The sequence below is a fragment of the Camelus ferus genome, chromosome 35 (genome assembly GCF_009834535.1).
Source record: "Camelus ferus isolate YT-003-E chromosome 35, BCGSAC_Cfer_1.0, whole genome shotgun sequence".
NCBI lineage: Eukaryota > Metazoa > Chordata > Mammalia > Artiodactyla > Camelidae > Camelus > Camelus ferus.
Window position 1 is genome coordinate 21,861,355 of NC_045730.1, and position 944,303 is coordinate 22,805,657.

A 944,303-nucleotide genomic window follows, 5' to 3' on the forward strand; every position below is an offset into this window, starting at 1 on the left:
CACTGTACAATACTTCTCGAAGTCAGGAATTAAATATGTCATGAGGATTGAAACATTTAACTTAAGACATGAAAATTACATATTGTTCCATCTCCTGCCTTCCTTGCTAACATATTAATTGCCCCTTGGGCTGGACTGCACTTTATCTTTGTGCAAATCAAATGGCTTTTGTAACATTCCAGAATGTTTCTGCTTCGCAAAGGTAATTAGAGCTGCTGTATTGCATTAGAAAACAGTGTTGCATTAGAAACCAGTTCCACCAAGAAGTAGCTCCATTTACCTAAACTCTGTCCACTGGGGGGTCTTCAGCATCTTCTCAGCTCGGAGCTGGGGAAGCCAGAAGGAAGGGAGCCTCAAACCTAATAGAACTTGGCACCAAGAAGCCCACAAGACCAGGATGATCACTGACTTCTGTTGTTGTTGTTGTTCTAAAGAAACCTTGCAGGATGACCCAGATAAGAGCATCATATTATCACACACCTGTCAATTCTTGGCAATAAAGTTCCCACGAACCAACTCTATCATTTTAGGAGAGAAGGCATAAACCATCAGAATCTTCTAGAATGATGATGCTACACTTGTGTATGCTGCAAGCACTGGCTATTTCCACAGCAGCTCTGTGAGCCATGTTTCATCATTATTCCACTTTATAAGTGAAGACTCCAGAGTTTAGGTCGGTTGAGAGGTGAGTCCAGGATGTATCTGGTCTCACCTCCCCCACCATCCCTCCTACCCAGCCATAAGCCAGCCTTTTTTTTTTTTTTTTTTTTTCCCATCTGGGGACATGAGTTGAATGAAAAAAACAAAAAAGCTTATACATTAGAACGGAGCAACAGATGAGTAGCACGTGGCTGTCAGCTTATCTGTATTACGTTAACTACGTGCATTCTGCAAATCATAGAAGGTACAGTTAGGGATGAAAGGAGAAATTAAGGATTCAAAGAGCTCTTCATGGTTATATTTCTTGACAGTCACCTACTCTGTCTTCCTTACTGTGTTAGGGCAACTCCACAGCTTCACAGAAAACACAAGTACGGATGTACTGAGGACTTGAGCCCGGGAGACAGCCTCTCGGGTAGCCCTGGGACTGTTCCAAAGAGGTAAGGGAGGATCCAAGATATACAGGAGTTTTGCAAAAACAAAACAGGTAGTTGAACATCAAAAGATTTCTGCTAATTAAAGAAAGAACAAACATCTCAAGTTAACGAATTTGGCACTTTTGTATGTAAGGGAAGATACAAGAGTCTGGGCTCACTGAAATCCTCCCTTTGATCTGCATCTTCGCTGCCCAGAGCCTGTATTCTGCTCTTCTCCATCCTGAGTCCCCTCAGGGGGCGCAGCTGGGGGAGGCTGGGGCTGCTGACGGCCAGTGTCGTTTGTTTTCTGATACGGCAGGGGACATTTTTCACCCACACTTACGACAACTCTGGGTCAGGTATTGTTACCATCATCGTCCCCGTTTACAAAGTATGACCCTGGACACAGAGAGGTTAAGGAACGAGACCAAGATGGCGGGGGGGGGGGGGGGGAGGGCCAGTGGAGGCAGGATTCCGAGACAGCAGTCTGCCTGCAGGGTCCTGTGCTGTGGCCCCCTGTCCCCCAATGCCATTCCAAACCGGAGACCCCTCCTCACTCTTCTGCTGACTTTCCAGATCCCGAAGTGAAAAATCCTCCCCTTTTTTGGCACTGAGCACATCAGCATTCTTTGTCTTGTCCCAACCCAACTAATCGGCTCTCTAAGGGGAGGCATGGTCTTGGGTCTCTGATTAACATCTTTTGTTTGCCCCTCCCATTGCCTTTCTTGGGACGAGCCTTTCTCACCTAATTCCTGCTCTCTCTGAGCAAGGTAGGCTTCCTCTGCTCCAAAGCCCAGGTCAGCCAACAGCTACCAAGACACAAAGGAAGGGATGTCCCCTCGCCCATAACTGCAACCAGAGCATCACCCACCTCAATCTTAATATAGACATTTTGATTAAAACTAACACAAAGCCATGTTATCCATTATTTTCCACCTGAAAATGTGCCATCCCCTAGTTTATTATAAAAGGATTAGACCTCTACCAGTGTTTTCCACCATGAGGAAAGAGATCAAAACACAAAGGCGGTAGCCACTTGACCAAATTCATCCAGACCTGTAGTGGCCAAGGTAGGCGTGAAACGCAGCCCCTTCTAGAGAGACCTGACACCTGAAATTCACCCCTGTTGGTTTTAATCTCCTGGTGCACGTCTCCCTGTCTCAGCGACGAAGCTTCTCTCTTTCTGTGCAGCTCCTGGAGCTGCTAGTGAGACTCAGAATGGAGTGGGGAACAAAATTTCAGAAGATGCCAGGAGAAAATTCAGGGATCCTGGCATATTAAACCATGGAGAGGTGATCATCCAAGTTCCTGGCCTCCTTAGAGGCTCACACCCCATTAGCTCCTAGAGAAATGGTATCAGAATATGACGCAGTCTCAGTGGTGCTGAGATTTGTCATTTCCTCATAAGTAACAATGTTTTTTTTTTTTAATTGATTAAGTGCCAAAGCATCTGCATGCTATTCTAACACCTAAGGATAAAATACATTCGTGGGTTGAGTGCTCTGGGGAAAGCCCTGGAGTGTGCAGTCACCGTGCGCACTGCAGGGCGGGGTCTCTGGATGGTGCCACAGGCATTTCCACTCCCTGGTACAGAGAGCCTCAGAAAACCAGCCAGGGGGGTCTCACCCCAAACACGAAGGAAGGAGGAACAAAATGTTGTAGAGGGAACTCGGTAACTGAAATTCCTGGGCTGATTGAGGAAGACAAAGAAGAGAGAAGAACCCTTCACCAAAAGTCTTTGGTGGAATCTTAGTTATTTAAGACACTTTCGTAAAAAGGAGTCTGTGGACTATTGTTTTCAGGAAATGCTATATACAACTACCTTCCTCTTGAAGAATCACAGCTGCTTTCACTGTTTACAACAGCCAAGACATGGAAGCCACCTACATGTCCCTCAAGAGACGACTGGATAAAGTTGTGGTGTGAACACACACACACACACACACACACACACACACACACAGATGGAATACTGCTGAGTCATAAAAAAGAATGAAATCATGCCATTTTCAGAAACATGGATGGACCTAGAGATTATCATACTTAGTGAAGTAAGTCACACAAAGAAAGACAAATATATGATATTGCTTATATGTAGAATCTTAAAAAACAATTATACAAATGAACTTAATTGCAAAACAGACTTATGGTTACCAGAGGGGAAGAGAGGGAGGAATCAATTAGGAGTTTGGGATTAGCAGACACAAATTACTCTATATAAAAGAGATAAACAAGGTCCTACTGTAGAGCACAGGGAGCTAGACTCAGTATCTTGTAACAACCTATAAAGCAAAAGAACATCTGTGTAACTGATCACTGTGCTGCACCAGAAACTAACACAGTGTATAAATCAACTACACTTCAATTTTTAAAAAAATCACAGCTGCTTTGATACACTAACAACACTTTAATCTTTTGCTGAGAATGCCCCACAATTATTTACTCCTGGAAAATAATTTTGTGTGCAAGGCTTTGACAATGTCCCCATTCTGAGAAGTGGTGAGAGAGAGAGAGAGACACTGAGAAATAGATCTGGTTGCATGAACATAAGACAGGAGCATGAGGCCAACTTATGGTTGGAAATGTTGCCCCAAGATGTGAAGTGGTCCTTGGATCCTTTGTCCTAGGTGAGCAAATGAAGGACTGAAGAAACCTAAAAGAATGCTTGATAAAGAAGACAGAGATATACAGGGACCTTGGAGAAGAACTCTCGATGAGAATTTACAGCATGTTTCCCATTCTCTTCTCTCAACAAATTCTTCATGCTAATGAGCCTGGAATTATCTCCCACGATCCTTCCCCTGCTTCATCACCCTTGATTACCTCTGATGTGAGCTCGCAGCCTCAGGTTAAATGATGCAGACAGCCCCTCCCTCTTCCCTGACTGTGACCGTGTATCATAATTGAGCCATTTCTGCCTCTCAGGTCCCCCTAAGTGCTCCCCAGAGTGCAGTGCACCCTCTGTACATTAATCCGCTAGTTAAATATGGATGGCAACCCTCTCCCTTCATATTTACTTTGTTGCTCCATTACTGCTATGTACAGGGTGATTATTTGTTTCTGTCTTGCCAGCCTGTTTAATCAGGACCCAGTCCACCTTTCCCAGGTTTAACCTTCTTGCCCAATCACAGCGGGAGGGGGTTTGGGAGAGTATTCTGACATCATCTCTGAAATGATTCTCTACTCAAGGTGTATGTGCTCTCATAGCCAGCAGGGGTCAGAAGGGCATTTCTCTTGGGGTCAAGTGGTTGGTAGTAAGAAAGGAAAGCCCTGGAGGTGTGGTCTTAGGTTGAACATCTCCCTCTGAACCCTGTCTCCTAAGTGAAGCCTAGGAGAGAACTCAGCCAACCAGGCAGCTTCTGTGTGTTTTATGGAAGCTTGGCCCTGGAGCTCTTACAACATGTCAACTTGCTAGGACAGCGGCCATCCTGTCCCCAGGAGGACTGTGGCATGGCAGAAAGTGTTCCTGCCAAAAATAGAGACCCAGATGCCATCCCTGGTCTTGACAGTCTATTGCATGCTCGTGGGCAACTGCCCACTGAGTCACGTGGAAGGATTAAGTGATCAGTGAATGGGAAGCATCTTTGAAAATTTGCTCTGCTGCTAAAGGAAGCTGTGTGATGACATAGAAATGTACAGATCCTCCTTGAAGGCAAGCAGATCCTTCTGCTGTCATTGGAATGGGTTCAGGGGCAGTCTTCAACACTTGGGTCCCAGACTAGAAGCTATGACCACCCCCAGCAGAAAGGCCATGGTTGCCTTGGGCATGTGGGAATGTGGGGAGGGAGGAGTGAGTAATGTTTACACACATTTGTGTTCCTATCAAAAGAAAAATGTTTAAATGTCCATTGACAGAGGATTGGATAAAGAAGATGTGGTATATATATACACAATGGAATACTACTCAGCCATAAAAAAGAATTAAACAATGCCATTTGCAGCAACATGGATGGACCCAAGTGAAGTAAGTCAGACAAAAAGATAAATATATGAGATCACTTATATGTGGAACCTTTAAAAATGATACAAATGAACTTATTTACAAAACTGAAACAGACTCACAGACATAGAAAACAAACTCATGGTTACCAAATGAGAAGGGGTGGGGGGATAAATTGAGAGTTTGGGATTAGCAGATACAAACTATTGTATATGAAATAGGTAAACAACAAGGACCTACTGTAGAACACAAGGAACTATGCTCAATATCTTGTAATAACCTATAATGAAAAAGTATGTGTGTATGACTGAATTACCATGTGTACACCAGAAACTAACACAACATTGTACGTCAACTATAGCTCTGTAATAAGAAAGGAGAGAAAGAGAGAAAGAGAGAAAGAGAGAGAGAGAGAGAAAGAAAGAGAGAGAGAGAGAGAGAGAAAGAAGGAAGGAAGGAAGGAAGGACGGAAGGAAGGAAGGAAGGAATGGAAGGAAGGGAAGAAGAAAGAAAGAAAGAAGAAAGAAAGAAAGAAAGAAAGAAAGAAAGAAAGAAAGAAAGAAAGAAAGAAAGAAAGAAAGAAAGAAAGAAGTTAAATAGATGTGCTCTGGGCTGTTTCCAAGCAGTGACTCGGGAAGTCTCTGTCTCTCCACCCCCATATCTGGTAGAACCGAGGCGAGCAAGAAGTGAATCTTCCAGAAAGTCACTATCTGATTTTCAATAAGAGTGCCTTGCAGTTTGGAGACGTTGGGAAACAGAGGTATGAGGCTAAATACACAGTTTAAAGTTTCCCCAGTGGGCGCTGACTAGGCAAACAGTCCTCTGCAGAGGGAGACTGAGTACAGGAAGAGGGCTGACGTTTCCAGCTGTGTTCTGACATTCCTTGAAAACTCCATATTCTGTCGCATTGCCCTGCTTTTCATTTTTTGAATAATGATCTATATTTTTATTTTGTTGTCGGGGGGTAATTAAGTGTGTTTATTTATTATTTTTTTTTTAATGGAGGTCCTGGGGATTGAACCCAGGACCTCATGCATGGTAGGCATGCGCTCTGCCTCTGAGCGGCACCCTCCCCCTGCCGTGTTTTTTGCAAACAAAGGGGATACTCTCTCTCCTCCTGCTTCCTCTTCCTCAACTGCTTGCCTGGGAACTTCCTACTCAGTTCTGGAGCGGCCACTCAAATTTCCCACTTACCATAAACCTTCCTGGTCCCCACCAGTGAGAGCATACCACCGTCTCAGTACCCCCAGCCCTTGGCACAGATTCTCTTTCTAGTGGCATCATGTTAGACAATAAAAGCAAGCTCATTCCAGGTCAACAGGAGGAATTTAATGCAATAAACTAGTTACAAAGGTGTTGAGAGACTTGTGAAGCCCAAGAGGGGACTGAGAGGTGATGCAGATTTTAATTACCCTGGACAGTTGCTGATATCTGCCTGGGCTGGAGGAACAAATGGTAAAAGGAGCTGTTATCAGGGCCCAGAGGCCAAGGTTTCCTGGCCAGGTCTGGTCCATGGGAGCTGGCCTCCCTGGGGCTCCACCCAAAGCAGAGAGAGACTGGCATGGTCACCCCAGCCATCCCCTATATCCTGCTAGTGCTGTAACCGAGCAGGACTCTGTCGTCACCGGTGACCACACAGTATTTGTAACTGCTTCACTGTGTAATAATTTAAAGGGTTTTCTCCTGCTTTTGCAGACCAGGAGTGGGCTGGTAAGGAGAGGGGACTCGGGTGATCTGCCCACCGCGCACCTCGGAGACAGCAGTTGGGTGTTTTGTGCATCTTGTTCATAACTCGCCCCAACTGTGCATGTCTGCAGTTATTTTTAGCCTTTTGGTTTCCTTGTATTCTGTTGTTCCCACCTGTGCAAACAGCGCAGCAAGAGGTCCCAGGCCTCAGCCTGCTTAAAAGGCCAGAAGCATTAATCAGCCTGACTTTAAACTGCACAAAAGTGCTCTCTAGAGCTCTTTTCCATGGACCCCTTTCCCAAGCACCTCTGTTCTAGGCACAAGAATAGTAGACTCCCAAAGCTGGTGGTGAACATCAAACCCTGCAGGACAAAGGGGACCGCTGCCTCTGTGGAAACAAGCACAACCTCGCAGTGCATCCTTACGCTGCACGTGATCTCCACGGAAACCAGCGCCTCCCCTGAGCTGCTGTCAAAGCCCTACCTGCTCTCCCCTCAGGTGCTCGGTCTTGGAGGCTTTAGCCCACTGGGACCTCCTTTGCTGGGTAAAGAAGTAAACCTGCCTTTTCTACTTCACCCAAACTCTCAGTCTTAATTCGGTCCCACTGCCTTAAACGTGGCCCAAAGCCAGCTGGTCAGGGAGCCCGGGAAATGCAACTTTCCGGGGAATGTCTAAGCTCGGATCTCAGAGCAGAGAAGCAAGTGACCAGCTCGAATACTTTGCTCCCTCTGTAGATGGTAAAACTCATGTTTGGTACCTGGAGCACAGGAAAGCTACTACACAAATCTGCTGAGCAGAGCACTGACTTCAAGTGATACTTGTTTTCTTTGTAGTCTTGTCAAAGGCTCTTACCCCTTTTTAGGAAAAGAATACCAATCTTCTCAGCCCACCTTAAACCAGTTTCTTTCTCGCCATCAAACTGAAGAGTCCTCTCTTTTTTTTCTTTCCCCTTAACTACGGTCTTTCTTTGTTGGCTTTTCACAGTCCCCACATTCCCAGCGTTCCAAGGGGATGATACGATGCTGCTGGTAATCTGGTTTGAAATTTGCATTGAGTTCAGTCCTCTGTTCCCTGGGGCCCTGCTCTGGAGGCCAGTCAGGCTAAGAAAGAAGCTTCTTTTGCTATCAGACACTTTTTAAGTCTTCATTACCAATTCACCAGTGCAGCACATAATGAGGTCTTGTAGTAGCAGATAGGGAATTCATTTCTCAGCCAAGTGGCGGAACTTGTAAGTGCCAGATCTGGACCATTATCTATAATTACTTCAGGGGTATTCCACAAAGATAATCTTCTTTGTAGGGTAAGAAAAAAGGCAGGTCTTGCTGTCAGTTTTACAGATTAAGCCCAGGCCAAAGTAAGATCAGCTGGCGTTGCTACCCAAGAGGGGGTGTTTCTCTCCCCCAGGACGAAGTCGTTTGCCCTCTGCTTTGGCCAGGAAGCCACTGCCTGTGACATGCTGGTCTCTGAGATTCTGGGTTCTTTGCTATTTGCCGGCTTTTATATGCAAGATCTCTGTCCATGAGCATCTGTTTCAGTCATGACATTCTTCAGAAACTGCTTATAAATCAGCCAAGCGCCTGGCTCCTCACACAGATACAGGGAAAGGAAAGACCAGTGACTCCACGGACACAAATTCTGGAAAACTCAATGAGCAAAAAATGTTGCTTGAGGCAGGGGGTGAGAAGGTGGCAGAGACATGCTGGAACCCACTGGTGCAGACCCCTTGAGAGCCAAATATGTATGTCTCTTCCCAACTCCATGCTCAGGGACCCATACTGGTAGCTTGAAACTGACCCGAGTGGGAATATTTACAACCACACAAATGGGCAAACCCTGCAAGTCAGCGCTTTTTTCTTTTCTCCTCTTTTTAGAGATTCTATAAAACATTTACCAGTGCCCCATGGAGGAGTGGGGGTAGGGAGAAGAATCCCACGTTTGCCAACCGTAGCCCTTTGATAAAGCCCATCAGATGAAATGTTGCAGAAAAGCATGTGTCAACTCAGTGTTACAGCTCGGTGTTACAGCTCAGTTGTGACAGCAACCTGGATCCTGGCGAGAGACCAAGCAGCGCTGGAGAGTTGGAGAACTCAGGTTTACTACGCCAGCGGGCCCAGAGGACCTAACACTCCAAGCTCTGGACCCGGCTGTAGGTTTACATGGGCTTTTATAGGCTGCCAGTTTACACTTTGCAACATCTATGCAAATAACGTATAACAAAAGTTGACCAATTAGGAACAAGCTTTGTAAAAATGGACCAACCAGGAGTGAGATCAGGGAACCAATAGAATCTTAGGGGTCAGTTCCACTTTCCTAGAAGCAAACCGTTTCAGAGGCAAAAAGTGAGACAAAGCCGCAGGGGCAGGGAATCGGATGGTGCTGGCAGGGGAGTAGTGGCCCTGCCGGGGGGTCCTGCCAGTCTTTTTTTATGGGGCTTCCCACCTGAATAGACCACCAGGAACACACCTGCAGCCAAACATATTTAGGCTTAGTAACTAGTTTACACCAAGAGTGATGGAACTCCTCAGGAGCTATGGAGCAGCTCATCAAAAGGGAGTCTCGGCTGACGGAGAATGATTTTCAAGACGGACTGGGGAAGGGGGAACTGCTCTGTGTCGGAACCGCCACGCCGCAGGTAGCTTAGAAACTACTACGCCTGCAGTAGTCATTACTCGGGCAGGAGGACTGAAGTGGGGCTGAGGGGGTCACGGGGAATGTTGTCATTAGGTGAGAAAAGTAATCATCGCTCAAAAGAGAGAGGTCACCCCTCTTCTCACAGCTGTGGAAGTGCCTTGGGACGGACCCTATGCGGCCTTGGCCAGGTCCTATCAGAAACATTTTTTTAAAATCTAGGTTGTGTTAGGAACATCCCAGTCTCATTACCAGCAGTGCTAAGAAGTGGACTCCCTGTGAGGTCCCGTTTCCTTGGAAACTGCCAAGCTGAAATCACTGGGATGTGGTTTCCAAATGCCTCACCACCTGGTTTGGACACCAAGGCTGATGTCCTATACCAAAGTGACCCACAGGCTGGGCTCCTCCAGGCAAGAGCAGCTGTCCACTCCCCTGGAACTGAGCCACACAGCAAAGCTGCTCACCAACTAGGATGGCAAAAACTGCTGTCCCAGGTTCACACCTTAGCAGCCTGCACCTGCTCACCATTGCTCACTCCTCTCGCACCAGCCTGGCCACTTGGATTCACAGGGAACACGGCTGCATTTTTACCCAAAGGAAGTGCAGGTGCAGAGGAAGTTTTGACGACCTTCATTTCCTAAACAGCTTTTGTCTCCAGACCCAAGCATGGTACCTGGTACAAAGTCAGTGCCTAGTAAACGGTGCTGAAACTCAATCCAAGGGGATGGGGTTACTGGGGAGAGAAAGGGGATTTCAGCCCTGCTCAGAGACAGGCTGTGTGGCCGGTTCTACACTGCACTTTACAGGTTGGTTGTTACCATCATGAAGTTCCTTTTTCTATAGAAAATGCTGCTCCAACTTCTCAGTGGTAGGAAGGAAAGTATGGTGTCTGCAGCTGTGCCCTCCAGGTGTGGCCCTCACTGCAAGTCCACACCGAGCGTCACCTTTTTCTGTAGGTCCCATCCAGCCTGCCACATATCACCAGGTGTTGCTCGCTCTTTGGTGCAAAAAACCACCCGCGCCCGGCCCACCTTGAGAACTTGTTTACGACGTGCAAATTCCCATCCTGAGCACACTCAGGTTTGAGAACAGCTGAGCTGGATGATGCGATTTTGTTTCTGTAAGGTGTCCTCACCTAACAAGGCAACAGGAAGGCGCTGACTCACTGTCCACCCAACCAGCATTTACTGAGCGCCATGACCATGGGGAAAGAGCTCAGGGCGCTTGCCATCTTCCAGTAAACCCTCTGTCAAGACTATTTGCCCTGATCAGAGAGAGACTGTTTTCCTTTGTTTAGACTGAAAAGGAAAAAAAAAAGACGTCATGCTTCCTGACCAACCGTCAGAATTGCTGATACTTACAAGCTAAGCTGTTTCCAGTGGTTACGTCTGAAAGAATGGGATGGCTGGGGAGTCAGAAGAGAAATGCACATCACAGCACTGCCGCAGGCTCTCCTGCCCGACCCTAACCCTGGTCCACCCTCCGTGTGCTGACCCTCAGCGGATGGCTCAATGCAGAGTCTGGTGCCCAGTCCTTGGCCCCTCTGACCAGCTGCCCCGGAGGTCCTGCTTTTCCCGTCCCTGAATTCTGGCCTGGGGAAGATGGACGTTAGTCCCGCATCTTCTCCGTCTGTTGAATTTCTGAATAAAGTCATTCTTCCTTGCCCCAACACCTTGTCTCCCGATTTATTGGCCTGCCATGAGGTGAGCAGAACGAGTGTGGACTTGGATCACATCAGGGGGTTAGGGTTACAACATAATGAGTTTTGGGGAGAACACATTTGATCTGTAATAGCATCTCATCAACAAACTAGGTTTCAAAGCAGTATCTTGTGCCTCCCAGTTCTGAGCCAGACTAGGTGCAAATCAGCTCAACTGTCTGCAGCGACTCCTCTCAGGAATCCAGGTGGAGTGAATCTCCTTTCGTTTTCCTGAGTCATCGCCACCTCTGTGGGCTTCTCATTTCCCAGGGATTTATTTTCATCCTCTGCCCACTGTTGTCTTCCACTGCCGCCAAGAGTTTATGTCTTTTTTTATTCCTTCACTGGCACATTGGGAGAGAAAAAAGACCCATGAGGTTAATTCACTCTGTCTCATCGGAAGGTCCTGCGTCTCCCTCAGTATCCTGTGTGTCCTTCTACGACTGCTGGAGGTCAGCGCTTCCCAAAGGATGTTTTGAGGAACCGTGGTTCCATGGGCTGTTAATAAAAATGTATGAAGAAAGGATCCCACACAGAGAAAGACAAATATCATATGATGCCATTTGTATGTGAAATCTTAAAAAAAAAAAATGAGACAAATGAACTTATTTATAAAACAGAAACAGACTCACAGACAGAGAAAACAAACTTAGGGTTACCAAAGGGGAAAGCTGGGGAGGGATAAATCAGGAGTTTGGGATTAACATATATAAAATAGAGACCTAGCAAGGACCTACAGTATAGCACAAGGAGCAATGTTCAACATCTTGTAATAACCTTGTAATGGGAAAGAATCTGAAAAAGAATAATTTACATGTATATTTAGGTATCTAAAAGTAATATATAATTTATATACATTTATCAGATATATATTATTATATACACGACTCTATATATCTGAAAAAGAATAGATTTATATGTATGAATCTGAATCACTTTGCTGTACATCTGAAACATTGTAAATCAACTAGACTTCAATTAAAAAAAAAAAAAAAAAGGATCCCAAAGCCATATAAGCGTAGGAAATGTTAAGTCATAGACATCTTCCACCAATGCCAATATCTTTCCAACAAAGTGGGTCGCACTCCTTGAGAAATGTCTTCAGAGCCCAGCTTAAAATCCACATAAGAAAATCATTCTCACGAAAAAAATATATATACATATGTATGCATGTATACGTATAACTGAATCGCTTTGCCATAACCTGAAACTAACATTGTAAATCGACTACACTTCAATAAAAAATAAGAATTTTTAAAGGAAGAAAGAAGGAAAACCATTCTCACTGCGTTATGCACACCTCTTTTATATCACACACACACATCTCTATTAGACTCAGCTTACATGTCTATCTCACTTCCTAAATTTGGCTCTAAATTATTTTAGAGCTGAAATGTTCAAGGAGAATACGCTTCTGTCTCAGAAGAGGAATTCCAAGCATGTCTTTAGTAATGACACAGTCAGCTTATGTCTAGAGCCACCCATGATAAGTACTTGGAAGGGGACATCACACAGCTGAGGGCAGAAGCCCTGATTCTGAAGATCAAGTCTTTTGATTTGTGTGGCGGCTTCTCATGGCCTCAGATGCACATCCTGTTCTGCGGCTTCCAATCCCCTAAAAAAACAGCAGTCAGTCTCCCTCAGTGGTCAATGAAGCCGTCTCCCCCGACCGGCGTCACAACCAGCAAGGCTCAGGCTCGACTTCTTTCTTCCTTCTTCTAAGCCCTGGCGATGAAGTTGTCCCACGTTTGATGGGTTCTTTGTTCACCACCACTCATCCTCTGCCAGTTCAGTAAAACAAGCCTCAGCTGAAAGGGGGTACAAAAGAGGAGCTGGGATCTTTTTTTTCCCAAGAGTGGGTGGGGAGAAGCATTTCCAAAGGCACCCGGCGGTCTTCTCCACTCCCCATTTTGACATTTCTTTCATGGCTTGTCTCTCTTCTGAGAAAGGACGCTTCTCGGATGTCAAAATGCCACTTGTTTACAAATGCAGTCAGCGTCCCCGAAACACTCAAGAGGGTCACTGTGTGGCCTGCGGAGGTGTCTGGCTGACACATGGTACAGCCCAGCCGGGACCCTAAATGAATGAAGATTACAGCTCAACGCAGGTTAATTGCAGTGGTACATCCAGAATTTCTTCACTGCCTCCAAATTTCAAAGCACAAATGCTATTCCAGACTGTTACAATGTTGTCTTTTTTTCTGTTTGTTGAGGTTTTTTTTGGGGGGGGGGGCGGTAATTAGGTTTATTTACCTAATATTTTTTTAAGGAGGCACTGGAGATTGAACCCAGGACCTTGTGCATGCTAAGCATGCGCTCTACCACTGAGCTATCCCCTCCCAGCAGGCTGCTGTAAAGAACTGCCCGCAGAGAAGGGTACGGCCAGGATATCCCCCTGGAGTCATCTGTCAGCCCTGACTTACACGTCTGACTCGGGGAGGGTGCCGTTTACCAGTTAGGCAGTTAAATGAGGTTAACAGACCCGCCACCAGTATGCTACACAAGTCACCAGAGTCTTTGTGACCTACCCACCTGTCTTTCAGAGGACATCACATGCCAGCTGAAACCAGGCACAAGTCTGCAGTGGGTAACCCTGCCTTCTGTCGGTCTAGCTCACTGTGTTTCTCCAGGGCTCAGCACCCTGCCTGGCACAGAGTAGGTGCTCATTAAATTCATTAGCCCGCAGATGGATGCATGTTCTTCCTTACAGCAGGAAATCAGAGCTCTGTGAATAAAGGGGCCAGACGCTGTGCAGAGAGACCAGCAGGCGAGGGCAAAGCCTGTGACCAAGCGTCCCACTTGCCATGTTTCTGCAGCTACTCAGCTGAGCCTGAGGTCTGTCTGGCCTGGCTGGGCCCCCTTGGGATGTGCCGTCTGGGCACCACGTGGTCGCACGGTCCCCCTATGCAGAAACGCCAATGCTTGCAGCATAACACTGCTCTGTCCGCCGCAACCCCACAGCGTCTCTGCAGACATCTATCTCCGTGAGCCTTCCAACGGGCCCGCTCAGGACCTGAAAGGGCTCCTTACTGCATGTGGCTGAGCTTGTAGCTCCAGCCCGAATGGGCTTTCCTGCAATCGTGGTCACTTGGGAGCAGCTGCGACTGTGTCTCCTAAGCTCATCTTGCACCTGGATGGCCTCCTGAGGTGGCTTCTCACGGGTGGAATCGTGGCCGATTGTGTTACCTAAACACAGCCATGCCTGTGGGTCCCATGTCACACGTCTCATGGTGACGCTCCTGTGTCCAGCAGTAGGGTCTGTGTCCCCGCACTTTCATCTGGGTGGACCTCTGGGGCTTATCCAGACAAGCCATAAAAGGGGACACGGCTCCTGCCCTGTCCTCTGGGGACCCCCGCCCTGGGAACCCTGGCACCACGCACTGAGGCAGCCCCGCAGCCACACGGAAAGTTCAAGTGTAGCTGCTCTGGCTACGGCCACAGCTGACGCACCAGCAGGCGCCAGCCTTCCACATAAGGGAGGAGCTGGCCAATGATTCCAGCCCTCGGCCTTCACGTCATCCCGGGAGACACCAAATGGAGCAGAAACAAGCTGTCCCCACCGAGCCCCGTCCAGATTACAAGTCCATGAGCAAAACGAATGTTGACATTGTTGTAAGCCACTAAGTTTGGGGTGATTTGTTATGCATCAGTTAAGAACTGGGACAGGAATGTGAGTGGAAAGGACGTGTCACTTCCACTACGAGGCACCCAACTACAGCTGCCTTGTCTGTACACGCTTTCTGCCCAAAGGGGACAGCTGGACCACAAGACGGGAGGAGCCAAGTGTCCCGACTGCCACAATGTGACATCACTCAATACCTGCTTCGAGCTGTTCAGGAGACAGAAATAAATTTCTGTTGTGTTAAGACATTAAAATGTAGGAGCTCAGCAGGGAGGTAGAGCTCAGTGGTGGAGGGTGTGCTTAGCATGCACGAGGTCCTAGGTTCAATCCCCAGTATCTCCGTTAAATAAATAAACCTACTTACCTACCCTCCACCAAAAAAAATTCTTTAAAGAAGAGAAAACCTAAAAATATAAAATTACATTAAATAAATAAATCTTTTTAAAAATTTTTAAATAAAATAAATGCAAGAGTTCATATTTAATCTAATCTAGAATTATCATAATTCACTCACTTTTTGAATCTGTCTCAAATCTACTCCTGACTTCCCAATTGAGTAACACTAACGTTGTCCCTTGGGTTTCTGCTCAGTTGTCCACATACCGATAGACAAACCCTATGTCTGATCAGAAGGACAACACTTGCACACTTCCAACCTCCTGGGAGCAGGAAGGGCGGGTGGATGGGCAGGGAGTCACCCTTCTCGTTCCTCTTCCTCAACACTCAGTGACAAGGGCAGCGCTGGCCCAGGACACAAGAGGGAAGGTACCGCCGTGGTCCATGGAAGGAAAGCAGCGTGGGTGAGCAGAGTGTCTCTCCCAGCTCATTGCAGAGGCAGCCTTGTACAGTGAGGCTGAACGCATCACATGAGGACCTTCATGAGTGGTCCACATTGATGTCCTCGCCACACTTCAGGTTAGGGGGGACGGACAGATCTTTGGCTCCCATGGGCTTTGGGGCCAGAGGATGAGAGGTTTAGAGCAGCATCTGCCTCCCAGCCCGAGGGTCCATCTGTTCCCCACGGGCTCAGAGATCGGGGCCAAGTGCTCACTTCTGAAGCTCTTCGTTGACCAGAACCTTCCTACTCCCCTGATTCTGAAGGGCCAGAGGCCACCAAATCCTCCCAAATAATAAGCCAATGACTTGAGCATCATTCTCAACATGGGGACAGGAAAGCAGGGAATACTGGCTCGTTTTTAAATACGAACACGCGTCGGTGCCAAGGGAGACAGAGGAGGAGGCTCAGAGGGTCTTCGAGCAGCTGTGCACTCTGAGTGCCCCCGAAGTCTGGCCCTCTGCCCCGTATGAAAATCCCCTTCCTCACCTAAAACACGCTTGGAAAAACTAGAGAAATTCTGCCGGGGAGCTCAGATTGTGTCCCTGACACCCTGGATGGAGAATCTTGGTATAAACCACGGTGCCCCAGGAAGCAACTTTTTTCCCCCAGGAAGTAACTTTTTGAATGTTCAGCATCAAGTACCTGTGCTCCTGACCTGACACGTGGCCCCTGCACCCTCTAGGCACCGGGACCTGCCCTGCATCCACCCGCAGCTTCCATCCTGATGGTACCTTCACCTCAATTACTTACAGCTGCCTAAAGCTTCCTCTGCTTTTTAACTTTCCATTTTTTTTTCAAAACTGCCCGGGGAGCAATTGGAATCCAATCCAAGATGAAAAAGCTTTACCACTAGATGGAAAAGGACAAGAAAAATACCCCTGGTTCACATTTACTTTTTAAATTCCAGTAAGAACTCACTCCATCAGGGAGATCGGAATCCCCTGACCTGACGATTCCGACATTTTTGAGGTGCGATCACAGACCTGGGGATGTGTGGTTCACTCTGTGTCATCAGCCTGGAACAGAAGGAACGCGATCACGTGTCCAATTCCCCAAATGGCCTGTGGGAGCATTTTTTGGGGGGGGGTTTAATGCTTCAGCAAGAGACCCCAAGTGGAATTCACCTTTTCACAGCTCGTGCCTGAGTTGAACTCTTTCTATGGGGTCCTCAAGAATGTGAGAGATCCCCCATCTTAACCTGGGTAATCCGTTAACTCTTCTCTTCAGGAGCTGTTTTGGCCCAAGCTGCTCTGATTTCACGGGATCGTCTGGGCCCCTGAGACCCCTGCCCCGGCTCCTCTCTTCCAGCCTCTGGGCTTGACGTCTTCAACGGAGATCCTGTGGGATAATGTTTCTAAATTTGTTTTCCAGAGCTGGCCCCTGGGAGCAGCCTTGCCTGGAGGGTCAGTCTCTGAGTGACCCCTCCCTCCCCCTTCCTCCTAGACCCTCCACCCCACCCCCGCCCCGCCCCTCCTCCATCAGCAGCCCCCTCCCCATGGGCTGCATCACTGCTGATGTTGGAGAAGCTATAAAGGCTTTCACAGCCTCTGCTTAGCTGGGGAGACTCCGAGGTGCCAAAAGCCAACTTCTAGTTCTCAGCCGTCTCCATACTTCGCTGGCTCCTAACAGACTGGAGGGTAACAGCTCTGTCAAGCCCCGAAACCTCTTCCCCCATCCTTGTCCTTCAGTGTCCTTGCTGAAAGCACCCCCCCCCCCATTGACAAGACTTGTTTCCTTGGCCCCTGGGGTGGGGCCAGATCCGCTTTCCCGCTGCACAGCCCGGGGTGGGGGGGGGCTCACTGAGCCCCCAGGGCTGGGGAAGGCCGTTCCCCACTCCCCATGTTCTAGTCAGCCTGGAAAATATGTGGAAATGATGGGGGGGCTTCCTAGGCACCAGTGCGGCCCACTCCTTGCCTGCAGACCTGGGTCCTGCTTCATCTCCCTGAATCACGGAGCTCCCCAAAGCATCGGCTGGAAGCATTGGGCTGAAAGCCTTGACTAGCCGGCCTCTCTAAGGAATCAGATGATGAGGAGTGTAGCTTGGGGATGCAGCTCATCCCGCTCAGGCCCCAGGCACATAGCTGGGTGATGATTTTATGCCTTCAGTTTACAATCAGGCTTCCAGCATGACCCTCCACACCGTGACCAGCACTCTCCACGTGTAGAAGCCTTAGTCTCAGAGACACAGGGGAAAGGAAGGGCCGAACCTTCTAGCAGCCTTTCCCCGAGGCAGACACTCTCCCCAGGGCCCAGGACCTGGTGGTGTTCCTGCACTTGACTTAGAAGCACTCACGAAATGGGGGCCGCAGCCAGGGGATGGGGACACCCGCAGACACAGACCCTGGGCTCCGGGAAGCCCCACTCTAATCAGGAAGACCAGCGGGAGGCCTGCGCTGCTCCCACTCCCGGCCCCCAGCACCCCCCTCACTGAGCACGTCTGGGCTGGGGCCCTCGGGACACACATTCTTTGGACCCCAGGGGTCACTCCGGGTGGGGGCAGGGGTCCTGGAACTGAACACAGAACATGGTGGGAGAGTGGGGGGGGGGGAGCTCGCACACCCAGAGGGGAGGAGAGAAGGGTGTGGAGAACCAGAGGAGTTAAATCATTCATTTATTCATTCATTCAAGTAATATTTATGGAGGGTATACAGTGTGCCAGCCACTCCTCTGGGCACTGGGACTATGGTGGTGCACAAAATAGACACCCCCTGTTCTTGTGGAGATGGTGATGGACTTGGTCTCCTTGAGTAGGATCCAGCCTGGAGGAGGGGTGGGGGAGGGGAGAAGTATTCTGAAGGCAGAGCCTCAGGGCAGGATGCGGGAGGCTTCAGTGACTGTGAAGGATGATCTTCTGAACAAGGATAGAGGGCAGGGGAAAAGGCTGGGGGCAAAGGAGGTGTCTAGAGACTGGGCTTCTGCTGAAGATGTAGAGAAAGAATATTGGGAGGCAGAGGAGGAGGCATGGAGGACACAGGGAAGTTGAGATGGAGGCTGCAGACCGCACTGTAGATGAGGACAAGGTGCAGGTTGTGACCATGGCACTGGGCGGTGGGGAAGCTCTCCAGGGCTGAGCAATCGCCCAGCAGGTGTCAGGAGTGGCTGGCAGGGAAGAGACCAGCAAACAAAGTAAAAGGTGCAGTCCTGTTTTTGCATCTTCTACCTACAAAAGGACAAATTGTTACCAGCTGTGAAATAAAACCAACCGTTGTTACCACTTCAAGCATTTGGGGTTTGTTTTCTTGCTCTTGGAAAGGAAGCGAGCTCCAGTCAGTTTCCCCCTGAAAACCAAGCTGTTGTTGACTTTCCTTAAAAAAGTCTATTCTTTCTTGTAACCAGCATAGAACTGAAAGACAGAAACCCCTAGAAAGTAGCAGTGTATCCCCTGTTCCTCCTCTAGCTGAGTGTAGTGATTTTTTTTTTCGGTTAAGACAGGAATGAAATGTCTTGGTCTGAAATTTATACAAAAACCCCTGAAATATGCGTGTTTGCTCTTAGAATTTGTCCTGAAAATAATACGTCGATAACACTCTAGGCTCTTTCCTTGTATATTTGTCAAATTCTTGTTCTTTAAATCAGCTCTGTGAGACAAAAAATGGTTACACAACTTTTTGGCTTTTTTTTTTTTATGCTTTGCCTTATTTTACCAATTCGATTTGCAGTTTCTAAAATGTCTTGAATTCCATACACAGTAGTTTGTATCTGCCAATCCCAAACTGCAGATTTATCCCTCCCTCCCCTTCTCCCCCCTCCCCCACTAACCATAAGTTTGTTTTCTACGTCGTGAGTCTCTGTTTTCTAATTAAGTTCCTCTACAACTTCTATGTACAGAACAAACAAGATTCTACTATCTAGGACAGGGAACTCTATTCAGTGGCCTGAAGTAACCTATAATGGAAAAGACTGTGTACATATGTGTGTAACTGAATCACTATGCTGCACACCAGAAATTAACACAACACTGCAAATTGACTATACTTCCATTTTTAAAATGTTTTTTTAAAATGCCATTAATTAATTAGTCAAATGTCTTGAATTCCTGAAGGGAGTTGTGTCATCTGTGTGTAGATGGATTCCTCTCCTCCATAGCCAGGGGGCTGATGCCACAGGTGTACACCAAAGATGGGTGCTTTTGTAACCCTGGTTTCTCCCCAGAAACTTCAGTTAGGATGGGAAAGGTACCTGAAGGGCCAAACTTAGAGCCACAGTGTTTGGTGCCATCTACTCTGCAGTTTTTGCCAGGGTCCCAGGACCCTCTTTCAGGTGGTCCTCTTGTGAGGCAGCACAGAGTGGGTTCCCCAAGGCCTGCTCTTGCAACGTGGGTCTGCGCTTTGTGGATGGCAAAGCCGGGGTTCCTCCACTTCATGTAGAGGACACTCTTCCCCTCCCCCTCCCCTCCCCCAGGCTGGATCCTATTTGAGGAGATCAAGTCCATCACCATCTTCACGAGAACAGGGGGTGTCTGTTTTGTGCACCACCATAGTCCCAGTGCCCAGAGGAGTGGCTGGCACACTGTAGGCCCTCCATAAATATTTCTTGGATGAATGAGTGACTGAATGACCTAACTCCCCTGGTTCTCCGCACCCTTCTCTCCTCCCCTCTGGGTGGGCGAGCTGCCCCTCCACCACATTCTGTGTTCAGTCCCAGGACCCCTGCCCCCACCCAGAGTGAACATCAGGATGACCCCTGGGGTCCAAAGAATGTGTGTCCCGAGGGCCCAGCCCTCACGTGCTCAGTGAGGAGGGGCTGGGGCCGGGAGTGGGAGCAGCGCAGGCCCCCCCGCTGGTCTTCCTGATTAGAGTGGGGCTTCCTGGAGCCCAGGGTCTGTGTCTGGGTGCTCACATCCCCCGGCCACAGCCCCCTTTCATGAGTGCTAACATCTCAGGGGCTGGCCGTAGCAATGCTTACCAAACGCAGCTGGGTGAGCGAGCGGTCCTGACGTCTAGGGCGTCTTCTCCTCACCCCCCACCCCGTCCCCAGGAGCCTGGCAATCAGTCCCCAGGTCCCCTTCACAGCTTCTCCCAGCAGGGGGACCTCAAGCTGTGGGGGGATTAACATTCTACCCCGAGGCACTACAGTAGCAACCACGTGGGGACCCAAATAATCTTGGGAAAGAAAAGCCTTGTCCCTGCAAGCTCTCTGGTTTTCTGAAGGGAGACAGTACATTTTGGTGGGGAGAGCCTTGCACTTGGAGCCTGGGACTGTGGTTTGAGCTCTGTGTCCATCGTTTCTAGTGTGCAAGGTAGGGTGACTCACTCAGCTTCCCTCGATTGTCCTTGTCTGCAAAGGGGATATTAGGAAGAGCCATCTCCAGGGCTTTTATCAGCATCATATATAAATATAAACACTGACCCAAAAAAGGATCAATCAGAACACAGGTGAACAGGTAAACAAGTTTATACTGTACAGCACAGGGAAATATATTCAAGGGCTTGTAGTAGCTCACAGTGAAAAAGAATATGAAAACGAATATATGGATATTCATGTATGACTGAAAAACTGTGCTGTACGCCAGAAATTGACACAACATTGTAAACTGACTCTAACTCAATATTTTTTAAAATGTAAAAAAAAAAGAACACAGGTGAGCATCCCTTAATGGCTGCTAATTAAGATCTGCATTCCTTCCCTCCCCCATCCCCCCCAACACCCAACCCCTTGGTCATTTCACTGCACCTTCCAACAAAAAGGAAGTCTAGGAGACATGCACTCTGATTTTAAATGTTTAATAAATTGCTTAGTGGAAGGGAGAGGAGGCTGTGTCCGCTTGTGCTGAAGCCAGTTTCAGGCGCGCGTGGCAGGTGGCTCAGTTGGCCACGCCGCCGCCGCGAGTCCGCGCCTGGGTGTGCATTCACAGGCTCCCTCTCCCAGCGCTCCTGCACGCCCCGCTCTGGTGTGGGGGAGGCTGCCGCACACCCGCAGCCGCGGGGATCTGTGCACACGGCTGCTCCGTCTCTGCGGCTGGGCACGTGCGCCACGAAGATAGCTTTGATTAGTTTCAGTCTCTCTCAGTAGCAGCAGTGTGTCTGCCAAGGGAGCCTGGGCTGGAGCTGAGACTAAACCCATCCACAGCAAACCCCCTCCCCGCTCCCCGGGCCTTTCTGTTCTGCCTCCACATCAATGCCTGAATTTGCAGCAGGAACGGCCCCCACGGAGATGCAGTGGCTGTCTCGTCCTAAGGCAGGATTTTCAAAGCCCCACTTCTGGACACAGCCTTTGAGAGCACAGCCTGCCTGGGCTGAGCCTCCGTCTCCACTGTTAACTGCCTTCAACGGAAGATGGTCTTCCATGGCTTCATAGATTATGTCACAGCTGAGTGCTGGCCTCTAATTTTGGCTTCACCCAGTAGAGCCAAGTCACCTGTTTTGTTTGTTTGTTTGTTTAATGCTGTTCCAGCTGTGCAATATTCTTTAAACTCTGAAACCCACTGAATATGTCAAAGCCCCCAATTTCAACTCAACGCCAAGAGGTGGTGCAAGCGGCAGACACACCCGGGGGCGTGTGGAAGCCTGCAGGCAGGTTGGGCTTGAAGATGCTTGCTTCACCACCTCCCAGCCCCCTGAGCTGGCTGAGCCTCGGTCTAGAGATGACTGGTTAGGTCCTGTTTTTTGATGGTCGTCGAGTGGAAAATATTACTGGGTGGGGACCTGGCACAACTTCCTCTTGAAATGACTAAGCTTGCACAAGTTGGATGAGTCACAGCACTGCCAGGTTCTAGGCACAGGCCCCAGGTTCAAGTTTTTATCACCTCGTTAGGGTTCCAGGCTCGTCCCAGTGGGACTCACAGGCTGCCTCTCCCCACCGGTTCCATGAGGAAGGAGCTGATCGTGGCAGCGGGGGGATGACAGTTATGCCCCTGGGACAGTGAGGCTTTGCCCCTTGCTCATCTTTGTGAAAAGGATCTGACATCTGATCCGGATGACTGGCCTTGCCCCCTGCTCACAGCCAGAGCTGAGTCCTGTCTGAGGCCGTAGGCTTTATTCCTTTCCTTATTTGGTCACTGGAACCCAACTCTGAAGCCTCAGGAGATTTACCCTCCATGACTGGCATGTCATCTTTCTCCTCCCTTTGCATTTAATTTCCCAGGGAGCAGGACGGCGGTGGTGTGGGGCATTTGTAATTAATCAGCTAATAGGCTCTGTGTCTGCTGTCACCCACAAAGTCATGCCCACTGTAACAGGCCACATATAGAAATACTCAGGGTTAGGGTTAGCATGTCCAGAGCGAGAGCCAGATCTTCACTGTCCTGTCCAAGTCATCCTGACTCTGGGGACAGTGACTGTCCATGATCATTGTCCTGCCCAAGAAAATAATCCCAGAAAAAGCATCTGCGCATCGTGTGAGATCACAGAAGCAAAGCACAGGAAACCACTGTCCTGGCACAGGTGAACTGTTCCGCACTGAAGGCCGCACCTCCTCTGCCAGAGGTGAGGTCAGATGCTATGGGATCCAGGGACGGGTCTCCCACCCAGCCTGGTGGAGTGAATGATGGAGGCACCCTGGAGTGGAGTCTCATGGCTCCATAGGAAGGGGCCACATGAAGGGTGTGAGCTTACCGTTCAGAGGAAGTGGCAAACAGACAACTTGGAAGAGAGGAACTATGAACAGCTCTGGACGGCCGCAGAGGTGGAGGGCAGGGGACGAGGCTTCCAGAGGGGATGGCCAGACGGGGTGGAGAAGGGCTTCGGTGACTCGCAGGAAGGATTTTCAGCATGCGAGCAACACCATCAGAAGCACAGCTTATAAATCTCACTCTGGTGAGTAGCGGAAGGAGACAGGAGGGGAAGCAGAGAGGTCAGCAGGAAGCCAGGAAAGAATGCGGATAACTGGGCATCTGGGCAGTGGCCAGTGACATGGAAGGAGACTAAACAGCGGGACGGGGAGACAGCCAATGAGATCCAGGGGTCGGTGAGGTGGCTGGCAGGAGGACGCACGTGGCCTCCGGGGCTTCTGACTTGAGCATCTGGAAGAACACCAGATCCCTTCGTGGAGACAATACATGCAGGAGGGAGCAGGTGGGCAGGAGGCAGCGGGCAGGGAGTGCAGTGATGGCGAGCTCCATTGGAGGCTGTTGCCCCAAACGCTCCAAGTCCTCCACTTCCGGCCACGTGTAGCAGGCACGTGTGTGGGCCGGTCCACATGTTTAGGTAAGAGTGACATCCTCTGTGCCCAGGGGACCCCTCACCCCCACCCCCACGGGGGCACAGCAGACTGGGAACACTGATCATCTCCTCGTGTTCTCTGAATCACATCAACACAAAGGAAAAGGCATTTGTGCCCACCATGGAAATGCTATGTGGTTCTTGAGATTAAAAAGACAAGGCTCTTTTTAATTCTAATTTAATCCTAATACAAAAGACTACAATCGTTTTTGTTAGGTGAAGCGGAAAAGATAGCCCTGTTATAAACTCTGAAAGAGCTGCCTGGTGGTAATCAGTTTGGCTACATTAGTAGAAGCATCGAGATTCAGGTAGCCAACCAATAAATACTTGCTAGCGCCTACTACATGGAAAGGCGTGTAGGAGACGCTGAGATGTGTGTGATGGACCACATTCTCAAAGAATTTGTCATTTTAATGGGCATTCATGAATACAAATAGCTATAATCAAAGGTATATATTTCCTAAGAAGTCCTAGCGAACCAGCAGCCAAACCCCCGGGTGGGAGAGATCGGCTCTGGGTGTGGTGGTGGGAGACTGGGAGGGGTTTCCAGGACTGAGAACGCTTTAGGAATCAGACTGTACCTCTGAGCACGAGTAGAATTTCACTCAAATGCCCCATAGTGTCGATCCGTCATGGTGGAAGAAAAGGTCACAGTCAAGTGTCACGTGGCTCCTGCAGGAAAGGAGGCGGCGGTCGGATAAAGGAGCGAGTTGCTCGTGGCCGTGGCGCGTGGCCGCGTCCACACCTGCGTGGGGCCCAGGCTCCCCGCATCCGGGCGCCCAGCGGCACGTGCGCCCTGCATGCCCGGGTCCCTGCACAGGAGCGCGGCCGGTGGGCGCGCTGGCAGAGGACTGTCCATCCTGGTCAGCATCATGGTACGTTTCCTTTCTTTTGGGGGTCGTAACCAAGAATCTCTCATGTCATTTAAAAAACAAACCGAAATGGCGGTGACTGTGGTGGCCTGGAGGGGCAGCGGGTGGCCAGGGGGCGCCTGAGGGGCTCAGGGCAGCCGGTGGTGCACAGGTCCCAGGGGCTGGAGGGGAGTCCATCCCGGGTTACTGAGTGCAGCCTTGAGAAAAGCCAAACCCTGTGTGCGCTTCTCCAATAGCCCCCCCCAAGATAGTCACCAGTGTGGGATGGATGTTTCAGTACTGGAAGTGATCTGATCCACGGCGAATCCAGAACACTTCCTCACGCTTCCAGTAGTGAGCAAAAACCAAACCACACTGTGAGCAGCCCAGGGTGTCCTGCCGTCGGAAGCCCAGAGGGGTCTTGTTCCACTGAACTCTTCTGTCTGGACTCCTGCCTCCTGCCCACCAGACTTTTAACGATGTGCTGCGTCTACACTGGTGTTTCATTTCAAACAGTAAACAATCCTGTTAAAATTGTTTTTAAAAAAAACACCGAAACAATGCAGCTGGGAGGGAGGTGACATTGTCTTCTCAGCAACCCAGCCCCATGGATCCATTACTTTCTGTATGTTTTCTTAGAGGGAGAAGACAAGTGTTTTGCTTTTCAGCTGCATGGCGGCTGGTGAAGGTTTTCTGGACTGAGTGAATCCGAACCAAGGGCAGCCCTGTTCAAGCTTCGTGCCACATGGCCAGCAACACCGATGGGTGCAGAGGTGACGTCTAGGACTCGCGGTGGCAGGAAGCACCAGGAGCAGCCCCTCACCCTTTGGGGTCACATCAGCCCTCCTGTAGGCGAGAAGGGTGTGTGGGTCATGATGCACCGTGACTGAGAAAGGGAAGGTCCCCAGCCTCTGGCTGGATTGGCTGACAAGGGGAGTGTGTGTCAGTGACGTGGAAGGGTGGGCATCGCGGTGCAGAGGGACCCTGTAAGGACGTATTCCATCTTGCTTCGCTCGCTAATTGTTTTTCCTCGGTGACTCCCGGAGAGGTCATGCTCCCATGAGATCAAGGGTCACCTGACAGATGCACCTCCTTTCTGGAGATGCAAGGGGCGGTCCCGACCTCCAGTGAGCATGTGCACAGCAGAGATCCGGGCACAGGTTAGAACCCTGAGGCTAACGGGCAAAGTGGGAAGTCTGCCCGGGCCTGGCAGGCAGGAAACCTTAGCTTATCTCCTGTTCCTCGTGCCTCCAGGGGCAGGGCCGACACCCAGGATGTGGCGACATTTGTGGATAATTGGTAGCAAGAAAGGATGAGCAGGAGGGAGTGTTTCCTGGACCCCCGTCTAGTGCGCAGGGAGAGCCCTGATGGTCACTGCGCCCTCTCCTCCTCGCCCAAAGGACCCACCAATCCGCCTACTGCCCTGACTGCTAATCCTGAACTGCCTTCTTAAGGATATGTCCGATCTCAAAAGGAGAAGCGCCCTCCTTTCATACAGCCCAGCAGGAAGTGGAGGCAGGGACACGGTTTTTTGGAAATAGATCAGGCAGAGGGAATGGCCTGGAAAATCACCTCCCATTTGCTTTCAGAAGCTATTAAGCATGAAAAGAATTTCCCCAAGGAGGAGTGAGACAGCTGCCCCTGCCAATGTCTGCAAACAGCCTAGATGTTCAGTGCCCTGGAATGATCCAGGCGTGATGGCCCTGGCTTAGGGCAGGGGGAGAATGAGGCCACCGGCCACGGTCCTCCACCCGTGGGCTCACACACTTCAGCGCTGGTTTTGTGGTTCGAGGCAAACTCACAAAGACACAGACTCCATGGGAGCATCATTATTCACATTCTGTAAGTCATTTGATAACCATTGCTGGAATCTTCTGGAAGGCAGAGGCATCTGGAGGCCAGCGTACCTCGTGGCCTGTGATGTCAATGCCCAAACACCCCTCTCCAGCCCTCTTTTTGTGCTGCACCATCTTGGCTGTTCATTTGGCTTTGTCTCCAGGTTTTGATGACCAGGCAGGGCACCTGTTCATCTTGAATGGACTCAGGTCTCCGCCACTTCCATTTGAAAAAGAAATCGCTCTGCCTTTCCCCTTTGATTTGATAGTATAAAATATTCATGATTCCTCTGGCACCTCCGAGTCCCCTCTCTCCCATTGATTCTCTTGGTTGGCACTGGAGGAAAGTATTTCCGCCCGTGGGGGAAAGGCCAGGATGACAACAGTCAGAGGACCCAGCTGTTCCAGGTCCTCTGGGAAACACAGCAAAACTCCTGCGGCTCCCATCGCAGGCTCTCATGGGTTTCCAAGACCCTCTGCACAAGATCCCTGCCCCCGGCACTGCTTTTCCATCTTACTTCTTCCAGCTGCTACACACAAATGTAACCAGCATTTCTGAGACTTGAGGGGCTGAATCAGGGTGCCCGGGGGTGCAGCTGGTCCCAGAGGTCCACTGTGGAGCCCCGAGTGGTCTATTCTGACCACTCACATTCCTCCAATTTCCTAGTCCATTGTTGCTCTCTGTAGTAGAGCTGGAAGAGTGAACAGATTTAGCCTTAGGGTCAGACTTCCAGACCCTAGGATTACATTCGTTCCCGGAACTCGCAGACTGGCACTGGCTCCCTTTTCCTTTGTTACTAGTGGTGCTTCCTGGCAGAGTGCTCTTCTCAGAGCCAGGGTTCGAGGCACTGTTGTGTTTTCAGAAGACGACTCAGTGTCTTTGCTGGCAACACAAGGACTGGGATCTCTAAGCAGCATGATTGACCCAGGGGTGGGGGGTAGGTTGTTGAGAGGAAAAGCCCCCACATCGCTGTCCTTGAGGCTGATGAGTGGTTTTGCTCCTGCCAGTCCCTGTGCACTACTCCTGACTTGAGGAATTCCTCCAGACTCACCACCACAGTGGCAGAAAATCATGCTGGAACTGGTGGAGGATGCTGATCCCACTGCCCAAAGGAAAGATACAAGGATGCAGAGCTCTCAAAAAATATGAAAATGAATATATGTATATATATACGTGACTAGGACATTGTGCTGTACATCAGAAATTGACACATTATAATTGACTGTACTTCAATTTAAAAAATAAATTAAAAAAAAAAGATACAGAGCTCTCCAGGTTGCTAGCCCCTCCAGTGCCTCAGCTGCTGGGCAGCCTCACTGTCCTGAGTGGTTAAGGAGGGTTGTACATAATAAATGAAAAGAGTTTAAAGCAGTCCCTGGCACTCAGTAAGTGCTCAGTCAGTAGAGCCATGACGGTGGTTCTCACTGTTCCCAGTTCATCTGACAAGGTTTCAGTCCCAGCCATTGACAACGGGGGACTGTCTCTGATGGGAGACCATAACGTGGGTGGGCTGCTGCCTCAGCCCGGAAATCCCACTCTGCTCCCTGCCATCAGCCCAGAGCCAGCAAAGACAAAGCAAGCGGGGCCGGGGGTTACCAGGCTAAGTCCACGCCCCAGCCACTGGTGTAATTCTCTGTACATAGCAGCTGCTCAGTAAGTCAAAGCAAGTTGTCACTCCTACAGGAGGGGTTTTATGAGCTATTGCAAGAAAAGCGATCAGCCAGGCACACACTGTGTGCTCAATAAACGCTGATTACTGTGGCCACTGTTGTTCGTGAGTTAAGCCACATAAGTGGGGCACACCTGACTTTCACTGAACTGAGGCAGCCGTGCCACAAGACTGTGGGAATGGCACATGAGTTAGTGCTGGACATTTTGTTCGCCCAGAGGGAGAGATTTGGGGGGTAAATGATGCTCTCGACAGATACTCCTCACCACCAGCAGCAGAGGGCCACCTCCTGCCGCCCTGACCGAGCAAAGCAAAATTCAGAAGCCCTGCTGCTGGGCTGGAAGGTGGGCCAAGCTCATCCAGTCCTTCCCTGAGCCAGGAGGGGCAGGTCACAGAGCAAGTCAAAGTCTGATTCTGAGTCAGTGGGTCCCCTTTCGGTCACCGGGTTATTTTTAAGTGGTGGCAGCAGGATCTTGGTTTGAGATGGCTTCGTTGTGTTGTCTGCTTGGCTGCAGACCCTAAAAGAAATGATTAAAAGTGGCTAACCTGGTCTGTTTCCCTGAAAGCTTGGCTGTGGGGCTCTCCTGAGTGACAGAAACATCTCCAGAACTGAGATGGAGCTGCCCGGCGCTTCCCAGGAGGGCCTGAGAGAGAGGGGGACGTCGGCTGTGCGCCTCCCGGATGTGAAACTTCTGGGCCCTCCTGGAAAGGGTTGAGCGCACAGTCGTTCCATGCAGCCACGTTCACCCGACTAGTGTCAGTGTGTTACTGCCTTGGAATTCATCCCCCATGGCCGGGCTGCCAGGTTGTCCATCTGTTTGCATTTAGAACAGGACTCAGTGCCAACGACTAAGGACCCATGTGCCCACAACCCAGAAAGCACAAGCCAAAGGGTAGAAATAAAAGCAAATTGAAAAACTACTTGTAGCTTAATTGGATTCCGAAAGACTAGGAATTTCCCCCAGAGCCTTTGGTCCCAAAAAGGAGGCTCTTAGCGAAGGAAAACCTGAGTGGGATTCCCAGCCCCCAACTTTATCACCTTGACTGTGCTCCGTCCTCCATCCCCACCAGCCCCGGGCCTCCTCCAGGCATGCAGGGGTGTGCTGAGTCTTTCTCGGTTCTCCCAGCCCAGGGCCTGGGATCTGTGCTTAAGAAATGCTGGTTGGTTGAAGGAATAAATGGATTACAGTCAGTTCTTTGCGGTGGTTTTCAAACACACCTGCAAATTCTTTGACAGTCCTCCATTCAGAAGTCACGTCGGTGTTCCCTCCCCTTGAATCCGGATGGGATTCTGACTACTTCCACCATCCCAGCTGAGCAGAAGTGACGCTCGTGATTTCAAAGCCTTGCAGTTTCTGCATTTGTTCTTGGAGCCCAGAGCCATGTGTCGGATGTCCGGCCACCCTGAGGCTGCCATGTTGGAGCAGCCAGTGCAATGACCCATGGGAGCATCTTGACACTACACAGAGAGAGGTGCTCAGCGAGGTCCTGGACATGAGACACGTGAGTGAGGAAACTTAACAGATGATTCCAGCCCCACCATGTAAATTCCTCCCAGCCGTTTAAGTCTTCCCTGCCGAGGTGCCAGCCCCGTGGAGCAGACACAAACCAAGCTTGCCATGCCCTGTCTGAATATTTGACCCACAGAATCCAGGGGCTTTATAAAATTGTGATGGCTGGTTTCACACCATGAAGTTTTGGGGGTATTTTGTACATGACAATAGACAAATGTAACCTTCTTCAAGGTGTCTTCCTAAGCCAGCCCTTCCCTGATGGTAAAAAACCCCACAGTCAGGAAGCTGATCTTAAGAGAACTTAACTGCCCTCCTCTCTCTTTGCTCTGTGAAGTGGTGGGAACGGCTGGTTCCCACTCACACTCTTCATAGGACTTCACATCCTTGAAGATACTGAGCAACAAGCTTTTGAGTTTTTCTTCCTTGGGTCAAAGCCTCTGAAATCTTTCCAGATCCTTCTATCTTTCTTCATTTTCCCTTGTATTTTTCATGCTCAAAAAACAGAGGCCAACGGCTTTTTGAAGAGCTGGAGAACACCATCGTGTGAGGGGGCCTTTGATCAAAATAACAGTCCTTTTGGCATTTAAGGCACGTTACAATATGCAAACCATTTTCACCGGTATAATCCCCAGGTTCCCGTAACATAAATGGCATGAACACTTCCTCCTACCTATTAAAGTTAAGCTCCTTTCTCAGTATCATACTTGTTAGTAGCTAAGCTGAGACTAGGAAACAAACCTCCTTGAGTTGTAAGTACATTGACGAGGACCGAAAGGAAACCAAAAACAATCCAATCTGCTGACGGGTTTGAACAGCAGTTATTTCCTCTTCAGTTTTCCTTGATGACTTTGTCTTCTCAATAAACAAGATCAGAACATTTTTTAAGAACGAAATTCTAGGTCTTCGTAAGGCATTTGGACAGTGTCAAAATATTTCAAAGTAGGTAATTCTGAACATAAGTAACTCAGATGGTAGGCGCAACAGAAACGGTGTGTGAATCGTCTCGCTGACAGTCTTGACATGACTTTTTTGAGTTCTAGAAAAATGGTAGAAAATATGTGATGGTCAAAATGAGAATTAAAAACCCACTGAGTGCCACTAGTGAGGCCTAAAAAATGTACATGCCTTAGTAGTTAAATGCCAGTTACCAACGTGTCCTAGTACGAGGATGATGTCACGTATGAGACCACAAAGAAGCACCAGGGTCTCCTGGAAAGCAGGCAGCATCTTCATCAACAAGGCACATGACTGGATGCCCTGCTGCATCCATCCTGCGGCAGCGATGGGCCACATCGAGTCAGGACACAACGGCCCCACCTGGATGAAGTCAGCACGGGTCCACACTTACACTCAATGTCAGACCTTCTGGCGCCATCATGAGGCAAACAGCTAGACAGGTTGTGTGTGTCTGGGTCCTGAATGGGGCCAAGGGAGGGGAGAAGCATTGGTGATCAGAAGAGAGGGAGAGGGAGGTGGGATGGCAGGTGGGTGTTCCTACTTAGTGACACGGAGCTACGTTCTCAGGACCACACATGTCATGGGCTGGGCTAAGACTAGAAAACCAAGTGAAGAGACCCCATGGGAGGCTAGGCCACTCTGAGACAGCAAAGACCACAGGTGTCCTCACAGTGTCCCTCGAAGACAGACCCCAAACCTGGTTCCTAACCTCTGCTGGAGGGCCAGTGGGGAGTCCAGCATTGGCACATTTATCGGGTTTTCCAGGCCACACTGATGCCCACGGAAATAAGCGTATTCATCTGTGTCATCTTCTCAACAGCCCAGAAGGTAACCAAGAGCAATGCAAGACTCAGGTCTGTTCAGCCATGACTGGAGGGGCCACCCTGGCATGTCCCAACTCTGAAAGCAGACTCCACCCTCCAGCGCCCATCACCGCAACCCAGTGCCAGTCTCTGCACTTCCCTGCACCTCAGTGTCCTTGTGCATGAAGTGAGTGGTTGGACAATGTTAGCCTTTAGGGTTTTTTGTGTCTGATGTCTGGTGATGTCTTGAGGTGGTGGCTGCATCCAAGGCACCTGGACACAAGGCGCCATTTTGGATCAGAGCAGCTTGTTTAGACTTTGGGCCAAATGGCTTTCCAGTGGTCTCTGATTCCCCCTGCCAGACTGATGTATCTGAGAAGAATAAGCATTCAGCCCATTTATATCAAGATCCGGTTGAGTTCTAGTTGGCACTGCCTCCGACAGGCCTTGCAAAGGTGGCTGCCACCAGCCACCAGCTGCAGCGGAAAGGATGTGGGCACAAACCCTTCAGATTTGGGTGTGTCAGTGTCGACCAGGCCAGAGCCATCAAAGCCCCACGTGTCCCTCCACCCTTTCCGAGGGCCCCGAGACTGGCATCGGGCTGACTCAGAGCGAAAGTAACACTTGACTTTCCAGGCGCCAACTGTCTTTTCTAGGTGGTTGAACAAGGTGCCAGACAGAGCTGCCACCATAGAGAGAAGTTTTTCACAGCCCCAAACCAGATACTTCTGCTGCCGGGACGCTGGGGCGTCAGGCCTGACCCCTACGCTCCATCAAGTGCAGAGCAGCAAGCCGTATGAGCATGTGTACCGGCCAGGTTTGCCTGCATGGCCCTATTTTAATCTGCCCTCCCCAAATATACGACGGCACCTACTTAGGCCACGAAGCTGACTTTTGCCGAACGGTGTTTAGAGGTAAATCGGCAGTGAGAACATCCTGCGAGGTGTCCCCGCTGTTTGTCAGCTGACTCCACACCGATTTGTGATTGCTGTTTTCCAAGAAAGTCTCCATTTTAGAGATTGCGCTTCACACAGAACAGGGAAGCATTGAGTCTCACTTGACTGGCAGCACCTCACCTACGAGGACGTGTCACCAAGCCTCAAGGCTGTGCACGGAGGGGACACCAAAGCCAATAGGTGCTTAGCCAAAAAGTGATTCGGTGCTTCCAGAATGTGGGCTGCAAATGAGATTGTGTAAGGGTCGGGGGTAATGGTGGGAGGGGGCCGGGGAGAGGGCTCCAACAGATCCTGAGTTCCAGACAGTCTGTTCTCAGTGATCCAAGAGCACCGGGAAACGCAGAAGGAGGGAACTCCTGTACCCCTAGGCCCTTGGGTCAGTTTCACTCTCAGGCTTGATCTTATGTGTCTGTTTCCCATCCTTCCCAACCCCTTCCTTAGGTGGCAGAATGGGCTTAATTCGCTGGTTTGGTCATCATCTATCAGCTTGGACTGGAATAAACAACTTTTAGGGGTGGAGGGCAGAGGGGTCCCATCTGTGAAGTCCCAGTGACCCGCCAAGCCAGACCACCTTCCCTGGCTAAGCACGGAGGAAGGCAGCAGGGGGTTTTCATTCCCGGACAGCAGCGCAGCGTTTGAGAACTCCCCAGCAGGCCGCAGAAGCCGGAGTGTTCTTCCCAGCTCTGTCTGCTTCTGGACTGAATGGCTCAGCCAGTTAGCCCCCCTGGACCTGCCTTCTGAAAAGTGAGGCTAATAGATGTGGCCTTCTGCAAAAAAGTACTGGTGAGAAAGCATGATGAACGATGACAAAGCCCTTTCCTGCATCGCAGCGGTGATGGAGCAGCAGTGAGCTCTGACCAGAAGCCATCTGTTCTGGGCTAGTTGCTGTAATCACTCCTGCTGGGGACTCTGGCGGCTGGGCTCGCAGGATGGCCGGGAGGGGAGGGCTCCGGTGGTCGGCTTAGGAGGGAGCCTGTGCTTCTGCAGACGTGCAACACCGCCCTCTGTCGGCGACCCGCGTCCTGACGCCCTGAAGCCGGACCACCGTCATCCTCGGCCTCCCAGCATCTCTGTGCCCAGATCGGGGGATCCCTGCGACCTACCCAGCACCCAGGGCTCCTGCCCCGCGGAGTGTGGCACGAGACCATCAGAAAGCTGCTGAGCGGAAGTCTTATTCCGTGGGATTTTAGACAGCCACATTTCCCGGTATTTGACATCCCTGGGACATTTAGCAAGTGGAGGGCCAGGTGGAACTCCTGGCTGTTTTCTGTAGTCAGAACCCTGCGGAGGGGGGCTCGCTCACCATGGGGCTGGCCTGGCTCAGTGAACACAGGGCATCCTGCAGGGGTGAATCGCGGGATGGCTGGCACAGGACACAGGGCGTGGCAGCTGTGTCTACAGTCCTGCGCAGAAAGGCTTGGTAATTTGCTCTAACACTCAGACACCCTCTTCTCTGACATGATCTGACTTTCTGATCAGCCAGGAATGCAGACAATAATTGCTTACCCCCTTCACAAGCCTCCCAAGAAAGTAGGGCCAGCATTGGTGTTACCATTTTACAGACCAGAAAACTGAGACTCAGGATGGTGAGGGACTTGCCCTCGTTCGCTGTCCACATGGTCAGGACCACACAAATACAGGAAAGCAGTGACATCTGGGGTCTTCCCTGGTACCCAGACAGTGCCCCCACCACCTCCTAGGTGACCACATGTCCATGTAGAAATCACTTGGGTTATCTGATGTTAATCATAATTCACATTCATGTGAATCACAGCCCAGGATTCTAGCCCTTTGAAATTGCTTTATTAATCACTGTCTCTCTGAAGGCTTAGAGAACTGTCTCAGTGGTGATAGTCTAGAGTCTTTGATGAGCTCAAAGTGGTCCTGTAATTACAGCAAAGACAGAGATCAAGTCAATCAACAGTGATTCTCCGAGAATGAACTTTCGGATTTTATTCTTCCCACTCAGTTGCGGTGTCTTGGGTGTTCAGGCTGGTGGAGTTCACGTGGCTTTGTTGACTTGGTGGGATACAGCCCGGCTGTCATTTCTTTGTCCTCTGCAGAGATGATCTAAAATTCTCCAACCGGGACTCACCCATGAGGTGTTTGTGCTCCTGTTGTACCAGAACCGGAAAGTGTTTCGGGCTCGGAGCGCCACGGAGTGGGCCCGGCCCCGTCCTTCTGAGGTTTGCATGCTGCTGTTTCTACGGCTGTGCTCCTTGGTTCCCGCCCTCGTTCGGGTCAGGGGAGTTACTGGGAAATGAAACTGTGTTTCCTCTGGGTCCCTCCTCCCTGCACGGCTGACTTGACCTGTGAGCCCACAGAGAGCCTCCGCAGGTCGGGGCCGGAGTTGTTTACCTCCTCAGCCAGAGGTGAGGTTCTTACCTGGTGTTGCTGGCTCTAGAAAAGAGCTGCCTTATAGATATTTGGGGCCTGGCCTTCTGCCGTGGTACCTCCTTCCATAAGGAAAGGCTGAACCTGTCTCGGGCTGCACTTCCAGAAGAATCTGGGATGTGTGTCAGTTTAAGATCATCACCACCCAGCAAACTGAACGGCCCTTCCCTTGTCCTGAAACAGAAACCCTAATCCCGGCCAACTCTCAACAGAAACAAAAATGGACGTTTTTACTTTTCGAGGGAAAACTAATAAAGACAATAAGAAAACAAAAACCTTTCATTTATATCCATCTAGCTTCCCTCGGCTCCCCGGCATGGAATTAAGGAGTATGGTTTCAACACATCTTAGCTTTAGAGGGAGTTTTAGGAAGTGTCTGTTTCAACCCTCCCGTTAACATGGAAATCTGCTCTCTTTAGAGATACTTCCGTGACCAAGCGTCCTCTCTTTAAAAGGTCATCCATCCTATTTCTGAAGAGTTTGGGGAAAGTACCATCTACAGGAAAGGCCTTTCTTTCACTGGACTTTGCATCTTATAAGGGCTCCTCTCAGAGATACAAGGGAAAGGAGAGGGGACTACAGGACTTGGGAAGAGGCCTTGCCCCCTGGCAGCAGCGTGGGTGCACCTAGAGATGATCAAGGTATTAAGTGAAGTAAGTCAGGCAGAGAAAGACAGGTATCAGATGATATCACTTATATGTGGAATCTAAAAAAAAAGATACAAATCTTATTTACAAACCAAAAACAGACTCACTGACAGAAAACAAACTATGGTTACCAAAGGGGAAAGGGTGGGGGAGGGATAAATTAGGAGTTTGAGATTAACAGACACACACTACTATATATAAAATAGATAAACAACAAGGACCTCCTGTACAGCACAGGGAACTGTGTTCAATTTCCTGGAATAACATAAAATGAAAAAGAATCTGAAAATACATGTGTGTGTATGTATATGTATAACTGAATCGCTTGGCTGTACACCTAAAACTAACACTATAAATCAACTACACTTCAATAAAAAACAAAATTAAAAAAGAATAGGCCATTTCTGTGACATAACAGCAGAAGGGACAAAGGTTAATAGGTTTGATCAATCTTATCAATTGGGAAAAGAGAAGTCTTGTCGAAGGCGCCTTGGCAAACCCCCAAACCAAGCCTTTTCCACGCTTAGTGGTCATCGGAATACAGTTGTGGAACATGGCATTTCAGTCTAACACAAGCCCACCGTGACACGGAGCGTTCACCCAAGTTAAGTGAACCACTAGTCAATTGGCCCTTAAAGTCTCCAAAAACCAACCACAGGATCATAATGAAAGAAAGTGATGACAGACACGTTATAACACACGGCCAGCCAATTTCTGGACCCACAGGTTTGGCTGATGAGCCTTGGCTGCGGGAAGAATTATGTTCCTCAATTTACAACTTTGAAAAGAGGGAGTGAAGCCGTGGATACAGACGGCTGTTTCTGCATCGAAGACTAGGGGAGGTGGTACTACAGAGCTTGTATTGAGCAAACTGTCAGGCAGTTCCTAACTCACGTTTCCCTGTACCTAGTCATTAGAAGAGAATGATTTTTTCAGAAGGTTAAAAAAAAAACTCGTGTTCTTAGTAAGCCAAGGTGTTGCCCTCTTGTCTGCAAGAGCTGAGATAGAATTGGTTTCATTCCTCAGGCGAGGCAGTAATGACTTCTCCACATGGTGCCTCTTTCTTGCCAACAACATGCAGGATGGATGGAATGCCTTTGTGCGGGGGGAGGAGGGGGGTGCGCTGGAAATTGGTGATCATGTTTTATGCTAGTAGGTGACATCTGCCCCCAAATTGAAACCCCAAACGACTTCTGACTTAACAGAAGGAACACACGTTACCTTATGTACAGTTGAGGGACATTTTTAACCATCAGCCCCCAAAGAAGCACCAGCAGTGTTGAGCATGAGGAGAAAAAAGCCATTGACTTTCATTTTGTTTCATGACCCCATGGAAGAGATCAAGTTCACGGTTGCTTTCAGCTGGCGTCACGGGACAGCAGGAAGACTCCTGCTGTAGTCACAAATGAAGCCTGATTTTCAATAATCTTGCAGAGGCTGAATTTGCTTTGTCTATAGGAAGGGGAAAGTTGGATGAAACCCTCCCCAGGATTTGTTCAGCCCTTCCATTCTGTGATTTTTATCTTCTTGGGTTAGTAACGTCTGCACTCAGCAGTGGGAAGCAAAGGATGCTGGAAAACCTCATAGGCCTTTGGTCCCTAAGAGGGCTTCTGGATAATCTCTTTCAGGAGAGGGCTTGGCTTTTAGTCCCTTCGCTCCCGCATGGGTGTGAATTAATCACCCACCACTGAGTCATCTGTGACCTTAGAGAGACTCTTAAACTTCACTTTTATCCGTTTGTAGGTGGTGGTAACCTGCCTAACCAGCTCCCTCCCAACCAGACCTCACTTGTAGGATTCATTAGATAACAATTAATGTTTTCTATTACATGGAAGTAAAATGTTCTAAAAGTGTAACCCATTTTTTTTCATTTTCACACTTTTTATTGCCACAAATACTACTATGTTTTCACGTATTAACATTATACACAGCAACCATTTGTTGTTGTTGCTCCAGGGGGTGTTCTCTATTTGTTTGTTAATTTTTTAATTTTTTAGTTGAATTATAGTCAGTTTACAAAGTATCAATTTCTAGTGTGCAGCATAATGTTTCAGTCATACCCGTACGTACATATATTCCTTTTCACATTCTTTTTTATTACAGGTTACTACAAGATATTGAATATAGTTCCCTGTACTGTACAGTGGAAACTTGTTTATCTATTTTATATATAGTAGTCAGTATCTGCAAACCTCAAGCTCCCAGTTTGTCCCTTCCCACCCCTTTCCCCCCTGCTAACCATAAGTTTGTTTTCTATGTCTGTGAGTCTGTTTCCGTTTTGTAAATAAGTTCATTTGTGTCTTTTTTTCAGATTCCTCATATAAGTGATATCATATGGTATTTTTATTTCTCTTTCTGGCTTACCCCATATTTATTTTTTAAAACAACAACATATCAGCATCCTATGTGCTGTTGTCCATAAGTTAAACCTCCAAACAATGTTTTGAGTGCACTCTGACTCACGAATTAATTGCCAGTTTTCTTTTATTTAATGTTTTTAACTGAAGTACAGTTGATTTACAATGTTGTGTTAGTTTCTGGGGTACAGCATGGTGATTCTTTTATACATTTATATGTATATTCCTTTTCATATTCTTTTTCATTATAGGCATTGAATATAGTTTTCTGTGCTGTACAGTAGGACCTTGTTGTTCATCTATTTTATATGCAGTAGTTAGTATCTGTAAATCTTGAACCCCCAGTCTATCCCTCTCACCCCTTTTCCCCCAGTAACCATAAATTTATATTTTATGTCTGTTCTTTTTCATATTCTTTTTCATTATAGGTTGTTACAGGCTATTGAATAACGTACCCTGTGCTCTACAGTAGGACCTTGTTGTTTATCTACTTTATGTACAGTAGATTGTGTCTGCTAATCCCAAACTCCTGTTTTATCCCTCACCCCTCCCGTTCTAATTGCCAGTTTTCTTTACCACCATGATCCCTTCTGATTTTTTTCTGAGTTTTCAAGCTATCTATCACAATAAGTCACCAGCTTGGGCCATATTTCCTCTTCTCTGCAAAAGGATTTCATGTGGTGGGCTGGAATTTCCTTTATTTAAGATGCTTGGAAAATCTGGAATGGTCTCACTGCATTATTTCTGGAGGGAGAGTATCCAGCCAAGAGCCGAAACTGACATTCTGCCTGAAGGATGTCTCGGGCGTGGGGCGTGGCAGTGATTTACACTCCCTGTGTGGGGAGTTGAGGCCAAGCAGCTGCTCAGCACTTGCAGAAGCACATTTCACAGAATATAGGCTCCTGAGACAGGAACACCCGGATGTTCCTCAGCCCCAGGTAGAGGGCCCCACACAGCTTCACGACAGCCCAGGCCGTGGGCCGCTGTCGGGCTGTAACTGGTGATCACTGCACGAACAGTTCCATGGAACTTTCCAAGACTCTTCAGCAACTATTTGGTTTCTTTCCTTCTGTTTACTTTGGCTCATCCATCTATCTGGGGACCCGTTTATGTCAAATTTTAACATTTCAGGATTATAAATGACGTCTCTCATATTCATATCACCAGAACAAGACAGGAAGTTACTGATGACTTTTCATTTGATGCTAATTCCACCGTAACTACTCAGCCATAATTGTTTTCAATTTTTTATTGACATATACTTGATTTACAATGTTGTGTTATTTTCAGGTGTACAGCAAAGTGATTCAGTTATACATGTGTATATTCTTTTCCAGATTCTTTTCCATTTTTAGGTTATTACAAGATATTGAATATAGCTCCCTGTGCTGTACACTAGGACCTCGTTGTTTATCTATTTTGTATATAGTTGTGTGTCTGTTAATCCCAAACTCCTAATTTATCTTCCCCCATCACCTTTCCCTTTGGTAACTATAAGATTGTTTTCTATGTCTGTGAGTCTGTTTCTGTTTTGTAAATAAGTTCACTTGTATCATATTTTAGATTCCACATATAAGTGATTCCATCTGATATCTGGCTTTCTCTGTCTGACTTACCTCACTTAGCAGGACAGTCTCCAGGTTCATCCATGTTGCTGCGAATGGCATTATTTCATTCCTTTTTACACAGCCATAATTTAGAGCAGAAAACAGATGATTCAGGCCTTCTGTTTATTTTTAACATATTTTATGGGGGAGGGCGGGATTTTTAGTTCATTTCCCATAAGTACACAAAATTGAGAAATATTTTTTCCCAGTATATTTTTATAAGCAAGTCAAAAAATGTCATTGTGACCCTGAGTGAACAGAGCTATTTCCAGACCAGAAATAGAAATCTGAAGACTGGAGCTGAGGGGCCCCCGGGCTGATCTGCCGTCCTGGCACCCCCTCTTCAGGGGAGGAAAAGCAGAATGTAGCAGCAGGCTCAAAGGCAAGGCAAAAACATGACAGGGACACCAGGACCCAAAGGAAGAGTTAAGGAAGGACGTTTTCTGGCGCCGGTTCTGGAAGGGGAAGCGGGCAGGGTGATGGGCTCTGAGCCGCTGAGTCCGTGATGCGGTGACACCAGGCCACGGGGGGCCCGTCGGGAGAAAGCAGCCACACAGGACAGCTCGCAGGCAGGTGTGCAGCCAGGGAGCGTGCCCAGGCAGTGAGGCTGGGAGACAAGGTGCCGGGGGGCTGGGGCGCTCCCCGTCCCTGGCAGTGTTAGAAATTAGATCACTGCTTATCTGCTGGACTCCCCCTCTTCGAGTGCAAGAATCTCTACGCCGCGATGGGGGTGCCGGGGGAGGCAAGCTGCTCTTGTGAAAAGCGAAGTCTCTCAACCGACTCCTTTATCCATTTCCTTTTTCTGTCAAAACGAGAACTTTTTTTTCTTTTCTGAGAGGATGTGTATCCTGAGGAAATTATTATTTTCTATTTGCCTTTGATAAAAATAGTGCTAACCACTTCTGGGTTTTGAGCAGAACCCACAGGGAGGCAGGATGGAAGGTCTGGCAGGGTCTGCAAAGGCTCAGTTATGAGTCCCCTTCCGAAGTGTCCCTGCAGGGCGGTGTGAAAGGGCAGGACCGCTCGGGGTCTGCTTGCAGAAGTGCTTAGGGTACCGGCCTGTGTGGTTCTTACAGAGAAAAAGGGGGGAAAAGAAATTAGGGGTTTCCCCCAGCAGCTCCCTGAGGGATGGGGTCACACAGCGACCTGAGAACCGGGAAAAGCAAGAGAAGCCCTCCAGGCCACACCTGCTGTCCGTCAGGTGCTTCTGAGGAAGTTGCATGTGTTCCTGATAAGCTTCCGGGTAAGAGTTGTGCAGAGTGTGTTGCATCAAAACATGCGGTTTCACACATACAGCTGTGGACATCATGGGATTTTTGCACCTAGAAAAGCATTTTAGGAGGGAAACAGAGAAAGAAATTTGAACCCCTCTGCAGACTTCTCTTGCCATTCTGATTAATCTTCGCCCAGTTGTGATCCGCCCCACGCTGGCTGTTCCCAGGCCTTAGGCCACTGGTGCAAGAGTTTGTTCAATGAAAATGGAGACTCGCCTGCGAAAAACAGAACCGTCATTCCAATGAGTAAGGACAGGAGTCCGTCGTGTCTCTTTTCAAATACAAGATTGTTTCTCCAGCCCTTTCTGAGAAAAGCTGAAGCAAGAGCCCTTGGGGAGTGATTATTATCTATCCTCTCCGGCTTCTTGTTTAGGGCACAATGTGCAGTTTTCCCCTGGCAGCTGGAGAATTATGTTGTGGCAGGAAGGACATCATTCTGCCTGTCTTGGAAGGCTTTCCCCGAGGGATCTCAAGCGGAGGCTGAGTTGATAAAATGCACATACAGAGACGAGAAATCTCTCTTTTTTTTCCTCCCTCTAACTTTATAATCTTCTAGTTACCCATCTTTGGAAGGGAATAAAGCAAATGTAGAAATAAGACAGGGAAGCTTGAACACCTCATTTGATATGGGCAGGTTCAGCCTGCGAAGGGAATGGACTAAATTATGCCAGTTTCCAGATAACTGTTTCAGCTCCACATGGAAGTGGGTGGTTTGTAGTTTGGAGCATCTTTCGGCAAATAAGCCAAGTGAACTTTTTTCATAAGTAGACCTGCACGCAGGTTTGCAGGCTCACTACAGGTGACTGGGCTGTAGGCATGGATGACTCCATGCAGTCCCCGAGGGAACGAGTTACCCCGCCCTCCTGGGCCTTCCTGACTCTCCAAAGTTGTGTTTCAGAAGCTCCCTCTCTCCTCCCTACGAGTGAACATCGCTATTTACTGTGCTTACTGGTAACCACAGGCCATTGCAAGGTCCCGTCCCTAAATCTATCTCCATTTCACGTGGTTCTGAAGAGTGGCTCTGATATTCTCCACGCAGGAAGGTGGCACCAGGTAACTGTGGTTGGAGCCCCCTGTGAACAGGTCAGGCTCTAGAAATGAGTGCACTAAAACACGTTCTTAGGTGTTCTTTGGACAAGTGAGTTCCTCTGACATAAATTTTTCTGAGATCCTTGGATAAGTAGAGAAAGGGTCTAGCCATTGTGCTCTGGTACAGCTGTGTTTGACTTTCAACCTACCCTGTTTGAGCTGTGTGACTTTCAACAAATTGCTTTCCATCTCTGAGCCTCAGATCTGCAAAATGAGTGCTCTCCTCTCTTCCTCACAAGGCAACTGTGAAGATCAATGGAGAGGATACATACGAGGCACATGGTACAGAGTAGGCTCCTGGTGCTAGTGGTCCCCTAGTGAGGACGTGCCCCAGCTGCAAACTTGGAGGAAGACTCCAGAAAAAAACAATTAGAAAGAAGTCTCCCAGCAATACTCAGGGAAGGGCAGATCCTAGCACGGACACAGTGGTCCATCCCAGAGCCCAGGCTGCTTTTCCATCTTTCTTCCCGATCTTTCCCTTCCCTCTGGGATGCTCTGTGTGGGTCCCCAGATGCAGAAGCTGCTTTGACCTCTGAAACTTGCAGCCCTCATCAAACTGACTCAACTCTTCTGCCCTCTCCCTCTCCAGAAGAATTCAGCATGGCAACGGCCACATGTTTTCCTAACCCGTTCCCACATCACAGCCTTTCCTGCTCTCTTAAAAAAAAAAATGACCTTCTGGCCTGATCCAGCCGAAAGGCTGTTGTGAACTTCCGGGGCCAGGGTCCCCTGGGGTCAGGTACATTAATAGCCATTCCCTCCTCTGAACTTTCCTGGGAATTTTTAAAAATTTCCCTGATCCATGATAATGAGCTGGAAGGGCCTCCCTCCTATGTCCAGAGGTCTGTGGGATTTGCACTTTACCAGCTGTCCAGCAAGGCTTGTTCTCTCCCTACACATCTCCTCCAACTCCATCAATTTCTCACACACCTTTCGATTATCTGGGAATTTGCTAAATCCCCTGCTTGTACAGAATATTTCCCATCGATGAAATCGTTCATTAGAACCAAGTCCTTTTTCAGGAAGAGCTCTGCTGGGAGTGCATTCATGCTCTCCAAGTAACTGACAGATTTATTGAACACAGACTTCAAAGCAGACATGGTTCGAAGAGCACCTTCCTGGTGAATCCTCCTGACCAGTGCTTGTGATGAGGACGAGGGACACTAAGGATGGGAAGGGCACAGATGTTAGGGTTCAGGACAGGCTCAGGCCATCTGGGATCAGAGCCCGAACGCCCTCCACCGCCCTCCCTGCAGGCACCGACACAAACCGTTCATTCTGCTGCTGGGTTGGGCTCTGTCTTGGTGTTCCAGAGAAACTAAAATACTGTTTTTTGCTGTCTTCTAAGGGATAAGTATGAGGTACCTTCACTTCTAAATCACACCACCACTTCCTTGGAACACATGCAAAACTGAAGAAAATTCTAGAATTCTCAGAATGAAGGCTTTTTTTTTTTCTCTTTGAGCCAAATGACCATAATATGTGTTTCCAAAAGTCAATCGGTCTTCCCAAAAGTTGAATGGGTCCTACAGTTTTAAAACTATTATGGGAGGGAGGGGAGGAGTATGTTAGGAGTTTGGGATTAGCAGACACAAAATATTATATATAAAATAGATCAACAAGGGCCTAATGTGTCACGCAGGGAACTATATTCAATATCTTGTGATCAGCTATAATGAAAAAGAATCTGAAAAGAATAGAAAAAGAGAATATATATATAACTAAAGCATTATGCTGTACACCAGAAACTAACACAACATTGTAAATCAACTCTACTTCAATAGAAAACAAGTAATAAGCCACCAAGATTAGGAGCACACCCCAGGGGTCACTTCCCTTTGCCAGGACTGCGATTTGATTGTGGGGCACAGATGTCATCTCGATCCAGAACAGAAGGGTTCCACTATTCTTCTCCGCTGAGAAAACCAGCCCAGAAGCTAGAGAGGAAATGTCAAGTTTCCATCCACTGCAGGAAGCAGGTTTCAAAACCAACTTCTAAGCTCCTAAACATTTAGTCTTCACCAGTCTTCCCTGGCTCTTGCTGGCTGGCCAGCCGTGGTCTGAGTGCCCTCCTCCTGGGCCGCAGAAGCCTCTAGCAGGGCCCAGCGTGCGCTGGGCTTGAAGAAGCAGGCTCCATACTGATGTGCTTTCAGCTCCTTCCTGAGCACTGGCCCCCCGCAGTCCCCAGCTCCACAGGCGCTGGGCTGCCACAGTGCGGGGAGGACAGCCTGACCCTCAGCCGAGCACTCAGCTCGTTCAGGGCCCACACCCAGGCCGCTTTTCCAGCCTCATCACTAGTCTCCCTGGTCCACCTGCAACCCTCAGACGGTGCCTTCGTATCCCCCTCCTTGCTATTTGAATCCTACCCATCCTTCTAAACTCAGCTCAAATTAAGACACACCTCCTTCCTACAACAATCCCCACCATTGCCCCAGCGATCACCCGAGTCTGTGCTCTGAGTGGACCCCAGAACTGAGATGGAGGAAGGGGAAGACTCCAGGCAGGGAGGACAGAGCACATGAGACCTCGTCTGCATCCATAGTCCCCGTGTTCGTACCGATACCAAACACCAAACACTTCAGAGTTGAAGAGGCATCAGCTAATCAGGGACCTAAGACACCCTCCGAGCAGAAAGAGGAAAGACGTCATGAGACTCAAGAATGAAGAAAGCACAAGTCCCAGAACCGAACATTCAGGGCAGAGACCCAGATGCGGACCTGGAGAGAAACACTGATGGATGAGAGCGCTGATCCCGCCATGATGGGAAGGAACCACTGGGTACAGAGGAAAACAAGCCTGAACATCACCTGTGCCGACCACCGCGTGTTTCTGTGTAGTTTGACCAAGACGTGATTGGCTCTTCCCAGCACACTTGTTACCTAAACTGCTAAGTGAAAAGTTCCCTCGGTTGAATCCCAAGCACCAAGGATGGGAAGGAGGAGTCCAGATGCAGGCGTGAGCCCAGAGCACCCGCCAGGTGACAGCTCCCGCCTTCCCTACCCCGGCCCGCATCAGCTCCTCTGCGTGTGAACCCATCCTTCCGAGGCATGACTGACCAGATACAACGAGAAGGAGGCAAACAAGGTGACCTCTCGGTCCCTCTCTGACTTAGGAGAATAGCCACACATCAAGTGGTGATTAGATGCAAAAACAAGAGCTCAGAGATTTTAATGGTCCTTCAGTCCCTGGACCCACAAGACCATCGGGATTCGTCCGAGGGCTGCAGAAATCCTGGAGATGGCCCCACATCCGGGTGGTCTTTTTCCTGAAGACCCTGTAGAAACTCTAGCAGCTGTGGGGACAGACTTCTCCATCCTGCATGGATTTCTCCTTTGTTTCCTGTTTGTATAGCGATCAGTTGGGTGCCGTGGAAAAAGCAAAGATGTATAGATGGCCATCTGTGTCCTCACGGTGCTTACTGTCTGGCTGGGGAAACAGAACACAGCCTCCCTAAAGATGAAGTGGCATTTGCCGCTGGGTGTGTTGAAGTCCCAAACGAGCAGGTGATCCATCGGTGGTGCGTCGGGGTGTCAACTACATGCGGGTCTGGCGGCCGCAGCTCAGTGCACAAGGACATGAGTCGGGACACAGGGAGGCAGCGGCTCAAAACGACCTGAGGCCTTTTGTATATAAAAACTCAGCTGCAGCCCGGAGGGGCCCCCTGCTCCTTTCTGCCTCCCCAACAGACGATGGTGCCCTGACTGGCCCTCCCTGCAGCCCTTTGTTGAGAAGGACCCTCCTGTCTGCCCTCCCTACCCCCATTATAGGGAAGAAGTGTATTTAAGTACTTTTAAAATTTTATCTCGGTGCTTTTCAGTTCTGCTTTTTTGGCTTGTTCTCGCTTTAGCTCATTAAAGGTGAGTTAAAATATTTTACCTTACCGCTTTATTCATTCAGCTCTTTAAAGCTTTCCCTTCCCCACTTTTGTGTTTTATTATCACTTCTGCATTCTGATCGTATTTCCAGCTGCAAATACACAGCCTTCCTTTAGCCGTCATTTTCTTTTATCTTCTAATTGGAATTTACCTTCAAAACCTCCCAAGACTCCTTCCTGGCGACTCCCCAGTTTTTATGAGCAGACTTCCCTGTGAGTGACACGTGTTCCCTTGAAGCTGTCCCCCTTCAGGAAGCCCAGTCCTACGTCTCCTTTCAGCCTCTCCTTATTCAGTTACTCATTTCTCAGAAAGACCTGCCTTAGAACCTGAAATCCCCCGTAAAATGCACGGCTGGCGTTGTAACGAAAACCATCTAATTTCTATAGGATGAAACAAGAGAGGGGTCACTTAGATTCAACCATGGAGGAGACATCTAGGAAGGAGGGTTGGAAGCAAAAAGAACAGAGTTTCTGTTTGAAGAAAGAAACCACGCTTGATTATGATGCTGTTCTGTGGGTGTTTTGTTTTTTTTTTTTCTAAATAAGAAACTAAAAATAGAGATTTGGTCTGTTCCCTGATTTGCAGTGAGTGGTGTCCAGATGGCGGGGAACAATGGACTATTTAACTCTGCACAGAAAGAAAGCCAAGTGTGCGCATGTCCGCCCATGACTCAGGGAAAGGCCACAGCTGCCAGTCCCCAGCTCCAGGCCATGTGGGAAACAAGGAAGAACTTGTCCCCACAGGACCCGCCCTGGGCCTTCCCGGGGTGGAGACTGCGGGACAGGCTGCAGGGCTACCATGAGGGGGTCGAGCCTTCTCTGTTCCTCTCACCAGATTTTCCCTCTGCTGAGGGAGGGCACCAAGAGTCTGTCCCCAGGAGGCCGCCACTGCGTTTAGAGGGAACACGCAGCCGGGCAGGGGGAGGGGCAAGCCTGGGGAGTGAATTCTGGGAAATTCCTGGGCACGGAGTGTGGATGGGCATCGGGACAAACTGACTCTGCAGTTGCGCTCACCCCGAACTGACGTCTGTTCTCACCATGTGAGGTCCCACGGGCTGTAACTCGGACACCCAAAACTGACATGTGACCATCAGCAGGATGATACTAATTCACTGTTACAAAGAATTTCCCTTTAATAATCATGTCAAATCAAAACCAGAGTGCTGAAAGCTGTGTGAGTCACAGAAAGAAACTCAGAGGCAGTGTTCTCAGTGGAGGAGCCCCAAAGCCCTAGATCCCAGGAAATAGCCTATGTGGAACGGAGGTGTCCCCTCCCCAGGCTCTGTCCAGGCCATGGGGTTTGCAAGCAGTGTCTGTCTTCCAGAAACAGGTCAGCTGTTTATTTATTTATGTATTTATTTTTAATGGAGGTCCTGGGGACCGAACCCAGGACCTCGTGCATGCTGAGCACGTGCTCTGCCCCTGAGCTGCACCCTCCTCCCTGTCGTCAGCTGTTTAGATTCTCTCTCTTGACCTTCAGAGTCATAGGAAGGTCTTTACACATAGTGGCTGACTGATAAATAAGTATGAATGTCTATGCTCTTCATTCACATCAGAAACCAGTCAGTATCTGGTTTGGTCCCGAGATGGCTGTGTGTGGGCTGAAGACTCTAACCAATGCAACTCCTGCCCTGAAGTCTGATTCTGTGAGGGGGAACCTCCCAGAATGTGTCACTTATCTTAGCACCCAGCCAGGCCTGTGTGCTTCCAGATGGGCACAGGACACCAAGGGGCTTGGACACCGAGGGCATGACCGCTGTGGAGGACCCAGACAGGGTCCAGCCTGGGAAACAGAGGTGGTGAATCTAAATGATGACTGAATAAAGAAGCTGTGGTGTATTTATATGATGGAATACTACTCAGCCATGAAAAGAATGAAATTATGCCATTTGCAGCAACATGGATGGACCTGGAGATGGTCATTCTAAGTGAAGTAAGCCAGAAAGAAAAAGAAAAATACCATAAGATTCACTTATACGTGGAATTTTTTAAAAAAGACAAATGAACTTATTTACAAAACAGAAACAGACTCACAGACATAGAAAACAAACTTACGGTTACCAGGGAAAGGGGGTGGGAAGGGATAAATTGGGAGTTCAAGATTTGCAGATACAAACTACTGTATATAAGATAGATAAATAACAAGGTCCTACTGCAGAGCACAGGGAACTATATTCTATACCTTGTAATAACCCATAATGAAAAAGAATGTGAAAAGAAATCTGAATCACTTTGCGGTGCCCCAGAAACTAACACAACATTGCAAATCAACTCTTCTTCAATTAAAAAAAAAATAGATGAGGGAGATTAAGAGGTTCAAATTTCCAGTTGCAAAATAAATCACAGGTTTGAAATGTACAGGGTGAAGAATATAGTCAGTGGGGAAAAAAAGCAATACTATGTGTATGTTTATTTCTAAATCCATAGTAGCCACTTTACAGAAATGGGTGTGCCCAGATTGGAGAGGTGGCCCCTGGAGAACAGCTGGATGGACAGATGGACAGGGAAGGCGGAAGGAGCAGTTTCCTCCTCGGACACCTGGTTTTGTTTATCAGGAACTTTATCGAGACTTTTCTGTGTCTTTTCACCAGTTAACTTTCCTACCCATTCATCTGTATCTCCCTTTTTATTGAAAAATCTTTTCAACTCCCCTTTCCTGCTTCCTCCTGTTCGGACACTGACCACTCACTGATGATTGAATTCAGTGTGTCTACCTAGCCTAGGAAATAGTCTCATAAAAATAAAATGGGGAAATGAGAGTGAAGGGCAACTCAAAGTGTGATCCAGCCAACTTTCAATTTCCCCACTACACCGGCAGAAACAGAACACAGGCATCAAGACTCCAAATAAGTCATTCAGGATATTACTTTAACCCTCTCCCTAATCACCTGTTTAACAAGGAATAATGCTTGTTCTGTTGACCACCAGTTGATGAATTTCAAAATGGGCAAACAAATAATAAGAGGCAAAGAGAGAAATGAAGCAAAAGGAGAAATGAGACAGACTATATGCTCTACTGTGCTCTGTAGATTACGTTATGTATTTTACATGCAGTCACATATGCTTGACAGAAAATTGTATGTTGTATATTACAGGCGATTATACTTTATATACAATATTTTAACACATCACATATGTATTATGCTATAGAATAAACTGAGTCGGGTGCCAAGTGTACATGCGATCATTTACTTATGCAATTTAGTCTAAAGGGCAGCACTCCACCCTAAAGGTCCTTTGCCGAATTTCAATGATTTCTTAAAACCACATGCCCACGTATTTATGCTCCAAATGTTCCTCTCTATTGATGTAACAGGAAAGATTCTGATTATCATAAAGGAATTGTGTTCTGTGCACATTCTGATCCAAATCTTTACTTTGCCCTATTGAGCGTTATTAAATATTTTGCACACTATTCCAGAGGAAAATTTTTATTTTCCATTTTTTTTAATTGAAGTATAGTCAGTTTTCAACGTTGTGTCAATTTCTGGTGTGCAACATAAGGTTTCAGTCATACATATACATACATGTATTCTTTTTCATCTTCTTTCTCATTATAGGTCACTACAAGATATTGAATACAGTTCCCTGTGCTGTGCAGTATGGACGTGTTGTTTATCTATTTTATATACAGTAGTCAGTATCTGCAAATCTCAAACTCCCACTTCATCCCTCCCCACCGCCTAACCCCTGTAACCATAAGTTTGTTGTCTATGTCTGTGAGCCTGTTTCTGTTTGGTACATAAATTCATTTGTGTCTTTTTTTTTTAAGATTCCATATATGAGTGATATCATATGGCATTTTTCTCTCCCTTTCTGGCTTATTTCACTTAGAATGATAATTTCTAGGTCCACCCATGTTGTGGCAAATGCCATAATTTCAATCTTTCTTAAGGCTGAGTACTATTCCATTGTGTGTGTGTATACATAACTTTACCACAGCTTCTTTATCCAGTCATCTGCTGATGGACATTTAGGTTGCTTCCACATCTTGGCTATTGTAAATAGTGCTGCTGTGAGCATTGGGGTGCATGTGTCTTTTTAAATTAGAGTCTTCTCAGGATACGTGCCCGGGAGTGGGATGGCTGGATCACAGGGTAAGTCTATTTTTAGTTTTTCAAAGGACAACCACACTGTCCTGCATAGAGGCTGCACCAGTTTACATTCATGGTTATTAATGAGCCAAACAGGCTGAATTCCAACCTGGAGAGCCGATGTGTGAGGCGGCCTTGGCCCAGCTCTGACAACAATGGGATTGTGGTCCTGGAGGGTCCCGGGCGGCCCATCCAGGGATCTGGGCCACCAGGACCTCACTGCAAAATGGACTAGCATAGCATCTCTGATCGTCTTGCAGAGGCCAGGCTTCCCACGGCAATTCTGTGTGGCAGTGAGGATCAAAGGCCATCTGTCCGAAACGCCCAGAGATTTTTCACATTTCAGGCTCACAGGGTAAAACTCAAGGAAGATGACAGACACAGGATGTTGGGGCTCAGTCATTAGCTGAAAAACACAAGAGAGGAGACCACACTCCTACTTTGGGCAGCGTGCACAGTTCATAACAATCTCCCAGAAACAGGACACCCTCCCGTTACCTTGGTTTCCTGATGACACTTGCTCCGCACCCAGAGCCTCAGCAGAAAGGGAGCAAACAGCACATGTGCTCTCGGTGACAGTCCTGAAGATGAGCAGCCAATGTATCTCTTGCTTGTCTTTCTCCGGGATGTACTCTTGCAAATGTGTGCCCACAAGAGCCCTGGAGGCGGCCAGTGCCTTGAGAGGCTCAGTAGGTAATGAGCAAACTCTTTCCAGAACGTCTCGTTGTCTGATGGCCCCAGCAGAGCACAGCACTGACTTGATGGGGTGCACTTGCCAGAGGGCCAGGGGCCTTCACGCCCTTTCTTCGGACCCCCTCGTGTCTATGTCACTCCCGAGTTCTGCTCAGATTGGGGCTGAAAGAGAAAGCAGGTATGGTTCCTTCCAGAACGTAATGGAGCTTGAATGCATCCAAGAGTTGGCACTGACACAGCCAAGTATCCCTCGGGTGTACATTCCCTCTTCTCTCTGTCTCCTGGGCACACATCTTCTTGCCAAAAAGCCTTCCAATTTCACACAAAAAGCAACCCCCAGGATCAATCACCATCCTCAGAACCTCCGTAGTATCGGCAACTCTTGCCTTTTCCTTCCACATCCTTCCTTCTTTGTTTTCTCAAACCTGTCCTCTAGAACCAAGTAAGTCTGACCCTGGCTGTGGCGGGCCCCCGCTGCAGCCGCTCACCAGCCAGCTGTGTCCACACTCGCCCTGGCACTCATGTCCCCACCACCACCTGGCTGCACTGAATGCCACCCACTGTGGTCAGTCTTCCCCGAGAATTAAGACCTTGCTGTGTTGACACCTTAATGCGTGTTAACCTATAAGTATTTTTATCTTTAAAACATCTTTCATAAGGCAAGTTTATCTTAAAGCTTTGAGATACGGATCAGCAACTGAAAATGAGGGGTAGAGAAAAAGGAAGCTGGAGAAACCCTGGTCCTCTTCAAGATGAACTGCTACCATCAAGATGGCGGCATCTTTCTTCCCCTGGTACACCTCCGAGGGAGCCAGAATCAATTAGCTCACAAATCAAGATATTCAGGCTTCATCAGAACTTGTTGAGCATGAAAGGCAGACAGCCACCCGCCTCCTGGATTATTCACAGATGGTTCTGTTCAATACAACCCTCTCTGAAGTCACTGGCTACACACACGCACCCTAAGACAGCCCCACCCCCACAGCCTCCTCCTGCCCGAGGCCCCGTTTGAGGAAAGATGGGAGAAGGAGAAAAGTCACTGAAGATGAGAGAAAAATCTCTCAGAGTAAATCTGTACTTTGAAATACAAAGAATTTCCCAGAGAAAGATAATTTTTAACTAAAAGAGGCCGAGTTGCCTTTAATTGAGTCGTTTGTGTTTTCACCATCAGCAAGAATGAGGTCGGTTATAAGAAACAAGATTTTTCCCCCCTCCACCTTTTTCTCAGCAAGAATTTAAAGAAAAAGTGTAAAATACAGGGTATATTATACCTAAAATTAGGGAAGGCTAGAAGAAAGGCCATGGGGAGAGTATATAAAAGGACCAGGGATGGTGACGATGCGGGTTCCATGATGGGTTCTTCACTTCCATCTGCCGGGCTGCAAGCTGGATGCTGTGCTGTCCAGCAGCTAACGACCAAGGGTGATCACAGTGTCCAGGACATTAAAAACAAACCACTGCTCAGGGCAAGTACATCTTTGGAGGAAGGTCCTTCTAAGTAGGACAGCTTCTCACCACAGACATGGTGGGTTCCTCAGGGCTACATCCTACAGCCTCCTCCCCCAGCCCAGCCACCTCCTAGGCTCGTGGCATCGCACCAAATGTGATCTCCCCCTGGAAGATACGCAGTTATCACCCATTTCACTGAGGAGCTGGAATTTCATTGATATCCTTTTGTAGATGGGAGACCACGGCCCCAAAGTTATAGTCAAATAGTATGAACACAGTTTATAAAATAGGTGGAAACAGGTAATGACTTCAGGCAAACCCGTCCCATCAAAAGAATTTTTTAGCCTGCGTGGGACTCTCTCTTGTGCCCCCTCCAGACTAAATTACTGGGAAATACAACCCAAGGAAGAAAATGAGGTTATGTTGTGTGGTAATTATGGTGAACCCAATAAAAAATAGGCTAAAACACCCATCAAATATAGTAGCTTTAATTGTTGGGTTTCTCTGGTAGCATCCGCTGCTGTGGTCATCCCAGCCATTCAGTGTCTCCGCCCCCTGTGCAAATAGGTGGACTTCACTCCCCTGCCCCCTGGGGGTTAGGCATAGCCACGGGACCTGCTTCAGCCAATGAGACGTGAGCAGAAAATTGAAGGCCCAGTGTGTGATTCTCAGTATCTGTTTCCCCCTTGGCAATCCCTGGAACAAAGAGACAGAGCTTTCTGCAGCCAGAATGTCTGTGTGCGGTCCACATAGACAAGGCTTTCAACGGCTGCCCTGTTCCGCCTCTGGCTCACCAGCGCAGGGCTGCATAAACACACAGCACGCCGTCTCTTACTTGGCAGACTGTGTGTGCTGAACTCTTAGGCCAGGATGCCTTTTCCTAGCCTAGCCCTTCAGTAACTCCATCTGATGGCACCCCACTCAGATCGCCTCTTCCAGAAGGCATTCCCAAGTCACCAGCCCATCCCAGGACTGCATGCAAATACATTTTCTGTGCTTCCAGAACATCCTGCCCATTGTTCTAATGCTGCATATCAAACAGAAATGATCTGACCCTCCCTCAACTTGGTTTCAAGCTTTCTGAATTGAAGTGGAGACTGACCTATATAGAATCTTTGTAATCGCAGGACCCAGCTCAGTAGCCAGTCCATAGTATGTGCTCAGTAAACATCTGTTGGGTGAATGAATGAATGACTTAATGAAAGAGTGAAGGAAAATGACCTTGTATTGAAGCAAAGGAGAGAAGTCCCCTCCCCAGGCCATGCGAAGACTCCAAAGACCTTCTTTCTACTAGTTACCTCTGAGAGTATAGGATGACCACTCGATTAATCCTTATGGAATGAATATCAGATTAAACCCTTTTTTGCTGTTTTTCTGGGAAAACTTACCACCCATTTCAGAAAAGAGACTTTCCCATGGAGAATTTGTTATTCAGGCTCTGCAAGCTTTGCAGACTAATACAACTGAATTCTAGTGACATCCAGGGGCCTGTTCATTGTGGTGACATTGGGCCAATTAACCTCCCTCTCCCTTTGTTCATCTGTTAAAGAAGAAAACAGGCCCACATACCTCCCAGCCTTTAAATGCCCCCCTGTACTGAAAAACAGTACTGGACAAAATTTTGAATTACAGACACAAAGTAGTTGGTCAAGTCACCTTTTGAAACTGAGCCAGAGAACAACATCCTGGAATAAACATCTGAAGTGCAGATTGTATGGATACCATGCCGTCCACCTACTGATGCAGATAATGCTGGCATCCTCCTAAAACAACTAGGATGCTGGCATCCTCCACTCTGCGTCTAAGGTCAAGGTTCAGGGTGTCGGTGATGTCCCGCCCACTATATTAATGTGTTCCAACACTGGGCTGGCATTTTGGGCTGGTTTATGGAGGAATTGAAAAAAAGGCCAGGATATCGGTTCTTTATCTTCCTGATTGCACTGTTTATACAACAAACAAGCACAGGCAGTTTCCCTATTCATGTTGCTTTAGTGACAAGAGCATTCTCTCCTTCCAATAAAATATATTAAAAAAGGGGGGCGGGGAAGCTAGGTCAAACTTTCTCATAGTCTCAGGAAATGAGAAACCACAAGCAAAACAAAATGGTTTAAGATCTTTTTAGGGGTAATATGAACTTTGCTTTTTCTGCAAGATCTTTTGCGGGGAAGGGTGGGGGCTAGGGGGTGCATTTTATCTTCTTTGGATAAACATAGTAGCGGTGCAAACCAGCTCTCATTACTGAGGCCTGCCCCACTGCATCACCCTTGGGAGGGTGAGTAAAGGAAAATGAGTGTTGCTCTCAGGATGAAATTCTGCATTCTAAAGTAGACCAGTAGAGAAATGCGGTCTGGAGGAGGACCACAGGGGTCGCAGGTATTCGGGACCATGAGTCACCAACAGGAAGCAGATGCTCAGAGCCCGTCCCTGTAAGGATGAGCTCACTGTCACACAGGGTGCCCTCCATGAGAGCAAGATTCAACTTCCCTGGCCCCAGCGCCCCCAGCGAGCCATTGTGAGGAATAATGATGCCACCTGGCACAGAGGCCAGCCTTGCTGCTCATTCGCAGTGACAAAGGGCTCAGCTCGTGGTTCCCACTCTTTCTGAATCATCACCTCCTAGGTGAGCTAACAGATGCCCCAGGAGGTGCCAGAGTCTGACACAGCAGGACTGGACGCCTACCCATGGGGCCTGGCCTTCTGGCCACGCACACAGGTAGGAGCTGATCAGATCCCACAGCCTGCAGACGCCAGGAGCGGCTGGCGGGGGCCTCAGCGACCCCTTCGGGTTGTGGTTTGGCAATGAGCAGAAGTCAACCACTCCAAAGAACATGCAGTTTTGAAAACACACACTTTCCAAATGTTTTTACTTAATTATCTCAGTGTAGGGAATTCTGTGTCAGGAGACTGAGATTCAAAAACTAAAAAGGGCTAAGAGGCAGGGTTTAGTTCAGTGGAAGACGAGTGCTTAGCATGCATGAGGCCCTGAGTTCAATCCCCAGTACCTCCATCTAAATAAATAAATAAATACATAAATACATACATACATACATACCTAATTAATCCCCCCCCCCAAAACAACAAAAAAGGTGTATAGCAGAGGAGAAAAAGAGCAATTGGATTAGGAGGACAGGTTTCATTTGTGTTCCACGGCACTCATCTGGGCTTTGACTCCTCACTGAAAGGTGGAGTGTCCACAGCCGGAGGAGGGCGGCGCCCTGCGTTCCCACAGCTGCTTGTGGGGAAACGGATGGTGCAGGGCCGGCGGAGAGTCCGAGCAGGCGAATCACAGTGTGGATGGCTCAGCTCTCCTTAGGGCCCAGGAGGGAATGAGATGGTAACTCTGCCTGTTCCATTCAAAAACCAAACCTTTCTCAGCATGAGAGACCCACTACCGTGATTATTTGAAAACCAATCTGAATGCCTTTTATCCCTGAGCTAGAATTCCCCGTGTTGCCTCCAGCAAGCCTTAGCTCCCCCGTTTATTCTGCGTGGAGATGGGTTAGCATTCAATGTATTCTACCATTTTTATAATTGTTTCTGTTATTGATTTCTGGGTTTTTTTATGAACACACTGGCCTTTCCTTCTGTGCCTCCGCTGATAGTTTCCACTTTTCTTCCAAACCCTTTAGCATTATTTTGACTCAGGAATTAGTTCTTTTTTTTTCATAGTTTACATTAGGGGTCACTCTTGATGTTGTACATTCTATGAGTTTTGACAAATGCACAATGACACGTAGCCACCACTATAGTATCACACAGAATAATTTCATTGCCCTAAAAATCCCTTGTGCTCCATCCATTCATCCCTCCCTCCCTCCCTCTCCCCAAACCCCTGGAAACCACGGTCTTTTTATTGTTTCTGTAGCTGTGCCTTTTCCAGAAGGTCATTTGGTTGGAATCGTGCAGTTTGTAGCCTTTTCAGACTGGCTTCTTTCATTTAGTAATATGTCTTTTAAGTTTCTTCCATGTCTTTCATGGCTTGATAGCTCATTTTTTTACTGCACATATATCTTTTAATTTACATATATGTACTGTTCATTGTTTCTAAGAATGTTTAGAGATTTAGCTTTTTAAACTTACATAGTTATCAAAGGAATAAAGCCAACCACAAAATAAGAATTAAAAAGATACATACAGCCTGCCTTATTATTTATAATTGCCAAGATATGGAAGCATCCTAAGTGCACATCAATAGTTGAATAGATAATGGAGCAGCAGCAAGCATATGTGTAATGGAATACAGCTCACCCATAAAAAAGAAGGATATTTTGCCGTTTGGAGCCTTTCATTCACTTTTTTTTTTCACTTCGAAAACCAGAATTTTATAACTGGCAGAGGCATTTCCATTACATCAAAAACAACAAAATACCTAGAAGTAAACTTAACCAAGGAGGTTACCTACACTCTGAAAACCAAAATGACACAAAGAAATGGAAAGATTTCTTGTGCTCTTGGATTAGAAGAATCAACACTATCAAAATGGCCACACTACCCAAAGCAATCCACAGATCCAACGCAACCCCCATCAAAATACTCACGACACTCCTCACAGAACTAGAACAAGCAGTTCCAAAATTTATAAGGAACCACGAAAGACCCTGAACAGCCAAAGCAATCTTTTGCAGGTCTTTGTTTTTCTCTTTTTTCTTTTTGTTCTCTTTTCTTATGGTTTAGTGACTAGAGAAGGTCCTTTAACATTTGTTGTAAAGCTGGTTTGGTGGTGCTGAAATCTTTTAGCTTTTGTTTATCTCTGAAGCTTTTGATTTCTCCATCAAGTCTGAATGAGAGCCTTGCTGGACACAGTATTCTTGGTTGTAAGTTTCCCCCTTGCATCAATTTAAATACATTGTGCCACTCCCTTCAGGCCTGTAGAGTTTCTGCTGAAAAATCAGCTGATAACCTTATGGGAGCTCCCTTGTATGTTATTTGTTGCTTTTCTCTTGCTAATTTTAATATTTTCTCCTTATCCTGAATTGTCAGTTTGATGACCATGTGCCTTGGTGTGTTCCTCTTTCGGTTGATTCTGTGTGGTACCCTCTGCGCTTCCAGGACTTGGGTGACTGTTTCCTTTCCCAAGATGGGGAAGTTTTCAGTTATTATCTCTCCAAAATTTTCCTCAGGTCCTTTCTCTCTCTCTTCTCTTTCTGGGACCCCTGTAATGCAAATATTAGAGCACTTCATGTTGTCCCAGAGTTCTCTTAAACAATCCTCATTCCTTTTTATTCTTTTTTCTGTTTTCTGTTCTGAAGTAGTGATTTCCAGTACTCTGTCTTCTAGCTCACTGATCCATTCTTCTGCCTCACTTAGTCTATTCTTGGTTCCTTCTGGTGCGTTGTTCATTTCAGTGATATTGTTCTTCAGTTCTGTTTGGGTATTCTTTATATTTTCCAACGCTTTGCTAAAAACTTCACTCTGCTCATCTATATTCCTCTTGAGTTCTCTGAACATCTTCATCATCATTACTCTAAACTCTTTCTCAGATAAATTGCCTATCCCCTCATCACTTATTTCTTCTTCCGGGATTTTATCTTGTGCCTTGGCCTGGGAGATGTTCCTCTGCCACCTTACATTGTCTATCTTTCTATGTGTTTGTGGATTCCTTCCACAGGCTTTGGGATTGTTTTCTTATTTCTGGTATCTGCTCCTGGTGGGTGAGGCTGGACTAGGGGCTTATGCAGGTTTCCTGGCAGGAGGAGCCAGTACCTGCCCACTGCTGGTTGAGGCTTGGTCTGGACCTCTGTTGGGTAGGGCTGTGTCCAGAGGCCTTTGTGGCTCAGGAAGTCTGTTGATGGGTGGGGCCGTGTTCCCACTCAGTATGTTGTCTGGCCTGATGCTTCCTTACAGGCTGCTGGGTGGGGCTAGTTCTTGGTGCTAATGATCCAATTAAGATGTCAGCCTCCAGGAAAGCTCATGTGGAGTAACACTCTCAGGATGTCCACCACCAGCTTTTATGTCCCCTGAGTGAGCCACAGCTGTCCCCCACATCCCCAGAAGACCTTCCAAATCCAGCAGGCAGGTCTGGCCCAGGTTCCTATGAAATCACTGCCTCTGCCCTTGGACCTGGCACACATGGAATTCCGTGTGTGCTTCCCAAGAAAATGGAGTCTCTGTTTCCCCCAGTCCTGTGGGGCGCCCAGCACCAAGCTCCCCTGGTCTTCAAAACCAGATGTCCTGGGGTCTCCTTCTCTCCCCAGTGCCAGGACCCAGGCTGGGGAGCCTGACATGGGGCTCAGAGTTCTCACTCCTGTGGGAGGGCCCCTGGGACTTCACAAATCTTTAGCTTGTGGGTCGCCCACCCAGGGGGAGTGGGGCCCAATTATAACGTGAGCTCACCCTTCCTACCGTCCTGCTGTGGTTCCCTCTTTATGTTTCCAGTTGCAGAAGATCTTTTTTGCTAGATTCCAGTCTTTTTTTCAATGGTTGTTTAGCATTCAGTTGTGGTTTTCTTGCAGTCATGAGGAGAGGTGAGCTTGTGGTCCTGCTACTCCGCCATCTTGACCAGAAATCCCATTTGGATTTTCCGTGTTCACGTCTTGGGGAGCTCAAGGGTCATGCAAAAGTAATTTGCAAGGGACTCTTCCTCTCTTCAGAATCTTTGAGGCAGGTCAGAATTTCTCTGCCTTTGCAAGAAAAAGATTTGTGCTCTTTGGTTCATCTTATCATTAGCTTAATCCTCTCTTCTTTCTTACTTGCTTCAAAGTCACCCAATTCTCACTTCCACGCTGATCTGTTTTTAAGGCAGAGGCTGTTAACCTAACAGAGTAACAGTTGAAATGTATCTGTAATGTCTGAAGGAAGCATTTGGAAATACAAATTTTCTAAATAAAAGTGTCAAGCAACTAGTAAAATAAGATGGATTTATTTTTCTTTTGTATATCTGTAGCATAATTTCATCTTCCCCATTAAAAGTCTTGTGCAGAATACCAAGATTCATGGATTTTTTTCCTTAGCAGAAAACATTAGCCTAATTCCTCCACTTAAAATGATTTAACTTCTCAGCAGATGTCCTAAGCAGGCTTGGGGTATGTCCAGAGGCTCTCAGCAAATTAGCTATAGTCAGGTCCAAGGATGAGTAGACCCTTTGAATGCCTAAAACAGATTATTTAAGAGAAAGGAGGGGAGAAGACCAGCACTAGAATAATAATTTTGAAAACCATCTCCAAGCATTTGTAATGCAAGGAAATCTTGATTTAAGGAATGGCTTATGATTGCACAGGTGCAGATATGCCAAAGGTCGCACCGCGTCTCTAAAAACAACTACACGCCCCAAAGGCTGAATAAAATGCACTTTGGCCACAAGGAGCTTGTTAATGCTGTCTCTCAGGCTGTTCAAAGGAGATTCCATTATTCATTCTCATTGAATAGCAGGGCCTGGTGCCCCTGGCCTCCACTCACACGCCAGAAGGGATGTGTGTCCTCCCACGCTTTTTAAGTGCTCAGTGGATGGCTATACCATGGAATCAGAAAGCTCGAGAGAAGTCAGGCAGATCTAGAAAGTAAGTTTAGTGCTGTAGTCCAGCAAAACCTGTAACGGTGCTTCGGGTGCCTATGTCATGGTGATTAAGAACAGAATCTGTGAGTTTATGCCAATGAATTTAATTACTAGTACTTTTATACAGTCCTCTCAGTGGGAATTAGGTTTGGTTGAGAATCCAGAATAACAGAAGTATAAAAATGATTGACATTTATGTCCCATTAAAGGATCCTGGCTGAAAAATGTAACTCTCTTTTCAGACACCAAACTGAAGGTCCCTGCAGTGGGGAGTGGCTGGTTTCAAAGCTTCTGGAATCAATCCACCTCCTTTAGAGGAGAATTTGAACCCAGGTGGGACTCACTGAGTAGAATGTCAACCATCTGGGCTTGCTGGACCTGGCCTGTGTTAGCGACGGAAGTTAAGCTTCCCAGGAAAGCCCCTAGATAGGGACTGGCTGTCACAGGTCACTGGGTGCCTCTCCACAGTGAAGGGGGAACACAGGGCTGGCCAGGTGACATCACTGAAGTTCCACCTGCCTCGGAGGAGTGGCCCCCTAACCTGTTCTGCCCAGGCCTGGTGCCAGCTCTGGTCTTCTGGTAAACCCCTGCCAGGCTCTGCGTCTGGTCCCAACTCCTGAATCACCCTCCCCAGTCCCACAGAAGCTTGTCCATCAACCGTTCTAAGGAGGCGACATCTGGGTCCACCTCACACGGCACCCTGGTCTTCCAGATTCACCAGGGACAGGATTTGTCATATGTTTCGCAGTTTTTTTCTCTTCCTTCTTCCCTGGGAAGTTGTCGTGGTTAACTGAGGAGGAGGAGGAAGAGGAAAAGGGCGTGGCAAAAGCCCACGTCCTCAAAGGCCACGGGATCTGGAAACATTGTGGATGAATATGGAATGGCTGACAGAGTTTCAGGGTACACAGTGGGAAAATGAGTTCCACAGAGGCACGTGAACATCATGATCCTAGCTTATAAAAATATATGAACAATCTTTACTTATTTAATAGATTCCCAAGGAAAAAGAGGCTGGAGAAACAGGCACCAAAATCCGAGTGGCGGAACTGGGGGGGACATGCTGTGACGGAGAAGGGGAGCCCTGGCAGACTGAGGACTTGGGGGTGGACTTGATGCAGCCGGTCAGAAAGAGGGCGCAGTGGAAGGTGGCAGCCAGGCAGGACGGGTGGAGAGCTGCGGGCGGGAGACATGGAGCCACGCGAGGCTCCCACGTCGGGAACCTGCGGGGGGAGGCAGCCCATCACCCTTCCAAGTACCCAGCCGCGCCCCTCCCCGAGTCAGCCCCCTGATGCCCGGAGAGACCGGCCGCAGCAACAGCTGAATAAAACCGTCTGCACTCCTCTCCGATCGCTCCTCCCCCTTCCCCTCAGCCACACCTGCCAGCGGCGGTCGGTGAGAGAGAGGAAAGAGCCAGCGCCGCCACTGCCCCTTGCCGGACCCTCAGGTGCCTGGACGGCTGTTCAGGGAAGGACCCGGTGAGGGGGGCCCTCCAGCGGATTAACATCCTCCGTCTTCATCTGGCAGGACTGCATTTTTTGGATAGCTGACAATACCTGAGGAGCTGTGGGTGACTTCCAGCACTGAGAGAAGGGAGTGGAGTCAGACAAAGCACGTTGGACGTTAGGTTCAGAGGAAAAAAATAAAACCATTTCACTGTGTGTTTCTCACCAGGTTCATAGTGTTTAGTAACTGGTTACACTTACAAACACGGTGAGCTCTCAGCTTTAGGGAGTGGTGTGGGGAGACGTTCAGGGTGGCCCGAGCACGAGAACCGCAGACGGCAATAACCTGGGACTTTCAGGAGTGTGTGTACAAGTGAGTGTGTGCGTGCAGCCTCACGCGGGTGGGTGAATGTGTGTCTGGGTTGATGGTACAAAGAGGAAGAAGAGGAACGAGATGGAATAAGACGGGCTCTAAAGGGCAACATACCAGGAACTCTAACCAGCAAAAGAAAAACAAATAGAAAAAAGAGAGGTGGCCAGGTCACATTGCCTGTAATGGGGATGCTCATTCAGCGCCCGGCATCCTCATTCAGGGAGAAGACCTGCAAGACACACTGTTGTGTGCTCCCAGAGCCGCTAACTTGCTTTGCTCTCAAGCCATGTCTCTGTTTAATAATTTCCACAGCTGTGTGTGACATAACCACAGATGCACAGCCAAAGCGAGTTTCCCCAGCCAGTCCTGCTTCCAGGGAAACTGATGGGAAGAGACAGCACCGCGGTTTTTCCCTGCACGCCGGCCAGGGCTGCGGGTTGGGTCAGTGAGCTCGCTGCCCAAGGGAGCAGCAGACAGGCTGCCATCTCCCACCAATGTGTCCTTTGTCTTCCACTTTCCTGCAGGTAGCACATCTTTCTCTCTGACTTCTGAAGAAATCTCTTCTTTTCCTGGTTTCCTGGCTCTTTAAGGAAAAAAAAAAAAAAAGACAAGACCAAACAAGTCATCATTTTAGGCACAAACTAGTTCAACAGCTTTGATCCTATAAAAAGCAAAACTTCTATTTCCACCATTTTATGTCTCCCTGAAAGAATTTTACAGTTATTTCTTGTCCTCTGTTTTCCCAACTGGAAAACTTAAACACCATCTCGGAAAGGCAGCCATTTCCAGATTACTGCAGTTTACTGAGTTTGTTGCAGAAAAACGTGTTACAGCTCGGTGTAACAGCTCCGTGTAAACAGCTCCGTGTTAACAGCTCTGTGTTAACAAAGCTCCGTGTTACAGCTTGGTGTTACAGCTCAATTGTGACAACAACCTGGATCCCGGCAAGAGATCAAGCAGCACTCGGAGAGTTGGAGAACGCAGGTTTACTACGCCAGCGAACCCAGAGGAGTTAACACTCCAAGCTCTGGGCCCCGGCTGTAGGTTTACACAGGCTTTTATAGGCAGCCAGTTTACACTTTGCAGCATCTTATGCAAATAAGATATAACAGAAGTTGGCTAATTAGGAACAAGCTTTGTAGAAATGAATCAATCAGGAGGGAGAGAAATAACCCATAGGAGTGAGCTCAGGGAACCAATAGAATTTTAGGGGTAAGTTCTACTTTCCTAGAAGTAAGCCGTTTCAGAGGCAAAAAGTGAGACAGAGCTTCTGGGCAAGGGAACCGGATGGTGCTGGCAGGAGAGTAGTGGCCCTGCCTGGGGGTCCTGCTGGTCTCTTTTTTTAGGGGGCTTCCCACCTCAAGTTCACAAGCTTGATGACTGCCAGCAGAACTGACCTTGACAGAGAATCGCTTTCCTCCCCCGCTTGCTGATGCACAAAGGAAGCGATTTCTCTCCGTGTGCCCTTCATCCAGGAACGTGAGTGAGCAGAGTGTCAGGGACTTAGAGCGGGACACCACCGTCTGTGCTAGTTCTCCCGTTTTACATGTGAGGAAAGCAAGACCTAGAGGAGTTAAGTCACTTGATAACTAGTCACCCCGGAGCAGAGATGCAATCTCTCTTAGCAGTCCTGATTCCAGCCCGAGGCTCCGGTCCCTGCCCCCTGTGGCCCCTGGATGTTGGCCGCCTTGACGTTGAAATATAGCAGAGTTGGAGCGAGGGCTGTCATCACCATCAGGGCACAGCGACCCTGTACAAATGCCGGAACCAGGGAGGCCAGAGGAAAGTCACCCTCTGAGGGCAGGTCTGTGGTCCTTGTGAGGGGAGGCATGGGCAGTGGGGGAAGGCGCATTGTGTGACCCCTCCAACGACACTGCTCTGCCAGGGGAGAGCCTTGACCCATCTAGGAAGAGCGTCTCTGAGCCCTGCCCACCTCTGACCTCGTGCCTTCACAGAGCTCCTGCGCTGTGCACCAGGCAGGAACAACACAGCTCCCCTGACCTTGTCTTAGGGTTGGTCTTGATGAGGAATTGGTGTTTGATTTTTGAACAGAAAGAAACATCACGGGAGAGAGGGAGGAAAGGGATGGAGACACGAAGGGAAGGAAGAGGAGGAGGAAGCGCTGGAGGTCAGTGGCTTTATCGCAGCATCGTGTTTCAGACCCAGTCTAACCAGGAGCCAGCACTGGGCCACGGAGGCCCCTGTCCCTTTCTCTCTGATCTCCCTTGTGATAGCCTGAAAGAAAAGGCAGTTTTACCACTTTGTAAAGCGTGGCTTTTATCTCTCTTGCATTTTCTGGATTCCAGCTGTTGGTGAGAAAAGAGGGGCAGCATGACCTTCTTGGGACAGGATGCCCGCCTCTCTCCTCCCTGGCATCTCCTGGCCTCCCCATCAAGTCAGAGGCCAGGGCTAGTCAGCTCTGGTCATCGGCCCTGTGCGAGAATGACGTTCTGCATCATATGTTGAAGTTAATTCCTTCCAGTCACTTACATCACGTACGCAGAACATTTTTCTCATCATTCGAAGGTTCCTCCAATGGTTGCCCTTGGTTACAACTTTATCTTTATGACACAGATTATCCCCTCGTTGCCTTGCTCCCCTTCCAGGTCACTTGTATGTGTAACTGGTGGCCTTTGCCTCGTATTACTGACGTCGTGTGCTGCCTGTCATTTATTTGGGAGGGAAAGTGAAGAGATAAGAAAGGCAGAAATTCAGGGAGAAACAAACAAAGGCCCAACTTTGGCTCCAGCCTAAAGGTCATCATCCAGACCGGCTTGGGCAGAGTCTGTGCTGGGGTGCAAGGTGCTGGGGTGCGAGGTGTCGTGACAGTGAACAAAACTGCCCTGTACACCCGGTGGAAACCCTAATTCGAAAAGATACATGATGCACCCCAGTGTTCACAGCGGCTGTGGACAGTATGTTAACAAACGGGCCTGGTGGCATTCCAAAAAAAACTCATCTGCAAAGACAAGCTCCCTGCCCTAGGAGACGACAGAGCAGGATGGAAGGAACATGGATCCCTGATGGTCTTCGTGGGAGCGAGGGGCCCCACCAACTCCAACTGCAACGACGGATCAGTTAACATGAGAAAGCTAGGGATGTATTTTCCCTTTGAACCTCGTAGCGTTGGGAGTCTGTCACCTCACTTAACCATCACCCCAGCAGACTCTGACTTTCAGACTGAGTTAGGCACCAATGTCGCCAGCCTCCGGAAAGTAAAGAACCACTCGAAACCAGCTTCTTAAGTCACCATTGGTTTTCTTGTCATCAATATTTCTAAACCAAAATGATGCATCAATGAAAAATAGTTCAAAAACGTCAGAGGCGTTCCCTAATTAAAGCTTCTCCTCATCCTGCTGAGACCAAGAACCCTCCAGAGTGGGTCTGAGCCTTACTCGCCTCCATACCTGTGATGATCAGCCGGACGTTGACTGCATGATCAATCTCCTGCATCAAAGAAGGACAGGAGCCCAGCTGGGAGCACACCGCCAGGCTGGCCTGGGGACAGTGACTTCCAGAATTGACACAGTCATCCCCTCCCCCCACACCCCCAGGAATCACCTGCCTCTGGCCCCGTTACTGTGCTAAGAACAGATAAGACACGTGTTACAGTCCAAGATGCTGGGAGGTGATCAGATGCCTTTAATTAACTAAGGCGGGTTAAATAACTGAAAGGAAAGACTGTGAGTGTTCTGTTATCTCGCTTTCCTTTTAAACCCTCGGTGACTCCCCGCTCCCCTACACACCATGAATCGCACGGTGAGTAAGTGATTTAAGGTGACTGCTGGATGGTGCCCAGAGGGCCTGTCAATACAGCCTGCTATCAGCCGCCACTTTATATCAAGGCTAATGGCATGAAATGTAATATGAAATTCTGGTTTGGAGAAAAATAAAATAGTGGTTGTCCATTGATTAAATTTACCTGAAAGTCTGACATATTCATCGACCAAATGCTGTTATTTCTGAATGAGTCATGAGCTTTTAAGAGGCTGCCGGTAAACCACCGCTTGCATTTCAGACTGATCCCTGAAAGCATCTCTTCCCTAGGTTAACCCCTGTGCCCTCAGCTCCAAACGTGCCTGTGAGTACTGCCAGCCTTGGCTGGTCCTCTCCATCCCCTGCTGAGGATGCTGGGCTCCTAGCACAGACGGGGAAGGGCCTGGGGGAGAAGCTGCTCCAGCGCTGGCATTTCACAGAATGGGACATCTTCCTGCCACACTATCTGTATCGGTTTCCAGTTGCTGCTGTAACAAATGATCACCAACTTAGCGACTTCAAACAATGCAGTTTTACCACCTGACAGTTCTGGAGGTCAGGAATCTAAAATAGGTCCCCAGAGCTGAGTTCCTTCTGGATGTTCCAGGGGAGAATTCCTTTCCCCTCCCCTTCCAGTTTCCAGAGGCTGCCTGCATCCCACATCCTTTGCCTCTTGTTTGCCTCCTTCATCTTTAAAGCCAGCAGCATCACATCTTCTCTTCCCTCTGAGCTCCTGCCTCTCTCTGATGAAGACCCTGGTAATTACATGGGACCCACCCAGATAACCCAGGATAGCCTCCCCCATTGCGATACACTTAACTTAACCACATCCACCAAGTTCCCTTTGCCATGTAAGGTAGCATGCGCCCAGGTCCCAGGGCTTCAACTGTTGACATCTCTGGGGGGTCATTATTCCACCTGCCATGTTGTCAAAAGAGGAAATGTTGTAAACAAACCACTGAAAATATTTCACTTTTAGTGAAAAGATTTCTGTCTATTGACACAAATGTTGTCAAACTCCGGAGAGCATGGCAGTTAGATCTCAGAGCCTGGGCACAGGGACCACGCAGACCCCGTCTGACTGGGCTCTGCCAATCACAAGTTCTGCAAGCTCCGACCACATAGGCCATGGATTGTCCATGTAGCTTAAGCATCAAACCCTTGAGGGAAGGGGCAGAAACACACGGCCTTGTGGGAGTATCCCGTCGTCCCTGCCCTGCCTCGACCTCGTTGCCGGACACCCTGTGACTCCCGCTGGATCTGTTTTGTTCGAACTCGTGTTCTTCCCTCCCTGGGATTTCTGACGGTAAGTGTCACTGACCCACCCCCGCAGGTGCCTGGCGTGCGCTCAGGCCTTCAGACTCAGCGTGCGGTTGCTTCTCTGCCACGCAGAGACTTGGATTGGATGGAGTCCCTGAAATCCCCCCGCGCAGGACGGAACGGGGGGACGCCCCAGGTCAGAGTCTCAGCTTTCCTGGTAACTATCGGGTGACCACGCACAAGTCAGTGACCCTTTCCGGGCTTCAGTTTCCAAATCTATAGAATAGAGGCTGGTGATGAAATGGCTGGCAGAGCCTTCCCTCGTGTGACCGTCTCTGCTTATGTGACTGGGCCTCACAGGTGATGTCACCTGCTTCACCAGGTGTCACTTACGGACCCCAGGGATGCCCACTAACACCTGCAAGAGTAGAAGCAGCAGGAATTAGACAGGCCCCAGAAAGGGGGTCACAGAGTGGGCGTCCTCCACGCTCTCCCGTGACCTGACGGGCCAACGGAGAGCAGCTTCTGTGGCGAACCAGACAGTGCGCCCACCTATTGGTACAATGGCCGCAGAGCCACGTGTGACTCTCGGAAGGAAAAGGACATTGTTCTGGACAATTCTGGGAAGGACGCTGTGGTGGATTATTCTCGACCACAGACAGACTCAGAAATATGTCTGCTTCTTAATCCTGTGAATCAATGATTCATGGGATGCATGCATCTTAGGAACTGAATGCTCTAGGGTTGCTTTCCTGGAACTCTTCATTTCTGAGCAGTCTCTAAAGGCCAGTAATGAATGTCCACAGCCACAGAGCTAAGTGATTATGACCTGCCCTCCTGCGTCTGGTACATTTGCTTTAGGAAAATTCATTAATAAATAAACATTTTCCATAAATATGCCTGATGAAACAAAGGTAATGAGATTCACTTTTAACAAGTCAATACTGAGAATGACAAATGATGACTTTTTAGGGGATTTTCCTGTAAGTTTCCTGAAAGCCTCGTAAATCTTGCCCTGCTCTTATCCACGACTGTTCTCCCCTGACTAGACAGGTGCCCAGCTTCGACTGAAACTCCACAGTCAATTACGCAGAGTTACAGAAAGATGGTGAGAGTGCGGGAAACAGCAGATAATTCCATGGGTGAATCTTCTGAACGGTCAAGTTCTCTCAATGCCCCAAAGACCCAAGGAGCCAACCCTCTGTCTTCTCTGAGGGCAACTGGTGAGGTGGGACCAGCAGCCGGGGATGAAGTGTGATTCGAGGACGGTTAGAAGTGCCATGTGTTGAAATGACTTCCCCACCAACACTGGCTTCCTTGCCTCCAATTCCCAGTGTCTGGCACATACTAAGAACTCAAATGAATAAATTACTTAAGTCTTAATTGGCCAAAGTACAGGGTCGTATTTGTTCGGTCCAACAAAGTGTTTGCAAAGGTCAGAATGGAGAAAGGAGTCCCACCAGGCTTCCATAGTTTGATGAACATACTCTCTAAGTTGGAATTGGTCATGGAAAGATGAGGGATTTGGAATCTTACAGAACTGGTTGCATCCAAGCTCCACACCTACAAACAAGCTATATGACAAGCTATTTAATGTCCCTGAGTCTTTATTTTATTCCCATCATCAAAGGGATATAATCATGGCTACATCACAGGGTGGCTGAGGATTAGAATAAAATATCATGTGTAAATTATCTGTCACAGTGCTGAACACAGCCAGAGCTCAGTGTACGTTTAGGTTTTCCTCCCAATTCTCCCCTACACCTTAACCCCTTAGCTCTGATTCCTTTGCTTTTAATTCAGATTCCCCAAGTAACCCAAATAGAAAAAAGATGTTTAACAACCTACATGGAATTTTTTCTCTTCTTAAGCATAGTGATTTCTCAAAGTTTGTATTATTATATGTTTTGAGACTCGGTGGTTAGAATCTAGAAAAGGGAACTTTTCTAAGCTACAAAAAGTCTGTATGCACAGAGTTTAGAGATGTACATTCAACTTTTTCAAGATTGGCCCTTGTTTTAAAAAAAATCTCTAAGTGCTCCTTTAATTTGAGGGTTCTAAAATCGGCTACTGTATTATTTTTCCGAGTACTTGGACTTAACCATTGGCCTGAACGCACTTTTAAACACTGAGAAGATAATTTGTTTGAAGAACTGAAATATTGCTAGAATTAATTGATCCAAAGCCATTTAAGAATTTCTTGCCTTAGGAGGAGGTGACATGGTGGATACTGAGGGAGGGGTACTAGGAATGCCCCTCAGTTCTGTGCGAGTTCACAGAGCAGTATGCACGTTGCTGATTGTGTTCTGGAAATTGTGGACAATCTAGATTGGAGACCTAGCAGAAGATAGAAGGAAACTGTGTTTCTTACCAGAACATTCTTCCTACCAGAACAGAATCCCTGAAAGTACCCAGCCTCAGCTTGGCACAGTCCAACTTGGACTTGGTATCAACTGTCATTAATGATGTTATGAATGAATAAATAACCCAGAATAGACTGAGATCAAGCTGGTACACACCTGTGTGTAGGAGTGGGCTCTCTCTGTGGGAAGTGGCTATTTTGCTTGTTAATTATTGAAAAAAAGAGTCAATTCTGGGACAGTAACCAAGGACTTAGGAGTGGAACTTAGACTGGGCTGCAGACACAATGTCTCTTCTCTCCCTGTGCCACACGCTAGCCAGGCATCAGCTGGCCTACGGGCAATCCTTGGAAAAGGACCCATCCCAGAGCCACGGTGGAGGTCACTCAGGTGGGGGCCGTGAAGAATCAGGACCCAGCGAAGTGGCCAAGCAGCAGAGGCGGTGGTGCCGTGGCTCTCAGAGAAGAAGCTCCTTGAGAACTCAAGGACCCAGGAAGAGCACAGCAGACTGACTCTCAGAGAACCGCGGGTCAGAGCTACAGTGGGCACCACCTAACACCGCGCAGAATGGCCAGCATTCGAAAGTCCACAAATGATAAATGCTGGAGAGGGTGTGGAGCAAAGGGGCCCCTCCTACACTGTTGTGGGGAATGTGATTTGGTGCAGCCGTTATGGAAAACAGTACGGTGATTCCTTTAACCACTGAAAATAGACTTACCCTATGATCCAGCAATCCCACTCGTGAGCATATATCCTGAGGAAACGCTAATCTGAAAAGACACCTGCACCCCAATGTTCATAGCAGCACTATTTACAACAGCCAAGACATGGAAGCAACCTAAATGTCCATTGACAGATGAATAGATAAAGATGAGAGATATAGATAGATATATATAGATACACACACACACAATGGGATATTAGTCAGCCATAAAGAACAATGAAATAATGCCATTTGCAGCAACATGGATGGACCTAGAGATTATCATACTAAGTAAAGAAAAAAACAAATATCAACTAGTATCACTTATATGTGGAATCTTAAAAAAAAATGACACAAATGAATTTATTTACAAACCAGAAACACAGACATAGAAAACAATTTATGGTTACCAAAGGGGAAGGAGGGGGGAAGAAAAATTAGGAGTTTGGGATTAGCAGATACAAACTACTGTATATAAAATAGATAAACAACAAGGTCCTACTGTACAGCACAGGGAACTATATTCAATGTCTTATAATAACCCATAATGAAAAAGAGTATATATATGTATGTATAACTGAATCACTATGCTGCGAACAGAAACCAGCATAACATTGTAAATCACCTATACTTCAATTTAAAAAAAAATAGCACACAGCAGCAGCGGGGGACCGGCTGAGTCTTGGGAGGATAAAGCATACACGGAGGCTCAAGCCATCATCGTTTGGGTGACAAAGGTGCGCTAAGCACAGAACATACTCAGCTTGGGCTTAGCTATTTTCTTTACACACGAATCATTTCCCTCCCCATGCTCATCTCAAATGATTTGGTTGAAACCGTTTCCAAGCCAATTCTAAAGAGCAGAACCTGAACAGATTGGAAACCTCTGTACCTAATCGCCAAACCCTGGCATCCCATGTCAGCCCACCCAGTGAACAAATCAGAGTTCTTGTGCTGACTTTTACAAGATTTTTCCCCCTGCATAATGCCTTTTTTTTTTTTTTTAACTATTTTGTTCGTTTTTTTAATGGACGAACTGGGGATTGAACCCAGGACCTCATGCATGCTAAGCATGCGCTCTACTACTGAGCTCTCTGCCCCCTCCTCCCACATTCTGCCTTTTAACACAAAGAATATGAAAGAAAAAAAATGGGTGGAGTCCAGCCCAGTTATGATATTATTTTTTTCACCAGATGCAAATTATTTCTCCATTATAAATTCAGTCCTGAATTATGCTTTAGTGGGAGAACTGGCTGTGAGCTTTATTCCTGGAGGAAGCCCCTGAGATGCCCCATCCCTTGGCTCAGCTGGAGAGCGGGAGGCTTCCATGTGGCTGTTCAGCCTTTGCCCGAGTACATTTCCAGACGCTGCCCCAGCAAAAAGAAAGCAGACGGAAAGTCACCGGATGCATGTCTAATGCGCAAGGGAAATGTAAGCTACTGGAATAGGAGTAGGATGAGTAACAGGGAGAGAAGGAAGGTGGCACGGCCCACTTGGAACCTGGGGAGGAGGCACCGCTCAGCGCAGAAATCGGTGCGTTTCACTGGAGCGGTGCGCCGGGCATGTTCCTGCGACTGAAAGAGGCTGTGTAAGGCGGTGCCACAGGCTGATCCGCCTGCTATTTATAATTCCTGAGCAATGTTTGATGTTTTGCCACCAGAAAAATAGATCGTGGGCATGGTTCACTGACAAACAAAATTAAACATTTATTTCGTTCTCTCTGCTGAATAAAGCGTCACAACCACCTTTTGTATTTTTTCCAATGAGACCAGGTGGAACCTCCGTCCCTAAGAGGTGCTCAAATTGCCCTTAGACCTTGTTTTTGGAAAGTGCAGCCGGGGGCCCTTCACGAGGCTTTCTTGGCCACAATATGGAGGAGGCGGCAGAGGTGACGTTCACATGTGCCCTCGTGTCCCCGCCCACCCCCTCGGGGAGCCAGAAGCTGACCCCTGGCCCTTCTCTGGTCTCTCGGTGCCTCAGCAGGAACGCCTGTCCTTGAACGGGGTTCGCCTGCGATGGGAGACGCTGGCATTAAACAGAGTACCCTTCTTTTCTTAGCTCAGCTCCACGGAGCTGGCCGCACTGCACCTGGGGGCAGTGGCGACGTTTTCCCATCACTTCTGGAGAGAGTTGCAGAATCCTCTAGGGGCGAAAAGTCCGCAGCTTGAGGAAAGGTATGGACATCCGCCAAGGAGAAGCAGGCTTCTGGGAAAGCGTGTGCTCTGAGTCACCCTGGCCCATTACTGGTGATCTCTGTCCCCTTTCCTCTCCCCTATCCCTCCCCTGCTGCGTCTGACACTGGGGTTCTTCCTCAGCCGAGGAGCCCTCGGTGCTGGGGGACCCCTGGGAAGAAGGCTGAACCCCTGCCCTCAAGAAGCTCCCGGATTGCAGGATAAGTGGTCAGGGTAATGCTAGCGGCCTCACTGGTTCATGCAGGGGAACAGAGCCAGAGCACCACGCCAGGAAGAGGGCGAGGAGACCAGAGCTTCTCCAGGATGGGTGACACCCTAGTGCCTATGACAGTGCCCTGTGGACACCAGGCCCCCAGGTTTTGTTTCGCTGAACTGATCGGGAACTTTCCCTCTGCCCAAGCACTCCCTCCCACGGTGCCCCTGAGGATGCGAAAGCCATGATCTGAGAAGGCATCAGTGGAAGGGTTCAGATTCTGTAGGTGTAAGTTCTGTCTCGACCACCACCCACCCTTGTGAAGTCAGACACGTGATTTATCTTCGCTGCATCTCTTTTTTCACCCACAAAAATGAGAGGACTTCTCTAGGATCCCCAACTTTGAAACCCTACACCTCTAAGTGTTAATGTGAAAGAAATCCAGGACTGCTGAGAAGGCAAAAAAAGCAATGAGTGTAAACACGCCTTTAAAATCCTTAGCCAAGGGTCAGGCGTTTCCATGGACACGGAGTCCCTAAACAGCAGAAAAGACAAGCAAGGTCCATCAGGCCTCCTCCAGGCATCCTGCCACATGTTCCACGTGAAGAACAAGAACCTCGAGTCAACTCTGCTTGAGCCTTCATCACTTTTTTTTTAATGTTCTTGTTAAGCTCCGCCCATCATTTGCACACACATGGTTGTGTATTTTGCAACGGGGACTTGGCAGGATTTTCTGCCACATACTCTGATGCAGTAAATGAATATGTTATGACTCGCCAACCACTGATGTAGGGGGAGAGGCTGCCTTTGGGGGATTTCAAATGTGACTAAACATTACTGGAAATACCCAAACCGAGCCCCACTGATTCTGATTTCGCACCGCTGAACAAATCTGTATGTGTGCCCATTTTTTTTTTCAGATGAAAAGAGACAGTGATAAAAATCAGTAATCTAGTAACATACTTAAGACAGATATTTAGAAATGGCTGGGTTTTGTTTTTTTATTTTTAATTTTCAATTTTTTTTTTTTTTTTTTTTTTTTTTTTTTTTTTTGCTGGGGGAGGAAATAGCTGGGTTTTGATTGTATGTAGATGACCATTGTGGGCTGAAGTTTTCACAGTGACTTAGCAAATGTTTTCCAACCTCTTGCCAGACTAAACCCCTCAAGAAATGACTTCCAGGTCAAACCTTTTAAGAAGTAGCTCTTATTTCCTGTCCTAGAGTGGTTCGTTTCTTCCCCTCCTCGGTGACTCTGAGATGTAACTGGCACCGCTGTCGTAGGTCGGACCTCATCTACAACGCGCTACGTCGGGTGCGGCTGGTGCAGGGCGGCGATCACCCACCTTCACCATCAGCCATGCTGAGTTCTCTTCTATCAGAGTTGCCCACTGGTGGTCCAGGCAGAAAGTCAGTCGCTAAAAGCCCAGGTTGAGGAGGTAGGCTTCCTGAGTTTTAATCCAGATTGACCATTTTAACTTTAGAAAATATTTGTCAGCGTGCCTTCAAGCATCTCACCTCCTCCATCTGCCTTCCCGCTGTTTCCGAGTCTCTTTTTACTAGGATGTCGGTGCCCCTGTGTCTGCTTCCCTGCAGCTTAGCTCGTCTCTCAGTCTTTCGATTTATCCCTTCCCAGTGCTTCTAGGGAAGTTCTTTGAGTCAGTTTTTCATCTTCCTTTTCCTTCAGCTGTGTCAGTTCTGCTGTTCCACCATCCGCTAAATCTCTTATTTCAACAATTGTGTTTTCAAAGTCAGTACTTCAAGCTGCTGCTGCTTTATAACTGCTTGGTCCCGTGGCACTCCCCCATCCTCTCCCGCATCTCTCTGTTGACGTTGATTGTGCCCATTTTACATTCTTGATCTGTTCCATGTGTCATCCTGCCTCCCCCGGGGAAGTCCCCCCTGGTTTTCTCTCTTCCATGATCCTTGAAGTCCTCACATCCCTGACCATTTCCCCTATGACTTTATCTTTTATCCTCTTCAGACTAACATTTGCTTCAGCTGGTACCTCTACCTAAAGGAGATGGAAACCTCAGATCTCGCTTCTGTCCTATTAGGAATGGGCTCAAGTCAGATAGCTTCTAGAATAGTAAGTGGATTTTTTTTTTAACTTTCTATTTTGAAATAATTGTAGATTCACAGGATGCTGCATAGATAGTGCAGAGAGGTCCTGTGTGCCTGGCACTGAGTTTTGCCCATTGGTTATAGCTTAGGTAACCAGGGCACCTCAATAAACAAAACAAAAACAGGAAATAGGTGTTGGCACGCCAGGTCTGTAAGGACCTGCTCCACTTTGATAATGGCCTTGCCCTTGGGGGGAGGTATGGAAATTTCCAGACCTGCCAACCTCAACTGCTCTTACCTACTGCCCTCCCATCCTTGCTGGGCTTCTGAGCCTCCTGGGGGCAACCTGATCTTGCCATGTCCAGCTGGCTTTTGTGCTCATGATAGCAGTGGGGTGGCAGGGATCCTTTCAGAGAAGGGAAGAGGATACAACCAGGAATTTGCTCCCATCCCCTGTCCCCTTTTTTAGCCTGTAACCCTCGCTCTCTCCAGTTCACCCTTCACCCAAGCTCATCTTCCCACATGAGGGCTTAATCACCAGTTGTCTCTCCAGGTTTCTCCATGGTTCGGTCCCTTGCCCCTGTGCTGAGACACCTGGGGCACAGTCAGATCTCCAGCTCGGTTAATAAGACTGAGGCAGAAGTGGTCTGGAATTGCTACACCTCCCAGCCCCCTGCCTGACCCCCAGTCCCTGGCCCCGCCCCTTGTCCCCCTCCACCAGCTCAGCCATTCTGGTGCATCACCTTAGCCCAGCACCTGCCCCTCAAAGGTAGCTGGTGACGCTTTGTCATCTACATCACGAACAGAAGATTTTCAGCCCCGCTCACAAACAGGTTTCATCCTAATACCCCAGTCTTTTATTTCTCCCTGTGAACTTTTCCTTTCCAGTCCCCGAAACCAAACTCACTTGATTTCCCCTCCATTGTCGGTTCCAGCTCAGGACTACCCTTTAGTTCTGTTTGCCTGAGTCCGCCCGCCAAACCCCCAGTTGGGATTGCTCTTTCTGTCCCGTGAGTTCCTAAAGCAAGGATTCAAGCAGCATTAACTGGGGACAGGTCACTGACTGCTCCCGATATCTTGAAATGTCCTCAGCTAGATGACACAGTCCTTGGGGGAAGAAGTCTGTCTTCTGACGTGTCTCCCGTGAACGTGATGTTCCGCACCACAAGGGAAAGCTATTTTTGGGGGGGGGGTTCCCTTTCAATTAAAAAAAAAATTTTGTTAAAATACAGTCAGTTTACAATTTTGCATCAATTTCTGGTGCACAGCATAATGTTTCAGTCATACATAGACACATATACGTTCCTTTTCATATTCTTTTCCATTATAGGTCACTACAAGTTATTGAGTGTAGCTCCCTGTGCTAAACAGTAGAAACATGTTATTTATCTATTTTATATATAGTAGTTAGTATCTGCAAGTCTCCACCTCCCAATTCATTCCTTCCCACCCACTTCCCCCAGGGGTAACCGTAAGTTTGTTTACTGTGTCTGTGAGTCTGTTTCTGTTTTGTAAATACGTTCATTTCTGTATTTTTTTTAATTCTACATATGAGTGATATCATATGTTATTTTTCTTTCTCTTTCTGGCTCACTTCACTTAGAATGATGATCTCCAGTTCCATCCATGTTACTGCAAATGGCATTTTTTATTATTTTTTATAGTTGAGTAGTGTTCCACTGTATAAATATACCACAGCTTCTTTATCCAGTCATCTGTTGATGGACATTTAGGTTGTTTCCGTGTCTTGGCTGTTGTAAATAGTGCTGCTGTGAGCACTTGGGGTGCATGAGTCTTTTCGAATTCGAGTTCCCTCTGGATACATGCTCAGGAGTGGTCATTGATTGACGGAGACCTTCAGTGAATTTCACAGCTCATTCTACCATTCATACACATACTTTCTCCGCACGTCTGGAGGCCAGGTAGGGTTCAGCTCACTCACTTCCTTTCTGCTCTCTCAGCATTATGCCCAGTGCCAAGGTGTGTGAGGACTATGTATACCTTCACTTCTTCAAGTCAAAGCCATGAACAGGTGCACGCCTTCTCTCTGTCATCTCATAATAAGAACCTCGAATAGCAATAATTCATTTGTTGTGTCCTGAGCTACAGAAAGCAGTGCCCTTCTGGAAGGGGTGTGTGTGTGTGTTTGTGTGTGTGTGTGTGTGTGTGTTTTAGAGAACACAGGCTGAGTGGAATGACCTTGACTTATCAAAGTCAGAGCCCAGAAAGCAAACAGGACTCATCCCAGATGGGACTGAGTTGGCCATTGTTGCTCTGGAACCAGTCTCATTACTTGAGATCCAATCTGCCGGCTGCCATGTTACCCTTCATTACTTGGGAGCATCTTAAATTTGCAAAACAATTGGAAATGCTAAAGTCCAACCATCACGATTACTCACAAAATACTTTCTTCTTGGAAGTTAACTCCTGAGTAATGTAAGTTTTCCTGTTCTCTGTCTCGATCCCTGTTGTTTCAAAGTAGACATAGAACATCTACATGTAACTACACGGGCTTCAAATGCTAATACATTGCAGCAAGGATCTTACTTCAAAATCATACAGTACGTGAAACTTTAAAGTCTTGTTAACTGAAAATCACAAGCACACAGTTGCATCAGTCATTTCAGTCTCTGACCTCTGAGACGTTTAGCCTTGTCAGATATTTATAAAGTTGGGAAATTTTCAGTGGTGTTATGTAATGGGAAAGAAGGAACCATTTGGAACTAAGCAGCTAAGATCTTGTTCTGATTACTCTCTAGCTGTGTAATTTGGGGTAGATCCTGGAACTCTCATAGATCCATTTTCCTGTTTTGGAAAATGTGAAAAATAATTCCTATTTCATGGGATAGCTGTGAGAGTTAAACCAGATCATAAACGTGGAGGTGATTAAATAGAGCACTTTGTACCCTGGAGATTATTGCACTTCTGTTTGTCACCATCTCTTTTCTTCATTTGAAAAGCCATAGCACTGAGGTGGGAGGGTGTAGCTCAGGGGTAGAGCACGTACTTCGCATGCACGAGGTCCTGGGATCAATCCCCAGTACCTCCATTAAAAATAAAGTAATTAAATAAACTTAATTGCCTGCCTCCCCCAAAAAATAAATAAAAAGGTATCCTTAAAAAAAAAAGTCATAGTGCCAAATGTATGCATGGTTTTAAATTAGGTACCTTAATAGATCAAGAAAGAGCCCCATTAAAAACAGTTATATTTTAATTAATATTTCATAATTCACTGGATCACTGTCTCTAATACTCAAGGATGCTGGTTTTACATGAACTGATATAGTTCACACAGTCAAAGCACTTAGTTCCCGGGATGCTGTCTAGAAATGTTGACTGAAGAATAAGCCAGTAAGCAGCGGCACAAGCAGAAAGAGGCTTCCTGGCTGCCAGGTGGCGGGCTTTGGTTGCGTAAGTTTACCCCGGGCTTTTCCTGTTGGGTTCCACGATACTTAGAGAAAGACCTCCTCCTTTGTGCAGAAACCACTTCAAAATTCTCTTAGAAAGGTGAGAAGAGTATAAATATTTTCAAGGGTAGGAGGAAGGAAATTCTGTATCTTCATCAATCACGCATACCAAGCTAAGCGTCCAAAGTTTTTTAAGGAAAATACTTTGTAAAACTTCTTTAAGAAATTCCTGTGAAAGAATAAAAAGAAATTACATCTCAAGAAGGGAGATAAAGAAAGAAGAGGTATGTATTCAGTGTTGAGAGTAACTTTATACACAGAATCTTTGGAACAATCTCTCTACCCTTTGCTTATTTTGGTTATTTGGACTTCTCTAATAAGCTATCATGAGGTCTTTCTAAAATTATTACAAGGGAAAATTAAAAAAAAAAAACACTTTTCCACTATCTCATTTGTTGGCAAAAGAGAAAGAAAACAAAGCAAAGACATCTGGTAAAACTGTCGACTGTGGTTAGGTATCTCCGATGGCCTGTTAGGTTGTTTCAAGGCACGTTTTATTTAATTCTACTGAATGCTATTGAGCTGCTCAGACCAGAACTGTGCGTTCTGTTGTGTTTCCACGTCCACCATCGCAATTCAGTAACAGTTAGTAACGAGTTACCATTTATCGTTTACAATAGGCCACGCACTGCGTTAGCACCTTTGCGTAGGTTATGTCCTTAAGTCTCCAAAATGGCCTTTGAAGCAGACACCATCCGTGTTCATACTGTCTGGTGTGGAAAACTGAGTGGTCGTGCCCAAGGTCACACAGCCAGTAAGAGGAGGTTCCAGGTCACGCGGGTAAGCAATGCAGAAAGCACGCAGTCAGACGCCAGCTGATGGTGGCTTTGACGGGGATATAGGAACAGCATACTTATTTATAAAAAGTGACCTGCCCCAGGACTGTCTTCTTGTAGACGTGAGTAAAAAACCTGCCAAGGTTGAAGCTTTATTGCACGTATAGCATCTGATTAAATAGTTTCCGATAGCCAAATTAAGCCTGTACTAAGAACTGGGCACTCAGATCGAGCTCTAATCAGTCATCTATATTCTGACATCATTTTACTTTTGAGCAGCTAAATTACTTTGGGGCCTGGAAGCTCAGACAAGGGACTAAAGAGAATCTCTCGCATATTTAATATCCAATGATTAAAAGGTGAAATAGCCTTGACCTTGAATTCTCTCACCGTTTGGGTTATGCCCCGAACATTACATTTATGCTGTATTTTTGTTTTGTTTTGGTGTAAGGCAAGAAACTCTTATGGTCAGTGCCTATCGAGCTGCTGTGGTCAAATATTTATTAAAAAGTGCCTATTGATTTGCAGATTATGACCGACCACATATGAACCCTTCTTTCCAGTGACATTCTTATTTAAGGTATTGATTAAAGGCTTTTCATGCAGAAAGCATTTTTCTTGTCAGTTCAGTTACGCTGGCTTTTGTAATAAGCTAATTTGATTTCCTTTTTTAACCTTTGTTTGATTAGAGGAACAGACATTTGCATTAAAATTCAGGAGAGATGAAGTCTGTCATCGATCCTGACTTCCTCGTGGACCTCTTGTGCTCCGCGAGAGATGATTTAGAGAATGTCAGGAGGCTCGGAACAACCATAATGAGACAGGGAAAAAAAAAATCACTTCAGACTTACAAACCAGTGAGGGCTTATTTGACAGAAAGGGCAATTGCGTTGAGTGGATACGTTCTAGAGGAATCCAATTCAGGAAGTTCAAGTTTGTTCTTTTAGGCCAAGTCGTTAAGAGATCTGTGAGGTGAACTGACGTTAATAAAGTACTCCCCAGTTGCACCAGAACATTTCCAGACATCTGAAGAGGTTAAAACATATCCATTGTTAGTTGCCACAAAGGAAGACTGAAAGTAAATTCTGATGTTTATAGCATGTTCCTGGTGAAGCACCAACCTCAAGACAAGTTTGTGATTTAACCCCTACCGCTGTGTCTGAGAACTGTGGAGATAAAGCAGCAATGGCAGCTCGGGTCCTCCCCCCTGTGCACCCCAGGACTGTTTGGTCCTCTTGCACAATAACACTCAAAGCTATTTGCAAGGTCTTAGAGCTGCCCTTGACTCTGGATCCTTTTCCTAGATGGGAGTCACTGGGGTTTGTGGCCTCAGTAGCTTAGATCCATTGCTTATTCCTGAAATCACCTCCCAAGGTCTTTATCTGGATCTTTTCTGGAAATGGAGGTTCCTTCTGTTTTCTGAGGAGTTCCACTGGACTTGGGATTTTTAGCTCAAGAGGAATTCGCCTACGATGATCCAAGGGATGTGTATGAAACACTCAGTGAGATGCACGAAGTCTATAGTTTTTGCTATAGTTACTCCAACATTTTCATGATGCAGGAGTTAGAAAAACCAAAAGACAAGACAAGTGAACAACTTGTAAGCAATTGGTTGCAAAATTTCTGGTTCCCAGTATAATAGGGAACTCTCCCAAGTCCACTGGATAAATTCTCACAATTCTAGGTCGCTTGGAAGAATGTTTAGGGTCAGCAGGCCATTACTAAAATTTCTTTCTTTCTCTGGAAAAGTCATTGAGTATACTTACTGAAAGTAACTTTCCATTATCCATTGTTCTGACAGTGGCTAGTCCCAAGTGTCCAGATTCCACAGCTTATATTTGACTCTTTTTATTTTTTATTTAGTTAGTTATTTTTTTAATGGAGGTACTGGGGATTGAACCCAGGACCTAGCGCATACTAAGCATGCCCTTTACCACTGAGCTATTTCCTCCTCCCACCCCCATCCACTATCTTTTTATATTAATGTTTTAAATTAATCTAAATTAATGTGTTTCTCCTTTAAGCTAGCAGAAGCTCAGACACTAGGAAACCAGCTTCTTAAAAACTCAATGCAGTTTGGAAGTGAAAAATAGTTGGCATTTGTTATTAGAGATACATCTAAGTGTACAACTATGATGCAACTACACATATTTTAAGGTCTGCAGATGAAATGAGATTGTTCACATGAGAAACATTTCTAAATTAACAAAATATGATGACTGCAAATACTTTCAAATTCCATAAAGTTAGGTTCTTTGACAGTAACGATGGCACCATCTTATTTGATGTCTAGCAAATAATCGAGATGAAAAATGTTCCACTTACAGTACCAAGTTTCCATACTGTCCATGGTATGGAAGTGGAATATCCATAAAACATGGCAAAAGAATTTAATAGAAGTATTTTCATATGTCCCATATGGGCAAGTCATTAGCTGTTCTTTCATGTTGTGAACCCAAAAGTATCTTTATTATATTTTATATGGTGTTAAAATCAATAAAATGTAATATAAAATTCATCCGGAGGATGGTATATTTACACATTCATAAGGCATTTTTAGTTGAGACATTATGTGGACTTTAAATTTAACAACAATGCGGCTGGGCTTCTAGCTGTGCTGTTCCGTCCTTTCCAGTCCAGGATCCCGGCACCTGGGAAGGCCATCAGACTCATCCCAGCGGAGGCCTAGGGGCAGACACATCATTTTTTTTTGTCTTTAGCTGCCCTTCAAGTCCACTAAAGAGATTTCCTTATCTCCTAACAAAGATTTTACTAGAGCGTTTCATGTGCAATTCATCAGAATAGCTGCCGAGACGTTCAGATTTGTTTTAAAAAGGTAGGAGCCTGGTGGCAGACAAGCTTGAGGTTTAAAAAGCCTGATTTTGCCTGCTTTTCATTTTCCCCGTGGCCTCTGCAGTCTAGTTTATTGGTAACTGCCATGTTACTATTCCTGTCTCAACTGGCTCCTCATTACTCAAAGCCAATAATACTTGCTAAATATGACTAATAGCACGTGGTAGGTCACCAAGTTCACTGCTAACCTTCATTCCAGCTCCAAATGTTTTCAAGGTTAATAGATTGATTTTTGAGCTGAGATAGGATGCATTTATAAAATGGGAGAAAATGAAAACTTTGGCATCGCCAATATGCGGCTAGTTTTAGATGATTCATTTGTTACATTTGGAATGTAGCCATGAAATTCATTTGATATATGTCACATGGTTATAGTCTAACCCAGACACTGGGAAATAAATTAATGATACATTTTTAACACTAGAGGATTTTACACACACACACACAACTCATAATCCAGGATGAGAGTGAGGGCGCTGTAACTTATTGATTATTCCCGCTAGAGGATATCACGTATGTAAGACAGAGCCTAACCACTTTCAAAGATTGAGACTACACTAAAACACAGCTCGGTTAAAGCTATAAATCTAAGAGGTTAGTTGTCAATTGTGTCCTTCAGTCTCCTTGCTTGGAGGAAGGATAGATGAAAATCCTGACCTTGTCTCTGTTCTGTGCTTCCTGCATTTTGTGGAGCCCAGGTTTGAGCCCACAGAAGTCCCCTGTTTTGCCCACAAAACCTTTATTGGACTTGACAAGGATGCCAAGGTCCCAGAGAGACCTTTATCAGCAGGCTTTCTGATCCATCCAATGCCTACTCTGGATCCGTTCCTACAATCTGTTCCTGAGCTTGGATTTCAACTCCAGTTTGGTGAGTTTGGGGAGTCCTGGCCCCTGGCCCACCAGGCAGAAGGCAGCATCTCCTGGGAGGGTCTTCCAGGTCTCAGCAGGCTTCCTGGTCCTTATTAAGAACAAGTCACCAAGGCCCGCGGTTTCCTCCTTTCACATGTTGTTCAATTCACTCTCTCTCTTGATTCCACCAGGGCTGGATCACTACCTGCCCCCTCTAGCAGATCGCCTTTAGTTTCATGCCCTTCCCATCCCACTGCCTGGTTAGTTGGCCCAATCACAGTGAACGTCATGGCGGTCTTCCTCCGGAAACGTCTCCAGTGACCTCCCCTTACCTACCGAACTGCACACAGCCCCCTTGGCCTGGCTGTCCAGGTTTCCCACCTGTTGCCCCACATCCCTGCTCCCTTGTCCTTACAGAACAAGGATCCGTGATCTGCCGTCGACTTAGCTCTCCCTGTACTGACTGTGCGAACCTGGGCCGGTCACTTCATCTAGCCGAGCCTCCCTATCTCACCTCTGTACACAATGAAACCTTCCTTATACGTCGTTGGGAGGAGCGACCACACGGTGCGGAAGATCCCTGACATGCTCCATGCCCGTGGCCAAGCTCCAGGCACTCGCAGGAGGGCCTGTCCCCTGCCTGCAGGTCTCAGCACCCTAGGAGGCTCTGGACCTTGCAGCTCCCTCTCTCCTGCAGGCCGTGTCAGTTTCCACTGTGATGAGGACGGATGCATGCCTGGCCACATCCTAGTTCTTATCATTTCCTGGTTTTTCAGGGGTGAGAGTCTCATCTTTCTAACTAGATTACAAGCACAAGGAGCTGGTTCTCTGCTGCTTCTCGGCCTTGCCTGCTCCCTATATCCGGTATTCCTTGCCCCAGGTATTTCTGGGGCCTTCGGGATGTGTCTCCAGGGTCCATTCATCGTTCCCATGTGTGGTCTCCAGTCTCTGCTGAGCGTCGTAATGCCTGTCAAAGAGAACTCCATCCTCCTCCATGGTTCCCATGCTGCCTTCACCCAGCGTTTCCACGGGCGCTGTCACCCCCTCGTCCCCCCACACCTGCCCTCCCTGGAGGCTGTTGCATCCACTGACTGTCATCTCATTGCACTGGGGCCCCCAAGTCCTGTTCCTTGTGTTCCCAGTGTCTCAGGAGAGTTTTTAGGAAAACAGCCGTTAAAGAGGGAAACATTTTTCATGAGAGATGAGTTGATTGGAAAAGAGCAGAGTGACAGGTTCAGGATCCCCTTATACTGACTGGTGAGCAAGGCCGTGTCACTGGGTTAAGCCTGCGGACGTGGTGGCCTCGTCCCTGAAGCTGAGTTTGCTTGCAGGAGCCCTCGGTGCCTCAAGCAAGTAGACGTCTACTGAGCCCCTTCTCCCAGGTCCCCGGCCAGGGCTCGTTCCCAGCGCCAGCCCCAGCCTGGCGCATCTACATCACCTTCCCTGGCAGCACTCTGCCCCCATGTGCAGAAAAATCAGCTGAACATCAGCCGACCGACTGTCCTAGTCAGCAGCATCCAGGAAGCAATTTGGGGCATTAAGCTGACTCTGTCCTATGGAATTTTATTTCTATTTTTTTGTAATTTTTATTTAAATGTAACTTTAAATCCTTTCTTTTTAAGATTTTTGGGGGGGAGGGGAGGTAATTAAGCTTACTAATTATTTATTTAATTTTAATGGAGGTATGGCGGATTGAACCCAGGGCCTCGTGCATGCAAAGCATGCACTCTACCACTGAGCACTGAGCTATAGCCTTCCCTTGCCCTATGGAAATTTTTTTAATTTTTAATTTACTTTAAATTTTTTAATTTAAATTTTTTAATTCAAATTTTTAACTATTTTTTATTCCTGTTTTGGATTCTTTTTCTCTTATTTGTCCCCCCCCCCCTTTTTTTTTTAATAAAATTAAGACACGAGGGAAATAACATCTGTGGTTTGAAATGTGCCTCTCAGGGACCTGACAGGGCAGCTGAGTTTAAAAACCAGGTTGGAGAGGACTGACCTGCAAAAGCATATGTTCAAAGAAAAATTGATTTTTTTTTCTTTTTTTTTTTTTTTTTTTGCACTTTAGGTTGCAAACACCAGAATATTTCCCAACCCGAGAATGAGGAGGCAGCTGAAAGAATCTTGCTTGGGATACTTTTGAAGCGACAAAAGTTCTGCTGGCCTGAGAATTCAAGCCGCCCCCTCACCGTTTTGGTGCCATCGTTGGCTGCCCTGGTCCACGTGAGCCTCGCCTGTGGCCCCGACACTCCCCTGTCTTGGGTTAAGTGCCCCTAACATCCCTGAGAAGACCAAAGCCATCCTTACAGGCATCAGTGGTGCCTTGGTGCTGGAGGCTGGTTACGCTCTGGTGCCCGGGCCTGCAGGAGTCTCCTCAGTTCTGGAAGACGCGTGAGAGAAGGGGAGGGGTAGTTTGAAGGAAATAAAAAGTGAAGGAGGGAAAGCTAAGTACTGTTTCCTTATGGCTGAGCCTCTGGTTTTTGGTCTCCTAAAGGCAATGGCTTTACCTGGTTACTTTCAGGTTTTCAGATCTGTATGACACCCCACACAAACATGCAACCAGGCAGGGGCACACACACACCCTATTCGAGTTGGGGGCAGCAACGCTGTGGAACCGAATTTCCAGAGGATATGATATATGGCCGAGAAAATGGCACAGGACATTAGAACCAGGGGTGACCTTGGAAATCATTGAATCCAGTTTCTTCAATTTGCAGATGAAGAAACTAAGGTCTCAAGAAATATACTGACTGGATAGCACTGGGAACTATAATCAGTGTCTTAAAGTAACCTATACTGGCCAGAAAGAAAAAGGAAAACACCACATGATAGCACTTATATGTGGACTCTAAAGAAAAAAAAAAAAGACAAATGAACTTATTTACAAAACAGAAACAGACTCACAGACATAGAAAACAAACTCATGGTTACCAGAGAGTGAAGGAGGTGGGAAGGGATAAATTGGGAGTTTGAGATTTGCAGATACTAACTGCTACATATAAAAGAGATAAACAACAAATTTCCACTGTACAGCACAGGGAACCATATTCAATATCTTATAGTAACTTATGGTGAAAAAGAATTTGAAAACAAATATATGTGTGTTCCTATATGACTGAAGCATTGTGCCGCACACCAGAAATTGACACAACATTGTTAACTGACTGTACTTCAATAAAAAAGATAAGAAAGAAATGAATGAGTTTGTTCAAAGTCAGGGAGATGCTTGTGGTGAGGGCAGGAATTGGTACCCAGGCCTCTCTAACATCTACCTGGCTTGTTGCACCTGAACAGCTGTAATCATTTGCCCAATTTGGGGGCTTAAAACTAAGCTGCTTTCCTGACCCTGATGCTGTGCTAGGATATTTGCAAAGAGCTAGCCTGCTCAGCTAGCGTGCTTTGTGGCTTCCACACCTCCTGTGCTTATCCATAGGTTGCACAATAGCTGAAAGACTTCAAAGAAATATAATGGACCCTTTCCTGATTTCCAGTGTTCAGTACTTCCATTTTTGGACTGTCTCTCTTTCTCTCCCTCCGTCCCCCTGCCTTGGCCCCACTTTTGTCGAGGAGTCAGCTCTGAAGCTTGCAGTTGGAGTAACTTTAAGCTCTTGTCAGAAAGCACATGAAAAGCGGGAGGAGGAACCCCATTCGCCACTGCCTGAGAGTCCTGGTAAATCGCCTGCTTGTTGCTTTTTGCTGTTTCATTCCATAAGCTCATCCCTCTGACACTCACCTTGAGCAGAAACTTACGGAGACAATAGACAAACTTGGCAGAAACCAAAGAGGAACTGTCATCAAGGAGTGGTTTAACAAAGTGGACGTAGCAGACAAACGGCAAGGCTGCCTGTTCAGTCATGAGGATGGAAACATGTCTGAGACTCAGTGTACGAAAAGGAAATTTAATAGGATGGGACAAGTCACTTGAGCACCTATTTCCTTGAAAATTGGATGTGCTGGTGCCCATCACTCACAGTCTGCAAACACTCTCCGGGCAGAAAATGACCTCATCTCTTTCTTTAAGGATTGAGGCAGCAGACCTGGATTGATTTGGAACAGGACTAGGGGCTGTAAGTAGGGCACTGACCGCTAGGGCATTGCCTTAGAAGGTCTGGACAGAGGCGGTAGGGAGTCAGAACCAGGAGAGAGAAGATGAGAGAGATTGTGAGCAGCAGCACGTGAAATCAGGGCAGAAAATGAAAAATCTGCATAAAAGATGAACTCATTTTACCCTGAAATTTGCTAAGCCTAGAGTCATAAATGCCTCTTCATCTTGTAATCCATCCTGGTCATGGAAAAGTTTGTTTGGAACTGTAGCTGTCTGTGTTGATGTGGGTCAGGTGGAAATTCAAGCTCATTTATGGGGGAAGAGGGATTCAGAGTAACTTCAGCAGGCAGGGCTCAGCTCCCGGCTTCATGGAAGGCTCCCTTTCCCAGGACTATGCCATGAAATGTTAATATAAGCATATTTCTTTTTTGACTTTCTCCCAAACTTTAGGCTTCCTCCCTACAAATGTGACGATTGCATTTCATCAGAGACTCTTCCAGAGCTTGGTTTTACCCTTTTCCATGTACCAGAACCAGCACTGTGCCTGCAAAGAACACAGTGTCACGATTATCTTGGCCTCCGAGATGTAGTACTTTTGCTTTCTTTCAGCTTTTCTATTTCTCCAGGGATGGACGAAGCATTTAGGACATCTTTCCAAATAGCTTACAACATTTCTTACATAAAACTCAGCCTCTTTACTGGATTCCAAATTTCTAGCTGATTCTTGACTTCTGTCTGGTAAGAGCCTCTTCAGTTAGACACGGACACCCGTCAGGACTCCCAGGGGTATATCTCACTCATCTCTCTATGCAGGTCTAGCGTCCCTCCCCGGTACTGTAAAATGTGGAGGAAATCCTTGAGTGAGATGCAGCGTAGTCAGTTATAACAAAATACTCTATAGGATGTTGTGAGAGCATGAGGAATGTGGCAGTTATTTTGGCCTGGAGGACGGAGTTCAAGGGAGGGCTCACGGAAAAGAGATGTCCGGGCTGGCTCTTGTGGCGGAGGGGAAGAAAGGGCGTTTCAGACAGGAAACAACATTCACAAAGGCCCAAAGGTGTGAGGATATGTGACACATTCAAAGAATAACCAGCCCTCTGATCTGGCCAGAGAGTTAAGTGCACAGGTGAGGGGGGGGGGGGCTGGGCGGGGGGCAGCGGGCGTGAACCCATGAAACCGGAGAGGCAGTTTGGAGCCAAGCTGTGAAGGGCTCTCCACTATGACTTGACTATAACCTTTCTGTGCCCTTAAGCTCAGTATCAAAGATCATGATGATCTTCTAAGTAGCTCACCTCTCCTAATTCAAGGGACGAGGAAATTCTCAGGGGAGAATTAGCTGCTTGCACAGATGGTGTCCCCGGTGCATGGACAGATGCCAGCCACAGGCCCAGGAGCAGAAGGGCTCGCGGAGCATGTGCCGCTGCGCCAGGTTCTCTCCGACTCTTGCTGACAGCAGAGGGGCAGTGGTCCACTCATTCTCTCAGCACTGGTTGGCTACCTCCATAAGGCAGGAAACCACATTGCCTCCCCTTGCTCCTCCCAGTCCGTCCACATCTTTCAGGGTGTTGGTTGTGTTTTATGACTCTTTCCTCGAGGCCACGCTTGACTTTATTTTCACTTGATTTCATCCGTATATGGAGATATTTATTCAGGGAGTGTTTGCGGATGTGCACTCTGTAAGCTCCATGCCTCTCTGGAGACAAGTCTGAATACAATTCACAGAAAACACTTCGGACCAGACAGACCTGAGCCAGTTAGGAAGAAATAGAAGCTGTAAAAAGATGAAAAGCCAAGGATGAAGAGGAGACGGTATTTGGGATCCTAACACTGCCTGTGACGGGCTTGTAATATGTGGCTTGAATCACTTCTTTCCTGGCCATGATGCTTACCAAGAGCTGGGTCCCCTTGGAATCCAGAGGCCAGGGCTGATAATGACAAATCTTTCAGGATTTTTCCTGAAAGGTTTCCTGATCTGGGTGTAAGATTCAAGATTCTGAAGTCCTTTCACCATCTGAATCTTCAAGTCTCTTGTACTCTCGGGTCCTGGGTGAAAGAGGAGCAAAGCGCTCAGAGAGGAGGCCGAGCTTACGGAACACACTGCGCTGGGCCTGCCTTCATGCTTTCGATGTTCCTACGTTGCATTTTATGATCTCACGAGTTACAACTGGCATCAATTTAATGAATTATTTCTTGAAGAAATCCATAGCATCACTTCACAAAGCTTTATTACTGCCACATTTGAGTCTCCTACTAAAATGGTTTTTATTAAAGCCTTCTGAAAATTCAGACAAGATGGTATGGCTAGTTCCACAAAAAAGGGGGGCTCTGAGAGGAAGAATCTGGAAAAGGTTTCAGCTTTATGGAGTCAGACTCCCTAGGGTGGCATCTTGGCCCTATCACCCAGGAAGCTCTAGGACCTTGGACAAGGTCATCCGCCTCTCTACACCTCCGTGTCCTTCTCTCTCTCAAGACTTGTAACTTATCTACCTCAAGAGGCATGGAGATTGGATCATTTGTTCACAATTACCCGTTTCCTTCTCCTCTTTTTCCAGTCTTCCCTGTAGACACCATCATCACACTGATGGGGTTTGGCCACACAACTTACAAGATGGGCTGCGAGCAGGGGAGGTCTTTAGAGGCCTTGCGTGTCCCCACCAGCAATGGTGTTCTGACCCTCACCCTAAGACCATCAAACCTCATGCAGTGGCTGCTTCTTCAGCCTGGTTCTGGAAGGAGAAGACACATGGAGCAGAGCCAGGATGAGTCCAGCAGAGCTGCCAGTGTCCGGAAATTCCAGAACTTTTAGGGTTGACAGTTGAAACTCTCAGATCTCACAGGTAAAAGAGTCTCAGATTAAGACAAAGACAGAGCATAGGTCCAGACCGCCCATTGTCGAGTCTGCTGATTAGATTTATATGGCCCTGGTGAGTTATGTCAGTTGGCAAAATGCCCCTGGGGAAAGAGTAAAGGTGCAGTCATCTGAAGCTTGATGAGATCAAAGTACCAATGGGGCCATTTCTTGAGAAGCTATCTGAGGTGTGGCTGTTGACTTACGTGGACCTTACTGGGATCAGTTTGATTAAAAATGAAAGCCGTTATGTAGAAGGAAATATTACCAAAAGCACCACTCTGGATTAAAAGAGACTACAACTATTCAATTCATAAAATAACCCCCGGGCCCCCAGTCTTCTGCAGGTGTGAAGGAGTCTGAGACCGCTTCTCAGCCACAAACACCATGCTTTCCAATACTCCCTTCACAAAAGACCAAGGAGGATGGTGGAAAAGGAAGAGCTGCCCAGACGGTGGAATCGAGCACCTGGAGAACAACAGACTGAGAAGGGACTCCCAGAAAATGGAACTGGAACAAGCCAAGGAGCATCCCCTGCCGTCGAGGGGGCAGGAGGGAGCCTGCAACACTGGCTCAGTGGAATATCGGAAGTGCTATGAACCAGTGACTGGCACAGGCCTCCAGCTCTGCCTGTCCTTACTAAGGTGTCCCTACCCCACTGTACTGTATGATCTTCAGTGTCTGGGGAGAAGCGGGCAGACAGCTAACTTCTTTGAGTTCCTAGGTCTCTGCATCCAGAAGGGCAGAAAGCACACGTGATGTATAGCACCAGATTCCAGACTTCTGAGCCCACTGCCTGGTGGTTTTGAATATCTTGGGGAGAGGTGAGAGTATCCCGTGGCAGGGGGGTGATCTGGGGCCAACTGCGGTCCTTGTCCATCCCTGCCCTTGCCAACCACTGGCTTTGGGGCTGGCTACATGGCTTGCTTTGGCCAATGAGACAAGAGTGGATGGGATGTCTGTCACCACTGAAGAGATGATCTCAGAAGAACTGCAAGTTCCCACCAGCCCTTTGCTGTCCCGGAGAGTGGCTTCAACCTGGCTTTCTTAACGCATGAGCATGTTTTGAGAATTTGATGTGATCATACGTGCATAAGACAGTGCCTGGCACATCATACATTCAAAATAAATGTTAAATTCTGTCATTGGGGTCATCTCTACACCCCCATTCACCGACAACAGCTCTTGGAGCAGAATTAGCAATCTTTAATATTTATTGAATGGTTGAAGAGGAATTAATTGAAATTTACACCTTTCATAAAGTTAAATAAGGTGACTGAAATAGAGAATCACTTCACCAACCCTTATCAAGTCTAGTGAGACACCTTGTAAATTGTTAGAGATATGTTTGTTCGATCTATATTGAAGTACCTGGACTGAGAAATCATATACCAAATGACATTTTTAAAAACAACCAATTAACATTTGGGCCAGTATTTTTTGCTGCTGCAAAACATGAGAAGCAAGTTCTCCAGTAGGAAAGGGCCCTGGAACCATAAGAAGCACTTCATCAGTCATTTTGGTAGCAGATAGCAAACCTGACTGCAACTCAAGAGTCTTACTAAAGGGGCTCTACAAGAACCCCATTCCAGAGCAAGGACACAGCGTTCTTTCCTAGATTTTTAGAATGTTCTGCCAAGCTGACTCTTGGGGATATTTTTGATAAGTTCTAAGGTAATTTATTTGGGGACCTTAAAAGGCTCCTATAAATAATGGAGAGGCCATTTTAAAGCCAAAGTAATGAGGAAGGAAGGGCGATAGAAATGGACCGGAAGAAGGACGGGGGATCTATCTGGGGCGCTTTGACAATGAACATGGCTCCTTGGAAGGGCGGATGCTTTTAAAATTTGAAATGTCCCCTTGGAAATCAAAGGAGGTCCCCCAAGAGAGTGAAATGCTTTCATTCTGAGGCTTGCAAAGTTTTAAAACAGCATGAAGATGGGCATTAAGAGTTGATGTTTCTGATAGTGCTGCTGTATTACTTTTACTATTAATAAAACCACCTGAGATTTTTATAGTGAATTTAATTTAAAGCACTTTCACATCCATGTTGCCATTATTCTCCACAGCAACCCCGTGAGTTTGGCTACACAGGCTTTATTATTATCTCTATTTAAATAAACAGATAACAAAATACAGGCTCAGAGAGGTTTACGACTTGCCCAATGTCACACAGCTAATAAGTGGCAGAAGTGATTCATTTTACCTCGGGACCATGGTTCTTTTATCTCTTATCAAACAGCAAAAAAAAAAAACAAAAAACAAAAAAAACAAAAAAACAACCTTCCAGCTGACTTTCAGTATTAAATGGCAAAATAAAGATGCAGCTGCCTGTTTCTTCTGTCCTCCAGAAACACAAGAGGCAGAGGTGATTACGAGTCATGGTTCTCTCATCCATCATCCATGAGGCAAGGTGGAGACAAGGGACTGTGCACGGCGAACAGTGGTCCAGCTGTCAATCTCTGCTGGTCGAGGAGACAGAGGCTTGCTCTTCTACACGACTCTGCTGGGAGGAATTCCCCATGACTAACAAGGCTCTGTCCCCTGCCTCGCAGGCACCACCTGCAGTGGCTGGTGCAGGATGCCTATCCTGGTGAGGATGAGTGATAGCCAGGTAGAATCATCACGAGATGTAGTGTGTAGAGATACTGCAAGAGAAAAGACAAAAAGAAATGGAGTGCATGTTGGGGGAGGGGTGAAATGACACCACAGACCAGGCGAAAATTGGCATCAATTATGTCACCATGAATACACAAAAGAAAATGAAGCTATCAATTTTTTTTAAATTTTGGAGTGGGTAATTAGGTTTCAGTGATTCATGTATTCTTTTGTAATGGAGGTACTGGGGCTTGAACCTGGGACCTCGTGCATGCTAAGTATGTGCTCTACCATTGAGCTATACTCTCCCCTGAGGCTGTTGATATTTTAAATAAGAGGTTAAAGTTGGGTGACAAGGGCCCAGGGAAGATAAAGTGAAATAACAAGAGATGAAACAAACCCTCCCAGAAACATGAAGGTAACTTTGGAAGCAGCACAAAGGAGAACAGACCATGCTGAGAACCCAGCAAGGAGTGCGGACCAGAGAGAGGATGTGACGTAGAAATAAACAATGGCAGGGCTGGATCAGAGATAAAGGGTAAATACAGAAGACATAGTAATGAGATCCAGAATCAATGGGAGACCTGAATCTAAATTTTAAATGGCACATCTTATTCTAGAGAAAAAACTTACATCACATTGTCAACACTGAGACACACCCTAGTAAAGCCACTGGATAACAAAGAAAAAGAAAGATTTCCTGTCAATGTTAGCATCATACCAATAACAAAATTCAGAGAAAAAGGATATAAAGAGGAGAGTTATGTAGGTTTAGAGAGTTCCTTATCTTTCTGAGCCAGGCATCAAAGCTGAAAAACCAGTTAACACGAGCTTATTCAAATAGAAACACTAAGAAAAATAATAAAAGTCAAAGAAAATCAGCTAGTAGCAGGAACATTGGAGCGAGGAGGTGGAGATTAGTGATTCCAACATTAATATAGTAAAGAGTCAAAGAATGCTAGCTGAAGAAATAGAGATCTTAAATAATGTCTACTATATCCTTATACAAACAAGCCACTAGATAAAAATTAAAATCTTTCATATTATCAGCAAAAGAAAACACAGGGGCAGGGTAGAGCTCAGTGGTAGAGCACATGCTTAGCATGCATGAGGTCCTGGGTTCCATACCCAGTACCGCCATTAAAAATTTTTTAAAAGATAAAAAAAAAAAAAAAGCCCACATAGTGAAAAATAACAAAGCATTAATAAAAGCCAGAAGTATGTCATTAAGACAAACAGATCTGTCACATCCACTTCAACAAATTTATCCTGCAGATATCTTCATGAATGCATGAATGGCATATGTACAAAAGTGTCTGCTGCAGAGCTGTTCATAAAATCAAAAGACTGGGACCAATTTAAAAGTCTATTCATGACAACTGATTGAAGAATCTATAACACATCCATGAAATGGAATACTAGACTGCAATCTGAAAGGTTGGAGCAGCTTCAAAATCAAATCGTTCGGTTGACAAATATGGGAGCATACGACCATGTGTATGAAAAAGCATGTGCCCATGTAACACGGGAGCTGCGTGCGTGTGTGCCTACAGGGTAGGCATAGACTCGCTCTGGGAGGATGACGAAATGGGTAAAAGCATGTCACCGGGGAGGGGAAGTTGGGTCTCTAGGGGATACAGTCAAGAGGAGGAACCGTCCACCACCTGCTCCTCTGTGCTTCCTGAACTGTCATGTAAGTTAAGCAATTTACAAAAGGCAAAAGGCAACCTTACCAGTTGGTTGGCTCTGGGATGCATGTGCCAGTTTATAAAGGGGTGAGACACCAAGACAGTTTGACACAGAATAATCCCCCACCTAGAACGCCTCTGAGTGTCCGGTTTGCTTCCGTGTCCCACTGAGACATCAGGTTTCAGTTTGCTTGGAGACACGTAGAGCTTGACTTAGGAGGGACTTGAACCCAGGGATCACCATTGAACTGGGTAGACATAGTCCAGATCAGCCGCCTAATGCCTGCTTCGAGCATGCCAATCAGACACCAGGAAACTGAGTGTAATCAGAAGTCACAGTGAGACGGGGGTATGGAGGGCCAGCCCAGCGTGCCAGCCCATTGCTAAGTGCTCTTCAGTTTTTAACTTTTCTCCCTGAATGTCCACTCCCACTGAGAGCGCCCTTTCGCAGTCTTCATTTGAAGTGAGAACGCATTTCTTGCTTTGCTTCTGCTATGTGGATTTTTTCAGCTTTCTACTAATAGATTATAATCTCTAGACCCAGGCCTGAGGGACAGTTTACACAAGATTATTTACACAGTATGCTCTTCCACAATTTGCTATTTCAAGGCATGAAAGAAAGAATCACAAGTGCCTAGGAAGGAAAAAAAAAGAATTATAAAGGGCAGCCTTCCTCTTGAGAGTTGAATTTGATCCTTTAAGGCCAGCAATTCAATCTCTTTAAAGGCACATCTCTGTTCTAATCAATCAAGCTTTCATTTCCAACGGCAATAACCTTCCCTAGGCACTCAAGGAATCAGAAACTAGAGCTCCGGGCAGGAAAAGTCAATACAGAATTTTTCTACTAAGTTGACCTGGTCCTACAAACGAACCTGCCCAGGATTTTGTCAGCGGGAAATCTGATGTTCCAATATATTGTGGGATGCCAACAGCATCTACCAGCACAAATCTGTCACATTAAATGGAGAAGATGTGGTTTGCATCCAGGGAGTTGAGGAGTAGCCTTTCTGATCAATCTGAGAAAAATTGAAAATAAGCAACAGCCTCCAGTGTGTTTCTCAGCTTCTCGTCTCAGGGTCTATGGTTTTGTGACAACTGTGTCTGAGGTTAATTGACTGGATGTTCTGGGTCTTCGAGGTTCTGATCCTAGTTACTTAGCAGGTGGCTTCGCAGATGCTGTTGGTCAATAAAAGCGTTAGAAACCATGGATTTGATCCAATCCTCCATCTTCTTCATTAGATAAGCTTTGTGCGACGTGATTGGAAGATTCAGACATACACACATTGAAATTTACAATACAAGACATTTTTTAGGGATTTTTTTTTCCCAAAGGGCCACATTAGAAATTTTCTCAGGGAACATTCAAATTTCCATAAGACTAGAGAAACAGTGTCTTCGGCCAACAGATTTCAAGATCTGAATGGTCAATGGTATATCATGACGGAGTTTGTATCTTCCCGCACTGGTGTCTAGATAGTTAATAGATGTGAAGTCACGAGGCTTGGCTTTGGGGGGAGGCCCCCACCCCCACCCCATCACGGTATGAAGCAGGTAAGAGTTGGAAACCATTTGACTTTCTAAGCCTGCAAAACAGGGATCAGAATAGCCGGTCTGCCGGGAGGGCGAAGGAGATGATGTGTGCGCTGAGCTTCGCTTTCTGTAAAAGTGATGCTGTCAATACTCAGGCAGTTCTCAGCAGGAATGAAGCTGGGATCCTGGTGAGCATTCTGTCTGCATCTGCTACATTGTTTCACAGGCTACTGGTCCAATCTAATTCTTTAAATAACAGCACACGCTTTATTGACGTATGACTGACATACAAAAAGTTGTACGTTTGTTTGAGTTAACAAATTTATAATTACCAGGGGCAAGGGGGTGGGAAGGGATAAATTGGGAGATCGAGATTTGCAAATATTAACTACTACGTATAAAATAGATAAAAAGCAAATTTCCTTTATATAACACAGGAGACTCTATTCAATATCTTGTAGTGACTTATGATGGAAAAGAATATGAAAAAGAATATATGTATATATATGTATGACGGAAACACTATGCTGTACACCAGAAATTGACACATTGTAACTGACTCTACTTCAGTTTAAAAAAGAAGTTGTACATGTTTAATGTGTACTCATCTCAATGAGTCGGGAGATACGTATACACTCACGACACCATCACCACAATTTATGCAAGAAATACCTCCATCGCCACCGAAAGTTTCCTCCTAGCCTCATTATTTTTTATTTATTTATTTATTTATTTATTTATTTATTTATTTATTTATTTATTTTTGCATAACATAATGCTTACCGTCTTAGTAAAATCTCAAGTATACAGTGCAGTATTGTGAACCACTGGCTCTGTGCTACAGCAGATGTCTAAGGACCTACTCATCTGCATAACTGAAACTTTTGGGTCTAATTCTTAGCTGAAAATGCCACTATCATCATGAAACTCTTTTAGAGCTTGGTAGGAAACTAATCTTCTTTGTATGTTAACAGTATCACCCTAAGGGTAGTAATATTGCATTTCATGACCCTTTTAGAGAAGTTCTGACCCTTTCATTAGACATGCAATTATAAAAGTTGTTTTTAAAAAAAACTTGCTGCAACTGCATATTTAGATTTTCTGTGAATAATCTAAGCCTCTCTTCTAATGCTTTTTGTTCCATGAATACACATAATTATTCTTAGTCAGTAGAGTTGCTTTAACGATCTGGTTAGCAGGTATCTTCCAGATATTCATCAGGGCGAATTTCAGCAATGCTGTCTCTCTGAATTGCTTAGCTGCATGTAGATATGATATTTTTCCTTTGCTACTAAGTCCTGCTGCCAAGCCAACTGAAGTCTCCGGCTTGAGCCAGGAACATAAGCACAGTGCATCGTGGAAGGACTCCACGCTGGCAAGTCACCCGAGATGCACACAGGCTGGAAAATGAATCCATCCTGTGGCCAGAGTTGGAACTGCCTAGAAATCCTCCAACTCCTTAGTAACTCTGGTTAGGACAGCCTGGAAATGGTTGTTTTTAGTTGCTCAACACACATGAGGAGCCTGGGCACCCCAGGATACCTTTCACCAGGCAAGAAGGGGCAGGAGACAGTCAGATTCCAGTTGTTTAAAGGTATAAACAGGCAGATCAGGCACTCACGGGAGGCTGTGCCGCCCAGAATGTTGCTACTGCCAGAGAACCAGTTTGTGGTTTTCAAACAGGACAAGTGGGTGTGGGCTGAAAATGTGGCATAACCACCCAGGAAGAACTGAAATTGCCAAGCAGGAGGCAAAACTACCCGCCCTGATTATAATCTGTTGCCTGACCGCTCCCACCAACATAAGCCTGTGTCAGTTACCCATACAAAAATTAAGTTATCTATCTGAAAGCAAAGAAAGGCTCGAGGCATGACTTCATCTGTTGGGGGCCAGTCCGAGGGCAGCAGCCAAGAGGAGCCCTAGATACCGAGGAGACCCCAGCCCTCCTGTTCTGGCTCGGTCATTGACAAGAACAAGTCTTGCAAATACTCCCAGCTTCAGCATCCTTATTCATAAGCCAGGATAAACCACCCCAGCTGCATCTTCCTGGCAGAATTGTGCTGAGAATAAAGAAAACCCATCCACAAGTATCCAGGAGCTCTCAGTGTTCCCAGAAGTGTAGACCTTGAGTGGGTAAGAAAAGTATCTGGCCTGGGGTATTTCAACAACAGGTTCTGGAAGAGACAGACTAAAGCCTGTGAGATAATAGTGAAGCCATTGGACTGGCTGAGTCAGGTTTGGGACCTGGGCAACTGCTGGGAGGCCTGCTCTGGCAACACACACTGAGACTGCTTCATGCGCTTTGCTTTCTTGGGCGGTCAACTCAAGCCATTGCTCTGCAGAGTATTGTGAATGCAGCTGGTTCTTTAACGATGACAGTGTCTCCTCCCTGCTCATAGCTGTTCATCACATGATTCTGGAAGTGGAGTCTTCTTGATTCTTCCCGTTTGATTGAACATCAGTTCCTGGTCTCCAGCTTTGCAGTGGTTATCATTACATTCTTTTCATTGTTTTTTCTCCCCACATTCTGGGGTCTCAGAAGGAGAAGAGAGAGAGAAAGTGCCCAAGAAAATGTTTGAAGACATAATAGCTGAAAAGCTCTCTACCCTGGAAACAGTCACCCAAGTCCAGGAAGCACAGAGAGTCCTCCCGTAGAATGAACCCAAAAAGGAACACACCAAGACACACTGTAATCAAAATGACAAAAATTAAAGAGAAAGAGAGAATTTTAAAAGCAGCAATGGAAAAGCAACAAATAACCTACAGGGGAACTCCCATAAGGCTATCAGCTGATTTTTCAGCAGAAACTCTGCAGGCCAGAAGGGAGTGACAAGATATATTTAAAGTGATGGAAGGGGAAAATCTACAACCAAGAATATTCATTGTTTTTTTTTAACCTGTGAGTCTCTGAAGCTTGAAAGTAGTCTTGTGTGTAGAATCCATCAGTCCTTGGCTCAGTCAGTTACACTGCATGACTTTCAGCCCCTTGATCTCAGTGGCAAGGTGCAAATCCAACTCGGAACCCTAGATGGCAGGCAATAACTACTTTTCTCCATCCCATTCCCCTAAAAAAGCCACAGGATGGACAAACGAAAGCAGTATGGCTCACACATTTCTGTTTGTCCTCTAACCTCTTATTTAAAACAAAACCCCACAAAGTTTTCTACCTACATCTATGTTCATTCTGCTGAAAAAGCAAAATAAGGATTTTCAGACTATTGAGACCTGAGTGCGTGTGCTTTATTTTGTTTTTCTTAAGTTTTTTCGTTTGATTGAGTTTGTTGTTTTGCCCAGGAAGGAAACGGTGGAGGGACAAGCAATGAAAGTGGTAATGCTGGCATTATGAAGTGAGACTATCTGGATTGTAGCGCAGTCTTTATTTATTCATCATTTTTGGCAGGGTGGGGTTGGGGGAGTTCGAGTGGGAAGGACACAGTGTGGATACACAGGTGGAAGCCACGATCAGAAGGAACAGCAATGAGGTTGCTCCCAAAAGCCAAACAGCATCATCACCCAGGAGCCCGGGCCGCTATTTCAGAACAGCCCTGAGACCGCAGTTACTTTCGGGAGACTTTCAGATCATCCTTCTGCCGGATGGAAAATCAACTTAGTAGAAAGCCGCCGACAGTGGACTTCCAACCTGACTGTAGTCCTGAACTGCCCTGCAAAGTGAGGACGCTGCCCGGGAGGGAGCGCACGGGCACACCCACCCCCGCAGCCACAGGGCCCCCGGGGGCCCGGCCGGGATCAGGACCGAGGCCATGTGGCGCCGCGCGCGCCGGGGATGCGCCGGAGGGGTGAAATCGGCCCGGGGACCTGGGACGCCGCCTCCCACCTACCCTGCGGGCGGGGGCGCTGCCCACGTGGTTTCTCCCAGCAGCGAATTTCCTCGGGAAGCGCGGCTGCCGGGTGGAGCGTTATGACCATATATAGAGAGAAACTGCCCGGCGCGCACACATGCAAAAAAAAAAAAGACCAGGAGAAGCCTGAGTCAGGCGCCTCAAGTAGGAGGGACAGTCGAGGGGTTAGGACGGAAGCTGCCCTCTTGCACACATTGTTACTATCGGTGTCAGGTCGGCAGATGATTCAAAAGACCGATGGGAGGAGGGTAGAGCTCAGGGGTAGAGCGAGTGCCTAGCATGCCTGAGGGTCCTGGGTTCTATCCCCAGTGCCTCCACTTGAAAAAAGAAAAATGAAAAACCTAATTACTTCCTCCCCAAAAAGATGAAAAAATAATAAATAAAAAAAGTAAAATTGAAATTTAAAAAAATAGTTGGAAAAGACCCATCAGAACAGGGAAGTGTTGTAAAGGCCCCTGCACGCCTGGAAATCCAACCACAGGAAGAGGTGGTAACAGTCGTTACAATCCTGGAGAACTGGTGAAAAAACTGGCTCAACTTCGATTTTTTAAAATAATCATTGCTTCTACCTTTACGTCTACATTTGCTTGTTTTTTATTTAAAGAAAGCCACACATATTCTAAATAGAAAGAGTCCACTTTATGATCTGGGACAAAATCTCTGTGGCTGAAGCATTGCTGTGGGTGAAAAACTAATGCTAGATTACACGTCAGACCACCTGGCAGCCAAGTGGAGATGATTTCCAGTGTGTACAGTAACTGCTCTGATGTTTGGGATGTAACAGTTCCTGCCGACAGAAGAATAGAGCTACCAAGAATGTTGACCAGAATGGGTCCAGAAGGAGGGAAGGGACTTTAGGAGGAATGTTTGGAAACGAATCGAAAGCTTTTATATCTCTCCCCAGCTCTTCCATTTTGCCAGCGTGTGCAGGAGTTCATGTGGCCTCAGTTTTCCACTCATAAAATGGTCACAGCACCTGTTTCTACCTAGTTTTTAGTTCTCTATTAAGTTTTCCTGTGGTTATGCTCATAGAGCTTTTTGAACCTCTTGGAAGCAAAATATTCTCATTTTTAAAAAACTTTTCTTTCATGGCCTATTATGATATGATCATCAATATATAGTTTTTAATATATGTATAGTTATATTATCTGATGATAATAATCAATATATAGTTATACTGAGAGCTGAACATAATGTCTATAACATGGGAAAATTAAACATTAGCAAATAACCAGAAGGAACCCATGGGCTTATTTTTGGATTTCATAAAATTGGCCAAAAACAGCGGTGGGGGGGGGGTGTCTATTCTATGCAGATCAGCTAGGACAGTGCATCACTCATGTTGCTGAGATTAAATGAGCAAGGTAGCACAGGAAAGCAAATAATTACCCAGTGAGAGTGTCCTCACATAAAGTAATATTTTTGCAAGTTTCCAAATATATCCAGAAAATAATATTTTTCCACCAAATCGACTGGCATTTTTTTTCAATAGAAGTTAACAGTCTCATCATGGAAAATTCAAGCAATATGGAAATACAGCAAAGAAAAATGTGAAAACCCTTTATTGGTCTCACACTCCCCAGGAACCAAAGACATTAAAAATATCCTGCCAGACCTCTTTCTAAAGATACACACACACACACACACACACACACACACACACGCATCCGTATAATCAGAATGACGGTAATGGTCTGCAGTGTGCTTTCGTAACTTAACAAATTTTATATAGCTTTACAGAGTCATGTGTATAAATGAACCCCATATTTTATTGGCTGCAGCCACTGACTGAAGGTCCTACAATTTATTGACCCCATCTCCTCTTGATAAAGCCTTAGTGATGTTCCCTCTCACAAAAGTGCTGCAGCGAACGTCTTTGAATCCTTACACGCCCCTGACGAAGTGTTAGCCTCAAGGTACATGAGCTAAGACGAGTTTCTGGGTCAAAGTCAACAGACCTTAAAAATGTTGCAGTTTCAGTTTCTCTCCCTTCCCTCCCAAGCACTTATCCACCTCCTGAAGTGTACCAGCCTCCCTTTTCTGATGCCCTTGCTTTTGCGGCTGAAGCCATTCTTGGTAAGAAACGTTGGAAGTTTTACCAGTTTAACCATCATGGTATCATGATCAGTTGATCAGAGACCCCTCCCAAGTGCGTCATCTGGTCCAGCCAATCAGTTCTGTTTCCCACGGAGCAGATGAGCAGACCACAGCGCCCACTTCACTGTTAGCTACAGGACCATCTAAATACCAAGCTCTGGAAAAGCTATCTCCAGAATGCGGCTTAGACACGAGGTGCGGGAGGCGCCCTCACTCCCCTCCTGCCCAGATCTGAGCGGTGGACGCTCACTTTCCGGCAGTCCTGAGCAGGGCTGAGCACGGCCAGCGGTACCTGCAGGAGGAAGTGGGCAGGGCCCCCTCAGGCTGCAAGGCAGCCGGACTCACCAGACACAGGGGACAGAAACGGTGGCTGAGATGATGTCAGCCGGCGGGTCCTGTCTTTTTTGTTTTTTATTTTTTAATTTAAGTACAGTCAGTTACAATGTGTCCATTTCTGGTGTCCGGCACAGTGTCCCAGTCATGCATATACACACATAGATTCGTTTACATATTCTTTTCCATTAAAGGTTGTTACAACATATTGAATATAGTTCCCTGTGCTCTACAGAAGAAGTTTTTTGGTTTTTGTTTTTTAAAACCCAGTGCTTCTGTCCATTTGGTGTAAGGCGATTCTTCCAGAAGGAAAGCTAAGAATGGCCTGGTGGAAGGCGGGTCCTGTGAGGGAATACTGCAGAAATTCCTCCTCTCTCTCTTTTTCTAAACCGAGGTATATTGACATATAATATTACACTAGCTTCAGGTAAGCTACGCGATTCGATACTTGTATGTGTTGCAGAGTGATCATGACAGTAAGTCTAGTTAACATCCCCCACCAGACATAGTTGAATGTGTTTTGCTTGTGATGAGGACTTTTAAGATTGACTCTTTTATTCTCCTCTCTTGATTGATCCTTCACTAAACCAGTTTTATATGTTTTTTTCCCAGTATTGATGAGGCAGTTCTGTGCATTATTTTAAGTTCTACTGATAATCATTAGTATATTTTACCAAAGACATGTGAGCTTACGTTTCTCTATCAGAATCTAATATCAAATCGTAACTATGTCCTGGGCTTCCTACCCCAGTGGGAACCCTTTGCAAGCTTCTCCTTTCCCTTCTTTCCCTCCCTCTGTCCCTTCCCCAGGCTTTACTGAATAGTCTGAACAATTCCCCAGATGCTCTGATAATTATTTCCTTACAATACGACTTCTTTTTCATGATTACTTTTGTATCCCAACTGCAATTGCATCCCAACTGCAATTGCATCCCACCTCATTTCTCAAAACTTATTTAGATTTCACTCTAAGTTTTACTTAAGTTTTACTGAATTTTTACCGCTTACTGCCCTTTCTTGTATATCGTGTCTTTTCCTTTCTTGTGATCTTTACTCTGATTCAGTTTTTGTTTACCTGAAGTCTCTTCGCAAATAGTTACCCCAGAAGTGCACGTGGTTGGTACACTATTACATTCGAAATCTCTGAATGTCTGTGATTCTGAGTTAGGATCCTTTTCCTTGCTAATGTGTAGCTCTGGTAAAATCTCACACCTTTCACGGTTCTTGACATTAGAAATGGGCCTTTGAAAAATAATGCCGTCATTTGTTGGTGAACATTTTCAGTAGACAACCGCCCTTTCTCCAGCTCTGAAGAACTGTCTCCCATTGTTTCGTTGACTGTTCAGTCTCCAGTGTGTCCTTTTGTGCACCCAGAACTCTGACTATTTTTAAATTCGACTTCTGTCTGTTCTCCAAGACACCCTTCGTGTTTGACGGTCTCCTTCTTGTGTGTACACGCCATCCAGTTTCCAGATTTTGAAATCGTCTATTTTGTTATTCACTGTCATTATTTAGGTTTTTATTTGGGCAATTATGGCTCAGTTTTTTTTTAAAGAATCATTTCTTTTCAGAGCATTTGTTTGCTTGTCTTTTCCTGGATACAGTTCCCTCTCAAATCTCGTCATGAGTATGAACTCGAACGTCTCTCCCAAACCCTCTCCTCTCCTGTTTCCCGGGGCCCGTTGGCTCTAAAGGGCCATCTCAGAGCTTTCCTTTTGACCAGAAGATCCCATGCCTGCAGTGAGTGACTGGTTGTTGCTGCTGGGCTTATTTGCTTGACTTAGCTGGAGCGAGTCTCCCCAGCACTGGGGGAGCGCTGGCTCCAGGATCCCCCAGAAGGGAAGGGTCTGAGCCCGGACCGGTGGGCCTGAGTGAGCTTCTCCTTGGAGGGGTTGGCGGTGCGGGCAGAGAGCAGGTGCTTCCCGCGCCGGGGGTGTCGGAGAGCTGTCGGGCCTGCTGAGCCCCCTCCACCAGGCAGGCAGCCGTGGGGCAGCTGGCATCGGCGCCACTCCCCTGGCCACCAGAGAGACTGAGGCCAGCAGGCGGACTCCCTCAAACACAGCCAAGCCCGTGGCGTCCGGGGCTTCCCCTCGGAAAGCTGAGAAGACCAGGTGGGCTTTCTCCTAACCTAGGTCTCCGCGGTGGGGACTCAGTTTTCTGCCCCTGCGTAACTAACTACCCCACCTGATGGTTTAAAATCACGCACGTTTATTATCTCATGGTTTGCATGGGGCGTGGGTAAAGTGTGCCCTCTGCTTCAGGGCCACAGGCGGCTCTAGACCCTCTCCCTTGCTCATGGAGTGTTTGGCAGAATTGGGTTCCTTGCAGCTGAATGACTGAGGCCCTTATTTTCTTGCTGGGAGCCATGGTCAGTTCCTGAGGCCACCTCCCGTCTTCTGCCACGTGGCCCTGAAGGCAGCTCACGGCAGGCTGTTTGCAGGTTTCCCAGCAGCGGCAGGGCGTTGCTCTGCCTTCCATTCTCCTCTCAGTCTTGCTACAGGAGTGTCTTATAAAATGTAATGCAGTCAGGGGCGTGACTACTGCAGAATCACTTACCACGTGGCGTAACCTAGCCAAGGGAGCAGCTAACCACGCAGAGATTCCCTCCACATCACAAGGAGGGCATTATCCAAGCCGTGTGCACCCAGGGCTGCGACTTTTGGGGAACCCTCTTAGAATTCTGCCTTCTACAATCGCCAAGTGTGTAAGAATACATTGCAGTCGAGCAGCTCGGGCGGCGGGAGGAGCGGCAGCGGCCAGGCAGCCCAGCTTCGCGAAGGCTCTCGGCGCAGGCACCCGGCACGCGCCCGCCCCGCCGCCACGATGCCCAAGAGGAAGGTCAGTTCCGCCGAGGGGGCGGCGAAGGAGGAGCCCAAGAGGAGATCGGCGAGGTTGTCAGCTAAACCTGCTCCTGCAAAAGTGGAAACGAAGCCAAAAAAGGCGGCAGGAAAGGATAAATCTTCAGACAAAAAAGTGCAAACAAAAGGGAAAAGGGGAGCCAAGGGAAAACAGGCCGAGGTGGCTACCAAGAGACTAGAGAAGATGTGCCTGCAGAAAACGGAGAAACTAAAAATGAGCAGAGCCCAGCCTCTGATGAAGCAGGAGAGAAAGAAGCCAAGTCTGATTAATAGCATACACCTGGTCTTATCAGTGGTCCCTGTCTCCCTTCTTGTACAATCCAGAGGAATATTTTTATCAACTATTTTGTAAATGCAAGTTTTTTAGTAGCTCCAGAAACATTTTTAAGAAGGAGGGAATCCCACCTCATCCCATTTTTTAAGTGTAAATGCTTTTTTTTAAGAGGTGAAATCATTTGCTGGTTGTTTATTTTTTGATACAACCAGAAAATAGTGGGATATTGAATATGGGAGGCTTTGATTGTCTTCAGTGTCAGCTTAACATTCCATAGATGGGGGATAGTTTTTATATCCTATAATACAGAGAGCATAATTAAATCGCAATTTGGAGTCAGTTGTGCATTTAATGTCTTGAACACTTTAAATTACTTCTCTTCCCATGTTGTTTTTGGTAGAATTGTTTCCTAAAGCAAACCACTGCTTGATCTTGGCTCTCCTCGTCGGAATTTTGTGCACTCTGTAACATCTTTGGTTGTGGTAGTCCAGTTTCCTAGTAACTTTGTTAATGTGCTGTGAACGATTGAAAATTTGAGTGTGTAGTGTATATGATATTAAATTGTGAATTGGTGGGACTTACGATGTAACAGCATATCAACATTGGATGATACTGGTACTTGATATCCTGTTAAGGAAAATTTGTTTCCAAATTTTCAGCTGGAAAGTCACTGGAATAACTTTGGAAAAGAATCACAACTACATGCTTATTTTAGATTTTTGGTATGTGTGTTAAGAATTGTGTACAAATTGAAATGTCTGTACTGATCTTCAAAACAACCAATAAAATCTCAGTTGTGAAAGAAAAAAAAAAGAATACATTGCAGTCTCCAATGGTGGGATGAAATTTCTCCTATGTTGGGTCACTTTAGCGAAGAAGCAGGGTAGGAGGAGGAGATGTCTGTTTAGGACGCCACAGTAAATTATTCCAGAGATTATCTTAGCTTTCCACCTAAATGAATTGACATTTTTAACTTTTTGTTGTTGTTTTCACCTTTTCAAAAATCTTCGAACCAAATCAATTGATTGGAAATGTAAATAAAACTACTTTGTAAGTCTGAGGCAGTGTATTTGTCTTAAACAGTAGACTTGACTTTTTATAGCAGTTGGAGGTTTTCAGAAAAGTCGGCATAAAGTACAGAGAGTCCGGATACCCCTGTACCCTCCCCGCCCCAACACACCCGGTTCGCTCTATTACTGACATCTTGAATGAACACGGTACATCTGTTACAATTGATGAGCCAACACTGAGATATTATTATTAACCCAAGGCATAGATTACATTAGGATGCACTCAGCGTTCTGTATTTGGTGGGTTTTGCCAAATGCTTGATGGGCATGTGTGCATGAACACAGCACCCATGACGGGTGTCTACCACTGCCATATCATACAGAATAGTTTCAACTCTGCATTTTTTTTTAACCAAAAAAAGTGTTCTTTTAAATCAGATCTTTGTCCTGTCATGGACCACGTAGGAGATGCTTTCAGGCAAACTCGGGGGTCTGGACAACCATGTCCCAGGTTAGGGTGTAACTCAGCCTTCTGTGACTGAATAGAGGTTGGCCTGAGAGCCCTGACACTCAAAATTGATTATTAGAGATGAGGTGGTTCAATCTGTTTAAGAGGAACACAGTTTCTGGGGAGGGGATTTTGAGACAGAGAGGGGAGTTTTGGTAACAACACTAATAGCATGGTCCAGAGCAAACTCCAGGGGCACAGGACAACGAGCTTCCGGAAATAAACTTGTCTTGAGGATGCTTCATGAAAGATACTGTCAAGAAAATGAGAAGCAGGAAGAATATATCTCGTAAGACACCTCTGATAAAGGATTGTTATGCAAAACATAGACAGAACTGTTAAAACGCAACAACAAGGAAACAAACAGCCAGATTTCAAAACGGGCCAAAGATCTGAATAGACACCTCACCAAAAAAGACACACAGATGGCAAACAAGCTCAGGAAGAGACGCTCTGCATCACATGTCGTCAGGGAACTGCAAGTTCAAATAGCGAGATGCCACCACTTACCTATTAGAATGACCAAAACCCAGAGCACTGACACTGCCCAGTGCTGGTGAGGAGTGTCTGAGCTCTGTCGCTGCTGCTGGGGATTCAACGTGCTACAGCCACTTTGGAAGACAGTCGGGCTGTTTCTTACAAAACTAAACATACTATTACCGTATAATCAGGAATCACACGCTGGTATTTATCCAAATGAGTTGAAAACTTTTATCCACATACCAAAAAAAAGGAGAGAGAGCCCTCAAGCCATGAAAAGACATGGAGGAAACCTAAATGCATATTGCTAAGTGAAAGAAACTAGTTGGAAAATGCTACATGCTGTGTGATTCCAATTACACGACATTCTGGCAAAGGCAAAACTATGGAGACATAAAAACAGTGGTTGCCAGTGGGGGCAGGGGAGAGGGAGGGATGATCAGGGAGTGCCCAGAGGGTGTGTAAAGCAGTGAAACTGCTCTGTATGGGGGCTCTGCTTTCTGCTCCATTTTGCTGAGAACCTCCTGCTGATCTAAAAAATAAAGACTATTTAAAAATTATCTTGAGGAAAATGCGTTTCCAAGCTGGTAACCAAGACTAAAACCAAGCCCCAGAGGATTTTTGGAGAACAGCTGGTTTGAACACACATGTAGCTGATGATGACCGGTCCTTCAGACCCAGACTGGGGCTGGCGCAGTGCCCGTGCCCAGGAGCGGTGGCTGTGAGGGGCTGTGCTCACTGAAGGGGGAGCCTGAGCACAAAGCGAGCTCAACGAAGCTTATTCTCTCTAGGACGGTGATGGAGGTCAAGACAGAGCACCATTGTGTGATGCATACCAGACGCATCTGTTGCCTGGGGGTGACAAACGTGCGACAAAACTGCACTTGGCAGGGAGAGGCAATGCCAGTGTTGACTGGTTCAGGTTTAACTGCTTTGTTCTGCTGGGTGTAGGAGGAGGCAGCTGGCCCACTGAAGGACGCTGAGGCCCAAGGGGGTGCTCAGGTCCATCAGCAGAGGGCAAGAGAAGGGAGCAGTGGAGGAAGGGTCAGACACCGACCTCCTAGCTAATCTTGGGATTGGAAGGTTTCCATTTATTTTGGAAAAATAATGTAACGAGTAATGTAATGTCCACTCACATGTGACATTCCTGATTTAAGAAGGTGTGATTTATTTTTTTCAGAATTCTTTTATTTTGTTTTATTCTCTTCACTTGCCATCAATATATTTGGAGCTCAAGAGTATACTTGGTACAAAAGAAGGATTTGGGAAGCAATCTATCCATCTTAGGGTCTTTCCAAAAAAACAGTTAACATTGTGTCCAAAGAACTTTATACAAGATCATTTCACCCGGGCATCCTATCTATGGCTCCAGAGAACAACGGATTGAAATCATGGCATATTTGACAGAGGACATGATCCATGTGCCTCTGCTTTCTTATTAGTGTATTGAGCTCCCTGGGGAAAACCCAAGACGGGATGTGGCCGGGGGCTTCTCCAGCAGCTGTACTTGGATGAAGTCTCTGAGTTGCTCTGGTTTTGCTTTAATGTTACTGGATTCTCATGCTCATTTTACCCCTTTTGTCCTTCAGTTTCTCACTCTGTTAAAAACTAATCAGGCCACACCCATTACAAAGGCTATTATTTTTTAAAAAGATGGAAGGGAGGGAAGAAAGAGAAAGGAAGGAAGAAAAGAAAGGAAAAAAGGAAAGGAAGAAAGGAAGAGAGAAGAAGGAAGGAAGGAAGGAAGCAAGAAAGGAAGGAAGGAAGGATGGAAGGAAATAACAAGTGCTGATGAGGATGCAAGGAAATTGGAACCTTTGTGCATTGCTGATGGGAATGTGAAAAAGCACCACGCTATGAAAAACAGCATGGTGTTTCCTACAAAAGTAAACAAAATTTCCATAGGACCCAGCAAGTCAACTTCTGGGTATATCATTTGGGTATATCCTTTGGGGAACTGAAAGCAAGCACTGGAAAAGATGTTGGTACACCCATGTTTGTAGTACCGTGATTCACAAGAGCCAACAGCTGTAAACACCCCAGTTGTTGGATGAACGGATAAACAAAATGTAATATACACATTCAGTGGAGAACAGTGGAATTTTTAACACATTTATTATTATGTTATTTATTGTATGGTTCTTGTACAGTAAACTATACATATTTCAAATGTACAATTTGATGAATTTTGATAGACATAGACACCAATGAAACCACTACCACAATCAAGATAGCTAACATTTCCATCACTCCCCAAGAGGTACAATTTTTGAATTCCCAATTTATCCCTTCCCACCCCCTTTACCCACTGGTAACCATAAGTTTGTTCTCTATGACTGTGAATCTGTTTTTGTTTTGTAGATAAGTTCATTTGTGTCTTTTTTTTTTTTCATATTCCACATATAAGCAATATCCTAGGGCATTTTTCTTTATCTTTCTGGCTTACTTCACTTAGAATGATGATCTCCAGGTCCATCCATGTTGTTGCAAATGGCATTATTTTATTCTTTTTTATGGATGAGTAGTATTCCATTGTATGTATGTGTATGTGTGTCATCTATCAATGGACATTTGGATTGTTTCCATGTTTTGCCTATTATAAATAAAGCTGCTGTGAATATTGGGGTGCATGTGTCTTTTTTAATTATATTTTTCTCCAGGTGTATGCCCAGGAGTGGGATTGTTGGATTATATGTTAAGTTTATTTTTAGTTTTTTAAGAAATCTCCATACTGTCCTCCCTAGTGGCTGCACCAATTTACATTCCCACCAGCAGTGTAGGAGGGGTCCCTTTTCTCCACACCCTCTCCAGCATTTATTGTTCGTGGACTTTTTAATGATGGCCATTCTGACTGGTGTGAGGTAATACCTCATTGTAGTTTTGATTTGCATTTCTCTAACAATTAGTGATGTTGAGCATCTTTTGATGTCCTTGTTGGCCATCTGTATGTCTTCTTTGGAGAGATGTCTAGGTCTTCTGCCCATTTTTTGATTGGGTTGCTTGTTTGTTTGGGTTTTTTTTTTTTTGGTATTAAGGTGTATGAGCTGTTTGTATATTTTGGAAATTAGTTCCTTGTTAGTTGCATCATTTGCAAATATTTTCTCCCATTCTGTTGACTGTCTTCATTTTGTTGATGATGTCCTTAGCTGTGCAAAAGCTTTTAAGTTTAATTAGATCCCATTTGTTTATTTTTGCTTTTATATCCATTACTCTAGGAGCTGGTTCAAAAATATACTGCTGTGATTTATGTCTGAGTGTGTTCTGCCCATGTTTTCCTATAGGAGTTTTATAGTATCAGGTCTTACATTTAAGTCTTTAATCCATCTTGAGTTTATTTTTGTATATGGTGTTAGAGAATGCTCTAATTTCAGTCTTTTACAGGTAGCTGTCCAGTTTTCCCAGCACCACTTATTGAAGAGACTGTCTTCTCCATCATATATTCTTGCTTCCTTTGTCACGGATTAATTGACCATAAGTTTGTGGTTTATTTCTGGACTTACTATCCTGCTCCGTTGATCTATGTTTCTGTTTTTGTGCCAGTACCATACTGCTTTGATTAAAGAACAGTGGAACATTATCCAGCCCTAAAAAGGAATGAAATTCTGACACACGCTGTAACATGGATGAAGCTTGAAGACAAAATGCTACGTGAAATAAGCCAGACAGAAAAGAACAAACATTGTGTCATTCCACTTATATGAGGTATCTAAATTCACAGACAGAAAGGAGAATGATACCTTCCAAGGCCTGGAAGGAGGGGAGGATGGGAGGTAGTGTTTAATGGGGATGAAGTTTTCGGTGGAGAAGAAGACAAAGTTCTGGTGATGGGCAGCAGTGATGGCTGCCCTGATGTGTATGTACTTAGTGCCATGGAAGTGCTGACAGACAGTCAAAATGGTAACTTTTCTGTTAGGCCTCTTTTGTCACAATAAAAAATATTCATAAAAGGAACAAAACACTGGGCAGTGGGAATGGAAGCTTGGCTTCCAGAGCGGGATCTGGCTGCACTGGTCCTAATGTAACACTTAGTGCTGTGGTCCTGACACCCTCCCTCCCGAGCCCTCTGAGTCTGCACTCACTCACTCACTCACTCACTCAACTAACATGTCATATTCGTGAAGCACGTACTGCGTATTTAAGTTACTCTAAAACTGTGGAATAGCTTGAAGGCTATTGATTGTGGGTCAGAGGCAGGATAGAATTTATCAAAATCATCCATGTTTGGGAATAATCAAAATTGCTTTTCTTTTCTTTTTTTTTTTTTTTTTGATGGAGGCACTGGGGCTTGAACCCAGGACCTCGTGCATGCTAAGCATGCGCTCTGCCACTGAGCTCTACCCTCCCCCAAAATTGTTTTTCTTTTAAAACAATATAATTCTTTGCTTTCCTCGTCACATCTTTTTCACCTTCAGATATAGATTTGACTCTTAAATCAGAGTATCACAAAATGTGAAGGCTGGGAGGAAAAATTATCTAGCCTAGTAAATTATTTAGCAAAGTAATGTATTTTCAAATAAGAGTGTACAGAGATCACTCATATAAAAAAAGAAAATATTAAAACTAGTACATAGCCTTCTTGGACAGACTAACTTTTTATCATTGGGACAAGCACATGACATTGATCGTGGAAGAGCTTAAGCATCTTTAAGAATGCCTGATTTCTGAGGTCCACCTGAGATTTTAGGAATCCACAGAGCACAGCCTGAAACCCCTTCATTCTACAGATATAAGTGATCTGCCCAAAACATGTGTTATTTTCTTTATTGTGATTGTCAAACAGTGGTTCTAAGTTGCAGCTGACAATTGAAATCATTTGTTCTTCTAGTCACCTTTTAAAAAAAAAATCTGTAAAACAACTGAGGGGTAGAAAAGTCTGCATGTCAGTGAGGGCAGTTTGATAAATACAGTGGAATCCAAGAGTATGGGCCTGCAGTCCAAAAATCTAGATTCTGGTTCTGGCTGTGCCGGTCACTAGATGTGTTACCTGAGGAGAGTCAGGTTACCTCCCGGACCTTGACGTTGTGTTACGTCTGAAAGGAAGGATAATGATGCCCAACACACCTCGTTCCGGAGGTTACAGTGTACTTGTGAGTTAAGCATCTATTTTTGTTTGTTTGAAGTACAGTTGATTTATAATGCTGTGTTGCAGCAAAGTGATTCAATTATCATTCATATATATATATATATATATATATATAACCTATATAACCTATATATATATAACCTATATAACCTATATATATATATAACCTATATAACCTATATATATATATATATATATAACCTATATAACCTATAATGGAAAAGATCAAAGAATACATTCTTTGATCTTTTCCATTATAGGTTATTACAAGCTATTGAATGTAGCCCCCTGTGCTACACAGTAGGTCCTTGTTGTTTACCTATTTTATATACAGTAGTGTGTATGTGTTAATCCCAAACTCTTAATTTCTCCCTCCCCACCACCCAAGTTTCTATTTTTGAGGCTGTTTTTGCCATGGTATAAGAAAAACAATCACAGCAATCACCAAAACTAAGTTGAAATGAGATAGTGTGTACATTTAAAGCTGTATATTAATAAATTTTAGAAGTTTCTGTTAGTCTAAGTATTTGTTATCTACAAAAATAAGTGTTATCTATTAAAAAAAAAGTCAAGTACAATCTGTAAACAAGTTTTGAACTCTACATCTGTCATCAGGCAGGAATTTCTAGAGATTTAAAATCACAGCTATTCAATTATTTCATCAGTCAACTTCCCCTCCACAGTAAGGAAATTATAATTTTATTGGTCCCTCAAATTTATGATCACTCCAGCGACTCAGAGTCCAGATCACATAGCTCTTTCTCTTAATCAGATTTACATTTGGAATGCAAGGTTTTACAACATTCAATTTCTTTCTCTATTAAAATGGTTTTCTTAATTTAAAAATTTTAAGCTACATGCCTTGATAAGATTATTCCTTTTCTGGAATGAACAGAAGCACAAAGCAGGTAATAATAATTCCTATTTCAGGCTAATCTCTTTGTTTAATCATCAAAACAACAAAAACAGAACACACCCACGTAAAATGTGAAAAGCTCTTGCTCTGTCATAGGTTTTAAAAAATGGTGCTTTTAATCAGCAATGAGAAAAAAAATCAGTGCTTCAGGCTAGCACATCAAGGCCTATAAACCAACGCTGGCCTACTTCCTGTTTCTGAAAATGAAATTTTACTGGAACACAGCCATGCCTTTGTTTACATATCGTCCACGGCTGCTTTTGAATTATGACTGCGGGCAACTTGTTGCCACAGAGACCATATGGTTTGCAAAGCTAAAAATATGTCTTCCTTGATCTTTTGTAGAAAAAAAAAATGGTCCATGTCTGACCGAGGGACCGAGTAGAGGAAAAAGCAAAGAGATGCTCCCCTTTCTTGAAGCAATGGTATCACCAGAAGTCTCTAAACCACAAATATTCCACACTGAGTTGAAAAGCAGGCATTTTCTACCCAGTGTGGATGGAGGCCTGACACTGGAAGGTCACCCCATGGCCCGGGTGCTTTCCTGCCGGAAGACAGGAAGTATGAGTGAGCCTCCTCTGTCTTGGAAACAAAGAACAAGTAGCTGTGTGCAGACTTCTTAGGCAAAGTGATTCTTTTAAGGATGGACGACAGGGGGATAGAAACAACAGACCCAAAATGATGCAGATCCTTTTCACAAATGTTTGGACGGGTGTTTGGGCCACTGGCACCTAGGTTACGTGTTCACTTTGAGAAGCTGCTTCTCTGGGGCCTCAGGTCGGGGGACAACAGAAGCGACATCACACAGGTGTCTTTCCTATGGTCCCCTCTGAGTCTTGGGACACTCTCTCATTTTGTAGGGGAGATGTTTTCCCTTCCGGCCACAACCTTAACCCCTGGATACAGCCAAGCCTGATGCTGGATCTGCTCTCTTCAGACTTCCTCGCTGCGGAAGGCGATAAATCCCGCTCTTGCTGAAGTGCTTTGAGTCGGGTTGTAACTACGCACTCTCACAGCCAGTTCGTCCCAACGGTCCCTGCAGCACTAATATTTCTATGACTTTCCACCCCTGAGAAGCTTGCTGGTGAGGGCCCGTGGTGTTTAATGTCAGACCTGTGTTCAAATCGCAGCTCTAACATTTGTTCATTGCATGAGCTTCGCAGCTTCGGTCCTGACCTCTATCAAATGGAGATAATGATACCTGCTTCCCAGATCGATGCGATGGTGACAGGAGATTGTGTATTTGAAAGTCATAAAGCCTAGAGGAGATAATAAATATTCTGAAAGTGTTCCCCCAGGCCTCCCCAACCAAACCAGGATCAATGGAGTCAGAGGTCCTAGCCCACACCTCCTCTGACTGATCCTTTTTGAATTAACTCAGTTGTCTCTCTTTTGGGAAGCCTTCCCCGCCCACACACCTCTGCAAACCTTAACTTGATGCAAATTCTCAGTGGTTTTACAATTCTCTGAGATTAGCACTTGCACCATTCATAGCACTTAACCCAGTTTTTAAGAATAGTTTGCCACATTTGGTGGGGGTACAGCTCAGTGGTAGAGCACATGCTTAGCATGCAGGAGGTCCTGGGTTCACTTCCCAGTACCCCCATTAATAAATAAATAGATAAATAAATAAACCCAATTACCTGCCCCCCAAATTAAAAACAATTTTTAATAATAAAATAGTTGGACAAAAAATATTTTAAAAGAATAATTTGCCAATTTATTCATTGTAGCAAGACATGTCCATTATTTTTAAAATTGAAAAATATAGAAAAGTGCAGATTGCTATAATCAATGCACGAATCAGCCACACTTGCATTCCTACAACCCAGAAACGAGTGAGACACGATTCTCTCTCCCTCTGTCTCTCCCTCAACCTACAACTATTCGTACACTTTTAGTTGCAAGTAAGAGCAAACCAGGACTCAGTATTCATTTGGCTTAAATAAAAAGAGTTAATTGACTCGCCTCACCTAAGTCCAGCAACAAGGTGACTTCTTAAGCAGGACAATTCACTAAAAGTCAGTCTCAAGTTATAGCAACAAGAAACTGGGACTGAGGCAAATTTAATGTTCCTTAAGTGCTATTATGAAGACCAAGTGAAAATCAGTCAACTAAATCTAGATAGCTAAAATAAGTGAGTAAATTCAGCAAATTGGCCACACGGGGAATTACAGTGGGGAGGCGTTTGGCAAACAGACTTTTGGCCACTGACCTACAGGGATGACACTAAGGTTGAGGGACCAGCAGATCAGCACCCCCACCCTCTGCCCCAAATCTAGGCCTTTCCATCTTCCTGTCTTCTCCTGGGTGTCAGCTCAGCCCAGGCTGGCTGTGTGGTGGCGGCCACGTGCAAACATCACGTCATGTGCAGACCCATGTGCCGCAACCTACCACTGGCAAGGGGGCTTCATGACCACTGACGATTGGTTCTGCAGGGCCAGCCAGCTCCCTGAAACACACAGCCCTGCAGAGAACAGAAATACCAACAAAATGGTGTTGTGCACCCCAATGTTCACAGTAGCACTATTTACAATAGCCAACACATGGAGACAATTTAAATGTCCATCAACAGATGCCTGGATAAAGATGTGGTATATTTATACAATGGAATACTACCCAGCCATAAAAAAGAATGAAATAATGCCATTTGCAGCAACATGGATAGACCTGGAGATTGTCATACTGAGTGAAGTAAGAGACAGAGAAAGACAAATATCATGTCACTTATATGTGGAATCTAAGAAAAAATACAAATTCTATTTACAGACCAAAACCAGACTCACAGACATAGAAAACAAACTATGATTACCAAAGGGGAAAGGACAAGGAGGGATAAATTAGGGGTTGGGGATTAACACATACACACTACTGTACATAAAATAGGTGAACAACAAGGACTTACTGTAGAGCCCAGGGAACTATATTCCATTTTTCATAATAACATATAATGGAAAAGATTCAGAAAAGAAAAAAATATATATATGCATGTATATGTATAACTGGATCACTTTGCTGTACACCTGAAACTACCAGTGTAAATCAACTACACTTCAATAATTTTCTTTTTTTAAATAGTGTTGTTAGGAGGGAGGAGGGAGACAGAATGGGTAGGAATCAACAGTTTCTGCCTCCCTCGCCTTTTGATTTAACATCTATAAATGCCTCCACGACAGTAAATGTTTTTTCACTGTTTCTGAAAACGTGATTTTAATTGAAAGTGTAAGTGCATGAACACCTCATAACTTAAGACATTCCCTGTTGAATTAGGGCAATGCAGTTTTTCGCTGTGATAGATCACTCAGTGTTTTGTCCACAGAGCTGTCATTTTCATGTCCATAAACCCATTACCTCGAAGAATGCTGTTTCTCTTATGCAGTAAGTATTACCATCGACAGTTAGGTGCCATTTTGTTTACTCATGTGCCATCAATGAAGCAAGTAAATGATTGAGAAATGCTGGGTTTGTGATATCCACATGGACTTCTGTAACCTTCGCCACCAGCTCCCATGTTACCTTACTTTTTCCCCCAAATAGAAGAGCTCTTGGCCAACTCATTTCAACAAGTGTTTACTGATAACATTGCCAAGCCCGATAAAGTGAATAAGACCCAATCTCTGACTTTTTTGAGTTTATAATTAGTAGGGTTTTTCCTAAGATAGCTCTCTGCAGATAGCAGCCTTCAGATTATCAGAATTGTCTGATCCATGTATTTGTTTAATGTTTATTGAGCATCAATTATACGCCATGATCTGTTCTCGAATCATGAGGGCACAGTGCCCTCACAGGACTTCACAGAATCCCTGGGCACAGAGAAAGCAGGCTGAGTGGATCTTTCAAAGTCGTTCCTCCCACCCATTGTTCCCAGGCCCCCTGTCACTTAGGAAGGAAACACCTGGCCTCCCTGCCTTCTTCTGCATACTTCTGAGGGAACCAATTCAAGCATATTTCTTGCTTTTGGCCTTGTCACTGATGCCATAGATAATGCAGCTTTCTCAGCAAAGGGCTCAGCCCACAAACTTGATCTGGACAAAATTTATTTCCTGACACAGCTCATAGCTCACAAGCAAGGCAGGAAGTGCTGCTGCTCACAATGAACTTGGCTGTGGCTGTGGCTGCAAATGGCCTGGGAGGACTCAAATCCTGCTGACCCAGCGACTCCACCACGTTCTCTCCCAGGACCCTGGACCTGCCAAGTGGTGAGAGGCCACGGAGCGCTGGGCTCTGACCTGGGACTTCCGTTCAGTGTGGAATTTTTCAGGATAACATTTCATACTTAGACATGTCATGCTTAAACACAAACTGTTCTGCAGTGGCCCAGGTGAACCTGGTTTAAATATATATATAAACATTTCATTTTTGCCATAAATAAAATTATGAGAATATTTCTACCTTTTTGTCATCCATCTAAACCTATATAGTTAATAAATTCCTTTTCTGACTCAAAAGCATTTGATTGAAAAAAAAATCTTGATTCACAGAATTTTAGCGTTAGAAAGGCCTTGGAAATAATCTAGTGCAATGATGGGCAAATCTGGCTGCCCATCCAAACGACATAGGGAGTTTTTCTTTTTCTTTTTCTTGGTTTTTTTTTTTTTTTTTTGATTGATTATAGTTGATTTACATCATTGTGTTAATTTGTGGGGCACAGCACAGTGATTCTTTTATACATTTATATGTATATTCATCTTCATATTCTTTTCCATTATAGGCATTGAATATAGGTACAAGCTATTAAATATAGTTCCCTGTGCTATACAGTAGGACCTTGTTGTTTATCTATTTTATGTACAGTAATTAGAGTTGGTATCTGCAAATCTCAAACTCCCAATTTATCCTTTCCATCCCCTTTCCCCCTGGTAACCATAAGTTTGTTTTCTGTCTATGAGTCTGTCCCTGTTTTGTAAACAAGTTCATTTGTGTCCTTTTTTTTTTTAAGATTCCACATATAAGTGATATCATATGGTATTTGTCTTTCTCTTTCTGACTTACTTCACTTAATATGATGATCTCCAGGTCCATCCACGTTGCTGCAAATGGCTTTATTTTATTTTTTATGGCTGAGTAGTATTCCATTGTATAAATATACCACAACTCCTTTATCCAGTCATCTGTCAATGGACATTTATGTTGCTTCCATGTTTTGGCTATTGTGAATAGTGTTGCTGTGAACATTGGGGTGCGTGTACATTTCTGAATTACTTTCCTCCAGATATATGCCCAGGAGTGGATCATAGGATTTGGATCATAGGGCAAGTCTACTTTCAATGTTTTAAGGAATCTTCATACTTTTTTCCATAATGGCTGCACCAAACTACATTGGACATGGGGAGTTTTTAAGACTCTAGATTCCCAGGCCTCACCTGGACCAACAAAATCAGATTCTCAGGGCATCAGATTCCAGCATCAGAAACACAAGTTCAAACCTATCATTTCAAAGATGAGGAATTTATGGGCCACAGATTTGTGGAGTCGCACAGTCATATTATGTCAACGGGAATAATACATTTGGTTTACTCAAACATCAATGTCTTTCTTAAGTTTGTAACCCCAAAAAACCCAGTGAAGCCAGAAGAGAGGCACTACTGAGAGTCTGGAATCCCTGCAAGGAGGTGGGGAGAGGTCGGTCAATGAACAGCTGGGGCAGAAGGGGCGGGAGAGGCTGGGAGGGCTGCGGAGTTGCCGGAGGAGGCCATCGGGGAGGGCACCAGGGAGCCTCTGAGCAGCAGCGAGGCACTCCTACCCCGGGAGCCGCTCCCCTCCTCTCCAGCGCGGACTGTGGAGCAGGTCCGGGCGGAATCCGACAGGCCGGTCCAGTGCCGGGAGCCTGACTCAGGCCAATGTCACCGTGACTCAGAGGCTGGACGGGACTGTGCACCTGGCACTCCTGTCCCCGAGGCAGGAAGTTGGCCCCGGAAGGCAGCGGGCCACTCACCTCCAGAAGACACCCAGGCCTGCAGCCTGGGGCTGCTCTTTTCTGCTTAATGCAGAGAAATACAGAAAGTGGCATGATACAGCTTTTAAAAAATTATTTATTTATTTACATTTTTTGCTAATTTTTTTTGCAGGGTGGAGGTAGTTAAGTTCATTTATTTATTTTTCGGCAGAGGTGCTGGGGATGGATCCCAGGACCTTGTGCATGCTAAGCACGCACTCTACCACTGAGCTCTACCCTCCCCTCCATGATACAGCTTTTTAGTGGAAAAACAGTGAAGGTTCACTTTTCTTTTAAGGATACATAGTTTAAAAGGCAGGCTTAAATGTGATTGAAAGGAAGATTACTAGCCAGGAGCAAGTTCTCCAAAAAGATGCATTTGCTCCACGGATATTCACTGAGCACCTACTACACGCTGGGCAGTGTTGCAGGTGCTGGTTTCTGCAGCGTCCGTTCTTAGAACGGAAATATTCAAAAGAGCAGCAATTTAGTCAAATGAGAAACCTAAATTAAAGATCATGTCACCCTAGCAAATGGAAAGGATGTACTAGGTGAATTTTGCTTCTGTATGGCGTGTTAGACGTCAAAATCCACAAACTACAATACTACATTTTTAAACTCTTGTGTTAACCTGAAAAGTACTGACATATAATTTTAATAGTATTACCAATAGCAACAATTTCTTGAACACTCTGTGCTAAGCATTATGCATTTCTGAAAATTTAATTCTTACCATAAACTTTTGAGGCAGGTCTCAAAAAAAATCTCCATTTTACAGACATGGTAATTGAAGCACAGAAAGATTAAGAAACATGTCTAAGATTACACAGCTCTTGAACCAAATTCAAACCCAGTTAGTTTCAACCCCTAGTCCCCATTTTTCACAAATAAGCCCTAGTGCCACCCCAGACATCCTCATGAATCTGCATGTGTTATGGGTGGGAAAGTGCGGAAAAATGGTTAAATGCCCAGCCTTTGGTGTCAGCTGCGTCCTCTTTGCATCCTGGCTCTGCTGCTGCAGAGCCAAAGAGTACCTGTCTCCCCGAGTTGTCCTGGGTTTTCAGGATAATTCACATTAAGCACATGGACTATGGACAACAAGATGTTGGTGGTGGTGACAACAGAGGAGCCAGAATCTTGGCTTTGCTGTGAAATCTCCTCTTCTTACTCCAATCCCCCAAGTTCTGAAATCTGAGTCCCCGAATTGCCTAAGAATAGTGACAAATTATCATCAGATTGCTGGTTTGTTTCTTTCTTTATTCATCATCATCCAACTGGGAGATAGTGAGGGTCATTCTAAACACAGAGCAAGGGCTTTGAAGCCAAGAGAGGGTGTAAGTCTTGGTTCTCACACTTACCTGATGTGCAACTTTGGACTAATTATTAAATGTCTAAGCCCATATTTCTCAAGCTGTTTATGGGAAAGATCAGTCTCTCTCTCTCTTCCTTCCTTCCTTCCTGGCTATTTCCAATCTATTTTGGACCGACACTGTTGCAAAATACAGTAGAAATATCTTAGTAATGCGCTACAAACACTCTAAATGCTAACTCTCAATTTCTGTTCTAAACCCAGTGAGGACATTAACAGTTTGTGGACATCAGAGTCCTACTGCTATAAGCATTTTTTCATCATTTTTAAAATGGGGACCCTAGTACTTACTTCATGTGGTCATTGTGAAAAATCGAGTGAAATCATGCAGATAAAGTGCTTGCCTCACATATCGTGGCCACTGAGCTGGTAGCCCCTTAGAAGTGCCTGTTCCTGGCTTGTGCTAGGAACAGGGGTGAAGAGACACAAGAAAGATCTGTAGAAAGGCATCTCAGGTATTCGTGGCTGAGTCCCTTGTGAGTCCTTTATCTCCCTAGCTCTTTGGGCAGCGGAATTGCTCCTTGGGCGATATGTTCCTCAACTCCAGTTTTTTTCGTGATGTTTTAGTGACCAGCCTGAGGTAATCCCTGAGCCACACCAGAGGCCTGTGCCTTCTGAACTCAGCCCACCTTTCTGTTTTGCTCAGTATAAGGATAACCCCAGAATGTCACTCAGAAGTGAAACAGCTCTGGCTGTCTTGCCCAGCTAAATTAAACCGAGAAAACATGGACAAGGAACATGTTCAATAGCTGTGTCATTACTCCATTGGTGGTATCACCGAAGTGGCTTGAGTAAGGTCCCAGTGGAGCTGAGGAAGGCACTGGTGCTGCCCTGAAGTGCTCCCCATCAGGACCATTCATATAGAATATATTCGCCTACGGAAAGTGCAGCTGAGTCACAGAGATGCCATCAGCAGCCTCTGGCAACGTTTGAAGACACTCAGAGAGCATCTAAGTGATTACACCGTGGTGCTGACAGGGGACAGGGTGACGTCTCCTTGCTCATGGGATTTAACTGAACCTGACACGAGCTGAAATCAAAGCAACAGAAAGCCTAAACTGGAAGATGACAAACATCTCCAAGGTTTGTTTGATGACTCTCACCCTGAGTAATATCCTCAAAATCATGAAGGAAAGTGGCCTCATGCAAACAGCAGTTGAGGCATGTCTAAAACTACCAGGGGAAAAGGAAGCTCTCAGAATCCAGATTTATGTCAAATTTAAGTTGACATTAAACTATATCCAATAATAAACATTAATATGACTCCATATAGTAGTCTTTATTATAGTAATAAATACTTAAAACACTTTCTATAGATTATTTATATCAGATGAGAAATCCTAATGTAAATGTAATTTTATCTTTCACTGAGACGTGGAAAGCTACAATACTGAAAAGCATCCGAAAGGTAATATCTCTGTTGTATAAGACACACCAAGAAAACTTCCATGCAAAGCCTCCAACAGAAATAAGCTCGTGGAGAAAAAAGACGTGACAGTCAAATAAAAAGCCAAAGTTCGTCAATTCAGAGAGAAGAAAAATTGATACATTGAACATTGGGCTGTCTAAACAATGAAAATATTGTTAAGACTGATCACCCTCCACTAGCTGAGTTGGCACTGTCTAATGGTCACAACATCAGCTTCGTGATCACAGAGTGGGTAGGTAAGAGTCGTGGTATAGAGCTGGGAAAAAGAAAGTTTTCGCCTCTAAAACAACTGATTTAGGGGGAAAGAAGCATTAATGGGATAACCTGAAAAAGCAGTCCAAGTGAACAATAACAAAACACATGCAGGTAGGGGACATGAAGTTGTTAAGATTACGAGCGTTCAGTTACACAAGTCCGGGCTGAAATCTCTCCATAAAATTCTCAGGGGATCAATTTCCAAAATATACAAACAGCTCATACAGCTTAATATCAAAAAAAAAAAAAAAAAAAAGCAACCCAATAAAAAAAAAATGGGCAGAAGACCTCAATAGACATTTCTCCAAAGAAGACATTCAGATGGCCAACAGGCACATGAAAAGATGCTCAACATCACTAATTATTAGAGAAATGCAGATCAAAACTACAATGAGGTATCACTTCACATCAGTCAGAATGGCCATCATTACAAATAATAAATGCTGGAGAGGGTGTGAAGAAAAGTGAGCCCTCCCACACTGTTGGTGAGAATGTAGTTTAGTGCAGCCATTATGAAAAACAGTATGGATATTCCTTAAAAACTGAAAATAGACTTACCATATGATCCAGCAATCCCACTCTGGGGCATATATCTGGAGGAAACTCTAATTTGAGAAGGTATATGCATCCCAATGTTCACAGCAGCCCTTTTTACAGTCGCCAAGACATGGAAGCAAACTAAATGTCCATTGACAGATGACTGGATAAAGAAGATGTAGTGTATATACACAAAGGAATACTACTCAGCCATAAAAAAGAATAAAATAATGCTATTTGCAGCAACATGGATGGATCTAGAGATTGTCATAAGTCAAGTAAGTCAAACAGAGAAAGACAAATATCATATGATATCACTTATATGTGGAATCTAAAAAAAATACAAATGAACTTATTTGCAAACTGGAAATAGACTCAAAGACATAGATAACAAACTATGGTTACCAAAGGGGCAAGGGGTGGGAGGAGGGATAAATTAGGAGTTTGGAATTAGCAGATACACACCACTAAATATAAAATAAACAACAAGGACCTACCATATAACACAGGAAACTATATTCATTATCTTGTAATAAGCTATAGTGGAAAAGAATATTAAAATATATGTATATGTATAACTGAATCACTTTGCTGTACACCTGAAACCAACCCAAAATTGTAAATAAATTATATTTCAATGAAAACAAATGTTTAAAAATCATTCTACAAAATTCTGTAAAATGACCCCCTCCCTTGCAGATTTTGGAGATGGTATATGAAAAGTGCTTAGCAAACTCCTAACATCTACTCTGGGTTAGAGAAATGAGAGCCACCATCAAGAACATTAATAATAGTAAAGCAAGAATGATGACTACAGTAATTACAGCCTAGTCCACTCACTGTTTAACCTGCCGGTCCACCAAAATAGGAACATTTTCTAAAACCTAATGATAATCATAAAGTATCATTTATTTCTCTATAGCTCCCTTAGAAAGAAACTTATTTATAAGGGGAAAGTGTAGATAAATCTGGCAAATTCACAAGAAGCCTATCCTATTTTATTTCATTTGTAAACTGGAGTGAAATAGATACTCTGAGGGCTTCAATTATTTATTTAGTGAAGTACCAAGCAGTGTAGGAGGCACTATACTACTATTTAAACTTTAACCAATATACCTAAAAAATAAATATTGCCACAGGATAACTGGCCTAACTTTTTCAGTAAGCTCGTAACTAGAGGGGAAAAAATGGCGAGGAATTACTACTATAGATTGTAAAAGACTGGCAGGACAGAGTAACCACAGGTGATGAAGGGCATTTGGGGGATCTCATTTGAACAAACCAACTGTAAAAAAATGCACCTTTTTTTGGAGCCAACCAGGGAAATCTATTATGGTTTGAGCATGAGATAATATTAAGGGAAAAAAATGTTACTTTTATTGAGAGTAATAATGGCATTGTGACTGTACAAGAAAATACCCATATCTTTAAAAACTTACACCAAAGAATGTGTATGAGATGGGTTCTCAGTGACTGGGTTTTGCTTCCAAATAAACTTCCAAAAAAGGAAGACCAGGGATGGGTGAATCAGAGGCAGGAGAGGCCTGGTAACTGTTAACTCCGGGGGTGAGAGGAGGGAAGTTCACTGTACTCTTTCTGTCCTTTAAATATGCTTCAAATTCTAAATGACAAAATCACGAAATGAAAAGCACTTAAACCCCAGGTAGTTAATGTTCTCTCACTATTTTTAAAAAATGATTCTTGGAAATAAAAATTCAATTTGTTCATATTTACTTCTATTTTTTTCCCAAGATTTTTGGAAGATATTTCCTCTCCATTATATCAGAAGGAATATAATGAAAAGACTTGGCATTTATAGTATTCACAATATATCAGAACCTCTACATTTAAAAAAATCTCCTTTACAGAGGCTTTGAAATGATCAGGAAATCTGGCTAATCACAAGCAAGTTTAGGTACTCCAAGAAGCTCTACCAAGATTTTAAAGGTATGTACTTCACAATGGCATGGATGACTGTTAAAAGGTATTTTTGTTTCAAGTTGAATAAATCAGACTATCTGATCAATTCTTTTGGATTAAATTAAGTTTATGTTTTGCCTCCGTGTGTGTGTGTGTGTGTGTGTGTGTGTGTGTGTGTGTGTGTGTGTGTATACATATAAGTATACTTATATGTGTACATACACATATAAGTTCAAAGAAGAAATGAAAAGTTGGTTTCCTAAAGATTATTTCTGATTTGAAAATTTGGGGGACAGTCCTCTCCCGGGCCTGGGAACAAATTCCTCAACACTTCTAATTAATTCCAGAGTCCCCTCCCAGAAGGAAATCACCAAGGACACCTTACAGATGTGCTGGATTCTGCCTTTCCGTCTGTACAGGGGCGTCCGTGTGATGTCTGCTTCCAGCCTGGATGGAGGCAGCCCTCTGTCTCAGCCCCGCGGTGCTGATGAGGCCAGGGGGCTGGTGGGAGGTAGTTCTAAAGTCGAAACCACAGACTTCAAGTCTGAGCAGTCTCAGAGAGCCCGCTGCCCAGCCCTTTCCTGCAGAGACAGTGCCATGACCTTCCAGCTGTTTCACTCTGGCCCGCTCAGGTCTGCCTGTCCCTTTCACCTCCTCTCTCTGGAATGCCTCATGTGCTCTGTGCCCCCCTCTTAGGATAAATCCCCTCCCCCTCCTGTTTGACCCTCACATCTTCCCAGTCTCCTAAATGGGGAAAGACAAGGGTTATCCGTACCTATTTCTAGTCTGAAAGAAAACATTACCAGATGCTCTCTAAGAAGGAACCTAGAATAATACTGAAACTTGCACTTTCCAAGTGAACCACAATAAGACCCATACAAGGTTTTGGATACTTTTAGAAAGAACTAGAATCGCTGTGGACTAATAAGCGGAAAAGTTTGAAATTGCATATGGATATTTACTAGGAAATCACTACTCACAAGAAGAGCTTTTGTAATGAAATTTGGAGTTGAAAGTTCTTTGCATTCCTCACCGGTAAGGCAGCAAACTCAAAACAAAACTGCAAGTCCACCTGTGGATAGAGGCAGTATTGTCTTATTTTACTAGTGACATTACGATTACAGGAAAGAAAAAAAAAAAAGGAAAAGGAAAGGGAATTTATTTTCTTCAGTGAATTACAGGAAGTTCAACATTTCAAAACACAAGTCCAGACATCCAACTCAACACAGGTAGCATCAGAATCTAATCAAAATGGAATTAGCAGCAAAAGCTGTTTGCTTCCCACCTATTTTTGCATAACGTCATAATTTAGCAGCTGCAAGACTTTCAACAGGGTTAAGATGGTCGCTCTAATTTACACTGCAGGCTCTCAGATGTTATCCTCCCCTAAAGGCTGTGGTCTCGGTCTCGAATCCATGTCATCTTTTATGATAATAATATCACTAAGTGTTTCTTTTTGGGGAGGGGAGAGGTAATTAGGGCTATTTATTTATTTTATATTTATTTTTAATGGAGGTACAGCGGATTGAACCCAGGACTCTAAGCACGTGCTCTACCACTGCGCTATCCCCACCGCCCCAATTAGGTGTTTCTTAATGTTTATAATTAAGTGTTTCTTGATGTTTGGACTTGTCTTAAGTGTAACATGTGGGGAAAAAAGCTGCTTTCTGCTCTGCCAGCCTCATGCTAGCTCCAATTTTCCTCCTTAAGAGCCCAAGGCAAAGAGCACCCCAAGCTCTGAAAATCTCGAAGTAAAGGGAGGGATCAGAAATGTATGAATCAAGCATGAATTACTTAAACTGCTCAGAGGCAAAGAAGAATAGAGCCTGTTTGTAAAGATCCCCAGAGATGCAGATGATTCCACAACCTCAGTGACTAATTCCTACTCCATGATTCTTCATCTTATTTAACCAGAATCCAAGGGCTGGATGTACACTATGCTTCTCCACTGTGGAGTCTCAGAAGAGCTGGATCTCCGCCCACCCTGGTACTCCCCTTGGACCACAGGACTGCAATGGACTTGGATTTCAAGGGTATGTGTCTGAGATGGTCTGGCTATTCCAGCAGGACTGAAGCACTTCATTTTCATCACGTGGAGGGTGTTTTCCGCACAGACACACAAAATCACCAGCCGTTCAGCCATTGAATCCCTCTCACTTGAATCATTCTCCTCTGGCGCACACACTTTTACTGCTTCTCTGTAGAACTTCCACCCACCCACCCACACCCACACCCACACACCAGTGCTGCACCCAGATATTTCATTTCTTGCCAACTTCCACGTTCTGTCTCTGAGCTGTGGCTTTGAGACCTCCTCATTCTCCTCACCGCCACCAGAAGCTGACTTTTTTCCCCCTAGAGGTGGGAGATTTTTTTCTATACGAAAGTAAGCGGGTTTTTTTTTTTTTCCCCTTTTATTCAAATGACTGCCTGTGTTCAATGACAAAAGAGAACTTGCAGGCCGGGCGGGGCCAGGCACTGACTCAGTCCTGGACCGCGCCTGCAGGAGCCCCGCTCACCCCTCAGCCAAGGTGCCAACTGCTCTCGGTTCTACTCCAGTTGCTACAACTAATGAAAACTGTACAGTTAAACTGTGAACACCAACCAGTGATCTCTGATAGCTCTGGGGCCAAATTCCTCCTGGCACAGGCCACCTCTAAGCTGCAAAGATCACCCTTAGGCCCGGTTTGAAGCAGTTCCTTTTCTCTCCCCTCTCCTATTTTTTTGGCTTCTGGATTTTATTCAGGTCTAATCTCTTTAAGTCCTGCTCCTCCTGGGCCCAGTTTGGTCAGCAGGGTGTGGGTCCCCAGGTGCACGGTGGCAGATAAATTCTGAGTGCCAAAAAGAACATGGCTGAATGGTTCTACTTTACATAATAGCCGAGGGGCACTTGAAGGCTGTTATCAGTCGTAACCAGCTTTTCCTTTTCCTGGTTCCACCATCCTACTTGCTCTGGTTTTTCCCTTCGGTTGTGGTTTTTGGTTTTTTTTGTTTTTTTTTTTTTGGTTCTCTGTATATATATTTTTTTACTGAAGTATAGTCAGTTTGTAATGTTGTGTCAATTTCTGGTGTACAGCATAATACTTCAGTCATTCATTTTCATATTCTTTTTCACCATAAGTTACTACAAGATATTGAATATAGTTCCCTGTGCTGTACAGGATGAACTTGTTTATCTATTTTATATATATTAGTTTGTATCTGCAAATCTTGAACTCCCAATTTATCCCTTTTCACCCCCTTCCCCCACTGGTAACCATAAGTTTGTTTTCTGTGAGTCTCTTTCTGTTTTGTAAATAAGTTTGCATGTGTCACTTTTGTAGATTCCAGATATGGTATTCATATGGTATTTGTCCTTCTCTTTCTGGCTTACTTCATTTAGAATGATGATCTCCAGGTCTATCCATGTTGGTGCATTATTTTATTCTTGTTTATGGCTGAATAGTATTCCATTGTATAAATATACCACAACTTCTTCATCCAGTCTTCTACTGATGGACATTTAGGTTATATTCATGTCTTGGCTACTGTAAATAGTGCTGCTATGAACACTGGGGTGCATGCATTTTTCTGAATTAAGGTCCCCTCTGGATGTATGCCCAGAAGTGGGGTTGCTGGGTCATAGGGTAAGTCTATTTTCAGTCTTTTGAGGAATCTCCATACTGTTCTCCATCACGGCTACAGCAAACTGCCTTCCCACCAACAGTGTAGGAGGGCTCCCTTTTCTCCACACCCTCTCCAGCATTTATTGTTGGTGGGCTTTTGAATGCTGGCCATTCTGACAGGTGTGAGGTGATACTTCATTGCAGTTTTGATTTGCATTTCCCTTTGTTTTTTAGGCCCCTGCCCTTTCATCTTCCCTGTGGCTCCTCTCTGAACTTTTCCCATTGCTCTGAAGCGATTAGTACTTTACACATTATTCTTAGAAGGATCTGACCAGCCCCTCAGGAGATCACATGACAAAGACAGTAAGGAGCTCAGGACAGAGCAGCGGCCCAGGGTGTCGGCCGCCAACCAGGCCAGCGGGCCTGCAAGTCGGTGCTCACCTGTGGTCTTGGAAGGCCTTTTAGAGGAAGGGAGGGAAACGAGGCACCCGCACTGCTGCTTTGGTTACTGATAGTACTTCATGGGACTCTCCCGTCACATGTATAGTCTCATCTACTTCATCGTCCATAAACACCCTGAGAGGAAGGTCGTTACTAACTCCAGGTAACAGGTGAAAAAGCAAAGGCTCAGAGACGCGGTGAGGTTCCAGGTTTGTTGACCTCAAAGTGCAAGCTTTTATGCTAAGCTACGTCAGCTGTTTTGCAAAATACCACAGGCAGGGAAAGACTTTTCTGCCCTGGAAACAGCTCCACCAGAGGGCTTTTGAGGTCCTCCTAACGTTCTGAAAATGGCATATTCAATTCCAAAACTTTGCAGAAAGCAGCTGCTGCTGTTCTGTCTCCTTCCCCAGCTGACTTCTGCTTGGGAGGGCAGGAGAGGGGGGTGGAAATACAAGAAAAGGCAGACAGAACATTGATGTGGTACCAAAGATGTAAAGGATGATTCTTGAAATTAAGATTTGGAGGTGCATGAATGGGATTTCTAAGAGGCTAGATTCAAGTGAATGATAACTTATCTATGCAGTTTAAACACAGGGACCTTCTTGATTCTTCTAGAGCAATGTAGTGGAGTATGCAGGCGTGCCATTTCCACAATGGCATTTGTCATTGGGTCTGCACTGTCACTGTTCACCCATCTGTCAAATCTGTAGACAAATGGTTTCCATCTTGAGTTCATGTAAATTATCTTGTTCATGTTGTCATTTATTTCTTTTGCATTTTTCATTATTTTTTTTCCTGATTCACTCTCCCAGACACCGATCTGCTTTTGATACTAATTCTGTTTTCCATAATGTTAGCAATCCACAGAGATTTGCCTATAAATTAGTGGGTCTCCTCTGTACTGTCTAGGACTGACTACACGTCTCTGACTGACACACAACTGCTCCTTAAAGAAGGAAAGTCTGCACTAGGTTTGCTTCACTCTAAAAGCCAAGGTCTTCGGAAGAATGAGTCCTTTCCTAGAAACGTCAGTTTACTGTCTTGGAAAGGGGGGTTTATTTTGAGGTAGATACTTATTTTCAGAAATAGCCTCAAATCTTTTTTCTGGTATTAAAGGCTTATGTTTTGGAGGGAGGGAAGATGTGGTCTTCAGCCTGGTCATTATGTACACATAATAACTATCAACTATCTTTCCATAAAATACATTCAGGTCTAACTCATTCTTTCTTTTTTTCTTTTTTAAAGAATGTTTGCAAAATACTTGTATTTATTTTTTTATTACTATTATTTTTTATTATTGTTATTTTAAATTTCTTTTTCAGTTTTATTATGTAGAATTATTAGTTTGACTGCACATATACATTATATTGCATGTAAATACATACATACAATATACTGCACATTTTTGTTTAGTTTACACATATGTACTGATCATTGTTTGTAAGAACAGATTAGAGTGTTAGCTTTCACTCATTCTCCTTTAAAGCTGCTGATTATTTCATTCTATGCATATGTTAGAATTCATTTAATCAATTTTGCCTTTTCCTGAATGTCAGTTAGAATCATACAGCATGTAGCCTTTCTAGATTGGCTTCTTGCACTTAGTAATATACATTTAAGTTTCCTCCATGTCTTATCATAGCTTGATAGCTTATTTCTTTTCAGCACTGAATGTACCATGGTTTATTTATTCATTCAGTTACTGATCGACATCTTGGTTGCTTTCAGGTTTTGGCAGTTATGACTAAGTCATTCTAAACATCTGTGTGCAATTTTTTGGGTGGACATTATTTCAACTCCTTTTGGAGGAGGGTGAATCACCAAGGAGGGTGATTGCTAGAACATATGGTAAGAGTATGCTTAATTTTGTAAGAAACTGCCAAACTCTCTTCCAAAGTGGCTGAACTATTTTGGATTCCCACCAGCAGTGAGTGAGAGTTCCTGTTGCTCCACATCCTCACCAACATTTGGTGGTGTCAGTGCTCCCAAATTGGACATTCTAGTATTTGTGTTGTGGTATCTCACTGTTTTATTTTGCAATTCCCTAATGACATATGATGTAAAGCATCTCTTTGTATGCTTTTTTAAAATTTCTTATATCTCCTTTGGTGAGGTGTCTGTTAAGGTCTTTGGCCCATTTTTTCAATCGGGTTGTTTGTTTTCTTATTGCTAAAGTTTAAGAGTTTTCTGCATATTTCAGAGAACAGTCCTTTATCAGATCCATCTTTTGCAAATAGTTTCTCCCTCCTGGTGAAATTTCAATGTTCTGACTGTATGAGAAAAACAGTGTAGGTGACATTTTAGGCATGTGGCTGTCATAAGCAGTTATAAATAGGGAATTCTTGTGAGCACAGCCCAGAAAGCCTATGACACCAGCCACCAGTGATGCAGAAGTTCCAAAGAAGCAGCAGCACGGGGCTGGTTACTCTGAATGCTAAATGAAGTGTTCTGGGAAGTATAATTACAATTAACATGAGATTGTTCTCAATCTAATTAAGAATTGACAACAGGTTTTAAACAGGGTGATTTTTAGGTATAATTTGAAGGCATTAAATTCCTAGTATGTAAGCTAGAAATTTGAAATAAAATGTTCTGGTTTCTCTTTAAAGTTTATTTTACCTTGAATAGCAAACACAAACAGCACACTCTTTAGTCATGTGGTTGATCCCAGAGGACTGTGCTTTCTCTGTTCTACTTCCTACAGGTTATGTAACACTGCAGGGGAAATCTTGTTATCACAAAATATTGGAGGTTTATCTGATGTTTAAAGAATTGTTTCAGATAAGAGTAGTTAATGTACAAGTCAAGATACCAGACCACCACAAAAACAAAAAAATTTGTTTAGGCTTATAAAAGAGATGGATCTTATCTGTGCTTAAAACAGTGATTCTTTTTTTATGTGTGCGTGTATATATATAGAAGTTCAGTCAGTTTACAACATGTCAATTTCTGATGTACAGCATAATGCTTCATTCATACATGAACATACATATATTCGTTTTCATATTCTTTTTCACTGTAAGTTACTAAAATAGTGATTCTTACTTTTTGGGGATTAAGATCCCACTAAAACCAGAATTACCTGCAAAATTGCAGATCTATATGTATAAGTGAAATTTTGTCTATAGTTTTGGGGGTTCAGGGACTCAGGGTTTCCCATACATGAGTACACGGCAAGAACTCAATTTTGGACAATATGTTATGGGATTAATGTGGGGGAGGAGGGCTATATTACTTACCAAGCACACAAACTTTTCCATTAACCTAGTTGACTGACTTCTGAATGAATCTGGCCTAAAATCAAGCTGCTCCTAATTCAGATTGCTAAATTTTCTCAAGATATTCAAAAGCAATTAAATAAGGACAGAAATATTACTGTCTTATGGTCCCTAGCCATCACTCACTGGTAGCACCATCATTTCCTGTACTGAGCAACCCTGGTTCCTAAAAAAACTCCGGCGCGATTGGACTGTTTATATTTGGCATGTTCTTCATTCTTTTTTGGGAAGGCACATTCCCTTCTTCAGCTGAAGAAACTCAGTGTCTGAAAAGAGCTGCCTGAAAACACTGTTCCCTCTGGGCTCTTAAAAATGTTCAGCATCTGAAAGCTGGCAGGGAATGCTCATGCCCAGCGGAGGCAGAACTCCGTGGACTGAGCAAGAAAAAACCCGGGACGCTATCTATGGAAAACAGGAAGCAGCACACAGTTGAGACAGCCTTACTCACCTGCGACCCGTATTCAAAGCCCTAACCCAGAAACTCTGAGCTACCTAGAAAAGGGAAAGACCCAATGGCTAGCCATAAGCTATAAGGACAGACTGTCCTGACACTTTTCCACCTTACTTTTAAATAAGCAAAGGAATAAAACCCTAACTAAAGCCCTGGACTGGCTGGTCCAAGACACAGCCACCTGCCACACAGACACAGTTGCTTGCCCCTCCCTCCTGGGGAGCTGAATTTCTCATGGTCCCTCTGGCGACTGTAACGGGGCACTGAGAAACACTCACTAAATCAAAGCCCCCAAGCGAAAAATAGACCGTTGCAAAATACACGAACTTACAGTTTCTTTGCATTATTAGATTATTTGCATATTTGGAGACAGAAAAAGGAGGAACTGGAAGGACTGTCTCACACTTTCTTGTTTTTCAAAATGTCAGTAATTCCCAGGGCTATTTTGTTTGTTTGTTTTTAAACCCAGGGCACACAGATTCACATTTTAATAGGTGGAGTTAAGTGTCTTTGTAAAAGGAGTGGGGTTATTTATGATTCAGAAGCTTGTCCACGTTAGTGTTTCAGGGCACCATCAGAGACCCCTTTTCCTTCTAATCTTATCTGTTCATTTTTTTTTTAAATGTTTAAAGGAGGTGTTACATTCTGAGTAGCTGGAGGTGGCACATGAGGAAAATATATCCAGATCACCATGTAGAAACAGTTCTTAGAAAATTAGCTGAGGCCTTCCCCAGCCACTGGCCGTCAGTCAGCTCCAGAAGCCATCACAGACACAATGGTATTTAAGACCCAGTCTGTTGATCAGCCACACTACTTGCAAGGATCTTCTGTCATTAAATGTCCTAGGAAATCTTTTCTAGGGCATCTTTCTCACACAGGAACTGCCTATTGCATTTTGCTCATCCCCACACAATTTTTTCCATATCATCAGTGTTGGGTTGGTCTTCACCTATAAACCTGGGACCTGACTGGCAACGTGTCCCTACACACCCCGTTTGGATTGCGATAATTACTTTTCCTGTTCCTCGTGGTCTGGACACTTTTATTCACAGGGTGACCGTATAATCTATCATCTATATCAGGTTGTACTTTTGAGAATGAAAACAGGGGCTATTAATAATTGTGCTTGGACAACAGACAGGCTGGGGCTATCATGGGCATACTGGGATACAAAGTCGCCCTGCTTATTTAAAACTGATCTGGTATGAAACACACCAGCCATTGTCAAGACCAAAACATTTCAGTCTTGGGGCTACTTCTGTTCGCACAATGGAGGTATTTATCCTTTGCTCTAACCCCATATGGTCTGGCCCAAGAGACACGATTATTGCACTTGAGAAATTATTTATAAGTAAATGTGTGCTAAACTATTTGCGTGTAGAATATTACACTGTTTAGGGTTGTATCCATTCTCAAAAGACTGAAAACGCTTCAAGTTGTCAGGGGATGAATTGTGGCTTACTGGATAGGGCAGTATTTGACAGGCTGAGTCCTGAGAGTGCTCAAACTACAAGAGAGACATCTCTCCACTCCGAAGCAACATTGACTCCCTCCCACTCCCAATCCTGTCTTCCATAATCACATAATTAAATGTGACATACTAGATCTAAATCAGTGATCCAACTGCGATCCCATTGTCTGAAAGAGATACTCTGGTTTCTAGAGAAGCCTTTACCCTCTTCTGTGCTTGACTAAATGTTAGCGGTTCCTTTTATTTGTATAAGCCTATTCCTTAATTGTAAGTAGAAATGAGAATTAAACATGGATTGAAATTGAGTTGGGAAGTCCCATTAAAAAAAAATGGCAGGGCCCCCAAGCAGGGCCACTACTCTCCTGCCAACACCATCCGGTTCCCTGGCCCAGAGGCTGTATCTCACTTTTTACCTCAGAAATGGCTTATTCTAGGAAAGTGGAACTTACCCCTAAAATTCTATTTGTTCCCTGAGCTCACTTCTGACTGGTTATTTCCTTCACTCCTGCTTGGTCCATTTCTATAAAGCTTGTTCCTAATTAGTCAACTTTTGTTATACCTTATTTGCATATGATGTTGCAAAGTATAAGCTGGCAGCCTATAAAAGCCTGTGTAAACCTATAGAAGGGGTCCAGAGTTTGAAGTGTTAACTTTTCTGGGCCTGGTAGTGTAATAAACCTGAGTTCTCCAATCCTCTGAGTGCTGCTTGGTCTCTCGCCCGGATCCAGATTGCTGTCACAACTGAGCTGTAGCCCCCATCTGTAACATATTTTTCTGCAGCAAAATGGACCTGGCCATCCCGTAAAGTCTCTGCTGGTGAGCAACTCTGAGACTTTACTTTGAAAAACCGTACGTGAAGGAAGATACATTTTGAAGAGCATGTTGTAGTATGCCAAAACTAAAGAAAAGGCAAAATTTTAATTATTTGACATTATAATTTAAGAGATGGCAGAAGATAATTTATAACTGGGCAAGAGTGGAGGTAAAGTACGATTTGCCTTTAATTCAAGATAGATACCTATCAGGACATGATTTAGCAATGTGACCTTCACTATTCCAACCTACTAGGAATTCCTGTTTAACATGGTGAGACTGACCAACCTTTGTTTGGGGTGATCATACATTTTACAGTTAGCTAACTGTCCACTGGTTAATATTGATATAAAATGACAGGGCAAGTCACCATCCTGACCAATTACTGCTCCTCTTAGAGGACCTGTTCTTTAATTTCTTGTTTACTCAAAGCTTGTGACTTCTGTACGTAAATTGCTACTCACACTTCAGTTTGGCCAAATGGTCTGGTGTGGCCCCAGAGCGAGCAAAGGGACCCTTTATTTGTCTCTCGAATATCAGCTGAGCCTCTGTTATGTGACCTGGAACAGTGTTTGACACTGGGATTAGAAAGATGATTAAAGTGCCGTTGAACTAATTTAGCTTAGTGCTGTGCAAATGCGGATGTCGTAATGTTCCAGTAGCAAAGATGGAATCCTCAAATCACACAGGAAAGTTCTGGGAAATGTCATGCAAATCAAGCATAGATAAATTATACTTTACCTTTAGAACTCTAATCTTTGCTGAGACCAGGCCAGTGCTGAATCATTGTGAAAAGTGGTATAACCAACCCCTCTAAATGTAAGAATGTCTGGGTCTCCTGGCCGCTGCATCATTGGGTTATTAATATAGAAAGACCATTTAGTCTCTTGGCCTTGGTCATCCATTAAGTGGGAAAAACCATCCTCCTTTCTTTAGACGTCTTCAGAGACTAACCAATAGGTTTGACTTTGCTGGCCAGCAACGTGCAAACCGTCCATAGGTGGGAGGGTTCTATTTCCTCTTCTCTTATTTAAGATTGGCACCCAGTGGGCATCCCAGCTTCCAGCCGCCCCCGAGTGAAACACTGCTTCTCAGTTTGACAAATCTCGTGACTCGCGCGTTCTAGTCCCACAGGGTGCTACAGCTCACCACGTGGCAACTCATTTTGTGCTAACGGTGATGGCAAGCCCGCACTGAGTTACAGGGTTGCGGTTTGATGTCGCTTGGCACTGGTTTCTACCGTCATATCAAAATGTGCCCAGCCAGGCTCATAATGAAATGTTTCCCTTCTCTTAAATGTCCCTTCTCCAGCCCCCAAGTCCACCTACTAAAACAAAGGGAGGATAAGCAGAAACTGTATTAAGGATGAAACCTTTCCTTCTCATCCCGGCTCCTCATAAATGGACCTCCTGATGATCTAGCAAAAGCAGCTCTCTAACTCACCAGTTTTCTCTGAAACTTTTCTCGTCTCCATCTTTGCTGGCGCCCATCTCTTCCCCAAGTCTTCCCTTTTCTTCAAGACAGGAGTCAAGCAGACATGACTCCAGAAAAACAGTATCGGGCTTATTAGCTACCCTCCTTTCAAAAGGAAAGCGTTTTTGGCCCCACGAAGCCTTACAGGGTGGTGACTAAGTGTCTGTAGCCGCCGGAGGCAGGGGGCTCCCCGGAGGCAGGGTGTGAAACCGGCCACTCTGGGGTAAGCGGACGGACGGGGGGCCGGGGAGACGTGCGACTGTGGGGAAGCAGCACCACGACAGGCGGAGCAGGAGCAGGGGGCCTCGAATTCCCTGGCGGGGGGACACCGCGGCGCGCGGGGGCGCCGAGCCTTGTCCCAGCCTCCCTCGGCTGCGGCGGAAGGGGTCGCCTGGGCCCGCGCGCTCTTTGTCGGGGCGCGGCCCTCCCCATCCCCGCCGCCCAGCGTCGCCCCTCCCCCAGCCCCTCCCCCGCCGCCGGCGCAGCTGACGCAGCCCGGGAGGAATGCGCTTCCGGAGGGAGAGGGCGCGGCGGCGGCCTGAGGAGCGGGATCTCCGCGCCGAGGAGGCGGGGCCGTGGGGGTCGTTTCCTGCTGGGAGGCGGCCCCGCGCCGCCGAGTCTCCTCCCCCGCCCGTGAGAAGGAGGAGCCGCTGCCGCCGCCGCGCCCGAGCCCGGGAGGCCACGCCAGCCCTGGGGACAGGCCGAGCGGGAGCCGTGGAGCACAGGCCGAGCCGGGCGCGGGCCAGACGCCGCGGGAGAAGGTAGGCCCGGCGGGGCGGGCGGCGGGCTGGGCGCGCGGCCCGGCCGGGGCCTCGGGGGTGGGGTGGGGGCGTCGGGGCCCTGGCCGCGGCCGCGGGGCGGATTCCAGCCGTCCGGTTGGGGAGGAAGTCGGGCCGCGCCCGCTCCCGGCTTCGCTCCCGGACCCTCCAGGCAGGCCCGGGCGCGGAGACCGGGGGCGCAGAGGCCGGGGTCTCAGAGGGTGGGGGCGCAGAGGCCGGGAGCGTGGGGGCGGGGGCGCGGGGCTGGGGGCTAAGCCCTGGGACGTGGGGGCACGGAGGCCGAGGGCGCTCAGAGGCTGGGGACGTGGGGTCGGGGGCGCTCAGAGACCGGGGGCTCAGAGGCTGGGGGCGTGGAGGCGGGGGCGCAGAGACCGGGGCGTGGGGGGCGGGGGCGCTCAGAGACCGGGGGCTCAGAGGTTGGGGGCGTGGGGGCGGGGCACTCAGAGACCAGGGGCTTAGAGGCTGCGGGCGTGGAGGCGGGGGCGCAGAGACCGGGGCGTGGGGGTCGGGGGCGCTCAGAGACCGGGGGCTCAGAGGCTGGGGGCGTGGGGTCGGGGGCGCTCAGAGACCGGGGGCTCAGAGGCTGGGGGCGTTGGGGCGGGGCACTCAGAGACCAGGGGCTTAGAGGCTGCGGGCGTGGAGGCGGGGGCGCAGAGACCGGGGCGTGGGGGGCGGGGGCGCTCAGAGACCGGGGGCTCAGAGGCTGGGGGCGTGGGGGCGGGGGCGCGGGGTTGAGGGCTCAGCCCAGGACTTGGGGGCGCAGGGGCCGTGGATTCAGAGGCCGGGACCCGCAGCACGGACGCCAGCCGTGGGCGCGGCCTCGGGGGCCTCCGCGGGCCGGCGTCCGGGAAGCGGCCTCGGCCCGGGCTGCCCTCTGCGGGGTGGCGCGGGGTCGGTTTCTCATGGGGCCCCTCTCGCCTCATTCTGGGTATCCGCGCCGGCGGTGCCTCATTCATGCCGTACCTTAATGCTTCGTGGGTTGTATTTTTAAGATTGCCAGTGTTTAACGCCGAAATAACTTATTTCATCACGTGTGTGCTTGTAGTCAAAAACCTAGCGCTAGTTGGTATGATCACCAGTGAATTACACTTTTTAAGGTTCCTTTTCTTTGTAAAATGGGAACAATACTTCCAGTAATAATAAGTGTAATAGTTATTACAGTAACAACAGTTAGGTCTGAGCTTAGCTCTCCGCACTTGACCTGTGTTTTCTCATTTAATCCTGGAACCGATCCAGCGACGCGGGTGCTGTTTTTATCCCGGGGACGCTGAGGTGAGGACACTGAGGCACAGGAGTAGCTGGTGTGGGGAGAACCCATGGGGTTTAGCAGCCCGCGCATAAGTACAGTCCGTGAAAATCACATGGAAAATGGAAAACACTTGGCTTAGAGTAGATGATCTTTCCTTCTTGATATATTTAAAGGTTTTACAAAAAAATCTCAGCATGTGATGGATAACGTCATCAGTAAGGCTTCTTTGGGTCTGCGATCCACATAAATATTTAGGTGCGTAGAATTACTGGATTGTTTTTTGTTTTCATGGTTCAAAAATAACAGATGCTAAATGAATCTTGATTAGGCATTTTCAACTACATCCTACTACAGCGTTTTTAATAGGTTGTATAGTAGACTGCTTTAGGAAGTGTTCAGGAGTCTCGGTTGCAAGTTACCTGCTCTAGGTTTGAGGGTGTCAAGGCCCATGGAGGACAGGGCTCACTGAAGAGTCCCCCTGTAACGCTGTTGAGAGATATGGAAGGTAGGGGAGTATACATGTGTGGGTGGGGGGTGTGAACTCTATGTTCTGCCCAGTTCTGCCGTGAACCTGAAACTGCTCTAAAAAAATTAAGTCTATTAATTAAAAAAAAAAGAGTCCCCTGTAAAGTTCACACTTGAACATAATCTTAGTTCGTTGATTGATAGTAAGCGAGTGACCCAAGGTGATTAACTGATAAATAGAAAACACGTGAAACAAATCAGCATTGTGGTTACCGGCATTTGAAGAGAAAGCCATTTTACTTATACTAAAATTCAGTGTAAAATGGAAGATGTTATTAGAATGCTAGTTAAAAAGACGGGGGATGTGGTTAATACTTTACTTCTGTAAATAGAAAGCAGACGAACTCTTAAGTCATCTGTGCTGACTTCACAGACCTAAAATTTTAAGTTTTTGTAACATTGGTTCTTTAAAAGAATGTTAAGTTCTATATTAAGATTATTTTCTAATCCCCTCAACATTCTGCGTGTGGAGAGCACGGAATCAGCAGTATTGAAAATCACTGGATTTAAGGCTTCCTTCTCAACTTTGTGGTCAGTACAAATAAAATCTGCCCCAAGTCAGCATCACTGAATGAATTTATAGTCCTATTTTAGTGTCAGTAAATTCCTAACTCTGGGGACATCTGGTCACTTTATAAAATGGTGAAGATTAATCCATCAGTGGTTCTAGTTTTCATGGAATGCTTGCCACTTAGTATCTTTATTGTTTGGTTTCTTGCCAAATAAATTGTGGCCTACATCATTGGGGGTATTATAAGGGGTATTATAATAATATATCTTTAGAAAATCTGTATTTTAAAACGTTTTGTAAGTATGCTGGTTTGCTGTTAGCCACTCTGCTGGAGTGATGAGAGAAAATACCCAACTGGTAAAAAAAGTTTCAGAACTTTTGAGTTCTGAGACTTGACATTTCTTAACTTGTGACAAGCTGGATTTGTCTGAGGGGGTCCTGTGGACCGATTTCCTCACTTTGCGTGGAGAGTTAGGATCTGTCAGGTTGTGAGTAGAATCCTAGGGGATTGTGTTGTGCAAACGTGCAGGTAGGTATCTCTTGTGCTGGCAGGTCTGTTCTGACTGACTGTATATTGTGGGATTTCTGTGCTTCTGTATTGTTGCAGCGCTGGGAGTCTCAGGGTGGGGAGGATGCACTGACTGGGATAAGGGACCCTGAAGTGGTAGCGGTACCTCCAGCTGTAGAAAACGGAAAATATATTACAGTTTATATCTAGGTTAAAGGAGGTGCGGTCCATAGAACCCCCAGAACATTAGCAGCCTTAGGATGTGTCAGGCGATGGGTGAGAAAATGTGCTCTCTCAGGAGCTGTGTGTAAAAGGGGCTCAGCTATGCTTTGTAAATTTCTCATCCTTTTAAAGGTGGCTAATATGAGGCTTTTACAGAGTTAAGTTCTATTTGTAAAATAATATAATGTGGGTTTTTAGAAGTCAACTCCCTTAAACTTTGTTTTGGGTTTGTTGCTTTAGAAGGTAAGGTTAACTATATTTAGCAGTATGCTAAAGCATGTGTAAAATATATTATCTCATTTTGAATTATGTGTGTATGTGAAAAACTGCTTCAAATATACATGTTCCATATATGTATAAACACACATGCACATGTAAACTTATTACAGGGCTCATCTCGTACAGTCTCCAGGTTGCAGGGTCCTGGAGCCCTGGGATGGGTAAGGTAACTCACTGGAGAGTAGGAAGGAAATGCTAAACTTAATATTATAAATATATATTTTAATCTTATTACTTTAGGGTTTAAATTTTTATTATGATTTGTAATGTCTTAATACATTGCTGTAGAAGTGCATGCATTTTAGTTTATAAATACATATTTTGGGGTACATGTATTTTTTTTTTTTTTAATAATAAAAGTGAGTGATTAGAAAGCATTGGAGACCCTGGTAAGGGGATGACGTGGGTGGGGCTACAAGAACCACGAATGTGGGATGCAGGGCTGGTGAGTCTGAGGTAAGAGGAGAAAGGAGGTAAGAGGAGAAAGGAGCGAAGGGGCCCAGGTTCTGGCTAGGAGGTGGCCACAGTGGATGGTGCTTGTGGGCTCAGGGTGGGAGGGGAGCTAAGCTCAGCCTGGACAGCCTGGTTGGGCTCTGAGGGGTGGGCTCTTAGCCTGTATGAGCTGGCTGGCGCCGGAGGCTGCAGTTGAAAGGACCGCAGTGAGTGTGTGGAGTGAAAAGGGCGTGAGAGGCCAGGAGAAGGAATCCAGGAGAGCCCCCCCCCCCGTGTGTTTGCAATTCCGATTCCTTCACGTGACACCTTGGTGAGTGACCTGGGTATCTTTGAGTTTTACCTGTGATGAGTGTGCTTGGGGTGCAGAGCAATGCTTCTTAGAGAAGTCGTGTGAAGCAGTAAAGGGTTCTTGACTGGAGAGCCCTGGGTTCATGCAGGCTGTGCCCAGGTTTCTCTGTGACTTGGTTTGTGTGTCTGCACCATGGGGGGTCTCCTGGTTTCTTCCTGTCCCTGGCGAGCTGCTGTGTGACCTGGCACCGCAGAAGACGGCGCTTCTTGCTCTCTGTCACCATCGGCACCCCGGGGGGCGGTGCTGTGCCAGGTCACTGCTTCCAGAGAGCCTGCCGGTGCCCAGCAGCCCCATGTGCCACGGATGGCTCGGGTCGGGATGCAGCTCTGTCGTCCCTTGCGTTTGAATCCATCCGTGCTCTGAGTGCGGGTCACAGGGCGGTGCGGTGCTGGGGCTGTTGTGGGCCCGGAAGCTGCCTGGGGCCTTGCTGTCTAGTTGGGACAAGTTGGGTTCAGTCCAGGGAACCACAACAAATACCGCAGAATGTTCTACACAGCATACCATCCCAGATAGCATTCTCCAGTAGATTTTGAGAAAAAGATCTGCATTGGCTTGAATGGGTTGGGAAGGCTTGTGGAGGAGCTTGGAACAGCGTGAGCAAAGGGCTGGATGGCAGGTGTGACATGACCAAAGGACAGCATGGTTATGGTTAGAAGGCTGGATCCAGTCTAGCTTCGCAAATGAATACTGTTTGTCTACTCTGATACACGATTGTACGTATATAAAATACATACGCATTTATGTTATACATATAAATAAGACGAAGGATGTACAAAGTGAAGGCCTGGACCCTGACCCTCCAGCTCCAGTCTGGTGTGGTTCACAGCATGAACACAATTATAACAAATTTGAGGTAAAACAACACTGGATTACTGAGCATCACTGAAGGTCTGACGCTTACTGTGCTGGACACTCTTAGGATTATGTTTGGGGACCACAGAGAAAGGAGTAGTTAATTCTTCTTGTGGTTGAAGAGGTGAAGAGCCAGTGAAGGCCAAAAAAATGTCAGGTAGGTAAAGGAAAAATTAGTATTTAATTTTGTTCTAGGGAATATTGTTTCAGAGGAGTGATGAGGACAGTATTTATGTGAAAAATTTATTGGGAATATGCCATTTGAAGTTGAAGTCCTGTTTCAGTTTATAAATGTTTATGGAACGAATATGTAAATAATTTAAGCTGTCTTACTCTATGAAATTAGGAATAGCGGTTTATTAGCTCTCCAGTATTTGATAGTTTATGCATGATTTGTATTATGATTTCATTGCTTCTCAAAAGGAGGTGCTGGTGGGTCATATTTGATTATTGGAGGTGGAGATTGTAGTTTGAAAAAGTGCATGTAGTATTGAGTTTATATTAGGAAAACACAATGGGGGAATGGTTTTGTGACTACTGAGGAAGTGTGGGTTTAAAAAGATTGAGAGCTGTCGTGTGGTCACTCAGGCTCTTGTGTTTAGAAGTCAGTGAATGAGTTGAAGAGCAAGAAAAAATTCAGTAATCAAGTAGGCTGCCACCTATAAGTCACTGTAAAAATACTTGTTAAGAACTTGTATGTTTATGGTCATATTTTATCCTTGCAACTGTTCTAAGGTAGATAGTATTCCCAGCTTAGTGCTGAGTAAAATGAGAAATTGATTTCTCCCTGTATTTAGTGAGGTTTTATAACATTTACTTTATACATATATATATTTAAAATATACTCAACACTGGGCAGAGAAAAATACGGTCAAAATTTATTAAATTTTGATCATCAAGTGAGAATTTTGGAGTGATCTACCTAACAAGTGGGTAAAATTAGACAATTTGGGAACATAACAGTTCTCCATATCTGAAAATGTGTGGAACAAAAACAAATTCTTTCAAGTGCTTATTGAAATGGTTAATTAGGGATGGTTAACTTTTCCTGGAGCTCTTTTCAAAATAATCTTCATAAACTTGCTCCAAAGTGAAATTCTCAACCAAAATCGTTGCTAACTTACTCTTCTCTTGCCCTGACAGGGAAGGGCCAAGTCTGTAGACATAGACTAGTATAAAGGAGGAACAGCTCACCAGGCTGGCTTGAAAAATACCAGGTGCTTGGTAATGTCTTATCTTTTGAGTGGGAGGAGGAGGATCTGGGAAGAACTAAGTTCAGGCAACTTTTCAGGCTTGTTTTGCAGCAGCCCTCAGTATTATGACTTAATAGCTTTGTTTAAAGTGTTTGTTTTTTGCTTATATTTTAAGCCTCTCCTTTTGCAGCCTTTTAAGTTTATTTTGTGGCCTCTCACCTTTTTTTTTTTTTTTTTTGAGGTTCATGCTTAATTCATTTTTTTTCCATCCTCACAGAAAGGTTTTGGGAGGAGGTGGTGGTGGTACACCAGTTACCTGTTCATTGGCTCACCGTTGGCTGTTTCATGTTTCTTACTGCCTTGAAGTGTTTTGAATTCCGTGTGGTTTTTGTCAAGCTTTTGTCAACGTTTTGTCAACGTGCTCTTCTGTCACGTTGATTCTGTTCTGCATGGTTGTGTGTCATAGAGAGGATTTCAACTTAAATTTTCTTCCTTAGCTCTAGTTTTCCCTCTAGTTTTGTGGTCTTACTGCTTTTGATCGCTGTAAGATCTATTTGATACGTTCCAAATTCCTTGAAGAGCATAATGGCTTCATTCTTCTTTCAGAAAAGATCCTTCACTTTTTGTGCTGTGGACATTTTCCCTAGTTGTTGGGTTCTGAGCTCTCGCTTTCCGCCACTTCCAGCTTCTTGATCTTTGAAGCTTTTTATTTGCCAGCCTGCAGCCTGTCTTTCCCCTCACGCTCGGTGTGGGTGATGACAGTTGATCTTCCATGTTCTCATTTTCTTGGAGAAGGTGGGGAGAGTAGTCATTCAATGAGCTTTTGTCTGTTACTCTGTAATTTTACTCACATAACTAGCCCTGTTGTGAGCCATTCTCTGATTTCAGATTGTTTGGTAGCCTGTGACTTTGGAGCAGCCCACCCTTTGTTGTTGGACTAACTAGCCTCAGGCTGATAGTCCTTGGGTAAAAAGGGGTCAGTAGGGAGTTTTAGGAAGTTGGGTAGTTCAGGCTGCTGTGGGAATTATTTCTGTGGGTGGAAAGGGGCTTCAGATGAGACTAGGTGCATCTTTGCCTTGGAGCACTCTGCCTCTTCTCTTTCCTGTTCCCTCTTTTGTGTCCCCCTTCATCCTTTCTGCTCTGTTTTTGTTAATCATTAATTCTGGTTTATTATTTGGGCTGTAAACACCTCCATGGTCACCACCACACTCTTTCCTGCCAGATGGGGGTGGGGGAGGGTTGAATTGTCCTCTTCTTGTTGCTGCATTCACCCCCAGTGCTCACCCTCGAATTCGGTGGCCTTCACGTGTCAGGGCTTCAGAGTCCCTCCATTCACGCTGTCCCATCTGGTTGCTCTGCGGGGAGAAGCAGGGTGAGCTGCCCCTGAACTCTAGGCTTGCCGTGTGGCTCTGAGTTCTTTTCCTGGACCACATTGATTTGTACATACTAATCTGTTACTGGATTATTTAGTTTTTCCCTTTTAAAAGCAGATGCAGATACAGAAAGTAATGATGGTGGTACAGACTTGGGATGAATCCAACTTTATTATATTTCTAGGAGAGATTTATGATAAACCTCAATGTAGTTACCTGAGTCTTTCCCACCGTTTAGGTGAACAGGTTTAAAATGTTAGGACATAAAAATGGAAGCAGACTCTCTCTGGAAGACAGTATTTGTTGAGAACCCTTAACGTTTCTTTTTAGAAACCTGCTCATGCTGAAAGCTTGGGCTTTTGAATCATGCCTGGGTTCACGTCCCAGCTTTGTCATGTGTCTGTCTGGCACGTGGTAGAGATGCAACAAATATTTGTTGACTTAATTAGTTGTGTTGAATAAAAATATGCTCTTGTGCAAAGCTTTTATAGAAAGAAATCTGTTTTGGATGACTTCTTTTGGTGCTGTTCCCTTGTGGGCATAGTTGGCTTTTGATCACCTAATTTTAAAACTTGAAATAAATGTAACTCACCACATTTTTTTTCCCTTTTCCACATTATTTTAAAAGTAATTTTTCTCTAAAGTGTAATTGTTTAATTTCTGCAAATATTAGTACATATACAGTTTCTAAAGATACTGTCTGGAAATGTAAACAGAAATGTCACACACTGTTAAAAACAGTAATAAATAATAAGTATGTATTTTAGCAGTTTGAATAGCTCATAAAACTGCGTTTAACCTTGATGAATAAAGATGGGTTTACAGTGGAGATTGAAATAATTATGTGTAATTTTTGACAAGGGGAACAATTGCCCATATTTGGGGTTTTAAACACTAAAATGAGATTGGGGGAGATGTTTAAGATTATTAATTGTTCAAGGAATGAATTATGACTCTCTAGATAAGATTACATATAGTAAGAAATAATGTCTGAAATGCTTTTGTAGGAACGGACTGTAGCTGTGGATGTACTCATGAAATTAAACAATTAAAATAACTTGTTTGGCCTCGATTCAGTGTGAAGGACTAAGAAATAAACTCACAGAGCACTTTAAGTCCTTTCCACTTCTGTGCTCTGAGTCAGCTCTAACAGTAGAAGGATGTTCTTTTTTTTTTTTGTAAAACAGCGACTGAGCAGGCCTTCAAAAAGTTGTAGCTTAATGTAATGGCGCACAAAGTCAGGTCACAGCTTCTGGTTTCAGATGGTCTGGTTTCATTTACACCTGTGCGATTTTGGAGACGTCATTTACCCTTTCTGTGGTTTGGTTTTCTCATCTGTAAAACAAGATAATGTCATTCCGATAAAACAAGATAATGTCATTCCGAGTGTCATAGAGTTACTTAGAGGAGCTAGATTGCTGTTACTGTTTTTATTATTACTGTCATTATTGTATTCATTTGAAAGTGTTGAAATGAAAGGGGCTAACCTTTTGTTACAAATTACCTTAGATCAGCGAAACTCAATTCCTGTGTTACCTTATCCAGCCTCTCAGTGAGCAGGTGCCCTTGTTTTAAGTGTCCTTAGTGGCCTCAGTCCCTGTGTGAATCCGACTGGGACACAGCCTCGGAGGCAACTTCCTACTAGAAGATGTCTTTTCAGGGCAGTTTCCTCCTTTCTGTCAGCCTCTCCGAGGCTTGCTCCCTGATGACAGAAGCCACCTCAAGTCACTCTTCCGTGTTTCTGTGTGAGGTATGTTATCTTCCACCCTGACCCTTTTTTAAGGTGGTTTGTGTTACTAACATTCAGAAATGTTTTATCTAATGTAGCAAGGAAAACACAGGTTCTGCTGCTTTTATTATTTTACATATAAAGTGTTAGAAAGTAGGATAATCCTACTGAAATGTGGAACCTAGAATAATTACGCTTAACATAATGATTAGTATCTAATTAATGTAATAATTACCACCTGATTAAACCTTATTATACAGTATAGTAAGGTTTTGATACTGTAGCAAAATAGTGGAATGGTTATAAAAACCAACACCATGGTTTACAGTTGTGTGGTTCTGACCCTCACACCTCCTCCTTTTTTCCATGTCTTATGTTTCATCTGGAGCCAGTCCAGAGTCTTCTGGTTGTAATTATGATTGAGAAACAAACCATTCAAATGTAGTTAACTTCTCTATGCAGTCAGGGTGGCGCTGAGCTCCGGCTGTAAGTGTCCTGCCGACGACCACGGTGTCACCTCAGCACTCACGAGGTGCCAGATGCCCTTAAACGTTTCATATTTACAGCTCATTTAAACTTCACATAACCCCTATGCGGTAGGTACTACTGTGTCCATTTTAAAGATGAGGAAACTGAGGCACAGGTTAAGTAACTTGCCAGTGTCACTGACCTCCTAGGGGTTGATGGGGGGTGAGTCTAGGTGCCTGGCTGCGCAGCCCGCCGTGAGCTCTTGTGTGCTGGCGGTGGGCACAGCCCTCTACTCGCCCTCGTTAAGCTCACTGGTCTTATGGACACCTTAGACTGTCTCCAGTTATCCTTAGGGCCTTTATTAAATCCTAAGGTACCATACCAGGCACAGAGAACACGAAGCAGTGCCTTCTAGGAGATGACCGTTCACACAGTGGATCGTTGGTACACATGTGCAGCGGGCGGGCTGAGCTGCGCACGTCTTCAGTGCTCAGTCTTAGAACAAAGCTTGTATTTGTTGTAGCACATGTGTGTGTCTCTAGTGAACCACCAGCTTCAGGTCCCTCCCCAGGTTTTCCCATCGTTGGGGGTCTCGGGAGTTCACGCAGGCCGTCACCCTCACTCCCGGGGCCAGCAGTGTTCCTGCTCTTTCAGCTCCAGTGGCCCAAGCACCAGGCTAGAAACAGAAACTCTGCCCCCTCACTTGGTCCTGGCCTCCTCTGGTTCCTGCCGCTGCTGCGCAAAGCAGCAGGTCACTCTGGCCCACTGCATCTTCCTCCAGCGCTTCTGTCTTTCCAGTCCCTGGGGCTTCTCCAGCAAGTCCCTTGTCTGTCCGCAGGGCGAGGGGCCGGCAGCAGCCCTCAGGGCGGAGGCACGGGCATTCTTGGAATTGTGGGACCTGTGGGGACTGGAACTGATAACCCACTTCTCCATGCTGACCCTCCCCCGGACCCGCTTTCTGCAGCGTCTCTTGATACCTGAGGGGGTTGGTTCCTGGACCCCCAAAGAAACCCAGTCCACGATATTCTAGTCTCTATCATATGGTACAGTGTTTGCATAGAATGTCTGCAGTTCCTCACACATACTTTAAATCATCTCTGGGTGACTTACAATAGCTCCTAAATGTGACTACCTGTGCAGGGCAGATTCAAGTTTTGCTTTTTGAAGCTTCCTGGGAAGTTTTTTTAAAAATATATTTCCATCTGCAGTTGGTTGGAACTGCTGATGGAGCCCACTGGTACAGAGGGCCCCTGTGGACCCTTCTCGGAGCTTGTCAGTAAGACCCAGCCCCAGGCGGTTACCTACCCCGCTGTGGTGACCAGGTGCCCTGGTTCTGGCTTTTCCTCTCCTTGGCTCACTCTCCCCCGGGTCACCTTCGAAGAAGCTGCTTGCGCACACGCTCTTGTCTCGGGCTGTGCTTGGGGAATGAACCACAGCTAAGCCAGGGCCTGACACTGCCTCCTCCCCTGGACCTTTGACCCCAGCCTGCCTGTCTCTGGGTGGTAACCGCCCCTGCGTCCCAGCTCTCCCCACCTGGTCCATGCAGCCCCTGGCTCCCCCGTGCCTGGTCTCTAGGCCTTTGTCCTCTGTGTTTTATCAGCAGCGCCATGTCTGCCTCCTGCACTGGCTCTGTAAACTGGAGTTCATTCATCTATTTCTGGATTGGCGTCTGAGGACCTATGGGGGATAGTCTCAGTGATTTGAGTGTTTTTACAAGAATTTTTAAGAATTTGAGGCTTTTGTGCTAATAATTATAATAATAAACAACCAACACGTGAATTAACTGGTTGACCCCCGTGTAGCTGAGTCTGTCTACATTCTTTCAGTGGCTGTGTTGGTTTGTGTGTGAGAATGAGTTTTGGTTCATAATGTACAAGAATGTGGAGTGTGAGGCACTTTATATGCAGCTGAAGTTGGCTGCGGTATACTTAAGTGAATTGACAGGTGTTACACGAGGGTGGCTATGGTAACTGTTTGCTATTAAAGAGGGTCTGCATCTTAACTAAATCTGAGAAACTCTTCTTTCCTGGGCTTGTAAATAATGTACATGAAAAATGTCAAACAATTTAATGTATTTCTGCAAAAACTTTTGAGCACTGACTTTGTGCTAAGCATTTCTAGGACCTGTAACTGAATAAATAAGACACAAGAAGGCCCTGTGTTCTTGGCGCTCAGAACCTACTAGGGTAGACGCTTGTTAACAGGTGTTTCCAAGCAAGACGGGTGCTGGAAACGTGCCTGCATGGATCAGGGTGTCCGTTAGCTGCTGGGCCTCACTCAGCATCGCTCTGCAGTCCTGTTGCATCGTGCTGATTTTCGTCAGTCCCCTGCCCCTCTGCCCCTTTCTCCCAGCACTCGTCCTCGCTTCCTGTTTCAGCAAAAAACGTAAGCTGTCATGTGTGAACCCTCTCGGCTTCTTACCCCTGCTCGGGCTTAGAGCTGCTGCACCTCTGTTCAGGGTAATGGGCGTCTTCCCTCTGTCCCTCTTTGCCTGGAGGAGGCCCGGCTGCAGCAGTCTGTCTTCCTGTGTCTCCTGCTCCTCCAGTCTGCCTGCCGCGCCCCTCTCTTCCCCAGTGTTCTGTTCTTCCTGGTCTCATCCATCTTCATGATTTCATTGCTGTCTGTGTGATGACAACTCTCAGGTGTGTGTCCCTGAGTCTGAATCTTCCCCCGAGAGCCACTCCCAGGGGCCTTCCTACTTGGCGTCTTAGATACCCGCAAGCATTTCACGCTCCACGTTTCTAAGTCAGCATCAGTGTTCTCTGCCCTGACTACATCCCCTTCTGCAGTCTTGGTTTGGATGTGGTGATTACTTTCTGTCACCTCCTTACCCAAGCAGCCACCAGAGCCTCCTTGTCACGACTGTGGCGTCTTGTCCATTGTCACCCTGGAGCCTTGTCAGTAAACTTTGCGCCCATCCAGTGGCTCCTGTCTTGCCGTTCATCCTTTATCCCAGAATCTTCTGCCACGTGTATGGTGTCATCCTGCCTCCCTGTGCCATTTTCCCAGGCTCCTCGCTACATAATAGAACTTAAGGTTCTCTGTAACCTGACTGTGACCTCCTGCCTTGTGGGTCTTGGTTTCTGTCATTTCCAACTTACAACTAAGCCTCAGAAATACTTACGCCTTTTAAGACTCTTTTTGGCCTTTATGATATTTTAAGATTTTAACATTACTTGTACTCATTGTAGAACATCACAGGGATAAACTAATCACTGACCCCACCAGCCAGATTTAACTACAAATAACGTTTAAATATTTTTTTCTGGTTTTTTTTTTTTTTCCCTATAAAAATAGGAAGAGCAGGTCAATTCCAGCTTGGGGGAGGGAGGGGAGTCACCCAGTTGTAAATGTTTGGGAACAAGACTGGAGGGAGGGGCTCTGCGGCGCGGCCTGGCCCGCAGCCCTCTGCCTGGGCCTTGCCCTTTCTGGCCAGAACGCTGCCACCTCCGTGGAGCCTCTGACCCTCCAGGCAGAGCGCGGTGTCCTCGGCGCACTTTGTCCTTATCTTCATGGTGGAAGTCATCCCGTCGTGTTGTAGTTGTTCATGTGCTTGTCTCTGAACTGAAGGTTCTCTGAGACAGCGATGCTGCATCTGCAGGGAGGGCACAGAGCTGGCTGAGGGAAGCTTCCAGAGGCGGGGCCGCGTGGTCGGCCGGCACAGGGCAACAGGAGAGGACAGCCACGTGTTTCAGTGGTGTCTGGGGGCCGCTTTGTGTGACTTCTGTAAGGGGTAAGCTGAGTATCTCACTAGGTCCATGTTGTAGGCAGTCAAGAAATTGTTGAAGGAAGGATGAATGAATGAAAGTGTGCAGAGGGGTGAGAGAAGGCTTCGGAAGTTTTCTTTCGCAAGAGCAGTTTGACAGGTGTGGTGGGAAGTGGGTTACATGAGTGGAGGGGAAAGTCAGAGGTCACGGGATGGAGACCAGTGTGAGACCACCTGTTTCTAGACCTTTGACCATAAGGAAGACAGCGTGTAGGGTAGGCCCGGCCTCTCCTAAGGAACTGTTCTGTGCGGAGGCTCTTGCTGGGAGATGCCTCAGGGCGCCTTCCCCAGCACAAGGGTCCCGCAAGGACAGGCCCCATGCTCAGGAGTGTGGTCTGCAGGCCTGGGGGTCCCCCAAGGGCGCTTGGACCAGCGCTGCCTTAGGACTTTCCGAAGTGTGGAGGCCTTGGTCCTGCCTCCTGGCACACGGGCAGGAGGGGATACCCGGTGCTGCCCAAGGCTGCTTCCTCCCGGTTGGCCGCCTGCTGGCCTCCTGGCCACTTCTGCCTGAGCCCCCCCCTCCCCCGCCTTCTCATGCCTTTTCTTTATCTTAATTGGCCTCTCGTTTCCGCGGGAAGGAAGCCTGCAGAAGCCTCTCACAGACGGGCCCGCGTCCCCACCCTTCAGCCGGTGCTGCCTGCTTCTGGGTCCGGCTGGGGCTCTTCAGAGGCAGGAGGGCCTCAGAAGGCGAGTCTTCAGCTTGTCAAGGTTTATAAAAGGAAAAGGACCATGGCGTTTAAAGTAATATTTAAAGCTACATGGCCTAAGAATGTTAGACGTTTTCTGTAATGGAACATCTTCCCCATAGTGGTGATTTTCTGAATTGTGTGATACTTTATGGTAAAGGTTTCCCAGCGCAGTTGAGTGGTCCTTAGAGTGGCCTGAGTCGGATCCTGAGGATGCACGTATCAGTCCATATATGGAACAAGTATTTGTTCTGTTCACTTTGTGTGGAAACTGCCCAGATGCTGTATTCATCACAGTCATGCGTTTCTTCCAGAGTCTTACTGTTCCAGGTCCTTTTAGTCATAGCTTTGGAATTGATAACATTATTTGAATTGCTTAGAATTGTAGTCTGCATGGGTTCATTGCACACTGGACCTCTTGGGCAGGCCTTAAAAGGTGAGCTGTCATGCATTTCACACTTCGGTGACCCTCGGCTTTGGTTGGGCTTTTGGATGCAGTCACAAGTGGTGTGTAAGCAAAACTACGCTTGTAGCACAACAGAACTGGCTGCTCTGAGCGCAGTTGCAGAGTGGATGACTGCAAGTTACTTGTATCGCTTTGCTCTGGGAAGCCAGCAGCAAATGCAAACTGCCTGTAGCAGCAGAAGAAACCAACTGTCTAGGGTGCTCAGAGTACACCTTTAAAGCACTCCCTCAGAGCTATGGGGCTGTATCCTGGGACGTAAGCCCTCCGAGATGGGAGATTTTAAAGGAAACACTTTTTTCTTATTAAAGGAAATTTACCAACAAAGAAAAAGATTCCACATGGTTACCCTGCCATAATTGTTTTTACTAAGAAACCAGAAGAATAAAAGAAATTAACTCTAACGATTAAGCCACAAATTAATCTACTGTCTTTATGTTATCCTTACGGTCTCTTTGGTTACTTTATATATACTGTTATTTTTACAAACCTGTCACTTTTAATGGGTTCTTTGCTTCGAGAATTATTCTATAAACCTTTGATGTGACTGCATTTCATTCTTAGGACCTGTAATGCGCCATCAGATTGATGCAGTTAGCCCTTTCCCTGTTACTGGAAATTTGGCATTTTTGCCTGATGTAAATGTGCTCGAGTTCCATACTGAACGTGTATGTGCATGTGCATGACCTTTTATACTTTTAATTATTTCCTTGGGATGAATTCCCAGTAGCTAGTTTACTGAGGCAGAGGGCAGAAACGTTCTTCATAGTTTTTGATATAGGTTGTTAAATTACCCCCCGCCCCATAATGCCAGTTTGCAGACTTCTCCCTGGTGTCTCTCAGCGGTTTGCACGAAGTTTTTGTTCTGTTAAGTTTTGTTGGGTTAAAATTTGCTTCCTAGTTTACCTTATATTGCTTTAATTTATATTTCTTTGATAAGTAACAGAGCTAACCTTTTGTTAGCTTTTTGGGGTTTTGGGGTGTGTGTTTGCTTTGCTTTGTTTTTCACTCTTGGGAAGGGGCAGCTGTTTCTGCATAACCGTCAGACTGGCTGCTAGTCCAGGAGCAGCAAGTGGCTAAGGGATGGGGTCAGAGACCTGTGCCGTGTCCGTCGTGACCAGCTCTGGTAAGGAGTGGATTAATGTCCTGAAAATCTTGATTCACAGAAATGATGTACCTAACGGTTGGAGTTTGGTATCCTCCTTAATACACAGAATCTTATTTAATTTTTTTTTAGAGATTCTAGAAGACAGTTAAGCCTCTTTTAAGTCTTCTTAGGCCCTTCCTCCCCCACTTTTGTGTAGTTTGTACATCTAGAAATTGTAGGGAATTGAACTGAATATTTTACTAGTTCCACAGATAGTTTCTGATTTTCTTGAAAGGAAAGAATTACAGGTTATCAAACTCAAAAATTGAGCTAGGGACTTGCGCAGGATGTTGGCCTTAGCCTTAGAGGAAACAAACTGTTGAAAGGCTGTGAGCAAGGGGGTGCCATGATCCAGGACTCTGACAGGTTCACTCTGACAGTGAGCATTGAGGTCACGGAGGCAGCTGGATGAGCCTGTTGGCCCCTGGGAGCCACAGAGATGGGAGATCCCCTGGGACAGAGCCTGGCAGCAGCAGCTTTTATGGTATAGGGATTCTTGACACTTGCTCTTTTTTTGAGCGCTCGTTAATTAAGTGTTACAGTGTATTTGATTTCGAGAAAAGCCAGAGTGGGTCCGAGGAGAGGGGTGATGGGTGTGGAGAAGGGTTGGAAGAGATGCCTTGAAGGGCGTTGCTTTTACCAAAGCAGAGGTAAGGGGAGGGTGACTGTGTGTGTGTAATGTGTTTTCTTATTTTTAATTTTTTTTTAAAATCTAACTTTGTACATTTTGTATTTCAGATGAATTTACAACTGATTTTCTGTATTGGACTGATCAGTTCAGTTTGCCTCGTATTTGGCCAAGCAGGTGAAAAAAGTTTCCTTGCTGTATTTTCATTTCAGTGCCTTGTATTACTTTTGACCAGTTAGATTCCTGGGAAAACCCAAATCAGGTTGTTCTGCTCCTTCTGAGAGCCCTACAGGGCCCCACCTCCCCCGGAGAGAGGGCAGGGCCCTCCAGTGCCTGCTGGGCCCTCCATCGGGCTCTGCCTACACCCCTAGGATGGCGCTGGGGCAGGGTGCAACCCAGGGAGCCTCAGGGCTGCAGTGTTGAGTGAGCGTGCAGGTGGCAGGCCTGCTGACCCCACGTGGACCCAGCCCTGGACAGGATGAATATGGACTTGTCAGGTATTTAACAAACTACAGTGAAGGTGTCGGGGAGGGGGATGTGGGGTGTGGTAGTGTGAGTGAAATGAAAAGAAACAATACTTGGCCCAGTTGTAAGAAAACTCGTGACAATTACAACCATCCAACATGAGAGATGCTGAAATTACGCCTTTGGGAAAAGGTTAAGTGTATGGATTAATGGCACCTGTCTTTGCTATAGAAGACGAGAAAGATAACTATGTCTTTTTATGGTTCTCTGCTGAGACGATCCAGAATTACCTCCCTGTGTGGGGGGATGGGGGGAGGTCTGAATCAGCTTAGTAACTAGGTTCACAGTATTCATATGTATTGAATTATTTGTCATTGTGATCGATTTGCCTCTATTTTCTCTCTTGAAACTTCAAGTAAAGTGGTCTCTTCTTTCTTTCTTCTGACAGATGAAAACAGATGTTTAAAAGCAAATGCCAAATCATGTGGAGAATGTATCCAGGCCGGGCCCAACTGTGGGTGGTGCACAAACGCAGTAAGTGGGCTCGCTCATGCCGCTTCACTTGCTCCTCAGTCACTGGTGTTGTCCAGAACTGTGTCCTTGAGGAGTGCCGGGTAGGACTTCCCGCTCAGATCAGCGTTCGTGGAAGGAGCGCTAGCTCTGTGCACAGCACCGCGTGGTGGTCTGGAGCACAGGGCCACTGGGCCCCTGGGGGATGCTGAGCGCTTGAGATACGGGTGCTCCAAGCTGAGAGTTGCTGTGAGCCTCCAATACACACCAGAGTGTGAAGACTTAGTGACTGGAAATCAACTAGACTTCAGTGTTTAAAGTATCAGTGATGCTGAACTGCTAATATTTTGTATATGATGTTAAAATTAATTTCACCTGTTCTTTTTTATTTTTTCTTAGTGTGGCTGCTAGACAGGTAAAGTACACACAGCTCTCGCCTGTGTGACACGCTTTATGTTTCTGTTGGACAGCTTCCCAAAACACTAGCTGTTTAATTTGACCGTTTTTGTCCCCTGTCCCACCCCCTTTTTTTTGATGGGAGAGGTATAAATTGATCTTCCTAATTGTGTTTTAATTAAACTAACATAGACTTGATGTGTGTTCTGGTCCGAGCCCCTTGGGGTTAGGGTATAAATTGTCTTCCGTGCACTGGTCATCATAGTACCTTCCGCAGAGCTCACTAAATGTTGAACTAATGCATGAAGGAATGAATGCTAAGTCAGAACTGGAGGTAAAGGGGAGTCATTTTGAGGATATTTAATCTATTCACAGTGAATAATGTCAGAAGGTCAAAGACTTACAGTTTGTTTTTACCCAGGCATTTGACCCCACATTCAAGTGCCTGTTTTGGGGGCATAGCTGGTCAAATAGCAGATACTTCGTGTGGTTTGACCCTACGAAAGACAGAACGGCAGGTTTTGTTTTGTTACTTCAAAATTTTCCTGATGGCACTTTCTGTTCCCCTAAAACGATGTTCTGGAGTTAAACTGCAGACAGTGGAGAACTCAGGGAGTTCTCTGAGTGTCTCAGGCGAGGCGGACTTAACTGGAACTCTTGATTTTCATGCCTGGAAAATGAGCATGTGACGCCTCTTTTTATCTGTGTTGTGACAAGAGTTGAATGAACTTAAAGCAGTTTCACCTAGAAGGTTCTAGATAAGTGGTACCTGCTCCAGCAGCAGTTCTAATTTCATGAGGGTTGTAGTTGATCTGGGTTTAGGGTTATCCTAGCCAAGCTGATCTTTCAGCAGTTTAGGCTGTGGTCTTCGTGGCATAATTCTTAAACTAGTGACGCTCTTTTGGGGTGTGTTTAGTGTTTACTTGAGTGCTGTGATCTTAGTTTTCTGGATTGGCTGATTTGTGGAAACGGGCAGTCCGCTGGGCCCCGGGCTCTGGTGGCGTTTGAGCTTAGATTGCACGTGATCGTGGTAGTGCTCTGACCCATGGGGCCCCCTCCCAGTCATTCTAATAAGTACAGAAAGGCTCTCATTCATTGAGTGTTGTTTCCCTTAAGAAATAACTGACCAGAACTGCTGTGTCCTTTGTATTTAGCCCCCTCACTTTATGCAGCACCGTGACACTGGTGGGTAATAAATAGCACATAAAACTGAACATAAAGTGACCCCAATAAAAGGCAGGCCCTCATTTGCCCAGTGTCTAGCTTAGAGAAGATTTTTTGGCCAACTGAATACAACATTTTTAGGGATATATGTGAAATGATCAAATGTCTTTTACAATAAGCACACATTTTTAAATAATACACACATTTACACATGTACGCTGCCATTGCCCCCCTCCCCATTTCATGAAAACCTTACTTAGAATCTTTATATACATCTTAACAGCGGTGTTTTTGCTTTCACTAAGGTACATCTTAGTCATTGGATAAAAATTTTTATTTCTGTCTAAGTTGTTTGAGGTGTAATGCATTTTGAAATCACTTCACTACTGGAAATTTTACCCTGTGCCAAAAGTACCATGTACAGACCACTCCATACCACTAAGACCTTATTTTATTTTTATAAAATTCACCCTATTTTATTTTTATAAAATTCACCCAAATATATTCTTGACTCTATCGTATAATCACTATTTTTTTTTTAAATAAATTCTAAAAGGCTTGTTTACAATAGTAGCCAATACCTAAATTTTTTTTCAAGCCTCAAAGAATGCTTACTAGATCTGCTAAATTTGTTGGTCTCCTTTTAGCAAAAGTTTTTAACTTTTCCCTAAACATTGAGTTGTTCAAAACTGAAGGAGTATGCTATATAATATGAGAGACTTCTAAGTATTATTCTAAGGGAAATTTTGGAAAAAGGTATTTGTCAGATATTTGGTTATACGTATTTTTACTGGCTGTTAACCATGCTGAGTACATGATTTCACTGAAGACATTTCTTTGACTAGATACTCTAAATTTGAACGTGGAACAGTTAAAATGTGCGCTTAGGTCAGTCCTAAGTATTACTAAAGTAATAAATTACTAGTAGTATATTAGTAATAAAGTTATTACTTTCAAGGGGGAATTTTTAACCAAGAGCACTTACTATGGTTCGGATGAAGGGGGCATTTTGCTTAAAAGCCAGAAATGAAGTACATTAGCTGTGTCATCTGATTTTTGCATTTTAATTGGTTATTTGCAATTATAATTATGTGAGAGGCTTGACCATTGTACTTTTTATTTATACCTATATTTTATGTCATTTTTTAAGACATTTTTACAAGAAGGAATGCCTACTTCTGCACGATGTGATGATTTAGAAGCCTTAAAAAAGAAGGGTTGTCATCCAGATGACATTGAAAATCCCAGAGGCTCCAAAGACATAAAGAAAAATAAAAATGTAACTAATCGTAGCAAAGGAACAGCAGAGAAGCTGCAGCCAGAAGATATTACTCAAATCCAGCCACAGCAGCTGGTGCTGCAGTTACGCTCAGGTACAGAGATCTGTTTCTGCGAACACCTTTGTTTCTGCTTGGGCTTTTTTAACAGCTTTATGGAAGTTTCTGTTGAGGGTTCATTTTCACATGTGGACTGGCATTCATAAAAGGGTGTTTATGTAATACACTGAGAAATTTTTTGCAGGCACAATTTGTAGGACACACATACTTGAAATAAACATTGCCCGAAGTCCAAAGTAAACCCCATTACAGAGTCAGAGTATTAGACAGAATGGATTTCAGAAAAGGAAAATGTCCATCTTCTGGTATAATTACATAATGTAAAGGCAGCATTTCATCTGTTTTTCCTTTGCTTTTTGTTCGGTATTGTTAAAATATGAAGGTTGTGGTAAGAATGTGTAGCAGCCCCGCATCTGGACAACAGAGAAGACAAGCCCCCTTCCCCCAGTGCCCTCCTCTCAGGAGAGTGGTCCCCCCCGGCCCTGGCACCCCTACTGCACCCGCCACCCCACACCTGCTCCGGCAGGGCTCGGCGACACCACCACCACCAGCCGGGCCCGCCCCCGGCAGGCCGTGTTCCTTTCTCCCCCTCACTGTCCACGGCCATGCAGCGCCTTCGAGCTCCTGGCTCTCCTTTGGCTCCTGCAATAACTTTGTCTCATCGCAGAGCTTCACGGCCTCTTGTTCCTTCCCTTTGTAGTCCGCTTAACTGCTAGTGTTCCTCTCACGGCTCCAGCTGTTCATGTGCTGGAGCACACTTTTCTCTTAAGCTCCAAACGCAGTTACCCAGCTGCCTCCCAGATTTCTATAGTGAGAAGACCTGCAGGTCACAGATGAAGTGCCTTTTCTCCCAAACCTCTTCTTTCTCGTGCATTTCCCAAGTGGATGGTTTCCAGCCCCTCTTCCCCTCATTGTTTCCTTTCAGATCTTTATCTTTTCTCAGAATTTTGCTATAGTTTCTTAATAAGTTTCTTTGTCTCCATAATTCATCTTTAAACCCATTTTTTAGGTGTTCAAAGGTGGAAGTCAGGGTATGTTACTCTGCCATGGAGCCATCCCCTTTGGCAGGGGAGTCTCCACGTGCAGCGTCAGTCTGCACTAAGTCACATGTGCCCCGTGCGAGCCTGCACACCCACCCCGTCTAACCTGTGCTGTTCCCCGTTTTCCTCTGTCGCTGGCCCGTCCTGCCCGATGTGCAGTGGGGCTGCTGTCTTTTTCGTCATCCGCAGGGCCTGGCGTTGTCAGCATTTGTGAATGAAACACCCATTTAGTGTGTACCATGGACTCCCAGGCTCTTGTAAAAATTATGTCAATAATACATTTCATTGTATTGTGTTTAGCTTATAAATCCGATTCACTTGGTTTTTCTCATTTGCTTTTGATTGCTGGCAAGCTAACCTTTCCTAACATGTTTAATCAGGGGAGCCACAGACGTTCACGTTGAAGTTCAAGCGTGCCGAGGACTACCCCATCGACCTCTACTACCTCATGGACCTGTCCTACTCCATGAAGGACGACCTGGAGAATGTGAAGAGTCTGGGGACAGACCTGATGAATAAGATGAAGAGGATTACCTCAGACTTCAGAATCGGTAGGAGTGGTGAGAAAATCGGGGCTCCCCATCAGCATGAGTCCTGGCGTCTTGCTCTTCCCCACACGCTTGTGGGAGAGAGCAGCTGGGTCTTGGCCCTGTCTTCTGGGAGGGCTGAGGGCCTGTCACTCATCTGATGGTCTTCCGGGCTCCTTGCTCCTCTGCTCCTGTAGCTGCCGTGTTATTGATAGTTACAACCCATGGATAATGATTGCATGCTTGTTTTCACAGGAACAACAACTTCGTTTGTTGACTTACTGCATAAACTTGCTGATTACTCAGATTCTGTTTCATTTCTAGTTTACTATGACCACACCTGCCTTTGTGGCCTTAGTCTCATGACACACCTGGATTTTTCATGCAGCGATCTCCATTCCAGATCTCATTATTAAACCCTGATTGTTTCTTGCTAAAGGTTGGCTTACAGATGGTAACAGCGTGGCGCTTCCGTGTGGTTTATCCATCCATCTGTCCACCCTCCATCTGCTCATCTCTGGGTGCATTTTTCCTTCACAGGGTTTGGCTCATTTGTGGAGAAAACTGTGATGCCTTACATTAGCACCACACCAGCTAAGCTCAGGAACCCCTGCACGAGCGAGCAGAACTGCACCAGCCCGTTCAGCTACAAAAATGTGCTCAGCCTCACTGACAAAGGGGAGGTATTCAACGAGCTCGTGGGGAAGCAGCGCATCTCCGGGAACCTGGACTCTCCGGAAGGCGGCTTTGATGCCATCATGCAGGTTGCAGTGTGTGGGGTGAGTGCTGGCGTCTTCTACAGAAGGATGGTATTTATGTGCATTTTAAGTGTGATCCTGGTATCAGTCAGTAGAAAAAAATTACCTTAAACACCATATCAGACTTGACTAATCCCTTGAATTCCTTTCAACTGCAAGCACTTTATAAAAGCATAGTTAGCCATTATGCCCTTGTTTGAGCCCGGCAGCTAGTTCATTTACATGGGCGTTAAAGGCTGGAGCACTCAGCACGGGAAGCAGTGGGGCGGTTTAGCTGAGGCTGGTGCTCTGGGCTTTGTGCTTGAGAGGGAATTGGGGTCATCCAGGGTGTCCCGGGAGCATTAAAACTGCGTTGATGGACTGTGTCCTTTGGTCAGTTTTCTTCTGCTCATCATCTTTGAAAGGTGTCTTCTTTCTTGTGTGCAAGTCACTCAGAAGGAAAGAACTTTTTAAGTCCTAGTTTGTAAGCTAGATGAGAACATGTATTTTGAGACGTCATATCATATTTGTGGTATTAATTGTGAGGTTTTCAGTAGTAGTGAGGTGATCTCAGTTGGGGTAGTGAGTAGAATTTTATGACCCATTCACCAGCTGAAGGGTTTCAGATGACCTTTTAATGACACAACTGAAGCTGAAACTAGAACATTGTGAGGTAGAGAAAATTTGTCTTCAGTGCCTGCAACTGTCTCAGCCCCCCTCCCCGTTTTCCTTACAGTACCCCTATGCCCTAGGAGACCTTCCTTGGTTCCAGATGCTGCTTAGTGGTGGTTTTTCAGCCGATTTTTAATGTGCTGCCTGATGCCTGTGATGCTAAAGAGGAGCACAAGGTGGTGTCATGTTTGAGAGAACGCTCTTGAGACTGTCAGGTGGGGCTTTGGGTCTCCCGTCACTCCTGATCCTCGGCAGTGTCCCCAGCCGCTCCTGAGGGCTGGCTCCTGCTCCTGGGAAGGGGTGAGATAGGTGTCTCCCGTCGGGCTGTTCTGAAATCCACTGCAGGAGCCCTTACAGAGTGCCATGGGCGCCCAGCAGTGTGTCATGCTCACGAGAGCGACTGCCACTTACTTCTCTCTGTGCGAGACACATTCCACCTGGACTGCCAGCCTTAGTGAGCTGTCCCTGCCTTCACGACGTTTGCAGCCTGATGAGGACAGACACAGATGTGGCTAGTAAATTTAGGCAGATGTGATTGATTATAAAGCCACCATGGAAGAGGACTTTACTGCTAACTTAAGTTTTTTGCTGAGTAAGGTGAAGAATAAAAAAACGACCAAATAAAAGTACTGATGGGTAAGAATGGGTGGCATTAGCAGGTTTTTCTATAATGAAAAATGGAAGACGAAAGCTGGAGGCCTATAAAGGAGGTCTGTGCTGTGGGGGCTGAGGTGGGGTGGCGGAGAGAGACCGCGGCAGTCAGTTAAGGTGTAGCTGAGATGCTTTCACTTAGTCATTAAGCACCTACCGTGTGCCGAGCCCTGTGCTGCCCACTGGGGCTCTGACCCACACGGCGGGGAGCGCACCGTCCAGTGGGAAGAGAGATGTTGACTTTAAAAGATACAGTTTTTGGAGAAGAGCCGATGGAGAGGGCCGACCAGGCAAGGTGGAGCTTCTGGGGGTGGAGGGCGGCCGCCACCGCGAGCAGGCGAGCATTTGGCACAGTAAGGAGACACAGGGCTGGGTTCCTGGGTGGTGGGAGACCACGCAGAGACCAGAGGGTTCTGCTCAGTTATTGCAGGCGGGGTTTTACGGTTGAAATCCTTTTCTTTTCTAGTCACTGATTGGCTGGAGGAATGTGACGCGGCTGCTGGTGTTTTCCACGGATGCCGGGTTTCACTTTGCTGGAGATGGGAAGCTTGGTGGCATTGTTTTACCGAATGATGGACAGTGTCACCTGGAAAATGATGTGTACACAATGAGCCATTATTATGTAAGTGCTGAGCTCCCACCACGTGGACGGGCTCTGGGCTGACTCTAGGTGTCTGATACCAAGAGCACCATGGGTGACCAGCCTGTGGGTTTTTCAGGGCTTGGGGTTTTGTTATTTTGGTAAGTTGGGCCCTGGTCTGATGTCAGGAAAGCTGGTGTTGCTGTTTCAAGGCTGTGGCTTTGCGCTTGCTTCCTTCCGTGTAGATGAGGGCAGGAGCGATGGGAGCTGTGGCTCTGGACTCTGCATCTCAGCCTGCAGCACGGTCTCCTTGCGGGCTCCGTGGGCGGCACGCTCGATGAATCGTGTGTGTAGTCTTACGCTCCTCACTTATATGTGAGTCACAGGCAGAGGCGCCCTGCCTCTAGTGAAAGCAAAGATTGGCAGGTGATTCAAGTTCTGGGAGCATTTAAGGCTTGCTGAGTCTTGGTCTTATGTGATGGATTTGCAGCCTTTAATTACTGGCAATTCTTTAATTTCATTGTTCTAACATTAATATACATAGATAATCTTACTCTTTAAAACCTTTTTATCATGGGAATTTCTACACACACTTAAAGATAGAAGAGGACTAGAAACCCACTACACACCAGCCCCTGTAGCAGTGATTTCTGTTCTCAAGCTGCCTTGCAAAAGCAAGCCGGTCACATCTGCAGGTCATTTTTATTTTCAGAAAGTATTGAAAAACTGGAAGAGGGTGGATGTCATTCATACTAAATTTTATTACTTACTTTCTTAGGATTATCCTTCTATTGCTCACCTTGTCCAGAAACTAAGCGAAAATAACATTCAGACGATTTTTGCAGTTACTGAAGAATTTCAGCCTGTTTACAAGGTAAATGTGTACATGTGTGATCAAAGAGAACACAGCGCTGGACCCTTTTTGTTCAGTCGTTAGAGGCTAAGTGATGAATCTGAAGTGTGGGAGCATCACCAGCTAGACAGAAGGGGTTTTACAGAAGTGGTTTATATTAAGTTTTAGTTACATTATAAAGCCAGATGTTCTTAGGTCTGACTCCTTGAGATACTTAGGAAATGTGTAGGGAACTGTTATTTACAAATATGTAGTAGGTACACAGTAGACACCAACTGGCTGAATGCAGAGTACTTTTGTATTATATGTTTTATCTTTTACTTGCAGGAACTGAAAAATTTGATCCCCAAGTCAGCAGTAGGAACATTATCTGCAAATTCCAGCAACGTGATTCAGTTGATCATTGATGCGTACAATGTGAGTGCACTTTAAATAGGATCTGTTTGGGGCAATACCCTGTTGAGAATACTTTGCTCAAAAAAAGTAAAACTTCCTGATGCACAATTTAGGAAGCCCTGAGGACAACGTGAAACTTAAGATTTTGTATACCTGGAAGAAAAACTCATATTCTCTTACAAAAGTGTAACTAATTTCGTAGCCTAAACAACACAGAAGTAGAACAAAGGCACGTGGGGAAAATTTCTGAATATCTGTCTGGATGTCGTTAAGCAGTGGGTCTCCCTGTGGGAAAGCAAGTGTGACACAGCTCACGTTTAGATCTGTAGGTTCACCTCAGGCTCGTTCCCTCCCCACAGTGTCCGGCAAAGAGCCGTCTGTCCAGGTGGACTGTGCCAGAAAAGCTTTTCTGCTGATTCTTCTCTTGTCTGTGTTCCAAGGACATGGTTTCTGTTCTCGGGAGGTGCACATGTGGTCATACGTGCACATACTGTAAAATATATGTGAATGTAAATGTGTTTTAAGATGTTTTAAGAGATCTGTAAGGTTTTTGCCCCCCACGTGGGGAATTGAAACCAAAGAGGACTTGTTTTCTCCATCTAGGGTATAAGTCACGGTGCTTTAGTGACGCCCATTAGGCTGGGCGGTGGCCGCTGTCCTTGTCGGGGGCTGGGACGTAACGGTGACCCCTGGTGTTGCATGTGCTCTGCCCCGACCCTTCTGCAGGTTGAGTTTTAGGTATTTTTTTTTTTAACCTCGTGCAAGGGGTTCCTGAAGTATTTTGGAAAGAACCTACTCGGAGAGAAGTTTTTACAAAGGTTTTCTAGAGTCTGGCTGGTCCATCTTCCGTGCAGTTGTGCCCCTTCCTCACAGAAGACCCAGTGCTTTCCTGACGCGCAGCCTTCTCCATGTCCTTAGCCGACTGAAGTTCTCAAGAATCCTCCTGCTTGGGTTTTTTGGGTTTTTTGGTTTTTTTTTTTTTTTTTTTTTTGGTTGAGGGTAAGGCCCAGGGCTCTGATGGCCCCTGAGCGCGTGTCCCCAGGCTGTAGGGGGTGGGCCATGGACCCTGGGCCTAGTGCCCTGGGAGCGATGGGGCCAGTGGAGAGCGCGGCCTGTGAAGAAGGGACAGTTCTGAGCTCTCAGGGCTCCTTGTAACTAGACCTGGGTCCTCACTGACGTTTTAATTCAGTAGTTAAATGGGAATACTCTTCTGTCATGGACGCTATTCTGAAGAATGGGTCTTTACTCATTAGCGCCTATTTCTCTGTGTTCTGTTTTGTAGTCACTAAGGATTTGGCTTCAAGTATTTTATTTAAATGATACTGTTTTCGTAATAGTTTATTTTACCCACTGGTTTTATGCACTCAGCTTACTTTATAGTAGCATTTGTTTGCATTTCCTCAGTATAACTGGTCTGTCTTTTAGTCCCTCTCCTCAGAAGTCATTTTGGAAAACAGCAAGTTGCCAGAAGGCGTAACAATAAATTACAAGTCTTACTGCAAGAATGGGGTGAATGGAACGGGGGAAAACGGGAGAAAGTGCTCCAACATTTCCATTGGCGATGAGGTACGCGGTGTAGACGTTTGCTGAAGAATAGAAAAAAGTGCTTGTTTGTAAACAATCTAGTTTGTAGTTTGAGAATTAGTTAAAGAACTATAATTTGAGTAGCTTTTTGAAAAATTTTTAGTAGATTTAAATTGCTTAGTTGTTAATCTTTTTTTCTTTCAAGGTTCAATTTGAAATCAGCATAACTTCAAATAAATGTCCAAATAAGGATTCTGAAACGATTAAGATTAAGCCTCTGGGCTTCACTGAGGAAGTGGAGATTATTCTTGAATTCATCTGCGAATGTGAGTGCCAGAGCGAAGGCATCCCCAGCAGCCCCAGGTGCCATGATGGCAACGGGACGTTCGAGTGCGGGGCCTGCAGGTGAGCTGGGGCCACGTGGCGGTCGGGGCCACGGGGGCAGGCACTGGCCGCAGCACAGAGGTGACTGTCGCCCCCGCAGGGCCGCCTGAGGACCTCCTGTGTGCTATTTGATGACTTTCACTCTGAAAGACTCTCACAGCCGCGCAGAGTGGGTATTTAACACATGGTTAAGGTTGCTCTGGGGTTTTTCTCTCACATGGTATCAGTCTGAATTCTCTAGAGCTAAATGAGCTTATTCAAAATATGTTCACAGAAACATGTTTTAGAAACATATTAGACTTACCAGAGTGATTTTATCTGGGAAGTGGAGTTAGGAAGCAGTGAGAGATGTTGACCTTGTACTAAATGTCCATCTTCATTGTTGGAATAGTTTTTTAAAGATAAATACATTTTGTAAAATGAAGACAGTATTTTAGAACATAAAATCTGCTACTAACAAAACTGATCAAATTATTTTAAATTTTCACACGGGTTACTTTTTAATTAAACATTAAAGTAGAATATACTCTGAATACAGCTTTCTCCTTAGGAGAATAGGAGGGAAGAATATTTTGATCTCAACGTCAGCCCCAAGTGACTAGTCTTTGAAGAAGTTTTAAACATGATAAAAATAAATTGGCTGCGTTTTGCCATCAGTTGCTAAGAGGTCTGTTATGTAGAAACGGAACAATTAAAATGTAACGTTTTGTTTTTCCCTGTTGTACAAAACCTGGGTTGTGTAGACCCGTTTTAGTAAAACATTATTTAGAGGATTATCTTGAGAATGTTTTGCATGCCTGCCTTTTGTAAATTTACCAGGTACAGGACTAGTGTATTTAGTGTCTGTAAACACTCAGTGTCCTAAAAATATACAGTGTGTCTGGAAAGTCTGGACCCGTAGCTTATTTTTAAGCTGTGTATTCTCAGATGATATGCTCGGTATGTTTTTCTCCCATTTCTGTGCACCTTTTGGGGTGTGTTTATTGTACTTTGGGTGAACAGTTGACCTGTTGCTTCACCTGTAATAGCAAACGTGATAAATAGCGTATCATGCGCTCTAAAAAGAAGTTTATGCTGTGTTTCTGGAAGTTTTGTCACCTATGGGTTGCCAGGCTGTGTTTTCACCTTGGGCGCCTTCCTGAGAAGGGGGTTCCTTCGGCCCTTGCGTGGGCGCCTTGGGGCCCGAGACTGCCCGTGTCACCAAGTCATGAGAGGTGGCGCTGGCTGTCTGGCTCCCTGTCCCCAGCGTCTCGTGCTCGGAGTGGCCTCCACTCACGTGGCCACCATCTCTGCCCATCCAGGTGCAACGAGGGCCGCGTGGGGAGGCAGTGCGAGTGCAGCACGGACGAGGTGAACAGCGAGGACATGGACGCGCACTGCCGCAAGGAGAACAGCTCCGAGATCTGCAGCAACAACGGCGAGTGCGTGTGCGGCCAGTGCGTGTGCCGCAAGAGGGACAACACCAACGAGGTCTACTCTGGCAAGTTCTGTGAGTGCGACAACTTCAACTGCGACCGCTCCAACGGCCTCATTTGCGGAGGTAGGGGCCGGGCTGCGGGGGTGGGGGGAGCCTGTCTGCCTGGGGGGAGGGCTGCGGTGGGGAGGAAGGGCTGCAGGTGCTGACAGAATGGGCCCTGTCGCACACTAGGAAGGGTGCAGCATTTGCTTCCTGAACAGAGAAAGGGCAGCCTGGAGGGTGGCTCCATCCCTTGGACGCTCGTTCTTCCATATTATTGCTTATTTCTCCTTTCCAGTCAGTGCTGTGATCTGACGGTCTTACCATCTTTAATTGCAGGAAACGGTGTCTGCAAGTGTCGCGTGTGCGAGTGCAACCCCAACTACACGGGAAGCGCGTGTGACTGCTCCTTGGACACGTCCTCCTGCCTGGCCGTCAACGGACAGATCTGCAATGGCCGGGGCGTGTGCGAGTGCGGCGCCTGCAGGTGCACGGACCCCAAGTTCCAGGGGCCCACCTGCGAGATGTGCCAGACCTGCCTCGGGGTCTGCGCTGAGCACAAGTGAGTGTCCCGACACCCGAGGCTGCCTCCCGCTGTCGCGTGGTCCAGAGGGGTCATGCCCTAGGGGACGTCTGCCTCCCTGAAGCCACCTTCAGTCTTCGGGCTTCCTTCTGGGTAGCGCGCGTTTGTGTGCGGTGTTGAGGTGTGTCCTGGGGTTGGGGGGCGCGTAATTTCAGTCTGAATTTGCTGTGTGATTGAATCGTGTGGTAACCTTCATTAAATTAGCATTACCAGTTGCTTAATTAACTGTCTTGGGCCTAAACAAAGCAATGTGGAAGGTTTTGCCTTTTGAAGAACTACTATCGTACCAGCAGAACATTGTTTAAATTATTTTGGTTTTATGCTAAATAATACCCAGTAGGACTAGTTTACTGCTTTCCTATTTCTTTTGGAGGATTTTTGTTTGAACTGTAATAAATCTGTAATTTCACTTGGGAAACTAGCATCTTTTTGTTCAGTTTCCCCATCAGGAAGTGGCATACATCTCTTCATTTATTCAGATCTTTCATAGCTCCTGGTTTAATTTTGTCAAATTTTGAGTCCAGCACACAAAATAATCTTGAAGGAAATACTTGTTTCAAATAATGATGTAAAGGTATGACTCTGTTTCCCCAGAGAGTGTGTTCAGTGCCGAGCCTTCGATAAGGGAGAGAAGAAGGACACGTGTGCCCAGGAGTGCTCCCACTTCAACGTCACCAAGGTGGAGAGCCGGGACCGGCTGCCGCAGCCAGGCCAGGTGGACCCCCTGTCCCACTGCAAGGAGAAGGACGTGGACGACTGCTGGTTCTATTTCACCTACTCGGTGAACGGGAACAACGAGGCCACGGTGCACGTGGTGGAGACTCCAGGTGGGGGGGCTCGCGCTCGCTGTGGGTCTTCCTCCTGCTCCAGCTGCTGGCAGGGGCCCAGCACAGCTGTGCTGCTTCAGGCTCAGGCTGAGACATCCGTGATCTCAGAGCATGAAGTAGGATTTAATTAACCACGTGGGAGGGACGGGGAGGAGAAGGCAGGCTGTAGGTTCCCGCGGGGAGTGTTGGCAGGCTCGGGTCATGCGCGCCCCGAGCGCCAAGCCCACGGCAGGCGCCCCGCGAGCAGCCTTCATCCCTGAGCTTCACCTAGGCTTGGAAAGCATACAGCCTGACTTTGAAACATTTTTATCTTAGCTTTTTTAGGTGCTCTTTATATTTTTTGGAATTTTCTACATTTGTGTGCAGGTTTTCATGGGAATATAAGGTTTAATTTCTCTTGGATAAATATTAGGAATGGATTTGGGGGCCATATGATAAGCATATGTTCAACATCAGAAGAGACACAGCCAGACTGGTTTTTAAAGTCTCTGTTTTGCATTTTCAGACACGTGTTTTACAGATTCTCCCCATCTGTGCTTCCTTGTCTTTTCATTTTCTTAAGTGTCTTCTGAACACCAGAAGTTTAATTTTTTTTTTTTCTGGTAGGGAGGAGGTAACTAGGTCTCCTTGCTTATCCAAGCCCCAGGGCCGCATGCTTGTTAAGCACTTGCTCTGCCCCTGAGCTGTGGCCTCTTTCCCCAGACACTTGAATTTTGATGGACTACAATTTACCAAGTCTTCCTTTTATTACTATTATATGAGAACTCTGCCTTATTCAAGTTCTTAAGGGTTTTCCTCTTGTGTTTTCTTCTGGAAGTTTTATAGTTTCCAGTTCCCCACTTGGGTCTGTAGACCACGTCGAGCCCGTCTCAGAACAAGGTGGGAGGCGCGCTGCTCTGCTTACAGCCCAGCCCCGCTTCTTGAGAAGACTGAGCTTTCCCCGCCTTTGGTGCAAACCCGGCGCCCTTGTGCGCGGGCTGCCCTCTCCCCCTGCTCCGCCCGTTAGTCTATGCGTCCGCCTCTGGCGGCGCTGTGCCAGCCTTCTTGGTGTCGCTGGTAGCGGGGTTGTCCAGCTTTGTTCTTTCCTCAGTGTTTGTGATTTATGCCTAGGTATTTCATGATTTTTAGTGCTGTTGTGGAAGGTACTACTTTCTAGATTTCAGTTTCCAATATGTAGAAATCGATTTCTAAATAATGTACGGAAGTGTGAATTGTTTGCATTCCCTTTACCGTGCAGACTGCAGCCAGTCCGGCGCTCTGCGGCTCTGCCGTGCCCTGCCCGTCCTGGTCCTGCATGTGCTCACCCTGTGCCTCTTCCGTTGCAGAGTGCCCCACCGGCCCAGACATCATTCCCATTGTGGCCGGGGTGGTGGCTGGCATTGTCCTCATTGGCCTTGCGTTGCTGCTGATTTGGAAGCTTTTAATGATCATTCATGACCGAAGAGAATTTGCCAAATTTGAAAAGGAAAAAATGAATGCCAAATGGGACACGGTAAGTTGGAAAACCTCTAAAAAGGAAGGTGATCCACAGAGTGAGTGTAACACTTCTAAGACGTGTTTATTACAGTCCTCTTTAAATCTTGTATTCCCCCAAAGTGCATTATTCAGAAAACTTACACTTAGCAAAAAACAGAAAAAACATCTTAAATACATTCTATTAAATAAGACAAAACAGTTGTAAGAATATTTCCTCTGGTTACTGTGGTCAGTGTTTTTATTTCATTAATTACTTTGATCTTAAATCCGCTCTCCTGCCTCTTCTCATGAAGAGTGGAACCCTGAGTAGTGTCTGTATAATAGGCTGTGCAGTGGAATGCTGCCTTCTGTCTTTTGTTTTCAACAAAGAACCTGAGGTGGAAGCAGCCAGACTCAAAAGGCTGCAGACTGACTCCATTTATATGACAGTATGGAAAAGGCAGACCTCTCAGGGCAGAAATGAGATAATGGTTTCCAGGGTCTGGACCTGGGGGAAGGGCAGCAGGCGTCTTGGGACGATCTCCGTTGTGGGTGTGTTCATGCACGTGAGAATTCATGGCACTCTGCACTTAAGCAGGGTATATTTTACTCTCTGCAAATGTAAAGTCAGTAAACTTTGTTTTATAGAATCATTTGAAAATGTGCATGGCTGACAGTTCGTGCCAGCACTCGGGTTTGAGTTATGGTCCCCGGGTGCCCATCTCTTGCTACGTGAAAGCAGTGGCACTCTTCAGTATTTCAAATTGAAAATGAATCTTAAGTCATTTGCATTTTACTACAATTTGCTTGGGTTTTTGAAAAAAATTAACGAGTTTCAGAAGTGTTAAAATAGTAAAAATTTTCTTTTATAGTGTTTAAACACGATATGTGTTGTCAGTTTTTTTCTGATGAAATCATTAGAAACTATTTCTTTTACTTTAGCAAGAAAATCCGATTTACAAGAGTCCTATTAATAATTTCAAGAATCCAAACTATGGACGTAAAGCTGGTCTCTAAGTGGCCGTCGGTATTCTCCTCCGTCTTGTCTCTGCATGTGAGATGGGTCCTTCTCTGCTGCACTGTGTGTCCTTCATCACTCTTGCTTTTCTTGCTTTTAAGTCTGGCTTTATTTATATGGCTCTATTATGGCTTTTGTTTTTGTGTGTGAATTTAGTGTTTAGAAGGGCTTTAAATTACGCTTCATGGTGTGGAAGCAGCAGCCGTGTTGTAGTGAAAAGACAGTGTGCCTTGTGGTCAGACTCCACGGGTTGGGTCCCAGCTCTTCCACTGGTTAGAAGGGCCCTGGTCCTCCACTGCCGGGGCCCGGGGCTCTCGGACGGGGGAGAGGGGGCGGTAATCAGACTGCAGAGGATGGGGGGTGGTTTTGAGCCATTGGGTTGCAGTCTCACATTCCTCCCAGAGTCTGATGCTTCAGGTGATGGTGCTGTCCTCGTATAATAAGTTATGTAAGTTTTAGGGTGAAATAGTGAAATTAAGGGCCAAATAGAAGAATAAATGTCATCTGGCATAACATCTGTATAATTTATAACTATAACATCATTGTTAGTGTGTCTAGAAATATTTTGAAAATCTTTAGTTCTTGATAGTATCTTGAAATTCCATTAAAAACCAGAACCTTTTACTAATATATATATTTATATTTTTCTTGTTAGTTATTGAATAATAATTCTAATATTCAAAGCTAACATTGAACTTTTTTGGAAAGATAACAAGGAGTTTAAAGAGAAAATCCCATTACACTTTTAAATAAAAACTTAGTTGAAAATGTCATGGTTGGAATAAAGCTTGGTTTACCTCTTCTCTGAGCTAGGGTCAGTGATTCTGGTGTCTGTTTTACCTGGATGACAGGTTTTTCATTTTCTCTTTTATCATTAGTGGACAGGATTCCTCCTTATAACTGAATTTTCATGAAATGCTTTCTGCATATTTTAATATAATTATGTAAGCCCCTGAAACTCTCTGATCCAAAGGTTGTGATTAGAACCAGTTCTCCTGACTGGTGAGCTGGGACTCTGCTGCCCTTCCCAGGTACTTTCATTCATATTTCACATATGAGAAAACTGAGGCGCAGGAGGGTTTGGTGACTTGATCACGGTCACATGACTAGTTAGTGGAAGAGCTGAGATTCCACCCAGCTGCTGGGCTCCGGGGTCCGGGTTCTTAACCACTGCCTCGTACTGGCAGCGGTCACGTCTGCAGGGGGCGCTGTTGCCTGGTTAGGAGGAGGTAGATCACTCCTTACAGAAAGGTACAAGCTTTTGACATTTCTGGTAACTTAACAGTGACAGTGTTAAATGTTTGCCCTATGCAGGAGTGTTGGAGAAACGGGAAGCCCCCTATGTCACCTAGACACCAACTCTTCAGGTTTGCTTATTCACTCTGCTGGACGCGTGTAACAAATAAGGTCTCCAAATATGCAAGGTTTAATGTTTCTAAGAGATACAGGAAGTACTGATAACATTAGAAACCATTGCTTGTCAGACTTTTATTTTACTTCTAAGCAGATTTTAAGACTGTTGAAATGGCAAAGTTAAATTTGATGGCAGAAAATTACAGATTCATACATGGGCAGTCTGGTATATTTTCTTGTTAGTATGAGACTTGATAAATTCTTTTCTTTCTCACTTTATACTTTTCCAGAAAATCATTTTCAGAAGGAATCAGATTTGCTAGGATTTTTTTCCTTCTTTTTTTTGGTAGGTCAAAAACAGTCAGACATTCACAATTTCATATGGTTACTTCTTATATGAGAAAAATTTCTCTCCTGTTGAAAGGTGAAATTTTCATCTTTGCTATATGTTAAATTGTACTTCGAAGGAAATTATTGATAAATTAATAGTGAGACTTAATGTTTTTATTGTTAACTCAATTTTTGGCTAAAATATTCCTTCTTCAGCCAAAATAAGCATTTTGAATAATTCATGAAGCAAAAGTTTGATAAGTATTTATTAGTGAAATCCAAGCAAATGAGTGGCTACAGGTTATTCTGAGATGTTTTCTCAAGAAAAATAAAGTAGAAATAAACAATAGAAATTAATGAATAAGCATTAAGAAATTAAAATAAATCATGGCTTATAAAGCACTTGGTCCAATATGGGACCAAGGCTTACCAATTAATTAATTATTCCATTAACATGTCAGGTAATAGGCAGACACTGTAATTATTTCAGCACATCAGATTTCTCATGTAGGTACATTAAAAAAAATCAAATTATCAAGTTTATAATTGTTAAAGTGGATTGAAAAGTCGCCCCTCACTGCTGTTAAGCAGATTTGAATGTGAATAAGGTGAATCTCCCACAGTTGTGCAGGGTTTTTCCAGTTCGTTCCAGAGATGGGGCGGCAGCCACCACTGTCGGCCCTTCCACAAGGAGCTCAGGGCGGCGCTTTGCCGAGCGCCCAGGACTTTACTGCCCAGCATGCCCTGTCCTCTTGATTTAAGTAGGCCTTGCTTTTGGTCAGGGTCGGGAGGGCTGCACTCTGAGCCATGGTAACTAACCTGCGTTGTAGCTTACCCCCGTTACGATGATGCCCGACACAGTTTAATCTTACCTCTAACCTTGCATGTTCAACTTCTGTTTGGATGGACTTTGAAATAATAAATACAAATGTTGTATATACGAAAAGGCAGACTTTTCTCCCAAGGTAAGTTCTGCCATTTAAATCCTGTCTTGGATTTATCTGTAACTTTGGTGGTTTTTTCTTTTCTTTTTTGTTTTCTGGATTTTTTGGTGGTAGTTGTTACCTCCCTTAAAATAATCTTAAGTATTAAAATTAGGCTTATGTAATGCATTATTTTAAAGAAAAGTAAATGGTAATTTATTTCCCCAGCATATTTGAAAGAACAGGCAGTCCTAGCCTCTTACACAGATAGGAAGATGGAAGTAATGTGACTGACTTGTCAGGAGTGTTTTTGCTCGAGATCCCTGCCTCCAGTACGAAGTGTCTTCACAGTCATGTATTAGCTCCGGTGGGGATCGGAGCTCAGACTCTGATACCCTGTATGACTGTTATCATCCGTATCACAAAATGCTGATCTCTGAGGGATTTTGAGTGCCTGTGTGTTTCAGAAAGGACCGGTCACTTGGTGTTTTGCGGGGTGGGGCTAAGGCACGTTGTCAACTGTCACTTGGTGTCCAGACCAACTGCTGAGCTGAAGTCAGGGTGGTTACGCGGTGTCTCTCGGGACCCACCCCACGTACTGTGCTTGGCCACAGCGATCTGCCTGCCTGCAGGAGAATTGTCTCCTCAGCGTGGCACATTAGACGGTCAGTCTGAGACTGTCTGCTTTCTTGGCTCCTCCCTTCCCTGCCCCTCAAAACACCCACATGCACCCTCAGAAATATCCGAACTCTGTTTCTACTGAAATGTGCCATTCTTTCCCCAACACTGCAGGTGAACTTGGATTTTGTATGTTTCTATTTACCTTTCAGTGTTTTATCTATGGTCACTTTCACTTTGAAAATATCCCTAATCTTCTCAAAGTCAATCCTTTTGTTCTTATACTGTTCCCATTTTATGTACATAATTCTACTTTGTACTGTGTCAAAGTGCTTTAATTTATTTTCATCTTTGTCATCCACCAGACCGTACCCTCCTGGGAGGCAGACATTGTGGCAATTAAAACCAGATCCGAACAGAATCTCAAGTGAAGTGTAGATAATGTGTAAAAGCAAAAATTATTGTTGAGGTGCTTTCTTATAAATATTTTAAAAAATCACTTCAAATAGTTCTATAATAAGATACAAAGCTAAACAGCATTTCAAAATCTAAATTTTTTTTCCTAAAAACTTAATGTTCTATGTTTCTGTTGGATTTGTACTGTTACTTCCTCTGCTGTAGGATTATTTGGCTGTATCTCTCACCTGACTTCCTAGTACAGGGGGATAGGAGTGCTGTAGCAGACACTGAAGTGTATCACTCAGCGTAAGGGGTTTCTTAAGAACATAGTAAGAGTGTGGGATGTATGTTATTTTCTTGTTGGTATATTTTGGATCTTGAAAGAGCTTGTGTTTATGGCTTGAAGTCATTTACTGGGCTTGAGTTCAGTACTCTTTAGTAAAACATAGTATTGCAGTAAAAATAAAACATTTCATCAATACGATATCAAAAAATAACAGTTATTTCATGAAGAATAATTATTTTTATTGAAGCAAATTAGGCAGCTTGATGGCTGGGAGGAGGCACTACCCTGAGTGGCACCGACAGCCTCAGCCAGCTCCCAGCAGTGTCATCACCCCCCTCGCAGAGGTGAAGTCAGGCATCCTGGGAACTGTCAGGCTGCTCTGTGCACAGTGAAGGATTGAGAGGCAGGCAGCTGATGGGAGGAGAGTTAATTCTTCCTTGTAATACGTTCAAAACCAGTTTAAAAGGGAGAAGCCGTCACTGCATACCTGCCAGTGGAGGAAGGGATTCAGAAATGATGCCTGGTGACAGGGGCATCTCAGACTTGAGAGCACAGCTTTCATTTTTAATTTTTGTGTTAAATTTAATTAATGCCTTTTTAAAAACAGTGTGATATCTGGGCAGATAAAATGGAAGCAACTTCTGAAAATGATTGTAGCTTTCAGTGTTGTTTGTAAATAACACTGCATGACTTTAGTAGAGTGGCTGATCTTTTTTCTCCCTTTTTTTAGGGTGAAAATCCTATTTATAAGAGCGCCGTGACAACTGTGGTCAATCCCAAGTACGAGGGGAAGTGAGCCCCGTCTCGCGAGCCACAGCACTGGGTGCAGCGCAGCCCCTGCGGTCACGGCGAGGGCTTGGAGCGCGCCGGGCCGCCCTCAGGTGCACATTCTGAAAATGTACAATATGTATAGTTTGAAGATTTTTTTTATTATTTTGAAAATAATGTTATAATCAATACCAGGGACTGACAGAGACTTGAGACAGGAATGGGCATCCTTGTGAGCTGAGGTCTCGTCGTGCCTCTCTGACGTCTTCTCCTGACTGGGATCCAGCTTCTGTTGGATTCAGTGAGATTTCTGATGGGATCGGAGGGGCGGCGGTTGAAGGGATGAGTCTGATGAGAGTTTGTTAAGCACGCATTAAACCTGATTTTTAGCTTTGCGGGTATGTCCGTTTTCAGTTATACAGAATCCAGAGTTAATGTCCTGCCAGCTGGTAAGAACTGTTTTAAATTTTCTCTCCTGCTATTTGCCTGTTAGACATGACTGGTGACATATCTGAGAGATGAGGATGTTGAGAGTTACTGATGTAAAATAATTTTGAAGTCTTAGGTCTGCAAAGGCCATGGGAAAAAGTCAGAGTTAGGAAGGGAAAATATAGCTTTAAAACCTGTGTGCCATTTTAAGAGTTACTTGCTCTGGGTAACTTTTATGCCTTCTCTTTTTAAATTCAAGCCTTGGATAAAAGTATTGGGAAATTTTCTGCAAAAAAGTCCTTGATTTAGCATTATTTACATAAAGGCCTTAATTTACACAGCATTTGCTGAATTGGGGACCTTTGGGTGAATTTATTTTATCTTACTCATTTTATTTTGTTTAAAGCCTGGTGCTTTTTATCACCTCTTCTAATCATGCGTTTGTTTGCAGTTGTGGGTAGGACCCTGTTTATCAGTACTTTTTTGTTGCTGTTTAGCTGTACATTTGCCTTTTAACGAGCACGTGAACTCGTCCCGTGGCGCAGGCAGTAGCCGTCGCTCACGCAGTGCTTGGAGTTAGCGCGTTAACGCTAGACCACGTGCATTCACTGCTCACGGAGTTCCCCCTGGGTTTCATACTAGTCACATTCTTTTAAGTGCCTTTTAATTTTAACAGTTCACTTTTTACAATGCTGTTTACTGAAGTTATTTATTAAATAAAAATGCCTGAAATACTCACATTGGGTGTTTTGGCTCTATATGGATATACCTTTATTCAGTCAATGTGCATGAAATTTTTATAGTTTAAAGAGATTGACTAAAAAAATGTCTGGTCAGTGAGGATTTCACCCTAAAAGCTAAAAGAAAAGGAGAGGGGTGAGAGAGGGAAAAACAAGAGGAGGAGGGGCGGGGGAGAGACTGTCTAGGGCTGTGTAAATAATTTTGGGTAAATCCTCTTCCCTGCCCTAGGAGATGGGTTTCTTCCCTGCATTAAGCAGAATTAACTCTTTACGAACATTTTCTTAAAGCTGTTAACTAGAAGCTGCAAATTGTGTCATTTTACTTAAAATACAGATGGGGAATCGTTACTGTTCTGATAATGAAATTTTAATTTTCATTTGGCTTCATTTATGTAGAAAGTATATATATCCATAAAAAATACTTGCATAAAGCTTATTGAAAGAGATATATTCCGTCCTGGAACACGTACCGCGCATCGGAGATTTGGGGGAGGGCTGTGGGAAGGTTCCAGCTCTGCCAGCCTCTCACATTTGCAGTGCCCCTCCCATTGTTAGAGATTGGTATCTGATATCCTTTTTACTTATATCTGCTTAAGTGTATTTCCTAGCTGAGACTAAATCGTCTTTCAGCTGAGTATCCTCATCTTTATCCGTTTGTAAGGGACGGTCCACGGGAGAATGCTCTTGCTCATGACTTGTTTCCCTGCTTCACTGTCCGGCCCCACCGCCGCCTGGTGCCCCAGGCATAACCCGGTGAACTGAATTACATATTTCTACCCCAGAAGTTTGCTTTTGTAATGAGATTTTTTTATAACTAATATAGGAACAAAGTCTTATTTTTCCCTGACATGTTAAAAACAGGCTGAAATAATGGTGAAGTTTTTGAATTTATATTTTAATTTGGAAGTTGGAGGAATTGTACACAAATTTCTCATGCTGACTGTAGGAGCACTGACATTTGAATAATTTTAGGTTTAAAACTGGCAATTTGATGAATAGTTTTGATTGAAACCATTTATAACTATGTCACTAAAATATTTTTATTTTCCCAGCAACAGTACATTTTGACCTCCCATGAAATGCTTTCCCCAAATTAAGGTATCTTGAAAGATAATTGTAAATTTTTTTTTCTTCAAACTCTTAAGAAAATTTGCAGAATGTCAGGTATCATGCATGTAGTACTGGGTCAATGTCAAATGCCAATTAGTGGTATATTTTGCAGGGATTCCCTGACATTTAACAAAGTTTTCTTTTTCTTTTGCAGAGTATAATTTTATCAATTTCTTTGATAAACTTGCCCAGAATAAGACCTTGGGCCACAAGAATAGTTCATCATACCACTGAAAAAATCCATGTGGCCAACATTGAAGTGCTCTTCCCCTCTGTTGTCACTAGGACTTGTGCAGTCACCTGCCTCTGGTTTTGTGGCCCATGTCCTTGAGGACCAGTGATCTGTGACCTGATGTGCTCACAGGAATTCAGACCCTGAGCACCCCCAGGGTTCCTGGAGCCATGGGGACAACACGGGCTCCTGAGGCAGCCCTTCCATCCCAGGGCGCACCTGAGCACTTGGAGGTGGGAGCGGTTTCCTAGTGACCACGGGAGCAAGTTTTCAGGCTGGATCAGATCAGGATTAAATAGCCCATTAAGCCTCCACCACTGTGAGGGTGATACGTTGTCTAACGTGGAACCTTCTGGATACGAAACACAAGGGTGAAGCATGAGACATGTCAGTTACGTCCCCTGGTGATGACCATCCTTCTATTCATTTCCTTCTGCGCTCTAAGGCTTAACGGGACTGTAACTATATTAAGATCTTATATGAGTTTTTCGAGGGTACAGACTTCATGTAAAAGGTTATTAGTGATACTTAATTTTACTTGATTTATCTTCCACTTACTCTGGGCTTATGGTCTCAGGACTGATTCTAAGACAGACCTGCATGTTCAGCAAGAGGTAGTTATGGACTGCTTTGTTAGCAGAAACAGCGGCTCCCAATGTTTAAATCCGTTATTTAATTCATGATTGTCGTAGTTTGTAGAAGACAGAGCTGCCTCCAGTTCAACGTGCAGGCAGTGACACGCGGACTTTAGCTACTGGTGACCCTGTATTAATGTTCATTACTGACCTCGGTTATCCCTGTGCCACGTGCTGACGTTGGGTGGCGAACCGGCCCCCCAGCCGCCGTGTGAAGCCGTGCTGCCCCCGCTTGGCTCCCAGGCCCGCAGCCTGGCGTGCGTCCCGCATAGCTGGTGCTCCTGTCTCCCCCCGGATTCGACAGTGCCTGTGTGGCCTTCTCAGCGCATCCCCACAGCGGCGTCCAGGGCGGGCTGCTCACCGGTATTTGCTGAGCAGGTGGCTAGGTCTCTGCAAGTGACCCCTGCTGCCTTCCCGGCAGCGCGGGCAGTGATGGCGCTCGGGCTTCCCGCGGTTCTCGTGGGTGCACTCTGCCCCCCGAGGTCAGTCCTGCTGCCCACATCTCCAGAGCCGCCCTGTCGGGGCGACTGAAACAGGCCAGGCTCCCCTTTTCCTTGCTAAAGATTCTCCCCTCTTCTAGGTTGTTCCCCTTGTGACAAAATGCTAGTTATATAGGGATCATCTCTGTTTCTCTATTTCCTTTTCTTAAAATTGATTTTTATTTATTTTTTATTGAAGTTTTTTTTTTTTTGAAGTATAGTCAGGTTACAATGTTGTGTCAGTTTCTGCTGTACAGCACAAGGTTTCAGTCATATATGTACATACATACGTTCCTCTGCATGTTCTTTTTCACCATAGGCTGCTTACAAGACATTGAATCTAGCTCCCTGTGCTCTACAGAAGAAATGTGCTGTCTGTTTTATATGTAGCAATTAGTATCTGCAAATCTCAAACTCCCAATTTATCCCTTCCCACCCTCTGTCCCTCAGTATGGTAACTAAGTTTGTTTTCTATGTCTGTGAGTCTGTTTCTGTTTTGTAAAGAAGTTCATTTGTGTCATTTTTTCTAGATTCTGCATGAGTCATATGTGGTTTTTTTTTTTTCCCTCTTTCTGGCTTCACTTAGAATGACAGTTTCCAGGTCCATCCATGTTGCAGCAAATGGCGTTTTTTAATGGCTGTGTGGTATTCCATTGTATATATACCATTTCTTTTTCCAGTCATCTATTGATGGACGTGTAGGTTGCTTCCATGTCTTGGCTGTTGTAAATACTGCTGCTGTGAACATTGGGGGTGCACGTATCTTTTCAAGTTAGAGTTTTCTCTGGATATATGCCCAGGAGTGGGGTTGCTGGGTCATAGGGTAAGTCTATTTTCAGTCTTTTGAGGAATCTCCATACTGTTTTCCACAGTGGCTGCACCAAACTACGTTCCCACCAGCAGTGTAGGAGGGTTCCCTTTTTTTCACAGCCTCATCAGCATTTATCATTTGTGGACTTTTTAATGATGGCCATTCTGACTGGTGTGGGATGATACCTCATTGTAGTTTTGATTTTCATTTCTGATAATTAGTGATATTAAGCATTTTTTAAAAATGTGCCCATTGGCTATTTGTATGTCTTCATTGGAGAAATGCTTGTTTAGTTCTTCTGCCTATTTTGGATTGGGTTGTTTGTTTGTTTGTTATTAAGCTGTATGAGCTGTTTGTATATTCTAGAAATTAAGCCCTTGTCATTCATACCATTTGCAAACATTTTCTCCCATTCCTTAGGTTGTCTTTTTATTTTTTTGCTTCTGGTTTCCTTTGCTGTGCAAAAAAGGCTGTGAATTTGATTTGGTCCCATTTATTTTTCCTTTTATTTCTATTGCTTTGGGAGACTGACCTAAGAAAACATTGCTTTATGTCAGAGAGTGTTCTGCCTATGTTCTTTTACTGGAGAACTATGGTACCTTGTTCTATGTTTGTCTTTAATCCATTTTGAGTTTGTTATTGTGTGTAGTTTGAGTGTCCAACTTCATTGATTTACACGCGGCTGCCCAGCTCTTTCCCAGCACCACTTGCCGAAGAGACTGTCTTTACTCCATCGTATGCACTTGCCTCCTTTGTGGAAGATTACTTGACCATAGGTATGTGAGTTTACTTCTGAGCTCTCTGTTCTGTTCCATTGATTGTACCTCTGTTTTTTGTGCCAGTACCACGTGGTATAGGTTACCGTAGCTCTGTAGTATGTCTCCTGCTTCGTTCCCTTTCCTCAGTACTACTTCGGTACTTCTCGCTGTTTTGTGATTCCATATAAATTTCAGGATTTGTTCTAGTTCTGAGAAAAACGTCCTGGGTAATTTGATAGGGATTGCATGAAATCTGTAGTTGTCTTGGGTGGGTAGTATGGTCATTTTGTTGAGTACTATGCTGGCTGTGGGTTTGTCCTAAATAGCTTTTATTATGTTGAGCTATGTTCCCTCTATACCCACTTTGGTAAAAGAGTTTTTTGTTTTGTTTATCATGAATGGATGTTGCATTTTATCAAATGCCTTTTTTTTTTTTTTGCATCTGTTGAGATGACTGTGATTTTTGTCCATTCCCTCATTGATATGGTATCACATTGATTGACTTGTGTGTGTTGAACCATCCTTGTGTGAATCTGACTTGATGATGGTGTATGATCTTTTTTTATGTGCTGTTGGATTCTGTATGCTAATACTTCGTTGAGGACTTTTGCATCTATGTTCATCAGTGATACTGGCCTGTAATTTTCTTTTTTAGTAGCGTCTTTGGTTTTGGTGTCAGGGTGATGGTGGCTTCACAGAATGAGTTTGAGAGTGTCCCCCTTCTTTAGTCTTTTCTTTTTAGTGGGGGAAGGTAACTAGGTTATTTACGTAATGGCGGTACTGGAGATTGAACCCAGGACCTCGTGCATGCGAGGCATGAGCTCTACCACTGAGCTGTACCCCCCCCTTTAGTCTTTTGGAAGAGTTTGTGAAGGGTTGGTTTGAGCTCTTCTTTTGTATGTTTGATAGAATTCCCCAGTGGAAGCCATCTGGTCCTGGACTTTGGTTTGCAGGGAGTTTTTTAAATTACAGATTCTGTTTCACTTCTGGTGATCCGTCTATTCAGGTTATGTATTTCTTCTTGATTCAGTTTTGGTGTGCTTTATGCTTCTAGTTCACAGCATTTTCTTAGAGTTTTTTGCATTTCTGTGGTATTGGTTGTAATTCCTCTTTCATTTCTTGAACCAAGAGATTAAATCCTTAACTGTAGAACTTTAAATATCTCTTGGCACTGTTTTCACTAATGCAGTAGTGATAAGCATGGTTTGAAATGTTGCAGTAATTCTGGATACTGGGAAAAATCTGAATACATAAGAGCATTATTTAGTTTTATTTCATTTGGGTTTTCAAACAGATAAGGAAACAATATTTAATAATACTATTTAGAAATATTAGAAGCTGGTAAAAATAAATACAGCTTCACATAAAAAGAGGCACATGATTAGATAAAAACAGGAATGAAAATTCACCAATCTCAGGGCCAAAAATATAAAACAAAACAACAACAAAGACACCAGGCTACTAAAACTCAGCCAGTATTTACAAGTTTTTTCCTCCTGTTCTTTTCAGTGTCCCTTTAACACCAGTATCAGTGAAACTTGATATTAATAACAGTGCTACATGGAATAAGTGCTTTGAGTTTATACATAATCTTTTATAGTTCAGCTAGAGTTAGTAGTATGATTTGTAAGTCTCACTAGGTTTAGTAAGTATTATATAAATAGTAAAGACTTTGATCTCTTCAATGACTTTCAGTTTTAATATTAAAAAAGGAAACTAAAGTAAGTTCTTTTCTGAATTCAGTTCCTCTACCTGGACATGTAAATGTATGGAGGTGACTTTACATAGTGTCATAAAGAACGGCTCTGCAAATAACTGATCCTTAAATAGCCATAACAGTATCAGAACATGCGGAGCACACGTTTCGTTTAATTGTTTTCACAGCAGAGGCATTGCTGGGACATTAGTGAATAGAAGTCAGGAGGACTTCAGCACAGAGTCCTTTCTTACCATTGGCAACACATAGGCTTTGATCTTCGAGTTCCATGTTGTTCCAGACAGTAAAGAAGAATTCTGAAAATAAACGAAGTTACCATATTTTTCACTTAATTCACTGGTCCTGAAGATACAGAGTTGACCTGGGTGACTGGCCCTGAAGACACACCCTGGGCCTGGGTCATTGGTGGGGAAGGCACTCCATGGGCCTCTGTCACTGGAGGAGAAGGCATATGCTGGGTCGGGTCCGTGCTGTTGAAGGCAAACCCTGGGCCTGGGTCACTGGTGCTGAATGCACACACTTGGATTGGGTCACTGGCCCTGAAGTCGCACCCTGCGACTGGTCGCTTTCGCTGATGGAATCCCTGGGCCTCTGTCACTAACTCTGAAGACAGCCACTTGGGCTCTGTTACTTGCCCTGAAGCCACACCCTGGACCTGGATCACTGTCGCTGAAGGCACACCATTTCCCTGGGTCACTGACCCTGAGGTCACACCATTGACCGGGGTCACTGGCCCTAAGGCACACCCTGGGCCTAGTTCCCTCTTCCTGAAGACACACTCTCAGCCTGGGACACTGGCCCTGAAGACACAACCAGGACCTAGATCACCGGCAGTGAAGGCACACCCTGAGCCTGGGTCAGTGGCCCTGAAGGCACACCCTGAGCCTGGGTCACTAGACATGAAAGCACATCCTGGAATTCGTCATTTTCGTTAAAAACACACCTTGGGCTTGTGTCACTGGGGCTGAAGGCACACCCTGGGCCTGGATCAATAGCCATGAAGGCACAACCTGGGCCTGTGTCACTGGCGCAAAATTAACACACTTGGCTTGGGTCACTGACCCTGAAGACACCATTGCCCTGGGTCTTTAGCACTGAATGCACACCCTGGACCTGTGTCACTGGTTTTAAGCCACACCCTGGCCCTGGATGATTGGACCTGAAGGAACCCTCTGGGCGTGTCAGTGGCCCTGAAGACACACTTTTGGCCTTGGTCACTGGTCCTGAAGACACACGTGTTCAGGTTCACTGGCTCTGATACACACCATTGGCCTTGGGTCATTGGCCCTGAAGGCACACCCTGGACCAAGGTCACTGGCCTTGAAGACACACACTTGGTCTGGGTCACTGGCCCTGTACACACCCTGGGCCTAGGTCACTGATGCAGAGGGCGCACCTTGGGCCTTGGTCACATGCTCTGAAGGCACACTCTTGGCCTGGGTCACTGGCCCTGAAGGCACACTCTGGGTGTGGGTCACTGGCCCTGAAGGCACACTTGCCTGGGTCACTGGTACTGAATTAGCACCCTGGGTCTGGGTTCCTCTCCCTGAAGACACACTCTCGGTCTGGGTCACTGGCCCTGAGAGCATAACCTGGGCTTGGTTCAATGGCGCTGAAAGCACACCCTCGTTCTGGGTCACTGGCACTGCAGACAGACATCAGGTTGGGTCACTGTTCCTGAAGCCACACCCTGGTCTTGGGGCACTGGCCCTGAATTCACAGCATCTTCTTGGCACTGGCCCTGAAGACACACCATGGACCTAAGTCTCTGGTGCATAGGCACACACTGGGCCTGGGTTACTGGTGAAAAAGGCACGCTGGGTTCGGGTCAGTGGCGTTGAAGGTACACCCTGGGCCTGGGTCAGTGGCGCTAAAGCACACGCTTTGCCTGTGACACTCGCGCAGAATGTATACCCTGCACCCCTGGCGCTGAAGTTACACTCTGGGCCTTGGTCTCTGTTAATGGCCACCCTTGGGCTGGGTCACTGGCATAGAAGGCACACCCATAGCCTGGGTCACTCGCAGCAGGCACATGTTTGACCTGGGTCAGCAGCCCACAAATCACACCCTGGTCCTGGGTCACAGGCACTGAAGACAGACACGGGCCTGAGTCACTGTTCCTGAAGGCACAACCTTCACCTGGGTCACTGCTCTAGAGTCACAACATTGGCCCGGTTCACTGGCCTTGAAGGCACACTCTGGGCGTGGGTCACTGGCCCTGTTCACACACTTGCCTGGGTCACTGGCCCTGAATTAGCACCCTGGGCCTGGAATCCTGGCCCTTAAGACACTCTTGTCCTTGGTCACTCACACTGGATTCACACCATTAGCCCGGGACACTGGCCCTGAAGACACCCAGGGCCTAGATCATTGGCACTGAAGGTACACCCTGAGCCTAGGTCAATGGCCCTGAGGGCACACCCTGGGCCTGTGTCACTGGACATGAAAGCACAAGCTGGGTTTTGGTCATTTTGGTTAAAGACACACCTTGGGCTTGGGTCACTGGCGCTGATGGCAACTCTGGGCCTGGGTCACTGGCCCTGAAGACACACACTTGGCTTGGGTCACTGACCCTGAAGACACACCATTGCCCTGGGTCTTTAGCACTGAATGCACACCCTGGACCTGTGTCACTGGTTTTAAGCCACACCCTGGCCCTGGATGACTGGACCTGAAGGGACATTCTGGTCCTGAGTCATTGGTCCTGAAGCTACAAACGGGCCTGGATCACTGGCACTAAAGACACACCCTGGGCCTGTGTCATTGGCACAGACGGCACATGCTGGGCTTGTTTCACTGGCGCCGAAGGCACACCCTGGGCCTGGGTCACTGGCCTTGAGAAGCACCCGGGAGCCTGGGTCACTGGCCTTTAATCCACACCCTGGACCTGGATGATTGGACCTGAAGGAACCCTCTGGGTGTGTCAGTGGCCCTGAAGACACACTTTTGGCCTTGGTCACTGGTCCTGAAGACACACTTGTTCAGGTTCACTGGCCCTGATACACACCCTGGGCCTAGGTCACTGGTGCAGAAGGCGCACCTTGGGCCTTGGTCACATGCCCTGAAGGCACACCCTTGGCCTGGGTCCCTGGAGCTGAAGGCACACTCTGGGCGTGGGTCACTGGCCCTGAACACACCATTGGCCTGGGACACTATCCCTGAAGTCACACCTAGGGCCTAGATCACAGGCACTGAAGGCAGTCCCTGTCCCTGGGTCACACACGTCTTGCGTCACTGTCCCTGAACACACACACTTGTTCTGGTTCACTGGCTCTGATACACACCATGGGCCTTGGGTCACTGGCTCTGAAGGCACACCCTGAACCAAGGTCACTGGCATTGAAGACACACACTTGGTCTGGGTCACTGGCCCTGAAGACACACACTGGGCGTGGGTCACTGGCCCTGAAGACACACACACTGGGCGTGGGTCACTGGTCCTGAATTAGCACCCTGGGCCTGGTTCTTTCTCCCTGAAGACACACTCTCAGCCTGGGTCACTGGCCTTGAAGACACACCTTGGGACTTGGTCATTGGTGCTGAAGGCACTCTCTGGGCCTGTGTCACTGGCAAAGAAGGCACATGGTGGGCTCAGGTGAGTGGCTTTGAAGGTACACCCTGGGCCTGGGTTACTGTCCATGAAGACACACCGTTGGCCTGGGTCACTGGCCATGAAGGCACACTCTGGGCCTGGATCAGTGGCACTTAAAGAACAGCCTGGGCCAAGGTCACTGGCATTGAAGACACACACTTGGCCTTGGTCACTGGCTCTGAAGGCACACCCTTGGCCTGGGTCACTGGCCCTGATGGCATACTTGCCTGGGTCACTGGGCTTGAATTAGCACCCTGGACCTGGTTCCCTCTCCCTGAGACACACTCTGAGTCTGGGTCACTGGTCCTGAACACACACTGGGCCTGAGTCAGTGGCACAGAAGTAATATGGTCGGCTTGTGTCACTGGGGCTGAGGGCACACCCTGGGCCTGGGTCACTGGCGCTGTTGGCAACCCTGTGCCTGGATTGTGGCCTGAAGGCACACTCTGGGCTTGGGTTAATGGCCGTGAAACACACTGGGCCTGGGTGACTGGCCCTGAAAGCACACCCTGGGCCTGGGTCACTGCCCCTAGTGTATAACCTGGGCTTGGTTTTATAGTGCTGAAGGCACACCCTCGTTCTTTGTCACTGACACTGAAGACAGACACGGGCCTGGGTCACTGGCCCCGAAGACACACACTGGGCCTGGGTCATGGCCCTGGTGGCACACCCTGGACCTAGGTCATTGGCCCTAAAGGCCCACCCTGGGCCTGGGTCACTGGCCCTGCTGACACACCTTTGGCCTGGGTCACTGGCCCTGAAGGCACCCGCTGGGCCTGGGTCACGGGCCCTGAAGGCACACTCTTGGCCTGGGTCACTGGCACTGAAGGGACACCTTGGGCCTGTTTCTCTGGGTTTGAAGGCACACACTGGCCCTGTTTCACTGGCCTTGAAGACACACTGTGGGCTTGAGTGAATGGCCCTGAAGGGACACCCTGGATCTCTGTCTCTCGCCCTCAAGGCAATGCTAGGCCTAGGTCTCTGGCCTTGAACACACACCTTTGGCCTGGGTCACTGGCCCTGAACACGCACGGGGCCTGGGTCACTGGCACAGAAGTAACACGCTGGGCTTGGGTCACTGGGGCTGAGGGCACACCCTGGGCCTGGGTAACTTGCCCTGAAGACACACTCTTGGCCTTGGTCACTGGCCCTGAAGACACACTTGGCCCGGGTCACTGACCCAGACAAACGTAAGAAATTCAAAGTAATCTGACTAGGAAACCAACCCCCAAAACTAAACTTGAAGGTCAGTGTCTGCACTGAACAGACCTCCCTTGAGGATGTAGGATTTGTGTTTTCCACCAGAATGTTACCAAGGACTTAAGATGTGTGGCATCCTTCAGTGTGTTATTTTAAGAAAGCTGTTATAAGTACCAGTTACAGTAGAGCACAGCCAGCTTCAGGTCAAGGACTCCATCACATAATCAGAGAGTGCTGCTGTTGTGGTGCTTGGAACAAGTCTTCTTATCCCTCCCCCCTTCTCCTGGCCCTCCCCCATGCACTGGGTACGTGGATCTTCTTCAAGGCCAGATTCTTTCATGTTGCCAAACTCCTGCAGGAAATGCATTAACCATGCCTCGCTGTGCTCATTATCCCCTGCGTTGTCGGTTTTCAGGTAGGACTGAAAACCGCATGGCTTTGGCCTCCAGGAGTAACTGGCTCCATCCCGCACTGTCACCTAAGACAGTTCCTCCAAGAATGTTGGCCAGGTAGAGGATCTGATAGCCTAGTGTATAGATGGGGAAGGTGATGGTTCTCAGGTTGAGGTTACTATTCATTTTCCAGGCGAACAAGTGAATGTCTCAGTGAATACCCAAATACACTGCTTGGCATTCACCTGAAAAGAAGCAGGACCTTGTACACCAACTCCCTTGTTTATAGAAAAGTTGGAGTCTCCCAGGCCTCCCTACGCCTTAGAAGAGCAGACTCAAACAGTTGGTTAGGACTAGCCTGCAGGCATGACCGCCTACCTCAATGATTAACTGAGATTACTCCCCCATTGTCCTTTAGAACTTTCAGGGCTGAACATCTTTAGAGATGGTTTTTGGGGGACGGATACTCGGTCTACCAGACTGCGGCCATTCTGGTTAAGTGCTTTCTTGCTTGTTACCAAGGCTGTTGCCCCCAGGATCATATCCCCGCCCCTCCCTCCACCAGAAGCCAACTACTCTTGAGACATGAGGGAAGGGGGCATGGCACAGCCATTCAAGGAATGACAGCAATTTAACACCAAAGTGGTGGAAGAGTCAACTCCCAGCTGGCCTTGAGGATGATGGTGGGAGGTTTGACGTCTAGTGGACCTTGAGCTTCACTGTGTGCTCATTGTAACAGCATGATGATAACGTGCCCGCAGGCGCCATGACGGTCCCAAGGCTAACAGAAAAAGGCCGAAGAATGGGCAGTGGCCCAATTCCTGGGAATCCCAGCCCCCTCCCCAGGGTAGTTGGAATGGTCCCACCTGTAGGCACGTGAAGCTACGTGAAGCCCATAAAAACTGGCAACACCACACTTAGCGGGCCTTTTTTCACTCCCTCTCCTTCGGAGACGGCCTGCACTCCGTCTGTGGAGTGTGTACCTACTTTCACTTTAACCTGAGCACCCAATTCCCACACCTCTTTCCTTGCCTTTCTCTTGCCTGACACTCTACACAGCGTGTATCTCTCTACATAAATCTACCTTTACTCAGCGGTGGCTCGCACTTGAATTCTTTCCTGCACAAAGCCAAGGACCCACACCTGGTGGGGCACGTCCCAGGGACTCAACTGAGACCTGGGACATGGCCCTCCCCTAGCCCCACATTCGTTTTTCCTGCATCACCTTCAAGGAAACAAATAATCACGTCCAGTGGTGTAAACAAAGACTGTAAATAACTTTACATCTGTTTGGGTCAGGTTTTGCCTCCAGTTGAACTAAGAAAGTCTTTGGATTCTCAGACTTTGTGGATTTTGGACCTGCATTAGAGGCTCCGTTTGACAGATAAAGAGAATGCGGCACAGCAAGATTAGGTAGCTTGTCCAAGGTCAGGTAACTAAGCAGTGGCGGGAGTATCCAACGCTTCAGGAGCAGGTGGGTCCGGAGAAAACTACCCCCACCGGTTCCTCTACCAGAAACGCACCTCCCACCTCCCCACTCCGCGGGGCGGGGCAGCCTTGTGTATGACCCCTCCAATCCTATCCCCTCCCTGCTAAGAGTTTCTCTTGTATTCATTTTCTCTCTCTCATATGGTTTAAAACAGCAGAAGCCATTTAGAGTTGGCTCACCCCAGACACTTCTAACAGGCTCAGTCAGGGAGGGCCCCTGGGGAACTGGGTCTGAGGCAGGTGCTGATTTGCTAGCCCTCCCTGCCCTGCTCTGGGGGTTAACCTCAGGGTGGTGCTAAGGGTTGGGCAGGGAAAGCGGCTGGAACAGGAGGTCTAAATGGAGGAATTGAACCCTTCAGGATACCAGGAGAGGGCACGTCAGTCTTTTCCTGTGCGGCTTAGGATTTCTTTCTTTTTTCCCCGTTTATGCCTAACCGGTGATCAGCTGGAACGCGCAGCAACGTGTTTTGTATCCCGCTGATTTGGGCAGCATCAGCCCCTTCATTCATAAACCAAGTTCTTCCCCCATGTGACGTCCTTGTTTTTCAGCACAAACCTGCTCTCAGACCCTCTCTCCATAGCTTCCTGGGACCCCGCCCTAAATTCTGTTTTCTTGTTCTGCAGAAAGGGCCTGTTGCCCAGAGAATCGGGGGCACTTGCTTGGCGAGACTTTGACCTCGTGGTCAGATGCCTTGTGCCGCCCGTACCCACGTCCTTGCTTATCCCTTCTCGCGGTGCTTTGGATGCAAACTAGGGCGGCTCTCCCTCCCTTCTCATCTTGTTTCCTCCCTTTTCACTAGTCCTGTAGCATCTGCCCTTCTCCGGTACAGTAGATCAGTACTTCTGCTTTCCATATACAACCCGGTTCAATCCAGTAATCCCACCTGTCCACAGCACCTGAAGCATCCGCGTGTCAACGGTTGGTCTGTTCCCCAGGAACGAGAGGCCCAAAAGCATCCTGCAGGCTTTATGTTTTTAATTAAAGGTCTATTTTAAGGGCAAAATCGGGTGCAAAGGCGCGCATGCTCAGGTTTCTAGCTGTAAGGTCTTTAACAGAGATAGAGGGCTGGCTTCAAAGATGCCTTGAACAACTCCCCTCTTTCCATGGGGCGCAGCGACCCCTATAGCTCTGGACTCCTTGCGGACCCCGCAGCGGGGAAGACCGAGTCGTCACATTTCATTTAATTAATAATTTATTTTAATTAACACCGTACGTCACGGTTGTCACACTGATCCCTTTGTGCAACCCGCATTAACCCACCTGCCGGCCTTGAAGCTGCCTGAGCAGCCGGCTTGGGAGGCTGTGGGCGGGGCAAGAGAGCTGAGGGGCGGGGCCTGAGGGGACGGGGCCTCGGAGGGCGGGGCGCGGGAAATTCCCCAGTGGAGGTGGGGAGGCCAGTCAGCTGTGCAGCGCTGGGCGGGGTCGCGTGGCAGCGCGTCGGCCCAAGGCTCCCGAGCTGCAACCGCCGCCGCCCCCACCCCCCGCCGGTCCCCTGATAGGAGTCTGCATCCGGATCCGGAGCCTTATCCCAGGGGCACGATGCCGAGGAAGCAGTGACCCCGAAGGAGGCCGAAGCCTGGGCGCCGGGTGAGCGGGGACAGGGGGCGGGAAGGGGCTCGGCGAGGCGGGTGACTCCCTGTCCGTCCTGGAAGCTATTCCCGCAGCTCGCTTCCCTGCGACCCGGAGCCAGTAGAGGTGGGGGTGGGGGGGTCTGGGGGATGGCGGCGCTGGGAGGGTTTCCAGGACCCGACGGATCCTGACCCTGTGCGAGAGGGCAGCGCGGGCGTCCATCCCAAAGCGCCCTTCCCCCTTTTTTACCCGCCTGGCTGGCGGCAGGTGACTTCCTTTGTAGGTTAAGGGTGCCAACCTCCCGCCGGTCGGGAATGATTATATATCCAGTTCCTCACCAAACGGGAAGTGGTTAAGGGCACACTTTTGAAAGGCGTAAAAACTACTCTCGCTTTATGAGACTGCCCGGGACACTAAAGAACTGGTTACTGCTCTGAGGTGGTGGGATTACCGAACAGCCGAAAGGAATCTTCATAAACCGTTGTGTCTAGGAGAGCATGTGTGTGTGTATATTTAGATACATACATAGAGAGTATGAATATTTGATGAGGCTGAGAACCTCAAAGGAATTGTTTGTGTTGTCGGTAATGTGTTAAGCTGGAGGCAGTAAACATCTTAAGAGAAAGTGAAACCTAGGTTCGTCCACCTGGAAAACTGTATAGAAATACATGCCACAGAACTGTTTAAGGATGAGATGGAAAATGAGACTTAGAACATCAAAGGCCTTGAATGTGGTTAAACAAGAAGAACCATTGCCCCTTTCTCTTTGCGTGAGGAAGAGAAGAGCTGGAGGCCCTGGCCAGTCCCCACCCCCTATCCTGGGACATGCCCAGTCTGTAGTGGGCTGGAGAGGTTCAGTCGCCGTGGCCAGTCCAGGGACTGCCCGGTAATGGACTGGGCAAGAGGAGTTTCAGTGTAGCCAGGAGCAAGAGGACAGTGATTAGAGAGTCTTCCAGGTGATGGGTCAGTTTTTCTATTTATGTATTGTGTACAACATTAGGAAAGTGGGGTTTGTTGGGTTTTTCCGAGTAACTGACCTCTAGCTGCATATTATGCTATGGAATCCAACTAAACTCTCCAAAACAAAACAAAACTTTACTCCTGAAAGGAATTAGTCACTGTATTACCTTCCTGTGGAATCCACACCCTTAGGTAGAGGCACATCTCTGTGTATTGAAAATAAAATGTATTTCATTCAGAAAGGAAAAAAGATTATATTAAAAGTTCTCATTGTTTTCACTTTGATATGTGTATGTGGATTGAGTAATGGAATATATGTTATGAAATGATATCCAGATGTCTTTGTAGAGATATTTTTAAAATAGTACTAATTTTCAAAGTAAGTCTTAAAAGTTGAGTTCAAAATCTGGAAATAAGTCCCACAGAACTATAGGAAAAACATATACTAGCATGTCAGGTTTGTCATCTACAAAGCAGAAAATGTTTTACAAATGTAAGACTTTAAAGTACCTTGTTACACTGTATTTTCATTTCATTTCAACAGACATTTACTGAGCCCTGTTCTTGGTGTGCCAGTCTCTAGAAAGAAATAGAATAGAGACCCTCACTTAGGTTTGATGGGAGGATAGACTGGCCTGGGATGATTACGGTACTTTGCAGAACAGGACTAAGGAGGTGAGACACAGAGTGCCACTGAGTGCTCAGAGGAAGGAACAGGTCATTTTACAAAGGACATCTATTTGAGCTGGACATTAAACTGCCCAGTAGGTGTTTGCCAGGGAACAAGTGGGTCATAGCATCTCAGGGAGGGTCGAAAAGCAAAGGAAGGCAGGGAACTGTGAGCTATTTAATGTGCCTCAGGGCTGAGTGGCATGGTGACAGGAGATGATATGAGTGGCTAAATGGGGGCTGGACTCTGAAAGGCCGTGTTTGTCTTGCTCGGGAGCTGGAACTCTGTCTGTATAGGAACGGCTTTAAGCAAGCGGATGCCCTGGTACTAGGAAAGAAACCATGGAGGTCATGGGGCTGCAATGGAAAGAGAGGAGTCAGACCATGGGGGAAACTATGAAAATTCTTCAGTAAGTATTTGTTGAACTCACATGTATGTCAGGTAATGTTCTAGGTGCTAGGGACCCAGCGCTGGACAATACAGGCAAAAATCCTCTGCTCTGTGGAGAACAACACTGCTGTAGTCCAGACAAGACCAGAAGGGCCCCACCTGAACTGGTGGGGATTGAGAGGAGGGGGAAGTAGTGGGACCCGTTAGACTTGGGGGGAAGAGGAAACAGGAAGAATCAAGCATAATTCCCAGGTGCCTGCCTTGGGTGATAAGAGTTAAATCTGTTTCCATATTCTGGATATTAGCAGTTACAAAGTCCAACTACCATTTCTGGCATTAAAAGGCAGGGTTTCTTTTACCTCCTTAACAGGATATACACTTTACTTCTGTTTCCAGAGTGATGATGAGCTTAGCTGGTGCAATCTTGGAATCTTCCTCAGTCCCCTTGAAAACCCAGACTAGAATTTGCCAATAGCCAACTATTGTGTCTGATCAGGTCTTCACTGTTTAAAACTAATTATCCATGGGGGGTTGAACTTACGAATACTTAATCAGCAAATTTGGCGACTCAGCCACCCTAGGGTAAGGGCCTGCCTTTGTTCCATGTTACTCCTGCTGGTCCAATTTCCAGTGGGTGGAGGTCCCTTTCAGGCAGATTTCTGTTTGATACAAAATGACTTTCTGGCAGTAAGAACTGTCCTGTGACAGAACGGGCGGTTGCCTGCTAAGGTCATGTGCTCATTTTCTCTGTCACTGAGGTCATTCAAGCCTGGTCTGTAAGACCATCTACCACGGAAATTAGACATTCTTGCACTGAATAAGAAGATGTGCTGGATCATTTTTAAGACCAACTCAGGAATGAGACTGAAGCTCATGACTATGAAGTCAAGTCACTGCTATGATTACTTGACTTCTACAATTAAGAAGGATAATTGTAATCAGGAATTCAAATAGCAGATCCGAGGATAAAATCTAGATTTTGCTTTTGCTAGTCCACCCTTTCGGGTAGTTCCCATTCTTCCTCGTTGGTGAAATCTTGACAAATCCTGTGCTAAATAAATTCACCCTTCTGTCGGTCAAAAATATCTTTGCTTAGAAATGATGCATTTCAGATCTAGATTGATTGGATTTTTATGAGAAATCCTGTTATTAGATAGAAACTTGGAGTAAATGGCTTAGTTCCAGTTTCTGTAACCTTTGAAGATGTGTGCAAGGCTTTATAATGCATCTCTGTGTTTCTCAATTGAAAATGGGTCAAGGTAATGCTAAGAATTTAGAGAACTCAGCTTTTCTCTAATGGGCATTCTACCAGTAGACACCTCATATATGCACTGAACTGTGATAGCTCCTAATGACACCCCCCTCAAATAATCTAAAATCGTAAGATGCGCTTAGAGTCACCAAAAATCAATTAAATTGCTTTTCGTAAAAGTTTGGCTTATAGTATTTATGTGCTTATGTTTGGCATTTATGCTTTTTATTTACTATGGCATTTGAATTACCAAATAATTTTTCCTGAAAATGCTGCATAACAAAGAGTCCACTCTAACTGGGACGGGCATGGGTATCAGTGAGAGAGAGCAGCATGGCCATGAAGGCACTGAGGCGGATGTGGTGAACAGTCGAGGCTGGACTGTGATCTTCCTAGAATCTTAAGAATAATTTTCACAGAGCTTCTGAGCTGAAAGCAACCATAATGATCACCATTTGCTAGGCAAGTCAGTAAATCATCACCAGAGGTCAGGTGAGTTCTCAAGGTCACACATCTGGCTAGTGGCACCCAGTTTATTTTTCTACTATCTCCCTTAGGATAACCCTGCTTTTTTTTTTTTTTTTTTTCTCATGTCCTTATAAATTCTGGGCAACTGGAAAAAGTTGATAACTAGAACCAGTTTTAACTGTTATGGTTGTGCCTCAAGTGTGGGTGGAGATATAAGGGAAAGTCAAGGAGGAAAAATACCTGAAGGGACTATCTCCTCTCCCCTCCCCTTCACCTCTCCTCTCCCCCTTTCCTCACCCGTCCCCTCCCGTCTCTTCTCTCCCCCTCCTCTCCTTATGTCCCTTTCCTCTCTCTTGGAAAAGCCATTAAGGAGAAATGTGTGCCTATAATAAAATGAAACCAGACACATCTCTAGATATCTGCTTAGATAGTTAAAAAAAAACAAACCTGTTAAATGCTTCCATTTACTTTTGCAAAGCATAGTCTAATCATTGAATACCTGAGGAAATTTAATGTTGACAACTGAATGATACACATTACAAGCATTTTATCTTTGTCTGTGTTATTTAGTAAAAATCCTTTTTTATGAAATGTTAGCTCCAACATCATAACTGTGCAAAAATGAGTTTAACGGAAAGCCAGAAACTGATTTTATTCAAATTATTTTATCCAAATTATTTTATAGGGGAAAACAAAAGCAGTCTATTCTGGTCACCTAACGTGAAGAGGTGACACACTTCGCCCTGTACCTCAGCTGCTCTAGAGATGTCACACAGGCCGCAGTGCCAGGGGCGGGGGCGTTGGGCTGACAGGAGGACAAGTACTTTCAGACCAAGAGCAGGTCGCCAGGCTGTGGGTTCCAGGAGGCCTCCAGAGAGCCCAGGGATTGCATGCTGTCGGAATGGGGGGTTCTCTGCACTCCCAGGGACTGGTGTGTTGTAATATATGGGCACTAACATATGGTGGCTTCACCAGCTTCTGCCCTAACAGGCACAGGGACTTAAAAATCATAATGGATGCTTCCCTTGTGGTCTCTTAGAGAAACAGCCATTTGTCCTCTGCCCTCCTGGTGGTGGTGGCAGGTTCTACTGGTGTATGTGGGAACTTCTAGGGACAAGGTTCTTTGGACAAAGTGAAAATTCAAGTCAGTAGTAAATTCTTTGCAAGCAATTCATTTACTCTTATTGCTGAGAAGAAATAGGACAAAAAAACATCCTTCTGGTGGCCTTGGTTATTTCTTTAAGATTTTTGATAGTGTGCGATGGCTGAATGGAGTGGAATGTGGACTCTGGGCGAGTTACGTGGGCCAGTCTCCCATGTTCATCTAGGGAGCGCTCACAGGGTTGTGAGGCTGTGACACAGGACGGATCGGAGAGCACTGCGCTCTCCTCATCCTCCAGTGATGGATGCAGTGACTTTGCAGTTCCTCATGAAAAGGCATAATCATCATCTTCGTGAAAAAGAAAATGTGTGCCCGCAGCATTAGATTTCAACGTTTGCCCAGGTGGTAGGCCAGAGAGTAGGACAGTTGGGGTACACCCGTGTATCTTATTTATGGACACATTGACTGCTCTACAAAATAAAGTGGAATGCTTAAACTGCTCTCAGAATAGGCAGCCACTAAGCCAGACCTTCTGTCTTTTCAGTGTGCTTTGCAGAAGTATCGCATATGGAAGCCTAAGTATCCAGTGGTACGTTCACCGTATGACAGGACTGGGTTTGGGAACCATCCTGAATGCTCCATTGAGCTTCTAAGTGACCTTGGATGACCCATAAAGCGTCTGTGAGCTCAGCTCCATCACTCAAATAGCTGTTTAGTTGAGTTTTAGTGAGGATTAGAAACTGACCCTCTGGTGCACTGAATCAGCTCACAATAAGCATCCAAAATATGTCAGTTCTCCATTTCCTTTTAGCCAAAAATACAAGAAATAAAATGTGGAGTTTTTTAAATAGTCAATTATTGAGATATGATCCACATCCTATACAATTCACCCAAAATGTGGAGATTTGAGCTTAAAGATTTTCTTGGGAAAATCGATTTAATTTGCCCATATCTACAAATATATCATAGAAACCCTCTTGAACGCCTCACATTAGGATTCCTGGTCATCATATTATACCCATCTCTTCCTGCTCCATCTCCCACATCCTCACTTTATATCCCTTTCTATGCCCTTATACACAGACATACAAACTGAAGCTAGGATGGACCTTTGTTGTTTAAAAGAAAGAATCAAGATTGTTTGAGATATGATGAGAGAGAAAGTCCGCACCTTCTAGGATACTTACCAGTGCCCGCATGTGGGTTTGTGGGACTTGTGGGGACCCCTTGCAGAGGGGGATGTTTCTACTTTGTGGCTTTTCCGTAGAAACTGCTGCCATGTCCCACCAACCACTCAGCTGGCTGACCGAAAAGGGGGACAGCCCCAGCGAGACCACAGGAAATGGACCCCCCAATCTGGCTCACCCAAACCTGGACACGTTCACCCCGCATGAGCTACTGCAGCAGATGAGAGAGCTTCTAATCGAGAACCATCAGCTCAAAGGTGAGCGACACCTGGCCCAGGTGTCTCCACTCCCCCTGGGCCTTCGGAACGCCATCCCTTGGTCATAGGCTTGTAGGCGAGCTCCCTTCTCTGCACCTGGTTCCCTGTGGGGAGAAAGAGCATAGAATTGCTTTTAATGCTAAAACTACTCCCACTGTTTACTTTTGGATGCAGGTAGGAATTAAAGTACTGTATGTATCTCAGGGAAATGACATAATGACATTTAGCCCATTTAAAAGGAAAAAGGAAAAAAGGCTGCTATTCTTACAGAGTCAGTCCTAAATATCACCTTAAGAGAAAGTATTCTAGTATCTCCAGCCATGGCTTTCAGCAGGACCAGTGTTGGAATCCAGGAGTGATGGACCTCAGTCTATCTAGCTGTTCATAGGCATTTTGTTACAATAAATCAGCAAAATCCATTTTATTTTCTTGGACTTTTGAGGACTAGAAATGACATTAGACCTGCTAGTCCTGTCTGGAAGCAGAAACCACTCATCTTGCTACACAGTCTTTCCAGCTGACCCTTGGGCCCAGGCCGAGCTTGGCGTTGTGAGATGCAGAGCTACATGGTGATATGGTCTCCAGGGAGGTCCTGTTCATGACACCAAGTCCAGTCCCCTGGTGTGTGACACTCTCCCTCTGAACCCCATGCAGAAGCCATGAAGCTAAATAATCAAGCTATGAAAGGGCGATTCGAGGAACTTTCAGCCTGGACAGAGAAGCAGAAGGAAAAACGCCTCTTTTTTGAGACCCAGAGCAAAGAAGCCAAAGAGCACCTAACAGCTCTGAGTCGTGAAAATGAAAAACTGAAGCAAGAACTTGGAAAGCTAAAAGAGAAAACAGAAAGGTCCTTCCAGGTGAGCAGACCAATCAGTCGTGGTTTTATTCTGTTAATATGTGTAGTGGGATCTTACTTGTCTAGACGTCTAGATCAAAACCGTTCATAGTTCAGACTAGATGGATGTTATGCATTATCTTCAAAGAAGAGTTCTTGATGAGAAGATTGGTTGCAATTTTTTTTTAAGTACAGTCAGTTACAATGTGTCAATTTCTAGTGCACAGCACAGTGTCCCAATTATGCATGTATGTACATCTATTCATTTTCATATTCTTTTTCATTAAAGGTTATTACAAGATACTGAATATAGTTCCCTGTGCTATGCAGAAGAAACTTGTTTTTTTAAATCTATTTTTATATATAGTGGCTAACATTTGCAAATCTCAAACTCCCAAATTTATCCCTTCCCACCTCCTTTTCCTGGTAACCATAAGATTGTTTACTATGTCTGTGAGTCTGTTTCTGTTTTATAGATGAGTTCATAGTGTCCTTTTTTTCTCTTTTTTTTAAGATTCCACATATGAGTGATGTTATATGATACTTTTCTTTCTCTTTCTGGCTTAGTTCACTTAGAATGTTGATCTCTGGGTCCATCCATGTTGCTGCAAATGGCATTATTTTATTCTTTTTATGGCTGAGTAGTATTCCGTTGTATAAATGTACCACAGCTTCTTTATCCAGTCGTCTGTCAACGGACATTTAGGTTGCTTCAGTGTCTTGGCTATTGTATATAGTGCTGCTGTGAACATTGAGGGAGACTGGCTACAACTTTAAGGGTGATATATAAGCTCTGATGGAGGAAAGAAATGTGAAAAGCTTTGACCATGTTGATTAGAGTCAAAAGAGTGTTATGGTTTAAATCAATATTTTGGATTCATTATTGATAGTATGGAAGGACCTCTACCTCGAACCATCCAAGTGTTAGTTTTTAGTTTATGTCTTTGATATAGAATTGCATTTAAAGAATCTGTTACTCAGAATTTTCTCGTATCGACTTTGTCCTTTCTCTCAGTCTAAAATAGATTCCTTACTTTATGCTTTACATTTACTTTTTGAAAATGGTTTGACAACTGTCATGTTGTGACATGAGGCTATAGGATTGCCACATTTCCACTGACCCAGAGAACCTGAGAAATGTGCTCACACCTGAGAATGGGTATCAGTGATGTTACTGAAAAAGCAAATCAGAGCACATTTGAATCCTCTGCTCATAGGTTAAGGCTTACTGGGTATTTGTTTAGATGAACATCTGAGGTTCATTTTCTTCCAAACCTAGAAGTTAACAGCTTTAGGGAGGATGGAGCACTGAGTTGATTCTTGGATAGCAGTGATTTTTCTTTATTTTTTATTTGGCTTACAATATTCTGTTAGTTTCAGGTGTACAGCAGAGTGATTCAGATATATATATATATATATATATATTCAGATATATATATATATATATACTTTTTTCAGATTATTTTCCATTATTGGTTATTGTAGGATATTGAGTATAGTTCCCTGTGCTCTACAGTAAATCCTTGGTGCTTCTCTATTTTATGTATGGTGGTTTGTATCTGTTAATCCCATACTCCTAATTTATCCCTCCCCTCTTCAGTGATTTTTCTTGAGACTTTACCTTGAGCTTTGTCGATGACGAATTTCTTAAATGGGTAAAGAATACAAGCAAAGAAATAAAATGGAAAGAAAATTATGAAAAGGGGATAACAGAATAATCTAAGGAATTAAAAGTTGTTTAGAAAAAAATCATAGCTTATATCAAGCATCTTACTCCAACTCCTGCTCATGGGACAGTGAAAACATTCTGCTTTAATAAATTTGTGTTTGTATTGGAAATGTTTCACTGTTGGTAAGATTTGTCACATCTGAGGCTTCAACTTGTCTTACAGTTCAAAGAGCATTAAACTACTTCTTTGAGGGAAACCTCTCATTGTCTAAATATTCTTGGGGTAGAATACTTGAAGAAATGACCATCTGGGGTATATGAGTAATTTTCTGCTCTCTGGAAGAAGACATCTTAATTGTTTTCCTCTCTTGGCTTTTGGGATATGTGGGCTCACAGTTGGCTTCAGCCTGCTGGGGCCTACCACACTGAAGCCAAACTTCCAGAAGCAGTTCATCTGTCTGAGATAGTCTACCTGGAGGTCTTCTTAAAAGGTCCCAGAATTGGAAGAAGTTGAGATTAGAAGCTGGAGCTCTGGACAGCTTCTCTCAATGCAGGGGATCAGCTGAAGCAAGTTACAAGCAGGACTCAGAAATGAGTCATTGGGACAAAGAGACACTCAGGACTCTTAAAAACCATTGGTCATTGTGGGTTCATCACCAGTCATGGGTTCTGGCTGGCAGAAGTCCCACTGAGACAGAATGAATTACTTGAGACTCTGTGGAAAAAGTCAAGAGAGCAAGAGGGAGTCGGGAGCCAACTCCACGAACCTCTCAAATGCTCCCACATTTATTGTGTACAATCAAAGAAGAAATCACTAACAGTTGTGTGATGGAATGCAGGAATTTAGGGAAAGACAGGGTGGGATCGAGATTGTAGAGTCTGGCTCAAGGTCAGAAGACCCTTTATGTTTTGGTAAGTCATGTTCGCGTTGGCACCAGCGAGCCTTACAGCTTATCAGGGCGGAATGTATGAGAAGCAGCTGCTTAACAACACTTTTCTTGGACTCAGGTGGCTGTGCCTGTCTTAGGTTGCCCCCCTCAGGGGATCTTACCCGTAATTGGCTAACCAGCCTTCTCACCTCTGAGTTTGAAGCTTTTTATAACTTGTTTACCATTCCGGCCCAAGACTCATTCCTTTGGTCCCACAGTCGGGGGCCTACAGTTTACCTTTAGGAAAGTCATGGGAAGAAGGGAGTAAGATACATCCTTATAGATATGTTAGAGCAGACCAAGAGACCAGCCAGTTCCTTGCTTTGGGGATAGAAGACTATCTAACAGCAGGCACGCCCAGCATTTATAGCTGAGGGCTTGAGTCATTGCTTTGCAACAGCAGAGTGCTATCCAAAACCTCAACTATGCAAGCAAGGCAGTTACTAAGGACATTTGCTCTTCTTTAAGGAGACAAGCGGCTGGGGTCTGTTATAATTTGTTAACCCAATCTTGGGCTCCCACAGGTCATCAGCTTTCTCCCCACAAACTGCCTCCCAGGCCCACCGCTTGCCTCTCTGGCTCTTTTCTAATTTTTGTTTCATGTACAACTTGTGGTGATTTTTAAAGTTTAGGCCCTCATCTTCCTGATTTACTAAGGCTCTCAAGGCCTCAGATTTTCCTCTCTCATGCTGGCGCCTCTTTGCTGCTTCTTCTGCAAGGACTCCCCCAAGCCACAAGGGCCTCATGCGTGTTCTGCGCCACACAAGGGAAGAGAAGGGGGAATCTCCTTAGGAGATCTGCCTTCTGATCCCCAGGGTGAGGCCGAGGCATGTTCTGTCCTGATTTCACTGCACTGTACATCATGATCTCTGAAGAGTACTTTTTAACTTTTAACTACAGATTGCTAGGTGAAGGTCGTTAGAAAGACTTATTTTTGGATTACAGAGTGGCATGTCAGCCTGAGCACATTTCCAGGACAGCCAGGCACAAAGACAGAGAAATTGTTGTTTCACAAAAGCCAATCAATTTTAAGTGCACAAAGTGATGAAAGACATAATAAGTAATGGAATTGGACTTGAGAAGAAACCCTGGGAGTTTAGTCCACGAAGGCAGTGGGCAGAGCCTTAACAGAGCAATGGAGAGAAATTTAAAGTGTCACACCTCACAAGGTGTTTTATAGCCAAATAAGTAGATCCACAATTTCCCACGGATGATAAGAGAGCCTCACAATTGTAAAAAAGAATTAACACGATAGCTGAGATTCTGGAGTCATGGCCTTATATCCCTGATCCTCAGACACTTATTTAAAACTCTATTTCCTTCCTTTGTGCCAAGGTGGTTTTTAAAAACCTGTTCTGCACAGCGTCCTCAGGGAGGTCGAGAGGGTGGATATGAAGATTCCTAACAAGAAATCTGACAGTCTTGCCCTTACCTGCTGCTTTCTGGTTCCAGGCTAGGCAGTGCCTTTCCCTTTAAGTCTTCAAATGTATGTTTCTTTGCTCTGAGTCATTCCCAGGAGAGACAGCACAGGCTTTGCACCTTTCCTTGCACACTTAACTCTTCAGTTTTACAATGAGTTGCTTTTTTTCTAAAGCCTGTGGGAGTTTCCTAGCAAGGGAATGCTCCAGATAAAGGCAGAGTCCAATCCCACTGGGGTGAGGGGCACGTCCATGCTGCAAGTTACTACCTACCCCTCACCTTTGCATACTTCCTGCACTAGCTGGCTTATGGTCATGGTCCATACACATGCCTTTCTGATAATTTTTTGATCCTGCTGTGAGCCTTTGGGCCTGTGCACTGTTCATGAGGAAATCTACAGGGTGTGGGTGTGTGAATTTTCTGTGTGTTGCAATCCTCTGATATCTCAAGTGTACATATTTCTGGTGGCACCTTGTCCATGAGAGCAGTGAGGGGAGAAATCAGAGGGGCCGAGAAGGGCACAGCTGGAAGAGACCAGAAGAGATCATGTGGTATCATGTCTTTCTTTCTGACCCAAGATAACTGAAGCCAAGACATTCAGTGAATCTTCACAAGGCAACACAGGCACTGATTAGCAGTGAGAGCTAGACTCTCCCTTCTCCCAAGTGAAAACCCCACATGGAAACAGGCGCTTTCTCACATGTCTTTGTTCCACGTAGTAACTGCAACAGGATGGACACAACGTGACATTAGGGAAATATTACTGTTTTCGTCTTTGTCTTTCAGTTTTCAGTTTTATTAGGTAGAATTGTTATAATTTGACTGTACATACACAATGTATTGCATATAAATAGAGAAATATTAATATTTATTTAGGCCGAACTTTAATTTTTCCACTTTTAGTACCAGCCTCTGAATTTTCAGTTTTCTTATTTCTCACCGGACTTATTTTCTGGCCATTTGAAAACACCAACATAGAGTATTGTGGCAACCAGACTATGCCTGGGAGAATTTCAGACATTTCGTTGTGTTTTGCCATTACTATACAGTCATGCCCTTGGTGCTCTGGCTTCTAAGCAGACATGCCAAGTGTGGGGAGGCTAGGAGTGAGTATGCATTTGTAGGGAGAAGGAAAAGGCAAGAGGTTGAGTTGTGGCAGCTGTTTGTCCTTCTTTTCTGGAATTTTTGACTACAGCTTACAAGTGGACTATTGCCAAAGTCTGTTTGGTTATTTTCTTATCAGATTATTTCAACATGATGAGGAAGCCTTTCTTGTCATGAGGTTATTTTAATTTTCTGTTATTTGCATACAATAAAATAATGTAATATTTTCCAGTTTAAATGGTATGTCAAAATCGATTGCCAAGGAAAAGCTAGAATTCCCTACTGTAAAGCATAGCTTTCTTGCCAGTGGGTGTGGGGACACTCGAGCTTGATGGCTGAGTCCTTAGTTTGACTCATTAATTACTTTGCTCCTCATCCTTTCCAGGACCTCTCTGGGGACCCCAGGGTCCCCAGAGCAGAAGCAGAACAGGAAGCAGAACAGCTGAAGGCCCAGGTGACACGCCTTCAGGCTGAAAAGGCAGATCTGCTGGGCATCGTGTCTGAATTACAGCTCAAGCTGAGCTCAGGCGGCCCTTCTGAAGACTCCTTTGTTGAAATCGGAATGGCTGTGAGTGTGGTGGTTTTGCTTTTTTCCTTTTAATTGCATTATACTCAGTTTACCGTGTTGTGTCAATCTCTGGTGCCCGGCACATGTTTTCAGTCACACGTGAATATACATATACTCGTTTGCATATTCTTTTTCACCGTGAGCTATTAGAAGATCTTGACTCTGTTTTCCCTGTGCTGTACAGTATAAACTTGTCTATCTATTCTATACCTCCCTGTCAGTATCCATAAATCTCGAACTCCCAGTCTGTCCCTTCCCATCCCCTCCCCCTGGTGGTTTTGGTTTTGTTTTAAGCAAGTTACAAACCTCACCTGGACAATTCAGGATATCGCTATTTCCTTTTGACACAAGGAAGCCAAATAGTGGGGACATTTCAGCACAGCCAACATAGATGTATAAAACAGACTGCTTATGGTTATCAGAGCTGAAATGGAAAATACTGATTACCTTTTATGACCAAAGAGATAATCCTTTTTCCCCCTAATTTGTCCTGACAAATTTATGTGACTGACCTAAAAAAAAAAGAAAAGAAAAGAAAAGAAAAAAGGCATAAACTTTTTCAGCCTAGGTCTTAAAGCTGTGTTTAGCATTTCACTTAGGTAAGCAGAATTGTGATCAGATATAGTAAAATCAAGTGGCTTTAAAACACATTCATAATAGAATCCTCTTTTCAAATAAAGTCTTAGGAGGAACCTTGGTGTATTAAAAAGTAAGAAGTGGAGAAAAAGATCAGAGCTGGTTGTAGCCCAAAGGAATGCCCTGGCTTCTCCTTCCCCTCTGAGAGCAGCTGCCGGGCAACCTCCGAGAACAGAGTCAGAAGCTGGTGTTATTAAATTGGCATTTACGCGCGGCCCCAAATGAAGTGAGCTGGGCGAGGTGGCACGTGCCCGCCCGTTCCTGATGTGAAGCAGCTATCGGGCAGGTGGCTGGTGTCTGGGCGGTCCGGCTAAAGAGCAGAGCAGGCAGATGAAGCCCAGAGAGAGCTCTCCTTCTCTGCTACTAAAAAAAAATTGAATACAGAGTGAGGGAGACGAGCACAGGAGGATAAAATCCCCCCCAGTACACACAGTCATTCCAGCTTTGTCAGAGTACACGTCTGCTACAGGAAGAGAGATTGTGTCTTTGAAAGAGAAAACCTGGCCGTGGAGATAAGTGGGGCTGGGGTGGGGTGAGGAGCACCATGCACAAAGCTGAACTACAGGGTGTGTCTGAAATATTAGTGTGTGCCTTTCTTTACTTCCTCCTTCATTCGCTGCGCTAAAGATTAACAGATTTAGCAAATGGCTCTTAATGACCTTACCACCCGTGCCCCTCATCAATTTGTAAATTTTAAGTTAATAGTGACTGAAGTCAAGAGAAGTAAAATGCTAACCGGAAAGTACACCATGTCAGAGTACTCCTTCTGCAAATGACCAAAGATTATGAAAACACAACATTGATCAGAGAGCTTTAATCTTCTGCAAATAACTGATAAAATTCAGGAAGCCCAAGGAGCTTATCAGAAGTTCCTAATGAGGCTTCTTTAGGGTGTGTGGTTAGCATAACATTCTCCCTCAGTGATGAGCGATAGTTATTTTTAGACTCAACTTGTTTTTCTTGCCCTGCTTCTGTGAATAGGAAAACACTCCCCAAGATTTAGGAACAGTGTGCACACACAAAATTATCTAGAAACATCTTTGTGTATTTTTGGAAGATCTTTTCACTAGCCCACTGGAATATAAAATTTCTTTCAGATCATTTAAGTGGTTTGAGTCTTACTGTTCCCTAAGTGGCCCAAGATGCTTACGAATTTCTGATAGGAGCCACCTTTGTGCTTTATGAGCCTTGCCCACAGAAAACAGCCCTTTTTTTCAGTGTTGCTTCAGCAAGTCTAGCACTTCGCAGTTTAAAGGACTGTATGAGCAAGGTGTGTGGAATTGTCACTAGCTCTGTGTGACCTTAACTTGGAGAAGGGAACTGCCAAGGAGAGAGAGAAGGAGATAAGCTTTCCTGTGTATGGGTCAGGGTGACTGTGCTGAAGGAGAGACCAACCTCTCGTCTCGCCTGGATATTTATAATCCTGATGGGCGGGCAGGTTGAGGGAAGGGGAAATTTCCATTCTGTTTGAGTGACCAAATTTAAACATCTCACGTTTCAATGTTTGATAGGTTTCTTGGGTTGTGAGTCATCAAAATTCTTGATCTTTCTCCTTTTTGATAAAGAATTTATCTTGCAGACATACTATGTTAAATCCCTTTCATGTCTCCTTTTATAGGAGGGAGAAGCAGATGTGGCAACAAAAGAAATCAAGACAACTCCTAGGCCCACAAGAACTGACTCCACTGACACGTATGTGAAGAAGCACTAGAGCCGTCAGAAGACACGCTGGGCAGTCTTGTCACTCTCCCAGCTCGCCACTGGGAGGCCAAACGTGGTGGGCTGAAAAAGCCACTTACTAGCTTATACCAGGACCTTTCAAGAATGTTCGGCTTGAATGCTATTTAATGTTGTAGCCAAAACTGGTGGAGAATGAAGACAATGTTTGGTGCCTTTGTAGGCTAACCCCTCACCACGCTATTTAGAGGTGTTCATCTCCATCAGATGGGAAGTGGAAACAAACTTGTCCTCAATTAAAAGACCCATGTTTCCTATTTGTTTACCAGTGCAGTCTGACCAGGCTGCCCAGCTGATAGGGTTAGATTTCCATTTTCTCTTCCCTGTTCATTTCCAAGTACAAGCCAAGGTGACTAATACTGGATAATCCGTAACAATGACCGTTGTTGCTCTGGGTGTCAGTGGCTATTTTTTGCAAGTGTCCAGATACCTGAGCTGGGCACTCAAGTAGACTTGTCCCAAGTAGATATTTGGAAGCAGACATCTTACATGGTGGGGGTACCTGGAGAAGGCAGGGGAACTGGGCACCTGAGACTCTTGCAAATAACTCTGACCCAGAATGCTCGTCCTCTGTGAGCAGGTTACTACTGTATAAATCTACTTATAAGAGATATTTATCTGAAAACTTCCCTAAGGATCTCTTCCCTCATAGGCTTTTAATTTTTTTTTCTATAACTTGATGAATGTACTTATAAAACATAAAAATGAGTTTTTTTTTTCAATTATGCTCCCAAGCCCTTGTATAAGGGAGAAAATAAAGATTAGATAATGTTCTTTCATCCATCAGGGCAGTTGGCAGAAATGAAAGTTATTTCCTTTTTCAGTTAGAAATTCCTCAGCACCCCCCCCCACCATTGCTTTTTGTAATATATCAAAACATTTTCCTGGAAGTGGTGGGAAGGAAGAAAGCCCTATTTGAAATTTCCAAGCCACTTCCTCTTCATTTATAGCCATGTAAAGACCACTTCCTCTTTTAAACCACACAGCTGTTTTTTAATAACAGCTTCTTTGCCCTGTTGGAAAGTAGTTTAAGGAGTCAGATATTGATTTAATCCTGGCTCTCTGTTAGATGTGTGAATCTGAGTAGATTACTGAAAGAGTGGCTGCCATTAGCATCAGCATAGTCGCCCAGAATGTTGAGTGACTGCAGTGGTGGTCATGGTTTTCTTTGTCATTGAACCACCTCTTGATTTAATCTGATTTTGAAATCAAGAAAAATACTTGATGTACCAACAATGCCTACATTTCTCTGCTCTCATTATTTGAAACCAAAACCAAAGATGATTTTCTTCTCCTTACCTGAGAACGTGGTGGCTTCTGTCGAGTTAGAGAAAGGCCGGTGGTGTGAACGTCACCACAGGCAGCACAAGTGCGTGTGCCCTTTGTGTGACTGTGGTCCTCTTGGGGCGAGTCCTCTAGGAAAGCTGAGCACCAAAAACCAGGGCTACCCTCTGCTCCACTGTGTCCGTGGGTCCTGTGGTCTGGTGCTGTGGACACAGTGACCATTTGGAAGAAGTGAGCACTTGCAGTGTAAGGCGAGCCTACCTGTCAGTCCCCACTCCTTCCTTGGAAAGCAAGAAAGAGTGTGGCACTGGACATCACCGGGCCATCTGTGCTCAGTCTGTAAATGAGAATTAACTGGAGACTGTTCAGGAAAGCAGTTCCTTGAAATTGGTTCATTATATTCTTAGACTCTGACATTTTTGTTTTCTCATGGAAACCTTTTAACCTTCATCTGTCTTGATGTAGGAGCAGATCTGCAGAAGGCACCAGGAATTATTTGGAATTTGAGGAATTAACTGTGAGCCAGCTCCTGCTTGGTCTAAGGGAAGGAAACCAGAAGGTGGAGAGACTTGAAATTGCACTCAAGGAAGCCAAAGAAAGGTATGAAATAAGTATTTAAACAGTTTTATCGAGATATTGAGATGTATTAAGATACCATACAATTCATCCATTTGAAGTGTACATTCCAATTTTTTAAGAAATATTCAGAGTTATGTAGCCTTTACCACATTATAATTTTAGAATGTTTTTCCCCCAAATAAGAAATCCATATCCATTACCACTCGTTCCCCATTCTTCCTAGCAATCTACTTTCTGTCTCATAGACTTATCTTTTCTGCACACTTCATATAAATGGACTCATACAGTATGTGGACTTTTGTGACTGGCTCATTTTATTTACCATCATGCTTTCAAAGTTCATCCATGGTGTAGCACGTATCAGCTCTTCATTCCTTTCTGTTGCCAAATAATACTCCATTGTGTGCCCAGACAACACTTAGTTGATCTGTTCATCATTTGATGAAGTTGGGTTGGTTCCACTTTTTGCCTATTATGAATAATGTCTGCCCTGAACATTCATGCACAATTTTTTGTGTGGAAATGTTCTTCAGATTTGCTGGGTGTATACCTAGGAGGTGAACTGCTAGGTCACATGGTAACTCTGTTTAATACTTTGAGTGATTACCAACTGTTTTCCACAGTGGCTGCACCAGTTTACATTCCAGGCAGCAGTGTATGAGGGTTCCGCTTTCTCCACATCCTTACCAACACTTGTCTTACCTTTTTGATTCTGGCCATCCTGGTGGATGTGAAGTGGCATCTCACTGTGATTTCAACTTTATCTCCTCAATGACTAATAATGTTGAGCACCTTTTCATATTGGCCATTTGTATATCTTCTTCTTTGCCCATTAAAAAAAAAACTGGATTGTCTTTTACTTACTGTGAATTATAAGAGCTCATTAATAGTCTGGAGACAGGTCCTTCATGAGGTATATGATTTGCAAATATTTTCTCCCATTGTGTGGATTATCTTTTCACTTCCTTGTTGGTATCATTTGCAGCACAAAATTTTTTTATTTTGATCTAGTCCAGTTTATCTGTTTGTTTTTTTGTCACTTGTGCTTCTGGTGTCGTATCTAAGAAACCATTGCCTAACTCATGGTCACAAAGATTCACCCCTGTGTTTTCTCCTAAGAGTTTTATAGTTTTAGCTCTTACATTTATTTAACTCTGTGATCCATTTTGAGTTCATTTTTGTTCACGTTGTGAGGTAAGGGTCCATCTTCATTCTTTTGTATGTAGATATCTAGTTGTCCCAACATGATTTGTTGAAAAGATAATTCTTTCCCTCACTGAATTGTCTTGGCACGCATGGTGTAACTCAGTTGACCATAAATGTAAAGATTAATTCCTAAATGCTCAGTGTTGTTCAGTTGATTTATATGTCTCTCCTTATGCCAATGCTGCACTGTCTTGATTAATTTAGTTTTATAGTAAATTTTGGCATTGGGAAACCTGAGTCCTCCAATTGTGTTCTTTTAAAAGATTGTTTTGGCTATTCTGGGTCCCTTGTTTTTCTATATCAATCTTAGGATAAGTTTGTTAATTTTTGGAAAAAAATCAGTGGGGAATTTGTTAGGAATTGTGCTGAATCTGGGGATTCTGATTTGGGGAGCATTGCCATCTTAATAATAGTAAGTCTTCTGATCCATGAACGTGGATGTCTTCCCATTTACTTAGGTCATCTTTAATTTCTTTCAGTGATGTGTTTTAGTTTTCAGCATACATGTTTTGGGGAAACTGGCCTCACAGAAATGTAGTATACACACAAACACTTCGGGGTAAAGTTTATCTTCCTTGTAGAGCTGTGAAGTCAACGAATTTCTACATGTGAGTGAACTCTTTAGTAGTGCTAAGTGCTAACCATATAAAACATGGGGGAGGTTATGCAGGAGTTTTAAGGTTCCAGTGACTGCAACATTTAATCACAACTATGCAACATTAAATAACAAATAAATGAAATTATATAAACAAATAATATTAAATAATAAATATGCAGCATTTAATCATAAATATGTGTATATAATATATAAATATCTTATGCCTGAGAATTCTCTCAGACATTATAAATGGCTCATTAATTTTAAAATTATAGTGTTATAAGAAGCACTTTGTAACTGAAGCAGTTGAAAATTTTAACTATAAGATCTGTTCTTGTATTGTTGGTTTTTTTAATGAGGGGTAGGTAGTTAGGTTTATTCACTGATTTCTGCTTGGAGGAGGTACTGGGGATTGAACCCAGGACCTCTTGTGCACTAGGCATGTGCTCTACCACTTGAACTATACCCTTCGCCTAGATCTGTTTTTAAAATATGAAATATAAGTTACTTATTCAGGGCGAGGTTAAGCTGGAAGACACTGGGATTTGTTCAGTGACTTATTTGATAGTCACCTCTTTTCAAAGGTGAAAAAGGTATAATGGCTATAAATTCTGTTTTTATCCCACATAAAATTTACCCCGCTGTCCCTTAGAAAGATTCAGAGAGGAGACCAGTATCATGTATTCTAATAGAGTAAAAGATCTGCCCTGCCTTTCTGACAAATCCTAAAACAAGTAATAATGCTCAGATGAATAGATAAATAAAAGCATTCCTTTTACACGTTAATTATTACAGCTGATTTCTAAAGGGAGGATGTTATGCTTTGAAAAAGACCTTTAATAGTAATGAGTAATCAGTGTGTTTCTGTTTCATTGGCACACTGACCCTCCTGAGTTCTGCACACCATCCTAAGTCAAGTTTAGGCAGTAATTCATCCTTCCTCAGTGATTACCTTTGATAATAAAAATGTAAAGTCATGAGTTTGCTGATGACATATCCTAATCTTTCATATGATCTAGTATATAATTTCTGCTTTCAAAATGATACATCTCTCTATCTGGATGTGTAGCTTTTCAGATTGCAGCTAGGAAGTCAGGCCTACCTTTGAGATGAGTGTTTCACTCTCTAACTTTGAGCTTCCTGTAAAGGGTCCCTTTCTCAATAGCATTAAATTTCCACTTTGTGAGCCAGCCTTCTTGCAGTATTTAACACCTGGCAAGTCAGTGATCTGTTGCCACAATGAATGTTCTCTATGTGAGTATTAGGGACAACCTCCTGACTAAGGTTGGGCTGAAACCAGGAAATAAAATCACCGATGCCTGGACAGCCTGGCTTGATTTACTATGTGAGATATGGTGAAAACACATTCCAAGACCTAGCATGCCTTTTTCTCAAATAATAAGTCAGTCTTCAACCATTTTCATTAGTCATAAGAAACAGAGGTATAGACAGTCTAAAACTGACTGAAAAATTTTAGGTGGTTTGTGGGGAAAGGGGACAGTAGACTTCTCTTTCTTTCCTTGTTTCATATAAATTGTGTCTTCTGAACAAACGTAAACTGATAGCCAGGAAGGAGAGAGAAATTATATAAGAAGTGTGACCCAGGAAAATCAAGAAGTAGCAGGGGAAAAGTCAGTTCAAGATGAAAATTTGCCCTAGAAAATTAAGTTGAAATTCAAATGTAGGTCAGAAGCCTGTGTCATATGTGAGTGGTGTGATCCTTCAACCTTGCACCAGCCAGCTCTTAACCCGTTTATTTGCCTAGCCAGAAACAGTGCCTGTGCACCAGTTAGGTTTGGCAATTGGCAACAGGTACCAATGCTGTTTGTTTTATGTTTTATTATTATCAAGTTCTTTTTTAAAAATCAGTTTTGCATTCATGTAAAGAAGCAGTTGTTCCACAAGCTTTTTACGGAAAGAACCAGCAGCCCCATCCGCCGCCAGCTTCTTCCTGCTTCTCACCACTTTCAACATATTTAGCTGGTTCTTTTGATATTTACTTCCATATATCAAGATTAAATTGCTACTTAATTTTTTTCCCTATTTTAGACATAATCTATTGACCACCACCCCCCCCCATTATAAAGATTTAACTGTCTGTCACTGCCACCATTGTCACCCCACACACTTCTGGACCCTTCTTTCACCCCACCCCCAACTCCAAATTTGATAATACTGAAATTTAGTTAGATCACTACTCAGCATTTATTATTATGCACACATGCACACACATGTACCCAGTTCTCTGTTGAGCTATGCTTTATGCCTTGACCACTTTTCCTTTTTTACACAATGTTTTCTTTAACCTCTATGCAAAATCACCATTTAAAAATTTACTTAGTTTCCCCATACTCTTCCCCAGTGAGGAAATCTCTCAATTACATGCAAACATGTTAGTCTAGTAGTGTTCTCTTCTTGAAGCCTTTTCTTCTGGAGTCCAGCATCATTGCTGTCTAGGTCTTGCTGTATTGCAGTCATCTTGGAATCTCCCCTTGTCACTGTCCTGCAGAATTCCTTCAGCTCTACTCTGTTGATTGCCTATTTCCTGAATCCAATGCCTTTCTTACTCTCTAAATATCTCTACTAACTTACTAATAAAGATTATACAGAGAGGATATTTTCTGAGATCTGCATATCCAAAAATCTCTCTTTCTACCTTTATACTTAACAGATAGTTTGGCTAGATTTAGAATTCTACATTGGATATAATTTTCCCTCCAGATTTTAAAAGCATTACTTCATTGGATTCTGACTTCTAGTGTTAATGCTGAGAAATTCATTGCCATTCTGATTCTTAATCTTTTGGGATAAAACTTTTGTTTTTCCTTTTCCCAGAAGATTCTTTGCTCCATCCCAGGTTTTCTGAAATTTCACATGTGCTTTGGTGTGAGCCTGTTTTCCTTCACGTGATCTAGACACTCTCGGCTTCTTTCATTCTGCAAACTCATGTCCTTCAGCTCCTGAAAAATGATCTTGAATTAATTGAGGGATAGTCTCTTACCCTCAGTTTTCTCTGTTCCCTCATTCTAGCACTACTGTTATTTTGAATTGGACCTCCTGGGCCAGTCCTCAGATTTTCTTAACTCAGTAGTCATTCCTCTTCTCTGTCGCTGTCTCTCTCACATTTTCACTCTTTCTCTTTCTCTCTTTTTCTGCTTTCTGGTACATTTGCTCAACTTTCATTTTCTTTTTTGGCGGGGGTGGCAGTTCCTTTGAACGCTCCTGTTCCATTTTATTATGGTAGTAATATGTTTCTGTCTCCAAGGATATTGATAGTTTTTTGAAGTTTATTTCCCTTGGCATATTCTGATTTCAGTAAGTTTTTTTTTTTTTCTGGTTTACTTTTATCTTCATTTTAAGGTTTTCCTGAAATGTCTGGTAATCTTGCCTGTTTGACCAGAGTTAATAGTTGGGGTGCTGGGGGCTACATGGGCTACATGCTGACTGAAGCGCTGTGTGCACGTGTAGGGAGATCTGACCGGGAGCTTTCCCTGGGGAAGCCGCATGTCAAAAAACTTTAAATCCTTTCCTTATTCTGATCAGATTCCCCAGAGGAGACTCCTCCTGTCTCCTGTCTGAAGGGTACTGTTCTAGATGCCAGCCTTGAGATGAGTAGGAAAAGAAGGCTGAGGGTCTCAGTACCCTGTGTGTGAGGTCCCCTCTTTTCAGTAGGGAACACAAGTCCTCAACTCTGATCAGTGTCTCTGAGTTCAGGGATCCTTTAGTTTATGATCTTCTAGTCCTTCTTAAACAGGTCCCAACTTTATCCCTACGTCCAGAGGTGCCTGGTGCCACTGATTCCTGAGCCTTTGGGGTCCCACAGTGTGAACTGGGTTCCATCCTGGCTCTCCCGACTGTTGGCTCAGATCCGGCCTTGGAGGGCTGCCAAGTCAGTTCCCACTCACACCTGTGCTTCCCAAATCTTGCTATTATTCCCTCTCCCCTTCTCTCTGTTCTTGTCAGTATATAGCTTTTTAAAGTCATTTTAGTGGTGTTCGGGGTGGGAGAAAGATTACATGCATATATTTAATTTAATCGACCATCTTAAATCACAAACCTCTTTTTGTTTCATTTGTATTGGGTTAGCTTTCATATGTGATTCAGTGTTAAGAATGTTGCCATATTTGTTTGTTTTCAGGAACTTGTGAACATAGATGGGTCCAGAAAAACAAGTTTTCCCCTTTCTGCTGGACCCTTTTAAAGGGGACACCCACTCTCACGTAGCACACGTGCAGTGTTCAAGATAAATTATCGCTCTTATACCTCTGTCTGCATTCATCCCTTAATCAGTTCTAGCCAACTTCAGGTTGAAAGCAAAACCAAAGCTAATACAGTGAATGGGAGAAATTTTTGAAAATGTTGATCCTTTATCCAGATTTTGAACTTTTTTTTTAAGTGCGTCTGCAATTGTTATTCTGGAAACCAAAGAGAGAGTAACTCTTCTATATTCTGTAATTTTTCAGAATTTCAGACTTTGAAAAGAAAGTTAAGGATCGTTCTGAGATTGAGACCCAGACAGAGGGGCGCGCAGAACAAGAGAAAGAAGAGGAGAAAGGCACAGAAAGTGTGGGTACTAAGAGTCTAAGACTGTTTTCACAACCCTGAGGGGCAGAGCCAAGTACAGGAGCTGGAGCCAAGTCTTGTGATGTGTTACTGGCTTTAGAAATACAGAAATAATTTCAATGTTGAATATTTTCTGTTTCTCTTACATTTCCTTGGCTTAATCTGAATTTCATTCATTGTAAATTGTAGTGAGTGTATTCCTAGTGATTCTAGGAAATAACTCCTCTATCTCTTCTTGACTGATTTTTCTTTCCCAAATTCCTAAATGAACAGACTCACTAATTGAGAAAGGAATTTTGTCCCTTTTATCATTTGAGGATGTGACCCAATTCCACTTAAGGTGGAATTGAAAGCTCTTGGTTCTGTTCCACTACTGATCTGAATAAAATAGCTTGAGTGAAAAAGGGTCATGTTTATATACATGTCTGTTCTGAGACAACTCAGAGAAGTGCCTGGCAGCCTGCAAACCCAGCCTTAACTCTTGGAGAAAGCTGAAGAGGGCAGGAAGTTGTAAGACCCACTGTAGCCAACACATAAGGCATTTACATAAAATGCTCGCTTTAGCTGATTTATTTATTCAACAAATATATATCAGATGCCTACAGTGTGCCATGCTCTGCGTTGACCCCCTACTTTCAAGAGAATGGAGAACATTTAAAAAACTGAGCTGAAGAGGCCACCTATGAGTAACAGTCCCTGTTGATTAAAACTAATCAGAGGTAATAAAGACATACTGGGATTTCCATGGCTCCACAGAACTCACTGGCAGAAACTCTAGAGCCGCCAGGGAAAAGCCAGTACAGAAACAGTCGCTGAGTAAACTGGTAACTTAAATCAGCCAGGGAACATGGCGTGAGCTGCTGGCTGGGTAAATTAGATTGTGCTTTGACATCACTGTGATCTGTGATCCCCGGAACCATGATCAGGCCTGAATTCATTTTGATTATGATAAAGTCATTATCACAAGTGCATCCAGATTGATCAGTTAATGCTCTATAAGGAAACAGTTGTATCCAAAGCATTTCTTTTCATACAAGATATTTGGGGCATTAGTTCTCAAAAGTTTAATCAATTCACCCATCAGTCTTAATTGCACACCAGTGGTTCACACTGTTCTCACAAAGAGGTTCATTCAACCTCTGATAAATGCATGTTTGGGATTTCCTGGATGACAGGTTGGAAGTGAGGTGGAAACGCTGAGCCTTCAGGTGACAACCCTATTTAAAGAGCTTCAGGAAGCTCACACGAAACTCAGTGAAGCTGAGCTGATGAAGAAGAGACTTCAAGAAAAGTAAGAAAGAGTGATAAATTTTATCCTCCTTTGAAAAGTTTACATTTTTACAAAATATGTTACTATACAAAAACATAGTTTTTTTTACTGTGTTAGTAAATTAAGAAAAAGAGACCTACTTAAACTATGAATTCAGAAAACATTAATGTTCAGGTTAATATATAAACATGAATTTCTTGTGGTAATATAGGGGAGTGGGCCCAGGGGACTCTGATTTTGCTGTTTTGGGGGCACTTGCTAAGCATATAGGAGGAGCTGTAAAAAGCAGTGAGCCAGGCTTCCTGTGATTTACCTGAGCTGACAACACTGATGGGAACGAACATAAAAGAAAGCTACAAAGAACACGAACTTGAGTGGGATTTATCCAGGAAAAAATGTTTCCATTTTCAGTCAGTTATGAAGGCTAATATATACATTGGGAAAATTTTGCATTTGCTTGTTTCTCTTGATGTAAGAAGTTACCCCAAATTTAGGAAGGCCAAATCGATGCTGTTGTTTTGGATGAGTCAGCAAATATATTTCAGACACAGCAAACAAGTGTGTGTTTCTGTGGAGGTCCACTGACCAGGGAGTCACAGGATTGTGGACCTGGTTCAGCACAGCAGCAGATGCTGAGGACTGTGGATAAACACACCTGTGTCAAAATACAGATCTACCACTTATCTGTGGTATTACCTTGTGCAAGTTATTTATTTAACCTCTCTGGGCCTCCCAGTTTTATCATTTGTAAACTGTGTGTCATAGTTCCAGCTTTGTAATGTATTAAGTGAGCTAATGTTTAATATGCTTTGTGTTAGTGCCTTGCAGTTGGCTATTGTTGGCTCATATTTGCTATTATTATACTGAAATTCTGTCTCTGATATGTAGGAGGACTCAAAGCACTTCCTTCTCCCCTCTTGAATCTTTGTCAGAAGTCCTATTTTTGGTGCTTAACAGAGCCCATAACTTTTAAAGACATTAAAGAAAGCCATGGATCACTATATATGGGAAGCACTTCTAGCCAATTACTACCTTGGTCTGTGTCTAAATAACAAAAATATATTTGCATGACTAGTCAAAACAGTTACTCCAAGTGGGCAGTAGCTTTTGTGATCTTAGATCCGGACTTGCTTATGTGAGGCATAAGGGTTCAGAAATACGTAAATTTCTTTTACAAAAAAAATCTGTATTTTTTTATATACAGGCATCAGGGTTCAGAAATACTTGCTTCTAGTAAAGAAGCAGGGAGGATAAAATATTTAATTTTGTACTGTTAAATTTGTGAAAAGTAGAATCCTCAAGTTCTTTGTATTTGCAGCATAATCTTGGGGTTTGTTTGAAAGCCATTGAGAAATGAAGGAGCATTGTTTGTCCTCATGAAATTTTGATCTTTCTTAGATGTCAGGCCCTCGAAAGGAAAAATTCTGCAACCCCATCAGAGCTGAATGAAAAGCAAGAGCTCGTTTATAATAACAAAAAGTTAGAGCTCCAAGTGGAAAGCATGCGATCAGAAATCAAAATGGAGCAAGCCAAGACAGAAGACGAAAAGTGAGTACGCGGTGCCTGAACGGCTGCTTGCTCAAAGAAGACAGAATAGCTCCTTTATGCAGATTGGAATCAGGATTTGAGAGTAAAGTAAATTTTTTTCTCTTTTATCTATTTGAAAGGAGTACTAGGACACTTTTCTGAGGAGATAAAATTTAGGTCTTCTTATAACAATTATGAAACCTGTGTGTAATCTACCTTGATGGGGGAACTGTTTCCTTTGAGAGTAAGAACGTGCTAGTAGGTGGTGGGATGACGAAGGTGGGAGAGATTTCGCTACTTGCGGGTTCAGAAGCAGGTTGGGAGGCAAGACTAAGTGTCTACGATATTTTCCCCAAGGTTCCACTTTTTAATTTCTTTTTATATAGGGTCAAATTAGCAACTCTACAGTTGACACACAACAGGCTACTTCTAGAATATAATAACGCACTGAAGACAATTGAGGAACTAAAAAGGAGAGAGGTACTTGTAAAAAAAATTACTTTCATAGCCTAGTCATGAACAGAACTATTGAACATTTTATATAAATATGTAAAGTATTTGTGTTCATCCTCAGCTGTCTGATTTCAAGGGTTGTTTTTCCATTTATAATTGATTTCTTGTGTCTAAGTGTTTATAACTCCTGATGGTCCACATATGTATAATGTGCTTTGTGTACAAAGATGATGCTAATGTCCTGCGGTCAGGGAGTAGGCGTTCAGCATTTCTAACAGCAGGTGGGATTGCAGGAGAGCTGAGCATGGACCCCTCTGTGAGTAATGCATAGTGAGCTGCTGGCTGGCGCTGGAGGGGCTTGTCTGCTGCCTGGGGCCGTCACATGGCTGGCTTGCCAGCTGTCACTGAACTTGAGACCCTGGACTTACTAGGCTGTCACTTAAATTAGTAATAATGCCCAGCATGGTGTGATAATTTAAACACCGTGGATGGATATGTGAGGTCACAGATGTGTTAATTCACCCAATGGTGGCAATCCTTTCACAGTGCATACAGAAATCATCATGTTGTACACTTTAAATATTTTACAGTTTTGTCAGTTTTACCTCAATAAAGCTGGACTAGATAAAGGCCACAGAAGCTTTGAATTAGAAAGGGTCTCCGGGTTTATATTCTTAGAAATATACTTCTTGTTTTTCATTTATTTTTAGTAGAATATTGTTCCTCTCTAGGACCTAGCAAATTTTTAATTTAAACATTCCACTGACTTCATAAAGTAAGAGTAACGTGAGTGGAAGAAGAGAAGTGTCAGCAAATTACAACCTCACTGCGATCGGGGTCTGTCATTTACCTCCCTTATTTTAATGTTTTCCTTTTCTTCTAATCATTGTTTTAAATTAGGAAATTACTATTTGCAAGCCATAAGTTAAATGAATGCAAGTTTCTGATTAAGTTATCATTGATGATTAACAGACCAATTTAGAGCCAATCATTTAAAATAATCCTTTACCTAATATTTTACTAAAATAGGTCAAATTATTTCAAAACCACTTCTAGCATAAGCTTGTCTTTTTCAGTCAGAAAAAGTGGATAAGGTGGTGCTGCAGGAACTAAATGGAAAGCTGGAACTGGCAGAGAAGGCCCTGGCTTCCAAGCAGCTCCAGATGGACGAGATGAAGCAGACCATCGCCAAACAGGAGAAGGACCTGGAAACCATGGCCGTTCTCAGGGCTCAGGTAGGCGGCATTCCTGGGCATGAGTGAGGGAGGCCAACTCTGATTATGTTCTCAAACAGGAAGGTGATAGTGTTTAAAATATTTTTTTTAATTTATATTTTTTCCATCAGCTTTTTTTTTTTAAACCTTCTTACTGAAGTATATCACATGTAGAAAGTGCCCCAGACCTGTAGGTGTATTACTCACTGAATGTATCCATTCTACAGGTGATGGACAGCTGGATTGCTTCCAGCTTGGGGCACTGTGATTACTGTTGCTCTGACAGTCTTTTGCACGTCTTCCTTGTTGCCCTGTGCATTCATTTCTGTTGGGTACACACCGAGGAGTGGAACTGCTTGTTCACAGAGTACACAGTTTACTCAGTTTTAACAGATGATGCCAAAGAGGTTTCCAAAGTGGTTGTACCAGTTTCCACGCCCATCAGCAGGTAGTTCCTACTGCTCTACGTCCTAACGCATGTGTATTATCGGTCTTTTTACTTTTACTATTAACCATTTCTGGTGGGTTTATAATGGTGTCTCATTTAATTTGCATTTCCCTCATGACTAATGAAATTGTTTTCCAAATGTTTATTGGCCTTTGAAGTATCTCCTTTTGTGAAGGTTTGCCCAACTTTCTTCTGGTTTGCTGGCTTTTTCTTGATTTTATGGTTCTTTATATATTCCAGCTACAAGCCCTGGCCAGTTATTCTTTTTGCAGATTTTGTCACTCTATGATTTGCCTTTCCACTCTCATGAAGGTGTCTTTTTATGAACAGAAATTCTTAATTTTAATGTAGTCCAATTTATCAGTCTTTTAATTTATGAATAGTCCTTTCTGTGTCCTGTTTTTAAAACTTTCCCTACCTCAGGGCCATGAGCGTATTCTCTTAGGTGGTCTTCTCAAAGTTTTATGGGTTTGCCTTTTACATTAAGATCAACAAACCATCTGGAATTAGCTTTTCTATATGGAGTGAGGTAAGGGTAAAGATTAATATTTTTTCTATATGAATATCCTATTCGTTAGGAACCATTTATTTAAAAGGCCATCTTTTCTTAAGAACTCTGCTGCCCTCTGTCACATACTGTGTCCGTGTACCCATGGGTCTATTTCTGCACTCCACACTGTTCTGTTAGGCTATTTGTATATCCTTATTCTGGTACCATACTGTCTTATAGAGAATCCACAGTTTTGATATCTGGTAAAGTCTTCCTACCTCATTGATATTCTTCATGAGGGCCTTAGATTTTCCTTCCTTTTTTCCTTTTCTTATAAATTTCAGAATCTGCTTGATATTTTCCACACAGAAAAAATACCTACTGGGATTTTGATTAGAATTATATTAAATATATATAAATCAGTTCAGAGATAACTGGCGTCTTTACCAGTTTAGCATTGACTCTCCCCTTTCATTGACATGACATATCTTCTTTCATTCTTCTCAGTAATATTTTCAATCTTCTTAGTAAAGATTTTGTTCATCTTTTACTAGATTATTCCTAGATATCTTTTATTTTTATGATACTATTATGAATAGCATCCTTTTAAAAACTTCATTTTCTAATGGTTGCTGAATATAGAAATACAACTGATTTTTAGATATTGACTTTGTATGCAGTAAACTTGTTCAACTCACATTTTAATTCTAATAATTTTTCTGAATATTCTTTTGGACTTGGTGCATTAATAATCATACCATTTGAATAGTGACTGTTTTATTTTTTTTTTCCCTTTCCGGTTCATTCTGTGTTTTTCTTTCCTTTTCTTGCCTTACTACACTGGCCTTACTGCACTGGCTGGGACCCCAGTCCAGTGCTGGGCAGCAGTGGAGACAGCAGGCCACCTGGTCTTGCTCCCAGTCTCAGAGGTGTGATGTTTGCTAACGGCTTTTTATGGATATCACTTAACAGATTAAGGAAATTCCCTTCTCTCCCTTATTTGCCAAAAATATTTATTTTGAGTGGATGTTGAATTTTATTTAGGAGATTTTTTTTCTCCATATAATGACATAATTAGATAATTATATGCCTTTTTCCTTAAACTTGGTAAATTGCACTGATTTTTAAGATATTAAACTTTGCATTTCTTGAATTATCCTCATATACATTGTTGCATTTGGTTTACTCATATTTTGCTTAGGATTTTTGCATTTATATTCTTGAGGAAGATTAGTCTAGAATTTTCCTTTTGCTCATGACCTTGTTGGCTTTTTAGTCCAGGGTTTTACTAGCCTCATAAAAACAAGTCTGGGCACATTTCTTTTTTCACTGTTCTCTAGAAGAGATTGTGCACAGGTGGCTGGTTGTGACCATTTTGGCCCACTCTTGATGCTGGTGGGCGGAATCCCTGGAGGAGCATTTACTAGTGAAACTGCCTCCTGCCTGAGATCTAAAATCACCAGAAAGAGGGCGGAGGAAATCTTTTTGTTTGTTTCTGTTTGTTTGCTTAATTAAAACTGGGATCTTGCTGTATCTTTTGTACTGCTTTTTCACTCCTGATGTATCTTGGTTATCTCTCCACGTTATTACTCATAGCCATATGTACTTTTTTTTTAAACAGTCATACAGTGTTCCAATGTGTGCACCAGCTGATAGATTTAACCAGTCCTCTATTAATGGACATGTAGGTTGTACCAGTATTTTTGCTGTTGTCAACAGTGCTGAACTAAACATTCTTGGATGCATGTCTTTGTGCACTTGTATAATCTCTAGTAAGATACAGAAATGGAATGGTCTGGCCATTGAGTGTGCCTGTTTTAAGTAAGTATCACCAAGTTGTCATCCAACAACGCATAATCAAAACTATTCTCTCTCCAAAAGCAGATGAGAGCTCCTACTTCCCCACTTCCTTGCATCAATCTTTTAAAGTTTACAATCTCATAAAGATAAAAAGACTATTTTTAATACAACAATGCCCAAAGTTTATTATTCCCTGTATACATACCCATTATGAACTCTGCAGAGTGGCAGGCTCGATGAAATATGGAGGTGGGTGACTGGACTTACAGCTCTAGTTTTATTTCTACAGGAAATGAATTTCAACCTGAACTGTTTAAGGCATTTCCTTTGTTTGGGCATGATAATGTAGTCACGTACTTTTTGCCACATTCTGTACAGAGTCATCTGTTTTGTCTTGATCGATACACTTGTCCATTCATTCAGCACCTCTTTTTTGAGCACCTGTAATCTGTCAGACACTGTTCTCACTGCAGGGGATATAGGAATGGACAAAGCAAAGACCCAGTTCTTACTGGCTCACAGCTAACAAGTGATAGAAGTGAGATTCTAGCTCAAGTTTAGGTCTGACTTAAAAAAGCCCATGATATCTATCAACGATACCGTAAAATGTTGGTCCACTCATAAATGGCAGGAAGTCCTTTAAAATTCTCTCTTTACTTCATGCCTTTTTTGTAACTACAAGTGTGATTAGAGTATTTAAATTTTTATTAATTTTACTTTTTAAAGTAATGGATAGAAGTTTGTACCCTAGAACCACTAAATTTGAAAAGAAAACCCTAATTTTAAATATACAAAGTTAAAAACTGGTTAATTATTAAATTTGAAACTTTAAACTAAATTTTAAGTATTTAAATAATGCCCAATTGACTATTAAGGTGTTCATTTTTACTTTATAATTTTATAACAGTGAAGAAATTGCTATCATGGCATAATATTCATTCATTCATTCATTCATTCATTCCTAACAAATTATTCTCCAAATGTAGCAGCTAAAACAAGCATTTGTTTTCACACAGTTGCTATGGGTCAGGAATCCAGGAGCAGCTTAGCAGGGTGACTCTGGCTCAGAGTCTCTCATGAGGCTGCACGCAATATAGACTGCAAGATCCATTTCCAAGACGCCTCACACACAAGGCTGTGGGCGGGAGGCCTCAGTTCCTGATCATGTGTGCCTTTCCATTAGTGCTGCTTGAACAGCCTCATGACATGACAGCTGGCTTCCCCTAGAGCAAGTGACCCAGGAGCGAACAAGGCAGAAGCCATAGTCTTTTATGATCTGGTCTTAGGAACTGCACATCATCACTTCTGTAATATCCTAGTGGGTACATGGGTTGGCCCATTCATTGTGGGAGGGGACCACATGAGGGTATGATTACCAAGAGGAAAGGGTCACAGGAGCCATCTTGGAGGCTGGTTACCACTGCAGGAAGCCAGCACGGTTTATGGAAGAGTCCATGATGTATGGGCTTCAGTCTGGGTTCAAATGCTGGTTTAAGCACTTAACTAATTTCCTCAAGATTAAGGGCTACTAAACTTATAAATGTAAAATGAACAGAGCAATTCTACATTCCCAGGATTTTTGATAGAGAGAAACAAAATGGTCAGTATAGGCATCCAACACAGGAACCCACACATGTTTGAAATTCAACAAATAGCATCTATTTATTGTTATTTTAAAGTTGGCTTAAGACCAGCCTTCATAAATAGACCTGACAGGGTAAATATAAACCATTTACTATATGAAGCTAATGCTGAATGTTATTTTTTAAAAAGAGATCAGAGAATTTTATTGAATTAATGATACATACAGTATTTCAGCTGCCTGTATCAGTGTAATTGCTGAGCCCTAACTGTTTAAATGCATACACATACATAACTTGTGTCTTCTGTTTGAAGGCAGTTAGAAAGTCATGGTCATTACACTGGTTTCTGGCAGGAACACGTATCTGTTGTTGACAAGGCATATCACAGGGTCAGCACTGCCACTTCACCTCCTCAACAGGTGAGCTGCAGAGAATCCACATTCCTCTGGGTAGTAACTTTTGGCTCTTTTCCCTCTAACAGATGGAGGTTTATTGTTCTGACTTTCATGCTGAAAGGGCAGCGAGAGAGAAGATTCATGAAGAAAAGGAGCAACTGGCATTGCAGCTGGCAGTTTTGCTGAAAGAGAGTGATGCTTTTGAAGACGGAGGCAGGTAAAGATGAGGGGAAGGCTTAGAGCTTTTACCAGCACAGGCTGTGAGAGCGGTGCCCCAGTGTTTCCTAATCTGAGCTGCAAGAATTGCTGAGTGCACTTCACCTGATGGTGTTCCTAACACTTAGTTTGCCTTACAAGGCTTGGCAGCATCTTGTGGGAACCTGATTGAGTTCTTTCCTTTTACATAAATTGTAAAAACCTAACATTATGTGTTCTGAAGTCATATCCCACCATTGCCATGGATAGAATATTCCTAAGAGTTTAAATAATTCTGTAATATGTTTTAAAGAAAATACTGCTAAAGTTACTTTGCCTTTAAAATTTTCATTTTGAGAAAAATTTGAAAAACGGAGGAATAGAAATAGAAAAATACAGAGAATAAAATAACACACACCAATCTGCACCCATCCAGAATTGGCAGTTACTAACATTTCTTTTATTTGCTTCAAGTGTATTTTTATTAAAAGAAAAAAGGGAGTTGGAGATGAAGTTGTGGGCTCCTTTCTCTACCCCTCATCATAGTCCTCTCTTCTCTTCCACACCCTGCCTGGCAGCATCCCTGTCTGTTCTATGTTTTTGCATATATACACGTGTAAATACTATCTTAAGATAAGGTAACATAATTTTTTTTTTACTTTTTTAGAGATAATATTAACTTTTTTAAAACAAAGTGCATAGGTTACAAAGTGATTGCTCTAGGTATCCTGCAACTTGCCTTCCATAACTGATTTTGAACTGTGTATATATATGTATACATACAGATTTAATTCATTGTATTTAATTGCTCTGTTTTGTGTTTAGAAATACGCCACTTTTTTCTAATCTATTCCCCTGTCAATTGACATTCTGTTCACTTACTGGATTTTAAAAATTTTACTTAACTACTTTTACTGCACCGTGTCCCAGTGCCAGTAGTATTTAAAGTTCAAATTACTCTTAAGTTTTGGTTTTTATGACACTTGGCTTTGTACTTTAGCCCTTTTTTTCTCATGCTTCTCTTGAATGTCTGCTTAATGCTGTCACATTTCAAGGTTTCACATACAGTGTTGCTTTTAATCCCAGTAGGCAGTCCTTGATGGAAATGCAGAACCGTCATGGGGCCAGAGCAAGTGATGCTGACCAGCAGCAGGCTTACCTCGTTCAAAGAGGTGAGTCATGTGTGATTCTAGGCTGTCAGGGTTCCAGGGAATATCTATCCTCTCAAGAAGACATTTAAAGAAAAATTTCACTACATTCTATACAATGGATTCTAAATCAAGCTACCAAAAATAGAGCAGTTATCAGTCTTATTTCCACTGAACCCCAGACTCCATCCATTCCCTACTGAATCCAAACCAGACTCTTCGCACTGGCAGTTCAAGGCGTGGCATAGGCGATCTTTTGATCTTCTCTATTCCCCTGTAGGTGTTAGCCAAGGGAATCGCTCCTTCCTTGTTCCTTGAACTTGTCCTAAGCTTATATACTTGCCTACGCTTGCTCATGTGGTATCCTTCACATAGATGCCCTACCCTCATTCATATCTTTCTCTTCCTACAGTCTCTTTCCAGTAAACTCTTACCCTATCTTTAAAATCCATTTCAAATACCATCCCCATGACTCCAACAGAATGTGACCTCCCCCTCCTGAAATTCCAAACTATTTTATTCCTGCTTTTGTACTTATCTGCAGTTTTATAATTATTTATGTGTTCTAAATATGTACTTAAATATTCTATTAAATAAGCTTCCTTGGAGCTTATATCCTCACCCACCACCTAGTGTTACACACATAGTAATGTTACCATTTATTGAGAATTTACTATGCACAGGTGCTGTGTAGATCACTTCAGACACATTATTTTATAGGATCCTCATAGAATTCCACGAGGCATATATTATCACCATCTTCCAGAAGACAAGTTAAATAACCCAGGATCTCAAGGCTAGTTAGGGGGTAGAGCTGGACTCGGAACCTGAGGTTATCTGACTCTTCACCACTGCACGGCACTGCGTGTAATGGACTGTCAGTTATGTACTGCATCCCTGAGTGAAACTGATCATGATACTCATGCAAGGTGTGGTGCTGTGTTCATTACGTGGTTTTAATACTCTAGTAATGATGTTCTGTCATTTACAGTAAATTACATCACTGAAAGGGAAGTATTATCCTTGAGTCTAGATACGGGGAAAAAAATTCAAAGGATCAAGGACTGCTAGAACTAGACAAAAAGTGAATAGCAATGCTACTAAGAGAATCAGGGTTTAAGATGTCACCCAAATTTCACATAAAACTAGTTAGCTATTTTTTTAATGCTGGATTTATCTAAGTCCTTTCCACAAGCCAGCTGACTACTGAGATGGAACTATCCCAGTGTTATCAGCAGCAAGGAAGCAGTATCAGTATGTCTAGTTAGCTGTTAAACCCTGGGGCAATTCCTCTGAGTATCCTTTTGCCTCCCATCTACCCCAGGGCCCTCACCAACGTTCTTTTTACAAGATAAAATAGATTAAAGTAAATATTAGAGGTAGTAATTCAGGTTAAAAATACACAGTATTCATGGGGCCTATGCAGAAGTAGCACATGGACTGACATAAATACTGGCCTCAGGCATTTCCCAGCATCATCAGGTAAAGCGTGTCCTCTGAAAGCTGTATCTACCCACTTGAGCACTGCCAGGCCTTTTCCGTAACCTGAATTTAAATATCTGAGGAACACGCATATCCCTCATATATAAAGTGCCTCCAAGCTTGTCTTGGTTCAAAAAGGACCATCTCTTAAACCTAGATTGCATAGGGGAAGAGTGTCCTTCCTCGTAACTAGGTAAGGCAAATACCTGTTTACACTAAAAAACAGAACAGCAAAGAACTGGTCACACACTCTTAACTTATATTTATAATCTAAAAATTGCCACGAAGTGTGAAAGTATTCATAATTATTCCTAATAGACTTTTTTTCTTATGTAAAACAATATTCCAAACAGATTAAGATTTTGTTTGTTTCCTAACAAAGCTGCCTTGCGGGGGAGGGCTTAGCTCAAGTGGCAGAGTGCACGCTTGGCGTGCATGAGGCCTCGCGTTCAGTCCCCACACCTCCTCTAAGAATAGGCCTAATTACCTCCCCCCATGAAAAAAATGATAATAATTTAAAAATAATAATAACAAAGCTGCCTTAATAGCCCCTCTCGATATACTTCATCATGGCTGATGAAGTATCTGCAGCCATCTAAGTGTCTCCTGTGGTCTGGGGCACTTGGCGAAGCACAAGGAAGCGAATGGGCATAAGGCACCGTCAGGCCGTGAAGGCCTGTGGTCTAGTTAGAGACAGGATGTGCATGTGAGATAAAAGAAAAGGATGACCCCTGAGGGCTGGGGGTGGGGGTTGAGAAAGGCCTTGAAAAGAAGTGACTTTAAGCTTGACCTTGAAGCCAGGATTTAGGTAAGTACAGTATGAGAATAAAAGGGCAAAGGCAGAAATGAGTGTGATGTGTTGATAATGAAAACTGACTAAGCTTATTTAAGAGCCAGGAGGTGGAGGGAACCCATTAGCTGGCTGATGTAACAGCCCAAGTCTGCATTGTGAAACCTAGACCAGGACAAAAAGAAAGGCACAGATAGACATGATAAAGTTTAAAGGGAAGAATTCGCCCCTGATGTATGGCTGGTTGTCACCTGGGGCAGGGTTTGGCAAGCTGCAGCCCACAGGCCAAATCTGATATAAAGGTTTATTACAACATAGTCATGCCCACTTGCTGACATACTGTCTGGCTGCTTTCATGCTACAGTGGCAGAGTTGAGTAGTTGTGACAGAAATTTATGACCTGTAAAGCTAAAATATTTACTCTCTGGCTGGCCCTTTACAGGAATAGTTCCCTTACCCCTGATCTAAAACAGTTAGAAAGCTCGCTGCTTCAGAAATCATGCCTTGTGAGCAGTATTTCTGTTTAAGGGTAATTCCAAAGTTTGCTGGACACCAACTATCCATAACGGTCTCATGTTATTCGATTTAAATAATATGCTCCACAATTAAACCATGTTAAATAACCAAACAAATTAATAAACCATAGCAAATAACCATGTTAAAACTTAACCTCCATTATCATCTTCCAGAAACAAAATTTTGAGGGGGCTGAATAAATGTCTAGAGACCTAGGCAGACATGCTTAAAAACCAAAATGGCGCACATTGGTGCAGAAAGGTCAGATCAAGGAGATGTTCTGGGAACCAGAAATCATTTCCAGCACTGATCATTTGCACACTTAGGACCTGCCAAGAATCAAGGTTTCTTTTGAGGATTCTTCCATTTAGACTTGAACCTCAGTCCAACTCCAACTTCAATTCTTTCTCCCCACTTAACTTTGCCTGGATAACTCTTAATCATTCTTAAGACTCCTCTCAAGTGGAACTGGTCTCATCCAGAGCAATCTGAGCCAGGCACCTTTCTCTGCCCTCCACGAAACCACCTTGTGCACGACATGGCCACAGCGCTGCTCTCCCATGCCACTGCTGTCACTTTTCTTGCCTGATGTCCGCACTGTGTCTGTATCCCTCTCTCCCACCTCCCAGGTGCTCAAACATATCTGCTGAATGACCGTAATTGTCTCTGCTGCTGAGAAGGTACTACTGTTTCAGGATCCCCCTCCATGGGATTGTCTCCTCGACTTTCTCTTTTTGTCCTTAGCTTAACATCCTCATCTCTCTCTTTTTTTTCTCTCAAATATTCTAATTTTTACTAGAACATATCTTGTACCTAGAACTGAAACCATATATTTTCACTTACTTAGAACCTGGAATAGAGCCTAAATCTTAATATGACATGGACGCAGGTACTATTTTTGGAGATTTTTTTCTGTGTAGATTACTTCAGTTAAAGAACAAAAACAAACAAAAAACCAACCCTGTATTCACTTCCCATGGGCATTGATTACAGAGTTTAACTGGTGTTAAAATTAGTATCTGTTACTAAACTCAAACCAAACTGCTTGCAACATGAAAGGAATGGAGTAACATTTCGTTTAATGCTTATTCCCAGAAGCCGAGGATAGAAATTGGCTGCAGGAGCAACAGCGGAATATTCCAATTCATTCTTGCCCCAAATGTGGAGAAGTTCTGCCCGACATAGATACACTACTGATCCATGTTACGGACTGCATCATTTAAGTGTTGATGTTGCACCTCCCCCAGACTGTTGGTAAATGTCAGATTTTTTTCCTCCAAGAGTTGTACTTTTGTGTTACTTGTTTCACTCAAATATTTTGGCTCATTATTTTAGGAGAAAGAAAAGTGTTGTGTTCTAAATAGGACAATTTTTTGTGTGTGGATTTCCATGAACTCACAAAATAGAATCCTTAACATAGCACTCTTCTGACAATAGGTTCTTTTTCTTCTTTTAATTCAGTTTACACGAGCACTGAACTGTTCATGCAGGTAGTGAGTGTGTGACATCATGGACACAGTAAGAGTGGCAATAAGATGGATGAAGCCTAGCTGATTAAGAACGTTCTAAGGAGGTAGGGAAAATGATGCAGTCACAGAGTTAATCAAGAAAAGTGTCTTTGAAGTTTTTTTTTATAATAAATTATATTGTTATTTTTCTTTATCCATTTAAGACAGGTCTGCATATGTATATATCTTACAGTTTTATTTCAGCCACAGCACCAAAGTTATGATGTGGCTCTTTTCATATGAGCCCTGTGAGCGTTTACTTGATCATCAGGACACATGAAAAACATATGAGCCTACACGAAGCAGATACATTTAGTTCACTGGATTTCCTGTAACTGTTGACAGTATAAAGCTCTCTTTTTCTTTCGTTGTGCTGCAGGCATATTTCTGTCTGCTATTCAGTTACCTACTGAATAGTTTATTAATACTGAATAGTCTATTAACTTCTAAAAAGAACAGCTATCTATTAATTTTCTTCCTGGATCAGGCTCTATATTCGTAATCACAAAAATAGTTGTTTCAAAATAAAATTTTGCTTCTGACTCTTTCACATTGTCCATATGTGACTGGCTAATTTCATAGGATGTATGTTTTTCTGTATTCCGCTTCATATAAGCTTAATACTTTTTCAGAACTATCTTGTTAATTCCACGAATATGAGCAAATCCCTTTACTAGAAACTAGTAAGTGTTGTTTGAATTAGAAACTGTTCTTTCTAAGGAGGAGAAAAGATAGGGATTTGCCATATTTTGTAAACATACAGTTTAACCAGATTAGCTAATATTGGACCAGCCGTGAAAGTTATTAATGTCCTTATGTATCTATATCAAAAAACATTTAACAGAAAAATGTTAAATCTCCTCTGTTTGGCTTTGTTGTAAGACTTATCTCCTAGACAAACTTGACTTGTGTGTGTATGTATGTGTGTATGTATATGTATATTTTAAAACAGGAATCAAAATAGTTCATTACAGCTTTATGTCAAGAGAACACATTGCACAAATTCAACAGCAAAAACAGAGATTCCACCACCTCACCCCATGGAGAATGTTTGTTAAAGACATTTCTAAAATAAGTATGAAATTTTACTTCTAATTTCTTATTTAGAGTTTCTAGTTTAAAATTTTTTCCTTACTATTTTATATTGGAGAAGACAGATTTCTAAAGTATCTTAAATTGAAAAGCAAATCACATGGTTCCATATTTAAGTTATTGAGAATATCCTTTTTCTTTGTTCAGGTAAAAGTATTAAGCTGATCCCAATGTGAAATAACAGTGTGAATATGCTTATTAAGCCTGTGATCAGACTGTTTACTTGGTAATTAGAAGGACTACAGATGAAGGCAGGTTCATGTGGTCAGTTTAAATTAAGGCTATTGTTTTAGGAGAATCAAATGGTTTGGTAAACAACTTGTGAAGTCTGTACATGTCTTATCCAGTTAATTCAGTCTTCAAAGGACTCATTCCATGTTACCAGTTAACTACACCTCATCAGAATTTTGGCCCCTCTTCTGGGGCCAGCCATGCTGTATTCTTTTTTTTTTTTTTTAATGTTTATTGAAGTATAGTCAGTTTACAGTGTTGTATCAATTTCTGCTGTACAGCATAGTAATTCAGTCATACATATACATACATGTATTTGTTTTCATATCCTTGTATGGCTAAATGGGAGCAACAGAAAGATGGGAATTCTGAAGAAATACGAATGAACAAGGGAAAATTTCACAGCTAATAATTTTACAAAATTAGGTCTTCTAATATTATATTTAAAAATAATTTTGATCTGGTCTGGCATGTTAAGGAACTTGGAAGTCATCACTCCTATCCTTGTAACAAGAAAAATGGCTGAACAGACTTAACATCATCAACTCTTTAAATATCCTTCAGAGAACTGAGGTCACAGGGCAAACTTCTACCCCCAAATTGGAGAGACAGGGAGATAAAGAGAGTCACAGATTACCAGCTCAGGGCCTCAGGAGCAGAAACCACAGCCAGAGCCGAGTACCTGAGTAGGAAAACTTAAACTATAACTGAAGAATTGCATAAGCCTCAGTGTGGATGAGCTTGAGACTTAACTCCAGGGGGAGACTAGTCTTACGGGGACCCCTGCACTTGTGACTTTTACCTCCAGGAGCCCTACCAGATTCTTACACTGAAGATCAGCAAAAATTCCCACATACTCCCAGCAGGGGGAGGGGAAAAGTAGACATTTTGAAATACACCAGAGCATTCTGTTCCTCTTAAGAAGGTCTGCCCTCAAGAGAAACTATTTTGCCAGAGCCTAACTTGCTGGGATATTAGCAGAGCCTAACCAAACTGGGGGGGAAAAATACCCAACTTTGGCCCCCTCTAGCCTTACTCTTAACACCTAAGTTACAGAAAAGGGTAACATACGTGCAATGAGAATACCAGAGGAAAAGAAGGAGAGAAGGGGTCAGAGGAATGTCTGAAGTAATAATGGCTGAGAATTTTCAAAAATTAACAACAGACACCAAACCACAGATCCAGGAAGCTCAGAGAACACTAAGCAGGATAAATGTCCAAAAAAAAAAAAAAATCTTCACCTAATATGTCATGTGAAAACTGCAGAAAATCAAAGACAACAAGAAAAATTTGAAGGAAGCCTGAAGGGGAAAAAAACCTTACTTGTAGGGGAGCAAGGATAAGAAATATATTAGACCTCTCTTCAGAAACCACACAAGTAAGAAGAAAGCCGAGAGAGAAAAACCACCAACCTACATTCTGTGTCTATGGAAACTATCCTTCAAAGTGCAGGAGAAGTAGACTTTATTAGACAAACAAAAATTGATGGAATTTGTTGCCAGTAAACCTGCTTTGCAAAAAATGTTAAAAGTTCTTCAGAGAAAGGGAAAATTATATAGATCAGAAACACAGATCTGAGTAAAGAAGCGAAAGGCATTAGAGAAAGAACACATGAAGATAAAAGAGTCTTTTATTTTTCTTATAACTAACTAACAGGTAACAGTTTGTTCAAAGTAACAATAGCCACAAGTATTTGGTGATTCTAGCTAATGGATAAATGAAATAATTGAGAACAATGTTATAAGGTATGGGTGGGAAGAATTGGGAATACTCTGTTACAGGGCATTTTCACTACCTATGGGAAGAGGAAAACCCTTCAGAGGAGAGATTTGGATAATGCAATAGAAGCTGTGGATGAATTTGCTTTTCAGGAGGGGACTTTGGATTGATTGCTGAGCTGGGCAGTTCTGTGAGCCTGCACCTGCATCCTTCAGCCAGGACCTCTGCAGGCTTCTGCTTTGAAGAACAGTCTTTGGAATCCTGTACTTATACCCTTTTCCTGTCCTACCTTCAACCTAAGCCTGGATATGCAGAGATTCACCTGTTACCTTTTCTCTACAAGGTCTTCCACTGCTGTGTCTTCCATTTTTGGCCTGGATTACAGCTGCTGCTACTTGCAGTAGAGATACAGAAAGTGATTTGTGTAGGTGGCTTCATGAATCGTAAGGACCAAATAGAGGTATCTGACAACTTCAGCCTAGTGTGTTTTATAATCTTGCCTTGTTCTTGCCCCCATGATTGGAGAGACACCTCACCTAGTCACAGATCTTTCTCATCTTCCCTGCCAGCCATTGTAAACCTCTGTCTTCCATTTATTTGTTCCTTTTTTTTTTTAAAGCTCATCAGCAGAATGTGGTTCCAGAATTTGCAAGGTGCCACTTAAGGTCTTCAGAGGTCAAGTAAATGTGATCCTAGATTTAAAATCAGTGAAAAAATTTTAGCAGCTTTATTGAGATGTAATTCACCGACCACACAATTTGCCCATTTAAAGTATACATTTCAGTAGTCCTTAGTATATTCACAGATGTGTACAACCTTTGCTACAGTCAATTTTCGAACATTGTTAATGGAATTACGGGTGTTATTTTGTGTCTGGCTTCTCTCACTTAGATAATGTTTTTAAGGTTTATGTTATAGCATATATCAGTACCCATTCCTTTATTTTTTAACTTGTAGAAAATATACATAACATAAAATTTACCATTTTAACCATTAAAAAATAAAAATAAAAAAACACTAGAGCACCCCTACCCTCCAAGAAGTTAAAAAAAAAAAAGAAATATAATTGTTATTGCTAATAGAGGAGAGAAAATGGAATAACATAAAATGCCAAGTTAAAACCAGAAAAGCCAGAAATAGAATGAAAGACAACAGAAAAAACAAAGAACAATAGCAGTGAATAGAAAACATTTTTTTATAAAAAGGTAGATGTTAATCCAATTATATCAATAATCACTTTAAATACCATTGGTCTAAATATACCAATTAAAAGATGGAAACTCTGAGAGTGGATTAAAAAAAAAAAAAGACCCATCTATATGCTGCCTACAAGAAACCTACTTTAAATATAAAGACACGTGTGGATTAAAGTGAAGAGATGGAGAAAGATAAGAGTATGTTAACACTAATCAAAAGAAAGCTGGAGTAGCTATATTAATTTCAGACAAAGAGAACTACAAAGGAAGAAAAATTATTAGGGAAAAAGGGGCACTGCAAGTGATAAAGGGGTCAATTTTCCAAGAAGACATAACAATCCCTAATGTATATGTACCTAAAAACAGAGCCTCAAAATACATCAGGCAAAAACTGACAGAACTGCAAGGAAGAATATATGAATCCACTAGTACAGTTGGAGACTTCACAATACCCTCTATCAGTATGATTAACAGACCCAATAGGCAAAAAAATTATTAAGGACATGATTAAATTGAATAGCACTGTCAATCAACTAGATCTAACTGAAATTTATAGAATATTTCATATTCCACATATGACCGAATACACATTCTTCTCAGGCTCATGCAGAACATCTACCATGACAGACCACATTCTGAGCCATAAAACACAGCTTAAGAAATTTAAAACAACAGAAATCATACACAGTATGTTCTCACACCACAGTGGAATTAAACTAGAAATCATTAATAGAAAGATACCTGGAAACCCTCCAAACACTTGGAGAGTAAGCACACTTGTAAATAACAGGTTAAAGGAGAAGTCTAAAAAATTTAAATATATTTTAAACTAAATGAAATTAATATATAACATCAAAATTTGGGGATGAAGTGAAAGCAGTGTTCAGCAGGAAATGTTTAGCTCTGGATGCATACATAGTAAAGAAAAAGGATCTAAAACCAATAATTAAAGCTTCTTTTAAAAAAAACTAGAAAAAGTGGCAATTAAACACAAAATAAGCAGAAGAAAAAAAATAATAAAAATTAGAGCAGAAATCAATGAAATTTAAGCCAGGAAATCAATAGAAAAGAATCAATGAAACCAAAAACTGGTTCTTTGAAAAAACTGATAAACCTCTAAGCCATGTTAACTAAGAAAACAGAAGACAAAAATTACTAATATCAGCAATGCCATGAACAACTTGGAACTTGAAATTTTAAAAACACTGTGACATCTACATTAACACCAAAAAATGAAATTCTTAGTTATAAATCTAATAAAATATGTGTAAGATCTGATGAAAGAAATTAAAGAACTAAATAAATGGAGAGATACTCCACGTTCCTGTACATGAAGACTCAATATTGTTAAGATGTCAGTTCTTCAGACCTGATTTACAGATTCAACGCCAATTCCAATCAAAATCTCAAGTTCTTTTGCAGCTGTCAACAAACTGATCCTAAAGTTTATATGGAGAGGCAAAAGACGAGAATAGCCAACACAACACTGAATGAGAAGAACGAAGCTGGAGGACAGACACTACCCAACTTCAAGACTTACTATAAAACTACAGTAATTAATACAGTGTGGTACTGGTGAAAGAACAGATAAATATATGAAGAGAACAAAACAGAAAGCACAGAAATAGACCCAGAGAGTCCTCTGGGCTTTGACAAAGGAACAATAAGCAGTTCAATGGAGAAAGGATAGTATTATCAACAAATGGTACTGGTACAACTGAACAGCCACGTGCAAAAAAAAAAAAAAAAAGAATCTAAGAGACACAGACCTTACACCTTTCACAAAAACTAACGCCACAGACTAGGAATAAATCTGCATCTGAAACATGCATCTGAAAAAGGGCTGGTATCAAAATATCCAAAGAACTCTTAAAATGCAACAATAAGAAAACATCCCACTTTTTAAAAGGGCAAAAGATAACAGATACCTCACTAAAAATGTACAGTTGGCAAATAAAGATACAAAAAGTTGCTAAACATCATGTGTCATTAGGGAATTGCCAATTTCAACAAGATACCGTTACACATAATAGAATGGCTACAATTCAAAACAATAACACCACCAAGTGCTGGGGAGGATGTGGAACAGTAGGAATTCTCAATAATTGCTGGTGGAAATGCAGAATGGTACTTTGGAAGACAGTTCGGCAGTTTGTTGCAAAACTAAGCATACATCCATCCTTCATATTTACCCAAATGAACTGAAAACATATCCACACAAAACCTGCACATGAATTTTCAAAATAGCTTTACTCATAATTGCCAAAACCTGGAAGCAACCGAGATGTCAATAGGTAGATGGATAATCAAACTGCGGTACATCCATACAATGGAATATTAGCCAGTGCTAAGAAGAAATAAGCTATCAAACCACAAAAAGACTTGGAGGAACCTTAAATGCATATTGCCAAGTGAAAGAAATCAATCTGAAAAGGCTACATATTGTATCATTCGAACTGTATGACACTCTGGGAAAAGCAAAACTACGGAGTCAGGTCTGCAAGTAAAGTTCCTGAATGGCAAGGAGTTGGAGATTTATAGGCACCAAATGGCTACAGATGAATTTTGATCAGGGAACAGCCAGGCCAAGATTTTGCTGTAAATGGAGCAACAAGGGAAATGGGTTGAAGGTGGTTGAGACTGGAAGTAGGCCAGTTAGAGGTAAATAGGAGAGAAAGGATGAGAGCAGAGGTGACAAGGAATGTACTTAGCGATATGGCCCAGTGGCATCTGGGGGAAAGAGGCTTGAGGCAGCCTAACCTTAACTCTCTTTGCGGCCTGTTTCCCTCTTATTCTGTGATACGTTTTAAAAGTCCCTCCCAGTGATTCTGATGCACTGTAGTTTCAGAACCACTGCTATAGAAAGATGCAGTAACTACAAAGGCTAAACACAGAATATTGGGTCCCACCCTTAGTTTCTGATTCAGTAGGTCTGGCATGGGGCCCAAGCATTTGATTTCTAACAAGTTCCCAGGTGGTGCTGATGCTGCTGGTCTGGGGGCCACTGAGAACCCCTGCTTGAGAGCACTGACAGTTACTACTTCCTTCTTAAAACTCGCCTTCCTTGGCATCCTGTGCCATTTTCCTACAGGCCCACCCCTCACACTGGAAAACTCTGGGGCAAGAATACAAATGGAGGCCCACATATCTGATGTATAGAGTTTTAAAGTTTTATAGATAAAACTAAAATCTCCTTGGAGCTTCACACTGAAACAGGACATCTTGAGAAGTGGCCCCCAGCCCTGCAAATCCTGCTTCTCTTCCCACCTGGACTCAGTTCTGTGCTGCTTGGCGGCCTCTCCCCAAGACTGGGGACACCCCAACCTGCTATCCAGGCACCCTGCACCACCACCCTCAAACGCCACCCCTTAGAGGGATCTACCATCAGAAGGACAAGGAGAGGCCCACAGAGGTCCTTGAAGCCCAGTTAGGACCCATGAGTAAAAAATTCCAGGGTCCCAGGACCTACAGCTTTGGCTTCAAGGGGCTTTCAGTATCTGGATAGGGACATCCCCTCAGCTCTGGGACTCTTCACCCTGTGGAGAGGGCAGAGGAAGAGGACCAGACCGGGGCCATATGAAGGGCCGGCGCAGGTAAAGGTCACCCTCTTGCGTAAGGCTAGGTGGCGGCCTGCTTTTTTGACCACTCTATCTGTTCCTGCTCAGCTTCTGTCATTGGCTCAAATTTTTGTGCTCGCCATGCTTCTGCCTTTTACAGTAGAGGTTCTTGATTTGGAGGGGTGTCTTGAGGAAAATATGTGAATCCCCCAAAGAGGTACACAAAATCGTGAATGTATGAGAGTGCATTTTTCTGGGGGCAGGGAGATGCATCATTTCTATTGAATATACAGAAAGGGATCTGTAATTGCTTCCTGTCAGAAGGGTGTAAGAACTACTACAACACTGATACTTTGTTTTAGGTTTTATTTTAGATGTATGTTAATGATGCTTAAAGATGTTGTCCGGTACAGACCTCTTCTTAAAACCTCAAAACTGGCCATCAAACTGGCTACAGGGCCTTTCTTAGTATCTTTCACACATCTCATTTTGAAATTCCAAACTAAATCTGTCGTCTCCCTAACCTGTTCTGTATTTCCTGTGCTACCTACTTCAGTGCATTGCCTCAAAAACCACCTGAATTCCCCTCTCCCTCCTTCCTTGTCTCTCCCTGTTATCTCCACATTCAGTGGGTTCTGAATTTACTCTAATTCTTTCTCAAACTCACCTCCCCCTCTTTTCTCAAAATCACCACAGTACTCATTCCAATTAATAACTGCTTGGTTCCTCACTCTAGAAAAGTTTGAGGGCTTAGATTGGTTTTGTTTCGTATTTCTTGCATGGATTGGATACAAAGTGGCCTTGGAAAGTCAAGAGGAAGAAAAGAACTTTGGAATAAGAATCAGAATTGGTCCAGGAATTTCTGCATAATGACTAAGAATAACTCCATGATGAGCCTTTATAATTAGCTGTAGAGATGCATTTAAACTCCTTTCTTCAACGGGATTACTACAGTTCCTCCATTACTATGAACTTTTCAACACTAGCAGCTTTAAAAGTGGTACTGTTCATATTTCTGGGTCATTGTAATAGGTTCAGATAATAAGGCTGAGCACCTAAATAGAGCATTAATCTCCATTAGGACACAGGGGGTAAAAAAATCAATGTAGCTGGCATTAGGATAGTTTATTTTCCAGCCAATCTAATGCTGATTTTAATTTTTCTGAAAATGAAGGTAAATACAGTGGACAGAGATGCCACCTTGTATAAAATGATTAGTGGGGGAATGCAGTGCCCGAATAGTGTCTACAAGGGAAAAAAAAATTTTTTTTTAATGGTAAAATGGTCGTTTGATCCATCCAAAACTCTTCTGCTTTGAATTCTTTGAAATTACATAGAAGCTATGTTTTTACTGTGTATCTAGAAACTGCGTTCTTGGATTTATGTACAGACACTTTTTAGGATGTAAATACATTTTAAAAATCTGCATTTCTGTGTAAAATGTGCTCTCCTGACCAGTTGTTCCCAGCTCTGACTCCAGGTACAATTCTCAAAGTCTATGGACCACGAACTCCTCTGGAAATAGTGGTTTCTACCGTGTCTAGCCTTTTTTTTTTCAAATTTTACAGACGGTGAAGATGTTACTACTTCCCCAAGGTCAGACGGAGTTTTTTGTTTGTTTGTTTGGGGGCCCAATTATCTCAACTGAACACAAAGCTGTAAAATAATCAACTAACTGAAATAATTAACCAGCTTGTTCAGACGTGTATACAGTCAGCGCAACCAGAGCACATTCGTGAGGGCGGGGGCGAGGTTTGCAGTGGGCTCTGCGGTTTGAGCGCCAAAGTGCAGGGTTACTCTACACCTCACAGGAACCGAAAATGAGGCTATGGACTGGATGGTACAGTCAGTCCCGGAAGGTGTCAGGAACTGACTTATGACCTCCCGTAAAAATACCGGACGGGAACACTTCTACTTCCCGGCGCCGGTGGGGACGCTACATTTACCCGAAGGAGGTCCGGGCTGCACCGACCGGACGTTCCCTTGCCCCCAACTAAGATGGCGCCGGTCACGTGAGCCAATCAGATCACTCTACGCAAGGACCGTCAATCGCTCGCTCCCCCCCGGTTGCTTCCGCCCAGAGCTCGGACATAGCCAATCAGTGCCGCTCCGAGCCGACGTGCGCCTGACGTCAGCGGCGGGGGGCGGAGCCAATTTGGGATTTTTGGCGGGTCTGGCTGTGGGAAGGAAAGGACTGAGGAGCCGGTAAGGAGAGAAGCGGGTCTGGGTGTATGGGTGGCGGTGAGAGGGCCTGAGGCGCGAGTCTGCGAGAGAGTTTTGTGAGCTCCGAGGGCGGGAGGCGCGGAGCCCGGGGACGCTCAGGTTTACTCGGCTGGAATTGGGCGAACGGTGGGGCCGAGCGCGGGGCCTGCGCGGGGTCGGCGGCGGGATGGGCGCTGAGTCCAGAGGGACGGAGGGAGTCGGGGCGGGGGGCTGCGGACACCTACGAAACGCACCGTGAGGTGCCAGGAGTCCCGCAGTCTACGCTGTTTAAGGGTCCAGTTTTTCGTTTTTACAGGTAGCCTTTTAAAACGCTTGCTAAGTGCGTGCCGTTTGGACTTTCTCTTATTCATTTATTTATTTGCTTAAATTCATGATTTGCTAATAGTTACTGAATGCGTGCCATGTGCGGGGCTCCAAACACCCATCACTTCTGCCCTCGTGAAGTTTATAGTTTAAAGAGGATAGTGGGTAACAGACAGGTACCCCTTAGTAGTGTGTACGGTGAAGTCGTGAAAAGGCTGAGGTGAGAGATTATCAACAGGGCCTGGTCACATAGGGTGGTCTGGAAAGGCTTAGAAAAACTGATACTTCAGCAGAGACTGAAAGATGAGAAGGAGCTAGGGGAGAGCTTTCCAAAGAGCCTGAGGCCTGCAAGCACTCGAGTGTTCAAGAAGTTGAAAGCAGGCTAGTGTGGTTGAAGCTTGGTTTGGGGGGTGAGTAGAGTTGGGTGGAGCAGACCCACAGAAAAGATGAGGAAGTACAAGTAGGCAGGAGAGAGTAGCCATGGCCTCTTGGGCTTTGTAAATTTTGTTCTAAGGGCAATGGAAAAATCATTTAAAAAGTTTTATGGAGGAAATACCACAATGTGACCTATGTTCCTAAAAGATTGTCAAGGAAAGCAAAGATTACTGTAGCCGTTATACAGAGGATAAATGACAGGGGGATAGAGAGACTAGTGCAGGAAGCTAACACGGTGGTCCAGGTGAAGGATTGATGGTTGCTTGGACTAGGCTTTTGGTGGTGAAACTGGGGAGAAATGAAAGATTTGAACACTATATTGGAGGTAGAATCCATAGCACTTGTTGGATGGTCCTAGATGTGAGGGTGAGAAAGAGTGCATATGTTTGGGGAGGGAATAGAGGGTTGGTTATAGAAATGAACACGACAGTTTGCTCTCACCTAACCTTCAGGAAGTTTACAATCCAACAGATTCCCCAGTAGACAACATAGCACAGGGCACATGATGGGTCCATGGAAATATTTGTTGAATAAATAAAAACAAAGCACCATAATCATTACTTGATGTTGGCCTTACCAGGGTCACATATATTATAGAGCACGTACAAGTTAAATAATAAGCTAGAAAAATTTACACTTTTTGCTTGTAGTTTTAAAAATCATTTTAAATTAAAAAAGGAAGGGGCACAGAATGACATGAATTTATCATAATTAACTATGCCAACTATTCCTCTTGAGTTTTACTAACTTGTACTGAATCAAAATCTTCATGTGACTAAGGCTGCAACTAAGTAGAACTTTCATGGATAATGAAGACATCAAACGAGTTACAAGAAACAAAACAGATAGTAGCCCTGATATTTAGACCAGCCTTAATAATACCTGTTCCCAATTTGTCTCATCTGTGTAATCTAGTGTCATACCAACTACTCTATACCTCAGTTGAGTTTCTATAACCATTGCTTGGAGATAAGAAAAAGGGACTGCTTCCATCCTAGGAGGCAGATGGTGGTGGTGGTGGAGTGAGAAATGGCCAGAGTCTTGATGAATTCTGAGCTTAAGGCCCTAGAATTTGGAGGATTCTGGATTTGTTGGATATGCAATGTGAGAGAGAAGAATCAAGGGTGACTTTTGTAATGTTGCTTTCACACAGCCAAGACTGCATCACTGCCATCTTCTGGGCACCTGATCCTCCTTTAGTGGTTCTCCATCACCGCTGTTCTCTGGACAGCATGGATGGTAAGTCCTGGCAGTTTTCTCAGTTTCTCTTTGTTTCATGGGAAACCACCCTTTTGTCTATGGGCTTGTTATTTATTCCACTTATAAAATAGTGAAAATTGCTACCCTACCCTCAAGTATTATCTGAATGGTTCAAAAGAAATCTCACTTCAGTCAATGAATGTTACTTGTTTTAATGAGGTGAGATTTCCCTTCCTAACAGCAGTGATTGTCTTTAACAATAATGATAGTTGGCATGCACTTACTGTGTGCCAGGTGCTGCTCTAAGATCTTACAATCAGCCCTTCATATCTGAGGGTTCTGCATCTGTGGATTCAACCAACCGTGGATAGAAAATACTCGAGAGAAAAAAAATTTCAGAAAGTTCCAAAAAGCAGCACTTGAATTTGCTGAGCCCTGGCAACTATTTACATAGCATTTACATTGTATTAGATATTATAAGTAATCTAGAGATGATATAAATGTACAGGAGGGTGTGTGTAGCTTATATTCAAGTACATTTTATTTATGGGACTTGAGCATCTGCAGATTTTGGTATCTGCTTGGGGTCCTGGAACAAATGCCCTGTGGATGACGGGGACGACTATATTAACTGATTTAATCCTCACAGCAACCGTATTTTATAGACAGGAAGACATGTTTGGTAACTTTTCACAGGTGAAACTGTGAGAGCAGGGATTTGAACCCAGGCAGTGTGACTTTAGAGTTCACATTTGATATTGAAATCTGTTGAAGTGGTTTTAGTCAAGCTCTGACTTAAATTCTTACAGTCCTTTGAAAGTTTATTTTACAGAGATGTGTGCAAAATATTTACCTAGTAAAGAGATATTGCTCCAGTTAGCAAAGCTTAGCCTGAGAGCAGCACAGAAATGATTGTGCTGGCTATGAAAAGACCTTAACAAACATTATTTTTCTGGTTGTGCAATTTTAACGTCCAAGTTTATTATACTTTGCTCTTTAAAAAGAAAATTAAAACCAAATGTTAAAATTCATCATACTGTGACAATATGTGAAATTGATTACACCTTTAATATAATGGTAGTTTCCTGTTTCCTAAAATCACCTAATTACCTACAGAGCCATTGATGTAATACAAACTGTAAGTTTTTGCTTTGAGATGGTCATGAGAATAAGTAGTAAATGGGTCTGTGTTCTCTAAGAAATCATTGTATTTAATGAAATCTCATTTGTTTGGCATGGCTTCACAGTTTGTTCCAGTATAGACAAAATAAAAAAGTTTACCGAAACTAGGTGCTGTTGAATGACATCCCTGCTTACATGCTAGTAGAGAGAGCAAGATAATAACAAATAAGTGAGAAAATATGAGGTAGTTGGTAATATGGGAGACACTGGAATGAGTTTGGATGCTGAGAAGAATGCACCCTGTATGACAGTGATTGCCATGGGGCCTGGAGGCAGTGGTAAGGAGCTGGCATAGATTTGACATAATAAACTTCTAAAAAAAATTTTTTAAACGAACTAAAGGCCAGAAGCAAACATGACCAAATGTTAATGTTGGCTAATTTAGGGTGGTGAGATATGAGTACTTTTTTATTTTTTTTTGAGTTGTAGTCAGTTTACAGTGTGTCAATTTCCAGTGCAAAGCACAGTTTTTCAGTCATGCGTGAACATACATGTATTCGTTGTCACATTCTTTTTCACCGTGAGCTACCACAAGATCTTGTATATATTTCCCTGTGCTATACAGTATAATCTTTTCTATCTATTCTACATATGCCTGTCAGTAAGCTAAGAGTGCTTTTAATATAATTCATTGTACTTTTCTATATTTAAAAAAATTGCTCAAACAATTAAAAAGTGAGGGAATATGTACATTTAGGACCTAAATGTATGCTTAGTGTGTTCTTTCCATTATTCCCTTGTGGGTTGAATTTCATATGCAGGAAGTTGTCTGATTAGCTGACGTAGCTCAGATAAAGAGACCTAGCCCAGTGCCTGGCCCACTGTGGTTAGTAAGCAGATATTGGTCCTTTTTCCTTAGCCCCGTGCTCTCTGAGAAGCACTTGGAGAGAGGAGAAATGGAATCAAGAACAATAATTATACCAGGCAAAACGGTGAATCTGCGGAGTCATTTTAACTGCCTTTTGAATGTTGAATGTTTAAACTCTGTCAACAGTGGTTTTTCACGGGTAGGCTTCCTTTCTTTCCTTTTTCCTATAGGGGAGGAAGATGATTTGTCTCTGCTGACTGCACTGCTGGAGGAGAATGAGTTGGCCTTGGATTGTAATTCACAGGAGAGTCAGCCCTTGACGCAGGATGTTGGTGAACCCGACTCATTCGATGAGCTCTTTGACACTGATGGTGACGGTGAATCTTACACAGAGGAGGCTAATGATGAAGCGGAAAAGCCTGAAGACCAAAAGGAGAATCTGGCTGCACTCTTTGGAGACACAGAAGACTTAACTGATGAGGAGGAAGTTCCTATGTTGCAGTCAGCTGAAAAGAGGGTCCTCCCAGCTCCTGCTCCCAGACAAGGAAAGACTAACCAGGAGTTGCAAGGTGCCTTAACTACTTGCTTTCTCTAATTTCTTTATGATAGACCAGATGAAGACCATCTGTTGGACAGCTTTCTTCCAAATAGCTGCTGAGTCAGGGGTAGAGATAAATGGCTTTGCCAAAAAAATTGTATAAGTTAGTGGATCAAACATTTCAAGCCAGCATTTGAGCATACAGAGAACCCCTTATATCAGTGTCAGCTGGCTGTGATTGATCCTCTGCTGAATGGTTCTAACATTTCTCACGCTTATTAAGGAAAAATATTATTTTAGGATTTATGTGCACATGGAGGCAAGGACAAGACTACAAAGCTGGCACACATTCTTTTTGAGCAGAAGACCATGTCTAAACAGACAAATGGAGGAGCGCCCTTTTCTTATTCCTGGCGTCTTCTGTTACATATTTTTAAATTACATACAATAAAATGCAATTTCAGCCAACCAACTGTTTATTCTAATACAGGAGCCAGAATTTATTGTATTATGATAATTTATGGAATGTGTAATCATTTCTTGACTCCTAAAAGCTTGTTAGCTATGAATATGTGTCTATGATATCTGTCAATAGTACAAATTTGTAACCAGGTTTGGTATTAGAGGTTTAATTGCTGGAAATAAAATGCTTATTTCTCTGAGGGGACCACTTTGAAGTGCCCGAGTTAATTGCGAGTTCTTGGCATGGATTATATTGTGGGTCTTGAGGCTTTGGGGGAACGATGGGTGGACACCAAAAGTAGTTCCAGCACTCTCATCATGTGTAATGTTTCCTCTGGTCTGGTTCATAAATCAGTGTATTTCTCTTTCCTAGATGAATTAAAGAAGTTGCAAGAGCAAATGAAATCCTTACAAGAACAGCTAAAGCTAACGACAATTAAACCACCCGCCAGTCCAGTCCTTCTGCGTAAATCCCCAGGTAATCAGACTCATTCTAGGAATTCTAATTCATACATTTATAATTCATTACTTCTGCATCCAACTCCTGATAAAACAGCTGCTGAGCCCCTTTCTCAATTTTCGTTACTAATTTCTTTTACTTTTAATCAAGTAGATAAGGCTCCACGTCCCCCTCTTAAGGAGAAGAAAGTTCAGAGAATTCAGGAGTCAGCATGCCTTTCTGCGGAGCTCGATGTCCTTGCTGCACCAAACCCCAGGCAGGTGGCCCGGGCACCGAAGCTTTCACCAGCAGGTGGAGTACTCAAGGCCTCCCTGGCTTCTCACTGCTTGGGCTCTGTTTAACATACATTTCGGCAGTGTCATGTGTGCATGTGTGTTTCGGTCTGTCTTACCTACATGTTGAGAAAAGTAAGTTTCTTAGAAATGGGAACCATATGCTGTATTTTGTACTCTTTTCTCTGCATCTCATAGTGCTTACAAAATCCTTAGGCAGAGGGTAGGTATTTACTAAATACTTAATTGGTTAAATTATTTTTAACTCTTTAGTCCTGTAGTTGACTTGAATTCTAGTAAGTATAACCACTGGGTGAGTCCTCTCTTGAACCAGAGGGTCTATTCTTTAGAAAAGGCTTCTTAGCCAGGAGTATAGAATGATACTCAGATAAAATCCTATTTCAGCAACCACATATATACACACAAAATAAAATGAAGAGGATTTGTAAGCACTGTGTATTGCTTTTGTTGTACTGTCTTTTTGCCCAAAGTGATTATTCTTTGGAAGATCTAAGACAAAATGGTCTGGAGATAATATAGCTTGGAGTGAGCAGCATTTTATTGATCACACATGTTCAAAGAGGCCCTTTTGACTACTTATGACATCTGACACAGCAGTACAGAATAGTTGCAAGCTCGGAGTGTTCATATGTTTTGGCAACAAATTATATATTCCCTGTATTCACTTATGAATAGTGTCCATCCCCTTAGCACCTTTAATATTACTATGGTGTTTCATTAAGCAGTGTCCAAAGTTTGGTTTTGAAAGGACAATGCAGGGATATGGTTTCCAGAGACTCTGAAGTTCTTGGGTTGCCCTGGTACCTAGCTTGGGAGCAGTGATCCATAGTCACTTTGAGGGTAAACAGCAATCTTACTCAAGAGAGAGTGATGTATTCTTAAGGAGGATATCCCAGCTTTCTAACCTTCAGAAGCATTATCAAATGCTTCTAAAGTATGAAAAGTAACCACATCAGTAGAATAACCCTGGTCCCCTCTGATTTCTCCCCACCCCACAAATAATATGGAACAGATTGAAATGAAATAAGAAAAGAAAGCAGAGCTAACTTTAGATTTTTTTCCAGGGAGAATTTGATCTGTGCAAAAATGTCCATTAATTACTGATTTCTAAAGCGGGGCTCTTACTCCCTTGTGACATCTACCGTGGTGCTCCGTGTAGGGTGAACACACAATAAATGTCATTGCACAGAGGAGCAGTGTTCTAGGGCAGCACTGATACAGCAAGACACTAGACACATGTGGCTGTTTAATTTAATTAAATTAAGACACTTATTTCCTTAGAAACACTAGTCAGTTTCAAGTGACCAATGTCCACAAGTGGCTGGTGGCCACCACGTTGCACAGCACTGCTATAAAACATTTCCATATCGCAGAAAGTTCTTTTGGACTACGCTGCAGACATTTGAAGGTAGTCAGAAGTGATCCTATGAGCTTCCTTTGTTCTTTTAAGATTGGTTATTGCCTGTGTTGATTAAAAAAATAATTCCATAAAAAGTGTAGTTATCAGTGTGGAACTTAACTTTTTAATTGATTTTTTAGAGCCCAAAAGCTCATCTTCAAAGTTGACAAGTGTGCCCTCCCAACCACTCCGAACGACTCCTGGAAACAAGCCTAGTGGGATGACGAGAGATCAGAGCGCAGGGACTCCCAGGACCTCTGTGGAAATGGCTCAGACAGTGTCTGTGGAAGCCTTCTCTGGGCTTAGACTCAGGTCAGTAGCTGTAAAAGCCCACTCACTCTGTTCACATGCCTCACGAGATGCCTCTTCCTCCTCCCAGAGAGCGAGCCTTCCAGATACAGTGTGTGTGCCGCAGATCCGCCTAAGACCACCAGCTTGTGAACTTGACAGAACTTGGCTGTTGGCACTGGGTTTGACTCAGTACATTTGCATATGAAATGTCTAAGGAAGACTTTTTTCTTGTTTATACGATGAATAGCAGATATGTTTTCATAAAAAGGAATTGAATAAATATTATATTTAATCAGAAACTGACAGAAACAGTGATAGGAAAAAAAAAAAGAAACAGTGATAGAGATTATTTTTAAAAACCTAAAGTTATATACAGTTTAACCAGGATGGTAGTATCTTGTAATTGATGTTAAGAGAAATAGCTGTGCTCTTTCTCTTTCTGATAAATTTAAGGCCAGTTTATATTCTTTGCATCTGTTACATGGAGAAATCACAGGAGTAGGTCAGGGAACAGCCTGGACTTTTACGTCTTTTGTGCTTTGCATCACTCCTGCATTGTGTCTCCATGATTACTACACAGCATTAATCCTGACTCTGAAACTGAGTTGCCTTTAGTACCATCCATCTAAGTAGCCAAGAGCAACCTCTCTAGAACACCTGAACCTTGTCAATCTAAACTAAAACTGCTAAGCTCTTATATGGTGTATTATTAAGCAGGGGAGAACATGTGACTGCCAACATGCAGTAGAAGTTTATTGTAAAGACTTTGTACTCTTCAAAATTGGAAAAAATGTTCAGTATCCTAATTACATTTGAGGCAGAGCCTGAGGGATGGAATGCAGTACAAGCTCACTGAGGGGGCTTCAGGGCTCTTTTTCAAGGTAAACATGTCTCTCCTGAGACGACACTGCCTGCCCCAGCCATTTCCCAGTTGAAAGTCCGTGCGGATAATGACAGATGTTGCTGATGTGAATGTGCTGCTCATGTGAGTTGCCCGGAAGTAGACGAAATTGAAACTCTTCAGCCAAAGCTTCTGAGTGGCCTACAAATTTAGGAGGTTGCAGAATTGTTTAAGTCTCTGTAATTCTTCTACCTGAACCTCAGACTCTAAAAATACTCCTAAGGATCGTTTCCTGATAGCAACTTATTAACTCACAGAAATTAGGCAAAGAAAAGGATTTTTCCACCTATGCTGGTGTTTTCCTCTTGAATGTTCTTCATTGGTCAGAGTTAGCTCGTGGACTTTCTACTCCAGAAGACTTCTGGAAGAGTCAAAGAGTATGTTTTTTTCCTGACTGTTCTCTCTTGTCCTTGAATATGTAATATGGTCAAACATAGAACAGATATTAATATTCTACTGGAGGAAAATGACCTGCAAACTCAAAAATTTTTGGCCAGTCATTAGGAGCAAGAATATATTAATTAAAGCTGGATTCAAAGCTTTTACTTATTATGTGAAAACATGGCTTTAAAAAGATATAATTAGAACCTTTGAAATTCTTGCAGAGTTGATGGAATTGAAATATCTTATCTACTTATAGCAATTCATAACTTTGTATTAAAGTCAAGAGATTTTTTAAAAGGATATTATAACTTTATATTAGAATTCAGAAGAAGCTAAAGAATTTGTGGTCTTTATTGTCTGCGTAAAGCCTAGTTCTAGATCCAAGGAAAAGCAAACGTATCTTTAAAAATTATCTTATTTTTATCTGCTGTAAAAAGGTGCTCCTTGTCCATACTGCATAACTAAGCCTCCCTGAAAACAGGTATTTTAGAGATTTCTGTCCATAACACCTCTTCTAACCAATCTACTCCAATGCCAGGTAATCCATTATTAGGATAATAATCTGTTAATTGCTGGATTCTTGACCTAGGAAGCCTCGAGTATCCTCCACAGAAATGAACAAGAAAATGACTGGCCGGAAACTGATCAGACTATCTCAGCTCAAGGAAAAGATGGCAAGTGAGAAACTGGAAGAAATAGACTGGGTGACATTTGGGGTTATACTGAAGAAAATCACTCCCCAGAGTTCTAACAGTGTAAGCCGTTTTATTAATTTCTCAGCTGCTTCTTCACAAATTGGCAGTGGGGACTCAGGTTCTTGTTTTGTTACCCAGCGCCCATTGGTATTTCATTTGGAAATAATTGCTAGTAAGTTCCCAAGTTGCCACACCATCACTGGGTACCCAAGGGAAGGCTATGTAAGGAAGGCCCTGCTTAAAGAAGACCTGGTTGCACAGGCCTCTTGGGCTTTTCATTGTCCACATCATTCTTACTCAGTTCACTTGTTGTTTGGTGACGTGTGTGGTTGCCCCTGGGACGCTGTAATCCCTCTTGTGGGGGAGGAGCAGGTCCTCAAAGACGCCAGGTCCACAGATCCTTTGGAGAGCCTTTCTAGACATAAGATGTCAATCGCATAAGTTCCAGAATTGCTGACCTGTCCCAGTACAGGATGGCATATTTTATTTGATAGATATTACAAAAGATCTAACAGGTTTTAAAATTGCAGTTGACTGAGGCATAACAGGAACATTATTTTGTGGCCTTAGGGTAACCCTTAATCTTTCTTTAAGGACCTCGATTTCCTTATCTATAAGATGAAGGAACTGGCTTTTGATCTCAAAAGTCTCTCTGTAAAATACTGCAATTAATCATGCTCAAAACTGATTTTATTCTCTAATTTAGATCGTGGCCAACCTCAGATTTTTTGTGAGTTCTGACACCAAAGGTTGAGTTTCAGATTCTGAATCCCGTTCTAGCCCTATTCTGTCTCAGTAAATGTGAACAAGTCTGGTTTTCACTCAGGTTCTTAACTGCACTACCACTGGCTATAATGACATGGAAATAATAGGTGTGGAATTTATCTGAACTTGTCCATAGATTGTGCAAATCCACGAAAGAATAATCATAATACTGAGTCTACACAATAACTTACCGTAACCTATAACCGTACCCACTCTGGGATGCCTCTGTGAAATAGCTTGATTCAGTATTGTTTGAATTATTTTGTTTTAAAAAAAAAAATCTGTAAACATAGAAGTTGTTCGTAAGTGGCCAGCATTTTGTTGCATTTCTTCACATATTTCTTAATACTTCCAAAACTTTACAGTTAAACACAACTGGTTTTCTTTAAATGATGCTTTTTTCTTCGAAGAAAAAATTTAGAAGCATTGAGCTGAAACCTCCTTATTAATATTAATAACATAATTAATTGGTGATAAATAATAGATTTACTAAATTTATATCAGTTCTTAAATGGGAGTGCCACACTTCCCTTGTTCTTTTAACATTGTGTGTCCATGTGTGTATGTGTACTTGGGTGTGAAATCAGAAGAGCATTGCTGTCCCCTGGACTATTTAGATCCAAGAATTAGAGACGCCAGTATCAAATTTGCCCCTTAATTTATAATTAACAGGCATTCTGATGACTACATATTCAGGGTGGGTTATACTTACATCTTTCACAGTAGAAAACTTGAATCGTAAATGGAGACAGTTTAACCCATTGTTCAAAATTTATTAAAAACAAGAATAAATATTTGCTCCAGGGGAAAACATTCAGCATCTGGCGACTGAATGATCTTCGTGACCTGACGCGGTACGTGTCGCTGTTCTTGTTTGGGGAGGTTCACAAACAGCTCTGGAAGACTGAGCAGGGTACGGTCGTAGGGCTGCTCAACGCGAACCCCATGAAGCCCAAGGATGGTTCAGAAGAGGTAATACTCTTTCCACAGTTTTTTATTTTTTTTAATTTTTTTGGTCTTTACAACTTAGCTGATCAGAAATATTTTTATTGGTCTACCTCCAGGTAGTAAGTCAAGCTTTTATATTATCTCCATTAAACTTTTTGTTTGTTTGCTTGTTTATCCCTCACCTGCCAGTATTCTGAGTTGTTGGCTACTCTAGAGTATTTTGTAACAACTTTTTTCATTATATCTCCTCAAGTTCATTCCAAGGTTCCTGGAGTTTTTTCAACTCTTGGGCTCAAATCTCCTTAGATCTTGTAAATTTGCATGGCGGCACTGGGAAGGCGAGGTTTTATAGTTGAGAGAACTTTGCTCCATTCGTCAGTACCACCATAGCTGCAACCTGTGAATTTTCACCGTTTCAGGCAGCATTAGAGTTAGGGTACTACTTACTGATGCTCTAGTAAATTACAAAGCTAGATGCAGTGTGAATAGAAACAGACAAGTTCTCCACTGGGCGCAGCAAGAAGCTACTGCTTCTGTTGACAGATTATTTACCTCAGGAGGAGTGAGAATGGAAACAAATCTTCATCTGTTGGTTAGAAATGTGTTTGGCTGCAAGTAACAGAAAAACTTCACTGAAGTTTCTTTTTAATGTTAAACACTGAGGTTTATTTTTCTTAGATAGTAAAAAAAATCCAGAAATAGGCAGTGTAGTGATGCCAGGGCCAGTGTCTGTGAGTCTCAGCCTTTTCCTCTTGGTCACGAGATACCTTTGGAGTGCTAGCCATCACATCTCCATCCAAGGCAGGAAGGAGGCCAGCCTCCTCACTCTGCTTTTGTCAAGAAAGCAGCCTTCCCAGCTGCCTCCTGCTTGAGTCTCATTGGCCAGAGTGTGGTCATGTGACCATTACTAGCTGTAAAGACTGCTGGGAAAACAGATCAGGATCCATCACCTGAGGGTGGGCATTTGGATTCTAAGAGCAAAGACGCAGGAGGGAATGGACAGGGGTGGAGAACTAAGTGTGTCATCTCCACCTCCCATGTCTACAGCTATCTTACAGAGCACTGGCTTCAAATTCCTGTGCACTGATAAGATGGATAAAAAGCCTGCTTAACTCAGGCTAACTGTTGTTACATCCATTCTTGCTCATGAAAGGCCATGCCTTTGTCTGCTTTTAACTCTCTGCCTCTTTTCTCCAGGTGTGCTTATCTATTGATCATCCTCAAAAGATCTTAATTATGGGGGAAGCTCTTGACCTGGGAACCTGTAAAGCAAAGAAGAAGAATGGAGAACCATGTACACAGACCGTGAATTTGGTTGGTTTCAGCCTTCTTGGGGTGGTTTTTGCTAAAGAAAGAAACTAATAGGAATAAATTATAGGTACTTTAGCTGTAATGACCTGTTTGGAACTGAGTTTCCCACATAACAGGAAGCATCAAAGTGAGAACATTGAGTGTGTGTAATGACCAGTTTACAAAGCTGAGGGCAGGGGAAGGATTTAACCTCTTAGGAAAGGTCTTTTATTGCCAGTTGACTAGGCGGTATAAGAAGGACAATTGTAATTTGCCCTCAATTCTTTCTAGTGCCAGAGATCAAACACTAATGATGAAATACACTGAAGCCTTCTTTTAGTCAGTATTTAGCTCTATTATACCTTTTCTTAGAAATTCTTTTCTAAAAAATAAATAAGTTTATTGAGATAGAATTCATACACCAGACAATTCACTCTTGTGACTTGTGCACAATTCACCAAAAAAAAATGCACAACTTAGTAATTTTTAATTTATTCGGAGTTGTACAACCATCACCATTATATAATTTCAGAACATTTTCTTTTCTTTTTTTTTTTTCCCCAATAAGTTTATTATGAAAACAGGCTGGTGTGGAGACAACGGGACAGACAAGTCCATTTAGGTTGGGTGGCTGAGATGAAGTAGGCTTATTCACATTGATGGCATACTCGCTGAGGGCAGGGGTCAGGTCCTCCGTGGTTAGCGTTCTTACGGTCCTTGCTCTTGCTTGGGAGCTGCCAGAGGCTGTGCCCTTCATTTTGCAGGGCTGTAGGGCATCGTTGGCAGTATCTGAGGTGAATTCCTGGGCAGCTAGGGAGATGAGCCGAATTATGCATGGGTCTGAGGCCTCAAAGCCAGCATGGTTCAGGTAGTAACCAGTCACTGCATTGGGAATCATTGGCGTGTAATGCTCCAGCTGCATCAGGAAGCCCACCAGAGGCATGCTGGGTACCACCAGCTTCACGTCTCGGTTGGCCGTGCTTGGCAGCACGTAAACCCCATTAGACATGGCACCCTCTGGGGGCGCTGCGCCGTCCACCGACACTGGAGCCACCCTGCACAGCTCAGCCGGCTCCCCGGCCCGCGCCACCACAGGTCCCATGCCCCTTGCCACGGCTTCAACCCCAGGCCCCCATGCTGTCCCCACAGGGCTGGCCTTGTTCTCTGCAGCGGTGCCGGAGCAGCTGCAGCTCGTTGGGCCAGTGGGAGAAGCGGCGAACCGGAACATTTTCAATACCCTTCAAAAAAACAAAACTCATACCCACTAGCAGTTATTTCCCCATTGCCTTCTCCCCTCCGGTAACCACTAATCTACTTTCTGTCTCTGTAGATTTGCCTGTTCTGGACATTTCATACAATGGAATTGCATAATACGTGGCCTTTTGTGTCTGGCTTCTTTCACTTAGCATGTTTTTAAGATTCATCTATGCTATATCCTTGCTACAGAGCATTTATCAGCACTTTGTTCCTTTTTATGGTTGAATAATATTTCATTGTGTGGATAAACCACATTCTGCTTATCCATTCATTGGCTGATGCACAGTGAATTGGGTTGTTTTCACATTTGACTGTTAGGAATAATGCTGTAAACGTTCATGTACAGGTTTTTGTGTGGGTGTCCATTTTCAGTTCCCTCTGGCATATACCTGGGGTGGAATTGTTGGGTCTTGTGTTATCTGTTATGTTTAGGCTTTTGAGGAACCACCAAAATGACTTTCACATTCTCCGCAGCAGTATTTGAGGGTTCCAGTTTCTCTACATTCTGGCCAACACTTGTCATTGTCTGTCTTTGATTACAGCCATCCTAGTGATTGTGAAGTGGTACTTCTTAGAGCTCTTAGGAAGGATTAAATGACAGGTTTTGGTTTCATCTCTTCTTTATTTTCCTCATTCCTGTCTAACAGATGAACTAGTGAGCAGGAAATAGGAAGGAGAGAGAGAGTTGGAAAAAGAGGTCTCAGGATGAAATACTTGACAGATCTCCATATAAGCGCTAGACCATTAAAGTTCCCTAGTCACCATTTCTGAGGGTCACCTGATAGACCAATACTACGTAGTTTCTCTTTGTTCCTTTTCACTGAGGGTTAGCATTTGTCCAAGAGTCAACCATAGAAACAGACAACCTTACTAGAAACTGGTTTTCTTTTTTAACTTTTACTGAGGTAAAATTCACATTGCATATAATTAACCATTTTGAAAAGTACATACCAGTAATATTTAGTGTATTCACTTTGTTGTGCAACCACCAGCTTCTTGTAGTTTCAAAACCTTTTTGTCACCCCATAGGAACTCCCCACACCGACTAAGTAACCACTTCCCTGGTGACCTCTGATCTGCTTTCTGTCTTTGTGGAATTGTCTGCTCTGGATATTTGCTATAAAAGGAGTCATACCACATGGGACCTTTTGTGTCTGACTTCTTTCGCTTAGCATAACAATTTCAAGGTTTATCCTAGAGCTGATTGTATTTCCACTGTAGAAAGAGAGCAAAGGCAGTGAATGATACCACTTTTTCTTTAACCCAAAGTATGTGTTAAGAGGAGTTTAGGGAAAAACTTTTTTCCCTTAGTCGCTGCATAGCTATGCGTTGAGAATGGTCTCTGAAGTCAGCAGGGAGGGTTCTGCTCGCAGAATAGCTCTCTGTGAGGCTGGGAGAAAGGAGCGGTATCTGTTAACTTTGTCCCCAGCACATTGCACCAACCCTGATGCAGCCATTCCTCCTTTTTCCAGAACGACTGTGAGTACTGTCAGTATCACATCCAGGCCCAGTACAAGAAGCTGAGCGCCAGGCGAGCCGACCTGCAGTCCACCTTCTCCGGAGGCCGAATTCCAAAGAAGTTCGCCCGCAAAGGCATCAGTCTGAAGGAACGGCTGTGTCAGGATGGTTTTTACTACGGAGGCGTGTCTTCAGCCTCGTATGCAGCCTCAATGTGAGACATTCTCAGGGCTGCTTTGGGGATGAGGGTCTTGCTTGTTTTTTAAAGATAAACCCAGCGGTTGTACATTTCTGTCCCAGGCCTGGAAGACTTCAGTGGGTTTTATCTTTCTTAGCACTCTGCCTGGAACAAGGTGCATGAGGGCGTCTTCCATTCCCCGGTAGAGAGGAAAACACTGAAGAGGCGGAGATTCTGAGTCAGGTCACGGTGGTCTTTAACAGGGAGCCCATGCTTCCTCTTTGGCTTCTGACATGAATAGTGCAACTTTGTCAGGGCTGAGTGGCCATTAGAGAGTGTTAATCATAGTGTTGACATCCTTGAAATCATTTTCCTCATGACCGTTAGGCTGAGGTTGCTCATCTCTTGGAACCCACATTTAATTTAGGAAGCCTCACAGGGGACTGGGATGCTTCTGAGGCCAGTATCCATGGCCTCTCCTCAGGGGACCTCAGCCTCTCCATAGAGTCCCTGCAGTAGGTGATCGATGGCCTTGTCACCAGACTCTAGAAAGCACATCTGAGGATGTGACACATGGGACCTGGCTCAGGGGAGCTACACTTGGGTCAAAAACAAAACATAGATTTTGTTCTCAATCCAGCAGAAGTTGGGCTAGAGGACTCCTTCTCACTTCCTCTGTGCTTTGTAATATCAAGCACATTTTTAAGATTTAAAATAATTTCTGTATTTTTTTGCAAATTGCAAAAAGCAATGCACATATGTTTTTTTTTTTAATGCATGTACAGTTTAGCCAAAAGTAGACAGTGAAAACCATCTGTAATCCCACCACCTAGATAACTGTTGGTATATATGATTCTAGGTTTTTATTCCCGTATGTGGATATTTTTAATAATATAAAATGAGATCAAATTATACCTATACTTTGCAACGTTCTTTTTTCCCCACATAAGATGAGGTTTTCTTTTTTTTGGAAGATTCACTTACAGCTTTATTTTTCATGGCTACATTGTCTTCTTTTACATGGCTCTAATTCCTCATGAATAAACAATAGTATTTCCAACTTATAACAGTACAAACAAAACTTACATTAATATTCTGAATTTTTGCATAGATCTTAGGTAAATCCCAGACTATTTGATCGAAATATTGGCATATTTTTTCTCTCTTTTGCCAACTTGCTGTCCTGGAATGGTCTTCAGGCAGAGGTGTGGGCTGCCTGTTGTTTTACACCTCTGACAATCCACGCACCACGAATGCTGCGGGGCCACGTTATTATGGAAGTCTGCATACTTGGTGCGCTTTGAGAAACCTCAACAGTTTGTAATAAATGACTACTTCTGCACCTTCGTTACCTCCTGGAGCACTGAAGTTCGGTGATTTTCCTTTTTTGAGGGGGTGACTCTTGTCATTTCAGTGCAGCTGCTGTCGCGCCTAAAAAGAAGATTCAAACCACTTTGACTAATCTGGTGGTTAAGGGCACAGACTTGATCCTTCAGGAAACTCGACAAAAACTAGGTAACTAGTTTCTCGATACTATGTTTCTTTCTCTGGCTTAAATATGTAGTCAGGACTGAAAATGGTTAATTCCTACTGTAAGTTATGCTTAGTGAATGACGTGGCCTGAGCTGAAGGAACCAAGCTTGGTTGGCAGCGTCTTAAGAAAAAACAGCATATTAATCTTAGCTGTGTCTTTGCTTGGTATGCTTTTTAAAATGTCTTCTTGTATCTGGGTCTAATTCTTAGTGTCCAGCACTAGAATCAGTAATGTCAGTTCTTAGTCAAACTCATCAGTTACTTTCGCTGAAGCAGGTCTAGGTCAGAGAGTGCCACCTCCACCCTGTCCTTGGGGCTCTGTTGATAAGTGGTCAAGGTCTAGCATGGACCCATAGTGCATATTCCAGAAATAGGGTATGAATGGACCCCACAAATACTGGTATTCTAGTCAGTATTCAAAATAAGATAAATGTGTCTTACCCTTGCAGTCCTACTGGTCTGATGTTAGAGGTTAAGGATTCTCTTTTCACTTGTTATTTCATCTTCTTCATTTACAAAGGACCAAGTTACAAAAGCAGAGTTTAAAAAGTGATGTCACGCGACATAAAATAGTCTGAATTTTGAGTCCTCTAAAGCTGATGTTTGCATATTCCAGGAATACCCCAGAAGAGCTTGTCATGCTCTGAGGAATTCAGGGAACTGATGGACTTGCCTACTTGTGGAGCCAGAAACTTGAAACATCATTTAGCCAAAGCCACGCCATCAGGTAGAGTCAGCCTGTCCCTGCCCTGGTGTCCACACCTGGGTTCTCGCAGCCTCACAGAACCCCCTCAGCCTGTGGCTTGTGTTTTAGGGACCATGGGGAGCCTGAAACCTGCTTTCCAGTCTATCTCAGCATCAGCCCTCTTGAAGCAACAGAAGCAGCGTATGCTAGAGATGCGGAAAAAGAAATCAGAAGACATACAGAAACGGTGGGAGTAATAGAGTTAATATTCCTTGTTTAGATAATTCATCTCAGGAATCCTGAGAATGTCTTAATAGATTTCAAAAATGTAGCTTTGGATTTGGGGTGGTTGACTACTTCTTCACTTTGAAAGTCTTTAAAAGATAATTTTAACATAACCTAAATAGATGGCACTTAAAGTGATGTATTTCTGACTTGTGCATCCTGAGACCAAGGGCCACAGTCTGCAGTAATTAACAGCACTGTGGAAAAGAGGAAGGAGTGGTGTGTAAGGAGTTTGTGAACAGGGAAAGTAGATGTTAACCTCTTTGGCATCCGTTTCTCAGTTTTGCCCCAGGTAGGTTTTTAGTTACAGGCTAAGCCAATGTGTAGATTTTGCATTTGTTCAGGTCAGCAATGAAAATGAGGCACTGAACATGGAGAGTCTTTTTAGAGGCAAAATCAAGTGGAAATGGGTGTGGAAGGTAAACAAATCAAAGACTCTTGGCTTCAGGTTGTCTGAATAGTAATAAGAACTACTGTTTACAGCACCCAGCGTGCACTGAACACCGTGTTTTACACAGCGTACGTGTCTCGTTTGGTCCTTCCCGTAATCTACCAGGTGTTTTTATCCTTGTCTTATGACTAATGTAACTGAAAGCCAGAGAGAAGTCACACCTCCCTGTTCTCCAATGTTGAGCCATTAGCTGTCCCAACTCTGGGTGCTGAAGGACAGAATATATAGGTATGGACATAAAAATATACATGGAGCTGTGGACCTTGTAGGAAGTAAAGAGCACCTGTCAGTTTCCAGGCATTACAGTTTGAAGTTTTTCAGAATTTGCTGGCCAAACAAAACATATCTCTGGGCAGGATCTGATAGACAGTTTGCAAACTCATCCTGGAGCTTCCAGGAGTGGGTGTGTGGTCACGAAAAGAATACTGGCCCGGGGTTACCTGGTACCAGTCCTGAGCCTGTCACTTACGAGCAGTGGGGACTTCATCTTTTTTGAGGGCTTTGGGCTGGATGATTCCTGATGTTTGTTGTTTTTAAGTAGCCCTTGAAAACCATATATAAAACAGTCACCGTGTGAATTATAGCACCTTTGTGTTAGGACTTCCAAATGCATTGCATACCTCTTCTCAGTAGAGTAAACAAAATACAGAGCGATTCAGTGAGTTCCTGAAGGATCCAGCTCTAACTAGAGGGCTGGGAGCGTAGTCTGCAGCTTGCCTCAGGGCTACGCTCCATTGGCAGCACCCACTGGAAAGCCAGTCAAGACAAATAGTAATCAGTTCTAAACTGGTGAGATAATTAATTAACTGAAGAGTTAGCTGAAGATAATTAACTGAAGAGTTAATGAGGCTAGTATTGTTTTTACCGTGTGCTAATCAGAATTAGTAACCAAGGAGGGAAAATCATTTTACTTATCAGCTGGTGGCCTGCCTGCAGTCTCCCAGTCTGTATGTTTTGTGCTCACGTAGTTTGTGACTGCCTGTTTTCCTTAAAGATTTCTCCAAAGCTCGAGTGAGGCGAAGAGCCTGGCTGCGCCTTCCTCCTCTCTGCAGCCCCCTTTGCAGTCTCCCCCAGTGGGAGCTGAGTTCCCCAGGATGGAAGGAGCCCCAGCCACACAGACGCCCAAGCTTGCAAGAGGCATCTCAGAAGGAGACGACGTCCTCTTTTTTGATGAGTCACCGCCACCAAGACCGAAACTGAGTGCATTAGCAGAAGCCAAAAAGGTAGCTGGCATCTAGTTTCTTCACCACCTGAATTATCATTCTGTGAGACGTGGCTGGAGTTTCAAATTTTACATACTTGTGACCAGGAAAGACTGACACCTCATACCTATTTATTGATCATGATAATTAGAGTCAGAGGAATTTGAGATGATAATGGGTGTCAATTTAGTGCCATTAATTTAATCCAAGAAAATTAGCCATTATCTTCGGACTGTTTGCTGTCAGACTGCAGCAGGTAACCTAGAAGATACTGTTTTACAGCTGGAGACACCAGTCTTAGGGGGAAACGTGCTTGGAATTGTTGAGGCCATTGAATTGTCAAATAGTGGTTTAAAGAATCTTTCTCTAAAAGGAATCTGACACAGAAGCCTATTCTGTAGACAGATGGAAGCTAAGTTGCTCTGATTGAAGTGGGAGTTGGGGGTGGTCAGAACCCCCCGAGTCACCCTGAGTCCTTGCCTTGAGCCTGTCTCCTCTTTGTCCCAGTTAGCAGCTGGAAGCGCATGAAGGGCGGAGGCTAGCTGCAAACTAAAGCCGCCCCTGCAGTGATAATAATAGCGATGACACGTGTATATACTGTTACTCTGTGCCTGTGGCATTTGTGTACGTGCTGTGTGCAGTACGTGCTTTACCTCATTTTATCCTTACAGCCACAATCCTAAAAGGTAGGTTAGTGCTCTGCCATTCCCATTTTGTAAAGGTAGAAACCGAGGCTGAACAGTTAAGTCAGGCTATAAACTAGTTAGTGGCAGAGCTGGAACTCTGCCCTAATGCTGTCCGTCCTGAAACACACTTCCACAATGTTTATGTTGTTCCTCTGGGGGTCTGAAAGCCTACAGACTAGCTGATGTTAAACTAACTATTGATGTTTAAATATACTGAGACTTGGTTCAGTAACTTAGAGGCCTATCTTCCATTCTCTTAAACTTTAATAATTGTGTTAATAACGCTAAGTTAAATGAAGGTATACTTTGCTAATTTATGTTTGAGAACAGCCAGAATTCACTGGTTAATCACTGGAAAGGGGTGCAAAGCTCCAGATGTCTGTCTGTCTCATCTTTTAGATTTTTATCTCCCTCGCTTTTCATTTTTTCTAGTTAGCTGCTATAACAAAATTAAGGGCAAAGGGCCAGATGCTTCAAAAAACAGACCCAAATAGCATTAAGAAGAAACTAAAGAAACCACAGGATGTCCTGGAAGTGAAGGAACGTGCAGAAACGAGCAGCATACTTTCTCCTCAAGGTACTGGGAGTTTCAGACTTGGTGATGGGAAAGAGACATCACTCACGGAGGAAACGTTCTAAGACATAACCAGCCTCCCTGACATCAAAAGCCGGTGTTTTACTTCAGTTTACCTCTATGGACAGTACCTGAGTAGAATTTCTGCAGCTGAAACTGATTTTTTTTTTATAGTCACATTAAGTTAAACTGAAATTCCGCATAATATGAAAACTTGAGATTACTTATTGGATCTTTGTACATATGTATCACTATAAAGATTTGCTTTGAAAGAAGTAGAATTTCTTTGTTTTAAATTGTCCAATTTTTATTTTTAAAACTGAAGCTGACTGTGGGGTTTTTTTGTTTTTTTTTTTGTTTGTTTGGAGGGGGAGGTAATTAGACTTATTTATTTACTTTTTTAATGGAAGTACTGGAATGGCAGTGTCATTTGAACATCAGTTTGTAAGTAGGAATTTCTTTGTTGTTGTTAGACCATAATTGGCTCCTGTTTTTAGGTGAAAAAGAGATTCTAATCTAGAGATCAAATCTGCCAGACACACACGCTCGCGCGTGTGCGGGTACACACACCCCATATTCTAGTTTGTACTTCTCAGCTCGTTTCTTTTAAGAGCCTTCCTTTGCTGGTCCAAGTGGGGTCAGTACAGTTTGAAGGGCCTCGTGGGCAAAGGCAGAGAGAGTGGGGCAGCTGAGACAGCGAGGCTTGCCGGCTCCCTGACGTTCCTCTGGAAAGGCTCAGGCCTTCTCTTTCTGCTCTAGATGAGGGTGGACTGGAGCCTGCCAGAAAGAAGAGGAGAGAACAGCTCGCCTACCTGGAATCAGAGGAATTCCAGACAATTCTAAAAGCGAAATCGAGGCACACGGGGATCCTAAAAGAGGTAAGAAAGAGCCCAGGGGGTCAGAGGTGACGGGGACTTCCTCAGACTCAGGCGCTTTGTCGTGGGACCAGAGTCTGTTCCTGTTACCTCGACCAAGACGTAGCTTGGTCAGTTTGAGTTTGTTTTGAAGAATAGAAATATTGCTAATAGAGTTTAGCTTTGCCTTTGTTGCACTGAAGGATATCGTTCAACATTATTTAAGTTGACTTCAGTATTATAAAATATTTTAGTCAATGCTCTTAAATAACTTTATGTGGTGTATAGTCTGTAAAAATATTGAATTACTATACTATACACTTGAAACTAATATACTATTAAGTCAACTATGTTTCAATTTTCAGTAGTTAACTTATTTTTAAAATGTTTACATGTAATTATGACTGTGAAGTTATGTCTAAATGGCTCTCCACAACCTACTGTTTTCTGCCTTGCAGTAGGGGAAAGGATTTTTGCATTCATACATTTTTATATTGTACTTTAAATGCTCTAAATCAATAATTAATCAACCCAGCATTCACAATGCCCCTTTTTAATAATAAGTATTTTGTATTGTTCCCTTATTATTCTGAAACTAAATTTGTGGATATTATAAATTACCTACCTAGTAATTTCAAAAATATCAATATAAGCCTAGCTATAATACAAAGAGGGAAAGGGGAAAATGTTTATGATAAAAAAATATGTATTTCATTATGTAAAATACATGGGCACAACTGCCCTTGAAGAAATAACGAAGTGGTCAGAGGCGTGGACTTGCACGCGTGTATAAGTGGATTTACCAGACAGCTAGAGATGAGGACTCAATAGATGCGTTTTCTTGATAACTTAATACCATGGACCTATTTCTTTGACAATGTAATTTATTTTTTTAAACAGTGAATAGTCCTAGGAAACTTTTGAAGACATCAAAGCACAGTTGTCCCTCAACATCCACAGGAGTTGTCTGGTTGCACCTTTGGAATAGTCCATGTATATTAAAATGATGCATGAGTGTTGTAGGTTGTATATAAAGCTGTTAGGTTCCAGGGTTATGTCAGGTTTTTCATCCACATGGATGCCCGTGTAGAACATGCAGAACAATTCTGTGATACATGATGGCCTGTTCCATGCACTGCAGAAGGTGTAGCATCCCTGGTCCCTGCCAGTAGTGACGGTAGCAGTGACTGGAGTAACAAAAAAAGCGCTCCCGGAAATTTTCAAAATGTCCTCCATTTAGTGCCAGTACTCTGAATGATCTGCCCTTCTTTTCATTAACAAGTGACTGATGAGGCAGTTTTATGTTACATCTTTCTACTGGACTTGGGACTCAATCAAGAGAGGTGCTCAAGCAGACCCTGAAAGACTGTAGAGCTGAGCTCCTTGGCTCTTGCGGCCACTAAGGGCCTCGTGCTCCCTGCCTTGTCCAGCTGTGCTGGCTCCAGAGCTGGGACCACGTCCTGCTGTGAATATGTCTCTGCCCTCACACTTTCTTCCTGTTGTTCAGACAAGCAGGGATGGCGCCTGCCAGGTACTTGGTCTGGAGAACAGTACCGAGTGGTCGGTATCATCACTGGGGAGGCGTCCGGCACCTCCCACAGCCGAGTCTGCACTGGCACAGTTGAAGTGATCCCCTTCCAGTGCACACTTGACCTGATGACATTCTTAATCACGTTAGTAGTTTAAATTTGTATTTAGCGTTTTACAAATCACCAAACCCTTTCATATCTTCTTTTTGCTTGTTAAGGGCTTGTTTCTGCTAACATCTTTTGAGTTGCAGTTCGATGAGCCACAATCAAGTGTCCTTGTACACTTAGCTTGTCTCTTTGGTTCTGATTTGATTGTTATTAAACAGCTGCCTGAGTATATATCAGATTTGGTCCAAGGTCTTCTGGATGTCTTATCCTTCCAGGCCGAGGCTGAGCTGCAGGAACAGTATTTTGAGCCCCTGGTGAAGAAAGAACAAATGGAAGAAAAGATGAGAAGCATCCGGGAGGTGAAATGTCGGGTAGTGACATGCAAGACGGTGAGTGCAAGGGACAGCTCCCACCGCGGCCTGTCTGGGGCTCATGACTCAGCAGGACATGGAGCCTCTGTGGCATTGGGGGGCACGTCTTGTGACTGGCATCCTGTCCAGGTCATTTAATTAGGCTGGAAACTAAACAGCCTGCCACAGCCCAGGACCTGGCTTCCCGTGACCCGGCCACCGAGCTCCGATGGCAGCATTTGTAGTGAGATGCTCCCCATTTGACCACAGGTCCCAGTTCTGCAGATGAGCCTCTTCCCCTTGGACCACTGGGTCCAGGTATTCTTAGCTCTTCTCAAGTTTTATCCCATCCTCAGCCCGTGGTCCCCAGTCCCTGGGACCTCGGTTGAACAACTTGATTTGATCAGAGGTCGTGATCAGCTACTGTTGTCCCCTTCTACTCAGGGCCTCACCTACAAGATGGACTCTCAAGGCAGAGTGTAAATTGTATTATTGTCTCTGCAGAATTTTTCGCTGAGTCTGTTAGAAAATTCAAAATCCTCTATTCCTGAACAGTAATAAAAAAAAACTGTTTGCTGAGCTCTACTCCTTCATATCTTCTAAATACACCTACATGGCTAATTGGCCTCGTGGGCACCTGTAAGAGGAAGGAGAGGCTTAGCTTACCAGGTACAGTTTTCTCTATCTTTACTTTGAGAACCTTAGATTCTGTTTACGTGATGGGGGTGGCCCTGAACCAGCTGCTTCCTTGAGAAAGTGGGGACCCTGGAGCATCAGGAAAGCATTTACCTCGGAGGACAGCTTCTACTCTGCCAACATGGCTGTACTGGCACGGAGCTGGTGTGTTTGTTTCCTGTTGCTGCTGTGACAAATACCACCAACTGGGTGGCTTAGAACAGCACAAATTTATCTTACAGTTCTGTCGGTCAGAAGTCTGAGTCTCACTGGGGTAAAATCCAGGTGTCAGTATGGTGTGTCGAAGCTCTAGGGGAGAATCCGTGTCCTTGCCTTTCCCAGCTTCTCAAGCTCACATGCATCCCTTGGCTTGTGGCCCCTTCCTCCATCTTCAGAGCCAGCAACGGCTGGTTGAATCCTCTCATCGCATTGCTTTGACCTCCTCCCCCGTGTCCCACTTCCACTCTTGAGGACCCTTGTGACTCCACTGGGCCCACCTGGACTATCAGGGATAATTTCTCAATCTTAAAATCAACTGATTAGCGACCTTAATTCCATCTGCAACCTGAATTCCTTTTGCCGTGTAGCATAGCATACTTACAGTTCCAGGGACTAGGGTGTGCCTGACTTCAGGGGATTATTCTGCCTACCCCAGGTGGTACACCACTCTGCTCTGCCCTCTTTGAGGTTGCCAAGGCCAAGAGTTGTTCTTCCAGACGCAGTGTGATTACCAGAAATTACACCACACTGTCCTGGCCCTGCTTCAACTTTCTCCCACCATCTCTTGTTCTTTTCAATCCTTTTGAAGATCAACATTAAAAGTGAATTATTAATGTCTGTCTTGGTTTTGCTGTTTATGAAACAGGAGTAGTAATAAGCGTCTATCCTTTTCGGAGGCCTTACAAGAGAAAAATGAAAGAGCAGCTGATGGTCCTCCCTACACAGACCCCACACCTAGGGTCTGCGGCCTTGCAACCAGAGACGAGAATGAGTGCAGCACAGACCGGCCACAGCTGGGCGGAGGCTCCCAGTCCTTTTCTCCCTTGGCCCTAGCCATCGTCTTGATGCCACGAAAGGTGGCTGTGTATCTCACACCTGGCCAGGCTGGAGATGTGAGGAAAAGTGGTATCAGGAGGAGGAACGTCAAAGGGTCACACAGATCAGTGCAGCTGGGGGATGAGAGGGGAGCTCCGCTGGTGGCTGCTGGTGGTGAGGAGAGGACAGAAGTCCTCAGGAACAGACTGCCTCGCAGCAGCTGGCCCGTTTCCCCTTCAGCGCTCTGTTTTGTTGTTTTGTTTTTATTTGTTTGTTTATTTTTATTGAAGCCTAGTCAATTTACAGTGTTGTGTCAATTTCTGGTGTACAGCTTAATGTTTCAATCATCCATATACGTACATACATTCTTTTTCATTATAGGTTACTACAGGATACTGAATACAGTTCCCAGTGCAGTACAGAAGAAACGTGTTGTTTATCCATTTTACATATAGTAGTTAGTATCTGTAAATCTCAAACTCCCAATTTATCCCTCCCCACCCTCATTCTCCCTTGGTAATCATAAGTTTGTTTTCTATGTCTGTGAGTCTGTTTCTGTTTTGTAAGTAAGTTCATTTGTGTCTTTTTTTTTAAGATTCCAGGTATGAGTGTTATCTATGGTATTTGTCTTTCTCTTTCTGGCTTACTTCACTTAGAATGACGATCTCCACGTTCATCGATGTTGCTGCAAATGGCATTTTTTAATTCTTTTTTTAATGGCTGAGGAGTGTTCCATTATGCATATATACCACAGCTTCTTTATCCCATCATCTGTCAATGGACATTTAGGTTGCTTCCATGTCCTGTCTGCTGTAAATAGTGCTGCTGTCCCTCAGAGCTGTTGACCAGACGTGTGCATTCCTTTGGTTTCATGCAGTGTGCGTACACCCACTTCAAGCCCTTGGAGACCTGCGTCAGTGAGCAGCACAACTACCACTGGCATGACGGGGTGAAGAGGTTTTTCAAGTGTCCCTGTGGAAACAGAAGTATCTCCCTGGACAGGCTCCCCCAGAAGCACTGCAGGTATGAGAATCGCCAGGGTTCTTGGTCCCATCCACCCCCTTGAACATTTTCCCCATTCCTGTGTGATGGCTTTTCCCTGGGGACTCTGGGCATCCTCCACCCAGGGAGGGTCAACCTTGTTCTGTGCCCCTTGCAGCTCCTGGACATCCCTGAGCACTCCTGGAGGTGGGGGACCCTGCGTCTTTCACGGCAGTGTCCCCAGTACTCGCTTAATATTGTGCCCAATGCACAGTAGTTATCAGAAATGTTTGTTGAATAAAATAACGGAGCCTGGGTAGGGTGGGTTGGTGACGTGTGTGTGTGTGTGGAGGGCTCGCATAGGGAGTTTTTTTCCTCCACTGTAAGGGGTTATTCACGTTTTTTAAATATGTGAGTATGTGTGTTTTAAGGGACTTTTTGCTTTTACTTTGAGGGGGATTTCAGATAGAGGCAGAGCTGCTGGTTTGACTACTCAGGGGGCACGGTTCACGTAGAACACACTGAACAGTACCTGTGGAGTTCGGGGTGGACGATCACACCGCAGTTTGTAGAACAGTCACTGGTCCATCCAGCACCCTCTTCATTTTTGTGTTTCTCTGTCCCCTTCCTCACTCACTGTCATCATTGTTAGGTATCTGTTCTTCACTGTGTGATTTTATTTTCCTTTATCATCGTGGTGCATTCCATTGTTAAATTTTCCTAAATCGAACTTTTCTTTTATTCCTTGGTTAACCCTACTTCTCTTCATGATTTTTTAATATTAGTACACTGGTATAGTCAGTTAGCTAATATTTTATATGTGAATTTTTTACCTATCTTCATAAGTAAATTTGACCTTTTTTTCTTGTATAGACTTAACCTGGTTTTGGAACCAAAATATATGAGCCTTATAAAATGAATCAGGCAGCTTTCTGAAATAATTTATATTAAATAGCAATTATTTCTTGAAAGTTTAATGAATCTCAGCCATAAAATTATTTAGGCCCTGTTTTTGAGGGGGGAGGTGGCTTTGATAATCGATTTCATGGTCTCTCTTCTGCCAGTTTCAGCATTTTATATTTTTCTAGGAATCCATTTCATTTAGTTTGTCAAATTTATTAACATTTAGTTGTCCCTAGTATACTTTTTTTCAGTCTATTAGTTGCTAATTTTTATTAATGGGTATTTACTATATTTTGTTCTGTTTTTTTTTTCTTTTCTTTTTCAAGATCAACCTTGACAGAAATCTCTTGATTCCGTTAACCTTTTCAGAAAACCATCTTTTGGTTTTCTAAGTGTTTATTGATTTTCTTCATGTTTTATTGATTTCTGCCTTTATCTTTCTGCCCTTCTCATTTCTTTGGGTTTGCTTTCTACCTTTCTGTACTTCTTCAGAATAAAGGAGTTTAAAGCTTATACTCAGGCTGCAAAGTTTGACGTAGTTAAAAGTATTCTTTAACATCCTGGGTCTCTTAGTCCTTTCACCTTCTGAGATGGCCTGCGCTCTGTCTATGGAGTGTGTATCTACTTTTTCTTTAATCTGAACACCCAGCCCCACACCTCTTATCCTTTCTCTTGCCTTCTGAGATGGCCTGCGCTGTCTTTGGAGTGTACGTCTCTATAAATAAATCTACTTTTACTTAAAAAAAACATTTTTTAACATACTGGATGATTTCCTTTTTCACCCAAGAATTAGTAATATTGTTTCAATTTTCAGATATATAGGAATAACTTTTTCTTTTTTCTTTTTTTTTTTTTTTTTGTTATTAATTTCTAACTTCATTGCATTATTCTTGAAGGACATAATTTGTACGGTGTTGAATTTGGAATTTGGAAATTGAATTTGGAATTTGAGGCAATTTCAAAATCACCCTTAGTCTTCCCAAGAAGGTCTCAGCAGAACATTCTCACTACCTTTTTGTTTGCTCATTTCATTGTGATTGTTATTTATTTCCAGGAGCCCAAACTTCACCCTCACTTCAAGTTCTCCAGAGACAGTTTGAGGTGGGGGTGGGGGGACACGGCCCCATGCTAGTTCACCACCTGATCAGGAGCTGGCTTGTGAACTTTTTCACAGTCCAGATGAGAATTGTTTTAAGTAGCCATTTGTATATTGATACCTGGCTTCCAACAGCAAGAGCTTATGTAAAACATTTGAGAGCAGAGAAATATGTTCCTTGAGGACAAGCGGTAAGAACAACTCAAATGGAAGAGCACGATGCCTTTCAGTCTCCAGGTGGCACTATTATTTTGTCAAGAACATCTGCCTCCCCTGGTTTCTCTCAGCAATTCTTGCTCTAGAGCAGAAGTGGGCACTTTTTCTGTATAAAACCAGAGAGTAGATACATTAGGCCTAGCAGGCCCTTGGTCTGTTTCACAGCTACTCAGCTTTGCGGTTGGTAGGTAATACACAAATGGGCATGGCAGGCTGGACAGCTACTGGCCCCGACAGTGAGTTGTGCATAGTATCATCACTGGTCTGGTAGGAGGCTGCGAGAGTTCTCTCCATAGATGTTGAACTGGTCTCTAGCCGGGGAGAGGCTCGGAGCCTAAGGTCATTGGCGCTGACGCTCGGGCAGGAATGGCGTCTAAGCCAGAGAGGGAGGAAGGATGCAGCTGGTGGGGCAGCCCCCTGGCCCCAGACCGTCTCAGACCCAGCAGTGCTGGGAGACAGATTCTCAGGACGTCACTGTATTTCTTTTCTGTTTCCCCTCTCTCTTCCCCAGAGTAAACTTTGTAGAAAATAAGCTTTCCCCATAGTATCCCCGTGCTTTCTCAGGGTTGGGCTCACCTATGGGAATAAGAGCCTCTAGGCTCTTTGACTAATAAGAAAGTGAAATCTTTGGGTTACGAGAAGATTTCCTTCCTGTTGTGTTGGTTTAACACCAAATTTGATATTGACCTTTAAGTGGAAAATCAGGATATCATAGACTTCCCTGTTCTCACTACTGAAAAGGGGGAAGGATTGTCCAAACTAGAAGGAAGAGTAATCCTTTCTTATTACAACCTTTCAGTTCCAAAGAAGGAGAAAGGGGCAAGCCGTGGGCTACACATGGCTGTAGGCAAGCTTCCTCAATCCAAGGGTCACCCCAGCGACCATCAATAAAAACCATGCTTGTGGGAGAGGGTATAGCTCAAGTGGTAGAGTGCATGCCTAGCATGCACACGGTCCTGGGTTCAGTACCCAGTACCTCCTCTAAAAATTAATTAATTATTTCCCTCCCCCTCAAAAAATTAAAAAAAAAATAGAAACCATGCTTGCATGCATTACCTGCAGTGTGCACAGCCCTGTTACCCTCCCATTGGAATTCCTTCTCTGAAGTATCTAGCTTATTACAGAGTTGAAGTGCACTTCTCAAATCATCAGAATGTGTATTTTTAGTAGCAATAAAGCATAGCCTGTAATATGAATGTCACCTTGATCAGCTTCTGCTTAAATAGGGGAGCTCTTCCCCCAAGTGCAGAGAGCACCATTTCCTTTATCTGTGTGGTCCCATAACCTCACTGCTGAGTAAATCCTATCTTTTCTGTTTCAGTAACTGTGGTCCTCTTCAAATGGGAACGGGATGGAATGTTAAAGGTATGTCATTTGCAAGGTGATTGATTTTAGAGACCCATGCAAATAATGTTGACCTATTTCTTATTAAACTATTTTCACTTTTCTAGGAAAAGACAGGTCCAAAGATAGGAGGAGAAACCCTGCTCCCAAGAGGAGAAGAATATGCCAAGTTTCTGAACAGCCTGAAATAGTCCTGACTTCAAACAGGTACCCACAGCCTGCATTGCTTCCTGTAGTTCTGGAAAAGCTGAGTATTGGGTCTGAATTGCCTGTGTTCCTGATTGACATAGTCAAAGCAAATACTTGTTAAGCCTGCAACTTTGCCTACTTCCTCTGTTGTGTTGATTTAGTGCCAAATTTAACACTGACCTTTAAGTGGAAAATCAAGATATCATTGTCTTCCCTGCTCTCACAATGGATGGCAAAATTCTCACAATTTTTATGCCCCAAAACTGGAAGGTAGATCGAGAGTTGTGTTTCTCTGTCTTTTGGATTACAGAGTATTCAGTGTCAAAGTTTTGTCACAATAATGTGCTGGTATTTCTGCGGACACCCAGAGGCAAAAGAATTAATTTAGCTCAAGTAACTTGCTTAACTTGTGGGCTTCAGTTTCCTTGTCTGTCAAATGAAGAAGGTTGTACCAAATGATCATGAAGGTATTTTTGAGCACACAAAGTCTACAAATAATGTGATTTTTTTGCCGTCTAGAAAACCACGCACATCGCCCTTGACATAGTCGTGCTGCTTTGATATTGAAGGCCAGGTTCTGCTGTTACCTTTATCTTGTTCTTCGAAATCATGTCGCTGAACCATTTGGCATTTCAGTTGATGTCTGTATGGCTCTCTGTGCCCTCACAATGTTGTGGAGCTCTGATGCAATACTTAACATTCTTAACATTTTAAAATATGGCTTGAGAAAACTTTGAAACCTCTAACTAAAACAAATGCAAAATTTGAGAAGCTGTTGAAGCCTGATTGAAAACAGAAATATCCCACAAAGACAGAATCCCATTGAGTTTGGGATGAGCAGATATGCTTCATTATACACACTAAGAGTTGTAGATCTGGGACTACTGCCCTGATGGAGGGTGACAGGCAGGCAGGTTACTCCCGTGGCCCCCGGTCTTTGGCGCACTAACTCTGTGGCTGTGGGTGAGGCACCCATCCTCCCCGTCTGCTAAATGGAGACGGTGACTTCTCAGTGGCGTGGACGCGTGTGAGATGGCGCCTTTGTGCAAGGGCGCAGCAGGTGCAGAGAAAAGGTGCTTCCCAGATAAGAGCACAGAGACCCGAAAAGCAGATTCTTTCTGAAAGGAGCTTTTTGGTTGCGGGCTGGCGAGGAGGTGTTGGTGGTGAGGCTAGAGAGGCACACGGCCGGCCTTAAACTTTGCAGGGCCTCCTTGGGTGTGGTGAGGATGTGGGTCTTGACTCTGTAGGTGTTTGTAAAGATCACTCGGCCACTGCGTGGAGAATGAGGTGGGTGGTAGGGCTGCTAAAGGCAGAATGATTCTTAAATATTGCAGCACTTGAGGGAAGGGAATGGTGTGGCCTGGATGGAAGGGTGGTGATGGAGGTAGACAGTGGTGGGTGGCCTTAAAGGACAGGCAGAATTGTGCAGGACAAGGAGTCCAGGATTACGTCCTGGGGTGGGTAACTAATGTGTGGATGTTGAAACGCTGAAGGGGTGGAAGGCAGACAGGCCAGATGTTCAGATGCACCAGTCTCTCCACCCAGGGATGATCAGGGTGGCTACAAGAAGCAACTCTGGGGCAGCTCGGCCCTCAGGATAAGCCTCTTACCGTCTGAAGTTCCCCCGGAGGTTGCTAAGGGCACACAGGAATGTGGAATGTAACCACTATTTTGTACACGCATTAGGTGCTCAGTAAGCTTCTGAAGAATTAGCAGTTTTATGAGGACCAAAGGCCAGAGAACGTGGTCAGCATTCCAGGTGAGGCAGGATGGGGTTTCACTGGATCAGCTCCTTCGTGGCCTTCAGCCGTCTCAAAGGCACCCATGAAGTCTTGGGTCTTTGCCCTGAACCAGCCAAAGATTTGGAGTCACCCACAGGAATCGGGGTATATAAGTCTGGGAGGGTCACTGGCAGGGAGAATAGTTGGGGAGAAGGATGTTACTCATGGAAGATCTATTCCAGGTCCTTCTTCAAATGCAGCTCAGTATTTATGGGTGAAATGATAAAAATGTCTAGAATTGACTTTGAAAATACAACAGAGGGATGGAGGGCAACGCGTGGGGGTATTGACGAATCAAAAGTGGCCAAGTCACTAATTGTTAAAGCTGGGTCATGGCTACATGGAGACTCGTACTCATTTCTATATTTTTGCATTTGTTATAAAATGTCCTGATGAAAAGTGAAAAGGCAAACAAGATAAGCAGCTGGAGCTTCTCTGTGATGCCTGCTCAGTGTCTCTGGGAGCAGTCGACGCTCCCTCCTCCAGGCTGTTGCTGTGTTTGGAATGTTGCTCTGGCAGGAAACATACTGGGTGGGTTTATCCATGGCACCTGCGAGCTTGTGTACTTCAGTGTGGTTTGATTTCCAGGCGCCAGACAGAGTGCTGCCCTACTAGTGCTCAGTGAATGTTGGGTGGATGGAGGGGTTTTAAAAATTGTGAATACCAAGAACTTAATAAGTGTTTTTTGAATTGCTAAAAGAAAAAGAATGATAGAACCTCATGCAGGCTACCACCAAAAAATTCCACTTAGGAGATTCCTCTACCTGAGCAACCTGATTTTTCCAAATACCACCTGACCCAGGTGAATGCTGATACGCCTAAAGGCTGGGTAACCTGGTAGGATTATCATACTGGGATTTAAAGTCTACCTAGAAATAATTTAGATTTCCCCCGAGATGGTATTACAGTAGGAACATAACACTTACAGGAGGTGGCCATGAGAGAGAGTTGATTTAGGTTTTTAAGAGCCAGAAACAAATTTCACATTCCTTAGATTTCATCAGATTCTGCTCAATGTGAGCAGAAGGTGCCGTGTCTGATGCTCGTGTTCCCCCAAGGTCACACCCTAATAACTGTATTTTAGGAGTATTTCACTTTCCAGGAGGTGTGTGTTTGGTTCTTTTCCTTAACTAACAAAGGAGAGAATAAAGTGTTTAACTCTCAAAAAGAACCAAAAGCACTTGAAACTCTGTTATTTTTAATGGCTTATTTAGAGTAGGTGTGTTTGTCCTATAAACGTATGACGGAGCTATGTATTTGATGGAGGTTACAACTGAGCAGCTGCCCGGAAATTGAATTCCAGGTTGCTCTTTGAGGAGCCCCCGCCTATGTAAGAAACAAGTTCTTGCTTGAGCCAAGGGCGTCGTCAGAGTCCATGTTCACTGGCATATTGTATGTGAGTCGTGCAGTAATGTTCTTACAAAGGTTGATGGTGAGCTGAATCTGGATGTCCTCCTGTTTTTAAATTGAATTTTAAATAATAAAAAAATATAATCAAGTTACTTCTAAGTTACTCTTGATGTTGGGGGGCTTTCATTGGGGGTGCCGTGTGCGTGTGTGTGTTGTTAGCATACTCAGGGATATGAGACAGGGTGGGTGGACTGGAAGGGGACTAACTGTTTGCTTTGAAAGTATGATTCACTGTGAGACCAGTCTTTACCCTACCGACTTTATCAGTGTGTATTAAATGCTTTCATATACATCCAAAGTACGTGTTTAATTTTGTCTTACACTGTCTTTGGCAACATATGTATAATGTGTAGTGTATAATGCCTTATTGTATGATCACAGGCCATCAGAAAAGGTCAGCACACAAAAACTGGCCATGTCCTTCATGGTTGGTCACAATGTTCAGATCTTCACAATAGATTTTCTTTTCCTATGCCTTTTTCTATTTAGAGGAAATAAGTGGCTTTTTGAAGAAAATCATCTTTCTCTTGAGTTTTGTTAAAATAAAATATGTTTCCCGTTCCAAACAATAAAAGGAAAACTGAACTAATTTAGATAGATTGGTGTGGAAGCATCCCCAGAGGGAACTTAAAATATTAAAAGCTTCAGCTTCCAAAATTTTTGCAGTTTTCAACTTTTAAAACCATTACAAGTGGATGTATAGCGGAGTTGACTGGAAGAGATAGCATGAATTGGGTTTTTGTATAAAAGATGATAGAAGTAAAGTTTGATGTTTATAACAGATTTAAATGTGTCTGACAACATTAGTTTTTAAAAATCAGGAGAGTAAATCTGTCTGCCCAAGTGTGTCTGATAGCAGCCCATCATCACGGCCTCTGCAGGCAAAAGAGGCATCTCTGGTGCCGTGGGAGGAGACGTGGAAACAGCACCGCTCACAAGGATGACTGGCCCCAAAGTGGAATTCTGTATTTGCCAGTACTGAGGGAAGAAGGGGTGATGTATCTAAAGACAATAGCAGAGAGGCACGAAAGTGAAAGAAATCACTTGGCTTAAGTTGACAACAGTTTGTGAAAAGGCTGTGGAATTTTTGAAAATCAAAGGGAGCCAAGAATATAGCCGCACAGCTGGACTATCCAGATCAAGACGAGCAGGTGGCCTGCCACGTCTGCACGGTCAGGCCAGGTATCCAGCAAAACGGCCCTGCATTTTGGAGAAAAGACAACAGTAATGGAGGTGGTGAAAACTCAAAGCCATTTCATCAGAGAAAGGAATGAAAGAACTAGAAATATATATGCAGTGAATTTTTGTTATTCACATTGACTATGTTTCATAACGCCACCAGCTTAACCAGCAGAGACTCAATCACTGCTCCCAGGGGAAATACAGGGTGGGGTTCCTGCGAGCCTCAGGTCACATTTTCTTCACTGGATCAATGCATCACCTTATATTGTGTGTGTTTCTGCAGAAAGACACCCTCTTTAATATGTATTGTTGATTCTTTAACATGGAACTCACTGTGACTCGTGACTGTACAAAGCCGATCTCAGCATGCATGTTTTCTCTGTGTGGCACATGCTTAGGGGGCTATATAGCACTTCAGCACGACACGTGGGGGCCATTTGAAACAGCAAAAGCATCCAAAAGAGCATCAAAATGTGAGGAACACAGCACAAAAAGGACAACTGTCTCCAGTGTCAGAGCTGAAAGCAGCGAGAGCGCTGCTTCGTTTGACCTCAGCCGGGACAGCTCCAGCTTCTCATCGGTCTGCACACGTGCGTGTCCACGAGTGACCACAGAAGCACCATGGTGTTGCTTTTGGACTTATAAATTTTAGCAATTAGGTGAGTGCACAAACAAGGAATCCACAAACAAGGAGCAACGGTATAACATTTTCTAAAACCAGGCAGATCGGGAGTGTCCCCACTTTGCAGATTAGAAAATTAATTAAGGGATTGAAAATATGGGTTGAAACCGGGACTGTATCCAAGGCTGTGGTAATGTTGCTTGAGGGAAGACTTCTCTGTTGGGGTTTTTTTTAAGTCAACTTTATTAAAGTCTAAATTTCACATAGTAAAAGGTACACATCTTAAGTGGATGGCTCAGTAAAATTTTGATGAATGTATGCACCCATGTAACCACCACCACAAGCAAGAGAGAGGACATCTCTGTCATGCTGGAAGATTGCCTTTCCCACTTCCCAGTCAGTCCACACCCCCTGGTCCCGTCCATCACTGATCTGTTTTCTATCATTATAGTTTAGGTTTGTCTTTCACAGTTTCAGAATCACGCAGAATGTACACTTGAACATCTTTCACTCAGCGCGCGCGTGTGTGTGTGTGTGTATTTTTAGTGGAGGTACTGGGGCTTGAACCTAGGGCCTTGTGCATGCTAAGCATGCACTCAGTAGCTATACCCACCCTCCACACTAAGCATATTTTGACAAACATCCATACTGTTGCCTTTGTCTGCAGTTTATTTTTATTGTTGCACATTTCACTGTATGGGTATGTCACAATTTATGTATTCACTTGTGGATGGACATTTGGGTTGTTTCCAGTTTGGGTCTCTTATGAATAAAGCCGTTAGCATTATTCAAGTGTAAGTTTTCCTGTGAATATGTTTTCGTTTCTGTTAGGTAAATATCTAAGAGTGGGATTTCTGGTAAGTGTGTATTTAACTTTATAAGAAACTGCTAAACTATTTTCCAAAGTAGTACCATTTTACACACCCACTAATAACGCATAAGAGTTCCATTTGCTCTGTATCCTCACCAGCACTTGATATTGTCAGTCTTTTTAGTTTTGTCCATTCTGATAGGTGTATGGTGGTAACTCATTGTGATTTTAATTTTACATTTCCCCCATAACGTCTCTTCCGGTGCAGTTGGCCATTTGTATACCTTTTTTGGTGACATATCTATTTACTTATTTATTGAGTTGAGTTGTAAGAATTCTTTCTGTGCTCTGGATACAAGTGTTTTGCAGACATATGTGTGGTATTTTCTCCCAGTTAATGGCTTGCTTTTTCATTTTTTTAACAGTGTCTTTCAGAGCTTTGTGTTCATCCTGATGAAGTCCACTTTGTCGCTGTCTTTTATGGTTCATGCTCTGTGTCCTAGCGAAATCTTTACCTGCCTTAAGATCAGAAGGTTTTCTTACAGAATTTTTAAATGCAGTTTTAGCTTTTACAGTTAGGTCTATGGTGAATTTCAGACTGATTTCTCTAGAAGCTGTGAGGTAAGGGTTGAGGGTCATTGTTTTCCAAATGGATGTTCAGTTGCTATGGCACTGTTCAGTGAAAAGATTACAGTTTCCTCATTGGATTATTTTCACTCTTTCGTCGAAAATCAGTTGACCATGCATTTTGGGGTCTATTTCTGGACTTAGTTCTGTTAATCTGTATATCAGTCCTTATGCCAATACCTCGCTGTGTTAATTACTATAGCTATAAGACTTGGAGTCAGATAATATTAGTCCTCCAACTTTGTTCTTCTTTTAAAATCTGTTTTGGTAATTCTAGGTCCTTTGCATTTGAATGTAAATTTTAGAATCAGCTTATCAATTTCTACCCCAAAAACTCTGCTGCAATTTTTATTAGGATTGTGTTTAATTGATAATATTAAGGTTTTCTCTCTATGAATATAATACATTTATCCATATATTTAAGTCTTCATTAATTTTTCTCAACAACATTTAGTAGTTTCAGTGTACAGGTTATATGCATATTTTGTCTATTTCTAAATAGTTTTGATGGTGTCATAAATGGTTTTTTTAACTTAATTTCCAATAATTATCCTATATACTTGCTAGTATTTAGAAATACAATGCATATTTGTCTCTTGGCCTTGTATCCTGGGGCCAATGTAAACTTACATGCTAGTATAGCAGCTTTTTTATAGATTCCTTGGGATTTTCTACATATGGGCTCTTACCGCCTGAGAAGTTTTAACATTTCATTTCCTGTTTTGCATGACTTTTTTTTCTTGTTCCCAATCTGAGGAGGAAAGCATTTAACTTCACCATTAAATGTATCCAGGAAGTATTTTGAGTAAGGTTGGACAAGATCTATAAACAGTGGCGTGGTCTTTGTCTCTTCCGTTCCCTGGAGTGATGTTATCAATTGAGCGTTACTGGGCTTGACCATGAGAGGAGGAAGTGGATTCGGGTCCTGGGCTGAGTCCATTTTCAGGCTGCGATGCTGACTTTATTACATCATTATTAGCCACACCATAACAGAAGTGGTGTCCGACTGTGTGTCATTCATGTACTTTGAGTTAAAGGTACAAGCAAATCACCAATTCAAACTGAGTGGCATCAACCTGTCCCTCCCAAGTGACAGTGTGACTCTCACTGACGTGGGCATTTGGAAGCTTGGGCTCAGGAGGGCTGCTCACTCCTTCCTCAGCCTGTCTCAGCAGTCACGTGACTGAAGGGCCCTGCCAAACACAACTGTTTGTGTAAAACCGTTTTCTGAGCCCAGGTGCTTATCACATCTCTGAAAAGCGTCTTAAGGTTCAACGGTGGTTTCGTAATAGCAGCCATCAGAAGCCAGGGTCACAGCCAGGCCAGCTGTCACCCAAACTAGACAGCAGATCAAGTTTAGTTTTGGTATCATCTCCTTTGTCTTCATGGGACTACTTTGCTAGGGCTGCCGTAACAGAGTGCCTCAGTGGGCAGGAGTGGAGCGCGTGAGGTCCTGGGTTCAATCCCAGCCCCTCTATTAAAAAACAAAAAACCAAAGTGCCACAGACTAGGTGGCTTAAAACAGTGAACACTTGTTCTCTCACAGTTCTAGGGGCTAGAAGTCTGAAATCAGGTGCTGGCAGGGCCACACCCCTCAAAGGCTCCAGGGGAGGGTCCTCCCTGGCCTCCCCCGGCTCCTGGTGGCCCAAGTGCTCCGTGGCTTGTGGCAGCATCACCCCTGTCTCCGCCTCCCCTGCCCCAGCCTCCTCTCCCCGCGTCTTCACACCCCATTCCCTCTGCGTGTTGGTGTCTCTTCTCTTCTCATAAGGACACCCGTCACATTGAGCTAAGGGTTCCCCCTACTAGCCTCCCAGCTGATTACTACACCCACAAAGACCCTACTTCCAAATGAGGTCAGCATTCGCAGGTCACAGGGGCTAGAGGTCAGCACATGTCTCTAGGGGAAACAACTCAGCCCCAGCAGGGCCCTTCTGCCCCAGCTGCCCAGCCTTCGTGCCCAGGCTCAGCATTATCCCACCTCCAAGCCTCGCTCTCAACTGCTTTCAGGAAGTCCACGCTAAGGATGCAGAAAACTCAAGAACAGCCTAAGCAGGCACCTCTCTGGGGTCAGAGTGCCCTCGAAGATAAAGGGAAAAGCACCTTCTCCCGGCCACCTCCCTGTCCCCACCCCAGGCCCTCTGCTTCCCCCTTGACCTGGGTCCCTGACTGACTAGTCCAGCCTGCTTTGGAGGTAGGGTTTCCAGGGCAGTATAGGGCAATTTTCTTTTTTTTTTTGAGGAAAAACTTCTCAACTGTGGTAAAACTCTTCACCAGAGGTGGAGCAATTCATTAGATCTGGACACTTCGCCATGAGTGCAAAGAAGTGATAAAATCTTTAAAAAATGTTCTAATTATCAAGCACTTTATGCACATTTCAAGCCACAGGAGCTGAATTGGCCTTGGGAAGGTAGGAAGGGCACTGGGCAAACTCCACCATGAGACACTGTGACTTGGACAGGTGGAAGAGAGGAGCCACCCTCTTCCCAGGAGTCCTGGGATTAAGAACATGGAGACTCATGCTTGGGACACAATTCAAGTCCCAACACGACAAAAGTCAAAGCTGCGCACAATTTCTTTGCGGCCTGGCACACTCGTGTTAAACTTAAGTGGGTGGATCGGCAGCTGAGACTTGGAACTTTCTGACTACGCTCTTCAGGGGCTCACTTGAGACATCTGCTCCCAACGTTACGCTGCAGACATATATCTTAGCTGTCAGCGGGTGTGTAAACTGAGTCAAATAAAAATGCTTCCAAGAGGAAGCAAGGTTATCAGTACACACTCCACCAACACAATTCACATATTCAATACCACTAGCCACACCCTGCTGCCTCTGGGCCTGTTTTTGACAGGCAGGCTCTTTAGGAAGTGCGCTGCTCGCCACAGCCCTCACTCCAGGTGCCAGGAGCTGCAAACTACAAGGTGACAGCAGTGGAAGAAACTGACATAAAATTAAGACTTTGCAGAGGTGCCGACATCTCATGACAGTTTTACTTATTACCCGAAGAGACTGAAATTACTGGGGAGGAATGAGCAGTTCAAAGTTTCGGAGCATAAAGCTCAACAGGATGAAACAGAGTTCTGCTGTTGGTCTTCTGCCTCCCCGGTCTCTGGTCTAGACTGGAGAAGTTGATCACCTGGAATGGAACGAAGGTCAGAGGTGGGCCTCACGCACGGGTACCACCTGCCTCCTACCGCACCCCCAGGAGTGCAGAACAGGGAGCCTTAGCAAACGGGCCTGACAGACCCCCCCACTCCTGGGTCTGTACTCTCGGGAGTGGGGCTCCTCCTGGCCCCCGACTCCCCGTGCAAATCAGAAGTTCTTGCTAACAGGCACGGAGGAAGTGCGAGAGGAGGGGTGTAGGGGGCACTGCTCAGGCCCCAAGTCAGGGCTGTGGGCTGCTGGGACAGCAATCCCAGTGGGCCTGTGCTCCACCTACACAGACGCCCTCTCCGTAGGCCAGGAGCCAGATGCCAAGCCAGCAGATCCAGCCCCTCACCCTTTAGGTCAGTAGCCGCAGTTTCCGAGGGTTGTGCGTGTGTTTTCACACACCCAGCTGTACAACAGAGAAAAGGAAAGCGCTGCTCTCTCCCTTCAGCCAGGAAACAAGAGGAGCTGCAGAGTGGCTTGTATGGTGACGGTCACACACCCAATGCCTTCTGGCAGGAGGACCAGCAGTCAGGCGATGGCCGCCAATGGAGCCTGACTCCAGCCATCTGTCTCTACAAGCCTGCTGCATGCACATGAGGGGCATGCACTGATGTCAAATACCAGGAGTGATCTGGGTGAGTGGCCAGTTCGAAAGAACAAAATGAAACAGCTTGTCCTTGTCTCCTCAATGGCCAGGCTTGGCATGTTGGCTCTAGATAAAGAACTCTGGCAGAAAGAATTCTATTACCTTGTTCTACTGCCATCCTTAACAAGGGCCCCATTATACCTTAGGGTTTTCAAATTCCACCACTCAGAGCTAATCGCAGCTAGTTCCTGCGCAGGGAGAAGGATGCCAAAGGAAACAGGACCTGGAATCCAGGCAGCGGAGTGTCACAGGAATTCGTGACGGAGGATCTGTATTTTCAGAGACTGGCCTTGTCAAAAGGGTGGTGTTCGGGACATTCTTTTACCTGCGTCTTCGATGTTCTCTCATTACTACCCCCTAGTCCTTAGGGGCTCCAGATAGGTGGTTAAAAAGAAATCTGCCAAAGGATGGATGAGATTCGAGGAGACAATACAGAGTGTTGACTGAGCATTTTAATTTATGAGCTATAAGCAGACTGATCATTCTGTGGGACAGGAGTCTCACTTTGGGAACAGTGGCAAAGCAAAGTGAAACCATGTAGGATTGACATTAGGAGGCCTCACAAGCCTTTGCTCACCCAGAAAATCATCTGCCAAGAAGCAGAAGCCAGGGCATTTTAATCCATCAGGACGGAAGGTATGTGTGTGTCCCACTGCAGGCCCCAAGCTGAGGCCCTGGGAAGGGGCCTGTTTGTGTAGGAGAGAAGTGCCCGGACACCGGGGGTGGGTGGGGCAACTCAGGCTCCGTCTTCTGGGTCTGTCAGGCTGAGGTCAGATGTGGCGGTTGTAGAGATAGGAGGGGTACAGGCCGTCATAATGCCACTGGCGCCACTGCTCGATGGGCTCCCGGCTTCTCTCTTCCTGTTCTGGGGACGAGAGATGAAGTCATCGTGTGAGGATGGGGGGCTCTGTTCTGGGGAGAGCCACCGAGCTCTCTTGGCAGCTGTGGACCAAAAGTGCCTGCCCTGAGGTGACAGGTACCAGTTGTCCCTGTGAGCATGGACGGCAGACAGAATGCCCCAGCCGGGAGGGTCCAGAGGACGCTGAATCCAAAGGCCTCGTTTTATGATCAGGCCTGAACAGGTGAGCATCACAGAGGTGGTTGCCAAGAGAGCCAAGACCAGGTCCTGCATTACGTTCAGTGTTCTTCCCTGCACAACCAGCAAAGGGGCGCAGGGAGCCGTGTGCAGAAACTGGCCCGGAGACTTGACAACTAAGAAACACATCACAGAAATCACAGTAGCAGCAAAAGCAGACTGCAGGCCACACTGCTGAAAAAATCATGGAAGGAGATAATTATCAATTTCGAGTAATGGGATTACAAGTGAGGTTTTCTTTCTTACTGTTCTGTATTTTCTAAGCTTTAAAAATAGTTATGTTTTTAAAACTAACTGGGCAAAGGGGTGGATGGACCACGTGGGGGAAAATCTTGGTACCTGCCGATTCTGGGTGGTGGTTGTACGGGGAGGTCGTTGTACCGTGTACTTCTCCGTGTGTTTGAAATGGTTCACAGTAAAGGGCTAAAAGGAACAGAGGGGAGTTCTTCGTGAGTAAGAAAGCCCCGGGTTTCTGCCTTTGATGAGATAATTTTCTGAATAACACCTCTGTTTGGCTGTAGAATTGGGCTCCCGGTGCCACTTCAAGGCCGCCTGTCGCTCAGTGTTAGGGACCATTAAAGCACCAGCAGCTGTCACAAGGCTGTCAGTGTTTAAAAAGCATCCATGAAGCCCTCAAAAAGTGAAACAGAATTAAGATAACTCAGCAGTTCTGAAAACAGGAACAGATGAATAAACAAATTGTGAGATCGATAGGTAGACAGACAGACAGACATGAACATATGTGTGTATATATGTATGTATTCAGCCACAAAAAGGAGGGGTGTTCTCTGATACATACTACAACATGAATGAACCTTGAAACATGCTAACTGAAATAAACCAGACATACAGAGACAAATAGTGTGTGACTGCACGTAGGACAGTCAAATTTGCAGGGACAGAGACCACGTTAGAGGTTACCAGAGGCTGGGGGAGCAGGGTGTTAATGCGTAATGGGTGCCAAGTGTGTCTGAGGTGTTAAAAGGGTTCTGCAAATAAATAGTAGTGATGGTTGTGAATGTACTAAATGCCACTGAATCGTACACTTAAAAATAAGTAAGATGGCAAATTTTATATTCAGTATTATTTTACCACAATTTTTTTTAAAGTATTTGGGGAAAATGTTAGGAGGATGGAAAGTTAATAGAAGAATTGCAAAGATTCAAAACCCAAAACGACTTCCTTGCCTCTGTTTTCTCAAGTGTGAGCTTCACCCCAAAAGCCTGTGGTCCTTACCACTGTGAGAGCCAGGTGACCTCAGCAGAAAGGGCCCTTGTAACTGCTGGGTGTGGAGGCACCGTGTCTGCTGGGAACGCTTCCTTCTGTGTGAGCCTGGGGTCAGTGCTGCCCCGGGCGCTGAGAGTCCTCTCAGGGACGCGGTGTCTCAGGGCCAGCCTGGAGCCCAGCCAGGCCAGGCTGGGGCTCTGGGTGTGAGCCTTCGGACCTTTCTCGGGCCACATGGAGCAGCTGCTCTTCGCCAGTCTTGAGAATATGATTTTTGACAAAGAAGTTGATTTTTTTATCTCCAGGTCAAGCCAGACTCTTCTTAGACCATTTCATTTAGTCTAAGGGGAGATTTCCCTGGTAAAGACCCAAGGCCTGGACCCTGTGGCCTTCGTGTAGGGAGCACTTGTGACAAGATGTCATGTGGCCAACCTCAGCTGGTCTGACCCAGGCTTCTGGCTTTGAAGGTGGAAGCAGACCTGGGCCACCAGGTAGGCCTTACAAGTGGAAGCTCAGCACACTGCTTATCCCGGAGCTTTCAGAGCAGAACTCAATGTTATTTTTGCCTTGTGACGCTGGCGGTTTTAAGGAGAGTTACAACCAGGAGCCAGGACTGAGCCGAGTGACTCTCTAACCCTGCCACCTCTTCCCCAGATGAGGGCCAGTGTCCTGGGTGGGTTGGCAGAGGGGCCTTTGATAAAGATGGGGTATTCAGGCCCTCAGGAAGGTCACTCTTGTCCAGAAATCTCTCTCCAGACCACCAGATATTCCTCCACTGGAACTCGAGTCCTTCCAGTCACCTATGGTAATCTCTCAGCATTCGCTCTTATGCAGCAAGTACCTCGGGGAGAGGGCGGGCATCCAAGTGCCATCAGGTATTCCGAAAATTGGTGACATCATCAGGTCAAGTTACCTAACTGAACCCAGGGTCCTGACCGAGAGAGTGTGGGGGCCCCAGAGAAGGGCTCTGAGCACTGCCCACGGTGGAGGTTTCCAGCAACCTGGTCACCGTGCAGTGGCCTGTCCTGGGGCAGAGGCAAGAGGAGTTTCGCCTTGGGCAGCATTTACCCTCAGGCAGAGGCTCGGCCTGCTGCACCTCGATGCCTCCTGCCTCTGTCAGGCTCTGGGGAGACCCCTCTGGGCCTCTGCACGCCCCGCCTCCCTCCCTGCGTCCTCGTGGGCCCGGCCTCGGATTGAAGAAGTCCCTCAAGACCTCTGCACGTCTGGTCATCCTTCATCTACAAGAACCCGGGCTTCGCTGGCAAACACGCCTTCGTTTAAATCCCTTACTAGCTTTGTCTCCATGAGTATTCACGTATCCTTTTTAAGCCCAAGTTCTGAAACTGTAAAATGGAAATTGTGAGACCTGAGAGGCTGGTCACATGGATGACAAGGTTTGGTGCCGCACCCGGCAGAGCCAGCGCTCGGGCAACGACGACGGCTGCTGTCGCTGCAGCTGCCAGAGGCCTGTGGCCTGCCCTGCAGCATCTTCCTCTTTGTGGGCAAGGCCTGAGGCCCCCGGCCTTCGTCTCCGCTGGTATTGGCGGAGGATCGGTCATCCTTTACATGCCTAACCCTTCATCCTAATTCATCATGTAAGAGAAAACTGAATGTTTTCCACCCAGATGCTAGGGATTTGGACCTGAAACATTTTAAACTGCACAAAATAAAACGCTGTTATTAATACCCTGAATTTGGGGGAAAAAACCACTGAAGGAATTTTAGAAGCCACATTCTCATTTTTTAAATGCTTCTCCCCAAGCTGTCCACCAAGGTAAACAAATCTCCAGCAGAAGTATTTGCCTCTGAGTTACAGCAGTCTGAGTTTTTTCTAGGATGTTCAGCTTGCCAGGATCCTGCCCAACATCTGTCTGCAGGTTGCAGCCAGGCGCCACCTGCAAGGCTGTGGCACCGCCTGCCTCCACCTGGTGCCTAGTGGCTGTGTCCTTCTCACTAAGAGGCACCTTGCGAGCGTGTTGCCTCCCAAATCCACCAGAGCAGGCGAGCGAGGGGGCTGACTACTTGAGAGCTGAGATTGTGGACTTTCTCTAACAAAGGTCACCTTAACTGGGGCCTTATGTCCAAGCTCACATGCCTCCTGGACCTTAGTCAGGAGCATTTCAATCTTGAATTTTCAGGAAAGACCAAAAAAGTAATAACACACACACAACGGCCTACCTGGTCTGGTCCCTGCTAAATGTTCTATGGGTTTTTTGCTGTGGGCGACGTGTAAGGACACTTACTAGGTACACAGTCAAACCCCATCCCCCGTGGGAGGCTGTGGTTCCTAAGTAGAGCCTTCCTCTACCCGCACCCATGCCCACACCCAGAGGCCTCAGTGAAATCAGCACTCGCGGTGGGGGTCGGGGAGGCTGGGGCCCTGTCTCCCAAGGCGAGAGGGTGGGATTGGGAGAGACACCTCTGCAAAGGCGGAGGCTTAGCAAACAAGACGCTCGCAGCAGCCGGTGAGGAAGCACGTTGCAAGGGCCCGATGCTGTGGGTGAGGGGGGCCTTCAGGTGGGCTGTAGATGTTGATGCTGGCGGTGGGGAGTGTCCAGGAGGCTCTGTGACCAGTGCTTTCTGAGTTCAGTTGTCCTGGTTTGCTTCCACCAGTCCCCAGATGTTGACTAGGTAAACAAAGGCCTGCGTTCCCAGAGCCGTGACATTGGTGTAAATCCAAGCCACTTGAAAGTGAGTTTGAAATCCTCCCAACCCAGTTCCACGGGAGCTAAGCCACTAGTGCGGGTGCTAAGACAACGCAGGCCACCACGGTGACCCCAAGTGGGAAGAGAACATACTGTCAACCAGAAACTCACCCAGTCTTATGGCCCCAATCCAGTGGTGCCCTAGGTGTTCTGTGCTCTCCATGCTTCTCAAGTTCTATAGCCATTTTTGTGCCTTTCTTTTTTCCAAGACTCCCATAGAAAGGAATTTAAAGCAGAGCGGTTCTTACCTCCCTCCTCTGATACAAATCTAGGGAGGAGTGCAGGCGGATTGCGTGCTTCTCCCACAAAGCCCTGCTCCCCGCGAAGACGCTGGTGGAAGAGCTCTTACCGTCGTTTTGCTCCTCTGCGAAGTTCTCAGACTCGTTCCTCTGTTCCTCATGATGCTCTCCGCAGCTCGTCAGCCCGCAGCCGCTGCCTGTTCTCCACTGGGAAAGGGGGGAAGAGGCAAGAGTTGCCCCCAGGAGTAGGGACAGCTGCACGTGTTTAGGGGAACACCAGTCATTCCGCCTAAGCCCTTGCATGAGTGGGGAAGGGGCTGCTTGCGCGGGGGTGAGAGTGATGGTTCACTCCTGACATAGACTTTAAAACCTGCGGGACGTGGGGGTCATCTCATCCAGCTGCCTCGTTTTGTGGGTGAGGGGATTGAGACCCTCCCCAAAAGGTGACACAGTTTAGCTTCCCTCGTAGGATGAGTGGTGTATCTATCCAAGTATGCTGGGCCTCTCGGAAATTGAAAACCCGGTGATCAAAAATGAATTCCATGAGGGCATAACCCACCTAACGTTAATTTCACACTAATACCTGCAAGTCCGTTCAGCAGCCTTGAGCACCTGTCACAGCCAAAATGCATGCTAAGCCCTGGGATTAAAAAGGCACGAAAGATTCTGCCCACGAGGTCTGTGGTCCACTTAAAGGGAAAGATATAAAGATAAGTTGCACCCAGCATTCAGGCCGCTATGATGAGAATCCCCACCAGGCACAGTGATGGCACGTGGTGGGGGATCTAAGATGACCCCGATAGTCACGCCCTTGGGTGAGTCCCTCCCCTCGGCGGCGTGGACTAGCTTGCTGACTGGCTTCTCAAGGACGGAACATGGCAAAAGTGGAACATGACTTACGAGATTAGGTTACAAACAAGACTGTGGCTTCTGTCTTGGGTTGGTCTGCCTCTCACTTTTGCTCTCGCTCTGAGGGAAGCCAGCTGCCATGATGTAAGCCATCCAGTGGGGAGGCCCATTCATGGCAAAGAACTGGTGTCCTTGACCAGTAGTCCCTAGGACCTGGAGCTTGCCAACAGCCACATGCATGAGCTTGAAAGCAAATCTCACTGTCAGGCCTTGAAATGAATGCAGCCCCAGCCACCAGCTTGACTGCAGCCTCTCGAGAGACCCTGAGCTCAAGGCTACCAGCCAAGCCGTACTCAGACCCCAGAAACTGTGAGACAATAAATGTTAGTTGTTTCAAGCTGCTAAACTTGGGGCTCATTTGTTACACAGCAGTGGGTAACTAGTACAGGATATGGGGTGATGAGGTAAACTCCCTGATGATGAAAATACCAACCACAGGTATTCCTTACTTTGTGAGACAATGTATTCCAGTAAGTTGGCTGTAAACCTTCTTAGGAGGAATCTCAGTTCCACATTGTAAAATTGGAGGTGCACCTCTCATTGGAAGAAATACCCCAGTGATAACACAAAACTGTCTGTGAGAGCACATGAATATGGTGACCGTTCCTTGGCTGCTGAGCAGGGACGCTTGCCGAGGGGTTGGGGTGGGGGCGGCCACCTCAGCTACCACGTCCCCCTCACCAGCCGGTGCAGCTGTTCCTCACCTGCTCTAATTTAGCGCCTCCCCAACAATCTAGATTTAAGATTTTTAGATGTAAAATAAACCAGTTTCTAGGTTCATCCATTTCTGCCCTCAAGTCTTCACATTGATCTCTTTGGTGTGAGACCTGTGGTTGTCTGGAGGAGCTTATTTAAAGCTCTGTTAGTCATAAAGCATTTCTTTCAACTGGGCTTTAGCTGGAAAAATCCACAAAGGCAGGAAGGCCATGGGTGGTACAGGAGGACTGGTCCCTTGATGCCTCACTCTCCCACGGTGGGGTTCCCTCACGTCAAAGCAGAGAGACTGAGGTGCTGCTGTCCCCACCAGCTACGTGGTGCAAGGTGGGGGCGCTGATGATGGAAGCAGAGAAACTGAGGCAGGACGCTGGTTTCCTGTCCCACCCACATGACAGGGTGATGGGAGAAGCAACCTGAAACATGTCTTCATGAGACGACAGTACCATTAACCATCTCCAATCCTCCTTGAAAGTAGGAGCCTCCGATAATAATCACATTATGTAAATGCTGGTTATTGATATTATTTTATATGACTTAATTTAACTCAGGTTAAAAATCACGTCAACTGTGAGCTGGTCTCAGTGCGAATTCCTTAGGAAACTCCCACATGTTTCCCACACTTGCGCCGTTAGCTACGTAGCTGTGTGCGTCTTTCGTCTGGCAGAAGGGATTGGTACTCCATCCAGTCCTTCCCCGTACCACGCCCCTTGCCCCACACCCCCACATTTCTTCGAACAGGCTTCAGGCTCAGAGAGGTATAGTGACCTAATCAAGGTCACACAGCTGGTCAGGGCAGAGCTGGGACTGACCCAGAACATGCCTTGCACGCAGCATCCCCCTTACAACCCACTGTAAGCTCCGATGTTGCTTAAGGCTCCAGGTACCAGAAAGCTGCCGGCAGAGGGTCAAGTAGCCGGCAGGGCAGGACAGAGGGCTTAGAGGCTTAAGAGTCTAGGAAGCAGGTGCTTAACAAGCCACCACCAACTCCTAAAGAAGCATTCTCCATTTCTGTGTACTCCAGAAAGGAAACCATCTTCCCAAATTGCCTTTTTAGAGGTGTCACAAATTGGACCTCTGACTCGGCAATGAATAAGAATTTAAATTCTGGACAAGGTGCTATTTTTATACTATGCACCCTCTGCATAGGCTACATCCCTACTCAGGAACATGCATTTCCTTGGATTAGTTCTTTCCACCCTAAAGTAACCTGCGTGTTTACCCAGAAGCTTAGAGACAGGAGATGCCTGTTTTCTTGTTCCAAATTCAAGTTTATCAAAGTGTCATTTGCCTTCAGTGGACCTGAGACACAACTGGGCATTGCTCCTGCCCATCACTGGAGTTGACCAGGTGACAGCAGATGAACTCAGGTGCATTCTAGGTGTTCACCAGGGACCCCACGACTGACACACTGAGCTTCCGTCCCGGGGGACAGACCCCTGGCTTCATCACGTGCCTCGCTGTTCTGAATCTGCTTGGAGGATGGAAACTCTTTGCCTCCTAAATTCACGCCTGTTCCTCCTGGAAGTCTGCCAGAAGGTTGCTTCTCTCATTTCCATCAGGAGCTGCCCAAGTTCCATACTGCTTCTTGCCCATCATTTGAAAACAGTCTTGCTGTTTTCACTGAGTAAGTGACCTTGCTGAGTGTGCCGAGAGGTACAGAGTTTATTCAGACCCACACGCAAGTGATGAAGCAGGACTTGGACTCAGAGACGGTCAGAGCCCAGGGTCCTTGGAAGAATCTAGTTCAAGGGCAGAAAGCTCAAATGCCTTCAAGGGTCAGAAGGTCATGAAAATGAGAGTCCCTGCCAGGCAGGGGACACCAGGGCCCGCTCCAGGCTGAGAAGGAGACATGCTTCCAAACTCAAAAGCCTCCCAAATGCATTGGAAGTGAAAACTTTTGCAAACACTGCTGGCTGAACACCACTCTTTCAAGGACTTTTAAATAAGGAAACTTGGGCTCAAGGAGAGGAAGGTCAAGGCCACTTAGCAGCAAAGCTGTCACCAAACCCACATTCCCTGCTCGCAGTCCCTTGTGCCCTCTCCCTGCCGGCAGCGCCACCCTCTTGCCTGGAAGGGCGTACCTTGGATTACCCCCGTTATTGTGTCCCCTCTCGACCAGAACACATATTTCCCCCCGACACTTTTAACTCAGAAATTGAGATGCAGTCCATCACTGAAGTGCATTTTATGTGGCGCTGTCTCTCTCTGTTCCTTATGCCGACAGCATAGCCAAAGACTGACCTCCAGTTGAGGAAACGTGTAACTTCTAATTCAGAGCTTCAGTCACTTTGATAACCAAGGGCCTAGGTTGAGCCCTGGGTCCCTGGCGGTCCCCGCAGCCCAGCTGACTGTGGGACAGAGAAGGGACAGGAGAGGAGGCGAGAGCAGAAGGCAGGCCTCCAGCATCCTTACTATTGACCTCATCTTGGGATTTGGGGGACCGCTTGTCACGCTTCTTAAGGAAATTTGAGGCATCTGATTCCCGCATGAAAATCTCTTCCACACCTGAAACCCGAGAGATGCCAGTCACAACCAGTGGGGGCTCAGCAGGGCTGCCGCAGGAGCCAGCCCCTCTGCCCTGCACCCCTGGGTGGCCCCTGCACTCACATTCCTGGGCCTCTTGTCCTCCCACCTGCCTGGTGCCCACCGACACACTGGTCCCCTCCTGCAGCACTGTGGGGTGAGAGCACAGCGTGAGGGCGGCAGCACCCGGGAGGAGCCCGCACCCCGAGCCGGGCTGGGACGGCCCTCCCCAGGCTCTGTGACTTTCCTTGGTGCCTCAAATACCAGCCACAGAGCCGATCTCCCTCAGAAACCACCAGGCACTCTTTTTCCTCTGTGCTATGCTGTGTTATACACACACCTACACACCTAAATACACACACACACACACCCAGGCACAGCCCTCTTAACAACAAGCACCCCGCTCTGCCAGGGCCACCTGTGCAGCCTCACCTGACACCTGACACCAGGGTCATCCTGGGGCCTCCCCATACTCACTGGAGAGGAACACCGCAGCCGAGAGGCAGGAGGTGAGGACCAGCTATCTCCAGGCCATGTTTGGAAAGGCTGAGGCTCCATCTGGGAATGATGGGCAGAGAGGGTTCTGTAGACCCTGTGGCTGCTGGTCCTCACTCCTGTTCAGGCAGGATGAGAGAGAGAGAGAGAGAGAGGAGGCCGGGATACCACCGAGGGGAGTGGGAGGGGTCCCGGCTGTGGCTTCCATTGGCTGCTCCTTCTGGAGCACCAGAGATGTTTTTGGCACCTTGCGAACCTCACAGAAGCAGAGCCTGTCACCGGGGCCCCGGCTGGGACAGTCCTGAAGTGGCCTTTCCAAGGTCTGCACCCAAGGAGTTGCTATTGGAATGCCTGGCCTCAGAGTCAGAATTCCAAAGACGAAGGGCGAGTTTCAGAGAGCTCCTGGCATCTGCTTCAGGGGAGGTGGGGCCTCTGGCTCTGGGGGCTGAAGCATGCTGGGGGAGAAGGAGGGCGTCATGGGGGACTCCGGCTCAGGGATCAGGCCGGGAGGGGCTGCAGAGGCTGGAAGACCCCCATCAGAGTGACACTCACACTGACTCGTGGGCCATCCTGGCGGCACTCCCCACCTGGACGCATCCCCAGCCGCTGCTCGCTGTCAAGCAAAGGATAGACCCCTTGGCCTGGGGTCCCAGCGCCTTTTCAAGACATTGAGGAAGAGAGGCAGTCTGTATGTGAAGAGCCCCACCGCTGGGCGTACCTCTCAAAGGCCCACCCGTGTCGGGGAGGAAACGCGCTCCCAGAAATGGGAATGAAGGAATCAGAGCCCCATGGGGTCCTCAGAGCCCAGTCCCTTCGAAGCTTGCATCTTGACTTTGTCATTTATTTCTAACCATCCAGAAGAGTTGCCTGCAGGCATTGTTTAGAATCATCCTAACGGTGACCATCGCTAGACCCACCTACATGAAGCGCCCCTTCCATTAGACATGTGTAGTTACTCCCCACAGGTGCTTGGCCCACTGACAGGAACAGAATGTTAGTAACAGAAAAATAACCAAGACAGAGCAAGCAAAAATGGGTTGTTTTCCAGTGGAGGAAAGTGCTGGGGACACCTGCGCCAGCTTGTGGTGGCCGGAAGCACACAGAGGGCTTCCCTTCGACACTGGTTGACCCCCCCCTTAACCAGATGGGGGTGGGCCCTGCATGATCGACCAGGAGGGGCAACACCCGTGAGGGCACGTCACCAAGGAGTCAGCTGTCAGGATTAACCAGCCGTCACCTAGAAGAGGGAAGGGCCGCAGGACAGAGCAACTTTGAGGGGACTCGTGGGGTGGGGAAGTGGCTGTGTGAAATACCTTAATTCTTGCTGCCTTTTTTAGTTCCATTCATTTCAACCATGAATATTCATCAAACCCCTTCTCTAAGCCAGGCACCTGTGCTAGTCACTGGCTAACCAGCTTTTGGTAAGCCTGTCCGACATCTCTGAAGTAGCTTCCGCCCCAGGTTGGACACTGCATCCACTGTCCCCGCAGAAAGGTTTGGGGAAGAATCTCAAACCCCAGGAAGTCCTCTCAGACCCAGCCAGGAAGAAAACGGCAGGAGATCCAGAAATCGCTGAATGGAGGATGGAGGCTTGAAATGGGATGTGAACTCAGTTCTGGAAAAATAAGCTTACATAAGCTGGTCACCTGAGATTTCTACCAGTTACACTGGTCTGCTCTAAGACCATTCCTGGAGACCATAGCTGGTCTCTAAGTATAATCTCTCAGTTCCTTCAGAACTTTCTCTCTCTCCAGACCCATCGGCGTCCACACTTCGCACCCTCTTTCCCCCTCTTGCACCTGCAGCCCCCCCGCCTCTGGGTCTGCTCACCACGGCTGGCTGTGCTGCAGAAGTGGCCTCCTCGTGGTGTTATATCCCAGAGTATCACGTCCCCCACCTCAAGGCAAAGGCATGATTCTAATACAACCATAATTTTGTGAATATACTGAAGCCCACTGAATAGTACACGCTAAGTGGATGAATTGCATGGTATGTGACTGATGTCTCAAAAAACACAAAAATGCATATATATTACACAAAATGAAAACAGCGTCAAGATACTCATCTATTGGGGTCGTAGGGTGGGTGTGGGGTCAGGAAGACTTTAAAGAAGCAGTGATGGCTGAGATGAGTCTTTAAGGACAAGGGTTTCCAGAGCCCAGTTAGATGGAAGGCATTGCCAGAAGGCCCAGGGGACTAAAGCAGGCACTGCAGTGATACCAGAGGACAGGAGTGGGTCGGGGGGCTGGAGGTGGGCTCTGACAGCTGTAAGCACAGGCCCTGGGGCCAATCCCCCTGTTCAATCCCAACTGCATGGCCGTCAGCACGTCATTTTACCTCTCTGTGCCCAGTTCCCTCCTCTGTCACGTAGACTGATGTAAGGATTGGAGTCAATGCAGCCTCGGTTCTTAGAACAGTGCCTGGCACTCACAGAGCATTGCGTATGTGTTTGCTACCGTGGCGCAGTAATTAACCGTTCCGTGATTTAGAGCAGGGGAGTGGCATGAGGGTTTTTTTTTAAAGGAACACCACACCCACGATGTGAGGTTGAGAGGGACTAGCCTAAAGCAACAGAAGACTTAGAGAAGGCTGTTGGAGTAGTCCAGGTGACAGAAGATGTCGGCCAAAGATGGGAGGAGCAGGAACGGAGAGAACAGAGCATTTAGAAAGATTGAAGAAATAGAATCAATAAGAGGTGATGACTCACTAGCTGGAGGCAGTGAAGCATTGGAAGGTGTGCAATTCTGATGGCTCCTGAGTTTCTTGTTTAGATAACTGGATGGATGGGGAGACCAATTCAAAAAGGTGGAGAAAACAGAAAGAAGAGAAAGTTTGAAGGACATGTAATTGGACAAATCAAGTCCGATGATTTAGAGATTCAGACCAGGTCTTCTGGTGTCAGGTCCAGTGCTCTTCTCGTTCTTCCACCACGATAAAATTTTGTGAATGTACTAAACTATCCTGACAATCACTTTCAGAACACTTATCACCCCAAAAAAGAACCTCCATATGCATTAGCAGTCACTCCTCATTTTCCCTAAACCCCTGGGCAACCACTAATCTGCTTCTGTCCCTGTGGACTCGCCTATTCTGGACATTTCTTCTAAGTGGAGTCATACGATTGGTAGCCTTCTGTGACTGGCTTCTTTCACTCTGAAGACCGTGTCCAAGGTCCATGCAGTTGTAGCTTGCATCAGTGCCTCGTTCTTTTCATCGCTGAAAAACACCCTGTTGTACGGATACACCGTATTTTATTTATCCACTCACGAATTAAGGGACACTTGGGTTGTTTCTACCTTTTGGCTATGAATGATGCTGCTGTGAAAATTCTTGCACAGGTTTTCAGGTGGGCATGTGCCTTCATTTCTGTCGGGTGATACCTAGGCGCAGAATTGTTGGATCCAGTGGTGACTCCATGTTTAACTTCTGAGGGGCTCTTCGATTATAGCTGAAATGTTCATGTACTCACCTCTCTCCTTCAGTCCTGTGAGGTCTCTCTGAGGAGATGTTTCCACCTTTTTCATACCTGAAATGGTCCCTGGCACCAAATCGATGCTTTATAAATGTTTCAGTAAACATTCATCAGTGAAAATACTGTGGGGTGAGGGCATTGAAAGGAGACATTTGTGAGCTCATTGCAGTGGGCTCTTTGTAAGAAGGTACTCACACAGGGACCTAAAATTTCCAACTTCATGTATCACTGGGTGAAGGCCCTTCTCAAGCAGCAGACATAAATTTTGTGGTGCATTTGTGGATCACCTTAGAGGGCAACCCAGATGGCCTTAATATTCCCCTCGGTTTGGATGAACTTTAGACAGGTTTCTTTCTGAATATAAGCCACTGACTTCCCTTTTTAAAGAACATTTAATTTAGAAAACTTGCACTTGTAAATTCTTACCCTGCACCTTTGAAACATATGCAGACTTTCTAACCTCTTGCCAGTCATTCAGCCCAGGAAGTGTCTTTCTCAAGGACTAGAAATCATGTTTTTGAAATGAAAACTCCAAAGGTAATAGAGAGCACTTTTATTTCCCAGTCTCTGTGAGAGGTAGGCACCTGACTCTGGTGGACACTTTACTCCATTTGTGTGTGTGTGTTTTTTTTCTTGGCTAGGGGAGGTAATTAGATTTGTTTATTTGGTTATTTTCAGAGAAGGTACTAGGGATTGAACCCAGGACCTTGCACATGCTAGGCATGTGCTTTACCACTTGAGCTGTACCCTCCCCTACTCGTTTGTGAATGCCAAACACAGGTGGCCTAAGATTCCCCCCACCCCAGCTCTTAAAACCTCTCCAGCTCTACTGTACAGTCCCACAGTTCCACTCTTGGGTATTTATCCAAGAAAATGAAAACACTAATTCAAAAAGATACATGTACCTGAATGTCCATAGCAGCATGGTTTACAATAGCCAAAATATGGAAAAAACCTAAGGGCCCATCAACAGATGAATGGGTAAACAAGATGTGGTATATATACACAATGGAATATTATTCAGCCATAAAAAGAACAAAATTTTGCCATTTGCAACAACATGGGTGGACCTGGAGGTATTACGCTTCGTGAAATAAGTCAGAGAAAGACAAATACTGTGTTTTCACTAATATATAGAATCTAAAAAATAAAACAAATAAACAAATATAACAAAACAAAACCAGACTCACAGATACAGAGAACAAACTAGTGGTTACCAGAGGAGAGAGGTAAAGTGGGAGGAACAAGATAGGAGAAGGCAATTACGAGGTACAGACTACTAGGTATAAAATAAGTAACTTATGAGGCTGTAATGTACAGCACAAGTATTTTATAGTAACTGTATTTTATAATAACTTTGTACGGAATATAGTCTAGAAAAATGTCACGTTACTATGTTATACGCCTGAAACTAATATAATATTCTGAATCAATTCTACTTCAATTGAAAAAAAAATCCTCAGCTCTCTGTATCAGTGGTGTTGAGTTCACCCTCTCTCCTCTGTTACAACAGTCTTGAGTAAAGTCTTCCTTGCTTTGTCTGGTATGGTTTTAACTTTGACAGGAGCACTGACTCAACATACCACTTGAACCATGAGGACCAGAGGGCGTAACTCATGGATGTGGAAATGACCCCTGGGGAGTATGTCCGTGCAAGTGAGGTCGCTAGATGCCGTATCCCAACGGGCAGTGTTATCCTGGACTAAACACAGAAACGTCCACTGCCTACACCTGATACTAAGAATACATTATGTTCTTTCATTTCACTTCATTTTCAGTGGATTAAGTATGTTCCTGGGCACCCCCTACCCCCGCCACGTGGTAGAGGTGGGTTAAGGATTATACCAAAAGGGAGACTCATGACCCTGGGAGCCAGGAGGTCCCAGAGCTTAGTCCCCTCAAGAGCTCCCCCAGAGCATACAGATGAACACCTTTCCCGCCACCTCCTCACTAAGAAGGAATCGCCTTACATGTGAATGTGAAGGCTTGTTTGTTGAGTAGGAGAGTGACAGTTTGCAAAAGAAAAATAAAGGCTTCAACTCATTTGAAGTCCCTCTGGATCTGACTGTGTGGACACAGGTGGGTGTGGAAAATGAGGGCTTTGTGAGTCAGGACAACACTTCTAAAACCTGTTTTCTTATTTTCCTGTGAAAGACATTCATTTCTCTAAGCGCCTAGCCAGAGTGTCATAGAGCTTTATATATTTTTATATATATATATATGTATTTATGTATATATATATGTAATATATATATAAAGCTCTATGACGCTCATATTATCACTCCCTGTGAAAATGGGAGTCTGGCAGGAGACAGCTCCATTCAGAGTGATTCAGCTTCACGAGGCTCATGTTCTATTCCCAGTGTGACCAACGACTTCCTTGAGTCTGCAGAGAACGTTGTAAACCCTTCTCTGTGTCTTGCTTTCCCCACTTGCCATACAAGGAAGCCAAGAAACATTTGTCCTCACCATCACTAGGATGCATGACATGTTAGCTGAGAAAAGCTCTGGGAAGGGCATGAGGTATCCTACAGCTGTATGTAGTGCTGCTGTGAATGTCTGAGTTGATATTTAGCTGCAATCTCTGTTATTGCTATTCAGTTACTAAAATATCAAAATACTTCCTTATCAATTGGTAAATAGCCACTTTCCTGAGCCCAGGTGCCCCAGGCTCTCTCCACTTTCCATAATCTGTTATCCAAAGGGATGGTGCGTGGTCCAGCAGGGAACCTCCAGAACCCTGCTCTGCTCCCACAGCTAACCTTGATTCTGATTGGTCAGGGTCTGTCCTGTGCCAAGTAAATGTATTTAGTATCACTTTGAATTCAGGGACTTCTTAGGACCCGTGGGTCCTCTGAACTTGCCTTATATTTTTGCCACCTCTCATATTTGCCACCTGTTCTGTTTCTCACACTGAAGTACTATCCCTAACCCCCACCAAAAATCCCATACTTATCACAAGGATTCATGTGCGAGGGGGTTTAAAATATCTTTATTTACAAAAGTGCAAAACTGGAGACAGTCTAAATAAAACAATGGGGCACACACACATGATGTATGGTCTGTGTGTGAGAGAATGCTATGTACTTACTGAAAATGTTTTGAAAGGTGTGAGAACGTGATGCTATCATAATGGTTGTTGACAAGAAGCCACAGCAGTTTTGGTAGCCAAATGCTCTACCCAGAAAGAGGTTCCTGTGTAACAGCTTCTCCTGGTTTGCTGAAGAATCACTTTAGAGTAGGAGTGAGTAAAGTAAGTTAGTGATGGAAGGGAACAGTGAGTTGGCCCCATTCTTCTGGAAGATGGATCACCTGGGATGGATAGATAGATCCTCGCTGTTCTGAAAATGAGTCGCTTTGATAGGTCTCAGGGGAGGCAGAGGGGGAGGAGGTGTGGAGGAGGCAGAGGAGGGTGTGGAGGGGTGTTTCAGGTCAGTGAAGGGGATCTTGGGCAGTTCCTGCCCCAGAATTCCCCTGACTTCTTGACCATGGAACCAGAAAGACCTGATCACTAAGACCGCTGTGATTTGTCATCCCTTGGGCTTAAGACCCCAGACTGAGAGTCACCTAGGGCTCACCTCTCCCCAAAGAAATAAGTGAAGGACCCTTGCTCTACTCCCCGTGACAGCAGCTAGAGCAGAGCCCTCAGCCCCCGCCTCCAGACTGCCCTGTGCCACCAGTCACCTGTGCCCTCACCTTTCCAGGCACACTTGTTGCCAATAGATGCAACCGGTGTTCCAGGTTCTTGTCCCGTCCCAGAAAGAATTCAGAGACGAGACGTAGTGGTGAAAAAAAGTAAAGTGAGGATTTATTAAAGGATAGATACACTCAAGGGGAGAGCGGGCAGGCTCAGGTGAGCGGCTGCCCTGAGTTTCCTTGGCAAGTTAGCTACATAGGGTGTAAAAATGAGTGGGTGGAATATTCACTGGGGTTTGGGGTTGTGTTCCCTGATTATCATCCCAACTCCACCTTCCCAAAGGGAGGAGGGATTTTTGTCCTTATTTAGTCTGGATCGGAAGTGTCCTGGGGTCGGTGCATGATGGGCACTTCTGATTTGGAAGGCTAATTTTATTGAAATGAGGGCATAATGAGCAAAAGGTTACATTTGGACACTAGAAATTCCTGCCTTTTCTCACCTTTCTTTGTTCTTCTCCAGGCCACTTGTCACCCCAAAAAGCGTGATCCTTTATCAGCCCCAAGGTTCCCGCTTTTCTTTCTCTGCCCAGGGACCCCTGCTGCTTACATGATGTGTGATTTCTTGCATTTGGCTTGTGCCCCTCCTTTCTGCCCAATTCCTGCCATTTGGTCTGTGTCCCCCCTCTCTGCTCATAGCTAGCTATCTGCCTGCTCTAACACACTCACTGCCTCCCACCTTCCTCAGCCTTCCTCAACCTTCCTCAGCCTTTTGACCCACAAGACTGAACCATGCCCACTTCCTGAGTGGCCCCAGGCTTTGGGAGTGGCATCTTGGTGCCTGGGGCTATTGGTGTACCACACCCTAATCTCCACTGCTCAGAAGTTGACCCATCAGGGATTTAAAAAGCATCCCACTCAGAGTGGCTTGAAGCCCCGTCCTGAAGACCACGCTCGAAGGTGAGAAGCCCACCCATGTAGGCTCACTGCTCTGCATGACCACAGTCTAGCAGCTGCAGTCACTTTAGGAACTGAAGACTTGACCCTGCCTGCTGGCTTGAACTCAGCTCACCGAGGCCAGGTTCCAGCACAAACCCCAATCTCACCAGGCATGGTCCCAAGACTGGCCTCCCAAGATGCAGCCAAGGGAGCGTATACTGCTGCCGGCAGGACACGTGGTGCCCCGCAGGAGCGAGAATGAACTCCTAGACCCTTTGCTCTCGCCATCGGGGGCGGGGGAGGGGGGAGACCTGAGTGTTCTCACTCTCGGGATGGGTGGGTTCGTCTTACTCTAGAGCGTTTATAGATGCGGTTCTCAGACTTGCCTGCAAATTCAGACGTCCCTGGTGCTTTAAAACTACCAAGGTTGGACCTCAACCTCTGAGTCTTTTTCTGTATGCATGTGGACTTTGAACATTTCATGTCTTTTTTATCAGCAAGTGCTGATTAAAAAGCCTCAGTCATTTTATTTTTCCCAGCTTTATTGAAGTGTAATCAACAAGATGGAATTACATGTTTTTAAGGTGTACAACTTGATGTTTGATGGCCGTACACACTGTGATCACCACAATCAAACTAGTAAATACATCCATCTCCCCAGCCTCTGATAACCTCGTCTTATTCAAGGATCTGGACATCAGTAGCTTTTACAAGCATGTGAAGTGATTATTATGAACAACCAAGGTTGAGAACCATGAGGATGAATCTGTGTACACTGATTATATATGCGTGCATATGTGTTTTATATACACATATTCACAGACTCATGCAACTTTTTACTAAAATACATATTTTTATTTGAAAAATATGCATTGAAAAAACTTGGAATAGGGGTGGTTCTTATTTTCTTCCTCTAGTTTTGGGGGGTGCTTTGTATTTTTCAAGTTTTGTACAATGATCATGCAGTCATTTTATAATCAGGAGGGAAAAAACCAAAAGTGCTCTTAAAAAGAAAAACTAAAAGACAACTCTACCAGTCCTCCTAGATCGAGCTCTGTTCTGTCTCTGAGCCCTTCCCCAGCCCCTCCAACACCTGGCTGGCTGGCTGTCCGTCCTTGAAATCCTCCCGGCCTGTGAGCATTCCAGTGTGTCTGGCACTTGGTGGAGACAGCAGATGCTTCCTCTTTGTCCCATGTTCGTATCAGGCCTCTTTCCCAGCCAAAGAGTGCCTGATGGGCAGAGTCTGGCACACCTTTGCAGGGACAGAGGTATTATTGATAATCTGGGCCTGCACTCGTGCCTGGAAAGTTGTCCACTCTTCTGAACAAAGGCACTCTCTCTCTCTCGAGATGAAACACAGAGCTGCTTTCTGGTTTCAGGATGGGCTATCTGGGGGAACAGAAAGGAAAGGATGTGCTGGTGAGGCATGTAAGTGAGTTCTTTGGGATAAGAAGTGTGGGCCAAGCTGACTAGGGCCCCCAGCCATCCAGGAACCTGGTGAATATATGGCTTATATCCTGGGTTCGCCATAGTCGGGTCAGCTTGGCAAGGCTGGAGGCAGGGCCCAGCGGGGAGAGGAACTGAGCCACCTCAAGAAACCTGGGCAGGGGCTGAGCTGTGCTAAAGGAAAACAGGCATTCAGGCCACCACCTTGCCCTCCTTGTGGGGATGGCTTTGCCAGCAAGCTGGTGCGGGGGCTCTGCTAGGCTGAGTCCTGCACTACAGGCCTGGGGAACCAAAGGGATGGGAAATGGCGAGCATGACCCCTGGCCCTCTTCCTCCTAATGGACTCCAAAATGCATCTCATTGGAGGGAGAGGGCACCATCCTATGTCACTTCCAGTTACAGCCCAGAGTGGGGAATATATTCAGATGTAGGGTCCCCAGAGTTTGCATACACTAGTACTACGAGGTGCTCCAAGATGAAAGTCTTCCAGGGTCAAATAAATATGGGAAATACTAGAGGAATTTGGGGAATACTGAACCCCTCCTGCCCACCAGATCCACAATGCACAGGAGTGTCGACTGAAAGACATGCACAACCTAAAAGTTGAGAGTTGCATTTTAGTCAGCGGGCTTTCTGAGGATTTGAGCCCATGGAGGTGGCCTCTCAGATGGCTCTAAGAGACGGCTCCATAGAGGCAAGGGAGGAGCCAGAATACATAGGAGATTTTGCAAAAAACACCAGGTAGTCAGAACATTAAAAGATTACTGTTAATTATAGAAAACCAGATATCTCAAGAAATTTAGCACTTTTCTATGTATGGGAAGATGTGAAAATCTGGGTTCATTGACATCTTTCCTTTGATGTGCACCTAGCTATCTGGGGCTAGTCTCCTGTTCTTTCACATCCTGAGTTCCCTCAGGCTGCACCATTGGGGGTGGCAGCAGAGGCCAGGCTACCTACTTGTCTCCATCCTGAATTCCCTCCACTCACTGTTGGGGGCAGCGGTGGTAGCTGATGGCAGCAGCATCCTTTGTTCACTGATATGGCAAGCAGTATTTTCATTCACAGCGCTCCCCCTTGATCCTAAATTCGACCAATATTTTGAAAACATTTAATGACTAATTTTGTCCCACAGTGCTAGGAAGGCTTATAGCTAAGTCAGGTGAAGATTCTGTTTATATTCCACTCAAGGTACGAATTTTTCGATCAGGCCCTGTTGATAATCTAAAAATTCTCTGGATCGCCTGTCTTACTAATCTTCTATGATCCAGGAAAGGTTTTCCCTTGTTGCTTCTCCCCGTACCTAGAATCGCAGTATTACAGTTATTCTATGTAAAGTTGTAAGTATGATTTATTTCCTCAAGATGCTCAGCCATCACCAGTTTTGTCAGAGGCCTGCTTTCATGTTGGGAAATGTAAGCGATGACAAGCTTGTAAGGCAGAGAGGATGTAAGTAACACAGCTAGTAACATTCATGAAGCCGCAAGTGGGGATTCAGGCCATGGGCTTCTGCAGACAAGGCAGCTGCCCAAAAGATCGCCAAGGCTGGGAAGTGGATCACCTAAGGCAGCAACCTGACTTTTCACGTGGGTCACGAGATGCGTTCTGTTGGAGGACGCATCTGGTATGGAAGCACAGCATTCAGTCTGAATTATGGCACGGGCGCCTCCTTGAGATGCTATCAGGATGTCAGGGGCCATACAGTTTTGTAACACAGCTGTCCTCACCTTAGAGACCCCAGAATTTAGTAGGCTAACAGCCTGGTTACTATAACTTAAGGCCTTTGGGGTGAATTCTGTTAAGGCTTCAACATGGGAAATCACATCTTCCAGTCCTACTGAAGGCACAAAAATAGTTGCTGAGCGCTCACACCAGTGAAATACAGATCTCTTGGTCCACTGGGCTTGTCTTGATGGTAAATTTGCTAGGGTTGTATCTAAATTAGCACGTAAGTGGCCTTGAGCCCAAAGGAATCCTGAAGTACATCTTCCTATCCATCCTGGCAGAAGCCAAGGCCATAAGTTGGACCCACAAAGCCACTGAGTTCCATTAGATGTGACTCAGTGTATCCCTGGTCGCCTGAGCCAGTCTGTTCCATACCAATCACTGTCTTTAAGGGAAATGACACACTGGCATTTTTCAGAAGGCACCCAGCCTAACCTCCTGGTGTTGTTAGGCTGGTTATCTTTAGTATAATTTAATTGTCCCCAACACAGGGGGGCCTTTAAGCTTAGGCGACCATAGCCTGGTGCTAGCCAAATGAACCCATCCCATAACTGGGTGAAGGTCCCTCCTAACAGATGAGAGGTTACATTTTTTGATTGAAACTTAGCTCGTTGTTCTGACTGAGCTTGAGTAACCTCAAGGGAAAACTCACACTTATGGCCAGGGTCAAAATAAGTATGTCTGATCGGCCAAGTGAGGGGGTCCCACCTAGTTATATCAATAGTGGCCAGGACAGAACCATAATTTTGTTCTTCTAAAATAAATTTCCTAAGGGCCATCCAATCAGAGCCTTGGAGAAGAGAAATCCACCAAGGTGACCCAGAAGTACTGGATGCAGGCAGTTGACCACAAACCCAACAATTAGATTGTTTTCTAAAAATTGCATAGGATTGTGCCCACAATAGAAAAACATTTGATTCATGTGCAAAAGTCCAAGAAATGAAGAAGAAAAGGTTATAAATAATCATATGGGTCAGGTCTGGCATCTTGGGACGGCTGGCTACTTCTGATGTCATCATCTCCCCTTAGTCCTGGCGCTGATGCCTCTTTCCTATTAGAGCATTGTCTAAGGTGAGTTTGAGGTCAGCAGTCTCTCTGTAGACCAGTCCAGTGCAGGGGCCCTTTTTAGGTGGAAAATATGGATCCAAGAGTCAATTCCCTTCAGTTTTGCTGTGCATGAGCTAGTTAAAAGAACCTGATAAGAGCCCGCCCATCTAGGTTGGAGGAAGTCCTTTAAATGATACCCTTTCCAGTGAACATAATCTCCTGGATATACGTCATGAGGCATCTGGTCTTCATTTGAGGATAGATTACTGTGATAAGTTTCATAAACAAGCTTAGAATGTCCAGTTAATAATTCAATTAAACCTTTGCAATGATGTAATATATCCCCCTTTAATAATACAGGTTCGTATAATCCTTTATCCAATCTCATTGGTCTCCCCACGATAATCTCAAAGTGAGACAAATGATGTTTGCCAAAAGAGGTGGATCTGAGGTTGAGGAGAACCAATGGAAGGGCCTCAGGCCAAGGTAAGGAATGAGCATCCATAATTTTAGCCAGTTGGGGTTGTTGGTTTGCGGGTTTTTTTTTTTTTTTTTTTTGCATTCTTTTTTTTATTGAAGTATAGCCAGTTTACAGTATTGTATCAATTTCTGGTGTACAGCATAATGTTTTAGGCATACATATACATACATATATTCATTTTCATATTCATTCTCATTATAGGTTGCTATAAGATATTGAATATACTTCCCTGTGATACACAGTAGAAACTTGTTTTTTAGCCAATTGGATTTTAATTGTTCCATTTGTCCTTTCTACTAACCCAGAAGACTGGGGGTGATAGGCACAATGAAAATGTTGCATAATTGGCCAAATCTTACAAATTTCTTTAACAGTTTGTCCAGTAAAATGGGTTCCTCTATCAGTATGGATTCCTGAAGAGACTCCTCCAACAGGAATCACTCTTTCTAAAATCAGTTTCCCTGCTGATTGTGCTGTAACCCTTCTACATGGGAATGCCTCAACCCAGTGTGAAACATGCAAGTCGTAGCAATAACGTATTAATAACGTTGGGAGGGAGGCCTTTGTATAAAACCCATCTGCCTATTTCAGAAGGACCCGCGGGTAATGGAAAATTTCCTTGAGAATTATATGATGGCTTCCCTGGGTTGTATTTGGGACAAATATTGCATCTTGAATATATCTTCCAAACTTTAGTGCAAGAAGGCTTCCAAAAATATTGTTTACCCCGTGGCACCATCTTATCTGGGTTCCAATGAGTTACCTCATGAACATATTATAAAATACGGTCGGTATTGAACTCCAAATGGAAGAATATGCTTCCTGTTTGGGCCTAACCACACCTTTTTGTTAGAACTGAATTTTCCTCCCTTCTGTGTCCAGGTGTCTTTTTCCTTATCTGGCGCCTTTTTCTGAAATTTTAATATGTCAGTAAGGTTCCTGGGAGGCCGGGAGGGAAAGGCAGTGGCTAGTTGGTCACCATGGTCTTGTAGAACTGCTGTCTTGGCGGCATGATTAGCTAGAGTTCCCTTCTGCTTCTGCAGCATCAGCCTTTGAGTGACCCATGTCTTCATCATGGCAAGTGCACTGGTAGCGGACTTGAATCTATAACTCTGTTTCTTGTTTCCCATTTTTGACGGACTGTCCTGAGGATGTTAAAAATCTGCTTTGTTTCAAAGTCATGTACCACTCCAAAAAAAAAGCAGTTGCCTGAGTAAATATTAGTAGCTTTTGCTTTGCCAACCGACAGACTCTGGTTACAGCTGTGAATTCAGCCTGTTGGGCAGAAAAGACATTAGGCAAGGGAGCATTGTCAAGGACAGACACTGGAGAAACAATGGCGATGCCAGCCTGGTACTTTCCATGTGGTCCTCCCAGATGTGAACCATCAGTGAGTAACACAAATTCAAGATTATCCACTGGACTTTCTCAAAGGTCAGTCCTAGGAGGTAAAAGATTGTCAGTTAATACGGTCATGCTTGTCACTGTTGACGTCTGATTCTCCTGCGAGCAGGGTGGCTGGGCTAAGTGTGTCTCCCCTGCTGGGGAGAGCAAAGCTGAGTGATGATGTGTGTGGTGAGAGTTTGGTAACGCTTTGTGGAGTGGGGAGCAAAGCCTGCGGGAGGCTGGCTTGTGACTGTCTCTTCTGTGGTGTGCTGGGAGACGAGTGGGGAGGCCCTGGGCCCCTGCATCCGGCTGCTGGCTGTAACGTCCTGTCGGCAGGTAGTACGCTGTGCTGTTGGGTTAATACTCCTAGTGTGACGCCCTTGGGTTCATGTACAAAGAGAAAAAAAGGATAAATCATAATTCGGATGCCAGAAGGCCATTTAGGGTCTCCGTTGGCTCTAGAATGTTCTGTTTCCCAGCAGAGAGGTTCAGTTTGGTCTTGTTTAAGTAAATTATATAATGGTTGAACCACTAAAGAAAAATCTGGACTCCCCGCAGTAGCCGCAAGGCCTAGAGGCCCCCTTAGTTGTCTTTCTGTTTCAGGGGCCGGGAACGCCAGGTCGCCCTTCACTCTGTCCGGTCCATTCAGAGCCCTTCCTTAGATACCGTATGGCCTAAATATGTTACATTAGCTTTACATGATTGTCGTTTTTCTTTGGACACTTTATGTCCCTTAGAAGCTAAACTCTGAAGCAAGTATAAGATGTCTTGCTGATTATTTACCAAAGAAGTTGAACACAACAGCAAGTCAGCTACATGTTGTATCAAGACTGATTTACATAGGCTTAGGAAGAATGTAGATTCTTTCAGTTGAGGTTCAACATTCTTAGTGCTCTTTTGGGGGGCATGGGGAGGGTAATTAGGTTTATTATTTATTTTTAAAGGAGGTACTGGGGACGGAACCCAGGGCCTCGTGCATGCCAAGCATGCACTCTGCCACTTGAGCTATACCCTCCCCCTGGTGTTCCTAGATCAAGCCTGTCAATTATGTTGCTCAAATTTTTTGTCAATTGTGTTGTTTTTTCCTTTTATATGCTCAGTTTTTTTGTCTGCTTTTTCTTTGAATACCGAGAATGGTGTATTAAAATATCCTCCTGTTGTTCACTATCAAAAAAACTGACTTTTGAGGAAAAACTAGATCATCTAAGTCTGCTGTTAATATCTGAGAAAGGTAAGTGGGGCTTTTAGTGTAGCCCTGTGGCATCACAGTCCACATATGTTGTTCATTCAGCAACAAAGGCAAACAAAGGCACAAAGATGCTGGCCATCAGGATGTCTAGGGATACTAAAAACTGTGCTGCAGAGATCTGTCACAGAAACGAGGCCACTATTTCTAGGGATCTAGTACAGGAAGGTATGAGGGTTGGGTACTGCTGAATGGTGAACAATAATAATAACATTGACACATGTCCAGTCTCGTACAAATCTCCCTCCTCTGCCATGAGGTTTTTTAGCTGGCAGGAGGGGAGTGTTACAAGGGCTGGTGTGAGGACCATAAGCCCTTTCCTGATCTAAGCTGATATTGCCTCCACAGCCTCTTGTCTCACTGGGTATTTGTGACTATCGGGGAGGGAGGCTTATTCTGGTCTATGATCATTTTAATGGGTGATGCAGGATATAGTCTCCCTCAATCAGTAGGATCAAGTGCCCATAATTCTTCAGGGACTAAGCCTGACAGTTTTTCTTGTTCAGCATCACCTTCATCATGGGTCACAAACATTATATGATGAAGAAACTCTGATTGCTCTTTTCGGTCTAAAAACATTTCTCCCTTAGGAGTAGGAGAGCTGTGGGCTTCGTAAGTTTCTAGTAAATCTGTACCTATTAGGTGAATAGGAGCACTTTCTCAAGAAGTATCTTCCTTCAAGTTCTCCTAAGTAAAATTCTAAAAGTAATGACCTAGAAGCTTAATAGATGCATTAGAAACCCCCACCATTGGCACAGAAGTGTTACTCTGAGGGAGGGAGCCTTTGATTTTGGTAGGGTTTAAAGTTGAAGTATAGTCAGTTACAATGTGTCAATTTCCAATGTACAGGATGTCTCAGTCATACCTATGGAGATACTGGGGATTGAACCCAGGACCTCATGCTTGCTAGGCACCTGCTCTACCACTGAGCTGTACCCTCCCCCCGATGGCCTAGTTTGTTTTATAGTAAAAGCAAATACTAGGCTTCTTTGTCAATCATGGATTGGACAGGTGTTTGTTATCTATCAACTGACCTTGATTACTTAATTGACACAACTGGAGTTTCATAATTTTTAAAGATGTATTCGTTCCCTTCTTCCTAATAGTTTTGGGAAGTTGGTTGGCCAGTGTGACAAGGGTGTTTGTATGTAATGCAGACCAACCTAAATTGTGTCTTTTACTTAGAATAGCCAATTCCTCATCTATGCCTTCTAAAAAGGCAGAGTTAAGTAAGGGTCATTTTGGTGGCTGAAGAATGATTCAGGCGTCATGCTTGAATATTGTTTAAATGTTTTCTCAAACCTCTCATAATCTGGAGTTGATTCATCCAGTCTTTTTTCACGTTGCTGAATCTTTGACCAATCCACAGCTTTTGGAAAAGTCCCTGGGATAATGTATGAGCTAATCCCTTGCATTCAGCTCGAGCCTGCAGGCTGTGAAAATCAAAATCCATTAAGGAGCCTTTCCATCCTGCTTTCTCTATCCATTCCCTTGTTTATTTCCAGAAACTAATAGCTGTATTAATTGATATCGATCTGAAAACCCCAGCATAGGTTCTGATGGTTAGTTAGTTCAAATTCCTTAGCAAATCCTTGTGGGTCTTTGCCAGGTTCAGGAAATTCCTTAGCTAAAGCTCTGTGTTCTGTTCAGGGCCAGGGTGTAATGTGTAAGCACCATGGACAGTTTGCCTCTTCCCATCGTGGGTTTCTCCTCAAAGGGGGCTATGATTACTTCTGATTTTATGTCCTTTACTGGGGAAGGCAAAGCACACGGAAGCAGGCTGATGGAAGAGAGAGAGAGGGAGCCTCTGGGTTAGGCAGTTCAGATAAAAGATGAGATAAAGGAATTGCAGAGGGAGAGGCAGGATTAATGTTAGCGGCTTTTTAAAATTCTGATGTCGTTTCAAGCAACCTTTTGTTGGTTTCCTGCAAAGAAGGTACTTTAGCATTTTCCCTTTTAGAAGCTTCTAAATACCAGTCAAAATAAGCATTCCAGTCTGTTTGATCTTACAGCTGGCTTTTTTCTAGCTGTGTATGCAAAAAAAAATTAGTTTGGGAAAATCAAAAGAGCCCCAATTTGGCCATTTTAGGTTGAGATCTCCTTTAGTATTGTTTCCCCAATCAAGTAAGTATTTGCGAGTGTAATTTCCATATATATTGTACATGAAACTGGCTGGGGTGTTAGTTGGAACCTGGCAATCTGTCATGCCTTTTTCTTTGGTTTTTGAAAACTTTATTTCCCATTCTGAGGTTAACTTGTTGAAATAAAATCGCTAGCGAAGATCATGTGATGGACCAGTGTGCTGGTTGAGGGTTTTGACCCCCAAGTCCTCTTTGCCCGAAAACCGGCCTCTGTACCCCCACAGCCAAATTGAGACTCAGAGGCAGAGTTCTAGGAGAACTAGAAAAGAACAGCTTTATTGTTTTGCCAGGCAAAGGGAGTCACAACAGGCTAATGACTATGAAAGAAAAATACTGCAAACCATATCAGTAAACAGAGAATGCTGAAGCCATCAAGTCATCAGCTGCTGCTGCCACCCTCCAGCGAAGACATGCCTGCAGCCCAGCCTCTGCAGCCACTCACGATGGTGCCCTCTGAGGGACTCAGAATAAGAAAGGACAGGATACTGGCCCTAGATAGCTAGGTGCTTGCCAAAGGAGTGAATTCATTGAGCCCAAATGTTTGCTTCCTCCCATACATAGAAAAGCACTAAATTCTTTAACTTGAGATGCCTGGTTTTCTTTAGATAACAAGCAATCTTTTATTGTTCCAGCTACCTGGTCTCTGTTGTAAAGCTCCTGTATATCCTAGCTCCTCCTCTACCTTTTCAGAGCAGTCCCTCAGAGCCATCTGAGAGGCTGTCATCCCGGCTCGAGTCTGCTGCCAAATAAAACGTAACTCTCAACTTTTAGGCTGCGCATTCATTTCAGTCGACACCTTAAAGTCTGTGAGCCCATCATGGGGTTGGTGGTCTTGAGGTTTTATAGAAAAGGTGTTTTACAGGGTGTTCCATTCCTCTTAACCTCAACGACTCTTCAGGATCTGTCCATTCTTCTGAGATTATCAGCCTGTTATCTCCTTCTCTGGGTTAAAGTTATTCTCAGTAAAGAATGAATCAGCAAACAGCTTTCACATCAGGGAAGCTGGTTTGTTAGTTTGCTTTTATACTCCTAAACTCTCAGCTGCCTCTCAGGTGTCTCAGGTCCCCTTGGGGAGCATAAGCCCACTGTGGGTGCTCAGACTACAGACGGCCAGTTCTTATTTGCATCCCTGATAGGCCAGCTTGAATTAAAATGAGTGGGTGTCCCGACAGGGACAGCTGCACGGCATGAGGTCTTTGCCTTCACCCCTGGCCTTCACCTGCTGCTGGCCAGGAGGAGGGTCCTGTCTTCAGTGCTGAAAAGCTCTCATAAGTTTTCAGTTTTATTTCAACAAACTCTATTAAAGTAGCCAATTCAAGGAAAAGGCCGGTCTTCCCCCTGAGACAGGATGGAAGGGGGCAGGGCACAGGCATTCAATGGATGACAGCAACTTAACACCAAAATGGTGGGAGATTCAACTGATGCAGGAAGACAGATGTGGGGCATAAGGAGGGCTGTGTCCCAGGTCTCGGTTGAGCCCCTGGGACGTGCCCCACCAAATGTGGGTCCTTGGCTTCACACAGGGAAGAATTCAAGAGCGAGCCACCATTGAGTGAAGGTAGATTTATTCAGAGAGATACACTGAAAGGCAAGAGAAAGGCCACGAGATGTGAGGGTTGGGTGCTCAAATTAAAAGTAGGTACACATTCCATAGACAGAATGTGGGCCGTCTCTAAAGAGGGAGAGAGAGAGGGCTGCCATGAAGCACCGTGTTGCTGGTTTGTATGGGCTTGATGTCTTCATATGCTCATAAGTGGAAGGACCAGTCCAAGTAGCCTGGGGAAGGGGCTGGGGTTCCCAGGAAGTTGGCCGCTTCCCACTCTGACCTTTTGTGGCCAGACTCGGGACTGCCATGGCTCCTGTGGGCATGTTATTCACCATGTTAATATATTACAATGGTGTATGATGAAGCTCAAGATCTGCTAGAAGTTAAATCGCTCTTCATCCTGAGCCTCAAGGCCTCCTGGGGGTTGAATCCTTCACCATTTTGATGCTAACTGCTGTGGCCTTCCTTGAGTGGCTGCGCCCTGCCGCCTTCCCCCCCTTCCTGACAGGGGGGGAGCTGGCCTTGGGGACTAAGAGGTTTGACTTCTAGTGGACCTTGAGTTTCGTTTTATGCCCATTGTAACAGTGTGATCAATAACATGCCCGCAGGTGCCATGACAGTCCCAAGGCTAACCCCAAAAGGCCAGAGAATGGGCAGTGGCCCAATTCCTGGGAATCGCAGCCCCTTCCCCAGGGTAGTTGGAATGGTCCCACCTGTAGGCATGTGGAGCTGCTGAGCCCATAAAAACTGACACCACACCTAGTGCCTTTTTCGCTCCCTCCTCTTCAGAGAATGCCCGCACTCCGTCTGTGGAGTGTGTACCTACTTTTACTTTAACCTGAGCACCCTATTCCCACACCTCTTTCCTTGCCTTTCTCTTGCCTTACACTCTATGCATCGTGTATCTCTCTACATAAATCTACCTTTACTCAGCGGTGGCTCGCACTTGAATTCTTTCCTGCGTGAAGCCAAGGACCCACAATTGATGGGGCACGTCCCAGGGGCTCAATCGAGACCTGGGACACGGCCCTCCTCACGCCCCACATCCATTTTCCTGCATCATCTCTAATTACCTAGTCTAACCTCACTCAGTTCAAAGTCTTCCCAGTCTTTTCAACAGAGGATACTACCATTCAGTGTGTAAACTGAGCAAAATCCTCCCAGTGCTTTTCACTGAGGATAACCCAGGTACCTCTTCTTGAAACTGAATTTCAAGGATAACCTACACTTCCAAAGAGGAGTTTAACATCATCAAAAAAAACTTAGGGTAATCAGCCAATAATGGGAAATCCTAGAACCAGGAGAGATTCACCCAAATTTGTCTGGACTCACAGAGGAGACAGATGGGCCCAAAAGGCCTTTGCTGGTTCCAAGGCTCTGGATCCTTGTAGAGCTCAGGCGAAGCAGAGAAATCTGCCCTGGGTCTTTCTGTGGTCGCCAAGACTGTCAACTGAAAAAAAAAAAAAGCACAACCTAAAAGTTGAGAGTTAAGTTTTATTCAGCAGACTTTCTGAACACTCGGGCCCGGGAGGCAGCCTCTGAGGCCACTCCAAGAGACTGCGCCAAAGAGGCAGGGGAGGAGCCAGGGTATATAGGAGTTTTGCCACAAAGACCAGGTAGTCGGAACATCAAAAGATGACTGTTAATTCAAGAAAATCAGACCTCTCAAGTTAAGGATTTTAGTGCTTTTCTATTTATGGTAAGATAAAAGTCTGGGCTCCTTGAAATCATTCCTTTGATGTGCACCTAAGTTTCTAGAGCTATTATCCTGTTTATGTGCATCCTGAGTTCCCTCGGGGGCGCCACTGAGGGTGGCAGCAGAGGCCAGCTGCCTGCTTGTCTCTATCCTGCGTTCCCGCTGCTCACGTCAGCATCACAGGTAGTGGCTGATGACTTGATGGCCACAGCATCCTTTGTTTACTGACGTGGCAGGTAATATTTTTTCATTCACAGGACATATTAAAGGCTCTGATAAGTCCTACAGCCCCCAAATCTGTTTTTGTTAGCATTCTCCAAACTCAATTGACCATGCCATCTTTATTCATGGAGCACCCTTCAACATCCCATGACCTATTTTGGGGAGCTCTGACTTGGTCATTTAATGGCAAGAGTCTACAGCTAGAATGGGCATTTGTCAAAAATCCAATTCCATTTTCATGAATAAGCATAATGTAATAAGTATCAGATAATAAGTATTACATAGTCATTCTGTAACATTGCCCTCAATTTACAGTCCAACTGGGGAGATAATACTCACTGGAAACTTTTTTTTCTTTCGGGAGAAGGAAGATTTTATTATTACTTCAATCAAGTAAAGAGAACACTGGATCTTTCCCAAAGCAGTGTCTCCTGGAAATAGTTTTGGTTTTTGCTTTTTTTTTTTTCTTTTTAATGACAACACAAGAATTTAACCATTAAAGGCACTGATAGAGATGGAATTGTCTAGGAAAGAGAGGTCAGTGTAGGCAGGAAAGCCTCTAAGAAGGCCCTGGTATTAAGGAAGATAGGAGTTTTGGAGGATGAACACAGTGTGCCTTCAAGGGAGAGGAGGGGAGGAATTCTAAACTGGGGTTATTGGCCTTACTGAAATAGCAAAAAATCCAGCAAAGGAAGGACAGACATAGATATGGACACATGAAAAGAGGAAAAGTGTCTCCCTCATGTGTCCTACTTTGGGGCAAATTGGGAAGATTCTGAACTGAAGTTCATCTCTTCTGACAGGAGGGAACCTAAGGAAAAAGAAAGGCACCTTGTCCTATGACCTACTTGGACTTTGATCAGCACTGTTGCGAAAAATAGCCCAACCTTGGGCGTGGAGGCTCAGAAATCATTCTCCATTTGCATACAACCAAAGCCTAAGCATATGATAAGTCTGCCCTAAAAGCAGCGACCCTGGGCACCTCGTTGGGGAGGCACCATCCTTCACGTCATCAGCTCTCCTGATGTCCCTGGTAGGACTCTGGGCAGGTGCCAACCTCTGTTGTCAGGGCAGGCTCCCACACCAGCTCTCTGCTGGCAGACAACCCCTAAGAAAGGCTGGCTGCCCTCCAGCTCAGAAGCTCAGCTCTTGTTTTAACTTAATTTTGTTTTCACTGGAGGAAAGCAAGATGGTGACTCCTCCGAGACCATATAGTGTCTTACCAGTGTGAGTTGTTGATTCTGGTGAAATTATGAAAAAGAGAAGAAGCTCCCCTCTCCTCACCCCAAACCCTTATCACTTGCGCTTTTTGGCACAGCTAATTCCGGGAGGGCAGCTAGTGACGGCAGGCAGAGAAGCAGCCCAAGGAAGTCTGGGCAGGGCGGATGCTCATCTTTGAGGCTCTCATCCCTCTGGAAATAGCTGGGGAGCAAGAAAATCAGGGACTGGCTGTTGTGTGGCATGAGAGGGGTGGGGACAGAGCTTTCCAAGCATAGGGACAGCTACTGGAGGAAAAAAAGTGAGAAGGGAGCTTGTGTATGATTTACTCTGCGATGTACCAGACATCCTATTTCAGCTTCGTGATTCAAAAGCTAGAGTTGTGAGGAGCCAGCACCATGTAAAGTTCCAGTTCTCAGCATCTTCACCAGCAGCTGGTGGTGTTAGTGCTTTTAATTTAGCTGGTTGAGTGGGCATTAACAAAACCATATTACATTATGGTTTCAGCTTGCATGTCCCTGATGACTAAGGATATTGAGTAGTTTTTCATGTTCTTTTTGGCCATTTGTTTGTATTCTATGATAAAATTTCTGTTCAAGTCTTTTGCCCATTATTTTTTGGTTTGCCTTTTTATTATAGATTTTCTATGTTCTCAATATAATGCTTTCATCAGTTACACGTTTTACTATATTTTTTAAATACTTTGTCAGTAAATGTTTTTCCTAGGTCTGGCTGGGGCTTGCCTGTTCTTTTTCATAGCTGTGTCTTTTGATGAGCAGCAGTTTTTAATCTTAATGAAGATATGATTAGTGAGGATCTTTTAAAACGGTTTGTACTTTCTGTGTTCTCAGAACTATGTACCTACTCCACGGTTTCAAAGATCTTCTCTATTTTCTTATAAAAGTTTTATGTTTAGATCTATGACACATCTTGAGTTGGGTTTTGTGTATGGCATAAAGTCAGCATTCACTTGTTTTCCTTTTTGCATACCCAATTGTTCCAGCACCATTTGATGAAGTTTTTTTCTTTACCCATAGGATTGTTCTGATGCCTTTGTCAAAAATCAGTTAACCATATACCTGTGGGGTTATTCTGTTCCACTGATCTGTTTGTCTTCCCTGACGTCAGTCATGGCACCACCCTGCCTTAATTTCTGTGGATTTTTACAGTGTCTGAAAATCATGTAGTGTAAGCCCTCCAACTTTGGTCTTCCTTCTGCTCTTCTAGGTTCTTCTGTATTTCAATATACATTATAGTAACGCTTTAGGGAGATTAATTTGGGGGGAACTGCAATCTTGACAAAATTAAGTCTTCTAATCAATGGCCATGATCTCTCTGTCCATTTGTTTTGATCTTCTTTAATTTCTCTCAGCAATACTTTATACGGTTCAGTGTAGAGGCCCCACACAGCCATTGTTAGATTCATCTCTAAGTATTTTATGGGTTTTGAATGGAATTTAAATTTTTTAATTTTCTGTTTGCTGCTAATATATAGAAATGCGATTTATTTTTATATATTGAGCTTTTATCCTGCAACGTGGCTAAATTCTGTTATTAATAGTGGTTTTTTAATAGATTCTTTAGGCTTTTCTATGTACACGGTGATGTTGTTTGTGAATAAAACAGTTATCTTTCTTTCTAACCTGTATTTTTTTAATTTATCTTCCCTTATTGCGATGGCTAAAGCTTAAAATGCATAGAGATGTTAGAACACTGTCTGAGGGGAAAAGTGTTCAGTCTGTCATCACTAAGTAGGATGTTAGAGGTTGGTTTTTGCAGATGTGCTTTGTTAGAGTGAGATAATTTCCTTCTATTCTTAGTACCCTAGGAAGTTTGTTATTGTTACTAAGTTTTGTCAAATGCTTTTACTACATCTATTGAGATAACTGTGTGATTTTTCATTTTGTTACTGTGATCAATTACATTGATTGACGTTCAAACATTAAAACTAACCTTGTATTCCTGGGACAAATCCTACTTGGTTATACTGAATTACCCTTATTATTTATTGCTGAATTCTACTGCTCATGTTTTGTTCAGGATTTTTGCACCTACATTCAAGGGTATTGGTCTGTAGTTTCCCTGTAATATCTTTTACTCTTTTTGATAGCAAGGTAATACTGGCCTCCTAAAATGAGTTAGGAAGTATTCTCTCTACTCTTCTATTTTCTCAAAGAGTGTGTGTAAGATTCATATTATTTCTTCTTTAAATGGTTGATAAAATTCACCAGTGAAGTCATCACTGAGCGTGAGTTTTCTCTGAGCCTGGAGCCAGTCTTGTGGGAAGTTTAGAATTACAGTGTCTGTGTTGCTAACAGATACAGGGCAGTTCAGATTTTCTATTTACCTTTGTGTCACTTTCACAAACTTGTATCTTTCGAAGGGTTTTTCCGTTTTATCTAAGTGGTCAAATTTACTGGCAGAGACTTACTGTACATAATTTCTTATCATTGACCTTTTATGTTTCTATGACGTTTTGATGTTCCCTCTTTCATTCCTAATACTGGAAATTTGAATTTCCTTTTTTCTTTATCAGTCTTGCTAAGTGTTTATTGATTTTATTAATCCTTTCAAAGGACCAATTTTTTTTCATTAATTTTCTCCCCTGTTGCTTGTCCACTTTAATTGACTCCCACTCTTTATTATTTCTTTTCTTTTACATTTTTTGTTTAATTGGTCTTATTTTTTTCTAGCTTCTTTTAAGAGGGAAACTTAAATCACTGATCTAAGCTTACTTCTTTTCTTTCTTCTTTTCTGATATGAACACTTAAAATCATAGATTTCCTTCTCAGTACTGCTTTAATTGCATGCCACAGATTTTGATATGTTGTGTTTTTATTGTCATTCATTTCTAAATGTTTTCTAATTTCCTCTGTGATTTCTTTGACTTGTGTGTTATTTAAAAGTCTATTGTTTAATTTCTAAGTAGTTGAGGATTTTCCAGATATTCAGATAGCCTCCTGATATTATGATCAGAGAATTTATTTAGTGTGATTTTAGTCCTTTGAAATTTATTGAGACTTGTTTTATGACCAGCATATGGTATATCTTGATAAAAGTTTGGGTTCACTTGCAAAGAAAGCGTGACTTCTGCAGTTGTTGAGAGTAATATTCTATAAATGTCAATTAGCTTCTAAAAGAACTTTGAAGAAGTATGATTCTCCTCATGTACTTTAAGTTATTTATAGTTTTGTTGTAAGCTTAAATAATTACAAATAATTTTAGAGATATTATAGTCATTAATATTTTTAAGTAAAATTGCTGCATTGCTCTCTTTTAAATGTATCCAAGGGAATCCAAATATGATAGTGATTTATAGCCTCCACCATTCATTTAAAAAAAATACTTGAATGCTCTTTTACAGTTGGAAATTTTACCTGTTCCCCTTTTCCCCTTTGAATTCTTATCTCCAGTCTGCTGGGATGACGTAGCAAATGCCAAGGCCCTAGGCATTTTCATCCCACTTCTTCACCAAATATTTTCCTAATGCAATATACCTTTAAGCTTGCCAGTCTTTCATTTATCGTTCTGTCATACTTTTCTGCCAGTATATATATATATTTTTCTGAAACCATAGTCCTTAATGTTAATTTTTTTCTTGATTGAGTTGTTATTACAACTGATATTAGTGCATAGCTAGTCAAATAGCATAGCTGTTATCTATTATATGATAAAGACAAATGGTTATTTATTGGTGTTAATCGTTAAACATTTCCTCATGAACTGGGTGTAGTTGTTCTTTGCAAATTAGATTATGACTCTTACTTATTGCTAGCTTGAGACAAGATCAGCAGTATTCTCCCTGTTTTATTATTGTCATGGATAGAAGAGCTGATGAAGCCTTTTCCCATAAATAAATAGATGAGTCAAAGAGTTTTATTGTAGCAATGTCACTTTCTGAAATTCTTTGAAAGTCTTCTGAGTTATATGTCAAAGATCACAGTGATCCATCATCGTACATTATTCTTTAAGGACCTATCAGCTGACAGATCTATTACATCTTCTTTCAATTTTGATGAGAGCACAGCATTGGAAACCACCAGAGTTGGAAAAGGATTTGTTACCTGTCATTAAGTAATTTGCTTTCCCAGCTTCTGAAAAATGGAATAAGAAGGAGTTTATCAAGACTTCCAAAATTATTTATTATTAAACATTTGCCAGTAAAAGATTTTAACAAAAAATTTATCAAAAGTATGTCTTACACATGTATATGCATATTATAATTTTTTTTGCCTTACATGTATTTTTATCAAATACTATAACTGCATATTTTGCTCATTACTTTGGGGAAAAGCCTGCCACCTCACCAAATTGCAAAGTGCATTGTGTCCCCTCATTATGAAGTCAGACCTGCCTACACAGACTTTCTGTCATTAAAAGTTGGACTTTAAATCTGCTAATACAGATCCTGAGACAACCATCTCACTTGTGAGTTCTGCTTCCAGGTGAGGCACAGAGACTTTGCCGTGAGTTTGTCTCTGGGATGAAATCATACCCACCTTTTCTCTCTGACATTCTCTTTGCTTTATTCTCACCAGACTTAACTGCAGGGGTATCTATTGCTTCTGAGCAGTTTTACGCCCTAGAACAATGAACCTCATTAAGATTCAGGAAGGTTGATAAGCAGGTGCTGGTCTTTTGTTAAAAAGTAAACAGGGGAGAGGGGAACCCACACTTCTGTCAGGACATGTTTTTGGGCGGAGCAGTTTGAGAAAAGAGGACTTATGTGAGTTGAGGAATTAGACCTTAATCCCTGTAAAACTCTCTGTGGCCCATACATCTAGGAAGACCTCAGGTATCCCCATCTGAAGTTCTCTGACCTCAAGAATGAGGAGAGAGAGAAGAGAAAAGGTCTGAGCTGCCTAAGGCAGGCATAGATTCAGAGATCAGGGACATGAAGAGAAACCAGCAAAGGAGATTGGGAAGGAGTTGCCAGTAGGTTAGAAAATTCAAAAAAGGAAGTTGAGTTGATGGTGGAACGAACCACATACATCTGGTCAACCACATACACCCAGCAGAAAGAATCAGATACACCTGGTCAACCGCATACATCTGGTACTCGGGCTCTCTAAGGGTTTAGAAAGCCCTACTTCTGGAGAGTTCCAAAGTGCTCTGCTGAGGCATCTCAGGTGACTTCGGCAGAGGGAAGTGGGAGTCCCCCGAGGGACCAGGGGTCACCTGGGCTCTATCTTCATCATTATCGTATCTAATTTCCATCATGTCCAGGTCTCAAGTACCATCCACTTTTGTCCCTTTTCTCTGAATGCATTTGCTGTAATAGAGGCTACCATTTCAAACCCTCTGACACTGGTTTTCCTATCTCTAGTCTCACTCTTCTCTCTCTTACCTCTCCTGTAAACTATAGTCAGATTCCTCTTTCTACAGTGCAAATCTGATCATACCTCATGACCAACTAAAACCCTTCTGGGATGCACAGCACAGTGATGGCAGCTGCAGCCCCTGCTTTGCCAACAGAGCCAGGATTTTGTCTAGTTCTCTGTTGGCTGTTGGCTTCTGAGACCCCTGAACTTCATCTCCAGCCCCAGGGGATGGGTCTTTATTAAACAAGTCAATCAAGTAATCCTCTTGCTAATCCTTAATTTAAGAAAGGGCATAAGAACTTGAAGGGTGAGAGGAGGCTTGCTAGAATGAGGGAAATTCTGGGAACAGATTCTTAGTTTTTAAAAAGAGACACAAAGAAAGGATTCTGAGTCCTGAGAAGGAGATACATGAAAGAGAGATCATTCTTTTCTGCCTCTGGATGTCGCTGTGTGAGGACACAGTGCCTGAGGCCACTGCAGCCGTGTTGTGATCATGAGAAGAGTGAGCAACACGATGAGGATGGGACAGGAAACAGGCGAAAATAACCTGAGCCTTTGATGACACTGAGTGTTTTTCTTGGTCTGGGGTTCCAGGTGTATGAGTTAATCCATTTTGTTTATTGGTTAAACCTCCAGAGTCGATTTTTCTGTCACTTGCCACCAAAAGCCTCCTGAGTGACTCACCACTGGATAGTGAATGAATTCCAAATTACTCTGCAATGGTATAAAAGGATTATCATCTTCTGTCCCTGTTTACTGCTCCAACCCCCTCCCCCTCCGTCTGGCACACCACACCCTTGCCATGCCATGCAGATTCTCTTTTTCTTCTCATTCTCTCTCTGGTGAGCATCCTTCTCCTGCTGCCCACTTGTCAAAGTCTTTCAGTTCTTCAAGGCTATTCCCAAGCCCCTCTTCTTTTCAATGCCTCCCTTTCCTGACCGCTCCTTCTCTCTCCCCTTTGCCTGCTTTTCCTCACGCCCCGCTTCTTAGTTGCTGGGCCAGCCTCACCCCATGCATTTAGATTTTCACATGGTTTCCCTCCCTCCCTTGCCACCTTCTCCAGTCCACTTTGAGCTTCTTGAGAGCAAAGACCACATCTTATTCAGTTCTCTTGCTCCCGGGGGTCACATCATGATCACTCAATAAACACCTGTTGAAAGGGATTTATGCGGGGAACTTGGATGAAAGTTGAGAGAAACAGGATCGTTGTCCAGCAAATCTGAGAGGATGAGGACTAAATTGTTGGTGTGCGGTGTGAGTGCATGTGTACATGCACACATGTTGGCTGATGTCTGGGTTCCTGTATAGAGGGAACACATGAAAAGGTGTCTGTGTGAACAGTATAAGCTTTAACAGGTTGGTGAATGTGGACTTGTGTGAGTGAAGTCTTCTGTGGAAGGATGTATGAAAGGGAGTTTGTGTGACTGGGAGTCTGTGAGACTCTTTGGAGTGAAATTCTGAAGGTTGAGTCAAAAGTGTGGAAGGAATATACATAAATTTTTCAGATCACTCAAAATTTTGGTCAGCCCCAGATCTTTTCTTTGCCAGCTGTTAAATCCTAGTTTCCAACCCTCTCATTATTTCATTCCCACTCATACTGCCCAGGTTTTCCACATCCCTTTCAAGGAACCTGAATTTAAAGGGGGCAAAATGTCCTATGAACAAGCAGATCATCACTACTGTATGTGTAACTCTTGCTTCAAAAAAAAAAAGTTATGAGGAACAAATAAGAACAGTCTGAGGGCCTCCCACTCCTGGATGATGGAAGACATGTGGATGTTTTTGCTTTTGTTGTCTTTGTTTTGGAGGAAGATGCCTGGTCCCTTGGAGCAACGAGGGACCAACACAAGATTATGGGCCCAAGTGTCACCCTCACTGAAGCTGGTTGAGGTACCCCTCTTCTGATCTGGGGTGATTTTCTTTGTTTTCCTTGGTAACATGGATCTCATTTTTAAGATCTTCTTTACCAAGTGAAGTCTGAATAGGCTTCTCACAAACAGTGAGAGCAGAAGAGAAGTAGGTCCAACACTCATATTTATTCTTCAAGACCACTTCATGAAACCCTACCTTACATATAAAGAAACTGAGATCTGGAGATGTTAAGTGACTGACATGGTGGGTAAATAACAGAACTGGAATTTTTACCTCCAGCCTGTCAGAGGGGGACCTTTAAGGGAGGAGTCCCTGAGGAGAGCTGGGGACCCTCTTGTTTTTTGATTTTGTTTCTTTGGCTCTGACATTGGTCTGGGAAGTGCCCATAGACCAGGAAATACAAGTTCAAGACCAGGGGGAATTCTCCAAGGTACCTGGTGAAGAGAAAGTTCAATTTCCTCACTCTGCTTGGGCAGCCATGGAGTTAAGGCAGGGCTGTGTTATTCAAAGGTTGGTGGAACTCTATCCAGGTGCCCCTTTGTAAGTCTTTCCAAGTGCAAAGAAGCCAAAAAACTCATAAACAATATTATATATGATCTTTTAATGCATTATTCCAATGACAAGGTGATGAGGACTCTAGAGCTCGACTGCTGGGGTTCAAATCATTGCTTCACCACTTTCTAGCTGTGTGACCTTAGGCAAACAGCTTTACCTCTCTGTGCCTGAGTTTTCTCATTTGTAAAATGGAGATGATGATTGCATTTACACTGTAGAGCTGTTATGAAAATTAAAAGCATTGATACAAATTAAGTGTTACCATGGCGCTTGGCACGTAGTAAGTCATAGTACAAGTGTTAGCTGCTACGGCTGTCCCTGGTTGAAGGAAAAATTGATGTTTTTCAAAAATGATCGACTACCACGGTGCCTCCATACCAGGCGCTGACTGGCCAAACTGGACCCTTGGAGGCTCTGACTTCCCCAGCAAACTGAACACAGTTCAGCCCAGAGCAGATACTTTGGAACTTTTAAGTGGCTGATGCTGCGGGAGCTTCAGCCTTGCTGCTGCAATTTTGGTAACTTGGTTTCAAACATGATCACAGTTTTATTAATATGTCTTTATTTTACTAAAATCATGATCCCTTTATTTCATGAATACTGGTCTTTCTTGGTATAATTTATACATCTTGTAGTTTAGAGACAGCCAATCTTTGTTTACTGGCCTGAGACAATTTTTAAAAATTGTGGCAAGGATGGAGTTTGGAGGTATCTCTAGTGGAAAGAGGAGTTAGGGGCCCAAAGGATATAAATAAAAGACCCAATTTTTGTCTCTCTGACTCACTGCCATTGTGTCTCGTTTCCAGAACAAAAGGCCTCAAAGAACATAGACTTTATGAGAATAAATGTGATCAGCAGTGTCTTCAACTCCCAGAGTACATTTTATTTTATTATGTTTTATGGAGTTTAACATTCGGTCATATTTCACATGCATTTCCTCATTGGCACGCAGGTCAGTACAGCGACAGGTGAGCTTGGAGGTCAGACAGACCCGCATTTAATTCCTGGTTCTGATACTAACCAGCTGTGTGACCTTGGGTAAATTACTTACCCTCTCTGGGTCTCAGAGTGCTCATTTGGAAACTGGAAGTAATAAGGCCTGTCTTTGAAAGTAAAAATATCCAGCTTGTTGGTGGAATATCAAAAGAGATCACATAGTGTAGCAGACATTCAGCAAGCACTACTTATAATGCTTATTAATCCTCACCATTGTGACACAAGAGGAGAAGTGTGTGTTGCTCCATTTTGTGCTATTCAGTTGGTTTGTGCAAGAGATGAGACTGGAAAATCCAGGAGCTCTGATTTCCAAGCCAGACCCTTTCTATCACGCCACACTCAGAATACTTGCCAGCGTCTTTACTCATCATCACAAAGAAAATCGTAGGTTGTGGTTTATTTTCCTTGAACCCAGGGATGTGTGACAGGAAATGTTTCTCTGAGCCCCAACTCCTTAAACCGCAGAGCTGGAGGCAAAAGCTTGTGCACTGACTCTCTGTTGGCGAGTGCAAACCCCCCACCCCAAGACAGAAGGGAGGGAGGGGGCGCACAGGTGCAGCCAGAGGGAGAGGCAGCAGACGCCAGGTGGCTGGTGTGATGCTGTTCCAGCTGCGGCTTGAGTCGCAGGGACATCTGAAGAGCAGCCCCTGGAGCACTGCCGTGGGGGGAGGGGGGAGCACCGGAGCAGTAACTGCCAACTCCTTCCTTTCCCCCGACCTTCAGCACCTCAGCATGTGACTGTACTTGGACATAGGGTCATTGAAGGGGCAGTTAAGATTAAATAAGGTCGTTAGGATGGGCTATAATCCAACGTGACTGGTGTCCTTATAAGAAAAGAGATGGGGACACAGACAGAGAGAAGACCATCTGAGACACGGGAGGAAGGCGGCCGTCAGCGAGCCACGCAAAGAGGCCTTGGGAGGAACCGGCCCTGCCGACACCTTGATCTTGAACTTCTGGCCCCAGAACAGAATACATTTTTCTGTTGTTTAAGCTGCCTGGTCTGGGGTTCTTGTTATGGCCACCTGAGTACACTACCACAGTGTGTGCGTCACCAGCTAGTGGACTCTGTGCTTTGTGACCACATCCAACAGCAGATAATCCAGTTGGCATCATGACCCAAAGGACACATGAACATTTAAAATGGAGACACTGCTTTCCCTTACTGCGTGCGGTGCTCCCAGATCTTCTCTCCGATTTACCTACTCTGTTCTGTTTCCTTCTTTTATTTAGAAATTGAGGCTTCCTGCGAAATTACTCTCAGTGACCCCACACTGGGTCACCCCGGCAGCTTGGCTGCACCCAGCCAGAACAGAAGGACCGGTGACCATAGTGCACTTCCCAGAGGTCTGACATTGTGCCAGGTGATAGGCCTGTCACATGAGGGCCACGACAGGTCATCTGGGAAAGGACTGAGTCAGTCAGAACCCAAACGTGGTGTCCTCTGTCACAGCCCTTTCTGTGTCTCCCTCAGAGGGTTCCGCCCTCCTCGAGCAAGCACTCGATGAAACGCAGAGTGTGGGTCAACGCTGGATGCGTGTCATAGCCGACAGGGACTCTTGGACTGCCCTTTTCCACTTCACAGCCTGATCTTGCTTTAGGACTGTCCCAGCGCCACCATGATGTGTGGTCTTGAGGAGGTGGTGACACCCCCGAGCACAGAAACCGAAGGGCCCCTGTTCTCTCTCTCTCCACCTCTGCAGCAGCCAATGGGTGACATGTGGCTCACATTGTGTCCCCAGAGCGTGTCCCCAGGGCTGGGCTGCAGTGCAGGAGCCCCAGGGCCAGGGGTCGGGGTAGGAAGGGTCACACGGGTCACCATGATCACTGGCCCAGCCTGTCCGTTCGCATGTGCTTCTGTCCAGCACACACCTGGCTTCCCGGCTGCCCAGCACCTCTCTGAGCCCCACCCTGAGAGCCTGCCAACACAGTCTGTTTCTGTTGCCCACAGTCAGGGTCAGTTTCTGTTGTTTGCTACCAAGATTTCTGACGGATACTGATGCGTGTATTTAAGTGGAATCCATGAATACATCAACATCTCCACCGCACCTCCGAGCAACTCCTTTCTGGGCTCCAGGTTACACCGCAGGTCGGGAGAGCGTCTTCACACAGTGTCCCAAACTTAATCGAGATTCACAGTGCACCGCATCAAGGGGAGAAATAAGGACGTTCGCTAAGCTCATTGTGGTAGTCATTTCCCAGTACGTACGTAAGTCATCACTGTGTTGTACACTAAAATTAATGCAATGGTACAGGTCAGTTATATCTCAATGTTTTAAAAGAAAAGGGAAAAAGCTGCAGCTGTACGTCACACGTGGAAGCAGGCTGCACGCTGCACTGGGCAGGGCCAGGCTCACGGCGCCTTCTGGTTTATCCTAAGAAGCAGTGAGGTGTGGACGACCCGAAGCACTGCTCCCGCCGGGCCAGGTGCTTCTTGCCAAGGTACAGAGAACTTGAACTTTGCTGATTCTACATTTTCATCCAGAGCAGGGTGGCAAATAACAGTCAAGGTCAAACCTGGCCGACCTCCTGGTTTTGTAAATGGAGTTTTACTGGCTTGTGGCCAGTGCCTGCCCACATGTGTGCTGTCTCTGCCTCCCTGAGCTGTTGCAACAGAAACCGTATAGCTGAAAATATTTGCTTTCTGGCCCTTGACAGAAAAAGATCACTGACACCTGACCAAGGGCAGAAGTCTGCAGAAGGGCCGTGAGGGTTCTGCTTGCACCGCTCAGTGACCGTCTCGGAGTCACTCTCAGCTTCTTCCCTCTCATTTTTTAACATTTAAAATTTTATTTTAGTTTCTGAATGGGTAATGCATTTGCCTGGTTCAAATCAAAATCAAGTAAATGAAACAAGTCCTGTTCCTTCCTCTCTCCGCCCAACACCTTGTTCCAAGAAATAACAGTTCTCAAGAGAATTGTGTGCATGCAGGCTTGCTTTTTTGGGGTGACCAAAATGTTTTGAAATTATGGTGATGGTTGCACATATCTGTGAATCTACTAAAAGCCTTTGAATTGTACATTTTAAATGGGTGAGTTCTGTGATATGTGGATCACATTTCGATAAAGCTGTTATTAAAAAAGAAACAGTGCAGAATGTGAGTGCATGTTAATTAAGTTTAATCTGCACCCAAGGAGTGATTAGTCAGCATGTGAAGCATCCCCACCAGGACGTCACATTCAAGTGCTTTCAATACTTATCTAAATCTGTACCAGAGGACTTACAGTTACCACCAGGGAAGATGGAGACAGTTTTTCATCTGTAATACAGTGTTGTCTAAGAGTTGCAGTTGGCTAAAATGAGCGTGTGGGCCCAGCTCTCCTGGCATGCACCACACAGAAGCAAACCCAGCCCCCAAACCCCAAAGGTGTGGCCTTCTAGGTCCAGGGACCCTCATTCACAAGGACTTTGTTGTCAGGTCAAATGAGAAGACTCACGCGCTCTGGGATCTCTGTTTCTTGCCCCAGGGCGGCAAAGGACAGAAAGGGGAAATTCTGAATCAGTAGCAGAATTTATTCTGAGACTTGCTTTTATTGTCAACCTATTAAGGTGTTGAATAACCAGTGAGGCTTGGCATGTCCATGGTGCTGGGGTGCATCTGTCATGCATGATCCCTTTAGCTCCTGGATTTGGGGAGAGGTGGGGAGGGCTCCCAGGAGAGAGGCTGGAGTGGCCGGGTTGGAGAGGCAATACTGGCATGAGGGGTGGTGGTGGAGGTGTTCAGGACAGTGGCTGTCAACCCACGTATGACAGTTTCTCAGGATTTTGAAAGCAGATACAGCTGCTCTGGTGCACACGGGCTCAGAGCCAGTTTTGGCTTATGTCACTTTGTGTCATCATTACACACCTCCTGTGACCCTCTTCCCTTTCACTTTTCTGTCCTCATCTTTTAATCCTTCCTTTGTTTTCAAGGGCTCTTCCATTTCTCCTATCAGTAAAGAACTGCCCCTCCAGGATGCTGGGTGGTTTTTTTTTTTTTTTTTTTTTAACGTTTTTTTCTTGAGTTATAGTCATTTTACAATGTTGTGTCAAATTCCAGTGTAGAGTTCAGTTATACATGAACATACATGTATTCATTGTCACATTTTTTTCTCTGTGAGCTACCACAAGATCTTGTATATATTTCCCTGTGCTACACAGTATAATCTTGTTTATCTATTCTGCATTTTAAAATCCCAGTCTGTCCCTTCCCACCCCCTCCCCCTTGGCAACCACAAGTTTGTATTCTGTGTCTGTGAGTCTGTTTCTATTTTGTATTTATGTTCTTTTTTTAGATTCCACATATGAGCGATCTCATGTGGTATTTTTCTTTCTCTTTCTGGCTTACTTCACTTAGAATGACATTCTGCATGAATATCCATGTTGCTGCAAATGGCATTATGTTGTCAGTTTTTATGGCTGAATAGTATTCCACTGTATAAATATACCACTTCATCTTTATCCAGTCATCTGTCGATGGACATTTAGGTTGTCTCCATGTCTTGGCTATTGTAAATAGTGCTGCTATGATCATTGGGGTGCATGTGTCTTTTTGAAGTAGAGTACCTTCTGGGTATATGCCCAGGAGCGGGATTCCTGGGTCAAATGGTAAGTCTATTCCTAGTCTTTTGAGGAATCTCCATACTGTTTTCCACAGTGGCTGCACCAACCTGCATTCCCACCAGCAGTGTAGGAGGGTTCCCTTTTGTCCACAGCCTCTCCAGCATTTGTCATTTGTGGACTTTTGAATGATGGCCATTCTGACTGGTGTGAGGTGATACCTCATTGTAGTTTTGATTTGCATTTCTCTGATAATTAGAGATATTGAGCATTTTTTCATGTCCCTTTGATCATTTGTATTTCTTCCTTGGAGAATTGCTTATTTAGGTCTTCTGCCCATTTTTTGGGTTGGGTTGTTTGTTTTTTTCTTATTAAGTTATATGAGCTGCTTATATATTCTGGAGATCAAGCCTTTGTCAGTTTCATTTGCAAAAATTTTCTTCCATTCCATAGGTTGTCGTTTTGTTTTACTCATGGTTTCCTTTGCTGTGCAGAAGCTTGTAAGTTTCATTAGGTCCCATTTGTTTATTCTTGTTTTTATTTCTATTGCCTGGGTAGACTGCCCTAGGGGAACATTTTTGAGATGTATGTCAGATAATGTTTTGCCTATATTTTCCTCTAGGAGGTTTATTGTATCTTGTCTTTTGTTTAAGTCTTTGATCCATCTTGAGTTGATTTTTGTGTATTGTGTAAGGGAGTGTTCTAGCTTCACTGCTTTACATGCTGCTGTCCAGTTTTCCCAACACCATTTGCTGAAGAGACTGTCTTTATTCCATTGTATATTCTTGCCTCCTTTGTCGAAGATCAGTTGACCAAAAGTTTGTGGGTTCATTTCTGGGCTCTCTATTCTGTTCCATTGGTCCACATGTCTGTTTTTGTACCAACACCACACTATCTTGATGACTGTAGCTCTATAGTATTGTCTGAAGTCTGGGAGAGTTAATCCTCGAGCCTCTTTCTTTTTCTTCAGTAATGCTTTGGCAATTCTAGGTCTATTGTGGTTCCATATAAATTTTATTATGATTTGTTCTAGTTCTGTGAAATATGCCCTGGGTAATTTGATAGGGATTGTATTAAATCTGTAGATTGCTTTGGGCAGTGTGACCATTTTAACAATATTGATTCTTCCAATCCAGGCAGGATGCTGGGGTTTAATGCCGGACTTCTGGGGGTACTTGAGTTTTAAAAGAGAATGTCTAGAAGGAGGCTCGGTCCTCAAACTCATGGCTAGGGTGGAATTTGAGATGTGGGTGGAAAGTGATTTGAGGTAGGAACCTTCTCAACCCTCTTCCAACTACGTGACAAAGGGGGTCGGCCTGTATGGGACCTGCCTTGTTCAGGATAATGGCATTACCCGCTAAAGCCCAAGAGTGGCTTGTGTTTATTTGGAACAGTCTTGTCCCTGTGAACTTCCAGAACCAACCATGTCCTTCGAAAGAAGATAGAATTGAAAGTTCAAAGGCAATGTCTTAGCCAAAGACCAAAGTACTGTGAGATGGAGAAGTTTCCAGGTTGGAACAGGGAGGGAATTAACATGATGACAGAGATGGACACCACCTCCACCTACTTTCTTCGGCAAGGCAGGACGAAGCAGGGAGGTTGGGGAGGATAAGCCACCTGGGTCATCCCTTCCCATCCCAACCAGGCTGAGTAGGGGTGTCCAGGCCACCACAGACGGAAGGTAAGTGCTGTGATCCCTAGAGGAAGGCTGGTATAGTGGTTGATCTGTTTAGCTCTTCTATCACATCCTCATTCTGGCAGACTGACTTCCTGGAGTCCCCTCTGCAGTGATCTTAGCACACAAACTCAGGGGTATAGGAAATACAGCAGTTCTTTATTCCCCTTAAAGCAAATTAATTTTGATTCTAAGACTATTCCTTTGGAAGGTGGAAAATTCAACCCCAGTCATTCCTCAGGGTCCGGTACCCACCTACCTCGTGTAAAAGTGCCTTGGCGTCTTTCAGAGTCAAGGCACCGCAGAAGGAGAGTAGGGCTTGTGCTGTTCCAGAAAGAGCAGGCGCGACTGAGCCAGCCTGCAGGACCCAGGCGCCACCTGCCACGCTTAGGGACCAGCCTCTCGGTTGAGACCAGGCGTCCAGTGCCTGAGCACCAGCCTTCTTCAGTACCCTTGTGGAGTCTGGCCACTTTCCCAGGAGCTTCCAGGGGACTGAATGAGGTGTCCGCTGCTCAGGGAATGCACAAACCATCAGGACGTGCCACATCCCTGTAGGCACGGTGTCTGATTATTTTGAACATCACTCCAACACAAACCCTTGTGCCCACCCCACCACACACACAGCCCCTCCCTCACAGGACATATACAACAGTGCCCCTCAGTGAGTTTGGGACTTGATATCTCATTGCTTCTGCTTTCTGTTCGAATCCCGAGGCGAGGAATTACAATATCCAGGTCAGGCATAAAATGAGTGAGAGGGAAACGGAAGCTTAATCTGTCAAGACATTCCAGCCACATCATGGCTATTTGAAATCTTTTCTAAAAAAAATTTTTTTTTGGCTGGGGAAAGTAATTAGGTTTATTTATTTTTAGAGGAGGTACTGGGGATTGAACCCAGGACCTCAAGCGTGCTAAGCATGTGCTCTACTGCTTGAGCTATACCCTCCCCCTGAAATCTTTTCTATGGAATAAAGTCAACTCTTGGGCCTAAAAAGAGACCGGTGGTCATCAGATCAGTCACAGATAGTCTATAAAGAGAAGAAAAACCTTCACTCTCATTATTATCAAATAAGTACAAATTCTAGTAATCAGTTAAGTATCACTTTTTTATTAGATATCAAAAATTATAAAGATTGAGACTATCTATGTTTGCACAATGTAGAGGAATAGGCACCCTCAGAGACTTTCTGAAGATGAGATGACCCTTTTGAGTCTTGAACTGGGCTGAGAAGGATAAGCTTTCATACCCACCACATAGGACCAGCTACTGGGTATGGGGAAGGGACGTGACCTTGGCCCAGGCAGCTGTGCAGCTGAGGCCATCCCTGAGGGGCTGATAGCTGAAGGAAACTTGCTGACAGCATTTCCAACAGCTAGGTAGATATTCTTAATCCCTGAAAAAAATCTAGGCAGCCCAGTGGTACCCGCCACAGTATATTAGCCTATTTATTCCCTCTGATCACCCAATAAGGCAACCATAATTATTGCTGCTCTGGAGATGAGAAGACAGGTTCAGAGAGGTTAACTTGCTAGGAGGTGGCAGAACTGGAATCCCAAAGCCCTCCAGCTTCCCATGAGTCCCTGCTCTTCCAAAGCATCCAGGCGTGGAAGAGCATCTGCCCTTCAGAGAAGAAGGCCGTATGATCGCTGCCCGTCACGTGCAGGTTGCTCCTCCTTTGACTGAGTCAACCAGAAATCTTGCCTGCTTTATTAGCATGGTCCCCCATAAACATGGGAGACAGTTTTAAAATATATCTTCACCCCCATCATGACACCAGCTTGTCTTCTTGACATGTCTAACTTCCTAGTTTAAATCTAACTTTCCTCGAAATGGGTTCCATCATGGAGTCATTGTCAAGTCACGGTCAACTTTCAGCTGTCCTTACAAGTCTGAGCTAAGAATTTTACTTTGGTCAGAAATATCTCACCCAGCACCGCCTCTCACCCACTAGGACAGCTACTGTAAAAAGACCAAAAAATAGTAAGAGTTGGCAGGGATGTGGAGAAACTGGAGCCCTTGTGCTCTGCCAGTGGGAATGTAAAATGGTGCAGCTGTCGTGGGAAACAATATGGTGGTTCCTCAAAAAATTAGAAACAGGACTACCATCATGACCCACTTTCTGGGTATGTACCCACAGTAACTGAAAGCAGGGTCTCGAGGAGGTGCTACCTGTCCATCACATTCACAGCAGCTTTATTCACAACATCAGTTGGAGGCAACCCGCATGTCTACAGATGGATGAATGGCTAAGCAAAATGTGGTCTGTCCATTCAGCAGACTATTATTCAGCCCTAAAAAGGAAGTTCTGCCACTTGCTACATCATGGGTGAACCCTGAGGACATTATGCTAAGTGAAATAAGCCTGTCACAGAAGGAAATACCGGCTGTGTAATTCTACTTACACGAGGAACCTAGAGAAATCAAATTCACCCAGACGAAAGGTGGAATGGCTGTACCAGGGGTTTGAGGGAGAGGTAAATGAGGAGTCGGGGTTTAGTTTTGCAAGATGTAGAGAGTTCTGGAGATGGACGGCAGTGATGCTTGCACAATAACGTGAATGTACTTAAAGCCACTGACCTGTACATTTGAAAATGGTTAAGGTGGTAAATTTTATGTTACATGCATTTTACTACAATTTAAAAAAATTTTTTAAGACTATCAAACTGAAAAATAGATACCAACCTCAGCACAATCAAACATATTGGGGAGCTTCTGGTGAGTAACCAGACTTCTCAGTCACACTCATCTCCTTTCCCGGCCTCCTGCCTCCTGACATATTTGGAAGAGGTATTGGTGAAGAGTGCCAGGGGTGAGAAGTGGCTGGAACACTCAGGAAAAAAAAAAACATGTCTGGAACCCGAAACAGATGCCAAGGCTGTACAGGCCAAGTGTATGTAAGAGGGACATGCTCTCTTATGTGAGAGAGCGCTCCCAAAGGAGCAGTTTGGTGCTCACATTGAGCAAGCGATAAATAGCAGGGCTCTGCTATGTGATGGCACCAAAAGGGGTAGCAGGGGCGCCCAAAGGAGTAGACGGCACCTTCAAGGGTCTCACCATCTCTATTTGGGAAGGCAGGATGTTTACAAATGGGAAAAATCATACTTTCAGAAATTCGTATTAAGTGTCGAGGGGGAGGATGCACTGTGCATCCAGGGCGGGTACAGGAATTGAGGGGAAGGAGAGAGAGATTCAGGCTGCGCTGGGTTAGTAAGGAAAGGCTTTGCACAGGTACAGTTTGAGCTGGTTTGAACCACAGAACTGTGCTACTAGAATTGGTTTTAGGAAAAGTTACCATGTCTGGTTGATGCAGTCTTAAGCTTCTCAAACTCATTTACTCTGTGGCTTAAAAGGGGAACTCCAAGCATATACCAGGAGCAAAGGTTTCTGGTTTTCCTCGGCTTAGTCCCAACTGTAGAAGAGGAGAATCCTTGCTGTTTTGTTCTGTGCTGTGAGGCCCTCACATACCCTTTCTAGATGGGAGTCTGGTGAAATGAACACAAGCCTGGGATAAATCCCCTTCCGCCCACTGCCAAGCCAGGCTTTTCCTCATTCTGCCAAGATCGGGTGCTAATCCTGTCCTAGCCCCTTGTTTTCCAGCTGACATTGACTCCCAGCTTTCCAGGGAGTGGGGGGAGGTCCCATAAACAAAACGAGCCACCCAAGTGCCTCCTGGTAGTGTTTCTTCCATATTCGGTCCTGTCAGCAGGAGTGGGTGTGAAACTGTGTTGCCATTAGTCAAGTCCATTTCACCTGCCTCCACTAATCAAGGTCCTTCTAATTGTTGCTACAGAAGACTTGCATGCCCTCCACCTGGCATGTAGCCCCAGTTGTTTTCCCAGAACTTGGAGCCAGCTGTGTCTCGGTCAAGCTGAGCCGGTTAAGACTGGATAGGATCACTGACTCTCCAACAGGCATGCGCGAGTCTGGAGTCAGAGGAGGGCTGAAAACTCCACCCTCAGATGGTGCTAAGAGCGCCCTTTTTTTTTTTCCCTGAGACATGGAATCTCATCAGTGAATCCCCCCAAACCATGTTTTTCTACAGCAGGTTTGTTAACCTTTGCCCTGCCAGCATGGGGACCCCTCCCACCTGCCCCCTGCCACATGCCCTGGGAGGGACACACTGGTTGAGGGCCAGTCACCTACAGCTTTTGTTCAACCCTCAATAGCAAACTGAGCCCTCCACATGACAGGGGGCCACAGCCCCCTCTGCCCTCCAGGGCCCTGGTCTGGATGATCATTTATAAGGTTGTGGTTGGCCCATTGATGGGTTCCACACAGGGGCCTGACTCTGCCTCACCCACAGGGCAAAGGCCAGGAGCAACCCTTTGGCGCTGCTTCCAGAATGACCAAACCGCCTCCTGCTCCTTGTCAAGGGTCCTCACAGCACAAGTGCTCATGGACCAGGTGGCTCCAGACCCCGCACAGGGAGGAACGGGTCTGGACAGGACACAGGCCACTGATACCGGCTCAGCGGCTCTCAGGCAGGGAAGCAGGTCGCACCTGCCCAAAGTTTTCTTCTACAAAGTCCCCCCGAGACAGACCCACTGAATGACCAAGGGAGACCCTTTCTGAGTCAATCCCACTGTGCCCGAAGCTTGCCATGTGTCATACATCTCATTTAATCCTCACAACAAGCCTTCCTCTATGGAAGGAGAAAATCGTACTGTCCGGCTACAAAGCATTCTTAGCGCTGAGCGTAGAAATGGCCGCTTCCTCTGTGCCCCGACGTCACGCGCGCAGCAGGGCAGCTGCATCCATGGTGCCGGCAGGTCCGCCATCCGTGGGGCAGCTAAGGGCGCCCATTTTTGAACGTGCAGAGGGTGTAGCTCAGTCACACCTGGGCGGAACAGTGATGATGACCACACCTTTCCCCATCACCTTTCCCCACGCTCCCACGCTCAGTCCCTCCAGCCACTACTTTATCCCATAAACACCCCAGCCCCTGGCCTTCGGGGAGGCAGAGCTGAGATCTTGTTCTTCTGTAGCCCCTCTTTGCTGCTCACCTCAGCATCTCAGCCTTTTGGCTTGAAAAAACCTTTCTAGAAACTGGGGGAAAACAAACGTGATTCAGTAACAGATGCTTGGATATTTGTTAAATGAACTCATGGACAAAAGGGACACAGATAAGATGGGAAATGAATTGTTTCCCGATTGTTTAGTTGGAGCTGGTGGTCACTCAGAAATGCGCAAGGGAAATGACAAATTCTGCTGTCTGGTTTTCCTACTGAAGTCTATTTTTTCAAATTTATTTTAAATTTAAAATTAGTTTCAAAAGTTTATTGCAGAGCAGTGCTCCATACACGCTGTTCACACTGACTTGCCTCATATACATTTTCTTTCCAATTGTTGCATAATCCTTAGACCTTGTTAGTGATTCTCTTATTTTCCCTAATTTCTGGCTAGACCTGAGCTTAAGTTGGGTGTCCTTACAGAGAAACAGACAAAAACGGTGAAACTAGATTTAGGAAGACGTGTGTTTGGCCGAACGGCATGAGACTCTCTTATTTTCTTTTTTTCTCATTAAAGCTCGAACTAGATTTTTTTTTTTTTAAAGGACTATGTCTCCTTGCCACCCGCAGCTGGTGCAGAAAAATAGTGCTCTGTTAAGTTCCCCCCGTCCACGCCGACTGGAAATTCAAACCGAAAATATCTGAAAACTTTCCCCGGATCTTGAGACGTTAGGTTTCACTCATAAATGCTGAAGGTTTTCCGCTGTCCTGCTCAAGAAGTTACCCTCATCTTCATTCTTTAAAAAGAGTTGGAAAGATCCAGTCTAATGTTTTAAGGAGGGTGGTTGGAATGGAGAAGTCTTGGAAGGAATCCTGTGTCAGAACATGTGTGTCCACCCTTATTCTTACTCCCTGATGTCTTCCTTAGGCCCTTCACTAACTGCCTATAATGTACATTGTTCCAGATTTGAGAAGAAGCCTCTCATGACATAAAATTGTGAGGTGGTGGGTTTTTCAGGAGAAGGATGCACATCTCAATACACTGTACTTCAGAGCATTACTTTCGGCTTGGGTAAAGAGCTAACTGAATGAAAGAAAGTGATTTAACACGCCAGTCATACATCAATCACTTTTATTAGCTGCAACCCCAAGTTTTCCTAAAACGGTAATATTTCATTTTTACTGTTTTTACATCCATCAAAGCCACTCCACCACCATACTGCAAAATTGCCCGTCTGCAATTAAGTACCCTGATCCATGCACTTTGATTTTGTTAGTAAGTGGACAAAGATTACATTATCTCGTTGAGAAAACATCTTCCTTGGACACCTTGTTCCGTCTTGGTTTTCTTTAAGAGTTCACGCAAAGGCTTTTTCAAAGGTTGACTCTTTGTCCCTTCACAAGGCGTGCTCGCAGCATCCAGACATCCTGGAAATAATGCCAAACACGATGAATGTACCTATTCACTACAGGCCAAAGTAGACTTTTCTAGCATCTACAAATAGTTAAATAGGAGAAAGGAAGGAAGGAAGGAAGAAAAGAAAGAAAGAAAGGAAGAAAGGGAGAAAGAAAAAGAAAGAAAGGAAGGAAGAAACAGAGAAAGAAAAGGAAAGAAGGAAAGCAAGCAAGCAAAGCAAAAAGAAAGACACCACAATAGTCCTTAGTAAATAAACCGCATTCTGAGACTCCAGTTCATTTCCTGGCCAGCGTCTACAGTCATGTTTAGTAAGCCAAGACAGTGAGTCCCCAGCCCTGTCGCACTTGGCGCCTTGTTGGTTACAGGTGTGGGAACTGGCCGCTAGGTCTGGTCACGGTACAGTTTACTCCCCAGCTCCTGCTTCCCTCTGTGATGTCCGCCTGCCCTGTGCGGAGGCATCCACTCCTGATGAGATCATCATCATGGCAATGACGGGCTGCTGGGGTGTTTGCTTCCCCCTACCCCTTCTTCTTTGTTCCTAATAAAACAATTCATAGTTTCTTGTTTATTTGGGGCGAAAGCAAGCTACGGCGGGAAGAATGATTTTGGGATTGGAGCTGACTGTAAAATCTGTCACTTATGTTACGATGCCAACTTCTCAAGCTTTTTATTTTCTCACTAAGAGCATGAAGCTATAATGATTGCTCCACTCGGTTTTGGTAAAGAAAAGGAGAAAAGGGATATGAACGTGTTTGTGTCCCAAAGAACTGTGTGTAGCAGAAGTCAGTGTTGTTCTTCCAAGTAAAGCCAATGAAGCGGAAGGACAGAAAGTACAGGGCCTGATTCATTTAGCACAAACTCGACACGCCTCAAACATAATACGCACTTTTTTTTCCTGCTTTAAAATTCAGAGTGTTGGATGGAAGTTCCAGTTGGCAGAGTATGTTGCCTTTGTAAGGCGTTTAAGTACTGGACAAACTGAGAAGGATAAGACTTTGTAGGATGTGCAGACGTGAAGTCAGAGCATCTTCAGATACGGGATACATTCATAGATTCTAGCAAGAAAAGGGGTTGAGGGCGGAGGAAGATTCTTGAGCTGCAAGGTTGCTTCAGAAGACAGCAGCCTGCCACTGGTGTGTGTGGCTCTTCAAAGTACCAGGAGGCCCAGTTATCACTACACTCCGTCTGTCTGGGGGTCATGTCACCCCCATAGGAGACGCATGCATTTATGATCATTTAATGCAGATTTTAAAAGTAGGATCAGCTTCTTGGTTCAGAGGCTAAGTTCTCTCTACAACGCAAATAATGTTTGTCTATTTGCCTTGGCTGATAACTTGATCAGCAGCAGCATGTAATGTCCACCAGTTAAAAATAAATCTCCAGGGGATGCGTATCAGCTAAGAGAGCACGAGACAAGCTGTCTAAGGCCGGCTGCGGAGAAGCGCCAGGGACCTGCCATCCCTGCCACACGCAGGCTCTCACTGAACTCCGCCTGCAAACTGACCCACACGATCACCTGCTGGAGAACTGCTTTCTGGTATGAGATCTCCCCCCATGTGGCATCATAGGAGAGTTACTAAACATCTGAAGAAAAGCAAACACCAAGATCTTTTTAAAATTTTTATTATTATTACTTCTTAATGGAGGTACCGGGAACTGAACGCAGGACCCTGTGCATGCTAAGCACACGCTCTACCACTGAGCTACACTGCCCCCCACACCACCCCCAAGATCTTTGTCATTTCATACAAACATACCTTCAGGCTCAGGCTGGCATCGTTCACTCCATGGCGTTTCCTGGCTACCTCTAAAACTTCCTTTTCAATATTTTCTTGACTGGTGCCCTTCACATCGATATAGTGGCAGTTAGCACCTGCAAAGTGGCAGGAAATTGCCTGTGCAAAGTGAACCCAATTCATGTCAGGAAAAACAAAATAAAACATCCCATTAACACCAGCAACCAAGCAAGGATTCTTCTTTGAGAAAGTCAGTTCTTTCACTGAGGATTTGATTTCTAGATTGGATGCTGTTCTCATATGTCCTAAATCCATTTCTTGATGGCTGAATTGCTTTTTTTTCCCCCCCAGCTAAAGGCTAATTGGGAAATTACAAGTTTTTATCTAGCTGTGTTTATTTGTTTTCCAAAGGTATATATGGGGGCAGGGAACATACTTCCATCAGCAAGGAGTCTTTAACTTGTTAGCATTTGATTTTTCTAATCCTAGAGAGGAATGTATTCCAGGGATTTTCATACCCCCAGTTATAGAAGTTACTCTGTCGAGTCTCTAATGAGTTGGTATTTCAGTGGCCACAGACTATGGGGTGGAAGGGAAACTGAAAATACCGTGTAAAGGAAAATAAAACACACACCTCCCTCTCGAATCAAAAGGACATTTAAAGTCTGACAGCGTTTACAAACGACACCTAACTTACTTCCTTCTGAAGGTAAGATGGGTGTTATTTGGTTTTGCCCCATTCTGTAAACCCATCTCAGCTGCAAGTCAGTGGTTAAAGCACACCTTCCTAGACCCAAGTTAGTCATCTTAGGGGGGGGTCACACTCATCAGAAGAGCTTCCTACTCTGCCCGAAACATCAAATTTCTAGGCAGTTGAGTCAAAAACTCCATGTCCCATGGAAGCACCAGTGACATTCCAAGCCATATCGGAGCCTGAGTCAAAAGGACAAGATGTGCGCTCCTACCTACCTGTTTTTATGTATTTTAATGAGTAATATTTTCCCAAACATTAAAGCGGTTTAAAAATATTGAGAAATTACAAATTCGGTATGTTAAACTCAGACATTATTTCCAGCGTTGCACCTGAACCCCCCCATACGCATGGTTCAGAGGGTTACACTAGTGGAGTCTGATCCTGTCTTTATTTAAAATGTTGGCATGGTGATCACCATGGATTTAGGGGCGTTAATTTTGATTTTTTTTAAAATACTGCATTAAAATATTAGTTAACTGGATTGCTGAGTTTTTTGGTGCCCCAGAGGAGAGCGCCTTCTCACCACACCCTCATCCCGTTCCTCTGAGCCTGGTGGAAAAATGAACGAATGGAAGACGAAATCTGGCAACTAACCCTGGGCCTCAGGGAGACACAACGAGTTGTGATAAACTGGAAAGCTTCACTCGGTCCCAAAGAGGCCCCCAGTATTCAATACCAACAGCCATGTTATCAGGGGGAAATGTGAGCCCACGCCACTGACAGATCTGCTTGATTTTAGAGAAGCAAGAAATCTGGGAATTTATGAGAAATTTTGTCAGTTTTTAATGTAAGCAATGAAATTAAGTTGAAAACACTCCGCAGCTGAGGGTACTCAGCTAACACGGCTGGCTGCTAAACCTGATTTCTGGGTGACCAAGTCTGATCTTTGTTTTCTATCAGTAATACTGTTCCCAACAGCAATCATATTACAACCTTCCCTCCTCTACGAGTATACACATTCCAAATTTGATTATGTGAGTATGTCTGCCATTGTTGTAGCCTCTGAAGACACAGGCTCTCAGCTGCCAAGGAAGCTCTTGCTCTGAAGCAATTCTGTGACCCTTCGTGGTTCAGTATCAGTAGGGCTGGAAGCCTGAGGCCACCTGGCTTCTTTCTGATATGAGCAAAACAGCATGAGGGAGGCAAATCTTATTTCCTGGTTGACATACTGGACTAAAGGCCAGATCAGTTAAAAGTCACGTATCTTTTAGATTTTAATATATTTTGACATTTCTGTTTGTAACACATTCATCTTCGGAAAGAAGGCAGTAATGTTAACATGTACCTTCCGGAATCCTTGACTTTTGTTGCGACCGGATCCATGGATGAGCAAAGGATGAAAGAAAACGGTGTCTCCCTTCTCCATTATGACGTGCACCCGGGCATTGTCTTTGTCATAGTCCTGGATCCCATGGAACATGATGTTCACTCCTCCCTAAATACAGAAGAAGAGCCAGGTCTGTATGTGAGGAAGCCAACGGTTAAAACCTGATCAATGACTCACCAGGAAAAACAAAGTCTCTCTAAGTTCTTCCAAGAGAAAGAAATAAGTTAGGTTGAAAAAGAAAACAACTTAAGTATACAAAAGCTTCTCAGATGACTGGTTTTAGAAGGCTCCCTGTTGACATTCAAATCATGGACTTTTTTTTTTTTTTTTTTAGACCAAATGAAAATTTTGGAATTTCCACCTACCCTTCATCACTGAAGGTATGAAAATAAGTGAAGCTCAAGATCAGCTTTGCATTTTGCGGTAACACAGGAGACCACCTTTCCAGACCAACCCATGACTGTTCTTTCCCAGCATGCTATTCTCTTCACCTGGAACTTTGCATCAGTCATTCTCTATTGCTCAGGATATCTCTGAGAAACTACTCTCCCAAACTAGGCGAGAGAAAATACTCAACTTTCCTGAGCTCATAAACTACTCATGTCCAGAGTAAAGAAAGAAGGACAGTGAAGTAAAACACTGTGTTTGTTTATAACTATTTCAGAAGTTAGTTATTGCTTTATGTAATGGTTATGTCTTTATGGGAGAAACTAAAATGAGAAGTGACTTAAAGTGTATAAGCCTTTATGGGTTTTTGGATCCCATTTCCTTTCCTAAGACTATCCCCAATCCAGATTCCTTCTGGGGAATAACTACTTCCTTACTATTCTGTGTTGAGACTTTGATCCAGTGAACTTCTTTCCTGCCCTGGGTGGTTATGTGACCAAGATAAGCCAATGTGAACCCCGACTGCAACCACTTTGAATCTGAGCAGAGGATCAAAGAGACCAGACATATCAGAGTTCAGCTGCCCATGCCAGGTGCCCCACCCCAACTGTTCCTACCCAGCAAGGACTCCAGCTTTCCTACCTCCCAGAGCAGCCAGCCTTTCCACGGACTCAGCGTGCACCTGCGGCTTAAGTCAGGGAGCGCCCACTTCTGTTACTTGCACCAACCTTCCCTAAACCTCAACTTGATGAATTTCAGATTTTATATCAGAATCTAGACTCAAATGTTTTCATTTAGCACTAATCCTCAGTGCAAGAATTCTGACACCATATTGTAAACTAACTATACTTCAATTAAAAAAAATACATAATAAAAAAAAAAGAACTCTAACTAATTGACACAGAAGTTCCAAAGCCACATTCTTCACTTTGTACAGAACCACATCCTTTCATCCTGCCTTAACAACAGGTGCTCTTCCCATTCTGATCATCATAATGGGGTTATAAGACCTTATTTCCTTACCCCTGAAACACCAAGGGTCTCCTCTCTGGTTTCTCTGCCTCTGGACTCCTACACCTGCAATATATTCTGTACCAGACCACAAGGGTATCTTTCTCGAAGATCTGCTTTGATCTCATCACTCATGGGCTCCAACACATTTAACAGTCCTTCAGCATCGCCAGCTGAACTGTAAACCGTGGAACAGCCACAGAACGGAATCCTACTCAGCCCTCCCCAGAGCCTCTCTCTGCTGGTCTCTCTAGCTGGAAGGAGACCCTCTTTCTTACTCCAAGAGCTACCAGTCAGTGTGTTAAGACTTACTTGGCACACACATCTGGTAGTGCCATGTTTATGTCTTATCTCTGCAGTGAGGTTTTATCATCTCAGATCCCACACAGCACCACCAAAGTTCGCCTCATTGGTTGGCTTTCAAACACTTGTTAAAAGAACACAGACGATCATTTTATCTGACATCCTTGAATTTTCCCTGACCCTCATCCGAAATCCTAGAACAACGTTTTGCTAAGAAAAGGTATGCCATCTTGTTGGCAAAGCTCCTTACATGTACTGATGTGAAATCAAAACCAACAAAAGATTCTGATCAAGATGCAGCTGTCAGGCAGACTCACCTCCCACTGCGGATAATCGTGTGGCTTCAGGGTGCCCTTGTGTGTGCCTGGGAGCACCACCAGACAGCCGTTGCTCCGGTCAATGTGCTCCATGGCCGTCCAAGCACAGACGATGCTGCTGCTGGGCCGGAAGGGGAAATAGTGCAGGTCCTGGTGCAAGGGATGCCGGGATGTCTTCCTGCCTGAAGCCAAGCCCGCCGTTAAAGTCAGCAAACTCGAGCCTCAGAATTCCTTCCCTCTGCCTGAAAAGCCAGAACGGTGGCCCGTCCCCACAAAAGCCAAACATGACACAAAGCTAAAGAAAACCAGCCCTGACAGAAGCACCAAACTGGAGCACTGAGTCAGCACAGTGACTCCAGATCCCGTAATTCTTTCTGGGTTTCTGGTAGCCAAGTCCTTCTTGCAGTGTTTTCTAACAAGCTGTGCATAAGTCATCATCTCTACTGTGTTTTATTCCTTTGCAACTCTGGTATTCCCCCTAAAAGTTTAATTAAATTAAAGAGAGTGGTCGAATTTGAGGTCCTCCAATAGCCTTCAAAGTGGCTAATACAAAAAAATATATATTAATTAATTAACGAAATAAAAGGCCTCTCAGGTTTCCCCACCACACTGGAAGCATTTGGTGTGCAATCACTGTGTAGAACCAGAGATGCTGTGACCACATTTACATTTTTCCCTAGTTTTTCCCTCCGAACGTGGTTCCCCAGGGCCACCAGATCTCTCCACGCAAGACATCCATGGAGGGAAAGACTTGGTGATGTTAAGCTACAGGCCTGTCACACAAACCCCTCCCGACCATCAGGAAAAAGTTAGTAAGGACCAAGGATCTCTAATAGCCAATTTACCACTACTGCTGGTACAGCTGAATTTCTCAGTGTGGACCAAGAGCCATCTGCATTAGAATCTCTGGGGGTGGTTAATAAAATGCAGATTCCTGAGTTCTGTTTTCTGAATCAGCCTTTCTGGGAGGGAGGTCTCAGAAGCTACATTTGAGCAAGCACAGGAAATTTTAAGAATAACTATGATATGTGATTTATAGGAACAGTTTTAATTTTGTTAGTGATAATAATGTCCACCAATGAGGAAGGCAGAATCCACGCTCTCACATGGGAGAGAGTGGGTCACACAGCTTAGAGGTGTTGAGTAACGGAAGCCTGTGGTACAGTGTTTATTCAACTGCATCTTTCAGAAGCCAGTTGTCTGAAAATCCAGCGATAACCCTACATTACCATCTGAAATCATTATTATACTTCAATGTTGTTATGACGTAAGCTATTTTAAGACTTACTTAAATAAAAGTACACATATTCATTTATGCGAAGTTGTTCACACTGCTATAGTTAGAACATCAACCTTATGTACTTTATAATTAAACACTTTTTTTTTTTTTGCTTTTCCTTGACAAATAAGAGCTCTTTACCAGTATCTGGAGGCTTGTTTATCAGCATCGTATGCATGGCCATAATATTGGGTCCAGTGAAGCACTCCACATATTTCAGGATCTAAGGGAGAAGGGGGAAAAAAGTTCATGAGAAATCAGATGCCCAGGACAGGCAAGTGGCACAAAGTACAACTTGCAAGAACCCAGATGGCAAGAGTTAAAAAAAAAAAAAATCGATCGCTATTTCACAACCTTGCAAACAAACCATAGAAAAGTCACCAACTGGAAATCACTGGAAAGTTACAACACTCTGAATTAAGCAGGCTTTTTGAAGCCAGCTGGGAAAGCAACTGCTTTTTCTCCAAGAAAGACATGGGTTTCTGTGATGTGTCAATGGCACAGGACAGGAATACCCTCCTTTCAACCAAAGCTGTCATCTGCAGGTGCCCAGAGAGAAAGCAGCTTCCCTCTTCCTTCACAGAGACTCTTTGTAAGAAGGGACTTGAAAGGACCCAACAGTCTTGCAGCTGCCACGAGCAGCCCCGAGGGAAGAGCGGGCTCGGGGGCCACTTCACAGCCAGCACAGCCAGCCGTTCAATCAGCAACTATTTCCCGAGGTCGATGAACCAGGCAGAGGGACAGGAAATGGGGACACAACAGTGAACAAGACAAGCAGATCCCTGCCCTCATGGAGTTCATATTCTAGTGGGAAGAAAGACGCTGAACACACAACAACGTGGGCCACTGTGGCGGAGACCATGCTTTAAGGAGTACACTGTGGTGGGCGCGGGTGAGGGAGGGCTACCTCCTGCATCGGACCCACCTGGAAGGGGGGAAGAGCAGAAAGGACCCACCATCGAATGCCGACTTGCGGCCAGGGGCTTTAATCACCCTTTAAGCCTCACAATAATCCCTGAAAGTCAATGCCCCCATTCATGAATGATCCTTTGACACGAACACCCTATACAAGCAAGCTGGAGGCTAATGAGATGCCCAAGTGGGCAGAGCCAGTTAAATGCAAAAGGTGGTTTGCAAACTCCATTTCTGTCTGACTCCAAAAAATGAAGCGCATTCTACTGCTTTCTTTCTCACTATTTGATCTCTTGTGCATAATACTGGTAATCTGCATGTGCAACACTTGAAATGTTACCATAATCCTAGGAGTCAGGCCTCATACTTGTTTTTTTCAATAAGAAGTTTGTTTGGTCATTTTTTTTTTTTATTTTGGGATTCACTTAGGCCAGTATTTTCTAAACTTTTGTCATTCAAGAACCATCCTCACCATGTCCTGCTCTGCTGAATTTCCCAATATATTTAGCCAATATTTTCCCTAAATTAACTTAACTCACTTCTTTTACTTAGGCTTATCCTGATTAATAATATTCAGTTTGAGGTGCTGGTTCACTTTTCCAATACACATTAGAATAAGCACCTGCCTATTAAAATAATGCCTACGTCCTAAAAATCATTGCATGAACCAGGAAATACGTGGTTCACACGTTAGGGTGGTGGGAAATCCGAAAGTCCTGATAAAGCATAACCTACCACAAATTGCCTGTGATTTTCAAGCTTTTTAGCCTTGATCCACCCACACAACGGCCATTTCCATAACAGGATTTGAGGTTGGGAAGAATGGATGGTTCCGAGGGGCCACTTCCCCCGCTGTCCCCAACCCAAGGGGCTGGAAATCACAGGTGGCTTACCTGTACAGTCTTTCTTCATGAGTCAAGTTTTCTAATAGCACCTGGGGTTATAATTTCTAATAAATACTACATGCAAAGTGTCCTTTAAAATCATTCTAAATAAATGGTCATAAACTGTAGTACATTTATGTAACGGAAAGCTATGCAATAGTTCACAAAGTATAAAGTAGACCCATAGTTACTAACATGGAAAGATGTCTCAGATCTACTGTAAGTGGAAAAACAAGGTGACCCCCCCTCGGTGTGCCCCCGTGATATACCAAAGGTGGGGCTGCACAAACATGCTTGCTTATGACTGAAAGAATTCCAGATGAACACACAAAAGAGCTGAACAGACCGGTGCTGGGGGTGGGAGACCTCACTTTTCACTTCATGCCCTTCGGCACTATTTGGGTACTTTCATAAATATGAATTACTCTTAAAGAATAATAAGTTTCTAAAAAACTAGTTTAAGTTTAAAGACAAACTCACACCTCTACTGACCATGAAACAAAAAGGAAAAAAATGCATTTACAATAAATAGCCTCAGTATTTCCACACGCCTTTATCAAATGTGAGAGACTCTCTTTCTCTTTACCACAGAATTCCTGCTCTTCTTAACCAAAAATAATTAGCAAAATTATGAACAGGTTTTGTCAGTCTTGGCACTACTGCCATTTTGGGCTGGATAATTCCCTGTTTGGAGAAAGAGGCTATTCTATGCGTCCCTGGGCCCCAACAGCAGCACAGCACCCCCCCTGCCCGACAACCAAACGCGTCTCTAGACGTTGCCAAATGTCCACCTCTGATTGAGAACCACCGCCCGAGGGGCGAAAGTGAAAACAGAAGCCTTCAGAAGCAGGAGGCTGCAGAAAGAGAAAGAAAATGCAGGGAGGGCTGGAACCTCAGGCAGGGTGCAGTATCTGAAGAGCTCCTCATCTTCTTGGAAATCCTGGACCTTGGTGATCGTTCTCTCACTCGGCGCATACTCTGACTTTGTAATGGTCATGTCCCTCATCACCGTCAGTCCCAGTGGTTTCACCTCATTTCTGCAGATTCTTTCAAACTCACGCCTAGAAAATTAAATTGGCAAATGACATGACTTTACCACTGGCTCCAAGCACCTGCCTGGCCTTGTTCTGTGGAAAGACTTGAAGATTTGGGGGGTGGTTTCTCTGCATGAAGGTGGCCTCCAACCCCAGGCTGAATAGTTCTGGTGAAAAGAAGGAGGAAAATAGCCAACTCAGAGGTGCCTGCCTCCGGACTGCGAGGCCGGAACTCCCTACCAGAACTCAGTGTGCCTCAGCACGCGGGTCGGGGGGAAATCTCTGTGATTCGATTTCATCTGAATAAAATCACAGACACTTCCATATCACTACCAAGCGCCAGGCCCTGTCCAAATATATTCTATTTGACCCATTTAGTCCTAAAAACAACTCTAGGACCTACGTACCATTATTAGCTCCATTTTACAGACCTGGAGACAGAGGTGTAGAGAGGTCAGCTGCCCCAGGACAGACACTGTTAAGTGGTGAGGTTAAGGTCAAAGCCAGCACTCTGACTCCAGAGTCCAGGTGCTAACCACTTCCTGACAAACCAGGTCCCCAGAAAACATTTGAACACACACAAGTTACTCAAATTCCCGTTACACACGCAGAATACATGTTCCTGTAAAATAGCAAATCTTGTTACTATACCTAAAGCGTTGAATATCAGCGTCGGATACCAAGTTTTTAATGACAAGAAACCCATTTTCTTCATAAAATTTTCTCTGTTCTAGGCTTAGAACATTATTATCCAGAGTATACCTAAAGGAGAAAAAAAAAAAATCTCAAGTCCAATTTAAAAATCACAACCTAACAATATGTATCTAGAACCTGAGAGATATTTGTACTTTTCTACTCAGCTTTTCTATTTCTAAGACTTTACTATAAATAATTCAAAACAAATTTTAAAGCTTTAAACCTAAAGCATTAATTACTGCCACCAAAAAAACTGAAAGAATGATTAACTCTATTACATCCACTCACTGTGCTATGGCTCAGGCATTAAACACAAAGAACATGTAATAGTATGGACAATGCTTATTGTAATATAATACGACTACAATGATGTGAAACCAAGACACTATGTTTTGGGGGGGAAAAAGCCTGCAAAGAAACACAAGGAAACAATTTTTTAAAGTGATTGCCCTTATATGATGGAATTATGGGTGAGTTTTTAAAAATTCCTTTTTCTCTGATTTTAAAATTTGTTCTATAATGAGTATGTATGGCTTTTCAGATGGGAAACAAACAATAATTTGTATGTCTTTAATTGTTTAGTTCATGCATTCACAGAAGAAATCAAAGTAAGAAAATCTAAACAAGTATATAACACAAGCACAAACTCAAATCACTCAGTCCGTGCCTCTAGATTGGAACTGTGGCTCTGTGAGACTATTCCACGGAGATTAATGTCTTCCACTTCAAATGGAATTTAAGGTAAACCAAAGACACTAGCTAATACATCAGTGTGCCCAAACTACAGGCTAATTTAAATGAGATACAATGCTTGAAATTTAAAAAAAAAAATCAGGCATTTCTGACATTTTTCCTTTCTGAAGTTTAAAATAAACATAGAAAATTAAAGTCAGGATCTTCAAAATTTTCCACGATTGTTCTAATTAGAACAAGTTCTGAAAATGGAGGATTTGTATAATGACGTCTCATCAGGTAACATGTATTTTGCATCATAGTTACCACTAGAAAAAAACCTGTATCTACACCATATGGTTAAAAATTCTAAGTTGATCTACTTACTGGAATTGTTGAGGATGGAAACTGGCAGGAGAAACACCCTCTGAGGTGGGTTGAGCTATCTAGGACGTGAATTAAGGCAAATAAAGTAAAATCTAGGAGTCAGCCTTTTGTAGAAACAACATTAGGCCCTGGACTGGCTCTCACAAGGGAAGACCAGTCCTAAACAGACATCATGCAGGCTAGCTACATACACAAGTTCTGATTCGTTGCTGCTTCCATCACTCCATTTTCACAACAGCCTGAGGAGGTGGCTGGGAGCTTCCTTACTCCTGCAACACAGAGCAGGAAGCCCAGGCTGGGAGAGCTGAGTAACTGGTCCAAGGTCACACCTAGCAGAAAATGGCTGAGCCGAGACTTGACCCACACTGTGTACTTCATAGCTTCCATCTATTTGATTCCACGTGGCTATTGCTTCCACTAAGCTACTGAATGAATAAAACTGGAAAGTTTCCATTCTCGAAATAAGAAGAAACGTGCTATTCAAAAGAGGTGTTTAATTTAGTGAGAGTCCCGTCCAAAATATTAGAAACAGTTTGGCTGGTCATTTAAAAGAAAAAGTCTACCTTTATAGAAAATGTTTGTTGTGGGGAGAGTATAGCTCGGGTACAGCATGTGCTCAGCACACACAAGGTCCTGGGTTCAACCCCCAGTACCTCCAATGAAGAGGAAAAAAAAAAGAAAGAAAGACAGGAAGAGAGAGAGAGAGGAAGGAAGGAAGGAAGGAAGGAAGGAAGGAAGGAAGAAAGAAAGAAAGAAAGAAAGAAAGAAAGAAAGAGAAAGAAAGAGAAGAAAAGAAAGAAAGAGAAGAAAAGAAAGAAAAGAAAGAAAGTGTTTGTCAGTCCTCAAGATGAAGAGACGTTGTCTCAGTGGAGTGCTTCTCCGTAAAGCGCTGGTTTTCAAATGGGGTAGGGGTGATGGGTATCAGAATTACCTGGAGAACTTTTTCAAGCCCCAAATTTTTCAAACCCCAATAGTTCAAATTCCAAGATTCTGCCTCCAGTCGAAAAATCACTCTGATAGGATTGGGTTGTATCTTTTAGTTGTACCGAGGCTGGAAAATAATTGCAGAACCATGGCGGGTAAAGAAGCACTAGCTGCCTTAAAGGTCTGCAGGGATTCAGCCTTTCAGAGGCCTCGAGATGACCTATGGTTTCGCAAAAGAAAAAAAAAGTCTAATAATAAATTAAAATAAATAATGACTCCAAAAAAAATATGATCTACGCAGTAGAGTATAATTTTAAATATCCTAAAGAACTGGAAATTCCTGCTAGTTTTCTATCTGGTAATCACCACGGATAACTGAGTTGGCCTCTCACTGGGGTTTTTTCTTCTCATTTTTTTTTTCATTGTTTCTTTAGCTTAAAGAGTTACTTTCAGAGTGTCACTTCCCATGATCATGTCATCATTTTTGAAAGATGTCTTTACATATAACTTTATATAATTTACGGACAACAGAATAGTCCAGGAGCGAGGCAGGCCAGGAGGCAGAATTAACTAACACCTGTCTGTTTCCCCGCCAAGGCAGAGTGTTAACCTCTTTGTCAGCTGTTCTCAGCAAAACGTGACTGCCAGCATGGTCCAGACAGCAGCCTCCCACTCCAAAGCTCCCTTCATCTCTCTGCTATTCCTGCGTTGTGGTTTTGGTTTCTGTTGTTGTTCTTGGAGAATTTTTTTAACATGTGGAAATGTTTACTATACAAAGCTAATTAGCGTTTACTATATTTACTATATAAAGCTAGTAAATATGAAAAAAAATGGATGCAAAAACCTGTACATATAGTGTGGTCCTAAATATGTAATTATGCACTTATGTAAATGCATAGAAAAGAAACACACCAACAAGTTTGCAAGTAACGGAATTATGGGTCATACTAATTTTCTTCTTTATGTTTATCCTGCACTTAAAATGTTTTATACTTTAAAAAATTGTTTAATGTTTTAATGTTTTATGTTTTAATTGTTTTATGTTATAATAAAAATGTTTTATACTTTAAAAAATTATTCTTAGCCAAGACATGGAAACAGCCTAAATGTCCATTGACAGATGACTGGATAAAGAAGAAGTGGTATATTTATACAATGGAATACTGTTCAGCCATAAAAACCAACAACATAACGTCATTTGCAGCAACATGGATGTTCCTGGAGAATGTCATTCTAAGTGAAGTAAGCCAGAAAGAGAAAGAAAAATACCGTATGAGATCGCTCGTATGTGGAATCTAAAACAAAAAAACAAAACAAATACAAAACAGAAACAGACTCATAGACATAGAATACAAACTTGTGGTTGCCAAAGGGGGAGGGGGATGGGAAGGGACAGACTGGGATTTCAAAATGTAGAATAGATAAAAAGATTATACTGTATAGCACAGGGAAATATATACAATATCTTATGGTAGCTCACAGCAAAAAAGAATGTCACAATGAATATATGTATGTTCATGTATAACCAAAAAATTGTGCTCTACACTGGAATTTGACACAACATTGTAAAATGACTATAACTCAATAAAAAAAATGTTTTAAAAAATTATTCCTTATTCCAGAATTCACCTTTCTTGAGACTAGCGAAGGTTGGGAAGAAACCTTCCGACGACAAAATTTCCAGTAGTCTACCTAAGCCTAAACCACACACATAGTCCCTGAGAATCCAGGCAGAGCTCCAGTACCCAGAGCCACTCCCCACATCTGGCGGTGTACACTGAAACGGATTAAAATGAAAGCTTCAGTCCCTCAGCCGCACCAGTCATATTTCACGTGCTCACAGCCACACGTGGCTGCCACATCGGACAGTGCTGGCAGAGGACCCTGCCACCACAGTGGGAGTTGGGGCGGACATTGCTGTTCTAGGAAATACGGATGAAAAAACTAAGCTCAACGCTATTATAACAAGGTCCAGCAGGGTCAGAATATTAAATTTTAAAAGTAGTTAACAGACTGGGCCCGGAAACCTTCGTCTAGTTCCAGTTATAACTAGTCCCAGTACTACAGGTGGGTCTCACAACTGAACTTGTACCAGAAACAAGTGAAGACAGGTTGCTGGGCGCCACCCCCAGCATTTTGATGCCGCCGGTCCGACATGAGCCGGAGTATGTGGCACCGCTGTAGATAACTGCCCTTGCTCAGCAGTTTTCCTCTCTCCTAGCCTCAACTGTTTTCTCGCCCGTAAAATGACATTACATAATCACCTGAGTTCCCCTTTCTCAGTCTGGGGACGGTATTTTAAATGCACAAACGGTTCTGATACATGAAGGCTTGGAACTCAGCCGGGAGAGCAACAGTGAAAGTGAAAGAAACAACCAGTAAAAATCGTCATAGGGCAGATTTCAGGATCCTAAACACAACAAAACAGAAGCTAACCAGGTCGCCGAAGGGGAAAAAAAAAAATCCCAGGCCGTTTTCTGTTGAGCTTCCAAAAGTTCGCCCTGGATGACTACACTTAATCTGAGCAGGAAAAACAAATCTGCAGAGCGACATGATTTATGAGCCACACAGTGACGGGTCTCGGGATCCAAAGACGGAGGAACCACATTCTGCCGGGACTGCCGTCCGAAGGCGTGGCGAGGCGCGGACCCACGACGCCCAGCCCTCCTCCCGGAGGCCGAGTGAGAGCCGCCCGGCCTCCCCGGGAAGGCAGAGCCGCCGGGCGGTCCCGCCCCGAGAGGGCGCTGCGCCCCCGCCCGCCGCCGACGCTCCAGGCAGCCCTGCGCCCGCGTCACCGTCTCGGTCTCGGTCTCGGTCCCCGGGCGGCCGCGGCGATGAGGCGGGCCAAGTGCAGGAGGGGGCAAGGCAGCAGGGAGCAGGCCCGCTTGGGACCGTCTTCCCACCCTCCCCTCCCAAAGCCGGGGGCCAGAGGCACCGAGAAGGCCCGGAAGCTGCAGCGACGCCGCTCCGGCCGCTGGGGCCAGCAGGCACGGCCTGCCGGGCGGAGAGACCCCGCCTCCCCCGCCAGGGACCAGGGACGCACCTGCCCCCGCCCCCGGGCCCCAGAGAGGCGCCCAGCACCGGGACGAGGGCGTGGAGCCAGGGGAAGAGCCGGCGCGGCGGCTGCGGGATGCGCCCGGAAAGCCACCACCTCCCCAGCTCCAGCCCCAAGCACCCAAAGGATACGACGGCCCCGGCCGAGCGGCCGCCGAGGTGTCGCAGCAAGATGCGCAGGCGGGCAGAGGCGCGATCTTTGTCCATGGCCTCCGCGGGGACACCAGCGGCCAGGCCTCGGCCCCAGTAGACTCTGCGAGCGGCCCCGCCTCCGGGGGCGGGGAGGTCCCGGGGCGCACGCCGCGCGGCCGAGGCCGCTGGGCCCCTGGGCGCGCCCCCTGGCTGCCCTGCTGGGTGCACGCCCTGCTTCCAGGAGATCCACAGGTCATCCCCGTCAAACTGCGCAGTAAGCCTCGGCCGTAAGGGCACGGTCACTGCGTCAAGGTCGCCCAGGAGGAAATCGAGCCAGAACATGACTCACATTCTTCATTGCATAGTTCAGATCTATTTTATTCCACATGACTGACCTTGAAGCTGCTGTGAAGGAATGAAAATTCAGATGTTCAACCCTAGCAGTAACATGTATTTCCAAAAGAGGCGTTTAATTTAGTGGGAATCCAATCCGAAATATTAGAAACAGTTTGGCTGGCCATTAAAAATAAAGAAAAGTGTAGGAAATAAATGGCTCCCTGAAATGTCTGAGCCTAGTCTAGTATAATCTTAAATTTCCTAAAGAACTAGATTGATTGATTGATTTTTTACAATTCAGTGAGTTTGGGAATAATTATTTGTGAAGCCATCACCATCATCCAGGCCATAAACTTCCATCACCTCTCGAAGTTTCCTGCCACACTCTTTATCTCATTATTTTTTCTGTGTGTGGTGAGAACACAACATAAGACCTACTGTCTTAGCAGATTTTAAGTATTGTTAGCCACATGGACACCATGCTGTACTGCAGATCTCCAGAACTGTCTCTCATGAATGAACCTTTGTACCCTTGGATCAACCTCTCCACTTCCCCCACCTCCAGCCCCTGGAAACCACCATTCTCCTCTGTGCTTCCATGAGTTTGACTCTTTTAGATACTACATACAAGTGGTAATCAGGTAGTTTTCAGTCCTTCTGTAATTAGCTTATTTTACTTAGCATAATGCCCTCAAGGTTTATCCATGGTGCAAATGGCAGGACTTTCTTCTTTATTAAGGCTGAATAGCATTCCAGTGTATGTATACACCCCATCTTCTTTATCCAGTCATCCACTGATGGACATTTAGGTTGTTTCCGTGTCTTGGCTACCGTGATGATGCTGACATGAACAGGGGAGTGTAGGTATCTCTTCAAGATCCTGCTTTCAATTACTTTGGATACATACCTAGAACTGAGGTGGCTGGATCATACGGTAGTTCTATTTGTAATTTTTTGAGGAATCTTCATACTGTTTTCCATAGTGGCTGTAAGAACTAGAAATTCTTTCTGTAAGATCTCTTTTCCATCCAGTATCTACAGATGACTGACTTAGCATCTCACTGTTTTTTTTTTTTAATCTCTCTCTCATTTTTCAATTGTTTCTTTATCTTAAAATAGTTAGTTTCAGAATGTCTCACCTTGGAGAGGCATCTTCGTTTCTTAATGATACCTTTATATAATGTGGTGAAACTACGGAGTCAAGGGGACAGTTATCAGCTCCTCCCTGTCTTCTCCAAGGAGGAAGGGAGAAAGAACTTCCCTTTGGCTTCCACCTCTGGGTTCCTTATTCTTTTTCCATGATTCCTCCTTACCCAGACTCCCAGATTCTTTTACTCAACAGAAGGGCCCTAGGCCTTCCCTCGTTTTTCCTTAAGCTCATCCCCTTAAACTGCCTGTCCCATTGCTGGCAACCCTGAACTTGTCAGTTGCTCGCCAAGGGTTTTCGGGAGATGCACTTATGTTTATCATAGTTTGAAATGAAGTATCTGGAACTTGGGAGGTACAGGAAAAAGAATCTGCATCTTTCTGAAACTTCCTGAGAAAAACCCTGACCTGAGTGGGAACAGTTGAACAGGTGTCTCCTTACTGCCCTCACTTGGTGAAAAGTAGGGACTGCTGGGAGGAGGGAGAAATAAAAATGTCAGTTCAGTTCACCACTACTGGAATTATTTAAAGATCAAGACATTTGCTTGCACAGGCCCTGAAAGTTATTGCCTTTCCTGACCCATGAGAAATAGGAATGAGATGAAGCTATCTACGCTTGTATTTTTATTGTTCCGTTAAAATACCCTCATTTTACAAGTGTGTGAAAATCCCTGCCCTCTCTACCATAAGACATTTACACAAAGGATGTGTGTAAGTCTGTGATTTTTGGGAGAGATGAGGAAGCCCTTGAGGGCTTCCAATTTTTCTCTGCCTTGTTTTTAGTATAGAGATCTTATTTTACTTTATCTTTATTGAAGTATAGTCAATTTACAATGTTGTGTTAATTTCTCGTGTACAGCACAGTGATTCAGTTACACACACATATGTATTTTTTCATTACAGGTTATTACAAGCTATTGAATATAGTTCCCTGTGCTAAACAGTAAGACCTTGCTGTTTATCTGGTTTACATATAGTAGTTAGTATCTGTAAATCCCAAACTCCCAATTTACCCCTCCCCACCCTCACTCCCCTCTGGTAGCCATAATGCCTTTTTTAAATTAGAGGGATGCTAGGTTTAACATTGTCATTTAAGATCCTGTAGGGAATTAAAACAATCATTTCTCCTTAGGTAAAGAGGTAATTTGATGAATGCTTCTAGTTTTTTTTTTTTTTAAATAGCAATTTGGAAATTTCGTATATAGGCATCTTTAGTTATGTGTCATTAAAATAAAAATTTTTAGTAAAACAGAAACAGACCCACAGACATAGAATACAAACTTGTGGTTGCCGGGGGCAGAGGGGTGAGTAGGGACAGACTGGGAGTTCGAGATCTGTAGATACTGACAGGTATATATGGAATAGATAAACAAGTTTATACTGTACAGCACAGGGAAATATATTCAAGATCTTGTAGTAGCTCACGGTGAAAAAGAATATGAAAACAAATATATGTATATTCATGTATGACTGAAAAACTGTGCTGTACACCAGAAATTAACATAACATTGTAAACTGACTATAACTCAATAAAAAATGTTGTAGAACTATTGAAACCGAACATTAATGGAATGTCAACATTATCACAGGAATGACAATTTCATCCTCTTTCAGCCTTTGATATTTATTCATTTCTTATAAACTTGGAATTATATTTTTCCCCCTCTTCAGGCACTGTGCTTGGTTTACACAAATATTGAACGTACCCTGAAGACAAGTGTTGAAACACAACAATTCTCAAAATCATCTAAGGAATAGTTTTTCCTGAATGCATCAGAATTTAAAGAAAGTGATTTTTAAAAAAATAATAGCCATATTTGAGCAGCTAAGAAAATTAGTATGACCTAAGAAAACTGTGGATTAAATTGTTCAAGTGTTGTGCAGAGTTAAGAAAATTTCATTGTATGAATGAGAAATTGTAATCAATTCCAGATTCAAAAATTCTGTTCCCTTTGGTTACCAAACTCAGGTCCAGCTGCTTGCTCGCCACTCGAAACTCAGTACTCGATAGGCAAGTGTTGGTAGAAACAGAAAACATTGCTTTTAACGAGAAAGCCAGCAATCTGGGGAGAAGGCGGACTCATGTCCCCCAAAAGCAACTCCAAAGATTCTGCTCAGCCATGAAAGTTTCTAAAGGGAAAAAGGGGAAGTGAGCTCAGTTAATCACTGAGACGGGGGTCAGATTCGCCAGCGCCCACTGCGTGCAGGCTCGTTGACTCCTTGTGACGTTGCCGTCTCCCACCGCATGCAGACTTGTCAACTCCTTGTGATCTCTTTAGGTGCTGTCTCGTTCACACAGTTCATTCATGAGGTCACCAAAGGGGAAGCTAAGGAAGAGATCTGGTCACCTGTTGATGATTTATTCTTCGTTTCTACTTCTTTGATCTACCGAAAGAACCACCAGGTTAGGCAAGATATTGTGTAATCAAAATATATAAAAAGTGTGCTTGGGCCGGAGATGAGTGGGCCGTGGGGGTTCCGGGCTTGGTGTGAGTGACAAGATGGCTTTGTTAAAGTGATAAGACAAGAGGGGCCTCCTGCAGAGAGCTCTTTCCTGCCAAAAGCTGCTTGCACTTTGGAGAATAGATATGACTATAGGCCATGCTAATTGTTAGTGAGCTTTAAAGTTTGTTTGATTCATTCACGCACCAAACAGAAGCAAGCACGTTTGCCAGCCAGTCTGCTGTAGATCTGTTCTGCTCCCAGCAAAAGCCAGCCTCCCCTTGTGCATTCACTGCCGTCCTTGTCTTGACAGCTCCCGAACCTCCTCGTCCCCCTGCCTGTCCCCTCCTCCTCCATCTCTGCGGGGTCTCCCCCCACCCCGCCCCGCCATTATCACACAATATGCTGTTACTTCCCCTATTTTGTAAAAGCTCCTCACTGAGTTCACCTCTCCTTCTGGTGATCACTCATACATTACCCATCTTTCTGCAGCAGAACTTGAGAACATTGTATAAATGTCCTCTCTTCCATTTTCCTCCTCTCGTTTTCTTTGGGAGCCAATCTTTCAGCCTCATCATTTCACTGAAACGGCTCTTGTCAAGTTCACCATGGATCATGACGTCAGGCTTCCAATGGTCATTCTCATTTGGAAACTTGTTGGATCCCTGAGCTGAGCAGCTTTGGACCCAGGGAAACACTGAAGGGACTTCACTTCCTGCTCCTTCTCATCCTCCTTTGCTGGTTCTTCCTCATTCCCCAGGCTCCCAGGTCAGTCCTTTGACATCTCTTTTCTATAAACACTGGTTTCCTCGGTAATCCCCTCTGGCCTCATGACACTAAGTTCCTTCTGTGAGCTAGCGATCCCCAAATTCACATCTCTGGCCTGGACTCTCCAATCAATTCCAGACCCTGTGTATCCAACTGTTTTCTTCACATCATCACTAGGGTTTCCAACAGGCATTTCAAAGTAGGATTCCTGATCTTCCCCCACAAAAGATTGTGCCCCCGGCCCCCAAAAGATATGTCCACGTCCTAACACCTGGAAAAGGTGAATTTGATCTTGTTTGGAAGAAGGGTCTTTGTAGATGTTGACTGAAAAAAAACGCACAACCTTGTGAGTTTTTGTGGTGAGAATTATGTCTTATTTGGTGAACTTGCTGAGGATTTACACCCGGGAGGCAGCCTCTCAGATAGCTGTGAGGGACTGCTCCGAAGAGGTAAGGGAGGAGACAGGATATATGGGAAACAAACAAACAAACAAACAAACCCCCATAGAGTCAGAACATCAAAAGATCACTGTTAATTAAAGTAAAACGAGGCATCTCAAATGAATGAAATTAGTGCTTTTCTGTATATGAGATGGTGCTATAGTCTGGGCTCCCTGCAATCTTCCTTTGCTAAGCTCCTTCACTCCCTGGGACCAGTCTCCTACTTTCTCCATCCTGAATCTCCTCAGGGTGCACAGCTGAGGGCAGCTGCAGTGGCTGATGACTTGCTGGCCGCATCACCCTTTACTTACTGATATGGTTGGTGACCGTTTGCATCCACAAAACTGAGTTAGGGATCTCCCGATGAGCTCATCCTGGGTTACCTGGGTGAGCCCTAAACCCAGGGCCAAATCTCTCCAGATGACTTTGACATATCACTACCCCCACCCCCATTCTGTTGAGAACGATTGATCTCTGGCATTTTATGGTGAAGGTGGGTTAGGGAGGAAGGAAACAGGAAAAAAAAATCACCCCCCCACTCATTTCCATTCCTTTAGCCCTGAATTACAATTTCAGAATCTGTCCCATAAAGATCATGGTCTTCTCTTATGAAAATAATTTTTAAAAAACAGGATAAAAATATTTCTAAGGGCACAAATATGATTAAGCTCTGTGTTGTAGTTATAAGACAAACTTCCTGTAAATAATTTCCAGACAAAGAGATACAAGCTCATTTTCTCCAGGGCCATTTCTGATGTCAGCCATAATTAAAGCAAGTCTGAAGATTTGAGACAATGTATGGTGCAGAGAGGTTTTTAATCATTCAGCGTGAACTAGAAACTAAAAAATGTATATGTATAAATCCAGCAGAAGATGAAAAGATAAAATTATCACTTATGGAAATGTTTGGATTGAAAAATGTCAAGAGGATGCGGGTAAATCATCCAACATGAAATGGAGATAAATCAGCCAGCACAACCTCTCACACTTTTTGGGTACCAAATTTGTGCAGGGCTGTGTACAAAGTACAGGGAAAAGCAGAGAAGGATGCAGGCAGCCTGTCATGTTAGCAGAGGATTCACAATCTAGTTCAAGAGAAAAACAGTAAGTACCTGGTCAGGGAGTAAGGACCTGCCCAAGGCATTTCTCCGCAGGGAGTGTGTGCAGCCGGAGGGGCGGGGTAGAGACTGGAAACAGAGACACTCCGGGGGGGAAGATGAGTGAGTTTCTGCTTTAATGCTAAACTGCCCAAGAATGAAGAAAGAAAAAGACCTCTCAGGCTCTCTGGCAAATTTTGTGCTTCCAGTGACCTTTATGTATATTTCATCTTAGCATTCATCATACTAATGTATGTGTATATATATATATATATATATGTGTGTGTGTGTGTGTGTGTGTATATCTATATATGTATGTACAGATATGTCTAAATATATATAAGTAAATATATCTGTATTTAAATTGTCCAATTTTTTTGATCAAATATAATACATAAGTATTGTAGAAAAAGAGAAAATACAGAAAGAATTTTTAAAACCTGAAATTCACTCATGCTCCTGATCTCCAGGAGAAAACAATTCTTAAAATTCCATATATATATGAATCTTATGTTCAGCTTCTTACGTACTTAGCAATGTACTGCTCAGCGTCTCCCTCAGGCCTTACACCCAATCCTACTTCCATCTTTACATTTGTTGTCTACATTATATTTATGTCAAAACATTAAAAAAAACTATATATATATATATATATATATTTTATATATATATAGTTGGAACATATACATATATGTTTTACAAAATTGGTATCTTTTTTTCACCTTATATTATAGCATCAGCATTTTACCAGCAATAAATAGTCTCCCCAAAACATATGTCCTGGGATGTAGAGTTAGAGATTATTTTATTTTTCTCCCCAGGTTTATTGAGGTGTAATTGACAAATAAATGTGTGTATATTTAAAGTGTATAATGGGACAATTTGATATATGTGTATGTTGTGAAATGATGGCTACAATCAAGTTAAAACACATCATCACCTCAAATCATTACCTGTGTGTGTGATATGTGTGTGTATGTGTGCATGTATGCATGTGTGTATGTGTATACGATGTGTATGTGTGTACATGTGTATATGTGTGTATGATTTCTGTGTGTGTACGTGTGTATGATGTCTGTGTATGTGTGTACATGTGTGTGCATGTGTGATGTGTGTATTGTGCATGTGTGTATGTGTGCACGTGTGTACGACCTGTGTGTACATGTGTATGATGTGTGTGTGTGCATGCGTGTATGTATGTGTGCACATGTATGCGTGTGTATGCATGTGTGTATGTGTATGCATGTGTGTATGTGTATATACGCGTGTATGCGTATACGTGTGTATGATGTGTCTATGTATATGTGTGTGTATATACGTGTATGATGTGTGTATGTGTGTGTGTGGTGAGCATGCTTAAGATCTACTCTCTTAGCAGATATCACGTGCACATTATTTTTTTTTCAGTTCTCATATTTTAATCTTCACTCTGTTTATCTTTTGGAGTTGATATGCATAAATGCAATGATTGCAGATGAGAATGTTTCAAGTTAAGGAAATGTTCATAAACTTATTTTCTTCCTTTTTTCTCTTTCTTTCTTCCCTCCCTTCCCTCCCTCCCTCCCTCCCTTTTTTTTTTTTAATTGAAATACAGTCAGTTACAATGTGTCAGTTTCTGGTGTCCAGCACAATGTCCCAGTCATGTATATACATACATGTATTTGTTTTCATATTTTTTCATTAAAGGTTATTACAAGATATTGAACATAGTTCCCTGTGCTACACAGAAGAAACTTTTTTAAAATCTATTTTTATATATAGTGAAGTGCACAGTGTTATTAGTAGTAACGATGCTGCACGTTAGATCCCTAAAACGTATTCATCTTATAAATGAAGGTTTGTACCCTTTGACCAGCATCTGCCCTTTTCCCCCACCTCCCTCCCCCAGCCCCTGGCAACCACCATTCCACTCTCTGGAGCTACAGAAAATTTACAAAAATTTTTTATTGTGGTTTTCAACCATTTGACAGTAATCACGAGCATTGATAAGAAAACCTTGAACTATATCCATTTTAAAATCCTTGCCGATTATGTAGGTTGAAAAACCAGCAGTTGGCCTGTCTTGTGAGACTGAACAATGTTTTGGATGTACATTGGCGTCTGCATTTCTGTGAACTGTCTGTTGATTTCTAAACTAGGGTATGCTAAGCTACGTAGTGACTGGTAAACCCTGAAACCTTAATGGTGCAAGAGAATGAATGTTTACTTCTCAAACATGTCATAGTGACTTGGGCGAGTGTTCGTTCACACAGCACTTCAGGGTCCACATGTCCGATCTGTGATGGTGACATCCTAGACACGTGAGCCTTGGGGACACCAGGGATAGGGAAGTGACAGCAAAGGTAGCCCCAGACAGAATTCAAGAGACTGACAGTGCAAATGCTCGACCTCTGAGAACTGGGAATGGAGTTTAAGGATAAGACAGGAAGACTGGAAGCTGGTGGTCAGAGGGAAACACTATAAACCAGGGGAGGGAAAGATCCTTAGAAGATGTGTCAAGTCCGGAATTCCCCTGCGGTTTTATGATTCAAGTGTTCTTCTGTACAATGTCACTCACAATCTGCTGCTTCACCCTTGCACATCAGAAAAGCGCTTGTCCCTGAAGGTCCAGGCATGGGAGCAAGTGGAGGAGAAACCTTCCTTCTGGCTGGCCCTGCTCAGTAGGGCCACATAAGCAATTCTTGTTAATCAATTTTTAAGATACTGTGTTTGAGCCAATACTTGTTGCCATAAACAGTGTGAACTCCAGCAGACTGCCATGGAGGGCTGTGAGAATAGCTGCTTTAAAACTCCTCAAATCTTACCAAGCTTGGGTATGGACGTACACCATTCAGATTTTCAGCATTTCAAGGATTAGTGTCCACAAGCTGAGGGTGAGCGCCCTGGAGACCATTAGAAACATCTCTACTATTTCTATTTCAATGCCTGGGTATCCCACCGCCGTACTGTAGAATACTACCCTAGGGTTAAGTGAATGGGGGTATTTCTAGCATTAAATATGATAGGAAATTAGGCCCCGGATATATTACGTGAAAAGAAACCAGTTGCACAACTAAATGTATATATAAACAACTATGACGTTTAAAAGGCCCCAGTTCTCACTTGGCACTTCTTTTAGTTTTGTTTGCCTCAATTATTTCACCCTCTGGAAATTCTTTCATTCTTCCCTTAAAACTATTTTAAAAAACTCCATGAAAACACTGTGGCCAAGATGCCAGGCCATCTGAGCAGCCGAGGGAAGTACCTGCTAGGAGAGCGTGACGTCCCCCACCTGCGGCTTTAGTGTCACCATGTCTGCAGGTGACTTACAAGTGGCTCTGCCAAGACCAAACCAACAAATGTGAGTGTGTCTCTGCAGGAACGTGTGTCTGCTTATGTTTTATATGGAGAGAAAGTAAGTGCGGTGGACAAGCAACAGCTTAGCATTTCCAGGAGTGTCCTTTCTACTATTGCTTCAAATTTTCCATGTTCAATTCTTTTCAAAATAATAAGTTGGGGAAAAGAAAGAAATGCCACTTGGATTTTATCCACCCCAAACTTCCTAAGGTAGGTAGACTTACTAGACCGAGTTCACTAGCATAAGGTGGACAATGTCGACTTACTTTCATAACTTTTTGTTTTGTTTTGGGAAGGGGGAGGTAATTAGGTTTATTTATTTATCTTTGGATGGAGGTAACGAGGATGGAACCCAGGACCTTGTGCATGCTAAGCACGCACCCTACCACTGAGCTATACCCACCCCTTTTTTATAATTTTTTAAACTGTCCAGGTTAACTGTCTTATTCTAATGCTTGAGAAATTTTTTATAGGCCTATGTCTTTGATTCCTTTGTCTTATTTATTTATGTGCTAGAAATAAAATCTAGCTTTTTATTTAAAAAAAAAACCAGGAATGTTCAGCTACTATAATTGTTTTCATTTTTTAAAATGGACCAAAGCAGGACTATGTTCTAGACACCCATTTTATACAACTCTGCTTTAAGAACCAGGCAAAATATGACCTGATAATAAATAATTATCAACATAACGTTTCATGGGTCTCCACAGACGTCTGTGTGCATATGCTTAAGTTCTTGAAATACAGGGAGGAGACAGTACACTGGCTTCTCGGCAACCAGAGCCCCAGCATAGTGGATTTTCTATTTCTTTCCATGAAGCTTTGATGGGATTCTTATACACAGTCCTCCCAAGCAAAGTCTCTCTAAAGGCAACAGGTCTAGAAGAACCATCAAAAACCACTGAAAACCTCAGCTGTACATTCCTCGCTGGACATCAAATATTTAAGAACTGTGAAACACAGGAAGCCTACTTAACCAGTGTCTGCTCCTACCCCAAAGCAACTGGCATCGAGGGCAAGCTCGGATTCCAGCAATCCTTGAACGTGTCTAGACAGACACCTGTGTGGCCCCCTGACTGACTGTCTCAGCGGGTGAAGGACTGACAACCCACCCACTTCCATTCTTTCAAGACACGGAGACTTAACCAGAGGCCAAATGAGACGCCTATACCCCACTTTTAAGAATAGGGCTTTGCTGGTTTTCCTGGTGGACTCTGGCATGTTTCATAATTGCACGGTTCATTATGGATCTTTAATGAGAAAAGGGACAAATTACCATTTGCAGTGTATTGTCTATGCAGTCAGTACCTAATCCAGAGGGAAACAGAGAGCAGGTGTGGAAACGAGCTCAGGGAGACAGATACGCACGCACACAGACGCACGTACACAGCAGCTGAGGATCTGAGGCGTCAATATCCGTGCTCGCTTTATTACGTCTAAAAATAACCAATAGTGTAGTATAGCTATTCTGGTCTCTCTTTACAGGATAACACTGTAAAACTGAGAATTCAAATGTCACTCTTTCAAGGGCAATGCCAAATTCAGACTGGAAACTGCTGGCTCATACACGCACAACCAGAACAATTTAAAACACTTGTATTTATTCGTCATAAGGCATGCAGAACTTAGAGACTACAATATACTAAGTTATTTAAAAATACTGAGCCCAAAAGGAAAAGTACATATTGCTTACACAGTGTTTCAGTTTCTTCTCCTGGATTGAACCACGATAAATTTTTCAGCACAGCCTGTGCAAGTAACAGGCCAAGCTTTACTATTCCTTGGCAAGGAACTCCTGTTCCCACAAGGCACTCCTGACCTCCCCAGGGCCCAGGCTCTTTTGAGGCTGGATTCACCAATGCTGCATTCTGACAACCTGTATTTTTGGATGCAACATTAGAGGGTTTAAAGACAATAAATCGCTATGCCAAGATAAACACACCTCAGTGTGATTTTAAAGTGCTACCAAGAAGTAAGATAGTTGCCAATTTATTCCCTGTTCACCGAATTTAAAAATATTCTACATAGATTTTTACCAAGAACTTAAATACTCAGTGACCGTCACTTGATTCTTCAAGGAATGTTCAAGATGCTTGGAGGTTTTTTGTTTTGCTCGGCCCAGAGATGTCAATAAACGGAACAGTCAAGATCTAAAAATCCCTCGAAAGGCATATTGTAAAAGCAAAGTCACCCTCTTCCCTTGGTGGTCCCTGCAACATTCCTGTAGTCGTGCGTTCCTAACTTCAGCCTGACTCCCCAGCTAGGATGCTCATTTAAGACAGACTCCCTAGTCCCACACCCCCAAAATTCTGTTTCTGTTGGCCTGGGGTGGGGCCTACGGATTTGACTTGGACAAGCATCCCCCGGTGGTTCTAACACAGGTGTGAGCTGGACTGCTCTCTGAGAAACGCCCCTTTCAAGCCCAGTTCTTCCTCCCCGATTACATGGACCTCTAAAGCCCCAGCATTTTCTCTTTATAAACATGAATCTTCACAATGATGGTTTCAAGTTCACCATCCGATTAGCTCACTTCCTCTGGGTAGACCTGCCACCAAGGAAACCATCAGCGTTCAAGACATTAGCAATGTTGAAAGTAGTTCAGATTTGGCCGTCACTCTGGTATTTAAAGAAAAAAAAAAAAAGCTCAACAGTATGTTCATCTTACTCAGAGGTTTCCAACACATTTTATTTTGCAGACCACCGGATTGCAGCTTTTGAGGACCAACATGGGCATCAATCCCTATAACATGTCCAATTAATTTCAATTAATTTCAGTCCTGCGGCAGCCCCTCAAGTCCCGCGCGCTGAACGAGTGTGTGGCCTGGGCTCCAGGGACACATGCGAGGAGGCTGCACTTTGGCTCCTGGAGGACACGTCCAAGGCAGAGCCTCTTCCAGGGCCTCCCGAGCGGTGGTTTCCTTTGGCAATAAGTCGAGCCGTTCTCTCGGGTCTGGCGCCTGCATGCAGGGAGGGTTCAGAAGCGGGCCGCAACGCTGAGCGCAGACACTCGGGAAGTCAGTGCACTTGTGCTTGAAGGCAGGACTCTTCCTAATCGTTTAGTAGGTGAGAATATAAGGAAGCCTCTGCTTTTAAGTAACACAGATGAACACCTTTTTAGATCGCCTATTTGTCCTAGGACTATAAAATTCAATTCAAGAAAATATAGGTCCCATGAAAGACTTGAAAGTTTTATAAAACTAAAATCTAGTTTCCCCCCAATAAACCGTATTTTAGCCAAAACCCTCCCGATGCTTCTAAAATAATACTAAATTCAGGGGCATCTGATTATACAAGAGCAATAAAAAAAATTAAATATTTATTTGAATAACAAGGCTTGGTTTGAGCTGCATGGTTGGCGATGCGGGTTTCCACACAAGATCACAGAAAGCGTGTACGGAAAAGTACGGCGCAAAGGACAAAATAATGCTAAGAATTAGGCTAAAGAGCTGTTGATTTTAAGAAAACAAAAGGCCTGAAATCACTATACAAAATATAAAACGTATTAAACACTACCATCCACGGAACAGTCTTTATTACTGATTATGTTTAAAAATGATCTGTGCAGTTAATTGTAGGTTGACTTGTCAATGAGTATTACACATGAACCCCCTTTCGGGGGACAATTCCTTGCTGCACTATTGAACATCTAATTACGTTGCAAAAAGTGTCCTTTTTTGCTGTCAATAAAGAAAACAGTTAATGATGTCACTGTAAGTATTAGGAAGGCTACAAAAAAAGAAATAACATTTCTTTTTTGTCTTCAAAGTGCTTTCCATGCAGAGTCAAGCACTTGCCTTGTTTAACTGAATGCACTCTTGGGAGATGGCCTGGGTCAAAGATGCTCTTGAATTAGAAGAATCATGCAACCCTCTCGCTACTGGGAAACCATTGTGTCACTCACCAATCCTGCCTTTCCAGAATATCATTCCAGACACTTCAAAAAAAGGATCAGACTGATACTGATAAATATACATGAAATGAAAAGACGCAAACTGCCATTAGACACCACAACGGGTAATGTCTGTGCTACGTGAAAGCACCTTTAAAAAGAGCCTACTCGGCAAAGAGATAAGTGTCTAAAGATTCAAAATGAATCAACAGTATTGGATAACAATATAATTCTCAACTCAGAAGCTGCCTCAAGATTAGGTGCATCTTCAGTTAATGTAACAGGAAAAAAAGGCAATGGATTTTATTTTATTAATTGCATCCACTCACAAATCGACCTAAGGTCACCAGATGTGTAGACACAATGAGATTTTTTGTTGTTGTTTACAGTCTTTAATTGAAATGATGATAAAGGAAATAGAGCTATTTAAAAACAAAACCACACAGCTGCCTCGGCCTAGATTAAGAGGTGGCACCGGGTGTGGGGTTCACATTCTGGGTGGCCACCTGCGGCGCGACTTCAATGATCCGGGGTTTGTCTATGATCCTGGCCGTGCGGTTCCCCTTCTCCACGATCCCAATAATCCATGCTTGGTGACCTTCACCGTACTTGGGGGACTTTATCTCTGCGCAGAACCGAGCTGCCTGCTCACGCGGTAAACAGATTAGAAGGCCTCCTGGCAAAGGGAAAAAGGATGCTCGTTAGCTGTGACGCTGTGAGCGGCTTTCCTGCCACTCTGTCCCTAGGACACCTCTGCACCGACACACATCCAACAAGCAGCCGAGCTGGCCATGCCGCCTTCACCTCGCCCCCAGCTGACACTGCGGAGCCACTAAGCGATTCCTCGGGCAACTCCTACTATGTTACAAAACACAACCACCAACCGTAAACCGTGAAAGTGCCCCATTTGTGGATCTGAGGCCACGCAGGAGGGACGTGTTTGCAGGCTCATGACTGCACACGGCCGCTAGCTTTCCCACGCTACACTGAAAGCATCATTTAAAAACAGAAGAGAACTTCTTTTTGATTTGATTCTCTCCATGGAGTCCTCCTTTCTTCAAAAACAGGTTTTCCTATTTTTTTTCTTTATTTAAAAATAAAGATCCTCAAAGAGCCTCGCAGTGTCTGGGTTCTGTCACTGGCTTGTCATTATCTTCAAAATAGAAAAAAAAAATGTGAAAATAAACCTTTATTGCTACTTCAGTAGCCAGGACAGAATATTTTATATGTTTTAAGTAGAAATAACACAATGAGGAAAAAACACTATGCTGCACTTCTACAGACAGGACAGAGCTTCTCACTTTTGCGTAAGGGCCACTACGTGCACTCTGGGGTGCTCAACGGCTCATTCAGCTCTGGCCCCACGCCCTGCAGGTGGCAGGCGCTGCAGCAGGAGCGCTGTGCTCCCGGAACTTGTTTCAGAGGAAGCGGACTGTGTGCGTTCTGAGGACAGGAGAGGCAGGGTCCCCCCTGCAGGCTGTGCAAGGCCCACCAGGGACACAGCCCTACTGTCCCGGGGCTGGTGCGTGGGTAGTGGGGCCTGGGCTTCGCCTCTGCGGGTCAGGATGTCTCAGGACCAGGCCCACCCAGACCGAACTGGTCAGGTTTCTTAGGGGTCTGGTCCAGGCATGGGTATTTCTTTAAATTCCCAGATGATTCAACTCATTTGCCAGGGTTGGGAAATCACAGAGTTACAGAGGAAAGAAAAGAGAAATAAGAGAAACTGGGGGGGGGGGGGCGGAGATGGGGGAACTAAAACGATGACACACAAGAGTCCACATAAAGGGAAAGGAAAAAAATGGGACAAAAATGCACTTTGGAGACATAATATACTATTTCGTTCTTAAAACAGCAATTTCAGACATTTTCCCCCACAGAAAAAATACAGCCTCTTCAGTGTCGCCTACGGAACTAGAGTTACTTCAAATGCTGAGTTTCCAAGGACCTATTTTTCCTGTTTCTCCCCGCCCCCACCCAACCCATCACCAAACACACTGGACTTAAAATGATGCTGCTCGTCACACAGGAGGCACCAGGAGGAGCTGAGGACACTCGCAGCCCAGGCCTCACACCGTGGGGTCCCGCTCGTGGGCCCGGCTCCTCCTCCTTGGGGACACGCCGCTGGCCCCTGGGCAGCCCAGCCCTGGTACCTGACGTCTCTGGGCAGGTCCCATGCATGAGGCCAAACATGTTCCCGCAGGCCTTGCTCACGGCTGCCATCTTGGCCAAGACAGGAAGGTTGTGAATCACAAAGGACACCTCGTTCCTCTGCTGCTTGGCCAGGTTCTGTGCGTGGCCCAGGATCCCGAAGCCCGTGATGTCGGTGGCCGCGTGGGCGTTGAACGTGTGCATGAGTCCGGCTGCTGCAAGACGACAGAGGAGGCGCTTACGATCCGTGTAACAGACTGAGACTCTGGGAAGACACCCCTCCTCCACTCAAAATTTACTCACACTTTGATCTTAAAACTCCTAACTGGTCAGGGAGACGGCAGGCAGGGATGATGAAAGTCAAAGTGTAATTTAAAAAACCCAACAAAACCCAGAGTGAAATTCAAAGTTGGTTTCTTAGTCCAGTTTGAACCACTCAGAACTACCAGCAGCTTCAATCAGCAGTAAATTCCCAGTAAACGCAAGTATCTGAAAAGAGGAATTACTATCTCAGTTACAGGCAAACCTGTCTAAACTCTTCTAAAACCAAAGCACAAGACTTTCAAAGACTGTCTGACCTGCATTCAAGGCACTCCCATGATGCCTGAAAGGTTAATCTCTTTTATTCTTTAATTTAAAAAATTAATACACTTTACTTGGGGGAGTAGTTTTAGGTTGTGCAGAATACTGAGCGGGGGTGGCCCAGCACTCCCTCCCCTTCCCGTTTCTCCAGCATCAACCTGGAGCATCAGCGGTGCTGAGAGGAGGCTGCACTGAGACAGCGTTATTAACTCAAGGTCACAGTTTACACTGGGTCCACTGGATGTCAGACCGCCTAGGGGGTCAGTAAACCCACGAGCACACGCACCCACGGTCAGAGTATCTTACTTCCCTGAAAGTTCCACCTTTTCACCCATCCGCCCAACCCCTGATCTTTTTACTGTCTTCACAGTTTTACCTTTTCCAGAACGTCACAGAGTTGGAATCATACAGTTATTTGGTCTCTTTTGTTCATTTTTTTTTCTCTGGCAAGAACATTTCATGGGTGGGGGTGTGTGTCATCTCAACACGAACCTCTCCCCAAACGGTCTGATTGGCCGTTGATGTCTGTGGTTCAGATTTATAAATCAAGGGGGCAGCAAAAATGGCAAATCTGTAGTTCAGTCATTCTTCCTGCATTTATCAGATGTGACTTCTATAAAGACTTTTTAAGAAAAAAATACAATTCTTCTGAAATACAGTCCACAAGAAAAATAAAAGTAAGGGGTTGATTCCTTTTATTTTCTGAACAGGTTCGTGTCCTAGCAACTTCCAAAGGGGACTAGAAAGTTTTAATTATCATTTTTGGGGGATCCTTGACACACTCCAGCTGACCACAGTCACTCTTCTCTTTGGCATTCAAACTGCACCCTCCTAACCCCCCTCCTGCCCCATGACAGGTGGGAGCCCCTTCCAGTGTGGCAGTGACACGACCCCACCAGTGGCTGCTAGCGCCACCACCGTCAGGCACAGGAAGTCCGGGCTTGTCTTCTGCACTTCCCGTCCCAGAGCTGGAACCTGCCTCTTCCCAAAGGAGTCCTGGTGCATTGTAGTGGAAAATATTAACTTCCAGATCAGAATCTGGGCACTAGGAATTCACGACTGCTGGTTATCACTGCTTCTAGGCCTTTCCAATAGGCCAGGAAATACTCATTTTTTAGATAAAAAAAAAAAAAAAAAACAAAAACCCAAGTCCATACTGCTAATTCCAATTTGAAGATTAGTTTTTACTTAGCTTCTTTGATCTTATTTCCTCTAGCTTATTCTTAAAAATCTTTGTTCCTGATGACATTAACTTATTCGCCTTATCTTAGTATATCAACATTCTCACAAACACAAACCCACTGATGACAATGAAACATTTGTGTGGACTTTTGCCCTGAGGATGTACAATGAAAACACCAGGCTCAGACTGATTTGAAATAATTCTTCCCCAGGTGGTTTTGCCACTAACTTAGACATAAATGTTAGGCAACTTTAAAAAAATTTGGTTTGGACTTGTAAAATATGCTTTTAATTTTTAAGTATAGAAAACTATATAAGACATTTATTTATCTCAAAGTCAGACTTATAAAACAAAGCATGGTCAGAGAGGGTCTGCTTCCTACCTACTCCCCCTCTCTTCTGTGTGACAGTTTTATTGATGATTTCTTTTTCTATTATTTCTTTTTGAAAGTATAAAACACATATTATTACTTCATATTCATTTACAAACACACAAATGTAGCATACTACATACACGCTTCTATCCTTCACTTTTTTCATTTGGTCGTATCCTAGAGATGGCTCCTTAGTAATAAAGACCCCTCGCTCATTTTCCTGGCTGTATAGTATTCCACGTGCATGTAGATGAGAAAATCCAATCAATCACTTGTTGATGGACATCTGGACTGTTGCCTTCTTTTGCAATTAAAAGCAGTGCTTCAAGGAATAGTATCTAACAAAAATTTTTAATAAAGTGGGAAAGGCAGATGTTGGGGGAAAAATTATCTTTTCACATTTCTAAGTAACTTTTAAGATAACCTATTGAACAGTCAGATTTTTTCTTCTTTTTTTAAATAATTGGACTTCATGGCTTAAGTATTACATAAACTGGGTTCAAAGTCATTTGAGGGAAGCTGAAGAATGAACGAGTTGAGAGTTCTGACTGCTGACTCAGGGAACCCCAAGTAACTAAATGGAAATGGATTTTTTTTGTGGGGGGGGGACAAGATTTTTAAATTTCATCTTCAAGCATGTTTAAAGTTTCCAAATAGGATGCCACACAACCCAAGGCCTTAAATACAACATGCAACTAATGAAGAGGAAAAAATTGGTATTTCCAGCATAAAACTGTACAAATTTCCATCACAGGAACATGCTGGAGAAAGAGTAGCCACTGCAGTTGGACAGATCTGGGTTTGAGAACAGATCTGCATGTATTTCTTTTATTTCTTTTTGGCCAAAGGGGGAAAACAGGATCTAATCCACAGGACTGTTAAAAAGAAGATGTCCATGAAGTATGAGAAAGAGGGGCCAGCACGTGGTGTACAAGGTCCACTCATTCCATCCATAGTTAATGACACCTGGGGTGTGTCCCTCACTCCGAAGCGCTGAGGACACCACAGTGAACAAAACAGACCCAGATCCCTGCCCTCCTGAGCTCACATTCTATATGCTGGTTTGCCTCCAAATCCTTTGTACAGAGGAACCCACACAGATGCCTTTCTGGAAACGGTTCCTATGGCTCGTCAGTTAGGATGAGAAGAGCTTCCTCCTTAAGTAGAAAATATATCTGTTGCTTTTTACACACACATGAAAGCTAATAAAAATCAAATATAAGATGCTTACAGTCTATCAGGTGATTCCCTAGGCAAGGGTTGCTGCTTTCCATAAGATGAATTCTGGCCCTTTCCTTAATTTTCCCGTTTTATTTTAAACTGCTTTAAAAATTCTTAGCATAGTACAGAAGTATTTGTTCAATTTACTATGCACGGAGACTGAAATGGCCTCGATTTCTTACTAGATCATTAAGAAAAGGAACAGAATGTAACACTTAAAAGCATTATAAGCAGTAGCTTCAAAGCATTAAAAGCATATCTGGTTTCAATCCTAGTCCTCACCGATTAGCTGTGTGACCTGGAGCAAGTTACTTAACCTCTCTGTAAAATGAGGCTAACAGGAGAATCTTAATACAGTTGTCAGAAGAATTAAATGAGAAAATATGTCAAGTTCCTGGAACATAACAACTACCAGGTAAATGGTAACCACTATTATTATTACTTTCTAATCAGTATTAAGAAGCTAGGACTAGAAATAAAATGTAAAGAAAAACATTGACATGACTGTCATTACTCATTTATATACAAATCTGGGAATTAAAATTATGATAAGGGTACCACCTTAAATTAATAAATAAGTGAAATACTTCTGAAATCGTGCTATATAAATTTCTCTTCTGTTTTTATTGGGGTGCAGAGGAATTCACTACTGCCCACAATCACAGAAATGCAGAAAGGAAGAGAGAAAGCATGACCTCACCTCTCCATTTCATAGATTCAGAGACTGAGTTCATCAATTCACCCGTATTTCTCTGCTCCTCCTCTGTGCCTGGCTCTGTTCTAACTGTGAGCAGGGCTAAGCCAGAGGGGGACAGGATGCTGGCATGGCCACAGTGCCTGGAGAGCCCCAGACGCACGGGTCTAGGAGGGAACGTGGGGGCGCAGACCCCTACGACCTCCCCGCCTGCCCTAGCGCACCTTCAGACGCCACACGAGCCTCCACTTCCTGCAGCCAAGTCACACTTCACACGCCCTCCCGTCCAGAGCACACCATGAACTTCCATTCCCGTCGGTGCTCCAGGGACCCCAAACCAGGTCCCAAGAGAAGGGGTCTGCATTCACTGGCCAAACGTGGCCCAGTTTCTCCAGCTAAGATTTTTTTTTCCCCCCAAACATGTTAAAAGAGTCATGGGGGGAAAAAAAATCAATGCAACTGAGACTGTTATGTTGCCCACAAAGCCTGAAACATCTCCCGTCCCGGCCCCGTTCAGACAGCTCGCCAGGCCCGGCGAGGGGCGAGCCCTGGCCCACACCTGTCCTGTTGAGCCTGGCCATGTTCATCATCGCCTCCTGGTACGCCAGCTCCACGTCCTCCTGGGTGACCACGAGCTTGATTTTATTCCATTTTTCAGGCTAATAACAGGAACACAGGTGAAGGAGGAAAGAGAGAGAAAATGGGATCAGTCTTTGTTTCCGACCACTGAAAGAACGTACTTTTTCCTGAGTCATCTTCTGGGGAGTTTTATTCATCTAATTTTCATACACAAAATTAAGTTTCCCAGTGGGGAGGGTACAGCTCAGTAGAGCTCATGCTTAATATCCTGGGTTCAATCCCCAACACCTCCAGTAAAAATAAATAAACCTAATTACCTCCCTCCGCTGCCAAAAAAAATTACACAACAGTAAATAATTTTTTCTGAAAATCTAGTTTCCTAACTCTCTCCTCTGGGACTAATAGCCTAGGTGTCCGTGAGACCTGGCGTCACTGGTCGCGGCCACATGTCCGCAGTCGAACACGGCAGTTTACTGGACCCACGAAACCAGCTGGGCAGACGGCTGTGCTACCCTGGCTGCAGCTGCTCCTCCGTGCCAGGGCAGCGGTAGTTCTCAGTGTCCTGGGGGTCTCCCCATCTCCTCTCCTAAGCTGATGGTTTTCATTTTTCATGTAATTATACTCTTACTGACGTTCCCTGAATTTTGGGATCAAGTCCTCTTGATGGATGAATGAACAGGGAACAACCTCTGTTGTAACAGCACCGAGGGCAGCCGTGGGCGAGCACACAGGACATCCTTTGAAAGACCCCTCACCTCCCTTTCTCGTTAGCCTGATTCTCAAAGGATCTGGCATCATGATGCTGGGTTCAGGACTACCACCATCATGGGCCATTAATGGCCAGCATCCTGTGTTCACTCATTCTTCAGTAATACCCAGGAATCTACCACTGACGTCATAACTTGAGTCTGTGTCCCTCCCTTATCCCAATGCACCCCCCAACCCCAGGTAGCAATGATTCCCTATTCTATACGTGTCATTTCCCCACCTTTCAAAAACCAGCATCCTCCTAGTATCGAGGCCCAAACCATACTCTCCGGTTGCTTCCGACCTTATGAAAGGGTACTGTGCTGTTAGCCTTGAAATTCGCTTTTTTCAACGCTGAGCATTCTTAAGAAATGGGTAAAAAGGCAAAGGCAGGAGCAAGTTGGGGGTGGGGCAAACAGAAGGACCCCAAAGCCCCTCATCTTGGATCCCCTCTGCCTCACCTGCTCCCTCGCTAAATAAAATTACTCAGGCCTGGGCAGCCGTACTGGGAAGCCACCTGGATTACTGGCCTGTAATGGCCCTGTGATCTGCTTTGATGGGAAATCTCCCCACCATCACAGGATGAGAAGGAAAAAAAAACTAACACACGTGGCCTCCTTAGGAGATTTCCTCTGCTCTGTTATGTCAGACTAAGATATATCTGGTTGATGAATTAACATAAAATTGTTCTTTTTCAACTGTTCCTCAGGGCTGGTGGTTTCAGATGACAGTTGTAGAAATTAAAAGCACTGAGATATGTGAGATTACACCACAAGCGTATGACGTTTTGAGTTGTTACGGCAATGAAAAAAGTCTTATATGAAGAATTGAGGATTACAGCTCAGAAGTGACTCAGGATAAGTATCTTTATATTCTAGATGTTTTCACCACCAGATATTTATCAAAATGTTGAGTTACTAATTAGTTTAAAAAAGGCAAAACCACCAACCAGAAATAACCAAAAACCTCACGACTAAAAGAATTTGTCAATAAGCCTGGCCTTATTTATACCCCAAACGTCAAAATCTGCACATTCTCCTCTGTGTTAATTTTTAGCGATGCTTAAGAGATGAAAGATCTGGCCGTCTCAGCACCAAATGAAGAGACAAGCAGAACTCACCACGTCCCAAATTCTCTTTATGGGGCATCTCCGAACACCAGGCAGAGGGTCCCCTACTTTAAAGCGCCTGATACATGTGACTTTGATTCAGTAAAAGAACAGGGACGGCTCCCAGGGTTTCTGCCAGGATGGCACTGACCCTGAGCCCCCTGGCACTCCGACCAGAGGAGCTCAGTCTGGAAGACACACTGCTGACCCGGGAGGCGTGATCACTCACAATGTCCAGCCACTGGTGCACGGCCACCGCCACCTGCGTCCCCAGGGGCTTCGTCAGCACCAGCACGTCCCCCGGCACCGCGTTATCCGGCCTGAGGAAGAGAACACAGGTAGGCCCTCGTCAAATTAACCACGGAGATAATTCAGCATCAGTTAAACAGGAGAAAGAGGCTGGCAAATCCACCCGTGTCTTCGCAAACGTGTACTTAAGTGTAAATCAACTACTGCCATGTGTTAGAGCTTCATCAACTTGCTACTGAGACGATGCTGAACAAAATACTAAAAGAAAATTGAAGAGGCCACAGACTCCAACACTCATCTAAGCTGATTAGAGAGCCAGGTGCAAGATGTGACAATCAACCAGCTCCCTGACTCATCCGGTTACATCTGTGTCCACTGTTAGCTTCAAAAAATATTAACTCTCAGATGATGCACAAGAAACTCACTTTCCAAAAACCAGACCTTAAGACATAAATGTCGTTCAGCTCTGACTCAGCCACCCTCAGAGCTGGCGTGTTCTTGTGCATCACTGGTTATGTGCAACCTACAAATTTCTACGAGCAAGTTAAGTGTGATAAAATTGCTGGGTTATTTTTAAGTTTGTGTGCATTCTTATTTTACAAAGTAAACACTCATGTTGTTGACAAAAAATTCACTGAAGCTTGTTTTATTATTTTTTTCCTCTCTCATTTTTGACTGTCGCTGGCTTCTTTTTCCATGGGAAAGCTGGAATGAGGGAGACGCGTGGACTCTGGGATCTCTTGTCCCATCTAAGTGGAGAGTTTGAGAACCATCAATGTAAATATGGGAAAATAAAACCTGGATGGAGGTAAAATGCAAAACCTTTAACATGACAGCTGCTGCACAATGGCTCTGAGAGGAGCTCCCACCCTCCAGAAAAGGGCAAACGATAGGAATATACAAGAAATACGCTCACCCTTACTCCCAGGGGCAAGGCAAAGGCCAGGGGGCCTGCCACCCTGCTGTGCTGGTCGGAGCCCGGCACCCACTGCTGTGGGGGTGCCTCAACAAAGGGCAAACTGGACACGTCTATCCAAGTTACGGTGCACAGGTGCCCTACCCAAGAATTTCACTTTGAAAAGCCTCTTCCCAAGAGCCACACATAGTATGCAGGGAGATCTATGCACTGGAGACTATTTGTAATGTCAACATACCTGAAGCTAATCTAACTGTCAACAGTAACCTGGTTAAAGACAGCCAAGGCTGGTAACAGTGCTTACCCCCAGGAGGGACACTGGTGGCTGAGGGACAAGCGAGGGACTCTGCCCTGCGGGGCCTGTCACCCCCCAGAATTCTGAACCAGGCCAACACATCTCCTCTTCACAAAATCAGGTAGACAAGTGGAGTGTCTACTTCCTTCAGAGAACAGGACAAGGTGGCTGTTCTTAACAAGACATCAAACAAGAAAAGGGACAACGCTGTTAGGAGAGAAGCTTCTCCAAAGAGCTAGAAATGGCCCAGAAGGCACATGAAGAGACGCTGACGGCGTCCGCCACCAGGTGACGCAAGTCAAGACCCAGCGAGACGCCGCCTCCGCTCACCGGGATGGGCAGTGTCAAGGAGACAGTAACGAGGTCGGGCGAGGCCACCGAGGCGCCGAGCCCTCACCCACGGCTGCTGGGAATGTAAAACGGCACAGCTGCTTTGGAAAACAGTCTGACAGCCCGTCAAACTGAACAGAGTTACCATGTCACCCAGCAATCCTCAGGTCGCCACTCCAGGGAACCAGAAGGTATATCCACACAGAGAACCCGCATGTGAACGAGCACGCGAGCATCACTCACAACAGGTGGACACGACTCAAAGGCCCACGGCCTACGAGCGGAGGCACAAACTGGGATGTCACACAACGCAATGTTATTCAGCCAGAAAAAGGAAGGAAGTCCTGACACCTGTGCAACGTGGATGAAAAACCTCTGCTAAGTGAAGGGAGCCGGGCGTGAAACACCACGTTGCATGATTCCATTTCACTGAAATGTCTAAAACAGAAAAATCCACGGACAGAAAGGAGAGTCAGGGTTTCCACAGGGCAGGGAGGAGGGAGCTGGGAGGGACAGCTACGGGTACAAGGTGTCCTTTCCGGGGAGATGGAAGTGTTCTGGAGATGGAGGGTGGTGATGGCTGCACAACTTTGTGAATACTAAAATCTAATAAGGTGTATACTTAAAAAAGTTACATTTTACACTCTGTGAAATTCTGCCATATGAATTACACTTTAATAAAAAACACCCAAAATTTTTAAAAAAACAAGAATGAAGTACTGATACACACTACAAAATGAACCTTTAAAAGGCTGTGCTAATATTCTGTGAAGTGAAAGCAGCCAGGGTCGGGCTGGGCGTGGGGTGGGGGCTGTGACAACGAAGGGCATGGGGTTTCTCGCTGGGAGGACGGAAGTGTTCTCGAGTCGACTCTGGCGAGGGCGACATAACTCGGTGAATATACCAGAGACCACTGAACTGTGTACCTCAAATAAGTGAGTTGTGTGGCATGCAAATCAGTATCTCCATAAACCTATTAAAACAGAGAGAGCGAGAACAGGGCCAGGTGACGGGAGCAAAGCCCACTCACATGATAAACTCGTTGGGCTGGCAGACGGTTGTGGCCACGCCTCCGAGAACAATCCAGGGGTTGAGCACGGTCTGGCCGCCCGTCACAGAAGTTCCTGCCTCCTCTGCTGCATCTTTAAAACCCTGTATAATTAGGGGCATCACTTTATCCCTTTCCTAGGGTTTAAAAGGACACAAATTAAAAGTCACGTAATTCAGTTCGAAACCCAGAAGAGAGAGACTACACTTGTAGTTATAAAAAGACCGTAAACCCTCAGAGGAAGTCCTGGAGCTCCCAGGGGCAGGGAGTAACAGCAAATGGGGGGAAGGCCCCACACTGTAGCCACTTTATCCAAAGTGGGAGAAGGTTCCAGGTTACAATGTGAATGAAACCCAGACAGCAGAAGTAAAGCTGGAATATGACTGGGTGCACAGGGCTGCCCTGGATCTGAGCCAGCTCTTTGAACGGCCCTTAAGAATCCCAAGACTAGCTTAACATGTACCCACACCTGCCCCCAACAGCTGTGCACAGCAAGGCCCCAAGAGCATGGGCAGGGGCGGAGAAGGGCCTGCTGGACCTACATTTCCACGCGCAGGGCAAACCTGGGGGACGAAACCAAGTACCTGTCAACAATAATCTAAACAGGAATTCCTCTCTGGGTCAAAGAACAAGTACAGGTCGTGTGGTCAGAGGCACTGCCCGGTGGGCACCCGAACACGAGGGACACCCCGACCCCACCACTGTCCACATCACCATCCAACCAGTGACCAAAGAGGATGCTGCCTGCCCTGAGCACTGCGCCCTGGGCGGGCCACGGGCCTGGCACAGAGGTGCTATTACTGCAGCCAAAAGTTCATGAAAACAAACACACGAACATCTTGGCTTCGGTCCGCCCAGGAGAGAGAAAGGGAAGCAGGTGGCGGGAATGGAAACATGAATAAGCCAGGCTATTTTAACTCACCGCTCGCTGCCAAGAGGCAGAGAACGGACGGGATGTGGACAGACTGGGCTCCTCACTTCACGGAGGGAAAGAAGGCCAAGCAGGCAAGTGAGGGACCCCGACCGCAGCCCAGGCAGCAGCCTGACTGTCTCCACTTACCCGGTCGGTCATTTTATTGCTAATTCCAAGGAGCATCAGCATATTGTCACATTCGGTGACCCCCATGGCGTAGAGGTCACTGAGGACGTTGGCACAGGCTATCCTGCCCTGGAAGAGAGAGGAGGTGTGAGTGGGGATGAAGGGGGCTTTCCACGTGCAGAACAAGGAGCCGGGCTGCGGGGCGGCACCAGGACTCAGGGACATTCCGGGGACGTGGTCCTCCTGGGTGTGAATCCCAGACTCACGACCTTTCCAGGGTCACAAGACCACTTGCAGACACTCCTGTCACCGCCTCTCCTTCCTTATGTGGGACGAACAATCCCCCCGTTCCGCCCCATGCTAGAGCATAAGGTTTACTGAGATGGGAACGGGGAGGGGGGCGATGTCAGAGGGAAACACGCCTGGAGCGGATGGCGCTGGAGGGAGAGTCGGAGCAGAAAGGTTTGAAAACAACTATCCTAAGGAAAATGTGGCAACAGCCACTTATGCTGAACAGATCCCACGGGTTATAGAAAAGGTGGGTTTTATACACTCGGGTGGAGAATTTTTGGAGCTTCTTTTCAAGGCTGTGTGAGACAAACAGGAAAATCACCTTGTTTGAGAAAAAAAAAAATGAAGAAACGAACAATATCCAGGCCTGAAGTCAGCTTGTTTTCTAAAGAGACAGGGAAGCCTTGCCCAGTAAACTGTATGGTCCTAGCGAGGAACTCTGAAATCGTATTCAACAGAAATGCGGCAGTAAAGATTTTTTACTGCCAACAGAGATTTTCTAAAATACACGTTGCCTCTGTCTAGACAATAAAGGAGAAAATGACAAATTTCTCTTCTGACATCAGGGTAATCAAACTCCAAGTCACTATCACTTCCTGTGGCCGAGTCACTGCTTGTTGCTGTTTTCTGACGACTTCCTGGCAGGTCAGCAGTGGCCCGACCGCCCTCAGTGACTCACAGGTAATGGCAGTGTGGCCGGCAGCTTGGGGGTGCCAACCACAGGTCAGGCAGCAGCGATTTGCTGCTCCTCCTGTTCTGGGCACTCCTTAGTTTTACGAGATGCTGGCAAAGGATGAATTCTGGTTCTAGCCACCTTGGGACTGTCAGGCAGGACACCTGGGCCGTGGCGGGCCACAGTCCCTCAGGAGCCCTGCTCTAGAGAAGAGAAGTGCGGGCGTGTCGGGGAGAAACAGGCTTCCGGGGACCTGTGCGCTTGTCTTGGCACGTGGGAGGTGAACACCCCTCCCCGCATCAAGCTGCCTCCCGGCCTCAGTTCCCGCGTAGGCGGCTTGATTCCGGGGCCCTTGGCACAAGGAAGGGCCCCTGGGGCTTCCCACTGACAGGACGTTCCCAACCTCGGCTCTCCCGGCTGGCAAGGTGGAGGGGCCCAGTGGGGCGGGGGGCTGCTGGCAGCAGCCCTGGCGTGAGCAGGTGCAGGTGCCCGAGCAGCACGTGAGCAGCAGGCAGACGCGCTCGCTGCGCCGTGGAGTAAAACCCGGTGAGCGGAGGGACCAGAGTCAGGGCAGGTGCGCAGTTAATTATGCTCAGATGCTAAGTTCTTTTTTTTCTGGATGATCAGTCCTATTACAGAGGATGGTGAAACACAGGAGCGTGGAGTCTACAGATGTCAAGGACAAGAAAATGAAGAAAACCACAAATACGTTGGCCAACAGACACGCTGACCAGGTGTTCGGGGACATACACACACACAGGTACGGAAGCAGCCGACAGACGCCCCACGTCCGCCTAAACGGCCTTGTGCACGGTACCCAGTGTGGGCAAGGGGTCGATCAAATCAGACCCACAACCACGGGAGTCAGGGCAGGGTGGGATGAGAACAATCTGGATAAAACAAAAACAAAAACCCCCACACATGCATACACAAAACCCCAGCCACCACCCAAAACCAGACGAGTAAGCAGTTCCAGATGTAGAAACAAATCAGGTCAAACTCACCATCATGTAAGGGTCATCAACGATGGGGTAAATGTAATCTGTGGTTTGAACCAAGGAAAGACCACCGTGCCGCAGGGGAATGACACAGGTATCCATCCCGATGCCTGCAAAGAGGGAAGTCATCACCGTCCAGAGGTCAACAGGAAGAGCCATGTTATTTTGTACCTTCAGCGCTCTGAACAGGACGAGTTCTGGGTAAGACACTTATGGAACGCTGCTTGCTGCCAACACAGTAATGTGTTTCCTATCAAGAAGCGTAACTGAAATAAACGTGAAACCAAACCAGCCGAAGACAGAAAATGAGAACACAGTCTGCTGGTCATGGAGACTCAGCTCCAACGTGGTACAACTTTTAGGCTTTAATGATGCCTTGAACAGAAATTTTCCTTTGTGTCACTGCACCACGTGACTGGCACCAGACAGGATTTCTTTCAAGATGAGAACAGCACAAACAGAACTCAGGACGTCTCACCCACAGTTACTCAGAGTGTGTCTTTACATAACATTGTAAATCGACTATGCTTCAATTAAAAAAAAAAAAAAAAACAACAGTGTATCTTTAGGCAGCATTCGGTTTTTCCAACAGAGAATCTGTTAAGTATTTTACACACATAAAATGCCATTACTTCTACATTTTAGTTAAAAATGACTAAAAAAAAAAGGAAAAAAGGACAAAGCTAGAACAGGTAGGTATTCATCAACTCCAACCAAGCATGTACATAAACACCGTGGCACCACGTGACCTGTTACACAGGTTCCCAAAAGCAGTTTTGAAGAAACCTTAAAATTCCCTGTTATTCCTTGTTACAAATGTCACCTCTACTAACTTACACTACAAAAAGGAGAAGAAACATTTACTTAACAAGCTTATGGGGTGCATTTCAACTTATTAAAAATTGTTTCCAAGCATTTAGAAAGATAATACAGACAACTGGTGGGTTAATCAGAAATAATTCCCTTTTCCTGAAATCAGGTTAGAAATGGCCAAGACTAGCTATCGTAGGCTAGTTTCTTTAAAAACCACCTGTAATGCAAACACTGCACCAACGTAGACTGGCTCCCACCGGGGAAGCAGAACAGTGCTTTCCTACACAACACACCTCTCTCAAGGATGTGGGAGCATTTCAGCTTCGCAGTCCAACAGCCCAAGGCAGAGAACAAACCAGGATGAAGAACCAAAGGAAGGACGTGGATGCTACCCTCGACTCAGCATTCAAACGGAACTGGAATAAATCACACCCGAGTCACACTGAACCGAGCACGTGAGTTCCTGCAGATTCTGCATAAGCGAAGCCACTGCGTGCGGCAGGACCACCCCAGCAGAGGCCAGGTCCCCGAGGCACCTTCTCGGATCTTGGTCCATTGTCACCACCACAAACAGAAAACCGAGTTTAGTAAAAGATCCCTCTGCGAAGGCAGGCTGAGTTCTTACGACCACACCAGGTGAAGGTCAGAACTCTCGGTGGAAGATTCAGTTAGGGAACAGAGAACTTCACTTCAGAATGGCAAGTCTCACGAATCTGTGACAACAGAACACAAGATACCAGTGATCAGCTTTCGTGCGTCTTAGACGAAAAAGTGTGTGGTAATTCATCTCAACAGTGCGTGTGTGCAGAAATGTCATCGAACAATGTTCTGCAGCACTCAAGTGGAAACAGGGCAGGAACCACAATCAAACTTTTACTGATTCTCCCTAAACTTATCATTCCAACAGCCGGTTATTCCAAGCACATGACCATTCACTTTGAAAAAGAGGGAAGAAATAGCGCCTTCCTTTAGGCTGTCACACAAACTACAGAAATACTGAAAGAGACACAGAAAAGAGCTGCTGAAGGTTAGCTTTACATGGTTCCTAACGTGGAAATCTTAAACTTGAACTCAGTCTATCTGATTTGTAAAGCAGGTGATTTCTGGTTAATTCCCAGCCTCAGAGCATGTGACCCATGACTCGGAAGCATGTTCCTGGGGCTGAAGAGAGGCTCCCATCACCCACACTTCCTCTCTCAACCGGGACACCACTACGTGCTAGCTGAGGGTTGAGTGTTGTCTACATGGGAACTGCCAGCCACACGCGCTTAGGGAGGATTCCAAAGCATCCAAAGATGCACTACAAGACACACTCAGTTTTAAACACTTAGTAACAAGAAAAGCAAACGTCTTGTTAGCAATGTTTTCCATCATGTGTTGAAATATTTTTTTAATGCAGTGGGTTAAATAAAACATATTAGAATTAATTTCACCTGATTCTTTTTTTTTTAATGTAACTATCTGAACTAGAAAAAAAATTTTTTAATGTAACTTTCTGAACTAGGAAATTTTAAATGACACAGGTGGTTCACCTCATCTTTCTCTGGGACAGCACTGGTCTGGAGTGATCAGCTTACAAATCATCTACCAAATTTCAAGGAAGGGAGAGAGAGGGTGAGTCTGGCATGGGCCGTGGGCCTTGAAAATGAAGGTATCAAGTTGAGAGAGCGCGGGACAGCCCAGGTAGAGGGCGGGCAGGAACAAAGGAAAATGCCACAGCAGAGGAAGCTTCAAATGCCAGATCGAGCAGAGTGTGCTGAATCATCAGCGGACAACAGGGAATTCTAGGAGGTTTCAGCTGGCCTGAAACCATCCACCAAATAAATCGAACAAAAAACCCAACTCATACTACCTCCACTGCCAGCAGCCATCAGTACGTGACAGCTCTTAAGTATCAGGCAATAGATGTACCAGGTTCTAAGACACAATCATCTTAACATTTCGTTAGTTAAAACACGTCCAATAACCGTGTAAAACTGCAAAACTGTTAAGTCTCACCTTTAGAATCCAGGTACACGGCCTCGTGTGTATATATATATACATACAGGCACATACATGTATACACACACGTCTCACGTGTGTGGGTGCAGACACACAGTTCATACACAGATAATTTCTAGTACTCGCAACAGTTGCAGTTAGTAAGTATTATTATCCCATTTTACAGATGGGGAGATCGAGGCTCAGGAGAATTAGGAACGTGCCCAGGGTAACATTAGTGACCAGTTAAGTGCCTGTGCCAGGATACGAACTTAGATCTGATTCCAAAACAAAGTTCTGGCCACCAAGACACACCACTTCTGTACAAGGTTCTAACAGTCCTTCAGCGTCATTTGCTGGCAAGCTGGGGTCCATCGACCCCTAGGGAATGCCCTGAGCGCACGCTTCTGTGGATGTGCACTTTCCTGGGATGGGGTCACGGCTCTCATGGACTTCTCAAAAGCTGTTTGTGACCAGACTCCTTCGCCTTTGAGTTCTTTTATCTCTTTCTCTGGCCTGCCCCTTGCTGTGGACACCTGTCCCTGTTTGCCACTGCTGAGTTACAGCTGACACAGCTCCTCTCTCCCCATCAACACGTCTGGACTTAGAAGCCAGATGACAAGCGGTTTGGTGTGTGAGCAATCGGATGTGGATTCCAGGTCCTGCCCCTGACCCCGGAGTGACAGGGACCGGCCAACCCAGCCTTCCCGAGCCCGGGGCTGCGGGCAGGTGCTTAGTAAGTCTACGGGGGGAGCTAGAGAGAGGCATTGTTACTTCATCCGTGAGGTTTGTCCTGCATTCATTTTCACCCACTTGGCAGCTTGTTTTTCCACACGTTTTCTAAGAGCTTTCTCAGGACGTTCTCAACTCTTGACAAGTAAGCGGACGTCCACTCCACCTCAGTCACCAGCGATTTCTCCACGTCAGCTACATGAGGACAGTTTTCTAACTGAGCTTCTGGGAGGCCTACAGGTTGAGAGTGCGGGGTGAGTTTTCTTCTCTCCTACCCAAACCCAGCCCTGCTTTTATCTGTTTTATATGTGGGAAATAAATGAGAACCCTGGGTTCAAAACCAGCATTGCAAGACAGAACTTGACCATAAAATAACAGGTGAAAAGAAATGAAATGAAAACCTTGTAAGAAAGCTGATCAGGTCACACACCGTAACTATGAAACATCCACAAACTCCTAGAATAGCCAAACACTCAAAAGGCAAAGGCCTCTGTCACGTGCGTACTCAGCAGATCACACAACAGAAGCTAACGAACAGTATCCCAGCAGCCTAGAATTTCCTTCTGAGCTCTGTATTTGGGAAAAGGCAAACCCCTAGTGACGTCAGCAACTGGCTCAAGGAGACAAGGCTCTCAGTCCCCGATGACGTCCTGGGGTCACGCACTCGTCCAGCGCAGCCTCCTTGCCTGTGTCCAGGGCTTCTCTTCTCCCCTCTCCACACAGGCGCTTTTCTGACAGCGCCTATTGCAGAGAAAGCCCCGAATTCTCTCCCCCAACCCAGTCGCCGCTCCCCCAGTGTGGCTTCACACCACCCCTCCTAAAGTAATGAAGAGGGATCGAGCGTTCCAAGGAAAATTTCAGGATAAAGGCATTAAGTTTCTGCTTAATCTTTAGCTAACCAGAAAATCCAATTTAATAATAAAAAAGCTTTTACTGCAAAATAACTGTCTCAATCACATACTTAATAGCTTAAAAATGGTGAGAGCACATTTCTTGATGCTTTTCAAGTACTGTAAGGTAACAGTTCAGTATAGCTTTGCTCTTTGAATCCTTCTTACAGAAATTTAAAAAAAAAAAGAAGAAAAAGGCAACATGGGAGGACAGAATTCTAGTTTTCAACTCACTGCCTACACCGCAGCCAAGATGCTCTACTTGGGGATGTACGAAAGAAACACTGGTACACATACCAAGCCTTGGCATAACTGCTCCAAGAAACTGCTCATCTTCTTGGAAGTGGTTCTCCTGTAAGGATTCCAGCAATTTCTGCAGGACATCTTGGGGCACTTTGCAGCCGGTGCCCTTCAGTTCAGTGAATCTGGTTAATCGGAAGCTCTTATCCAATTCATAACTTTCTGGGTTAAAGGACTCCCGCGCAGACATGATTCTTGGGTGCACACACCCTGTGGCTGGGCACCTCTCCTCCCTCTCCTAGGCGGCTGCTTTCTTTACAGATCCACCTGGAGAGAACCGGAACACAAAGACACCATTAAGAAATCTCACTAGTACTTGCCAACAATCAAGCTGCACACAGGACAGTGAAATCACCAAGACCATGGGGAAACAGCGATCTGGGGCCACAAGTTTATCACAGCGATGCACAAACCAGAATAAGTCACTTAAAAAAATGACCACAGCATTAGAAACCTCTTCTACGTAAGAAGATGTCTGTGGTGTTACACTTGTGGCTCTGAGGGGCAGCAACGAAGATGGAACTACAGGCCAGCTGGGCTTACAGGACAGAGTGCTATTTTTGAGCAAAAAGTCCCAAAGGTTCTTTAGCGGGCAGCATTATGAGAAAACTTACAATCACTTCATCTGTCAAGCAGGAAGCACTATGGCTTAGAAATTAGATGTCCTGGCTAAAAAGACTTTTCTGGAAAACCTTCTGGTATCTTCTGCTATCTTACACAGAAAAATAAAGCGCCTGATAGGCCCTTTCCAGGAAAAGGACGTTGCTGGATAGGCAGTGGATGAAATTCTTTATGATGCTAAATTCAATTTTAGAAAAATAGGTTTTCACTCTGAGCCAGAAGTACACGATACGACCCCAAACTAAAAGGAAGCCTCAGTAAAGAAGACAACTTGAAAAGTGGAATGGCTGTTTTAACACAGCAAGGCTCATTTTCTTTTAGAGAGCACGGAAAGTTCTCTGATGTTTTAACGCAGCAGCACTGTTTCCTAGAAAGCAAACATCTCGCCCAACAAACTAGTACACACACATCACTGACAAAATATGCTACTGCGCATTACTGTTTCACTGCAGACCTAAAGTGATAAAATAAACTGTACTAAATCACTAGCATTTATGGTACCTGGTACCACTGGAAGTTTCTGGAACAAACCTTTCTAAGTTTGAAGCCTTTGGGGCTAAACCAAAACCTTGCATGTGCTCCCAGGGTTTACAAACTTCCAGACTGATACTTTATTAGGCATAGAATTACAGACGCCCCAAGTTTTAGGGTCAGTTTCCCCTATAAAACTTATGATTAAGAACATAATTCCCCTTTATAGAGTTTTCGATCCCCTGGGAAGCACATCACTCATTTAAAATAAATCTCACAAAGCCTGAATTTGGGCAGTAATCCAAACCGTCTTTACAAAAACATGTTTGGGGGTGAGCAGTGATTTCAGTTTGAAACCTCCAACTGTAAAGGAGCGAACCTTCCCACATTCCAAGAGAACCACCTGCCCAAAAGGAGGGAGCCAGGAAAGCTAAGCAAGCTGCGGAGATGGGAATTTTGAAGCCATTTTAGAGTTAGGAGAAGTCCAATAGCACTTTGACTTGGAAGGGTTTGGAACAAAAACAACAGTCCTTTCCTCACCAAATGCCTCGCATTTAACACCGCCTCGCTTCTACCAGGAAAAAAAAAGAAATCCAACTCACGAGGCATCCAGTTATTTTCCTACCTCCAATCTCTATCCAAAAAAAAAAAGCCGAGGGGAATTTGGAATTCAGGGGACTAACTTCCTCTTAAATCTTCCCAGATTTTTAAGGGGAAAAAAGTTTAAAACACCTTAAGCCCATAAGGCACTCGAGTTTTAAAAGTTCCAAATGGAACAAGGGACGTAAATCACACACATCACATCTGAATCCTAAAAATAAATTCTTACATTTTTTGGAGGGTATGGGGGGGACTCTGGGAAATGAGTAATTATTAATGGAGAGGGGGGGGTTGCATAATAAGCACTCGATTCCAACCCTGAAGCCGTCTGTTTACGCCTTTAAAACAATGATATGAATATTTAAAGACAACGGTTAACCCTTTCCTTCTCGGCCACGTTTAAAATTTTTCAAACGAGGGCGCCAGGCGGGACGCAGAGCCGGGGGAGCCCGGTAAGTGGGGGCGGCAGCGGGGCAGCCCGGGCCGTACCTACCTCCCCCCAAGTCCCTAAGCCCAGGAAGCAAACAATGAGGGGGACAGGGCGGAGTGGGCGCCGGGGCAGCGCACGTCGAGGCGGCGGCCGGGGCGCGGAGGGCAGCGCTCGGGGACACCTTAAGTCCCCGGCTGCCGCCTTTAAAGGCAACCGGAGCCTGGGCTCTTTGTGCGGCGCGGCCGGGCGGAGGCGGCGCGGGGCGGCCGGCTGGGCCATGTCCGTCCGCTCGCTCTCCGTCCCGCCGGCGGCGGCGGCGGCGGGAACCGCGCGGCCCAGGCCGCGGGGAGGGCGCGAGGCGCGCACGGCACACCGGCCGCGGCGGGTACCCGGGCTCGCGGGCCGGCCGGGCCGGGGCGCCCGGGGTCAGGCGGAGCCCGCAGGGCCGGAGGGAGGGCGCGCGCGCGCGCGAGGGCGGGGGGGCGGGGAGGGCCCGGAGGCGCCGCGCCCGGGGGACCGGGCTCTCACGCCGCGCGCGCGGGCCGCCGCCGCCGCCGCCGCACAAAAATGTCGGCGGGCGAAAAAATTAACCCCTGCGCCGCCGCCGCCGCCGCCCTCCCCCTCCACTCCTCCCCCGCCCTCTCCTCCCTCCCTCCTTCCCCGGCCCCGCGCGGCGGCGGCGGCGGCGGCGCGGGCGGTGCTTCTTTTTTAAAGCGGCCCCACCAAGCCCTGGCTCGGCCCCTCTCCAGGCAGCGCTGCAGAGCGCCGGCCGTGCACCGCTCCCGGCGCACCCGGGCGGCCCGCGGGGGGATCCGCACGGCCGCCTTGGGCCTGCGAACGAATATTCCCCTTTAAGCCTGGCGTCTCGCCCCCCCTCCCCGAGCCAGGCGCTTACCGGTTCGCTTTGCGCCCTCCGCCTCCTCCCGAAAACGGGACTCCGCCGCTCCCACAATGCACCGGGCGCGGCCGGGCTCCCTTAAGCGTCGCCTGAATAAAAAGGCCGCTCCCGGCGGCGGAGGGCGGGAGGCCTGGGCGCCGCGGGAGCTCGGCCCGGCTCGGCGGGCCCCTGCAGGGAACGGGGCCGCCGCGCTCCGCCGTGCGCCGCGCGCGAGGGGCCCTTAAGGGCCGGCTCCCTCCCTTTAAGAGGCGGCGGGCCGCGGCCGGAGCGGCTCGGTGGCTGCGTGCGGCCCGGGAAGGGGGCGGGGGCGATGTGCAGGCCCGAGCGCGGCAATGATTGGTCTCGGGGGAGGGGTGGGGGGTTGCAAGCCCGAGGAGCGGTGGCATCCGTTGCATGATGCAAAAAGGATTGATTTCAAAAGTTGCGAGTTGCTTTGGCAGCAGCCTTGGCGCCCGGGCCACCTCCTTTTCCTTGACCCGCTGGAAAGGCCGGGAATGTTTTCCAAAACCTGGCGGGACTCAGCCGCGCGGCGATCGGCGGGACGCTGTACCTGCTCCACGCGCGCTGCCGGCAGACAATGAGCCTGGAAACGATTCGAAAATAGAGCAGGAGCAGAGGAAAGGCCCCCTCTGCTGCGATGAAGGACTCAGAGACACAGACGGCGCATTTGGTTGAAATGACTTCCATCACCTCTCCTTTCTATTGTTCAGTCTGGCTCGGGAGTTCATAGGCGCCTTAGCGAACGTGTACACGTCCTGCAAAGTTTCTTGAATGTTTCATGTGCTTGGTAGGAAGTCAGAGCCTCACGTTCCGCAGTTAGATTGTTTGCTCTGCCCAGGTCCAAGTAAACATGGCAGCCTAATACTGTATGTGTTTAAATTAACACCCACAGCAGTGCTGCAGCTTGTGAAATTACTTTTTTCAGGGTTTCAACTTTCTACTGCACTGCTGAATAAAAATAAAGCAAAATGCTTTGCGACGACGTCTTTTAGGGCTTCCTTTAAAACCGAGGAGTGGGGAGGAATGCAGAGCAAACTTTTCTAGAGTGGTTCAGCATTTTCCAAATACATTTGGGGGGGCAGGGTTTTTTGTTTTGCTTTTAACGAAAAGGTACTTTAGGTTGTGCTTGCAGGTTTGTAGGCTACGCAGATGCTGTTTTCATTCTTAAAATTTCTTCTTGTCAGTTCCCCAGGGTTTTGATCTTGGTGAAGATTCAATAGTGATGCAGCCTAGGTGCCCAGGCTGCTGCAGGCTCCTCCTTTCTCTGTCCCCCTACAGTAAGTTAGAAAAGAACATAGTAGCCTGGATTCTTTAACGTGATGTGTTGGGCTTTTGTAAGAGTGGCATAACCCCGTGGCGGACAAACCTAGATTTGCCTATGAATTTCCTGGGAAAACGCAGGTACACACAATCCCCAGGGGGCACTCCGGGCCTCCAGAATCAGGGGAGGAGGATGCGGATGTCTTAATTCCTCTCGTTTCCTCCCTTTAAAAATCGATCTTGTGAGTTGTTTGTGTTTGAGGGGTACCGAGTGTTAGGTTTTTTGTTTTGTGTTTTGGTTTTTTTTTTTTTTTTTTAGCAAGAAATGTCACAACTAGAAGAAAAGATTTGGGGGAGTGGGGGAAGGGGACTTAACAGAGGTGAGTAAGGCCCTATGTGAAGGTGCATGGTTCACACTGAGGAGTTCGGTGTTTATGCTGGATGTGCCCAGGTCAGCAGAGTGTGCCTGCTGATTTGTTTTTTAGTTTAGCTTGTAAAAGAAGGCATTTGGGAGGATGCCATCTCCCAGAGGGGAAAATGGGGCCACACCTCTAGATGGGAGGGAGCAGTACTAGTCACGCATGGAGTTGAGGGTGTCTGAACAGAAGCTGCAGGAATGCAAAGGAAGGGGTTTCAGGTGATTTAGTGTGTGGTGGGAGGAAAAAGGTAAGATGACCCCCAGACTTCTAGTTTTGGGGGAATTGAAAGGGTAGTGAGGCTACTAGTTGAAACATTAACTGTTAGCAGGCAAACAAATTTTGGGGTGAGTTCAGCTTTAGAAATGTTAAATATCAGCCCGCCTCCCCCCCCCCCCCCCAGCCAGGTATTCTAGGCAGCTGAAGGCATTTGGTAAAAATAGGTCTGGCATTTGAGGTGGGGATGGGCTCTTGAGTTTCAGATGCAAATATGGGTCCCTCAGCATATAAATGGGCTTTGAAGCCCCAGAGAGGGGTGAGACGAACCCAGAGTGAGAAGACGAGGGCAAAAAAATGAAAAAGACCTTGGACAGAGCCCGGCAGAGCTTCAAAATTGAAGGGCTGGGAGAATAAGAGGCTGACCCCTGCTTTGTGTGGGGGGCTAGCAGAACTCGCTTCTTCCTTCCCCAGCCCCTGGGGTTGGAGCTCTTTGGGAGCTCCAGGACAACTTGAGTTGAACTGTCCCGAGCAGAGGTTGTAGACTCCTGTCTAAGCCACAGCGCCTTGATGAGCCTGGAGCCCGGCTACAATCTTGGGATCAGATAATCTACCAGATCTCTCATCCCTCCCTTTGTCCTGAACACAAGTCTGTCTCTGTGCTTTCCCCCATCAGCTTTCTTTCTCTCTGTGAGTCTTCCCCAGAGGGCTCATCAGCACTCCTTCCTGCTGGGAACTGTCTCCCCTGAGTTCTCAAGTCCACCTGGCGCCAACTGAAAGATGATTCTCCTGGGTTGCACTACCTGGTGGAGGCTTGTTAAAAATATGAATTTACCACAGGGGGAAGGGTATAGCTCAGTGGTTAGAGTGCATGCCTAGCATGCACAGGATCTTGGGTTCAATCCTTAGTACCTCCATTAAAAATAAATAAATAAACAAACAAACCTAATTACCTCTCCCCCCAAGCAAACAAACAAACAAAAAGAAAAAAATACAAATTTCCCAACTCCACTCCAAAGATTGTATCTAACAGGTTTAATGGGTGGAATTGTTGATACAGGAAAAATGGGGCCGGAGAGGATGGCCATGTCCCAGGTGCCAGGCAAGTCCCTGTGACACACCCCATCAAGTGAGGGTCCTTGGCTTCACACAGGAAAGAATTCAAGAGCAAGCCATAGTAGATTGAATTTAGATTTATTTAGAGAGATACATACTCCATAGACAGAGTGCAGGTGTCTCTGAAGGCAAGAGGGAGCGACCACAGGTGCAGGGTTGTTAGTTTTCATGGGCACTGTAACTTCATATGCTACCAAGTGGGAGGGTTATTCCAACTACTTCTGAGGAAGGGCAGGGATTCCCAGGAGTTGTGCCATCACCCACTCGTTGACCTTTATGGCCAGCCTCCCGACCGTCCTGGCACCTGTGCGAGTGCCATCCTGCAGCTAATATATTATAGTGAGCATATAATGAAGTTCAGGGTCTACTGGGAGTCAAGTCTTCAATTGCTGTGTCACTCCTTTAATGGTTGTGCCCTGCCCCTTTCCCTCCTGTCCCATCATGACAGATTCTTTGCTTGGTCAAACTTTAGTCAGGCTCGTCAACCTTCTCTTAGACCCACCTGTGCACTTCCTTGTAAAACCTCATTTTAGCAAATCTAGTCACCCTCAATATCTGATCAGGATCCTCATCCTCCCCCAGATAATGTCTGATCACACTGGCCTGCCTTCAGCAAGTGCTCCTAGAGCTGTGCTGTCCAACAAATACGGTAGCCACTCTCCATGGTGCCTTTTGAGTGTGTGGACTGTCTGAACTGAGATGTGCTCTCTGAGTAAAAACATACACTGAATTTTGAAGACTTAAAATGAAAAAAAGAACGTAAAACATCTCAGTTTTTTTTATATCGATTCATATATTGAGTGACATAAAATATATTATTAATTTCATCCATTTCTTCTTCCTTTTTTTTCAATGTGGCCATCTGACTATTAAAAATGGCATAGGTGGCTCACAGCCTATTTCTCCTGGAAAGTGCTACCCTAGAGGATGCCCAGATGAAAGCAATTATTATCCTTCCCACCCTATCCGCCCCTCTCCCCCTGTCAACTCTCCCTCTATTTATGATCGTGGCGGATGGATAGTTATCTGCTGCATTGCATGTGCCGAAACACTGACAGTTACCCCCAGCTCCTCCCTTTCCCCGTCTTCACTGTTGTCTGTCATTCCTGCCTCCTTGATACTATTCACATCTGAACCCTCCACTCCCCTCCCACAGGTCCTATCTCTGTTCGTTTCTCATCTCTCCCCTCAGCTATCGTGGAAGTCTCCTAATTTATGGTCTTTTTTGTTGTGATTTTCACTGGTTTCCATTCAGTCCAAAGTGATTAATGCTGTGGGAATGATATTTATCCAAAAGGCAAACGTGGTCGTGTTCTTTCCCTGCTCAAAACCTTTGGGTGGTTTCCGTTGCCTCTGGCTTTATTTCTCAAAGTATGGCACTCATTCGTGGGTGTGTTTTTATAGTTACGCATTCACTTTTAACACTGGAAAGATACAACCAACATATAAAGCCTGTGATTTCTTGGACATTATTCTTTAGAACAAAAAGTGAGTCAACTTAAGGAAGTTTTTAAAGAAACAATAGCACAGTCTAAAGTAATGGCAAGTAAATACATTTCAGGTAAATTTCAGACAATATGGTTTAAAAAAACAACAACAAAAATACTTCATGATCCAGCTTCTACTTTTCCTTTTTAATCTAATCCCCAGAGGCACCCTCTTCCTATTCATCAGCCGTACAACCATGCGGGTGCTTACAGGTCTCCAGACGCACCTTTTCTTTCTCCATCTGGCCTCTCAGCAGGTGTTATTTCTTTGTTCATAACACCTCGCCCCAGCTTCTGGCAAATAAGACTAAACCTATAAGATTCTGCTCCACGAGTCTTCTCTCTGAAGAGTTCTCTGGCTATTCCAGGGGGAGCCCCCTCTATGGTAGGGAGAATAATAGCGGTCCACATCCTAATCACCTGTGAATATATTGCCTTACCTGACAAACGAACTTTGCCATGTTGATTATGCTAAGGGTTTTTGTTTCTGTTTTTGTTTTTTTTGATGAGGAGGTTATCCTGGATAATCTGGATGGACCAGGATCCTTGTACAGAAACAAGGGAGGCAAGAGGGTCTGAGAAGTTGTGACAAAGGAAGCAAAGATCAGAGTGATCTGGAGCCACGAGCCAAGGAATGTGGGCAGCTTCCAGAAGCTGGAAAAGGCAAGGAAGTGAATTCTTCTCTGAGCTTCCAGAAGGAGCCAGCCCTGCCAACCCATTTTGGTCCTTACCGTGGAACCTGCCCTGATGATTTGCAGTTATTCCATATACTTAATCTCTCCACACCTCCCACTGCACCCCCAAAAGCCTTGACCCCCTGTAAAGAGTATCTTTTTTAAAAAAAATTTTTTTACACTTTTTTTGGTCTTGTTTTGTTTTGCTGGGGGGGGTGGTAAATTAGGTTTATTTATTTATTTAATGGATTGAACCCAGGACCTCATGCATGCTAAACCCCCACTCCACCACAGAGCTATCCCCCCCCCCCCCCGTCTGAGTATCTTTGCCTCCCAGTGCCTAGCGCATCACTGGCATGTGGTGGGAGGTAAGGTAAGGGCCACAAATAGATCCTTAGGTTTAAGAGGTCCCTGGTGGCCTGTAGGCGAGGCACTTATGTGCAGGTGGAAGACAGGGGTGGGGGGCAGAGGAGCGAGTGCAGGTTGACAAGTGGAGATAATGTGGGTAGACACCTCTTGTAGAAAGGGCAGAGGAAGAGGGGTATCTCCTCGAGAGGGAGGAGGAGGGCTTTGTTTTTTAGAACCTGGAAAGCTTTGAACAGGTGCATAAACCAAAGCAAAGGAGACTAAAGATATGAGAGTGAGGAAGGGTGGCTGGTAGAACAAGTCCTGGAGGGAGGGGTGAGGAGAGGCATTTTGGCACCTGGATGGAGGTGGAAGAGGAAGAGGTGTGGATGCTCCCACTAGCTAAATTTAGTTGGTGGGTGGTAGCACATTTGTGCTGTTTCTCCTTCCCTCAACAGACTCTGAGTTCCATGCAGGCGAGAACCCTGGCTATGGGTTCAACACAGTGGTGACAGTTAACATTTAAACTGCTTTCTGAGGCATCTGTCCATCAACAGATGACTGGATAAAGAAGCTTGGTACATTTATACAATGGACTACTACCCAGCCATCAAAAAGAATAAAATAATGCCATTTGCAGCAACATGGATGGACCTGGAGGTTGTCATTCTAAGTGAAGTAAGCCAGAAAGAGAAAGACAAATACCATATGATATCACTTTTATCTGGAATCTAAAAAAGTGACACAAGTGAACTTATTTACAAAACAGAAACAGACTCATAGACATAGAAAACAAACTTATGGTTACCAGTGAGGGAAGTGGGTGGGAAGGGATAAATTGGGAGTTCAAGATTTGCAGATACAAACTACTATATATAAAATAGATAAACAACAATTTTATACTGTATAGCACAGGAAACTATATTCAATATCTTGTAGTAACCTATAATGAAAAAGAATATGAAAACAAATATATGTGTGTGTATGTATGACTAAAGCATTATACTGTACACCAGAAATTGACACATTGTAAACTGACTATACATCAATTAAAAAAAAATAGGTTTAATAGGAAAAAATCAATTAATAAAAGAAAATGAAATTGCTTGCTGTGAACCAAGCATGCTTCTGAGATCCCTGCACGGATTAATTTACTTAATCCTCATAACAACTCAGTGATGTAAGTACCATTATTGTCCCCATTTTATAGGTGAGGAAATCGAGGCACAGAGACAATAAGTAACTTGTCCAAAGTTACAGAGGCAGAAAGTGGAGGACTTGGACTTGAACCTGGGCCATCTGTCCACACTCGGTAGTTGTCAAGTGACTGGGGAGCGGAGCTGGTTTCTCTTGCTCCCCAGAAATAGCAGGATGGGTTTGCTCTCCTGTGTTTGCCTTCCTCCTCCCCCAAGTGGGGCGTTAGTTATCCATCTGCATTGTCCCCTCACACAAGTGAGGCTTGACTGAAAGCATCACTGTCTGCTGGACCAAGGTTGAGGCCACAAAGATGCCTGAGCTATCCCTTACCCTCCACCCAGTGGCAGGAACTAACAACGCTCAGTTCCATCAGGAGGACACCTTCCTGACACCTGGGCTCCCTCTCAGCCCCGGGCCAGAACTGGGATTCACTAGGCCATCCCTTGCTGGACCAGCAGGTTACAGGGATGGTCCTTCCACACTGTCCATCACCGCCTGCAGGCCTGGCTTTGCAGCCCTAGACCTGTCTGCTAGCAGAGCTTATGGCCCGGGGGCAAATGTCAGAATGCTGCTGACAGTCGGTATCTTTGGGGAAGGGGCTGGGGGGCAGAAATTCAGATCCTGAAGCAGGAGTGCCGGAAGTAGCAGGTTCAGAGCCTGGGGAGGAAAGATGGGGCCTTGGCAGCTCAGGTGGGGAAACGTCGGAGAGTCTGTGCCTGGACCTGCTTATTGTTGACACCCTTGCCGCCAGTGTCGTCCTGGTGGGCAGGCAGATCCTGAGAAGAAGCAAGATTTTAGGCTGCATCCTGATCTTTTGGGGGTCCCTCTGTTTTCCCCTAGGCCGCTATCTAAGCTCATTCTTGTAGCTACACGTCTTTCTAGATAAATCCAACTCTCAATGGCTCAGGCTCCAGATCCCTGTCTGTGTAAGAGAAACTGGCTCTTTTTTCACGCTGTGCAATTTCCAAGTGGTCCAAATCCCAGTAAAAATGGAAAACAGCTTCAAGACCAATTTTTTTTTTTTTACACAACATAAACATGCTTTCTCCCTACTTCTAAATATCATCGCTTTCATTTCACCATTCTTGTCTTAAAAGTCAGGTTAACAGTAATCCTCATCCTCAAGCAGCTGTTAGTTTGCAGGCATTGTGTTCAGTATTGGGACCCTGTGATCGGGTCAAAATCCCAATCAATGAAGGAGTATTGCTGTAATACTAAGTTCTAAGTCAAGGTCTCAGGGATCTTTTTTTCTTTTTCTTTTTTTGAGAGGAGGAGGGGAATCTATGAGCCTTCTGAAAGTATGTGCAAAATTTTATCTCCTTGTGCATCTCTGGGAAGAGAGTTCCTAGCTTCCATCAGCTCCCCAGCGGGGTCTCTGACCCCAAAACTGAGTAATTTGGTGGCAAGAGCTGTGGGAGAACAGAACTTGAACTGGGAGGAGAAACTGGAAATATGGGGAGTGCTGCATTATTCCATTAACTCATTAATGCTACAGTCATTGCAATAATCATCATTCATTTTCTTCAGTGGTCTTCGGTAAAAACCATAGCTTTTTTAGGCAAGGGGAAAAACGTCACAAGAAATTCAAGTCATCGTGTTGGCACTTCTGTTTGATTTCAGGAGGAGTGAGTTGGTTATTTCTAAGTGAAGGAAGCTTGTTGGAGGAGACCGTAGTTCACAGGTCCCCTGCAGGCCTCCCCAAGGGTCTCCCCTCCAGCCACCACGCCCAGGGCTCCCCCCTGAGATCTGCTGCCTGCAGCATCCCCCACACGGCCATAAGCGTGGTCAGTCAAGGATGGTACTCTCCCCTGAAATACAATTAACAATATGATGCTTTCTGAAATTCTGGCCTCCCAAAATGTAGCCATGTGCCACAAGATCCCATGGGGCTATGATGTCCCTGGCGAATCCCATTTTTCCTAAGCACGAAAGTGATTCATTTGGTGCTGTAGAATGAGGATTCCATTGCTTACACCCAGAGAGTAGTGAAGGCAACAAAATCAATTATGTTTTTCCCTTTGTCTCTTTGATACATGAGAGAGAACACGGCGGGGAGGGGAAACAGTTTAATTTCTTTAATTGCATTTTCACATCCCTCTCTCTTCCTGTCTTCAGTGATTAAAAATCAGTGCAATTTTGCACATAATTTCCCCAAATGCATAGACTACCCCATCCCAAATTCTGAGACCACTCCTGATTAGTTATCCAGTTTTTCCTTCGACGACTCCCTTCCCTCTTCTGTTAAGGAAAGCTGCTCCCGCCTTCTAGCCAGAGATCCCATCCCAACCAGTTCCAGCCTCCTGTCCTTCAGGGCTTGGTTCTACAATGTAATAAATGAAGGGTCTGGATTCACGTGATTCAGGTGCATTTCTTCCTGTGTTTGTGGATTACATGTAATGGGTTGACCCTACCCCCTCTGTACGTGATTAAAAGCCCAATTCTCCCTGGTACTTGGTCAAGGAGAAGAGAGGGAGTCGTGAGGAGGGGGGAGGCAGAGAAGCTAGGTAGAGATGACGTGTGTGCGAATGTCAGTTTCAGGCTTACTGTCTATTTCCTGCTCTCAGAATTTGTTAAATAAAAATTGGCCCCAGAACTAAGCCCTCAGTGAACTAGAGTTCACTGTTCTGCCAGCAAAGAAACAGCTATTTATTCACAGTCTTTGTTAATTCGTGGCAGACTTCGCCCTTTGCCCCGCCTCCCCCCATACACCATCTTCCTTAATTATCTCCTTTGGTCAGAGGCTACTTGGGAAAAGAATTACAAATTGATTTCATCCTACCCGAAGGTTCCTGTCCTTGCCCGGCACTTACTCTGTGTTAGCCATGTGCAGGGCACATGCTGAAAACGGCTCAGGAGTGGACCCAGCCTCGGGGCCTCCAGACTCAAAACTGGGCAGACAGGATGCAAGGGAGGAATAATAAATAAGTTATGGCGGAGGCAAAAGAGGTTTGAGTTTAACCTTCTTTACAGAGCGTCCACATCTGGAACACAGGGACCATGTCTGGTTTGGGATGTGGTTCAGGTTTGGCCCTCCTTGGCTTGAATTTCTCTAAGCAGAGCCGGTCCTCTGGCCGTCGTGGTACTGGTGTCTTCAGAGAGTCAGCAGGAATGTTTCGTTTCCATGCTTGGTGGGCAGGTCCAAGCAGCACATGGATGGCTGTACTGGATGGACATTATGATCCTTTTCCGCCTGGAGATTCTGTGATTCACTTAAGGGGGGGCCAGCACCCCTGACAATTGGTTGGTGGTGGTTTTTCCTGCTTAGTTTGGCTTCCTGTTGATTCTACTTTGCTGAATATTGTTCAAATTCATTCATTTTTTTTTCCCTCCACCAGTTGGTCCAAGGTTCACATTTCATTTGCCTGAATGACTTGCAATGGTCTCTGCTATGGACTGAATGTTGTGTCCCCCCTAAAATTCATATGTTGAAGCCCTAACCCCCAATGTGATGGTATCAGGAGACGGGACCTTTGGGAGGTAATTTGGTTTAGATGATAATTTTGGTCATGTGAGTGGGGTCCCTGTGATGAGATTAGTGCCCTTGTAAGGAGGGAAAGAGACAAGAGCCTTCTCTGTGTGATGTGATGTGGTCACCTACAAGCAGGAAGCGGGTTCTCACCAGATGCCGAATCTGCCAGCACCTTGATCTTGGACTTCCCAGCGTCCAGAACTGAGAGAAGTAGATATTTGTAGTTTAAGCCACCCAGTCTATGGTGTTCTGTTAAACGATCCTGAGCCAAGTCAATCTCTAAACTGATGTCTGCTTCCACACTGTTGTCCCAACCCTCACATTATAAAATGCATACACATTAAAATGCATATAGTTAATAAATTAATGCTTTTCACACACATTCACATGCACACAAAAGTAACTGCCATGTATTTGTGCTAGTTACAAGATAACTGGAGGTTTTATAGAGGAAAAGTAAGTCTTTACACTTACGAAAGAAAGTATAAGAGCTTCTCTTTATGTCCTCAGGACAAGGATTTCTTAAGTAAGATGCAAAAAGCACCAATTAGAAAGGAAAAAAAATGATACATTTGTCTATATTGAAACTTAAAATTTATCTGTAATAAAAAAAGGTACTTCCATCAAGAGACAAGCCACAGACTGGGAGTAGATATTTGTAACTCATAATCAATAAAAGAACATTTCCTAGAATATGCACAGAACTCCCACAGATCAATAAGAAAAAATAATCCAATAGAAAAAATGGTATAGATATGAGCAGGGAATTCAGAAGAGAGGACATCTGTGTTGCTAAGATATACATGGTAAGATGTTTGGCCTCACCAGAAATCAGGAAAATGAAAATTAAAACATAATACCATTTTATAACCACCAGATAGGCAAAAACGAAAAGTCCAGCGAGACCAAATGTTGTCAAGAATGTGGGGAAATTGAGGTCGTCTTAGGCTAATGGAAAGAATGGAAATTAGTAAAGCCATTTTGGGGAGCAACTAAACACTCTGTAGTAAAATTAAAGATGGATATGACCTCTGACTCCTATTAATTCCTCTTCTAAGTGACGAATACCAGGATATTTGCAATAGCGACAAACTGGAAATAATTTAAATATACATCAAAAAGGAGGTGGGGAAGTCAATGCTGCATAGTCACTATATAGCAATTACAGTGATAGAACAACTCAATGCATCCAGATGAAGGAACGTGAAAACAGAATGCTAAGGGAGTTAGTGTTGGACAGGTATGGCGTGTTTTTTGTTTATCTTTTTCATTGTCATTATTGGTTACTACAAGATATTGAATATAGTTCCCTATGCTGTACTTACTGTTTATCAATTTTATATATAGTGGTTAGTATCTGCAAATCTCCTAATTTGTCCTTTCCCACCCCCTTTCCCCGCTGGTAAGCGTAAGTTTATTTTCTGTCTTGAGTCTGTTTCTGTTTTGTAATTAAGTTTGTTTGTGTCATTTTTTTTTTTAAGATTCCACATATGACTGACATCACATGGTATTTTTCTCTCTTTCTGGCTTACGTCACTTAGAATGGTGATCTCCAGGTCCATCCATGTTGCGGCAAATGGCATTTTATTCCTTTTTATGGCTGAGTGATATTCCATTGTATAAATATACCACAACTTCTTTACCAGTCACCTGTTGATGGACATTTAGGTTGTTTCTATGTCTTGGCTACTGTATCTAGTGCTGCTATATATATAGGGGTGAATGTATCTTTCTGAATTTGAGTTTTCTCTAGATACGTGCTCAGAAGTGGGATTGCTGAATCATATGGTAAATCTACTTTTAGTGTTTTGAGGAATCTCCAAACTGTTTTTCATAATGACTGTACCAAACTATATTCCCAACAGCAGTGTAGGAGGGTCCTCTGTTCCCCACACTCTCTCCAGCATTTATTGTTCGTGGACTTTTGAATAACGGCCATTCTGGTGTGAGGTGATACCTCGTTGTAGTTTTGATTTGCATTTCTCTGATAATTAGGGATACTGAGCATTTTTTCACGTGCCTATTGGCCATTTGTATGTTTTCATTGGAGAATTACTTGTTTAGGTCTTCTGCCCATTTTTGGATTGGGGTTTTTTTTTATTATTAAGTTGTATGAGCTGTTTATATATTCTAGAAATTAAGCCCTTGTTAGTTGCATCATTTGCAAATATTTTCTCCCATTCTGTAGGTTGTCTTTTTGTTTTGCTTGTGGTTTCCTTTACTGTGCAAAAGCTTGTAAGTTTAATTAGGCCCCATTTGTTTATCTTTGCTTTATTTCTATTGCTTGGGTAGACTGCCCTATGAGAACATTGTTAAAATTTATGTCAGAAAATGTTTTGCCTATGTTTTCTTCCAGGAGGTTTATAGTTTCTTGTCTTATTTTTGTTTTTAAGCCATTTTCAGTTAATTTTTACATAACAAAATGTGGTGTGAGGGAGTGATCTAACTTCTTTGATTTACATGCTGCTGTCCAGTTTTCCCAACACCACTTGCTGAAGAGACTCTTTCTCCATTGTATATTCTTGCCTCCTTTGTTGAAGATTAATTGATTGTAAGTCTGTGTGTTTATTACTGGGCTCTCCACTCTGTTCCATAGATTCATATGTCTGTTTTTATGCCAATGCCACACTGTTTTGATTATTGTAGCTCAGTAGTATTATCTGAAGTCTGGGAGGGTTATTCCTCCAGCTTCATTATTTTTCTTCAGTATTTAAAATTTTTTTAAATTTAATTTAAATTAAGTTATTTATTCTTTTTTCTTTTTTTTAATAAACTTTTTTTTTGGAGGAGGTAAATAGGTTTATTTACTTATTTATTTATTTAATGGTGATACTGGGGATTGAACCCAGTACCTTTTGCATGCTAAGCACATGCTCTACCAGTGAGCTATACCCTTCCCCCTTTCTCCAGTATTGCTTTGGCAATTCTGGGTCTTTTGTGATTCCATATAAATTTTAGGATTATTTATTCTATTTCTGTGAAAAAATGTCCTGGGCAATTTGAGAGGGACTGCATTAAATCTGTAGATTGCTTTGGGTAGTATGGCCATTTTAACAATATTAATTCTTCCAATCTAAGACCATGAGATATCTTCCCGTTTTTTAAAGTCATCTTTAATGTCCTTAATCAATGTTTTGTAGTTCTCCACATATAAGTCTTTCACCTCCTTGCTCAGATTTATTCCTAAGTACTTAGTTTTTTGGATGCGATTTTGAAAGAGATTGTTTCTTTACTTTCCTTTTCTGGTATTTAATTATTAGTGTAAAGAAATGCAACTGATTTCTGTGTGTTAATCTTGTATCCTGTTACCTTGCCGAATTCTTTCATCAGCTCTAATAGTTTTTGTGTGGAACTTTTAGGGTTTTCTATGTATAGTGTTATGCCACCACCATATAGTGACAATTTTACCTCTTCTTTGGACCCCTTTTATTTCTTTTTCTTGTCTGATTGCTGTGGCTAGGACTGCCAATACTGTGTTGAATAAAAGTGATGAGGGTGGGCATCCTTGTCTTGTTCCAGATTTTAGCAAGAAGACTTTCAACTTTTCACCATCGAGTATTATGTTGGCTGTGGGTTTGTCATAAATAGCTTTTTTTATGTCAAGATATGTTACCTCTATACCAACTTTGGTAAGAGTTTATATCATAAATCGGTGCTGAATTTTATCAAATGCTTTTTCTGCATCTATTGAGATGATCATGTGATTTTTGTCCTTTCTCTTGTGGATGTGGTGTATCACGTTGGTTGATTTGCATATGTTGAACCATCCTTGTGACCCTGGGATGAATCCAGCTTGATCATAGTGTATGATCTTTTTTATGTGTTGTTGGATTCTGCTTTCTAATATTTTGTTGAGGATTTTTGCATCTATGTTCATCAACTATATTGGGGGTATGGCGTTTTAATTCAGGAAGACGACAAAGTTCTGGAGATGGATGGTTGGTAATGTTTGCACAACAAAATGGATGTAGTTAGTGCCATTGAATTGTATTCTTAATGTGGTAAATTTTATATCTATTTTACCACCATTTAAGGAAAAAAAGACCCCATAATGAACAGAACAAGTGTACCATGAAATGCATTGTATGATGCATTCATGACATTTAAAAATATTAAATAATAATTTAAAAAATAAAATAGTTAAATAAAGCATTCAACCTATTGAATAGGTGTATATGTGATAAATACATAAAGACAAAGATGACAAGGAATCACACCAAATGCAAGATATGTTGACCTGTGGGATGGAGAGGAGGGAAGTGTGAGCTGGTGACTGTGCTGGAACTCTATTTGTGACATTTTAATTTTTAAAAACTCTAAGAAAACTCATTAAACACTAAAACAAAATGGGTGCTTGCGTCAGTCTCAGTGCTGTCCTATCTGAAGCCTGGAGGGGCAGGGGCAGCCTCTCCCTGTGTGACTGGGGCTTTCTCTGTCACCTGCTCTCTGGCTTTGCATTCCTTTATGAGCAGCTCTTATCCCTGTGTTTCTGGAGGGCTTTTTATGCCTCAGGCGTGACGCTAGGCCCCTGGGAACTCCAGGACGCACAGGTACACGTGGGTTCTGTGCTTAGTCGGCATCTTTCTCCCAGGGAGGTTCTTGTACAGCCGTTTTCAAAGGGCGGTCCCTGGACCAGCAGCAGCGGCGTCACCCCAGAATTTACTGGAAATGCAAACTTGGGGACCCCACCCCAGACTGGTTAACTCAAGATGCTTTGGGGGTGGGGCTCCAATATGGGGCACTTTCACAAACCCTCCGCGTGATGCTGGTGCATGCTCAAATTTGGGGACCACTGCTCTTGGATATGGAAGAGAATGCTGTCTCCTTTTCTCACCCAGTCCGAGGTGGGGAGGGGAGAGTCTGAGGGTGTCACTCCGAAAGTTGCCCATGGTCCAGAGCTGAGGAGGATGCTCTGGAATCCTGTGCACAGCCCTTTCATCGAGACTGCATGCGCCGCCCCAGTTCTGGGGCTGCCCTGTTCCGACAGCCGCTGCCCTGAGGCACTTGGATCCTCTCCCCTCTGTCCCCCATGCTCTACCTCAGGGCTGTTTGCCAAGTCAGAGTCTTTCCCAGTCAGACTCTGCTTCCATGGACCCTCCCTCAAAGCTGCCCACACCAAGTCCTATGTCTATAAATGTCCAAACTCCTGGGACAGACAGAGTTCAAGTCTTTTCCCCAGAACTACTATGGCTCCCCTGGGAAAGTGGGATGCAGCCGGATACCTGGGTACAGGGGTGTCTGTGCTCCCCTGGCCCACAGACCCTCCACCCCAGCTCCTGCCTGCTCAAGATTCCCTACTACCCTCCTTAGTTTGGTTTTTAAGACCTTGAATGACCTGATCCCATCTGCCTTTCTATCCTCCCTGAAAGAAGGCTCTGGAAAAAACACTTCTCTTGCTTGTAGAAGATATTTACACTTTCATGTCTCAGAGGCTTGTATTTTATTTTATATTTTATTTGTGTTTCTTCTGTCTGGAGTAATTTCCATATATGACAACTCCACTCTCCCCGTCTCCCCGTGTAGACACATCATTTTAGATCAGTCTCCAGTGCCTTCTCCTCCTTCTCCAGCTGGAGGCAATTGCTTCTAGCTTTGTGTTCGCCTAGCACAAGGCTTTATTAGCATCTGTAACCTGCCATTTACTACCTCTCCCGTTTCATCTGGTGCTCCAGTCTTTTATGTGTATGTCTTCTTAGGGCATAAACCTCTTGTTCAGACATCTAAGTCAAGATGATTCTTTAATAATGCTGAGCATATTTTCAAGTTCAAGTGATATAAATAAGGGTATTGTTCAAAAGTGTCTAAGGCGTGGCCTTCTATCCTCAAATTACCGGAGGTCTAGAGCAGGAGACAGATCCCTATAAACAAGGACCGGGTGATGTGTTTGCCTGCAGGGGAGAGAGTGATTCTGCTTGTGAAGGCCTTGGAGGGTGGAGGTGGGAAGGGTTTTCGGAGAAGGTGCCCTGGAAGCTGTCAGAGTGAGGAGGTCTCATTACAAGGAAGTGTAAGAGGACAGGATGCTGAGACAGGCAAAGATGCGCTCCCCTATTTTCTAGAAGAGAAGACAGAAAGGTATATACGGCAAAGAAGAGAAATTAGTAGTTTCACAGATGCGCGGGGAAGAGTATGTTTCCATGGGAATGGAGTTAGAAGCAGCACCAAAGTTAAGTAGAGGGAGATGCCCTTGACACAAGGTCATCATTGCCGCAGGACTTACGGCGGGAACTACACAAGGTACATAATCCTGAGAACAAAGGTAACGGCCTTGCAGGGTCTCTCGTGGAAATTGAAGGCACCTCTTTGAATTTAAAGCTTGGTTGCTATTTGAACATCCTTATTTGCATGATTTGGAATGGTGTTTTTCAATCTGAGGACTGTAGATATATTTAAAAGAGATTTTTTTTCCCCTTTAGAAAGAGTCTATTAATCAAGTTGAGAAGCCCTGAATTACAATTCTCCTGCTCGTGGGTTTTGTGCAGAGTCTCACTCCGGCCAGTAGGAGGCAGCATAACCTAATGCTCTGAGTCAGGAGCCTCGCGGCCGGAGTCCGCTCTGGTGCAGGGAAGGAGGCATTCATCTGCTCTGTGCTTACGTTTCCTTCTCTACGTCCTGAAAAAGGCAGGAGTGAGCTAATAGCCGGACGTCTTCGAAACATTCAGTGATGGGGGGGGGGAGGGTGCCGGGCATCACTGCAGAAATCACAGCTGCACAGAGGAGCGATCTGTCTCTGACTTGGCCCTGAAATCTGAAAGGCTCAAGCTTTTTACAGGGGAGACTTATTCCCGTTTCTGCAAATGCAGACTCGAGTATGTAGATTAACAAGAGCCATAGATGTTCAGTGTGTAGATGTACCTAAACTAAAATAAACATTACGGCAAACTTGAGCCAGTAGGTTTGAAAAAATTGCAAAAGCAAGGGTTTTTCTGGCAGTTTCCATTTCTGTGTTCCTACTTTCATGCTCTAAAGTTGTTTAAAATGATTGTGTTACTCTTGAATGTGTTAAAGCAGCGATTTGTCTATTGCAAACGCTGTATATTACTAACTGCAAGAGCTGAAATATTATGCCTGATGTATCTGCAAGTCCCTCCACTTCCCAGAGGCATCAAAGCCGACTGGAGACGCGTACCAGCCCCTCCCTCCAGCTGTGTGACCTCAGAGAGGTGGTCCAACCTCTCTGATCTTCCCAGCACCTATGAAATTGGACTGGTCGTAATCGCACCAACTTGGCAAGCTTGCTGGTGAGTATGAAACAGGAGCCTGGCAAATGGTGGACATGCAGTCAGTAGTCAGCATATTACAAGTGGCTGGATGTTTGGTCCCTAATCTAGAATATGACCTGGGCTATTGGATTCGGTACCTTCCAAATGTCAAGTTCTATGATTCTATGGGATATGGTGAAATGATCAAATGTATTTTGATTCTGGTTTTGCTATGACCACCCCCACATGGACCACCGACGGGGAAGTTGCTCCTGCTGAATGACCGTGCTAAAGCTGTCAGGATCAAGACCTACATCCTCAGAGGGCCTTAACTGCCCTTTTGTTCCCCATAAATTAGCACCGCACCCACACGAAACAGGACTCCAGGCAGCTTGCAGGGATCGATGGACATGATTATGTCTGGGGGCCCATGAAGGAGAGTGAATACATAACCAGAACAAGATGTGATGTGAAGAATGGTTGTGTGGGCATATGTGTTTGGAAACGCTGCCTACTAGTCACCTCTTAGAGATTCACCATGTGCTACAATGTATTAAAACTGTCCAATAGAAACAGAATGTGAGCCACACATGCCATTTTAAAGTTTCTAGCAGCCACGTTAAACAAGGAAAAAAGGAACAGATGAAGTTAATTCTAATAATGTTTTATTGACCTAATACACCCAAAATAGTACCATTTCAACCTGTAACCAGTATTAAAAAAGTTTAAGATATCTTACTAAGTGTTTGATAGCATGTATTTTACACCTAGCATGCATCTTTTTTTTTTTTAATAGACTTTATTTTTTTTAGAGCAGTTTCAGGTTCACAGCAGAATTGAGCAGAAAATACAGACAGTTCGCACATAGCCCTCCCCTCCCACACACATATACGCCCCTACCCTCAACATCCCTCATCAGTGTGGCATATTTGGTACAATCAATGAACCCACATGGGCACATTATTACCAACCAAAATCCACAGTTTGCATTCACCTAGCATGCATCTTGATTCACATTAGTCATGTCTCAAAAGTGGGGCACAGGGAGCTGGCGGCTAAGTTATGGGGTGACTCAGGCTCAGAGAGTCCATGCTTAGAGGAAACCCCAAGTAGAACCCGAAAGTCTCCAAGAAGTTACAGGGAAAATGATGGAAAAAAATAGAAGGTGCATTTAGGTTAACTTCAAGGCCGAGGTCTTAGAAGACAGCCTGTCCAGAAAAGGCTTAAATGACAATAACTTAAGTTAGGGTTAAAAACTCCTCGTTGTCCTTTAAAAACCAACATCAGCATTTCTCCTAAAACCCCAGGCAGAGATGGGCAGAGGCACTTGTGGTCCAGGCCAGCAGGTGGTCTGGTCTTCTGTTTATGTGACTGCTTTAAATTCTTGTTTAATCTTGTGTTACTCTGCTCCTGGGCTTCTATAGATTGAGGCTGTGCGGTGTGGGGTGATTTCTTTTAAAAGTCTGCAAATCATGTATATTAACAGCAATCATTTCTCACACTCTTTAGCCGGAGACAAGTTTTGCTCCCAACCTTTTCACTGTGTCTGTGAGCTGGCTTCTCTTTACTCCCCATCCTGACTCCCCCACCTCCTCATCTCATATCTGGACCAGCTCTCTCATCCCCCAGCCAGAAGAAGCCCCCCAACTTGAAATATTTGGTCCCCTCCTGACCTGCTGTGAAATACTTCCTCTCACCTACCTCTGTGAAAAACGCTTTACGATCCCTCATATTAATCAATGTGGTTCTCTATCACGGCTGCATAATTGTACCATGAACCGCGGTCCTAAGTCAAAAGACCTTCTCTAAACTTCCAGTGATTGCTCTGGACAGTTGTGTAGGAGGGCAGATGGCAAGTTTAATCAGAGACGAGGAGACTTTCAGGAGGACATCCAGCCTATTTCAGAACTCACCCAAAGGATGTTTGCTTTTCCCTCCCAAGTTTTTCACTTGATCCAAAGGGTGTTAACAATTTCAAAGTCAAAGCCCCCTCTTGGGTTACCGAGTGGGCATCTCCTTTTGTTGTGAAAGGAGGTGTGTTCTTATTCCGTCCAGATTCAGACACTTAATCCCAGCTGGTAGATCTCCCAAGGATGCTCCTTCCATACCAAGTTCCCGAGTTACCTTCTCAAGCGGGCAGTGCCGGCTCCCTGATCGCCCCTCCGGAAGGCAGCAGACACCTGCTGGGCCCCGAGGACCCTGCTTTCTGTGAACACCTACAGCTCACCCTGTCATCTTGAGATGTGTGTATAGATGCAGACGATCGAGTTGGGATCATTCACTTTTGATGATTTTTTGGCAAGTGAGCACTTCCCAAAGCCAGGATTTGTCATTATCCTTTCCTTTCTTAACTGTGGGGAAAAAAATATATACATATTTTGTTGGTTGCACTTTTCAAAAGTCACTTGGCTGTTTTTTGTGCCTAAAATGACTTTCAAGGCTGAGAATGTCGATTTTGGTTACTTGCCCTCCCGCGGTTGAGGTGACTTCCCTTCTACAGTGGGAGAGGAAAGATGGGGGAGGGGTGGCCAAAAATGACCAAGACAGAGAGTAGCCTAGGGCACAGTGCCCATTCTCCTGTCTGAGCCTGTCTACACGGCCAGCCTGGGGCTCCTGTGACTTCCTGCTGTTTCAGCCTTATCCTCCCACCTAATGTTTGTTCTCAGAAGCTGAAAAAGGTAATCTATACCTTAGGTTTGGTGTTTTTTTTTTAAACTATAATACACATCTAATAGAATTCACCCCCTTTAAAGTGGTTTTTTAGTATATTCCAAAACTGTGCAACTGTTACCACTAATTCTGGAACATTTTCATCATTCCAGAAAAGAAACTCCGAGTCCATTAGCAGCCAGGTTCCATTCCCCTCACGTCCAGCACTAGTCTACTTTCTGTCTCCAGATACTTGCCTATTCTGGATATTTCCTTCAAAAGGAATCCTACAATACGAGTTTTGTGTCTGGCTCCTTTCACTTAGAAGAATGTTTTCAAGGTTTGTCCATGTTGTAGCATGAATCAGTACGTCATTCCTTTTTATGGCTGAATAATATTCCACGTCCCTCATTTGGTTTATCCACTCATCAGTTGATGGACATTTGTGTTGTTTCCACCTTTGCGCTATTGTGAATAATACTGTCATGAACATTCCTGTAGAGGTTTTTGTGTGGATATGTTTTTGTTTCTCTTGATTATATACTTTAGAGTGGAATTGCTGGGTCATATGGAAACTCTGTGTCTAACTTTTTAAGAAACTGCCAAACTGTTCTCCAAAGTGGCCTCACCATTTTGCATTCTCACCGACAGTGTCTCAGGGTGTCACTTTCTCCACATCCTCACCGGTGCTGGTTATCATCTGCCTTTTTGGTTATGACCATCCTCATGGATGTGAAGTCCTATCTCACTGTGGTTTGGATTTGCATTTCCCTAATGACTCATGATGTCCATCATCTTCTCATGTGTTTATTGGCCATTTGTACATCTTCAGAGAAATGTCTCTTCAAATCCTCTGCCCATTTTTCAGTTGGGTTATTTGTCTTTTCATTCTCAAGCTGTAAGAGTTCTTCATGTATTCTGGATACTAGACCCTGACTAGAAAGACGATTTGCAAATATTTTTTCCCATTTTTGAGGATCATTTGTTTTGCTTTCCGGATAGCTTTCTGTGAAGCAAAAACTGTTTTTTAATTTTGATGAAGTCTGATGTATCTATTTTTTTATTTGGTGCTTGTGTTTAGGATATTTTTAAGCTGCATCACTTCTTTGAGTGTACCTATGTTTTAAATTTTAGCTTGAATTATAGAATGACAGTCTTTGCCTTTGGTTAAAATAAGGTAAGCATAAGGATCAAGTAGGCAAGGCTTTCGAGGGGCAGGGGGATCGCTCGGTCTACCTGTGTGTTAGGAAGCACAAGGTCACAGGTCAGTACTGAGATAGGTACCTCAGTGTGTGTGTGTGTGTGTGTGTGCACGTGTGTGTGTGCAAATCAACACTGCTTGAGGGCCTGATAAATATGACACAGGACTGAAGATAAAGTGGACTTCACACTAGACCTGAAACCGAGAGTGAAAACGTCACTTCCCACACGTGTATGCTTCACTCCAGTTCCAATTCATCCCAGTCCAAACTGGGGGTGAGGGCCCTCACCGGGGTCTCCCTGCCCCCCACGTTTATTATGTCACTCCTTCCACCTGGGACACTCATACCAGTGTCTATCAGCATCCTTGTCCTCCCAGATCTGTCTCAAATGCAGCCCCTACCTGGGCACACTGAAGGTCAGCCTGTGTTTACACTTTTTATTTGCACACTTACCAGACTCTTGTACGCTCCTGTGCTCACACCCTCCTTGAGAATCTCCAATTAATGGGGATGGGTGGAGCAGGGGCCTTCTTCACCTCCCCATTGTGCTGGGTATCTGAATTTGAACCCTGGGTTCTCGGGTTAACACTCGTGGCCTTGACCTGCCCATCGTCTGCTGACCTGCTCTGAGCTCAGGGCCGCTGTATTTAACATTCTGTGAGGCGCACAACCTTTACACGTTTGTTAAATACGCCTTTCATCTTCCTAGTCTTCTGGTTGTTTTAAAAGCGCACACACACACACACACAAAACCCATTTAGGGGTCGGCGAGAGTTTCAGATCATACACCACCTGGACCCATTGAAGAATTAATACAAAAATTAAAGATCAATATTAAAACAGATTGTCACCAAGGGACCAATGTGGTAACTTCTGGAGAGCAAAGTAATTTTAATTGAAGTAAAATTCATATAACATAAAATTAGCCACTTCAAAGGGGACAATTACGTGTCATTTAGTACATTCTCAATGTCGTGCAAACACCACCTCTAATTCCAAAACATTTCCACCCCCCCCAAAGAAACCCTACTCCCATTAAACAACCACTCCCCATTTCTCTCCTCCCCCAACCCTTGGCAGCCACCTGTCTGTGGGCCCTCTCTATGGATTCCCCGATTCTGGGCTTTTCCTATAAATGGAATCATGCCATCAATGACCTTCTGGAATCTGGCTTCCCCCCTGTATCATGACGTTTTGAGGTTCCCCTGTGTTGTAGGCTGCACCAGCACATGGTCCCTTTTCATAGCTGAAGGATATTCCATTGCATTGCCCTCTTAATAGTTTTTAAGCATTTCAAGTTAATTACCTGTATCCAGAAACAAGTAGACCAGCAGTCTCTAACTCTTCACGGTCTCGTGTAACCAAGGCCTGATGGGCAAAATGTTACACTAACAGGATTGGACCTCTTAATCACTGTGCTCAAAGCTGACTCTAATTAATCAGATAACGTAAGCTGTTCCAATTTAATTCCACTCAAATAACATCATGAAATTTGGGCACTAGAAAGAATTAGTGGCAGAAGAAAATAAATATGAGTAAAGCTTCTGAAATAGACTGGATTTGAGGCATGTCCTCCCCGTCATTGGTAAAACTCACACAGCCAGCAGGCTCCTCCAGTGGGAAAAAACACTCCCTGTCCTAAATCTAAAAATCTAAATCTAAAAATCTGTGATTCCGTAGGTTCTTAGTTTATTTCTGCCACTAACAGCTCAAATTTCTTGATGTTGTAATGTTCAGGGAGACTCTTAATTGGGAAGAATCAGCTGGAACATCAGCTCAGGGACACCCCCTGCGGGCACTGAAGATGGGGCTTGAACTCCCAGGAGCACTCGAGACTACAGCAGGAGATGGTCACAAGAGCAAGCCTGAGGCTGAACCGAGGGGCACGGAGATCTGGGCACTGGGTGTGGGTTCTCATTCCAGCCGCAGGAGTTAAGGGTCTCTCCTTGCTCCAGTGTCTTTCATTCTTTTGCTCAGGGGTAGCAGGAGAAATCAGGGAGAAGACACCGACGGCTCCCCACCGTGAAAGTTAAGGAGCCAAATAGGTTCTTCAGAGCAGTTTCAGTGACAGCTACACGAATGAGCCCGAGAGGGAAGCAAGGTGAGATTCCAGAACTGCACAAGGTCATTGAATCGAGTCATTTGGAGACGAGATTAGAGAAGGAAAAGGATTCACCTCATAAAGCCACGGTTTACTCAGCTGAAAATGGGAATGCTAATCAGAAAGCACTGCTCGCTGTGAGGCACCAGTGTAAAATGTCAGCACCATTGCACTTCCTGGTGGAACCACTGAAGAGGGTCAGGAGGCACCCCCCACCGCCCAGAAGGTGCCACTTTGGCATAAGGGTTATTTTGAGCTGAAGGCTACTGAGAATCAACAGAGGCCAGAAGAGTTCTCTGGCATCAATTTCCCTCGGTGACAGTGTCCCTCTCTCCTGTGCCAGGAGGAGGAGGACGACTCACATCACCAGAGGTGGAAAGAGAGAACCAAGATGGGTTTGCACAGACTTTACTGAAATAACCCTCATCTCACATTAGTTCTTCTGCATATATCCAGTCACTTCCCTGTAATTTGTTGAAGCCCAAACCCTCTTTCCTTTGTTAAAATGATATTTAAGCCCCAGAGCCCAATCACCTCTTTGAGTTCTACTTCTATAAACTCTGGTGCATGTAAAATATTAGTAAACATCGGACGCCTTTTCTCCTGTTACTTTGTCTGTTGTTAGTTTAATTTGCAGGACCCCAATGACAGAATTTAAGAGAACAGAGGAAAGGTCTTTTTCTCCCTGACGCCATGAGTCCTACAAGATGTGTGGATGACCCAGAGGGGTGCCTGGCAAGAGGGACCCCTCACAACTTGGTCCAGCGCCTCCCCACTGTGAGAATTTGCCAAGGCTATTTTTGTGATGACCTTCCACTAGAATTGCTTGGTAAATACCTGTTGACCTGACTGGCTGGTGGCATGCTAACAGCAGTTCACGGAGAACCACTTTTTTCTAGAGTTTTAGTCACAGACCTAGAATCAAAAAGGGCATAGAAGCGGTCAGATGTTGAGGTGGGATTTGAGAGAACAGAAAAAAGCTGTGCTTCCTGAGAAGGGTCGGGGTACAAAATGATACCGAGTTTCCTTTTCTTTCAGGGAGGAGAAAGGACTTAAACCGAGTTGTTGGCTGATCTGAAGGGAACTGATCACCCAGTCATTCAGAAAGGGTGTTTTGTCATCTGAAAAACATTCCAAGGCAGGAATTTTGTTGAGAGAATTGAGAGTACAAAGTAATCCCCAGAAGACACATTGGTGAAATTTACTTCCCTGGAATAAGCGTTACTAAGCCTTCAAAGGAGGACAATACATGACACATGTTAAAAAATATTTGGAGGATGGAAAAGGGAGCCTGTGATTTGATTTTTCGATGGCACCACACCAAGTAGGACAAGAAACAAACGCTTTTACGTCTAAAGTGATAAATAACTGGGGTTACAAAAGATGCTATTCTGGAATGGCTAATAAGCCGGGACAATGAAATGAAATAGACGGCAAGGAAATACCAAGTGAAGTCCTGGGTCAGATCAGGGCGTGGACGGAGGAATGCGCAGTTGCATGTGGCAGGGAGGTGGCGGGATGACTTCCACCTTTGAGAGCAGGGCGAGGTTCGGTGATCGCGAAGAGCCCGGGCAGCTGATGGAGCCCCGGAGCGCGGGCCTCCTGAAACTGAGCAGCTCGGGGGTGCAGGCTGCGGGGGACCCCCTTTGCGAGGCGGTGAAATGAGATCTCCGACCCATGGGATTGAAGGGCGGTTCCATTTGCCCAGAATCAGAACAGGACAAGGGGGGTCGGGGGAGCACCCCGAGGTGGGGCACACCATGGAGACCAAGGAGCAGAGAAAAAGGAGAAAAGATCACTGGGTAGTGAGTCCAGGCCCGACAGGGAAAGCTGGGTCGGGACAAACGGAAGGAGAGATCAGGGGAAAAGAAAAACGCAGCGTGGCCTGGCCTGGCGGTCAGAAGCGAGGAAGGACGCAGGACCGGTGGAAACCCGCCCTCCTCACTCTCCGTGGGCAGAAAGTTCCAGCCAAGCCACGGGCAGATAAAGGAATCCGAGGCTGATTGCCAGACCGGAGGTAAAAGACGTTGCAAGAGGAGTTCAGAAGTTCAGGAAAATAAAAGAGGATTATCATTCAAGGGTTCTGTGAACCAGAGAAAAGGTGAAATGACAGGAAGCTGTGGGAGTGGCCGGGGGTGGGGGGAGGGGTGGGAACAGAGAGGGCGGGGGAGGGGGGAGGAGCAGCCACTGGCGGGGGTGGGGGGGTGAGGGGGTGAACTCCGCCAGGTGTGGGTCGGAACGCGAGGAAACAGCTAGAAGCGAGCCAGCGTTCTCCTCCCAAAGCACTTAATGAACTAAATACGCTCCCCCTCAAAAGACCAGACTAGAGCTGACGATGGAGGACTGGTTCTGGGCAGGCTCCGTTTCTACACCCTTGGAGAAAAAATTCCTTCTGTCTTGGCATTTAAATTAAAAAAAAAAGTTTAAGTGCCATATATATAATATTTATTCTATATATTTATTTATAAATATAACATGTATAAATACAAAATTATACATTATAAATAAATAAATATAATATTTATAATTTATAAAAATGTATTTCTATTTCAAGTAAAACTTTAAATCAAACGCCAGAATTGAAAAAGCACTCAGAGAGCTGCATGTAACAAAAGAAGAGAGGTGGGGCGGCAGTAGGGGGACCAAGGGACCCCCCTTTCCAGGAAGTGGAGGCTGATAGAAAAAGATAGAGAGGCAGTAAGAGGTGTGGTGAAGGCAGGGCAAATTAGAGAACTAAATTATTGCACTGAACAGGAGACAAATCTACAGGAAAATACTGACAGCAAGGAAAAAAGAGAGAAATCTCTGTAAGTGATGGAGATGAAAGAACAAATGAAGACATAAAAGAATAAAGTCCAAAGAGAAAAGACAAGACAGGTCCTGATTAAAGCCTGAATCACAGAGGATCATTGAGGGTGGGAAGGGAGTCAAAACGTTGGTAAAAATTAGGATAAATAAAATCAATGAAGATAATTTTTTAAAGTTATAATTTTTAGGTACTCAGAAGGTTTGAAACTTTGTTGAGATGACGCAAGATGAGACAGAATATTTAGATTTTTAAAGGCCGAAATTAGAACATAAAGAATGTGTTTTTTGTTTGCATAGACTCACTGTTGGTTTAAAAAAGTAATTTTCAGGCTATTTGGTCATAGGGTTTTGATGCAGCCTTGGAAATTTAAAATGCCTGCGAAAAGGGAATTCAAAGATCTTTTTGTAAAAATGGTATTTCCTCTCTCTTTCAGTCTCTCTCTGTAAACGTACGTGTGCGTACACACACACACACACACACACACACACACACGCACGCGTATTTTTCCCAAACATTTGCAGACATGTGATCCTTCAGTATGCCTTTCCTATGAGTAAGAACGTTCTCCTACCTGCCCACACAAGCACTATCACACCTAAGAAAACGAGTAATAATCTCATCGTACCTAATAGGCAATCATATTTAAATATCAACAATACCAAGAGTAATTGCATTCTTCTTTAAAACAAAGCAAACAAAAGCTAACATTATTCCTGGTATCGCTGATATTTAAATACGATTGCCCATTAGATATGATGAAATTATTATTTTTGCCAGCCTGTGCTTGGTCTGAAGGCTGGTGGGAGACCCAGATGGACTCCGCTGAGGCTTTAAGCCACTTTTCTGCTCTGACACCCCAGGGCACCAGCCAACACACGCTGCCTCTGAGTATGTCTAGAGACTACATTTGGTCCTCCCCGGAGTCAACCAACTGTGGATTGAAAATATTTGGGGAAAAAAAGAGAAAGTTCTAAAAAGCAAAACTTGAATTTCCCATGCACTGGCAACTCTTAAAATAGTATTTACATTATACTTACAACTATTTACATGGGTTTTACATTGTATTAGGTATTATAAGTAATCTAAGGGTGGTTTAAATTATACAGAGGATTGTGTGGTAGGTTATATGCAAATAGGATGCTAGTTTGTAGAACGGACTTGAGCATCCTCGGAGTTTGGTATCCACGGAAGTCCTGGAACTAATCTCCTGTTGATGCCGAGGGATGACTGTATATTTGTAAACTGTGTGTAACTTTTTGAATGAAGTTGTTAGATTAGGGGATGCACGTTCATCAGCTAATTTCTTGCCAATATTCTCAGTAGTTGGCCCTGGAGAGTTAATCAGATGCCGCAGAGAAAGGAAAAATGGCAACCACCGCAGGGTAAAGTCTTTTGATGCTTTGGCCAACACAAACTGATGGGAGTCCTGGGATGTACTTTGGCACTAAGGGAGACTGTAGAACACTGAATAAGAGAAAGGACTGGTCAGGCAAATGAGAAGTACTGAGTGTACTGCTAAATGGACCTAGATGATGTAGAATTAATGACAGTGCATTTTCTGTTTTTTTTTTTAACTGAAGTATAGTCAGTTTACAAATGTGTCAATTTCTGGTGTATGGCATTATGTTTCAGTCATCCATATAAATACATATATTCCTTTTCATATGCTTTTTCATTATAGGTTATTACAAGGTATTGAATATAGTTCCCTGTGCTATACAGAAGAAACTTTTTGTTTATCTATTTTATATATAGTAGTTAGTATCTGCAAATCTCAAACTCCCAATTTATCCCTTCCCACTCCCTTCCCCCACTGGGAACCATAAATTTGTTTTCTATGTCTGTGAGTCTGCTTCTGTTTTGTGAATAAGTTCATTTGTGTCTTTTTTTTTTCTTTCAGATTCCGCATATAAGTGATACTGTATGGTATTTTTCTTTCTCTTTCTGGCTTACTTCACTCACAGTGATGGTCTTCAGGTCCATCCATGTTGCTGCAAATGGCAGTATTTTATTCTTTTTTATGGCTGAGTAGTATTCCATTGTATAAATATACCACATCTTCTGTATCCAGTCATCTGCCGATGGACATTTAGGTTGTTTCCATGTCTTGGCTGTTGTGAATAGTGCTGCTGAGACCATTAGGGTGCGTATATCTTTTTGAATTAGAGTTCCCTCTGGATATATACCCAGGAGTGGGATTGCTGGATCATATGGTAACTCTATTTTTGTTTTTTTGAGGGATCTCCATACTGTTTTCCATAGTGGCTGCACCAAACTACATTCTGAAGGTGGATCTTTCTCTTTATGACTTTTTTTTTAAGGTAAACTATATGAAGATGTCAGGAAGGTTAGGGTAGATACCTTGGCTTGTTTGCCTTTGTTTTCCCAGGACTCAATGCATAGTTTGAAGTATCCGCTGGTATTCAGATAATACAATAATTCATCAAATATTTCCTGAATGTATCCTGTGTGCCAGCTACTCTGCTGGCTCTGCCCCGGGTAAGAAGCAGACAGGCGGTTTCCATCCTGCTTGATAAGCCTGATGGACGAAGGGTTAAGTGCCTAGTGTCATGGGGATGAACAAGGGCCACCTGATAGGCTTGGGAGGGACAGGAAAGGCTCCCAGGAGAAGTCCCCTTTAAGTCCAGGCTGATGATGGAAAGCGATTCAAGTTGACTGAACTGAATGGGTGGATTTTCTTTGAAGCAGCTTAAAGCCACAGAGGGCAGTAAGATATTCGCACAGGTCCTTCTTGTTTGAATTGTCAAAAAACTGGTGACGGTGGTAATCCTTGCATAGGAAGGTGAGGAATGTGACAAGGACATACACCCTTTTACACCTTTTAAATTGTCTACTGATTTTTTTTGAGTAATTTTGAGAAATGAATTTTTGGTACTTCTTGACACCCCTTTGGGAACATCTTTTAAAAAGAGAGAAAAAAGTGAAATTATGTCCTAGATGTGAGGTCACTGCAGGGAACAAACAGGGAAGGGCATAATCGAATCATCCTTCGATAGAGCAAAATTTGAGGATAATGTGAACTTGACAGTGGTTTACGGGAAGGGGCTGTGCTTTCCAGTGTGTGAGCGTGTTGTGGGCTCATCCAGAGTCCAAAAATGGGAGACCATGATGGTGAGAGGCTGTTAAGAGGGAGAAAAGGAGAGCGAATGGGTTCATTTAAGTCTTGGCAATTGTTTTAAAAGGAAATCTCTAGAAACAGAAACAGGGAGAGAATCTAGAAAAAGAAGAGAAAAGAAGATTATAGGAAATACGGTAAACGCAACCTGGAAGCCGTGAATCCATGTTTCTTGATCCTTTGTTCTATATAGTTGTGCTTCACAATGCGAACCAGACAGAGGGTAGTTCTGATGTGGAAAGTCTGTACAGGGACACATCGAATACGTCACAAGAGGGTTAGTGTCACTGTGTTAGAGGGTTCAGATGTGAGATTTTTTTAATGGGCCGATTTGGTTTTCCTTTGTGAAATTTGTGTTAAGGACAGCACATTAAAGAAAATGTAAAAACCCCAGTGCAAAATGTGAAGTCCGGGGAAGGGGCACACACATGGAGTCAGGACGGCTGGGGCTTAAATCCTGGCTCTGCCACTCACTGGCTCAGGGACACTGGAGATGCTCTTCATTTTCTGTACTTGGCATCTGTACCGCTGGCGGAGGGGTAGTATAGCCCATGCAAGAGGGCTGTTTTAAGGGTTGACAGTGAAGTGGCCACTCATAGCACCATCCTTATGTTATTTCCACTGGGAAGGCTGGCCAGAGTCGTGGGAGACCACCCAGCTCAGGGGTGGTGAGGTCACCGCTGCCCCTCTCAGTGCTTCTGGAAAAGAGATGGAAAAAGCTCAGGTGACCCACTGATTAGCGAGAAATTCCTGATTGCTTGATGGGTAGGTTGGACTTCTCTGCCACCTTCAACAGGAAGAGAATCAGACCTGAGTCATGGAAACCAGAGAACCCCAAATCCAAGTCAGTGACAGTTCATTGAAACAGAGTTCGCTGTTTCCAGAGGAAAAAAGGAAAACCCTCCAAAGAAAAGCGGACAGGACAGGGATTTGCAGGAGGGGAAATTGGCAGAGGAAATGTCTGTGTCCATGGAGGAGGGGAAAGGCGGATTCTAGGTCCAGGTGGGAGGTGACAAAAAGCAGAGGAAACACACAACTATGAGCTGTCAGCGATCATGTTTTAAGAGCAACTGGAACAAGACATGGATGAATGAGAGGTCAAAAAAAAAGAAAATTGTACAAGCTTATTTTTTAAAAATACCTGTAACACAATTAGAGAGACTCTCGTAGGGAAGTCAGTTTCCAGATCAAGAATCCGTCGGTGCTCCCCATCATGGTGTTCAAGGCCCTCTGTAATCTGGACCCAAGCGTTCTTGTCCGCTCTGGACCCTCACTACAATAAGTCGTTTATCAAACCTTCGTTGACTTGCTGTCGGGGCCTTTGTACAGAGCAGAGGAGGCCAAGACTGCCTAGGTCATCTCTTGAGAATGCCGGCATCTCCAGAGGAGCCAGGTAGCCTTCAGAAAACAGAGTCTTCACACCTTTCTCATACTGTTCATAGGCGAGAAAAAAGAGAAGGTAACTCTCGGGGGAGCACGTGTGATGGAGACACATCAGAAACTGCTTCCCTGGTGAAGGGCCTGGGATTCTTCCCGTTGCTGTGGAAGGTTCCTTAAGCTTCTGTTCCCCAACTGGGTCCCACCTTCCTTCACTGGCCTTTCCGCACATCTATTCAACAACCCTCCCCTCAAGGAGTTTGCAAGTGATCGAGCAAGTGCTTATTAAGTATGATAGTGGCCAAAGGGATGCAGAGTGCTGCTGGAGGGAGGGAGATGGTGGGAGAGGCAGGAAAGAACATGCTAGAATGACTTTGTGGAAGAGGTAGCAATGGAGATGGAAATGTATGGGTAGCATCGTGGAGGATGGAGAGTTGGCTTAATGGAGTATGAGTTGGTTGAGTAAGCACCCTTTATGGCTGGATTTGGTACCTTCTTGGGTGTTCATATTTGGGTGACAAACCTGGAGAGAGTGATCTGAGTCATCCTGTGAAGAGCCTTCATTGGCAGGCTGAGAAATTTGTACTTAGTATAATAGCCAGTGGGAATCCATTGGGGGTCTTTGAGCAGAAGGGAGACACAGAACCGTGTAATCTCCGAGCTCAAAGAGACTTAAAGGCCTTTGCTTCTACCCAAAGCTTGACATCTCTGTCTGCCAAGTCCAGGCTTGGCCACCAGATTCTCCTTGTTGTGAGGATTAAATGAGATGACACTTGTCGAGTGCTTAGCTCAGGGTTTGTCGGAGAGTAAAGCTCAATCTTGACTGGTACGCACATCATCATCATACGCTGGGTTATTATTTAGGGCTGTTTTCCTTAAGCCTCCTTCCACGTTTGTCCTATTAAGAATTGGAAGGCAGCTATCCCATTCCTATTGAGCTTTTTTTCTCCAGACTGAATGTTCGTGGATTCCTCCAGCATTCTGCACCCCTTTACCCTCCTGACTGTCTCTAGTACTCATCAGAGGTGGTACACAGAACCCAGTTGTCTGATCACAGAGGACCAGAGCAGGCCCCTCCCTTCTCTCATTCTACAGACAATGCCTGAATTCGGGGGGAGGGGGGGAGTAAGGTTTTTTGGCAGCCTCATCACACCGAATACTGATTTAAACTCCTAAGCCAGTCCCACGTGCACTACTGCTAAGCCACAATCTTTTCTACTCTCTACTGGTACTTGGTCCTGGCACAAAACCTCAGACTGCTTTATGATCATTGTTTCCTCTTTTTGTCAGGGAAAAGTGGGAAAGGCTTTGAGATGGGCAGAAAGATTACTGAGTTTCCCATTCAAAGGATTGTTGGTGTCATCTAGCAAATTCTTCTGGGTTGTCTGGTTATACAGGGGTCTGTGTCTTTCATTGCTTTTGCCTGAGCTGTTTGCAACTATAAATTGTAGGAAACACGGTCATGCAGAGAATTCTTATCCGTAGAAAGACAAATGGATTTTGTCTGGTGGACATACAGTCGATTTCCACCCTGGGAAAGAGGCTGCCAGTCTCGGATCTACTAGCAAATCTGTTTCAGCATTTCTGATTGCTTTCATAGGCGTCTGTTCTTTGGGTTCCCCTTGGAGCCAGTTGTAGTGTTAATTAATGGACACAGGTTCATTTTATATTTGTCTGAGAACCCAGATTCTTACTTTAAAAAAATCTTTGGCACTGATTTTCTTATCCCTTTACAAATTGGAAAGGCATGAACAGGGCAGAAATGAAGACTGATCAAGCAATCGAGACCCTATTTTAAATTGACATGGCTTATAATTGCCAAGATATGGAAGCAACCTAAGTGTCCATCAACAGATGGATGGATAAAGATGGGGTGTATATATACATAATGGAATACTACTTAGCCATAAAAAAAGAATTAATTTTTGCCATTTGCAACAATGTAGATGGACCTGGAGGGTATTATGCTTAGGGAAATAGCTCAGACAGAGAAAGAGAAATACTGTATGTTATTACTTATATGTGGAATCTAAAAAATACAACAAACTAGTGAATATAACAAAGAAGAAAGAATCATAGATTCAGAGAACAAACTAGTGGTAACCAGAGGGGAGAGGGCAAAGGAGAAGGGCAAGATAGGGGTAGGGATTTAAGAGGTACAAACTACTATATATAAAGTAAATAAGCTACAAAGATATATTGTACACACAGGGAATAGAAGCAATATTTTATAATAACTATAAATGCAGTATAAGCTATAAAATTTTGAATCACTATGTTGTACACCTGAAATGAATATAATATTGTAAATCAACCATACCTCAATTTTAAAAATTATTAAGTTAAGAAAACAGAAAAAAATGGCATAGATCTAGTAACCCATATTGCTTGGTAAAGTCATTCAACCAGTTATTAATCCACTTAACCGTAACAGTGTACCTCTACTTTCAAACCAGCTCATAAGTCCATGTGTGCATAAATTCAGTGCGATCACGGTGGGGTAAAACTTGCCGTCCCCGGCGCATTCTCACCTGTGATGAATGTGGGTCTGACTTCCAGAACTTTCAGATCAGTTACAGATTTCTCCTCCTTGCTCATTTACATTCCATTGGTTACCTTTTGCCCAAATAGACCCATTTTACTGCCACTGAAAATTCGTAATGATCTTGTTGGCTGGTACTGAACAGAAGAAATGCAATGCTTTGGAGAAGAGGAGTTTGGGGGTTGGTTGGTTGTTGGAAACAATGTGTTAAGTGAGTGCAGTTAAGGGCTGTTAACCAGCCTGCAGGACATAATGCCCAAACAGCTCTGAGAATTAGGAGGTGGCCACAGTGATTGCATTTGGGGCTGAGAAACAGTGCGACAGCTGAGGATGCAGGCGGACAAAATGGAGGAGAGGGCGTAACAGACACTGAATGGTGCATGTACTCATTTTGGGTCACTGGAAATAGGGCCCTTCCTCCCCCTAATGATATTATAATGATAAATAAATGTTAATCTGGTCCTAAGCAAGCCTGTGTCTAGGGGCTGTGCCTTGAAAAGACAGGAGGGTTTTGAGAGTAGACTTTTCAGCAGACAGAGGGTGAGATCCAGGACACGAAGGATTGAGTTACGACTCTGAGAGCTGGTGAAGAGGCCTGGGTGCTGGAGACCTTCTTGGGTATTACCGACCGTACCCCCGTGCAGGGTCAGGTCTAAGTACCTGATAAATCAGGATTATGGCTCCACAGTGCCTCATGTTGGCCATCGCTGCACTAAAAATAACTTTAGAAGGAACAGGAGAGGTGAGGTAACAAACTGCAGCAACTTGGCAGGACACTGCTTAGCGCTGACTGTGTTCACATTCCCCAGGAACTCTTGACAGTGGGGATGGCCATGCCCACCTCACTGCAGTTGCCAGTGGGTCGAGCCCCACCGTGAAATTTCACTCTGGACCAGCTTTGTTTGCAGCTATGAAAGATCTGCTAAAAGGTTTCTGGGTCCTGTTCTCACTCACATCTCTCAACCTTCTCTCCAAGGATGGGAAGCTGATTAAATGACTTGTTCAAGTCCTGACCTGGTATGTTTAACACTTTTTCTAATTTACTGGGTTAGCCATAGAAAGAAATTAAGTTAATCTTACATAACACAGTTGTACCTTCAAAAGATTAATTTGTCATCAGTGTGTGGGCTGTATTAGGAGGGTGCAGAGAGAGGTGAGCAGGGAACTTGAAGGAGACTGTGCTCGCCGGCCGTTGTACAGATGACAGTGGTGGTTGACAGTGCAAGATGCTACGGAGAAGACGAGGCGAGTGAAGGCTTTCAGACAGAGCAAGTAGAAGGTCATTGGTGGTCCTGGGGTCGAGGTAGACACCAGAAGGAAGGAAGTTAAGGAAAGGGTGGGGGGAGGGAAGGCGATGAAGACCACAGGTGTAAACTTCTCTTCCAATCAAATTGACCTGAAGACAAGGGAAGGGGTGGGATGGTGGCATGAGTGGGAAGGAGAGCTATTTTGGAGGCTGAGTAGTTTGAGAACAGTCACGAAAAGAGGGGAAGGAATGAACATATATGGAAAGACTGAAGATAAGAACAGAAAGAGGAGATGGGGTGGAATCCCAGTGCTATTGGAAGGGGTCGCCACTGAGAGGACAAGTATAAGGAAGGAGGAACCAAGGGGAGGAAGGAGGATCCTTGTTCCTGAGAAGAGAAGAAAGATGACGGTACAGAGGGAGAGTCAGGAAAGTGCTGACACAGAGCAAAGGCGTGTTGAAATAGGTCACTCCAGACACTCGCAAGTATTCTAAGATCTGAGGATGAGGAATGGACGGAGCTGAAGAGTCAGTTAATCACCCCTTCAGATGCCTTCACTTTGCACTGCTCCTTGGTGCCCTCATGCCCTTGACCTTCCATTGCATCCAGTCTGCTCAACCCTCCCTCTGGGACGACCCCATCACCTGTCAGGTTAATGGGTGTGCACCCCAGGGCTGCATGAGGCTAAGGGGAAATCACTCGAGCCAAGTCCACCTTTCACAGCCCCGCTGGGATAGAGGTGCCATCCGTTCTCCCAGGCTCTTCCCCCCAGGCTGCTGCTTTGAAACTCACTCAGGATTAAAAGTGTAGCTGAGTCCATCTGGGCTCTCCTTGTCAGACCATGAGTATTTCAGATACGCATTTTGGGGCTCTGGGTGATAGAATGGTTTTCAACATTAACAGAAATGGTGCTTCATAAACATAGTGTGTGTATATGTATTTTCTAGGAAAAAAGACTGGAAGCTGATACATCAAAGTATTTATTTTTCATCTAACGAGTTTTCCTGGTGCTCAGGGAAACCATTACCCTGCTTTCTTGGACTTCATATTCTACTGAGGTAGTCAGGTAATAAGCAACAACTACAACAAAATAATCACAGTAATCATAACCTACCAAAGCTGTGAACAAAAATAAGGCAGAGTAAGAGCATAGAGGGCGTGGGAGAAGGGACAGTGGTCTCTCAAGATGGTAAGATTACAGATAGTTTGTATTCTTTTTTTGTGTTTTTCTGTATTTTCCAAGTTATTTATGGTAAAATGCATTCCTTCTGTAATTAGAAAAAAACAGAAGTGACTTGGAAAAAAGTTCCGTGAAGTGGCACTGACAGACTGTCAGACTTCTTTTCACTTTCTTTCTTTTTTTTTTTTCTAAATTTTGTTTTTTATTGAAGTGCAGTTGATTTACAAGGTTACAGCAAAGCGATTCAGTTATCCACATACATACAGATATGTACATATATGTAATTTTCTACCTAGCTCTTTTTTGACAAAGGTCTTTGACTTGTTGTTTACTGATCCACTGGACGCGAGGTGTGCTTTTCACGGGAGAGAACAGGAAGAAAGAAAGGGCAGGTGGATTTAGTATTTTTTCTTCATGTACTTTAGCCTGTGAGCAAAGTGCAAGAAACCCAGCACTGATCAGGTAGCTCATGGGAAGAAGTGATTTGGCAGAGCGCTAAACAGTGCCTCACGTATTTCCCTCCTCAGTTATGTGTCTATGGCCACAGCCAAAAAAAGGGCACCTCTGGGATTGTCCGAAAACCCACTGCCTCCTCATGGGGCACGGGGCCCAGCCTCGGAGCCCCATGGCTGTGATGGTTGAGTCTCTTTCTGTGGCTGTGGCCTCTGTACCCACCTGGTGCCACCACGGAAGGTCATCTACAGCCCCCGGCTTGGAGCACCTGTCTGAAACCTGATTAGCTGTTATCAAGTTCATGGAGCAAAGTCGTGCAAGGGTGATAAATGGATAAGAAGCGGCTTTGGAATTCAGCACAGAGAATCTGAGGAATTGAAACGAACCATAGGTTGGTGTTTTTAGAGAAACTAGGTATCAAGACCCCGCTGTTCGGAGGGACAGTGGGGAGCTGCCGTGGCCGCGGACGGACGTTCCGTCCTTCTGCGAAGCTGGTGCCTCTGCATCTCTAGGTGACTCATATGCGGGTGTAGACGTTCTTGGGACATGCTGGCTTTTCCTAATACGCTCCAGAACATTCTCTCCCCACCTAGTACTTTATCAAAAAGAAAGCCTTTCATTCCAGAATTAAAGATAAGGATGAGCATGTAAATGCTGTGCTGTGGCAAGCTTAGTAAGACATGGTTCCAGCCCCTCAGGGGAACAGTGAGGTAAGAGGTCAGGCCAGGAGCACATAAAGAAGGGACGAGAAGACATGGGAGGCAGTGAACACAAGAATGTGGTCCCTAAATACGGTCCCCCGTGTGTCACACAGCTATAATTTTCATCAATTATACAATTTAAATATGCATGAATTGTCAGGGTTTTTTCTGTCGAAAGAAATATTTTTCTCTGGGATACCATTAATTGAATCCATTCCATAACTTACCACTGTCTGACAGCCCAGGTCACTCAAAGAATTCCAGTCTGATCACACACTGGTCAAACATAGTGGCCCCTTCAGGTCAGCTGATCAGCCCTTGTACCCAAACTGTGGGGCGCTTTGATTTGGAACTTTAAAAGTCACGTGAATCAACTACCTAGTGAATTCCCGTATCAATCATGTGAGTGAACTGTAATAATACAGTAAGATTTTACATCCGGGTATTAGTTTCCTGTTGCTGCTGTAACAGATGGCCGCAAACTTAGTGGCTTAAAGAAACACAATTTATTATTTGACTGTTCTGGAGGTCAGAAGGCCCATACGAGTTTTAAAAGGCTGAAATCAAGATGTTGGCAGGGCTGCGTTCCTTCTGGAATCTCCAGAGAGAATCTGGGTTTGTTTTTCTTTGTTTGTTTGTCTTACCTTTTTTTGGAGGCTGCCCTCATTCCTTGGCTCATGGCCTTACTCTTCTGTCTTCAAAACACATCGCTTCAACCTCTGCCTCTGTCCTCCAATCTCTTTATTCTGACCTTAACCCTCTTGCCTCCCTCTTTACTTTGATTGTTGTAAAATATATATGGCATAAAATTTGTCACATAACCATTTTTTTCCTTTTTTTAAAGAATTTTTTAACTTGAAAATTTTTCCCTTGTTGTTCTTTTTTTTTTTTTTTTACTTTTTTTTAATTGAGTTATAGTCATTTTACAATGTTGTGTCAAATTCCACTGTAGAGCACAATTTTTCAGTTATACATGAACATACATAAATTCATTGTCATATTTTTTTCACTGTGAGCTACCACAAGATCTTGTATATATTTCCCTGTGCTATACAGTATAATCTTGTTTATCTGTTCTACATTTTGAAATCCCAGTCTGTCCCTTCCCACCTTTTAAAATTTTTATTTATTTATTTACTTGGAGGGGGTAGGTAATTAGGTTTTTATTTATTTATTTATTTTATTTTTAGAGAAGGTGCTGGGGATTGAACCCAGGACCTTGTGCATACTAAGCACGCACTCTACCACTTGAGCTATAACCATTTTCTTCAGTGTACAATTCAGTGGCATTAATTACATTCACAATGTAGTGCAACCATCTCCACTATCTGCAGAACCCTTCCTCACCCAGAGACTGTGCACCCATGAAGCTCTCACTCCGCCTCCCTCCCCGTCCCAGCTGATGGTAGCCTCGATTCTATTCGCCGTCTCTACGAATTTGCCTCTTCTACATATTTCATGTACACGGAGCCGTGCAGTATTTATCCTCTTGTGTTTGGTGATTTCACTTAACATAAAGTTTCCAATGTTCCTCTGTGTTGTAGCATATTTTAGAGCTTCATTCCTTTTGTGGCTAAATAAGATTCCATTGAATGCATACCCCACATTTTATCTATTCATTGGTTGATGGACACTTGGCTTGCTTCCATTTTTTCAATATTGTGAATAATGATGCAATGAACCCTGGAGTACAAGTTTCTGTTTAAGTTCCTGTTTTCACTTCTTTTGGTTGTATATCTAAGAGTAGAATTATGGGATTATATGAAAATTCAGTGTTTAGATTTTTGAGGAACTGCCAAACTCTGTTCCATAGGAACGGCACCATTTTACATGCCCACCAGCAATGTGGGTGGGTTCCAGTTTCTCCACATCCTCACCAACCTTTGTTACTGTCTGTCTTTATGATTATCGTTAGCCTCGTGAGTGTGAGCTGGTTTCTTGTGGTTTTGATTTCTTCAGTGACGAATGAGGTAGAAGCATCGTTTCATGTGCTTCTTGGCCATTTGTATATCTTCTTTGGAGAAATGTCTATTTAAGTCCTTTGCCCATTTTCAATTGGGTTGTTTGTCTTTTTATTGCTGAGTTGTAGGAGTTCTTTATATATTCTGGATAGTAATCTACTATCAGACATTTGATTTGCAGATATCAAGAAAGACAACCCATTCTCTTGATAGCATCCTTTGATGCACAAAAGCTCTGCCTCCCTCTTATAAGGATTCTTGTGATTATACCCAGTAATCTAGGATCAGCTCCCTAGTGCAAGATCCTTAATATAATCACATCTGCGAAGTCTGTCCCTTTTGCCGTGTATCATATTCACAGCTTCTGAGGTTAGGAGGCGGACATCTTTGGGGGTGCCAGTATTCCATCTACCACAATCCATTTCAAAATGGCTACAAGGTCAGAAATTGTGAATGTATTTATGCAAAAAAGATGTAAACAAGCAACCTTGAAATACAACAACCTGCCTTGATGCAGCTGTCATTTAGGGCTTCTGCCCTGAATGCCCCTTTCACTCTGTGCTGTGTTACTTAACTTCTCTGGATTACTCAACTTCTCTGTTCATTCTTAACATGAGATGAATTGTCCTTCCTCTTTTCCTCCTGTGGGTCTTTAGGGTGAGTGATGAATAATAGACCCAGTTGGGGCTTTTTTTGTCATCTGCCTCAACCAGAAGTTCCAAATAGAAAAGCCATTTTAGGGAACAACAAGAGGTGTGCCGTGAGTGCAAAAATGCAAGCCAACAAATAAGGTTTATGTTTGCATCAGGATCAGAAGGGAAAATAACAGGCCAACGAGGATTAATGAGACCATGTCTCAGAAAACCTTTGAGCTCTTTGGAGGAAAAGGGCTTCGTAACTTCGTAAATGCAAGCATCTCTACGCCTCTCACCTTTTTTCCTCACTAACAGCTGTGTTGCCTTTTTATTCCTTGTATCTATCACAGCACCCTGTAATTATTGGAAATAATAATTGTGCTTGGGTGGAAATGTGGCAGAGAGTGAGGATACCTTGGTAAGAACATAGGACTAGATGCTGGATCAGCATCAGGGGAGGGCCTGTCCCACAGTCACAGGACCTGAAAAGTCAGCCCTTTTCCTATGTTCCCCAAACCTTAAAAACAAGTGTATGTATGTTAGAGTCATTTCACTACTAGGAATCTATCCTAAAGAAATGATTAGCAACGCAGGCTAAGATATGTACCAAAGATGTTTGGCAGCCTTATTTGTAATCATGAAAAACTGGAAACAACCTAAATGTTGCTCCCGGCAGTTGGGAAGAGTTAGGTAAATTCCAGCCTGAAACGCCATGTGGTATAAATGCCGCCGTTCACCGTCTCAATGGATAATTTTAATGATGTTAGGAAATGAGTCTGATCAAATGTAACAGAAAAAAGCAAGACTGATTTCAATATAAGCCGTGTTCTCACAACATAATATACTGGTAGGGAGAAAAAGGGGGGAAAACAAAACAAGGAATGCACCAAACGTGACTGCGTGGTATTTCTGCGTGGTGGGACTCTGGGTGGGAGTCCAGTGACCCAGGGAGCTGGTTCTCTGGTCTCCTGTGTTGCCCTTTCCTGCAGATGATGCTAACGCATTGCGTGGTTTTGTGATATTTGCCCTGCTCTGAGGAAAGGTCAGAGAACTGAAGTGCTAAAAAGAAAAATTAGGAGAAAACCATGGCTAACGAGTGCTGAGATTTACTAGGCGTTGTTTTCGAAACTTCGTTTAAGAGTGTTGAGAATGGAAGTGAAGATGACAAGACAATCCGGTTTCTCTGCCTCCTTCGCTGTAAATGTAACTATTTCTGACACGTTAAGCACAGCATTTTTGGTTGGCCTTGTGCTGACGCTGCGTTCGGCAGGGCCTCCTCAGTCGTTTCCCTGCCCTTGTGGGCTTAGCTGTATCCCCTACAAATCCATATATTGAAGCCCTAACCGCCAGTACCTCAGAATGTGACTGTATTTGGAGATAGGGCCTTTAAAGAGCTAACTGAGACAAAACTGGGAAATATGGATGGGCCCTAACCGAATACAACTGGTGCCCTTGCAAGAGAAGATGAGGACACAGATACCCGTGGAAGGAATGTTTGTGTCCCCACAAAAGGCATATGTTGAAACCTAACCCCCCAGTGGGGTGTTGTTGGGAGGTGAGGCCTTTGGGGTGATTAGGTCATGTGGGTGGGGCCCTCCTGAATGGGACTAGTGCCCTTATAGAAGGGACGCCAGGAGCTCCCTCGCCCCTTCCACCCCGTGAGGACACAGGAAGGAGGCGGCTGTCTGTGAGCCAGGAAGGGGGCCTTCACCAGACACCAAAGCTTGTGGTGGTCTTGGACGTCCAGCCTCCAGACGTGTGAGAAAAGACATTTCTATTGCTTAACGCCCCCCAGTCTGTGGTATGTTACCGGCAGCTCCAGCAGATGAAAACACAGACATATGTATTTAAATGTCTTTATACCCATTTTTGAGGAGCCCAAACACCTCAAGACAGCAATGGCTGTGAACAGTTAGTGCTAGGAAGGCGGCTGTGGGCCGGGGAGGTGGGTGGAGGTGAGTATGTGCTTAAAGCTTGTACGCAGTAGTAAAGGGAGGAGGTGCTAGGGGTTTTCTGTTTTTTGTTTTTTTCAATTGGAACTTAAAATAAATTGCCCTCCTAGCAGTCAGGATGAGTGAAAGGCACCCAGTTTCCTTCCCTTTCTGTTTGTGTGAGTGCAACGAGGGCAAGGCCCACTCACCGTGAGGAGTCCTGGCCTCGCCCGCGCAGAACGCCTGACCCAACTCCGCAGCTGAGGTCAAAGTCCTTCCCACTACACAGAGGGTCCCGAGAGGTAAGGACTACTTTAAAAGCAATGGCAGTGGGTCAAGTTCAGTTCCACCGGGCAGGGTCCACACCGAACAGGAGCTTGAGGAAGGGGGCTGCCTGTTCACGGCTCTGGGGCCTGGCCCTGCCTGGGCCTCCGTGGGGCTGAAGGAGTCATTCAGATCTGGGGGTTCTGCCCTCGAGATTACTCTAAGGCTGCTCCCCCTCTTCCCACTGCTCGGGACCTGAGCCAAGAGGACATTCGGTATCCTTGTCATCCAGCCTTTCCTGCTTTTCCTCCATTTCAGTGGCCCAGGCCTGTGCAGCGCCACGGGCTCCCAACAGCGCGGGATGTGTTTCTGAGCCAAGGAACGCTGACCCCGCAACCGAATCCGCACGCGCGGTGCGCGCTCTGCTCTGCCAGCGGCTCTAACGTTGCTTCCTCAGTAAGAACTTCTGAATAACGGGGCCCGACCACTGCATGTGTCCCCGCTGCAGGCCTGGGGTTGCTTCCGCTGCTTCTGTCTGAGAGGTTTAAGCGATAACATGATGGAGCAACTGAGAAAATCACAGAGGTAACCATCTCTCTCCAGTGCCAAGGAGCAGCAACCCTCCCTCCGCGGCCTGCCTGTCCTGGGGGGTGGGGGCCCGGCTGAGTCCAGGCTGACTCCTCCTAAGAACCAGGAAAGGGGCCGTGGGTAACCCTGGCCTTTTCACACCAGCAGGGGGCCCCTGGCATATGTTGCCTGAGGGTGTCTCTGCTCATACAGCAATTTTTTCGGAGGTGATAAAATGATTAGTGCTGGATGATTTCTTATCCCTTCTGGTTTCTACCCCTTCAGGCCCCGTGCTGGGAAGCGATGTTGGAATATGGTGAAAGGCTGAAACCTAGCTGCTTGTGGGCTGCAAACTCAGCCTTTAATTTTAAAAGTTAGTGTTTTATTGTGAAACATGGATTCTTCTAGTACATGCAATAATGTCCGTTGGCATGTAGCACAGTCTTAAAAAAAAAATTTGCCTGGGCTCAGGAACCAGTCTGCCTGAGTCTAAATCCTAGCTCATCCAGTGAGAAGCTGTGTGAGCTTAGGCCTGTTACTTAACATCTCTGGTCACTAGTTTCCTTGTTTGTAAAAAGAGGTTTGATGATGTCATACCTACCTTAACAGATTCTTATGAGGGGTCGTATGAGTTTTAAACAAGGAAAAATTTAGAACAGTGCTGTGCATAAAGGAAATAGTCAATAAATAATAATAATTATTTTCTTTTTTTTATTGTGATCAAATATACATAACATAAAATTTACCATTTTAACCATTTTTGAGTGCACAGTTCAGTTAAGTGCTTCCACATTTTTGTGCAACCATCACCACCATCCACCTCCAGATCTCCTTCATCTTGCAAAACTGAAACCCTCTACTTATTAAGCAATAACTCCCTGTCTCCCTCTCTCCCCAACCCCGGTGACCCCTGTTCTATGAATTTAACTAGTGAGGTTCCTCATAAAAGTGGAATCATACAGCATTGTTTTTTTGTGACTGGCTTCTGCTTAGCGGAATGACCTCAAGTTTCATCCGTGGCATAGCCTGTGTCAGAATTTCCTTCCTTTTTTTAAATTTAATTTTTATTTATATATTTTAAAACTTTTAATTAATTTATTTATTTTAATTTTTATTTATTTATTTTTTATTTTGGGGGAGGTAATTAAGCTTTTAAAATTAATTTATTGATTTTTAAAATTTTTAAATAGAATTTTGTTTTCTTTTTCAGTTTTATTAGGCAGAATTATTAAGGTTAATTTATTGATTTTAATGACAGTACTGGGGATTGAACTCAGGACCTGGTGCATGCTGGGCACACACTCTACCCCTGGGCTATATCCTACCCCCCCACCAGAATTTCCTTCCTTTTGAAGGCTGAATAATGTCACCTTGTGTGTGTGCACCATGTTGTGTTCATTCATTCATCTGTAAATGGACAGAGTGGTTGTTTCCACATTTCAGCTCTTGTGAATAACACTGCTGTGAACTTGGCTGTGCCAATATGCATACGCGTCCGGCTTTCACTTCTTTGGGATACTTCCCTAAAAGTGGGATTGCTGGATTATAGGGTAACTCTATGTTTAATTTGTTTAGGAACCATCCTAGTGTTTTTCACAACAGCTGCACCATCATTCTCATGGTTTTAAGCACTAGCTACAGGCTGATGGGGGCCAGCTTTCTATCTACAACTTTATACCTTTCCTGAGCTGTAGGTAGGCAGTTGCCTCCTCGATCTCGTCAGTGAGGTGTCTCGCAGGCATCTTGAGTTTAAATGTGTCCCAAACTGCACCTCTTGACCTTGCTCTTCCCCAGTTTGGTACATGGCACTGAGCATCTTGTTGCTCAAAATGGAAAGCTTCAAGCAGGACCAGCTGCATAATTTACCAGGCCTGGTGCAAGATGAAGGCAGGGAGCCCAAGCCAAGAGCAGGGAAGCCAGTTCCCCCTTCTTACAGGTCTGTGCCCCAACCCACAGTGGAGCAGCCACCCCAGGGGGATTGCTGCCTTCGTGCTGGGATGTGCCCAGGACCTTGACCTGAGAGCCTCCACTGAGGTCCCCCCTAGCCCAGGGTGTGGACGGCTGTCGGCACTGGCCACATGCCCATGTAGCTGCCCATGAATCCTTCCATAAACTCTGAATTTCTGTTTTCTCCTTACCCTCCGCCTTCCCTTCATCAGCAAGACCCGTGAGCCCCACCTCTAAAACCAGCCTCCACTCCTCACTGACTCTCCTGCTGTTAGGAACACCCAAACCGCCATCGCCTCCCTCTTAAAACCCCCCATCTGGTCTCTTTCGCTCACACTTGCCCCTCCTGCCATGTTCCACATGAGAGCCAGAGTCATCGTTTCCAAAAATCAGGGAGTCCATGTTCACTGCCCAGTTTAAAAACCTTCGTGGGCTCCTTGCCACACTTACAGTGAGATGTCAGCTCCTCGCCAAGGCCGGCAAAGGTAGGCTCCTCCCAGCCCTGCCCTTTCCTCTGTTCTCCTCCGGGCGTGGTGTCCTGCCTCCTACACCCAGAAGATGCCAAGCCTACAATGGCCCCTGGGCAGGATTTCTCCATCTCAGCATCATTGACATTTTTGGGTTGGGGTTGGTTTGTTTGTTGTCTTTTTTTAAAACTTAGCTTTACTTATTTGTTTGTTTTTGTTTTTTAATGGAGGTGTGGTGGCTTGAACCCAGGACCTTGTGAGTGCTAGGCAGGCTGGCCACCACTGAGCTCTGCCCTCCCCCGCACCGCTGACATTTTGGACAATCCTTTGCACAGGGGTTTGTCCCCTGCACTGTGGGAGTTTGGCAGCACCCCTGGCCTCTAACCATTAGGTGCCACCGGCACTGTCCCCACCACCCCCTTGTGAGGACAAAATGTCCCCGGACATTACCAGATGTTCCCCAGGGGCCACCCCTTCCCTATTCCTCAGAACATTCTTTGGAAACTTAGGGCACTGTTTCCTCCCTCTGGTTGGATCATTGCCTCCCTTCCCACCACCTTCACCCTTCTGGCACCTTCTTGTCCTTCAGAGAGCAATTTAAGTGTCAAAAAATGTCACTTTCCCTGATCCACCAATATAAAGTGACCTCTCAGTCACACTCTGTTGTTGTTGTTGTTGTTTGGTGGGGAAAGTACTTAGGTTTGTTTGTTTATTCTTAGAGGAGGTACAGGGGATGGAACCCAGGACCTCATGCGTGCTAAGCACACGCTCTACCACTTGAGCTGTACTCTTCTGCCAGCCACACTATTTTCAATTGCTGTGTGAACACTCACCAGGCTCCCATATCTCCTTTGTTTAATTATTTGTTGGTTTACTTCCCGCCCCCCTCCCGCAGCCCCCGCCAGGAGACAGGTTCCTTGAGGCTGGTCAATTGCTCGGTCTCGTTGAGTCCTGTGTTCCTGATGCCTAGCGTGGGTCCGGGCTCAGAGTAGGTGCTTAGGACATAATTGCTGAACGAATGAATTCACAACCCTCTGAAACCCGTATCTTCATTGTTTCTGTGTGTGTTTCAGGCCATGTTCATTTCTTTCCAGTTCTTTCTCTTCCTCCCTTTTCCAGCACCTGCTTTCCTCTTCTGGTCCCCACTTCTGCTCTGTTGTCCTTTTTCCTTCTCTCCAGCCCCGGTGATGTTTCCCACATGAACTTGCTTCAGCATCTTTCATGACAGGAGCACCAGCTAGACAAACACGACCCAGATAAAGTCTTGGTGAAGTCGAATTAGCAGCAGGACCTCATGGCCAAGGTCACTGGACTTCACACAGCAGGGGGCCTCCCAGGACACAGAGGATCCCAGGCGTTCTAGGAGCCAGACAGGGCGGCCCAGGTGGGAACCCCGGGGCCTCTCACTCGGTCCCTTGTCCTTCGCTCTGAGTGTTGGCCTCACTCCTCTCTTACGGACCAGTCCCCGGTGCGCTCAGCTCATCCAGGGGACACGTGGCAGCCATCAATTCTCCCAAGGCTTTACCAAAGAAACTAGGCAGATTGAGTTAAAGTGTCTTTATCCCAGACTCAAACCAACCGCCAGGGCGAGGATCCCTTGGCTCACCTTGGGGAGGAGACTTTGTTGAGTGTCCCCATGTCCAGGCGCCTCCAGGGGATGAGAATGCAGTAGAGGACACCCCAGAAGAATTCTCTTGTCCTGGGATTTGTGTTCCCTGACCTGCACTCAGTTTGTTGCTAAGCACCAGTGAAGAACCAGGCCCGACCCTTGTACCCAAGGATACAGTGAGCAGAGCACACAGACATAACTGCACATGGTGGTACATTAAACAACTCATTTAGTCAGTAGTCTAGGCTGACATAGAACAGGGGGGACTTGGTTTGAGAAACTCAGGAAAAAAATTTTTTTAATATGAATTAAATGAACGTTGTTTTTTCAACAGAGAGGTTGTGAAGTTAGTATAGAGGTTCTCATATATCCCAAACCTGGTTTCTCCTGCATCTTAGCATCTTCCATGACGATGGCCCATTTGTCACAGGGATGAGCCAATGTGGATACATCGTTATTAACAAAAGCCCCTCTGCTTTTCAGATTTCCTTAGTTGGTACCTAATGTCCTTTTTCTGTTCCAGGATCCCATCCGGGATCCCACATGTCTCTCTGGACTCCTCTTGGCTGTGACAGTTTCTTGAATTTTTGCTGGTTTTGATGCCCTTGACAGCTTGGAGGACAGCTAGTTAGGTATTTAGTAGGATCCACCCCTCTGGTGGAATTTTCCTCGTGGTTAGACGGGGGTTATGGTTTCTGGGAGGGAGATCACAGAGGTGAAGTGCCATCTTCATCCCATCCTGTCAAGGGTACGTCCTAGCAAGTGACCTGTCGCTGCTCACGGCTACCACGACCGCCTGGCTGACAGAGTGTGCGTCAGGTTTCTCTGCTGCGATGCGCTTCCCCTCCCCCATTCCACACGGTAGTGCAGCCACATCTGGGGGGAGGGTGGGGATGCTTCACCTCCTTGGCAGTGGGTGTTGTTTTTATTCGCTTTATTGAGGTACAATTTACATACTACCAAATTCACCCATTTTAAGCGAACACTTCAACGAGTTTTAGTAAATGTAGATAATTGTGCCTGAGGGAAATGGTCTTCGAGCTGACAGCCAAAGAATGAGGAGGATTTAACTAGGCAGAGGTGGGGAAGGACTGCTGTAGGCAGAGGTACCTGTGTGCATCAGCCTCTCAGGGGAGCACGGCGCTTGGGTGAGTCCTGAATCACCTAGAAAAGGTAGACTGTCGCCCTCCTTCATAAACATCTTCCTCAGAACATTTAAAAGTCAACAGCATTTTATTGCCTAAATGAATACCAGTTCTGTGAAACACATGTCTGTCTAGAACAATCCAATCCCTGTTGGTTTATCCAAGGTTTCACTGTAACAAGAAATAAATATTAGGTTAGTACAATGGTCCCTGAGGGGGGAATAAAATTGTTAATAAAATTTCTTCCCTTTCTCAAGTCTTGTTTAAGTGAGAATGTAAAGTCTATGTACTAATTCCTCTCCGGTAAGTCCCTGATTTGTTTCCCTTTGGAACAAACCCACTGTATCAAAGTGAGAATGAGAAGGTGACTCTGAACGTAGTTCCTTTCCCTTCAGGGGTAGAAGAAGGGGAAGGAGCTATATTCCAAAACGTGTCCTCAGACAAACTTAGAATCTGAAAAACTCCAGGGAGCAAAAGCACGAAAGGGCTATTTTCATGTGGGAAGTATCTGAGAGGCTCTGTCAGGGCTCCTGGGGGACACTGGAAATCCCTGGCACGTGTAAGCGCCATGTTGGTCAGGATAGGTAGGGTGTCCCAAGGAACCGCATATTCTCCTCGGCTTAATGCCATAGGTCACTGATGTAAGCCGGGGGCTCTCCTTGGTGGCTTTCCTCCAATACTAGGCTCTACCGCTCTTACCATGGTGTCACCTTAATCACGCAACTCAGAAGTTTGCTGCAGAAGAGGAAGCATGTGGATGATGACAGGGTTTTATGACTCAGTCTGGAGCTGGTATGCATCGCTTCTGCCCACATCCCTTTGGTCAGAACCCAGTTACATAGGCGCAGCTTAAGTGCAAGGGAGGCTGGGAAATGAAGCCTTCTTGTGTTTGCAGGAAGAAGAAGATAAAAAGGGATTAGGTGAATGTATAGTATTGCCTTTGCCATAAGCTCTTGACTTTTCTTATTTGATGCTTTTCAAATTATAAATGCATGCTCATTGTAACAAGTGAAACAGTGTATAAGGCGAGACCAGTCATCCTCCGACCTCCAGTCTCTCCACACATTCCCTTCCTTGCCAGTCCCGCCACACCTCTGTGCTTGTTCACGTAACTGTCTTCCGTGTATATGTGTGACTCAGGAGAAATAACTCTGGAAGGCACTTCTGAACTGGAGGTTTTTATGATAAAGCTTCTGGAATTGCTAAGAAACACGGGAATGGAACGTTCAACCAAGAGGTGCCTCATGTTGACATTCTAGTAGGGCTAGAATTTTTGCTGGAATTTAAAATCCAGTGCTTTGTTGACTTTTCTCGGCTCACTGCTGGCTTTTGGCATTCACCTCTGCCTCTGGGAAGGCATCCTGGGCCCCCGTCACTGTTAGAGGCTCTGCTTCTGAATGGTGGACCCAGCTGGAGCTGTGGCATCGGAAAGATCTGGGTTCAGATCCTGGCTCTGCCTCCTGCAGTCTCTGTGACTGGACAAGTAATAAACTCTTCCGAGCATCATGGAAGCATGATGACCTCTTACTTGAAACAGAGACTGTTACCTACCCCTGTGGTATGCACAGCTCCTACTCATAAGTCTCCCAGGTGCTGGAGTATCTATGACATCTTAGTAGCCACAACTAGAGACCAAGGCAACTGATATTTAAAATACACACAGTGTGACCAAGCAGCTGGGGTGATCTCTATAAAACCAAGTGCCATAGATGGGGAGGAAAGGAAGAGAAAATACAGACTTACCAATGTTAGTGGGCTGAATCTGGAGTATTCATTTTGGAAGGAAGGAAGACATGTAGGTAAATGAAGATTGGGAGATGCAAAAGTTATTAGAAACATGTGGAGACTGATAAGGTCATTTGGCTACCAATTTTCCTCTTCATTAGTTATGCATAGCTCCCATCAACAGGGCCAGGGTCCCGCTGTGACAGACCTTCTTTGTTAATGACCCAGTGGAACAAAAGATTCATTGGAGCCTGGAGGTGTCCCCAGAGGAGGAGATTGGGTCTGCCCAGAGCTTTAAGTTTGTTTGCCAATTTAATGTAACAGCGGTCTAAAACCAGAGGAGCCCAACGAAGGGGCAAGTGGCAAATTTGGCCAAAGTTGAGAGGGTGGTGGGAAGAAATGTTGACAACCTAAAAATTAAAAACAGAAAGATCCTGTCATGGACTCAGCAAAATGAGGACAAAGAAGAGGACGGAAACATGAAAACTTGGGTATTTACAAACATACTTTGGAGAAATTGTGGGTTTGGTTCCAGGCCACCGCCATAAAGCGAATATTACAATAAAGCCAGTTGCACAAATTTTTTGGTTTCCCAGTGCATTTAAAAGTTATGTTTACACTATACCACAGTCTATTAAGCACCTAACACTTTAATGTCTAAAGAAACAGTGTAAATAACTTAATTAAAAAATACTTTTTGCCAATAAATGCTAACCATCATCCAAGTTTTTCAGCGAGTAGTATTAGTCAGGTCAGAGATCACTGATTACCATAACAAATATAATCATAATGAAAAAGTTTGAAATATTGTGAGAATTACCAAAATGTGATACAGAGACACAAGTGAGCAAATGCTGTTGGGAAAATGGCACCCATAGACTTGCTTGACACAGGGTTGCCACAAACCTTAATTTGTAAAAAAAAAAAAAAAAAAAAAAAGATATGGCTGTGAAGTTCAATAAAGCAAAGTACAATAAAACAAGGTCTGCCTGTTCACAAGTGTCAAAAAAAAAAAAAAAAAACCCACAAAAAAACAAAAAACCAAAGAAGCATTCATCAGTAAGAGTTCAGTCAGAAATACCAGAAATCACCAAAGGTATTTCAAACAGAGAGGGATTTAATACAGGGAATTGAGTCATAAAACTGGTGGAAGCGCTGGGAGAGCAAAAATGCGAGATGAGAAATGCAGGGAGATGGGAACACATTCCGTGCAGTGTAATTCTGGATGTTGAAAGCTGTTCATGACCTGATGTTCTAAGAACAGCTCTGTAGTGTTTCTGTTCTTTGTGCTGCCCACGTGTATGGGTTAGATTATAATCCCAAGGCTCAGTTTTATGGCCTGTACCACGTGCAGTGCCCTGTATGGCCAGGACAATGGTGTTGTAGTGACAGACAGGCTGTGAGAGCCGGTCCATGGTGTCTTAAACTTTGGCGAGAGGGCCATTCACACAGCCATGCTGGTAAGTCACTCCCTTGGTTTTGCCTTCCTCTTGATTCAGCCCAGGGTTGTGTTTGCTCTGCACGGTGGGCTGACACTTGAACCAAAGGATGCTGCTCGCTGTCCTTTCTCCTTGGAGTTGGGGGGCCTGTGCTCTAGGTGTGAGTCTGATGTACCTAAGAGCATGACCTGATGGCAGGGCTGGTGAACATTTTCATGGACGGTCAGAGTTCCATGAGTTTTTGAAGGAAGCAATTTGGGAGGAGCTCAATGGTGACTTTGCAGAAAGGTGTAGAGAGGGGGAATTTGGTGTTCTCTGTCAGGGGCCAGCATGCTGTAGCTCATTCCTCACCTCCTCCATCATCTTCCCGCACCTCTGAGCTGTCCCCTTTCTCCTCGGTGCCCTGAGTCAGCCCTCTCAGCATGCGGTGGGAACAGGAAACCCAGACGACCCCCAGGTGATCCTGCCATGGATAATGGCTTTCGGTAGAGTCTGTGGTTCCTGTGACGGGGGACTAAGGGACAAGTCTTTCTGCTCTTAGGCCCCTGCTTGTTACTCTGGAGCAGGCTGATTGCCTGGGCCAGGAATCCCCTCCAGATCTTCATGCTCTGACTTCTAGACCTTCTTTCTGAACCAGACAAAGAAGTAGCCTAGGAAAATATACGGAGTGTGGGCGTTTGCAGCAGATTTGTTCTTGCAAGCTCAAAAGGATGAATTTTTCTTTCAGGACTTGTCAAGGGTCCATTTTTGCAAAGGAACTCTTCTGTAAAGGTTGGAGGGATGGGGTCTTGAAAGCAGAGCTTGATGGTAGAGGACTCCCTCCAAATGGGGAGATATTCCAGTACATTTTTCAAAGGTAATGTCTTTTGATTAAAAGACATTAGAAGAGGGTGGGGCGTATAGCTCGGTGATAGAGCTCAAGCTTGGCATGCACGAGGTCCTGAGTTCAATTCCCCAGTGCCTCCATTATGGGGAAAAAATTTTTTTTTAGTTAAAAGAAATTATTTTTAAAACAAAACAAGTGTTATTAAAAAAAAAAAAGACATTAGAAAAAGCAGATCTGTTCAGTACATGATTGAAAGAGGAGGGGTTTGACTCTAAAACCCCTGACAGAGGTAGTGGGAGCCTGCTACAAGCTGATCCCTCGGATGCTAAAACTTCTGCCCTAAGAGAGGAAGGAGAGGAGGACTTAAAATCAGTGATATTTCTTGGCTGTGACACATCCGGACCCCACACTTCCAGTATGTTGGGAGTTGCCGACCAAAATTAAATCTCCAGGATTCAGGACTCATCTGGGTTTGCCTGGAGGGTGGGCAAGGCGAGTCCCAGGCCGGGAGCCAATCCTTAAGGGCAGTTTTGAGCACAGCAAAGCCATCCAACATCCTCCAAAACGTTCCTCAAAGCATGTAGGCGTCAGGAACCTATGCCATGGCCCAGCTTTGGGGCAGGGGTGAGGCCTGTGATTCGGGCTTCTCTGTCCTTTAGGAAGAACATGCATCCACAGGTGGGTGGGATCGGTATCTGGGACGTGGCAGAGCACCTCTCCTGACTGCAGACCCCTGAGCAGCAGGGGACAGGACCAGGGGCAGGCCCCTCCCTGGGGGCCTTCAGGCCTTCAGAAGCTGGGGCAGTGCATCCCCTGGTAAGGAACAATTGTTACAGCTGGAAAAAATAGTGCGTGCTCCGTTGTTGTGAAAGGACATACGTACCCATGAGACGCCCCCGGGAGATGTCCCAGAAATGATGGCAGAGGCTTCTAGGGTGGCTGCAGAATCCTTAAATGGTTGACAGGGTCAAAGCCAGAGACTTCCTTGCTATCATTTTACCGCACAACGTCCTATCTGGGTTCTGCCCTTGGCCAGCCAGCAGAGCCCTCACCCTCCTCCTGAGTGGTCACCCAGAGGTGAAACAGCTTAGGGCCACCAGTAAGCAGGAGGAATCAGGGGTGGCCTCAGGACTGAGGAAGCTCACCGAGTGGGCATCCATGTTTGGTTGGGCTCGCAAGAAGGGCATTCTCACTGCTCAGCCAACCCCAGATCAAGGGCTGATCATGTAAGATATGCGAGGCGAAGGTGGCCAGCAATCTTCCCTGAGTCTCCCTGGGGCGGGCCATGCCTGGCTCACCTTTCTAACACCCTCCCACCTCTCGTTGGCACCTAATATGTGTGCTATGTAGACTCTGATTGAATTGGACGACATGGCCAGAACCCCTTCTTGGCCACGCTGGTTGCTCTCTGCCATCCTCTCAACCCCATCCACCTTTATCTCCCTAGAGCCCGCCCCTACTTCCCCACTGCAGGGGACTCCATTCTGTCCCACCTAACGGACCCCAGGTGAGAGGAAGCCCCGAGAAGTGCGGGAGACAGCCTGCACGGAGGGGGATGCACGAGCGGAGGGTGCACACTCCGTGAACGCCAGGTGAGGACGTGGGGGCAGTGACTGGTCACCTCATTATCCATCAAGGGACTCAAGGCGGACTTCTGCTCCCTCCGCGCCCCAGCTACACACGTCCACCCTGTGAACAGTACCACGGGCTTAAGATAGCAGGACTGATGTAAGTAGTAGGGAAGGAACATCCCGCAAACATTGTCGCCTCCAGGGCTGGCACTGGGAAGCCTCCTGAGCTTGGGGTCTGGATCCTGGATGTCACCTTTGGGAGGTGAGGGAGGGCTCCAGTGGCAGTGGGAGGGTGAGGGCTTGTGATTTTTGCCATCCCTGTTTGAGCACCAGTGGACTCTGGAGCCTGGGGGATTTCAGGAGGTCTTCAGTGACCCAGATGTAGCGCTCAGTCTCCAGAATGTGGCATGCCATAAATTTGAGGGTCCCCATCTTCTTGGCAGAGCTGGCTTCACACAGACCCCCTGCTGAGCAGAGCCTGGCATATGCTTAGCCACTGCCATCTTGAAATCCTTCATTTTTCTTGTTTAGTAACTTTCCCATTGTGGTCAAATACATGTAACAGTGTTTGGCCATCATTAAAGATTAAACTCACACCCATCGTGAAATTTGTCGTTTTAAACATACGATTGAGCACAACCATCACCACTATTTACAAAACTTTCTCTTCACCTCAAATAGAAAGTCTAAATGCTTTACACAATAACCCTCCACCTCCCTGTCCCCTCCATCCCCGACAACCTCGGGTGCACTTTCGGTCTCTGCGAATTTGCCCATTCTGGGGATTTCATGTAAGTGGAATCAGATAATATTTATTATTTTATGTGAAGATTATTTCGCTTAGTATAATGTTTTCAAGGTTCATCCACATTGTAGCATATACTGGGACTTCATTTCTTTTTCTGGATGAATAATATGCCATTAGACATCTGTACCACCATTTTGTTTATCCATTCCCATGAAAATCTGTGACTCGAGAGGCAATGAGTGAAATACTGTTTTCTTGGGGGGAAAATTGATTGGTTACTTGATGTTAATTATAGCACAGTAATAGGAAAAGTTTGTGTCTGTGTTTTTAAGTTTTTCTTTATTCTGCTTTTTGGCTGCTATAAGAGTTTTCTTTGTATTTTTTATTTTAACAGACCACTGTTTAATTTTCTGTGCTTGTCTGGCTGGGGAAGAGATGAATTGTGGAGAATAAGATTTCTATTCCATTTAAGGATGTGTTGGAGGTACCTATGGCAGGAACGCAGCGTTCTTTTCATCCTAACAGGCAGTGCTACGAATTAAAAGTGTGAGGAAGGGACATCCATCCACAAGTCTGCGATTCATTCAGCATTATCCCTTTGTTCTTTGCAAAAGTTTCCCTCAATCATGAAGACATAGAATCAGGGCTCACCACCATGTCTTGCTGAATGGCGTGTCCTAGAAAATGGCTTGGTCAATGCATCCAGGATGGATGGGGGTGACGCTGGGGAAAGACGCTCCGGGATCTGGATTGAAGAAATTAGATGATGTTTTCCCAAGATTGCCTGGGCCACGAGTCAGGAGTATCACCAAGAGAAGCCAAGGACTTGTTTCAGTTAGAATGACGACCTCCAGGTCCGTCCACATTGCAGGAACGATGCTCAATATCTTGCAGTAACCTATAGTGAAAAAAATATGAAAAGGGGCATATGTACGTGTATGGATGGCTGAACCACTATGCTGTACGCCAGAGACTGATGCGACATTGTAAACTGACTATAGTTCAGTAAAAAAAAGGAGAGAGAAAGAAGCCAAGGGCATACCTGGGATTCTTGTTAAAATGCGGATTCTGATTCAGGAGGTCCAGGGTGGGTTCTGAAATTCTGCATTCCTAACAAGCCCTGAGGTGATGCTGACGCTGCTGGCGAAGGGACCACACTTAGAGCAGCAGGATCTGCTACTTAGGTTGTTTCCCCTTTTTGGCAATTGTGAATCGGCTGCAATGAACATTGGTATACAGTTGTGCGTTTGAGTTCCTGTTTTTAGGGTTTTTTTGGTATATACCTAGGAGTGGGTCATGTTGCAATTCAGTGCTTAGCTTTTTGAAGAACAGCTAGACTATTTGAGATTTTTTTTTCTTTTTTTCAAAATGGCAGTGCTGGGGATTGAACCCAGGACTTCCAGCATGCTAAGCATTTGCTCTGCCACCAAACTATGCTCACCCCACTATTTGATATTCTTAGTATTTGAACAAGAGACCCTGCATTTTCATTTTGCACAGGGCTCTGCAAGTTATGTTCGTGGTCCTGCCTCCCAGGGCTATTGTCAGATAGCGAAGTCAAAGGCATAGTCAAGTCACCTGTCTCTCGACGGTTTAGCAAATGTCAGCACTACTTACCCAGAAATTAGCCACCTTGCCTGCCCTAGAGCCACGTAGGTTTGCTGTACTCCTGTGAGCAAACGTGGTTTCTGTTTCTCTGTGTCTGTCATTGTGTGGAAGGAGAATGGTTTACTAAAGGTCATTAGCTTGAGGACTGAAGCCATCCATACGCACAGAGCTTCCGTCCATCTGCATTAATGTGACTAGTACCACGCAGTCTTCACTAACGTGACGACTGTTTCTACTTATATGATTTCACTAGTGCAGAATCATTTGCTCAGGAAGATAAGCATTGCAAATAACTTTATTGCCTCGGGAACTTCCCCCAAACCCACTTAAAACTGCTTAGCTTTTCAACAGAGAGCATCAAATGACTGTGAACTCACATTGCTGTGCCCATGAGCCTTAGCCAATCCTAACCAGCCCCACACTGAACCACGCACCTTAAACCAGGTGAATATGCTGACTTCCCCTACCCTGTTTAGAGACGCTGTCAAGACTGCCAAGTAGTGACCTCTCTTCCGCTGTGAGCTTTGCTTTATCCACAGGTTGTCTTGGTAGTATTTTATGGGAGCCTGTGTTCAATAAGCTACCATTTTACCTCCTGCATGATGCAGTTGCTCAACCCTATTTGTGTCTCTCCTTTTTTTTCTTTCTTTTTTAATAGAAGTACTGGGAATTGAACCCAGCACATCATGCATGCTAAGCATGTGCTCTACCACTGAGATATTACCCTTCCGCAGCCCTGTTTGATCCAGTATCCATCCATCCATCTATCCATCCATCCAACCATGGATTTATTCACTTATTCAACAGATATTTATTGAGTGCTTACTACGTGTTGGGCACCCTTAGACACTAGCTCCATGGCTGAGACACGCACAGCCCTTGTTTTTATAGTGCTCACCCTCTGATGCATCCTTGGGCCGTGTTCCTGCTGCTGGACAAAGTGGAGATTAAGAGCCACTTTCAACTTGAATTTATTTGAAAATGGAGCTTTCTACAGCAAATAAGCTGGATCTCTGCTTTTAAAATCTGATTCTGTGGACTTGGGGAGGAAAATCTTTTCGTCTACCCTCTTAGGTCCAGTACCTGAGGGCCTGCAAATTTAACCAACAGAAGTCAGATTAACCGGAGAAGAGGAAGATGTATTTTATTAATGTTTTACATGCACGGAGTTCACAGAAGAAAGAGTGAAACTCAAACAGGTTGTTAGACTCAATTTGGGGATTTATAGACCATCTTCAACAAAGGAAAGGAGGCTTGAGCTTCAAGGGACAACACATTGTGGAGAAGTGACTAGGATATATAAGGGGGAAACTGATGGAAGATAAGGGTTTTTGTTTTTCTTTTAACTTAAAAAAAATCATTTCTTTTTTTTTTTGCAAGGTGAGGGAGGTAATTAGGTTTATTTACTTCATGGGAGTACTGGGCATTGAACCCAGGACTTTGTGCATGCTAAGCATGCGCTCTACCACTGAGCTATGCCCTCTGCCCCTGTAAGGATATTTTAATAAGATCTGTTTATGGAGATTTGACTCTGTCCTGGTGATAAGAGTCACTCTTCCCTTTCTAGTATAGGACAGGGAGACATCTTCGCAAAGGGAACTTAAGGGAGAGAAGAGGATTCTTCCTATATCTTGTTGATTCTCACTTTCTACCAGTTCAAAGTAATCCTTATGCCAAAGTGACATATTTGGGGATGGCATCTCCTGGTCCCTTCAACTTAATCTTTAGAAGATCAGGCGGAAAGACGTTCTTACGATGACTTTGTCCCTCTTAATGACTACCTGACTTATCAGTGCTGTGTTTCCTTACCTCTAAGGTGTGTCTTGTGTCCTGGTGCCCCCCCCCCCAGGTGGCCAATGTGGGGACAGAGCCCGGGGCTTGGCAGCCATTGGGTGGCCTGAGTCCGCCAGCACAGCGCCTTTCAAGCCCAGCGCCCAGTTATTGGCATGACCACCAGCTCCACAGGAGAGCCCATAGAGGACTATTTCCTGGCTATGTGATCAGCCTGGTAAGGAAGGGGCCCTATCAGGAGTTTCTCCGAGGTATGACCTGCCAAACCGGTTTGTAAACCAGCTCCAGCCACTTGGGCGGGGGGCGGGCTGTTGTGTGTCCGGAGGAATACAAATCTGGACGCTCAAACTGTTCTCTCAATGTTTGATTTTCTTTAACTTAAGATGGGCTTTCACTTTTCTTCCCTTTTTATCTTTTCTGCAGCCAGTTCTTCGAGATGCTCCAGTCCAGCCTGTTTATCTTGGGAGCCACAGCAGGCACAAGCCCCCCGCCCCGCAACAGCTCCGTCCCCGTGTGATTACATCTTTTCTCGGTCGTGGGGTTGGGCGGTCCTTTTGTACAATGCTGAGCCACAGTGGGACGGGCATCTTCCCCCTTATTTTTATCAGGCGCTTTTATTCCCTGAGTTGTTTTGTTAAGTGTGCCTGTTTTTGATTTTGCTCCCGGTCAGGAAAGGGGCCTAGGATTCAGGGAGATTAGATGCCCTGGTGTGTTGATGGATCTTTAAAAGAACGAAGCAGGAGTTGATCACGTGCTGAAGCTCAGGGCCAATGCAGAGCTGCCTCCCAAGAGGCCAATCAATTTCAATTAAGGAGATTAAAAGCCTGGAGTCCAGAGCCGGCTGGTCACGCGTTTCTGAATGCCTTGCTTCTCTAGCAGCCTGAAAGCAGGCCAGGGGCCCCAGGAGCGCTGGACGGCATCCTGGGGGCCAGCGTCAGCACAGCAGTGAGAGGTCAGATGCAAAAGGAGAAGCTGGCTCTCCACTCTTCAGGGGGCCCTCCTGGCATTCGGGGCAGGACTGACCTGTCAGTGTTCTCCACCCCGTTAAGTATCCAGACCCACATCACTGGGCCATCCCAACCCAACCAGACTCCCGCACACACTTCCAGGGTGGAACTGGGCAGCTGCCTCTGATCTGCTGTCTGGCAGAAGGGCAAGCCTTCTGTGGCTTCCAGGTGGGGAGCTGATTCTCCTGGTCTGGACCCAGCTCCTCCAATGGGCATCCCGGAGGCTCGTGTCTGCTACGGTCCTCACTGGATTCCAGGTGCCCACCTTCCCTAACCGCTCTGGCATCCCAGGGGCCACACTTCCAGAGGGGTAAGGGCAGAGGCCAGAGCGGGAGGTCTGGTGGAGGAGAGGGGCTTTGGCAGCCCACAGATCAGGGCTGAGTCCCCTCACCTCCGGTTCTTAGTGGCTCTGCATTGGCCCTGAGTCAGCACGTGACCAGCCTGTGCTTGTTTTTTCTTTTAAGACCAGTGGACACCCCAGGGCATCCAATCTGTGCCCAGGCATCCAAGAGAGCCTCACTTTCCACGTTTATAAAAGGGAGCTACCCACTCCCCCACCAGCCTGCCTCACGGGGTTTGCCAGGCTCACAGGAGGTACTGTGTGTACATAAAGCGTCCGATGTCCCCTGGCCCCCTCTGATTGCAGTGGCACTGGGTAGACAGGGGACTCGGAGGCAAAATTACACTCAGCTCCCTGGATCTGGTGACTTTTGTTCAGAAGCCAACACATCACCAATATCGCAAGGATTTGACCAACGTGCTTTGTCCGCTGTAAATACCAGTTACTTGCGGAAGGAGGGGGCAGGAGCACCGGGGTCATGGGAGGAGGAGTGTGCGGGATGCAGGGGAGGAAGGAGGAGGGGCCCTCCAGGAGCGGGAGTGGCGTAACCACGGGCACGTGTTGGGCAGGAGGGAAGTGGCCCTGGATGGAAGCCAGATGCAGCCTCCGGCACAGCAGAGACTTGCTGGGAACTCCAGGAGGCCGAAGCCACGTCCCCCCGGCCCCTGGGCGTGATGTTCTCTCTAAGGACTGGCTGTTCATCGTGGGCCTCTTCTCCCTACTCTCCTGTTAACAGGACAGCCTGGAGAGTGAAGAGGGTGGTGGGGTCGGGGGGCTGGTTTCAGGCCTTTTGGCTGCTTGTTTGGTTATCGAAAGGATAGGATAGCCTCTGTGGAAAATGACCTCATCAAGAAGTGTGGGGTCACAGAGCCCCGAACCCTCGTGGGGAGCCAGGCGCAGGGCAGGTCCCGGACTCCCCCAAGGTCACCTTCCTCAGTAGCAGGGCCAGTCTCCTGCTGCCCCACCCCCACCCCCCCGCCTCCCGGGCCTCTTCTCCCTGACCTACCTCTCCCAGGATAACCGAGCAGCGATGCCGGGGAGCCGCAGGCTTCCATTTGCTGACAAGAGCTGGGAGGGCTGTTCATAAACTTTTAAAGTGTCTGGACCTTTCTCTCAAACAACAACAAGAATAAGTCTTGAGCAGGTTGTTTTATACAGAAAAGGTCTTGTTCTTGATACCAGTTTATTTTACCAATGCAGAAAAATGGAACTTCCCATGGATACCAAAGAGGAGGAAATGATTGCTGTAAGGAGCTCTGAGGTCGTGAGGAGAGGGGTAGAAGAGCTTGCAAGTCCCACCTCGAGGTGGGCCTGGCTGTGGGTGGGATGGGATCGTGAGCCCCGTCCTTCCTTCCTGCGGGGTGGCCGGAGGGCAGGGCGGCTGCCAAGCCCGGCAGCAGGAAGGGTATGGGGTGTGATGCATCCGGGGCATCTTGTGTCCTGGGGAACCGGCTTGTTCATGTTACATCACATCATGTCATGGGAACCCACACCGATTTTGATGAAGACCCAAGGGAAGAAATGCTGCCCGTGGAGGAAGCCCTGGGCGGCAGGAGACCCTGCTGCCGGCTCGGCTCCTCGGGCTGTGAGTGGCAGAGCCAGAATCTTGGTCCGTTCGCACTGCTACGACAAAGTGCCACAGCCTGGGGAGTTAAACCACAGACGTTTACTTCCCACAGTTCCGGAGGCTGGAAGCCTGACATCGAGGTGCCGGCCGATCGGTCCCTGGCGAGGGCTCCCCTCTTGGCTTGCAGACGGCGGAGAGAGAGCTCTGGTGTCTCTTCCTCCTACAAGGACACTCACCTCATCACGGGGGCCTCACGCTCATGACCTCACCTAAACCTAATGCCCACCCAGAGGCCCACCTCCGCGTACCATCCATCACACTGGGGGTCAGGGCTTCAGCGTGTTGGGTCTGGGGAGACACAGACACAGCCCGTGACGCCTGGGCTCGGTGTCTCCCCATCATCTCTGTGCCCCCTCCATCAGTTATGCTGGCCTCTGGGCAGCACTGTCCAATGTCTGCCGTGAAGGACCAGTTTTCTTATTTGCAATGAGGTATGACATGTGCTGAGAAAAATGAGATTCTTGTACAAAATACAAGCTCATTTCTTTTTTTATAATTGGGTTCCACCGACCTAGTGTTGCTGTTGAATTGGTGTCGACACTCTGCTCACCCTCGCTTTCTGTCTCCTCACCCTGGAGCAGCAACCAAGCCTTCGAGGTCTTCCCTCCATGGACCGCCCTTTCAGGGGTGCTTTTGAGAGCCCCCCGGAAAGCCCGCCATCAGCCCTGGGGCGATGGAGTCTGAAGCTTCCAGAGACAAAATGCCATGAGCCCCAGCTGGGGAGGGCCTCCCAGGGCCGGTTCCTCTCTGTCACCCGGGGGCGTGGGGTGCCTGTAAGGAGGAGGGTGGTCTGGTCCCGTCTCGGTATTCTGAGGTGCGAAAAGCACAGGCCTGAGTCAGAGACTGCAAGGCAAATCTGTCTCCCCCGGTCATGAGCTGTGGAATTTGGGGAGAGCTCTTAACCTGTTGTGCCTCAGTTTCCCCGTCTAGCAGATGGAGGAGGTGATGGTAGCTTCCTGACAGGGAGGTTGTGAAGACTAAGTGAGGCGGTGACTGGGAAACACTTCACGTGGTGCCTCCTCACTCTGTTCCTCCTTCAGAAAAAGCGAGTGTGTGCCTCTCTCACAGGGGAGAGGCAGGACTCCGCCCCAGGGGTGGAACCGTGCGCTTTACAAGAGCTCAGAGGCCTCTTTCCCCAAATCACAGGATGTCAGAACAAAACGTGGCTGTGGGCACAACTTCTTCCCAGGAAGGTGGGATGTCAGCGCAGCCGCACACCGGTCAACCAGATGGCTCGAATTCCAAATCCTTCATTGAGATCTGCTGGAGGACGACATCCTGACCAAAGAGGACACTGACCTCTGTGGTATCTGAAATAAACACGAGGCCTGTGAGCACCAAATGGCAGGCATGCCTGTGGTTTCGGGGCTTCGCACAGGAAGCCTCAGAGGCACCACCTTGGAGCATCGCGATGGATGTTGGGGGCCGGGGGGCGGGGGCCTCTGATCCCTCATGGACATGTTCGCTTGCTCGGGCTGCTGTAACAAAATATCGCAGGCTGGCAGCTTAAGCAACAGAAATGTATTGTCTCAAGGCTAGAAATGTGGGAGCAAGGTGCCGGTCGGGCTGGTTGCTTGTGAGGGCAGGGTCTGCTCCAGGCCTCTCTCCTGGCCTGTGGGTGGTCATCCCCTTCCGGTGTCTTCACATCTTCTTCCCTCTGTGCCCGTCTGTGTCCAAATGTCCCCTTCTTATAAGGACACCAGTCATGTTGGATTAGGGCCACCCTGATCATGTCATTTTAAATTAATTAACCTCTTTAAAGCCCTATCTCCAAATGTAGTCACATTCTGACGTGCGGTGGGGAGAGCGGTTAGGGCTTCAGCATGTGGATCCTGGGGGGGGGGCAGTCCAGCCCATAACAGCCCTTTACCCCACTGGCCTCCATTTCACCAGCAGAGAAATAATGGGTGAGCCTACGACCCCCTGATTTCTCCTGAGTTTAAGCATATTAAGGTTCAGCCTTGTGGACCAACCTTCCAAGTGCAGCTGAGTGTGTGACTCGGGCCACGTAATCTTTCCAGGTTAAAATGTCAAAAGCACAGATAATAAAAATAAGACATAGCATCCATTTGTCGCCCCAGGTGCTCTGAGCATTAAGTTATGGTCACAGCAAGGATGCGGGACAATCAGTCCTCAGACAGAATGACGCAGAGGCAAGTCCACCAGCAGCACCACTAGCACAAAACAAGCTTCAAACTAACAGGAGAAGACGAGAGCGTAACGCCTCCCTAACAACCCCACTTCACCGATGCAATGCCAGGAAAACGATGTTAGATTCCACTGATTCTCCTTGGGATCTAATAAAATGCTTTATTCAGATCTTATTCACATACCTCTTCCTCCACGGGTCCATCTCAGGAGCTGAAGTTGGCTAGTTGCAAACAGAACTGGTTCTGCTGTCATTTGAAATCACAGAAGTGAATGCGTTTTCTACCACAAAAGCTACCATGCTTTCTTTGGGAAACAGGGCACGGTTGGAAAAAAAAAAACCTCACTTCTAAACAAAATTGAAAGCATGGCTAACTTGAGATTTGTTTGATTACAAAGTCCTTCTCGGGGCTTATCAGTGTTAGAACCCATTCCTACTGGCACTGATGAGCCAATAAAAGATCCAAAAGGAGAGAAGAAAGTATCCCGTCAACTCAGAGAAACAAGGTTGTTCATTTTTCCAAAAGGCGTTGGATTAATGTTTACATCGCTGAGTCAGATTATTTATACATCAGCTGTAGGTTTTGCATCTCCAGAGTTTGTTAGCATTCAGAGCATGATAAATTGTACCTGACTTGTGAAAAATCATCTCGAGAAAGATTTTTTTCCCTTTGGGGAAATATGTAAATGCCACATGGTGATGTACAGCCAGAAACACTCAGCAGGAGGGAGGGGGTTTGGGATGTCACAACGCATGGTTGAGAATTTCGGCTTTGGGGGAGTGTCGTGACAATTCTCAAGTCACGTCACCTCTGAACCTCGACTTCACCTCCAGAATAGGTTCCAAACTCCGGGCTTTCTGTAAATACTCAATGGGACGATACATGCACAGAATTCTGCACTAACCCACCCAGTGGCCAAATACGAATCCAGTAAGTGCCAGCTTTTCTTTCATTATTACTACAGAGAATCTTTGCATGCTTCATATTTCATCTGTGGAAAAGTCACAAAAAGGATTAAATTTGTTGGGGAAAAAAGTGTCTTGGGCCCCCTTACTTAGCACCTGTGTTTTCTGTCTGTTCTAAGAAGTGATGTTAACAAATAAGCAGGTGTTAGGGAGCGTGTGGGGAAACCAGGACCCTCGTACATTGCTGGTGGGGATGTAAAAGGATGCAGAACTTCGGGCAAACTCTTTAGTGGATCCTCAAAAGGTAAACACTGATGTGGCCCAGGAGGCCAACTCCATGGTACACACCCAAAAGAACTGAAAATAGGCTTCCAGACAAAAACTTGTTCATAAGTGTTCATTGCAAGATTATTCACAAGAGCCAAAAGGGGGAAAGCTACAGCTAAAAGTGTCTATTAACTAATGAATGGATAAACCAAATGCAGACCTGCCAGGCAGTGGAATTTCATCTGGCAACAAGCAACAGTGAGGTGGCCTCATGCTCCAAGGTAGATAAACATGACGCTGATGGAAAGAAACCAGTCACAAAAGGCTACATATTGCGTGATTCCATTCATAGGAAACATCCAGAATAAACAAGTCTATAGAAACAGGAAGTAATTAGCGGTTGCCTGGGGCTGGGAGCAAGGGCGGGCCCCCCGGGGGTGGCGCCTAAGGGGTAGGCGCTAGGTTTCTTTTGGGAATGATGAACATTTTCTGGAATTAGACAGTGAGGATGGTTGTACAATTCTGTGAATACATTTAAAAACACTGAATTGTACACTCTAAAAATGGTGGATTTTATGGTTTATGAATTACATCTGCAAAAAAAATCAGTGAATGCTTAATGTGAAAAATAAGAAAACAAGGAAACAAAAATTCTTATTGCAGCATCCAAAGATAATCACTGCAAATGTTTGAAGTCAATCCTTGCAGACTCTGATGCAAATATATACATTAAAAAAAAATAAAATGGGATCATACAAGTACATACTGTTGAGTGAAAGTTTTGTTTTTATATTCCTTTCCCTTTTCCTTTCTATATTAAGAAATTGACTCTCTAAACATAGGTGTGATCCACCTCTAAGTCTTCTCAAATGTCTTACCTTTGCTCATTCCTCTGCCAACCTGTTTCTTCTCTTTCCAAAACTTCTTAAGACTTTCCAAACGAATCTGTTCACCTGATCAACAGAGTACTTTTGGTACTTGTGGTCACAACTTGACCTCTGTTACAAGCTATTTCATTAATATCCATGATTTCGGTGGAATTGATTCCTAAATCCATATTTCTACCTTGACTTCTATCCCGTATTCTAGTCCTGCATCTGCAAATGCCTACTGGAAATTCCCACTTGGACATTCATCACTGACATTATCCTAAGACTAAAATCCAATTCACACATTTCAATGTCCCAGCCCGGCACAGCAGAAGATGTGAATTTTAATCTAGAGATGGAAGTTCATGCCCACACTTAACCTTTCTCATCCAAGTCATGTTTCTTGGAAACCATGGAAACCTACTCTGGCTAACTTAGAAGAGGTAAGTATGGAGGGAGATGGGGTAGCTTACACCATAGGCAGGAGGGAAGGCTGGGGGGCCAGATTTGGAAGAGGGGCAGGAAAAATGGCATTCCAGGGACTCTGTAGCGGTTACCAAAGCCAGGTCGGGCGCTGAGCATGGTCGGGGCTGATGCCTGGGCTGGTACAGGCATCCCTGCCACTGCTGCCGGGGGCGCTGATGGTCCCATGTCACCTCTAGCAAGTCCTGAGAGTGAAGAGAGGAGTCGGACATGGGACAGTGTAAAGACAAACACCTGTCTACTTCACTTGGTCTCGATTTCCTTAAACCAAGAAAAATGGGGATAATTTTCCTTCCCCACCTCATGGGATTGTCAAGAAGATACTTTGTAAACCATAAGCCCCTCCACAGGTCTAGGTTGTTTTCACTATGAAGTGAGGGTTTCCTTCCAATCTCTCTTCTGTTCCTGACCATTTGCTGCCCTGTTCCCCCTCAGAGGCCCCACATCCGCTCACTGCCTCCACATCCCCTCAGTGTCCTGATGTCCACCCCCAGGGCCCCGATATCCTCCCCCAGCGCCGCCACATCCCCTCGGTGTCCCGACACCCCTCACCACCTCCATGTCTAAGCAGTGGTCTTGCCTGTCGTTCCTTCTTCCTCCCACCTGTTCCTTCTCATCGCCACTGACACTTAGAATTCAGCTGCAACAACGGAAACCAGTTGCTCCCAGGCTTGCCGAGCCGCTGGGCTCCGCTGGGCGGTAACTCTGCTTCCGCCGGGCCGCACGGAGCCCGCGGGGCGGCGCTAGCAGCCGGCTCCCGGGGCGCCGCCGCCGGCGCAGCCCCTCCGAGAGCCTCGGAGGTCGCTGCCCGGAGCCCTGGTCCCCGGGAGAAGGGCTCTGTGCTGAAACACGTTCGGAAAACTCGGCACACAGCATCTCCCCGCGAGGGTCACGGCCGGCGCGGGCCTCGGGGAAGCTGCCTGTGCGCGGCGAGAAATGCGGCTCTGGGCTTCGCCCGGTTTCCGCCGGGCGGCTCCCCGAGCCCCTGGGGTCTCCTCGGTGGGGGCGCCTCAGAGGGGTCTCTTGCTGTGTTAACGGGGTGACTTTTGGAAGCACTGAGGTTGGGGTTTTCTTTGCCAGAAGAGCCAGCTATGTGATTAGAGGGTTGAAATTTTGAGTCGCAGCCCCCTGACCTGGGGCCAGGGGCTGGAGGTCGATCAGCAGTGGCCAAGGATTTAATCCGTGTGCCTTTGGAAGGAAGCAGCCATTAAAAATCAAAACAGTGGGGTTTGGAGAGCTTCTGGGTTGGTGAACACGTGGAGGTGCTGGGACAGTGGCGCCCGGAGAGGGTGTGGCAGCGCCGAGCCCCTACAAGTCTTGCCCGACGCATCTCTTCCGTCCTCTCATGATAAATTGGTGATCAGGAAAGTAAAATGTTTTCCTGAGTTCTGCGAGCTGCTCTAGCAAACTAACTGAACCTGAGGAGAAGGTTGTGGGAACCTCTGGTTTATAGTCGGTCAGAAGGACAGGTGACAACACAGCGCAGGGGGACAGTCTTGTAGGCCTGAGCCCCTAACCTGAGGAATCGGACAGTATCTCTGGGTGGAGAGCGTCAGAATGAGTTGAATGCAGGACGCCCAGCTGGCGTCCCCTCCTCACGTAGGAGCTGGTGCTAGAACACACTTAGTCCCGTAACAGAATTTTAATAATTCTACAAAGAGAAGTTTCTGAGAAATATACTTTCACTTTGGGGAACCCTGGCCTATAAAATCTATTTAGAATTCTTTAGTTTCCAAGGTTTTTGACCATTTGGCGGCAAACTTCATCTCTTCCCATGCCTCCAGACAGACAGTCGTCCCTGGGGATCTGCAGGGGATGGGTTCCAGGAGCCCCGCAGAGACCAGCATCCTCAGATGCTCAAGTCCCTTCTATAACATGGTGTAGTACTTGCGTATAACCAATGCACAGCCTCCCGTATGTTTCAGTCCTCTTTAGATTACTTGTAACACCCAATACGATGGGAATGCTGTGTAAATAGTTGCCAAGCATGGGGCAAATTCAAGTTTTGCTTTTTTGGAATTTTCAGGATTTTTTTCCTGAATATTATCTGTTGGCGGTTAGAGGAAACTGTGGATACAGAGGCTGAATGTACTTCCAACCTTGGCCAAATGTCCTGCCCTTCCTGGTGACAGACGTGCAAGCTCCGCATGTGTTGCCCTTTCTCACGCCGAGCCATCTCCTCATTGGCCGCTCTGCTGGGGTGACCACCACTTCTGTCTGTCTCGTCATCCTCCAAGACTCAGCTCGGGTCCCTCCTCCTCCACAGAGCCTTCCAACAGCGTCTCCATCCTCGCGACTCCTAACCTTGTTGATTGCCTGGTACATCCTTTCCGCCGGGCGCCATGGTCTGTTGTACAGTGTCCCTGAGGCTTGTCTGCCTCTGCAGGTGTGGTGGGCTGTTGTTTCGTCTCCTCATCTACCCCTTGAAAGCAGTGACTGTAGGATCAGTACTTTCCACCCCTTCCCCGGTGCAGGGCTCTCTGCAGGAGGTGCCCTCTGCACAGCTGCTGGCTGGCTGAATATCTTCAAGGACTTGCAGTTTTTTTTCTTCTCTAGCTGCTGCAGCCCGGGCTCCTGCAGCGCCATGTTTGTGGGGCTCGGGGTCATCCCAGAGGGCGGAGTGTGGGTCAGGGCCAGTCGGTGGGTTCCATGACTCTCATGGCCAACCACACACAGGGAGGGAAAGGGGATTCCCGGGGGAACACAGCCATCGAGGGACTGGGGCAGGGAGATAGCCTGAGTGTGTGGCCCAAGGGATTGAGGGTTCTGGGGTCAGTCCCCGCCCTCTGGGGGCCCCAAAGCAACCGAAAAGGAGGAGGCTGGTCTGAACTTTTCCCCACACTGCCCCGCCTCCACCGGTCACTGGGGAATTGGCTCTTCCAGTTGCTTCTGTAAGGCCACCCAGTTCTCTCCACTCAGAATGCAAGGGGCAATGATGCTGCTGCCTGGAAAGCTCTGAATTTGCTCTAACTCCTGAAAGGAGCCAATCCACATTGTCACCGTGGCTGCAAGTTAGTGGCCCTCCACATCCTGCTCTGAGCCAGGGCCATATCTCCCATGCCTCCTAGGGCTGTGGCTTCCAGACTTCAGTGGGCATCTGGTTGACCTGCAGGCCCCATTCAAAGTAAACACACCGGGCCTCACCCCAGAGCTGCTGGGTCAGCAGGCCCAGGGCTGGGCTGGAGGTTTTGCATCCCTAACAAGTTCCCAGGTGCTGCTGATGCTGCCAGCCTGGGGACTCCCGCTCTGAGGACCACCAACTGGGGGCATCACGCCCCTCTGGCTCCCCCAGCCCTTTACCTGCAGCACATGTCTCCCCCAACCCCCAAAACGGGGGCTTCTCAGAGGCTTTCATCATCCTGGGGAGAGTGTGACCTCCATTTCCATCTCCCCTAACTCTCTCTGGTGGTTGGATGGCAGTGGGGAGTGGGGAAATTAGGGATAAAAAGCTAGCTGAGCTCAGTAAATAGCACACCCAGGACTTTAGCCTTGGTCACTGGGATTCCAGAGCTCCTCTGTTAACCACTCTGCTCTGTGCGCTTGGAAACCTGAGGTCAGATTAAGACACTAGCTACTTCCCAGGCTCTTTCTGACAGTGTGTTGGGATACTTCACACGAGGTGATTCAATCAGAACAATTAAAACAAGGCCTGACATGGAACAAAGAGCCAACACATCTACGCAGAAGTAGCTCATCCTGCAGCACAGAGATGAGGAGCAAGGCTGTAGATCAGAAAGCCCAGGTTTGAATCCCGGCTCTGCCACTGATTAGCTCTGTGCCTTTGGGCAAGCTAGTTACGCTCTCTGTGACTCAGTCTCCTCATCTGTGAAATGGGGGTGATAATAGTCATACTTTCAGGCTTCGAATGGAGATTAACTGAACTATTATCTGTAAAATACTTGGGACAGTGTTACTATTCCTAGTTCCATGCCTTTGTGCAAACTAAAATGTAAAGACCATTGTAAAGGCAGCTCAGACAGACGTGCCCCTCAATGGGGTTGCTCTGAACACTTGTCTCTACTGAATGCCTACATGGATGGGTGCTGGGGTCCCACTCGCTGGATTCAAAGCGTGGCTAAAAACAACTCCTTAGTGAACTGGAACAAACTGCCTCACTTTTTTCATCTGTTAAATGAGTATAACTATAGTGTTGACATCACAGGATGGCTTTGTGGATTTTATAAGTTAAACTGGACTTTAAAGCATTGGAACAGTGCCTGGCCGTGCCAGGCATCCAGCACATGTTAGCTGCTATTCACAGAGAGTTGGTGCTCCCTGTGGGCCTGACAGCCACCCATCTGTTTCCCGAAGCACATCGCCTGTTAGGCCGTGTCGCCTTGCACAGAGAAGCACACAGGAGAAGACCGTCGTGGCCTGAGCTGCTTGGGTCTTGGGTTCATTTGTTACAGGAACCCACCCATTTCATTTTTCTTAGACATTCATTCTCCCCAAATCCCAAAGGCCCTGACGGAATTGTTTTTTTGAACTGCTGTGTCAAATGCACTTAGACCTCAGATGGGTTTCTTCTTATCTTGCTGCTGATATATTTTTTATAAACCATCAGCTCCAGTTTCCTTTCAAGCTGCAGAGAGGATATCCTTTTCCTGTTAAGCTGCAGAATGATTTTTTTCCTCTTCAAAGTAAAGCATAAAGTTCCAGAGTCATGTAAATAGGTTCAATGTACATATTACTGCAGTAACAAGCTGACGTTTTCCCTGGAACGTGTGTGACACTTCGGATTCCTGTGGTACAGGAATTGACATCAGTCTGTCAGGTGTCCCCAACAGTCTCCGAGCATGAGCACCGCATACAGACACATATATGGACCCCTGAGGCTTTTCTTCCTTTACCTTTTTTTTTTCTTTTTAGAAAATTATACATATTCATTTTAGAAAACTTAGATCATCTTTCTTTTGCAGAGCACTAGTTTAATTTTTTAATTTTTTAAAAATTTTTTCATGTTTCTATTTTTTTTTTTACTTTTCTTTATTGAATAATAGTCATTTTACAATGCTGTGTCAAATTCTAGTGTAGAGCACAATTTTTCAGTCATACATGAACATGTATATATTCATTGTCACATTTTTTTTTCACCCTGAGCTACCACAAGATCTTGTACATATTTCCCTGTGCTACACAGTATAATCTTGCTTATCTATCCTGCATTTTAAAATCCCAGTCTGTCCCTTCCCACCCCCTGCCCCCTTGGCAACCACAAGTTTGTATTCTATGTCTATGAGTCTGTTTCTGTTTTGTATTTATGTTTTTTTTTTTTAATTTTTAAAAAATAGTTTCAAACTTGAGCATTGCAAGGGTAGTACCAAGAGCTCTCGTGAAATCTTTCTCTAGATGCAGCCATTGTTAACCTTTTGCCACACTTACCATTTTTGCTTTAGTTGAATATATACGTATACTGTTTTTTCTGATCCAGGTGAGGGAAAGTTGCCTGTATCATCCCGTTACTCCTTAGTACCAATTACATATTTATTAAGCCAAGGTACTCCCCTCACATAATCACAATGCAGTTAACATATTTGTGAAATTTAGCATCGATACAATATTTAGATCAATAATTTTTAAAAATCACAGATGATTCTACCGCTCAGAGAAAACTACCATTAACAACTTCTATTCTTCTGTTCTGTGCACGTGTATAAATACTTCTTTTACAGAATGATCAGGCCACATCGTCTATGCCTTTTTAATGTTATAGGAGGTTGTTGATGTACATATATTTTTGGACATGCTGCAATTTGTCAGTTACTTACACACAATGATCGTTATATCTAACTCTATAAAAATAAGTGCATTTCTGAAAGAAAAATAATATGATCTGGCTGAACATAATATTTAATAGCAAATACATCACGCACATTTTTCCACGCTATAAATATTTTTCTACATTATTAAAAAGTTTTAAAAATAAATTCCCTTTTCACTGCAAAAGCAACACATGTTCATTATAGGAAAATTAACAATAGGAAGAGAATTTTAAATTACCCACAGTCTCACCATCCAGAGGTGGCTCTCAGTAGCTGGGGGATGTCCTCTTAGACTTTTTCTGAGTTTGTGTATTAAAAAAACTCAAAAGATCCTACAGTGGATACTGTGCCGTGACCTGCCTTTTTCAATCAGTTGACTGTTGATTTCTGTGTACACCACTAGAAATAGCTGCCCAGTGTTCCAATTTCAGGATGTATTATAATTTAAACTATTGACATGTAAACCGTTTTAATTTTTAAGAACATTTGAACTATGTACAATGTTGAGATGAACACCCTGTAGCTTGATCTTTGAGGGGATCCATCTTTCTTTCAGATAAATTCCTTCAAGTAAAATTGCTGGGTCAAAAGATTTCATCAAATTTGATTTGCATTGTCAAACGGCCATCAGAAATATTGTACCGATTAACATGCCTATTCATAGTGGCTAAGAAATTAGCCACTTCACTCCAAGAAATACTGGTGCTATCTTTCCTTCAATATTTGTCAACTGAATAACCAAAATGTTCATACGATTTTAATCTTCATTTCTTGATTTAATTTTCACATTTTAATATTTATTGGCCATTTGGTTTATAAGACTTGGCTATATGACAAGCATATTCCTTCCGGCAAGTCATTTGTTCTGCAGATGTTTTTCTCATTTTGTCATTTGCGCTTTCTCTCGGTAAAATTTTTGAAGCATGATTTAGAGTTTTTAGTTGATCAAATAAGTTTTACTTGGTAATTTCTTCCTCTGGCATCCTGTTTGAGAAATCCTTTCTCTCCTCAAGCTTATATAAGTATTCATTATAAATTTTCTAGTATTCTTATTGTTTGCTGTACTTAAACCCTTGACACATTTGGAATTCATTGCCACACACAGAGTGAAGTAAGAGGGTCCAACTTTAGTACTATTTTTTAACAGCTTTATTGAGATATAATTCACATACTGTAAAACTTATCCTTTTAAAATGTACAAGTCAGTGATTTTTAATATATTCAGAGTTGTGCAACCATCACCACTGTCTACTTTTAGCACATTTTCATCATTCCAAGAGGAGACCCTGCATCCATTATAGTCATTCCCTGTTATTGCTCCCTTCCTAGTCCTGGGTAACCACTAATTACTTTCTATCTCTAGGGACTTGCCTCATCTGAACATTTCCTATAAATGGACTCATAGAATACGTGGCCTCTGGGTCTGGTTTCTTTCACTCAGCATCATGTTTTCAAGGCTCGTCCATGTCAGATGTATCAACTCTTCATTGCTTTTTATCGCTAAACAATAATCCATTGCATGGATACGCCACATTTTGTTTATCCGTCCACCAACTCATGGGCATCCAGGTTGCTTCCAGTTTTTGCCTATTATGAATAATGTTGCTCTGAACGTTCATGTACAGGTCTTTGCATGGATGTGTGTTTTCAGTTCTCTTAGAGCGTCATTGCTGGGTCACGTGGTAACTCTACATTTAACTTTTGGAAGAATCGCTGATCTGTTTTCCAAAGAGCCTGCACCGTTTTACATTCCCACCAGAAGCTGAGGGCTCCAGTTTCTCCACATCCTCACCGACACTTGTTCTTGTCTGTCATTTTGATCATAGGTGGCTTTGTGGGTGTAAAGTGACGTCTTACTGTGGTTTTGATTTGCGTTCCCCTAACGACTAACGATCCTGAGCATCTTTTCACGTGCTTACTGGCCTGCTGGCTATTTACGCATCTTCTCTGGAGAAAAGTCTGTTCAGTGTGGTTTTGCTCATTTTCAAGTTAGGTTATTTGTCTTTTTGTTTTTGAGTCGTAAAAGTTCTTTTGTATATTCTCAATACAAGTTCTTTTTCAGATATCTGATTTGCAAAGCTTTTCTCCACTTCTGTGAGCTGTATTTTCACTTTTTTTTAAATGTCCTTTGAAGCACAACAGTTTTTAATTTCTATGATGTCCGGTTGGTCCATTTTCCTCTTGTGACCTGTGTTTTAGTGTCATATCTAAGAAACCATTGCCTGACCCAAGAGCATGAAGATTTACTCCTATGTTTTCTTCTAAGGGTTTTACAGTTTTAGCTCTTACATTTAGGTCTATGATTTTGAGCTAATTTTTGTATATATCTAAATTGATTTTTATACACGGCTAGCTAGTTTTCCTCGGCACCGTTTACTGAAGAAACCATCCTTTTCCCAACAGTGAAAGTAGCACCTGCGGTACCACAGCTGATTGCCCCCATTCTTCCTCTCGGTAGTAACAGAGCCCGAGCCTTAGCTGGGCACATAGCCATCCAGCTAGAGACGCTATTTCCTAGTTTCCTTTGGTGCTAGGTTGTGGCCAACAAGATGTAAGCAGAAGTGAGGTACGAAATCCCAAAGTCATTTTCATAAGGAAATTGCTTCCCCTCCAGTGTTACTCCCCCTTCCCATAGTCTTAAATATAGACTTCTACTGGGGAGCCAGCTTTGACCACGTGGACGAGGATGTCTCCTGGGCGGTGGCAGAACAATAAGATGGATGTAGCTGGGTTTCCAGATGACCGCATGGAGCAGAGCTGCCTGCCACCACCTGGGTCCACCCACCCAATTCTAGGCTGTAATGAGTTAGAGGACAAAACATCTGTATTGCATCTGAGCCACTTTATTTCAGGGATTCTTTGTTATAGCAGCTTAACATACATTATTCTAATTATTACAACACCTTTGATACATGCTGTATATAGACAAGTTTTTTCCTTAACTTTCCATTCTGTTTTATGGGTCTGTCTATTCTTGTATCAAAACCACAGCTTCAACTTTAGTAGTTTTATAATATGTTTAAATGGGAGGAAGGAGGGGAGGGGAGTAAGTCTCTCTCACAATTTTTAGAGCATTGCTTGGGTTTTCTCTTGCATTCAATCTTTCAAATGAATTCAGGTGAATTTTGTCAACTTCCACCGCCTCCTCTTCTCCACCTCCAGAGTCACTGGGGACTTCCCAAAGTGGCCTTTGACAGTCTGCTCATTTTCTAAAGCTGTATGTTAAAATGCCAGGGGTGATCAAGGTGCATTTTGGCTCCCATCTCTTAATATGGTCAGCAGCCAGGAGCTGGGAGTCAGTTGGACCTTTCAAATATACCCAGGAGAGGACAGTATAGCTCAGTGGTAGAGTGCATGCTTAGCATGCATGAGGTCATGGGTTCGATCCCCAGTACCTCCATTAAATAAAGTAAATAAGTAAGTAAAACTAATTAGCTCCCCCAAACAAACAAACAAACAAAAATAATAAAGTAAAATAAAATATACCCAGTCTACCATAACTTTGTTCACTGGGACAAAGTTGAGGAAAGACCAGCCACGGTTACCGCTCCCCGGAACACTGACATCATGGAGGTGGGTAGGACAAACACTTGAAGAGTCTATGACATAAACCACAGAACAAACTAAATCTTAACAAGTCAGAGCTGCCCACAGTTATAGGTCCATGTTACAGGGGGTGTAGGTGTGGAGGGAGGTGGCATTGCTTCACACCAATGACATATTCCTTCTCAGGATGCTGCAGGGCAATGGTGTTTATCTCAAGAGGGGGATGGGGTTAGCGCTGGGGCTAATTGATCTGATCTTTTCTATCCAGTGGGTAGAAATACACCACCTTTGGAGGATGCTTAATTCAGTCATATACAGAGTAAGTGCCATCTATTATACTGCATTCTTTCTCCCTCCATTGCTAGAGTACAGAGAAAATAGTTTTTCTACCAGAATAGGCAGTTGGCCCACCACTTCATTGAACCAATTTAGGATGCTCAATTTCCTTTGTAAGACTGATTGTTTTTGCTCCGTATTTACATCGAGGGCCCTCCACTTTTGGCATCTGGGTGGCATCGTGGCACAGAGTACATGCGACTAGAAGTCAGGAGAGCTGGTTGACCAGCTCCTCTGGTTAACACACCTGCATTGGTTTCATTTTTGCAAAGTATTTCAAAGGAATTAGCTGAAGTGGCTTAGTCTCAGCGTTTAGGTTTAAAATTGCCTTCAATTTCTCAGTATTAACAAATAAAAAAGTGGCCAAAAAAGAAAGGTAAAACATAATTTAAAAGGCCCTTAAGTATCAGGACTTTTTGGAACATCAGCATGTGTAAAGCACTGCACACTGTGGATTATGCCCCCGGGTTCCATCTCTAGGTTGTTCTCGGCTTTTCCATATGACTCTTTTACATTCTTTTAATTTCACTGATAACAAAAAGGAAGTAAATAATAAACACATGTACATAATACGTATTTTGGGGGGAATGATCAATATCGTGCTTTTAGAGGTTACAAAATGCAAAAGAAGTTGGTTTGTGTAAATTCAAAGCATTGCTCTGAATCATTAGAGTTACAGAGTCTCATGAAGAGCACCCAGTATCCCTCTGGCAGATTTACTGACAGTTTTGCCACCATTTATGAAGAGTGTGGACGTAGGGACGGAGGAAGCCCACGCAATCTAAGACTACAGGACACAAGAGAGGGAGAGGGTGGTGTCTGTCCTCAGCCACTCCTTCTGGGGAGGACGGGGAGTGGGGGAGGGGTGTCTTAAGAATGTTTTCCTTAAGGACTGAAATCTAAGTGGCCTTAAAGATAAGATCTCTGACATCACGATGCTTAGATTCCTCAGGAAAAATGGGTAATAAACACAGAAATAAGCAAGACAGTTTCAGAGCGTGGTAAGTGACACCAAGGGACCAAAAGACTGGGACTTGAGGGAGCCTGGTGGCCCCTGTGAGCCAACAGTCACAGACCCTTCTGTGATGACATGGTTTAGTGGAGACTTGCATTATGTGGAATGGGGATGGGGTTTCAAATCTGGATCGACTGTAGCTTAGGACAAAGCTACCAAGTTTAGGTTCCCTCCTCTAGTTCAAGGACACAAAGAGCCTTAGATGCTGGTGTCTCCCGGGGCTCTCTGCTTGCTCCCAGCCCCCAGAACAGTATCAGGCAGACCCTAAGTGTTCCATGAACACTTGCTGAATGAAGGAACAGAGTGCCATCTGCACCTGAACTTGTCTGTCATCTTTCTCGAAGTTGTTGTTCCCACTGTGTTCCCAGGATTTGTGACCGCACATGGTAACCACGTTTTCGCAGCCAGAGTCCTGGGTGTCCGCCTTGGCACCTCCTTCCTCCTCCCGAAAGCTGCAGTCCCTCCCCGACCCCAAGCGAGTGCACCACCGCATCCTACTGGCCTTCCTCTGTGCTTGACGTGTAGGGCTCTGGCCACTTGGGTCCTCTTCCTCCATCCCTGGCTGCTCCCACCGTTTCTGAGTGGGACTCCTTGCTTTAGGCTTGCGCCCTCCAGTTACCGCTCCAGACTTCAGCCAGATGCATCAGGATGGCACATGTCTTCACTGGAGAATTGCTTGTTCAGGTCTTCTGCCCATTTTTGGATTGGATTTTTTTGTTTTGTTTTGTTATTAAGTTGTATGGTGGGAAGAGATAAATTGGGAGATGGAGATTTGCAGGTAGTAACTACTATAAATAGATAAGCAGCAAGGTCCTACTGTACAGCACAGGGAACTATATTCAGTGTCTCATAGCAACCTATAAAGAAGAATATGAAAATGAATATATGTATGTGTATGTACGGCTGAAAGATTACACTGTATACCAGAAACTGATACATTTTACTGAGTGGACTTCAATTTCAAGAAAGATAGCATATGACTCTGAGCAAACGTACACTCAGAAAGCTTCAGTGTCCCCCACGCCCTCCAGCTCCTCAGGATGGCCCACAGGGCCTGGTGTGGCTGGTCCCCAGCTTCAGTTCTTGTCCCTTGCATCCCCGCCCCAGCCGTGCTCGCCCGACACAGCATCGACCTACAGCGGGTGCTCAGTAAACACCTTAACCAGGCTCAGGGTGCAGCTGGGAAACGAGCCAGCTGCCATCGCCCAGTCGCTCAGTTTTAAGGCTGGGCCGGTAGGAGGGGAGAAACTGAGGCAGCTGTGTGAGCTTTTATTCTACGTGAACCCCAGCAGCCCCCTTTTTGGAGGAGCCTCTGGTGGTGAGACAGGGTCCCCTCACAGTGGATGAGAAAGCCCTACAGGGTGTCAGCCAGGCCACCTAGAAGGCACAGACCTCACCAGTACGTGGGGGCAAGGGCATCCCAGGGCCCTTGGGCCAGATCACATGACGTGGCCCCTCACAGATGATTTCACGGCACAAAGGGCCACACGACGCCCTGGAGGTGTTACAGCAGGACAGGCAGGCTGGTGCCAGGCTCCCAGCTTCCAAGAGGTGCGGGTACGTGGAAGACTCCGGCTGGCAGGGTTTAGATTTTTTTCTTTGTAAGCTATTCACCCTGTCGCTTTCCCTCCTGCAGTCCAGCTGCTTGCTTGCTTGCTTGCTATTTTAACTTAAAAAAATTTTTTCTTTTAGCGGGGGGAGGTGATTAGTTTTTTTTAATTTATTTTTATTTTAATGGAAGTACTGGGGATTGAACCTACTACCTTGTGCATGCTAAGCACGTGCTCTACCACTGAGCTACACCCTCCCCACTCAGTTGCTTTCTTATTGGCAGCTACTCCCCATCACCCCACACCCAGCCCCTCTCCCAGCTGCAGAATAGCTCAGCATCCCCAAAATGAGGGCCCAAGGACCAGACCCCCAGCCAAAGCCCAGACAGAGCCCACAGACCAGCCTGGGGGTGCTAGGGGCTAGGGGCTGGAAGTGGCTTTTGGAGGGAGGAGGGGGCCAGGACCCACAAGGAGGAGCGCCCCCCTGTGTTCAGAGAGGAGAATAAAGCAATTACGTTTTAACAGCCACTTTGCATTAGAGAAGATTGATTTGTCCTTCTGCTGTGTTGTTTCCATAGAAGCAGGGCTTAACCTTTTAGGTGAAGATTATAAAGCTCCCTAATTCATTTAAAATTAGGCTTCAAGCCTATCAGTACTTACTGCTCAAGTGTTACTGTGGGACTTGCTACAGCCGCTGATCTGACCACCAGCCACAGCCTGTGACTTAATACATTCAAACATGCTCTTTCTGGTAGCAATGCGGTTTGTTCGTTTAGTTTTAAAAATTAACTTCATAAGGAGATAAAAGTTCCTGTGTAAGATCACAAGAGTATTAATAAATACCCTTTAATTAATGACTAGCATTAACTCCTCTTTACAAACGCAGGAGGACTGGGACACAGTCATGAAACAGGCATGTCCAATTAAAGTAATTTATTGTATTCTTCCAGAATGGACAGAAAGGGCGTCTTGGGAACTGGTATCACAACACACGTTATACACCATTCTCACAACTAGCCTTGTGTTGAATTTTTTTTTTAAAGAACATAGTCATCTTAAAAAATCTAAATATTTACATATTAATAAAACATATATACAGAAAATTGAGACATCATCCATAGATATGGAATTTTTCTTTGCTAAGAAAGCCTATAAAAAGGATTTCTGAATAAAGTCTGAACAGTAGTCACAGTTAACTAAACACAAATACAATTTTAATTTACAAAATATGATTTTGCACTTTTATGAAATGTATTTCCCATGTGTGAATCCATTGCATATTTTCTGTGCGCTGCACGATCCCCACCCCTCCTCAAGTATTGAAAAATTCAAGCTCCTGCCCAGTCTTGGCAGGAAGTGCTTTGAAGCTTCCCGGTGTATGTTTAACAGAATGCACAGCCGTAAGGTGAATGTTTCCACCTTTATTCGCAACGTATTCATCTTACTGTAACAGAGTTGAAAGGTCACTAATTAATCTTTTCAATTCCCTTGAGAAAGATATCCTTCTGGGAGGCAGAAGGCAAATTTTAAAACATATGTTGCAGAAAAACCAAAGCCTGGGTTCACAGTACTTCATCAGACCCCTCAGTGAGCAGAGGGACTGGTTTCCAGGAAGGGGTTACTAAGTGGCTTGAAATCTAAAAGGAGAACTAAACGTGTGATGGAAACCATTTATCTGAACCTTCCTTGAGGCTCAAAAAGAAGATAAATAAAAGACAGGCAGATATGAGATGGAGCTGTCTAGTGGCTGCACTGATTCCACAAGCCACACCTAGAACCAGCTTTGACACGGTCCAGGGATGCGTCCTGTGGTCTCGGGTTGATTAGCTGGGCTTCGGTGGGGTACGGATTCATCCCAGGGCCCCCTCCTCGCTCAGGCTTAGCTGCCCGGCGCGACGTGTGTGGCGCGAGTACCTTGGACAGGGTAGCAAGGAATTTAGGTTCCAGGCTTGGCCGGGCCGCTGATGGGCTGTTACGCGGCCCTGGGCAGCCATGGGCCTCACTCCCCAGCGGCCTCACCGCCAAACAAGGGGGTGGGGCTGAGGGGCCCAAACAACGCCTCTGAGCTTTAACATTCTGACATTCGGTAAATGCTAGGGGGATGTGTTAAGTGCAAGCACAGCATTTTTTCCCTCTGGGGGTTGGTGTTCGTACTGCCCAGATTTCTTCTGGACAATTTTTGGCCTTTGGGTCAAGAGCCAAAGAGTCACAGTAATTTGCTTTATACAATAAATGAGGTGGAAATGCAGTGCCTCCCAATAAAAAAAGGTAGTTTAAATTCACCATTTTCTTAGAAAAAGGAATCTGGAGGCAAATATTTCCGTAAACAAATACCCACATGGTAAAGCATTTCTTTAAAATGCATCCACATTTTCATCTGTTGGCTTTATATAAAGTGGAGGCAGGTGTACCAGAACCAAATGAAGACTATAATGTTATGTGTATCTGTGGCCAGTCGCCACACAACGTCACAACACTCAGTGAAAACCATCTGTCAAATAGTTGTCAGGTATTGTGTGGATAACTACTTTGAGTTTCTCACCTTTTAATCAGTTATTTTGTCACTATGTCGACACAACTTACATGAAAGGTTTTCCTTTCCTAGGAATTCATGTATCACTTACACTTATGAGTGACAAATGATTACTTTGTGGGAAAATGATGTCACAAATGATTTCATCTAATAGGTCAGAGCTGTCCTGTCTCCCGAAACAACTTTTCCATCCTCTAAGCTGATGAAGGTCTAATTAATTTTGGTCTTCACAACTGCTCATTCGGTCCTAGAAAGAGCCATTCTCCTTGATACAGCATCTAAGCAATTTACGTTGAAATAAATATGCTTCAAAACTCTATACTACATTCACATTGAAAAACACCAGGGAATGGACAATGAACTAACCGGATGATACGTTGGACATTTAAAGTGTGAAAATTCAACTCTAAAGATGATTTTTAAACATCTTCGACCAAATTGGAGGCTTGATTATCACATGAAGTATAAGAACACTATTCAGACGTGACGAGTCGCCCTCACAGAGCGCCCACACTTGGCAGTAACCTGAAATGCTAGTGGACCTTAGAGGAAATTGCAGTGGAAGAGGTGCACGTGCTAAGGGAGACTGTCACTACGTGTGAGTCTAGGCAGTGACACCTGTCTCTGTGTCTTCAGCGTTTTCTCCCCTGGTGTCAAACACATAACCTACAACAGAGGTGAGAAAGTGAAGGGGGCCGCTCCTCTAAGAAAGAGTTGTTTGCTTTCCAAGACACGGTCAGACCGGGCAGGCGTTCTGATAACTGAGGAACCTCTTAGGGGAGGTGTCTGTGTTTCACATCTAAATCACTGTTTTTTAGTCCAGGCTTCAGTTGTGCCAAATGAGCAATTTTAGCCATTAGAAAAGTAATGACGATTTTTACAAGAAAACCCGTGAATGTGGGTTAATATTAGAGTATGTCCATTTCCATTGTCCAGGAATAGAAAATGGCCACATAAATATGATTTACCTGCAAAACAGAGTATTGTGCAGCTATTAAAATGATGCGTGTGAAGGTCTGTACTAAAATGGAAAATGCTTGCTAGGTGGTAAGACAAAACCAAACCTCAGGAAAGAAGATTGTATGGGTCTGATCTCCATTGTATAAGTAAACACACGCAGAGGAAAGCCTGGGAAACACCCAATAGCAACGGCTATCCCCGGGCGGCAGAAGTGGCTTACATCTTCTTCCCTGTTATTTTCTATAATTTTTAAAAAGGATGCAAAAGAACGCCACCTGATAACAAAAAACGCTGAGCCTAGGTGTGCTCTTCACTGTTTCAAATTCAGAAGCTGCTTTTTAAATTTTTAGAAAGTACCGTTTCGATTTCAGCCTCTATCCCCTTCCTTCCAAGTTGTTCCCCTCTCCTGGTGGCTTTCTCCCCCACCAGAGTGCTGTCTCCGCCCCGGGCTGGGGCCACCTCTGCCTCCCACTGGTCTCAGGGCGGGGTTTGTTCACCAGAACCTAACTCAGTGCTGATCCCTGGCATCGTCAAAACATGCTGGCTGACAGGGTTGAGGGAAAAGAAATTAACAGGTGTTTCCACTATAAAAATCTGTATCCATTTTTGTTAAAACGAGACCAACAGAAAGTTGCTTGAGTGCAATTGATTGAGATCATATCAATGGATGCCCGATTGTGACCTTGACCTGGTTGGTTCTGGTGGGTCTGGTCTGCAGAAACACAGGGATTTATACCCCTGCCCTGCCCCTCCCCGACACACTCAAATTTGGAAGGAGAAAAAAGACCTTAAAAAGATAACAGAGGCATTGTTAAATCTGTAAAAAGGACCAAGTGTTGCTGGCTTGGACAGACTGGATGAGGAAGGTCTGGCCAGTGGGTCTCGAATCCAGGGATGAAATTGCATGTACAAAAAAGGGGGGATTCCTCTCTCGGGTGCTCTCATCAGGACCCACAGAAGGAGGAGGGACTCGGCCATTAGCTGTATTCAAAGCAGCCACCAGACTGAGATTTTACTTTAGAGGCACTCGAGAGACAGCTAGTCTAATCAAGATGATTTAATTCCATTACTGCAAAATTTGGACCCTAGTCCGTGACATCTTTTCCCCTTTACAAAATGATAAGTGGTATTATTTATCATGCTGTTTAGTGATGTGCATCAAATATCTAGCAAGAGTCTAGCGAAAAGACCTGCAGGGGTGTCCTACCACCGTCTCTGCCAGGACCTCACGGCCTCAGGTAAGATGTGGGGAAGGACTCCGGGAGCCGAGCGGCTTCAGGTTGACTTACGATGGACACTGAACTGTGAAGGCGGTGGGGGAGGACACTGAAATGGAATCCTAAAGGGGTTAGTACATCCATCAACTCCTCGGATCTGTAGGAAACATGCAGAGAAGGTACGAGAAAGCTACGTGGTAGGATGGCTGGGAGTTGAGAGGCCTCGGCTCCGACCAGGCCACCAACCAGCTGTGAGAACTTGAGAAAGTCATTTTGTGTTTCTGGGCCTCAGGCTTTTTTACCTGTAAAATAAAAGGACTGGATAAAAAAGCAAGGATGGGATTAGATGATCTCTAAGTTTCCTTCTCTCTCAGAGTCCTTGAAATTCTGTTCAGATCCATGAGGTGGTTCTACCATCCCGTGTTCAGTTTTCTCATCTGAAACATCTCTCTGCCTCCATCTTCAGACAGGAAAACGCAAAGGTGTTATTTCAAGGGGAATGGTTTTTGAATAATAATACTTTTTAAATAAGGCAGCTGTGTCAGATGATAGCCAGGACTGGCGGTGCAAATGGACTGGGGTCAATGGGGCCGGCGGGGGAGGAACGGGGTCCTATCACCAGCTAGGACAGCACTGCACTCCCCCAGAGGGCTTCCTGGAAGGCACTGTTTCATCATCAGTGGCAGGGCTTCGAGCAGCTACATAAGAGCAAGGCTAATATGAGTTGTCCGGATATTCAGAGGAGGCAGGTTGGGAAGGAACAATAGAGATCATGCATTTCAACTCTCTCAATTCATAAATGTGGAAACATAGCCAAACAAGAAGAGAAATCTGCCTTTCCTGTAATTTCCATAAGGACTGTATACAGTAAGAACTTGACAGAAGCGGGCCACTTTTTCCCTCTGCGGCCCGTTTCATTTACTGGTCCGTCGATCTGCTGTGGAGCTACTCAGTGGCAGAGAAAGCACCGTATTTACACGGCTGGGTTTCCTGGTGGCTCCGGAGTTCACTGACGTCCACCCATGGTACACTGTGAACTCAGGATAAGTGCCGTCAGTGAACACTTGACCTGGCAGAGTTCCTGCACAGAAAGCTACTCCCTTAATACTTGCTGGATTTAATTCAAAACTTACCACCCCAAATGCAGAGAATACACTGAGTTGAGTTTTTTCATTTACAGGGTTTTGGGGGGGGTGGGGTGGGGTCTGGGTTTTGTTGTGAGAGAATCTTCGGGTATTTTGAGGGCAGTCAATAGAGAGTCTTGAGACCAACTGAGGGAATAAACTCTTAGTCACATGTCACTGATCGGACACCTGTCTCTAGGGCTCTCAGGTGTGAACCCACACAGAGGTAGGAGGCCAGGGTCAGAAATATTACTTGAGAGTCAAATAATAAGAAACCAGAATTAAGTCTGTGGCTTAACACTACAGCAGATGCTTGGGGTGTAACACTGCACACAGCTGGTCGGGTCCCCGTGCCCCTCCGCTAGACGTGGGCTTAGTCACTCACTCACCTAGAACAGTATTCACTGGGTGCCCATTGTATGAAGGCTATGACTGACTCTGCCTCTCAAAGCCTTTTAGAGGGAGGCAGGAGAGGACAGAACAAACCTGAATTTCATCATAAAACTGGTGATCCCTAATCTAAACAGAAATATCCTTTCCTGGTAAAGTATATTTTTTTAATGTCCGAAGGTTTGGGGAGGTGAACTGCTGTCACACTAAGTTCTCAAGACCTGCTGTTCTGAGGTTTTCAAGAAGATGAAACAGAATGTGAGAAAACTAGCTTTTCATATTCAATGTGAAAAATCTCTCTGCACGCAGGACAGCGAGCACCTCTGATTACCAGGGGCTGGTTCTCTTACAGAAGCGTCTGCATCTTTGCTGTTAAGAAACATTTTCAATGCAAATATTTTCACGTGCTGCATTTTCCAGCGGGTGATGAGAATGTAAATGTGTTTTACCTGTTGGTGGTAGAGAAACGCCATCCAGCCTTTCATCACCGTCAGCTGCCTCTGCTGGTTACAAACACAAAACACAAATCTCATTAGTTTCAGGAAGCACATTCATTTTGCGGAATACAGTAATACAATTTAAAAACTCCAGCGTACATAATAGTTTTCACCTTTTCCCTTCGTAGCTTTTCAGCCAGTTCACGTTATAGATTTTAGTACCATTATTTAAATAAAATATTTTTCAAATGATGATATAAAATCCATTTTCCTGTATTAAAATTTTTTATATCTTACGAAACTTACTCTATCAATCATTAATGATCTCAGTTCATTTTCACTTATTTGCATAGGTTTAAGTATCACCCCAGAATCTGGGATGAAGGCACGGAGGTCAGTGAATTCCTATGGTTAGAATTTTACTTGTCACCCCTAGAATCCTTCCAGTGGGGCACGCTTAGGTTCTTGAGAATGAAACCTTTCTTTGGTGATGACTGGAAATTCAATCTAAAATGAGCATTAATTTAGTCATAAAATCCGAAGGAATAAGTGTTTCTCCAAAAGATTCATCACTTCCATGCTTTAAAATGCAAAACTCTGCTCATCTCTGATATATTTCAATCTCTGTAAGAGTTTTCTAAAGGCAGATCCTTCAGTCACAGAAAACCTTCCACCAAGGACAAAAAAGAAGGTGCCTATGTGTGTCCTGGTAACTGATGGCTTGTCAGTTTCCCCAACATGCTGTGGGCAGGCCCGAACCCTCCATGCTCCTGGGGTAATTTTGGCCCTGCTCCCTCTGTCCCCGGGCTGTGGCCCCAGAGGAAGCTTCCTGCTCTTGGCCACCTTCCTGCTGCCTGCACGCGTGCCCCTGAGGCCAGACGAGGGCTGCCACATGCAACACGCTGCAGTGCTGAGTCCATGGGAAGCAAACTAGTGCGATGTTCTTGTTGTAACTGCTGTTGCTTTAAGCACAAAGTTAAGAGGTGGCTGGAGATGTTCAGAGACCTGCCCCTCACTCACCCCTACCGCCTTGTCCTCAGATTGCTACGCTGGCCGGAGGGGAAGGCCCACTGCCCCTCACCTGCTAAATCCACCACAAAGAGGAAACACCGAGACAGGGTAGTCAAGAGCAGTTTTGTTTGGAGGAGAGTAGGAACCACTAAAAATGACGTTGCAGATGAATATTTAACAACGTAAAACATTCCAGTCACGCGATGGGATAAATGGTAAGATCAGAATCTTGTAAGCGGGTTGATGGACAAAATACAGGACACACTAAAATGTTAACGATGTTTCTCTCGGGATGAAAAAGCTCATGGGTATTTAAAATTTTGGTCTTTGAGTCTTCTAAAATTATATATGTAAAAAAATAACAAACATGTTATATTTTTATATTTAGAACACATTCTCTTCTGATTGGTTTGAGTGAATTTGAGCACACACATGAACTATGGTAGTTCTTTCATTGGGACTTTAGAAATTCTTCAGGAATAAAAATGATAATGCTGATAGGCCTCATTTACTAAATGCTTATTACCACCCAGCCGGCACTCATCATGTGTGCACTGCGCCATCAAAGCCTTAGGAACCCCTACAGGGTAGGTCTGTTATTCCCATTTTAACGAATGAGGCAACTGAGACAGACAGAGGGTAAGAAATTTACCTAAGGTAATGGTAACGCAGCTAGGAGGTGACTCTGTCAAGGGTGTGACTCAAGCTGGTGCCTGTGCTCTTCACCTCCGTGCTATTAATGTCCAAACATCCATCGCACGCATCATCGTAAGCTAGATTTTAACAACTTCAAGTTTTCATTCATTTTATACTTCAGTAACTTTCTCTGCTTCCCAAGGACAGTTGCTTTTCATTTAGTTGCGACAAAAATCAGTTCTGGTTATAAGTTGATCTTCCCCTTGTAATTTAGCTCTCCTCTCTTTTTAAAATCAGGCCTATGCAATTATGTGCTTTAGTAAGAACAGATTATACACAACCAAAAAATGTGTCAGTGATTACGTGTGAATTAGCAGACACCCACTGCACGAACAGGGCTGAGTGTCGCGGGCGATGCACACGACTGTTAACTTGAACTTAATTATAACATCTGCCTGTAACGGCAAGCTCACGATCCTTCTTGCCTGGCGACGGGCAAGTTGTGAAATTTGGCAAAGATGGAGCCAGTCCAATAAAAATTTGACACCAGCGACCGCTTTGCTCTTAGAACCAATACAAATAAAAAATGGCCATTTCAGCGCTGAGAAAATAATCTAATGAAAATGATGATAAGCCACCCCAGGAAAGGAATCATTCCAGTTATCGGGGGAAAAAATGATTGCATGTGATGAGATGCCCAAATGAATTTCCATCTGGATTCGCATAGCAACCTTTCAAATCTGAGGGGCGCCTCTTTTTTCTAGAGGCAGCGCGGGTGGCCTTTAGCGGCGAGTTGATTACCTGCCCAGGTAGAGTCTGTAGCTAAATCCAGGAATTGAGCCAAATATGATAAATAAGGTTGACATTGTGGAATATCTATGAGATGCCATATTGTCATTTAGACTGAAAATAAGATGGAAAAACAAGCTGCAGTACTGACCCAGGCCCTTCCGTCAGCATGATGACAGGAACACAGGTGGCCCAGTGACAGTTTTCTGGGGCCCCCTTCTGTGCTGCTTGAGCAGAGTGAAGGGGGATCATATCTGACAAAACTGGGGGACAGTCACTGTGGAGTGCTGTCACCTGGCCCCGCTGGTTCTGTGTCAGGGTCGGCCGTGTCCTCTGGCCACCTCCACTTCTCAGACCCCAGGAGAACGCTGCCCACGTGCCACTCACACACGCCCGGGAAGAGACTCTGCACCCAACATCAGAAGTGGAATCAGACATGACGATGACTAGGGAACAGGGCGGACGATCATCTGAGCAGGTGAGATGCTCCCACAGGAAGCAGCGGGGGTGAGAAACACTAACCGGGACACTGAGACGGTGAAGAAATGGGTTCCCTGGCCGGTATACTTGGGCGGAAAGAGAAACAGGGACGGGGAGAGAGGTTCCCATGGTGTGCACGTGTGTTTGCTGGGGGGAAGGGAATGGAGACGGGAACTTATCAGAATTGGTCTCAGCATCTGACAATAGGAAAAAAAGAGGCACGTTTACATATAAAACATACCTAGGAGGGGGAACAAAATGTAGCTGAACTTGCTCTTCTAGCCCGGGCCCCGGCCAGCAGAGCTGCTCCCGCGCCTGTGAGAAGGGTCCTCTCCGACGGGCCCGGCACACACTCAGCAGCCTGCCCTCTGCTTGTCTGTCCTCTCCCTTCAGAGGTTACTCCTCAAACTGAAACTTGCCAGGTCCTTTAGGGACTGTCCGTCATTCTCTGCAGCGAGAGGCCCGAGTTCTGTAACACAGAGCCCTCCTCCCCTCTCCCGGGTGTCTCTGCTGCCCCTCCGTCTCCTGAACTTGCACATCCTTTTCCCTCAAGCTCCCAGGTGCTCCAAGTATTTCCCACGTTTTCCGTGTCCTCCCACCACCCTCTGGGATGCACGGAGGGCTTCCTGGTAGAGGAGTCGAGTGCAGATCTGGTAACCGGCCCGCGGCTGGAAGCTGGTGCACAGCTGGACTGGGGTGCGGGGGCCGCGGGGCAGCTGGTGGCAGCGGCGCGGCTACTCTGGCCCTTAGCCTTCCCTTTGGACTGACTATTACATTTCAGTCTCTTCATGGTGACAAATGTTAGCTCTCTCTGATATATTTCATGTCTTTGTTTTGGGGTTCAACAACTTGTCCTGAAAATCAACAGGTAAATGCAGGTTCTTACATATCCAGAACAGGATTGCTGGCACAGAATTTAGGCAGCATAAGACCAACTAAACACTGACTAGCAAGGACACCGCTCAGGCTTCACACCTGAAATCTGATTTGGGATGTAAAGCCGAGGAGACCTGCACCCAACACGACACCGGTGATTAATCAGGGTCACTGTGCTGTCTTTTATAACACCTGTCAGTCAGTCATAAAAAGCTCTTTCCCTGGAGCCTGAAGTCCAGGGGGCAACAGTAATAAAGAAGCCTTTGTGAGGTGTCTCAAGGCGGAGGCAGGAGACCTTGAGCCTAAGAAGAGATAAGAGACCTGCGGTGGGAAGTTACTCTTCCCAGGTGTCATTCAGTTAACTCGCCCAGAGTGAGGTCCGGGCATCGCCACACTGGATTCTGAAACTCTGGGGGAGGCTGGGACAAGAGGAAGTGGGGAGGAAGTTCTAGGACTACGGGGACAGGGACAGAGAAGTAAGAGAAAGGACTGGAGGAGGAAGGAAGGAGGAAGGGAGGGTGGGACGAGGGAGTGAGGGGCCGCAGATGCCCCCCAGGTTCTGGTGGGGGTGTGGGGACTGGGAACCATTAGAACCTCACGTAAGGAACAGATGGACTGTTTCCCCAGGACCTCACGTGACCGTGATGAGCTAAGACCTTTTTGCTGTGGACTGCCGTCCCTCCATTTCCATTCATTGATTCGTTGGTTCACTTAGCAAATATTCTTGTGTATCCATGCTGTGCCACACACAATTCTAAACACTGAGGACAGAAACGTGCCGCCTCTGCTCCTGAGGGCCTCATGGAGGAAACAGGTATGTCACAATTCAGGTGGCAGAAGATTAAAGTGCTGGGGTTGCTCTGAAGTCCCCTGGGGAAGGGAGCCTTCGAGATGCTGCAAAGTTTCCCAGGCAGAGGGAAAGCACGCGTGCCGGGACCAGCCAATTTCAGACCAGAGAGGATTCTGGTGTGGCTGCAGGAGGCACCAGGCCGATGGCAGGAGAGGATGATGGCGCCAGACCATGAAAAGCCTCACCTGCCACGTTGTGGGGGACGTGTAGAGGGGATTTTATTCTGGGGACAACAGGAAGCTAGAAGTTTGAAATCAGGGGCAGGGAGTGACCAGATCTTACTAGCAGAGGCACAGAGAATCAAGTCTGGGGTCTCAGGATGTGGCCAGGCCTGCAGCCGCACATGGAGGAGCCACTGATGGTGGGACAGCTCAAGTCACGAGGAGGGATTCAGAACGAGATGAGAAAAAGCAACACGGATGGAAACCAGGACACTGGGTTTAGGAGCAGGCAGAGGAGGAAGAGGCGGTGAGGGAGACCGAAGGCATTGAAGGGAATTTGCAGGAGAAAGAAAGAGAATGAAATCACAGAACCTGGCAGAAGATGAGATTTGACTGGGTAAAAATCAATATAGAGGTCAAGTCAGAGTGTCAATACAAACAAGTGAAATCTGATCATCAGATGTGAACGCGGCAAGGATTCCTGGAGAGGACTGAGGTCAGGGGGCAAATGCAAAGGATTCTAAAGTGAACTGGGTGGGGAGGGTACAGCTCAAGTGGTAGAGCACGTGCCTAGCATGCACGAGGTCGCGGGTTCAATCCCCAGTGCCTCCTCTAAAAATAAATAAACCTAATTACCTCCCCACCCCAGCCCCCAGCCAAAGTAAAATACTTAAATAATACAATAATAAATAATTGAACATTTAAAAAAGAGTAGTTTAAAAAATAAAAAGAATAATAAAAAAAAAATAAAGTGAACTGGGATGGGGAAGCTGACTCAGGGAAGACAGACCCTTTTGGAAGAAATCTGACCAACAACGTTAGAAGAGACGGTAGTGGTTTTAAGACCTACAAGGAAAAAGGAATTGCTGTGTTTTGTTTTCGGTTGGCAAAGGGAAGGAGGATGAGGTGGTGGGCGCTGTTTGAGCCTTACTACATGTCAGCTCTCTATTGGTGGCAATAGCAACATTATCTAAGTTTAACTCTGAAAGCACATATGAGGTAGGTATCAGCCTTGTTATATAAATGGAGAACCCGAGGCTCAGAGAGGGTGAGGAATTTGTTCAAGTTCCCAAGAAACTGTAAATGACAGATAAGGGCCAGGAAGGCAGACCTGTTCTCTCCAGTGTCCCACACGGAGTTTATCTGCGATGACTTGGAGACGCAGGAGCAGATGACAGTGAGAACTGGGGAGCCGAGGAGGGGTGAGCCTCCCCTCAGCTTTATCCATTATCCTTGGATAATAATGACTTATCCAAACCTGAAAGTCTCTGGCAGCAAAAGGGGCATTACTGATCACAGCACCCAGGTGCAGCAAGCTGGCCAGTCCCCTGACCGAGGACACTGAGGCCACCTCAGTGACCTGCACGCCACCAGCACGGCTGTGTGCACACAGATATCTTCAGAGAGGTACACTAGCTTCCCCGATGCGGACACCTGTGTACCGCACACGTCTGGAGCCTCAGGACAACTCCGAGGCAGGCTTTATTTTTATGTCCACGCCATGACAGGGACCTGAGGATTAGAAGGACTGAGAGAACTGTCGAAGGTCCAGAGCAGACACAAACCCTGAAAACCAGATCTACTGATGCCGTGTGCCTTGTCACATAATGCAATCATCCATTTTTTTGACCAATTAAAAATACTATAGTCCATTATTCTTCACTAAAAGAGTATCAGTTAAGTGAAAAGTAAGTCAAAAGGCTGAAAAAAGAAGGGAAGATTTTTTTTTATGTACCTTTTTTTTTTAATTGAAGTACAGTCAGTTACAATGTGTCAGTTTCTGGTGTCCGGCACAATGTCCCAGTCATGCATGTACATACATGTATTTGTTTTCTTTTTTTTTCATTAAAGGTTATTACAAGATACTGAACGTAGTTCCCTGTGCTACACAAAAGAAATTTTTCCTTTTTAATCTGTTGAAGGGATGATTTTTAATTAAAAACAAAATCTCCACCTAGCTGGATAGTTTAGATTCTGCTAGCTGCATTTATGGAATTATAAGGGTTTCCCTGTGTCTAGTCGAGTCGAGGGAGCTCCCACTTGAGCCGGGAGCTGTCGTCCCCGGGGTGGGTGGCTGAGTTCCTCCCCAGGCTTGGTCACGGTTACTACTACTGACAGTGAGAGGTCAAGTCAGAGGCGGTAATAGTCTCACGCATTTGTGCCACGGTTCTCATGGACCTCCGGGCCTCCACAGCACCCCAAAGTGTAATCATCTAGCATCTGAAATCCGTCTCCCAAACTCTCACACCACAGCCACAGAAGCACGGAAGGCTCTCAGCAGGCCAGGGGTCCTGAGGTTTGATTGGGAATTGTTTTCTGTTTTGTTTTGTTTTTAAATAATATCCAGACGCTTGTGGCCTCCTGGAAATGATTATTCCTACATCTTGGCAGAAAACTGACCTCAGGGATTCTTCACTGGTAAATTGTCCCCCTGTCACTCTGGGGATGCTGGAAGATCAAATAACCAAGTCTAAATAGCCATAATTCAACTGGTGTCCACTTCTCCTAGAAGAAGTATCCCAGAACTGCCAAGCCCATATTTTTTTTTAAGTAAATAAATAAATATTTGACATAAAACCCCTTTCTAGCTCATGAAAGGTAGGATGTTTACTGTTTTTCTTTAACCTTAAGTAACTCATACTTTTTATAAAGTCATGCAGATCCAAACAAATAAAAATCAACAGGCAACAGAAACAAATCAAAAAGAGACAGCTCGTTTCATACAATACGACCACCAGTGAGATCAGCCATCTTTTTCACTGGCACTATTAAAAGTGAATAGCCTGACATAATTTTCACTATGTAATCTTCAGGTGAATTTCAGAATCATCTGAATAAGATTTTAAAATACAAAACCAAAAGCCCATTACATAAAGCTTCTCCTTCAAAAGGCAAAAGACAATGAAGTACCCTAGAGCAAAGGATCGTATTTTGCATCATCTAACAATTCAATAAAGGGCTTCTGCGGTTGTTTTCTTGTGGTTTATTCATACCTGAGCCTCTTTTTAACCTTCTTCTAGCCAGTTTGATTTGATCCTGTAGAATCTGTACCCAGTCTCTCGGGCCAGGAAGTTTGTCCACGTGATTAGCAGTGCAGTATTTTTCTGTGAAGACTGAAAGAGAATGTGAAATACTGTTAAATATTTTAACAAATAAATCATGCAGATCTGAAATAGGAACATAATTCCAAGAAGAAGGGGAAAAAAAGTGCATTTCTAAAAGGTATCAGTCCTACAGTGGGTATTCTCAGAATCCACGTGACATTCCTTTGGTGGAGGTGGAACTTGGCAGGACCCATCCTACATGCAGATGGAACCAGCGACAGATACTAAGTAGTTCTATGGCAATTACGCTTTTAATGTGTGGGCAGAGAAGAAAATGCTTCCTAGGGCACACTGGCCCCATGACAGAATTCTGCCAGTGTATTAAAATATTTCACTTTTCTGTCGTTAACATGGAATGGAAAAATTACACACAAAGGTGATGATCTCGCGGTGATGCCCGCTAACCCGATCAGCGCTCAAAATAGATCCAGCGCAGCTGGGTCTTAGTGAAAGTTCCCATTCTGCTTTGAGTCAGCCTCCTGCGTCCTGTGCCCGCAGCTCCTAGGAAAGAGCTCCCTCGTAAGCACAAAAGAAACTGTGGAGAGCCCTACGGCAGGACAAGAGGGAGGCCGGACAATTATCCCATTAAAGGCGCGCAGCGTGCGACTGCGTGCCCAGCGCTGGTCCTGGCGTTTCTGCTGCAGCTTCGTTCCCGAGCACTTTTCAACCTGCTCTCCGTAAGGTCAAGGCTGTGTGCAGTCACGTCATACTGCCTCCCTGGTATTTAAAATATTGATAATTTTCAACATTTTAAAGGTTTCTTTTACAAAGAAAGGACAGAGGAACATGGTGACAGGTTCAGCTACCTAAAACCGTAAAACGTCTATTGAATAAAAAATAAACATTTCATTTGAATGAGAAAAGCTATTTGCACTGAATCCACCGCACTGGGGAGACGTCGACCAGATAAAAAAGCAACATCAAGTCCCCACAGATAAATGGACAGAGTATGCTTAGCAAAAAAATTAGGGAAAATGGTCAAATACTACGTAAGCCTCCAAGTTGTAAAATATACTTTCTACCTACTAAATTAGAAAAACAATTAGGCTAATACTTAATATTGATAAAACTGTGGGTCTGGCACATTCAAATATTACTGTTGGCATAAACTGGCAAAACCTTTTGGGAAATCAGATGATTACTATATAGTGAGAGACATTAAACTGTTACTCCTTTGGATTGGTAATGTTACTCCTAGAAATTTATCCTAAGGAAATAATAATATGAAAGAAGAGAAGAAAGTCATGAACAGTCATCCCTTGGCATCTGTGGGGAACAGGTTCCAGGACCCCCATGGATACCAAAATTCCTAGATGCTCGAGCCCCGTATATAAAAAGTGTGGTACACGCGTATCCTTCCACACATGTTAAATCATCTCTGGATGACCTGTATTACCTAAGACAATGTACATGCTATGTAAATAGATGCCAACACTTGGCAAATTTAAGTTTTGCTTTTTGGAACTTTCTGGAGTTTTTCCCCCCAAGTATTTTCCATTGGTGGTCAGCTGAATCTGCAGGTGTGGAGCCGTGGTGGGAAAACCTGAAGGGATGGGAGCAGGGGGTTCCTTCCAGGACTCTGTGCAATCATCGGAGATAGGGGCAGTGTTAGTGAAGACGGAACTGGCATTTCTGGCAGATCACGTGACTGGTAACACAGGAGGGAAGGTTTGTGAGGGGAATGGCAAGGTGTAGCTGGCGTGGTTTGGGACCTGCTGAGTTTGGGGTGTTTGCGGATCCCCCATGTGGGGGTGGCCAGCAGGTGTTACAGTGTGGAAGCCTACAGTTCAGGGGCGGGGTCCTGCCTGAAGGTACTGGTTTGAGGGGCACGAACATACACATGGCAGTTAGAACAACAAGAGAAGGTTTTGAGGGAGCGGAGCACCGGGCCACGCACAGAGCAGAGAATCTGAGCATCTGAAAGGCGATTACGGCTCAGGAGCCCAGGAAGGAGCCAGGATGGGCTGCAGGCAGGAGAACCGGGAGTGTGGTTCCGTGAAGGCTGAGGCTGGTGCGAACAGAGGAGAGAGGGACACAGAAGGGCCAGGAAGGACGTGTGGAAAGGGTCGCCGGAGGCCATCAAGGACGTGGGGAGGGGGCCACAGATGACACTCTCACAACACCAGGTTCAGGGGGGATGGAAGAGGAGGGGGTTTACAGGTGGAGGGAGGCGGCCTGCACTGCGGGAGATGAAGGATCCAGGAAGGAGGAGGAGGCAGTCAGAGGAACCACAGTGGAGGCACTGAGGGGCAGCGGGGTCCGGGAGAGAAATGGGGTGTTACCCTGGACCAGGAGGAGAACTGTGTCCTCTGAACCAGAGGAGCGGAAGACTAGGGTAGAGTGAGAAGTGGTTAGAGGTCAGAGGCACCCTCCCACCTGACACCTCAGTGGACTCACTGGTGAGGGGTGTGGAGAGGGTGGGGACGTCTGCAACGGCCTCAGAGAAAAACAGGAGCAGGAAGGCAGGAGACCTGGATGCGGGGCGCTGAGCAGGAGGGAGCACCGCCTGCTTGTGGCAGCAACAACCTCAGGGCAGCTCATTTCTCCATGGTGCAGGGTGGAGACACCAGATGTAGGGCTGGTTGAGGGTTAGGATTTTGCTGGACAGGTTTGGCAGAAGGACAGGATATAAAGCACTTGAAGATGTTGGCGGAGATGCCCCCTGGAATGAATGACAGCTGTCTTCACGCACCCATCCTTTCCACCCAAATCTGGGAAGCAAGTGAAGCCAGAAAACGGCTCAGACTCAGGAAAATTGATGGAGATCCAGGAATGGAAATATGAGCGGGGTTGGCAAGGAGGTGCCAGGGAACAGGGGCAACTAAGGGGCGAGGGTTGGCAGCGAGCAGAACGTATGGTCAGCAGTGTGGGGCAGAAATGCAGCGGAGGTGAATGCCAGTGTGGACGAGGGCTGGGGGTCACGTGGGTCTTCCGCGTGGATGGAGAAGTTATCCAAGATGGCAGCAGGGTCTGGGGGCAAGAGGAAGACGTACAGCTGTGCGGACAGAGGGGCTCCAGCCCAGCCCAGACTGAGTGGGGAAGGAGAGGCCAGGAGGAGGCAGAATTAAGGTTCGGGGAGCATATCAACCAGGCTCCCCAACAGATGATACGTGGGGCACGTGAGTCAGCGGGCCCCACTTGAGAGAGATGCAGAGAAGACAGCACCCCGGGGTGGGCGAGCTTCTGAATCTCCTGGACCAGATGACAGACACCCCCGGGTCTTCGTTTTGTCTCCCTACAAGCACCCACTACAGTGCCCTGTACAAAGAACTCCATAAACATTTGAAGGATAAACAAACATATTTTCTACTTTTGTTCCTAATGAAAGTAAATACAGTCGCTCACACATTTAGGCTAATTGGAGGAGAAAGGCCTATTTGAATTCGTAGGGAGTCTTAATAGAATATATTTTAAAAAACAAGGTTTTATTACATTCAAATGCCCACCCAATAACACTTCTTAATCAGTTGCAGAAAGGTTCTTGAAATCCTGTTTTAACGAACAGGAAAAAATTATTTGTATTTGGCACTCTATTAGTTTATAGGAAAATGTGTACCACGAAAATGACTGAATACATCATCTCAGCAGGTGAACATCTCCCTCCTTGTAAAATTATTTATATAATTAATTTCCACAGAAATCCCTCTTTTCTTAGATTGTGAAACACACGTATCCAAATTAGCCCACATTAGGAAGTAGTGATTTGAAATGAACAACATAGATTTAGATTACGCCAACATCAGAATGACTCCCGGAAACCACGCGTGTCCACGGCCACGTTTAGGAGCAGCAGAGGGAAGGGCTCCCGCTGCGTGAGTGCCTTCCAAGCGCATCTTTCTAATCTCATCTTGAGCTCAAGTATTCTGCTGCTCGTTAAGAAGGCAGCAATTTCTGGTTATTTTTTTTTTCTCCTTTCAGTGAAAACTTATCTGGTTTTTGTAACAAGAAACCAGGGAACTCTCTGGCTCCTGGGTCAGTGGCTGAGACCTTTGAAGGCAAAGCGTTTAGGCTTTCCGAAAAATACCTACACACATATTTCCGTTGGGCAGATTACAGACATTCTATTTCACAGATTCCACTCAAACTTAAACTCTTAACCAGAATCTACCGACAGAAGACAAAAGCCTACTCTGTAACACGTGCACAGGAGGCCTGAGAAATGGGCCAAAGGGCTGTATTGATCTGAGAGTACTCCAGACGCTACGCGGATGGAGGTGTCGGGTGAGCAGAATCTGAAACTGCAGCTAAAGGTCGAGCTGTTATCCCGGTAACAGTTCCATTAGGAGCAACCATGTGACAAGAGGTATTGCACTAATGCGCTGGGTTTCCTACTACGTTAATGGTGGGTCATTAAGAATCATAGGAACAATTTGCATTCATCCTTAGAACGCAATAGGTCCTAAAAAGAAATTTCCCTCTTTTCCTATTTTGTTTAATCTATTAAGGGGAAGCGGGGGATAATGCTAAACAAGTCCAAATAACCTGAACAAGTGGATGAAGGCCAAAAATTAAGCTAAATAAAAGGATGGAAATATGCTCTCTGCTTAATATAATTTGAGGTCCCAAGGCACGAAGAGTACATGAAGTCACCAGGGAAATGACAGACGTTCAATTTGATCTGTACGTGACTTTCCTCAGATGCCTGCATTCATTTGAACCATGCCCTTTAATTGCATATAAATAATGAATAAGCTGGTGGTGGCCGCGCTGATCCTTCCCCGGGAACATGGCTTGTAACAGCAGCGTCAGTGAACGCGGCGGTTGCAGAGTGTCTGAATGAGGCTTGCTGGGGATGGAGCGGTGGCCGTGTTCCCCAAACAGCTCTGCTCACACAGTGGTTCCTGCAGAACTCCTGATGGGGGTTTTTCTGGCTCTCTATGCTGGGAAAAGCAGGATAGGCTATGGATGTTTCAAAAAAGCCACTGGATCACAAAGACCATCTAAGAAGCAGGAGAAGACTTTGTAGAACTTTAATTTCCCTCTAACTGGATTAAAACTCTGGCCAGCAGTGAGAACCCAGCTTCTGATCTGTTGACTCGGTTTTAACTTCTGGTCAAATAGATAAGCGGAAATCAAGGTGGACATTAAGCAAAGCTGAAAGGGGGGGTCCTCCTTAGATCTGCCAAACTCCCAGAGCTTGTGAGGTGCCGGGAACAAGGGTGCGAGAGAGAACCGTCCTCAGTGGGGTCCCCCGGATGTGCAAACAGGGACCAGGCTGATGAGGCTTCCCTGCAGGCTGCTCCCACCTCCTTCCACCTGAGTGAGAACAAAACAGCCAGCCACTATCCCACACGCCCCTCTTTCCTTTTATTCTTTGAAAGCTATTATCTGTGACCTCCCATCTGTGAAGCACTATCTCATTTAATCTTTGCAGTAACCCAGGGGCACGGGCATCATGATCCCGTGTGACAGGTGACAGACTCCAAGTTCAGGCAGGTTAAGTAAGTAGCCCAAGGTGGCACAGCTAATAGGGATTATTTTCCCCATAAATTAATTTTTAATTTAAAGTTGTATATGAGCACACAGGTCCTGTCAAAGAATAATGATTGAATTCTCCATAGAAGGAAATTGACAGTGAAGGTCTCACTTCCAGGGGGACAGCGGTGAATGTTGGTGTTACTTTCCACAACACAGACGCATGCGACCAACAGGAGAGAGGGGACCGGGTGGGGCTGTGGGGCACCCCGTCCCCGAGATCAAGGGGCCCCCGTGGCCCGGGGTAAGTTCGGGAGAGGGACACTGGACCTCGGGCAGTACAGGTGTGCGCTGAGGGCGAAATGAAGAAATTTTTAGAACAAAGATTGAAAGAATCTGCCACCCAGACCCTCATTCAAAGAACGACTAAAGGCTGTGTGCTTGAGGAAGAAGAAACCGAATGTGGAAGGAAAAGACGGGAAGAGGGGAGCGGAGGGGAGAAAAGACGTGCCCTGTAGGATGTTAGGAGTCACTGCAGCGCCGCAGTCATGAACAGGTAGGTGGTGCTGGCTCAGAGGCGGATAAAAGACCAAGTGCACACATGGAAGAGGGGACCTTAGTATATGACAGAGGTGGGCTCACAATTCACGTTTGAAAAAATAAAGTATGGTGTTGAAATGACTGACTGCTCGTAGAGAAAAACACATTAAATCCCTCCCTCACATTTTAGGCAAAAGTAAGTTTCAGGTAGATGAAAGACCTGAATACGAAAGATAAAACTTTAAAACTTTGTTGGAAAAAAAAAAAAACCCAAAACAAGAGACTACGATTACATATTCAGGGCAGGGCGAATTCCTTAAAATGAGCACAAGAAATGCACAAAGCATAAAGTAATCTATCTGATTGTTAAATCAGAACTTTGGGTATGATAAAACAGCTTTGTGGGTAGAGCTTTCTCAGGCTGGAAAATAAGCAAAGATACTTTTAACCCCATCACTGACAAAAGAATTCACCTAAGTCAATAAGGAAAGAACAAGCTGATGGAAAAATAGGAGAAGGATGGAAATTCACAGAGCAAAATAACCAAACAGTAATAAACATGAAATGATGTTAATTATCACGGAATCCACCACGGAGGTGCTGCTCAGTACCAATCAGACGGGCAAAGAGTAAAAGTCTGTTCACACCAGATGCTGGCGAGAATGAGGAAAAACAGGATTTTGTATCCATCGCTGGTGGATGTCTGAATGGTCCCAGTCACTTCAGAGAGACATCTGTCAACGCTAAGGGGCAATGACACAACTTCTGCCCTGTGATTCAGTCCCACTGCCTGCCGGCCGCCACGGATAATCACAAAAAAGGAGAACTCACTTGCCTCTCAAGGCTGGGGAAAGAAAGTGCTTTTTTTATACAGTGGTGAAGAGCTAAAATGAATAAACTAAGGGGGGAGGGTATCGCTCAAGCGGTAGAGCGCATGTTTAGCATGCATGTCTTTCTTGGGTTCAACCCCCAGTACCTCCGCTAAAAATAAACCCAATCCCCCCCCCACCGCCAAAAAGTAAGTAAAATAGTACAATAACAAATAAATAAACAAAATTTTAAAAGAATGAATAAACTAGATTCATAATGTAGGGTAAACTTGAAAAACAAGACACAAACTTGCCAAACTACAGTGTGAAGCTGGGTATGTAGACTCGCAAATTCACAAAACAGCAGTAAATGTGATGGAGTGCACACACTTAAACAGTAAAATTGGGAAAAAAATGAATGGGGAAGATTCACACCAACTTCACATTTGTCTGGAGCAGGAGGGAGTCTGGTGGAAAGATGTTTTGATTCTTCAAAAAAAAAAAAGAAAGGAGTGGGGTTGGGGGGGCAGGAGGGGTGATGAAGTAAATCCAACATCTGTTCTCAGTCTCAGCGGTAAGACAGAGAGAAAAAGGAACCTCAGAAAATGTCAGCACGTTCACGATGAAGCGGAGTGTGATGCTTTCCACTTCTGACCTCAAGACTGCTCACTGCTGATGGGGACAAAGGCCGCTCTTCAATCAGCCTATGAACACATCAGAAAGTTTCTCCTAGGATGAGGCCAGGAAGATGTCAGTGCTGACCGGTCTCAAGAACACTCCCCACACACACGCTCTCTTGGGACGAGCACCAAAAGCTTTCTTTGAAACAGAGCCAGGAGCAGACGGGGTGACTTGCCCAGTGGGAGGAACAGGGGAAGGCAAGACTCCATCATCCTGCAGGTCTCGGCTGACAAGGGACCTTCTCAGGCAAGACCTCCCTGCCTGATTTTTTATTTTTAAATAATACCATCTACTGATCATCCAGACTATAAACTCAACAAGGCAGAGACCACAGCTCTCTTGTTCACTCGGTGCGTCACATAACCGGGAGCACGAACGTCTCGTTTGTGAAAGAAGAAATCTGAGGTACTTTTTCTCCGGTCAAAGAATTGAAGGAAGAAATTCTTCAATAAATAAGTATTAGTCTTGAAATGCACTGAGTCCTGAGGTTCATTTCAGGTTTTGAGTCAACAATAAGACTTAGCACAGTTCAACTAATGCACCCCAAAAAATGAAGTCTTTAGATGACAGGTAAAGCTAAGAAAACACAGTCATGCGGACAATGATGCACTTATTAATGAAATCAGAATATCCCACTGAACTGTGCGGGCAGGAGACTGCAGGCCAGTCGGCTGGTCTGGCCAAGTCACAGCTGGCCACGACGACCATGGGTACTTTGTCCCTGCGTGCTGCTCCTTCTATGGGGGGGGGGGGCAGGGCTGTAACTTTCAGCTGGTTGTCGTAATGGAAAGGAACTTACATACCCATAAACCTGATTCCCAGTCATATTTATTTAATTACGAGAATTTGGACAAAAGCTACTGAACCACAGAATTTCTGAATTGGAAGAGACTTGAAAAATCAGCCAAGCCTTTTTTTCTTTTTTCAGGAGAAGGTCATGTTTCAAGACGTTAAGCGGCAGAGTCGGGAGTACATCCCACGATGCTCCTTTTGTTGTTCTCAAACTGGTGGGATTTTAAGGTTTGAACCATCTTGTTGAACCACAGTGATTCTCAAAGATTTGAGGCCAGAGCAGTCTGGAGGAAAAGGACAATGTCCCTTGTCTTCCTTTGTTCAGTTTTTGCTACAGTGGCGTCTCTGTCTAAAAGGAAGTGGCTTTAGTGGGGTCTGACATTAAACAAAGTTAATTTTCATTGACTGCTCTTGAAGGAAGCCCTCAACAGAGCTCATCTGTGAGGCAACTAGTCGGAAATACAATGAGCACCATCCTTTGGGCTCACTGTGCTGCAACACGTTTGCTTAATATGCTTGATGTGTTTCAAGGGGATGAATGAAATCCACTGAATATTAAGATCTGGTTAATAACAAGCTTTGATGTAATGGTGTTTTACTATTTACACCCCTTTTCTGGGAAAGAGAAATGTTTCAAGATCATAGATTTATAGAAATTCTACTTGGAAGGCATCTTGGATATAGCAGAACTCTTTTGTTTCGTAGATCAGGAACTGAGGGGGTCAAGTGAAACAAAATTGAAAAGACTGGCAATCTTCAGTTCCAGAAGTGGGGCAGCGGCGTGAAATCCCACGTACGCCCGTGCCCAGGCAGCGCTTCTCAGAACCCTTCCCTGTTTACCTGTCCTTTATAGAAACAGATGAGGAAAGAGTGCTGAGTTTTCTCTCCTTTTTTAAAGCTAGGGTTTCTTGGCACATAAACTTTTTGAAGACCTTTCACGAGGTCCTGAGTTCGCCGCTAGCCAGTAAGAGCCAGAGTCCCAGAATGGGTTACGACACATTTGGGAAGTTCAGGGACCGTTGTATTCCCTCACAACCACCTCAGCTGAGAGGTGGCCAAGGTGGGAAGGGCAAGAATGGAGAGCCAGGGGAGCAGCAGGTGGATGAGGTCTCGCCCGGAGGGATCAGGGCAACACACCGCCCCACCCCTGCCTCCTTCCCCTGTGGCTGCTGCGCTGTGAACGTCGGGGTGAAGATGCTGGGCGTTACCGCAGGGCGGATGCCTCAGAGCTAGGACTGTGTTTTCTGTTCTTTTTGAATGGTGACAACTTCTTTCCAATTGAGATCAGCTTTAAGAAGATCGTGGGCTGACGTTGAGGCTGCCGATAAAAGAGTTCGTAAACTTTTCTTTGATACTCTCTCTTTGAGGCTCCGAGGTGCTGTGATGCTAAAAAACGCAGGGACGGACAAGTATACTGATACATCAGGAGGTCTTAAGATGCTAAAACCAGAAAATGGTGCTTTAGCCTGCTTAGGGGCTCCATTGTGAGGTCTATTTAAATCAAAACCCCACAATAAAATGACTGCACTTTCCCTTTTGAAGATGATGACTCTGTGGCACGAAAGACACGGTGACAAACTACACTTTCTATCTTGTGTCTTGTGAAGGCTGCTCTTTGATATTTAATGACAACCGCACTGAGTACAACTGGGTCTTGCACTCAGGACTGCCCTGATGGCTTTGATTGACAAGACTGATACCGTCCTCGATTGCTCTGCACCGCTTGACTTGTCTGTGGCTGTTGTTTCTTCTCATTTTCAAACTTATATTCTGCCTTCTCAGGTTTCAGCTGCCCTCTTCCAACGTGCCGTGGAGAAGTTGTACGCTTGCCCCGTGATTCGTGCCCTGTACACATCCACCAGTGGAGTTGTGTTTTGATTTTTAAGAAACCACTTATTTCGTGAGGATGAATGGATTGCCCGGTTACCTCCGTCTCTCTTCCCTTCCTTCCTGTATTTATGGGTCATTAATTATGCTTCATGTCCCGAGGAATATGCAAAGCAAGTGTTCCCCACGTCAGATTTGCCCCAGAGGAGCTGACAGCCTTGTTGGAAAGATGAGATGTCCGAACACAAGTAGGATGACCGTAGATCCAGCTTTGCCCAGGACAGTTCAAAATGTCTGTTTTTCCGGTGGAATGATTAGCAGCACCATTTTCACTCTCAGAAGTGTCCCGGTTTTGGCAATAAATGATACAGTCATCCTCCACATAAACCACGAGTAGCAAAGCTAAGGGTTAGGATGTATTGCTAAACTGTATAAAGGTAATATGTTCTACAGGAGTTTAGAAAAGGAGAAATCAGTGGAGGCTCAGGCATCAGGAGAAAGTCTCCTGGCAGCGGTGATGACACTTGGGCTGGACCAAGAAGAACGAGTTGGATTTGTCTACAGAGAGAGGACTGTGTCCCCGGGGAACATAGCATAACTCAGAGTCCAAATGAGCACAGTGTCACTGCTGGGCTGGCTCGCCGGGAGAAGGGCTGGGAAATACGGTTGCAAAGAGAAGGAAGTCGAGTTGCAGCAATTCTGGAAAGGGCCAGAGTGTGCACTTGACGTAGTGGGTGAAGAGGAGGTAAGACAAATGTCACGCAACCTTGTTTTACAAGTGGCTGTCAGTACACAGTGTGACTGAGGAGAAGAAATGAGGGGCAAGGAGGATATTTTAAGTTTTTTTTTGCAGAACTTCAAGGACAAGGTGATGGACATTTGGACAAGGATAGTGTCAGAGAAGGTGAGGACCAGTGAACAGGACAGCAGGGGCAAAAAGAATGGACAGGGTGGCTGGTTAAGCAGGGTTAGTGGCAGACAGAAAAAAGGCACTGACGGTGATTCTGAGCTTTCAAACTTGAAGAGCAGGAGAACAGTGATGCCTCTGTCAGAAATAATGTGTTTGCAAGGGGGTGTTGGCATGAGAAGCCCCGTGCCACCCCTCAGGTGATGCACCGTGCGGGTAAGAAGGACCACTCCGGACTCTAGAAAGAGGCCAGCCAGGCCCTCATGTCCTGTGATTGGATGTCCTGTGTGTCTCAGTCCCCACTGTCAACTGTCTCGTGTGCTCCTGGTTCCTGTCCACATTCCTAATTAGGATTTGCTCCCTCTTGGCTGTAGATGGCTGAGCTGGTTCAGAATGGTATGGGTGGCGAGGAAAAGGTATGGGGAGGCGCGTACTTGACATACCCATGTTGGGTTTACTCTGTGATCGAGGGGACAGGGTGGGTGAGGGATGCTAAGGCTCTGAGAAGTCCCTGGAGCTGATCACAGAGAGGCAGCACAGTCTACCCAAGAGCCAGATGCAGGACAGAAGAACCTGGAAACACAGCCAATGTAACCGCAGACTTGACTGCAGGGAGCGGTCGGTGAGGAGCCCTGACTAATTCCAGGAGGCAGGTCTCTCTCTTCCAAGGGTGTCTGAATGGGACAGATGCAGCCCTGCTCTGCCTGCTCGCACACAAGGATGTCTTAAAGGCAACCACCGTCGATGACAGCTTTCAGTTCCATTTGCAACAAAGGTCTATGGATTTTGAGGCATTTTCTTAATGGAAGCTGACATATATCCTGAGTTTTTTGTGGACTTACCATCAGTCCATAGTCCTATGGGGACAGCAAATATCCCATGATCATTTGCATATGCACCTATAGGGCAGAGATCCAAGCAGACATCAGTTCCCGAGCCTCTCGGATTCCTGATGCATACCTTGTACAAGACACTCAGTAACTGTTTACGGAAATGAATGAAAACAATCGCCAGGTCACCAGCACCAACTATAGGGCCAGGAGAAAAGCTCTGAGGAATGTAATTTGACCAATTTTGACTTATTATACAATTCTGCTTCTTTACAACAGGAAAGAAAACAGGAGCGATGTTGCATTACCTGAAGATGCTGGTGAGCGTTTAAAATCAGCCGCACAACTCAGGGATTCGAAGAAACAGGAACTGGGCTATGCAGAAAATGTTGTTTTCTGGGTTCAGGGCCGGGGCCAGCCCATGTGGTGCCATTATGCAAATTAGACAGGTGCCCCTTCCTCTGGCCAGCTGACCTGCATCTGCCAGAAAGCCATCATGATGAACATACAAATCAACAGACTACGACGCGCAGTCGTGCTTTGGTGGCCCTGTCTGTGCCACAGAAACTCAGCTCTTTTGACAGGAGGCTGCTGATGTCATCCCGGACCGCGGTGCCGTGATGCAGGGTGGGACCGCAGTGCCGTGATGCGGGCTGGGAAGACGTCGGTGCCTGGGAGTCAGAACTGAATCTCTCCAAGTGAATCTCCAGTGGGTTCCCGTCCTTTGTGTGACGGGCTGAAGGAAGATCGTAAAAGCCACAACCCTCTTCCTACCAAATTTCTCCACGTCCCCCTTTGCTCCTTGTGCCTCAAACAGACAGATCTGTGATTTTGAGAAAGGGGAGGTCCCTTTTCTGAGCTTATGGAGGACAAAGCAGGGGAAGTCTTGCCATTCACTCTGGCCCCAACCCCAGGGATTCTGCTTCCTTACGCCTGGAGTGGGGCCGAGGCAGCTGTAAGAAGCAGCTGTAGGAAGCACAGCCATGCTTGACAGCCCCTGGCGCTTATTATTCATGACATTAAACATGTCAAGGTGCACAGGTTGGTGGGGACTGAAGGCTCAACACTCAGAGTAAGACTTTCAAGGGTTTTGGAGCCGAAAGGCTTTCACCCAATTTCTTACTTCATTTAAGCCTCAGGAAACTTACTCTGTGAGTTAACCTTTTCCATTCTCTTTGCACCTGGCACACATGCTTCAAGGTCTAGTCCAGACGCCCCCTGCCCTGCGTCTTACAGGGATCTCCAGCTCCTGTGCTTCTTCCCGCCGGTCAGCCACGGGCACTGGGCACTGATTCTCTTCCATACTGGAGGACGGTTCTGGGTCCGGCTCACCGTCTACACCAGATGCACATTCCTTAAGCTCAGGGGCCATGCCTCACTCATCCTTGTCACCATCCTCGTCCTGGCTCAGTCGGTGGGCAGTAAGCACCAGTGTCCTTCCCAGAAATGTCATGCCTGCGATGATGTCTAAGTTTGCGACATCAGTGAAAATGCTGAAAACATTTCGGCGTTCTCCCGATTTATCTAGTAGTGGTAAAGCAGCAGAGACCAAGTCTTCTCGATCACACTGTTGGGTGAAGAAGTTGGCTGGATGCGGGCTTCAGATATGCAATCGAGGAGCCTGGCTGAGTGCTTGCCAAGAACAGAGATGACATTTTCTGTCACAATGATAGGGCATCATGGAAAACTATGTTTGTTGAGTGACTGCATGTTAGAGTTGGGCTGAAGTCTGGCAACACCCCTCTTCCACTCTGGTAAACTGGGCAGTTAATCACTCAAGTCCTGGGGAAGCATCGCAGGCACGTCTGAAACCAGCCCCCTTGTGTCACACAACAGAAAAAGGTCAGCTGAACCCCAGAGATTGAAAGGGTGAGAGGCTCTGACACACACTACCTTCTCCTTTGCTCCAGGAGGGATGGAGGGCAGCCTTCAGGAAGGGGCTGCTCTGAGCAGCAGAGGAGGGAGATGGACTTGTGCAGGGCTGTCGTGTGTGCTGCACAGATCGTGACTCGTCAGAACCAGCATTACAATCAGGGCTGGGACAGCACGGCTCTTCCGAGGGTGGCCAGGAGACAGCCTGCACCAGACTCACCTGCAGCTGCCTGCTCAGAATTCAGATTTCTGGGACTACCGAACGTCTATGGAATCAGTCTCCAAGGAGGGGACCCAGAAATCCAAATTTTGAACCAAAACCTCAGGTTAATTCTTACGCACACTAAGATCCGACAACAGCTATGGAAGGGGGTGGACATACGGGGCTCTATGTATGGACTGGCCAAGATTCCGCATCACCCACCTGTCACTGGGCTGCCATAAAAAGTGGGCGGATACAGACGACCTCCACCACGAGGCAACAGTCATCCACGAGCCGGGAGACAAGCTGTACCCTGATGTAATCATAGTCGTTAGTTCTTACTTTGTTGTTAAATATCATGCAGGTCTAGCCTGTTCCAAGCTGATCTGACAGCTAAAAATATGAACAGATAAGTTAATTATCCATCTTCCAAAAGGATTCTTGAAAGAAAGCACTTGTCTATGGGTTCCAACGGCCAAATATTTCAACTAGAACTTAATTTACATACACCTTGGGAAGACCGCCTCCATGCAGTGCGGCTTCCCAGCTCGCTCTTTGCGGCTGTCTGTACTGAAGAGTCTCGGAAGCGTCCTTCTCCCTGGGAGGGGGTCACACTCTTCTCTGCCTCCCCACCGGGATGGGGCTGATTCCCACTGCCTTCAGAGGAAGACCTGCCCTTGAAGCATGTCAATAAGCCCTAGGAGAGCTACGTTTTACCTAGAGGTTCATTCTGAATGTGACCCAACAACCCACTGGTCGTTGTGGACCACTGGCCCGGCCGCCTTCCCCATGGAACTGACAGAGAACCCCAAATGCTAAATTTTAAGACAGAAATTTAAAGTTGGGATAGCTTTCCTTCTTTTCAAGTAGTCCTCACAGAAGGAACAAAGTAAGTGTGCTAGACAGCGGCTTTGGAGTCAGAGAGGCCTCGGGTTAAATCCTGGCTCTCCCACTTACTAGCCATTTACTTTAATTTACTTAACTTCTCAAAGCCTCAGTTTCCTCTCCTGTAAGTGGAACTAAAATCATCAACATCATAAGGGGTATCTGAATCCAAGCTGATGAGTCAGGCTTGTTCCTACAGGGAGATCTCCGAATGCACAGAAGTTACTGTCAAGAAATAAACAATAAATCAGATGTAGATGCCACCCCCCAAACATGTTAAAGTCTGTTGAAGGTCAGATAGAAGACAGCTATTCACTTCTGGGGGAATAAATCCAAGGAAGTGAGTGATGATGTACAATAAAAGTGGAAGATAAAGGCATTCTAAAAATGGCAAACATAGATCCTACGTGTCTCTACAGTTGCTGAAATAAGAAGAGAGGTTTTGGTGGTGTGCTGAGCAGAGCCCATGGGAGGATGAGGTCCCATGACGTGTAAGGAGCATGGCTTAGTGCCGGGAGCGTCCCCACCCGGCGAGGGCTCCTCTGGGGATGCTCCGCTCCCCGTGGGCCCTCCCGGCGGGTCATCAGCCCGGACGCCCCGAGAGCAGCAGTGCAGTTTGCGCTGCCTCGGCTGTTGCACAGAGTGAACTAAGGGCAGGAGAGTGGTTCTTGCACTTGACAAGCAGACATCATTTCCTTTGAATGCAAGAGGATTCAAGAATCTACAGAACATTCTCAACTAATCACCATGAAGCTGAATTAAAAATCACAGCCCAGGTTCTAAAAATGGCTCCACTGCAACCACACTTTCTGAAGAGCATCCAGAGATGCAAAGATGAGGTCAGTATGACCTCTCGCTAGGTCACCCGGCACGGTCTCCCGGCACAGGGCATCGAGACAAGATGGTCTGCAGCAGGTAAAGCCTAACGGGAGGAGCGTACGCCCGAGTCCTGACCTCCACTCTGTGTCCTGGCTATACTGTCAGTCCCAAAGTCAATCTGAGACACTAAGTTATCCTCAGCACCAAAACCTGAGACTTCACTTAATAAGGGCCTAAGTTGCTTCTTCACAGAGTTAAACTTAAAGTGCTCAGGTGACTGTTTCTCATTAAGGACCCTCTCATCATCAATACGTTGGGTCATACCTATAAATGAATTTTTAATGAATTACCAGTAAATGTCAGCCACCATAACACAGATGAAACTATGTGAAAAACGTGATCTCTACAAAGAGGCTTGTATTTTATTTTCAAGATACTGTCATGGGGAATATTAATTATCACCACAAAGAGCTATGTTAACAGTCCCACAATAAACTCTGCTTCTTCTATTCATTTCTCTTCCTACTTATAAGCATTTTACAGGTTTTCTTTCATCTTTTTTTCCCAATTCTAACCAACCTTATCACTTAGTTTGAAAAAAAATCCAGCCCTCACTGTTGTTTTCATTTTCACAATCTTACAGATAATCGACTCATCTTTGCATCTTACTAGGGTGTGGAAATTTTCAAATTAATCTAGTGTTGGTGCACGATCCCATAAAGGATGGAGGAAGAAAGACTACATATTTAACATTTGCAAAATCTTTTCAAAGTATGTGGTAGACAGTAGTGGTAACACAAGTAGCCTTGCCACTATGATGTAGAAAGAAAACACTTTATCACGTTCCCAGATTGCTCAGACTCAAAAGACCTGGTTAGGGAAATATATTTCTAACTCTAACAACAGCGAGAAAAACAGGGTATAATTATTATATACGACTTTCAATTAGGAGTTACTCAGATTTCCTGGATTTCTCCCATGTATACGTGTTACTACATTTTGTGTGATTTTCTCTCTTTAAAAAAAAAGACCTTCCAGGGGGAGGGTATAGCCCAGTGGTAGAGCATGTGCTTAGCATGCACACGGTCCTGGGTTCAACCCCCTAGTACCTCCATTAAAAAAATTAGTAAATAAACCTAGAAATAAAATAATAACGCCCCCCAAAAGACCTTCAATGAAGAGTTACTTCCAAAAATCACTTTATATTGCAGTATGTGGGTTAATACACTTCTAACGAGTCGAAGTATGGTATGTAAAGGCAAAAAGTATTAGGGAATTAAGAGAATTGTATTCAAATTTATATTCAATTTTAGTTTCCATTTTTTAATGCTTTCATTGGCACTTTATTAATTGGTGGAAATTTACAGCAACATTTTGACGTCAGTCATGCCAAACCAGGTGTGAGAATGGATGTTTCACACTAGACCCACTGTGTCCATGGGTTAAGGGCAGAGCCGAGACGGAAGACGAAAACCTACGTCCGTTCGCTCGCGCAGCGCGCACTTGCGCAAACCCGACTGTGTGCGGAGCTCTCCCTGACGTGCAACAGGGAATAAAAAGTAAGAAGACGATGCTTGTCCTCGAGACGCTTGTAAGAAACGGTCAGAATCAGTCAGGTGAAAGCAAGAGCAGAACGTTCTCGCAAGAGAGACAAAGCTGACACCACATTCATGCTCTGAATGAGGCCTGTAGGACGGTACCAGCACCCTCTGCAGACCGGGATGATGGAGGCCTTTCAGTGTCTATGCTTGTCTACCGTCTGGGTTTTTTTTACAAGCAGGTATTAGTTTGTAATCAGGAACAAAAAATCAAAGTAAAACTCTTTCTACAAATCAACACTGTGAGTAAACAAGTGAACATACAGTATCTGTTGACCCAGGTTGCTGGTGGCTTATGGGCGGACTTGTGTCTGTTTTAAAGTTACTTTGTTCTAAAAGAATTCTAATGCCAGGTTTAATTCAACGATAAAAGAAGGTATGGAAAATTTAAGTTCTCTGACCTGAGTAATCTGCTTGATTATGTATTAAGAGCAGAAGCAGCCTCACTGTCATTTTTATTTCTGGCTAAAGAGTGTGGCCGTGAAGAAAATTAAGGCATGTTCTCTATATGAGTTTTTCAAACCACTGTATGAGGTCCAGTCTGTCCAGGTTGAAAGTGATGGAGTAAAACTGTACCAGTGTGCTCGTAATGACAGATTTCATTCTCATCAATTAGGGTAACTCTCCTACCGTCATTAAAATGCAACATGGTCGTTTATGATTCCCTAATTTCCAAACATTTTCATATTGCTAATATACTGCCCTAGAAAAAGAGAAAATTAAAACAATCCCTGGCTACATTTCAGCACGTTTAAAAGCGTCAGCCTGAAAAGCATCTCAGCCTTGACCTTCGTGTTTCCAGAAGCCCCAGCCATATTAAATCCAAATGGAACCCTTCTTCACTTCAGCAAGTCCTGGTTACATCACTGACTATTTTTCAAATTCTGTAATCTTGTTTTTAGTGTCGCTCCAGGCTGAATCATTCTTTTCAGAAATGGCAGAGATTGTGGTATCTCTGTGGCTTATTTAATACAACTCAACTGTCACTTTAAGTGAAAAAACTCTGTTGGAGAATGAGAAATTTTCTGTTAGTGAGGGCTTATGTCCTTCTGGCCATGAACAAAAGCTGCCTGGTACTTGCTAACTCCATTTAAAAATTGTATTATTTTGAAAAGTTAATTGTGGGTTTCCAAGTACCCTTTAAGCACTGTTAAATTCATTTACTCATTTTGCATGACAGCGGGGACCAGGAGTGGGGGTGGTGGTGGTGACTGTGTGTCAGTCCCAGCCACAGCCAAACGACACAGGACCTGGGCACTGAGGAACATTCTGCTCAGTGATTCCAGGGCAATTAAGGCCAGATCCCAAACTTCATTTTCATGGCAGTTGTGTTTGTATCTGAGAACTCATTTACATTCTTTCTGAAAATTGCATCTAAATACCTAAAATTAAATTACTAAAATCTATTACCTAAAATTACACTTATCAGAGTCCTGAATAAGGACATTTTAAAATTAAGAAATAAAAAAAATACATCTAGGATGTGGAAGTGGACATAAATGAATATTTACTCATACGTGCATGGCTTTCATGATGCGTGGAATTCAGACACAGTTTGCAATTTTTAAGAGGGAGACCCGTGGTCCTCTTTGCATGTAACTGGCATGACTCCATGTTACAAAACCAGAGGGAGCAGAGTAGGGTTTGGCTTCACAGTGGGTTCACTTCCACTTAAAATGTCTTTAGAAGCAGTGACGTGCTAAAGCAACTTCTGAACTTTATTTTCAAAAACGCATCATAGCTTTATTCTTACAGCTAAAAAAACCTCAGCAGAAATCCTGTTCTGATTTTACTGGCAGGAAAAATATCTTCATTTTCAAAGTTAATTAAGGAAAAACTTTTTGGTTCTGCAGTAGATCAGACTGGCTCTTAAGTTATGCTTTTTAACAAACTAACATCACCATGAAATAGCAAATTTTAGCGGTATTTGGGGTGGAGAGTTATGGAGCTCACGCCCCCAAAAGCCCTGCTGCCGGGCAAATGGCCAACCACATGTTAAATTCATCTCTAGCTCTTTGCCACAGTTTCAGCTGCGTCTTTACGGAATGAAGGCAAAGCTTAACAAAGAACCCGTAAAATGAAATGATGCAGACCAACCTTTTATTGCACCCACAATATTTTGGTCTAGTCCTTTCCGGTTGTCATTGAGTCCTCTTTTCCTCTTCCCATTGGGTAAGGAGTTAGCCAAAGTCTTGTCATCAAAAAACGCACACACCAGTTTTCTAAACAGAAGGCTCCCTGAGCGAGTGTAGTTTGACAATATTGAGTCCAGCTGAGATTTAGGCATGAACACGTCGAAGCCTTCAGCAAGCTGCACTTCTGGCTACCAAAAGAACATAAACGTGTCATTAAAAGCAAGATTTGAAGCAACTGACTTTGGGCACAATGTGCAACAACAACAAAAACATCACTACTGATTGCAACGTCCACAAATCCTGCAAACCGCACAGCCTCGGCTTTGTGTGCTGGGGTCTGCAACTTACAAAACCAGTTACTAGTTATAATTCCCCAAACAGGATGCTCTAATGCCGATATTAAGTCCTTGTCCACAGCAGTGGAAGGGAGTACGCTGAGAAGGCATTCCTGTCCTTAGAAACAGTCAAGAGAAAGCTGGATAATCACCAAAGCATTTAATTCTAGAGCTATAGAGGGGACTTGAGACTCCTGGGTGAAACATTTTCATTTTGTAAATGAAGGAAGTCAGGCGCCCAAGAGATCATAACAAAAATGACTTAAAAATAATTTACATGTACTCAGCACATTGCAGTTTACATATCACTTTCTCCTACGTTAAATAATTTGCTCTCATTTGCCCAAGGACACGCACATGGAGCTGTACTAGACCAGTGCTTTTTACCTATGCAACTGTATTTATCTCCTCCACTGAAGACTTAAGCCAACTAATACCTAAAATAAACAACACTGCCGAGCAGCTGCCCCAGGCAGTTTAAGCCCACCCCTGACCCCTGCTTTTGGGAGGAAAATCTGTTGGGGATTTCCTGGCTGGGACACTGGATCAGAAGACCGATAAGGTGCCTTTCAACTTGGACTCTACCGTATAAACTCAGACACTGAAAATACATTCTCTGTGGGCGCACCATGGGTGTTTGCAATGGCCTTCCCATCTTGCAACACAGCTTACGCCACTCCCTTTTCAAAGCCGTCCCTAACGCCTTCTTTCCCAAGGAGGCGGCTGCGTGCTCTTTGTCACGGCTATTTATCTGACATGACTGTATTTATTATGTCTATTATTTTCACATTATGTTTTTATAACATATCTATAAAATTATTATAATACATTTTATGTTATATTTATAGATACCATTATATGTCTAATTACAGTTATTTATTAGATGGAGGCTCTTCTGATGCCTGGAACTCAGGCTTCGTATCTCTAAAGCCTGGCACATAGTAGGCACTCAATAAACTCTCGTTAATTAGAAGTCCGTTAGTCATCACCTGTGAAGTCATTTTCTGCTACGACTTACATAATGACTTTAGTAACTTTAACATGAAGAAATGCAGTTGGTTAAGCTTTCATTAGAAAAAAAGTCCAAAGGAAACATGACTTAAGCTCTATTATAAAAGCTTATTCTTAGCTATCATATTTGAAACTCTGCAAACCTGACACTACTTTAGATTTCCTAAATCCTATGAGTCATGTGAGGATTTGGGTTTAGTTTTTCTCCTGGAGAATAGGGGTTATTATTTTTGTTCATTCTCTTGCTTCTCATAATGCCCAGCTATGTCCATGGTGTGTGATGGTCAGAGTCAAAGGGCTCAGGGAAGGGCTGAAATTATTCAGATGATGTGGGGAGGACTGGGGGCCCTGCCCCTCCCAAATGGAATTCTCAACTGGGTTATCTAGAAAGTCATCTCATTTCTCTACTTTGCCATTCAACTTTCGGTCTCTGGATGCTTGGTAAATACCACTATAGGAACGGTGCTGTGGGATGGCTTCCTGACCTTCGCCCCTCGCTGCTGGCAAAGGTCTGCAGAGGAGGCTGACGGAGCTGGGGGCTGTGCCCCCAACTCCAGGGACAAAAGCTGGCATACTCAGGCCCTCAGGGCACGTTTGTTGAATGATTCAATGTGGAAATATTAGGGCTGAGAGAAGTTTACCATCTAAATCTAAGATGAAGTTTTATGCATAACCAGAATTTTATTTTTCACACCCCATAGGGTAATCTATTATATATCTATTTAACAAGGATTTACTGCACTTAGACCTTTCATGCTAAATGAACTGACCACAGAGTTTTGCTAAGAGCTCCTATACCATCTGAAAGCCATTAAAAAAAAAAAAAAAAAAAAAGAATCCCAGTCAACTTTATAGAAACTGCAACTCACAGCTATTTGAGGATCCGAGGCGGTACAGAAACTCTTCAATTTGCAAGAGAGGAAAGGGAAAGGTACCAGCTTATCTCATTCGTGTATCTCTGCCAGATTCTGGTACCTCCAGGCAGGTGCTTAAAGCTCAGCTCCCTGACCTCCGAGACGCCCAGAACTCCCCTTGGATCCATCCTGTGGGACTTGGACCCGGTTTGAGAGACTCTGACCTTTACTAGCCACCAGGCAAAACTAGCCACTCGTTTCTTCACCCACTCAGAGTATTTTCTATGGACTGTGTTCCTGGCACTTTTCACGCTGCATTTATTTAGTTGGGAGTCTGTGTTTCTCACCAGAAGGTGTACTCTTGCATCCAGAGTGCCAAACGCCCAGCGAGTGCCTGACAGTTTTCTCAGAATAAAGAAAACACTAAGTGAGGTGCTCTGGTTCAGTGTGCTCGCCTTCTCCTAACAGGACCTGTGCCGGCTCGGGGAGCGGAGACCCCTGCCCGACTCAGTGTTGACAGCATCCTCCGTGCGGAAGGAGTTCAAGGTCAGGCTTAGATGAGACACACACGTGAACCCAGTCACACAAAGCAGGGGACGCTAAGTGCCGTAAGCGGGCGCAGACCATGACACGGGGCACCTGGTGGGTGAGGGATGAAGGCGATGTGGTCGGGGGTGGGCAGGACAGCATTTCATCAGGGCCTTGGAGGAGGTAGGATTTAGGAGCCAGAGGTACAGTCACCGTTTCTGGCATCTGCTGTGACTCCTAAAACAAAGTGTCTGGAGGTTTCTGTGGAGCCAGGAGACTCCCTATATGGTGACCGTGTTCTGATTTCTGCCGCCAGGTACTGTCATTTTGGAGCGTTCCTTCCAGATCGGGGAGCACCAACTCGCCTGGTTATGTGCCCCTTCCACAGGAGTCAGGTTTACACGCTGAGGCAGCAGCCAGCAGAGGACAGGAGCCAAGGTGACTGGCCTGCCCCGCCTGCCCCTCACACCCTTTCTTTCAGGCGGATTTCTTAGCTGGTTGCCAGCGAGCACTAAGGCCATGTCTACCAGGTGCCATGCAGCAACAGACCAATTCCTTGAAAAAAAAACAAAAACAAAAACAAGAACAAAAAAACGAGGGGAGCTTTACTTCCTGAGACATGAAAAAAAGATACCAGGGTAACTAATCGCAAACTCCTACTATGAAACCTTTTTATCTCCTCCATGTGACAAATAGAATCACAGTGGATTAGTACTGTGTAATGATCCACAACTTTGCACTTATATTTAAAAACAGGTTAAAACTCTTTCCTTAATTGTATCCTTGAGGCTCTTCTTTTTGTTTACCGTCTAGTCTGAATGAGTTCTCTCTGCTCACTGATGATGGCTGTGAGAGAAACCACCACTGTCCCAAGTGAGGATCATTCTGAAGGCTAGACTTCGACAGAACTACTCTTGGCTCCTCGAGCTAGGACAGACAGCTAACACACTAATTTATAGATTCTATTGATTACTGAAGTAATATGGTCTTCAAATGAAGACATCCAAAGTCTGGGGCAGGATTTATGACACGTAGAGTCATCGCTGTACAAGTCAAGGGTCTGAATCCCTGCTATAAATTTGGATTCTCACATATGTCTTGCCTATTTTCAGTCCATCAGCCACCGAACACAATACTGTCTTCGGTGCTGAACTTCCCCTTCCCTTATCCGGTGGTGTTACACCTTACACTGAGGGACGTTCTGAAGGCAAAATCTGCACATCCTCGTGAGGACATTGACTATTGTCTTTCTCTCTGCATTTCAACTGCGGTCTCCCTCTGCTTAGAAGTAGTTGGGGTTAAGATCTAGTTTGGCTGGGGGAATCCCAAACCCGGTAAATTAAAAGATTCTCCCTTAGGTCTCTCTGAGCGTATCATGAGACTCCCCTGTATAATCTAAAGTAAAATATGTAAGACAGTTTCAAGGAGATCATAACAAATTAATCACACAGGGAACAACCTGACATTGCCTATTTTATATAAGGTTTTATCAATAGCAAATTACAGTAAGACATGTAAAAAGCTATGTGTGGTCATCGATTAAGAGTAAAAAGAAATACATGAATATTCATATTGGGTATTAGCCCCAGATTTTCAATTGCAAACTAATTAATTATACAAACTAGCTCCTATACTTGACTTGCTAGCTAGTGTGAGTTTCAGACTGGCTCAAGACTGAAACTTAGAAGAAGACTATGGAAGAAAAGGCAGGATTCTGTCGAGTAAGACTAATTGATTTTGGACTGAAAATCCAAAATTTATAGCAAAATTTATAAGAATGTTTAAAATCTGTGAATTCAGTCTTTCTGTTCATAATACTTGCACATACAATGACCCTATATTCTCATTTAGTATTTATTTTGCAGTATACCAGATGCATGTCTAGGAAAATGAGCTGTAGTTTGTGAAATTTTAAAAAACACAAAACCCCTTCATAATTGATTTTATTTTGCTCACAAATGTGATCTGCTTCTGTTTGAGAAAAACTGTAGTTATTTCCAATAACTCAGGTCTGTTTCAGGTAGATTTAGCAAGTATTACTGTTACCACTTATTAAATGCCATGCCAAGATCATGGCCAATGGGCTGAGCGGCCCCAAGAACCCACTGGATTGAAAGATGGGCCTGATCCAGTTTGTCCAGCTGGCACAGCTGTTTCCAGCTCAGAACAGCGTGGCCTGGGGACATGGCAGAGCTGAGAACCACAGCCCCAATGGGCAGAGGTCCACGGTGGTCCCTTGGATGTTCTGCAGCAAGTTAAAAATGCTCAGACAAGAGATCCACCCAAAAACGCATTATGTAATCTCTAGACTGGCATATATTGAACGTTGAATAGGATAATAATTACAAGAAGTCATTAAAGAGCCAATCGTTCATCGACTTCTATCTGACAGAAATTTCGGTAGAACTAAGAATTTAATGTTAGACGAGACACTACAATCTGGCTCCTTGAAAGCGTCTTCATGCACTTGCGTGTTGAGACACTGCAAAGTCTTTCAGAGATGGTTTCAGCTTCTTCCTGTCTCAGATGGCAAATTAAAGACTCTTGAGGACTTGGGCTTGATTTATGCTAAAGATATTTGAGCCAAAATGTTTACTACATAACTGTTAACTGCAGTCTAGTGTCATCCATTGTAACTCCACTGAAACTGCTCCTCGCAGAAGATTCCACCTCTGAGAGCCTGTCCTTCGCCCTCCAGGCAGAGCACCGCCCCTGCTCCTCCACTGTGTCTGCCTGTGCCAGAGCTTCCCCCCTGTTATGCTGTCTTTACTGCTGATGTGTTTTCCTCGCAGGGTCCTTAAAGGGCAAGGACTAGGAGCCCTGGAAAATGGCGCTGTAATTAGCACATATTTGCTACTTACTGTATTCCAGGCCCTAGGCTAACACACACTGCAGGGGTTTTCTAATTTCATCCTCATCATCCTAGGAAGTGGCCACTACCATTAGCCTCAACTTGCAGATGCAAAAACTAAGGCCTAGCGAGATTAGGTAACTCCTTTTACGATTATCCAGCTAACAGGTGGTGAAGCAAGGATGTGAACCCAGGAAGTGTGCACCACAACCTGAACTCTGAAGCATACCCTGCCTTAATTTCAGTGTGTCAGTGAATAAAGTAAAACATCGCTTGCTTGATTCATCTGCTTTACTAGCTCCCAGTGGATTACTTTATTTGTTGGGCTAAGAAGAAATTAAGAAAACAGACTCTAACTTCAGAAGCTATGTTTATGTTGAAAGCACCAAGTACACTTTACATTGTTTAAGACTGACGTAAGCATTCACAAAATTATCTTAAGCTGATGGATGTCTGTAGCTTTATCTGCTGATAACCTTTGTGTAACTTAGGATTACTGGAAAAAATTCATAGTAACTATAAGAAGTAGAAAAAAGGTTTCTACATTTTTAAAAAACTTAAAATATTTTTAAAAAGCTGGTTAGTGTTTCAACAAGTCCAAAGAACAAGCCGAACAAGAAGAAACAAGGAAATAACCCTAAACCATTTATATCTGCCCCGAAAAACACAGATCAATAAATCCAACCAGGTAGGAAAGAACAGTAACTCAAAAATTCACAGGTGACTTTTGTCTGAGTGCCAGCAGAGTACTAGGGTATGAGCTCATGAAGAAAGAATCTAAAATTGCATTTAAATCTGAAATTTGGTTTGGGGTTTCTGCTTTTGTGTCTTGTAATTTAGGTTTCAGTTTTATTTAATGTGCTAATTTAAAATGGGTCAAATAATCCTGCCCCCGAAGAAAAATATTTCTGGCCACTCTCTTTTGAGAAACCCTATTAGTTCACGTGTATTTGCTCATATATATGTTCAAAGAAGTTTACTTAACAAATGTTTATATTTGTTGCTATAAAGGTACTCAACTAGGACTGCTGAGGTTTAAAAAAGAAGCAGTATTTACGGAGCGCTTAAAATGCACCAGGTACTATTCTAAGTGTTTTACCAAATGACTTCACTGGACTCTTCCAGTGGGCCCACACTATGAAGTCAGCACTATTATTATCCCATTTCATGGAGAGAAAACAGGGAGGTGAGGAAGGTGAGGGAGGTGGGGCAGGTGCACTTGCTCAGGGTCACACAGCTGAGCTTCGAGCCTGGCATCCTGACCCCAGGGGCTGCACCCTTAACCATGCAGTTCTCCCTCAGAAACTCCCCAGTACACAGAATCAACAGCCATGGTCTAGCCTTTCAGTTCTCCCTTGTGGTACAATCATCTCACGAGCAGTTACTGAGTGCTGGTCACTTACTGGGCGAACTGGGCGAACTGGGCGAGGGCTGGCGCCCGAGTCCGTCACGCCCTGGGGAAGGGCACTCTCAGCCCTTGGGTTTGAGAACCGGCTCCACCTTTCTGGCGGTGTGAGCCTGGGCAGGATATCAAGCCCTTTATGCCCCGGTCTCCTGAGCTACACAGTGAGGATAATAGTGATATCGCCAAAAGGAAGGATGAAATTGATGAAAAACTTAGCAAAGGGTAGCATACAGTTATTATTATTATTATTATCATTATGATGACGATGATGGTGAGGTAGTCCCTGCCCTTGAGAAGCCGGGGGAAAGAGGGAAATCACACGAACAACTACAAACCAGCAGAGTAAGTTCTCAAAAGGACTGTAGAAGGAGGGGCGTGCAGAGAGGAGCCACGAGGAAAGAATGAGAAACTGGGGGTTAAATCGAGGAGAGGGCTCTAATTAAAGCCAAGTCCTAGACCCCAAGCTTTGAAAGGTTAGTGTGTATATTGCGCTTAATGCAAATGCAGGTGTTCTGCCATTTATTGAGCACATTTTATGTGCCAGGCACTGCAGCAGGGTTTTCCCGTATGTTCCAGGGTATTCAGCGTTTACAGCACTCTGAGATGCTGATGCTGACGCTGGTTTCGACTAGGGCTCAGTTTCTCCGCATCTGGGTGGGGATAACCATCCTCGGACCTGTGGTCCAGCTGCTCTGATCTCCAGCCCCAGATGTTTGTGCTTGTGCACAGACAAATTCGTTTCTGGGTGACACTAAAAGTCACAGCAGAAAAAAGATAACTTAATAAATTGTGAACTTTAAAACATGTACAGTAATTTTTTTTTTGCATTTAAAAAGCAATGAAGTACAGCCTTTATGTGTCCTTTTTTCATGGCTTCCAGATCTCACCTTGCTCACCCAGAACTGAAGGCCTGCTTCTGCTCTTGCCTTCCCTGTCTCCGTGAAGGAAGTCTGTACCATCTAGTAACCGGCCTAGTTTCCCAAGAGAAATGTGGGAATTATTTTCTCCTGAGTCACCAAGTCCTCTGGGTGGGAACCTGCTGGATGCCTCTCGTTTCTCTGTCTTACCAGGCTCACTGCTCCTGAACAGAGCCTCCCAACGTCTTGCCTGGTTGGCTGGAATTATCTTCCTCCTGGTCTCTCTGCCTCTAGTACCTTCTCTACACCTGTCAATCATCCACAGTGCTGCTCCAGATTCCATTCTAAACTCGGGTATGACGATTCCTCTACAGAAAACTTGCAAAAGCTCCGCAGCGCCCACTAGACCAAAGGGCCCAGGGCCTAGGGGGGACACATTCGGGCTTTCACCGTCTGGGTGAAAACATCCCGCCTTTACCTCATCATCTGCCATCAGGGCAGCCACACGGATGCTCTAGCCACACTGGGCCACCTGCTCAACCCTACAACCTTGGACTTAATTTTCCCAACACCAGGTACTTTACAGAGCCCATCTTCAGAAACAATTCCCATCTACTTATATATAATCCAATTATATTACATTTTCTCCAATCTGTTTTATAGAATAGTTCCTATAAGGTTATTATATATTTTCTATTTTCTCCTCTGGACTTCCACCGAAGTTTAAAAGGCTCATGGCTAAGAAATAATAAAAGACTACAAGGGCACCTAAGTTTACACACCTTAGCGCCGATGGTCCCACACTTAAGGGCGTCAGTCCCCCTGACCCTGGGACTGCACAGGCCAGGCTTGTTAATACCAGCAAGACTATCTGGGGCCAAAATTTCTAATGATGGGACTGACTGCATGGTCCCCCAGTGCAGTTACAGTTCCTGTCGAATAGATGACTCAAACGGCCTACAGCCTTTCAGCTGTAAAGACAGCATCTCTATATAGTTTTTGCTTTTCTTTATAGAAGCAAGTTATCCTTCAAAGATAATCAGCACCTAAATGAGTTTCCATGGACAATTCTGAATGTGCTTTATTAAATTTAATAGCTCCTGTTAACAAAAATCATTATGAATAAAAACCAAAAAAAAATTTTGTATATAAATTACAATACGGATATTGGTAAAGACAAGAAAAATTCTATTCTGTTTCACTAATGCACATCAGGCCTTTATCAGATCTTTCTCAATTTACCTCTGCAGTGCATTTAGAGCTTAAATATTAAAAAGGAGACAGTTCAGTTATTAGCATTAGATCGACTCATTTAGGAGATGATTTTCACAACACTAATGATTGTTCCTGATATATTTATGCCGATCAGAAAAGAAAGCCTAAAAAATTCAAGAAAAAAGGTAAAAGTATTATGTAAACTGCTTCAGACTGAATGCACTTTGTGCTGTGGAATCATTCACCTCTGCTTCCAAATGTGTGATCGACGTGGCTTTTGAAACCTGGGCCTTAGTCGCGATAACAACAGGATATTGTCAAAGGAGCCAGATGGTCCAGGGTAGCCTGCTAGCATCATCAGTGATTTTTCAAAGCTAAGTTTTCCATCTAGAACCTCTTAACAATTGTGCGTGTGTTCATAGATATGAAACAAACAGACAAAAACCTCTTCACAACAACGACTGGATAGAAGTCCCAGTGATTTTCTAGCCTAACAAAGTCATGAGATGATTATTTCTGTCGCCTCCCTTTATTAAAGACCCATGCCAGCAAATTGTCCTTCAGCAACTTGAAAGGGAACAAATGCTTTTTTAAAATAGTAATTTATTTCTTATTTAAAGTTTAAGAGGTAGGGCCCAACTCCCATCCTATATAGGCCTGTGGGAGTTCTCAGCAGGATTCTTATCCTATGCAATCTGGTAATAATAGATCACTCATTCTTGTTTATTTTAGGAGCTCTTCCCACAAGCCGGGACCCACAGCATCCGTGTACTTAGATCAAGATACTGTACGTAGAGCGTGCTGTTGCAAGTACAGCACATGACTGAAGGAGTTAGTTTATGGCCACATGACTATAAAATGGCAAGTCAGATGGATGTCTTAGGCGTCATCCAACATCTTGGGCTGCAACGACCTTCTGGCTGTGATATTAAAATAGAAAAACCTTTGCAGAGTGTTAACCTATCATTACACAGACTAAATGGCATGGCACTGCAGCCGAATTAGCAGTGTAGCGTGCATCTATAAAGCAGAATTAGCACCACTGCCTCTTTTTTATTATTAGTTTGTGTTTCTAGAAAGGTGAGACCTTATCCGGAGGGTTCTGTTCATTTATGCCCAAGGACTTAATTATGTTCTTTTAGCTCTTTACACGGAGGAAACTGAAAACGGCCACTTCAAAATTAAAAACGTTAACGGAATTAGTGAGCAGCATCTTTACTCCATTACCCTTCTTTTTTTCAGAGATAAAGCATGGAAACACGTTTAAGTAAATAAGGCTTAAGATTTTCAGGAGAGAAATTCTGGGCAAGGAAATTCGGAATAGTTTTCCTTTCCTCTTTCCCACATGTATTCTGTAAGTTTCTCTGGTCTTCTTGGGCAGAACGAGTTAAGGGCAAAGTGTATTAATCCTGTACAGTTCTTGACAATTACACGACATTAGCACAAGTAGCCAGAAAATATCGACTTACATCGGAGGAAGGTGATTCGACAATGATGCCGAACCCTAGGATGTGGTTCTCCCCGGAGGGCGTGTGCTTGGTTGCGGGGAGACTGGGATTCTCGGGGGCCACTGCCGTCTTCTTCTCGGATTCTAACACACCAGGCTTCTGTTTCACAGTGAGAGGTTCAGCGGTCTTGGGGGCCACTTTTTTCTTTTTATTTCTCTTGCGTGAGACAGCAGTTCGCTGGGAGCAGATAAGGGAAATTGGGGGTTGTTGTCGGTTTTGGGTTCCAACTGTGAACAACAAACAAAAATACGGTACAGGCACTTGTGTCTAACTTAGGAAAACGTATCACCTGTCTGTCTACTTGCTCCAAAAACCGAGGCTGAAACAGCAAGGCACACCAAAATCAACCTTGCGCTGGACCTGCCGGTTACCAAATACCAGCTCGAGCACCTTAAAGCTCGACAGGCAGGAAAACCCAAGAGAAAACTCTGCTCCAAAGGCTGGCGAATACTCACACTGCACTGCCACCGCTGGGGTCAACGGGAGGGAAGGGTTAGGAGCTACGAGAAAACACTGAAGCGTGATTTTACGCATCGTATGACATTTTTAAGTGACTGGGAACTCTGGGACTTAAACCGAGGTGTAGACATCCATGCTTCCTGGCAACCGCAGGAATATTCCAGCTGTCACCTGAGGTTACACTGAGCAGTAACCAGCAATCTACAGGTGCCCAAGCTGACAGAGACGGCACAAGGACGATTATGTGGGCAAGGTGGCTCAAAAGACTCATTCGGGAATGATGGGGACACCTGCGCCAGTGAGCACGAGGGCCGAGCCTGCCAGTCAGTTACAGCCCAGTGACTGCTGCCGCGCAAACCCACACCGTCCGCACACCGACCGGCTCCGCACGCCGCGGGATGCCCACCAGGCTGCTTTCCCCAGACCTCAGGCTTCTGTAGCTGAAGAGTAGGGAGACTGTAATTCTGTACAAGGGAAGCCAATCAGTAAGATGCAGAAACGGTGTGAGTTCCAAAGACAAAGAGCACCGATCAAGGACTGAGTGCTAATACCGACTGTGCGCCTGAGGAAACCGGGGCCGGTAATTATAGTTTTCACAGGTGCCCTTTGAGAAGGAATGTTTGTTAACCATTTAAAAATCCTCTGATGGAAAGTTTAATGGGAAAATACAGCATTATTACTTAAAGCTTCATATGTTGATACGGCTTACTAAACATGACCGCAGGACACAGGTGCTCTTCTACAGAAACACGCCACTAAATACAAGCTCTTTACATGCACAGAGTACGGGTCACTGCCTGTCAGGCTGCAAATAAAGAATATTGATACTTTGAACTTGGTATCTGTCTCTCCGGACTGGACAGACATTCATAAATATTAGGAACAAACCCCTTGCGCTGCAAATGAGCACTGCCAGGCTCTTTGACCACCTGTGCAGGAATTAGCCTAGCTCCCTGGTTCTCCACCTTGGCTACACATTAGAATCACCCTGGAGCTAAAAAAAAAAGAAAAAAAGAAGCCAGTGCCTCAGCCTCACCCCAGACTAATTTGAATTGGAATTTCCAAGGGTGATGTCTGGGCACTGGGAATTTTTTTTTTCAAAAGCTCCTCGAGTGATTCTTACAAGCCAGACTGGAACTTTTCTCTGTTCTACCCGAGGCTAGGTCACCATCCCCGAAGTCAGATGTCCTACGGAAGCAATTATCAACAGTCTAGGACTCAAGCCTCTCTAAGCCTCACTTTTCAAAATTAAAAGAGAAAACGTTTTAGCATAAAGAACGCAGGGGTTTCGGAGTTCTCCCCCTCCTTCTGCAAGTCCAGGCAGAGCCATCGTCTCTTGCATCCAAATCTCATTGCTTGATCTTATTCCCTGCCTCCTCCCTAAAGTCAGGATGAAACTTTCTAAACAGGAGTCAAACCTACGATTTATAGGCAGTAAACCTTAGGTAAATCTCCCCACTCAACACAAATTCTTAAGTTTAAGAAAATTAAAGAAGAGTAATTTATTCAGTTTATCCTACAGCTTTGGAGTCATTTACCGCCCTAATCTGCAAAGGTCCAGAAAAGAAAACAGGGTGACATGGTGGCATTTACTTAATAGATTCTAAAACGGCTTCAGTCAGGGATTTAAATGGTTGCAATTTGTAGTTTGCCATTTCAGTAGTAAGGAGCTTAAGTAACAAAACAGATCATTACATTTCATAGGCATATTTTCTTAAGTGCTAACAAATTCTCCCTCTGAGGAAAGAATCTGTACATAATGAAGTAACCTTTCTTTCCGGGCTCCTCATTTAGGAGATGTTAACCTTTGCCAGGTTAATAAGCACACAGATTATCCTGGCGGAACAAGGTGAGTTAAACGCTTACCAGTCTGACCAAAATGTTTATTTTTTTTTTCCCTTGGGATAAGACCAAATCTGGCACATAAAATTAGATGTTGCTTTTCAGAAAGCCCTTTGCCCACTTTACTTTCATGTGATCTTGGGTGACTGATGTGTTTTAAGTTTTTTACATCAAACCACATCACTGAATATTGACATTTTACTAGAATCCACTAAATGGCACTGAGCACGACTTCCACACGGTGCCCTTTCTGAACACCTTTACAGCGGGGCGGGGGTGGGGGGTGCCAGTCAGATACGACTGTGCTGTTTTCCTGCTCAAGGACCAGCCTTCCCTGAAGGGTGGGAAGGCTAAAAAAAAAAAGATTTATTATTTTCTGTGCCTGTGACAAAAAAAAGTTCTGTCTTTCCCCCCACTAACTGTGGGGGCTAGAACACAGAGCTACTTGAATAAGGACCTAGACTTCCAGACCTCCATGGAATGCTCCAGGTCTTTGCAACAACAGTAATGAAACAGGCTTAGGCTCGGATCATGCTTTACACAGTTCATTTCCATCTACTATCTCATTCTATTTCCAAACAGCCCTGTGAGTTAGATATTAATACTCCAGTTACAAGTGAGAAATCTGAGTTTCAGAGAAGTCACACAAGCTAGGAGAGGAGAAACTGGGACTCTGACCCCAAACTGCAAGTTCACTGCTCTTCAACTTGTCTAACAGGAGTGAGAACCAAAAAAGCATCATGTAAACAAAAAGACAAAACATGAGGTGTCTCTGAACTCCTCTGTCTTGAATGTTGGGGAGAAAAGCCACAAGCAGAGCCCAAGACGAGCGTTTCTTATCAGCTGATGCTCTGGAATCTCCACCAGCAGAGCCCAAGCTTCCAAAGGGATCCTCTGTGCATCCAGAAATGTGGGGCTTCCCTGCTGTCATGCAAAGCCCAGGGGGATCTTGTGCAGGAGGCGGGGGGTGTTGAGATGCACGCAGCCCCCCAAACCCAGCACCTCGGGAGGGAAGAGAAGTCATTCTCCCCTTGCTCCCTGACATGAACCCCTGTGTTGACTCACATTAGGAAAATGAGCTGAAGAACTCTGCCCACCTTGGGGTATCACTCTCTCCGAATTTAGTTAGCTTCATGAGTTTAACCCTTAAGTACCAGCAGATCGGGGTGAAATACATGGAGAACGTGCTCGAAAGTACTTAGCAGTATCAGTGGCAAAACATGTGTCTGACTTGCTAAAGGGAAGACGGGAGGCAGGAAAGGCTGAGAAATGGACACTTGAGAAAGCACAGCGAGACAGCCAGGTGGGATGCAGTGAGGAGTCCAAGCCCAACAGCCCAAGTGAACACGTCACACGCGCATGAAAAGCCAGAGGGCTGACCTCCGTACCTGCCTGGATCTGCATTAACTTGCGCATGGTCTTGAGCTCCTGGAGAATGGCCTGCAACGTCGACTGGCAGTTACAAGTGCAGCAGCTCGGCCCCACTGACGGATTCATGGCTGGAAGTTCTCCTAAGCATGAAAGAAAAGAATGACGGACGCCAGGCAACAGCGAAGGTAAGAGGGGAAAAACAAGGGGGAGGGTGTCTGGATGGGATTCTGAAGCCTGTGCAGTTATTGTGAAACCTGTGCCCAAGGAAAAGCTACCCAGTAATTTTCACAACCTGAATTTTGGGGCTGACTTGATCTAATTATCCGGGGTCTCCGTTGTAAGGGCCGTGCTGTTCCCGCACGCACACGCTTCGCCATCACGGCAGGCCTCCCTCCATCCGCCAGTTCATCTCAGATAATAATACGTCACAATTCACAAAAACCACACTCACGCTACTCTGCACAGAAAATAGCTCTGAGAACAGCCTTGCCAAAAAAACTCCCCAAAACCTCAAAACTGGTGGCTGCTTACGTCCTAAGAGTTCATATTAAGAATGAAATGTGTCTAATTATTAAAATAATAGTTTTAGCATTAATTGTGTTATTCCAAAAATTAAGAAGTGTTAATACATTAAACTTTCAGAACACTCTCTGGGGGGTGGGGTATAGCTCAGTGGTAGAGCTTAGCATGCATAAGGTCCTGGGTTCAATCCCCAGTCCCTCCATTAAGAAATAAACAAACCTAATTACCCTCCAACCAAAAAATAGAAAAAGAGCACTCTCTGGGTGTGATGTGCTTCAGTGGGGAAAAGCGGAGGAGGCAGGGGGGTCTGGGAGGATACACTTGAACTTAAGAGGTTGGAGGGCGCGGGTGTGTTGGATTTTCTCCAGCTTAATAAAGGAGATCCTCTGTCTTTTTCCCATTACCATTTCTTCAGTTTCACTTTAGTCTCTTTCTCACTGTTTAATACATCTTTTCCATAATAAAACTATCCTATCCTGTTTCCCTTATGTGTAAATAAACATCTCCCTATCATCCTTGGAATAAAATGGGACAATGGAAAGTCACTCAGTGCAGCTCTCTCTAGCCTTGGTACCCAGCCCTACTACCTTAAAGTGGACCAGGACAAGGAGACTGCTATCACCTAGGTTTTTCAAAGATGGAAGAAGTATTAAATTCTACACTTTAAGTCCAATGGTATCTTTTACTACACATTAAATACAATTTAAATCCTGCAATGTGCATTATTTGTGGACACTATCAAAAGACTGAACACAGCAAAACCATGAAATACTTAAAGATAACTTAATGTTTGGAGCAGCACAATTATTTACATTCAAAGTTGCAGCAAACTGAGATGTCACAACTTTAAAACTGCAAATAATTCCAATGAGACAGATACCAAAGTTGTCACAGTTCAATATAACGCATCTCTTTTGAAAATACGTGAGCAATCAACACAAAGAGATCTATTTTTCAATGAATATGGAGGAATTTAGGCTTGCAACTTTTACCGTTAATCACATTTTCCAAAGTACATCCACCAAGCTTGCTGTGCCCTGGAAGACAGAACATTGTTCACCCAACACTTTCTGATGTGGGGCTTACTAACTTCAGACAGGCCTAAGGGCATTTTATTTCTCTCATTATTTCTTCCACCACAGGAGAGCTAGGAGGGCCTTACAGAATATTCCTAGTCACTATTCTCAGTCTATCTTCATCATTTTTAGAGGACAAAACCAACCCTTTTCAGCTTGCTATAAATCATTTTCTAATTTTAAAGAGAACTGCCTTTTTATTTTTATGGAGGAGCCTTTAAAGAGCCATCTCCTTCTAACCTGGATGCACGCCAGCGTTGAATCTGATACTGGCTTATGTAATATTAAGAGAAAGAGAAGACACTATGCATCTCTTGGGGTCCCTCCCTGTCTCATCAGCAGTGGCTCAGGAGGGCTCTTCATCCTTCTGAACTGGTTACTGCAAACTCTGGATTAAAAAAAATAAAATCACAACAGTTCTCTTTTTCTTGAAGGACAGTGAATGGGAAAAAACAAATCCTTAACTTTTCAAGGACACCAAAGATGCATTCTTGCTTTCTTCTTGTTCTCTTTGTGAAAACCACAGATCTGCACATCTGAACATTAATTTCTAGAACAAGTAACATCCCATGTCACTGGAGGGAAAATTAATGTGAATGGAGAAGTCACTGAGTTTTTCCTTACGTTTTGGAAAAAAAAAAAATTGCCATTTGATTTTTCACCCTAAAATTAGGAATTTAAATTAAGGAAATTTTACTTTAAAGGAATAATTTGCAACCCGAGTAAAGCCAGTTATAAAATATGGATCATCTGGTTCAGTAGCTTGAATGGGAGGCCAAAGTGAAGGTGCCACTTGGGGGCTGAGTTATCAGTCCTCCCGCTGACTCCTCAGATAATGAAGAAAGCGCCAGGACTAGGCATTAGTACGAGGGGATGTATTAATAATACACCGCATGACCAGGAAGCTGTCTTTTAATGACAGAGGGAAGCTCTTTCTGCCCTAATGTTCAGTCTTTTGTGACAATAATACCCATATATTGGCAAATGATGGCTTTAGCATCTTAAAGGGCTAAAATCTCTACAAAGAAACTATCACATCTAATGGAGAACCCCCAGTCTTTGCTGCTTCTCAATCCTGTTTTTTTTTTAATACTTGTCAACTTTGTCCTTTATTCCTTTATGTCTTTTAATACAACTCAGCTAAGGCAAGTGATGAAGGGAGAGCTTAATACATTGATCTCAAGGAACATACTGACTATTCAGAAATAAAATGCATCCAGACCACCGCCTCTGAAAGCCCTCCGCTCGTCTGATGACCGTACCGTTGGCGCTCCCTGCAGCGTGGGGCTGGCTCTGGAAGGTTCTAGAGCGGGTGCCATACTGCCCTGAGAAGTGCCCGCTCTGGGGCGGTAACTCATTCCAGGCACCACGGGAAGGCGGGTGGAGGCTCTGCGGGGCCTCGGCGGAGTTCAGGCGGGGGGGCCAGACTGAACCCAAATCCTGGGGTTCTTCTTTCAGCTTCTCCCCCTCCTTGCCCACACGCTGATACGTCCTCCCAGTGCTGTCATTCAGTAATCTTCTCATTCCTGTAATTTGTTTTTTAATTTCCATGCTTTCATCTCCTAATGGAAACAGGGCCAGAGATATCACTGTAAATTAGCGAGAGAAAAAAATAATCCACTACCAAAAAAAAAAAAAAAAACACCAAAACTGCCACCCCTTCTTTGGAAATGGAAATGATTACTGATTCCAGATGCAAGCTTCTCTTTTAAGATTCCTCTTCCCTCAGGGGATTATTTTGTTTTTGAACCAAGGTATCTGTACTGCACTGGGGGGTACTTAAATATCACCTAAAGATGACTTCAAAATTATGCAGACATAAAATATTTTCTATAAATAAGAATATTGGAGGATGCTGAGGTCTATAAGAAGCTATTTCAAACATACTATCTTCTTAAATTGTCATCAGCCAGTATCTTCACAAAGATTAAGAAAAGTAGATTTTTTTTCCCCTCTAATCTGGGTATTAAAATAAAAGTCTAACGCTAGGGCGTGTATACACACTCATACAGTCACTCAACTAAAAACGTTTGAAATTTCACCAAGAGAAAAGGAAAAGGCCCACAGAAAGGATCTTTTAGGAAAAACACAGCTCTTGCAGATAAATCTAGTACATTTAATACAATTATGTTTTAATGTATTCGGCATCGTTATTAGCCAGATTTCTCTGTAGCACTGGTAACCACACCATGAGTGTAAGGATTTTGCGTGGTCAAGGTAGATATTCAGCCAATTAATATATGAATACATTACTGAATATAAGGGAACTTTTATATACTGTCTTGAAATAAGTACCTTCAATTTTTAAAATGACAACAAAAATATTGTCTTTAATATTTAACATGAGCAAACACAGAAATAACACAATTTCCAAATGTGCAATACTGCTCTGCGTGGGCATATGGTTGAGAGGAGAAATATTTTAATTTGTAATAAAACTCTTTACTTCCAACACCTGTGAAAAAGACAATATCAAATCGTAAATCATGTTCCAGAGTTTATGAGAATGAATGACCAAGCACAACTTAAGTAATGCAGAGCCAGCAAAATTTACAACTTTCTCAAAATGTCTGGGGAACAGGGTGTGTCTGGAAGAGGTCCCGGAGGAATTCTGAAAGACAAATCTATAAGCCATTGTGGCTGGTGTTAGTTTCCGCATCCAAACATATCCTTCCCCGGCTGGCTTCACAGCACAGTCTGGGCAAAGGAGAAGCTTCTTTCCTACAGGGTTTTTAGCCTTGATCTTCCAGATCAGGGAAGTCGCACATGCATCCAAGGCTGCAGCACACTGATCTCAGCTGGCACTGGTTGGTGGCTGCCACTCCCCCGGTCCTGGCTCCCTGGCGAGAGCTGCGCAGCCGAGCCAGGCGGAGGCAGGCTTGCTGCCTCGTTCTTGAGCCAGTGCCAGCTTACTCTCCACACGAACCCTGACACGTCACACAAAAGGGATACTCTCTTCTCACAGGTTCCACCTCTGCTCCGGAGATTGAATTCTATGATAAAGTGCTGTCTTCAGTGGGGTAAAAAGTCATGCGGATCCTGGAACTTTCTACAAGCAAATCTGCTTTGTCATGACCCGAGCGCCACGGTCCTAGAACTTGCATGTCTGCAGATGACCAGACTGCACCTACAATGTGACTCCTGCAGACTTTTCCACGTGGAAGACAGGATCCTAAGTCGAGGACAGGGGTGCAAGCACAAAGCGGGATTTTGGCTGTGGGCGCTCCTGTGGCGTTCAGAGACATTCCTTCCAAAATCAAAACTAAAAACAAGCAAGGATAACAGATCAGGACCCGGGACCAAGGAGGAAGAGCCAGGGGGCTGTGAGGGACAGCAGAGTGGACTGACTTCACTCGGGAGAGCACTTGCCGTCTGTCTGACTCAGGGCATCCGAAAGGACAGCGAGTAGAGACAACCGCAGGGGTCAAGGGGAGGGAGACGTGGGGGAGCTTCTTAGAGGAGGCAGGCTGGGCATCCCCAGAGGTCAGGGGAGGCGTAGGGGTGGTCTCTGGGGCCACTGAATTATCCTTCCTTTAGCCAAAGAGGTCGGGAGCAGCCCTGGCCGTACCACCTGGGGGAAGAGGTCCTGGAACCAGATCCCACACATGGGCAACGCGGGCCCTGCAGAGATGGGGGAAGCGTTCCCTCGCACATTCGGGACAGATGGAGCGAAGGGTCAGGGGTGAGACCTAACGACTAAAAGTGGGGACGACAGAAGAGGCTGAGCAATCAGGATACACTGGGATGGAGTGGGTGCCAATCACAGAGGCTCAGACCCTGGGCGCTGGGGTGGGTCTGCGGGCAGGCTGGGGCTAGGGCTCCCGGGACCTGGACTCGCTTCCCAACTGCACTGACTTGCTACTTGATATGAGGCAAGCCACCTGCTAGGCTCCAACTTCAGCTTCCTGAACTGTAAAATGAATGCACAAGCCCAGGGAGACGCAGAGCTGTCTAGGAGGGCTGCAGGTTTTCTCGTTACCAGGATGTTCACCGGGCACCAAATGCCTCTGAAGGTCACGTGTGTCCTTGTCAGAAAGAGTGGGCTTATTCTGACTGTCACAGTGAAGCCTAAGTTCTCTGATTCAAAAAAAAAAAAAAAAAGTGTTTGGCGGGGGGCAGGAAGTATTAAGAGATTGAGACTTTGACCATTTGCATTAGTTGACCTCTATTTGTCTGTCCAGTTCTAATGAGTCAATGGCTTCTGGTGGCAGGAAAAAGAGGCTCTAAGACAATGATTCTGTGAGGAAACCCGTGCACTTCCCCGACTCCTTTCCCAAATGAACTATGCCTTTGCTCGCGGTAACCCCAAGGGGCTGGATCTTAAGAAAAAGAAATCTTACTAACACGGATCCCTGCCACGTGGCTGCCTTATAGGTAAAACAACCTTAAATGAAAACGTTTCGAGTGCTTAGTAACTGTACTCCTTGGACAAGGTCTACAAAGAATGCAGGCTGGATTTCAACTCTGTGAAACCACTCTCCTTCACATGAGAATTTATATGATCCCTACAGAGTCCTGCAACACTGAAGTCATCATGCAGGATCTCCTTTAACTTGGCCCGGAGAGAAAGATGAGCGAGGCAGAACAGGATTATTCAGGGTTTGGGTTAGTAAGAGAAAAAAGGCGGTAATGCCCAAACCCAGGGTACTGAGGTGTCACCTCTGATCCCCTCTTTTCACAAAGACTCACAAGGATCAGTTACCATCTCTCTGCCCTAAAAATTAACTTGTGTTGACGTATATATAGTAGGCGCTCCATACACCTTTCTTAAGTAAATGAAAGACATGTCTTAGCAAAACCAGAATGCCGTCCAGTAAAGTTACAGATGACACTAAGGTTATAAACAAACAATATATTAATAGGATGGAGAGAAAGTCACCAGAAATAAATTATTCAAGACACACTTACCAAGCATCTCCTAGGCTCCAGAGCTACAAAGATCATCTGGTACAAACTGAAAGTCCCCCCACACTCCCACCCCACCCTGCCAAATCTCTCAAAGTCTTTTACCCAAATCCCTTTTTTATTGGTTGGTTATTCTGAAAAAGGGTCCTGATTTTCCCCAGCCTGCTGCCCGTACACGTCTTTTAATTGTGTGACCCCGGAACTCCAACTAGCAGATGGCCCTCCAGCTCCCTGCATGAAAGTTATTCATCTCCCATTTCCTTGGGGCGGGGAAGGGTGGCTCCCCCAAACATCACTCTTCCTGCCCCAGGCAGAAGCTCACTGTTGTCTGAGTTGATGCCACCAGCTGTACCACCTTCCATCCTTCCTGAAAGGCAGTCTGCATGCTGGCAGTTTATGACTCATAAAGAGGAGGGGCAGGTGATGAAGTTGAAACATATAGTCGGGTCCTCCTTACGTGCCAGGTTAAGGAAGAATGATGTCGCACTGGAGATACTAGGTTATTACTCCGGGTAATTTAAAATTCATTATCTCCTTTAATATAAGAATGATAAATAATCAGATCTACCCTTTAGACAAAGAAATCTGGCAGAACTATGGTGAGAGTGGTGTGGGGAGGGGAAATCAGCTAGCCAGTTATTGATAAAGGCTATAGGAATGGCTGTGACAGTCTGTACCAGGATTTGGGGGACAGGAATGGAGAGAGAAGATGGAGAGAGAGAGAGTGAGGAAGTTTCACCAAACAGACTTGGTGAGTCACTGGATGCAGGGATGGGGGTAGGGCTGCTAAAGAGAATCAATTAAGGGTAACTCCAAGGTTTCCCGCTTGGGTGACTGAATGCATGCTAATGCCAGTCAAAGAATTAGAAGGTTGCAGGGAAGAGGGGTACAATGAGCCTAATTTTAACAGAGAAAATAACATACAAACACATACAAATAAAGGCATTTGGGAACGCAGCTGCAGTTATATCAAGTTGACGAAGAAGCGGTTCTCCTGAACGATTCTGGTAGTAGCAGCGGCCACCATTACTACCAGTAGTAGCTGGCCCCCTGGACTCAGCCAGCCCCCGGGGTTCACTAACAATGCAAGGACATCTTATATGGAGATATCAGATTTCCTATTACTCTAACATGCAGAGAGCTCAAAACCCTCAGCTCACCATTAAAAGAGCCCTGACCTCATTCGTTTCCAAGCTGGTAAAGTGAGTCCACCTCTTCTCCCGGACTCCCTGTCCCCGGGGCACACAGCAGTCACTGCAGTCAGAACCGCGTGTCCCCAGCTCTTTCTGCCCCCTGATCCACTGTCAGGTCCACCCCCAGGCTGCCACTCCGACAGCAGGACTGACAGACACTTAGAGCCCCGAGGGACAGTCCTCCGCTACTCTCAGTATGGACATGGTAGTGTCATGTCCAGTTCTGCCCTGTTTTAAAGAGGCTGCCGAGAAACTTGAGATCATGAAAAAAGTAAACGAAAAAAGCTGAAAGGAACGAGGGAAGGGCAGAGAAGCTGGGTTGTTTTGTGGAGGAAGAAATGGCTGTCGAGTGGCTTAGCCGTCCTCAAATGCACCACGTGTTTCGACGGACGCTGTTCTTTACTAACAAGGAAAACGTGGACTCAAACTGTAGCTTCCAGGCAGGAGGCTGGGCAACATCATGCTCTAAAGAGCTGACCCTTCCAGGTCCCGAGTACGAGAAACAGAGGAGAAGCATCTGAGAAAACGTGCGGAGGAAGTGACAGTCAGGATGCTTTTCCGCTGGGGATGCTGAAAGAGTTCTGCAAACAGTGGTGACGGTGGCATGTCACTGTGAATATACTCAAAAAAAAAAAAAAAAAAAAGCTTGAAAACTCCTTGCCCTTTTCAGGCAATGATATGTTAAAATAAACAGAAAAAAGGTTGAGTTTAGGCATGAGAAATACTGAGATGACCAGGATCTCTTACACACTAGCGGGAGCCGGCACGCAGCCTTGCTGCAGAGAGACTGAACCACGGCCCGTCGAGTGACAGCCATGAGAGAAAGGACAGGAAAAGGGGCGCAGGGTTCACCAGGTTGACCCTGCACTCTCTTCACAGCTCTCAACAAGTGAGTCCAAGAGCAGAAGCCCTGCAGCAGACTCTGTGCTCTGAGCAGACCTGAGGTTGGCACCCTCACTCCAAGCCCGTACTCATTTGGAGATGCTATCAAGGTCCCAACTGGCTGTCCCCAGGGACAACAGCCATGTGTACAAGGGACATGCAAGACTGGGACTCTCTCTCAGCAAAAATGGTCTGAAAAGCATTAGTTTCTTAGACCACAGTGATGGTTGCCAAGTGAGCCCTTTCCTCCAATGCAATTTAAAGTGGAACCCAGCACCCCCACCCCCCCTACATACAAATAAAGAGGAGCCGAGCTCTACTGAAGAGAATGTGCCAGAACCTGCAATCCTGAAACAGGCCCTGGAGTCCGTTCGGGAGCCCCAGGGGCGCCGCACAATAGAGCCTAACTGCCACCGGGAAGGTAGGAGGCAAAGCCGTGGCTGGAGAAGCCCTGAACTGGCGGATTCAAGCGTCTCCACTGGGCGGAGTTAACCCCACGTGGGCGGCCACACGTCGGAGGACCCCGCTCAACTGAAGGCTACAGGGGAACATAAGCAAGCAGCCCAAAGCCCCTGTGGCATTTTCATTTAAAGGACAGTGAGGTCCCTTTCAAATCTGTTTGGATGGTATCAGGTTCCCTCATCCGTTCAGTAGTATTTACTGTACTACTGCTCAATACGAGACACCGTGGGACCGAAGAGAGGTAAAGAGAAGAGACGTAACAGCCCCTCCAGGCCAGGAGCTCGCAGCCTAGCAATGGACACAGACGGACGCACAGGGCCTCGCCCCGAACCAGGGGCGGGCATCTCCCCACGGCCGCAGCCGGGGCGGGAGGCTGGAGCGCTTCGTCCTCAAGGCCACGGAAGGAAAGCCGGGCAGGGCCCAAGACGGAATGCCACAGGCCCTCGCTGGAAAACGGGCCTTCGAAGCAGAAAGGACAGAAGGGGGTTGAGACGGGAAAGAAGGGTCAAGGGAGCAGAGAAGTACCAGGAGATGAATCAAAATGGGCAGTCAGGCTGCTTCTCAAACGTGTCCCGCAAAGAACCCCGACAGACAGTGGGGAAAACACCTGGAAGCCTGGGGGCGAAGTCCTAAAAGGGGACTAAGCAACAATTGTCTTTGATGTCTTCATGTTTTATCTTCCAGAATAAATGCAAATGTACTCTGCTCCCCACCCACCGAGACGAGCGGATCCATGCAGCCCGCGGAACCGCACTGGGCCCATCCCAGAACCATCCCAGAAGCCACAGGGTGGTGTGGCTTGTCAACGTCCCGCACTACGTAATCGCTAGTGTGACTGAACAGACTAAACCAAGGGGGTGGATGCAGAAGAAACACCCTGGATGCTGCATCAATTACAGGTGGTTCAGGCATTGAGAGGAAGGGGTCGTTCTGAACTGGGAGGATTATAACCAGCTTCCTGAAGGCGGTGAGACATGAGCTGGTCAGTAAAAGACGGTCAGCATTTCCATGGGCGCTTTGGGGGAGAGGAGAGGGGACTGCACTGAACACTGACTGAAGGCAGAGAACAAACAAAGTGGGCAACGGTGACTGAGCTGCCTTCCTTGGACCGAACGGACACTGAATGGGCGAAGCAGAAAACACAAGGACCCTGATGTATTTACCTTCTCCTGAGGATGACGGGACGTCAGTGAAGAGAGTGACATGATACAACTAGAACTACCCATCCAACGTGGAGAGTTTATCTCCTTATGTCTCCCCCGGGTGTTCCTATAACACGGACAACTTTTATTTTATAGTAAATATAACATGGCCGCCCAGTCGAATGTTCCTTCATCAGACGTGGAGTGTAACTCCAGCCACCACTCAGTGAGCAGGTCAGAAGCCACCACTTCAAGTAACGTTCACGAACAATCAAGCCAAAGAGTTAAAGCCCCAAGGACCAGGGAGACGTCTCTTCCAAGTCAATGAAGTTAATGGGCTCGGGACATGCACGTGTAATTCACAGGAGAAATACACAGCTAAAAATCTCTTCATCTCCCTTATTACTAATGTAATGAAAACTAAACAATGTGAAATTCTTTGTCTGTTACTTGGCAAGGACTAGCGATTCATAAAAGCCCGTTTCTGGTGAAGTTGTAGGTTATGGTCACTCTTTCGCTGTTTTGGAGGAAATTCGGAAAGTCCATTTGCAGGCATGTCTCCTACAGAAACGTTCAGACACACGTCCCACCCATGACACACAAACAGGGACATTCACTGTAGCAACATTTTACTAGTGAGACATTGGGAACAATCCAAACGTCAATCAGTGAGCATTAGATAAGTGAGCTATGGCGTATCAGTACAATGAGACTACGGTCAATCTTTACATGTCTGTAAAGAATGAAATGGACCTTTATATAGTCATTTGGAAGTAAGTCCAGGATAAACTATAAACTCCATGGCAGCCAAGACCACGATTCTTTCCTTCACTACTCGATAATCAGGGCCTAACTGCCTGCCTTAAACTAGGCACTCAACCTGTGTGGAATCAATGGAGATTTGGTTAAGCAAAAAAAGTTACAACGCACTACACAGCATTATTCCATTTTCCTTTCTGTAACACACCACACACCCACACACGCACATGGATTTTTTTTTTACACGTACTCTATTGTTACCAGTGGTGATTGCTAGAGAGAGTGACTGGGGTGGATTTTTTTACTTTACGCCTTGTTTTCAACTTTATAAATTTTAACTTGAAAAAATGGTTTTGAAATGAATATGTATTGCTTTTTCATAATAAAAAAATAATCTGGAAGAATTATGTTCAGTTTTCTTCCCGTGGGATTGTAAAGCTGGGTATAAGGTGACTGGTAGCGGCAGCTTTGGACATTAAAAAAAAAAAATCTTCTCTAAGTCACCCAAGAAAGACAAAGTTGAGCAGGATCGGGAACCAGGTGGTGAGGGACAACAGCCAAAGACAAGCAAGCAAGGAGTTGGGGGGGGTGTATTTTACAAGCCGCTAGGGTACTGACATAAGATTACTTTCTCTTGATGCTCATTACAAGCCATGTATTTTTTAAAGGAAACTGGAGGTACTTGGGGTGAAAAGTGCTGAATTTTCCATTTCTGGGGCACTTACTACATACATCCCAGGCCCTCTGGCAAGCACTCTGCCTACACTTATCCTGGTTACAAGCTGAGAGGTGTGGATATTGATGAATACATTTTATCCAGGAGAAAACAGAGACTTGGGGTTTAGAAACGAGAGGGCCGCCACGATCCAAGGTCCCTGAGCTTCACCGCTCTGCTAAAAGGCTCAAGGAACTAACTTAGCCGAATGGCAGAAAGGACCCCATTCCCAAAACAGTCGTGCCGTGTGGTGTCCAGGATGCTGCTATGACACGCGCTGGGTGCCGTTTGAACTAGCTAGCACCTTAACCACCTGCTTATGTTAATACATGTGGTGGAAACAATGGAATCTTTGTAACAAACTCTCTTCACGGATTCCAATTTAGCTGTGCTGTTTCAAACTAAGAGGAATAGGGCTCAGATATGCCCCTTTAAATTCAAAACATGGTTCACGTGAATCCTGGTAGTTCTACAAAGCCAAGTGTTAAAAACTTGCAGAGAGCAGTGTAAGAATTTATTTGTGTTCCTGCTTTTGTGAAACGTACAGCTGAAGTCTTCAAAGGCTGACAGCACACACGGGAAAAATATAAAACGGCTGTAGACCCAGAGCTGCTTCCAAATAATCTTCCTTCCATTGAATGAGGGATAAAACATTCACAATTTACTGTCTGGAAGGAGACAGTCCTTTTGAATATATTTTGAAATGTGGATCCTCTGTGCTACTGTATAGAAAACTCTACGAGAAGTGAACACTGCCCCTCCTACTAGAGACGTTAATTTACTTAACTACACCACGGCTCGGTTAAGAACGACCAAGATTAAGACTGGCGATTTTATATGTCTTTGACCATTTAAAATTTTAAAAAATATTCCAAGTTAAATACATGTGCTGTTGTACAATCTCATCTTCAATGTTAACAATATTAATGATGATGAAAAACAGATCACAGTCACAGCGCCTTTCTCTTCCAAGGATCTCAAGGAACCCTGATAACTTGGGGCCCAGATGCCCCCACAGACTGGCAGTGCAGCCTTCCCTGAGCGAGGCCGGTGGGAAATCTCTGGGGGTGGGGCAACCACAGCAAAAATCAGCAGCTTCCCAACTTTTCTGACCAAAGTTTCATGAATTCACCCTTCCCTCACACCGGACACTCTGATCATTTTCTGTTTTATCCTATTTCTTTTATTATCATCACTGTTGTTATTGGGGTAGTTAGTGTTGGTGACAATCTGCTAAACTGATTTCACGACCCACTTACAGGTCACATGGCCACTGCCTTAAATGTTGACGTTTCCTAGGACCCTGGCCTGGGCGGTCTGCTCCCTCTCCACCCACTTCCTGGATTCCCCCAGCCTCTCTGCTGGCTCCAGCAACCCCCTGATGTGAGGGCCCCCGGCCCTGATCCCACTTTGGGGCTCCAGACCCACAACTGCCCACTGGCCAGCCCCACTTGGATATCTCAAAAGCAACCTTAAAATCACGTCCAAAAATGTATTTTATGACAACTATCCCCAAGCCTTAGTAAACAGCACCCACCCAGCTGTCCAAGCTGGAAACCTGGGCCTCAGCTCCCTTCCCCTCCCTCTCAAGTCCTGGCTCATCGTAACTTCTGGATTCACTCCTGAATCCTTCCCCAACCTTCTCCCCACCTTGCTTCCCACCACCACTGACGGGGCTACAGCCAAAAGCCTTCAGGGCTGCTCACCTCCGGTCCAGAGTCCAACCTGTAGCCAGGCTGATCTTTCAGAAACACAGACCTAGTTAAGTGACCTGCCTTGGTGGGACGCTGGCCACCTGCGGGTGGAGCCTGGCCCTTGCACTGGGGCCCTGGGCGCTGGGCCTCCCTGGCCGGCTTCTCCTGCCTGGCTCTTGTTCTAGACGGTGGCTCTCAGCTCTGACTGCACATGAGAATCAGCTGGACAACTTTTAAAACATACCAGTGCCCAGGCCTCACATCAGGACAATTAAATTCGAATCCATTAGTGATCGTACTAGACGGCCAGAGGGTCCTCAGCTTCAGCTCTAAGGGAGGTCCTCACTTCTCCAGGTGGGCTCTCTTCTGGCCGTCACTCCAGCCCCACATTTATCTTTTGGGTCCTTCTCTACTTAAACATCCTCTTCTGAAGGGTAAAATCCCTTCACCCCCCAGGGGAGGCCCCCCTGGTTCTCTGTTCCCAGAATTCATGATTTCTCCTATCACACCTAGTGGGTGGTCCATGTCCTAGCCTGGCACTAATGGCTACTCAGTAAAGCCCTACCAAATGGATACAAACCTATACCAAAAGGAGTGGGCTAATTCTAGGATCAGATATGCCAGGAAGCTACCAGTGAGGAAAGCTGGAGGAAAAAAAGAAAACAAAACCCAAATGTACTACTGATGTACAAGGCGTAAACCACCATCTGCGACGAACGTTCTCGTTTCGGGGAGGGTTGGGGGGTGGGGCAGCACCGGGGCCTCTGTTCAATCACGCCTTCTTGCGAAAGCTCCCCCCGAGGAACACATCTCTTCCTCAGCATCTTCCCAGTTTATCAGAGACGACAGGCAGGGAGGGGTTCCCCCTATTTCTCAAAGGCTGAGCTGCCCAAAGTGACCCACGGAGACCGAGGAGGATGGGCTGGGTCTGGACCAGGCATCTCCGCGGGGGCAGTCAGGTGGGGACGCAGACTCGGAGGAGGTGAGAGCTGACACTCCCGCAGCAGCTCCTTCTCCACCGTATTTCACACGATGCTTATTAAGGTGCCCATTAAAGTCACGCTAGTAATTGAAAAAATTATATATGTGTGGGGAGAGTGAGTTAATGGTAACAGAAGAACCTTTACTTTTGCCTCGGCTGCTTTCTTTTAAGTTGCACCTTCGCCTTGCGTTTTTGTGGAGTTCTTTACGTTTTATGTGTAGGTGTAAAGTCATATTTGAGATATAATTCCATTAGCCATACAAGCAACTTCGTAGGGCTATTATGTTGCATCAACTTTTTCTGTCAAAATAAATTGTTCAGGATATTATTCCTGGAACAGAATAAATTCTTGGAATTACTGAGTAACTTATGCACCGTCCCACTGTTCCAAGAACACATTACTTATTTTATCATGACAAAGTCAAGTTATTAATCTTCTGACTTCCATTTCAACAATGAGAAATTCTGGGAGACACCTGCATTACATTTCAGTTCAACTTTATATCATCCATAAACATCTCTGTTTTGGACACCTCGTCCAAACAAATGCTCACAGCATTAGTCTATGCAGCATCCAATTTTATGAAACTATAAAAGTTCCTTGCTGTTAATTACAGAGACAAATGTCTCATCACACATTTGGTTACCAGATAGCATAATTAGTTTTCTCCATTAACCTTTCAGATATAAAATCTGATTTCCAAGTTGAAAAAAAAAACCCTTGTAAAACCCATGGAATTCAAATAACACAGTATATTTGTACATGCTTGAAAAAAATGCAGTATGAAGAAAACAATTTTATGGATTCTTATTTACAAGGACACTGATTGTCTGGAATGTTGAAAGAAAATCTGTCTATACTTCTTAATGGTTTTAAAATATATGATCAAATATGCATTTTCTAAGCTGTCCTTTGTACAGAAAGGAGGCACAGTAACCTGACCATGAATGGCATGTGCCCCTCGATCTCTTCCCTGGATGGTGATGCAGCTGAATTGGTCCATCACAGCCTCTGTCATATGTTACCCCTTCACCCGGGCACCTGAGAGAGAACAGCGAGGAGAAGGCACCCAGTCTACAACAATGCAATAGTTTCCCTCTGCTCAAACCTGAAGGACCCCACGCCCCTGCCCTGCTAAGGACAACACTCTAGCTCACAAGTGCCGAGGGCGTTTCTGACTATCACGATACCTGGGGAGACGCTCCTGACCTTTGTGTATATTTATGTCGCCAACAGTCAGAGGGTGAGATCCAGACCTCCTTCAACACACAGGACAGTCCTGCCCAAGGAAACCGTCTCAGCTTAACAAACTGTCCCACTGGGATCAGCTGATAACTGGTGGCAAATTACATTTTAACATGTCTTAACGTGGCATTCATTCATTTATTCAAAATTAGTGCTCGAGAGTCTACTTGGTGCCAAGTATTGTGTACTGAAAACACAGGAAGCTCAAAGTCTTGCCCTGCAGGAATTCAAGCTGAGACTCGAGGGGTCAACAGAGGATCTTAGAGACAAGGCAGCTGGGAGAGGTAATTCTAGGCAGAGACCAACAGAGCAGATGCCAGGGCCACAGGAGTGCAATATTCCAGGGGCGGCTTTACATCATGCAGCGCTGTCTTCGAGGCCCTGGGGGCGGGGGCTGGGATACACACTATGGCTTCCCATTCCTGAGTTAAACTTTGAAAGGGGGACCACCATTAACCTAATACGAAAGAAAAAAAATTCATAATGAAGCATAAACGTTCCATTGTCAGTGTTGGTGCATTTCATTCCTGATGTGAGGTCCAGGTAGCCACTAAGAAGGATGAATGGACTTCCACTTCATGGAGCCAGGATGGGAGCTTCGAGGTAAAAGAGGTGAATGGTGAAGCTTCAAGTGGCTGATCTTACTACTTTATTTTTAATTTGAAATCGGGCTCCTCTTTCACTCACCAAGCATCCTCTGGTGTTTGTGATATAACCAGCATGGCGCTGGGTGGTGGGGACACAGAGATGGTCGTTAGGAGGACAGAGACAGACATAAACTGGCAGTACCTTTGCTTTGGTGGAGATGCTGTGCAAGGAGAGGGGAGAGGGAATCAGAGAAGACTGCCTGGAGGAAGTTACATCAACTTGGAGTCTTTAGGGCCAAGAGGGAGCCAAGCCAAGAGGAGGGAGATGGTGCAGGTGTGGGCTGCAAGCAGAGAAGGAGGTAGTGCAGTCACGGGGGCGGGGGCAAGGAGTTAGAGAGAGGAAGTGGGGCCCGTTGCAGGAATAGGAAGTGGTCTGGTGTGGCTGCAGCCCAGGAGGTGGGAAGGGCAGTGTCAGGAATAAGCCTGAAGCAGGCAGCTGGCAGTTCATGCCTCGTCTTATCTGTCATCTGAGTCCCAGCCTGAGAGCCCGAGACCACAGGAGGGGCAACCCTCTGCATAAATCACTGCAGGTGCCGGCAACCTGTTACTGCTGTAACATTCCTTCCCAGGTAGCAGTCTCTCCAACAATCTGTTACTTTTAAGAACACCGCACTTGCTGTGCAAACGTCCTGGGTCTATTTTTAACTTTGAGAGGCGAGACACACTGTTCCCAAGTCTTTCTTTCACCTTACGGACAGCCATATTCCTTTCCTCCAAAAGGAAAAATCCATATTCCCATGGGAACCAGGGAGGCTAGCTGGTTAATACATCTCCTTAAATTCTGTTCCTCGTGGAGATTAATTTCTTTCTTTCTTTTTTTTAGTAATATGCTCATGACTGGTGCAGGAAAAGCAAACTCTCACAACCTATCATGCATTTCACTCACAGAGCAGTTGCTGACCCACACTGAGCTTTTATGAGAAAAAGAAAAGGTTGGGGGGCAGGATCCCTCCCAAACAGGACATTCACCAAGGTCTGCTGCCGTCTAATGCACGGATTTTCTTAAATCCAGGTAGAAAAACTTGCTGTATATGCAGCCTGAGAACTAAACAGTGGGTTCTAAACATGGGTTTATGAACAGGGCAGGGCTATCTTCAGCCCCTATATAAAGTTGTGCCAAGATGACAGCAGAACACGGAGCCAGCAGAACATACGTTATTTTTCAGTTTTGGTTTTCAACACGTTGTTGTTTTCATATGCGAGCTCCTCTCCTTTTTGGTCTTTTCAAGATTCGAGGGGGAAAAAATAGGTTTCAAGTTGTCTCTCACCAATCAACATCAGAAATCCCCAATTTCTACGCTAGTGGCGTACAATATAAAAGCCTCTTTGGTTAAATCAGGCGTGTTTTCGATTGGCTTACTAAATGTCTCTAAAATCTCAAGACAGTGGTAAATTTTAAAGAACTTCAGAGTCCTACACGACAGTATCTGGTATATTCACGCAATTAGATAACGCAGACTTGAGTACCTGTAATTTGGGTATCTAGTGGGAACAAAATGCTGTGCCAACTGGTCTAAAGGATTCAAACCAGAATCCAGGTCCCGCTTGCTCTGTGATCCTCCAATTCACACGAACGATGGTGCAACTACAAAACCACAGTTCCCTGCAGGGAGCGTTCAGGGTGGCATGGAGCACAGGAAAGGCATGTGCAAAACTGAGTCACACAGGCAGTCCGTGGTGAGTGCACAGAAGAGTGGTGTTACTACTTAGCGCCGAGGTGTCCTGAAGAAAAAATAACTTCTAATTCGGAGGAGAAGGGAGAAGAGGATAAAAATAAGAATCCAGTGTTTTCTAGTTTGAAGAAGTGTTGCACCATATAGGACTTCTGCCATACTCTGGGGGAACCTGATGAGGGATTTGGGACCAACATCAGTATTTTATTATGTAAGATAAAGAAAACCGTCAAAGGGGGGAGGGGATAGCTCAAGTGATAGAGAGCATGCTCAGTATGCCCAAGGTCCTAGGTTCAATCCCCAGTACCTCCTCTAAAAATTAAATAAATAAATAAAAACCTAATTACCTACCCCCTCCAAAAAAGGGGGGAAGGTAAAGCTCAGTGGTAGAGCACATGCTTAGCATGCATGAAGTCATGGGTTCGACCCCCCAGTACCTCCGTTAAATAAATAATAATAATAAATAAATAAACCTCATTACCTGCCCCCCAAAAAACAAAACAAAATTTTTCTTAAAAGAAAACCCTCAAGAGTTTTGTTCAAGGGGTGCTGAACTGTTAACCTGAGATTCAAATCTCAGCTAATCTTCGTAGATGTTAAAGGAACCTTAGTTCTTTCTTCCCAAAGGGTGCTGGGTTTCCCCACGTCGAAGCTCTCGGCCACCCCTTTCCTTCTACCCCTTTCTCGCCTGGAAGTCCTACTTTGCTGGGAGCGGAGGACGCCACTTGGTTCAAGGGAGGTGAGTTACATCAAGGTTGAAGATGGAGACCCAGATTAGGGTCAGACTGTGGATACTTAAGACTCAGTTAAGGGATTTCAACTCGATCCTAGGATCCTTGAGGAGGCAGCTGAGCCTCTGAGCAGGGCAGGGGATGCTAGGCATACTAGGATCAGCCCGTGTGGGCGGGACGGGAGAGGCAGGACAGGCAGCTGTGACGTCATGGAAAGAGTCCCCAGCTGGGACCCAATCGGCAAGCGTGGTCAACGGCTAATTCCTGTGTAACCTTGGGCCAGTCACTGTCATCTCTGAGCTCAGCTTCCCTTTTGTAGAAGGGACGTGACACCTACCTCACGGTGCAGTTGTGATACTAACTCGTGATGATGCATGAAAGCACGAGGCAGGCCCAACAGCAAAAGCTCCCACACTGGGCAACAAAGTCGGTCGTCTCTAAGCATGACCAGGCCCACCTCCACAGCTCCAGAAGAGCACGTATTTACGCGCCCTTACAGTCCAAGAAGCCATCTGCGCTTACGTCTCCTCAAATCTGCCTACGCTCGTTTCTGAAGCCACTTTTGGACCCACAGTAGAACCAGGTACCCCTTTAGTGCTGCAGGAACACAGAAACCACCCTGACCAGAGGCTTGGGCACCCTGGGACGTGGGCGCCCTGACATTTCTGCAGAGGCCTGCAGAGGCGGGGGGAGATGGTACATGCGCGGGAGCTCTGGCCTCCTTTACCTGCTTCCAGCGGCCCCGCTCCCCTTTCACCTTTGTGCATATCGGGGTCCACCTGGGAGTCCGTTTGAATGAACCTTTTAGGCGGCTAAGGGCGTGGTTTTGGAGACAGACCCTGGTTTGCATCCTGGTTGTGTCACTGAGCTACTTCGTGAACTCCTCAAATTCCGCATCTGTAAAGTGGGAATAATAATGCCTTTCCTGGGACAATTAGTGGGGTGACACACAGAGTTCTCAGCATGGTGCCGGCACCCAGCAAATGCGATGGGTGGCCGCATTCCTAACTCCAGGAGACAGCGTTCTGTCCCCTCCACTCCACCATCAAAAAGGGAGAAATGACATGAAAAAGGTCAGGGACACGGGGACATGGTGGGGCCATGGCTCTGAGGGGGAAGCTTCAGGGAGGTGAGACAGAGGTGAAACACTCTTGTTTCCAAATGATACTGCTTTTGGAGGTTCTTATTTTTCCTCTCTGGCGCTCCTTGGACCTTCATTCTACTTGAGGTAGGTTCTCACTCTTGGAACTCCAGCCACGGAGTTCTGTGGTGGTGAAGCAGAAGGGCCCAGCTCCCTCTCCCCCTTGAAAGTCTCCAGGCCCTGGGACTCTGGGTGAAGAGCCTGTCCACTTCTCAGGTAGAAGGACACTGTGGTCACAGGCTAACTCCCTAACCTGGAAAAGTGGGTACGAATTCTTCGAGTGTCACCTCTGAAGAGATTCTGGGGACCCTGGTGCAGGAAGCTGTCATCAAGAAAGCCACTAAAAAAAGAGATTTAAAAAATCAGAGATCTCAACCCTGCTCACCTGGTGTGGCAACTGCACCCTGTGCTTTGTCTTTGGAAAGTTGTGTAACAGGCCTGAATATTCAAATGAGTAACTGGGGGGAGGGTGTAGCTCAAGTGGTAGAGCACATGCTTACCATGCATGAGGTCCTAGGTTCAATCCCCAGTACTGCCTCTAAAATAAATAAATAAACCTAATTACCCCCCCCAAAATGAAACAAAACAAAACAAAAAATAGGGGGGTGGGAAATGGGGGGTGGGAAGGGATAGACTGGGATTTCAAAATTGTAGAATAAATAAACAAGATTATACTGGATACCACAGGGAAATATATACAAGATCTTACGGTAGCTCACGGAGAAAAAAATGTGACAATGAATATATGTATGTTCATGTATAACTGAAAAATTGTCCTGTACACTGGAATTTGACACATTGTAAAATGATTATAAATCAATAAAAAAAAGTTTATAAAAAGGCAATTAAAAAAACAGAAACAAAGGAGCAACTAAGCAGGACCCGGCATGTAACTGGAGCTCAATAAGCATTTGCTGAATGAATAAATGAATGAGACTAAACACCTGAAAAATAGACGTTTCAAACTTATCTACTAAAATAGTAAATCTATAAGTTAAAAAATCTCATGTCTAAAAAGAGATATTATGAAATGTCTGTATTATTGCTGGGAATAATAAATTAACTGCCTCACTAGAATACTTTCTAAAATACCCTGCTGCCGCCGGCTGAGGTTCCTCCGATGAGCCTGGGACAGCCCGGCTCAACCAGGTGGAGGCAAGAGCTCTTTCGACAGGAGGCGTCGGCTTACTCCAGATTCTGCCCCTTACAAGCAAGTCGCTCAGCTCTGAGGCTCAGTTTCTTCCTCTGGGTGATGAGAATAACAAGGTCCACCCTGGCTACGCACAGGTCCGCTGTAAAGTCATCAGACACGTACGCAAGCACTTTCTAGACTATAAAGCGCAGCCCTCACTCGAAGTCCACCCTGGTGATGCTCAGCTCTCTCCTGAGGCTCACGTCACCCATCCCTCCTTCCTCCCTGGAATCTTCTCTGGTCCAGATCCTTCCTGAGTTCAAGGTCTCGCTTTTTCAGAGCTCTCCACCTTTCCCTAAGTGTGATCCTCCCCTTCCGATCTGCTTTTGCTCATTGCCCTGAAGGCTCGTGTTTGGGGTCTGTCATGCCTGCACCATGCCACGGGGTGTGGACAGCTCAGGCAGACCTGCGTGGGGTCCCAGGTGTGGCACTTGCCACTTGAGTGACCTGTGGTGGCCGAACTCACACCTCTAAGTCTCATCCACCAAACAGGGATGGCAACGACTCTCAGAGATTTGCTCTGGGGAGTAAACGAGAGAATTCACATAAAGGACTCAGCTCAGCACCGGGCACACAGTGAGCGCTCAGACAACCAAAGCTCTTCTGATGACCGAATTTTGTTCCTTAATCATGTCCTGAATTTGTCTTCTCTCCCCACCAGGATTTTAATCCTTGTGAGCAGGGTCTCCGTCCTATCCATCTCTTTGGTTTCTCCTGATCCCACTCCCATCCCAGAGAAGTGCTGAGTTCATAGTATTTTCTCAAAAAAACAAAAACAAAAACAAAAAACAAAAAACACCTGTTGAATTGAGCAAAATGAATTAAGCCGTTTTTCTCCAAAATTGGGCTCAAATCTTTACAGTGGCCCATCCCAGCTGGCTTGACAAAGCCAGTGTCCACAGAGTAAAGGAACCTCTTCTGACCCTACTATCAAGTTCAAAGTGTGCGAGGAACGCCCAAAGCGCTCAGCCAAGCCAGTCACACTACTGAGTGTCGGATGTGCTGTTAACCAACAGCCTAAAAATATTCCAGGGAAACTGATTTGAGGTGGGAACCTCTGCCAAATTCTGGAGCCTTCTCCTTCCCAGAGACATGAACTCTGATCTCATAGGTGCAGAGAGTATCAAAGATAACACACGTTTCAACAGAGCAAATCCCACACAGCATCCCAGAGCCACGTTTGAGGACCGCGTTATAGGTGAAAACAGTCCTGGTGTTTTGTTAACAGACCCCCTTGGACGTCACAAACCCCACATGGAATTCTACAGCGTGGTAAGTAATATTACAGACAGACTGCGGCCACTTACAAAACAAACATGATTGACACTTGGGTTTGGAGAACAGTAACTATAAACTAAAGAAAGGTCCATCTTATAACATCATCAGCAACAGAATTTCTGAACTTCGTACGCTATCAGGAACTATCCTCAAGGACTCTAGAAATCAGGTTTGCATAATCATTTGCTCTTCTGCTTTTTTTTTTTCCTTTTCTTTTTTCAAATTGACCTGAAGATCACAAAATAGAAGCATTCTTTGGGAACTATACTGCACTTTCCCCAGAATGAGTAAAAGACAGAGAAATAACCCAGGCACACTTTCATGCTGTTCAGTCTTTTGTCTCAATGTCTAAGGCCTCTTGGGCCAACAACTTAGAAACATCCCAAGCCCGTTTACTGTTGTTCTCTTATCTTCCTGGACTCGAGCTAGGAAATGTGAAAGCAGCCAGGCCCGCCCTTTCGAGAGTTTACCTGTCACTGAATCCCAGGCACTAGAATCTCCCTGTTCTGCATCCTTCACTCTCTTGTGCCCAGAATTCACTAACTGTGTAGTGTCCTCACCACCCTCCAAGTCACAGCAGAAAGCGGGGAAAAGCCTGCTCTGTCAGAAATGAACTAAACCAAGGACGTGACGCTCCCTCTTTATGATAAACATACATGTCCTACTAACAGGGAAATTCTTCATTTCAAATGGTTAAATTGAGGGGTGCTTTGATATAGAATTCCAACTGATGAAAGTTTGGGGAGCTGAAAAATACAGAATTCTAACTGAGGATGTTTAAGGTATTCTGCAGGGTCATGGTGTTTCGTTTGACTATTAACCTTTGGGTTTTAGACCTCTTAATAGTAAACAGGTGCTGAGAGAGTGCTGGCCTCAGGCACGGTCTCTGGATGGAAAGATCCAGGTGGGGAAGAAAAGCTATTACTTCCCTCCTATTTTACCCCTATTTAGTATCTGTTTGACGTCTCAGTTCTCTTCTTCAAAGCAAAAGAGAGGGAACATGCCTCCGTGCGGTTTCCACGTTGTTTTAATTGGCAGTACACTGGATCTGAGCACCAGTCCTGCTTCCTTAAGACCAATCAACTCCCCCAGAGATGTGGCCATTCTGGCCCCTACTTTTAACCACTCTTGCCAGGACCGTCTCCCATCTTCTGCTTCCTTGTCGTGAGGAACCCAGCTCTCATGCTCCTAGCGGGGGCTTGGGGAGATGTTCGGGATGGGCAAGGTAGAAGCCACATGCCGTGATCCACCCCCACTCCGACTTCGTGGGTACTTCACTCTTAAGGGCAAAATCCTCGATCGTTTAATTTTTGGCTCATGGTCTGCAGATAACAAACTGCCCAGGCAGGGTCGCTCAGGCACAGTATTTGTACCAAAAACATCACTTGGAAAGAGAGGCATCGTTTTGGAGGGACCCACTCATCCATCATGCAGCTGCACTTGTCGGGTGGTTTCAGAGGTGCTCTTTGCTCTGCGTGGCCCTGAGGTGAGCTGGGAATGGCGAAGAGGAGGGGAGAGCAAAGCCTGGCTCCTCTCTGACCACAAATGTTGGTGTGAAACAAACACAAAGTCGGGAAAATGAGGAGTGGCTCACTGATAACTTGTCCAATCAAGAGGTGGTTAGGCGGACAATCACCCTTTTATTTTCCTTCTGCTTTTTGGTTGGAGAGTTAATTTAATTTTGTCATGGCAGGATTAGCAACCAGGCCACGGAGGTGAAGGGACGTCGTTATAATAAGACAGCATATTAATCCTCTATCCCACCCAAGGCAGAGGCAAAACCAAACAAATAGCGGCTTCCTGGAAATTGAATTTCTGTTATCCAGATGTCAAAGATGTAATACCCCAATTACACAAACTACTGCCAGTGAAGCATGCCAGCGAATATGCAATGGAGATGGGGGTGAGCGTGGAGCCACAAAACTGCACGGTCAGCATCTGGCTCCGGGAGCGAGTGATAATTAGCGCTGTGTGTAGACACTAATAAACATTTATGTCTGAAATTACAACTTTTAGCTTTGTTAATAAGGGATATATTGGCAATCCGTAAAATAAAAGGTCTTGAAAAGAATGTTATACATTAATCCAAGGCAGACATTTCCCGTTCTGGCATAACCTTTTTTTTTTTTTCCCTTCCGCCTAATTGCAAATGGCCACGCTGTTTTGCTCAGAAATTAATTGACATAAGAACCTACCTAAAAAAATGGGTTGCGTCTCTTTGGCCTCCCCATTAACATCGCGGCTGAATTCTGAGACCTTATATACTTCGTGGTGATAATCTGGGGTGAGAAAACAACCAGAAATTAGAATTCTAATGGCCTGCAAGCTACGCATAAGCAAGAAGGACTGGAATCTCATTACAGATTATGTACACCCTGGACTGTAATTCGTAAATGTAATTTTCAAGAACACAGCTAATCACTGGCAGAATCTGCAGATCCCCAAAACTTTGCTTACTCTGGAGAAGTACACAAACCTGAAATCATGACTTTGACTTAAGAAAACACCCTGCTCGCTCACGCAGATTTCACAGGAAATTTGGCCCACAGATGCCAATTACATACTAGGTTTCTTTTCTTCCAAATGACAAGTATGTTTATAAGGTGAAGAAAAAACCTTGCCCAATCATAGGCCAGGGGAAGAGACCCAATTCATCTCCACAACCCATATTCATGAGTAGAGGAACGGTATGCTTCCGAGTTAGCTACCTGGTACTCTCAGTTTACCCAGAAAAAAAAATCCCAGCCTTCAAGCAGCTTACAGGCAAGCACACATGAAAAATACCGATTTGTTATTTCAAATATAGTATAACCTGGATAAGAAAGCAAGATTCTCATCTTTCACCCAAGTGAGTCTTGCATTCAGTTAGTGCACTTTAATATGCAATCGTTTATGTTCTAAGAACGCACCTGCAGAGAGAAGAATCAGACCTATAGTTTTGTTTTTTTTTTTAAAGGAGAAAGACAAACTTGCTATGTCAGTCAAACTTTAAAACACAGTGTTTTACAAGCTTCTCTACTGCGCTTTGGCAATTCTCTGTTTCTAAAAAAGTAGGATCACTTAGGCAAGAAACTAAAGGTTCTTTCTTAACAGCCATTCCCTTTTTGGGGCCTTCAACCTCACAGGGCAAGGTCTACAAAACACTCTCACTTTTACGATAAAGTAGTGAGTTCCCTGAGGTCAGACATAAGAAAGCAGCCTACATTCCAGAATGAATCAGATAGATCAAGAGGCCAGTCATATATGAAAAGATTTCTGAAGTACAAATGACTGAGAAATCAACACTATTGGGGTGGGGGGGGAGAAGTACACAGGAAGAGGGGAAAGCCAAACATTTTAAATACGTAAAACTATTTCAGGCCTTTTTCATTTAAGAGTATCCAAACTAAATTGGAGGAAACAGGTTATGAGTAGAACTTCAAAATGTTCATAACCAAACCATTTTCAGACTAACCGAAAGCAGGCTTGATTGAATCTACATCATCGTTAGCTAAGCTTAGCTGAAAAAGCTCTGTTACTCAAAACTGCCCTTCAGTTTTCATCAGCTTACATGCGACTTCTCCAGGTTGTTAAAACAATCGCCTCGCTCTCTCCTCTGATGCCAATGCTAGATAAAACAACAGAGTGGACAGGTTCTGTGGTTCGGTTTTGACTGCATGCTGATTCAGAGAAGATATTTAAACAGGATCGTTCTCAACTCAGTGTAAGGACTTGTGACATCAGGATGAGAAAAAGTTACCAGCTTCTAATTTAAGGTGACTATTAATGCACAATGCGTTTTGATGGACATATTTTTTTACGTCTGCCCTTAAGTTCTTATCGTTTTTCAAAAGTCAGCTCAGGAAAAATACAGACTCTAACAAGGCACTGAACACAGACAGGACTATTCAACTTTCCCCTCCCCTGGTACAACAAACCCAAACCCAGAGACTGCGGTGTGCACCTGTTAAATAGTCAGGGACTGGCTGGATTTTTTTTTTTTAACGATACTTATCTGGCTGATAAGTGATCTATTCTAAAATACCTTTCCAGTTCAAATAACGTATCCAGAAAAGACGCTGAATGTCAACAATTCTTATCTGGGCTTGCACACCTAATGAGCTTCTTTCTCGATCTTACAAGAGCCACCACCACCTTTTCCCCCTTCTCTTTAGGGGAAGAAAAAAAAAAAAAAACCCCAACCACCACAACCATTGGTCCGGCGTGGTGTCCGCACGGCCTAATGGAAAGGTCCCCCCCCCCCCCCGCCGCCGCCGCCGCCGCCGCAGCCGAGCCACAGGAGTGGAATACCCAAGAAGGCTCTCCGCTCCCCAAGTGTCATTGTTTGTTAATTTCCTGATGTGCCCTCCGACTTGTTTACGCGGAACAACATCCTGCCTCCCCCCCGCACAACTTTCCCCGCCGCCCTGCGTGCGCGGCCGCAGCCCCCTCGGGAGGGGGCCCGGGGGGACCCCGGGAGTTGGCCGCGCGGCCGGGGCGAGGGGCGAGGGGCCGGGGTCTGTTTACGCGACGCCAAGTCCTCCCTCCGCCGTCCGCACGCCCCCCGCCCGGCCCGGCCCGGCCCGGGCCCGGCCCGGCCCGGCCGCCGCTTACCTCGGCTCACCAGTTTGAAGCTCTGGGATTTCCTGCTCCTCTTCCTCTCCGAGAACTCCATGGTGCCGCGAGCAGGCAGCGCAGGGGCTGCGGCCGGCGTGGAGGGTCGGAGGGAGGGACGGAGGGAGCGGCGGCCGAGGCGGCGGCGGCGGCGGCGCTGGCTCTTGTCACCCGGCAGCGGGAGCGCGGGGACCAAGGTCCGTCTCTTGGATCCGCAGGGGGGAGGCACAGGCAAGGGAAAAAACCACTGGAGCCCGCCCGGGGGCTGCGGCCGGCGGGGCTGGGCGGGAGGCGCCTCCCCGGGAGAAGTTGCCCCCTCCTGGCCAACGCTCAGCGCGCCCCGCGACCCTGGCTCATCCCCGGCTGCAGGGCGAGAGGCCGCCGGAGCCGAACTTTCCGTTGGGGAACGAGCTGGGGGCAGGGAGGACAGGGAGGGCGGGCCGGGGCTGCCGGCGCCCTGGGCACTCGCCGCGGGCCGGCCTGGGCGCAGCTCCGGACGCGGCGGCGGCGGCGGCGAGCGCGGCCCCGGGGACGCGGCGGGCGGGTCGAGGGCGGCGGCGGCGGCGGCGGCGGCGGCAGCGGCGGCGGGGTGCGAGCCGGGTCGGGGCGCTGACCGCCCCCGCGGGAGGAGGGGCGCGGGGAGGAGGCGGCGCCGCCGGGACCCCGGGGCCACCTGCTGGCAGAGCGCGGCGGCCGCCATCCCCGGGGGCCCGGGCCGCCGCCACCCACCGGCCTGGCCGCGCGGCGCCCCGAGAAGGAGCCGGAGGCCGCGGAGCCCTCGGGGGCTCCCGCCCCCGGGAACGGCGGGCCCTGCCCGGCGCGGGGGTCCTGACGCCGGCGCCGCGGGGGTCGGCGAGTCGGGGCGCTGCTGTCCCGGGTGCCCGCCTCTCGGCCCGGGCTCGCCTGCGCCTCCCCGCCGCTCCCCGAGGCCGATCTCGTTCTCAGCAGTCCTGGGTGTCGGGGACCCTCCTGAACAGCCCACCTCGCCTTGAGATGCAAGGTGTCGGAGGGCCAGACTCACTCGTTTCAGGCAAGTTTTAGGGGGAAAAAAACAACCCCAAAACTTACCCATCTGCGTGCGCTCTAGAAGGAAGAGAGATTTTAGAATTTACTGGTAAGCCGAGTATGGGAAAGGGGGAGCTTCAGTTCCTTGCCCCCGTGCGAGGAGGACTGTAGGAAGGAAGATCAGGAGTTATGTTCGAGGAGAGAACTTGCAATGTGGGGCTTGGAGAGGCTGATAGGGGTGAGCGCTGCGACGTCAGTGGGTGCCTGATCGCCCTGCTGACTCTTGGGGGAGAAATGGCCAAGGCAGGTGCAGCGGGCTCTGCCATTTGATGGAATAATGCCAAAATAATTGGCAGAAACAGAAAGTGTGTGTTAGGTGTGTATAATACTCTTTTCTAGGGAGCTAAGAGCACACCATTGCGCTCTCAGAACAACTTACTGTGGGAATGGAGGAGAATTGTATACGACCTGGGAACGGCAGTGCAGAAACGGGATCCCAGAAGCTTAAAAGTACTGCCTCCCAAACTGATCATCTCTAGACCAAAATACAAAGAGTAAATGCTGGACAACCCTTCCAGCACTGTGACACATTCAGGTGGCCTCAAAAGAGTAGAGAGGAGTAAGGGGGAGGGGTATGTTGATAAATAGGGTAGCAGTTCACACTGTGAGTCTCACTCTAAGGAGGAAACAGCCACTTAAGGTCCACTCATATTTAACAGGGACAACTAGGAGGAAGGGGCAAGTGGGAGGGAACCTGCATAAACATACACACACCAGGATATCAAACCAAGGAACAAGGTGACCCGCCCAATAGTGGAAGCAGAGCCCAGTCCACCTTCTGAGGTCTCATGTTAAGTGGTATATATGTCGCAAGTGAGGAGGCTGGTTACGCCTGGCTTGGAGGTAAGGAGGAGGGCTGTTCATTCACTTCACCAAAATAAACCCTTAAACAAGAGGTTCTTAAACTTTTTGGTTGCTATCTCCTTGAAGGTTATGTTCAGATCTCAGGGTCTTTTCCCAGAAAATAAATGTAGGACAAACAAAATTTTGTATAGATTTTTTTTGGCATTCAAAGAGGTGGCAGAAGGGATTAAAGTGATAACAAGAGTTAACTACCCTATTTGGTTCTCTACCCTTTTCCCCCTCTTTCTTTAAAACCAAGCACCCAAACATGTTTTGAAGGTTTCTGAAGAAACAAAGCATATGATTCTGTTCCCTGGGCCGGGACCTTCTCTTTCTTTTTTGCAGTGCCTTTAAAAATGTTATTCCAGAAGCCACAGGGCTGAGCACTATACTGACTCAGCAACATTTAGGATCGTTCATGCCTTGGAGCATAAAATGAGATTTTATTATGCTTAAGTGATAATGAAATTATTGAAGGTACCATACCAAGAAGCAGATCCCTAGAGGGAGATTAGCAACTTAGCATTTTCAGTTTAAGTAGGAATATGACTTTCATTTGCTGGAGAAAATATTTTTGATAGTTAAGAAGAAAATATTTCATTGTATATATAATATTTTAAAATAATGATCATTTTCCATGACACTTCCTGGCTCAATAAAAATGGTCTGTGAGCAAGCTGGTCTACTGAGCCATGGGTCAGTCCCGTCTTACTTAACGTGTAGGGAAAATCAACAGATATTTGTTTATTCTCCACATTGTGCCAATCACCATGCCTTTATTTAACAAAAATGTATATAGTCATCATTAGCATTAAATAAAGATTAATTATGATAATGAATTAGAAAGAAGTTGCTTTAAGTGGTAGTGTTAGTTTCTTGAGCTGCCATAACAAAATACAATAGAGGGGGTGTCTTCAACGATAGAAATTTACTTTCTCATAGTTCTAAATGCTAGAAGCCCCAGATCAAGGTCTGGCAGAATCAGTTCCTGGTGAGGGCTCTCTTCCTGGTTTGTAGATGGCTGCCTTCTTGCAGTGACCTCATGTGGAGAGAGAGTTCTGATGTCTTCCTCTTCTTATAAGAACACTAATCTCATCATCAGTGTCCCATCCTCATGACCTCGTCTAAACCTAATTGCCTCCCAAAGGTCCCACCTCACAAATTCCATCGTATTCAGAGATTAGGGCTTCAACATACGAGTTTGGGGGAGGGCACAGTTCAGCCTGTAGTAGTATTGTTTTTGGTTAATTGAATATAGTTTTTTCTGTTGGAGTGTTCTAGGTAGTCCAGTAGGAGATGTGCTAAGGTCATTTCTCTGTCTCAACAGTTCAAGATTCCCCAAAGGTTTTAGAAGCACAGGTTTATGTGTTATTAAAGCTCGGGGAAAACTGATCAAATACTCCATGACTTCAGGTAGGCCAAATATCATATGACCATTCGAAAACTCAGCTGATCATACATAAAGATTAAATGTAGGTTTTGATCTTTAACAAAGACAGGTAATTTGCCCAGAGAACATTTAAGCAATCTTAACCCTAATTTTTAAAACTGTCTTTCTGGAAACTCTGTCCTGAGAAGAGTAGCATTTTAAAAATCTCCATTTTTATTTAGAGACTGATGTGCAATGGAAATATAATATAAGCCATAAATGGAATTGAAAGTTTTCTATTAACTGCATTTTTAAAAGGTAAAAATAAACAGGTTAAGTTTATTTTAATAATACATTTTATTTAACCCAATATAATAAAAATATTATCATTTTGACATATAATCACTATTTAAAAAATAAGATAGTTTACATTCTTTTTTTTTCTTTTTGTACATTTTGAAAACGATATGTACTTTACCCTTAGAGGACAAATCAATTTGGGTTAGCCAAATTCAAGTATTTAATAGCTACATGTGGCTAGTGCTCAGATTTAGAGGAACTATGTGATTTGAGCCATGTTACATACATAGATATTACTGCAACCTAGTTGTTTTATTAACAACCCTCAAAGAGAAGGAGAGGTGCAGGATGGTATTAGGGCTTGAGCCAGTTTATAAATCTTTGATTGGAGTCTCTGGAATTGAAAATCCTGTCAGTAAGTAGATTCTGGAATCCTTCAGGAAGGTTTAATAAGTACAGATATTAACTTTACAGTTTTGTGATGATCGCCCATCAGAAGGGTCGTGGAAAGAATAATAGAGGCAGCCCTACTTTATCCTCAGTTTATCAGTTTGTTGCTGGCACAACTCAGGTTTCACTTTCATTTACTCTATGGGTTTTAGCAACTGTAACTTAAAAGAAAGGAGGTTGTATTTATGAGATTACTTAGGTGAAAATGAGATCTCAGAGTGCCCCACCAAAAATATTACCTTATATTTATACCGGGCTTCTCTAAGAGGAACTCAAGGATAGTTACACATTATCTAATTCTCTTAATTGCTATGTGAGGTTGGTGGATATTAATATTCCAATTTTGGAAATGAGGAAAATCGGTTTTCATAAGACCATTTTGTAGTGAAATTCGAATGCCATGCTGGTTTCCTGACTTCTAAATGTGATGCATTAACCCAAATGTGATACAATAATCTTCCTAACTTTGTGTCATTTCTTTAAGACAAACATTTAGTATTCTTTTTTAAATTAAGGTCTAACTTACATACAGTAAAGAACCTGCATCTCAGGTATACGCATCAATCAATTTCTTTTACTTATTTTTTATATTGTGATGATTCCTTTAAAAAAATTTCTTTAATTGAAGTATAGTTGATTTACAATGTTTCAGATATACAGCAAAGTGATTAGTTATATACATATATATGGATTCTTTTTCAGATTCTCTTTCCATTTTAGGTTATCACAAGATACCAAATATAGTTCTGATTTCTTTTACTTTTATGTCTACATCCATACAACCCCCCGCCCCCAGGTTAAGATAGAGAACATTCCAGCACACCAGCAGACTCGCCCATGGTCTCTCCCAGCAGATAACCCCCAAGGACACCACAGTTGTAACCTCTGTCACCATAGCCTGGTTTCGCACGTTCTTCTTCTTCATCTTATTGGAACCGTACGGTGTGTATCATTTTGTGTCAGGCTTCTTTTGCTCAACATTATGTCTAGAAGTTTCATTCATGTTGGCTATGGTAGGAGTTCATCCTTTTTCATTGCTCTGTATTATTTCATTATATAAATATGGCACAACTTTTTATCCATTCTACTGTTGTTGGATATTCCTGTACGTTTTAGTTTGTGTCTTTTGGTAAACATACACACATTTTATCTTGTGTTGACGAGTGAAGTTTCTGAGTTACAGTACATACATACGTTTAGCTTTAGTAGATACTGCCAAATGGTTTTCCTAAGTAGTTGTACCAATTTACACTCTCACCATATCTTCACCAACACTTGGTATTATCGGGGTATGGTGGGGTACCATTGTCCAATGACATTATGCGCATTTTCACATGCATATCAGTCATTTGGACGTCCTTTTTTGTGATAGGCCTACTTAAGTGTTTTGCACATTAAAAAAATTTTGAGTTGTTGGCCCTTTTCATTAATTCGAAGGCATTCTTTCTATATTCTGGATAGAAATCCTTTGCAGAATATTCTTATTGCAAATGCCTTCTAATCTGTAGCTCACGTTTTCATTCTCAATGTTCTCAAAGTTCTGAATTTTACTGAAAGTGGGTTTACACTTGACCCTTAAACAACTCAGGCATTAGGTGTGCTGACCCTTGGCACAATTAAAAAGCCAAATATAACTTCCATATACATGATTCCTCCACATCTGAGGTTCCATATCCAAGGATTCATCCAGCCGTGGGTCATTCACTACTGTTGTGTTTACTGTTGAAAAAAATTCCAAGTGTAAGTGGATCCACCCAGTTCAAATCAGTGTTGTCTGAGGGTCAGCCGCATAGATTTTTTTTATGTCACGTTAAGAAATTGGTTTTTGTCTGCATACTCTTAAACTTGCATTTGTTCATGTATTCATTTCCTGAGGCCGCTGTCACAAACTGCTACAAACTCGGTGGCTTAAAATCCCAGAAGTTTATTCTCTCACAGTTCTGGAGGCTGGAAGTCAGTCTCACTGGGCTAAAATTCCAGTGGCGGCAGGGCTTGATCCCTCCAGAGGCTCTGGGGAGCATGCATTCTTTGCATCTTCTCATGTTTTGCCTCTTCCAGATTCTGCAGACTGCAGGCGTCCCTTTGCTTGTGGCCACATCACTCCGGTCTCTGCCCCTGTTTTCACGACAGCCTCTCCTCTGTATGTGACATCTCACTCTGCCCGTCTCTTATAAGGACTCTTATGATGGCATTTAGAGCCACCCTGATTATCCAGGATAGTCTTTGCCTCTTACGATCCTTAACCATATCAGCAAAGACTCTTTTTCTGTATAAGGTCATATTCACAGGCTCCAAAGATGAGGATGTGGATCTTTGGGGGATCCATTTTTCAGTGTCCCTATCAGATTGACTCCAGAATAACTAAGCTTCAAGGCAAGACAGTGATATTATAGATAAAGTTCTGGCTGGGAGTTGGGAGACTTGGGTACAACTACCCATGTGAATGTTTGATGTCTGTGGGCCTCCATTTCTATATCTGTAGAGATAACAAATATACCTTCTCACCCGTACAAAGTCACTTGGGTAAAATCCTGCGTGTGGAAATGATTTGATATGTTAAAATTTACGGTCAAGTGGTTTTAGTCCATGAGGAGATGCAACTGAGTACCTTACTCGTGTGTAACAATTGTCATTTTTGCCATCAAATGGAATTCCCAGATAAGGGAATACTTCCTGTGGTGTTAGGGGTGTCCAGACCGTAGGGGAAGTTAACCTGGATTTTATCCCAAACATGTGAGACAATCTCCCATCAGAGTTTGGAGTGTGTCCTGTGTTATCAGATCTCCTGGATTTGAAGCCCAGCTTGATTGCTTCCTAGTGGCACGATCTTGGGCAGTTTGGGGTCTCGTATATAATATAGTTCCCTCCCAGCACTGTATCTAGGGACAGTTGAATGTAAAGAATTGTTAACTAGTAGGAGCTTAACTACTAACCAGGGTAAAAAGCATCCAAGGGGTACAGAGGTGGAGGCCACCAATAGAGGGACTAAGGACCAGGGAAGGGTCCCACCCCCACCCCACCCCAAGGCTGGGGAGTCAGTCCCCTTCAGTCAGGAGCATGGCTGCTTCATGAACACGTAGCCTGCTGGTGGGGAAAGACATTCCAGAAGGTGGGGCCAGCGCTGGTCTGCAGAAACAGCTACGAGGGAGGACACTGTAGTGCAATGCAGCTGGACTCCTCCAGGCTGGCCACTGGGCTCCCACACTGGAGGACAGCCAGCCTCGGAGGAGGGTCTTCCGGGGCTGCAGCCTCGCAGCATCCCTCTGGTGCCCTCTGTTGACGTGGCCGCGCATTATCCGCCAGCTCCAGCTCCAAGAAGGGTGGGTTTGGAGCTGAGAGATAAGACATTGCTAACTGGCAGTTACTTAACTCCTATGCCCCATGTTCTTCTTCTGGAAACTGGATCTAAGAGCTGTACCCCCTACACAGAATGATTGCCGAAAGCAAATGAATTACAGCACGCAAGTGCTCAGACCGGAGGCTAACTCAGTGGAGGTCAGCCCTTCCAACTGGCGCTTGTATATTGCCTCGTCCCAGGCCCATGCCGGGAGCTGATACCAGGAGGAAAATAGGCTGTGGCCTCTCCTTCATGAACCTCATCTTTGGGACCTTAATTAAATGGTCAGATTTTAGATGCTTCCCGGTTATATTTCCAGGGCTAACACTACTACCTCGAAGCCCATCTTTAGGAATTTGAAGAACTTTTTCTCATTCTGTATTGATTGGGGTTGGGGGGGCGGGGAGTGGCTCTTTTTAGCAGAGAAGTATGCCTGGGATCTTTCTATTTGAGTCCTTAACTAGAGAAATCAGTGCCAAATAAATGCACTTCTTCAATATTTATTAACAGCCTCCTATGTGTCAGGCAGTATCTAGGCTCTGGGGTTATGGAAGTGAACAAGACAAAACAAAGTAAAATTTCTGCCCTCACAGACCTTAAATTCTAGGTGGGGCTGGGGGAGAGAGGCCATAAACAAAATAAATGAAAATATGGTGTAAGTGATAAGCACTGTAAAGAATAAGGAAACTGGGAACAAGAATAAACTTGATCCTTTTTCTCAAGTCTCCTTAAAAAGAAGTGTGTGTGTGTGTGTGTAGTGGTTGTAATTCCCTTAACTGCCAGGTTGGCAGTGGTGATGTCTGGTGAGTTGCTGAACCCAGTCTTTTTCAGCTGTATGTCTGAATGTCAACATCTCCTTAAATCTGAGTAGGTCTTCTGTGTTAAGTTCTCTTTTTAAAAAATCTTCCTCTTTTAAATATTCATGGGAATGGCTGATCTCCCTCCTATGAAATAAAAGTAGAAGTTTTAGACTAATCTCTTCTATTTAATTCACCCATTCCAAAGACCTTAGAAACAGGTCTGAAAATCACAGGAACCACAAATTTTAAGTGTTGGTTTGATGTGTCTGAAATTAATGCTTTAATTTATTCACCACAGAATGTCTTCACACATCGCTGTTTTCTGTAATTTATACCATATACTGTCTACTCAAGTTAATGTGTGAAGCATGGTTAAATTATGCCTAAAGGGGAATTTGAAAACTATCTACAGTATGGTGATAGGAAAAGGGTGTAAGTAGGAGTGATGGGGCAAAATTTAAATAAGACAAATTGAAATAGAAATTTCAGAATAACTGTCAGGTATCAAAGATGTCCCTGACTGGAATAAGTTCTTTAGAAAAAGATTTAAGAACATTTAGAGGAAGTCTATGGAAATGGAGTAAACAAAGCTCTAAAAAATTTCTATAGGGAACGTGTAATTGTATATGTGGCCCAAAATGTAGGCTAGATAATCTAATGGGCTTTTGTGTGTTTCATATGTTCAGTTTTCAATTTCTGGTTAATGATGTCAAAGACGGTTTGGGATAAAGATCAAATGAACAAATTCTGTAGGAAAGAGACAGATTTTGTCAACATGATTTCATTTGTTCTTTTCCCCAGTGTGCGTAACATGCTGACAGGACTTCCATTCATTTTCTGTCGGCTAATTGAATGCTGGTCAGGGTTTAGTAAAGCCACAGTGATACCTCCAGGGTCTGCAATCTGTTCTCCACTCCCCTGACCTCGTGCTTCCTCCATCTCATCCTGAAGGAGTCTGAGGGAGGACCATAAAGGCAGGATGGTCTCTATGTGATTCAATCTTGTTTGAGTTTGGAGATTAATAACATAATACTAATTAGTGTTTTTAAATGTTAGCAGTTTGGAGACTGTGCTCATGAATTCACTGAAGCGCCTGTGTGCAAAGCACTTGTTTCTAGGTTTTATGCCCCGTAGGAAATACAGATCTGAGAGGCTGCTCCTGCCTTCAGCGAGTGCACAGTTTGGTTAGCTGCTAAAATGAGAAAGAGCTGACTGTCTTTATATAGGAGTCACTCCCTAAACGCGGAAATGGAATCCAGATGGCAGGTGACTGCAGATGGGGAGGGAGGATGTGCCGGAGGAGGTCTCGGGGTTGGTAAGTACGGTTTCATTTCCCGCTGTGATGCTTAATGGGCTTGTCTTTATTCTTGTATTAGTGGTCTCCAGAGAAACAGAGCCAAGAGAGGAGACACAGAGAAAGATATAGATGTACATATATGTGTACATATCCATAACTGTGAAAATTAGGGAAAGCGTCACCAAAACGGAGTTGGGAGGTAGGAGCGGCAGCTCTCACGCACGGACCACTTGAGGTCAGTGCAGATCCCAACAGGGAGAGACACACTGTGCGTCTCAGGCTGGAAGTGGCACTACTTTGCTGGAGGAGAAAGGTTTTCTCCCTGCCTGGCAACAGCTCAGCCAATCAGAGACTCTCACTACTCAGCCAATGAAAAGCCACTGTACAGTTAACTCCCAGTTTCCGCCAATGGACTCTGCTTAAAGTAGCTTCTCTTAACTCTCCCTTCTCCTCTGTAAAAAAATGTTCCTCTCCTTTGTTTTACCAGACTTGCAGGTGGCTCCCCACTGTTGTATGCCCCAAACTGCAGTTCTTTGCTGCTGCAGAATAAACCCATTTGGCTGGTAAAATAATCCGCTGGTTTCGTTATTTTAGGTTAAAAATATACACATAGATAAAGAGATTTATTTGAGGAATTGGCTCAAGTAATTACAAAGGCTGAGAAAGTCCCAGGATCTGCATCTGCAAGCTTGAGACTGGGAAGCTGGTCGTGTGATTCCAGTGTGAGTCCAAAGACCTGAGAGGCAGCAGAACTGATGGTGTAAATCCCAGTCCAAGGTCAGGAGAAGGCTGATGTCCCAGCTCAAGCAAACAGGTAGGAAGCAAAAGGGGCAAATTCCTCCTTCTTCCTTTTTGTTTTGTTCAGGCCCTTAATGGATTGGGCGATGCCCACCCTACCCGGGGAAGGCCATCTACTGAGACTGCTGATACAACTGCTAACCTCATCCGGGAACGCCCTCACCGACACACCCAGAAATCATGTTCAATCTGAGCACCTGATGGCCCAGTCAAACTGACACACAAAATTACCCATCACAACTCTTACGTCCTATTTTAGCAGAATAGCATCCCTTTCTAACAGAGAGCTGATCGTGCAAGACCGTTTTTTGAGCTGCTTCAGAGGAGCCAGAGACAGCACGATCTTAACCTGTCACTGCCTGTGCCCTTACCTGAAGCGTCCTCATGTTCCACTCCTCGCACGTGCTCCAAATACCTCTTCCTGTTCCCTGTTCTGCCTAATCTTCTTGACTCTGGCTTACCCAGGAGTCCCCATACTATTCAGACAACAGGGGATAGCTGTAGGTGCAGGAAGCTTCATAGCACTGGTAACCTTCCATAGCTCCCGCTTCCCCCGTCTAGCGCATGCCCTGTTCTATCTTCCCGCGGGAAGCGGGGGGAGGGGCAAAGGGTCTCATTTCATCCGTGAAGTTCTTTGTAGTTAAACCTTTGCTCAAGCATGCTAGGATGACATCTGTATCTAATGGGAGTAATTTAATTTTTAAAAACAGCAAAGCAAAACAAATACATTGGATATCTGCTATGAGACTTGGGTGATTTGGTGATTCTTCTGGTTTCATAATTTGTTAGTAACTAATAATCTGTATAGATACATCTATACAAATCTAATAATTTTTTACTAATTTAACTGAAATAGTTTATAATTACATAAAAATATATCACATATCTGCTTTTAAAATAATGATTCAGCCTGATGAAGTGACACTGAAAGTTTCATTCTCTGAAGAATTAGGGTGAGATTCCTTTTTTTTTCTTCTTTTTTTTAATGAATGATCAGGATTGAAGATAAGAAAGGAGGAATTCGCTAGATGTATTTAGCACTTCAAATTTTCACTTTTCTATTCAACCTGAAATTAGTGTTTTTCAAGAAAAAAAATATTTTTTTTTTTTTGAGCATTTTGGCTGATGTCTGCCCTCTTTAAGTTTTCCAGGTCAGTGTAGTTACATCTTTGATCTATATTGTCTCTTAATTTGGCAATATGAACTTTCTTCAGATTTTTAAATATCCCTAGAAGCACTTTGCTTTGAAATCCCCAACTCCCTTTCCAGGAACCAAGAAGAGACTTTGAGCTCATCCATATAAGTTGTGCTGACATGAAAATTTTCATGTGGTTACAACACCATATACTCTTTAAGGACAAGCTGACTTAGTCTGTCTGCAGGACACCAATAAAGCATTTCCAGCTACTTAAGCATCTTAATGCTGCAGACTGCCTCCGCCTATCTTGATGTTTTCAGAGCCTGCTTTTTTGATATTTTGATATTTTAGGTACATTTGCTTGTGGGCAACTCAAGAGGCAGTATATACCTAAGAATTCTCATTTTTAAGCGTAAGATTTTCACTTCTGGTTGATTGTCATCAGTTAGGGTTACCAGATCTAGGAGGGGGTACAAATAATCAAACAGGAACACCCAGTTACATTTGAATTTTGCATGAGGATGAACACATTTTTAAATAAATTACAAGTATATCCCGTCAATATTGAAGGACATACCTATACTGAGAAATTATTCATTCTTTACGTGAAATTCAAATTTGACTGGGTGTTCTAAATTTTATTTGGCAACCCTATTATAAACAGGAATTTCTGTTCGTACAGGTTCTCCACCCTTCAAACCCCAGAACTTCCCCCAGGGTTCATAGTCTGGGGGGGAGGGGAGCAGGGCTATAGGATTGGCATTTTCTGGAGCTTTAAATACCCTTGTAGGCTTAGAAAAGGGTCCTAAGGCATGAGATAGCTCCTCATGGGACTAGTTACCCATCCATTTAAATCAATACCAATTTAACTAGCCCCTAGCAGGGCGACAGCAATCTATATCAGTGAATATGTGGTTCCTGCACTGTTCACCTGGACTCTGTAGCCAGGCCACGTTGTACCTTATGATGTCCTAACAGTATCTCTGGTTAAGGTTACCCATCCTATCACTCCTGTGCAGTGAAATGTAATTCTGCCTGTAAGATGTTGGTATGACAGGAAAACAAATTAATATTTGAGGATTCACACCCTCTCCCCTTTCTCCTTGGCAAGGAGAATTCTGTCTTGGCCTATGCTGTGTCCCAGTCCCAGGATTGTGCTGCACCAGGTTAACGGGAGAGGGAGGAAATTAAAGGCAGCCAAGGCCACTTCCAGTGATCTCAGAAAGTGGCAAAATGAGAAAAGGAACAGATTCAGGAGATGAGATTGGTAGGACAGAAAAAGAAGAAGGCGGTACTTGTGTGGAAGGGGGCATATGAGAGAGATAGGGAAGGGGGATAAGAGGATGTAGGAAGAAGGGGGTCTGGAGGCCATGCTCCCGCTGGGCCCAGTGAGCTATCAGAGAGGAGAAAGAAAGAGAAGATTTCCAAGAAGTTTTGCTCTGGGTTGTAAGATTTGCCCCCCTTTTCGCATTTTTTTGAGACCATGTGGTTAATATTTATATTTATCTAATCCCTTTTGCTATCACAGTGATGTTTCCTCTGAATGAGAATTATCCTCAAATACACCTGTGTACACCCTGGCTTCTGCTGTTCATACAAGGTGAGGAAGGAGGAAGAGCCAAGCAGGAAGGATCCCTTACATTCTGATCAAACGTTGGGCAGCAAAACTGTAAAACTAGTGTCTCATTTATTCCATCTTTATAACATTTCCTGGGAAGAGCTAAAACAGTTATTCTCAGCAGGAACGTTACAAAATAAATTGACATTATCTATTCATGTCTTCATGACCTTGTGGATTTCTTCTTTACTTCCTTTCCTCCCTTTTCCGTCAAATATATGTGTGACATCATGTGTGTCCATGAGATAAACATATTTTTATCAGGCAAAGTAGAACTTATACTCCAAATTAATAGGATTTTTTCCCCCAAAGTGGTCAACGTGGATGTTGAAATCTTTGCATTCAGGCATCATTGTATTGCATTGCATTTGAACATGCATTGTTCAAAAACACTGGGCGCTCTGTTTTGGAATTACCTTCAGAGTTTATGTCAAATTATTTCAATTATTCTCAGTAATGGAAAATCTTCAACCTTATTGATGCATCTGACTTTTGGAAACAGCCAAGGACAACTTGGAACATACTTTGATGGATAAAATATGTAATCGTAATAGGTCACATTTTTGGATTAAAAACAAGGTAGCAAAATTAATGAAACTTTTTGTATAGCTCCCCATCTGAAATTAATTATAAAGAAGTCATTCTAAATTACTTTTGAGCAATGGATTGAGTGAAATGAAAGTATAGTCTCCCATAAAACTATTTTTTAAATAACCATTTGTTTGGAACTGTATTTATTCATTTTTTTGTTTACCCATTTATTCAAAATTAATTCAATAGACATGCCTTGAGAACCTACCCAGTCTTAGACACTGGTTCTGAGAATAACAAGATAAAAAGACTTAGTTCTCATTCTCAAAAACTTTTAACTCCATTGAAAATTTGATATATACATTCACAATTAGAGTATATGTATCTGAAACCTTTGATGGGTTTTGGAATTCAGAATATTTCACATCTTTGCAAAGCAGTATGATGAGATTCCAGTTACTATGGCTGCAGAACAATTACCCCAAAACAGAGTGCCCTAGTACAACAAAAATACTTATTTTTCTCATGAATCTGCGTTTTGTTGGTGGTGGACCAGCTTGTCTTTGCTCCACTCAGCCAAGTGGGGGCGCCTGAACGCCAAGGGCAGGCATCACCTGAAGGCACCCCTCTCTCACGTACCTGGCAGTTGATGCTGGTTAGTGGTTGATGCTAGCTGAGACCTTAGCTGGGGTTGGGGGCCAGAACACCCACAAGTGGCCTCACCATGTGACAGGGCTTCCTCACAACATGGCGGCTGGGTTCCAAGGAGGGAATTTTGAGAAGAAAACAGGCAGAAGCCATATCACCTTGTAGGACTTTGCCTTGGAGGTCAAGCAGTTTCATTCATTGCTTTTACTCATCAAGGCCATCATAAAATGACTCCCATTTTCAAGGAGAGAGGAAATAGACTCAACTCTTATGAGCAGCGAAAGTTCTAGAACTTGTGGGATGAGACATGTAGCAGGAGCCATTTTTGGAATGAGCCACAGGTGCGTATACTCCCTGGGACAATACCACCAGTCGGGTCTGAGGCTTCGCTCTAGCGAAACTCATTAATATTTCTGCCACATAATTGGTGACTAGTTACACGAAGTGGAGTAAATTGAGATTATAAATACAAATAGTTCGATTCAGTTTTTGCCATCAAATGAGTTACCAAAAAATATTTTCATTTTTCATAGATTGTCTGGATTTCAGACTTCCCAGTAAGTGATTTTTGATCTGTAATATAATTTGTGCTGATGGAGGCTATAGGTCTTGGAAATGTACCTGGAAGAAAATGTTGTAGAAGGACCGGGTAAGAAATCTTCACAGAAGAGGTAGCTGGAAAGGGTTTCGTTAGAAAGGACATTCCAAGCCAAAGAAACAGTGTGTGTAAAGGCATGCAAGTCTGAGAACACATGTAGTGTTTGAAGAAAAGTAAAATTGTCAGAATAGCTGGAACATGTACATGAGACAGCGTCAGGGGCCAGATCCTGAAGAATCTTGGCTGCCACACTGTGGAACTTGGGTTTGATCTTGTAGAGACAATATGAGTCCAATTAAGGATTTTAAGCAGAAGAGGGATGTGATCATATTTGCCCTTCGGAATGATTATTTTGGTGATGACAGTAGATCAAGGGGAATGAGAATGGAGTTCACTTAGGAAGCTCTTCTTAGGAAGCAGTTGGGGTTAACGGTTACCTGAAATAAGAGCAAGGAACAACGATTGGAATTCTTTATTTAATCTGTTGCACTTAGCTGCCATTTCTTTTTGCACTACAGATCAGAGTAAAATCCTGAAAAGCACAATGTAGAGATGGATATGAGTTGTCAGACTGTCCCTTTCCTAATTTAATTTTTTATCCAAGTAGCATATATCTTCTTTACAGTGTAAAATAGCACACGGCATAGAATAAAAACCAAGGTGTCCTGTACCACATCTCATTACTCCCAGTCCTGCTCCCTAAAGCCTCCCAGTTTTACTCCTTTAAATGGTTTCTTCTGAGATTTACTTCCATGATCTAAGTAATGTGCTACATCTGTTACAAGTAAAGAAAAAATTGAAAATGACTTAAATAATAACACTTATTCTCACATAACAAGAAATTGGGATTGGACAAGCCTCAAATGCTGTTTGCTTCCATCTCAGCTGGCTCCTCTCATGATCGTAAGATCAGTTCTTTGGTTCCAAGAGTCACATGAAAAAAAAAATCCAGTGGAAGAAGAGAGAATGTTCTTATTGTGAGTCCTAGTTTTATTTAGTTTATCAGCAAATAAATGTTCAGAAGCTCGCCAGCTTCCTTCCCCTCCTGTGCCTTTGACTACTTTGGGTCACGTGCTCCGAGTTGGATACTCCGTCGTTGACTTGGCATCACCAACACCACTTCTAAGGCCTCCTTTGCTTTGGAGAAGCCAAGAGCTACATTTGTCAGAATCCCCTTTGTCATATATGGTTCCAGGCTGAAGTGTGCTGATGAGAGGCACCCCTGAACCAGAGTTATGGAGAGAACACTTCAGTCAGTTACAACCAGAACTGTGAGCAGACATGATGCTCAGAGAAACTTCAAGGTGACTTTCGAGAGCTTTAAGTTGAGGTCAGTGGTGATTTATCTGACCATTTCTTCCTCAGACCTTTTTTTTTTTCTGGGTAAACCACCAATTCCCTATATTAAAACCCTTTATATCTTGCCTGCAAAGAGTAGCTTCTAGTTTCCTGACTGATATATGAGCCTTCTTAAACATTTTGTCAAAGCAGGGGAAATGAGTTATAGCACTGACCTAGAGGAATCAGGATTTCCCCCCAAAGATATGTGGGAAGAGGATGGACATTTTAATAAAATTCCTGTTATGCTAATAAAGAAAAATAGGATGGGGAATGGGGTGTGATTCCAGTATGGAGCAAAATAGCTGTACGGGGGAGTTTGGCTCCTGGAAATAGTGGATTAGCTTGGTTGGACTAACCTTCCCATGGCTAATAATGATAAAATCTGGTTGAAAATATTGGACAGAGACTAAAAGCAAGCAGAAATTGAAGAGAAGTCTTCACTTAAAAGATCAGAACTATGCCCTTGTGATGTTTGAGTTTAGTTTTTTCCCAGAGATGCTCCCAGTCCACTAGGTAGCTCAGGATGAATCTGCAGCCTTACTGGATGATATTGTTAAAGTACAGAATTCAGGGCTGGAAGAGTGGCTAGGAAGGTCAGGGGATATCCTAGAAGGGAGGGAGCTATAGAGATGGTGAGCCCCCAAAACTGCATATAAACCCTGCTCCAATTCTTGTCTGACCACTGAAATGTGTATAAGTGGGGGAGACCACAAAAAATGCAGTGGAAAAGTGGCAGCTAGTAACTGAAAGAACTGAGTAGAGATTTCAAATATAGCCCAAAACAGAGGGGACAGACTTAGGAGTTTGAGTCCAGCCAAATCATTAACCTGCTAGAACAGAAATCACATTCTTCTGAGCAATATAACAGAATTCAGTCTACAGTGTATCATTCCTAATGTTTATACGCAATAAAAATGACTAAACATGAAAAGAAATGGGAAAATGTGATCCTTATGCAAGTAATTAAAAAAAAAAAAAAAACTCAGTGGAAACCAAACCTTAGGTGGTACTTAGCAGACAAGGACTTCAAAGCAGCTCTTATAAATATGTTCAAGGACTTACAGGAAAATATACTCATAATGAATGATGAGATAGAGAATCTTAGCAACACAATATAGCATGCCAGGGCTGCGATCACAAAAATACCATAACAGCAAATATTTATTTCTCACGGTTCTGGAAGCTGGAAAGTCCAAGATCAATGTATTGGCAGATCTGGTGTCTGGTGAGGCCCACTTCCTGTCCCTCGACAGCTGTCTTCTCACTGTGTCCTCACATAACATACAAAGTGAAGGAGCTCTCCAGGGTCTCTTCTGTAAGGGCACAAATCCCATTGATGAAGGCTCCACTTCCATGACCTCATCACTTCTCAGGGGTCCCACCTTCTAACACCATCACATTGAGGGTTAGGATCTCAACATGTAGATTTTCCGGGGGACACAAACATTGTCTATAGCAAACTCAAAATTCTAAACAAAAAATACAGTAACTAAAATGAAAAACGTACTGGCTATGATTAATGGCAGATTGAAGATTGCACAGGAATCAGTGAATTTGAGAACAGGTGAATGGAAATTGTCCAAATTCAAGAAATAGGAGAAGACAATTAAAGGAAAATGAATAGATCCTCAGAGAGCTGTAGGACAATATACTAAGCAGTCTAATAACGTATGATTGGAGTGCCAGATGGAGCAAAGAGAGAGAAGAGGGAAGAAAAAAATATTTGAAGAAATAATGGCCGGAAACTTCCAAATTTAGTAAAAACACTAACGTATGGATCCAAGATGACAGTGAACCACAAGCAGAATACATATTAAGACAATCACACTAAACACATGACAAACCACTGAAATCCAAAGATAAAGGAGCCAGGAGAAAATAAAACCATACATTACATAAAGAGAAACGATAACACAAGTGATGGCCGACTTTGTATCTGAAACAATGGCGACCAGCAGACTGTGATGCACACCCAGATCCTGTCAGTGAAAAACTTGTTGCCCCAGCTTCAAGGAGTGCTGTTAACAAGTAGCCTTCAGCTGTCAGCCTCTTTCACACCTTGCCTCTGCTGCAAAGATCTCTCTCATTAAAAGTCATGACCCTTCCTGGGATGCCTACAGCCAGTGATTGACCAATCAGGAGTATGAAGACTTGACCATCTTGGCCCAATGCAGGACAATCCAAAGAGCCATTCTTGCTCCAGATCTCCCCGAGGGGGTCAGCCAAGACTGGTATAGGGCATGCATCACAGCCCAACTTTTCCTTCTTACACTCTTGTTTCCTTCTCCTTTCTAAGATTCGGGACCAAGAAAACTCCTTAGTAAACCAACAACTGGATAAACTTCATTTCAGAGTCTTACCTCCCAGGGAACCCACCCCATGACAACAACTGAATAATGTCTTTAAGTACTGAAATAAATAAAACTGTCAGCCCACAATTGGCAGCAAAATTATCTTTCAAAAATGGAAGCAAATAAAGGTATTTTCAGGTAAAAGTTGAGAATGCGTGTCACCAGCAGACTTGCGCTATAAAAAAATACTAAAGGGAGTTCTTCAAGTGGAAGGGGAATGACACCAGATGGTAACTTGGATTGAGTGGAAGAAATAAAGAGCAGAGGAAATGGTAAGTATTTTGGTAAATATAAGAGTATGTACATATTTTGTTTTCTCAACTTCTTGAAAAGTCATGTGATTGCATACTGCAAACTATAACTCTTGTTGGGTGTATAACATAAGTAGATGTAATAAAAATGAGAAAAAAATGTACAAGGTTTGGGGGAGAAGTAAATAAAATTATTGCATAAGAAGTTACTATATTTTATAGAAAGTGGTACAATACAAACTCTAAGTAGACTGTGCCAAGTTAAAGGCATATATTGAAGTCTTTAGAGCAATTACTAGAAATAATGCAAGATATATAGCTAAAAAGCCAACAGAGAAATCAAAATGGAATACTATAAAATATTCAAATAACCCGAAAGAAGGCAGGAAAAGAGGAAGAGAGGAACAAAGAAGGAATTTGACTAATAGAAAACAGATAGCAGAAAGTGTGTTAATGATAATGGGAGGTAGGTTTCTTATTGTCAGAGAAGGGAGTTACAAACATGAAATGCAGGAAACTGATGTACCAGTAGTACTGGAATTCATGTGGCTTTCAATATACACAAGTTAACACATAAATACAGATGTAATATGTGTGTGTATATACATATATACCTGTATATAGGTCCATCAATATATATATGTGGACATATATATATATATCCATAGATGGTTACACACACATCCATATTATTTCTAGCTCTGACCATGAACAAGGCTTGAAAGCATCAGAACCCCAATAGCAATGAGACATCTAGAGGCCTGATCTTCATTTCTGAAAACCATTTTCAACCAAAAAGAATCAAGGTTTTTTGAAGAAATGACTGATATGAGGGGATGTACAGAATAATCCTAGAATATTTTGTGCTGGAAAGTAAGGGAATCCCCAAAGAATGGTGGTCTGTCAAAGGACATAGACTCCAGCTTGGATGGGCCCCACTGGCAAAATCTGGGGCAATGGGACATCAAAGTAAACAATGGTAACAAATTTAAGTATTGAATAAATCAAGAATCCATGAATCTGCATTTGATATAAATATGTGAATAAGTTGAAAGTTAGATGAGGAACAAATATTTACATAGCCTCAAATTACCTACTCATAAAGCACTTATTAATTACAAAGGAGAAAAGTGACTTTACAGCAGAGAAGTGTGGCAGACATCATCTTAATCCAATGAGCAAAGATTAACATCACTAGGAATGGGACAAATGGAAATCAGAACCATCTGATGGGATGCAGTGAGGACACACACACAACATTACTTCTACAGTACTCCCATCAAGGACTCATAAACCGGGTCTAATCATGAGGAAACATCAGAAAACCCAAACTGAGGGACGTTCTACAAATGAACTCTTCTGTGCCTTCAGAATTGTGAAGGTCATGGAACTCAAGGGAAGATGGAGGAAAAATTCCAGAGCGAAGGAGACTAAAGAGATATGACAAATAAATGCAAAGGATGTGTATGATTCTGGACTGGCTTATTTTGCTGTTAAGGATGTTATTGGGACAACTGGTGAAATTTAAATGAGGTAAAAGGATTAAATAGTAGTAACGTATTAATGCTAATTTCCTGACTTTGATGACAGTGTTGTAATCATGCGGGAGAATATCCTTTTCTGTAGGAAGTATTATCTGGGAGTAAGGAACATGTTGGTAACTACTCTTGACTGGTCCAGAAGGAAGTGTACTTTGTACTTTACCTACAACTTTTCTTAAGTTTGAGATTGTTTCCAAAATAAATAAATACCCACTTTTTAAAAACAAGGTGAAACAGAATAAAATCCATGTGATGGCTAAAATACAAAAAAAATGATGACAGAAAATGTTGAGAGGAGGATGTGAAGCAACCAGAACTCTCACAAATTGCTGGTGGAATAAAAAATGATAAAAATCACTTTGAAAAAGGTTTGGTAGTTTCTTATAAAGTTATCCCCCTCTTTGACCCAACAATTCGACTCCTACGTATTTACCCATGAAAAATAAAACCCTTTGTTCACTTGGGCACAAATGCTCGCGGCAGTCTTTCTTTCTAATAGCCCAAATCTGGAAACAGAAATCTATTAATGGGAAATTGTATCAAGAGACGTAACAATCCTAAATGTGTATGTACCTAATAACAGACCATCAAAATATATGAAGCAAAAACTGTTAGAACTGAAAGGAGAAGAAATCAAGTCCACAATTAGAGGTAGAGATTTCTATGCATCACTATCAGTAAGCTGATGGAGTAAAATCAATAAGGACATAGAAGAATGAACACTTGAACACTATCGTCTAACATGACCTAACTAGAACTTATGTAACACTCCACCCTAAACGTCAGAAGGCATGCACGCTCTTTTAAAGTCCATTTGAACATGCACCAGGACAGATCACATTCTGGGACATTTAACAAGTCTAACAAATTTAGAAGAATTAGAAACACGCAATGTAGGTTCTCTGACATCTCTATCATTTGAAATAGTCCTCTTTTTCCCTAGTAATGTTCCTTATTCGAAGTTTTACTTTTCTAAATTGTTTACGGTGAGACAGCAGTTACTGTAGCAGCTAGTCCTTTGGGCTGGAAGCAACAATCCACTACACTTTTTCACCATTTTTGTGACTGTTATTGGAAATGTTTACTTCCGTTGATCTTTTTTGCTGTTGTTGTTTTTTGTAGGGGGATGTAATTCGGTTTATTTATTTATTTAATGGAGGCACTGGGGATTGAACCCGGGATCTCATGCATGCCAAGCACACACTCTGCCACTGAGCTATCCCCTCCCTCCCTGGTATGATCTTTAAGCTAATTTTCTCCTCTTACAGAACCCCACTCCATAAAAAGTATAAGTGAAACACGGAATTTGTATATTACTTTTGGGAAAGTTGACATTTGCTCTGAAGGTACAAAAGCGACAGTGAGTTCACTGATTCACTGGCATGAATCAAAGCGGTGGCACTAAACTCTGTCACTAGTCATTGTCTTCATCCCTGGGGACTCACAGCCACAAGAAAGCAAGCTGCACTTTAACATTTTTTGAATGTTCTTAGTAAAGCAGTGGAAATGATGAATTTTATCAACTCTTGCCACATGAGTAGGCATCTTTTTAATATTCTGTGTGATGAAACAGGCAGTGCACATAAAGCCCTTTGGCCACGTACTGAAGCCTGCCAGTCAGCTTTAGGAGGAGCGCGTGTGATTGTTTGAATCGCAAGCTGAACTAGCTCTTCTGTTTCACAGGATACTACTTCAAGTAATAGCCATTAGACGGAGTATGGTTATTCAGACTTGGTATCTGGGAGACGTTTTCTTGCAAATGAACAAAGTGAGCCTGCCACTTAAGGAAACAACTGACATTTGTTGTTAGCAATACAACACGAGCTTTGGGGGAAAATTAGCATCTTACAAATAGCAAATTGTACCTGCCACCATAAGCTTAATATCTTCCCTGTAATTAAATGGCTTTCTGAGGAGAATGAGGAGGTGATATTGATATTAATTTTAAAATATTAATGTGTTATAGTGTATCAACGTTTGGAAGACCTGCATATATCAGTGAAATATTTTCTAAATGACCATTGAGTGATGTTACAAAATCATGCACAAGTAAAAGATCCATTTAAAGTTCAAGAGGGACCCATGGGTTTTAATGTAACAGAGTAGGCAAAGGTTATTGGTATGGTTTCAAATTCCGAACTGCAACAAACTTTTAGAAAACTACCATTTGTCGTGTTTGAGTATAGTAGCAAAGAATGCCCACTATTACCTCATTAAGGTGCTCTTCTCTCTCCCAACAACACAGCTCCCGTGAGGCTAGATTTTCATTACATACTTCAAACAAAATAGCATTTTATAACAGATTAAATGCAAAAGCAGACATGAGAATCTGCATTTCCTTTATTTAGGCTAGACATTAAAGACATTTGCAGTTATGTAGAAGAATACCACTCTTCTCTCTGAATTTTTGGAATAATTTTTCCATAAAATACATTATTTATAGTAACATAGAATGTGTTTTTGTGTTTTTTTTTAATGGATTAATAATTTAAGATTTTTTTCTGTTTCAGTGTTTGGTATGATAAATATAGTTCACATGAACAAAGAGTTTCTGAGGTCTTCAAGAATTTTTACTAATAGAAAGGGGTTCTGAGCCCAGAAAGTTTGAGTTATCTGTTCTTTAAAGACTGTGCGGATCTCAGCAGTGAAAATTTCTGTCTGATGCCTCTTAAGATGGGGGGGTCTATAATCACCCTTTCTTTCTTTCTGCTTAATTGCTTATTTCAGTTTTCTACTTTATATTGAACAATTTTGGTAGCTTAAATTTTTGTTAGGAAATCATTCATATTTAGTTTTTGTTTTTCATACTTACTCATATTTATTTATTAATGCTCATCATTTATCATTTATTATTATTCATATTTAGTTTTTAGGTTTTCATATTTATTGCCATTGAGTTGCAGGTAGGATTTCTCATATTTCCTTTAATGCTTTTTGGATCCCTGGCTATTTTTCCTTTCTTATTCCTAATCTTGATTTTTTTTCTCCTGAACTCACTCTTTCTATTTTTAAATTTATTTTTGATTTTTAAACTTTAAATTTTAAAATTTATTTTTATTGAAGTATAGTTGACTTATAATTAAATTTATTTATTTAAAAACATTGAAATATAGTTGATTTACAATATTATATTAGTTTCATGTGTACAGCATAATGATTTGATATTTTTATAGATTATTTCCATTTAAAGTTTATAAAGTTTTGGCTTTATTTCTCGTACTGTACCATATATTCCTGTAGCTTATTTATTTTATACATAGAAGTTTGTATCTCTTCATCCCCTACCCCTATCATACCCCCCTTTCCTCTCTCTGCTGGTAACCAGTAGTTTATTCTCTGTATCTTGGGAGTCTGTTTTTTTGTTATAATCATTTGTTTTATTTTTTTAAGATTCCACATATAAGTGAAAATAAACAGCATTTGTCTTTCTCTGCCCTATTTCACTAAGCATAATATCCTTCAGGTCCATCCATGTTATTGCAAATGGCACTGAACTCTTTAATTCATTCGTTTTACATCCCCCACTAGCAATACAGTATGAAAGCTATGGGACAAAGAGAACAGAAGGGGAGACCAGAATAGACAAGAAATGTCAAGGAAGAAAGAAGGGGGGCTGACGAGAAGCATGGTCTATCCCGTCATTTGGTCTCCGGGAAAGTTCAGGAGAAAAAGATGTCAGTGGGGACCGTCCGGTGGCCTCTCAACCCGGGCTTCACGGGCCATTGACATTACAGACCCACCAGAATCCAAGCTCTGCTTCTCAATGTTTAGCCACCTTAAATTCACTTTTGCTTGTGTCACCAGACTTGGATCAGGCTCTGGAGTAACCAGCTGATCGTATTCACAAGAATGACTGATGTCAAAACTAGCCTGCCAGTTGAATAGTCTCTTAACAACTGAACCACAGCACCTGTGTCTACTGGTCAAAGCGTGTCTTTTTTTTGCCTGCACGTTTGTAGTCTCCTAGGGAATGCTCTTGGAGATGCATCTGTAAGGAAATGAGGAAGGCAGGATTTGGCAGAGGGAGTAGCCAGACTGCAAAGATGTCTCAACTAAGATCGCCTGTGGTCTTTGGGGAGCTCTGGAGCTGGAATGCCCCTTTAGAGTTGTCCGAAGTTGAGGAGTCTTGGGGTCTCCAGTTGTGGGCACCCTCCTGGGAGGGGCTGTAACTTCGGCTGGGGCTAGGTCTGTGCGCAGTGAGGGAGGCAGCTGTGTGACACCCCTCCACCCCCAGTTCCCGGCAGGTGAGGAAGGGGTGCCTTGGCCCCAAAGACAGCGTCCGGGGCAGAACACACAGCCCTCGCTACAAACACATTGGTTGTAAAATGCATATTGAATTAAGAAACATCAAAATGTGAAAAAAGCATACCTTAAAAAGGTATATTCAGGAGTGTTTTTGGTATGGAGATGGCAGCTAGACTCCAGGAAGAACCAGAGCAGAGAACTGGAAATCCAGAGGCTTCGGAAATGAATCTCACTGTCCATCATTCAGGATTCTTCTCGAAAATCTGTTTTTCTCTTTTTCCTGATATCCCAATTTTCTTTGCTGAAGAGTTCAGCAAAGCCCATGTGGGAGGTGGATAATGCCCAGTGCTGTGCTGGCGAGTGTTTAAAAGCTGGGTCTCCGGAGGAAAAGAAGTGTGCACATACAGTCATACAATGTTTACTGAGATGAAGGATACGAAGGACAGTTTCTAGGCAATAATGAACGACACTATACTCTTTACTGTAAACTCCATATGGCCAATTGATTCTCACTGTTTTAAATGATTTTCGCAGAACTCCTAGCTAACCTGTGTCCCTAGCCAACCTGTGGCTTAATTGATGAACGCATCCAGCTCTGACATGAATACTGGTTGATATTTTTGCTTAAATAAATGAATAAAACAAAAGGCAAACAACAAAGATGGATGTCAGAACTTCACTTGGTTGTCAATGATTTGAGAGACTTCTAATTTTTTTTTTAATAACAAGACCACGTCTTCTAATTTTAATGAATGAAGGATGTAGTAGATGGAGGAAAATCAGAGTGTCAGCTTCTGTAACCTTGGACCACATAGATCTTATGGCCTGGTACAGTTTATCTGTCATTGCCCTCACCTGCTAATGAATAAAAAAGATAAAAAAAAAATACTTTTTCTGAAAACCTCCTGACACTGTCTTCTTGCTACTTCTCCATGGTTTCTTCTTAGGGAAACTTAAAAGGGATCTGGTTTCCAACGTAATGATCAAAACGTATCAATGAGAGACTTGTTTGAATCACGTAATGGTTTTCAAATCCTGGAAGAAGGTCTCATAAATCTTTGTCCTTTTTTATTATGTAACAACTACAGACAGGACACTTTAGATTTCATTTGTGTAAGTGGTTCTCAACCAGAGAGAGATTTTTGCCCCTCAAGAGACATTCGGCAATGTCTAAAGACATTTTTGGTTGTCACAACTATAGAATGGGTGTTAGTGGCATCTAATAGGTAGACTTAGTGACATTTCTCCTCCGAAAAAGAATTACCTGGCCCAAGGTTGAGAAATTGTGATCTGTATTATTAACGTTTTCCCCGTAACTTTTGTAAAGCGTAGGCAATCAACAAAACAATCAATCAAGTCCAGATTGGTAGGCTCTACTAATTTCTGTGGTGTAAATATTCCCATTATGGCTGATTTCAAGCTACCAAAGTGATGTCTTCAAGTGTGGGGTCAGCAAAAGATGTGCAGTTAAGCTGACCATTAGATAGTATTTCTACCACAAAGATGCAACGATCATAACCAATCCAAGAGCATAAATAATGGTAAAATGCAGAAATATAATTAGTAATGGGTTCTGTGTATTTATTACTTTTGTTTATAACATAATGTGTTTAACTGTAAACAAATACTTAACTTTTAACAATGGCTATGCTTAACAGCTGACTCACAAAATTCTTGAAGATTGAGCAGTGGGCTCTTGCCAGTCAGACTGCACTGGTCTGGCCCCAGCAGGCCAGTTAGATGGTGTCCACGACTCTCAAGTTCACACTTCGTGCTCGTGCAAAGACTGGCTCCATTCCAATGTCCGTTTTCTATGAAATAGAGTCTGGCCCAGATCAGGTCAGGTACCCGCCCTGGGTGTGACCACACGAAGCAGGCCTATGAATGTGGCTGGGTGCAAAGGGGGGCTGCCTGGTCTATTAGAAGTTTCCAGAAGCACCCCAGTGGGTGGGCGGGTGCCCGTGACCCTGCAGCAGACACTAACACTGGCTCCCTCTCACCTGATGTTTATCAGGACCCTGTGCAGACCAAGTTTCTGACTCAACCCCGTCACTCCCGCCTCCCCGCGAGGGGATTCCAAATTAATATATTAGATCAGTGGTTCTCAAAGTGTGGTCCCCCCTCACTTGGGAACTTGCTCAAAAAGCAAATTCTGGGACTCTACCACAAACCTGAGACATTCTGGGGGATGGGGACCCACAGTCCGGGTTTCAAAAAGTCCTCTGGATTATTCTGAAGCAGGCGGAAGATGGCAGGTCACTGTATGAGATTATATAGTTTTCAAAAAAGAAGTTGCAGGCAAGTGGGTGTAGCTCAGTGGTAGAGCGCATGCTTAGTGTGCATAAGACACTGGGTTCAATTCTCAGTACTTTAAAAATAAAAAGGTTACATTCTAGCCTTTAGGACAGCAACAAAAGTAACTCAAGTGGTTCTGATTAAATCTAGTGTTTCTTCCATTCTCCAGAAATGAGTCTTTTAGGATGAGTTACTCGAACAGAGGAATGATCTCATCAGTCATATACAAATGAACATATAATGAAAAAGAATATGAAAAGAAAAGATATGTATGTATATGTATAACTGAATCACTTTGCTCTACACCTGAAACTAAATTGTAAATAAATGACACTTCAATAAAATTTTTTTAAAAACCTGTCCAAAACAAAACAAAACGAATTACATACATACTGATTTTTACTATTTCTTCTTTTAGTTTCTGTGATTACCTTAAATAGTCCCATACAGACTACTAAATCATATTTATCTTATGTAATTTGACTTTTGGCTGGTAACATCCTCAAGGGTAGGGACTATGTACTATATTTGGTTTAGGCCACACAACCTAATATAGAACAGAGCTCACAGAAGACATTTAAATATTGATTAAATAAGTGTGAAGGTTAAAAAATTCTCTTCTTTGCCTAATCTTGTGTTTTCTTCTACTGGCATCATTTAAACTCTATCACACATAATTTCTAAAGTAGTTATGCTGAAACATTTTATAAAGAATTTCGATAATAATTAAATAGAACAGAAAATGACTGCTCTCTGGAATTTTGTCCCCCAAATTATGGAATTTGTACAATTATAGTATAAAGGAGAAGACTTGCCCAGAGTTCCCTTAACAGATAACAACCTGGTATTTTGATACGTTTTCTTCCAATCATTTTTATAGGTTTCTAGGCTCTTCTTACCAAATGGAGACTATATGCTCTGTTTCTAGTTTTAGTATCCCACTTTTTTACTATACACTGTGTCATGAGCATTCTCAGATCACTAAATGTCTTTTGAACATATTATTCAGCTGTGCGGATGCACTATGACTTTGTTTAACCATTTCCCCATTTACGACATTTGGGTAATTTCCAGTAGTTCAGTTTTTAAATAACTGTAATGCTGGAAGTGGATGCATACTCCAGAAATGAATATGAGTCCTTAGAATCAGGATTGATTGGTTCTCCTGAGTGTTTCTAAGCTCCCCTGGTTATCTTTTTCCCTCTTTTATATTGAAAAGCTTCCTCATCAGTTTGCTTGTTCAAGTACCCATCTCTCCCATTCTTCCATCTCAGGCCTTCATCAGGATTTAATGCATATGTTTACATAAACGGCAAAGTCAATGAAAGTCATATTTAAAGAGGGCCTGTTTACAGAAGTGCCTGTCTTCTCTGGTTTACACTAATTCTCTCCCATCTGGCCAGCTGTTCTTTCTCTGTAAACTTCCATTGCTGTTACAATCACCTGTGACAACTTGTGTCATAATTTCTAAGCCTTAAATCAGGAAAATGCTAATAAATTATTATTTGCTTATTGAATTGTAAGTGACTCAGGAAACAGATACCCATGTAAGAATCTTGCCGTTTATTAGTTTAAGGACCTTTTCTTTGTAAAATATCTTAAGATTTCAAAAGCCTAAAAATGAGCAAAGCATCTTAGGTCAGAGAGTGAATTAACTTCCTATGTTGATTTATTTCTGGCAGAGATATCTTTTAGGTGAACTATAACCAACACACACACAGATATAATAAAAATATTTTGTAAATTGAAGCAAAAAATTTTGTCTTTTATATTGCTTTATCAACCAACTGAACTGAATAATAATGTCTATCTTTTTGAGTGTGGAAATGTCAGCTATTTTTCAGTTATGATCTAACTAGAAATTTAAAAACAGTTTCAATGGCATAAAATCAAAAATAAATGCATAGTAAACAGTTTTTAGAGTCTTTTAAAAGTTAAAATCTCTAATATATATTTTTTTGCCCAATTTAATTGCTCTTCTTGGATTGGACTTTAAAAGATAAAAGAATTTCTGACTACATTTCTGATCATCTCACAGAAAATCTTGATTGCTGAACACATAACCAAAGAGATTATTATCTCAGTTTGTTGGGGTAAATGATCGATTATCACCAAGATATGTAAGCAATCTAGACCTAAGGAGAGACAAATTTACTTCTGAAGTGATTTAAATGGATCCAGTTGCCTAAGTTGACAGGAAATTCCACAGGCTAGCAATGCACGTCTTTCACTCTGTACTTATGAGTGAGTATTACTGTTCTGGGTTTCTCACTCTAGCACGTTAATTTTGACAAGCAGGTAACTTCAGGAACTCTGATGTCAACTTCTTCTATAAGGATCTGGCCTTAATTCAATAATTGTGTTGCGCTGAGGCTTTTGCACCTGAACTAGCAGTACAAGCAGGTACAATAACTTTTTTCTTCTTTTAAAGTTGAACCATAGTTGATTTAGGTATCAAACTTATTTTAAAAAATGCAGCATGGCTTCAGAACACTCCCGTTTCAGTCCACCGTCGTTCGTCGCTCTACCAGGGGGCGCTAATCCTCAGCGGCATCGCCAACAGCAGGCCCCCCCCGGGGCGCTCTTCCCCGTCCTCTCGCTCACCCCGGCTTCCGCCGGAAGGGGCCTCTGTCAGTTGTTGTCGTCCGGTTGTGGGGCTGTCTCCATGTAGTGGGTTCGCGGCGGCTGGCTGGGTGTGCGGGCTTGGTCCGAGGAGCAGGAGAGGGGAAGCTCTAGCTTAAACGCGGGCAGCAAGATGGACATTCTGAAATCGGAAATCCTCCGGAAGCGGCAGCTGGTGGAGGACAGGAAGCTGTTGGTGGTGAGGATCCTGGGGGTCTGGGGCGTCGGCGATGGAAGGGCTGAGTGTTTGCGTGGGGGAGGGGCGGGGGGCGCGGTGCCGAAAGGGTCCTCGCTGGAGCGGGCTTAGCGAGAGCCCCGCCGCTACCCTGGAGCGGCTCCCTCTCGGCCCACTGTGCCCTTGGCACTCACTCGGGAGCCTTTGGGATGGAAGTGGGAATCACAGGAAAACCCAGATTTTGGCCATTTTCGCCCCTTAACTGTCCCTTATGCTCACTCCCATCTGTCTGTATTTTTCGGCCGTGCCCCAGTTCTTCTGGCCGTTCACCTCTGTCGTTTTACTAAGGGTTTGTGCCCAACGGGGACGTAAAGGGAGACAGACTCAGAATTAATCTTTAGAAGCCTTTAGTTCCTTCTTTTTAGTGTTAGAAGTTTATAAATAGCTGAAGTAAAACCATCGAATCCCAGAAGTAGTGATTAGTGCAAGTGGATCGCGCATGCACCCAAAAGACAGTTCACCCACCAAAACATGGGATAAGGCTCAGGGGTAGGTTGTTAAAAAGCAGCTCGTATAAGGGGAGGCAGTGACTGTTTATTCTTCACAGTGGTTAGAATATTAGAATTTTCTTAAAATGATAGGGAGTTGGTTAGTGGTTACTTCATATCATTTTTGGGAAATAGCTTAAGTTTTGTTTATGATTTGCCTTGCCTCATAAGCAGGAAATACCCAGGTTAAGTTAGTCTTGCAAAATAAGCTAAATTGAGCTTTGACTGAATTGGTTTTGCCTGCTCAGGGAACTTTTAAGGCTGGTTTATGTATTTGATTTCTGCATCAGTAAAACCCGATTTAAAAAATTCTCACCCGTTCCCAGCGCATACAGAAGTTCATTGGTGAGCTCTTCCCTAAAGGAAAAGGTTAAGACTCTTTGGCCTGTTACTAAAGAGGAGAAAGATTGACGTGATTGTAGTATTTCTTTCATTTGACCTCCATCACTTTATTGCATAACAGCCCTGATCGCCTGTTCTCAAAGCTTTTGGTGTCAGGACCTCTTTCCACTCACCAAAATTACTGAGGGTCCCTAAAGTGCTTTTGTTTATGTGTTTATGCATATTTACTATTAGAAGTTAAAGCTGAAAGATTTTTTAAAACACAAATAATAATTCATTGGTCATTTGGAAAACAGTGTTCACTGAGTTGTGCAGTTCTTCGAAATGTTGAGATTTTACTGCACAGTACTTAAAAAAAATCACATTACAGTTAACCCTTGAACTACACTGGTTTGAACTGCGTGGGTCCATTGATACGCGGATTTTTTCCAGTAAATACTTCAGTGCTACATGACCAGGGTTGGTTGAAACTGCAGATGCGATACAGAGGGCTGACTATAAAGTTCTATGGGGATTTTTGACTGCTTGAGGATCAGTGCCCCTAATCCCCCAGGTGTTCAAGGGTCAGCTGTGTTTAATATCACTGATCTCATGAGTAATGTCTCCAAGTATTGGGAAGCCGTCAAGCTTATGGTGATGGATCTCAATTGTCCACAATTTAAATTTTCACTAGAAAGCTGAAATTTTGGCAGAGGCAACAAAGTATCCGTTGTTTCCTTGAAGTGACAGGCTCATTTTGTTCAGTTTTTGGAAGTTATCTGCCAAATACCAGAGTCTGAATAACTATACAGTTGTCCCTCCATATCCATGGAGGATGAGTTTCTGGACACATTCCACCTCCCACCCCGCCACTTGGATACTAAAATCCAAGATGCTGAAGTCCCATGTTCAAAATGGTATAGTATTTGCATACAATCTACACACATCCTTCTGTATACTTTAAACCATCTCTAGATTACTCGTAATACCTAATACAATGTAAATGCTATGTAGTTTGCTGGGCGCAGCCAATTCAGGTTTTGCTTTTTGGAACTTTTGGGAATTAAAAATGTTTTTTGGAATATTTTTGATCTGCAGTTCATTGTAGCCCCAGAACCAGAGAATATGGAAGGCCAGCTGTAGTTTGTGTCAGGTGTTCTTTCACGTAGAAGTGGTATTCCATAAAAAGAAGAGGCTGGTTTAGTTAACAACTCAGCCACCCACGTGCTTTTCCTTCTGACTCCCATCACACTTTCGTATGAACGAGAAGTGCTTTATGTATACTTCTGTTTGTCACACAGGATATTAAAAAGATGTGGTCAAGGAGCAAGGCTTAATAAAATCAGTGCTTTTACTGCTTTATCAAGGATATAGTTAAGTGATTAAGTGCATCAAGACTGCTGGTACAGTTCAGTGCCACTGTCTTGATTCCTGCAGAGGCTTCAGGAGACTTACTGTTGCTTTTCATCCTCTGTAAATGGCAACACAGTGAGCAGGCAAGTACTGCCTTAATATTGAAAATAGTTTTGACCTCATGGACCCTCTCAAAGGGTCTTAAGGACCCCAGAGGTCTTGTGGACCACACTTTGAGAACATCTGACTTAGGTCTTTGGATGTAAGATAAGTTGGGATTGTTAGCTTGGTAAACGGCAGATTTCATAATCATCAAACTGTAAAAGCTCTTGGTCAGGTGGAGCTAATTAAATAGAATGTTATTTAGCAAATGCCAGGGTTGGGGGGAGGTTTGTCCATTTTTGTAACTTAATATTTTTGTCTGTAACTCAGGGGCCTTTTTCTTATGATGAGTGGCTTCAGAGTATTTGGAAAAGCTAATTTAGATGTTGGAATGCATAGTGGGTATTAGGGCCAGGTTTTGAAATCTGAAGTGCTTTAGAGGGAAAACTGAATCACAGAAAGCTCAGCTCACTCTCAGGGTTTACAGTGCCTGCCCATGTTTGCATCATCAGGTTCTTTGTCATGGAAATAGACCAGTCTTTAAAAATGATCAATTAAACACTAATTCTACTTAATTGTTTTTAATTTATCAGTGTATATAAACCATGTCTTTTATTTTGTAATTTAATGGTTGATTTAACTACTTAGGTAACCCTGGCCAGAAGGTAAGACTGCTTCCCAGTTAAGACCAGCAAAGGATATACATGAAATGGGGGTTAAAATACCAAAAATCATAGTTCCAGTAATAGTCATCTGCAGGGCACAAGTAGTAATCCAATATCTCATTTAATTTGTGCAGAAGTCCCGTAAAGTTTCTGTTACTCCCATTTACAGACAAGGAAATTGAAGCTGAAAGAAGTTAGATGATTTACAGAATCGCACAGCTGGTGAGAGATAGAGCCTGAACTTGAATCCATCTCTGCCACTTTGAAGCTTGCCCTCTTAACCACTGCAGACAGGCTGTTTGTTTATCCCCACCCTGTGAACGTAGAAGTAGTTTGGATAAGGTTAATCTAAGAATTAAATTGCTTCACAATTAGATTAACACGTGATTTGTATTTTTCAAAGCACTGTACTCTGCTTTCTCATTTGAGCTTTACAACAACGCTGATGGGTGTGTAGGGCAGTTAATGTGCTCTTTCCATGGACGGTGAGGTTGAGACTTGGGGTTACATGATTTTCTCATTGCCCCGTGGTCAGCTGGAGAGATCCTCAGTCCACCCCCTCCTTGTAGGTGAGCGCCGCAGCGTGACCTAGGAGACTATGTGGAACTGGACAACTTTTTTACGCCTGGGAAGACAGTCATTTGCTTTGCAGCTGTGTAATTTTATAGAGAATCGTTCGCTTTTATAGCATTTATTTTTCTGTATCATAGTGTCTGTCAGTAACTTTCAAACTTTTTTCACTGCCCCAGCCACAGTAAGAAAGAAGTTTATATTTTGATCTGATACGTATGAAAAAAGTTTCAGGCAACATTTTTTTACCTTAACTACGTGTTATTCTGTGTAAGTTTCATTGTTTAATCCATTCTGTTTCTTAAAAAAAAAAAAAAAACGCTAGTTGGGGAATCAGTGAATTCACTACCCTGTCTATAGCTGGAAAACTCCTGTCTGTGTTGTTTCTCCAGAAGCACCACCCCCTCTTTGGTCACTTTGAGTGGTGTCCCAGCTTTTTATTGTTAGTCTGATGGTTGGGTAGTAAATGCGCAGCTTCATCAAAGCTGGAGGAGCTCCCGACACAGCCCCCCACCAGTTGGGCTTGGTGCACTGCCTGGTGCCGCTGCTCGGAGGTCCGTGTGGTATCCTTGTGGCTGGGAGGCCAGCGCCTTGGGGCCCAGTGTGGATGGAGCGTCGTCTACTGCAAAGCCTCGTTTGTGGGGAAGACCTGGCTGCTGCAGGGATTCGATAGGGCTTAGTTAGCACTTGGATCAATTGTAGTTGTGAGGATGCGCTTTGGGTAGAATTTTAGCTTTGTTTTTCCCCCCACTATGTATTGAATGTTTCCTGTTATTTCTCACCTTTCCTCTGTTAAAGTGGGTGAGATATTGGCTCTGTGTTGGATCAAACCTTCCCCTTAGACATTGGATCCCAACTTTTATCTTTGTTCGCATCATCAGAACCTGAATATCACTTGTCTCTTTTCTTCCTGTGCCCTCAGAATCTCTACTGGCTTAGCCCCATCAGCACCCAAACATACAAATGTCTCCCATCTCTCTCTCTCTCTCTTTTTTTTTTTTTTTTTTAACACAGTTGTCTTTTCATGACAGCTGAGCTTCTTAAAATGAATTTTGTTTCTCACTCACTCCTTAACCTGATTTCTGCCCCCACGATCACACTGAATCTGTGCTGACCAGGGACCACAGTGACCCCCATGCTTTCTTAACCTCAGCAGCAGTTACACTCTTGACTGTCCACTGTCTTCGCTCTTCCTTTGGCATCTCTCACACCATAGCGTCCTATTTTTTCTTCTGCTTCTCAGGCTGCTTATTCTTGATCTCCTTTACAGATTTATTCTTTTCTTTTTAATTGCTTGGTTTTTTTTTGTCCCTTAAATGTTGGTGTTCTCATTTCACTAAAACTTCTCTTTAATTTCATGTTCGTCTCTAGATTTCAGTTACCATCAGTATCAGAGGTTCTGAAGTGGAGCCTTTGGATGGACTTCAGAGTATCCATCAGCTCCTTGAAAGATGAACTATTTGGCATGTATGTATGTATATGACCCCTCTTCTCCTCCTGCTGTTGAGACTGTTAAAGAGATCTTTGACTCACAGAGGTCAGGATCTAATCACTTCCAGGCTGGTGAAAATCTCTGCGCCCAGTAATCCCTGGCACCAGTCAGCTGTGCCAGCTCTCCTGAACCGTTTCCACTCGCTCAGGTCTTTGAACTGGCCTCTCTCCACGCTCATTCCTACCTCTACTTGCAGTGCCTTCTCCAGTCCTCTCTTCTCTCATCCTCTCCAGCGCCTCTCTTTCTTCAGTGGTCAAGGGGAGCCTTTCACTGTTCTTTTTAGTATAGTCAGAAAGCAGTGTGGTAGGGAGTTTGCCCTGCTGATCCCATGTTTTGACATTTCCTGCAAAGATTGTTTTCCTCAACATTTCACTGTGAAAATTTTCAAATGTACGGAAAACTCAAAAGAATTGTACAGTGAACACCCATACGCCTACCTTCTAGATTTTGCAAGTAAACCTGCAGTTAACATTTGAATATGCTTGCTCTGTCATTTAGCTGTCCATCTGTCCATCATGGTATATCCATCCATCAGCCTGTCTAGCATTGCAGAGACGACCTCCACCTCAGAACAGTACAACAGGCAGAACATTTTAGGATGGTGGGAGGTAGCTTCTCCATAGTTTGACAGTGGGTGCTCACAAGCTGCGTCATTACCGTTTCACCTGTCACACACACAGTAACCATAAAACCTGAGACACCACTTGAAATAACCACAGGTGAGGCGGCTTTTCTGGAACAGCAAATCCATAAACCGGTGTTTCCCAGCTGCAGATAGGGTCGTGAAAACAATGTGCTGATCTGTGTGCATTTCAGACTAATTTACAGACAGTGGTACACTTTACCCCTGAATATGTAAAATAGCCAAAATGTGATTTGGCATGTATATTATTAATTAGTGTTCATTATTTGTTCTTTTCTGGGTACATATGCAAAAATTTACATATGAAGAAATATACAAGTTGTAAGTGTACCATTTAGTGAATTTTGACAAGTGCATACCCCTGTGTAACCCAGTCTGTATCGAGATGCAGAATATGACCCTCATTCCACCTCCTAGTCGCCCCGACCACCCCCAGAAGCAGCCAGCATTCTGATTTTGTTCCACCGTCCATTGGTTTTGCGTGCGCTAGAACGACACGTAAATGGGATCTTGCTACGTACTCTTATGTTGCACTTTGTCTAATCAGAATGATGTTTTGAATTTTATCCATGCTGTTGTTTGTATCTGTTGTTTATTCCATTTATTGCTGATAGGTATTCCTTTATACAAATGTACCCAGTTTGCTGATCTGTTCTGATGATGGGTACCTGGGCTGTTTCCAGGATTTAGTGAGTCTGAAGAAAGCTGCTGTGAACCCTCTTGTGCAAGTCTTATATTTTCATTTCTCTTAGGAAAATGCTGGAGAGCGAAATTGCTGGGTCATGGGGTATATTAGGGGTTTAATTTTATAAAAAGCTACCAGACCTTTTCCCAGTGTGGTAGGACCGTGTCGCACCTCCACCAGCAAAATAAGAAGAGTTCAGATGCTCTCCACTGTGTCAGTAATTTGTGTTGTCAGTCTTTCAACTCCAGCCGTCCCGGTGGATGTGTTGTTGTATCTCATTGTGTTTTTAATTTGCATCTCCCTGATAATAATGATATTAAGTACTTTTCGTGTATTTTTTGACTGTGTATCTTTTGTGAAGTGTCTGTTAAAATTGCATGTATAATTTTTAATTGGGTTGGTTGGTTTTTTTCTTACTACCTTGAAGGAAATCTTTATATATCATGGTTGCTGGTCCTTTTGTCAGATACATGTTTTGTGAATATTTTCATCCAGACTGTGGGTTTTCTTTTCATCTTCTTAAAGCAAAAGCTTTTAATTTTTACAAAGCCCAGTTTATCAGTTTTTTATGGTTATTGTTTTCTGTATCCTATCTATGAATATAAAATAGTACAATCTGTTGGAAAACAGTTTGACAGTGTCTCAAGAGTTAAACATAAGCCTGCTATGTGATCAGGCCATTCCACTCCTAGACATGTACTCAAGAGAGTAAGATACTTTCTTATAATATCTTCTAAAAGCTTTATGGTTTTCTCTCTTGTGAAAAACAGTTTAAAAAATTTTTGAATGAATATTCTGTATGATGTGAGGTAAGGGCGTGGCCTGTTTTTCCCATGTGCGTATCCAGGTGTTCCAGCACGATATACTGAAGACATTTTCCTCTCCCCTCTGGATGGTTTTGGCGTCATCAGAAATCAGTAATAGTTTAAGTGTGGCTCTGTTCTGGGTGCTCTGTTCTCTGGGAGTAATCTGGTGATCCTTATCGCCAGTGCCACGCTATCTTGATGGCTGTCGCCTTCTGGCCGGTTGTGAAGTCGGGCCGTGTACACGCTACCACTTCTGCCACTGGTGTTTGTTTTTTTATTAAATTGTCTTTCTCCTCTTCCTTTCCTCCTTCTCCTCTTCCCTCTCTCCTTTCCCTGGTTCTTCTCATTCTCCTGACTCTTCTTGGGCTATTTATTTATTTATTTTTAAATTTTATTTGTTTTTATTTTTTTATTGAAGTATGGTTGCTACAGTATTATCTGTTACAGGCGTACAGTACAGTGATTCACACTTTTTAAGGGTTACGCTCCATTTATAGTTATAAAATCTTGGCTGTATTCCCCATGTTGTACAGTACATCCTTGTAGCTTATGTTACACATAATAGTTTGTGTCTCTCAGCCCCCTACCCCGATATTGCTCCTCTCCTCTTCCCTCTCCCAGCCGGCAGCCACTGTTCTTTCTCTCTGTATCTGTGAGTCTGCTTCTTTTTTGTTATATTCACTAGTTGTAGTTTTTAGATTCCACATACAGGTGAAGTCATACAGTACTGTCTTTCTCTGTCTGACTGATCTCACTTGGCCTAATGCCCTCCAAGTCCATCCATGTTGCTGCAAATGCAAAATTTTGGCTTTTTATACTGGAGCAGCAGCTTTATTGAGGTATAATGGACATACAGTAAATCGCCCATATGTAGAGTGTCCAGCTTGGTGAGTTCTGACACGTCTACACTGTGAGGCGACTGCTGCAATGAAGGGAGTGAACAAGCCCATCTGCCCCCGAGCACCTGGGTGCCCCTTGGAAATCCCGCTTCCCCGCCCCTCCCTGCGCCCTCCCCACCCGTCCGCAGGCGGCGGCATCTGTCCTCTGTTACTTCAGGTTAGTCTGCGTTTCCTAGAGTTTTACGTACATGGAGTTGTTCAACATGCTCTCTCTCTCACCGGTTTTCTTTCAGTCATCCTCATAATGTTGCGATTCAGTCATGCGTTCGTCCTCACCAGGACCTCACTGTTTTTGCTACTGAGCAGTACTCTACCATTGATTGTATGGACATGTCCCAGTTTGTTGCTGATGATGGGCATTCGGGTTGTTGCCATTTTTTGGCTGCTACGATAAAGCTGCTGTGAACACGGTGTACAGGCTTTTGTTGGGACATACATTTTATTTTCTCTGAAAATGCCTAGGAGTGGGATGGTTGGACTGTATAGTAAGTGTATGTTTAACCTTATTTCCTTATAGAGTTTGTATAAGACAGAGTTATTTCTTGCGTACATTTTAACATAATTTTGTATATAGTCATATAAATATATATAATTATGAAGCAAATAGAATTCACTGTGCAAGGTAGCTTTTGGTATAATTTTCTACTTTGGTTAACATCACTGAGGAAACATTGTCTCGCCAGCGGATCCCTTGACAGTTTACAGTCCTTTCACTTTGAAAAGCATCGTGTCTCTTTAAATTGTATTTGGGTGCCCAGCCATTTGGTTTATTACTTGAGACTTTTAAGGGTTATTTCCATTCTTTAGCAAGATGTTGACCCTGCCACATGGTTTGTGATCTCACACTTACTGTCTTGCTTTGCGTATCCAGGCTGTGTGTGTGTTAGTTCTCCAGTGCTTTTCTGGAGAATTGTTGATGATGGTTATGTCTCATTTACATAAACACTGAAAACCTTCGCATAACTGAAGGAATGGTGATTCTGATTAAGGAAATGTTGACAATCATGTTGCACATTGTTGTTAACTTCAACTTTCCTTCGTTAGCATGGGCCGCTGTTCCGGGTTTGTGCACTGCAGACCTGTGGATCTCAAGTTTATAGTCCAGACGGTACAACCTGGACAGAGTCCAGAACAACATCTGTGAAGCACTGGGCAGGAATTAGGTTCTGTCTTTAAAAGGAGACGCACCCTTTATGTACACCGTTCAGCTTGTCTCTAAAATCTGCCAGGGTGAAAGGCCCAATGGAAAATGTATACGTTATGAAATGATCAAGGGACTGCATTTTTAACATGTTGATCGTCACGGCACCCAGATCTGGGTGGCAGTTGTGTTGCAGGAGCACCTGATCCACAGTGGGCAATCAACATGTTTAAAAGAATAATTTTATATATGGCATAGAAAGAACTAACTCTTTTTTTTCTTGCCATAATAGATTTAGGGCTTGTCTCTTGAATATCACATCATATTAAGACAAATACCTGTGAACTATCTTTTTCCTAAAGAAGCTCTCCAAAACCATTCTATACCTAGATTATTTTTAAAAGTTGATTAATACAAATATAATTAATCATTCCATAAGATTCCAGATGATAAAAAAGAATTTGGACACACCCTTGGGCTCTCTTGGTCATGAGATTTAAGATGTCGGCTGTAGCTATCATAATTTTTGCTTGATTGGTTCTGTTAGGAGAAATAGTCAAAGCATCCTCTGTGTGGTTCATAATGAATCTATTTGTAGAAACTGGATTCAAACACTGGGAAATTAAAACAACGTGAACATTTGAAAGATGTGGCTGGTTTCTTTGTGCTCTTGGATATGCCTGCTAAAATGATGCTGCAAGGAAAATACCTCGCATTTAGACTGGAGGTGGAGGACAGGTGGTATGTCCACTAGGAAATCAGTATAATCTCTGTGGAACCAAAAAACTTTACCGATTCTTGAAAAACTGAGGAGTGTTTTCAGGTTATTGATCAAGGGACATGAAATTTTACCCAAAGACATGTTATTAACTTACTTCTTTCTTCAATAGGAAAATAAAAAATATTTCAAGCGTAGTGAACTTGCAAAAAAGGAAGAGGAAGCATATTTTGAAAGATGTGGCTGCAAGGTATGAATGCCTGCTTTTATGTTAAATTGTATATTTCTGAGCTTAAATTTGTACAGCTGTTGTTAAAGTGACAAAACGATTGATCTCTGTTCAATTTATCAATGTTATACATTAGCCTATAAATGAGAAGCCATCTGGAGAGGTATGAGTTTTTGTCTTCCTGTTTTTTTTGTTTTTTGTTTTTTTTTTAAATCTTGAATTCAGGAAAATACATGCATGACCTTTTGCTTGGAATGGTTTGGCTTTTTGTGGACAGCATGAAGTGGCTTGAGATCAAAGCTTGAAATTTTTTTTTTTCTAGATTAAGTCCTGGATCTGATGCTGCCTCATTTTTATCACCACCACCACTCCTCTCCCCACCTCTCCCAATAAAAGTCCATTTTAAAAGGGTTCAAAAAGTTGTATTCATTCAACAACAGTGGCATTAGCAGTGGTATTTTCCCTGCTTTCTCCCGAATATTGTAAGCCATTGTTTTTATGTTTGCATTGGTAATAATCCTTTTTGGCCCCCAAATACCTCTGCCTGAGATACAGTGTCATGTAACATTTATATGCTTTTGTGTAATAAGGTATCACTTTCAAACACTGCTTAGTCTATTGGATAGAAAGTGTGATGTTGAAATATTTGTTAGAAACAAATGAGTTGTCTGGAAGACTTTGTATATTTTAGAAGCATGACTAAAATTATCTATGACATTACCTAGTTGAATAGTGTATTGGGGTTTTTATTGGGAGGGGTTAAAGGTTACGAGGTGAAGTTATGTTTAAATTATTTTAAAAGAAGACTATATCTACTTTAATAACTTTTTAAAGACAGTCTGGAGGTTCTGTTGAAATAGTTTTGACAAATCATAAATTTGAAATCAACTTTTTGCTTGTGCAACCTCAATATAAAATAATATTCTTGTGCATGTTATGGGGAAAGTTCTGGAAATTAATTTTATCTGGCATAGCATTTCTAGAAGGAAGCATGAGGAATGCAAATGGTATGTATATGTATTTGGTTTCATTTTGTACTGTTGGGAGAGGGCAAGTGTTAAAAATGCAGTTGTACTTCTGATAGGTTTCTAAAATATGAAAGTTTATATTTGCATTTTGATATTTTCCATAAATATATTGATTTCATTTGCCTCGGAAATTAAAATGAGTTTGTATAAATAACCACCGAATAGATATTCAGGCAAGAAGAATTCTCATCTCTCACTTGCCTGACATTGTCTAACCCACACTTGATCTAGAATAAGAGTCACTCGCCACGGAATTAGCCTGCTGACTTGTTACTTTCCCAGATCCCTAAATTTGAACCTTTTCAACTTTTTGATAAGGTAGGAAAATAATTCGAAACAGTGGCAGATTCGCTTTGTTTGGATTGCGTCACTGACATGGCAGTACTTGCTTTTCTAGAGGAAAGCACTGAAGCAGAATAGTTACTGTAGAGATGCCGGTAGTGCTGAGTCCAGCTGACAGAACGTCTCAGATCTTTTCCTTAAAGCTATTAACTGCCGTTCTGTAGTTTAAAATGCTTTTCATCCCAAAATTTTGGGTGAAATACCTGCTTTTATGCTTAAAAAGAAAGCACAGAGTTTTCTAAAGCATTTTTGATATTTCGTTCTCGGTAGTAATGAAAATATGCATGTGTTACTATTATTCCTTTATAAAAACTAGTTATCATTTTTTAAGACTTGATGCTAATTTGGTTTGTGAAGATATAAAAGTTTAGTTTTTTTACCTAAATTTTATGTTAGCACCATTAACATTGTTAACATAACCTTTAAAAACTATAGAATCATAAATTATGTAATTTTAACCATATAGCCTTCCTTAATTGCATGTGAGTTTTTACTTAGTGTTGATCTTCTTTGATCTTACTTCTTTTAGCCTTTTAGATTTGTCATATGGTCAGATGGAAAACCATGTTTCAATATCTTTTTACAGACCACAGAGTGGGGCTTATAAATTGCTGAACTCAATTTTCGTAAACTGTGGCTTGGGCGGCAGACTCAAGAAAATATATGAAGAGGTTTTTTTTCCCCTGCAGGTTCATGTGAACAAAAATGTGCACTCTGTGTGGTATGGGTAGAGCGGTGCTGGTTTTCGTTGTTTTCCCGCAAGGCTTGTAGCTCAGTTTGTGGGCGAGTTCTGTGTCGCATCGGGAAGTTTCTGCCTGTCCAGCAGTGATTCCTGTGCACTTGGAATAACACCTTTCAGAAATCAGGTTAGGAAAAAGCTGGACCTTGCGGCTTCACAGGTTTTTGTTAGGAAGCAGTTCTTTTCTTTGGTCTTCATTTTAAACCCAGAGCCAGGATCAAATAACCCTGTAAGATGATTTTCTCAAAGAGGAGAAGCATGCTGACGGTTTTTTAAGAAGAAAGTAAAAATTACAGAGTCTAGGGAGAAGGTGAATGTAAATTTCAGTTTTTGATTGTGGAAACCATCATGCTCATGTCACTCTTTCGTAGCCAGAATGCTGTCCCCTGTGTGCACTTCCCACTTAGGGCATTCCTGAAATAGACAAGTGTGAAAAGCTCTCATAAGCATGTACATTGATTATGAGCTCTTTGCTCAGAGAAATATTTAGAAAACCTTCAGTACTTAAACCATGTTTAATTTCGGTGGATAACTAATGTATGGAATGATGAAGATTAACTATATTATATTTTAAAAGGAGAATTTCGTTTCTTTTGGCTATTAATGTAGATACAGCCAAAAGAGGAGGACCAGAAACCATTAACTTCATCAAATCCAGTATTAGAACTTGAACTGGCAGAAGAAAAATTACCCATGACTCTTTCTAGGCAAGAGGTAAGTTTAAATATGAGTGTTTCATGAAAAAAAAATCTACAGCATTTGCATTTATCTCTAGTCCTTTCCAGTAAGTTTTATGTCATTATTTCCCATATAAGGTGATTTATTGAACTCAAATATTGTGCAGCTAGCCAGTTTTCTTCATGAGGTTCTAAATTAATCTCTGCTTTTTTTCATGCTGTTATCTTGAATTTTTTAAAGAATATATCCTTCTAAGCTTTAAAAACTAAACACATTCTAAATAAGTATAATTAAATGCATATATTCTTAATAATTATACTTATTTGTCTAAATTATTTTAAGTAATATACTATTTTGTGACTTTCTCTTACTACATCTAAGTCAAAATATAGAGATTTATATAGTTTTTTATGACTTAAAAAATAGTCTCCCATAATATTTGAAAAACTACTTTATTAGTTTTAAAACCGGTTCTTTATTGATGGTCATTTAGATTGCCTCAGCATTTTACTGTTATAAGTCATACTGAGATGAATGTGCTCATATAGATGTCATTGCATGCATAATACTTCCTTTGGAAATTTTTCCAGAAGCATAGATTTCTAGAGTCTGTTCTAAAGACTGAAGACTGCATACACGTCTAAGGCATCTGCTCCATGTTACCGGAGAGTTCTCCAGATGTGTTTGCAGACCAGCTCATATTCTCACCTGTAGTGTGTGCCTGTCTCCTGGTCAATAACAACTATAATTTTCCTTAAATAACAACAAAATTTCAAGATATTCATATGATATAAACAGTTAAAACTATAGACAAGAGTACACAACAAAAATGAACTTTGAGTAAAAGGAAACTTTCAGAGGACAGGGTGGTTGACTCTAGAAGCTGGGGTGTGAAAATTGGATGAAGGACTTTTGAATACTTAGCCTGAAGAGGATATTAGAGATTTTTCAAAAGATCCACTGGACCCAACTCTAATTTTGAAAAAGAATTGAATATTCTCTGTGGTTTCATAAAGTAGAACCGAGATAAACGGGTAGAAGTTTGAAGGAGGTAGCTTTTCATTTATTTTGAGAAACAAAACATGTTTGTCCAAAAGTGTGATGGGCTGTTTCATGAAGAGGTGTGATCTCTGTCGTTTGTCAGACAAGCACCTGACGGACATGTTTTCGAGACCATTTCTGTATTGATGGGAGATAGCTCCAGGTGACCTCTTAAGATTTTTTTAATACCAAGTTTCAGTTAATCCAGTTTGAGCCTTGCCAGTGGTTTCTAAGTGTCAAACTATTGTTCCCAGAGAACGGTCTTGGTATTTTTCTTTAATTACAACTTACGTTCTTAATTATAATTTTTGTTTGTCCTTTTTAAGTAATATAACATGTATATAAAGAGTGTATAAAACATGTGCAATATAGTGGATAACTACAAATCAATCACTCATATAACCATCACTGAAATCAAGAAGGAGTGTTATCAGCCCATCAGAAGCCCTGCATTTTTCCCCCACCCCAATCATAATTTGCTTTCTCTTCTGAGGGACTAAGTTTTGGTTTTAATGTAGTATTGTAGTGCCCTCCCTCAGCAATGGTCATTGAGATATCAGCTGACTCCAGGCTTTATTTTTCTTTCTCCCTATAAATGCTATCATGCCTTCCTATCTGAATGTTTTTGTATGTTTTCTGTTAACACAGATTGGTACATTCTGAAGCACTCCCCAGATGACATAAACCGTTAGGGCTGTTAAAGGTGTGACAATAATTTGGTATATCTGTTCATGGAAAACTAAAGAAAAGACAAATATAACTTACTTTTTGCATCTACATTTCAAAACAAGTATTTGGTCTCCTAAAATAGGAATTACTGTTACTAATGATATAGGGAATACTATTGTTGTTTGATTTTTTTTTTTTAAATAGGTTATCAGAAGATTGAGAGAAAGAGGAGAACCAATCAGACTGTTTGGAGAAACTGATTATGATGCTTTTCAGCGTTTAAGAAAAATAGAGATCCTCACACCGGAAGTTAACAAGGTAAGAATTCAGAACAAAGCTGTCAGAACAAAGCTAGAAGAGAATCCCTGTACCACATGAATGAGAGTAGTATGGACTTTGAGTCTGACTAATTGCATTATTATGGGCAAAAAAGGGAAAAAAAGTTGCCAGATGACTGCTGCTGAATGTAAGCTTTCTTTTTTTTTTATATATATGTATTTTTATTGAATTATAGTCAGTTTACAATGTTGTATCAATTTCTGGTGTACAGTAAAAGGCTTCAGTCATACGTGAACATACATATATTCATTTTCACCATAGGTTACAAAGTATTGAATGTAGTTCCCTATGCTATACAGTATGAACTTATTTGTCTATTTTATATACAGTAGTTAGTATCTACAAATCTCAAACTCCCAATTTATCCCTTCCCATCCCCACCCCTCCCGTAACCATAAGTTTGTTTTCTATGTCTGTAAGTCTGTTTCTGTTTTGTAAATAGATTCATTTGTCTTTTTTTTTTTTTTAGATTCCACATGTAAGTGATATCATATGGTATTTTACTTTCTCTTTCTGGCTTACTTCACTTAGAATGATAATCTCTAGTTCTGTCCATGTTGCTGCAAATGGCGTTATTTTATTCTTTTCATGGCTGAGTAGTATTCCATTGTATATGTATACTACAACTTCTTTACCCAATTATCTGTCGATGGACATTTAGGTTATTTCCATGTCTTGGCTATTGTAAATAGTGCTGCTGTGTACATTAGGGTGCATGTATCTTTTTGAATTAAAGTTCCCTCTGGATATATGCCCGGGAGTGAGATTGCTGGATCATATGGTAAGTCTGTCTAGTCTTTTGAAGACTTTCCATGCTGTTTTCCATAATGGCTACATCAAACTTGAATGTAAGTTTTCTTTAATTTTCTTTTAAAAAGCACACATTTTAAGCATGTAGTTAAGTGCATTTTGACAAATACATGTAAGCGTATAGCCACTAGCCTTATGAAGGTATATTTTCATCACACACATGAAAGTTCCTCAGCACCCCTTCTTAGCCAGTCCCTGTGTTCCTTCTCCTCCACACCTGGGCAACCACCTTTGAAAATTCTGTCACTTTAGGTGAATTTTGCTTGTTCCAGTGTTTCACATAGGTGGACTCACAGAGTGTGTGTCTGGCCTCAGGGTAATGTTTTTCAGATTCATCTGTGTTCTCGTGGGTGTTGGTAGTTTGTTCCTTTTCATTGCTGACACTCAGTCGTACGATGTGTTTCCGACTTTGGACTTGTCTGAATAAAACTGCTGTGACATTCTTACACAAATCTTTTTTGGAACTGTGTTATTTCTCTTAGGTAAATATGTTTTCTATCTGTCTGGTAAATACTTAGAAGTGGAATTCCTGAATAGTAAGAGTAAATGTGCACTTCACTTGTTAAGAAGTGCCAAATATTTCCAACATTTCATCAGTGTTACTGTTAATCTTTAAAATTTGTAACCATTCTCTTGTATGTATGGTTGTGCTTCATTGTGGTTCTATTCACAATTCCCTGTTAACTAAAGATTATGAGCATCTTTTCATAGACTTACTGGCATATCTTTCTCTATGCAGTGTATGTCTTTTGCTTATGTTTTAATTCGGTTGTTTGTCTTTTATTTTCGAACTGTGGGAGTTCTTTATGTATATTCTGGATACAAGTTTAGATATTCTTTGCCAGATACAGAGATTCACGTTTTGCGTCTGTTTCTTCCTAGTCTAGACTTTACCTGTTCTCTTAATGGTGTGTTTTTTTTTTCATGGGCAGAACTTTTAAATTGTGATGGAATTCACTTTATGTTTATTGCTTTTGGTGTTTTGCTTAAGAAATCTTTGCCTATCCCAAGGTCTTAAAGAGTTAGTCTTCTGTATTTTCTTCTAAAACTTCAATAGTTTTAGTTTTACTTTTAGGGCTCTGATCTTGTTTTATGACTCAGCTTATGGTCTGTCTTGGTGAATACTCTGTGGGCTCTTGAAAAGAGTATGCTTTATGCTTTGGATAAATGTCAGTTACAATAGTCTTGTGCAGATCTTCTGTGGCCTTATTTATTTACCTGCTTGCTCTTTGCGTTACAGAGACAGATGTGGTTATTGATGGCTGTGTAATAGAGCATCCCAAAACTTGTAGCTTAAAACATTTCATTCTTATAAAATCTTTCTCAGTCATCTGTGATGATAACAAACCACCCTGAAACCTAGTAACCCGAGATAATTTATGATTCTTTCTCACAGTTCTGGGCTCCATTGGGCTAAAGCTGGGCAGCTTTTTGCTTGGCGTCTTGCATGTGATGCAGTCAGGTGAGGGCTGTGGCTGAGACCATCTGAGGGCTCCTTGGACTGACCTTCTGACCTAGCATACTGCCTTACAGATGCATTTGCATTGTAGCAGGTGTCAGCATTTCCTTCCTTTTTAAGGCTGAGTAGTATCCATCGTGTGTATGGACCACATTTTGTTTATCCACTCATCCTCGAAGGACGTACAGATTCCTCCCACCTTTGGGTTGTTATGAGTAATGCTGCTACGAGTACGAGTGTAGACATGCCTCCTCCAGTCCCTGCTTTCACTTCTTTTGCAAATAGTCCCAGAAGTGGAATTGCTGGATCATTTGGTGATTCTCTTCTAACTTTTTTTTTTAAAGCATAAATGAATTTTGAAAATTTTCTTCATTTATATTATAAATGTTCACAGCAATTTGTTCTTTATTTTCAGTAGTCCTGTCTAAACTTTCCTAACCTAAATTCTGGGGAAGAGTAAGTGGTTTTGTAATGCTTCATTTCACCAGTATTTGCTTCTTTTCTGTATCCTGAGTCACTTTCCTTATCAAAAGATAGTCTAAAACGCCAGTGTGAACTACTGAATTTTTTGTTACTTAATTTTTCTACTAATGTTTTATTATTTGAAAAATCTTCTAGCTTTTAATATTAATTTATTACAACCTGCTGTATTCTAATCTTATTCAAGCTTGTCTCAAATACTAAAGAGCTTCTTATTTGTACCTTTTTTTAATTGAGCTATAATTGACATATAACATTATATTAGTTTTAGGTGTACAGCATAATGACTTGGTATTTATATATATTGCAAAATGATTACCACAATAAGTCTAGTTAATATTCATCACCATATATAATTCAAAAAAATTTTTCTCTTGTGATAAGGACTTTTAAGATCTATTCTGAGTAACTTTCAGATATGCAATACAGTATTGTAAACTTTAGTTACCATGCTGTACATTATATCCCTGTGACTGACTTATTTTATAACTGTAACAGCCTATGTTAAATCAGTAACTTAAGTCTGAATGCATTCTGAACTCTGCATTTTTACTCCCCTCCTCCCCACATTTTATGTTTTTGGTACCACATTTTACATCTTTTTGTCTTGTGTAACTAATTTTTGTAGTTACAGTTATTTTTACCACTTTTGCCTTTTGATCTTCGTACGAGCTTTATAAGTGATTAATCCACTACCTTTACTACGTGTCTATTTCCCTTTATAAGATTTATGCTTTGATGTGTTTTCTCGTTACTAATTAGCAGCACCCTTTCTTAACAGCTTAAGGAAGTCCCTTTAACATTTCTTATAAGGCTGGCTTAGTGGTGATGAACTCCTTTAGGTTCTGCTTGTCTGGAAAACTCTCTCTCCTTCAATTCTGAATGATCACGTTGCTGGGGAGAGTGTTCTTGGTTGGAAGTTTTTTCTTTTAGCACTTTGAATATATTGTGGCACTTCTTCCTGGCCTGCAAAGGTTCTGCTGAAAAACCTGGTGATAGTCTTGGAGGGGGGTTCCCTTGTACAAAACAAGTTGTTATTCTCTTGCTACTTTTAAGATTCTCTCCTTGTCTTTAATTTTTTTTAATTGAAGTATAGTTGATTTAGAATATTGTGTTAATTGCAGTTATATAACATAGTGACTCAGTATTTTTGCAGATTATACTCCATTATAGGTTATTACAAGATCCTGGGTATAATTCCCTGTGTTAAACATTATATCTTTGTTGTTTCATCTATTTTATATATAGTAGTTTGTATGTATTAATCCAATACCCCCAATTTGTTCCTCTCCCCTTCTCTTTCCCATTTGATAACCACAGCTTTGTTTTCTGTGTCTGTAAATCCTGTTTTGCATATACATTCGTTTAATTTTCTAGATTCCACGTAGAAGTGATATACAGTATTTGTCTTTCTGTATCTGACTTAATTCACTAAGGATAATGTCTTCTAAGTTCATCCATATTACTGCTAATGACAGAATCCCATTCTTTTTTATGGCTGAGTAATATTCCATTGTGTGTGTGTGTGTGTGTGTGTGTGTGTGTGTGTGTGTGTGTGTGTGTGTGTTCCATTATGTATACCCCCCCCCCCATCTTCTGAATCCAGTCATTTGTTGAGCACTGGAGTTGCTTCCATGTCTTGGCTATTGTCAGTAGTGCTCCTAAGAACATTGCAGTTCGTGTATATCTTTCCGAATTATCCAGATTGATGCCCAGGAGTGGAATTGCTGTATCACATGATAGTTTTATTTTTAGTTTTTTAAGGAACCTTCATACTGTTTTCTATAGTGGCTGCACCAGTTTACATTTCCACCAACAGTGTATGAAGGGTCCCTTTTCTCTACATCCTCTTCAACATTTGTTATTTGTAGACTTTCTGATGATAGCCATTTTGACAGGTGTGAGGTGATACCTCACTGTGGTTTTGATTTAGATTTCTCTCTAATAATTAGTGTTGCTGAGCATCTCTTCATGTGCCTGTTGACCATCTGAATGTCGTCTTTGGAGAAATGTCTATTCAGGTCTTCTGACCACTTTTGGATTGGGTTGTTCGTTTTTTGATATTAAGATGTATGAGCTGCTTGTATGTTTTGGATGTTAACCCCTTGTTGGTCACATCATTTGTAAACATTTTCTCCCATTCCATAGATTGTCTTTTTGTTTCGTTGATGGTTTCCTTGCTGTGCAAAAGCTTTTAAGTTTGTTTGGGTCCCATTTGTTTAGTTTTGCTTTTATTTCTTTTGCCTTAGGATACTGATTAAAGAAAACATTGCTACAATTTATGTCAAAGAGTGTTCCCTTTATGTTTTTTTCTAGAAGTTGTCTGTAACTTTTGACATTTTAATTACAGTGTGTCTGAGTGTTGGGATGTTTACCTTTTTCAGGTGTTGCTGTACTGTTTGCCACAGCAGCTGCACCATCTTAACATTTCCAGCAGTGCACGAGGATTCTGTTTGCCCATATCCTAGCCAAGTTGTTATTTTCTGTTGGTAACAGCTCCCCCCCTCCTGGGTGTGAAATGGTATCTCTGTGGTTTGATTTGCATTTCCCTAATGACTAGTGATGTTTACTTACTGGCAGTTTATGTTGTCTGGTCAAGTTCTTTGCTCGTTTTAAATCACATTGTTTTTTGTTGTAGTTAACTCTAAGAGTTTTATAGTTTTAGCTCTTACCTTTAGATCTTTGATCCATTTTGAGTTAATTTTTGTATGTGGTATAAGGTAAGGGTCCAGCATTTCCATTTTTACCAAATGGTCACAAACTAGAAGTGAATAGAATGTGGACTTTGCTGGTTTGTTAGAAACACAGTGAAATCCTAGGATATAGTTGAGACCCGGCTTTTATTCTGTTGACATTTTTTGAATGTTTGGGGAGTTCAGAGTAGTTGCAGTGAGCTTAGACATTTAAATGAACCAGGAAGATGGGTTACAGGACTCTAGTTGGGGGCCTGGTCACATTAGCTAGGCCTCATTAGAAAATTACAGCATTTACGCATATTCTTACTTAGATTTGTCACTCATGTTTTATTTTTCTGACTGTCAGACTAGCTCTTATGTGTACATTCTAAGTTTAAATATGTCCTTAAGAACTGACTTTAAATGGACAATGGTAGCTGTATTATAAGTGGAAATCTTATTGAGTCTCTTCTTGGAGAAAAAAAATGAATTGTACTTTATTAGAGAAAAAAATCAGCAGTGAAACGTCAGTGAAGTTTCGTGCAAAGTATAATTGTTTACCTTTCCTCAGGGATTGAGGAATGACCTGAAAGCAGCCTTGGATAAGATTGATCAGCAGTACCTCAATGAACTTGTGGGCGGCCAGGAACCTGGAGAGGAAGACACCCAGAATGATCTGAAAGTTCACGAGGAAAATACCACAATTGAAGAATTAGAGGTAATCTCTTCACCACCTTCCCTCATCCCCCGGATCATGCCTTTCATTCCCTGAGCTCATCAGACTGTACAGTTCAAAGCACACTGTTGTCTTTGGTCATTGCAAAGGCCTTTCTTTTATATCATGCTTTTTGTTTATTCACTCCCTTTTTTCTCCTTTTCCACTCACATTCCCCTACTACCTGCCTCCAGAAGTAATCATTCTAATATGTTTGATGTGCATCCTTTTATTTGTTGGTGGTCTTGTAAAACCAGTGGTGTTTTGTATGCATGTATTTTGGAATACATAAATGATATTTTACTGTGAAATTCTTCATTCTCTTTTTTTAAAAAAAATTTTTGGGGAGGTAATTAGGTTTATTTATTTATTTGTTTTTAGAGGAGGTACTGGGGATTGAGTCCAGGACCTTGTATATGCTAAGTATGCACTCTGCCACTTAAACTATACCCTCCCCCGTTCATTCTCTTTTTTACTTACCTTTTTTCCATTTAGAACTTTTTAAAAAAGTACTTTATTTATTTATTATTGTGTTATTTAATTATTTAATTTTGGCTGGGGGGAGGTAATTAGGTTTATGTATTTTTTAGAAGCAGTACTAGGGATTGAACCCAGGACCTCATGCATGCTAGGCATGTGCTTTACTGCTTGAGCTATACCTTCTCCCCCTAGAACTATGTTTTTTTTTTTAAAGGTGTCATTTTCTGTCTTTTAGAACTATGTTTTTAAGTTCCATTCTTGATACCTTATGTACGTCTAAATCTTTGTTTTTAACTGTTACATAGCATTTTATACACTGTGGCATTCATTGCTTTGTACCTTTTGCTCCCTCAATGACAGTGAGATTGCTCGCAGCTCTGTTACCAAATACAGTTTTGTGACAAACAGTAATGCTGGATTTATATGTTTAACTTGTCTGAGTACTGCCAAGTTGCTCTCTAGTTTACCAGTCTCAACACCCACCAGCAGCGTCTGTCTTGTATCCCTACTTCTCTGCCAACACTTGGCAATGTCTTACTCTCTTATTTTTGCCAGTGTAGTGAATGCAGAGTGATATATGTAATCTTATTTGAGAGTAATGTTGTATTATCCAGATATCTAGCATGAACCAAAAAATATGACTTAGTTTAATCTGTGAATGCTTAATTAAACATAAAGTTATTTTTCTGTTACTTTTCATTCTTGGCTGTGAGTGAGACCATAGTTGAGGAGGATGTTTTGTACTTCCTTGCCCTAAATTTTACTGAAGTAACAGAACCTAAATTTACTGAAGTAATTGGTGTGAGCAACCAGTTCTGGACTTTGTTCTTTTTTCTTCTGTTTTAAACAACTTTTGAGATAGTCACATACTATGCAGTTTACCCATTTTAGGTGTAAAATTCAGTGGTTTCCAGTACATCCATAGCTTGGTACAACCATCACCACAGTCTAATTGTAGGACATTTTTGTTCCTCAAAAAGAAATCTCATTTCATTAGCAGTCACTCCCTTACTCCCTGTTTTATCTTTTGATTCATAAAAGAGAATGTGCTCTCTAAATTTAATTGGCAAATCGGGTGGGTGTTATTTTTAACCTATCTAGAAATTCCATCAGGCTTTTAAATTGAAATTGGGCGGTATATGTAATAAAGGGCCACGTTTAGACTGGTGTTGGTAACATATATCTTTGTCATTGCTCATGACTAATGAACAGAAACGTTCTTTTCTTCAGGCTCTGGGAGAGTCTTTAGGAAAAGGTGATGATCATAAAGACATGGACATCATCACCAAATTCCTGAAGGTATGTACTTTTCGGCTAGGGAAGGAGGACATTTTTGTGGGGTGAGAACTGGTCTTATGCTTTTGCATTATTTAAGAGCTGAAGACGAGAGAGACAACCTCCCCAAATATTTCCTGTGTGCACGGTGTTCATGGTACTGCTGTGCGCTTGGGTATGGAGGTTAGACAAGGAAAGTGTATATTTACTTTCTTCGAGGCAGTTTTCTTTAAAGCTGACTCATGAATGTAAACACACAGAAAAGAATCATAGTGGAATGAACAAGAAGCTTTGAGAATTTAAAAAAAATTTTTGAAGACTCTAGGATGGAGTGCAGTGAGGAGAGGGTTCCAGAAGCTTTTCTGAGAGATGATGACAGCAAGGAAAGGAAGGAGGTGGGAAGATGTTGGCAGTGAAGAAGGCAGACGCTCCAGTAACCTTTCAGAGACTGTCCACGTTCTCAGTTCAACAGATCGCTGCTGGTTTTTGCTCTGCGTAGCTCATTCTAACTTTCTTCCCAGCATTTCTCTCTCCAGTGGTTTAGGTGGAGTGTGTACAAATTCAGATTCCTTTTAACTTATTCACAAATTATTTGTGTTCAGGCCAAAAAGTGTAAATGCAAGAAATGCTTTTACTTGTATTTACCGTTTAAATACAACATACTGGTTATCAAGGTCCACGGTCCACTGAGGATGTAACATGAAATTAGCTAGGCCGTGGGAACTAGTGCGAACCAGAGTTTCCTCTTTGAGTGACGGCCCGGCCCCTCCTTACGTAGCGAATGTGCAGGTAGTACCCTGGGGGAGGCGGCCTCCTCAGCCTTCACTGTTTCCTTTCCTCTGGAAAGGACGCACTTTGTGCAGTTAAACGCAAAGGACACCTGGGTAGTTTTCTGAGGCGAGGGTGGAGGCTGGGAGATAATCATAGTTTCTTTTGTCCCTTTTTTTCCTTCCTCTCCTTTGGTCAGATGCTTGAGTGGGAATTTTTAATTGAGTTATGGTCTCTACTGCAAAAATAGAAAGTCCAAATACTTCAGCAGCATCCTAGGAAGGTTGGTAAAGTGTCGCAGCACGAACGGCATGGCTGATAAGTGTGGGCAGGTTGGATTTTCTGTAATAGACGTACAAGTAAAAGCTTACTGTTGTCAAGTAGTTACCTGTGGAATTTGATAGTTCTTTTTAGAGGGAGGTGGGTTATCTCTGAGCTTAGGAATATGTATAGAATAGGGAAGTCTGTGACTTACCAAGGGCACTACTTTAAAACATATGTGATGTAATTCGCAGAAATAACTCATGAATTAAATATTAGTTGATGATGTTTTAATCAGTCAAGACATTTACTCGAAGGATGATTCTATACTGTTCTGTGCGTCAGAGAACTTTTAAATTTATACAACCACTGGGTGGCATCGTGGTCTAAATTTCCCCGTTCTTTCCACAGTTTCTTCTTGGTGTTTGGGCTAAGGAGTTGAATGCCAGAGAGGATTACGTGAAGCGCAGTGTGCAGGGAAAACTGAACAGTGCCACTCAGAAACAGACGGAGTCCTATCTCAGACCCCTTTTCAGAAAGCTACGGAAAAGGGTGAGGTTTCTCGAAAAATGCTTTTATTACCTGATTTTTAAAAAATAGAATAAATGAAGTCAGAGTAAATGCAGTCTGTAACTACACACTGTAGCTTCCAAAATGAGTTATCCTTTTTTTTTCTTTTCCAGAATCTTCCTGCTGATATTAAAGAATCCATAACAGATATTATTAAATTCATGTTGCAGAGGGAATACGTGAAGGTATAATTACCATGCTGACATCAAAATTGTGTTTATATCTACGTTGTGCACATAATATGTTCATCTGCTGTGGGAGTATTTTACATAGGAGGTTTAAGAATAAATGTGGAATGAATTAGTAGTAAAAAAAAAAAAAACTTCCGTTTTCTAATATTTTGTCAGCTTTATTGTTAGGCATGAATAGTAAATTTTCAGACCACACTGTATGTTTTAGTCATTTATAAGGAAGCTGTAAAGATCCTTCAGAGCCTTAATTGGATACAGGCAGCATTCATTTCATGAATGGGATTGAATTTCAAAGTTTGTAGATTGTTGATGATGGCTTGGAACCGATTTTCCCATAGAAACAATGTTATGTAGGTTAGTTTCCCAGGCCAGCTGTAAAAGCCTACTTCGTCCATGATGTAGCTGAACTATTGTACTAATGACTCAGTGGAGTTTAACCACCCTTTATCCTTGTTTCTCTAAGTTCCAAGTTAAGCTGCCAGATTTCCCCCTCCCACGTCGGTACCGCAGCAGGGCGGAGCCTCGTGAGGGAGGACTCTTCCCCTTGCTGTGGTGTCTTTATTCCTGAATGGACCCTGGGAGGAGGTGCAGAGGAGAGAGCTCTGAGTCCACGTGCTCCTGGGGTGGAGTTTAGAAAGGGGAGTGGATGGCTGTCAGCGGGTGGTGGCGAACAAGAAGGGAAGGGCCTCCTGTGCCGGGAGTGGGGTCGGAAGTGGGCCCCGGCTTGTGGGCCAGGCACCGAATTTGGGGAGGGAGGCTTCCCTCTGGTGGCTGTGCCTCCCTAGAGAGGAGCAGAGAATTTCACTGCAGCATCTCCAGTGCCGGTTCCAGAGCAGCAGGCGGGGCTCCGCCAGAAAAGTGAGAATGGCATTGCTCCTGTGCTCTGAGCGCCTGTCCCCATGAGAGGGGACTGTCGGCGGTCCGGGTGCCCGAGGTCTCCTGGATTAGAGCCTCAGGCTAATGGGCTGAAGCAGTGATTTTAGTTCCTTTAGAGGAGAGCCAGTTGGTTAGTCAAAGCAGGTATTTCTTTTTTTATGGCTACCAGTTTTATTTTTGGTTAGTTTCTGTTAGTTGCCGAGTGCTTACTACTAAGGATGCTTGCCTCCACTGTAATGGATGGACAAGGTCACCATCACTGCCCGAGTTCAGACCGCTTGCCAACTGGAGGGGGTGCCTTCCCTCTGGTTCCTTCTCTCATTCTCCTACAGGAGAAGCAGGTGGAAGTTTATAAACAATACAGAAAGTACTAAAACGTCAATATTTGGTCAGTTTTCCTTGGAAATCTGGAGAAATGGAACACTGAAAGTTTTATCAGTCAATATCCAGTATTAAAATTTACATATCTGCATATCAGTGATAAAAAATGTGTATATGCCTTTTAAAATTTTATATATCAATTTCATATGTATTGCCTGGCCCTTGGGGTCTTTTAGAATTTACTTGCTTTCTGTTGTTTTTCTCCTCCCCACACCCTCCCCCCACCACAGGTAGCCAGGCTTGGTTTAGAAAAAGAGCCCATTTGTCTTCATTGCTTTTTGTCTTTTCATTTTGTAGTTGTTGTTTTAAGGTTCTTGGCAGGTGTGAGGTTTGCGGGGAGCAGAGGGCCAAAGTGAAAAGATCTCATCCTTTATCTATTCGACTCGAGGGCTAGTATTTAATCTCTGTTTACACATCTGCTTAGACCTGAAGTGGTGGTCCTGGCACACAGAGCCCCCACTGCTCTCGGAGGTCTGCACTGCTGTGCAGGGGGTGGATGTAGTTTTAGGTTGGATTCTGAAAAAGTAGTTAGCGTCTCTCTCCTACATGACCACCTATGGAGAAGACTGGGTCTAATGGAGACTCAGCCTACAGTTTGTCAGAGCTTCAAATTACCTACCTGGCAATTCTAGGTCTGAAATGTATTCATTTCCAGTGCAGCAAGGCTGCAAAGGAATGTTTCTTTTTAGTCAGGCTGGGTTAGTGCTGATTTCTCTTTTTCCACAGACATTTGTAGTTCTGGGCAGATCAGTCAGTCACCCCATATTTTAATTTATTTTGTTTGAATCATAGGAATGGTAATGCTTCCAACAGACCCAAGAGGAGGATGAAAAATACATCATGAAGGACTGGAAATACTTTAAGTGAAAACTTGGACCAATAGAATATTTCTGCTTTTCTGATCTCTGGAACTTCCTTTCTAGGCTAATGATGCTTATCTTCAGATGGCCATTGGAAATGCCCCTTGGCCCATTGGTGTCACCATGGTTGGTATCCATGCCAGAACTGGTAGAGAAAAGATTTTTTCCAAGCATGTTGCGCATGTTTTAAATGATGAAACACAGCGGAAATATATTCAGGTAAGCAGTTCGGAGGAAAAGGAATGCTCTGGAGGTAACATTCCCCAATTCTCAAACTGTAAATATTGAGAGGAGGAGGATTATAAACATGGATGTAGCGTGATAGGGTACAAGTCCACTCTTTATAAATCAGTTCTTGTATTGAAGCCAGCTTCCCTGAATAAAGTAGAGCCTTGTAAGTTTCATATATAACGCAAGACAGGGCGACGTGTTGTGCTTCAGTTACCTTAGTATTGAAATAAAACTGTTGCAGCTTCTTTGGTACTTGACTGAAGAATGATGAATTTAGAGCATTTGCAGCAGATCCCATTTTGTTACTTTCACGGTAGGTTTAATATCTAGGCTAAAAAGGTATGAATAATAAAAATTTGGCTAATAATTGGAAATAACACTTCTACACAAATAGATTTACGGTGTTTATAGTTTACTTTCTTAAACTTACACACGCCTCTTACAAACTTGATCACACTGCTGTGGGATTAAACTTTTTTAGTGGAAAAAAATGTCAGTTATAATCTAGCTTTTGCCAAATTGTCAAAAATCCCAGGTTGTGTCAGTATCATGACTTTCTCTGGATGTTAACTCAGGCTTCAAGATGGTATGCTGGAAGTTTGTTTAAAATGTAAAATTCACTTAAAATGCATGAAATGCTTTCACATTTTGTGCCAGACAACAATCATTACCATATTCATGAATTATCTTTTTATTTCAATTTAGATGCTAAAGGTTAATTTGTGTGTCATGCTTTATGCCTTATTCATACATATGAGCATTTAAAAATATGATTTCAAGCTGACTCCCTAGTGAACTGTAGAATTTATGGAGTTCAGATATACTTGCGGAAATTCAAAGACATTTCCGTTTTTTAATAACCACGATCAACTGTATTGAAGGCAAAAAGCTTTTAGTTGGGAAAAAAAGTTGTTTGACTTTAACAATAGAAAAGTTTCCCATGATTAAATTTGCTAATTGTGTTCAACTATACCATGGCCAAAGCTATTGTCTGTGTAGGAGTTCATAAAATTAGATAAATGGTCTTAAAGACATTGTTTCTTTTTTCAAACAATAGTGTGATTATCATCATCCCATAAACTGATTCTTGTTTTAAAAATATACCTAGTATTTATTTTTAAAGGTCTCTGGTTTATTTTGGAAGCTATACAATGACCTGTCCTCCCTCCATTGTTGCTTTTTAATTGTGCTGAATAAATGATCCATGTCTAAGTGGGTGGATGCTGTGACATGCCATGGGGTTCTTAGTGACCTTTGTACTGTGCTGTTCAACATTTTAATGACCAGTTGGATGATTATATTGAGAGGTATATAAGATTTACAGACAACAAGAAACAAGAAACAGAAGGGATAACGTGTGTGTTTAAGGTGGAAAGAAATTTGCATTCCAAAAGTTCTTGACAGACTGAAGAAAAGGGCAGATTCTAAAAATATAGTATTTAGCAATGATGAGCATACAGTCTGAGCAATGCATAAGAGAAAGAATTAGTGGACTTTAAGTGCAGTAACGGTGGTTTGATACGGCCACAGGCAAGTCTAATGATAGCTTATGCCACGTTATTAGACATAATAATGTAGTGTAAGTTCCTTTAGGCAAGAACATAGTTCACTGTAGCATCCCCCAGAGTCTAGAACGGTACCTGACTCAAGGTGGGCACTCAGTAAATATTTGCTGATTGAGTGAATGCCCTGGAGGGCAGGGGAGGTGACAGTCTTGCTCTTTCTCTAGTCTTTGAGAAAGCAGGCCTGATGGAGGTCTGAGTAACGATAGACAACGAGAGAACTTTCTGGTGGGGGAGGGGATAAACTTGTCCTGTACAGTTAAGGATCACAAAGGCATAGGAGTTTCTAAACGGCAGAAGGAAAGGATTCTTTCCTTTCTTTAATCTTTTTATTTTGAAACAATAGACTCGTAAGAGATTGTAAAAATAGTACGAAGCAGCTTTTTAACAGGCAGAACTACCTCAGAATAGGAGTGGGACTGCCCTGGAAGATTTGAGGAGACCCCCTACCTCTTGGTGTCTGCAAGCATCCAGTTAGCTGCTGCCCTTTCTGGTCCTTTGGATTTCTTTGGTTCTGCTCTGCAGCTTTTCCCTAGAGGCCGTCATGTAAATTCACAGGCCGGGATAGTCCAGGTGAGCTGAGTGTCAAAAACCTGGCCTTCTATGTGTCTTGTCTTTTCCTGCTTTTCGTGTAGGCGCACGAAGGAGCAGTATTTCCTTTTTTTTTTATCAGCTCTGCTGTAAGAAAAGTGGACAGGGCAGGTGCAGTGTGGAGTGTCAGCCAGATCTTAGCTTCAGTGTTCATTATTGTTACCTTGTAGGAATATGGTTCTCGTGTGGTTCCATCATCTTTTGTTTTTTAATGACATGCCAAAATCCTTAATTTAAAAAAGGTTCCTATTTTTAAAATATTGGCAACAACAAAAACCAAAAAATTGCCATTGTGTGAGGCCAAATAAAGTGCGAGTTCTTGATCTGTCTTAAACTCATAGTGCAGCTCAAGGCAAAATAATGTTGCCACCCCCATGTTAGCATTTTTATGAAATTTGTGATTACAGTTAGCTGAGTGACTTAGGAGGCTGTCTTTTGAATCTCTTTCCTCTTAACTTTGGTATTTGGTTGAGGTTGATTTGAGTTATCCCTACAAAGGAACAGTTTGAATACATTATTTGAAGTTTAAGTCAGGGAGTGATGAACTTTTTCTTAAAGGATCAGGTAGTAAACAGTTCAGGCTTGTGCCTTGTGGGTAGGTCTCTGCTACAGCTGTTCACCCTGCAGGTTTGTGAAAGCAGCCAGCGGCTGTGTTCCAGTAAAACTCCCTTTATAAAAGGATGAGCGGCCTGTGGGCTGTGGTTTGCTGACCCCTGGTAAATGTCTAAACCCAAACCTTCTCTACATGAAGGTGTTTGCTGAGGAGGTAATTATGAAAGTCATTTAATAGGATAATTTTTCTTTTTAAATTGAGATATACTAAACCTTAGCAAAAGTGTGCTAATCTTAATTGTACAGCTCAGTGTTTCTTCATATACATGATATTTTATCAAGACATAAAGCAAGGTCTGGATAGGGGAAATTTCCAGCAGCAGCCTGGAAGTTTCTCTTGTTCCTCCTACCAGCCTAAGTCTTCCTCCCATCGAAGATAACCTCTATTCTGACTTTTGTCATTATGGGTTAATTTTGCTGGTTCTTGGACATCATTTAAATGAAATCTTGCAGTATGTAGAGTGATTATTAGAAATACTGGTGAGAAATAACTGTTCTCTGAAATACGGTAGAAAATACTTCAAGGGGCTCTTTCACTGGAACGTGATTTCTTGGGGTTTTCTGCAAACCTCTACAGAATTTAAACTGGAGAAGTTGTTTGAACTTGTCTCTTTCTTACAAAAATTAAAACATGCCACACGGAGGGTTTTCTCACCATGCAGATCAAAGAAAAGTTGCGTAGCTTATTAGCTAGCCTCACATCTCGGGCGAGATGTAAATTGGTGGTAGTAACTTCAAGGACTTGGGTTGGTCTGCCAAATGCAGATGTAACCTTTGGCCCAGATTTGAGTAAAGCTTCTTTTTATACAGATTGAAGGAAGTTCTTGATTATTTTAGAGTCTTTACAATTTAGTCATTTCAAGACATCTCCTGAAGAACTTCACTTCTTGGGAGTTCTTTACTTGTCAGTAAAGAAGAGCAGGAAGAAAAGCTGAAATTGTCCTCAAATGGTGATTTGCCCACCACATCCACTCCAGCCTTCCTCACCTTGTCCCTTGTCCCAGAAACCTGGCTTTTATGAACAACATGGACAGACTCCCTTGCCCTCTGGCTTCTGAATGGGGCAGGAATGAGAGAGACTGGAAGGCATTTTGTAGCTGGGAGAAGGATGAGTCTAGGGTATTTATCTCCTTGACTTCCTCCCTGTGGAGTCACTGAGGGTCAACTGCACCCCTCCACCCAAGGCCACGGCCATCTCCATACAGTTACCCTCTCTGGGTCACTGACCGCTCTCTGCCCTTGCCCCCTTAGATACAGGCTTCCTGGCATTGCCTGCTCTGGAGGGCTGCACCGTCTCGTTGGCCCCAGTCTTGCCCATGCCCTTGTGAAGTCCTTGGGACCACTGCCCTCAGATTAGCCTGTTTGAGCGTGCCCTTTGTTTCCTGCTCATGCTCTCCCTGGTTGGTACAGATTGACTGATCTGTGTGCTATGTCACAACATAGGTTTCTTTGGGGATTTGAAGATGAAGGAGTAACACGCCCAATCATTTTTCTTAAGCTTTCACTATTACAGAAGGCAAAGCGTCCTAAAATATTCTTCTCTGGTAAGTTGTGTTCAGTAACCTTAATTTTGTAAATTCTCTGGCAAAAACACCTTTTCAACATTTTATGTCAGATATTTCTGTCCATATTTCAGGTTTTGGCATATTTCATCTACACTAGCATTTGCCAAATTTATTGGTTCATGGAACATTTGTAAAGTTATAATATGCTCATATATTGCAGAAAATGGCATAACAGAAGCAGTCATTACTGCAGTGAGTGATCGCAGCTTGATCCGCATGTTGGATACACAGTGGCATGGTTAGGTGGTAAACACTCCCTATGCATTGGATCAAATGTCATGAATTTGTGGGTCATGTGGTTTTATGCTATGTCCTGGAATTCTTGGCTCTGATAAACCATTTCTTAAAGGCAGGTTATTTAGATAACAAACTGTCTAGCTATTTAATAGCTTCCTGGCATTTGTTAAAACAAATTTTTAGAGAAAAATGCTGCAAGCATTTCTCTTTCACAACATCACCTTTTAATATCACAGAACGCCAGTGCTGGGTAGAAGCATATTTTGGGGAGTGCTGGTCTAAACTCTGCTGCACTGCTTTTTAACCGGTAGCTAAATAGACATTTTACTTGGGGTATTAACTCTTAAGTTTCTCAACCCATGCTTGGGGAAAAAAAGTGAGATCACCCTGCTCTGTGATCAGATAAATACAGTCTTCCCACACGATGGCCACTTGGCATGCGTTTTTACCTAACTTTGTTAAGTAAGCAAATGCTGTTTTCAAGATGGAGCCATCACTTGTAATTTGTTGTTAACTTTCTGTGATACCATGAACCTTTGAACTGTAAATACTGTTCTTTTATATAACAAACATTCAGACAAGTAAAAACTGAGGGCAGCTCTTTTTCTTACCAGAAATTCTAAAAGCAAAATAACTCAGTCCCAAACCATCAGTTTTCTTTAATTTTCCACTAAGTCCTGCAGATCCTGAACATTTTAATACACTTAATACTTACACTGGGACTGTTCATTAGAAGCAGCGTGAGATTGCCTTCATCTGCCATCAACTGTATCTGTATTTGACATCTTTATGCCTTTTTTAGAATATTCTGTAATGCTTGCCATTAGATTTTTTAAAAAACTGAAGTATATGACATAAATTTTATCATCTTAACCATTTCAAAAAAATTTTATTCAGCTCTACCATCTTACCCATTTTTAAGTGTACAGTTCATCAGTTAGACTTTTAAATTCAGAATATTTTCCTAGAAACAATATTAGTTTAAAAAACATGAATTTAGTTGAGTATTGTGTGGGGAGGAAGGAGCCATTAAGGAGCCATTAATGTATAATCTAGAATCTGGAAAGGCTCAGGACGTGGGACTTTTAGACAGTTCTGAAAGGCCAGACCGTGGGATGGGGCTGAAGATGAAAGAGTGGTTGAAAATTAGGGTAAATAGTCCAGAGGTTCCTTCTACCCCGAGCAGGTAGGCCCTCCTTCTCTTCTCCCTTCTAGGAGAAAACAGGTTAACTCTCTGAGGGATTTGTACCATCAGGCAGGGTGAGATGCCCTACGCAGATTAGAGACTCCAGTGCGTCCTTTTGTTGACAAACGAGATCTCTGGATCCTGGTCTCCACTGGTTCCTCTGTTGCTGGCAGCCAGGCTTTTACTCCCAACTCAGGAAGTGGAGCATTCGTCTCTGAGAACTGACCCTAGAGAAAAGTTACGCAGTTACTAACATTTTGTATTCTGCCAATGAAAAACTAGCTAGCTACCATATTGTCCTCAAATGAAGTTCTGTTGACAAACCCTGCCCGTTCAGTGAGTTTCCTTTAGCTCCTAATTGTTTTACTCATGTATATGTGTGTTCACCTAAGGTCATCAGACATTCAGGGAAAGTTTCCAACCTGAAAGACAGAGACCAAAACACACAGAAAAAAAGGAGTTGAGGGAAACGGAATTATAGGAAACGAGAAAAAAAAAATCCTTTAATTGAAAACTTAATTAATATCCTTAGATAAGGTTGTAATCATGAATTAAGAACAGGAGCTACAGAAAAAGTCAAAGAATCACAGTGAGCTTTCAGAAATGAAACATTACAGCAGGAATTTAAAAATTAAAGGGTTAGAGGAATAGGAGTTGAGTAAATCTCTGAAGTATGAAACATAAGAGGATGAAGGAGTCAGTCTGTAAGGTCTGCAACTATTCAAACTGCAAGAAAAAGGGAACAGACAAGCTGGAGGGTAGGAAATAAAGAACTAACGCAGGAGGACCAGAGCTGAAGGACACGCATTGGAGTGAGAAGAAGAGCTCACTGAGTAGACAGCAGACGAATAGAAAGGAGCTCACACTGAGGCTCAGTATAATGAAGTGCTGGAGGGCCAAAGATAAGAAAGGGGTTTTGAGTGCTCCGGTCGCTTACGAAGGCTCAGGAATGAAAACACCCTCCTGCTTCTCATTAACAGCACGGAAGCGGGAAGAATAAGGGGAACGTTTCCCACTTAGAAGTCTACCAGTCACGTGTGAGTACAGGCTAAGGGTATTTTCAGACAGGTGAAGTCTCACAAATGGGACCAGCTGGTGTCCCACACCCGTTCTCTGGAGCCATCGTCATGGCTAACACTTACATAGTAGTGCTCACCGTGTGCCCACTGCAGCAGTTTAGCACGTGTGTGTATTCTCTCCCAGATGCAGCACGAGGATAATGCCTGTGATTTCTGTTTTACGAGTGGGGAAACTGAGGCATAGAGAAGTAAGTTCCCAAGGTCACACAGCTTATATGCGGTGGAATTGGGATTTTGAACCTGGGTGGTCTTAACTCCACTACGGTATACTGCTTCCTCTACTTGAGGACGCGTTCCACCAAAATGAGGGAAAGAAGCAAAAAAGAGCCAGGAAACAAGATCCAGCACAGGAGCAGGACAGAAGGAATCCTGGGTTGGAGGTGGAGGGGTACTCGAGGATGCAGCAGTTCTGGGAGGTCTGGAATTCAGTCCGTCGGGATAGGAACAGGCAGACAGAGGGCTCGGGGAGAACACACACTACCTGACATGTTAGGTCATATTGAAAGTTGTCTCACTGCTGGAGAATGAATTGTACCTACACAGAAAAGCAGCAAGATGGGGGGGATACCTAAGAACAAGGCTTGTGGACAGTATTTGTGTAGACATTGCAGGGTGTATTCTGAGTATCATGTTCGCTTAGAATGGGGAGAGAAAGGCGTGTGTGTGTATGCGGGGCCAGCGCACGTGGTGCAAGAGGATTAAATCTTCCAATTTTCATAGTAGATTAAAAATTAAAATATCAAACACTATCAGTATAGTATTTAGAAGCAGGGCAATAAATATCAGAAGAAACACTTAAGGGGTTTGAAGTGGTTGCCTTTGGGAGGCTGGAATTAGAGATTGGAAAGGAATTTCGTATTCCTACTTACTTTGTTTCTCATTTGTCTTCCTTTATTAGGATATAATCTCAGTCAGAGGGGATTTTTTTCTCTTTGTTCCCTGCTTATTCCCAGAGCCCAGAACAGTGCTTGGCACACAGTAGGCACTGAATAAGGATTTATTAAATAAATACATTGCTCTTATAAAAAAAAGTTACATTTAAAAATACTACTGTTTTTTAAGAAGCTATTTGCAAGTAAGCCAAGCAGCTCATTGTCTTACTAGTTTAAACATCTTCAGGCAATTTGAAACTAAAATCCTGAGGGATTTAATTGAAAAGATTTGTTTCCATTTGGAAAATAGTCCTGTGCTGTCATGAGATTATGCCCCTGTAAAAATTTGTCCTGTGCTGTCTGTCTTTACTACAGAAATTTACTGTGATGTCAAATGGTAACTGTTTATGATGGGGACTGTTGAGTTTCACACTGTTTGGCAGCTAAGATTTCAGACAGGATATCTTAATATTTATTTTTAAATCATAGAGTCTGCTTAGGAGCATAAATAAGCATCACAGATGGTCTTCTGTAAGGCACGGGCACCTAAGGTTCCACTCCTGCAGTGAAAGGAGGATGGCCCCTAGCCGTCTTAACATCGGTTGCCTTTCATTGGCTCCTAATCATCCTGGCCGCGTTTCGCTGTGGACTGAAGCTATTGTATTTCATAGGTGTGTTCCCCTTTCCTGGTCTTGCTTCTCTCTCACCTGTTCCTTCAGGAAACTTAAAATCCCGAACTATGATATCACATACATTTTTATGGCTACAAGTCCAGTTCTGCTTACACACGATTAGAATTCACAGCAGGAGAAGCTGGATTGTGAGAAAGAAGGGTCGTTGTCCTAAAGCAAATACCTGATTAGGCACAGGGAACAAAAAATAAAAAATGAGCAAAGCGAGCTACCTGGTCTGTCTTTGCACTTGCCTGCAAAAGTCTTTCTTCCACACTCCCGATTCTTAAATAGCATAATATGGACAATCTTAATCCACAAAGAACTTTAAGTAAAATGTTTGAAAATCATGTTTCTCGGATGTTGAATCTCTTAGGTTATACCTCACTTCAGAGAAGTAATTTATATTTGTATTGTCTTACTACTTTGGGACCAAAGAGAATTTGTATGCTTTTTTTTTTCTCTTACTGTTTTGTTTTGTTTTTGGTGATTTCAGTTAGCTTAAGGATTGTCTGGATATGCAGGTAATTACGGTAAAAGTGCTAGGTCCTTGGTGGTGGTTCCGATACCTGTTACGCTGGCGTGCAGTTTGAGGTGGTTTACCCTTCCTTCTCAGACTTCTCTAGAGGCGCTTTTCTGTTACATCGTGTAATTACGGCCCCGTGCTCTGCTTTTCCCACTGGGTCATGAAGCTCTTTCTTTTAAGAGCAGGTGCTATTTCATTGCATCATTTTGAGGAGAGGATTTGGGGGGAATACTAGTTGCTTACCAGGCATGGTGCTGTACACACTTCCATGTTCAGCATCTCATGTGGGCCTGAGCATAGTCAGCCTTTGGCCTGTTATGGGATTTCATTGTTCTTGTTACTGTCACAGGAACTTGGTGGTTTTAGTTTTTGTGAACCCAAGGTGAGAAACCTTAAAATAATTTGTGTGTCATTAAAATTAAATGCTTCTCTTCTTGTTTGTCGTTTCTATGCTCGTCCATGTTGCTGTGGATGTCTAGATTTCAGTAAGACAAGGACGTTCACATTTGTAGGCCTGTAGATAAAAGAGTTCATAGGATTCACTGCTAGTTGCATGCCTCTTGCAGAATCGTTCTGGAGAGATCTCTAGTGGCATGTTGCAGGTTTCTGCCCTTGTCCCTGGCCTATTTATGAATTTGGATAATGACTTGGAGGTGTGTTTGCTCGCTGGTGGATGAGAAAGCTAAGAGGAGTAACTGAAAACAAAATGCCAACGAAGGATTTTAAAAAGTCACAGACTGGAGGATGAGTGGAAAGGGACTGAATGAGTCTTTTAATTGTGACAGTTTTCTTGTCATCAGTTAAAAATACCACTGTTAAGTTATAGACTGGATAAGATCTGGCCAAACCGCAGAAGAGATACTAGCAGTAAGCACTGGAAATTTGTGACATCATGGGAATGTGTGGTGTGTGTTGTATTTGTCTAAAAAGAGTGGAAGGCCATGATAGATGCCAAAGACACAGAACAAAGGTGGCGCGGTAGCACTGGGACTGAGTTCTGCAGAATCGGCCAGGTCATGTCTGGAATGCTGTGCTAGTTTTTACATTACAGTGAAATGTTTTTATTGTGTAATATTTGGTACATGAAAAAGAATACATATAACTTGTAAGTTATGAAGAAATCAATAAAAGAAATATCTAAAGGCCTTCATCCTAGCTTAAGAATGGGAACATTCCGAAGATACGGAATCTGTGTTTTCCTCCTCTACCCCAGGAGTAACCATTATCCTCAATTTGTCATTCCCTTGCTATTTCAAAAATAATTCACCATGTAACGTGTGCATTTCTAAGCAATGTATTACTTTTTAACTTGTTTTGAGTATTAAAATGCTCCAATACTTACCGGAAGAGTCAGTATTGTTAAAAAGGCCGCAGCACTCAGGCAACCTGCAGATCCAGTGCGATCCCTATCTGATGCCGGTGGCATTTTTCACAGAACTGGAACAAGTAATATTTGTATGGAAACTCAACGACCCTGAGTAGCCAAAACAGTCTTGAGGAAGAAGAACGGAGCTGGAGGAGTCACGCTCTCTGACTCAGACTATACTACAAAGCTACAGGGCGGTACTGGCGCAAAAACAGACACATAGATCAAAGGAACAGGAGAGGAAGCGCAGAGATAAACCCACACACTTACAGTCCTTCTACAACAAAGGAGGCAAGAACATACAAGGGAGAAAAGACAGTCTGTTCAGTGAGTGGTGCTGGGAAAACGAGACAGCTACCTGGAAAAGAATGAAATGAGAACATTCTCTAATACCATATATGAGAGTAAACTCAAAATGGATTAAAGACCTAAATGTAAGATTGGGTGCTACAGAACTCGTAGGGGGAATCGTAGGCAGAGCACTCTGACATAAATTGAAGCAGTATTTTTTTGAATCTGTCTCTTACAGTAATTGGAAACAAAAGAAAAAGTAAAGAAATGGGACCTAATTAAACTTACAAGCTTTCGTGAAGCAAAGGAAACCATCAACAAAAAGAAAAGACAGCCGACTGAATGAGAGAAAATATTTGCAAATGAGATGACCGATAAATGATTAATTCCCATTATATATAAAGAGCCCATACAGCTCAACATCAAAAAACAAACAGCCCAGTTAGAAAAGGGCAGAAGAACTGAATAGAGGACATGCAGACAGCAAACAGGCATGTGAAAAGATGTTCACCATCGCTCATCATCAGGGAAATGCAGATCAAACCCACAGTGAGGTATCACCTCACACCTGTCAGAATGGCCATCGTCAAAAGAACACAAATAACAAGTGTTGGTGAGGATGTGGAGAAAAGGGAACCCTTGTACACTGTTGGTGGGAATGTAAATTGGTGCAGCCACTGTGGAAAACAGTATGGAGTTTCCTCAAAAAACTAAAAATAGAGCTACTGTCTGACCCAAGAATTCTACTCTTGGGTGTATATCCAAAAAACCCCAGAAAAAAACACTAATATGGGAAGATACATGCATCCCAGTGTTCATAGGGCATTACTTATAGTTGCCAAAACATGGAAACAACCTAAATGTGTATCAGCAGATGAATGGATGATGATGTGTATATATACAAGGGAATACTACTCAGCCATAAAGAAGAATGAAAAATTTTGCCATTTGCAGCAACATGGATGGACCTGGAGGGCATTATGCTAAGTGAAATAAGTCAGACAGAGAGAGACAGATACTGTATGATATCGGTTATATGTGGAATCTGAAAGATACAACAAACAGTGAATATAACAAAGAAGCAGACTCACAGATAACAGAGAACAAACTAGTGGTTACCAGTGGAGGGGGAGCAATATAGGGGTGGGGGAGTGGGAGGTACAAACCGTTGGGTGTAAGACTGGCTCAAGGATGTATTGTCTGACACTTGGAATATAGCCAGTGTTTTTGTAATAACTGTAAATGGGAAGTAACCTTTAGAAATCGTCTAAAATTTAACAATTATTTTAAAAATGGTATAATACTGTATGTAGCCTCTTGCCATTTGCTTTTTACATTTAACATTATTTCTAAGATTCATGTATATCCATTGTTCTCATCTGGACCAGAGAACAGAAGATAATTTGACCATTTTCTCATTTCTCCCAAGGATGGCACACATGTAGCACCTTTTAGGGAACATAGGAGAGGAGCTAGCTCATTACATGTAACGGATGCTTTAGGCTAGCCAGTGGGGCTTAATTCTCTCTGTTGGAACCTGGGGGAGAAAGGCTGAAATTGTTACACGTGACTCTAGGTTCATTTTTACTGATAATATGTTCCATTTGTGAGCATACTAAAGCTTGTTCACATATTCTCCTAGGATGGACATTTGGGTTGTTCCCGGTACTTTTGATGTTTTTGTGGCTAATGCTGCTGTGACCATATTGTCTGTTTCTCTGGGTGCACAGGATTGACTGTTTCTCTCAGTACACATCTGAGTGGTACTGCGGGAGACTGCTACATTTTAATGGGGATGTGGGTAAACCAGAGAGTACAGAGGAGGGCAGTTACCATATCGTAACCAACCATTATTTTCCCTGTTTTCTTAGGGATTGAAGAGGTTAATGACCATTTGCCAGAAGCACTTTCCTACAGACCCATCAAAATGTGTGGAGTACAATGCACTGTGAGAGCTGTGAGTGGTGTGTAATTATCGCCAGGAAGCCTAAGGAAGCAGGGCATGGACTTCCGCAATTAGCAACAGGAACGAGAGAAGAAGAAAAAAGTTTCTGGCCTCTGACTTCTACCTAAGGCAACTCTTGGTTTTAAGAACTGTCTTGGCTCTCATGACACATCCGACTGCAAAATGATTTTTATGTCTTGCTTTTATTTTAAATAGTTGAAAAATTAAGTTCTAAAGACTTTCCCCCATAATTTAAATGTGTAGACAAGAGTCACAGAATGGGGTTTTAAATGACTTTTTCCCTCTAGACCTGAAAGTTGCAGTTAGAGGATTAAAAAGGAACATTTGAGGATGGACTTAAATTATTTCTGTAAAATGTGGTAATTTTCACATTGCCTTTTATGTAGTATTTATAGAAAAATATTTTTATATCTTTCAACAAAAATGTGGAACCATTTAATGAAACTTAATAGTCCTTAACTGTGGCTGAACTTTTGCGATCTTGCAATAGATTTGAATGTAAATGTTATTACTGTTAAGGGTTATTTTTCTTGCATTTTAAAGCCTTCTTTCATCTTCTAAGGAGTTCAGCTCTTCCAGTGGGTTAAAATGGTTACATTTTGTGGTTTTAATTTGCATTTCGCTGAGGACAAATAAAGTTGAGCAATTTTCGTGTATACTTAATGGCCATTTGGATATTAACTTTTGCGGAGTTTCTGTTCAAGATTTTATTTTTGTCCTTTTTATTTCCTATTGAATTGCCTGCCGCCTTCTTACTGACATCGTTCTCTGTGTATCCTGGCCCTGAGTCCTCTGTTGGACTGTATCGCAAGTGCCCCCCCCACGCTGGGGTTTGCCTTTGTGCTGGGCTTTCTGTGCGCGGGGGAGATGATCTTGTAACTAGCTCAGCTGGTGACATAACCTTTGTCGACTGTCTTTGCCAGATTTTATACAAATCAAATCACGTGACTCATAATCTTTTCATAATAGCATGCCTGAGTATAGGATTTGAGAGAAGAGGAAATTGTTTTTGTATTTTTGTTAAACTTTATAGATTTATTATATTATTGTCTTGTTAAGACTTGGTTCTTACTTTTCTTCCTCCGGTCTACAAGTGTATGTGCCACGTGTGTGGTGTAGACACTGCCAGCTGCTCATCCTGTCTTCCTTGTAGCAGCCCGACTTTGTTCAGAGCTGCCGTGTGCACTGTTGAAGCTACTTGCTCTCCTAGGACCCTTGGAAGTTAGAGTTGGTTGTGTGACAGGCCCAGCAGTCACATGAGCCTTTTGGGTGGGACTTCCAGGAAAGCTGGTGTTTTTCTTGGAAAAAAAAAAAAAAAAAGACTTAGTTAACAGACTTGTTGCCCTTTCTCTCTCCTTTCTTGGAAGTGGCCATGATTCTTAAGTGCTTTGTAGCCAGCCTGCAGTCTGGACAACGGGAGACACATGCTACAGATGGCAGAGTTAGGTCTTTAATGGCATCGTGGCGTCATTGTACAAACCTAGCCAGGGTTCTCCAGAGAAACAGAACCAGTAGGAGGCTTTTTATATCTGTTGGAATTGATTCATGTGGTGACGGAGGCTGAGACTCAGTAGTATAAATTCCAGTCAGAATCCAAAGGCTTGAGACCAGGACAGCTGCCGTGTACGTCCCAGCTTGAGGGCAGGAGAGGACCAGTGCCGTGGTCAGGCAGAGAACACTCCCTCACCCCACCTTCTGTTTGGGTGAGGCCCACCCACATGGGGGAGGGCCGTCTGCTCTAGTCAGTTCACTGATTCAAATGTTAATCTCATCCAGAGACACCCTCACAGACACTGGAATAGTGTTTAACCAGACATCTGGGCACCCTGTGTCCTAGTCAAGGTGACCTATAAAATTAGCCATCACCACTACCCCCTGGGCCTCATGTTCTGGGAGAAGAGTATGGAGGAAGCCCCTGCAGTTGTGTTTCCATCTATCCTGCCGATTTCAGTCCCTGAGCAGTATGTACATTGCTCAGAGTTCCTGGCTTTTGGCTTCCTTGGGGCTTGTAGCAAGTGTGTCCTGGTGGTTGAGGTCACAGCTACCTCAACTGGAGCAGGACCTGACTTTGCCACAACCTAATAAGATAGACGTAAATACAACAGCTTTCATTTGAATGAGCTCTCTGGGTGGTGGCACCAGGGCATTTCACCTGCAGGAAAGCCACTAATGGAACGGATCTCAAAGGCAGTTCAAAGGCCACCAGGGTTTTAGAGCAGACAGAGACCGAGAGAAGTGCTTCTGGCCCGTAGTGGAGCTTCTTGTCACTCTGTTGGACAGAAGCATCCAGCTCTTGTCTCTTATGTTATTCCCAAATCTCCACTGGAGTGACAAATGACTTTGAGAGGAATGAACTGAACACCTCTATAGATTGAAAAATATTTGAGAAAGTGCCCGTTTGTGATTTCATCATTTTGGGCAAAGTATCTTGATATGCTTTGACCTATTATTAACCACACAGTTTCTTCTAAAACAATGACCTGCATGACACTCACATGCGCTGAAGAGGTACATGTTTTTTGTCCTTTATAAAGAAAAAATTTTTTTGACTGGCAGCATCTCTGCTGCACCTGCCACACCCTGCTTTGTGATGAGACTCTGCCAACCATACTTCTCCTTTGCTGACTGGCTTTTTGTTAGGTTCTACTGATCGTGGGGCAGGTGGGACCTGGAGAGGGGAAGAAGGGATCTGTTCCTCCGTGTCTGCTTCCTGTCCCTGACGGGGAGGGCCCGGCCCTGGGTCTGCGGCCCCGCAGAGACAGTTCATTCTGGAGGAGGAGATGGTTCTGGCTCACAGGTTTCCACACTTTTGTAGAACCAGCGTCCTCTTGCCGCTCAGAGGTCCCGGCTCTCTCAGCTGGCGGCCCTCTTCAGACGGTTGAGTCCCGGCTCTGCGGGGTCCTGCCAAGTTCCCAATTAACTGGTACCCACTCCAGCGCTTCCTTCCGGCTCCCAGCTTCTCCTAGTCCCGTGCCTTGGTTTCCCTGCCCTGAGAGTGGCAGCTGCTTCCTGTGGTGATGGTCTCTGTGATATCTCAGCGTCCCCTTTCTGCTGTTTCCTCTTCACTGTCTGTTTTAACAACCCTTTATATTAAGTCATTTCTGTTAAAATAATGGGAGCAGTCTTGGCCTCCTGATCCCGCAGGCAGCCAGAGCCTCCCTCTCCTGGCGGCCCCAAGCTCCGAGTGGCTTCCCACTAGCGCTTGTGGACTTTCCTCCTCCATCATGTGGCCCACCATGTGCGCGGGTAACTGAGATGATGGGAAAACTAGCGTTTTACCCACCGCCTGGTCGGGAAGCCGTCCTTGCTCCCTCCTTTGTTTCCGCTCTGCTCTTCCTCAGTCTCTCCAAGACCTTGTGTCCATTCCTTCCTCTGCTTTCTTCCACCTCACCGGCACCTTCTTGGCTTTGCTTTTCTCTGCAGTCCATCTCCATCCTGTTTCCATCATTTCACTTCTCACCAGGGCCATGGGCTCTCTTCCCCTTCTGTCTTTCTGCCATATCACACAACAAAACCCAAGTCCAGGTCCTTCCATTGGTCTCCTTGTCCTCAGTGCCACTGGAGGGGACTTCGTACCACCCAGTGTCCAGGGCCGGCTGGGTGGAGGTCACTCTCCAGCCGCCATTCCTCCCGGGCTGTCCTCACCTGTGACTCTGCTCCGTCCTCGCCCTACCCTGATACCTTCCCCCTCTCCACTTGGAGGGTGGCCTCACCTGCCTTTTCTCACACCAGGTTGAACGTGGAGGCAAGCTTACGGTTATTTCTACCTCCACACTTACCAACTTTTCTTACCTTACTTGGAGGAAGAGTTGTTCCTTCCCATCAGAGGCTAAATCTTCCACTGACCGACCTTGCTTGCTTTCTTACCATCTTCTGATGTGTTATGTACTTTACTTTTTATTTTCTCCCTCCCTCCACCCCCAATGGAATATAAATCTCCTAAGGGCAAGGATTTCACATGCACCGCAGACGTGAGGTTAGAAAGAAAGTCATCGTGGGTGATTCCAAGGGTTTTGGCCTCAACCCTGGGAGACTGGGTTTGCCTGCAACTGAGCTGAGGAAGCCGGTTTGGAGGGAAGGTCAGAAATTCAGTTCTGCACGTGTTAGTGTGTTAGACGCCACGTGGAGATGTTGAGTGGGCCAGAGGGTGTACAAGTTGCAGAGAGGAGGTCCAGGGTCTAGGGATAAACATAGGTGTCATCAGCATATAGATGACATTTAAAACTTTAGGCCAAGGTGAGAGCTACAGGAAGTGACTGCGGACAATGAAGAGGCTTCTGGAACTGAGCTCTGGGACACCCCAGTGCTGGGACCTCGAGGAGATCAAGAAAACCATCGAGGGTGATTGGAAGGAGGAGTCCTGGCTGGGATAAGGAGGGAAACCTGGAGAATGCGCTGTCCTAGAATCCAAGTGCGGAGAGTGTTTCAGTGAAGGCAGCAAGAGGGTCAGCTGTGTCCAGCGCTGCTGGTAAGTCACATAACACGGGAACAGAGACTTGACCTTGGACTTGGCGTTGTGGGGAGTCAGCCTTGACCCTGACGAGGCCTTTTGGTAGAGTGGGAGGACTGGAAGCACAATTGGAGTTTTATGGAAAGTGGATGAATGAGTGAAAAAAGGAGCCTACTCATTTGTGGGGGTAAAAATTTATGGAGAGAAAAATGGGTTTCTGATTTCTCAAGAATCTCGGTGCAGTTACACATGTATGGGCCTCTCTGTAAATCTGCTCTCTGCTGATGCTCGGGAATTGCAGTCCTGGCCCTTCCGCTCCTACCTGAATAGATCTGAGTGTGCAGAGTTAGAGGCCATATCTCTGCGCATTCTCCGGCCTTTTCTCTGTGTCTCTGAGCAGGCGGCAGCTTGCACAGGAGAGGAGTGAGAGGTCCGGTTTACATGCCTGCTGATCTCTTGTCCGTGGGGCTCATTTTACTCTCTCCCTTCTGTTTAATGCTGGCGACCTCATTTCCGCTGACGTCGTGGTCGTGTGCCTGGCTGTCTAGTCCACGAGGGTGTAAGCCTCGGGAGACCTGGACCCGTCCCAGGGCGAGCAGTGAATGGAAGACTCCCACCGCAGCCCTCTGCCTGCCCGTGGCCCACGTCCCTGGTTCTCTGGTGCTCCTCCTTCTAGGATTTTATGTCTCAGCCTTTTTGAACGGATATTCTGGGGGAAGGAAGGGAAGGCCTGGCAGGTTTTAGTGCTTTCTACTGGAGCTGGGTATTTAGTGTTCTCTAATGACGCCTTTTTGGAATGGCCTTGTTGGCACGACGTTAAGGGGAGTGCGTGTTTGTGCGCGTGCGCGCCTGTGTGGGGAAAGGTAGGCGAGAGTGGGAGAGAGCCGGGAAGCCCCATCTTCCTGTGGGCTGGTTGCTTCCATGTGCGAGCGCTTAACGCGATCACATATTTATTTCCTGAGGGGCGACATATTTACATGTAAAAGACTTACAGAAGATCCCTATTTGTTTGAAATCAGTGTTGATCCTCTCAATACAGAGGCCCTGGCTGCTTTGCCAAGGACAGGCTTAGGAAGTATAAGACGCGGTCCTGATGGGCTGGCTTCCAGATGTGCTTGCTGCGCGTTCTCGGCGGCTTGTTTCCCTCTGGGGCAGGGGTTAACCCGCGCTGGAGGCAGATGCTTCATTCAGCAGGGGCCTTCCATCCAGCTATGCTGTTGGTGGCCAGATTTCTACCTTCGTGCTAGTGAAGAGATGCATGGTAGGTTAGGAACCAGGGATGCAGTTAGAGTAAAAAGCTCCACAAAGAAAGCCAGTCACCGATCTGCCCATCAGTGTGGGACTTTTGTACCTGCAGGCCCAGCGGGCTGTTGCCTTGGTGATGGGATTTAGAGGGTGGGTGACTGAGCTGTGATACGACGAACAGCAGTGGTCTGCCTGTCTCCCCAGTCGGCCCTTTGTGTCCTACCCAGAAGTAGGGACCACACGAGACAAAGGATGACCCGAGAGTCCAGATGCCCTCAGCATTTCTTCCACGTTGGACTGTTCTGTGGGAACCGTACCCAGCCTAGCACGTACCGCGCACGGGGCCCTGTTTGTCATGAACAGTGATACAGATCCTAAAATGGCACCCTAGCAAAAGCTGAGCCCTACTCTCAGGCCCTTTTTGTAAGAGAAGAAATACCCGAGACTGTTACCTTTGTATAATTAACAGAAGGAAACTAGAGAAAGAGGGAACTAGCCTCTGCTGGACAACCCGAGCTAGTCTACGTCACGGAGCAAGCCAGTAAGATTGTCTGTACAGACTGACTTTCAATGTGAGCCGATGGCACAGGCAACCAAAGTACAGATCCCTGGAGCCTGGGCGGCATTTATTAGTTAGAAACGGAACGTCCAAGATGCAACGGAGATCTTTTTTCATTTTGAAAATGCTTTAATAAGTGTTGACAACACTGTTTTGCAAAATGTAAAGGTACTATACAAATTCTTAATACAAAAAGAATAAATTAAAAGCAGATTTCTTTTTAATTCTGCAACTTTGTCTACAACATACATCTTTGTCATTGATTACAGTTGAACAGAATCCAGTAAAATCATTTTCCATGCTCTACAGTCAGTTTCAGGAGCAGCCTAATCCTTGTCTCCCCGTTATTAAACTAGAGTCCATTTTCCACAACTTGTAATAAACTATTGACATTAATGTATGTGTGAAACTTTACGCCTAGTTAATTAAGCAGTAACTGGTCGTCTGATAGCACCTGGGTGGGGTCTGCTCTATGGAGAACTAAACTAATACTGAATGAAAACAGACTGGAATTTTAAGGGTCAACACTCAGCTGCGTGTGATAGAATTAAAAGCCTGCCTGTCTCCCAACAGAGTCTGATGGAGAGGTGTTCTCACCAGGCCCCTGGCTGGACGATCTCTCACACGCATCCAGAGAATCCAGCAGGGACGCTACGTCAGACCAGGGGTTTCATGCTTCACCTTAATTCGCTTTGAAGAAATAGGGATCTTAAAGAGCTTGCAAGTGCTCGTATACGGTAACTGTTTCATTTTCCACCACGCCGATCCTTTACCTCGTCGGCCTCAAAGGACCAACACTTTCTGTACATCTTGTAGTAACTGAACGCAGCTCAACAGTAAAACCTGTTTTACTTAATCTCCGTCTTCACTACCAGACTATCATGATGTTTGTCTGAACTGTAATTCTGCCCCCTCCCCCAGCTCCATTCCTTCCTGCCTCCCGAATCCAAAACCCAAGTGTTGAGAAAGAATTTGCGTCTCTCATTCCTATTTATAACCCAGCTGGGCTGGAAACTTGATCGACTGACTTCAGACTTGATTTCAGACTACGGTCCGTGTTGTATTATACAGCCTGCAGCCGCTGTTTCCCTTTCGACTTTTCCTGTGGCACAGAGTTCAGTCTGATTATTCATGCATCGTCTTTTGGGAGAAAGAATATGGCCTAATATATATATGTTTCCAAATGGGAAAGGAGAAAAACCTGCTGTTTGTAGCTCTGACTATCAAAATAAGAGCAGTAGCCACCCCCCATCCCCCAAATCATGTAATAACATTATAATCAGTGTGATTTATCCTGCAGGGTTTACCCCTAAAGTCTTCAGTGAACATTAGTCCCTTCTGCAAGCTGGTATCACCAACCCAGCTGCACAGAGCCGGGGAGCCCAGGCCCTGAACAGTCCAGACTGGACCCCCGCCTGCTGGGGGCCCCCAGAGAACCCCCCACGGTGCTTTTCGAGCTGCAGCAGGGGGAGCCCCATGGTTTTTGATTTTATTTTCCTGTTCATTCTTACCCCTCTGGTCTGGTAGAGTCTGCTGTTATTCTTGGATCACATATACATGAAAAAAAACAAAAGATTTTTTTTTACGCTAAAGCTAACTTCAGTTCTGCTTGCCCACGAAGCTGCCCCCACCCCGGCTCCTGTCCCTGGCTGGCCAATGCCTTTCCAATAGGAAGTCATTACAAGTGAAAAAAAAACCCAACAAAACAAAACCCCACCCACCCCAGTTGCGCCGGTAAGCACAGCCTACCACCTCTGTGGAGATCGTGTTGTGCCGTTGAAATAACCCAACTAAGAGTGTGCGTTTGTTACTACTATAAAAGTATTTTTGAGGCCTTTGAGGATTGATGGCTTTCCAGTTGTGTATCAAGCACAGCTCAAAACACATGTAAACGTGCAGCCCCCACATACCCTCCTCTCTCGCCCTTCCGCTTTGGGTGCCTGCAGACCAGGTGGTCCTTCCAGCTGGCTGCTGCTAGTGGGCCCTCTGGGAGCTGGGCATTTTTTCCAACCCTGCTCTGCCTGCCGGCTAGCCGACACGTGAGGACAGTCCTCCTACCTACGGGCACGGTTGGGTTCTTGGAATAAGTGCCACACTGGTGACTGGGTGCCGAGAGGAGTCGGACCTGAGCTCTTTTTCCCACCAGTGCTCACGAACAGAAAATGGGCCACAACAGTTAAACACGCGAAAGTATCGCAATGTGCTTTTTCCCTTGGTTTCCCGTAAAAAAGAAAATGAAACACCTTGTGCGAAAAAATAGGATACACTTTTACTGGTTGTTTTAATGAGAGAGAACCGCTTTTGGCAAGCATCACCTTACGTTTCCTACAAATCCCCAAAGGAGAGCAGCTCTGTGTCTGGGCCGAAGCCCCGCACAGGGCTGAGCGCGCACGCTGCCACTCCCCGGGCCTGCCCTCCCCCGGGCCCAGGCTCAAGGAGCTCAGGTCAGCGGTGCCCGTTGCGGCTCCCCCAGCTTGAGCGTCACCCTGGGTAAGTTTTTCAGGCTCTCGACTGAGAGGGGAGGTGGCATGTTAAGGGACGAAGAGGGGAAACACTTCACAGACAGTTGACTTTCACTTGTGGGGTGTGGTAGCAGTGGAGAATTTCAGAAATTTCATTGCAGAAAGAATGTCTTCCTCTTGGCCCCTCTTAATTTTTTTGTGTTTTTATTTGTGAATTTTTAAAATCTTTGGCAGCATAGAACTGATTGTGATCCTTATGCATCTCTGACGTGTTCAGCTTCCTTTTTTCATCCCCCTCCCACAACAGCCACTCCCTCCCAGGAGAAATTTCAGCTGAATGTTCCCACGAGGCATCCTCTTCCCGAGGCGCTTGGCTGGCCTGCGGGTGGTGGGCTGGCCACAGCTGTCGTCGTCTTTCTGGATCACCCTGTACTTCAGTCCCCCTTCCTGTTCTCCACCAAGGCCGCTTGTCCACAGGAATTTGATGCCAGCAGCTTCCCTGATGGTTCCTGGCCTGGGGGCTGTCGCGGTGGGGGGAGCCACCAAGGCGCCATCGAGGACTGGGGCCTGGCTCTCTGGACAGGAGAGCCAGGGGACACACAGTGGGACCGGAACCTTCCAGAATGTCTCCTCAGTCAGGTTTTTTGAGGGTGAGGGGATGTGGAGACAGGAGAAGAAAAGTGCTGAGGGCTGAAGCTGGTGCAGGGTGACAGTGTGTGTCTGGGTAAGGCAAATGAGAGGCAGTGAGGTGATCTCAGAATGGCGTTGAGGCGGTCAGATTGAGGCCGGCTGGCTCACACGAGGGTCCCGGGCTTGGCTTTCTCCTGCCCGTACCACTGGACATCTGCTAGTTCTGGATAGAGGGAGGAATCCAGGAAGCAGCTATCACTGTAGCTCCTGCAGGGAATCCAAGAAGGAGACGAGACAGTCAGCAGGGGAATGACACTCGCCAGCCTGCATCCAGAAGCACGTGAGTATGCGGGGCCCGATGTGGTCAGTAATCTTCCCTCTTCAGGGGGAACTAGGCCTGACGCAGTGCTGGGTTTACAGAAGGCTCTCCCGGACGGGGAAAAGTCCACGTAAAGGGGACCTAAACCTCGAACATCTAGAAGGAATTGGAACTAACAGGAGGAAGATGGAACTAACACTCACGCAGTGGTCCGCAGGCTCGACTGGATGTGGGAATTGCCTGAGAACCATCCCCCAAAACACTCCTGCCCCACCCCAGAGATGCTGGTTTACTTGATCTGGGGTGTGCTTGAGTGTCTGGAGCTTTCAAAGCCCCTCAGCTGACTCCCTGCAGCTGAGGCCCAGCACCCTCAGGCTGGCTTCCTCAGGATGCTTCTGTTCTCAGAACAGTTCCTTGGTTTTTCCTCCACGAGCTTTCAGGCATAACCGGTCACTAGATTTTTCTTCTATCCTGGAAGCACATTCGAAATGTCAGGTTTCCCTGTAGTGAAACTGAGGTGACATTTTGAATGGTGTCTTAAAATAATGCTGTTTATTTTAAATAGCACATATTGCTGTGTGAGTATATTAAAAGAAAGTATTGAAAATATACAGGAGAATATATAAAAGACTGTAAAAAAAAAAGCCTTTCAAGTGTGCGTCACTGTGTAAGTTGGGTAGAGGTGCAGCTGTCCCTTGGTGTCTGCAGGGGACTGGTTCCAGGACCCCCGTGGGTACTGACATCCGAGGATGCTCTCAAGTCCCTGACGTTAAATGGTGCAGCACACTTGGCCCTGTGTATCTGCAGCATCCAGGTCAATGGATATGCAGGGCCAACTGCATGTATATTGGAAAAAAGTCCCCGTATTAGTGGACCTACCCAGCTCAAATGTGCTGTTCAAGGGACAAATGTTTTTATATATCAAGGAGCAATCAGAGCGCTGTGCTGAAGCCAAAAATCGTTACTAGGGATCACTATTAGGAAAACAGCCCCTTCTCCAGTGACCCCAAGCTAGTGCTTTCAGGGCAAGGTAAAGAACACACTTCATCTCAGTGAATATAAGAATGGGCTGGGATTGGCCCAGGAGTCACCCGGAGGCTGGTTACTCAGCCCAGGGCAGCCCCTGACGCCGGCGTGGCTAACCTCGGCACCCTGCTCGGAAACAGAATACGTCACCTCCCTAACTCCACATCGTCCTGGAGGTGCTCTCCACCAGGGTGTCACCCCCTACCCTCACTAAGGGTGGACAAGTGACTCAGCGGGGCCAGTGAGACTCCCTGAACCACAGTCACTGGTCAAAGATGGGCATATGCTGAAGCAAGGCCAAGCAGCGTTCACACTACAGGGATGTCAGCGTCCTCCTGAGAATGTGGTCGCCGGGAGCAGGAGGTGGAGGTGGAAAGAGACTGAGCAATTCCCGGCTCCATGTCTGTCCCCAGCCACAAGGCAGGTATGATAATACAAAACCCACTAGTTCATACAAGAACAGTTGGATCCAGATCACGTTTCTGGAAGTTGGAATAAATTAAGGTTACCTGCTCAACTGTAGAGAAGACACAAGATTTTTGATTCGCCTAAGTTCCAAATAGCTTGCTCCTCTTTTTCTTAGCTTCTGATAAAAATTACCTCTTTGAAATTTGTGTTTCTAAGAGCTAGCTTAGATAAGAGTTCATGGAAAAGACCAGGTGGACGTTCACATCCCAGAGGCACAGGAAAAGAATGGAATTTCTTCCAAGAAGGACTCCCCCCCACCCCAAACCCAGGTATTTTACAATAGCTGCAAGCCTTCTGAGATGAACAGAGGATGTCTGGGGCTTGATTAAAAAGGACAGGTGGGTTTTGAATTGCTTCTGGAGCTGCATTTCTGTTCTTGTAAAGACTAGATTTGTCAGACAGGTACGGTTGCATGAATAAAGCCAACAAGCTCTATAAACTTGACTCCGTTCAATCTGTTTTAACAGTTTGGTACAGCCATGGGATCCGAAGGAGACTTCCGATTTCAAGCCCCCTGTGTTTGGTTGACCTGCCTGACTTTATTTGGGATTTGGACAAGGCCAGACTGTCCTTCTGGTGAGCACTCTTTTGGCTTCTGAATTAGAATGCACTTGGTTTAGATTTAAACATACAGATTTTGCTGAGAGCAAAACTAAAAAATTGGAGGGCACCAGCTGAGCACCTAATGAGAGACATCGTCAAAGCACAAGGCCCCGGGGTAAGTTCAGGGTGGTCACAGACAAGCAAGGTTCACAGTAGGTTGCTGGCCGCTTGCAAGAAAATTCCGTGTAATGAGGGACACCCAGTCATGGTCTGACCTACGGGGCAGAGGCCATCCACCAGGAAAAGGAAGCAGCCTGTGAAAGGCAAACGCAAACAGAACCCAAGTCCCAGACCTAAGCATACCCCCTTGCAATCGAGGGTTTTTTCCTCTGCTCTAGGGAAGACTGCAAAATGGGATCCCAGTCATCTAACTGCTTCAAGGGTGCCCCCCATCTTAGGAACCCCCCCAGTTTTTCAAAAAAATTGTGATGTCTCTCTGCATGCACATGGACCCGCTTACCCAAGACGAACTAGAATGATGGTGGTCACTGTGAAGACTGTTCCAGGGAGACAAGATGGTTCATTTAGGAAGTGCACTGGAAAGGAAGGGCTCCCAAGTCAAGTGGAATGGGACATCTATTTTAATGGGTATGTGGGAGCCTCCAAAACGTTTCAAAATTACCAAATACCTTCACTGAAAGATTCATTGCAAAAGGCTAATAAAAAAAATTAAAGATACAAGAGATACCTAAAAGACTAAGACGTTACAGAGGTTAATTCCTACGCCCCCCCTACTCATTCTACTAACCCTTCATCCACACTGTCTCTGAAGAGACTGTGTGACGGTAAACAAAAGCCGGTCAAGTTAGTGGCCTTACAGACACCCCCATATCTGCCCTTGAAGGAGGACCCCCCAAATGGGCTCCCCCGGGGTTGATGGAACCCCAAGGGATTCTCCTGTAACTACTATCACTTACTCCCTTAAACAGCCAAGGGCAAACTAATACTAAAATTAACGGAAAACCTCCTCCGATTCTGGCGGGTACCAGAGCTGCACTCTCTAAATCCCACTGGCTCCAGTGCCGGCAGGGGGATCCCGGTCACACCGGCAGACACTGGTGCGGGGTGAGAACTCCCACCAGGCTCAGCGTTCCTGCATCTCTGTCTGCAGTGCCCACTGGACACAGAAAGGTAAACTTTCTTATCCCTTCCTTTCCCAATCCAGACCCACCAGGTGATCTTTTCTCTCCCAGGGACAGCTGTTACCTTCTTGTTTGTCCAGTTTTGTGTCCTGAGAACTTGGCTCGGCCACCGTCAGGCTGGGCAGATAGAACGGAAATGTAAGTTGCACTCATTTGCAGCTGAGGTCCCAGTGATGAACACCAGCCTGCAGAACTAAGTCTTAACTTCTTTTTGTTACCTTTGGGAGTGACTCTGGACCTTGGGAGGATGGTGTCCTTTTGCACCCTCTTTGGGAATGCGTCTATGGGGGTCTTTCAATACTGCCAGGAATATTTACTGTGTATCCCCCTGGCAGGATATTTTAAAGGACTGTTTTAAGTAGCTCGATACTCAGAAGTTGGCCAAACTGTAAGCTGATATTCAGAGTCTGTTAGGAACTCTTTAAAGGCTTTATGCCCTAAGTCAAAATGAAACTATGTACCCAGAGGGAAAGAAAAACATTCCAAAGACAAAGCTCTAAATCTAGAGCACAGGAATCTTTTGATTTCCATCTTAGTTGAAGAGCTCCCTGATCTAAAGAGAATGCAGCTGGATGGGTGGGACAGCCTCTGATGTCATTCACGTTGCAGCCCAAATCCCCTGCTGTCCTTCTCTTATAAATCTCATCTTTGCAAGAGCAGAAATGCAGCTCTAGAAGGCCACTTATGCTTTTCATCAAGCCCCAAACATCCCCCATTCACCTCAAAACATTGTAAAAGGTCTGGACTTAGGGAAGATCAGTCCTTCTTGGAGGAACCTGCATTCTTTCCCTGTGCCTTTGTTTGTTCGCTTGTTTTTTGTTTCAGTTTTTGGAGGGGAGGTAATTAGGTTTGTTCATTTTGACGGAGGTGCTGGGAATTGAACCCAGGACCTCTTGCATGCCAGGTATGCACCACCCCTCCCTGCGCCTTTGAGATGTGAGTGTTCTAGCTGCACTCCTCCAGGAACTCTCACGTAGGCCAGCTCTTTGAAATGCAAACTTCAGGGAGATAATTTTTACCAGAAGGATAAAAAGACGGGAAGGCTATGTGGAGTGTAAGTGAATAAGAAAGTCTTAAGTGTCCTCTCCACAAATAACTAATGAAAAGCTTTAGCCATCTGAGCAGGTAACCTTCACCTACTCCAATTTTCAGCAACAGGATTTGGATAAAACTGTTCTTTCTAAACTAGTAAGTTTTACATTCTTGTACCTGTCTCATGGCTAAAATTTTAAAACAGAAGCTTTATGATCTCTGCAGCTGTCTGTGTTTATGTGTGTATGCTGTAAGTTTGTAGTATTTTTCTACCTCTGAATAGTACTGCCAAAATTAATTTGTAAAAGACCGTATTTAATTGGCTTAAAGAAAAATAAAAATTAAGAATTCTAAAACTCAGAAATACAGAAACTTTACCCAAATGTTTTTCATGTTCACGTGATCTAGGATAAATCTTTAAACCAACAAACTTTAGCTTTTACTTACTAATTAAAGGAGGTGTGTTCAGTATAATGCAGACGTACAACTTCTGTTGTACCTGGATTTACTAGTCAAATACGGTCATGTTCTCTGTGTTACAAAATTTGTCAGCAAGGAAGGTAACTTAAGATGTTGGCTAGCTGTTTAATATCGTGAGAAAATTTCATGACTAATCTAAACACAGTTGTTAAGAATAGGAGACCAAATCCATATAGGTCATGATCTGTATGTTTCTCCCTGAGTAGAAGCTTTTCCCTGTTGGTAAGCAGCTGCCTCTTTTGTAGCAAAAAAATTACTCCAAATCATCACTCCTAAATGGGGCAGCCCCATCATTTTTGCATAGCGAACTAGGAACTCATTTAACTGCCCAGGAAGTCCAGGCACTCAGCAGAGTCCTTCTTAGGCCGTGGAGGCGGGATCATCCTCAGCCTTCAGGACTAGTGGAAAAGACTAGTGGCATCATTAAACCCAATTAGGAAAATTTTCTGAGGCTCTGAAACTTCCCTTGATCAAGGTGCTGTCGCTGGCCCTTTTGAATCAAACGTCCTTACCTTGAGCAGGACATGAGCTCACTCCCTCTGAACTAGTGTGTGGCAGAACCGTGCGTTCTCTGTGTTCTGAACCTCCAGCTGCCCAACAGGACCTATCACAAAGTTGCTGGTCACCTACTCTCTCTTCCTCCTACAGGTTAAAGAAGCTTATGCAGAACAGGATTAGAACCTGACAGCTGACCGCTCACCACCTACTTCCCACGGAACACGGCCGCCAGAAAAGACACCCACTGAAGGCCTCCTGCCTCCCTCCTGGGAAAGGATCTCGTCTGGGACTGCTCACCAGGTCCTGCACAGCTAAACTCCAAGACAACTGTCCCAGCTGAAAGGAGTCACAGGACCTGAATGCGCCAGCAAAGCCACCAGTGAGCTCACACTCAGGATCCTCCAGCACCAGAAGCAGACGACATTGGATGTGGACAGCTATCCCACGACACTGGACCAGGCCTGTACAACTTCTTATTTCACTCTGATGCTTTTGCAAAAGTGAGATTCATGGAAAAGAAACTACCAAGAGCTCTTGACCACCAATACCGCTGCCAGATTACACGGTGTTGAACCTTGGGTACATACTTCAGAACTGATGAAGGTTCCACCTGGCTTCTGGTCCTGTGTGAAAGCTGGGACCTCAAACCCAACGGGCTGGGAAGACAAGCAGCCCGCACAGCGGCAGACTGCGTCCTGCCAAGATGTCCGATCAGGAACATTTCCAGCCATTCCTCCTCCCTCTCTGACCATCCTTTTCCTAATTCTTACACTGTGGTGAGGGCCTTTATGGTTCTTTCGTCCGTCTTTCCACTTTGCTTTGGCCTGGAAAGATAGCGCCATTGTTCACATGTCTCAGGCCCCTGCAAAGCCGGGCGGAAATCCGGCCTCTGAACGACTGATTCATCACCATGCCAGTGACGCTACGGCTCTGCCCAGCACAGACTTCTCCCTCACTTCCAGGGCCTCAGCCAGCCCCCTTTCTACCGTGTCCAACTTCCTAACCTGGGGTTTGTTTCCTTGTCTCTGGGTGACACCCCGGGAACCTCGCAGGGACACAAGCCAAGGAGAAGCAGAATAAAACCACCTGTGCTGTCCAGAGACCCTTGAACTGTCCTGGCCTCCACAGCTGTCACCTTTTGAGTCTCGAACCGCAGAAACACAAATTACCAGGAAGCATTCATGGTTCAACATTTGCTTCCCTGGGCAGCTCCCCGCTCCCATGGCCAGGAGGGGTGCAAACAGGGCTCGGATTAGCACTGTCCTTACGTCTTGAAGGTACAGCCGAATCTGCTGGTAAAGCCATCGCTGCCCAATACAAAGCCCTGGACTCTTGGGCCGAAGTCATTCTTGACGATAAGAAAGCCCTGATTATCCTTTAGCTGAGCGAGGAGCGTCTGCGCTGTGACCAACACCGCCTGACACTGCTGGGGACGCGGAGACTCAGCGACATAAGATGACTGGACAAGCCAGTCGGCTTACGGAAGTGGCTCCTTCAACAGGATCTTTCTTTGACTGACTTCTGATTAGTCTGGGCTTGGGGGAAGCACGGCTCAGAAGTTACTCCAGACACTGGGAATGACTCTGCTTGGAAGAACCACAGCCGTCGCCGCAGTGTGCTCTACCCTCTCAGAAGCTTTGAATGCAACTTTGCAGCCACTGGCCACCAAGCAAACACTCTCCCTCAGAACAGAACGCCAGAAAAGGAACAAAAAGAATGACTGACTAGAAAGACTGTGAACCCAGCACCGTGAGCTGTGAAGACCATGCAGGGGTCCTGGAGTTAGGACGCCAGAGCCAGAGCTGGGGGAGCCCTAACTTCTCACTGCGATCCCCTCTCCGAGGCAAAGAGGAGAAACTGTTGAAAACAGGACAGCAGGTCCCCAGTGGAGTCGCTTAGGCTAAGCTCCATGTCACCAAACCGAGAGTTGACTGTACAGTGTCATCTCTCCCAGAAGTGGCACCTGAAAGCCGTCAGTCAGGAGTGGCCTGGTCAGCACCAGAGAGCGCCTCTGCCGGGGAGACCCCTGCCGTCCCCTAAAGGGAAGTGACTTTGCCACAACCAGCCTGCTTTGCCGCCTGGCGTGACTTCCTGTCCCTGCTCCCTTCTGTCTACAAGAGCCTCCCACTCTGTACAGCTCCTCAGAGCACCTGCCTGCCTGCTAGAGTGGCTGCTGCCTGGTTCAGGAACATCTTTCCGATTTACTCAGTTGAATTTTGTTTTAACACCATCTTTCTCTCAAAGGCTAAGCCCCTGTTTTCCTAACCCCCCATCTGCCAGCTCAGGGCACTCGCAGTAAAAGCTTTCCCGCGTCTCTGTCCTCTGGTTCAGGACCTCGTCCTACCCTGCTTGGCAGGCTGAAGTCTGGCCCTTTCTCTACAGCAAAATGAGCCTGCTGTCCCCCAAGCAGCCCTGCTGGTTTCTGCGTCTGTGTTTCTGCTCTGGGAGTGGCCTCCCGCGGCCTCCGCCTGTCTGGCCCCCTCCTCCCACCACAGGCCTTTGGAGCCAGAAGGACCCCTCCCCCTATGGAACCTTTTAGCGCTTTGTTTCCAGTCTCAGAGCACTTACTACAGGAAGGCTGCAATTTCTTACTCCCTTTGTGTGTGTGTTTCCGGATAGAGCTGCAAAGTGTTACTTTGACTTGTACTGTTTGTTTGCTGAGGGGGAGGTAATGAGGCTTCTTCATTGATTTCTGCTTGGAGGAGGCACTGGGGATTGAACCCCTGACCTCTTGGGTGCGGAGCGTGAGCTCTACCACTTCAGCTATATACCCTTCCCTTTCAAACTGTTAATTTGAACTTGAACTCTTAGATCTCTGGTCTCTAGCTTGGCTCCTGGAATAGAGTCAAGGTGCCATTTTTGACTGAACAGACGTATAGCCCTTTTTTTTTTTTTAATCCATTTCTGAATGGTATCCTGATCTTTTTCGTTTCTTCTTGAAATGCTATTAATTTCAATGCCTCTTCTCCCAGCTAGACTGTGGCCCCCGGGGACAGGAACCAGACCAGGTGTTCCTGGTTTTGTGCCCACTATAGTAGGGCTTTGCAGATTCCAGCATGCATTTGATTTATCCGGGGAGCTTGTTAAAACGCAGGTTCGTTTTGCTTGTACTGTTTGTTTGCTGAGGGGGGAGGTGATTAGGTTTCTTCATTGATTTCCGCTTGGAGGAGGTACTGGGGATCGAACCCGGGAACTCTTTGGTTGCTGAGCGTGCGCTCTACCACTTGAGCTGTACCCTTCCCCCAAAATGCAGATTCGAATTCAGTAGGTCCAGGAGTCTGCTGTCTAACGAGCTCCCAGGTGATGAGAAGGCTGATAATTGTCTGGACCACATTTTGGAAAGCAGGGTCCTGCAGCACGTGGTGGAGTGTACAGCTGTCACTCAGGGACACTGGGATGAAATCATGGGTGACCTTCAGGTGCTTCTGGACCAACTCAGTCTGCCCTGAGCGTTTTGAGACGTCAACTGCATGATGCTGCTCCTTTCAATAAACACTGGTAACTAAGCCAGTAAACGCTCGTACAGGTGTCTGTGTGCACACGGAGCCTGGGAAGGCCTCAGGCAGACTCGGAGGGCTTTTCTGGGAAGCAGCAGTGGGAATATCAACATCTGATGTAAAACATACATGGAAACATCGAGTTCCACATGTATCTAGAAATAAGACACGGAAGCAACGGCTTCCCCACCCCCCAGATGTTTCCTACTGGAAGTTATGATCCGGGCACAGGCAAGACAGCTGCAGCACAGCTGCGATCCCAGACCCACAGGCAGTGAGGGGAAGGGCTGCGAGAGCAAAGTGTTCCCTTACGATACCTCTATTCATCAGTACTTTGGTGAGCTGGGGACTCAGACCCATCCATAATGGGCGAGTCTTCTGTTGCTTCTCTGAACAGAGGCAGGCGGGAGGAGGAAGAGAAGAGAGGTCATGTTAGAGGAGCTGACAAAGACGCAATGAGCAGTGTATCAATACATCGGAAAGCCCAGCTGGCCACACACCCAAAAGTGAGTGACAAATAACACAAGTCTTGTGGAACTTTCAGCCCCCATGCGTGAGTCAGAGACCGCTTTAGTTCTGTTAGGAAGGCCGGCAGGCTTCGGCACGTTTGACCCATCTCTCATTTTCTTCTCACAGAGACTAGTCATTGTTTGTTAATGATAGTTCAAGTCAGTCTGATAAAAAGAGTTTAAATTTAGTAATTTTGGGGGGGAGGTAATTAGGTTATTTATTTTTTTTAAATGGAGGTACCGTGGATTGAACCCAGGACCTTATGCACACTAAGCACATGCTTTACCACTGAGCTATACCCTCCCCCCTACAAAAGAGGTTAAAGACCAAAATTTCTTTTTTTTCCCAAATTTGTCTTGAGTCCTCACTGGCTGTGTGGGGTGAAACACAGGCACGTTCTGAGACCCACTCCAGTGTAAAGGCAAGTGGGGGGTACCCGTAAGTTCCAAAGCCTGCTGTCAGTTAAGTAACAATCATACATTTGGCTCATGTAAGACTGGGTGTGAACCAAAAAACCAGAGCGACAGCCTGAAATCTGAGGTTCCTTATTCGGGGTGAGATGGGTTTGCCACCAGAGGTACCACAGAGACAGAAGCGCTGTCAATCTTTTATGAATCTATCTTCTAGAAATTCTTGGGCCCTAAGACTTGCAGAGGCTGCCTGGCCACAAGAGCGAGAGCTGGGGTCTGGAAGGTACATAAGGGAGTGTTTTAGGGACATGTATTAATAAGGGCAGGGGGTATCCGCTGCTCAAAAGACAGAGCAGTCAGAGTGGCCACAAGAACACTGGCAGTTGGGACCACAGGGTCTCTTAACTCAAGAGGGGTAAGAGGCAACCGGGATGCTTCCGTGGTCAGAATCCCCAGAGGACTTGTTAGCACACAGGCCGCTGGGCCCCACCCCAGAGTTTCTGGTGCCGGAGGTCATGGGTGGGCCTGCAACATGCAAGACCCCAGGCGGTGCTTATGTTCCTAGCCTGGGGACCGCATTTTAAGAACCACTGGCTTAGGGGGAAAAGACAGGGCTCTGAGGCCACAGAGCGCAGGGCTGAAATTCCAGCTGAGCGACACTGGCGAGGTACAGATCCCCTCCGAGCTGTGTGTACAGAGCTGAGGAATCTGGGTACTTCCCTGAGCTCACGTGTGTTAGAAGGGACGCCCCGCCTCTGAGTACACAGCAAGCACTCAGTACCTGTTAGCACCTACCGAGGCTGAATAAAAGCCTGGTTTAACATCACTAGAGACAAATCTGCAGGAACAAAAAATGCCAGCCAAGCACGGAGCCTGGAATGCGGTCAGTGAGCCCTGTGGCCCAGTTCTTCCCCCGGTTTCGCTCACAGACAGCCGGCACCTTTTCCCAGACATCCCCACCGAGGCTCCAGCAGACGCTGAATAAGCCGGATCAAGGGACCTCTAACTCCCTTAGGAGGTATTGACAGAATGTAACAGCATCTCAGCGGCCACATGCTAGGAGCAGCAAGAGGCAGGGATGGTGAAGGAAGCAGGAGGCAGGGGACGTGTATCTGCTAGACTCTGCCACGGACCAGAACATTCTACGTGTCCCCGTTTAGTGTCCTATGCCTACATTTAAAGCTAAAAAAGGAGCTGAGTTTTGGTTTCATGGACTGTGGGCCACTTCCTAAGGTCTCAGAGTGCCTGATCCCCTATGTTTATTGGTTATGAACAAGGGGTTGGCTGGGACAGAGAGGGGATCTGAGCCTCCTGCTTTTTTCTCTCAGGCTGCATCCTGACACCAAGACAGTGGCCACACCGTGGAGCAGGTGAAACACCAGGCTGGGGCTCAGCACAGGGGCTGCTTAAGGCTCTCCTTGGCTGGCATTCTGAGGTCAGCCAGGTGTCATCGGAACCCACAACAAATGCCGTCTGGAATTCTGGCCAAAGAGGTGCAGTTTAACTTCCGGGACCCACCTTCCCCACGTTTCAGGGGCCACCACCGACTTTGAAAGAAAGTAGACAGAATTCACCCGAAGACAGAGGCAGCGATGGAAAGGAGAGGGGTGGTGGGTGACAGCAACGCATGGCTCCTTCGGGAAGGAAGGGGCTTCCCACTGCTGAAGACACATCATTCTTTTGCCGATAAGCCCTCTGTCCCTAGGATCTTTCATTTCTACTCTTTCTACCTGACGAGAGATGCTGAGGATTGTTCCAGAACCTGGAAGGGAGGACCAGAGGTCGGAGAGGGGAACTCACCCGGTCTGCCAGGTCAGGATGTGGTGGGGGCTGCTGGGGGGCGTCGCTCCAACTTCACTTGACGGCGTTGAGCTTCTCTGGCTTTGAGGTAAGGCAGCTGCGTGTAGGTGGTGCAGAAAAGACAGGGGTCAGACACGGCCAAGTGAAGGAGCTTCTTTCCAGAGACGCTGGGTGTGACCCTGTGACAGGGTCCCCGTGGGGAAACGTTCACCCTTTCCCCACATGCAGCCAATTCCATTTTCTCCCCACAGCGGTGTGACTCCATTCTGAGTCAAGCCCTCCTGGGGTCCTCGGTCCCCACTTGGCCACTGGGAAGTGGCCACAGGGATGGCGATGGCCTTCACGGTCCTCTGTGGGGGACCTGAGCTGGCCTAGTGCAGGGAGGGCCTATTTCTCTGGACACCAGAGAGCTACACCCCAGGGCGCTTCCTGAGGTGGCCCCAGTGTTAAAACTGTGCTCTTCGTTACGAACAGGCAACCTCCAGAAAGGTTCTCCAAGCCTGTGGTCCCTGCTGTTTGAGGCTTACAAGTCACCACGTTAGGACACCTGAGACAGGGCTGGGCTTTTCAAAGTTCATCCAGCTCTGCCTACCAGGAGCTTACTGATGGGGGCAGGACTTTTTTAGTTGGGAAAATTAAGCAGGAAGTCAATCCTGCTTAAACGCATCCCTTTGCTTTCTTGGGAATGGAGTCTTTTTCATCAGTAAAGCTCATATACAGCCACTGAGAATTTTTAGTCTAAAACATTTCGAAAGATTGACCTAATCTCTTTAGGTAAAGCAAATCTACCAGACAAGGGCTACAATTTTGACAAAACAGAAATACTCTTGACCAGTCTAACCGAGGCTCCTCCTAATAGGGTTACAGAGCATCGAAAGCACTTTACAGAAATCACTTCGGTTAGGTCGTAACACCAGTGAAATGGGAACAAAAGGAGCAGTCACAAGTCATCTATGAAGTCACCCAGGGAGGTTACACACGGAGCTCACCACCTCATTCGTAGCCAGTCTGCGCTACCTGGGGAGACTCTGGCCAAATCTCGGGGCTTCAAGATCAAGCCATGCCCAGAGCACGCTTTCCTCTGCCAGGGTACCACTCGGATCGCTAACCTATCACCGTTTCCCTTTTCACTGGGGGAAAGGTGCTCGTGTGACTGGATAAACCCTGAGAGGCAGACTTCGCGGCTTGCTGGATCTCTGTCCTTACAAGGAGAAGCGGCTAGAGAGATGGTGTGTACCCCCACTCAGGAGGCTGAAATGGGAGACGGCTCAGCCCACACGGGGGTGGGGGCTTATGTGCTGCCCTACCCCTTCCCACCTTTGTCGCTGGGCAAAACCAGGGGTACGATGGAAGGGATGGGGAAGGAGGGGGAGGGAGACCTCTGGTCTCACACAGCTGACAGCTAGGTTTCTAGAATCAACATCTCTTCTCACTGCATGCGCTAAGAAAACCTGCAAGTCCTTGAAACAGGTCCCCACCAGCTCACATCCAGACCTCCTCCCCCAGTCGGGTCTCTCCCCCCCCCACCCCGCCCTCACCTGACGTGGCCTTGCACATCTGGGGCATCCTGGTGACCCTGCTGTGCGCCACGAAGGTGCTGTGGGAGGAGGTGCTGTACTGGGAGCCGCTGTCCGAGGAAGTGGAGCTGGTGTGCGACAGGCGGCTGTGGTCCTTGTGCGAGGCGCTGGAGCGCTGGTACCACTGGCGCAGCTCGTCCGAGACGGCGGCGCGCCCCGCGCCCTTGTCGTGGGCGCCCTCGCGGCCCAGCGACGGAGTCCGCAGGATCTGCGAGCGCGACGGCGTCAGGCGGCCCGCGTCGCCCTCGTCGCCGCCGCGCCAGCTCTCGCGGAACAGGCCGCCGGCGGTGTACGAGTTGGAGGTCTTGAACTGCGCCTTGACGCTGTAGTGGCCCTCCTGGTCGCTCTCCAGGCTGCGCACGACCACGGGCGTGGCGCTGCCCTCGATGTACAGCGGGTACTCCTTGATGCGGTACTGCGAGCTGGGCTGGCTCTGGCTGTGCAGGTAGACGCCGTGCGCGCCGCCGCCACCGCCGCCGCCGCGCGCGCCAGGTTGGGCATGCTGCCCGAGTTCGCCGCGCCCAGCGCGCCCGCCGCCCGCCGCCGCTGCCGCTGGCGCGCGCGCGCCTTCGACGGCGAGTCCTCGGCCAGCGTCGAGTAGTTGGCGTTCATCTGCGCCGGGTAGTAGTGCTCCGAGCTCGAGTGGCTGGTGCACGACGAGCAGTCGTCCATGGGGTCCGAGCCGTTGCTGCTACGAGTCCGTGGCGTGTAGAAGTCAGGGCTCCCCGTGTCGTTCTCCGAGCCCAGGAGCTTGCCCTGGGACTCCAAGCTGGAGCTCCGGTGCCTAAAGTGCAGGGCCAGGCTGTGCAGCCGCGTGGGGCTGAGGTCCACCGACCTGCGGGGAGACGGCTGGGTGGGCCTGGGGGCGCCCCGGGGACGGGGTGGAGGCCCTGCGATCACCGACTCGGGAGAGAGCACACGATGCCTCTCGGCCCAGGGCCTCCCGCAAATGCGCATTTGGGAAAGTCGTGCCCTGGGAATACAAGTGCTTCCCATGGCTCCCAGGTGAAGGCGGGGCGGGAGGGGGCGGGAGGGGGCGGGAGGGGACTACGGATCAGGAGGCGAGCCTCTGCTGTGATTTTTGATTCTGAGCAGGGGATGGGGACACAGGACGGCGCCCATATAAGGGTTTCTTCTGAAAAAAGTATTGCCAATAGTCACGACCCCCCCCTTTTAAGGTGGAGAGGGATTCTACAGACACAGAGAACCCCTGTTCCAGTGTTAACGGTAAACCAGATGAAATGCCCGTTTCGTAGGTCCAGAAACAGCCCAGCAGAAGCATTCATGTGGTTCCACCCAGTACTATTATGAAACCCATGTAAACAGATTTCCATGTCCCTGTGAACGCCAGTCTAACACGGAAGGCTGGTGGAACACGGAAGACTTAATAATGACTGATGCAGATACTGGGCTTTCCACTATTTTGTCTACAATCCATTCTGCTTATTTGAGCCACACGGTAAATGTCCATCATGATGGCCGAGGCAGCGTGAAAGGACTCCAGAGAAATTCACCATGGCTGGGTCGGCCACGTACAAGGAAGAGGTGAGTCCAGGGCTGACTGTCACTCAGGGTGGACTGTGAAGTCCCCACCAAGTGGCCCTCCTTGACTTGGGCTGGGTTTCCTCTCTGGTCCTACCCCTCTCCACCACTCTGTTCTGGCCACATCGGCCCCCTGCGAACATGCCAAGTGCAGGCCTGCGTCTGGGGCTTTGACCTTGCTGTCTCCCGAGTACCCTTAGCGCTTGCTACCCCATCCATCCAGGTACCTCTGCTCAAATGTCACCTTATTACAGAAACCTCCGATGCTCCCATTTAAGTACTCTCTCCCTTCACTCTCCAGCCCCCTTGCCCTGTTCATTTTTCTTCTCAATACTTACCACTTCTGACTATTTCTTTGCTGTGACTCTCTACCTACTAAAACGTCAGCCTGATGAGAGCATGTGTGCGGTCTGTTTTGTCCACTGCTCTATGCCAGGAATAGTACCTGGTAGGTACAGGCACTTGATAAATATCTGTTGCAGGAACGAGTGAATGAATGAATGAACGCGAGCCCCTTGCCTGGAGAGCTCAATCTTATCCCGTATAAATGGTCCACCACTTACAGAAGATCACACCATCTGTCCCTTCCAGCTACACTCCCTGTGCACTTAGTTTTGGAGAAAATGGAGTGATGGCTTTGGTTTTGCCTCTTTTTAGAAAAGGAAGGTTTGATTCACTGAAGCCTCACTTTTGCCCATTTCTCTTGCTCTTTAATGAATTTACACCTTGGGGCGTTAGAGCTAGTCCAGGATAAACTGAGGCTCCAATAGAAAGATACATGAGGACTAGCCAATAAAGATCCCCCTAGCAGGGTAGGCAAGGTTGTTCTGGTCCCGGCACAGCCCCCTCTGCCGGCTAATCTGGCTACCCTTCCTGCCTCAGTTTCACTTAAGAAAGCACTTTCAATGCCCACTGTCTCCAGGGGATCCTCTGACCGACTGGTGCCCACTGGACGGGGGCAGAGGGATATAATGGGTCTCTTGGCTAGCGTGGGCTTCCTCCTGCCAGCTTGGTTTTTGATTCTGCTTCACTTTAAGAACCCACCTCGTTGGCTCAGTCCTGACTCTAGTTCACCAGTTATTTGGACCCATTTGGGGCCAGCCATGCCAAATTTTATAAAGGAAGGTCTGGGCTAGGGAGGGAGGGGGTGGACTCACCTCGTGGAATGAACGTAGTGGGGGCTGCGGACTCGTAGGTCGGGTGTGGACGGCATGCTGGACTGCGAGTTCCAGTGCGGGAGGCTGCGGATGGGGCTGTTCTGTAGGGAGCTGCTGCCCCCGCCGGCTTCGGCACAGCTCCCTGTGCTGGGGAAACGCTTGTGGCTGCTGGAAACCGGAGGAGGATGCGCTGGTCACTGCCAGACAGACCCGCACCCCTCCCAGGTAGCTGACTGTGACCTTGGGGTAGCCGACTGTGACCTTGGGGCATCAATCTTGGTATTGGGGAAGCTACCCCAGGACTCCCACCCTTGACCTTCAGAAGTGGGTGGGGGTCCTTATCCCTGACCTCCAGGGCAATGGGAAATGGAGACCCTCACCAGCTCTCTCTGGAACAGGCAGTGTGACTGTTCTGTGAAGCCCTTGCTCTCAACCACAGTTTGTGTTTTCCAAGAGACAAACAAGTACCTGTCTGGGCACCCACTGGGAGCTTTATAGGGTATAATGTAAGGAAATGAGACGAACAGAGAAGCAGACCAAAAACGTCTTCCCGAACTGCTCTCTCCAACATCAGCTGAGTAATGAGCTGATAATACACAGCTAAGATTACAGCTGTTTGGCTCTGAATTCTGTTGGATGATGGCTTAGGGTTCTGAGCCCCTTTGGGTTGCTTCTGAGTGGACTCTCACTTGCCCCTTCAGAACAGTGCTGCCTGAGATTTCCTAATGAATTCCCACGGACTTTAACAACACTCAAGCCAGCGGCCAACGCCTGGACCGTGAACCGAAACCCCCATTTCCCTGTCAGTGACAAATCCGCACCTGGAGCGGGTTGGCAGCAGAGGGCGCTGTGGGCAAAGCCCGGGGAGGTGCTCCCGGGGTGGTGGGGATCTGTGAGTGGCCGATGCTACCCGGGACAGCCCTGGGATTCTTCCCAAGAGCGGACAGTGATTCGTGGGGTCTTCCCGGCCCAGCTCACCTGGAGTGACTGTGGGAGGAACGTTTCTTGACCTTCTCGTAAGGCTCATCTAAAGAGGACTCGCTCCACATTTTGGGCTTGATGGGCGACTTGTCATAGTCGTTGCGGTGATAGTGTGTTTGCCTGAGTCCCTCCAGGGACTGGGGGGGAGGCGGCCTGTTGTGCGACGGAGGCCGAGGAGGAAGTCCCTTGTGAGGGGACTGTAAGGGGGACAGTGTGCTGGTGACCTGAGAGTCTTCTGCACAAAGATGGAAAGAGAGGATGTGAGCAAGGGTCATCCTTCCCACTGTCCAGACAGACCCCGCCCACCTCCTCCCGGACATCAGAGCCTGGGAGCAGACCTGCTCCCAAGGCATCCCGGCTTCGAACCCCCGCCCCTTCCCCTGTCACCAAGACAAGCCAAGTCAAACCAGAACACACCAAGTCTAAATGTCAGGGCAGCATTAAACAGGAGAAATGTCACTTCTGATTAGCGACAAATGGAGTGAAGCCCCAGTTTCATTCAATACCAACGACAAACGGTTGCTTCATACCAACACCAAAAGGGGGTCATCATTATGTTCCAAGTTTTCTTTTAATAGACAGGAGGCATCTACTCTGCTTTGGGGGAGCTTCAGGCCTATGATGGTCTATTCTGTTCACTGCTATCGCCTCAGTGCCTAGAATGACTGTTGACACAGTACGTGCTCAGTAAATATTTGTTGGAAAAAATGAATGAAAGTCTACCTGTCAAGTGTCATCTGCTGGTGGCTCTGGGCATTCACTCTCTCTGCTTTTTATCAGAACTACCTATCTTGTCTTTTAATATTTTCCTGTGTGATACTTTCATATTGGAAACACCTTAGGTTCTGTGGGAAGGGGAGGCGCTACAACTATTAAATATGCATAGAAGATTATTCCCTGTCTTCAGGGGAGTGATGCTCTCACACTGCTGTGCCGGGGGCAGGGCCGGGAGAGGGGAGGAGGCAGGGAGGAGCCCAGGGCCAGGCCCCGCAGGGGCTGTGGCTGGTGAGGAGGCCCAGAGGAAGAGAGGGGAGGGTCCTGGTCAAGTTCAAGTGCAGCAGACCTGCTGTGAGCTCTGAGATAAGCAAGGAGCCCTCACTGACAGGGAGCCTTCAATTCCAGGCTAAGGAGTCAGCATTTGGTCTGAAAGCCCCTGGAAAACACCGCAACAGTTTAAGCCCAGATGTGTCGGGATAAAAATCCTGTTTGAGGACTAGTCATCTGGCAGGGTTCAAAAGTGGGCAGGGCCAGGAGAGGGGCTCAGGATGGGTTCAGGGAGACACCTAGGGTTGAGAGCCCGGGGAGGGCGGCCTTGAGCAGAGAGCAGCAGGAAAAATTCAGTGTTCACTGTGAAGGCAGAGGTGGGAGAAAAATACACAGCAGCCAACCTCAAACTCCACCGGCCTTTCACTTGGCCCTAAATCATTTTCAACTAGTCTGCTCTTCAGGGCCAAATTCTCCATCCTCCAACCTTGAAACCTGGGCACACGCTACAGTTCCACTCCTGTACCCCTCAAATCCGTAAAGAAAAGAGCCTGGAAGGAGCAAGCAGGCGATGGGAGTGGGGGCCCCAGTGAGGCAACAGTGCCCCTTGGGAGGCGCGGGGTCTGGAACATGGGGAGGAAACTGATCACAAGGGATGCATCAAGATCAGCCAGCAACAATCGACACCTCCCCCAACTCCTCTCTGCAAAGGCATCTCCTCCAAATGTTCCGGTTCTCTCCCCTGCGGAGACTGGAGTCCACAGAGGCCCAAACGAGGGCTGGATCTCTGACGTTCAGAACATGCCCCCTGCCCCCGCAGGTCCGTCATCTCCTCCCACCCGCGTAATGGATGAAAATACAACGATCTGACTGCGAACAGCAGGGCCCAGACTACTGGGTAAATACCCCGCCAGCCTTTCCCCACATCAGTGACCATGATGACTATCCTTGCAATTATCATTATGACTCAGCCAGACAGATCTTTCATGTTTTCCACCTGAATAGCCACTTATCACTGCCTACCTGAAGTTTCCCGAAAGGGCAAAAAAAGTAATTGCCACTGAAATATATTTCCACATCCTTAAGGCCCTGACCTCCCCAGTTTGGGTTTAAATCCATGGCAACATTCTTGGAGATGGTTCTGTGTTTGCAATTCCTTCTTCCCTGATGTGAGGTGGTGATGGAGATGGTGATGATGATGGTGGTGGTGGTAATGGAGGTGGTGATGACAGTGGTGGTGGTGATGGTGATGGAGATGGTAATGATGGTGATGGAGATGGTAATGATAGTGATGGTGATGGAGATGGCAATGATGGTGATGATGGAGATGGTAATGACGATGGTGGTGGTGATGGAGATAGTAATGATGGTGGTGGTGGTGGAGATGGTAATGGTGGTGGTGGTGGTGATGGAGATGGTAATGACGATGGTGGTGGTGGTGGAGATGGTAATGATGGTGGTGATGGAGATGGTAATGATGATGGTGGTGATGGAGATGGTAATGACGATGATGGTGGTGGTGGAGATGGTGATGGTGGTGGTGGTGGTGATAGAGATCGTAATGATGATGATGGTGGAGATGGTGATGATGCTGGTGGTGATGGTGGTGGTGGTGGAGATGGTAATGACGGTGGTGGTGATGAAGATGGTAATGGTGGTGGTGGTGATGGAGATGGTAATGACGATGGTGGTGGTGGTGATGGAGATGGTAATGATGGTGGTGGTGATGGAGGTCAATAGGAAATAAGAAGACAGTTTTCTAGGCCTGACCAGGAGTTGAAAGGGACATTTCCCTTTCACTATCACTATTTCTCAGGAAGGTAGAGGCTTAGTTTTCTTCAGGCTCTCCTAGCAGGTTTCAATCGTGATCCAAACCAATACCTACCTCTTTCCTCAAAGAAATTATAAATACTGAAAAGGAAACCAAACATGGTGTTTAAATTGTCTGTTTAGGTAAAAATGTGATTTTTGGTAACTAACAAAGTAGAATACTACTCACTGACTACCGTTTTAAATCTTACCTCTGGGCCGACGAAACATAATAAAATTCCAATAGACATGTGTTCATGGAGCACCTACCCACTCTCAGCCAAGCCAGTGACCACTGGGCCATGGTGCCATCCTGGTCTGGCTCCTGGCTTTCCACTGGGCTGTCTTAGACTACACACAGCTTAATTCTGGTTTAATCCATGCTCCGAGTTCTCAAGCAGGAAACAGACAACCTACCATCCTCTAGAACCAGGGCATCTGACAGGGAACTGTCTTCACTGGCAATATTTCCATCTGAGAAGACAAAAGGCAAAAGTCTATGAGTTGAGCACATCCGTCCCTTAGACAAAGCCCTATTTGTGAGAATCGTGGGTTTCGCACCATCCCATACCCTCTTCTTTTTAATCAGCAAGAACCCATGAAACACAATCAAAATGCCACTGGGCATTTCTTTGGACAATCCCCGCGGCGGGTCATGACCTGTCCCCAGGCCCCAGACACTGCAGCGCACCCAGTCCTTGTGTATCTGGGCTCTTGTTCCACTGGAGGCAGCAACGCTGAGCGGCTTGATATCTACCTGGCAGGACTGAAGCCACATCACTGAGCCAGCCCATCTCAGGGTACGTTCCCACTAAACCCAAGAAAATAAACTGAGACTATTCTACACACACAGAACTAGGGCAAGGAACTTGGTTTTGTTCATGTGGCAGTAAACGGCTTCCCCATGAACTTCTGAAGTCATTAGCAGATAAAGCAAGCTTCTAAATACAGCTTCTCTCTCTCCAAAGCTTATTTTCACAGACACCATTCAATTAGCCATGAGAATACACCCAGAGACAGACAGTAGGATCATCCTCCCCCTTCGACAGCTGGGGAAACTGAGGGACATCAGGGCTGCTCTGCTCTCCTGGTTAAGGTAGCAAAAAACTCCAGGTCTTCAGATCCCAAGTTTAGTGTTTTATCTCGGGAAATAACAGACCAGACGAAGGAACGAAGAAGAAGCTTAATTACTCCTCTAATTCAAGCGGGCTCCTGTGATGAAACTATTTCCAGGAGGCAGGAAAGCAGGCAAAGTATATTCTTGAGCAGTTAAAAACAGACGGCTGCCGGCCTGCCTGGGACCATCCTCCAGCTGGTCAGACAGTGATCTGAGAACAGACCCTGATGCTCGTCCTAACAGAGCGGCCCTTGCTGGGCCGGCTGGCCAACCAGGCTCTTCTGGGGCCAGATCAGTGAGACCTCCGTCCATCTGGTGTCCCTGCATCAGCCTTGCAGACTGGGTCCCCTGAGTCCCTACAAGGGGTAAAATGAGGTCCTAAGACAGAAGGGCTGGCTGACTTTAGGAAGCTGGGGCAGAATGACAAAGTCCTGGCCAAGGACAACAGGGTGCGATGGGGAAGGAGAGTTACTCCAAATCTCCTAGAGCAAAAGGATTTTTTTTTTAATGGTCTCCTTCTCTCTTTTAACTAGGAATTCGCTTTATTTGTCACACTTCTTTTTCCTACACTTTGAGGGAGAGGTAATTAGGTTTATTTATTTATTTTTTAAACGGCTATACTGGGGATTGGACCCAGGACCTCGTGCATGCTAAGCACGCGCTCTACCACTGGGCTACACCCTCCCTCTGTAATTCGCTGCATTCTTATTGTTTGATGAACCATGAACAACTGGGAGACACAGCCTTGACTAGCATCTTGGAGTCTCTGGTCTACCCTTCCTTCCCCAGTACACCCACATTTTTAGGTTGCAGCAAAAAATACACACACACACACACACACACACACACACACACACAACAGTGGTAAAATATACATAACGTAAACTTGACCATTTTAGCCCTTTCTGGCTGTACACTGCAGTGGCATTAAGTTCATTCACACTGCTGTGCAGCTAACATCCCCATTCCTCTCCAGAACTGTCATCTTCCCAAACTGAAACTCTGGCCCCACAAAGCATTACCTCCCCGTTCCGCCTCCCCCAGTCCCGGGAACCTCTCTTCTACTTTGTCTTCCTGGAGCAAAAGTATTCTAAATGTGTACCACCTATGAAAGGCAACTTGATATATATTTTAAAGAATTTACTGACTTGGGGTCGGGGGGAAGGATGATTACAGTTTGACAGACTTGATGGTTGGTGGTGAATTCTGCGGTATTTCCTTCTAGTGTTCACCAGATGTAATCTCCCCAACTCCTAGCCCTGAGTTTTGGGGGTCTAGACCATGGTGGTGGGGGGCAGTCCAGTCCTCCCCAGCTTCCCCAGTGTTGGGACAGAAGCCCCTGGAGACAGAGGAGGGCTGCGGGGGGGCTGGCCTCAGGGTACCCCAGCCACCCGCCTTTCCTTCCAGACCTGAGGGTGCCGGAGCCTGGGGGGCTCCGGGCTGAGCGCTGGGGGGGAGCGTGGAGCCCCTGCCCATTGCCGCAGGCTCTCCCAAGAGGCCATAAGGAGCATGGTGACAGCTGTGTAATCCCTTTCCTCTGGGGACCCGAGAGTGCGCTATTGCTCTCACTGGTATCGGGTCTTTCTAGCTTCATTTTATGGATGGAAAAGTTAAGGCACCGGGTGGTTAAGCAGCTCGCTAGGCCAACCAGGGAGCTGGGCTTCCGGCCCCGCCCAGGACGGCGCCGGGTGCCCCGCACTGACCGTCCATGATCAGCGAGGCCCTCTGGGTGGGCTTCTTCCCAGACTTGATGCGGTTCTCATTGATCGCGCTTTCAATCTCCTGCAGCTTCTTCAGTGCATTCAGGTAAGAGGTCTTCCTCTGCTTCTTGAGTTTTTTGCTGACATTCGGGTCACTGGCCAGGCGGCGGGCAGCCTCTGTGATCTGGGACTGGATGGCAAACTCGCGCTCCAGGCGTTCCAGCTCGGCTTCCTGCGGGAGGGAGAGGCCAGGCCACACTGAGCGGGATGCTGAGCGGGGTGACGCTGTCCTCCCGCCCCTGCCCCGCACGAGCGCGCCTGAGTCCTTGGGGACACGCGTACTGGGAAACTGGCAGCCTCATGCCCAACCCCAACCTTGCCTGGCCCCGAAGTGGCCTGGTTCCTACAATCTCTGGGAGCCAGGGCCCTGGACACACCCACTTTCCATACTCGGTCCCTGTTTCAGTCTGGAGACAAGCACTGGTCCAGAGACTGGCACCATCAGCGAGAAGCTGAGTGCTTTCTTGCTGCAGGCCTGGGGGTCCCTCGGGTTCATTTCCAAGGTCTCCAGCAAGGTTCTCGAAGACCAAGTCTCCGTGGAGACCCAGAGCCATCGGGTTGGCATTTCCTTGTCGTCTGGGGCGGAGGCAGTGGCACTGTTTTTAGAGTGGTCTTTGTCGGGCTTTCCTGTGGGTCTGTTAGCAGGGGGCTCACAGGGGCGCATCACCCTCCCCCCAGCACATCCCTCTGTCTCTTTTATTTTGAACCCTTTGTGCTGAGACTTATTCCTGCTCACTCATGCCTCTTTTGGAAACTCTTTTTGTGAGTTCCAGCTGTCCTCTGACACTGGCCTGTTTCTAAAACAGCAGGGTTCCGACTGGCCCCACATGAGGATGGCTGCAGTTCCCTAGCACCTTGGATGGTTCCAGGGCATGCTCCTTCCTCTCCTGGGCGCCTCCCTCCCTTCTCTACCCCTTACTTTGGCAGAAGGAGCAGATGGATGAATTTCCCCCCAGACAGAGTTTCGGACCTGGGAGAAAGGAAGCTGTGGCTGCCAGAAGATGCCTGGTGGACCCAGAGGATGAAACCAGGGACAGCGTATTATCTGCTGGCTTCTCTGCAACTCAGCCAATGCCTTTTTCAAACACTGACCAGTGATGCCGGGGGAGCCCAAGACACATCCTGCTCTGGGGGACGCACAGTCTGGCGAAAGCCTGAAAGGGACGGGTCTCGCCACGTAAAAGCAGATCACCGAGTCTGCTGGACTCAACAGAGCTTCCTAGTTAATGGCCGGAGATAACATCCTTGCCTCTGGGTACCACGTCCCAGGCTGGGGACCTCCATCTAGCACAAAACTCTGAGCTGGACCTCACTACCTGCTGAGAGCTTTCAGCTTGAAGGGACGGGAGACCAGGAGTGAGAGGGAAAAGGGTTAAAGGAACTATTTGGGGTTAACAAACTCTCCAGTTCTGTCAAATGCCCGCTGCATTTGTTCTTGGTCGAAGAGTAACTGGGATGGCCTCCTGCCCGGGGCCTGGAGACAAACAAGTGACCCGGGACAAAGACTGTTCTGTGAGTGTGACTCCACCTCACAGCTGTTCCCAGGCCGTCAGGGCGGCCCTGGCCCAAGACACTGACCCAGAGGTTTCTGGGAACCCAGGACAAATTCTCACTACTTAAACCGAGCCCAGGACAAGGCTGGCGGCCTGTCCACGCAGATGGCTGCCTGCTGTGTGAGCAGGGCGAACAAGGGCATTTCAGGGAGAAACAGGAACTCCCCCAAGATATCCGCAGGGACAATGGAGGGAGACGGGGATGCAACGGAATTCTCAGGGAGCCAAAGGCATCTTTTACTGGAGACTGTGAATGAGGCATGATGAGGCGATGGGGCCGCGGGAGGAACAATGCGGCTGGGGTGGGAGAGGGGAGGGGATGGGGGAAGGTGCCCGCTCAAGTGGGGTCTCCCTGGAGAGCTGAGTGCAGGTGGCTGCCCGGCACAACAGGAGTGGACGTTTCCAGGCAATTCTGATGACAGCCGGGTTTGAAAGCTACTCTGCCAGATGGTCTCCTAAATCCCACCAGCCCTCACCCCATTTCTGACCCTGATAAGGTCCCAGGCCCACCCACAGCCCGGTACCTCTCCTCTGACACCTCCTCAAGTTTACTGAGGTCAAGCAGGTGTCAAGTACCGAGTGAAGCGCTTCCCGTAGCCTGGCTCCCTGAATCCTGGTGACGGCCCGAAGTAGTGAGGATTACGGGCTTCGCTGTACAGAAGAGGAAAACTGCCTTTCGCTTTGGACGAAGCTTCTGGGGGTGTCCCCCAGTCTCCCGGGGACGGGGACCTACTACTACAGACCTCAGAAGACTGATCCACGCCTTCCCTCGTCCCCAGGGCCCGTGCGTTTCCCTCTGAACTCACTCTCAGGTCCCCCCACCACAGGTGCTGCGTGAGGACGTCAGTTTCTCTCACTTTTTAAAAAACCTAAACACATACAGTATCCCCTTCTCCACTGGCTTCGATCCCTGCCCTCTTAAGCCTCCTGTTCAATGGCATTTTAATGAGTAACTTGATTTGGAATAAATTTGGAAAGACATTTCCTGGACATGCCCTGGGGTCTGAGGTATGCCTGGCCTTGAATTTCTCTTGGTCTGAGACTGGATAACCTATTAACTGGAGAGCCAAGTGCCCCCTGCCCCCAGGTCTGAACTCCCCGGTCCCAGCCCCCACCGATCTTTAGCCAAAGAGGGTAAAATAGAAGGATGCTTCACTGGCTCCTCTGAGCGCAGGCAAGGGAGGTGGGGAAGGCATCTTGCTTAGGCTCCGGCAGTGATTCCAGCAGCCGAGTGGAGGTAGGACCACCGAGGGCAGGCCTGATTGTCTTTCCCCAGCATCATGCACCTGCTGGCGTGACCTCTGCTTGCTTTCTTTTCTGGTTGTTTTCTAACACATTACGCTTGGCTCTCAGTAACAATTGCTGGGAGGCCATTAAAAAGTACATGTGAGCGTTATGGAATATTCTTCCATTAACCTGGCCACTTGCGACCGGCCTGTCGAGTTAGACACACAACCTCCACGGAAATCACAAATTACAAGTTCACACAAGGCAACTCGTCAGTCCTACCAACGGGAGCCACGGGCTGACCAGCCAGCTGACTTAAGAAGAAGAGGTCAAAGGAGATGCTCGGGAGGAAAGAGGAGACAGCATTTGGCATCAGGTAGAATGAAGACACTCAGAGAAAACCGAGGAGCCTCTGCCCACAGGAAAGTGAGGCGGGTGTGAGAGGGTCCAACCCCAGAGAGAAGCACGCACCTCTCCTTTGGGCAGGATTTTCTGCTCGTCCAGTTTGAAGGCAGTTCCGATTCTTCTTCGCACAATGGGTGGCTCCTCCCCTGGATCCAAGGGATATTCGACCGGCAGCTTGCCTGTCAGCTCCTGCATCAGTGCAATAGCACGAGGGGGGAGGAGATCAGAGGAGTGTGTGACCGGTCTCTCGGACGGACAGATGGACACACACACACACACTTCAAAGCATAGACTCAATGCATAGATTCCAACCTTATGCAATATTAAGGTTAACAGGAGTTTCTGCAATGCAATTTCGTTTCTCTAAAAATGTCTGAGAGCAGTCCTTCCTTTATGGACAGATGCCCTTGGAAAAGTTTTTCCCAAAGGAAATTCCTGTTGAGTAAATAAAATCACCATTGGCTTCCATCATAAAACCCAAATTTCATTCATTTGTACACTTCCCAGGTATCTCCAGTGGGCCTTCTCTGAACCCGGCGAGGCCGCCCGGCCAGGAAGCAGCAGACCTATCATGAGATCGCCTGTCTTTCTGGCTCCAAACTCTGTCCCCTTCTACTGATCATCGAATAGTCCCTCTCAAATATTCTGAAAGGTTTAAATGAATTTTCTTAGGAAGAGCAGTATCTACATGGCAAATCCCAGAAAGAGGCATTATTATTATATAATTCAGAAGCTGAGAATGAGTAATAATTATTCTGCTCTGGCCAGATGCTCAAGGAACAGGCTGAAAAGACATTAAATATGTACAGAAGTGAGTTTCAGTCAAAAGTGAAAATATAAATTCACATTATTGACAAGTCTGTTTTTAAAAAATCTGGTGTGTGTGTGTGTGTGTTTGAGGCTCTGGAAATCTCATTGCTGTGGACATAATGACAGTGAATTTAGTTGACAGACTGCCATAGTGACAATCACTTAGACATTGCATAAAGGTCTGTAGAATGATTCAGGGTTAGAATTAGGCTCTACATGAGCGGGTTATGTCTGGGCTTGAATAAAGATCAAATTTGAGTTAGCAGTTCATCTGTGTGGTGGAGCCAAGTCATCAACTGCAAGGAGTCACTTCCAAGGACCGGAAAAACCCGGGAGAGCCACTGCCTGCCTCCAGTGGGACAGGTGGCACTCCCAGCTAGAGCCCACCCCTGGCTTCCAGTCCCAAGTCAACACGGAGGCTGCACAGAGGTGCAAGGAGCCGCTCTGACGGTGGGGGAGCTTGGCAGGCTCTTCTCGGGAACGTTGAGATGGATGTCTGCGCCCGCTAGGGTGTGTGAGCGTGCGTGTGAGTGTGTGCAACCAGCAGTACAAGCACACCCAGCCCCCGCGATCCTGGACCGCTTGCCTCCGGGGTTCAGGCCACCGGGAAATGACCTCTTGGGCTTCTGATTCCTCGGTGTAAGCATTTCAGAGCACAATGGCCAACTCTTTAAGTCTGAAATGCTCTGCAATTTTCTTTTCGTTTTTTTTTTCTTCTGCTTTTTTTAAAAATGTGGTTCAAATGTCTCCAAAATTATGTGTTTATTCTGCACCATTTTCATTGGCTTCCCTAAAAGTCTGCCTCTAAAAAACATAACTTATGGGGGATTTTTATACTGTTAGGACTTTCTTTTTTTACCTTGAAACTTATAAAAAGGAGGGAAAAGCTGTTCAATCGGCCATTGATTTATAACTCTGCAGAGTCTGTGGTGTGAAAACAAAGTATCTTTTTGAGAAAATGAAGCTACTGAGTTTTCCACCAACTGCTCAAAAGTATTCGGGTCTAGGTCTTGACTTTCCGTATTTAATCTGATTTCACATGTAACCAGAGCTGCGTGGAGAAGGAATAATTCAAGACACTCTGTTGGGGAGGTTTGCTTGGTTCCCCTTATATTCTTGTTGTTGTTGTTGTTGTTTTGGGTTTTTGTTCTTTTTTTTTTTTTTTTTTTAATTTGGAGTGGGGAGGTAATTAATTTCTTCCTTTCTTCCTTCCTTCCTTCCTTCCACGGAGGTGCTGGGGACTGAACGCAGGACCTCGTGCATGCTAAGCACGTGCTCTACCACTGAGCTGTACCCACTCTTGTATACTTGTGTTGGTTATATTCTGCCAAACGCTCCCCCCACCTCATTCTGGCTGCCCCACTCCCCAACGGACGAAAGGCGCTTCTCAGTCCCCTGAGCAGCAGGGCATGGCATGTGTGATACAGTGAAAGGGCAGGACAGAGTTGGCCAGAAATTCTCCTGTCCCGTAACCTCAGAGGAGTCGGGGGACTGGTGGGAACACAGACCCACAGACGCAGTCTGCCCGCCTGCTGGCTTCTTGGGAGGTTATTTTTGACCCTCAAGTTCTGTTTTCGGGTGTCAACAGTATGAAAAGCAGCTTTGTTTTCCTTATTTTGCTTTTATTTTTAAGAGCAGCGCAGAGACCTTTAACAGGCGTGCTAACCTTGCCTGGACATGTTTCACCGATTTTCTGATGCCGATTCCCTGCTGGGTTTAGGGATGTTGCCTTTATTAAAAACAAAACAAGGCTTCACAAAAGATTAAATGCAGACATCCAAACCCTGGCCTTTTCAGTCCTTCCAGCATAGTCTTTATAAAAAGATTGCTAATAGTCACAGCGTCACAGAGCACATGCCCCAGCCGGGACAAGTGCTTGCCGAAGATTTGCCATGGATTTGCGCTAACATGGGTCCGCTTTGAGCCGGCTCTGGTTTAAAATCAATCCAGGGCGTAATGAAGCCAAGTTGGGCTGTAATATGATCTCAGGCTGTGGCCCCATGTTTCATTCCTCCTGCGGCAAGACATTGCTATTTGGGGGAGGGGAGCAAGGCTCTTGGATTCAGTTTGGAACCCTCTTTATACTTCCCCTTCTGACCTGCTGACCAACAGGGGTCCCTGTGATGTCATATGCGGGGCAATCTCTCTCCAGAAGGCTCCCACCCCAGCGTGTCCATGTGCAAGCACAAGCACGCATGTGCGCACACACACACACACACAGAGGATCATGAGCTGCACTGAAAAATCTAGTCTTCACACATGGTAACAATGAATCCTGGAGTAAGCAGAAGATGGTGGAAACGAATGTTCAAATAAATATGGACAGTGACCTGCAAAGCCTCAAATTCCCAGTGAGGTAGGAGACTAGTGCACATACTAGCACTGCTTCGCATACATTTAAAGGAGATTTTTTAGCTTACTAGGCTAAAGTTTCATTTAAAAAAAAGTGGAGGAGGGTCTAGCTCAGTGGTAGAGTGCTCAGCGCGCACGAGGTCGTGGGTTCAATCCTCAGTACATCCATAAATAAATAAACAAACAAACCTAATTACCACGCCCCAACAAAAAAGTGGAAGATGAGACACCAGACTGTGAATTTTAAAGGGGATCACGCATCAGGTGGAATCCGATTTCCTTTTGAATCCCGAGGATGCCTCTCAGTACGACCTCCAAAGGTCAATCTGAAATACACTCAAGGAAACCAAAAGCCACCACAACGATAAACTCAGGCACAAGATCTTAGGAAAATGGTAGCAAACCATCATATCCAGTGCTGCACTATTATTACATGACGAAATGCTTTATAAACTACGGGGCACCGTGCAAATATTGTTGTTCACAACTGTTTTCGTGACTGTTGGTAAGACTTGACATTTGGTCGCTAGTGGGGCCCCATGTGGGATTCAGCCAGGACCTGCTTTCACTGGGGTCAGGGAGTCTCCTTCCGGTCCAAGACTCCTGTTTCTGATGGCGCTCATCCCAGGGGCTGGGTGTTGTCAACATCTGGGTTTCAGAAGAGCTGTTGCTCCCACTTACACTCCTTATGCAGCCCACCCTGGCCTTTTATAAAAAGAGAAGACAGATGAGGGCAGGGACAACGCAGACTTCCCCAGGACGTAATGGTCACTGCTTACCGCTTCTCGGAGGCAGAGTTTCTTCAGCTCTTCCAGCCGCTGGCGAAGTGTCTCCTCCAGGGCTTCCTGCCTGGATTTCAAGGCTGCCAGCATGTCTTTCTTGGCCGACTGAGAACTGTCTGATTCCTGAGAACCTGTCAATTAACAGTGGGGTCACTTGGCCAGCTGACAAGGGGACACACATCTGGACCACGAAGGAACTGAACCAGAGCCCACGCTGCGGCTGGGGGATTTACCCCCGGAGTCCAGGGAGCGTGAAATGAAACAAGTGCTCAGCTCCAAGTGTGAGAAGCGGACTCTCAGCACTCGGTGTAACTGACAGTCAGTCAGAAGGACTGACAGGGAAATGCACACCTCTGGAGAAGGCTGTCTCTTTCTTGATTATCCCAAGCTATGTCACACACCCATTTTAATTTCCCTAGCAAATTTTCATAGACTTTTCCTACCATGAAGGGGCAAATGAAGTGTAAGCCAGTCATTTTAATACATAGTTTTAATTTTTTTTCCTTTAAAAATGCTTTCTTTTTTTTGGCTTAGAGCAAAGATAATACACACGTAGCATAAAAATTCTGACAATGTAGACACGTGTAAAAATAATTCACAAGCTAGACACCCAGAGATAACCAGTAGTGCATTTTCTTTTGGCTTCTTAATCTAGGCATGTATATTTTAAAAATAAAATTAGCTTTGATTGTATTTTTTCAGCTCAATACTCTATCATGAGCAAATTCCCTCCTAATAAAAGGTACACATATTTTCACACGCAGCACAGAAGTATCTGCTTGATGATTCAAATAGCAGACCGCCAGACAGGAACCCTCTGTGGAAGGCCAACTGTAAGCCAAACAGAAGGGAAATAAGCTGAAATGCCAACTGGAGAGACCTAGGTTGGGCCAGAAGGACCACTTCTGGGCTGCAGTGTTTGGGTTCTGAAACGGTTTTCCCGCAGTGAAGCTCTCATGCCTTCTCTGCCTGGATGGGGTAGGCAAGGCGCCAGGGACTCCCTGGGAGGGGGAAAGCTGAAGATTCCTGGGCCTCTTGTGCCCGTGTCAGAGACTGGATGGGCATTACTGCGTGTGCTTTCTGGGGGCTCACGTGATGCCACCTCCAACAGCAGCAGACGACGTCGAACCCTTAGGGAACTCGTCTAGGGAAGGGTGTACACGATTCCTACTGAGAAGTCTAATACTCTGCTGAGGAAAACTAAAGACCCCAGACGGAGGGACGCACTGTGGCCACGGACTGGAAGCTTGACATCATAATGATGTCAAATCTTCAGGAGCTGCATAATAGAATCATTGTCATCCCAGTAAAACTGCCAGTGAGATTTGTTGGACGAAAGGGTAGGAACTGCATTTCCTCCTGAAACATTTTGGGACAATTCCGTGAATGGATGGCAGATTTGAGAATCATCCAATCATATTCCCAGAGTCGACCGCTCTGTTTCTTCCAGTGGTAAAGAAGTCATCTCAGAATCATAAGACTAGAAGGGACTTCTACGCTTTTGTATCAAGAACCCCGCAATGCTCAGTTTATCCCCATAAGTACACAATTCTGAATCTCCTTTTTAGTCAAGGAGCAAGCAGCTCCGTATTCCCTCAATTGCCACACACCTAGTTCTTATAACCCTAATACTCAAGAATTCTCAGTGTCTGGGTTGGGAGGGTAGAGCTCAGTGGCAGAGCACGTGCTAAGCCCATGCACAAGGTCCTGGGTTCAATCCCCAGTACCTCCTTAAAAAAATAATAATAAACAAACAAATAAGTAAACCTAATTACCTCTCCTTCCGAAACAAAAACAAAGAGAAGAATTCTCAATGTCTATGCACATTTTGACTCCAACTTGGGTTCCACCACCACCCGCATCCCATTCTAGCTTGAAATAGAGACTAACCATCTCTGCTGGGATATACCATCTTTCTGCCTCCACAGCAGCTAATAAATATTAGCTTGAATAAACAAACAAGCTTTGTCAGCCATACGCTTGGATGCTATAATTAAGTTGCATCTCATCTGGGTAGAGAACTCTAGCACCTGTAAGTTGTTTCTTTGTAGAATCAACCTCCCAAACTTTTCATCATTTTCGTAGCTCTTTCCTGGATTTCATCATGCGTCAATCCCAGGTTTCCAAATTCAATAGCAAACTCAAACAAAAGTCTGACTCTCGTGAAGGCTCCATTACCTCATGGTTCTCAGATACTAACTCCACACGGCGTCACACCCATGTGACACATGGCTGGACCTTCCTGCAGGTTCCCCTTTTTGAAGTGGTTCAGGTCTCCACCTCCATGAGTCAGTTACCTGTGCTTACTAGTCCTGGGCTATCGCCAGTCTGCGTCCGTCTAACAGAACGCAGCTAAATCATCCTGAATGTTAATCTCACTCCCTTCGTCACAGTCGCCGCTCACAGGTGAAGGCACAGGAAAAATTGAATGAGGCGGTCTTTATTCCATCATTTAAAGAATTAATAAGAATGTAAAATAATACTGGAGGGAAGTCAGACTTCAGATTGGAAAAACAGGCCTGGGTGGAAACTTAGGTCCAAGAAGATTAAAGAATTTCTAGCACAAGTGAAAAAGTCGTTTTCCCTTTACTCCTGCCTAGGTCTCAATAGAAAATGATGATATGAAGTCAAAGCTCAGAATTCCATATATATATATATATATACACATACACGGATGGCAAAAATCACAACAAATCACATTAAACCATTAAACTCTGGGTGGTAAAGCACAACGGTTTTGGATGATCTGCTCTCTAGTTATGAGATTAGTTAAGCTTTGGTCTTGAGCTCATCAATGCTACCTGTATTAACTCTATTTAGAATAATTAGCCTAAATACCAAAGCCACGTAAGACAGAGTGGACAGCTCAAGAGGCTGCCTCCGGATCGAGCGCCACTCACGCTGGCTGGCTCTGTTTCGCACCCTGATTCTTGAAGCTGCGTCATGAGGAACGTGGTGCCAGGTACTAACTTAAATCTTTGCAAACTAAGGGAGCTGCCTGGCCCAGACCTGCAGATTTCCGTGTTCCTGGTAACTGCTGGAGGGTTTAACAATCTGGCTTTGATGCACACTAAACCATCACTACATGGGTGGCCCTGAGCAAGTGACCTGCTCTCTTCGATCTGCTGTAAAGACTAATGAGATCACGCATGTCCAGCGTCCCGCACTGGGCCTGGGACGGTGAACCCTCAGCGTCTAGGGCAGACTTCCCACGAGAGAGCACGCACACCCACACACGTACACACAGGGTAGGATTACAGAGCGAGAAATGATTACCATTTCTTCCCCACGGCTCAAGGAGACCTTCGCCAAAAAAAGAACCTGTCTGTGCAATGTGGGTAGCACTGGGGCTCCAAGCTCACCTTTATTATTTTATTTATTTATTTTGTTAAATTTTTTTTTTTTTTTTTTGGTGGGGAGAGAGGTAATTAGTTTATTTGTTTATTAAATGGAGGGACTGGGGATTGAACCCAGGACCTCGTGCATGCTAAGCACACCGTCTACCACTGAGCTATATACCCTCCCCTCTCCAAGTTCATCTTTACAAGGAGCAACAGAGGTCTAGGCACTGTTTCCAGTTCTAGTTTCTTGAGCCCCTGGGTTTGCAGTGATGCCTTTGGGGCTGCTGTGGATGAGGATGGGACAGGGACAAGGAGATTGAGCAGATTCTTGGGGCCCCCTGCTCCACCCTCCTCAAGCGAAGGGCAGCTCTGCACTGGGGTTCTTGTCACGCTGCATTTGCAAAGAGGTTCCTGGGGCCCCTGTCTCTGTAAAGGAAACGCACTCCCCGGGCACGCGCTCGGAGCTGTCATAGCTGCTCTCTTTTGGAGCTGGTGGGATCTGAGCCTGTGCGGCTGCTACCTGCAACCAGACACATAGGCAACCAGGAGGGGAGGTGGCTGAGTACCAGTGCCAAGGATGCCCCAGTAACAGCTCCTCAGAGAGATACTCAAGGGCATCAGAAGAAGGAGCAGGTGCTCTGCGATGTTGAGGAAGCTTCCCCACCGCCTCCACCAGTGCCCTCTGGGCGGCCTCTGGATGGCATGAGCGACAGCTAAAAGGGAGGCCAGAAATTGGGAGGCAGAGATTCACCCTTAATCCCCTCCAGTGACAGAACAGAACGAATCCAGGGAGAAACACAATCAGAAGAGCCTCAGGTACTCAGGGCAATGAGAGTCTTACACGCTGAAGATCTGTGAGCGCATCCAGGAAGATTCTAGACACAGAACTAATTTCAGTGGGGAGGGCACAGCTCAGTGGTAGAGTGTGCGCCTAGCACGCATGAGGTCCTGGGTTCCATCCCAGTACCTCCATTAAAAATAAATCAAATAAACCCAATTACCTCCCCTTCCCCCCAAATTAAATACAACAACAAAATTAAATTAAAAAAAAGAGAAATAATCTCAAATCAGCACCTAGACTTGGTGAACGGTGTACAAGCTCTTGGTTACAATGCTTTATCCACTTCCGGTTATGTGAACACATACGTGTCTTTTCTCATGCAACACCGCTCCAAGGTTCCAAGTTTAGCCCCTTAGGAATTAACAAGATGGAAATCTGCTATCTTTGACAGGAGCAGGGACACATAAAAGAGACCCAACACAAGTCAGCTATTAACTGGTGCCAGATCTTGGGTTGTTAACCTCTCTCAGAGCCATGATGTCTCCAACTAGAAAACGATCAATCAACCAACCTCCAAGACTCCTGCAAACTTGGATCGAGTACTTAGTAAGCAACTTACTTAGACAGCTCCTTCTCGCTGCCAGTGGTCATTTTTGCAGTTTTTACAAAAGGAGCCTTACACATGGCGCCATCTTCCCTCCGCTTTTCTCTGCCAGCCCTTCCTCTGGAACAGACAAGCATCCCGTCAGATCTGGTCCTTCTCGCAGTTCTCACTACAGTTGGCTTCAAATCGAAAGGAAATGTCTAATTATCAACCAGCACCTAAGGATTTACCTCTTCATCTTAACAAGAGACCAAAGCACTTGGATACTAAGCAAGAGTTTAATCTGATCTGTGTTTGGGATTAACCAAATATGAAGATGGACGGAACTTCTCTCCTGGAGCCAAAGAGTGAGATTTCAAAACATACAGACTGACAAGATAGTAGCCAAATGCTAGCTGGAAAGGGCTGTCCAAGACTAATGAGTCGACGTAGGAACCCAAGGAGAAATGGGTGATTTAAATATTCTTGAAAGAGCTAAGTAGTGCATGAAGACTGTATTGCTGTCATTGGTCAAACTCTCAAGCAGCACCAAGTTTATGGGCAAGAATGATGTGAACACACCTTGGGAAACATCAGCGGGTCTTGGAGCCTCCTGAGGCGGGATTCTACCAGCCAATAGCTGAGAGCTGGCAAGTCTGGGCTTGGGACCCAGCTCGGCGGACTTGCTAGCTGTGCAGACTTGGCCGTGTTACATAACCTCTCTGAACCTGTCACCTCCCCTCTGAGGATGAAAACCGGACTTCTTCAAAAGTCGGGAGAATTAAATGAGACGATGCTTCCAAGACGCTTAGCACGGAGCTCAGGACGTAATAGGTGTGACATGAGTATCTGTAGTTATGTGTCGTTAATAAGTGACCCTGACTTTTATTAGGAGTCGGCACCCCAATTCCGGGGAGCCTTATAATGTAAAAGAGGGAGAACAGCGAGCCGGCAAGAACGTGGAAGACACGTGGACGGCGGGTGGACGGCGCACCTGCAGGAAACTCAGGAGGAGTCAGGGAAAGGAGGAGATTTTTACAGAACTCCTGACAGGCATGTCCCGCATGTTCTACTTCATTTAATCCTCACAAAAACATTAACCCCAATTTCACAGAAGAGGTCACCGGGAGGTGGGGAGGCGGGGCTGGGATTCCAGCTTGGCTCTGTGGGGTCTGCTTCACCCCTAGAACAGACACATCACGTGGGGCGGGGCTCTCTGTCTGGCCGTCGTAAGAACGGCTAGTGTGCAGCTGCACCTGCCTCTCCAGCCTAGACCGTCTCTGCAGCACCGTGTGGATGAACACGGAGGCACAGAGGAGGTGCCCGCAGATCTTCAGAGGTGCCAACGAAGCAACGGAAGTCTCCGAAGCACTTCCCGCGTGCAAGGTTGCGGGGTTGGGGGGAGACAGGTTACCGGACATGGGTCCGGCCCTCAGAGAGCCTTGGGTCTGGCCACGGAAAGCTGTCCAGCAGGCAGAAGCAGGAGACAAGGCCCGCACACAAACGGGAGAGGTGGCAGCCTCCGTCTAAGGAGTGAGCCCGCAGCCCCGGGCCGATTAGATAATGAACCCTCAGGGCGGGTGGTCTAGTCTGAGGAGGTTAAGTCTCCGTGCTCCACCGCCAGGAAGACTGCCTTCGAGTGAGCTCTCTGGAAAACCTTTCGTCCCTGTCACTGCTCAGTAAACATCTGTTTGAATGATGCCAGATTGGAAATCTCTTTTTGGCTATCTGATTATCATGTTTCAGCCCACATCCAAAGGGTTTTATAGAAATAGGTCACTAACAAAAGGTCAAGGAGGAGGAGAAAAAGATCTGACCTCCAAGAAGACAATTCCTGTGCAAACACAGCCAGGAGAGTGACCGACGCTCTCAGAATCAGAGAGGCACGTCCAGGGGGAGCTTGGAAGTCTGTTGCGTAAACTCCCAGGTGCCACGGGTGTTACTGGCAGAGACATGGAGAAAACTTGTTCTGCCACCTCTGGAGAAACCGCCTCGATGACTTTCTCATGTTCCGGCTGGGGAATTCCAGGCTTCACCCCGTGGGCAGCTGGCTCCCCAGGGCAGGATGTGTGGGGACGCCGGCGCGCACAGCGGCTCCCTCCTCCCAGCCGGCAAACGTGGGCAGGGTTGTCCCCGTCGGGCTGAGATGGAGCATTTGCTCCAGCCGACTACTCTGCACCGGATATGAGAACGCATCCTCTTGAAAAGAATGTTGCCGGGAACTGGGGCTTATCTGTTGTTCATGCAGATGGAATACAGACGACCAGCCCGCCAAGCTCAGGAGACAGAAGTGGTGCTTTCCTCTCTGAAACCAGGGGGAAATTCGAAACAAACAGTACCCCGAAGAAGAAAGAAATCTGTTGTTCTGCAAGTAAGGGAAGGAAACGACAATCTGTCTGTTTAGATTTCTAGGGGGGGAAGAAAGGAAGAAGGCATATTCCCAGCAGATCTATAAAAGCTGTGAGGAAGAGTTTTGGCAGACACCCCAGGAGTGAATATGAGGGAAGATCTGAATGCTTCTTTAGGATGAAGAGCTTTTTATTTCCCCTACAAATCCTCAATCATGAATTTCTTACAGAAAAGATGTCCTAAGAGACCCTGAGAAATAAAGCCACACGGCAGATTTCAGGATCAACATGTGATCTCTGGAGAGCGTCTCAGGGAATTAAACATGATTTTTTTTTTCCACATGAAAAGTGCACGTTTGGAAAATTTTTCATCGGGGTCAGAAATATTTCTTTTTCTTTAATTGAAGCACAGTGTTTATTAGTTGTGGTAAATAGGGAGACAGGGAGATAGTTCTTAAAGCACTGTCTCCAGAAATTTAAAAAATAAAATAGTTGGTGTAGCTCAGTGGTAGAGTGTGTGCTTAGCGCACACAGGGTCTGGGGTTCAATCCCCAGTACCCCCATTAAAATAAACAAACAAACAAACCAACCTAATTACCTCCCCCCACCCCCCAAAAAGAACATTAAAAAAATAATACTAACAGACACTGGAGAGGGTGTGGAGAAAAAGGAACCCTCCTACACTGTTGGTGGGAATGTAATTTGTTGCAGCCTCTATGGAGGACAGCTAGAGCTTCCTTAAAAAGTTAAAAATAGAGTTACCATATAATCCAGCAATCCCACTCCTGGGCATATATCCAGAGAAAACTATGACTGGAAAAGACACATGCATCCCAGTGCTCACAGCAGCACTATTCACAATAGCCAAGACATGGAAGCAACCTAAATGTCCATCAAGAATAACGAAGATGTGGTAATATTTATACAATGGAATACTACTCAGCCATAAAAAGGATAAAATAATGCCATTTGAAGCAACATGGATGGACCTAGAGATGATTATATTAAATGAAGTAAGTGAGACAGAAAAAAGACAAATATCATATGATATCACTTATATGTGGAATCTAAAAAAATGATACAAATTCTATTTATAAACCAAAAACAGACTCATGGACATAGAAAACAAACTATGGTTACCAAAGGGGAAAGCGTGCGGAGGGATAAATTAGGGGTTGGGGATTAACAGACACACATGACTATAGATAAAACAGGTAAACAACAAGGACCTACTGTATAGCACAGGGAACCATATTCAATTTCTTGTAATAACATATAATGGAAAAGACTCTGAAAAAAATATGTATCTATATGTATAACTGAATCATTTTGCTGTATACCTGAAACTAGTATTGTAAATCAACTACACTTCAATAAAAAAAAAAAAGAAAAGAAAGGGTGAAGACCAAAAGAAGAAGAAAAAACCTCCAAACATCATGTGATTTACTCCAACTTTAGGCTGTGTATTTGGAGCTGAACACAGCCCTGACCGTCAAGCTGGCAGACGTCCATCAGTTCAGCTCTCTGGACGGAGACATGGCAGATAGCTGGCACCCTCATTGTTACGACAGTTATTAATAAACTTCCCCACAATGGAAGGAAGTGCTCACACGGGGAGAAAGGGAACGTGTGAAGGGCTGAGTCATGGGTGTGGATGGACCACACTCAGCACATGTTTTCCCCAGAGTGCAAAGGGTCAGAGCTGGGGGAATCAGAGCAGACTGCAGGTTTCTGTGCTATTTTCTTTCTTTCTTTTTTTTAAACCAAAGGTCCATCACCACATTCTCGGCAATGCAGCTCTTCACAATGAAGATGACTCAGCCACCAGCTCATTAATCACACTGTCCGATGTCTATTTATAGACACAACATGCCATTCTGTTTTGGAGAGAGTGGGTGGCTTCTGCGCCTGCCTTTCCATTCCAGAAGCCAACATCAGTCTCATTGTTCTCTGTCTTCAAGAAAGGATGCACAGTAATTTTTTTGGGGGGGTGCGGGTCTGGGTGGCTAATGGGACAACCCACATGGGCCTGCAGAACACGGGCTGTTTCCTCAGCAAGTCTGTGCCATTTTCTTTAAATAGGCTGGGAGTGAAAACACATCTCCCTGAGCCCCGACCCTCCCACTGAAACCAGAACTGTCCTGTGATGGCAAATTCCAGCAGCAAGGCTAGGACCATCCTACCCGCCTCTGGCTTTCAGACGAGCGCTAGGAAGGCCACGTGTGTTGACTTATGACACAGAGAGTTGTTCTGTCCTTGGTTTTGATATGCCATTTTTTCTTCTCTCCCATCTTTTTTGAGATTTCAAGAAATGGGGGTAAGGAAGACTGGAATAAACCCTTTGAAGTTCCCACAGAAGGGATTTCAGATGCTTTTTCTGAACCCTGAAAACATCATAACTGAAGGGTTTGGATTCAGATTTCCTTTCAAACTCTACCTGAGTCTTTGAAAATCGAGGGGTCAGATGCAGGCTCTCTTTGGGCAGAGTGAATACAGTGTCCCCTGCTTACTGCTCCCTGCAGGGGTGAGTCAGCAGGCTGGCTGGGGACCCAGAGATGCAGAGCTTGGGAGGAGACCAGGATGAGGGGACAGGGGATGGGGCTCTGCCTGCCTAGAAGAGGGGGCTGCACCCTGAGCTGCCCCAAATCCCCTCTTCCAGGGGACTCTGGGATGGCCAGGCCATCTCTCAGCAGATGTGTTCTGGGACAAGGGTCCTCACATGTTTTCAGAGCCTGGTCGTCAGAGCCCCTTCACAAATGGAATTGGGACACAGGTTCCATGACTTTCCTAGGGTCTGAATCTCATCCAGGGCAAGATCAGGAGGTTAGCTATGGACCCCTTTCACTCTAACACAGCTCAGAAGGCTCACCACCTCTCAGGGTCTCTACTAGGACACAGGCCTATAGGTGTCCCACCGCCCAGCCCTCCAGATCACCACTGAAGAACTCAGCGGGGCTGGGCGCCAAGCCTGAGTCAATCACTTCATCTCTGTAGACCTTCTCTTTTTGAGATGTTAGCCCTTGGCTTAAGCCATGAGTACGTGTGGACTTCTGACTTCTTGAACAATATCACTGACATTTCTTCATTTTTTTTTAGCATCTGAGACCTCAGACACCTTTAAAATGACTGAAGTCTGGCACTGGGTAATGATGTGCTCTCGTTAGAAACAGGAAAAGCATCTTCCAAGTTACAAATAGTTGGAAATATTTTACCTCTGCTTTACGTCAATAAATAGTATGCAAACTCTCTGAGGAGAGCGGCTGTAACTTTTTAAATGCTGTGTACAGCCACTAGCAAAGTTTGGGAGCTAGAAAAATGTTTATACCATAGAAATATCATAGCGTGGTTACAGGGCTCAGTTACACCCTGGCGTGGGTAGACAAGGGAGGAAGGGAGAATGAAAGATGATGAGGATGTTGCTGTTTGTAGGAGAAGCCTGATCTGACAAGATTAACCTCAGAAGGTCTGAGACCATCATGATTAAAAGCAACACAGTACAATTTGAGGGAAAATGCTGGTGGCACGTTTATGAGAGACCCATGGCAAGGACCAAGATACCATACGCTCTGGGAACATAGAAGGTTCTTAAGATGCAGCACATGCAGGGTTCTTACAGGAGTCTTCAAAACTTAATTTCAATAATCGTTACTGCCATTCGTTTGTTAATGGTTTTTTAAAATTTGACACCCTAAGAAGAGGCAACAGAAGTAAAAATAAACTAAAAGGACTACATCAAACTAAAAAGCTTCTGCACAGCAAAGGAAACCATCAACAAAAAGAAAAGGCAACCTACTGAGTGAGAGAAAACATTTGCAAATCATGCATCCGATAAAGGGCTAATATCTAAAATATGTAAGGAACTCATACAACTCAGTAACAATAAAAAAAAATCCAATTAAAACATGGGCAGAGGATCTGAACAGACACTTCCCAGAGAAGACTTACAGATGGCCAACAGCACATGAAAAGCTATCCAATATCATTCACGATCAGGGAAACGCATATCGAAACCACAGTGAGATAGCACCTCACGCCTGTCAGAACGGCCATCATCAAGAAGACGAGAAATAACCAGGGCTGTGAGGCTGCGGAGAAGAGGGGACCCTCCCCCACTGCTGGGGGGAATGCGAATTGGTGCAGCCACTGTGGAAAACAGTATGGAGGCTCCTTTAAAAACAGAATTACCATATGATCCAGCAATCCCACTACTGGGTATATATCCAAAACAATGAAAACAGTAACTTGAAAAGATACCTGAACCCATGTTCACAGCAGCGTTATTCATAACAGCTATGACACGGAAACAACCTGAGAGTCCAGCAGTGGGTGAATGGCTAAAAGAAACTGCGATCACATATATACTTTAAATATATATATATATATATATATATATATATAATACACACAATGGAATATTATTCAGCCATAACAAAGAACTGAAAATCCTGACCTTTTCAACAACATAAATGGACCCTGAGGGCATTGTGCTAAAGTGAAGTAAGACAGAGAAAGACAAATACCATTTGATCCCACTGACATGTAGACTCTAAAAACAAACCCCCAAATACCCTGAGCTCACAGATAAAGAGCACAGACTGGTGTCTGTCAGAGGCAGGGGTGAGGGTGGGCGAAACAGGTGAAGGGAGTCAAAAGGTACAGACTTCCAGTCATCAAATACATGAGTCATGGGGAGATCATACAAAAAATGTTTTTAGTTTTTAAAAAATTGTATGCTGAGCACCTACTGGGCGTGAGGCCCTGGGCTAAAGGTGGAGAAAAGGATTTTCAAGTGATGATTCGTTCCTCAAAATGCTTTTCAGGAATATTTATTAGACACCATGTGTTTTTTAGCAGGAAGCAGCAGGTGAAGGAGAGACGCTAACTGACCAAACAGGAGGCTGGCCTACTTCCTGAATGAATGAAGGGTAGGACATAGGGTCTGGCAAGTGTAATAAAAAGAGTGTTTAAATCAGGGCCATCCCAGAAGAGGGATGCCCTCGCATTCTGTGGGAGCGCATCACTAAAAGGTCTTCTCGACACGCAGTGAGGTGGGAGGACCCTGAAGGATGGAAGGGATGGGGAGGTCGGGGAGGGAGGCTAGCCTAGACTCCCCATGGTGGGCGATGGGAAACCCACCCCTTCCGGGTGGGGCTGCAAGGCCTTGCCTCAGGTGAAGGCACCTCCCTCCTCACGTGGAAGGTCAGAGAGGCAGCAGCCACAGCCCCTGCGGGAGTGATGGCCAGATATGCGGGTCCTAGAAGTCCCCACGTTGACTGATGGACCCCTTCCTGTTCACGGTCTCTCCCTGCCCTGGACCATGGTCCTTCCTAAGTCAGGGGAGGGAGGCCTCCCCCGGAGCCCAGCCTCATCGCTTAGGGACCATTCTCCAGGATCTAGCTTGCAGGGCTGGGCCAAGTTTGACGTGCTCCCAGCCTGGTCCTGGGGCCGGGCTCCCACCTCCCCCACTTCTCCTCCACCCCACTTTCCTCTTGCCTAGCTGAGCAGCAGAGGGTGGGCAGGGAAAAGGCGGAGGGCCTCGGTCCTACAAATGGAGCCACTGTAGAAGCGGGGAGGGCAGGGGGCCTTGGCTGCCTCCGTCAACACCCAAACAGCTTTGCTTGGGGGTCCTAAGTTATCAAACACGCAAAAACTGCTTTAACATCTTGTGATAAGGATGCTCGCAGTGGGTGTGGGAGTGGCTTCAGAGGGAAGGCTTTCTTTCGATTCCTATCCCAGCCCACAGGCTTGATGACTAACGTCAAGTTGATGGTAGTAACAGAGAGGAACTGCTTTCATCTTAAAGATGCCTGGCTCTCATTTCTGATGGTTGAGTTGTCAGTTTCATGTCAGAAGCTTTGGGGGTCCTGCTCACCACCCACTCTGGACCTGCTGTTCAGTTTGTCCCTCCTGGAGGCTTCTGGGGACAACGGGCCTGGGCAGATGGATGAGGACATGGGTTTAAAAGTAGGGAGACCTGGGTTTCAGGAGCCTGAGGCCACACACCCACCTGAGGCTTTTCTTGCTCCTTCAGCTGGAAGAGTGTTTCTCAAAATGTGATCCTCAGACCAGTGGCATCAGCCTCACCTGGGGACTTGTCAGAACTTGCTAGAAATGCAGACTCCCAGGCTCACCCTAGACCTACAGATTAGACACTCTGGGGCTGGGGCCCAGCTAGCTGAGTTTGAACATACTCTCCAAGGGTTTCTGACGCACTTGGGAACCCGAGCTGGAAGAAATCTACCCTCCTTCTGGACATAAATGCCACGTTCAGTAAGCACCCAGATTTCCGGGTGGATGTGAAACCACAGCAGGATGCACCCCACACACTGAGGCTGAAGGAAGAGTCGGGCTTATCTGTGGCTGGATAAGGAGGACAGTGGGCAGATAAATCCAGGCTCGAATCTGAGACTCTGGGTTTTAACAGGGCGTAGGAGATGTCTAAGGGGACAATCACTGGGGCCGGGGGGCGGGGGGGCCTCTGCCCTTTGTCATTCAGCAGGTGATTGGGATCAGGAGTGGCTGGAATTCGAGGCAGGGGTCTTGGACTTTGAATGGCATTCTCTTCGATACAACGTGGTCCGTGGTCTTCCCCGTAAACCTCTAAGCCTCAGAAATAATGATTACTTGGCCCATTGTACTGATGAAAAATTTTTAAGAATCCAAGACAGGGAAGGGTTTACGGTGAACCTGGCAGTGATCAGGCGGAGGCAGATCCAGCTTTGTGGGGCCTGAAACTTACGTGATATTGGTGGTTCTACTTAAGAAAAAGAACGCAAAATGTATTACGTTCACAGATTTTACAAAACACCTGGCCAATCAGACACACAGCCGGGGCCCCGCTCAGGACCTCAGAAAAGCCTGTCCAGGGAGGGGCCTTAAACTGAAGCTCCGTCAACCCCACAGTAAATCTGCCTCTGGGACCAGGAGGGACACGTGCTCACCCTCGCCCTTCAGTCTGAATGTTTTCCTGGCTCTAACTGGACTCCACCAGCCCAGAAGCCAACTAGACAGTTTTCAGCCTTTTCCCCTTCTTGTGTCTTCTTCCTTCTTAATTTCATTTTGTTGCTGTCTGCAGTCACCGGATGGAGTTATAGAGATGACTCTGGAAGATGAGGCAGGGCAAAGACTTCTTGCTTTCCTTTCTGGCTCAGAGGCGAGGAGGGGTACACTGGCCCCTGGAATGATCAGGCCTTGACCACATGGCCGGGGCTGGGGGCTGCGCTGCGTTAGAGTGTTCTAACCTTTCCAAACACTGACCGCCTCCCTCTCAGTCCCTGCTCAGCTCAGATCCCTCTCCTTACAGCCGCTTCCACGGATGGCATCCCTTCTCCTGAAGTCAGCCCGACCTGTAACCTCAGGGCACTTCTGCCCTCCCAGCATCTTAGGACCAGTGCCTCGCCCAGAGCCCCGCAGAAACAGACGACGGGGATCAGATCCTCTGACTGTCCCTTTCCAGAGGCTCCAGACCACACTCTGTGACAGCAAGTCTCGCCTTGACAAACCATCAAGGGTTTTCTCTCCTTTCAAAAGTTCTCCCAGGAACAGAACGTGGGTCACTCAGCACCACGACCCTGACCGGCAGCCCCTGAGTGAAGCGATCCCCACCTTCCGTCCTTGGAGCGGACACTCCTGAGATCAGCCATCAGCGTCCAGAAGGCTCTGGAGGCGGCTGAAGAGACGAGTGTGCCCGACAGTCCTCCCCGCACGGTGTGCTTCTGCTGCTTCGCCCCCGCCCCCCATCTTGATACTTTCGCAGGTTTCTCAGATCCCCACTGGGCTGCGAACCTTGGTCTGGAAACCAGAGCCAGCTCCCGGGGAGCCTGCCGAGCTGTCTCAGCTGCTGCCTGGCGGGCCCCACGTTCCTCAGAGCCCCTGGGGTGGAAGCCCTGCCTCGGGGTGGGGGTGTGTAGCTCTCTCGGGGTCTGTGAGGGCGGCACCCGGACAGACACCCTGCTCACCTGAGGACAGGAGGCTCCCGCTGCTGCCGCTGATGATCTTGCCCTTGCTGCCCATGTTGGCCAGCTTGGACGTCTTCAGCGTCCCCGTCTCCGTCAGGTCGATAGCGATTTCGCTCAGGCTCCGGGCGGCATGGATTTTCGACTAGAGAGACAACCAGGTTATGCAGGTCAGACGGGGGACAGGGACGTTCCCCTCCGAGCGATGACAAGCCAAGCCGGTGACAGTGATCGCCCAACTGCTTGTCATCCTGAAATCTTGTAAACGGACTCACCGCCCAAACTGCAGTATTTCTCTGTGTGTCCCTGCGGCCCACAGCTAATCCCTGGGGTTTCCCTGCAGGAGCAGACAGGACAAGAGGTGACTCGGGCCAGAAATGTTCTAAGCCTGTCACCCCACAGGTGGTATGTCCAGGGCCTGCGAGTGTGGACAAGGAGTCAGACGGACCTCGCTAGAGTCCTGATTCGGGGGAATTACTTAACCACACTCGGCCCGTGTGAGCCCAACTCTGCCCGCGACTCAGAAGCCATGGAGGGTGGGCAGACCATCGCCCGGCTCTCTCGCTTACATCCTGTGCCCAGGTGCCCACAGCTGTCCAGTGACATCTGTCTGAACCCTGAAGCTTTGCCCGTCCTCTGGCCCCGCACTGATGCTGACATCAGTGAAAGACAGTGACCTCTGACTGCCAAGCACTCTCCTCATGTGGACAAGACGAGAGCCCGAGGGGCAGAGCAAATGCTGAGGCTTTTGCTTGTTAGATTCACCGGGTCCGACCCGTCTCCCTCCTCCCCCGCTTCCAGCTCACTGGTCCTGCCCTGACTCAATGTCTCCTCTCCGACTTCCGCTTCTGCTCCTGCCTTCAGAACCAGCCTGCCTTCCTCGGGTTAGGGCTTCCTTGCTCATAAAAGGATCCCAGCTGCCGGGCCCTGCAGGGCTTTCTGGCTTGTCGCAGAAAGCAGGGGCGCTTCTGTTTCATTTTGACACAGGACATCAGTAGCTTCCACCTGGCGGAGTTTTATCTTTGGAGCAAACTACAGGAGGCACAATCCATTCCTTCCTTTCTTTCAGGAAGGAACTACTCTTTTTACCAAGGCCCACGCTTGCAGTTACATAAGATTAACTCATGAAGACACAGACCAACTTAGCCTGGGTTCAGGCTCTGAAGTCAGAATGATCCAGATTGAAATTTGGACTCTTCCCAGTGAATCACCGTTTGACCTTGACTTTCAGCCTCTCCCTGTTGTATGATGGGAGCTCTTACAACCGGCATCACAGAGTTGTGATGTCAGGGCTGAATTAGACAAGAGACGGCAAGGCCACCGGAGTCGGAATTGGAACAGGATATAAATCAGGGCCTGGCAGTCATCTGCTAAATGAGGTTAGATTAATGATTCAACTGGATATTTGGGGGGATCTCATTAATCACACGGAAGACCTGTCCCCATCCCCAACCCCCCCACCATTCCTGCCACACCAATCTCGGAAGCAGGAAACAAAATACGGAAAAGGACAACAGACATACTTCCCAAGAGAGATTTATTTCACAGAAATTCTAGAAGGCTACCAGCTTCTCTCTAGATTGGAAATCTCACGACTAGAAGGACCAGAAGGAGGGAGCACTATGGGGAGATGGACTGATGGGGAGATCTCTCCTTGCAGAATTAAGTCTTCTGGCCAACGCAGAAGAGCTTCCAAATTTCTGGACGTTTTGCTATGAGGGTCTTGTCTTACTAAGCATTATTATGGACATCCTGTGAGCAAGGTTTAAGGGGCCCCCTATCATGCTTTCACTGGGTTTTTAATCCAAATGCAATGAAGAATAGCAGACTGGATCAGAAGGAAAAAAAAAAAGATTAAGAAGAAGGAAAGATGTTTGGACAGGGTGTGGGGCCAACTCAAGAAGTCCTCAATCTGAATTCAGAGGAAAAGTGACTAATATTTACCCTGAACAATTTAAACTTTCCAATATTTTCCTCCAGACTCTACAAGACATTCCTGGGCTCTGGGGTACACAGGTTGCCGGGATCCAGCTGACATTTCTAATCTTTGGGGTCAGCAGGTATAATTTACCAAAGGTAACTGGTGCCCACATCATTCTGAATGAGCTGCTGGAAACCAACGAAGACAGCTTTCTTTCTGCTCTGTCTTTGGTGATGGAGGGCGCGCATGTGCGTGTGTGTGTGTGAGAGAGAGAGAAAGAGAGAGAGAGAATTTCTTAAATGACGTGCCCTAGGAGCCTGAGAAAAGAAAATAACCAAGTGTTCGGGGAAGAACACATGAGACCCCCCCCCCCCAAATATCCAGCTGACTCATTAATCTAACCTCATTTAGCAGATGACTGCCAGGCCCTGATTTATAGCCTGTTCCGATTCCGACTGCCCACCCCCGCTGACTCCGACCGCTAGACTGCACTTGTTTCTGGGGTTGAGAAGCAGCCCTTGGGAGGCCTGGGCTTTGCTGAAGCCCTTCAGAGAAAGGAATGGTTGGCACGGCCCGATACAGTCAAGTGTGCAGCAACGGCCAGTCTGCCAGCCAGCACTGGTTGTTCAGAAATATTTGGAAGTGCTCTGCCCTGGGCCTGTCAGCCATCACTCACCCATACCCGTACTGCCAACTGGAAGTGGGTCACATCACCATCGTCTGAAGAACATTCCAGAAAGGAAAGGTGTTGTAACACAATTCCTAAGGTGAATTTTATCATCTCTGACTTAATTTGGGGGAGCTTTTAGAGAATGTAAACATTTCACAGGTGTTGGCCAGGGCACCGTACGCTGGATTAATAATGGCAATCATAAAAGCTAGAACACCTCTCCTAAAGCAGTTTCACAAACACTGTGTCCCTGGACCAATCAGTGACTTTGGTCGGAGATTTCCTTTCTTGTTCTCTAACTGGGGAAAGCAAGCAGGAGTGAGGAGAGACTCAGCCAGAGTCACAGAACTGGAAGCAGAGTCCCTGGACCTCCCTGTAGGGGAACTCACTCCTCACCTGTCCCTGAAGACAGAGGAATTGGTTCCAACAAGAAATGCACTGGTTCTGGGCTGAGAGCAGAGCTCGGTGGTAAGAGTGCATGCTTAGCATGCACGAGGCCCTGGGCTCAATCCCCAGTACCTCCATTTAAAAAATACACACACACACACACACACACACACACACACACACACACACAAGAAGAAGAAGAAGAAGAAGAAGAAGAAATCAGAGTCTCTGGAGCATCTGTGAGCATTCAAAGCTTATTTGGGGAAAATTCTCCTGCTCCTGGGAGTCAGTGCGACTCCTGCAGTCCCCCAGGGGCTGCTGAGAGCGACGGCTGAAAGACCCCTATTGCTGCAAGCCTTTTAAAAGACACTTCTTGTTAATAAGTGGTCTCTGACAGTTACTTTTTGAGGTTTGCTTGTTGTGTCCGTGGGCTGACCTGTAAGCCTGTTGAATCAGGCTTCTCCAGACCATCTTCAACAACAGGGTGGTGGCAGAGCCCGAAGAATGGGCCTCCTGAGATACCCAAGAGACCCCCCCCCCCAGTGCAAAAAGCCAGCATAGGGAGGAGGAGTTCAAACAGCAACTGTACCATCCTTCTGGTGAAATAAGCTTTTTCTTTTTCCTGTTCAAAATGGTTATCAGTGTGTGGGGGGTCTGCCCACAAGAGGAATTGGCAGTGGGGCTCAGGAGGGCTGCCAAGCTCTTGATGCCTCATCGTGCATCACCCAACAATACGGAGGATGGATCAGTCCCAAGGGTCTGACCTCCAGCTCTTGCCACACTGACACCCACCCACTGTCTCAATCTAAAGCATGACTCAGAACAGTTTGGCCCTGCTTCTGTTTGATCTAATCAGGCCTCAAAGCCCTGTGCCAATGCCCATCATCGCCAGGAGAGCTGGGGAACACTCTCACTTAGTCCTAGCAACAAAAAGGTTCCTCCCTGTGCCCATTCTCCCCAGAAGATGACCAAAGCCGGGGCCAGGGAGAGGACTTAGCAGAGGAGAAGGTTCATTAGGTAACAAAGGCCGTGACTTGAAATTGAACTATGACTTGAGGGGCTGTTTGCTTTCTTCCTGTCCTATTTTCTCACTGTCCTTCTCTTAACTCCCACTCAACCCCAACAATGTCCCTCCACTCCTTTCCCCAAGCCAAGGAAAGAGCAACTCCATCCAGAAGGAAAATAAGGCAAAAGAGGAAGCCGCAAGGATCCAAGAGTGCACCAGTCCAATAAATCCTGGGCCCAGGGTCCTGCCACCTCCTCCCCTCCTGAGAACTTACACGATGGGATGAGACCTCCCATGGGTGGTGGGACCGACAAGGCCCGGGCCAAGGTCAGTCTCCCTCTGTAGCTCTGTACTCCACTCCCCACCCTCCCAAGACAGCAGGATCCTGAGAAAGACACAGAGCCCATCTTGATACGGCTTTTCACCTGAGGGGTAATGCATGGGAGTGGCTTGTGCGGGGCGTGCAAGGGGAGCTGGGCAGGCGAGGCTGCAGGAAGAGGGGCAGAGCGGTGATGTAAGCCGTGTGTGAGCCGAGGAGACGTCATCTTCTCACCCACCAGAAAATGCCCCCGTGTCTGAGCTGCAGCTGGGTCAACCCCCCTTGGAGGATGGCTGTCTACCAAGGCCGGAGGCTCCAGATCCACCTGAGGGAAACAGAGCTGTTGCTTGTGTGTGTGTTTCCAGCTTTGCATTTTTAAGAAACAGAGCTGGCAGCTGGAAAAGCCTGGGGGGTTTTCACAGCAATTATCCTCAACGGTTAGGTGGTGTCTGTGAGTTGAAGACGGTTGCTTTTTTTTTTTTTTTTTGCCTCAAAAAGAAAACAATATGCCACTGTTTACACACCAACAGGGCTTGACTGCTTGTTCCCGGGAGAGCTCCTGAGGTTCAGAAGCACGGGTGGGATTCCTCAAAAGGGCCCTACCTGGCTGCGGCAAATAGTCTGAGTGGCTCTGACTGTGGCTGACCAAGTTTGCAGAAAACGTGTCGTCCTCTTAAAGAGCTGATCTTGTTTCTGCCTCCTCTAGCCCTAAGAGGCCAGGCTGTACCCGTGCACCTCTCAGAGCAAGGGACGCAGTGCCTCCCCCACCCATCCAATTCCCAGTGCCCCAAACCAAAGATCCAGACAAGGGCCCTCGTGGACACTTAGGTGAGCTCACAGCTCAGTCAAAGTTCTGGTCTCCACAGAGGTCCTCCCAGTCCCAGCAAAGGGGCTTACCTTACTCTGCTTTCTGTCCAGATAGAACTGGTGTTGGCTGATGGCCATGGCCCAGATGGACTTGATCAGCGCCGGACACGCGTACCACGTGTGCACTGCGATGCCGCTGTGTCCGAACGTCCTCCTTGTCACCGAAGCCCTGGGGAAGCAAGAATCAGAAGGTTCAGTCACGTGTACCATGAGGGACTCTGCTCCTGGGTGGACAGCTTTTACTGAGAACCCACCGGGTCTTAGAAGTTCTGGCATGAAGGCCAGACAGATGAACGCGAGTGTACTTGTGTGTACACACACACACACACACGTGCATACGAAATGGGCTGCCAAAGGCCATCTTTTTGTTTTATTCTTTAAATAAAAATTGATTCTATTTGAGGTACACAACATGATGGCTTGATACACGTACACACAGTGAAATGATCACTGCAGTCAAGCTAATGAACATTTCACCTCCTCACAGTTACCGCTGTGTCTGTGTGATGAGAGCACGTGAAATCTACTTACTTTTAGTCAGTTTCCAGTGTATAATGCAGGACTATTGACAACAGTCACCACACTAGACATTAGGTCTCCAGACTCCCTCATCCTATGCAACTGCAACGTTGTGCCCTTTGATCAGCGTTGCTCTGTTTCCCCCACCTCCCCGTCCCTGGTAACTGCTCCGCTGCTCTCTGCTTCTATATATTCGACTTTTTTAGATTGCACACAGAAGTGAGATCGTGAGGGCCTTTTCATTCCGTGTCTGCCTTATTCCAGTGCATCACATCCTCCAGGTCCACCCGTGTTGTTGCAAACAGCAGGATCTCCGTTTTTTTTAAGGTTGAACGATACTCCGTGGTGTTTGTACACCACATCTTGGCCACTGTGAATAATGCCAGTCTTAGGATTTGCTGGCTCCTTAGGGTTCAGAATTTGGCCAAGCCTCTGCCTTATCTGGAATAAGATGGGTCATTGTAGGTCACAGGACGGTCTTCTCTGGGCTTCAGCTCCTGGCACTGGACCAAGACAAATTTCAGAGACAGACACAGCCTTTGATAACATCCTTTACTAACCAGGAAATGCTGCCTATGGTGAAGGAGGAGGAAATTCTCTTCTGTTTGCCACAGGCCAAAGCATCCAAGGGAATCAGGAGGCCTTATGTTACTCTCAAGCAATGTGCCTGGAAAGAGTTGGGTACCAATTTCAAATATATTCCGAGGGCAGGCAGGGTGTAACGGATCAGGAGAGGGAAGGCAGGAAGAAACGAGCCTGGCCGATCCCTCCCCACTACCCCACCCGCACGTGCTCATTCATGGAGGAGACACAGAGAACAGACGCATGGAGTAGAGAGAGGCTTTAAATCGAAGGTGGGAAAGGCTGGTCCCAACACAATTCACCACATTAATGGTATCAAGGGAAAAACGAGTTATAGGATCATGCTCTCAACGAAGTGTTTTATAGGATGGGTGGGTTATTTTACAAGTGAAGTCGGAGAATGCGTGTTTGCTTATGCGCGTGTATGCGAGTGGATGTGGGGGGGCAGGTGGCGGCACAGTGGGTGAGGTTTGGGGTAGCGTACGTGCACTTCAGAAAAAAAATGTGTGTTCAAGACTGAGCTACCTCATTGGGGAGAAACTTGGGGCAGTCAGGACTTGTGAATATCACTTTCCTTTCATGGCCAGTTTTCCCTCGAAGAAAGTTAGAAGCTGTCCCCACCACCTCCCTTGGGGTGGGGGTAGGGGTGCCAAGACTTAACAGGAAGTGTCCTTCAGACCCACTTTCAAGGAGGAATTCAAAGCTGGTGGTTAGTTAATGCTACTGATTGTAAACAGAGTACTGGTCTTCCCTTTGGTTACAGCAAAAAGTTAAGAGAAAATGCCAGCTCACAAAGGGACACATGGTTGAAAATAATGGAAAAGGAGCAGCAGAGACGGTGAGGAGGTAACCCCCATGGTCTCCGCACGGTGACCTGAATGCCCGCTCTGGCTTCCACAGCAATAGCTGATCCTGGGAGTAAATACATCTTTTTTTTTTTTTTTTTTTTCCTGCCAAAAAAGCTGAGTTAGAAAAGAAAAGTAACTTGAAATGTGTTTCAGTGGCTGTGGTGGGTGCAGCCCCGGGCTCAGCGTATTTTTCAGAGGAGGCGGGGGAGGAGGAGGAAGAGGCTGGCCGGCCTGGGAGTTCACCTAAACCAGATGCTCCGAGAGTGATCCTCTTCCTCGGTTATTAATTTATCTCATCTCCACAGTGTTCCCTTCAGGCCCTTCGCACCCCACCGACTCTCTGCTTTGCCTAAACCTTAGATACTGAGTATCTGCCACGCCCAGAGAACCGCAGAAACAGCGGTGGGTACCGAATGAGGACGTGTGCGCAGGAGAACAAACCCTGCAGCATCTCCTGTGATCTGTCACAGAAGCCCCCTCGGCCGAGCCATCCCCCGTCCTGCCCGTGTCCCAGGACCGACATCCTTAGGGCATGGCTGCGCCCCGCACTCGTCATCCCACAACATCGGTCCTGGCTTCCTTCCTGTTTGGGAGAGGCGCTGACCCCTGAACCATCCATTAGACGGCTCTTCCATGTTCAAATAAACAAGGCAACAGCCATAGGATGACACATTAATTGGAGGAGCGCCAGGAGGCCGCAGAAGAGCACTTGCTGCACTGCGGGCGGGAGACCCGGTGGCAGCTTTGGCTCTGTCGCTCACCCAAGTTGCTAACCTGAGACACTTCCCTTTGCCTGCTGCGGTGTGCGTCTGGAAAGGGCCAGTCACCTTGGGTTCCCACCTCTGACATCAAGGAAGCCGCATCCCTGGCCTCTCCGTGCCTCCCCTCTCCTCTCCCTGCAGGCCTCTGGGTGGACAGGCCCCTCTCCTGGAGCGGATGAGGGTACGTGCTTACGCTCTGTGCCCGGGTGGCCCTGGGCCCCTCCGTTCCCTTCTACAGAAATCTCCCTCCTACCAGCATCTTTACCCCCTGAGAGCCCACCATGAGCTTTACATCCACAGCTCAGATCTCCCCTTCTTGGAAGCCTCTCCTCACCAGCCTGGCTTCTGGCCACCATTTGGCACTTGGTACCTGCTGCCCGTGCAGAGCATGGTGGTAAGGCATGAGAGCTTTCGAGCCGGAACTCCCTGGGTTCAAATCCTGCCTGCACCCCTCAGCTAGCTTTTTGTAACTGGGAGCAGGTTACTTTGTTTCTTCTGAGCCTGTTTCCCAAGTAGAACAGGATGCTGGTACCTATTTCCTGGGGTCACAGTGAGGACCCAAGGAGATAACTGTCCAGGTATTGAGAACAGTGGCTGCCAATGGTAAACACTTAATAAACATCAAGTTCCTTCTTCTGTGTGTCTCCCCATCTGTGCTAGAAGTTCTACTAGGGCAGCGGACCCTGTCTTAGGCGTTTTTCGTTATCCCAGGACGCATAACGTGACCGAGCAGGACCCTGTGGGGCTTCCAGGATCAGACCCTCCCCCAGATCCTCTGCGGTAGCTCCTCTCTGAGGGACCCACATAACAGTATCTCATGCATATTTCCTGAGTTTTTCAGATGCTTAAAAACTACCACCAAAGGGAAGAAATTAACTATGTGATGATCGAAAGCACCTGGCCCACAGACCTTCTGGCGCCTGGGGGTTGACAGGGTTGACCACACTGTTCCCTTGACATCAACCAATCAGAGAACTGTGCACGAGCTGATCATGTACCCTGCGACACCCTCTGACCCCACCTGGCCTTTAAATAGGCTTTGCTGAAACCCTTTGGGGAGTTGGGGGTTTTCTTGGGCGTGAGACACCCTGTCCTCCTTGCTTAGTCCTGCAATAAACCTTTCTCTGCTCCAAACCTCGATGTTTCAGTTTGGCCTCCTGGTGCGATGGGCACATAAACTTGCCTTCAGTAACGGTAACAGCGCCCGAACGTGGAAGCTACTCAACAAACGTGAGATGGATCTCTTTCATTTAATAGGCTAGGAGCCCACGTAACAGGAACGTGTGAGGTTTGGACTCTTCGCTACATCCCCGGGCCTTGGGAAAGGGAAGGGAATTCAGCATCATGGATAAGACTCAGAGACAACACAAACTCCCTCTCTCTCTCAAGGATGTGTCCAAGGTACCTCTGCATTAGCAGAATTCCCAGCAGAGCACAGGCTTGGAGAGTCTGACTAGTCCTTAGCTCAGTCCCTGAGGATCATCCAATCTCCAGTCTTTCTTTTGCCGGTCATCCCCTTTCTGCATCTGACCCCTTGTGGCAACATGCACTTGGGGACGTTCTGCATCTCTCTCTCCCCCCAGCCTGGCCTGCACCAGTGGACTCCTGCTCTGCAGAGCCAGGGTCTGTGGCCCATGAGACCTTTCCTCACAGGACCCTGAAAAACACTGCACAGGTTGTCCTTCTGCTAATGGTCCCGTTGTCACCTCACTGTGGAGACACGGAATCTCTGAGATGTTCTCCACTTGCTCGTTGTGTAGTAACCATGGGGCGTCGGGGGAGCTGTCCCCCGACACGGCAGTGCTGTCTCACGCAGATTACATGACCAGTCAACGCCACATCAGTCCTCCTGGGTTATCACTGGCTGCAGGAACAGAGACCTCCCCACAAGCCTCGCCCTCTGATGGGGCCAATCTCATTCTCACGCTGAGAGCTTTCTGGGAGGTATCGCGGCTTGTTTTGAGTGCCCAGAAGCCATGTGTGTGGGGAGCTGGTGCCAGCAAGTCCTCTTTCCCAAGCCAGGACTCGAGCATCGACCGCACCTAACACCCCATTACAGAGCCAATCTCTTCACTGTCTTCCCAGGGCTCCCTTCTTGCTCTAAGTCGGCTTGACTTACTGGAACTGACTTATCCTTAAGTGCCAGGCCTGTTTTTGGCTGCCTACAACTCCAGGACTAGCAGACAAAGAGAGGAAAGGCCGTGGTACACGCTGCCCCGAGAACCTTCCATGCAATGCTTGCAGCATGCCAAAACCGGAACCTATTGTTTGGCACCTGGGACTCGGGAGTGCACTGATTTTGACTTTCTGGGATACAGTGTGAGACAGAGAGAAAAAGACTTGTATTTCTTTCACATTCACCCACAGCGAGCAGTGAACACCCTAAAATTACAGCTCCCGGAACGAAACAGTTCAGCATAACTGTTTCAGCTGTAGATTCCTTCTGGTACTGACCGTCCCACCTGAAACATTCTCTGAGGCTCTGACAAGCTACCCTTCAGACTCTTCTCCGGCAAAAACTTCCTAAAAGGACTCAGACCACCGCCCAGCTTAAGTGGGTGATCGCTCCAAAGCGCTACACATCTTTCCTAAGACCCCCAGGCTTGCAGGCAAGGAGCACGTGCAGCCGATGAAAGGACCACGGCAGTGTTAACTTCACAGACACATGAGCTCATTTACCAACACGCAGAACGAAGCAAAGCTCTTCTGGCCGACTGGAACTCTATTCTCCCCATCAACCGCCCTCTCTCCCCTACCCCAAACTAACACGAACAGTGACAACACAAAAACAGTCCAATGAATCATATGCCAGCTGGCCACGCACTCCCAGGGGAAAAAGACTTTTCGAGCTTACCTGCGTGGGTCGTGAACTTCCACAGAAAACTTCTTCTCTCTGAAATACAGGTTTTCCAACTGTCTCCACTGGAATATCTGGACAGAAAACAATGCAGTTGAAGTTCAGGAGCGGGTGGGTCACGGCCGGCGTCCTCTCTCTGCGGCTGAATTTACAGCTGGCAATTTCCTTATCAAAGCTGAGCCTGTACGGTTGTTTCTACCTCCTCTGTCTCTTGCTTGAGACACACACACACACACACACACACACACACACACACACACACACACACACACGCCTGCTCTCCAGTTCAAAACCCCGGCAACGTGGGTGTGGATTTTCCTGCAGGCTTCTCAATGGGAACAAAACAAGTTCTTTTCAAGTAGTTCCCTGCTCTGCCCGGCCTTTGTTGAATTCTCTGAGACAGTTCCCAGCTCTGCAGACTTTTCCCTCCAAGGAGAAGAGGGGAGGAGGGGAGGGAGGGGAGCAGCAGAGGAGGGCGGGCTCTCAGAAGGGAGCAGTAGCCTTCTGCCTGCAGTGCTGAGCAGAGCGTCCTCCCTCCACTGCTGAACTGGAAAGGCGGTCAAATTCCCAGCCTCCCATCGGGACTCCACTTCCTGCCCACTAATGTGTAAGAGCCCGGACTCGCCCTGGTGATCTGGGATGGCTCGAGAAGGGCGGGGTCTGCTAGGACCCTATGTGGGGGCAGGCAACTCAAGATAACACTATGAGCCTGTCACGCCCCTGCTTCTCTCTGCTGCGCAAAGAAAATCAGGAGTCCCGGGGCCAGGATGCTGCAGCCAGGGGCAGGCTGCCCTTGGCAAGGGGGACAGGGAAATTAAGGCAGTTCTGAACAGTGGGAGCAAAGAGAGATGCTGGCACTGCCCGCCTGGCCCCCTCTGGCCCTGGGGAACATTTCTCCTTGGTCAGTGAGCCTGTTCACTAAGAAGCTGGAGGGAGTAGGGCTGCAGCCTGGCTCTGGGATGGGGTGAGTTCATCGGAAGTAAAAGAAAGTTACTTCAACTCTCTAGGAAACATCAAAAGAGATTCAAGTTATACACATTTACGTTTATGTTTGATGCATACTGCAGCCTCTCCTATAGACCTAGAATTTAAGTTTATTTAGCCCAAAGACGGGTCGAACAGACATTCATCCTGGGCATGGCCAATTCTTCCCCAGGGTCCTCCCTTTCTCCGCCCCCTGAGTTCAGGCATATGCTTTTAGAGTCTCATCTCAGACCTAGAGACCTCTCACCTGGGGCCCTGGCCCCTCTGATCTGCTCACATTTCTCCTTAAAGATAAGACGGCAATTTCTGTGTCCCACCAACCTCAGGGCCGGGCCAAAGGACTCCACCCCTTTGTCAAACTGGGCTGCCTTCTTTTCACAACCTGCTGTGCAGAATCTACGCTCTTCCTGTCTGCCTTGGGGGAGGAGGACCTCAATTCCCCCTTATTCCTGCGCTTCCTCTTTTGTCTATGGCTCAGAGTATGTTTTGCTCTGAAGCCCAAGGAAAACTGGATTTCTTTTGCTCCTTTCAGCTCAGTTCCAAGGAAAGCAGGTCCTACATGTGCAGAGAGCCTTGTGTCAGATCACAGATGAAATACCTCCGCGGAGTCTATTGCTCAAGTCACAGGTCTGAGTCTCACGCTCCTATTTGATGCTCTGCTACGCTAAGCCCCTCGATGAAAGGTGCAAAGTTCCTCTCTGACCCCCACTGTTAGGTATTTACAGACCATCCACCTGAACTTCACTACAGACACAAAAGCACCAGAGCTAACAGATCCCTGCCACTGACCTCAGGTGGAGGTTGCACACAGAACAAAGTGGCCTGGCACACTGCCTGAATCCTGACTCCCCTGCATCCAAACTGTTTGGCCTTAGCAAGTGACAGCATGCCCTTTAGCCTCAGTTTTCCCATCTGTAAAATGGCGATAAGGCTCCTCTAAGGTAGAAGCAACAGATCCTTGGCAAGGTATCAGTATAAAGTAAGTGCTCAGTGAACTCAGATCTTAGTGTGATTCCTAGGTGTTCTTACTTCTCCCAAATCCTGGCAAATAAAAGAGATTAACTCCAAAACAACCAAAACAATTCTTTTCTTAATCTTTTTTTTTTTAAACTCAAGCCCTCTCACTGGGGTTTAAAAGAATAAAAGTTGATCATTTGTGGCCCAGAAATCTCTAAGTAAGTGTAGAAATTTAGCCTGTCCACCTCTGGCTTGCTCTGGCCTCCTCTTTGTGAACAGGGCACACTGGGCTCTGATGTGCTGGTTTGGGGGCGACCCCTGATCTTCTCAGTCACTTCGGGGGAGCCTCCCTGGTTCGGTGCAGCCACCATAACCCAGCCACCAGGTAAGGATGCCAACGTGCTCTGTGACTCCACAGAAAGACTCACAGGCACACGATGGCTGTGACTGGGCGAGACCCTCAGGATTCTGCCTAATTCCTAAGGCCAGCCATGCCCAAGGGGCTAACTCAGAGCTCAGACACATGGGTCCATCAGTTATCAAAGGCTTTATTAATTAATACCTATTAAAAAGGCCTTTCTAATGCACTTCATCTGGGCATCTTTAAAAAGCAGGCGTTTCTTTCTTTGATCTTTTAGCACCCCCCCAGGAAGAGCGAGTGGGAACCTTTCTTCTTGGGGAAAACGAGGCTCAGAGAAATTAGGGGAAAGTGCCTACGGCCACCCAGCAAGGCAGAGATGGAACCAGAAGTGGGCGTCCGGGCACCTGGCCCGTTTCTCTAACCTCTGACTATGTTCCTTTCCACGTGGGGCCACCAATTAGTGGGAGCAGCTCTTACTCACTAATGGATGGTTAACTTTACGAGTGAAACGATGCTTACAAACGAGCAACAATGTGACTCTAAGTAGGAAGGACAAGCCACATCTTTTCCGTCCTATTCAGGGCCTTTCCTTTCCTCTCGAGGCTGTAAATGACAAGGGTTACTTCTTTCTCTTATTTTTTAAAAATTAAAATAATTTTTTTAAACTGGGGGTTAATTAGGTTTATTTATTCATTTATTCATATTTATTTTTACTTTTTTAATGGAGGTACTGGGTACTGAACCCAGGACCTCCTGCGTGCTAAGCACACGCTGTACCACTGAGCTGCACCCTCCCCCTTCCTTCTCTTCTTGGCTGGATTCTTCTGGTTTTCTACCCAGAGGTGCCCTGGTATCAGTAGCTTTCCATCAAAGACTAACAAACAACAAGAATCATGATTAAGAACAAACAGCCTTAGTGAAAAACAAGTTTCTACTGTATAGCACGGGGAACTGTATTCAATATCTCGTAGTGACCTGTAATGACAAAGAATATGACAAGGAGTTTATCTATGTATGTGGATGACTGAAACATTACACTGTACACTAGAAACTGACACAACACTGCAAATTGATTATACGTCAACTGAAAGAAAAAACAAGAACAGCCTTAGTAATTTGGCCTTGCCCTGAAAACAAAGACAGAACAACTGACCAGAAGTGGTTTCATCGAGACTGTGCCGGTAGCCACGGTTGGGACCATGGCTGGTCCTGGATGTAGATGCATGGCTTCTGACCCAGGTGTGTGATTCCCAAGTGATCATGGGTCCTCCACTTCCCCTTTCTGGGCCTCATGTCATCATGTATAAAAGAGGCGATGGGAAATGTTTATCCATGGAAAGCAAACGAAAGTGGCCAGTAAGTACAGCCTTTGAGCCCCGAGTGCAGCAGGGAACACTAAAAACACTTAACGAGCGGGCCCTGGTTACTGGATCCTATTAGCTGGTCTGCAGGATTCCCACATCCTGTGTACATGGGAGGCCAGGGCCGAGAAGGGCTAGTGTCCTGCTCTTTCCGAGTGGGTGAAGGCACGGCAGGGACAGGCGAGGGGCCCTGGCTCCATGAGACTTCCTCCCCAGCCAGTGTTTACCAGCGCTAGGACCAGCACATGGGGGGGCCCTCAGAAAGAGGCGGAAATAAAGGCTGGAGAGGAAGCTGACTCTAGTGTCTGATTCTTCACCAGGACTTTGGGGAGCCTTGTCTTCTTCTGTCCTGAGGCTGAGTCACCAAGCCTCTTCATGACCTCTCTCTGAGTAACTTCCTGCTGCTCCTAGAGGGTCCATTATGCTGAATCCCGGGGGCCATCTGGCCAGCCTCCTCCTCCCACAGATAAAGCAAGCCCAGTGGAGAGGGGTTAAGGGACTGCCAGAGGTTAAATAAGTAACTGATGTCAGGGTTACTCTTGTGACTTCTGTCCTGGGCTCTTTCTAACACAGCAGGAGGACCTGGCCACAAGCGAGGACAAAGTTATTTCAAGCTGATGGTTAAGTAAGTGATCATTTCTCCAAGGGCTCTTGGCCACCTCAATGGTGCTGCCTGCTTTCCAAACACTTGCTGGTGAGCAAGGAGTTCTCTTGTAAGAAGCATCAGACTCAAGGCCAGGAATAACCTCCGAGCTCTGGATGAAACATACAAACTAAAAAACCCACTTACTTCCTGCTTTCACTTCTGCTCTGATCACTCGGCAAGTAGGGCAGTCACTCACTCACATCTCGGTGCATTCATACCTTCAGCAAATAAAAATGAGCTGCCACACCCCCCGAGGGCTACAGGACCACAGGAGATGCTCAACCCCAGCTAGGTGGCCTTTAATTAAAATGGGAGCACACCAATGGGAGAAAACCCCAAGCCTGCGTGCTCAGAGAATTAGATCAGGCGGCCTGGTAAGAGTCTGCTGTCAGGGATGGAACTCACTCCAAGGAGCAACGGAAGCAGCTTTAGGGGGTTAACACAGGTCAGGAGCTTTTATATCAGTTGCACAGGCATTCAATACATTTCACTTTATCCTTAAAGAAGAGAGAAGCAAGGTCCTGAGGGTTTAGACAATTTCTGATCCCCACTTCTTTTCCACACGTTCAAGTCATGGTGTCTACTTGGCACAAACCTATGCTAATAAGACAGAGAGGACATAACGCTCAACATGTTTGTATCTGTAAGGGGCGTCTAGCTGTGGAGATGTGACGCGCACAAAGTAAGACTGTTCTCATGACGTAAGGATGAATTTCACGATGGACTTTAAAATCATCTATAGTTTCTGTATCAGGCTTTTCAAACTCTACGGAGAAACCACTCCAGCTGATTAAGACATGTCTTGTGCTTCCGTCTCGAAGAATCAATATTCATGACCATCGCTGATTCTCCTTGGTTTTGGTTCCCCATTTTGAGGGACGAGAAACTCTGGGAAGTCAGGAGGCCTCAGTGATAATTCTGACTTTGTAAATCTGTCTTCGTCTCTGCTTCCTTTCTGCTGAAGGAGGGGCGTGTGTGGGCGGGCATTCCTGCATCCTCTGCATGGATTGAAGGTCAGCATTGTAAATCCTTGGAATGTCACACTGCTACTCTTTGGAACTGAAAAATAAAGTGGCTTGTTTTAAACATTCCCTATTTATGGGAGACACTACAGAATACAGTTGTCCCTTGGTATCCTTGGGGGACGGGTTCCAGGACCTTCCTTGGATACTAAAATCTGAGGCTGCTCAAGTCCCCTATACAAAATGTTGTAGTAATTGCATCTACCTCGACGCATCCTCCCGTACACTTTAAACCATCTCTAGACTAATTATAACACCTAACATACTGTAAATGCCATATAAATAGGAAATTCAAGGTTTGCTTTTTGGAACTTTCTGGAATTTAAAAATTATTTGAGCATTTTCGATCTGCAGTTGGTGGAATCCACAGATGTGGAATCCGCAGACACAGACAGCTGCCTGTACTAATGATTAAAAGCGTGGTTTTCAAAGCCATGCTGTCTACCCCTAACTGGCTGTGTATTCTTGGCAGTGTGATTTCTTTGTGTCTTTGTTTTCTCACCTTTGAAGAACCATCACCAGCAACACCAGGTTTATCTTCTTAGGGCTGCTGCGTCGATGAGTAATACACACGAAGGGCTTAATGTGGAGCCCAGTGCGTGGTCAGAGCTCAAATACCAGCCACAGTGTTCTTTCCCCGTCATCCACATGCCAGTGCTGCTCTTTATCTAAAAAATACAGTTCTGATTACCTTGAACACCTATCAGCCCAAAGTACAGGTCTGGGAAATTTTTTTTTTTTAAAGATGGCTAATATGGGGCCGTAGGCATTTAAAAAATGTTCTCTGTTAACTGGATTTTTCACAATGTATGTATAAGCCTAACCCAGGTTGAAGTTCATTCCACTTGAGTTGGGAGTTTGATGTATTCTCTGTGGGTTCTTTGCCTCCAGTTCTGATCCAGTCAATTTCTGGGTCCATAGCCATTCTGTTCCAGAGTCAGTTTTGACCATTTTTCTGTTAAGACTTCCAATCTCACAACACTCACCCTGAGAGGAAAGGATCCCGCGACGACACAGCTCAGTGGTCTGTGGGGTGGGCTACCCCAGGATCCAGATCAGGGCCTCCAAGACTGTGCTCATGAATAAGTGCTCACGATGCGGACCTGAGTTTGTCCTCGGGACCTGCGCTGGAGGGCGGCTCCCTGACCCCCGCGCTCTGCTGAGAGGGCCACATGCCCAGCAAAGAAAACACTAGCTCGTTTTTCGGCACTGCTGGTCCTAACAGACTCAAGATGCTCCTTCGCCGATCGCCAGCTCCTCAGTGTCAGTCTACAGGGGCCTGCGATGGATTTGGTTAATTCAGTGACAGGTGCCCAAAGCGCCAGGCCTGACCCTTTAATGGAACGCCGCTTTTTAACCCATCAAAACCCTTTCAGCTTCCTTTGGCTTCAGAGTCGTTACGAGGGGGAGAGAGCAAGAGAAAGGTCAGCAGATACTTAACAGGCCTGCAGAGAGACAGGCCATTTTATTTGTCCCCATTGGACTCAATTTCCTTTTTCTCTCTAGGGGGTCTCTCTCTCTATATTATCTTCTTGTGTGTATTTTGGCTTTTCTTGCAGAAAGACCTTACCATAAAGCTTTGGCAAATGTAAAAATTTTCAAGAGAAGCTGAAAATGTTTCTCCTTTCTTATCCCTGGTGTCCTGATGGCATTTCTTCCCTCCTTAGAGTGTGCCTCTAGGGGAGGGATGTGGGCTCGTGCCCCAAGGGAGAAGCTGGCCAGTGATTCTCCATCTCTGAGTCCAGCCTTGGTTTTTTCAGCAATGAGCACGGCAGCCCTGTTCCGGGTGGCTTAACCTCTCTGGGCTCCAGGCTTTCCTCTAAAAAAGACATCGAGGCTAATCACACCTGCCACGACTTCTGTTAATGGGATGCTCCCAAGAGGGAATGAGTGAGAAGTACTTGGCCCGTCCGGGGGTGCGAGGGGAACTAAGATGGACCACTTCACTTGCAATAGCAAAGATCTCCTTTTGGGCTGCTGCAAGAATTTTTGTTTTGACTGCTTTCGAGGACGGACTTTGGGAAAACCTGTATTTTTCTATTTTTCCTGTGGGGGGGGAGGGTTGTTGGCAGTTGGCAGTCCTCTTAGGCCTGGTAGCCCTGCCCAGCAGGGGCTGCATCACAGGAAGACCCCTGATTTCCCTGATGGAGGCCACCTGACTCCATGGGAGATAAGGCAGAAAGGACAAGAATGGGCTGGCGAGCAGCTCTACATGGAAAGGTAAACACTCATAATAAACCCTGCTTAATCAAGTCAACAACAACAAAACAGGAAATGGGAATGATGACTTCAGAGCATCTTTAACCAACTTTAGTGCTTCAAGAGTTGGCCTATCCTTCTGGGGAGGGTGCAGCCTTGCCAATCTTGGTTCCTCCAGGTACCAGGAGCCGGGCAGACCCTGGCCGCTGACTTCAGGCACGAGTGCCAGGCTCTCCTGGTTGGAAAGTGTCTCCAGGAGCGTGGGGGCCCGGCAGGGAGGGGGCCGGGGCTTGGCGGCTTGCTTTGCAAGTCAGGTTGCTGCCAGGAGCACTGGCAGTCGTGCCGGCTGCTCTGTGATGGTGGCTGCAACCGGCAGAGGCTGGGAGGCATCTCTGCAGCCGCGCCCCGATGAGGCTGGTGATCTCTCTCTCCGGTCCCTCTTACTAGAGTGGCATGATTTTGCCTTCCCAGGAAAAAGAGAGAGGAAGGGATGTTTTCTAGAGGCGAGAACTTCAATTCTCAAATGTCTGTCTTTCCAGGAGGGCTGCTCCTATTTAAAGCTCTGCCCCGGTGCCCTCTTCCCTAGAGGAATTTTGCAGCGGACAGGTCAGTCTGGAACCTGCGACTGTGGAGGAGGAGGGGTGAGAGCAGGGGAGAAATGGGTACTTCTCAGCACGCTGCCCTAAGCTGCTTTCTCTTTACCAGGGCTGTCCCCAGGGCCCCACGCTTCTCAGCCCTAATCTGGGCTACTTGTCCCAGATACTCATGTATGTCCCTCAGCCAAAGCACTTCTCATCCTGTGCAGCAAATGTCTTTTTTAACTCAAACATCTCTACCAGACTGTAAGCTTGTTGAAGGTATTTTCTTGGCACCTAGCACAATGCCTGGGGCATATCAGGCATCTGGTCATTGTTTGTTGAGTGACTAAGTGAATGAATGAAGCACTCTATGAAGTAGGTAATTTGGCAACCAAAGTTCACAGAAGTTAAGTCCCTTTCACAAAGTCACACAGATAATAAATGGCGAGAGTTCGTATTTGCACTCATATCTGCTCAAAATTCAGATAACTTCCATGCTGTAAGGAACCACCAGCCTTTGAACTGACACATCTTGTTACCTCACTTCGAAAGCGCACAGCATGTGGCAATGGGGAAGTGGCCGTGAGGGCCGGCCCAAGAGCTGCAACCCAGAAACCACGGCCCTTCCTCCTCTTGGTGGCTCTGTCTGAATTTAACTCTGTTCCAAAGCGCGTGGGGGTAGTTCTGATCTCCAGGCGCTCGTAGGCTCAAGCTGGAATCCTAGTCCAGACCTGGAGTGACGGCTCACCACCCATTCTGCCTACAAACTGCCTCAATTGGCTTATGGCTCTTTGATAGGCATGACCGGGGCAGGCGGACCCCAGCCCCATCTGCAGGCACGGCCACCGAGCCCCGGGGCACAGGCAGTCAGAGCTGTAGGACTCTGCGCCGTGCTGGCTGTGCTCGGGTTCAGTGGTAAGCATGCTGACACTTCAGGCAGATCAGTTCAGCCCCTGGGTTTCCCCTCTGAATCATGCTCCTAAAAAAATTTGTTTCACGTTGTTCCCTAAGCATTGGATAGATCAGCAGTAACAAGCTGGTATCTCCTAAGACAAAGCCAAGGTTACTGGACTCAACAAGCAGGGTTTCCCAGCCCAACATTTCCTGCTTCTAAAGAAAAGGCATCTGGAATGAACCAGGATGGCTCAGTGGTCAGCAGGACTCCAGCAGTTACTGTGAGCTCTTTGGGTCCCTTTCTTCAAGAAACAAAAAATAAAATCAAAAGACAGCCGGACGGCCCTGTAGGGAAATTTTATGTTCTTCATTTTTCCATCAACAAATCTAAGATGTAGAAAGCTCTCAAGCCTCCCTCCTCCCTTCCTTTCCTTGCGGAAGGTCTGTCTTTCACATGGCGCTTTTGCACACCCCTACCAGGAGCCACGTGGCCTAGCCTTCTCTCTCTGAGGCCACAACACACATACCTATGGAGACGTCCTCAAAATCAGTGGCGGCCCACAACAAGCTAGAGATACTCTGCTGTGACTGCTCTTAATCATTTATCAAAAGCTGGGAGCTTTTCAGCCATGAAAAGCAATGGAGTTCTGATCCATTCCACAACAGGGACCAACCTTCAGCACATTATTCGAAGAAACCAAGAACAGAAAGCCACAGAGTCTATGATTCCATTTATCCAAACTGTCTGGAATAGGCAAGACCAGAGAGGCAGAAAAGTAGGTCTGTGGGTACCTGGGGGCTGGAGAGGAGTGGGGAGTAACCAGGAGCTCTCTTGAGGTCTCGACACCCTTTTGACTGGTAAATCCCACTCTGCATTAATTATCAATCACAAGATGCTCTTTGGTTAAAATTCAGTAAAATTAATTATTAAACTCTTATTAAAAGGAGCCAGCAGTACAAGATAAAAGCCCCATAATCCCCAAGGCTGGTCTTTCTCCGTGAGCAGCCCCTCCTCACCCCCACCCCTTCCCGGATGGCTCTCCTACAGGGCTGTCCCCCGGAACTGCTGAGATGGTCTCTGCGGATGACAACTGACCTCCCCGAGTCTGACCGATTTGGGCTGTCGTGGCCGAGACACCTCTGGGGTGGGGTGTTCTCCGCCACTGCCATGTGAGAAATCTGGCCAGGCACCAGTTTTCAATAGTTTTTCAACCCCCACAGCTCTCAGCATCAGCTCAATGACGTATTTTAAGGGGCACACTTGTGCGAGCCCACGCAGAGGAAGACCACTCCCCTGTGACTCCTGATCCTTGCTATGGGCGGGGCTGGGGGCTGGTTTACGGGCCAGCGAGCCCCCTTGGCTCTCCGACCGCCCAGTGAAAGGCTGGAAGAGGAACACTCGTTTCAAGGAGGCTTAGTCCGAACTGAGGGGAAGGTCTTGCTAGGTGTCCCCTGAAGTTAAGGGCCACTTAAGACTGCCACCTGACTCCCGCTTAAATCTAAATAGTAAGTGGGCTGCTAGCTGCCACCAGATGAGCTGACGGAGATGTTCCTTTGGCTCTAATCCTGTGCTGTTTCCAGTGCTCAGTCCTGCTGGCTTGCACCTTTTTGTAAAAGAATGTGGCCCAGAGCCTGAAACATACAGGAGAGCCCAGTCTCAAGGCTCTGACCTGGAAGAGGGGAACAGTTTCCCATTCATATAAAGATAAAAAGTTGCAGCATAGAAAATAACGTTTATCTTGTGGGAGGTTTACAGGGACAGCAGGACCTGCCCCACGTGGGCAGCTGCGAGAACAAAGGATTCCGACACCAAGAAGCTTGCAACAACCAACCACGCCCCCGCCCCTTTTAGTATGAAAGGAGCCTGAGTTCTGACTGGGGGAAGATGGTTCTCCAGGACATCAGTCTCCCATCTTCTCGGTCTGCAGGCTTTCCCAATAAGGTCATTTTTCCTCACCCCAACACCTCGTCTCCCGATTTATCGGCCTGTTGTGTGGCGAGCAGCACGAACTTGGACTCAGTAACATTGCCTGGGAGTGATCAGAAAAGTCACGGACTTTTCTGATCCAGGGAAGGACACTTGTATGAGAAGAGCTTTCTCCTTTTGAGTCCCAGGCGGTTAATACTCTTGTTAGACTCTCAAAGCCTTTGGTTTTTAAGCCAGAGAATCCAAATCAGTTGTTCAGCGACTCCTGGCTCCTGGCTCCGTCTGGAGTGGGTGGAGCTGTTGGAGGCGCCTCTACTGAGATCCAACAATAGCGTTTGGTTTTGATTTGTGTCTTCAAATTGCATCCAAGGTCAACGGGGTGCCCCGAGTAGTGGGAATCTGTTTCTGTGAGTTATTTAGAAACCTGTCAGTCTCCAGGGGGCTGCTGGGCTGTCTGGCTGGGTGTTTGTTTGCATGGTATAAATACCGAGTGTTGAGTCCGACCCCCTGCTCCCCACCCGATCAGCGTGGCCGTTTACATGCCTGTCCCAGAGCTGTCCCAGGTGCGGGTGTAAGAGGACAAGGCCCTGCTGAGGGAAGAGGATGAGCCTTGGGAAACTCATGCCCCACAAAAGAGACAAACGCCTCAGCTCGGGGGCGGGGTGGGAAGTCACTTTTGGTCACCTGCTCGGATGGAGCTTGCGCTTTGGCTGAACTGGAGAGCAGTCAAAGATGGACAGGGAGTCACCCGCTTAGAAATGGTCATCTTCTCTGGGGAAAATGTTGCTTTTCCCTCTTCCTTTTGTTAAGGACTCCTTTCTGGTTTGATAGTGAGCGTGCCCCTTGCTTCATTCCTCTTCCCTGTTTCTTGTGCCATGATTCTCTCCACCTGGAGATGCCCATCATCTGTCTCCGTTTGCCTTGTGGATGAGGAAACTGAGGCCCAGGGATGGGAGTCACCCTGCAGTACCAGAGCTAGAACTGAGGTGCCCTGACCACCAGGTGTCCCATCACTAGAAATTACTGGAGGAGGTGGGGGCAGGAACGGAGCACCCAAAGGGTGATGCCAGGCCTGGAGATTAACCCCTGCAGCTGGCACCCCAGGGACCACTTGGGTGAATTCTTCAGAGCACAAAGCACCCCTGGCCAGGAGATACCGTCACCCCCGGAGAGACTTTGACCTGCCTGTCTTCAACGGATAATCCCATTCCTCTCCTCCTCTACCTCTGCAGAGAAATTACTCTCACATTATAGCTCCTAAGCCTTATCCACCTGGATGGCGGAATGCTTTTATTTTCTGCTTACGGGCAGCATCTTCAAAATGATGCTCGTCCGACACCAGCACGCGGATAATGGGACAGTTTCAACAAGAATACAAGTTGGGGTCCTTCGGGGGGGGGGGCTTACTTAGGACCAGGCTCCGACATGGCCCCCAGAGGAACCTGTGGGAACCAGGGGACCCTGTGTTCCCAGATCCAGTGACCAAGAAAAAGAATCAATCCTCTGAACAAAGAGACGTTGTTTGCTCTTGGTGTGATCCTGCCTCTGTGTTCAGTATAGAAGAAACTGTAACGATATTCGCTCTGTCAAGGGCAACAGGGCTTTTATCTTGGGAAACAGGCACGTCTTTGAGATGTAAACACAGTCAAAATGGAGACAATTAGACTATTTCTTGTGTTTTTGAGTCTCCATTTCACAGACATAAAAAGAGAGGCACAAAGAGGTTAAGTTGTTCATCACAACTGTTTTGAATATCTTGGAAGTGAGCTAAGAGCACCCAAATTCCTCCTTGGTTGAGATTTTTGGTCTCTGAGTAGATACAGAAGCCACACTGGCTTACAAAATATCCTTTTTTTTTTTTTTTTTGTAAGATATAAATGCTGCAAGAAGGAATTTGATTTTACCTTAGACTAAAATATCTTCCTAATAAAACAAAGCAGGATCACAGAGAACGTTCCTGTTACCTGTCCGTAGAGCAGGGATCCTCAAACTGCAGAGCCTGTCTCCAAACCCCCTCGAGGGCTCATGAGAACACAGATTGCCAGCCCCAGCCTCGGAGTCTGGAGCCCGTAGCCGCGGGTGGAGGCGCGGAGCTGGCGTTTCTAACGTGCTCCCAGGTGATGGAGACGTGCTGGTCCCCCACACTTGGAGAACCACCTACTGTCCTGACCAGCCCCTCCCTCCAGGGCGGGAGGGTTCATTCTCCAGGAATCGCCCTCAGCTGTGGAGAGCCAGCCACCCCTGCGGGTCCCCTGGACGGAACGAGGGGCTGATGCTGGGGTGAGGCTTGGCTGCCGGCCTCACGATGGGTCTGATAGCCCGCTGCAGCGTCAGAGCTTTGGCCGAGATGCCTTCATCCAGGAACTTCTCCGCCCGGTCCTGCCTCCTTCCCTTTCCCGTTGGTGTTAATTCCAGGGCACTTCCCAATACACGTCCTGCGTGCGACCCCATCTCAGACTCTGCTTCCCAGGGGATGTGGGACACTCGCAGAAGTAGGGTCACTTAGACGTCACCACCTCTGAGAGACCACTCCTGACCCTCCTCCCCACCCACTTCCTGACCCTGACTTGTCTGTGTAGAATTCAATGCTCTGATGCTCTGTGTCATAGATTGACTTAATGTCACCGTTTGACCATCTCCCCAACTAGACTCAGCTCTGTGAGGGCAGGGATAGGTCTCTCTTATTCACTGTAACACCTGCAGGGCCTCAAGCAGAGGCTGGCTCATGACAGGCACTTGGTGGTTCTCCCGTGGGGACCATCTTATTGGTGAGGATTTCGTGTCCAGCACCTTCTACAGGAGTTCTAAAGCTCCAGCTCAGCGCTTAGGGGACTGCGATTCTCGTCATGGGAGGAGAGACTGGATGCTTCTCTTAAAGAGAGAGAACTCGGCCATGCCTAACCCATGGGCTTTGAGAAGTTGTCTGTGCTGATGCTTTGAGAAGGGGCATCGCAACTTTCCTAGAACACAGCTGCTTTTTTCTTTCTCGGAAAGTTCAGATGGCAGATGCTGGTAACTCTCTCTGCCCCTCTCCCCCAGGTCCCACCCCCATCATCCCCCTGGCAGGCCTGCTCCTCAGCTTGGAGGCCGGGGCTTCCCTAGATGACCCCTGGCCAGGGCCGGTCACCCACAGGCACGGAACGCTTCCAGGTCCGCTCAGCACTGAGTGAGAGCTGAAGGAGGCAACCGGAGAGCTCTTTGATCTGACACAGCGAAAAAGCAAAGGCTGCAAAAATGCTAAATGAATTCTGTGGAGTTCTTCCTCCCCGGAGTGCAGAGGGTGCGGTTTCCACAGGGAACACAGATAACAGAATGCGGGGGGGGGGGGCACCCGCCGGGGCCGGCCAAGGCAGAGGGCTCAGCGGCCCGACAGTGAGCCAAGTGCATCCAAACAGCAGCTGAAAAATAAGTTGGCAGAGCACTTAATGGAGTGCTTATCATGCTGAATAATTCAGCAGCCTAGCCGCCCTGGGACTCAGTTCACCGTTAATGGAATATTTCCTGTAAATATGATTTTCTCTTCCTGCCTCATCGTCTCATCCAGTTCAAAAATCTTTACTAATCTGGGGAGGTGACAGGAATGCATCAATTCTCTGAGCTAATGCCCCCGCTTCCGAAACACTCCCAGACCCATAGGAAGCTAGGCTGGCTGCTCTGGGGAGAGGGACAGACCATTTACTTTGGTTCCCTCTCCTAATGCCTCAGACGGAACCCCTCAGTGCTCCCGACTGTACATCTAAGTGAACGTAAAAGCGCCCCTAATTGCACATCAAATAAATAAGTCAATGCCGTCGGCTGAACATGAAACAAGGACCAGCAGGGCCATTCCTCCCCAGTGGAGAGATCTCATTAACTATGGGCTGGCGAGTGGGCTGCAGCTATAAATAACGATTTACAGGTATTGACTGTTCCTTCCAGGGAGGCTTTTTTGGAGTCACGTGTCTCACGTGGCTTGTTCGTTAATGCTTATGGCCTCTGATGCGATGCAGCCTGCAGGACGATCTTTACTCTAACTCTTCCTGGTGCCCCATCCCGGAAGTGTCCTCTGTTGTTTAGCTGATTAGATGGCCGGTCTGCCCACAGGTTTGGAGAGCGCCAACTACAATGGCTGGACAGGGAGGGCAGCTCAGCCTGGCACTGGTGGGAGTTGGGTCTTGAGGGTGGGAGAGGCTCATTGCTCAGTGCCTTTGGTCCTGGCGCTGCAGAGAAGAGGCAGACTGTCCCAGAGATCCCAGCTCATGGACTTTTTCTGATCTAAGGAAGGCAAGGTCCTCTTCTAAAAGAGAGAGCCCTTTGTGACTGATTTCACCCTGACTTATTTAATCTCTGCCCCATGTGACTCGGCTCTGCGGGGGTTAATCAGTAATGCCTCTTCCATATACGTCATTTAACTTTCATGCAGATGTTCTCAGGGAAGGAAGAGGACCAGCTTGTACCAGTGCAACTGCTGGAGACTGACGGGGGTTGCGGGGCGTGGCGATCCATGGCGTGTCTCCAATGACGGTCGCTTTGCATAGCTGTTATTTACCCTTTTTCGATGCTTAGGTGTTTGTCCTTGGCCCTAAGACAAAGCCTGAGATTTATTTCAGGTGCCCAAATGCCAGTGTTTCCTGACTTCCTGGAGCCAACAGGACAGTAACTGGTGGAACGAAGAGCCTTTCACCTGCGAAGAGCTACCCGCACAGACACTCGCTAAAAGGGAATCTGGTACCCAGGACAACACAGAGGGAAATCATCTATGCAGCTGCTAGGTTCTTTTTCCTACCACTGTGACCCTCTTTGCACATTTCTCACACTGCTAAACCCAGACAGTCAGATGTGTCGACACTGCCACGCCTGTGCTGATCCCTCACTCACAGATCGCCCCACGACCGCGGGAAAGGACAGAGGCATGTTCTGCAGTGTAATTAGTATTTAGTATGACGGGCGCTCGGAAGAGGGGAGGCAGGCAGAGCAAGAGGGAAACACCGCTGGGTGAAGGAGGGAAACAGAAGGATCTGGTGAGAGCCGATGGGGGATATTTAATAACTTAGAGACAATTCCGCACTCTGTCCTCAGGTCCTGTTTGGGATGCGGTCTGACCTTTTTAAAGAACTCATCCGTGCAAGCCTGGGCCACCATTCTGGGGTCTGTGGACGTCATGCAGATTGCAGTGTTTTTTAGTCCTGCGTGTGGATTTTAAGGGCTTTGGGGGGCCTGTTCTTCTGCACATCATTCCAAAATACTTCTGAAAGTTGGCCACAGACACAAGCCAAAACACCCTCTTTGGGCATCCACACGTGTCTCGCTGCTCCCAACACGTGTGCCCTGAAGGACAGAGGACTGTTTTTTTTTTTTTTTCTCTGACAAACAGCAGCTTGCATTTGGGGCTGTGCTTCTGCAAGGCCGAGGGCCCATCTGCTTGGCAGATCCAGGTAGCAGATGGGCGCGTGAGACTGGGAGGGGACAGCCACGGTCTCTACTCCATCTGTGAGCTACCCTGTGATTTACTCTGTCTCCCGCAGAGCTTTAGAGTGAGGAGTAAGCAACTGAGGGTAGACTCTGCGACCAGAATGGCAAACTGCAGCCCCACCAGGGGACCTGGAACGGCGATGGTCCTGCCCATTTCTGGATGACAGTTGGCTCCTCCCAGCTCCTTCCTTTTTTGGTGACCCAGATGGAAGCACTGGGGTGGATTCTCATCGGAGGCTACAGAGCGCCCCTGGCTGTGTTCTGGGTTTGCCAATGCCACTGGGGCTGAGGATGCCAGGAGAGGCCTCCAGGCCCGCGCCCTACCCCTGCCTCTACTTGAATGTTGGCTCTCAGCATCACAGTGCCGGAACTGGGCCAGAGTGTCAGGGAGGCCCCTGCCTGGGCTGGGGGTGCAGCTGCTGCTATAGAAGGGCCCCCAGGTGCACAGAACTGGGCGCTACTCCCGGTTTCTTGTTTCTTGAGCACAGTGGTGAGTCCTGCCTGGCCCCTTTTGCGGGAGTGTGGTGCTGCCCGGAGGGCCCTCCCTCACCCGGGGCTGGCCCAACCTGGAGCCCTGTGCCCCTGGACGCCCCAGCTCTCCGCGTGCAGAGGCCCTGCCCGACACACTGGCTGCTGCTGGCTGACCCTCCCCAAGCCTGGTTTGGAAAGGACACACCACTGGCTGCGGTGGTGATCCTCAACTCCGGCCGCATGTCAGAATCGACTGGAAGGCTTTCTAATTGTTCAGCAGCTGGGTCAGAGATGGGGTGAATGGGCCTGGGGGGCCTGTGGCATCTCTACCTTCTGACAGTTTCATGTGAGTTTCTGATTTCTAGCTGAAGACAGATTTGGGGCAAATTCATGTATGGTAGTCTCTTTAGAGTCACAGGTCCGGAGCCAGGGAGTTCCCTCTGCAGTCAGAGACTCACAGGCACCCAACATGGAACAGAGAAGAGCTTTTTAATTATGGTGATGACACTGGTGTGAGAAGAAGGAACAGGCACCCTGCCTCCTCCCTGCAGCTGGGCCTCTTCACTACGGCTCCACTTAAGCCTCGGTTTTGTCTTTAGGGCCCATCGCAGGTCTTGGCAGAGGTGGATGGCCTTTGGGCTAATGCAACTTCAGGTCTCTTCCCCTCATGGGCCTTCCAAAGGCCTGTTCTTAATTGTTTATCGAGGCTGCACATTCATTTCCTAAAGAGGGCTCCCCAGTTTGTAAAAGGGTGTAAATGAAAAACATTGCCAGCCATAGCAGTAAACAAAGGATGCTGCGGCCATCCAGTCATCAGCACCATGGCCACCCCCGACCATGAGCAGAGGGAACTCAGGATGGAGACCAGCAGGCAGCCAGGCCACTGCAGCCACCCCCAGTGGTGCCCCCTGAGGGAACTTAGGATGCAAATGAACAGGATAATGGCTCTCGAAACTTAGGTGCACATCCAAGGAATGATTTCAATGAGCCCAGACTTTTGCACCTTCCCCTACATAGAAAAGCGCTAAATTCTTTGAGATATCTGACTTTCTCTAATTAACAGTAATATTTTAATGTTCTGACTGCAACAGGAAGGAAGGGGGCAGGGCACAGCCATTCAAGGAATGACACAGCAGTTTAACACCAGGACGGCAAAAGATTCAACTTTCAGGAGGCCTTGAGGCTCAAGATGGTGGGAGACTGGACTCCCAGTAGACCTTGAGCTTCGTTGTACGCCCATTGTAATATATCTGCATGGTGAATAACACGCCCACAGGCGCCATGGCAGTCCCAAGGCGAGCCACAAAAGGTCAAAGGCTGGGCAATGGCCAACTTTCTGGGAATCCCAGCCCCTTCCCCAGGGTAGTTAGAATGGTCTACTTGTTAGCATATGAAGCTGCCAAGCCCATAAAAACTGGCAACACGGCGCCTCTTGGCCGACACTCTCTCGCTCCCTCCTCTTCAGAGACGGCCTGCATTCTGTCTATGGAGTGTGTGTGTCCTTTCACTTTAACCTGAGCGCCCAACCCCCACACCTCATGGCCTTTCTCTCGCTTTCTGAAGCAGCCTACACCCTAAGTAGTATGTATCTTTCTAAATAAATCTACCTTTATTCAACTGTAGCTCACTCTTGAATTCTTTCCTGTGTGAAGCCAAGGACCCACACTTGGCAGGGCACATCCCAGGGACTCAACAGAAACCTAGGACAGGGCCCTCCTTATGCCCCACATCCATTTTTCTTGCATCATGACTACCTGGTCTCTGTTGTAAAACTATGTATCCTGGCTTCTCCCTTACCTCCTGGGAGCAGTCCCTCAGAGCGTCTGAGAGGCTGTCACCCCAGGCTCAAGTCCTCAGAAATGCCCGCTGAATAAAACGTAATGCTCAACTTTTAGGCTGTGCATTTTTTTTCAGTCAACAAGGGTCAGGGTGTCCTGGTCCCCACCCTATCTCTCTGTCTCACAGCGACGGTCACAACAGGAAACTGAGATCCACTCACAGCTACTGTCACTTTCCCTCTGTGCCGAGTGTCTCCTGTTTCTCCCTCTGTTCAGTCACACTTTGGAAATTCTTGACACTGTCGAGCTCCAACAGAATCCCCGCTGCCTGCCTGTCACTGCCACCTGATGTCCCACAGCCTAAAGCTTGGCATATCCTAAGCTGAACTTACTTCCCCTTCTCTCTCTATTTTGGAGGGGGAGGGGGGAATAATTAGGTTCATTTACTTATTTAATGGAGGTATTGGGGAGCACATGGGAGGTACTTGGGGCACGCTGAACACATGCTTCACAACTGAGCTATACACCCCCCTCCCCTTTTCTTCTGTCCCATGCTTTGGTTGATCAGGAAACCTGGGAGCCATTCTAGATTCCCCTCCTGCTCCGACCGCCGCCCTCTGGCCCCAAGCCACTGCTCAGTCACACCTGCCTTCTAACGGCTCACTCCGTTTCCCCTCCTGCATCCCCGGTACTGACGGCCAACCCCAAGCCCCCACCAGCTCTGGCCTGTGCTGTTATAACGATGTCCCAGGTGGCCAGCCTTGTCCTGCATCACCCCACTCATCCTCCCACGGCTGCCAGAATGATGCTTCTCTGACTACGAACATCCTCGGCGTCAGTGGTCCCGCTGCCTCGATGACAAGATCCTCTTAGCAAACCCTCAGGGCTCCGGGAGCCGGGGCCCCATCGGCCTCCCCGCCAGTTCCTCCCCGGCTATATTCCATCATGCCATGCTGCTCTCCCTCATGGCGCTTCCTCGCACACTCCTCGCGCCTTCTGTCCATCTGCAAAACCTCTGTCCACCCTTTAAGAGCACAGCTCCTACTGTGCTCCCTGTGAAGACATTTCTCCTTCAGCCCAGTTGATGCCTCTTTCCTTTAATTCACCACCGACCACCACACAGACCTCTTATCTGTACGATGCTATTACCACGCATCTCTCCCTGATAGCCTGACAGGTCCTGAGGACCTGATGGGGGTCTTATTTATCTCAGCACCCTGTGGTCTGCTTGGCACGAAACAGGTATGCGATAAACATTTTTTTTAAATGGAGGTACTGGGGTTTGAACCCAGGACCTCATGCATGCTAAGCACACACTCCACCACTGAGTTGTACCCTCCCTTGCAATGAACGTTTTGAATGAATGAATGAATAGTGACTGATGGCTTGGTTACGCCTCGATTAGTAATAGACTTGAGAATCCCAACTACTTCCTCATAGAAGCATACATTATTTTAAATAACAACTCAATCTAAATAGAGCTGATATCCTGAATAAATGCATTGACCTTTTAACGGTATTTAATTCGATGACCTGCATAAATTCAACAAATGAGCATAAATTCCCTTATTCACACTGTTGGCTTCCTACGTCTCCTTACTTTGAAGCTTGTTTTAGAGCCATATAAGAGTAGGTACAATTTCCTGAGCCCTTGTGATGCGTCGTACCTGGCACACCCTGCGTTTTACACATAAGCGCGTCTACCCAGTGCTAGCTCATAACCCCCCAAATCTTCACCAGCATCTCCATTCGAGAACTAAAGGAAACTTCAACATATTAATAAATTAAACTGAGCTCATACGAATACTTGTTAGCACGTTTTTCAAAACCACACAGAGGGAGAGAAGAATTCAACCGTGGGATTTTCATGAACTCTGCTGTAGATCTCAATTGGTCCCACCAGCATGGGCATTCAAGAGCTGGATCTACTGTGACCAGGATCTAGAAGCATCCATGGCTCTCGCAAGCAGAAAAAACAGCCAGGCGGGTCAGAGAGAGAGGACAGTCAACGTAGAAAATGAAAGGAGTGAAGGGAAAAGTCGAGAAGAAAAAGCACAGAAACTTACAAAGGTCATAAGGGAAAGAGGCAGAGAGGAAGCCAGGAAGACAGAGAGACCCAGTGACCGAGAAGAACACAGAGGGAGAAAATAAGAACGCAGAGTCCAAGTCACGTCTTGCAGCGGATGCATGGAAACTGGAGGGGTTTTGGAAACACTCACAAAACAACAGCCCCCGGAACAGCCAGGTTCCTACTGAATTGTCCCCAAGGAAGAATTCCTCCATCGTTCGCTCAGCATCTTTTCTTAGAACTTAACTGACTGATCAATTGAGCGAAAATCCTCCCTGACACAGGGCCATTTTTTTTTTCTATCAATTTAATAAAGAAACTGGCCAAGGGCAGAAGTGAACCGGATGGACGGCAATAAGCTTTGGATATGTAGCGTGGATTTCAATCCTGTTCATTGATGAAGAAGCCTGGAAAGCATCCTGGAATGACATAATGGACCAATACTGCTTTCCCCTTCCTAAAGCAAACGTGGTTTTGATCGACTTTTAATATGTAGACCGTCCCTCCATCTTTCTCTGCCAGCATTGCTGAATGACAGCTCTCGCCTCCGAGACACGTTTCCATTGTAATTTTTCAATTTGTTCCGGTCTGAAAAAATGTGTATCAACGAGAACAGAAACTTCAAGCCCTGGGTCCCCTTCAAACACTGTTTTGGCTTCGTAACGACTTTGCAGATGCCGCTCTGCTTCCTTTTCTTTTTTTTTTTTTTTTTTGGCAAATGATCTTATTTCTTCCAGATTTCTGATCACTTCTAATATGCCATAAAAGATTTACTGGATTGGCAGGAATGCCCCTCATTCTTCTTAATTTTTCACCTCTTTTTGACCTACAATCTCTTCTTATAGTAACTTCCCCCTCCTCAGAAAAAAAAAGGAAGAAAGAAAACAAACCACCTTTGGGAAAACTCAGATGAGCCTCAAGATTTAAGAGAGGCGTTCCCTCACCATCCCAGGCGCACAGCACCCCGGAAACGGAGGGTCAGGACTGTCCCCCGAAGTCCTTTCCCCATCTGCTCTGGGTGAGCTGACCCAGTCTTCTTACCTTAAATCATTTTAACAGCTTATGTTTCCTTAGTGATGGGAAGAAAAAAATATTCACTCAGGGAAGGCAGATGGGATGACTGCGGAGGAGTTTGGATACACTCAAATTAGCAGGGGATGGGTAAGCCCTGAGGCTGCGCGGTGTAATATTTTTAGCCACTTTTTCCTGGTTCCTGTCTCTGCCCGAGCACCGTCTGCCCACAAAGGGAAGCACGCTTACCTTCCTCGGCTTGACTTTATCGTGGTAGTCATACTGGAAGATGCCTTTGTAGCTCAGTCCCAGCCACCACGGTATCCCCTGCTTGTCCTAGGACGTCAGAATGAGTACAGGTAAGAAAAAACATTAGTACGGGTAAGTGTGGGGCCAGGCAAGAGAAACACAAACCAAGAGGAGATCTTCTGCTCTCCCTGAAGACGAAAGAAAATGCAAATTCTTTTTAATGGGTGGAGCCCACCTCTCTATGTCTTACCTTAACAGATGTGCCCCAGCATCAAAGGATGCTCAGCTATGTGACTTGGACAGTGCCCCAGGCTGGGGGCCCCACTCTGTTCCTAACCAGCCACATAGCCCCTGTCCTTTCCCCCTTTCTGAATAAGGAGCGGATGCCTTGTTCCTTGTTCTCCTTCTAGGACTTTCGGTTTTCAGAGCTGGGTCCCTCACCCACCACAGGGAAAATCTGAGAGATGCTAAGCATTCTAACAAAACTACCTTTGGAGCCGAGAAACTGTCATCAAGTGTTAGAGCTGGAAGGACCGCTGAGGCTATGGAAGGCGATTCTGCTAAGAATTTTGTCTTAAAAGGTTTTTTTGGGGGGGAGCAGTTTTAGGTTCATGCCAAAACTGAGAGGAAGGTGAAGAGGTTTCCCATCTACTCCCACCCCGACACACGTGCAGCCTCCCTCATTAGTAACATTTCACACCAGAGTGGTACGTGGTTGTAACTGATGACCCTATACTGACCCATCATTATCACCCAGAGTCCACAGTTTACCTCAGGGGCCACCCTTTGTGTTGTCCAAACATTCCATGGGTTTGGACAAATGCACAATGGCACGTTTCCATCATATAGTGTCAGACAGTATTTTCCTTGCTCTAAAAGCCCTCCCTGTTCTGCCTGTTCATCCCAGCTTCTGGCAACCAGTTTTCTTCCCGAATGTCATAGAGTTGAATCATACAATACACAGCTTTTTCAGATTGGCTTCTTTCACTTAGCAATATGCACCTAAGACTCCTCTAATTTTAAAGACGAAGAAATTATGCAAAGAGTGGTTCCTACTCTATTCAAGACCCTCCCCTTCGCCCCAGAGGGCCAATGGCGGTGCAGGAAGGCAGGCGCTGACCACCTGGTCCTGCTCATCTTACGAGGACAGTGGCTGCCAGGCTGGACTGTATGACTCAGGCTACAGGACAGAGTAGCAACATCGAAGCCTAGATGGCCCAGGAACAGAATTAGAACCACCAGGACCCTCTGTTTATTCCTTTAACAGAGACCTCTGGGCACCAGATTGTAAGTCGTTAAATCTAGTTCAAGCAGAGTGACTGTGAGCTGTTACTTAGAAGCTCCCAAATGCTAGGACTTGACAGTGGGCGTATCAAGCAGCCTTCCCTGGAGTTGTCCTAACTGCCGCATTGGCGAATGAAACACACCGCGTGGTGAATGTCTTGAAAACTCAAAAAAGTGGCTCAAAATTTGGTTTTCAAATATTTGTGGGGCAATGAATTAACAGTGAGTTAGTTTAAGGTAAGCACAAAGGTAGAGGGCAAAAGAAATACATTCTGAAATTTTAGGAAAGCTTCAAGGTCTATGATTTCTCAAAAAAATGTTTAAAGGTATAAAACCCCTGTCTCCAGAGAGTGCCCATGTGTAAGGCGGTGGGTTTGGAGAACAGGACAACAGCTTGACGAGGTAAGAGTTGTGATCGCACAGTAAAATGTGGCATCTGTGAAATTACAAGGCCACCGAACAGCGTCCTGCTACAGTTGGTTTAGGCTCCTTCTCCATGTAAGTAGAAGAGGAATTATGCTTGGAGATTCCAAGAGTCAAACACACAGGCACACTTGGCAGTTGGTAAATCACAAAGTCTGTTTCTGGTCTCCAACAAAGTGCAAAGGAGCGGATTTCTGAAGTTTTGTTGGGAGGCAGAAGGCAGGTCTATGCGGCCACCTTTTTCAGACTCCAGGGCTGATGAAGAAATGGAACTCAGGTTAAGCAAGTAAAAGGGCAGATGAAGTTTCCTCTCAAAGCCTTCCGGTCTAGCTCCCTCAACCCACCTCAACAGTCTCCCAACATCGAGCAGACGTTTGTGGGTAGTCGGAGAAGCAAATCTCCTAACCTCTGTTTTGATTATGAGTGGAGGGGAGATCAAGCTAAGAGCAAACAGCAAATCAGAGAACGTAGCTCAGGGATTCCCCGGTTCCTGGCTCCCGTTCACGCATGCCGACCCCTCTGCTACACGTCGCTGTAGGCTATTTCCACAAAGGAGACAGACTCCCAGCCATTTCTGTGAAACGTCTCTTGGCATCATGTCAGGAACCACCGTCGGAGCCGTCCGTTTCCTTTCCGGTAGGAAGACGGCAAAGCCGACATGCGCCCTGCAACTCTCGCCAGCGCGGTCGTGAACCCTGGCAGCCTGCAGGGTGGGTTCTGAGTCTCTGCTCATGATCAAGTCCATTTCCTTTTGGGGAGCTGACTGTCCACTGGCTTCAGTGGCCGCATCCCAGGACACGGCCAGACAGCGGGAAGTCTCCTTAGAGGAGGTACCTTTCTCCTGTGGGTCAGAAGGCGGCCCAGGAGGCCAGGTCACATTTCACACGACAGACTATAGCTTAGGCTTGGGAAGGGCAGGGACGGTTGTGATGGTTCTGAGTTCTGTGACTGATGGTGGAGAGGGCGTAAGAGCTTCCAACGGTGGCAAGAGCACTGGAAGGACATCGGGGAGAATTTCAGCATCACAGACTTTGAGAGATCCTGGGCTGAGCCACTGGGTGGGACTGGAGTCCCCCCACAGGCCTCGTAACTGGCCTTCACAATATCGCTCTGACATTTGTTCCCGATGTGGAAATGCGTACACTCAACTACGCAATTCAGTTCTCAATAATGGTACTTGGTCAGTATTTATTGAGCATCTACCATGAGCCAGGCACTCCGCTGGATTCTAGGAATATATAACCGAATACAACACAGTCTTTGCCATCAAAAGGCTGAGGTTTAGAGGAAGATACAGGCAATTAAATGTGTACCAAGGACATGCAAAGTGACTGTGCAAGTTGCTGTCGGTGACACAACAATGAATGAAATATGTCACGTGCTCTGGTCTAAAGGAAGTAGAAATACAGTTGGGTGGAAACGTGGGCAAAGAAACTGGTAGAAGAGCAGGAGAATCTCGGGTTGGCTGGTGGAACTGTCTTGAGTTTGGAAGTGTTTTCTGCACTTTCCATCCAGACTTTGGGCAATGACTAAGTTATATTTCACCCCGGGGTAAATTAAGGAAAAGAAGTCATCCTTTCTCATGATGGGGACATCATCATCTATAACTTCAAAGAAGGGACCCCAGTCTGGGACATGATGGATGAAATTCAAGAGGATTTAGAACGGGGCACAGGTCACCTTGGACTTGCCATCACAAAATTTAAGAAGACAGAGCCCGTCTTTTTAACTAGCTGTCTAAGCTGTTTGTCAGCCTAAAGTCCCAGCTCTCCTCCTGTAAAGCTGCCTACGTGGCATTTGATCACCAGGAAAAACACTCTTCCTTCTGCTGAAAGCTTTGTTCTCTGTAGTTCCTTGCATTTAGACGGACGCTTCCTACTGAGAGCCTCTGTGGTCTGAGCTCCGAGATCCTTCTGAGAATGAAGGGAAGAAAGCACTTTTCACACCCACTTCACAAAACGGAAAGCGAGTTTTGGAGGGTACCTGAATCAAGTCCTACGTACACGAGGGGGAAAGTTCCATTGTCCCAACTGCCCCGAGCATGTGCTTTTCCTGACCAAGCCCTCCCTACCCACCCCAAACAAGTCTTCAGTAAGAGTAAGAAGAAAACAAAAGAGAATTATTTTTTTAGGGCATGGTAGCCACTCTCACCACTTGAGTTCACTTACCTTCACTGCGTAATAGTGAACTCCGTAGGTTGGAAGAGACTCCACGATGCTCATGTAGCTGGGAAGACAACACACACACACACACACACACACACACACACACACACACACACACACGGTTAATTGGCAGAACTGGCATCACCCACATATCTATGTGTGTGTGTGCACAAGACAGAGTTCTCAGAGTGATTATTTATTGTAAATTGAATGGAGCCACGAGCCACCCCCCACCCCCGGAGCTACGTCTGTCCCAGCAGGACAGAACAACTCTGACCGATGCTACGTGAACACACACACACAACCTCATTCGCACTGGGAGGTGGGCGGGGGCACCTACTTGACGATGGCTTGGCCTCTGGTCTGGCCGTTCAGCTTCTTGTAGTGCTCGATGACCCGGTCCTCACTAGAGCAAGAGGAAAGGGCTGTCTGTTACAGTCCGCAGTCCACGGCCCCGAGTCCAGCTCCCGGAGAGACTCTGGAGCCCCAGCAACTCCCAAGAAGCTCCAAGGAGCCAACAGCTCCTGGACAGATGACTTGTCCTGAGAGCAGCATTTCCGAAAGCAGCCGGGGATGCCTCGGACCACAGGTGTCCTAGAAGTGCCTGCTGCCCTCTCAGAGGATGCACATTCTCTTGGTCTTGGACTTATGATCAGTGAAATAAGATGACAGCCCAGGTTTGGGGTCAGCTTCTTGTAAGAAATGACATCGTGGGAGCAGAGGACAAAGAGGGGAGCCTGCGTCCCAGAGGCGGACACGGAACAGGGGACAGGAGGAGGGCCGGCTGGTGGGAGGTCAGCGTGGACACTGGCCCACCTCCCTTGGGTCCTCCTCACTGTCCTCACCTCCCGCATCCCATCTGCACAGGGCCTCCCAGGGGAGGGGGGGAGACAGGCGTTGACCTCAACAGCCCTCCCGTGGCTCCCCCACCCCGAGTTAGTCAGGGTTCAGGGCCTCCCCAGAGGATGGGAAAGTTCTGGAATCTGAGGCTGGTGAACACACACCATGAAGCGATAAAAGGCCCAGAGGAGCGCTGGGGAAGTAAGAAGCCGGCTAGCAGAACTCGATGGGAACCCCGTTATCTTCTGAAATCTCAGTTCTAACACAGCAAGAGATGAGCTCGCTCTGTGAGGGGCAGCGGGGGCCAGACCCTCCTGTGACGGGGTGGGGACACGAAGGCCCTCTCTGGGAAGTGATGGTGCCCTGTGGCCTTCGGAAGTGCAGAGCCAACCTTGGGAGTTGCAGGGGAAACACATCCCACCTTCTGAGGAGTCAAGGTCAAAAGCTGCGGCCTCCCGCACCTGGCCACACGGCCCTGGAACCTTCTGTCTCACTCCTCGGCCTCCCACTTCTCACCACAGGCCAGTGGACCCCAGGACGGGAGGCAATCCTAGGGTGAACCCTCAAGACCTCCTGGGTTGATCTTCTTTAAAAATTTTTTTTGAGGGGGAAGGTAATTGGGTTTTTTTATTTACTCATTTTTAATGGAGGTATGGGGGATTGAACCCAGGACCCTGTGAGCGCTAAGCATGTGCTCTGTCACTGAGCAATACCCTCCCCTCTTTTTAAAAAAAAAATTTAAAAAAAAGTTCTGGGGTGTGGTTGATTTTGATGATCTGTTACTCATTTATTATCCCAGAACTGGTCTACAGTCTGTCCTTACCCACCTCTTTTCTTTTTTCAGCCAGGCCATTTCTGGGGGCCACACAGCCCGTGTGTTCATTACCTCGTATTTGGGGGTAATTTATTTATCTCTAATTACTCTCTTCATCTTCCGTGACCACCTCTAGGTTTGTGTGTTCTGAAATTTGAAGCACGTAAGATGGGCCCTTCACAAGTCTTCACTGATGCCCTGAATGGGGAATGACTAGCAACCGGGGGCCTCTCTGGCTAAGAGTCATTTCGAGGGGGTCTGGGCCCCCTGTGCTCAGAAAGGGGCAGATACAGCCATCTCTGTCCTCGGCTCCCACATGCCATGAGGGTTCTATGCTGAGTGGGACAGAGCCCTCTCCTGACTGAGAATTCTCTAGAAGTGTCCTCTGTGGGGTCACCGCCAGCCTCACCAGACCTTCAGAGTCGGGTCAGGACAGTCCAGGGTTACCCTTCCAGTGCCCACCCCCACCGCCCTCCGCCGCCCGCTGAATCAACAGCTGGGCTGGCACGTGATCTGGCATTTGGTGAGGTTGACTCCTACATCCCGGGTCAAGCCACTCTGCAGCCTGCTTCCTCTGTAGCTCTGGGGAGCGGGTCCCCCAATCCCTGGGCTGAAGTGGGAAGATGGAATTCAACACGTGCTGGAGCTGGGAACACCAGCAAGGCTCAGGACCAACACCAGCGAACGTCAGAAAACACCAGCAAGCAGCTGTTTTCAGCTGTTTATCAACGAACTGGCCCGACCCTGGGGGTCTCGCCCTACCTGACAGCTGCAGGGACTGGCCACCCTCCCTCCCCTGGTTTCTCCTGCTGTCTGAGACCCTCTGTGAGGCCACAGTATCTGCCTCCTTCCTCGCTTTTCCCGTTTCTTTTGCCCCAGTGGAAACACCGTGGGCCCAGCGTGTGACAACACCCACCGGGCTGCCTGAGATCCCCTCCCCCTGCCCCTCCCCCTGCCCCTCCCCTGGGGTGTATGGATGACTCCTGTGCACCAGCCACCCCAGATCTAGGGCAGGGACTCAACGGAATTACTATCAGAAACCCACAAGCCAGAGGAGATGGAACCCCACAACCTCATTTGGAGGACATGGTGTGACGTGAAGGAAACAGACAAGCGACCAAGGCTGACTGTGCCCCAGCCCTGGGCTGGCTCGGGCCGTGAAAGTCAATCATGTCGCAGACAAGGAGCCTGGAAGGTGCCGGGTGTGTAAGGGGAAACAAGGTGATGGCCGGAGGGTTCCCTCTCTCGGAGGAGCAGGAGCCGTCAGCCTGCAGGGGCCCGAGATTTCAGAGTAAAGGAAGATGTCCCCTCACACCCCATGCGGGGGAGGCGAGTGGTCCAGCATTTGCAGGAAAGGAGCTCAAGAGAACCCAGGTCGGGCCCCGATACCGCCTTGCTCTGCGGCCCGGGGGCGTTGTGCCTCCGATGCTTCCCCGATAGGAAGCCACGTGGGGTGAGAAGTCCTAGCTTGCTGAACGCCTGCGGCGAAGGAGCAGAAGGGACCATCGCACAATCACTCAGCACTAATAGGCACCTTCCACTATGTTCTAACTGCATTATGTGCCTTTCCATTTCCTCTCCTAATCACAGTCTGCATCTGGCTGGTCTGCTTAGTCCCATTTTACAGATGGGAGATCGAGGCAGCAGAGAAGTCACGCACGCTTCCTGGGCTGTGGTTACCCCACAGTTCGGAGTCTTGGCTGGGACGCTAAAGCCCACTGCTCTGCTCGTTAGGCTGTAACGCCTTCCCTGACTGATGTGGATGGGCTCCCTTTGGCTTATTTTGGCACGAAGGTTGTCCACTGCATCTGTGGATATGTGTGTTTGCACTTATTTTTTTTTAAGCAACGCATTATCAGGATGGTTCAGGCCACTGGCTTGTTTGTCTATGAGCCGAGCTGTGGAGCCTGAGGGCACCTGCTTCAAACACAACCCTTCCTCAGTCCTGCCATCCTTCCAGGGCACTTAGACAGTGACACGGATGCCTCTGGGACCAAACGAGGCCCAGGGAAAGCGCTGGCCGGGTCACAGAGATGGAGGGGTGGTCTGGCAGGACAGCTACAGAGGTGGATGAGGAGGAAGATGTTTGTATTCACAGAAGAGCAAGGAAAAGCCTGGAGGAAGGAGTTTCTGTATGAGTGATACTGTGTGTGCAGAGGTAACAGAAGAAAATCCAGAGAGAGAAAGAGGAGAGAGGAAAGAAGGAGTTCATTGCACTGAATGAGCACAGCGTGTAAAAAAGATTTGGAAACCAATAAATGTGATAATTGAGGGGTGGATTAAGCAACTCTGACTCCAGACAATGCATCAATCCTGCAGCCCCCCGCTGGCAAATACACTTCCGCCTTGTAGGAACCACCACTTTCTCGAGGTATCGCCTTCCATCTCCAGCTCCTTCACCACTGGTTTCCTGACAGTGAGCCGTGGGGAGGATACAAAAGGTAAAGCCCAGCAGGCATAAGGAATTGGGGAGAGGGCAATCAGGGTTCCACGGACAAGGGGACAGGAGTGCCACCTGTGGGCATGTGTACGTGCAGACTGCCAGGCTGGAAGTTTGGAAACTGATGCATGTACAGTTTATACATTAAGCCGATTTTGTTCTCTGAGGGAAAATTATAATGATCTAAAGCAAGTGGTTATTGACAACTATGTTACTGAAAGAAAAAAAAAAAAAAAGAATGGCAATAAAACAGTTCAGAGAGACGAAATCAGAGGTGCCAGCACACTGCAGGGAGCTCTCAGCCCCAGGCTTCACCTCCTTCACTTCCCGTCCAGCTGCCCCATCACTTGGTCTCTTGGGGAGAAATGGTTTATGGACTGCAGTTTCATCCTGCTAATGCCCTCTGCAGCAAGACACACCCCGCCCCAGCCAAAAAAAAAAAAAATCCCTTAAAGCCATCTAGATAACTGAACAACTAGTTTGCCGACTGGAAATGTGTCCAGACAAGATGAAATCTTGGTAAACTGTACATTTCATAAGGTGTATTAAAGGAAAGCTTGAAAGAATCACATGTTGTAATTCAACAGGATGGGCTTGTTCTGCGATCTTTGTTTCGTTTCATTATTATTTTTTTAAATAAAAGCAGCTTCAGTGCTTTCTGTTCAAGAGTCAGAAGGACGATTAGGGAAGCCACACTGTGCTTTCAGATGACAGCGGTCGGAGCTCGCCAGCCCAGCAGTATTTCAACACACTACCCAGCAAGGCAAACCCCGCTCAGTTGTGACTCAAACCACAATCTGGGAACTGTGTTCAAATGCCCGAAACACTTCAGAGTCAGTAATTTAGGGGCCGACAGATGAACTACGGTGTAATGTTACACAGCCAGCTAAATCAGAAGATGTGAAACATTGTGGGAAAATAAAATAATCAATCTTTTCTGCAAAGGAAAAAAAAAAAAAAAACAAAAAACCTGTCGTCCTCCCACATCTCAAAACCCCCACACATCCTGTCATCAAATGACGGGGCTTCCAGAATGAAACTTGAGCAGCACATGAAAGGATCTCCGAGGAGGCAAAGCATCCAGAGCGAAATTTTAGAACTTTTTTCTTAAAGAAAGAAAATTGGAAAAAGAAGTCTCACACATTCCGCATCATTGAAATAAATGCAGAGAACGATTTCATGAAGACTCAAGGCACCTAACAGTTTGGATTCGCTCTCTGATTGGGGTCCAGGCCGACTCGGTGGCGGCTGGGAGGGTAGACAGTGGCCCGGAACCCTGCATCACTGGAAGGGGCTCCCTCCTGCGGTGGGATGGGGGCGCCTGGGATGTGCAGGGGAGAGAGGGGCTTACCAGTAGGCTAGGGAGGGGTGCTCCTTCAGGGCCTGCGTGGGAAGTGCTGGTAGCTTCTTCAAGTCAGTCCTCACCACTTCGTTGCTGGAAGAGAGGGGCAGACAGAGAGAATGGCAGAAACACACTCAGCCTCGGAGAAGACCACCATGCTGTGCCGTGCGATGCGACCGGGCCAAGCCGCCTGGTCCACACACCCTGCATCTGCACCCTTTAGTGAAAAGTGCTGTTTCTTCTGTACTCATGTGCTTGACAGAGACGCTGAAGGACACAGCACGCAGAGCCCAGCAGCCTTCCCTTTGCCCCCAGTGCAGAGGGCAGGGCAGAGCAGGGTCCTTCTCAAGCTCTGCACGCAGAGAGGGGCATGGATGAGGGTCCCAGGGCCGCGGGAGTGGGGGACCCTAGGAAGCTCCCACGGGCTCCACCGTGGGCTCCAAGAATGGACAGCCTGACGGTTTTCTGCTCAGCTGTTTCCCTCACTGACCCACAGGCCAGCTTTCTTTGTTTGGATTGGTGACATGTTGGAAACTCTTGTCCAAGATACGACAAAGAAATAACATTTGCTTTTGACAAGATCCAGATATGACTTGGAAAGTGTCTGGCACTAGCAGGAGGTTTTATGCCTCTAGTCCCTGGACCGGAAATTCTCAGGTTAGGGGAGACACTTTGAACTCCTCTAGTTACAACCGGGGGTCTTTAGAGGCTTGATGCCTCTCTGGACACTCAGCAGACCCGCATCCCCGCTGGGACAGGACATCTGGGTGTCAGCCCCCACTGTCTACCTCCAGAGGCAGTTATAGCATCCACTCGGGATGGGTCTGGCATGTGGAGGTCTTTCCCTGTTCTGGTCCACTGAAGTGCCTCACAGCCCTGCTGGGGGCCGAGGTCACCCCGTGGAGCCTGCCTCCTCACACAGTTCTAACCTAGGCTGTGGTGGCAGCTTCTGTGCTGTGCATACAGAACAAGGGAAATACTGACCACCTGGACCTTGGGCAGAAGCACCTAAAAAGAAATGAGACAGGAGCTTAGTAGGTAAATATGAAGAAAGGAAGGAAGGAAGGAAAGAAGAAAGGAAGGAAGGAAGGACCACCACAGTCGTGTGCCTTTCTGTGCCTCTCGCCCCCCGAGCCAGAAACACTGCCTATGGCCATGGAATCAGCAGCCCTCGCTGGGGTGCCCAGTGCCACTGGGCAAAACCATTTCCACGCTTTAAGCTCATGCACGTGGTGACAAAGAAGCACGAGGATGTGACAGCCGCTCCCAGAAAGGGCATTTTTCCGGTGGTCTAAGGAACAGTGACAGTGAAGTTTGTGAATCTTGGCTTTGAACAACCAACCGGAAAGAAATGCTCAGCTTGTAACTGTTGAAATCAATAAACCCAAGCACTCGAACTGTTAGCGCCTAAGTGGCAAGGATTTATTGATTAATCATAAGTCAAACTACTATATAAAAACCAGATAAACAACAAGGTCCTACTACATGGCACACAGAACTATATTCAATAGCTTGTAATAACCTATAATGAAAAAGAATATAGATGTATAACTGAATCACTATGCTGTGCACCAGAAACTAACACAACATTGTAAATCAAATACACTTCAACCTAAAAAAATCAATTAAGTTGAAGGTATTTATGGAACCCCTGCTCTAGGGCAGTAGTATAGGAGATTAAAAAAAAGAAAGGATAAGTGTTAATCCTCATTCAAAATGTGCTCACAATTCAGTGTGGTGAGCGAGAGGTGCAAATAAAAAGATAACTGACCACGTGGGAAGTATTGGATCACATCGATTCAAACAACAAACTAAAAAGTTTGGAGGAAAGGAAGGGCCTGGAAGGCTCTGGTGTAAAAGCTGGCTTTGGGGCAGAACCTGCATGGAGAAAAGGACAGGAATCTCATTTTTCTTCCCCGTGGATACAGCAGAGTATGGAGGCCAGGTACCGTGTGCCGAGAAGATCAGCTAGAGTGGGTGGTATGTCAGGGCCAATCGGGCAGAATACAGAGCTGGTTAGGCATAGGATTTTGAGGACCTTCCATGCCAGGCTGGTGGAGTTCAAGTTTAGCCAGGAGGCAAGGGTCAGCCACTGAAACTTCTCAAGCAGGTAGCCTCCTCGTGTTTAGGAAAATTCAATTTTCAAGCAGAGTTTGGAATTTACACTCACACACTATGGAGGCAGAGTTTAAAGAAATACTCAGTTCCCCAAACACCCAGGAGCCCACAGGGATGAATTTCAGGATCTCACCTGCCCTGTTTATTAACGCTAAGCTCCCTGACAACAGGGATTCAGTTCCCTGACTCATCAGTGCCGAGGGTGGCACCTTCAGTATCAAAAGGCACTTTTATGGGTTGAACTTTTATTGGATGCAACTGTGGGAAAGGCAATTAAGCAGAAGCTTGGGTCTGGGTTTCCTCTCACTCAACACATTTAAAGAATATTTGGGGAAGGAAGGAACTACGGGAGGAAGGGCTTGTCTTACCCACTACACACTCGTTTGTTGGCAAACAAGAGTCCCTGCTGACAATCCCAGGTCTGACTTCCTGGCTGGAGCTCGGTGGGTTTTCTGGCGCTCCCCCAGGGCAAGGTGACACAAACAAACACAGCAAGAAATCACCAAGGCATGAAGCCCATCCAAACCCATTACCTTCTGGAAGGGATCCATGGCTCTTAAACCTTCCCAGAGGACAGCTAGGTGGAACTGTTTTATTTGCCTTTCTGTTGTCTGTAAACATCTGTGAATAACTTAAGAGGCGGCCAGCCTGTCCAACGATCTGGCCAAATTCTGGCTGCAAACCACGAGGCTGCCTTAATGCTCGTTCTCTCTCCAGAGACTTGGGAAGCTAAAACCTAAAAAATGTGCTAGAAGTCCCCAGCTTCCTCTCGCAAGATCTTCTACTTGGATGTTTCCCACAGAGTTCACGGCACCTGATAAACGCCAACTTTTAAAATACCCTAAACAGTTCATTGTTCCAAATAGCTGTCATGTTCCATTTTTAGGAGGAAAAAAGGTCTCTTTGAAAGTCACTTGCTAAACTGAGACGGGGTGAGGGGAGGATATAGCTCAGTGGTAGAGCACGTGGTCCCACCACCTCCAGCGTGGGTTCAATCCCCAGCACCTCCATTAAAAAAATAAATAAACCTAACTACCTCCCCCACCCCCAAAAAACAACAACAACAAAAAAACAGAATAAAATTGAAGTCCTCTTATTTTTAATATTAACCAGATTGTATTCAAAACTTTTAGGTAGTTACTAATGTTGCCAGCAAAAAAGTGGTCTCTCAGTGCTGTGTGTGGTCTTTGATTTGAGGGGGTTTGAGATGATGGGCCTCCCTCCTCCTGCCCGCACTGCTCAAAAAAACACGTGAAGTCTGAATGACCCACTGTGGAAAACCAAGATTTCTAGCAATACGTCAAATAGGGGGTTTGCCACAAAAAAACAGCAACAGCAGATTTAACCAAGATACCACAAAGTGAAGAAAGCAAACATTAAATTTGCCAGGAGGATTGGCAAAATCCACAAGGTGCTTGTTTTCCTTTCAAAAACGAGGAAATATTGTTCCAGAAGATTTCCCCCCCGGGTCAAATGAAATATGACATAATTTGCAGGGCACACCTGGGGCAAATAGAACTGGCCTTGTGTGGAAGAATTCTTCCTGAAACCCGTGGTTTTGAAGTGCCCCGGTGGGAAAGCAATGAAGCACTGAAGCCAGAAAGTGATACCATGTAACGGAAGGATGACCACGAAACTCAGAAGCCGGAACATGACGTGAGTCTCCCGCTAACTCCGCCACGTTTCGTGGGTGGATCATGACAGTCAAGTTCTCGAAGGAGAGAACTTTTCATGAGTCAGAAAGACTATTCCAGGTCCTCAACATCCACAGTTCCAAAATCCGAAAATCTCTAAGAAGTGAAGCCTTCTAACCAACTTGGTGGCAAACCTAATGCTGGCCCTTCCTCCCTCTCTTCCGCTTGGCGTGACTACGCCAGAAGCACAAACCGACCGGACTCCAGACACTGCCATGGGGGTCACGCAACACCCCGAACCACCCCGCCAAGTCCTGCGCTCAGAAACACTGCGATCCCGAAGTTTCAGAGGTGCGGTGTGGCTCTGTGCTCGACGACACAGGACACCTGAAAACTTATGACAGACGAATAAGGCGAGCTGTAGATTTCCTCTTCTCTGTGGATCTTTAATAACCACGCAGGAAGCAATTTCTCTCCTTCCCTTTCTTTCTTTATTATTATTAATTAATTAATTAATTTATTGCGAACCAAGTTAAGTTTCAGGTTATAGCAAAGAAAATGAGAATACTCGCCTACCTCCTCTCCATCACATGCTCTCTTTCAGGGGTGTGGGGGGCTCATAGCACTGGGGGCTGGGGTCCCAGATGTCATTGTGGGACCATCTGCAGACACCACAGAGGCACATGGGGTCCCTCTGAGGCTTCTCCAGCATGGAATCTGGATGTGTTTCATGGGTAAATCTACCACACTAATCTGCTACCTGTACACAGGTGCAAACTTATAAACACTTCTGAATTATGTGCCTTTAATTCCAATGCTAATGGCTAATTTCTCTAAATAAAGATCACAATAAAGCTTTCTTTCTTGGTTAGCGACCTTGGTTTCTTAGGATGACCTGAAAAGTTTGGTGAGTCTCTAACATAGCTGTAAATTTACAAAATTCAAAACAAGTGTAAAATTTTTCATAAGCCTGCCATTTGAGACAGTAATTTTACTCAAAGAGCTCAAGAAGCAGCAACTGGTTAATTTTCGACAACATGATTTCTTTTGAGTCAGAATCTTAGTTCTGAAAAACTGACATCATATCATGGCGATGAACCTTTTTCCTATTATAAAGCTCAGCTCAAAATACGATACTGATGGTAAATAAATACCCAGCAAAAAAGACAAGCTGTCACGATATAAAATGTCCTCCTTTACTTTATAGCTAAACAATCCCCATAGGATTTGAAGACTATCATCCCGCAAAAATCCCCTATCTGAACACTTTTCTATGCTTAGGACCTGTGACTTACATTCTTGAAAAGCTCAGTCAAGTGGACTCTTGTGCCTAAAACAAAGCTCTCTGTAACAATTGATAACTTTTCCATTTGAACATCTTGTTTCAGAGTTTCAGACTCTGTTCCTTTCAAGGGGTCTTGCTGGCGTGAAAGATTCCAGCTGTTTCTCCCTCAAAGTCCTTTATAAGTCACGGGAAAATATCACACATCCCTCTTTTTTTTCTGATAAAATACTATATGAGAATTACATACATTTAAATTCTTCCCGCGAAAACTCCTCTTTGGGCTGACGTGTATTAATCTTAACAGATGTCTTTTTTTTTTTTTTTTTTTTTTTTAGGAAGTTTCCAATGGGGAAACTTGCAAGGTGGGGTATTAAAGACACTATTAGGTTATATAAGTTGTATCCCCAATGTGGACCATTCCAAACACAACTGTCTGAGTATTTTTCACTAATTATCTAGAAGTCTCAGCAAATCTGCTTCTTTCTCTATGATCACTACCAGCTGTTTTCTTTCAAGAGGCCAATTAAAACACTGTAGGAAAATATACCCTAAATGATCAAATGCTCTAACAATGATTTAAAACTGAGCTCACTTTGACTTGTAGTAGTAAAACAACGATATTAAGAGCAATGATATTAAGAGACTCAGAATTGTGATTTACAGACTGTTGCCTGAGATTAATCAACTTCCAAAGCTGTCTCTTAGCTGGGCAACAAAATAATGTCATCTTTTTAAAGATAGCCATCTATACAAATGTTTATGTTACTCAAAAAGTCTTTTATAAAAAAGCCAGCCCTTTGTCTTCTTTTCCTGTTGACCTTCTAAAATTCTTCCTTTAACCTACGACTGCCTAAAAGGCATGGTCTAGTCTGACAAAAACAAAACCAAAACCCTACAAACCTGGAATTTTCAGATACCAGTAAGCCAAGTTTCATTTACATTAATTCACAAATGCTCTTTAAAAAGGCAGAACAGATTTCAAACAAAGAACAAAAAAAAATCAAGAGGGTATTTTTTTTTCTTTTTATAGAAATTTCATTTTATCTTTCCAGACTGGTGAACATATGGTCCCATGGTTTACAGAAGATAAAATATTAAAAAGTCTTTACTTTTTTTTTTTTTTTTTTTGCTTCAAACTGCTCTTCTAGAGATCCAAAAACAGGCAGTCTGTGGAAGTTGAAAGGAATTTTTCAGGACAGATAAATACTCCAACTCCTCTTCTAAAATGGAGGTAAATATCAATTTCCCTTGTTAATGAAGGACTGTTGTTTATTTCTACTGATGGAGTAACACATTGCTCTATTTCTAAAAGTATTATGATGATGATGATGATGATGATGATGATGATGATGATGATGATGATGAAGAAGAAGAAGTAGAATTAGAAACCTGCAGGTTGATAAATCAGGGTCACAGTAACACGCTCACCAACCACAGAACTCGGATAAGCAGACGTTCTTTCATTGCGACCAGCTTTAACTTCGCACAGATGTCGTATAAGCTGAGCCCTCAGTATCCAGGCACAGCTTGGCCTCTTTTACTTTAGTGGCTGTGTTTCTTTGGAACAGAAAAGCCTGCAGACAGAGGGCAGCCTTCCATCACCTCTAAAGTACATGATGAGCTGGGCTCGACAGGTAAGCAAAATATAACTTGAAGATCTTTACCTGGGATTTCCTTCATATAAGCCTTTTTTCAGGTGCTGTTTGCTTGTTGGTCCTAAGTAAGTCTCATGCTAGGAGAACCCTGTCTCGATAATTAGCATCAGTAAATCTGGTGCCCTGTAACAAAGAGACGTCTAGGTCCCAACAGATGCCCCAGCGTAACTGAGCTTTACTGATCTGGTTTCAATAAATCTTGTTGCCAAAAAATTCTATGTAGCAGATTTTTTTTCTTTTACTAGTTCCTGTTAATGTATGGATGATTTTTTATATCAAAGGTAGTGTGATTTGGGAATGTATTTGTGCAGTTCAGCATACAGTATTTTTAATCAATTCACCAATTTGGTAAAATGTTTTAAAATGATATTTTTCCTTCTTTTTGGGGGGCATGCTTTCAGAAGGGCAGACAGAAATAAAAAAGTGAGGCAATTCTCAAAATCAGGGTCTGGAGATCAGCCACTAGGTTTTTCCCTTAAGGTCCCTTTAGGGAAAAGAGCAGAAAATCAAGTTCTCCTAAGTAATACGTTCCTTAGTACAGTGTAGCAAGAAGCCTTCCATGAAATGAAATTAAAATGTAACTATACAATTTGAATGTCCTGTTCAGTTGATTAAATGAGGTGTTCCCTGCACTGACCTTTTTGAAGAAGAGAACATTATTTTTCTCTATAGAGTAACCCAATGTTTAAAAAAAAATTTTTTTTAATAAGGAAAGTCAGTGCTTGGCACTTAAACCACTGCAGAGTTTGTGATGAATAAAGTATGTATAAATCATAGATTGATGAATGCTCAGAAGTGATTATCAAAGGAGAACTTTATGTTTTTAAAACTATATTGACCCTTCTCAACCTAATATTTGCCTACATAGCTGCCAGGATTCACAGTTCTTTGGCTGTTCAATTGTTTTTAAACAGAAATGCCAGCTCTAGTGACTTCCTGACTGTTGACGGACTTGCATTTTTTTATATATATATATATATATGTACCAGGAAATGAAATGTGATTACTACATGCCGTGCTAAGGAAAATACTACAAGGGAGAAAATATTATTTTTAGGTCAGATTATTTCCTCAACCTTTAACGACAGCTTACACATCTGTCTACCACACGCTAGGCTCTGAACACAGGTAACATCTATTTCTTCCTGCCACGGACAACACTTCCCACCCATCTATAGCTCCCCCTCCTTTTCTTTCAGCAACACAGAACCCCAGATTTCACTGTCAAGTTAAAAAAAAGACAAGGAAGTGAGCATTTCTGTTAACTGGAAAGAAAAGGGAGTTATGTAAGAACAAGCCTTCAGGGGTCTGCTGAGCAAAAAAGAGTCCAAAAGAAGAAACTGAACAGCTTGTGAGTTTCACGAGAAGGACTCGTTACAGCTCTGGGCGGTCCTTACACGGTTCTCTCTCTCTTCAGCTGTATCAGCACTTTCGACTTCTCCCTTCTGTAAAAAGACCCCTGTTCCTCTTGCACATCAAGGAACCTGCTCCCATAATTGTAGATTTTTTAAATTTTATTTTTTTTATACTTTTATTGAAGTATAGTCAGTTTACAATGTGTCAATTTCTGGTGTACAGCACAATGCTTCAGTCACACGTGAACATACATATATTCATTTTCATATTCTTTTTCACCATAAGTTTAGCCATGAATGTAGTATTCAGTATCTTGTAGACCTTCAATACTCATTCCACATAAATGTAACCTGTGTATGTTCACTGAAATGTAAACATACAGGACACTAGCATCCTGGGCAGAACAGCCTTTTAGGAGGGAGTAGACTCAGGATCCTCAGGCTATGAAACAGTTACTTGATTGCCTTTTGTGTGCAACCGTTAATTTAAATGGTTATTTGATCCTCTAGACTCCAGAAGATCTCATAATTAAGTCCTGGACCATAGGCTAGATAAAAGGTTTCCCCAGTGCTCTATGCATTCTAAGCCAATGTCTTACTTTTTATGTTGTTTGGGAAAATGTATTCTATTTACAGGGTTTGTGTATAAGCCAAAGCCATTCAGTTCAATATCACTAAGGATGTAGAGTCTGGCATTAATTATCAATAGAGCAAAAATACCTTTAATACTAACTTCTGAGAATGGGCATCTAAACTGCCTCATGTGGCCAGCTTCAGCGTTTGGGGGGACTTTCCTGGATGTAGGTGGGAAGAGGAACAATCAGAGAATTCAGGATTACTTCTCTTATTTCCAAACTCCAGGCCACTCAAGCGAGAATGGGTTTTTGCACAGAGAACAGGTGTTTTTCGGGGAATCCCACCTTCCGTGATGGCAGCTTTACGCTGGGAGATACACTGACCTTTTGGATAAGGTGTCTGACCTCTCCCTCCCCTGACAGCCATTTCTTTCCCCAGACAGCTGCCGAGACAAACAAACTCCGAGGGGCACTTTGACAAATGAGGCCAAACCAGGAACCTTTGTTTCTCTGCAGCCAACAAGCTGGCATTCCACAAGCTCACTAGGGGGCCGTGAATTACCGGAGGCCAGGCCTGCGTTTCCTCCCCTCCCCGCTGGCCATCCCGGTGGCCCCACGTTCCCATGATCTGCTGTTCCCAGATCACATTCTGTCCTGTCAGGGTACTCTCAAAAAATAACTAACATTTACAGCAGAGTTCAGAGCTGGCCAAAGAAAAGGGGGTGGAGCGAGGGAGTATCTTCAGAATAAGTAGCCCCGGCAATGAAATCCACTGGATCTGGGGCCGTTAAACCATTTTTCATGGGACTCCAGAGACCTCTGGAAGTAGGTATGAACTTGCACTTATCAAAAGCCCAAATTCCAACACCAAGTGAAGGGCATAAAACACTAACCAAGAGAAAACATAACAAAGTGTAGTTTCTAAATCCTGAAAATGTTGCACTCAACCAATTTGGTCAATGGTTATTGGCCACCCACAGTGTTCAAGGTTTCCTGCTAAGGCTATAAATAATCCCCCATCAAACAACAACAACAACAACAACAACAACAACAAAACCTCCCTCCATTTCATAGCAAGAGCTTGGGAAACCTCAATTAAAGGGGCTTGGAGGTCTCCTTAAGCAAATAATCAAACTGAGCTACATTTTACAGATTAAAGAAAAAATTGGGGGGGGTAGGTAATTAGGTTATTTATTTATTTATTTAATAGAGGTACTGGGGATTGAACCTAGGACCTCGTGCATGCTAAGCACGTGCTCTACCACTGAGCTATACCCTCCCCCACTGAAGGGACTACATTTTAGAATCAGGGGTCAGCCCACTGCAACCCACTGGCCCGATCCAGCCTGCTGCTTGGTTTTATGTGGCCTGTGAGCTAAGAATGGTTGGGGAAAAGAAAAAAAGTTAAGAAAAAAACCTCTTAAATGGTAGGGGGAAAAATAAAATCAAAAGAGGAATATTTTGTGGCACTTGAAAATGCATATGAAATTCAAATTTCCGAGTCTATAAATAAAGTTTTATTGGAACACTGACACATGCATTCACTTACTGTCTATAGCTGCACTGACACACACACTCTCTTACTTACTGCTTCCGTACTTAGAAAACCAGCGTTACTGGGTAGCCGGCAGAACCCAAGTATTTACTGTCTGGCCCTTTACAGAAAACGTCCGCTGACCCTTGTTGTAGATTGCCAGAGAAGATTTTGCTTTGCTGAGATACCTGAATGAGAACAGAGACCTCCGGCTATGTTAGAAAGCCTTAGAAATGCCCAGGGAGCAAAGAAGTGGCAGCTGAGTCCTGAAAAACCAGTCAGCACGAACTTGAGAAAGCCGGACAAGCAGAGGTGGGTGGCAGGTGCAGCGGCTTAGGCTGCGTTTATAGGTCAGATCCCCCAAAGCACGAGAAAACACCCCAGTTCCTTCACGGAGCAAAGTGATGATCTGTGTTTCTTTCTCATACCAGTTTTGCTCATTTCCTATTGATGGGCCAGAATCCTACATCTTGAAGCTGTTTTCTTGTACACGTGGTTTCGTCCTTCATGCCTCTAGACCTTGATGGGACCAGCAAGGCCATCTAGACCAGAATGGGCTATTCTGGACGTCCCTCAGGGGAGCTCAACACAACAGCAGCCCAGGAATGACGTCCGCCTGGAGCAGACAGTCCTGTTGGTGGATGGTTATAGCGCCCTACTCTGCTGGAGGTCCTAGTAATGATCTGGAGAGACAGGTCGTGCTTAATGAAATGAATGATCAGACTGAACTTTGTGGGTCTACAGGGCTAATAATTAAAGCAGTGCATGGATTTCCTGGTGTTGTCTTGTTTTTCTTCTCTCCCTAACGTAACATGCAGAAAAGAAAGGAGAGCAGAAGAGGAATATTGATGCTGTAACATTTTCATGAAAGATACCTCCCTGTGGGCTAGGATTTTGTCCCTTAAGGGTTGGGGACTAAATCAGCGGGGAAAAAAAAAGATGTTCACGTCCACAGGATTATCTGCAGTCATGTTCACACCATAGCGGTGATTCAAGGCTCCATAAAGACACCAGGCAGCCTGACGCACCTCAATCCAGTGACCACGTGTGACAGTGATCCCAGCCTTGTAGTAAAGCCTAGGCTTTTCATTTGGTACAGACTGTCCTCCTGTTATGGCTATGCTTTGATAAGTTGGGAACTGAATTTCATCATTAATACATAATATTAATAAATAGCCCTCCTAGCAAGAATAGATGGAATAGTTTCTTTTAATAGAGATGCAACAGAATACATTTTTAAGCCAAAAAAATTTTGTAAACTCACCTAGAAAAATCTCCCTTTGCCTCCTGTAGAAGAAGAAAATTGCACATCAGTGACACATTCTGATCCAGTGTAACAGACTTTAAAATACACTGTACCGTCACGACAACTTCACCAAAGCAGTCCAACTTACTGCTGTTTCGTCCTATCTGCTACAGGAATATAATTAGGGAAGGATGCGTGTATTCACCGCTTGAAAATGAGACACTCTAACTTTAGAAAGTTATATCCAAAGAAAGTAGTTCATAATGACAAAATGGAAGTTTCCACTTCCAAGCCCTGGTCTAACTTTTTCCAGTTTAAAGATTCTGAACCTGAACGAGTGTCTGGGCAGTGATGTCTGTGTGCCTACGTCTTGTGTTTCTTGTTTTTCGGTCTTATATTGTGGGCTATTTCTCGATTAGACTGAAGACTTTTAGAGGCAGGGGGCATGGAATCTGTAATAAATCCAGCATAATGCCTGGAACATAGTAGTTGCTCAATAAATCTTTGTTGAAGGAATAAATTAATGACATCGTTTCAGTTCATCTTGCCAGTGTTTCTAACCTTGCCTCTGTTGCTAATATTCTGTAAGCTAAAGGTCTTTTTCCTCTTTCTGTGTAAGCTAAAGGGCTTTTCCTTGTCCTTCCAGGGGGCGTGGAATGATTCTCCTGGTAATTAATTCTTGCTTTCTGCTTGGCTTTCTCCAGTGACCTGAAGAAAGGGGGTCACTGATCTCAGTTTCCCCCAATCTCAGGTTATACATAACTTTTTCCTTTGCAGAGAGATGCTGTCTTAAATTTTCAGAATACCAGAAGACCCAATTTACTGCCGTGGTGTCAGTTTTCCCAATAGCTTTTTCCTGCCTCTGGCTAATAATAATTCAGGAGACCCAGGGTGAGTAGATATAGCAACTGTCATATGTAAGTCTCATTCCTCTTCCGTGTACGGCCCTGGGACACACGGAGGAAGGGGGGCATGACTCACCTGTAAAATATAGGAGGCTAATTCAAACACCACTTCACTGTCAACATCAATCAGCTCCTGAAAGAAAAACCAACATGGAAGATAAGTTTGGCACTTTAATGACAATTTTTCTATGCTCTCTCCCTAAAAAGATGGTGGATCTTTCTTTTCTGAGATGTTCCCCAGAATCTCAAACACCCAGAGAATACCTTCTCTGAATTACTTGGACCCAGATGCTGCCGATACCCTTCTTACAGCTCTTAGCCAGAAGGGACCCAGTGGTCCTGGGTCTGCACAATTGCTTTTGGGCCTTCATCGTTAAGTCTTCATGAGAAATTAAGGAATGGACCGGTCACCAGCTTTTTACAAATCTGTCAATCGATGGAGTAAGGTTATTTGATAACCAAATGCATTTTTCTTTGTAAACTCTACTTCAGAACCAGGAGCAAGGCTTTATTGAAGAAAACGTTATAATGGTGTTGTGACTCTTTAAATTACAATTAAATAAAATTTAAAAATGCAATTCCCCAGTTGCACTTGCCACATTTCTTTCATGCACTCAATACTTCAAGTATCCACGCTGGCCACCACAGTGTCAGAGCAGACCCAGAGCACTTCAGTCGCTGCAGAAACTTCTACTGGTCAGCACTGTCAGAGAATCCAAGTTTAAAATGCTTCTGTCCTTTAGTTCTGCCCCCAAATATTTAATCATGATCTAAGAACATGGTCTTAAAAGGATATACATGCCTCTCTTTGGTTTTTGAAAAAAAATCCTATATATATTTTTTTATATATATATATTTCAAAATGCATATAGTCCATATCTCTTCTTGTTTAATAGCTTGATTGATGTATAATAGATACAGAAAGAAACTGCATGTTTACTACATAAAACTTGACAAGTTTGGACATGTGCAAACGCCTCTGATGTCATCACTGTTTTCAAGGTAATAAACACCCACCACCTCCACAGATTTCCTTGGGTCTCTGTGTGTGTGTGTGTGTGTGTGTGTGTGTGTTTTGCAGAGAGGTAAGAACACTTAGCATGAGATCTATGCTTCTAACAAAACTTTAAGTGCACAATACTGGTTTTTTTTTTTATACACAGTTCAGATCTTAAAGACAAAGGGAAACCTGGAGTCCACCAGCATGAAAGAAAAATAACCAAATTAAATGACGTCATACTTCTGTCGTCAAGTTCAAGTAGAAATGTCCACTTTTCTTTTCTTTCCGTAACATCCACTAGATCCTACAGTGAGTGACTGGAGCACAGAAAAGTAGAGCCAGGACCGACTGAGACTGCCGCTAGACCAGCCCCTTGCTTTTACTGAGAACAGAAGTCAAAAACCATCAAGGGACCTCCCCCCGCCTAGAGTCACAAGGCTTTAGTGGCGTTTTGGTTGGAAACCACCGTGGCTTCTTGTCCAGCATCTGACCTTCTGCAGGGGGTGCTTTCCCCCAAATCAATTAGGGCTCAGCTATGTTGGTTTTAAGTCTGTCTCAGCTCTAACTTTCTGTGCCCCAGTCACTCTCTGTAGGATCTAGTGATGTTAGGGAGAGAAAAGAAAGGTGGACATTTCTACTTGAGCCAATGTAGTCTCGGAGCCACATCTAGCATCAAAGTTGGCTAAAGCAAGAGTTACTTGTCTCTGAAATATAAACCGAACTCAGATTCATGGACTTTCTAATTATTTTTGTGTGGTCCAGAACTGGACCCTGTAATTCAAAACAATGCATTTAAGCGAGCCTGTTCTCTTCCGAGAGATAGCTATCTTCCAGGCTCTTTCCGGCTAAGGAATTTCAAAGGTGGGTAATAAAGTTTGCTACTGAACCACCTTGGAAGCCTAGGCTAAGAGAACCACTGTGAGACATGGAAGAATCGGGGACAGTAACTCCTTACACCGAATCAGCTGAAGGAGCCGGCTGGCCGCTGTAGCTGATGTGGACTGTCAGTGCTGGGATGTGGAGGAGTGCTTGGAACTGCAGTCCTGGGACCACCGGCTCCCATCAGGATGAAAATCATTTAACAGGGAACACGATTTAACGGAAACACCGTCCAGGGTTTCCACAGTGGATCATGTCTACTCGCACTAGACGCGTTTCCATTCCCACCAGTCGATTTCCTAAAGTCGCTCGTGTGTACTTGGCAGGGGATCGGTATGCGCGCTGTCTGTCAAACATTTACACCCACGTCACAGGTGGCGGTCAACCGTGGGCTAATAGTTAACATCCGAGAGGCCACCTAACTTGCAACTCAAAACCAACCAGCAGGAACAACCCTTTTCAGCGTCAACATCGCTTTTAGTTCATTGTTCGACTCATCTGCTAAATGGAAACGTCTCTCCCTTTGAGGGGAGGGGGTGCAGGGGCGGGGGAGGCGGACGGTGGTCTTTTTCTATTTGATTTGATTTTACGCAGCCCATGCTGCGGCTCCAGGAGGAATGCTGGACGCTAATCGGGTGGCAAATATTAACTGGGTACCGTTATTCAGAGCAAAGCTACCAAAGATGCACATTTAAACATGGAACCTGATTTATCCGAGTTCTCTCTCACCACAGGGTCGGTGGGAGCTAGCACCTCTAACCAGGTGAGTTTTCACCTTCTCTGACCATGGCCATCTCGCAGTGAAGGTATTAGAAACACAGAGAGTCAGAACGTGGCTAGTAAGAGGGAAAAGGGTTGAAGAACGAGGTGGCCCAGACATCCCCCACTCTTGCAAAATCTCATGGAAAAGGGAGCTGCATTACTACTTTTCACAATTTCTACTGAATATTTCTTGAGTTCAAGAATCACTGTGTTGCAGGGAGGGTACAGCTCAGTGGTAGAACATGTGCTTAGCATGCACGAGGTCCTGGGTTCAACCCCTAGTACTTCCATCAAAAAGATTTTTTTTTTAATTAAAAGAAAAGATTTTAAAAAAAAAAGAATCATTGCATTGTCTTTCCTCAGAGGAGTCCACACAGAGATCTAAATGATGTTTATAAGAACCAGTCTAGGAATGTGCGGGTGGTGGGGGGAGAGGGAGAGATGTGTTCCTGGTTATGAAGCGAGTCCTTTCCTACCCTGCAGTCTCTTCCCGATTCCGTAATGGCTCCTGTTAATACCTTCCCCCATTTATACCTGGCCCACCCAGGTGATTTTTATCTTTAATGCTCTCCTGCGATGGAACAGAGCTCTAGACATCCTGCCCACGCCACACATCTCCTGCTGTACCTCAAAACCAGAAAGCTGGGCTCCCCGTGCAGAGGAGGGGCAGGTGTTTCCAGGGACATGCCCGCCATACACACTAGAAAGATGCCTGTGCCTCTTTTCATCAGGCTTTTCTTGAACCCAGATTTGGCTTCTTTCAAGCGAACTGCTCAAGCAGAATAAATAAACTGAACAAGACCACCAAGAGTGCGCGCAAGTCCCACACTCTCCTGGGGCGCTGGGTTCCCTTCGGCTGAGGGTGAGGTGGAGCAGAAGACCTTTCAGGGAGGATGTCCGTGTATCTCCCCTCCGGCACCCCCACAGGCTGGACGTGGGACACCCCCCCACACCCCCAGTGCTCTCAGAGCCGTGTGAGAAGAGGTATCCGCAGGGCTGTTGCTGCGCTGGTCTTCCCTGGGGCTCTCTGGTGGTCTGGTGGGCACGGAATTGTTTAATTTGAGACTCGTCAGTAAGAGGCGGATGACGATGGACGGAGAGTGATGTCACGTAGTTGATGCGTACTTCGGACCCTGATTTACTTACCACTGGAGAACGTGTGCCACTTTCTCTGATCCTTTGAACCAGGGTCTGGAGGGACAAACGCGAGTCTGCAGGTGTGTGCGGGTGTGCTCAGACAGGGCTGGGGAGGATGGCCCCCCTGCCTCTGACTCAGCGTTGTCTCAGCCCAGGTGATTAAGTAGCGGACGGAAGAGGCCCGAGGTCATAGATCAGCAGCATCATGGTTAACAAGGTTCTCAGAAAGATCTCCGTTCTGAGGGTCCCCAAGGGTTCCAAAGAAATAGCCCCCCGGGAACCCCAAGCAGTAGGTGTTAGGGACGGTCTCTAAAAGTCCCAGAGCTGGGGGGACTCTTCGTGACCCCTCACTTGGAGGGACTTGGTGGTGGTCTTCAGACGCAACTGAGAATCTTAATGAAGAGCATTCCTCCATGGTCAGGAATGAGGGAAATTCCAACTTTCACGGAAGATTAATGAGAGAATTATAACAGAAAAGAAGATTAACAACCACAGGGCAGGTTGAGAAGACTCCAGTGAGAACGACCTTCCCAAAGTCCCTTCAGAACAACTTGTGGGGCCGCCCAGTTGTTTTCCTAATAAATCCTCACTGACCGTAAGCATCTTTCTTCTCACTCACAAAATGACTAAAGGTGAGAGTTTCTCGTCATCCTCTTCAAGGCCATGTCTACTCTCACCTGAAAGTTCCAGGTTGTAGTTCCAGCCCTCCAACAGCTCCAGGATGCTGAGTAAGTAAATCACTGGAGCTCTATGAGTTTCATTTTCCTCATCAGTACGATGGGGGTAACAATTTCCTTTCCAATTATTTTACTGAGTCCAATGAGGCATAAATGTAGACGTGATTTGGAAGGTCTTTAGACACACGAAAAATATCAGGTCTGTATTGTTAATTTTTGCTCACTGGTATAGAGCATCTGAACTATGCAATTTTGTCTCTGTTCTTCGGCATTTTTTTTTAGCATTTATAGGACTCTTTAGTAAGACATATGTTATTTTACAGGTGGGCAGCCTCATGTGTGTGTGTGTGTGTGTGTCTACATGTGTGTGCACGGTCACCGTGTATATCATCCAAATAGATCCTGGCGCCCACGTTCAGCCTCCCTGCGCCCGTGCGACCTCCCCGCCTCATTGCACAACTCATAATGGCTACGCGAAGGTGGCCCCAGGCAATCGGGGGCTGGGGTGCAGGATGGGACCCATGTGATCTTGCACAATTCCTCTTTCTTAGCCCTTTGTCAGTTTTTCATCAGTCAAGTCACTTCATGTTTGTCTGGGACACTCCCTCACTCTGTGGCTTGGGGATTTCTCCTGCCATCCACTGCACACAGCCCTCATCCGGATCCTGAGAAATCTCTGGGACAGAGGTCACGAGGACACTCGTGATGATGAGTCCAAGTGAGCTTTTTTCTAGAGAGACAAAGACGAAGGCCCCTCTCTGTCCTCCGCCCTGTCCTCCCTCTGACATGGGGCCGCACACACAGCCGGCAACAATCTCAGAGACAAGGACCAGGATTCTGTACGTCTGAGGCGAATGTTTATGTGGATTCCTTTGTCCTTTGGGACCTGATTCTGGGCTTTGTTTCTCTTGTCTTCAGACAAGATGATATCATCAGCTCATTAGCAAACCTCTTTGAAGATCTTGGGTAAAGACTGCTTATTTCAATTTCTGCGGGAGTGATGGTCTTTAGACCTAAACAGCAAATGTGGCCCAGGGATGACCGTTTGAACTTCAGTAATACATGAGGCTCTCAGTTCAACGGGGACATCTCAGAACAGAGGGCTGGGTAAGAACCCCCAGCACACAGAAGGGAGGAATTTTAAGCTTTTTTCCCCCCCTGACATGATCTGCTCTTAGTGGGTACACACAGGTTCCCAACTTGGTCATTTCCCAGGAAATATGTGAATCCTCATGCTCTGGGATTGGAAAATCGTCAGTTAAAAACAACTCACTGAGCGTTGACAATGCACCTTAGTTCAGTGCTAGAACAATGGGAGGTGATCATCAAAATTCACCCAGAAAGATGCTTGTGTCAATTTCTCCCCCAACCCAAGGAGGGACCCATTTCCGTCCATCTTCAGATGGTGACCACGGGTCCTGTTTCTTTGGTTATCACTGTTGGACAAGTGCTGAGATCAAACATTGGAATGTGATGGATATATTTAAAGAGTGGACTCTCAGCCCCTTCAGATCCACATGCGATTCATAACAGCGTGGCTGGTTATCACGACTGGCCCCTCACCCGACCCAGCCTAAATCATGGAAGTATCACATTACTCCCATGAGGAACTGAAGAGCAACGCAAGGTCCTTCAAGATGGGGGCCTATTTTCTTGTCTCTCTGAAGGAATGAAGCACATTGCAAGCTGGATCTCAGAGTTGTAACTCCAAGATCTATAATCTAAGGGCATCCTTCTTCTTAAAAATTAAAGAACACGACCACTTTATGACCTAGCACTTGCTGTTTGCAAAGTTTTCGAAAATTATTGCGGCGACTAATTTTTGACAGCAATCTTGCCTTGTCAGTGGAGAACTCCAAGCAGGCAGGATCCAACCCAAGCCTGACAGTTGAGTAAAGTGCTGAGATTAAAGTCCATGTCCACCCCATCATGCCCTCTAGTGCGACAAGTCCACTGCCCCCCTCGGGGCTGACAGATGGGCCGCTCCAGCTGACACAGGAAGTCACATACAAAGAGAGAGACGACCAGACGGAAAGCCTGGCAGGAGAGCTGTGCTTTCCCGTGTTACTTTCCAGGAAACACACATCATCCCAGGCCGACTGCCCAAGGGAGTTTTCCTCGGAAGTAGACACACATTTCTAAAGGAGTTTCAGCCATCCCTTGGGCATCAATTTCCTTTCCATCACCCGCCTGTCCCCTTAGTGAGTGAAAACACAACAGAAATGCTGTTGGAGGAATTGGCCACCTGGGGTGTCGGGACCCCGTTCTGTGCTTCCTCCTGCTCCACTTACAGGAGACAATTAGACCCCTGCTCGCTCCTGGCCAGATTCTACTGCAACTTGGACAGACTGTGACTGTATTTTCCTGCTCTTCTGGTAGTAAACAGGGAAGCTCAAGCAAGGAGAAGTTATGCTTTTGTCTCCTGGTGAGGGCACCGTGGAAGGTGGGAGGTGGCAGGGGTGGTTTGGGGAAAATGACAGAACAAACAAAACAGAACATCTTTCTTCACTTTTGTGCTGATTGTTCACAGCAATCAGAGGTAGCTCTCTGGAGAAGATGCACAGAAAGCCGCGATGAGGTGGACCGAGAGCTCAGGGATGCAAAGGAGGTCTACGTCCCAGTGCAGGCCACCTGCAGCCCCGACTCCCCCAACCCTGGACGTGGGAGAACACATCCCAGGCAGGAAGTAAGAAGAGTCTCCTCTGGAGACAGTGAAGAGCCACGAGAAAAGACACCGAACACTGATCCTTGGGGTTCCCACTGGGACACTCCACAGGGACAGCCACCAGGGGACCAGCCCCATCTGGGCCCTGGGAGCTTTTAAGTGTCTCACTCTTAAATACGGATGGAGAGACTCCTGCATGAAAGACAGAGACCAAAATAAATACAAAAAAAAAAAAACCAAAAAACCAAAAAAAAAAAAAACCAAAATGAAAGAAACAGAACATGCACAAGAATTAGCATTACTGGAGTGATAAGAGGATATTAGGTTCGAAGAAAATAATAGGATGATATATATATACAGAAAGAAAAATCAGATAATATGAAGGAAGTCTTGGAAATTAAAAACATGGTAGCAGGGGGGAGGGTATAGCTCAAGTGGTGAGTGCGTGCTTAGTGTGTACGAGGTCCCGGGTTCAATCCCCAGTACTGCCTCCAAAAATAAACCAACCTAATTATCTCCCTGCCAAAAATAAAATAATTAAATAATACAATAAAAAAAAACCCACATTGCTGTCCTTTAAAAAAAAAGTGATAGCCAAGGTTAAAAGTCTATAGCAGAAATTAAGAATAATATTGAAGAAATCTTCTAGAAAGTAGAATAAAATGACAAAGATGGAAAACAGGAGAAACCAGGTATCAAAGCAGGAGGCCGTGCTGATTAACAGGTCTGGAAGGAGAGTGCAGGGAAACAGAGAGAGACGGTCAAAGAAATAAGACAAACAATTTCCCAGATCTGAAGATGAATACAAACCCGCAGACTAAAAGTGCCGATCAAATACACAGCCTCGTGGCTTTACAGAGACTCACTTCAGGGCACACCATCCTGAAATTTCAGATGAAGAGGAATAAAGAGGAAACCCTACAAGATCCCGCTGGTGGTGGTGGAGGTAGGGGAGTCCACACACAGCGTAGGGACAGGCAGACATCTCTGGAACAACTCTCAAAGACTCTGAGGCAACACTTTTGCTAATCCTGGAGAAGTCATTCTCTGTTTCCAGATCCAGAGAAACTCTTAATCAGATATGAAGGTAGAATAAAGACTTTTTCAGATATGCAAGGACCCATTTTTACTTCTCACATATGCTTTCTCTGGATTACTGCAGGATGTTCTCCAGGGAAACAATGGCGTAAAATGAAACACAGGAAGATGTGGGATCTGGGATGCAGAGCACCCACTCCAGAACTGGGGTGAGGGAAAGACAGGACAGGAAAGGGACATCCTGGGCTGAGCACTGCGAATGAGGCCAGGTTCAGACTGGAGCAAGAGGACAGAGGGCTCCAAAAGGGAGGTCCCAGGAAAAACCACAAAGGCAGCAACAACAAAAACCAAACCAAAGAGAAGAACAGGATGAACTAGCCGATGCATATGGAAATTAGCAGTGTAGGTATTTGGGAATCTGTAGGTGCTTTTGCAAAAAGAGGAAAAAAAAAAAAAAGATGGGCACTTACAAACTAAAACAAGTAACAGCAAGGCAACCCTCACCTTTAGGTAAAAGAACTGGTTGTTTAAAAAAGGAGTCACAACCATTGGCTGCTACTTGGATTAGTCATAATAATGTAACGTGGACAGCCGTGGCTTCTACCCAGAACTGTGCTCTCACCATATTGGGAAAATGTGTGTGGGTGTACAGGAGACCTCTGTCCTCACTTACCTTAACAGGAACTCAACAAATGGACAAATTAAGGAATAACACCCTGTGCCGATTACTCAGAAATAGGGGCAAATACCAGAAGAAACAGCTAAAATTGTTGGAAGCGGTGGGACTCGGGGTGGGTGGGTGGGGGTGGGCTTTTTTTCATACAAAGCCTCTTAGAACCATCTGACTTTTAAACTACATCAGACATTACTTTGATAACAGTAAATGTTAATGTGTTAAAAAGTGAGTGAAATAAGGACTTGGAGAAATTGGAATAAACAGCTTACTGGACCTGAACAACTTAGATTCTGGAACACTGTAGGAATCATTCCCCAAGACTCAGGCAGGGCACTGGGTCAGTCGAAGCTGCCGGGGTCAGCATCATCTCCAGGCTGTGTTGGGCACCGATCTCGGGCCCCTCAAGGCCTCCAAAGTGCCAGAGGGTAGTGTGGGCGGCACAGAGCAAATCACAGCCAAGATGAACCCAGATCTGATTCCAAGCAAGCAGTTCGACCTCAACAGGAGCTAATGATGTGCCTGGCGTGGAGCTAACGATGTTCACGTTTATCTCCCTTAATTTAATCTTCCCAAGAAGGTGGTGGGTTGGGTCCATGTTCAACCCAAGAGGAAAATCAAGCTTGGAGACATCACAGAGGTGCCCACATTTAATGCAGTTACTACAAGGCAGAGGTAGGAAGGGAACCCAGGTCTGTGAGACCCCAGATCTAAACCCCTAACCACAATCACTCGGCCACGGGGCCTCCCGCCATCTTTGCAGATTTCCAACTGCACAAAGCCTGTTCCACCATTTCTGGTTCTTTCTTTTGACTAAGTCATTTAACCTCTCCAACATCACTTTCCTCCCTCAGTAGAGCTGACGATTCCATCTCCCTCATGGGCCTCAAATAACACATGTGGGATTTTTAAAATAGACTCTTAAGTGTCAATTTCTGCAAGTGGAAATCTTGTTTTTGTTGACGGGAGGGTGACAGGTGGCCTTGTGACGCAATTCTGCCTCCTGTGTAAAGTTCAGAAAAGCCTTCTCTGGCTCGCTCCCACGGCTCACCAGCTCCCGGACAGACGCTGAGAAGAGACAGCTGGGGCTCCAGGAGGGCACACACCACCCAGGGCAGCAGGCAGGCCGATGCCGTGGCACCCGGGCCCTAAATGTGGCCGGCTCCGAAGGCATCACCACTTCCACTTGGGGAACCTGTAATACGCAGTTCCGGGCATTTCTTTTTTTGTTCCCCATTTATCTTGGAGCCCCCTGTGAGCACGATGTTCAAAAGCCGTGAAGTCCTCACCTCCAGCTGAGCATCTGTGACAGAACAAGTCCAAGAGAAGCCGAGTCCGCTCCCTTAACCCCGGTGTCTGTATGACCACAATCTGGGGCAACTTTCTACCTGCTCTGGGTTGAGGCTGATTTCACCCGGTCAGCGACGTTCCAGGCATTTACTGCCCAAGTCTGCCCCCTGGTGGACGGTCCTCACTTTTTATTCCTGAATTCTTTCAAAGTGCTTTTGCACCGATTAACCAAAACCATCAGATGCCTGCAACCTATGAGGTAAGTAAGGTTGGTATTTTTGTTTCCTCTGTATAACGACAAAACGAGGGTTTAGCGAGAGGAGGAAATTGGCAAGTTCCTGGAACCACATTTAGTGTCTTTGTTCCTCCATTCAGCAAAACCCCCACATACTGAGTGCTCTGGGTTTGAGCCCAGTTTCAGTCTTGGTTCAGCAACTGTCACCAAGTGAGGTTCTTCTACAGACTCGAATCTGATCACTACCACGATCACCATTATTCTGAACATCCGTACTGGGTGGGACTACGTGTGCCATGCATGTGGTAAGGAGCCTCCATGAGGAAAAGCGACGGCCGACAGACCGTTTCAGCTCTCAAGTTTCAACGTGTGGCAGGTTGCCACAATCCCTCCAAACTGGGTTTAGCTAAATATGGAGACAGGCAGAGGGATCTCCTCGGACTCCTTGGGATACAGCCACTAACCATCTTAGGACAGGTGTACTTGGCTTTGAAGCTCTCCTTAGAGTGGAGAATCTGCCTTCCAGGGTGCAGTGCAGCCCAGTGGTTGAGATCTCTGATCTGGAGTCAGGCTGCCAGCTTCAGCCCTGACTCTGCCATTTGGGGCAGCCCTGACTTTGCCATACACAACCTTGGGGGAATCTCATAACTGCCTTGTGCCTCACAGGGAAAACTGGGATAAAGGATGGTGTTCCTCTCAGAGATGCTGGGAATATCAGCTGCACAGGGTGCAGAGAGCACTCAGCACCAGGCCTGCCATGATGCCAGTGAGCATCAGCTGTCCTTCTCCCTGGCCGTTAATGAGCTGACCTAAGGCTGAGCTCGTGCGATGGCAGGGGGTGTGCTGGGGGGCGCAAAGTGGGTTTTACTTTAAATACGTCCTCTTAGTTGTGCTGGGGGAGTCTTCTGCAAACCCCTCTCCCAAAGGACAGGGTGCATGCTGGGGACTGCCTGTGGTCATTTTGTAATAGAAAAGAACAAATCTGACTCCGTATTAGATCTGTTTCTGTGGCTTTAACCCTCTGCCCTGTTTTCTAGGCTTAGTCTTGCTGGCTCTGCACCTTTTGCAAAAGAATGTTGCCTTTAGCCTGAAAGAGACAGGAGAGCCTGTTCTCAAGGCTCTGACCTTTAAGGATATTAACACTTTTGCACTCCTATAAAGATAACAAGTTGCAGAATGGAAAATAACATTTGTTTTGTTGGAGATTTACAGGGACACCATGATCTTACCCACATGGACAGCTACAGGAACAAAGAATTCCTACACCAAGAAGTTTGCAACAACCAACCACATCCCCTCCCCCTTTTTAGTATAAAAGAAGCCTGAATTCTAATTTGAGCAGGATGGTTCTCCAGGACGTTAGTCTGCCATCCTCTCGGTCTGCTGGCTTTCGGAATTAAGTCGCTATTCCTTGCCCCAACACTTTGTCTCCTGATTTATTGGTGTGTTGTGTGGCGAGCAGAATGAGTTTCGACTTGGTAACAATTTTGGGTGATCCAGTGAAAGGAAACATCACAAGCACATGGGGGAATTGGATACAATGCAAGTGTCTCATTCAATTAAGAACTGTGCCTTGAATAGACGTCTCCCTGAAAAAGATGCACAAATGGCCACAGAGCGTCGCTGATCACCAGGGAAATGCAAAATCACGAGCCACCACCTAATACCATTAGGGTGGCGATTATTTAAAAAAAAAAACAAAAACAAAATAACAAGTGTTGGCGAGGATGTGTGGAATTTGGAATCTTTATGTGCTGTTGGTGGGAATATAACATAGTGTAATCGTTATGGAAAGCAGTGTGGCAGTTCCTCACAAAATGAAAAACAGAATTACCATAGGATCCAGCAACGTCACCTCCAGGTATTCACCCCGAACAACCGAAAGCAGGGGCTTCAATAGATCTTTATAAATCCATCTTCACAGCAGCATTATTTGAATAGCCAAAAGGTGGGAGCAACCCAAGTGTCCACTGATGGATGGACGAATAAACAAAATGTGGTAACTACATACAATGGCATAGTAACCATATAAAGGCAAGGAATTCTGACACATGCTACCATACGGATAAACCTTGAGGACATGCTAAGGGAAATAAGTCAGACACAAACGGACAAATACTGCATGAGTCCATTTACAGGAGGCGCCCAGAGGAGTCAAATACCGGGAGACGGAAAGTAGAATGGAGGTTGCCAGGGGCTGAGGGGTTGGGGAGAAGGGGGATTATTTAAGGGGTACAGAGTTTCAGTTCTGTAAGACAGAGTTCTGTGGATGGAGGGTGATAACAGTTGCACAACAAGGTAAACATACTTAGTACCACTGAACTGTATACCCACCAATGGTTACCATGGTAAACTTAACCAGTTAAAAAAATTGTCCCATCCTGAATGCCAATAGCATCCCTTTGAGAGATGCTGCTAGAAAATCCCCAAATGGTCAAATATACATGCATTTGTTTATAAGAGGTTTGTTTATAATTGTGAGACTTAGTGCATTTGTCATACTGGTCTGGGTTTCCCTTTTTTTGTCACAGTTGCCAAGTTAAAGAGACCCCTGCAATCAAGTTAAGGAACACCTCCAAGGAGCCAAAACCCAGAGACGGGACTGGAAAAGAGTCACGTTATTAGCCCTTGATAGCGTCAGCCTCGTGGAGTTCTCATTCATTTATAGTAATTAGTTTGTACGTTTCTTCTACTAATCAATGAAATCGCACTGGGGCAACATGTTGGGATTCCTAGCTTCCAAGGATACTTTCAGGTTTCAGTGGAAAACTCTGAACAGGAAGAAGCTCTTACCTTGTAGATACAGGACTTGGCATTCAGAAAGAAGAGCTCGATGGTGGCATTGTCCTTCAGGTATGAAATGCTTTCGATATAGAACCTAAAAGAGAAAAACTGCCCATGAACCACAGCCGCATACACTGATCAGGCAGAAATATCAAGCGTTCTCTGAGTTACATGACTCGAGGACGAGAACTCCCAGTCCAACAGGAACAAGAGAGAAAAAGCACCACCTATGGTTTCCATAGTTTGTTTCAGAGAGGAAACAGTGGTTTTCAAGTCCATGTACAGGGGGTTAGGGCCATCCTGGCAGACAGCCCCTCAGTCTAGCAAAGAGCAGGACCTGCCATCAATTTCTAAGGGTAAACTTAAACTTGACCATCTACTTGCTTTTTCCTTCCCTGCTTTCCAATTTTTTCTAATGTCATCTGTTTTCATTACATCACTTTTTGTCCTAATCACTGTTGATCTGGAGTTTTAAAAGATCATTTCTTCTGCTGAACGGAATAAGGGGCCCTTTTTCTCTTTGAAAGGGTTGTGACAAATCTTCCTGAGGACGGCAAGGAGGGCTTTGATTTCCGCAGACCCGGGGGGCTGTGGCAAGTGTTCTTAATGCAGTGATATTAACGCATATGGAGCCAAATGAGAATTGGATTTTTATCCAGATGGAGCTTATGGATTTTCTTCATGATGACACAGGCTGAGACGATTCACATTAAATGTGCCTTTACATCGACTCTGGAGTTTATGAAATTCCTTAATGAGCTAGGTCCTTGCACTTGTCTAGGATCAGCTTGTGCTAAGGGAGTTGTGATGAGAGGGGAGAAGGAAATGACTGGCATGCAGAGCCTTGGTGGGGGGTCTTGAGTGGGTGTGACAACTCCTGGGGGGCACTGGACACCTGCCTCATGGAAACTAGGGGCACCTAGAAGGGGCAGAAGGCGAAATGAGAAGAAATCAGCGCTATGGTCTTCCAGAACGTGTCTCAGTGTGATGGAAAGGATCTGGGGAGGAAGCCAAGAGACCAGTGATCTGGTCCCAGCTCTGGATGATTCAGAGCAAGTCACATAATCTCTCAGGGCTTCTGCTTTCCAGGCTGTAAAAGAGGAGGACTCGGGCAGTGGTTCTCTAGCTAAGAAGTTGACTGCTTTCCAATACTGGAAATGAAGCAGGTTGAAACAACCATAACAACAGCAGAACCAACACACTAACATTGTGTAAGGCAGACAAAATATGTGTGTGGGCTCGGGCAAGCCCACAGCCCCCCCACTTTGCAACCTCTTGTCTATAGACTAAGTAAACGTCTTCTACCGTCTTACAGATGCGTGCAGAGGCTGCCGTGATGAGCACAATGCACACTCATTTACATTTGTGAGTGAGTCCTGAGGAACTTGAGATACTAGTAGAGATTTTCAAGCAAAAGATATTAGTTGGGCATTTACCATCATGGAGGGTCTACACAATTTTTAGAAATTACAATAACGTTCATTCTTGCAAAGCCTGGGAAGGAGCTCTTCCATCACCCCCTTCTCCGAAAAAAGACAAAAACAAAACAACCGCCTGCCTCCTGCTCTTGGAGCAAGAATTTTAGGTCATGGAGGATGCCGTAAAGGGTCTGCAGTGGTCTTGGAGGAACTGCAAAGTTGGACCACTTCCACTCCCCTAATAATGGAGACTTGAAATGCAGCAGCAAATTCTACATCTCAAAGCAAAATCCAGCCATCCCTGGTCTCCGTGGGAGATTGGTTCCAGGACCACCTGCTCCCCTCCCAACCCAGGATACAAAAATCCAAGGATGCTCAAGTCCTTGATATAAACGGTGTAATACAGTTGGTAGATATCTGTGGGTTTCACACCTGCTCCACGGATAGGGGGAACTGACTGTAAGTTAAATGTGATGTAATTAAAAAATCTACATCCGTTGTAAAAGGTTTTTGGCAAGGAGTAGTCAGAATAACAAAATGGGAAGGAAGGAAGGAAGGCAGGCAGATGGGAGGGAAAGAAAAGGAAGGGAGAGGAGGGGAGGGAGAGGGGTGACACAGGATCAGGATGGGGCTCTGGGTGGGTCAGAGGAAAACCAGCTCAGCTGGGTGACTTGTGGGTGTGGCTCTTACAGACGACTCCTGCTTCCATGCCTGTGTTCAAGCTTCACCCCCCAAAACAATCCTCCTGCACCCCCACAACTCACTCCTGCTCCCCTCAGCCTCGCTCAGGGTCACCACACATTTTCACCACCTCTACTGACGGTCCCCACAGCAGATGTCCTCTCCCAGGCTCCAGTGACCCCCTCTGCTTATTATGTGGCCCCAGGGTCCCATGATTTTTTGTTCCCTGAGACGTCTTCTTTCCCGGTTGCTAACTCATTGAGGGCTGCGACCCCATCACCTTCATTTCTGCACCCCCAGCCCTGATCCAGGGCCCAGCACAAGCATGTACTTAAACATTCCTGTGAATCAAAGACACTGATTTTCAACCATTCCCCTCTCCACACATCATCAGTGGGAGATTGTATTGGACAGTGAAATGGGCACTGAAGACAACACAGGAGGGAGAAAAAATAATAAATGATTTCCCAGACCCTTTATGATTCAGGGGTCTTCCATTCCACGCCCAGCCCACGTGCCCCCAGCCCTGCTCTCACTGTGAACTCGGAGAGTTGCTCACCCAGAGCTGTTGATTACTTGGAATCCTAGAGCCAGGAGAACAGCAGAGGCTTCTGGAGTTTCAGCGAGTGAGCTCGGTTCTGAAATAATAATTCTGAGTCTAAAGCTGTTGGGTCTGAAATCACTCAAGTTTCAAAGCAGAGCCCTAGGGCTTGATCCCATTTGTTTCAATTCTTGAGAATTAAGGAGCATTCTGCCCTCCCACCCCCAGTTTTCTCCTCAACAGTGTATTAAGGGAAAAAAACCTAACACTCTCCTTTCAAATCATGGAAAACTGAAATGAGATGGCAAATTCCACGTCTTTGGCGACAGCGTTTGTTCTCTGGCTGCACAAGAGACAGGAAGGTGGAGGGAGTAAGAGACATGTTCTGAGATGGAGGGAAAAAAATCATCTCCTTTTGACGGAAACTGGAAAGCAGATTTCTGTTAACCTTAACCACCAAGAAACAGCCTGAAAACCCCGTGTGTCCCCGGCTTGTTGTATTACTGCTTTGTAACCTGGGTATTTAACTTACCCTGAGCTTTCCAGCTGCGCCAGGGTGCTGGTGAGTCGAAAGTGCCCAGAGAAAAACAGACCTCAGACACCTCCAGGCCACATGGAGCCCCAGCGCACGCTACCACACTACGGGAGAGGAACTTCTAGGGAAACGGGAAACGCTGACAGTTTGCGTTCCAAGTGGAGGTACCACTCTGTTCTGGGTTTTCCTGAGAGCCTTGTCAGAGGTCCCCCTTTTGGGCAGTAGGTGGCGATGTTGCATTGCTTAACTACCAGTGCGGGGGTGGGTAGGGGAAGCTGCTTCAGAGACCTGGTTCACAAAGAAAGCCCCGGGTCTCTGAGAAAACCCAAGGGGATGAATGATGTCTCGTAGGTTCAGAGGGCCTGCGTGGGCCATTCCAAGTCTGATTCTGGATTAACCATGGGTTTCTGATGCTTTGACACCTGGGGGCGTGCTGACTCTGGAGGGACGGCCCCTCCCGGGCTTAGCCAGCTCCTAGGGGAGTGAAGGACTCACCTGTGAGCACTCCTTCCCCACGCAGGCCAGCCAATCCAGAGCCCACATACATTTTCTCGTCTCCTCTGTGGGGGTTTCACACTTCAGGCCATTGTCCGCCTGCCTCAGTCATCCCAGGGCCAGGAAATGGATAACTTGGGAGAATCCCCATGCCCCCAACCCTGCTGAAATTATCCAAACAAGCCAATCCTAAGCCTGCTTACCCTGCCTCACCCATGCCTTCCTGCAGAGACCACGATAAAGGCTCCTGCCCACAGCTCCCCCAACACCCTGTGCCTCCTGGACGAGCCTGGTGCGTCCCCGCATGGCCCTGCCTGGCATCGGGTACCCCCTCCTCCTGGGAACTGAGCAGCCATCTCTCTTTTCAATGGCTCTCACCTCCTCATCTGTTGGCCTCAAGTACCTGAATAATAATAAACCTGACACTTTAAAAAAGGCTCTTTAGCGCATTGGCAGGACTCAATCTCAGGGCTTCTCTCTGAGCCAAAGGAAACGGTGCTCTAGGCCAAGCGCAAGAGTGTCTCTCGAGTACCGCGAGTGATGCCACAGCCAGCGTGACCTAGATGACGCTAATCTGAGGCTATTTTATCGAACAGTCTGAAGTAGGAGCAAGCATGCACTATGCTGCACGTGTTTGAGCATATCCAACACTCGGGGCTCGGAAGCCTGGGGGAGTCTGGTCCCCTTTAACCTGTGGAAGCCTCGGAAGCAGCAGACGGAACCCAGTCCAGCCAGATTAGACGTCCCCTAGGTTTCCTCCTCTGGTCCCCTCGCTCCTCGTCTTCCCTCTCACATCCACCCCTTGGCTCTTGGGGAATCACTGACTATTTATAGCAAGTGTTAATTAAATGGCCCAGTGATTTCATTTTGTAATGAACACAAATGTCACATTTGAATGCTGGCTTTCGGTAGCAAAAAGGAGCCATCGTAATGAGAAGGGTAATTAATACTGCTGTGAGTTTCCGCGGCCAAAAATCTCTGATGTTGAGAACTTCAACAGCGCTGAAAATCCTAACTGGGACACCCAGTTGAGATCTAGCAAGTTCTGGTTAGCAGGCACCTCGTTTTAGATCCGTGCCACCACGGTTACCAGGAGTGACAGGACACAGCAACTGCTGTCTTAATCAGCCCGGAAAGATACCAACAGTCGGGCCATGAACTTGGCTGTAAAATCCCCTCTCCTTCATTAAAGCTTCCTGGCATCCCCTGTCTTTCTTTTCTTCCTGTAGCTCACTTTCATTTATTGTTTGTGAAACTCGAAGTTTGCGGAGACAAATCTAATCTCTATTTATTTTCCTACAAATAGTGTAGATGACCAGAGCTACATGGACACCTGGCTGGAGAATACACAATCAAAGGAACAGCCCAGACACGGAGGAATCATTCTGAGCGCAAACCTGTGTCTATAAAAGAGAAGAAGGACTTCCTTCGGTGGGTAGGCATATTTCCCTTACATTTTTTTCTTGACCTATTTCTTTTTTTTTCCTTCCCCTTAATGGAGGCACTGGGGATTGAACCCAGGACCTCGTGCATGCCAAGCACACTGCGCTATACCCCCCATGCCCTCTCTTGACCTATGCCTTAAGGTGCCTGGTGAACACTATCAGAGGGTCACTGTTCTCAGTTTGGGGAGCTTGCCTCGTAGCATTAAACAATGGTGCTGTTGTTGAACGCAATCTTGATCGTACACTGACCACCGGGCTGCTTGTAAGGATGTGTATGAGGGGTAAGGGAGTGGGGAGCTATGAGGCTGCACAGGCACGCCCAAGTCAGGTCGCCCAGGTATCCTTACAGGATAACAGGAAGCCAAGAAGCTCATGGGTAGCGGATGAAAATTCTAGAAAGGTGCTCAGTGGCAACATCTGGAGAGAGTGCAAGGGGCCAAGGCTGGAAGCACAGATGAACTAGGAGATTTCAAGACCAGGAGAGGCTTATGAGGGTCCTAATTACAGCCAGTGCGGAGTGCATGCAGGGTAAGGGATGGGGCTACTTAAGATGCAGAACTAAGTGGAGCTGGTGAACAAGAGGAGAGAGGAGGGAACACGTGGAGGAGAACAGATGACGTCAAGGCTGACTTTCAAGTCCCCGGCTTTGGGGACTGGGTGGATGGCGGTGCTCACCACAGAGACAAGGAAGTCTGAGGGAAAAAGAGCGAGTTTGGGGGCAGAAGGATGATGACAGTATTCGATTCAGACAGGGGAGGGCAGAAAAGTGCCTGTGAACTTTGGGATCTACAGACCCCCAGTGGCCATGTGGGTGGTGGGGCCAGACCCACCACAGACTGCAGGATCGGGGGACGTGGGAAGGAGGCCGCAAGTCCACCCTCGGAACCCCTGCTGTGAACAGAAGGGGCTGCAGGGGTCATAGCTGCAGGAGGATCCAAGTCAGGGAGGGTATCTCCTCTTGTGAGGGTGGGAGAGATGTGGACATGGACGGAGGGTCCAGGGAGAAGCGGAAGCTTAAGACAGAGAAAAAGAGAGGAGAGACTTGAGGGAGGGAGCTCTCTGAGGTGATGGGAGGGGCTGGGGCACAGGGCAATCAGCTGGCGTCGGGTGATGGGATAAGAGCCACTCTTCCTCTGAGACGAAAGGGGTGTGTGTGTGTGTGTGTGTGAGAGAGAGAGAGATCTTGGAAGTTGAAGAAACATAGGGGTTATCTGTTCACTGCCCTATACTTAGCTCCTCAAACAGTACCTACAACATAGCAAGTGCCCAATGAATATTCATGAACCAATAACCAAATCCATCTATAATGGTGAGTATGGAGCACGGAGTTTGCAAGGGAGAAAGCTGTTGACACCCCCATAGCTGGGATGAGAGTGGATCTGGCTCTCAAGGCTCGGAAGCGACCCAGTTCAGGACCATGATAAGGGCCAATGGGATCGAGGCGTTTTCTTCATAGAGCTGGAGAGAGCAGAGGGCAGGGCGGAACATCTGCCCACTGGAGGTCACTATTGTCAGGAAATGGCGAGGCATTCTCCAGCAAGACTAACAGCACGCATCTCAGCTTCTGGAAACTTCTTCTTTCCTATTTAGGATGCCCCTTCCTCCGGCAGGGTGGCATCCAAGGTTTGTGACAACGGGGACCTGTGCCCCTGCTGGGGGCACTCCGTCCATGGTGCTGAGTCCAGCAGCTCCCAAGCAGCAAGGTCAGGCCGGGGAGGGCTCCCCTCCACCACACTTCTCCCCAGTGCGGGGTGCGTCTGTCCTTACTACCGTCTTTGCAGATGGGCGCGGCCAAGTGTGGAGCCCAAGACGGGCCAAGGTTGGCGATCTCGATGGGGGTCCTCTGGCCCTGCCTGCACGTGGTCTGATCAGCAGTCATGGTGTCACTTTTCACTTGTGAGACGGAGACAGCGTGGTGGAAGGGGAAGGGCCCCAGGTTTGGAGTCAGATCTGACCGAACAGATGCCATAACTCACTAGCCATGCTGGGGGCAGAATTCACCTGGCCATCTTGTATGTCTGCTTCCAGGATGGTTGTGACGATAGTTCACCCTTAACAACGGACAGTTCCCTTCTTCCTGACCTTTTCCCTTTTTAGGTAATTATTAAGACCCTGATGCCCCTACGACTGTTCCTGGTGGTTTGACTGATGAGGGTTGCAGGGATCAAGACCATTTGCAGCTTAATAACCGGTCGGCGAAGGTCAGGAGGGTTCTGAGCCTTCCATCCTGCTATTCTGAGTCTGTCCTAAAGCCTGATGCCAGCTTCACGCCCTCCAAGGAGGAAATGCTCATTTCCTGGCTTAGAGGATGAAGCAGAATTCTGCGAGTTCCAATTCATGTTATTTAATATATTTGGGCCTTATTTTTCCTAATTGGTTGAATGGAGACCATAGCTCTGCCCTCACGCTCACAGACATTGTGAATATACATTGCAGCAGAAGAACATATAAATGCCAAGTAACAGGCCACGCTGGCTGGCAGCCCAAACGCAGATCCTCGGAGGCACAGGGTTAAGATTTCCACTCCATGAATTCCTAAATCTTGGCCTAAGGCAGCCGATCTTCTCCACGCTCTCTTGTATCAGGTGGTTTTATGTTGCTTCTGTTCCCCTATATAACTGCACACGCGTTATGTAGGTGTAACATACAGACGTGGAAAGGAAAGGAAAGGGCGACGGGGGGACTAGAGAGTTAGGCTGCTCTGAGGATGCATGCGTGGTGGATGGCTAGGCTGGGCTGTGGGGGCCGGACCGCCTGCACTTCTGTTTACAAAGGTCAGGGTGTGCGCACCGGGGAAGAGCCCAGCTGATAGGAGCTCCTTTATGCAGTCCAGCATATCCCAAGGTCTGGGTCTTTGATGAACATAATTTATCATACCACTCCTTTGGAGAAAACAGCTTGTGGGCATCCCCAGAAAGGCAGCGCTGAGTTATCAAATGGGAATTCTTCCCAAGCTGAAAATCAAGGTAAAGGCGCAGAATGCGCCCCGGTGGGAGAGTCTGCCTCCTCCCTGGGAGACGACGAGCCACTGGGGTTTTGACACTGTGCTGTTCAGCCAGCTGCCAAGTGGGGACACAGGAGAGCAGGGGTTCCGGGAGCCAGGCTCCTCCGTGGCTGGTGCCAAGGAGACACCTGCCCTGGGAGGTGGTTGTAATAATTCAGATGACATAGGATGAGGGAGTTTAGGTAATAAAGAGGAGAGGGCAGGGCAGAGAGAGATTCCTGGAAGTAGCAGCAGAGAATTGATGCCCATAAGAACATGAAGGAGACGAAAGGGGGAACAGACTTCAAGATTTAAAGCCTGTATGACTGGATGGATAATGACATCAGATTCGATGGGACCACAGAAGGCTTGGGGAGGTAGGGTGGGGGGAGGGTGATGAATTTGGTTTTGAACCTGTTGAGTTTGACCAGGTGGCCAAGAGGTAACTGGAAATAGAAACCCGGGGCTCTCCAGAAAGATGGGCTTTTAGGATGAGGCAGTGCTTCTGCCAGGTGTCCCCCCTGAAGTGTGGATTTGGGGAGTTTTTCCTAATGAGCGTTCAGGGAGGCGCCTGCTTTGGATAATCAGGAAAACGGGTGTCCTTGGGTCTCGTCACCCCGTCCCCTGGTTCTGCTGTAACACTGGCTCTCCCTCTGCACTTCTCCATGCATCTGGCTCCACAGAGAGATGTCAGCTTCGAGAAGTTTGGACCCATCTGCACGCAGACCCTCGGCCACAGACACCTCAACTGGGCAATCTCACGGCACTCCAAGCTTTTCCCCAAACCCCTAATAACTCGGCTAGTAACAGACATGTGGGAAAAAACAGCTAATATGCAACCAGCCCTGTATTTTCTCTTCTTGGCTAATGTTGGCAAAAAGCACCAGGAAGGGCGGGGAGCCTGATCTATGGCAAGTGTACACACCCACCTTTGATTGCAGGTTAATGAACTGCTTAAATTCAACTGAGTCTCGCCTGATGTCGCCACCCCTCCCGGTGGAATTGTTACTCTTTGCTTTATATGATGACTTTTCCACTTATCTGAGAAAATGTAGCCACCATTAAAGAGAATATGACACTGAAATCGTGCCCATCAGGGAGGGAAATGGCAAAGATTAGCTCTGATACGTTCACAGCTGTTAAATCAAAAAGGCATTAAATGCACGTTTAAATTGACTCCACCAGCTGCGGTAAAGACGTACTCCCGCCCGTGAAAAGGACCCTTTCTTTACCTCCGATTTTGTCTCCTGCGGTGTCGGAATGGCTACGTCTAAAACTGCTTCCTGGCTGCACTCTTCAGGAAGAACTGAAATGTGCGTCGTTTGCGTCCTGCTCTTGAATTTCTATCCGCATATTTTATAAGGGCTGGGGCTATGCGTTGGGCGGAGAGGCCAGTGTCCATTGGAAGACTGAGCACTTGAACCTAAATGCCTCTGCAGCTGTGTGGACAGACCCAGCCTGATGGTGCCACAGACTGGCTGCTCAGGGAGCCGCTGGACCTGGGGGCTCAGATTCTGGCTTTGCTATACACAATCTGTACTTTGCCCTTGAACTCATGACGTGATCTTCCATCCCTTGCCCCCGGCTTCATACAACCTTCTGCAAACCCAAGTGGTAAGTCTGGCTGGCTTCATAAGATTGCTGCGACATTAACCCTGAGAAGCAGTCACAAAATCAAACTTCTTCTCATAGATTAATGAACAGAAAATGCCCATTGTTTCTGGTTAGGCCACAGCCTTCCTTCTTGGGTTTCAATGATTCTTATTTGGGATAAAGCAGGCAAATTTCAAGAGGCCAAGTGGCACTTGTGACAGAAGAACAGAACACACACACAGACTTTTGTTACGTAGCTTCAAAGGCCACCAAAAGAATCCAGGGCTTGTGTTATTACAGGGGACTCAGTTTCCTTTGAGATATATGCCCTCTTTGCCCCATAAAGGCAAAGGGAAAAAAGAAAGGCTTTTATCTTCATTCCACACAAGCATCCGAGTGCCAGAGCACAAACACGCGTGTCCACGCACACCCGCGGACGTGACGCACACACTCACGCCCTGCACTTACATCTGCTGGGAACGGAGAGATGCTACGACCTCCGTGACTGGCAGTGAACTAAGACAACCCTGATTTCCCTTTTCTTTGATCCCTCATGCTCCCAGACTTTCTTGACAAAGAGGAAAAAAGCAAAAGGCAAAATAAAGGACAGCTACCCGATGTACATACCTGACACAAAAGTATAAAACCACAGGTCCTGATTTTTTGGGGAAGTCATGTTCCAACACTCTTCGATCCAGCTGAAGCCAGTTTAAGTGTCCCCTGAGGAAAGAGAGACCGATGGGTTAGGGCTTTGGGTTTTGCAGAAGTTTCTTGGGACAAAGGTATATGTGTCGCAGAATGTGCTAGACCACAGAGAATCGTGGACCTCTGCCTCACTATTAAGGTCTCGGTTTTTGAAGACCCCAAAGGAATGATCAGGGGACTCCTGCGTCAGCTGGAGATACTGTGTGATAATCAAAGTCGGGGGTTTGAGACCCGCTGCCCATTTTCTCAACGGCACTAAAATGAAAATACAACCATACTGTCTTTCTTGTCCTGAATTCCCTTACCACCACTCTCCTGACTGCCTTCTCTCCTGAAGGCCTCACAACACACTTTGGAAGCACGTGAGCAATCTTCGCAACATCTCGCTGGAGGCAGATGGGGTGAAACGTGAATCACAGACGGTTTCCTCAAAAATTAAATGCACGGCTGCCATCCGGCCCAGGCACTCCACTCCCCGGCACTTACTTACCCAAGAGAAATGAAAGCAGACGGCCACACAAAGCCTTCTAGGCATAGGTGTTCCCGTTACTTGTAATAGCTCCCAACTTGAAACAACCCCAGTGTTTCCCAGCGGGGGCATGGACACGTTACGACATTGTTCTGTAATGGAACACTACCCCGTGATAAAGACAGTGAGCTGTTAACACACACAGCAATACTAGGATGCACCTCAAAATAAAGACGCCGAGGGGAAGAAGCCAGGCAAGAGGGAGTGCAGACTGTATGGTTCCATTTATAGAAAACGCTAGAAAGTGCAGACTGGTCAGCAGTGACAGAAAGCAGACTGGTGGCTGAGTGGAGGATGGCTGATGGGGGAGGGTCACAATGGGGGACGAGGAAACTTTTGGTTGTGATGGAGATGTTCATTATCTCGATGGTGGTGATGGTTTCATGGGTGCAGACAGATGTCAAAACTTATGAAACTGTACATTTTAATCTGTGTAGCTTATTGTACATCAACTTCACCTCATTAAAGCTACTTTACACAGTGAACCAAGGAAATGTGGGATGATGTACAAATAGGGACACGTCTGCATTTCCTTCTTCCTTCCCTCCTTCCCTCCCCTTCTCCTTCCATAAATATTAATTGACTACCTTCTCCAAATGAGAGTCTGGAGATGCAGCAGTAAGCAAAATCCACACAGTCCCTATTCCCCTGAAGCTTATATTCTTCTTAGGAAACAGACACTCAGCAACTCTTTCCACAATTAATTACATAATTACTAATAGTATTAGGACCATGAGTTAAGGACCTGATCTAGTCTGGGGGGTCCAAGAACTACTTGGTGTTTGACTGAGATTTGAAGAATGAATGAGAAAAGCAAAGAGGAAGGGGAAACCACTTTCGAAGCAGAAGGGCCAGCATGTGCAAGGGCCCTGAGGTGAGAAGAAACCTGGCACTTTGGTGTCATGTGAGTAGAAAGGGATGAGGCTGGAGAAGGGTGACCAGGCCCTTGGAGACACGTTGAGGAAGCTGATCTTTGAAGAGCAAGTATGAGCAGCAGAATCCACTCTGTCCTCCTCTGCTCTCCTTACCCAATCTCCGTGCGTCATCCTGGAGGACTCAGAGTCCTATAATTGTCTTTGCTTAGTAAGCTCATGCTGAACAGACACAACTGCACACCATTTCCTCGGGCGCCTGATGCTGTGTAACACAGATGTTTATAATGTATACACACTTGGGAAAGGCTGGCACTTACTAAAGAAAAGCTGTTGCATCATTGTATGAAAATGTTTGCTCCTCCAAGCCTCCAAATAATGAAAGGTGGAAGATATTCCAGAGGCTTCCATCCCCATTTTGAGACTTTGTTCAAACTGCACCTTCTGTACAAAAGAACAAATCCCTCTTTCCATTAAGCCCAAGCCTGTGGTTCTGGGGGTGAGGATGAGGGCTGCTTCGGAACAGTGTCCACCTGAGGAACTCTGGCCTCTTTCTCCTTCTAAGCATCTTCATCTAGACAAAAAATTTTTCTATTAACTTTATCTTTAATGTTCAGTTCCTCTTCTCTGACTATAGTAAAGGTATAGTAAGAAGTATAGAATGAAGAAAGAAGTTTGCTAAGCAAAATAACTGGACTTACATCTTCCAGAAAGGTGGGATAAATTCTTGTCTTGTAGAACACAGGGTCTGGAAACAGAAGTCCCAGATGCCACCCTCGTGTCTGGTTACATCGAGATGTGGATAATGACCCCACGGGATCGTGCTGTTTCATGCTCTGAGACTTAGCTCCTGCTGTTCCCTCTGCCTAGAATGCCCTTCCTCTCTTTCATTGCCCAGTGAAGTCTGGCCCATCCTTCCAGACCTACTCTCCTGTGTCTCCTCCAGAAACCCATCCCTGACACCCTCCCCACCCCACACACCAGCCTGGTTGCAGCTTCTCTGGATTCTCACAGCATCCATCCTGAACACAGCTCTGTGCCTGCACTTCCCGAAGTCCATGGAACTCGCTCTACGTACACACTTCTCCTCAACAGAATTTTTACATCTGAAAAACAGAGGGATCTACCCTATACGGTAACAGTATGTGTGTTTTTGATTAAGTGGGAGATGTTAAGACAGATGTGAGACTTCATTATCTGGGATTAATAAGCCATCGCCCTTTCTTTCTTGCCTCTGAAAGTGTCCAGTTATCTCCCAGGCTCCTCTTTGTGTGCAGCCTCTTGCAGACACGCCATATGCACACTCACGCCAGGACTCAGATCACGCTGTTTCTCTTCCTTGGAACAGCCTCTCCATCCTCTTTATCTGAACGCCAGCCATTGTTCAAGGCCGAGTTCAAGTCTTACTCTGAGTGAAGTCTTCCTTGATTGCCTAAGCCTGGGATTTCTTTCAAACGTCTCCAGGGCTTCTGGTTTGTGTCATGTGCAAGGCGTTAGTACAGCCTTGTGCAATGATTTCTACAATATGACCTGTCTCTTCAGCTCAGTTGTAGGTTTTCAGCACTAAAAAGGAAAGCATCATCCCCAGAACTTAGCACAGTGCTTGGCAAACATCAGAGGCCCGGACGCACTTGCTCATCGATTGGATGACCGTCTCCAAAAGCAATCGATTTACACCGAGATCTTAATCTATAAAAGTGACCTGAGTAACAATACAGGGAGGTCAATGCCGTTGAAAGGAAAGTTTCCTGTTCCTCACAGCTGCCTAGAAATGAGAGGCACTCACACCACACAGGGCCACCAGGAGAAGCACCAGTGTTGATCATGAGGCAGAAAGGACTATGGGGAAGACACAGGCCAGAGACGTTGTGGGGTTTTCATGGAAAAGGCACGGAAGACAGCTTAGGACTGGCTACTCTGAATGATTCTGGTGGGCCCTGAGGCATGGGGCTGTCCCTGGCTGGCTGGTACCTGGTCCAGGTGTGATTAAGGACAGGGGACGCCTGGCTTGGGGTGAGACAGTTATATAAAGGGAGTGGTTCAGGGCATGACGTCAGGGGCACGGGGGAGACAGAAGCAACTTTGGCTCTTTGTTTGGCCCTGTAATTAACAATGCCAAATACATACAGGATCTACGAAGCCTCAGAACCGAAATGCACCCAATGACCATGTAGATTTCAATTGTAGATCTTTTGCCTTATTTAATAATTCTTGGTCAAGAGTCTGCTGGGAGTAACCTTTTCATGATCGTCTTCTGAAATAGACTAAAAGGGGGGCACGGATATTCCCCTCCAGCTCCAAGCTCAAAGAATAAAGGAGGAACTGAGAGATGGAATGTTCTACACGTGCCCTTAAGACCTGTCAACGGGCCAGGATTGAGAAAACCTCATCCCACCCTGAGGGCACAGCATTTCTGAGCACTCAGACTGCTGGATGTTCAACTTGGCTTCTGGGGGCCGTAATTCACTTGGCAGAGAACCTGCAAGGGGGACCTTTTGCTTGAAGGGACTCAGACACGGACGTCACGTGGCTCCACTCTGCTAGGTCTGCTCACTGCCCATCTTCTTCATCCATGTTATTAGAGGGCAGATAAATGGGTGGGGCCTCCCTCTCCAGGGAATTTCATTCCCCACACTAAACTTTTTACAAGAATGACATCTTAGAGATGACTATTTAACTGGAAATTCCTTGGTTCCCAGCTATGTATTGGTTTAGCATTTATCGCCCATGACATGACTAGAAAGCAAGAAAACAATCAAAAAGGAGAAAGAACAGGAGGCCAGAATCCTCCCTGAATTGCATAGTTGGCCTCAGAGGAAAATAAATTTCCTCCTCCACTTCCCCTACTTGAATCCCTCAACCCCACTTCTGACACACACACACACACACACACACACACACATGTGCGCACACACACACACAGGCAGGGAGCTGATATCTGTGGAGAGGTGGGCTTCGTGCACCTGGAGTCCTGGGACCCTCAGGGGGAAGGAAGTCACTCCTTCCACTTTATGTGCTTGTAAAAAGCATCTCTCCACTCACGGCAGCTACAAAGGGAAAGCCTGAGGGACAAGAGACCCGCCCCAGGTCCCCCGTCACAACTGCTCAATATTTGGGCAAAAGCTAAGAGCTGGATTAAAAAGCAAACTGGGAGCTCCAGTCCTGAGGCCGCCACTTTCGGCTCACTGAAGTATTTCCCGTTCATCGTGCTGAGTTCAGAGTCACGCTCCCTAAGCCAACGCTACAAACGGTGCCCCACCGTCTGGGACTTTGTCTCTTCCATGGAACACCTCCTAGTCTCGACATCCAGTCTCTGCCTTAAACTCTTCTTCCCCCTTTAAGTTGGGGTGGGATGGGAAGCGAAGGATAGAGAAAAGAAGCATTTTCTCTCCACAGTTTAACTAAGACAGGCCTGATATCTTAGTTTTCATTAGCTCATTGATTTTTCATTTGAGAATTCACATCAGTGCATTTGCCGATAACAAAGCAAAAAAACAAACAAACAAACAAAAAAACCCCAAAAAACAGAAGAAGTCCCAGCACACACTCAGAGTACTTTTGTCATTGCCTGACTGATGACTGTCTTTAAAGCCAGCAAGATAACACCCATTTGGTCTCTGGTAGCAATAGGTAAAACCGTGAGGTCAGTCATAAATATGCAATTGCTTCCAGGCAACAGAAATTGGATGCATTTATGTCACAGATTGCTTTGAGCTTCTACGTATAATACAAACAGATTTTTGGTCCAAGCATTGGCACCTTAAACAGAAATGGCCTTAAGGAGAGCTTTGTTCAGAGAGAGTTCCTGGGGGGGTGGTGGTGGTGTGTGATAAACCTGTCTGAACCATCACTTTTTAGACCCCAGGGGAGAATCGTATTCTGTGCCTTTTAGAGGCTTTTTATTGTAGGTAGCTGATGCGTATGGATTGAGTTCCCCAAGGAAGCCAAAGCAAGAGGATGAAATTCTTACAGACGTCACTGGATGGAGAGGGGTGAAGGGGAGGCCTTCACATAGAAGGTTTCGCTTTTCAGGGTCTTTGAATTGGAAGTATGCCTGCTCGTCATGGACAGCTCAGGGACGCTGACTTAGCTAGAATCCCTCGAACAGGGGCTTTTAGGTATGTGAGCGTGTGAGAGCGCACGTGAGAGACAGCGCCTGCGAGAGAGCGCCACACACAGGTTAAGGTAAGGTATGTACTGGGGAGCCCAGATGCCTAAATCATGGGCTATTTTGCCCATGTGTATTCACGCCTTTAATTTTTTATTATATGGAGAAATTGTTTGCTCCACTATGTCCTCTTAAGGCTATTCCAAATTTTCTTTCATAGCACCTTCTACACTGTATCTTAACGCTTAACCACCTCAAGTAAAAACAAGCTCTACGAGGGGTCAAAGGCCAGTTACTTTTGTCTCTCCAGGCCTCATGGTGGATACTAAGAAAACACTTGCTAAGAAGCAAATACATCAGCTTCAGATAAGCCCCACAGAGCAACGCTGCCGTCGGGTCGGCGACTGCCCTCCACGTGCAGACGTCGCTCCTGCTCTAACTAAACGATCTCCGTATTCGGGGAGAATTCACTCTGCTCGCCTGGCCCAGGATACGAGCTCCCCTGTACCGCCTGCTCTGGGAAGGAAAAGGTCAGGAGATAAGTCTGGATCCCTAAGGCCTCCTCTGGTGGCCTCGTTCTTTTCTGATTTGCCCTAGCCGCACACAGGAAGAGTTGTGCCAAAGCCCTTCTCTGGTTACTGAACAGGAAGGCGCTGTTGTGAGCCACAAGGTCTGAGGGTCTACACCGGCCATCTCCGGGGGGTGATGAAGGCTGACTGCCACCTGCCCGGAAGCAGCTGTGACAACCCAGGCATGGAGGTTGTAGCCAGCGATCTTCTCCTCTCCTCCGTCTCACGGCACAGAGCATTTAAGGAATGGAAACCCCAAACCTACTTCTAGATGTTACTTTCCCAGAGCTGCTTCTTGCGGTGGCTTCTTCTGCAATTGGAAAACTGCTTTTCCACTCTAGCGTTTCAATTGTAGATCAGCTTGGGACAGGGAAGTCTCATCAATGAGGCCCTTTCCAGATGTCTCGGCCAAGGCTAGTCCTGCTTCTAGTCAAGGGACGCGGGGCCCAAGGAGCCACAGAGCAGAGGAGTCCCCCCATCATCCTGGCATTGGGGCTACAGATGCATTTCCAGTGAGTTGGGGGCATTCTGGACCTTAATTATCCGGATAAATCACACTCCCCATGAATGACTCGATTAATTAAGACACAGCATGTTGTTAAAAAAAAATCCTTAATTAGTTCTTAAACTTAGATTCCGGCTTCAGAGTGTCTGCAAACCCTCTGAAACTGAAGCATAAATTACTTTGTGTATAAACGTTTGCGGAGAGGAGGGAATGTAACTTCTTAAATTTTGAAGGGGGTCTGTAATTAAATAAGAGGTTACTCATTGACATGTATGCATGTAATTAAATAAGAACTACTCATTTCCTTAATTGGCACATGAAAATACGTTCTAACCGTATGTGGCTTTTGCAACGTGCAATGATGGCTAACCAAGCTTCTTGGGGTGTGGTTGACTATTTCTGCTAAATAGTCTCCAAGTTGGTTAGTTATGGCTTTTGATGATGAGATCCTCTGTCAACAATTTTTTTTAATTTTAAAAATTAAAAACTTAGATGTTTGCAGATGTCCAAACTGACTGAAAGGTACACTTTAAATATGTGCACCTTCGTATGTCAATTACAACCTCAATAAAACTTTTTTTTAAAGAAATCAATAGAGGAAACAGAAATTATGATTGAGAATGGATCAGATAACTAAAAATAGGGCTTTATTGATTTAAATTATACAGTCAGGACCAGGAGCTTTGGGAAAAAAATCAACTTGGGTGTTGAAGCAGCAGTAGAAATATTTCAACAATAAAATGTAAAAATAACTTTCATCTAGCAAAGGATATCAATGTTTGATAAATGAAAATCTCAGTTACTCTTTTTATATTCAAGGAAACACTAAATCTGAACTTCTGACTTCGTTCTCCAATAGTCAGGTTTCCAGAGTCTGAAATGGGGAGGGTTTATAACTTTGGGCTCCTGGCATGTGCCATGATTGGCCCCAAATATTCAAAGTTTGAGTGAACTCAGCTTCTCTTCTTTGGTCTGGAGGGAGGGAGCAGAGGAAATTACTCCAACATTCTCTTTTCTCTACAACAAGGGTTTTCAAACTTGGCTCCGTACAAGAATCAACTGGGGAGCTTTCAAAAGCCTTGATGCTCAGGCCACACCCAGACCAATTAAATCGGAATTTCTGCGGGGAGGTCCCAGGCATCAGCCTTTTATAAAATGTCCTCGGTGACTCCAATGTGGAGCCAACGTTGAGGCCCATGTCTGTAGCACAATGTTAACTATTATTTTAAGATCAAATTTATACTAGGCTCTTACTTTGCTTCAGAATGTTTTAAAGACTGCCAAAGTGTGTTTGTATGTATCTGCACAGTTCGGATCAGTCACAGACACCCATCTGCAGGCAGACCGTGGAGACACTGTGGGTTTGGTTCCAGACCACTGAAACAAAGTGAATATCACAATAAAGCAAGCCACATAATTTTTTGGTTTCCCAGTGCATATAAAAATTACACTTATACTATACTGTAGTCTATTAAGGGTATAATAGCATTATGTCTAAAAAAAAAAAACCCAACGTACATACCTTAATTTAAAAAATGCTACCCATCACCTGAGCCTTCAGGGAGTTGTAATCTCTTTTGCAATAGTAACATCAAAGACCACTGATCTGTGATCATCATCACAAATATAATAATAATGAAAAAGTTTGAAGTATCGTAACAGCTACCAAAACGTGACACACAGACACAAAATAAGCAAATGATGTTGGAAAAACGGCACCCATAGACTTGCTCGACGCAGGGTTGCCACAGACCTTCAATTTGCAAAAAACACAGTATCTACAAAGTCAGTAATGAAAAGCACCATGAAACGAGGTATGCCTGTCTATCTCCTTTTATTAGTGCGGAGCTATTAAAAATGAAAGGGGTTAAATGCACCTGAATCCGGGGACAGAAAAACACATTCACGGTGAAACCAGTGAAATCTGAGTAAAGTCTGTAGTTCAGTTACTAACACAGCACCCATGTTAACGTCCTAGTTTTGATAATTATTAACATGGTTGGTAGGAATATTAACGCTAGGGGTATGTGACAGCTCTCTGTACCATCTTTGCAACTTTTCTGTAGATCTATTTCAAAATAAAACGTTTTTAAAATTAAATTAAAAAAGAGAAGGTGGAGCCAGTATTATTCCTGACAAACTGATTAACTAACAATAGAAAAAAAAATATCCTTGCGGCCTTGGACACTATTAATGAATATGACTTAGGGGTGAGGACAGGCTTGGAGAATCTTCCAATTTCCTGTGTACATTCTGCTTTGTATTTCTCTTCTCCAGGCCCATCCAGATCCCACAAAATGTCATCAACAGCAATTCATACTGAAAGACTCGTTGATCACGTATGGCCTCAGAGTCTCATATTCTGCTATTAGGGATGGTAACACAGCTGCCAACACCTGTGCAGCATTTTACAGCTTACAGCACCGTCTAAGTTAGTCTTGTTTGATTTGCATTAGGAAACAGGCAAATACATGGGGTATACCATGAGTTGCAATAAAGGATGAAAATTCGCTTGCATTTTATCATAAATGATGCAGAGCGTAGCACCTGCAGAAATCACACACACACACACACACCATGACACAATGCACACGCACAATTTGAAAACACAGCTATTAAATCACAGTTATTAAATGATCAGTGTGAGGGCTGGGGGATCACACGGTAAGGCTGGCGGTTACTGATATACGATCGCTGCCCTGGACCAAGCCTCCCCAACAGGCACCATGTTGTGGTGACAGCTTTCATTCACCCCTTTACCACCAGGAAAAGGAGAAAAGTTCAGATGACCAGAGAGGTCACCAGCCAACGCCTTTGGCCCCAGGTGTTGTCAGTCCATGACGGACTCTGCCCTGAGTCACAGCCACCCCCTGCCCCCACTTGCTTCTGTCTCCTCGTCCTGGTTGCTGGGAGGCCTGGTTCCCGATTTCCTCGGGGCCCCTGACACTCATTGTTTCCCGGTGAGTCACACCCACCTGCCACCTCTTCGCCAGGAACCATCTGCCAGGTGTAGGTCTTTTGCACTGATCTTGGCTGTCTGCCTGCCACTCCCACAGGGTGGGAACCTGCCCACCCAGACTTGGGTGAAGAGGATGGCGACGACCGCTCTTCCTCTGGACCATGCCAGAAGATGGGTCATATCCTCTTCCCACTGTCCCCCACAGCGCTCTCCAGCTGCTAGCTCCACCAGTCCAGGGAGAGGGACCCTTTCCTCCAGCCTGGCCGCATACACATGCTTCTCCAGCCAGACCAGAGAACCAGGAGCACCCAGACCTGGAGCTGACAGCCTCCCTTTGGCGGGACAGGTGAACAACGCTGTGCGCTTTTGCTGCTCGGCTCTCTTCTGGGAGGAGAGCAGCTTTCTCCCTGACACTCACTGCCTTCGGGCTGGTGCTGTCAGGGCTGTGGTCTGAAACCTTCAGCAGGTGACTTCCTCCTCCTTGGCCCAGGACAACCAGCTCATTCTGACTCCTGTTCATTCAAAAGGGAAGTGTAATCGGGACTCAGCTTGAGTTCACTGCATCTTTTATAAGAATAAACGTACTTGGGAAATGTGAATAATGCGGTATGATTCATTGAAACTCTCGTTTCCTTCTAATTAGTGAAAAATGTATGAGTAGCAATGGACGGGGTTTACAGGGATTCTCAGGAGAAAGGGTAGAAAACATCTGCATTTGTGAAAGGAGTTATTCTTGATGTATATTTGTCCTAGAGCATTTTTTAATGACTCTGCTGGCTCCTTCCCACCACGGCCCTCCAGCTCACAGCCCTGATCCCATTTGCCGGCAAAGCGCTCTTTCTAGAAGCGACCACTCCAGCCTCCCCCCTGGCTCAGTGCACTATGGGCCCAGGGCTGGGGGCTGGCCTGTTACTCCAGGCTTTCTTGAGGCAGGGTGGCTCTCCTCCCAGTGTGGTTCCCTGATCACACCACCACCCGAAAGGTCACTAATTTAGAGGGCGCTCATCTGCCCAGTTTGCCCAAGACAGTCCTGATTCACATCCCCTTCACATACAGGGTCCCGACCTAGACACTAAACCCTAGGGCCACGCTGTCTGTCTGCAGCTCCTGGAGGCTCCTCACATAGAACATCTGATCATTTCTCCTACTGACCAATGTGGATGCCTCTGGTCCTTGCTTCTGAGCTCGTCCTGCCTCCATGGTACCATCTGATTGATGGAGCATAAGCTCCCTGTGCCATCTTGTCCAGCCACTAACCTAACCGTGACTCATGAGAACTTTAGAAAGCCATCTCTGTAATTCTAAAGACTTGGAGGAGTGTGTGTGCGACCAAGTGTATGTGTGTACACAGAGGAAAGAAAATTGTGAAACATTTGCTTAGAACAGCTTATTTTTATCTAGGAATCTGTGCAGGTGTTCACTGTACTCTTTTGCTGACAGTGTATTAAGAAGGAAATTGAAACTTTAGTAAAGATATTCCTTACTTGTGTTACAAAACACAGTATAGAGCCAAGCGGAAAGCCAAGGTACTTTTCATCAGGTGTGTGATCGGAATTTTCGATTTTTTATATTCTATTTCAGCGTCGACAGTGAAACTGCACAGATACCTTACATTTTAAATTTATCATCAAATTCACTTCCCGCTATTGTTATTCTAACACTGGAGAGAAATGTTTCACTTCCAGAAGTTTTCATTTAACTTTAATAGAAAACAAAACCCATACAAATCCACTTTTTTAAAAAAATAAACATTCGGTTCTGAACACAAGCCGGCTTGATTATAAGAACTAGTTTACCTAATAATTTCATAATATTAGCATCACCCTAATTATATCCTTTGGCCGTTCCAGGCATGATCACAAGGCCTTTGAAATTCAGATGATGAACTGGGACTGACCCTGAACCACAAGACCCAAGCGGCCTGCAGCTGCCTTCACTGCTGACAGTTGAGACAGTGCGATTTCGGGTTCTGTATTCTCCCTTCAGGTTCTGTGAGCGCGTGGGGGCACTTACGTCTCATCTGTGAAGGCTATTCCAAAGTATTCCTTCTCCTTCAGATTGAAATGAGATGCCACGAGGTCAAGCAGCTCCTTGGCCAAAAGCTTGGGCTGGAGGGAGAACAAAGCGGAAAAAGAGTAAGCGATGAGAGTTTACTTTCCCTAAAACGTGCAATCTCAGGTTTACACAATTTTTTGAAGGGAATGTCTCAAAGCTCAAGACAGTCCTTACAAATGGCTTTTATAAAACCCAAAGGAGTAGACAGTGAGGACAGGGCCACCAGTGGATTGAGACCTTCTGCCCTGTTTCCTGGTAGTTTGTCGTATCAACAGATGGTACTTGATCACTGGCACGGCTGTCAAACCCCACAGCCCTCCTTCCCCACATAGAACATTTATATTGAACAGACAGGCAGATGCCTTGTTTAACAAATATATAAATATATACACACACATGTATGTAATAAATGTATTACTATGACATATATCAAACATATGTTGTATAACACATTTATGTTATATAATACTATAATTATGCTACTATAATTGACTTATTGTAGAACATGATAATAAATATATATATTTAACATACACTTATATAGTATTAGCTATGTGCCAGGCCCTGTTTCAAGCACTTTACAAACATCACCTTCTTTAACTTTCATCACAGCCCTACTAGGTGGTTCTATTATTAACCCCATTGTACAGGGAGGAAACAGGAGCCCAAAGATAAAGTGTTGTTTAAGTATTGGGGCTGGGATGTGAATCCTGGCTCCAGAGACTGCCCTAGACCACTCTATATGCTCCCATAATTTAAAATGCAAGCAATAAAAGTACCTTCCTGCAAGAAATGCTAAAATCAAGGCCAAAGGGTCTTGGAAATAGTATTTAAAAAATAAACTGAAAATTTGCCTTTCCAAAGGAGAACAGTTTTCCTAAGAATGTTTTTCATCAAGAACTCTTTCCTAGACATCTCTGCCCATCTAAAGGAGGGTGCCCGAGCTTTAGGCATGAAGTTATTGCAGCTGTCTGCATTATCAATACATCAGTCACTCTGGTCTGTCACTGCTGAGATGACTGCAGACCTCCAGGCTCAGAGGCTGGGGAGGAGGGAAAGGCTGAGGATGGAGATATGGGGCTAAAAGGGAACAGTCATTTCTTCATTGCCTCCCGGGTGAGGTATGTGCAGACGCACGGACTTTACGACAGCCACTCTGTTCCAGGTGTACTCGCTGGATGTCTCCAAGCTCAGAGCAAAAACAGATTAGAGAAGAGACAATGTGTGTGTGTGTACATGTGTGTGCATTTATGCACAGTAATATACACTTCCTGGGCTGGGGAGGGATAAATTGGGAGTTCAAGGTTTGCGGATACTGACTGGTATACTAAAATAGATAAGTAAGTTTATACTGTATAGCACAGGGAATCATATTCGATATCTTGTAGTAGCTTATGGTGAAAAAGAACATGAAAACGAATATATGTATGTTCATGTATGACTGAAGCACTGTGCTGTACACCAGAAATTGACAGAACATTGTAAACTGACTATACTTCAATAAAAAATATGTATAAACATATATATATATGTACACACACACACACACACACACACACACATTTCCTGAGAATATTTCCTGTTCTGGTGGTTACACTGCTGCATTTCTCTATTAAAGAGGGGGGAATAACACGTGAATCAAGAGTTACATGGCAGTTTTAGAACTACCATTTGATCGAACAATTTCACTTCTGAGTATTTATCTGAAGGGAAATACAATTAACTCAAAAGGACATATACATCCTCATGCTCGCTGCAGCATTATTTACAACAGTCTAGACGTGGAAGCAATCTAAGTGTCCACCGATGGATGAATGGATAAAGAAAATGTGGTATTTATACACAATTGAGTATTATTCAGCCACAAGAAGAAGGAAATCTTGTCATTCACATCAACATGGATGGACCTTTTTTTTGTACTTTATTTTTTAATTTTATTTTATTTTTTAAACTTTTTTTATTGAGTTATAGTCATTTTACAATGTTGTGTCAAATTCCAGCTTAGAGCACAATTTTTCAGTTATACATAAACATACATATATTCATTGTCACACTTTTTTTCCGCTGTGAGCTACCACAAGATCTTGTATATACTTCCCTGTGCTATACAGTATAATCTTGTTTATCTATTCTATATGCCTGTCAGTATCTACAAATTTTGAAATCCCCGTCTGTCCCTTCCCACCCCCCTCCTTGGCAACCACAAGTTTGTATTCTATGTCTATGAGTCTGTTTCTGTTTTGTATTTATGTTCTTTTTTTGTTTGTTTTAGATTCCACATATGAGCAATCTCATATGGTATTTTTCTTTCTCTTTCTGGCTTACTTCACTTAGAATGACATTCTCCAGGAACATCAATGTTGCTGCAAATGGTGTTATGTTGTCAGTTTTTATGGCTGAATAGTATTCCACTGTATAAATATACCACATCTTCTTTATCCAGTCATCTGTTGATGGACATTTAGGCTGTTTCCAACATGGATGGACCTTGAGGGGATTATGCCAAGTGAAATAAGCCAGGCAGAGAAAGACAAATACTGTATGGTCTCACTTATATACGGAATCTAAAACAAACAAAAAAACACTTCATAGATACAGAGAACAGACTGGTGGCTGCCAGAGGTGGGGGAATGGGTGCAATGGTGAAGGTGGTAAAAAAGAGAAGCAGAGAGTTGCATGACAATTTAGTTTTTTATTTCACTTTTTTTGCGCTACCATGGACTGTATTGTGTCCACTCCTCCCAAATTCATATGTTAAAGCACCAGCTCCTAAAGTGATGGTATTTGGAGATGGGGCCTCTGAGAGGTAATTAGGTTTAGGTGAGGTCAGAGGGCAGGCCTTCATGATGGGATGAGCGTCCTTATAAGAAGAGATACTGGAAAGCCTGCTTGCTCTCTCTCCACAAGGTGAGGACACAGTGAGAAGGCTGCCATCTGCAAGTCAGGAAGAGAGCCCTCCCTGCAGCCCGAGCAGACGGGCACCCAGATCTTGGACAGTCCAGGCTCCAGAGCTGTGAGAAAATCCGTGTCTGTTGTTTAAGCACCCGCCTCCACGTCTGTGGTTTTGTCATGGCAGCCCAAGTGACTAAGGCAGGTGCACTCCATTTAATTCAACAAACATTACCGAGTGTCTAATATGTATAAAGCACTAGCCAGTCCTGCAGGAGGTACAGAAAGCACGCAGCACGTAGTACCTGCCAACAGGACCTTAGACTCCCTTCGATGCACAGAGTAAGAGCTAGTGTTCATTTCAAAAAGCCACAGTGTGGTTCCCTCTTTGCTGCCTCCTCCTGGGCTCCCAGGGTGGCAGCCTCCAGGCTCCAATCACCATCAATTTACCAGTGAAACCAGCTGGAAACGACGAGAGTGGGTCTGAAACACGGGCAGTGCTTCCTTCCCCCAGAAGACGTAAATCAACAGGAGAATCCAGCTTGATAAACAAACACCTTCTAACAGTCTATCCTTCAGTTCACACTAAAATTTGAAGAAGTGAAAGCACAATCTCTGTAACCGATGGGCAATTCAAGACTTTATGTAAGACGCTCCTTCATAAAGAGTAGGAATCTACACAGAGGAAGGCTGGGAGTGAATGTGGCACATCTCAGAGCATCACTGATAAACAACAACATAGAATCCAAGGTGAGGGGGCTCTTGAAGCCTCAGGCTGTGTTTGCTATGAGATGCTGCAGGCCATGTTGCCAGCATCACCTCTACCCCTAGAAGGTACCTGGCTGCCCAGATACAAAGCGTTTAAACGTTGTGACCAAATGTAGGGTAGCAGGCTGATTTTTACACTGCAAAGTACCGTAACTTATCCGTCCAAATGCTTGCTGTCCCTTCCACAGCAGTCACAACGGATCTAAAATGCACAGACATTTTGGTGATCTTTGGGGTTTGCCTTTGAAGCCTGGGTCACATCTGTAAAAGCATCCTCACTGGTGATAAGCCTTCTTGTGCTCAGAACAGATTGGACTTTTTTCAAATGTCAAAAGTCACGTGGAGTCAAGTCTGGTGAATGTTGATGGGGCGGAGCGGAGAGCACACTGGATCAAACTGGTTTCATAAAATGAGGTGCGATTATAAAGTCATTCTTTGTGGGTTCTTAGGGGTTATGGTGAGGGTTCCAGCCCAAACCTGGAAGTGATGGAAATAAGATTCCCTTCTCTTTGAGAGTTAAACTTTAAAGCCAACATCTCAATGGAACCAACCAGGGATACATAAATTTACCCAGGAAGAGGAAAAAATTACTCTCAGGGCTAGAATAACAGTTTATCTATAATATAACTAAAAATAGTGATGGTTTCATAGAATGGGCCCAGTGAATGAATAGGGTGTGTGGGGTGGGGGATGGAGAGGAGTCTGGGAAGGGGAATGAGCTGGGGAAACAAATGAGGTCTTGGCCAACAGGCTTTGAATATTTGAGTCCCAGCGGCAAGGCCTTTTCTATGGCAGAAATGCAGGCATGGGGCTACCATAGCCAGTCGTGTGAAACACTCCTATTACCTATGGAACTCCCCTTCTTCTAATCCCATGCCTTCCAAAGAGCTTGCTGAGGTCCTACATACGGCCCATGTCCTACACACAGTGCTGAGCAATCTCCTACATGACCACATTATCATCTAAAATAAGACTGTCATTCCTCTGCCAGTGATGGTGCTGAGACTTGGAGATGTCATGCAGGCTGCCTCCCAGCAAAGCCATGATTCCAAATGAAGTCAGACTGGCCTCACAGGCCACTTGAACAACCCTTCTGCTGTCTCACCTCTGTGGTCTCTAGTTCCTAGGTTCGTGAGCCCTGGGGTCTCTGTCTGGGTAAGAGTTGTGTCACTTACTTGAAACCAGTACATTCATATTTTATGTATTGGTACTGATTTATACATCTGGTACTTTGAACTTGGTTAATGTGAGTCTTCAACCAAGGATGAAAAATCAGGTTTCTGAGCTGCAGAGCTAGGGAACTGATTTGACATGCTGAAGGATTCACCAGAATAATGGATGCCACCCTAGGAGCCTCATGGACACTGACTTTTGGCCTCTCCATGGTGACATACCACTATGACTTAGCCTGTTACCACAATCCTTTTTATACTGGAATTTCTATAGTAAAATACCATTTTTTCTTGGTGACTCATACACCAAAAGCAACTAGAAGGCTATGAGTGTAACTGAGTGGGACCCTATAGGGCTTTCCTTGGACAGACCCCTCCCCTATATCCTCTGTAGCTCCTCTCTGAAGGACCCAGATAATAGTAACTTATGCAGATTTCCTGAGTTTTCCAGATGTTAAAAACCACCCCCAAGTGGAAGAAATTAACTACTTGATGATCAGGAGCACAGAACCCCCAGACCTTCTGGTGCCTGAGGACTGATCACCATCAACCAATCAAGAGAACTGTGCACAGCTGATCACGACCTTGGCCCGCCCCTCTCTCAGCTGGCCTTTAGAAATGCTCAGCTGAAACCCTCTGGGGAGTCTAGGGCGGGGGCGCAGCTTAAGGCAGGAGCCACTGGTTCTCCTTGCTCAGCCTTGGGATGAACCTTTCTCTGCTCCAGACTCAGATGTTTTTGTTTGCTTGGCCTCACATGCATCGGGCACAGGAACTTGCGTTCAGTAACGTAAGCCATAGCAGCATCTCTTGAATAAACTTTACCATCTCCCACTGACTCTTTTCAAGGATAGCACCTACTTGGATGCATGTCTTTGGTTAAAAAAATGTTACAAAAGGTTAATCCCTTTACTTCATACAACAATTACTACGGATCCCACGCACCACTCTCAATAAAGAAAAGTCTACATTAATGACCCACGATTTCCACACGGGGAAGCACAGGCATCGAAGGGGGAGATGACAGATGCCAGAAGATACTGAGGTTAGAACTGCTGAATCTGAAGTCCCTTTAACAGGCACGCTCTTTCTTCCACTGACTGGCCTGAGGTCTGCCACCCACCTGATGGACGCGTGGCATGAGTGAGAAATAAACATCGTTAAGTCACCTTGACGCTGGGGGTTGTTTGTCATCACAGCATAACCTGGCTTATCCTGATTGATTCAGGCACCCAATCTGTAATTCCCTGTATGGTAGGTTTCAAACCATCGAAGGCATCAGCCTGCGATTCCCGATCTTGCAAACTAAGACGGTCCTACCTAGAGGAGATGGTGATTAATGAATTACATCGTTTCGGACATTTCTTAAGCTCGTTTGGTGAACGTTGCGGGGTAAGCAGAAACTTTATGGTATTATGCACTACGAAGGGATGTTTACAGAATCTGCTGATTATAATTTGCCAGTTACTTGTGCTGTAAACATTGGTGGGGCTTTGCAGGATCGGGCTGGGAGGGAGGCCAGCCAGGCAGCCGGGAGTCCAGTCAAGTTCCATGGGACAAGCCTGGCCGGGGCCTCAGTGCCCATGTGAGCAAGGCATGTCCTGTGCGTCTTGGGTTAGAAACAGCCTGTTCTGGGTCACTGGCGCCATACCGGCCCCACGAGGTCGCACCGTTTAAGACTGACTTCCTCTCAGCCTGTAATTAACTTTGTTCACTCAACAGCTTTTTTCCTTTTCTTTTTCTGTCTCAGATTTTTTTTTTCCATTTGTCCTTCTAAGCTTTTATTCCTCCTTACATCTGACAGATAGAATCTCTTTATTTACAGACTCTCTGACTCAGCCTCCCAGATCGGAGTTCCCAAGGGCTCTGGACTATTCCAGTGGGAAACCCAGCACCTACCAGCACGAAGGGTTCAGAGCAGGCCTGTCTACACTGCCTTCCGAGGTGGGACATGATTGGATGGTAACAATCCAAAGAACACTTCACACGGGCATATGGCTATAAAGTGCTCAGGGCACATTCTCATGACGATGACTCTTCCAGGCGATTTTGTGAGCTGTTCAGGCAAAGCCCGAGGAGAGCCATAGAGGATGAGGTGGCCCCGGGCCCCTCTCCAATTCTCCGCAGAATATTTTTACCACCCCTGACATATTCCACTATCACTTTGCACTTGCCAGGGATACATACCAGAAGGGTGCTCTTGGACAAAGTCTAACTTCTCTGAGCCTCAGGGTTCTCATCTAATCAGTGATGAACTAGATTGATGAACCAAACTCCTGCCCTAAAATATGATTCTTTATTCTTAAAATGGGTTATTAAATTGAGCTCCTTCCTTCCCTAAAACCTGCCCAACCTTCTCAAGGGTCGAGTCACTCACTCTAAAAAACTTGGCAATCATTCTGCACGCCCCCTTCCCACCCACCTTGATCCGTTAAGTCCATCAGTGAACATATCCATCTTTCTTACAGAATCTCGGGCAAGTTACTTGACCTCTCTGTTCCTCAGTTTCTTCACCTGCAAAATGGGGATGATGACCATATACCTTCACAGGCTGCTACGAGATTTAATGAAATAATACTGATCTGCGTGAGGTGCTTTGAGCAAGTGCCTGGCACAAAGTGAATGTTCTCTGCGTTCATTTCAGATCCTCATTCTCTCACCTGTGAATTGTTACAATAACCTCCTACATGGTACCAAGTTGTAAATGCCAGTCTGGTATTTAAGCTCCTCTTTGAATCTAGGCCCAGTTTACCTCTCCAACCTCACTTTTGCCCAATTCCCTCCAAAAGCACTCATTTCCGCTCAATCTACTTATATCAAAGTAAATACTGATCTCATTTCTATTTCCAAATCTGTGCCCACACCGTCCTCTCTTCTCTCCCTTACTATTTAAATTTAATCTTGCTCAAGGCCCACTTCTTCCAGGAAGCCCTCCCTGACCATCCCACCTCCAAATGGTCTCTTTCTCCTGTGAACTCCTACAGAATTTACCAGTGTGTCTATGAAGTATAACTCTGTATCTATGAAGTGTTGTTTTATTTTTTGGATTCCGTATATGAGACCATACAGTATTTGTCTTTCTCAGCCTGGCATATTTCACTTAGTGTAGCTTAATGTCCCTCATTCACCCTTGGCATGCATACTTCTGTGTTGTGGTAAATTTATTCTAATTAAAACATTTTTTAAAGTATGAAAATGCACATAACATAAAATTTACCATCCCAACCACTTTTAAACACATAGTTCAATATTGTTAAGGACATTCACATTGTTGTACAAACAATCTCTAGAATATTCTCTTTTGTAAAATAGAAGCTCTGTCCCCATGAAACATCATGTCCCCATCCCCCCTTCCACCAGCCCTGGCAACCACCATTCTGCTTTCGATCCTGATGAATGTGACTATGCTAGGTACCTCATCTAAGTGCAATTATACGGCATTTATCATTTTGCAACTGGCTTATTTCACTTAGCATAACATCAGTGAGGTTCCCTCATGTTGTAGCGTGTGTCAGAATTGCCTTCTTTTCTTTTTTTTAATGGAGGTACTGGGGATTGAACCCAGGACCTCACGCATGCTAAGCACACACTCTACCTCTGAGCTATATCCTCCCCTGCCTTCCTTTTTAAAGGCTGGATAATATTCCATTGTATGGATGTACCACCTTTTGTTTATTTATGGATCCATTAATGGACCCCTGGGTTGCTTCCATGTTTTGGCTTTTGTGAATAATATTGCTATGAACGTGGAGAATTTCCTGTGACATGACTTGCTATGTACCTTGTCACCCCCCCCCCGCCCCGCCCCCACGGTACACCCACATCCTAACTGCGGGGACCGGTGACTACTGCCTCACATTACAAAAGATGTGATTACGACGTCTGAGAGGAGGCGCGTACCCTGGATTACCCAGGTGGACCTTAAATGCAATCACATGGCTCCTTCTGGGAGTGGGGCAGAGGGAGTTTTGACACAGACAGACACACAACAGAGGACCGTGTGAAGGTAGCAAGAGGCTGGAGTGACAAAGGCCCCTGATGAGGAACGCTGGCAGCCACCAGAAGCCAGATGAGCCAAGCCCCAGACTTCCCCTCAAGCCTCTGGAGGAAGCACGGCTCTGTTGACACCTTGACTTTGACTTCTGCCTTCCAGAACTGTGAGAGATGCCTCTGTTGTCTTAAGCCCCCACGTGTGTGGTGACTTGTTACGCAGCCTCAGGAAACAAATACACACCCTTAGATGGGGGCTAAATGGGATTTCCGCTGGGAGCCCTCTCTGCACTCTCTTTTTACAGTGCCCTGGCCTTCCTGGGCAAGGGCGTCACGTAGGGAAGTCCAGGTGGAGCAGCCTTTGTCTGGGAGCTGACCCTGGGCCAGTCAATCACAGCGTGGGCTTCAGTCAGTGAATTCTCCCCTCAAGCCCTGTCCTGTCATCCACCATTCCCTCGGGGCAGCTCACAGATTCTAAATAAATGGAATTGCCACTTCTGAATAACTGCTTTAAAAAAAAATTAAAACATCAAACGGCTCCCATCTGTGCTTTGGGAGGACCCACGGCTGGGAGACGAACGCTCCCCTCTCTCCTCCTCCCCAGGGCAGCTTTGCGCCATTCGCTTCTCAAGCGCACAGGGACCGCCAGGCTGCGGGCGGCTCCCCGCACCCCGCCCCCGCGCCCACCCGGTGGATCCCGGGAAAGAAGGGTGATTTCCCCGCCCTGGGGGCGTGGCTGCAGCCGTGGAGACAGCAGAGTCGGGCTCTGAGAGTGGGAAGAAAGCGTGGTCAGTGCAACCTTTCTTTCCAACTTTTCTGAAAACCTGGAGAGAGAGAGGGGAGTTAAGAGGGGCAGCTCAGAATTACCAATGCCTGAGCATGCGGCCTTTGTGTTTCCCGGAGCAGCTGGGAGTCGGGCTCCCGCTCTGCTCTCCCTCCCCCCTCCCCCTCGGGGCTTGGCAATAAGCAGCTAAGCACCCATTGGCTGTTCATTCGTCCTGGGGAGGGGGCGCCGGTGATGGAGAGAAAGCATGAGGCCATAGCGCACACAGAGCACACAGAGCGGGTCTGGCCGTGCGCCCCCGCCCGGTCACCCCCTTGATGCTCCCGCTGATTAGCTGCGGAGGCTGGCTTCCTTCCTGCCTGCTCTGAGCAGCCCCGGGTTCCCTGGCTGGGGGCAAAGGGTGGGGTTGCTTCCTTCATGCAGGCTGATACACTCTTCTGGGCTCCCAGGCACCCCAGGATAGGTAGGGGTGAGGGTGGAGGTGTCCCAAAGCTCAGAGGGCTCTGCCAGAGGGAGCATCTCTCCACCTGGGAGATCCCCCTCCAGCCTGAACCCCAACTTGTAGTGGACAGGAGACCTATGCTGTGCCTCCAGATCAGGAGGGACCAGGAGCAGAATATCTCAGCAAAGCTGGTTCCAGACACGGCCAAAACTAACAGTTAATGTTTACTGGGTGCAGCCTCTGTCCTGGTGTAAGACTGAGCCAATTCTGACCAGGGAGGAAGATGCCAGGATTAGCTGAAGCATGGAGAAAGGAGATACTCGCCAAACGCACACAGCTAGTAACCACACAGCTAGTAACCGAACCGGCAGGTTTAACTCAGCAGTAAGGGTGGAGGTCACCTAGGAATGCTAAATTACATAAAGAGCCAGAGGCACTGGTTACCCAACTCACTTCACTGACAGGGCAGGGAACCTCAAGGTTCAAGAGGTCGGGAAGAAGCCTGGCCACGGACAAGGGAGGTCACCTTAGTGACCAGCACATGAAGGGCCACTGCTGGTCCACTTAAATAGTTGGTTTCAGAAAAGGCTGCAACCATCTGAAACCGGAAAGAAAGAAAACAAAAAGGGTGTCAGTGACCTGGGGGATCCCAGCAGGCAAAAAGCTGTCCCTGTGCACACCGCTTCTAAGGTCCAGGTTTCCCGGTCCCTCCCCAGCCTGCCCTCTGCTGCGGCTGCCTCTCCCACCGCCAGCACCCCGGCCTCTGCGGGCCACCCCCTGCCAGGTTCTGGGCTGCATCCTTCACTCCTACCATCCCATGTCGTCTTCCAAGCAACCTTGCACTGTTTCGTGGGTAAGGATGGTGGGGCATGGAAATGCTAATCTGTCTAAAGGTCACAACCCCCCAAGGGCACAAGGGGCTTGAGTCTGGGACTGACTCCCAAACTTTGGTTTTAAACACTGGGTGCAGATCCAGCAAGTGACAAACAGCACAGACAGGAGGCATTTGAAGCTGCTTTTTCTAAACGCGATAGAATTTTGCCAGACAGTGTGTTCCCAGAGGGCAGGGATCAAGTTTAACCGACATTTACAGCCTTGCCCCTGAGCACAGTGCCTGACACACAGTAGGTGCCTAATCAAGATTTTTTATTGGTGGACTGGGATGGACTGAAGGATCATTGTTTGACTGTTAACACCAGCCTAGCAGGAAACTGACCACAGGGAGGGTGAAACCTACATGCTCTCTTGCAGGCTGGCTGGAGGCACAGAACCGCTAAGCAGAGACTGTGGTACCACTCGGGGCCGGATGGAGCCAGATGCCCTACACCAGATTCAAGAGAGTACCTGGGTTTCAATGGGATCATATACCTCCAGGCATCCACAGACTCTGGCCGTGTTACATACTTCGGCAGAGTCACCTGTATAGTCAGGAAAAGATGTGCTGTGTCCAGGTTCCTAACTCCCGCTTTGCAGTGCATCTCTTCCTCCTACCTGACTTCTCCTTCCCGCCAACTTCCTTTAAGCTCTTCCCTCCACCTCCTCCCCATTCTCCCTCCTTCCAACAGACTCTGCCACTTAACCCAGGATGAGGGACTTCCGGGAAACAACCCTTCTGGTTTCCCCATTGCTCGACCCCTCCCTTTATACTGTTCCTATATATTATCCTTTATACTATACTAATATGCTCCCTTGTTCTCTCATCTTATTTCCACCTCGTTTCTTCTACATTTTGCTAAGATACACCCTGGTCCCAGCGTTGGGAAAAGTTGGGGCTGGCATCAGTCTGGGAAGCTGAGTCTTTCTCATCCGTGCATTTGAATGATGCCCAGTGGGAAGGCTTTGACAGGCGCACATAATTATTATTCCTCCAGAAATGCAAAGTGCCTTTGCCAGCCAGCTGGGGAGCCTGCTGTATTCCGGACCTGCTCCCCTGGGGACTCGGGGCGGGAGGCAGGTGTTCATCAGGGAGCGCCTGCTGATGAACAGTAAGCCCCAGACTGCAGTCTGCTCGGGGCAATGTCAGAAGGACTGTTTCCAGGGTGACCCCCCCCCCCCCGCCCCAGCCGACAGTCACTACACATTAATGAAATGATAACTGTGTCGGGGAGGCAAAAACACACAAAGACACGCGGTACTCCACTTGCCTTTACCGGGTCAGGCTGACAGGTCTGCAGCCTCAGTTCTGAGACATGGGGGGCAAATAGTCGGGATGGTCAGATTTGTGGGCTTCATCGTCCATGGGCATGGTCTACAACTTCTGTTTTTTCCCCTTTAACTCCAAGCCTGCCCTGCCTACTTGGTTATGACCCTAGCTTGTCTGACCGTGAGTAGTAATTGACTATTTGGGATATAAACCACTCATACATTCACTGCGAGGTGAAGTGAGTTCTCCAGGATCAAACTGGCTGATTGGTCACCTTTCCCGTGGGCCCAATGGCACCCAGACCAATTCAAACTTGAGGTGTTCATAACACTGAACTATTCCCTTTGCTTGATGTTCGGGGAAGAGGAAAGAGGGCGTCGTCCCAGGGCACAGGAAATCGGAGCTTTGAAATTAACTCTATGTGGTCCCTAGGAGGCCGTGGGCCTTAGGTGGGGCTGAGTCATTCCAGCTGTCAATTTTGTAGTCTGCGGTGTCTACGAGTTCCCAGGAGTTTCATCAGTAAAGGAATCGCAGGGCGGTAGAGCCGAGAGGACGAGTTGGGGGAGAGCCAGTTCCTGGGACAGGTGTGCTGGGGGCTACCTTTCCAGTGTAACGTACAGAGGGTGGCACCTTTGCTGAGGGCGTGGCAGGTGTTCAGAGAATATGCCTTCATCACCAGCAAACAAACCGGACACAGAAAGCTGGCTTTAGCATGATGGTGGGAAGAATGGGGACTTGTGGGGGTGGGGGGGATTAAAAATATATATGATGCCGTGACTGATCCATACGCACATGCTGCGACTGATCTTAATGTACATGCCCCGTTCATGCAACCCACCACCACTGGGCTTGGAAACCCCATTGTATTTGATGTGCAAACTGAGCAGCGTGTATTTTCACTTTGAAACATTGGGCCAGTAACATCTACTTCCTACGTGGCTGTGAGGAGTCAATATATGATCATTTATAAAGTACTGGGTGCACGAAAGGTGCTGAAAAAAGCAGGCTCCCCCTTTCTGCTTCCTTCAGTAACTGAATCCCTGTACAAATTACTTATCCCCTCATCACTTTGACAAGGACCCACTCTGATCGGAATCTAAATCCTCTTTTGAGTGAACTGTTCTCTATCTCAGGAGCCATGAATAAATCATCACTAGGCAGTAAGGAGAACAGAAAGCAGACGAGTTCCCTTGGAACTGAACTCACTGGGGTAGACCGGCCCTAAATAGCACTTCGTCTCGGCTCCCAGCGTCTGCCCAGGGATGCCCGCCTCCGTTCACCAGAGTGATTTACTGTCTCACGTGGGAGCCTGCCTCCTGCTTCTCTGCGGTTAAAACGACATGGACCGACCAGAAGAGAAAGAAGTCTCTCTCCCGCTCCAGGGCTGTAACGGAGACAGGGCACTGGCTTGCTGATGTTGGCCAGCATTTTAATTTGGAAGTTTCCCAAGTCTCCTCCCTGCGGACCCTTTCCCCATCGCTCTTGCAAATTGCCAGCAGGTACAAACTACAGAGAAACCTGGGCTCTACCGATGATGTCATTTTCAATATAATTAAAAAGGCACTCTCGCCGGGGTGGGAGAGATATGAGAAAGGGCCCAGGCTGGTGTCCCAGGAGGTGACAGAAGGGAAGATCAACTTTTGGCTGAAAAATATTTATTCCTGAAGAGCCGTTTCACTGCAGTCAGACAACAACGAGGCAGAAAGCACTGCAGCCCCTCCCGTGCGCCGTGCTAATTAAGTGGATGAGAACAGATGATGTGCCGCGGGGTCCAAAGAAAAACTGTGTGCTTAGAATACCCTCATTCTCCCATAGGAAATATTATTTTATTATTTGCCTACATTACCCCCCTCCACCGCCTTCGAAGAGGCTTGGATGAGGTTTACAAAATTTTAAATGGTATCAAATGGTGGGGGGTTCAAACCCTACATAAGACTGAGTCCATTGAAGGTGCTCAAACACGTGAAATAAACTAATTCCTGCCGCTGACGGGGCTGCACAGGCTTTGTTAGCAGACCCCAGAAGCAGGCTAAGTTCACACACACAGGCACGCCTTTAGAAGGAATTTGTCATATGGTTCCATACAGGAGGGACAGTAGATTGCACGTCTTCAACATGTTCCCCAGGGAGGACAGAAATGCGGCTACTGTGCACCGTTTCAGTTTAGTCCCCAGTGAAGCCTGGGACACAGGTGCCCTTGTCTCTCTGCTTGGAGCAGATTTTAAAGCCATCTCCCGAAACCTGACGGGAGACTCTGGGAAAGGCTTTATGTGAGATTTATATACGTAGTGAATCTGGCCAGAGGTTCTGGAGGTGATACTTTATTAGGTTTTTTAACACATGCTGACGTCAGCCTTTAGGCAGCTTGGCACTGACGTTTGGCCTTGATTCTGAAGCCAAACCACAGAAAACATAGGCCGCCAGTCCCAATTCAGGCAAAGCCAACAGCCTCCTTCAGACTGATAAGGCCAGAGGAAGGAATCACATCCAAAAAAATCACATGCGGAAAAAGCGGCAGCAGGTGAACTGAGCAGGTGCCCCGGATCTGAGAGAGTGAATGGGAGGTGCGGGTACAGTTGACCAGGGGCAGGGATCGGTCCGGGTCTGCATCTCCTCCCCAGCAGCTCTGCAAGACACCCGGAGGAGATGGGCCCCGGGGACCCCCACGCCAGGGGGTGGGTGGGAGCGTGGGAGGGAGATGGTGGGCCCCCTCTGCTCCCCTGGGTCTCAGGGGCCCCACTCTCCTCTTTACTGCTGGGATCTTCCACTGTGTATCTGCTCCTGTGGCCTCCCGGCCCCTTCCTCCTCCTTTGCTGTCCCAGCTACCTTTTTAATTCAAGACCCTGCATGGCAGCCACTCTGCGGAGACAGCTGCCTCAATCTCATCCCTTCCCCTGGTTGCCCCAGCAGCACGATGGTGGAACTCATGCTCACTGGGTCCATCAGCCTCCCCTCAAGCTCTGGTCCCACGACTTGGGCATCCCTGCTCAAAGTCGGTTCCTCCTCGAGAACGACCACATCTAGGGAACAGCATCTCCTGTATCTTTGTTTCCAGAGCCTAACCCAGATGGTCAACGTTAAATGACTGCCCGGGGGAATCAATGAATCAGTGAATGGGTGAATCCATCCATCAATCAATGAACAGTGAGGTGCAGGAAGGATCTCAGCAGGAGAAGCCTTCAGAATGATAAAAGCCAGTCCTGTCTCCTGAGTCCTGTCCCAAGTCCCGTCCCCAGGCCAAGGCCCTTCTCAGTCATCACACAGGCCTTGAGCAAGCTCAGCTCTCCTGGTTCTAACCTCCACCAGATTCCAGTGACTTCCAAAGCCAGCAAAGGTGTCTTTCTCAGAGGCATCATAGAGCCATCTGCAAGTGCAGGGGTCTCTCCAAGTCCACTGGGACTCTTTTGGAGGAGGGTCCAGCTTAGGGCCAACACCTCCTCTCAGTGTATTATCCTGTGAGCCCCAACTGCCCTTCCTAAGTGGAGCTGAGAAAGTAGGGGGGATCTGTCAGAGGGATAAAGGAAAACCAGAACAACGCCGTGCATCCCTGTCTTTGCTCTTGTCACCTGCCTGTCTCTTCAAGTCAAAATCATCCCATCAAAATAAACCTGGGGCCTGGCAGGGCCACCTGCGATATTCAACTGGAAGACTCTCAGGGAGATGATTCACACGCAGTGCGGGAGACCCCCCAGACCCCCTCCCGTGCGTTGCTGAGTGATGACTCATCTGGGGCTTGACCCGGTGCCGCCACAGCTTCCGTCATCCACTCTTTGTCTGAAGGCCCCACATACGTTTCCCTGTGTAGAGGAGAGTCAATACACTTTACATTCTTAATAGCGGGTCAGTCTGGAGAGAGAAATCATCACAGGCTGTGACCCCGTGGCAGCGATGTCACTGGTTGCTAGGCAGGGTGTCCTTTGGGGAGGGGAGCTGTCACTCCTGGCAGACCCTGTGCCCCCTTTCCTCCTCTTGGGGTCAGACTCTGGCCCAGGTCACAGGCACAAAAGAGATTTTGTTCTGCTGCCTTGCAAGGCCCCTCTGAAAGATGCCTATCAAAGAAGTCAGGGATTCAAGATGGCAGTAGTGTTACAACGAGAAGGTGAAAAAAAAAATAATAAAAATAAGAAAATTTCCTCCCAGAGCTTCTCCAAAGTCAAGGTGTATTAGAAAGAGCCCTGGGCTGAGATCAGAGATCCAGGTTCTTGTCCTGATTCCCCTGGCCACAGAATTCCATGGTTCTAAGAGCAGAGAGGTTGGGAAATGTAGTCAGCTTCCAACCGCTTCATTTCACCCACTGACCCCCTGCAGAACGAGCGTGACGCTCCGTGTGAATACAGCCCCAGCTCTGCCATTGAATTCCTCATAAGAGACTGGAAGAAAAGGGAAGTCTGAACCTGGACGTTCACGTTCAAGGTCACAGAGGGCTGTGTGTGTGTGGGCGTGTGTGTGCGCGTGTGTGTATATACAACACACGTGTGAACTCAGTAGCGTAATTTTTGATTATTTATTTATTTAATTCATTTTTTTAATATGGAGGGACTGGGGCTTGAACCCAGGACCTCATACGTGCCAAGCGCGTGCGCTACCACTGAGCTATACCCACCCTGCTGTAGCTTCTGGTTTTTAAAAATTACTCCAGACCTAAGCCCTCCCATGTGATCCTTCCCAGTGGGACATAGAGGCACAGAAGAAAGGTGAGACCATCATGTCCAAGCCCTGCGGCGTGTTCAGACCAAACACTTTTCTGACCCCCAAGCAGGGCTCCTCTGGATGGGGGTCGCTTCCCGGGCTGCCACCTGGAGACCTGGGCATCAGATGGTGGCCTTAAGAACCCAGGGTCATCGTCAGTGGACAGGAGGCCTCTGGAGTCAGAGACCGGGATTGGAATCACGGTCCATGAACTGCTGTGGGATCATGACCAGGCAGCTTAACTTCTCAGAGCTTCAGCCTTTTTCTGTGAAATGGGTGTAATTCCACTGATCTTACGAACGTTGTGAAGGTGAAATAAATCAGTATGTGCAAAATATAATCCAGTGTTTGACGCTGATTATGACTTAATGCTCCTTGATTCCTTCCCGCTGTCTCTCGGCACTTCCCCTTCACGCCCCGACCTCTGTCAACATCTTCGCCTCACGATGCCTTCTTTGGGGAAGACCTCACATGAGCTGTCACCACTGGGGAGCATCCTGGCATTCACTGGGGGAGAGGCTGAGGGACTCTGAGATGAGCCTCACGCCTGAATGGACGCATACCCCCACATCAGAATCCATCGAGCCCAATCCCTCAGGACCGTGTCAGCTGAGCCAGAGGAAAGTCTCTCGGCACACCATCTCCAGGACTTTCACTTCCTTCGTCAGAGAGTGGAAGTAAAAATAAAACAGAGGAAAAGCAAAGATAAAACCCACTCTAACGCCTGTGAAGGCGGGGGCTGTGGTGATAAATTAGATCAGGAGAACCAATTCTGTCCGCTAGGGTTTCCAGAGATTGAAACTAGACGCTGGGTTTCCTGCATACACTGACTACAGTCATCCCTTGGTACCCTCAAGGGTTCCAGGACCCCCTGGAGACCAAAATCCACAGACGCTCAAGACCTTTGTCAGCTTCTGTACCTGCTGGTCATGTGGGCTGTCACATGTAGTCGCAGCGCACTACAGAGGACATATAGTACATGATCATGTGCTCTATTTATGACCTGCGGTTGGCTGAACCCACAGATGTAGAACCTGTGGACACAAGAGGACCAACTGTACTCTCTTTAGCATCTTTTACAAGATAAATTTTGGGCTGTCTTTTCCAGCCATTTGATTAACGCGCCAGCCTGGTGAATGAACAGCAGAAGCGAAATCAAGGACTCTCCACTGGACTCCAAAAATTTGCCTCCTCCAAGCAGACCCTGGTGCTCTGTTCTGAGTTGATGGGTCTAGAACCAGAAATAGGAGGTCTGGGCAGAAATGTCAGCTGGGATGTCCTAAGTTAGTGATGACCAGCCCCAGTTGCATAGGAGGATTGCCTTGTAAGTCAGAGAAGCCATTGCCGCCTGAGCCCTGCCCTAAAGAGTCTGATTTAATTGACCTGGGAAGGAGGGGTGTGTGTCTAGGAAGCACTGATTCTAATGTGCAGCCAGGGTTGAGCTTCTGCTCTGAAGGACGCAGCACTGTGTTGGGCGGGGGGTCGGGGTGGGGAGATTCTTTGTGATGCTATCAGAAGTCTGACACCTTTCAGTTTACAGACTGCCTCCAGATAGATGTTCCTCCAGATGCTGTGCAGTATTTGTAGAGCAGCTGCTGCGTGCTGGGGAGCGTGGTAGGTGCCAGGGCCCGCGACAGGAAGCCCCAGTCCCTGACATGAAGGAGCTCAGAGCAAAGTGGCCACAGCTACAGATGCATACGGTGCCCCTGCCCCACGCCACGGGGTTCAGTGCCCCGAGTCAGGAGCCACTCACCATCCACATGGCCTCAGGCGAGTTAAATGAACCTCTCAGTAAAAAGCAGTATCCCCACATGTTGTGAGGATTAAAAGCCTTAGAACAGGTAAAGCTTTAGAACCGTGTCTGGTGTCTAGCAAGATGTTCACTAATATACACAGGATTTCAGTTAATCTTCTCAACAATCTTATGACACAAGTACTATTGTCAATATTATTCCTACAGGGCAGGTCACACAGCTATTCTGTGGTACAGCTGGGCTTCAAACCCAGGCAGTCTGACTCTAGATCCTGTGCGTTAAACCACAAGGCCATAACTCCCAGCTTCTGGGCCGGATTGTGGGGAAGGAAGAATTAAACAAAAACCCAAAACCAACGCACTGAATGTAATACAAAATGTGAGGATTGTAATAGAAGCAGGGCCTGGCATGACTCAATCAAACTTGATTGGATGAATGATAATATATCTGAAGGTAAGACTCACTGAGGATGGACCTTGAAGGAAGGTAATAGATCTTTGAAACTTGTCACAAAGCTGGGATTTGATTCTACAAGTTTAGGACCGTTAAATGATCAGACGTGACCATTAAAATTAGGAGCTCAAGAAAAAGTTAAGGTACCTTTATACCTAAAGGAACTAGAGAAAGGAGAATAAACAAAACCCAAAGTTAGTAGAAGGAAAGAAATTATAAGGATCAGAGTAGAAATAAATGAAATAGAGACTGAAAAAAACAATAGAAATGATCAATGAAACTAAAAGCTGGTTCTTGGAAAAGATAAACAGAATTGATAAACCTTTAGCCAGACTCATCAAGAGAAAAAGAAGAGGGCTCAAATCAATAACATCAGAATTGAAAAAGGAGAAGTTACAACTGACACCACAGAAATACAAAGGATCATAAGACATACTAAGAGCAACTCTACACCAATAAAATGGACAACCTAGAAGAGATGGACAAATTTTTAGAAAGGTACACTCTCCCAAGACTGAACCAGGAAGAGACAGAAAATATGAACAGACCAGTTACCAGTACTGAAATTGAATCCATAATTAAAAAAGCCCCAAGAACAAAAGTTCAGGACTAGATGCCTTCACCGGTGAATTCTATCAAATATTTAGAGAAGAGTTAATGCCTATTGCAAAAATCTGCATAGAAAGGAACACTTCTGAACTCGCTCTATGAGGCCACCATCACCCGGATACCAAAACCAAAGATATCACAAAAAAGGAAAATTACAGGCCAATATCACTTATGAATATAGATGCAAAAATCTTCAGCAAAATACTAGCAAACTGAAATCAACAATATGTTAAAAGGGTCATACATCTTGATCAAGTGGGATTTATCCTTGGGATGTAAGGATTTTTCAGTATCCACAATTGATGTGATACACCATGTTAACAAACTGAAGAATAAAAACCATATGATCATCTCAATAGATGCAGAAAAAGCTTTTGATAAAATTCAACATCCATTTATGATAAAAAAAAAAAAACTCTCCAGAAAATGGGCATGAAGGGAACAGACCTCAACATAATACAGACCACCTATGACAGACCCACAGCTAACATCATACTCAATGGTGAAGAGCTGGAAGCGTTTCCTTTAAGATCAGGAACAGGACAAGGATGCTCATTCTTGCCACTTTTATTCAACATAGTTTTGGAAGTCCTAGCCACAGTAATCAGAGAAGAAAAAGAAGTAAAAGGAATCCAAATTGGAAATGAAGAAGTAAAACTGTTATTGTTTGCAGATGACATGATACTATACATAGAAAATCCTAAAGACGCTACCGTGTTAACTACTAGAGCTCATCAATGAATATGGTAAAGGTGCAGGATACAAAATTAATGTATAGGAATCTGTTGCACTTCTACATACTAGTAACAATATCAGAAAGAGAAATGAAGGAAACAATCTCATTTACCATCATATCAAAAATAATAAAATACCTAGGAATAAACCTGCCTAGGGAGGCAAAAACCTGTATTTAGAAAACTCTAAGATGCTGATGAAAGAAACTGAAGATGACACAATCAGATGGAAAAATATACTGTGTTCTTGGATTGGAAGAATCAATACTGTTAAAATGACCATACTGCCCAAGGCAATCTACAGATTCAATGCAATCCCTATCAAATTACCAACATTTTTTCACAGAACTAGAACAAAAAATTGTTGAATTTGTATGGAAACACAAAAGACCTTGAATAGCATAAACAATCTGGAGAAAGAAGAATGGAGCTGAAGGAATCATGCTCCCTGACTTCAGACTATACTACAAAGCTCAGTAATTAAAACAGTGCGGTACTGGCACAAAAACAGACCCACAGATCAATGCAACAAAATAGAAAGCCCAGAAGTAAACCCACCCACTAATGGCCAATTAATTTATGACAAAGGAGGCAAGAATATACAATGGAGAAAAGACAGTCTCTCCAATAAGTGGTGCTGGGATAACTGGACAGCCACATGTAAAAGAATAATATTAGAACATTTTCTAACACCATATACAAAAATAAACTCAAAATGAATTAAAGAGCTAAATGTAAGACCAGATACTATAAAACTCCTAGAGGAAAACATAGGCAGAACACTCTTTGACATAAATTGCAGCAGTATTTTTTTGGATTCATCTCGTAGAGTAACATAAACAAAAGCAAAAATAGACAAATGGGACCTAATTAAACTTAAAAGCTTTTTCACAGCAAAGGAAATCATAAACAAAATGAAAAACAACTTATGGAATGGGAGATATTTGCAAACAATGTGACTGATAAGGGATTACTTTCCAAAATAAACAAATAGTTCATATAGCTCAATATCAAAAAACAAAAACCATCCAATCAAAAAGTGGGCAGAAGTCCTAGATAGACATCTCTCCAAAGAAGACATATAGATGGTCAACAGACACATGAAAAGATGCTCAACATTGCTAATTATTAGAGAAATGCAAATCAAAATTATAATGAGGATATCGCCTCACACTGGTCAGAATAAATGCTGGAGAGGGTGTGCAGAAAAGGGAGCCCCCTACATGTTGGTAGAAATGCCAATTGGTGCAGCCACTATGGAGAATAGTATAGAGGTTCTTTAAAAAATTAAAAATAGAATTGCCATATGATCCAGCAATCCTGGTCCTGGGCATATATCCGGAAAAGACAAAACTCTAATTCAAAAATATACATGCACCCCAATGTTACAGCAGCACTATTTACAACATGGAAGCAACCTAAATGTCCATCAACAGATGAACAGATAAAGAAGCTGTGGTATATATACAATGGAATACTACTCAGCCATAAAGAATGAAATAATGCCATTTGCAGCAGCATGGATGGACCTAGAGATTACCATACTAAGTGACGTAAGTCAGAGAAAGACAAATATCTTTGATATCACTTATATGTGGAATCTAAAAAAATAATACAAATGAACTTGTTTACAAAACAGAAATAGACTCACAGATATAGAGATACCAAGGGGGAAAGGGGTTGGGGGGTATAAATTAGGAGTTTGGGATTAATGGATACACACTACCATATATAAGACAGGTAAACAACAAGGTCCTGCTGTAGAGCACAGGGAGCTTTTTCAATATATTGTAATAACCTAAAATGGAAAAGAATCTGAAAAAGAATATATATATATATATATATATTTCTTTGCTGTACAAACTGAAACACAATACTGTAAATCAACTATACTTCAATTAAAAAAAGGTAATTGTCCTCATTTTATGTCTGGAGAGACCAAGGCTAGACAGATCACCCAGATCACAGAGCTGGCATGGGGTAGAGTCCGAATTCAAACCGGAGCAGACCAACTGCTGAGTTGCCTTAAGCACAGTGAGATATCACTTCCTGTCGGTGGGAAATGTTTAAACATCTCTACTCCCATTCGGAAGGAAAAGCATAATTTCATGCCCTTTAGGTACTCTAAATGTACCAGCATTCTGTCTGGGAGACCAGTAGGCTGGGTGGTATCCTACAGCCAAGGTCTGCCAGGAGCAGAACATTCTAGAAAGCCAGAGGGCAACACCCTGAGCAGGACTCGCCAGGAATCTTCCGTGCTTCCCGGAGGGCAAGTGTGGGTGGAAGAGACAAAAAAAAAAAAAAGGGGGGGGAGCGGCCTCTAACTGTGGCCCCAGGGACCTCCCCCTTTCTGGAAGCTCCCCCGGCCACTCTCCTTTCCTGGGACTTGTTCAGCTGCAGGAGGGGCAGCGTTGTCATCTGGGTTTCCCATCTCTGTCCAGGGAGCACCCTCAGGGCAATAGGCTAACTCTGGCCTCCTGGTCTAGAGGAAAGACTGTCCCAGCTCTAACCTTCTTGGGACCTTCTGAAGAACTATCCCCTCCTGCCCTCTTCCTGAGTGTTAAGAGGGTCAGGCTGCTCAGCAGAGTTACTCGTGAAAGCGTGTTTTACGGGTGCTGTTAAGCTCCTTTTTACTTCTTTCCCCTGAAGAAGCTATGATGTGAAATTATAGGAGGAGAGAATTAGCAAAACATTGAGAATTCTTTCACTAAGAGGGGTCTGACTATCGACGAGCTTTCCAAGAAGGCTGCAAGGTATCTGGGACAGTTGTTTAAAAAAATGGTGGTAAAACATACGTTAACACTAAATTTACCGTCGTAACCATTTTTAAGCGCACAGTTCAGTACTGCTAAGGACAGACGCACTGCTGGCCAACCAATCCCCAGAACGCTTCTCGTTTTGCAGAACTGAAACTCTAGCCCCATGAAACAAGGCATCGAGTGCAATTTTGAAGGAAAATGTTATTTTCAAAATTGAGTGGGTGTGGTCTAAAAAGCGGGAAGGCAAAAAAGTATACAAACTCACAGGTCTTGAATCCCTTTAATTCAGAGTTCTATCCTTTATCCCACTTCTATTACCCGATCGTTCACTCCCATGTTTCCTGAATACAACATATTAAAAATGGAAGAGGTGAAGATGAGAAACATGAAAGTCCACTTGTACAGAAAACACACTCATTCCCCAAGAATCTCACCTTCAGAGTATCTTTGTTTGTAGCCACCATCACTTGTCCAACAAGGGAGTCACACATTTTATGCTCTTCAAACTGAATCTGAAAACTACGGAATTTTTAAAAAAATTCTTTTTCAGTGGGGAGGGTATAGCTCAGTGCTAGAGCACGTGCTTAGCATGCACGAGGTCCTGGGTTCCGCCCACAGTACCTCCATTTAAAAAAATTGTTTTTAATTAAAAAAAAAACCTTTTTCAAAAGAGGAGTCCTGAAAGGCAAATCTTAGTGATCTGAGACACCACTCATGTCCTGCCGGCCTGAACTGGGGGATAAGTGTCCTCTGTACCCCTCCAGGCTCAGGCTTTACAGATGTCATTTGTATTTCATTTTTAATTGACACAGGACTGTGCAAAAGGTCTGCCTCTCCACTTATCTTTAAAATTTTTTTTATTTAGTCATTTTTTGGGGAGGAGGTAATTAGGTTTGTTTGTTTGTTTGTTTATTTGTTTATTTTAAATGGAGGTGCTGGGGATTGAACCCAGGACCTCATACATGCTAAGCACATGCTCTACCACTGAGCTGTACCCCCCCACAACTTATCTTTACCTGTTTCTAAATAAATCACAACTGTGACATTGAACAGCAAGCCACAGGAGCAGCCAAACTTAGAATCTTCCCAGAGCCAGGACACACCATGACACAGAACAGAAAGGAGCTGTGGCATGATGGCTCTTGGGCCAGGTGAGATACATCATTTGTATTAAATTTGTTTACAAAGCTCGTGACCATAAACAAAGCTATTTGGACTGTTCACACACTGCCCTCAAACCAAGAGGAAAGATGCCCCTAACCTTCAGCTTGGGGCATGACCTTTTGCATTTGGATTTCAAATAATTGCTCACAGAGGCATAAATCAGAGGGGCACATCTGCAGTGAAACTTTTAAAACTCAGCCATTTAAACGTAGCAGAACCCTGGTCATCCTGATTTGCTTTGGTTTCTTGTCTGTACACCAGGAGGGGGACAGGGTACTTTCTCAGGAGTCAAAGGCCTGATCTACCCCAAATACCCACCCTACCCCTCGCCATGGTGCCTTCCTTCAGCATTTCTTTTAGTTCCTGTTAAAATGCCCCGTTCCTGGGACTCTTCCTGCCCAGTCTTCCTGCCTTGGAGCTGATGAAGAAGTGAAACCCTCTGCCCACACTGAATGTGCCCTAGAACCTAGTTTACAGTCCCTGAAAGCTTGCCAAGGCCAGGACAGTGTCCTGTGTTGCTTTCAGGACCCAGAATCTCCCAGCTTAGAGTCTGGGGTTAAAGGCGTGGAGAAGGGCAAAAAACAAAAAACAAAAAACAAAAAACATGCCTTTTCTCCTACTGTGGTTTCCAGGGAGCCCATGAGCACTCCATGACAATCTGACGGCCGGACCACGTTATGGGGTCTCATAACCAACAGGTCCATCAAGAAGGGGTACTGGGGGGCTGGGGGGCGGGTCTCCACTGGCTCAGGGAAGGTGCACTTGCTAGCTAGACTTCTGGATGGTTTGACAGATGTATGCACACATCAAAATGCCCGAACCGTGTACTTCAAATACTTGCAGTCTGATGCAAATCAACTGTCTCAACAAAGCCGTTAAAGAGACTTAGAAACTTTTTTTTTTAAAACCAAAAAGATAGCACATGATTCAAACAGTCAAAGCCATCCACAGTGAGAGGTATATAAAAGGCAGTCCCTCTCCCAGCCCCAGCCCCAGCCCCCAGGGATTTTTTAGACAGATGCTCTGGTCACACAAAGAAGCAGGCTCTGAGTGCTTACAAGTTAAGCCCCCAGTGGACACACAGTACGAGGAAGGAAGTTCTCTTCCCCGAGGATGCATAAGCTGGTTTGAAAAACACCAAGCATCAGCAGCAGAACCAGCCCTCTTAAGAAACCAGTCTCCGGACACAAATTAGTTTAGTCTTCCCTAAAATATAACTCTGCCTGCAGACATGAGCTCAATCCCCTGTCCTCTTCTCCAGGAGGAAGAAAAATGGGGAGGAATCAAACTCCTTACCCCTGAGGCTCCTTTGAGCTCCTCTAAGTATTAATTTTTCAACAGTCACAGGGCACCAGAATTTGAAAGCCTGACATTTAGAAAGAAAACTTTTGAAGGGACCGACATCTTCCCCCAGGGCATGTGGAAGACTAAACTGATGTGCCTGAAATTTCTGGTCCAGAGAACAGTCTTCAGGGTTACAAAGAACACCAATAGAAAAAGGAATGAGCCCCACGACGACATACTTCCAGGAAGGCTATTAAAAGGGGGGTGATTTAAATGCATTGGAGAGAAAGCCAAATGGCTTTTTAAACCAACAAGGTTAACATTTCTCCTCTTGACTACACAGACCTCATTCTTACCTCTGGAATTCTCCTCTGTTGAGTTTCTTCCTTAGTCCCACTTGGGCAAAGGGACACCCAGATGATCAGATCATTCCCCGTGAAGATCGGGTACACTGAGAACTCATCACTGTGTCCAAGACCAAGGAGTCAGGCTGCCAAAGGAGGGCCTGAGATGGAGGTCATCACAGTGGACTTGTGAATGAAAAGGACTGCCAACCATATCAGTGAAAAAGGATGCTGCGGCCAGCAAGTCATCAGCCTCTACTGCCACCGATGACAGTGAGCAGAGGGAACGCAGGATGCAGACAGGCAGACAGCCCGGCCTCTGCAGCCATCCCCAGTGGTGCACCGTGAGGGAACTCAGGGTGTGATAAAACAGGACACTGGCCCTAGACAGCTAGGTGCACATCAAAGGAATGATTTCAATCAGCCCAGACCCTTGCACCTTCCCATACACAAAAAAGCGCTCAATTCTTTGACTTGAGAGGTCTGTTTTCTTTAATTAACTGTCATCTTTTGATGTTCCGACTACCTGGTCTTTGTGGCAAAACTCCTATATACCCTGGCTCCTCCCCTGCCTCTTTGGTGCAGTCTCTTGGAGCGGCCTCAGAGGCTGCCTCCCAGGCCCGAGTGTTCAACTTTTAGGTCGTGCATTTTTTTAGTCAACAGACTAGAAATATACTTTTCTTTCCTTTTCAAAATGCTTTTATTCAGCACGACAGCAAACACAATGGTTAAGAGAGGACTCTGGTATCAGGCAAACTGGGATCTGAGCCTGGTTCCCTCACTCCTGGAGCCGTGTGACCATCAGTCATTTTCTAACTGTGACTCGGTTTCCTCAACTGTAGAACGGAGATAAGAAGAGCTTCTCCCAGAGTGGTCGTGAAAATCAGTCAAAACCTAACAAAAACATCTGGGAGTGTGCCTGGCATATAAATACTCATAATTGCGATACACTTTTCATATATAGTTATGTACTCTTTATCCTCATATATTCTTACTATTTTTATTCATTAATTCAGTAAATATCCAGAGAGTGCCTTTGATGCGCCAGGCATTATGGAGCCCAGTGCAGAATTTTTCTTTAAGGAAGGGGCACCAGTCTTTCTTGGAAGGAATTCTTAAGACATTCACCCAACATGGTGGGGATGCCATCTTCCTACAGCATGCGAAACATCTCCATCATTTTGTCATGATCTTGGTAGCTTTCCCGAGAAGGGAAAAGAGGTGGTGTAAAAATCAGGATTTTTTGTCAGGAAAGTTGAGGCACAGAAAGGCCAAGTGGCTTGCTCAGAGCCATCCCAGTGGCCCCTGGTGGAGCTGAGATAGGGCCATCTTGACGAGGAGTCAGGTGTAGCATTTTCCAGAGTGTTGTGGCGCAGACCCTGGTCCCACCGGACTTTACTAAGCTGGACCACCCAAAAGGAATTTATGGTCTAAGAGGGAACCCTGGGGAGACTAGCTGACCAGGTGACTTCATTGATGGACTCTTCGATGGTTTTATGGGCAAGTGTGCCCGTATCTCAGATGGGAACGTACTCTGAGGCATCAGCCAAACTTACTTGACACAAGGCCCTCCCCACATGGAGAACCTTCTGGGTCTCGTGTTCCAGGGAGCACATTTTGGGGAGTGCTAGTTTTGAGAATGATTTCCTTAGAAGGGTGACTTTTTGAGGAAACCATCCAAAATTAGAAATACTAGTTTAAACCAACCGAACTGCCTCATTTCTCTCTCCCTTAATATGGTCATTGAGCTGGAAAGAAGCTTCTCCCAAAGCATACTGGGCTCAGGCCAGCAAGGTTCAAGGGTCCTGACACCCAGGTTCTGGAGTCCCAGCTGGGCTCTGAATCACTGCTTCTCCTGTGACACATGCCAAGAAGGCAAGAATTCCAGCCAAGACTCCTGACCCTGTTTAATGAAACTGTTTGGAGCTTTCCATAGATCATAGAAAGTCAGTGGTGGGGAACAGACAACAGTTATAAAGGAGAAGAGGGTCACATTTTCAGCCACTGTGATTTTTCCAACAGTCAGTTGGTAAGAGCAGCTTCTGAGTTTTTATCCTCTTGGTCAATATTGTTCCTCTGCGCTGGCATCATATAGATATGCTCACTGGGGCTTGGAGTCTGATGGTATAACCATGCATTCACCGACAAGAAACGCCAGAGTGAGCTGCTAGCATGACTTCCTGCCTTCTTCTCATCCAATCCCAATTCCACACCTCTTCTGCAAGATGCCCATCCATGCAAGCGACCCCGGTTACAACGAATCCCTGAGCATCTTCTGTTCACTTCCCTCTCTTTCTTCTGTTTCCTGTTCAGACAACACCAGAACTCCCAGGACTCTATCTCTGGTCTCCATAGTAACCTATCCAGTGAACACCTTTAGAGAGGATGGAGGAGCAAAGGAGGCTTCAGTCCACCAGGAATCATCCTTCTTATGAAAGACATGCTATAACTTTTCTTCTATAGTCATTCCCCTATTCCAAATATCATGGGAAGGAGATGCCGAATTCCAGCGTACCATTTATGGTCTGCTTCTGTAAACTCAGTTATCCCCGCTGCATTTCTTGGTCTGGTGCATTGCTTACCCTCTAAATATTCTGCATATCTGCACTGACATTATATTCTCTAGATTGTAAGTTCCTGGGAGGCGGGGGCAATGCCGGTTTCCCATTATTATCCGGTCTAAAATCCTGACCATGGCCACGACATTGAATAAAAGCTATCTGACGATGAATAAGATGAACACAATGATTAACATGACTTTAAGGCTTGGCTGGAAGAATCACCGTTTCTAAAGACATTTTGAGGGGGTCATCTCAAAAGGGTAAAGGATTTAGTCCTCTAGATGGACAGAAAACTAGGGAAATTATATTTACGAGGAAATATTTTTGAAATGACCCTCCTCAGTGGTCAGCCCAGCTACCAAGATTCCTGCCATTAAATGCCCACTAGGATAATTCTGAGGAAGTCCGTAGATGGAAAGTTCTAAGGTTTTCGGTGAGGTCCCGGTTAATTCGGCTTTGGGGCACAATTAGCATTCTTCTCTCTTTGCTTTTTCCTTTAAGCTTTTTGAACACAGGGTGCTTAAGATGAAGACTCATGTGCTTTTCCAGAATGCCACGTGGTCACGTCAAAGGTGGCAGGTTCAGCAGTCATCACACCCAGGCCCATATCACAGCTCACCACACAGTCCCCTGGCATAGGAGAGAGGGGGCCTTAGGAGACAACACCCCTATGTTACAGTGGTTGAGATGAGGAAATAGCAGATACCTAGCCCTAGAGCCGTGACTTGGGTCTGAGCTGCCTTCAGAGCCAAAATGGACAGAACCAGCCCTGTGAAACACCCACTTCCCAGGGCACAGCCAGGGTGTCCCTAAGAAAACAATGGTGTGAGGCCCATGTTCCCTCAGGATGTCAGTGGTGGGCAGCTTTGCACACCTTTCTGTCTCACAACTGCCTTTCAAAGAATGGATCATTATCTACTTTTCTCCCTTAAAAAAGCCTCCCATATTTAGATATTAAGGCTTAAAGAGGTCATTAGCTCCAGGTTACTCTTATGGACTGAATTATGTCCTCTGCCCCCTGACAAATTCATGTGCTGAATCCCTCACCCTCAGTGTGACTGTGGTAGGAGATAGGGTCTTTGAAGAGGTAATCAATTTGAATGAGATCAAAAGGGTAGGACCCTAATCCAACAGGACTGGTGACCGTATAAGAAGAGAGAGAGACAGCAGGGGGTTCTATACATGAAAAGGCCATTGGAAGACACAGGGAGAAGGTGGCCATCTGCAAACTAAGGAGAGAGGCCTCAGGAGAAATGAAATCTGCTGACACCTTGATTTGAGACTTTCAGCCCTTAGAATTACAATGATGATTTTTCATGTCATTGGCCATTAGAACCGGGAGAAAATTAATCTGTGTTGTTCCAGCCACTCTGCCCATGGTATTTCATTGTGGCAATCTGAGCGACCGCGTCACCCAGTTAAAAGTGGTCTGGTGTCAAAGTTCCTGCTCCGGGGCAGCAAAGGCTTCATATATTAACTCTGGTCCTGTTTCAACAATCTCAGGCCGACCTCCAGATTCTGGATGGTTGCATCATTAGCTATTGCTGCGTAAGAAAGACTCTGACTGGCTTCTGTCCCTGGTTCTTGGGAGGGAGACTCCAACCCCTTGGGATTTCCCCAGTGAAGGCGCATCTTTGCTACTCATGAGCCCCTTGGATCACGCCTGAGTTTACACGAATAAGATGACTTGGCTGGGGGCTGGCCACCAGAAAGGCCAAACTCCTAACCTCCAGGGAGGAGACGGGCTCGGGACTAGGTTCCGTAACTTACGTCACTGCTGGTGGGAATGGAAATTGGTGCAGCCACTAGGGAAAACAGTATGGAGGTTCCAACAAAAATTAAAAACACGGGTACCAATGTGACAATGAATGTATGTGTGTTCATGTATGACTGAAAAATTGTGCTCTACACTGGAATTTGACACAACATTATAAAATGACTATAACTCAATAAAAAAAATGTTTAAAAAAAAAAACCAAGTACCATGTGATCCAGCAATCCCAATTCTGGGTGTATATACAAAGGAAAGGAAAACAGGATCTCAGAAGGTATCTGCACTCCCATGTTCACGGCAATGTTATTCACAATAGCCAAGATATGGAAATGATTTAATTGTGTGTGTATATATGTGCCTACACACAACAGAATATTATTCAGCCATCAAAAAAGAATGCGACCTTGCATTGGTGACATGAATGGACCTGGAGGGCATTATGCTAAGTGAGCTAAGCCAGGCAGAGAAAGACAGATACTGCATGATCTCTCACGTGGAATCTGAAAAAGCTGAACTCATAGAAACAGAGAGCAGAACGGTGGTTACCAGGGGCTGGGGGTGGGGTGGGGGAACTGGGGAGATGTTGTTTCAGGGTACAAATGGCAACGAGTGGATAAATAAGTCCTGGAGAGCTAATGTACAGCTGAGAGATTACAGTCCAATACTGTACTATAAACTTCAAAGTTGCTGAGAGACTGGATCTTAAAGGTTCTCACCCCAAAGAAAAAAATGGTAATTACGTGACGGGATGAAGGTGTTAGCTAACATTATGGTGGTACTCGTACTGCAATATATAATGCAATATATAAACGCATCAAAGCAACACACTGTACATGTTAAATGATGTTATGTATCAATTACACCTCAACTGAAAAAATGTAAAAAAAATCCCTCAGAAATGAAACCTGAATAAAACTCTGGACACTGAGTCTCGGTGGAGCTTCCTGGTTGGTGAACACATGGTTGCCCTGAGAGAGTGATGTGTCCTGATGCCACGGGGAGAGGGCACGGAAATTCTGCACTTGGGACCATCCCAGACGTCGCCCTGTTCACTGGCCAGTCCCTGACCTGTATCCTGTATAATAAAACTCTATCATTTTAAGTATCAGTGAGTCCTCCTAGTGAATTGCTGAGCCTCAGGGGAGGAAACCCTCAAATTTACAGCCAACGAGTCAGAAGTGCAGGGGACCTGGGGACCCCCGAACTCGTGGCTGATCTCTGAAGGGAGGGTGGTCTTGCTGGGGAGATGTGGCGTCTGCACTAGCTCCGGGTGGTTGGAGCCTGAACCGCACTGCAGTGTTGCAGCCTCCTTCCTCCCATCTGCCCCCCTCGCCGTGTGACACCGTGTTGCCTGGTGAATGTCACAAACAGAGGCTTCATCGGTCACACATCGGCCATTATTACGCAGCTGAGCGCTTGAAGGCAGAAGTGTCTGAAGGCTAAAGAATAAGGAAGCCCAAAGGTTGGCTGGATTTTAGGAATGCAAATGATTATCCCAAGAAAAATCTCGTGAATTGTGCCCCATTCTTACGTTCCTCTTTTTTGATATTTTATTTTTAACTTTATTTTAAAATTTTTATCCTACGTTCCTCTTTCTCTCTTTTGAGTATATCTAGTCCCTATGCTTGGATTCATTGAAAAATAACTTGTCTCTTTTGGCACAAGTAAATGAGGACAGAGGTCCTAAACTGAAGAACAGAGAAGTTTTTACTTTAATAGTTATTCATTCGTTTGTTCATTCATTAAATAATGGGGAGTCGACTTTCAGACAAAAGCAGCCACCATCTATGGGACACCGTGACCAGGGTGCTTGGTTTCAGTATTTCTAATTCTCATCACAGTCCCGCAAGGCAGTTATTACAATTCCCATTTCAGCAACAAGAAAGTGGAGGCTCATATACGTTAAGTATTTCCCAAGCCCCCACACCATCCACATGGGAAGAGGGAGCCAAAATTCAAACCCAGATCCAACTTTATCACATCAATGGCTCCTAAGCCCTGGTCCATTTTTCCACGGGACAGCAGAGAAACAAGGGAAATAAGATTAACGTACGTAAATGTTTCATAAAGTGAAATGTATCCTGCTTAAGACTGCTCTTTATTCTGCTTTTATGTCCTTTTTGGTTTTTATGTTTTTCTTTCTAATTAAAAAAAATGAAGGTAAATGTAGTCAGCAATATTTTTTAATATCCTTACTTGGCAAAAAAGAAAGCATTCCAGCCCTACTTTCCTTTTATCTTTAAATTTCATGGTCCCTCAAATCCAAAAGCCTGGGAACCACTGCATCACCCTGGCTCTAGCCGTGAACCACAGAGAGATGCTCTAGAAAGGTGCAGAGGTCTGGGCTCTTCCTCTACGTTAGAGTCTTACTGCCCTAACACACTGTGTGCTGGGTAAGTGTGCAGGGTCCAGAGGCTGACGGCACTGAACCAGATTCTGGCTCCATCACTGGGCCTCGCCCCCAGAGTCTCTGATTCAGTACATCCCGAGTGGGACCCGAGAATCTGTGCTTCTAACACGTTTCCAAGTGGTGCTGATGTTGCTGATGTAGGATGAGACTTCGAGAAGCCCTGGTTTAAGCCTCTCACGCTATCTCTACCTGCTTTGTCAGATACGGGAGTATGGACCAATCACAGTCGGGGCTGGGAAGGGAAGTCAGGGAGGGAGAAGGCTCTTCCTCCGCGAAAACACAGTTACAAGAGGAGAAACTCCCTTTCCTGCTTTGGAATGTGCTCGCGGGAAGATGGGGTACCTGGAGTTGCCGCAGCCAGTTCTCGACTGGTGAAGTCGAGGAACCTGAGTATTTCCTGAGAAGTAACTGCATTTGAGCTCATCGAGCTCCAAGTGAAACTGAACAGAAAGATGATTTTTTTGCATGCTTGTGAATACAGTTTGGTGAGAACACTGCTGTTGAAGTAAGGGTTACATGGCAGCGCTACTCTCTAAGATTTATCTTGAGTGTGTGTGTGCGCGGGAGAGAGAGAGAGACAGAGCCAACTGAATGCTGGAGGCATTTCGATATCATAGTATTCAATAATTTATGTATCATTTTACTAATCTCTACTTGGCGGGTGAGAAGGCAGTGATCTACCCTCCCGTCTCTGACTCTGTAATGGATATGCAGTAGAATGAACGGAGAACTGGTGTCATTTGGGAAGTTATTACAACCCAACATACCTTTGTCTGAGTCAACTGATTTCCCGCTGTTTTAAAAATCACTGACTCTAATAAACAGCAAGGACCTACTGCAGAGCACAGGGAACTATTCTCAGTTTCTTGTAATGAGCTGTAACAGAAAAGAAACTGAAAATACATGTATGCATGTATGTATGTATGTATGTATGTACACACGGAACTTAATCACTTTGCTAGTCACCTGAAACAAGCACTGTAAATCGACTACACTTCAAAAAAAATAAGAATAAAAAAAAATCACTGACCGTCACAAGAGTCACAAGGAAGGCTAATAAAGGATATTTACAATGCCGATGTACAGCCAGCTTTAATCTAGTAAAGCATCTTCAGATCTACCCACAGTTTAAAACGCTAGAACCACTGTACTCATCTTTGGCCACCGTCAAAGGACTCCGGGTGGGGTTTTAAGATCTTCTTCCCCGAAAGAAAAAAGTTGCATCCACTTTTGAACTGGCAGTTCAACCGGAGTCAGGCGGTTCTGTGGGGAATTATCTGAGACATTTCTGATAGACACTCATCCCCATCACCAGTCAAGTCAACATGCACTGAACTACTAGACATTCTCCATAAGCCTTGCACCGAGTCATAATGAAGACCAAATTATTAGGAATAATAATAACCACAAATGACGTAGCATCTCCCCAAAGGCCGAGGTCATTCCCATTCCCTTTTCACAGAGAGGTGGCAAAGACAAGTGGTCTGCCCAGGTTACCATGGCTGCTAAGGGGTCTGTCCTAAGCATCCAATTGCCCGTAATGTGCTGGGGAGCCTTCTGGGTACGTTACATGTTCTGATTCACTGAGTCCTAATCATAACGCTGTGAGGCAAATTCTAGCATCAATTTACAGACAAAATCACAGCAGGAAGGCTGGAGGCAGCTATGACTTCCAGGCTACAGATAAAGAAACAGAAGCTTTAAGAGGCAGTACTGTTGGCCAAGGTGAACGGAGCTACTAGGCATCACGTTGGTGGCCCGGGGACCTTGACTGATCTGAGTTCCTGCCAGGTTTGGAAGCCAGGCCGTCTGGCCCCAGAGCCAGCGTTCTCAGCATCCTGGTGACAGGTGGCTCCTCCTCTGGAGTCAGATGGCTTGATTTTGAATCAGGTGTCGATTCTTTAACTGCTGGGCCACCATGAATCAGTTACTTAACTGCTCTGTGCTAAAATGTCCTCATCTGAAAAATGGGAAGAATAACACTAACCTAGCGCGGAGTTCTGGAGCGGATTATCTTCTGATAGTTTAGAACGTGTGAAACACTTAGAACAGTTTGGTACAGAAGGAAGTGATCAGTTAGCTAATGTGAGGATTAATCACTAAGCTACAAACTTTCCCAAAGCACTGAAAAGACAGCTTACTTACATGATTACAGTTACATCTGAGTTACATTTGACTGTTCAGGACTGTGTTCATTTGCGTAAAAAGCAAAGGATACCTGTATTTTCTATCAGCTGGTTTCTACCTAGAACAGTGATTTCCAAACCCTGAGGGGTCTGCAGAAACCCTCTCAGGTGAGTCCCTGTCAACAGTAAGGGTTCAGACTTCCTCCATTTAGATAGTTTTGGACAAAGGATTTTGCAACTAAAAGAAGTTTGAGAACCACTGGACTAAAAGACTGCAGTGGGTCGCATGGTTGTGTCCATCCAGTACTATACATACCATGTCCTGTGACTGTCAAGACCAGGAGCCCAGCTCCGCTGCCCAAAGGGCACCTAGGGCACCACAGGGCACACCCAGAGAGGAGGCAGTTTGGGGCAAAACTACACCCTCACCTCTTTAATATACTGCTCTTGAGAAAGTCAGGCTGTGGAGGGAAGGAAGAGTCCAACAGAAGAAGTCAAATAGGGTGAATGACTAAAAGCCTTTGAGCAGAGAAATGTCACAAAGCTGTAATTCAGGAAGAAGAATCTGGTTGTGGTGTGAAGAACAAACTGGGATGGAATTATGGAGGTGAGTGAGGAGGCTGTTGTAGGACGAGAACAACCAGAGTGGGGACAGTGATCATGTGGGTAATGTCCAGTCCAGGCTGGTAAATGTCTACACAAGGGTGACAGCGGGACTGGAGAAGGAAGGTATTTCCTCAAGATGGGGAGAACCTGGCAAGACTTCAGGTGAGGATGGAGTTGAGGAATAAGTCAATAAAAGGAGCCTGGGTTCTTATGCTTGGTTGCCTTGGAGAACCGTGGGCTCACCCTCAAAGCAGGTGCAACAAAAGATGACCTGGGTGTCATGAAGAGAGTGGACTGTGTTGGGGTTGAGTCTGCGGAGTTGGAGCTGCCTTGTGGCAGGCCTGCATCGTGCAAGTCTACCAAGCCATTTTCCCAGCAGTATTCTCTTACTTTGTGTCTCTGTGTCACATCTTGGTAATCCTCATAGTATTTCAAACTTTTCCATTATTATTGCATTTGTTACAGTGATCTGTGATCAGTGAGCTTTGACGTTACTCTTGTAACTGCAGACATGGTGGAAACAGTAAGAGAACCAGAATTAGAAGTGGAGCCTGAAGGTGTAATTGAATGGCTGCAATCTCATGGTCAACCTTTAAAGGATGAGGAATTACTTCTCACGGATGAGCAAAGAAAGAGGTTTCCTGAGATGGAAACTACTGATGAAGATGCTGTGAAGACTGTTGAAATGACAACAAAGGATTCAGAATATCACGTAAACTCAGCTGATGAGGCAGCAGCAGGGTTTGAGAGAAATGACTCGAATTCTGAAAGAAGTTCTACTGTGGGTAAAATGCTATCAGACAGCACTGCATGCTACTACAGAGAAATCATGCTTGGCAGGAAGAGTCAACTGATGTGGCAAATTTCACTGTTGTTTTATTTTGAGAGATTGCCACGGCCACCCCAACCCTCAGCAACCACCACCCTGATGAGTCAGCAGCCGTCAACATCGAGGCCAGACCCTCCACCAGCAAAAACATCATGACTGCTGAAGGCTCAGATGATGTTAGCATTTTTTAGCAATAGAGTATTTTTTTTCTTTTTTTTTCCATTTTTTAAAACTGAAGTATAGTCAGTTTACAATGTTTCAGTCATACATGAACATACATATATTCCTTTTCATAATCTTTTTCATTATAGGTTACAACAAGATATTGAATATAGTTCCCTGTGCTCTACAGTAGGAACTTGATTATCTATTTTATATACAGTAGTCAGTATCTGCAAATCTCCATCTCCCAATTTATCCCTTCCCATCCCCTCCCCCCATAACCATAAGTTTGTTTTCTATGTCTGTGAGTCTGTTTCTGTTTTGTACATAAGTTCATTTGTGTCTGCCATAAAGCATTTTTAAATTAACATACGTACATTGTTTTTTAGACATAGTGCTATTCTACACTTAATAGACTACAGAGTAAACTTCAGTTTTTAAAAACTGAAGTATAGTTGGTTTACAATATAATATTAGTTTCAGGTGTAAAACATAGTGATTCAATATTTTTATACAATGGCTATCATCAAAAAGACAACAAATAGTAAATGTTGGCGAAGCTGTGGAGAAAAGGGAGCCCTAGTGTGACTGCTGGGGGGAATGTAAATTGGTGCGATCCCTATGGGAAACCATATGGAGATTCCTCAAAAAGCTGAAAATAGAATTACTATATGATCCAGCAGCTCTACCCCTGGGTATATATCTGAAGAAATGAAAACACTAATTTGAAAAGATACATGCACCCCAATGTTCAGAGCAGCATTATTTATAATTGCCAAAGTAATGGAAGCAACTTAGGTGGCCATCAGCAGATGAATGGATAAAGAAGTCATGATATACGCATGTGTGCGTGCTGCGCACGCGCACACACATACACACACGCAGGCACAATGGAACATTACTCAGCTGTAAAAAAAAAAAAAAGAATGAAAATGTTGCCATTTACAACAATACAGATGGACCTGGAGAGTATTATGCTTAGTGAAATAAGTCAAACAGAGAAAGACAAACACTGTATGTTTTCACTTATATACGGAATCTAAAATAATAAAACAAATGGTGCACTAGGAAACCAAAAAAAGTTGTGCGCCTTGCTGTATTGCCATGGTCTGGAACCAAACCATCAATCTCTCTGAGGTCTGCCTGCACCTCGCAGGTGGCTGAGGTACAGCACTGGGGCTTTGGAAATCTTCCATGTTGCTCTGACAGCTAAATCGTTAGCTCTTTATTGGGCAAGAGAGGAAACTGGAAAGCAGAGAGATTCGAGGGCTATGAGGAGGGGTCACAAGGGTGGAGGAGTCAGGGGAAAACACAGCGCAGCTGAGATTTCTCAGATCTGGTTCCCTCCTCCACCACCTCTGACCTGGGACCACGCCGTGTGGCAGGGGCTCCATTCCTCCCTCCCTCTCCTCCCCCTATCTTTGGACCTGGTGGGACAAGCTGCAGCAGAGACTGCCAGAGTGAGCAGCTCTGCCTCCAAACCTTCCTGCACCCCCTCCTTATCAGGGAGGATGGGGTGCCACTGACATAACTGCACAGAGAAAGGGGGGGCCGTCCCAGCCACCGGAGAGCAAGTCGTGAGAACGTGCAACCCGTTTTAGAAGGAAGAACACCCACCCCTGGGTGTGTGAAGAGCCGGAGGGCCCGAGTCACCATTTCTCACCTTAGACATGATCTCCCGCCCCGAAGGGAGGCGCCCTGAGCGCTGCGTAGCACAGTGAAAGCCGAATAATACGAGATTTACCAAATGAGCAAGTATTCGAATTGAGCAACATGCCAAAAATCAATCTGTGAGTTATGAGTAAAAAACAAAAAACACCCAGATTTGTTAACTCCCAGATCCCTGTGGCGCCATCCTTTCCAGATGGCCGGCTCTCTCTCCATTTCCATACTCTTCGGGGAGGGGAGGTGCGCATGCGCTTGCGTTTTAGTGTGTCTCCCGGATCAACACAATTACTCACATTTTGCTGAACTGCATCGCGTGTTCAGCTCATTTTTACCTCTCACCGTCCTCATCCCTCCCGAGCAGAGATGCTCACATAGCAGCCCACCGTCCACAGCCGTCTCCCGAGGCTCCTTTCTGCAAACATGCTTTGGGCTACCTTACAGGTTTGTGCCAATGATTTTGTAAGTGGATCAAAGAAACCAATAACTCAGCAGTGACACAAGACCCACTTTCCAGAGGGCCGTTCCTGGGATGGAAGGAGAGTCACTATCTTCCTCTCCTGGAATTTCCTTTCTCTCCCTCCACACGTTCACTCAGTTTGAACCCTGTGAAACTGTCCTTTCAGTCGGACAAAGTTGGCCAAATGTTGGAAATTTCAAATGGTTCCAAGCAGTACCTTTAAAGACCTGTTAAAATTAGCAACAAGTGCAAATGGGGCACAGAAGTGGAGGGGTGGGAACCTGTAGTGGGAAAGAATCTGAGAAAGAATATATACGTGTACACGTATGTACATGTCTAACTGAGTCACTTTGCCGCACACCTGAAACTAATACAGCATTGTAAGTCGGGGGTACTTCAATTAAAAAAAAATTAAAAAAAAAGGAAGAAATGGAGGAGTGGGGATGAAGGAGGGGGAGGGGTGGGAGGGGGGATGGGGGAAGGGGGGGATGGGGGAAGGAGGGGATGTTGCTAGGCAACCAGAACATGGCCCGCAGGCGCCTGGGAGATGGTTCTCCGCTCCCTGCCCTGGGCCCAGCTGAGCTGGCTGCTCCTGGAGCTGCGTGCGAGTGTATGCTGGGGTGGGGGTGGGGCCCCTTGGATGACTGCATCAGTCTGCTGTCTCCTGACACTCCTCCCTCTGTTACAGCCCCACTGGGAGACTAGGATTCTCTTTTGTTGTCAAGCAGAACAGAGCTCCCCAACTTTTCCATAAAGCCTTCGATGGAGAAGGGAGGAAGAACAGGTCCCTCCCTCCTCTCGCCAAAGGGGAAACTGTGAGCGGCTGGCGGCACCCGGGTGCGCTTTTGTCACAGTTTCTTATTCCTCCAAGCCACTAAATGAACTCAGTGTAGGGTGAACATAATGTTCTCGGTCTCTAATCTATACCTGAACATCTCTTTGCTTCACCATGTGCCTTTAAGAGGTTAAATACTATCAGCCACCCCCAGGGGCTGGAAGGACATCTGTCTGGCTCATCTGGGGTCAGCCTGAAGCAGCCTTGCTGGACCCCCCCTTTGGCTCTTGTTTCATGAGGTGGCCTGGCGGCCTGGGAGGTCCTGGACAGAAGGTCCATGACACCACAGCCCTCGGTCTGCTCACAGCGTCTGCACACGGCTGCCTAGCCCAGGCTGAGCCTGCACCTCCTGGTGACTTCAGACCAGACAGGAGCAGACGGCAGACCTGGCTCACACGACAGCAGCCGGGCCGGCAGGCAGAGCAGACCACCCTCGGTCAAGAAGAGCTGAGATCAACTCTGCTTATTTCCTTCTTGGCAATGTGTGTCTTGGGGGGATTCCTGGCTTACTTGGTAGAGAACCATCCTTTCTATTTTTACAGAACATGATAAACCGCCGAAGTAGCTGGGGATGGGGCGGGGGAGGGTGAGTGTGTGAGTGTGTGTGTGTGTGTGTGTGTGTCCCCACATGCAGAGAACTCAGGCCCGGTCATTTACTCTCTGCAGCACTAGCAGAGTTCCAGATTTCTAAGAAGTCATATACAAGTGGTGGTGGTTGGTTTTTTTTTAGCCCATTATAGGAAAGGATATTTACTCTGCCTTCCATGTTCCTTTATTTAGAGACCATAGTAACTTACTTAACCTTTAAGAGAGTATCACAGGCATCTTGGTCGGACAGAGAAAAGAGGTGAGAAGGCAGAAATTACTTAATCTGCTGCGGTGTAAGTTTCTTCCACACCTGATACCCTCAGGCTTAGACATGATGTGGAAACCCTTCGTCATCATGGGTCACACAGGTAAACCTTCACTAGACAGGTTGGCAACTCAGTCCAAAGAAACAAAACACCTGGGTAAAAGCCATCTTCAGTTCTCCACATGTCATTTACGAAGCTGGTGTGGGGCCAACATGGCAGCCAAGTTACAAACCAACTAGATGGCGTCTCGGGTTTTTTATTGTATACAGCTTCTTATGGTGCAGTGAGAGAGAACAGGCTATGATGTCAGAAGATCCATGTTCCAGCTGTATACACTCCTTGGTGACCTTGAGCAAGGTAATCAACCTTTCTGAATTTCTGTTTCTTCATCTGAGTTAGCATCTACATAGTTAACGTGAAGATTCAATAAGATATGTTGCAGAGAAACTCTGTAAAGAACTGCAAAATGTGGTCATCACTGTGGAGGACATCCAACAGGGAATCTGGGTGTCCTTAACCAAGTCTCTTAGGTTCATAATTCTTCCTCTTGCTCAAACGATCTACTCTATCCATCAGAGACAGCTGTCTAACAGAAATGTCATGTGAGCCCAATATGAAATTTTACCTTTTTTAGTAGCCACCTTAAATCAGTTACAAGAAATAGGTGAGATTAATTTTAATTATGTATTTTCTTTAACCTCACACACCCATCTCAACATGGAATCATCAATATAAAAATCATTAATAAGACATTTTATTTTTTAAAAAAAACTCGAAGACTTCAAAATCTGGTGCAGATTTTACACTTACATCCCATCTCAATTTGGACTGGCCACATTTCAAGGGCTCCAACTCTCCTCCACAGGGTGGCTTTAAATCCTTCCTGACGTTTCTGTCCCACTGGTTTTGTGTGATGTACAATATTCCAGCTGCTACCTTTAATTCTTCTGATAAACACTGCCCAGTTGAAGTTTCCTCTGTTTCTCTGACTCACAGGACACTTTGTCCCTCTGTCTTAACAGAGGCTGATGGTTACACATGTGATGCCACTAAGAGATGGGGCTGAGGGGAGAGACGCCGTAATCCAACAATGTGCCCCGCATCGCCAGGCAGCCCCGCTGTGGCAGAGTCAGGCAAGGAGAGAACTTGGATCTGCTCTATCGTCAAAGGGAAGAAATCCTGCCAACAGAGCATAATACCCCCTCAGCTAAAGTGCTGGGGAAAGGCCTTCAAACGAGGCACTGCTAGGAGCAGAAGTTTTTTCTTGCACGTCTGTTTTTCTCACACTGGCCTGTCTTCCTGGACGACAGGATATCATGTATCGGAAGCCCCAGGAGGCCCTAATAAGGAAGGTCCACACCTCGGCCATTCCAATCTAGTGAAAATCTATTCTATTTTTAAGAAGCCCAAGGGAAAGAGCCCGGAATCTTCCATTAACGGCTTCCAGGACCCCACCTCTTGAACCTCGCTGTCAGGAAATTCTTGGTCTTATTTAAATGACTCTTACTAAAGCTCACTTTTCTTCCTTTGCTTACAAAACGCTCCCTTAAATAGGCCTTCAGATCAGAAAAAAAAGGGAAGAAAGGCATTTTAAAAGAATAACCACATGAAGACCAGACTTGAGAAGTTCAGTTTAATATAAAACTTTCGTGGCACCCTCCCATCTGGTTATAGAAGCATCAAGAAGAGGCTGATTGAGAGACAAATATGATGGTGGCCTCTCTCATTCTGATGCAGGCTTTTTGGAGAACATTTTTAATTAGTTGAAACATCTGGGGGCAACAGAGCAAATGACATTGTCTCCAGGTTGGATGGAAGGATGATCTGGTTGGACAAACTCCACACACTGATGGCCAAGGCTTGACTTGATACCAGAATGCTCACAGCACCGTTCCAGCATCCTTAAGTGGCAGTTAAGGACTGAGGGCAGCATCGCATGGTGATATCATGGATGTCTGGGAACTGCCTGGTGGATTCAGGAATGAGCCTTTTGAATATTAAATCTGAATATGTGCACTCCTGAACTTTGCTGCCCCACTGGCCATGGGTAATGTGGGGTTTACTCAAAGCCATCAGGAATTAGGATGCCAGAGTCCGCTCGGCCAGGGTCCACTCGGTAATCCCAAGAGCTTTACAATAAACACTCAACGTTGGGATTCTGTAACCCACAGAAGGGAAATGTTACCGTCACAGTGGCCAGGTCTACACCCTGCAGGAAGCAATCTCTGTGGCCGTCTGGTTGCCAGCATCCTTCCGGTGGGAAACAGTTCTGGTCAGTTGCTGATTCCTAATCACCTCAGCCTCCTACCACTCGTGCTGTTGGACGCTGTCCTGTTCTACAGGTCTGAGGGGTACCTGGGTGAGCCTCTCACCCTAAGAGCTAGTGGCTGAAACACCGGGCCTCCCTCCTCTGTCGCTGCTTGCTAACGCCCTTCACTCAGTCACCCCTGTGTGTAGCCCCGTTTGCGTCTCTGGGAGATAAACATTTCCTCTGAGCCTGCCTCTCCACCTTACAACCCTTGTGAGGCAAACGTGGGAAACGTTCACCCCTCCAGCTCTGCAGGCCCAGATCAAAAGACTGGAAAAAGCGTCACTTGGTCAGTCTTATTACAAATATTCTGGAATTGTTCTCAACAACAACAGCAAAACTGTCAGCACTAAATACACTTATTATTGGTGATAATAACAAACTGTGGTTACCAGGACAGGGGAAGTGGGGAAGGACAGATTAGGAGTTTGGGATTAACAGATACACATTACTACGAATAAAACAGATAAACAACAAGGACCTACTGTAGAGCCCAGGGAACTGTATTCAATTTCTTACAATGAGCTGCAATGAAAAGAATATATATACACATTCTTATATATGTATAATTTATACATATTTATTATGTATATTAAGAGGTCCTTCAGGGAGGTAATACCACGGCTTCTTGGGTTTGCCCATTTTTTCTTTCAACAAGGATGTGTTCAGTGACATGTTTGCCAGGCTCCGGGCTGGGTGCTGGGGGTACAGAGTGATTGATCATGACACAGACCAGCCCTTACACTGCTGGCGGCTCCAGTAAACAGCAATGGCAGTGAGTTGTGACGAGTCGTGACAGTAAGAGGGAAACCTCAGGGGGTGGAGGGGACAGCTAATGTAACCGAGCAGGACCCTATGGGGACTTCCCAGGACAGACCCTACCATGTCCTCCATCCGCTTCTTGTTTGTATAAAAACTTTAGCCTCCTAGGCCTTCCTCGAGTTTTGAAGAATAAATTTAATTAGAGAAGTGAGAAATGCAGAAGTGAAGGAAAAGAGTCAAGCAAGACAAAATAATGACAGTTGATCCATGAAACGAAGTCCAAGGCCTTTAGTTCCTCTGCAGGCTACAGGTAGGATTCTGAACCATATCCTTGGAGCTGTTTTGCAGACCCTGGAACCCCCACCAGATGGAAGGAGTTAACTGCACACTGACTACAAGCACATAGACCCCAGACCCACTGGACGGAACCAGAGGGTTAATGATGTTGATTCCAATGACCTCACCACCAACCAAACAGAAGAACATCCGTCAGCTGATCATACACCCCGTGACCCTCTCCCTCACCCTGTCTTTAAAAACCGTTTCCCAAAAGCCATCAGGGAATTTGGGCCTTTTGAGCAGTAGTGGCCTGGACTCCTTGCTTGGTGCCTACAATGAACGCCGCACTTTCCTTCACCACAACCCAGTATCAGATCAGCTTTGCTGCGTGCGGGCCAGCGGACCCAAGTGTGGTTCGGTAACACTAAGACCCAGACTCAGGAGGGGCAGAGGGGTCAGGGAAAGCCTCGGGGGCAAAAGTATCTTCTACCTCAGAACTGAAGGTTTACTGTGAACCAGCCAGGGCCAGAGGCGAGGGCACGGGAAGGCGTGTTCTAGGAAGAAGGAAAGACATTGGAAGCATGTTCTAAAAAGGAATGGAAAGAGGACGGACTTCTCTTGTTTCGTCTAATTCTACATCTTCTTGATCAGGAAGGGCTGAGAATGACCTTCCCCGAACTGCTGCACATTCGTAATTAAATATCTTCTCTGTGACTCAAGTCCACTTCAGATGCCCCCAGTCACAGTTTCCCAGGGCAGGCTGGCAAGCAGACTGTCATCTGCCTGCCCCTGGAGGTCTCATTTCCTGTCCAAGAGGGTGGCTGCCTTCTAAGACTCTAAGAGTTGAAATTTTTAAAAAAAAGCATCTTCAACACACCAGACCACTCACTTCCACACTCCCCAAGCTGATTCTCAACAATTTAAAAATTGCTCCAAATGCTTCGTTAGTTGGTGATGCGGCTAACTAACGACCTCTAGCTCACCTGACCATCCTGTCCCCACCCTCCAAATCCAAGCCAAAATTTCAGCTCTCAGTAAGATTGTGGGTCCTGGAATCTAGTCCAACAAGGACATAATCCAACATGCGGAAGAACCCTACTCATGTGGATAAACTGATCACAGCATTTCCTCGGAAATAGTGGAAAATGTTTAAAGAAACCTTAAATGGACCCAAATGGGTAAATGATTTGCTACTAATGGTATATCCATTTCTGGAATTTATACAGCTATGAATAAAGATGACAATTTATGGTAACATGGAAAACGCTAGTGAAAGACAATGTTAAGTGAAAAAAAAAAAAACACAGAGAATTAGTCACATGTTATGATTACAACCATGTAAGAAACACAAATAAGAAAAATGCTGGAAGGAAGTGTGCCAAAATGAGAAGAATTGAACCAGGATGTCGTGGTGATGGGCTTTCTCCCATAGTTCGGTTTCTCTCTTTCCCACACTGCATTTATAATACCTTTATGATTGAAATCTTACTAAAAGCATTAGCTCTTTGTGTTAGCAATCTGAACAGTTTCAAATCCAAGCAGCAGCACGTACAAGGGAACACGGATCTGCGTGTCTATGCGGAACCTCCCCCACTGAAGTATCGTTTCCCCGTGTGAATGAGCACGCAGACATCATTTCAGTCTGCTCATGTGTTGCAGAAAAAATGTGTTACAGCTCAGTGTTACAGCTCGGTGTTACAGCTCAGTTGTGATGGCAACCTGGATCCTGGCAAGAGACCAAGCAGCACTCGGGGAGTTGGAGAACGCAGGTTTACTACGCCAGCGGGCCCAGAGGAGTTAACACTCCAAGCTCTGGACCCCGGCTGTAGGTTCACACAGGCTTTTATAGGCTGCTAGTTTACACTTTGCAACATCATATGCAAATAAAGTATAACAAAAGTTGACTAATTAGGAACAGGCTTTGCAGAAATGGATCAATCAGGAGGAAGAGAAATAACCAACCAGGAAAGAGGGAAATGGACCAATCAGGAGTGAGCCCACTTTCCTAGAAGTTAGCTGTTTCAGAGGCAAAAAGTGAGACAGAGCCTCTGGGCCAGGGAACCGGATGGTGCCGGCAGGAGAGCAGTGGCCCTGCCTGGGGGTCCTGCTGGTCTTTTTTATGGGGCTTCCCACCTCACATGGGCTGCGGCTTCTCAGGGTAAAATATGACGGATGGTAAATAAGAAGCACTGCCCTACGAATATGATGGACATTGGAGAATATCAAGCAAATAGAGTTATAAAAGCTGGAGGTGAACAACAGATACGGAATTAAGTTCTTTCAAACAAGTTTGGAAATTTCACTGTTCTTTAGGGCTCTGAGTAAAACACTGATGTATTTTTTTTTTTTTTTTGAGGCTGAACAAGACCAGGGTCTATGCTTCTCATTACTGCTCTGACTTCTCTGCCACTGATATGTTCTTAGTTTGGGGATAAAGGGATGGATTTCCTGTGTGTCAGCTGACACCCAGACAGTCAACAGTGACATCAGTGATGAACTGTGGGAGGGGGCCGGGGGTAACTCAGCCCTTAGAGGGAAGACAGAGCCAAGAGATTGCTTTTACTTCTGCACACCCATGAAGATTCAACTTGAAAATAATGAACTGTTCTGTCCCCTCTGAGAAACAAAGACGACTAACGAAATCAGTCTTAGTTGTAGAAAGAGTTATTAGGTTCTATTATAGTTACTCCTTCCAGGCAGAAAGCTTAGCCAATGGCACTTGTGGAATTTCCTTTTCGAGAGATTTGTAACAATAGGTTAGATATACATCTGGCCTTGAATACCTTAGGCAGGGTGCACAAAGAAACAGTACAAACGAAAATAGCGCTCTCACACACATACAAACACCACCGTGTGTCCCAGGCCTCTCTCGTAGATTTTAACAGCCATGGACTTTAAAATAGTTTATATTCTCACCCACCCTTCAGCTGAATCAAAGTCTGAACCACATCAGTCGCAGAAGAAACTTTGAAAGTTGGCCGAAGGTCATTTACCTGTACTAGGAGTTCCAGCTTCCTGTCATCAAGAAGATGGACTTGACATCGACGGCCCTCCGTCATCTAAGAAGAAAGACAAAAGATGGTCACTGAGAGTCTAGCAGCCTGGCAGATGGTTAGAGGGTCCCCTAGGCTGGGAAAATATGATGTCACCAGGCACCTGCCTCTGGGCAAAACCTCCCCTGGGAGTTGGAGCTAATTAACGCCAAGAAGCAGCAGGATTGGTTTGTTCATTCATTCAGAAACATTTATTGAGCACTTGCTAGGTGCCAGGTGCTATTCTGGGCGCTGGGTGCACAGTGGCACAGAAGACAGGTCCCTGCCCTCATGCAGCTTATATTCTTAGGGGGAGATGTCAAGTAGATTACCAAATCCGTATATAACATAATACCAGGTGGTGATACGTGTTCTGCATTCTTCAGTCATTCTTCCATCCACGAATTTTATCACCACGCACTGGGGACAGAGTTCAGTACCTGGTCTCTGCCATCTCGCACCTCGTCCCTCTAATTGACCACAGGGAGCAGACGACCACCCAGGTGGCAACTCCATTTGGTTTCCGTGTTAATCCTCCCCCTCCTTGTTTATGACCCTAGTCCCTCCAGAACTTTCACTCATATCACAGGGGCCCTGGAGATAAGTGCTTACAGCTGGACTTGACCCCTGACCCTTGTGCCTTTCACCACTAACACATCTGTGTGATGTAACCCGAAGAGCATCTTGGCAGGCACTGGGAGACCCAAGTCCAGACTTAGCCCCGCTGGCTATTGGCTGCAAGACTTCGAACAAGCCTCTGCTCATCTCTGCACCCCAACCTCAGATACAAAAATGAGTGGGCAGGCCCAGCGGAGATGTTGGTGAGTGTTTAACAGGCTTTCTAGAAGGAAAAAGCCTTCATTGGGAGCATTTGCGAGAGCCCTGGCATCAGCCTCAAAGGAAATCCTCTTAAGAGTGCACCTTCTGGTGGACGTCCGCTGGCCACAACTCTAACCAAGAAGTGTCTTGTTGCACTCTGAGCATCCTTCACCAGGTCTGCCTTCAAGCTACTGTCAGGCCCACACTGAAGTGTCTCCAACAGACAGATACAATACACACGAGCGCAAAGGACAGTAAAATGACGAGGAGGTGATGGATTTATTTAGTTAGTTACTATAGTATTTGTTACCTTGGTTTTTAATATAATTTATTTAATCATAAGTTTGTATAACTGAATGTTAATAATGGCTATGGTTTATAACTGGTGCACAAAATTCCTGAAAATGTAGCAAATGGTTTTTACAAGTGGATACACGACAGTCCAACACTGCCGTCTAGGCCAGGAAAACCAGAGATGCCTTCTGGTCTTTGGGTTTTTATATGACCACAGCCCCCACTGAAGCCACCTTCTTTTTCCCAGCTGCCAGCCCCTTTGTGCGGATCAAAAGGAGGGATGCACAAGGGTGGATTCTGGCCCCGCCTCACTGCACGGTCACTGGGGTCCCTTCTCCGCTTTCTCCAGGTAACATGGGGAAGGTGGCCTCCCCGCTCCGCATCCCACAGGGCTCATTCTCTGACCATCGGCATGTGCAAAGCTGTCATGTACTCTCACGAGAGACTCTTTTCCTTCCTCCAAGGGAGCCACCCAAGTCATATCACCATTCATGCTTCCATCAAGTCATGTTATTATTCTTAATTATTCATAATAATACTCTCCGGCTATACAAAGAGGAGGTATTGCTATGTGTGGCAACATGGGTGGACCTTGAGGGCCTTCTGCTTAAGTGAAACAAGTCAGAGAAGAAACAACAAATACCATATGATCTCACTTAAACGCAGAACCTAAAAAAATAAAAATAAAAAATTAAAACCATGAGCTTATAGACTCAGAGAACACACTGGTGGTTGTTAGAGACAGGGGAGTGGGGAGAGGAGGAGAGGGTGGGCAAATTACCTGAAGTGGTCAAAAGGGACAAGCTTCCAGCTAAAATAAGCAAGACGTGGGGATGTATCGTCCAGCAGGGTGACTACAGCTAATATACTGTATTGCACATTTGAGAGTTGCTAAGACTTTTTTTTTAAAGACATTTGAGAATACCAAGCAGATAGTTATAAAAGTTGGAGGCGAACAACAGGTTTGAAATTAAGTTCTTTCAGTCAAGTTTGGAAACATCACCATTCTTTAGGGCTCTGAGTAAAACAACGATATATATATACTTTTGAAGCTGAACAAGATCAGGGTCTATGATTCGCATTAAAAGTTCTCATCACAAGAAAAAAATGTTTGCAACTTATACATGAGGACAGATGTTAACTAGACTTATCGTGGTGGCCGTCACAGTATATATAAATATCGAATCATTATGTTGTATACCTGAAAGTAATATCATGTTATAAGTCAACAATGTCTCAGTAAAAAAAAAAACAAAAACTTTTACAAAGTAAAGAAAACACTTTGCTAGGAAAAAAAAAAATCTGTCAGCTTCATTTCAATTACTCCCCCAACTAAGTTCAATCAAAGCTACCACAATTTCAAATTATACTAAAATATAGGCTGCCAAATCAGAACATATAAATGATTCCTGTATCAAAAAAGTGCACCAAAAATGTTCATGTTTCGACAGGACAGTTGATACCAACAGCACAGGCACTTTGGATAAAATTCTAGACATTCAGCAATTCAGTTCTTACTAGGAAGAACTCAAGGTCAACAGAGAGGGAGTTTTAGGGAGGAGAGTGTACAACCATCTGGCATATTATCTTGAAATTCCTTTAAAAATGTTTTATTAAAGTTTGAGAAAATTCTCTGCAGGGTGGGGACAATTTTAAGGAATTTTAAGAAAGAAACACTGCTTGTCCTTTGCATATTTAAAACACAGAGTTCTGAACTTCACTGTAAAAGGTTAAGGGTATAAACACGCTCATGAGCTGCTTATTCACATTCTAGCAAGTTGTCAAAGAAAAAAACCCCAAGGAAAATTCATCTCCAAAAGACATTTCCTGTATCGAATAAAGTTCTAATCACAGTCATAAAAAAGAAGTGTATCACTTTCTCAGAATGTTTCCAAGCATGCAAAGTGTGACAAGACACTGAGTTCAAACCCATCCCTGAAGGTTCCCCCTCAGATTCTCCTTTTCATCTGAAACATACAATGCCTATCACATTACTCTCACCTTATCGGCGCAGCAACTTAAGAAGTAGCTACACAGCCGGATGTTAAGATCTACCCATGGATTTTCCAACTTCATTCTTCTCTTCAACAAACTCTCACTAAGTCCCTGGAAGCCGAGATGCACACTCCCTATTCTAACAGGAAATTTATAAGCCGCCTCCTTTTCGGGAGGCAAACTGTCCCTGAGAAAAGTCAGCACAGAGAGTGAGCCTGGACAGAAATTCAACTTTGAATCATCATGATTCTGAAAGCACAACTTTCTTTTGACAGCACGACTGTGGGGTTTTTTTGTTTTGTTTTGGGTTTTTTTTTTTTGTTTTCCCTCCAAAAGGAGACCTATTTGTTGCTCTATCTGGATGTAAGATCGGAGTGTCCTGTTCTCATTGCCAGTTCAGAAAAGGTCTGTCTTCCTGGGTGAGTTCGGAGCAAAAGTAGCTGAACATCTGTAGCTCTGTCTGGCTGCCTGAGCAGAGTGAAATTTTCTCTTGAATACTAACAATTGTCAAGTCATACTGCTTTCCTTGTTTTCATTTTCAGCTGCTCGGGCATAACTGAGGGCTGGCATCACCCTCAAAGGAAATCCTTCTGGAGAACAAGGCTTCTTGTAGAAGTCAGCTGGCTACCACTCCGACCGTAAACCATCTTGTTACAATACAATTCTATACCAAGCGGACGCCTGCCAAGTGCACTGTGATTCCAAAGGCTATGTGGAAAAAAAAGTGTTATTTTGAAAGTGAGGTGTCCACCTCACTTATCCAACTTTGCTGTTAAGACACACACTGAATCATGAAAACTATGCATAAACATGGAAATGCATTGTGATAGGAGCTTAAGTGAACGTAGCAGAATATGAAACGTGTATTACAAGGCAGCCAAGACAATTGTGCTTATGGGTGGTCACCCACCCACCCAAATACTCCTTCATATCTTCTTTCTTTTTTTCCTTTTATTTTTATTTTTTGATTTTCACTTACATGTGGAATCTAAAAAAATGACACAAATCTATTTACAAAACAGAAAGAGACTCACAGGCATAGAAAGCATCTTCTTTCTTTTTCAGTTAAAAAAAGGTAAAAAAGAAACTTTAGCTAGGAAAATGAATAATGATTTTTGAGGTCAGCCTTAGGAAATGAAGCCAAGAAATTTCCTTCTCAGCAAGTTCACTTCAGACTGCCTATGTTTTTAATGTGTCAAATCAAACTAATTAACTTACAAATGAGAATTATGATTAGCACATACGTTAGAGATCTCAAGATTGAAGGTCTGACACCTTCTCTCCCTGCAGGAGGAATTCACAGGAAGCCAACGGTGACTGAGAGTGGAGGGCAGCCTCTGAAAACAGGGAATTATAAATACCTGTGTCTGAGGGTCTCCTCCATCCACCCAGAGCCTGATCAATACCTGCTGGCGGAGGGAGCCCCCTCTTCAGGGCATTACTGAGAAACAAATAACTAACTAATGGGCAATGACAAACTCCTCCAAACAGCAATTTTGAAGTGCTTTCCATGGAGAGGTACTGGGTATGAAGTTTAGCATGAAAAAACATGTTTTCTAAGCATATTTTCCCTTTAAATTCAAAACTCAGTAAATCCCACTTCAATATCCTTCTTATTATCACCTTTTTTCTCTACATGTCACCCCTCCCTCTCAGAGCCACTTCGTAGATGTCCTCTCTACCCTTTTTCTTGCCCCTTGTCAAATACTTTGCATCCAATCGAATATACACACCATACTTCGGAGGAAGTACTCTGAAGAAATAACCCTAGTTCCACTGCTTATAACATTTTCTTTTTTTTTGCTTATAACATTTTCAGACAAAGCTAATGCAGCTGTGCAAATGACTGTGGGGTAGCAGGTGCTGGGCTTAGAAAACACATGGTTTTTAAACATAAAAACTAAAAAATATTCAATTAATACATGTTACCATGATATTTCCTGAGACTCACTTGTACTGAAACTGTTATCACTGGACACTGGGGGCTAGGGTGGGGGTGGAGGTGGGCAGGGGGCCAGGGCTGCTCACAGCGGCCACATGCCTACTTGTTGGTGGCTCTGTGCATAGGGAGCCACCAGGTTGTGATTCATACTCATTTTAGAGACAATACCTATTTTGAGACAAGAAAATAGGAAACATGAAAGACTTCTGTCGATGGACATTTAGGCTGTTTCCATGTCTTGGCTATTGTAAACTGTGCTGCAGTGATGATTGGATAAAGAGGCTGCGGTATACTTATACAATGGAATACTACTCAGCCATAAAAAGAATGCCATTTGCAGCAACCTGGAGTCTGTCATTCTAAGTGAAGTAAGCCAGAAAGAGAAAGAAAAATACCATATGATATCACTCATATGTGGAATCTAAAACAACACACACACACAAAAAGACAAATGAGCTTATTTATAAAACAGAAACAGACTCACAGACATAGAAAACAAACTTATGGTTACCAGGGGGGAAGAGGGTGGGAAGGGATAAATAGGGAGTTCAAGATTTGCAGATACTGACTGGTATAAAATAGATAAACAAGTTTATACTGTATAGCACAGGTAACAATATTTGATATCTTATAGTAGCTTACGGTGAAAAAGAATATGAAAATAAATATGTGTAAATTCATGTATGACTGAGGCATTGTGCTGTACATGAGAAATTGACACAACATTGTAAACTGACTTTATTTCAACAAAATAAAAAGTTAAAAAAATATGAAAGACTCATTGGAATGGCACAAAACAAAGAATTAACATTTCTAAAACATGCTTTGCTTAGGGAAACGATCAATACTTCCCCAAACCACCTGAAATCCTATCCTTTAAAATTTCTTCATCAAAGAGAAAGTTCAGATTTCTGAAGCATCCAAGCCAAGGCCCAAACCCAGAGACATAAGACTCACAGCACATCCTCTGAGCATGGTCCATGGGGCCATGGAACATCGCAAAGATACTGGACGTATGACAGCAGCACCTCACAATCTGCCCTCTGACCCAGGCTGTTTTGTGGCTCAGAAGGAAATTCCAGAGGCATGACTGCAAGTTCCCAGGACAGCTCACTGTTGGAGCTTCTGCTCCCTGGGTCACCTCAGTGTGTCATATCCTTCTCTCCACTTCAGTTTCCTCTGCAGACAGATGAAGACCCAAGGACTCATCCAAGTACCAGAAAGCCAGGATCACAGGATCTCAATAATCATGAAGCTGTCACATCCAGAAGACAAATCAATACGACACATTCATAGCAGCCTCAAAAAAGTCAACCCCGTGGTAAATAGAAACACAGGTAGAGAGGATTTTGGGCAAATTAAAAGCTGCTAAAAATATTTACCCACACATTACTATATACAAAATAGATAAACGACAAGACGTACTCAGGGAAATATATACAAGATCTTATGGTAGCTCACAGCGAAAAAAATGTGACAATGAATATGTATGTTCATGTATAACTGAAAAATTGTGCTCTGCACTGGAATTTGACACAGCATTGTAAAATGACTATAACTCAATAAAAATGTTTAAAAAAACAAGGACCTTTTGTATAGCACAGGGAACTATATTCAATTTCTTGTAAGAACATATAATGGAAAAGAATCTGAAAATAAAATATATACGTATGTATATGTATAACTGAATCACTTTGCTGTACATCTGAAACTAACGTTGTTAATCAACTATACTGCAGTAAAATTTTTTAAAAAAAAGAACCCCCCAAAATCTGTCCATCCACTGCCCACACGTTATCTGTACCATGGAAATAGCAGATACAATCACAGTTACTATAGTGCACTATTATATTATGATATAGTAACAGGGCATGGTGGGCCTCTGCCTATAACCTTTAAAAAAAGCTCAAGGTATATTATCCATTTTTATTACAATTTTCCCCTCATCTGATTTATCCCAAGCTTAGCTCTTTAAGTGACATCACATTAGAATAAAGATGCTAATGGAAGGAAAGGAGATACCAGGTACTAGACACCAGAAATCGGATTCAGAGAGAATGGCCCTGTCCCGATTTTGCTCCATGACCCCTGGCAAACTATTTCACCTCTGTTTTTCCTACGAGTCTCCTGGGTTTGCAAGAAGGACACACAGGTGTGTCCTTGAGGTTCCTGGCTGCTGAATCTGGTTGAAACTTACAACATCCAGATGAAAGTGATTAAATGCGAGGCTCTATGAGAAACAAAGTCACACGGCGATGCAGTGTAATGCAAGAACTGAAACAGCCCTGCCTCCTTCAAAGCTCGACCCGCTGCAGGTGTGCATTTGATGAGGTCACGAGCGGGGCCCGTGCTTCCCTGGAGGATCTCTGGAAAGTGAACCACAGGGTGGCTGCTGCCCCAGGTCTCTCTGCCTTCAGCAAAAGGAAACTGGCTTTTCCCTGGTGACACAGGAAGAGAAGTGGGGGCGCCCGAAGGGCTTGGGGACACCAGAGGGCTGCCGTGTTGGGCGGACAGTTTTAGTCCCAGCTCTGCTGCCCTGCAGACCACCGCCGAGTGATCGAGCCACGAGTTCTACTGGACCATCATTTCAGTCCTTTCCAGACAGGACTGCAGGGCAGAGCATCAGAAAACACTAATAATCAGTTTCTGAGCCTAAAGCTCAGAAGACTTTAGGACCCAGACAGGTGACAGGGGAGGACAGCCAGGCAGCTCCATGGATGGGCTCGTGCGACCCCAGCGGAAAGGAACTCCCACCCAGAGCCCCGCGGTGGGGTGCCGGGAAGGAGGGTACTCTTCACCTTCCAGCAAGACACTGAAATCTGAGGACAAGCTACCGGCGTGGAGGTCGGACAGGTGCGTCTAGATACAGAAGGCCAAGGACCAAGGGGTGCATTTCAGCCCAGGGCCAGAGTGTGACAGTCTCTCCGCCATCTGAGAGCTAGTCCTCCGACTAAATGGTCAGGAGGAAACAGACACCAGGAGAGCCACACACATGGGCTCCAGTTATGCACCACGAACACCACCTAGGTGACCAGGGAGCGGGGAACCCACGGCAGTCCAGTGGACGGAAGTTAACGTACGTGCGGGGGAGGCTGCAGCTCCTGGATTACATTCTAGCCAGCTGAAAGGACAGTACACTGATGCTCGCGCTTGGCTTCTGCTGCTGCTTGAGTATCTTCCAAAGACAGGATCGTCTTTACCAGCATTTCAAGTATGTTAGCCAGATTTCAATCCGCTATTCCACCCAAGATACACGTATGAACACGTCTTCATCTCATTCAGAGCACATCCATGTACAAGCTGTTGCTTTCTCCCCAGCCCTAGGGTCACAAGCAGCTTTGGTTCTGCAGCCAGAACAACTGAAGTCTCTGAAATCCGTGGAGACTCCATCCTCCTCGACAGTGTATTATTATGCTGTTGTTGTTGTTACTTGGAGAGGGGCACGGGAAGGGAACAGAACTTTCTCATAAACGAGGGGGAACTGGGAGTTTCAGTCAGAGAGGCAGCCCCGTGCAGCGTGGGTGGAGGCCGGCTGGAAGCAGCCAGTGGGGAGGTGCGGGGGGCAGAACCGTGAGCAGAGCTGGACGGAAGGCTGGGGTTACAGGCCGGGGAGGAGGCTGCTGACATCGCTGGGACACATCGCTCGGTCGCTACGCACTCCTGCTGCCACGTGTGAGAGACCCGCACCCGCCTGCTGCACGACGAGCCCTCTGAGACCTGGCTTCCCCTCGTCAGAGCCAGCTCTTCCAAATGCTCTCCTTCCCCGGCCCTGCACCTGCAGTCCTGGGGCTCCAAGTTCTGTTCTTCTGAGGGTCACCCTCTCCCTGGCCTCCGGGCCGGGCCCACGCTGTCTCTTTCACCTGGAAACGCCTTCTCTTCACTCGTGTCCTGAAGGGCCATCCCTGCATGCCTGCTCCAGGCCTGGGGGCACAGTGGTGACCAAAGGAAGCGCCACATTGCTTCTCACAGGTCACTGGCTGGAGGGAAAAATGGCCCTGACTTTCACTCATTCTTCCAGACTTGGCATTGCTAATGGTCACACCTTCTTCTCTCCATGGGGGGCTCTTCCCATCCCCGTGTGGCACTACCTTCCCTGCCGCCCTCCCCAGACCCCTGAGCTGTGGCCTCCGGAGGACGGGAGGAGAGCTCTGGGGCTGACTGTCCAGGTTCGTGTCTACACCGGCCTCACCAAGGGCTGGCCGGGTGTGACCCTCCACAAGCATGTCACCACTCGTGCCTCACTCCCAGTTTATGAGTGGGGACCACCCGGTGCCGACCTCGTGGGGTTGCCGTGAGGAATAACCAAGGTAAAGCACACAGAGTGTGGAACTCTGCTTGGCACACAGCAGGCTCAATAACAGCTTCAGAGGCCTCCTGTCAGGGCATACAGAGGGCCAACAGGCACACGGGAAGACGCCCAACATCGCTGATCGTCAGACAAACGCAAATCAAGACCACAGTGAGGAACCACCTCACACCGGTCAGAATGGCCGTCATTCAAAAGTCTACAAATAGCAAACGCTGGAGAGGCTGTGGAGAAAAGGGAGCCTCCTACACTGCTGGTGGGAATGCAGTTTGGTGCAGCCACTACGGAAAACAGTATGGAGGTCCCTTAAAAAACTAAAAATAGACTTACCATATGATCCAGCAATCCCCATATATCTGGAGGAAACTCTAATTCTAAAAGATACACACACCCTAGTGTTCATAGCAGCACTATTTACAACAGCCAAGACATGGCAGCAACCTTAATGTCCACTGACAGATGACTGGATAAAAAGATGTGAGATACACACACACACACACACACACACACACACAACACACTGAAATACTACTCAGCCATAAAAAAGAACGAAATAATGCCATTTGCAGCAACATGGATGGACCTGGAGATTATCATACTGAGTGAAGAAAATCAGACAAAGACAAGTATCATGAGATATCATTTACATGTGGAATCTAAAAAAATATGATACAAATGAACTTGTTTACAAAACAGAAAAAAGACTCACAGACAGAAAATAAACTTACGGTTACCACAGGAGAAAGGTGGGAGAGGAATAAATTAGGAGTTTGGGATTAACAGATACACATTACTATACATAAAACAGATTAACAACAAGGACCTACTGTAGAGCACAGGGAACTACATTCAATATTTTATAATAACCTACAGTGGAAAATAATATGAAAAGGAATATATGTATGTATAACTGAATCACTTTGCTGTACACCAGAAACAAACACAATATTGTAAATCATTGTATTCAATTTAAAAAAAAAAAGCTGCCTCTCATAGTCAGGGAATGTGAGGTTCCTCCAAGCAGGAGTGTCAGAGCAGTGAGACAACGCATCCTGTCCTGCAGGGTGAAGTCCGATTTTGATCAACTGCAGCCCCTCCCCTGACCCCCCTCAGGATGGCCCTGGTGAGGCTGCAGCTTCCTGCCACTCATATCGTATCAGGCCGTCTACTACCAGTGGCAGAGTGGGAGAGGATGCTGTCCTGGGCAGGCATCATCTGGGTGGCTGTCCGCAGTACCAAGCAAGTACCAGGCCTTCACAGAGCAGAGTCCACGGGGCCCTGGTCATAGGTGAAAAGGATTCTTCATCCAAACAGAGCGCCTGCAGGTCCAGCCCTTTCCCCAGTAGCAGCGGCTGCCACGCATCCTGCACTAGCTGCTAACATCGACAGAGAACTGACAGACGAAAAGTGGGAGCTGGCTGGGGAATGCAGTTAGGGATGCCAGTATCACGTGCAGGACGAGGGACAACGCTGGCTGGGACAGCAAGAACCACTGGGCTACGCACAGACTCTTACCTCCTGCTGGCAAGACAGCCTCACCTCTTTTCCCCAGCAGATTCAGGGTGTTATTCTTACTGATAACTGTTCACAGCACAGGCACCCTCTAAGGGTAGCTGAAAAAGTATCAACCCCGAAGAAACAAAACATGCAAAGAAGCGGCAAGAAAACTTCTAACCCACCTGACATCCCAGTGTTCTACTGGAAGTGATGAAAGAAGAAAGAAAATGACGCCTGTGGTTGGGTACATGGAGTTTTAGTTTCAGGATGTTAGTTTTGGGGGGAAGTGAAGATGCTTTTTCCAAAGGAAAAGGCAAGTAGCTACCTCTTCTCTTGTTTTGATGACTGTACATGGAATTTTTACAGAAAAGGAGGACTGATGTGGACCTGACTCCAGCAAAATGGTTTTTAAAAGTCCAGAAAAAAGATAAGTTTAACTCTACGGATCTAAAGGAGTATTGTCTGTATGAGACAGAAACTTTCGAACATGATACAAAACAAAAATAACTTAACGACAATGAAATTGAATGAGAAAGTGAAGATTGAGACATTTAAAGAATCAGAAGTATTTGCATGGAGAATTCCCAAAGGAGACTAGATTCTAGTATAATATATACAATGTGTCAAAGGCGTGTGGTACATTACACATATTATATACCTACATGAGGAACTGTCACAAACTTATAGGGACAGAGTTGGAAAACTGAAGCTGAGGTTTAAAACAAGGAAAGTCTAAGGACAATGAATCAGCCTATAAAGATATGTTCCAAGAAAGCAGAGCAAGGAAGGCAATGTTTTCATTGGTGACAATGGATTTTTGCTAAAAGATGACCTGTCCTGTGGAACTACTCAGTTCCTGTTTAGTTTCAATCTTCTCAACCAAGAAGAGAAATGGTAAGACTAATTATTAAGGATATAAACTCCTCTTTCCACAAAATAAATTCCAGTGGTGGTTCATAAATATTAAAAATAGATTCATCAGGTCTTTCTATGCATAAAGGCAGTGGATGAGCCAAAAGAGAAAAATGTACAGATTTCATTACATTAAAAATAATTCTTTAAAAATTTTTTTTACTCTGCAAATCACCACATGCAAAAAGAAAGCAAATGCCAATTTAGGGAGAGGATGATGATGTCTATAACGAGGGGTTAATATGTTAAAGCTAAAACTATTTAATTAGTAGATGATTACAAATTAATGAGAAGACTGCTAATATCCTACAGGAAACAAAACTGAAACGCAAATGACTAAAAAGTTTGTGTCCCTGGACAGTAATTTCTCCTCTAGAAGAGATCTATCCGTCTCTCTAGTGATCCAGAGAGTCATCTAGTGACCTCCCCTGATGAAATAAGAGAAATGGGGTTATGGGATCACAGCTGGTAGTGCCCACCGTGGTGCGTTCATGGTACACAGCCAGGCATCTTACTAGCTTTATAATGAACATGATTTTGTTCCTATACTTAACGAGCCTCTATGCCCAGTGGAAGAAATACCCAAGTTAACGGGAGATTCCGGTGTAATCGTGTGACAATGGGGTGAGAGTATAAGATGCAATGGGGCAGAAGATGGGGGGACCTCCCTCATCCTGGAGGACTGGGAGTGCTCAGGTGACGAAGTGATATCTGAAGAACACAACAGACGGCAGAGACAACCTGACGTGAGGAGACCTGAATGGCAGAGAATGTGGCATGTTCTGGAAACACCAGCAGGGCAGTAGAGCAGGGGGGCAGGGTGCTGGGGAGGCACAGAGCAGCGAGAAATACAGCTGGAGGACCCTGCTGACGACAGCAGGAAGCAGGAGCACGGTACATCCAGTGGTCAGAGGATGTTCCATCACTGATGAAACAGCAAGCATCTACCTGCACACTGTTTTCAAATCAATTTCCTCCTAACTGGCGTGAAAATCTTGGGAATCCGGAAAGAGGGTTCCAACCGCAGGTGTTGAGGTTCAGTGCCTCAGAAAATATACCAGCAGTCGGAAGACTACCAAGAGATAGCAAATATAAGCTCTCGAGATCAGTATTCCTCCGCAACAATTTGTAACCAGGCACAGAAAGTGCGCTGGCCAAATTCTAGATGACAAGGAGGTTCAGACAGGCGGCCTCAAAATTTAAAAGTGGAGGTCATACTGCTTATGATTTTGGGTCCTATTCTTAGTTCACAGGCCAGAGGCACAGCAACGTGAATAATGAAATGATTGAGGTCTGCCACAGTCTGCTAGGGTTATACTGTTTCTGGAAATCGGTGTTTAATTCTGGGCACCTGTATTTTAGGTAGAAAGTGAAAGAAACTGGAGCAAGGCCAGAGAAGGTTAACGAGATTCGGCAAAGTTCTGGAAACCACGTCTTCTCAGGGTTGATGGAAAACCTGTATTCTAGTCTAAGCAGCGACAGCTCCAGGGACAGGGTGACCCCGTAATCTGCAGTCCGTGCCAAGACATCTCTGCAAGTGAAAAGGAGGCCGTCACTGATTCTGCGGAGACAACAGGTGCACACTGGACTGTCCTGGGCAGGCCTGGGTGCATGGACCTGCTAATTTGATGATGAAGTTTGATACTTTAACGGGAAGGGAGAACTTTGCTCCGGTGGACAGAAATGGGACCAGTGAGCAAAAGATCCAGAAGGCACGTCTGAATTCATCAGAAGGGAGAAATTTCAAACAAGTGGTGTTGTTCAAGATGGAACGAGGTGCCCCATCACCACTGCAAGTGATCAGAAAGTGCCAGAAGACGGTTGTCGGAGGGGTTACTGGACTCTAGGGGAAGGCGGGAAGGACACACTCTAAGGTATAAGCCACCGATCTATGTGCACCCCTAGAGACAAGAATTTATAAAAAATACACTCATTCCAATAACTCATATATTTACTTACCATGCTTTCCTGCTACATGTAGTTTGATGACACAAATATTCACCGCATCCACTGACTACTTCAGATGACTTAGAAAAACACTCTCACTACTGGCTGGTAGGCACAAACACATTACCTGCTTTTCTCCCCATCAGTTTCCTTGGTTTAAATGTGCAATCAAACATCCTCTGTTTAGAACACAATGCTGTGTGGAGGGTTCTATGTTTCTGTTTTTTGTTTGCTCTTCATGTAACTGACAACCAAGAACCAATGACATTTTCTTGGTAGCACAAATGTGCCCATTTTCTTCCAATGTCTAATTCAGCCTGTCATTTAAAAATTGGTTTTTTTTCAGCGTGTTGTTTTAAATTATTTTTTTGTTGTCTATGTTGTGCTTAGTGGGCTGAGACAACACTATGTACAGCTGTGGGTCTTATTAAGCAACAAGTTATCACACTTTTATTGTAAATATCTTGTTGACATTAAAATGATATATATGTGTGTGTGACTGAAACAGAATAACACACCTGTCATAACAGACTCTCAGTAAATATTTTTACATGAATTAGTATGCATTCAAATAACATATCTCCTTATATGTCATTTCAAGGACAATTCCAAAATATAGGTATTGTAGAACTTAATTTGCATTCAGTAAGATATATCTTGATTTGCCTATTCTGTAGCAACATGCCCCGAAACCCAGGCTCAGGAACACGTGCATTCTTTATGGTTGACATCATCTGCACAATGTCAAATGAGCAGAAGTATCACCAGTCCACCATCAGTGGTGGCTGCACAGACAAGAGAGTTTGGGAATGGGTTTTCCTCCCCACAAACACCCCGCTTTGTGTATTATCCAGCCAAACTCTCCATTACCCCTAGGGGCGTGGAGGGCAGCAAACAGTATTCTGGACCATCTGCAAGCTACTAGGGTTCCACCCTTGGGTCTCTGGTGATCCTTGAAACACAGTGGGAGACCGGGCTCCTAAGACAGTGAATTGGTCGGCCAGGCCACCTGCTTTCACAGAACCTGCATGGGATACAAAGCAGCCACATGCCCCTCGTGCCTGAGTCCAGGGGTCCAACGTGCAGACGCCAAGTCCTCCTAGTTTGGAAGGCAGTGCCCCAGCCCAACAGCTGATCCTTCTGAGACTCATGCTTCAGTTGGACCAAATTCCCAGGGGCACCACAGCAAAGCAGACCTGGGAAGCAAGGGTAGGTGTCCTGGATCTAGAAAGCCACTGTCCTGTAGGCTGGTCCCGACTTCCAGAGGCAAGCAGCAAGCTCTTGTCCCTCCCGGGCCCGATGCCCCCAACAAAAAGCTGCGGGAGAGCTGGGGAACCTGGAGGGCTTGCTGAGGGAGGTTCTGACAGCTGCCTCAGACATCTGCCCGGGGCAGTCAGTCCAGGCTGGAGGCTGCCGCCTGGGTGTTTACATAACCGCGTACTCTGGAAAGGGTTCTGCTGGAGCGCCGCTGGCGGGACTTCTCGCCCCTGCGCGGGCTGTGCTGCTAGATCTCTCCCTCCATTCATCTTGTTGGAGGTCTCAGCGCTGGCTGGCTGCCCCGTGCACCCTCCCAGGCGCCTCCTGGAGACCTGCTCCCAGGTCCTGATTCTGCCGCAGCTGCACCATGGACATGACAGGACTATCTGGCCCCCAGTACCATTTACAAATGGGGGTGGGGCATCAGGCTAGGAAAGGAAGGGATATAGTGGGGGGAACGGGGAGAAAGAGGATTCCAAAGCCAAAGGAGGGCTCCCCTCCTCCTTTGCACCCCAGGATGCACAGCCTCTTTGTGGAAATGCTGTCACAGGCTATAATGCAGTGGCGTAAAAATGCAACAGCCGTGGCAAATGGGAGATCTAAAAATATCCAGGGTGCCTACCATTAGCGAGCAGTTTCAGAAATAAAGATGTGATGTTGGATCTGTTAGTCAAATCAAAAATTCTAATTGGACACAGAACGATTTCTCCAGGCTTTCGGCAGGAGGTAATTATTATGTTGCCTACACAGAGAAAAAAAAAGGATGAAACAGAGCCTACTGTTTGGGCTGCTGCCAACAAGAAGGAATGAGAGAGAAGCTTTCACTTCTACCAGAACTGATGATAAGATGGCAGGGCTCCCGATCGTCCCTTCTTCCTGATTTAACCAGTAAGGTGGGTGTCAAACGGTTTCCACATGTCATTCCAAAGCCTTTGGTAACCAAACTGGAGTGTATTTTCAGCACATGCTTCAGAAAACGCGTGGGAATGCGTGTGTGTTCGGATAACTGTGTAGGGAGAGACAGGATTTTGTACCTGAACGCATACCGGAGGCAGGGAGAGTGACTACACCCAGCCCCTTCCTAGTGCCCAGCAGGAGCACTAAACACACCCCCCTGCTGCACACCAGAAATGGACTCATTGTAAATTGACACATGGCAGCTGACTATACTTGGTAAATGTGAATGAAGATACGGAGTTAAAATTCTTGATGGCGGTGATGGTTTCATAGGTGTGTACATATGTTGAAACTCATCAGGCGAGACACTTTAAATGCATGCAGATTATTGTATGTCCAGGATACATCAATACATCCACTTAAAATATGCTAGAGATACTCCTTTCACATATCAAAAAAGGGACAGGCCATCAGAATGATCGGAAGAGTCCAGTTTCTGCAGCTGCACATCTCAGAGTTCTTCACACTTTGAGGATGGGAGGAATGACTTCGTCTTTTAAATCTTATTTTTTTTCTCATTTGAAGTGTGATTTGGATTGATGGTGTTTCTCGGACATTGTCACATCCAGGACTGAGCCATGAGGTCTTTAAATATCGTCTCTACTTGGCTGAGTCCCACTCCGTATCTCTGCCTGGACTTTCTCCTCTCCCAGGTCTGCGTGTGACTGTATGCAAAACTGCCCATTCAGCATCTCCTCGCGGACACCAGTTAAACACCTCAAACTCAAATAGAATTACTGACCCTCTTCTCCCGTGAACCATCTCCTCTCAGCTAATGGCAACTCCAGCCTCCCCTGCCCATGTTCTGTCCTTTCACGTCCCACATCCAACTCTCCAGAAAATCTTCATCATCATCATCACTTTATCGCTTGCCAGATTCCTAAAACCCACTGGTACCCTGCTGTTACTCTGCCTGTCTTGCACCCAGATCCTCCCTGTGCAGCCCAAGTGGGATCAGGGTGCCTCTCCCGGCCCCACCCAGATCCACACCCTCCAGCGTCCCATTTCCCCCAAGTGCAGAAGCCTCCGAGGGAGGTCCCACGATTCCCACCTCTATGTCCCCGTCACTCAGTCTGCTGTTCCACCCTCATCTTGCTGTTCCCTACACATCTGCCCAGGGCCTGCCATGAACTCCTTCCTCGTTTGGAATGCTGCCCGCCAACCAACCACATGGCTCACCTCTTCATATCCTTCAGAACTGTGCTCTGATATCACCTTTTTATAACATCTCTCCAACTCCTGAATTTAAAATAGGAATCATGCCATACTTCCCAGCTTCTGCTTTATTTTTCTTCATAGCAACTGCCACCATCTAGCACGCTACGTAATTTATGTATTTATTACATTTCTCCCTTGCCTCTTCCTCTTGGAATGCAAGCTCGCTGGGGGTGAGAACTTTGGTCTGTTTTGTTTGCTGACACTTTCCTGGGACAGAAGAGGCATACAGGTGAGTGTGCCAGTCAGAATGATTGCCTGGCTCACTGACCGCCTGAATGAATGGATAAATGAAGGAACGGGGTGATGCGGCACTTTCAGACATGCTGCCAGCGGGGGTGCGAGGCTCCCCTCAACAAATAGGATGACGGTTGGGCTACACCATCCTTGTTTTCTTACTCCCTGACACACACAAGTGCAGACAGAAGAGCTGACAGGAAAGGACACCAGGCTTAAGTAGGAAAAAACAGCTCCAGCTCTATACAAACAAGGAAAGCAATGAGGAACCACAAGTGTGACAAATAATCGCTCCTTCATATTTCTGAGTGCCTACCGGATGCCGGGCATCAGATAAGGCAATTCAGAATCAAAGACAAATAAGACACGATCCTTCCCTTAGAAGCTACGGTGGGAGACGTATGCACAAGCAGGTCATTAGAATTTACGGGACCAAACTGCAACAGCGATGTGGTGAGGATGCTGTGGGGGAGCAGAGGAGGAAGATTTGCTTGGCTTGGAGGAGCAGGAGTGGGTAACACTGCAGGACGGAGCAGAACAATAAGCACGGTGTCCTGGCAGAGGAGGGACGGGAGGTGTCTCTCAGTTCAAAGGGTGAATGTTTGCAAGAGGCTGACGTCCAGAAAAGGTCAAATGCATGTGGGGAAAGCCAAGGGTGTGTGTGCACAACAGACTGAACATTGGTGTCCCCGCCCCCAGATCCATACGCCAAATCCTAACCCCTGGTGTGATGGTATCAGGAGGTGGGGTGTTTGGGAGGTGATGAGGTCATGAGGGTGGAGCCCTCCTGAATGGGATTATTCCCGTTAGAAAAGGGACCCCAGCGAGCCCCTTTCCCCCTCCCACTGAGTGAGGACACAGGATGCAGGGAGAAGGCTCCATCCATGAACCAGGAAGCAAGTCCCCACAAGACGTGAAGTCTGCTGGTGGGCTGACTCCCCAGCCTCCAGAACTGTGAGAAACAAATGTCTGTTATTTATAAGCCACTGAATATTTTGCCAGAGTTGCCTGAACAGACTAATACAGTGTAAAAAGGATAATGTGAGAGAAGTTTAAGAAATAAGAAGCTGCCAGGTTGTGGTGGGACCTTTTATTCCATGTTAAGGGCTGTGTTCCCCAGAGAATGAAGGTAGGGAACAAGGAGAGGTGATGCTTGAGCTTCTGTGTGTGTGTGTGTGTGTATGTGCGTGGTAAAGGCATAAGCTGTGATGATTTTATAATAACTCAGGAAAGAAAGAGAAGGCCTGGTGGTGGAACCATGACGGTGGCAAGTGGGCACCTCACCCCAGATTCATCTGGGAAGAAAACATATGAATGAGGCATCGAGAAACTGACTGTAAGAAGCCAGAAGAGTTTAATACCAGAAAAAAAGCAAAGAGGAAGAGCGAGGCAGACCTGGTGAGTCATTTATCACAGGACAATGATTTTTAAGCTTAGGAGGAAGAGGAACGGGGTTACCAAAAACCACAGGTGGAACCAGTCATAACAGAGGGAAACTCAGCAAAGCATTTGCTAACTCTGGACTACTAGCAAGGTGAGGTTCCTCTGGGGAACTGTATTAACGGAACAAGTCGCCAAAGACAGCCATTTCAGGGAGGGTCTGGTGGGAAGGGGCGGGCAAAGGGTGTGCTATTTTCATCCTCATCTTCTAGTCAATAGGGAAAGCTGTGGTAACACGAGCTTCCTTGCTCCCACTTTCCCACAAACCAGAAGCAAGGATGCTCACAAAATGATTTTTTTCCTATTTCCAACATAAAACCCAAAGCCACATAACAAGCCATTTTTGGATTTTTTCAGTTGGGTTTTGTCAATTCTGTAGGAGTGTGATCAGTTCTACTGACAAGAAGAAAAGAAGAACCTAGTCATACAAGAAACAAAGGACTGTGGCTTTGGATATTATTCTCTGGATAATGTTATCAAGATCTATTTGGATATCTTTCCAAGTTGGAAGTTATTGATCTCTGTATCCAAATGGCACAAAATCTCTATTGATAATGTTACAATCTTAGGAACAGAAGAACAGATTAATTGCGGTGGGCTACAGAAACCATATTTTCCACAACAAAGAAAGACGGAACCACCAACAAATACCAGCTTATAATTTCTCCATAAAATGACAGACACACTCCACCCCGTCTAGGAAAATGAAACCCACAGGCTGTCCCCAAAGATCCACCTAAAATATATCCTTGTTCTGAATGTGGCTATTATGTTCTATAAATACTTTGCTTGTTTCTACATTTGTTTAATACTTTTCTTCTGCTGCTTGTGTGTGCCTATTTAATCTGTCTCCAGAAGATGAACCATCTCTCCTTCTGATTTATTTTATTTAACACCGTGAAGATTATTAGGCGTGATGACTATTCTGCAAATTGGCATGTTGATTTCTCATAGTACAAGGAAACTCTCTCAGTATTTTTGGAGCAGTCACGTGGTGGGTGCAATTAAAAAAAAACTCACACAAGGATCTAGTACACTCAGGTTCCAGGTTTATTTCTGTCATTCACTCGCTGCACTAAGGACTTGGGTGAAATATAAATAAGAAACAGAAGCTGAAAATCTTCCTAACTGATGACCATGACTGGAAAACAACCAAAGAATTTTATACAGTGATTGGATTGTTGCCTTTATTGTTAAGAAAAAGATGGCATACAAGAAGCACATGAAAAGATGCTCAACATTGCTAATTATTAGGGAAATGCAAATCAAAACCACAATGAGGGATCACCTCACACTGGTCAGAATGGTAATCATCAAAAAAATCTACAAATAATCAATGCTGGAGAGAGTGTGGAGAAAAGGGAGCCTCCTTCACTGCTGGTGAGAATGTAATTTGGTGCAGCCACTACAGAGGATAGTATGTAGGTTCCTTAATAAACTAAAAATAGACTTACCATATGATCCAGCAGTCCCTCTCCTGGGCATGTATCCAGCAGAAACTCTAATTCTAAAAGACACATGCACCCCAATGTTCATAGCAGCACTATTTACAGCAGCCAAGATGTGGAAGCAACCTAAATGTCCATCGATAGATGAATGAGTAAAGAAGATGTGGTATCTATATATACACAATGGACTCAACCATAAAAAAGAATGAAATAATGCCACTTGCAGCAACATGGATGGACCCAGAGTGAAGTAAGTCAGACAGACAAAGACAAATATTATGTGATTATTACTTAGATGTGGAATCTAAAAAATTATGCAAATGAACTTATTTACAAAACAGAAACAGACTCACAGACATCAAAAACAAACTTACTGATTACTAAAGGGAAAAGGGGGAGATAGTGATAAATTAGGAGTCTGGGATTAACAGATACACACTACTATATATAAAATAGATAAGCAGCAAGGATCTGCTGTATAACCTAGGGAACAATATTCAACATCTTGTAATAACCTATATTGGAAAATAACCTGAAAATATACATGTAGAGCTGAATCACTTTGCTGTACACCTGAAACTAACACACTATTGTACATCAACTATACTTCAATTAAAAAAAAAAGGATGACATAACGAATGACTCGCATAACCTTATTCCTATTGGAGAATTTTTTCAAGATAAAAGCCCTAAGAGCTTGCTGATCAATCCTGAAAACTGAAGAATTTCAGCAACGCAGGATGATAAAACCCATTAGTCTGAAGGCAAAATCGTATTTCTTCTCTTCCTTCCCCTCCCCTGACCAACCCTCCCCGGATTAATGTTCCAGGACTCACTGCTGCAGGAGGCCGTCCATCCCTTACCTGCAGAACGCTTTCTGGAAGGCCGGTTTATAAAACATCAGAGCTAACCGTCATTTCTCTTACGCTACCCACTCTTTATAGAGTTCATCTTGGCATCGTAGGTGAGGTGCCATTTACTTCAGTAGTACCTCCACTTCCACGGCCAGTGGCCTTCTTGAACCCCAGTGTGTTCTAAACCTCCTGCACTTAGCACTGCTGGGCCTTCCAGGACAAAAGCAAGCCCAACAGCGAAGGAAGAGTTCAAAGACAAACTTGTGATTCTACTCAAGGACGCAGAAAACAAACTGTGGTCACTGGGGGAAAGGGCAGGGGAGAGGCAGATTAGGAGTTTGGGATGAACAGATACACATTACTGTATATAAAATAGATAAACAGCAAGGAACTACTGTGTAGCACAGGGAACTATATTCAGTTTCTTATAATGAGCCATAATGGAAAAGAAACTGAAAAAAAAAAGTATGTATGTATATATGTGTATTCACAACTGAATCACGTTGCTGTATGCCTGAAACTTACATTGTAAATCGAATACATATCAATAAAAAATAAGGGTTAAAAAAACCCGTTCTGATTCTAGGAGCGTCTCCCATAGTTTTCGTGCGAGGCACATCACAGGTATTCTCTTATTGGCTCCTCTTCATATACCTTTTCAGATAAATAAGAAAGCTGAGGCTCAGAGAGGTTCAGTAACTCACCCAAGGCCTCACAGCCAGAGAGGCGGAGCCAGACATCAAAGCAGGACTAGATGCCTCCACAGACCCGCCCTCTCTTTGCTCAAACCACGTTGTCAGGCGGCAGGGACCGTAGGCTTGGCCCTGCAACTGAGACCCCCGTGAAGTCCCCGAACATCTGTGACGTCTCTTCATTCGTAAAAATGATCTACATGCCCCCTTTCTTTCCTAAAGCTCCGTCGGAAATGTCCGCCTTGGTGGAGAATCCCCAAATCCCGTCTGTGCGTGGTCCACAGTCTGCAGCCCTTGCTGCTTTGCTGGATCCGAGAGCTCTGCCCTTCTGCCAAGACCTGCAGGCGACATCTGTGCTACTGGTCACTCTGTAGTTACTCTGTTACAAAACACTCAACCAGCCCAATAAAAGGGGATTGAGAAGGCAGAACACTGCCTGGCATTGTGTTCAGCTCCAATCTGCTTCTTGTCCTCACCACCCTCCCTCTTTTCTGCTCTCTTTCTGAGCAACAGAGAAAGAAGTATCCAGTATCAATTGGGGGTGGTGGCCAGAGGGAGCAGAGAGATGGGGAAGCCCGCACCGCACCCCCTGGCCTCTTTGTAGACGTGTATCCCAGCTCCAGATGGCTCCACACTATTTGGGTTTCCTAGTTTGGGTTTGTCACATCTCTGTACTTCTGCACAGGCATGTGGGGAGAGCAGAATTGTGCATTTTATGGTCATGAATGGCACAGCCTGGCAACTCTCCGATTATTATTTTCATTTGCAGTCACGCATTATCAATCTAATTCCGTTACACACCTTTTTTCCCCATGCATTCCTCGTACAGCAAGGACACAGAAAGGCAAAAGTCCTGTAAAGAAGACCCCATCACCAGAACAATGAGCTAATTCTGATAGAAATTGTGGAATTAGAACCTCAGGGTTGGGAGGATAGCTTTTGGCTAATTCGAAGTGAAAATTATAATTAAAAAGTTTGGTATTTTGCATGAGTACCAAGACTTTTGGCCCTAAGACGGGCAAGGTATTGCTAGATGGAAATGAGGGACCACACACATTTAGCACAGACTTAAAAAAGGTTAGATATGGAAGAACCTCAGAGGTTCCATTTTTCTTTAGTCCACTTGGGTTTCCAGGTTTCTGAAGATGCCAAAATATATCAACGTTGGGGTTGGTAGGAAAAGTCACTTAGTGACGTTTTTATTCAAACAGGATCCACTGAGTGCCCGTTACAAGCAGAGGGTAAATGTGGGGCACATCCAGTGAACAGACAGTGTGCAGGAAGTATGAGTTGGCAAATAATCACTAATAGGCAGCAGCACGTGTGAACGTAATCAGAGTCTGGGGAGAAGAGTGCGCACGTGCAAATGTTCGTGACCACGGACAACTCACGTCTTCTCGCACTGCATCGTGGAATGGCCAGAGCTTCAATTTTAAAACAAAAACCCAGAGACCACTATGCATGATGGAGATCAGGCTTCCTAACAAGTTGGGTCCTACAAGTCCCATCTCTGAACTAGAGTTCGCAACGCTTGAACATCCGCAGAGGGGTTACCCACTCAGTCAGATGGAGGCGACCAGCTCATTTTTTCTTGCCTACCTGGCAGTCAAAAGGCCACTGAACTGAACCAGATCCCTCGGATCCCTTCCATCATGGCCTTTATTCTTAGCAGTAATTTCCATCTTTAAAAAGAAAAGTCTTTCTCTTTGGGGGAAAATACCTAACTTCCACGGATATGATGAAAAATCAGACACACACACACACACACACACACACACTCATCAGCACCCAAAACAAGCACTGATGTAATTCACTAAACACGAGCAGTAGCTCTGATCATCTTCTGAGAAACTAAGAGAGGCATGACAGATATTTTAAGGATAATGCTGCTAGTGGTAGAGTTGGCAGTTTCAAATGCAAGGGTGTGTCTAAATTAGCTCCCACCCCCCTTTTTTTAGTAGTACCTTTTTATCAGAATAAATAAGTCCTTTTTAAATCATAGTTTACAAAGACTTTTTTTTTGTTTGTTTTAGCATTTTTTGAGGACACCACAATTGAGCAATGTACCTTATTTTTCTTGCTAATGAGATTTTTTCTTTTAGAGTTTTTCTTTTTGGGGAGAGGGAGGTAATTAGGTTTATTTATTATTTTATTTATTTTAATGGAGGTACTGGGAATTGAACCCAAGATCTCGTACATGCTAAGCATGCGCTCTACCCCTGAGCTATACCCTCCCCCCGAATTTATTCCTTATAAGAGAAAGACATGCTGATCCCACAGGACAGAGGAAAGGGTGGCAGCTGATGGATTTAGGGAACCAAAAGGAAACTGCTGTGGAGAGAATTTCTGATAAGCTGGGTTTATGCTGATTCAGAAAACTTCTTGCAGGAGAGAGCAGCAAACCCAGCAGGCGCTGTGTGCCATGGTGACCCTGGGGCCCCAAGTTTCAAGAGCGATCGTACCAGCTCTTGAGATGAAATGTCCTGGGAAAAGCAAAAATCAAAACGGAAAATACTGCCAATAGACGTCAGTCTGATTATGGCTGGAATGAACAGCACAAGGTAGGAGACTCAAACCTCCCTCTTCCCCAACGGGTTCCACTTTTAGGGGCCACTTTCCCCAGATTCTTTAAGTCTTTGATTTTGCTTATTGGAGGGAAAGTTCAAGCACCGATGTACCCTACACAACTGATGAAAGGACCCTTTCTCTTCCTTTTCTCACATCAACACCGACCTTTTGGAAGGCAGCCAATATTTACTTCTGTTCCTAGAATTATCTATTCAGAGAGCAATGGACAGCAAAGATCAGAAATGGGTGAGATGCGGTAGACGGATAACCAGGATCCTGGGGAGGTGGCGAGTACATGCTGGCCCTGTGAAAGTAAGGTCCTTCAGCTCAAGAGGAATGGAGTTTTTAAAATTTTGACTGAAGATCTCTATCCCATGGCTTCTCTCCCTATGAGGTTCCGAGATCACTTCTAATAGAGATGCTGGTGTTTTGCACAATGAATAAACCTAAATAGAGAATTTCCGCCACAAGTGTTATTGACACATCAGCTGATATCAAAAAAGAAAAAAAAAAAAAAGACATGAATGAAAGCCATTGGTGAATCCAGACTTAGACATTCTGATACTGAGTAGCAAGTGGTTTAAACTAACTTCATAAACTAACCGTTAGCACCTCCTTCTCATCTAATTTAAATGGAAATTCTGTAGAAGCTACACTGTTCCTTTCTATTTTCTTTAGAAGGGAGGGTATAGTAGAGCACATGCTTAGCATGCATTAGGTCCTGGGTTCAATCCCCAGCACCTTCCATTAAAAATTATTTTTTTTAATTTTAGAAAAGATTCTCTTATTTCTTTAGATAAGATTTATTGACATGTGCAAAAGTTTCTAAGAACAAAGTTTGAGATTTGGAAGTGCCCCATCATATTTTCAGCCATTCAGTGGGTCAGGCTAAATATAACTCTTATAACTGATAAGTATATGACGTATGAATAGAGCTGTAAGTATTTTACACACACACACTGGCATTAATAACATGAACACAAGTGGTATATTTATGCGGTAAAGTCAGTAATGATTTTCTTCAGAGGAGGTCTCACTCCACCCCACATTTACTAAAAGAGAAAGGTACCCCGATGGTCCCCTCAGTACAGTATTTCCTGGACCTTTCATCCATCACTGCCTCCCCAGTCACAAACTGACAGCACTTTCTCATCAAGGTTGACTCGAGAGCCCTTTCCTTTACAACTCTGACATCCCCACTATTCCACAGAGCCTTTTTCCAACTTCCAGAACCCAAGCAAGGACTTATTCTTGGCTTGTCCTTTGACCTCAGACTGTAACTGGGCTGTTATGATGAAACTGGGACGCAGTTCCCATGGATTATGAAATCAGCGACTCACTGAACCTCAAGGGGTTTCGGTTCCCCCACGACAAGATAATGCTAGTGGCACTTGCCACCTGCCAGGCTGTCAGGGGACTTGGCAACAACGTCTACAAATTACAAAGAGGCCCTATGCCCTAACTAACAAGTCTTACTAATAAAATTAGTTCAAGACGAGTGCCAGAAAGAATATTAGCAACCACGGTGGCAGATCATACTTGGTCAGAATAAAAGTGGGTGGAGGGATTTTCTGATCCTTATTTCAGCTAACACTGTTCCCCTTTAACACAAGAAGAATTTAAGGGTTTTTTTTTTTTTTTTTTTTTTTTCCTAAAAGGTTACAGCTACCCACACAACTTTGCACACTAAGCATCACTTCTTTCCAAGCTACCTGCAGGTAACATTCTATTCACTGGCGGGACAATAACGTGTTGATTTCAAGCAAGTGCAACTATTGCTTCCAATCAAATTAAGTGCAGCTATTTAACCTCTCAGGACCAGATAGATTCAAATCTATTTGCTGCAAGACCCCCATCCTTGGTGTGCCTTAAATAAAGCTACATTTCACTGGCAGCAGAATGGACCCCTCAGCCAAACCAAGAAGCTCATTCTCTGACCCTTTAGGGTGTAAGAGACAAAACACTGAGAATCACAATCAGACTTCTGTTGAGCTGAAGGTTTGGTCTTCCTGCCTTGCCCAAGTCAGACTCGGCCAAATGCTGTGAATGAACTTGAAGCCATTTGAAGACCAGAAACAAAACAATAAAATGTGTCCTTCCATCCCCACCCCTCCCCCAATAAAAACCCCTCTTTGTTGCACACGTCAAAGACAGTACACAGAGCAAAGTTCTGTTAAATACAAGGAACAGATTCTAAGCGTCCAACTCCTGAGGTACTTCCCCCAGGGTCAGCAGTGGCTTCCCTGGATGAAGTCAGAAGTGTGCCCTCTGGCTCTCTGACTGGTGCTTCCCTGAACATCAACAGTCATGCTTTTGGAAAAGGAGGAGACTTACGGATGCTGAGGTACTCGGAGGGATGTGAACAGCTGTTCAAAACTCACTCAGGTAAATGCAGATCGAGTCAGCCTGACCAGGTGTCTGAATTCAGCCGAGGCTACTCCCCAACTGAGTAAGCTGTCACCACTAAACAGCTCAGATTTCAAAATGTGCTTGTCTTGGGTGTTCTGAGAATCCCTTTCATCAGATGCCGTGCGGATTCAGACTGAAAGAAGCCAGAATAGCAGAAGCAACCTCTATTGGGATGTTCCATTCATAGGGGGGCAAGAGCTTCCCCCATTCACGGTGGGGTCAGGGAGTCCTTTCCCGGCATTGGATCCGTTTCTCAGCAAGCAGAGTTTCCGGGGAAAGGCATGGCCGCATCATTCAGAATGAGTATGTCTATTAGGAAGTCACCGCCAGAATCTATTATTAGAACAGCCATCCCCTGTGAATTTGGCAGAATTTGCTTGAATCTACTGAGCAGTTACCCTCCTAACATGCTATCGGAGAAAGATAGCGAGTTCCTGATTACACACGGACAGCCCTCACGGCTTTCAAAGTACAGGACTGGTTTACCTTTTCTGAATGCAATACGCACCCACGTTTGGGCAGCTGCCTGCAAAACAGAACCACTGCGTTTGGTCATTTGTAAATGACCACGTCCTGAAAGGGGTTCCCTCCTTTCTCCCTCCTCCTCCCGCTTCCTCCCTGCATCAAACTTGCTGCAGCCATTTGGAATGTAAAAGAGCAATCCATTTTAGCACTCCCAGGTAGCCGGCGATCTGCAGCCCGCCCCCTGCACCCAAAGAACGGGACTCCTCTGTCATTTCTATAAAAATGGTTTAAAAAAATAATCCAGCCCAGGTCTGCCCGCAGAAACGTGCTTTCCTTTCTCCCGGGGTAAATCCACCTAGGGTGAGGCTGAGGTGCCAGAGAAAGTGGGTGTGGGGGAGGGGAGAGCAGGAGGGAGTAGTCTGTGCCGCACGTGAGGTGTGCACAGGAACAATGTCACAGCCGCGGCACTGAATGCTCTACGTCCTCAGTGAAGCAGAAGTGTCATGTCCCTTTCACCAGCCCAACACGTAAAAATGGACCCAGAAGTGCTGCAAAATCAATCGCCTCCCCGCGATCGCGGCTGGGAAACAAAGACGCATTACCTTTTATTTGCGGCGCTTCCCGGGGAGCCGAGGAACTTTAGGTTTGCGGCGCCGGATCCGCCGAAACGGGCGTCCCATGCGCCCCGGGTGCGCAGGCCCGGGGCCTACCCGGCGGCATCCGCGCCCGGCGCCTCCGCCTCCTCCTCCGCCTCCTTCTCCGCCGCGCGGCGCCCGCAGCCGCCCCGCCGGTCCCGGCGCGCCCGCGCCCCCGCCCCCGCCGCCCCGCCGCCCCGCCGCCCGCCGCCCCGCCGCCCCTGCGGGTCCCCGGTCAGCCCATCGTCGGCTCGCGCCGCTCACGCCGAGCCTGGCCGCGCGCCAGGGCGCACCGCCGCGGGCCCGCCCCTCGCCCGCGCGGGGAGCATCGGGCCGCCGCGCCCGGCCCGCCGCATCCCCGTCGGCACCGCGAGCGCGCTCGGGGCGGCGGGAGGCCGAGCGATGGGCCGGCTCCGGCGAGTCCCGCGCGGCCGAGCGCGCCACCGCCTCCCGCCGCCCGCCTCGGGGCCCCCGAGCGCCGCCCGCACCCGGACAACAATGAACGCGCCCGGCGCCGCCGCGGCCGCTGCCCAGCCCGGGAGCCCCAGGTCGCCTCGAGCTGGCCGAGCCTCCAGTTCCCTTTCCGCCGCGCACGCTATCGGGACAAAGTTCGGTCCCGAACCAGCTGCTAAGCAGCGGAGCCAGAGGCTTGCGGGAGGAAGAGCAGGGATTCCAAAACCGAGGACCCCCCCCTCCCGCCCCGCCCCAACAGACCCCACCAAACCCCCCGCCGGAGGCCCTTTCTCACCCTGGGAGCCGGAGAAAGAGGCTACCTTGCTGAACTTGGCTGAAGGTGCAGCTCTTATCCCTTGAACTGGTCCAGTTTTCTTGCATTCATCTCCCCTCAACTCTTTGGAAATGGAAGTTCCTGTGAGATAACCCAGTCATGGGGCTATTGTCAGGATTCGCAACAATTACTGGGGAAGGGAGACTTCCATTTCAAGAGCCTGGGGGAGGAAGTCTGCCTGACACGTTCTCTTTCCGAAAAAGAGACAGACTGGGAGACTATCCGGATCGAGAACAATAACTCAGTTCACACTGTACGTCTAAATGTTTATTGCTTCAGGAGCTCGATTTGCCTTAGACACTTTTTTTTTTCCCATGAATTGTCAAAACACGGTTGATGAAATAAAGAGTGAAGCAGACGGGAGTACCCGCTTAGCGAAGGTGGAAAAGCCAGCTTGTCTCAGAGGTAAAATCTTTCTCTAGAACTCACTCGTATCACTCGAATTCCCAACATCCATCCATCCATCCATCCATCCATCCATCCATCCATCCATCCATCCACTCTTCAAGGGAAGGATTGGTTCCCCTCCCACCATAGTTGAAGGAGACACTAGTAGATGGGGCACCATTATCTATCTCCAGGGCACTGGCAAGAGTGAAAACTTAAAAACTGTAATAAAAACAAACCTTGCCCATCCTATTCTCCACCTCATCTTTCCAGACATAACTTGTGTATTCTCTAGAGATCTCTGGCAAAAAATTTCGACAATCAATGGAAGGGAAAATCTGTATAGAGCTAGTACTGGAGGAAAAGGTGATAAAGACCCCCACCCCCCAGTCTTGTTTCAAGCTGTGATAATCCCATGCTCCTGGCTAGGGGACTTGATTATTTGAATCTGAGTAATGGGAAGCTGAGTGGGAGGTTTCTATACTTTTGGAGTCCTTGAGGATTGTTCTAACGTGAAGCCCAATTCTTTGCAACTGTAGCCAGTCTCCTCATGTCCTGAGGCCCTCCATGGGAATATTTCTTTGGAAGTAGATTTCCAGTGCTGATTTGTTTTGACTGACACACTTAGCAGGGGGTGATTGAGGAAATAACCAAACCTAACATTTCTCTTCCAATATTTAGTTTGCATCCTTAGAGGAATCATTGGATTCCATCTCCAACCACCTGCTGCCTTTCCGCCGTGGCCGTCGGAATTCTCGATATGCCCCAAACGGAAGCTGACCCACTGGCGAAGCGTCTTTCCAGGTTTTCTGTCTTACTACACAGCATCCTTCCTTTCCCCACATGGATAGAGAAGTCTTTCAACTCTGTTCCAACAAGGTATCACCAAGGTAGTCCTCATAAAGAGCTCTGGAGAATTCCTTGTGAGCAGCCCCTAGTGTGACTTGTTCCAACGGTGCCTGGTGCCGGTTGGTTAATCTTTATGCGATGAGTAACCCTCATCCCCAGCCTCAGTCAGTGCCTGGCACCTTTCACCAGGATGTCTCTAGCAGCCTCTTGACCGGACCCCGGTCTTGTCTCTCAAAGACATTCTCCAAGTCCCCTGGAATAATTCTTCTAAAACCCACATCTAATCATAAGATGTCTTTGCTTAGATGCATCCAGGATTTCGTTGGCTCCTACGAATCAAGTCCTAGCTTCTTCAGATGGCTGGCATGACCCGGGCAGCAGGCCCTCCTTAGCCACCCAGCCTTGTCTTTTGCCACCAGACCCCACCAGGGTCCCCTTCACTCTCTCCCTTTCAGCTCCATAACCCTGTTCCGGGTCCCCTTGTTTCCCAGCAACCAGTGACTATAGTAGCAACTCAGATGATGTCACATCTCACAGACCGTCCAGGCTTCTCGCTGCTCCTGAAGCATCCTCCCCATCTTCATCACGCAGTATTCTCCGCATCCCTTGCTATGCTTTGCCACCCAGGCCACTTTTCCACCCATGAATGACTCTTTCCTTCTCTTGGCTTTTGCATGTCTAGTTTCTGCTGCCCAGAAGCCTCACCCACCCTCCCAACCCCACTCTTTGTTAGCTGGCTCCTTGCCATCCTTCAGATTTTAACTCAGAGGCTGCCTCCCAGATAACCTTCCCTGATCAGCACAGGGGAAGCAGCCTCTGCAGCTGCTTTTTGTTTCATTAGCCTGTTTATTTCCTTCTTAACACTTAACCATGATTAGTATTCACAGCTGTGTATTAAAGGCACAGACTGATGTCCGACTTCCAGAGCTTGGCTTTTGCCTTAGCCACCTGCTAGCTGTGCAACATTGGGCCAGTGTCTGGACCTCTCTGTGCCTCTGTTTTCTCATCTATGAAATGGGGATAATAATACTACCTACCTCACAGGATTGTTATAAGTATTAAATGACTCCATATATGGGAAAAAGTTAGAACAAGACCTGGCAATGGAAGTGTATACACGTGAAGGCCTTTTACATGTTTTATTCTCATTCTGTCCCCATGGCCTGGGCTGGGACCTGACCCAGGCTCTCTCTACCCACTAAGCCTTGGTGTTTGGAGCCCAAACTGAGATGGATAAAAATTTAGGGAAGAAAAACGATATTTGAGGACTGTAAGTGCGGAGAGAAATAGGCTATGGTAAAACTTGAGGCATGGGATAAAAAATCAAACTTAAATTATCTGGAAGTTAATGAAAATGTGAAGGGAACACATTCTCCCTTTCACCAGCGGCGATCCTTGGGGGTGATGGGTGACAAGCTCCTCCAGTTAGAATTCTGTAATGTTCTGTTTTCCGAGGAGAAGCCAGTCCCACCACTGACAAATCAGGCACCCGCTGGCAGAGACATAAGGAATCAAAGGGTCTTTGCAAAATGTTGGTCCATCAGCCAGCCCTGACCTGTAGTTGTGATGGAAGAATAGAGAGTGTTTCCATTTTCAGCTCTGGTGTGATACTTTTTGAAGAAGCTAACTGAAAAAAGAAACAGGGGCAGGCTGGTCTCTGGACGTGTGCCTTTGTGTTCTGCTTTCAGTGCTGGATAAGATTCAGAAGGAAGGAGAAATCCGCTTCCTTTGGCTTTTCCAGAGGACAAGCAGGATTTTGAGACCTGATTACCTGGGGTTCTCGCAAAGAGTTAGGGAGCTTTGTGTTGAAAGGAGCTGAAGTCTCCAAGAGAGGAGAGCGGCTCTGAAGCTTGGAAATGGGGGGTGGAGGAGGGCAGTAGCATCTCCAGAAGGAGACGGGTGATGTCTGTACTGGGGAGGCCTGTACTCCCTGCCTACAGAGTGCCTCAAGAGGACACTGACCACCCACTGGGGCAGCCTGCGGACGTTAGATGGAGGTTCTAAATTCTAAATTCTAAGAGATGTGTCTGAGGCACGACCAAGGATCTTGGGGTTTGGCCAGGCGGGATGGAGTCTTCGGCTTTAAAACAGACCTCAAGTTCTTGGGTACTTGAGCATCTCAGTGGCAACTCTGCTCACTCGATGACAAGAGACCCTTTTCCTGTTGTGAGCTGGGGAAAAGGGAAGAATGACCAAATTCCTGCCACCTTGGTGAATGAGGACATAGTCAGATTCCATTGGGTTTAGAAGAGTAAATTAATCAGTTTTTTTTTTTTTTAACACTCAAAGTTGTGGAGCAAAAATTATACCTGCTCCACTCTTAGAAAGTACCTGGATCTTAACTCTGGAATCTGAAGTCACAAATTTCCTAACAAGCTCGGGGCAGTATGCGGAGCAGTCAGGAGAAGGTGCCTCAGCTCTGATCTTAGCCAGGGTACCACTGCTGGTGGAGAAAAATGATCCCCTTTCATTCCTTTGTGTATCTGCCCAGCTGAGGACAGACACCGGTGTGGGGTGGATCTGTCTGGGCTGCGCCATCCATTCCTAGGAGCCAATAAATTTGGACAGCCCTGGATTCCCACTCTGAAGGCGTAGTGTGACCTTGAACTGGTCTTTTCATTTTTTTGGTGCCCATTTCTTCACCTTTAAAACTGGCCTGATAATCAAATCTATCTCCAGACTCATGAAGACTATGGATTCAACGCATATTAGATATTTTCAAAACCATACAATGGATCCACAGCAGAGAGCTTGTAGATACATCCTCAGGCACAGGACAAAGAACTTCCCAAACATTCGTTAAGCTGATCACCACAAGTTTCCTATGAGGTGGAAACCATCTTTATCCTTCTGCTATGGATGAGGAATCTGGGGTTTGAAAGGTTAAGTAACACGCTGAGGGGACTCTTTTAATTGGACTTGAACCCAAAGTCATCCTTTTGAGACACTGAGCTCTTATCTTTCAAGCTTGAGAACCATGTACTATACAAACAAAATCCATTGGCAGTCCCAGTGAGCAGGGCCACACGCTCACCTTATACACACTATTAATTGTGGATCGAGTCACAGCTGGAGTCGGAGGGCACCTTGGAGGTGACAGTGTGCTGTCTTCTTACGTTAGTCCCTAACCTGCACCACATGGACCTAGATTTACTTTAATTCAATCGTGCCCATCTTTCTGGAGGTTACCATTGGCCTCTTTGCTTTCTACACTTTCACCAGATTTTTAGGCCAGAGCAAGACCCTTCTGGCGCAGGTTAAAGTGCTTGACTGATTTCCAGTGAACCCTATTATATTTTTATACCAAATCCTTTTTTCTCCTTACTCCCAGGTCAATTAGAGGCCAATTCTAAGCCACTTCAACAAAAAAGAAAGAATTCCATCTCCTTTCCTGGCCAGACAGCAAGTACATAAGCCCACGGTCCCTCGGGTGTATGAAGAAATTGTCTAATAGCTGTGTTTTATTTTATTTTATTTTTTTTAAGAGCGATGTCATTTTTTAAAATAGCTATGTCTTATAATCTCATTATGTTCTCATTACATTAAATTGTTGCTTATTATTTTTTTCTGGTTGGGAGTCATGGTTTAGGCTGCCTCTACTCAGGGCAGCAGAAACCCAGGGCAAGTCTTTGTGAAACACGGGCAAGAACCAATCAAAACATCACAAGCTAATTAATATAATTTGAGCCCCTGGGAGCAGCTGTATTACAGTGAGTACTGGACTATAAAATTGGTGTACATTAGAAGTACACTCAAGGACATAGGTTAACTCTCTCACCAAACCCTGTCTGTTTATTTGCTCTGAAATACACATTAGCAATAGTTAAGGCTCACTTGGCACTTACCAGGTGCCAGGTACCGATTATGGGCTTTGCCTGCAATAGCTCATTTCATCTTCGCAGCAGCCCTGTGAGGCTGGTGGTGTTATTAACCCCATCGGAGGGAAGGGAAGAGGCACTGAGAGAGGTTTTATAACCCACCTCAGGTCCTACAGATGACAAGCAGACAACAGCCAATTGTCAGACACAGGCAGCCTGAGTTCAGAGCTGAGGTGATTAACCCTCAACTCATCTTACCTTCCGATTGTCAAGTATCTGGAGGCATTGCATCCCTTGTCACCTAACACAGTGTCCATCAGCTGGAACCCAATCCTTGTTATTTTTTCATGGGCCCATCACTTCATTATGAAAGGGCGTTTAGACAGAAATATTTGTGAAATTGAATGGAAAAAAAATTTCAGCAAGTATTCCTTTCTCAGTGGGAACTTCTAATAGCAGGAAGGCTTCTGTGCGGGTGTCATCAATCACTCAGTCTCTCAAGCAAGCCATCAGAATGTGTTGGAACCATGAGCCGGTGTGGGAGGAGGGGCCACAGGATTTAAGAGAACAGAGGCCCCTGTGCCCCAGGGAGAAAAGGCAAGCCAGATTCTTGGAGCTGATTTGGGGCTGGAAGCTATCATCGAGTGATGACTTGTGATGTGATGACTTTTTTCTGCCACCAGATAAAAATCAAACCTACCCAAATTATAATGGCAAAGAATTTGCTATAATTCACGTTATAAGTAAGATGGGTTCCATGCAGCAAATTTCTAGGGTTCTGACTCAAATAGGAAGTTGGTTAGGCTGTTTGTTGAGATGAGGATTGGATATGCAAGATTAGAATTCAAGGAGAGATATCTAAGTGGGAAAGTGAAAATGTTGGCCATGCCTGTACAGAGGGCATTTAAACCTAGGGAAGTGGGTGATACTGTCCAGGAAAGATACTGTTGGGGAAAAGAGGGCTCAGGACCTAGCTCCAAGGTAATGGTTCTCAGACTTAAGCCAGCATCAGGATCACTTGGAAGGCTTGTCAAAACAGATCACTGGGTCTCACCTCCCACAGACCCCGCCCAGAGTTTCTGATTCATAGGTCCAGGTTGGGGTATAAGAATCTGCATTTCTGGTAAGTTCCTGGGATGCTGATGCTGCTGGTAACTGAGCACCACTATTCTGCCACTACAGTCTTCACTCTGCTCCAGGTACCCTGGCCTCCGTGCTGTTGTCCCAACTCCTCAGGCTCCCTCTACCCCAGGGCCTTTGCACTTCCCTCTGCCTGGAATGCACCTCTCCAGATATCAGCCTAATCAAGCCCAAACCTTTCTCAGGTCCCAGTTCAAATGTCATCTTATTAGAGAGACCTTTTCTGACCGTCTTTTTTCTTTTCTTTCTTTCTTTCTTTTTTTTTCAGTAGAGAGACAGGGAAGCAAGTTTTATTTCCTTTTCGTAGCTGTCACTCAATTCTTCTAATGGCAAAATCACAGTGATCTATGACCATCTTCCTTAAAAACAGCAACATTCCCCCACTCGCCCTCCTGCTTCTGTGCCTCTTCCTCATCCTTTCCTGGTTTATTTTTCTCAGTTGCATTTATCAGCTTCTAACAGACTATGCAACTTATTTACTTGTGTGTTTTGTTCATTATCTGTCCCTCCCAGGAGAGCCGGAATTTATGTCTGGTTAGTTTTTTGGTGACTCTTGAGCCTAGAACAGTCCCTGGCACACATCAGACATTCAATAAATATTCATTGAAGGATGAATTAAGTGAAGGAATAAGCATTCTCGCTTGTAGAATTGTGGTTTTAAGAATTTAATTCTGATGGAAACCCTTCATAACTGGTTACCTCCATATCAAAAATGAAATATAACCTTGCTTTTCCACTCTGGGAAAAAAGTCTCTTCTTGTATGTGGGATAAAGCCAAAGGTCCTTGAATATATTCATCAGTGGGCACTGGTTAGAGCTGAGACACGGCAGGGAACAGATTCTGAAGTGGCCCTTGTCCTCCTGTTGCTCACAACCTGGTTACAAGCCTCTCCCACTCTAAAATAGCCCAGGCATTTCTCTACACGTACGTAGCAATTTTATCTTAACCATCTCTGCCTTTGTCTGTATTCCTCACTCAGAATTTCCTCAAAGGCAGGATCACAGCAGGATTTTGTTTGTGTTGAAGATTTTAATTTTGTCCGAAGTCCTCCAAATCGTTCGTCTGTACGCAGTGTATTTAATGTTGCTTCATCACTTTCTTTTGACCAAGCATTGTGATGACTACCCAATAGACTTTTATAGTGAAATCCACTCAGCTCATAAAAAACAGGAGAAGCACCTGTGATGGTTGGAAAGAGCATTTGACCAGTGTTTAGATGCAATTTCATATAATTGTTTTAATAAAGGCGGCCTAAATTCTAGTCAGTCGGAATAAATGAGCTCCGTCCCTCGTAAATGAGCCGGGGCTGGGCGTGCGATGTGCACCCTGCTGTTTGTCTGGCATCTTCTGCACTGTGGTCTGAAGATGGCTAAAAGCAAGCGTTCATGGGGCCCTGATAAAAACACTTAACTAACCTGCAAATGTAATTTCTATCTTGAAATAGATGTTTTTCCATCTCTCCTCTTAGGCTCTGCTTGGTAAATTCTAAATCGTTTTGATGTTGGCTTTCAGAAACCTACAGCACTTCCTTGGCTTATATTCTTTTGTATTTTATATTCTCTAATGGGGTCTTGGGCAGGTCTTCACAGTTCTTTTCTTGGATGTCGTCCCGTTTTTCACTCTCTCAAAAACCCAAAACAAAGCAAACAAACGCTGCGGTCTGAATAGTTGGTCCTAAGCAGAGGTGAGGATGCCTGGGGACAATTCTGGTTCTGAGTTCTCAGTAGAAGAGGAGATAGACAGTGGAGAGAAAGGGAAGTCTCTTTAGAATCTTCGGAGACTGCCTTCTGTGCTCTTTACAAAGAAGAGTGGGCGGTGAGTAGAGTTCAGTGGTAGAGTGCATGCTCAGCATGTACGAGGTCCTGGTTTCAGTCCCCAGTACTGCCATTAAAATAAGTTAATTACAAAAATTTAAAAATAATAATAAATGGAAATTTTCACTATTGAAAAAAAAGAAGGGGAGGGTATAGCTCAGTGATAGAGTGTGTGCTTAGCACGCACAAAGTCATGGTTCAAGGCACGGGTTCAATCCCTAGTACCTCCATTAAAAAAAAAACTAACTAGAAACAAACAAACAAACAAACAAACAAACAAATCTAATCACCTACCCCCAAAACAAACAAAAACCCAAAAAATTCCCTTGGAAATGGTTATAACCTAAACTTAATAATAATGGCTATTATTTATTGAAGGGCACCAGGCACACGATGTGGCTGATCTCTGATTCTTGCAGCAACACTGCACAGTAGGTAGTATTCATTTCCATTGTATAGACCCAGAATTTGAGGCTCAGAAACATTAAGTAACTTGTCAAAATTCCATACCCATTAACAGGCAGATTTGAATCCAAGTCTGTTTCCAACTCTTCCAGAATGTGTTCTTTCCACTGAGGCTTAATTTTGAGCCAAAGCAGAAGTTGGTCAACAAGGGCTCACAAGTGAGAAGTCTCAGGATTGGTCTCTGGTGGGATGGATGGGTGGAGAGGCAGCTCCGGGCATGAACGGAAAGCAGGAAACACCAAAGGTAATATTCATCCAGGTGACGTGTTTGCCGATTGCTGCCTCTGGTCGTCAAAATCATGCCCACCCGAGCAGAGCTCCGGAGACACCTGGAGGCCGTCTCTACAGGCAAGTCCAGTGACAGGGTGTAGCTGACTCTTCACTGCCCCCAGTTGACTAAACGGACACAACCCCTGGTCTGTACTTCGACAACAGTCACTTGAAGACTCTCTGTTTTCACAGTAATCCCAGTGGTTGGCACAGCCACCTCTCTGATTCTGCTCCTTATCCCTGTGCAGCTTTGCACAGCTCAGTCTGATTCTTCAGGCGGGACAGACCATGCCTGTCTACATGGCAGGCTGACACCAGTATTACGACCCACTTTCCTGCCCCAAGATGCCACGAGACAGAGCAAAGGGGCTGGAGTGCAGGCTTTGGCGCCAGACTGCCTGGGTTTAAACCACAGGTCAACCACTTACTAGTTGTTGTACTAGCTCTCCTAGTAACCTGGTGAATTCTAAACTTCTTTCAGCCTCAGCTTCCTACTCGGGATCACTATGAGGATGGCACTGCATAACGTGTAGAGTTTGGCACAGAGCACCTGTTTGATAGGACATCTGCTATGAATATTCCTTCCTGCATCATCTGGGTCAACGAAGGGCATGAAATCTGGCTGCTCTTGTGTGTCTACAGTACCCCCTTGCCCACTATGTTAGATGTTGATATTTGGTGTCAGCCCTGTACCTAAATATGGTGAACTTTAATGAGTTCCCAAGTGACCTGAGTCCTGTAATAAATCTTAGGAAAGATCCTGGTCCTAAATGCTAGTGTCCTGAGTTCCATCCTTTTCTTCTGAGTGTCCTGCATGCCCTGTCCCTGTAGGGAGTGTCCACTCTGCTTAAGTTAAGTGACTAACTTAAGAGGGGATTCAGGTTCATTTAGGAAGCCGACACCATCACTCAATCATCGAGGCTATGTTGTGGGCTTTCAGTGGACAGCCCTGGGAATGATGACCAGTCACAGCGTATCCCTAAAGTGTCACTGTGTCTTCTCCTTCTTGGATGTGTTGAGCAGCTTACCCACACCCCCGTGGGAACTTCTGGTTCCTTCTGTCTGCTCAGACCCTCAGCCCTAGAACCCTCAGCAAGTCAGCAACAGCACCAATGAAAATGAGGCAGAGCCCCCCAAGTTTTATTCTGTATCTTTGGGGTCTAAATTCAGTTCCATTTTATGTAAGAAAAACCCCACGGAGAGAACCAGAAAATGGGCCTGACTTTTGTAAGTCTGTCTCTAGTTCAAAGGGGAATCCAAGGTGGATCCCAGATCAGACAAAACAAAGTGCCCCTCCCCTTCTTTCCTAGGACACCCAGGGCACCTGCGCAGCTGTGTCCTTATGCACTGCTCCCAGCCGCGCTCAGAGGCTTGAAGGCTTGTGTTAGCATCTGTGCTGGACAGATGTGGGCACAGGCAGTGAGGAGTTCCCGGCCTGCCCGAGGGCTCCCAGAGAATTTGTGGGACACTCACAATTAAAATAGATAGCCTTTCATGCTAAGTCCGGAGCCCTGTTCACCATTCCTGTCCCCACCAGGATCTACACAGGGTTGTCACTAGATCAAATATTCATACAGTCGTAAGTTTCTTCCCACTGCAGTGAATTCCTCATAATACAAATGTACCCAAAATTCTTTTCTAGTTAAACTTTGATGTCCTTCTTTAAAAAGGATTTTAAATAATGAGACATAAGCATTCAGGAAAGTGCAGAAAATCGACTCCTGAATAACTATCATTAAGACTGAAGATTTTTCCTCATTTGTTCTAGACTTTCTTATTTTTTCAACTGAGATATAACTGACATATAACGTTGTGTGCATTTACAGTGTACAAGGGGCTGATGAGCAACTTTGAAGATTATAATACAGTGTTTTTGACTGTAATCACCATGCTGTGTATTAGCTCTGCAGGGCTGATTTAAACATCTCCCCAGCTCTCCCCGCCCCCAGCCCCTGGTACTCACTCCTCTATGCTCTGTTTCTATTCCTAGGAGTTCAGCTTTTTTAGATTCCACTTATAAGGGATATTCTATAGGATTTGTCTTTCTCTGCCTGACTTAGCTCACTTAGCATAATGTCCTCAAGGTCCATCCATGTTGTTCCAAATGGTAGCCTGCATTTTTACTGATAGAGAGAGAGAGAGAGACAAGAGACAGAGAGGGAGAGAGAGAGAGGGTGCTCATCCTGTCTCCTCCCTTCCCCTGAGGCTGAGATTCTTCTAAGGTTTCTGAATATCATTCCCGTGTTCCCATGTTTGTTGTCCTTTGACTACATATGAACATAGCCAGAAACAATGTACACTGTCCTGTGTGATTTACACCAGAAATGAACACACTGTAACTGACTATACTTCAATTAAAAAAAAAACACAAACTCTTACAGAAATGCAACCACAACAGATCTATCTATTCACGATTTATTTTTCACTCAACATAATGCCTTTGAGACCTAACCACGCTGACACACTTAAAGTTAGTCCATCCCTTTGAATCCACTGTGCGAATAGCCCACAGGTTACTTCTCTCTTTCCTACTGAGGGACTGATGACTTCCACGTTTTCACTGTCACAGTCGCCCAGGTCTTTGCTCTTACTCCTTCCTCTGCCCGACATGCTTACCACTGAGTTATTCCTTCATTCGAGAACATTCTCATCATGTCACTTAATCTGCTCCCTTATTCCTTCAGGTTTTTACTCACTGGTCACTGGGATGGCTGGAGAAAATAGAGGATGTCCAGGTAAATATGAATTTCACATAAACAATAAGTAAATGTGTAGTATAAGCATGTCCCAAATACTGTGTGGGATATATTTATACTTAAAAAAAATCCCTGATTATCTGAAATTCAAATTTAGGTCGGTATCTTGTATTTTTATTGCTAAGCTAGCAACCCTGTCTGTCGTGTTCTCAGTGAGGCCGTTCCTGCCATCCTCTTCATGTCTTTAACTCCTCCCCAACCCTTCCTATCCTTTTTCTCTGTTTTTTTTTTTCCTCATACTACTTATCACCAATTTACCTGCCATAGATTTTCCTTGTTTACTTTGTTTATTGTCTATCATCCTCCTCTAGAATTTAAGCTCTTTGAAGACAGGATTTTTGTTTGTTTTGTTCCCTGCTGTATCCATAAAACCTGAAATAGTATGTGAGGCATAATATGTCCTCAATAAATATTTGCTGAATGAATGAATGAATAAATGGAATAATTCAAAGACTATCTTTGTGTATGTCTCCTTAGTACATGGCTGAGAATTTCTGTTAGATAAACAATTGGAAATGGAATTGCTTTTTGTAGAATGTCTATCTTTACAAGATATTTCTAATTGCTGTTCAAAGTGATCGAGCTAATTTCCATTCCCATCGGCAATGTATAAAAGTCCTGGTCTCTCCACATCCACAATTTCTTTCCTTTCTTCCTTCCTTCCCTTTGAAATTACACTAATTTAAATTTTTTTGTAACAGCAGTTGAAACCAGCATGAAAACAAGATATCCATTAGTGAACAACAACTACTGAATTCACAACAAACGGTAATTGTTATTCCAAAAGGTTTCGGATATTCCTGAGTGCTTACTACAATATAGGTTAATTCCTCCTACACTGTTGGTAGGAATGTAATTTGGTGTCGCCACTATGAAAAATAGTATGTAGATTCCCTAAAACACTAACAACTGAATTACTGTATGATTCGGTAGTCCTATTCCTGGGCATATATCCAGAGAAATCTCTTAATTTGAAAAGATACATGCACCCAAATGTTCATAGTAGCACTGTTTATAATAGCCAAGACATGGAAACAACTTAAATGTCCATTGACAGATGATTAGATAAATAAAATGTGGTAGACACACACACACACACACACACACACACAGAGACACACACACACTGGAATACTACTCAGCCATAAAAAAGAATGAAATAATGCCATTTGCAGCAACATGAATGGACTTAGAAGTTTCCATACTGAGTGAACAGACAGACAAAAACAAATTATCATATGATATCACTTATATATGGAATCTAAAAATAATACAAATGAACTTATTTACAAAACAGAAACAGACCTACAGACATAGAAAACAAAATTATGGTTACCAAAGAAGAAAGTGGGAGGGATAAATTAGGAGTATGGGATTAGTGGATACAAGCTACTATATATAAAACAGATAAATAACAAGGTCCTACTGTATAGCACAGGGGACTGTATTCAATGTTTTGTGATAACCTATAATGAAAAAGAATACAAACAAGAATATATATATGTATAACTGAATCACTATGCTGTACATCAGAAAATAACATGACATTGTAAATCCAATATACTTCAGTAAAAAACGAAAAGGTCATTAGATGAATTTTGAAGAAAGCCTCCTTATTATTTTCCAACTAAAAAGGCAGAAATCTTATCTGAGAGCCATAAAATGAAAACCCACACAAAAATTGCATAGCATGGTTTTTAGGATCAGATCCAGAATTTTCAGAAACATGAAACTTGTATCAAAAGAGAAAATTTGATAAAGTCCTTTGTTACAGATATGATGAATCTCTTTTAGGTCCAAAAGAAGAACTTAAGCTATAACTAAAAAAGCTATGTGATCAAATAATATAACAAAATGACACACTTTAATGTGCTCTGAATATATTCTTGAACAGTCATGAAATAGCTTGTGATCTTTTGCAAAAATGGCCACAATCCCTCCCTGAATCCAGGCCTCTCATAATGTGATTGTGAAAGAATATGTAGAGGTGAAGTCAATTTTCCTTCCTCTTGAATCTGGACTGTGTTTCTGACTTGCTTTGGCCAGTAAAATGCTCAAGTGACAATACATCAGTTCAAAAGTTATCCCTCAAAAGGTCTTTCATGCTTGGACTTGAGCTCTTGGAACACTGCCTTCCTGCCATCAGAACAAGACATGAGACCTAGTGGATGGAAACTGAGTCAGCTGAGTTGTCCCAAGTGAGGTGAGAGAGCTCATTTAAGATCATGCTTGACTTGATGCTGAGCACACACAGCTGCAAGGGGACCAGAAGAACCACCCTGCTGAGCCCAGCCTAGATTACCAACATATGCAACCATAGGCTGAATCAATGTTGCTTGTTTGAAGCTGCTACATTTCTTGATGACTTCTTACACCACCAAGATTACTGATGCACAGGCTAACTTTGTTCCTCACCCTAGAGAGAGCAGAGCTGTTGATTTCTTCAGTTTCTTTCCTTTTGCTCTATTTGTGCTGATGAAATTGGTGGGTATATCTTGATTGGCAAAGGGTTTGAGGGCAAAATGACATAATTTTTTTTCAACAAAATATGTGAACATTTTATTCAGCACAACAGACACTGGGACCAGTAAATGACCGTGTACACAGGTGGGCACCCGTCTGGGACAGACACACAGCTGTATCACACCACTTTGCCTGTGCCTGGACCAGTGGCCACTACAGTGTTCACTATTCACTCTATAAGCCTCTGGGGATTTCATGCAAAAACCTAGTGATTTGAAAACTTAGCTTTTTAAGGAAATGTATAAGAAAATGAAAAGTGCTTCTGAAATTTGACTTTTAAAAAAATAGCATTCTGACTATATCTTTTCCCTCAGTCAGAGGAAACTGCTAGCTGGAATTTTCAAACTCAGAGATGAATTGTTAGTTTTCTTCATGAAAAGCAAATAAAAACAAACAAACAAACAAACAAAAATCCCTAGACTACAACCTTTAAAGGGGACCCTTGAAACGCTGATGGGAACGTAAACCGGACTTGGAGACTGTTACACTAAGTGAAATAAATCAGAGAAAGAAAGACAAATACTGTATGATATCACTTATTTATAGAATCTCAAAAGTACAACAAACTAGTGAATATAACAACAAAGAAGCAGACTCACAAATATAGAGAACAAACTAGTGGTTACCATTGGGGAGGGGGCAGGAGCTATGTAGGGGTAGGGGAGTAGGAGGCACAAACTATTAGGTGTAAGACAGGGATAAGGATGTATTGTATGACATGGGGAATATAACCAATATTTTGTAGTAACTGTAAATAGAGTGTAACCTTTAAAAATTGCATAAAAGTTTTAAAAATGTAAAAAAATTAAATTAAAAAATCCAAATGAACAAAGTTATAAGCAAAGTTAATAATGATGAGTAGTGGTTCACAAATTTTTTTTCCAAGGCTAAACTCTCAAAGTTAACATAAACAAAGTTATGAAATCTTTTCCCCGAAAGTGGGAAGATCACTTTCACAAAAAGAAAGTTCTAGAAATGAATGCAAAGAGTTGATGGGGAACAGTTAGTCTTGTGTAACTCTTTGTTCATATTATGAAAACCAGCCTGTTGAGGATAAAATAAAGGGATAAAACTCTGAGTCATCTTACTTCATTGAAAGTCTGAGGTCCTTGAGAACTTAAAGGAGATTGGCTGATGGACCAGAGACCCTCCCAGTTCACCATATGCAGGAAGATGCATTTTTGACATTTCCATGTGCAGAAGCCTAGAAGTGCTCCATAGTTTGGTAGCATCCCCGGGAATCTCTAGTGATTGTGCCAGAATAGCATGGGAGATGGGGGGAGAAATGCTCTTTCTACCAACCTTATTTATGGGTGTATGAGTCCTCCAAATACTGAGGCACCAAAACAGGAGAGAAACTCTCTGGACACTGAAACTGATAGTTGTAGTGTCCTTCAGTTTTCTTTAATGCAGCTCAATTTTCCAAAATTAATAGACACAATCTAAATACTTCTCATTTTTGGTTTTGCTTTATTTTCCTTCATGGCAACTAATTTAAATTCATCATGTGAACCTTTTATATTATTAAAAAATGTGAAATTTACAAGGAATATATGATAAACAATGAGACTAAGAAGAGGCATCCTACATTAACAAGCACTGGTGAGAATGGGGAAAAATTGGAACCCATTGCTGGTGGGAAAACAAGATGCTGCAGCTATTTTGGAAAACACTCTGGTAGTTCCTCAAAATGTTAGTAATACACCCAAGAGAAATGAAAACATGTATTACATAAAAACTGGTACACAAATTTTCATAGCACTACTAGCCATAAGAGGCAAAAATGAAAACAACCAAAATGTCCATCAACGAATGAACAGAGAAATAAAGTGCAGTATTTCTATGCAGTGGAATATTATTCAGCCATCAAAAGGAATTAAGTACTGAAACATGCTACAACATGGATAAACCTTGAAAATGTTGTGCTAAGGGAAGGAAGTCAGTTACAAAAGACCACATATTGTACGACGCCATTTACATGAAATATCTGAAATAGACTAATCTATTTATGGAGAAAGTAAATTAGTGGTTGCCTAGGATTGAGGGGAATGGGACGATTGTGGGGTGGGTGATGGTTGATGGGCACAGAGTTTCTTTTGGGGAATGTTGAAAATATAATAAAACTGACTGTGGGGATGGTTGCATTACTCTGTGAATAGGCTGAAAATCACTGAATTGTCCATTTTGACAGGTGAATCATGGTATGGGAATGATAAGCATTCTGCTTTCATTAGGGCCCCTGTGCCCAGGCTCTGGTGCACATCTTTGCTCTTCTCTGCCATTAGGGTCCTGGAAGAATGGTGCTGAAGGAATTCTATAATCATAACAAAAAATTGGGAGACATTCAAATGGGATCTGGATAAATTCCTTCAAGTATATGATCCCCATTCATTCACCTAACAAACATTTATTGAGATCCTATAAGAGGCCATTTACTATATTTAGTCCTAAAGATATAGTAAGTGAACAAAATAGACCCCATCCCCCCGTCCATGCACTCATGAAGCGGGCATTCTAGTGGGAAAGTAAAGCAATAAACAAATAAGTAAGTACACAGTGTATGAGATGGGAATGGGCTGTGGCTGGGGAGGGAGGTGGATGATGGGGACACCAGGTTACAGGGAGAGAGGACAGAGACTCTGAAAGATGACTGTCACCAACAAGAATTCTGGAAGGTGAGGTGAGGCTTGACCATCTGTAGACCCAACACCTCTCCAGCTCCCTGGAGCCCCTCTGCATCCTGGAAAGGAGATGACCATGGTCAAGATGAAAGATCTATCAAGGAACTCAGTTGTGCTCCCCCCTGTGCCCAACAAGGACAAGGCACCAGTGGACACCTCCTGCTGGGAAGGGAGCTGGCAGTAAGCCCTGGCCTCATTCCTTTTTTGCTGGGGCCAGTAGGCAGAATGTACTTTAGTTTCACTGAAACATTTTACAAAGTTTCATGTATATACTTGAATTCTACAACTGCAACATGGTCTGGAGACATTCAAATACCCTTAACCATGGGTAGGTTCATAACTAGTAAACATATACAAGGAATGTCAATTAATGAAATGATATAAATAACTGCATTTAGTGTGCCTCAGATGAGCACTGACCATAATGCCATTATCAACAGTATGAGCAATTAATATTATTGGTTAATAATATCAATAATCAATGGCACTCAATATTATTAAGAATAATAACTGTTGTAGTCTAATAAGAGTTTCATTGGTCTCTGGTGGTATGGCAATAGAACCTTGTTCCTGGTTACATACAGATAACTATTTTCATTAATCCCTTGGCTGAAATTATAAAGAATTCTTACTAAATTTAAAAAGTGACAAAAACTTAAAAAGAGAGCTAAAAAGCAGGATTCAAAAAGGTCTGAGAAGGGGGAGGGTATAGCTCAGTGGTACAGCATGTGCTTAACATGCATGAGGTCCTGGGTTCAATCCCCAGTCCCTCCACTAAAAATGAAAATTTAAAAAAAATCCCTAATTACTCACCCTCAAACAAATTAATTTAAAAAAAATTCTGAGAAGAAAGAATGATGGGTTTTAAAATGGGAAATGTGGGTTTAACCAAAGCAACTGCATATACATAGGATGAAAAAGCAGTTAGTATTTTTTTTTTAAATCCTGAATTTTAGGGCATTCTACCCAAGCAACAGAAATAAAAGCAAGAATAAACAAATGGGACCTAATTACTTACAAGCTGCAAAGGAAACCATAAGCAAAACAAAACGACAACCTACAGAATGAGAGAAAATTTTTGCAAAAGATGAAACTGAAAAGGCTTGATCTCCAGAATATATAAGCAGCTCATATGATTTAATAAGAAAAAAACAAACAACCCAATCCAAAAAAGGGTTGAAGAAGACCTAAACAAGCAATTCTCCAAGGAAGAAATACAAATAAATGATCAATAGGCACATGAAAAAATGCTCAATATCACTAATTATCAGAGAAATGTAAATCAAAGCTATGATGAGGTATTATCACCTCACACCAGTCAGAGTGGCCATCATTCAAAAGTCCACAAATGACAAATGCTGGAGAGGCTGTGGAGAAAAGGGAACCCTCCTACACTGCTGGTGGGAATGCAGTTTGGTGCAGCCACTGTGGAAAACAATATGGAGATTCCTCAAAAGACTAGGAATAGACTTACCATATGACCCAGGAATCCCGTTCCTGGGCATATATCCAGAAGGAACCCTACTTCAAAAAGACACCTGCACCCCAGTGTTCATAGCAGCATTATTTACAATAGCCAAGACACGGAAACAGCCTAAATGTCCATCGACAGATGACTGGATAAAGAAGTTATGGTATACTTATACAGTGGAATAGTATTCAGCCATAAAAATGACAACGTAACGCCATTTGCAGCAATATGGATGGGAGTTCGAAATTTGTAGATACTGACAGGCATATATAGAATAGATAAACAAGATTATATTGTATAGCACAGGGAAATATATACAAGATCTTGTGGTAGCTCGTGGTGAAAAAGAATGTGACAATGAATATATGTATGTTCATGTATAACTGAAAAATTGTGCTCTACACTGGAAATTAACACAATGTTGTAAACTGACTGTCACTCAATAAAATAAAATAAAAAAAAGAGTTATCAGTACTGGAGGGGTGAGGAAGGCTATGCCTGGATTGTTGGGAGATTCTTCCATTTTAACCAATTCCCCTCTTTTGTTGTATCTTAATACTCATCACAGAATTTTTTTTTTAAATAATAAGCACACCCTGTACTTTTGTTCCCCCTAGGGAGAATAAAAACCCAAACCCAGAAACTGTAAATATCAAACTTCATTAAGCAGCAACTCTGAGCAGAACGCAAACACACCATCACATTACAGGCTGCCTGAGTTCCCCTGTTGGCAGCAATGACATAACTGGACACTCCCTACGTGTCACCAGGCCGAGGGGACAGGAGAGGGGACAGTGATGCCAGGTCAGTGCCAGGCACTACTGCTCATGCGTGTATGGCTTTGACCAAGCTGTTTAATCAGGTTCCGACCCTCAGTTTTATCATCAATAAACTGGGGGATGCAGAGAGGTTCAAATGAGGTGACGTGGGGAGGATCGCAGTAAATGATAAAGCACTCCATGAAAAGTGGTTTCTATTACCTCAGTCCACAGACTTTCCAGTGGGGAGAATTCCCCTGCTCTGCTATTCACAAGGAGATTCTTGGTCTAAAATTGCCCACAACATGGTCTCTTCCCCATCACTGCTTTGTTTTTCCCCTTCATACTTACCACTTTCTAACATAACACATGCTTTGTGACATGTCTGTTGTCTGTTTCCCCGTATTAGATGGTTTCCAGGAGGGGCACGGCTTCCATCCGTTTTGTTCTGTCTTGTATCCCAGAGCCTTGAACGTACCTGACACCTAATAGACTCAGTAAAGTCTCGTTGAATGAAAAAATGTCAAATGATATTTCTAAAGACCCCATCCTAGCCCCCAGCTCCAAGACTGAATAGCAGGCACAGAATGATCGTTTTAGGAATGTTTTGGAAGTCGGCTTTAAGTGTGGTTGATTCATCCATTTATTCACTCACTTAACTGATTGTCACTGAGCGTCTACTAGGTGCAAAGCTCTGGGCTAGGCAGTGAAGAAATCATGCCAAGTGTGCGGCATGACTATCAATCAAGAATATTGTAAAACATAGCAAAATGGGCTGTGTAAAAAGAAAAGGATTTCAAATACACATTTAAATGACAAATGTCCTCCTAATTCCCGGGGTTCACCCTATTTGGTATCTTTACCACTAATTTGTAGATATCTCGCTTTTGGTGGCTTCTTTTTAGATTTAAGAGCTTTCTCTTAATTTCAAAGTGACATCTGGTTGGATGCTGAGGGGGAGATACTGTGTTCTCTGGTTTCTTCCACACTTGAAAGTGAAAATGGTTTGCAATTACTATAATTTTTTAAAATTACAAATGGTTTGTAATTGTTTGAAAATGGTTGCAATTACTGTAGATATGTGGGGAGTTTTCTGCACAAAAATTTACATAGAATTTATTTTTATGGTATTAGATATTGATTACACATTCTTGTCTATATACACATAGAAAAACATGACATTTGTTGAAAACCTCTGCCTCTTTCACTCATTTTTAATGCAAAAATTAATACCTACTTTATAAAAAAAGGAAATAAAACAAAAATTTCTGAGCAAAACTTGAACTTCAGCTTATTGCCAACTTTAACTGTGAAGGCTGTTGGCCTTTGACTTATAGAAACAGGAGAAAGTTTTGAGTGTTTTTTTTTAATTGAAGTATAGTTGATTTACAATGTTGTGTTAGTTCCAGATGTGTAGCAAAGTGATTCAGTTTTTTATATATATACATATGCACATATTCTTTTTCAGATTCTTTTCCGTTATAGGTTATTACAAGCTGTTGAATATAGTTCCCTGTGCTCTACAGTAGGTCCTTGCTGTTTATCTATTTTATATACAGTAGTGTGTATCTGTTCATCTTAAACTCCTAACTAATCTCCCCCTACCGTTTCCCCTTTGGTAACCGTAAGTTTATTTTCTATGACTGTGAGTCTATTTCTGTTTTGTAAATAAGTTCACTTGTATCATTTTTTGATTCCACATAGAAGTGACATCATATGATATTTGCCTTTCTCTGTCTGTGAACATGCTTCACTTAGTATGATAATCTCTAGGTCCATCATTGTTAGACGTGTGGGTTTAAAAGATAACATTAATGAATAAGGCTGATGTGCAAAAAAAGTCCCTTAACGGAAAAGGTTAAAAACAAAATCCCTGTTCTAATGTGATGACCTGCAAATGAGCCCGTTGCCTGTGGCTTTGTTGATACTGCAGTTGGGTATCCCTTTACTTAAGAATGGCTCATCCATCGTTGTACTAATGAGTTAATAAGCAGTTAGATGCTGGCATTTTCCAGTTACGTGCCCCACTTTACTTCTGGGCAGGAGCAGCATGAACAGCTTGAAAGGAAGGGCCCGAGAGGGAACGAAAACTTAGAAATAGCTCAGGACCTTTAGAAACATGTTTGTGGTATATGTATGTCAAAAAATAACAGCTTACTGAAACATTATGCTGTACACCAGAAATTGACACCACATTGTAAACTGACTATACTTCAATAAAGAAATTAAAAAAGAATAACACCTTATAGCTGGACTTAGAGTATAGAAAATGCTTCACAGTGATATATATATAAAATATATAATATAAAAAATATGTATATAGCAAGAAAGTGCCAATAAATGAAAAAATAGCAACTAAGTGGAATACTTATTAAATTAAGAAGAATATCTATTGCCTATTAAATTAAGAAGAATGCCTATTTAGAAATCCTAAGTAATTTTTTAAAACTTTGGATTGAAATTATGCCCCATGAATACCTGACCTGGCTCATATGACACAATAAGGACCATCAAAAAGGCCAATGAAAACTCCAGAACCTACACACCCACGGTCCCCAAACTCTCCTATCTGTCATGAGGGGAGCAGGATTTTTAAATCAGTAAAGAATTTACGCCAACTGGCGAAAGCCTTCAAGTGTAAAGCAATTCCAGAGTTGCAGCAAATCTTTATGAAACCAGTTAGATGAAGAAAAATAAAATCAGGCATTTTAGCATTCCTCTAACATCAAGGCTGTATTCTGGGGGAAGTAAAATTACGTAGCTACTGACTCAATGTTATCCTTTCCATCCAAATGTTTAGACCTTGTTAGCACAAAATGCAAGACCGTCCTGAAGACCACGATGAGGTTCTGAAACTGAACACCTACACCACCTCCCCCACATCCCACCTGCCCTCACCTACTCCTGTGCGATTATTCAGACTCAATAATTTAGTGTATTGAACTCATTTGTCCAGGATGCAGACTTTCAAGGTGACTATAGGAGTTCTTTCTAGAATGTAAGAAGCTACAATATATCCTTTGGTTGCAACCAAATTTGGGCACATTCTCAGAACTTGAATTTTAATATTGTGGATGTGTTGGAAAACCACTGTATCTAAGAGTGTCTCCCTTACAGTGCTAGGAAGTCAGACATTAAACCCTGGGTTCCCCTAGGTGGGAGCATCCTGTTTTAGGTAAGTGCCCTTCATTATTTTTCCAAAATCTTTTACACACATTATGTTTATTAGGCCCTGGGAGCCAACTTTTACATTCAATAATGCATTGTTTTTATTTTGAAAACCCTCCTGCAGCTCTTAGAATAGGATCGGTCATGTACAGGTGCTTCAAGGGCAGAAAAGTAACAAACATTTAATAAATTCTTACTGTGGTCACGCACCGTGTCAAGCACTTTATTTATCTTACTTTACTTAATCCTCGTTAACACCCCCATTTTACAGATAAGGAAGAGTCACAGAGAGAGTGAGAGCCGAAATGAAGGTCAAACTCAGACAGTGTGGCTCTGGTGTCCTTACATTATCCCATATTGTTTCTTGTCGCAAGCTCTGCCTTCTTATACGTTAAGAATTAAGACATTTTGTAGTGTGACTGCTATGGACTCAGTGGTGCCCCACCCCTTGCCAAATTCCTTCAACCCTCAAGGTGATGGTATTAGGAGGTAGGGCCCTTGGGAGCTGATTAGGGCCAGATGAGCTCATCAGATTGGGATCAGCATCCTTGTGGGAAGAGGAAGAGACACCAGAGCTTCCTCTCCGGGCCATGTGAGGACACAGGGAGAAGGTGGCTGCCTACAAGTCAGGAAGAGAGCCCTTACCAGACACCAAATCTGCTGGCACCTTGTCTTGGACTTCCCAGCCTCCAGAACTGTGAGAAATACATGTCTGTTGTCTAAACCAACTCATCTATGGTATTTTTTTTTTTTAAATAGCACTGAACTAAGACATGGCAACTCATCTGTCCATCTGTCTATCTGCCTACCCCTGCTATTGGTGATGCGCCGTGAAGAATAAAAAGTTAGGGAACTATGAAAATAAGCAGACAGGCAGTGGTCTTCAAGATCAATGTCAATATGTGTATTACAAGAAAGATTAAAGATGCTTCCAAAGCCAGAAGATTTGTTTGAGAATATGTAGTCCAACCCCTTTTATTTTATAGAAGAAAGTGGAACCCAGAGGTGTTAAGTGAATTGCTCAGTGTCACACAGAAGTGAGAACAAGGAGTTGGCAGGCAGCTGCTTATTTTGTGGGGTTAGAGAGGACTGGTTTCTATCAATAAGGTAAGTGGAGTCTGCTCTCAAAATAAAAAGTTCTCATTCCCCTCCCACCTTGACTCAGAGTAGCGGGTACAGTTCCCTTCTTATTATTCTGATGACAAGATCACACTGCTTCTGACTAGAAAAAGCCAAAATACAAGATACAATTAGAAGCAAAGGATGTCAGTTAAAAATAATTTAGAAACCAACAAGTTCAGTGCTTTGTCATTTTTCTTCTCTTTCTAGGACACAGTCAGTAGAACTAAATCATTACAATGAGGCCTGTGACAGAAATGTTGACTATTTCTGCCATGTCTGTCTATTTATGACTACTTCAAGACTGTAGTCACTGTCAGCAATAAATAGATTGTATTCAGGACTGTTTTGCTATTCAGTATTTGAACCAATTGTGAGCAGTTCATTCTTTGGTAAAATTATATTTGTAAGAACTGAGAAAATGGGATGAAAAAAAATGCAGTCCATCCATAATGGTAACCCAGGATAATCCTGTATTTTCTTGAAAGAAATAGCAAAGAATACACATCTTGGATGCAGAATAAAACAGGTGGGAGAAGACTTTAGAGTGGGAGGTCTATGGGTGTGAGGCTTTCCAGGGGCAATATTGTATATATAAATCCATCTGTTTAAATTTTAGAAGCTTCCACATGTTTCCTTGAAGGTGAGGCTTAACTAAATCAGGACTTCCCTTTCATCTCTGGGGAATCTGCTCTGTACATGGAAATAAACAGCTTTCTTCTTCAGGGGTTTACAAAGCCCAAGCCCAAGTTAAAGTGGCAAGACACACAACGCACCCAGCCGGCCACCAGACAGGTGTCCCTGAGTGTGGACGTCCCTGGTTCCAAGACGACAGTGTCAGGCTTAGGCTCTGCTGGCTGGGCTCTCATTCTGATGAAAGAAAAGATGACACTGATTCTGCTTACAAGTACACACACACATGCGCACACACACAGAGACACCTCCCCCCACACGTAAATCCCAACCCAGTGGTAAGTCCAACTGTCACCTATGCCAGACAGAGCGTTTGCTCTGATCAGCAACGGCCAACCTGCTTGGACCATGAGACTTCGGAATTTTTTTTTCCCTTAAAGGCAGCTCTATCACATGTAGGCCTCCTACTGCGTTCAAGATTTGCTAAAAAATAATCAGATCCCAACCCGGCCCGAACGTTTGTAAAAAGGTAAGCCTTACCTATCTTATGCATAAGCAGTTGAATTCTAATACATTTCATCTGATCAGTTCATATCAGTCCTAACAGACTGCTAAAGAAGTCACTGATTCAAAGACATTTTATTGAATCCCTACCATGCACCGGCCTTGGGGAATGGGAAGGTGAATGAGGCATCATCTGTTTTCAAGGATGGCGCAGCACTTGAAGGAGGGAGAGGACTCAACCTGTGAGTCCTGGAGCAACGTGCCGATTGACGCATGAGCAGCGGTTAAGGGTGCATTGCCTGGGAAAGTCTAACCATCAGGGCAGGCGGGGTGTGGCAGGGGTGTGTGGTGGGGGTGTGGCGAGGGGTGCGGGCCAGGGAAGGCTTCCCGGAGAGGTTATTTAGCTGGGTTTAAAAGTTAAGAGGAAATGTTTTTAGATCTTGATTCTCTTATTTTCCCTGTTTTGTACTATTTGCGAGTCCCACGAACGTGCTGTGCGTCACCCAGTCAAGAGACGATGAAAGCAGCTTGGGCTTAGGGCCTGGCTCCTGAGAGCACGTTGTCCAGGCAGTGGTTGGAACAGCTCTTTAAAATCATAAGCCAGATCACATTATGCCCCAGCTCGAATTCCTCCAACACTTCCCATCGAATTACGAGTAAATCTAATTTAGGCTAGAGTATACACCAGCCTAAAAAGAAAGAAAAACAAAAGACTGCATTATTTGGAATACCTTCTCCCTTCTCCAACTCCACTTTCCTCCTCCCTCTGTCCCTCGATTCCAGCCCCTTGGACAAGCCATGCTCCCACCTCCAGGTCCTCATGCTCACTGCTCCCCTGGAACTCTCTTTCCCCAGATAGAGCCTCTTGGTTTCCACGGGGCTGATCATCCAATCTAAACAGCATCCTTTCCCCCGCTGCCCTCTTTGTCCCCCTGGATGGCTTTACAGTTCCTTATGGCATTGGCCATCATCTGACATAATACAGGTTTGTTTATTCTCCGCCTGCCCTGGTCCACAGGTCCACACAGGGGGGACTTTCATGATCCGGGGATGGGCCTGCTTTATTCTCTGCTTTATCCCCAGTGTTTGGAGGAGTATCTGGCATATTGGAGCCTTTGGTTGAAAGAATGACTTAATAGAGAATTCAACTGGAGTGTTTCTTCATTGAATATTGGCTGTATGTCCGCCTGGTGATGCAATTGAAGACCCTGCAATCAGGTGGAGAGACCTCTAGGATGGCTGAGACCGATCACATCACTGGTCAGGATTTAAATTCAATCACTGCACCATGGATGGCCTTGAACTTGACCACTGGGCCGAGAAAGAGACAGACATCACATGAAGAATTCCCTCTAATCGCGATGTTTACAGTCAGCCAAAAGCACTTGTGTGTTTATTTTTGTGCACAAAAATTCAGTCCTGACAATATGATCACTTCCTACTTCCAGCTCCTGTTTATTCAAGACCATTTCCTGAAGAAAGTTAATTTGTGCAGAAAGGGGAATGTCAATGCTCTTGAATTTTACCTTCTCTCTCTTCATTAAAAGCCATTTTCAGTGTAACATTATGAAATTTACCATTGTAGCGAAAGGTGTTTTTTTATTTAGGTAATTTCATGTAATCAATCAGTAAATTTATTTGACTGTCTGAATATGGTATGTGGTAAAGATTTGCTGCTCAAGGAAATCAACTTTGCATGTCTCCCTTTAAGACATCTGGTTCAAAAAAGAAATTCTGGACTACAGAGATTTGAAGGAATATATTCAATTTTGACTGGTTTCTGCTTTGGTGTGTTGAGCAGTCACTGAGAGTTGTATGAAGAAATAGAAAGTGAGACTGTATGTCGGGAAACACTTCTCAGCCTGAGAACACAGATCCCCAGAAAGCCAGTGAAAACCTTGCTGTTGGAGTCATTTGCCACCAGACAGGTCCAGATACTTGAGATGTAGGGAGGAATTCTGTCTGGATCCCTTAAGGTGCAGGGGAAGGAGGGGTAAAGGTGATCTAATCGGCTGTTCCCTCTTGTAGTGGGTATTGATGAATGCCAGGGCAATACCCAAAGCAACTCCTGTCCATAGTAAAAGAGCCCCATATTGTCAGTGCCAATGGCCAGCCAGCAATGTAGAAGCCAAAGGTGAAGATCAGAAACCTGGACATTTATTTGTAGGCGTCTTCATGCCATCTCTTCCAAACACCAGCGTGAAGCTCAGCGCTTCCTCTGTGGCCCCAGGTGCTGTTGAAACAGTTTTGACTTTAGCAGCAAGAGAGGGTGCTTGCCTCACTCAGAACTCCCTGCGTATGCTGAGCCTCACGTGTCCTTTTCGACTATGGCAATTTCCTCACAGGGACAAATAAGAGAAATGTGCTCAAGGTGAACTGTAAAGGGATCTACAGGATAAAGGGAATGAAGATGTCCAGGGGCACCACTGGGCACCAGGTGCTTTAGGAGCGGAGAAATAAATAGCCCCTTCAGGGCTATTCTGGGAACTTCCACCTTTAGTCCTACTTAACCGAATTTCCCACCCCCTTCCAAAGACCGTAGCCTCCTTACATTCTTCCAAATTCAAAGAGTTCAACAGAAATCTCTATTTATGTTTTCTATTTAGAATGAAGCCCAATGTCATTCATTATTCTCTCCCCTAACATGTAAAACCATCTATTTAGAAAGACCAATTCCATGATAATAGAAATATTTCCTTGAAACTAAATGTCTTAGTCCATTGAGGATGCTACAGCAAAATACCATTGTAGCTTATAAACAACAGAAATTTACTTCTCAGCATTCTGGAGGCTGGAAGCCTGAGCTCAGGTGCCAGCATGGTGGGTACTGGCGAGAAGCTTCTGGGTTACAGACTACTGACTTCCCTCTGTGTCCTCACATGAGAAGGGGAGAAGGACCTCTCTGAGGCCTATCTCTAAGGGCGCTAATCTCTTGATCTACGTACCTCTCAGAGGCCCACCTTCTAACACCATCACATTGGGAGTTAGGTTTCAACATGAACATTGAGGGGACAGGAACATTCAGCCCCTAACACTAGACTTATCCTAAATTCATATCTGCTCATGAATTTCTGCCTGAAGATTGATTTTTTTATAGCATTCTGAATCATATATTGATATCTGATTTTTCTCACACCACTCAAGAAGTAAAAAAAATTTGAATTTCAGTTGGGTTTAATTGGTGTCTTCCTTTTATCTGGACACAAGGAGCAGCAAGAAATTTAAAAATAGCCCGGGGTAGGGGGGTGGATAAAGCTCAGTGGTAGAGCGCTTGCTTAGCACCCATGAGGTCCTGTGTTCAATCCTCAGTACCTCCATTAAAAAAATAAAAAATAAATAAATAGTAAAAATAACCAAGAAATAGCTTCTGTAGCAAGGAAGGATCAGGAAAGGGGTCTAGTTATTTCTACCAGGCTGTCTCTTAAAACTGAAGCTAACACAATCATGAATGCAAAGACACTACGAATTCTATACGTGTGGAGAGATGGTTGGCAGGGAAGAGAGGCTATAATTTCATAACAACATATGGAAGGTGAACACGATTTCATCTTTAAATTCTAAAGTAGTGGGCAGTATTGGAAGTCCAAGAAGTTCAAGTTCTTTTGGAACATCTACGCTAAGCTTGATGATCAAAAGAAATGAAATCGATTTTTTTCCTTAGGGTTGTTTTTAGAGTCCATTTTCACAATTCAGCTAAATTGTGTTCAGGATGCAAAATTATAGCTCAATGATCTATTTGGAAAAAAAAAAAAAAGAAATTCAGCCAGAAGAAAAAGGATGGTTATACTTAACATATCTTTAACGGATTTCATAACTGAGTTTGTTTTTCTCTTCTACTGAAAAAAAATTAAAATCCTGAACTGTGAATTTGAATCAATGAAAAGCCAACCATTTGCACAAGTATTTGAATAGGCATTTATATCCTGGGTTGAGGCAAACGATCTATTGCATTTTTTTTAACCTGTGGAATTAAAAAATATAGATTCTTTGTAGAAGATTGGCAGTTGTTTTTTTATTTTAGTGGCTCCATTTCATTTCTTTTTATAGTCAGTGATAAAAGGAGAGGATATAGTTTCCTTAACAGCCTGTTCTGTGATTTCACACAAGCATGGAGGCTGTCTGAAGTCTGCCAGGAGGATGTGTGTCACCAGGCAGGAGATGGGAAATTCTGGGACTGAGTCGCCATCCTTGTTCCATCCACCTCAGGGCCAAAGGGCCAAGTAGACACTCAGTCACTCCGTAGGTATAAGTCATGGAGAACTTTCACCAGTTCCCTTCCCTCTTCCTCCCACCTGATCAGAGGTGTGTAACAGAACAGTGAGAAGCAGAAAGCCTCCTTGGAGTAGTGTGACGTGGAGTTTTTATGTAACCACGCCTCTGGTTTGCTCCAGGAATGACTGAGTGTTTGGTGGCATATTAGAAATTGCTCCGAAAGTAACTGAACAAGCTTGGGATACTTTTCTTCCTGTGCCAAGCCATCCTGTTGGTCTCACATTTTATTTCCTTATTATTTGCAGACGTGTTTGGCTGCACAGCCAGCTACAAATTATTTGTGGGATGGCAGCATGTGGCAATTTCTTGTTTTTAAATTAAGTTACCACTCAACATACCAAACGTAAATTCCCCTCATCCTACAGTCACTGACAGCCAGTGTTTCACAATTTGTCCAGTCTGTTCCTTTCCATGTGGGATAATGAGCAGGCAGTCTGGAAGACTTCCTTAGGTGCTCTCCCGGATGAGGGCTTCTGTAGACAGTTCTGAGCACCAGGTCCGGCCCTTCTGGCGTCGAGCCGGCCCATGTCTTGGGTCACAGTTCCCAGGAGTGAGGCACCTTTAAGGTCTCCAATGGTTGAATCTGGAGCGGGAAGGTGTTGTCACCTCCAGAGGGAAAATCAGTTTGTAAAGACAAGAAATAAAGTCACCTATAGACAGAGATCCCTGAACTGGAGAGACGGCTGTCAGGGAGCCTAACTTAACCACCGAATAAAAAGAGGGGAGGGGCGAGAACTCCCCAAAGCAGATTTTTTTTTTTTTAACTCCTTTTCTTGGGAGGGATTTGGTAAGTAGGTTTATTTACTTATTTTTTAAATGGAGGTACTGCGGGTTGAACCCCGGGACCTCATACATGCTATGCATGCACTCTACCACTGAGCTATATCCTCCCCCAGAGGTTTCTGATACTGTCCCAAATGTGAACTTATACCAACTTTTTATATCCTTTGGCATTTAAATTCTCAGCAAGCAAAATGGCAATTAGGTACAGCAGTAAAGAGGCAGGATCTGGGGTCAGCCTCTGTGGGGTGTGAGTTCTGGCTACGCTGCCTACTGGCTCTTTGATGGAATAAATTAAGTTATACCTTTCTGTGCCTCAGTCAGCTCACCTGTTTAATGGGGACCATATCTGCCTTATCATGTTGTTATGGGGATTAAATGAGACAGTCTGTGAAAATCGCACAGACCAGAGCCTGGTCCGTAATAAGCACGCAGTAACTATCAGCCATCGTTATTACAGTAAATACTATTCCGGGCGGGGACGGAGTGTGAGAACTCATCTTTTTCTTGAAGAAAAATACTTTGAATTTCTAGCAAGATGAGCTGGGTGTGATCATGTGGCGTTTCAAACTTAGTAAGAAGGCAGAGATGACCTTGTAGCTGTGCAGGACTATGTGAGTGGGGAGCACGTCCTGCTACAATCCCAACAGGCTGAGTCAGGGCTGGATTTGAGGCTGCCTCTGTCCCCCATTGCACCTTCTTTAATCAAAGACAGGCCATTGGATTTGGCAGCGGGCAGGGCTCTGGCTAAGACTGTAACAGAGAGGTGGTGAGCGAGCAGAGGGTAGGTTCCTGCCAAAATTCGACTTCTCCACTGAGTGTTCGATAATGCTGGTCTCTGCTAGATAAGCCACCAGGGTTCCTTGTCCTGTGTGAGCCTTCCAAGGAATCAGAGAGGAAGCTGTCAGCCCCGCAGGGTAGTTGGTGCCTATGGAGGCTGATAAACTGCCTTGGGATAGTTTTTCAACAAGACAAGTTTTGTTCCCACCGCACAGAAGGTGATTCTCCCTAATTAACTGTAAAATCCAATCACAAGCAGAGCATCCCTGCTAGATATCCCCAAAAGGACTTTGGGGGGGGGGAGAGACAGAGAGCTCAGCTTTAGGGGAAAATGGGGTATGAGTGAGAGAACCCCAATTACCAACATCACAGTGTAGAGTTAAGAATAATTAAGTGAACGGGCCCTTTAAATTGCCATCGGATCCCAGCGCAGTGGGCTTGGCCTAAATTAATACTTATCCTGGGAAAACTTTCTAACATTTTTGCCTTCGACCCAAGGTGTGATGGAGCCGTGTAGAGGTTGAGGGGAGACGAGGTTTGAGATGATTCAGTCCATCAATGTGCTGCCAGGAAAGGGGCGACCCTGGAAAGACTGGGCAGTTGCTCAAGGCCCCACAGCTAAAGGGAAGCCAAGGGAGGTCTAGAACCCAGGTCCTGGATCCCCCAAAAGGCTCCGGTCTTTTATACACCCCACTAACCCCTTCAGGGCTGCGATGGCTCCAGCCAGTTCTGACCAAATCCAATCTCCCTCCTGCCTCGACCCTGCTGCCCCCTCCGAAAATCTTTATGTCTGGTTCCCTGACAACTGGTTCTAAGTTTTGCGAGAGCAGTGACCCTGTCCCTCTCTTTGGCTTGTGGTGTCCTTTCCCTGGTACACAGAAGGTGCTTACCAAAAGCTCATTTAATGACAATTGAGTAAGTGCATTTATTTTAACTAACTATGAATCAACCATGTCCTTTCTGTTTTTTTTTTTAATTTATTTTTATTTTTATTTTTTTATGGAGATACCGGGGATTGAACCCAGGACCTCCTGCATGCTAAGCACGTGCTCTACCACTGAGCTATACCCTCCCCTCCGTCTTGTTTTTTTTTCCTGTTTCTCAAAAGACACGATTTCCAGACCCTTCATCACCTGAATACCTCTCCTGGGCATCTCCAGGTTCTCAAAGTCCTGTTTAGCTGGGGACTCCACGGGGCTATGCTCTGCTCCAGATGGAGAGGGCTGGCCAGTCTGATTCGTTTCCCCTGCGATCTGGTCCTATGATTCTATGAATGAGGTTTAAGATTGCTTTGGCTCCCTTAACGGCAAGCAAAACCCTTGGCTCACCTTGAACTTCTTCTCAGCCAAGACCACCATATATTTGCAGGAGGGACATTATCAAAGAACTTGTAGCCTATCTGAAGAAATTAAGAACAACCCATATAAAATGATAGTGGCTAACACTGCAATATATAGGCATGGGAAGACTCAAATAATTGATTTTAGCCACTGTAATCAAAAGAACATTTCTGACTATGTTCAGAAGACTGAAAGGTTCCTAAATTATATCCATGATATAAGTCACAGTCCAAACAGAACTGGGAGGCACCAATCCAGAGCACAGCAGTAGGGGAGCAAGACTTCTTTTTTAAGTGAATTTTGTCCACGTTTAAAAAAAGACTTTCAATGTAAAGAGAAGTCGTCTCACTGTTTTTTTTTTTTTTTTTTTTTTTTAATATTTTGGATGATCATGGCCAACGTGTGTGGCCTGCCTCCTGGCATCTCTTTCCCTGGGGGCACTTGGGGCGCAGAGAGAAAGGACTTGGCATCCCCGGGGGACTTGGGCGAGAGAGGAGGTGGTCTGGGAAGGGGAGGCAGGTGGTGAGACAGACAGGGAGGAGAAACTCATTTCTATGGGCCATCAGGCAAGCTGAACCCTGGGAGTAACCAAGCAAAATATACCAACATCACCCACCTAAGGACGCAAGGAAATACAATCCCTTTGACAGTTCAGAAACTATTATGCAGAAAACAGCAACAGCCAGAGTCATCCAAGGTTGCAAAGAAACATTAAAACTGTTACGAATGATTATCTAACAGACATGATCAAAAAAAGCACTCCAGGATTTGGCAAGCACCTGTATGTGGGGTTAGTTAAATTTTCACACATTGGGGAAAAAAATCTATGAGTTCTAGGCCTAAAAAAGTTGATGATGACAGCATTGAGCGTGGTGACAAATATGGAAGGAGGCCTTGAAGAGGGCTAGAAAAACCTCAGTTTCAGGGACGCATTAATCCGATTTCTTATATCAAAATTAAAGGACTGTTAGAACAGGGACCAGATTCGAGTAAGGTGTAGACAATCTAGCTTCTGATTGTGCTGGTCAGCACAACAGAGGGAACTATTCATTTCAAGGTGTAGACACCAGAATTTGGAGCAAAGTCTGCATTCTTTCCATCAATAATATCTTGAGTTTCCCTTTATTGGTGTAATTGCTGGATGGACAGGCTTACATTTAGAGGGTTCTCAAAGTCTCCCTGCTATTCATTTAAAAATGTGTTTTAAAATTGGAGAGGTTGATTGTCCTTTTGTATTCATTGACCAAAGGATGGAGAAAAGCAACCTTTGCGGGCAATCCTACTTGCATCTGTGTTGGTACCTACTGATGCTTCCCCAGAGTATAAGCTTTTTCTCTACACACTTGCTGAAAGACAATGGTCAGTCCCTTAGCTGTCAATCACTCGCAGAATGGTTTTCACATGCACTGCATTAGACTAGGATGCTAAGTAGTATTTTGGTTTTCTCGCAGAGAAACTAGAAATGGACCACAGGATAATCACCTTGTGAAAAATTCGGTATGAGGTTATGAAGAGAACCATGAAAATTCAAGACGAGAACAGCAGCCCTCACTGTGGAAGTGATACCAGCTGGTGGATGATATTCAAGAAAGCCCCAGGATGACCTGCATGCAATGTGTTAAGTGAGAAGATCTTTCTATAAGATGTGCCGTGTGTTTCAGGGGATGGGTGAAAACAAGTCGGTCATCTCTGATGACGAGCTTTTCAGTGGTGAAATGAGCAAAGACCACCGGGAGACAGCAGACCCTGGGAGCCCTGGCCTGAGCATCCCTGACGTGCCAGGGGCTGTGTGGGGTTCTTCCCACTTGTTGCCCTGTTGGATTCTCACACCAGCCTTTGCCCCTTAGGTACTGTTCTCCTTCTTACAGATCGGAAAAGGAGGCTCAGGAAGGCACGAATTCCCTAAAAATATGTACTGTTTAAAGTGGAAAAACTATGATTTGGACCACAGTCTGTCTGCCTCTCAAGTCCATGTGCTTTCCACTGACCAGGGTACTTCTCTCTCCCTCTGCCTCTTTGACCACCCCTCCACCCCATGCAAGATTTGCGTAAATGAAGGGAAATGTGTTTGCGCAAGAAGAGGTTTTATAGATTCTCCTTTGTCCAAGCCACGGCATCAGGCATTGTGAACAAGATGTAAGGAAGTGGATATAACTCCTACCCTGATGTGTTGGCACACAAAAATCCGTAAGACAGACGGGCACGCCCAGGGGAGCTTCGTGGAGGGATCAAGGCTTCAGTTTGTTTCAAGCTGGACAGCAGTCAGTGTTTTACATCACCAAGGGGTGGTGGAGTGTCAAGGATGGCCGAGAGCCAGAATCGGACCCCCCACTGGGCTCCTCGGGCCAGTCTCTTACGTTGGAGGGGGGACTGAGAATGGCCCTTCACTGTCAACCAAGGATGCTCAGGTGACTTTGAGTCCCAAAGATCTACATGTCTGTGTTCTTCTTTGATTAAAAAGAAAAAAAGTTCTCCTGTGATGCTTTCATCACTTATGCTGTACACTCATGTGTCAACTAAGCTTCCCCGTTAAATAAATTGTTTTGACATTTCTTTGTGCTGCATCTGATCTGTTTAATAAATGCAGCTGAAGTCTCTGCCGCCAATGGCAAGACAGGCAGCCGTCACATTCCTGGCTGGGCGAGCCGAGAGCGCCTTCGGTCCTCAGCAAGATGGAAAAGACTCCTGACAGCAGAGGAGAGGTTGAAAAAGGCCTCAAAGGATGAGTTTTGCAGTCCTTTTGGCGGGAACCCTCTTTATCCCTGGAAAGTGTTAAATGCTCGCCACCCCCAGAAGCCACCCGTCTTTAGAGAGAGGCAAGAATAACACTCATTTTGATAATAGCAAACCCCAGGTGAATTGTTAAGGAACTCCTCTTCTGATTACAGAGGTGCTTCCAGCAAGATCTGAAATAATTGAGCCCCTGGAGGATGGACTCAGTGAAGTGGAGAGGGATGAGGTACAACAGTAGTCAGCAGAGAAACTGAGAAACAACTTTAGGTTTAGGTGCTGATAGCTAAGAACTTGTTAACCAGGGGGAGACAGAACCCACTGCAACCCAGTGCCAAGCCTTTCAACATCCTTCTTACACATAGGGCCTTGTTCCTTTAAATGTGGGCGTGGACACCAGGGGGTGTCTTTTTGCCATATCCTGCTTCAAACAGGCTCTCTAGAAAGCTGCTTTTTGGTGATCTGCGGTAGTGACAGTCAGCGTCCTCTGTGAGAGGGTACGCGAGGCCCTTTGGACATCGGCGCTCATAAATTAATATTTATGATGAAGATGAATAAAACCAAAATGAAAAAAAGGGACTTAAAATTAAAATTTAAAAAGCTCTCCGATCTGTAAGTCCATTTCCAGTGGAAGGGACGGGAGAGCAGTTTGTAACACGCATGTTCTGAGACATTTATTAGTAGGCACATCTCTTAATTGTAACCATTATGTTATGTTATGAATGATCCACTAATCTCTCAATTTCATTCTCCACTGTTTTTCATTTAAGCATATTCTTGGTGTCTTTTTCTTTTCCCACTCGTATGCCTAGTTCTTCAATTAAAGAAGGAAAAAAAAACCTCTTGCGAAAGAATCCACTTTTCCTTTGTGTTCTTGTATACTCACGTCCTTTCTTTCCATATAAAAGAAACCACACAAAAAATTTGAAAAAGGGCTTTAAGGGAAGTTGATTCCATTTATGTGTCCCTACCTAAACCACCCACTACAAATAGTCTTCTAATTTCATTTTTAAAGACGTTCAAAGAGCCGCACTGAATAGATGTCATTATTAATGACCTTCAATCTTAGAAAAGTTTTTCCAGTGTTCAGAAGTCATTCCTGTTGTGGTTTTAATGAATGCTTTCTACTCTGTTCCTACCAGCCTCTTAGATCATAACATATATTTGTACAGCATAAATTCAGGTTAACTCTTGACAAAGCTTACTTCTGGGCACAGAGGGGTTAACAGTGATTCTCAATAGGGGTGAACCCCCTAGGGGAGGGATGGTTGGCAACATCTGGAGACACTTTTGATGGCTGCAACTTGAGAGGTGCCACTGGCTCTGGTGGGTAGGGACCAGGGAGGCTGCGAAAGGTCTTTAAAGGCACAGGACAGCCGCTGCAGCAAAGAATCATGTGGACCAAGATGTCAACTGCGCCCAGGTTGGCAAACCCTGGACTGGGAGGAAGCGTGGCTACGTGGTAGGAGAGACCTCCTGAAACAGCTGTAGGAAATTCAGCTCCGGTTTCGACTGTGCAGTTTAAATGGTTCAGGGTCTCCTGGGATTAATCAATGCAGCGTGCGATTAGAGACAGAAACCAACCTGGAGATCATTTGAGGTTTTGAAAATGGTTACCCATATGACTTTAGTTATATTTTGGAACTCCTCTTTATTTTGTCATCGGATTACCAACCCAATTTGCCTCTATTTTTCATCAGGTAAAAGCTGTAATTCATTATGTGGGAATTCTAATTTTTCAGGAAATGTTCAGGCTCGGCCAGCTACCCTGTCAGCCTCCTGCCACACTTCCCTGTCATAACTTGTGGGGTTTCTTTGTAACATAAACTTCTGGCTGGTTAGTCCCTGGCTCTGCCTTTAGAAACTGCCACATTTTGGGGGGTTGGACTTTCCCAACATTAATGAGAGAGCTTGAATGTTTGTGTCCCTCCAGAAAAATGTCTGTGTGTCAAATATTAACGAGAGAAAAGTATTCCGAATTTCATAGCAGGCATGACTAAATACAGAATTGAACAAAACCTTCCAATGGCTTCACAGAGGCAACAATAATAATAATCCCCAGGGCTGTTCAGGGAGTGTCTTGCCCGACAGCCTCTAAATGTGCTGCTATACATCTTGTCAACAGGGTGGCCACCAGAGGGGTCAATCGAGAGCCTGCGTTAGAGCAGATTGTCCATCCTGGCAGCAAAAAGATTTTCCCATCTCGTCACCTGGGCTGGGAAAAGAAGGTTCAATGTCCTGATAGACGTCTGGAGGGCTTGGTAAACTTCAGAAGGATCCACGCTTAGGAGGCTTACTAAGGTCTGAATTCCCAATGTGTTGGCAAAGCAAACGGGGCAGCTCTTTGATTGGAATAAATACAGGGGAACAACTTGATACTTGCTGAAGTCCTGAACCATAAGCCACATGGCCCTGTGAGTTAGAAAGAGAGAAGTACCACGAGCGCCCGTGTTTTGTTTGATGAACCTGAAGAACTATGAACAGCTCCTTCCTTCCCTGGGGGCCTGACACTTTCACTCAGAGCGGTGTCATCTGAGGCCACGGTCATGGGTGGACTCCTCCTGTGGGCAGCGGGTTTCTTCAAGTCCTGTGGCCAAGTCTGGCCCTGCTAGCCTTCCCCAGTGCCCCTTTATGAATCTGGGAACCACTGTAGTTGGAAGGGCCAAGAATGTGGGATGACTCCCACTGGCCCACTTCCAGGAAAGGACGTCCTTCAATGTCTTGTTGATTTCATATGAAGGAGACAAGAGTCTTTACATTGAACATGATGCCACATATATCATCATTTCTTGTTCCATTAAAAAATATACTATGTTCTCATGTTAAAATTAGATTTCTCCATCATGCCCAGAATCTGTGATCCTGGGAACACTTCTCTTTCTCAGTCTCGATGCTATGAGTCTGGAGCAGAAAGGGCTCCATTACTGCTTCCTCATACCCTACTGACTCTCTTCCCTGGTGGATTCTGTAGGGGTCGGGGGTGCAGGGTGAGGCGGGTAGTGACGGGCAAAGAATGCTGGGAGGAGAAGGGTCTGGTCGACACCCTGGGAAGACAGCTTCAAGATGGCGCTTATTCATGTTGCCTCTCCAAGCCACTTGGCCCTGCTGCCTTATCCACTGACTCACAGACGGTTGCAGCCCAGCAATGTCCGTATGGCTGACCTGTCCAACCCCCAGTAAACTGTGGGCCAGAGTGGTTAGCGTGGCAATGATTACATAGCCAGTCAGTGGCCAGGATGGGATTAGTCCTCAACAGTGCCACTGATAACAAAGTAAAAAAGTAGGATGGAGGATTCTAATGAACCCATGAGGAAGATGGAGAAAGACACAATGAACTTGAAATTCTATTGTCCAAGGACCACGTGTTGAAAGACTCCAGGTGAATGCAGTGCAAAGTACAGATGGAAAAGAAAGAGTATAGCCTTGCTTTCTCAAAACACAGAGCACTCAAAACATATCAAGGGTCAGAAAAACAAAGCGAAACTAAACTAATTAAAAGGTGAGGAGAGAATCTCAGGTGGGACCTGACAGGTTCCCTGGGGGAGATTTTCTGCTACCTAGAGGCTCAGGCTGGCAGAATTGCAGTTAGGATTTGGAGGATGTGGGGAATCGGGTCAGCGTGCCCTGCTCCACTCTTAGCCCCTTGTTCAGGTGAGCTCTGCAGGGGCTGCCAGGGGAGCCTGCAGAGCCAAAGGCAGGTGCCCAGGATCCCCAGGCTGGCACAGCGACCTCCATTCTGGGTGGTGGTAAGTTTTCACCGCAGTCTCTCTGGGATGGAGAAGCCCTAGCCTGTCTGAGGGTTGGTACCCACTCTGAAAACTGCTCTGTGACAAAGTGATTCAGAACGTTTCTGATTCAGCCACAGATGAAACTGGGGAAGGCTCATTAAAGGCACTAACGAGCTCTCCCTGTCAGCCCGGTGCTCTCTTGGCTTCCCCAGCGCTGTCTCCCTGGGCCCCCCGCTGCCCTTCACAGAGGAGCGGACTTGCTGAGGCTGAACTCTGTGAACCAAGGATGCCTTCAAGTCTGAAAGGCACATCCAGCTTGCAAGCATCTGAAAGGGGTCATGGGGCCACCTGCAGGTGACCAAGGCTTCACCAGGGAAGGAGTGCGGATGGCTGAGGGCACGCTTGGATTTCTACAACTGGAACATTACAGAACAACAGACTGAGGGTTTGTGGTCCCCTCCCCCTTTCCTGTGCTGAAATCTAATCCCCAGTGGGATGGTATTTGGAGGTGGGCCTTTGGGAGGTGATTAGGTCACGAGGGTGGGACATTCACAAATGGGATTAGTGCCCTCATAAAAGAGACCCCCAGAGAGCTCCCTTCTGCCTTGTGAAGTCACAGTGAGAAGATGACCATCTATGGACCAGGAAGGGGGTCTCACAAGACCCTGAGTCTGCTGCCACCTTGATCCTGGACTTTCCAGACTTTCAGAACTGTGAGAAATACATTTCTATTGTTATCAAGGCTCCGATATTTTGTTACAACAACCTGAATTGGCTAAGATGTAGGGCTTGAATTTTTCTGACCGAGATGCCTAGAAAAGGTGTGAATGAATTTTCCAAAGTTCTCTGAATTTTCTGCAAAAACAGAAAGCCCTCTTCCTAGAGAAAAAGAATGGGTTAAAAACAGAGCTGTGTCTTCTGCTTTTATTTGCTTTGAGAGAAACAGATGTGTTGTGGTTTCTGTCATAAAATCTCTGATCTTACAGGGGACTGGGGGAGGGGTGGATTTCATGAATTATAAAACACTGTTCAGTCATTCGAAAACTATGGGTTATGCGTTTCATTTTGCACACTTCTATGGCATTTGTGAGGAACTGGGCTTTGTTTCACGTGGCAGTATGTCCAGGACGAGGACACAAAAGCCAGTGCCAACTCGTGACCAAAACAGATAATTTGATGAAAAATGAACCTAAATCCAAAAGTAGTATTTTACATGGGATCATAGAAATTAAATTAAATTAAAATAAAATTTTTATTCTTTTTAGATAATACCGAAGTCAAAGAGCTATTATGCCTTTCAAAATCCCTGAAATGGTAGTAAGTCGGCATTTGTGGGTCAAATTGCTGACTCAGAGATGGCTGGGGCAGGGGCCCTGCTAAGGAAGGTGGGAAGGCAGGTAGACTCCATGTGGCCATGAAAGGGATAAGGTCAGGCATAGCTGGGACGTCAGGAAGAACTCTCAATGTTTCTCCCACGTGGAGGCAGAATTAACAGAATTAAACTCTTGGAGGAACCAGAAATGGCCTTCTGGCAGGTGAGTATGAAACCATCTGGGCAGTCTGTTCATTTCTTGGAGATGTTTTATGAGCCGGGGACCACACACCCATTTGCAGGAGCGTAACACCGGTGTGCTTAGCGTTCCAGGTGTCTTCCCTGGCACTGGACAGAAAAATCCCCTGTTTATAAGTTCGTAGTTGGAACTTACATTTTTGGAGACCAGTGCTATCTCTGCTGCTGACTGAGTGTTCTGGAAGCTTCTGTGAAATGGGAAGGCTTGATAAACACCTCCTGATGCTGTTCCCTCCCAAAGCCACACATAGGAAGCGACCCTTTTCCCTCCAATCAGGAACATGGAGTATCTGAGTCTTTGCGAGACCCAGGCAGACAGCGACGGTCCTGTGGTGTCGGCGTTATTAGGTGGAGCCACATTTACGCTACATCATGTGGGCAGGGATTAGCACGGTTCTGGGGGGGCATCTCTGCTGTTACAGCACCCCCTTTCTGCCCCTCTACCAGCACCGGCACGGTGGGAGTAAGGGGAGATAGACCTGGGCTGGTGGGAGGCTGGGCAGCACCAAACCAGGCCCCACAGGCAAGATGCAGAGGAAACAGACAAGAGGAAAATAGAAAGGCATGTCTCAGGTGGGTCTGATGAAAACTGCCAGGTCGACATCTTAAATATCTTCTGTCCTGTAAAATTTTAATCTGTCACCTTGAGATGAGGTCTGTGTGGTTAGTCTTCTAAATGGTCAGGCTGCTTGGTTTAATCACACAATTTTTTTTTTTAAGCAACAGTGAATTTTTCATAAATTCCTTTCTTCCCCTCCTCCAAAAGACCAGGGAAACGAGCCTAAAACCAGAACACTATCAAACCCTTTATGCAACATTTGGGGCTGATTACCCTTGCTGGAAGTCTCAGGATTTTTTTTTTTTCTTTGCCTCTCTCATCCCCCCCCTCTTTTTTTCTTTCATTTTAATGGAACACAGTTTAAGTCTCATAAATGCTTAAATATGTACTTATAAAATTTGAGATGCCTCATGGGCCCCGCTGTCTGCAGATCTGCCAGGCAGGGCTCTGGGGAGGTTCAAATTCAGACCGGTTCTGCCTCTGAAACAGCATGTGATGTGAACGGTGCAGGGAGACTTTACACACTCAGTGTGACAACAGTTCAATAAAGCTCGCTCAATTCCACATCCAGGGTCAGCCCTAGACATCCTGCCACAACCACTTTGAAACAGTGAGGGAGACTCTGCCTCGGGCTGTTGTTCCTTTCTCCTCATCCAGTCCTCACCAGCAATTACATCCTTCATTTTCTTGCTTACTACTTCAGGCTGTGAGGAAGAAGCCAGACCAGGCCAGGTCAGATGCATCAGTCTCACCTTCCTCTGGCCAAAACCAAAGCCATGAACGGATCCCAAGCGTTATTTACACCCCCCCCCCCAATTTGGGTTTGCCGTCCCCTTCCTCAGAGTGATAATGCAAAGTGGTTTAGAAAGGTAAAATGTAGGATTGCCCAAGTGTGGAATATTTGGGACCCCTAACGATGAGTTGGGATCCAAAAGGGCAAAGGAAGGGATCTGATCTGCTTTTAACCCTGTTCGGTGTAGCCCTGCCCTGCCCCTGCACGACTGGCCACAAGGAGACTGGAGGAGGCTGGGATACTCAGTGAAACCAGAGCTAGAAGAACCAGCTCAGCTGGACTTGCCAGGCACATCCTTCTCTGAACTCAGAGAACAGATCTGAAGGCTTAAGGGTCTGAGGCTGGAACCAGGAGCAGAGATGTGCTGGTTACCCAGAACCCCCTGCTCTGCCTCCTTCCTCCTGTCAGAAGTTCTGCTAATGCTGGAGACGGCTCAGGAGAGGGAAGAATTTTTCTTCTCATCACAAAGATTTGAGGTGCTCCTGCGTAATAGTCCCTCTCCTATTTACTTCATTTCCCCAAGTCACACAAATGTGTCTTTTATTCATGGAACACATTTCACCTCCCTTGGGTCCCTCCACGGACCCCAGTGGCCGCTGACTCACTTTTTAGTGGAACTTTACCATGAGAATAGAAGTCTTTTTTTCCCTCTTTTCTTTTGCATCCTCCAATTTGCACTTCTTTTCTCTTACTACCCTTCTGCTGGCTGAGCTACAAAGTGATCAGTTAAAAATTCAGCATGGAGACAGAGAGGGTGTGGAGAAAAGGGAGCCTTCTACACTACTGGTGGGAATGTAAATTGGTGCAGCCATTGTGCAGAACAGTATGGAAGTTCCTTAAAAAACTAAAAATAGAGTTACCATGTGATCCAGCAATCCCACTCCTGGCTTATATCTGGAAAAGACAAAAACTCTAATTCAAAAAGATACATGCACCCCTGTGTTCATAGAAGCACTATTTACAACAGCCAAGACATGGAGACAACCCAAGTGCCCACTGACAGATGAGTGGATAAAGAAGTTGTGGTATACACAAACACACACACACAATGGAATACTATTCAGCCATACAAAAGAACGAAGTAATGCCATTTGCAACAACATGGATGGACTTAGAGATTATCATACTAAGTGAAGTAAGTCAGACAGAGAAGGATAAATATCATAGGATATTACTTCCATGTGGAATCTAAAAAAACGACACAAATAAACTTATTTACAGAACAAAAATAGACTCATAGACATAGAAAACAAACTTATGGTTACCAAAGGAGAAATGGGGGTGGGATAAATTAGGAATTTGGGATTAACAGATACACACTACTTTATATAAAATAGATGAACAACAAGGACCTACTGCATAGTACAGGGAACTATACTCAATAATCTATAATGGAAAAGAATCTGAAAAAGAATATATATATATATATACATGTATAACTGAATCACTTTGCAGTACACCTGAAACATTTTAAACCAACTATATTTCAATTAATAAAATAAACATGGACATGCTATAATGGTTATATGAAAACTACCAGAAAGCCAAACTATGGGACAATAAAGAGATTTGGTGCTGGGGTCGGGGTGGGGATGAACAGGCAGAGCATTTGGGGCATTGAGAATACTCTAACGAGATTATAATAATGGATACATGTCTTTGTACTTTTGTCTAAACCCATAGCATGTATACACTAAGAGTGAACCCTAAGGTAATCTATGCATTTACAAGGTGTCATTGATGGTTGATTCTTGGTAAAAACTGCTGCTTGGTAGAAGGTGGATGCTTGGTAAGAATTCTGGTGCATGATAATCCCCAGGGTAAGGAAGCTGTTGACCCCGGTCTGGGGGAGTTTGTGAGAGGAGCTTTTGGATTTTTCTAAAACAATTCATAAGATACAGCTTTGCTTACCTACACAGCAATTTAGTTCAGATGGGAATTAATACATGACTTCTTTGTGTGCTCATCTGCCTGATTTGGGAGATACAGGACGGGTCTTAGGAGCCCGTGTCTAGGGCCAGATTTCATCGAGAGGAACTCTGGGAATCGGTTGTTCTTGCAGCCCCATGTAATGTAGACCAGAACTGATATTGCCAAGATTTTTCAAAAGCTTCAAACACACTCAAATTTTATAAGACCTTTTATGATTTATAAAGCAATTTCACAAATGTGTGCTCTTCACATAAACTCTATTGGGTAGATTTTATAAATCCTTATTTTTGTACATAAGGACAATGAGTCCCAGAGTGGGTGACAGTTAATAAGCGCTACCAAGGCGATAACTGAACCTAGGTGTGATACAGTGATTTATAAAAATACATATATTTGGTCTTCATCCCTGTTCCTGGCACAGAACTTCTAAAGCCCTCAGTGATGAGAGTGATAAAGGAGACTTTTGTTATTCATAACAAGCCCCTGTCAGCCACATCTGAGTTTATGTTAACAGAGTGACTTTTGGAAAGCCCCTAAGGGTGGGTGCTGTTTGACAGGGGAACCAACTGAAAGTCCCAACCTCCACCCTCCAGGAAGGGGAGAGGGGCTGGAGGTTGAATCGATTGCCAATGGCCAAAGATTTTACCAACCGTGCCTATTTACTGAAGCCTCCATAAAAAGGCCATCGCAGGGGATTTGGAGAGCTTCCAGGTTGGTAGACATGAGGAGGTGCCAGGAGGGTGGCGCTTGGAGAGGGCATGGAAACTTTCCATGCCTTCCCACACACCTTGCCCTCTGTATTTCTTTCATCTGGCTGTTCCTGAGTTACATCCTTTTACAATAAATCAGTTATCTAGCAAGTAAACTGTTTTCCTGAGTTCTGTGAGCCACTCTAGCAAATTAATAGAACTTGAGGATGGGGTGGTGGGAACCTCTGATCTGCAGTAGGTCAGCAACTGAAATGGGTGGGGCAAAGTCTTGTGGGACTAAACTCTTAACCTGTGGGATCTGATGCTGTCTCCAGGTAGACAGTGACAGAATTGAGTTAAATTGTGGGACATCCAGCTGGTGTCACAGAGTCACTTGATGTGTGGAAAACCCAGTTTCCCAGTGTCGGGAGTGAAGCAGGATTGCAGCAGAGCACTGAGAGTAGAGAAGAAATGTATGTTCCTTTTACAATGGGTTTTCCAACTCCAAGCTGCACCCTAAACTACTGAGATTTCTCCAAGTCTCGTTTCAGAAGTGATGGGTGTGGGGAACAGACATTCACATCTGTGTAGTTTTCTCTTTGGAATGCATGAAATGAGATGCCAGTCATTCTCCATGTCATCAAGAGTCAATATTTCTTGTGACAGATAGCAGTATCTCAGAAAATATTTGTTCAATTTGCAGTGTTACTGACTTTGCAACACGTAGGCCATTTCTCCAAGAAAGAGTCTTCTGGGTTAATGCAGCATGACCTTATCCTGTGTGAGGAATTCTCCTCCACCCATAGCTGGTCCTGTGGAGATGAAAAACAGGCGCACGCCCTAAAATCTGGCCCCAGATGTGCGACTTTGGGGGATGCTGAATTCCCAGCCAGGCGGAGGCAAAAAAGAAAGGGACACTTAGTTGTTCTGGCTGAATTTTACTGATGTTTCAGTGTGATGTTATTTCTGGCATCATCTTGATTAGTGACTCAAAGACTGGTTTTAACTTGGGGAAAGTCTGAATCTGAACAGACTTTATTTCTGTCTTATCTCTTTCACTGAAATTCAACGAATTATTACCGTGTTGATCTAAGCACTGGAGAAGACAGAAAAACAAGTAAGATCTGATCTTCCCACTTGAGATGCCTCCACTAGGGGATGTAAGATATTCGGTGAACAATGCCATCTGAAGCAGAATGATAATAATAATAATAGATCTGCCCAGGGATGTAGGAATTAATATTTCATGGAGGAGTCTACTTTTCCATCTAAACTTTCTTCTATTCTCCCCTTTGTTTGCCATGCTCTAGCTAGCCTGTCTTCTCTTTCTTCCTAGAACAGGTCAAATTTGTTTCTGCCTCAGGATCTTTGCACTTGCTCTTCCCTCTGTCCTTCCTCTAGAACTTTGCTTGCCTGGTTCTTTTTCGTCGTTTGGGTGTCAGTTCAGATGTCATGTCAGGAAGTCCTTCCCGATGCCCTTATCCTGCTTATTTGTTTAGTTTCCATCTCTCTTGCCCAATAGCACAGAAACTGCCCACATAGATGCTTGAGAGCTGAGAATAAGCTATGCCACGAACATGTGGTACTTAAAAAATACTGAGATTCAAAGGGAGGGAATAAATCAAGACTGAGGATTGACCTTTGGTTTATTCATGTAATGGAATAGGAACAAGAGAACTCGGCAATGGAAGGAGAGAAGGAAGGGAAAGAGGAGAGTTCAGGGGGAGAGAAGGCAAGGCTGCCGGGTGCCTCCAGTCAACGAAGATCAAAGCCACAGAAACACTGAGGTGGATGGAATTGGCACTGGATGGGGCCGGTGAATGGACAATGGTGAAGTTTGAGAGAAACAGGACAGTCAGGGCAGAGGCCAAGATTAAAAGGGCTTAAGAAGTGGGTGGTGAGGATGCAGGGGACTCTAGGAGTATCGTGTCCCATCTGATGGTTAGTAGAGGAGGAAGAGAGATTTGGTGTGCCATCTTGGAATCGTAGCTAGCTTGAGAGCATGTACTTCTTAGGTTAGACGGGGGATCTCAGCTTGAGTGCGGACTGAAACAAAACCATGGAGGGGACACTGATGATGAATGAAGCAGAGGAGGGTTCATAGAGGCGAATGCCTTCTGACAGAGGTGAGAGAGGAAGGAGAAAATGAATACAAATAAAGGGATTGAGCCACTAAGTTTGGGGGCGGGGAGGTCATCCTAACCAATAGGAAAAAGTTAAGGATGCTCTAGTGTTATGATTTAACATTTTACAGAGAAGTGACAGGTGAGACTATCTGTTCTCTTTGCTTTTCCAAGTTTTGGAAGTTAGATGTTCTTGAACACTTTTATCTTAAATTAGAAGTGGCTTGTTTTAGAACCAATTAAATCTGGCTTAATTTAACATCTCCTAGATGAAGCAAATGTTTTTTTAAATTTTTTCCCCCACAACATACATAGTTACCTATCTCCTTTATTATGCTTTTTGTTTTCTGATTTTTCAGGTAATATGTGTTCTCTGTGAAAAAAAAAAAAAAAAAAAAAAGGAAAACTCAGAGAAGTGAAAGGAAGCGAAAATGTACCTGTAATCCCCCCACCTAGAAATAAATGTTACATTACAGCACGGTGGCTAATGAGCATGAATTCCAGAAGCTTCTGCCAAAGTTCCAATCTGATTCTGTCACTTTTTATTGAGGGACCCTTGCAAATTATGCAATCTTTAAAGCTTTGGTGTCTTCATATGGAAGGTGGAGATGGCGGCAACAGCTACTGCCTAGCAGTGCTGCGATGAGGAATAAGTTCTATGATGATTAAATTCTGTCTGAGAACACACAGACTCGTACCTGACATATGGGAAGTACTCACATCCCACTTTGGTGATAACGGTGTTTTTCACCTGACTCTTTCGTATCAATGTTTTTCTCTTTGTGAAGTGGGAATTTCCGTGTACGAAGGCGCGTATACCCTATTTTTGTTCCCACGTACCACCATCTTGCGAACATTCTCCTGCACTATGTGCAAAGCTTCCCTTTTTATTCTTAAGTGAGCTATGGCAGGTTTCCCCCAGGAAATGAAAGAACTACGTATTGTCATTACGCTGCCAGTAGCAACTATTTTTACCCTTTGTAAAATCTCGGGACTCAGCCTACAGTGATCAGACAAGAAGTTCACTTTGCGAAGAATCACCACAGGGCAGCCGCCCGTCCTCACTGTCCTCGTTCCTTCTTTATGAAAAATAAATCAGGAGCAAAACATGAATGCTCTAGCATTGTGTGTGATAGGACATCAGGGAAAAAATAGACTAAAATGTGTGTGGTTTTCACTTCTCCACGAAGTCTTTACTGCTCTGGCTTGGGTTGTATTTATACAGAAATAAATAACAGTAGAGACTTCTTCCTGATCAATTTCTTAGGGTGCTCAGTGGCTATGGCTGTTCAAGTAATGGGAAAGGGTCTTCTAGTTAGAAGCAAGGCCCCTGAACCATCAGAGCCCGCCCAGACACTGAGGGTCACAGTCCCAAGACAGGATTTCCCCATCACCTCCTGCTGGCAGCCTGTGTGATTGCTGGGGTCGCCAGCTGAGTTCCTGCAAGGTGACAACTGGAATATATCCCGGACCCGCAGATGGGGGTCCAAAATGCCACCAAACCTGCCCAGAATGCCCATGTGGAATGCAGGGGCTCCACACAATCCTGACTCTTTGGTTACCCTTTTCATTTCTGATACTTTAGATCGCAGGTAGGCTACAACTAATCAGCAAATTGTCTTTAAAAGCAGTTTGAATTTTCTTCTAATAAAGGACCTTGACTTTGACTCTTTGAGCCATAGACACAATTTCCTTTCTTGAACTGGCTCCTATTTTTCAAATGTCATAGGATCTTAACAGAGCATACATCATATTCAGTTGTGTAAGGCAGTCATCCTAACTGATTGGAATAATTCTGCCCTAAATGCCATTTAATGTGTGATCCATCGTGCACCTAACCCAAGCTCTTGGAGGGTAAAGGCACGAAAAAGAATTTGGTGGCTGGTGAGGCTGAAATACCGCAAGGGTGGAGAAGGTTCTCTCTGGCTCAAGGCCCGGCCACTCTGCAGATGAGTGCTGCTGTGAGCCCACTGGCTTTCACATGGGGCTAGGAGCTAACCCTTGAAGTCTGGGGCTGTGGTCCCTTCCTTAATTAAAAACACAGTGTGGTACCAGAGGTGGTGCCTGACAGCAGGCTGACTTGCCAGCACTGACCCAGTGCCCTGCTGGAGTTCACTTTGTTTTAGAATTTCTAGTGTATTAAAGGCCCTACCAAGAAATTGTGTTCCATATGTGGAGCTACCCAGCCTTCTAGAAAAGCACAATTGGAGGGGAAGGGTGTATTGATTAATCGTCAATGCGGGAAGGGGAGAAGGGCATTGTTCTTATACATAACACGGTATGTCCAAAAAATTTTTCCATATTTTCCAGGTTCCCCTGCTCTTGGTTTGAAATTGGTAATGCGTTTGAAAAATATCAAGGTGGTTTTTATTTTAAGCTCTTTCACATTCATCTCTAAAGCTGCTGCAAAGGGCCTTCTCAGCAAAGCTAGATTACTAGGAGTGCTTAAATGATGAATGAAAGTTGAATAATGAATGACTACTCTTTACTGAGCATCTTGTATGTGTTTATGATATACTGAGTGCTTTAGGTAGGATGTCTCATCCTCACAACGATCCTATAAGAAATTGATTTTCACCCCCATTCTACAGAAGAGGTAACCAAGGCTCATGACAACTAAGGAGGGGGGAGGGTATAGCTCAGTGGTAGAGCACGTGCTTAGCATGCACGAGGTCCTAGGCTCAATCCCCAGTATAGCCAATAAAAAATATATTAAAAAAAAGAACAACTAAGGAGACTGCCAAGTTCATGCAACAGGTAGATGAGGGACCTTTATTTGGTGGAGACAGGTAATTGGGGCTGGTGTCAGTCTGACACCAAAGCCCTTGCTCATCTCAGGTATGCTTTGATGCTAATCTAAAATTACAAATGGCTCCCATGTTCACTCAGCCTTGTTTACAATAGCCAAGACATGGGAATAACCCAAGTATCCATACTGATGGATACAGAGAGAAAGAAGTTGTGGTATACACACATAATGGAGTATTACTCAGCCATAAAAAAGAAGGAAATCTTGCCACTTGTAACAACATGGATGGACCTTGAGGGTACCATGCTAAGTGAGATAAGTCTGACAGAGAAAGACATATCGTGTAGACCTCTCTTATATGTGGATTCTAAAAAACAAAAGAACAACCCTTCCTGCCATAAACTCATAGACAAAGAGATCATATTTGTGGTTACCAGAGGCAGGGGTGGGGGCTGGGAGGAACTAGAGACAAGTGGTCAAAACCTACAAGCTCCTAGTTATAAGACAGATAAGCACCAGGGATGTCATTTAATCTACAGTGTGATGACCAGAGTTAACACTGCTGTATGGTCTATGAAAGCTGCTGAAAGTGTAAACCCCAAGAGTTCTCCCCACAAGGGAAAAAAAAAAGTCTTTTTCTTTTTTCTTTTTGGTATCTATTTAAAGTGATGAATGTTAAACTAAACCTACCAATATATGTAAGTCAAATCATTATGCTGCACAGCTTAAACCTTATACAGTGCTATATGCTAATTACATCTCAATAAAACTGGAAAAAATAAAATTACTAGCTGAAGAAAAAAAGAAAATCGTGGCTGGCTGGCTGTGTATTTTTCCAGTGGCACTGAAAATTGTGAATTGATTTAGCGGTGAGTTTTAAGAGTCAAATAAATTGTCATGCATTCCTAAGCAGTGGTAACAATTTGGAGAACAGGACAAAGTTGGAGGAGAAAACAAAACAGATGGACGGCATCTGAGTCTTGGCCCTCAGCAAGGGCCCGGGAGGGGCAGAAAGCAGGAGATTTTGAGCATTTTTGAAAACTGAGATTCACAGTGAGTTTCACATTCAGTTCTGATCCTCCCTCCAGCCCCCACACTGGGCATTTCCTCAGTTCCTGAGAACTGTCTGCTTGTCCAGAACATTCTCATTCAACAGCTGGCTTAGGCGTGGAAAGGGTCAGCGGGCCCTGAACCAGAGGGTAACCCCAACAGTTGGTTAGTAACAAGGTTAATAACAAGATCAACACTTTGTCCAGCGGACAACTCACATGTGCGTGGGAAGGCAAGTCTGTCTTGAAGCTGGAAGATGAAACAAATAAGAAGGTTCCTTTGAGAGGCTATCCTGCCTATGTTTGCAAAATCTTACCACTTCTCTTTGGTTTGCACTTTACCATAAGCAGAGGCTAAAGGAAAAGGAGGGGGTACAAACCCTTCTTTGCTCAGGAAGCACCTTATCTTATCTTCAGAATCTCGCTGGGAACTGGGAATCCTTGGTGTTATTTCTGGCTGCCATATGATTTCATAGGGTTGAGCAAATCACTAGCTTTTTTTTTTTTTGGACTTCAGTTCCCCATTCCACTCAGTCCTATTTTTGTCCTTGTATCTCTTTGGCCCCCAACCCTCTCTCCCTCCCTCTGTGCTGTAAGCCACTTAGAAAGCAGATCATATATGGTAACTATGAATACATCCCATGTTCCTTCCTCCCACATCTTTTCCTGCGTTTGCACTGATTTTTCTATTTGGGAACCTTCCCTTCTCCAATAGCCTAGATAAATCCTGTCTGTTTTTCGTCCTCCTCCCTGAATCTGGCTCTGAGCCTTGGTCCCATCTCCTCTGAAACCCAACAGTGTTTGTTGTCTGAACTTCTCACTTTGCCCCCTTCAGCTACCACCTTGCATTCCTAGGTCTCTTTTTACTACTTCCCTGATTTACCCAGTTGCTTGGAAGGTTGTAGCAGGTATCTTATCCTGTTCTTTGGTTTCTCTCTCTGTATTAGCACACTGACTGGCTTGGAACTTAGTGTTTGTTGATTGAAAAGTGAAACAGTAATGTTAACAACAGTGATGGCTACCTTTTACTGAATGCTTCCTGTCCACTGGAATGATGCTAAGAGAGTTAGGTCAATATTTCACTCATGATCTCACAATTTTGAGGTCTTATTTATCCCCATTTTTCAGTGGAGGAAACTGAAGCTCCGTAACAAGATAGTGATCACACAGTGATTATGGGCGGGAATGGAGATGCAGCCCCGGAGCTAGATAATTCCAGAAGTACCATGCTACCCTGCCCCATCAAGACATGTTTGATGATTGACTAAAACAATGAGATTAGGCAGGGACATTTGCATTTACGGTTAACATGGCTGTAGATGTGGTGACCATGGAACTGAAAACAGAAGCAAGAAGGAGATAATGGAAGGATTCCATGAGAACAGCTTTCCAATCAGCACTTTCTCATCCTGGACCCCCCCCCCCCTGAAGGCCACAGTGCCTCAGGCTTCAAACTCTGAACTCTGAAGTCAAACGGAGTGGGTTTGAATCCCGACTCCACAGCTTGCCAGCTGTTTGATCTTGGGTGAGTGACTTGAAGCTCCCTGTGACTCAGTTTCCTCGTGTATGAAGTTGGACACTAACAGCACCTCCCTCACCTGGTTTCCTTAAGGATTAAATACATATGTTTGAAAGGCATATACATGGAGCCTTCAACAAATGTCAGCTATTATCATCAAGAACCTTTAACTTAGACTAAAGTATTAGAATCTGTGCTCAAAGGCAGACACTGCTGTGTATTTCACTAGATTTCAGGGGGCAGGAAAGCGCTCTGTTTTTATCCCTCAGTCCCCAAACACGACAAAGCAAGTGCAGAGAGGTAGTTTTAGAATAAGAGACAGTCAGGCCACCCAATGGCCGCGTCCCAAGGATGATCAAATATCCTTGACCTGAAACTCATCTCTCAAATGGAGCTAAGGGCGGCACCAGGGGGGACCCCCCTGGGGTCAGACAGTTAACATTGCAGACATGAAGAGGCGTCCTCCACAATCATTCAACATCTGGCCTCTGATTGCTTCTTACCACCTGCCACCTGCATGACCCTGGGCTGAGTGACCTAACCTCCATTTTCTTACCTAAAAATGCGTCATAATCCTAGCAGCGACCTTGCTGGGTCATGGGGAAAATTCACGAATATGTAAAGCACTTGGAACAGAACTAAACAAACACCGTCAACTTATTTTACTTTGATAGTTATAGCCAGTCTAGGCAAGTTGTTTCCTTGGGTGGCTGAGATGTGGCCTGGACAGAAGAGAAGGGATTACTCTTGACTAAGTGAGAAAGATTTTCCAGGACTCCAAGTATTTTGTCCTATAAGGTGGCTTAAACATGGGACTTTTACTAGACAGCATAGGCCGGAATTCTCACAGTCTCCTCTTCTCAGCGAACCCCTCCCTCAATGGTAATCAGATAACGTCCATCCTCATTCTTCAAAAGCTGTGATTTTTTTTTCTTTAAGCTGAGATTTCAGTATCCTGCAGAGACCTTTGAGGGGAAGGCCAGGTTGTGTCACAAGAGCCGAGCCAATTTTTTCCCCCAAAGGTTTACCTGAAACTTCATGGGCCTGGGAGAAAACTAAATGCAAGCTCATTGGTGAGGGGAGGTCACCCCCACCTCACCGGGTGCCCCTTTCCTGCCTCTGAGTACACAAGGAGAGCTGGCACTTCCTGCCTATCTGCTGCCCTGCCTGAATCAGAGCCCTCCAACCACGTGTCAGCTGCAATTTGCACCCCCCCCCCCCAGGGCTGAATAGCAACAAGGACTTCCTCTTGCTGGGAGATTGCTGGGGCCGGGGGTGCCCTGCGCTCTAGACTTGGCCAAGAGAGAGAGCAAACTGCAGGTTATTTGGCCCAGACCAGCAGGCGCTGTGCAAAAGCCACAGTGGCTGCCCCAGAACAGGGCAATCAAACCAAATGCTCACCTGGGGAAGCCCAGACAAAGCCACCCTGGCGTGGGAGCGGCAGCCCCCATGCTCGGATCCCGGCCCCGCTGGGAGGAGAGAACAGAGGACCCTTCAGATTTCCAGGAACCACCGACCTTGGGACTTTCATTGAGCGGTGGGTCCCCAGAGGCCACTGCTACCTAAGACACTACTTAGAATCTTGGGTCACAGCTTGTTTATTTCCTGACACAACTGTCTGTCAAAAGACTTCTCTAAATTTCCCCTGGAAACCTAAAGGAGTCCCGTGAATAATAATCCTGTACAAATTTTGGAAATTGAATATTTTTTTCTTCTTTTAGAAATTAAAGGACAGTGTTTTAGATCCCCATTCATTTCTCAGATGAGATGATACAAAAGGCTCAAGTACCTGTAAATTTGCTTTTATTTTGTAGCAAATGAATAAATTAATAATAATGGCTAACCGTCTATTGAGCTCCTATTTTTTATCAGGCTCGCTCTCAGTATTTTACCTATAATGCCTCATTTAATCCCAAAGACAACAGTCAGCCATTTTTGTTTTCTGGGTGAGAAGATTTAGTCTGGGAACTGGGATTCTATACCTAAGTCACTAACTCGGGGTACAAGCCCTCAACCCTCTGCGATGGGCAGGCCAGCTGCCCACCCCACTGCTCCTCCCAGCATCCCTGGTAGTTGGGGGTGGACACGTGACTGCCTTCTGGCCAATGGGATGCAACTATAAGGGAAAAGCTTTGCTTCTAGGTTTGACCTTTCCATGTCGTTCTTTACCAAATAAATAGGCCACTGAGACCCTAGAGGAGGGAAGAGTCACAAGGTGACCCTGAATAATCCCAGGGAAGGCCATCTACCAACCAGAACATGTTGGATTTGCTGTGAGTGAGAACTAAATTTCTGTTGTGTTAAGTCACTGAGATTTCCAAGGTATCTACTGCATAAGCCCAAGTTACTCTAATTCATGAACCCCATGAGAAAAAGGAATCGATGGTCCACAATTAAAATGTTATTGTTAGTGGACCCTTAATGGCAGAAACACCCCCTAGTTCTACATTGCATGTTTTCTCTCAAAATGCAGGGTGTGCAACCATCACGAGGCCCTTCTCCTCTCACTTAGAAAGAGGATAAAGAGATGCCATGCCCTGTTTCTGTTTTCCAAAGGGAGTTAGCATGACATGAAAATAATCAGATTGCAAAAATCACCATTTATTAGGAACCCATCTGGTCTGCAGATGAACTCATACCCTTGAGAATGAAGAAAATCTCCAGCTGAGGCTGGTTGGTGAGGCTTCCAAAATAGGCCAGCTGGTTTTCAGAAGGCCCAGTGCTGGGCTGGGACATTGCTCAGTGAAGAGCCACCAGTGGGCAAGCGGTGTGGTCACCGTCATCGTAAATGACAGAAAGCGCACTGCACTTACTCCAGAAGGATGTGTGATGCTCAGCCTGACAAATTCAGTCTAACTGTCCTCCTTTCCGCTGTAGCAACTTGGGATTGGTACATATTTCTGCCCACCCCCTTTGCCTACTTAATATTCACTTAACTTTAAGATCCCTGCTCATCTATTGCCTTCTCAGGAAGCCTCCTGTGATGTCTCAGAACAAGCAAGTTCCCCCATTAAACCCTCTTAGGCCATGGGGTACCTTGTCCTCAGAGCATTGCCTTCCAATTTTATCTTCCCATGAGTTTGCATAGTTATCCTATTAGCGCTGTTGAGTGAATGGATGATTGTCAGAACTCCACCACTGGAATACAATCTCTCTAAGAATATGGAATCATGTTTGGTTTTGTTCACGGTCTTGTCTCCAGAACTCAGCACAGTATCTGGCACATAGCAGGTGTCCTTTAAGTATTTATTAGATGAACGAACAAACACCCAAATGAGTGAAGCTTCATCTAGTGAGGAGACTGGGTAGGATAAGTTGTGCCAGGATTCACTGTAAAAGCTAGAAATAAATTTAGAATGTTTGAACGTTGAGGCTACTGCTCCCCATCTTCTTCCAAATGACTCTGTAGAAAGAACCTACTTCAGATCACAGCACTTGCATAGCTGGTCATGACCCAGAACGAATGTCTGTAGCTGAGATCCTGCCCCACCGGAGGCCAGTCTCCAACTTCTCTGAGCCTTGATACGGTGCCTTTACTTATAACCCTCCCCAGTGGTGGTGAGGATCAAAAACAAGTGAACGCGTTTGACAGTACTTTGTAAACTATATAAAGATATGCATATGTGCTTTTCTTGAAGCTAGGAAGTGCAAAACATTGTCTCTTGAGTGATGGGATTTTGAAAAGACAACACTTTGTGAAGAATACAGCATTTTGAAGATATTAGGCAAAGACTCGCCATTTTGTTAAATAATCATTATTTCAAGGCAATGGCAGAGAAATTAGATCCCCTCTGCTCTCCATCAGCCCCACCCCAGAAGACCCACCCCAAACAAATGTGCAATTAAGGCTTAAAAACTGGCTATTCTCCTTCCACTGGGATTACTATTTCCAAGCCCCACCTGAGTAGAAATTTAGAAGCCTTCACTATTCAAACGTAGTATGATGTTTGTCAAATGTGAAATTTCCAAGTTGATTTCCACAATGCTTTGAAAGTAGATTAGCGTATGTTGGGAGAGACTGTCCCGAAGTGAGAGATGCTTGATGTGGTAACTGACAGCTAATTTTAAACCTTGAAAGTGTTATGTTCTCACTGGAATCAAGGAAAATTCTTTCAAGGAGGATGAAACCACACCCCATGTCAGACTCAAAAATATTTTCCAAACAAAGTAAAAACTGAGTTCCTTTGTTGTTTGCAAATACTATCAGCATCAAAGAAGAATTAGAAAATTAAAGAATGAGAGTATTGCTTCTGGTCCTATTGCAAAGACATGATTCCTTGTCAGTGTACGAAAATACCATTGCAAAGACAGGGTGTGTAACATTCAAGCCCTTTGGCAGAAATGCAAACACGTCATCCTTTACCGACAGGCACTGACAACCATCACAAGTGGCAGGAAGGTTAAAGCAAACAAATGCACAAGCTCGACAAACGGTACAAAGGAAAAGAATAAATTTGCTAATTGTTCTTGGTGCAAGCCATAACATATGTTGTAGATCATCAGAGGAAAGGCTAAGGCCTCACACCATATGGAGGCACTAAATAATACAAAAAGCACAGCCCTTTGAAAACATACATTGCCGTAACGAAATGATGAAAGAGAAACAGCAAAAATAGCAAATTGAGCATCAAAGCCTGGCTCTGCACATGTGGGAATGTTTTTTGGGAATCATGGCATCATCCGGCGGTCCCAGACTGGTTGTTTGAGTTGTTTCGGAAGATACGAATGAATCACCGAAAACCCAATCCCCTTATAGAAGAATTGTTCCTCGTTAAGAGAATTTACCGCTGACATCACTGTAATCATGCAGACATTTGATAAAGCTGCAGTTTCAAAATCACTCGTATTTCTAGAACCTCTCAGTTTCAGAAGCAAAATTTTGACTAAGATGAAAACCCACAAACCATTCTCTGTGACTACAAACCCCATCCTGGGATGACAAAGTCATCTTATTTGTTGACTTACCTATTGTCTGGTTTTGGGTTTTTTTTTTGGCGGTGGGGGGGGGGAGGTGTCAGTGTTTGTGGGAAACGCAGTATTTGCGGGTCAATGCAGGCCTGGCTCTGTGAACCACAGATGGCCAGTGTCAGAGCACTGGGTTAGAACCACTCTGTATAAATAAAAAAAGGACTTTCTCCAAATTCCTGATGCTTGGGTGTTGCTCTAGCCACTGGTCTGTATTTTCTTCTAGAAGCAGCAATGGGTGAAAGACAGATGATTTTAAAACCATGTCAGAAGCCACACTTCCTGGAGGAAGGTGGGAACATCCATTTCCTCACTCCTGGTTTCTCCCCAACAGCTTATATTCTAAAATCAGGAAGAGCAGGCAAGTTTCCTCTCTGTGCTTTGTTCAGCGGGTCTCAGAAAATTAAAAAAAAAACCAACAAAACAGAAACAAAGTTGTCAATTCTCATGAAAAGTGCCATTTCTACCAACAGACCAGAAATAAAAAAATTGAAAAAAACGAATGACATCCAACTGAAAAAAAAAATTTAAAACAGGCTGACATATGCTACACATATGTGCTCTCTGTCTCTGGGGCCAGAAGCCACCCATGGCAGAGCAACGATTTGGGATGTTTGTCTTCTTTATCTCATTTTTCCTGTAGTTCATCCTGCACAACCAGGAGTGATGGGGTGGGGTGGGGTGGGAGGTACCAAGGTGGATACACCACGAAGCTAATGACGCTTATATCAAGTCAGGCTAGTCACGTTTTGCGATGTCTTCCAGGTCTTTGGGATGACTCTTGGTAATCTGTGCACATCATCATAACTTGCGTAAGGGAACTATTGAAATTGCCGTCAGTTACGGCTGCTGTCTCTGTCTGTGCTGACCTCCCCTCTGGTAAGCTTCCCTTCTTGATCAGGTAGCATTGGAATGGCCATGGGTATGCTTTGGAATTCAGCTCAGGGGAAGCTGAGTTGGGATACACGTAGTTTGGGTTTAGAGGGATATAAGTATGAAGTTCACAGGCATTTCCATCTAACAGTGAAAAGATGGAAATGGACCGTACCATTGAAGGAATGGCTTCCAGCCATCCTCACCCCTGAGTATTGACTATGAAGGTACAGGGCCTGGGGTCTTATCTAGATTTTACTGCATCTTCCAGCACCTGGCTATGGAAGTATGTGGCCTCCACATAGGAGAAATCAGGTTTAAAGTGCTGGGAACAAGAAGCTAGTCTAGAGAAATCTTCCAATCATCAGACCAGTAAAGCCACGAGTCGAGAGTTTGGTTCCCATCACCCCCAGTCAAAAGTGACAGCGTTTCCTCTGTTAGGTGTGCATATAATATAAAACATAGACAGCTGTAAAGGCACTATACAGTTTTTTCTTTATCAAAGGAAATAGAACACAAGTGACATTTTTCAGAACTCCTTGGTTTCGAGCCCCCCTTTACTATAGTTTTACTATTCACAGCAAGCAGGTACAATAAGAGGGCTTACATAGAAGGAACTTGAGAGAAGTCTTTCCAACTCTGACAACAGTTCTAAGCATGTGCACATTTCCAGTGACAAGCAGTGAATGTGACAGAGACCTTTCTAAACCAACAGTAACAAAAGGACAGGTTTTGACCAACTATGTGAGCGGAAAGACCAACTTTTCTTTCTCTTCTTTATCTATAGACAATAGTACAAAGTTACTGCCTTATGAAGCCTGGAGGAGTGGGCAGCCAAGGTGTGGGGGGAAAATATATAATGGAGATGTGTTAGGCTGTTAATTAATAACTTTGTTACTTTTTGGATTTCATGGTGTTTGGCTTGGGGGTATTTGTCAGCTTTCTTATGCTTGTAATGTGCTGTGATTTTTCTTTCACACCTCAGACTGTATAGTTTTTTATTCTTTTTCTTTTACAGTATCCCCAATTATGTAAGATTCAGGCTCTGTGATTAGCCCTTGTGATAAGCAAGTCCTGAGTAAGGGACACTTCAGAAAGACAAAAGTCCCTGCAGGGGAGACACATGCACTGCCTGAGAAGCTGCAGCAAAGCTGGAGAAGTTGTTCTGAGAGCACAATGGGGATCTGGACACGAGGAAAGTTTCCCTCCAGAGCTGCAGCCAAATCCTGTGCTACAGAAGGCCACTGCCACACTGAATGACGAATCACACGCTCTTCATGGTTTTGACCATGGGTGATCACGTTCATTCTTGTAATAATAAAGCCACTCACATTTATTAAGTGCTTCTGATGTGCCAAGCAATGGGCTTCATTTGAACTATCTGAGTTAATCCTCATGATACCCTTGTCAAGTCATGACCTATGACCCTCATTTTTTAGGTGCCACATGATACCTTTTCCTCTCAATTAGTGCTTCCTACTAATCTCATGAACCACATGTTAAGAATCTGCATTGCTGGGACCTACCCTCATGGTCTTTGTCATTCAGTCTAAGATAAGACTCATGGAATTTATATACATATGTATATAAAGTAGTCCCCACAGTGACACAGATGCTGCCTACTGGGGTTTCTGTAAGCATCTGCTTACTGTCTGACAGTGGAATGAGCCTCCTTCAGCTCAGAGGCTCTCCAGCTGCAATGCACAATAGAATCACCTGGAAAGCTTTAAACATATACATACGTAGGCCCCAGATCAATTAAATCTGAATCTGTGGGAGTTGGGCTTGGGCAAGGGTGGCTTTAAAAGCTCCCCAGTTGAATCAAAAGTCTAGACAGGAAGTGACAGCCATCACTTCAGCCAACGAAGACTGTAAACCATGAGAGCATTGCTATAAAATAATAGAAAAAAAGATTGATCTCTGTCCCCCATTTCAGGCACACAGCTTCTCAAACTCTTGTAATTTTTCCTGAGTGATAAAAGCACTAGGATCATCTTTTGTTTTAATATTTGGTCTCTGCTTCTGGTTCCTAACACAGAGCTCCTAAATCCCTTAGAATTTCCTGGGTGATATGCACATCTTTTGTTCTAATGAGGTGACTCCTTGGGCTCCTGGATGGCTTCAGCCTGGGGGTTGGTCAACCAGAAAGACCAAGCCATGATTAGAAGCTTGAAAGCTTGGAAATCTCAACCCCACTCCCATCTGCTGGGAAGGAGAAAGGGGCTGGAGAATGAGTTAATGATTAATCATGTTTGGGTGATGAAGTTTCTGTAAAAAATCCCCAAAGTTCAGGGTTAGGGGAACTTCTGGTCTGGTGAACACACACCCACATGCTGGGATAGTGGTGTGCCCCAATTCCACAGGGACAGAAGCTCCTGCACTGAGGATCTTCCCAGACCTCACCCTGTGAATCTCTCCCTCTAGTCATTCATCTGTATCCTTTCTCATTTCCTTTATCATATAATAAGCTGGTAAATGTGTTTCCCTGAGTTCTGTGAGCTGTTCTAGCAAATGACTGAATCCAAGGAGGGGGTGGTGGGAAACTCCGATTTGTAGCCGAGTCAGCCAGAAGTTGTGGGAGCACAGGGGACCTGCTGCTTGTGACTTCTGTCTGAAGCTGGGCAGTCCTGTAGGACCAACCCCTCACCCTGAACCTGTGCTGACTCCAGGCAGTTAGTGTCAGAACTGCTTGGTGTGGAAAACCTACCCATTAGGCATCAGAAGCATTGTGAGTTGATACCAGCCTGAGGGAAAAGAAACACTGAGAGCTTTTTCTTACACAATTGCCTAAAGAAAATACATAACAGTGGCCATCAGTCACCTTACCACTAGCAAGTAAAGGCGCTCTTGATGAATCTTTCCCAAGATAAAAACACTAAGAATATAGTACAATAAAAAACAACAACAAAAACTAAAGCTAGAACTACCATATGATCCAGCAAGTCCACTCCTGGGTATACAGCTGAAGAAAATGAAAACACTAATTTGAAAAGACACACGCACCTCAATGTTCATGGCAGCACTCTTTACAAACAGCCAAGACATGGCAGCAACCTATCATCAAAGAGAACACAAATAACAAATGTTCAAAAGAATATGGAGAAAAGGGAATCCTTGTACACTTGTTGATGGGAATGTAAATTGGTGCAGCCACTCTGGAGAAAAGTATGGAGCTTCCTTTAAAAACTAAAAATAGAACTGCCACAGGACCCAGGAATTTTGGGTTTTGAAAAAAACCCCAAAACACTAATTTGAAAAGATACATGCACCCCAATATTCATAGCAGCATTATTTACAATTGCCAAGATAGGGAAACAACTAAGTGTCCATCAACAACAGATGAATGGATAAAGAAAATGTGGTGTACATATACACAATGGAATACTACTCAGCCATAAAAAAGAATAAAATGTTTCCATTTGCAGTAACATGGATGGACTTAGAGGGCATTAAGCTAAGTGAAATAAGTCAGACAGAGAAAGACAAATACTGTATGATAATACTTATATGTAGAATCTAAAAAAGACAACAAACAAATGAATATAAGAAAACAGACTCACAGATACAGAGAACAAACTAGGGGTTCCCAGTGGGGAGAGGAAAGGGGTGAAGGGCAAGAAATGGGTAGGGGATTGAGAGGTACAAATCACTGTGTATAAAACAGATAAGCAAGAAGGATCTATTGTATAGCACAGGGGAATATAGCCATTATTTTGTAATAACTTTACATGGAGTATAATCCATAATACTATTGAATCACTATGCTGTATGCTTGAAACTAATAAAATATTGTAAATCTACTAGACTCCAACAAAAACAACACTTCCCTTTTGCATTATATAGTATTTGCAGTACCCTTTCACAAATACCCCCTTATTTAACCTTTATACTCCTAGGAAGCTATCCTCTGCAGCCTATGAGAGAATGAAAGAATTCCTCAAAAGTCCTCCCTGAGCAAAATTAGTTACTCCCTGATCTTTCTTTGAAAATTCAGTTTGTTTTCTTCCCCAGCAGGCTGTGAGCTCCTGCGGTCAAGCGGGTATTTTGTTTTATGTGTCCCTTTAAACCAACCTTGCTTGCCAGTGTGGATGGGCCTAGGAGTAGGTAAAGCTGCCAAGGAGATGGTAAGTTCTGTCTGGGACTCCTTCAGTCTACCTTGGTCCAGTGCAGCTAATTTTTGCTTCCATTTTCCCTGCCTTCCTCAAGCTCTCTAGCCTGGTTATGTAGACAGCTAACTGGTCAACCTGGCCTCCTTGGTCAGTGGACTAGTTAGACTTACCATCCTGGCTTCTCCTTCAACAAATGCATTCCAGACCCACCTGTGGGAATGACCTGCTGGCTGCAGACAGACTGTGTGGGTCATAGGCATCTGTCCTCTGTGCTAACCAGCCTGGCTTGGCCAGAGACAAACTATGGACAAGCATGAGGTGTGATTAGCCTTTGAGTCCTAATTGCCTACCCAGGGCCAGCCACACAACCGCCATTCAGTGAGGGTCTGATGAACTGGTGAAGTAGGAATACTTTTTTTTTCCAGGTCTAGTAGCCAAAAATTCAATGTTCTCTTCAGCACACATATCACATGAAGGGAGGTCCTAAAAAAGCCCCCTGATGTGGGGCTGGCCCGCCCTGCTCACTTGGTTTAGAATCTTGATTTTTACGTAAGTTGATGAAATGGAGAGATGGCAAGTAGGAGACAGAGTGGGAGACCGAGGTAAGACGCCAGGGCTCCCAAACTCCTGAAGTCAGCAACAAATAAGACAGACTGATCCCGACTAAGGAATTACCCCCAAACACCAAGCTCCTTGAGATCTGACTCTAAACCAAGTCTTCAGAAAAATCATCAGACGGACAAGCAACCATGCTAGTTATCGCCTGCATCTCCCCTGGGGGAGATTTTTCCCCCCAGAATTGTTTCAGAGTCACCATTTGTCATTGGAAACATTGTGCAGACTTTTCAGATTGTTGTCAAATTCGGGAAGTCTTCTCCCAAGTTTCTTTTATAGATGATCCATTACAGGCGTGTTTGCTGTTTATAGTAAACCTATAGATATGTGCCCTTCAAACACAAGAATTCTGGGAAAAAACCCACCTCATTTCTAGAAGCCACTTGAATGGTCTTCATCCTGTCTGCCACAGGGCAGATGAAGACGCAGGAGTGGGGGCTCTGGGAGGGCTGTGGCTCCCTGAAGTCAGGGCTCCTGGGCACGTCTTCCCAGGAGCTGTCGCTTCAAGGCAAGTCGGGTTTGCCAGGAGGGGGGTGGGGGGTGGGAGCTACGTAGTCCTGTGTTGTTTAGCCATTACGGTTCATTAAGGGATTCTATGCCGCCAAATTACACCCCAAAATACAAAGGCCAGCTGTGCCTGCTTGCTTCCAAGCAGTATGGGGAGCCAGCTAACAAAGAGAGGGCCGAAACCACTCAAGCTGACTTAGGGAAATTAAATGTGGTACCAAAAGCCGTCGTCTGCGGAAGCGCTAGTGACACCTTCCTTCCAGAACCAGGGCAGGGGCGGAGCCACCCCCCTGCTAATTTACCTTCACCCTCCTTGGCCAGTCTGGTTCCATCCTCTCAGGTGCAGCTGCGCTGTCAGGACTGAGGCGTCCCCCCACCCCCCGTGGCTGGCAGGGGCCTGGCTTAACGCCCGGGTCTGGACAGATGGACAGGAAAGCAGACTCTGGTTTCCCCCTTTTTAAGAACTCTGGAGCCCTCGCCAATTGACTCAGAAGGGCCACCTTTCTGCAGAAAGCTTTCCCTCTTTCTCACATTTGAGAAGAGGCTGTGTGTGGATGTCTGAATTCAGAGGCTGCTAGGGAAGCCACCCGAGTGGGGGGAGGTGAGAATGGGGACCCGATGTGTTGCTCAGCACTCTTCCCTCCTCCCCTCCTGTCCCCCTACAGCCAACATCCCTCATCAGCTTGTCGCTACCCCTGCACCCTCCCCCCACCTCCACACACACACACACACACACACACACACACACACACACTTTGAGAAGGCAGCATTTCTTGAGAGAGGAGCATGAACTGGTGGAACGGGCATTCTCATCTTTGCGCCAGGAAAACCTGGGTGTAAATCACAGGGCTCTGTCATTTACCAGCTGAGTAACTGAACAACCTGCATCCATCCCTATTTCAACAAGCTCATCCCCCAGTGGTGACATACACACCTACGTTACTGGGTTATCTGAAAAACCGAATCAGGTCCTGCTTACAAAGCACCTCTCCCAGTGCCCGGCACCTCGAAGGTGCTGCACCACGGCAAACCCCTCCCTTTATTTATTACACATGATACCCGGGTGACCACCTTTACGCCCCTTCCCCAGCATTCCCCACGGATTGCTCATGCTGCAAAGAAACAGAAGAGGGCTTCTGGTCCCACCTGGTAGACAGCCCTGGAGATGCACCACGGCTTCAGCACCAGTTGCAGACCCCGCAGGTTCCCTCCTCGGCATGTCCTCAGCGCCCGGCGAGTCAGGCGCCACGCCAGCCGGTCCCAGCTACTCAGCAGGTCCTCGGAGCCCAGCGGCCCTGCAGCCATGCCAGCCCCTGGCCCCGCCTCTGCCCCTCGGTCCCAGGCCCCACACGCAGGGCTGTGTTCTTTCCCAAAGTTCAAATGTCACTAAGATATAATCAGCCCGGGAAAAATGCGATCAAAATAACTCTCTCTTGTTCCTGTCTCCTCACCCCCACCTTCCCTCACCACCACCCTCACTCATCTTCAGGGACTGTTTTCCCTCAAGGAGTAGCAAATGGCTCCTAAATTAAAATGTGGTCTCTCTGCCTCCGGGAACTCCCCAGAGATGAGGTAAAACTGAGCCTTCCTTCCGCAGATAATGGCACTGGGTGGACTGAGGCGGACACCCCGGCTGACTCCGGGGCAGGTCAAACAGAGCCTGGGGAGGAACGTGAACCCGGAGCCATCACTGTGTTCCTGCAGCTCCGGGATTCCATCCAGGGTGAGAGGGAAAGGGGACGGATTTGCAGCCTCCCTGCCAACATTCCCAAGGCATTCCATCTAGTCTCTTAACTCTTAAAACTTCGCGAATCAGAGGTTTTTTTTGTTTTTTTTTTGCACAGCGAAGCAAAAAATTCAGGTTTAGATCAACCCCGGAGAAACTGCTATTTCTGTGGGCAATTTGTAAAAACCCAAGGCATGGACTTTGAAAATTTCCCAAGTTTAGGTTAGGAAGAAAAGGGCAGTGGGAAAACTTATCTATTAGATTTAACATCCACATCTGCGATTTTGGAGGAAAGCGGGTAAAAGCGGGTAAAGGGAGTCTCTCCTTCTTCCCCAGGATGGGCCATCTTCTATAAGTGCTCTGTGACCTTATCACATCACAGGAAAGACATCCAGTTAAAGAACAGCTATTTGAGGTGTCAATCAAGTTCTTCTGAGTTTTGATTATTGTTGATTATTATTATTTATTATGATTGTTGTTTTGCTTATTTTTTTAACCATGTTTCATAAGGGCATCTGTATCCTAATTCAATTGATTATACACCAAAAGATGCGATTCCAGAGGGAGAAGGGGAGGGAATTGGCGGCAGAGGATTCAGACAAGACGACCTGTACAGTTAAGGGAAGAGCGTGTTTAGTCTCAATGTCGTTTTGAGTGCAGGGTAGTTACTGAGGCATATTTGCCTTCTGCTCATTCTTTTGATTGATTATCTTGTCTCTTCAACTTCAACCTTTAAGATCATCAGAAAAGTGGTAGAACACAATGCACACAGCTCGCAACACTAACTCCGGGAGTGTCCTGAAGTCAGACACGAGGCAGTCTGAACTCCCCCCTACCACTAACTGTGTGACCTTAGACAGATTACCTTCTCTGATTTAGTAGATCTTTATCTGTGAGATGGGATTCCCACCAACCTCTCAGGGCTGTTGTGGGGATTAAGTCACCAGATGTGAATAATGCAGGGTGTGGCGTATATTTGAATTTAATTTTTTTGAAGCATTTGCCATGATTAGATAATTCAAGGATATTATCTACTACTGAGAGATGAAGACTCTTGAGATCATTTCAAAATTGATGTTTCTCTAAATCATCTTCTCTGGATCCCTTTCTTCCTTTTGCTAGAGGATCCACGCACTAATTAATTTCATGAATAGATGAAGGTTATTTTCATTTAAACTCTTCTTTGATGAGTTTTATCATTTTTCCCTGAGTAATGGCTCCATGGATAAAACTGCATGATTTCATTCCTGAGTATTATTCCTTTATTTTCACACACCCCATAGTAAAGGATTGGGGTGGGGGTTACTAAGGAATCTTGTCTTTTTATAAACATTCCATCGGCAGAGATAATTTTACAAGAAAGAAGGAAGGGAGGGAAAGAGGGAGGGAGGGAGAAGGAAAGAAGAAAGAAAGGAGGAAAGAAAGAAAGAAAGGAGGAAAGGAAGAAAGAAAGAAAGAAAGAAAGAAAGAAAGAAAGAAAGAAAGAAAGAAAGAAAGAAAAGAAAAGAAAAGAAAGAAGAAGGAAGGAAGAAGAAGGAAGGAAGAAGAAGGAAAGAAGGAAGGAAAGAAGGAGAGAGAAAAAGAAAGAAGCTAAATTAAAAAAGAAATAGGGTGTGGAAAGTGATTGTTCCATTAACATTAGCTAACTGCCTTGGTATTTTCAAGAAAAAAGCAAAGGCAAGCTCTATCGTGGTTGGCTTTTGCCTCTGTCCCGAGACTCATGCTCTTCATCCTTTGGGGATTTTGGCTGTGAACCAGCCTCTTATCCAGAGCATGTAATTATGGAATAGTTGGGGACAGTTTTAAAGGCACTGTTTTACTCTCTGATTAAATAATGTGACTTTAAAAATTTTTTAAAAAGTGAAATATATACTTAGCTTATGGTCTGGGAATCTGTTAAGTTGAAAGGTGCCATAATAAGCTTTTTAAAAACATGCCTAAATATAAACATATTAATTCTTGAGAACAGCAAGACCTACTCAAACTGCCCTGATGTCTTTACCACACAAGGGCACAGGGATGTCCTCTGGGGAGACTTGCTCTGGATCTGCAGTCTGAGTCTGGTAGTAGCAGCAGGTGTCTTTGAGCCCACGGAAGCACAGGTTACAGGGACAGGGTGTGCCCGAGTGCCGGTGGAGGAGGCTACCCAGTTTCCTGGGCTCTGTCTCTTTAATCCTGTCTCTGATTCTGCCCTGGACTTTAGGCTGCTAATTCAGACATTCGCAGGGCAGCATCTGAGATGACAGCCTGTGCATGCAAATAGCACCACTACCATCGACCATGATGCTTTAAAAAGGGATTTATCATGCTTGGGGCAGTTAGATACAGATGTGCTGTGTCTGTGTGTCTGTGTGTCTGTGTGCGTGTGGGTACGTGTGTCTGTGTGTGTGTGCGTGCACCCTCATTTTACAGAGAAGGAGGTCAGAGTGACCTGTCCAGGTGACACGGACATTGCAGTGGTGCTGGGATGTGACACCAGGCTCACTAGGCAAGCCAACAACCTGGATTTGTCTTACTGACTCCCAGCTCCTTTTAAGTACTTTATTTTTTCTTCAAAAATAACAGAAAATCGGGGTTTTTCTAGGTGGTTTGCCACTTAGGCAGTTGATCACTTAACCTAAAGAGTAAAGAATCAGTGACCTGCTGGGTGTGAAGGGAGGGGAACATCATAAGATACCGGGAGAATGTAACCAAGAGCGGTTCTGCATTGTCCCTCCTTTCACGAGTCCAGGCATTGATTGGGTCAGTTGCTGCTCGTCTGCCTACTGTGTGCTCTGGAGTGACATCAATGGTAGGAAGGAAGGCTGGGATCTGTGGTTGCACATTTGGGAAGGGAATCGAACCTGGGGACTCTAAATCCAGGGCTGACCCTGTGGGGAGGCAAGCGTCGTGAAGCCAGGAGTTCCTGCCCGGGACAAAGGCAGGAGAGGCGGGTGGGACCTCGAAGTGCACATGGGGCCATGCAGGGCCCTGACTGGGCACCCCTCTCCCGGCTGCTCCCACCTGTGGCCCCACTATCTCGATCTCATGCCTTTGGGTTTTCCATCCCTGCTCCCAGACTCTCCTTTACTGTTTTTGTAAAGACAGAGGAATTTTTAAAAAAGCAATAAGTGCCTCTGCCTGACTCCAGGGATGTTTCCAGACATAATTACTGCTTTGAGAAGAACTTGGAAAAAATGCTAAGTTGGAAGTCACGTGTATCGCCACGATGAGTGAAATTTGCAAACACACCAGCGCACAGGAAATGGCACACATGCAGAGAAGTCTATTTATAGCAACGGAAGAAAATATTCAGAAATGCAATCTAGCTACCCCATCTTGATTATTCACTGATGACTTATTGACATCTCTTTTAGAAAATGTGAAGACTGACAGGAGAACCCCTACAATCTGTCAGGTCAAGGTCAGCTAGCAGGAGGCACAAGTAGCACTTTGGAAAAGATTCTCTTGAATGTGTTAACGTTATCCTTTACAGAACCTGAGGGTAAAGGGCAGTTTCTCCAACACTGAGGCCCCGCCCAGTTGAGACCCAACGCCAAGACATTTCAGCCAGAATTAAGGCCTTACTAAAAGCCACATCTGTTCTCTTGGAAGAACTAAGGAGAATATTCCAAAGTGAGCCTGAGAAGGTGTTGGAAAATCAGTGAATCCACATCATTGCATCATTGGGGCGGGGTGCAGCACAGGCGTGTTCAGAAACGTCCACCATCTTCAGGTTTTGTAGAAAGCAGGTTGCTTTTGGGTTTTGTGTACAGTTAACATTTCTGTGTGACATACGCTCTTAGCTACTAAATTCAACTTGAACTGCATATTCCCCTCCTGACTTCCAACCCAGGATCCAAATTAGGTTTGAATCTATCGTACATTTAGTTCTTCCATCTGTTGAATGTCTTTCTTATTAAAGCTCCTTGTGTAACCAAAACGCTGATCTGGGCAGAATTGGAGGCTTCAATCTTCAAATGAAGGTGGCCCATAATCCTTTGTTAGTATTCTAACCCCCCCCAACTTTATTGAGATATAATTGATATACTATACACGTCACCCATTTAAAGTGTACAATTCAATGGACTTCACCCATTTAAAGTGTACTGGATTGTACAACCCTCACCACGGTCTAATTTTAGAACATCTTTATCACCCCAAAATGAAACCACATCCCCATTAGAGAGGCGTCACCACTTCCCATTTTTTTCCCTCCTTCCCCCAGCCACCTGCAACCACTAATGTGCCTTCTACCTCTCTAGATTTGCCTGTTCTGGACACTTTACACGCATGTTGTCTTTGTGACTGGTTCCTTTTACTTAGCACGTTTCCAAGGTTCATCCCTGTTGTGACCCGTATCAGCACTTGACTTCTTTTTGGCTAAATAAAATTCCACTGGGTAGAGATAACGCAGTTGCTTCTCCATTCATCCATCGGTGGGTATTTGGGTTGTTTACACCCTGGGGTTATCATGAATCGTGCTGCTGTGGCCATTCATGCACAGGTTTTTGTGCAGATGTATATTTTTTATCTCTCTTGGGGAGATACCTAGGAGTGGCATGGCTGGATCATATGTTAACTCCAAGCGTAACCTTTTGAGGAACTGCCAAGTTGTTCTTGCATAGTGGCTGCACCATTTTACGTTCCCACCAGCCGTGTACGAGGGTTTTAATTTCTCCACATCCTTGCCAACCTCATCAATGCCTGTCCTTGATGATAGTCATCCTAGTGGATATGAAGTGATAGTGATCTTGCCTTCCTGATTGAGTTCTATGCATGGCCTTTGGGTAGGATGGGGTCCCACAGCCAGGAGACAGTGCTGCCTTTAGAGGGCCGACCTGCCCTCTTTCCTGACTGAACCCCAGGCCTGTAGATGGACTCCGAGGAAACCAGGACAGAGGGTGCAGGAGAGCCCAGAATTTCCCCTCCCCCTCCTTCTCCTTCTGCTCCTGACACTCTGACGCCCACCATCTGGGAAAAGTCCAAACACTTCTAGAAGTTCCCATTTGTCACTTTGTAATCCCAGCGCCAGCTCTTTGGGAAAAGGATATTTAGAAATAGTGCTTGTATGGTAAAGTGAGTGGGTGACCAGCAAAACTCAAACCCAAACAATCTTTTGAAACCCTGAGCCATTTTAGGCTGGCCCACTCACACATTTAATCCCATATTTGGGTCTGGAAAATGTCCCAGCTCTGACCAAGAGTCATCAGTACGTCACCATTCTTTAACCTGGGAACCCAAGAGAACCCGTTCATATAAATGCTAGGGAGTGCACTCTGATCATCTGCGGGTGGGTGAATAATTTTTAAAAAATGCTTAGCCGGGTACATAAAAATATTTTGGGTCCCTGGGAAAGTAGCAGAAAGGCAGGAGCTGCCCTCTGGCTTAAGCGCTGCAGAGCTGCACGCCAAGAGCTATGTTTAGACATATTCCCCCCCTCCACCCCAGCTCTACAAACCACTACACAAGGGATCCTGGGGCCATAAAAGTGATGTCATCCTATCAATTACCCTGGTTACGAAAGTCAGTTCTCATATACATGCCAGGCCCCAGTAGAAATAAAATCAAGGGCCTCCTGATTTTATTCCAGACCCTGAAGAGAAATTAAAGGCCCCCAGCTTCTCTCTTAATCTCTTATTATTTGGTTTCCATGGAACTCAGTGGCCCAGGATGGTTTTTGAACATATATTTTGCAAGTATGTGTTTATGTGATCACTGCCTTATGTGAAAATATAGACTCCCAGGTTCGTTTCGAGCTTGCAAACACTTGGAAAGATAAATGGTCTGGGGACTGTCAGGAGTGAAGCTGTAACGTGGGGAGAAGGGTCTGCTTGCTGCTTGAGAACCACCTCCACTTCCTTCTCACAAAGGAACACGCGGGTGAGTTACTGCTCAGAGGAGAGCTGTCGAGAGATAACTTTCCCTCCAAGTAGAACAAAGAAGACATTAGAAAATTTGTGTCTAGAATCTGTGAGGATGTTTGAGGATAACTCGGTGAGGAGGAAGTTAATGTTTCTTCTCCAGACATAAAGGAAGGGAGGTAGAGTTGGAAAGAGGTAAATTGTGACAAGAACATTTACTTTTTTGCCTATAGCTTAAATTCCTTTTAACTCTTGCCCCAGCTGCGGGCGTTACCCTGTGTATAATACTACGTGGTTCATAATAATAGATTAGTTTTCAAACATTGGTTACTCATTTCTAGTAAAGCGTCTCTTTCCTCTCTAAAATTCCTTCTAATTCAGCAATCCTACTTTTTTTTTTTTTTAAAATCCTTAGTGTCTTGAACTTAATAGAAATATAAGGACAAAGAATGAACGAAAATGTGTATTTTATACAAAAGCATAGGCTTGTGACTTTTTCTGCTGCCTTTGGGTGACGTGCCTTCATAAAATCTACCCTGGAGGAGCTTAAGCTGGGTCACAGGAGTCTCCATTGTCCTTGTTTTGGCCTCTCAAAGAGCAGGCATATAGGGTTAGCTCTGTGTCCCCTTTCTTACTCAGTAGTGAAGACATGACACACTATGACAATGACAATGCTGGAGGCATGATGAATGGGGATGGAATGGCCTTGCTAATGGAGGTGAGGTCGATGCCACTTTTGTAGGTCAGATGCAATTTTAGTGAGATAATGACTCTGGGAAGCCATTCTCTAAGCTACATTTTCCCCTTGCTTTCTTAGAATGCTTTTCTCAAGGGGAAAAGGAAAGTGGAGATACAAAGGATGCCTGCCATCCGAGGAGCCCAGCCGGGAGACCACCTCCTGACCACCATGTTGTCCCACACTGGTGCTCTGTATCCTTAGTGTCACCCAGTCCAGAGGGCAGGACCCCAACCACCCACAGCTATGTCTGCCTCTAGAGACGGTGTTCCAACGTGGTAGTGGCAACAAATCCATTCTCTTCTAGTCCCTCACATTTTCTAGAGTTAATAAAAGTCTTCTTATGAAACAACACACATAACAATGACAGTAAACCCCAAAACACATAAAATCAGAGGAAAAGCAACCATGAGTTCCTTAGTGGAGTTGCTGAGTGAGGGTTGGGTTAGTCCATGAATTGGACATTTGTATTACAAACTCAAAGTGAGCCAAGAAGCAAATCCTTTGGTATATACACAACTAGATCTGTCTTAGGATAAGCTCATCAATGTGGTGAGTTGCCTGGGTGACCACTGAAGAATTTAATACTGTACTTTCTCATTAAGATCTCTTATGGATGAAAATATCTATTTGGAGTGCTGCTTTTTGGAACCATTTAAATTAGCCTGATTACGAGTGGTGTGCTCTGTTCTGCATCCATGGCTGACCGGGGGTAGTAAAGATGGCTTAGGATTTAGCAACAGAGCTTGGAAAACCAACAATTATATTGGGGTTGGAGATGCAGGCAGATTATGGTTAGCAAATCAGGACAGTGGACCCAGGCATCCAGAGATATCCAGAGTTTAAAGGTCAAGGGGAATCAATGAGTGCAAAGCAGACAATCAAAATGTCTGTGAATAATGAATTTAGAGTTCAGGTCTACCAGAAGGCCAGAAATTAGGTGGACTGAGAGCAAACATCCCAAAAGACATACAAAAAGGCAAGCCAGGTATTCACAGCTGGGCAGAAGGCTGGAGGGAAAGCATGGCAGGCTGGACCCTGGTCCATCTACCTGACAGGGGATTTCACAGCCTCCCTGCTTGGGCAGTAGTCAAGCTCCCACTAGGGCATAATGACCTGCAGGGGGAAGGAAGCAGGTGAGTTGGGATCTGCCAAGCTACAGGAGTACAGGTGAGGAGGAAGGAGGGCTCCAGCAGGTACCCACTTCAGCCTTCTGAAACTCCCTTTGCTTATTACCAAAGAGGAAAGCGGGAGATGGGATAAATTAGGGATTTGGGATTGACAGAAACACACGACTGATATAAAATAGAAAAAACAACAAGGACCTACTGTGAGCACAGGTAACTATATTCAATATCTGCCAATATCTGGTAATAACCTATAATGGAAAAGAATCTGAATATATATATTCTTTTTATACATATATAACTGAATCACTTTGCTGTACACCCAAAACACTGTAAATCAACTATACTTCAATAAGAAAAAATCTTTTAAAAATTCCCTTTGTTTAGATCTCTTCCATGGCCTCCCAATTTCTGACAGACGCCAGACGGCCCATATAAGTGAAACAATTACTTAACCTAAGGCTCACTGTTTCTCTGAATTTGCAAGAGGTCCTTTTCCTCAACTGGCAACCCTAAAATTGGACAGGCAGGAGGAGCAGAAAAGCAGGCGCTGGGAAGAAATGTAATGGCTTTTAATGATTCAAGAGAAAAAACGTAATTACACCCACCCAGGCCATGAAAGCATCTGAACGTCTATAAGGGAAACTAGCTGAGACTTTGTTTGACTTGTCATGAACAATACAGTATGATGAATTCTTTCCTTTTTTTCAAAAAGGTCTCTATGTGGCATAATTTGAGGTAAATTTCCATGAGAGAGGGAGGAAATTGGATCAGGGTATTGGTTATTTCTTCCTCGATGCAGAAACAAAGGTGATGATTTAAGACTCGGCTGTGAGGAGACGCTTAGGAGCTAAGTGCCTTCTGCTCGTGTTTCTTAATAAACCCAGGAAGATGGCCTTGCTGTGTCACAGCTGGGAGCAGGCTTCTTGTTAATTAAGGACAGGTAATGGGCGGGTCTGAGACCTCCTTCGTGAGTTTGACCACAATTAAGCAGCCTGAGGCACCCTCTCAAGGGAACACCCCACCTCTTCCACCAAAACTCAGGCTGGATTTCACAATGTAAAAAACAACCACCTACATGGCAAGGGCTTCATGAAATTAAACGTGTGTTCGAAGCCCAAACCAGGATGACAACTCCTTCATTTCCTGGGTGAAGCATTTACCTGGCAGGTTTCACATGCTCTAACCCTCTGGGTTTTAGATATTAATCTTTAAAAAAAAATTGTTGTAAAATATACATAAACAAAAAAATTTTTTTTACCATTTTGACCATTTTTTAGTATACAATTCAATGATATGAAGTAGATTCACATTGTTGTGTAACCATCACCACCATTCATCTTTAGAACGCAAAACTGAAATTCCGTCCCCATCATGAAAACTGCCCCCAGCCCCTGGCAACCGCCATTCCACTTTCTGTCTCCATGGATTTGCCTACTCTGGGTACCTCAGGCAAGTGGAATCACACTGTATTTGTTCTTTTGTGACTGGGCTTATTTCATTTAGCATAATGTTTTCAGGGTTCATCCGCGTGGTAGCCTGTGTGTTAGAATCTGCTTCATTTTTTAAGGCTGAATAATAGTCCATTGTATGCATATACCATATCTTGTTTATCCCTTCATCTGCTGATGGACACGGGTTGCTTCCACCTTGTGGCTTTTGTGAATAAGGCTGCTATGAACGTGGGTGTACAAATACTTGTTTGAGTCTCTGCTTTCATTTTTTTTTGGCTCTATAACCAGAAATGAAATTGCTGGATCATCTGATGAGCCTATGTTTAATTTTTAAAGGAACTTATCTATACCGTTAGATAGTCATCTTTTGCCCTACTGCTTCTGCCCTGTCCTGTTCCTGGCCGCTCCTGAGACAGCCTGGGACCTTTCCCACAGATAGACACACAGCTGCTGACCTCTAGGACTTGTTTACCCTAATGGGCCCTGCTCAGGTGGCCCTTGGGTGAACCTGACCTTTCCCATGTCTGCTTGATTTGCATCGCATTCCTAGGCTGGAACCCAGGTCCAGCTCTGAAGTCCAGCTCAGGTGGCATGCTGCGTGGTCCTCACAGCTCCATCCCCCTGGACACTCAGCACTGAACACTCTGCTCATAGTGACTCATGGGGCCTTAGCATGAGGGGGCAGGTTTTGCCATTTGAGGGCCAAGCATAATAAAAGGAAGTTGGGGTTGGGTGGTGCCATGTGGGCAGATCACACTGGCCTGGGGTGTTTTAGGGGTCAGTGGCTTCAGGCTATTGAGGCCGTGGCCCCATTTAAATTATCCTGAATGTAGGTTGGCTTCTGGTGGTGGGTTTGAAGTAGGCTCAGGCATCAGGATGTGGAAAGATACAGGAGAGGGATTGGGATCTGATCTGATCTGAAGGAGGGCCCCCAACTAGAGCAAGGTTAGCTAGAGCGAGGCATCAGGACGGCAGCCCCAGCAGGCTCCAGTCTTCACGGAGAAGCAGACACAGATCAGGGTCAAAGGCACAAGCATGCTGGTCCAGCCCGGGCTAGGGAGGAAACAACCACAGCCTGGGGACATGAGGGTCCCCAGCACACCCTAAGCCACTAGATACCAGGCTTCAGAGCCAGTGGAGGCTTCCTGCTAGGGCCAGCTGGCCTCCGGGACCTTGGCTGGATTTGACCTGTGCCAATTTAGGGAGGGGGAGTTAGCAGTTGTCACACTTGTACCTGGGAGGGACCTGCAAGGCGGGGTCTGACAGGTTACTACCAATTGGTTCCGAATGAAACGCCCCCCACCCCCACTGCCGCCACCCATCACAGTGATGCCACCAGTAGCTTTGGACATCTCCGTTGCCTGGAATGTCAAGTTTGCAAGGCCTGCCTGGATCCTGCTTGACAGACTGTGGCCCCTTCTCCCCAGGCGTCAGCATTCCAGCCAAGTTAGCATCCCTCCCTTACCTGGCCCCTGCTTTCCCGTCAGAATCACCCAGGAAGCTTTAATGAAATGCTTTGCCTGGGCCCCACCCCTCAGGATTCCGATTTTATGGGCCTGAGGGAGAGAGCTGGTATTGCTGTTCTTAAATAAACACCTCAGTGATCCTACCGTGGAAAAGAAGCATGGCCATAGCCCAGCACTGAGGTCTCTGTGCCTCGAGGACGAGTTCCTTTAAGTCATAATGTTCCCTCAGAGTCCAGGCCAGCGTGCTCATGCTTTAGCCTGCATTAGAATCACCTGCAGGATGTGCCAAAACAGACTTCCAGGCCTCAGCCCAGACTTTTGGACTCAGTGGATCAGGTGTAGAGCCCTGGCATTTGAATTTTGAACATGTTCCCAGGTGAGACTGAAACTTCCCTCGGCATTACACTTCGGGAGAACTGCTGATCTAGGCCCACGACACAACTTGATGCTTGGATTTAGGGCAATTGAGAGAAATGGATGTGGGTCACTCATGGTTTGTACTGTTCCCAATTCCATTCTTTGACACTCTTTTCAAAAGAACTGCCATTTGCCTCTGAGTATCACAGTAGGGGCTAATAAATGAACTTTTCGCCATATGCAGAATGGAAAATCAACACTTAAGAAACTTCCACTCAGTCATTCCTTGCCCCTCCCACCCACTTGAAAAAGAAATTCAATACTTAAAAGAAATATTTTGTTAAAAGGAATCCAATCTTTCTTCCCACCATAAGGACCCACTCGTTGACTTGAAAAGCCTGAACCTTAGTAATGCGTGTTGATTCCACAGTTAAAATGGTTTCTTAGTAATGTGGTGTTTCAGGAGTTGAGTGCCCCAAAGGCCAGCATGAAACAGCCAAACCGAGACCCTGAATCACTTACTCCTTTGTCCCTGTGGCCGGGAGGGCAGAACATTCAGAGGTTACAATCCGCCATCAACAAAGAGCGTTTAGACTCTTGTTTTAGCAATGAGTGACTCATCTTTGTGTCGTTTTCTTGTGTCTGCCTCTCTCCTCTCTCCCCTCTCACTTAACCACCAGGAAACTGCCGGCAAAACACTTACTCTTCTTTATCTCAATGCACAAAGGACACAAATGTTGCTGATCTGGGAACCTGACTTCCTGTTATTAAGGAGGACATCCTACAATTTAATGGAGCAAGATTTCTAAGCAAAGCAGAAAGTCGAACGATTTCAGAGTTTGTTCCCCACCTACAATTAACTAGGTCACAGCTGTAAAGGAAGAGGAGGGGGAATTAAGTCACTCCCAGGCAGAAGCAGTTGATATCATCTGTGGCCAAGAAATAAACACTTCATTTTAATTTTTAAAATGAAGAGCAATAAATCTAACAGAAATGAGTACATTTGAGATAAAACAGAAAGTGAAAAAAATCTAATCAGATAAGAGGCCAGGGCTGGTGTCCCAGGCCTAAATATTTTGTTTCCTATTTGTACAAAACAGGGAAGGAAATGGAAATGATCTCCTTCATATATTGTTACAACAAAGTGTTACAGCTCAGTGTCACAGCAACCTGGATCTTGGTGAGAGACCAAGCAGCACTCAGAAAGTTGGAGAACTCAGGTTTATTACGCTGGCAGGCACAGAGGAGTTAACACTCCAAGCTCTGGACCCTATGTGTAGGTTTACACAGGCTTTTATAGGCTAGCAGTCAAGACTTTGCAACATTTTGCAACATCATATGCAAATAAGGTGTTAGAAATGGACCAATCATGAGTGAGCCTTGGGAACCAATAGGATCTTAGGGGTAGGTTCCACTCTCCTAGAAGCAAGCTGTTTTACAGAAGCACAAAAGTGAGATAGTGGCCCTGCCAGGGAGTCCTGCCAGTCTTTCCATGGGGCTTCCCACCTCAATATAAAAGCCATGATCTGCCTTTAATCTGTGCAGAGGACTTCTTAGGATTCCACACAACCCATAAAGAGTCCCATTTGGTCATGCAAGGGTTACAGATTTTTTTTTAAGGCTCAGAATGGTGTCAGGTCTGTTGGACTTCCACATTTAGCAAATATAAAATTCTTATGGTGGACTCTGACCTTGGTAGGACATCAAGGAGGGAGAGACCATTCCAGGGTGGATGACATATTTAAGAACTCACACTATCCAAGGAAGGAATGCTCTTCCAAAAGGAACAACTCAAGGCACTGTGTCCCTTCTCTTCTGTCTTATGACCCCCTGGTAACCATGGGTATCTCACTGCTCACTCAGTGGGATGGACAGTCACACTGATCTTGCCCAAATACCTGTACAAAACAGTCATGGTGAAGACAATAGACAGATAGATGGATGGACAGACATAGAGATAGATATAGAGACAGGCATAGATTAAGGGATAACATCAAGAAACAAAGATGAAAAGAAAAATAATGTCTGTCCACGTGTCTGTAAGGACACTGAGTACTGAAGTGTCCTCCATGGACACCTCAGTGCATCAGCACTATTAGAAATGTGTATTCTCAGGCCCCGCCCCGGACCTGCTGAATCAGAATCTGCATTTGATCAGATCCCTGGATGATCCCTTTGCACACCGACATTCGAGAAGCACTGCTTTAGAACAGAACAACCCAGATCAGTGATCTTCAATAACTTGTTTTTACTTATGGAAATCTTTGCCCAAGTGAAACCGTCAGTGGAAACATAAGCGTCTTAGAAGCAGAACCCCTCTGGTTGAGACAGTGAGTTAGCTGAGTCTTCTTGGCCCTCTGGTGGCACATCTCACCCCTACCAGCAGTTACTTCTATGGTGGGAAGCAAGGATGCCCAGAGCTGGTACCCTAACACCTATGGTCCCAGAGGGCACAGGCCACCCCTCTCTGAACAACAGCTAAGCCCTGGCATATTATGGGTGTTCAAGCAATATTAGATCATTGGTAACAACTGATTTGGAAGCAAGATTAGGTGAGGAAACAGCTCAGACGTGCCACAGGACACAGGAGGAGAAATCTAAGGGAGTGGGGAGATTGCTTACTTCATGTGAGAGAAAGGCAAGAGAAACAAAAGTAGCCCTATAGTTAGAGCTGCCAGACAAAATATAGGCCAACCAGTTGAATTTGAATTTCAGATAAACAACGTGAGAAAGACTTATACTAAAGCACTATTAATTTGTCATTTATCTGAAATTCAAATTTAACTGGGCATCCTGTATTTTAATTTGCCAATCTGGCAACTTCACTCCTCCCTTGAAGACACTTTTCCCAGAAGCTCAAGCTGCAGGAGTCTCCCTCCAGTTTAGACCCCAATCAGATTCCCTCCGGAGAGGTCTCTGCCCAGGTTCAAATCCCGGATCTGCCAATGCTGGCAGCTGTGGAATCTTGGGCAAATGATTAAATCTCTCTGCTCTGTTTTCCTCATCTGTAAAGTTGGGGTGCACAACAAGGCCTGCCTCACACGACTGTCTGGGGGTTAAAGGAGAAGGTATCTGCAGAGTACAGCACAAAGTAGGAGCTCACTGAATAAATGTACTTTACATCCATATCTATCAGGTCAAGTTCTCCTCGGTCTCAGCAACTTCCTTTCTGCCTGAATTTGCTCCTAGTCATTTACTTGGAGACCTGAGATCAATCTGCAGAAGGGATAAGAGGAGAAGATTCTTTCCTCTCCTTTCTGAGGGGCCTGGCCTGGCGCATTCATCCGGTCCCTGCATTTCCGTCCTCCTGCTCCCTAGAGGCCGTGTCTGGGGATGTGTTAGGGAAAGAGGGAGAAAAATGTGTCACTCGATATTTGCTCCTTGACCCTAGCTGACCCAGTTAATTCACTGCAGGATGGAAGGAAGTGCACTCAGGAGACCTTCCTTTGCCAGAGCTTCTTGGCCGGATGTCTTAGCAATCAGGGAGCGAGGTCTTGCTTCCTTGACACTTAGCCAGCATTGGGTATTTCAATAATCTGGCGAGGTGGACAAGCCCTAGGACAGTGACATCTTACATCTCAAGGTCAGAAATTCTCAGAAAGCTGCTGAGAACTGAAACCAGACTTTAGGATGTGTTATGTCTTCCTCTTGGGGTAAACCTGACCATTGAAGCCTTATCAACGCTCAGCTTTTGTTTCCATCTTTGTTTCCATGAATGCCAAGATTAGAGACTAGATTCTGGTAATGAACTGTTCTTCAACATTAAACAAAGGAAACAAGAAAGCCAAGGAATCAGGGGATGTGTGGGGCTCAAAGATCCCCCAAGGAGGAGAAATTAGAGCCAGCTTCCACGGTGAATTCTGGTTCAGAATCCCTAGTGGAAATCAAACAATTCTCCTGAAACTGCAATCTGAGTGCTGCGGTTTCCCTGAAGCTGTGGCCCGGGCTTCCCTCCTTTCCTTGGCATGGACCCTCCTCCTGCAGCAGCAAACCTTTCCCGGGAAGCTATTGCTATTTGTGCATCTGACAGTTTACAGCAGAGCACGCTGAGAGCAAAATTTAGAAAGGAACAGAAAAAAGAAGCGGAAGGTGAAAAGGACAAAACAGAGGCTTCCAGAATCCCAGTGGGAACTTAAAAGTAGCAACACCTCCCAACAGAATGGGTTAGGACTCTAGAGAAAAGCCATTCTCAGACAGAGTTACAGCTTATATGGGAGGTGGGCATCAGACACGGAGGTTCAGAATGAGGATGTTCACCTTCTCACCTTCCACTGGGAACACCGTCTAGAGTGTATTCTCTGAACTTCCCAAGGGTACCTTTCTGACTGCCGCCAAGGGGCTACACTGAGTCACAGAGTCCATACGGCACACAATGGGAGTGAAATGGAGTAGCTCTGCTTTTTGGGGCTGAATATTCCAAATGAATTCATTTTCTTCTGGGAAAAAGAACTGCCTTGTTCAGAGCACGATGTTCCCATGGCTCAGCTTACCTTGCAGCATTTTGGATACACCTGTTGGGATCGTTAGTTCTGCCAAGAGAAGCGAAGTAGGACTTTGTTCTGTTTTTTAACTCTCAATTGACTAGGTTTCCATTGTGTTGGTTTCCTTTATAGAATCTAACATGAACAGAAGAGAAAGTTATAGGATTCCATGCTGCTTGGCAGGAGGCAAAATATATGCACATAAATAAACAGTGGACCCTTGAACAACATGGGTTTGGACAGTGTAGGTCTACTGATACATGGATTTTTTCAGTGCTCAGTACTACAGTACTACACAATTTGCGGATGGTAGAATCCACAGATCCAGAATCTTGGATAGGAAGGAATTGTAGATCCGGACAGCCAACTACAAGTTATACTCAGATATTCTATTGTACAGAGGGTCAATGCTCAAATGTATACTTGGAATATAAGGGTAAACTAAGAAATTAAGGGTAATGTAAAATAGAAAAAGAAAAGAAGGAAAATGATGGTGTGAAAAAGCATCTATAACAAGCAAGTTAGACCCCAACTTTAGCCTTGAGTTTCCTGGCAGCAAAGGTAAGCAGGGTAATCAAATTGAACCACATATTTCTTATTAGCTCCAAAAGTAATTAACAGGGGGGACTTCATACAATATTTTAAACTGGTATTTTGGAAAAGGCTCTGAAGCATTTTTACAGATGATTCTTCTGTTGGCTTTCTGAGCAAGGTGGTCCCTTACCTACTCTGCCTGCCCACAGCCCAGGCTGTGCCCATACATGCAGCTCTGTAAGTGGTTCCAGTGATTCCTTCAGACTCCCTCTTACATTCTGCTTTGAATCTACTTCTCCTCTAATCTCACTGGTCTCCATCAGCCATTTCATTCTAGATTTCTCCAGCTCCATCTAACTCTTTTCACACTCAGGACCCATTAACCTGTCTGCAGGGCCTCTGTTAGGGATTACTTCCACCAGCAAGCCCTCATTCCTTGTCTTGGTTTTATGTTCTGTAAATCCTGCCCACCCCACTCCATGTCCTGCCTAAGCCCTACATCTCTTGGCCCCAGTTCTGGCCAAATGGGGTGCTGCATCACTTAAAAAAAGGGTACCAGCCTTCAATAAAGATGAGTTAAATTGTAATAAAAGAACCTCAGCAGGCACTTGAGAAAATACAGTCCAGGTATATTGATATTTGACCATTTAACTTCATAAAGATAAAATATAAAATGATTAAAGTAATGAATATCTACCATATCCATTGATCTGCCTCTCTTGGGTGTCATATGTCCCCAGGAAGCCTTTGGTTAAGTGCTGGAGGGCAGTCACTTCGAAGTTGCCTTATCCAGCAAGAGGCAGATGTGAAGATAGTCTGAGATTAAAATTAAAGAGATAAATCTCTGCTGCAGATACAAGTGAGAGGTGCAACTTGGAAGGGACAGTTGAGAAGCATGCCTGTGCCATCCTCCAATTAGAGCACCATTCCTCCTAGAGAGCCTGGTAAGATCAAGAGCTCCTGTGGGTAGAGTCAATGCCTTCATCAGAAAAGGAACTGTGAATCCATTCAAGTCCTTGTGCAAGGACTTGGCTGAAACCCCAGAATTCTCCTCCATTGAGCATGAAAGAGATAATTTCAAATGAAAAAAATTTTAGTTCTGCTGTTACCAGCCAACCACCTTGACCATAAAAGAACCTCAGTCTGGCTCTTGTGCAATCTCTGTTTTTGAGTAGGACCACACATAGCTTGGTCAGTAAATACGAGTTAGCTGCAAACTGTATCTCTAGGTGATGGAGCAATTGCCTCACTGGATGAAAACTGTTTGATATCATCCACTTTAATACCAGAGAACATTTGCCAAAAGCAAAAGAATGAGCTGATGCTAAGATGCCCTATCAGGTAATAATTAGACTCAGTTGCTTCTTAAGTTCTATTCCTTCTGCTGTTGCAGCAAACTGTGTTACAGCTCCATTGTGACAGCAACCTGGATCCCAGCGAGAGACCAAGCAGCACTTGGAGGGTTGGAGAACCAAGTTTATTATGCCAGCAGGCCCAGAACAGAGAACACTCCAAGCTCTGGACCCTGTTTGTAGGTTTACTTAGGCTTTTATAGGCTGCCAGTCAAGACTTTGCAACAGCATATGCAAATAAGCTGTAACACAGTAGACCAATCAGGAATGAGCTTTTTAGAAATGGACCAATCAGGAATGATAGAAATGGGCCAATCAGGAGTGAGCTTTTATGCAAATGAGGTGTTACAAATGGGCCAATCAAGAGTGAGCTTAGGGAACCAATAGAATCTTAGGGGTAAGTTCCACTTTCCTAGAAGCAAGCCCTTCCACAGAAGTAAAAAGCGAGATAATGCCGCAGGCCAGGGAACTGGATGGCACTGGCAGGAAAGTAGTGGCCCTGCCTAGGGGTGCTGCCCATCTTTTCATGGGGCTTCCCATCTCACTGCTAGGTAGTAACACCATGCTCTCAGCAAAGAGGATGCAGTCTTCCTATTTCCTACAGCTGGAGGACATGCATTCACTTGTTCATTTATTTCAATGTATTTTAAAATTTGCATTTGATCTATCGGAAGATTTTTTTCCCTTTAAATTCTGATTTAGCAGTAGGATTATGATGCCAGTTGGAGGGTCTGAGGATCTAGTCCAAGATTAATTTTTTTGTATCATGATATCTCCTTTTTATGATATTTAAGACTGGGGAGATAGAAGACATAGATCTTTGGGGTGGGACGGTGCTCATTTTATTGCAGAAGTTGAAAACTGGCATCTTCTGGGCCAAATGTTGCCTGCAAACACACTTTATTTGGCATGCAGTGTTTTTCTTTAAGCTTGGATTTGTTGCCAGCACATAAAAATTGAGGTATTTCATCTTTTTCTCACACACATATATACATATAGATGTATATATTTTTTCTTAATCTTAAGACAATTGTACAGAGATTTTCCTTTGAAAAGTCAGAAGATCCAGGAACATCAGCCCCAGTTTGCTCATGGCAAAGCTGAGTAGTAGCTGGTCTTTTGCTAAGACACGAATTCTCCAGTGTGCTAGGTACCTCGTTCCTTCTTGACCTACGTGTATCTGACCTGCCTGACTCCTGTAGGCATTTGAGTTATAATGCCTGTGTGGGGCCCTATTTTATAGGACGACTAGCATGAATAGAGGCAGCTCAGGTTTAAGATGAAGGATTAGGTCCTAAGGGTACCATCAGAAATAGAGATAATCGCTTGAAAATTGCAATTTCTGATTGGTGGGTCTCAGAAGGAGCAAGAAAAAGCCTTGCCTGCACTGGCCCTATTCTAACACACATGACACATGTTTCTCTTGTGCCACCTTAAGGCCATTTGACTGAAGGAAAAAGGAAGTCTCAGACTCCAAGGTATTTTTGTTGGCTGTTGGGCATGTTGATCCCATGCTCTCCAGAGGGGACCTCAGAACACAGGTCCAGAGATGGTGCTAGAAATAAGGACTATTAAAATGATTAAGAACAGACTGGCTGAGTGAAATGCCACAGGATATTGGTACCCCCCACCCCCACCCCCAGAGGTGAGCATAGAAAGGGATGGCGTGTGCCCTGGGGACCCTGGCTCCCGCTTTTGGGCACCATCCTCTGGACAGGTGCAGAGCTCCCATCGGAGACCCTGGTGTGAGCAGATCATTCTATGCTGTCGATTTTAAAGCAACTAGTTCTCCTTGTGAGTTTCCAGAGAAGTTTTTTTTCTTTCTTTAGTAGCTCCTCTCCCTAACTGCTCTGACGGTTGACAACCCAGGATTGGGACCCAGCAGGATGCGGGGTGGGGATTCCCCTTCCTCATCCTCCCCGTAAGTACTGAGTTGACATCTTGACGAGAGGGTTTCTAGAACCCAGCGCCCACATGAATGGACCTGGCCCTGCAACAGGGCAGCTCAAAGCAAGCGTGTTACTGCGCACGTGCAGAAGAGTTTCCCGGGGGTGCTGAGGGCAGACCCTGTCCACAGGCAGGAACACTGATTCCACTTCGGAAACAAAATAGCCTAATTCCACAACATCAGCCCGGAATCCTGGGAGAGACTCACAACACGTCTGCTTTTTTTTTTTTTTTTTTTTTTTTGACATTTCAAAAAATAAAAATTTTATTGCTATTTATCTGCATGTTAAGTATCCCATTTGCAGTGCATTTAATATGTTTTACAGCTAAATATTTCAGTTTTATCTATGTGCTCGATAGTACGTCTGCTTTCAAAGCTTCTCTCATACTAGTTTGAATTTGATGGACCTAAAAGGAAGAGGAAAGGGGGTGGGGAGGGGATCTACACAGGTGGTAACTGGGGTGGATGCTCCCCATTGTCCCAAATGGAAACCCTTTCATTAATGGGCCCTACATCAAGGCTATGTTCCAATTGCTGATGAAGGTCAGATTTTCTTCTACAAGAAACACCTCGGAGACCCAGTGAGACAGAGGCTGATGTCAACGACGTGATTTCTTCCAGTTCAATCCAAATCCAGTTACTTTTACCGAACAGGTCCAAACCCCAACCTTCAGAATTCAAATTAGGACTGGCTCATTTCAGGCATTTGGTGGCGGGCTCAGTCCTAAATTATACTTCCTCAAATCTATTCTGGGACTTGGCTGGGTTGTGGCCCTCTGACATGTGATAGCAGAAACCCATTTTTTCCCAAACATTTTCAGAAGCAAAACAAAGCAAAAGAAAAAGAGGTTTTCTTCGGATTGATCTGATGGTGGGGTGATGACTTTCCATGCAGGTGACCAACGTAAGATGTTGAAATCTGTCTTTCATCTTCTCTCTTGCCTTTTTCTTTTTTTTGGCTGGACTAGCTCTCAGGGACCAACTGCAGCTCTGCTTTTCTGACATAGTGGTTTAAGTTGAGGGGGGCTGTTTGAAACAGGGATGCTGTGTTTCTGGGGTGCTATAAGGAGGAAGATTCACTGCTGGGCTTGGCTGCCGAGACTTCCACCCACTGTCCCCCGTCCCGGCCTCTGCTTCCTCTGTCCAGGACTGACCTCAGGTTGAGAAAAACAGTCCTGAGAGTTTCTCCCTTTTCCCAACTCCGTTATTTCTGTTTCCTGTGCTGTGCGCTTTTCCCTACCTCACTGGTGCTTTTTTTCTGGAAAACTATACTTCCAATACTTATTAAATACTGAGTATTAAATACTCAGACTTCAGTCCATGTTATAACACTTAGAGTTTCAGATTCAGGATGTCTGGGGGTGGAGACGGTGCATCTGTGTGTTTGGAGAACACCCCGGGGATTCTGACGCCTGCAGCTTGCTTTTTGATCACAAGCTTTTTGATGACATTGGAGCAGGATGATTTCCTTGTCCTTCTCTTACTTAACGATCAGCAGCACTGGACAGTCCTACACTCCCTCCTGAGAATTTCTCTTCAATTCTCTTTGCACCTCACTGGATGCACTGTATTCATCTTCTTGGCTGGTTCCTCCTCTTGGAACTGCCTTCTAAGCTTGGGTCCAGTCCTCTGATATTTCCTTGTGCCACCATCCAGGTGATATCACCTCGTCTTGTGGCTACAAATACTAGCCTCCAAGGGTGTACTGGTAAATGTTCAATCATTGATTGCCCAGGAAAAAAAAAAAGTCCTGATTTGTAATGTTTGCCAATTTCCATGGCCCATTTCAAGCTGCCCACGTGTGGTCACTGAATGTGGAGTTGGGAAGAGATGTACTCAGTCAGCTCTTCGGAGCTGGGATAAGCCGGCTCCATCATTCCCTATTAACATCCACATTTATCTCTCCAGCCCAGACTCTCATCTAAATACCAAACGTGTTTTTAATGTCCTCCATTTGAATTTTAAACCATCATCTCAAGTTTAACACACCCAAATAGAACTCCTTATCTCCCCGCCCCTGCTGTCATCACCATCCAGCTCTTCCTGTGGCATTTCCCATCTTAATGTCAACTCCATCCTCCGGCTGCTCAGGATGCCTTCTTAACCCCTCTCTTTCTCTTGTTACCCAGTCCATCGGCCAATCCTGGTGACTCTGCATTCTAGATAAATCCAGACTCAATTAATTTCTCACCACTTCCAGAGCCAGCATCTCTCATAAAGATTCTTATACTAATGACCTAGTGAGTCTCCCTGCTTCCCTGCCTGGTTCGCTGCCAGTCTAGTAGCCAGTGAATCCTTTAATACATGTCAGCTGAAGTCATCCTTCTGTCTCCAAACCACTGATCTCCTTCTGTCTCGCTTAGAGTAAAACCCCGAAGTCCATGCCATGGACTGTGCAGTCCTCTGTCATTTGAGCTCCTCAGACTCCCCTGACTGCTGCTGCTTACCACTTACCCCCGGGCCCGCCCCCTTTTGCTCTGCTCCAGCTCCAGCTGCTGGAACAGAAGGGGACCTATTGCTCAAACCCATCAAGCGTGCTCTTGCATCACACCTTGTGTCCTTGTGGTTTCCTCTGCCTGGCGGGGTCTCCCCTGAGGTGGCTGCACGCCTGGCTCCCTGACTTCTTGGTGTCTCTCCTCAAACATCACCTCAACAGAGAGCTGCCTTATAGAGAAAGCAGCACACCCCATCTCCCCTCACTCCTTATCCTGCTATGTATTTCCTAAGAAGCCTTCTCACCATGGAAATCCTCGTGGGGGATTTCCAAGACCCCTCGCAGATACCCAGATGCATGGATGCTCAAGTGTCTGATGTGAAATGGTGCAGCACACTCAGCTTCCTGTATCTGCAGGTCCCACACCAGCAGACGAGGAGGGCCCACAGCATCATGAAAGCAGAGACGCTGCTGTATCCCCTGAGCCTATATCGCTGCCTGGCATGTAGTAGGTATTAAATAAAAATCCATCGACCTCATAAATAGAGTGTTGGGTCCTAAACATTAGACTCCCTAAGGTGTTTATATTCTGAGACTGATTTTGTTTGATTGAACATGGACCACATTTTCCAGAAATGATTAATATACTTCTAAGCCTCACTAGTTTTCCTGATTAATGTTCCAATAGTGGAGTTTGAAGGACAATTTGGAAGCAATCTAACCATTTGGGAACATGACCTTGGCATTTTTGAGGAAAGTCAGCAGGCAGTGAAGGAAAATGACCAGAGGCATGTTTATGGGCTGTCTTCAAATATTCACACGGATTCTGATTAGGGGTAGAAGGGGCTGCCCACACACTCAGAAGCGTTACTTGTGTAGTAGGATTTCAAGACGTTTTCCATGAGAAAGTTCCCTGCTAAGACAAGTTGAGTCACTTTGTTAGAACTGGTAATGACACAGATATTTCTCTGCACAAGAAAGGCAGGCACTCTGCAATGCTATCCTTTGTGCATCAGTTCTGTTGGATTTTATGACCCTGAAAATATTCTTTTCATTCATCTATTCACATTCATTCAATAAGTGTGTATTCATGCTATATATGTGCTGGGTATTGCTCTAGGCTCTGGAACTGGGTAGAAAAACTGATCAAGTCCTTTGAAGCAGTTAGTTATTGAGTGACTGGAAAGGGAAGAGAAAAAAAGAACTGAAAAATCCACAGATGTGGTTCATCCACTCCCAGGTCACAAAACAAAGATCCATGGCATAGTTTCTTCTATATTGTTTCCTGCACATAAGATAATACTGTTCTCAGAGGCGCATTGATAAATCAACACAAACAAATGTGGATTGTTACAACAATGTGTTCAAAGACACTCTTATATTACACAGGTGCATACTCTTCACTCTGCTAGAGCAATTTATAAGAGATCTGCCTTCAGAACACCTATAGTGAGTGTCCTGAGAATTCAAAATTGATTGTATGAACATGAGCTGCAAGATGGCAGGGTAAAACATACCCAGAACTGACTTCATCCTTGCTCCAGAGGAGAAGAACTTTGCCAGAGCAGCTGCATCTGATCTCAAGTGATCTAAAAGGAAGCTTTGCATGGCACTAGCTTCTGTGACTTCAGAAGGCTGTGATAAAAGTACCCAGAAAGCAGACCCAAAGTGAGGGGAACTTCATAGGATGTCCCAGGATAATGTGTCCAACTTTCAAAGAGATGAAAAGTTTTTCCTCTTATTGAGAATGACACTCTTGACTAAGAATCCAACACATTAACTCATTTATTTTCTTTTGATGTGAAGACACAAGACGGCACAGAAACTAGCTAATTTCGTTCAGCTAGCATCTGGCCCAGATAATCCATGCTTGCAACAATCTCACCTTGGGGCAGTGGTTCCCAATGTGGCCTCACAGTGGAATCCCCTGGGGGATTTAATACTGTTGATGCCTGGGTCCCCTCTCTGGAGATTCTGCTGTTCATTGGTTTGGGGTGTGGCATGGATGTTGGGGTTTTTAAAGCTCCTTAGGTGCTTCCAGTGTGAAGCCAAGGCTGAGAAGCACTGCTTCTGGATGAGTGATGGTATTTGACCCAAGATGTTAATGAGGGTCCTTAGAAGGTGCCAGGACTGGAGGATGAGTCGTCTAGAGGGGGAAACCATTGCCTGGTTTCCAGCTGAGCTGGAGAGCCATAGTTTGGTGCAGGATGGTGAGGCTCCGGGAGGTCCTGACCATTTCAAGAGTGCTTTCTAGCCCTGCTTTCCACACCTGCCTCGGGAATGAAAGCCCTGGGCTGGTACCAGCAGAAGAACAGCCTTTCCACTACATAATCTCATTCTGGCCAAGATGAGATGTCATTGGTTTACCTTGACATGAGCTGCTGTAAGAAACAAAATAAACATTGGCGCACCAAGTTGGGGTCACTTAAAATGGCACTGGACTAACCAACGTGGGGAAAATGGCTTTCAATGCAGTTTGTGTACCCGAGAATTGGAGTCCCCGAGAGTTCATGTCCTTTCTCCTCCAGAGAGGGGTATATTTATAGCAGGAACCAAGCCTTACACAGGATGAGGGGGCTGGATAATAATCTGTGTGAATACATTGATCTGTCTGAACCGTTTCTTGGCTGTCTGCTTTCCATGGTAATAAATATCCACTAAAAGCCGTCTGCTGTATGTGTTTTTGGTAAAGTCTCACACTTCCCTGCATGAATACATTCAGAATGTAAGCACCACACGCTCCACTACAGAGACTCCGTTGTATTATGAATTCTTAAGTTATGCAGCTTAGCAGCTGTGATAATGTAATGGTTTGCAAAATAATAGACGGGCCATACGTCAACCTGGAATAACACATCAAATAATGAATAACGTGGGTGCAAAAAGGTTTAATTTATACTGTGTTAAAAATACTGTTCCAGAAATACCACACCATTTCAGTCTTTCTAAGACCAAAAAAAAAAAAAAAAAAAAAAAAAGCACCCTTTTACTTAGATATTTAAATAATTGTGTAAAAGAGATTGCTTTCTTGTTTATTTTTCAATAAAAATGTTGAATTCCTGTTACTCTGAGAAGAGACACATATTCTGAGTCTGATCAGTTGTTCACACATAATCGCTCTACTTCAAGGTGTGTTCTTTGGTCCTAGAGTTCAGGATAAATAAGAGAAAAGCATTTGTCTCCTTGGTTTGTATTAACATGTAAGAGTGGATGCATTTTGCACCCGCAAGACTGGGGCTCGTGGTCGTTTAACACAAGGAGTGAGACTGTTTCTGTTGATGTCTTCATTCTGATTCTCTTCCCAGATTTCCTCACTGCGGGACGTTTCTAGCAACTGTCAGATTTCACTCATTCCTTCATCTAGTGACTATCTGTTGCTCTCCTGATATGAACCAGGGGCTGAGATGTGTTCCCTGCCCTCAACGAGCTTGTCCTCATGTGGAAAACGGATGTGATGGAAACAGGCTGGCTATAGGCGAAATTCAATGCTGTGTGATTTGTGCTATTTTAAGGGAGATACAGAGCACTTTGGGAGCCTGAAGGAAGGTAGAGCAGTTATTCTGACCCAAGGAGTGGACAGGGTACCTGGAAAGGCTTCCAAAGGGTGTTATCTTTAGGCTGAATGGTGTGAGTAGGGAGTTAAGGAGGTGGAGGGAGGAGGCAGTATGTATCAAGCTGACAAAAACTCATGCAAAGACCATGTAGCAAGGGAGAGCATGGTAGTTTAGAGGAAGTGCAGAGTTGTTCAGTGTGGTTGGAGTACAACACACCCAGGGCAGGGTATGGGGAGAGATGAGGCTGGAGAGGGTGGGAGGGTCCTGATTATGAAGGACTTTGTAACTACATTTAGACATTTGAACTCATCTTCAGGCAGGGATTTTAGGTAGACAAGTCAAAGGTGATGGAGTCCTAACCAAGAAATGGGGAGAAGCAGCGAGAGAGATTCTGGAGCTAGAATTGGCAGCACGTGGTGACTGACTAGATGGGGGACACCAAGGCTGGGGAGGAGGCAGGTAAGATGCCTGCATTCTACTTTGGGTGTTTAGGTAGCTGGTGGTGTTGGAGGAAGAGGAACAGGATTGTGGGTGAGATGGCGAATTCTACTTTGGACACGTTAGACTTGTGGTATTGAGACACCCAGGAGAAGAGAGATGTCCAGCCCCCCAGCCCCAGATGTCCAGACTCCCTGCGTGAGTCTGGGTGAGAGAGAGGCTATATCAATGGGGAGGTGGACATCCTTCATCAATGCACATGTGAAAACAGTGTGGGCTGGGCCACGTACAGCTTGGCCCACTCACTCTTAGGGTTTGGACCTATAAAGATAATCTCCAGCGTGAAACCATTGCCTCATATTGTAGGCTCACAGAAGTTTAGTAAAAGCATTCCCCCCCGTCCCCAAGGCAAACTCCCAGAACATAGGTCCACATTTGCTCCTTCTTTAACTCACTTATTTATTATGTTCTTACATTCACTAGAATTTTCCATGAAGTCCATTTTTACCTTTCCAGCTCTAGAAGGAAAAGGTCCTACAGAAGTATCTGGGGTGGGTAATAGATTTCCGGCCAAGATGGCAGAGCGGCAGGACCATGAGCGCACCTCTCCTTGCAGCTACAACAAAACCACAGCCACCTGCCCACCAGCCATCAAGAAAACAGACTGGAGCCTAGCAGAAGTATCTGGGCTTGAGTAAGTTTAGTTACTTGGTATTGGTGTGCAATGAATTTGCAACATGCTGTTTTTCATGTCTTACATAAAATTGGGAGTCCAAGAGAAGTTAGAAATACCTCTGTCTTGGCTTTTATCAGATGAATAGCCCTTCAAGGACCTCTCTGGGTGACAGTAAGTGTGACTCAGAGTGTGTGTAAAAGGTTAATGGTTATTAAAAATACAAGCCAGTGTTTCTCAACCCAAAGATAGGCAAACTTCAAAAAGAGGCCAATCATTAATGGTTGCTTTCTTTCCCTACATGCCAGGTGCCATGGTAGGACCTTGACATACGTCACCTCTAAACCTTAACAACCGTCCTCAAGGGGAGTTAGTGCAGGTGGATAAACCAGGCTGAGGAAGCCCGAGTCACCTTGCCAAAGTCAGACAATTGATAGATAGCCAGGCTCTAGTTTCTCCGGGCAGCGTGGTGCCTCCTGATGCGCCTACATCACCTTCATTAATTATCTCGTTGCTGGATTAGAGCCCTCCTGTGTTGACTTACAACTCTTTCTTTTATCTAAGCCTCGGATCCCTAACCTCGCCTATGTTACCAAACACGGCATCTTAGATTTATTTTCCTGCCCTGCCTAGCCTGGTGATGAGTTGATGGTCGTCTGTGAAAACATATCAACAAGAACTAGGGTTGGTCCTCCTGCCCGAGTGTTTTTGAAATCAAAATTTGATGGCTGTCGCGGTAGCATGGTTAGAAAGGTGCATTTCTTGCTTTTCCCACTCAACTTCTAGGCAGTTGGAAAACGGAAGCCCTTGTTTAATCCTGGGCATGTAAGGGCTCATGACTTGTCAGCGCACTAGGTCGTGAGTTAGTCATTCTCTCTGGTCTCTGCACCTCTGCCTTTGGTAAATTTCCTTTCATGTGAAGTACTAGTGACAAGTTGGGCGTAACCCATTTCTCAGGGCCAAGCTACACTGTCCAGGCTCCCCCAGGGAGTGGAGGTGATGAAACACAGGCTCAGTGGCTGGCATGGAAGATACCGGGTCCCTTGATTAAGGTCCTGTTCTGTCATTGACTGTCTGTCCCCAGACAGAAGACGAAACCTCTAGAATGCCGTGGTTTCCCTGTCCATACAGGGCAAGGGTAATAATCCCCGTTCTCTGCGTCTCATTACCAACTCACGGTCGTCGAGAGAGAACAAATACGAAAGGGCATCGGGGCAGAGGTGTTATAGAAAGGCGAGGCCTTAGAATCATTAAATGCCACGAGATGGAAGAAATCCTGAATGTCTGTTACCCTCTGGGCTGCTGATGTAGCCGAGAAAGCTGTCTTGGCCTTTGATTCTGGGCATCCTGAGGAAAGAGTGCTGGTTCCCAGTGCCTGCCCTTAAAGCAAATGTCATTTCTCACCTTTCCTCCCCCCACTTTTATATAAACAGATGACTCTGATTCTGAAAACTGCCATAAAATCAGCAACGGCGTAAAAGATCCAATTGAAACCGACGTGACATCATAGATTCCAATTACGTGCACTGTCCCCTGTGGTGGAGGGTGAGAGGGGAGCTCATAGCAACGCAAGGAGACTCTTCTTTGAGTGATGGTGTCCCAGCCCCACCACTTCCCAGCTAGCAATGGAGAGCAATAGGACATTTGATGCTCCAGTGATGTACGTGCTTCTCTGAAGGGCCCAGAGGCTTTCGGATCAGACTCCACAGAGTTCCTAAGACCCGGGCAACACTGGTGTGTGCCCAAGGGCCGGACATAGGTCCATGTCTTGAATGTAAGTAAATGCCAGCACATACAACAACAGACATGTTTTATACAAGACACCGTGTTTGTACCCTGTTAGTTTTTCTTAAACGAATAACAGAAACACTAACTGGATACATCTGGATTTACTAAACGCACGTGATTTATTAAGCATCCATCTGGAGATGCTAACGGTTAAATAGGTTACTATGGGGTTTTGTGCACATCTGCAGGAGAACTCTCTCCCTGGGATTAGTCATGTTGTGTAATTCCACTGTGGGTAAGTCATGCTTCCAAGTGAGTTTTTGTGAACAGAATATATTAAAGAAACTGAGTTACCAGACAGGTCAAAACATTTTCACCAGAAACTAAAATCACGTTCAGTAGACGCTAAATGTGTAACTACAATGATAAATTTATAAATTTTGCTATACCGGTTGGTCCTATATTCAGTAGCTCTTGGTATAAAAGCGGGCACAAGTTAGGCACTGAACACAGTTAAGTTGTTGACTCTGATATGGAGCACAAGAAATCCGTCTTGAAATAAAGACCTACACACAGCCCGAATGGGAGGTGAAGTTTTTTTTTCCTTCATTAATATGCAAATAGCAGAAAAAAAATGTTAACATCAAAAGTCAGGAAATCAACCCCGCCTGGAAGTCTAGCTAGCCCCTCGTATTTGTAAAGCTTTAATCACGTTTTCCTTCCATTTAAAAATCACTGGGTAGTAAGTACACAAACCAGAAAAAGTCACTTGAATTAAATGCTGTCCCTCTTACAAGGTGCAGCAGGTTGCTTCTCTGTCATGAGGACCGTTTGCGATGCCCGTTGCCTTATTGATTTTAGATTACACCTTAACCCAAAATGTCTAAGCAGACATCCATAGTGCACGGGGGGTGGGGGGTGTGCTGCCATGATTCAGACAGGGGCTTTGGGGGTTTCTGAGACCCACAAACATCCCAGCCCTGCGTCGGTGCAGGCACTGTCCCCGCGGGAATGAGCCCAGCGTCCTGAGGACGACCAGACGTGCTTTGACTCCAGCCCCCCGCCCCAAACTGCACCAGTCACTCCAGAGAAGGACAAATCCCCATTATTGTTTCACAGCATCTTCTTTGCCAGGCGGTACCGAACAGTAAGCGTGCTTTCAGAAAATTAACAGAGTAATTTTGAGCCAAAATCCACAGTATTTTAAAAAACACCCCAAATGATAGTAAGGTATTTGAAACAACAATAGCAATAAAACAACAGAGGGGATTTTAATCAACCAGGTGCATCATTTAAACCCTCAAAACATCACAGCTCCTTCATGTCATCATCACCTCTTTTGAAGACACTGTCACCCAGCAGAGGAAAGAAAATTTTCAGCCCTGCTGCACGAGTGGATCTGTTTCACTAAACGAAGAAGAAAACAGGTTTTGCAGCCCAAAGCTCTTCTCGACAAGCACTCGCATCTTCTGTCCTCTCTCCAGAGGGCAGTCCCTACCCCAATCTTTTCTCTTGTATTTCATCTCTAACAGCCCCCATCCCCATGCACAGCCGACAAAAATTTGTTTCAAAATTCTCATCATTATCTGCTAAGAAAAACAAATTACATATGCCAGAGTACTCTACGGACCCAGGGGTTTGAATTTTTCAGGAAAACATGACTACCAGAAGGGATGCTGTGTACAATGAAAAGAACTGTCTCCCTTTCTTTGAAGCAATTGCTCGGTGAAAAACAAACAGTCGACCACGTCGCTTACCCTCTCCACGCTGCGTCTTCTCAGAGATCCATAAGGAATTTTCAGTAAAAGTCTTTGGGATCTATTCGGAGCCACTGCAGCCTGGACCACCATGGTGTAGAGCCGTGTGTGTGTGTGCCTGTGTGTGTGTGTCTGTTCCCAGCAAAGGGAGAGACGGAGGCGTCCTCAAAACTAAGTTACGGTCTCCTGGAGGTTTCCCAAAGATCAAATAACCGAAAGAGCTTTTTCTTTCGACCATATGAGTCAAGATGTGGTGTGTCGGGAGGTGGGGGGTGGGGAGGAAGAAAAACAGCCCAAGTTCTGCAACTTCAGCCTGCCTCCAGCAGCTCAGCCCAGCTCCCTCCTGCCTGCCCCTGCGTGTCAGTCTCCCAGTGAGTCTGCAGGTCCCAGAAGTGGGCAAATGACGCTTCTGGGGGAAGTGATCCAGAAATGTCAACTTTGTTTCTCGTGGTTCCAGATGGTAACCAGGTCAGTTGTTGATTCGAAGCCCTATCAGACGTATTATTCATCCCATCACGTGACTCCAAGCCCCTCGGCCATACAGTAGGTCACATGCTCACCTTAAAGAGACTATTTGGAATATCACCATCTGGTGCGGAGATTAATGTGCAGTCCTGCATTCTGATTTCACTCTCTTCTGAACACAGGAAAAATAGTTGGAGGGCAGTGACATAACACACTGGGGACTTCAGGGGATCCCTTTTCACAGTCATAAATTATACGTATGACCCTGAGCATCAGACATGCATGTCTGTTTCTTTCCTTGCAGCTTTCCAATGGATGGGAAAGAAATGTAGGCATATAGTTAATTATATATGTGAATGCAGTCCACAAAGAGAAAGTGTGAAAGACGAAAGGAGAAAATGTTTGTATCACATGGTTCAGATGAATCAAATCAAATATACCAGACAGACTTCCATTTGGCATCTCCTCATTTAAATGTTTGTGTTACAGAGCATTTATTTTTATGTATGGCAATAAACATGAAGAAATTATGTTTGATTTTACAAGGCTCTGCAAAGGACTGTCTAAGCTCAGATGTACCCATCACACTTGCCTGTTCGTCCCTAATCACATGGTATAATTCCACGTCAGACAAGCTTCTCAGACTGATGGTACACATGCCCTAAAAATTTAAGTTTCCTGTGATATTTTGTTACTGATAGCTTATTCAATTCTGCAACACCCCCCCACCCCATCTCTACTCCTCCCTCAATCTGCTTATTTCTATAGCAGAGAAAATGACTAAAAAGAAAAGCAAGGGGCTTCCAGGATTGACAGTATTTTAGTTTTTTTCTTTTTAACGTATTTCTGCATCCGCTGCTCCTCTCCGATCCCAGGATTTATGAACGGGATGCCATTTCCTTTGTAAAAATCCTGTGCTTTTGGGTGTTTGCCTAATATCACTCTTCTGCTTTGGGAACCAGGTTTTATTTACTCTCTGCAGGCTCATTTATTGAAAACGATGGAAAAGAAAGTTCTGTTTATTCTAAGAATCTGATGGGAAGTGGGGGTGGGGCGCAGAGGGAAAAAAAGTGGAGTTTGCCGCTGCTCGAAAATGAATCAGGAAAAAGAACGGGGGTGGGGGGGTGTTGGTGGGGGTAGCGGTGGGAGAGATGGAGACGTGGGTCTGGTCACCCAACTCAGACACACATTAAGAGGCAGTTAAAGAAAGCATCAAGTTGATGTGGGAAATTCCAAATATACAACAATCAGGCTTTGTTCCTAATGGGATCCATATGTGCAGCCGGAGAGTTAGAGGGGGAGAGAGAGGCAGGGAGACAGGGAAAGATGGAAAGTTCTCCAGCGTGACCTGCACAGAGACTTGGGTGACGTGGTTTAGGCTTACAGACCCTTCTTCCTCCTCCTTACTTCCTTCCTGCGCTGCCTGGTTTCCAGCTCTTTTAGGGGTGCAAATAAATCTGGAATGATACTCCATTCCTCAGCCAAATCAACAGAATCTCTTCCCTTTGTAAAACTCCATTTGACTACAGACCGGTTTCGAACAAAGGATAGGCACATTCTCAAAACACTGATCAGTCCAGACCCCTGGGATTTCTGTTGGAAAATGCAGTTTGAGAGGGGGGCAAAGGATTAGATCAACTGAGAAATCACTGTCTCTCTCCTGACCCAGGCCAGGGCAAAGCCCCTGGGAGCTGGATTTATTTATATTTGACTAAATGCAACTTCCTGTTTCCCAGGGGTATTAATGAGTGTTTCACTGAAGGGCTTAAGGCTTCATGGCATAGTTCACATCATAAGGGACACTTTGATGAACTAAGTGCAAATAAAACAAAAACATATGCCTTTGATTAAAGTTAAAAAACATATAGATGAGAATGTTAATGGAAACAAAAATAACCCTTGGCCAGACTCCCACACATTTGAGCCCCACACACTCTACTTCCCCAGGGGCAGGGGGTGGGGAGGAAGATCATTTCTCATATCAGCACCGACAGGCGCCTCGTTGCAGATCAGAGAGAGGAGGAGGTGGCCCAGGACCCTCCCCAGTCCCCAGAGAGTAGGTGGACACCTCCTCAGAGAGGTGTGAAGTCTCTCAAAGTTCAGCTTGTTCAAAACTATCTTTCTGATGGTCTTGCTGTGGGTGTTTGAGATCTAAAATTAAGTACTCCGACTAAAGTATTTGTTTCCAAAAGATCACTGTTACAATACAAATATATTTCCTTTGAGGGGATAGGTACACATACCTTAACAGATATGACCAGTTTCGGAGATGTGAGGGTAACTAATGTTTACGGAGTACATAGCAGCGGCCAGGCAACGTGCTGGAAGTCTACCAAGGGCTGTCTCCATGGCAGAATTGTTTCATTATCTAGGTTTTACAAGTGATGACACCGGGGCCCAGAGAGGGTTAATACGTTGACCAGGATAGCACAGCTAGAACTGTCAGAGCTAAGATGAAAACAAACAAAGTCAGTTTGGGTGATTTCAGGGCCCGAGTGGGTTCATTACTCTCTCACCTGCCACCGAGGACTTTATCAGATTTCAGCCCTTGGAAATCTAGAAATGAGATGCATCTAAGGGAAATGGAAAAAAATCACTGTCTTTGAAGGAGAGAGGACTTCAGTACAGGACATGGCATTAGACTGAGCTGTGCTGGTGTTTCTGGAACCACTGCCTTGAGGTCCCTTGGAGCTCAGCACAGGGTACGGAAGAGCCAAGAAGCTCACAGGAGTGGAGGAAGAACCCAGGGAGGCAGCATCCCAGGAGCAAGCACAACCCAACCCAGGGCTGAGGAGCAAAGGGAAGAGCTGGTTACTAGAGCCCACGGCCCACGTCACCTGGCAGAGGCTGGAACCCTAGGGACCCATCCCGTGGGACCACTGCTGGAGCCACCAGCCAAGGCCAAGTGTGCAAAAGGGGGTCAGAGAACTACCTTGCATCTCTCTTCCTACCCCTTCCATGAGCTGAAGCCACCCACCCACGCGGAGCTGTGGACATATCCACAAAGGCCGGGCAGGAAAGGGCAGGGAATAGATTTGAGGATGAACCGCGGAAGACCAGCCCCGAGGGACCCAGGGACGCTGGAACAAAGAACTGGACAGTGGTGAATTTAGAACTAGCTGAAAGAGAACAGAAGGACACGAGGAAAACCTTTGGAAGGCAATACAGCTGTCGGTCCCCCTCCACGGGTTCCACATCCGCGGATTCAACCAAACGTGGATATAGGTTTTTATCCGCGGTTGGTTGAATTCGTGGATGTGGAACCCGCGGATCTGGAGCGCCGACTGTCAGGGACTGGAGCATCTGCGGATTTTGGCATCTGCAGAGGTCCAGTAACTGATCCCCTGAGGAACCCCTGAGGGACTGTATTACGTAGAGAGACCACGTTTTTGCCAGGGTGATGGCTGATGGGGTTCCCTGTGCGTCCAGGGAATGGCCTGACCGCCACAGAACAGACCAGGATGATGCTCCCAGACGGGATATCAATGACCTTGCGGGAGACGGGGAAGAGAGACACCTCCACTCTAGAGTCCCTGAAGCTGCTGCTTCTGATGCCTCTGGGAGGCAGCGCATGACTCGAGGCTGGTGGAGCTTTGTTCTTGTTTGCTTTGAGCATTTGCTTCCCATCTCCATGAAAGTGTTCACATTCAAACTCTGGAATGAAAATGCATAGGAATCGATTGAACCCCATTTCAGGAAAATCAATGGTCCTGACGCACCAAAGCAAGATGTATCCAATCAAATGGGTGTTCATGGTCACGGAGAGCAGAGATGAAAGAGGCAGTGGGGATGAGGACCTGACAGAGGGAAAGTGTTTGGAGACAGCAGGGAGGCAGGAGACTCCACCCGGGCGATGTGTGTGCCGGGTGCGGGAGCCGACTCCCACGTCAGGCCCCTTGCGGTGCTGGTGTCTGCTGGCAGCCCTGGGGAGGGTGGGAGACCTCCTGGGAGAATACTGGGCACAGACATGGGGACTGGCCATTGTAACTTCCTGCCCAGAGTAAGCCTGACATACGGAATCAAGTGTTTATCCCCGCTGTAGGCCCATGGCCTGCAATGATCATTTGTGAGTCTAAAATTTTTGGCGCTGGGAAGGTCCACGTGGACGCCTGTCTTCCCAGACTGCAACTCACCGGCACTAAGTAAACACACTGGCACAGCTGGATTTTGTTCATCTGGTGGAATGTGAAGAGAGGGGGGTCGTAGGACAGAGGGGTTTTGTCTGGGGGAGGTGACCGAGGGTGCGCTGTGGGGGAGAAAGGGGGGGCATTCTGAAACTCTGGGGTCAGAGGGCAGCCCGAGGCCACCGCAGGTCAGAGGCGAAGGGCAGTGAGCTGAGAAGGGTTGCGAGGGTGAGCTGAAGTGTCCTTCCAGAAAGAAGGACAGAGTCTGAAAAATTCATCTCTGGCCTTTTCAGAGGTGGAATGTTGCTTCCGTGAAGGAAATGAAGACATGGAGAGCTGGCGGAGATGTTTCCTCTAAGGTCCATCTCAAGCCATTCTTTCTGCTCAGCTGAGCAGGGTGTTAAATGGGCTCTTTCTCAGTTTCACTGGTGGTTTCAAGGCAACAGGTGCCACTTTCTGCCACATCCACCCAAGGGTTTGCAAGGGTGGAGGGTCTGAGACAGTCTTGACACCCTAAGCTGACCTTGCCCTGCTGGCTGTCAGGGTAGGGGGAGGGAGGGGAGGATGAGCCACTGTCCCCACACCTCAAGCCTGGTGACAGGGGCTTTGAGGCTCCCGCCCTGCTGGAGGGGCACAGGGAGTGTTTGGAAGGGAAAGGGATGGAGGAGCAGCTGCTGTGAGCAAAGAGGGGGAAGTGACTTCTATCCCATCATCCTGGTTCGTCCTAAGTGCGCCCTGTGTTGTGTGAAGACAGGTTGACAGAGGCTGGGGGTGTTCACCCATGACAAAGAGAGCATTTTAAATGACCAACTGGGAGAGACTTTGATACTGTGATCCATAATAAAAATATAAATTTGGTCTTAGTCCTTTTTTCTGGCACTTAAAATCTCTTAAAATCCTTGGAATTTTCAAAGTGCTGGGAGTGATAAAGATGCCTTTGGTCATGCTCATGAGGTGAGTTTTGGAAAGCCCTTAGGACACCTACGGATGGGGCTTGTCACCAGAGGAACCAACCTGTGCCACCACTGACCTTTGGGGAGGGGAGAGGGGTTGGAGATTGAATCAATCACCAATGGCCAATGATTTAATCAGCCATCCTTATGTCATGAAGCCTCCATAAAATCCCAGTAGTATGGGGTTTGGAGAGGTTCTAGGTTGGAGATTTGGGGGAGATTGGTGTACCCAGAGAGGGCATGGAAGCTTCAAGCCCTTTCCTCATCTTTGCCCCAAGCTTTTCTTCCATCTGGCTAGTAATCAACTGGTAATTTAGTAAGTAAAATGTTTCCAAGTTCTGTGAATTGCTCTGGGAAATCAATCAACCCCACAAAGCAGGTCTGCTTTATAGCCCACTTGGTCGGAATTGGTGTCTGAAGTGGGATTGGTGAGGGGCAGTCTTGTAGGATGGAGCCCTCAACTCTGTGGGATCTGATACTGTCTCCAGGTAGACAGTGTCATGACTGAGTTGAATTGGAGGACACCTGGATGGTATTGGAGAATAGTTGGTGTGGGATTCCCTGCTCCCACCACACACACATTGGAATTGGGTTTGGGAGTATTAAGAGCTATCCCTTTTGCCTGGGACCTGCAGTGAGAAATCTCGAATACTGGGAAAGTGGAGGCGGGGGCAGGTCTTCAAAGAACCCATAGGCACCTACAAGGACCAGATTGGGTCTAAACACCTGTCAGCCCCAGAGAGATCTTCCTGCCCTGGTCCCTCCTACTTTTCCCCATGCCCGGCATCACCCGACACTAGCCCTCAGCTGGGGAAGAGGAGGTGCTGTCGCCTTGAATGAAGTTTGGACTTTTCTACTATTGTCATGGAACAGAGATGAGAGAATAAATAGGCCGAGATTGACCCAAACATACGCATGAATACAGCACATTCCTAACCAATTTGGAAAATTCCTCCAGTGGGAGGGAGGGAAATTCAGAAGGGAAGGCCTGTCTTTCTTCAACATTCCAGCACCATTTCCATGAGCTCCTAACTCAGCTAACCTGGGTAATTCACATCACGTCTTATTAAAGTAAGCTGTGACTGAGGATGTACAAACAGAAGTACTGCCGACATGCATGATTTTCTGTTCGAAAAGTGGCTGGAATTCAGGCCAAGCACGGAACCCGATATCCCCAGGAACAGAACCAGGACATGGCACAACACTGGTGTCGCCTGACCTCACGTATCCAGGGCCTGCGGGATTATCTGCAGGTCCCCTTGTAGGACAGTTTAGGTTTCTCTTGGTTGGAACTAAGATTTGCACTAAAGCAACACACAGTTGGCTTTATCCACCTTTGGACAGACTGTCCCTCCTCCTGTGGCATTTGGTAGAAACAGTAGGTAGAACTGTAGCTAGCTTGGGTAGGCAGATGAAGTTTTCCTCCCATTCTTTTATTTATTTATTTTTCCTCTCTCTCTCCTCTTTCTCTCTCTCTCTTTCTGTTTCATGCTTCCTTTGGCTAGTTGGGCTCCATCCTGGGCTTCACTGAACAGTTCTCCTCCATGAACATCCAGGCAAAGGAAATAAAAGAAGTTTAATCTGAATCCTTCGTTGTGACTCCTGATCATCGTTGCTGGTAAAGGTTTGATGGACGAGAATGACTCTATCACTTGCCTCCAAGATGATGTTGTCTGAGCTCTTCTATTTCACACCAAGCTCTCCACTGGCCTTGCCCCTTGTCTAAATCAACATGATTTCCTTTCATTGCTTACACTGCACATCATTCAACAGTGACTCGACTGAGTGTCTAAGAAAATAATGGCCACCCCATTTACCTAGTACATTGTGTTACAGGTACACTGCTAAAGGTTGGTAAATATGGTAATTCATTTACTTCTCACAATACCTTATCAAATAGATACTCTTGTTTTCCCTGGATGAAGATGAAGAAACTGAGGCAGGGAGAAGGGAAGTCACCTGTCCAGGGTCCCCTGTACATGGCCTCACAGTCCACTTACTGTTAAACCCTCTTAGGTGGCTACTGTGCTGTGCCCAGAATTGAGGACACAAGAGAATTCAGCTCAAACTCTCCTCCTCTCCATGATGAGAGTCTGTGGGGAAGTGAAGGAACACTGACCTTACACATGGGTGGCAGCTGGAGGGGTACTGAACCCCTACACAATAGGAGGAAATGAAATCATGTTCGTGAAAGTTTTCGTAAATCACACACACACACACACACACACACAGTTTTCCTGTTGCCTCTGTCACCACAACAGCCTTCCTGAACTTCACCATTTACTTCTCCCGTTTCAAACATCTTCTGCTATGACATCCATGGTTCATCTGTCTAAATTCCTTACAGGTCCTGCAGCTCAGCCACATTTTTTTTGGGTGGTAAAGAGGCTTTTTCTTGAAACTTTGAGAACTCCTCGTTGAGGATATCTCATTTGAGTACAGAATTAGCCCAGAATAAGACCCTCTGTCCCCATCAACTCAAAAACACACATTTCCATCACAAAGGAAACCAGATCTCAAAAGAAAACATAGCATTTGCTTATGAAAACCTCGCGTGCTAATCAGGCATCCTGGAATCTCGTTCGATTTTTATGGCAGTGATCAAGCTGTAGAGAATGTCAAGTGGAAAATGTTAATGGCCTGGGCGGAGGATTGGTCCATATTCTGCCTTAGTAACCTTTGCTCCATGGACATCAAATAACAGGCTTATCAGCATGCTGGAGGACCAAGCAACAATCCAGCCATGCAGTGAAGGAGCAGACAGAGCTCCTGATCACAAGCAGGAGATGGATTTTATTCCTCTGCACGAAGGTTCTTCACGTGTAGCCTGGGTGTGCTTTGCCCCCATCAGAGTTCCACTTCCCCTCCCAGCACGAGGTGAAGTCAGGGAGTCAACGGCTGCAGCCTGGGATAGTGGCCCTTCTGCATGGTGGTAATGGCTCGCTGCATGTGCCATTAGGAGTGATGTCACGGCCAGGTCCCGAGGAATCAATAAGATTGCCATGATGCCTGTGTGGCTAAGCAGTCAATAAGCTGACCTGAGCGGGGCTGGCTGTGTGGATTGGTTTTCAAAACCGTTTTGCAAAGCCCTTTTTCATGTGCTATCAGTTGAGGATGGATTTTGATAACTCGCATTGATTTGCTGTATTTATGAAGTGCTGTTTACAGTGGGTAAACTGTGTAATTGCACCTAGAATGGACAAATAAATAATATCCGTACCTATGGTATTGACTACCCAGGGTTAGCTGAATATATATAGCACACCTCCAAACAGTTCGTGGATGTTGAGTTTTGACTTTTAGCAGGCTTAGCTCTCAAGTTTCAGTTAAGTGTTGGGTGGTGAATGACCAAGTTTTAAATCTGCTTCTAATTTTCATGCTTCCTTTTTCCAGGAGGAGAAATTTAACATGTAATTTTCCTCAGTAGGAGAATGGTTCATCTCGGTTTAAGCAATCCCACTGGTGCTGCAAAAAAAGGATGGCTTTCTTTGGGGCCATCAGATTGCTTTCTCTCCTCTGCCCAGAAACACGTCACTCCCAAGGGCAACTGCCCATTTGCCCAGGGGCCTCTGGAATAAGCCACATGGTCTATATTTTCCCAATGTGTGGAAAGAAAACATTTGAATCTGTTAGAAAGATGGGTGTCTAGAAGTCTTACATTGTAGGAATATGGCTCACCTTGTGGCCTAGACAGCTCCCACAAGTCAAGATGCCAAAGGGTTTCCCCATATCAGATCATGGCCAAAATGGCAAAATACGTTCAATGGGCAAACCCTTAGATATAAATGAAGATGGGTAGGGGATTCTAATGGTTCCTATTTGCTTGGGGTACTCCATTCTATTTGAATTTGAAACCTCTGTAGCATGAATACAGATGCTAGACTGTTGTGAAACTTAAATGAGACAGTGAAATCAAGTGTGTGAGAACAAGGGTGGTAAGAAATGAGACAATGAGACCAGATTCTTACTTTCATCCCACAGAAGAATCTATTTTAGATCTTATTCTATTTGCAAGAGGGAGTCATTAAAAGTCTCTTTTTGAAAGGAAGTGATACCATCTTCCTGAATATTTTGAGCTTGAGTGATAAGAGATGGAAGGTAGAACAGGGAGCCAAGATGTGTCAGAGGCCAGGAGAGCAGGTACAAGTTCACTGCAATGGTCCCACGAGCAATGGCCAAGTCCAGAGCTGGGATGGTGGTGAGAGGCTGAAGACAAGGTGTGGGGAGTTACAGATGGTGGAAGGAAGAAAGCAGTATTCCTCTATACTGAGGGACTAGAGGAAGGATGGTCCTATTAAGAAAAGTACACAAGACAAGAGGAAGCTCTGGATGTAGAGAGTTTCTAGTGCCTGAACATTGTGATCTGGAACTTAGGAGGGGAGTCAAGCCTAGAAATGTAGGTCTGGATTTCAACAGCAGACACGCAACTGCTAGTCAGGTAAGCAGTCAAGTGTGAGGGTAGATATTCAAGAACACCAAAACTTACTTCTCATGTACCTTTTCTCAGGAGTTTACTAGAAGATAATCTCCAGCCAAAGAAAGTTAAACCTACAAAGAGGGGGAACATGAGTTACAAGAAAAGGAGAACTGGTCACAGAAGAGATGCAAAGGGTGTTCCCAGAATAATGGAAAAGAGGAGCTTCAAGAAGACAGTTGTGCAAGAGACTTAGAGAGCTAGTCCAGTTGGTGCAGGAGGATGGTGGGATCCAGAAAGGATGCCTCCAAAAAATAAGGTAAAAAAGAATAGGTTGAGTATCTGATGAGTTTGCCAAATTGAGAGGAGAGACAGCTCTACTGAAGATACTTGAGAAAATGCTTGATGGGCACATAGAATATTAAGCGAACAATGAAACAAGGCAACTATTAATTCCTGGAAGAATATAACAGAGTTGGAAAATCTAGGATATGTAATCATACTACACCATACTTCTCAGCTGTAAACAGCATTTTGGTAGTCATAATAAAACTGAATTTTCATTTAAACTGTGATATAGATACACTGAGAAGAGAGGAAAAAGGGGTATGTGTGTGCTTGTAGGGATGTGGAGTAACGTCTGAAATATGTTAAAGCCTTATTATGCAGGGTGGCCGCATAAAATGTCGAAAAGTGAATCATTAAGAAATCACAGTATAAACAGGTAACTGAGAAATCTGAAGTTAACTACCAGAAGCAACGGTTGAAAGAGAGTGTTCATGGGCCCCTGGGGAGAGGGACTCGGATGGAAAGAAGGAAAGTGGAGCCTGCTCTTCTTCTTTATAAGTCTTCTAGGATTCTTCAGCTTTAAAATGTTATGAAAATTGTCATGCATGTGTATTATTTTGATAAAAACGAGAAATCGTAAACAGAAGGAGCAGTGTTCTAGGCAGGGTGAGCCAGATAAGGCCTGGGAGCAGTGGGTGGTGATTAGAAGGTCACTGATGGCTTGAGGTGTGTGAGTGAAATATTGACAGCAGAGCCAGACTGTCAAAACTTGGCCTTTTTCTGAATGGGCAGATTTAAGTCCAGATATTGGGTTATTTAATCCAACAAGTAAATGTTGATTTACTTAATTTCCTGTTTCCTTATCCTTCATTGTAGGGCTCTCAGTCCACAGATCTGCTACTGAAATGGCTGTCGAATGCATCACCTTTAAGCTATACCTTGAAAAGAAGCACCTCAAGTCCTACGAAACAAGACGAGGATCGAGAGACAAAAGGAGGCAAATAACACAGCATCAAGGGCACTGCCATCAGTTCCGGAGCCAGTCCCGAAGGGCCACCCACGCACTTGGCTGATCTCACCCTTCGTGCTCTGCGCTTCAGGGTGGTGCATGCTCAAGCACACACACGTGTGTTGCTTCCTCTCGTGAACCCAGCCTCAATGCAGCAGCCATAGGGGCCCCAGAGTGGTGACAACTAATTATGAAACACCAGGTCTGATGTGTCCCTTTTATCTCATCTTGCAGAAGCCTTGCAGTCCCACAAAATCCCCAGTGGCCCTTTGTAATCCTGGAAAGGAAGTGTCAATATGGAAACAGCTGTTCTTGAGATAGTAAGATGATATTCTAATGAGCTGCTATGAGCTGTGCAGACAACCCAAGGCTAATGGGATTCTGATGCAAATATTCTTCTAGACAATTAGGTTCACGTGAGAAAGCCTGTAGCCCATAGCAAGGCTGAGAGGAGGGACACTCGCCTACAGATGTCACATCCCATCATTCTTATGTGAGTTTTTATCCTCCCAAGCCCTGTAGCATGCTGACTACTCTCCCTGACTCTCTCCTGGAAGGCGGAGACCCAAGCTACCTTGCTAAAGGTTGCCACCAGAAAAGCCCAGCTGGCGAGGAGAAGCAGCCAAACACAGCCAGTTCCCAGCACTGCCCCCCTGTGTTGGCTGTTGAGTGAGTTCAGGACCAAGTATCTCCTGCCATTTTGGAAGCAGGATGGAGAAATGGCCACGGGTTGATGCAGTTGAGGCAGGGAGTAAACACTGTGCTTTGGCAGAACCAAACCCCTGATGATTCAAGGGGGAAGGTTAGAGGTGACAGTGAGAGAGAGCTTAGGAACAAAGAAATGGGAAATGACTTTCCACACTGAAGGACTTAGAACAGATGCTTTTTCTAGGGGGAAGCAAAGGGAAGAAGATGACTAACTCACCAGGTGCCTTTTCAGTGTCGGGCCTGGCCCTGGGCACTTGCTCTAAATACCTCTTTTGAAACTTCACCATGGTCCTGTAAGCTGGGTAGTATTAGCTTTTACTGATGAGGAAGTCAAAGCTCAGCAAGATTGAATGCTTGCTGACGGTCACACGGTTAGGAAGTGGTGCCAAGCTGGGATTGAGACCCAAGTCCATGGGACACTGAAGTTCATTTTCAGTGTTCTTTAGGGATGAGTATGTGGTGACACATCAGAGCATTCTGTCCTTCTTGACACGGGCTGCCCTCAGGAGAAAATATTCTACCAGATCCTAAACAACTGGGGTTGAATCAGAGGACAATCTACCTGGGGGAAGGGAAATACCACCTGCAGCTCTCTCCACCCATCCTGTCTCACCTAAAGGAAGGAAAGTCCCTGATGAATTTCACAGTCCAAGGGCACTTGCTTGTTAAAAGTCTGAGACCTTGCATAGCACTGTAGAATGCCCCCCCACTGCCGCCCCCTTGCCTCACCATCACATTAATAAAAGCCTATTTACCGTAGTTCCTTTTACACAGGACATCATAGCCATCATGAAATTACAAGGTATACTAAAAGTTGAGAGACACAGTTTGAAGAGGCTGAACAAGCATCAGAGCCAGAGTCAGATATGGCAGGAATGTTGGAATTAAATCAGACCAGGAACTAAAAAACAGAAACAACAACAAAATCCCCCCCCGCCCCCGCAAATGAATGGTTTTTATCCTAAGGGTTTAGTGAAAAAAGATGACTCTGAAAGAAGAGATGGATAACATAGAGAGATGGAAATTCTAAGAAAGAATCAAAAAGAAATTCTAGAGATCAAAAACACTGTAAGAGAAATGAAGAATGGTTTCCAGGAGTTTGGGGAGAGGGAGGGAAGGAGGAATGGATAGATGGAGCACAAGGGATTTTTAGGGCAATGAAATTATTCTGTATGGTAGTATAGTGGCTACATGTCATTATGCATTTGTCAAAACCCATAGAATGTACAACATTAAGAGTAAACCTAATGTAAACTATGGATTTTGATTGATAATAATGTGCCCATGTTGGTTCATCGATTTTATCAAATATGCCACACTGATGGGGGATGTTGAGGGTAGGGGAGTATATATGTGTGGGTGGGGAGGGCTATGTGGGAACTCTGTATCTTCTGCTCAGTTCTGCTGTGAACCTGAAACTGCTCTAAAAGAATAAGGTCTATTAAAAAATTAAAAGAAAATAAAGAGAAATGAAGAAAGCCTCAGATGATTTCATTGGTAGACTGGACAAGGCTGAGGAAATAATCCCTGTGCTTAAAGCTATGACAATAGAGACTCTTAAAATGGAAAAGCACAGGGAAAAAAGACTGAGAAAAAAACCAGAATAGAATATCCAAGGACTGTGAGACACCTACAAAAATGTGTAACATATGCATAATGGAAATAGAAGAAGAAAGAAAAAGAGAAGGAAAAACAGAAACAGTGTTTCAAGAAATAATGACTAAGAATTTCCCAAATTTAATGTCAGGCACAAAGCCACAGATCTAGAAAGCTCAGAGAATACCAATCTAGATAAATTCCTCCCCCTTCAAAATCCCCTAAAACCAACCCCCCACCACAAAACCACCAAAAAATCCCCCACAGCCCCTCCAAACTACACCTAGGCAAACCATAGTCAAACTTCAGAAGATCAAAGATAAAGAAAAAAATATTGAAAGAAGCCAGAGGGGAAAAAAACCACCTTACCTATAAGGATAAGAATTACATCTGACTTCTCCTCAGAAACCATACAACCAAGAAGAGAGTGGGGTGAAGTATTTAAAGTGTTGTAAGAAAGGAATCCTCCAACCTCAAAATCTGTAACCTGGGACACTATCTTTCAAAAATAAAGGAGAAATAAAGGCTTTCTCATACAAAGACTGAGGGAATTTGTTGCCAGTAGATCTGCCCTGTGAGAAATGTTTAAAGTTCTTCAGAGAAAAAAGAATTCTTCAGAGAGAAGGAAAATTATGTAGGTCGGGAACCCCAATCTACACAGGGAAAGGAAGAGCATCAGAGAATGAACAAATGAAGGTAAAATAAAATTTTTAGTTTTACTCATTCTTAACTGATCTAATAGATAATAGTTTGTTCAAAGTAATAACAGCAACAACATATTTGAATATGTTGAATACATATGAACACACACACAAACACTAGATATAAGTGGAATAAATGACAGCAATGATACAAGGGACAGGAGGGAGGAAGAATTAGGAATATTTTGTTATTATGAGCTACTTACTCTTCACATGAAGTGGTATAGTGTTATCTGAAAGTGGACTTGGATTAGTTGCAAATGTATATTTCAAACTCTAGGAAACCACTTAAAATTTTTAAAAGTATAATTAATATACTAAGAAAGGAGAGAAAATGAAATCATACAAAATACTCAAAATCACAAAAGGCAGAAAAGGTGTAGAAAACAAAAACTAGGAACAAAGAACAAGGACAACAAATAGAAAACAGTAAGAAATACGGTAAATATGATTCTAACTTTATCAATAATCATTTTAAATGTCAATAGTCTAAATACACCAATTACAAGATAGAGATTGGCAGAATGGATCAAAAAACAAGACCAAATTACATGAAACCCACTTGACATACAAAGACGCATATGGATAGAAAGTAAAGATACGGAGTAAGATATATCATGCTAACACTAATCAAAAGGAGGTGAGAGTAGCTCTGATAATTTCAGACTCAGCAGACTTCAGAGCAAGTAAAATGATCAGGGATAAAGAGGGGCATTACATAATGCTAAATGGGTCAGTTCTCTCGGAAGACATAACAAGTCTTAATGTGTATGCCCCTAACAGCAGAGTGTCAAATATGTGAGGCGAAACTGAGAGAACTACAAAAAGAAAAAGATAAATCCACAACTATAGTTGGACACATCAACACCCCTCTATCAGAGATAGACAGATCCAGCAAGACAGAAATTCAGTAAGGACACACTGAAACTCAACAACATGAGAAATATTAAACTGGATGTAATGAGCATCCACAGATTACTTCATTTGACAACAGCAGAATGCACATTCTTCTCAAGCTCACGTGGAACATTCATCAAGATAAACCATCTTCTGGGCCATAAGACACACTGCAACAAATTTAAAGGATTAGAAATCATACAATGTCTCCTCTCAGACCACAATGGAATTAAACTAGAAATCAATAACAAAAAGATAGCTGGATAATCCCAAAATACCACATGGAGATTAAATACCACACTTCTAAACAACACATGGGTCAAAGAAGAAATCTGAAAAGAAAATTTAAAAATATGTTTTGAAATAAATAAAACTGAAAACATAATTTATCAAAATGTGTTGGATGCACTGAAAGCCATGCTTAGAGGAAATATATAGCACTGAATGCATATATTAGAAAAGAAAAGAAGAAACATAAAAATTAATAATATAAGTTTATCCCTTGGGAAAGTAGAAAAAGGGGCAAGTTAAATCCAAAGTAAGCAGAAGAAAAGAAATAATAAAAATGAGAGAAGAAGAATCAATGAAAATGAAAACAGGAAATCAACAGGGAAAATCAACAAAACCAAAAGCTGGTTCTTTGAAAAGATAAATAAAATCAAGAGGCCTCACCAATTTAAATAAAGAGAGAGGACACAAATTACCAATACAAGAAATGAAAGAGGAGACATCACCAGGGATCCTTTGGACATTAAAAGAATCATAAAGGAATACTATGAACAACTCTGTGCCTATATATGTGATATATACATAGATGAAGTGGACCTATTCCTGAAAGAATCAGTCTGCGAAAACTCACACGAGAAATAATAGAATCAATAACTAATAACCTTACAAAACAGAAAACACCAGGATAGATGGAGTCACATGTAAATTCTACCAAACACTTATGAAAGAAAATATATCAATTCTCTACAATCTGTTCCAGAAGATAGAAGCAGAGAAAAGACTTCTTAATTCATCCTATGAGACCAGCATTGCTGTCATGTCAAAATCAGAAACCTACAGATTGGTATCTCTCATGAACATAGATGCAAAAATCCTCAACAAATTATAAATAAGTTAAATGTAGCATGTATAAAAAGGATTATATACCATGACCAAATGGGATTAATCCCAGGTATACAAGGCTGTTTCAACATTCAGAGATTAACTAGTATAATTCATCATATCAGAAGGCTAGAGAAGAAAAATCACATGATCACATTAATACATGCAGAGAAGGAATTTGACAAAATCCATCATCCATACATGATAAAAACTCTCAGTAACTAAGATTAGAGGTGAACTTCCTCAACTTGATTAAAAAAATCCTCAAAAACTGACAGCTAACATCATAATGAAGAGAAATTTGAAGGAACAGGCAAGAATGTCCTTCTCATCATTGCTTTCAACATCTTATTGAACAAAGTCCTAGCTAATGCAATAAGATAAGAAAAAGAAATAAAGGTTATACACACTGGGAAAGAAGAAATAAAACTACCTTTGTTCACAAATGACATGACTGTCCATGTAGAAAACCTGAAAGCATTGATAAAAATACTCCTGGAACTAATAAGTGATTATAGGAAGATTACAGGATACCAAATTAATATACAACAGTCAATTGCTTTCCTATATACCAGCAATAAACAAGTGGAATTTAAAATTAAGAAATATAGTACCATTTACACTGGCACCCCCTGAAAATGAAATATTTAGGCACAATTCTCACTAAATATGTACAAGATTTATATGAGTGAAATGAGAAAACTCTTATGAGAGATATCAAAGAAGAATTAAATAAATGGAGAAATATTCCATGTTTATGGGTGAGAAGGCTCAATATTACCAAAATGTCAGCTCTTCCCAACTTGATCTACAAATTTAATACAACCTCAATCAAAATCCCAGCAAGTTATTTTGTGGAAATCAGCAAACTGATACTGAAGTTTATATGGACAGGCAAAACACCCAGATTAGTTGACTCAATATTGGTGGCAAAAAAACAAAGTTGGAGAGCTGACACTACCTAACTTCAAGAGTTACTATAAAGCTACACTAATTAAGACAGTATGGTATTGGTGCAAGAATAGACAAATAGACCAATGTAACAGAATAGATAGCCCAGAAATAGACCCCCATAAATATAGCCAACTGATCTTTGGCAAAGGAGCAAAAGTAGTACAATGGAGCAAAGGCAGTCTTTTCAACAAATGGTGCTGGAACAACTGGATATCTACATGGAGGAAAATGAATCTAGGCACAGACCTTATATTCTTCACAAAAATTAACTCAGAATGGATCACAGACTTAAAAGTAAAACATGAAAATGAAAATATAAGACTCCTAGAAGATAATATAGGAGAAAACCTAGATGACCTTAGATATGGTGACACCTTCTTAGACAAAAGTAAGATCCATGAAAAAATAATTGATAAGCTGGACTTTGTTAAAGTGAAAAACTTCTGCAGAAGGCAGTATCAAGAGAATGAGAAGAAAAGCCATAGACTAGGAGAAAATATTTGTAAGAGACATATCTGACAAATGACTGGTATCCAAAATATACAACAAACTCTTAAAACTCAACAGTAAGAAACATGGACAAAGAACCTGAACAGACATCTCACCAAAGAAGACATACAGATGGCATGTAAGCATATGAAAAGATGTTCAAAATCATATACCATTAAAGAAATGCAAATTAAGACAACAGTGAAGATACCACCACATACTTATTAGAATGGCCAAAATCCAAAACACTGATGACACCAAATGTTGATGAGGATGTGGAACATCAGGAATCACATTCATTGCTGGTGGGAACACAAAGTAGCTCAACTACTTTGGAAGACAGTTTGGCAGATTCTCACAAAACTAAATGTACTCTTACCACACAATTCAGTAATCAAGCTCTTTGGTATTTACTCAAATGGACTGAAACTTATGTCTACACAAAAACCTGCACATGGATGTTTATAGTAGTTTATTCATAATTGCCAAAACTTGGAAGCAAAGAAGTTACCTTTTAGTAGGTGAATAAATTAATAAATTGTGTTTCATTCAGACAATGGAATATTATTTAGCACCAAAAAGAGATGAGCTAGCATGCTTGAAACTAACACAACATTGTAAATCAACTATACATCAATAAAAAATAAAATACTAATTGCCAAAAAAAAAAAAAAAAAAGAAATGAGCTATCAAACCATTAAAAGACCATGGAGGAAATTTAAATTCATATTGCTAAATGAAAGAAGCCAATCTGAAAGCTACATATTGTATGAGTCCAACTATACAACATTCTGGAAAAGGCAAAACTATGGAGACAGTAAAAAGATTAGTGGTTGCCAGGTATTAGGGGAGAGGGATGGATGAACAGGTGGGGCACAGAGGATTTTTAGGGCAGTGAAACTATCCTGTGTGATACTTACATTTGTCCAAACAACACCAAGAGTTCAGCCTAAGGTAAACTCTTGACTTTGAGTGATAATGATGTGAATGTAGGTCTGTCAGTTGTGGCAGATGTACCACTCTTGTAGGGGATGCTGTGTGTGGGGACAGGGATACGAGGGAAATCTTTATACTTCCTGCCTGATTTTGTTGTGAATCAGAAAACTAGTCTAAAGTTATTTTTTATTAATTAAAAAAATAGACTGCAGGGAGGTTGATCTGGAGATGATAATGGTAGGATGAACTGGGGGAGAAACACTGGATGGAGGAGAATAATTCGATGGTTAGTCCCAGTGACATGTAGTAAGGACCTGAACTTTGGCCATGAAATTATGGACGGAAGAGGATGGAGTGTATGACTGCAGTCCCTTCCAGGAGCTTCAAAACAAGATTGTGGGGGTGGAAATATTGGAAAATAGCATGGAGGGGCAGGGGGCAGTTAAGGAGAGAAGGGTAATACATTAATGATTCTGTGGTATTTTAATAAAATAACTACTTGATTAATCTCTCCACCACCCCTGAGACAACTAAACTCACACCAACCCTTTGGTGTGCCCCCAACTGCCCCCACCCCAGGAGACCCTACAGCCACCCACCACCAGCCACCACCATGGCAGGCAGAGGATATCAGCAGTCAAAGAAACTCCCCCAACCCGCTGCTGTTCGATCTCTATTTATACTTCAGATAAAGCAATGATGCTGACTGTGGATCTCCCATCACTGGAAATCCAGAAAGACCCTCTCCATTCTTGACACACTCCTCCTTGAGGCATAACTTCCCAATCCTATGGTCAGAATGACTGCAAGTCACTGAGATGCTGGTATCCAGCCCTGGAAAGGCTGGTTCCCTCTGGGAATCCTGCCAGCAAAATGTTGCCTCAATTTGAAGACAAATTATAAATTAATGAAGAAAAAACAGCCCCAGACTCTCACGTCTGCCAAAACACACCATGCCCTGAAAGGTTCCTGAAGGGGGCTCAGTGATGTATAGAACAGAAAGAGCCAGTCCTCCAGCAGCCGTTTCCGGATTCGAGACGCAGACTGGCTTGTCCTCAAAATGGACCACGGCTGCCTTTCCCAGGGCAGAGCCAGGGTTGTTCTTGGATGGAGAACACCTCTCAGCTGTTACCACCTGCATGGTTCACACCATCTGTAGTTAAACCCCCACCAATAACACAAAACAGACAGACTTGTCACCGGCAGAAAACCCAGAGGAAAGCATCAGAATGACTGTGGTCGGGGCTGGGTAGGAAGGCTATATGTAGAGGTTGCTAGGAACACCAGGGGTTTTCAAAGACTGTGTTTCCAGACTCATCATCTGCATGGAAATGTCCTTGTCAGCTGCTTTTTCTTTAAAAGCGAGTCACTCAAACAGCCTTGTCCCATAAAATCAATTTCCAAGGAAGTCTTGGTAACCTAATACCTACAAAAGAGGCCAGGACCTCAGCGCTGGAGAGTCATGTTCTCCATCCTGCCCTCGGCATTCTCCACCTGACAGACACAGACTTCGCCGTCCACCCTCCCCCCTTTCTCCCTGAAACTATCGCTTTACTTCACAGACATGTCTGATTCTCCCAGGCAATGCCTCTCCAAATGGCTTTTGTCTCTTTTGGCAAATGCTTTCTATTTCTTCAGCCCATTCCTTCTGACTTCTGCATGTTACTAGATTTAAAAAGCCACTTCCCTGCTATGTCATCTGTAGACACCATTCTGCATGGCTCAGGCATTTAGTGACTTTATGGTTTTCTCCCCACAAAAGGCACGTGAGGAAGAAATCATAGCCCTAGGAGAACTGGACAACCGTGCAAGAGGATCAGACACAGGAGCGGGGGCGGAAAGACCCTGGGGGGTGACAGAAGAGGGCCCGCTGTTCACGGAGGAAGTGGAAGCCTGTACTTACAAACACATCCATGAGCAGGTGTTCCAGTGTCACTTCAAAGTCTTCCAGTTTGGCAGCTAAAGTCATCACGAAGGATCCGATGGGTGATCAGGCCCCGCTGATGGCCCACACCTGCAAACCCCTCAGCTCAGGAAATGCGGCCGGCCTCAAACTGAGTCACAAGCCAGAATCACCGCTAGCGGGAAGTGGGAACCCTCAAGACAGAACAGGGCATCGCAGACCTTACGGCTGGAGTTTTGGAGCCTTGGAGCCAGAAATCTTAAAGGATTGAAAAAAAAAAAAGCTGTATTAATGATGCCGTGGGACAAAGACTGGGCACAAAGTGATGTCAGCAGGTGAGGAATCCAGCCACTGCCCGGCCCTTTACCACTTCACAGATGCAGGGAACCGCGACAGTGGGTGAGAGACAGTGAGATGGGGTGGGCAGGGAGAGTGGGAAAAAATGGAATAAACTGTCTGACTCTGATATTTATAGGGCTGCATGTTTTTGACTCCAGCCCATTTCTCAGTTCATTTGTGACCTTTCATAAATGGCCAAACACACTGGGGCGTATTGTGGAACGGGGGCAGTGGGTCCCACAGAAGTTGGCTGTGACCAATGCTAGGGCAATTCACACAGACCCGCCATCAATAGTTCTTTGTCAAACACCCATCAGACCTTGTTCTGTACACGATGACAGAAAAGCACATAGTCTTGTGAAAAACAGGGAAACGAAATTTTTTCTCAGTGTATTATTAGATCCGTATACTCTCCCCCATCCTCCGTTTTCTGTCCTCCCCACCCCCTCTTCTGCAAGAGTAGATAAACATCAAGGAAAAAAAATTTAATCTTTTGTGTCAACTCCTCAAGCTTCTGCCAGGGAGAGAAGAGCCACTAAATCTTGCAAAGGCCATTTCTCCTTTTCTGCCTCCAAAGTTTGAGGCATCTTCTTTTTTTTTTTAACTTAGATTTTAATTGTGGTGAAATACACATAGCATAAAATTATCCATCTTGACTGTGTACACTACACTGGTTAGGCGTACAGTTCAGAAGTGTTAAGTACATTCACACTATTGTGCAACCAACCTCCAGAACACTTTTCATCTTGTAGAACTGAAATCTCTATACCCATTAAACAATAACTCCCCATCTCTCCCTGCCCCAGCCCCTGGCAACCACCATTCTGCTTTCTGTCTCTGTGGATTTGATTCTTCTTGGTATCCCATAGAAGTGGAATCATACAATATTTGTCCTTTTCTGTCTGGCTTCTTTCACTTAGCATAATGTTTTCAACACTCATCTGTGTTATAACCTGGGTCAGAATTTCCTTTCCTTTTAAGGCTGAAATCCTATATCCTAAGAAGAACCACTGCTTCGGACAATTTTTCAGGTCTGAGTAAATCTCTCAGGAACGCTTGGTTGTCAAGCCTACAGCCTTGGTTCTACCAGTGAGTTCTGTCCTGTTCCCTGAATAATTGCTGAACTGAATGATCCGTGCAAATTCTAGCCTCCGACTCCCAACAGGGTGTAACCACTTACCAGTTAATACTGATGCCAAAGAAGCAGGTGGCCCACATGGACCAGAGAAGGAAACAAAAATATGAAGACTGTCTGCTGTCTCATAAAACTCTCCTTTTGTTGTCAGAGCTCTCTAAAGTGGGAACAGCTGAAACTCTCCAATTTAGTATCTTCCCATGAATTTTCATTTTCCCAGAGGAGATACAGACCCACTTAACTCGGCATATAACATTTAAACAAAGCGACCATAAAATGAGGGACAAAGAAAAAAAAATGGATGAAGAGCATCATATTCTTTCTAAAGCAGATTTGGAATCTGTCAGAGTAGTTTAGCTTGACAGTGGGTCATAAATTGTACATAAATGTTCTTTGAATTATGGTTTCGATTCTGTTTGGGGGCCTCTAATAGGGGAATTAGAGTGGGCTTCATGACAGGCATCTCTTGTTAGGCAAAGGCACCAGGGAGGGGGCGGCTGCGCGGTGATGAATGGCTCCAATAGCCAAGAGTGTACAGAAAATATATTTCCCTGATGGGTGAACTCATATTCACAGACCTCCTTGTCAGCTAATGCATTTACCATGTCTGGGATGGATTCAGTGACCAGAGCAACCAAAGTCAGCCACAAAGACTCAACACCAGCTGATACCTTGCCACGTAGTTGCTGTCTTTTGTTAAAACTATAGCTTCCCTGAAGGAACTCAAAAAACCCAGGTACCTTCTTTCACCAGGTGAGAGAGTGATAGGTTGAAAAAAAATTGGCCATATACCCGGGAGACTGCTGGTGAGGAGAGGTAGAGACACAGATACAGTGTCCTTCTGGTCTCCTGAGGATCTCAGGCGAGCTCTCAAAATCAGGACTTCTTGAGCTCCTTACCTTAAGAACTCAGTTTGGACGAAGTATTTTGAAAATCTAGAATTTCATAAAAGATATACTTGTGTAATTCATTAATCCTCTTCCTGGGATGGACAAGGGATCAGCCAATGGAGCACAGGTACTATTTCTTGTTCAGTGAAGTCTCCCTGTCTCCCAGTCCTGGCAACGACTTCACATGGTTTTAAGGGCAACCCCAGGCATAGTGCCTCTTGGAATGTAAAGAGCAAACTTGAGGGACAAGGAACTGTGTGTAATTTGGGCACTGCGAGTGCTTAATACTCTTGAGCTAGAGCTCTAAGGAGGATGTACCAAGAACATCCTGCTTTTACGGGACAAAGCCACTGTAACTGTTTCCATAGAGGAAAAATCAACCAGAAGAAGAGTTAGCATGAAGAGAGCATGAGGAAAATGGTCACGGGTTGTGGACGTCACCCATAGGACACATCTGGGATGCTTTCCGGTGGTAGTGGATAACATGAACCGTGTGGAGTCAGTTGGGCACCTTGGAGGCAGCAGAACCACACCAGTCTTCATGCGGGGAGGCTGTTGAAAATGCATCAAGACAAGGCAGGCTCACTGGCATCAGCGCTTATCAATACATGAGCATATAGTAAAGGATGGCTTGGACATATCAAATGCGAACTCTTTTTAGTAACTCTCTTCTGTGTAATTGATACAAATTTTTGGTAACTATGGAGAAGTTTTATTGATGCTTATATCAGATCTGAACATTTATTTGTTTGTTCATTCATGCATGCTTTTGACAAATATTTATTCAGCAACTGGTAAGATATTGAGATGGGTCCTAGTGCTGCTAAGAAGATCAAGACATGGCTTTCTTCAAGACTTACAGTCTAGAGCAGATGTGGCAAGATGTGCTGGTGCAGTTTTATACTCTCTCCTATCTTTTGAGAATATGAAAGAAGAGTGTACTTCCTTTTGGGGGAGCACTTACTCTGGGACTCTGGGGGGTGAGGGATGGCTCACTGATAAAGTGAGAATGAAGAGCATTATTTCCACTCCACGGGAAATGAACAAGAATGAATGAGGTGGTAGAGCAGAACTCCCAAGGGTGGGATTTGCAGCACTAGGTGGCAGGGGCATGGCTGGGGGCAGTGGTGGCTTCTAGGAGGTCTGAGCCCAGTGGCCATTGGGTTTGAGAAGGTGACAGCCAATGTCTCAGTATTGGTGGCACAGGGTACTGACACCATCCCACAGACATCACCTTGATGGTATACACATCTCACTTAGAAAAAAACATACTTCAACCACTGATCAAAGCTTAGAGACCACCTGAGAAGGATCTGAAACCAACATGCCGGGGCTCGCCAACTGAGAACAATTAATCAGCAGCACACCTGATATGGTAGGCAAATGCTAGAATTTGCTCTGCACATTTAAATAATAGCATTTGTGTGTATGTTTTCAAATTTCGAGTTTCTTTCTGTTTGAATCCCGAGTGACCATCTCCTTCTCCAAAGTCTATGAAAAAACCTCCTCCAGCAGGCTCAATATTTTGGTGACAGGACTCAGATGAAAGGGCAGACATGAAGCCACACTCCAGAGGGAAGTGTGGGCAAACCAATCTTCTAGAGAGAACTATGCTATTCTGCAGCCCTGAAAATGAATCATCCCCTTCTAGAATGTGAGCATTCTGCAGAGCTGAGGCCCTTGGTTCTGTGAGATCACAGTTCAGATTATACCAGACAATCTATTAAGTACCACGGTGTGCAAGCCCAAGGCAGCAGGCAATGGAATAGGCAAGGATGTTTTTCTGGAACATTCTCTCTGTTCGCTCCAGTGCATTGACTTTCTACTCAGCAAAACCATTTGAAGGTCAACTACAAAGCAGTGGATCAAGACAACATCCAGTTGATCAGAACTGGTCATTAAGATAACCTAGTTAACCATTTTAGTGATCTGAAACGACGACGAAGTGTTTACTGAGGTATTGTTTTTTAAAGCAAAACCACTAGCTCTTATTCTGATCACTCAGTTGTGTCCTATAGACGCTGTTTATAGTGCAAAAAACTCCCAATGATACATGTAAAAGTGAACAGATATGAATATCCTATTGACGTCTTTGTCTGTCAAGCTTCTGCCTTACCTTAAAGCCAGAGGGTTTTTAAAGATATGCTTGTTTAAGTAGAACCCTATAGATGGCCGCCTGTCTGGGTCTAGTTACAAAGGCTGGCCTGTCTGCTCTAGATGTCCCTTGGAGGACAGACATGTGAATTTAAGGGTTTGCCTCTATAGGGCCCCCAGCAGGCTGGCACTGCAGTGGGTCAGGGCAGTGGTATCTGTCAGCAGACCAGGCTCGCAGTGTCCGCCTCATTCTTACACAGGCAACCTTGTCTTCCCCACTCACAACGCATTTTTGATTTTGACAGCCTCTCTGACAAGCACAATGGCCCTATTCCTCCACATCTGTCCCCCTTGCTCCACTCTGGCCCTGCCCCCCACACCCGCGTCCCCTGGCTGTTCACAAGGATGAATTTCAAGACTTTCAAAACTAACAGGCAGTAAAATGCGTGTCAGGCACATGCAGGGATGCTCTGGGCTTGTGATGGAGAGAACGCATAATAACTTGCCTGATCTTTCAGTCTTGCCACCTGTCACTTGCTCTCCTATTTGGAATAAAAGTGGCTTGTGGAGATTTCGAGATCACCCCCGGCAGGGCACCTTGGGAATGTGCCAAGGATAATCATCCCAGCTCCTCCGCCCGCACTTCCCGGGGTGCCTTGCTTTCCAGAGTTCAGATGCAGGTTGTGGAAGCACTCATGCTCACCACATTCTCCCAGATCTTTTACAGACATTTTGGATGACTCTTTATCATCTGTTAAAGTTGTGCAGCATTTAAAAATTTCCATGCCTCCCAGGGTTGTTTTGAGAATGAATCTGATACATTTAGGTAAAGCACTTAGAGCTAGTCTAAAATGAGAAGCTGTGGACACACAAACTATGTGGTGGGTACTACCTGCTATGAACTGAATGTTTGTGTCCCCCTCAAATTCATAAGTAGAAGACCTGATCCCCAATGTGATGGTATTTGGACGAGGGGCCTTTGGGAGGTAATTAGGTCATGAGGGTAGAGCCCTTGTGAATGAGATTAGTGCCCTTAGAAAAGAAACCAGAGAGCTCCCTTGCCCCCTCCTCCTGCCATGGGAAGTCATGGCTAGAAGATGGTCATCTATGACCAAGGAAGTGGGTTCTCACCAGGTGCTGAATCTGCCAGCACCTTGATCTTGGACTTCTCAGCTTCCAGAATTGTGAGAAACACATTTCTCTTGCTTAAAAGCCACCCAGTCTATGTATGGTATTTTTGTTATAGCAGCCCAAATGGACTAAGACATGGCTGTTACACTCCACATTGGGGAACTTGGAGTGAGTGAGTTTGCTATGTCACTCCCAAAATGAGTATGTCTGCTGGTAGTAAAAAGAACACCCCAAGGAGAACCACCATCCGTCCTAAGTAATTGAATTAGACTGGGTTTTCTCTCCCCAAAAGACTTTCCCATGTTGCCTTAGAATGACTCGTAACTCTAAACCCTTTCAGACTCAATGGCCTTTTGTTATAACAAATATTTCATAATGCCCCTCAAATGAGGGGCAAATAAAACTCACTGAAATTATTGTCCTCAAATGAAATTCATGGATGGTGTAACCTTCCTGCACATAGTGTTTTAAAAATATTGCACAATTCTCTGGTTATGTAAACAAGCAATAAAAAGAAAGTAATCTATAAGCAAATAACGCATATTACTGTATGTAATGTCTGGGTATAACACAGCTACACCAAAAAACATGGTGAAGTGACTGATTCCTTCATCACTGTGAATGTGACAAATACAAATGGAAACCAGCATCATTCTGCTCCCTGTGATGTCAGTGTGATGGACTGCCCGCCCGCCACCCCTCCTCACTCCACCTGCTGCTGGGGGGGGAATCCTTCCTGGGCATGACCAGGGATAGGAGATGGGAGAATGTGGACGGAAGGAAATGTGGCTGTGTGTGTTTGAGCAGGAGCATTGTGGTGTTTGGGACTCACGCACATTCTAACCAGTCTTAGTAACTTTGCCTGGCATTCCAGACCAACTCTAGAGCAATTTAGGAGGCTGTCAGAATGACCAGACAGCCCTGGAACAGGACTGAATCTCCACTAGTCTCCAGTATATTCTTGGGATATTATGTCCCTGCACAGCAAGAGCCACCTATTGGAACTTGAAAATTATTCCATTTGGACCCTAGGCTCCTCCACTGAGGATAAGCTAGGCGGCTATGACACCATTCACCTGACTTTTTCCAAGGTCTCATCAAAAGGCGTATGTCGTATTGTGCAAGTCCTGGCTTTACTCCGGCTACAGAAAAGCCAGGCTGGGCACTGTTGGCCAGCTGTGGCAGGCTGGCATCCTGTGAGCATTGTGCTCTTAAGAATTCACAGGTGGTCAGGGGGTGGGTATAACTCAGTGGTAGAGCGCATGCTTAGCATGCACGAGGTCCTGGGTTCAGTCCCCAGTACCTCCATTAAGTAAGTAAATAAATAAATAAATAAAACCAGTTACCTACACCTCCCAGTATCTCCATTAAAAAAAATCAAACAAGTAAATAAACCTAATTACCTTCCTCCCCTCAAAAACAAAACGAAACAAAACAAAACAAGAATTCACAGGTGGTCATCATCCAGGGTTCTTGACTTGCTGCATCCTTCAGCCCACAGAACCCTGAGTTTTCCACACCTGATCTCCAGAATTTGGAAGTGCACTCTGGGTACCACTGGTTAAGGAATGACCACGGGAGGAACAGTTCTGGACTTTTAACCCTCACGAGGCTGATATAATCCCATCACTGACAAAATGACCCTTCCGCAAGACAACAAGATAAATATTTTCATTAAGACATACTTGGGGAAAAAAAAGGATGATCAGATCCTGGGCTTTGGGTGGGTTCCTAACCACACAACTCATAGCCCTGATCGATAAATAACCTGAGATCCCCATGCAATTGGCAAATCCCCATGTGAATTTAGCTGGAGTGCTAACTTCGAAGACAGAAGGGCACGAAATGACCTGAATTGATCTCACGGAGGCAGCCCTGCTCCAGAGACCAGGCCCTTACATCTTCACCCAGGCAGCCCTAGAAGGGGAAAGGGTTCCTTTCACTGTAGGCGCTCGGACATTTCTGCAACAACTTCAGTTCTGAGGGTAATTTCATAATGAGGAGGGGGCAGTCCTGCCAATGTGGGTGCCCAGAGGAAGTCTTCACCGGCCTTCCTGTGCCTTAAATCAGAGCCCGAAGCATTCAGGTGTCTCAGGCTACAGCTTTCTTCTGAATCAGTCCCAGTTCATGCCATGTTGTGACCTGATGAGAGTGAAATGAAATCTTTCCCTAAATGCGGTCGGAGGAAAAATCGGCTGGTCACTTCAAGACCACAGGACAGAAAAGAAGGGAAATTTTGGTAGCAGATGCTCCCCTGGGTATTTTATTCATTGTGATACACGAATTGGAAGACTTGTACGTGCTGCATGTCTTGTCTCAAGCTTTGAGTTGATCCATCCCTGGGGTTAGTATTGCTTTCCTCCCTTTTCAAGGACCTTTGGCTGAAGTTGGAGAGTGAATGACCAAGAGCTTCACAAAGAGCCAGATTTTGCTGTAACTAGGTTTGCACATGGCTACCAGTGACGTATGTGCTCTCTCTCACCCTGCGGGGAGAATGCTCTCATGCAGCTGACGGAGGAGCGACCCTGGGGTACCCCCATCTGTGACTTGAGGCTCACAGCCTCTTTGGGCCCAATTTCTTCATGCACCTAAATCCAGGCTGAGGCTAGCAAGGGATTCCAGATCTTGGGCATCACAGAACACCACAATTTGCACATCAAATTAAATATTGGGAGGACCGAGTTAGGGTTGCCAATATCTTGCATGCTAAGTGGGGGCATTAAACAAAACAATGAAACAAGCCCATTATATCTGCCATCACTGTGATTTATTAAAGAAAAGACATTTTTAACACACGCCAATAATAGGAGAGAGAAAATCTCAGAATGTAAAGCGGATGGCATTTAGTTGCATGGAGGACTCCCTCTGTGGTCTGTATTTTCTCCAAGCTGTAGTCCGGTGAGGAGTTTATTACAGGCTTGTGAAGGTCAGGGATTGATGCCTGGATCCAGTGGATCATCAGTGACAATTCAGCTCCGATACCTGTGAGTATATCCCTAGTTTTCAATGCATCCTCACACTGCTACTAAAACCCAGATGGAAGATAACGCAGAAACAAGCTCCTAGGTGCAT

General features: G+C 45.2%; 11 protein-coding genes, 5 long non-coding RNA genes and 3 other non-coding genes across 59 annotated transcripts; 9 read left to right on the plus strand and 10 right to left on the minus strand.

Moving 5' to 3' along the window:
- Positions 1-76,520: 76,520 nt before the first annotated feature.
- TRNAA-CGC lies at positions 76,521-76,592 on the plus strand. The gene has a single exon. It is a non-coding gene; the product is annotated as a tRNA-Ala (tRNA).
- A 26,679-nt stretch (positions 76,593-103,271) lies between these two features.
- Positions 103,272-104,438, plus strand: LOC116661560 (non-histone chromosomal protein HMG-14-like). The gene is given in 2 exon segments (XM_032473917.1): positions 103,272-103,512; positions 103,515-104,438. Coding segments are annotated over 2 exon segments (303 nt in total). The 5' UTR covers positions 103,272-103,313; the 3' UTR covers positions 103,619-104,438.
- Positions 104,439-113,341: 8,903 nt separating this feature from the next.
- LOC116661561 lies at positions 113,342-135,158 on the minus strand. 2 transcript variants are annotated; one of them, XR_004317495.1, is made up of 4 exons: positions 134,567-135,158; positions 133,588-133,683; positions 124,045-124,136; positions 113,342-114,086 (listed from the first exon to the last, which is right to left on the minus strand). It is a non-coding gene; the product is annotated as an uncharacterized LOC116661561 (long non-coding RNA). The 2 variants fall into 2 exon arrangements; XR_004317494.1 differs by lacking the exon at positions 133,588-133,683.
- Positions 135,159-135,192: 34 nt separating this feature from the next.
- ITGB1 (integrin subunit beta 1) lies at positions 135,193-174,197 on the plus strand. 4 transcript variants are annotated; one of them, XM_032473914.1, is made up of 17 exons: positions 135,193-135,357; positions 151,887-151,953; positions 152,690-152,775; positions 155,462-155,684; positions 157,069-157,239; positions 157,756-157,994; positions 159,742-159,897; positions 160,634-160,729; positions 161,036-161,125; positions 162,530-162,670; positions 162,834-163,033; positions 164,314-164,552; positions 164,808-165,030; positions 165,646-165,878; positions 167,204-167,370; positions 168,276-168,387; positions 169,666-171,454. In XM_032473914.1, exons 2-16 carry the CDS (start codon positions 151,887-151,889, stop codon positions 168,348-168,350), a joined length of 2,406 nt encoding a protein of 801 aa, XP_032329805.1. In that variant the 5' UTR covers positions 135,193-135,357; the 3' UTR covers positions 168,351-168,387; positions 169,666-171,454. The 4 variants fall into 4 exon arrangements, with proteins under 4 accessions (XP_032329805.1, XP_032329804.1, XP_032329806.1 ...); XM_032473915.1 differs by having other exon boundaries at positions 135,194-135,357; positions 168,276-168,360; XM_032473913.1 differs by having other exon boundaries at positions 168,276-172,135.
- A 4,797-nt stretch (positions 174,198-178,994) lies between these two features.
- Positions 178,995-179,066, minus strand: TRNAA-CGC. The gene has a single exon. It is a non-coding gene; the product is annotated as a tRNA-Ala (tRNA).
- Positions 179,067-187,989: 8,923 nt separating this feature from the next.
- Positions 187,990-227,703, plus strand: OPTN (optineurin). 5 transcript variants are annotated; one of them, XM_032474124.1, is made up of 15 exons: positions 187,992-188,199; positions 193,568-193,612; positions 194,291-194,467; positions 195,122-195,324; positions 200,809-200,991; positions 203,246-203,319; positions 205,114-205,248; positions 211,495-211,597; positions 212,770-212,885; positions 214,263-214,412; positions 214,778-214,871; positions 215,921-216,079; positions 220,861-220,991; positions 222,056-222,141; positions 226,001-227,703. In XM_032474124.1, exons 3-15 carry the CDS (start codon positions 194,302-194,304, stop codon positions 226,126-226,128), a joined length of 1,728 nt encoding a protein of 575 aa, XP_032330015.1. In that variant the 5' UTR covers positions 187,992-188,199; positions 193,568-193,612; positions 194,291-194,301; the 3' UTR covers positions 226,129-227,703. The 5 variants fall into 5 exon arrangements, with proteins under 5 accessions (XP_032330013.1, XP_032330017.1, XP_032330018.1 ...); XM_032474122.1 differs by lacking the exon at positions 193,568-193,612 and having other exon boundaries at positions 187,990-188,199; XM_032474126.1 differs by lacking the exon at positions 193,568-193,612 and having other exon boundaries at positions 187,991-188,199; positions 226,004-227,703.
- An 8,650-nt stretch (positions 227,704-236,353) lies between these two features.
- MCM10 (minichromosome maintenance 10 replication initiation factor) lies at positions 236,354-269,657 on the plus strand. The gene is given in 21 exon segments (XM_014559812.2): positions 236,354-236,413; positions 238,323-238,408; positions 240,590-240,928; positions 241,733-241,837; positions 241,973-242,110; positions 243,652-243,823; positions 245,677-245,842; positions 247,352-247,519; positions 248,693-248,809; positions 251,515-251,714; positions 253,093-253,193; positions 253,828-253,938; positions 254,026-254,143; positions 255,627-255,855; positions 256,953-257,097; positions 257,854-257,972; positions 259,861-259,974; positions 262,523-262,668; positions 266,163-266,172; positions 266,174-266,206; positions 266,293-269,657. Coding segments are annotated over 20 exon segments (2,622 nt in total). The 5' UTR covers positions 236,354-236,413; positions 238,323-238,401; the 3' UTR covers positions 266,377-269,657.
- Positions 248,827-250,064, minus strand: LOC102507901 (transcription initiation factor TFIID subunit 10-like). The gene has a single exon (XM_032473702.1). It carries the CDS (start codon positions 250,011-250,013, stop codon positions 249,240-249,242), a length of 774 nt encoding a protein of 257 aa, XP_032329593.1. The 5' UTR covers positions 250,014-250,064; the 3' UTR covers positions 248,827-249,239.
- Positions 269,658-276,812: 7,155 nt separating the features above from the next.
- Positions 276,813-283,064, minus strand: UCMA (upper zone of growth plate and cartilage matrix associated). Its single transcript, XM_032473703.1, has 2 exons — positions 281,976-283,064; positions 276,813-277,466 (listed from the first exon to the last, which is right to left on the minus strand). The coding sequence occupies exons 1-2, from the start codon at positions 282,166-282,168 to the stop codon at positions 277,372-277,374; spliced, it is 288 nt and encodes a 95-aa protein (XP_032329594.1). The 5' UTR covers positions 282,169-283,064; the 3' UTR covers positions 276,813-277,371.
- A 45,263-nt stretch (positions 283,065-328,327) lies between these two features.
- LOC116661638 lies at positions 328,328-328,445 on the minus strand. Its single transcript, XR_004317589.1, has one exon. It is a non-coding gene; the product is annotated as a small nucleolar RNA SNORA43 (small nucleolar RNA).
- A 1,285-nt stretch (positions 328,446-329,730) lies between these two features.
- Positions 329,731-346,113, minus strand: PHYH (phytanoyl-CoA 2-hydroxylase). 2 transcript variants are annotated; one of them, XR_004317370.1, is made up of 10 exons: positions 345,842-346,113; positions 341,732-341,790; positions 340,628-340,738; positions 339,835-340,003; positions 337,288-337,369; positions 335,868-336,049; positions 333,808-333,957; positions 331,790-331,927; positions 330,919-331,087; positions 329,731-330,043 (listed from the first exon to the last, which is right to left on the minus strand). XR_004317370.1 is itself a non-coding variant. In XM_032473696.1 (9 exons), exons 1-9 carry the CDS (start codon positions 345,914-345,916, stop codon positions 329,990-329,992), a joined length of 1,020 nt encoding a protein of 339 aa, XP_032329587.1. In that variant the 5' UTR covers positions 345,917-346,109; the 3' UTR covers positions 329,731-329,989. The 2 variants fall into 2 exon arrangements, 1 of the variants encoding a protein (XP_032329587.1); XM_032473696.1 differs by lacking the exon at positions 330,919-331,087 and having other exon boundaries at positions 345,842-346,109.
- An 11,948-nt stretch (positions 346,114-358,061) lies between these two features.
- On the minus strand, positions 358,062-381,775 carry SEPHS1 (selenophosphate synthetase 1). Of its 8 annotated transcripts, none has more exons than XM_032473701.1 (9): positions 381,502-381,775; positions 378,482-378,751; positions 373,776-373,879; positions 371,829-371,936; positions 370,751-370,872; positions 368,160-368,250; positions 366,056-366,155; positions 361,446-361,658; positions 358,062-359,971 (listed from the first exon to the last, which is right to left on the minus strand). In XM_032473701.1, the coding sequence occupies exons 2-9, from the start codon at positions 378,672-378,674 to the stop codon at positions 359,757-359,759; spliced, it is 1,146 nt and encodes a 381-aa protein (XP_032329592.1). In that variant the 5' UTR covers positions 378,675-378,751; positions 381,502-381,775; the 3' UTR covers positions 358,062-359,756. The 8 variants fall into 8 exon arrangements, with proteins under 8 accessions (XP_032329592.1, XP_032329588.1, XP_032329591.1 ...); XM_032473697.1 differs by having other exon boundaries at positions 370,751-370,905; XM_032473700.1 differs by lacking the exon at positions 381,502-381,775 and adding an exon at positions 381,330-381,465 and having other exon boundaries at positions 370,751-370,905.
- LOC116661496 lies at positions 380,557-445,573 on the plus strand. Of its 7 annotated transcripts, XR_004317376.1 has the most exons (6): positions 421,841-423,109; positions 423,390-423,656; positions 434,244-434,303; positions 434,434-434,524; positions 438,573-438,731; positions 438,938-445,573. It is a non-coding gene; the product is annotated as an uncharacterized LOC116661496 (long non-coding RNA). The 7 variants fall into 7 exon arrangements; XR_004317374.1 differs by lacking the exon at positions 421,841-423,109 and adding an exon at positions 380,579-380,628 and having other exon boundaries at positions 434,244-434,524; XR_004317372.1 differs by having other exon boundaries at positions 434,244-434,524; positions 438,540-438,731.
- On the plus strand, positions 381,805-386,805 carry LOC116661497. 2 transcript variants are annotated; one of them, XR_004317379.1, is made up of 2 exons: positions 381,805-382,781; positions 386,510-386,805. It is a non-coding gene; the product is annotated as an uncharacterized LOC116661497 (long non-coding RNA). The 2 variants fall into 2 exon arrangements; XR_004317378.1 differs by having other exon boundaries at positions 386,513-386,805.
- An 8,471-nt stretch (positions 445,574-454,044) lies between the features above and the next one.
- On the minus strand, positions 454,045-534,349 carry BEND7 (BEN domain containing 7). 16 transcript variants are annotated; one of them, XR_004317546.1, is made up of 10 exons: positions 533,321-534,348; positions 530,923-531,006; positions 509,348-509,647; positions 506,505-506,627; positions 502,777-503,042; positions 492,214-492,439; positions 472,829-472,948; positions 465,045-465,098; positions 459,032-459,182; positions 454,045-457,678 (listed from the first exon to the last, which is right to left on the minus strand). XR_004317546.1 is itself a non-coding variant. In XM_032474113.1 (9 exons), the coding sequence occupies exons 1-9, from the start codon at positions 534,018-534,020 to the stop codon at positions 457,635-457,637; spliced, it is 1,917 nt and encodes a 638-aa protein (XP_032330004.1). In that variant the 5' UTR covers positions 534,021-534,348; the 3' UTR covers positions 454,045-457,634. The 16 variants fall into 16 exon arrangements, 10 of the variants coding, with proteins under 10 accessions (XP_032330004.1, XP_032330003.1, XP_032330002.1 ...); XR_004317548.1 differs by lacking the exon at positions 492,214-492,439 and having other exon boundaries at positions 533,321-534,349; XM_032474113.1 differs by lacking the exon at positions 459,032-459,182.
- Positions 534,350-534,391: 42 nt separating this feature from the next.
- LOC116661603 lies at positions 534,392-546,496 on the plus strand. The gene is made up of 4 exons (XR_004317552.1): positions 534,392-536,641; positions 538,144-538,289; positions 543,376-543,595; positions 546,246-546,496. It is a non-coding gene; the product is annotated as an uncharacterized LOC116661603 (long non-coding RNA).
- Positions 546,497-562,746: 16,250 nt separating this feature from the next.
- On the plus strand, positions 562,747-603,160 carry PRPF18 (pre-mRNA processing factor 18). Of its 3 annotated transcripts, XM_014559774.2 has the most exons (11): positions 562,749-562,957; positions 573,049-573,126; positions 573,242-573,268; positions 575,824-575,928; positions 577,807-577,920; positions 583,937-584,083; positions 585,791-585,859; positions 587,276-587,416; positions 587,548-587,619; positions 589,806-589,961; positions 602,403-603,160. In XM_014559774.2, the coding sequence occupies exons 1-11, from the start codon at positions 562,892-562,894 to the stop codon at positions 602,481-602,483; spliced, it is 1,056 nt and encodes a 351-aa protein (XP_014415260.2). In that variant the 5' UTR covers positions 562,749-562,891; the 3' UTR covers positions 602,484-603,160. The 3 variants fall into 3 exon arrangements, with proteins under 3 accessions (XP_032329615.1, XP_014415260.2, XP_006173715.2); XM_032473724.1 differs by lacking the exon at positions 587,548-587,619 and having other exon boundaries at positions 562,747-562,957; XM_006173653.3 differs by lacking the exon at positions 573,242-573,268 and having other exon boundaries at positions 562,751-562,957.
- A 5,699-nt stretch (positions 603,161-608,859) lies between these two features.
- FRMD4A (FERM domain containing 4A) lies at positions 608,860-885,172 on the minus strand. The gene is given in 25 exon segments (XM_032473723.1): positions 608,860-612,110; positions 621,226-621,297; positions 623,629-623,725; positions 625,167-625,694; positions 625,697-626,040; positions 627,905-628,072; positions 628,883-629,120; positions 632,096-632,152; positions 634,499-634,727; positions 637,807-637,929; positions 641,682-641,815; positions 656,696-656,837; positions 661,893-662,031; positions 667,427-667,503; positions 689,387-689,473; positions 693,262-693,319; positions 693,599-693,664; positions 698,704-698,787; positions 710,115-710,137; positions 711,078-711,134; positions 724,151-724,235; positions 734,460-734,552; positions 746,093-746,187; positions 792,734-792,799; positions 884,634-885,172. Coding segments are annotated over 24 exon segments (3,219 nt in total). The 5' UTR covers positions 884,793-885,172; the 3' UTR covers positions 608,860-612,110; positions 621,226-621,227.
- Positions 858,652-872,300, minus strand: LOC116661502. Its single transcript, XR_004317385.1, has 3 exons — positions 871,721-872,300; positions 862,564-862,565; positions 858,652-858,662 (listed from the first exon to the last, which is right to left on the minus strand). It is a non-coding gene; the product is annotated as an uncharacterized LOC116661502 (long non-coding RNA).
- Positions 885,173-944,303: the final 59,131 nt, after the last annotated feature.

Excerpts from the sequence above, each read along its gene's own strand:
- ITGB1 (XM_032473913.1), top strand. The coding sequence starts at position 151,887 with ATGAATTTACAACTGATTTTCTGTATTGGACTGATCAGTTCAGTTTGC. Across the intron at positions 152,776-155,461 it reads GTGGGTGGTGCACAAACGCA|ACATTTTTACAAGAAGGAAT; the intron begins GTAAGTGGGCTC and ends TCATTTTTTAAG. Across the intron at positions 165,031-165,645 it reads GGGGTCTGCGCTGAGCACAA|AGAGTGTGTTCAGTGCCGAG; the intron begins GTGAGTGTCCCG and ends CTGTTTCCCCAG.
- OPTN (XM_032474122.1), top strand. The coding sequence starts at position 194,302 with ATGTCCCACCAACCACTCAGCTGGCTGACCGAAAAGGGGGACAGCCCC. Across the intron at positions 195,325-200,808 it reads AAACAGAAAGGTCCTTCCAG|GACCTCTCTGGGGACCCCAG; the intron begins GTGAGCAGACCA and ends CATCCTTTCCAG. Across the intron at positions 216,080-220,860 it reads TGGCCGTTCTCAGGGCTCAG|ATGGAGGTTTATTGTTCTGA; the intron begins GTAGGCGGCATT and ends TCCCTCTAACAG.
- LOC102507901 (XM_032473702.1), bottom strand. The coding sequence starts at position 250,013 with ATGTTCCGGTTCGCCGCTTCTCCCACTGGCCCAACGAGCTGCAGCTGC.
- UCMA (XM_032473703.1), bottom strand. The coding sequence starts at position 282,168 with ATGCAAGGGCTTAGGCGGAATGACTGGTGTTCCCCTAAACACGTGCAG. Across the intron at positions 277,467-281,975 it reads CGCAGAGGAGCAAAACGACG|AACAGGAAGAGAGAAGCCGG; the intron begins GTAAGAGCTCTT and ends TCTCGTCCCCAG.
- PHYH (XM_032473696.1), bottom strand. The coding sequence starts at position 345,916 with ATGGACAAAGATCGCGCCTCTGCCCGCCTGCGCATCTTGCTGCGACAC. Across the intron at positions 340,004-340,627 it reads GCTGATATTCAACGCTTTAG|GCGTGAGTTTGAAAGAATCT; the intron begins GTATAGTAACAA and ends TTAATTTTCTAG. Across the intron at positions 330,044-331,789 it reads ATGCCAGCCTGAGCCTGAAG|GATGTCTGGATGCTGCGAGC; the intron begins GTATGTTTGTAT and ends CATTATTTCCAG.
- SEPHS1 (XM_032473697.1), bottom strand. The coding sequence starts at position 378,674 with ATGTCTGCGCGGGAGTCCTTTAACCCAGAAAGTTATGAATTGGATAAG. Across the intron at positions 361,659-366,055 it reads GGCCAGGCTCAACAGGACAG|CAGCCGGACTCATGCACACG; the intron begins GTGTGGGCCAGG and ends GTCGTCTTGCAG. Across the intron at positions 359,972-361,445 it reads GACCTGCCCAGAGACGTCAG|GAGGCCTTCTAATCTGTTTA; the intron begins GTACCAGGGCTG and ends TCCCTTTGCCAG.
- BEND7 (XM_032474111.1), bottom strand. The coding sequence starts at position 534,020 with ATGGCGGCCGCCGCGCTCTGCCAGCAGGTGGCCCCGGGGTCCCGGCGG. Across the intron at positions 506,628-509,347 it reads CGCTGCAGGGAGCGCCAACG|GAGAACTTCCAGCCATGAAT; the intron begins GTACGGTCATCA and ends TTTCATGCTTAG. Across the intron at positions 503,043-506,504 it reads GTTAATGCAGATCCAGGCAG|TTGGAACCCAAAACCGACAA; the intron begins GTACGGAGGTCA and ends TGTTGTTCACAG.
- PRPF18 (XM_014559774.2), top strand. The coding sequence starts at position 562,892 with ATGGACATTCTGAAATCGGAAATCCTCCGGAAGCGGCAGCTGGTGGAG. Across the intron at positions 573,269-575,823 it reads ATGAGAAGCCATCTGGAGAG|ATACAGCCAAAAGAGGAGGA; the intron begins GTATGAGTTTTT and ends CTATTAATGTAG. Across the intron at positions 577,921-583,936 it reads TCACACCGGAAGTTAACAAG|GGATTGAGGAATGACCTGAA; the intron begins GTAAGAATTCAG and ends ACCTTTCCTCAG.